The sequence below is a fragment of the Pelodiscus sinensis genome, chromosome 2 (assembly GCF_052426305.1).
Source record: "Pelodiscus sinensis isolate ZL-2025 chromosome 2, ASM5242630v1, whole genome shotgun sequence".
Lineage (NCBI taxonomy): Eukaryota > Metazoa > Chordata > Testudines > Trionychidae > Pelodiscus > Pelodiscus sinensis.
Window position 1 is genome coordinate 66,421,045 of NC_143053.1, and position 1,119,141 is coordinate 67,540,185.

A 1,119,141-nucleotide genomic window follows, 5' to 3' on the forward strand; every position below is an offset into this window, starting at 1 on the left:
AAATCATGACAGATATCAAGAAAGTGAATAAGGAAAAGTTATTTACTTGTTCCCATAACATAAGAACTAGAGGTCGCCTAATGAAATTAATAGGTAGCAGGTTTATAACAAACAAAAGGAAGTTTTTCTTCATACAATGTTCAGTCAGCCTGTGGAACTCCTTGGTCAAGGATGTTGTGAAGACCAGGACTTTAACAGGGTTAATGACTTCTTTGTTTTGGTCTTCAGCAAGAAGTTTGATGATGAAGGAATGCCTATCATAGTGAATGCTAGTGGGATGGGGGTAGTTTTAGAAGATAAAATAAAACAAGAACTAGTTAAAAAATACTTAGAAAAGTTAGTTGTCTGCAAGTCACCAGGGCCTGATGAAATGCATCCTAGAATACTCAAGGAGCTGATAGAGGAGGTATCTGAGCCTTTAGCTATCATTTTTGAAAAACTATGGAAGACAGTATTGATTCCAGAAGACTGGAAAAGGGCAAACATAGTGCCCATCTATAAAAAGGCAAATAAGAACAACCCAGGAAATTACAGACCAGTCAGTTTAACTTCTGTGCCAGGAAAGATAATGGAGCAAGTAAATAGGGAATTCATCTGCAAACACCTGGAAGTTAATAAGGTGATAGGTAACAGCCAGTATGGATTTGTAAAGAACAAATCATGACAAACCAATCTGATAACTTTCTTTGATCAGATAACGAGTCTTATGGATAAGGGAGAAGTGGTGGACATGGTATTCCTAGACCAGTGGTCCCCAATGCGGTGCCCACGGGCGCCATGGCGCCCACCGGGCCATTTCTGTGCGCCCGCCAAGTGATCGGGGCCAGCATGGGCAGTGCTAGCCCCTGGGCGCACAGCTTATGGGTGGCCCCACTCCCGGGTGCATGACACAGGGGCTGTGCCAACCCCAGGCGCGCGACATATGTGTGGTGCTGGCCCCTGGGCGCGCAGCACAAGCGTGGCGCCGGCCCTGGGTGCGCGGCACAGGGGCGGCCCTGCCCCTGGGCGTGCGGTGCATGGGCTGTGCTGGCTCTGGGTGCACAGCGTATGGGTGTCCCCACCCCCTGAGCACACAGCACAGGAAAGGCACTGGCCCCAGGTGCGCGGCACAGGAGCGGCGCCCGCCCCTGGCGTGCGGCTCCTGGGCACTGCCGGCTCCCAGGCATGCGGCACAGGAGTGGCGCTGGCCCTGGGCATGCAGCACATGGGCTGTTCCGGCCCCGGGCGCGTGGCGTATGGCCAGCCCCACTCCTGGGTGTGCGGCACAGAAGCAGCGCCGGCCCCAGAAGTGTGGTGCATGGGTGGTGCCGGCACCGGGCATGCGGCATATGGGTGGTTCTGCCCCCGGGCGCATGCGCAGCCCCGCCCCTGGGTGCCCGGTGTGTGAGTGGCCCCTCAAAGGTTGGGGACCACTGTCCTAGACTTTAGTAAGGCATTTGATCTCGCATGATATTCTTATCAATAAACTAGGCAAATACTACTTAGATGGGGCTGGATAAGCCTGGATAACCGTTCTCAGAGAGTAGTTATTAATGGTTCACAATCCTGCTGGAAAGGCATAACAAGTGGGGTTCTGCAGGGGTCTGTTTTGGGACCAGTTCTGTTCAATATCTTCATCGATGATTTAGATATTGGCACAGAGAATACGCTTATTAAGTTTGCAGATTATATGAAGCTGGGAGGGTTTGCAACTGCTTTGGAGGATAGTGTCAAAATGATCTGGACAAACTGAAGGAATGGTCTGAGGTATATAGAATGAAGTTTAATAAGGACAAATGCAAAGTACTCCACTTAGGAAGGAACAATCAGTCTCACACATACAGAATGGGAAGTGACTGTCTAGAAGGAGTACTGCAGAAAGGGATCTAGGGGTCAGAGTGGGCCACAAGCTAAATAGGAGTCAACAGCGTGGGTACGGCTAGACTACATGGCTCGTTTTACAAGGCATACCAGAGCAGTCGTGAAAGGCTTCCCTTGTCGACCACACTGCATCTAGACTGCCGCACTGTGCTGGATCAGCTGATCGTCGGCACATCGCAGCGGCCATTTTTATTTTAATGAAGTGGGAATTATTTAAATCCCCGCTTCTATGACTATGCCGAGTAAACTATTTTACATGGCTCCATCAACGGAGCCATGTAGTCTAGATGTAGCTTGTGACGCTGTTGCAAAAAAAGCAAACATGATTCTGGGATGCATTAACAGGTGTGTTGTGAGCAAGACATGAGAAGTCATTCTTCCGCTCTACTCTGCGCTGATTAGGACTCATTTGGATTTTTGTGTCCAGTTCTGGGCACTACATTTCAAGGAAGATGTGGAGAAATTGGAGAAGGTCCAGAGAAGAACAACAAGAATGATTAAAGGTCTAGAGAAGATGACCTATGAAGGAAGACTGAAAGAATTGGGCTTGTTTAGTTTGGAAAGGAGAAGACTGAGAGGGGACATGATAGTGGTTTTCAGGTATCTAAAAGGGAGTCACAAGGAGGAGGGAGAAAAAATGTTCTCCTTAGCCTCTGAAAATAGGACAAGAAGCAATGGGCTTAAACTGCAGCAAGGGAGGTTTAGGTTGGACATTAGGAAAAACTTCCTAACTGTCAGGGTGGTTAAACACTGGAATAAGTTGCCCAGGGAGGTTGTAGAATCTCAATCACTGGAGATATTTAAGAGCAGGTTAGATGGACATTTATCAGGGATGGTCTAGACAGTACTGGGTTCTGCCATGAGGACAGGGGACTAGACTCAATGACCTCTCGAGGTCCCTTCCAGTTCTAGTGATCTATGATTCTAACCCCAGAACCTGCCACTATTCTGCAGGTGGGAGCAACTAATACCAGCCCGGCTCCAGACCTTCCTTTGAAACCGACAGAAAGGGGATCAGAGGATGAGGCTAGAGCATTCCTAATAACACTTGAGAGTGTCACTATGGCACCCTGTTGGCTGCTGGTGAGCTGGCTGGTCCTGATTTCCCATACTTGACAGGGACGGCTCAGGTTTCATACCAAAGCCTTGAGGTGACAGAGGCACAGGACTATTTCTTTGTGAAACATTGCATATGGAGGGGTTCAGCCATGAGTTCCTGAAGCTTGCTCATTTGCCTAGCCATGGCCCCAGAAAGGCCCTCAATAATGGTGAGAGCGCGGAAAGAGCTCAAAGGGAATTCAAAGATCCAGCATGTTTCTGAATACCAGAAGCGAAAAGGAAAGGAGAGGAACTGGGTAATCATGATTTATGGATATCTAGAATCCACGTGTTAGCTGGATACTAGACAGACCTTGGTGGAAGTAGTCAAAGCAAGCCCAGTGGAAATGCCTATGCACTGTGGTAGCGATGCTGAGTGTTTCCTCCCAGTGCACATCACTCTTACTCAGACTGTGCACTAGTCTGAGGCTCCGGACCTGGCCTTACCAGAAAACCCCCCCACACCAATTGCAACAACAGACCACTTTTTCTTATTAGTTTCACATTTGAAATAGACAGTAGTAACGTTCAATATCCAGTGAATAGATACTTAAGAAATAGTATCTTAGTGTCTGAAGAAACAAGCTAATGGTACAAGCGCTTTCAGTTATTTGTATTGTTTAAAATGGTCTGCTTCGGTAGTTCCACTTCCGCTGGAAGAGAAAGCTTTTGATCTGAGTAGGCTGCATTTACTAGGTTCAAATCTAATTTTAGTACACTGGTTTTTCTTCTCTGCAACTTTCTCTTGCTAATATTTGTATTTGTGGCAACCTCTTAGCTCCCCTCCTTTTCTGACACCAAGGATATGCTTCTATTGCTAGTATAAACTAAGCTTAACTAGGGTTCTCTCTTCATCTTGGCTTGCTTTTTGCTTTCCAAATTTCTCCCAGCACCAGGTTTCCACAGCACAGACTTGTGTTACCTGCAGATGATCTTCTGCTGTACAGTACTATAAACAGCTAATCTTGCTATACACCGTGAAATTAGCTTGGATCTCTTCCTTACAGTGCAAAATAACAGAAAAAAGAGTAAGGGGGGGGGATTGAGGATTATCTACCATGTTGCACTACATGAGAAGAAGAAAGGAACCAGTACGGATTTAGTTTTTTAGAATTTGTTCTTGAAATATCCTAGGGTTCAACACAAACCGTTGAAGGGTGTTGTCACTGTCTGCTGATGGAACCCTGGGTGGCTCTGTGCTGCCCAGTTTTGGTTCAGAGTCCTGATACCAGTAGTGTGCACAGCACAATGGCCTCAGCCTGACTTCCACCAGCCTGGTTACTCTTTTGCAGGATACCACCAACACTAACTGAGTCCTGAATTCTCCCCAAAACATCCTTCTCTGCCACACTCAGCTCCTTTTACTGTAGCACCCACAAAACGGTGTCAAGTTCACTGCTCTTGAAGGGTTTGTCTACGCAGCAGGGCTAAAGCTGAAATAAGTGACGCAACTCGAGCTACATCATTTGCGTAGCTTAAGTCAAAATAGCTTATTTTGGCTTTTGGCGCTGTCTATACAGCAGGAAGTACAAGAAAGAGCACTCTTCCTTCAACTTCCCTTACTCCTTGTAAAATGAGGGCTATAGGAGTCGGAGTAAGAAGTTCTCCAGCTTGATATCTTGAAAATAACTGCTTGTAGTGTAGACGTAGACTGTGTTATCTTGGAATAACATCAGTTATTCTGAATAAACGTACTCTTAGAGACGGTACACAGCAGCATGTTAACAAGGGTTGACAAATGTTTACTTCCATCCATGCACTGAGCAGGCTTAAGGTAAACATAAAACAAGTTTATTAACAAAAACAGAGGTAATACCAAGAAAATGGCTACTAACAAACCAAAGTAAAAATACATTTCTTTAAGGGCTCCTACACAATGCTCAAAGTGTTTGGGTTTCTGACTTCTTAGTTGACTGAGGCTATGTCTAGACTGCAGGCTTCTTTCAGAAGAAGCTTTTTTTGGAAGAGATCTTCTGAAAAAGCTTTTTCCCAAAAGACAGCATCCACACTGCAAAAGTGCATCAAAAAAGTGATCTGCTTTTTCAAAAGAGCGTCCAGACTGAATGGACACTCTTTTGCATGTAATCTGTGATTGCTATGAATGGAACGGACATTAGGGCACCTGTGCTTTTTCTTTTTTCCTCTTCTTCCGAAAGAACACCCTCTTCCCCGTCCTCACACGCCTTTTTGCGAAACAGCTCTTTCGCAAAAAGGCTTCTTCCTCGTAGAATGAGGATTACCAATGCTGGAAAAACCCCTCTGTTCTTTCGAATGCAATTGCAGTGTGGACGTTTCTCAAAAACTGCCATTTTTCCGACAAAACTCTGTAGTGTAGACATAACCTGATAATGGGATTCTCTCTTCTTATATTCTGGTAAACCACTGAAAGGTATTCTTTGACAAGTAATCCCAGAAAAAGTTTCTCTTTCCTGCTGGGGTGCAGGCACTATGCTACTTCCCCACCTGATAGCTTTGTTTGCCTTATATTATCCCCTAATTGTCTCTGCCTGATGACCACCAGGCTGGTCAGACAAGCAAAAAAATTTTCTTTTGTTCAGAATACACAGGATTTAGCCACTGCTTGCCACTTTTTAAGAACATAATTCTAGCATATATTTATATTATTGTAATGCCCTGTAGATACATCACACACAAATTTTTTGGGACCAATGTGTTGCTAATTTGGAAAGGATACTTCATGTGGCACCTTTGTAGATTATGACAACAGTGTGGCATATGTAGCGAGTATGTCGGGTCTGACAAGAGTTTCAGACACGGAGTACTGAATCACTAATGGGTTTGTGTGTCCCTATCATCCTGCTTCTGAGGGAGGCATTTGGCTCAGACATTCCTCAAAAAACTAAATACAGTAGACTTCCGATAATCCGGAACCTTTGGGACCTAGGTGGTGCTGGATTATCAAATATGCCGGACTATCAGGAGGTACTATAAACTGTTTATATATATCTCTAATATATAAAGGAGAATGTTTATAAGTTTGTGCGCTAACAACCTTGGACACTATAAGAGCTACCGCAACCAAACTTTGCATGGGATAACCTTTCATGTAGGAGATGAAGGTACTTTTGGACCCAATCGGGCCCGAGCTCAAGATGTAAAAATCAAAAAGTAACCCACTGTGCTGTGCTGCAGGGGCCGCCCCACCCACCCTAGGTCCTGTGCCCACCGCCTGCAGCTCCAAGCGTCTCTAGGATTCACCCCCTCCTGCCCAGGAGGTTACATAAGCAACACCCCCCTCCCCCGCTGGCACACAGTGCCCCAACCCCTACACGCACAACGGCTTGGGGACCTGCCCTGTCCCCCGCAGCACCTGCAGCTCCGGGTGCGAGCTGGGGTGCCCCTCCCACGTGTAACCTTCCCTCCACTTGGGGTTGCATATCGCCCAACCCCCCGGATGCGGACCTTTATTTTAATCCCCATAGAAATCAGTGTAACTTTTCTACTATTCAAAAAAAGATAATGGACTACTGTTTTTCTACATTTTGTTCCTCTGGTTTCCCAAGCAACGCCGGGTAACTCCAGTTAGTGTGTGTGTGTATGCACACACACACACACACACACACACACACACACACACACACACACACACTCTATAAAGTATTTTTAACCCTTTTTATTGTAGCACAAGCACTATCCAGCGTCACACAATACCAGTAGCAGACTGACTCGTCCGGTTTTGCTCGGTTCAGCTGCTGCCGCTGCTGCCTTGTGATTCGTTTTTTGCCGAAGCTCACTCACTAGGCTCTTGCCATTCTGATGCTGGACTATTGGGAGTGCCATACAATTAGATGCTGGACTATTAGGGTATGTCTAGACTACATGACTCCGTCGATGAGGCATAAGGGATTGGCCGGCAAAGGCTTCCCTAGCCGACAGATCCGCGTCTAGACTGCCGCGCTCTGCCGGATCAGCTGTTCGTCGGCACAGTGCGGCGGCCATGTTTATTTTAATGAAGCGGGGATTATTTAAATCCCTGCTTCTTTGCCTATGCCGGGTAAACTAGTTTACATGGCTCCGTTGACGGAGCCATGTAGTCTAGACATACCCTTGGAGTTTTACTGTAGATGGAAAATCCCCTGCCCTGAAAGAAGCTGTATTTGTTATCTTCTCTCCCAACAAGTTCCCTTTGGGGTTTCTCAGGAAAGATTCTTGTGTTCAAGAATCACCAAAGGTTCCCAGAGATTCTAATCCATTCTACTGTATGGTGGCCACATTGGTCTGCATTTCCATTAGAGGCGTCAGTCAGCCATATCATTGGGAATCCTGGAGGTCTGATACAGAAGTCGTAGTAAGGGGAGGAAGCCTGGCCCAAAACTCCATTACCACACTCCCTGGCATTGGCAGTGTCACATGGTGTATCCAGTGCCCTCCATCCACAGCCAGAGGGAAGGGGGAGCAGATGCCTGAGCTCCACAGAATGTGGCTGCTGTTTTGGGCTATAGGGACTCTGATGCAATCTTCCATCTTGTACCCTGTCTTTCTAAATTCTGTGCCCTCAAAGGTTGCTTGCCCTGGAATCAACTCATTTCCGGTCCTGCTTAGGGGACAAAGCAACCCTACCTGGCCTAGAAATGCACTTTGCCCACACAGAGCCAATTGAGCTCCCCAGTGAGACACATTCAATGAGGAGGAGTAGGATACAAACCTTTCCTTGTGCTTATGGCTTTTCTCTCTGAAGCTTGCAGGGGCCCCAGCTGCAGCAAGCACTTCAGAAGGAAAAGCAGAATTAGGGAAGTTTTCCAAGAAGGCAAATGCCACCCTGAGACATAACTGGGAATTAGACACCTAAGTGACTCACATTGTTAATTAAAAATTTGAACTAAAGTCTGGAATTTCCTCCAGAAAGATTCTGTAGCACCGAGGACTGGGTGAACAGACAGTTACTGGGAAGGCAAATTTCTACACACAAGCCACAAGCAGGCTGAGGTAACAGGTCTGTGGACCCTAGCATGATTAACAATGGCCACCTAAATAGTTTCCAGCTGAACTGAGAGCTGCTTAACTCTGACTTTGGTAAGTCTTCGGCAGATTTTTTTATGTAGCAGATTATTATGTTTAATTATTTAAGCATGGACTATGGAGCTTTATAAATTCTTTATTTTTTTCCAGAGAAAACATTTTAATTATTTGTTTCTGGCATTAATTTGTACTAAGTGCTAGATTTCTTTCAATTAGTCTTCTATATTATGAAGTGTGAAAAATTGATGAATAAAAAAAAATCTCTCATAAAATATGGTTTAGGTTCTGCAAGAATATTTGAACAGAGCCTTGAACTCCTTTTAGATGGGTATTGTGATATGTATCATTCTGAAGACAGCTTTTCCCTAGATTTATAAGATCTCTTTGATAAAAAAAACTACTACTGTTTCACTTTTTATAAAAAGTATTTTATTGACATATTTGCAACAAATAGGATGAAAACATACTTCTCTAAACAAAAAATGAAAAGAGAAAAATATTAAACAGAATAAATTTAACAAAAGTCAACAATTAGAGACAAAGAGAAATCAAGTCTATATTATTACGAAGTCTCAAAACACGATCCATTCACTTCTTACTTGGGTGTATTTGCACTGAATTCAGGATACATCTCGTTTGATTAGGTCACCAAAATAAACAGTTATTGTCTTCAATTTGTTATTGAGAAAATTTTGTTCTATTTCAACTTGCCCTCCTGGTCCAGCTAAGGAAGCAACCTAAAAAGCATAAAAACAGTCTCCCAGAAAAACAAGCAATTTCAAAACATGTCTTACATTCATCTTTCACCACTAACCATAATCAAAAGTGTTTTCTTTGCTACTATTAATAATGGTACACACACTTCTGTAACTCTGGAAAACCTTGCCCTAAATATTTAAACAAACAACAAAACAGTGGCTGGTTACGGTCTATCTGAAAATATCTTTTCCCTTCATAGCTATTACAAAAGTAGAACTGCATATGTGGAATACATGTCTGGTATTGTTTCCACACTTCAGTGTTATTTATAGCTGATTACCAGAAATGTTAATGCTAGGGTACAGGACCTTCAGGGTTGGAGAGCACTGCAGTTTGGAGAGCATTGCCATTTGCTCATCTCACTTATAGCAAACAGCAATAGAAAGGAACCAAAATGCCAGACAGTCTCATAGTTTTTGTAGATTATGGGAACTAAATCTTAAGAATCAAAGAAACAATGAAAGATTGCATGGGAGTTGACTGCTCAAGAAAAAATATGGGAAGAGAAAAATATCACAAAACCCTCCCACAAACCTTTGACTGGATTTTTTTTTTAAACACTTTAAAATCTCACACAATGTTTATAATAAAACAGCTAGCAAAGTGTCTGGTTGCTGCTGAATGTTCTCAATAGAAATCTTGGCCCCACAGACGTCAATGGCAAAATATCTACTGAAGCCGAGTTACTATGCTTTTCACATCCCTAATGCTCCACTAATTTTAAAACGATATGCACAGGATGCTAGCACCAGGAACTTGCTGCAGCAGGTGCTCTCATTCTGCAGTGATAGCATTCAGTAACTGTGCACTTTCTACTTGATCTCTGTGGCTATGAGTAGACTACATGGCTCCATCAACGGAGCCATGTAAAATAGTTTATTCGGCATAGGTAAAGAAGCGGGGATTTAAACAACCCCGCTTCATTAAAATAAAAATGGCTGCCACGCTGTGCTGATGATCAGCTGATCCGGCACATCGGGGCAGTTTAGACAAGGGAAGCCTTTGTCAACTGCTCCAGTATGCCTCATAAAACGGCACTGCCCTGCTGTGCCGGATCAGGGATTATTTAAATCCCTGCTTCTTTGCCTATGCCAAATAAACTATTTTACATGACTCCGTCAATGGAGCAACATAGTCTAGACATAGCCTGCAGTATGCAGTGCCATGTGCCAGGAGTGAGCAATAAGAAATACTTGTTTATTACAGTGACACCTGTGATGAACTCTCACAAGGAAGAAAGAAAAAAAATATAGGGAAGGTTACTGAAAATGTATTTTTAAAGTAATAAAAAAGAAAAGATACCCCTGAAGACCCTGATCTGGCAATGTGTAGTGCAGGGACAGGCAGTTGTGCCAATGCCTCTTCGATGTCACAGTGGTTCCATGCATGTGCTGCAGTCTGCCTGAATGCCAGCTATTCAACAACGGGGTTGTACCCAATCTGATATATTGTATTGTCTTTGCCTCGGTGTTGCATTTAAATTGCTCCCAAAAAAGCAAAGATACAAAGGGATTCTATGTTGACTAAATTTTAATGTTATGGAACACAAGCCTGCAACAGATTAACTACCTTTAGACAAGTATGTCTGTGGCAGTAACTGCTAAAATGCAAAGTTTAGTATGCACGGTTACCTCTTCTAAACTCCTTTGAGACTTATACCATGAAACACGAGTTTATATTTAAATATGCTGAACTTCCTCTTATTTTTTGTATGAGTAAAAAACAGCTACTGTAATAGAGAGGAAATAACATTAAATTTAAATTATACTTTGAACTTTTACGCAAATCAATAATTAACATTAAATCTAAAACAGGTTTTTTCTTACTTACAGCAGCAGACAAAAGCAAAAGCGTTAAAAGCTTTTTCATCCCACACTTAATATTAATAGGAAAAAAAACCACTGTTCTTGTCAAAATGCAACCTAACACCTTAAAAACCCCCACCAAAATCAAACCTAAAACAAATAGCAGACTGAGGTATTTATAAATAGCACAAAAATCTGAATTTGGCAGGTGTTCAGGAATGTTAAATTTTCCAATTTATTTTTTCTTACTTTAAATATTAATGGAAAAGTTGTTAATATCTAAGGGCCAAACAAATTTAAGAACATTACTTAAGTACTCTTCTTTAAGAATTCTGTATAAGACAAAAAGAAATCGCCTCTTCAAAAATGTTGGAATACTTATGTTTTGTTGAAATGATTTGAAACTTATTTGTTGAAATTATTACATCACTATTTGGAAGAGACTACGCATTATGACAGCGGGTACCTAAAAATGTCAGTGAAAAAGCATTTCAATATAATTTCAACACACTAGTAATAGAATTTGAAGCATGAAATGTTTCTGTGCATGAGTTCATACTAAACAGAAGCATTTAATAAAAATGTTTGATAAAGACCAATTTTCTTATTTTTTCCAGCAAATGGAAACTACAAAACAGTGCATCAATACAACGAAAAAGATGTTGGGACTCAGAGCTGAAATGCAGGACATATGCATTGAAGAAAGATAACATGTACTGAAGCACATTTGAACAATTACACTTGAGGTACGTCTAGACTACAGGCTTCTGTCGACAGAAGTTTTGTCGACAGATACTGTCAACAAAACTTCTGTCGACAAAGAGCGTCTAGACTACATTGAGTTCTGTCAACAAAGCAAGCTGCTTTGTCGACATGGTAGTGTGGACGCAAAGGACAGTTTACATGCAATAACACCTTCTGTCGACAGAAACTCTGTTGACAGAAGGCGTTATGCCTCGTAAAATGAGGTTTACCAGCGTCGACAAAACTGCAGAGTTCTGTCGACGTTATGTTGACAGAACTCAGCGGTAGTGTGGACGCAGGTATAGTTTTGTCGACAAAAGTCCACTTTTGTCGACAAATCCTGTAGTCTAGACACACCCTTGGTGTGGTTGTTAATAATTTCATACTACACGTTATACCTCCCTAAACTGGGATTTTCTCATCTGACAACATCCCGGACCATGGATGTCTCTGGACCAGTGGCAGCGGGCTGGCAACTGGCAGCCCTGGTCAGCAGACCCAGCCAGAGCCCCGCAGACCATGACAGCAGGGCCAGGAGCCAGAGGCAGACCCAGCTGGGGCTGGTGGGCTGGAGGCTGGCTGGGACCAGCTGCCTAATTGGGCCAGAGATAGAGTGGCTGTCTGGGCCCAAAGCCGAGCTGGCAGCGGGGAGGGTCGGTGGACTCTGGATTGGGGAGGTCCCCTCACCCTGGCCCCTGAAAGCTCCCTCATTTCGGACCAGTCAGGTCCCAAAGGTGCTGTACCAAAGGGGTCCAACCTGCATTATATCCATGATGAATATAGTTACAATTTCAGTCAATCATTAAAAATATTTTAAGCAAAGTGTGACAGATTCCTTGAAGCTAATTAAATATAAGAGTATAAACAATTTAGGGGCAATAAAGAAAATTTAAAAATATAAAAGCAAATAAAGAAAATGTAGAAGTATAAAAGTCTCAAGATTCCAGAATGTCATGAACAATACAAAATACAGGACTATGTAGCACTTTAAAGACTAATAAGATGGTTTATTAGATGATGAGCTTTCGTGGGCCTCAGATCAGGAAGTGGGTCTGGCCCACGAAAGATCATCATCTAATAAACCATCTTGTTAGTCTTTAAAGTGCTACATAGTCCTGTATTTTGCTTCAGCTACACCAGACTAACACGGCTACATTTCTATTACTATATGAACAATACAGATTGTCTGCTCAAATCCCACTCTCACTCTATACCAATTCCTCAACCTCCTTTTTGTCAGAGAAAAACAGAATTCAGTTAAAAGGTGCTGCCCACTCAAACAGAACAACCTGCATGCAGGAAAAAAATCTAAGAACATATTTCCAATTATGTTTACATACAAATTACTGGAGATTGTAGCTCTAATTATGAACAAGACATTTGCCTGCAATTCTAATCAGCAGGGTTCAATGAACCATGACAGTTACAGGGGAAAAACAGCATTACACAAGACTAACTACACAAACTGACAAATGTGTTTTAAAACTACAATCACTGCCTTCCTCAATCCCTATTCCCCATTTCTTTATTTCAAAACATTCTGTTCTTTAGTTTTCCATTATTCTTACAGTATCAACATGCACTGCCCATTATTTTTAGTCATTTTTTAAAAAGCCAAATTCTTTTAAATTTCTCCTTTCTACTCTAGTTATATTTTAAATTAAATAGAAGGGAAAGGGGAAAATAAAATATAAGCAGAAAAAGAGACTGAATTGCTACTTTATCTTAAGACAATGCTTAAAATTATGGTTCCTTTTAGGTTAGCAATTAAGGTAATGTGCACATTTACTAAATATGCTGAGGGTACATGATCCATCATGGAATGTTTCTCTGTCCTCTTATTTTTTCCTCATACTTTCTTTAGATCTAAATTCCTTAAAGCAGATAATCTAGACATCAATTTCCTCTACTAGATGCATTTACCATGCATAGACTCCCCTAAAATGCCCAATTTCTTTGATTACTCACACTGCTATTTTGTTTTCTCTAAAGAATCAACCTTACAATAGTGGTATTGCACCTATATCACGTTATACACTATGTAGGCAGATAATTGCAATTAATATTCTAACATCATAGAAGATAACAAAAATCCTAACTAGATAGGTAAAAAGAATATTCTTTAAATGATTTGTGCTTTACACAAAATACAATGAAGTTCCAACTAGTCACTCTCCTTGTAGGCAGCATTTTTCATGTAAATACTTTAAAAATCCAAAGAAAATGACAACAATCTATGGAAACCACTCAAAACTCTGGTTTAAAAACTGAGATAAGCCCAATCCAAGCACCTTAAAATTAAGCAAGTTTGAAATCCAGAATTTATTCTGTGGTTCTATTTCGGCTTTGAGTCTTCATTAAACACCAGAGAACTTGAGTTTTTTTATACAGATGAGATACATTTTTAAAAGTAAAGGATAGTAAATACAGTTACCTGGTAATACTGTGTCAATAACTGCACATTTAAATTTATGTAAGATCTCACTCTTAACTACTCTGAAGGGAAGGCAAAGGGTCAGGCTTTGCTATGTTTTAGTCTTGGCCCTTGTCTAAAAAGTATTGCTAACCAAAGGAACCAGCAGCTGTTTTAAGGACCAACTCCTCACAAAGCTTCAGTGATAGAAATGAGTGTTATGCTACACACATTGTTTTCTCTGCTTCATTGATCATGAGACAGACTATAATCAAATCTCATGCTGCCAGCTTGGGCAGGTTGTCTGCTGGGGCCAGGAAGGAATTTCTTCCCAACACAACTGGCTAGGTGCATTCTGGGTAAATTTGTCCTCCCCTTCCTCTGAAGCATCAGAGATTAGCCACAGTTGAAAACTGGACACCGTCTGGGATGGACCAGTGCTCTGAGGGTGTTCAGAAATTACTCTTTTTAGATGCCTGCAGAGTGCATTTTGCTCACATAATGATCACCAAAGTTAGTGTTGGGAAGGATTTTTTTCCCAGGACAGTTTAGCAAGGAACTTGGGAGTTTCTCCTTCCCCTGCACTACGGGGTGTGGCATGCCCATTCAGATTATGCAGGTCTATGTCACATAATCAATTTCCAGTCCTTACAGGGGCCTCAAGCATTGGAGATACTTCAGTCTTTCCTGTTCTCTGCCAATTTAGTCTCCTGAGGAGTGAATTGCCTTAATTTAAGGAAAGCCTTTGGGCTTAATATAGGGGTATATGGGTGACATTAAGCGACCTGTACAACATGATTTGATAGTCCTTTCTAGACTTACATTCTATGCAAAAATATTCTATGAAAAAATGCAGTGGGTATATGCCTAGTTTGGTATTTCATGCTTTAGAAGTTGATGTTGCCATGGAAAATATGGATTAAAATACTGTGGAGGGCCATAGTGTTGGCTTTTATTATGCACAAAATTGGATTTTATTATGCACAAAATTTTAGCGGACATCCCATGGCAGTTTGCCTAAAATCTCTCTCAAATTCACAGGGAACTCCTGTGCAGTCACTGAGTAATAACTTATCTGTAGCCATCTTATAAATCATCATTCTGACAATTTTTGTCATGCTGTTTTGGTTATTATTCCAAACATAAGTATTTTGTTGGCTGTCAGCTTTACATAATTATGATTCGTTTGGGCAGTAAGTCAGCAATTAATAGCTCCCCTGCCAGTAAAGGCCCTTGTGTTCATTTTTCCTTACCTTATCCAATACTTTTTGTAAAACAGAGTTAAAGAGAAACAAGATTTGCTTAAGTGCTAAAAGCTAATATAGAAAAAAATAATTAAATGCTACCAAAAAACCTGCTCATTTTCTTCTCTAATATAAAACTAACATAAACTGACCTTTTTATTTTGGTGTGTAAGAGAAGAAATTTTGATGAATGTTTTTGTGGCAACTAACAGGGAAAAAGATCTTTCATCTCAATATAAAAAAAAATTCAGTTCATGAAAGCCAAAGTTCTGTTAAAATTGCATTGAGAAGCCACAAATGTAGAAATTAAAATAGGCTCTTTTCATACTTAAAAAGCAAAAATCTGATCTGCTCTTGATGAATATTTCACACCAATATTTTTTACTTCAGTAACTACTGCTCTTTCCTAACACTTTCCATCACTAATAAACTGCTGGTGCAAATATCTTACAATGTAAATAGCAAACAGCAAGTTAAAAAGCGTCAGAAGTTCTTTAGTGGACAATATGAACCATCATCAATAGACAACATACCTGAAAAGAGTATGATTCCTGGAAGAGTCAGATTCTAGCCTCTCAAATTAACATACAGGCAATCCCCGGGTTACGTACAAGATAGGGACTGTAGGTTTGTTCTTAAGTTGAATCTGTATGTAAGTCGGAACTGGCGTCCAGATTCAGCTGCTGCTGAAACTGATCAGCAGCGGCTGACTTGGGGACGCCTGGGGCAGGCTGCCGGGTTGGTCCAGTAGCGCCAAAGAGCGGTGCTGCGGGACCAACCGTCAGCGCCCCACTTGCTCTACCACAGGCCTGGGGCTTTGCTCCACATCTCCCTGCTCTACTGGGGGGAGGGAGGAGACCAGCTGCGCCCCCCCCCCCGCAGACCAGGGACACGGGGAGCAAAGCTGCAGCAGCGGGGTGCCGCACCTCTGAGGCTTTGCTCTGGCAAAGCCTCAGAGGCGCGGGACCCCTCAGCCTCCCCGGCTTTGCTCTGGGTGTCCCTGGTCTGCTGGGGACCGTCTCCAGCAGACCAGGGACACCGGGAGCAAAGCGGCAGCGGCGGCGGAGTCCTGCGCCTCTGAGGCTTTGCTCTGGCAAAGCCTCAGAGGCGCGGGACCCCTCCGCCTCCCCGGCTCCGGGTGTCCCTGGTCAGCTGGAGACGGTCCCCAGCAGACCAGGGGCACCCGGAGCAGCTTTTCTCGCCCCGGAGGTTGAGGTGGCGGGACCGCTGCGCTCTGGGCGGTCCCGTTGCCTGCGAGCTCTGGGGCGAGAAAGCCCCGTTCGTAAGTGCGGATCCGACGTAAGTCGGATCCGCGCAACTCGGGGACTGCCTGTATATGCATTTTCCATGTGAAACCATGTTTCCTTGATTTACATAGAGATTTGTCTAGAACCCACTTAGGTCATCATATTAGTTGGGCCACGCCACAAAACCAATTTTATTTTTACCATTCAATGATAGAATATATGTAGTTTTTTTGTGTAGTTCAAAATAACACTGGACAGAAACCTAGGATCTAGTTATAAGTTCTCCTTCTAAGTTTCAGATCAAATATGAGTATATTAGAAAGACCATCTCCTTTAGCCTAGGTCACGTACTCTTAGCAAAGGTATTAACAGTTTGAGAGAAGGGAAAATGGATCAATATGCACAGCAGCCATTTCACATCTATGCTCTCTCTCATTAAGAATAAAAGGTGCAACATTTCAAGAGAGTGGCAAACTCCCTAAAGAAAAAACAAGCGATAGCAAGAACCATCACTACTACCTTAGAGACAAATTCTGATCCAAATGGTTTTACTGCTTTGTTTGAAAAATCACTGTAAGTGAACACGTCACCAGGTGAAGTCAGTGGGTTCTTCAACTATCTGTATGTAACTGTTTACACTGTGCTTGATTTTTGGAAACTGAAAACAAACAAAACAAAGGGAACAAGGAAGTCTCTTCAAAGGTGTGACTAAGTAAAACTTTTTTCCACTGAGGGAGGTTTTCCAGGTGAAATTTTGTGTTATGGTATGTAAATGTAAAACCAGTAGTCACATTAACTTAGTCAATTAAAGTTCTCTCTCAATCCAAGCCTTATTAAATTATTTGATTGCTAATTTTGATACTTTGAAAATGCTAGTTTTTGTCTTATCAGAGAAAATATACTCTGTGACTAAACCCTGATACAAGGACATTTAAAACCATGCAGTATGTATGTCACACATACAAAGAGTACTTAAAAAGCAAGGAAATAATTACATTATATTTAGCATAAATAGAAAGAATCTTTAAAAAAAACCAACACAGGTCTTTCATATTTTACTAGAGTTGTTAATCTCCAATTTGACCTAAAATGCAATTTATGCAAAAATAATTATTGTAACAAAGAATCATAATCGTAGGCAGGTCAATGTGATAGTATTAAAAAAAACCAAAAGCTTTTTGTGAACGTTCTTAATTTCATTTTTCCAGGTTTTATTGATACTGCTGCTCCCTCTAGAGTTCAAAGAAAGAACTGAAGAGCAACACTAATAAAATGGCACTTTATCCAGGGGTACATCTAGATTACATCTCTCTTTCGACAGAGGGATGTAAATTAGGCACTACGAAATTGCAAATGAAGCTGGGATTTGAATTTCCCACGCTTCATTTGCATAATCATATAATGGCGCTCTTTCAAAAAAGTGCTATTTCGAAAGTAAATCCGCAGTCTAGACGCAGTTCTTTCAAAAAGGGAAGGCTTTTTCTAACGTTCCTGTAAATATTCTGAACAAAACATTCTAAAAAACCCTACTGATTACAAACTGGTAGGGCATAATTTTTCAGGAAAAATCCTTCTGCATTAGTACTTACTGTGTCACTGTATGGAATACAGGTGACCATTTATAATATCGATACCAATATTAAAAAATTATAATGAATATTACATGTAAGGTATCAATGGCAAAGTTATGCTTCACTAAGTACAATAATCTTGTTTATATGTATGTATCACTTAGTAGTATGGAGTTATAAATCGTGTAATATAGCTGCATCTCAAACCTGTGTTTCTGGATTCCCCGCCCCCCTGCAGACTGGCATCAGCACTATAGCCTGTTTGATGGCCCATCAAGGGCAATCGGCTGTACAACGAATCCATTGACAAAAGCCACATTCTATGCCCACTGACATGTTTATACTTTCCATTTAAAGCACAAAAAGGCCCATCTACACTTGCCAATGACTTTTTGCCATGAAACCACCTCCATGAGAGGGGCACAGCTCTTAGCAGGGATGCTTTTGTAGTGATGTGCAAGTGAAGCTGTTTACATAGCTTTTAGCCACCACAGGATATCCCACAGTGCCTAGATGACTACTCTATCCAGCAGCTTTGCTGCTCTAATGCCAGATAAACTGATGTCTGCCACTCCCCCTTAAAGGGCTGGGAACTATGAAACCCTTTCCTGTTTTCTTGGCAAATGTTCACTTATAATTTGGCCAGATGACAATGCCTGCTCCACAGAGCAACCAATCTCCTGCTTTCAGCAATGCTAAGCTACTGGAGCTGATTGGTGTTTGAACAAAGGGGTTGTGCAGGGACCCAGGATGCCCTGTGATCATGCTCCCCTTCCTAAGAGAGCTGCACTGTGGGATAGCTGTCCTCAGGTTGTAAACACTCTCTGACACCTGTGACTTTGAATACACAAACCAGTGCTTTTCTTTTACCGGTACTCTATCACCAGTGAAAATGATAGTACAAAAACTGTGCAAATGTAGACATAGTCTATAAGTCAATAGGTCATGTAGGGACAGGCCTATCAACAGGGGACTCCAAATACTTTTTCATGCCTATTTGCTGAGAGCTTGTGTTTGGGACAAAGGATGTGCAAAGGATTTAAAAAGGCAGCTGCCTGTATATGAAAAAGTAATTGTATAGGTAACTTATGTTAACTTCTAGCAGCATACTGATATTCTAGAGCCCAAAACATGTTTATTTTGCACACTACCTAAATTGCTACATAAGTTGATATTCCAGGATGCAGAACGGTTTTCTTCAGCTTTCTTTATGTACTGAAAATCTGAATACTGAGCATTTTGTTATTCAACAACTCTTCTCAAGTCCAGTACTAGTTAAAAATACATGATAAAACTGGTTTGATTTAGATAAAGAAATATCAGTTACACACCCTGCCAGAAGTCTATAGGAATCTGGAAAAGAGCGGCACACAAAACAGAGAGTAATGTACTATTGTTCTAGAATGCAGTAAGGAAAAACATACTGTCAATTTTCAATTTACATTAACAAAGCTGCTTTTGAACGATAACTTACCTGGTCAATGTCAGCATTGCGTGGCAAGAAATACACAATGTTGTTTGTGATCTTCTGGGACAGCTTGAAAATTTCAAATGTAGAGACCAGTAAAGGGAAATAAAAAGCTTGACATGAGTTTATTTGCTATGTTAGAACAGCCCCAATCTAGTGATCAGAGATATTACACTCTTCTAATTAAATGTGTTGGTGCTATGCATTAGTTATTATTTTGAAACATCAGACCTGCCACTACCAAAATAGATAAAGTCCTCACATTCCATAAATTTGTCTTGATGTTATGAAGTGTTTCATGTGTCAGAGATTCACTAATATCATTTCTTAAAAGGAAATTAGTATCTGTTACACATTTTTCATTTGTTGGCTGTTTAGTATCCCATATTCTGGCTTGATCTTTCTTATAAATCACACATATATAAAAGATTAATTGAAAGTTATCAAACACATTCATAGGCCACCAGGAGGCTAAAAACATCAATGTAGAAATGATCCATTTTTCATTTGCTGGCTGTTTAGTATCCCATATTCTGGCTTGATCTTTCTTATAAATCACACATATATAAAAGATTAATTGAAAGTTAACAAACACATTCATAGGCCACCAGGAGGCTAAAAACATCAATGTAGAAATGATCCACTAAAACAGACAGGATTAAACTTCCATAACAATGAAATTATTTTGTGCTATTGATAGTGTATCTTAGGAAACCAGTCTCTTATGTTTTAGACATTTTGGGAAAAAAAAGTAAGTAAACAGGATATACTTTTCATAAATTTATAAGAGGTAACTGACCCTCACACATAGCCCATGTGTTTTTGTAGGTATTTGTTTTGAGTTAGGGAAAGTTTTTCTGGTTACGTCATTTATATTTTGACATATATTTTAATGCACTGGAAACACATTCAAGAGCACTAGATGAATGTTTTATAAATAATTTATATATGGGAAAAATGCTACTAGAAATTCTAGCTTTTAACACAGCATTTGTCTGGTTTACACTTTTAAAACAGGTAATTTTGTCCCTTTTGAACAAAATAAATAAGTTACTTATATTTAATTAATTATTGCCTGTTTTTAAAAGAAATTTGATACAACTCATATTTCCTAATAAGCGTGCAGGTACATAATTAGGACACTCTTATTTGTTTGGGTTTCTTAAAGCAATAATTTAGAAAGCTGATTAGTAGAAACCTAGGTCTTATCACATGCTTTTTATATTACTGTCTACATGAAAAAAAAAAGTTTTCATTTATCAAAAAAGCTACATAAAATTTATCAGCTCCAACTTCAAGTCTCAGCCTGATATCAAAATAAAGCAAAATACTAATATCTTTATTATCAACATGACAAATACCATTAACTGTGATAGGTCTTTAAATCAGTGTATCACAGCCTCATTAATTTTCTGAAATAGAAGACTGCTTTGCAGACAGCTTTGCATAGTCTCCCTCCTTCAGTTTTTTAAATTTTTAATTATTAAGTACATTTGCATGGAAAAGGCAACAGTTGTGTAGGAGTCTTCATATGATCCTGCTGCTTACTTTTCTCTTGAATTCATAGGCCAAATCCTCTGTTAATAAAGGAGAAAAAAACCTGTCCTATAATCCTCTGGCTAAAACATCGCAACTGATTAATGTGAAGATGATCATGTCACACAAGATCATGGCCTCAAGAAAGAAAATAGACAGGACATATGAAAATTCCAACCCGCAAGATTGCGTTTTCAAACCAATATATAGTCTTCTGATCTTTTTTTCTTAAAAAAAAAAAAAAAAAAAAAAAAAAAAAAAACAAGAGATGTGATAGCAACAATTGTTTTTTGATCATTTTTAGAGATACACTATCTAAATCTACTGCACAAATGGTCTTGATAGTAGGTGCTCCTGAATATTAACCGCTGCTCTATCACCAAGGGCCAACTTTTGTAAGTGTCCACTAATTCTTAGCATCTCAGATTTTAGGTATCCAACTTCACACACATAAGTCCTAATATTCAAAAGTGATGTTCATCTGCAATTCCAAATCAAGTTAAAAAAAACCTAAGATATCAATAGAACAGGACAGAGCTAAAGAATCATGCATTATTTTATCCTGCCAAAATAAGTTAAGCTCTTGTTAATGTATGTTCATAGCAGTAGCTCTCATATGACTTTGAAAGGATATCCATCAGGTGATATCATTGTTCTAACATCGAAGATTTCTGCTGTGGCATAATCAGGCCCTCCCCAAGGAGGGCTGAGGAACACAACATCTGCTTTTATATGAGAAGCCAGCAGCATGAAGTCTCCACATATGAAGTCTATCTGATCAGCTACTCCATACACTTCTGCATTATTGCGGGCAAGACTGATCTTAACAGGGTCAATATCGATCGCAATCACTGAAAATAAGGAAAAAGAATTAACACTATGAAACATATAAGCTGACAAATCCAATGGGCAGATGTCCCTATTGCTTGCCAAAACAAGATGTTCCTTTGGTTAAGGTGCTTCATTGTAGTTCTCAAGTACAGAATGCATTTATAAAGCCACTAACTGTATGTTTGCAATAGGGACTTCTATAAATATGTATACCTTTTTTGTAATATACCAATATGCATACCTACAAATATGTATCCTTTTTGTCATATACCAATAGCCAATTATCTCAATCTTGTTGCTTACGCACAGCAAATTATATTTCCTCTTACTGCTGGACACTGCAAAGCAGAGGTTCCCAGATGCCACAGAATCAGCACAATTTCACAGTACATGAAGGTAGGAAAGCGGGTGAGATTTGGGATGTGATTGTACATACTCTTCATGCTACGAAGCACAGTTCTGCAATTGCTCTCTGTGCATTGCTCAGCTGGGGTATCTGAGACCATGCATCTACTACTGTGTTGATCCACCAACACACACTGGGGTGAATGTCTGGTTATGTAGCACACATTTTGGGAGGGAAAGACTTCTTTCTTAGGCACGAGCAGAACCCTCTAAGCTATGCAGCTCAAATTACTTAGCTGGCAGTTGATCTTACCCCAAGAATAAATGAAAGATGGGCTACAAGAAAGAACACTAATCAATAACTCTTCTGAAAACTAAACTGAAACTAAGTACACCTAACATGGCATGAGAGCTCTTATGACACAACAAAAGTATTTACACAAAAAAATCAAATCTCAAAATATAAAGAACAAAACTAAATTTATATTAAAAGAAGTGTTATGGAAATAACTGAACCTGAACTGCCAAATTTAGCATAGACCACATCATCACCTGCCTTCCCCACAAAATATTCAGCAATAGAATATGAATCTGCTTTTCACCCATGAATGTTTAGCGAGAGATTCCCTGAAGAGGAATACTGAATATTTTATGTTTTCACTGAAGTTGTTTTCACTCAATGCAGTAGCAATAAATGATCAATGCAATAAATGATCAATGCAGCAACAAGCTAATTTTATATTAACATTACTTTTCAGCAATGGGCACAGCTGTACCAGCATGTGATCCTATTATTGGCCGTATTTTACACTTCATACGTAATATGCTTATGCATGGCATACAACTGCATGGTTGTCAAGGAAACAAGAAGCTGTAAGCTGCTCTTTGGACACTAATACAGCTGTTAGCTTAACTTTCTGTGTCTCATCAGAATCAGTCCAAGACTGACAAAATAATAAAAAAGATTCTCGGGAACCGTGCAATTATTAATCCTGCTAAACTATTTCTTGAGAACATCTCTTGTTCACTGGGGTTTTTTAATTCTTGTTGGAGTGAAGAAGATTTTCTACACAATTTCTTTTCTAGGGATGTTAAAATTAGATGAACCAACTAATCGAATAGTCGATGGAATTTCCATCAGCTATTAGATTAGTTGATGAGGGCACTTCTGCTTTGAAATGTAGCAAGAGCCCCAGTAGGGGGCTCTTGTGCATTTCTAAGATTGAAATGCCGGGTGATGCCTGGGGCCAGCGGGGACTGCTCTACATTTCAAAGATGGAATGCTGCCGTTGTGGCACTGCCTCCTCCAACTGAGCGGGAAAGAACTGGCATTTAAGTCTGCTCCGTGCAGCACCCTCTCCTCTTCCCCACCTCTTGTTGCCTCTGATAGAGGCAGCAGGGAGAGCAACTAGTATGTCGACTAGCCAATAAGCTGTTGCTTACTGGATAGTGACTAGCTGATTAGTCGCTTGCATCCCTATTCTTTTCATCTCTTTTAGTGCTAGGGGAGACTAGATGACACTTTTCTCAGAACCGGTCAACGATGCAGGTTAGTTTATTACAGGCATGGCCACAGGAAGTCTGTTACAAACTAAACCTACCTTTTGCAGCAAGTTCTCTATATTCTGCGCCACTCTGATGTAGGAGACTGGAAATTTTGTGGCAGCTTCATTGATGTTAAAAATAGTGGGTCTTAATTTGTATTATTCATTTTAATTAGAACTATAGCCCTGATATTTATTTTTATATTAAATTATCCCAGCCCAATTCCTACAAGGCTATGGGAGTCTATTGGAGATTGGGACATGCCCATTATACAGTTTTGCTATTTTACTACAACATATGATAAATAAAATAACTTTTGAATAATAAAATAAGTGATCATCTTCATCTTAAATAAACTCATTGAAATATGCATGACAGAAGAGCAGCCTTATTTTTTCAAACATATAAATAAAAAGGTTGAGATTGTGACTATGCTATGGTAAAAAGATCATGAATATTATATACTGCGGTAGATGATAATAAGGTAGATCACATCAGTATAGAAAGCCTGTATCAAGACTACTGGCAGAGAGGATGGGATGTGAGGTGGGGAAATCAATATGTATAAACAGATAATTACCTCTTTTTGATGCCAAGGCAAACTGAATAGCATTTCCGCCAACTCCACAGAACGCATCCACTATTATATCACAGCTGAAGGACTGCCTGACACGGCTTGCAATATGTTCCGCAATCTTCTCAGGTGTAACAGAAAACCAGCCCTCTGAAGGAGGGAATGTGGGAAGGGACAGAAAGAAAATCTGTCAATTGTTCCCAAAAATCTGTCATTCAAAAAAGAACTAAACAGAGGCTGAACATTAAATTAAGCCTAGGAACTATGGCACTACGCATTTTATAGGGAATCATGAGCTTGATCCTGGTAAGGTTTGGAATACTAATTCCATACAGAAGTTTACTTTTAAGTCCAGGAGAAGTCCCACTGAAGTCAGCCTACTCATGTAATTAGAGCTAAACATGTACTTCAGTTCTAGATCAAGCCAATGTGCTCAGCAGCTCATAGGAACAAGCCCTACAATGCCGCGATGAAAAGATGATGGTTTATACTTCAGTCACAACAATGCCATTCTGTTAAATTCTGGATCTGCTATAGGTTTGTATGTTAACAGTAAAACAGAGCTGAAATAAAACAGCAGAGAATATAGACCTTTATAACTTAAGTTCTGTATGCCTAATATTTCTCCTTATACAGTAAAAATTGGTTTACCCAGCACTTCGCCAATCAGAAAGCCATATAAACCAGCGTTTCTGATCTTCTTGGAAAGTTCAGTTTACAGTCTACTTGGTATGTGGCCAGCAGAGTGCTTTACAGACTCCGCATAGCTCCCCAGAAGTGGCGACATGTCCCTGCCGCTCCTAGTAAGAAGAACGGCCACAGGGACTTTATACATTATCCCTACACTGAGCTCTGGCTTTGCAGCTCCCATTAGCTGGGAACTATGGGGCATGGACGCAGCATCCAGAGTCACCTAGCCACACCTCCACCTAGAACCAGCAGGGAAATATCCCTGCTTGCAGGGAATCACCTGAGGTAAATGCCGCCCATATCTGGCACCCCAAAAGCCCTCCTGTGCATCATCCCCTAGCTTTGAGCCCACTCCCATGCCCCACCCAGCAGTGCACACCTCCAGCCAGAGCCCTCATCACCTCCATGCTTATTCTAGTTATCTCTTACTTAACCAGAATATTTGTAGAACCCTGCAAAAATCTGTGGATATCCGCTTTATACCCGTGGGTACACACACCCATGGAAATCTGCAACTCATTTTTGTGGCTATGGATGCAAATACACGTTTTGTATTGGTGCAGAGCTTTAAATATTTGACTGACACCTCCCATTCCTCCAACATGCCAGATAACAAAGCTTTCATTGTCTATACAAGGGAGCTGCTTGAAATAAAATGATAAAAAAAACCGACAAGAAGTTGTTACACAATCACTAGTCTTTCTATGAATGTATGACTTTTTCCTCTTGGAAAACTCATAACACTACTTTACAGAGATCTGCATAACAAGTGACTAAATTTAGAACATTTAATATGCAAACTCAACATGTAATCAACATGTTTCAACACCGTAAAGTTTATTTGGCCATATACAGATTACACCTTTTGCCATCTGATTGTCTATGTCTACTGCTGACATAAATTAACCAAATAAAATATGACATAATTACAGGCAGCATAATTTTCAAAGATCATGTCTGACATATGCAGCAGAGCCTCAGCAGAGATCAACACAGCTCCACTGAAACCAATGAGCTATGACGATCTGCACCAGCTCACTGGAAATTTATTCCTACATGTCAAAATGATGTAATTAGTGTTCACTTCTGCTTTGTTTCTTATCAGATGACACAAGTGTAGGTTTAAATACCTTTCCATTGCAACGTTTACACGCTGCAGTTAATAACATACCTCTATCTAATTTAATCCCCTCATCAAACCGAGAGAACAGTCTGTAACGCTGTGCCCAGTATTTGGCCAGTTCAGGATCAGTAGCAATCTCAATAGGTAAAGATGGTGGGGCCGTTCTGTTCTTTTTCTTCTTCTTCTTCTTCTTGTTTTTCTTCTTTTGGGTATTTGGTTCAGCTACAACTGAAAACACCAAGTTATCTTCATTACAGAAATACCTGATTTCAAGAGGATGACTGTAGCATATTGGTAGATATATGGCAACAGTTATAACAACACCCTCACTAAGCAACACTGCTGGATTCCATATAGGTTCATTTGCAGGATTCTGCAGGTTGGTGACTTAAAAAAAACAAAAAACAAAAAAATACCCACCAGGAGCTTCCCAAAGCTATTATGCAGGCTGTACTGCTTCCATAACAAACTCCCAGTACAGATATACCTAGGCCACAAGCCATTACTATATTAAGAAAGAAAGGGGAATACCGATGAAGTGTCTCGAGGTGGGTTTGGACTGGCAGGGCAGAGAATGAAAGTTCAGAGTGTCATTAGGTATTTGAGGTGAATTTCCAGTTGACATGCCACCCACTGACAAGCATCCCTGATCTGCACAGTCACCACAGTGTCACATCCTCCTGCTCCCCAAAGTCAAGTCTCTGCTCCTATTACTTTGGCTGCTTGATTCCTGTACTTAACATCCCTAACTCATCTGTAAGGCTGATGCTTTACGGGCAAAGGAGTGAATCTCAGCAGATATACCATTCTTTTCAGCAGATGGCAATATAATTGAGATTGCATAATTAATAATTGTTAACCAAATCAGGGAGAAATGTAATAAACATGTATAAGCAACTGAATTATGCTTCCTATTTAAACAAGAAATCAAAACTGATTACACAGAAGAACTTCATATCAATCTTATTTTAACATAAGTAAAACTACAATCACAGGAATAACAGAATGTACATGAAAACCTCAACAATTCTATGCCTTTCGACTATAGTAAATGTCAAATGAAAAAGTCTCAAAATACTGGATTTTTTTTTCTAGAAAAAATTACTAAAAGTAATTTTAGTATTACCACATATCCAAGAAACCAAACTCTGACAGATCAGACATTTCTGTTTTAACTGAATCGTTCACTATTAAAGACTCTCGCTCACCACTGAAACTAAGCAGCTGCAATGACAGTGTCAAACAGCTACTCATTAAAAGCTCCAAAGATCATATTTAAAAACAGAGGCAAAGTCAGAATTTATTCAGAAAAAAGTGCCAAAGTCACTTCACTTCCACTAGCACTGCATGAACTAGATCTCAGTTCGCATTATCCTGAAAAGAAAAAATTAAGAATAATAGTAGGTTTCATTAAGTAAATATAAAATGTCAAACAGCTTGGTAAAGAACTCTTACAGGATAAGTTTGTAACCAATTTGCCTCTAGTTATTTAAAACTGTACATACCTTCACTCATACTTTCTGTTTCTATCTGAAGATAATCTGGAATATCCAGAGCAACTAGCTGTCGTCCAGAATGATATTCCTGTCTTCCTGAGCTCTGAGAGGTGGAGCCACCTATTGTTGCATCTTCCTTCTCCTCTTCATCAAAGCTGTTTATTCCAAGTCCACGACTAAAAATGCTAGAAGATAGCGGTTCATGCTTTTTAACACTAAGATTATTGCTTTGTGAACTTTCCTGTTGCTCAGAGTCACTGCTTGTAGAGGATCCCTGTACCTTATCCTGTGCAAAGGATTCCGGGATCATAGTCTCCAGCATAGGTTCACTGACCTGTTTTAGGAACTTCTCTACCTGGAATTGTCAAGTATCACAAATAATTAGATTACAGTAGTTTAAAACAGTGGTTCTCAATCTTTCCAGAGTCCTGTAGCCCGTTTGGAAGCCTTATTTGTCTTGTGTACCACCAAGTTTCACCTCATTTAAGTGCTACTTGATTTAAAAACATCTGACATAAAATACAAGCATCACACCACGCTATTACTGACAAATTGCTTACTTTCTTATTTTTACCATATAATTATAAAATAAATCAATGAAATATAAACATTGTACTTGCATTTCAGTTAGTTTATGCTGCACTGTGTACAAATCAGTTTGTACTGACTTCACTAGTGCTTTTTATGGGTCCTGTTCTAAAACTAGGAAAATATCTAGATGAGTTGAGGTTCCCCTGGATATCTCTGCATACTCCCAAAGGTACACATACGCCTAGCTGAGAACAACTGATTTACAAGTCCCATCCACTGATATATTAATATGAAGTATATTACTGTATTATACACCTTAAAAAAACAAATAACCTTGAAAGTATAAAGGTCACCCAGTCAAAAGTGAATGTGCAAACTACTTCTTTGGGCCAATGAATCAATCAGATTAATTTTTCAAATACTACATAATCATTCAAATTTTCCTTTTCAACTTAAGATATGCATTCTTTGTACATGCAAGAGGCAGAATCGACACAATTCATTCATATTAGTAGTACAATAATTTAGTTTCATAATTGAATTACAAATTAATAATTCATTAAAGATGAAAAAGAATAATATGAAAAACTTGACAGCATATGTTAGCCAAATTTATAGCTTTTTAGTTGATTGCCTCATCATGTGAGCTGCATTTAAAGAAGGCTGCAATGTGCATGTAAATTAGCTCCAGGTTAGCTGCCTCATTCATTGAAAGGCTGTATGTAAAATCCAACAAAGTTCTCTCTCTACTGGTGGCGGGAGAGAAATGCCTTGGCAAAAAGCTACCAGAATGCCTTAGCTAATTAATGTAACAACAGGCTAGGTCTACACTACATAGTTTTTGCACAGAAATGGCTGTTTTTGTGCAAAAACTCACGGAGCGTCCACACCTCAAGCACATTTTTGCACAAGTAAAACGAAAGAACAGAAGGGTTTTTCCGGTGTAGGTATTCCTCCTTCTACGAGGAATAACTCCTTTTTGCACAAGAGCTCTTGCACAAAAAGGTGTATGTGGACGGGGAACAGGGGTTTTTTTGTGCAAAAAGAGGCAATCGAAAAAAGCACAGGTGCCCTGGTGGCCATTCTGTAAATAGCAATCAGAGTTTTCTTTCGAGAGAGCATCTATGCAGTCTGGATGCTCTCTTGTGCAAAAGCACATAACTTTTTCGATGCACTTTTGCAGTGTGGACATGCTCTTGCGCAAGAAGCCTATAGTGTAGGCATAGCCTTAGAGCCCTGCTCCTTCAAAGACTTCCATATATGGTTAAACTTAACATTACCATTACTGTTTTTGCAGGATTGGCCTTACATCAGCAGGACATAGCCCCTCTCATGTAAACTTTAGGGAAGTATGCAGTCATTTTCAGATAGCCATACATTTCTTTCTTAATCTCCACAAAGTAGAATTTTCTCCAGAATTATACTGGCCTCAGATGTGGGATAGGAGTACTAAGACTTCGATCAGTGAGTTTAAGAGACAAATGTAAGGTATGACACACCACTAACCATCAAGGCTAGAAAATAATTTTTTGCAATAGGAAACTTGGAAATCCCTTGAGTCCTAGGAGAATGTAAGATAACAGACCTTAAAAATATGTATATATAAAAAATACTTTAAAAAAAGACACTCTCTCTAAAGCGCACCAAAAGACTAAAAATAATAATAAAAAAGTACACCAAAAAGTCAAAAATAAAGTTTTAAGCTAACAATGTAGGAGAAAGACTGGATGGCTAACAGCAACTAGCTTGAATCATACTTAGCCACCCATTCTGTCTCATTCTCTTTCTTATTATATTGGTGATGGTGCTAATGTTGCTGTTGACCAAGCCTTTCGCCGGTCAGCATTGTATCGAAGCATAACTTTAGCGCCCAGATTTATTCCAATTCTCTGGAATACCTGCTGTTTGTTTGATCTTTGTTGGGATAATTTGATAAAGGTTAAGCACTCATCTTCTCTGCTCAATGAGGATTTCTAGTGCTGTGATTGTGAACATTTGGAGGTTCGCATTGTCGAAACGGGACAAAACTTGATCATTGTGGTTATCTACCATTTTACAAGCTGGCATGATCATCAGAGCCCTTGTTGTTGGCTTTCCTCACATTTACACGGTAAAATATTTAGTTGTTCTCATGTGAGTTTTTCCTCTAGAAGATTATTTAAAATGTTTATAAATGTTGTATCTCCTCATTGTCGCATGTTTTCAGTCAATTCACAAATGCTAAAAAAGTGCCAGAGATGTACAGCAGGTCTCATTGAAACAAGTTGCTTATAAATGGGACTACCGGATACTGGTGGAAGCTGAAGATCACAGAGAAGCAAGACATTCAAGCCTCCAGCTGCTCCCAGGGCAGCTGGACTTGAACCCATCACTCTGTGCTCCCCAGGCAAATGCCCTATCCCGTAAGCCGTTCCAGAAGCCACCCCACCTCCCTGCCTTCCTAATGTGGGAGCCAGCTCCATCCTCTAGGATGGGTGGGTGGGGGGGGCACGACTTGATCTGCTGAGGGGAGGGACAGGATTCAAGCCCACCACTCTACGCTCCCCAGGCAAATGCCCTATCCCCTAAGCCACTGCAGAACTTTGCTGAAGCCAATCCAACCTTTGACATACAAATACAATGCACACCCATATGTTTGCATACATATATGCATGTGTGTGTGAAAGTTGAAAATCCCATGACAGACGGACAAGAACGGTGTCTGTTTAATAGAAAGACTGTCTAAAAAGGAGGCTACTCACTAGAAAAATCATTTGTAAACAAGTTTCTCTATATACATGACTAATTTCTAGGCAAAAAAAAATCTACTGAAACAGAGTTAAAATTGAGATTACATTAAAATTAATAAGGGTAAATAACTTTAGTATTCTTGTTGGGTTTATCAAAATAATATAACAAGGAAGAAAAAGTAATGACTAAAGAGCAATGGCTACAGTTCTATAAGAGTAAACAATTAGCTAACTTCTGTTGAGTCAAGCTGAAACCTAATCCACTGATTGGGTGATCACAGCAACAACATAGCAAAAATCTGGGCGATGGACAGGAGAATGGATAAAGTTTGCTGGGATATTTTTATATACAAATCAAAAAAAAGTGTGCAGATGTATATATTTCACTATAGCATATTCACACAAATATTCTTTCCTCACTATTAATACGTGTTTCAAAATGGAAACACATGTATTAAAAAATGCATACAAGTCAATGTTCTATATAGACACAATACTGAACAAATGAGAATCTAAAAGCAAGGAAAGTTGTTTATATAAGCTGGCTGTTAAACTGACATTCTTAAAAAAGTGACATTCTTCAAAACAATTCATGAATAGTCTTGTGCTGTTTTGATGTCTTTCCTGAATAAAGTGCTCTTTACTAGGAAAAATGTGAAAGCAATAAAGGGAGCCAGGCTGATGTTTAATAATGTCCATTAATTCGATCTTTACTGGCCCAAACACTCTTTTTCACAGTTATCAGAACAAACAAGGATACATCTATGGAACTGTGGTTAGGGTGCTTCACTATCATAATACTAATAATTAAACTTATAAAATACTTATACCTTGCTCAAAGTTTTACTTTTCTGGCAAGACAACATTTCTGACTCTTCTGTGAAGATGATGTGTTTGTTTTTTCTCTTGGCTGGTTTGCGCATGTCCAAGAACTGGGATTTGAGCTTTGCATTTTTCTCCAAATACTGGACCCTCCTGCAGCTGAAGTTTGAAATACCCCCAAATCTACAATCAAAATGAATGGAGTAAGTGGGCCATAGTTTAACTTTAATATGGCTAATTATAAATATGGAAAGATGAGACAAGGAATATACACTTCTGGAAGAAGGCAGTTTACAATAAACAAGCTGGCACAGGCAAACTTTCACTGTTAATCTCATATGAACAGAGTTTGCTTCACTTAAAGCTTCCATTTAAATACTGTATACCTGACTTGCAGCCCTTGCCAAATAGCCTTGCCACATCTACTAGAGAAATAGTTTTAAGAAAAGGTGTACCAAAAATGACTTCAGACTTTTCCTTTTTATAGTTCTCAAGAAGATAAATGTCTGATAAATGTCTGTCTCCAAACAAAAATGAAAGAAAAAGAGAGATATTTGTAAAGTTAAAGTAATTCCCTACAGACTCACAGAAACTGAAAAACAATGCTATTTATCACCTAAGGAAATTCAACAGATATTTAACTATGTGGGATTCACCTTTGTACCTGTTATAAAGTGTTAGAGAGAGACTGTCAAGGCTGACAGGCCAAACATTATCTTAAAATTACACCTGTCAACCTACATTCAAATTTAAGTACCCAAATAGCCCTCAAAATTAAAATGTTTGTGCTTTATACACTGTGTGTTAGTTACACCTTGCAGCAACTCCAAAACCAAGTTAAAACTCCACAACTAAAACAACCCATCCCTCCCAATTCTGTAGATCACCATGGAAAAACTGAGTACATGGCAACTGACAACTGTTTTATTTTTCAACATCTGCATTAACAGAAGAGAGGCTCTGTCCCAATATAAAATAGCTGCAATAAGTATCTGAGTCCTAGCTACACTCCAAACTTTTTAAAGACAATTAGCAATGAGAGCTCCCAAAAGCAGAGAATTTAAAAGACTAATCCATAATTTCATAAAACCAAGATATTTATAAAACCACAAGCACTTTAACAAAAGATGAGTTATACTTTAGGATGCCATCTAATTTAAAACTTGGTAACTAGTTACCATCACTTCAAAGCACTTTTATTATTCTCTAAGGGTGCATCTACACAGCAGGGCTTAACTTAAAATAAGCTACGCAAATTGAGCTATGTCAATTGCGTAACTTATTTTGAAATGGGAGCATCTACATGGCACTTATTTTGAAATAGAGCCCTGTTCCTCTGTCTTCCCTTACTCCTCGTACAATGAGGGTTACAGGACTGGGAGTAAGAAGTCCTCCAGCTTGGCAGTATTTTGACATTATTTTGAAATAACTGCCTTCTGTGTAGACGCAGACTAAGTTATTTCAAAATAATGATGCTGTGTAGATGTACTCTAATTCATCTTTGGCACTTTGCAGGAGGAGTTGAAAAGAAGAGATGCAATCCCTCAAGATAAATCTACAATATGACTAAGCACAAACACTAATTTTCAAAATAATCTTCAAATAACTTAATAGTCAAAAGGAGCAGATATTGCTGGCACACTTGAAAATAATAGTAATGGGGCACCAAAAGCATAAAAGAAGTTAACTTTCAGGAGTTGGGGGGAAACTGAATTTGTTTATAAAATCATTACTTTTGTCCTGTGCCGTGCTTGAATCCCAGAAGAGAACAAGTTTCCTCAGCATCTGCAACAGGATTTTCATCAGCATCCAGTTCATGGCTATAAAAAAAACCCAGACATCTCAAGTCACCATTTTTATTACAGTTCTTACTAAAATAGGAAAAATTCCCATTGACATTGGCAGACACCACAGTTTGTACTCTTCTCTTGTGTGCTTTTAAAGGCTACATCATGAAGAAACCCAAACGTTAATGAAGTTTAATATACAGATCAGTAAGTGTCACTGTGACCTTTGCATTTATATCCTCCAAGTTGCAATCTAGACATGGGAAATCTGTTCATATGAATGGAGACAATCGGCTTTCTCTACCTTAAGACATGAGCATTTTTCTTTTCTAATGCTACAAGAATGACATTTACCCATCGGCATCTAAATCAGGGTTTCTCAAAGTGGTCTGCGTATCCACTCTAATGAACAGGAACACAAAAGAAGAAATTTTAGAAATAGAAAAAAAAACCCAAATTTATCACTTGCCTCCTTTTGAGTTTGGCATGTTTATATTCAGGTGGCTCTTCTTCCTCATCATTGTTGTGTGATCTTCTTTGGTCATTTGAATTAGGTCCAGATAGCGCCTGTGAATCTAAAGAAGCATAAAAAAATGCAGTTTTTGATTGTCAAATCATCTTTTCTCTAGTTTACAAAAAATTACTTCTTTTAGAGAGCTTTTTAAAGATGTATGCTATTGTGTATTTGAAACTGACAAGTAAGTGATTACTAAACCACATGTACCTTTACTTTTCTCCTAAATCTCAACAACGGACAGTAACTGCTCCAGCTGGTTTCCCCCCCTTCCCCCCTCCACGGCAGGTTCCGCAGGGATGGAGCTGCTCCAGCCCACACTGGTTAACTGGAATTGGTCAACCATACATTTCCCTAGCCAGGATAGTGCAGTGACACGAACTCACAGCAGCACTCAAACAACCCTTTGACAGTCCCAGGGCTAGAGGCACCAATTTATGGAGAACAGAGTTCACTCAGAATGAAAGGGGGAAGGGGATCTGCTGAGAGCTGGCTCCAAGTTTCTACCGCTGGTATTTCTGTGAAGCTGCCAAGAGAAGGGGGAAGAAGCCAAGAAAAGGGGGAAGAAGGAGCAGAAATCTGTGCACTGTTTACATTCCTCAGCAATGGCTACTTCAGGTTTCTGCATAAAGCTTCTGACACTTCAGCTGCTGCTGGCTTTGCATATTCGACCCTTCCTCTTTAGCAGAAGAAGCCACAGAGCGGTACAAAAGGGTGATACAGCTGTCTCTGGGGAGTGCAGGAAGGCTGAAGTGGCAGACAAAGAAGGAAAAGGGCTATTTTCCCTACCTTCCAAAACACATGAAAGTTAGAAAGTGGGAACCAACTCTCAGGATTCTGGTCTAGCCGCCAGACAATCTTGTATGTTCCTAATGACCATCACATCCCTTTCTAAGCAAACCCTGCCAGCATCTACAGTAACAAGTAGCTTCATTTTCCCCAGGTGATAACTCATTCCCATTTTGGTTGTGGTCCAGGACAATATTACAAAATAAACTGTCAGTTATACTGGTCAGTGTTGTTTCCCCTGTGGGTTAGATAGTGCAGCAAACTTGATTTGTCCATAGCTAATAGTTTATAGTGCAGTAAGCAGAAGGCTGCTGTGGTTACGTATGTTGAATCAAGCAAAAACGGACAGGTATAGTATTTTGAAGCAGACACTGGAAGATGAAGTGTAGATAGTACTATGTTTATAAGAAAAACTTAAACAACTAATAGTCTTGCAGCACCTTAAAGACTAACAAAACATATAGATGGTGGGAATAACCTACTTCTACAGATGAAGGGAGTTATTAAAGGTCCAGTTTCTAATAGGGGAAGGGCGGGCGGAGGGGGAGAGGGAGTTATTGAAATCCCTGTGAAATTCTTCAAGGGTCTTTCCCATGTGCTGCTGACTTGAAGATATAAATTGTCTTCAAATAGGAGATAGTTGTGGGTGAGGACAAAGTCGCAGAGCTCTGTAATCAGATGTGCAGTGGCATTATCAGGGATAGTGTTCCTTACAGCCTGTAATCCATCTTTGCGTGGAATGTTGGTGTAAAAGAGCTTCCACGTCCATGGTGGCCAGGATGGTGTTTTCAGGAAGATTACTGACCTGTAGTATTCTCAAGAAGTCAGAGGCACAGCCATGGGCAGCCACATGGCCCCTCGATATGCCAACATCTTTATGGCTGACCCTGAACAATGTTTCCTCAGCTCTCACCCCTGGCTCCCTTACTCTGCTTACACTACATTGATGACATCTTCATCATATGGACCCACAGGAAAGAGACCTTTAAAGAATTTCACAGAGATTTCAACAACTTCCACCCCACCATCAACCTCAGCCTAGACCAGTCCACACAAGAGATGCATTTCCTTGACACTACAGTACAATTACATGACGAACACGTTTCCACCACCTTATACTGGAAAGCTACCGACCATTACACTTACCTTATTGGAGGACAGGCCCATACTCACCTAGACACAACTCCCTAATCTCAACAAATTCTTTCCAGTATTTGTCAACGCAACAAACTTTCATCATAATTATCCAGGAACCCATCCCTGCAATCACTCCTGTTGCCTACTCTATCCACACGTATACACGAGCAATATCATCACCTGATCTAATCACATAAACCACTACATCAGAGGCTCATTTAACTGCACATCCACTAATGTTATCTATGCCATCATATGCCAGCAATGTCCCTCTACCATGTATATTGGCCAAACTGGACAGTCGCTACAGGAAAGAATTAATGGACACATTAATGGATGCCTGAAAAGGCATCGCAAAGAAACCTGTTGGGGAACATTTTAACTCACCCAGGCACTCATTAGTGGATCTCAAAGTCATCATATTGTTTTGGGCTATAAGCTGAATGGCTTAGTCCTGGGCCCCTGACCTGTGCTCAGGCTTGTACGCAGAGGTCCAGCAGCTTCCTTCAAACCCTGGTCCCGGAGTACAGGGCGGCCAGCAACACAAACCTAGTCCCACAGTCAGCAAGGGCCCAGCCTTGATTCAGGGCAGGGCAGCAAAGCAAACACAGTCCCAAAGTTAGTCCAGTCCAGTCTCTACTTCAGGGTGAGGCAGTCAAACAAACACAATTTCCCCGGCACAAGCGGGGAGGTGGAAGAGCTGGCCACCGTATGTGGGATGCAGGGGGGAAGAGACACGGGCCCTCCCTACTCCACTATGTCCTGGCCCAGGGCCCTAGCAGTGGTAGCCCTGGCTGTCACTGGGGTCAGTTGGGATGGGGTACGCAACATGCTGACACACTCTAAAGTGTTATAAGGTCTGCCTGACAGTTGTTGGCTTCCCCTGAGCCACTTCTTAACTCCCCCTGTTATCTACCTGGCCCCCCATGGGCTGCTGGGGTCATTGCCATCTGATTCCTTAGGTAGGGTAAAGAAGGTCTCCTTTGGAGCAGAGGCCCAGTGGTCCGGGCCAGTCCTCAGCCTCTCCAAGGTTCTCAGGGCCCTGCTGGAGGGACAGCTCAGGGCAGGCTTCTGCTTCCTCCTGTGGCTGAGCCCTTACTGAGCTGCTGGGCTTTAATGCTCCCTGCCCCGCTCCTTGGCCTCTGTGGAGTTAAAGGGTCAGGACCCGGCTCAGCCCATCAGGCTCAGAGAGGGGTTCTTCCCCCTTGGGGTCAGTGAGCAGCCACCCCTGTTCACTACACAGGCTAATTCCACAAGCCAATTCCACAAGAAAGCCTTAGAACTTAATTTACAGGTTTGATACCTATCACAAAGGTATAAATAAAGACATTGGCTGGATGGCCTACTATATTCCACATTCTAATAACATAAAAAAACAAACAATGGGTTTTTAAGAACAATTTGCAACTTCTCTGTCAGCTTCATGTAGCATGGGCACTCTAATTGACCATATCTTTCCTCCCTTTTTTCCCTCCTTCTTTTTCCTTCTCTTCCCCCTCATCCCCTATTTATTTAGAACCTGGACCTTTAATAACTCCATTCATCTGAAAAAGTGGGTTGTGCTCACGAAAGAGCATGACACCATCTACATGTTTTGTTAGTCTCTTAAGGTGCTGCTAGACTATTCATTGTTTTTTAAGTTTTTCCAGTTACAGACAAACTTGTCCACCCCTCTGAAACTCATATTTATAAGGACATTCCTTCAGATTTGATCTTCTACAGACCCAATTTATTAATTTCTGTTCTATTTATTTAAACCTACTGAGTTGGGTACATAGTAGGAAGCCAACTGGGCTGTGTTTTTATACAATAGTATATCACCTGACTAGTAGAAAGACTTAAAATGAAAAAGCACTGAGGGTACATCTACACTGCAAGCTTATTTCAGAATAAGCTACTCCAGAAGATATCTTCCAGAATAGCTTATTTCAAAATAGTGCATCCACATTAGGGGAGGCTGTCTGGGACTAATTTTGAGGCTTTCCTATAGTGTGGATGCTCTATCTCGATTTAGAGCCCCAGGAGGCACTGGGGAGGAATAGCTCCTCACCAGGGCCATTCCAAGTTATTTCAACATAGCAGCAATGGAGCATCCACACCCCCCCTCTTCTGAAATAGCTTTTTCAGAAAAGGCATTATTACTCACTGAATGAGGTTTACCAACGTCAGTAAAAGCCATCCATTATTTCAATTTTCTTTTGAAATAATGCATTTGCTAGTATTGTTTTTCCAGAATGATGGCCATTATTTTGGAATAATGGTGCAGTGTAGATGCACCCTAATACTGTTATCCCACCACTTCTCTAGTATATCCATTAGATTTATAAAAAGAGATATTCCATGAAAACACCTTTATCCAAAGACGATGTTCAATAATAAGGTCTAAAAGGAGAGAGATGAGGCTTGGAGTTAATTAGACAGAATAAAACAGAATTAAGTTGTTAATCATTCTACAAAACATTTGATCCCTAGACTTAAACTGAGTAACAAAGACAGGGCTAAGGTCAGTTCTTGTGCGATACAGAACCATCTGGGGGAATATTACCAGAATCAATCTTAGCTAATCCTATACTGACCTGATTGGATAACACTTATAGTTTCAGGAGATGCACTTTTTCTGGTTCCTCCATTACATGATTCTTTCTGGCTGGAAACACCAGGACACTGCCTTTTATTACAAGTCGAATTCAGATTTTGATGGCTATCATAAAGTATTGTTAGGGCTAATTTGCTCTTCTCCACTTCCTCCAAATCCAGATTTAAGTTACTAATCCCAGCGAGGATTTCATTATGGTGCTCATCATGTGAAACTGGGTTTTCTTTACTTCTGGTGTTGGAGAGAGGAACAGAAGAAAGTTGCGAGTCCAGCACTTGCCCAAAGACAGCATCTGTACTACAGTCTACTTTTCCTGGTAGATCCATTTCTAATTTAAATGCATTGATTTCTGTGCCATCATTATGGGAGCTGTCAACAGTCCACCCTTGACTTGCCCAGTACTGAAATAGTTCCCAGTAATACCAGTATAGCTCATTATAATGCTGCTCCCACATTTCCTTGGTGTCAGGAGAGTTCCAGGGCTCAGATGTAGGTGCACTCTCAGACAATTCTACTTCTGTGTTCTTTTCCAGCCAACTTTGCCACAGAAGACCTTCTCCAAACTCACTCCAGTATTTTTCCCATTTCTCTTGCAGTTCATTAGGCAAAGCATCATTAATATTGCAATCTTTATTTTCACAGTTGTCATCTTTCAAAAGCTGCAATGTTTTTTTCTCCTTCGTTTGTTCTGTAACTAAAGCTGAATCATCTGAAAAAGACTGGGCGTGGTCTTCAAAATCTTCTTTCCAGGTTTCCCGCATGATCTCATTCAAGTGCTTTTGATGCAACTTTTTTTTCTTTTTCTTCTTCATTATGCTATTCCTTTTTCTGGAATTTTCTGATGCCTAAAAAGTAAAGAGAAATAAAATGTGTTTTTAAAAAATTCCCAGAACCAAGTAATTTGCAAGGAAGAATTTATTCTTTCCTCCTTTCTCTGTCTTCAGGGACATTCCTGCTTCCACTCTCCACTTGTTATTCAGAAGCATAAAGCAAGTATTATTTCATCGGATGTCCAGATATGAGTACGTCATGGAAGACACAGACTTTCCACAACCTCCATGACATTGGGGCCCTAGAACAGGCCAGACCCAGAAGGGGATTCCATAGTTCCCAGTCGCTGCAGGCAGTGGGGGTCCCTTGAGCTCCAAGTCTTGCAGGGCGGGGGGGGGGGGGGTGATTCCCCTCTATCTCCTAGCCTTTCAATGCGACTGCACCCTCTTCCCTCCCCATTTGTCATGGATATTTTTAGCAAAAGTCAGGAATAGGTTATAGCTTCTATGAATTTTTGTTTATTGCCTGTGACTTGCCTATGACTTTTAGTAAAAGCATCCATGACAAAAATCATCTCTTACTCATCAGTAGAGCCCTGTGTAGATAGAAAATTTGTATTTGCATCCATATCCGCAAATTTGCAGGGTTCTAGATTCAAAATTTATTTCTGCATCCCTATCTGCAAAATGAGCTGTAGATATTCATGTCCACATCCACGGATTTGCAGGGCTCTACTCATGAGATCACTGGTAGAATATATTCCAAAAGCCCCCTTGGTGAGGAGCCGCAGAAGAAATGAATTCCTGCCACAGCAAACAGCTCTTCTAGTTGCTGTCCAAGATACAAGGTAAACCTGACAAAGCTATCTAATGGTGAAGGAGAAGAGACAGGGAAGCAACTATGAAGAGGACAAAGGTAACGAGATGGTCACATGGTATTAAACTCTTCACTGGTATAAACAAATGCAACTCCATTCACCATGATGTAGTAATTATATTTACTCAAGCAATAAATTTGGCCTGCAGCCATTTTTAAAAGACATTGACAGAGATCAAGAAGTAGTTTTACCAATGTCTGATAGTGGATCTTTGGCTAAATCCACAAAATTATTAATGTATCAGTAAGAGAGAAAGAGAATAAGTTTATGTTACCCAAAGCACAGCTTAACAAGACCAAGGGCTTAAAAAAAACACCCCTTAACAGCACCATTGTTCTGTACACAGTACGTCCCCAAATTTACTTCTAAAACACAGTCAGCATCACTTGGCTTTGTAGTACTAAGGAAAGGAGCTTCAAAATTCATTTGCGTCAATGGTGGAGATTTTCAAAAGAACAAGCAGTGTTCAAGTTGTTAGACTGAAAATCCATTTTCAGTTGCTATCAAAGTTCACTTAGAACACACTTTACAATGCTGTGATCCAAGTTTTGCAAAAGAGATCTTACTCGTTTTTTCTTAATGCCTGCTGGATAACAGACGTCCGGAGTTACCTAACGGGGTTGTTATACATAAAAGTATCTTTGAAAGTACCTATATTTTAGAACAAAACTTTTCTATTATGAATCTGAAAGTCAAACATGAGAGTTACTTAATCTCAAATCTGCTCTTAGATTGTATGTGGCCTCATCAAGAGGAAGAAGCTGGAGATTCAAGAATTTAGTTACAGAAAGCAAACTCTAATCTGTCACTGATGCCACTTCCTTCACAGCTCTTATACCATATTTTATTCTAACATAGGCTTCATAAAGCACCTCTTTTATGAGTGTTCTATATATAAAAAGTAGTGTGTATTGATTTCCCATTCAATTTCTTTGTACTATTATTAATATAAAACTTGTGAGCTATTTAGGTTTGAAATAAATTACCTTTGTCGTCATTAGTGTCCCATATATTGTGTACCACTGTTTTTAATATTGTGTTTTGATTAGTTTATTCATAATCTGGTTCATTCAAGAAATTAATCAGTTTCTAATCCAATAACTTGCTCTGCCTGAACCAACTGCTTCACATGTGTGCAGAAAACCACAACACACAGTGTTCAACTTACTTGCATAGCTCAGACACAGAAAAAGCACAATAAACTGGAATTTACCACAAATTCCTTGTGAGCTGACAGTCCTCCAAACTGAAGTGGTAACCCCATACTCCTCATGAGTTCAGCCTCTGAGTCCAGTTCATACTCTTCCAGGCCCAAAGAATGATTGTTGTTTGAATTTTGTGTCACGTTGCAGTGATGATTCTCTTCCTTCTCTTCCTCTGTTTGCTCCTCTCCTATTAACAGGTTATAGTTAGTTACAATTTCATAATTTGGTTTCAATTCTACCCTGCTCTGCTCTGAATCTTTCTGAGGCAGAATCAGTGGATCTGCACCTCAAGCTACTTTCCCCAGTTACATTCTATGGTAATGCTTGATAGCTGCTTAGTAGACACGGCCTTCTCCATCTCTCACTAGCCGATTACTGCAGCAAAACCAATTATCACCATTTTACCTGAAAAGACTACATTTCTGCAAGGTGCATAGGTTTTTGTTGATTTTTTAAAAAATACATCAGCTGAGAAAGGCAGACAAGAATTCTTGAATTTCTGAATAATGTAAATATTTCAATTAATTATAACAGGGCCTCAATATTTATCTAAATTCCCAGGAAAAAGCATGAATGGAGCAGGGACGCTGACCTGTGGTGCAAGTCACTACAGCCTAGGGATGGGAGAGATGAGTCAATTATCTGATATACATGAGCCCTAGGGAAGAAGGTTATTTCAAAGGCTCTGGTGCTGCAGGGAGCGCTGGCCAGAAGGGTTCCCCGCTGGTCCCATGGGCTTCCTTTTGAAATGTACAAGATCCCCACTGGGATCCTTGCGGGGCTTCCACTTTTCAATTGTGGCCGGTAAGGCTCTTGCTACAGTTCAAAGGCAATGGTGCCCTTATAGACTAATGAAATAGTCGATGGAAATCCCATCCACTATTCGATTAGTTAATTAATCTAAATTTAACATCCGTACTACAGCCACAATTTTTTGCTTGCAAAATAGAGAGAGAGTTTGAAAATCAAGTCCCAGCTGTTCAAATACTTATAAAACACATAACGCATGATAGTATCTGACCAAAAATTTAAAAAGCAATGGAAAGAGGACTGGAAGTAAATGCTTCACAGACCTTCTTTTGGCATAGACCTATGCATCATTAAACCATGGGAAATGGTCAGTAACTTTACAAGTTGATTAATAATAGATCACACAATTTTACAAAACATGGCATCCAAGAATGTCACTAAATCAGCTCAAAAGGATTCAGCTAGCTATCAATTCACCATTAAAAAGACTGACAATTACAAATACGTTTAAAGGTACAAAAATGATTGCCAACATAGGCACTGCATACTAGTGAAGCTTGCTAAATGCAGACCATATGTAATTCCATAGAGAACACTGATTTAGGCATTTAAAAGATATAAAATCACAATGCTAAGAATGTTAATCAGAGCAGAACAGTTGTCAGAATATAATGTACACTTCAAGAATAATTGTTATCTTTACACAGATGAGATCCTTTAAACAAAAGCATTGAGAAATGGATGAGAAACTAATGTATGATTATAGGTTAGCAACTATACAGCACTACCACATCCTGAATAACTAATGTAATCTCAGGTGTACAAAATTCACATATTGTCACACACTATATATTTATGACATAATTAGTAATTAATTTAGGCACCTGAACTAAAATCAACCCTGACAACTTAAATCACCAGGCATACTTTACCTGTACTGTCATAATCTTCTTTGCCATAAAACCCTTTTAGTCCTAATTTATATAATTTTCGATCCCTATAAAACAAATGAAAAAAAACCCAACATTAAAACACATCATCGTCATCATGAGAGGCTTAAAAAGAAACAAAAAAACCCAACATAACTACCACGAAAAGGCAACACCATTGACCAGTCACAGAACAAATTTGAAAGAACAAGACTGATTGGAAATGCAGCTGCTGAGAAATAAGGGCTTCCCCCACTAGCTATGCAGAGGGAAAATCTAATGCTCCAATCCTACAACGAACTGTTCACAGGATGCCCTTTGCCAGATCAAGGATCATTCATGACAGCGTCAGGTCCCACACGTTCAGATTTCTCTAGAGAAAGTGCTGAGTGGGTAGGCCTTGTCACCCCGATGCTGCTCCTAGCACAATGCCAAGCTCATAATAGCGTCATCCTGTCTTGCTCACACTGTACAGTAGATTAGGAAAGACGGTTAACTGAGCAGTCACTTGAAAAACAAATACACATAAAAGCACAATCAAATATTGTCAGATATTCCAGCACAAATGCCCCAATGTAGACAGCAGACTACCCTTTTGATTGCATCATGGTGACTGTTAGCAAGTCTATGTAAATAACTAGATAATTCACTTTAGAGGCAGCAGTGTGTGGGAGGTGAAAGTGGGGGGGAGGAGCCAGAGGAGGCTGCTCTGCAACAGTCCCATGCACATGGGCTGCTGGATCCTGCACAAGCTGGGACCGAGCAAGCCTGGCTCAGGTTCCAGGGGCTACCCCTACAATGGCTCTGCAGTTTAAATGTAGTAGGAGCTGGGCTGCCTGCATGCCTGGCTCTTACTACATTTAAACTGCAGAGCCACAGTGGGGGTAGCTCCTTCCCTTATCAACTAATCATGTAGTCAATACAAACTACACAATTACCCAGTTAACTGCCTCTTAACATCCTTAGACCACATATCACAAATTAAGACTGGAGAACAAAATGAAGATGAAGTGCTGACCCAATATTCATCAGATAAAGGGAAAGAAAGAGATACCAATGAATGTAATCATAAGGACAAATTGTACATGAAGCTGTTGAAGGTGACACTCAAGATTTAAAAAAAGCAAGATATTGCAGAGCTGACCAGCTGCCTATGTGATATACTGACATTAAATAAATAGTGGTTAAAGCCCACACCTTGAATGTCCTGCTGCAGGTCAGAACCCCCACCCACTTCTTAATGCCCTTCCCAGACTCCGCACCTGCACACCAACCCCCTGCCCTAGCCTTGATCCTATTTCCACATTTCAAACTCTTTAGCCCTGGCCTGAAGCCCCCTTCTACACCTCAAATCCCTCATCCCTATCCCCATCATAGAGCTCAGACCTCAACTGCAGTCCTCATTCCCTTCTGCACCCCAATCCCTTGTCCCCTCAACTTCTCATATTTGGCCCCACCCTGAGCCGAACCCCTCACCCATGGCTATAACCCTCAATTTATATTTTTCTGTTGATCAGTGGCCGGATAGAAAGTTTTTCCACCCTTGAACTACATTTACAGTTAAATCGATGCAACCACTGTTAGTGAAGACATGCACTGCCAACACAAGGGGCATAGTGTGGACATGCAAAAACAATGTGCAGGTTGGATCTCCCTGGTCCAGCACTCTCGTGATCTGAGTGGTCCTGAAAGAGAGATTTTGCTGGACCAGGGAAGATCATTTCTGCCTACCCTGCCACCGGCCCTCCTGCCTGGCTTTGTTCCTGGCCTGTCCTCCTGTTGGGCTCCCCACATGAGACCATCCCTGCTGCTCTGGCAAAGCAGCCCTCAATCCTCTACTGGGGCTATCAGCTTCACCATGGCAAACCACTGCCCAACCTACACCCCCTGTGCTCTTGGCCCCACCAGCCCTTCCACAGCAGTCTGGCTCCTGAGACTCCTGCCAGCAGCCGGGGTTTCCAACCCTACCAGGGCAGCACCAGCCCCACTGACAGGGCTCCTAGCCACCCCACTGCCCTGCCGGAGCCTGCTAGCATCCAGCCACCCTGTCACCGGCTCAGCCAGATTCCCATGGCAGGGCTCCCAGCCGCTTGCCTGCAGCCAGGCTGACTGGGTTCCCGGCTCCTGCCACTGACCCTCCACCAGGTCTCTCTGGCTCAACCTGTCATTCCTACGCGGCTGTCCATGGCCGGGGCGGTGACGGGATGCCCGAGTGTTAAGGGACCGTCCCGACAGCCGGGGCTTTTCTCACGGGGCGCCACTGCCCCCCACTCCCTGCCCTGACTTTTCACACTTGCTCTTTGCAGCTCAGCTGAGCCCCGCACACGTGCCCGTGGCCAGCGCGCCCAGCGGGCAGCACCTGAAAAGAGCGGATCGGGATTTGACCGCTACGGGCCGCTCGTTCCCGGAGGGGTCCAGGGCCCCGCCCGGCTTCGGAGCACGCGGCGGCGCCCCCTGGCGGCCGGGCCCACCCCTACTCACTCCACGAAGGCCCGCGAGCAGAGGCACAGGATGCCGCGGGATCCCTCGCCCGCCTGCAGCAGCAGCTCGGCCACCAGGCGGCTGCGCGGCTCGCACGGCATCCCGCACGCGCCGCGAAGCAAGTCGGGCAGCCGCGGGGGGGTCCCTCAGCGGGAGCGCAAGGCACGAGGGGCAGCTCTGCGCGCGCGACGGCCGCGCGTTCCTTCCGCCGGAAGTGGCCCCGGCGGGCTCGGGGTGTCTCACCCAAAGGGGTCCGGGCGGAGACGCAGGAGTTTGCAGCTCGCGCTGGAGGGCGCGTCCGGCTGTGGCCTGCGCTCGGGCGCCCTGGGAAATCCCTGGCTGAGCGTTCGCTTCCCGCGCGAAGTGACGCGCGGAGCGTCCTGCTGGCCCCCGGGGCAGCGTCCCTGTCCCGCTCCCGCCTCTCCGAGATGGTCTCGGCAGACTTGTTGTATTTGTTGCTATTCCCTGCACGCGGTACACGTGGCTTCCCGCCTCCCTTCCGCAGTGACGCCTCTGCGAGGCAACGCGCTGCTCTGGGCCTGGAGTCGCCTCCAGTGCTCTTGGAGTGGGCAGGGCAGAGGTGACTTACCTCTGTGGCCCTTTTGTACACGGTGCATTTCAAACCCATTGCTTCTGTGCCTGTTGCTGTGCGATACCCGTTTCTCCCTGATTTCTGCCTCTATTGTAGCTCCTTTGTCTTGTCTCTTTATGTTGACGGTGTTCTGCCCCTTCCCCCATCCCGTCTTTTTCTCTGCTATTTATTTGGAAATGGGTCCCCTTAACTCCATTCATCTGAAGCAATGAGTTGTGCCCACTAAAGCTCATGATACCATCTACATGTTTTGTTAGTTTCTAAGCTGCTACAAGACTATCAGTTGCTTTTTAAGTTTTTTTACAGTTATAGATTAACCCAGCTACCCCATCTGAAACCCTTCCTAAACAGTTTGGCTGTGTCTAGACTTGCAAGTTTTTCCGCAAAAGCATTTGCGTTTGCGAAAAAACTTGCCAGCTGTCTACACTGGCAGCTTGAATTTCCGCAAGAACACTGACTTCCTACTGTCTGAAATCAGTGCTTTTTGCGGAAAAACTATGCTGCTCCTGTTTGGGCAAAAGTCCTTTTGCACAAAGCTTTTGTGCAAAAGGGCCAATGTAGACAGCTCAGATTTGCACAAAAAAGCCCCGATTGCGAAAATGGCAATCAGGGCTTTTTTGCGCAAAAGCGCGTCTAGATTGGCCACAGATGCTTTTGCACAAAAGTGATCTTGCGGAAAAGCGTCTGTGCCAATCTAGATGCTCTTTTTTGCAAATGCTTTTAACAGAAAAACGTTTCCGTTAAAAGCATTTGTGGAAAATCATGCCAGTCTAGACGTAGCCTTTGAGTTAAATGGTGCACAACTCTTTCCCAGATTCAGTGGGTTGGATGAGGACATGCTCCCACTTCACTCTGCTGAACTTGTCTCATCTTTTGCGTCCCTGGCACTGACTTACACTGACTTGCAACACTACAGTCATCTGAAGAAGTAGCTGTGCTCACAATGGCTGTGTCTAGACTGGCCAGTTTTTCTAGAAAATCAGCCACTTTTCTGGAAAAACTTGTCAGCTGTCTACACTGGCCGCTTGAATTTCCGCAAAAGCACTGACTTCCTACTGTAAGAAATCAGTGCTTTTTGTGGAAATACTATGCTGCTCCCGTTCGGGCAAAAGTCCCCTTTGCGCAAAACTTTTGCGCAAAAGGGCAAGTGTAGACAGCTGAGATTTGTTTTCTGCAAAAAAGCCCCGATCGCGAAAATGGCGATCGGTACTTTTTTGCGGAAAAGCACATCTAGATTGGCCACGGACGCTTTTCCGCAAACAGTGCTTTTGCGGAAAAGCATCCGTGCCAATCTAGACGCTCTTTTCCGAAAATTCTTTTAACGGAAAACTTTTCCGTTAAAAGCATTTCCGGAAAATCATGCCAGTCTAGACGTAGCCAATATGTTTTGTTAGCCTTTAAAGTGCTACTAGACTATTTGTTGTTTTAAGTTTTTACTTACTGCAATGACAATCCCAAGGTGACAGCAGCACTAGTCTGCTCATACTAGGCCAGCACTCAGAGGAAAGCATACTATACTCTTTGGCTATGGCTATGCTCAAAGCTTCTTGTATGAGAAATATGCAAATGAGGCTAAATGTGGACTAGCTCAGAGCCTCATTTGTATACCTAATGAACTGCCATTTTTGCTGAAGCGGCGCTTGTGCCAGAAGTTGTCTGCGCTGCCCCTTCTTGCACAAGAAAAACCCTCTTGCACTATGCTGCTATGCTGATTATTTTCAGGAATAACCTCATTGCGCAAGAGGGTTTTTCTTGCGCAAGAAGGGGCAGTGTAGACAGCTCCTGGCGCAAGAGCCTCTTCTGCAAAAATGGCAGCTTATTAGGTATGGAAATGAGGCTCGAGGATATTCCACGCTTAGCCTCATTTGCATATTTCTCGCGCAAGAAGCCGCAAGTGTAGACATAGCCTTTCAGTAGACAGGCAGCAGCATATGCATCTGGGAGCCCCAGGTAAACAGATGCATCTTAATGTCATCTCTTACTAATTTAGGTGGTGTGTAGTTGTCAGTTTCCTAGCAGTCATGGCAGACACTAAGTCCCCCAAGCCCCACCTACTGCCCCACCCCCACTGAGCAGAGGAGGAGGAGCAGCACACCAATGTGTCTACTCTAGCGCGCTTTTGCGCAAAAACTTGCTGCCTGTCTGCACTGGCCGCGTGTTCTTGTGAAAGTATACTGACGTTCTAATGTATGATATCAGGGCTTCTTGCGCCAGAACTCTGATGCTCCCACTCAGGAATAAGTCCTTTTGCACAACTGTTCTTGTGCAAGAGGCCAGTGTAGACAGGCAACATGAATTTCTTGTGCAAGAAAGCCCTATGGTTAAAATGGCCATCAGAGCTTTCTTGAGTAAGAGAGCGTCTACACTGGAAAGGATGCTCTTGCGCAAAAGCACATGCCAGTGTAGATGCTCTATTGCGCAACTACTTTAACGCAAGAACTCTTGTGCTACAGAGTTTTTGCACAAGATCACGCCAGTGTAGACGTAGCCCAAGTGTGTCCCATCCCTCCCTCCACCACCAGGAAGGGAAGAGTGTGCTTGTTCCAGCATTCTCGGAGCAGCGGGAAGGGAAGAGGCAGTGTAGCCCAATGCTCCCCAGCCCTGGGAGTAGCGGGGAGGGAGGAGGCCACCTTGCTCTAGTCTCACTGGTCCCGGAACAGTGGGAAGGGAGGCGGCCTGAGCTGGGCTAAGCCTCCTGCTCCTGGGAGCAGCAGGAAAAGAGACAACTGTGGCCCGAGCTGACCCAAGTCTCCCCCTCCCCAGGAGCAGCGGGAAGGGAGGCAACAGCTGGGCCTGAGCTGCCCAGAGCACAGAGAGGGCAAGCACTAGGGCAACACTCTGCCCCAAGAATGCCTACAGCAGGCGTTCTGGGGGCAGAGTGTGGGGCCATGCCGGCGGTTTGGGAAGCCAGAGCCTTCTCCCATCTAAGCCACCAGTTGTCCATGCATGAAGCCTAACTCAAGATTCAACACTAATAAGGTAGAAACTCAGGCTAAATAGATCATAAAATACATCACTTTCAACTGTCTTGAGATAGTATGGTCAGCCATCCGCAGGCTATTTTTTTCATAATTGTTCTGCCCCTGTAAAGTATCTGCTATCTCCTTGCTTCTCCCTCATTGCTCACAATTGGGTAGAAACAGACTTATTGTAGCTGATGAAATGAAACCACTAAGGAATAGAATGTGTTACTGAGCTGAGTAGGAGGAAAGAAAAATTAGGGAAGTTAACTCCCATTCTCACATGAGCTAGCCCTGCTTTGACATCTCTAAAGCCTTGTCTTTACTGGGTAGTGGGGGAGGGGCACATACTATATACAGTAAACTTCCGATAATCTGGCACCTTTGGGACCCAGGAGGTGCCAGATTATTGGATATGCCAGAGTACCGGAAGGGGGGCTATGAGGGACCTGGGGGGAGGGAGCGGTGGGGAACTGCGCAGCGTGGGCAGCACTCCAGCTGCTCTGACCCCAGCTTCCCCAAGTCTGCTGCTGCTGAAATTGACCAGTAGCAGACTTGAAGAAGCTGGGGCCAGAGCAGCTCCAATTGTCTGGCTGGCCAGAGCACTTCTGGGTTCCAGTTGGTGCCGGACTATCGGGAGTGCCGGACCACTGGATGCCGAACAACTGGAGTTTTACTGTATATGAGAAAGTTTGTGTGTGTGTGTCTGTTCAAGACCTCTTCCTAAAGGGCAAGAGCTAGGACAACCAAATTTGGTATACGGCTTCTTGTTATAACTTAAAGCAAAGTAAGGGTTTCGTTGAGCCAAGAAAATGTGATGTGCCTAGAATGGGATTGCTTTTGATAAAACCATACAGAAAAGAGAGAGAATCACCAGGCAGGTGAAATTGGCTACTGGGGGCACCCTCCCATCTCCTGTCCAGGACTGCCTCAACACCAAGCCTCCTACCCCCCAGGCACCCTTTAAGTAAGGTGGCGGGGGGAGACGGATCATTGCTGGCTATTTCTCTTTGTCAAGGAGTGAGGGGAAAGTACAACATTTGCTGCATTCCTCACTGTTGCTGGGAAATGCAATGGACAGACAAACCTGGATTTGTCCCAGCCAGGGCACATGTAACCCTCACACTATATATCTGATATTCTGAAAAAGTTCTCCAGCAAAATCATAATTGCTATTTTATTAGCTTTCTAAGGTAAAAAAAACAACAACTCTTCAAGACATCCAAACTGGTTTTGGTAAAATTAACTCTTTCAAATTGTATATAAGGCAAAGAAGCAAAAAGGAACAAATACACAATTATTTCAAAATGTTTTCAGATAATCTTTCTTTTTTTAGGAACAGTTTGATGTTCTGTAGTATATTTAAATTTTGTAATGAACAAGAATTAGATTCTCTGTGCACAAAAGCAGGATATAAATGATTTGCACATTTAAGTTTGATAACAAACTGGAAAGAAACACTGTAAACTATTTTCTTTGTCTTAAATGCATGACAAATGGAACATCGAGCCAGTAATCTTCCTTCTTTCCCACCCCAAACTCCTTCACTCATGGGTAGATACACAGGAATGCAGATCTGAGCTATAAGAAGACAGTCTTCTTTGTGGTGGATAACTTTTAAAAATTAATATTAAAATTAAAAGTCTGGTTTTAATAACTATTTTGACAGGTCAGTGTAAGGGTAGTTGTCATTCCTTCATGTTTAGGTGAAATCTCCATAGACCAAGGAGATAATTGTATATTTTTTGTCTAATGTATTTTCTGTCATTATATAGGTACCCGGCTTCCTTTGATTGGAAACACACACAGAGTATGTAGTTAAGATTCTTGCCATTTCTGCATAAACATATTGTTTTTCATTGCTTAAATTCTAACCATTCACATTTAGTCAAAGACAAATACATTACAAACTAGAAATTCACAGTAAGGAAAATTTTCTTCAACATAAATTACAACATCACAATAAAAGGCATTACAACGGTAATAATGGAATAATATGACAAAAGAGTTCCAGCCAACCAAGTACTGTTTCAAACTATCTTGCTAAAGTTTAGCCTGCTTAGCACATTTATTTAGCATGTGGCATACAAATTATTCTGGAACAAAGGATGGCCTTTATTCCAAAATAGAGCATACACAAGTGGAGCTAATCGAAAAAGGCTCCGAGTAGACAAGCCTTTAGGAAAGGGGGGAAACAAACTATAGTGGGAAGTGATCTACTTTCCATGGGGAAATCAGCATCAAAAGAGCCTTTTTTTAGCCTGTTTCTGCTGACAGGAAATTTACTGTTTGTGACCAGAGCACATGAGGTGAGTCATAGCAATAATTACTGAAGAATTAAGGATAATGTTTCTTAAAAGAAATCACAAATTACAGTAACACATGCAATTTTAAAGATCTTTTACACCCAATGTTGTAAATGTTTCAATATATTTAAACATTCTAAGCAATATATTTAAACATTCTAATAATCTTTCTGATGTTTATCAAATCGTTCCAATAGAGCTCTTAGTATATTTCCTGGTCTTTTTTGGTGCCTGTCTCTTAGAGATTGGATTGCAGTCTTTGCCTGTTAAGGAAAAGAAAGGAAGAAACAGAGAATTTTACCTGGATAGGAACACTGCAGCTCATAGAATCGCTATAATGCTAATGATAACACCCCCCCCCCCCAGATCCTTTTAAACGCATGATAAGAAAGTATGGTGACCATATTTCCCTATGCTCAATAAGGGACACCAATCTGGGGAGGCTGCCGGTGTATAGGCAAAAAGTGAAACCTCTCCGTTTTTGTGACCGTCACAATTTCAGGGATACTGAGTTTGCTCAGTTCGGGTGCGCATGCTCAGTGCACCCAAAGTCACAAATTCTGAGAAGTTAGTGTTTCGGTCGCTGCACCGGCACTCAAGGCTTCAGCCCCACAGTAGAAAGAAAGGGGAGGAGGGTGCTGCCCGGGAATCAGTCTGAGCCCCGCAATGGCTAGGGCTCGCCTAGGAACCATATTTCCCTATGGGAAAGGGGTTTCAGCCCTGGGGGGTGGCATGCCAGTGGTTGGGGCTTCAGCCCTGTGTTCCTGAAAGGCTGGCAGACTTCCCTTCTTCTTTAGGGTGTACAGAGAGGGAAGCTACTACCTTGTTTCCTCCTCGGCTCCCTGCCTGACTCCACACACCACATGCTGGTGCCTGCTTTACCACCAGCCACAAATAGGAGGCTGCTGCTGCCGCCGCTGCCGCTGCCCTGACTGGGGGAATTAAAGCACCAGCAGGGGGCATGCAACCACAGGACATTTTGCCCCCTTAAAAAAAAAGTCGGGACGCCTGGGAGGCAGTTTAAATACAGGGCAGTCCCAGTAAAAACGGGGCGGATAGTCACCTTATGAGAAAGTATTTCATATTTAGCTGCTAAAAGCTGCCTTTATATTTGACTATGACTTTAATCCTGCCATGGGGAGTGTTCTCAGGAAGCTCACTACAGTGTTTGTCCCTGTATGCTGTTGTGGCCCAGTGTTAGCTAGGCATAAACTGTTCATCAGGCAATACAAGCAATAAACTGTTCATCAGGCAATAATCTAGGGAAAGAATGGAGGAAGAAATTAAGTAAAGGGAGTCTGTGCAAGTCTAGAGAGGGAGGAAGACTATGCCTGTACTGAATTTATTGACTACCTGAAGGGAAGATACAATAATATATATTGTATATATATATCAGATTATTTGTGGTAGGGAAGTAAAAACTGTTAGAGCCATCTGTAATAGTGGGAGTAGTAAATATCTGTACTATGGTAGTGCGGAAAGACCCCAAACACTATTGTATAAACAGAAAAAATATAACCCTTGCCCTGACATTATTTAAAGAGACAAACACATGAAGAACAGGGGATGGAGATGCATAAAGCCAAATGAGTAACATGAAGAATTTGCTCATCTTTGCTCACAGTTACATGCACTGTTAGAGATGATAGCATGTATTAAATTATCATGATTAACTGATAAGCCTGGTCTTCTTGGTTAATTCTAACAACTATATTCACCCCCCTTGCTGCTTCTATATCAGAGGCAGCATCACTGTATGGGGGAAGGCAGGTAGAAGCCAGTGCTTGGGGAAAGCCAGCTTAAAAACCAGCTCCCCCAAGAGCACTAGCTCCCATGGAGGCACCTGACCTCTCACCTCCCGTGCTTCTGCCTCTGATAGAGAGGCAGCAGCATTGGGGTAGGGGAGGGCAGGCAGGAAGCAGCTTTCAAGCTGTCTCTCCGTGAGCACCAGCTCCCGCCTACCCCCATGTGTAAACATGTAACCGCTAACATTTCTAGCAGTTAAACATTTATACAAATACATGATAGTTAACATCCCTATGCACCATAGGCTTTTTTTTTTTTTTTAAATCTGGCTTTTTAGGAAGGGTGTGGGAAAAGGATAGGAGAGGAGTAATAATCTCAGTTTATTCTCTAACTAGCTATGATTAGCAAACTGGCTTTTGTAAGCATTATGGCAATGATGAGATTTAAGGTGAGATTAGAAGATGGATGAAGTAGTGAGTAATAAGATTTTATCAGGGAGTTTTTCTCCATGCAGAAGAGGTAGCTTGGGAGGAAAAACAGATATTTAAGGGAGAAACTAAAGAGTAGATGGCAAAGGTTGGAAATGCTGGGATTCAGTAAGTCCATAAATTAATGATTGAAAATGTTTATTGTTCTCAGAGATGCAACTGTATATTTTTGAAGGCAAAAAGAAACTATGGGTTGTGGTTCATAGCTACACATTTTGAAGATCTCTGTTGTGTATTCATGAAGTTTAGACAAAAGAGATAAATAGCAGATGTGCCATATAGGCTGAGTTATGAAACTCGTTCCTATTTCTTCCCTCTGTAGTTCTACTCCCAGACTGATGCTTCTATCCTTTTATAAAGCTCAGGTGATTAGCAGAACATCAACTGGCATCAGGGCCATCTTTAGAATTTATGGGGTCCTACGCAACCCCCTCTTCCACGTGTCCCCCCACATAACTTGTTCCCACACCAGTGCAGGGCTTCTGCGCTCTTCCCATACCCTCTCCAGGGCACATTACCTGGAAGAGTCTAGCAGGGAGGGGGTTAAACGCCTGGCTGCTGCAGAGGCTGCCACCCCACTCTGCAGCTCACTGGGAGTCAGAGCCACTCCAAACTCCAGAGAGCCCAGCTCAGGCGACGTGCAGCAGGAGGAACCGACAGTGGTGGCATCAAGGTAACTGCTCCAGCCCCAATGTTTGCATGTCACATCGCCATAATTTGGGGTACTACTGGAACACCAGGTAGGAGCAGGTTGGCCGCTCTTACTTGCTATCTGGGAGAGCCCCAAATTTTTGGGTGCATTAGGCAGATTCATATTCTGTTATGCATAGGGATGGCCTTGGGTGGTATCCCAATCTCTACCCTTTATTATTTATTATTTCACAGATGGGGATTACTCTATCTCCTCTTACAGAAGCCTGTTACCAGTTGACAGTATTCAAGTTGCCTGAAATTGACTGTCTTTGCATTACAGTTCTCACTCCAGTGTATGATATAAAATAGATTTTCTAAGCCCTTTAACTCTGAGCATGGGCAGTCAGTGACAGCAGGGCCCCACCCCGACCTGACCCTTCTACTGAGGCCCTGCCCTCCATGGGAGCCAAGCTGCCTCCTCGCCCCCTCCACCAAGGGAAGGTGGGTTAGTGCACCACCGCCAGATCCCCCCAGCATGGAGAGGGCGGGTGTGCAGCCCCAGGCTTCCTGGCTCCGGAGCATGGGGAGGGAGGAGGGCATGTGTGTCCCTAGCCTTTCCGGCCCTGGAGCACGAGGAGGGCAGGTACTGGGGGGCATAAACACTCCGCTCCCAGAACACCTACAGTAGGTGTTCTGGGGGCAGAGTGTGGGCGGGGCCAAACTGGTGGTTTAGGAAGGCAGTGCCTTTCCCTGCCTACCATACCAGTTGCCCATGACTCTTAAATCACAATTATGTGAATCACCTCCCTTCTCTTTTGCAACCAGATAACATTCCTGTGACAAGCTATTTGCTTCCATGGAAAAGAAATTGGGAAAGCTTTTAATGAAATCTTTAATTCTTTCAATATAATTTAGCAGGTAACAAGTCCAACCAGTACCTGTGACTAGCAAGCTCTCTATAAATATCTAGCAAGTACTCCATGTATCCTTGGTTGGAAACAGCTGGTGTAAATTACTAAGGGAGTGTGGAAGGGTGGAGGGTTATGAGATTAAAAGCAGATCTTATTGAAACTCAGAATTTCTACAGGAAATTGTGACATTTAAAAATTGACTTTTGTCCCAATTGAAAAGAAGAAAATAGATGTTTCAAAATTTCCTGCAAAACAAAAATTTCCAGATTTTTTTCAGAAATATCAGTACAACTATTGGCATATAAAAATGTTTTATACATACCAAAACATATAGAAATGAATTGATTTGATAATTTTGTGTGTATTTTTTAATGAAATCAATATATTCCTGCAAAAGTTTTTGACTTAAGTGAATCAGCAGCACCTATCACAAAACTGTTCCATCATTTGTTTTTGCCATCTCTAATTAAAACAATGTACACATCTATGAAGAATTAAGATAATTTAAAATAATGAGGTCAGGAGCCAATGGCAACCATAGATTATCAATTATAGCCACTGATGTCTGTTAGCGGGCAACAGTTCATTGTGTGACAGAGAATGATGGATGTCTATAGAGCAGATTATGGGATGGACAATTATAAAACATTATACAAAAATATAAAAAACCCTGACATTTTATTTTTGCCTTTTATTCTTGAAAAGCAACAATTTTTAGAATACTGGAGAGATTTGATTATTGAGAAAATCAAATTACCTTTTCAGCTAGTTCTGCAGCAGTTATATTTGGATCATATGGTATGGGATCTCCAATATATGTGCGAAATTTGACTGGGAACCCTCCATATAGAGGAACTACTGGCAATCGAGAATATTCATAAAGCCATCTAAATGACCCTGTGAGTTTTAAAAAAATTGTTAATAGTGAGCAAAAGTTTGGAAGCTAACTGAGACCCTGAATCCAAAATGGTGCTTGGATTGCTTGTTTTGCAAAGCGTCAAGAACATTTTACCAAGGCCATGACAAAATAGGCAAGATAGTTTACAGGGCATACATAGAATCTTGGGTGGTGGTGAGGAAACAAATCCTCTACTTATCCTTGCTTTTCCTCATGCATGTTTGGTATGCACCCTAATTAATAAAATAAAAACACAATTATCAGAGTTAAAACAGAAGTCTGACAAGTATATTTACAAGTATATGTCTGACATAAAGTAAATACTGCACATATTTAAAAATTTTAAACTTGAGGGGATATATATGGATTATATCTTACATATTTTTCCGAGTGTCCTATATCCTTCCCGAAGATTCTGTGTGAACATAGGGACGATGGGCTAAGAAAAGAAAAAAAAGAGGGGGTGAAGATTTGGACAACATTTTTGTCTAATATTTTTTAAACCCTTAATCATCTCTGAACTAGAGAGGCTTTCCATTTATGTCACATGATGATCATAGTAAATGTTACCATCTCACTAAATTGAAATTAAACTGGTATTTTTTATTAGTAAATGAAAGAAGTTGTGTGTTTGCTTAGAAAAACTACAGCTAGTTATTTCCCATGGGTCTGATCTTAACTTAAGTGGGGAAGATTCTCAATAGGAATCTTTCCATTGATTTCAAGGGTGTTGATTGGGATCCCAAAGTACACAAACACTAAAACAGCATTGGTTATCAGCATAACATTCCATAGCAGAAAAAACAGATTCCATAAGTAGTGTGAAACCATTCCAAAGAGATGGCTTTAGAGACATACTCCTGGTGGGTTTTGGTTTTTGAGACTTTGCCTAAAATGCCAAGACTAGCGAATTAAAAAAAATATCCAGATATGTTACTGGCTGCAAAATCTTGCACGTAGGCAAACCGAATGAAGCAAAAGTCCTAACAGAAACCTGCTCAAACTGCAATTTTAGAGAGCTGATACATGTGGCATGCTAGGGGGGGAAAACAAAAAAAGCTTTCCATCATATCCACTACTGCATTCACTCATAGTGCATACTTTGTACGCAAATTATCATTCTTTTAAAAGAATTAAACTTATGGATATAGACTATATGACTGAAGACTTGTCTTCATTTACCCCAAGATCAACACTCCAGAGATCGATCTCCTGACCCTTGATTTCGTGGGTTTAGTAAAGACCATCCATGAAGCTGACCATTCCTAGCACCCCTGTTAACCCTGACACTCCATGGGGTTGTGAAGAGTAAGGGGAGTTGATGAGAGAGTTCCTCCTATCGACCTCCCACAGTGGTGATGCCACAGAGATTTGAGTTAAGGTACGTCGACTCCAGTTATGCTATTCTCATAGCTGGCATTGCATATCTTAGATCGCTTTCTCTAGTAGCGTAGACCAGGTGTGAGTGCTGGCTGTAGTTTCCTGGTCGCTGAAGTTGCTTCAGCACAGAGAAGGCTGCAGGTTTGACTATGCCAATCAACATGTTCCTAGTACAGATTAATGACCCTTGGGGGTAACTGCTGGGCTAATGAGACATTTGACTTAGTATCTGGGTGGATATATATTTGAAAGGAACAAGCAATCATGAAAAACATAGAGGATAAATGAGGTTTTATGACATGCTTCTCCTGCTGACTACCTGTCTTATGTCCAATAGTGTTTAGAAAGCAAGATTAAAGACTCATGTGGTGGAAAAGAAACATTCTCTGTGTTTTTGAGTGAGACCACAAAAACAGACTAGTCAGTACTGATCACAATAGCTGAACAAGCACTCTCTGACAATGATGGCAAGTGAAATACATTATCTTACAAAGCATTCTTATAAATAAGTATTTTATTAGTCTTTGGATCCCCTGTTCAAGATAGAAAATATGTCTATATATACAAGCAGGAGGTGGTACTTACTACTTTTGCATCTATAGCCACCTGAGCAAAGCCTTTGCGATTACCCCACAAGAGGTTGTAGTTTTCATCACTAAAGAATGCTTCTCGAACACCACCGGGTGAGACACCTAGTAAGTGGCCATTTTTCAGAATTTGAACACATTCTTCTCTTCCACCATGCATCACGCCAAAAAGATCTAAAAGCAGCTTAATGCCTGTAAAAAATGTGTTGTGTTTACATTATGCTGGAACACTAGATCACCTTACATTAAGAGTTGCTTACCTAAAAAAAAAAAAAGAAACAGTGGCCAAACATCATGTGAAGCAGATAGGCCTGCAGGTGAAAACTGAACACCAAGTCATGATTTGTAAGAGTAACAGACATATTTTTCTAATTGTCTAACCTTTCATCCAGATTTGTGTGTTAGAGAATTGTGTTATAGCTGAATAGCTGATAGTCACTGAGATCCAAAAAGTAAAGAGAGAAATTAAATACTTGTATGTATTTCCTAACTTTTGACTGCTTGATTTTGCAAGCTTAATATTCTTTTAACATAGCTTTTTAATTATATCAATAGTCCTTGAGATTGACAGTACCCTGTTACTTTGGAGGTGATAGCTAAAAAAGGTCTGCCACCTTCCCAAATTACTCACTAAAGCAAATAAGGAATTATTGTATTTGGAAGTAATTAATCTGATCATTATATGAATCATGTTAGTATCAACTGATCAATTTTTATGTGATTTGTTTATATTTTATTTTATGATTAGTTACTTAGTTAATAAAATATATACAATTAGAAAGTAGAGTAAACTGGATGTTTCTTATCCAGTCCAGACATCAGTGCCTGAGATGACCAGAAATGCAGGGTAGTAACAGAGGCAAATCAAATAAACTACCTATTGGTAATCCATATAATCTGTCCCATTAATCCTCATATTCAACAAATTTTGTTTAATTGGCCACACTTTAAATATTGATCAAACAAGTCACTTTGTTGTAGTCAAAAGCAACAAGTCTAGTATAATAAAATCCTACAATAGTGTTGGCACTGACACGTTCAGCCACCATTGTATGGAAAGGTATTTGCACTTTCAAACTACAGCAAATTCTGCCTGCAACCTGGGAACAAAGCCATTAGTTCTTATGGAAATTCAACTACAGGTTGGATTTCCCTAATCTGGCACCCTCAGGAGTCAGGACCTGAGCGGTCCTGAACAAGGGAGTTTGCCGGACCAAAGGAGGTCAGGCTTTGGGCTGGCCTCAGGCTCCCCTCTTGGCCATCAGGCTGGTCAGTTGGCCTGGCCTTCTGGTAGGGCTCCAATCTGGGTCACCTGCCCTGTTCTGGCCAGTGGGGTTCCCTACCCCCAGTTGCTGACCCCACACCTGCTGCTGGCCCACTGGCTAGGCTCTCTGTCCCCAGGCCACTTGCTTTGAGGGCTGTCTGCTACCAGACTCGCTGAGCTCTCAGCCACTGGCAATCCAGGTGGGGCTCTTTGGTACAGCAACATCCAGACCAGAGAGACCCGGACCAGAGAGGTTCAACTGGTAGTTCAATGGAATGTTGCAGAACATCTCAACATGTGCTACAGTGATCACATCAAACCTATCTATGCTGGCTTCCCACAGAATATCAAGTCCTGATGAAGGTCTCAGTTCTTATCTTCAGGGTTCTCAATGCTCTTAAGACTGTGGTCAACAATGTCACTCCTCAGCACAATGAAATGTTCTACTTCAAAGGCAAAGCTCGTCTATGCAAACCAGGTTTTCTTGAGGGCTAGTCTGAGATCTTCTACCTTGTTTTCTCTAGTATAAACAACAATAGCAATGTGTACATTTAAAAAAAAAGAAACAACAAAAACTCTTACTGCAAAAGAATACTACATTGTACCCAAAATTCTCCCTGAGAAGAGCATGAGAGAATAAACACGTGACAAACTACAAGAGATGTTAATCACATCACTTAATGCACTACTAGAAGGCACACGGTGAGATCAGTATAAGAACCTATGTGGTATAGAACAGCAGAAATGACCCATGCCTCCTGATAGTGTGTGGAGGGCACAACCCCAAACAGTCACACCCTCTGAGGCTGCGCACCAAGCTAGAAAGCAGCCCTCCCTAGGAAATCAGCAGTCCCTCCCAGCAATATCCATATGTTCCTCCATCTCTGCTTCTCCCTGCCTGGAGCAACTCTCAGTTCACTGATTCAGCTGTCTCCAGCTGACATATGACTGCCCATACACTCCCAGATGCTTCACTTCTGTAGCACAATATACTATGGTATGATGAGCAAGGTTACTGCCAAGACAGGTCTTTGTCCTACAATGAATAAAACAGTGAAGATGGATGGAATACTACCAGAGGAATTTGGTGGTGAGCAGCCCTGACCAGTGCAAGTTGACTCTTTTAGAACATCAGTTGAAAGATACAGTAAAAAAAACTTGAACTATACCTATTCCAGAAAAAGTGCTGATGTACATAAAAATTGCCAGGTAAATCCATACGTACTGTATTATTGGTGGTTTCCAAAAATGTAGATGAGGGGTGAATTAATGCACAGCTACAAAATGGGAAATAACTGGCTAGATGGTGAACTCCTGAATAGAATCTGGGGTTTATAGTGAATCACAAATTGAATATAAGTCAACAATATGATGCAGTTTCAAAAAAGGTTAATATTCTATATTAACAGTAGTTTCATATGTAAGACACAGGAGGTAAATGGCCCACACCTCCTGGAACTGGTGAGCCCTCAGCTGGATAAATGGCTTCAATTTTGGATGCAACATTTTAGGAAGTATATGGTTACATTAGAATGAGTTCAGAGAGCAACAAAAAGGATAAAGGGCTTAGAAAATCTGACCTAATAGGAAAGGTTAAAAAGACTGGGCATACTTAGTCTTGAGAAAAGAATACTGAAAGGGGACCTGACAATAGTCTTCAAATATGTTAACGACTGTTATAAATAGGACAATAATCAACAGTTCTGTATGTCCCCTCAAGCTAAGACAAGAAATAATGAAATATCTGCATCAAAAGAGATTTAAGTTAAATATTAGGAAAAACTTTTTAACTACAGGGTGATTAAGTTTTGGAATAGGTTGCCAAGGGAGGATGTGGAATCCCCAATTACTGGAGGTTTTAAAGAACAGGTTGGATGCATATCTGTTACATGTGTTCTAAGCTAACTTGGTCTTCCTTTAGCACAGGGAGATGGATTGATGATCTCTCAAGATCCCTTACTGCCCTGCAGTTCTACGATTCTATGAAGACCTGGCCTCAGTTATCCACGCCTTTGTCACCTCCTTTTTGGTTAATGGCTATGCAATATACCTGGATGCTTGAAATCTTCAGCATTTAGGAAACTGTATCTATTCCAGAATGCCACAGTGCATCTCTTCAGCAACATAGGCTACCAAGAATATATTAAATACGTCCTCTACTTTCTATATTGACTTCCAATAGAATCAAATTCAACATCTCAGTCCTGATCTTCAAAGCACTCCATGACCTCAGCCAAAGATATGTGAAAAACCATCTGAAGTTCTAGAATGAAGACTGTGGCTGCTGACTGCTCTCCTTTCACATTCTGGAACTCTCAACGATAAGGCTACATCTAGACTGGCAAGATTTAGAGCAAATACTCTAAACGCAAGAGTTTCTGCGTTAGAGTATTTGCCCAAGAGAGCGTCTATACTGGCATGTGCCTTTGTGCAAAAGATTTGCTTTTGCGCAAAAGCATCCGTGCCAGTGTAGACGCTCTCTTGCGCAAGAAAGCTCCAATGGCCATTTAGCCATCAGGCTTTCTTGCGCAAGAAATTGATGTTACCTGTCTACACTGGCCTTTTGCGCAAGAACACTTGCGCAAAAGGACTTATCCCTGAACGGAAGCGTCAGAGTATTTGTGCAAGAAGCACTGATTTCATACATTAGAACGTCAGTGTTCTTGCGCAAATACTCGCGGCCAGTGTAGACAGGTGGCAAGATTTTGCGCACAAGCGGCCGCTTTTGCTCTATATCTTGCCAATGTAGACGTAGCCTAAGAGTAAAACTTGTTCATATAGGAAATAGCTTTCTCTGGGAAGAAGTCTGAGACTTTCTAATGAATTCCCCCAAGAACTAAGGACTATCATAAACCTCATCACTTCAGGTGTGAAGTGCATTTCTTTGACTTTGCCCTTTCTAATATAAACACATAGTAACATGTGCGTGTGTATATATATATAATCCTCTATGGTCACCCAGTTCCAACGGCAGCACAGAAGTAAGAGTGGCAATACCATGACTCCCTGCTACAATAATCAGATTTGACAGAAGAGATCAGATTTCATGGACCTTGATGCATTTTTCATAGTCATGAATTTGATAGAGCTTTATTTACATATTAGTCAATAATACAACTTGTTCAATAATATGTTCTTTTCACTTACAACGGCCTTAATTATACCAAAATATTAAGTGGGATACTGAACAGAAGAAAGGACATTGCCTTTGCTTTAAGTTAATGCAACCTGCAATTTTTGGAAATCTGTAAACCTTTAGATATTATGAACTTCGGGATATCTCAGATTTTCTTAAACACTCACAGTTATACTTTTTGTAGCACACACTGGAAAGCAATCTGAATGCCTGTTCTAATGTATGTATCACTAGAATTAATGTATGTATTTCACCAAAAGCGACGAGGAGTCCTGTGGCACCTTATAGACTAACTGAAGTGTAGGAGCATAAGCTTTCGTGGGCAAAGACCCACTTCGTCAGATGCACGTCTTTGCCCACGAAAGCTTATGCTCCTACACTTCAGTTAGTCTATAAGGTGCCACAGGACTCCTCGTCGCTTTTGCAGATTCAGACTAACACGGCTACCCCTCTGGTATTTCACCAAGTACTCTTGAATTTTAAATATTTCCAACTCCCCTCCCTTTGCCCCACCATCCCAGTACAATGAAAATGCTTTACCTGGTATTTTAAAGGTGAAGTGATCAGCTACTGAATGGCAGAGTCTGCCCTTCTGGTTACATAATCTAGCTATAAAGTACAAGTAGTCTAGAGGAGTGGCTCCATGGTAATAAACAATCAGCGCTGGTCCTTCTGGGATTTTTTCCACACCATGAAGCTCATAACCTTCAAGTAAACAAAATCCAATTAGTTTTATACCAGTCAAGCTGTGATTTAAGATAAGTTCCCTACTCAATACAAGCAGTCACCTTTCTTTGGGCCCAAAGAATGTGTGCCACCTATTATATACTTTGTACATGGCAGACTGGTATTCTACTCCCTATATGAAATATCACCAAAAAATCCATATCTGCACCTAGTAGGCATACAGCTGCAAAGCTAGTTATCACTAGTTCACCCAAGAATTGGTGTTCTTTGTGATATTAAGTTAATGCAATGGTGTATAATCTGTAAAAGTCATCCTTAAAACACAATACTGCAAGGATATTATATTAGCTATAGGACAGTTAAATGTTACTCAATTTTGTAATATTTTGTTTCTCAAAGAAAGAGTTTTCAATTCAAATATAGCAGTAGACATTCATAATACTGAAAGACTAATGACAAGAGAGCCCCGAGGTCCACGTCAACAGCATCAGTTTGGAACACAAATTTCTGAATGAATGAATGAATGAATTGAATTGAATTGAATTGAATTGAATTGAATTGAATTGAATTGAATGAATGGCAGGGAATTGATGCAGGATTTTTTTTACCGTAAAAAAGACTTTGTCACACACAATCATCCAGAGAATTTGCTCTGGAATAGTTAAAGGAGCAAACAGCATGATAAAGTGGGGTATGAAGTAACTAGATAATATTTGGGGAACCAGGCTTTTCTTTAGTGCTTTCACTTTATTTAAGAGGTATTGGGTTAATGTTTAAAGAAAAAATCTTGCTTACCATGCCATAACTTTCCATATAAATCCCAGAGGCATACCACCATTTGCTTTCCATTGTCCCATAATTTACTAGAATAATCCCCATTTAGGTAATTTTTCTTCTTATAAACATTAAGGAGAAGACTAGAAAAGTAGAGAACACCAAACAGAATTATATGAAATGCAAACAGCATTATAAATGGAATTAACAGCAAAAAGAAGTAGATACGTAATCCAGATAATTTTAGGGTACTCCAGACCGGTCAATTCTTCCAATATGTAATTCAGATAGGTCATATAGTTTACAAGTTTCTGCTCTGAAATATTGGATTTACTTCTGCTTAGCATCTCCTGTTAAAAAGAGAACGAAAAAAACCTAAGTCTAAAACCCTTCATAGTCAAAGCAACATTCTTAGCTTTTCCACTAGGAAAAAATTACCTTATCTTTTATTCTCACTACTAGTACAGCAGTTCCACGCATTTTTATTTCATTTAAATGAATGTTCTTAACATTAACTGACTCTCCTAAATAAACTAGGGCTTTGATATATGGTTCATACTATGGTTATATATATAAATATGTGTTATTTTTTTATTGATATTGTGATAGTGTTCAGAGACACCAGATAGTTTCCCAATATACTGGGCACTGTAAGAAAGCACACATTAAGATACTGTCTCCGTCCTGGGCAGCTTCCAGCCCAAGGCTCTGATTCCACAAATGTATTCTTGACTTCAATAGGAATACTCATATGCTTAAAGTTAAACATAAAGGGGGGACATGATAGCGGTTTTCAAATATCTAAAAGGGTGTCACAAGGAGGAAGGAGAAAATTTGTTCCTCTTGGTTTCTAAGGACAGGACAAGGAGTAATGGGCTTAAAGTGCAGCAGGGGAGGTTTAGATTGGACATTAGGAAAAAATTCCTAACTGTCAGGGTGGTCAAATATTGGAATAAATTGCCAAGGGAGGTGGTGGAATCTCCCTCTCTGGAGATATTTAAGAACAGGTTAGATAGACATCTGTCAGGGATGGTGTAGACGGAGCTTGGTCCTGCCTTGAGGGCGGGGGGCTGGACTCGATGACCTCTCGAGGTCCCTTCCAGTCCTATTATTCTATGATTCTATATGCATAAGAGATGTCAGGATTACAGCCTAAGACTACAAGTGATATGCAAAAGATGGAGGAAAAGATACAAAGTCCATTTCTATATACATTATACACGTAGATTTTGTAAAATACCAACCATACTTTTTTCCCCTCAACCTATCCTTAATTAGTTGGTAATTTCTTGGAGCTTTCACAGAAGATATGGGTCTTAAAGATGGTTTTGAAAGACAAGGTAATGAATAGTATTAAAATTCAGTTTGGGGATGGAGTTACAGATATGGGAAGTGTGGGAAATAGTTGTGAAAGAAACAAATAAAAGAATGGACAATGCTAGAATCACTAGGGCTGTGTCTACACTGGCCGCTTGAATTTCCGCAAGAACACTGACGATCTCATGTAAGAAATCAGTGCTTCTTGCGGAAATACTATGCTGCTCCCATTTGGGCAAAAGTTCTTTTGTGCAAAAGCTTTTGCGAGAAAATGGCGATTGGGGCTTTTTTGCGCAAAAGCGCGTCTAGATTGGCACGGACGCTTTTCCGCAAAAAGTGCTTTTGCGCAAAAGCGTTTGTGCTAATCTAGACGCTCTTTTCCACAAATGCTTTTAACGGAAAGCATTATTTTGACATAATTGCTGTGTAAATGTATCCTTGAATGGGGTTGGGGATTGGACCAGGCTGGGTGAATCATGTCTTGAGTATTAGGGTTGTCTGAGTGGCAAGTGTTGCGGCAGTTATGTGGGTGAGGATTGTTGGGGTGGTATTTCGGTAGCTGGGTTCAGATTTGTGTGGTGATGGGTTCTGGGACAGCTTGGCAGGGCATCTCTAGTTTTGGCTGGGATGGGTGGGTGTGTCATAGCATTTGAGTGAGAGTTTTGGCGGTGGGCAGAGGATATTTGGTGGTTTGTTTGGTGGTATATGGGAAGGTTGAGACAGATAAATTGGGAGTGGGTGGTAGTAAGGATGGAGTTGTCTTCTGGAGCAGTTGGGTGGGGATAAGGGGTATCTAGTGGGGAACCTGAATGGTGGGCAGGGGTGTCAAGTGGTGAATAGGAGCATCAAGGCATTAGGTAGGGGGAGAGGTGTTAGACAGAAGTGCCAGGACTTTGGGTGGGACTTTGAGGTAGCTGATGGGATCAGTTGAGTGGAGTCTTAGGGCAGTTAGGTCTCACAAAAGTTGGATAAGGATGTCAGGGCAGTGGGGTGTTGGGGCAATTGGGTGGAGGTGCCGGGACAGATGGGAAGCATCAGGGCAGTTGTGAGGCTGTCAGACCATATGGGAGGTGTCAGGGCAGTTGGCTGGAAGTGCTGGAGCAGTTGGGGTCAGGGCAGTTGGTGGGAGGTACTGGGGCAGTTGGGGGGTATGAGAGCAGTTGTGTGTCAGGACAACTAGGTGGAAGTTCCAGGGCAATTGGTGGGGGGAGGGTCAGGGCAGTTGAATGGAAATGCTGAGGCAGTTGAGGAGGGTCAGGGCAGTTTGGGGGGTTAGGACAGTTGGGTGGAGAGGCCGAGGCAGTTGGAAGAATCAGGGCAGTTAGGCAGAAGTGCTGGGACATTTGCGGGGGGTCAGGGCTTTTGAGGGGGCCAGGGCAGTTGGGTGGAGATGCTGGGGCAGTTGGGGGGGTCAAGGCAGTTGGGTGGAAGTGCCGTTGAAGGGGCATCAGGCCAGATGGGGGGAGTCAAGGCAGTAGGGTAGGGGTGCGGTGGCAGATGGGAGATGCCGGGTCAGTCGAATGGAGGTGTGGGGCAGTTGGGTGGAGGTGCCAGGGCAGTTGGGTGACAGTTGGGTGGGGACCTGAGGCACTGGGCTGGGAGGAAGGTGCGGGGTGCTGGCGAGGCTGGTGCCCTCCTCACCGTTGCTGGCCATGGCTGGGTGGACTCCCCTTCCTGCTGGCTGCGGGGCTGGCTACAATCCAATAGAGAACCCAACATCAGCATGAGGTGAAACCAAGAGAGCACCTGGCTCCCAGCAGCTGCTGCACCATCCCCTGGTGAGTGGGATGACATACTGCAGAGAAAGCCCAGAGGAAGCGCTGTACCACTGCAAGACGAGTGCGACATCCCAGCTGGACTGCAGGGAGCTGTGACAGGGCTGATGAATGTACAAATGTTTTGTGAGATGAGTTGTGATCCCGGCTCATCAGCCCTCCTTGAAACCACTGTACCACTGTACAGTCTGAATGGACAGGTGTTGGTTATACTGAGTGTGGCAGTACTCGACTTTGGTTAGGTTGTGTAATTTTAAAAACAGGTTTATCTTTAACATTTATTTTCCTAGCCATTACTACATGTACTAGAAAGTAGATGAAACAGGACATATCCTTCTGTAAATATATCAGTGTTGAACAGTCCATTTTTTTAATAAAAAAAAGGATTTTTTTTTCTAAACTCAAGTTTGCAGTGATTCAGGTGTCCACAAGGAGATTAGGTTAGTATAACTACATTACTCAGTTGTAGGAAAAATCCCCAACTACTGTGTACATCCCCTCTAGAAATGTATCCTCTCTAGTGCTGTGGCCCCTGACTCCTTTGGGGCAGTAGGCTAGGAACAAAGGGTATGTCTAACAGCATAAAGAAAACCTGCAGCACCGAATCTCAAAGCCTAGGTCAACTGACTTGGAAAGATGACCAGTTTGTTTAAATAGTATAGTTAAAATTTACATATTTTGTTGTGGAATATTTAAATCTATGGTTTACTATACCTTACTTTAAACAATTACAAATTTTCTTCACACAATATATTACAAAATACATGCATGACATGGTCTATCTGGACATGATCTATCTTTCTCCCATTAGCAAGGAGAAACAGATGTAAAACCGGTTTTGTGATGCTGACTTTTTTGCGTCAGAATAAAATTGTCTGCTATCATGTGGTTAAGCATCTCCAATGGATTTCTTTCAGTTTAACAAACCTTTCCATTTACTTTTAGTATTTGGTTTGAAGTTGCCCACTGGAGAGTTTTGCTTCTTTTTGACTTGTTTGGTTTGGAGTGGAGCGGTTTTGGGGAAAGGGCTTCCCTTCCTGTCCTTCCCCCACCCCCATATAATTCTGTTATTTAAAACTTCCAAAGGAAGGTGGAATTCTATATAACTAGAGAGGGCCTACCAGATTTAGTCTTAGTGTCACAAATCTTTTCTTTATGGCTTGTCTTCACCTGCTGTTTGAGCCCACCTCAAGCATAACTATAAAGAAGAAAAACACACCTGATAGAACAACGAGAAGTCCTGTGGCACCTTATAGACTAACAGATTTATTGGAGCATAAGCTTTCATGGGCAAAGACCCACTTCATCAGATGCGTGCATCTGACAAAGTGGGTTTTTTCCCATGAAAGCTTATGCTCCAATAAATCTGTTAGTCTATAAGGTGCCACAGGACTTCTGGTTGTTCTTGGAGATTCAGACTAACACTGTTATCCCTCCGATACTTGACACCTGATAGAGTAAATGAACTGTAGATATATCCTTAAATAGCTGTTGATTTGTGACCAAGGGGTGTCACAGAGTACCCTCCTGTCCCAGTACAGCCCTGAAGGTGCTCTGCTCTCAGTTCCCTCTTTTGGCCCTCAGAAGAACTGATTCTCAGGCCAGAATACTTAAAGACCTATTTGGGATTTGAACCCACCCCCATAGAAGTCATTAGCAACATGACAGATGTGATACTTTGGAAACATGGACTATTCAGACTATTGTTGAGATGTGACATACGCTATGGACGCCTAGAATAGTCAAAGACTTGTATTAGCTTTATAAATGTTATACGAATTGTATCTTCACCTTAATATAGGAATTCAAATAACGAGTGGCTAATTAATGCAAATTACCAATGCAGGTCACAAATCTGTGGGAGTTTCATCCCCAAGGGATCAATAGGACTGGCCAACAAAGAACTGTAAATGGTACAAAGTGACTAAACTGATGTAGGGATATAGGGTCACTCACCCTTGATCCAAGAATGGGCATGAGTCTATGACCAAGAGGGACAGTACCTGTGAAGTACTTTGGGACCGATCAGATTTCCCATATGCTGTACTGGCAACAGGAGTTGAGCACAAATCCCAATGGCTGAGGAGGAAGATCCATTTGTCCCTCAGACTGAAAGGTTCATGGTCACTGTACCCAAGAGGAGGAGACACAGTGCTGCTGGTCAGGGGCTCCCTTTTGAGAAGAACAGATGCATTCATCCGCTAACCTGACTTGATATCCTAGGAGTTGTGCTGCCTGTCTGGAGCCTGCATTGAGACATGAAAATTGACAAGACTCATCCATCACTCTGATTACTACTCCATGTGGTCACTGCCAGGTCTGAGCGTGAAAAGGTCAGCAGTGACTATAGGTTTCTGGGAGCAAGGGAGAAGGCAAATGAGTCAGGAGTGCAGGTTGTGTTCTTGTCCATCCTCTCAGTTGAGAGTAAGGACCTAGGCAAACACATGCACATCCTGCAGATTAATGCATGACTTGTAATTGATATTGACAGGAGGGATACTGTTCCAGGAAGAATATCTGGTAGGAAGAGGTGGGGGTCCACCCAAGGGTGTCCGAACCTTTGCAGGTCACTTTGTGGGTCATTGACGCTGGAACTAGGGAGTCAGGGGATTGTGCCATCCACTTTTAACATCAGCATAGTTGGAGCACAAGGGGTGGCATTGCTACCTCAAACTGCAAGCTTTGGTCAGGTATGGAGTGTCACTAGCAAGTGGGCAGTATTTTGCAGTGGTGTTGTCCCCCCAACTCTAAGCCTTGGGCAGGCATGAAACTGCACTGGAAGGGCAGCAGAGCTGACACTTCTCCATGCCTCCCTGAGGGGAGCAGTTTGAGTGGGACAACATTGCCCCTGCTCTCCAAACTATGCCCATGTTAAAATGTGTGGGGAGGGGAACTTGGCCCCCAGGCTTTGTGGATCCTGACACCATTGGGTCCATCTGGATAACAGGGGAAGAACATCTTCCTGCACCAACTTGCCAACTTAATGAGGAGGGCTTTAAATTAGGCTCAAAGGAGACAGATGATGAAAGCTCTCAGGTAAGTATAAAAAAGAGTGACCATAACTGAGGATTATATATTGTAGGGGACATGAAAGATTACCATAGGGCCACAAGAGCAACAAAAAGAAAATCAATGGGGGAATCTGCTCAATACCTTAGGGCTGTGTCTTGACTGGCAATTAAGAAGTCTATACTAGCCGCTTGAATTTCTACAAGAACACTGACGATCTCATGTAAGAAATCAGTGCTTCTTGCTGAAATACTATGCTGCTCCCGTTCGGGCAAAAGTCCTTTTGCGCAAAAGCTTTTGCGCAAAAGGGCCAGTGTAGACAGCTCTGATTTGTTTTGTGCAAAAAAGCCCTGATCGCGAAAATGGCCATTGGGGCTTTTTTGCGTAAAAGTGCGTCTAGATCGGCAAGGACGCTTTTCCGCAAAAAGTGCTTTTGCGGAAAAGCGTCCGTGCCAATCTAGATGCTCTTTTCCACAAATGCTTTTAACAGAAAACTTTTCCGTTAAAAGCATTTGCGGAAAATCATGCCAGTCTAGACATAGCCTAGAAGTTTATACACAAAAGTAAGGCATATAGGGAATAAACAGAAATAACTGGAAATATTAGTATATAATAGTATAAATTTGGTGACTCTAGCTCTTTCCATTTAGTAGGAGGTCTTGAACAAATGGGCTTGCAGACAGACAAACAGACAGACAGATGCACTCTAAAATAGATAGATAGATAGATAGATAGATAGATAGATAGATAGATAGATAGATGTGTAACATAGGCTGAGTTACCATAAGAATCTTAGCTATTTCCTGACTTGTGTATTTAAATTTAGAGTCTTAGTGTTGTATTATATATATATTTTAAAATTGCTACTTTTAATATTTATGAGTATGGATTTATAGGGCCAGCTAACAATATATACAATCAATGAAAGAGAATTGCCTGTTATTTATTTATTTTTCATTAGCCCAGAGGAACCCCAACAGTAATGTGATTCTTTATTTGAAAAGAGAAATCACCAGTGTCTTGTATTTAAATTGTTACTTTTTAAGGATATGAGGCAAATATAAAATATCCTGTCTATTAGTTTCTTATAAAGTAATGCCTTTGTACAGTACCTCACTCATTGTTACACAGTTCCTCACCAACACACAGCTGTGGTTGTAATATCATTGACTTATGAATTCATTGTCTTAAATTCTCATAATTCTTCATAGATTTGAACATTGTTTAATTAGAACTGATTGAAAATTCTGACAGAACTGTTTTCTGTTGGAAAATGCTAATTCAATTAAACGGGGACCTTTTACAGGTTTAATTTAATTAGACATACTGATTTTTGTCAAAATGTTTGATGAGACATTTGCAAAGTGCTTCATTTCAGTTATCATTTTGACATTTATATTATAATATACATAAAAGTTTTGATAAGTTAGTGTAGATATTGCCAAAACAAAATGTAAACATATTTTTTTTGTGGGAATTTTTGAAATGTTTACTTTTTTCATTCTGATTCAGGACTAAAGGAAATTTTAAATGTTGGAATTTCCTGAGGAATGGAATTCTGAGATTCCAGCAGCGCTAGTTTTCATCTCAAAACACTCTTCTCTGCCACTCTCACTCTTGCAACTGAGGTTTCCAAACAGTGGTGCATAGATTACTTGCTGGGTACATATGGAGGGACTGGTTTGACTTGTTATAAGCTGGTAAATTGCATGGAAAGAACATGACATTAAAAGATTTCCCCATTTCTTTTCCATGATAGCAATCAGTTTAATTGTCACAAGAATGAACAAGGGAAGGGATGTGATTCATATAATCATGACTCAGAGGAAAGCTTGTCCTTGAGGCCTTTATTAAGAACACGTGGAGGGTTAACAAACATATTTTAGGCTTGGTATACACTGAAAAGTTAGGTCAACAAAGCCACAGCCCTGACTGATGTGACTATATCCCAATCTCACCTCCAGCGTAGACACAGTTATGCTAATAGAAGAATGATTCCATTAATATAGTTACCATCATTCAGGAAGGTGATATTCCTGCACTGGCAAACACCTCTCTCAGGATATGTCTGCAGGTTTTTTTTTTTTTAAAGTAGCCTTTTTCGAAAAAACTTCACCTGCATCTAGACTGCAGCCGTATTCTTTCAAAAGTAAATCAAAAGAACGGGCAGTTTTTTCGATCATGGTAAACCTCATTTTATGAGGAATAATGCCTTTTTTCAAAATAGTGATAGAAATGTAGCCGTGTTAGTCTGGTGTAGCTGAAACAAAATACAGGACTATGTAGCACTTTAACAACTAACAAGATGGTTTATTAGATGATGAGCTTTCGTGGGCCAGACCCACTTCCTCAGATCAAATAGTGGAAGAAAATAGTCACAACCATATATACCAAAGGATACAATTTAAAAAAATGAACACATATGAAAAGGACAAATCAAATACATTACAAAGATAGCTTCCCCAATTATCACCTCTAATACCATTAGCTCACAGACATTTACCTTCCTCCTCCCCCCCGCATCCTCCTTCTGTTCTGAAATTTGATTTGTCCTTTTCATATGTGTTCATTTTTTTAAATTGTATCCTTTGGTATATATAGTTGTGACTATTTTCTTCCACTATTTGATCTGAGGAAGTGGGTCTGGCCCACGAAAGCTCATCATCTAATAAACCATCTTGTTAGTCTTTAAAGTGCTACATAGTCCTGTATTTTTTTTCAAAAGTTCTCTTTAGAAAAAAGGCGCTATTGAATGCAAACTGTGCTTTTTTGAAAGAGAGCGTCTAGATTTTTTTTTGAAAAATCTGCTTGTAGCCTAGATGTTCTTTTTCGAAACAGGCTTGTAGTCTAGATGTACTCTCATTGATGTAGGCTGCATCTACACTACAGTGTTATGCTAGCATAGCTACACTGACATAACTATGCAAGTACAGGCAGTCCCCGGGTTACATACAAGATAGGGACTGTAGGTTTGTTCTTAAATTGAATTTGTATGTAAGTCGGAACTTGCGTCCAGATTCAGCCGCTTCTGAAACTGACCAGCGGCTGACTACAGGAAGCCTGAGGCAGAGTTGCTCTGCCCTGGGCTTCCTGGAATCAGCTGCTGATCAGTTTCAACAGCGGCTGAATCTGGACGCCTGAGACAGAGCAGCTGGGGCGCTGTCGGGTTGGTCCCCGCAGCGCCGCACCTCAGCGCTGCGGGGACCAACCTGGCAGCACCCCAGCAGCTCTACCCCAGGTGTCCCCAAGTCAGCTGCTGCTGAAACTGATCAGCGGCTGATTCCAGAAAGCCCGGGGTAGAGCAACTCTGCCTCGGGCTTCCTGTAGTCAGCTGCTGCTCAGTTTCAGAAGCGGCTGAATCAGGACGCCTGGGGCAGAGCAGCTGGGGTGCTGCTGGGTTGGACCAGCTGCTCTACCCCAGGCGTCCGCTAGAAAAGCCTGGTCTGCTGGGGGGGGGAGCGCTAGCTGCGCCCCCCCCAGCAGACCAGGGAGACGCGGGCGGCGGGACTGCCGAGACATGCCGCGATCCCGCCCGCATCCTCTGTGGTTTTGCTCCGCATCTCCCTGGTCTGCTGAGGGGGCCCTCCCCCAGCAGATCAGGGAGACGCGGAGCAAAGCCGCGGAGGACACGGGCAGCGGGACCGCGGTGCGTCTGGGCTGTCCTGCTGCCCACGTCCTCCGCGGCTTTGCTCCGCATCTCCCTGGTCTGCTGGGGGGGCCCCCCCAGCAGACCAGGGACACGCGGGCGGCAGGACCGTCGAGACGTGCCTCGGTCCTGCCTGCATCCTCCGCGGCTTTGCTCTGCGTCTCCCTGGTCTGCTGGGAGGGCCCTCCCCCAGCAGACCGGGGAGGCCCTCCCCCAGCAGACCAGGAAGACGGGGAGCAGCTTTTCTCACCCCGGAGGACGCGGGCGGCGGGACAGCGGCGCGTCTGGGTGGTCCCGCCGCCCGCGTCCTTCGGGGCGAGAAAAGCCCCATTTGTAACTGTGGATCTGACATAAGTCAGATCCGTGTAACTCGGGGACTGCCTGTATAGCCTTTGTAGTGTAGACACAGGCTTAAGAAAAGATTTGTAAAACCTATCTTAGGCCATGTCTATATAGAAACTTTGGTCAATGCAAGTTATGTTGGTCTACAGCTGCTAAAGTTAGTAAATTGCTTATGTGCAGGTAATACAGACATGTTTCTGTTCGAGAGAGGCAAACACCAGAAAGTGATGGGTAGATTGGTGGGATTTAAAAACAGAAAGATACACAAAAATCAAATGCAGTATTTAATCTATCTAATATTAAATGTATTTGGTTAGTCATTCAAATCCAACCTTTTGCACGTATGGTATATACAAAGCCCTATATATAAACACAGTTTCAGTTGGAACCAGAGTTGATTCATTTCCACTGAACTGATTTTATATTAACTATGTGTTGATTTCTTCTCCAGATATTTGCCAATGTTATCCCTAATGATTACTCTTTTTTTTCCAACTAAAAAGCTTAACCCAAAGCCTAGTGAAGTCATTGGAAATCTTTCAATTGATTTCAATAGACTTTGGAATGACCCTAAGTACACTTGTGAATTAACCATGGGGAGTGAACCTCTTCTTTACCTTCTAATGGTAATGAGTAAATACTGTTCTGCTTACACTACAAGGACAGCAGAGATGAGTGTTCATAGCATCACTTTCTTCTCTTCAAATTAATTTGCTAACTCACATAAAAACTGCCTTGTCTTCTCTAGGATTTTACCATGAGTTAACTCTATTTAAGACTATGCCTTTTTTCCTAGTGAAGACAAAGTGTTAGAGATGTCAGAGGAGGGTAAACCATGTGAAAATGGATGTTGGCACTTTCCTAATTTTCCTTTCCTCCCATTCATCTCAATAATACATTCTGTCCCTTAGTTGTTTTGTTTCCTCCTCTACAAGGTATCTGTTTGGGGTTTTTTGTTTGTTTTTTGGTTTTGGTTTTTTGCCTAATTATGAGCAAGGAGGGAGAGGGAAATAGGTGGGAGACACTCTACAGGGACAGAACAATAATGGTCTTAGGACAGTTGAAGCTGATCAATGTGGTGATCAATTTTGCCCATAAGTCTACTGTATTAGAATTTGGCCTTGAGTGGGTAACTTCACATGCCTGTTATCAAACAGAAGGTATGTCTAAACTATGTTCTATTTTTGAAAGAGGATATGAAAATTCCTGTGGAATTTTTCTTTCCATCTCACTTTCAAAAGCAGAGCTTTCAAAAGTGAAAGTAGTCTGGATGCATTTTTTTGGAGAAAAAAACCTTTTTCAAAACAACTGCGTAAACCTCACTTTTTAAGGAAGAGCAGTTTTTTTGAAAAAGTTTTTTTTTCTGAAAGTGAGATCGGAAGAAGATATGCAAATTCCATCGGAATTTCAAAAATAGAGCGTAGTCTAGGCATAGCGCACAAGTTTAAGGATGCCTTATTTATCAGAATATCCAAGCTATTACTTTAAAGGAAGGTTGGAAAGTGGTTGACAGTGGTAAAAGCAAAGTGAATCAGTAAATGATTCAGCTGTAATTCACAGGAAAATGATTATGCACCAGTAACTGTCCATCATCTTCCCTCCTCTTTTTCCTTTCTTCCAAACAAAATTCCATATATTAAAATGTTATAGCTCCCTCTTCCAGGCATGAGTAGTATTTATGAACCCTAATACAAAATGTCATAAATGGAAGAAAGGGGAAATGTATAGTAATGAATATAAATCATAGAAATAAGAGATCTAGAAAACTGATAAAGGAAGCAAAGTGACACAAGCAGAAATCTATGTCCAGCAGAGTTAAGGACAATCGGGAGTTTAAGTATACTGGAAAAAAGAATCCTGACACAAGCTGGGGTCCATTGCAGGATGGAAAAGGTAGAAATAGCAATAATCATTCAGAAAAGGCAGATGTGTTCAATAAATATGTGGTCTACATTTAGGGGAAAACAGATCATATAGTTTTATTTCAGTATGTTCAATAGCAACAACTACAGGTAGGCTGTTTTAATTCAGCAGCCCCAGATAACTTGCATCCAAAACTTTTAAACGAGCTGGCTGAGGAGTTTGGTGGACTGCTAATGCAGATTTTTTTCAAAGCAGAAGTACCGAAATAGGTTTTAAGACGTCCCTCCTGGTCTTGGAATCTAGGAAAAGATGAGCGAAGTCACCCCTCTCTGCGCTTGCTTCAGACGGAGTTGAGCCAAACGAGCAAGGTATCTCAGGTTCGCAGAGGCTTATGACCCTGGGGGCTTTATCACTGGGCGCGGAAGGGAGCGGCTCAGTGGTTATAAGCCGAGGTACAGCTGCCCCCGCGCCCTGTTGCAGTCGCGCCAGTTGCAAGGTGTGTGGTGCGGCGGCTCCCAGCGCGGGAAGCGAATTCTCCAGTCCCCAAAATAAACCCACCCCCAGGCGGGGGCTGCAGGTCAGTGAGGGGGAGCGCGGCGCGGTTCCCGCCAACGGAGCGCTGCCCACCTCAGCGTTTTCCATGTTTTCTTGCCCCCGCTTCATGCTCCCTCCCAAGGCCTCGGGACCGGGGGGCTGAGAGGGGAAAGGCTCCCGCTTGTGCCGTGGGCCGATTTCCACACCCGCCTTTCTGCCCGGGTGCAGCCTCCCCCGGCGCTGCTAACCCAGCCCGGACCCACCCAGCCTGCTTGGCGGAGGAGCCGAGCCGGAGCCAGGCGCGCGCCTTGCGCGCAGCCGGGCAGAGCAGCTGGGGTCTCCGGAGCGAGGCTGGCTCCAAGCGGCGGCTGCTGCGCGGGGGAGCAAGAGGCCCGGCGGGGAGCAGCCGCAGGGTTCGCGTCCCTCCGGACTGTAGCGCGGTTCCTGCCTCGCGCCACCCGCCCGGCTTCTGCCCCTTCCAGAAGCCTGGAACCCAACCACCCTCACCTTCCCGGGGGCTTGGCAATTCTTTCGGCCCCTCTGCTTGGCCTGGGACATTTAATCTCAAAATGTTTAATTCTGGCAAAGTTATAAACAAGTTAAAACAGGGTTTTATAATAAGAAGTGTTTGTTAGGCAACCTTCGTAGGTGATGTTCTCAACCCCGCCCGCCTTGAATAAACTGTAAAGCTGGGGTTCTAATCTTTCTTCATAGTCATAAGAGTATTCTTGCAATGCGACTGCAAGCCACCTTGTTATCTATCCTCTTGTTTGTTACCAGTGTACTGAATGTTGGATGGTGTCACTGCTGGAGAAGGAGAACAAATATCTGGCAAATTAGCCACCTTGTTACACAGGGCATGGCTCAGAATCTAGGGGTTTTGTAGTATCACTTCATCTCAAAGTCCTTTGCACAAAATTATTTATTAGTCCTCACAATACCTAAAACAACTCTAGAACAAGGCTAGGACTATAACAGAGTTTAAAGAGAAGCTAGATAATTTCATGGAGGTTAGGTCCATACAAGGCTACTAGCCAGGGGATAGAAATGGTGTCCCTGGCCTCTGTGGCTATGTCTAGACTGCAAGCCTCTTTCGAAAGAGAGCGTCTAGACTGCACGCGGAGCTTTCGAAAGAGCAAGCCGCTTTTTCGAAAGAAAGCACCCAGTGAGTCTGGATGCTCTCTTTTGAAGAAGCCCTATTTACATTCAAGAACGCCTTCTTTCAAAAGAGCACTTTCGAAAGAAGGCGTTCTTCCTCGTGAAATGAGGTTTACCGCCGTCGAAAGAAAAGCCGCGTTCTTTCGATTTAATTTCGAAAGAACGCGGCTGCAGTCTAGACGCAGGTGAAGTTTTTTCGAAAAAAGGCTCCTTTATTCGAAAAACCCCCTGAGTCTGGACACAGCCTGTTTGTCAGAGGCTGAAGAAGGATGGCAGGAGACATATCACTTGATCATTGTCTTTGGTCCACCCTCTCTGGGGCACCTGGTGCTGGCCACTGTCGGCAGACAGGCTACTGGGCTAGATGGACCTTTGGTCTGACCCAGTACGGCCATTCTTATGTTCTTATGTTCTAACAAATACCACTGAAAGTCGATGTATTAAGCAAAGACTCAAAGATAGCATTAATTATGTTATGGTTTATGTTATGATATATTTGGAGGCAGTGCCTCTTGCTTGTTACACTTACCAACCCCCCTTTCTGTGGGTAGGCAGCTCCAGCTTCCCCTCCTCTCCACTTGGTCACCGAGGAGGGCCAGACTGAGATGTGGCTCTCTCCCCCCAGCTGCCAGGCCCCCCCAAGGCCAGCCCAGCCTCGGCTCTCCGCCCTCTCCAGCTCCTTCCACCCTCACCCCCTGTCCCTAGCTGTTTCCTCCCCCCAGCTGCCAGGGAGGGAGGCTGGAGCAAGGCTGACCTGGGTTTGCCCAAGACCTAGGGGCTCTGTGAGGAGGCTGGGGTGCGGGATGGAGGTGTGGCTCCCACCTCCCTAGATCACTGGAGAGGGGGAGGCAGCTTGTGGCTTCCACCCTGCTGCCCTGGAGCACCAGGGAGCGGGGAAGGAGAAAGGCCACGCAGTTCCTATAGCTGCTCAGCATGTGGCTTCATGGCCCCCCACTGGAGCATCTGGGAGGGGAGAGAAAAGGCTGCATGGCTCGCAGCTTTGGTCCCCTCCAGGGAGGAGAGGTGCTCTGAGGCCTCCCCAGGCCCTGTACTGCAGTCGAGCACTGGAGAAAGGGGAGGGAGGGACACGAGAGACGTGATGACATCACTCTGCCATCCCACAGGAAAAACTTTTTTTAATATATATTATATATCATATCAAAAGCCCAAGTGCTATAGTTAAGATTTCATAATGGCTTCCAGTGGAAGAAAAAGAAGCAAGTGGGGAGAGGACCGTTTAAGAAGGAAAAGGTTCCTTGTTTTGGTACCTTGATCATCTTGCTCTCTGATTGCTAGCTTTCCTTTGGCTGCTGTGCCCAGTCCTTCTTAATTCTTTTAAAATATATTTTTCATGTTCATGTAGCTTCTGACCCACTAGTTGTGCTTTCTCAGTCTCATTTCCTAATTCTCCCCTCCTCATTTGATCTTCAGCCTTAGAACAACTCTTTTGCTCCCCACGAAAACCTTTGATTCACTTTTGTTCTGAATAAAAACTCTTGAATCTCAGGAATATTATTTCAGTACTCTTTCTCTTAATCACCTAATCTCCATGGGTATGTCTACACTACAAAGTTAATTCGAACTAACAGCCATTAGTTTGAATTAACTTTAATAGCAGCTACACATGCAAACTGCTAGTTCGAATTTAATTCAAACTAGCGAAGCGCTTAATTCGAACTAGGTAAACCTCATTCTACGAGGACTAACGCCTAGTTCGAATTAAGTAGTTTAAATTAAGGGCTGTGTAGCCGCTTAATTCGAACTAGTTGGAGGCTAGCCCTTCCCAGGTTGCCCTGGTGGCCACTCTGGGACAAACCAGGGAAATTTTTCTGCCCCCCTCCCGGCCCCGGCGCCCTTAAAGGGGCACGGTCTGGCTACAGTGCCCGTGCCAGTTGCAAGCCTGCCAGCACCCAGCCAGCAGACCCTGCACCTGGCACGGCATGGGCCAGCCACCCGCTGCCACCCAGCCCTCCACCTCTTCCCAGGACCAGGCTGGCGGCTCCCAAGAGCCTGCCCAGAGCCGCAAGAGGCGGGAGCCCGCCTGGTCTAGTGCGGAGATCGTGGACCGCATCGAGGTTTCGGGCGAGGCCTACAACGTCCACGACCTCCGCACTAGGCACAGGAATGCGGCAGGATAGCTGCCAGCCTGGCCACCAAAGGCCACATGTGAACCCAGGAGCAAGTTTACATGAAAATCAAGTTGTTCCAGTGAGACCCCTGACCCTGAGCCCTGATCTTAGAACATAAGAACATAAGAATGGCCGTACTGGGTCAGACCAAAGGTCCATCTAGCCCAGTAGCCTGTCTGCTGACAGCGGCCAGCACCAGGTACCCCGGAGGGGATGGACCGAAGACAATGACCAAGCGATTTGTCTCGTGCCATCCATCTCCAGCCTTCCACAAACAGAGGCCAAGGACACCATTCCTACCCCCTGGCTAATAGCACTCCATGGATCCAACCTCCATGAATTTATCTAACTTCTCTTTAAACTCTGTTATAGTTCCAGCCTTCACAGCCTCCTGTGGCAAGAAGTTCCACAGGTTGACTATCTGCTGTGTGAAGAACTTTCGCTTATTAGTTTTAAACCTGCTGTCCATTCATTTCATTTGGTGTTCTCTAATCCTTCTATTATGGGAACTAATGAAGAACTTTTCTTTATTCACCCTCTCCACATCACTCATGATTTTATAGACCTCTATCATATCCCCCCTCAGTCTCCTCTTTTCTAACCTGAAAATTCCCAGTCTCTTTAGCCTTTCTTCATATGGGACCTGTTTCAAACCCCTAGTCATTGTAGTTGCCCTTTTCTGAACCCTTTCCAAGGCCAAAATATCTTTTTTGAGGTGAGGAGACTACATCTGTATATAGTACTGAAGATATGGCGTACCATAGTTTTATACTTCCCCTCCTCCTCCTTCCCCTGGCTTCCCCCATCCAGCTCCCTCATCCCAGGTTTCCCCTTCCCCTCTCCCACCCTCTCTCTTCCCCTCTCCCACCTCCTTTTCCCAGTCTCCCCAGAGGTTAATCCCCCCCCCCCACAGTTTTGTTAAATAAAGAGAGGTTCTATTTTTGAACACACGTGTCCTTTATTTTTTACATCAGGAAGGGGGCTAGGGAGGGGTAAGTGGAAGGAGGTGAGGGAGGAATGGGGAACGATGCCCTGATGGGGAGGACTGGGGTGGCTCTGTGGGCTCCTCGGACTGGAAGCTCTCCTTCAGGGCCTCCTGGATCCTGAGAGCCCCCCGATTGATCCCCCCCGGATGTCAGCCTGCGGCAAGTGCAGCCGGGCTGATGGCCGAGTGCTGTGATGTGCTGAGTGTGGGCACTCAGGGCACTCCAAGTCAGGACTGCTTTGCTGTCCCTCATCGAGTTAGACAAGCAAGCGGGCAACCCTGAAAACTGTCTATCGGGTGGGGGTTGGGTCCCTTTAAGCACACCCCTCGGCTAGCCTGAGGCAGCAGCCCCACGCTCTAAGTCCTAACCTGATGCCCTGCCAGCACTGGTTCCGGCCAGCCTTAACTTCGATGAAGGGTCCACTCAATGTAGATGCGCTATTTCGAATTAGCAAAACGCTAATTTGAATTAGTTTTTAGGTCTAGATGCAATAATTCGAATTAGGTTAGTTCGAATTAACTAATTCGAATTGTTAGTTCGAATTAGTGCTGTAGTGTAGACATACCCCATCAGTGTTGCTCTTTATCTCCTTGCACAGGGCTTCCATGACCCTTCAATCCGTCATAGGCCAGGATCCTATGCTGCTGTCAGTCCCCTCTTCTGCTGATTTTCCTCTGGCACTACTACAGTGTGTTTGTGTTTGCATCCATAACATATATCACAAGTCCTATTTCAGATGAGAAAAACAGAATATTAAGAACATCATTTAAATACAATGAATGCAAATCTGTAACTTCTCTGTAGTTTAGGAATAAATGAACAAACTGTTCTCTCTTTCTAGGAGCAAGGTTAAGAAGCTGTTTATGAAGACAGTTTGATTCAGTTTGCCAAATTTATTTCAACAGACGATGATAAATGAAAGTGAATCCCATATGTTACAGCAGGAATCCGTGATTAGCTTGACCTGGCTGACATACATATTACAAGACTGGACTAGCGTTGAGTACTACTATTTATACTATATTGTCTTTTTCTTGTGGATGTTACCCATAATATTATTTGTACCTCTTTTAATTTTCATAATCTTCAGTTGCTTTTTAAAACTTCTCCTGTTCATTTACAAGAGAAAGAACAGCTTACGTGAAAATTTTTCCAGTAAGGCCTGGGACAATGCAAGGTTCCTGGTGGCATCCTTATTTAGTGTGACTGGAAAACTCTGGCACGGTAAGACTTCTTTTCCCTCTGAACACTGTTGTATTGTGAGATGCTATCATTTGATTATTAAAAACTGGTATCCTCAACTTTTTGTGGAGTTAAATGTTGTGGAAGATGATGAGCACCAAACAGATCATGGCGGTGGCAAGTGAGGGCAAGTGTGCACTGACAGACGGGGTTGGGCATGGCCACTACAGCCTGTGAATGGCATGTGTATGGACTGCGAGGGGGTGAGGAGGGCAAATACACTGCTGCTTGGCCCGTGCTGTTCCCAGTTTCTTGGCTAACTCCTATGTAAAATTCTGGAATCTAAAAACACATAGTGATTAGTCCCCTTTATTCTTCACTGGTGAGGCCACATTTGGAGTACTGTGTCTAATTCTGGGGCTGCCATTATAGAAAGCATTGGAGAGTCCAGTGGAGGGCAACCAAAATAATTAGGAGGCTGAAGCATGTGACTTGTAAGGAGAGGCTGAGGCTATGTCTATACTACAGAGTTTTTCCAGGATACCTAAACTCCGCTGCATCCAAGCAGGCACGTTCTTTTGGAAGCTCTGTATTCCTCATTTTATAAGAAATAAAGTCTCTTCCAAAAAAGGAGGTTTTTCCTACATTTGGCCCAGTGTAGACGGGCCAAATGTCAGAAAAGCCTCTTCTGAAAAAAGAATCGGAAAAAGAACTGCAGTGTAGACATAGCTTGAGGGATTTGGGCTTATTTAGTCTACAAAAGAGAAGAAGAAAGCGGAATTTGATAGCAGTCTTCAACTTCCTAAATGGGGGATGGAGAGAACCTGTTCTCAGTAGTGGCAGATGTCAGAATGAGGAGCAATGGTCTGAAGCTGCAGTGGGGGAAGTCATGCCTGAGAAGCACATGCTGGGCTGCAGGCCAGGAGTCTCACAGGTAAGGCTCCCAGTCAGAACCTGCCTCTGGCACCCCCACCCTCTACCCCCCCAACTCCTACTCCTCAACCCCACATAACCTAAACCCTCCGTGCCCCTCCTGAGCCCATACTCCCTCCCCGACCATGCACCCTAATCCCCTGCCTCAGATCACAATCCCCTCCTGCTCCAGGTCACAACCAAACCCCTGCATCTCCTCCTGCAACCCAGTCCCCTGTCTTAGGTTACAACCCCCTCCTGCCCTAGATCATAACCCAAACCTCTGTACCTCAATTCTGTGCCCCAGGTCACAACTGCATCCTTCACCCAAACTCTCCCCCAGAGCTCACAGTCCCTCCTGCACCCAAATCCTTTACCCAGGGGTGGGCAAGACAGCCTCTGTGGGCTGGATCCAGCCTGCCAAGCTGATTGATCTGACCTGGCAGCCACCCTGCTGCTCCCCTACCCCCAGGCCAATTGAGACCTGGGAACAGGCGAGCATGCAAAGTCTCCTCTCTCTGCCAGCGGTGCGTGGCACCAGAGGGAACCACCAGGTACTAGGGGGCGAGGGGCAAAGACTTCACATGCTCCCTCCTCCCCAAGGCCAATTAAGGGCCTGTGGGCAGGGAAGCATGGAAAGCCTTCTGGTCCTGCCTCTTCTGCCTGAGGCCCTTTCCCTTCCACGGTGGCCCACGACCACTTCAGAAATTTATGAAGTGGCCCCCCTTCAAAAATTATTGTCCACCCCTGAGCGAAGGCCTGCCCCAGCTCTGCCCTGCCCAAAGAGCCAGAGCCTTAGACTATTATGTACTGCCAGCTGTGAGCTAAAGATTGCTCAGTAGTCTACCCCACCCGAGGGTGGGGACCCGAGCACCAGACAGTTACTGCTTACCTCTGTTAGATGATCATAGAACTATAGACTGCTTGCAGTGGCCCCACCAGTACAACCCAAGCCTAGAGACACATGGTCACAGCATCTGGACTCTTTGAGCAGCCTGGGGCTGTGTCAGGTAGGGAGATTGCCTGAGAGTCCCAGCAGGTCGTGGGCTGGATCCAAAGGCTTGGCAGGCCAGATTCAGTCCATGGACCGTATTTTGCCCACCTCTGAACTAGATGAACTGTCCTTCAAAGAAGATGGTCTTCTCAGAAAAAAGACAAATGAGTTGCTGGAATAACTAAAGAAGGAATGACTGATAGCCCATTTTCTGTGCTTGATTTCTTCTGGCAAGAGAAGATCTACTTCTTTTCATCATCAGAAACAATTTTGTCCCAGTCTTTGACATCTTATTTTTGCCTAATCTAAGATGTCAGTAGTATCACTAGTTGACATCCTTCCAGAGCCAACATAAGAAGAGGTCATTTAAGCCAAGGCCTAAATCTAAATGACTTGTTGCCACCCGGACATCTTTCTCTCAACACTTCAGTGCTCAGATTGTTGGAATTATTTCTTATGCAGCATATTACCACAACACTAACTTAACTGTACATTCCTTTATTAAGTTCAGAGGCCAAATAGTAGTGATATAGTTGCTCTAAACATACTAAAAAAAAAGCTAAATAAGCAATTTACTGTATCCAAACTGCAATAAAATATTTATAAGCATTCAGTAAAGAAATTTAAAATGAGCTAAAGGTTCTTAGACCCATTTTGGTCAACTTCCCTGTGGTCAGGCAGGTCTTGGCAATTAATTTTTTAAGAGTTTACTTTTTTATAACCTTTCACAAACAAGTGGTTTCTGACTTCAGCTAAATTCAGTTTGAGATCGTTCACCCTTGTTTCCAGTTTTAATCCAGATAAAATTTAGTTTTCTTTCTTCCCCTTTTTTTGCTGACCAAGAGTTTTTCTTGTTGCACTTAGGTTCACATAAGACCTCATTTTTGGGATAATACTGTTGTGTGGGATGAGAAGGTCCATGCTGGCTTATTCTAAGACTTAGCTCTTTGTTTTATTTGTCTTTTTATCTGCTGTGATCTCTATTGTGTAGGAGCCTTCTTTTTAGAAACTTCCCTTAATTTTATTAGTTATTCTTTGAACCCTACTTAAATTCCTTCTGGCCTTATAACTCATTATTTTCAAGGCCTTTCTTTTACATGGAAAAGGAATATGTTGTAGAGCCTAAGGGTTAGCATTGGGTGCCTTCTTTTTTTACCACATTCATTCATGTAAAGGACAACTAAGCTCTTCCACTTGCTTTGCCAATTTCTATGCTTAATAATGGAGCCATCTGCTGCCCAGAACTGATTGTCCACCCACCATCTTTATATTAGACTGGCTCCACAAAATACATAATCCAAATCCCCCTCTCTGCAATATTCTACCTCAAATGTGGGGTCTGTTTCATTTAAAAGTGTCAGCAAGGCTGCCAGCTCTGCTTGCTGGGTTGACCAGGCTTCTAGTAAAAAGCCAATAGTATGAACTATCGAGTTCCCCTCATGTCACAACAGCTAAGCTCTCAGTCCTCTTGCCCTCCAATACACACGACTCCCATCCTGTAACCATACAAAGGTCTCTTTCTTTAATTGATTATGGCTGGCTGCCTGGAACACCTAGAGATGGGTTTTACCCAGATAAGCCTAACACTGGTGTGGGATGTCAACCAGATGTTGTCCAGCTACCCAAAACATCTACTTTGATGTTATCAGCATGTAAAGTCAGCAACCATTTTGTAAGATGCTCTTTGCTCACTTGCCCTTGTAAAATAGCATGCATGTTTAGCAACTAGAGTGTGTCATGGTGGGATTGAACTATTACCTCCTCTAAATCTGCGAGGATTTGAATTTTCCAACCTCCCCCCATAGGTAAACAGCAGCATCTTGTCACACCATCCATTCTTAAGCTCTGTGGGACAGTGGGAAACTTGGCCACACCAATGATAAGGAAATAAGGTAACTAGAATCATGCCAGACCATGGATTTTTGCCTTACCAGAGAATGCCAGACAAGAGAGGTTCAACCTATAGTTGCATTTTGTTTTTCTTGTAACAGTATCTGATTTGATGCCTTATTACATAAAATCATGCATTTGACGAAGTGGGTCTTTGCCCACGAAAGCTTATGCTGCAGTAAATCTGTTAGGCTGCATCTAGACTGGCAAGAAAAACTTGCCAGCTGTCTACACTGGCCACTTGAATTTGCGCAAGAACAGTGACGATCTAATGTATGATCGTCAGTGTTGTGCAAATACAATGACTGTCCCGTTCGGGAAAAAGCCCTCTTGCGCAAATGCTTTGGCGCAAGAGGGCTAGTGTAGACAACTGACAACCGTTTTGCACAAAAAAGCCCCGATGGCGAAAATGGCAATCGGGCCTTTCTTGCGCAAAACCGCGTCTAGATTGGCACGGATGCTTTTCCGCAAAAAGTGCTTTTGCGAAAAAGCGTCCGTGCCAATCTAGATGCTCTTTTCCGCGAATGCTTTTAACGGAAAAACTTTTCCTTTAAAGGCATTTGCGGAAAATCATGCCAGTCTAGATGTAGCGTTAGTCTATAAGGTGCCACAGGACTCTTCGTTGCTTTATTACATAAAATCTCTGTAGCTAATAAACTTGATTTATTGTTTTATCGAAACCAGTGTGTTTGAATTGAAGTGTTTGGGAGACTCCCTTTGTGATAACAAGGTTTGTACTTATCATTTCTATGCATAGAAATGGGTTTTGTATTAGCTTGTATTGTCCAGAGAAGGGCTAGGCAATAAAAGACATACAGGCAGTCCCCGACTTACGCGGATCCGACTTATGTCGGATCCGCACTTACGAACGGAGCTTTCTCGTCCCGGAAGTCGGGGCGAGAAAGCCCCGTTCGTAAGCTGCTCCGGTGCCCCTGGTCTGCTGGAGACCGTCTCCAGCAGACCAGGGGCACCGGGCGGGTTCCCGCGCTTCTGAGGCTTTGCCAGAGCAAAGCCTCGGAAGCGCGGGAACCGCTGCTGCTGCCACTTGGGTGCCGGTGCCTGTGGTCTGCTGGGGACCGTCCCCAGCAGACCACAGGCTCTGGCAAAGCCTCAGAAGCGCAGGAACCCGCCCGCTGCTGCCGCTTGGGTCCCGGTGCCTGTGGTCTGCTGGGGACGGTCCCCAGCAGACCACAGGCACCCTGACTGAAGCCGCAGCCGCGGGGGGTCCCGCGCCTCAGAGGCTTTGCCAGAGCAAAGCCTCAGAGGCGCGGCACCCCGCTGCCGCTGCGGCTCTGCTCCCCGTGTCCCTGGTCTGCTGGGGGGAGGGGGCGCAGCTAGTGTGCTCCCCGCCCCCCAGCAGACCAGGCTTTTGTTTTGGACTCTGGGGCAGAGCAGCTGGGGCGCTGCCGATTGGTCCTGCAGTGCCCGTGGGCACTACTGGACCAACCAGGCAGCACCCCAGCTGCTCTGCCCCAGGTCCTGATTCAGCCGCTGCTGGTCAGTTTCAGCAGCGGCTGAATTAGGACGTCTGGGGCAGAGCAGATGGGGTGCTGCTGGGTTGGTCCAGTAGCACCCCAGCTGCTCTGCCCCAGGCGTCCCCAAGTCAGCTTCTGCTGAAACTGACCAGCGCTGACTACAGGAAGCCCCAGGCAGAGTTGCTCTGCCCCGGGCTTCCTGGAATCAGCTGCTGATCAGTTTCAGCAGCAGCTGACTTGGGGACGCCTGGGGTTCTTAAGTTGATTCTGTATGTAAGTCAGAACTGGCCAGTTCCGACTTACATACAGATTCAACTTAAGAACAAACCTACAGTCCCTATCTTGTACGTAACCCGGGGACTGCCTGTACTGTACATTGCTGGGGAAAATCCAGAACTGGGAGTATGATGAGGTCTCCCTGCAGTATAACTTAGGCAGGTAGAAACCTAGGTATGACTGTCAAGATGCAAGCACACAGACATATCTGGAAGTAACTAATATCCAAGGCTGTTTGTGATGGGAAGCTACAGCAGGAAAACAGCATAAAAGCACTAGGCTAGAGGGCAGGAGTGGTACAGTCACTCACCAGTCTTGATTGTATCCTGGGTATGTCACAAATACCATTTTCATGTGTAAATAGATTGCGACTCGCTACCACAGTACCACCTGCCTGTCACTTGTGGAATCAGTTCAGCCCTGTAGCACCTGCTTCTGGCCACTGTCTTGTCTGCTGTTACCCGTTGTTCTCCATTATCTTGTAACAAGACCTGGGTCCCTCCAAGATTGCAGAATCCTTCCCCAGGGTACTACCCTGTGTGGTTTAAAGTAAAAGGTTCGGAAATGTGGCTAGTCCCAGGGAGGCGCAGAAACAGGCAAACTATTACTAAATATCTTTTAAACTTTTATTAAAGGGCTTCTACGTATAAACTATAATTTTATCAATTTCTTACATACGTAGGCACTAAATAATTATTAGAATGTCCAATAAGCAAAATGCAATACAGTGAAGAAAATTCTTTGAGGTTTCTCTAAATCCCAATAGTTGTTAACAAGGGACTAGGGATTATTAACAGTTACATTTACATCAGTCTTATAAGACTAATCATTTATCTAAAACTTTTAACACTACTACTTAACAATACCTCTAAACAATTTCAGATAACAATACTTACATTTAACAGACACACAAACTACAACAACAACATATTTGGTATTCGTTATGTTTGGTATACGTTATGCTCTACAGGAACTCGTTTGGTTCAGTGAGCGGGAGGTGGCCCTCGGGTGATCAGTCCTCGGACCTGGCTCATAGTCCTCGGACCTGGCTCATAATCCGCCATCCAATGTTTATTCGGGATTCCTCAATTTGATACAGGAGGGGAAGCTGTTTTATAGAGAAAGCTTTTGCGCGCTTTTTGTGATAGGCTAGCAGACCCTGTCTGTTAAGTGACAGGAGTAAGGGGGTGAGATGGTTTCCTGTTTTTCCTTTTCTGCCCTCTCGGGCATTGCACAGTCAGCACATCCAGCACGAACTTTACATGAACTTTTTGGGTCTGGTTTTGGTTCCTGTTCGTCGCTGATCTTTAAGTTATATAGTGTAAGGGTTTTCATCAAGGGGAAGTTGACCTTTTGCTTGGATGGCAATACGCGCGAGAGGCCTGGCCAGCAAAGAGCCTGCTTTCACACCCTGTTGCAGTGCTCACACAGTCCTTCCCCTCAGGTAACCTCCTACTTTCTTTGCCCACCTTGCCTCAGTGATCCACTGCTAGTCATCATCTAGCTTCACCTCAGGGACAAAGTCTGAAATGGTCACTATCCATGGCAAGGAGGGGTGGACCTCCTGCCTTTTGCTGCCCTGGCTGACTCCCTGCATCTCACTTTCAGGCCTGGGCATCATTGTAGCAAGTATCTGTCTCCCCTCTCTCCAGGAACCCCTATTTATACAGTCTGGGCCCTAATTAGCTGCTACTCGGCACAGCTGTTGGTTCCACAACCCTAGCCCTCTCCTAGGGTTGGATTTAACCCTTGATTGGATCAATGTGGGGCAGATACCCTGTTACAACAAGTAAGATTGTCCCCGCCTCGATTTCTGACTCTTTTTATAATAGTTATAAACAGGGCTCGACAAATTATGGAAAACCTTACTCGCCAGACAAAAAAGGGACTTGTCACCCTCCCCCCCAAAAAAGTGTTTTTTTTTTAATGGCATAAATTCCGAATAAGAATAAGAACAGTAATTACTAATACGTTCTTAATAAATATCACCCAAGTTATTAATAAATATCTTATACTTTTTCCCTCTGCTGCCATGTCTCCTCCCTTTGCTCCATCAGCTCCCCTGGTGCCTGCTGCCCCCCAACCCCTCACCCTCCTCTGCTGTCCTGACTCATGCCCTTCTCACTGCCCTCAGCCTTCCTGAGACCTGCCCCCCGCCACCAGCCCTTCTCTCCCTCCTGTGCCCACTCCTTTAGTAGCCCCACTCTGATCAAGTGAGCTACCCCTCTTCATCCCCTCTCCTAACACCTCTCTCTACACACCTGCCCTGCCTCTCTCCTCTGAGGCTGGTCCCTCCCCTGCAGTTGTCTGCCCTTCTGCTTCACCCCCAGAATCTCCTGGCACCTGCACCCTCCTGGTTCCTCCCCCTTCCCTCAATGCCCCTGCCCCCTTTGCCCTTTTTTCCCTGATACCCACCCCCTCAGCACCCTCTGCCCCCATTCCCCTCATACCCCCACACATGCCTTGCTCCATCTCCACCTTCCTCATGTCCATCCCTTCTTTCAAGCCTTCTCCCAGCACCTTCCCCTCCTCCCTCTAGCCCCCAGTGCCCTTATCCTCTTCTCTCCCAGCATCACCATGTTCCCCCCTCCCACTGACACCTCCCCTACTGCCCTTTCCTAATTGTCTGCACTTGGCCCCCTGGGATTTGTCTCTCTTGCACCCGTCCCTTGGTGCTTTCCCCCTTTCGTCGTCGTCTTCTCCTCCTGACCTCTTCCCCTCCCCTCAGCACAAGCCCCCATATTTTTCCCCTCCCATCCCCTCCCCACAGCCCAGCCCAGCCCAGCTGCTTCCCCTCCCCCAGGGCCAAGCAAAGCACCCCCCCCCCCTTTTTTGTTGTCTTTTACATGTTTGCATTTTGCAATGGGTTTTTTTTGTTTTCCTTTTTCTCCCAGCATTTTAGCCCTATAAATAGCAAATAGCATTTTCATTCATTTTTTTCCATAAAGGCAAAGCCGCTTCAAGTGAACTCCCCCTTTCACTCCCTGCTGGGTCACAGCAGCCTTTTCCCTGCCCTATCCAGCCCCTCCCTATGGGCAAGCACCCCTCGCTCCCAACCCACAGGGGAAACAGGGTGCAGGGAACAGTGCGGGGGACGGGACAGGGGTGGCGCGGGGAACAGGAAGCACACAGCCAGAGGGACGCAGGGATCGGGGGGAGCAGTGTGTGGGGTGCGGTGGAGGCACAGGGAATGGGACGCAGGAAACGGGAGGGGCAGAGGGATCGGGGTCTAGGAGCAGTGCAGGGAACGGGCAGCACAGAGCTGGGGGTGAGCAGGGTGCAGGGTGCAAGGGCGGCGCGGAGCCAGAGGGAGAGCAGGGGATCCGGGTTGCAGGGGCGGCATGGGGAATGGGCGGCGGGAGCCAGATGGGGCGCGGGGTGGGCGCAGCGAGCCGGGCGGTCGGCAGGAAGGGTCTCTCGCCGACGAGGGGCTAGGGCCGTTGCAGGACTGGAGCCGGTGGGGCGAGGCCTGGCTCCGCCACACGCAGCAGCTAGCTGCCGTGGACACGCAGCCAGAGCCGAGCTGTCACGACCCTTTACAATCGCCTCCTCGCGCCGCAGCTGCACGTGGGCAGCCCGGCGCTGAGTATCGCTACAGTTCCCCCTCTCCGGCAGTGCTCTGCGCCTCCACTGGCTGGCGGATTGGATGGGGCTGCACCGCCCGTAGTGCGGGCTTCAGACAACCCGTTACAACGGCCCACCGGGCCAGTCCGCCTCTGTACTTGCCAGCTGGCAAAATCCACTCACCATGGACGAGCGGGCGAGTGCATTTGTCGAGCCCTGGTTATAAATACAGGCAGTCCCCGGGTTACGTACAAGATAGGGTCCGTAGGTTTGTTCTTAAGTTGAATCTGTATGTAAGTCTGAACTGAATCTGGACGCCAGTTCTGACTTACATACAGAATCAACTTAAGAACCTCAGGCGTCCCCAAGTCAGCTGCTGCTGAAACTGATCAGCAGCTGATTCCAGGAAGCCCGGGGCAGAGCAACTCTGCCTGGGGCTTCCTGTAGTCAGCGCTGGTCAGTTTCAGCAGAAGCTGACTTGGGGACGCCTGGGGCAGAGCAGCTGGGGTGCTGCTGGGTTACTCCAGTAGCGCCGCTCCTCGGTGCTACTGGACCAACCCAGCAGCACCCCATCTGCTCTGCCCCAGGCGTCCTGATTCAGCCGCTGCTGAAACTGACCAGCAGCGGCTGAATCAGGACCTGGGGCAGAGCAGCTGGGGTGCTGCCGGGTTGGTCCAGTAGTGCCCAGAGCGGCGCTGCAGGACCAATCGGCAGCGCCCCAGCTGCTCTGCTCCAGGGTCCAAAACAAAAGCCTGGTCTGCTGGGGGGGGGCACACTAGCTGCGCGCCCCCCCCCGAGCAGACCAGGAACACGGGGAGCAGAGCCGCAGCGGCAGCGGGGTGCCGCGCCTCTGAGGCTTTGCTCTGGCAAAGTCTCAGAGGCGCGGGACCCCGCCGTGGCTGCCGCTTCAGTCCCAGTGCCTGTGGTCTGCTGGGGACGGTCTCCAGCAGACCAGGGGCACCGGAGCAGCTTACGAACGGGGCTTTCTCGCCCCGGAGCTCGCAGGTAGCAATCCGCCACCTCGACCTCCAGGGCGAGAGAGCCCCGTTCGTAAGTGCGGATCCGACGTAAGTCGGATCCGCGTAAGTCGGGGACTGCCTGTAATAACAGTGGCCCAAGGTGGCACCAATACTTGACGCCTCTATGGGCATTTGGTGCAGTGATGCAGGAGATCAAGAATAATGATGCCCTTTTCTCACTGCATTTTGACTTCAAAGTGAAATGTTTGACTGTCAGAACCAAGAGTTAATTCCTTAAAGATTAACAAAACATGTAGATGGTGTCATGAGCTTTTGTGTACTCATGAAAGCTCATGATACCATCTACATGTTTTGTTAGACTTTAAATTGCTGCTAAACTATTCATTGTTTTTAAGTTTTTCCAGTTACAAACTAACTCAGCTTTCTTAAGCAAGAGTTAATTGTAATGCTAAAATTTACTCATGGTGCAATTTTCTCTCATATAATCAAGAGTTTCTACATCTCTCTTGAGGAATTTATGTTAAATGTATTGGTATCAAGCTGGTATTGAAATAATTGTACTTTATACTCTTGACAGGTTATGAACTTCATGGTATGGAAAAAATTCCAGAAGGGCCAGGGCTTATAGTTTATTACCATGGACCCGTTCCTATAGACTACTGCTACTTTATCTATAATCTCTACATACAGAAGAGAAGAGTCTGCTACTCAGTAGTTGATCACTTCATTGCTATGTTACCAGGTAAAGTATTTTTTATTCTGAAAGAGAGTTTATAATATTTTAAATTCAGAAATGTGAATTCACACCATGATAATTATACATTAATTATGACAACCATTAAGACTAAAATAAAAGGTTTTCCAGTTATGCACTACAGAAAATTGTATAATTTCAAACATTTGAGAAACTCTGTGGTCTTTTGAATTTCATTCTAGTTCAAGATTTCAAAACCTTTTTCTCTGGACTATCTCCAATTTTTCCACATATTTCTTGAAATGTGGTGCCCAGAATTGGACACAATAGTCCAGTTGAGGCCTAAACAGTGCAGAGCAGAGCGGAAGAATTACTTCTCATGTCTTGCTCACAACACTCCTGTTAATGCATCCCAGAATCATGTTTGCTTTTTTTGCAACAGTGTCACACTGTTGACTCATATCTAGCTTGTGGTCCACTATGACCCCCTAGATCCCTTTCTGCTGTACTCCTTCCTAGACAGTCACATCCCATTCTGTATGTGTGAAACTGATTGTTCCTTTCCTCAGTGGAGTACTTTGCATTTGTTCTTCGTAAACTTCATCCTACATACCTCAAACCATTTCTCCAGTTTATCTAGATCTTTTTTAATTATGACCCTACCCTCCAAAGCAGTTGCAACCCCTCCTAGCTTGGTATCATCTGCAAACTTACTCTCTATGCCATCATCTAAATCATTGATGAAGATACTGACCAGAACTGGTCCCAAACTGACCCCTGCAGAATCTCACTTGTTCTCCTTTGAGTGGTGTCCCTGTGGGTGGCTCCACTCAGGTGTTGGCATGTACTCTCACCAGTGATTGGAGGTTTTTCACCTAGCAGTGTCTTCCCACAGTGCACATGTGCAGCAGCCATCTCACTCTGTTTTCATCCGTCAGCTGTGCACATGGTGCAAGTGTCCCTCAGTTTCTTTTCTACATTCTGGACCCCCTAATCTGTCCTATGTCCTTTGGGAGCCTGGGTTGGCTGTCCCAGAAGGGTGGGAGGTGGGGCTTGAGCCCTGGACCTCTGGCTCTGGAGATGAGTACCTTACCCGCTGGAGTAGCCCCCCAACCTCCCTACATTCTGGGTCTCCCTTATCCTTCCTTGTTCCAAGGGTACCTGGTCCATCCATCACCAAGCTGGTGATGACAGAGTTTCCGGCAGTGCTCTCCTCAGCTGAGGAAAAAAAGGAAAATTTAATTAGTTGTTTGTAGTTTTACTCAGTTTATTGTTAGTAGTTACAATAAAACTCCAATAGTCCGGCATCCAATAGTCCGGCACTCCTGATAGTCCAGCATCAAAATGGCAAGAGCCTAGTGAGTGAGCTTCGGCAAAAAATGAGTCACAAGGTAACAGCGGCAGCAACTGAATTGAGCAAAAAGGGCAAAAAAGGCTTAAAAAAACTAAAACATTACAGTATACTGTATACAGTATGTACAATAAAAAGGGTTAAGAACACTTTATATACAGTATATAATGTATACAGTGTATATATATAACCATCTTATAGTACCTCCTGATAGTCCGGCATATCTGATAATCCGGCACCACCTAGGTCCCATAGGTTCCGGATTATTGGAAGTCTACTGTAGTTAGTTACTGTTTTTTGTTTAAAGTTACTCCCTGTTTTTTTCCCCTTGTTTGTTTTTCTGCTCCAAGTTCTTGGCCCTGGTACAGCATTATTCCAGGTTCTCCTGGTTTTAAAAAATGTGACTCCTGCAGAGACTCGATGCCCACCTCAGATGGGCACGCTTTGTGTATAAAGTGCTTAGGTGAAGGCCTTATGGTGCATAAGCACCCACATTGTCAAAATATAACTGCCAGGGCCAGGAAGGACCGGGAGATGAGGCTTAAAAACTTGTTCTGGCAGAAATCTCTTCAGCCACCAGGAGGCAAGGCAATGGCTCCTACAGAACCCGTAATACTGAGAAAAAGGGCTAGCTCATTGCCCATAAAGGATTCCCATAAGTCCTGGGCTGTTCTGGCATGTTCCTTGCCAGCTGTGCTGTCTATTTTGCATGCTGTGCGCTTTCTGGTGCCATCAACATCTGGTACGGTACATAAATTAAAGACAGCACTGACAAAAAGAGCTCCAGCACCAATAATGCCAGCACCCAAAAATATGCTCCCACTACAGCACTTCAACCATGTGAGTCTTGGGACCCAGCAGCACCCAAGCATTCCTTGGCACTGCAAACCCCGAAGCCTAAACCAAGTGAACCAGACCCCCAGCACCGAGCATCACCATCTCCGGCTCCCTCCTCACCTGTGTCAGTGGATAGGATACCTCTGCATTTTCCTAGAATTGAGGAGCCTAGCCTGCCCCAGTGGCCCTCTAAGAATATTTCATTCTCTCCTACGCTGTCATCTCTGGGTACTGGACCTGACACCAGACAGGACAGCTGTTTTTCCTTCCAGCACTTGTCACCAATGGCACTCAAACAGGCACAGACCTTCGTACCATCATCTTCAATACCCTTGGGTCAATCACCCATGGCCGTATCTCCCTCAACAATACCAACCTGAGTGGCCACCCTGGGAACCAAAGGGCCAATACCATCTTCGACCATCTCATCAGCACCAATCTTGTTACTCGACTGCAAATACTCTGATGCAGACCCCAGAAAAGTCTCTCCCACAAACTACTTAGTCCTCTCCATCTCATCCTCCACCCTCACCATCAGCTAAAAAACCGGTCCAATACAGCAGGACGATGACTTATTGCAATTGGATTCGGACAGCCAGTCTTCAGTTCAGCTGTCCTCATCCTCCCCTGACAAAGCAGAATTCCTGTCCTCTTCTCCTCCAGCAGATGACCTGAAACAATTTAATGAATTTTTCAAAAGAGTAGTGCAGTTGCAAGACATACCCTTAGAAGAGGTGCAAGAAAATCAGCACAAGCTGTTAAGAATTTTACAACCTTTTACACCCTCTAACATTACACTACCTATAAATGAGGCCATTATGTAGTCATTGGAAGCCATATGGCAAACACCAGTGTCTCATCCACCCACCAACCGCAGAACCGATAGAAAATATTTTGTCCCAGTGAAGGACATGCATTTTCTCTTCTCTCATCCCCAACCAAACTCATTGGTTGTTGATTCTGTCCATCACAGGTCTAGACAACCACAGTATAAATCAACACCCCAGAACAAGGAGCACAAAAGACTTGATATTTTTAGGAGTCTGTTCCCAACTACACTCCAGTTTAGGATTTCGGTTACACAGCTCTCCTGGCTAATTATGATTATTCTAATTAAACCAGGCTACAGGAGCTGCTCAATGACCTCCCAGAACAAAAGAGGCCACAACTGCAGTCAATCATGAAAGAGGGCCAGTCCATTGCCCATACGGCACTCTAAGTGTCAGTGGACATAGCAGATACGGTGACCCGGTCAACTTCAGTGGCGATTGTTATGTGCTGAACTTCTTGGCTGCAGTCATCTGGTATTCCCAGGAAACTGCAAACCAAAGTGGAAGATCTGCTGTTTGATAGACTGTGAGATGAAGGCCAGTCTTAGATTTCGGGAAGCTCAACAAGTTTGTATGCAACAGCAAGTTCAGGATTGTAATGTTGGGAACCATCATCCTGGCACTGGACAAGTGGTTCTCATCCCTCTACCTTCAAGATGCGTACTTTCATATAACAATACACCTGGCCCACAGGAGGTTTCTCTGGTTTATGGTGGGCAAAGAACATTACCAATATTGTGTCCAACCTTTGGACTATCAACAGCACCACATATCTTCTCCAAGACCCTGGCCATAGTCACAGCCTTCCTCAGAAAGCAAGGAGTCGTCATATTCCCATAACACTAAAAGTCATTCTTCTGCTCTGTGCTGATTGGGCCTCAGTTACGTGTATTGTGTCCAGTTCTGAGCACCACATTTCAAGAAATTTATTACCAATGATTGACATCTCCAGTTTTATCTGAAGAAATAATATGAAGATATGAAATAATATGTAGACATAATTAAAAATCCTGAAGTGTGTGTATGTGCATGTGTTGAGTTTTTATTAGATTTTATTTTCAATATGTAGAAGTAATAAAATATGTAATGAGGTTTAATGTACCATATTGATCCCTACTATTTATGTTTATTACAGGTGTAGAAATTTATTTAAACTTGCTACCTGCACTGCATAGTGGAAGAGAAGAATGTGTAGAAATTCTGAAAAAAGGCAACTTATTGGGTGTTGCACCAGGTGGAGCTCGAGAAGCATTCTGTAGCGATGAAAACTACAACTTCTTGTGGGGTAATCGCACAGGCTTTGCTCAAGTGGCCATAGATGCAAAAGTGGTGAGTGTCTTCTTGTGTGTGGATATAAACATAACCCATTGATCAATGTGTGTAACATGTCCATTTCTGTGTCCAAGCCACAAAGAATGTGAGTCTCTGAAAGCTACTAGCTACAAAGACTATATCTTCAACTGAAGTTTTCAATTCTCATGGTTTTTGCTGTGGAAGTCCCCAGTTCAGTCTTCCAGAGGGTAGCCAGCACATTAGCACAAATGTATACTCTACAACACAGGGATTCCAAAGATCAATCAAGTATTTTTGTTTTCAAATATATTTTGTAACATTGATTCTCTTTCTAGGATCATAAAGGTCTAAGAAGTTTCAAAATCAATTTTTATTAACAGGATTATTATAGTCTAATTGTCAAATATAAGAATAGCAATCTTATGAGACTTTGTAATTGAGGGATAATATAGAGCAGTGTTTCTCAAAGTGGGCCATGGGCCCGCTTTGGGAAAGCTGTTAGTGGGTCCTCATTGCTTTGTTTACCTAAAGGCTCTGTCATCATGGAGCCTCGCACCTGCCATTGGCTCTGGTTCATTGATTCCAGCGAAGGGGAGCCACGGGACGCTGTGGCCCACTTTGAGAAACACTGATATAGAGGACTTCGGTTTGAATATTAATGGGCTCCAGTTAAGTAGACACTTATTGATCTGTAAAAAAAGGTGTTGCTTTATTTTATCTTTTTTTTTTTTTTTTTTAGCTTTAAGTCCTTGTTTGTTATATTTAACGTTTTTTACCAAAGGTTTAGACTGCATATATCAGAAACCTTTTACACAAAAATCTACATTACAACACTTACTCAGTTGTAATCCCATTAGTGGAAAGGGTTAGCTGAAGATATTTTCAGAAGATTATTGTATATAAAATAAATATAATGGCTTCACTCCTCCCATCCTGCAACAAAGAATACTAAGGCTTGTCTACACTAGTAATTACTGTGCTATAACTTTCTTATTAAGGGGCATGAAAAAAACACCCCCACCTGCCCAAGCACAGCAAGTTACAGTGCTGTAAAGCACCAGTGTGAACAGGCTCCCAACTCTAAGTGCTGTTCGCTATTCTCCTCATGAAGGTGGTTTATATAGAGCACTGAGAGAGCCAGGAGTGATTGGCCCCTGCTGGGGAGGGGGTACAGCGAGGACCATCCAGAGGGGTAGGGTGGGGCTTGAGGGCATGCCATTTATCAATTAAAATTTTGGTAGGGGCATGGAGCGGTGCACTTCCCAAGTGCTACCATGAGTCACCTATGCTTCCAGCACTGATGCCATAACATAGGTATTACCTCTCAGGAAATGGATTAACTACAGCGTCTCCCATGGGTGTAAAGGGTCTTCATTTAAGCAATGCAATGACACAGCTGCATTAGTGCACCTGCACCAATGCAGCACTTCAACTGTTGACTTCCCCTTAGATCCTTACTCACATTGCAAAGATATTTGTGATTGAGATGTTAATTGGGTTCTTGAACGAAGATCATTTAACTATTTTAAAAAAGAAGTAGGGAAATATGAAAAAGAATACCCAAAAGCTATCACTGAACTGCAATTAATGTTGGCATGGTGCAAGCTACATTCTAGAGAGAGAGATTAAAATTTTACTCAGTTTTTATTCATTCCACAGAATAGAGTTTATGTATATATACTATAAGAATGACTGCCACATCTGTGTATCAAACCATGATGAATAAAGATGGTATTGACAATATTATTGTATCAAAGCATGACTGCAATAAAATAATTTCTGTTTTTCGAGCTCAAAAATTTGAAGGTTTACTACCAACACATTTTTAGTTAGTGTAGGTGGCTAAAATAATTATTTCTTAAAGGCCCCATTTTTAATTAATTTATCATTTTATAAATTGTCAGGCTGGGTTTTCTGAGTCTCCAAGTCACTCTTTAGTTATAATTACATGCTGTAAACGTGGGTGTTCTTCATATAAAGCAAACAGGTTGAATCCTCACTTCAAGTGAAAAACTGAGCAGATGTCCTACCGTCTGTCTCTAATATAAATGTCATATCCCTACAAGACTGTTGTCCCTGAAATTACTGCTACGTCAGTAATGCAGCATGGAAGGAGACATAGTAATTTGGCATTATCTGAACATACAAAATTTTGGGCAGAAAAGTACATTAATGGACTAGGAATGCTAAATTCTCCCTGCAGAAGGCAGTTTTAGGAATAAACAATAGCAATTTACATGCAGTATCTCAAAACCTTTCTTAAAAACTTTGGCCCAAAGCTTGGGCTGTATCTGATCTGTTCTCCATGCTTTTCAAGATGGGAGTTGCAGAAGTAAATGTGTCACCTTTGTTCTCTGTTTATTCCAGGGGTATTGGGCCTCCATGTTGGTGAAGCTTTGAGGGTGCTCTATTTTAAGGAGGCTGTTCTTGGCTTCAAGGGACCATAATGGCAACTCTAGATCTCCATGATATAGACACCCACAGGTCATGCTTCCTCCTCAGCTACCTCCAACCCCAATGCTAGGGGTTGGAGGAGAAGGTGTAAGAGAGCTGTTCTGATGGCTTTAGATCAACCAAGCACTCCTCACAGGCAGAGGAACTCCACATGTGGTTGGTTAAGTCATCTTTAGGAAGAACTGGTGCAAAAGAGGCACCAGTAGGTAAATATGCTATACTGTAGTAAGTATGTTGAAGTTGTGAGTCTCCTCCCACTTCCTTGTGATTGGTTATGCTACATAGGGCATGTAATAGGAATGGAGTATTGGACTTTTAACTTTACAGTTTTGAAAATATTGTAGATTCCCTTCCTAAATTATTTAGTGGAAAATCCTCAAACCTCAAAAGTGGAAAAGGGACAGATTGACTATTTTAACCTGAAATTGTACTAATGTAAATTCAGTAGTAAGTCAGTGGAGTAAAATGAAGACTTTTCAGGCATATGGTTTTTTATGATCTACAGTAGTAGGTTATCACAGGATGCCTCATCAGCTACTCAGTGGACTGTGCTGCCTAACCTGTTTTCATGGTCTCTGTCAGAAACTCACATTTGTTGCTTCTCTTTCACCATGTCTACATTTATTCTTCAGTTCCCAAGCATAACAACATGGCACTGGTATACAATCAGAGGAGACTGACACACCTTTCCTTCTCCCCAAGGTTACCCTCAGCTCCCAGGCTTCCCATTCTTTCCAGTTACTGAGCCAACTGGCTCATTAGCCCAGCAGTTACTACCCAGGACCAGGAGTCAGTAATCCTCCCACCAGAAATGGGTTTATTGCTTCCATTTAAGTCAGCAGCCTTCTCTGTGCTACAGCACCCTCTGTGACCAGGGTGCTAGAGATAGCACTTTGTCACACAGGTGTTACAATATTCAGCATATGGTATTCTGGTTTGTATTTTTTATTTCAGCTTTGTTGGATTAATGAAGAAGAAAGGAGAAGACCGAAATTAATGCACAAGATCAATGTGTCTTGGAAATATGAAATGTGGTTCAGGGAACACCATTATTCTTTCCTACTGTTGTTACAAATCTGTCCCTTTTGGAGTGGGTGATCAGACCACTCCGGGGATCTTATAGAGGAGAGCTGAAGGATTGAGGGCACAATGAAAGTAGTATCCTTATATTAGTTTTATTCTGTGTATATATATCAATAGACAAAGCTGTTAAGATCGCTTATATGTAATTGCAAGATATTCTTTTCCACTTTTCAAGCATACTACACAAGCGTACTTATCAGGTGGCCAACCCTGATAGTAGCTGGAAGAGGCTGGAGATCTGGTGGAGCACACGCTGCCTCAGCTTCTCTGTTGATTCGTCTCTACTGATGCCCCCGCGCAAAGGACACTTATACGCTTCTAATCAGTAGCTCTCTTGATGATTCACTGAGAAACTGTTGTGTAAAACTTTCCTCTGAAACTGTTGCACAGTCATTTCCCTTAGTCTTGCTTTTTTTAGGTTGTTTATCCCATAGTCACTCTGCGCAATCGGGTCTCCTGATGTTTTGCCTCTTGGCCTCACTCCACAATCATACCACATCCACACTTATTCTTATTCATTCTTATCCCATTAATTCATTATAATCAATACATAATCAATAAAATCTATGTGAATCATATCACTATTAGTCAGAATTCTATGAGTGGTATGGATATGAATTGAAAGATACATTTTTAAAAAATGAAAGCAGAAGGAAACAAGGAGAAGCCATCTTAATTGTCTCCACTGTGGGCTACTGCTTCAGAAGAAGAGGAGAGGAAATGACAGCTGCTTTCAGGACCAGAATCTCCAGTAGGAGTGGAACTGAAGGCAGTAGGAGACCTGTAAGCTGATAAATAGGATTCAGGTAGACTGGAACCAGGCAATATTCTCATGAGAGAGGGTGACAAGATGTTACACAGAGTGAGAAAAGAAGAAGGTAACCTAATTTCTGAGAAGTCTGACTCAGGAGGAGAATGAGAATTGGAACAGATGGCATGACAACGAGATTAAATGAAAAGCAAGTTCAGATAGCATGACTTAGAAAAAAGTAACACTGGGAAACTAGTTATTTTTAAACTATTTTAATTTTTTTTCTATGAGCAGTTGCTGAAGGGACGTTGCACAAAAAATACATGCTTTGCTAAGGTGTGGTCTATATTATACAAAAGTTTAAAAATCCCTATTCTGATTCATATCTCTGATAAATGTCCTGGGATAGGAACACAAAGGGAAGCAAAGTTCTATACCATGCCAAGTACATAGTTGGCACTCAGTCTAAAAATAGCAATGATGAAGATACTGTGACATGTTCCATGCTGGTGCTCATTTGCAAATCTGGACATTTATGGTCAGTTGTGCTGCCTGCTCTGTGGTCTGCTTGCCGTGCTGGATACCCAGGAAATGAAATTCAGATTTTCCCAGAGCTTTTCCTAAGAACCTGGAGAGCTGCAGAGTTGAAATTCCTGGCCAGAGCCATCACAGTGGAGCACCATGGGACACCTCCCGGAGTCCCAGAATGTCGACCTTCATAGTACTGAGTCTACATTACCCTAAAGTCGACCATGCAAGGTCAAATTTACCTTTACTCCTCGTGAAAAGCAGGAATACTGAAATCAACTTTAATGGCTCTTAAAATTGACAGAACAGGCTTGGTGTAGACTCATTATTTAGAAAATCAACCTAATGTGAGTAAGTCTGACCTAAATTCCCAGTGTAGACTAAGCTTTAGGCACTGAAAAAAACTGCTGAATATGACTCATCAAGCTGATATTTCTTCTTTTTGTAGAATTATTTTTTTCTGCTTCCAAAAGTTATTCTGTCTCATAGGGGTAGCTCTGTTAGTTTGTAACTTTAAAAAATGAGTACAGGCAGTCCCCGGGTTACGTACAAGATAGGGACTGTAGGTTTGTTCTTAAGTTGAATCTGTATGGGTATGTCTACACTACCCTCCTAGTTCGAACTAGGAGGGTAATGTATGCATACCGCACTTGCTAATGAAGCCCGGGATTTGAATTTCCCGGGCTTCATTAGCATAAGCGGGGAGCCGCCATTTTTAAATCCCCGCTGCTTCGAACCCCGTGTAGCGCGGCTACACGGGGCTCGAACTAGGTAGTTCGGACTAGGGTGCCTATTCCGAACTACCGGTACACCTCGTTTCACGAGGAGTACCGGTAGTTCGGAATAGGACCCTAGTCCGAACTACCTAGTTCGAGCCCCGTGTAGCCGCGCTACACGGGGTTCGAAGCAGCGGGGATTTAAAAATGGCGGCTCCCCGCTTATGCTAATGAAGCCCGGGAAATTCAAATCCCGGGCTTCATTAGCAAGTGCGGTATGCATACATTACCCCGCTAGTTCGAACTAGCGGGGTAGTGTAGACATACCCTATGTAAGTCGGAACTGGCGTCCAGATTCAGCCGCTGCCGAAACTGACCGCTAATTCTGACTTACATACAGATTCAACTTAAGAACCCCAGGCGTCCCCAAGTCAGCTGCTGCTGAAACTGAGCAGCGGATGATTCCAGGAAGCCCGGGGCAGAGCAACTCTGCCTCGGGCTTCCTGTAGTCAGCGCTGGTCAGTTTCAGCAGCGGCTGACTTGGGGACGCCTGGGGCAGAGCAGCTGGGGTGCTGCTGGGTTGCTCCAGTAGCGCCGCTCCTCGGCGCTACTGGACCAACCCAGCAGCACCCCAGCTGCTCTGCCCCAGGCGTCCTGATTCAGCCGCTGCTGAAACTGACCAGCAGCGGCTGACTTGGGGACGCCTGGGGCAGAGCAGCTAGGGTGCTGCTGGGTTGGTCCTGTAGTGCCCAGAGCGGCGCTGCGGGACCAACCGGCAGCGTCCCAGCTGCTCTGCCCCAGGGTCCACAACAAAAGCCTGGTCTGCTGGGGGGGGGGGCACACTAGTTGCGCCCCCCCCCCCCCAGCAGACCAGGGACACGGGGAGCAGAGCTGCAGGCTTTGCTCCCGGTGCCCCTGGTCTGCTGGAGACGGTCCCCAGCAGACCAGGGGCACCGGGAGCAGCTTTTCTCTCCCCAGAGGTCGAGGTGGCGGGACCACTGCCTGTGAGCTCCGGGGCGCGAGAGCCCCGTTCGTAAGTGCGGATCCGACATAAGTCGGATCCGCATAAGTCGGGGACTGCCTGTAGTCCTATGGTGCCTTAGGCCATGTCTAAACTACAACCCTTTTTTGAGAGAGGGATGTAGATTAGGCATGTCGATATTGCAAATGAAGCCGGGATTTAAATATCCCACGCCTCATTTGCATAATGGCGGGTGCCGCTTTTTTTCCGAAACGGGGCTTTTTCAGAAAAAATGGCAGTTTAGACGGATCTTTTGAAAATTAAACCCTTTTTTTGAAAGAGCCTATATTCCTCAGAAAATGAGGTTTACAGGATCTTTCGAAAAAGGGTTTAATTTTCGAAAGATCTCCGTCTAAACTGCCATTTTTTTCTGAAAAAGCCCCGTTTCGAAAAAAGGGGCAGCTGCCATTATGCAAATGAAATGCGGGATATTTAAATCCCGGCTTCATTTGCAATATCGACATGCCTAATCTACATCACTTTCTTGAAAAAGGGATGTAGTTTAGACACAGCCTTAGAGACTAACATATCTATCTATCTATCTATCTATCTATCTATCTATCTATCTATCTATCTATCTATCTATCTATCTATCTATCTATCTATCTATCTATCTATCTATCTATCTAATCTGAATGAATGAATGAATGAATGAATGAATGAGAAAGTGGATTTTGCCCACAAAAGTTATATATAGCATCATGAGCTTTTGTGGGCAAAATCCTCTTCCTCAGATGAGCAGAGGAAAAGTTATCCTCTCAGTATTGTGTTGGAATTCATTGTGATAACAGCAACATGTGATTCAGATTCTAAGAACTGTCAGAAAATGGAGTCTCACCTGTTATATAACTAGCTGTTATTTTTTCCTGACAGACATGTGACTCCTTTTTGAGTTTATAGTCATGATATCTTTCCAGTTTTATTTTCATTCCATGGGATGATAAAATTGATTATATCTACATGATACAGATGCAGAATGTCTCCTTACAGAGATGATGAGATATTTAAAACAAAAACTGAGGCTGAACTATTGTCCAAAATCTTACTGCTTCTTTTTCCGTATTTCTTAGCCCATCATCCCTTTGTTTACACAGAATATTCATGAAGGATTTAAAGCACTTGGAAAAATATGTAAGTTTTACTTCATATGCATGTTTTCAAATACTGACAGTTTTCTTTTATTTGTAATTTCAATATAAAATGTTTCTGGAAAATTCTTATGTCATGAATTTCTTTAGACTCTTTTGTTCTCTTTCAATTCTGGAACTGTTTCTTTGTGATGTAAACTGAAGTATACATGGGTTATCTAAACTGAAAGTGCATTTATTGGGCTAAGCATTAATTGTGCTCTAGGGTAACACATCTTAAGCTGACTTCAAATATACAGGAGGTAATGAAAAAGTAGATTATTATTGTCAAGATTATGTGGCTTGCACATTGTTTGACCTACTTCATTTTTATATTGCCTTTCATTAAACATCTATACCATTTAAAATGTATTAGTTGCACTCCAGAACTATTTGATATAGAGACTCTGCTGGCTGCTAAGGTTCTCTCTCAAAATGTAACCTATCTCTGCTTTGTTTTTTAATTCACAGCGTTTTTTAGATGGTTTTATGAATGTTCTCGATTGGCAGTCGTTCCTATATATGGAGGGTTCCCAGTTAAACTTCATACATATATTGGAGATCCCATTCTGTATGATCCAAATGTAACAGCTACAGAGTTAGTTGAAAAGGTAAGTTGGCTCTTCTCTTTAAAACTTCAGGAAACCTATAGTCTTAGTTTAAATTATGTTAGTTAGGTCTGAAGTATCTGACATAAAATTCTGTGTATATTGATTTCTTATCTCACCTCAAAAAAGATATTTTGGCCTTGGAAAGGGTTCAGAAAAGGGCAACTAAAACGATTAGGGGTTTGGAACGGGTCCCATATGAGGAGAGGTTAAAGCGACTGGGACTTTTCAGTTTAGAAAAGAGGAGACCGAGGGGGGATATGATAGAGGTCTATAAAATCTTGAGTGGTGTGGAGAGGGCCGATAAAGAAAAGTTATTTATTAGTTCCCTAAATAGAAGAACTAGAGGACACTAAATGAAATTAATGGGTAGCAGGTTTAAAACTAATAAAAGAAAGTTCTTCTTCACACAGTGTGTAGTTAACCTGTGGAACTCCTTGCCAGAGGAGGCTGTGAAGGCTAGGACTATAATAGAGTTTAAAGAAAAGCTAGATAATTTCATGGAGGTTAGGTCCATAAAAGGCTATTAGCCAGGGGATAAAATGGTGTCCTTGGCCTCTGTCTGTCAGAGGCTGGAGAGAGATGGCAGGAGACAAATCGCTTGATCATTGTCTTCGGTCCACCCTCTCTGGGGCATCTGGTGCTGGCCACTGTCGGCAGACAGGATACTGGGCTAGAAGGACCTTTGGTCTGACCCAGTACGGCCGTTCTTATGTTCTTATTAAGTAAAAACATTCTTACCCTGCATTGCTCACCTTACTGTTACTCAATAACATCTCTGGCTGAAATATCATTTTCTCCTGACAACATTATCTTACTCTGTAGATTCCACTGCAGACTTATGCATTGTTATCTCTCATCATTTTCCCTGGCTTGCTCCCTCAATTCTGTACCCCGTAGGTTTCTGGACTGAGTTCTGTGGATCACTTGCTGTTGATTTGTGATGAGTTGGCTGATTGGGGATTCAGCTTAAGTGCCTCTGGTGACCACAACTGTGTCACTATGGCATGGGGAGAGAGACAATCCCTCAGGTAGGCAGAGGTGAAAGTAAGGGAATACACCCCCATGTGCAGCTCATCCAAGAGTTGAATGAGCTGCAGCAAAGACAGCAGGGGGGATGTTTAAAGAATCATCAGAGACCTGTTTAAAGAGCTGGCAGGAACTCTGGAGCTGTTTAAAGAGGGAGGAGTTACTTAGGGTGTGTCTAGACTACAGGGTTTTGTCGACAAAAGTGGATTTTTGTCGACAAAACTATACCCGTGTCTACACTGCCACTGAGCTTTATTGACATAACGTAAACCTCATTCTACAAGGAATAACGTCTTTTGTTGACAGAGTTCTGTTGACGGAAGGCGTTATTGCATCTGCACTGTCCTTTGAGTCTACACTGTCATGTCGACAAATCGGTTTGCTTTGTCGACAGAACTGGATGTCGTCTAGACGCTCTTTGTCGAAGGAATCTACTGGGCGGGTCTCACACTGCTGCTGATTTCCCTGCAGCAGTGCCCCTACAGAGAGCCCACAGCTCCCTTGCAGGCAGATAAGGTTACCTGGCCCCAGCCTTCCTCCTTCTATTATCTCCCCCCACCCAGGGGATGCCAGATCAAGGGAGGGTGTGAAGTGAACAAGTGCACCTGATCCAATTTTCCCCCTGTCTGGCCTCCATGTTTCCCTTCCATGACTTATGCCCACAATTTATGCTCCCTTCCCTTACTTCTCATCCTTGTTTATCCCCCTACCTTCACTGTAGCCCCAATCCCGCCCCACATATTTCTCTGCTCCCTAACTTCCCTTCCCCTCTCAGCATGTGTTTACCTGTGTAATTTCCTTTAAAAATGTTTTTGGACTTTCTGAATATTCTGCTGTAATCAGATTATATTTTCCCAAAATACAAAACCTCTTTAGAAGAGGCAGACTTTAAGAACATGCCTTTTTATTTCAGATTTCTGCTCACAGTAGGGTGATGATCAGGTTGAATAGACACAACAACATTGCTGCAGAGCTGTGGTTCTCAATCTGTTTACCATTGTGAGCCTCATATGCAGCTGTGACTGGGCCACAGTCTTTGATCTGCAGGTCAAGAACCACTTCCCCACAGCCACAAACTTGCTAAGAGTAAAGCTGCCTTTCTGCCCTCTTTGGCCCTTTCTCTGATTGTGTTCACTGAAACCCTAACCCTTTAATTATATTCACAATATTTTACAATACAAATCCTCTTCAGGTTTCAGTTTTTACTTCTTGTCAGGCAGAATAGATTCACTTCTAACCTGATGTGATGTAACCAACCATACTGTGTGGACCTCACTCAGGCTACATCTACACTGCAGGCTCTTGTGCAAGAAGCTTTTTGTGGAAGAGATCTTCCACAAAAACTTTAGCACAAGAATGCGTCCACACTACAAAAGCGCATCGCAAAAAGCGATGCGCTATTGCATAAGAGAGCATCCAGACTGCATGGATGCTCTCTTGAAAGAAAGCTCTGATGGCTATTCAGAGAATAGCCATCAGAGCACCTGTGCTTTTTTCGATTGACTCTTTTTGCGCAAAGCCCCCCTGTTGCCGATCCACACACACCTTTTTGTGCAAGAACTCTTGCGCAAAAAGGAGTTATTCCTTGTAGAAAGAGGAATACCTACACCACAAATACCCCTTTGTTCATTTGAATTACTGTAAATTTACTTGCGCAAAAACATGCTTGAGGTGTGGGTGCTCCACGGGTTTTTGCGCAAAAACCCTATAGTGTAGAGGTAGCCTCAGAGACAGTAAAGGTGGATCCTCTTGCTGAAATAAAGCAGTTTTATATTCAGTGTATAAACAGAGATTGTGGCAACCTCCCCACATCCTTATTAGATTAGTCTGTCATATCAGGTTCACAATTTACAGAAGAAGGTAATTTTAAAAATTCCTCTTAAGAATATACAGGCCCCTCTTCCCCAAGGGAGTGGGTGGTTTTCAATAGGAAAGTACCATGACATTTGGGACACCAAAGATGCTGAGGAACAGCACAAAGCAGATTCTAAAATAAAAAGAAGACTTCATGCCAATTCCCCACAGTGCCTCTGTCTCTCCCCCCCCCCCCCCGCCCCAGAGACAGTGCTGTGGGGAACCAGCTTTACCAATTCTCCCCAGCACCGGCTTCTGTTCCCCCCCGCTTGCTGCCTCTCTCTGATAGCGGCAGCAAGGTCTGTATGTGGAGGGAAAGTGACTAGTCGAGTTTGCTTATCAGATAGTGGAGTAGTCGCTTACATCCCTAATCCTGTCTCCTCTTCCCCCTTGGCCCTCACCACCACCTTAGAGAGGAAGGGTATCCTGAGAGTAAAATGGGAAAAACCAGGGATCTGAAGGAAACACACAATTTCAAAGAACAAATCAAACCTTTTTCTGTGATCTAAGGTAGATGCTGAGGCCAAAGAGAAGGTACAAAAAGGAAACTGTACCTTCTATTCAAAGGATCAAGGGGAAAAGATAGAAGACTTAGGCAAAATGGCAAAGCAGCCCCTAGACGTTATGAGATTTCCATGTTCCCATCCTGTATTTGGCAAAGGGATGTTACTGCACTGAAATGAGGCAGCAGGATTTCAGTGGTCTCCTTTTGGACGCCAGTGTAAAGTTTTAGCTAAGGGCAGTGGTCACCACCAGTAGATCAGGATCTTCCGGTAGATCTTGGAGCCTCTGACGTGATCCTGACTGGTTTGGCCTGGAATCTATCAAGTGCTGGCACTTCAGTTGTCCCTCCACCCACTGTCATGCTGCTCCTGCCCTCTGCCTTGGAGCTGCCTCCCTGGGAGCCTCCTGCTTGCTATGCAGGGTGTGGGAGGGAGAAGAGGGATGGCACTGATGTCAGGGTGTCCCTGTTCCCCCCACTTCTGTACCCTATCCTCACACAGAGAGAAGGGATAGAGGGAGCCTAGCCTGTCATGGTTGGAGTAATTATCTCTGTGGTAATTGCTGCTCCTGGAAGTGGCTGGCATGTCCCTGCAGCCCCTGAGAAAGGCAGAGTAGGGGGGTCTCCATGTGCTGTCCTTGCCTGCAGACACCTCTCCTGCAGCTCCCATTGATCAATAACTGGAAACCAGGGCCAGTAGAAGCTGTGGGCTCAGTGCCTGTTGAGGGGTAGCACATGGTGCCACAGAGCCATTTCTGTACATGCCAACTGCTTTCAGGAGTGGTGAATGAGGTTCGGGGAGGAAAGGGGATGGAGTGAGCAGAGAAGGGATGGAGCAAGGGCAGGGTCTCAGAGAAAGGGTGAGAAGGAAGCAGGACAAAAGTATTTGGGTTTGAGGTAGATCTTACATTGCACTTAAATTGAAAAAGTGATCTTGTGGTTAAAAAGGTTGTAGACCACTGACCACTGACCTGCAAAATCTTTCAGTAATGAGTATGCCTCAGAAAGGGACACATCATGACTGTAAATCTGGGAGTTTGCAGGAGTGGATGTTAGTGAAACTTCATGCAGTTTGTAATATGAGGTAAATTAATCTGGGAGAAATGGTACTCCTGGGAATTTAAGTTGATGATTAGTAGCTGACAGTGTTATTTAATAAATATCACTTTGAACACTTAAGTTCTTGAAGGCTCTTAATATTTGTAATTACTTTTGGGCAGAAGCAGAGGAATATCTTAAAAGGTTCACTGTATAGTCAAGGCAGCTATTTGTTTTTCCCCTCTACTGATTTGGAGCGATTACCTCACTGTTTTGTAGAGATGCCAGATGGTTTCAACAAAAATACTGGACACACTTGACATTACATCACAGTCTACAATACATCTTATTTAGAAAACACCAGACATTTATATTTTCTCAATTTGTTTCCCAAACAGAAAGCTCAGATACTGGACTGCCTGGTTCAAAACCAGATACCTGGCAACCTTACCGTTTTGTTTTTTTCAAAGACACTTTTCAGTGGCATGTTGTTTGCTTTGCAATAGAAAAGTGTCTATAGTCTCCACATCCTTTTCTTTGCTATAGGAACTGACTACTGATGTTTTACCAGGCTGCATGCTAAAGTGAAACTCTTCAAATACAGACCCTATTTATCTAAGAAAAAAATCTAGCCATTGGTTGATTTATAATAGGATCAGAAAAATAACAATTTTGGGTAATCTCAGGGACTGTTTGGAGGGAAAAAGAGATATAGTTCAGGATATTACATAAGGCTGCAATATTAGTTTTGTCTTTCAGTGATGTTATCTAAGTTCTGTAAAGAAGAATGAAAATGTCTATTTCTAATGAAAACTATATTGGAAAAAAATCCCTAGTTAAACCTCTGCAAATGATAACTATTATGAGCCAAACACACTAGAAAACTCATGGAAAAGGCTGGAAATCTATTTACTGAGATGCATGAAAGGAAAAGACTCAAAACAAGGCAAAAAGCATTGGAATTAAGTGACCGTGGGGGGAAAAAAATCCAAACTAATCAACGTCCCTTTTTCAGCAATAGAAGAAATGGGTTAGAGTGTCTTGCTCTGACAAACAGCCTTTCTTGATGGGGAAGAGTTAGTTTTGCTGTGCAGATTGAGTTTAGAATCATAGTCATTTTCCTGCTTTTGACAAAATAGACAAAAGAGGAGAAGAGACAGGATAATAAAAGTCAGGGGAAATATGGCTAAATTGGATGGGCTGTCTCATATTGATGCCGTTTGGTGGATTTGGTCCCATTAGGCAGAAAGAAGAAAGAGAGAGCGAGAGGAAAAATAAAAAAAATGGCTGGACCTCGAGTTGGGGTCTTTGCTGGGGCAATGGTGTTGGTTAGGCATTCCCACTGATGTGCCATGGTCCAGGTGTCACAATGAAAATCCCCCAGCAGCATCTGTAGCAGTGCTAATGGCTTTTTTCTTTTCCCTCACAAAGTCTCTCTTTAGAAGGACACCAAAAGGGGGTGATGGGCAGAACAGCCCATCCTTCTTTATTTTGTCCCCCCAGTTACGACTGATTTCTGAAGTACTAATTTTGGTCCATTGAGTTCCAGTTCCACACTCCTTGGCTATGTCTACACTGCAGAGTTTTTGCGCAAAACCAGCTTTTTTGTGTAAAAACTCGCGGAGCTTCCACACTACAAGCATGTTTTTGCACAAGAAAAAGTACAGTAGATTGTCAGAAGATAGGGCTTTTTGTGCAAGAGTTATTCTTTCTATGAGGAATAAGCCTTTTTGAGCAAGAGCTCTTGCACAAAAAGGCATGTGTGGACGGACAACCCCTATCAGAAAAAGCACAGGTGCTCTGATGGTCATTCTGTGAATGGCCATCAGAGCTTTCTTGCGCAAAAGCGTCCATGGCAGTGTTGATGCTCTCTTGCGCAAAAGCAAATGGCAGTGTGGATGTGCTCTTGCGCAAGAACTTTTTGCAGAAGATCTCTTCCGCAAAAAGTTCTTGTGCAAGAAGCCTGCAGTATAGAGGTAGCCCTCTTGTTTGCCAGACCTGATTGGAAGCACAGTGCTTGGATGGTATCTGCAGATTGTCTCTGTTTAATTCAGTCTGTCTCCTTTTTCCTTTTTTTTTTCTTAAATAATGTTCTGTAACAGATGATTGTGACAATTATGAACTTTGACCCACTTTCCACAAATTAAGCTCATAATCAGAGAAGTCCCTCTGGGCCCTAATTATTACATATTTATCAGATTTTAGTCTGAGAAAAATTACAGTGGATGAGATTTAACATGCCCCAAAAACCGGGTTTGTAAACTGCTTAAGGAAGTATCTTTTTAGATTCCAAACCTCCCTTTGCTGCATATTTTAATGAATGGTAAACATTTAAAATTGGTAGTAGCTATTTGTGAAGAAGAAAACTGTCTCCTAAACTGTGTGGCAGAGGTTTTACATCTGAACAGGATTTCCACAGGGATAGCTTGGTTAACAACTCTAACTAAAATCTGAAATTATATCGAGTCAAAGTTTAAGCACTCAAGCCTGCAAATACACTGAATAATTTCACTCACTGATGGAGTCCTATTGAAGTTAATAAAACTAATCTCCTGAGTTATTCATGTGCCAAGAGGTTTTCAAGATGGGGTGCTGGTGGGCTAACATTTCTATGTCACTACTGCATATCTAGTTCTAGCTGTTTCGTATGCTTGGTTATCACAGGGGAAAATATACTGTTACCTTGGAATGAGACTATTGCTCAGCATGGGCTTCATGATATCTTGGGAAGGATTTATTCTTCCTGCCCTCCCCTGTAGCCAGACACGAACCCCATCTTGTTCCTCCCCTCCCCCGAGAGCAAGGGAAAGGCAGTCAGCCTTTGATGCCCTGGGAACGCAGGTGTGCTGCCTGGCAATGACTCTACCATAAATAGAAACCAGACAGTAAATGGGCTAGCTGATGACCCAGGGCCTCCCATCACCCTGATGGCTAGTACCAGTAATTGACACGCCTGCACTGTCCCAGAGAGGAATCTTCGCCCATCACATACCAAAGGTGCCCATTGTCTTCATTTTCCCAGGTGTGAATTATGCTTTGCACCCTTCATGGGAAACTTGGCATTCAAAGCCATTTTTCCTAATTGGCCACTTAAGACCAGGAAGAAGCCTACATGACCCAAGAGGTATAAAGAGGGCTTTAGTAGCCCACCCCATTTGAGCTCCAATCATCTATACCTGCTGGCAGGTAATGATTGTCTCCCGAGGTCCGTGGGACACCCAACCTTGCCCTACTTCCTCCCGAGGGATTGAGAGAAAGACGCTGGCCACGCCAAGTCTGGAACGCAGGGGTGAGAATGTATACCTGCTAGATGTCTATTTTGCATGCATTTAATAAGAGCTCAGAGAACCAAAAGAGTTTCATGGTACCTGTAAGTGACCTTATTAGTGTAATTTCTTTCCTGTCCTTTGTAGTGGCTGTGTTATCTGTAACACAACAGTAGCATTTAACAGCTAAGTTTACCCTGTAACAATAAAATAGTAACTGTTTAAGCTTTAACCTGACTCCTTCAGTTGCTGTAACAGAACCAAGCACAATTTAAAAGAACTTCAGCCAGTCATAAGGGACAGGAATAGGGAGAGCTTGGGCGTTTGGATTTGTGTCACTCCCAGGTGACAGATCCATTGGGGCGTCTCTCAGTCTTTCCCTAAGGCTGCCCGCTGCGAAGGAATCTTGCATTCTAGCAGCTAAAATCTGAGACGTAATAAGCTCTCCCTGTAAACTTATTGGGGCGCCCGTCAACCTCCTCCAGGTTGCCCGCTGCAAGGGACCCCGGTCTCAGCAGTTGAAGTCTTGGGTGTATAACACATACACACACACCACTCACTGCCCTGACTGTCGGCTGACATCCCCTCTCCCAACATTTTCCACAGAGTTTTGGGTATATCTTTAGCATCCTTGTGAAAACAAGAAGAGAACCATTGCTGAAGTGTTCATTTTTGAAATATAAAAGGTTTCTTCCTCTTTCTTTCAACAGACAAAGACTGCCATTGAAACGCTAAGAGACAGACACCAAAAACTACCAGGAAGTATACTAAGAGCTCTCTTGGAACGATTTGATAAACATCAGAAAGATGATTAGTATATTTAAATATATATGTTGTTAAATATTGAAAACTGTCACTTTAACTTGTGGGAAGAAAATCTGTAGTTTTCCTAAAAGTACAAGAGACTGCAAACTATACCTATGAAACATTCAAGCATAGTAGTCTGAAAATATCTCTTTCTCTCCCTCCCTCTTAAGTCTGGCAACTTGAATCCAAATACTAATAGAAAGGGGGATTAAGAGGTTCAATCAACTGAGAACAGTTGATTGAAGATTCTTAAACAACATAATAGCTGTCATTATTCTGACATAAGAGTTTGTAGAATCATAGGGCTGGAAGAGACCTCAGGAGGTCATCAAGTCCAGCCCCCTGCCAAAAGCAGGACCAATCCCAACTAAATCAATCCAGCCAGGGCTTTGTCAAGCCGAGGCTTAAAAATCTCTACGTATGGAGATTCCACCACCTCCCTATGTAACTCATTCCAGTATTTCACCACCCTCCTAGTGAAATAGTTTTTCCTAATATCCAATCCAGACCTTCCCCACTGTAACTTGAGACCATTGCTCCTTGTTCTGCCATCTGTCGCTACTGAGAACAGCCTCTCTCCATCCTCTTTGGAACCTCCCTTCAGGAAGTTGAAGGCCGCTATCAAATCCCCCCTCGCTCTTCTCTTCTGCAGACTAAATAAGCCCAAATCCCTCAGCCTCTCCTCATATGTCATGTGCTCCAGCCCCCTAATCATTTTGGTTGCCCTTCACTGGACCCTCTCCAATGCATCCACATCCTTTCTATAGTGGTGGCCCCAAAACTGGAGGCAATACTCAAGATGTGGCCTCACCAGAGCCAAATAAAGGGGAATAATCACTTCTCTAGATCTCTTGGATGGCAATGCTCCTCCTAATGCAACCTAATATTCCATTTGCCTTCTTGGCTACAAGGGCACACTATTGACTCATATACAGCTTCTCATCCACTGGAATCCCCAGGTCCTTTTCTGCTGAACTTCTACTTAGCCATTCAGTCCCAAGCCTGTAACAATGCTTGGGATTGTTCCATCACAAGTGCAGGACTCTACATTTGTCCTTGTTGAACCTCATCAGATTTCTTTTGGCCCAATCCTCTAATCTGTCTAGGTCAGTCTGGACCCTATCCCTGTCCTCCAACATATCTACCTCTCTCCCTAGTTTAGTGTCATCTGCAAACTTGTTGAGGGTGCAATCCATCCCCTCATCGAGGTTGTAATAAAGATGTTGAACAAAACCAACCCTAGAACCGATCTTTGGAGCACTCCTCTAGAAACCAACCGCCAACCTGACATTGAGCTGTTAATCTCTACTTGTTGGGCCTGACAGTTCATTTAACATTAGGAGCACACTCTGGGGAGCTGATTAGGGAAGGAGTCTTCATTACAAAAGAGGGTATTTAATCAGTTTCCAATTGTTGATAGAAGAAATACAGCCCATATCCAGACTGATCAGGGAGACAGATTTTTGAAACATTTTGGTTATAATCCACTTATACCTATATTTAACATTTAACAAAGATACAAATAAATTTATAAAAAGCTTTAAAAAGTTATGATTTTATCAATATTACCTTTGCATTAATGTTGAGTTTATTCCCTTACCTTTTTTTTCCTTTGAACAAAAAGTCTTTGCAATTTTAAAAAATTGCAATTGAATTATTATATGAGGTAAACTGCATGTATATAAACAATAAGAAGTCCTATGGCACCTTCTAGACTAACAGATTTATTAGAGCATAAGCTTACCTGAGCAAAGACCCAATTCATCAGACGCATGTCATGGAAATTCCAGAGGCAGGTATAAATACATAGGCAAGAAAAAAAGGGAGTGCCAGTCAAGAGGAAATCCAGAGATAACGAGGTCAATACAGCCAGGGAGGATGTGGCCCAGTTCTAGCAGCTGATGTGGAGGTGTGAACACCAAGAGAGGAGAAACCAAGGGTACATCTACACTACAGCACTAATTCGAGTTAACTTAATTTGAAATAGTTAATTTGAATTAAGCTAATTCGAAATAACACATCTACACACAAAAACTATTTCAAAATAACGTTTTGCTGTTTCAAAATAGTGTGTCCACACTGCGTGGACCCTGAACTGAAGTTAAGGCTGGCTAGAACCAGTGCTGGCAGAGCATCAGTTTAAGACTTAGTATGTGGGGCTGCTGCCTGAGGCTAACTGAGCTCCATGCTTAAAGGGGCCCTACCCCCACCCTGGACAGACAGTCCTCAGGGTTCTTGTAGCCATACAGACCCCCCCACCCCCGTCACATCAATCTTGCTTGCCCTCTGAGATGTCTGTATACAGGGCAGAGAAGGAACAATAAGAAAAATCAGCATAGCCATTAAGCTTTGATCTGCTTTGATGCGAGATCAGGATATGCGAGTTTCTCTGACTCTGAGTAAGCTGAAAACATGGATATGAGGAGAGAACGATTAAGGCAATAAGCTGAGCTCGAGGCTGCAAGAAGTGCCCGGCTGGCACCCATGTTGATACAAACACACACAGCCGTCCCTGGGAGAGGAATCCCCCACTGAGAAAAGAATGCCCAGTACTTCCAATTTAATCCTCTCAATTCTCTCTTACAAGTGTAAATTAAGTTCACAACTCCCTTGTAAGAACTGGTGTCACAAAAGACAGACCAGTACCATTTGTCATCAAAGATAAGAAAGAGAAATACGTGACCCCATGGGTATAAAGATGGGTCCAGAAGCACACTCACTTTGAGTGTCAATCTACCATTTACCTGCTGGTCGGGTTAGGTGTTTTGACCTCCCGAGGTCCACGGGGACGCCCACCTCGTATTTTCGTCTTTCCGAGGAATTGAGGGACCGATCCTGGCCTGACATGCTGGGACTGAGCGACGCAGAAGGGGGTAAAAATTGTACTCGTATGTGTCCTTTTGTTTTACTGCATGCATAGAATAGAGCTCTTTAAAGATTAAGCTGTCATTTGGTACCATTATTTTCTATTTTCTATCTTTATTTTCTTTGTAACCATTTTTAAGATCTATATATATATTTGCTAGCAGTTAAGAAATAGAACAATAACCATTGTAACTATATGATTTATAAGCTTCCTCAATAAACCTGTAACTGTTTAAGCTTTAACCTGACTCCTTCAGTTGCTGTAACAGAACCAGGCACAATTTAAAAGAACTTCAGCCGGTCATAAGGGACAGGTATAGGGAGAGCTTGGGCGTTTGGATTTGTGTCACTCCCAGGTGACAGGTCCGTTGGGGCACCTCTCAGCCTCCCCCAGGCTGCCTGCTGCGAAGGAATCACGGATTCTAGCAGCTAAAATCTGAGGTGTAATAAGCTCTCCCTGTTAACTTATTGGGGCGCCCGTCAACCTCCTCCAGGTTGCCCGCTGCAAAGGACCCCAGTCTCAGCAGTTGAAGTCTCGGGTGTATAGCACACACACACACCACTCACTGCCCTGACCATCAGTTGGCAGAATTGGGGCACCCATCAACCTCCTCCAGGTTGCCCGCTGCAAGGGACCCAGGTCTCAGCAGTTGAAGTCTCGGGTGTATAACACACACACACACACACACACACACACACACACACACACACACACACCACTCGCTGCCCTGACCGTCGGCTGACAGAATTGGCGTAGTCGGCAGGATTGTGCTACTGGATCACATACAGCAACATGAAGCCTGTCATGATAGACATGGATTTTAGTGGTATAGAGAAAGAGTTTGCCTAAGAGGGATGGGGTAACCCTAAATGGGACAAAGAGATGTTAGAGAAAGATTGGGGGAAATCCCAGAAGATCTGGGAACAATTTCATAGCTGGCGAGCCGCTTGTAAGATCAAAAAGGAAAAAGGGAAAGGCGCTTGCATCTGGCTGTTACAGGGTGCCTGGCAGGCAGCCTGCCCTAGCTACTGGAACTTAGAAACTGAGCTGATAAGGGTTAGAAAGGAGAAGGAGGAACTGCAGAAACAATGTCAGAACTTAGATACCCGGGTGCGGACACTAAGTAAAGACATGGAGCACCTACAGGGGCGGCTCCTCCCAATGTTAGAAAAGGAAGGGCTTGCACGTAGAGAGAAATTGGAAGCCAAGCCACGAATCATTAATAGAGCCAAAGTAGAAACTGCTCTGTGATTAGATCCAGATGATTGGGACGGAGACATCTGGGATTCCTCTGACGGAGAATCAGCTTCCTATTCGCCTAATGAAAGGAAAGCAGCCCCAGTTCAAATGAGACCAGTTGTCACCTTTAAAATATCAGGTGAGGATGGAGGAAGCTCAGGCAGTGAGGGGGAGGAAACTTTCGCCTCTGGCACCTCTGATGGGTGTAAATCAGACAGTCAGAGGAAGAAAGGGAGCCGAACAGAAAGGACCACATGATCCTACAAGCCCGCAGAATTACGGGAAATACAGGCAGAATTCACTAAGAGACCTGAGGAAGGAATCATAGGTTGGCTAGTCCATATATGAAACAGCGGAGCCGGACACACGCATTTATCCTCCTCAGAGTGCAGTAGGCTTAATCTGGGCTGGAGTGTTTCTCAGCCACCCAGATAACCAAGGCTCAAAAACTCTCTTGGTCTTAGCCTGTAGGTGGGCTTCAGGAATCTTTCGGGCAGACCGTGAGCCTACCACTACACTGTGGGCGAACGTAGATGAAGTTAAGCAGGCCCTGCAAATAGCAGCCACTATCAGTCTGTTGAATCGGATCAAATCCAACCCCAAGAGGGAGGTAGGGAACCCCTGGGAACAAAAGGGCCAACTAGATGAACTCAGACCACTTCTGAAGGGAGCACTCAGTGCCCATAAGGCTATGTCCCTAAGTCTCCGAGACACCGTCCGAGATGAACCGGACACCACCTATCAAGGGTTACTGACAATGATGATACAGTACTTCCGGGAGTTTGGGGAAGGCGGCGCGCTAAAGCCAAGGTGCGGGAGCTAAAAGGAAACCCCAAAGGTAAACTAGAGGGTTTCAAGCCCAGGCGTGAGGTAACTCCGGAAGAAAAGGAGCTCCGAACTAGACTCTGGAAGCAGTGCTTAGCCTTAGGCTACCCCAGAGATGTAATTCACAGACTACCAACTGGAAGATTAAAGCTCCTGGCCACTTTTAAGAAAGCTGATTCAGAGGGGGCAAACATAACTCCTAGTGCCCCTCCTGCTACAGACACCCCTTATACGACACTGCGACAGCAACTGCATGAGCTGCCACCTTCCCCGGTTAGCTACGACCAGGGAAACTAAATAGTGGGGGTCAGCCTCCCCTCCACATAAACGAGCTCAAAGGGGAGGAAAATCCCAGCAATGACCCCCGGATCTAAATAATTGTAAATGATAAACACACAGTATCTTTTCTGGTAGATACTGGAGCTCAAATATCCATGATTAGACAGGAAGATTTTCATGGCCTGCCACCTTCTGGCCGAAAGCAAATACTAGTTACCGGAGTAAATGGCACGGTTACAACTTATCCCCTGGCCAAAGTAAAATTGGACATTCCCTTAAAACCCCACAGACAGCCCCGAAAGCATGAAATAGTCCTTGGAAACGCCAACATACTTGGCATGGATATCTTAAGAGGAAGGGAGGGAGTGATTAATGGAGAAAGATGGGCTTTTGGAGCTGGCTTTAAGTCACACGTGACTGTCCTGGGTGATACAGACACCCCTCGCTACAAGATTAGTTTGCTGACTCAAGCCCCCACTCTCCCACCTTCCACTGTAACCACAATGAAACAGTACAGTATCCCAGCCGAAGCTATAACTCCGGTCTCTGAACTAATCAAAGACTTGGAAAAACGGGGAATCTTAGTTCGCACTTACTCCCCATATAACTCACCAGTATGGCCAGTAAAGAAGCCAAATGGGAAATGGAGACTCACTATAGACTATCGAAAACTAAATAGCAGCACAGGACCTTTAACAGCTGCAGTTCCTAGCATGGTCGACATTGTAAGCAGTATACAGACTTGGAACAAGCAGTGGTTGGCTGTACTAGATGTAAAGGATATGTTTTTCATGGTTCCCCTCCAACCTGCAGATCGGGAAAAATTTGCTTTTACCTGGAAAGGGGTTCAATATACTTTCACTCGTATGCCACAAGGCTATAAACATTCTCCAACAATCTGCCATGGGGCACTGGCAAGGGTCCTAGATGGCCTGACCCTGCCATCTAGTGTCCAAATCTTGCAGTACATAGATGACATCTTAATAGGAGGAGATTCCTCCGATGAGGTCCAAAAGGCCATGAATCAAGTAAGAACAACATTAGAAAGTCTCGGTTTAGATTTACCACCGGACAAATGCCAAGGCCCCTCTCATGAGGTAAAATTCCTAGGCACTGTCTGGATGGGAGGCAGGAGGATGGTCCCGAATGAGACAGTACAGCAGCTTAGCCAAGCACCATCCCCTGAGGATAAAACGCAGTTGAGACAATTGCTAGGAATTTTGGGGTTTTGGAGGAAACATGTACTTGGCTTTGCGGTCATAGCTCAACCATTGTACAATTTGCTTAGAAAACATGCTAAATGGGAGTGGGGCCCTAACCATGAGGAAACCATGAAACAGCTCATAAACGAAACAGTCCATGGGCCCCATACACCCTAATGCCCCGTTCCATTTGTACCTTGCCGTGGGAGATACAGGAATGTCCCATGCCTTATGGCAGGAAGGTGAAACTGTACCCCGTCGTCCTATACAGTTTGGCTCAAAGTCATGGCAGGGGTCACAGTCAAATTATTTGCCTTATGAAAAGGTGCTTCTGGCAACCTACACAGCCCTAAGGGAAACAGAGGAGCTAACCCAAGCTCAAACCATAACACTACACACTCCTCTTCCAATCATTAAGCCCATACTGGAGGGAAAGGAGCTGCCACCAGGCGTAGCCCAGAAAATGACTGTTCAGAGATGGGCACTTTATTTGCACCACAGGGTAGGTGGGGCAGATACTGCACAAAACCACGCCATGATTAAAGAGTCCCTGTGGAGAGTGGGAATGCCTGAGGAATACCATCAGCCCCCACAGCAATCTCCCATTAAGGATGCAGCCCCATTTAACCCATCACAACCTGAGGGAGTATGGTTCACAGATGGCAGTGCCAAACTAGTGAAAGGAAAGTGGACAGGGATGGCCGCTGCTGTATCAGCAGATACATTTGCTACACCCCTGACTGCAAACATAGAGGGATCAGCCCAGCTTGCAGAGCTGGCAGCAATTAAACTAGCTTGTGAGGCAGGTGCCAGTACCATCTATACTGACTCCTATGCTGTATGGGCTGGAGCCACCCAGTGGATAACTAACAGGAAAAATAATAACTGGGAAATCGGAGGAAAGCCTGTTTGGGGAGTGGAATATTGGAAATGGATATACCAGCATGCAACCCAACATGCATTGAGCATAGGCCATGTGGCAGCTCACCAAAAGAATAACACCCTGACTGCACGGCTGAATAACCTGGCAGATGCAGTAGCACAGATCTCTGCTGTTCAGGTGGATTGGAACCGCCTGTACATTTGGCTACATGAAACCTTGGGACACACAGGAAGCAATGAACTAGTACAGCAGGCACATGCCAGGGCGTGGCCTATCACCCACAAACAAGCCAGAGATTTGGTCCAAGCTTGCACCCTGTGTGCTGAGCTCAGGAAACATATAACAGAAGGACAACGGTTTGCCAGACTGAGAGATGGAAAGGTACTATGGGCAGCCTGGCAAGTAGATTATATTGGTCCCTACCCACCAGTAAGCAAGGGTAGAAGTATGTTTTAACTGGAGTAGAAGTTATTTCAGGAATTGGGTTTGCTTACCCGACTCGAGTGGCAACAGGATTATCTACAGTCAAGGGATTAAACTGCTTAATAGCCCTTGTCCCAACACCCCAAGAAATCCAGTCTGACAATGGCTCACGTTTTAAAAACAAGCTGTTAAATGAGTGGGCCCTCCCAGTCTAATGGCATAGTCGAACGCTGGAATGGACTGTTAAAATCCCACTTGAGGCCTACGGATGGCAAACAGACTGGATACTGTGGTGCAGAGATTAAACAACTGGCAGACCCCTATGGGCAGTCCACTCAGCAAAGGATTCTTCCCTACAGGGAGAACCCCTCCTAGCCCCACTGTACCACTCAAAGATCCTAAATATGCACCTGGTAATCAAGCACCCCAGCTTGGGGACACAAACACGTGTACTACACTCCTACAAGGGAAAAGGAGTCTGGACCACTGCCGATGCTGAACTAACACCAATAACCATTACTGAGGCTTGGATCATATCCAAGACCGGCTGACCTTATGTTTTATTCCAGGAAATTGAGACAATGATCCCGGACAGTGCTCCAGCGGAATGGACCCTTCCCAATGCTGACTTGAATCCGGGAAGCTGCTATGAACTTGTTGTATATACATCACTCCTTGCTGTGACGCTTGCAATTGCTGTTGCTAGCCATAGAGTGAACTTTGTGAGAAACCCTAAGCTGAAGTAAGACATGGTACTCCGACTCGCCATGGTTTCCATCCTTATCTCAACTGTTGCTGCCACACCAGAACATCTGCTCAAAGGTGCTATTCAAGCCATCACCTCCGCTGCTGGGGCCACGAACTCTTGGATGTGTACCTTGCTCAATTCATCCACTGAACTAAGAATTGAGTTTGTCCTTCTCAGCCCGAATGACTGGTGGAATAAGAGTGATGTTTTCCGATGGGGGCTGGTATGGTTTGACGACAGCGACCACCACACTCCTAAAAATGAGTCTCGGGGGGAACTCAGGAAGTGGCAAGGAAAGTGACAACAGACGGTGTGGGGTAAGACAATAGAATATGTAACTGGAATCTCCACAGACATGTACCCCATTTGTTTTGAAAATAAGGAAGGCAGTGGACCTCAGCTAGGTAGTTTTAAGGCCCACCAATGCACCCACATAAGAGAGAGTTGAGAGGATTAAATTGGAAGTACTGGGCATTCTTTTCTCAGTGGGGGATTCCTCTCCCAGGGACGGCTGTGTGTGTTTGTATCAACATGGGTGCCAGCCGGGCACTTCTTGCAGCCTCGAGCTCAGCTTATTGCCTTAATCGTTCTCTCCTCATATCCATGTTTTCAGCTTACTCAGAGTCAGAGAAACTCGCATATCCTGATCTCGCATCAAAGCAGATCAATCTTAATGGCTATGCTGATTTTTCTTATTGTTCCTTCTCTGCCCTGTATACAGACATCTCAGAGGGCAAGCAAGATTGATGTGACGGGGGGGGGGGGGTCTGTCTGGCTACAGTTCTCCACTTGCTTGTCTACCTCGATGAGGGACAGCAAAGCAGTCCTGTCTTGGAGTGCCCTGAGTGCCCGCACTCGGGACACCACAGCACTCGGCCACATGGAGCCACAGCTGCCCCTGGGCATGAAGGTGCATCCCGTGGGGTTGTTAGCATCAGCCCGGCTGCACTTGCTGCAGGCTGTCATCTGGGGGTCCATCAGGGGGCTGTCAGGATCCAGGAGGCCCTGAGGGAGAGAGTCCACCACAAGGAGCCCTCAGATCCACCCCAGTCCCCCCCACCGGGGGGCTCATGCCCCATTCCTCCCTCACGTCCTTCCACTTACTCCTCCCTCGCCCCCCTTCCTGATGTCAAACAAAAGACATGTATGTTCAAAAATAGAAACTGGTTTTATTGAACAAAACGGGGGGGGGGTACGAACCTCTGGGGATACTGGGAAAATGAGATGGGAGAGGTGAAGAGAGAGGGTGGGAGAGGGGAGAGGGAAATCTGGGAGGAGGGAGCTGGAAGGGGGAAGCAAAGGGAAGAAGGGGGAAGGGAGGAGGCTCAGGGCCCAGGGTTGGGGTCTCGCCGGACCAACTTGATTTTCATGCAAACCTGCTCCTGGGTTCGCATGTGGCCTTTGGTGGCCAGTCTGGCAGCTATCCTACCATAGACAGCCGTATTCCTCCATCTAGTGTGGAGATCATGGACGTTGGGGGCATCCCCTCCAACCTGAATAAGGTCCATGATCTCCACTCTGGATCAGGAAGGTGCTCGCCTTCTCCAGCCCCTGTCAGGCTCCTGGGAGCTGGCAGGCTGCTTCTGGGGAGCGGTGGAGGGTTGGCTGCCAGTGGCTTTCTGGTTCATGCTTTGAGGCCCCTGGGTCGGGGCCCCGGTGGCCACTGCTGGCTCTGGGCTGGCAGGCTTGGAGCTGGCACAGGCACTGTGGCTAGGGTCTACCCCTTTAATGGCTCCGGGGCTGAGGGAGAGGAGAGTAAGTTTTCCTGGTTGTGCCCAGAGTGGCCACCAGGGCTCCCTGGGAAGGGCTGGAGGCCCCCTATTTCAAATTAAGTGTCTATACAACACTTAATTTGAAATAGCTATTTCGAATTTGGCGATACTCTTCGTAGAATGAGGTTTACCAAATTCGAATTAAGTGCTCTGCTATTTCGAATTAATTTTGAAATAGCAGTTTGCATGTGTAGACGCTATTAAAGTTAATTTGAAATAATGGCTGTTATTTCGAATTAACTTTGCAGTGTAGACATACCCCAGGAGAACACCAAGAGAGGAGAAACTGTTCTTGTAGTTGGCTAGCCATTTAACGAATATGTATGTACATATATTTATATCTGAGGTCTTTTTGGGCTCTTAAAAATGGTGGTGTTATGGATATAACCCAACCATAACATTTAAATAGCGTGATACTACACTTGTTAAAAATAAATGAGTGTAAAATTGACTTGTGTTGCAAACAAACAAAAAAATTTGTTGTGTGATAATATTGTACAACCTTACAATTAAAGAAGAATGGTGCCAAAGTGGTGTTTAAAGTCTTAGGGCATGTCTACGCTTGTGAGAAGATTGAACCTCTGGTGCTGCAGCCAGGGTGGGCCACATGGTGGCTGTCCAGCTTCTCCCAGGACGGGCCACGTGGCAGGTGTCATGTTCCATGTGTTGGACCTGGGGCCGGAGCTGCAGTGCCCCCATCTTTTCCCTGGCCCCAATCCTGGAGTAGGCCCCGCGGTCCATCCCAACTCTAGCCACAGGAAGGGCTGGCAGCAGGCCCCCTCTCTTGCTGCAGCATGGGTAGGAGGGTAGGCCATGATCTGGCTCTGGCGATCTTGTCCTGGCCCCTCATCTAGCCATTGCTGCCCGGGTGCAGGGGGAGGTGTGCATGTCCCCTACCTGGGGCAGGTACAGGTTTGTCTGCTCCCTGTATTACCCAGCCAGAATTGAGGAATGCAGTAAACTGGGGAGGCAATGGGAGTGGGTTGCTGCTACTGCCGTCCCCGGGCTTCTCCCAGGTGGTGTATGCAAAGCTGAGGGGGCCTGTTGAAGCTGCCTCAAGGTTGGGTTCTGCTCTGGCCAGCTCCCAGGCTGGGGATCCCACCGCTGCTCCATTGACCAGAATTCGGCCAATGGAGAAGCGGGAAGCCATGCCTGGGACATGGAGCTTGAGAGAAGCGCAGGCATGAAAAGCAAGTAAGTGTCACCCAAGCACTGTACGCCCCTCCTCCGCACCAAGACCCCACATCCCCAGCCTGTTCCCGTTTCTGGTTAGACACCCACCAGCACCCTGCTCCTGCCTCCGCCCCAGACCAGACACCTACCTACAGCTTGCTTCTGCACCTTACCACCCTCCCAGATCCTGCACCCCAACCCTGTCCCTCATTGGCAGCTCTGTCCCACACATTGGACCCCTTGTTTTTGGCCCAACTCCAGAGCCTAGGAAGGGCCATTGACCCTGGAACCCCAGAAGAGTTAATCTGCCCAAGCTTTGAAAGTGGAAGGGTGCACACCTTGAACCTCAGTCCTCCCTGCCTTCCTCCCTACCCCCAGTCGACAGGGCTTGAGTGCCAGTGGAGTGAGGTGTCTCAGTTGGGTTGCCATATCAGTGAGGATTAGAGATTTTTGGAGGGGTGCGGTTTTTTTGCTTTTCACTTATGTGGTCCCTGACTGATTTTTTTTCTATGGGTCAGTGGTCCCTGACCCAAAAAGGGTTCCCCAATCCTGCCATAAATAAAGACAATGTTGAAACCTTTTGTGTTGGACATAATATTTTACTTTATTTAAAAATGAAGCTTGGCCTACAAGCCCCCAGTTGGGGCCCCCATCTGGTCACAGCATAATAACAGTCCTGTGCTCCCCAAATGCCCCAAACCTGAGCCCATCATACACCTGACCCCCCTGCCCTGAACCCCTCATATACCCAACCCAGACTCCTCCACCCTCACATCTCCAACCCCCGGCCATAAGATTGACAGAAGACACCCTGAAAGTGTGCATGAAGCTGGATTTGACCAAATATGATGTAAACTTCAAATAAATGTGCGAAAAGATGCAGCAGCAGAAATTCCATTAAATAAAGTCTCTGAGAACAATGTTTCATGTATGTTATTATTAATCATTATGTCAATTATCAATAATATTAAGTTATATATTTTCAATCACGCAAATGGGGGCATTCTTATAGAGCTCTTTGCTGACCACGTGTTTTGAATTTTGATGTAGTTTGGCTCTTTGGTTTGAAAAGGTTGCCTACCCCTGCTGTAGACTAATAGATGCATGCATCTGACGAAGTGGGTCTTTGTCCACGAAAGCTTATGTTCCAATAAATCTGTTAGTCTATAAGGGTGTGTCTAGACTACATGCCTCCGTCAATAGAGCCATGTTAAACTAGTTTACCCAACATAGTCAATGAAGCGGGGATTTAAATAATCCCTGCTTCATTAAAATAAAAATGGCTGCTGCGCTGTGCCGACAATCAGCTGATCCAGCACAGTGCGGCAGTCTAGATGCAGATCCGTCGACAAGGGAAGCTTTTGTCGACCACTCCTGAAAACCTCGTTTCACGAGGCATAAGGGAGCAGTTGACAAAGGCTTCCCTTGTCGACTGATCCACATCTAGACTGCCGCGCTGTGCCGGATCAGTTGATTGTCGGTACAGCGTGGCGGCCATTTTTATTTTAATGAAGCGGGGATTGTCAGGTAAACTAGTTTACATGATTCCGTCAATGGAGCCATATAGTCTAGACACACCCTAATGTGCCACAGGACTTCTCGTTGTTTATGCAGATTCAGACTAACAGGGCTACCCTTCTGATACAGTAAATTCAGAAACTGACAGTACATACCTGGGGCTGGAAAATACCTGTTAAATGGTTTCATTATCATTTGCATGGCTCTTTCACAGGTTCAGTATCTGCTAATAAGTCTGGGGGACTTTTTCACTTTTAGGTTAACTAGATCCTCTCTTGAGGGAGCTGAGCCACAGAACAAGGATAGGAAGAGGTGGGTGGACATTAAGACCCAGTGGTGCCCCAAATTTGCAGTTGCTCTATTCTACATATGGATATGGATAGTCCTGAACTCAAGAGAGTAGGTAAGAGGCACAGGTGCTGGCTGGAGGTCTCTGGAGGAGCAGGGGGTGGTTGTGTAGCTGGCTGCTAGAGAGAAGCAGAGCTTTGAAGGGGAAACTGCACCTTTTCTCTAGTAGCTGGCTGCATGGCCATCCTCTGCTCCTCCGGAATCCTCTGGACCTTGCTCACAGCCCTTGTTCACTATGTAGCTGAGTATAGCCCCCTGGCGAGGCATTTGGGGGGATGGGGCTGGCCTCAGGAGCCAGTGCAGAGCCTGTGCAGTGTGGGTGGGTGGGTGAGGGTAGTGGCCAGGGGATATCCAGAAATCCCCTTCAGAATCTCCACCATCTCCTCAGTCTTCCCCTAATTAAATCTCCCTTTTCTCAAGTACCAGCATTCAAGGTTAAATAAAAAAACTATTTTTACTGTTTTTCATTGCAAATGCACAGTATTTCAACTACATTATGGATTGAATAGAGTTTTGTGGGGTAGCCTGGGAACCTGACTGCCATTTATAATATAGTTTCTATGGGAAAATGAGTTCCAAACAACTGACTTAACAAACAAACTTTTGGAACACAACCCATTTGTAAACTGGGGACTTCCTGAATTTGAAGATGTAGAAAACATTAAAAAATATTTTCTATTATTAAAAATGCAATTAATCACAATTAAATTGCTTCAGAGCCCAACTTTTTTTTGTTTCTGATGCTGTCTGATTGTGTAATTCTGGTTACAAATGAGGTGTGAGGTCAACCAGTCAGTTCATAATTCTGGTGTTTGTAACTTTGAGGTTCTACAGTATACCAAATTCAGCTCGTATAGAAAGGTGGTAATCACCACCCAATCTGGATGCTAGTCTGCAGCCCACCCTGACCCTCATGGATTACAAGACTTTTATAGATCACTTTTAAAAATTTCATTTTATTCTTTGTGATTAGTTGCATACCTAATATCATGCAACCACCATCACGTTACCTTTGCAGCATGGATAGCATTGATTCCAAGTTTCTAACTTTATATACAAAAGATATGTATATTTTAGCCTAATTAACAAGACTATGCTAGGTTATGTAATTAGCTGTGTAACACTTTTTAAACTCTAATTTCATTTTATCCTTTACAGAGGGAACATCTTATTCATCATCCATTCTGTAATACAACATTCATCTGTTAACGTTCCATTAATGTGGCTTACGTTACCACTTCATAACTAGTCTCAGAGGGGTAGCCATGTTAGTCTGTAACTTTAAAAACAATGAATAGTCCTGTGGCACCTTAGAAACTAACAAAAAAAATATGTTGTAGATGGTATCATGGGCTTTCCTGGGCACAACCCACATCTTCAGATGAATGGAGTATTAAAAGTCCAGATCCAAGAATAAATGGGGGAAAGGGAGAGGAAGGGGAAAAGTAGTGAATTAGTGTTCAAGTTACAAGAAGCTGATAAGAACAATTTGCACCTTCTCTAAGTACCCATTATTTAGTTGGTTAAGTCATTAGGATGTGGAAGGTAGAGTGCTAGACAGCCAATTTCTTTATTCATACCTCTGTGATAGGAATCAAACACGTAAATGAAGTAATTCCCTGTGGAATTGGCTTGTGGAATTGGCCTGAAACAACATGGTGACTTGAAATCCATTAATGATTGCCTGGGCAGATTAAAGTGTCCTCCAACAGGTTTTTGTGTGTGGCATTTTCGGATATCTGATTAGTCCATTAATTCTTTCCCGGAGAGTCTGTCCAGTTAGGCCAATATACATAGCAGAGGGGCATTACTGGTATTTTATGGCATAGATCACATTAGTAGATGTACAATTAAATGAGCCCCTGATGTAGTGGCTGATGTGGTTGGGTCCAGTGATGAAATCGCTTATGTAGATGTGCGGACAGAGTTGGAACCAGGGCTGATTGTAGGGGTGGGATCCTGGATGAGTATGATGGAGGTGTGCTGCGTGGTTACTGGAAAGAATTTGTTTGAGGTTAGGGGGTTTTCCGTAGACAAGGATTGACCTTTCCCCCGAGGCCTGCGAGAGTGAGGGGTCATTTTCCAGGATAGGGTGTAGATTGTTGATAATACATTTGAGGGTTTAAGTTGTGGGCTATAGGTGATGACAGGTGGAATTCTGTTGTTTTCTCTTCTTGGCCTATCTTCAAATTGTTCATGTCTGGGTACTCTTCTGGCTCTGGAAATGTGTCCGTCATGTAATTGTACGATAGTGTCAAGGAAGTGGATCTCTTGTGTGGACTGATCCAGGCTGAGGTTGATGGTAGGGTGTAAGTTGTTGAAATCCCTGTGAAATTCTTCAAGGGTGTCTTTCCTGTGGGTCTGTATGATGAAGATGTCATCAATGTAGAGTAAGTAGAGTAAGGATGCTAAAGGGCGAGAGCTGAGGAAACCTGTTGGAGAACACTTTAGCCTGCCCGGGCACTCATTAATGGATCTCAAAGTCCTTGTGTTGTTTCAGGCAAATTCCACAGGACAAATACACAGGGAAGGGTTGGAACTTAATTTCATTTACAAGTTTGATTCCTATCACAGAAGTATGAATAAAGACATACTACCTTCCACATCCTAATGACCTAATCAACTAAACAATGGATACTTAGAGAAGGTGCACATTTTTCTTATCAGCTTCTTGTAACTCTAATTCACTATTTTCCCCCCTACTTTCCCCCCCTTCCGCTATTTATTCTTGGATTTGGACTTTTAATACTCCATTCATATGAAGAAGTGGGTTGTGCCCATGAAAGCTCATGATACCATTTACATGTTTTGTTAGACTTTACGGTTCTGTTAAACCAGTGGCCCCCAACATGGTGCCCGTAGGGTCATGGTGCCTGTGGGGGCATTTGTGTGCGCCTGCCAAGTGCTCAGGGCTGGTCCCGCCCCGGGTGCGTGGCTCATGCGTGGTGCTGGCCCCAAGCGTGCTGCACATACACGGCGCCAGCCCCGGGCGCACGGCAAATTGGCTGCCTGCGCCCCGGGTGCACGGTGCATGGGGAGAGCCGGCCCCGGGCATGCGGCTATTGGGGGCACAGGCTCCGGGCACGCAGCGAATTGGCCTCTCTGCCCCATGGTGCGCAGCTATGGAGGGTGCCGGCTCTGGGTGCGCAGCTATGGGGGGGTGCCGGCCCTGGGCACGTGGCTCTGGAGGGCGCCGGCCCCAGGCTTGCGGCGAATGGGCGGCCCTGCCCGTGGCCATGTGGCGCATGGGGTTGCTGGCCCCAGGCACATGGCTCATGGGGATGTGGTGTATGCACGGCCCCGCCCTCGGGCACGCGAGTGTCCCCACCCTCTGGCGCCTGGCGGGCAAATGGCCCCGCCCCTTGGCGTCTGGCAGCTCCAAATGGTTGGGGACCAGTGTGTTAAACTATTAGTTGTTTTTTAAGTTTTCCCACTTACAGACTAACTTGGCTACCCCTCTGAAGCTTTTAAAAATATATAAGGTATCATGAGCTTTTGAGGGCAAAACCTATTTCTTCAGATAAGCTTGAGAGGGAAAAAAAGGGGACTATGAGAATTATAACGGAAAAAGAAAGAAGAGGAAAGAAAAAAATGTATCTGTCAATAGTAGTGCAGGTGCTAATGAGGCTAACTGAGGGGGCTGGGAGTGTTCCATAATTAGATTTAGATGTCAGTTATGTGTTAAATGTAAGGAAGACTGGTTTTATAATGGGCCATCTAGTTAGTGTCATAATCAGTTATTAAGATTCAAATAGATTATGAAAATAGGTCACACATTTCCATTCTATTAGCAATGAATGCTTAATACAAGCAAGATATGTTGGCTTTTACTTTCTTGCTATGCCTATATGTGATGCTGGTAAGTGTAGGCTTATATGAAAATAGTCCCTAAGAATAGCTTTAACTTTTTATAGACCCCTGGCCAAAGTGCCAACAGGCTGAGCCATCTTTCCTGGTTCAGAGGCTGCTGGTGGTGATGTGTGTTGTGGCTGTAAGGGGCTGAGGTCCCTTTCTCAGTTCTTGGAGGGGAGAGAAGGAAAGTTTAGGGGCAGGAGCGGCCTGTCCATATAGGCGAACTAGGCGATCACCTAGAGTGCCAAGTTAAATGGAGAGCCAAATGGTGATGTAATATCATTGAGGGGTTTGGAGGTGGGGGCGCCGATTGCATGGTTCACCTAGGGCGCCAGTTGCTGGCAGCTAGTCTAGGGCTGCCCCTGTAAATTAGGGGGCTTAGCTATTTTTCCCATTTGTATGCCTTCTGCTACTATCACAGACATAGGGTTTCCCAGTATTAGGTTTTGTAGCAAAAAAGAGTCTCTGACCCATAGGATTGCAGAGAAAAACTTAAAAATCTGACCCAGGCATACCTTGAAATCTCAAACACCAAGAGGTAAATAAAAAGCCCCCAAGACCCTTAGCCGCTTTTCTGGAATAACTTGAAAGCTGTCTACACTGGCCGCTTGCTTTTACGGATAAGCAATGATGATCTAATGTAAAATTGTCATTGTTTTTCTGGAAAAATTATGCTGCTCCCATTCGGGCAAAAGTCCTTTTCCGGAAAAACTGTTCCAGAAAAGGGCCAGTGTAGACAGCCCAGTTATTTTTTCCGCAAAAAAGCCCCGATCATGAAAATGACGATCGGGGCTTTTTTGCGGAAAAGTACGTCTACATTGGCACGGACGCTTTCCTGGAAAAAGTGCTTTTCCGGAAAAGCATCCTGCCAATGTAGACGCGCTTTTCCCGGAAATACTTATAACAGAAAACTGTTCCGTTTTAAGCATTTCCGGAAAAGGGTACCAATGTAGACACAGCCTCAGTGTTTAAACTCCCATTATTTTCAAGTCAATTACATGATGCCTAAATCTTCTAAAAAGTGACAAGCACGATAGAGTTATGTAGACTCCTGAGCCGGGGAAAGCCATTTTCAGGGCTGATGTACAGGGTAGGTAGCAGAGGGGATATGAGGAATGGAGCATGGTCTCTTTCCAGGTGCAGGAGAGTGGGAGGGAGGATAATGGGTGTAAGGGAGCTCAAGGCCTCTTTCCCAGTTCAAGGAGGAGGTCAATGGGTGTAACGGGGCACAGGCGGTGTAAGCAACTGAGGCTCTTTCCCAGTTCATGGGAGGGGTAGAGGACTGGGGGCTCCAGGCAGCTCCAGCCCTTTTCTCAATTCACTTCCTTTCTCAGTTCACGCTGTGGGGAGGGGAGACGCATTGCTCACTCCCAAGGCTTCAGGGCTGGGCCAGGATGGGGGCGGGCTCCTGCTTGTGCCTCGGAACAATTTCCACACTAGCCCTTCTGCCTGGGTGCCACCTCCTCCTGCCCTGCTAACCTGGCCCAGACCAACCCAGCCTACTTGGCAGCAGCCCACGGAGGAGCCGAGCCAGAGCCAGGTGAGTACAGGGACGGGACTGGGAGGCAGGACTGGGGGTGCGTGCTGTGCAAGAGTGTGAGCGGGAATCTTAGCCCTTGGGGTGAGGCTGGCACCATGTGGTGACTACTCAACTCTATCCTTTCATAGGGAACAATGGGATTTTTCATGGAAATTAAAAGATTCACGTTTAACACGAACAAAAGAATCTTTATCCTAATGCGTAATTAGTACACGGAAACTCTCTACCATCCTATATACCTGAGGCCAACTGTTTAGCAGTTTTAAAAATGTTATTTAGGCATATGGGTTCAGAAAACATCTGCAGTAAATTTAGGCTATACTTAAGAAAAATGTAAGTGATCAACTCTTATTCTTTAGACCTATTGATTAACTTTCAGTTGTTGGGTATTTTCGGTAACCGGGTTTGGTTCTTTAAAGGATTTGAAACCACAGAGAGAGGAATACTTCTTTTTAGGGTCAAACAAAGATTATTTATTTTTTCTATTTACTTTATAATCAATTTTCCATTTAAATCAATTCACTATTTTTGATTCTTTTAAGACAATATAATATACAAAGAAAAAGTAGAAAAACAGTACAGTTAAAAATAACAAGAAATAATAACTTCTCCTACTGATATACCCTCCTGAGTTACCTTTAAAAAATTTATGGAGTTAACAGTTATATAATACTCACGTTAAGAAAGATAGAAGCATTGCTTAGATTCAGGAGATATTCTTTTCTTTATGTTTTTCCTTTCTTTGGATTTTTCGTTGCAACTTACAACCGGTATTCGTTCCCCTTTCGGAGCTTATTTGTTCCCCTTTCGGAGCTTATGTACGGCAGCGAGATTCAGCGCCGGGGAGGGAGCCCTGGTTGATCAGACCTGGCTTTTCGGATTCGCAACCCGTCCGCTCGTGGTCTGTTTCAGCCCACCTTATATACCCTGTTTCGGTATTTTGGTACTCCTCCACTTGCCTGACAATTGCTGACGTTAGATTTTTGTTGTCTCATTCTGCCCTTACAAAAAACTTTCGTCTGCTCCATTTGGGGTAATCAGCACTTTGTTGCATACTGCTGTCTGAGTTACTTACTTCCCTAAAAGCGGGGTTATTGTTGGTCAACCAATCAAATTTTGTTTTTATTTTTATCTCCTGTATCTGAGAGTGCTGCCTTTCCTTTCCACTTGCAATTAAACTGGTGCTCATTTGACATATTCTGGGTAGGCCTCAATACCTTCCTTTCACAGGTATGAGGTTACCAGAATGTTGGGTGTTTCTTGTAGAGTAAGAACAGAATAGAATAGGAGCAGGTTATTCCATAAATGCCCAAATCAGAGTTTCTTGCACTTCCTTGAAGCATATTGTAGTTGGTTAGAGTTGGAAAAACAAAACTCTGGACCAGATGCAACAGTTCCTATGTTCCTTTCTGAGATTGGACTGGGTGTGTAGAGTTTCATCAGTTACTCAGGTTTCCTTGTTTTATACTGAGCAAGAGGTGAGAGAGAAAAATATAATGGTAAGCTGTGATCGTAAATTGTAAATCCTGATATGTTGCACATGTAAGAGCTGAAATTATTTCAACTAATTTAAAAATTGTTTTAATTTTGATACTGTCCATTTAAGGATATTTGTTAGGTATAAAGGCAGGATTCCAAATTAAGAGTTGTAGCAGTTGCAGTTTTATATCAGTTGGTGGTGGTTTATTTGGCTTATTTGTCTTTTCATCATTAGTCTCAGCATTTGTAGAAGCATCTGAGCATTGACTCTTAGCTTTTCTCTAGTCTTAATTTTGGAAATATTTCATCTGATGAGACTATTAAAAGATAATTGACCCAAAATACCAAATTCTTAATTAATCTTGCATTTACTCTATTTTAATGGTTTTGCCACAATAGCACACAGAGTCTGAAGTCAATGAAACTACTCAGAACAAAATATTAAACATAAACTGAAGACTTGTGTAACACAATCCTTTGAATTCTTGAGTCTCTTCTTTTTCCCTCTCCTCCCTTCTTAAATTTTCTAAGGTTTTGCAGTGCATTCAATTGTAAAACTTTTTTTAAAAAGAGAGAAAAGTGTTTAATGTTAACTTAAAAGAACATTATTGAAGATGCAAAGTCAAGCTGGCAAAAGTTAGGAAATGCTAGAATTAAGGTTCTTTGTAAAAACTTAGTTTGGCCCCCTTGTGTCTATGCATTTTAATACAGTCTTTAAATACGTTTTCTTAGGACCCTCATCTTGTTTAGTGGAGAGGATGAATGATTCCCATTTAATGAGCAGCTGCTCATTATTTTGTTTTATTTTCATTGTTCAGTATATTGCCCCATACTTTATTTACAGCACACTTTTCAAACACGACTCTGAAGATAGAATGATTACTTTCTTCATGGGTTTAACACTACAGTAAATGAGTGCTTCACAAATGTTAATTTTCACAAAATCTCTGTGACAGCACAGTATTATCCCCATTCTAAAGATGGGGAACTGAGCCCAGAGAGATTAAGGTAAAACATTTCACTAATTTTGGGTTGTCAGTTTGGGATACCTGAATTCATCCCAGAACAGCTCTGTACTAGGCACTGAATGAGGCAAGGGACTTGTGGGGGGAAAAAAAGAGTATGTGATCATGTAACTAATTACTGTACCATAAGGAATATGCACAAATAGGCTGAATGAAGGTTGCAAAAGCAATCTTAATTCTGGAATTTCCATACTTTTGAGTGAATGACTTTATAGCTTTAATAATGTTCTTTTAATTTATGTGTATTCAGAGGCGTATGCATGTTTGTTTGTGATTTTCTTGGTTTTAAAAAACAAAAACTGAAAAAATCCCGATATTGCATCATGTGGCCTCATACGGACACCTGCATGAGTCATCAGCAGGTTGAAATCTACAGGTTACGTTGCCCCTTGGAGCTAGAGATCTGATTCCCAGCTTGCGCAGATGCGCTTGCTACACTACACTCCCATATTCTTCATAGAGATGGTATGATAATGATGTAATTGTGATGCATTTTTTATAAGTCATGTGAGATAATTGAAAAGGTTAGGGTTTCCTGAATATGATTATCCTATTTGTGTGCATGAATCATTTTTGTATCTGACATTAGGAATATGGTCTATGCGTCTATCAGAAATGTGTTTATACCTGGGGAACGCCCACTAGATAGAATGCAGTCTGTCTGGATGTCTGAGTGTGAAGGGTCATTAAGGAGAACTAAAGGTCTTAAAAGATGCTAATTTCCTAATGGGGGAGCTTTCCTGAGGTCCTTATGGACAGCTTCTCAGTCATAAATGCTATGGCCCTACAGGGACATGCGCCCAAGTCACCTGGTACTGGACTCTGTTATGGAATAGCAGTGTTTCTCCACTGAAAGGCATCTGAACTGGAAGACAATGGATTCCTGCCATATACGAAAGCAACTGAAGGCAGGGAAATGACATCATCATGATTTGTTCTTCACTGACTCCCCGCCCAAGATGACTGGTATAAACATCTGAAGAACAAGGACTAGACTGCACAGAGAAGAACTGAACCCATGCTTGAGGAATTTATAGCCTGTGAAAGGAACACCTGGGATTTTATGTGGCAAGCAAGTGCATCTTCCCCACTAAAATCTCCGCAAACTGCCTAAAACAACATTTATGGTGAGAATTTGCTACTCATCTCTAATTTCTTTAGTATATTAAGCTTAGATTGTGTTTTTGTTTTATTTGCTAGGTAATCTGCTTTGATCTGTTTGTTATCCCTTAAAATCACTCAACATCTTATCGTTTGTCATAAATAAACTTGTTTTGTTTTAAACTAGTGTGTGTAGAAGTTATAACGTGGGGCAGAAAGCTGTGTATAGTCTTCTTCAAATGGGGGGGGGCAAATTTCATGAGCTTACATTGTACAGTTCACCACAAGACAGTATCATTTGGGGTTTACCCCCCCCCCCCGAAGGGTGTTTGCATTTATGCCCCTTCCCCCCAAAAGATGTGTTCATACTTAGCAGTTCCTTAGCTGAGCCTTGTTTGCAGAGCTGATCTAAGCATCTGAGTGAAGCTGCAGGTGGTGGGTGCTGTTTGTGTTCCATATGTGTGCTGGTAAAGTGCAGTCTGAAACCTGAAGGAGGTGTTGGCAGACTGGTCACAGCAGTACAGTGTAAGGAGAATCCAGGAGGTCAGGTAGGATCAGCGGTACGGTAGTTGCACTGGTGACTATGGGGATGGACACAAAGGGGGCACTGGCCACATGACCGCTCCGCCATGTGGCACATGACTCTTTCCTGTGCCACTCATAGCCCAAGCTGTGGGGCTTGAGATAACCCTCCCTCCCCTGTCCTGCTTCTGTCACTATCCCCCACCCCTGGAGTATGGCAGTCCCTCCCTTTTGTGCCCCAGTCATTCCTTCACCCAAAGTGTAGCTTTTCTTCCCCTGGGATGCCCCAGTCACTTACCTACAGAACAAGGCTTTCCCATTAACGTCCTGCCCTGTTCACCTCTCCCCCCTGCTTTGGCTATACTCCTTCTTTTAGCATGCTCTCTCGATGAGAGCTCTTGTGAATATGCCTGTGTGATTTGGAACTCACTCCACTAGCTACAAATGTAGACTCTTAGATCCACCATGCAGACCTCTGCCATTTTGAGCTAATGAAGTAACTGATAGAAGATGACAACCAGCTTCTGCGATTTGGATCAGCACCAGAGCACAATGGGACACGTGTCAATGGGTTTCACAGATATTTGCCGACAGATTAGGCAGAGGAATGGTGGGACTCAGAAAACTTGGATTCCACTCCAGTGGACATGGATTCTTCTTCCCATTCTCCTAGGCGTGATTCTTTTTGTCCTGTCCTCTCCAATATATCCCTTTCCCAGTGTTCCGTATCTTCTGGCATGGAAAATTTCAAATCACAAAATTAAAGTTTGGCAAAACTATAAATAGCTAACACAGGGTCTTATCAGGGGAAGTATCAGGCAACCTTGGTGCTACCAGTGCCACTTTTAATCTGTCTCCACAATTGTAGATGTATTCTCACAAATGAACTCTATGCCACCTTGTTATCTGTCCTATTCTTGTTTGTTATCAATGTTTTGAATTTTGCTAACAGAAGAAGGAGCGCAAAGTAGTTGGAAAATTATTCTCCTTTTAGTCTTATAATTACTATTATGGAGCATGATTTTTAAATAGAACTTTATATCAAAGTTCTTTGAAAAAATTTGCTAATCAGTCCTCACAATACTTGTGAGGTTAATCATAGAATCATAAAATCATAGAATACTAGAACTGAAAGGGACCTCGAGAGGTCATTGAGTCCAGTCCTCTGCTCTCATGGCAGGACCAAATACTGTTTAGACCATCCCTGGTAGACATTTATCTAACCTACTTTTAGATATCTCCACAGATGGGGATTCCAAAACCTCCCTGGGCAATTTATTCCAGTGTTTGACTACCCTGACAGTTAGGAACTTTTTCCTAATGTCCAACCTAAACCTCTCTTGCTGCAGTTTAAGCCCATTGCTTCTTGTTCTATCCTCAGAGGCCAAGATGAACAAGTTTTCTCCCTCCTCCTTATGATACCCTTTTAGATACCTGAAAACTGCTATCATGGCCCCCCTCAATCTTCTCTTTTCTAAACTAAACAAACCCAATTCTTTCAGTCTTCCTTCCTAGGTCATGTTCTCTAGACCTTTAATCATTCTTGTTTCTCTTCTCTGGACCCTTTCTAATTTCTCCACATCTTTCTTGAAATGTGGTGCCCAGAACTGGAAACAATACTCCAACTGAGGCCTAAGCAGTGCAGAGTAGAGCGGAAGAATGACTTCTCATGTCTTGGTCACAACATACCTGTTAATGCATCCCAGAATCATGTTTGCTTTCTTTGCAACAGCATCACACTGCTGACTCATATTCGACTTGTGGTCCACTATAACCCCTAGATCCCTTTCTGCCATACTCCTTCCCAGACAGTCGCTTCCCATTCTGTATGTCTGAAACTGATTGTTCCTTCCTAAATGAAATACTTTGCATTTGTCTTTATTAAACTTCATCCTGTTTACCTCAGACCATTTCTCCAATGTGTCCAGATCATTTTGAATTATGACCCTTGTCATGATTATGAGGGTTATCCAGCAGCCTGGGGATTAAGGGGTTAACTACACCTAGCCAGGTGGAGTGGCCAATAGGAATGTAGGTGGGACTTTCAAACTGGGACAAAGGAATTTGGGTTTTTTTCCTTTCTCCTTTTGTCTCTGGGTGAGTCCTCTGCAGCTACAGAAAGGGACAAGCATGTCTCTCTCTCTCTCTCTCTCCAAGAAACAATTCTTCACTTTCTTTAAGTTGGGTAAAGTTTAGGTAGTTTCATTAGGCTTTATTGTTTTAAGGGTTGAGTATGGGATCTGATATCTGGCACTGCTTGAGAGGTGTTTGGCTTTTCTTTTTAACTAAGTTCTAGCCCATGGTGTAATTCCTTCATGAGTATATTTTGTTACTTTCCATCTGATCCTTATGCTTGCAACAGGAATATTGTTGTAATAATAAAAGTTTTCTCTTTTCTTTTTATTAACCTGGCATTGGTTACTTGTGTGTCCTGATTTTTATAATAGGTGTGAGATTTCCCAAATGTTCTTTCCCCTAATCTCGTTATTAATATTTGGGTGGTGGCAGTGGAAGTTTTATTCCCAAAATCTAGGTTTTTTAGATTTTGGGGGAAGTTTTATACCAAAGCCTGGTAGATAAGGCTTGGGGTACACTTGCTGGCCCCCACTTTTGGATTTATCATGCCAGAGTGGGGAAGGAGCCATGACATTGTGGCAGCAGTGGGATTATTTTGAGACCTCAGGATTTTTAAAAGGACACAGGTTTTTCTTTGAGTTGCAAGCCTTGCAGGGTTTCCTCTTTTTTTTTCTTTCATTTGTTTCTGTGGAGCCTCGGGGAGAGGCAAACAGAAGCTTAAGCCAGACACAGACCATCCCAAACAGTTTTGTTTTTTTATAGATTTCGGGACAACTGGATAGCTAGGGTAGTTAAGGCAGAATGTCCAGCTCTAGGAAAGATTCATACTCCAAGGAGAGGGCAGGAGTAATGTACAGCAGTGCTGCTCCTCCCTCACCTCTGCCTTCTCTATGGGAAGCTGCCTGTAAGGCAGCTGGCAGACCTCTAACTCAGAAAGAGGTTGAGCTTATCCTACGGATAGAGGAGAGGCGAGCACAAACTGAGCGTGAGGAACAAGAACACCAGGCCAAGCTAGCAGCAATAAAAGCAGAAACAGAGGTGAAGCGCGCACAACATCGGGCTAAGCTAGCAGCAATAGAAGCTGAGAAGGAGCTCAAGGAACAAGAACACCAGGCCAGACAAGCAGAAATAAAGGCAGAGACCAGACGAATGGAAGAACCACAGAGACTGTATCCTCCCAGGAGTTCGGTGTACAACCGTATGGGGATAGGGTGTGATTATAGCATGGCTAATATGTGTAATCAGGCTGATACCTTAATCCAGACTCAGGACATGTATGAGGTTTGTGAATGGGGTGAGGGTAGCTCTGGGAAGTTGTCTGTGACTAATCTGTCCTGAGAGCAAGATAAAAGTTTCTCTGGGTATGTCTACACTACCCTCCTAATTCGAACTAGGAGGGTAATGTAGGCATACCGCACTTGCAAATGAAGCCCGGGATTTGAATTTCCCGGGCTTCATTTGCATAAGCCGGGCGCCGCCATTTTTAAATCCCGGCTAGTTCGAACCCCGTGCCGCGCGGCTACACGCAGCACGGAGTAGCTAGTTCGGATTAGGCTTCTAATCCGAACTAGCTGTACTCCTCGTGGAATGAGGCCTACATTATGGGGAACAAGGAGACCTACATTGTACTGATGTTAATTGGATTTCTGCATTTATCATGCCAGAGTGTGGAAGGAACCATGACAACCCTATCCTGCAGATTAGTCGCAACCCCTCCCAGCTTGATATCATCTGAAAACTTAATAAGCGTACTTTCTATGCCAATATCTAAATCGTTGATGAAGATATTGAACAGAGTCGGTCCCAAAACAGACCCCTGCGAAACCCCACTTGTTATACCTTTCCAGCACGATTGTGAACCATTAATAACTACTCTCTGAGTATGGTTATCCAGCCAGTTATGCACCCACTTTATAGTAGCCCCATCTAAGGTGTATTTGCCTAGTTTATTGATAAGAATATCATGCGAGACCATATCAAATGCCTTACTAAAGTCTAGGTCTTCCAGAATCTCTCTTGTCTCCCATGATTTTCCAAAGAAGATAGCTAGAGGCTCAGATACGTCCTCTACCAACTCTTTGAGTATTCTAGGATACATTTCATCAGGCCCTGGTGACTTGCAGGCAACTAACTTTTCTAGGTGATTTTTAACTTGTTCCTTTTTTATTTTATCTTCTAAACCTACCCCCTTCCCACTAGCATTCACTATGTTAGGCATTCCTTCAGACTTCTTGGTGAAGACCGAAACAAATAAGTCATTAAGCATCTCTGCCATTTCCAAGTTTCCTGTTACTGTTTCTCCCTCGTCACTGACCAGTGGGCCTACCCTGTCCTTGGTCTTCCTCTTGCTTCTAATGTATTTATAAAAAGTTTTCTTGTTTCCCTTTATTTCCGTAACAAGTTTGAGCTCATTTTGTGCCTTTGCCTTTCCAATCTTGACCCTGCATTCCTGTGTTGTTTGCCTATATTCATCCTTTGTAATTTGTCCTACTTTCCATTTTTTATATGACTCCTTTTTTATTTTTAGATCATGCAAGATCTCATGGTTAAGCCAAGGCGGTCTTTTGCCATATTTTCTATCTTTCTGATGCTGCGGAAAGATAGAAATATTATGTATATATTTACAACAAATACACACTCCTGTAAGTTAGTATGTGAAGCAAGACTCAAAGATGACCACTATTTATTATTTATTTCATTACAGCAGGGCCAGGCACTATAATTATGGTTTCATAATGGCTTCTGGTAGAAGGGAACAAAGCAAGTGGGGAGATGATCATCCAGGAAGGAGCAAGTTCCTTCCTTATATTGTTACCTTGACCATTCCATGTTCCTCTATGGTTCCTAGTTTGCCTTTACTCACAATCCTGCTCTTTCACATTCTTTGGTTTTATCTCCCATGTTGACGTCTCTTCTGACTCATTAGTTGCTTCAGCCTCTTTTCCTCATCCTTCCCTCTGCAGTTGATCTTCAGCCCTAGAAAGCTTCTTCACTCACCAAGATGACCACTCATTAACCTTCGTTCTGAATAAATCCTTTCTTCTCTGATCTATCAATTTCAGTTTTCACTCTCTGAATAATCTCCATCAGTGCTGCTCTTTATCTCTTTGCACAGGTCTTTCATGACACTTCAGTCCATCACTGGTCAGGGATTCCTCTGTTGCTGTCAGTCTCCTCTTCTGTTGATGTTCTTTTTGGCACTACTGCAGTGTGTTTAACAACAGTTGTGTTTGCATCCATAACCATATGTCAGCCCTATTTCATATGAGAACAATAGTCTACAGGAGATGCTTGTTTGTAGCAACACCTTGTGAGTGCAACGTTGCCCTGGGAGTACTTTCTCTACTATGAATTGTCACCTCTCCTCATAGCAGCAACAGCTGCTTAGGAGCAACACAGCAAAAGGGCACTGATGCAATATAATTAATTGCATACAGAGAAGGCATGTGTGAAACTTCTTTGTAGCAGTAGTAATAAATGACACAGTGTGTTCTATCTTTCTAGGGGCAAAATTAAGAAGCTGCTTTGACTACGAAGAGAACTTGACTCAGTTTCCTACCTCTTCTTGAAACAGAAGATGACCAATAAAAGTGAATTCTATACGTCAGGGTGGGAATCTGTGACCAACTCAACATCGCTGATTTACATATTAAAAGACTGGATTGGTCAGGATTACCACTATCCAGATTATATGGGCACTTTCTTGGGGGTGACAGTCACCATACTTTTTTCACCTCTTTTACCTTGGTTCATCGTTTGCCTTTTTTGTAATCTTTGCCTTCACATTTACAAGAGAATGAATGGCCTAGAGGATGATTTTTCCAGTAAATTATGGGATAATGGAAAGCTCATGATGTCACACATAATTCGTATGTATGGAAAGCTATGGCACGGTAAGAGATTTATTTTCCTCCATTTAAACACTAAATAGGTATTATCACAACAGATGACTTTATGAACATTTTTTAAGACTGATAGGACCAAAGTTTGATCTACCTTTTTTATCTGTTTAAAAATTGCATTCCATGCACTTTCTTTGTGTTTTCTTTTTTCAATGCAAACATTATAAGGTAGTAAAAAAATATTCCAGTAGCTCAGCAAGGAAAGGAGGAGGAAAATTCAGTTGGGATTAAGTTTCAGTTTTCAGACTGAAGCAAAAGACGGGTTTTGAAAGCTGTTTTTAAAATGCTATTAACAATCACTTTGAATTATTTACAATCAATTGCTATCATTTTATTATTAAAAACTGGTATCATGAACATTTTGTGGCCGAACTATAGTTACTTGCAGATGCAGTTCATGAACAGGATTGAGCATTGGTTGATATTTCCTAAGCAATTTGAACCATAAAAGGTAATAGGAATGATGGAGGTTTTCAGCTCTAGGCCAATGCTCTGCTGCAAGACATCCTGATAGCTTTAATTATTTTGAGGCATACCACCATATTGTCTCCAAATGAACTTGCCCTCAGTTTAAGGTATTTACCACCCTTGCCATTCAGTCTGTAATCTCCAAATCAGTCCTTCCCCCATCTGCATCTCTTCTGTCCTCACCCTCCACAATTCCAGCTCCCATCTCACTCCATTTCTGCCCCATTCCTACCAAGTCCTCACCATTCTGCCTCTCCAACTCCCCCCAGCCTCTGCTAGTTCAGTCCCCCTGACTTTCATCCAGCCCCCACCCTCCAGTTCAGCCCCTTTGCCATGGGCGGCAGGTGAGGCTCTGTTGTAAGGACATCACACATGACATAATCTTGAAGTTGCTGATAGAGGAAGAAGACCTGGAGGAGCCTGACAGTGTGTGTGATATGGGATAGCTGCAACCTGTCATTGCATTTGGCATTCACAAAGCCGCCGTATAGGGTAGAGCAGAACTTTTGGAACAAGGAAACCAGCACTGATTGGTAGGATTGCATCGTCATGCAGGTGTGGGATGAAAGGCAGTGGGTGCAGAAGTTTAGGCTGCAAAAAGCAACCTTGCTGGCACTGTGTGCTGAGCTGGCCCCTGACCCACGATGCGAGGACATCCGAATGAGAGCTGCCCTCTCGGTTGAGAAGTGCGTGGCAACTGCTGCGTGGAAGCTGGCAACACAAGATTGCTACCAGTCTGTCGCAAATCACTTTGGTGTGGAGGAGTCTACTGTTGGGGCTGTATTACTGCAGGCCAACATATTGCATTCTGCTGAGGAGGGCTGTGATTCTGGACAATGTGCTCGATGAAACAGCTGGCTTTGCAGAAATGGGATTTCCCAGCTGGGGGAGGACAATAGATGGCACTAATTTTCTGATTTTTAGCACTGGTCCAACTTGCCACTGAGTATATCAACAGGAAGAAATACTTCTCGGTAGAGCTGTAGGCACATGTGGATCACTGTGGGCATTTCACAGGCATCAGTGCAGGGTGCATTGGAAAGGTACAGGACACACACACGTCTTTAGGAACATTGGTATATACAGAATGCTGCGGGCAGGGACTTTCTTTCCAGACCACAAGATTACAGTGGGGGATATGGAAATGCTCACAGTGACCCTGGGAGACCCAGTTTACCTCTTGCAGCCCTTGTTCATAAAACCATATATGGGACAACTGGACAACAGTAAGGAGCATTTTAACAACAGGTTGAACAGGTGCCACATGGTGGTTGAAAGTACCCCTGGCCAAAGTGGAGGTTTCTCTATGGCAGGCTAGACCTCACTGAGGACAAGATTCCCATGGTTATAGCTGCATGATGCACTTTAAATAATTTGTGTGAATCTAAGGGGAAATTGTTTGCTCGGGGTAAAGCACTCTTGGCTGCAGAGTTTGAGCAGCCAGATAGTAGGGCTGTCAGAAGAGTCCAGAGGGTTGCTATTAGGGTCTTGAGGTTGCATTGAGGACCAATGAAATAACATTCTGTTAGAGTTACTTCCAGGTGCCCTCCTTCTCTGCCACACTTGAAGTGAGTCGCCTACATGATGTGGTATTGGAAAGAGAGACTCTGGGTAGGGCATTGTGAAATTCATTATGTGCAGCCAGTTGGAACAGGACACAGAACAAATTAGATCTATTCTAAGCTACTGTGTAGAAAGGGGAAGCCAAAACAAATTAATAAAACACATGTATCTTCTTCAGGAAGATCAGGGAAGAAACAGTCTTTTAAAAATACAGGCAGTCCCCGGGTTATGTACAAGATAGGGACTGTAGGTTTGTTCTTAAGTTGAATCTGTATGTAAGTCGGAATTGGCATCCAGATTCAGCCGCTGCTGAAACTGACCGCCAGTTCTGACTTACATACAGATTCAACTTAAGAACTCCAAGTCAGTTGCTGCTGAAACTGATCAGCAGCTGATTCCAGGAAGCCCGGGGCAGAGCAACTGTGCCTTGGGCTTCCTGTAGTCAGCGCTGGTCAGTTTCAGCAACGGCTGACTTGGGGACGTCTGGGGCAGAGCAGCTGGGGTGCTGCTGGGTTGCTCCAGTAGCACCGCTCCTCCGCGCTACTGGACCAGAGCAAAGCCTCAGAAGCGCGGGACCTCGCCGCAGCTGCGGGTTTGCTCGCGGTGCCCCTGGTCTGCTGGAGACGGTCCCCAGCAGACCAGGGGCACCGGGAGCAGCTTTTCTCGCCCCGGAGGTCGAGGTGGCTGACCGCTGCCTGTGAGCTCCGGGGTGAGAAAGCCCCGTTCGTATGTGCGGATCCGACATAAGTCGGATCCGCGTAAGTCGGGGACTGCCTGTATATAAAAGGGGGACCACAAGGCCCTAGCTCAGAGCTCTCCAAACTAGAGTCAGTAAACAAAGTCCCTGGGCCCAGTCCGGCTAGTGTCCTGGAGCAGGAGGGAGACCATCATTTTCTTTTTCTGTTTAAATAACCCAGATCAAAGGTCCAGCAACTGAGTTTTACTAAAGTGATACCAAAAGCAATAGGACTTGACACTTACACCTTTTTTGCAGTTTCACAGGCCAATTTTTCTTTCCTACATCTCAGCTGATGCAGCAGGAAATCTATTGGAGTTCCTGAGTCATGGGCTGAAAAACTGAAAGTGTGTTCTCAGATGACATTTTTTGATTCTCCTCTCTTGTTCTAAGAGCTGCATTTTACATATAGCAAACTACCCTCTATCTCCTTCCTTATGCAGCCCCAGAATAAGTCATAACTAGAAATCCCCATTCCAGAAAAATAACTGAAACCAGTCAAAGATAACTCCAAGCATTGTTATACAGCTTAGCCTATGCTATTCTCAGCTTCCTGACTCACTGACTCCTATGCAAACATTCTAGAATCTAAAAACACGTGGTGGACAGTACCACATAAAGATCCTATAACCAGGAGCAATCTCTTTCAAACACCCTTTGATGGCACCTTACTGTTTGGAACATCTCTAGACAAAGCTTTAAATAACTTCTTCGATCTCATCAAAATATTCTCTCCACATGCATCATCCAGAGAGTCAAGAAGGAAGCACAGACCCACATCAAAACAAACAAAATTAGTGTACAAAACTAAATGCTTTTTCTTAGTAGATTTTTAAATTTTGAGATAGAAATATTCCTCAACTAAAAGCCCTATGTGCACTCTTTTTTCCCCCTTTATATGCATCTCTGAATATATAGCTGATTTAGTATTTGATTTCTTCCTTCCTTCTTAGGCAATGTTTGCGCAATCCTTGCTACTGATCTCCTCATGTGCTAAACAATTTAGTTTGAATATATATGTTATTATTTAATATAATGTAGATGAGATCTAACCCTTCTTCAGGCTTCCTTATTCCAATTATATAGGATGTTGAGTACACCAATACATTCTCTGGCCTCCTACCTGAGTCATTGTCACAATCACTTAAACGTTAGCCCATGTAAGACCAGAATGAAGAATTTTGCATAGACAATGCAGAAATTGAATTACATTGCTCATGTATGAGAGGCAGCAACATGGGGCGGCAGACAGGAGCTGGTCTATATGGGGAGCTGATTTTTTTAAACCCGATACAGAAGCAGCAGTGCAGCATGGCAGAGAGCTCCCCAAGAATAGGGCTGGGAGTTGGGAGCACAGTGGCTCCTGCCCCTGCCCCTGCCAGGGAACATTTTAGTAACCACATAACTGCTAAAAATTGTTGCTGCTACACGATTACTAAAATAGCTGATATCTAACATCACTATCACAAATCCATACTGACTGTTACTTGTCACCTTATTATCTTCCAGGTGTTTGCATATGAATTCCTTAATTATTTGCTCCATTATCTTTCCTGGCACAGAAGTTAAGTTGACTGATCTATAGTTTCCTGGGTTGTTCTTATTTCCCTTTTTATAAATGGGCACTATATTTGCCCTTTTCCAGACTTCTGGAATCTCTCCTGTCTTCTATGTCTTTTTAAAGATAATAGCTAAAGGCTCAGATATCTCCTCAATCAGCTCCTTGAGTATTCTAGGATGCATTTCATCATGCCCTGGTGTCTTGAAGACATTTAACTTCTAAGTAATGTTTAACTTGTTCTACTCTTATTTTAACTTCTGAACCTACCTCCTTGTCTCCAACGTTCATGGTTGTGGGCAGCCAATCACCACCAACCTTCTTGATGAAAACCAAATCATGTGCTTCTAGTTACATTTTCATCAACATACAAGAAGGAACGCACTCAAATGAACACACTTAAAGTGAATAAATTATTTTACATAATGCATCATAAAACTGGGGAACTAATGGCAATGGTGTCTTATGGAGGCAAAAAAGATTAGACATTGCCCCTGGATAAGAACACCTACAATTATTATAAGGCTAAAAGTATATGAAGGATGTAAACTCTTGTGCTTCACGACACAAGCCAACTTTTAACTATGTGGTTGGAGGAGGGAGCAAAGGGGACAATTACCCTGGGTCCTCGAAATTCAGAGGGGTCCAGAGCTCGCCGCTACTGCAATAGCAGCTGGATCACCACTGCACATGGCCCTGAGGCTGTGGAGGGATCTGCTGTGATCTGAGAGGAGCTAGGAGTTGACTGCCCTGGGTTCCACCCCTTTCACCCTCAGCTCCGCCCCTTCCAGGGATGCAGCACCACCCTTGCCATACCTTTCCCTGGAACCCACAGTGGCTGTCAGCCCTGCTGCCTCTGAGCTAGCAGAGGCAATGTTTGAGATAGGGTATTATGTCAGTCGATTGTACCCACAAAAGTTCATGATACCAGACTATTTGTTGTTTTTTAAGTATTTCCTGTTACAGACTAACTCAGCTACCCCTCTGAAGCTTTTAAACTTTTAAGTTAGTTCACCAAAACTGGTATTTTTCAATTACCTAGATCTTGCTTTGCATTTCTGACTCTATAGTTCGTTCTAATTATGTGGTGATTTTTCTGTTGTTTTATTACTGCTTCAGTCTTTAATATACACACCTGTGAGCAGTGGCTTTATGGTTTTATATTGGGTTTTGAAGTTCCCTTCACTCATGGATTTCATCTCTAAATTCTAAATAATTTCCTCCCTCCTCACTTCAGATGTTTTTAATTCCATCTGTGTGTCTCTCCCTCACTATTCCCTAGCTTGAAAGTATTTTTTGTTTTTGGACTTTTAAAGTATGGAAAACTAGCAGAAGGCTCTTTCCACTGTCCTGTTGCTCAAACTTCTATAGGTTGATTGATTGGTTGTTAATACCCAAGTGTGACAAACAAAAAAAACCCTCAAGTTAGAGGCTGCTATATGGTACATTTGTTAAATCACATTGCAAGCAAGAATTTCTCCCTCCCCCCGCACACACACGTACCGTCCATTCCAGACTTCTTTTAAATCATGGTCACAATTACAAAAATAATAAATAACACGGACTTCAAACTGAACCAATACTTTAGGCCTCTGTGTGCTGACATGGCAGTGATACAAGACACCAAAAAATAATGCTGCTATTTTCTCTCTGCAGTTTGACTATGAAGTTAAATGTTTGACTGTGAGAACCAAAAGTTAATTGGTATGCTATCACTTTTTGACTCCATTGGATGTGCTAAAATTGACTCCTAGAACACCTTCCCCATATATAGTAAGGAGTTTCCACAACTCTAGAGGCACTTCATGTAAATCACAGCATGACTTGTAAAAGCTAATATTGAAACTATTGTATTCTGTATTCTAAACAGGTTATGAAGTTCATGGTATAGAAAAAATACCGGAAGGACCGGGGCTTATTGTGTTTTATCATGGAGCCAGTGCTGTAGACTACCACTTCTTTGTCTGTAATTTCTATATACAGACAAAAAGAGTCTGCTATTCAGTAGTTCATAACACCTTGCCCTCGATACCAGGTAAAATACTTCTATTGTAAATGAGACGTACACTGGTCCATAGTGATAATACTAGAGATAAGTACCTTATTACATACATTAGGACTCGAAACAAAATGCTTACCAAGTCCATACCAATGGGAGCTGGAGGAAGCGGTGTCTTGTTCCGTGCTGCTTACCGTAGCTCCCATTGATCAGCAATGGTGATCCATGGCCAACGACAGGACACTGCAGACACTCAGGTAAATAAAGAGTCTAACAGCCTGCCAGGGGCTAATTCTGGTGAACTGCAGACCACTTATTGCCCACCCCTGGTTTATAGATAGTGTTAGAAGTCTGCTTGGGCATCATTTTAAAGCCAAACCCAGATCCAAGCCTGATGCTGGCACAGCCAACCTGAATGCAACCTGAAAGTGTCACATTGTTTTCAAACTCAATCTGGATGTGATGCTTCCCCCTGAACCTGTGTCAGTGCCACCACCACCGCCTTATCCTAGGGTCTCAGCCTTATGGTGATCATTGCACTCCCGCACGCCCATCTGTGATCAGTCTCCAGCCTCCTCCTCCTGCTTGTGGAGTTGTGCAGCAGAGGCAGCATGCCTCATTCCCACTGGCCACCACAACCTCGCTGTTCAGTGTGTGCAGCCATTTGGCAGCATGCTCACTCTACAGCACACTAAGACCAGTGAGGTGGTGGCAGCTGGCAGGAGTAGGGCTCACGAAAGAATAAATGGACATAAAGCAAACATCAAGTTTGGTGACACAAAAACCAGTAGGAGAACACTTCAATCTCCCTGGACACTCAGTGAGTGATTTAAAAGTGGCCATCCTTTAACAAAAATACATCAAAAACAGACTTCAGAGAAAAACTGCAGAGCTTCTATTCATTTGAATAGGCACTAGGCATGACTGGAAAAGCAATCTTCCCTCTCTTGGCACTTACATCTCCTCATCAAGGGTGTATCTAGACTACAGGGCTCCGTTGACAGAGCAATGTAAAGTAGTTTACCCGACATAGTTAGTGAAGCGGGTATTTAAATAATCCCCACTTCATTAAAATAAAAATGGCTGCCACGCTGTCCCGACAATTAGCTGATCCTGCACAGCGCGGCAGTTTAGACGCGGATTGGTCAACAAGGGAAGCCTTTGTCAACTACTCCCTTATGCCTCGTGAAATGAGGTTTAAAGGAGAAGTCGACAAAGGCTTACCTTATCGACTGATCCGCGTCTAGACTGCTGCTCTGTGCCGGATCAGCTGATTGTCAGCACAGCGCAGTGGACATTTTTATTTTAATGAAGCGTGGATTATTTAAATCCCCGATTCATTGACTATGTTGGGTAAACTACTTTACATGGCTCCATCGACGGAGCCCTGTAGTCTAGATACATCCTTGATGAGGAGATGTAAGTGCGTCGATGGATCCATGTAGTCTAGACACACCCCAACTGTTGGGCTATGTCTACACTATGAGCTATGTCTACACTTTTTTTGAAAAAACTTCACCTGCATCTAGACTGCCATTGCGTTCTTTCAAAATTAAATCAAAAGAACATGGCAGTTTTTTCGACAGCGGTAAACCTGCTTTTACGAGGAAGAACGCCTTTTTTCAAAAGAGTGCTTTTGAAAACAGGCGTTCTTGAATGTAAACAGGGTTTATTCAAAAGAGAGCATCCAGATTGCCTGGGTGCTCTCTTTCAAAAGAGCGGATCACTTTTTTGAAAGTCTTGTGGCTTCCTAGAGAATCTCTTTCGAAAGAGGCTAGTAGTCTGGACCTACCCTTGGAGTGGGTCACATCCACTCTGACTGAATCAGCCTCATTAGCACTGGTCTTCCACTTGATAAAGTAACACCCTTCTTTTCATGTGCTGGTATATTTATGTGTCTGTAATTTCCACTCCATGCACTGATGAAGTGGGTTTTTCCCACAAAATCTTATGCCTAAATAAATCCTGTAGTCTTTAAGGTGCCACAGGACTCTTCATTGTTTTTGTGGCTACAGACTAACATGGCTACCCCTTTTATACTAAAAAATCTGGGTAGCCATGTTAGTCTGTAACTTTAAAAACAATGAGTAGTCCAGTAGCACCTTAGAGACTAACAAATATATAAACATGAGCTTTCATGGGCAAAAGTTCATGATACTATGTACAGCCTCTCTTCAACTTACAAACTGGTTATGGACCAAGCAATTGGTCGTAGCTCGGTTTGTTTGTAAGTTGGACCCCATAGAGTTACATGCGACTGCGCTGTTTGTAAGCACAGATTGCGTTTGTAACTCGGGGTCCGCCATTTATGACAGTTTTGGTTGTAACTGGAAATGGTCGTAAGTCGACCGTTCGCAATTCGGGGACCGGCTATATATAATTTTGTTAGTCTCTTAGGGTATGTCTACACTACCCCCCTAGTTCGAACTAGGGGGGGTAATGTAGTCATACGGAGTTGCAAATGAAGCCTGGGATTTGAATTTCCCGGGCTTCATTTGCATAAGGCCGGCTGGCGCCATTTTTAAATGCCAGCTAGGTTGGACCCCGTGCTGCGTGGCTACACGCAGCACGGATTAGCTAGTATAGCCGCGCGGCACGGGGTCCGACCTAGCCGGCATTTAAAAATGGTGCCGCCCGGCTTTATGCAAATGAAGCCCGGGAAATTCAAATCCCGGGCTTCATTTGCAACTCCGTATGACTACATTAATCCCCCTAGTTCGAACTAGGGGGGTAGTGTAGACATACCCTAAGGTGCTACAGAGCTACTCATTTCTTTTATGTTAGTAATTAGTACAATTACATAAAAATGTCAATCAAACAAAAACATTAAACAAGCATGTTCTAAGCAGTTAGTTCTGCCCCTGTCTTTCCACACAACAGACCCAAGATATAGCTAGACTTCCTGGGGGGGTTTTTTAAGACACAATTTCAGCAGTTTCAAAAAAAAAATGTAACAAGAAGCCATCCCTTATCCCTTGTGCAAGGAGGTTTACTGGAATGGCAAAATAGCGTGCACTTGTTATTTCAAAAAATATTTCGAAATAACAGGCAGCTTGTGTAGTTATTTCGGGTTATCTCCAGTAACCTGAAATAGCTGTGCAGTGTAGACATACCCTAAGTGACATGACAGGAATAGAGAAATTGCTAGAGAGCAAAGGGACTGTAAATCAGGGCTGGTCTACAGTAGGAGCTTAGGTCAATGAATTCAGCATTAGGTTGAATTTGTAATGAGTGTATTTGCACTGCTGAGTCCCTCCCATCTAATGATAGGCTTTAAAACTGACACCTGTCCTCCACCTGAACCAGTGGGGTAAAGCCCACTGCCTTGAATTAAGGGAAGTGTAAACACTGGGTATGGTAATGAGAAGTTACTGGCCTCCAGGTGATGACCCAAAGGGCTCCAGTGTGACACTCTAGTGAACACTATGAACTCCACAATGTTCTTCTGCCAGGCAAGCAGGAAAAGCCCTTGGGTAACTTTGGAATGGTTATTCCCCATTGGAGCAGTGTGGAGAGTTTTATCAGAAATATAGTTCAGGGCCATGCTTAAAAATGCTGTGTGTGTGTGTGTAAGAGAGTGAGACAGAGAGGGAGAATGCTTTCAATTGGTTATAATTTTCAATATACGAATTGTGTAATGAGTTTAATGTACCATAATGATCTGTACTGGTTATGTTTATTACAGGCATACAAATGTTTCTTAAATTGCTTCCTGCAGTATATGGGGGGAGAGAAGAATGTGTAGAAATTCTGAAGAAAGGCAACTTATTGGGTGTTGCACCAGGTGGAGCTCAAGAATCTTTCTTTAGTAGTGAAAGCTACAACCTCTTGTGGGGTAATCGCAAAGGTTTTGCTCAAGTGGCCATAGATGCAAAAGTGGTGAGTAGTTGTCTGTGTGTTGATGTAAATGTGTTACCCATGAATTGTTGTGTGCTTTATCACTGACTCTCTTTGTGCTTGAAAAAAAAAACTTTAAAAGAGCGGTCCTGGAGCACCTTAGAGACTAACAAAAAATATAGATATTATCATGAGCTTTCATGGGCACAACCTACTTCTTCAGATGACAAATATGGTGCAAGAGGCACAGAGGGTCAGTTATAAAGCAGAAAAAGAGGGAAGAAGGGAAGGAGAAAAAATCCCTGTCAATTAAAGGGTCCATGCTAAATGCGGCTAATACAGTGGGATGTAAGTGTCAGATATTTAGATTTTGATGTCGTTTGTGTGTTGAATATAACGGCCCATCCAAGAGAGGTCTGTGTTCAAATGTGTCAGATTTGCATATGAAGGCCAGTTCCACAGTTTCTCTCTCTAGTTGGTTCCTGAAATTATTCTCTCATGACTGTTCGTACAGATCAAATAAGGTTCATTAGCTATACTTTAATTTCTGGTTCTTTTCCAAATCTGCCAATCCCTTGCTCTGTTCCCCAGCCAACGCTGCAGAGGAAGCACTCCCCATGCAGCACAGCGATGCTGTTGGTGAAGAGCAGCATGGCCAGGAATAATGAGTACAGGGTGAAGGCCATCCCCATGGCCTCCATGTTTAGCCCGGTGCTCTTGGGGTGGGGCCAGGACATGGCAGAGCTGGGCGGGGAGCACGCCACATGTGGAGGCCATGGCCTTCCATGCTTGAGTCAGATGTGAGTCTTTTATATCCATTAGCTATAGGACCTGGTGAGACACCTTCTCCATATGCCCAGAACTATGAGTCACCTTGTTACCTTCTGACTCCAGCTAGAGGAAGAATTGTTTGTGCTTAACTGGATTTCAGATCCTTGACAATGGTTGTCAAAGCATGAAGATATATAACATTTTTTAGCACATCTGGCATGTAAATATCTTGGACTGCACAAGAAATACAATTTTTGTTAAGGCGTAATCTACACTATAACAAAATATCAGAACTTCTGATCTAATTCGTGTGTCAGATAAATCTCAGGATCAGAACTAAGGGGAGGAACAAAATTCTACACCATGCTATGTAGGCGGTTGGCACTCGATCTATAAAAATAATGAAGGAGCTGTCATAGTGTAAAGTTTAGAAAGAATATTTGCTTTGAGATGATACAATCTCAATATGTGCTTCAGAGAGAAAACTTCAGAGGAAAATAATTTTCTGAAAAGGTACAACTTCTTAAAAGTATTTTAAATATTAAGGGCATTAGAAAGCAAGCATTCAATTAAACAAGGTCATCTTTTCTTCTTGCCCTCTTCCCTAATATTTGAAAGAGTTTCATAATAAAAGTGAGACTCTTAAATTGCATAGTCTATGTATATTTTCTATAGGAATTTTGCTGCATTTTAGTGTCTGCTTGCAAGATTTTGTTACCAAAATAATATCTATGTCTTGATGGTTATTTGTCTAACTCCCTAGTACTCTGACTTCTTAGGCACTGAAAAAAAATGCTGAATGGACTCACGAAATTTTTAATTCTGATATCTGTGGTATTATTTTTTCTAATAAGTATTATTCTGTCAGTGTTGTTTTGGTGTTCATCATGATAACAGTAACCTGTGATTTAGGTATTAAGAACTCTCAGAAAATGGAGCCTAACCCTGGTACATATCTAACTACAGGCAGTCCCCGACTTACGCGGATCCGACTTACGTCGGATCCGCACTTACGAACGGAGCTTTCTCGCCCCGGAAGTCGGGGCGAGAAAGCCCCGTTCGTAAGCTGCTCCGGTGCCCCTGGTCTGCTGGAGACCGTCTCCAGCAGACCAGGGGCACCGGGCGGGATCCCGCGCTTCTGAGGCTTTGCCAGAGCAAAGCCTCAGAAGCGCGGGAACCCCCGCTGCTGCCGCATGAGACCCGGTGCCTGTGGTCTGCTGGGGACGGTCCCCAGCAGACCACAGGCACCCGGACTGAAGCCGCAGCCGCGGGGGGGTCCCGCGCCTCAGAGGCTTTGCCAGAGCAAAGCCTCAGAGGCGCGGGACCCCCCCGCTGCTGCGGCTTCAGTCCGGGTGCCTGTGGTCTGCTGGGGACCGTCCCCAGCAGACCACAGGCACCCAGACTGGAGCGGCAGCAGCGGCGGTTCCCCGCGCCTCTGAGGCTTTGCTCTAGCAAAGCCTCAGAGGCGCGGGACCCCCCCGCGGCTGCGGCTTCAGTCCGGGTGCCTGTGGTCTGCTGGGGACGGTCCCCAGCAGACCACAGGCACCCTGACTGAAGCCGCAGCCGCGGGGGGTCCCGCGCCTCAGAGGCTTTGCCAGAGCAAAGCCTCAGAGGCGCGGCACCCCGCTGCCGCTGCGGCTCTGCTCCCCGTGTCCCTGGTCTGCTGGGGGGGGGGGGGCGCAGCTAGTGTGCTCCCCCCCCCCCCAGCAGACCAGGCTTTTGTTTTGGACTCTGGGGCAGAGCAGCTGGGGCGCTGCCGATTGGTCCTGCAGCGCCCGTGGGCACTACTGGACCAACCCGACAGCACCCCAGCTGCTCTGCCCCAGGTCCTGATTCAGCCGCTGCTGGTCAGTTTCAGCAGCGGCTGAATCAGGACGTCTGGGGCAGAGCAGATGGGGTGCTGCTGGGTTGGTCCAGTAGCACCCCAGCTGCTCTGCCCCAGGTGTCCCCAAGTCAGCTTCTGCTGAAACTGACCAGCGCTGACTACAGGAAGCCCCAGGCAGAGTTGCTCTGCCCCGGGCTTCCTGGAATCAGCTGCTGATCAGTTTCAGCAGCAGCTGACTTGGGGACGCCTGGGGTTCTTAAGTTGATTCTGTATGTAAGTCAGAACTGGCGGTCAGTTTCAGCAGTGTCTGAATCTGGACGCCAGTTCCGACTTACATACAGATTCAACTTAAGAACAAACCTACAGTCCCTATCTTGTACGTAACCCGGGGACTGCCTGTATAGATGTTCCTGGCAAACATGTGACTCCTTTTGAGTTTCTAGTAATAACTTATCAGTTTCATTTTTATTTAATGGAATGGTAAAGTTGACTATAATCAACATAATGTAGATGCAAAATGTATCTATTCAAAGATGATGTAAGATTTAAAAGAAAACAAAAAACCTGAGACTGAACTATTGTCCAAAGTCTTATCTCTTCTTTTCTTTATTTCTTAGCCCATCATCCCTTTGTTTACTCAGAATATTCGGGAAGGATATAGAACACTTGGAAACATGTGTAAGATTTACTTGATATGTATTTTTTCAAATTCATAGACTTATATTTATATTTTCAAAATCAACTTTCTGGGAAAAGCTCAGCTTATTCATTTATTTGAGTCTTTTGTTCTCTTTTAACTATGGTAACTGTTTATCATGATACAATTCTTTTGGGTTATCTAATCTTAATATATATTTATTGGATTAGGTATTAATTGCGCTTTTCATAGTGACACATTTTAAACTAGTACTTGGTATGCATGAGGTAATACACAGAAAGATTATTATTTTCAAGATTACATGCTCTGCATATTGTTTGACCTTCATGTTTCCTTTGTTAACCAAATCACCTAAAATTTGTTAGTTGTAATCCAGGTACCATTTTGATTCAGGGACTCTGCTAGCTTCTAACATTATCTACTATTTCTCAAAATGTAATCCCTCCTTTTATAATTCACAGGGTTTATTAAATGGTTAAATAAACGTTTTCAATTATCATTTGTCCCTGGATATGGAGGGTTTCCAGTCAAACTTCGCACGTATATTGGAGACCCTATTCCCTATGATCCAAATATAGCAGCTACGGAACTAGTTGAAAAGGTAAGTTGGTTCTTCTCTTTGAAACTTTGGGAACCTAAAGTCTTAGTTTAAATTATGTTAATTAGGTCTGAAGTATCTGACATCAAATTTTGTATCTATTGATTTCTTATGAAGTAAAAACTTTCTTACACTGCACTGGTTACCTTACGTAGTCTACTGTTATTCAGTAACATATCTCTGGGGCTACATCTACACTGCACGGTTTTTGCGCAAAAACCCATAGGGCACTCACACCTCAAATACGCTTTTGGGCAAGGAAATCAAGAGTAACACAGCAGAACCCGTATGGGGAAAAAGCACAGGTGCTCTGATGGCCATTCACAGAATGGCCATCAGAGCTTTCTTGCGCAAGCGTGTCCATGCAGTGTTTGAGGTGTGGACGTGCTCTTGCACAAGAAGTTTTTGCGCAAAAACTCTTGTGCAAAAGGCTTCTTGTGCAAGAAGCATGTAGTGTAGACGTAGCCTGGCTGAAATATCATTTTCTCCTGACAACATTATCTTACATTGTTAGATTTCTCTATAGATTTATGCGTTGTTCTGTTTCATCATTATCCTCCCTGGCCTTCTCTCTCAATTCTTTATGCCATGTGTTTCTCTCACTGAGTTCTGAGGATCGTGTGCTGTTTGTCTGTGATGAGTTGCCTGATCCTGGCTGTGTACCTTATTTCCAGACAGTAAACTGTCTCAAAATAAGCTAAAAACATCAAATTATTTATACTGAAGTAAATTGATAACTTTTACAAATGTCCACACAAGGCTCTGGTGTCCTAATTAATAGTGACATAATTAATATTATAATAACACCCCAGCAGTGTTAAAACAATCATTCAAAGAAAAACTCTGCCAGCCTTCCACCCACCCACAAAAGAATGTGTTCTTTCCACACATTCATAGTTCCAGATAGCATATTTCAGCCCCCTCCCAAAACTTTCTAGGCACATTGCCAGACATCTGTTACTTGGGCTTTTGGAAGGAGGCTGAAGTACGCAATCTGGAACTATGAATGCGTGGAAAGAAACTCTTTTGTGGATGGGTGGCAGGCTGGCAGAGTTTTTCTCTGAACAATTGTTTTAATGCTGCCAGGGTTTTATTACAATATCAGTTATGTGTTAGGGCACCAGAGCCTTGTGTGGGCATTTGTAAAAAGCTATTAATCCAGTTAACCCAATAGTATAGAGCCACAACAATGGTGTGAGTGACTGATGGAAGAGCAGCAAACAGCAGACAACCCAGCTACAGCAATTTCAACAAAAAAATTGGCAATAGTGGGCCACATTGCAACAACTACAGATTATGAATGCAACAAAATGGCAACACAGCAATAAGAATTACAACAGAACCTTGGCCAAGAGTTGTTGATGACTCTACAGCCTCTTGGGGTAACTAGTGGCTTGGTAGCAGGGGCTGTGAGCCTAGGGCCTCTGCTCACACCTGTATCTATAAAAGTGCCTCAAATGGGGCCTAACTACCACTCCTAAGCCTTCCTGACTACTTTTGAACAGGCAGCAGTGGTCGCAGAACAGTAGGTTCTGGTGTTGGCCCCTTACCAGCCTTGTGCAGCCTGAACAGGCTTCTGAGGGCTTGACTCTGTGTCTGCAACTGATTATAAATTATTTAAAGCAGCCATCCTTACATTAGTGAGGAGACACTCTGCCACCACTTCTGGGTGGAGACATATCCCCAGAGAGCTTGACCACAAGTGATAGCCCAAAGACAAGAAGGAGTATTCATGGTTGCAGCTATGGCAGCAGATAGGAACCCAGCTGGCCAAGTTAATAGTGGGAGAGCAGTTCAGAAAAAACCTTCTTCCTGTTGATGCATGTGCATTCTGAGGAACTGCTCAAGGCAGTTGGGCAGCTGAAGGAGAATTTTATGGCCACTGAAGAGCTCCCAAGGATAGGAGAAGGGGAGACAACTTGTAGCTAAAATGATGACTTTATCTGAAATTCTGTTACTCAAGAATGAGTATCCTAATTACCAGCCACTCAGCTGTCAGGACAACCACGGTAACTCTGAGCAAGACACAGTAACAAGGGATATGTCTACACTACAGCGCTAATTCGAACTAACGCATCCAGACTAAAAAACTAGTTCGAATTAGCGTTTTGCTAATTCTAACTAGCATGTCCACACAGAGTGGACCCTGAACCGAGGTTAAGGCTGGCCGGAAGCAGTGCCGGCAGGGCATCAGATGAGGACTTAGAGTGTGGAGCTGTTGTCTCAGGCTAGCCGAGGGCTGTGCTTAAAGGGACCCGACCCCCACCCCGGACAGACAGTTCTCAGGGGTGCCCCACTTGCAAAGCAGTCCTGGCTTGGAGTGCCCGGAGTACCCACACTAGACACATCACAGCACTCGGCCATCAGACCGGCTGCACTTGCCGCAGGCTGCCATCTTGGGAGAGGGGACAATTGGGGGGCTGCAGGAGAGGTTCCACCCCCAGAAGCCCGCAGAGCCAGTCCAGTCCTCCCCATCGGGGGCTCGTACCCCATTCCTCCCTCACCTCCTTCCACTTACCCCTCCTTAGCCCCCCTTCCTGATGTACAAAATAAAGGACAATTGTGTTCAAAAATGGAATCTCTCTTTATTGAACAAAACTGGGGGAGACTGGGAAAAGGAGGTGGGAGAGGGGAAGAGAGAGAGTGGGAGAGGGGAGGGCAACTACAATGATGAGGGGTTTGGAACAGGTCCCATATGAAGAGAGGCTAAAGAGACTGGGACTTTTCAGCTTAGAAAAGAGGAGATGGAAGGGAGATATGATAGAGATCTATAAAAGCACGAGTGGGGTGGATAGGGTGCATACAGAAAAGTTCTTCATTAGTTCCCATAATAGAAGAACTAGAGGACACCAAAGGAAAGGAATGGGTAGCAGGCTTCAAACTAATAACAGAAAGTTCTTCTTCACAAAGCAAAGAGCCAACCTGTGGAACTCCTTGCTGCAGGAGGCTGTGAAGGCTAGAACTAGAACAGAGTTTAAAGAGAAGTGAGATCAATTCATGGAGGTTGGGTCCATGGAGTGGTATTAGCCAGGGGGTAGGAGTGGTGTCCCTGCCCGAAGTTTGTGGAAGGCTGTAGAGGGATGGCACAAGACAAATGGCTTGGTCATTGTCTTTGGTCCATCCCCTCCAGGGTCCCTAGGGTTGGCCACTGTCGGCAGACAGGCTACTGGGCTAGATGGACTTTTGGTCTGACCCACTACGGCCATTCTAAGCTCAGGGCTCAGGGTTGGGGGTCTCAGTGGACCACCTTGATTTTCATGCACACCTGTTCCTGGGTGGCCAGGCTGGCAGCTCTCCTGACCTAGACGGCCACTTTCCTGTGCCTAGTGTGGAGGTCGTGGACGAAGTCCATGATGTCTGCACTGGACCAGGCGGGTGCCTGCCTCTTGCGATCCTGGGCAAGCTCCCGGGAGCCGCCAGCCTGGTCCCGGGAAGAGGGGGAAGGTTGGGAGGCATCGGGTGGCTGGCTCGAGCCGTGCCAGGTGCAGGGTCTGCTGGCTGGGTGCTGGCAGGCTTGCACCTGGCACGGGCACCGTAGCCAGCCCGTGCCCCTTTAAGGGCTCTGGGGCCGGGAGGGGGGTAATAGAGTTTCCCTGGTGTTGGCCAGAGTGGCCACCAGGGAAACCTGGGGAGGGCTAGCCTCCCACTAGTTCGAATTAAGGGGCTACACACCCCTTAATTCAAACTAGTAAGTTCGAACTAGGCTTAGTCCTCGTACAATGAGGTTTACCTAGTTCGAACTAAGCGCTCCGCTAGTTCGAATTAAGTTCAAAGTAGCGGAGCGCTAGCGTAGTTCGAATTAACTTTGTAGTGTAGACATACCGTAGGCAGGAAAAGCCTCAGCAGGTCTTTTGAAACCTCAGCAGGTCTTTTGAACCTTGGCCTCATTACTGGATGATGTTACCTGGAAGGCAGAGGTAACAATTGCTGTGGGCAATTAATCAAAGCCTAATGCGCCTCCCCCACAGAAGCCAGATTCGACCTGGTATCCGTATCTATCACCGGTAGAACGATTGATTCATAAACAGGCCAGACACAAATTTAGGGCCAAACCATATATTTTAGGAAGAACAAACACGCATCATCAACACAGCCAACAACAATAATTGTCCCACCCTTACCCAGAAGAGAAAGAGAAGATAGGAAAGGTCCCGTAAACAGAAGGTTATACTTTACAATAAAATGGTGATAGACGCCTGTGACCTGCTATCTTTTGGCTATTTGAAAGCCTCAAGGGAGGACAACAGGGAGATCCCTCGATGATACACGGGTCTGGATTCCAGAGCTGTCTGGATCCTCGCCTTCCACGTGCTGGTGCTCAGAGTCAATTAGACACCAGTCCTTGTCTGAATGTCTGTATGACCGAGACTTGCGATAGTATTTCCCAAAATCCAAAATGCTGAATGGGAGGAGGCTTCCCTCACCCCTTGAAATGGCACTTCTGGATACAGCTAATCCCGATCAGGTCACGTGGCAGTGGATGGATAGACTCCTCGGGGTAAGTGACGACGACACACATAGACGGACGAAGGAGAACCAAACAACATGAACTCTCCTTAGGGGGAAGCTTATAAAGAAGTCGAGGCGGGAAAATGGGTTAGTGAGAGCGGTGCATCAGAGTGGGTGGTGTGCACAAGAAAAGAGGGTTGTGTGCAGAGAAAAGATGTGCATGCATGACATAGTGCAGAGTGCAAAGGCCTAGAGCCGTGTGCATAGGTGACAGGGAGGAGTGCAAAGCCTTCTTCCCTGCGGGTTTTTGGCAGGAAAGCTGTTTGAGGGAGAAAAACTCCTAAGACTCCATTTTAGACTCCTCAGACTCCATTTTGGATCTTTGCCTAGGGCAACAACGATGCTAACACAGATGTGGGCACCAGACCTCAGTAACAGCTAGGACCGCCATTATGTGAGAAAAGAGGCTTAGGCCACAGTATGGGGACCTGCTGCTGTTGTGGGTAACTGGAACATATTTGAAGGGAACGCTCCCTTATGGAATACAAATATGCCCAGTGTGGACAACAGAAACCAGGCCAAGGAAAAAGGGGCTTCCAAAATCACCATCACCATATGGATCCTGGGGATGAAAATACAAAGTTCTTGGACTCGAGATTCAGTAAGACTCCAACAAATTCCACTGGTGCAAACTCCTTGGCTATGACAGAAGCTACCCCCCAGGGGAGACTGTCTTCCCCTAGTGCATGAACAAGGATGTAAAGACCTACCATGTCAGACAAATGCTATTGCCATGGGACAACATATAGACTCTTCTACTATCTCTGTCCGCAGAGCTAGCCTCTCCCATTATTATGGATCAGGATTAGCAGCACTTCCAAGAAAATATCAGTGAGCTGGGAAAACCAGAGACCATAGCTACTGATCAGATTCTAGCACTCGGGGCAAATAGCTGGATGAGGAGAACCTGAAAAATCTCTTGAGGGGGATTTGAAGACAATAGGACATCCACTTGGTTTGCAAATGGGAAAAGTATCTGGGAAGCTGCCATTAGCTGATGTAGAAGCTGTGGTTTTGTCCATGAACAAAGAGAGGACCCTATACTGAGTCGGGCCTACAAAGACTTTGCTGTTGTAAATGAAGAGGTGGCAGAATCCTGATGCCACTTATACTCAAGGAAGAGAGCTGTGTCACACTGAATGCAGCCAACCAACCAACCAGTGTGGTAAGGGCACAATTGCAGGTACCTTGATTGTATCACTAACCACCCTGTTGCTAGGACATGACATCCCTTGTGCTGGCCATGTATGCTGAGAAAATACCTTGTCCTGCATATCTGACTGACTTTACTAGTGTGGTAACAGAGGTCAGAGAATACTATGTCTCTTGACAGTATACCAATTAACCACCACAAACGGCCCTTACTTCCTCCAATTGAGACTCCCTTCCAGAGGATTGAGATGGATATTGTGGGATCCCTGCAGAAAAGTGCTGCTTGGCACCCATATATTCTAGTAGTTGCAGACTATGCAACCTGATACCTGGAGGCTAGCTCATTGAGCTCCACAAACGCAACACCAGTTAATGCCCAACTCGTGAAATGTTACTTGCCACGGCAAAAATGCTGCTTTGTCAGTGGGAGCTTCCCAAAGAAACCTGTTTGGTCCCAGCCATGCTCCAGCCAGCCATAGAGTTACCAGGGAGCTTCAGAAAAAATACCGGACACACTTGATCGGGAGGGGAAGGGGGGAAGGAATCAGCCGGGAGGGGAGGGGGCTGGCCAGGAGGAGGGGGGGTGGTCGGGAAGCAGGGCTGGCGGGGGGAGGGGCTGGGGGCAGCAGGGCTGGACGGGAGATATCGGGGGGGGGCTGGGGGCAGCAGGGCTGGACGGGAGATATCGGGGGGGCTGGGGGCAGCAGGGCTGGACGGGAGATATCGGGGGGGGGGCAGCCGGCGGGAAGCAGGGCTGGTTGGGGAGAGCGAGGCTGGCTGGGGGTGGGAGTGGAAGGGGAGAGAATCGGCTGGCGGGGAGCGGGACTGACCCAGACACATGCAGATCCCAGGGCGTTGCCTGTCCCGGGCACAGTCTTGGCCAAGCACGAGCGAGTCCGGCTACGGCTCCACAACGCGCTTGAACAGTGCTCAGGAGCACAGACGGGGCTTCTTCTGCTCCCCAAGGCATCACTCCAATGTCAGACACAACCAGCGGCTTTCAGCACCGATTGCGCCCTGCCTCCCAGCCACTCCCCCCGCCACCGCCAGGCTTCCATCGGGCGTCCAACCGGAAAACCAGAAAATACCGGACATTGCACGTCTCCAGTATTTTCTGTATTTTTTTTACTGGACAGAGGGCCCAAAAATCAGACTGTCCGGTTGAATACCGGACACCTGGCAACCCAGCCAGCCAGCCAGCCAGCCAAGAAGGCTGAAGCTGTGGCATGGCTTCCCCTACAACAGGCAGGAAGGAGGGGAAGGCTGGGGCCATACAATTGGTTAGCTGCTCCAGGGGCTGGGAGCTCTGAGTGTTGGGGCAGGGGGAGCAGGGAGGAGAAGGTGCTAATTTTGGGTAGGGGTCAGCGACCATGATGGTGTGGGCTGGGAATATAGTGACCAGTGTAGAAGCAGTGGAGTCTTAGGCAGAAGGGGCGGAGCTGGAGCTTCTCTCGCCAAGCTTGCCATTCACCCACCACCCACGGGCCTGAAGGAACATGATTTGCTGAGGAGAGTACGCTTGATTGCTGAAGGAATTGCCTTTTTACATCCTAAACCTCCCCTTTTTTTTTTTAACTATGCCATGCATATTTTAACAAATGATAAACATTTAAACTGGAGTTTTGAAAAGTTTGCAACTGGCTTTGAAAGGGAGCTGCTTCTTGAACCTTGTGGCAAATGATTTTACACAGAATAGGCTTTCCACAGTGCTAGCTCAGTTTAGAGATTGGGGCTTTAGTGAGCTAAAAGGTCTGTGTCATCACTGCATAGCCAGATATAATTGCTTAGTGTTATCACAGGGAAATACACTTGCATTTTGAAAACAGACTGTTCCTTAGCAAGGGTCTGATGGATTCTTAGGAGAAATTTCCCTTTTCTGCCCCCACTCCCTTATCTCTTTCCATAAAGTTTTAGATTTTTTGTGTATCTTTTGCAACCTTGTGAAAACTTGAAGAAAATGACTTGTCATTCCTGTAATATGAAATGTTTCTCCCTCTTTCTTTCAACAGACAAAGATTGCTATCGAAAGACTAAGAGACACACACCAAAAACTACCTGGAAATATATTAAGGGCTCTATTGGAACGATTTGATAAACATCAGAAAGCTGCCTAGTTTGTTTACATATATGTTTAAAATGTTACCTTGTTGTAAAAGTATTAAAAACTACATGTTGGACCTGACTGGTCCTGCACCCCGGGGACCTGACTGGTCCTGAATGAGGGATTTCACCAGACCACAGGAGATCCATTTGTGTTCCCCCAGCCCAGCTCCTCCTGGCCTGGCTGCTGGCCTCCCTGTTCACTCCCCACTGCCACTGGCCCCTCTTCCCTGCCTGCTCCCCAGGCTCCTGACGGCTGCAATGCTGGGCTCCCAGCCCCATCAGTCTTGCCATAGCAGCACGCAATCCCATTGCCATGGCTCCCATCCTCACCGCAGCTATCTGTGGTCCCACCAGCCCTGCCATGGCTGATCATAGTCCTGTGACAGTAAGGCTGGCACCACCCCTGCTGCCAGGGTTCCTGACCCGACAGGGCAGACTGCTGCCCTGCTGGAGCCCACTGGCACTCTGGCTGCCCTGCTGCTGGCTCAGCTGGACTCCCGCAGCTGGGTTTCCAGCCCCTGCAGGGCTCCTGCCTCTGACCCTCCACCAGAACTCTGTGGTCATGCTGGACCATGGATGTTGTCGGACCAGAGAGTCCTGATTTAGAAAGACTCAACTTGTACCTATCACTGTACTTAAAAAAAAAAAAAAAAGATTCTCCCCCCACAGCATATGTTTTTTCGTGTGTCTGATCTGCAAGTAGAAACTGGCTACAACTCAAAAATTCTTATAAAAGATTAAATTAGCTTGCAAAGCATTTTGAAAAAAATAGGCTTGTGCTCTTTTTACTAGTTTATGGTATGTGAAAATGGCCTGAAAAGGTGGGAGCAGTTTTTTTGGGGGTGAAATTTTCCATCCCATTCTGCACTTAGGTTTTGATACTGGTACCACTAAAGCCCTTAGGGTATGTTTTGATACTGGTACCACTAAAGCCCTTAGGGTATGTGCCCTTAGTTCAAACTAGGGTGGCTAGTGTAGACATACCCTGAGATCTGATCCAAAGCCCACTTATGTTGGTTTTGCTGAAGAACCTCCCAAGTGGAGATATGCATTGTGAGCTGACTTTAGTTGAATTGCAAGATGTTCCTTAAAAGTTATATTTTAAACAGGTACTAACAAAAATAAATGAAAACCAAGAGCTTAACAGCCTAAAGAATTATTTGACTACTCAATAGCACAGTTCTTATGGTCCTAGTTCACACCAGTCACCACAGATTCTTCCAAGGTAGGCAACTCTTAACATTTTTCTAAAAGAAAAAAGAAAAGAAACAATCCAAACGCTGCCGTGGCAAAAATCTCTTCAGGCCTCCTTGATGCATCATAAAGAATAAAAAAAGGCACAAACCCATCTTTTCCCCCTTTGCAGTTCACCATAGTTAACAGTAGCTTGCTTGACACAGATGCTTTGATATAGAACATTATAGTAATTCTTTCACAGCAGTGTTACTAACTTATTCAAAGGTAAAAAAATGGAAGCTTCTAATGTTTGAATTGTTTACAATGTGAACATAATGAGTGAAAATCCTCACCCCTGCTACTCAATAGTAAAATTCCTTTGACTTTAATTGGGCCAACATTTTATCCAATAACGTTAGATATGAACTCTCAGTTGGCAGTGTCAGAAAACTCAGTTAAAGGTGGATTTTTGCTTTTATTTCACACAATTATTACTCAATAGTATTTGCTCTTTGATAACTTTAAAAGACTTAGTAATCATGTTTCCTTTTATGCTTTAATCCTCTTTTAATAGCCCTTGTTTAATATTTCAAGAGGACAATCAGATTAAATTTGATTTGAAGACACAATTCCAGTTGGTCTTTGTACAGCATTGTGGTCATATTAAAAATGTGTAGTGTACAAATGTTAGAGTTAAAACAATGTGAATAAAAATGAGTGCACGGAAGCATTTAGATTTCTTGTCTTCTTAAAAGCTCAGTTTTGAAAGTATCCAATACAGAACTATAATGAGTACAGAAAGCAATCAAAATTATATGCTCTGTTGGTTCTCTCTACATGTAAATGTGTTTAGTCATTTAAATTATATTTTAATGTGGTGCATGAAATCCTGGAAGTAAATAAAATTGGAAGTTATATTTGACACACTCTTTTAAAACTGGCAAACATCTGTGTGTAGATTCATTAGTTAGCAACAGAAAATGGCTATTTTTATGTAACAATAAAGAAGCTAGTGGCAGCTTAAAGACTAACAGATTATTTGAGCATAAGATGTCATTCGTTTTAAAAAATTTGTCAGATGCTGATGCATCATTCATCTGATGAAGTGGGGTTTTTTTATCCTCGAAAGCTTATGTCCAAATAAGTTTGGTGCCACAGGACTCTTTTGTTGTTTTTGCAGATATAGACTAATATTGCTATCCCTTTGAAACTTTACATGTAATAGGTACACAGTTTGAAATTAATCTAATGCAATACATTTACTGGGACAGGTTTCTGCACAGAACTTGTGATGGGAAGCAGGAAGTGTCTCAGGCTTTGCTAACCTGGTGTGCAATACCATATATCTGTAAAGAGCTGTTGAGAAGGAATCAAATGAAGTGTCTTTCTGCTTCTCAGAAGGTTTGTTGATCAAGAATAAACTAAATTGAAAATGACTCCTGAGAAGACTGCTGTACTGATGACAAAGAAGACTAGGTAGCTGCATAAATGGATCCCTTCAAATGAAACACTGCCACTGTCAAATGAAACAATGTTAGCAATGAATTCCTTCTGAGGAATTCAGAGTCCTTCCAGACCTGTGGCTGGCTGCTGTCTCCAATGCCCTTGCCAATGGCTGTCAAGGAAACCCAGCCTAGAAACCCTATAACAAGCAGCCAAGGTCTCTAAAGAGTCTGATTTTCCTGGGATTCTTGCTACTCATCTGGGTTCCACTGTTTCTGCCCTTGACATCCTCCCAAATCCTTCCACTCAGGGAATAACCACAACCTGCTTTCCCACCGTCTCTTTGCTCCTCACCGCTGCTGGGCTTTATGTTGGCCCCACCTTCTGGTCAGCTGAGTCTGCTTCTAATTAGTACCATGCTCCCTGGCTCCTCCTCCAGGTGCACCAATGGAGTTATTTGGCCTGCCTGGCCACCTTAATCCCTCTTGTCCCAATGGTGGGGAGGGGGAGGAAGAGGTGCTTCACCACAGAAATTTAAATTAAAATAAATCTAGTCCAGTCTTCAATCTACTACAGGCAGTCCCCGGGTTACATGGATCCGACTTACATCAGATCCCTACTTACAAACGGGGTGAGGCAACCCCGCACTAGCTGCTTCCCCCCAGCAGACCAGGGAGACGTGAAACTAGCGCCCTCCCCCCCCCCCCCCAGCAGACTAGGGAGACGCAGAGTGGCTTTTCTCAGCAGACACCTCAGCTTGAGAATAAAGGACTGAGGGAAGTGAGGTGTAGAAGAATAAAATTGAGCTCTGGAGAAATGTTTGTCTAGAGTTTCCCCTACAATATGTACCAATTCCGACTTACATACAAATTCAACTTAAGAACAAACCTACAGTCCCTATCTTGTACGTAACCCGGGGACTGCCTGTATATCATGGAAACCCTCACTCTCTCTTGGGAAGCTTCCAGGGCCGTCTTTAGGGTTTATGGGTCCCTATGTAGTACTATTAAACTGGTGTCCCTACAGCCAATGGCAGCTAAAGTGGGGAATTTTTAGAGATATGATTTTATAATCTTCTACAAATATTAATGAAATATTTTAATGCAGATTTTAAACTGAGGTCTTGTAGACTAACTCGAACTCATTTCATCTGAAGAAGTGGGTTTTGCCCATAAAAGCTCATGATATTTATATAGGCCGTCCTTGCTATAAGTCCAAGATACATTCCAAAAAACTTGGACTTATAGCGAAACAACTTAAAGTGGGGAATTTTTTTCCCATGGCTGACTTCCATTTGCACAGATTGGGGGGGGAGGGGCAGTTTGCACGACTTAAGAGCGGGGAATGGGAGAACTTATAACACATCAGTTCCTACAAGCATCAACAACTTTAGTGTGGAACGGATCTATACCAGGGCAACGTATGGCGGAGACACCCTATATATATACATTTGTCAGTCTCTAAAGTGCCACAGGACTACTCATTGTTTTTACAGTAAATTTAGAAACTAAAAGTATAAACCTCGGCTTGGCAAATGCTTGGTCAATGGCTTCATTACCACTTGAATAGCTCTTTCAGAGGTTCAGTGTTCGGTTAATCAGTCTGGCGGACTTTTTCACTTTTAAGTTAACTAGATCTTCTCCGGAGGAAGCAGAGTCACAGAACAGGGATAGGAATAGGCAGGTAGGTAGAGGAACAGGGATAGGAAAAAGATGGTGAATGGGTATTAAGACCCAGGCATGTCCCAATTTTTCAGGTGCTTCACGCAACTGCGTATTCTGCATAAGGGCAAGGGCAGTACTGAATACATCTGTAGTGACACTCTCCAAACCTGGGACAAAACCTGCCTTTTAAAAATGCTTTTGTGTATAACAAAAAATGAAGACAGGTGTGTATATATATATATACACACTTGTAACATATGCTTAAAAACATTGAATGATGAAAAATGGAAACGTTTGTTTAGAAAGGATGCTTTTTGGATCAGTGACCTGTCATATGTATGCACAGTGCCCATCATGTTTTATACAGAATATACATTATTATAAACAGAATAATATAAAAGGGATATTAATTGGAAAACAAAGTACTCAAAAGTGAGGAAATGACAAAGTTATGATGGTCACTATAACACTAACTGCTCCCTTGTATAAATGCACAACAGAAATTTTATTTGAACAAACACTGTCTTTTCCCCATATAACATTTGCAGTTTGTGGTGTGGGGATTCAACAGTACACAGTGAATGAAACACCTATTAGATACTTATTTTTATCTTCATTGTTTATTGTGTGATCTTTGCCCCATTCTCTACACAGAATTCAATTTCTGCAGTGTCAATATACTCCTGCCTCACTTCTCATCTAATCTATGCACTTCAGTTCTGATTCAGAGCCCTTCAATGAGCGAGCTTTGGATTAGGCTGGGGTGGGCAGCAAGTGGATGTGGTTCACCAGGGTTAACCCATGGCGGGTTGCCAGATGCTTTTTTTTACCTGAGTGTCCACAGGTATGGCTGTTCACAGCTCCCATTGGCTGAGAGAAGCTATGGCCCAGCCTGCACCAATAAGAAGAATTTTTTTTTGGTGAATAAAAATAAATACTCATCTAACATATGTATTGAAAAAACATGTAGTGCAAATGGAATATTGGAAATTATTTTTTTTTTAAACCTCATTGTATGATACAAATATGTACACACTGAAAAAAAGCGGCAGAACAGCTCTTGCACACGAGGAGTAACAGTTAATTCGAACTAAGGAGCTAGTTCGAATTAACGTTTAACAGCTGTGTCTAGCTGCGGGCAGTTAGGGTATGTCTACACTACTCCCCTAGTTCGAACTAGGGGGGTAATGTATGCATACTGAACTTGCTAATGAAGCCCGGGATTTGAATTTCCCGGGCTTCATTAGCATAAAGCCGGCGCCGCCATTTTTAAAAGCCGGCTAGTGCGAACCCCGTGCCGCGCGGCTACATGCGGCACGGACTAGATAGTTTGGATTAGGCTTCTAATCCGAACTATCTGTACGCCTCTGTTCCGTGTAGATGTTAATCTTATCTCCAAAGTGGAGGAATACGGAGCAGAGCCTCCTCAGCTGACCTCAATCCCTGGCAGGTTCATATGGGAGAAGATGGTCCTTCAGATACCCCGGATCCAACCCATTTAGGGCTTTAGAGGTCATAGCCTAGTCCGAACTACCTAGTCCGTGCCGCGTGTAGCCGCGCGGCACGGAGTCCGCACTAGTGGACATTTAAAAATGGCAGTGTCCAGCTTTATGCAAATGAAGCCCGGGAAATTCAAATCCCGGGCTTCATTTGCAACTCCGGTTGCCTACATTACCACCCTAGTTCGAACTAGGGTGGTAGTGTAGACATACCCTGAGTCAGTTGTATCCAGAAGAGGAAACTTTTTTGTATTCTATGGATTATGGAACAATGACACTATTCAAGGAAGCCTCTGCAATTTTCCAGAAACAACTGGTTATATAGCTGACAAGTCGCATCACTTTCCATGATGGAATTGTGTTCCAAATGTTCTGAAAGGTGAAGCAAATTTGCACCTCCTAGTTTACTTCAGTGATCTTGATGAGATACATGCATAGAATCAATGCTGAGATGTTGCAAAGCATATTAGAAAACATGTTCATTGCAAGGTCAATATGGGTGAATGTCATGTGAGAATCCAGCTAACTTCCTAAAAATCAGAGTTCCAATAATTAGCAGTTGGGCTAGTGAACTTTACAAAATTTGTCAGACTGCAGCTTGGATAGAACTCCCTACCAACTCTTTAATAGAACTGGTTGAAAATTTTGATTAAAACTTTGACAAAACAGAAATTGTCCTGAGTAAATTCTCCAATATCAACATTGAAAAATTGTTTTCCAACACAAAAATTTCAATTAAAATTTGAAATTGTACACATAAATCCTATTTTTAAAATTTATAATGGAAAGCAAAACATATTTTTCAACCACCTCTATCCACTAACACAAACAATATAGTCTGCAGAAGCATATTCCCATTTTACACTAATTTTAGGAGATCTGCATCTTTTAAAAGGTTTGTATGTATAACCTTAGATTTTGGTTATTTTTTTTAAATACCTCACATCCATTGAACATGAATTAAAGCTGAATGGACTTCTGTTCGAGATTTTGGGGGAACAGGAACAGAATCAGGCTCATAATGGTAAACAGGAAATATAATAAATAGTTCTGACTTATGTTTTTAAACATTAAATAATCATGCAGCATTCAAATCATATGATCCAAAGTTCAATATGGCATAACTGCTGATATTTAATTTTTCCACAAAGGATTGCTATTAGAGGGCATTACAAATTAAATATTCACTTCTAATTTACTGGCTCTGTGGAGGTTCTCAGATATAATTTTACATGAGTGTATTGTTTTTGTTTTATCGTTCTGGTTTTTTCCTGGCTCTCTTATGTATGTCTCATCACAATCTCAATAGTCTTTGCTTTGACTTATTTTCTTTTTAAAAAATATTTTGGGTTGTAGTTTGATCTTTCACAGAGAAAAATAAATAATTCTATTTAAAAAGTCAGTATTATGAATTTTCTCCAAACAGCATCAATAAACTATACATAAGTTTAAATGGCATGCAATAAGGGCAAGTGGATAAAATAGAAAAGAAATAAAGACAAGAGAAAAAAGTGATCATTAATAAAATGAATGTATGTGCCAGATACAGTTAGTTTGTCTACTCTGATTGTCAATTCTGTCTTAAGCTGTGACCTGTACATAAATTAGGTTAAAAAAAAACCCATGCTTTCCTGAGATCTGTTTGTTCTGAGTGTGCAAAGCTCTGAACTTTAGAGACCAAGGCATATAGAACAGTATTGTTCCTTATGGATAGTGCTGAGAAAGTCCAAAAAGCAGATGAAATTAAGTGGATGCAGTCAGTATCTGACCATTTTTAACATAAAAGATTTTCCAGTGGGATATTTTCCAAATATCCTTCAACCACCACAAATGTTGGAAGAACTTTTTCTCAATCAAAGCAGTATTGTGCATTTTGCTTATGCTATATCAAGAATCAGAATAAGAGTATCTTATTACTTTCAGGTAAGATGAGATGCTATCAGTTAACTGCTTCCTTTCGTTTGTCAATAATGCCACACCCTATTCTAGTTTCATGTGTAGAAATAATGGACTATCTCTTTATAGCTATTATTTGTTATGATGATGGGTTGATCAGTATTTTATCCTACTAAAAACTATACATATGATAGCTTGTTTTGTACTTGTTTCTTAATCTTACCATTTATATTGTATTAACAAATATCCTGTAAAAGTGACACAGGCTATAGATAAAAGTGATTACATTGGTGTCCAAGAAAAATGACAGCCAAAAAGACAGCAAAATTTGTGAGGGCTAAAGGAAACAACAAAAGACTACTTTGACTTCTTCTGTTTTCAAGATTAAACATGTTATGAAAACTTACTCACTTGGCTGAGGAACTTGCTGTGTTGTTTTTATTGAATTTACAATAAAAACAGCTCCCTCAAGACTAGTATTTTAACATTTAATTTCAGAAGTGAATGAAATGATCTATGAAAGATTTTGAGCACTCTTAAAAGGGTTGTTTATAAAGCACTTTGAGTTGCTTGGAGGAAAAGCAGTTTAAGTGACATGTACTGGTAGGTAATATAAAGCATATACTAATATTCTGGTAGCCTGTAAAATAGCATATCAATGCAAATTAAAATAAACTGTACCAAGTGTATAATATAATTGCATTTAGTGGTTGTGGGGCTAAATCATTGCAACTGTAACCTCACGTTTTGTGACATTGCTTGAAATCTTTAAAGGAATTTTTATCATATAGGCAGTCCCCGGGTTACGTACAAGATAGGGACTATAGGTTTGTTCTTAAGTTAAATTTGTATGTAAGTCAGAACTGGCTCCAGATTCAGCCGCTGCTGCTGAAACTGACCAGGGGCTGACTACAGGAAGCTGGAGGCAGAATTGCTCTGCCCCCAGCTTCCTGGAATCAGCCACTGATCAGTTTCAACAGCGGCTGAATCTCGAGCCTGGGACAGAACAGCTGGGCTGCCAGGTAGGTCCCTGCAGGACCAACCCAGCAGCGCCCCAGCTGCTCTACCCCAGGGTCCACAACAAAAGCCTGGTCTGCTGGGGGGAGGAGGGGCGCACTAGCTGCGCCCCCCCCCCCAGCAGACCAGGGACACGGGGAGCAAAGCGGCAGCGGCGGCGGGGTGCCGCGCCTCTGAGGCTTTGCTCTGGCAAAGCCTCAGAGGCGCGGGACCCCGCCGCCGCTGCGGCTTTGCTCCCGGTGTCCCTGGTCTGCTGGAGATGGTCCCCAGCAGACCAGGGGCACCCGGAGCAGCTTTTCTCGCCCCGGAGGTCGAGGTGGCGGGACCGCTGTGCTCTGGGCGGTCCCGCTGCCTGCGAGCTCCGGGGTGAGAAAGCCCCGTTCGTAAGTGCGGATCCGACGTAACTCGGGGACTGCCTGTATTTGTACATGGTTATTTGCTATGGACACTGTGACTGCCTCCCATGCCATGTGAAAATTGGCTTATGAATATGCATAACTTGAAGATTTTTGAATCAGGTATAGCACATAGGAATTCAGATTTGTTTTTCATATGGAGTTTAGGGTTTTTAATATGGACTTCAGTTATTAATCTACTGAATTTTATAACTTTTTAAAATGAGCTACAAGATAGCTCAAGGCACTAAAATTAGGTTCACTTTGCCAGTGACATTTTGAGGAAGAAATTAGTTTGACAACATTATAAAAATGTTGTATAAAAAGTTATTGGAGAAAACTGGATGGTCACCATCACAATGTTTGAAGTGGCTCATGACTGTGAATGCTAACTTCAGGCCAGACTGCCAAGAAGCAGGCCAGAGACCTCAAACTAGTTATGTGTTATATCATTAGGTTTCACCAACTCAGTAAGAAGTGTGAACTCCTAAAACATTATAACAGTTTTACCATGGAGTCACAGACAGTCCCCTTGGGCATTTCTATCTTGCCACCCAAGCAAGCTGGACGCAGTGACAGCTCAGGCTGCTTTCAGTCCCAGGAGACCAGTCATTTATCCCAGGCAGGGGCGGATGAGAGTGCCGCGGGGCCCAGGCAGCAAAATTTTGCGGGGCCCCCCCTTTGACACAGCGCATGCGCCGTTGTGCCAAGACGCATGCGCAGGGCCTCGGGAAGCGCAGGGCCCGGGGAAGTCGCCCCGCTCGCCCTGCCCTAAATCCGCTGCTGATCCCAGGTCAAATTTGTACTTCAGAGCTCATACCAAAGACAATGCTTGTAGCCAATCCTGTAATTATGTAAAAATTTATCAACCAGGAAAAAAGAAATAAGTGAGTTATTGCAAGGTTAAAGCAAGCAAATGAATTATACTTGATGGTTTTCCAAGGTGACAGTTATTGTAATCCATTAGTCCTGAATGCCTTTTAGATCTAATCCAGGCGGACACTGGGGGTCTCACCTGTCAAAGTCAAAACAGAAAAAAAAAATATTGTCAGCTATTTTTATTTCTTTTTTTCACAGTTCAAAATGATGGGATAAATCCTTTCGACCCTTTTGCATGTAGACTCTTCATGGGTGTGAAGGGACAATTAATAAAGTTTTTGTATTGGCATGTCCCACAATGGCCCATTTAGTTAATAGTCTTCTGATGAGCAGGAGATAATCCCTCAGGATAGATTTACAGTTGCACAGCAAACTTTTCTTACAGTTATAAAGCAAGACTTAAATATTAATCTATAATGTGTGATTGCATGTAGCAATTTACAAGCGCTTCATAAAGTCTAAACACTAAACACATTGTTATAAGTTCAATTCTGGTCTTCACCACACTAAGATACCGGCAAAACAGACTTTAAGCCTTCGCAAGGAGTAGCAACTGGTTTGCCCGCATCACAGCCACAGCTTTAGAATAAAGTAATCAGACTACTCAAATGTAAATGATGGCCAGTTTAAAAGACATATATTTTAATATCAACATTTTATTTATGAAAAATAATCCTCTGGCTCTCAATTGGACTAATATTATTTTGTACTTTCATTTCCAGACAGTGTCAAAATAAGTAATATTAAACAACCCTGAGCTAGTAACATTACTAAAGTGGGACTTTTCTTTAATTTCAGACCCATAAATGAATCCTAATATTCTAGATCTTCCTGAGCCAAGAAAAAACCTTTGGGATATAGTTGGCTCAGAAGTTAAATCTCACAGAATGAAATAACTAAATGTCATGCATTTCAGTAGCACAGTATCTGATAGCAAAATAAATACTGATATCACACACACACAAAAAGCAGACAAAGGGGCTACGTCTACACTGGCCCCTTTTTCGGAAGGATTTCCCTATTCCCACTTTCAAAATTAGCATGCCCCTTCCGAAAAAGGGGCCAGTGTAGACGTAGCCAGGCAATTTAGTTCTTTCTGGAGAATAAATGCAGTCTTAAAATTGAGTTGGGAAACTGGTAATGCGATTATTACCATAATTAAATGTATTTAAGCTTCTATGGGCGTGAACCTTAATTTTGTATTTCCTGTATTTTCACAAGTTTTGAGGTTCGTTTAATCTCATTTACAGTAATGGCACATGATACCATGGGGCAATCTTAATTCTGCATTAGCAAAGGTTTTTTTTGCCATTTACTATTTTTACATGTTTGAGACTTTTGCTGACAATCACCCCATATGAATGCTACTCTCCATATAACCAACAGGAGGTAACTGAACAGCAGCAGCAACCACAAAATAATCTAGGACCTTCAGATAGAGACAAAAGAAGAAATGGTACCAAGAAGCAAAAGTACAAAGCAGGACAGGGAAGAACATGATACTAACAGAAAACTCATAAACAAGTACTTGAATAATATAGTTTAGAGCAGGGGTGTCCAAACTTTTTTCAAAGAGGGCCAGATTTGATGAAGTGAACATGCGTGAGGGCCGACCATTTTGCCTGACATTCTTTGAACCATTAAAATTAAATGCAAATTAACTATTTTATGCAAAGTTTATTGCAAACGGCATACTTTTCATTTCGTCACATGGATGACAAATCTAAACAGGTGTTAAATCACTCTGCCTTTCATATCTGAAGGCCAGATGAAAAAAAAAAATACAGGAAGCTGAAAAATATGTCAGGAACATTGTAAAGTACATTACATATTATTGGTAATAAAGGTTGTCTGTCAACTTTTAAGTTCAAAAAATATGAACAGGAACATAACACCAAGTATACATGTTGTGTCCAAATATATTTATAACTGATTTAGACCAACTGACATTAACTGAGATTTTACAATGTGTTCATCTCAATACATATGGATTCGTTGGGGGCCATAAAAGATAGATATTGCCAAATTACCTGGGGGGCCGTATTAAACCAGAACACGGGCCACAATTGGCCCGCGGGCTGGACTTTGGACATGCCTGGTGTAGAGTATGCTTATAAAATTTAGTGATGACCCTAAGCTCTGGGAGGGGCTGCTTGCACAGCTGGAAGACAGGATTAGAATTCAAAAGGACCTTTACATATTAGAGTATTAGTCTGAATTAAATAAAATTAAATTTAACAAAAATGAGTGCAAATTACTTTACTTTGGAAGAAAAAAAAATCAAATATACAACTTCAAAATGGGGAATAACTGACTAGCTGGTAATCCTGAAAAGGAGCTGGGGGTTACAGTGGATCACAAATTGAATGTAAGTCAACAATGTGATGAAGTTGCAAAAGAGGCTAATTTAATTTTGGGGTGTATTAAAGGAAGTGTAAATAAAACATGGAAGATAATTCTCCCACTTTGCTTGGCAGGCGTAAGGACTCAGCTGAAGTACTGAGTCCAGTTCTAAGCCCTACACTTTCTGAAAAATATGGACAAACTAGGAAAATCCAGAAGAGAGCAACAAACATACCACCAGATTTAAGAAATTTGATAAATGAAGAAAGGTGAAACAAAACTGAGCATGTCAAGTCTTGAAAGAAGTAGACTGAAGGGGGTCTTCGTATGTGCTTAGGGTGGTTGGGTCTGAGTTCAGCTATAGTCTCTGCACTGAAAATAGGACACAGACTAATGAAGTAAACTGTAGCAAAGTATGATTAGGTACCCATTTTCTAGCTATAAGGGTAGTTAATCTCTGGCACAGGCTCACAAGGGAAACTGTGGAATTCCTGATAATCTAGGTTTCCAAAAACTGGTTGGCTAAACATAACGGCTAGGGTGTACAGTAATTCCTCATTTAACACGGTAGATACGTTTCAGAAAATGATCGTGCTAAGTGAAAACGTGTTATGTGGGGTCAATTTTCCCATTGAAAATAATGGAATACATGGAGGTTGCATTTCAAGCGCATGTGCGATCACAGCTTCAGCCTGCACTTGTTAGCAGCTGGGACCAGGACATAAGGTTGGGGGAGAAAGAGGACTAGGTTATAGCAGGGAGGGGAGGTGTTTGGCTCTGGAGAAGGGAAGGAAAGAACGGGGGAGGGGGCTTGCAGCTGGCAGCTGAGTTTCCCCAGCTGGCCAGTTACTGGCAGCTGCACGGGACTTCCCCTGCCTCCTTACAAAGCAATTGAGGTTCACTACTCGCTGTGCCGTTCCCCGGCAACCCCTGCTTGCCGGACACGAGGCATCTGGCCAGAGGGGGTCGCCGGGGAACGATGCGGTGAGTGGCGAACCTCTGTTTTGCAGGGAGGCAGGGGAAGCCCTGCACAGGAAACCCAGCCACCAGCTATAAACTGGGGACGGAAGAGAGGGAGTGAAGCATCCCCAGAAGGGATCACCAGGGAATAGCACGGCGAGCGGCGAACCTCTGCCACTTTGCAGGGAGGCAAGGGAAGCCCTCCGCAGCTGCTGGCAAGCAGCTGGCAGGTAGGGGAAATCGTGTTATTGCGGGGACGGGTCTTGTTGTTCAAAAAATATTCCCTAAAAAAAAAAAAATCGTGCTATCACAAAAAAGTGTTAAGCAGGCATGTGTTAAGTGAGAAATTATTGTACATGTTCAGCCTCAGAAGGGGGGGAGGGGGCTTACAGAAACCTGCAGCATCAGCTGGCTCCATGGGAGCCAGTGCTGCCAGAAACTGGCTTTTAAGCTGGCTCCCAGCAAGGAGCAGCTACCACCTACCGCCATTCCCAGGGAGTCAGCTGCTGCCCCTTGTTGCTGCTTCTACATCAGAGGCCGCAGCCCACTGCCCAGGAGCTGGTATATGCCGGGAATCAGCTTTTAGGGTGGCTCTTGCCATGCACCGGCTCCCATTTTGCAGAGGGGGAGGGAGCTGGCTCCACAGGATGGGGCGGGAGCCCGCAGGTAACCATGAGCGTTAAGGGAAAAGCCTTGGCTTACGGGTTAACCATGTTCAGGGTTTTACTTTGGCAGCCCTAGAACCGATCGGCAGGGAAAGGCCGCGGCCGGGAGGGCGCAGCAGCAGGTAGAAAATCCAGCGCTGCGCAGCGTGACGCCGAGCCCGTACGACTGGAGAAGCGGCGGCGCGCACAGAGCTCGCGGACCTTTCCCCCACCCAGGACAGCGACCGGGAAAACGGGGCCACCCTGGAGGGCCCGGGCAGGCCGCTGACTCTGAGGGGCCAGTGTAGCCGGGTGCCTGGAGGCCGCCGCCGCCCCCCCCTAATCACCGTCGGCGGCAGCCGCCTCCCACACGCGGCCCCTCAGGGAGGCTGCGCGGCGGGGAAAGCAGCGGCTAAGCGCGCGCGCCGCTCGAGGGCGCCTAGGAACTCCCCCCCATCGCCTCAACGGCTCCCAACTGCGCCCTGGCCCAGCCGCCGCGTCACCCATCCGGGTTCCTTCCGCCGGAAGCGGACCCCGGCGTCACACCCAATGGGGTCCGGCGCGTTTAGCCCCAGAGAGCAGTGGCTCCGGGATTGCCCGTCTCGCTGACCGGGCGCCGGGGGGGGAGCCGCCCTGGCGGGACCCGGCCTCCGCGGGGGCGGCTGCTGGAGCAGAAAAAGCGGCTTTCAGGCCAGAGGCAGGGCTAGAGTCGGAGCCGCCGCCGGAGCGAGGTGAGGCACCCGCCGTGTGGGGCTGGGGGGCTCAGCGCTGAGTCTCTCCCGGGGACTCGGTACCGCCGGGGCCTCCCCTGCCCGGGCTGGTGCCGCAGCGCGACGTGGGGCCGTGCTCCCCTCCTCGCCGGTCTGTGCGGCCTCTCCCGCTCCCCGCGCAGCGGGACTGGCGGGTCCGTCCTCCCTCGGCAGGGCGCGTTTCCTTTCCGGGACCCCGACCCTGCTCCTCCCGCCCACCAGGGGGTGGTGACCTGGGGTTCCTCCCTTCCTCCCACTTCTTCGGGCGTGTGAAGGAGCCCAGTGTGCCCCGTGCCCTGGCGCTGCGGGCTGGGCCTTGGAGCCTCACCGAAACCAACCGGTGAAATGCACCCAGGAGCGCTGCGCTTTTGGGTTAAAAAAACAAACTTGATGATAAAAACATTATGCTCGCAAACACAGCGACCGCCGGAATCATACACGCCTGTATAGGAAACGACCAGTGTCAGTTATCTTAGCAAACCCACTAGCCTGATGGTTCTCAAACTTGTTGTCTACGGCCTGCCATGCTCAATGTAGACCTTTCCATGGCTTGCCAGCCAGCCACCCATAATGACAAAATGGGAGCAGGAAGGGGTGGGGGAAGGGAGGGAAGAAGGTAGGGTGTAGGAGTAGGCTCGGGGTGCAGGCTTTGGGTGGGAGAGAGGTGCATGAAAGTAATGGAAGTGCAGAATCTGGGCATAAGGGTGATGGGGGTGCTTACCTGGCTTCGAGCCTCCTGCCGCTCCCAGGCATGCCCCCTGTTCCTCCCATAGGCCGTGATTCTGGTCTGTGGGAGCAGTGCGGAAAGTGTTTCCTCCCCACCCCAGCTGAGTGAGTGGGAGGGGAATGGATGTGCAGGGAACTGCTTCCTTCCCTGCAAGCCAGATCCAACCTGTGAGGCTTCCCCCTGTACACTCCCCCAGTGGGAAGCCAGCACTGGTGCTTCAACTTTGTGAGGGGAGGGATGTGGGGCTGGAGTGCCAGCACAGACTCTCCGCAGGTGGGGATGAGCCCTGAGCCCATGGCCCACCTGCAAGATAATCGGACCATGGTTTACGAACCACCTGCACTAACAAATAATGCCAGCACAGTCTGTTCAGATTCAAAATCTGGATGTTACTCAGAGCTGTGTTTCAGCATTGAATTATCAAAAATATTTCTGTTCACAAACCTAACCGAATATAAAACATCACATGAAAACTGGGTTAGGTGTCCTGTATATAGAAATATTGGTCAGAGACCTTCATGAGACACTTTGTAGAATATTTTTATTGGAAGAGTAAAATTATTTAAAGTTTCATTGCCTTACATTCTACAGGGCATAAGATCATTTCTCTGGATCCCTATTTTATTATAGAGTAGAAATCTTTGCAGGAAATTACATTAGACTTATTCTTTCTCCCCATATACTATAATTTTTGGATGTTTCTCCATCAAAAGAAAATTCTGTGATGCATTTGACTCTATACAGCAGTGATCTCCAACCATTTGTAAAGCTAGGATCACTTTTTTAGTTGTGAGGTTAAACCCAGGATCTACCTTGTCCCTTCCCCCAGGACCCGACCCATCCCATCCCATCGGCTCTGCCCACTCCATTAAACTTTTTCTCTCCAGCACTTGCTCTCCCTACCCTCATTCACTTTTACTAGGCTGGGACAGGCTCTGGACCAGGACTAGGGATGTTAAAGACTATGCTTATAGGTTAGTCTTTTGACTAGTCGATTCTCACCCTCCCTCCCCTCTATGAGATAGAGGCAGCAAAAGGGGAGGAAGGGTATTTCAAAGCGGCAGCGCTGTACCCAAGGCTGTGTTTCAAAGGGGCAGCTGCTGTGGTGGGCTCTGTGCAGCACTTCCAGTGAGGGCTCTTGTACATTTCAAAGAAGGAATGCCGAGTGCCTATTGACTTATTGGAAGTTCCGTCAACTAGTCAATTAACCGCATTTTAACATCCTTAACCAGGACTTAGGGATTTGGGTGAGAAGTGCAAGCTTTGGGAGGGAATTTGAGTCAGAGTATTGGAGTGTAGAAGGTAGGACTGTAAATGGTTAACCGGTAAGGACTGAAGTATCTTCCTCACAGGGCTGGCCTGTTGGAGCAGCTTCTGTCCATGTGGACCCAGCCTACTTTCCCCTTTCCCCTCCCTCCTCCCCCGCCACAGCTTACATGCTGGCTCCCAGGATCAGGACTGGCATTCTGGAGAGCCAGCTATGCTGCAGGCTCTCCAGTACTGCAGAGTCTGCAGTGAAGCCTTCCTGGGAGCAGGGCCATCAGCCCCCGCCATCCCACTCCCAAGGAGCTTGTATCGCTGCATACTGCAGAGGCGGCAGTGAAGCCTCTCTGGGAGCCAGTTTCACTTCAGGTTCTGTAGTATAAAGAATACTTCCGAGCTCATAGCACGATGGGGACTGCAAAGAGTGGGAGGAAGCAGGAAATGGGTGGCAAAGGGCAGGGGTAGGGACAGCAGCAGTAGGAAGAATGAAAATTAGAGGGCTTCCAAGAGAGGGGGGAAGGAGAGGAGTAGCAAAAACTGAGGCAAGAGTGGATGAGAGGAAACAGGAGACCTAAGAGCTGATAGCATGAGAATAGGGCAGCGGTAACCTGAAGGTAATGGGGCAGGAGAGAAAGGCACTTACAAATAACAAATTTGTCTATGAGATCGGTTCTCTTCAATATCTTCATCAGTGATTTAAATGATGGCACAGAGAATACGATTATTAAGTTTGCAGATGATACCAAGCTGGGAGGAGTTGTAAGTGCTTTGAAGGCTAAGGTGACCATAACTCAAAATGATCTGGACAAACTGGAGAAATTGTTGGAGGTAAATAGGATGAAGTTTAATAAGGACAAATGCAAAGTACACCACTTAAGAAGGAACAAAGGCTGTGTCTAGACTGGCCAGTTTTTCCGGAAAGCGGACTTACCAGCTGTCTACACTGGTCGCTTGAATTTCCGTAAAAGCACTGACGATCTCATGTAAGATTGTCAGTGCTGTTGCAGAAATACTATGCTGCTCCCGTTCAGGAAAAAGTCTTTTTCCAAAAAACTTTTGTGCAAAAGGGCCAGTGTAGACAGCAAAGATTTGTTTTCCGCAAAAAAGCCCCAATCGCGAAAATGACGATAGGGGCTTCTTTGCGGAAAAGCGCGTCTAGATTGGCCACGGACAGTTTTCCGCAAAAAAAGCTTTTGCGAAAAAGCGCCCTGCCAATCTAGATGAGCTTTTCCGAAAATGCTTTTAATGGAAAACTTTTCCGTTAAAAGCATTTCCGGAAAATCATGCCAGTGTAGACGTAGCCAAACAGTTTCACACATACAGAATGGGAAATGATTGTCTAGGAAAGAGTATAGCACTGCAGAAAGGGATCTAGGGATCATAGTTAATGACAAGCTAAATGAGAGTCAACAGTGTGACACTTGTAGAAAAAGCAAATATGATTCTGGGATGCATTAACAGGAGTGTTGTTAGCAAGACACAAGAAGTGATTCTTCCACTCTACTCTGCATTGATTAGGGCTCATTTGGAGTATTGTGTCCAGTTCTGGGCCCTACGTTTCAAGAAATATGTGGAAAAATTAGAGAAGGTCCAGAGAAAAGCAACAAAAATGATTAAAGGCCTAGAAAACATGAGCTATGAGGGAAAACTGAAAGAATTGGGCTTGTTTAGTTTGGAAAAGAGAAGATTGAGGGGGGACATGATAGCAATTTTCAAGTTTCTAAAAGGTTTTACAAGGAGGAGGGAGAAAATTTGTTCTCCTTGGCTTCTGATAAGACAAGAAACAGTGGGCTTAGGTTGCACGTTAGGAAAAACTTCCTGTCAGGGTGGTTAAACACTGGAATAAATTGCATCGGGATGTTGTAGAATCTCCATCACTGGAGATATTTAAGAGCAGTGTGGATAGACATGTATCAGGGATAATCTAGATGATACTTGGTCCTGCTGGGGGGGCAGGGGACTGGACTCTATTACCTTTCAAGGTCCCTTTCAATTCTAGTATTCTATGATTCTACATTGGGATTGAACTATTACCCCCATATATCTGTGAGGGGAGAGAGGAGATGAGTGCATTATAGGACGGTGATGACATGTACCCATAACCATCTTTTGCACAGTTTTGGTCTGAGCATACACGGACCATAACTGAGAATGTAAAGAGTCACAGGTACAATGGAATAGCTACCCACTGTGTATCGCTCTCAAAGTTGATGATATTCACTCTACTGGGGACGTGCTACTTCCAACTACATCGAATGCTTGCACACAGTGGGGACATGCACATTTGAACTTTACAAAATCAGGTGCTAAAAATCAACCTTAATAAATGTGACCTTCTGTCTGTGTGTACATGGCCTAAAATATGCTGGTAAAAATGCTGGTTGTGATGGTCCCACAAACTGCTCACCACAGTACAAACACATGCACATAGTTGTCCACATAATAACCATCCCAATCCCCCACACTCCTTGCTGAGCACCCTAGGAAGTGACCAGGGAGCTGTGGTGGGTTCCCTGGGGAGCCTGCAAGTATGGGGGGGAGGGGCAAGGGAGGGAGTCGCTATCTCTTTTGGTTGGCTGTGGAAAGGAAGTGCCCTGACCCATTGGGCATTGCTGGAACTTGTTCTACTCTGCAGACACATCTGGTGAACAGTTTTCTGTTGATTCATGTTCAGTATCGGAGGAGAAGGAGCAATTCAAAGTAGTGAGCCCAGCCCACGCCCCTCTCAACATCTCCCTGCCCCTTTAAGTACCTTTCAATGTAAAAACAACCCCCTCCTCTCCAAAGGGGAAGCAGAGACAAGCCCTTAGAACAGGGGTCTGCAACCTATGGCTCTAGAGCCAAATATGGCTCAGTACAGAACTAAATATGGCTCTCTTGTCATTCTCAAAATACACACAACTTTTTAAATTAAATTGAAAAATTAATTCAAAATTTAAAAAAATTGCATACTTATGTCAGATTTTTTTTTTTGTCTATTTCACCTTTAACTGTTCATTTTAACAACCATCCATTGTCTCCACTCTTTGGGGGTCATGCATAGTCTCTTTATTTGATTGGCCAAAAATCCTTTCATCTCACCAGCGTTACTGTTACTCTAACGCTGTAACAGTAAAAATGGTGAAGAGAAAGAGAGATGAGTACTGAAATTTTCAAATGGAATGGACAGATTTGTATGCATTTGTGGATTGGCCTGGATCTCCACTTTGTCTCATTTGTAGTGAGAGACTGTTCACAAACAAACAAAACAATGAATTTCATGACAAAACATGCAGCATTTGCTACAAAATACCCTGAGGGTGATGCACAGAAAAAGCCTGTGAGGAGCTACAGTGAAAAATGAACATTGGACAAGTTAGCCTGCTTGCATGGTCAAAGAAAGGTGGGAGCTTAGACTTCGCAAGTTTTGCATGCTCATACAGCATTATTTGAGAGTGGAAGCATTTCACTGATGGGGATTGCGTGAAGAGATGCATGCAAGAAATTGGTCACAAAGTATTTGGCGAGTTTCACAACAAAGACAAAAATCTTACAGAAAATTCAAGACATGGCATTATCAGCAGAAACAGCTCTTTGTGACTGAGCTGTGAAAATGTCCTATCAAATTGACAAGGAACAAATGCAAAATTTGATTATGGCTACTTATATTTCATTTGCTTTAAACAAGATAACTGACATATGTGACATTAATCAGTTGTGTATTCTAGGATGATACATTTGTGGAAATGCTGTGCACAAAGAAATGATTGAGCTGTTATCAATGCAAAATCAAACAAGGGATGAAAACATCCTTAAAACTGTGGGGAACTTTGTGGGCAGCAGTTGTGTTGGTGTATACAGATGTTGCACCTGGCAAATAGAGGGGATTCCTTATTCTTGTCAGAACAGCTGAACTTCTATTGCATTGTGCATCAGGAGGCACTTTGCGCAATCTTGTGGAATTGAATTCGGAAATGTAACGTGACTGGTCATTGACATTGTCAGTTGGATTCTTGCTGAAGCCCTTAGTTGCTGTCAATTTCAGTCACTGGTTGAGGAAATAGATTCCAAATATCTCAATCTACTAGTGCACAATATTCACTGGTTATCTCATGGCAAAGTTTTGTCTCGTTTTGCCACCTGCATTAATGAGATTGACTGACTGGTTGCTCAAGTTTTAGAAGGGTATCAAACATGCCAAGCTTTCCAGATTGTGACTGGTTGCTTAAAGTTTGACTGACTGGTTGCTCAAGTTTTAGAAGGGTATCAAACATGCCAAGCTTTCCAGATTGTGACTGGTTGCTTAAAGTTTGACTGACTGGTTGCTCAAGTTTTAGAAGGGTATCAAACATGCCAAGCTTTCCAGATTGTGACTGGTTGCTTAAAGTTTGACTGACTGGTTGCTCAAGTTTTAGAAGGGTATCAAACATGCCAAGCTTTCCAGATTGTGACTGGTTGCTTAAAGTTTGACTATCTCATTGACATTTCCAGTCATTTGAATGAATTGAACCTTAAGCTACATGGCAAGGAAATACAGTACTGACTCCGCAGCGGGCAGTATTGGGATTTGAGTCAAATTGACTATCTCCATTAAAGATATCCACATAGGCAGACTGGCACATTTTGAAAGATTATGAATGTTGCTATACGGCATGTTTTCTTGTCCTCTAATCATTCTTGTCTCTTCTCCAATTATCAACATGAGTATTGTGCGGTATTCTAGCAGTGGTGACACTAGTGCCAAATACAGAGGTAAAATAATCACTTTACTCTACTTGAGAGATCCCTGCTTCTGGTTCCCAGGATCATATTAGCTTTTTTGACCACAGAGTCTTATTGGGAGCTCGTGTTCAGCTAATTATCCACCATGACTCCAAATCTTTTTCAGTCACTGCTTCCCAGGATAAAGTCCTCTAAGTATGGCCTGCTTTCTGTCGCAAGAATCACAGGTCCGATGATGCATACCCAAGTGGGGAAGGACAGAACCAGGTGTACAGTTTTATCAAATAAAAAAATATTTATTTATGACAGTGGTGAATTTATAGTATTTATTCTAAGATTTTTAATAGACCGTGTTAATGATGAATTAACAGTATTTATTATTTATTCTATGATTTCTAGTTAAACGTGTCAGAGATATAAGGTTGGGAATGGCATGGGGAATAGTCTCTAATCTTAAAATATCCAGCTACACTAATTAAATAACAGTGATAACTAGAAACTCTATGTACTACCCAAAAACAACTAGAACACTAAGCTTATACAACAAGAAAAAATCAAATCATACATACCAACTTACACAGCACACGGAACATTTCACAGATATCGGGGGAGGTGGTTGGTCGGTTGATTAGACCGGCAGCGCTTTGAAGTATACAAGAAGGCACACGCACGGTGGTACGTGTGTTGCGAAGACCTCCTAGAGTGAACTGTGGGATGGATATTTATCCCCAAATCTGCACATTGCTTTCCCGCGCTTGCATATTACCATATATGGCCCAATGGTCACCAAGTGGGGGGGTCTGTGTCCCAGGGGTTGGGCGCAGTTCTCACGCCAAGGTGACGGGTGGGAAAGTCTGAGGCTATTTTCCCCTTTTCACATATTCCCTTTTTCTAAAGGCAATGGTATGCAGGAAGGGTGCGGCCGGTTTCTCCCAAGGAGTACTGCAGCCCACTATAGCAAGAGTGCCCTGGCCAAACTTTTTTACTGGGGGGGGGGGGCAGTTTCTTTTCTCTAACACTTTCCTTGTTCTTAGATGTTTACATTAACATATAGCCATATTAGAATGCATATTGCTCACTTGTGCCCAGTTTACCATGCAATCTGGGCTATTCCAAATCAGTGACTTACCTTCTTCATTATTTACCACTTCCCCCAGTTTTGTGTCATCTGTAAGCTTTATCAGGATCAGTGATTATTTTATGTTTTCTTCCATGTAATTGATACAAATATTAAATAGCATAGGACTAAAAACTGATCCCTGCAGGATGCCACTGGAAACCCAACTGATTGATGTTGATTCCCCATTTACAGTTGCATTTTGAGAGCAATCAGCCAGTTTTTAATCCACTTAACATGGCATATATTAATTTTGCAGTACGAAGTTAAATGTTTAATATATTGTCAGCATTATTACCTCTAATCAATCAAACTTGTAATATCACAAAATATATCAAATTAGTTTGACAGGCTCTTTCTTCCATAAACCCATGTTGATTTGTGGTGTTACATCTCATTTCTTTAATTCTTTGTTAACTGGTCCCCATTATCTTGCCTGGTTTAGATGTCAGACTGACAGGCCTAAGAATACCCAGGTCATCCCATTTACCCTTTTAAAAAACTGGCACAAAAATAGCTTTCTTCTGGAATGTCCCCAATGCTACAGGGATTATTGAAAATCTTGTAAAATTCCTGCACCTTAATCTATCTGGACCATCTGATTTTAAAAAGTCTAACTTTGGTAGCTTGTGTTTAGCATCCTTCACAAATACTAGAGCAGGGAAAGAGTGTTACTATCCTCATATGATGATACTATATAACCTGTTCTCCCCCCGCATACAAATTGACAATATTAGTTAAGACACTTTTTTGTCTTTTCTACATTATTATTATTATTACAGTATTTCTTCTATTTCCATTTAGTAATGGTGTGATACCATTGCTAGGATTCTTTCTGTTCCTAATATTTTAAAAACTTCTGTCCTTAACTCTGCACTAGGATGGCACTATCTGCACTGATGGATTCTTTTCCCGTGACCACAGTAACTTTGCTTGTAATAGCAGATGCAGCTGACATATAGACAGGTGTAAATATGAACACATTAAGCAGTTCTAGAAAACTTCTCTTGGTCAGATTCTGGAGATTTGTGAGGAGCATCTGCTGCTTCCCTTCTCTAAAGAAGGAAATCTTAATCCTAACCTTAATCTTGTCACCTGTTTTACTCAACACCAATTAAAGTATTTTAGGAAGATTGTAAGAAGACAATGTGCATCACCATTTTTGTGTAAATGACACACAGCTGTGTGTATCTTTCTTAAAAGATGCAGGCAATGAGCTCTTCAAACTTTCCCACTGTATGAAGGAAATTGGAATCTGAATGAAAAACCATCTGTCTGAATTTAAATGTGGGGAATATGCAGATTATGCTAGTTAGAAGTGATAAGCACTTCAAGGACATAACAGCTCTATCAAAGACATTAACCCATAAATGAGGTATATAGCTTCAAGGTCAGTTAGGATTTTTTGTTGCAACCAGTTCAGTAGTAGTTGGCACTGTACAGCCTTTGAGTTTGCTATGCCAAGAGGGTTATGTTTTCTAAGTGGGAGGTAGAGAATTTTCAGCAAATGCTCTGGGCTTTGGAAATTAGAAATTCATGGTCAAAACAGATCTTAGGCTTGTTTGAGCAAAAAAAAATAAATGACTTTAATCAGGCTTTCTCACAAAAATGAAGTTGCAGAAGGGTCTGAAAATATTCTCCTGGATAACAGAAAATGATCTTGCTGGGTTTGGAGTTGGGTCTCTGCAGGGAGAAGTCAATGCCAGAGACCCCCATGTACCAGTGATGAGGGGAGTGAGGCTTAGACACCACAGGGAAAGTCAACAATGAGGCATTTCAGTTTTAATATGAGCAGAACTTGCAGTAATTAATAATTTTGTAAATAGCCCATAGGAAATCGCTGGTTTCTTTAGAAATAATACATGTGTGTGAAAGGAGTAGCTAGATTTTGCAAGAAAACAAGTCTCTCAGCTTGACCCCTAAGGAATTGGGTTTGAAAAAGATATGAACAACACAGAGGTATTGTAATGGAAGTTAGACATTAACTCTTAAATGAACATATATAGGCTTTGAAATAACTTTCAGACTGCAACAAGCCAGAGATGGATATGAAAAATAAGTTGAGGAAGAAGTGTCAATGAAGTCCAGAGATAAAAATCTTGATCATCTTGTGGTAGAAAATTGTCTCTGAGCACTGAAAGGGCTCATAAGCTTCGTGTCTTGACATAAATGCAGTCTGTCAGGTACGTGTTGGATGTTGAAACCCTGCTTTGGCTGTTAGAAAGGAAAAGGGGTTCTCTTTTCCCTTCTCTCCTACCAGGGCCTCTGATCCCTTCAGTAAGGAGACCTACGGCTACAAGTAGGATTCCACCAGTAAGAACATTCTGCCTTCCATGCTTGAAAGCCTAAACCTCAATTTTTCTAGCCCCACCATTTTTGTAGAATGCAGCTTTCTTAGTGGGTGGTGGATAATAACACAGTCTCTGAAATACCCATGGTTTTACCTGTTTGAGGCCTTGCTAAATTGGGATTAGAATTTGGAATTTAATCTAAAAGTAAACGCCGAGTATGCAGACTACTGGGGTGATGTGCTCACAATCCGTTGAATAAAGGGCTGGCTATTGTTCATAATCTCAGGAATGCAGGAGGGCTGTCCTCGTGTAGACGGCTACGCTATTAATGGATAAACCTAGGCTTATCGGTTATTCTTGTCAACTGTATGCATTCCCCCTCCCACTTGCTGCCTCTGGATCTGTATGATATGCAGAAGTATGCTTGATAGCCTTCTCATAAACCTAACAGTGACTTTAACCTAACTTGATAAAATTACAATCACACGTAAGCTTCAAATACACAGATACTTAATACTAGCATATCCCTTACTCCCTGCGAGCACTGGCTCCTGCCTGCTGTCCCTCCCCTCCTCTCCCCTGCTCGCTTCCACAGAGGAAGCAGCATGGTCTGTGGCGTAGAGCAAGCAGGAACCAGTGCTCCTAGAGAACCAGCTTAGAAGGGCTTCTGCCTGCCACTCCGTGTGTAAACACTTTTACAAAAATAAACATTTGTTAACCTCCCTACTCTACCATAGTTTCTATTACCTTGTTTGTCTTTAACCAATTTTTGAAACCCTATATGTGATGTAGGTGATGGATAGCCAGCTGAGAATCTGTCCAATTAAAATTACAGTGATGGTGTAGGCCCCAGGGGGAGCAGGGGAAGCTACTGAAGGATATGAAAATATTTCCACCTTTAATTTAGGGTGTTTGTCAGCCATTTGTTCATCAAATTAGCAAAATGAGGTTACTTTTGAATCTCTAGTTCTGTGTAACTATAGCACTTTAACAAGGATGGACTTTTATTTCCGTCTGTATTTGGCCATGAAGTTGGCACAAGTTCTTTCTGATTCATGAACTTTGTAACCATTATTCCTGCTTTTGTAACAGCCTGGTGGTAGTATGCAATGCAGTCTGCTTGGGGCTATGGCATAAATCAACTGGGAATCTAAAGTACATAACGCAGCACTCAGTTGCTGTGTGGAGTTTCTCTCAAACTGTTCTCTATTACTTGGAATTGGCTATCTGTAGCTTCCCAGGTGGACTTAATGGTTCCTAAATGATCTGGAATCTCCCTCTTTGAGAGCTACCATTTAGTCCTGTGTCCTATTGTTGCAACTGAGGTTAGTGGATTACTTGTGAACTTCAGTGTAAACATTTGGGTAATTTGAAAGAAATTAAGGAAATATATGTGCGGCTTTTTTTTGTTCATTTTGCAGCACTTGCATATTGTCTGTTTGTTCTGCTGAATAGTCAACTAGTTTAGGTTTTTTTGTTGGAGACCCTTTATAAACGTTAACAGGAAAACAAAACTCTTTAAAAAAGAGAATTAAAACAAAATTAACATTCTAAATTATAATTTTGTAAAAAGTATTTAAAATAACAGAAGATAAATGTCCCTTTTAAGTTCTTGCCCCGCTGCCAGTTTCCTTACAACCTCTGTCAACACTGGGTGCAATATTATGCCATGAAATTCCAACTCTTGGCACAAAAGAATTAATAAAGCAAATTAAAACTGTTGCATGAAAACTTATATGGCCGTCATATATTTCCTTTCTGCTTTCCATGAAAGGATATTATGAATACCACTTAAATTAATTTTTTAAAGTTTTTATTTTGTCTGATAAAATAACACTTTATTTTCCCGTTCTAGATTAAGAACTTCCATGACCTGGAGACAGTTTGACTTGTTTTGTTCTCTTTTAAACAGGAGATGATACATAGAAATGAATCCTGTACTTCAGGGCAGGTACCTATGACCTACTTATGTTGCCTGGTTTACATATTGCAAGAATGGACCGGTGTGGAGTACCTTGAGGACTATCTGAATTATGTGGCCTACCTTTTATGGGTGTTTACTCCACTCGTAATTGTTTTTATACTTCCTGGATTTCTCCTCCTCCTCCTCTACGTTTCCATTATTTTACTTTATGTTTATAAGAGGAAGAATGAACTGAAGGAGGCTTATTCCCATGATATCTGGGATGGTGCAAGGCAAATGCTGGCAACCTTATGGGATGGACATGCAAGAATATGGCATGGTAAGCAAGTGCTGATACTTTCGTCACTAAAATTTAATGACTTAGGCCTGTCTGCCTTCTTTTTCTTATTTGCAAATTTATTTGCTCCAATAATAAACATGTGATTGTAATGGACAATGTGCTGTGTTTGATGCCAGGTGGGTCCCAGAATATTAGAGACATTAGGTAGGTGTTGAATCAACTTCTGTTGGTGATAGACAAGCTTTTGAGCTTATACAGAGCTCTTCTTTAGGCCACCTTGTGTCTTTAATGATTCACAGGGTAGAGGATAAAATTAAGAGCCTAAGCAGCACCTCAGTTTGCTCTTTTTGTCTCCAGCTCTCCCAGTCTCAAACCATGTTTGAAGGAGGGATTGACTCCCCTCTCCCCACCTGCAAGGCAATAACAGGCATTGATTAGGCCTGGTTCCATCCTTTGGGTATGACTCCGTATCTTCTTAAGACTGCCACTGAAGCAAAGAGCCTAGCAGCTTCTCTACCTTTCTTTCCTTTCTGCTTCTTCTTGATTTCTCACAGCTGATGTTAGATGAGGGGCCTGTTGACAGAGAGACCTTATATTCTGTACAGACTGGGTAATGGACCTGTGATTTCTTTCCAGGTGAGGAGGGGAAGAGAGAAATTCAGTGAGCGCTAAAAGAAACTATTACTTCAACCACTACAGATAATCTTTCTGCAGCCTCAAGACAACCTTTACCCTAACTGGCCCTTATCAGCCTCCAACAGTTTAAACAGTTTTGTCTGAGAAAACAGAAAAAATTTGTGCCAGTAGAGAGATCATTCTGTCCCTTACTCCATTAAAGCTCAAACTGACATTAGACTAATAAGTGTTTCTAATAGTGTATGTAATACATGCAAACTCTTGGAATTTGAATATACCTCATGGGCCAAAGTGGTGTCTTGCAGGATGCAAATGACCAAACCCTGTAACTTTGATTGGGGTTTTTCTTTTTGTTTTTTGTAAGGATTAGTTTTTAAAGTAGTGTCCCTATGAGTGCTCCACTTTAGGTGCATCCATACCCATACACCTCATATCAGAGATATCCGATAGCAGTGAATATTGGCCCACATGTGCATGCTCTCTGAGGCTACGGCTACACCGTGGTTTTTTTTTCCCCCCCTCTCTGGAAGAAGATATACAAATCGTTCTCGCATTTGCATATCTTCTTCTGATTCTTTTTGCGGAAGAGGTTTTTCTGATATTTGGCCCATCTACACAGGGCCAAATGTCGGGGAAAAGCCCTCTTTCGAAAAACCACTTATTCCTCGTAAAATGAGTTTTGCAAGGTCTTTCGAAAGGGGTTTTTTTTCCTGACATTCTGCCCTGTGTAGACGGGCCAAATATTGGAAAAACCTCTTCCGCAAAAAGAATCAGAAGAAGATATGCAAATGCGAGCGTGATTTGCATGTCATCTTCTGGAAAAAAAATCCCAGTTTAGCTGTAGCCTGAGTAATATGCCCTAGATTGAAGTTCTCTAGTGCTGCATGGGTGAATCACCCAAGGCTCCTTCTCAACAACCCTTGGCATGAGATGAAGCATGAGCAGAGGCTGATAGATAATTAGTTCTGAACCTTGTTTTAATTTACATCGTAGCTAATAGAGTTTCTGTTGTTTTAGATGATTACTGTTCTCTTCCTCCTTTAAAATGTTTAAAAAAATGCTACCAAACTTTTGTTTGTTTGTTCTGGCTTCAAAAACAGTTCTCTCTCCTCCTTCCCCCCATTCTTATTGATGTTTTGTTATTCTCCCCCTGTGGGGAAAGAACCGCAAGAAGGGGCATGCCTATCTCTCCCAGGTTAAAATGTTGCCTTTCCTGCAGAGAGGTGATTCCAGTTAGCAATGGCTATTTGGTGCTTAGGAAAATGCCAAATATCACAGAAGTGTCCTCACTTTAAGTTTTGGCAGAAGGTACAAGAAAAGTCCTGAATTAACACTCAGTCTCCTGATGATAGAGCAGGGGTGGGAAAAATATAGCCCATGGGCTGGATCTGGTCCATTTAACATTTCTGTTTGGCCTGCCGTGACTCCCAGCAATTGAGGAAACTGCTTCAGGTGCTTTAAATTGCTGCTGAAGCCTTGGGTGGCACAGGCTGGCCAAGTGCTAAAACAGCATTAGACGCTATGGACACAGCTACCTGCTCCATTTCAACAGTGGTAATGATGAGAAGAGCATGGTGGCTTCACCTATCTGGTCTCCCAAGGGAAGTCCAGATGACTGTAGAGAGCCTTTCATTCGAAGCATCCAAACACTTTGCAATAGAAGACAGACATTTCACTCCATGCACTGGTCCTACATGCTTGCACAGAAAAGAAAGTATAATAAATCATAGATATTGAAAAGACCACTTGCCCTTTCCCTCTACCCCAGAGACACTATGAACCCCTGTGAAATTCAGTAAAGGTGTATCTTTCAGCCATAACTGCCTTTTATCATAAGATAGAAGACTATTCATCCTACAACAAAAGGATTCCTCAAGGGTGTGCGTAGCCTCTTCCTCTAAATCAGATGTCCTATACTAACATGGGATTATAACCTGGTCCTCAAGTGCCTTACAGTGATCTCTTTACAACCAGTGGCCACATGCTCATCATTTACACATCTGCCTGTGAAAACATCTTTACTAGTAGCTATCACCTCAGTTGTAGAACTGAGGAAATAGGAAGGGGCGGGGGGGAGAGATTTAGAAATATCTGATTTTTAGGGAGGAAAAGAAGTCGTACTGAAACTATACCCTAAGTTCCTCATGAAAGTATTCCATGCCTTCCCTATGGATCAACAATAAAGAAGCAGTATTACACACACTTGATGTTAGGAGAGTTTTGGTTTTCTATTTGGATAGAACAAAGAACTTCAGAAAATCTCCTAAACTATTTTTTTGATCACAAAGGATCCACAATCTTAAAACAATGACTTTCTAGATGGATATTGAACTGAATTACTTATTGCTATTGTACCCACAATCTTCAGCCTGCACTGAGATTTTGAACTCATTTGCACTAGATCTAGTTTCACTTCTGTAGACTTCATGAAAGATGTTTACATTGCAGAAATATGCAGAGCAGCAGCTTGGGCATCTGCTCATACTTTTGTGAAACACTGCAATAACCCATGACTTAGCATCAGATGCAATGTTTGACTCCACTGTATTATCAATATTAGTCTCTTCTTTGAAGCCCCACATCTCCATCGGGGTACTTTTGTAGAATCCTCCTACAGTGGAGCACCCATAGGGACAGTACTGGAAAAACAATAGTTATTTACTGTGGTTGTGGTTCTTTGAGATGTGTGTTGCTTCTGAGTTTTTAATAATGAGTTCCGCAGAAGAGAGGGAAATGAGGGCAATTTGCCTGCGCAGCGCAAAATAGTCTTCAAAATAGTCTTGAGGCAGGACATGAGACTGAGCACGTGTGTGGGCCAAATGGATTCTGCTACCTAAACACTCTTATCTGAGGCGTAGGGACATGAATACACTGACAGTAGAGCACCCCCGGGGGGGGGGGGGAGAGGCAGACAGACACATTCTCAAAGAACCACGGTTACTACACAAGGTAAGTAACCACTTTTTTGGATGTTTGACTTGGTCTAGGTTAGTGGAAGGTAGGTAATCTCTCAAATGATTCTCATCAGTCCCTTTTCCCACTTTGATTTCAGTGGGACGTGGAACATTCAACATACTTGAAAATCTGTTAGTTGATTGAGTTAGTTCTATGATGTATAAAATCCCAGCCCTGATCAAATAGGCATACTGGATCAAAATAAAATGCTACTTACAATTATTTCACTGTGTATTATTATTGAGGCGAGCTGCCATTTCCCTGAAAGTTAACAAATCAGCATTTGTTAGTACAATTTATTCAGACAGAAAATGTCATGTTTCTTCTAAGCTTAATGTCAAGAGATTCTTAAAAGCAGTACTTCAGTTTAATTTGCTTTTCCTGCCCATTATCTTAACTTGACTTTGGAGCCCAAACCTTTAAGCAGTTGTTCCTCAGAGCCCTACTGCATGTTTTTCCATTAAAGTATTTTGACAGCTATCAGTTCTGTTAGAAGGATGTCAAAACCATCTTCTCAATTCATGGCCCTTTGACTTCTCCTCCTCTAAATATAAAGAAGATTTAAGAAATTATCTGGTCTTTACAAATAAGAAAATCATCTATTTCCAAGACTTTTTCATAACCACTCTGTCCAGATCTAGCCAAAAGAAAAAGGATATTTGAAGAACAATTTACATAAGGAATAAAATCCTTCCTTGAAAATCATCTGTGCTTGTTTTCTGCCATTCAGTCAAAGGGAAGTGAGTTTCTAAAGCACCGATAAGTAGATAATACAAAGCATGCATCAAAAAGGCTTACATAGCCAAAAATGTAACTTTAAATGTATTCAAGCATATTGAACCAAATCACTACATCAAAGAGAAGAAAAAGGATGTGCACATGTGTGCATATACATATATGAATGATATAGATAAGAATGAGCAGGGCTTGACAATTAGTGTAATCTACTTGCCCGTGGCGAGTAGATTACAAACCAGCACAGCCACGCAGTGTGGTAAGCGCATGCGCAGCGTGCCGAACCATGCGACTGGCGAGCAGGGCTTGCTGCCGCTTGGCGAGCCCTGAGAATGAGAATATATATAAATAAAGTATCATTCTCTGAGACACTTGCTGTTTCTTCCTCATAACATATCTAAGTTTTGACACTTTTGTCTGAACAGCTGAAAATTCTCCAGGCCCTTTTCTGCTGTCTCAAGTAACTATAAACTCATCCTCCCGGGCCTTTCTGACCCTCCTCTCCACTATGCACACCTTTAGTTTAGGGATGTTATATAGTGTGTAATTGAGTAGTTGTATAACCGCATCAAATGTTAGCAGTTACATGACTATTCAATAGTCCTTGGAGGTGGGGCCGGCAGCCAGTGCGCTCCTGGCCCCATTCCCAGCTCCCGCCTGCCAACCTGTGCTGTCGCCTCTATTACAGAGGAGTTGCTGCAACCCCTCTGTGAGTGTGTGTGTGGGGTGGGGGAAGGGTGGAAGAGGAGGAGGATCCAAGCTTCCCATGGACAGAGTTGTTCCACAGCAGCAGCTCCTGTCTGGGAGGGAGGACAGGGGGGGTCTGAGCTCCCTGTGGGCAGAGGCTGTTCCATGCCAACAGCCCCTATCTGCGGGATCTCGGAAACCCCTGCCTCCCACGGACAGGGGCTGCTCTGTGGGATGCCTGATTAGAGACAGCAGCATGGGGGCACAGGGAGGCAGGTGACACTACAGAGCCAGCACTGGCTCCTGCCTGCCCCACCCCTGCTGCCTCTGTAGGAAGTAGCAAGCCTGGGAACAAGCGGGTACGTGGAACCAGCTCCCTGTGCGTATTGGCTCCTGCCTGCCCCCCTCACCCTCCATGCATTGCTGCCTCTGATAGAGAGGCAGCAGCAAAGGTGTGTGTGGGGGGGGAGAGGGGGAGAAACTGACTTCTCCCCCCCCCCCTTTGCTGCTTCTAATACGGAGACAGCAAGGGGAGCATGAAATGCATGTAGTTGACAGGATTAATTGATAAGCCCAGGGTTATCAGTTAATCATATAGTTATCTACATGTTGACATCCCTACTTCAGTTATTTCAAAATGCAACAGTACAAAGAATTTTATTTCTGCCTCCATAAGATATGCAGTTTTCCTAGTGTTTCTCTGTTCATCTGAGAAGTCTTATAATATCATGAAAGTAATAAAGTTATTTGTATGTGACATCATTTCCCTAGCATTTGTGTGGGCTTTAGGTTTGGGGCTGGCTTTCTCTCCTCTTCCCCTCCCTCCCCTTTTTTACAGTTCAAATTTGTCTATAGAATAAAGGAGTTAGAGAACCATAGTGTTTGCTATCCTCTTTTTTGCCTTGAGAGCTTTTCCTCAAATAGGCTAGATTGGTGTGCCAGGAAGCCAAATCATAGTTTCTTTCCTGTAATGTAAGTCAGAGCTATCCCTTAGGTAGAGTGAATCAAGGTAATCATCAGCGGCCCAGTGCTTTGGGGAGCTCTGCTTCAACATCAGTGTCAAATGGGATGAGGGCTATAGCAGCTATGTGCCTTCAGCAGAACAGGCAGAGGCTGCCAGTGAGCAGGAGACAGCATTGTGTGTCTGGCCCTGCCTCCCCTCAGTGGCTCATATCATTGGGCATAGCTAGGGGTGAGAGTCAGGGAGGGCTCAGCAGACCCAGTTCAGGGGTTTCTGGCTGCTGTGACGATAGATGGGCTCCTCCATGGCACTTGCACGCTGGTTGCATGGCCCCCACCTTCTCCCTGCACTCTTGGGACCACTGCTTCCCTGCCCCATGCCCACCCTGTCCCCACCATTATTTGAATGCAGAGGCTGGGAAGTGTGGAGGTCTAAGTCCAGACTGAGCAGGAGGCAGTGCCAGCACAGAGTGGGCAGGCACCCCTGACAACAGGTGGGTGTGCCTTCATCCAGTAAACCTCGTTGGCACATGCCCAATAGAGCAGCTGGAGCCCGTCACCCCCATCAGTAGCCACAGGGGAAGACCTAACATGCCCCCTTACTTACGGGGGGGGAGGGGGGCACCATATAGGCTGATTAGTCCCAGACTCCACATCCTCCTATGAATGGTCCTGGACCCCAGTTCCTCAGATTTTGAAAGGGAAAGCTAATTAAGAAGCAAGAATATAGATACAATCAAAGAGTGGGAGGCATGGAAAAGCGCGCGCAAAAAAAAAAAAAGGCAATTTTTTTAAAAATCATGTAACTAAACTACAGTTTAACATTTTGCACATTTAATGTGGATAGGCGGAAAGATGCCATTAGCAGTGGCTGCCAAATAAGAAAAAAGCCAGAAGGTGTGTATGTGTGGAGTGTATGTAACAAAGCATTTAAATAAACATGTTTCAAACTTCTGCACTAAAGTCCAAAGATTGTTTTTAGTACTTTCCTCTGCCACCATACATGTTTGCAAATATATTTTCCCCAGAAGATATTTTTGTTTTTAGATTTGCAAGGATTTTTTTTATATAAAACTTAAAGGGGACATTGTCACAACTTTTTCCTGTCCTCACTAACATTAAGATAGTTGTTGATCACTGATTTGTAACTGTTTCAAACTCTGGTTTACCTACCAATCCTTCTCCCCATGTCTGTTTCTTTTTTTAACTTCTTTTAATAACAACATAAATCAGGGTGGGAACCTTTTTTTGGGTCTGGGGTCACTAACCCATAGAAAAATCAGTCAACTGAGAGAAAGACATTCCCTTCACATATCAGAACCTTTGGGGGGCCCAGGCTAGTAGATTTTGTGTGCTCCAGCACTGTGGGGGGGGGGGGGGGGGTAGAGGCTGGAGCACCAGCACAGGCTCCCTAATGGAACCCTGAGCCTCAGGGGACAGATCCAGGCAAGCCCGGGGCGACATCTGTCCCTGGACGTTAGGTTCCCCACCCCTGACATGAATGATAGAAATAATTTGTTTAGTGAAATTCTTTTCTAGGTCTTGCAGAGTAGATAGTGAATTGCTGGGAAATCAGCTTTTGGCATCTTTGATGTCACCAAGTCTTGAACTACCAAGCAGCTCTTGTTTTCCTTTTGCTCTATAACTTGTCAATTACATCCTTGAGAAAAGTTATAAATTGGAATATGAGTGGTATTAAACATTGACATTGTTGTACCTTTTCTTTCTACAGGTTATGAGGTTTATGGTCTGGAAAAAATACCAGAAGGACCTGGACTTGTTGTTTTTTACCATGGCGCAACTCCTGTAGACTATTTCTACTTTGTGGCTAAACTCCTTATGCTGAAGAACAGAATCTGCTACACAGTAGCTGATCACTTTGTTTTTAAATTACCAGGTAATGTCCTTTGCTTGCAAATAGTGAGTTTGGAGTGTTTCATTGTAGGGATACCTTTTTTTAGTGGTATCATACCATAAAATTACCAACACATGTTAATTAGCGTGAGCATTCATACCGTATTTGCCAACAGTCATGGTTTAGACAGGACTTTTTTTGGTCTGTTGCAGCCCAAGGCCAGTATTAGCCTAGTTTATAAATGCAACTGTATGGATTGGACAGGATTGGTTGGTGACCATTCCTACTTCATCTGTCCAATTGAGTCTGAAAGCCAAGCAGAGGAGATCACAGCACAAAGTAGCTGTCTTGATTAACCAACAGCAGCAGTTTCCGTGCCTCTTTCCATTTAAAAACTTAAACAACAAATAGTCTCTAAGGTGCTACAAGACTTAACACAAAATGTAGATGGTATGAGCTTTCGTGGGCACAACCCACTTCTTCAGATAAATAGAGTTTAAGGGGTCCAGTTTTCAAATAAATAGCACAGAGAGGGGTTGTGGGGAGTGGAGAGAAGGAAGAAAAGGGGAAAGAATTTGTCAATTAGAGCTTCGTTTAGCATGGACAGATAAGAACAATTAGTACCCTCTCTGAGTACCCTTTGTTTGCTTTTTATGGAATGTAGCAGACCATCCAGCCAATGTCTTTGTTTAGACTTCTGTTGTGGCTATCAAACTTGCAATTAAAATTAAGTTCTGTAGCTTCCCTGTCAAGCTGGTTTTTGACATTGGTTTGAAATAATATGGTGATTTTGAGATCCATTAATGAGTACCTGGGCAAGTTAAAAAGTTCCCCAGCAGGTTTCTGTGTGTTGCCTTTTCAGATATCTGATTTGTGTCCATTAATTCTTTCTCTTAGAAATGGTCCAGTTTGACCAATATACATGGCAGAGGGGCATTGCTGGCATAGATCACAATAGTGGATGTGCAGTTGTATGAGCCTCTGATGTGGTGGTCTCTGTGGTTAGGTCCTGTGATGTTATCGCCTGTATAGATGTGTGGACACTTCTGGTGTTGTGTGCCTTTCTAGTTAGACTAGTGTCTGACTTAAATGACTGAAATTCAAGGATGATGTAAGCCAGAAAGGGTTGCTTAATTTTAATTTATAAAACACGTCAGATACCTAATTGTATCTAATGTGAGCTCAATTAGGCTCATCATATTTTTTTCATGGTAAAAATTAATCTGTATGTTCAGTTACTGTTACTGTAATTGTAGAGCAGAGGCTTGGAACTCAGAGAATGCTGAGAGGTTTTTTTTTCCTCTACCTCATTCATATCAATATGCTCTTTAACCTTTGAAGGAAAAAGCTTTAAACAATTCCCATCTATTGAACTGGTGGATTTGGTCAGAATCAAGCCACATTTGGAAAATATGGATTGGTAAGGAGGTCATGCTATAGTTAAATATCTCTTCATCATAGTTAATGAATGCCTGAGTGCTTGAAGGCATCGCTGTATGATTTTTGTGGGTTTGATTTGTTTATGATTGAAGTTGTTAGGTATTGAAATATGCAGACCTGTTAAAAACAAGCCTTTAAAGTTCAGATTTTATTGTCCAAGATTTTCAAAACCTATTATGGTGTTTTGGAGGCTCTTTCAGAAAATGGGTGGCTTCTGAAAACCAGGCCCCTTTAGAGATATCTCCAATTGGGTACCTAAAATCACTATTGTTTTGGTAATATTGTAATATCTTGTTTAGAGAATGTATGAAATCAATAGCTGTATAACATCTTAAATATTCTGTGTTAATCATTTCTTTTTTATATATCTTGCAGGTTTTAAACTTTTACTTGACGTGTTTGGTGTTATGCATGGACCAAAGGAAGAATGTGTTAAAGCTCTGAAGAATGGCAACTTGGTGGCTATCTCTCCAGGTGGACTTAGAGAAGCACTCTTTAGTGATGAAACCTATGTTCTTATGTGGGGTAAACGTACTGGCTTTGCTCAGGTGGCTATTGATGCAAAAGTGGTGAGTGTGTGTGGAAGATCACAGAACAGAAGCAAAGAAGGTTAGATTTTTAGGTCTTTCCTTGGGCTAAAGCTATTTTCTCTGTACAGTAAAGCAAATGTTTATAACGTTACAGAGGTATTCTAAGTATTCTCTTCCTAACTTTTGTAACTAAATTATGTGATTCTCTCTCCTCTCTGCTTTCTCAAATACTTAATACATGCTTAGCCATATTATTTTTGCTTATATTAAAATTTAGCTAACTTTTATTTTCTACAAGCTCATGTCACAAACTTAGTAGTACCATAGTGTAATATTGGAGAATCTTTCCTTAAAATGCTAAAAAACTATTGATGATGTATTATCCCTGCATTTGTTTTAATCATGAAACTTTAGAGTCCATTAACCAAAATCTGAGTGCTTCAATAGCTCAAATTTTAGGCCAGGTTCACACTACGGTGGAAGGTTGGCTTAAGGTACACAATTTCAGCTACATGAAAAAACATAGCTAGAGTCAATGTACCTTAAGCCGAGCTTCAGTGCCATCCTCACGTAGGGTTACCAGGTAGACCTCCCCTCCCCTCTTCCGCCCCCCCCCCCAAACCGGACACACTTGATCGTGGGCGGGGGGGGGGGCGGCCAGGAGGGGGGCAGGGCTGGCCGGGAGGAAGGGGGGCAGGAAGCAGAGCTGGTGGGGGGGGAGGTGCAGCAGCGCTGGCCAGGGGAGATCAGGAAGAGGATTGGGCTGGTGGGAAGCAGAGCTGGGGGGCAGTACAGGGGGGCTGGCCGGGGAAGATCAGGAGGGGAAGTGGGAGAGAACTGGCCGGGAAGGGGGAGTGAGCAAATCGGCTGGTGCAGAGTGGGACTGACCCAGGCACTTGCAGATCCCCGGGCACTGCCTGTCCCGCGCAGGCTCCCAGAGATGCACGAGTGAGGAGGAGGCTTCCCCTCCTCCTCACAGTCAACCGAGGGCTCCCAGCGGCAATTGTGGCCCTGCCTCCCAGCTGGTCCTCCCACCCACACCAGGCTTCCGTCCAGTGCGCAGCCGGAAAAATCAGAAAATACCGAACATTGCACATGTCTGGTATTGTTTTTTTACCGGACAGAGCATGCAAATACCAGACTGTCTGGTACAATACCGGACACCTGGCAACCCTATCCTCACAGTGGGAGGTCGATGGGAGAAACACTCCAGTTAACGTCCCCATCTCCTCATAAGGAGTAGGAGTTCCGGCGTTGATAGGATGCTCTCAGCGTTCTTTTTAGTGGCCCTTTACTAGACTCACTATATTGAACTCCGGAACATTGACCTTCACAGTGTCAATCTTCCAGGAAGTGACTTGATATAAATTACTTCCATGGTACTACTAAGCTGTTCTATAAGATGTTACAGATGTTTATCTAATTCTTAGGAAATATGAAATAAAATATTTTTGTCTTACACATGAGAAATACACTGATGTAACTGAAGACTCTTATAATGATGAAAGGAATAGGAATCTTGTGGCTACAAATGCTAGCAAATGATGTGTGCATGTGTGATTTATGATGTGAGAATATAAGTGAGAACAATTTGAAATTAAATAACCCATAACAAATAGGGTCTGCAAAAGCTTTTGGAAATTTGATAGCCTTATGCCAATTTTACAGCATCATTTAAATGTATAGATAGCAAAAAAATTAAATGCTAATGTAACTTTTCACATCCCTAGTTATCCGGTTAACCAGTAAGCATCACCATAAATGGGTAATGCTTTCCGGTTCTGGTAACAGGGGCTGCTCTGGCGGGGCAGGGGCTGGGAGCTGGTAGAGCCAGCCCCAGACCTGGTTAAATGCTAGGTGGACCTAAAGTTTTAACTGATTAACTAGGATTTTACATCCCTAAACATAACTTTCCCTAGTTTGCCCCAGCAATTCATTCCTCATATTCCCTCGTCATGATGCTTTGCCCAGTTTCATTTAGGTCTGAGACAGTAATGTTGATCACACCGATATTAATTAAGCACATTAAGGTCCCAGTCCTGCAAACACTTGCATATGTGTAAATCTAGAAGGCTACTTAGCTGAGTAAAGTTGTATATATTCAAATGCTTGTAGGGTCCTGCTCTAAATTTTGCTGAGGTTCTAAAGCAATATGTGACTTTAAGAAGAAGATTGACAAACTGAAATATACTAACTGTGCTAACTCTATATTAGCAGGTGGAATCTTCCGATTTGGACCTTTCAATATTATGATAAAATAGCATGTAGAAAATTGTGTCGCTCATTGAAAAACCAGCTGTCTACCAAATGTATTTATCAAATAAGTTACAAGTTAGTGTTCAAATAAACACTGTGCAAAACAGCCTTCCGCTTATTTTCACTAAATTCTCACCTTTCTTTTTTTCCTCATAGCCCATCATTCCTATGTTCACACAAAATGTTCGGGAAGGAATTAGGACATTAGGAGGAATAAGTAAGATAAAATATTTATTTTTCTATTTTTAATTTTCTGTACTCACTCTCCTTAGAGTATTTATAAGTATAAATATTCTCTCTCTCAAATCTGTGTTTAGATTTTTTTATACAGTCTTGTTTCTGTGGGGATTAGGATGAGTCGCTAGTCTTTAGTGATATAAAATAAGGTGGAATTGTGTTGTCAGATAGTAATAAGTAATATTAGCATTGACATTGTATCAGTGACCTAAAATTATTGTGCGCATAGTGACTGGTCTTGATAAAGGAACCTACTACAGTAAACTTCCGACAATCCGGCACCTTTAGGACCCAGGGGGTGCCGGATTATCAGATTTGCCGGACTATCGGAAGGGGGGGCTATGAAGGATCTGGGGTGGGGAGGATGCCACCCCAGACCCCTCATAGCCCCCCCTTCCGATAGTCCGGCTCTGCCTCAGGCGTTCCTGATTCAACCGCTGCTGGTCAGTTTCAGCAGCGGCTGAATCGGGGATGCCTGCAGCAGAGCATCTGAAGCGCTGCCGGGTTGGTCCGGTAGCGCCGACCCTTGGCGTGGCGAGACCAACCCGGCAGCACCCCAGCTGCTCTGCCCCAGGTGTCCCCAAGTCAGCGGCTGCTGATACTGATCAGCGGCTGATTCCAGGAAGCCCGAGGCAGAGCTGCTCTGCCCCCGGCTTCCTGGAGTTAGCCTCTGGTCAGTTTCAGCAGCGGCTGAATCGGGAGCCTGGGGCAGAGCAGCTGGGGGGCTGCCGGGTTGGTCCCGTAGCGCTGCCCCTCAGGGCTGCGGGACCAACCCAGCAGCCCCCCAGCTGCTCTACCCCAGGTATCCCCAAGTCAGCGGTGCTGAAACCGATCAGCAGCTGACTCCAGGAAGCCCGAGGCAGAGCTGCTCTGCCCCCGGCTTCCTGGAGTCAGCCGCTTGTCAGTTTCAGCAGCAGCTGAATCCAAATGCCTGGGACAGAGCAGCTGGGGTGCTGCTGGGTTGGTCCAGTAGCGCCGCTCCTCGGCGCTGTGGGACCAACCCGGCAGCCCCCCAGCTGCTCTGTCCCAGGCATCCTGATTCAGCCGCTGCTGAAACTGACCAGCGGCTGATTCCAGGAAGCCGGGGCAGAGCAGCTTTGCCTGGGGCTTCCTGGAGTCAGCTGCTGATCAGTATCAGCAGCCGCTGACTTGGGGACAGCTGGGGGGCTGCTGGGTTGGTCCCGCAGCCCTGAGGGGCAGCGCTAAGGGACCAACCCGGCAGCGCCCCAGCTGCTCTGCCCCTGGCTTCCCCGATTCAGCCACTGGTCAGTTTTTAGCAGCGGCTGAATCGGGGAAGCTGGGGGCAGAGCAGCTCCAATGGTCCAGCTGCCCGGAGCACTTCCGGGTTCCTGATGGTGCCGGACCATCAGATGCCAGACTATCGAAGTTTTACTGTACTGAGTATACATGTGGAAGAACAAGTTTTTAGAATAATATATTTATCCTACATTAACAAGTCTGCTTTGCCTACTGTGGGTTTTCTGTTCTCTGCTGGGAGATCAGCTCTAATGGTTGGTACCAGACTTCCTGTTCCTCTAGAGCATTTGCAAAAAACTGATTTTTAATGCTGCCTATATTTCTGTAATGGTGGGGAAAAATCAGCAGTTCACCTTAATTGCTAGTCAGGTACTGTCACAGCTTTGAGATGTTATTACTCTGGTGACTTTGGGATAAGTGCTTTATTTTTAAAAAAAAAAGTAAAATAAATAAGCATGAGATAGAGGCTACTTCATGCTGACTGGCTGGTTTGATGGTTTCCTTAAAATCAAAATTAAAAAATTTAATTTTTTTTGTGAATGTAACTTCCCCTTCACCCAGGCTATTTCAGGTTGAAGGTTTCCTTTCCATTCCCCCAGAACCCAAATCCTTGACATTCAGATAGCTAGTTATATTGTAGGCTCTTATATTGGCCTGATTACCCTAGTATTGGAGCATCTTTCAGGATCGTGTTAAGCAATGTGACTAACATGTCATGTGTGATTCATTCTCTCCTCGTATTTTTACCTGGGGAAGGGGGGAAAAAATATAATGTTCATAGTATAACATTGTAGTTTGGTTGAGGTTTGTTTTTGATATATATATATATATATATATTTTTTTAAAAAAGAGATATATCATCACCTCGTCCCTGAAAGATATGGGTTAAGGAGAGAGTCCTTGGGGTGCCTGTTTCCTTTTCTCCTGTTAGATATTTTGTTTCTGTTCTGTCTGCCCTTTCTTTTCTAGTCATAGTCTTCCACGAGGTTTTGAGGGGTTTATCTAATAACCTGAACTCTCATTTAGTAATCCTTGCCCTTATAGTGTCAGTCACTGGACAGCCTTCTGTTGTTGGAAGAAGAGAACTTCATAAAGTTCCCTTCCAGGCATCATAAAAGAGGTGTAGATTATTCTTGCTTTGAATGTGATTTTTCTGTTTTTGAAAAGTGAAGATCAAGGGTGGAATAGCAGTTCAAAGATACTTTTGTTCATTTGAGAGCCTGAGATCAGAGGTCTGGGTTTCTTTACAAGTTAATTTATGTACTGCCTCCTAAAATGCAAATTAATATTTTTAAACTAAAAAACAGGGTTATTTAGGTTGATGTATGAACGTCTTCGATTGCCAGTCGTTCCTATATATGGAGGGTTTCCAGTCAAATTTCGTACATATATTGGAGATCCTATTCCATATGATCCAAATGTGAATGCTGCAGAACTGTCTGAAAAGGTAAGGTGTCAGGAAGAGGGAATGCGGGAGGTGTTTTTGCTTCCAGTCTTAAACAGTCAGGATTTAAAATACCGTCATATAGTCCAAAAAAAAAAAAAAAAAAAGAGAATTCACAACTTGGACAGTAAGAGATTGTGAATCCCAGTGATAACTGAACCTGGTGAGCTGTGATTGTTGGGCCAAGAGATTCACCATCTATTCAGTCTCCTTCAGACAGCCTATGAAATTATTGTGTGTAAATAAATTGTAGAGTAAGGGTGGTGATATCACAATGGCTTAGGATTCTTAGCGTGGGGTTGTCAAATAGATAAAATTCATAAATTCAAAATGTCTGAACTTAAAAATTGAACAGTAATAACCACAGATCCCAGTGATGATTGAAAATGGTGATATTCTCAACAAAAACACTCAGCAGAAACTCTGGGTTTCAGAGTGATACAAAGAGAAAGTGACAATCCCGGAAGCCTATCATATATACCTGAACCCCATTTAACTAAAGCTTGGATATTTCCCCCATGGTTTGTCTAAATCCCTAGTCCTGTAGAGCTGTAGAGGTAGCAGGCTTTGGAAAATTAGACTTGCCGTGTATAATTTATAGGAGTCATACATCAGGCTTTGAAGTCTTTTTACCTTTTAAAAAGACTTAGGGCACGTCTAGACTACGTTTTATTTTCGAAAGAGGATATGCAAATTCCTGCGGAATCCTGCATGTCTTTCGAAAGTGAAAGTAGTCTGGACTTGTTTTTTTCAGGGAGCCCCCCCACCCTTTTTTTCCGAAAAACCGCTCTTCCTTAAAAAAAGGAGGTTTATGCAGCTTTTCGAAAAAGGGTTTTTTTGGTGGAAAAAAACGCATCCAGACTACTTTCACTTTTGAAAGACCCGCTTTTGAAAAAGCGATTGGAAGAAGATATGAAGGATTCCGCAGGATTCCTGTGGAATTTGCATATCCTCTTTCAAAAATAAAACGTAGTCTAGATGTGCTCTTAGTGTGTGCCCGCATTTCCTCCAATCCTAAACGCAGACTTCAAAACCTGTTGTACAATCTTCAGTGATAACTTAACCAGTTAATCAAAAGGGTTTAGGTAACCCCGAAGACATTCACGTAACCAATGTATTCTAGTTATACTCCCATCACGATAGCTATGAGACATCATTGGCTTAATTTCTTTATTTTTATGGACATTTTACATGCTTAGATATTTAGGTGGGTTAGCATGTCCTTATCACTGTTGCTTTGCTATTTATACTCAGTATGCTTTCTTATCAGGGATCTTTGTCATGTGTAAAGATAAATTATAAGTGGTTTCTTTGAAAAATGACCTTTTTATACTCCCTTGGTTTTAATTTAAACGAAGGTGTTACACCCTGGATTTTGGAATCTTTAGTAGGATGAAAAACTAGCCTGTAAATTGCTGTATTTCCGTTAGTGTAGTAAAAAAGAATAGTTAATTTCCTTGCAATTTCTTTTTCTTTTAACAGGCAAAGGCTGCAATCCAGTCTTTAATAGACAGACATCAGAAAATACCAGGAAACGTATTTAGGGCTTTAATGGAACGATTTGAGACACAGCAGAAAGAAGACTAGTGTGTGGTACATAACAAACTTCACTAATGTAATCTTTTCGAAACTGTTTGTAACTAATTTTGAGGATCATATTATTTGTTATTAAATGCACTGTCTTAATTATTTCTTTTTTAATGCAGATGTTATCTGTATAGTTTAACATGAACTGTGAGCAATTTCTTTTCCAGGACCAGTATCAAACTTGAGCCCAAACCTGAACTCTTACTCAAGCAAAAATCTTACTAAAGTAATTAACTTTCACATGCAGCCTTACTTTGAAAAATAACTGTATAAAAATGACATTTAAGGTTTCTGCATTCATGGTCTCTTGATCACTTCCATCTCATATCTGCAAGTAAAAAAAATGTTTTTCTAACTGCCAAGCTTACAAACTTACAGGAGATTCTGATATGTATGCTGGAATCTCTCTAAGTATTATCACCCTAATAGGTTTTTTTTGGCCAAATAAAATCCTCAAGACCTTATAAAAGCCCATTTTCTTCAGATTATGACCATGGCAATACCTGTAAAAACTTAAATGATGTTCAGAGATGTTCACGTAGATGGGTATAACTAGTCACCTCACTTTGTATGTAGAACTTGAAGCGTGAGGGTAATACTTCAGCTGGAAGGTACCCAGTTTTATTGGTGAATCCCAGAAAGAGTTTGCAAGGCTGCAACTTTAATATTTGGAAAATTCCCAAGAAACTGAGCAAACTTCTTAGAGAAACCAATATGATGCAACACTTACAGAAATCCAGAATACTATTTTTATTGTCATTTTTCAGAGTAGATCCACTTTTTTGGTTCTCGACTAAAGATTGTAGGCCCATATATCTGAACAGTCCACAAGATTGGTGTTTTTTTTTTTTTTTTTTTTTGGCACAGTGAACTGAATGCCTAACCTTTCAGAAAGAAGGCGTGAGTAATCTATTCAAAACTGCAATGGTCAGAATGTTTAATTTTATGTTACAAAATGATATACAATTTGTAATGTGATTTCAGAGTTTCACAATATTCAACGGTATAAACAGCCTTTGCAATATTTATATATACGTACTTCCCTAAACTATTTTTGTAGAAAAATAGAACTTTTTTCAAATCAGAATTTCTAAATTATGACTTGCCATCAATCATGCAGTCTTAACTTACATAACACTTTCATTGAAATGGGGGAGAGAGATGCCTGAGTAAGAAGTTGTAGGATTGGACTAGTTTTGTTTTTGGCCAAAAAACTAAATTTATCTGAATTGAATCGCTGACTAATGCATGAATTATCTGAATAGAAAATATCTTAAATATTTCCTGTAGATAAGTATTCAGAGTGTTAGTGACTGTAAAGTTAATGTCTAGAAGTGTTCTTTAATTGTAGGAGGATAACAAATTGAGGAAAGGGGAGAGATTGTAGGTTTAACAACAAAACACAAAACTACCCCACATATTGAGACAAAGAATAGTTCTGTTTCACTTTACTCTGTTGTGGTAATTCCTGCAAACACTTATACGTATATGCCTTACTTTAACACAAGTAATATTGAGTAATGGGACTTATGTGCATATGTTTGCAGAATCTGGGTTTTATATAATTCAGTGTAGAGACTTTGTATGGGGAAGCAAACAAAAGAAGTACATTATAAGATTTGCAGAAAATTCAACTCTGTACCGTACTATTTTGTTTAAGCTTAAAGAAAATGTCATGTGAAAACAATGTTCTTTCCAAAGACTTTGTTGATTTGTGATCTGTTTGAAAACTTAAGGGGACATTATCATGATGCAAGAATGAATTTTAAAATACTGTTTTGTTTAATACATTAGACCATTGAAACGGAGAATGTTTATTAAAACGTATTTTTGTGTAAGTTAGATATTTTATTTTGGCACTTTTCTCAAGGAGGACAATGAAAACCGACTAGTTAATTTGTATTACCTTTCAGGATTTCATGCACTAAGACAGTGCTGCGCTTTTGAGGTTGCAGACACTTTAGAGGAACACTTAATTTTTTCCCATGAGAATTTAAATGAACGAAAGAGAAAAGACATCTATTATGTTGATCTTTGTTGTGGTGGTGGTTTTTTTAAAACTTGCTTTTACTTCATTTGGGGCCAAATTTGACTTGATTCCATCTCTTTAATTTAAGAAGTATTGAAACCGAAGTATCAAATCAAATGCAGTATCAGTACTTTTTAGATATACTTTTTGTTTGTAGAGCCTTTCATGTTCTTTCTTTATTATATGTACTGTATAAAAATACCCAACAGACAAATAAAGCTGAAATTACAACTAGAGTAGACTCCTGAATTTACTTTATGCTAACTGTGTATGGACTAAGTGTGAAAGTACATGTAATCTTGTCCTGTGAAACTACCAATGGGTCTGTGCAGCATAGTAGAATCCAATAGTGAGGAAGGAATAAAATAGAATACCAAAAGTAATTACAGTACTAAGGTAAAGGAATAAGAAAAGACTGAAAGAATAGATGGGAAAAACATTGGCAACAATGGACTATGCAGAAGGTATTGCCAAGAATGATTAATGAGTAACTACTGAGTGTTAGGAGCAAGTTATTAATGCTGTAGTTACCCTCTTATTAGATGACTAAAAACTACAAATATTAATTGTAGAATTTGCTAAACTGAAGATACTAATTAAAATTTTTGCCTCTATTTCACCTGTGGTACTGTAATAAAGAAGGAATTTTTATATAGGTTAGAAATGTATCATCATTTTAAAATGGAATTTTCACTCTTTACCCTGCAAATCTAAAACCTTTCACTGGCCATTTCATTGGTTTCTTCCAATTGCAGATTTAGTGATGTTGAGTTTTAATACTGAATGCTTCTTAGTACTGAATCTTTAAATTAAAATAATTTTATATTTTGACAGAATATGGAAGCTAGAGCAATGTATCATGTTCTCAATACAGATTCTGTTTAAGCCATGAATTATGCAATAGGTTTTATGTTGCATTTATACCACCATACTTTGTGGAAGATTTGCCAGGGCTGAAGTGGAGTTTTTCCAGTGTAATGATAAGATTTTAGAGAGTTTATGATTGCTAATCTCTATAAACTTGTCTTAAGCCATTAGGTTGAAAGAAGAAAAGTGCACTAATGATGAAGTATGTGAGGAAAGACAGCTCCTAGCAGAGAAGAACAGAACAAACCATGACTAGAGAGAGTAGAATTTTCTTTTCAATACGTGTGTTATACAGCAGGGCCAGAAAGCAGCCAGAGAGTGGTAGATGACAGATATATAAGCCCTATGATGATTAAGATCTTATTCCCTAGGGACTAGAAAAATTACTATAGGTAATTGGAGCACCTGGAGCCAATCAAGGCCTCACCCAAGGCTTAATAACTCTCTTCTTTCCCCCCTCCTCCCCGCCCCCATCCCTGAGCTTCAGTTACCAGGGAGAGAAGGAGCGCTGACTGTAGATTGGATACATAATGGTGTTAACCAGAGGATTAGAGTACTAAAGGAAGGGACACCGCATAGAGGACAAAAATAAATCCTACCTTGGGGAGAAATGGGTAAAAAGGCCTGTGAAGCAAAAGTGCCTGGCACAGGTGAAGGGAGCAAACCTGGGTCCTCTTCCATTCCTCTTGCAGAACGCAAGAGTAGGTGCAGAGGTGATGCCCTGACTAACCACACCAAGATAAAACACAGTTCTATCATAATAGCTTTTGCCACAACCTGCAACAAATACAATTCTTTGAATGTGTGTCAGTGTGAAATCCATGTTAGGTACACATGCACCTCATGCACGCAAGACTGGAGATTTTTGATTAGTGTATTTTGGGTTGGCGCATATACCCTGTGCTATCTCCTCTCACACGAGCATTATGGGGGACATGGCCATCTCTCAATTCCTTTTTTCCACCCATGCAGCGAGTCAAGCTGGAAAGTGTCCAACCTGATATTTCTTAGCTTGGACTTTAAAATGTTAGCTTTAAAATCTTCTGCAAATCTTCAGAACCACTTCCCATCTCTGCCATGAACTGATCAGCAACATCTGGACTGAACTTTGTTGGTCAGATTCTGCTACACCAACTTCCCCATATAGACTTCTCCCCCTAGAGAGGGCTTATCAAATGGCTAGTTTGAAACCCGTAGACTTTAAGCCCTACCTACCCTTTTTGTCATGGACTAATCTTCCTGAAAGGCAGGCACAGTAAGTATTCTGCCTGGGGGCATTGTGCACTCCATGCCACTCCAAGAGGGTGTGTTTATTCTTCTCCATGAGAACAGAAAGATGTTCTCAGAGTAAGTCCTGAGATATGAACCTAAAATGCCACCTGGAGCAGTCCACAAAGACCAGAACCAGAAGAAATGAGGGTCAGAATCCTACTAGTCAAGCTAGAATCTAGTGTAACACAGAGCCCATAACTCCTAGGGGTTGTTTTATCCTCAATAGGACACTAACTCAACCTTGCCAAATTCTAATCATCTGTTCACCTAATGGGTACAATTTCATGGGAACCTATAGTAGTAGATTTGCTTTTGCTGTTACCCAGATGAAGGTGAATAAGGAGTGTCATGGCTCCTTCCCCACTCTGGCATGATAAATGCAGAAGTGGGGGCCAGCAAGTGTACCCCAAAGCCTTATCTACCAGGCTTTGGTATCAAACTCCCCCCAGAATCTTAAAAACCTAGATCTTGGGAATAAAACTTCCGCTACCACCACCCAAATGTTGATAAAGAAACCAGGGGAAAGATCATTTGGGAAATCTTACCCCTAAAACAAAAATCAGGGCACACCATTAACCACTGCCAAGTTAATAAAAGAAAAGAAAGAACTTTTATTATTACAACAATATTCTGGTTGCAAGTATAATGACTAGAGAGGAAGGTAACAAAATATACTCATGGAGAAACTCCATGGGCCTAGAACTTAGTTACAAAGAAAAGCCAAAACATCTTTTAAGCAGTGCCAGATCTCAGATCCCATACCCAATCCTTAAAACAATTAAACCTAACGAAACTACCTAAACTTTACCCTACTTACAGAAAATGAAGAATGGTGTCTTGGAGAGAGAGAGAGAGACATGCTTGTCCCTCTCTGTAGCTGCAGAGAACTCCCTCAGAGACACAAAAGGGAGGAAAAAAAAAAAGCCCACATTCCTTTGTCCCAGTTTGAAAAGTCCCACCTACATTCCTATTGGTCACTCCACCTGGCTAGGTGTAGTTAACCCCTTAATCCCCAGGCTGCTGGCTAACCCTCATAATCATGACAAGGAGGATTTAGTGCTTCTAGTACTAGATTTTTATGTATATTTTGCCATGCTGCCCAAGGAACACTACAAATACTGGAACAACCACAAGACTGGACCAGACACAAGAGCAGAGTGGTCACTTCAAAGAGAAGGACAAAGATAACTTACTTTGCTTGTGTGTTTGTGTGTAACCTACTTTGTATATGTGGTTCTAGTTCTGAGCATAGTTAATAGTAGAACATCACAATAGATCTCCTTTTAGATGCTACCGTAATACCAGTCATCATCTGTGATTCCCTTCCCTCAGCTTAGGAGCGATAGTAGGGCAGAATTGAAATCTCCATTATTCTGTTTTGTAACAAATTCATGACTTTATTCATCTTTAAACCTTCTTGTTCTAGATCATACTTCAATATGTCTACATAATGCGTGAAAGGTTTTCTTTGGTTGCTAGTTCTTTGCACCCTGGTATTTATTGCCATGCATGGTATTTTTTCCAGATCCATTCTTGACACATGTCCAAATCATTTTAGTCATCTTTCTTCGATCTTCTGTAGCAGCATTATTTCTTGCCCAATCAGCTTTCTTATTATTCAATTTCTTAATTATTTTTTGCAGTCTTGAAACTTTCCGTATTCCCTTCATTCGGTTCATTTCTGCAGTCAGTATTTTTTGTTGGCATTTCTCATAGTCCAGCACTGTGACTGGTACAACAGTAGCAGCACAATTGCCTTAAATATGCTAATTTTCATTTGTATCTAAAACCAGAGTTTTTCAAATGTAATACTGTAGTGACTACTCTGTCCTTTTTATGTCATCTTCATAATTTCCATTTTTCAATACTAGTTCTCCATAGTGGAACACATTTTTTCCACTTGCTCCGGTTCTCTGATTCCAAGTTGGATCGTGATCTCTTCCTCTTGCCTTCTAATCACCATAATTTTTGTCATCTTCATTCTGTTTTTCAGTCTAAATTTTTTGCTTTCCCAATCTATCTTGTTTATTTTCTGTAAATCCTCTTTGGTCAGTGCATTTAAGGTCAGTATCATCTGCAAAGCTAAAGTGTCCTTTCACATAATGTAGGTTTGAATGCTATAGCCATTGCTGCTTCCAGTACCAAATTAATAAATTCAATATCACCAGATTTGTTCAAAGTCTTGTTTTTTGAGGTCATCTGTCCTTATTCTGATGTTTTCACTCCCACCTCTCCTTGCAATCATGAAATCTATCATTTCATGATCACTTTCACCCAAATTGTCTTCCACCTTCGCATTCACAGGCAGGTCCTGTTAGTCAGTATCCAGACTAAAATAGTTGTCCCCAGATACTTTCTCCACCTTTTGAAACAAAATGTTGTGCCAAATGCATTCCAGAAATTTATTGGGCATTTTGTGTTTGACTGTATTATGTTTCAAACACACATTCAGGTAGTTAAAGTTTCCCCCATTACTATCAGGTCTTGTGTTTTAGATATTTTTGTTTTGTTCTGGAAATCCCTCAACCCACCCCCTCCTGTTTCTGATTTGTAGTTCTGTAGTAAATCTGTATTGTAACATGGCCCCTGTTGTTTTTCCCCTTTTAACCTCACCCACAGACTTTTAACCACCACAGAACCATCATAAAGCTTAATGAGAAGAGAGAGTTTTCCAATTCTGGGCAACTATTTTTATTTGCTTTTCCAGGCAAGATACATGGCAAAACTGCATCCACATTCATTTCAGAGGTTAGAAACATTGAGAGAGAATTTTGTAGCCACACTTACTTCACATCAGTGAGAAATCAAAATTACCACGTTTGAAATGTGCCATGTTTGCACATTAAATAATTAAACATAGTCTATTTGTCCTAAAAATAGTACACACAGACGACCATTTTGCAGGGCCCCCCTTTGCCACGGCGCATGTGCGGGGCGGCTGCCCTGTTTGCCCTGCCCTATATCCGCCCCTGCACACAGAGATACAACCACTGAACCATCCACTAGTTTTTAATCTACGAATCTGCTTTTCTTTTTACATAGTTTTCTGGAAAGTGAATGTTCAGATCACTATTGCAGTGTTTAAACTGGCAGTGATGCAGTTACTCATGCTTCATCTTGGGTATTCATCTACACTGAACTGGTCAGAGAAACTAGAATGGTAAAGTTCCACTCTAACCACTATTGAGGAATTAGGAAATGGATATATTTACTATAGCTTTTACCTAGCTTTTAATGAGCAAAAGGGGTGAGCCTGCCCAGAGGGCAGAGCTACATTAACTCTTCTGGAGGTCTGAGAGTATTAGATTTTGGGGCCAAAATGAGAGGGTCAGAGTGTGGGAAGGGGTGAGGTCTCCAATTGAAGGTGTGGACTCTGGGGTAGGGCTAGGAATATGAGGTTTGGGGTGCAAGGAGGGAGCTTTAGGCTGGGCCAAAGCGTTTAGAGTACAGGAGAGGGCTCAGGACAGGAGATTGAAGTGGAGGTTCAGGGTCTGGGTGGGAGTTAAGGTGTGGGAGGAGATTTAGGGAAGGAGGTTGGGAACAGCCTACCTGCATGGGGAGGGATTCTGCACATTGTCCTGTGCTCGCCTACAGGCACTGCCCCCTGCAACTCCCTTTTTACTGTGATTCCCAATCAATGGGAGATGTAGGGAAAAATTCTGCTGGCAAAGAAAGATGCAGACAGAGCTTCCTGGTGCTTGTAGCTCCAGCTCAGCTGGAGTAAGGGAAGCAGTGTTTAGAGCTACATTCCCACCCCTCATCCCCACCAGACAGGACTGGAATGCTAAGGAGGCCCCACAAAAAGATCTGCAGTTTTGGCATCCCAGGGTCCTGGGCTGTTGCTCCTAAAGTCCCTTTCTTAATCAGCCACCCTTTCCCTCCCCCCTGCACCTGGCTGGATGCCAAGAGTTTCAAATTCTGTTCTCCACGCTGTCACTGATCCTCTCTGTCCCCTCCCACCATTTGTGTGGTTTTTCTAGTTAAACTCTGAGCTTTTTGGGGCAGGGAATCATTTTTTACTGGGTATTTGGACAGTGCTTATGGGCCCGCAATCATATATGGAGCTACTACTCACTACTGTAATACAAAGAATAAATGAATGTTGATAAATTCAAATGTACTTCTAGTACCTGTTTTGGATTGAAGTAATAGATATGCCAGAGAAATTTACTGTGCCCCGTAGCTCAGTTTTCTGTAAACCGCAAGATAAGCTCTTCAAAGCAAATATTGCAATGGAGCTGTGCTTTCATATTCCGCCAGGGATTCAGGTGTAGTTATGAAGCTTCATTGGCCTTTCTCTTGTCCGTTGGGAAATATCAGAGCTATGCCTTTAGACTGTCACATCCGTATGTTAGCAAAACAAAAGATATCAAAATGGTTAAAATATTAAAACCAGTGCCTTTTCTGACTCATTAATTCTGTGTCAGGCAGAAAGTAGAAATGATAGACACGGGGATATTTTATATGCAGGAAGATGCATAATGCCACTAACAATATAGCCTACTGCCAAACATTCATTGCCTATTCAAGAGAAGTTAACTAATCCACCGTACGTGGATTATCTGTCCAGGGCTGTGTCTAGACTGGCCAGTTTTTCCGGAAAATCAGCTGCTTTTCTGGAAAAACTTGCCAGCTGTCTACACTGGCTGGTTGAATTTCCGCAAAAGCACTGACTTCCTGCTGTAAGAAATCAGTGCTTCTTGCGGAAATACTATTCTGCTCCCGTTCAGGCAAAAGTCCCAGTGTAGAGAGCTGAGATTTGTTTTCCGCAAAAAAGCCCCGATCGCAAAAATGGCGATCGGGGCTTTTTTGCGGAAAAGCGCGTCTAGATTGGCACGGATGCTTTTCCGCAAAAAGTGCTTTTGCGGAAAAGCGTCCGTGCCAATCTAGATGCTCTGTTCCAAAAATGCTTTTAACAGAAAACTTTTCCGTTAAAAGCATTTCCGGAAAATCATGCCAATCTAGACGCAGCCCAGGTGTGAGAATACCTGTCTTCCAGAAGCATTTGAAAGGGTTTTAGAAGTATAAATCCTTGTTACTAAACTCTTAATCAGAAACATTACCATGGTGATAGTAGGGTAGCTGGAAGGTAAGTAAAGAGAATCAGTATATTATGCAGCCATAATCCTTAGAGATGTTGTGCCACATTATATTAGATCACTGGCTCTTCACTGAGTCTGGTAACCAACCTTAGGCAGTCATCAATATTTGACAACATAGCTGTGAAGTCCCATCTTATAGCCCACCATTGTGCAATGTTGCAGGAGTGAGATAGGGATTTGATTTACCTTAACTGCCCAACTCTGGCAGTCGCTGACATACTCTGAAACAGTAGACTTGATTAACTTTATTAATATGCCCAATAACCGATGGAGTTGGTGTTGGTGTGGTCTTTTTAAAGAAGCTTCTCTGAGTCTGGCAGAGCTGCCATCTCCTTTCCTGCCACCCAGCAACAGGGGCAGAGAGGAGCCCAGAAAGCCACAGTTTTTGTGGCTCTACTCTGGCCCCACGTCCTCCTCCCAGAGTCTCATACCACCCCCCTGATCTAGATAGGGGCATGGGTCTGGTCCAGTACAGAGGGTGAACAATGACACTGTAAATAAAACATATTAAACTTTTTCATATTTATAATTTTTAAAATACTTGAAACAGTGTTTAAGTTTGCCCTAATTTCATACAAAGATTTAATTCAAGCCCTGGAAGTTCATATGAAGAGCTCTGCCTGTACAGTGGGCAAGTGAGTGGGCTGGCTGGCCTGGAGCAACCCAGCCATGAGCAGGTTTTGTCTAGGGGTATATAGGTGCTAGATAGTAGTTTGTATTTTGTGGGGGGGAAGAGCGCTGTAGAGATATATTTATGACAGGTTATAATTTTAGAGAGGCTCCCTCAGAAGGGACAGTATTTTGAATATAGGAAGCAGGGGGTTGAAATCAAAGATAGTTATGTATAGTGGCTCCCCAGTTATGTCATTATTAATAAACATATTATTCTTTTCTCATTCCCTGGTTAGTTGCTTAATGAACCTCAAGATCATTACAACTTTCCACCACTTGCCTAGCCAGTAGTTCATTTCTAGAATCTTCTGCCTTCCGTTTCCCTTTGCTCACAGAACAGGAAGATCTGAGAAAATCACATTGGCATTCTTCTCTTTCAGTGTCATCCCTCTTTTCCTGATATCATCAGTTATTTTTGAGAGATCCTGTGACACAATGGGATTAGTGCACCCTCACCCAGTGGAACATGGCCCATCAATTCAGAAGCATAGCTAATCTTAGCATTAAGTCTTGGCTCTGGGGCAGCACATTGTCCTGTTGCCTTCCTGTTCCTTGATTTCTTTCCATTATTTTTAGCATTGCATCCCAATAAGGTTCTGTTTTCCTTGGATAGCTGAAGATCTTTTTGCAGGCATGTTCAATTTTCTTACAGGTTAGGCCAAGCAGCCATCAACACGAGCATCCTAAACATCCCTCCTTTCCATTTGACCAGATGGCTCTTCTTCAGAGATATCTTCTGCAGTTTGCACAGTGAAAAACTGAGGTTGATTGGAAATTTCTAGCTATGTGGAATTCCACCCGTTTCTCTTTTCCCTGGAGATTCCAACTGCCCAGTCATCTCTGCTTCCAGCAGTTTCAAATGCTGTCAGGTACTTTTGCTTTTGGTGGTTATGTTGTGCCAAGCCTCCTCTCTAAATTCCTTCTGCCATTCCTTGGCAACTAGTTCCTAGCTTGCTTGAATCTAAGGTGGTTATGCATCCAAAATCTAATTGTCCAAGAACTCCTCAGCCTCTCCTCAGCTCCACGCTATTCTGCCTGTTCTTTTATTGTTAATGTTTGGCTAAAATGAAGTATAAAGGCATAGGTGCTCAATTTTTCAGGCTACAGCAATGAAAACGGCTTTGCAGGCAAAGGGAGGTTTCACTGTACCTCTTAACACTCGCTCAGTTATGCGTGCCTCTAATGGTAGGAAGCAGTGAACTGTGATATAATAGGCCAACAATATAAACTACTGTAAATAATAGTTTTAGAATCACACAGACAGCTTGAATATAAATAAAGGTCAATTACTGACAGCTTCCTGATCAGCAGTAAACTGCCTGTCACATGGGAAGTTTATGTCAAACTAAACCTACCCTTGGTAATTTAATCAGTGGAGTTCACAGCAAATTTATACTGAATTGGGCTTAAATGAAATGAAATTGATAGCAGATGACAGTACAACAGGTTCCAGAATAATTACATAGTTGTTCATCCTAATTATAGCAGAAGCTGAACTACAGCATCTGGCACTTGTAGAACCTACCCCTGGAGTAACTGGTATGCACAGCTGTTTGATATGAATCTGCATAGGTACTCAGTTGTTAAAAATGCAAAGCTAGTCCCTGAATTAGTTGCAGTTAATCAAGACCAAAACATAAATCAGATGAAAATATTATTTTTCCCTTCCACATTCACTTATGTCCAAAAAGTCAACAAAGTACATTTTGACAGGGGCTTGGATAGACTAGGACTGCATCAGTTAACCATGCCCTTCACCGATTAGACTAACACAATCTCTATTCATACAAATGTACCAAGGAGAGAATGGAAGTGATACAACAGAAAATAAATTCAACATTAGTTTCAAGGATATCAATAACGTAGGAACTTTGGGAGGGAGTGCACCCCAAATGAATTCCTTCAGGGAACCGACTACATGAATGTATATTATGTTTCTTTGCAGAGTCTGGTTTATTTTTCTCAGAGGAGGGGGATTGAAGATGTGTGAGGCTAGAACCCAAAACCACCACAAAACAAACCTGTATTTGCTGAGCACATTTGACAAGCAGACAATCTCAAGCTGCTTTGGAGAGTTTAAAAAAGTGCTTAGGACTAAAAAATCCCCAGATTTAAAATAACAGGACAAAAACAGGACCTTAATTTAGCATTTCCCATCTACCAATGGACTACTAATCCTGATATCCAAATGCTAAGAATTTGAACATTTTAAGCTATATGTTCAAGATGTTCAAGACCCAAAAATTTTACCCTGTAAAATGATATAGCCAAAGTCCATATATATGAGCAATGTTAGAGCTGGCTGTAAAAAAGGGTAAACATTGGTCATGTGAGCCCACGGCATATAAATTCTCATGGGCTATAATGTAATTTTGCACTTATTGTTGTGGGAAGCCAATCTAAAGTGTTCCACTTTCTACTATCATTAAAGATGGGTCCAAACTAGAAACTTGGAATCTGAAGTATTTGGTTTCCTGGAGGCAGAGGCAGGGAAGCATTAGGGTTAAACATCTAGATGTGCACTCTATGGCTATAATTCTTTGGTGCATCCAGAACCAGAACTGATCAGTACCCACATAGTACAAGGCTATTTCTGTCCCCCACAGCCACTCCTTCTCCCCACTTATTTTTGCTTCCTGACATCATATACTTTTCCATGCCCCATTCAGAACAGGGGAAGCTGCAAAAGAACCACACCTCTCTCCACCTTTCCCCTTTCATGGGACTGTAGACTGAGAGTGATTACAAAAGCCCACACAAAATTGTAGGCAGAAGATAACTCAGTAAACCAGTGGTCCCCAACCAGTAGATCCGGATCTACCAGTAGATCTTGAAGCCTCTGTCAGGTGATCCTGACTGGTTTGGCTGGGAATCTATCAAGTGCTGGCACTACAGTTGTGCTTCCACCCACTGTCATGCTGCCTCCTGCTCTCTGCTTTGGAGCTGCCCCTTGGCAGCCTCCTGCTCGCTGTGCAGGGTGTGGGATGGGAGATGAGGAGAGGTGCTGATGTTAGGGTGCCCTTCCTCCCTCCACTCCTGTATCCTGTCTCCACCCCGAGAGAAGGGAGGGCGGGAGCTTGGCAAGGCAAATCTCTCACACTCACGCAGTGTGTGTGTGTGTCATACCCACAAGCACACACTGTCCTGACCCAACACCTACATGGGGAATCATTACTACTTTTACTGCTTGCAAAGTGGGTTGTTTTTAGTTTTTGACTGTTGTGTACGTTTCATAACTTGCATTTCTCTTATGCTTAAATTTAATTATTTGAGAAGTGAGTTCTAAAATGCCTAACTTGTCATGTCCGGACTAATTGTCCTGATGGTGGTCGTGGTCCCTGTGGCCCCTGGGAGGGTCAGTACAGGGGGTCTCCATGCCTGCAGACACTGCTCCTGCAGCTCCCATTGATCGGTAATGGAGAACTGTGGCCCTGCTATGGATGAGGGGTAGTGCATGGAGCCACTGCTCTACATGCCAGGTACTTTTGGGAGTGGTGGGGGGCTAGGGTGGGAGCTGGCCTGCCTTGACTCTGCTGCTGGCTGTCCCACTGCTCCTAGACTTGAACCCACTGCCCTGCACTTCCCAGGGGAATCCCTCAGGCCACTCCAGAACCCACCCCACACCCCTTCCATCAGAGGATCCCCTATCTTGCCTTCCTAATATGGAAGCCAGGTGCATCCCTGGGGCAGCTGGTGTTGGCTGTCTGGCTGCTCTCGGAGGGGGTGGAGGCACTCAAGCCCTCAACCCTGCGCTCCCCAAGCAAATGCCCTATCTCCTAGGGCACTCCAGAACCCATTCCTTCTCTCTCCCTTCCTTCAGGGAGTCCCCTCTCACACTCTAAACTCCTTGGCCCAAGACCAGAGCCTGTACCCCAACTCCCTACCCCAGCCTGGTCAAAGTGAATGAGATTCGGGGAGGAAGGGAAAGGGCGTGAGCAGGGTGAAGCCTCGGTGAAGGGGTGGAGCAGGGGCGGGGCCTCAAGGAAGGGGCAGGAAGGAAGCAGGGCAAGGGTATTTGGGTTTGAGGTAGATTTTATATTGCACTTAAATTGAAAAAGCGATCTTGTGGTTAAAAAGGTTGGAGACCACTGCAGTAAACAGATTAAATAATGGGTGTGATAAAACATCCTGATCAAATAAATTGGTTCAGGTTTGGTTTGTAGTAACAGTGAAAGCAAAAAACTTAAAAACAATTAATAGGCCTGCAGCACCTTAGGCTATGTCTAGACTGCAGACTTCTTTCGGAAGAAAGAGAGCATTTACCCTGCCAAAGTGCATCAAAAAAGTAATCTGCTTTTTCGACAGATAGCATCCACACTGAATGGACGCTATCTCATATTTAATCTGTGATTACTCTGGATGGAGTGGTCACCAGGGCACCAGTGTTTTTTTCTCTTTCCTCTTCTTTTGAAAAAACTCCCTCTTCGCTGTCCACATGCTTTTTTCTGAAAGAACTCATTCGGAAAAAGGCTTCTTCCTCGTAGAAAGAGGTTTATCAATGTTGGAAAAATCCCTCTGTTCTTTCAATTTTCTTTCAAAAGACATAATTGAAGGGTTTTTTTTTGGAAAAACGGCTGTTTTTCTGAAAAAGCTCTGTAGTGTAGACATAGCCCTAGAGACTAACACAAGATGTAGATGGTATGAACTTTTGTGGGCAGAACCCACTTCTTCAAATTAAGAAGTTTTTAAAAGTTTTTTCAGTTGTTTCCATTGCAGACTAACACTGCTACCCCTACGAAACAAGTGAAAGTAAAAATGACTGTGTGCCTCTGATAAGAAATAAAGGACAACATGGAAAGATATATATCCATTGTCAGTTTTTGTTCTTTTGTGACATTGTCACAGTACATTGGATACAAAGTCAGCACAAATAGGTTATAGGCCTTCTCAGAGAGTGATAGAGGCACGGGCCACATTGAGGTTAGAGGCTCCAGCCCCAGCATGTATCCAACTTCTCATGCACAGGGTCATACTAAAATCAAAAGAATATATGAAAATGAATCCTTGAGACATTTATTTATTAACAATTAAGTCATTATACCAATAGCATGTGTATTAAAAATGTAACTTTAAGTGTGAGTTTCCACTGCAAGCAAAACTCTTCATTTTAGGAGTTTATTGGTTGTGTTGTGTGCAAACTCGTTTATAATGTTAAGCATTGCAAGCCCTTTCAAACACTCTTGTCCCATTGTAGTTCTTTACTTTTTTTAACATGTTGAATGTGCATTCACCTGAAGTCACTGATGCAGGGAGACTTACAAAAATACATAATGCAATTGTGATATTAGGAAATAGAGTTGACAGGCCATGATTGAATGTTTCTTGAAGCAGTTCTTTTGATTTGCAGTCCAATTTAAAGTTGGTGGAATGAATACGTTTCAGACAGACAATCTTGTCACAGAGATCTCATGAAATTTCATTTGTACCTTTGTTGAATCTGTTTAGCTGCTGAATATAACTCTTCATCACTTAGTTCTCCGAACTCTCAAAGGAAGCCACAAAGGGTACAAATTTGTCTCACTGATTCAAATTGATGTGTAAGATCAGATTTGATGGAGTCAATAATAACAAAAAACCAAAACCACCACCAACAAAAATACACCATAGTGCCTTTCTGCATCAGATTGAGATGTTAGGCTGCAATTGGTGGAAAACTCAGATGAAATATCAATACCCTGTGCTACTGACTTGGACTCAGAAAGGATTGCATCCCATTGATCACAAATCTTTTGAATATCTTTAAGAAGTAATTCAATGTCATCCCTACCAGCATCTAATGTAAGTTTGTGTACTTCAATTACAAGATTAGTTCTGTGGATCATTTTTAGCAGCTTCATCCACATGGATAACATTAAAATGCATTCAAATTTGGACATATACTTATGAATATACTTAAGTTCGGTGTGAGTCTGTGCTGTGAGAGTAAGAGATTCAAGCTCATGTAAAGCCTTTCTCACAGTATCCAAATGCTGCGCAACTGGTTTAATGCCATACATTCATACTGACTATCTCATTGTCAACATGCCATGAAGGGAAACAGGCAGGTGCTTCTTCAGAATTTCCCATCTCTGAGAACTGCTACTGAACAGGTTGTACAATTGTTAGATTGTTCCAAAGTATGTGATTGCTTCCTTGCATGATTCAGCACAATTAACACTGATAAGATTTAGTGTGTGGTTGCCACAAGTGGAGAAAATACAATTTGGATTTTGCTCAAGAAGGACTGCTTGTACTCTGTTGCACTTCCCAGCCATATTGGATCCATTGTCATAGGCTTGCCCAAAGCAGACTTGAAAATTTAATTTGAAGCCTTCCAGAATATCTAATACATAAACAGCAATTTCTTTTCCATTTTTTTGTGGAATTATCAAACAAAATTAATCGTTCTTCAGTTGATACCTTTGAACTTCCTGCAATTTTAACATTAATCGTTCTTCAATTGATACCTTTGAACTTCCTGCAATTTTAACATATCAAACAACCACGTTTGTCTGTTCTTTATGAGAACAGTCTGGAGTTGCATCAATAATAATTGAAAAGTACTTCACGTCGTATCTCTTTAAGAATTGTTGTTTACACAAATGTCTCACACAGCTCAATAAACTCATTTTGTATTCTGGTAGACAGGTAATGGATTTGCATGTGTTTTCCGCTCTCTTGTGATTCACGAACACGCTTAACATGACCTGATAAAAGTGGGTCTTACTTGCTAAGAAGCTCAAGTATAGCAGGAAAGTGTCAACCTGTAGGATCACCGATATGCTGACTGGAATCAAACAAAGTCAATCCTCATCCAGAAAGAAAAAGAATGACATTCAATATGTGCTCAAGGAGTTTTTTCCAGTTATCAGTTTCTGTGTTTATTTCACTCATGAGTACATTTTCAATTGAACTGTCAGCTAGTGCTGTTCTACTAGCTGATTTCCATGTAACATAGTTATCTTTATGTGATATTAAAGTTTCATGTGCATGTATTCAGTCTTTCAGCTTCCTCCAACCTCTACTGATGCTCCAACCAGATGGATCAGACAGTATTGATATATTTAAAGTATTATTGTTAAAAATGAAACAGGGTACACAGAACAGAGCCTTCTTTTCCATGTTCCAGCAGAGCTAGTCTCTTGTGTAGGTCTCTCCTTTTGGAAGAGTTTTTGTTATCAGGTGAGTGGGAAAAGCATAATTTTCAGCATCTTTCGGTATATTACTTGGAATCTGAAAACAACTAACTTTGAGAAATGAATGCATTTGAGCTAAATGGTTCTTATCAAGAAGCCCAATATCAGGTTCTGATGCCACTGTTGTTACACTGTGTCCTGTTCTAGTCATAAGTTCCTGCTCTTGCTGCACAGCATCTCTTAGGTTACTTTCTGACTTCACAGTCTCTAAATTGAGCATAGATTCTGCATCTATTGTTACTGTTGGCATTTCTGTGTCTTGATTAATGACCTCATTTTGAGGCATTGAAATGTCATTTGTGACTACAGTACAAAGTTTTCATCATCAGAACTGGAAGTGTCACGGTCAGTATGGTCACCGTCTAATGGCTGAGGCATCTTTTCTATGATAAATGATGAAATTGGCTTTAAACTCTAAACTGCTGCTTCACTCTGTTGTTTTCACCGTCTCTTGCACCACTTTTAAATCTTTGCTTAACTTTTATAAAGGGGTTCTTTTAAAACAAACAATACATTAATTTGCTAAAGGCTATTGGTTATACAACATTTTAATTGTATATGCTTCACAATGAATATTATGTAATAACGGTCTGGGGGTGTGTGTTATTTACTATAGCCCTTATTGCCTTATTTTGAAGCCATGACATTTCATCTGCTAACATGCTCTCGTTATTAAATTACTCTAAGAACTGGCGCGTTATTATGAATATGAGCATGGGGAGATTGCCAGATTAGAGATAACATTTATTAAACAACTAGAATTAAAAGTTTATTATCACAAAAAAGCCTTTAAAGGTGAATCTAAAACTAGATGAAAAGCTAGGTTACAGCGGAGCCTGATAATGTTATTGTATACAAAGAAACTTGAATATGAAAATCTCCTATGCAGAAATAAACATCTCATTTAAAGGTTAAACTCACCCTTAGACCAAGCAAAATCACTTTACAGTAACAAAATTAATTACGACTTTTGAAACCTCTGAACTATGCAAAGCTTGTAAACAGTGTTTCATAACATAGAATCACTAATCACAGAAGCTACTCCAGTCTCCAGTCATGCAGATGAAAACTCAGATGTGACTGAAAAATTGGCAAAGGCCCGAGGTCCCACAACGATTTAAATAAATTTTTAGCAGGTATATATACAGCTTCTTTTGCTGTCTCTGTTATAACTGCAAGGTGTATAATCAATGGAAATGACTTGGTAGAATAGTGTCAAAATTTGAGGCCCCCTTGTCTCCTGAGACCCGGCCAAATGGCCCTCCTGGCCCTTCCTCCCCCCTCTGATAAGGCCTAGTTACAATAATTGAAATGTTGTCACATGAATCACTCTAGATGGCAAAATACAATTCAAAGCAACAACAAATCACAAAAGCAAAACCAGATTAAAATAAGAGAAAAGCATACATTTGAAATCAATAAGATAACGAAAGGAGAAATTGTAGGAAAGAATTACTAACATGATCAAACAAGCAAAAAAGACCAATGGCAATGTCCAAATGTAAAGAATGTTGAAGAATGGAATACTGCTCATTTAACATGAAGGAATCTCTAACTGTATTGGAAACAAAAGTTAGCCAAAAAGTTCATTTGTATTTCAAAAGAAAAAGACTTAAACCTCTGCCCAAGATTCCACAATCAGTGTGTTAGGAAATATGAGGGGAGTAAGCCAACGTCCATGTATAAAAAAATTAATAAAATTCTTCAAAAGGAATTTATCTTCAGACCATGGTTCAAATATCAACTATTTTGTCTGATAATATCCCGTTTTCAGGTTGATTCAGACAGGTAAAGCCTGTACAGGTAATATCTTGTCGCCTAGTGGGTCATATAGATAATTATGAGTTTCCACATGAGAAAACTGGTTGTAAGGCACATAAAGGTCAATGACTATGTTTTCCAAAGTGTTCTGAGACAACACTGAGACAATTAGGGCCAGACTTTTCAAAGGTACTGAGCATCCCCAGTCAGCTTGAGCTGTAGCTGCTCAGTATCCCTGAAAGATCAAGCCCTAAGAATCTCCAGGTGGCCATCTAAAAATAGAGGCAAACCAAAATGAGTGGCCACATGAAAATTTAAGCCTATGGTCCTGATCTTGCAATTTGTTCCATGCAAGCAGACTCCTTCACCTCCACAGAACCCCCTTGAGATCAGTGGGCCTTCTCACACGTATCTGTCCCTATGGAACAGTTTGCAAGACTGGAGCCTTACTAACTTGCTCGAAGGTAGAGGTACACAGTACTAGGAGTGTCAGGGTCCCAGAACAGTATTTAGATCACAATGCTTCTCTTTGCTCTGAGGTGGGATGGCTTTGTGGTTAAAGAGTAATTCCTTAGCTGCCAGCAATACTAGACACATCTTTTTGGTGGAATGTGCACATATTACACAAATACAAATCGGTGCATGGCACTTATCACAGGTGAGAATCTTTTAAGTGTTAATCAGGTAGACACTTAAAAGGTGTGAATCCAAGAACCCTTTTGGTCCATTTTTGGAAAACAGAAACCATAATTTTACTAAATGCAATGAGAGCACATATGCCTGATTTATATTTATGGCTCACTTTGCATTGCTGGGGAGTAAGTAGGAAAGTTTAATCACAGTCATTGGTTATGTCTGCAAAAGATGCTAACTGTCACCTTGAATCTAGCACGGCAAAGAAAGATGTCACTGTTTATTTCAAATAAAAAGTAAAATTTGACACATTTAATAAAAATATCAATCAGCCAGCCACAAGACAGTGCAGCAGTGTGACTATTTGATATTGTTTTGGAGAGAATAGACAACTTTATAATAGCGTTTGCTGTTTTTTATCCTCCTCTTCCTTGTGCTCCAAGAAAAAAAACCCAACTAACTCACAACATGTAGCGACTGCCATGGTGGTGAAGAATCAAAGCTGTTTTCCATGAACTATACTTATTACACAGATATTAAGAAATTATTGAAATATATCTCAAATTTTTTTCTAAAACTATTCAAAAAAGCAATGTGTTATGAGGTATAGACAGTAGCCTCGAGTATGGCAAGCCTATTAGGTAATCTTAAAAGCAACAAAATTACTGCATTTATGAAGTTGCATCTCTGCTTATAGAGGACTGGAGTGTCATTGTTAAGCATTGCAAGAGAGGAAATACCGGAGTGTAGGATACACATATAATCTTCATTGTGTCTCCATGCCCATATGACTTAGGGTGAAGTCTTTAATTACATGATCAGAAAACATTTCTTGATGCAATATATGAACATACAATTTCCCTCCATCATCTGAGATGTGCAATTTGATTAGATTAAAAAAGTGTTTCTCAAAGTGGACCACAGACCCACTCTGAGAAAACTGCTACCCAGCTGCCCCAGTTTGTTTACCTACCAGCTCCGCTGCCATGGAGCTTTGCAACTCCAATTGGCCGCGGTTCACCATTTGCAGCCAAGGGGAGCTGTGAGGATCCATAGCTCCCAAGCTGGTAGGTAAACAAACCGGAGCGGCCTGATAGAAGCTTTCTCAGAGTGGGTCCACAGACCACTTTGGATTAAAGTTTCAGATTAGGAACAGGGGTATTATTTTCAAATGGGTAGGGAGGAATATTTTGTTGGGCATAAGAGACTTCTTAGAGGGAAGGAAGAGGAGGTTATTAACCCTTCATATAAATGTGAGAGGCTGCTTCAGATAAAGTGAGGAGGCTGGTTTGTAGGTGTGAGTTTCGTTTCTGTGTATGCCTACACTGTAGCCCAGAGTCTATTTTCCAGCTCAGGTAAATGTATACAAGCTAACATGCTAAAAACAAGCATAGCCACAGCTACACAGTAGGGCTACGTCTACATTGGCATGATCTTTCACAATAACTCATTTGTGGAAGAGTTCTTGTACAAAAACTCTTCCAGAAGAGAGCGTCTACACTGGCATGTGCTTTTGCGCAAGCGATGTGCTTTTGCACAAGAGCATCCTTGCCAGTGTAGACGCTCTCTTGTGCAAGAAAGCTCTGATGGCCATTTTAACCATAGGGCTTTCTTGCGTAAGAAATTCATATTGCCTGTCTATATTGGCCTCTTGCGCAAGAAGAGTTGCACAAGAGGGCTTCTTCCTGAGCGGGAGCATCATAGTGCTTGTGCAAGAAGCACTGATTTCATACATTAGAACGTCAGTGTTCTTGCGCAAGAACTTGCAGCCAGTGTAGACAGGCAGCAATTTTTTGCGCAAAAGCAGCCACTTTTGCGCAAGATCGCACCAATATAGACACAGCCTAGATGACATGAGCTAGTTCCACCCAACCTCCTGGGTACACACAAGTAGTAAGCCCTTGCCTCTGCACGGGCTGTTGTAACTGTGTTGTTGTGTTCAGTGCACCAGCTGAGAAGAGATAGTGAGTGTATATCTGAACAAATTGAGTCTTATACCTCCCAGCTGCAGTGCAGATGTACCTTTTGTTAGCACTCGTGTTTGTGCCTTCTGCAGATACGTAAGAGAAGTATTTTTAGGATGAGTTTTTGTACTCTCCCTGAGAGGAAATTATTGTGTCGGCAATGGATGTGGCCATTGACGCATATGAAGGCCTGGTAATGACTAGCAAGTGACAAGGTAGGAAAAGTCCATGGCTGTCAAAAAGTTTAATTTCAACAACATGGGTGTCATCAGAGAAGTGTGGGTGTTTGTTTGCAGATGTAAGTTCTTTTGGCTTTGTGTTGTTAAATGCAGGATGGGTGGTTACCGTGTCAGCAGACAATGATTTAATTACAGATGAGGCCCTTGATCTTGCATATATAAATGAAAGATGGCACTCTTGGGTTATTTCAATGCAGTTGATACCATCCCAGCAATGGGACCATATTGCTTCCAGATGGCCTTCATGCTATTGAAGGTTTGGTTGGATTTTATACTACATTTTTATTCTTCACCATTGGTAGGGTGGACCCTCTTCTATAGCTTGACACTTATTGGTCACCTTTCTTTTGCCTGTAATCTGTGGACAGATGCCTAGAACAATGGTGGTGGAAACTTCAGGACTAGTAGCTGTATAAAGACTTTTTGAATTCTTATCTACAGCAATGCTGCAGAAAAGAGGAGGCCTTTTCTCCCCATCACAATGTCTGCAAAATCTAGTATTGTCAATCCCAACCATTCAAAAATCATGCTAAGCATCAGAAAATCATGAGCTTGGCTTAAAAATAATGAGTAGCTCTAATTTCAAATTTGGGCAGGTAAAAATATCTGATGTTTCAAAATTAAATAATTCCAATTCTAAGCCCAGGAATTGGTAAATTTGTTTCTACTCCCCCATCTCCTCTTCCTCCAATATTGTCTTGGGTTCAAGTAGATTCAGCGTTGGTTTATTTCATGTCCTGTTTCATTTCATTGTACCTCCAAATCTTTGTTTCCCTGGATTTTAGGAGGCCTTCCATGATCTTGCTTGAATAAACTAGTCTTTTTGGGTAATAATACATTCCCGGGAGAATAGAAATTATATTGAATTTACATATGCTTTATTGGCTTTTCATGATGCAAGCATACTCTGGGCCAAGTAGTTCTTGGGAAATATTGGCGTTGATTATCTTTACACATTTATTGGGTGTTCCTGTGGGATGACAGTATATAATCACAGCATTGTTTCAGAAATAGGAATTAAAAATAAATTGTTGCAAAGCCTATTATATAACTACATCTCGTTGTCTTTGATCTCACATGCAGAGACATGTAAGCAAAAGAAATGCTTTGGCTTGTAAAAAAATTTATTAGCACTCCTATGCTCAGCTTAAAGATACTGGTTGGATTCTGAGCTCAGCTACTCTGGTTTTACAGTAGTGTAGTCGAATATAGCTTGTTCTTTGTTTTCCATGATGAAGACCCTAATGAAGGCATTTTTGCTAGCATAAACTTGAGCGTTAATGATGAAACTCTGCCCGTGCCTTCCTGCTTCACTGTATTTTCATATTTCAAAAGTTGCTGAAGAACTAGAATTTATACATACATAGCACATAGGTGAACCTAGACAAAAGAACAAAAGATAATTTTCAGGATGTCTTGACTGAGGCTTGTAAAGTAACTATCACCATAGTATCTACGCACTGCTTCCACTTACAGTACCTGGTATCTAAAAATCTCCAAGTGCTATACAAAAAAAGACTTCAGAGGGATATGTAAAATAGGTGAATAATATTCCTTGGGCAAGTTTAAAACAGGTTTTGAGGTGCATTGAAATGTAATTTTTCACCTCTGATTCAGTTGTTGATGGCTTAACCCATTAGCATTCCTTGCTATTCCTCTTTATGCATGACTCAGATGAGCAATGAGTGTTTCTCAAAGTGGTCCATGGACCCACTCTGAGAAAGCTGCTTCTTGCGGCTCCCCTTGGTTGCAAATGGTGAACCAGAGAGTATGGGAGCTGGGAGGCTCCGTGACTGCAGCTCCAGTAAATAAACAAACTGGATAGCCTGTTAACAGCTTTCTCAGAGTGGGTCTGCAGATCATTTTGAGGCCTAATAACTTTAGCACTAAGTAACACCTGCAGCAAGTCACAGTTATCAAATAGCCACTTCAGGTCAGCGGCGGCCTGTCTCTGCCAAATTTAAAAGGTCAGTGCCCAGAAAGCCATGCTGGGAAAAAATCCTATACAAGGATGTAGTGGCTCTCACTGAGCCTCAGGAAAAGTGACCACGCCCTGAGCCCTGGGGGGAGGAGAGGGAGGGCAGCCTGCACTTTTTGCTACCAGAAGTCAGTGGGCAGACACCTGCCCACTAAATAACACCTGCTTTCTCTGCTCTTTTAGCATGTTTTTGGATAAATTGCCTGCTGTTGGCCCAAAGCAGAGGACAACTTCAACTTCCTTTTGTGTGGGAAGTACTAATTAAGACCAGAGGACTAGAGTAATGCTCAAATCTTTCCTCAGGCAGTCTCTGCTTAGAAGTTACTATAGTCTAAGGAATGCCTCCTCCTGCTTCCAGGAAGTTTGTCTTTCCCCATGTCAGAATCCAAGGCCAACTGAATACTCGCCACTAGGTCCAGAAATGGGTGGAAGATGGTGTCACAGAAGCAACGTTGCAGTCACCCAGGCCCAGAGTTTCACAGGTGTTTTGCGCCTTATTTCCACTCATTTGAATGAGAGGTAGGCACCTAACTACCTCTGAGGATCTGGGTTGAAATCCCTTTCACACAAACCTATCTATATAGGGTATGATCTGTGTGTGAAGAATCCTTCCACTTACTGATCTCAGTGGGCTCTAAATAATTTCTCTTTATTCTCGGGCCCCTATGGTAGCACACGGAGAATGTGCCATCCTCAGAGAGATGAGGAGGGAAAAACGGAGGGTAGAACCAGCTGAAAGAGAGTGATGCAGCTTCTCAGTTACCCTGTGCTCACCTCCAGACCTGGGAGATCCAAGAGAATGGAGGGGAGATCAGGGCAGTTGATGAGGAATCCTTGTGCTTTCACAGATGGTTTCCAATGAGGGTGAGGAGTAAGGCAGGGGCTGTGCTCCATATGCATGGTATGACGGAGATGAACATGTTGAGGTTTTATGTGTTGATCATGGAGATCACCTTATTTTGGGTATTCACACACTTAGGGTACGTCTACACAGCAACACTATTTCAAAATAACGAGTGTTATTTCGAAATAACTTAGTCTGCATCTACACAACAGGCAGTTATTTCAAAATAATGTTGAAATACTGTCAAGCTGGAGGACTTCTTACGCTGACTCCTGGAACCCTCATTATACAAGGAGTAAGGGAAGTCAGAGGAAGAATGCTCTATTTCGAAATAAGTGCTGTGTATAGGCTCCCAATTTTGAAATAAGCTATTTTGAAATAAGCTACGCAATCGATGTACCTCAATTTGTGTAGCTTATTTTGAGTTAATCCCTGCTGTGTAGATGCACCCATACAGTGAATTATTATAATAACCTACAGCGTTAAAAAAACATGAGATTAAAAATGTTGGGGTTTTTTTATTGACCTTTTTGAGCCTTTAGTGTGGATGCTGGTTGCATTTTCAAGCTTTTCTTGGTAACCACATAGTTAAAAAATTACTTTAAAAAAGCAGAGACTCCCTTGTCAATCACAAGATTCTTGAAGTTGAGCCTTGAAGAGAAATTCCTAATATCACAAGACCTCTGCGAGAATCCTGAGGGTTGATAATATTAGTTCCATTTTCCTCCATTGTCAGTTAGCCAAGTCAAACAGATTTAGCTTTTAAAAAATCTTTCCAAATAAGTCAACTCCTCCACCCCTTGATCATGTTTTATGCTTTTCTTTTTCAGCTCCACCTAGGTTGGTCTGTCTAGCTCTTTGCTTCCTGTTATGTAGTGCTGCCAGTGACATTCAAAAGCAGGAATAGTGACTGAAGAGAGATCATGTGGTTTATTCCAGTGGGTTAAAGAATATCGAGTCTTGCAGGTTTGAACTCTGTTTCTTTGTTCCACCACAGATTTCCTATGTTACTTTAGGCCAGTCTCTAAAGAAAGGTATGTCTACATGCCATGTTTCTTCTGGTGGCCGGCCTGCCAACGGCAACGGGTGGTGGAGGACAAAGGGGGAAGTTGCCCCAAGGCCTGGTAATTCAAAGGAGCCCAGAGCTCCTGGCTGCTACTGCTTCTACTATGGCAGTGGTGGCTGCCTGAGCCCCGGGCCCTTTAAATTGCTGCTGAAGTGCCACGCTGAGCACTCCATGCAGCTGTGAGGGCTGGGGGGGAGAAAAGGGGGGCGCCTGATGCCACACTCTGTGGAACTGTGAGGGCTAAGGAGGGGGGGAAGGGAGGCGCCTGATGCCACACTCTGTGGAGCTGTGAGGGATGCCTGTCCTGGCTACTGCCCATTCTGACTGAGGCCCTGCCCCTTCCAGAAGCGTGGCGCCGCCCTCCCTCCCCCTACATCTTATGTCAGCTCCTTTGTTTGGTGATGTGTAGTGTACATAAGCACATAGCCCCTCTAGCACAGCAAAAAAATGACAGTGTAGCTGGTGAGGCATGGCTTAGGTGAGTAAAGGCATGCCTGAAAGGTGTGGGTATGTTTGCGGGTACATTTCCTATACAGCTCTGTACATACCCAAACCGTGCCTCCCTGCCAGTTTTAGCAGTGCAGTGTTCTGCTGCCTGCCTGCTGCTGGAGCCTATCCCTTCAGGGGAAGATTCCAGCAGTGAGCAAAAGCTTAAGCATGAAGGGAGTCTTCCCTGCTTGGAAAGGCTCTGATGGCATGTGCTGGTGGGGAGTTCACCACTGCCTCTCCCTTCCAGCCTTTTCTCCACTGGGAAAGACGTCAGCAGCAGGGTGCTGCCAATGCCTTTCCCTACTTCCTGTGTCTTTCTCTGACACATATGATTACATGATGTAGTGTGAACACAATTGGCTTTTTCCTGTGGCATGTACCTACCCACAGCCAGTCTGTAGTGTAGATGTAGCCTAAGTGACAGAATTTTAAATCTATTTAGGCACCTAGTGGGATTGAATTGAAAGCAATGAGAATTAAGTGCTTAGGTGCTTTTGAAAACCCCCAAAAAGGAAAGAAAAAGAAGATGCCAGAGGCCTGGTAAAATGACCACAGTGTACTTTATTTAATGATTTTGGTACCTTGTGTTGCAATAAAATAAAAAAAATCTACAAAATCCAAATATATAAAATTTTCAAGTTTTCCTTTAAAGTTTTACAAGAAAAATCAAGTGCTAACGAAGGAAATTTGTTAGTATGAAGCACTACTTTCAACTTCATTTCATCACAAATTGCAACTTACTTAACAGACCAAAAGAACTATGGTACTGTAGTACATCAAATACTTCACACACTGTGTTCTTTACTATAGCACATGTAACCACTGCCACATGAGACAGCAGTCTCTAGCCAATAAAGACACTCTTCACAATCTGAACTCTAAAGGAATGTTTGTATACATGGAATCTGAATATATATATTTACAGGAAGATTTTTCTTAAATAACTATTTTGATTCTTCATTTCAAATAAAATACCAAATACATTTGTACAATGTTTACAAGTCAAAGCACAAGTACTGTCATGATTATCATTCAACTCCAGTCACTGTGCTTGTACTGGGGGTAATATCTACACTGTTCCATAAACATAAATGTGGTTTTTCATAACTTATTTCTGTAATGGTGGCTAAGGAGTAGAAGCACAGTGACACTTATTTAGCACAATCAGTGTATAATGCAACAGTTTACAACAGACAATTGAGAAACTATTGGTCCATTCTGTTCCTTTTGCTATTCATCTGCTAACTGTTACTTTAGTGTTTGTTGTTTAAATGTGTACAAGATAGAATTAAAGAATTCAGCTTGAACAAGAAAGCACAAATATTTTAAGGCAAATTAAGCAAATATAAGCAGCTTATATAAGTTTTTTTTCTGGATACTTAGATAAGACCCAACAAAACCTAGAAATAAAGTGTATGTCCTGCAGCCAACAGCAATTATGTTTTGCTAAATGTCTTCTATAAATTGATCAACATGGCTTTCAACTGGCTTTTTGCAAAATGGAAAGAAATGAAACCCAGTTAATTACAAAGTGCATGACTTAATATGCTCCAAAATGAAACTGAAGGCAGCTGAGGTAGTTAAATGTAAAATGCATTTACCTAAAATAAGCAGAGAATGAAAACTAGATCACGGACAAAAACAATCCCACTCTTTTGGAACTGGTTTTAATTGGATTTAATGTCAAGGAAGAATCTGCATAATTTCTAAATGAAAAGGTTCCTGATAAGCTAACAGAGTGAGCATGGACTATTCTATTTGAACTTCAAGTATTTGTGTCCACTTGCATATACATCTTTCACAGGCTTTTTATTGTCTCGGGAGTCATCTATGTGGTTGACATGTGAGATCTTGTTGTCTTTTGGGATTTCGGTTCCTGAGTGGCAGAAATACCACAAGCCCACCAGATCTTGTTAATTTTGTTTCATAAGTGGCTCCTTAAACTATTAAAAGTACCAGTGAAAAACATACAGAAACATAAACACTGAGATAGAGATAACCGGAATCAGACTGGAAGCTCTCTGCGGCCGGGACCATTTGTTCTTTTTAAGTGTGTACAATGCCTAGAGATAATGGAGCATCCAATCCCTGACTGGGCCTGAAGGTGCTACTATAATAGAAATGATTAATAATTAAATAATAACCATTTTCAGCTTTATATGGGTTTGAGTGCAACACACACAGGTGTAATTAACAAAAATGGCCTTCTCTTCTGATTTGTTGTGGATCATCATTACCTTACTGACTGAACTCCAGTAACCCAATGGATCATTTGTTGAACTAATATTTGTGCACTGATGCTGGTTCATTACAATGGCAATTACCACAAGCATCCAATCCAAATAAAAAATAATCAGGAGAGGAGTCCCAGTTCAGTAAAGCACTTACTCCTTATGGGAAAGTTGAAGTGCTTTCCTGAGTTGGGATGAGAGTTTTTGACCTGCACAAATGTATTTTTTATATTTCTGAGAATGTTGATACTTCACCATAGCCATACATTCAGTACATTAAGGTTTAAAGGTAATCTACACAGGGAGAAAAAAAAAGACTGAAACCATTTTGACAAAGAAGGAAAACCTGATCCCTGCCCCCCAGCTTCTGCTAGTTTTTACCTTCAAAATATTAGAAATATAGGGCAAGATTTTCAAAAGGTGCCTAAATTGGAGGCACCTTAACAGGCCCTGATTTTTACAATGTGCTGAATTTCCTTCCCCCCTCTGAAAATCAAGGCCCTTTACAATGTTTCAAGTTGGGCTTCCACAAATGGAGCAACCAAAAATCATAGGTCGCTTTTGCAAATGTTGGCCCTAAAGCTAAACTGGAGTGATACATCTTCACTCTCAAATGAAAAGGGGGTCTTGAAACTTTCAACAATTTGTTAGGAATTACTCAGGTTTCATTTCTTGAAATGCTCCGCTAATCTCACTATTTCTTCAGTTCTTCTGCAAACACAGACGTCAAAACATGATATTTCTAATATAAAAAGCCCTTTGTGGCTGCAGTACAAAAACTCTTCTGCTTTCAAATCACAAAGCAGCAAATGAACAAACCTTTAAAACTGATAGACATCACAAACTGATAAAGCAGGCTATCTTTTCCTCCCATGAAACAATCCTGAGGATGAGGCTTTTGTTTCATAGTTTTTCTTTATTCTCCATCCATATACCTATGAATTTGCAAAAGAAAAAAAAGTTCACCCACATCTTTATAGGCTATATTATCACTTACCAAGAATTAGATATTTTTCAGTTGCTGTCATTAAAGTCTAGGCACAAAGACATGTATCCAGCATGACATTTTACTACATTAGAGCCTTCCATTCATTAACCAATGTGTTATAGGCATCCTCTTAACAATGTTCCATAATTTTAGTCCCATTCTTTTGCTTTTCACACAGTCATATTAAAGATTATAGCATGACATTAGGCTACACCTTAAGTCCCACAACTCAAAAACAGCATCTACACGGGGAAAAGGGGGAGTCCTTCATTCATCATGGATTCAAAGTCTGCCAGTGGTAGTCATACTAGAAACATAGGCTCAGGCAAGTTCAAAAGTTTTTACTAGAATGTCATTTAGTTTTGCTCAGGACATATGTAGGTGGTTATAAAATTCTTGGGGACCACTATTGCTACCAGCTGTGGAGCTGTGCCAGTGATGCATCACTGGCCAATTTTTTCCAGTGTAGACAAAAGGAGTTTTGAAAACTCAGGTTTTTTAGCATCGATCATTTTTCTGTAGTATGGGACTAATGTACTGAGCAAAAAATGGACCAACTTTACTGAGGTCAAGAATTCTTTTTAGTAAGAAAGGACACTGTTTTAGAGCTATTTATGTTTGAGAGTCAGAACTGAAAGTACACAATGAAAAGGACATCTGAGCAATTTTTAAAATTACAAATATGCTTCACTGTGCCAGAACCTCAGCTATTAAAAACTTGTCTAGTTCCATGGCATGCCAGTTAATTTTAGCTGAGATCTAGTGGATGATATTCACTTTGTTGCAACACACACACTGCATGTTCATTAATCATATGCATACAAAACTATACACGTTATACAGATCCAAATGTCATATGTAAATGCAAAAGTCTGGCAGTCATCTGAGTTGTAGGCATTAGATTGTCAATATTGATAGCTTAACTCTGTAAACTAATTCACTCAGCATTATCCATAGATTAATCAGGATGAAGTAATTGTGTATTGACTTAAAGAAACAGTATATTCCCTAGGAATTTCTACTCTAATGCATTCCTGCATTGACATATTACCTTAGCAATCTAAATTTAGGAAATAACATAAAAGCATGCTGAATATACTATATTGCTTTTTGGAAGCATTTATTTCATAAAGTAGGTTTAAATATCATACTATCTATACTTTTCTGGTCTATATCTTTTTTCTACAATTGTATAGACATCCTCAATGCAAACTCTAAGCATCTGTTATGCTCATTTGAAACATATCAATAAAAAGTCAGTTAACTTATTCAGGAATAATAGACAGGAAATGCCTGATTCATTAAATACCAGTCCTAGAAGGTGCTCCCATAGACCTCAGAAGAGTTCTTAAGAGGTGCTCAGGAACACAATCCCACCTTTACTGAGAATGTCTTCATTTGAAAAAAACAACAAATCCAAACTCTCACTATCACTTCTGAATGCAAATGAACTAATCAGAATATGTTGGTTCCTTCAGTAAGTGTGATAGGGCAGATCACATTCTGCCTCCATATTATTGTATGGCTCATGGGTATAAGTGGAGAGATAACTAGCCTAATTCTGCCAACTAGCCAGAAGTCAGTGACTTGGAAATGTTTATACTCATAACCCTATACCCTTCCCGTATTATGTTGTTGTGCAATGCTGTGTTAAAAACATTAGTAGGAGCTTTGCTTGTAAATTCCCCATGTCTCCCCAGGAATAATAGATCTCTTTAAATATTAGCATAGATTTAAACATAGGTTCCATTTTCCCCTCTTGTGTTCAGGTGTGAATACAAATTGCAGTTACATGACGTGCTGGTGTGCCAATGAAGATTAATGTAAAAAGGATGATTGCTTTGTTTTTTTTACTTGCTGTTTTCCAAACCAATAAAAAAGGTTTTAATATCAATGTTATTCTTTGCTTAATAAGTTATTGCTCTTGTGTTACCAACAAAGCCCACTTAACATTTCATATGAGGCATATTCTGCCCTCATTGCCTTCATATTACTCCCATTAGTGTTTAATCATGTTTAATTTATGTCATTGCACTCCCTTGGGCCCTCCACACCACTTAAGTCCCATACTGGGTTAGTGGCACAGCCACAAAGTACGCTGCAACAGGATCTCTTGCCCACCTTGTGTAAGCCAGCACAAAGAGTTATCATAGAGCAGGTCAAGGTCAGAGTACTGGCTACACGTTCATGTTCCTCCAGTACTTTTGACATTCTATGGAAATAATGTGGAGGGCTCCAGCTGCTATGCCAGCCCAGACGATGCCATTTGGCTGTGGGGTGCATGGTTCTGAAGGTAGAATTTGACCTCTCTAACTTGCCCATTCTTCTCCTACCTAAAGCTCGGAATTTAGATAGAGAATTGGATTCCTCTTGAAAGAGAAGATTATAGTTTGAAAAGTCATAATTTTCACAGAAAATATAAGCATCACAAAAAAAGTTTGCAATTCTTTAATTTACTACTAACTGCTGAATTCCATCCAATTATCATCTATCCAACTATTAAAAGAACATCCACCCCAAATGTTTCAATTATATTTGCAATTGATCCTTCATTATATAGAGACTGATGCCTTCTCCCCTTGGAGGCAATGTAAAATTTCCATTGTCTTTAGTGCAACCAGGAATAGGACTCACAATGTAACCTTTCACCAGTTGGTAAAATTAAAGTGAATTGGTTTTTTGCGGGGTTTTTTAAAAAAGATTTTACTTAAAAGATCCCATATAAAATAAATGTGACATAGTGAATTTAAAAACCAACCAACTAACCAATCAATCAACCAACCCTTATTTGGAGTCTGATCCAGCACCCATTGATTTTGATAGAAAGCCATCCATTTATTTCAATGAACTTTGGGTCAAGTCCATTAAGAGTTAAATGTGTTGATGCTTGCAGTGCATGCAGAAATCTCCCATGGTACAGTAAGTTAAACAGTGCTTAACTGCCTGTCAAATAGCATTTCTCTAGCAATTCAGCTATTTTTTGCATAGTTGAAAACCATTCTAGAAGGCTGTGTATGCATGTAATATATCCAGGTCTAAAACGCTTACAAAATCAACTGTCCTCAAATGAGGAGCTGCTTTGGAAGGCACGCTTATCTTACTGCTAAGCTAGAAACATACTTTACATGCAAACATTATTCACTACAGCAAAACAGAACCCAATAGTTCAAGCTGAACAGCAACCTATAGGATGCAGGTTTCAAGATATACATGGGAGAAGCATGCACAAACCCGTTAAGCAAATCCTGAAATCTGTGCATGCATTTTACATGTCACATTTGGAGAATGTGCAGAAGTGTGGTTCTGCACTGAAAAAAGACTCTAGAAAATGAGCATTGTGAGATTCCATGTTTATTGCCTCTCATTGACTTCCAGATCCAAGGAACTTAGCTTACAAGTGAAATGGTGGCTCTCAGCTGTCAGTACCATAAACTCAACTTGGGAGCTGAACAGTCAAATTGGATTTGTCATCATATAAACAATAGTGATTCTAAAATTAGCATTTAGTTAACATTACTGTCCACAATGAAAGACCAAATAAGACTCCAGCTTCAACTGTTCTGGAACTTGGCATAGTGTCTAGGGGAAGCAAGCAGTGGTCACAGTGTTAGGGTACACAGTCACAGTCTCTTCTGTCTGAACTTTATTTATAGGACAAAATTTATAGGGCCAGAGTCAGCCATCCCATTGGATTCAGGGGTAACTATATTAAATTGAAACCATGGTGTGGTAAGGATCAATGTCGTCTGATCAAATATGAACTTTGTTTATTAAACTGTTCTTTGAAGTTCTCTGGCTGCAAAAATGAACTCAGACAAAAGATATTTGCGATGGACATTTCTTTCTTTCTTTCTTTCTTTCTTTCTTTCTTTCTTTCTTTCTTTCTTTCTCACAAAATAGATGTGGCACATTAACGTACAGTTGTTCTCGTTAAACACTTGATAGTTTTGTCTTAGATACAATAACTAAGATTATGTTCATATTTATATGATAAATCAAACTTTCCTATATTCATTACCTCAGCTATTGTCAAGCACTGAGATAAAACTATCAAAATAACAAAGGCATTATCTAAGTCAACTGGCAAGTTTGTAGATGTACCCATAGTATATTCAGCAATAAATTATTGCATAAGAAAACAAAGTGCTGTCAATGGCATATCCTGTTTATTCATTTTCTTTTCCACATAGTTTATGTGATATTTCTAACAGGAGGTATGTATGTAGCTTGTGTGCATTGCATGAACAAACAAACAAACAAAAAAACCCCACAAAGAAATCAAAATAACTGATCAATCTTGTAAACTTGTTTTTGTGACTTTGTAAACAAAATAGAATTGCGGTAGAGTTGCAAACTTAGAGGAGGCTGATTGCTGGATCAATATGGGATGAATCAATTGCTGATTTAACGCAAGCAAAAATGAATGGCATAGAATAGCATGCTTTAAAAGTCTTCAGCAGTACTTTGCATGCTGAGGTGGCCAAGCAACAGAATATCGGAGAGTAAGGACAAATATCATTAAAGCCCACTATCCTATAAGACTAGGATCAGGATATTGTTATATTTTATTATTTTTAGCTTGTATATTTAAAAGTGCACACACACTTTTACTTTGACCTGAGCTGTTCACAGAAAACAAGCTGATGTAAGCGTGAAAGTGATGTGTGTATGTGTGTGTGCAGATGCACAAGTATTTCAAAAACATTGAGCCTATAGCTTCTCATGAAAAGAAAAGTCCCACTTTAACAGCCTGGCTTAAAAATTATGAGATGGCAGAAGAAACAATAACAACTTTCTTGTTGACCTGCAACTTAATGTGTGCTCTTAGTTTTCTGTAAATCTTTCATTTTTAAATTTAAAAATAATCAACACGTGCATACAAAATCTTTACTGCTCATGCTTTCGAGGCCAGTATTGTATTTTGCTGTTAATAAAGAGCCACTGTCTATAGAAATGAAATGACATTTTTAAAGGCTATATTTCATATTCTGTCTTTTTTTTGTTCACATTTTAAAAAAAATAAAAACCCCGGAGAGTTCCTCAGATTGAGATTTGCAGGTGGAAGTAGCAGTTGCATCTTAAAATAGATACTTATTGGCATGGAGCCATATTTTATTGGCTTTAAGAGAATCTAGAGGCTTGTCTATGCTGCCCTGCAGTTTGGACTATCGGAGTGTGAACAGCAGTGTGAAACAAAATGCTATTTTGTAACACGCTCAACATGGGTGCTGCAGGAGTGAACTAAAATAATTCAAAGTTCCTATTAATATCATCTTCTTCAACGAGGACAACATTAATACCAAGTGGGCACCTTTTAGTTTACAGCTGTAGCATCCACATTAGGGAACATAGTGTAGAACTTTGGCGCACAGTTATTCACACGCCAACAGTCCAAATTGCACGACAGCATACTCACCACCTAATTCTAATGAATGGGGCCAATTTGAGAGCTTAAGACTGGAATCCTGTCTTTGCTCACCGAAAGCAGTAGTGCCATTTTCCCACATGGCTCCATAAATATGCCTTACTCTTGAATGGAGACAGCATTTGCCTCTCTCTAAATCCTTGCAATCGTACACATCCCCAGATCCTTGCTAAGAGTATCAGTTACGATTTGGGTGCATTTCTATGATAAACTAGCATGAAGTGAGACCAGCTGCCAGTCACTGAACGGTAATGCATATTTTCAGTCAATACTGATTTTTGCTAGTTTAATCATTGCCCTTTGTACAAACTGCACTGTACAAAATGTACTACCCTACCATTTCGGTGCTTGTGGAAGGTACTAGAAAAAGTACTTTGGTGAGTAAAGACTACACCGAAGTAGTTAATGAAGCAGAGATTTAAATATTAACATGATCTTGCCGGCCCTTAGTCCGAACTAACGTTACTCCTCATTTTTGGAGGAGCACTTCCTGGTTCGAACTAGGATTTGAACTAGCACGCCGGTGAGATCATGTTAATGAAGCACGGGATATTTAAATCCCCGCTTCATTAACTACTTCGGTTGTCTCCATTTGCATCCCTATGCCGAACTAGGGATGCAGTGTAGACGTATCTCCATATAGTACAAGCAGTGGTAGAGACTTGCCTCACACGGAAATGCCTACATTCTGTTTTGGCCTTACCACTTCTGGGGGAAAGCCTACCATGGAATCCTTGGCCTTAGTCCTGAGGCAGCCATGTGCTTCAGTTAAGTGGGCATTTCTCCACTAGGAATGGAGCACTTCATGAACCATCATGAACATGCCTTTATGGTCATTGGTGAGCTTGGCCATAGATAACCAGATGATCTACTGAAAAGGTTGCATGACTCATTCCCAATACCTGAGCCACCCAGTCCCCAACAATTCATTTCTAATAACATTTCTGCCTTGAATGAAACAAACCAAATGGATGAATGATTCATAAGTTGAATGATGAGCAATTAGGTAGTATGAATTTATTAGCATATTTTTTGTAGGCCTGTCTCTCTCCAACCCTAGGCACAGTATGGCACAAAGCTATCAATGGTGTTCTTTCCCCCCACACTGATTAATGTTTGCTTGCAGGCGCTTGATTACTTTATTAACATGTCACAAATCTGCAACATTAGCATGGCTCTTGAATGAATTAACTGCTAAATAACCTTGAGTAACACTTAAGTTCCAAGGTGTTCTGTAAAAATAGAAATGTGGGCCTCAGTAGCATCAGCAAACACATGCTGTCTGCTAGCACTATCAGCATTATCACTAGTGACGGATGCCTTCTTTGAGGAGATAAAGAAGAATTTTTTATTGTCCACATAGTGCTGAGTCTTGGCTAAATTCTGCCCTTGTTGGGGAAGTGATCCCTGAGGATTATACCGTTGGCCATATTAACTGTAATTAACTGGCTGGAGGGGGAAACGCTACCTTAGATGGAGTCCTCCATGCTTCTGTGTATTATAGTGTGCAGGCTGGAGGCGATGCCTAAACTACAGAGTGTTTCTGGGATAAACTCTGCTGTGTCCAGGGAATGCGTCCGCTTTTCCGCAGTTTCCGAAAAAGCAGGTGCGTTCTTTCGGAAACCTTGTGTTCCTCATTTTATGAAGAAGAAGGGATCTTCTGAAAGAGGAGGTTTTCCCCACATTTGGCCCAGTGTAAACAGGACAAATGTCAGAAAAGCCTTTTCTGAAAACAAGGTGGAAAAAGGTACGCAAATTGCAGTTCTCAATTTGCATATCTTTTTCTGGAAAAAGAACGCAGTGTGGACATAGTCTGAGTGTGAGCCAGTTTTCCCCCTTATGCTCAGTTGAGTTCTGTTGCAGAGCATATGCCTTACTCTTTGTGTATGCATATTTGTGTGCAGGAGAGTCTCCTCCTTTTATCCTCTTCTTCCCCCTTGCATGTTGCAGCAGTGTCAGGGCACTTTCACACTGCGTATATCATTCAGCTCTCATTGGGAAGTTACCACATCTTTTCAACTCTGCCATTAGTATGACCACCCAGATCTCGAATGCACATGTATTGCACATGTAATGCTCAATGCAGCAACGCACTTTAACATGCTCTTAACTGTAAGCACGAGTAATCCCAGAGCCTACAAGAAGACAACAGGTCAATTAAATAAGTGCTTTATTAAATTGAGATCTTGATATGCAGATGTTTGTGAAAGTGTAAGGGCTGTCTTGATATACATAATGTAACTACATAATGTAACTGTAGTTTCCTCCTTAACCTGTGGGTTCCACCTTAGCTTTCTAATATATATTTTAAATTCCCTCAACCAAGGTTAAGAGATAGGAGTGTACTGAAAATCATGCAGAATAAGAAAGAACAAAGACATGGCTTTTTGATATGTTAACGAGATGTGATTGAATTGTATTAGTTATACATAGCTGCAGTAGTAATACATTATGATATTGCTATTCCTTCTAATGTGCATGTGTTGCATTTAAATTGGAAGATGGATTGTTACCTTAAAACATACAGACATGGTATTTTTCCATAGTGAATGGACTAGTGCCTCTCTCCTTTTAAAGCAGATATATCTGATAAAATATCTGTTGTTTGACAACAAACCCTCTTATAGTATGCTGCAATAAAAATCAAACTAAAACACACTGGGCCTAAATCACTACGTGTTACTCCAATTACACTTTGTAGTTCTACCTATTTCAGTGAAATTTCAGAGACTTTAACTACTGCAAAACAGTGGGGAATTGGGCCTCCTAACTGCTTTGCTCATATTTGTCTTGGCTTCCTTGACTAACCAAATTTAATATTTATATTTAGTGCCTAACCCTGCTATCTCTGTGAGGCAGTTGTGTGCATGGACTGCTTGTAGGAATATTTCTGATGGTTTCACTGTTTTCTATAGGTTAGTGTGCAGGTTTTTTTTTTTAACTTAGTGACTGGATCATCTATTCCCCATCTTGTTTATGAAAATACCAGCATTAGACACTGTACAACAGTTTCTGGAAACATTAAAAGATCACTATGTTTCCTTGTTGCAATTACCACTTTATTATTCTCTATGATGATGGGCCACTAGAGCTAGACTTTACTATTGATCAAAAACAATGAGCTGTCAAAGACTTAGGGCCTGAATCTCAGGCTATGTCTATACTACAGAAGTTTTTTTTCGGAAAAACAGCCAATTTTCTAAAAAAAAATTAACTTACATCCACACTGCAATCACGTTCTTTCGGGAAAAAAATCGAAAGAACAGAGGGGTTTTTCCAACATTGGTAAACCTCTTTCTAGGAGGAAGAAGCATTTTTGTGAAAGGCGTGTGTGGACGGGGAAAAGGGAGTTCTTTCGACAGAAGAGGAAAGAGGAAAGAGCACAGGTGCCTTGGTGGACCTCCATCCATAGTAGTCACAGCTTAAATGCGAGATAGTGTCCATTTAGTGTGGATGCTATCTTTTGAAAAAGCAGATTGCTTTTTTGATGTGCTTTTGCAATGTGGACGCTGTCTTTTGGAAGAAGTTTTTTCAGAAGATCTCTTCTGGAAAAGCTTCTTCTGAACGAAGCCTGCAGTCTAGACATAGTCTCAGTGACATTAAGGCCCCAGTTACAGTGCAAAAAGGAGCCTTAGTGTAAATGAGACTCAGGCCCTGAATTTTTTCACATATTTTACAGTCACTGGTAAAACAGAAATAATCATAATAATTCATAGAAAGTTGATAGTATTGTAAATGCAGAGGGTGAAATTCACCTTTGTGGGAAGGCCTGCACAAGGCATATGTGCTATTTACATTTCAGGGCATAAGTAGAACTTGAGTAGTGCACAGCTTTTCCAGAGCCATCTGCACATAAGTGATTTTCACCAAAGCAGAACACTTTTATTAAAGATTAAACCAAATTCCTGATTAGTATTTTTTAATAGTTTAGCCTTGGAAGGCGTAAAATATTTTTTGACCCGCTCCACAAACAGAAACACCAAATGCCCTAAAGAATAAATATGCACAACCGTAAAGCCACTGTATATCTGGGCTAGAGGTCTCTTTAAGTCTAAAGCTTAGGGTGGCTCTTTGAACTTTATAGTAAACCATTTATTTGTGATGGCTTGTCTACAGTGGGGGTGTGTCTAGACTACATGCCATCGTCAATGGAGGCATGTAGATCAGACAGATAGGCAAAGGGAAATGAAGCTGCGATTTAAATAATCGCGGGTTCAGTTAAATTTACATTGCTGCCGTGCTGAGCCGACAAACAGCTGATCAGCTGTTTGTCAGCTCCGCGCGCTAGTCTGGACGCGCCGCGCCGACCTGAAAGCCTTTTATCGACATCCCCCTTATGCCTCGTAGGATGAGGTTTACACGGGATGTCGATAAAAGGCTTTCATTTAGACAGGGGAGCATCCAGACTAGCGCCCGGAGCCGAGAAACAGCTGATCAGCTGTTTGTCGGCTCAGCGCGGCAGCCATGTAAATTTAAATGAAGCCGCCATTATTTAAATCGCGGCTTCATTTCCCTTTTTCGAATACACAAATCTACATGCCTCTGTTGATGGAGGCATGTAGTTTAGACATACCCTGGGATACTACACTGTATGGGAATGTGATGTCACAAGCGTACTAACATGTTGCACATTACCTGGTCTGTGTAGCCTCTGTTGCTTTGCTTTAATACAGTGTTGTTTAAAACAGCACTTATGGTAAAGAGCACAAGGGAACTTTTAGTGGGTACCAGAAAGGGATATAGCGACCACTCAATGCACACTGTTGGTGCACATTAGAAATCACAGCCCTGAGGAGCAGTTCCCTGCTGTGCAGACAAGCCCTGTTACATTTTCTCTCTGGTGCACATGCTTCGGATTCTAAGCCAGGTGACAGCTACGCATGGCGTACACCAGTAGCCACTGGATCTATGCCAATGTGCTCTAAAGTATTTTGTCTCTTTACACATGTAGAGCATTATTAGTGCCAGACTTCTTTTCCTTGGGAAATTTAATTTTAAAATGCTGCAATGTTAGGGACCCATTCTGTTTTTAATGATGTCAAATTAGATGCCACACAGCAGGATTGAACTGATTGTTCTCACTTGCACTGGTATAACTCCCTGGACTGTACACTGTTGGTGTATGGGCAGACTATTCTCACAACTGTATACCGAATGCTTTCACGTGTATATTAGCATACGCATATTACAGACTCAGGCTCCCCAAGGGAGCTAAGCCACAGTTACCATCATTTTAAATTTAGCTAAGAAATAAGCGAGTGATCCAGCGTGATTCTGAGCTCATCCTGCTGTGCCTCCTTGGCGCTTGCTGACTTCTGTGGGAATTCAGGGAGCTGAGCACTTCTTAGGACTGAACAGTAATTTGTGGCATTGAGTCTGTAAGGCCTGGGCCAAAGGCCACTGAAGCCTCTACTGACCTCAGCAGAAGCCAGATGAGACATTGAGGCCTAGACTGCACTGGAGCATAAGATCGACCTAAAATATGCATCTCCATCTATGTTAATTGCATAGCTGGAGTCAACATATCTTAAATAGCTGTCCACATAGTGAGAGGAGCAATGCTCCCATTGGCTTCTCTTATTTCTCATGAGGAACAGGAGTATCGGTGCAGACAGGCGTGCCCTCTGACTTTGATTTAGCATGTCTTCACTAAACCTGCCAATGGAACCCCAGAAGATCGATTGTGGCAGTGTCCATCTTCCCCATAGTGTAGACGTGCCCTTAGTGATCAGGAAAAGGTCAGAGTATGAGAATTAATTTGTTCTATCAAATGCGGAGATATGGGAGAAAAATAAAATGTTGAATGCCAATTACCAACCAGTTCATACCCTGTAGCCCTTCAGTTTGCGTTTGTGACTTGCTATAGCACGTGCTTCTGCTAGAGTGTGTTTTTACAGAAAATAAAAAGTACAAAATCAAGGAAGAAAATAATGTAACTCTATTACAAATTGTGTACATCTATTTCCATTGACAAACGTTGCCATCTAACTCTTGGGGCATTGCACTTGGAGAATTGGGGAAGTCTCTATGCACACTTGTTACCTCAACATGTATTAACCAAAACAAAAAACAACCCCCCCCCAAAACTCCAAATAGTTACAACTGAGTTTTGATACAGCCCAAGTGTGAGCCCATTGTTTGTGTAAGAAAACCAAACAAACAATCTTCATAAATATTATTGTTTAGGGAAAATATTCAGGCCTTTTTCTTGCATAACCCACTGGGTGAGCCATTTGCCGTATCAGGCCTTAGTCCAACTTTTCAGTTGAGTAGTGACTATTCCATATGCTGCAATGGACTTTACAGGGTATGTTCACCTTTAAACCAGACCATACAGACTTTTTTCCAGCAAAACAGCAAATGTGGGGACATGGGGGCTGGTGAGAAAGTGCATAGGAGCACCAGAGATGATGCAGAACTATTGCATAATAATTACTGACTGGATCTGAAGATGTTTTTCTGTTTTGCTCCCAGATCGCAAGCAACTGCCCAAGGTTTAAGAGACCAGAAGCAAATATTCCTGTACAGTGTCTGTATTAAAAGGATGCAATATACTTGTACAATATGTGATATATCTATTTTTAGGGTATCTATTTACCTACTGCGCCATCCTATTGTAATTGACACATATATTATCTGCTCCATTTCAAATTTATCTTGTTCTCATCATTTCTGGTGAACAAGGTTTTGGCTAAGTGTTTTTTATGAATAGTGAATTGTTTTTATCAATTACATGTGGTCTTTCTATTATTTGGTAATTTATCTTACCAAATCTTGGCACTTCCCATCCCCCAAATGTGATACCCACAACTCTCCTATAATCTAGATAAAAACGCTTTGGTACAAAAATTACCCCTTCCCATAAAATACCAAAGTATTTTGTGTCCCTTCATCAGGCAGATAGTTATTTGTGTATCTGGCATTTTCCCTCCAGGATTCAGATTTTCCCAATACAAATAAGTCCCAATAATGAAATCCAAAACACAACTGCAGGCTCAAATCCCAGTGTTTACATGAAGTTGCTGTTGATAAATGTATTTGTTCTGTTCCAGAGTAAACCATACAACGATAATTTGAAATGACTGAAGTTGGACAGACATTTTTCAAAATCCATTTAACCGGAGTAGATCAACAAATAAAAAATGTCAACTGAATAGATACAGCTAATATTAGTGTCAGCACTGAAGAGAGAAAAATGATTAACATCATTAAGTCTTGAGTACAGTTTTCTGCTGTAGTTGAGCAATATTAAAATCCTTCCATCAGAGTCCGTAACAATGTTCCAGCTGATTTCAGAGAGGTGCTAACAATGCAGGCTGAGGGCCTGATTCTGCAAATCTTTACCCACAAAAGTCATCCTTACTCATTCAAATTGTCACTGAAGTCAATGGCCCAGATTCTGATCTCTTTTATATCAACATAAATCAGGAGAAATTCCACTAAAGACAATGAAGTAAAATACGTAAAATGGTAAAATAAGGAAGTGAGCTCAGAATCAGATCCAGTGGATCACAAAAGTCTTTGCAAAACAATGGCATACAATTTAATACAGTGAGATTATTCTTGTAAATCCTACTTGCATGAACCAGTTTTTGCAGGATCACACCCTCAGTTCTATAGTGAAATCTGTTGTTTGACTGAACAGGAAGTCATCTTGGAAACAGATCACTGCAGCAGTTTCGAAATGAGTATAGCTGATACAGAATTTCTCTTAAAAATTTATTCATTCATACTAATTGCAGCAACCTGTTTAAAAAAACCAACGTGAACACAAAGACATATGGGAAACAGTGCAAATGCAGAATTCCATATTCAGGTCTGCCTGTTCTTAGGTTTAAATTGGTCTGTTCTCAGTTTAAATGTTATCTGTTGTAACAGAAGAAAGAGGAAAGGATTCATATGTATAAATAAACAGACATTTTTCTATAAACAATTGAGATGGATTTCACAACATGTTGTTTATAGTGTATAAATGGCTGTTTGCCACTTATTCCATTTGGCTGGCTGCTAAGAGCAGGCTTCATGTGAGCTAGCCTAATTGCTACAATTAGTAACATTTAAATGGCTCATTGTGTTTTTATATAATTCTTCCCACATTCTGTGCTGTTGTGGTATAGAATTAGTAATTACAGTGCTTAGCCTGTTAATTCCTGGGCACATGTAATTATTTTCATCATGCACCTTCTGTAGCAGCTCAGCGGAAATAAGTTTGTGCTCAGGTGGCTGCCCTCTCACTTAGGATGAATGCAATTTACTCCACTTCCTACCTTGCACAGGGGCAACAGAGGCAGCACTACAACCTCAGCAATTGGCTGAAGTCATTTCCTTGGCATTGTGCAGGCCGGTGCAAGGGGTGGGGGGATCCACAGTGTAAATTGCAGCATCTTAGTCAGACTGAACTGCACTACCGCAAAAAGCAAACAGCAAAACAATAGCAACTTTATTAGCTGAAGCAATGATGGAGCCAAGTACCACTCCATGAAGAGTGCCATTTTTTAAGGCTTTTGATGAGCTTTAAGGAAAGGTGAACAATGAAGAATCACTTTAAAAGCTTTTTTTCCAGAAACAAATAGGCTAATAATGAATATTTATAGTAACCATGAAAAATAAATATTTGTATAACATAGGCATTTTAAAATGATCAATAATCCCTTTTTAAACATCAGTGTTAGTGCGTAACTTGTGTGGGGTTATTTAAATGATCTTTTCTTAAACATATAAACCTACAAACTTTAAAATGGCCAAGTTTAAGGACAATGTTTAAACAGCTCCTTTTCATTTAGATCTACTGGTAAATTTGCTCAGCTCACTAGGTAAAGCTAATATGAAATTAATTTCTAACAGACAAAGAGACACAGTATTTTCCCTCCACAACAGCATAATTTTGAGCATTCATTTATTATGTGTTTTATGTTTATTTTCCTATAATTCCAGAATGGAATGTTAAAGAACTGATTTTTGATTACTTCAAAAGCAAAAGCTTAAATTTTAACATTTTATTTTTTCTGTTGTTATCCTATTTGAACTTTATTGGTTAATCCTAAAACTATAAATTGTGGTAAAAAGAACAGTGCATGTCCATTATTAATTATTCATAAGGCAGTGATGAGGTTTCTGGAATGGTCTGTGTTCAACAAAGAACTTCTAAAAGAATGTTCGTACCACTATTTAGCTTGACTGTTCATAGCAAAACAAATAGTCTATATAGATTATTTCAAAAATAGATTTCAGTGGATGTTCTAATCACTTTCCAGCTATCCATGATATTGACAAATGAAGTTTTTAGGGATCAGAATTTGACTTACTATAAAACGCTTCTTTCTCCATGAGCACAACTGGATTTATTCCTGAAGTGAAGCTAGGTATACTACCCTCTATGATAGCACGCATATAGCAATTTTCTTTGAGTTAGGACCGGCAATAAATCATTTAAAAATATCAGGTATTTAAAAATTTGATTTTTTTTTCTAAATAGAAAAAAATATTGGTGGGAGAATAAACTGAACTCTAAAAAACAAAGAAACAAACAAACCCCAAAGCAAAAATCTTACGATACAAATCTTGGGCTTTGACAAAGTTTCTTTAAACAAATTTATTTGGTAAGCTTCACCAAAATTTAAATTTAGGACTTAAAAAAGCCGGACACTGTTTTCACACGTGCAGGTTTTTAATTATTCCAGTAGAAGTCAATTTCTAATAGTGTTTTTAAAAGACATGGAGCTAGATTCACAAGGAGGACTTAAGAGTAAAATATTGAATTGCAACACCTATCTTGCAGAAACCCTGTTGCCACCTAGTGGAATGCACAACCCCACATTAGGCACTTTTTCACTGCATGGGGAGAGTTAGGCGCCTAAAAAAGAGGTTCGTAGAAACCAGCAAGCAGAGCAGGAAGCTGTCTTAAGACAATAGGAACTGCTAAGGAGAGGGGTGGGCCTTCAAAGAGATTTAGGTGCTTAACTCTAGGCAGGAGGGAGATGCCTATCTCCAATTGAGATTTACGGCTATGCTCCCTCTCCTTAAATTAGGCACTTAAACCAGATTAGTCCTGTCTCAGGAATAACCCAGGAGAAGGGGAAGGTGGTGGAACAGCTCAAATAGAAGAAATTGAGAGCTTTACCCTGGAATGCCTTCTACTCCAGTGGTTAGGCCTTTTAGCTGGAAAAGGAGAAATCTGTGTTCAAATCCCTGATCTACAGCAGGCAGAGGAGTAATCTGAGTTCTGGGTCTCATATACCCCAGATGATTGTACTGACTACTGGTAAAAGTAGGGAGAACCCAACCACCTCCTCCACAGGTAGTAGAAGAAAGCAAGGGGACTTAGATGAAATATAGATACTTAGGATTTTTAGCACCTGCCAGACTAAATGGCAGATGGGATGTGGTTTTGTGAATCCCAGTGGAGCTTAAAAGCTAGACTTAGCTGTTATGAGTCTACTGCCTCATGTTTCAGGTAAGAAAAACGTGGGGCGGCTTGGTTTGTATAGACTGACCACTAGTTTTAAGTGATGATCCGGTGTTTGCTTATGGAATGAAAGTTCTATTGCATTTCACTAGACAAAGGACTTGATTCCCCAAAATGTTGTATTTTCTGACTAAACTAATGCCTACTGAATAATCAACTGAATCCCCGTGGAAGGGGGCAATTACTTTCCACAGGTTTTCATATTCTGACTATCAGATGATCACTTTATTTAATGATCATGCCTGCAACTGGCTACTACTTAATTTGCAAACCTCTATGCAAATTTTCATACCTGGGTGATTTTTCTGGTCACAGTAAAATTTTTATTTTTCTCACTTGCAGATTCCTGCATTTTAAGAGATACTTTGTTTTGAGGATCTTGCCCCTAGCAAAAAACAACAGATTTTCAACATTTCATCAATTAAAAATCATTTAAGTATTGAAAATGGCTAATTGAATGTATACAAAGAAACCATGTGTTATATATCTTCTGTTATTTCATATTACAAATATAACAACAGGAGAGACTGAACTTCTCCAGCAACATATACAGCAGTGACTTACACTTAATATACCTGACAGTGGTTAAAATATCAAAATCACAGGTCTTCTCCACCCTGACAATGATGCTTAAAATAATAAACCTACAGTTGTGCTCCGCTTTTCTAAGATGGATAGACATAGTTATACTGATTTGTTTCTCATGGAAACCCTTTGGCGTCTTTGCAACCCACCTATTCTTGAAACAGGATTCACTTTTTATAGAATATTCTAAAAGTACCCATGTAGGCTTTCATATGGCATTACACTGCAAATTAAATCCATAATGTGTAAAAAACATGTTTACAATTACTTGTGGAGGCCAGTTGATACAATTTGTGGACCAGTTCTTAAATTCTACCTTATTAAAGAGAATGAGATGTATTAAAAGATTTGTGGTTTATAAAAAGTAACACCATTATATACCATATTTTACTTTACAAAAATATTGAAATAATCCATGAGTTATTCACTCTGCACCAGCTTTAAAAAAAATACTATCAAATTTTGACTTGCACCTTTAATGCAACTGAAAGCACCATCAGGGGATACTTTTAACATAAAGAAGGATACCATAGACTTGATCATACCTTAGGGAGGTATGGTATTAAAACCCAGAAGCTTGCAGCAAAAAACACTTTTTACAAGTGAGTCAACTTCATTTTTAATAGGTATGGAACCAAGTCTTGAATAGTTTCAAGAGGGTCTTCCACATAGCTTGTTTTAATTGTACTTGACGGTATATACTTACTAACAGGTGGCTGAAAGCCTCTAAAAGACATCACTTTCACCTTATGTGGAGGGAGGGGGGACAGACCTGTCTGTACATGTGGAGAACTTGATTGTTCTTTTCTGCTTCCTGCTCTTGTAGGGTTCATGCCACTCATTTTCTGTTCCTCAGGCAACAATATCAATCTCGTAGTGATACAGTGTTTGGCACTAGAAGGGTATGGCATGTTGCGTCTCTTATCACACCTGCATACATTCATACACAGAGCCATGCATTCTGAGTCCTGAAACAGATTTAAGTTACAATGTGTTCATATGCTTCCTCTCAGAATCTGAACATAGTCCTCAAAAGTTCAGAGTATGAAACCTACACTTTCCTCGTTCTTTCTTTTCTTTGTTAAAGTGTTTGCAGATTGAACACTGAATCATGATTATCATTTAATTTACATCACTAGGTGCTAGAGCTCCATGTTCCTCCTGAAAGCCAGAAGTGAGCTGCATAGGATTTCTGTCAAAAGAAACTTGCTGAACTGAAATTTTAATTAAAATGAATTTTGAATTCTATAGAAAACTAGTAGTTCTGTTGGTACTAATGCTTATTACCTGATTAATCAGACTCTCGCTTACACTCCTTTGATAGGCTTGCATACAAAACAGTGTACTTTTTTGATTGAGAACTATCTTGCAAATCTATTCTAAACTGAACTGTTTAGCTGCTGGAGACTTGAGGATTATACTCCTATCTTTTTTGCAGAAACCAGAGTTTTCTATAACAGCAACATTGCCTGGTACAATTAAGCTATTTTGACAACGTTTTTTTGTTTGTTTTGTCATTAAATAAGCAAATATCAATTGTTCATTTCTAAAGTAAAATGCACTACTGGTTAAAGTTGAAAGCTCTCATCAGAATCATCCTGTTGATTGTAAGTATTGTGTAGCAGAGTTTCATAGCAGCAGGGAGTCATGAGCTGGGTTTATTTCCCAGTTAAAGAAATAGATTTTTTGAGGCTCTCAGGTGATGCTGCTTTAGAACTGAACTGCAGTCAGACTGCATACAGAGGATCAAATGATAATCATGATGATAGCCATACTATGAAAACTACCACTTGCTGCTCTATTGTACTATGCAGTTTAGTTATTGCCACAGCCCTACTGTCAATCCACAATTTGGACTGTAACTTTGTAGCTTCTTCAAGTCTTTATTATTTTTATAAAGTGGTTTCATATTCCAAGCGCTCCTGAATAAGGGCATCATCTTTATACTGTAGCCGTGGTGGAGCAGGGGAACATTCAAAAGCTAAAATAGCCTTCCGCAGGCTTCTGTCCAACACGTGTCTCTCCCAGGCTGGGTATCTGTTCCTGAACAGATCAATTTTAATGACTGACTCTTCAATCCTTGGTGGCCGGGATGAAGGTGTCGAAGGCGCTGTGGGCCTTACCTGGAAGACAGGCACGCACCCATCTCTCTCTGCCAATTTCTGGTCCCGGTCACTTGTGACACTCCGATTGTTAGAGATCGATCTTAGAGTGTTTGTCGCCACTTCTGGGGGCATAGTGAAGGCAGTGACAGGGTCCTCACAAGCACAGCTTGGCGACTGCCCAAATCTTGGTCCATTGGGATGAAAGAAGGCATAGTACATCAGCATAAAAACAATGCCTGTTAAAAAGCTGCTGAACACCACACACAGTGCTGGTATGGCGAAAGCATCAGAGATCAGTGGGGCCTTGTAAAGATACCAGAGAGCACTCAAGGCAGTGTTTTCTAAAAGGATCACAAAATAGTAAATGAAGAGTCTGCAACGTGTCCTTCCTTCTTTGACATTGAACCAGCTAAAGATATAGATAATCCCAACAACCATATCAAATACTATCTCTTCCCATTTAGTGATGCAGAACTCTGTTTCACAATGAACGATCCAGAAGGTCATGATACACCAGTGAAGGACTATGAAGATCCCAAAGTACAACTGGAAAACTGAGGCAAAGAGAGCAAAAGTAATTACCCTGGCTGCAATTGTGAAGAAATGCCAGCAAAACTGGATTATAACTGCCATATAACTTATGGGTTTCTTGTCATCACGGGAATCACGGAGGGCTTTCTGGTAGGACGCCAAAGCCCAAGCCAGGGACACAAGAGATGCTGCAGCTGTAAGACCTAGAAGAAATAGAGAAGATGAAATAAAGGGTTAATTAGTGCATTAGAATCAATGGAACCAATGGTTGGAGCCAATGAAAACACATGCGCTCCATAAACCACAGTATAATAAACCACACTCTTCATAGTTAACACAAGGAATTCGTACTGTCTCCCCATTGCTCGACAATCAGCTAGGGCCAAATCTCACATTATTGATATTTAATTGTTTTTTCAAAGTGGACTTCATTGTAGTTGTTTGCGTACTATCAAATATTATAATGAGCACAATTAAAGAAGAGTTGCCTGTCTATCATGTCTGGTAATTTAGTCGCTAATTCACAAAAATAAGTGATTAACAGTAGAGCTCTTAGTCAATACTGCGAGTTAACAATGCTCAGTTACTATTATTATTTTAAAAGATATGATTTTTCACTGTTTCTAAGAAAACTATGTAACAGCTCAATATAAAATTAACATGTCTTTCTAATTTAATTATCACAGTATACACTTATGGGGCTACATGATAAATACATAATTCAATTCATTAGGATTTAGGAATATGATTAGATCATCCTAAAATATCTGTGATTTAGATATTAGAATACTGTTCATCACAGCTGGCCTAGAAAAGATTAATGAGTCTGAGAAGAGGCCAAATGACCAGATATAATAGTGCTGAGGAGAAGCAGGTGGCCCAAGAAACCTCGAAATGATGATGGAGCCCAGCTGAGAAGGAATAGGTGGAATCTGGCAGCAGAAAAGGATTTCAGCGAGGGAGCCTGAAGACACGTTTTGGATATTATAGAGGGAGGGAAGGAAGGAATCCTCTGGGGAAAGGGTACGCAAAAAGGATCAGGGAAATGGCAGCAAGGGTTAAGATGGTGCAGATTTTGGCTGCTGATTAGATGGTCCCCAAGTAGGAATCTGGAATAGAGGGCAGATACAGGTTTCCTGACCAGCTGCTTGGAAAGTGGCATGACCGGGACAGTGGATTTGGCGACTGTGTGGGATGGTTTGCACTGTGTGAATTTGACATCCCATGGAAAGAGAAAATACATAATGAGATAGCTGTATGGCCAACCCATTAAAAGGGAACAGCCAAATCCTGGAGAGAAAGACCTTGGGATTTGCAAACAAGTGATGGAAAGGGGTCTCAGATCTGGCAGGAACTAATCACAGAGCAGTTGGGAGGAGGCACCCCAGTAGTGAATAAAGAATCCTACTATAATATCATTGTCATAACATAAGAACATGACATAAGAAGGTCATATTGGGCCAGTCCAAAGGTCCAGCTATCCCAGTATCCTGTTTTATGATAGTTGCCAGGGTCAAGTGCCCTTTGTCACATTATGTGCTATGGTTGGTTTGTACTTTTTTTTGTCTAATAATCTAATTTTTCTACACATTGTCAAGCATTTTCCACTGGAACAATTTTCTATTAGAAAATGCTGATTTGTTGAATTCAAAATATTTCTCAGGAACTCATCAATTTCACAGAAATGTCCAATGAAAAATTATTGAAACATTTTGTGTAGACTTGTATAATATATACAATATGGCAAAATATAAACACTGAAACGATCAAGTAAAAACAAACTAGTCACAATGAAACAAAGGGTTTAAATCTTATTGAAATGGAATGAAATGAAGTCCTTCAGCCTTACCAATGTTTTGACAAGATTATTTTGATATTACCAAACTGAAAATTTTGTTTCATGGGAAATTTTGAAATTTCAATTTTGAATTCCAATTTGGGATGAAAGGAAAATTTAAAATGATTCATTTTCATAAGAGAACAATACATTGGTTCCTGCAAGCTACATTCTCTATTGCTGGCAGGATGCTAATGATGTTATAGTACCTATAAATGCACAGCAGAAGCAGAAGCTACCTCACATGTCTGTTATTAGAAAGACATCCATGGAAATGGGTTCTCAAACTTCATTGCACTGCTATTCTCTTCTGACAAAAAAAAAAAATTAGTACATGACCCCACAGGAGGGGGACTGAAGCCTGAGCTCTACCATCCTGAGAGGGGAGGGGCAAAGCCAAACCTCGAGCCCCACTGACCCAAGACAGGGAGCCAGAACCAAAGCCCACAGACTTCAGGCCCAGGTGGGGGATGGCACTGTAACTTGAGCCCCTAACACACAGAGCTTAAACTCCCAGGCTTTGGTTTTGGCTCCAGGTGGTGAGGCTTAGCTTGGGCTCCAAGTGATGGGCTCAGGCTTCAAGCTCAGACTCCAGCAAATCTAATACCACCCCTAGCAACTTCATTAAAACGGCAGAGGGGCCCACTTTGGATCCTGACTCACAGTTTGAAAACTGCTGTGGTAATCTACCCAATTACTCTGAGGGAGACATTCAAGATGGGACAAAAACATTCCAAAATGAAAGTTAATGGAATAGCTCTATAACACTCAGGTCTTGAAACATTTAAAACCTAGTGGTATAATGTATTGATACTTCTCTGGTGCCCTGATTTAAAACTTTTATTTAAAAAAAGTTTCAAATGATGATACCTGAGGCAATACTGGCTCATTTATTTGATGGCTGCATTGAAACTTCATGTATCTCTTAGTGCTCTCATTGATCTAAAACAGATGCTACCTTAACAGCTTAATGATTATATAAAAATTATTACAATATTAATTCTCTGTGTCCATTTTTTTTGAAGAAGCACAGAGCTGCCTCAGGATAGAAGGCACATTTTTTGAGTAGTGTATCAGCACTTCTTCCCCTGTTTTGATAAAAGTTTTATTGATGGAATCCTCCTTCATGAAGAGAGCAAACAATGAGACTCAGTGAGGAAGGCTACGAGAAGACAGAATAAATTAATGATGTTTCCCTTTCTGATATGTACATTTGGCTTGTCATGCTGAACTATCTCTCAGTAATCATTATTTCTATAGGCAACATTAGCAATTAAAAACATAAGCACTCATGTTCTTATGGGAATGGTTTAAATACAGCTGCCAAAACATAATTAAAGAGTGTCATCTTCATAAGATGAAAAAAAATGGGAAAGAAGGAATAATGAGAGTAATTAATGAATGATGTCATCACTGATAATTTCCTCCAATTTTAATACAGGCAGTCCCCGGGTTACATACAAGATAGGGACTGTAGGTTTGTTCTTAAGTTGAATTTGTATGTAAATTGGAACTGGTACATATTGTAGGGGAAACTCTAGCCAAAGATTTCTCCAGAGCTCAGTTTTATTCTCCCACACCTCACTTCCCTCAGTCCTTTATTCTCAAGCTCAGGTGTCTGCTGAGAAAAGCCACTCCGCGTCTCCCTGGTCTGCTGGGGAGGGGGGCGCTAGCTTCACGTCTCCCTAGTCTGCTGGGGGGAAGCAGCTAGTGCGGAGTTGCCTCATCCCGTTTGTAAGTAGGGATCCGATGTAAGTCGGATCCATGTAACCCGGGGACTGCCTGTAGTGTTGAACAAGAGTTCCAAAATTGTACTATTGACAAAAGATGGCATAACATATAGGAGAGGTTTTTTAATAGTTTCTTGGCAAATCCTTCCATGAGGACCACACAATCCCCAAATATCATGTCTAGTAGGGATGTTAAAATGTGTGTAATTAAGTAAACGTGTAACCACTGAAATTGGCAGTTGGCCCCCCCAGAGCTGGTATGCATGGAGAGCCAGTTTTTAAGCTGGTTCCCTGAATATACCAGTTCCCATTTGCTGCCCCACGCTGCTGCCTCTGTATAAGAGGCAGCAGCAAAGGGTGGCAGGTGTCTGCACTGGGAGCTGGTCCACACAGGGAGCTGGCTTAAAAGCCTTCTCCCCATGTGTTCCTGCTCCCCACATCCTTTCCTTTCTTGACAGTGAAGACAAGAAAGTGCCCAATGCTTACCACCTGTAGTCATGCACAGCTAAAGAAAATCCACTTCCACTGGTATCATTCTAAGTTGAGCTGTGTAAACTGTGAATTTTGTACCTAGTCAATTCAAGTGATAGGGCTTGAATGTCTTCACAACAGCCAGACACTTCAATTCTGTAGCTGAATACTTGGTTTCCCTCTCATTTAATATACAGCCTCTGAAAACCACTGATCTGCATCCACTAAGCTCATCTACTTGTCCAATTTAAAACTTATAGCGACTTTGGGACATCACACATTAACACAAACGGACAAGGCGACTGTGGGAATTTAAGCACAGCATATTTCAGAATTCTCTCCTTCAGTGGCTCACATGCTTTTGTGTGTCTCTATCCATCCCAGACTTGTTCTTAGTTAGTTGTTCTAATGGCTCTGTCTGCTCCGAATTTTTAAAATAAATCTTCTATAGAGTCTCTGAGGTCAACCAACCGCTGTGCCTCCAGGTGTATCAAAATTTCTCTAACTACATGGAGACTGAGAAATTAGTCCAGGACTGTGATCTGCCTCTAGTGGTGGGAGGCAGAGAAAATGATGCCCTGCCTTACAAAAAAAATCAGTGTTGGATTAATTTGGGTGCTTATGGCACAGACAAGTCATCATCTGTCTGGCCAGCTGACAGGAAGAATAGGTGAGCACTGACAATGACAGGTAACTATGTGGTCCAGGTCTGTAGGAACATTCCAGTCCTTTATAATGTTCAATTTCTGTGGTTGGGGTTCATTTCTATTCCACCCTCTGAAATGTCCCTGGAGTATTCATGACTCAAAAAGACATTTTGTGGAACTGAAGCAGTCCTTAGATTTCCCCCTCAATCCTCAGGTGCTCCTTTAATCTGGTGATATGTAGCTACTAAAGCAAAATTCCTAAAATATTTTGCCTTTGTCCCTTTTCTTCATTGAAACAAAAAGATATTTTGGGTCAGAATAAATATTCTGTTTTCGTCTTTTTTTCATTTTGTTTAATTTCATTTTCAGTTTTCTTACCTTTATTGTGCCTCCTAAATATATCCAAACTAAATTTCAGAACAAAATGTGAAATGAAAAGTTGAAATGCTCCATGTAAACATATTGGCTGTGTCTACACTGGCATGAATTTCCGGAAATGCTTAAAACAGAATAGTTTTCTTTATATGTATTTCCGGAAAAAGAGCGTCTACACTGGCAGGCTGCTTTTCCGGAAAAGCGCCTTTTCTGGAAAAGTGTCCGTGACCAATGTAGACACGCTTTTCCGGAAAAGAGCCCCAATCGTCATTTCCGCGATCGGGGCTTTTTTCCGGAAAAGACTACTGGGCTGTCTACACTGGCCCTTTTCCGGAACAGTGTTCCAGAATAAGGACTTATGCCCGAGCGGGAGCAGAATAGTTTTTCCGGAATAGCGGCTGATTTTGTACAGTTCAACGTCGTTGCTTTTCTGGAAATTCAAGGGCCAGTGTAGACAGCTCGCAGCTTATTCCAGAAAAGCAGCTGATTTTCCGGAATAAGTGGCCCAGTGTAGACACAGCCATTGAGATAAAACCCTTTGACTATTTTTAGAGAAACTATTTGTTGAGTTCAACCCCAATAAGTGAACGGTTTCAACTGACCCCAAACTGCACGTTTTGGTAAATGAATTATTTGTTCTCCTCACCAAAAGAAGCCCAACTCTATTAGGGTATGTCTACACTACCCTCCTAGTTCGCACTAGGAGGATAATGTAGGCATACCACACTTGCAAATGAAGCCCGGGATTTGAATTTCCCGGGCTTCATTTGCATAAGCGGGGAGCCGCCATTTTTAAAACCCCGCTTGTTCGAACCCCGTGCAGCGTGGCTACACGGGGCTCAAACTAGGTAGTTCGGACTAGGATTCCTATTCCGAACTACCAGTACACCTCATTTCACACCTCGTTTCACGAGGTGTACCGGTAGTTCGGAATAGGAATCCTAGTCCGAACTACCTAGTTCGAGCCCCATGTAGCCGCACTGCACGGGGTTCGAACAAGCGGGGTTTTAAAAATGGCGGCTCCCCGCTTATGCAAATGAAGCCCAGGAAATTCAAATCGTGGGCTTCATTGTATGCCTACATTACCCTCCTAGTGCGAACTAGGAGGGTAGTGTAAACATACCCTTACTGAGTGTAACCCTTGAAAGTTTATTTTTAAAGCTGTTTTTAACTCTAAGGCTGTGTCCAGACTCAGGGGTTTTTTCAGGAAAAGTAGCCTTTTTCCGAAAAAACTTCCCCTGCGTCCAGACTCAAGCCGCGTTCTTTCGAAATTAAATCGAAAGAACGCGGCTTTTCTTTCGATGGCGGTAAACCTCATTTCACGAGGAAGAACGCCTTCTTTCGAAAGTTCCTCTTTCGAAAGAAGGCGTTCTTCAATGTAAATAGGGCTTCTTCGAAAGAGAGCATCCAGACTCACTGGATGCTTTCTTTCGAAAAAGCAAGCCGCTTTTTCGAAAGTTCAACGTGCAGTCTAGACGCTCTCTTTCGAAAGAGGCTCTTTCGAAAGTATCTTTCTGTCAGTCCCCGTAATACACGAGGTTCGAAGGGATGCCGGAAAGTATGAGACCACAACTGGGGGCTTTAAAAAGCACAAACTGATTTTATTTTGATGGTGCCAGACAATCATCAGAACAAAAATTAAACAGATTGCCAGACAACACAAAACAATTCCCTGAGGCTTTTCTAAATCACAATAATTCCCAATAACTGCCCAGGGGTTAGGAACAGTTGAATTAACACTGGTATTATCCATAGGGCTGATTATTTACACAACTTTATACAAGGAAACAGTAAAAAACCTAAACCACAACTATTTATAAACTAACTTAGTAACTTTTTAGCCACTGTCACTTGGCAAGCAATAAGGACAACTAAAAAATCAATTAGGATAGGGATGATGGCGGGGGGGGGGGGGGTGTTATACCAGTTCTGGAGACAGCAGGAACACAAGTACCGGTCACACGCTCATAAACTGTCTCCACTCGGGTCGACCAACTCGGAGTACGCTCAGTAAGACTCAAGAGCGGGGGGTGCAAGGCGTCTGGGTGATCAGGACAGGCGTTCACTCAATGCGAATCTCCAGTGAGAGAGTGGCTGCCTGCCTGTTTTATTGCCTGTGAACTTATCACCCCATAGGTTGGTTTTTGCTGCAGTGGGTGGAGTAGCAGGCCTGAGCACCAGTCAGCCCACTGGCTGATCTGTTACTGCAATGGGTGGAGCGAGCAGGGGAAGATTATTAATTTACATGCCTTTATATGGAAAACACTCCACCTCACAGACAGAGCCCCCTATACCAGCCTCAGAGGTATTACAGGCTATGGCTCCCTGCGACGGGCAGCCATTTCTGATGTTCTGTCTCGGACACTTTCGAAAGAGCCTCTTTCGAAAGAGGCTTGCAGTCTAAACATAGCCTAAGGGGAGATCAGGAGATAATTTGGGAGTGGGAAGAATGGAGAAGAAAGAGGGCAATTGGTGGTATAAGAACAAACATGGGAAAATAGAGGACAGGAAAGATTAAGAAAGCCATGGTGAAAAACAGAGAAATAGTTTGCTCATTTTCTTCCCATCATCTGCAAGACTGGTTGTATTTTTTTATCCAATGGTGGCAATCCAGTCAGAGCAACCCCTAGCTTCTATCTGCCATACCTGCTCTGGTGATGGTATGAGAAACTAAGCCCATGCACAGGCATGGAACTCCTACTTTTCCATTCTCAAAAATTCCACTATATCTGCTTCCTGAAGGAGCTACAGAGGCCATCAACAATGAGAGATGGAAAGTGGAATCCTGAGTGCACTTCTTGACATTTAAGTAAGGGCCTAATAACAGTGACTTTGGTAGGAGTGGGACTGGTCCATACAGAACTCTTGTTTAATAATGCCCATAATTGTGCTAGGCACAGTACATAAGCCATAGGCAAGGCCCCAACCCTGAGAAGCTTGCAATCTGATATTACACACAGTGTGATGGAGGGAAAAAAGTGGAATGCAGGAGGGAGATACTGTGCTCACTACAATGAGGTGACACACTAACTCAGCAAAGGCATGTACATGGAACAGTTGTATTATTTAAAAAAAAATGTCTTTTAGAAGAAAATGTCGTGTCTGAATCCCTTTGTGTGGGTGGCAGAAATGAGTCTTGCTGAACCAGGTCAGAGAAGGCATTCAATGTGTAGGGGGCTCGTGTAACGTTTGGGTGGGGATGTGAGAAATGACTAAGTCAGATAACATATCCCACCTACTTAGAAAGTTGCATAGGGCTTCCAAGATGAAGACTAGATGTGGAGAAGAAACTGTGCTGAACACAAGCTTGCTGCCAGTATGTGCAAGGACAAAATGCAGAACAGTTTGAATCATCAGACTTGACAACTGCTGGGAATTATACCAAAAATTCTCACTGTTGGGAACCCTAATGTTGATAAAGCTTTTGCTGGCTTTACAACTATCTACTCTATATTTTAGAGAGTTTGTGGGTCTCTCCATGTGTCTGTCTGTCTGTTTGTTCAAGAATTTCCCCTAAATGGTAAGAACTAGAACCACCAAATTTGATATACAGCTCCCTCTTATCATAACTTAAAGCAAGGGAAGGGTTTGGTTCTGCCAGGAAAATGGGATATGCCTGGAATGGGATTGCTTCTATAAAACTAAACAGAAAAGAGACAGAATCACTAGGCAGGTGAAAGGGGCTGGCTGGGGGCTTCCCCCCACTCCCATCCATGACTGCCTCAGCCCCAAGCCTCCCACCCCTCAGATGCCCTTTAGGCAGGGTGGGGTGGTTGAAGCCCCTCCCAATTAATACACTTGCTGGCTGTTCCCCTTTATCAGTGAGTGAGGGGAAAGTGCCCCATTTGTTGCATTCCTCACTCTGGCTGAGGAATGCAGGGGACAGATGAACCTGGGCCTGCCCCTGCTGGAGCGGGGGTGGAGGGAAATGCACCCTCCCTTGGCTGTACCTGCTGGAGCTGCAGTGGCCATGGAGAGTTGCTTCTCACTTGGCCCCAAGCAGCTGTGGTGAGAAAGGGCTGAGGTAGTCCTCCTCCCCGGGGCAGCCTGTATACTGAAGCCTCATCTCTAGCTCCACCCCAGAGCAATGGTTTAAATGAAGCATGCACATTTTCATTTTATTTTCAAACTCCCCAAAATTATGAGTTAAGGACAAAAATTATGAGGTAAGGATCTGAACAATCCTGGGTAAATCTTCTACACATAGAATTTAACAGACAGTGATATTTCTTACTATAATAATACCTAGGGCTTCCACAGCTTTTCAGCAGTAGATCTCAAAACACTTACAAAGTGAGAAACTGAGGCACAGAGAAGTTAAATTACCTGGCCAAAGTCATCCAGCAGGCCAATGGCAGAGTCAGGACTATGTCTCCTGACTTACAATCAAGTACTCTGTCCACAACACTGGCACACATGTTTCCACAGATCCTAGCGTTCATAGATAGGTTTACAACTTCTAAGGCAACATTAATGTTCCCTATTACATTCTTATACAACTTTTCCCTGTCTTTGTCATTTCGTTATTATGTGTACTCACATTTTATTACACCTTCATTTTATCTAATTAGTTTTACTGCTGTTTTAAAGACTAAGGCAGAATATTGACTGCAGAGTCTTCACCAAAGTTATAATTGAATACTACTACTCTCTTTTCATTTATGCATGCTGATAATGCCTCTCTTCTCACACCATCATCAAGGGTTTCTAAGGTGTTTGCATAATACAATTCTCTAATTATTCAATCATGTGGAATGTTAAAAATAGATACTATTTTTGCAAATAAACTGATACCATGTTATGGCATAAATAGAACAAGGAATATACTGGTGTTTACAAAAGCCCTCATCCTTATTTTATTTTTAAATAAATTAGTATTGCATTTCACTTCTGCATCAGTTCCACTGGGTTTTGATCTCTGCAGTACTCATATGTTGCGGAGTGAATCTTTGAAGAAGGTAATATTTTTAAAATATTGATTTTATTCTGGATTTTCACAACAAAGTGAACTCAGAAAGGATGAACTTTTGATCCTCATCTTTTATAAGATAAGCAGGTGCTAACCAGATCTAGGGAAAGTGAGAAATAAGAGGAATGGGGAGAGGACATACCCTTAGTATGAAAAAGAGGAAGAAGTATGTCTACACTGCAATTGGAAGTGATTGCAGCTCATTTATATATACCTGAACTAGTATTATTCTCTATTTTCAGGCCTCAGAATCCCTAGTGAAGGAAAAAAATGTCTCACGAGGGATTTGTGAAGTATGAGGGAGGTCTAGAGGCCTTTGGAATTCAGAGACGGGGTAGGAGATATCAGAATATAATTAAGTAATTAATACAAAACATATGGGAGGAAACTTTCAAAAATCAGTCTTTAAATTTGCTTCTCTGATGCTGCAAATCCAAATGTTGAGGCATTCTTTGGTTGGTGCACACATGCTGTAGTAACATGTGCACAATGGACTCTAAATGCATGCTAAAACCTATATGGGTGTTTAGGATCCAAAGCCTGTTGTTATTCTGTTTATAGTGGTGTTTTTGTCTGGTACATGATGCTATTTGCTTCTAAGTGGCTGCAGCGTCACAGTTCTCAATTCTGTTTCTGCTGCATTCCTTCAAAGAACTTCAAATACATATTTCATGCCATTAGTTTATATTGTATTATATAACAAGGTCACTGACTTATACTTCTACCAGTGAAAGAACAAAACCAAGGAAGTATAGAATATAGACAGTTGGGATTATCTCATAGAGCAGGAGCTGATGAATACACATCCAGCTGTTCTGAACAACACTTAATGCAGGGGTATAGAACCTTTTCCCTGTCGGGGCCACTGACCCATAGAAAAATCAGTTCCGGCCACACAAAAGAGAGAAAAAAAACGTCACTCAACTTACCTGCAAGCAAACAAGCAAAAAACAAATAAACAAAAACCTTACTCAAGTCACCAGATAAACTCTTCTGGGGCCCATTAGAATTTGTGGGGCCCTCTAGGGTCTGGGGTGGGGCCCAAATGAGGAGTTCAGAACGAGGGAGGGTGCTGTGAGTTGAGTCAGAAAGGCGAGTGCAGAAGGGGGTCAGGGCTCCAACTGGGGATGCAGGCTCTGGGGTGGGGCTGGGGATGAAATGTTCAGCATGCAGGAGGCACCTCCAGGCTGGGGCTAAGGGATTTGGACTGTGGGAAGTGGCTCAGGGTAGAAGGCTGGGGTGGGGTGCTGGGCCTGGCAAGAGTTAGGGTGCTGAAGTGGGATAAGGGCGGGAGCTCAGGGTTGGGGTGTGGGGTCTGGGAGGAAGTTAGGGGAGGGATGGAGGCTCAAGGCTGGGGCAGGGGATTGGGTTGTGGGACACTTACCTGAGGCAGGTACCCTTTGGTGGTTGTGGGGGGCAGAAGGTGGCTCAGTGCAGGCTGCCTACAGGCACTGGGGCTATTGCCCCCAAAGTTCCCATTTGCTGGGACTTTTGACCAATGGGAGATGCAGAGGTAGAGCTTGCGGGCAAGGGCAGAGCAGAGACAGAGCTGCCCTAGGCACTCACAGTGTAGGGGGACAGCAGCATGCATAGCTGCCTCCCTCTCCCCCCAGGCCAGGCAAATCCAGGTAGTGCACAGGGGCTTTAGAGCCTGCAGCCCAGGGTCCTGGACTAAGGGGGCTGGCAAAAAGAGCTGGAATTTTTGGGTCCTGGAGATTTTCTTGCAGCTCTCCCCTTAGCCCAGGGCCTGGGCTGCAGCCCCTAAAATCCCTTTCTTCATCTGGCCTGGCCTGTAGTGGGAATGGCCTTGGGGCACTGGAACTCTTGCTTCAGCCCTGCATGGGTGCACCAATACCTGGGGCTTCTTACCAGTGGCACGGAGATTTGCCATGTACTGGATCAAGTTAAGATGGGGGCCGGATCCAGCTCATGGGCTCATGCACCCCTGACTTATGGATGCGTTTGCGATAGATGCTAAGCCTGCTCCCAATTTTCTAATTACTTTAAAAACTCAATGTTGTCTTTTTTTAATTCAATTTTTTTCTGTACTACACCTATATCTTCATTTACTGAACTAGATTTATGACCATTTGACCTCTTCCCTCAACAGACAATTTTATTGGATCCCTTTGTGATGCTGTGTAGATAACCTTTTTTCATATATCTGTCTGTGATATATTCATTGCTCTGTATAGTATAATATTAAACATATATTTATATGAACGTATGCGTAATACATCTAGCTACGTATGGAGTATAACATATGTGAATGTACATATAAGTTAAATAAAATAATGTAAGTATTTGTAAAAGAAAGAGTCCTTCCTCTTCGTGGGACAGGAAATGTAGAATAAAAACTGACACATTCAATTAAAACGTGGATTGATTCTCTTGCAAGATGGACATACCGTTCAGTGTGCTGACTTAATAGATAAACCAAGTTGACCCACAACTGCAGCTGTGCCAGAGGATTTTGGAAGCTATGGAAGGATCAGACCAGGTGGGAAACAAGGGATAAGGAGAGGCCAGCGACTAAATATTAGGAGAAGAACCATACTAGTAGCATAAAATTCACTCTTAACCTATATGCTCTCACACAGACAACAGAATACATCTCCTAGTTAAGGGACGGTGGAAAGATTAACTTTATGCTGCTAATGTAATCTTTCACATCGTTTCAGTTGTTTCATTAATGCCTTACATCTACATTATGTTCCTTTAACTCAGGGCTGGGAACCTCAGGTCCAGGGGCTGGATGCGGCCTCTGCCTTGCCCGGGTCCAGTCCCCAAGGCCTACTGTGAGACTAGAGGACACAATATCGATTAGCCTGGGCCCCACTAGGCTCTGGTGTGTGAGGGGACTGTGGGGAATGTCTTTCTCCTTCTCAGAATATCAAAGTGGTCTGCAATCACTGAATTAGTCTCATAGCACCCTTCTGATGTAGGTCCATATTAGAACTATTTGCTAATGGATAAATTGAAGCAAAAGAGGTAAAGTAATTTGCCGAAAGTCACAGAACAATTCTACAGCCAACTCAGGAATAGAACTCAAAAGTTCTAAATTGGAGTCCACTGTTCTAACCACTATGTGCACTTTTTTCCCATTTAGGCATTAGAGTTCAGTGTGATTTTGCCATTTTGAATATTTGGAATTTCAAAGCAGAATCTTTGGGAAAACTATCTAACAATTAGTGCAAAGCAGATTGCTTTGAACCAGTTTCCTTTCCAGCAGCATATTCAAGCTACGGTCAGTGAATACAAACTTCAATACAATTTGTGTCTGCGCTGTGGAAGTAGATCCTCTCCGTGTGTTTGGATCTTTGTAGGGCTACCTGCTGGGAGAACAGCTTATTGAAAAGGCAAAAGGAGTTACTGCCACCTGAGCAGAGGTCACTTTATAGAAAGTGGTCAACCTTGGGGACAGGCCAGAGCAAGAAGGAGAAAATATTCGTGAATTAGTCATCCAACAGTGCTGTGGTCTGTTTTGCCACAGCACAGAATTACCTCCATATGGTGATTAGAGAAATTTAGAGCATTCATGACTAGTTATTTCAGGGAACTACAGCACATACAACTGTCTCTTCTTTCTATGGGCCTCCACGCTCTACACTAGATCAGAAAGAATGGTGGTAATTCCTTGCACATGTGACAAAAGTTGTGAGTGTGTGCAGAGCTAAGATAGATTTTGATCACTATTTTCAAAATATGTTAAGGCCTGTTAGACAGATGAATGGTGATTGTTAGTGCAGCTAGCATGTCAAAGATGCTATCAGAGTCACACCTCACTAATTTTCCTAACCTAAGTGCTTGTCTCCGCCGGGGATCCATTTTGCAGCAATCAAACCACCGGCTATCGATTTATCGCATCTCAAAGCACTCTCCTGTCAACTCCAAAACTTCACCAGGATGAGAAAAGTAGCCAACATTGTTGGGAGAACAGTAAGTACATTGAATTTAGCCAAAGCCACGTAGATTAGATTGTTGGAAGGAAGGGGTGGGTGTTAGTGTAGACCTGCCCTTAGTTGCAGTTTCAAGGCTATCTTCATAAAGCTGGTTTTGTTCAAGATTATATGCCTTTCCACATGAGTGCCCAATGGTTTCCATTTTTAGTTGGTGTTCATAAATGTTAACTGAGTTTATTCACCTCTCCCCAGGTTGTAGGCAGCTCCATGGTCTAATTGCAAACTAGACCTACCTGAAAAATGCTATATTAGGTTTTGTCACCTAGAAGTCATGAGAATTTTAAAAAAGAAGACAAGAGGCCTCATTACAGCAGTCTTATTCCAGAGCAATTCCATTGACTTCATTAGTATTTCTGACTCACAAGAGAATCATGCCCAAACTTTTAGCAGGAGATTTTTAAGCTTGCCTAAGTTTTTACAAGTACAAGTCCAATGGGAAAAAAAATCGATGGAATTTATGCCCCTCAGTTCCCTTGAGTGCATTTGAAAACCACTGGCTTTATAAATGTTGTAAAATTACATAACTCAACACCATGGACTGATCAATGCAGTTTTGGAAGATGTCACATTACAATGCAATCACTCATGTGTATAGCGGTAATAGCCAAGCTGTTGAAATAGTAGGTTAAAAAGTAGCATTTTCTGAGTAAGGACTGTCGGCTTGGACACATGTTTTCCAAGGCAGGCAGAATTATTGGATCCTATTGTGGGCCAAATATTTGTTACATGTTTACAAACAAATGTTGCATTAGAACAGAAACCACTATGACCACAAAATTGCTACTTTATGAACATTCTTCATTAGTCAAACACTACAGATTTTCCTTAACCTCCGCAAAATAAACATACAGTAGGTTTCATCTTGAACTGAATTTTTATTTCAGCATAATAAGGACCAAATATAACAGTATATAATGCAAGTGCTTAAACTGCCATAACAAATGCAAGACAGGTATACAAATGCCAGGGATCTCATTTTCTCTGCACAGTATATAAACTGCAGCAAGAGGAGAATATTCCAGGCTTGGGAGTTCCGCTGTTGGTGGGCTGTTAGGGCACATCTACAGGGCAAAAGTTGAATTAAGCTACGCAACTTCAGCTAAGTCAATTGTGTAGCTGAAGTTGAAATAGCTTAATTGAGCTTTTGGTGCTATCCACACTACAGGAAATTGAAGGAAGAACACTCTTCCTTTGACTTCCCTTTCTCCTTGTGAAATGAGGGTTATAGGAGTTGGAGTAAGAAGTGCTCCAGCTCGCCATTATTTCAAATTAATGGCTTGTTGTGTAGATGCGCTCTTTGTTATTTAGGAATAACTTCAGTTATTCTGTAATAAAGCTGCTGTGTAGACATAGCCTCTGTAAGCTTCAGTGGCAGTTACACTGTGAGAATTTTTTTTAACCCTTGAGGAATTAAGGCAGTCAGTCAGTTTGAGTGACAGCTGAGGATAATTTACTTACAGACTGACACCCTACCCCATGTTTCTGACTTAGAACCACTATCCAGTGCATGATTTGAAGTAACCAATTTATATAATAAATGGTTTAATGAGCCATGCCTGCAAACAGAGCTGAGAAAAAATAAATGTGATTCTCAAACCAGCTAGGCTGTCGAGCATATGATATTGAAACCTTATATTAAAAAAAAAGCAAACTGCTGTTTCCATCAGCTGTAACAAACACTTATTTATGATTATTACTCATTGAAATCATAGTTGATGTTTCTCTGGGAGAAACCTATTAAAGCACTGTGCACACCTATCTATATAAATGACAAACAATATTTCAGAACCAGCATAGGCCCTTATGCTTGACTGAAGCCAGAAAAGAGAAAGGGGATGTGCATTCTGGTCTCCTGCAATAAATCAGAGCAGTTTGATGGGTATTCTGGGTCATGACACGTATCCTTAGGATCCTAAGTGCCCAATTCATTTTTGAAAATGGAGCTTAGGTGCTTTTGACAATTTTTACCATACATTTCCTGACTATCTGCAAATATAACTACTGATCTGAGACATTGTTCCTGTGCCTAACTTCTATCCGGAGTGGTCTGATGTAACAGATACTGAATTCTATCCATACTTTGCACCATATTAAACAATAGTTTCTCAGCCACTAATTGTTTAAAGCCAAAATCTGCTGTGATCTGCAGTCAGGGGAACAGATTCTGTCTCTGCTGCATCCTCTGTTATAGGAATCATCCCCCAGTCAGGGCAATATTCTTCTAGTTGGGAATGGTTGAAAGGGTTTGGGAATGTATCTTGCTGATGCTCTGAACAGAAGCTGCAAATATCCCTCGCTGTAGACATATCAACTTGTTGGCAGGGAGGGAGGCACATTCTCCATCCCTTAAACTAAATCCTAGGGCCAGGTCCCTCCCAATACTTTTGGATACCAACAAGAGCCTGCTCTGCTGCTTCCATGTGGGTGAAGAAGAATGTCCATATTGTTGCAGGTGCTTACTCATATTCATATGCCCTCTTCTACTTTTGGGCACCACTTCACATTGGGCAGGCTTCAGTGCTTAATGTTAAGCATTTGTTAATATGTCATGCCAATATCTGTTGTAAACTATGTGGAATGGTTTATGCTTGCACAATGTTTAATCCAAGGTTGTTATTAAAATTGAGATTTAAAGTGCTGTTGTACTCTGAAAAGTGGTTGTCAAAATGGCACGGTGGAGCTTCATGGTTCTGTTTTGTTATTTTTCCTCTCTATGAATTCATTAACAAGTGTCTTTTCAGTAGGTATGTTAAGCAACAGATCTTTGACCATAACGACCCTTGAAAGAGCAACTAAATGAAAATAAATATGAATTGAATAATAAACTATTATTATTCCTATCACTTAAGATGCCAGCAAATGATCATGGTTGGTAAAACTGAAATTAGTACTGTTGCTTTTAAATTCTTTTGTTATCTGTGATCTACAACTGCAGAAGTGGTTGCTCTGTTGATCCTTACTCTTATTAACATTTCTTCTTTTGAACTTAGGAGGGCTCTCAAAGCTGGGATGCGTAAAGCATTCTGAATGCTTTATTTAGCACAAGAACTACAGCTAATACATCCTACATAACTGGGAAATTGCCAAAGGTTTGGCATTTGTGTTCAATCAGACTGATTCAATCCACTCTCTTCCAATGTAGCAGGGAGACAGAGTGGTAAGATTATTGAGCACAATTCAGGAGCTAGAAAGGAAGGAGAAGACAGTACTAAGAGGTGGAACCACAGCATAACAGGTAGAGGAGATGGAGGCAGGAATCAAAAATGGTTGAGGGAGAAAAGAATAAGAAAGAGCTGAGGAAATGGAAGGATCTAGACAGAGAGAAAAAGGAAAGAGGTCTACAAAGATCCCAGGCTATAGAAAAGACAACAAGCCTGCTCTCCTCTCACAACACCAGAAGGAGAATTGGGCCTATTGACCACTGTAGACCAGAGGAGGAAGTGGGCCACTAGATTTCTCTCCAAGAAAACAAAATGCATCCTAGAATACTCAAGGAGCTGATAAAGGAGGTATCTGAGCCTCTAGCTATCATCTTTGGAAAATCGTGAGAGACAGGAGAGATTCCAGAAGACTAGAAAAGGGCAAATATAGTGCTCATTTATAAAAAGGGAAATAAGAACAACCCAGGAAACTAGTTAGTTTAACTTCTGTGTCAGGGAAGATAATGGAGCAAATAATTAAGGAAATAATCTGTAAACACTTGGAAAGTGGCAAGGTGATAGGGACTAGCCAGCATGGATTTGTAAAGAACAAATCATGTCAAACCAATCTGATAGCTTTCTTTAATAAGATAATGAGTCTTGTGGATAAGGGAGAAGTGGTGGATGTGGTATACCTAGACTTTAGTAAGGCGTTTGATACGGTCTTGCATGATATTCTTATCAATAAACTAGGTAAATACAATGTAGATGGGGCTACTATAAGGTGGGTGCATAACTGGCTGGATAACCGTACTCAGGGAGTAGTTATTAATGGTTCACAATCCTGTTGGAAAGGCATAACAAGTGGGGTTCTGCAGGGGTCTGTTTTGGGACCGGCTCTGTTCAATATCTTGATCAACTATTTAGATATTGGTATAGAAAGTACGCTTACTAAGTTTGCAGATGATACCAAGCTGAGAGAGGTTGGGACTACTCTGGAGGATAGGGTAATAATTCAAAATGACCTCGACAAATTGGAGAAATGGTCTGAGGTAAATAGGATGAAGTTTAATAAAGACAAATGCAAAGTGCTCCACTTAGGAAGGAACAATCAATTTCATACATACAGAATGGAAAGCGACTGTCTAGGAAGGAGTATGGCAGAAAGGGATCTAGAGGTTATAGTGGACCACAAGTTGAATATGAGTCAGCAGTGTGATTCTGTTGCAAAGAAAGCAAACATGATTCTGGGATGTATTAACAGGTGTGTTGTGAGCAAGACATGAGAAGTCATTCTTCCGCTCTACTCTGCGCTGGTTAGGCCTCAGTTGGAGTATTATGTCCAGTTCTGGGCACCTCATTTCAAGAAAGATGTGGAGAAATTGGAGAGAGTCCAGAGAAGAGCAACGAAAATGATTAAAGGTATAGAGAACATGACCTATGAGGGAAGACTGAAGGAACTGGGTTTGTTTAGTTTAGAAAAGAGAAGATTGAGGGGGGACATGATAGCAGTTTTTAGGTATCTAAAAGGGTGTCATAAGGAGGAGGGAGAAAACTTGTTCATCTTGGCCTCTGAGGGTAGAACAGGAAGCAATGGGCTTAAACTGCAACAAGGGAGGTTTAGGTTGCACATTAGGAAAAAGTTCCTAACTGTCAGGGTAGTCAGACACTGGAATAAATTGCCCAGGGAGGTTGTGGAATCTCCATCTCAGGAGATATTTAAGAGTAGGTGAGATAAATGTCTATCAGGGATGGTCTAGACAGTATTTGGTCCTGCCATGAGGGCAGGGGTCTGGACTCAATGACCTCTCGAGGTCCCTTCCAGTCCTAGTATTCTATGAGTCTATGAAAAGGAAAGGGGAGCTATGGTTATGCTGAGGAAGGCTGAAGGGGCCATCCGAATGTCCACTGATCCTTACAACTGTTGGTGTCCCCAAACTCTGGCTTATTTTGGACAATTGTTCCTGGAAACATTTGTCATATAATGGCAATAATCCCACTCTTGTGGGTGTAAGCCTGTGAACAGCCATGCAGTTGCATTCCCCGCTAGCAATAGAATTATTTTTTGAAAAACGCAGGTCTCTGTTCTCAGTATGGTTCATGCAACTCAAGTACCAGTTGTTATTTTTTTATCATAGTCTTGAGCATATATTTCTGAATGCTGCTCTGGAAATTCACGAGTTAATTTGCCTAGGGAATATAACTAATAATGTTAATCTGGAATAGTCACTGTTTTCTCACAAAGGCCTGCTGTGGGCAACTTTGGATTTTTTAAAGATTAATTTTGCAGAACTTCATTGCAACTTAATAGTACCTTTGTCTTTTCATATGAACAATTTACTCACATACCAGTATGCATGTTGTGTTGAGTAATGTGGCGAATCTATGCATAGCCATAATAAAGTTCAGAATATCATTTACCTCGGAAAGCTTTGTCTGAAATTCCGAAAAAGCGCCAGACTCTCAGAATTTACAATAGTAATAGAAATGTAGTCGTGTTAGTCTGGTGTAGCTGAAGCAAAATACAGGACTATGTAGCACTTTAAAGACTAACAAGATAGTTTATTAGATGATGAGCTTGACTTGATCTGAGGAAGTGGGTCTGGCCCACGAAAGCTCATCATCTAATAAACCATCTTGTTAGTCTTTAAAGGGCTACATAGTCCTGTATTTTGCTTCAGAATTTACAATGGCATTCATTTCCCATTGTATGGCATCTGAATGATTTGCTGTTTGAATAAAACTGCTTAACTAAAGCAGACACTATAATAAACACAGCACACTAGTTTTCTTGTAATTAAGAAACAAAAAGGCTCTAAAATATTAAAGGACCTTTTTTCTGCTCTTGCTACTTTGGCACCAGGGAATGTACTAGGTGACCTACAAGATATTTTCTCTCCCTAAGGCTTCGTTTACACTGTGGCTTTTGCTGCAAGAGTCTTTGTACATGAAGCGCAGATGCTTCATTTGCATAATTTATTCAAGCAATTTTTGCACAAGGGGTTTTTGCACCAAAACAAGCAGTGTGGACTTTTTTTTTTTTTGCACAAAACCTGTTTTGCGCAAGATCCTTTTGCCTCTCCAGGAGAAGCATAAGGATCTTGCGCAAAACAGGGTTTTTGGGCAAAAAAAAAAAAGTCCACACTGCTTGTTTTGGTGCAAAACTGGCTTGAATAAATTATGCAAATGATGTGTGAGGATATGCTAATCCCTGCTTCATTTGCATAGGCTCTTGTGGCAAAAGCCGCAGTGTAGATGTTGCCTAAGGGTATGTCTACACTGCACAGCTATTTTGGGATACTAAGGTATCCCCAAATAGCTACCCTGCGTCTAAACAAGCTGCCCATTATTTTGAAATAAGGGATGTCTCGAAATAGCATGTTATTTCAAAATTTGGTGCATTTGATTCAAATAAGATACACAATTTGCATAATGTAAATTGCATATCTTATTTTGAGTTTAGGGTGCAGTGTAGATGCACCCTAATTCATGAAGTTCTATCCTTTATGACATATATGTTAAGTGAGTCACTGGGGCATTCAGTGTCCTTTTATAAAGCCCTGCAAATCCAGAGATGTCCACTTTATATCACGCCCCATTGTTGTGTATCATGGATCAGATGTGGATACAAATTTTGTATCTGCACATGACCCTCAGCTGTCACCGTGACCTAGCCCAGCTTGGCTCTTTCTCTTAATCCTGAGCAAAGGTCTGCCATATGCGGCAACCACCCACTGGGAATTCTGGGAATTGTAGTCTCCAGCTTGCTTAGACAGAGGAGGTAAACTGCAATCCACAGAAGGGAGTGAGACCCTATGTTCCTGCAGTGAGTCAAGTGCTATGTGTGCTAGAGCCCCTAGGGCTTGTAAGAGTGTCAGATCCCTCCACTGGGAGAGTGGTACTGCAGGTGGCAGCCCAGGATTGCAGTCTCCCTGCCCAGGGTGGGGAAGGAGGTATGGTGTGGGCAAAGCGGGTGGTGGGGTAGGAGATCTCTGGGGAGATCTTAGGGATGTTAGGGGGTCAGAAGTTTGGAACAGCCCTCTCTGCATCACAGGTGTATGATGACTTAGGCAGCTGTTAGAAGAGCTCTGGAAATCCATGGTTATCAGACCATTTTTGCAGATCAGATGCAGATACAAATTTGTATCCACGCAGGGCTCTGTCTTTTATTCGGTTTTATGCCTTGCCACATATTAAAAGATGTAAGATCATTTTTTAAAACCAGTTCTGAAGCATTCACATATATCTGCACCTATACATAGCTTTTAGAAAGTTACTTTTCCAGCATCTTCACATTTGCAAGTAGCTGAACAACAGCTCTGATTCAAAGGGACGTAAAGCCTCTTTCACTAAGAGGGATGTACACTGTTATGATAGGCAAAAATGCAAGCATGGTTCAAGGCTACATTTTCATATTTTATTAATTTATTATTTTAGCTATTTAGATTAATAATGCACACACATTTCCATCCCATGCACAATTTAATTTTACAATCATTATAATCCCACTCATTCAACATATGCAAATGTCTTGGCATAAATAATAATTAAATAATTTCTCTCCGTGGTAGGCATAATAACAATATCCCATCAATCTCCAATCCACATCCTATACAAATGAATGGGAGCAAAGATAGACTTTGCAGTGAGCTCAGAAAGTTACTAAATCCAGACCCTGGTGGAGCAAGTAGAAAGTGAATTTCTAAGTTAAAGACCATTCATGTTCTTGTTCATGACAGCGCCCACTCATCTACTAAGGGAGATCTAGTGTTTCTGCTGCTGTCAGCTGCAGAAGTATGGAATAGGTTGTTTGGGTATCCAGGTGTAACCCAGACATGGAGGGTGCATCTAGACTGCAGGGTTTTCTTCTGGAAAAACTGCCATTTTTTCCGAAAAAACTTCATTTACGTTCACACTGCTATTGCGTTCTTTCGAAAGAAAATTGAAAGAACGCAGGGGTTTTTCCGACATCGGTAAACCTCATTCTACAAGAAAGAACGCCTTTTCTGAAAGAGTTCTTTCAGAAAAAGGTGAGTGTGGACACAGAAGAGAGAGTTTTTTCAAAAGAAGAGGCCTCCAAGAAAAAGCATAGGTGCCCTGGGGGCCACTCTGTCCATAATAATCACAGCTTACATGAGAGAGAGCATCCAATGAGTGTGGATACTCTCTTTTGAAAAAGTTGATCGCTTTTTCAATGCGCTTTTGAAGTGTGGATGCTCTCTTTTGGAAGAAGTGTTTCTGCAAGATCTCTTCCGAAAAAGCTTCGTTCGAAAGAAGCCTGCAGTCTAGACGTACCCCCTAATGTGGTTCACTGTCCCATGCTGTGGCACCTAGACCACAGCAACAGATAAGAATGAGACCTAAGCTGAGAGCCAGCTGGCTTTATAGAGGCTCCTATACTAAGCTCCAGAGGTCCCAGGTTCAAATTTACCTGGTGGCAGTTACACAGGTACCAGACTTGGGGGCTACGTCTACACTGGCATGATTTTCCGAAAATGCTTTTAACGGAAAAGTTTTCCATTAAAAGCATTTTCGGAAAAGCACATCTAGATTGGCAGGATGTTTTTCCGCAAAAGCACTTTTTGCGGAAAAGCGTCCATGGCCAATCTAGACGCACTTTTCCGCAAAAAAGCCCCGATCGCCATTTTCGTGATCGGGGCTTTTTTTGCGGAAAACAGTACTGTGCTGTCTACACTGGCCCTTTTGTGCAAAAGTCTTTCGGAAAAAGACTTTTGCCTGAACGGGAGCAGCATAGTATTTCCGCAAAAGCACTGACAATCTTACATGAGATCGTCAGTGCTTTTGCGGAAATTCAAGCGGCCAGTGTAGACAGATGGCAAGTTTTTCCGCGAAAGCAGATGATTTTGCGGAAAAACTTGCCAGTCTAGACACAGCCATAGAGAATCAGTACAGCCTCCTGGATCATGGTGTAGTTTATTTCTGGCATAAGATACTACTTAACAGGCCAACAGTTTAGTTTCATAGTAGTCTCAAGGTATAGCTACACATTACAGCACTGTGATCTGAAGTGACAATCTCATCAATAACACAAAGAATGTCATGATGATAAGAGATTACCCTCTTTTGGCTAGTTCCCAAAAAAGTGCCTTTGGCTACTGCCACCACCTGAGAATCCAGATGCAGTATACGATCAAGTAAAAGGACTCAGGAAGTGTATCTATGTTACAATTACATCACTTTCCTCCATTAGGGCTTCAGTATAGTCTTTGTCAACTCCTTTGGGCAGCTTCCCTGGACTGACCAACATTATCACAGTGGACAGATTCCAAAAATACCTCCCAAAATACTGAATCATAGAATCAGAGCTGGAAGAGACCTCAGGAGGTCATCAAGTCCAGCCTCCTGCCGAAGGCAGGACTAATCCCAACTAAATCAACTGAGACAGGGCTTTGTCAAGCTGAGACTTAAAAACCTCTAGGGATGGAGATTCCACCACCTACCTAGGTAATCCATTCCAGTGCTTCACCGCCCTTCTAGTGAAATAGTTTTTGCTAATATCCTACCTAGATCTCTCCCTCACTGTAACTTGAGACTATTGTTCCTTGTTCTGCCATCCGTCACTACTGAAAACAGCCTTTCTCCATCCTCTTTGGAACCTCCCATCAGGAAGTTGAAGGCTGCTATGAAATCCCCCCTCACTCTTCTCTTCTGAAGACTAAATAAACCCAAATCCTTCAACCTCTCCTTTTGAACAGAAGGGAGTGATAAAATACTCTGAAGTACCACCCCAGGACAAAAAAGCAATTGTCTACAGTTACTTGTTTGGTCATCTCAGAAAATAAGACAACTGAAAGGCAATGCTGTCTGCACCATTACTGTCTGCAACAATACATTTTAATGGCTGATATTAAAGGCTGCTAAAAGAGGCTTTTGTAAGGGGAAATCCTGGTTCACCAATCCACTGGAATTTTTTGAGAGTGTCAGCTGGAATGTGGTAAGGCGGCCTTCTGAATGTAGTGTACTCGAACTTTCAGAAAACCTTTGGGAAAATCATAGGGAGGCTGTTCTACAGCCCTAATAATTGTTGGTCCCCTTGCCAATACCTTTTCTAATATATATGTATATATATTTACATGGGGTGACCAGAACTGCATGCACTATATAAGGTGTAGAATCATAGAAGGCCAGGGAACTTGATGGGTCATTGAGTCCAGTCCCCGACACTCATGGCAGGACCAAGCACTGTCTAGATCATCCTTGACAGTTTCTGTCTAACTGGTTCTTAAAAATTTCCAATGATGGAGATTACACAACCCCCTTAGGCAATTTATTTCAGTGCTCAACTACCCTGACAGGCTGTCAGTCCTGCACCTGTGCCCTGGCTTGCTGTCCCCACTCCACCCCTAGATCCCGGCTGCTGATTCTGGGACTCTGCTCCTGGCTCGAGGCCCACCCCCAGCTCAGGGTGTGTGTGTGTGTGTGTGTGTGTGTGTGTGTGAAGTGAGAAGGGAGCTGGCTTTCAGCACCCCCATTACTAAAACTATTCGCTCCCCATACAAAGAGATCTGGAAGGTACTACCAATGTTGTCAGAGGCTGATGGTTTCAGGGAGCTGATCCACAACAGGAACAAACAAGGCTCTCTCACACTATGGGGTCTCACAATCCTGGGTATCCCTGCACACATCAGAGTAATCATAGCTTTTAAGCATGCTGCCCAAGCCGCATGCTGGGATAGCACAATAACGTCTTCCTCCAGGCAGGTCACCACACAGTATTTTTGTTTTTGTTTTCAGGGGACATAGCCCCCACTGTCCCTTAACTATGCTTGTGGAGTCAGATTAGCTAATACTTCTGACTCCCAGCACTCTGTGTAACAACACAGCTCAGCGTTGTGTAACTCATCTGTGTAACTCAACTCATTGTGTAGCTCATCTGTGTAACAACATTGCTCAGTGTGCTGCTGTACCACCCGGTGCATTCATTCTCTGTCCATATAGATAAGGACATGATAGGTGTGGAAACAAAAACACTGTTGGTTCTCAGGTTGTGTTGTGAGAAAACCTGGACGTATTGACACAATTCAACTGCATTTGTCATAAAGGCATCAAATAAATTGATCATGACAAAAATTGGTTGGGCATTTTTTGAAGAACTTTTTTGTTGGAAAATGCCAATTTGTCAAAAGTGAAACATTTCTTAGATATATACCAGTTGCACTTTGGCGGGAAAGGGTTCTCAGACTAGAATTCCTAGTCAAATTCAGAATAACAAATAGCCCAATGGTTAGGGCACTCCATTGGGATTTTAGAGATTCTTGTTTAGGTTCCTATTCCAAATCAGGCAGAGCAGGACTTGAACTACCAATGTCACAAGTAAGTGTCACAAGCACCAGGCTATGATGGCTCTACTACTAGTTGCATACATATTTCACTTGTAGTATACAATGGAATGGCTCTGACACAAAAGACTGAATGATGACTCATTGATTCTACAGTCTAGTCATTTTTAACACTCATGTGGGAAGGGGGAGAGCTGAGTTCAAGGCTCTGCTCTGCCTGATTCAAAAGCTTGAGTTGGGGTTCCACCCACTAGGCCTATTGCTTGCTCTGGGCTGAGATTGTCTCTCTATTCCTTCATAAAAAAGTCTCACTTTTGTCCCAAAGCAGAATGAGAAACATTTTTGTGGGATAGGAAAATCACCTCCTACCCAGCTCTAGTCATGAGCAGCTGCAAAATGACAGTCCTGCTTGTACACAGGAAATTATATGACTTCTGATAAAGACTTATGTGAGATGGTTCATTTATGTGAACGAGGTACTAATTTAAGACTGTACTGTTTACATTTCTTTCTTGCTAATAGCCTTCTTCACATCTAAATGTACTCAAAATGTTGTTGATTCCCTCTCAGCTTAGCACACTTTGAGAAACTCCTACTGCTTAATTAACTTTGTCAGTCTAGTGCATTAGAATGGCTATTGTGATGTCAAGAAGGTCTTGTCTTTCCTTTCTTGTCTTGCCTTTTCTGTACAATTGAAGGATTTCAGAGCTAACAAGCAGTTTATAAATATCCACAAATAGTAATGGGTACAACAACACTTGAAAGGAAAACCAGGACACTAGTATGCTGGCATTGAATAGAGGAGGAAAACAAGAGGCAGGGGATCAGTAAGATCTGGATTTTAAATTAAATGAACATGGATTTTTCACTTTTGGTGAAAGCACACCATAAAAATACACAATGATAATAAAAAACTATTAATGATGGATTATTAGCACAGGGGAGAAAGTAAATTAATCTAGTTACTGAATGATGTCCTGTATGCCTTTACTGCGTTTAAAAATCAGCATTATATGCTGTATTCATGTACATAATAAAATTGAATTTTTGACTTAGCATTACTAATAAGAAATGTTAATGAAATTTCCTAAGGTAAATTGGGTGTCAGTCACATTTGTCTTCTGATTACTGTCTTTGCAGCATAGGGACCATGATAGTCAACTACATTGTTATCTGACTGAAACATGTGGATGGCACAGTCAGTGAGTTTAATTACTTTCTCATGAAAGGCACATTGGAGAGTCTGAGGGTACGTCTAGACTACAGGGTTTTGTTGACGGAAGTTTTGTCGACAAATACTGTCGACATAGAGCGTCTAAACACATTCAGTTCTGTCAACAAAGCAAGTTGCTTTGTTGACAAAACCCTGTAGTCTAGACGCAACCCTACAGGCAATAACACCTTCTGTTGACAGAACTCTGTCGACAGAAGGTGTTATGCCTCGTAAAATGAGGTTTACCAGCGTCGACAAAACTGCTGAGTTCTGTCGACGTTATGTCGACAGAACTCAGCGGTAGTGTAGACGCAGGTATAGTTTTGTCGACAAAAGTCCACTTTTGTCAACAAAACTCAGTAGTCTAGACACACCCTAAGACATTTTTTCTTTGCTTCTGAGGACACCTTAAAGGACAAATTATTTTTGCATCTCGTCATCAGAGATGACAGGAAATCATTTTGTTTAGTCTACTCTAGCCAAGTTCTACTAAAATGGTATATCTATGCCTGGAATGGCAATGAATAGACCTGGAGATTTTTCATTTAGCCTTTTGTATAATTTTTGGAACCAATGTACAAAGAACAGTATATCTTAAATCGTTATCTTTGAAACCAATATATTAATTGAACCCTTTATTTTTAATTAGTCTGTAAATCTGTCATTAGGCAAAATATTTCTAACATGTCTTGTGAATTATAGTGATGGATGGCAAGACTCTGTGGTTAAGCACTCATTAATTATGCCCCGTGTGTTAAACGTGTCAGAAGTAATGAAAAGGACAAAGCCTTTTGTTAAGGTTGCTCCGAACATTTGGACCTAACTATATGATGTATCCTGTGCAACGATTTGCATAATAATTTCTATTTGGTTACTATAATATGGGCTGGATGAAAATGAGCTGCAGTGTACTGATGAGTAAAGACATCTTGAAATAACTGAAGGACTATACTGTTTATAGACTGTTTAAAAATGTAAAGCATGATATAAATACAAATATTATACCTACATTTGTCAAATGTACAGCTACAGAAAGATAATCAAACAAAAGCGACAAGGAGTCCTGTGGCACCTTATAAATTAACAGATGTATTGGAGCATAAGCTTTCATGGGCAAAGACCCACTTCATCAGATGCATGCAACTGAAAATTGAAATGATGGCTCATCGGCTACCCACTTGTAAAACTCTTATTAATGTCAATGTCTGCTTATAGGGAGAAAGCGAAATTGACAAGAGTCTTCCAGATAGGAAGGCAGAAAGCTGCAGCCAGACTGTGTGTGATGGCTGGCACACTGAATGACTGCTCTTTGCTTCCCTCCTTCTTCCCCCACCCCCCGTCTCTCTGGCGGAAAGACAGAGAGCCTGGGTGCTCAGCCTGTGGAGCATGCCTAGAAAAATCTTGCCAATTTCCCTTTCCACCTGAGGGCATAAAGTGAAATTCACAACAGCCTCCTAGGGCTATGTCTACACTACAGAGGTTTTTTTTTGAAAAACAGCCATTTTTCCGCAAAAACTTCAATTATGTCCACACTATGATCACATTCTTTTGAAAAAAAAAATCAAAAGAACAGAAGGGTTTTCCAGGTGTTGGTAATCCTCCTTCTACAACGAAGAAACCTTTTTCTGAAAGAGCTCTTTTGGAAAAAGGCATGTGTGGACAAGTAAGAGGGAGATCTTTTGAAAGAAGAGGAAAGAGGAAAAAGCACAGATGCCCATTCTGTCCATAGTAATCACAGCTTAAATGTGAGATAGCGTTGATTCAGTGTGGACGCTATCTTTCGAAAAAGCAGATTGCTTTTTCAATGTGCTTTAGCTGTGTGGATGCGCTCTTTCAGAAGAAATGTTTTTGGAACAGCTCTTCTGGAAAAGCTTCATCTGAAAGAAGCCTGCAGTCTAGACGTAGCCTAGGTAGGAAGCTGGGAAAGGGTGTGGGGGAAAGAAGAAACCAACCAGCACAGAATGATTCTAAAAATCCCTTCCTGTGAAAAGTTCTGCAGCTCTGAGTTTTCATGCCCATTTAGGACAAACATTTTTCAAAAACAAGACTTTTTTTGTGGTTGTGCCAGAAGGGATTTTCATTTTCTAGCCAGATCTTGACAGCCCAGGAATATATAGTCCCTGTATCCACCACACAGAAATGAGAGGTGGAAGCAGCATAAGAAGTCATGTCAAGGGACAAGAGGGCAGTCTACTTTCCAACCTGAGTTCAGTCTTTGGCCTCCTTTCTGGACCTGTCTATAAGTGTGCCAGTTATAGTGGTGGCTGTTAAAATGTGTTGCATGCACTAGATACATTGGGAATCTGATTGTGCCTCCAATACTCATTTCCTCTAGGCTACTGAACAACAATCAAATGTATGAAGCTTTATTTTTAATAGACAAAGCATGGGAGAAGAGACAAAACAAATACACTGATAAAACTATAAGCTGGATCTTTTTCCAGTTATAAAGTTTTCTAGTTATCTTACAATTTTTCTACTTTTGCGGACTCAGACACTACTGATAAGCAGGAAGCATTCAGTCAAATGTAAATCAAAAGATGGGTCCAATCAATAAAGAATACGGAAAGACTCACAGATATTAAGGCTTCCCAGGCTATAATTTGAAGACTTGTCTTTAATCTCCTTGACAACATATAGATGAGAAACACAATTATTTAGCAATAGAAGCCTCAGGGTTTCCATTTGTGTGCTTTTCTCAGAAGCAAGCAACAGTAAAAAAGCACCAGCACAACAAAACATTGAGAAGGAGCACATGATATAAAACACTGTTGCCAAACATGCAGTTATGTGTTACTGTAACCCTGACTAAAAGGCACTCTTGTATATTTGAATTTATGTAGCAACAAGGGAGGAACCCTGGCATTGCTAAAGAAACAAAACCGGTTGGGATTTGGTACAGGATAATCAAGAAGTGAGCTCAAAACTGTTTTAGCAAGTGCTTTTACTGGTTTGCTAACATGAATTGTGAGTGTGCATAAGTAGAATGCTGTACTGCAGCTCTGACACTACATCTAAACTGATCTGGATGGCCTTGTTCAAACAGGGTTTTATTTGGAGATCAAAGCAGGTTGGTACTCTTCAGTAAAGAGCATGGCAGGGGCGGTCAAACTTACTGGCCCTCTGAGCTGCCTACAACAACCTTCAGAAGTTTCAGAGCTGAGACATACCTGTCAGGGTACGTCTAGACGACAGGCTTTTGTCGACAGAAGTTTTGTCGACAGATACTGTCGACAAAGTTTCTGTTGACAAAGGGTGTCTAGACTACAGCCAGTTCTGTCAACAAAGGAAGCCACTTTGTCGACATGAGAGTGTAGATGCAAGGGAAAGTGTAGATGCAATAACGCCTTCTGTCGACAGAACTCTGTCGACAAAAGGCGTTATTCCTCGTAGAATGAGGTTTACAGCCGTCGACAAAACTGCTGAATTCTGTCAACGTTATGTCAACAGAACTCAGCAGCAGCGTAGATGCAGGTATAGTTTTATAGACAAAAGTCCACTTTTGTCGACAAAAGTCTGTAGTCTAGACACACCCTCAGGGGCTGGAGCTCAGGAGGTGCCTGATGTGTTTTGGTGCTTCAGTCCCTCCTGCAGATGCCCAGAGTCCTGGCAGGTGCTGTCTGCTGGGCTGAAGCCCCAAGACCCTTCCCCACTGGGCAGAAGCCCGAGACCTCCTTCCTCACTAAACAGAATTTTCTATCCCACCACCGTGTTGCAAGGCAGGGATCCCAAGCTCCCCTGCCAAGTCTGATAGAGAATGGGAGGTGCTGTAAGCTTCACCTTTTACCATTAAGGAGAGGCCATTCCTGGGCTACATCTAGACTGGCATGATTTTCCGCAAATGCTTTTAATGGAAAAGTTTTCCGTTAAAAGCATTTGCGGAAAAGAGCATCTAGATTGGCACGGACGCTTTTCCACAAAAGCACTGTGCCAATCTAGACGCGCTTTTCTGCAAAAAAGCCCCGATTGCCATTTTCGCGATCGGGGCTTTTTTGCGCAAAACAAATCTGAGCTGTCTACACTGGCCCTTTTGCGCAAAAGCTTTGCGTAAAAGGGACTTTTGCCCGAACGGGAGCAGCATAGTATTTCCGCAAGAAGCACTGATTTCTTACATGAGATCGTCAGTGTTCTTGTGGAAATTCAAGCAGCATCTGCTTTTGCGGAAAAACTTGCCAGTCTAGATGCAGCCCTGGAGTATGGGCTCATGTTCTCAATGTCCCCATGCTCAATATTCATATGAAATTGCAAAGGGAAATTTACCATCACTCAAAATATAGTGCTAAACTATCAAATTAATGTTTCTGCTTGGCTTGCATATGAAATGGAGAGATAGGGTTTGAGAGGCAGGTGGGATGCTGGGATTTTAGGAATGACAAGTAAATTCTAGAAGTGGACTACAATGCTCCTCCTTCCAACACATGCATCTATGGCTTTATTTCTTTGCTGCCCTTTAACCTCCAGAAACAACACTTAACCTGTGCCTTCCTTAATGACAACAATTTACTTGGGAAAGGGGCAAAAGCTTCTTGCATGATGTTCTGGAAAGTGAACTTCACATAGTTTGTAGGAATGTTCATCAGCAAGCTTATTATATCTCCCAGGATGAATAGAAGTGTGAAGTAAAGAAGCAGTGGTGCACTCGAAACAAAGGTTAGGAATAAATATTATGCAAAAATTTAAGACTATTTTGCTGAGATTAAGAATATCCAATAATGGCCAAATCTCTGTTTCTTATAAGAAAATAGAAATACATAGAAACTAGGTGGCTGCACCCCGTGCTTGGTACTCTTGCCAATCTCCTTCTCTCTGTCTGCTTTCACAGCCAGAGAGCCTGTTAATCTTGCACTGATTATATAGAAAAGTGAACAAATGAAGCTGTATAGAAAAAAACAGGTAACTGGTCTATTGCTCATGTACTACATGTTACAGATGGATCTACAGACACATCTCAGTTTTGCAGTTGGTCCTGGTTAAGTGCTAGTAAGCGAGATGCTTTCTTGACACTTGAGCCACCACTTTTAGGCCAATGATATCATTCAACTTTTTTATATATAGAGAGAGATGTTGCAGAACTTTTGCTCTTTGTTAGTAAATTTTAACTGCTAATCTGGTTTATAGTGTTAATGGTCAAATGTAGAAAAAAACTACTTCTGAAGTGAAACCACAGAAGGACACTCCACTTGCAAAGAAGTTTTATGCCTAACATAAGGTTTTGTAGTTAAGGTACTGAGTTGGGATGTGAGAAATCCAAGTTCATTTCATGATTCTGTCACAGCCCTCCTGTTTGACCTTGGCCAAGTGCAAGGACAAAATCTTTGGTGCAAATATCTCTACCTGCAGGGAGTGTACACAAGAACCTAGACATACAAACTGCATTTCTGGGTCCACAGAGGGACCTCATGGCTTAAAATTTACCCCTTAATGTCAACCAGAGCTATCACTTACATCATGTCTGCTGCATTTCCAACTCTTTCTTTTCACTGAGGGAAAACAGCACAATACAGAGCAATACACACAAGACAAGCAACACTCTGCACTCCATTTAACAGCATTTCTCTGTTTGTTCGCTTGGTTTCATATTTTTATTTCTTAAAATGTATTTCTAGGATATAGGAATGATTGCTAGATATCATATGCAGTAACTGTCCTAAATACAGCATTTTTATTTAATCTTTCCCTAAAGGAATAGTTCATTCAATGGAATGGGGGGGGGGGGGGGAGGGGGAGGTTGAGACCACCCTGGGTTCAACAGGAAGGCATGTAGCATATCAAACTTCTGTGAGCATGCTATATTGGGAGATTGTTAGGTCATTTAGGAAAAGCAGTACTGAGAGATTATATTGCATCTTCAGCCTAATGAATAGAGTATGGATTCCCTTCATGGATCACCTGTAAGGCAGGTAAGTATTATCCTCACTGTGCAGATGAAGACACAGTGAGATTACAGCGAGTTGCCTAAGGGCACTTGTTAAAACTATGATGAAACCAGGGCTGCATGTCCTAAATAAGACCATCTGTCATCACCTTGTTATTTAGATCGCCAGCTGTATTGATATTTGGGGACAGGAAACTTGTTTTCTTAAATGCCTGTGAAGCAACATGTCCACCAGTTCCAGTCTGTCATAACACCAATCCTGTCCTCCAGCAGGATCTATGTAGCAATATGTAATGTAAATTCTAAGAATGTGTCACTGTCCACCTTTCCAAATATCCTTTCACTGGAATTAAGTCTCAGAGGGATAGCTGCGTTAGTCTGCATCTGCCAAAACAACGAGCAGTTCTGTGGCACCTTAGAGACTAGAAGATTTATTAGGGCATAAGCTTTTATGGGTAAAACCCACTTCATCAGATGACTTGGAGTGGAAGTTACAGAAGCAGGAGTATATACAAGGAAGAAGTTGCTTGTGTTAATAAAGCTAATAGAGTCAGGGCGGAAGTGGGTCATTCACAGCATTTGGTCTGGAGATATCAATATTCAGAGAGGGGAAATTGCATTTATACTGTGTTAGCTAGTTGAGATCCTTATTCAGTCCGAAGTTGATAATGTCAAATTTGCGAATGAATTCCAGTTCAGCTGTCTCCCTTTGTAACTAACTGGCTTTTGAAATTCTTTTGGAAAAGGATGGCTACTTTCAAATCCATTACTGAATGTCCAAGAAGACAAACTCCTATAGAATCTTTATCAAACATTCTTTAAACTTAAACACCCACCTGGGAAAGTGAAGAAACATGTTAATAGAGTCAGATGAGTACCCAAAAGCCACCTGCTTCAGGACAGGCCCAATGAGGTGAATAACAGAACCCCACGGGTTATCATCTTCAGTCCTCAGCCAAAGCCCCTCCAAAAAATACATCATTGGCAATGTACTACCTATCCTGGAAAACGATCCCTCACTCTTACAGACCTTGAGAAACAGACCAGTCCTTGCCTATAGACAGCCCCCTGCCTGAAGCAAATATTAGCAGCTTCTCACCACACCACACTTACCCAGGAACCAATCCCTGTAACAAACTCCATTGCCAACTCTGTCCACACATCTATACAAGCGACACCATCACAGGACTTAACTACATAAACCACACCCTCAGGGGCTTGTACAACTTCACATCCATGTGATATACGCCATCAAGTGCCAGCAATGCTCCTTTGCTATGCATATTGGCCAAACCGGACAATCTCTATGCCAAAGGATAAATGAACACAGATCAGACATAAAGGAATGGTAACACACACAAACCTGTAGGGGTTTAACCTGCCTGGACATTCAGTAATGGATGAAGTGGGTGTTATCCCTGAAAGCTTATGCCCTAATAAATCTGTTAGTCTCCAAAATGCCACTGACTCCCCATTGTTTTCACTGGAAAGCCAGTGTTGAAGCTCTTCAAGTGAATGTGATCATGCCTCCCTCTAGTGGTTGCAGCCTAGTACAGGGGGAAAGGAAGCAGAAGAAATGAAGGTTGAAAGGGAGAAAGAGGAAAAGAGACAGCAGGGATGAAAAAGAGAGAAAGTAAAGATCAAGGAAGAAAAATGAAAAGTATAGAGAACAAAAATGGAAAAAAGAAAGGAATACGGAAAGAGAAAAAAGAGGAAGAAGAGGACAGGAAGGAGAAGAACGGAGAGATGAAGAGCAGAAAAAGGAGAAAGGGAGGGGGAAAGGACAAGGAAATGAGGAGAAGGAAAAATCAAAGCAGAGCAAATAAAATGAGATGTGTTATCTCTTCATCAATAAAATTCTGGTTTGTGAAATATCAAACGTTATCAATATCTGTCTTAGGGCTTTTATACTGCCAGTCACGGTAAGACCCAAGCACTTCTTACTCAAATTAGCTCTGCATAGTATGGTTTTGAAAAACAAACTGGTATTTCGTGAATGTCTGTAACAAACGATTCAAGACATACTTTACTACTTATTCTATCTCCAGTATGACAGAAATCACAGGTCTAGCATTCTCTGCAAGTGATACCACATTACATGGCAGTATGGAAATAACTGCATAAGTACTTGAAGTGCATTCTGGGGCAGTTTTAACACTTCTATTGGCTAAACTGAAAATACCCAAGCAGCTAAGATGCAAAACAGAGACACTGTAATATTCATAATAGTATTAGTAATGTTAACTTGTTTTCAGTTGTTAATTTCTATTGTCATGACACTCAATTGGAGCTGAGTGTTTAAAATTGATTGGTCACATGTAGGGCTGTCAAGTTCAATTAACTCACAATTAACTCAGAAATTAATCATGATTAATCATAGTTTTAATCGCACTGTTAAGCAATAGAATACCAATTTAAATTTAGTAAATGTTTTTTAATTGAAAAGTACTATTTCTTTTGTTTTTTTTTGTTTTTAAAATGCAAATATTTGGAATAAAATAAAGTGAGCACCATACACTTTGTATTCTGCATTGTAATTTAAATCAATATATTTGAAAATGTAGAATACACCTCCAAAATATTTAAATAAATGATATTCTATTAATGTTTACCAGAACAATTAAATTCACAATTTTAAAACTGTGTAATTAATCATGACTATTTTTCATGGTGTGACACCTAGTTACATGACTGTCTCTCATTTCAGCAGAGCAATCATTAAAGAATCCCCAATCTCTCATACCTGAGCCAATGCATCTATGTAATGTGTTCTCATTTGTGGGACAGTACCACATTCATTTTAATATAACTGTACCCACTGCAAGTAAAAAGGAACTCTTCTGCTTACTAGAAATTTAAAAATAGATGTAGTAAAATGAATTGATAACTGTCCCATGGGGGCATTTTAAAATAGTATTCAAGCAGATAGCAGGCTACAGAGATTAGCTAATATTTAATGTAAAAATGGGATCTAATACGCAAAGAAATCCTACTATATTTTTCTCAGTCTCACTTTCTGCTGGCACTGTGCATTTTTTGAAGATTTCTCATCTTCTCACACCCTGATTTTTATGGGAAGTCATTCTTTTAATCAAAATCTTATTCTTTCTCTTTTTCTCTTTGGGTATGTCTACACTTGCAACCTAACTCGAACTAGGGCTGCAAATGTAGGCATTCAGAATTGCAAATCAAGCCCAGGATTTAAATATCCCATGCTTGATTTACATCTTCCCGGCCGGGTGCCACTTTTGAAATTTACAAGCCTGAAGTAACTGCCTGCGTCTACATGCGGCAGTGAAATGGGTGTTCGAAATAAAGCCCTAGTTCGAACTACCTGTTATTCCTCCTGCAATGAGGTTTAACAGGTAGTTCGAAATAGGGCTTTATTTCGAATACCCGTTTCACTGCTTCGTGTAGACACGGACAGTTACTTCGGGCTTGTAAATTTAAAAAAAAATAAAAAAATAGTGCCCGGCTGGGAAGATGCAAATCAAGCGTGGAATATTTAAATCCCAGGCTTAATTTGCAATTGCGAATGCCTACATTTGCAGCCCTAGTTTGAATTAGGATGCAAGTGTAGACATACCCTTTCTCTGTTATCCATCAGAAATTGCACCTCTTTCTTTATCTTTATCTGTAGGTGGAGACAGTGTGGCTATGTCTACACTACAGAGGTTTTTTTGAAAAACGGCCATTTTTCTGAAAAAACTTCACTTACATCCACATTGCAATCATGTTCTTTCGAAAAAAAAATCAAAAGACCAGAGGGCTTTTCTGACATTGGTAAACTTCTTTCTACGAGGAAGAAGCCTTTTTCGAAAGAGTTATTTTGGAAAATGGTGTGCGTGGATGGGGAAGAGGGAGTTCTTTCGGAAGAAGAGGAAAGAGGAAAAAGCACAGGTGGCTTGGTGGCCACTCCATCCATAGGAATCACAGCTTAAACGAGAGCTAGAATCCATTCAGTGTGGATGAGAGCTATCTGTCGAAAATTGCTTTTTTGATGTGCTTTGGCAGTGTGGACACTCTCTTTCAGAAGAAGTTTTTTTTTTAAGATCTCTTCCGGAAAAGCTTCTTCCGAAAGAAGCCTGCCATCTAGACATAGCCTGTGTCACTGTCTTTGGTTAAGTTGAGCATGCACACATGTTCCATTTCTAACTTTTCCTATTTGGAAGCATTGATTCTTTCCTACTTAAAAGTGAAGTATTGCCTTTTTCTTTGCAAGGGCAAAAGACACTGGCACTTACTCTATTGAACCAGTACATTTAAAGAGGAGCAACACAATGGAAACATTATTTACATGCATGCCCTCTCCCTCCTGCCCTCTTTCTGAATCCCCTGAATCTTCATAATGGCAGATATTAAAGGAGTGGTGTTCGGGACAAATCACAACTTTTCTTTTCTCTTTCTGTCGTGCAGAATGAAGTCTGAGATCTGGAGTAAACAAAGTCAGGTATATGTACAACCCTAAAGCATATCAGCTACTATAAACTTCACTTAATTGACTTTCTGGATAGCTCAGCACAATTCCTATCTGTCTTGATGTGTAGGTCAGCTTCTACCAAAGGGCCAGATGATCACAGAAATTACACAGCTGTGCATAGGGAAAGGAAGACTTTTTCCCCCGACTCCCATTTTCTTTTTTATCTGAGTCAGGGACAGCTGTTCATTTTGCATTTCCTTGCACAAACAATGGGCAAGGAGGAGACAAAGGAGCAAAAGGAGTAAGAGAAAATCTGACTCTACCTCCGTGATTCCTCAGCCTGTGTAACTGATCTGGTTCATAGAGTTTAAGACCAGAAGGGGCCATGAAATCCATCTAGTGTGATCTCCAGTATATCAAGGGTCATAGAACGTCTCCCAGGCTATGTCTAGACAGCAGGCTTCTTTCAGAAGCTTTTCTGGAAGAGATCTTCTGGAAAAGCTTCGTCCAAAAAAGAGCATCCACACTGCAAAAGTGCATCGAAAAAGTGATCTGCTTTTTCAAAAAATAGCATCCACACTGAATGGCCGCAATCTTGCATTTAAGCTGTGATTACTATGGATGGAGTGGCCACCAGGGCACCTGTGCTTTTTCCTCTTTCCTCTTCTTTCAAAAGAACTCCCTCTTCCCTGTCCACACACGCCTTTTTGCGAAAGAGTCCTTTTGGAAAAAGGCTTCTTCCTCAAAGAATGGGGATTAACAAGGTCAGAAAAACCCCTCTGTCTTTCAGAAGAATGCAATTGCAGTGTGGACGTAATTGAAGCTTTTTCAGAAAAATGGCTGTTTTTCCAAAAACACTCTTTAGTGTAGACATGCCCTCAGTTACCCCTATATTGAGTGAGGAAAAGTGGAATAAGCTTTTATTTGTATCACTGCCCCTCAATACCTCTTTTCTTTTGATCCCAGTAAAAAACATTCAACACAGAAATACCCATTTATGTTAATGACTCTGGCAGCAGCTGCATTGCTGGGGAATGCTTTGAGGCGGGGTTGCCAATCCTCCTGGCTTAGCCAGGAATCTCACAGAATTGGCTCCCAGGAGTTATTAAAAGCCCATCTAGGAGATTTTAATAGGCTGCTAAAAGTCTGATAAATGGCTTCCAGGAGCTGCCTGAGATAAGTGCTGCCTGGCCAGAACCTGCATCCCACCTCCTCTTGCACTACAACCTCCTGCCTCGGGCCTTAGCCCCTTTCCATATCCAAACTGCCTCCCAGAGCCCACATCCCCTCCTGCACCTCAACATCCTGTCCTAATCCTGACTCCCTTCCCACCCTCAAACACCAACCCGCAGCCCAGAGCCACCACACCAATCATCTGCCCCAGCCTGGGGAAAGGAAGTGAAGGTGGACAATAGCAAGCAATGGAGAGGGATGGAGTGAATGGGGGTGGGGTCTCAGGAAAGGCCTGGCGGATGGGGCATGGCCTCAAGCATGGGATAGGGAGTGGGGAAAGGTGAACGGCGTTTCATGTGAGTAGACAGTTGGAAACCCTACTCTGAGGGAAGGCCTATTTACACCACTTAAATCTATGCAGAGGGACAGCATGAGGATCCACTGGTCATATGGGAGTACACAGATGCTGCTGCAAAGACAAAAATCATCTCCATGCTCCGTCTCTGGGACAACTGGTGTTGGCAGTCCAGCCATGCTCAGGGTGGGCAGGGCCCAAGCACACAACCCTGCAATCCACAGGCAAATGCCCTAACCCCTAGGCCACTCCAGAGTCCACTCCACCTCCCTCCATCTCTGGGGCCACTCCAGACCCACACCACCTCCCTACCTTCAGAGGGTCCCTTAACCTGCTTTCCTAATGCGGGAGCCAGCTCCATCCCTGGAGTATAGCCAGTGTTGGCTGCCCAGCTGCTCCCAGAGTGGGACTTGAGCCCATCACACTGCACTCCCCAGCGAATGCCATATCCCCTAGCCCACTCCAGAACCCACCCCACCTCCCAAGGGTCCCTTATCCTGTGTTGGCTGTCTGGGCACTCCCAGGGTGGGTGGAACTTGAGCTGCCTTCCTAATGCTGGAGCCAGCTCTATCCCTGGGGCAACTGGTGATAGCTGTTCAATGGCTGCCTGGGAGGGTAGAGAGAGGGACAGGACTCAAACCCACCATGCTGCACTCCCCAGGCAAATTCCTTGCTGATGAGGAATAAGTCACTAGAGGCAGTTCCAGGTCATCCTAGTGGAGTGGCTGTACTCTGTTTATCCAGATCCAATGCCCCCAATATCTTGCACAGCTAGCACTGAAGAGGCTGTGGCTACTATTACAGTCCCTTATGTTGGGTGTGAGGGAGAAGATTCCAAATATGCAAATATCTTGAGCTCTATCCACCTAAATCCTGATTAATGTGTTTTATGTGGGTGGAGTGAATTTCACCCTGAGTGGGTATATTCGATAGAATTCAAAGTCAAAGCTGATCCAAAAATTGAAATATCACGACTCATCATACCTGAGAAATGAAATTATGTCATTTTATAGCTAATACTTATGTTATGTTATCTGTTATAACTATTACTAGATGCTTTGGGCATTTTGTTGATGGGTGCCCTAGAAAGACCTATGACTGGAGCTAGAGAAAAGTGAAAAAAGTTTCATTAACATTTTTTCAATTTATTTACAACCTATATTCAGTTTTGAACATGTTCAGAGCATCCCGTTCCCTTCACAATTGTTTTGTTGCAGGAGCTTTGGGGAGCTCACTTTTTGTTTCCATGTACGTATATATGGAAATGCCCTGGTGATGCCAGAAAAGTTCACACAGCCAATCTCTCTGTATTATCTCAGTGGCCTTGGGCGGGAGAGAGGTAGACAATAGGGGAGAGAAGAGAAAATACACACTTCCTGAGTATTTCATGGGCTGAAATATATTTGGACAAAACATTTGAACAGTTTCAAATACATTAGCAATGATCAAGTTCTGTTTTCAAATGATTGCAAAACAGAAAAAAAAGGCAAAATGGAACAGTGACAGATGTGAATAATAGGTACAATTTTCAAATAGTTTAAGTGACTTATGGGCATGCCCACACAGTCCATGGCAGCCTCCTAGACTGTGTCAATGACTTGTGCTGGTGGGGAACAATTTAGCTGTATATACAGTGCTCTGAATTTGGAGCTAGGGCCTTAATTTGGGGGTCTGAATTTTAGAGAGGAGGATGGGCATAAAGATTGTGACCTATTCTATCTGAGCTAAGACAAAATAGTACGTACTGGTATCAAATTTAACAGATTATTTTTGGGGAATTTTCAGAAAGGTAGCATGTCACATATAAATGAAAATGTTCAGGGGTTAATTACACAGGGCGCATCTACACAGCAGGGCTAAAGCCAAAATAAGCTACACAACTTGAGCTGCATCAATTGCGTAGCTTAAGTCGAAATAGCTTATTTCAGTTTTTTGTGCTGTCTACACAGCAGGAAGTCCGAGAAAGAGCACTCTTTGCCCAACTTCCCTTTCTCCTCATACAATGAGGGTTACAGGAGTTAGAGTAAGAAGGCCTCCAGTTTGCCATTTTTTTGACATTATGTTGAAATAACTGCTTGTAGTGTAGACGTGGACTTTGAAATAATGTTGCTGTGTAGACATAGCCACAGACAGAAATGGACAGGAATAGACATATCTGATATGTAAAAGAGTGCAAATACAAATATCTACATATAGATACAGTATAATTATTATTTTCACACCATGATAAGGAAGGGGAAGAACGGATGACATTATGATTATAATTTTGTATTTCTAAGTTTCAACAGAAAATTGCATGGGCAGTTTTGATGAATCCGAAAACTAGGTAAACAGAAATTAATGTAACTACTGATTAAAGACATCTAATTGCATGCACACACACATATGTATGTATATGCATAATCATTCACACATATCCACATATAAATAACAGATTACAGCTGCAGGTTTGTCAGGGTGGGAAAAAAGTCAAGGATAGCGCAGTTTTCCCATTTGTCCGTGATTTGTTTGTATCTGTGACTCACACCACAATGGAGACTCTTGCAGCTTCTATCCAACGGGGTTGGGCTTGACTCTTTATCACATTGCTTAGGTTTGACCTAGCTGCACCTCTAACAAGATGGGGGGAGTGTGACGGGGCACCGGGCTCCGATCAGGTGGAGCTCCTGGTGCCCCACACTTCGTGGCCACTGGGGGAAGCGCTTAGGGGCGAACGCGCTGCGGGGAGCACCTCAGGGGAGGCACTGGACCCGGAGGCAGCTGAGCGCCCGGATCCCCGCACTGCCCACCGGCGGTTCTGCCCGGCATGCTCTGGGGCCGTCAGGGACCAGGTGGAAGCCGGCAAGGGGAAGACACTGGCTGATGTCATTAGGGAGCACCAGGGGTGGGACCACGAGGAGGGAGGAGATGGTTGAGCAGGGCCGCATTCGGTGGCAATTTAAATGGAGTCCCAGCCCCACAAAGGGGAGGAGGAACGGAGTGAAAGGGGGGGGGGCAAGGGTGTAGGGAAGCTGGCTCAGAATGACTCCTGGGACGGAACTACTGAGGACCTCGCACGGATCCATGCCAAACCGGCAACTGCAGAGGAAAGGAGGAAGTGGCCCAGGACGGGGCGGGAGAAGGATCAACCTCCCCTCCTCCCTGAGGGTTGGTGAGTTACGGGGAAACTCCCCACTAACCAGACAGCAAAACCAGTTCACAGCCTTTAGGGTCCTGGGCCGGGACCCGGAGTGGGGGTGGGCCCGAGTCCCCCTCTCTTTCCGCTGAACACTGGACCAAGCGAGTCCTGCTGAACTGGGGCAGACTCACAGAGATCACTAGTAGGCTGCTCGATGAAGGCATCTGGGAAGGGGGGAGCACTGGATTGCGAGGAAAGGGCGAGCGCCCGTTTGTGGGTAACCCCGATGATGAGAGGGCTGTAAGCCTGAGGGGGAAGCCATGGTGTAACGGGGGGCAAACCACACATGAGGAGTGGGGAGTTCGGCCCAGCCCTGGGGGGCACAGGAACTGGGGCTTCCCCTGGTGAGAACAGTGCAGGTTCCTTCTCAATGTTGCCTCTCCCACGCCCACAGAACCACAGGACTGGAAGGAACCTTGAGAAATGCTCTACTCCAGTGTCCTGAACTCATGGCAAGAACAAGCACTATCTATACTATTCCTGACTGGTTGACTCAGTTCTTAAACATCTCCAATGATGGAGGTTCCACAACCTCCCTAGGCAATTTATTCCAGGGTTTAACCACGATGACAGTTTGGAAGTTTTTTCTAAAGTCCAACCTAAATTGCCTTGGTTGCTTCTTGTCCTGTTAGAGGTTAATAAGAACAATTTTTCTCGCTCCTCTTTGTAGCCACCTTTTATGTACTTGGAAAATATTATCATGCCCCCTCTCTGTTTTCTCTTGTTCAGACTATACAATTTTTTAAAATTTTCTCTCATAAGTCATGTTTTCTAGATCTATTTTGTTGCACTTCTCTGGACTTTCTCCAATTTGTCCACATCTTTCCTAAAATGTGGTAGCCAGAACCTCACACAATATTCCAGCTGAGGCCTCATCAGCATGAAAATACAGCAGAAGATTTATTTCTCGTGTCTTACAAAACTACTGCTAATATATCCCAGAATTATGTTTGTGGTTTGTTTGGTTTTTTTCAACAGTGTTACACTGTTGACTCATATTTTGCTTGAGTTCCGCTATGACTCCCAGACTCCTTTCTGCAGTATTCCTTCCTGGGCAGTCATTTCACATCTACCATACATTTGAGAGTGTTTATCTGTCTGTTTTTCTGTCTGTCTGAGTCTGTGTCAGGTTGTTCAAGAGCTCCTACTAAAGAGTAAGAGCTAGGACCACTTTTATCATAACTTAAAGCAAGGTAAGGGACCATGGGATGGGCCAGGAATGCAACAGTTTCTCATAAGCAAAACTCGTGAAGTCATTCTGCCGCTCTACTCTGCACTAGTTAGGCCTCAGCTGGAGTACTGTGTCCAGTTCTGGGCGCCACATTTCAAGAAAGATGTGGAGAAATTGGAAAGGGTACAGAGAAGAGCGACAAGAATGATTAAAGGTCTAGAGAACATGACCTATGAAGCCAGGCTTCATGAACTGGGCTTGTTTAGTTTGGAAAAAAGAAGATTAAGGGGGGACATGATAGCGGTTTTCAAATATCTAAAAGGGTGTCACAAGGAGGAAGGAGAAAATTTGTTCCTCTTGGTTTCTGAGGACAGGACAAGGAGTAATGGGCTTAAAGTGCAGCAGGGGAGGTTTAGATTGGACATTAGGAAAAAATTCCTAACTGTCAGGGTGGTCAAATATTGGAATAAATTGCCAAGGGAGGTGGTGGAATCTCCCTCTCTGGAGATATTTAAGAACAGGTTAGATAGACATCTGTCAGGGATGGTGTAGACGGAGCTTGGTCCTGCCTTGAGGGCGGGGGGCTGGACTCGATGACCTCTCGAGGTCCCTTCCAGTCCTATTATTCTATGATTCTATGATAAAACAGAAAGGGAGGGCTTCGCTAGCAGGGACAGTTACACTGTATAATGGCCACAGGGGGCAGCAAGTAGTCAGAGATGGGGATCTGGACAGCTATAACCCCATTGAGGCAGCACCAGACAGGGTGGGAGGAACCCCGATGGCCAGCATCCCTGCCACCATGGCTCCCCTGCCGGGAATGGCCCTCCCACTGTCTGAGGCCAGACAATGCTGCCCCAGTTGCCAGAGAAAGCCACCATCACCAGAGCAGCACCATCTTTGCCGATGAGTCCCCATACCTCCCTGCCCCCTGCCTTGAGTCCCCAGGTCTACATCACTACCCCCTGCCCTCAGACCCTCACCTCCCAGCCTCCTGACCTGACTCCTGCATCCCCACCAACCTCCCACACCCAAAGCCCTCCTCTGACATCTGCACCCTCACCCAGGGTACGTCTAGACTACAGGCTTTTGTCGACAGATACTGTTGACAAAGCTTGTGTCGACAAAGAGTGTCTAGACTACAAGCAGCTGCCCCCTGCTCACTCCTCTCCACCCCATCCCTCCTATTGCTTACCCTTATGGATGGTAAAAATGGGGAACCCTTGGTCCCAGCTGTTCAGATTCCACTGCTACTCACTGAATTCCTCCAAGTTTATGAGCAGAGAGATGCTGCAGCCACAGGGATGTCTTCTGTTTTTCTCTTACAAGTGAGGGCATTAGCAGGTCTCACAAAGGAGGAATCACCAGACACCAAAGTGGTGGGATTGACTAGAGATGAAGAAATTAGGAAAGCCTGCCAGGGCTCTTGAGATGCTGGTGATACGACATTAAAAATGTATTTGACCTTTCGTTAAACCAAATCATGTGGGTGGCTGTTGTCACTTGTTACTTTAGCACTTTTCACAGAAGGGTAAGCAGCACAGCTCCCCAGCCTCCATTAAAAGTGGAAAGAGATCGTCAACTATCCTGAATCCCGGCCCTATAGCTCCTTGGTGTGGTGAGGACTCATTCCCTAGCTAAGGGAATCAGAATTGGGAGTAGCAGGAAAAGCAAGTGCCTAGCTGGAGAATGCCTGGGACTGCTTCCTATTTCTGCTTGCCATTTACTAGTGGAGAAGCGGCTCATCCGATGCAGGAGAAAAAGTAGTTCCAGCAGAAGCCCCTGTTTACTTTCTCTCCTAAAGAAAGATCTGTCCCCCTGCCTGCTCCTCTTCCTCTGGAGGATGGATTGACAAGCAATGCATCATAGATTTTACATAAAATCTGACCTTCTCAATGTCTTACTATCTCCTAAATGTAGGCAAGTGCTTTGGGTATTGTAAAATGTTCTAAGAAAGAATCCTTATAGGTTTTTGCATCAGTACAGATTCTCCAGGGTGATTAAGTCTTAATGACACAATTTATAGAAATGGGAGAAAGGAGCACCAGGAATATAAAAGTGTCAGATGCCTAAACACACTTGTATGTGGCTGTTTATAGGCCTGCCTGAGGCATGAACCCCTTCTGGGGAAATTTCTTCTCTTGTCCTCACCCTCTCCGCTTTGCTGATGCATTAGAACATATTACTGGGATCTGTGGCCACAGTCACCAAACTAAGGAGCTCCCCCTCCTAGTCTGACCTATCTTAGTCACACTTTGTACCTAGCGTGCACTTGAATTATACATGAAGCAGTTATTCATATGGGTTTAACTACCACCTCAAGGATGCTTTTTTCTTCTTTCTCCCTCTCTTCCTCTGTTCAGCCTCCCATTTCTGGCTGTTTCTCAGACATTTCATTTTGAATGGTTCAATTTCAAACGAAGCACGATACGCCCCCAAATCAGCTAATTCTGTTTCTCCTAATCCTTCATCTGCCATTCTCCTCTGCTGTCATCACTATCACTACCCTCCCCCTCAGGTAGACAGATCTGACTTTTCCCTCTCCTTTAGTTCCCACTTCTCGGCCAGGCACACACTTTGTCACTTCTTCCTCCACAGCTTATACATTTGTCCTCTTCTGTCTGTCTCAGTTGAATCACATGTTTTGTCTTAGTCACCTCTTGCCTCAACTAGGGATGTGGAAGCTTAACCAGTTCACCAGGTTCTGGTTAACTGGTGGGGGCTGTAGCGTGCCACTGGTAGGGGTTGCTCTGGCCAGGCCTGTGATAGGGGTGGGAAGGTGAGCCCAGCTGGGCTGGACTGGCACCCTGCCCATTCCCCCTTTAATCAGTTAATTGGTTAAACATTGCATTTATCTGGTTAACCAATTAAATGGGATTTTACATCCCTAGCCTCATCTACTACCCCTCCGTCTCCTCACCTATGATTCTGGCTATGGCTCCCCAAAGTTCTACCACATTCAAATGTTCTGGTTTGCATCAGCCCCAGCCTTCATCTCTGACCTCGGTTCCTCCAGTATTTCCCCCATACACCCAACCAATGTTGCAACTCTTAGCATCTCTTGTGTGAGCCACTCCAACTCTCACCTCTGTGTCTTCTATATAAGGGTGTGTCTAGACTACCTAGTTTTGTCGACAAAAGTGGACTTTTGTCGACAAAACAATACCAGCGTCTACACTACCGCGGAGTTCTGTCGACATAACGTCGACAGAACTCCGCGGTTTTGTCGATGCTGGTAAACCTCATTTTACGAGGCATAACACTTTCTGTCGACAGAACTCTGTCGACAGAAGGTGTTATTGCCTGTAACGTTGCGTCCAGACTACGGAGTTCTGTCGACAAAGCGGCTTGCTTTGTCAACAGAACTCCATGTGTCTGGACGCAAATTGTCGACGGAAGTTTTGTCGACAGTATCTGTCGACAAAACTTCCGTCGACAAAACGCGGTAGTCTAGACGTACCCTAAGTCTCCAAAAGATGGAAGATACTTCCAAGCCCTTTTCACTCAGCTACCATCACTTCTCCATTCAAAAGCTTTTCTGTGGAGGGCTTGCCAAGGTACACGGGACATACGCATGGGCTGGGAAAGAGTGCTCCCCTTCAGCCTGTGCAGCAGTTCTGAAGATGCTTCATCGAGGCTGTCTCAGACCATTGTCTCAAGCAGTTCAGGCAAAACAATTACAGCCCTCCTTGTGTGTGGGTGCCTGGAGGGAGACGGGGATGATTTTCTACCTCACACCCATGTATGCTGAACACCAAGGCTTCATTTAGTTAGTGCATCCAGGGGGTGGGGGTGCCTCTCGCTCATCTACAGGCCCTAAGCTCTAGATGTACACATTGCAAGCAGGGGAAAGGTAGAGAGGCAAAGAAGGTTGGCTCCCTGTTGCTATAGAAACATGTTATCACTTGTGTCTGCACCACAAAACTTCCTGCCTCTTTGCTGCCCTGTAAACAGCCTTATTTCAAGCTGTGATTAGCCACATTCAACTTCCTGTTTTCAGGCTTCAGGATGGGAAATATATTCACCTCCCTACTTATAAAGTAGAGTATTTGTATTTCTCACTAGCATGGGACCAAAGAAGCCTAAGGTGGCTGAATCTGAGTAGAAACTGAAAAAAATCTGGAAAGCCTGTCTGTGCTTGTGTTGCCCCAGGAGGTACTACAACAAAAGTGCACTTGATCTTGTGTTACCCCCTCTGACTGTCTCTGTGTTGGCTTTTTAAGTAGCCCTTTACCTTAGTTTCTTAGGGTATGTCTACACTACAGTGCTAATTCGAACTAACGCATCCAGACTAAAAAACTAGTTCGAATTAGCGTTTTGCTAATTCGAACTAGCATGTCCACATTAAGTGGACCCTGAACTGGGGTTAAGGATGGCCGGAAGCAGTGCCGGCAGGGCATCAGATGAGGACTTAGAGCGTGGAGCTGCTGTCTCAGGCTAGCCGAGGGCTGTGCTTAAAGGGACCCAACCCCCACCCCGGACAGACAGTTCTCAGGGGTGCCCCGCTTGCAAAGCAGTCCTGGCTTGGAGTGCCCTGAGTGCCCACACTGGGCACATCACAGCACTCGGCCATCAGACCAGCTGCACTTACCGCAGGCTGCCATCTGGGGAGAGGGGGTAATTGGGGGGCTGCAGGAGAGCTTCCACCCCAAAAGCCCGCAGAGCCAGCCCAGTCCTCCCCATCGGGGGCTCGTACCCCATTCCTCCCTCACCTCCTTCCATTTACCCTTCCCTAGCCCCTCTTCCCTGATGTACAAAATAAAGAAAATGTGTGGTCAAAAATAGAATCTCTCTTTATTGAACAAAACTGGGGGAGACTGGGAAAAGGAGGTGGGAGAGGGGAAGAGAGAGGATGGAAGAGGGGAGGGCAACTAAAATGATCAGAGGTTTGGAACAGGTCCCATATGAAGAGAGGCTAAAGAGACTGGGACTTTTCAGTTTAGAAAAGAGGAGACTGAGGGGGGATAGGATAGAGGTCTATACAAGCATGAGTGGGGTGGAGAGGGTGCATAAAGAAAAGTTCTTCATTAGTTCCCATAATGGAAGGACTAGAGGACACCAAAGGAAAGGAATGGGTAGCAGGCTTCAAACTAGTAACAGAAAGTTCTTCTTCACAAAGCAAAGAGTCAACCTGTGGAACTCCTTGCTGCAGGAGGCTGTGAAGGCTAGAACTAGAACAGAGTTTAAAGAGAAGTGAGATAAAGTGATGGAGGTTGGGTCCATGGAGTGATATAGCCAGGGGGTAGGAGTGGTGTCCCTGCCCAAGGTTTGTGGAAGGCTGGAGAGGGATGGCACGAGACAAATGACTTGGTCACTGTCTTCGGTCCATCCCCTCCAGGGTCCCTAGAGTTGGCCGCTGTCGGCAGACCGGCTACTGGGCTAGATGGACCTTTGGTCTGACCCAGTATGGCCATTGTAAGCTCAGGGCTCAGGGTCGGGGGTCTCAGTGGACCACCTTGATTTTCATGCACACCTGCTCCTGGGTGGCCAGGCTGGCAGCTCTCCTGCCCTAGACAGCCACTTTCCTGTGCCTAGTGTGGAGGTCGTGGACGAGGTCCACGATGTCTGCACTAGACCAGGCGGGTGCCCGCCTCTTGCGGTCCCGGACAAGCTCCCGGGAGCCGCCAGCCTGGTCCCGGGAAGAGGGGGAGGGCTGGGGGGCATTGGGTGGCTGGCTCGAGCCGTGCCAGGTGCAGGGTCTGCTGGCTGGGTGCTGGCAGGCTTGCACCTGGCACGGGTACCGTAGCCAGCCCGTGCCCCTTTTAGGGGTCCGGGGCCGGGAGGGGGGCAATAGAGTTTCCCTGGTGTTGGCCAGAGTGGCCACCAGGGAAAGCTGGGGAGGGCTAGCCTCCCACTAGTTTGAATTAAGGGGCTACACACCCCTTAATTCGAACTACTAAGTTCGAACTAGGCTTAGTCCTCGTACAATGAGGTTTACCTAGTTCGAACTAAGCGCTCCGCTAGTTCGAATTAAGTTTGAACTAGCGGAGCGCTAGTGTAGTGCCTATCAAAGTTAATTCGAACTAACGTCCATTAGTTCGAATTAACTTTGTAGTGTAGACATACCCTTAGACATTAACAAGCCGCAATCAAGGGATTTGCAATGCTGCAGACATCAGGCAGCGTCACAAGAGGGAAGACACACATGGTATGGCCATGGAAATGTTTTCATGAAATCAGAACATCAGTGTATGACCGGAAGGGACCTTGAGAAGTCATCTAGTCCAGCCTGCCTGCACTGAGGCAGGACCAAGTCCACCAAGACCAGTGATATTCAGAGTGTGGTTTGCTCTCCACAGATGGATCTTTAATGTGTCTCGTGCCGTTATTTGCAGCACATGATATTAAAACACTATGGGGCTTATTCTAACAGAGGGTATGTCTACACTACCCCGCTAGTTCGAACTAGCGGGGTAGTGTAGACATACCCCAAGGGACTGAAGGCCTTCCAATGATTTGGAAGTAACTAGAGACTTAAGCCAGCCGTTTATTCCATGATTGGCACAAGCCTGAACCAGGAGCTTTGCCATTATTTTATGTATTTGACTCTTTTAAATAATGTTAACTCTATTTTTCTTTCTTTTTATAAATAGACCACTATAAAAAAAATCTTTAGATTTTAAATACTAACAGATTGGCATCAGCATAAATATTGGGTAAGATCTGAGAAATAGATTGACTTGGGTGTGTGGCTTGTCCTTTGGAACCAGAAGGACCTTTTGTTTGATTAAATTAGTTTTAAATAACCACTCATCATTAAATTCAGTGTTTGGGGGTACAGGAGGGAGGAGGGGATTAATACACAGACTGGAATGCCTAAGGCAACTCCTTTGCTGACTTCTCATTAGCTGGTGTGGTGAAACAGAAATATACTTTGCTTGCTGGTTTGGTATATCTTCTGGAAGAAGAATCACTAGTTTTGGGTGCACCTGCCTTATTTTTTAGTGATTTATCCTGAACTTGTTATTCCAAGTTGTGACCTAAGTTCCTGCCAAGCCACAAGGCTGTGCAGCTTCCCATTAAACCCTGTCTGTCACAGCCCTGAGCCCCTCATCCCAGTCCCCACCCTAGAGCCTGCATCCCCAGCCACAGCCTCACCCCTTGCACCACAACCATCTATCCTAGGTCTGAACCCTCTCCCACACTCAAAACACCTTGGCTCCACTCCCGCCACATGAATTTTGTTATGTGCACTAATGTGAAGGTAATGTGTCTCACGTCATCTCCACATAGCAAAATGCATTCTGCTCAGGGGTGGGAATAATTAGAGGAAATACAGGTTGTGACCCACAGAGGCACGGCTACAGTAAGACAGTAGAAAACAGATCCTGAATGTAGCCATGGATGTCTTATAAAGGAGAGATTGTGATCTTTGTAGTTTATTAAAACAGTCATATATGAAAATGGGGAAACCTCCCCCCCCCACACACATTTCCATATCTATTTTCAATGCTTACTTTGTAGACGTGTTTTTAATTAGTCCCTGGAACGGACCTTGGTCTAGCTCCTTCTTCTCTGTACCAGACCAACAGCACAAAAGGGACAGAAAGAGGGTCCCATAAGTAGGGTTGCCAGGTGTCCAGTATTGGACTGGACAGTCCAGTATTTGCAGCCTCTGTCTGGTAAAAAAAAAAACCCAGAAAATATCGGACATATAAAATGTCCGGTATTTTCTATTTTTCTTGGACAGAAGGCCGTTTGGGATATTCTTCCCCTGCCACATCTGGCGGGGGCGGGGGAAGCAAGGGGATTTAAAGGTTATTTTTTGTGAAAGTATCTGGCAACCCTACCCATAAGCCAATCAGGAATCTGAATAGCAGAAATCCAGCACACTAAGCTCCACATCACCCACTCCTAGCCACAATGCAGAGGGCGAGAGTGAGCATGATTGGGCATTGTGCTCTCATGATCCATGTCAGAGTGACTCTAACTTGTGCTATGGGCTGAACCATCCTTAACCAAGCTGATCCCAGGGTGGGGTGACAAAGGGAAGACAGATGAGAGAAAATCACCAATGCTCCATTCTTTGTCCGCTCACCACTGGCCCGGCGCAATGGAGAGTCTGGCAACAGACTTTAAACATTAACTCTCACAGAAACAGAAAGGGATGAAACCAATAAAAATTAACACTGCAGTATGATCCCATTGAAATCAATAGCATTGCATTTGGCACTAGCAATTGATTGGCACTTAACCGGTATTGAATTTGGCTCATTTTATAGAAACTTGAAATTCGTGTACTTCAAGATGGGCAAATGTGGCTGACACCATCACTGACTAGAAACAGTTACTGAATCAGTGATTACGGATTGCAAAAATGACAATATGGACCAAATGTCAATCCACAAGACCATTAGGAGAATGAATGCATTCTCATTTCAGCAATATCCAGACCATTAGACGATAGCGTAAGATAAAAAAAGGCTGTAATCAGTGCTTTGTGAGGTGTGCTAATTAGCTGCCAGAGACCAAAAACTGCAATGGAAGATCATTCTGAGGTTGTTGAGCTTCCGTTCGTTGTCAGTGCATTTGGCAAGGACTCTGGGGTAAACCTAGAGTGGATGCATTTGGTGATCAGTGGGCTGTGTAATGAAGTAGTGATGCAATGCATTTCCTTGTTTCTGGAACGGAATCCCTGTGGGTTTGGATGTGGCTAAATCTGACATGGTACAGCAATTTAAATTAGCAATAAATCTGTCCATATATTTCCTATAAAACAGGAAGAATTTTGATGCATTAACATTTTATTATGCATGGTAATTCTTTTTCCAAGCATTTCACTTTTTTCCAATAAATTTGCCTAACGAGGCTTTCTGAAGCAGCCCAGGATTGTATTATACTTGCAACATTTTTTAGCAGCAAAAAGAAGATAGCTTTTCAGCAACTGAAGTCATGAGCATTCACCTGACCCAAACAAATCTGACCTGGGGAAACACCTCTTAATCCTACATCGCTGCTTTTTCACTGTAGCTTTTGACCCCATACATCTCACCTCGTTGTTGCTTTCAGCAACTTCTTAAAACCACTCTGTATAGCTTGCCTCCGTGTGTTTTGTTGGCAACATATTCACTATCCTTGAGTGAGAAAGCTTTGCCTGGAATCCGTGTTCGTTCTCTCAGTTTTATAATGTGTAGATAACGTCACCAGATTTTTTTCAACCCCCTTATCATTCTAAAGAGAGCCATTAGCTTGCCTCAAAGTCTTCTCTTGTGAGAATAAGCCTAACCTCTTTTGACTTTCCTCCCAAGCAAATGTTTAAAATAAAACAGCTAACAACTCAGAATCTCCACAGCTGCCCTCCACTGCCTCGTCTTCAGGCAATTATATGCTCTTCTGAAAAGATGACTAATACTAAACTCAATAGGGCCCTATTCCACTCTCATTTGCTCCTGGTTTATAGCTATGTAGCTCCAGATTGACATTTCAGAAAAAATATTTACACGATGCTTGCAGTCATACCCACCTTTAGCTATAATTGCATAAGCAAAGCAGGTCAGGCCTGGTCAGTAATTACGAATTATAATAATGTAATAATATAATGTAATAGTATTACTGCAAAAGCTGTGGAAACTTGATTCTAATATGCTCCTCTCACTAGATGGCACTGCAGTGCAATTTTGCTTCTGTTTAAGAAAAATAGCATTTGTAATGGTTGACTATATTTGTCAAAAGAATATTAGATGTTTAAGTCAATCTAAAATGTTTGCACTTGCTCTCTCTGACTATAAGTTTCTATAACTTATCCATAAGTGAAGTGGGATAATCTTCTGCATAATTTGCAGGTGAAAAAAAAACCATGATTTGAAAATGGGTGTAGCAGCCAGTAACCCCAGCTAAACAATCCTTTATTTGCACTGAGTGTACAAAGCACCTACAGCAACATTTCATATGTTCCTTAATTTGTTCCCATATTGTGCTCCTGTAATAGGTGGGTTTTGTAGTGTAGGTTTCTTTCAGACACAAAACTTTAAGGAGTTATGTCTCTATTGTTAATAAATTTGATAGGGGTAGCCACTTTAATCTGTTTCAACAAAGACAATGAGGATTCCCCTGGCCTCTTAATGACTAACAAATTTATTTGGGCATAAGTTTTCATGGGCTGGAACCCACTTAATCAAACACAACATTGTTAATAAAGTTAACCTTGAATACCATAATGCGTCTATAAAACTGGCAAACGGACCATAGCATGAGACGACAGGACACTTATCCAGGAATGGATGGCCTGGAATTGTGCAGTCACCACAGAGTTAGATCAGTGTATCTTAGGGCCATGTTAGCTGTTAGCAAATTGGAAGCTAGAAGGTGAAATTCCTACTCTCAGAGGGATAGCACAGAACTTGTGCACTACTTAAATTTAACTGAAACCCTCAAAATAGGGCTTAAAAAGTGAATAGACCTCATTCTCAGCAGTGAATTATGAATATGCCTGAAACAAACAAACAAACAAACAAACAAACAAACAAACAAACAAACAAACAAACAAAAGATCCATGATATAGGAGAGAGGTTGGGATATGGGAAATTTTGTGAGAATGAGATAGCTAGAAATGAAATGCTTGCTACTGATCATATGAAAGAACTGCACCTCCCCATGAAGGGCAAGAGGCTGGAAATAGGCAGGACTCCACTGAAAGTGAAAAGAACGCACCTTTGCCTGGATAGGCCAGAATATTATTAAACAAACTGGTATGGTAGAATCAATGCAAGCTGACTCTATCCTACCCTATTGCTAAAAACAGATGAAAGAAAGATGCAGTATTCACAGAGCTTAAAGACTAGAAACTGGAAGGTAGAATTGAGCCCTTAGAGGAATTAGATATTAGTCCTGAGTTCAAGCCTTACAAAAATATGTGGGAATATTTGCAAATACGATCTAGAAGCCTTAGCCTAGAAGGCACCCTGAAATTAAATAAATTGTCTGGGGAAATCTTAGTACAGCAGATACACATTTCTGTGCGTGGTGAGTAAACACTGGATTATTTAGAGTTAGATTATATGTTGATTAAATAAGATCTCGCTACAGACCTCTCGTACAAAAACTATGAAGCAATGTTTTGTAAACAGGGGAGCCGACTGCCATGCTGGGCTCCTGGGCAAGGTGGAGGGGGATCAGCTCTAGGCCAGAGCTGAGGGCAGCCGGCTCTCAATGCTTCCTGGACAGCAGCGTCCCTCCTTCAGCACTGCCTGGGTCATGCCGTGAAGCACCCTGGCCTCTCCAGGCAGCCATAAGATCTGCCCACATGGGGCCAAGTGGTTCTCTATTGGCAATTTAAAGCAGATGTGAGGTGCTGCTACAGTAGCAGCAGTGGTGGCCAGAACCCACGGACCCTTTGAATAACCAGGATCCTCAGCAGTTACTCCCTTTGCCATCCCCCCTTGTTGATGGACCTGTGTGTAAACTGTGCTGCTCAGAAAACTGATTGTTTGGCAATCTTTGAGGATATCCAGTTAGAGCTGCCAATTTTCCAACTGCACAAAATGGAACATCCTGGCCCTGCCCCCCTTCCTGGAGGCCCCATCCCTATCCTGCCCCTTACAGAATCATAGAATCATAGAATCATAGAGCTGGAAGAGACCTCAGAAGGCCATCAAGTCCAGCCCACTGCTCTAGGCAGGACCAATCCCAACTAAATCAACCTGGCCAGGGCTTTGTCAAGCTGAGACTTAAACACCTCTAGGGATGAAGACTCCACTGCTTCCCTAGGTACCCCATTTCAGTGCTTTACCACCCTCCTAGTGAAATAGTTTTTTCTAATATCCAACCTGGACCTCTCCCACTGCAACTTGAAACCATTGTTCCTTGTTCTGCCATCTGTCACTACTGAGAACAGCCTATCTCCATCCTCTTTGGAACGTCCCTTCAACAAGTTTATGGCTGCTATCAAATCCCCCCTCACTCTGCGCTACTGCAGACTAAATAGACCCAATTCCCTCAACCTCTCCTCATAGGTCATATGCTCCAGCTCCCTAATCATTTTGGTTGCCCTCCGCTGGACCCTCTCCAATGCGTCCACATCCTTTTTGTAGTGGGGGGCCCCAGAACTGGACAAAATACTCCAGATGTGGCCTCACCAGAGCTGAATAAAAGGGAATAATGACATCTCTGGATCTGCTGGCAATGCTCCTCTTAATGCAATGTAATATGCCATTAGCCTTCTTGGACACAAGGGCACACTGTTGGCTCATATCCAGCTTCTCATCCACTGTAACCCTCAGATCCTTTTCATCCTGTAACAATGCTTGGGATTCTTCCATCCCAAGTGCAGGACTCTGCACTTGTCCTTGTTGAACATCATCAGATTTCTTGTGGCCTAATCCTCCAATTTATCTAAGTCACTCTGGACCCTATCTTTGCCCTCAAGCGTATCTACCTCTCCCCCTAGCTTAGTGTCATCTGCAAACTTGATGAGGGGTGCAATCCATCCCCTCATCCAGATCATTAATAAAGATATTGAACAAAACCGGTCCTAGAACCGAACCTTGGGGCACTCTGCTAGAAAACGACCACCATCCTGACATCGAGCTGTTGATCACTACCCACTGGGCCCGGCCTTCTAGCCATCTTTCTATCCATCTTACTGTCCATTTATCCAATCCACATTCCCTTAACTTGCTGGCAAGAATATTGTGGGAGACCGTATCAAAGCCTTGCTAAAATCAAGGTATATCACATCCACTAACTTTCCCATGTCCACAGAGCCAGTTACCTCATCATAGAAGCTAATCAGATTGGTCAGGCATGACTTTCCCTTTGTGAATCCATGATGATTATTCCTAATCACTTTCTTCTCTTCCAAGTGCCTCAAAATGGATTCCTTAAGGATCCCTTCCATGATTTTTCCAGGAACTGAGGTAAGACTGACCGGCCTATAGTTCCCTGGATCGTCCTTCTTCCCTTTTTTGAAGATGGGCACTACATTTGCCTTTTTCCAATCATCCGGGATTTCTCCTGACCTCCATGACTTTTCAAAGATAATGGCCAAAGGCTCTTCAATGACATTTGCCAACTCCCTCAGTACCCTCGGATGCATTAAGTCTAGACCCATGGAATTGTGTATGTTTAGCTTTTCAAAATAGTTCCTAACCTGTTCTTTACCCATCAAGGGCTGTCCATCTTCATCCCATCTTGCGTCACTTAGCGCATTAGTCCGGGAGTCCACCTTTTCCGTGAATACAGAGGCAAAGAAAGCATTGAGTACTTCAGCTTTCCCCACATCATCTGTCACTAGGGTACCACCCTCATCCAGTAGGGGCCGCACACCCTCTCTGATCACCTTCTTCTTGTTAACACGCCTGCAGAAACCTTTCTTGTTATCCTTCACATCCTTAGCCAGTTGCAATTCCATTTGCGCTTTCGCCTTCCTGATAACCCCCCGAGAATGTATAATTCTCGAGCTATACATTTAAAGCCCTCCTTGGTCATTTGTCCAAGTTTCCACTTCTCTGAATCTCTACCCCTTCTTAATCACCTCTCACCCCCGTGGCTTGCCATCTCTCACCCTCACTCAGAAGCACATTTTCATTGGGCTGGTGCAGAAGCTGAAGTGCGGGTGTGGGTGCAGGCTCTAGGGAGAGGGAATCTGGGATGTAGGAGGGAGCTCCAGGCTGGGGCCAAGTGGTATAGAGTGTGGGAGGGGACTCTGGGCAGTGGCAGGGGCTTGGGTTGTGGGAGGGGGAAAAGGTACCAGGTTGAGTGTGTTGGACTTGAGTGTGGGGCCAGAAATGAGAGGTGGGATCCAGTCGGGGGGCAGAGGCTTGGGTGGTAGGAGGGGTGTGAGGGCTCCAGCAGGGGGTTCAGACTCTGGAACGGGGCCAGGATGATGGACTTGGATTGCAGGAGGGACTCCAGGCAAGGAGTTTGGAGTGTGGAAGGGGGTTCTGAGCTGGGGCAGGCGATTGGGGCACAGGGAAGGTTTGGGTTATGGGCTCAAGTTTGGGTTCAGGAGAGGGCTGTGGGTTGGGAGCAAGAGGGGGTGTGGGCTTAGAGAGGGAGTTTGAGTATGGGAGGGGGCTGAGGGGCAAGAGGTTGGGTTGTGGGAAGGATTTTGGGGTGCAGGCTCCTGGAGGTGCTCACCTTGGGAGGTTCCCTAGAAGCAGTGACATGTCCCTCGGCTTCTAGACAAAGGTGTGGCCAGGGGGCTCTGCACACTGCCTCCACCCACAGGGCCACCACCACAGCCCCCATTGGCCTTGGTTCCTAGGCAGTGGAAGCTGTGGAGCTGATGCTTGAGGTGGGATGGGGGCAGTGCATGGAGTCCCCATCTCTGTTTCTCTGCCTAGGAGCTGAGGTACATGTGGCTGCTTCCAGGGAGCCACACGGTACCAGGAGAGGAACCTGCCAGCCCCATGCCAATTGGACTTTTAAACTAACTAGTCAGTGGTGCTGACCAGAGCCACCAGGGTCCTTTTTCAACCAGATTTTTTGGTCGAAAATCAGAAATCTGGCAACCCTACCTCCAATACTGGGTCTCCCTTGAAAAGAATAATGATATTAAGTGCTACTTATGATCCTCAAAGAAAATAACTACATCTTAGTGCTGGCAGATTGTTTATATGCTGGATACTAGCTTACTCAGTTGCAAATCAGGACTCACTGTGGCAAAAGGCCTGGTTTGTTATGAATGTGTGGGATGTATGTGTGTGTTTTCCAAAAGTCTGAATAAGGGAAGGAAGATATTTTGTTGGAGGAGTGGAGGTAAATTCCACTGATACTAGTGTAGGTGGGAAGTTTCTGAAAGAGTGGATCACATGACTTGCGGTGGCGAAATGGTAGGGCTGGTTCTTAGGCAGTCCCCACAGGTTTCAGCTTTTCAGAACTCTGTTTATTTATCCTACATGGCACATTTCTCAGATTAGTTTTCAATAGACTCTCATCATGTAGGCAATTCAACAAATGGCCCAAGAACGCACTCCTGGACATTCTTTACAGATGTGCTCCCCTCTGTAGCTTTTGTATAATTATCATCCCAGTCAATAATGGAGTAATTGAAATCCTTCATGATCAAAGATGTGACCTTCAGATTGCCCTATCATCTCATATACTTTCTCCAACTCTCAAGGCAAACACCAACATTGAGAGTTATGTGACTATATTTATTGTCCTTATGCCTATGCAGACTGCCTCTGCTATGTTAGTAAGAACATCTCCTCTCTGCAAACTAAGGACTTAATTTATCATAGTGTCATTCAAAAGAAAGTATTTTTTAGACTCAGTAGTTAATTATTTTGAGAAGAGTAGAAAAGATTTCTATCTCCCCATCTTGATTCCAGATAAAGTCCTGCTTCCATTGAAGTCAATGGTAAACCCCAATTGACTTCAATGAGTGCAGGATTTCTCTCTTGGTAGGATTTTTATGCTATTGAACAGATTTTGACAATGGCAGAGATAAAAATGTTCTTCATGGATATTCACAGTAATTTAATTTTACTGTTATATAACGTCAAGGGTTGAACTTGATGAATTTTAACAGAAAATAACAAATAAACACAAGGTTTCCCATAGACATCCAATTATTTTAGATTTTCCAGAACTGTTCCAGACTCTTATCAGAACAGATCTCTTCCTTACGACTGGTCTGTCTGGTTGGACCCCTACATCCTCTGGTTCCCCAATGAAATCAACAGGGTTCTGCAGTATTGTAGGGGTTTGTCTGCATAAATCCCATTGCAAAATAGGGGTCTAATTTTAGATGTGATGAAAAAACAAAGTGATGATAAAGAAGTGGGTTGGGTCAGTAGAGTAGATGTGGTCGGTCTAGGTAAGGCTTCCAGTAATAAGATTTTTTGTCTTGGTGCATATCTAAATTGTGGGTGTTCTCATTTTTTTGTTACTGATATTCATTTATTGTCTCTATAGTGAAGTGCATTTGTAAGCCATGTCTAAAATAGGAAATTATTTCAACATAAATAAATTTGACTAAACTCCCAATTTTATGAAATCAAAATAGCATATCCCCCCATAGGCTCTGTTAATGTGGATGAGTTACTGTGACTTAGAGCCCCAGGAAGCACTGGGAAGTAATTAATTTGAATGACTCTGGGGGAGTAGTTATTTCAAAATAGTTGCACTGGAGCATCCACACTAACATTATTTTGAAATAACGATTTCAAAATTATTGTTATTCCCTGAAGAAAGCAGGAGTACAGATGTCAAAATAAGTATCCTGTTATTTCAAAGCAACAGGCTTGATAGTATGGATGCTCTGCTTATAAATTTGACCTAAGGGGGGTTATTTCAAAATAATGCCGTAGTGTAGAGCAGTGCTTAGAAGGGACTGGCTATGTAGAAGTTGGTGACTCAGTGAATGAGGACTATGGGGCTGTTCCATGCATCGGGGACAGAGTTCAAAACAAAATAAAGCTAAGAAACAGTAAGAGGAGAAAACCAATGGGGCATCAAATCTGGTATTGTCTGTAGAATGGAGTGGAAGGGTGCAGGAACATGACAGGCTGTCAGCATGTTGAGCACTTTCACTGAGCACAATATAGCTCCAGAGGACATGCAACACTGTAGTGAGTCATATTTAATGGTATGCTATTGTCAGATAAGAAATATGTAACTTTTCTATAAAAATTTTAAAACAGACTTCCACTTCAATTAATCCACTCCATATAATTTTATGTTATCAGTTTTTATGCTTACCTTTATTAACACAAGTTATTTTTTTAAGCCATTCATACACTTTGTATGATAAAAACATTCCACAGATCAGTTAGGGAATTGATTAAGTTTCTAGTCATCATTATTAGAAATCATGTAGATTGATGACTCTGAAATGTTTCACAAATTTGTGTTTGTGTCACAGAATTGTTTGGCTTGAAAAACACCTTTTAACCAAAACATTTTAATATTTTTTAAATGAACTATTTCAATTTTTTGCAAAAAAATACTCTTTTGTTTCAAATATTTCTTTATTATTTTTACAGAAAAACTAAAAACATTTAAAATGCTTGAAATGGAATGGAAAAGTTTCATACTGGATCAAATAAAACATTTTGCTTGATCTGAATTTTTAAAACCTTTTTGATTCACCTGAAGTTTTAAACTATTTTGTTTTGACCCAAAACAAAGGTTTTGCTGATATTTTTAAATTGCAAGTAGAAAAAAAAATCTGTTATTTTCCACAGCTATATTCCGTTAGCAGTTAATGAAAAGTTTTTCATTATTTGTGTTATTTGCATTTTGTCCCAGTAGCCATGAAAGTCAGTGAAAACTCTAGAAAGGCTGTAGTTAAGAACTGATGTAAGACCAACCTAGGTTTAGTTCAAGTTCCCTTGAATTAGGATGCCTTCAGTTTACTGATTCATGCCTATTTTTAGTTAACAAACTTGCAACAGACTAGTTCTCAGCAGTTTCCTTGGCACTAATACCCTCCTTTTATTTGCCTTAAATAAGTCTGAAGGCAAGAACTCATGCTGGTTGCTAGAAATCATTTGATAATAATTCCTGTAAATGGTGTGCATAAGAAAAGGCAAAAAGATTACAAGGTCTAGAGAGATGTACCAAAATACATAAAGTATGCTGCTTCTAAAATTTGCTATAATGTTTCTGACCTGTGCTTTAAACCTCCCCCCCCAAAAATGACTTTGATGGAGTGGACTGCCCACACTCACCTATAAAAGCTGAATTAAGCCAGGTGGGCCCAATCAGCTAATTAGGCATCAAGCAGAGTAGATTTAGGTTGGAGGCAGCTAATTAAGGCCACACTCACCTATGTTGGAGCAGGCAGGGTTTGTATAAAGCCTGATAACTGACTATACACAGGAGCAGCTGCTGTTACAAGGCAGTCTGCTTCCCTAACTGGAGGGAGATAAGGTAATGAGCCAGATATGTAGGAGAATCTCATGGAAACAGTACCAAGATGTAGGACTGCACAAGGATTGCTTGTTATAAGGTTTCAGGGCTGGAACTCAGTGTAGAGGGAAGTTCCTGTATCAGATCCTGAGGAGTAGCCAGTGCCAGGCAGCCAGCAGTCCACAATCTGGAAAGACTGAATTCTATGGAAGGGGATTTCTCTAGGAACCTTACTGGAGGGCCAAGCTACAGAGAGGAATCGGCAGATTCAGGAGTGAGTGAGGTATCAGAACAAGGCAAGATGGGGGAGGTGAATGGCTGGCTTATGACTAATCACATTATAATTATGGGCATAGGCATGCGCAGGACATTTCTTTAGGGTGTGCACCCAAAGAATTTTAAAAAAATGTACTTTGACCCCCATTAGCCACACCCCTGACCCTGTTAACCATGCCCCCTGAGCCCCATTGGCCACACCTCTGGAGGTAATACTCTCCTGGCAAGATGGACACATGACCAGAAGTAAAAGGTATCATGTGACACCCCCCCAAGGAATTTTCCCACCGTCCTCCTACCAATAGGGATTAATTTCCCCCCACACCCAAAACTCCCCTCATGAAACTATCCTGCAGTTGCATTACCCCAATGTGTGTGACATTAACTCGGGGGCGGAGAGGCTGGGGGAAGTGTTCCCTCTAAGAGTTTCCTCCCATGAGCAGAATGAATTTTGTGTTGTGCACCAGTACTGAGTTCATGTGGCTTGTTTGCACGTGCCAGTGTGGCACCTAAGTTATTAATAAATATCTTATAAACCTCTACCTTTTCCCTCTGCTGCCATGTCTCCTCCCCTTGTTTCATCAGCTCCCCTGGTGCCTGCTGCCCCCCAACCCCTCACCCTCCTCTGCTGTCCTGACTCCTGCCCTTCTCACTGCCCTCAGCCCTCCTGTGACCTGCCCCCCTCCACCAGCCCTTCTCTCCCCCCTGTGTCCACTCCTCCAGTAGCCCCACTCTGATCAAGTGAGCTACCCCTCCTCATCCCCTCTCCTAACACCTCCCTCTACACACCTGCCCTGCCTTTCTTCTCTGGTGCTGGTCCCGCCCCTGCAAGTGTCTGCCCTTCTGCTTCACCCCAGAATCCCCTGGCACCTGCACCTTCCCTTAGTCCTGCACTGTCCTGGTGCCCCCCCTTCCCTCACTGCCCTTGCCCACTTTGCCCTCTTTTTCCCTGATGCCCACCCCCACACCACCCTCTGCCCATTCCCCTCATGCCCGTGTCCTCACATGTGCCTTGCTCCATTCCCACCTTTCTCGTGCCTACTCCTCCTTTCAAGCCTCCCAGCACCTCTCCCTCCCCCCTCTAACCACCAATGCCCTTACTCTCTCCTCTCCCAGCATAACCCTGTCCCGCTCCCACTGACACATCCCCTCCTGCCCTTTTCCTCATTGTCTCCACTTGGACACCTGGCATTTGCCTCTCCTCTACCCTGTCCCTTGGTGCTTTCCCCTTTCTTCTCCTGACTTGCCCCCCTTCCCTCAGCAACAGCCCCTTCCTCTCCCACCCCTTCCTCTTATTTTTCCCCCTTCCCCTCCCCTCCCTTACCTTACCTTCAGCTTCTGCCTTCCAATTCCTGGGGCTGGAGTCAGAGCTGGCCCAAGCTACAGGCCAGCCAGGCCCTAGCCGGGTGCCCCCAGGGCGCCACACGGTGCTGCTGGGCCGGGCAGAGGCAGCCCCGGGGCATCGTGTGGTGCTGCCGGGCTGGGTGGGAGGGCCTCCGGAGCGCTTCAGGGGGGCGGCGCGGTGCTGCTGGGCCAGGCAGTGGCGTCCCCGGGGCGGCTGAGGAGTGCCGCACGGTGCTGCCAGGCTGGGCGGGGGCATTCCTGGGGCGCCTCGGGGGGGCCGCGCAGTGCTGCTGGGCCGGGCAGTGGTGTCCCCGGGGCACCTTGGGGGGGCTGCGCAGTGCTGCCAAGCTGGGCGGGGGTGCCCCCGGGTGCACAAAGGGTGGTGCTGCCGGGCCCAGGGTGCAAATATGGCTCGGGCCAGCCAGCATTTGTAGTCAGGCCCCAGCCATGCCTGGGCGTCTCCTCTCTCACATCTTGTGCAGCATTTGAGCACGCCGCGCATGCGCTCTCTCTGCCCCACTGTGCCCTGTTGATGGCTGCAGGGAATTTAAAATGAGGGTCTGCGGCGTCCACAAATCCCTCTCATCCTCCAGCAGCCACTAGCCGGCCCGAGACATTAGGGTTTGCCTGGGCACACCTGGCACGCCCCGTGCGCATGCCTATGATTATGGGAGATGTATGTGCTGTGAGGTGGTTTTTGAGAAGAACCTCCATCTCCTGACCCTAGTTTCCCCCACCCCATTCACCGGGCATGTGAAACTCAAGATGGATTCAAGGGGAGGGAGGAGAACATTTAAATGTGTAACCAGTGATGAAAGCTTTCCCTTCTATCCTCACATATGTTGTATATTATATATAATCCCCCAATAATATGAATGGCATTATATATCCTGGTAGCCAAACAGGTATGTAGGCAGCACTATTGTGTCTTCAGTCAATGAGTACAAATTCTACCATCCTCTTGCCACTGCTGAGGGTGTAATTATACCTTTTTCTGTCAGAACCTCTGAAATGAGAATAAAGCCTGATGAGCCATGGCTGGGTCTCCTAAAATAACAGTGGGGTCAGATATGCCATTGGGAAGAAATAAAGTACCGGCTTGAACAAATTTGAAAATATCGGGTCTCTGAAACACCCACAAGTCCTGCACAGTGCCAATGAATCCCACACTGGTGTTCATGAACTTCCTTTTATAGGGAAATACCCTACACAGCACCCTAAAGTCAAAATAAGATGCACAATTTGCACAATACAAATTGCATATCTTATTTCAATTCTATTTTGAAATTTGGCACATCTATGCAGTGCCAAATTTCAAAATAACACCCTATTTTGCAACATCCCTTAACCCTCATGAAATGAGGGTTACAGGGATGCTGAATTAGTGTGCCTGTTACTTTGAAATATTTTTCAAAATAACAAGCGGCCTGTTAAGAGGTGGAGTAGCTATTTTAGGATACCTCCAGTATTCTGAAATGGCTGCACAGTGTAGACCTACCCTAGTTGACCAAGGCCTGCGTATATTCCTGTGCACTTTGGTGAGGGATATAAGTGTGGGCCAAACAATGGCCACATTATATATCAGTAGTTTGGGAACCTCACTTACTCAACACCCACCATTGTTTTGAGGACATTACAAATTTTCACCACTCAAATGACAGTAAGAGTCCCCTAACAAATCTAATATCATAATTCTGACAACAGTGTTGAGTTGCCAGTGTTCAGATGGCTAATATAGCCATCTTTTATCTGCATGTCGTGGTGCTGCAGAGTCATGGAAAACTCCTCACACAATTCTAGGAATGTGCCCTTCCTCATGCAGAAGTTCTGGGCATGTATACTGTTGGATATCCTGAGTCTTCATGATCATGTGATCCCACCACTAATTGTGTCCAATCACCTTCTTAGGGCCACAAACTCCAGGAGAAATGCCCACTACCATGTCTTGTGTCCTTTATCTGTTTCTGTTGCCAAAATCAGTTGTATCAATGCCAACAGCTGAAAAAAGGTAATCATCCTCAGCTGGATTTATGCCCTGCTACTGATTAGAATGGTGGCCACTGAGAGATATGAAGTGTGACAAACTGGAAGTACTTTATTGAGTTGCTTGACTAGCAACAGTTCTGTACAGGGACCCAGGAAATTCTCCTAAATATGCTGCAAAATAATTCATAGAATAGCAGAGCTCAGTGTGGCACAAAGAAATGGGATAATTATCCCAAAAGTCGCAGCAGCCCTCTTGGGGAAATTCAGTGACAGTATGGATGTCTATCAGCTATGACTTGAGTATGGTTAAATAGTATAAACACTCACACCCTGTATTTGTATTGTAGGAACAGAATGTTGTTGGTACTTGATATTCCAAATAAAAATCTGTCATTTTTGAGCAGCTTTCAATTCTATAGAGCAATGTTTTCCTCACATGAGAATCTAGAGAGACTATATAGAGGGCTGATACCTCACCATATGTTCTGATACTAATTTAGGGCAATATTTTCTTCTCAGAGTGCCAGAGCAATATATAGTATGTGCACAGAACTCTACCAAATTACCACAAGAGTTATGTGTATGGAACAAGTGCAGACTATGCAATATGGTCCTGATCCAAATCCCATTGAAGTAAATAGAAATAGTATCAGAAACAGAAAAAGGATCAGGTCCTAGAGACCTAAGCACAGATCAAAATACAGAATTTTGCCATTATTGACTAAATAAGGTGAAAGCTTCTCTGACACAAGTTGAAGTAAGGCAGAAAACCAAGCAAGTCAACGTAAATTTGATCTTATTTGATACACAAACCAGAAAAAGCATCCAAACCCCCGATCAACACTGCCTGAAAACAGACATAATCCACCAAAGCTAGTTCATGATAAACATCTACAATAGTGTGAGAATGAGGAGATGTGGTGGAATATGACATAACATATCATTTTTCTGGTTACCTATTAAAAAACTAGGGTTTATTCAATTTTTTTAAAAAGCACCTATCCCATATTTGAAGTGCTTGCACAGTAATTAATTATATAATATACATGGTCATCTTAATAATTCTTATCTGACAATATACAAAATTGCACAACAACAACATTTCCTTCACCCTGCAATAGAAACCGATGAAAATCCTTGAGTCTTGCAGCATTCCCTGAAGGGTAAAATGAGGCACCTTTTGACTAAATGCCATACAGAGGTGAGGACCCTTCATGTAGAATGTCCTGCCATCCAGCCCCCCCGTTTGCTCAGACATCCCAAATAATTCCAACTGTAACAAATCAGAACAGAAATTCCTTTAGTTTTCTTTTCCCTGGTCAGTATAACTAAGTACATGTCGCATTTTTCTGACATGAGATCAGATATGATTTTTAATGTATACTTCTGATACTTTATGCTGCATGCAATCTCATAGAAATCAAAGTATTACAGAACGGGAACAACAACGACAGAGTCTGCACCTGAAAGAATTCGAGCTGAAAAGCTACATTAGACTCCAAAATAGTATAAGTGAATTGTCTCTTACTAACTTTGCACCCTCTTGTCTCGCAGTATTGTGTCAAACATATCCATGCAGGCCTCAGCTCTGCAGCGCTTGCTCAGATGAGTACTCCTCATGGGTGACAGGGTACTTGGATGAGAAATAACTACAAGGTTGTATATTCAGCGGGCCATTGGCCTGATGCTGTTCCTGTGGAAGTCCCAGTGTTTTTCCATTGAAATGGCAGCATGATTTGTCCACAAACTTGCTTATCTTACTACTCAAGTAGTAAGCTTGAGTAGTCCCAGGATATCAGTTGGAAGCTTCTAATGAGAAATGTGGTCAATATCTGTGAGAGTCTGCAGGTCTGCCATTCTGCAGAGGGTGAATTTTAAGCTCCTGTTGGCTGATGTGGGTGATTAGATACCAGTCCCTTATTACCACTGAGGTGATTGTTCAAAAACCCACCTTTATTCTTTGGTTCTTGAAATGTTTAGCTATTGCTCTTCTGCTTTGCTAGAATTTGAAGTTACAATAACTACCAAAATCTATCCCCTCAGGGCTTCAAAAGACATCAGTCGGAATGTTTATAGTTCCGCTGCAGGATGAGAATTAAATGTAACAAAAATAACCACATTAAGTTAGTAGGTCTGTCTCATACTTGCACTCTGCTAACCTGTGACATATTAGCTTTGCTTGTCTGGTATAAAACACAGACAATTTATGTTGTGAAATTATGATTCCTTGCCCTCAGATTATATCACTTTATGGCAAACCACAATTAATTTCAGCAAGTTTTAGTTTTTAGTGTTCTCTGTAGTTGTCTATTACTTTTGTTTTCCCTTTGTTTTAGCAGGAAACTCAGTACTGAAGAAAACTAATATTGCTTCAGGAAACCAACATGTACAGAAAATCACTGCAATCAGCTATAATTTGTACTTCCTAATGAGACCCTGAGTCTGAGGATATTGAAAATAGGAATGTTAAAATGTTTAACAGGTTAAACAATAGTGCATAACCGGTTAACTGTTAGGTCCCTGCCGTAGCCATAGGGTCCCATTGCTGGCCCAGCCACAGCTGGGGCTGCTCTAGCCCCGCATGGCTGATCACCACTGGAGTCAACTGGCAAGGGCTGGTTAACTGGTAAGCATAATGGTAAGCCTTATGCTTACCAGTCAACTCAGTGGCAGGCAACCTGCAGCCCGGGGGTCACATGCAATCCACTGGGGCTCCAACTGTAGCCCACTGACTCTCTGTATGCATCCCTCCTTCACACAACTCTTGCACACTGGGGCTATGTCTACACTACAAGGTTTTTGCGCAAAAACAGCTGGTTTTGCGCAAAAACCTGTGGAGCATCCACACCTGAAATGAGCTCTTGTGCAATTAAATGGGCAGTTAAACGGCAGGACAGAGGCCTTTTCCCGCTGTAGGTAAACCTCCTTTTCTGAGGCATAACTGCTTTTAGTGCTACAGCTATTGCGCAAGAAGACAAGTTGGACGATCCAGAGGAGTTTTTTGTGCAAGAAACCCCTATGGGAAAAAACACAGGTGCTCTGATGGCCATTCTGTGAATGGCCATCAGAGCTTTCCTGCGCAAGAGTGTCCATGCAGTGTGGACGCTCCCTTGCGCAAAAGCACATCACTTTTTCAATGTGCTTTGAGGTGTGGACGTGCTCTCGCGCAAGAAGTTTTTGTTCAAAAACTATTGCGCAAAAGGCTTCTTGAGCAAGAAGCATGTCGTGCAAACGTAGCCTGGGGCACCAGAGCCTAGCACTTCCTACTCCTCCCCTCCTCCCAGCACTTTCGGAGCGCTATGAATTGCCTGATTTGCACTCCGTTCCTGGTACTTTCCTCCCTCACAGAGCTTGAACAACTGTGAATCAGCTGTTCATGACTGTTCGAGCTCAGTGAGGAAGAGGAGGAGCAGGGATGGTGTGTGAATTTCACACCTCAGGAATGTTATCTAATCTTTCACCATCTTTTCTTTTTAAACTTATGATGATAGATGTTAAAATGCTGGCTGTAAGTATATACAGTTGTGAGTGTGTGTGTATGGGGGGGGGGGGCAGGGGCAGAGTTGTTTGGTTTTTTGTTTTGTTTTTATTAACCCTAAACTTTCTGAGTAAAATCCTGGACCCACTGAAGTCAATAGTAAAATTCCATCATCACCCCAACATACATGATATACCAAGTCAATGGAAGTCCTCAGTTTTAGAGCTGGCCAGCAGAACGCCTCGTGTGGGTGGGATGGAATCCCATGGACAGAACTGATGAGCTCTAGCTAGGCTGCCTGAGTTCGAATGCTCTCAACAAAGTGGACATGTTTAATGAGTAGGCCTTGCCACCTCCTTCATGAGGTTAATCTCTCACTGATAGATTCAGAAACATCTTTAAGCTGAGACAAAGTTCCGGATCGATCAAACCTGTGTACTACCTGTACTGCTATATCTGTCAAATCTGGGCCCTCTTACAGGTGGACATGGAGTGGCTAGAGGCATTTCATATGTGTTGTCATCACCAAATCCTGAGCATAAAGTGGTTTGACTTTGTGCAAAATATTACAGTCTCTCAAAGATTTGGCCTTCCTTCAATCACTCATTATATTAAAAAATAGCATTGTATTCTGTGTGGCTGTGGCGTCAGAATGGACACAAACATTTCAGCACACTCTGCTCACACTCCCCATTGATGTCTGAAGGAGTTCACACCCAGCCACCTTATTTTGCACTGCCTACGGGAGCCCTACAGATTCATGGATTTGCAAGATTGAGCCTGATCTGGGGACTTCACTACATGATGCCTGTTGCAATGCCATCAGCCATGGTTACTCTGGCTGGCGCAACCAGCTTTGGTATACCATGCGTGTTGGGGGATGATGGAATTTTACTACTGACTTCAGTGGGTCCAGGATTTTACTCAGAAAATTTAGGGTCTGTAAAAACAAAACAAAAAAACAAACAATCCCCCCGGCTCCCACAACTGTATATACTTACAGCCAGTTCAAACAACATTGCAGCATAATGCCTACCACACACGCTCCTCTGTCCCATGGTGTTTTATAGTTTACTATATGCATTAAACAGAAGTATTAAGAGCTATGTAACGTGAACTGGCAGGTGTCTTCTTTGTGACCTTGCATAACTGACACTGGAGGCTCCATACCTTCTCATTTAACGAGAAATCTCCATCCATTACTCCCCTAGACCTCTCCATAAATATATGCATGCATCCTGTCTGGGCACATTATCTAATCTTTCTCCAAGGCTGGTTGCGCCAGCCAGAGTGACCATGGCTGATAACATTGACCCAGGCATCATGTTAGTGAAGTTCCCAGATCGGGCTCAATCCTGCGAATCCACGAATCTGTAGGGTATCCCATGGGCAATGCAAAATAAGGTGTCTGGGTGTGCACCCCTTCAGACATCAATGGGGAGTATGAGCAGAGTGGGCTGAAGTGTTTTTGTCTATCCTGGCACCACAGTCACACAGAATACAATGCTATTTTTTAATATAATGAGTGACTGAAGGAAGGCCAAATCTTCATGATGCTGGATAACAGATAGCACAGGAATTTGGGACAGGTAGAGTGGATATTGGGGGAAATGAGGGAAGTGTACAGTGATTTGTGTTTCTTGCAGACCAGGGACCCTGTAATGGTTTTAGAGGGCTCTTCCTCTTACCCCCAGTTTTGCTTGTAATGGCTCTGTATACACTGATACTCAGCAGCTAAAGAGTGTCTCTTCATCACAGCAGAAATACTGGCTGATGTCACAGTTCACATCTCTGAAATCTCTGTTCACAGGAACATTATTAAACTGTCTTTAAAACAAATATCTTATGCCTATGGGAGGGAAAACATGTTTGTTTTTGAGGGGAACTAAAGGGGGTCAGGAAGGAAAAGGACATGGGATTCATCAGTGTAGATGATAACCCATTAAATGGATGTTTGGGCATTAGTGCTATATTAGAGCTAGCACTGAATAGACACCATGAAAAATTTTAGTCACAAATTAACAAACACTTTTGCACTTACTGGATATGTGCTAGTGAGTGTGTGTGTGTAAGTTTTCCTGTCCATTCAGAAGACGCACTCAAAGACAAATATTAAGTAGATAATTAGTACTATATATTTAAGGAGTCACACATTTTGTTTCTTATGATTGCCCAGCAGCCACTATATCCATAGGGCTAATGATAAAACATCTATAACACAATAGCTCCAATATGCTATTTATTTCAATCACAAAATAAAATAGAAGATCAAGACATATTTATAAGATGTTTGCTTTTACAAGAAAAAATGCTTCAAGTTGGAAAAGTCTTGGATGCTTGAACTGCAGGACCATATGTAAAAGAGTTTAAATATCAGGACTGAAGCCCTAATGATGATTATGGAGTTACCATTTCATTAGTGGATTCAAAGTACAATTATAAAATACAACAGTAGAGTTGAACAAATGCCACATAAAGGTGATTCATAAATGTTTTCATAAATAAAAGCTATGAGTCCAGTTCTCTGCTATTCCTGATGGCATATTATCAGAGTTCACAAATAGATAATTACTAGGTAAACATAAAAATATTAATGAATTGCAAAAGCTCAACACATTGCCTATTCATCTGGAAGGTTAGACTGCTTAGTTAGTTGCCTAAATATGAATTTTAGGTTCCTGAATTTGAAAATGTTGGTCACTATGATGGGTTGAAGGTTACTCATGCCAGTGGCAGAGCATGGTGTAACCCCTCCACAACCTCATTCCCACACCTGCACTCTGACCACTAAGCTAATGCCTCAAGACCCAAAACACTTTTGTATCTTTTAAAAAAATCAAACTGCACCCAAGGCATTTTGCAAACTCCAGTGTGTGTGTAGGTTTGTCCATGTCAATTTTTCTATTTTGTATATTCAACAGATAGTATTGCTTGTTATTTTTAACCTTTTTTCTGATTTTTATATAGTTTAATACATGTTCACAGGTTTCATGGTGGTGCTGCAGGCTGCTCACTGAGCAGCTGCAATGCTGCGACAGCAGGCCTTCTAGGAACTCTCTGTGCACCAGTGCAGTGCACAGGGAGTGGTGAAGCCTGTAGCTCTGTTGGGGCAAAGCAGAGACCCATGAGGTAGAGGACAAGCCCCTAGTTGCAGGGGAGGTAACGTCCCACTGAACAGTTGCTGCCCGGGGATGGCCCCTACACTCTGCAACAGGGAGGGTATGTCTACACTAAGAAATTGTTTTGAAATAACTAAACTCAAAATAATAACTCCCAAAATAGCAAAATCAAAATATCTTGTCCTCACTACGGGGGAATCTTCGAAATTAGTCTGAGGAAGGCTCCGTTAATGTGGATGCGGTACCTCGACTTAGAGCTCCAGGAAGCACGTGGGAGGAATTACTCCGAATTACTCTGGGAGCAGTTATTTCGAAATAGCAGCACCGGAGTGTTGACACTAATGCTATTTCAAAATAACTAGTTAGTGGAAAGCAGGAGTGAAGATTTCGAAATAACCAGCCTGTTATTTCAAAATAACGGGCGTGGTAGTGAGGACGCTCCACTTGTTATTTCAAAATAAGGGGCTGTTTCAAAATAACTCCCTAGTGTAGATCAGGGCTGAATGAGTGGGAAGGTGACAGCAGGGCTACACAGGGCTCTGTGTGCACCCTGGTGCTGGTCACACCAGGTCACTGCATGCACAAGGTGCAGGGAGGCAGCAGCTGCTGACTATTTCCCATGTACTTTACTGTTGTGGCTTTCTCTGTGTCAGTGCCTCTTGGGGCTCTAAATTGAGCTACAGCTACATTAGGGAAGCCAGCCTTGGACTAATTTTGAGGCTTCCCTGCAGTGTAGATGTGCTATTTCAAAATAAGTTATTTCGGAATAACTATTCTGGAATAGTTTATTTTGAAATAAGATTGCAGCATAGACATACCCTGAGACTTTGTAATCTGATCTCCCTACTTCTTTTTTATATCCATTGATTCATCTGTTTCTGCTTGCAGGCTACATATACTGTAGTACGTCAATTAGTCCTTTATTGCTTCCTATATGTCTAAGCCTTTAGGTCCAATTTAAGTTTGGGCATTGGCTTGCATAAATGTAGTTCTTACTTGGTGTGTCAGCTGGGAATATTTAAGAAAATCTGACCTTTGTAATTTGTATTTTTGGAGTAGCTGTTAAAATAATTTTAGATCGGTTATTCTGAAAAAACTGATCTCAGGGAGTTTGTTTCCAAATATTTATGAAGTCCTGAGAGACTCAGTCTCAGGATATTAAGTATGTCATTATTTCTTAAAGTGTCTCTAAAGATTAGTAAAATAAGAACACAGGAATACTCATATTGGATCAGAATCATAATCCATCTATGCTATTATTCTGTCACTGACAGTGAACAGTACAAAATGCTTCAGAGAAAAGTTCAAGGAAATCCACAGTTAACAGTTCTCATAAAACCTGTCTAAAAGGAAAGTTTCTTTCATTGCCAAAGTATTTAGAGCCTTATAGGGTGAAGTTTATATCCTCAGTGATATCTTGTTACAATAAGGTCTACAGTCTAATGAAAAGTTTTATGAAAAAATATTTTTATTAATTTTGAATTTTCTACCTCACCAATTGAATGTCCTTTTGTTCTTTTATTATGAGAAAGTGAATAGAAGTTGCTGGTTTTCTTTACTTTCTTTTTATTTTTAGCATTTCCCTTTTATTAATTTTCCCTAAAGTAAATAATCAATCTTTTCATGAGAGCGCTTCCACACTCCTAATCATTTTCATTGTTCTGCTAGGATTTTTGATTTAGTGACATATAGCATCATATTATCTGTGAATAAAGAGATTTTGTTTACTACCCTTTTATATTTATGCCTCATAGCAGGAGGTATTTCACATCAAACAGAACAGGGTCTCAACTGATATCAATATTTCTTTAAAAAAAGTTGTGAAGTTTTGCCCTTGTATTTCTTCAAGCTTCAGCTAAAAGAGAATTTTTGCAGCTGCTTGAAGTCATTGAAAATTGGAGTTTAGAATTGAAATGCTGACAAAACCTTACCCATTACTGCATTTAGCAGCCCCTGCCATATTGCAATCAGCCCTATATTGTACATTTTTGAGTTGTGAATCTCTCTGAGCTAAACATGTGTTAGCTTAAAATATCAATTCAATTTCAAGCCATTATGCTCGTCTCAGAACGCCCATCTGGCTTCCAATGTCATGTATACGATGTGCTTCTCAGACTCAAGGGCTTGATTCTCCTCCCCTCACTTACTTTGTTGTAAATCTGGAGTAAGGTCATTGAAGCAAATGGAATTACACCATTCTAACACAGGTGTGAGAGGAGAATGAACCCCAGAGTAAGTCTATATAATGGTCTCAACATATTCTTTACATCTTGCTTCCACAGTTTTGCTGCTGTACCAATTTCTGAAGGAAGTGAAATGCAAAGCAATAAAATAAAGAAATAAATATCTCCCCCCACCTTTGGACTCTTTCAAGGGGAGCTGATTCTAGTTCTATTTTACTCATGCTGAATCATCATTCAAGACATTTCCAAGTCGGCTCCTTAAAACAAAACTGACTCCATACAAATGGAAAATAAAACTGTGTTTTCTAAAGGAAATGCCAAGAAGAGGAAATAAAATATTTATCACCTGGAGAAAACACTGTTTACTGCAAGCTACTTGAGGGTTGCGTGTGATTGGAGCTGACAGTAACTGATTAAAGAACTGTGTGAGAGCACTCTAGTCACATGGTTTGCCTATGTGAATTGCTAGAACTACAGTGGGTTTTTTTTTAAATCCTGTAGTAAGCCATTTTCAATTTGCTGTTAACTTGGGCCCACTTTGCTTGCTTTGTGCTGTCTGCTTAGCCAAGCCCGTGAAGATCACTGTTATTTTTAAAGGTAGTTATTTTTAGTGTTGATGAGTAATATGAAAGAAAAGCCTTCTAGACTTAGAAGAGAATAAAGGCCAGCACTGTAGTAAGTCAGTGACTGGTAAAAGATCAAGTAGACCATGATACATTTGGACTTCTATTTTCATAGAGCTTCTGTTTCCCTTCTTTATCAGGCTTCATTACCAACAGTGACTGAAGTGGCAATTTTAAATGGAACTTTCTGAATGACCTTTTGTGTCATAAGATAGCTAGGATACATTCAAGCTAACTAAACAGTGCACGAGCACTAGAAGGTCGGTGTTACAGTAAAAGCTCTTTCTGCAGCCTGATTCTTCTCCCACGTTCCTTGCAGTGTTGTTCCTTTACACCCCTTCCCCAGTCTACATACTTAAATGACCCTCTCAAACATTTTTAGAAAACAGAGAAATGAACACAAAAGTGTGTATTTGTTTACTGCGGGCACCTACTTAAAAATAGGGATGTGAATAGTTAACCAATAAGTCTCACCTACTGGTTCTGTTTAACTGGTAGGGGCTGGAGCAGATCCCCATCTGCTGTGGGCAGAGGGCTACTCCAGCTCCACAGGACCCACCATGGGCAGGGGCTGCTTCTTCTAGCTGGCCAGAGTAAGCCCTATCCGTGGTGGGCCCAGCCTAGTTAACCAATTAAATGACATTTTACATCCCATGTTAAAACCTGGAAACAGTGTAAAATTGTATATGCTGTCTAAGGGGAGTATTTCTGTTAATTTAAGTGTGCTTTGGATCAGTCCCTAGATCATTCTGCTGCTCATTTTGCAGCAGAGATCTTTTCCTGACCTAGACCATCTCCCCACTCACCACCTCAATTGCCTCCCTGCTGGGTTGTCAAACAATTTCATTTTGTGGCGCTCTAGGAAGGGCTCTACAGAGCTGTGGTAACGCTATTTGAGTGTCAAGAATCATTGCTGCAGATTATTCACACTGGGGCTGATAAAATGAAAGAGATTTTATTTCAAGCATTTTACTTGATTAGGCGAGAATGACGGAATTCTTCTGCCCTATGAAGAGTCTGCATGGTGGTAAGAAGCACACACAGACTATGTGCCCATTAAATGTAATAAGAATAAGATCAATAATGCTACTTTCAGTAGGCTCATACCATCTGATTCTTCCTGCCAAGACTATTTAATTCAGTAAAACAGGGTGGCCAACCAGGCACGAAGGCTGTGCTATAGTGCTTAAATTAAGACTAAAATTGGAAATTGTCTCTTCATTTGTAACACAAAAGACATTAATGATGTGTTTTAAAATTGCATTCATTATGAAGAGTGAGCAGATCATAGGTTTACTGCTTTATTAACTGACATGCTGCAAAAGACTGTGGCTATGGGAAAGTAAAATAAAGTATTTAGTTCCATTATAATTCAGTTAAGGGAACAGAAAACCGAGGAAATATGTTTAAGGGATTTTATCTTCTAGTGAACAAATAGGTCAAAGTGTAAGCTTAATGAAAACAAAACTATTTTATTTTACTTTGGGAGACCCTGATCTTGCAAGCCCTAACTGAAGGAAATAGTCATTGCTCAAGCAAATAGTTCCATTTATTCCTAGGGAAAGCCTCATGTAAGGTTTACCCACCTGTGCAAAATTGGACCCATAATTTGCAAGGCATTTTAACCTATAATTTGCACAAAATTTTCATAGACACTAATCAGAATTATGAGCACAAAATGAGGATAGACTGTGGCTTGTGAATGTTCAAGTCAATATCCACTTAATATTTGTCTACTGCAGTGGTCCCCAACCTTTTGGGGCTGCTGAACGCCCAGGGTGGGGCCGCTCATGTATTGCGTGTCCGGGGCTGGAGCTGCTCATGGGCCATGCGTCCGGGGGCGGGATCGCACATGCGCCGTGCACCCAGGGGCAGGGCCGTGCATGCACCACGCGCCTGGGACCGGCACTGGCATGTGCCGCGATCCTGGGGCAGAGTCCACCCGTGCGTCTCGCGCCCGGGGCCGGCACGTGCCACGACCCCAAGGCAGGGGCCGCCGATGCGCCAGGTGCCTAGGGCTGGCACCGGCATGTGCTGCGACCCCGGGGTAGGGGCTAGTGCACCAGGTGCCTGGTGCTGGCACATGCACCGCACAACCTGGGGCCGGCACTGGCATGTGTCCACCCATGTGTCTCGTGCCCGGGGCCGGCACCGACATGGGCCACAACCCCAGGGCAGGGGCTGCCGATGCGCCAGGTTCCCGGGGCCGACATGGACATGTGCCGCGACCCCGGGACGGGGGCTGCCAGTGCGCCAGGTGAAGAGACTGAGGAGACTGAGGAGTCCCCAGGACTCAGGACACCCAGCTGCTTCCTTTCATTTTGAAAAAAAAATCAAATGAAAATTGTTTTTTTCTAACTCATTATTTGAAGTTACGTTAGATCAGAAATTATAACATTTTTAGGGCTCATTCTGAGCTGAAACCTTTTTAAAAAAATGTCAGAAATCCTTACAGAATAAAAAATTCTGAATTTTGTCCTGCTCTGTTTATAACACATCATCATGTAATCTGTGCAAATGGTAATTTTTTAAAGTACGGTGTGCTAGACAGGCAAGAGCAAAGCATTATGATCAACATGAGTGTAATTTACCTGTTTTTGTAGCGTGTCTATTACAACATACAGATCTTTGGCTCTTTTTCTTCCATCTATCTTTTTTTTCTATCTACCTGGGGCAGGGTCCACCAATGCCCCAGGCACCCAGGGCTGGCACAGGCATGTGCCATGACCCTGGGGCAGAGGCCGCCCATGCCCCACGTGTCCGGGGCCGGCACCGCAAATGTGCCAAGCGCTCGGGTGGCAGGGCTGGCCCAGATTGTTCGGCAGGCGCATATAAATGGCCCAGCGGGCGCCATGGCACCCACGGGCACCACACTGGGGACCACTGGTCTACTGTAATATGCTAAAACTTATATTTTGTAGCTACTTATCTCTAAGTTCTTCATTAGTTTTTCTTGGACAATTATACTAAGTCTAAAGTTCATGCAATTTCTACTGTGAACATGTGAAATCCAATTTAGTTCTTCAACAATCCAAAAATAGCCAAATCATTCTCTTCTATCACCCTGTGAACACTGGCACACTCTTCTGGAACATCAGTTATCAGTGGTTCACAGTCAAGAAAGAGATATCAAGTGGGGTCCCACAGGGAACAGTTCTGGATTTGGTTTTGTAAATATCGTCATCAATGATTCAGAAACAGCATAGAGAGCAGGGGAGCAGCCTGTGGACCCTATCCTGCCCACCCCTGTTCTAATGGAATAGGGTGCACTTTGTTCTTGTTCTCAGAGATCCTGAGAGATCAAATCTTACGGTCATTAATAAGTATACAGAAGCTATTTAATGTAATTTTTAGAAAGTTCTTAAAGAAAATTAGTTATTTCTCTCTTCCTTAGAGTCCTGTATAGTTGGAATAAAAGGTCAAAACATTCAAAAAATGTGCCTAAGGTTAAGCGTCTAAATCCACATTTAGTCTCATAATTGAACTGATTATCAAAACTTCTATGGGAGCAGCTGGCTGTTTGGTAATTTTGAAAATCAAGCTATTTATTTAGCTGCTTAAATAAAGAATTAGGAGCCTAATTTTAGGTATTTGTCTTTGAAAATTTGGCCACGGTGCCCAGAGGCAAAGGCAAGAAATATAGTACTAAAAATCTGTGTGAAATTCTCCAAACAAATTTAATGCTTTTTTTTTCTTGCTTTCACTTTTTCTTTCCCAGCTATATAGTTCCAAATTGTTTTTTCTAATAAAGACATCTTATCAATTAAAAAGAAAATCTGTGGTAGATTCTGATTATGAGGAAGCAGATAGAAGAAAAAGAGCCAAAGATTTGTATGTTGTAACAGATACACTACAATAACAGGTAAATTATACTCATGTTGATCATAATGCTTTTCCCTTGCCTGTCTAGCACACCGTACTTTAAAAAATTACCATATGCACAGATTACATGATGATGTGTTATAAACAGAGCAGGACAAAATTCAGAATTTTTATTCTGCAAGGATTTCTGACATTTTTTAAGAAAGGTTTCAGTTCAGAATGAGCCCTAAAAATGTTATAATTTCTGATCTAACATAACTTCAAATAATGTGTTAGAAAAAAACAATTTTCATTTGATTTTTTTCAAAATGAAAGGAAGCAGCTGGGTGTCCTGACTCCTGGGGACTCCTCAGTCTGCTTCTATGGCATCAGGGGCAGCTTGGGGAATCTCTCATTGTGGAGAAGGAAACCCTGAGAACCCTGGCTCCAACTGTAGTCAGCTGACTTAGGCTTGTGGGACTTGAGCTATGGGCCTGTAAACCTGCAATATAGACATTTGTGCTCAGCCTCACTGGGGATTTTCTCCCTATTGTGGGGGTCCCAGAGCTCAGGCGACAGCCTGAACATCAATGTCTACACTGCAGTTTCACAGGCTTGCAGACCAAGTGCTGTGAGCCCAAGTCAGATGACATTGGTGACTGCAGAAGAAAGTCTGGAATCCCAGGGCCCCTGTCTCCAAACCCAGGGCAGATCAAATGACAGGGCTGCTCTGGAGCTGTGCACCCTGGAAGCTTGTGTTCTCTGGCAGCCCAGAAGGTGAACTAGCAGAAAATCAGGCAGGTTTTGTTTGGCAACAGTTCATTGGCACTAATGTTTCTGGAAAACATTTTGTTTTTAACAAATCAGCATCTTATGATGAAAGTCTAACCAGCTCTTGACTTTGTCGAGGGGATAGATCCTGACAGGAATTTGGTCAGCCATCTTGATGGCAACATGTTGTGAGGATTTTTACCTCAAACCAAGTCAAGCTCTAGTTGTGACTGGCTGGTTTATACTGACATTCATTTGGAATGGTCTATACCATTGAGTCCTGGCTTTGCCCCTATTAAGTACTGTGACCATTCAAAACTCATGCTGATAAGTGATAAACCTCTCTACTTTTATCTGACTGTGTGGTCTCCTGAAAGGGGCTTAACACAAACTAGCAGAATCCCTGGAATAGTGACACAGGCACAAGGTCAGTAAAAACTAGAGATAGAAATAGAACCCCTCCTATTTATTACTGAAGGACAGTACAGAGGCAGCTCCACTTGAGTGTCAGTCCTGGGTGACGGGACTTGGTCGCCAATAAATTTGTGATTTATTGTTTATTGCCGGCATCCTCTCTATGACTTTTCATACAAATACGCATGCCAAAATCATAGCCTTATTCATCAGATGTGCTTGCTCGCTCACTTGCTCACATGAGTATGTGGTGACAGTAGTTTTATTATCAGGAATGGGAGATAACGTCTAGACAGACACAAAGGAGGCATGCAGATCATCCCAAACTAAGTGCTAATGACACATTTATTCCACCAATTACCATCTTTGTTCACAGCCCACAAATACTGAAAATCTGCATCAGATGGTTTGAGGGAAATTTACAACTCTGGTTTGCACTCTTTTTGTCTTCCTCTGCCTGTAAAGCTAAACTGTTTCTCTGCAACCTTTACAATGCTGAGGAGGACATGGCAGCCTGCCCAGAGCCCAAGTGCTGTATCTCATAACTGCATGTGAAATTCCATAGGATTTTAATCAGATAGTTTTAAATTTATTGAGTGCTATAAAGGTGCACAATGCTATACACAGGAAATAGCATTATAAAATATTGCTTTGAGGGGTGCAAGGGAAAAACAATCTATAGAAAGAATAGCACTGAGCCTCCCAACTCAAACTTCTGGATGTCCAGCTTTGTATGTGAGGTACAGCACGGGGAGGTGGCCTGTGCCCCTAAAGAAGGAAGCTCTGAACTCTGTACCTATTGCCCCACGGTTCCAAGTGGCCACATTGTGCAGCAGAGTGATTAAATCTAGGGATGATTTAACAGACTACAGATTTGTTACCCTATGTGGAGAGAGTTGTGGATGACAGAGGGTATAGGCAGGGCTCCAAGCCCACTTTGAGAAAGCTGCTAACGGGCCACTCTGCTTTGTTTATCTAAAAGCTCCATAGCCGCAGAGCCTCGTGGCTCCTATTGGTTCTGGTTCCAGTTCCGGTTCACTGTTTCCAGCTCTGGTTTGTGGGAAATGGCGAACCAGAGCCAATGGGAGCCACGAGGCTCCGTGGCTGTGGAGTCTGTAGATAAACAAAGCAGAGAGGCCCGTTAGCAACTTAAACACCGGTCTAGGATGAACTTGAAGTAGGGAGGTATTTGATGACCTAGCTAGGGTGAATGTATACAACTTCCTTCTACTGCATAAAATCAAGACCTTTCAATTATATGCCATCAGCCCTGTATTGTTAATAACGAACCAAAATAGCCCTTCAGCTCAAATATGAATGTCCCATGTGGTTGGAGCAAGAGGACATGAGTTTTACACTTGCTGCCATTAGGGGGAGTGGGGAGGGCAGCTGTGCAACACATTGAGAACTCCAGAGTTCCTAGTTTGAAATGTTTTTAGTGGAAATTTCATTTAAAGGTTTACAAGGGAACACATCCATTCCAACAAGATTTTCCAATGAAAACATTTCAGAACTGAAATCAACCAAGTTTGGCATAGTGGGTCAGTCTTGTCAAATGTTGCCCTCTGGGTTTTTTCACTGGATGAAACACATTGGTTCAGATGAGCCACAGAAAGTGGCAGCTCTCTAGGACTGGCTGGCCTCTGTTCTTTTGGGATCAAGTTTGCATGACAGAACTTGCATCTCATCTGTGGCTAAAGGGAGGACCAAATCCCATCAGCAAGTATGTTTCTGACAACACAGCTAGTGGTTACTGCTGTGATGGAGGACACATTCATTGATTTCACACCATAAAGCTTCCACACCAAAGCCACTCCCTACATTGTGGGACAAAACAAGATTTAGAAATTGGGATGGAAAGAGTTTCTAGACTAAACACATACTTGGCCATTTATGTGTGTGTGGATGTGTAACACAAATATTATACATCTAAATCAGAACATCTGTGCTGTTACATCATTACTCAGATCACTGAATTCCAAAATGTAAGAAAAATACCACTCTCTTATCACATGTTATCACAACTGCCCACTTTTTATTGTAATAGTCGCTGTGGCATACAATTCTTACTTCAAATTCATCTCTCACTCTTTAATTCACCCTAGTGATCCCATATAAGTGCTAGTGTTAAGTGATGTAGAAATTTAATCCTCTTGGCATTTGAAATGGATGGTCATTTTAGTGTGTAAAGATTCAGAGTTAGAGTTTGTGCAGACCTTGTTATTTGCAATCTTGTATGCTAATTTTCTTGCTTTCATTTTTTCTATGCCAGCTATATTGTTCCAAATTGTTTCTTCTAATAAAAACAGTTTATCAATTACAAAAAAAAAAGATGTGTGGTAGACTCTGATTAAGAGGAAGCAGCATCTTAAAGGAGAAAAGGAACCAATAATTTGTGTAACACAATCACTACAAAAAAAGGTAAATTAGACTCATGTTGATCATAATGTTTTGTACTTGACTGTCTAGCTTACTGTACTTTAAAAGTAATCCATATCTCAATTCTGCAATCTGAGTTTAATGCCTTATTTTTGTAGCTTGTAAAAACAAGTGTAAAAAACTATTCAACAGCTTTTCTTGTGGCTATTAATGTCTTGATTGTAAAAATACCCTGTTTATGTGCCAAAGAATTTCCAGTGTCACTCACTTCTTATCACAAATTTGTGGTTCATGGCCAAAGTGTACCCTGACAAGCTCTGAGCGAGTGTTTTGACACTCTATCCATCTTCAGGATAATTAGAAACCTTTAGGGACAAGCGACTAATTGACTACTAACAAATCAAAGCATCAATCTTCTAAAGAAAAACAACTGTATATATTGACCCCTGTTAGAAACCTGTAAAAGAGGCAACAAGATCTCTGATCAACTAGCCAATGAACAAGCCATTTTGGTGATGATCAGGAATAAAATAAAAGCCAGATCTTTTAGAGCACTGCTGAGAAATTATGCTTTACTTACACAGCTCTATAGTAAGTCTGTCAGCCTACGGCACAATTCATTACCTTAACTTATTTCTTTAATAAGTAAAGAGAACAGAGGAAGGAATTTCACAGCTGGCAGTATATGAGCATTGCATCAGCTTTCATCAAGGGACTACAATTTTTAAGGTTGTTTTAAGTCTTGCTTAATTTTCTTAGTTTTTTTTTTATGGGACCTTTTTCCTGGGCAGATGGGAGAAAAAGGTTGAATGGGAGATCAGAATCTGTTGCCAGCCTTCCATGCAGAAGTGCATAGTTATGTATCAGATATTAGAAGATGTATCATCATAAAATTCACACAGCTTGTTGATTGCAGGCCTCAGGAACCTTTTTTGCTAAACTGAAGTATTTCAGATATTTTAATTAAAAAGCATTTACAGAGTACTTTACAGGTTGAATGTCTCCCCACCAATCACATTTCTCACAGACACATCTACGACTACACCAAAATGAAGGTGAGGATCCATCTATATTAACCATTTATGAAGATATGCAATATACAGCAATGGTACAATATTCTGCCCATATTTCTCTAACTAAATTTCTATCAGAGACTTTTTCCCTAGGTCTCATGAACTTCAACTGGAAATGTTTCTGGAAGAAGGAAAAGAACTGTAAGAAGAGAGAGCAAATGCTCCAAATTATTCCTCATGGTGTCCATAAAATGTGAAGAAAAAAGGAAATAGCTTTGGGCTGAAGGACAGATCCTAAATGAAAAAAAATCAGCTAATAAACCAGTGTGTTTATTAATAAAATGACAAGACTTCATATGAGCTTGCATTGTACAGGAGAGAGGTGGGAAATTACAAGATATACATTTCTGTTTTCAGCGATGAGGAAACTCTGGAATGGGGGGTTTGCTGGTGTCGCTCTGCTTTGTAATTCAAGAGTGGCAAGCTGCAGCACTCATACACTCTAACTGGGAGTAATTTACATGCTAGAGGTGGTGTATGGGCAGATTAGGAGTGATTGTTTTCACAATAAAGCAGTGACACAGCCATTCAGATTGTACTCTGGGTACGACACCGGTTAGAGACACAGACATTCAGATTGTACTCTGGGGGTATGTCACAATATCGTTTCTTCCTTCTCCATGTACTCTGTTCATTGGTCCCCCAGCATCCCAAGATGGCCTGTCCTGGCATGACCTTACACAGTAGTGCAACAATAAGGCACAAAAGAACAGGGTAAAAAGAGAAATAAACATTGCAGAAAAGACTATTTTCATTGCTATTGGGCCTTGATTATGGTATTACCAATCTACAGAGAAGGCTTTAATCTAGGATGCACATTTGCATTTATTATTTTAAAGTAATGAAACAAAAATTAAACCTTTGTCAGAACTAAGCATCAAGCTTCAAGGACTTGGTCTATTTGCAAAACCCATCAGTCTAACATACTACTTCAAGAACACCTGTCTGACTACCAATAGCCAAACATGTCATAAGACTTTTGACATCTTTCCAAGATCTTTGCTTTCAGCTATGCCATTAAAGATGGAAAGAGAAGGAAACTAGTGCTGATTTTCTTCCCTCAAGTGGATAATCATGAGTACATCTTATTATTTATGATTGAAAATTTGAAAGGAAAAACTGCTTAAAGACATGGTGCTGGTAAATACCATCTTAACCTGGGTTTAAACTGGGTAAAATAATTGCTTCAAGGTCCAACAAGTTCAGGAAGCACAGATCAATTTCTTTTCAAACTTTGGATATATCCATTCAAAACTTAGGAGTAGGGTCAGACTCGCTACTACATCAGAGTTGGTCCTCTCGACAGAATGATGCATGACCAAAAGGACCTGCACTGGTAATTCATAACCCTGTATGTTTCTAATTTCTTAATGCTTCAAGACTATATGTCTGTATTACTGTTGTTTTCATATAATCAAATACTTTGACTTCTTTATATAATATTGAAAATAGAAATGCATCATGAGATATATAACTTCCTTTAGAGGACACCAAATCAAAATGCATACAGATAAAATGCATACAGACTGATATTCAGTATTAGAATTATGTATATTAATACTGCACCTACTGCAGTTTTACTTTATATTTGTACAACCCTGAATTAATCTGCAAATATACTGCCTTATGTAAACACAATTTAAATATGTAACTAAAATTAAATATAATGTGGTGTATATTAACAAATCAGTTTTAAAACTGAAAATGGCTTAAACTAGGACTAACAATGAAAACCATGATTTTACCTGGTAAAAACACCTCTGGTAAATATTATGTTATCCTTGTTTCAATTAGAAGGGCGTAGATTGGGCAAAACAGAATAGTAACTACCATTAACTAGGAGTGACAAAAAGTGCTGAAGTAAATAGTGTGTGTTTGATATATTGTTGTTTTAACAATTACTGTAAGTCATTTTTTTCAACGTACATAGTGGCTTGAAACAACAGAGCATGTATGTCCATAAATGACATCCTCCTAAAATGATGAAATTACCTGAAATGACCCCTTACCTTGGAGAGCCTGTAGAGTACGAGTCTGAACAACAATACAGAGCTGCAGGACCAGCTGTGGAGCACTTTCCAGAAACGTGGCTAGCAAATGCAGCATACTCACATCCGCATACTCATATACCATTTTCCAATAAAACCGCCATCTGTCGTTCTCTCCACTCTGTCGACTGCGGATACCTAAGTATATCGTGTGGAAATACCTAGAAATAAGAGAGAAATTAATAAGAAGATTTTACAAGCAATGTTTTTAACTCTCAACTAACCTGCAATGTCTCAACATGCTGCAGGAGAATAAATATTCAGAAGGAACATTATATTCTAGTTCATAATATTTTGTTCAATGGGAAAATAAACAAAAATGGTATGGATAACACCATTTTTGAAAGCTTAGAACTTTTGCCTTATTTGTAAAATGCATTCAATTACTTTCAAAGATAAAGCATTTTAGGATGAAATACAGAAAAACTGAGCTCATTTATGACCTTCTGCAAAACCCATTGAAGCAAATGGAAAAACTAAAATAATGGAAAAGTAAATCTAATAAAGTGGGCTCTGGCTCAGGTCCAAAGGCCCTGAACCTGCAACAGGCTCTGCTTGGGCAGCACCTTAGGTTCACATAGACCCATACTGACTTCAGTGGTACTGCACAGCAGCATTATTTCAGAATAACTGATGTTATTTCGAAATAACAAAGTGTGTGTCTACACTGCAAGCCATTATTTTGAAATAATTTCGAGCAGGAGGACTTCTTATTCTGACTTCTGTAATCCTCATTTCACAAGGAGTAAGGAAAGTCGAAGGAAGAGTGTTCTGCCTTTAACTTCCTGTTGTATAGACAGTGCCAAAAGCTGAATGAATTAATCTATTTCAGCAACAGCAACACAACTGATGTAGCTGAAGTTGCGTATCTTAATTCGACATTTGCCATGAAGTGTAGCTGTATCCTGCTGGCAGAGGAGCAAGTATACATGGAGGTAATTGCAGGATCAGAGCCTTAAAGAACTGCAGTGCTCAGTAGCTCTGTTTTCCAGAGTGAGAAGCACAATGAATAAATCACAATCCTTGGCCATCTTAAAAAATATTTTTATTGTAGTCTGGATGGCCGTGTCTACATTGGCACCCTTTTCCGGAAAAGGGATGCTAATGAGACAAGTCGGAATTGCAAATGCTGCGGGGGATTTAAATATCTCCCGCAGCATTTGCATGAACATGGCTGCCGCTTTTTTCCGGCTCGGGGCTTTGCCGGAGAAAAGCGCCAGTCTAGACGGGATCTTCGGAAAATAAAGCCTTTTCCAGAAGATCCCTTATTCTTCTTAAAATCAGGAATAAGGGATCTTCCGGAAAAGGCTTTATTTTCTGAAAGATCCCATCTAGACTGGCGCTTTTCTCCGGCAAAGCCCTGAGCCGGAAAAAAGCGGCAGCCATGTTCATGCAAATGCCGCGGGGGATATTTAAATCCCCCGCGGCATTTGCAATTCGACTTGTCTCATTAGCATCCCTTTTCCGGAAAAGGGTGCCAATGTAGACACAGCCGATATGTTTTGAAGTGGGAACATCTACAACAAATTCCCTTTCTCATGTAGAAACACTATATCTTGTTCCAAAGATTTAAGAATAAGATTAGCAGAGGATGGGACCAGAAAAGCACGTGGTTAGAATCACAGAATCATAGAGCTGGAAAAGACCTTAGAAGACCATCAAATCCAGCCCTCTGCCCAAGGCAGGACCAATCCCAATTAAATCAACCCAGCCAGGGCTTTATCAAGCCAGGACTTAAACACCTCTAAGGATGGAGACTCCATTACTTCCCTAGGTAACCCATTCCAGTGCTTCACCACCCTCCTAGTGAAATAGTTTTTCCTAATATCCAACCTGGACCTCTCCCACTGCAACTTGAGACCATTGTTCCTTGTTCTGCCATCCATCACTATTGTGAACAGCCTCTCTCCAGCCTCTTTGGAACCTCCCTTCAGGAAGTTGAAGGCTGATATCAACTCCCCCCTCACTCTTTGCTTCTGCAGACTAAATAGACCCAACTCCCTCAGCCTCTTCTTGTAGGTCATATGCTCCATCCCCCTAATCATTTTGGTTGCCCTCCGCTGGACCCTCTCCAATGCGTCCACATCCTTTTTGTAGTGGGGGGGCCCAGAACTGGACACTATACTCCAGGGCTACGTCTACACTGGCCCCTTTTCTGGAAGGGGCATGTTAATTTCACAGGTCGTAATAGGGAAATCCGTGGGGGATTTAAATATCCCCCGCGGCATTTAAATAAAAATGTCCGCCGCTTTTTTCCGGCTTTTAGAAAAGCCGGAAAAGAGCGTCTACACTGGCCCCGATCCTCCGGAAAAAAAAGCCCTTTTCCGGAAGATCTTATTCCTACTTCAAATAAGATCCTCCGGAAAAGGGCTTTTTTTTCCGGAGGATCGGGGCCAGTGTAGACGCTCTTTTCCGGCTTTTCTAAAAGCCGGAAAAAAGCGGCGGACATTTTTATTTAAATGCTGCGGGGGATATTTAAATCCCCGGCGGATTTCCCTATTACGACCTGAGAAATTAACATGCCCCTTCCGGAAAAGGGGCCAGTGTAGACGAGCCCCAGATGTGGCCTCACCAGAGCCGAGAAAAAGGGGAATAATCACATCTCTGGATCGACTGACAATGCTCCTCTTAATGCAACCAAGCATGCCATTAGCCTTCTTGGCTACAAGGGCACATTGTTGACTCATGTCCAGCTTCTCATCCACTGTAACCCCCAGGTCCTTTTCTACAGAACTGCTACTTAACCAGTTGGTCCTGAGCCTGCAACAATGCTTGGGATTCTTCCGTCCCAAGTGCAGGACTCTGCACTTGTCCTTGTTGAACCTCATCAGATTTCTTGTGGCCCAATCCTCCAATTTGTCTAAGTCACTCTGGACTCTAACTCTTCCCTCCAGTGTGTCTACCTCTCCCCCCAGCTTAGTATCATCTGAAAACTTGCTGAGGGTGCAATCCATCCCCTCATCCAGGTCATTAATAAAGATGTTGAACGAAACTGGTCCCAGAACCGAACCTTGGGGCACTCCGCTAGAAACAGACTGCCATCCTGACATTGAGCCGTTGATCACTAGCCGCTGGGCCTGACCTTCCATCCAGCTTTCTATCCATCTTACCGTCCATTTATCCAATCCACATTCCCTTAACTTGCTGGGAAGAATGTTGTGGGAGACCGTATCAAAGCCTTGCTAAAATCAAGGTATATCACATCCACTGACCTTCCCATGTTCTCAGACCAGTTACCTCATCATAGAAGCTAATCAGATTGATCAGGCACGACTTTCCCTTTGTGAATCCATGATGACTATTCCTAATCACTTTCCTCTCTTCCAAATGCCTCAAAATGGATTCCTTAAGGATCCCTTCCATGATTTTTCCAGGAACTGAGGTAAGACTGACCGGCCTATAGTTCCCTGGATCATCCTTCTCTTTCTTAGATGGGCAATACCTTTGCCTTTTTCCATTCATCTGGGATCACTCCTGATCTCCATGACTTATCAAAGATAATGGCCAAAGGCTCCTCAATTACATTTGCCAACTCCCTCAGTACCCTCGGATTTATTAAGTCTGGACCCATGGATTTATGTATGGTTAGCTTTTCTAAATAGTTCCTAACCTGTTCTTTCCCCCACAAGGGCTGTCTACCTTCGTCCCATATTGCATCACTGAGTGCATTAGTCTGGGAGCTGACCTTGTCCGTGAAGACAGAGGCAAAGAAAGCATTAAGTACTTCAGCTTTCCCCACATTATCTCTCACTAGGTTACTGCTCTCATCCAGTAGGGGCCCCACACCCTCTATGATCACCTTCTTCTTGCTAACATGCCTGTAGAAACCTTTCTTGTTATCCTTCACATCTCTTGCGAGTTGCAATTCCAATTGCGCTTTCGCCTTCCTGATAACTCCCCTGCATTCTCGAGCTATACACTTATACCCCTCCCTAGTCATCTGTCCAAGTTTCCACGTTTTGTAAGCTCCCTTTTTGTGCTAAGTTCACCAAGGATTTCCCCGGTGAGCCAATATAGTCGCCTACCATATTTGCTTCTCTTGCTACACATTGGAATGGTTTCTTTCCATGCCTTCAAAAAGGCTTCTTTAAAATACTGCCAGCTCTCCTGGGCTCCTCTCTCCTTCATTTTAGCATCCCAGGGGATTCTGCCCATCAGGTCTCTGAAGGAGTCGAAGTCTGCTTTTCTGAAGTTCAAGGTGTGTATTTTACTACCCTCTTTTCTTCCTTTGGTCAGGATCCTGAAATCTACCATCTCGTGATCACTTCTTCCCAGGTTGTCACCCACTTCTACTTCCCCTATTAGCTCTTCCCTGTTTGTGAGCAGCCCCTGTTTTGTTGGAGGCAAAGGGATGGTGGCTGACAGTCAGTGAAGCTGTTCTGTCACTGAGAAAACCCAGATAGCAGCTGCTGTGACACCTGTGCTCTTTCCTGAGTGGCCTCTGATCTGTTGTCAGGAAGGAAATCCGAGCCCCTTTTCTACCACTCACCTCTCCTATCTGTGGGAAGAAGGATAGGAGGTTTCATTCTAACAGAGGGCTGGAGGCAGGTACCAGGATGAGAACAGAAATCAGCTGGCAGGTACTGCAATATGTGCTGGGGGGCAGGCAATGCTCTATAAAATGGAGATCAGTGGCCTTATAGTTTCTCTGTCAGCAGGGTACTACCTAGTTGTCCTTATCTATTCCCTCCCTCTTGGCCAGGTTTCTCTTGCCCCATGATTGTTCCATTTATTAGAAGAGGGAAGCTTTCTCCACCCTTGCTGACTAAGTAATACCCGAGAATGGACACATGTGTTCTTCTCCTTACTCCCACCCCAATTTTACTCAAGCAGTTTTTGCTACAGTGAAGCATCAGCATCTTGTCATCTTTATGCTGGAGCTGCTGACCTAATTTCTGCTGCTGCTCGATCTGCCCCTGATGGATCAAACTATCGAAGAAGAAAGAGAGGTTGGGGGAGGGGAGGAAAGAGAAGGGAGTCTACCTACAAAATGGATGAAAAAGTAAAGTTAATCAGTGGTCCTGGAGCAGTTACTTCATTGTTAAATTGTTTCAAAACTCATCTAAATTAGCCATTTACTCACTATGGCCCTCACTGATCCTAAACTGGAGAGTCAGTTAAACGATGAGTCCAGTAACACTTCAAATATTACTGCCCAAATGAAACAGTTGGATATGGACAACAGGGGTGCATCTGGTTACCCTCAAAATGCATGAGTCCCACTGAAAGAGGAGTTATATGACAAGAGGGGAGGTCTTTGCCACTTTTACTTCTAATTGTTATATATTACAAACTCCAATCAGCCAGTCATGCTCTTGTGCTTAATAACTATTAAAGATTAATTGACATTTTAATTTGGTGATAAACACTGTTACAACATTCCCACTTTCCACTTCCCAATTCTAAAGACCCTACAACAAAGCTGAGTTAGCACAGTGAGACGGGGCCATGATTTACAGGCAACATCCAGCCTCACTTCATTCTCAAGCTCTAACTTCATCTGACAGGATTTCTGAACTCTGTGACATAGAATGTTCCAGACACACTCTCCTCCAGAGCATCAGTTCACATAGAAAAAAATCACTGCTGTCACTCTCCCCAATTGCTGGGATATGCTCTGAGTGGAGCTCAAGCCTGCACTCAGTCAGCGCACACCAAACAAAAACACAGTGTGGTCTGGAGAAATGGTGAGAGCAAGGCTGAGGCTGAGTGTCGTTGTGGAGCAGGGCCATCAATGGGGAGAGAGGGAGGGCCAAAGGGGACAGATGCCCCATGGCCCGGAGTACTGGGCTGCCACTGTTGCTTCCACAATGGCAGTGGTAGCAGCAGCCATGCCCTGTATGGTGTGATCTGGGAAGTGCTGAGGGCTGGCTTGGGGAGGCTAGCCCCTAGCCCCACCCCTTCTGCTTGGGGCCTTGCCCCTTCTGGGCATCTAGTGTGTAGATGAAGTTGTTAGCTGTTCAAAATGGCTTGCAGTTCCCTTTACATGCTGCGTGCCCTGGGCAGCGGAGGGAGGGGAGAAGATTTTGCACTTTCCCTTACTCCCGGGCCAATCATCGCAGTTCCATCTATGTGCCGCATGCCCCTGGCAGGGAATGAGAGACTTTGAGTGCTCCCTTACCCCCAGTTGCAATGATCGGCTCGGGGTGCAGGAGAGCATGCAAAATCTCCACCTCTCACCTCCCTTCCATGCCAGAGGTGCATGGTGTGTAGAGGGAGCTACCAGTTATTCAAAGTAGCTGGGAGTTCCCTCTAGGTGTCACGTGATTGTGGTAGGGGGTGAGAGACGTTGCATGCTCCCCCACCCCCAAGACCCAATTGGCCTGGGGGTGGAGGAGAACGTGCAAAATCTTTTGATGCATGGTCCTGAGCAGCACATGGAGGGAACCTATGTGGCAGGGGCTGCTGCAGGAGGGAGCTTGCCTCAGAGACCCTGTTGGACTGCTGGCTGGGAGCTGCCAAAGGTAAGTGACTCTCGGCTAAAGCCTGCCTCTAGCACCTCATCTCCTGCATCTTGCACCACAGCTCGTCCGACTTTCTAATTCCCTGTCCCAGGTTATCACTCCCCTCTGCCTTAGGTCATCACCCCCAAATCTCGCATTTTTACAAAAGAAAATTGAAAGAACCGAGGGTTTTTTTTGAGCATTGGTAATCCTTTTCTATGAGGAAGAAGCTTTTTTCCAAAAGAGCTCTTTTGGAAAAAGGCGTGTGTGGACAGGGAAGAGGAAGTTCTTTAGGAAGAAGAGGAAAGAGGAAAAAGCACAGCTGCTGTGGTGGCAACTCCATCCATAGTAATCACAGCTTAATTGCGAGATAGCATTCATTCAGTGTGGACACTCTCTTTCGAAAAAGCAGATCACTTTTTCGATGTTCTTCGGTAGTGTGGGCACTCTCTTTTGGAAGACTTTTTTTGGAAGATCTTTTCTGGAAAAGCTTCTTTTGAAAGAAGCCTGCAGTCTAGATGTAGCATTATAGGCGTCCCAGGGGAAATCTTACTCAATTCAAGGGATTCCAGAGAGAATGCATAAAGGCCTGAACCAGGTTGAGAGATCCATTGTGATAGGCACTATACTAATATATATCCAATATTCCTTTTCCCCAAATGGAGGTGGAACAAACAACAGGCTAGAGCAGTGACCAAGGACAAGTAATAGCATGTTTAGTATAACAAAGTTACCAAATACCATAATGTTATCAGAAGTCTTGTTTTTCTTAAACCATGGTTTTCTTAAAGCCCCAGAGGCTAGAATCAAGTGATTGTATGAGAATCTTGCATTTCATTACAAAAAAGGTTCTAGCTCCCACACTTATGAGAAAAGCTTGAAAACATGAAGGCTGTGTCTACATATGTGCTTTTGTGCAAAATCTTGCCACCTGTTTACGCTGGCCGCGAGTACTTGTACAAGAACACTGACGTTCTCATGTATAAAATCCGCGCTTCTTGCGCAAATATTCTGATGCTCCCGCTGAGGGATAAGCCCTCTTGTGCAACTGTTCTTGTGCAAGAGGCCAGTGTAGACAGGCAAAGTTAATTTCTTGCGCAAGAAACCCGATGGCTAAAATGGCCATTGGAGCTTTCTTGCGCAAGAGAGCGTCTACACTGGCACGGATGCTTTTGCACAAAAGCACATCTCTTGCGCAAAGGCAGATGCCAGTGTAGACGCTCTCTTGCGCAAATACTTGAATGCAAAAACTCTTGTGTTAAAAGTATTTGCGCAAAATCATGCCAGTGTAGACGTAGCCGAACTGTGTATGACCTAAAGGTTCAGAAACCATAAAGAACCCACATTTAATATACTTTTTAAATAAATAAAATCTTATGATTTTTAAGTCAAATTCATGATTTTTAAGGCCTGACTTGTGATTTTTAAATGCTTGGGTTTGGTAATACTGATCCAAACAAGTGGCATGCATAATTAAGGCAAGCAAGGAAGCAGAAATCATAGCTTGCCATCTGCATAATTATTAGATGACAATTTATTCTTTGTCTTTTGAGGGAATAGACAAAGTTCTTATCCCAATAAAGCTCTTAATTTATATCAGTTCATGAGTCATGCCGCATAACAAACTGATCGCTGATAAAATGTGACCCTGAAGGACCTATGTTTGGGACAAGATGTTGTCCTACATCATTGTTCTCTCATACTACATGTGGGACAGAGAGGAACTCGAAAACATGCAGGAAAGCGAGACAGTCCTTACATTGTTCCCTCCCCCCAAATGAAAGGAGAAAGAGAACTAGAGCAAGATAATCTGCACACTTGGTGCTCAAGGAAATACAGTACATTTATGCAGTAAGTAAATGGTGGCTTTCTCTCTGATAGGAGTACTGTCCGCCAGCGTACATGCACAAATTAAAGTTGCTGCCCCTCAGCATAAACTCACACATTTACATCTGAAATGTTTTGGGTGACATTTTAATTATGTGACTAAAGTATGCCCAAGTATGCATTTAATTTAGATGTAATAGGGTAATTATGAGATAATACCAATTACTTATAATAGTGCCTTCCAACTATGAAGTGCTTTACAAACATTAATTAATTAGTTTGCAGGGTCCAATAGACAGAGGCTGGCATTTGACCAACCCTGTGTTGTCAGGAGAAGGTATTGAAGAAGATACTTACTCAAGAAAGGCAGCCTGGGGTGAGCCCTCAGTGTCCGGTCTGGGGAGTTCAAATGTCTATTTTTTATGCACAGGCATAACTCCCTCCTTCTTCCTCTGATTTTAGTAATGCTAGATTTCATCCTAAATACACTGGTGAGACTTTAATACTGGTGGAACAGCATAAACAGGACCTAGCAGGACTGGTTCTGGCTGTGGGATAATTCTCCCCCAATCTCTGCTCCAGGTTTAGTGGAAGATTGTTTTCCCTGGATCCTTTTGTAAGATGGAAGTAGGGTAGGACAGCAATTCTATGCAGTGCTACAGTCCACATACACCAAGGCCGGACTGACACAATTTAGAAAGGCTCTCCTGGGGCAATATCCTGGCCCCAGTGATGTTAACAGGAGTTTTGCGATTGTCTTCAAAGAGCTAAGATTTCACCTGTAGTTTGCCTCACAGTATTTTAATGAACTGGATAAGTGGTGTTCTCACCACTCCCCTCTAATGGATGATATCAGAGCTGCTCTACTGTATGCAAGAGTTACTGTTTTGCTAACAATAATACCTCTCTAACAAAAATAGCAAAGGTCTGATAGTTTGAAGGAGAAGTGAAAATCCAAATTCTTGGTGCTCGTGGATGTATTACAATATGAAATGTCATCAATTTTTCTTCTGCTTGTGGGTAGAATTTTGTGCATATTGCTGCAGGTAATTTGCCAGATTATTTTTCAGTGCTCCTAGTCCCAAACAGCCAACTTTCCATCTTATTTGCAGATGGTAGATCAGAAATCAAGCAGTCAGATTTCACAGGAATTAGAGAGAAGAGCTCTATTCAGCTGCTTTTCATTCTGATTTTGAAAAAAGGGAGCCAGACTATAGCTCCGAGTGTTTTCCAGTCAGACTATAGCTCTGAGTGTTTTCTACTAGATTTTCACCATAATGAAACCATCTATTAGAGGAGTAATACATGCAGCTCTGAAAAGAACATTTCAGTTTGGAAGTGACAAATACTATATTACTACTATGCACTTAATCTAAAAAGTCTTTAGGAAGATACACATGACTGAGACAACATTTGCATTCTTTGGGAAAATGGAAATGTACTGATTTCATGCTTCATATCGTCCATATTTGTGACAATTGTCTATGTCAGCAGAGGACATTTGCTTGTGTTACGTAATCAACTGAAACATTTACAGGAAGATCAAAATCATTAATGACCAGTTGTAACGATTTTGAACATTTATTTGATGTCTGATTTGCCTCATGGATAAAACAGTACATTAAACAATTTATCTATATTTTAAACAGCTGCTTTTTCTACTGTTTGAGAAGTATGGAGAGTAAGAATCTCTACAGAAGCATTTAAAAAATAGTAGAAGAAACAGCAATTCAAATAAGTGGCATTTTTGTCTGTTGCCTAGCTACCAGAGGAAACTTTACTATATTTTTACCTCAGCAATAGCTGCTGTTAAATAACAAGACAATTTGCTTTTAATATACTTTTTGTTGGGCGTGTCTGAATATTGAAAAACAAAAACAACCCCCCAAAACAAAACACAACTTTGTTTCCTTACTAGAAACACACTAACATCTTTTTTTTTTGTTCTGACGAACAGCATACATCTCTTTATTTTTTATTCCTTTGTCTTGCAAGGAATATTTTAGCAGGCGATTTTTAATTTTCCTTCCAAATGATGTTTCAATAGGAACATCAATGTTTAATGTGGAAAAGGAAATAGAAATAGATTCTGTAACAGAGAAATACCCTGAATTTGCCTAAAGGTCATGCTGGCAATGTCCCAGCAGTGAGAAGTCTACATTTACTTTTGTCAATGCTGATCACCACTTTGGCACTCCAAGTGCAGAAGGTGGGGGCCAGCAAAGACTTTAAATACCTTGCCTCTTCAGGCTCTGCTTACAAAATGTCCCCCGAGAGTCACAGACACTCTGGCTCTGAGAAATAAACAAAAAAAGCTACCACTACTAAGTGAAACAAACCCCTTTCCTCCTGAACCCAGGAAAAAAACACTTGGTCTGTGTCTAGACTGGCAAGTTTTTCCAGAAAATCATCTGCTTTTCCAGAAAAACTTGCCAGCTGTCTACACTGGCCGCTTGAATTTCCGGAAAAGCACTGACAATCTCATGTAAAATCATCAGTGCTTTTCCGGAAAAACTATGCTGCTCCCGTTTGGGCAAAAGTCTTTTTCCGAAAGACTTGTGCGCAAAAGGGCCAGTATAGACAGCATAGTACTGTTTTCCGCAAAAAAGCCCCGATCGTGAAAAAGGCGATCGGGGCTTTTTTGCAGAAAAGTGCGTCTAGATTGGCCACGGACACTTTTCCGCAAAAGTGCTTTTGCGGAAAAGCATCCTGCCAATCTAGACGCGCTTTTCTGAAAATGCTTTTAACGGAAAACTTTTCCGTTAAAAGCATTTTCTGAAATTCATGCCAGTGTAGACCTAGCCTTGGACTTCCTTCTACCACAAGAGAGCTTGAAAAAATAAAATAAAAAAAAACAAGCTGCAGTCTCTGGTAGTTGACTTCTCAGTCTGAGGCATACAGACGCACGTAGGCAGACAGACCTCCTGGACACAAGAATCAGATAATTACCTTAAAACGTGTTTTTTATTATAAAACAAAAGATATAATTGATAAAGCATACTTGGTTGCTAGATGTTACAGAGCAACTAAGGAAAATAAATTAAAACACAGAAAAAATCTCTGGGAACAATGCTTAGATAATAAATGGCGAGGGGAAGCATAGATTTACACAGAGCAGTTCAAACCAAACCACAAAATAAAGAAAATACTCAGATCATGTCTAGATTCACTTTTCCCCTTTACTTACTCCCAGTCTTTTCTTGATTCAGTCCACTTCCATGCCCCAAATTCCTTGGAGGCAGGGTAATCCTGCCTGGGTTTAAGTCATTCTTTGTCTCTCAACTCCTGATTTAACTCTCCCCCACAAAGAAGCAGGCAAAGTATCTATATCCAATTCAAATTTCAGCAGTCTATTTTGATTGGTTCTTCCACTCCCCCCCCCCCTCGGTCAACACCCATTTTGATATTTTCTAAATGAAATATTTAGATTTTTGGATTCTAAACAACTTTAGATTCATAGTTTGCTTTACCTTTTTTTTTTACATTTAAAATATTAAAAATGCTCAAAATGCAACAAAATGTTTTGCTTTAGGTTAAAAGAAATGACATGGTCAACCTGGAATGATTTTTTTTAAACTTTTTAATTTGCTGTAAAAATTCTATTTTTGTTGTACTCACAGCAATTTTTTTCAGTGTTTCCATCAAATCAAAAAATGTTCTGTGTCTGGATGATTTTTAATCACAGTCAACCTCTTCTCACTATCATCACAGACCCCATAACTCTCCCTTCATTTGTGGTCAATAGGTCTACATATAGATGGAAATCCAAAAATATCCTGAAATAGCTATTCTGCATCTTTTGAGCGCACCCGTTATTTTGAAATAGATTTCGAAATAACAAGCATGCTATTCTGGTGTCCTTGTAGCCCTCGTTCCACAAAGGTTAAGGGACATTTTGGAATAGTGCTTTATTTCAAAATATGGTGCTGTGTAGACAGTGCCAAGTTTCAAATTAAACCTTGAAATTACTTCTAAATAAGCTACACAATTAGATGTTTAATGTGGAAAAGGAAATAGAAATAGATTATAGCTATCTCCCATGTATCACTTGGACTGAAGCCCTGAAAGTGACACACCTTGTGGGAAAGGATTTTTTTGAATGAGAAACCCAACATCTTCCCTACCTGACCTCTTCCAAGAGCGTGAAGGCTGCCTCTCTGGAATGGGCATGAAACTCCTAAACTACAGTCTCGAATTGCAGTATTGCAAGATGTTGGAAGAAAAATATCTGAGGGGTTAAGATCGTAAACTGAGATGGAAAAGGTATAGGTTCAATTTTTGGTTCTGCCAACACATTTCCATTACGATCATGTGCAAGTCATTTCACCTCCTTTTGGCTCACTTGCCCATCTTTATAGTTTTTCTGATGTTCAAGGTCTGGTTCAATCACTGTTATGGCAGCATTTTGGCAATTTTATCATTAGGTTTATGATTAGGGATGGTGAGAGGTGGACATGGAATAGTCTTTACTGTACAATAATTTATCTCCCCTTTCCTGTATCTGCTTACACTAGAGTTATTTCGCAATTTCTTCTCTCCTTACTGAGTTTTCAGTGGTATCTGATCTTATCTACACTTTAGTCATCCTAAAGTATCTATGTGTAACCCTTCTGCCAGGCAGAGTTAATAGCAGCAAGGGCCGGGTTCAGTATCTAGGGGTCTCCTCCCAACAAGGTAATACAACACCGGCTCGAGCCCCCACCCAGTGACCTGGGAAATCTTACATACACTTCTGGGTGCCTCAAAGAGGCAATTCTTCCCTTCTCGCAAGCACAGAGCCTCAGTATAGCAGCAAACCTGTAATAACATGAGGTAACTAACATCAGCATTAACTTGGGAAAACACCAAAACTTGGATTCATAGACCAAACATGAGCAAAGACCCACCCCCCAGCCACGAATCACCCAAAGTCCCAAAAGTCCAACACCCCAAGAGTCTCGTCCAAAGTCCCAAAAGTCCAACACCCAAGAGTCTCTGTCCCGGGTCAGTGCCGCCCCAGGGTTCAAAAGTTCACCTGGCAGGGTTTTACCATCCCAACCTGGAGGGGCGGGGATTGATACACAAGGAGTAACGGTAGTTCGAACTAGGAAGCCTAGTTCGAACTACCTAGTTCATGCCCCGTGTAGCCGCGCTGCATGGGGTTCGAACCAGCGGGGTTTTAAAAATGGCGGCTCCCCGCTTATGCAAATGAAGCCCGGGAAATTCAAATCCCGGGCTTCATTTGCAAGTGCAGTATGCCTACATTACCCCGCTAGTTCGAACTAGCGGGGTAGTGTAGACATACCCAGAGAGACTGGGGATCCCACAGTGGCCAAAGTGACCATTTGGGCTGCTGTGAGCACATACTAGACGGGGTGGGTGTGTCTAAGCAAATTGAGATCAGCCCCTGAAGTCTCTTTGTACCACTCACCACAGTTCACCACCAGATGTCAGGGTAGAGCTTACCCTGACCCCGCTTACATCGGTAATTGGATTCTGATTTTCATCTCATTGTCCCTGGCTGGGGGTGTCAACCAGAATCCAGGAGTAGAAAACTCCCGTGAGGCAACGGGTCCAGCCAAAGGCTTTCCGGGGCCCAAGGCAGGATGTTGGAAGTGGGGCTCAGCCAGTGGAGGCCCAAGGTATTTTCTTTGCTCACCTTGCTCTAGGGCCAGGCTTGTGAGGCAAGCCCTGGAACTCCAAGCATACCCTAGAAAATGCTTACTAGGAGCAATGCACAAGAATCCCGAGCATGCAACTGACAGGGCACTACATTCATGGTTATAGACCATCTTACCTCAATAGAACCAATGTTTTCAGTGGGATTGTTTCCCTGCTCCATCCCCACTACGGTGACAGTCTCGTGCTGTCACTTTGAAATATTCTCCAAACTCTACCGGTGGAGGAGTGGCCATCCCCCAGTACCTAGGAGTGGTGAGGAGAGGTCATCTGACACATAAGACATCTAACCTAAAGTTGGAAATGGGAAATACAAGTGCTGGAGGGTCAGACTGGATGGAGGGAAGTTTGCCCTTAATGGTTTGAGTTAGTTCAAGAGACCAAGCTAATGTACATGGGATAATTCACTGCCAGTTTTGTTAGTGAAACCTTGAGTGTTATGTTCATGAACTGCTGATGAACCACACCCTGTACAGAGCTCTAACAGTCCAAGCTCTAGTCCCTCCAGCATCATGGGATGCTGGTCAGCCATCTTGAGATGTTTGTCAAGATCAGTCTGCCTTTTGAGAGAACCCAGTCTTTGCACACACTGGAATGGGAGCTCTGGCTTACCAGGATCCAACTGAGGCTCATTATCAAAGCATGGAGGAAAAGCCTGGAACCCCATGCACAAAAGTCAGGAATAGCAGTATTGGTACAAATACCAGAAATTGAGATCCAGTGGGCTAGAGTAAGATAGTCCAACCCTTTCTGTGCTGTAGGTTAGGTGGTAGTTGTAAAACACCTCCTTAGGCCACTAGTTTAGAAGACTTTTGTTCCCACAGATCAGTTGTAATGGATTTCCTTTGGTACATACATCTTTCTCTCTCTCACACAGCCTCACCACAATAGTAAATTCCAGTCTAGACCTGGTCTGTATTGCTCTTGAATCCTAGCATCTAATCTCACACATAGGAGAAGCAGGAGCTATCTCCCTCATTATTCTGTACAAATTATTTATTGCCAGATAACAACAACAGAAGATGCTGTAGTGGGAATTGCCTGCCATTTCTAACTCCTCTACTGAAAAGACAGAAAGAAGAATTTAAGGAGAATAGCCTCTTTTACCCACACTGTATATTTTAAAATTTGTGTTTATACAGCTATCTGTGCTTTCGGGTTTTATTTTTTAGGAAAATAAATGTCATCCAAGCATTTGATGTAAAATCTGGGTAAACAGAATGTTAAAAGCAATGCTGAACATAGCAGGGGGCTGATATGCCGCCTAAACAGTCTAAATATTCAGGCAACAATGTGGGTGTAGTTAACCACAGGCAGTGCTCATGCGATTTCACTTGGCTAAAACCTGATTCACAGAAAGCCAGATTGTTAACCTTTTGGTGCTTCTCTTATTCATAGCTTATTGTAGAGTGCACTTTAGTGTTGCCTGTTTAAAGGATTTGGTTCATCATGAAATTCAGAAGTAAATTTGTCAGCTAATAGCATCAGAAATGCTCAATAGCAGTTTCACAAAAGGCACAATCTTGAAAATGAACTTGAACATTGAACCACGGGCTATTTCTGTGTTTTTCATAACTGTCACATTCATAAATCTTTGTACTGAGGTATTTGGCTTTGTGTTTTGTTTAGAGTAAAGGTCTTCCACCTTTCCTCAATTTCTTCAGGACAAATCCTAACCCCCCTAACTCTCAGAAAGATCCCAGTCAGCTAAGAGCAGGCCCACTGCTGAGAGAAGGGGGAAAAGGGTCAGTTTCCCCAGGGCCCAGTGATTCAAAGTGGCCCAGGACTCCTGGGCTATGTCTACAATGCATGCTTCTTGTGTAAGAACTGTTTTGCGCAAGAGTTCTTGCACCAAAGGTCTTCCGTAAGAGTGCATCCACACTGCCATGTGCTTTTGTGCAAGAGATGTGCTTTTGCGCAAGAGCGTCCGTTGCAGTGTGGATGTTCTCTTGCGCAAGAAAGCTCTGATGGCCATTTTAGCCATCAGGTTTTCTTGCGCAAGAACCCCTGTTGCCCGTCCACACTGCCTTCTTGCATAAGAGCTCTTGCACAAGAGGGCTTATTCCTCATTGGGAGAGTAATAACTCTTGCACAAGAAGCCCTTTTTTCCAACGCTTTACTGTAAATTTACTTGTGCAAAAACACGTGTGCTGTGTAGACATTCTGCAAGATTTTGTGCAAGAATGGCTGTTCTTGTGTAAAAAGCCTGCAGTGTAGATGTAGCCCTGGTAATCATCACATGATCCCTCACCTGTCACCCATTTCCAGACAAACAGAGGCTAAATACACCATTCCTACCCATCCTGGCTAATATACATTGATGGACCTAACCTCCATGAATTTATCTAGCTTATTTATCCTAGCTGCTGCTATAACTGTAGAAGCAGCAGTGGCCAGAACTCCATTCCCTTTGAATTGCCCTCTGGAGTGCTGGGCTGCATGTTCCACGCAGCTCTGAGGGTTGGGAGGCGGGGTACCATGCTCCATGTGGCACAGAAGACTAGCTGTCTCCAGCACTGCCCCTTCTGCCTGAGGACCCACCCCTTCCAGGGCATGAAGCCAGCCCTCACATCTTGCCTAGGCTGTTGGCTCCTCCGGCTAAGAGGGAGTTGTGCCCAAGTAATGACCTCTATTTTAGTCCCAACTCAAGAAGAGATGAGTCAGTTCACATGTCTTGGCAGTAATGTGCTAGGAGCATGGGACTTGATGACATAATGTTATCAATTGGCAAGTGGGAGCTGAATTCACCATCTTAAATATAATTTGGTAACTGAAAATCTACAATTTATAAACCAGACTTCAACTTGGAAGTTACGTCGACCTTAGCATATGGATATGAAAGCTGGAAATCTGACAAAGGTACAGACAGATAGCTAAATGTCTTTGAAACCAAATGCCACAGGGAAATACTGGGTATTCAATGGAATTAATGTATAACACATGACAGCAGAGAGTTCAACCATCTCTTATTTGCAAAGTCGCCAGGAACAGAAGATGGAAACACATGGGCTATGCACTAAGAATGAAGCCATAGCACTTGCCATGGCAGGTATGCTTCTGGGCAGCTGGCGGAACAGGCAGAATGGGTGGATAGAATCCCTTTGTAAAACAGTATTGAAGATGGAAATGTATAGAACTTAACATAGTGGCTGTGCAAAGAGTGGCTCAGGATAGATGGCAATGGTGGAAACACGTTTATGTCTTCAGCACACACGTTCAGTGGTTTAACTTGAGTGACTGGGTTTAATCTTAACAGAAATAAGCCATTCGTGCTAAGCAAAGACTGTCCACCCATTTAAATAAGACCTCGTCTATGCATAGTTTTGATACAAGTATAACTATGTTAGCTAGGGGGTTAATATTTTTAACCGAAACCGTTATACCACTCAGCCCCCGGTAATTACGTCGGTATAAAAGTGCCTCATACCAGTGCAGCCTATTCCCCTTCCCACATAGCAATAGTTCTGCGGTGTGAAACACATCCTCTTTTCACGAGTCCTGCGGCAGAGCAGCTGGGTTGCTGTCGGGTTGGTCCCGCAGCGCCGCCCCTCACCAGCACCCGGTTTGCCCCGGTTCACCCCGGTCGCACTGTTCCCCACCCAACCCCCTCACCCAGACCCGTCACAGCCCCCCTGCCGGAGTACTTCCTGATTCTCCAGCAAATCTGATAATCCGGCACCACCTAGGTCCCAAAGGTGCTGGATTATCAGAAGTCTGCTGTATTATTCTGCTAACTTTAATTTTGTGCATTTAAAATGTCACCCCTAACAGTTAGTTTAGATAGTATTTGTACTTGCTACATATCCTTTATTGTTTCCTATGTCAGCTAAGGTCTTCTATGTTTAAAGAATGCTAATTAAGCTTGAGAACCAGTCTTTGAGAAACACTCTTTAAGGAAGTGAAGCACTTTTTAAAGATTATTCTTTCAAATCGAAGGGTTATGAATTCTCTTGTTTGTCTAAGTGCTCTGACATATCCTCTTCTGTGACAATCTCTTTGCCCTCTTGATTAATCTTTTTATGCAAGAAACACTATTAGAATGAGTTGAAAGAGATTTTGTACCACTAGCCTGCATTTTAGTGCTCACAATTATTTGCATCTGTGCAGATGAGTGGAGTCACTGATGGAAACACCCTTCCCCCCATGGCTGGGAATGGTGTGGAAGGCTCCTTCCTCTCTAGCATCTTTGTTGACAGCTCCTGTGCCCCATAATTTCTCTTCTCCTAATTCAGCCATCTGGACAGGCCACAATTTAGTCCCACCTCTTTTGGAATAACAGAATGGCCAATAACTAAAAGTCCAATGTCCTCAAGTGAGGTTTTTGGCTCCAAATCCAGGAGAGTTGGAAGTTACATGTAGGTCTCTCACATTCTAGTTGAATGAGCAAAGTACTGGGCTATTGGCTATTCTTGGATGGATCTCTCTTTTTCTTGCTAGAAATTTTCATGACAAATTTGTTGTCAAAACTCACTCTTACCCACAAAAAGTTTAGGTTTCAACTAACCAGCATTTTCCAACAAAAACCTGTTTTGGTGGAAATGTCATGACCACCTCGAATGATGATTCTTTCTGCCTTTGTATTGTAAATATGCTCAGACAACCTGGAAAAAGGCATGCAGTTCTGGATCAAGTCAGAGGCTGTAACTTGCCCTTTTAATTTGCTTTTGAAATTTAGTTTGAAAAAGCAGGAGAAAAGCTATTCCTGTGCAAAAGGGTTCCTCTTGTACCAACTTTTGCAAGTACTTTAATAGATGCATTTATCTTTTCTTTTGTTCCTGACTGCTTGGTTTGAACATATAGGTCAATGTGACTTTACAACTTCCTATCAGAAAATTAGTTGCAGAGAGATGACACACAAAATAAAAAAAGACACTGACATTAATCAGTGAATTTCTGGGGTTTCTTACCATTTCTTGGCAGGCTGTGCCCTGAACTCCCACCTTTTCTGTAGCAGCACCTGCTGTTTTTTTTTTTTACCATACATTAGATGATCCAGACTGACTTTTAGTATTGAAAAGCTGCACTCCACTCATTAACAAGTATCTGATTTGACTTGGCTCCCGATTACCTTGTTGTGATAATGAGTTTTTAATACATCTCCTCGGAATGTTTAAAATGCCGCACTCCCAAAGATGACATCCTTTCTTTAAAAATAAATGTGTAGACGAAATGAATGTGTGTGTCTGCGCGTGTGCATGTACACGTGCATAAACGCCCACACCCACACTGTGGCAATGGTATTACAGATCGGTCTGGCAGCAGCTTGAATAACTGTAGATTAACTCAATTTAACAGATGTGGACCTATTTTCAAAGGAGCTATTTTGAAGAGATGTAACCTGGCAGGGAATGGAAGTTTACCTATACATTGTGGCAGTGTTGCTAGTCACTCTTTCAACCAAGTTCAGCAAGGTGGTGAGATGAACTGGGACATCCCTAGACCATCCTCATCACATCCTCTGGTCAGTGCAGCCCAGCCTATTTTTAGGGCTATGGATTTTCCCTATGATTCTCAGCTCACATTTTGTTCGATGAAGCATATTGCACCTTTTCCATTGCTGCAACTTACTGACCTCCTCTGGAAACCTCTGACAAGACCAACACCTTGGGACGACGGCATTTGGTGCTTAGTGCTGAATGGCAATGGGATGACTTGACCAGTTTGACTAAAACACCAAGAGATTCAAATGCAAACTGAGGTTTCAAAAACCCCTTTGGTCAATTTGTTCTCCACATTGTTAGTTTTCTTGCACCTTGCACACCATTGCTCCAGCCAGACCCAGTAGCTGAAGATCCAAGTTATTCTAACAAGGGTTGAGACTACCATGAGCCAGCCTGACCAGGAAATGAAGATGCTAGAACTATCACAAAAAGTTCCTCTCTTCACATTTCCAAATTAATGTTAATCACCTAAGAAGTTTAACTAAATAACATCAAAGTTTCCCAAGTTTTGGCATGCCCATACAAAGCAAACCCCAGGAGTGTCATCCATTACCAAGCCTTTTGCTTTGGTCTGAGTTGTAGCCTGGTGGCCAAGGGAAATATCTGTAAGCGTGAGCCTACACATCACAGTTATTTTGAAATAACTGACATTATTTCGAAATAACAATGCGAGCGTCTACACAGCAATTCCGTTATTTCAAAATAAATTCAAAATAAGGGATAGCTTATTCTGACTTCTGTAAGCTTCATTCCGCAAGGAATAACGGCTATTCTGAAATTATTTTGAAATAGCTGTAGTGTGGACGCTCCACTGCTGCTATTTCGAAATAGCTCCTCTCCAGGGCCATTCAAAGTGCCCCGGGCTCTAAATCGAGGTAGCCCATTCACATTAAGAAAGCCTGCCTCAGACTAATTTTGAGGCTTCCCTGTAGTGTAGACATAGTATTTTGAAATAAGCGATTTCAGAGTATTTCTTCCAGAATAGCTTAAGTAGAGTGCAGGGCAGATGTACCCTAACAGAGAGGAAGAAATGCCCTAGTGGACATGGTTAAAGCACTAGGATTCGGGAGATCTGTTTCTATTCTTGGGTCTTCCACAGACATTCTCTGTGAGTTTGTCCAAATCACATAAATTATATGTAGGTTAAAAATTAAGATTCTAATTCTTATGCCTCATAATCTAATCAATATCAGTTTTGTTAGGGAGAGGCTTCCTTCCATAAAAAGACTACAGCGTCATTAGGGGTTTACACTTTCTTTTGAAGCATCTGTATTAATCTTTGTTACAGGCAGGCCTATATGGACCACTTGTTAGAGTCACAGATTCTGAGGCCTGGAGGGACCCTTGTGATCATCTAGTCTGACTTCCTGAATAACACAGGCTCAGAACTTCTGACTTGTCTGCCAAGGTCTATATGCCTTATTTCTTGGCCATCTGTCTCTTCACTTCTAAAATCAGGACTGTAATATCTACAGGGTGTATTTGTAGGGTGTATTTTGAGGCTAATTTAATTAAGGTTTGTGAAACATAGAGCACATTTGATCAAAGAAGTTATGTAGGTGAAAGATAGTAATCTTATATTTTAAATGTCAGGTTAAAAGGCAGATGTTTTTCTGGAAGATTATTTCACATAAGCCCTCAATATGTTTGAATGTAGAAACTTTAATTACCAACTTGTCAACACTGAAAAAAAAATCACAGACTGGAAAGTGTCCAGAAAGACAAAGGAAAAACAGAATAGATTTTTTTTTAGAAAAGGGAATCAAAGAACAAAATGAAGCCATAAAGAGAAGGTCCTTTCTAAAACCAAATGGAACATCTTATTTTTTATATTTTCTTTGTTGATTTCCTAGCAGTCAAGGACAATGAGATTATCCTGAGACAATAGGACAAAACTCCATCATGCCCCTGAATTTTAAAAACTAACAATTAGTTCAGAGGAGACACTGGATGTAGCTCTTGTCTGCAAGGTTCATCTCACCTTTAAACAAATAAAGAGACAGTACCTTATCTACTCCATAAAATCCAAAACAATCCCATGACATTTATAAGAAAGACTGTTTTCCACTGCACTTCTCTGTTCTCTCCATGCCACACCAAGCACATTTTCTGATGCTTCTCTTTTACTTTATTCAAAATCTATGGTTATTAAATGCATCCTGGCCAGCTATTCTTTTAAATTAGCATCCCCATAACATTTCATATCTTTCTGAATTCCCCCAAGAACCATTCCAAACATAATCTACACTTAATATTGAATTTGTACTAGAGACATTCATTAGCTATGAACAATATAAGATTTCCTTTATGCACGCTTTCATTTCATTCAGCCAAAATCTCTATAGCTCTTGGCTGTAGAAAACAACTTTGGCTTATTCCCAATAAAATCAACTGTTAAAAAAGGGCAAAGTATTCAAAAATGGATTATTTACAGCATAGATTGCAGTCAACATAGATTCCTGCTGTAAATCTCTTTCAGCCTTGATGTCTAATCTTACAAAAGCACCATGGTCACAAAATATTTTAAATACATCACAATACATAGTTATAATATACACTACAAAAAATATGTGTCTCTCCTTTCCAAAACAAGTTATGGAAATTTTGCATAGAAGTGACACAGTACTTTTGGAGCAGGGAAGAGAAAGGAGGTATTTACTGAAATCAGGATTTAGTGGCATATTATTCATATGTTTTAGAATTTGACTACTCTTGTTCTTGACAATTGGCATTCTGCAGCAGTAGTGGCAGACCTTTTGTGGGCAATGCTCTGGGTGTATTTTTTTATTTGGATTAGCACTCAGACACAATGAAAAAGTCCATTAAAATAAATTCTTTGAAAAACCTGTAAATTGTAATAAAGGTTGCTTAAAACTAGTTTAATTTGAATTCATAATAAACAATGAAAGGGATAATAAAGGTTAGCTTTGCATAAAAACCAAAACTGAGCAATAACTAATGATGAGGAGGGGTTTTTGAGCATTGTAGAGTTATGAACATTTGTCCTCCTATGCCTTTAATGAATAAATCAAAGAAGCAATGGAAATGTGTTTTTTTGCTTCAATAATTTTGCCCCATAGCATAAGGAATGTAAATACATAGGAATTCTGGAGACTTTCCTTTTTAAAGAAAGTGTAAAGCCCATTCATTGAGTGCAGTTTGACAATGCTTGTGCGCAGACAAACCTGCTAAAAGCAATATCATGGTCGTGTAGATCTCTCTGTAACTCACCACAGCTAATGTGAATTTGCATACGCTGCACAGTGTACAGCTGATGAACCTAAAATGTGTGGTATTGCTCAGTTTGACTCCTGTAACTACAATTAAAAGCCTCATTTAAGATAAATAGATGAAAACACCCTTCATTTTCAAGATTATACTTCTATGGCTCTGTAAATATATTTGGATATTTTACATCAGCAGTTTCCAGCTTCTCTCTGCGGTTACCCTCCTTGCAATGAATGAGCAAATTGGTACATCATTCCACGTCCTCTCATTTTATGTATGCCCCAGCCCAGCTGGGCCAATTTTTGATATTTTTAAAATCTAGTTTCTGTTCTTTTACACGAGTGTTTTATTTTTGTCTCTCTTTTTTGCTCAGTTCACTGTGCCCTTTCTTCTAGTGATTCTTCCTTTCTCCTCTGATTCTCCAAGCACATCCCATTCACCGGAAGGCTATATGCTATGCAGAGTAGGATGTGGGAATTCAGCTGTGTCTTCACAATGTCAGGTTGCAGAAGCAGAGTAGAGAAGCATGGACAGGCAGGCTGCTACCTCAGCTTGACATCCTGTATATGTGAGCAGCTCCTGCTCGCATATACAGGAGCCTCCATTACAGACCACTGAAGAAACAAGGAGGAAAAGAAGGTGGCTTTCAAGGATGCACCTTCCATTTCTCACAGAGCTGTGACCTCAAGACCATTGCTGTTTAACTTTGTCCTGTAGTTTCTTTAGACATCCCATCTTTGGTAAGCACTCTCCAGTAGTGAACAGACCATAGGCCAGATTTTTCCATGTCACTGACATCACTTGAAAGCAGCAGCAGTTCACCATCTCCAAGAATTAAACCACTTGTATTTCAGTGTTTAAATACGGATTTAGGTATTTACATTTAGGTACCTATGTTTAAACATTTTTGCAGTCAGTACAATTCCACCAATCTAAACCCAGGGTGGGAGCATAAGTAAGTCCTAGACCTCTACACCTTTGACTCTATGCTTACTTTCTTGCTCTTCCATTTCAATTGTTATTGTTCCTCATGACTGCATAAAATTGCTGACTTCCAGAAAAGCACTGGCTACTCTCTATACTTTCTAAACCATCAGGATTTTGGATGGCATTCTGAAGCCTAAATCTGAGTTAGAATTGTATTTCTGAAAGGCCTAGTATTGCTCCAGAATCTTGTTATCTCAACAGGGGATCAATCTGTGACCTTTTTACATATGCATTCCTGGTTCATTATCCTTCATTAATGCTCTGAATTCTCATTCAAACAGGATCCCAATAATGTGATTTCACAGTGGTATATTTGATTAGTCTTCCAGTCTACATAAAAGTCTATTATAGTCAATTAGGTAGATGGATATAAAAATATAAAAATGGATAATTCAACAGAACAACTGCATTTCAAAGATCATCATAGGAATACTGTAGTTGTTAAGCAAGAGGATTAAAAGTGTTACTAGACTAGCCTCTCCCCAGACAGGCTCAGAGTAAAATTAGGTAACAAACTAGCAGTACTAAAAATATCAATTGAACTACACATTACTAAACTAGCTGGGCATTATTTCTGAATTTTAAAACCCATTATTTTCTATGGTGAGGTCACTGAAATCCCCATTCAGTGAAATGTCCTAATCAGAAATCCCCATTCAAGCCTGGAATAACAGAACACAAAGGGACACAAAGGGCTACATTTAGAATGAAGGAAGCACAATAAATAGATATAGTTGATAACTGACATGTCTACTTAAAATATCTGGTTCATCTTTTCAAGGCTTGCTATCCTAGGGCAGTATTTGCAGTGATTTTTGCTCCATATGGGGCCAAAGATGCATCTGGGTCAATGTCCCATGTTTGATTTACAGTAAGAATATGAAAAATTCTGCTATTTTGTGCACTGTCATCAGTTCCAGGGCCAGAAGGGACCATTGTGATTATCTAGTTTGACCTCCTGAAGAGCACAGACTATAAAACTGCTTCCAAAATAATTCCTACAGCAGATATTTTAGCAAAACAACCATTTTTTATTTTAAAATGGTCAGGGATGTAAAATCCATCTTGACCCACATTAAGTAGTGCCAATGGTTAATTACCCTCACCTCTAAAATAATGCTCTTTTTCCAGTCTGAGTTTCTAGTTTCAACTTCCAGCCACTGGATCGTGTTATGCCTTTGTCTGCTTGATTGAAGAGCACAGTATCAACTATTTGTTTCCCATGTAGGAATTTATATATTATAATCAACCTTAACCTAAACAGATTGAGCTCATGAATCTATCAGCATCAGGCAGGCTTTCTAATCCTTTAATAAGTCCCCTGGATTTTCTTTGAATCCACTTTAGTTTATTAATATTTTTCTTGCTTTGTGGACAGTAAAATTGGACACAGCATTCCAGTGGTGGCTGCACCAGTGCCACATGCAGAGATTAAATAACCTATCTCTTGCCATTTGAGGTTCCACATTTGTCCACCCATGATCACCTCAGCCATTTTGGACACAGAATCATGCTGGGAGCTCATGTTCTATCAATTATCCACCATGACACCCAGCTATTTTTTCCAGGGTTCCCACAACAGAATCCTGCCAGTCCTGCAAGAATGTTCCTAGAGCTATTTTGACAAGGAGTCCTGTTGCACCTTATAGACTAACAGATGTATCGGAGCATAAGCTTTTGTGGGCAAAGACCCACTTCGTCAGATGCATGAGACGAAGTGGGTCTTTGCCCACAAAAGCTTATGCTCCAATACATCTGTTAGTCTATAAGGGTATGTCTAGACTACATGGCTCCGTCAATGGAGCCATGTAGATGAGGTTTCTAGACATAGGGAAATGAAGCGTCGATTTAAATAATCGCTGCTTCATTTACATCAAAATGGCTGCCGCGCTGTGCCGATCAGCTGTTTGGTGGCACAGCGCGGTAGTCTAGACGCTCCACGGTTGACAAGGGAAGCCTTTGTCGACTGCCCCATTATGCCTCATGGAATGAGGGCTTCCCTTGTCGACTGCGGAGCATCCAGACTACCACGCTGTGCCACCAAACAGCTGATCGGCACAGAGAAGCAGCCATTTTGATGTAAATAAATTTCCTTTTTTTGAGTACACTAATCTACATGGCTCTGTCAACAGACTCCTTGTCACTTTTGCAGATCCAGACTAACACGACTACCCCTCTGACCCTAGAGCTATTTGTTTACCTTTAGTCATATTAAACACATATTGCTTGTTTGTGCTCAATGTTACAAGCAATTCATATCACCCTTCATCAGTGATCTCTCCTCCTCATTATTTACTACTCCCCCAATTTCTGTCTCATCTGCAAACTTTATCAGTGATCATTTTATTTTTCTTCCAGGCCATTTATAAACATTGTAGGCCAAGAGCATATTCCTAAGGGACCCCACTAGAAACACACCCACTCAGTGATAATCCCTGTTTACAGTTACATTTTGAGATTTAGCACTTAGATAGCTTTCAATTCATTCTACCCGTGTCATGTTAATTTAATATCATCCAAGCTTTTTAAACAAAATATTGTGTGGTAACAAGTGAAATGTCATATTGAAGTCTAAGCATATTACATCAATTCTATTACTTCTCTCCTTTAAGTCTTTATTATAGGGATATAAATGACTAGTTGACTAGTCAACTACCCGATAAGCCTGGGCTTATCAGGTAGCCATGTCACTACTCAACTAGTCACTTCCCCCCACCCTTGTTGACTCTTAAAAGCTGGTTTTCCCCTCCCCCATCTCTGTGGGAGGCAGGGGAGACAGAGGTGGAGTAGAGGAAATGGCACGAGATGAGACTCAGATATCCTGGCTTGCACTAGGTCCCAGATGCCTGGCAGCTCTTACTACATTTAAAAAGCAAAATCACAGCGAACCCCATTGTTGAGTAATCGAGTAGTTGAAGGAAAATACCATCCACTATTCGATTAGTTTCCTAACCACTATTTAACATCCCTACTTTATTAATACAATCCCATATCACTTGCTTCATTATTTTGCTCAGGACTGATGTCAGACAGGCCTATATTTACTTGGGTCATCCTGTTACACTTTTTAAATAATTGCACAACTTTAACTTTCTTCCAGTTTTCTGGTACTCCCACAGTGTTCAAAGACTTATTGAAAATCAGCATTAATAGCCAAGGATATGTCTACACTACCACCCTAGTTCGAACTAGGGTGGTTAATGTAGTCAATCGAAGTTGCAAATGAAGCCCGGGATTTAAATATCCCGGGCTTCATTTGCATCTTGCCGGGCGCCGCCATTTTTAAAGCCCCGGTAGTTCGGACTCGAGGACTCCACGAGGAGTAATGGTAGTTCAGATTAAAGAGCCTAATCTGAACTACCTACTACCGGCCCGCGTGTAGTCGCGGGCACAGAGTCCGAACTACCGGGGATTTAAAAATGGCGGCGCCCGGCAAGATGCAAATGAAGCCCGGGATATTTAAATCCCGGGCTTCATTTGCAACTTCGATTGACTACATTAATCACCCTAGTTCAAACTAGGGTTGTAGTGTAGACATACTCCAAGTGAGTTCCTCAGCCAGCTCTTTTTAAACTTTTGGATACAAGTTATCTGGATCTGCTAATTTTTAAATGTCTAACTTTAATAGATGCTGCTTAACATCCTCTTGAGATATTAATGGAAAAAGTGACATCCTCATCATGTAATATGATGACATGTTTTTCTCCAAATACAGAATAGATATATTTAATTCTTAGGGATTTCTGCATTGTTATTGAATTCTGCAATTTCCATTTATAATTCTACTATTTTAAAGATTATTTTTGATCCTAACATACTTTTAAAAATCCTTCTTATTGTCCTTAACTCTGATGGCCTTAGAGTTCTCCTTGTGCACTTCATGCATTTCATACATGCTCTTTTGTTTATTTTATATTGTTGTGGAACAAGTCTTTAGATTATAAGTTGAAATACAGCTTCTGTTAGAAGCTCGCTCTTTGAGTTGCTCATCTCTTTTTGATACAAAGTCTTTTTTAGGCTGAAATTTTGTATGGTTGATGTCAACCAAAAGGAGATTTTCTGAAAAAGTTTGACAAAAAATTAGCTCTTGTTTGGGTTCATCTTGTGTTAAAAATTGTACTCATCTTATATGTTCCCAGTAGAAAACTAGTGTAAAGATAACTACAGCTGAATAAATTATTTTTGTGCCATGGCTTGTTTTGAATTTACGAGCATGGATGTTTTCTTTGCATTCATGTTCAGTTTTGTTTCCTGTGCAGTGAAATGCCATAATGAAGTCAATTGTTCCACAGGCACAGGCTATTTCTGTTGCCCGGGAGCGCTCAAGCCTTGCTGAGACCCAGACTCCACCCCTACTCCATCCCTTCCCCCAAGTCCTCACCCCATCCCACCTCTTTCTGCCCCTTTCCTTCCAGTTTTAATCCCTTATCTGAGCGTACTCCATCCCCACTCCTCCCTCCCAACACCCCCTGAATTCCTTGGAAGCACTGATTGCAACTGGGGAGAGGTGCTGGAGGGGAGTGGGAGAAACGGGATGTCAGTGGGTGCTAAACACTTGCTAATTTTTTTGATGGCTGCTCTAGCCCCAGAGTATGCACAGAGTCAGTGCCTATGAATTACTCAGGATAAAGCTTAGACTGTTCAGGTGCACAAGCGACGAGGAGTCCTATGGCACTTTATAGATTAACAGATTTATTGGAGCATAAGCTTTCGTGGGCAAAGACCCACTTCGTCAGGTGCACAAGTACAGTGCATAGGTGTAAGGGACCAGGGCTGAGGTCGGGGTTGGCAAAAGTGGCCCTTGAGCCAAACACGGTTTGTTAGGGTTAGCCCCCAGCAAGCCACCAGATACTTTATTTACTTGAGTGATCACAGGTACGGCCACTTGCAACTCCAGTTGGCTGTGATTTGCTGTTCCAGCAAATGGGAGCTGCTGGAAGTGGCACAGACTGGGACACTGTTTCCTGCAGCTGCCATTGGCTGTGAATGGTGGACTGTGGACAACAGGAGCTGTGAATGGCCACACCTGCAGACACAAAGGTAAATAAAGAGTCTGGTGGCTGCCAAAGTCTAACCCTGGCAAACCGTGTTCCACCCACAGGCCGCTTTATTGCCCACTCCTTATTGTCTACATCTGGCCTAGCAGTCACAGCTAGACTGAGATCTGCCCACCAGAGACTGTAGTCATGAGCCAGGAATTGGAGAAATCGCAAGAGCACAATTCTGTAAGCAAGAGTCAGGGTCAGAGTCAGGCTAGATTCATAGATCAGAGATAGTATCAGGCTAGACTCAAGAGGCAAGAGTCACAATTAGAGACTGGAGATCAAGCAAAATCTAGCACTGCAGCAGGTCAAAGGTCACAACTTCCTGGGGCAACTTCTGAGGTAAGATAGGGTATTTAGTGAATCAGACGACTTCAGCGTATCTTCATTTTCTCGGGCAGTGCTTCCTGCGGCATCTGTTCAAGCCACTGTATTTGTAAATTATATTCTTATTATGAAAGTAAATTAATAAGTGAACTGACAACCCATATATTTGAATATGCAGTTTAAATTGTTTCTTCTAATGTGAGTCAGTGGGGTTTCACAGTGATGTGTTCTTGGTGCTACGCTATTTAACATTGTGCAATAAAATCTGGAATAATATTATTGATAAAGTTTACAGATGACACAAAAATGAAGGGAGTATTAAATACTGGCAAAGACAGGTCACTGATTCAGAGCTAGGAAAATGTGCAGGAATTTAATTTGGAGCCCTTTTTGGAGGGGCACTGTCTGTGGTCCCTCGGGAACTTGCTATGACAAAAACTCACTCTACCTTGCCTTTCTCCCCCATCAGCTCACACTTTCCCCATCCTGGCAGCAGTTTGGTCTTCCCTGCCTCCACAGCCCCAGTGCCAGAGAAGTTCTGTACTCCCAACAATTACTGGGGGCATGCCCTCTACTTGCCCCCTCTCGTACACAACCTGATTCCGTGCTATCCATGTTGCTTGGTAAACTAGTCACAAGCAAATACGTGTTTTAACATGGCTTAATGTAAGCATATACCTCTGGGAACAAAGAATGTAAGTCGTGCTTACAGGCTGGGGGATTCTATCCTGGGAAGCACTAACTTTGAAAAAGAGTTGGGGAGTCATGGTGGATAATCAGCTGAACATGAGCTTCCAGCGTGACACTCTGATCAAAAGAGCTAATACGATCTTGGGATGCATAAAGAGTAAAGAGGACATATTATCTCTGTGACTACTACTGGAATACCAGTGTCCATCTCTGGTATCCATAATTGAAGAAGGATGTTGACTAGTTAGAGAGGATTCTGAGAAAAGCCATGAAAGGGCATGTCTATACTGGGAAGTTATTTCAAAATAACTCCCCTTATTTCGAAATACACACTACCAAGCCTGTTACTTCAAAATAACGGGCTTGTTATTTCAAAATAATAATGCCTGCTTGGGAAGAGGAATAAGCTTATTTCGAAATAGTTATTTCGGGAGTAGTTGTTTCAAAATAACTTATTTTGAAATACCCTCGTAGTGTAGACATAACCAAAATGATTAAAAGGTTAGAAAACTTGCCTTATAGTCATAGATGCAAGGAGCTCAATCTATTTAGCTTAACAAAGGTTAAAGAGTGACTTGATTTCAATGTAAGTAACCACATGAGGAATATATTTAATAATTAGTCCAGCAAAGAAAGATATAAAGTGACTGTAAATTGAAATGAGACAAATTTAGACTGGAAAGAAGGTATACATTTTTATAGGTGAGAGTAATTAATCATTGGAACAATTTATCAAGTATCCTGTAGATTCTTCATCACTGATCATTTTTAAATGAATATTGCATGGTTTTCTGAAATATATGCTTTAGGAATTATTTTAGGGATATGCTATGTTCTGTACTATACAAGAGTTCAGACTAGATGGCCACAGTGGTTTTTTCTGGACTTAGAACGTATGAACTAAGAATGTAAAAATTTTGCACATGTCCATTCTGAAATTACTCACAATCTTTTCTAGCCTTGACCAGCCTCAATAATAGTAAGTAATCCCAATTTTGACACATTTTTCATATCCCTCTCTACATAATCAATAAATCTATGAAATAATACCAGTCCTAGTAACAGATCCTTGGTGAATTCTATTAGCCTCTTCCCCTTGGATAGCTGATCATCAGTATTGAACCTTGTTTTCATCCTTACACGGTTCTAATCAAAAACAATATTTTACCTGTGATCACGTGATTCTTTCATTTCCTTTAATACCTTATTGTTAAGGACTTATCAAAGGCTTTTTGAAATTCCAGATAAATTATATTAGCCAGATCATCTCTATCTACTATTTTGTTGACATAATCATATTCTACCGGGCTACATACACAACATTTTATTTTACAGATGCTGGGCTGGTTTGGTACCTATTCTATCATTTTGGTCCTTAGCAGTGCTTAATAGCTCTATTTTAATTTTTCCTCAGCTAATGTTCCTAATACTTCATAAGAGTCATTGGTTTGTGATTCTCAGTATCGCCTCAATGAATTTTTAAAGATAAGTACAACATAAATCAAGGAGTTGAGTCTACTGTGATATGGCATATTTTATTAGTATCTTAGCCACTTCATTCCTTCAGAATTCCTGAATTAATGTTGTCCAGTCCCAGTAATTTATTTCAATTTATCAGTTTATTCCAATACTTCCTCTTTTGACATCTCAGTATCTGACAGTGCCTCACTGTTATCTAAAAAGAGTAGCTCTGGAATAGACATCTACAGATCATTGTCCATGATGGAAACTGATGCAAAGAAATCATTAAGTTTCTCTATAATGTTCTTATATTTTCAGTTATTCCCCATATTCTCTGATAGTCTAATAGGCTTTGAAAATAGTGTTCCCTTTTTCTTTAAAGCAAACTCTGATTTGCTGGTTAGTATTTTAAGCCTAGTCTAAACTTTCAAGGGCTCTGAAAGTCCACCAGACCTTATAAGCACTTTTAGAAGCCCAGGATATTGTGAAATAGGGGCAGCATGCATAAATAAAAGCATAAAAGGATGTAAGATCAGTAATTAAATTCCTCCCTAACTTTGAGAGAACACCATTGTAATAATACTTTGCATGAATATAGCAGATTGCAAACATATTTTGTTAGCCTGCACAATATCAGTCTAAACTAGGTTAATATCATGAATCATATTTCACAAATGGGAGAAATGAGGAATTAAGAGGCCTTCTTCTCAATTTAGGGCTCCTATCTTAGGGTATGTCTACACTGCCACCCTAGTTCGAACTAGGGTGACTAATGTAGGCATTCGGACTTGCAAATGAAGCCTGGGATTTAAATATCCTGGGCTTCATTTGCATGTTTCTGAGTGGGCGCCATTTTTAAATGCCCGTAGTCCGAACTACCTGCCTGCGGCTACCTGTGGCACGAACTAGGTAGTTCGAATTAAAGCTCCTAATTCGAACTACCGTTAAACCTCCTTGCAGGAGGAGTAACAGTTAACTCGAACTAACAAATTAGTTCGAGTTAACGTTTGACTGCCACATGTAGCCGCAGGCAGTTAGTTCTGACTAAGGGGATTTAAAAATAGCACCCAGATGGGAAGACGCAAATAAAGCCCGGGATATTTAAATCCCGGGTTTCATTTGCAACTTCGAATGCCTACATTAGCCTCCCTAGTTCAAACTAGGGGGCTAGTGTAGACATACCCGAATAGATTAGTAAAACATGATTTCCCTTTACAGAAACAATGTTGACTTTTGCCCAACAAATTATGTTCTTCTATGTGTCTGACCATTTTATTCTTTACTATTGTTTCAACTAATTTGCCCGGCACAAACGTTAGACTTACCGGTCTGTAAGTGCTGGGATCGCCTCTAGAACCCTTTTAAAATATTGGTGTTACATTAGCTATCTACCAGTCACTGGGTACAGAAGCTGATTTAAAGAATAGGTTACAAACCATAGTTAATAGTTCCGCAAGTTCACATTTGAGTTCTTGCAGAACTCTTGGGTAAATGCTATCTGGTCCCGGTGACTTGTTACGGTTAAGTTTATCAATTAATTCCAAAACCTCCTCTAATGACACTTCAATCTGTGACAAGTCCTCAGATTTGTCACCTACAAAGGATGGGTCAGGTTTGGGAATCTCCCTAACATCCTCAGCTGTGAAGACTGAAGCAAAGAATTCATTTAGTTTCTCTGCAATTACTTTATAGTCTTTAAGTGCTCCTTTTGTATCTCAATCGTCCAGGGACCCCACTGGTTGTTTAGCAGGCTTCCTGCTTCTGATGTACTTAAAAAACATTTTATTACCACCTTTTGAGTTTTTGGCTAGCTGTTCTTCAAACTCCTTTTTGGCTTTTCTTATTACATTTTTACACTTAATTTGGCAGTGTTTATGCTCCTTTCTATTTACCTCAGTAGGATTTGACTTCCACTTTCTAAAAAATGCCTTTTTATCTCTCACTGCTTCTTTTACATTGTTGTTAATCCACGGTGGCTCTTTTTTAGTTCTTTTATTTTGTTTTTTTAATTTGGGGTATACATTTAAGTTGGGCCTCTATTATGGTGTCTTTGAAAAGTGTCCATGCGGGTTGCAGGGATTTTACTTTAATTTCTGTTTAACTAGCCTCCTCATTTTTGCATAGTTCCCCTTTCTGAAATTAAATGCCACAGTCTTGGGCTGCTGAGGTGTTCTTCCCACCACAGGAATGTTAAATGTTATTATATTATGGTCACTATTTCCAAGCGGTCCTGTTGTAGTTACCTCTTGGACCAGATCCTGCGCGCCACTCAGGACTAAATTGAGAATTGCCTTTCCCCTTGTGGGTTCCTGTACCAGCTGCTCCAAGAAGTAGTCGTTTAAGGTATCAAGAAATTTTGCCCCTGCATCTTGTCCTGAGGTGACATGTACCCAGTCAATATGGGGATAGTTGAAGTCCCCCACTTATTACTAAGTTCTTTATTTTGATAGTCTCTCTAATCTCCCTTAGCATTTCATAGTCACTATTACTGTCCTGGTGAGGAGATCGATAATAGATTCCTACTGTTATACTCTTATTAGAGTAGGGAGTTACTATCCATAGAGGTTCTATGGAACATGTTGATTCATTTAAGATTTTTACTTCATTTGATTCTAAATTTTCTTTCACATATTGTGCCACTCCCCCACCCACACGACCTGTTCTGGCCTTCCGATATATTTTGTAGCAAGGAATGATTGTGTTCCATTGATTGTCTTCACTCCACCAGGTTTCTGTGATGCTTATTATATCAGTATCCTCCTTTAATACGAGGCACTCTAGTTCACCCATCTTATTTTTTAGACTTCTAGCATTTGTTTACAAGCACTTTAAAAACTTGTCACTGTTTATTTGTCTGCCCTTTTCTGATATGTCAGATTCTTTTTTATGTGAATGTTTTTTGTCTGATCTGGCTCATACTTTATCCTCTTCCATCCTCTCCTCCTGACTAAAACCTAGAGAATCTCTATCAATAGACTCTCCTCTAAGAGACGCCTCTGTCCAATCCACGTGCTCGTCTGCACCAATCAACTTTCCATCTCTTAGTTTAAAAACTGTTCTGCGATCTTTTTAATGTTAAGTGCCAGCAGCCTGGATCCACTTTGGTTTAAGTGGAGCCCATCCTTCCTGTATAGGCTCCCCAATTCCTTATATAGCTAAACTCCTCCTCCCTATACCATCATCTCATCCATGCATTGAGACTCTGAAGCTCTGCCTGCTTACCTGGCTCTGCATGTGGAACTGGAAGCATTTCTGAGAATGCCACCATAGAGGTCCTGGATTTCAGTCTCTTTCCTAGCAGCCTAAATTTGGCTTCCAGGACGTCTCTGCTACCCTTCTCTATGTCATTGGTACCTACATGTCCCACGACCACCAGCTCCTCTGCAGCACTACACATAAGTCTAGCTAGATGCCTCGAGAGATCCACAACCTTCGCACCAGGCAGGCAAGTCACCATACGGTTCTCCCGGTCATCGCAAACCCAGCTATCTACATTTCTAATGATTGAATCTCCCATTACTAACACCTGCTTTTTCCTAATGACTGGAGTTCCCTCACCTGGAGAGGTAACCTCAGTGCGAGAGGATATCCCAACATCTGGAAGGAGGGTCCCAATTATGGAAATAGTTTCCCTCTGCTCTCGTTGACTGCTCTCCTTCCCTGAGCCTTTCATCCTCCTTAACACTACCGGGGCTGTCTGACTGGAGGTGGGACAATTCTACAGTGTCCCGGAAAACCTCCCTCAGCTCCTCCAGATCAGCCACCCTGTCCTCCAAAGTCCAAAGCCCTGTCCTCCAAAGTCTCTGAGGGCCAGGAGCTCCTTGCACTGAATGCACACATACACCACCTGTCCATATGGCAGGTAATCATACATTCTACACTGAGTGCAATAAACTGGATAGCCCCCGATCTGCTGCTGGGCTTCTGCCTGCATTCTCTTCTACAGCTACCTAGATTATAGATAAGGTTTTTAGTTAAATCGGGAAGTTTTTATTAAAATCTGTAAACTAAACTATAAAGAATGGCAAGTGTACCTCGGCCCCTTCCTAACTCCCTCTCAAAACTCCCTGTTTGCTGCCCCTGTTTGCAAAGCTCCCTGGTTGCTGACTCACTGATTTATAAAGCCCTGACCTTCATTATAGTCCCGCTCTCTGACTAAGGCTCAGCCAATGAACAGAGGTTTCTAGATTTCAAACCTTTAGAAGTTCACAGCTTCCAACTGCCAGCCACAGTACACACTCCTTCAAACAAACACATCACACACACAAACACAAGCTCAGCACACAGCAAATAACCCCCAGACACACAAACGCACACTACAGACAGCCACTTACCTCAAGGGTCCCATATTGCTCCTCCTTTGCCTAGAGAACTCCTTCTCAAAAGTCCCTGTTTGCTGCCCCTGTTCGCAAAGCTCTACCCCTGTGAGTTTGGGCAAGCCATAACTCTGGTGAGCTTTTATATTCTTTTCTGTAAAAGGGCAATAATAACTAAATGTGATCAGAAGAGGTGAACACTTTTCACCAAATTTCACATACTTGTCAACAAACTGCATTAGTTCTCAAAGCCTCTGTCCTGGCCATTGCCAGGCTTTCTTCCGAAAAGTCCACTCTTAGCCATATAAAATGGTGGTAGAGCTCAGAATAAGTGAGGAAGTTCTACTCTTGCCTTTGAAATGACTTTTATTTCTCTAAACTATATCTAATAATGTTATTAGTGACTGATACTACTGATTATAATATTTACATTTTCTAAGTGCCATACAAACATAAGTCCATGTCTGCTACTCCTTTCTTCATTACAATAGGTAAGTATTTATCCATATTTTGAAGACGGAAAAGTAGTGTCACAACTAGCCACATTTGGGCCTTAAAAAAGTTAGGAAGAGCTGTGAGTATGTGATGGTGCTATCTCTCCGAGGGCATGTCTACCCTGGTAGTTATTTCAAAATAACTCCCCTTATTTTGAAATAAAAAGGCAAGTGTCCACACTATCAAGCCTGTTATTTCTAAATAGCGGGCTTGTTATTTCGAAAGAGAAACTCCTGCTTGTGAAGAGGAATAACACTTGTTTCAAAATAATTGTTTCAGAAGTTTTGAAATTATTTCCCACTGTAGACATAGCCCCAGTGGGGAGCTGCAGGCAAGTTTGTGCTTCAAGTGACACCAGCTCTCTCATAAGCCCCAGCTACTTTGTATGTGCTCTCCACTCTGGGGCTGGCCAGCTATGCTGGTTAGTGGGGAAGGACTTTGGCCCTATCTCCTTCCATTTGTAGACATAGCAACTTGAATTTAATTTGGAGGGAGGAACACAGATTGCACGAGGAAAGAGTTTGGGGATGAATTAGTAAGCTGGTGTGTAACATGCACCTGGCTCAAATGCTAGCTACAATCATAGCATTTTTCTAAATAGTTCTCAAAATAAAAAAACAGCTTAGTTTTACAAGGTGGAGTCCTCTTATGTTATTCTCCAGCATGCAGTACCTGATACACTTGAACGACACTGATTCCTGCATCCTCCATTGGCTGGGAATGGCAAACCATGGCAAACAGAAGGTACCAGCAACCATACCTGTGGATGCTCAAGTAAAAAAAGTGCCTGGAAGCCTGCAAGGGGCTAACTATGGTAAACCACATCTGGCCTGCAGGTCATGGATTGCCCAGCCCTGACTTAGACTGATACAAGAAATCCTAGTATAATCTGAACTGTAGAGAAAGCAAAACTATTCTGTTTGTTTCAGTGTTGTTCACATGTGCTGGGCTAATGGAATGAATTATTTTATTCTTTTAGGGACTAAATAGGCTTAGGGCATTTTTAGGAGAAAAATTGGTATTAATTATTAATAATAAAAAGACAGTTTTGCAAACATAATTACAAAGTGTAGGTCAAATGATGATGCTACAAGTAGTGTACACCAGTGAGTATGGTTTCATTATGGAATGTGGGGATTTTGAATGCAAAATAAGTATCTAAATAGTCTCTGTAATATATTGAAAATGTACCCCTTAACTTTACATCAAAAAGCCTTAAATACAGTAAATGGAAGTGTACAAGCTGACCTTGCACTCCAGCTGAAAACCACGGTTACATTGCTGCCCACACACAAGACCCTGCAGGATGCCAACAAAAGAATTGCTGATAAAATATACCTTACAGACCTTGGCATCTGTTTTTTGCAGATGCCACACCAGCTGGGCTGGAGCTGAGAATGAGGCCAAAGGGGACTATATTCCACACGATAATCACCAGGAAAATAGGGTGCCAAGTGAGTATTTGAGTCACATCACATGCCAACTTGCTTTAGAACTATGCTGCTATTTTCAGTGTGGAGGGATGAGCCAAGGAAAAGTGAACTCAGGCATTAATGGATATATAGATCTATTCTATTAGCCTCATCTTCTCCCTCGGGCTCTTGCAATTCTTTCAGATGAGGATCAAATTCAGGCTGGGTGTAAGCAAGTTCAAGTCTACTTTAGATAAGGGCTAAGGAAGAATTCTTAGCCCCAATAAAGAGATTTGAGGAAAAGGTACTTCTCCCTGCTTTGGATCCGAACGTTTAATTTTTGGATATTTTAAGGACAGAGGGTTTTGTTTTGTTTTTACTTCAGAAGTTCATTTGACAAGGAGAGATGGTTAATGGACACAAAACATCACCCCAAATTTGAACTGAACCTGAAGCAAATCGGAATCTTGAAGAAAGTGAAAATTCATACACTTTGATTTAATGTTACGTTCTAGGTTTTAGCTAAGAGTGGACAAACTAAAATTCCAAAAGAGAGGCTATTTTGTATGGGATTTCAACCCTATCCAAAATAAGAAAACACCAGACATTTCAATTACTTGACCAAACTGATTCATGATTCATTAGGATAAACTCTCTGAATTAATTCCTTTAGTAGTGCCTCATTTTGGAAGTTTAATTACTTTGAAAAACTGAATTAAAAAATATATTGTTTTAGAAAAGTTTAGGAACGTTCCTGGATTTATGTACCAATCACCTATTAAATATGATTTAAAACCCTAAATGGTGTTAGGGCCCAGTTCAAGCTCCTACAAAAGTCAACGGAATGATTTGCATTGATTTTCAGTGGGGGCACGTCTAGACTTGCTTTCACTTTCGAAAGAAGATATGCAAATTCGGCATGAACTTGCATATCTTCTTTCAATGCTTTTCTGAAAGAGCAAAATGCAGGACAATGTAGCACTTTAAAGACTAACAAGATGGTTTATTAGATGATGAGCTTTCGTGGGCCAGACCCACTTCCTCAGATCAAATAGTGGAAGAAAATAGTCACAACCATATATACCAAAGGATACAATTAAAAAAATTAAAAAAAAAAGGATACAATTAAACCATCTAATAAACCATCTTGTTAGTCTTTAAAGTGCTACATTGTCCTGCATTTTGCTTCAGCTACCTCAGACTAACAAGGCTACATTTCTATCACTTTTCTGAAAGAGGTTCTTTCAAAAAAGAAAGCAGTCTAGATGCGGTTCTTTTGAGAAAAAAACCCCTTTTTTGAAAGAACTGTGTAAACCTCATTTTTTTTAGGAAGAACGGTTCTTTTGCAAAAGGGTTTTTTTCCTCAAAATAACCGCATCTAGACTACTTTCTTTTTCAAAAGAAGCTATTTCGAAAAAACGATCAGAAGAAGATATACAAATTTGTGCTGAATTTGCATATCTTCTTTCGAAAGTGAAAGCAAGTCTAGATGTGGTTTGGAAGATGGATCATCAAATGAGCTTCTCAACATTTTAAAGTGTTATTACATTTACGGGACAATTTTTATTGCAGTATTCATGTTACCCTGCAAGGTTAACATGAATAGTGGGGTGAAAGTACCTTTTCAAGGTGCAAACATGTGAGCAAATTTGTCAGATTTCCTAGATCCTGAAAAGTTCTGATCAGCCTTAGCTCTCACTTAAGGATTGATCCAAAGACCACTGAAATCAATGGAAACTTTTATTGACTTTAATGGGATTTCAAAATTTACAGGCATAATTCATCTCTGAGATGTAATCATAACTTTTACCATTCCAAGATCCAAATGTGGGAGAAAATGTGTGATAAAGTATCAAAATGTGAGACACAAAAACATGTTGATTCAGGAAATGTAAAACACTGGCACATTCATTTCTTCGGGGTAAATAGCTTTCTATAATCTCACTTTTGCGATTATTATTGGTATAAATTATTTTCAATAATAGAAGCAAGGGGGCACCTAATATGTGAAGAATATTGGTAACCCTGGGACTAAAATGAGCAACGACCCTCAAAATGACAGACATGTGAAAGCATGGATATCATTGTCTAAAGCAGTTCATGAATGGATTTTGAGATTCCGCTTCACAGTTCACCTATAAAACAGAGAAGGATTAACATTGTACAACCTCCAAAAATGCACTGTACAGCTGTGAGATCTTTCCAAAAGCTACAAGTAGAATGAATGTCTTTGTACTAAATGGGAGAAGTACAGTAAACTTCCGATAATCCGGCACCTTTAGGACCCAGGGGGTGCCGGATTATCAAATATGCCAGACTATCAGAAGGGGGGGCTATGAGGGGTCTGGGGTGTGGTGGGGGATGCTACCCCAGACACCCTCATAGCCCCCCCCTTCCGATAGTTCGGCTCTGCCCCAGGAGTCCCCGATTCAGCCGCTGCTGGTCAGTTTCAGCAGCGGCTGAATCGGGGGCGCCTGCAGCAGAGCAGCTGGGGTGCTGCTGGGTTGGTCTGGTAGCGCCGACCCTTGGCGCCGCGAGACCAACCCGTCAGCACTCAAGCTGCTCTTGGGGACGCCTGGGGCAGAGCAGCTGTGGTGCTGATGGGTTGGTCCCGCAGCGCCGCTCCTCGGCGCTACTGGACCAACCCAGCAGCACCCCAGCTGCTCTGCCCCAGGTGTCCCCAAGTCAGCCGCTGCTGATACTGATCAGCGGCTGACTCCAGAAAGCCAGAGGCAGAGCTGCTCTGCCCCGGGCTTTCTGGAGTCAGCCCTGGTCAGTTTGAGCAGCGGCTGAATCGGGAAGCCTGGGACAGAGCAGCTGGGGTGCTGCTGGCTTGGTCTGATAGTGCCAAACCTTGGCACTGCGGGGACCAACCCAGCAGCACCCCAGCCGCTCTGTCCCAGGTGTACCCAAGTCAGCTGCTGCTGAAACTGACCAGCGGCTGATTCCAGGAAGCTGGGGCAGAGCAGCTCTGTCTCGGGCTTCCTGGAGTCAGCCGCTGGTCAATTTCAGCAGCGGCTGAATCCGGGACAGTTGGGGTGCTGCTGGGTTGGTCCTGCAGCCCCGAGGGGCAGCACTACTGGACCTACCCTGCAGCACTCCAGCTGTTCTGCCCCCTGCTTCCCGGATTCAGTGCTGGTCAGTTTTAGCAGCGGCTGAATCGGGGAAGCTGGGGGCAGAGCAGCTCCAATGGTCCGGCTGCCCGGAGCACTTCCGGGTTCCTGATGGTGCCGGACCATCAGGAGTGCCGGACCGTCAGATGCCGGACCATCGGAGTTTTACTGCATAAAGAATTGAGCAATAAATACTTTTTCTGAAAGGAACAGTCACTATAATACATATCACTCAATACTGCAAGACTGTTTTTAATTGGACCATCCCTATTCATATCAGTTTCAAGCTATTCAAGAGTAAATAAAGTAGATGAAAGAGATTTCTTAATAATATAATTAACTACATTGCACTTTATAGATTAAATTAGAGGTAATTCAGTAGTTAGATAACCAAGGACCATTACAGCAATTTTGGAATTGCTTCACTTTGAATGAAGGTTTGATTTTTCCCTCTCCCCACACTATTGCCACCCTAACTTTCGTTACAGTCTCTTGTAGACCATATAATATGAATTGAAAGTATCAAATGCCCTCTGTGAATCACTTCAAAACTGAATCATGTACAGCGATGTATGACTTTAAATCTTAAAGTAATTTAGATGGTTCATTATTTATTGATGCACTCTAAATAAAACTAATCCTGCCACCTTTCTGAATGCTCCTAAAAAGTCAGGTGGAGTCAGAGCTGGTGCCTCTCCCAACATGCTCTATAAACACAGTCCACATACTCTGTAAAGTTTAAATTCACCTCCTCTCTGGAACTAGATATATAAACAGAGTAAAATTGCAGCAAGATGAACAACAGCTCAAGATTTTTGCTCAGGCTTGTATCTTCTAGGGTATATGTGCTAGAATTATGATTCCCAGCTTGTACAGATATACTTGTACTAGCGCTAATTGAGCTAGTGCACTAAAAAGAGTAGGGAAACTACTAAAAAGAGTAGCACAGGCAGTGGCAAGCAGCAGATTGTAGGTATATACACTCAGCTCAACTAGCTCATACTGCCCCTTGTTGCTGCCCATTCTGCTGTGGCTACACTACTAGTTTTAGTCTGCTAGCTTGATGAGAGCTAGCACAGGTATGTCTACATAAGGTGGTAAACACATCCTTAGCTCACGGAGTACATGCAGCCTTACAGTTCCTCCTTCAGAACTATTCAGTCCCCATCCTAGATCTTCTGCTTCCATTCACATGTCTCTTATATTCAAGTCGAATAACGAACCCCCTGCTTTCGTGTGCCTTTAGGTCCCACTTAATCCTTCTTCAGCAGGATCAACATCTACTAATAGCATGGATGCTTCAGCTTAACATTCATAGCTTGTTGCACAAAGTTATGCATACACATTGATGACAAACTATCTGTTTATTAAAACTGTATCTAATGTCCTCTACAGCACTACTTGATTTAGCTTGTGACAATTCCTCACATCAGGCACAGGCTCACTTTCATGTTAGTTTCTGAGGACAATAGTTTTACTACAGCAGACAGCTGTGTTTCTATCAGTTCCTTTCTGTATCTCTCTCCTTCTCTGCTGGGTCCAATAGCTGATATTGCTTAAGGGTATGTCTACACTACCACCCTAGTTCGAACTAGGGTGGTTAATGTAGGCAACCGAAGTTGCAAATGAAGCCCGGGATTTAAATATCCCGGGCTTTATTTGCATCTTGCCGGGCGCCACCATTTTTAAAGCCCCGGTAGTTCGGACTCCGTGCCCGCGGCTACACGCGGCACGGAGTAGGTAGTTCGGATTAGGCTCTCTAATCCGAACTACCATTACTCCTCATGGAGTCCTTGAGTCCGAACTACCGGGGCTTTAAAAATGGCGGCATCCGGCCAGATGCAAATGAAGCCCGGGATATTTAAATCTTGGGTTTTATTTGCAACTTCGGTTGCCTACATTAACCACCCTAGTTCGAACTAGGGTGGTAGTGTAGACATACCCTTAGATTTTAAAAAATACTTCAAATCTCTCAATCCATGAGAAATGGCAATTGCCATTCAGCCTTGTTACAGAATCACACATTTTGTTCCATTATCGTGTAGTTTGACCTTATGCATAAATACAAACTATAAATAATTTCATCTAGAAATGCCCATAATGGTTCTTTCCTAATACATAGGGCCGTGTCCAGACTCAGGGTTTTTTTCGGGAAAAGTAGCCTTTTCCCGAAAAAACTTCCCCTGCGTCCAGACTCAAGCCGCGTTCTTTCGAAATTATTTCGAAAGAACACGGCTTTTCTTTCGATGGCGGTAAACCTCGTTTCACGAGGAAGAACGCCTTCTTTCGAAAGTTCCTCTTTCGAAAGAAGGCGTTCTACAATGTAAAGAGGCCGTCTTCGAAAGAGAGCATCCAGACTCGCTGGATGCTCTCTTTCGAAAGAAGCCTGCAGTCTAGACATAGCCTAAGTGAAATAGTAGAAATATTTAGCTGAATAGAAAGAGCTGGTAGAAACTTTAGATTTTGGTTCATGGGAACTATTGACATTCCAACATTTGTTTTCATTCAAAATAAGAATGAAGACAAATATTTTTCATATTTCCCTCAAATCAGAATGTTCCAAAAATTGTTTCAGAGTTCTAAATATTTGTTTGCATTTTATTGTGTGGGATTTTTTCAGTTATATACTATTTTTATTTTTTCATAAACTTATGTCATGTGAATGGGAGTAGTACATTTTGAAATTCCAAAACCAAATCCTGGAACACTCCAAAATAACATCAACAACAAAACCTGAAAAATTTTTTCATTTCATTTTTTTCTTCCTAAAGCCTAAATTGAAATTGCAATGAAAATAGCATTTTTAATTAAAAAAAAATATGTAAAAATTCCAGTGAGCTCTACGTATATACTAATTTGCATCCAGAGATCATAAGTCATTTTAGAAAAACAGGGTTAGTATCAATATCCACCATTTAGAGATAGGAAACTAAGGCTCTCATAATTTGTTAAGGAATACACAACAAGTCAGTGAAGAAAAGGGAACAGAACCCGGATTTCCTGACTCCCAGACTAATGCCCTTTGCATTATACAACATTTTATTTAATGACTGCCAATGCAGAAAGGTAAATTTAGCATCATATTCTGCAGTCAGGCTTGAGTGAATTCTGATCTCTGGTGGTAAGGAGCTCCAATGTCAAAAGATTTTTGTCTAGAAAAAAGCAGTATGAAATGTTTCATAAAATGACTCCTAGCTATTCTTTGACCATCGAAAAATAATAAGATTTTGTCTTACAAAAGTACAAAGTATTATATAACACTTTATATAAATAAAACAATGCAATTAATACTTTGTTTATTTCTGATTCTCTACATGTAAATTAGAGTTGAAAATACCATCCTTGATTTTGTTACATTGCACAAATGTTCAGGACTGGATACTAGTCTCCTCTATTCAGCTTGGAAATAGGCCTGAACCTGAACACTCCCGATAAGCTGGGATCCCGAGATGAACTTTGGGGTTCTGATTAATTTCTAGTTCAGTTGATCTGCACAGCATTAGGCATGGATTGTGTCCTCAAGCCATTCACTAACATGATAATCAAAGCCAGAGATCACTTGATAGGGGCTTTAGAACAGCATTCTGATTTGATTTAAGTAGGTAATAAGGGAGTTTTAAGAAGTCATCCAAATGTGTTGAGGCAGATAGAAGGAGAGAGCGATGGACTCTTCTGTAGTTTGTCAGAACTGGGACACATAACTCAGACTCATTACTTCAGCTCCATTGGACAATTTTACTTAACTCTGAATGAAACTCTGGGCTACAGTCTCATTAGAGAATGGATACTTTCCCATGCAGTGCAAGTAAACAGTTTACATTTAATTATTGCTTAGAATAACTAAAAGATATATTAATTACATTATTTTAATATCTTTTCATTTAGAGCAGTGGTTCTCAAACTTTTTGACTCATGGACCACCTGGCTCAATGTAAATCTTTCCGCGGACCACCCATTGCTAATGGAAGTTCACTGTTAATTATATAATTATGCCTGGGCCATTTTGCTAATACTGCAGCTAGGGAAAATGACTTAATTTAAATTATTAAACAGATTAAGTGTTTTAACTGTCTTGTTAGTTTATCAAACTTCATTTCAAATAAAGTAAAATATGAATTTATATCTAACATAAAAGGTTTCAATGTGTTCTTTATTTATGGCAGGGGCAGGAGCCATTTTTGTGTTTGGGGCCACTGACCCACAGAAAAATCAACTGGGGACCACACAAGTAAGAAGCAAAAAAAAAAAAAAAAAAATCAAAACAAAAAAATCTCCTCCAAAAACTCCCAACCCTCCTTCCTCTGGTGCTACAGCCCCATGAAGTGAGGAGAACGGGAAGGGAGGCCAGATTTATTTTTCTGGGGTTCTGGAGTTAGTGGATTTTGTGGACCCCCCAGGCTCTAGTGTGGGGACAAAAATGAGGGGCTCGGTTTGTGGGACACGGCTGTGAGTGGGTGGCTGCAGGGACAGGTTGTGAGGTCTGGGTAGGAGGTACGATGCAGAAGCAGGCTGGGAGTAGCGTGTCTGGCCAGGGGGAATGAGCAGGAGCAAGGGAGGGTGCAGTGTGTAGCCAAGAGGGAGGGTGCAGGAGCAATGGTGGATGCAGAAGCAGGGTGGGGGTCGGGTGTCTGGCCAGGGGGTCGGGTGTCTGGCCAGGGGGTCAGGTGTCTGGCCAGAAGGGAGAGGGTCTGGCCAGAAGGGAGGGTGCAGGAGCGGACTGGGGGTAGGGTTTCTGGCCAACAGGGAGGGTGCAGGAGTGGACTTGGGGTAGGGTGTCTGGCGGGGCAGGAAGATGAGGGCAAGAAGTGCTTGGGGATAAATCTGGGGGGCAGAATGGCTGAGGGGGTTCAGGCAGATGGGGGACAGGATGCCCCTGGGAATAGAGCTGGGGTCAGGGTGTCTTGAGGTGGGGAGTTGAGAGATATGGAGGGATAGGGGGCAGGGAGGCTGCGCATGGCACAGTGAAGTGGGGGTGGGTGCTGCCCTCGCTGCTGCCGGGGAAGGCGCTAGCCATTCGTGCGCCACGAGAGCCCACCGTGCCTGGCCAGGTCCCGTGCAGCCCAACTTTCTGCCTGCCCCACCAGAGCAACCAGGGGAAGCACCACCCATACCATGGCGGGGGCACTCCTTCACATATAGCCAGGGCCAGCCCACAACATTTTGGCACCTGAGGCAGGAAGCTCAAATGATGCCCCCATGCCACCTTTTCTCCTGCCTGCCTGTTATGTCTCTTGTGCCCTCCTTCCTCCAGCACAGCACTCCGCCATCTCAATGTATCTAGAGCAGAGAGAATACGTATGCACCAGCAGCAGACCCAATTTTCTACACTCTGGGTCCTAGTGGCTCCCCCCCCAGTCTGGCATCTGAAGCCACCTCAGTTCACCTTATGGTAAGGCCAGCCCTGCGTATAGCTCAATAGCTTGGGGTGGGGGAGGTTTGCTTTCTTCACCTCCCCACCTCTGCGTGGCGGGGGGGGGGGGGTGAGCTCCCACCACGATGCATGCGCAGCTCCACACCCGGGTGCATGGCGCATGCACAGCCCTGCCCCCCTGGCACGCTGCACCCCTTAGAGCCATCAGGCATCACGAGCCCGGGGCCGGGGGCTGCACAGCGCCCCTTAGAGCTGTCATCAGGCGCCACACGGCCCCCTGCCCCCTGATGGCAGCTCTAAGGGGTGTCACACAATGCCCCTTACAGCTGCCATCAGGAGCCCCCCATAGGTTGGCGCCCCGGGCAGCTGCCCGGCTAGTCCCCCCTTTAATCCGGCCCTGCCCGCCACAGCTGCCATCAGGTGTCCCCCATAGGTTGGCGCCCCAGGCAACCTGCCTGCCACAGACTATCTTAAAGGCAGTTACATACCCCTGCGCTTTGAGAACCAATGATTTAGAGAGAAATCTAGAAATCCTGAAGAAAACTAGACCAGTTAAATCAATAACTATCTTATTTGTTTTTGTTCAGAGATTTGCTAGAAGGGAAGATTCAATCGAATTCAAGTCGTCACCCTATTGAAATGACTGTAAAGCACACTCCAGAATTGCTGGTGCCAACAAGATGATATGCTTTCTCCTTTCCCTGCTGATCCAGTTATAGAAAAAAGCTACAAGCTCCCAGGTCTGAGATCTAATCATCACAGCAACTGCTAATGGATTGATTTCCTGGCCCACGCTCACCTTAAACTATTCAGACCCAATACAAATTCATGAACATTGTTTCACTTAATAATAGCAGCTTAAAATTAAACTCCTTGTTGTGCTGTTTTCTTTCCTTTTGCAACAGAATATAAGGTATGATCAGTCACTCCACATCTCCTTGTGCATTGCTCCATGCTGAGGCTCATTCACTGGGCAGGATTGGGCCTGATAATGTCAGTCTTGTTCACACATACTCACCTTGATAAAGCACTTCCATTCCAGTTTTAATTTTACCCTCATGGGTGATGTGCTTTCATTTATACTGAATATACAATATTTCCACTACAGTTGTTAACTCAGAGCCCAATTCTGCCTCCCTTACTCAGGTTGAGCTGAACTTTGTGCCCCAAGTCATCCCTTGAGATGGGTGGCACTACTTGCCATGTAAAACAAGGTGTTATGCTTATAAGAGGAACGCAGGATTTTTATAGGGGGAAAAGGCAATATGCCGTGTTTATTGAGAATACAATGGCAAAACAGTTAGTATATGCTCACGCAGACAGACAGACACATACACACCCTGGTCTGCCAATCGATGTTATATTTACCAGTCCCTGGTCCATGGATTGATGATGGGTGGAGGAGCAGGGTCTATCGGTCTAGGCTGAAGCTTTAGTTATGGCAGGATGTCCTCACTTTTAATTCAAAACAGGTTTTTATTTATGATAGTTTTTAATTAAGATTGGTGGGTTTTTCATTATTATACTGTTTTGTGATGGATGTTTGTTAACTTGATGGGTTTTGTTTTCTGCTTTTTATTTTTTTTGTTTGTTTTGCCATTCTAAGCTGGTTTTAATTACAAATATTTTGTTTTAATTAATAAATGCTTGCTTTTTAAAAAGCCATTAATTTGCCCGCTGCTTACAACTTGCTGGGAATATGTAGTGATTTTTAGCATTTTTATGTTTGTTTTTAGCTTTTTTGGGGAACATTTTGTTCGGTGGCCTTTGAACTAATTTTTTATACTTTTTAAAAAATGTTTTACACATAACAATGTTGATTTCTTTGTTACAAAAAAGCAATATGCACATTTAAACAAAAACATTAAATTACAATTAAAAATCCAGTTGTTATGCCCTTTTACTTATTTTATAATACTAATATTAAAATTTAAAACAAAATTATAAAACTTTATTCCTCCCTTAAAATTAGTTTAAACACAAAATTCTAGCTGGTGCTCCTTTACTGATGGTACGATAAAGATCCTTTCTGTTTTCAAAAAGAAAAAGAAATAGCTAGCAAAATACGCTAAAGCACATTATTTTGCCTAAAGCTAGCTTTTAGCTTCATCGCTACAATGGCTTGCTAACTCTAAAGGGTGTGTCTAGACCAGTATTTCCCAATTTTATTTGGCCACAGAACCCTTTTAAACTCAAAAGAATTTTAAGGAATCCCTTGTCGAGAGAAAAAACAAACAAACTGAGTGCCACGCGGCTGAAAAAGAAGATCACAAATAAGTAAGGATAATAATAATGAACAAATGCTAAATAAGGTCATGATATCAACATTTACTTTAATTGCACATATTTAAAAACAAAAATCACATTTAATGTGTATAAAAAAATAAAACTAATATGAATTATATTGTCAGTTTTCAATGTGAAGAGTGTTTTTTCTTTCTTGGCAAATGCTGTTTATATTTTGTTTAATAGTAAAAAGTTAAATTTGCATATCTAGTGCTGCATTCAGTTGATTTCTGTATTTGGTTTTTGTTGCTGCATAATTCGAGAACCCAGTTTCATACAAGTATGTGCTGGTGAAGGTTAACAACTAATGAATTGCACATCTTGATAAGCTGAATATTCTTGACATAAGCTTCCCCAAAACGTAACCAGAGAAACTTCTTTAAATGTTTATATTAATTGACCATCTGAAGTGCTTTCAATTAGGTTTTCATAATCTTGCACAGAAAAACTGACTGGCTTTCCAGTCATACTTAATGGATTTCAAATCCAGTTACTGTTGTCATTTATGGTTGGAAAATATTTCACGATGTTTGTGTATAAATCACAAAGATGATCTGCAATGTCCTGGCTAGGAAGAAGAGTACAGGAGAAAGCTTGGAGCAGAGTTGACTGGCCAGGTGGGAGGGTACAGGAAGGGACGTGGTGCAGGGTTTTTGGCCAGGAGGGAGTGTACAAGAGGGGACTTGGGGCAGGGTGTCACAGCAAGCTGGGAATGTGGGCTCTTGGCAGGGGGAGGGGAGTGAGGAGGATATGGGGGTGGGATCTGGGCATGAGGGGGGACGCTTACCTGGCTTGGCACCCTGATGCAGCAGAGAAAGCCTCCAGGCAGCATGCTCTTGTTCCTGGGGGGGGGGGGGCGAAGAAGGGAGGGAGCTCCATCCGCACACCACCCGCCCATGTAGGAGGGAACCCAGCACAGCTGCAGCACCAGGTCATACTTCCTGCTGGTGGGGGGAGGAGGGTTTAGAAAATCCGACCTTCCCCACCAGATCAAACTTTGCCACTTCCCCAGCAGGCTGGGGAGGGGTGCAGGGGAGAGAGAGCAGCAGCACATGTGGGGCAGTGAGCCCAAGCATGCCCGGGGGGGGGGGGGGGGGGACTGCAGCGGAGGCCGAGCATGCCCTGGGGAGGGATGCAGCAGAGCCCAAGTGCGCCCAGGTGGGAGCGGGGGGGAGGGGGAGTGGGGCAGCAGAGCCTGAGCCGGGTTCCACACGGGCAGCAGTTTAAAAATGCAGAGGTTTGAGAGCGGCTCCTCGGCTCTGGCCACTCCTCTCCCTCCAGCAGCAGCTACCGCTGCCACTGTAAAAGCTGCTGCCTGCACATGATGAGGAGGCGGCTGCAAGGCACCAGGACAGGGCAGTCCTGCAGGGTGAGGTGGGTCCGCACCGGGCATGGGGGTGGGGCAGCTGTAGTGGGTGGTGGAGCAGCCAAAGCTGCGTGCCCCCCACCTCCACTGGCAAAGCCCCAATAGGGGCTGCCTTTGGGTTCTGCAGGGGGCGGGGGAGCAGCATTTTTTAACGGAACCCCGAGTTCCACTTCATGGTACCCCAGGGTTCCGCGAAGCACCATTTGGGAAACACTGGTCTAGACTACAGGGTTTTTCCGAAAAAAGTGGCCTTTTTTCTAAAAAACTTCCCCTGCATCTAGACTGCTGCCGTGTTCTTTCGAAAGTAAATCGAAAGAAAGCAGCAGTTTTTTCGACCAGGGAAAATCTCGTTTTATGAGGAATAATGCCTTTTTTCAGAAGTGCTTTTTCGAAAAAAGGTGCTATGTAATACAAACTGTGCTTTTTCGAAAGAGATCATCCAGACGACCTGAGTGCTCTCTTTCGAAAAAGCAGCTTGCTTTTTCGAAAGTACTGGTTGTAGTCTAGACTCTCTTTTTCGAAAGAGGCTTGCAGTCTAGACATAGCCTAAGGAAGGAAGGAAGGAAGGCAGAATTAAGCCTTCACTAATTACTTTAAAATAGCTACTGTTTAACAAAGTACTGTGAGGATGCAAAGCATTATAAAAGTGCTAAGTGTTATGTTTGAGACAAATCCCTGTTAAAAGATATGACTCATTGATTAGCATTATTATTAATCAAACAATTAAACTTAATCTTTTTTGGGGGGCCTCAAAGCCTAATAAGAAAAGTCGCTTCAAAAGAAAGCTCCAGACTCTACCCTGAGGTGGTGGATGCACAGTGATCCTTGACTTCAATGTGAGCCAACATCCAGGGGAAAAATTGTACTTAGAGAGTCTTACTTACATATGCAATTTCACTAACATTGCTTTTAAAACCACTTTACAATAGAAACATGCTGCTTTAAGAGTTCTTTTCCTATACAGAACTTTGTAAGGATTTCCTACAAACTACTAACCCTTCAATGACACCTTACACATTTTACCTCTCCCATTTCTGTGACTTCTCAGATTCTTCTTAACAGTCTCATGATTTAAGTTTTAAGTCATGTTTTGACAAGTGGTTAACTAAAAAAACCACAGGTATGCCCAAGTGGGAGAAACACATTTGGATTTCAGTGACTATCAATCAGCATGTGCACTCCCTCATTCTGCCTGATTCACTGAGGCTATGTCTACACGACAGGGTTTTTGTGCAAAAACAGAAGTAAATTTACAGTAAATCAAAAGAACAGAGGGTTTTTTGCAGTGTAGGTATTCCTCTTTCTATGAAGAATAACTCCCTTTTGCGCAAGAGCTGTGGACACTCAACAGGGGTTTTTTTGCCCAAAAAGAGCCAATCGAAAATAGCACAGCTGCTCTAGTGCCTATTCTGTGAATAGCAATAAGAGCTTTCTTTCACGAGAGCATCCATGCTCTCTCGCTTGTGTAGTGTAGATGCACTCTTGAGCAAGAAGTTTTTTCTTTCAAAAGAGATCTTCTGCAAGAACTTCTTGCACAAGAAGCCTCCAGTGTATACGTAGCCTTAGAGACTTCTGCATGTGCAAATGATATGTGCCATCCAAAAGGGATCTAGGCAAATGCAAAATCAAAAAGAAAGCTATTAAAAGCCTGAAACCCACCTTTTAACCAAGGGTACATCTACACTACATGCTTATTTCAAAATAAGGTATTCTGGAATAGTTATTCCTAAATATCTTATTTCAAAATAGCACGTCTACACTGCAAGGAAGTCTCAAAATTAGTCTGAGGCAGGCTTTCCTAATGTAGACGTGCTATCTTGATTTAGAGCTCCAGGAGGCACTGGGGAGAAATAACATAGAATGGCCCTTGTAAGGGGCTATTTTGGAATAGCAGCAGTGGAGCATTTACACACCCCTTATTTCAAAATACCTATTTTAGAATAAACAAAAAACAGGACTGTGTAGCACTTTAAAGACTAATAGGCATTATTTCTCATGAAATGAGGTTTACAGATTTCGAAATAAGCCATCTGTTATTTTGAAATTATTTTGAAATCACAGAATGGATGTGCAGATGCTTACATTGTTTGAAATAACATTATTTATCTCGAAATAATGGTGCAGCGTAGACACGGACACACCCCGTTCCATTATCCCATTCCATTATCTCTAAATAATGGCGCATTGTAGACGCACCCCAAGAGTGGACTGAATGCATCTTTCCATAAGCAACATGCATGGGAACTACTTCAAATATAAAACTGCATGCTAAGTACATGTGCTTACAAGCATTGTTTGTACGCTTACAGGCATTGCTGGAAATGAGGTAGAACAGTGGTTCCCAACCGCTGGTCCATGAACCGCTGGCTGCTGGGTCATGGTGCCTGCTGGAGCTAAGTCAGCTTTTTGTGGCGGCTCAGTCTGGCAGCTGTGGTGGCTGATTTTGCCTAGTGGCGGCATTGGGGCTGAGGCAGCAGCTGGAGGAGGTGGAGCAGGAGGCACCTCCCTTCCTCCTCCCACCTCCCACCCAGGTAAGATGGCAGCCCGATTGGGGTTCTGTGCTCTGTGCTCACTCCCCTGCCTCTACCGATGGAGGCGCAAAGTAGGAAGGAGCGCACATGCCATTAATGACCGCTCCCCATGCCCGCATGGCAGTAACGGCCATGCTGCCTACAGGGGGCACCCTCACTCTGGGGAATATGTGGGAGTGGAGTGGGGGTCAAAGGGAAAAGGGGTATTGGGTGAAGGTGTGGTGGGATCACGGGGCAAGAGGGTGTTGGCATGGGCTCTAGGGGTCAGAGGCTAAAGGGGCACAGGTGTAGGAGTGGGGGGGTCAAAGGGTGTTAGGCATTGGGGAACAAGGAGCTGGGCTGGGGCTAGGCATACAGGCAAAAAATTATTTGCATATTTGCATACTCATTATTTGCATGATGAATATGCAGATAAAATGTTTCCTGTCTACCAAAAGTTTGTGAATGGGTTTGCTGGTCCACGGTATAAAAAAGGTTGGAAACCCCTGGGGTAGAATGGTCAGATGCTGCATTTTCTACTAACACTACATGAAAGTTGTACCATATTAAAAAGTGTCCATCATATCATATTACTATCATCACATTTCTATTAATATGATGAAACTTGTATATCATATATGGGAAAAGAAATGCCCGCAGTGTAGGATACAAATTTGCTGATCCAAGTTAAACATGTTATCATAAAACAATACATCCTCTGGAAACTTGAACTGATACAATTTTCACACACTGGGAGATGCTGAAATAATAATCTATCCTACTCTTGCTCTGCTGAAAATAGATCTTTAGGGCTTCTGATGCTGTTTATTTCTCTATCCTTTCTGAATACGAACAAAAATGAAATAAGGAAAAACTGACATGGTCAGGAAAGAGGAGCAGAAGAGAAAGAATGATTGTCTAAGTGCGAAAACTGTGCTGTCCAGTCAGTTTCTGGACAAACTCAAGAAATGGTCTGAGGCAAACAGGATGAAGTTTACTAAAGATAAATGCAAAGAGCTCCACTTAGGAAGGAACGATCACTTTCATACATACAGAATGGGAAGTGACTGTGTAGGAAGGAGCACAGAAAAAAGGGATCTGGGAGTCATAATGGACCACAAGTTAAATAGGAATCAACAGTGTGACACTGTTGGAAAAAAAACAAAAATGATTCTGGGATGAATGAACAGGAGTGTTGTGAGCAAGACACAATAAGTCATTCTTCTGCTCTACTCTGCACTGATTAGGCCTCAATTGGAGTACTGTGTCCAATTCTGGGCACCACATTTCAAGAAAGATGTGGAGAAACTGGAGAAGCTCTAGAGAAGAGCAACAAAAATTATTAAAGGTCTAGAAAACATGACCTATGAGGGAAGACTGAAAGAACTGGGCTTGTTTAGAAAAGAGAAGACTGAGAGGGGACATAATAGCAGTTTTAAAGTATCTAAAAGGGTGTTATAAGGAGGAGGGAAAACATTTGTTTTCCTTGGCCACTGACGATAGGACAAGAAGCAATGGGCTTAAATTGCAGCAAGGGAGATTTAGGTTGGACATCAGGAAAAATCTTCCTACCTGTCAGGGTGGATAAACAACGGGAATAAATTGCCTAGAGGGGTTGTGGAATCTCCATCTCTGGAGATATTTAAGAGCAGGTTGGATAGACATCTATCAGGGATGACCTAGATGGTGCTTGGTCCTGCCATAAGGGCAGGGGCCTGGACTCGATGGCCTCTCGAGGTCCCTTCCAGTTCTTGTATTCTATGATTCTATGATATATAGGTGCCAAAATTATTCATCCCTTCTTTCTAAGATTGTCTGTAGCAACCTTAATACCTCTTGCAAAGCCATTCAAGCTGCACATTATCCCAGTAAAAATCCTATTAGTCCTAAGAGAACAAACAAAGGTATAATTTTGCCCCATCTGATATTTTCTGCACCTTTACTTATTCCTCTGTAAACATTCGTAACTGTGCAAATGAGGTCATCTATCAATTAGAAACAGCATGAAAAACTGATCTGGTGGTTTTGTCAGGTGGCAGCAGTGTCTGCTAGATGTCTGTAACATATTCCAAACTACTTTATTTTCACAAGCATCTGGAAAGGGAATTATCCAGTCCTAGCATCCTTATGATTATCTTTTAGGCTACGTCTAAACTACCCGCAGCTTCTGAAAGAAAATATGCAAATTAGGCATGAATTTGCATATCTTTTTCTGATCCTTTTTTCAGAAGAGGCTTTTTTTGGGGAAAAGAAAAGCAGTCTAGACAGGGTTTTTTGCCCAACTCTGCCCCCCCGCCCCCCGCTTTTGGAAAGAATCCTGTAAACCTCATTTTTTGCATGAAAAACCCCATCTAGACTCCTTTTTTTTCGGAAAAAAACCTCTTCCAAAAAAGGGATCGGAAGAAGATATACAAATTCGTGCCTAATTTGCATATCTTCTTTTAGATGCAGCAGGTGGTCTAGATGTGTTCTTATAGACAACTCCATGGTAAAATCTACAGCAAAAACTGAGTATTGAACAGATTTTACATAAACCTAAAATTGTAGCGGTAAATATTTAAAGCCATCAACAACAGGGGCCAACACAAATCCATGTAGGTTCAAGAGGCAAAACATACACTTCAGCAAACTGCTTTTAAAAGAAGCCTTCTGGAAGGACCATAACCATTGCTATAATTTCTTCATACTTTTGCCTGACAGCTATTTTCTTGCAAAATTCTTTAGTCAACTTTGTACAGGAATAGAGCACCAGTTTTATTCGAGTAACTTGGGTATAAAATTGGCAAGGATATACAGTACAATAATTTAACTTTGGTTTCCCATTTCTTTCCTTTTTAAGTGCTTTTCATCTTTTCCCCTTTGATCAATTAGGAAGAAAAGAGAGAGGCCAAGGGCTGTCTTAATTGTTAGCACCATTCTCAAGCACTACATATTTACAGGCTATTGTTTGATTCTGCAGACTTGTGCTATATGTAGAACCTCTGGATATCACAACTCAATGCTAGTTGGTCTGTTGGTATTAATCGAAACGTTGTGGCTTTGCACAGTCAACAATGCATATTAGTTTCTTTCTAAAAAGTACAAACACCTGAATACATTGCACCTGTGTCCAATTCCAGGAAGATGTTTGATTGCAAAAACTATCATTTGATCTCAGAGGGCTTTTACCCCTTTTTATTGAAAATTCATACTAACCCATTGTTTTCCATTTCATGTCTGCTGAGTATAACCGGGCAAAAAATTTTGGACAGACTTTTTTTCCATGGAAAAGTGTAGTTTTGGGTTGACAGTTTTGGTGGATGTGTTGTGATCCCTACATTGTGTCATCTGAAACATCCCCCCACTTAAAACAAAATCAAAAAATGTACACATTTAATTTCAGCATTTTTTATACAAATCATTTAAGTTTTTTTATTTGAAACTACTTTTTGTTTTGAATTTTACTTCAATCTATTTAAGGGCAACCCTGACCCCAAAATAAAAAAAATGTTTCTTTAAAGATCAAATAAGATGTTTCGTTTGATCCAAAATGACTATTTTTCAATTTTCTAATTTCACTGAAAAATTAATTTTTTTAAAAGAATTTTGAGTCAGCCTAAAACTTTTTTCCAGTTTAGGTCCCAAACCAAAAACAAATAACCAACCAAACCAAACAAAACCAAACACCCCCCCCCTCCCCTCCAGTTATTGTTCAGTAGCTATCTACACAGCACCATGCTTTGATCTTTAACTGATTAATACGGCTTACAGTAAAAAGGAAGAGTGGGACATTTGTGAGGGTCCTAACCTAATACTTAGGAAACCTAGTGGAAATATATCCCTGACACAGACTTGGTGTATAACCTTGGGCAAGTCAATTAATATTTCTGAATCATAGTTCTTCATCTATAAAAAAAGGGGAGTACAATACTTCCTTACCTGACTAGGGGGTTATGTGGAGAAATACATTAAAGAATGTATTTCACTGATGACACACACTACATTGTTTGCTGTGCAACTCATCCACAATATGGCTTTCCCTTGGTTATACACCTTACCAACTGAGCAAAAAAGCATGAAACATTTATCATATGTTCACAATGACAGGTTTTCAAAGACTCATAACTCACTTTTATTCAGACAGGCACTTCTGTATCAAACTTCAACTTTCTTTCCCATACTGTTTCAGTGCAAAAGCTTGGTTAAGTGGGTTTCTTCATTGTTCTATTTTTCTCATTCTCAGTTCTTAGACATTGTTGAACCATTTTTATGCTACCTTAAAAAATTCCCTTGGGTAGAAAGTAGCTTAGAAAACATCGATTTTAGAGGTAACAGTTTTGGAAATTTTTCAAGTGACTGGATATATGTAAGTAGAAGGGAAACTATTATGTAATTTCTTTAACTATACAGTTTGCCCTCTTTTCCACTGTAATATGCATTAGTTCTAATATAATTATGGTTCCAAACCTTCAGTTAGAGTTCAAGGTATATTTTAATAGGGTTTTTTATTGTTTGCATTACAGTTCTCCCTATTAATGAGGAGTCCTGTGGTATCTTAGAGACTAACTGATTTAATAGGGCACAAGCTTTCATGAGTAAAAAAAGAAGGTGCCACAGGCCTCTTCGTTGATTTTGCAGATACAGACTAACACAGCTACTTCTCTGAGGCTATGTCTAGACTACAAGCTTCTTTCAGAAGAAGATTTTCCAGAAGAGATCAGAAAGAGTAGGTCTGCAAAAGCACAATGAAAAAACAAGGTGCTTTTTCGAAAGATAGCATCCACATTGATTGGATGCTATCTCGCATTTAAGTTGTGATTAGTATGTTATTTCCTGGAGGCCTTTTCTCTCAAAAGATCTCCCTCTTCTGCATCCACACATGCCTTTTTCTGAAAAAGCTTTTTTTGGAAAAAGGCTTCTTCCTCATAGAAAGTTTACCACTGTTGGAAAAAACACTCCGTTCTTTTGACTTTCTTTTGAAAGAACGTAATAGCAGTGTGGACGTAAGTATAATTTTTCCAGAAAAACTGCCATTTTTCTGGAAAAATGCTGCAGTGTAGACATACCTTGACACCAAACAGAGACTAGGCCCCTTTGTGTTAGGCATTATACAAATACATAGTAAGAGACAGCTCCTGTCCCCAAAAGCTTATAATTAAAGTAGACCAGACAGGCAAATGGTGGAAGGGAAAAACAGAGGTGAAATGACTTCTCCAAGATCACAAAGCAAGAACCAGAGCTAGGTCTAAAACTTACATCTGATGTGTACAACGTACAGCCCCTGTCCCATATGTCCCTCTGCTCCACACTGCCTCATTTATCTATTCCACCTTTTGTTCTATACTTTCTGATTGAGTCACACTGATCTGGTTTACAAAATGGAAATGATCTTTTAATCAAAGTTACCTTATAAACACACTTCCATTAATGATTAAAATAGAGAATTCAACAATCTTGTATTAGCTCTTTCTCTAAATATAATCTTGCACTGCTTTGATTTACTAAGTATTATGTTACTGCCAACCATTCATTTAAATCAGAGAAAGGCTACACTGCACTCTGGATGGCAAAATCAATAGCTGTCAACAATTTCTGCTATAGCTCCTTGTAACGGTAAGTCATTCATTAGCGTGCAGCCAACACATAATGAGAATCTGAACAAAGCAGCATTGGCTTTTTAACCTTAGTTTTCCTATCCTCTTTTACTTGTATCTATATGACCTACTCCAGATCAGAAGAATGGTTGCTGAGAGTTCACTAAAAGGAAGTACCATCTCCAACTCTATTCTTTATATTTGACACTTATATGTTGGAACACATAGCTGAGAGTAAGACAATGTTAATCAAAAGAAGTTACCATCACACCCACATAAACCTCCTCTGTCCCTCTTTAGGTCTTATCTTGTTTAATCAAAGGACCTCATTTCTGGCTCCTATCCCCTTTAAAAAAAAATTCTTCACTAAGAGTAGACCGGTACCACTGAGAGAGATTCCTATTATGCCTCGAACTATAGAAGGAGGGCCAAAGTATAGTCCACAGTCCACATGTAGGTCATGCTTCTGTCTTCTTTAATACCCAGGCATGAAACCACAGGGCATAAGGGTTGCAGCATGTCAAGTTCCATTTTGATCTAAGCAGACAGCAAGCCTCTTGATTTGAAAAGACATCCTGAGCCAAGACACAGGTTTCAAAAATATAAATAAGATGCTAAGGAAAACTTGAATCTGAACTCATTTACATTTAAGGTTGGGGAAAAACAACTACATCTGAATCCCTGGAACTAAAACTACCTGTACGAGGTGTTAAGGTTCTTCTGGTGATTCACCCATTAGCAGCTGTTCAAAACTTGCTTGGAGGGTTTGACTGATCCTTGCCCACTCCTTGTGGCAGGTACAGCTCTTTAATTCAGCTTGGACAGAAGGGATATGGTACAGTGTAATCCACACACCTTCTGGGTCTGCTGTATTGTCTCATCTAGTAGCACTAAGAAGAGAAATGAGGTCCTTTGATTAAACAAGATAAGACCTAAAGAGAGACAGAGGAGGTTTATGTGAGTCTGCTTATGACAGGGTGTACCCAGCCCCCCACACTGGGGAAGAAAAGCCTATTCAGGCTCACGTGGCAGAAGTAGCCCTGCCCCAAGTGCTCAGACTGCAGCCCAGATATAAAAGCATAGAGAGAGACTCAGTCTGGTCTGGCCTCCAAAGAGGAAGGAAGCACTGCCAGAGCTCCTGCAGGCAAACTGCCAGAGGGACTGGACCTGGAAACCAGCCAGTGAGACACCTGCACTATAGAAGGGGATCTGGAGGAAGAAGGTGCTGTTGGAATTCCTGCAGGTGAACTGCCAGAGGGAGTGGACCTGGAAACCATCCAACAAGACACCTGGGTTACAGAGGATCTGGAGGAAGTACCCTGGAAAAATTCCAGCAGAGTATGGTAGGAAGTAGCCCAGGATGGGAGATTGTTTCAGCATGTTGTGGTGGGAGTCCCCACTGAGTGAGCAGTTGCCTGTGCCCCTGCTGATAGGGCCCTGGGCTGGGACCTGGTGGAGTAGGGAGGATCTGGGTCTCCTACCCCCTCCTAAATCCCCCAACCAGAAGGGCCTGCACCTGCTTATTACTTACTCTGACTGCTAGGCTGCACTGCCTCAGTGAGAGGAGTGTGAGTGTAGAACTGCATTTGAGTTTCAGGACATGCAAGGTTGGTTGTGGTTCCAAGAACCCCCGGAAACTTGACAGCTCCCCCTGGGGAGTAAGATGAGCATGCAACACTGCTCTACAACCTTAACTAATAGGCACCTGGCTTTTAGCTTCTGTGGCAAAGACTCATGCACTAAGCTCCAGAGGTCCCAGGTTCAATTCTGCCTGCAGATGATAAGAAGAGGGTGGAACTAAGGACCCAGAAGAGAAGTAAAACAATGAAGCCAAGATTTGGAATCAAGTGTAGGCTGAGATTTCTGTATTTGTTTGTCCTCATCTGAGTCATTACTAAAGCCAAGCTCAGGGTGGGAGTTAGGTGTGAATTGAATGCAGAAGGACAGATATAGTTTGTCAAGTATAACATGTACAGAACAAACTAGTTGGAGATTCCCTCTGTCGAATTCCTCCTCTGTCGTGAGTAATCTCCAGCCAATGTAAAACCAGAGTCACTACTTTCTATCCAGCAGCCAGGCATAAATGCTAGGAGTGTGGGTGATGTTGCCTCTCTCTCTGGCTTTGAGTGGTTTCCATTATATAGCGGGTTTACAGTTTGGTTCAATGACTCTCAGCATCTCGACTATACAAATTGTTTTAGCACCTGTGGAGTGAGGGAGGAGTAATAAGCAATCTTAAGGTACAAGTAAGTTGCCTTGACACTGAAGGTAAGGTCATATTACTCTGCTAGATTGCTGTAAAGTACATAGGGAAAATGAGAATCTGTCACTTCTCTTACAAAAAAGCGGCATTGTTCAGAATTCTTCTGGCACCTCTATTTCCATAAGCAGCAGAAAAGAGTCAGTGGTTGTGTTCAGCAGGGCTCAGGATAGTCCCTGGTCCAAGAGTGGATGGGATTCCTAAAGGTTTAGCAGCCTAAACTCTGAAGAAACTAAGGGTACATCTACACAGCAACATTATTTTGAAATAACTTAGTCCGTGTCTAAACAGCCAGCAGTTATTCCAAAATAATATTGAAACACTGTCAAGCTGGAGGACTTCTTACTCTGACTCCTGTAACCCTCAGGCTACATACACACTACGGCTACGTCTAGACTGGCATGATTTTCCGGAAATGCTTTTAACGGAAAAGTTTTCCATTAAAAGCATTTTCGGAAAAGAGCGTCTAGATTGTCACAGACGCTTTTCCGCAAAAACACTTTTTGCGGAAAAGCGTCTGTGCCAATCTAGACGCACTTTTCCGCAAAAAAGCCCCGATCGCCATTTTCGCGATCGGGGCTTTTTTGCGGAAAACAAATCCGAACTGTCTACACTGGTCCTTTTGCACAAAAGTTTTGCGCAAAAGGACTTTTGCCCGAACGGGAGCAGCATAGTATTTCCACAAGAAGGACTGATTTCTTACAGTAGGAAGTCAGTGCTTTTGTGGACATTCAAGCGGCCAGTGTACACAGCTGGCAAGTTTTTCCGGAAAAGCGGCTGATTTTTGGGAAAAACCGACCAGTCTAGACACAGCCTACGAGTTTTCTCAACAAAAATATGCTAATGAAGGACTCATTTGCATGAGTTGTGATCTAATTTGCATATGTCCTGCAGATCCATTTTTGTGCTGGGGTTTTTGCGCAAAAACAAGCAGTGTGGATGTTTTCTTTTTGTGCAAAAAACCCTTTTTCCACAAGATCGGTATACCTCCTTTTTTGGGTCATACGGATCTTGCAGAAAAAGATTTTTGTGAAAAATGTCCACACTGATTGTTTTTATGCAAAAAACCCAGCGTAAAAACGGATCGGCTGAAAATATGCAAATGAGATCATGACTCATGCAGACGAGGCCTTCATTTGCATACTTTTTGCTGAGACAACTTGTAGTGTAGATGTAGCCTCAATGTATGAGGAGTAAAGGAAGTCAGAGGAAGAGTGCTCTACAGGCAGTCCCCGGGTTACGTACAAGATAGGGACTGTAGGTTTGTTCTTAAGTTGAATCTGTATGTAAGTCGGAACTGGCGTCAGCCGCTGCTGAAACTAATCAGTTTCAACCGCAGCTGAATCTGGACGCCAGTTCTGACTTACATACAGATTCAACTTAAGAAACCCAGGCGTCCCCAAGTCAGCTGCTGCTGAAACTGATCAGCAGCTGATTCCAGGAAGCCCGGGGCAGAGCAACTCTGCCTCGGGCTTCCTGTAGTCAGCGCTGGTCAGTTTCAGCAGTGGTTGACTTGGGGACGCCTGGGGCAGAGCAGCTGGGGTGCTGCCGGGTTGGTCCGGAGCGGCGCTACAGGACCAACCCGGCAGCCCCCAGCTACTCTACCCCAGGGGTAGGCAAGAAAAGCCTGGTCTTCTGGGGGGAGCACTAACTGCACCCCCCCCCAGCAGACCAGGGAGTCGGGGGTGGCGGGTCCGCCCAAGTCCTCCACGGCTTTGCTCCATCTCCCTGGTCTGTTGACCTGGGAGACGTGGAGCAAAGCCGCAGAGCACACGGGCAGCGGGACAGTCCAGGCGCGCCGCGGCTGTCCCACTGCTGGCGTGCTCCGAGGCTTTGTTCCCCATCTCCCTGGTCTGCTGGTCAGACCAGGGGGACAGGAGCAAAGCCGCAGAGCACGCCCGCAGCGGGACAGCCCAAGCGCGCCGCAGCTGTCCCACTGTGGGCGTGCTCCGAGGCTTTGCTCCCCATCTCCCTGGTCTGCTGGTCGGGAGACAGGGAGCAGAGCCGCGGAGCACGGTCGCAGGGTGACAGCTCAAGCGCACCCGGGCTGTCCCGCTGCGGGCATGCTCCAAGGCTTTGCTCCCCATCTCCCTGCAGGCCAGAGAGACGGGGAGCAGCTTTTCTCGCCCCGGAGGACGGGGGCGGCGGACCGCGGCGAATCTGGGCGTCCCGCCGCTCCCGTCCTCCGGGGCGAGAAAAGCCCCGTTTGTAACTGCGGATCCGACATAAGTCGGATCCGCGTAACACGGGGACTGCGTGTATTTCAAAGTAAGTGCTGTGTAGATGCTCCCAATTTCGAAATAAGCAATGCAGCTCAATGTGTGTAGCTCAACATGTGTAACTTATTTTGAGTTAAGCTCTGCTGTGTAGATGCACCCTAAGTCTTCTATATGATTTGTCCTTCCTGTTGTGCAGTCTTTCTCCTCCTCAGCCCCAGGCACAGAACTCTGAATAAAACCAAAGTACTCACTCTGACCCTAAATGATAAAGGGAGGTTTTCTCTATTACAACAGTGACTTACCACTGTTTTACATATGCAATCCTTTCTCTAGTACCATTGTTTTACAGTGGTAAGCAATCTTCTCTCTAGTATCCTGATTTCTCAGTCTTTGAAGTGTTTCCAAAGATGGCATTTCTTTTGCTTTTTCTGGGGAGGTAGTGGTAAATATTTTTCTCCTGATTTTTCTCTCAACCAAAACCACTCATATTTGTACTGTGTAGTTCCTTCACTTCTGTGTTTACCTGACATCTTCCAAGTAAGGCATACTTCTCTTCCTCTCCTAAGAGTCCTTACTTTCTCATTTTTAAACTTCTACAGAACCATTTTACTCCTGAAGTGGTACATTGCTACTTCAGAGATCGATTTTCTCCTTTCTGTCTGTTAGTTAATAATCATACTTGCACTTATTTTTCCATTTATGCTTATTGCAGACATGACCCACAGCTCCTTTACAAATCTAAATTAGCTTTTCTGGTTACAACACATGGTTACATTAAGGGCAATGGCAGGTAGACAATGTGGAATCTTAGGGGACATACAGAGATATATTTTCAGAGGCCTCACTCCTGCAGAGAAAACCACTTATACACTGTGTGGTAAAAATGAAAGAGGTTTTTAACACACTTCTCCAGCATGATTTCTTTGAATGTGTCTACCTTGATGAGTAAATACATTTCAGATCTTAAGTCTAAATCACTGAACATGTTAAACACACACATTGGCTAAATATGACTTTCATTTAAAAATATAACATGCAAAACAATATTTCAGATACAAGGTCTCCATTAAAGCTAGTGAAATTTTTTGGAGGGAAAATTTTTCTGATGAAAAACAGTTCTCTACAATTATTTTGCCAGAAAAAGTCAAAACAATTCATTTTACTAGTGTGGATTTGAGTCAGATTATTTTGTATATTTTATATAATATCTAATATTACATATAACAATTGATATTTAATAAAGTAAATTCTACATGACATAGCCTGAAATTATAGATTCAAAACAAAATCCTAAACATGACTGGAACTTTTGTTTCCAGGAAACTTTGAAATACTGACTTTTGTTCTGGATCAGAACAATTTCCCCTGCCCCCTCACCTCAAATCATTGGAATTTCCCATTTTACAAAAAATCTCATTCATAACTAGATTTCTTCTTTATCATTAATTCAATTCAAACCTCTCACCAGATGCTATTCAATCTCACAGAAAGCCTGAGAGGGAAGGTCCTAGTGAACTCAGTTGGGAAATAAAGTTCAAAGCCCACAATCCCTCTCTTATGAGAATGCCTTTCCATCGGTCCCTTTCCCATTTAAAAGATAGTGGTGTTAGCTGAGATCATCCGAGGTGATCAAGTTATCTCAGTATTTTAGAGAGAAAGAGGTGCTTTCTGAAGTAGATGACATCCAGGCTATATCTACACTGCAAGATTCTTTCAGAAGAAGCTTTTCTGGAAGAAATCTTCAGTGTGGATGTAAGTATAGTTTTTTTCTGGAAAAATGCTGCAGTGTAGACATACCCCCAAACTATTTAAGTGATCCTACACTCAGCCAACAGGCAAATTAAACTGTAACAGCCATCATTTTCATTCTTAATTGGGGGTGTCCAGCTGGTTTTTTACACTGGGGATTTCTAAATCTCATCTGGTCAATTTGTAACTGAGATTGTTTTTACAATGTAATTATGTAACATATCTGTCAGGCAATCTGATGCAGAAACACAGCCCGTTAGTAGAAGAATATAGAAAGATTTAGTATCATGCATAAAGAGGAGGCAGACCGCTTTAAAGACAGGTTTTGCAAATGGCAAACGTCAGAAGAGGCTTCTCAGATTTACTTTTCATAACTCCTAAAATATGCTGTGTTCTTTGCTCAGGCAAAACTTCCATTGTCGTCAAGTGGAGAGTTTGCCTGGGTTAGTGATGCAGAACTGTGGCCCTTCTAAGGGCTATTTCACTGGTCCTACTATGGCTTTAGAGCTGCTGCCCATACTCAGTTTTAGTGACTCCTTATTTCAAAAGTGGGCTCATTCAGCAGCGCTCATGGAAATAAGTTCCTATTCAGTATGAGTACGGGGGGCCGGAATCTTATCCTATCTTAGCTACACACCTGCTTTAATTATGACATATTCCCATAATTATCCTATTACATTTATTTATAATAGAGGTTGAACCTCTCTAGTCTAGCATCCTCGGGATCTGACTAGTGCTGAACCAGAGAATTTGTTGAACTATGGGAGGTCAATGTTGTCCAGCAGCATCACCAACACTTCCACTGCTTACTGGCCTCTTAGAAGACAGAGGCAAATTAGAGATAAATAACAGCACAGAACACTGAGAGCCAGGACTGGTGGCTGAAAACACACTTTACAGAACTGTGGGAAACTTAACCACTCCTGCTAAGTGGACATCCAGCTAACTAAAATCATGCTGGACTACAGATGTTGCCGGACCAGAGAGTGCTGGACTAGAAAGGTTCATCCTGCATTTATTATTAATATCACCAATTTGCAGTTTTGTATGGCTTTTTCTCTGAGATTCTCAAGAGCAATCTGTAGACATTAATGAAGTAAGACACTCTGAAGCAGGTAAGAGATGCACTGAAAATGCACCCAGCACAAGAATGGAATGTGGCATCTGTTTAAATACTGTCACCTTGGGACAGACATTATATAGTTAGAGAAGGTGGTTGAGAGAACATCTTTTACTGGACCAAATTCTACTGTCCACTCTCTAATATACTGGGACCAGCCTGGCTACAACATTCCAAACATCATTCCTATTCAGTTCTGAAAACGTAGGCCCAAATATAGGAATACTGAGGGAACAGACATGTAGCATACTTTCACTTCTCCATACTGATCTTAATTTTGTAACCTCTACTCTTTCTTTGGTAATGCAAAATCATTGGCTACTGTAACCCTGAAGTCATGCACTACAGAGCAATTACTGGGTCTTTGGCCCGTTTGTGATTGACAATAGTTTGCAAGAACGTGACAAGAATCAAATATGGAATAAATCTTTTGGACAATCTTCTCTGATCCTGAACACACAGCATAACTATGAATGTACTCTAGGTAATATTAGTGTTCCAATGTGAGGATGATATATTGTGTACTTTCCAGCTAGAATACACCTAGGGAACATTTTAGACATTCAAAACAAGACATTTTGAACCAGCAATATTAGCTCAATCTGACAGTCCTTATTCATGCAAACTGATGCACTTGTGTGATTACATGTACACACACACACACACACACACACACACACACACACACACACACACACACAGTTTAGATGCTTAAACCTTATTCTAGATATGGGACTAGATAATGGTTGAACATTGATTTGTGTGAGCAAAATGGAGGTAGAAATGCTTCCTTCAGCCAAATCCATTCACAGAGATATTTATTGCTGACAAGGCAGCCTTTGGGTTGATTTTCATTGCTTTATTTATGCACAGAGTCTGTACGCAATTGACAGAACCACAACGGCATAATTTTCCTCTATTAGTGTGATGGAGTCATATTAAAAAGATATAGGAAGCAGAGCATTAAGGTCCATGCTTCAGTGTAATGGCTTCCTCTCATGATTTTATATCTTTTATGATCTTGGTAGTCTGCAGAGATGGAGACAATTTTAAGGATGAAAAAAATCTGTCTTTTTTGTATAGTGATTTACAGCTGCGAGTTATACTAATGATACACGCACTTATAGAGTCTCTTTGATGCTACAAACGGGAGGACTACAGTTGCTCATGGGGTTATTTTCCAAAACTTCAGCCAGCAAGTATTGGTTCTGAAGACACAAAGCCAAAATAAACCTGGTTATGGATTTCCCCTCCAACACTGCAATGGAAACTGCCTTCTTTCTTTAAATTTATATGCATGTACGTCATATATAAGGCACAATTTGGAATCTCAAAACACTTCATTAGAAGTCATGTGCATTGCAGTAGGAAATTTTCCTGTTGCTTTATAGGACTGTGTGTGTAAGTTTCCCCATGTGATGCCCATCTGATCGGGTGGTAGGAGGGGGTATTTATTGTTGCAGAGAAGCAAATGTGGCCCCACTAAGCAGCCTGAGTTCTAGATTGTGGGCAGAACTCTTCATAACCTAGCACCTGCTTTTGCGGAAAAACTTGCCAGTCTAGACACAGCCGGTGAGATTTTCTATTCTCAAAGCCTGAAGAATGATCTGTGTTGTATTCCAGATGTTCAATAAACCTTTTAGTTTTATGCTGGCTGAGAGACTAGATATTAGGGTTGCTCCCTTTGGGTGTGGAGGTTCTTCAGGGGTCCAGAGCATGTGGACCCGCTGAGAGGGCTCACGGAGAGACACACCCATATTGAAGGCTCAGAGGTGGGGTTCTAGGAGGTGGAGGAGCTCAGTGCTTAAACCCACACCCAAAAGAGAGTATGACTTTCCAAGGAGGAATGTCATTCTGAAGGGGTTCTTCTCAGGGACCAAATGTAGCCAAGAGAGCACTGGCCTGGGAGTCCATACCACAATGTACTGCCAGCCTGTAGCAGGTTGGATTCACCATCGCAGTGCCTCTTGCTGGTTAGCCCAGGATTTAGCTCACTCCATTGAGTGCACTGCCTTCTGGTCAGTGTCTTGCCTGTTGTCACTCCCTTGTCTTGTCATCATCTTCTGTAGGTAAACCCACATCACTCTCTGGACCTGGTGTACTCTTTAGACCATTGCTCTCTGGCAGTGCCCACTACTCTGTTCTCCTCCCTTTTGGGGGAGGTATTAGAAATTTTCTGGCTCGCCCCTGCCTCAGCAACTGTGACCCAAATTCTAGCCCCCTCACCTCAGAGGCAAGTCACAGGCTATATCCGCCATGCTCCACTGTGGCAAATTGCAGAGGAAGGAGTGGGGGAAATCAGGCCCACTCACTACTTTGGGTCCCTATCAAGGTATCCTCTGGAAGCAGCCATGTCCTGCTTGCCTTGCAGACAAGGGGGATCCAGTAGATATAGTATACTTGGATTTTCAGAAAGCCTTTGACAAGGTCCCTCTCCAAAGGCTCTTGTGTAAATTACATGTCCATGGGATAAGAGGGAAGGTCCTTTCTTGGATTGAGAACTGGTTAAAAGACAGGAAACAAAGGGTAGGAATAAATGGTAAATTTTCAGATTGAAGAGGGGTAACTAGTGGTGTACCCCAAGGGTCAGTCCTGGGACCAATCCTTTTCAACGTATTCATAAATGATCTGGAGAAAGGGGTAAGCAGTGAGGTAGTAAAGTTTGCAGATGATACCAAACTGTTTAGGATAGTCAAGACAGAAGCAGACTGTGAGGGACTCCAAGAAGATCTCACCAAACTGAGTGATTGGGCAACAAAATGGCAAATGAAATTTAATGTGGATAAGTGTAAAGTAATGCACATCGGGAAAAATAACCCCAACTATACGTACAGTATGATGGGGGCTAATTTGGCTACGACAAATCAGGAAAGAGATCTTGGAGTTATCGTGGACAGTTCTCTGAAAACTTCCACACAGAGTGCAGCGGCGGTCAAAAAGGCAAATAGGATGCTAGGAATTATTAGGAAAGGGATAGAAAATAAGACCCAGAATATCTTACTGCCCCTGTATAAAACTATGGTACGCCCACATCTTGAATACTATGTACAGATGTGGTCTCCTCACCTCAAAAAAGATATTTTGGCCTTGGAAAGGGTTCAGAAAAGGGCAACTAAAATGATTAGGGGTTTGGAATGGGTCCCATATGAGGAGAGGTTAAAGCGACTGGGACTTTTCAGTTTAGAAAAGAGGAGACTGAGGGGGGATATGATAGAGGTCTATAAAATCATGAGTGGTGTGGAGAGGGCTGATAAAGAAAAGTTATTTATTAGTTCCCATAATAGAAGAACTAGAGGACACCAAATGAAATTAATGGGTAGCAGGTTTAAAACTAATAAAAGAAAGTTCTTCTTCACACAGCGTGTAGTCAACCTGTGGAACTCCTTGCCAGAGGAGGCTGTGAAGGCTAGGACTATAATAGAGTTTAAAGAGAAGCTAGATAATTTCATGGAGGTTAGGTCCATAAAAGGCTATTAGCCAGGGGATAAAATGGTGTCCTTGGCCTCTGTTTGTCAGAGGCTGGAGAGGGATGGCAGGAGACAAATCGCTTGATCATTGTCTTCGGTCCACCCTCTCTAGGGCACCTGGGGCTGGCCACTGTCGGTAGACAGGATACTGGGCTAGATGGACTTTTGGTCTGACCCAGTACAGCCGTTCTTATGTTCTTATGCCTTCCCTCTTCTTGTCTAACAATGTTCCCTGGGCCACTTCCCCATAGCCTATGCAGCTTCTCAGCCATTTGTAGCAGGGGCCACAGCATGGAAGGTATCAGTCTGGAGCTTTCCTCTCTTTGGACAGAGCAGCACTGGGCAGGCTTGGGGAGCAAAGTGCTTTTCCCTTGCTGGTCACAGCCCAATCGCTCTCTGCTCTGATGAACAGCTTCTTATATCTGGGCTGTGCAAGCAAGCTGCCTCATGATTGGCTCCTAACAAGCCTGTCTCTTATTGAGTCTGCACAGGCTCTTTCAGCCCACATTAAACCTTCATCCTCCAAAATAGAGCCCCCACTACACAGCCTTACTCACTCTTGCACACCTTACTCTGCAAGTAGTCCGTACAATCTCAAAGGGCCCTATCAAGGAGGCAGCTACTCTTCCATGTGTGTAAGGGTGGCAGAATTGGATCCAGTGAAAGGCCTGAGTCATTGACCTAGGCGCTGAGACTTGGTGGCATAAGATTTTCCTTGTAGTCTAGATGTACCCAAAGCTTGTTGCACCTCTGTCTTCTTTCCAGTTTCTCTGAGTGCATTCACCTCAGGTACCAGGCCTCATGTCTTTCTCTTTTCTGGGGTAAAATTCTTCAGTTCTCCCATTTTCAGACCAGACCACTGGTCTCGAGCAGCCTGCGTATCAAACATACTTCCCTAGTAAATCCAAATGAAGTTTTTTTTACAGGTGAGGAAGCTGAAGTCAATGTGATGCTCGGCACTCACGAAAATCCGGCCTTTTGATCCAAGCACTTAACTGAGGTTTTTTATACCAAACCTTGAGTATCCAAGTCTGAAAATGCTGCCCCAAATGACCTTCTCAGGATACCATGAGTCAGCAGCAGAAACCAGAACAACAAATTGGTCTCCTGCAACACAATCCTATGTACTGCTCATTGTCAAAACTTCCCCCAGAGAGAGAATTATATCGCACAGTGGGATGTGTGAACTTTAAACAGTATTGCAAATAAAAGTAGGACTCACAATTCAAGAGATAAGGTTACTGTCAGACTCAAGTTTCACATGTCCATTTTCACAGTTTCATACCTTGCTCAGATATTTTCCTTTTGACTGAAAAATGTACACATGCTTTGGCTCAATGGACCAAAAAATGTTTCAGAAATGTTTGAATTGAATGTATTGCTCTTTAGCCATGAAAGAAACTATATTTTCCACTCTAACATAAATTATTATGCTCTCCTTGTCTTATAGTAACACTAAGATAACCTGGAGATCCACTGACAGCTATTTTGCATAAACAAACATAGTTGTTAAATATAATGGCTAGACTATCTCCAGGACTATGAAATGGCAGAATTCATACATTGTGCAATTCTATAGTTCAATAAATGGAGCTTTTACTGGTATAGCAGCACGAAGTTCATTTGTGGAAACACACAATGAAATAAGAGACATTCATTTTTCCATCTCCTTCTTCCCTTCTCTCCGGTCCTCCACGTCCCCCTGGTCTGCTGGGGGCCCCCCCCAACGGACCAGGGAGACGCGGAGCAAAGCCACGGAGGACCAGGCAGGGGAACCGCCCAGACACGTTGCGGTCCCGCTGCCCGGGTCCTCCGCGGCTTTGCTCCGCGTCTCCCTGGTCTGCTGGGGGAAGTTCCCGGGGGCCCCCCCCCCCAGCAGACTAGGGAGACGCGGAGCAGCTTTTCTCGCCCCGGAGGACGCGAGCGGCAGGACCGCGGCCCGTCTGGGCGGTCCTGCTGCCTGTGTCCTCCAGGGCGAGAAAAGCCCCGTTTGTAAGTGCGGTTCCGACGTAAGTCGGAGCCGCATAACCCGGGGACTGCCTGTACTAAACTTGAGCCAACTTCTGCGATCAGTGAGGTATTTGCTTGCTTGAGGATTGCTAAATTTTACTTAGATTATTAGGGCTCTCAAGTGATTAAAATTAATTGTGATTCATTGCACTGCTAAACAATAAAAATACCATTTAAGTATTTTTGATGTTTCCTACATTTTCAAATAAATTCATTTCAATTATAACTCAGAATAAAAAATAAACAGTGCTTGCTTTTATTATAAATATTTGCACTGTAAAAAACAAAAAAATGTTTTTCAATTCCCACAGTACAAGTACTGAAATGCAATCTATTATCATGAAAATTTAAACTTACAAATACAGAATTATGTATGAAAATACTACATTGAAAAATAAACAATGTATAGCCTACAAGTCCAGTTGGCCCTAATTCTTGTTCAACCAGTCACTCGGGTAAACAGATTTGTTTACATTTGCAGGAGAAAATATTGACCACTCCTCATGGCACTGTTGTTGCTGGCATCACAAGATATTTACATACCAGATGTGCTAAAGATACATATGTTGTTTCATTTTCTAACCACCAGTCCAGACATAAATCCATGCTGATGATGGAATCTGCTTGATGATGATACATTGCAGTGCAGATTGATGCATGTTCATTTTCATCATGTGAGTCAGATGCTACAGCGGAAAGTTGATTTTTCTTTTGTGGTGGTTCAGATTCTGCAGTTTCTACATCACAGTGTTGCTCTTTTAACACTTCTGAAAGTATCTTCCACACCTCATACTTCTCAGATTTTGGAAGGCACCTCAGAATCTCAAACCTTGGGTTGAGTGCTGTAGTTATCTTTAGAAATCTCACATTGGTACAGGGCTACCCAACATATAGCCCGTGGGCCACATGCGGCCCATTGCCCATTTGTTTGTGGCTCACAGTGTGGTGTGGGTTTATGCGGGGCTCAACACACAGCCCGTGAGTGGGATTCTTTGAACATGGCCTCCACTGGGAACATGCTCCATGATGAGACATCTCCCAGGCGAGGTGAGCACTGAAACTCAAGTGGACAGGCTGGCTGGAACAGACAATACAGGCTCTCAGCGTTTTTAGCCCCCAAAGAGGGAGGTGCTGGGAGTGCTGAGGCATTGTGGGAAGTGCTTTGTATTCACGCCCATCCATATGAAAGAAGCTATTTGCATAAATATTTGCATGTATATTCAACCACACTTAAGTTGTGGCCCTTGGCATGTGCTGTATTATTGTGGCCCCCAGGGCTTCCAAAGTTGAGTAGCCCTTCATTGATACCTTCTTAGCATTTGTCATTTCTGCAATGAAAATGTTCTTAAAAATAATTAACATGTGCTGTGTCATCTTCTAACACTGTTATAGCATGAAATACATCACAGAATATGGGTAAAACAGAGCAAGAGACATACAATTATTCCCCAAGGAGTTCAGTCACAAATTTAATACAGTTTTTTAAAACCAGAGTCATCAGCATGGAAGCATGTCTACTGAAATGGTGCTGAAGTATAAAGGGACATACGAATGTTTGGCTCCTTTGTCACAAATTCTTTGCAGTACTGGCTACAAAAATGCCATGTGAATAACTGTTCTCATTTTCAGGTAACACTGTAAATAAGAAGCGTGCAGCATTTTTCCTGTAAGTGTAAACAAACTTGTTTGTCTTAGCGATGTATGGAACAAGGAGGAGGACTGAGCGGAGGTGGAGGCGCTACAATTTTACATTTTTTCTTTTTGAGTGCTGTAACAGAAAACCCTTACTTTTCTAAGTTGCAATTTCACAATTAAAGCAAATGCACAACAGTAGTTGTATGAGGTAAACTGAAGAAAAATACTATTTCTTTTATCATTTTTACAGTGCAACAGTTTGCAATAAAAATAATATAAAAGTGAGCAGTGTACACTTTGTATTCTGTGATGTAACTGAAATGTATTTGAAAATGTAGAAAAACATCTAATTTTTAATAAACGGCATGATTAAAACATACAGATCTCTTCAGGGCCATAACTGCACCCAAGTCATACATCCTATGCATTTAAAACATGCACCACTGATTGGACACTTATGTCACCACACTCTCACGAGCTGCACAAGTAGCAATTGCCCAGTTCTTTGAACAGGCTGGTATCCTTCTCCTTGTGGCTATCTTTTTGCTATCATTATTAAAAAGAAGGCTAGTGAGGGCAGAGATCTTCACCTTACTTACCTCTAGGATGTTTGTCTCCCTCTGGGGCTAGCAGAACTGACCTGAACAGTTTGACTCCCCCCTCCCCATCTCCAACATTTGAAAGTGGAAATTGGCCTGAGTCTCTGGGTTCATGTTTTTTGTTTCTGCTAGTGTCAGACAAGCTGGAGTTGGTGGACAGTTGCTTTCTTTTGTAAAAAAAAAAAAAAAAAAAAACCTGGTTACTATTGTTCAAAGGAGGCATGGCTTACACAAGCACTTACAGCTAAACATGAACTCTGTAAACAGACCAGCTGTTGCTGATATGCAAAATGAAATTTGATACCCTATTTGGTTAATTACAGTAGTTGTTGAAATCAGCTACTTTAAATGTGTTCCTTCTGACCTTTAATGAGTTTTGACTACATGTAGAACATTAGTCAGAATCTAACAAGTTGCACTGGGTAGAAAAATGGTAGTAAGCAACAACTTTGCAGTGAAGCACCTGCCAATGGGCAGTCTTTCCATACACTTCCCTTATCTAGCTGCCCACTATCTGATAGTCAATTCCTCAGGCCTTATAATAGGAGCATGGTATTAAACAAAAACTGATACTGGTCCTGTATTAGCAGCTACGAAAAACCAATCGCAGCTTGAGTTTATATGTGAGAAGCTAAAGAATCATTAAGCCATTTACATGCAATTTTAATTGGGCTTGCAAAAGCTGAATAGCACAGCTGGAGTCATGTTTATTTGTAATTCTAGCATATAATTGCCATTCTACATTGAAAACACAACTGAACTGCTCAAAATATCATAGAAAATTCAGAATAGTGGTTCCCTCTTCTAGTAACATGTATGGTCATTTGGACAGAGTGACATGGCAATACAAGTGTTCAATCAGGAATGTTACAAGTCTACACACATTTATTTTGTGAAGGACAGTAGGTGAATTAGATTGTAATGAAACATTACAAAATCTTATTATAAAAATAAAGTGATAATCAGAGACAACAGGCAAATGAAGCTATGCAGAATCTTCTCCCCCCCCCCCAAAAAAAGATGTATTTATACAGTACCTTTCACAAAAGGAGAGTGGGCCTTTTAACTACAGCATGGGTTCTTTTAAAAAGACTCAAAAGCAACAACAAAACTGAATTTCTTTACTGTAATTTTAAATAAAGACAAATGAGCTTTTTTACAATAAACAAGAACCGGAAGTGAAATCCACAATCAATGGGAAAAGATGCTAAAAGCCTTAAGTGTTGTATAGACAGACTAAATAAGCTGCCAAGTCTTACATTAATGAATGGCCAGGAACAAACAACAACAAAAGATATCAAATACTGTGGACAAGAACCATTAAGTGCCTTAAAATGAAGCAGTAAAATCTGTGAGTCAATATGTAAATTTAAAAAGAAACAATGATGAACACCATAAAAGAGTGATATGCTCTAATAGCTATGATTTTTTATGATTGCTTAATAATGCATGTGATGATGGAATCTAAAAAAATGAGACTCCAAGTAAAAGGTTTTAGTAATCAAATAAAGAAAGCAAAAGGTGTATATTAACAGGAATTCTAAATGTTCCTTGATTTAAAAAACAAAACAAAACTTCAATCTAGTTATTTCTTGTAAGAGATAAAAGAGGTAGAAGAGAGTAAAATGTCCTAACACATAACCCTAAGGGTAATCACAGCAAGAAAAGTCCTGGTCTGTTCTCAGATGACCTATGAAGATGGTCACTAGCTGCTATGAACCACGTCAAGGCAATATCTGACATCCCAACAATAAACTTTAATTTTGCCAACAAAATACTACAATCAATATGCTTCAAAGAGCGGTCTGAAGACTGAGAATGAAAGAGCACCTGACTAAGCTTCATTCAGTAGGTCATGGCACACTTTCAGCAAATCTGTGTGCTAAGGCAAAACTGCAAAACCCAAATGAGATATTTCAAAATTAGGTCAAATTGAACAAGAAGGGTTTGTAATTTAAACTGGATAATTTTCTTAGTCCTTTAAATAGAAAGTCTAATTCTGACACCAAATGAAAATTCAAACAAGTTGGGGCCAGTTTTGCTCACATAATTATGCAAATATATCCATGCAACTACTAGCATAAATTAAGTGGCACAGGATTTGGCCCTTGACTGAGGAACATTTAATCCGCACAGTTCACATTAAAGGTTGTTTTGAGAGAACACTTCCAGAGTCCAAAAATCATGGCTGTTGTTCATGGTGTGCGGAGTTTGGGAGAAATCAGCCCCCACCAGCTTGGGGGCCCTGCTCTTCATCTGCAACCGGGCCAGTAGAATGCATCAGGCCTGGGGCTGAGCCACCTGCTGCTGGCAGCTGCCGTGAAGCTGTTGTTGGCTATAGCACCACTCAGGGTTCCAGCCAGGCCAGGGGACTAGGTGCACCAAAATGTGTGTGTGGCTGAGCCAGGTGCTGTCCTGCTAACTGCAAACAAGATGGCAGGCCCTGTGGAAGTGACAGATTTGTCTTCTGGGACTGCCTGCGTTGGCCAATCACACTGGCCTATGGGGTCACCCAAAGTGGAGGTCTTAGACTAGTCATCCTGATTTGCTCTACCCAAGGGTTGGCTAGCTTAGCTGTATTGTAAAACATCACTCTCAGGCCTTGCCTGAACTGGCACATTTTGAGATTAAAAACTGCCTTTTGGTGACAAAACAGTGAGTGCGTTTACACTACAAGAAGACTTTTTTTGGGGAAAATAGCCAGTTTCATGACAAAAAACTTCCAGCCCTGCAAGAGACTTTTGTCTTTTCCCCTCCCTTTATTGTCAACAAAGAGCCAGTGTGGACTCTGTTAAGAGAACTGGCTTCTGCCAGGATCCCACAATGCTTGCCCTAATGGCTGTGCTCAGTGTTTTGTGATCTCTATTGCCCTGCAGGCATGCACCCCGTCCCTTTTAAAGTTCAGGGAAGTATCTGACATCTGAGTGAGCTGCTCCATTTGGGGAACAAACAAAGAGCAAATAATTGGAATGCTCCTGTTCTGCTCTGCTAGAAACACAGCAGCAGGCAGACTGTTGCTGCAGCAGGAAGGTAGGAGACACTGCTGCGCTGCTTTAACATTCCTCAGCACAGAGAGGTCACATTGCTAATCGGCTACTGCTCTCAGCAACTGAGAGTGCTGTGGGAGAATTCTAAGGAAATCCCAAGAAGTGCAGGGATCAGCTCTGCCTTCCCACAACACTGCACATGGGATGCTTACCCACATTGCTTTGTTCTGAATGGCAATAGAGAAGCTAGCAGTGTAGCCATGAAATGTCGACAATGGCAGACACAAAAATCTCTTTGACCGGTTTTCACTTTTGCCGACTTTTGCATGTTGACGGCACTTTTGCTGCCAAACCTTTCCAGTGTAGACATAGCCTCAGTCCTCATCCGCAAAAGGAACCTGCAAAATGCCTTGAAAAAACAAGCCTAACTTAAATTCATAACTTTGCTAGATATCAAAATCATGTACTCAATAGAGACACTGGATTTATGGCTTATTACAACAATCTGTAACTCACTTAGCCCCAACCCTTGCTTTCCCCCCCTCCTTTCCCTGTCTTTGATTGGAGAGGTATTCATGTGTCACTTCACCTTGAATGGCTCCTTGAAATGTGTTAACTACTTATGCTAAAAAATCTGTTCCTTCTTGTATTTAGCTGGGATAGTGATGGCAGGGCTACACTTAAAACACTACATTGGCATAATCGTGCCACTGTAGCACTTTAAGGAATATGCTCAATACTGATGGGCCACTGACAGAGTTAATCACCTTCCCTATGTTGGTGGGATAAGCACTCCTAGGCTACGTCTAGACTACAGGCTTTTTTCAAAAAATGTGATAAATTCTTTCGAAAAAGCTTCTTTCGAAAGAAGCGTGTAGTTTAGACATACCCTTGCAGACATAGAACTGTCTACATATGGGGTAAACTTGGTCTAAATGCATTGTCCAAGAAGGGGGATTTTTCACTCCTCTGAGCAACATAGTCATACCAAAGTAATTCTGTAATGGAGACCTGCCCAGAGTACATTTCCCAGATCTGAAGAAGAGCTCTGTGTAAGCTTGAAAGTTTGTCTCTCTCTCCAATAGAAGTTGGTCTACTAAAAATATTACCCTACCCACCTTGTCTCTTTAATATCTGGAGACTAATACAGTTAAAACATTACTGCATGCTCCTAACAAATGAACATTTGCCCCCACTGCTGGGCAGGACTGGGATTCAAATCACATCACTGGCTCTGACACCTTGTATTACATCATAATATACTAGATACAGAGGATGTTACTCAGCGAACAACATAAAAAGCAAAGACAATGGAGCATAATCAGGAGGCTGATCTGATCTATGCAATTCATTCTCAAAATGGAAATCTAATGCAGGAAAATCATTTTAATAATTTATTACAGACAACTGAGTGAACTGATGAATTATAGCTGGGCTTTCTGGATATAGCACTTCATATACTGTCTGAAAAAGGGTTGTAAAGTGACTCTTCTATATAGCAATTATGCCAGAGAGATATAAGACACTTCTGCTTTAGCAAGGATATCACGAAATTTTGCTATATGCAATTCTCGAATGTTAAAAGACATATGCCATTTTCATTCAGCCATCTGGCCTTGAGATATTGCCTCTGAACCTTTAAAGCCTTTAAAAAACAGGGAATGACACTAGACAGGCTAAAATACAATCCACAAAGAAGTTGGTTCACCTCATCTGTCAAAAGCTCCTGAAACTTTAACAGAGGGTTTCTAACAGGACTCGCAAGTTCAAAGCACAGATCAGTGAGCTCAGAAAATTGGATTCTAAAGGACACCTAAGGCAGAGAGATGTAGAAAACAATGGATATTTTAAAGGTGGCAATTGAGTTAAAAAACAAAATATGATCAGAATTGGCTGTTGAAAAACAGATAGAGAAAAATCAGCAGAGCTAACCAAAAGCTAGTACTGGCTCTGAGATAGGAAACAACGGAGAAGTAAATGATTCACCTTCAAGGCAAAAAGTTAACAGCAGGGTGCCTCACAGTTCTATGCTAGATTTACAACATTAATGATCTGGAAAGGTAAAGGACGAGTGAGGAAGCAAAATTTGCAAATGACAAAGTTATTTACATGTCAGCACCAGAAAAGGGTTGTCTGGAAGTGCGGAGACCTAACCAATCTTGGTGAATTGGCAACATGATAGCAAAGGACATTCATTGTTTGTACAGGCAGTCCCCGGGTTACGTACAAGATAGGGACTGTAGGTTTGTTCTTAAGTTGAATCTGTATGTAAGTCAGAACTGGCATCAGCCGCTGCTGAAACTGATCAGTTTCAATCGTGGCTGAATCTGGATGCCAGTTCTGACTTACATACAGATTCAACTTAAGAAACCCAGGCATCCCCAAGTCAGCTGCTGCTGAAACTGATCAGCGGCTGATTCCAGGAAGCCCGGGGCAGAGCAACTCTGCCTCGGGCTTCCTGTAGTCAGCCGCTGGTCAGGTTCAGCAGTGGCTGACTTGGGGACGCCTGGGGCAGAGCAGCTGGGGTGCTGCTGGGTTGCTCCAGTAGCACGGCTCCTTGGCGCTACTGGAGCAACCCAGCAGCACCCCAGCTGCTCTGCCCCAGGCGTCCTGAGTCAGCCGCTGCTGAAACTAACCAGCAGCGGCTGAATCAGGACGTCTGGGGCAGAGCAGCTGGGGTGCTGCCGGGTTGGTCCGGAGCGGCGCTGCGGGACCAACCCGGCAGCCCCCAGCTGCTCTACCCCAGGGATAGGCAAGAAAATCCTGGTCTGCTGGGGGCGGGGCACTAGCTGCACCCCCCCCCCCCCAGCAGACCAGGGAGACGGGAGTGGCGGGACCGCCCAAGTCCTCCATGGCTTTGCTCCGTCTCCCTGGTCTGCTGACCTGGGAGATGCGGAGCAAAGCTGCAGAGCACGTGGGCAGTGGGACAGTCCAGGCGCGCCGCAGCGGTCCCACTGCTGGCGTTCTCCGAGGCTTTGCTCCCCATCTCCCTGGTCTGCTGGTCAGACCAGGGAGACAGGGAGCAAAGCCTTGGAGCACGCCTGCAGCGGGACAGCCCAAGCGCGCCTGGACTGTCCTGCTGCGGGCCTGCTCCAAGGCTTTGCTCCCCGTCTCCCTGTAGACCAGAGAGATGGGGAGCAAAGCCTTGGAGCACGCCCACAGCGGGACAGCCCGGGCGCGCTTGAACTGTCTCCCTGCGGGCTTTGCTCCTGTCTCCCTGGTCTGCTGGGGGGGTCCAGCAAAGCCGCTGGACCCCCCCAGCAGACCAGGGAGACCAGGAGAAGCTTTTCTCGCCCTGGAGGACACAGGTGGCGACCCGCCGCCCGTGAGCTCCGGGGCGAGAAAAGCCCCGTTCATAAGTGCGGATCCAACATAAGTCGGATCCGCGTAAGTCGGGGACTGCCTGTAAATGAAAAGTAATGTACGATGAAAGGAAAATTTTAACTATTTGTACATCTTAAGGAGTTGTAAATTAATTGTACCAATGCAGGAAAAGGATCCGAGTATCCCTGTGAACAGTTCAATGAAAATCTCTTGTTAAATATACTGTTGTCAAAATTGCTAATAAAATGTAAGGATGAATAAGGGATGATGTGGAGAACATGCTCTATGTTCTTGTGTCAAATTTGGGCAATATTCAACAGAAAGAGCAAAATATCCTTGAAACAAAGTCATTCATCTCCTTCCCAACCCCCACATTTCACATTCCACATTGCAAAATAATGTATTTTCATAATTTTTTTAAATTGATGTTCAGAAATGGGTGAATTATTTTGGCTGAAATTTAAATTTTCCATGCCAGGTGTCCATCTCTGGCTGATTTTTTTCAATTAAAACAAAAATTATTGAACTTGAGGAGTGTTATCATAAAATGATACACTTGATGATTTCAAGGAAAGGAAAGAATAAGAACAGCAGACAGTGTGGTTAAAAAAGATAAACTTTAATAACTCAGAGAGCTAGTAGTTCAGGTCCCTTGGGAATAAAATCTAAGGAGTTCAGGAGACCTGGCAGGTTTTCAGTGACAATACCAAAGGCACAACTGCAAACCATCTGAGAAAGAAAGAAAGAAAGAAAGAAAGAAAGAAAGAAAGAAAGAAAGAAAGAAAGAAAGAAAGAAAGAAAGAAAGAAAGAAAGAAAGAAAGAAAGAAAGAAAGAAAGAAAGAAAGAACATGGCTCCATCATTCTACATAAAAAGAACTCCTACAAAAAGTGGACAAATTACTAAGGATGTAGGGACAAACTCAGATAAGCAGAGGTAAAAAATAAGTTACGCCTAGTAAGGGGCATAACGGGCAATTAAGAAGAGGTTCTATAAATATATTTGGAGCAAGAGAAAGATGAAGGAAAGTCTAGATCAACCACTTAGCAAAGAAGTAGTATTAATACCCAGTAACACCAATAAAGCTGAATTGTTTAATGCCTATTTTGCTTTAGTTGTCACTGAGATTCTAGGTACCAACCCGAGAGAAACCTTAAAATAATTTGTCTGTAATTTATATAGCTATTTCATTAGTCTTACAATTCATAGTTTAGTTAACAATTTGGACACATGGAAATTCATCTTAAAAATTTTTAAAATCTTAAATGACCCACTGTCTTACAAACTCTTTTGACCTATAGATTTCTGACTATGTAAAGTATATAATTATTGGCACATATTTTGATAAGAGCCCATAGGGGTATCTTGTATTCTAAAAATAATCCCCACTATAGTAATTTTGAAACATAAGATTCAATGCGACACCCACACAATATCAACTTGATATTACATGTACAGTTATATATAAAACCAAATCAGAAAATGAACATGGTATTGTGGCCAGTACGCTCCTTAATGTAAAGCTCCTTTGAAAGAGTACTTTAGTCCTCTGCTGGGCCTAGTGGGCTGTAAAAGGAAATCAGGGCCTTCCCTGACTATCCATTGTGACATTGTTAAAACCCATACTGGACACTGTACTTACAGAATCAGGGAGAGTATGTTAATTTCCCATGCACAAATCCTATCTGTTAATTATTGTTAATGTATGAATTCTAATGAAGGAGCATTTGCTATGCTTTGATTGTATCTGAGGTTTCATTTTCTGTGGATCAGTACCCTTGAGAATTGCCAGTGGTGCTACAGTTCACCATGTAAAGAAACCTGCATTCACACCAGCTGTGTTAATATATCTTTCAAACTGGTACCATAGAGTGGAACAGACCACAGATATGACTCTAATTGTGGCAGCTGTGTTCAGTGAAGTGACCAAATTAGGAATGACCTTTGAAAAACGAGGGTTTTCAATAGGAATATGATTTGGTGAATTTCAAACACAATGGAACATTTTAGGTCAATTTTTCCAAACAAGAAAGGAGATTTCATACATGTGCAAAGGATTGTGAGCAGGACTGCTGACCGGGAGCAAAGAGGAAGGGGCAGCTGCCCTGGAGCCTGGTGATTTAAAGGAGCCTTAACAGCAGCAGAAGCCAGATATCTGGGCCTTTAAATTGCTGCTGGGGTTGAAGTGCTATCCCTTCTGTCCAAGGCCTCACCCTTTCCGGGGGGGCCCGGAGCTGGCTCCCCCCTTAGTCTGGAGAAATCTCTCAGCAGCCGTGAACGTGAATGTCACTTCATCCTGACAGGTGACTGATACATGTAACCACAGCATCTGCGTGCACATAAATGCATTAACACCATGCATAAGTATTTTTAAAAATAAGTGTTTGGGGTTTTTTAAAATACTTTTGGAAAGAGCTAAACTGAGTTTCATGTTTTATTTATTTTTCTGTTCCTCTAAAACTGGTAGAAAGGGGACCTTACTGATGACAAAGAAAAAATAATATGCAGACACTTACTACTGTACAAGCTGAAATAGAAACTCTTAAAGCAGAGAAAGTCAAGACCAGAACATCACCAGGAGATCCACTTACATGTGTTCCAGCCAACTTGCCCAACTAGCTGAAGTTTTTTTCAGATCACTACTAAATTCATTTGTAAATGAAATCTAGATTCTTTGTTATGCTGCATTAATTTCACTAACTCTGACTGAAGGATTTGTTGCAGCAAGCGCTCCACGGGAATCAAAGCAGCTCACCATGTATTTATTAGAAATGTGAATTTGTTACTAGATACATTAACAATAAACAAACAATAAAGCCACACAAATATGGAACTCTGTTTTGGATTCCCTGAAATGTCATTGTTCACTAGAATGCAGCTGTGGGAGGTTATAAAGGTTTCCTTATTTTATATCACCTCAATATATTCTATGCCACAGTGATAGTCTGCTACTTGTCTACATGCCAGGCTGAAATAAGCAAAACTGATTTAAAGTAATTGAAGCATCTCTCTATTCCCAATGTACAAATGGATTTAAAAATTGCAGGAGTGAATTAACATTTTGAAAAGGGGTTGAATATGAATCTCTTTTGGGAGAGCAGTAGATTTGTTACATACAAATGTAAGTAATATAGAATACAGTTATGGCTCCATGTAGTGGTATGCTGGGCAGTTTAATATCTTGTTAAAAGCAGCTTGAACATCAATCCTGAACACCAATTTTTCTCTTAAAATGACCATTACTGTTAATTTGTGTAAAGCATATAAAAATGTAAAGAGCAATAATCTCAGGTGTAAAATTTAACTGTGCATGCTGTAAAAGAACAAGGTGGTTAATGAAAAAACATAGTTTTACAATCCAATGGCTTATATTTTAGCCAGACAGAAACAATCATATATTAGGATTTTACCAAAAAGCTGTATTTTACCATCTGATTAGTCTTTCATAGACACTGCATGGTATATTAGAAATGTAATTAGGAAACGCAATCTTAAAAAAATCGTGGGGGCTTATTCCACTATATAAGGGTATGTCTACACTACCACCCTAGTTCGAACTAGGGTGGTATTGTAAGCAACCGGAGTTGCAAATGAAGCCTGGGATTTGAATTTCCCGGGCTTCATTTACGTAAAGCCGGGCGCCGCCATTTTTAAATGTCTGCTAGTGCGGACTCCGTGCCGCGTGTAGCCGCGCGGCGCGGACATTTTAAAATGGTGGCACCCGGCTTTATGCAAATGAAGCCCGGGAAATTCAAATCCCGGGCTTCATTTGCAACTCTGGTTGCCTACATTACCACCCTAGTTCGAACTAGGGTGGTAGTGTAGACATACCCTAACTGAATTGTTATACTGTTTGGCACCAAACTCTCTAAAACTGTTATAACATTAATACTTAATGCAGTGGATCAATAATCATTTGGCTGCTCAAGTAATACATTTGACTTTGTGTGCCCACCCAACAAGCTAGTTAGGATTTCAAATATAATTTTTCCATTTTCATTTCAATAGGAGTTTGACGACATGATTTTAAATGTCTTCCAGAAGGACAAAAATGATTTTATAATGCTCGGAGCACACGGATGATGGGCTTTTGAAGGGCTGTCATATACAGAGTCATTCATCCATAGGACAATTTGAGGTGGCCTCCCCAGACCCCACACTTTGGTGTGCCCTGCAGTGGCCACCTCAGCCATCCCATGGATGGGACCTGTGGGGTCCAGAGCAGCTCAAGGAATTACCAGAGGGCCTGGTATGGGGTAGCAGCAGAACTTTGCCTCCCCCATACTCACCATGGCAGGCAGAGCCAGAGCTATCCCTCAGCCTGCAGTGCTCCACCACACATCTCCCAATCCACTGTGTTCTGCTTCACCACAGCAGCATATGAATTCCCCATTTGCTTAACACTATAGGTTGGACCTCCCTGGTCCAGTACTCTCGGGATCTCACTGGTCCTGGACAAGAGTGTTTGTTGGACCAGGGGAGGTGGGGGAGGATACCAGCCTCCTCGCTGGGCTCCTCTCCACAGATTCTGCCCCAGCCTTGCCGGCTCTGTCATCTGTATGACCAGCTCCATGGCCCTGACAGCTCTGGGAGCACCAACAGCTCTGCGGGCTCTGCTGCACCACTGGCTCTGGCAGCACTGCCAGCTCCCTCCCTGGCTTCACTGCCCCTGCTGGATGCAGATTCTGCTGCCCCTTGGGCTCTGTTGCCCCACCAGTCAGCTTCACTCCTAGCTACCAGCAACCTCTGTTGCTGGAGCTCGCTGATCCAGCAACATCCTGCCAGACTACAAGAAAAATTACTAATAAAGGGTGAAATTCTGCTCTCGCTTTCACTGGTGTCAACCAAGAGTACCTACTGAAGTCAATGGAACACTTCTAGATTTTAGATCAGGAATAGATCCTCCCCTGTTGTCTCTCACCAATAAGCTAAACTTTTAAAATCACCCCATATTAATTTTTCACTAAAATATCAGTTGGGGAATGTGGGAGAGGCAAAAGCTTCTCCAAGCCTGAAGATATCCAACATTTTGGCCTAAATTTGACTTTTTCTTTGGGAAACACAGACAAATACCATTTTCTCATCGTAGGGGGGAAAGTTTGGCATCTTTAGAAGAGAATTGGAAGATGTAGGGAAAAACACCCAGATATATTTTTAATTTGCCTAAGTGACAGAGTCCTGGGAGGAAAACTTCTTTTGCAATCAGCCAGGAAGATTTAATTATTTCACGTTGCAACGAAGGCATAAGCTGATGGCTCACTGCCCAGCAGCAGTCAGCACATGATAATAGTTAATTGTGAAATTCAACTGAGGAAGAGGGCAGTTGGCATCAAACCAGTCCTAACACTTGATTTGCCTCTTATGTATACCAGGCTAAATTGGGAGTAATTCTATTAAATAAACCAAGTTGTATTGTTATGTATGAGAGAAGTATTATTGAGACTAGGACCAAACATCAGTATTTCTAAGACAAAAATGGAGGAAGGGGAAAAAGAGAGAGAACTGTGTGATGGAGGTGCTGGATGGGCAGAAATCAGCCAGAGATTTAAGCAGCTGTTCTGACGTAGCTGAGGCAACTTGAAAGGAAGAGAGGTCTTCCTAGGTGTCTGTTCTGATCAAGAGAATACTCATACATGACGGCTACGTCTACACTGGCCCCCTTTTCCGGAAATGCTTAAAACGGAACAGTTTTCCGTTATAAGTATTTCCGGAAAAAGCTCGTCTACATTGGCAGGATGCTTTTCCGGAAAAGCACTTTTCCGGAAAAGCGTCTGTGCCAATGTAGACGCGCTTTTCTGCAAAAAAGCCCTGATTCTTTTTTGCGGAAAAGAAATCTGTGCTGTCTACACTGGCCCTTTTCCGGAACAGTTTTCCGGAAAAGGACTTTTGCCCGAATGGGAGCAGCATAGTTTTTCCGGAAAAGCACTGATGATTTTACAGTAGATCGCCAGTGTTTTCCAGAAATTCAAGGGGCCAGTGTAGACAGCTGGCAAGTTATTCTGGAAAAGCGGCTGATTTTCCGGAATAAGTGGCCAGTGTAGACACAGCCGACCTGTAGTGGAACATGAGCCTCTGCTGAGAAGAGTTCTCTCTTTGGGCATGTAAGAAATTTAGGTCATCTCATCACATGCGTGCCTGCCAGCTACCCAGTAGAGACTCTGCATTGCATTTAAGAAAAGCTAAGTACATTTCTGTAACCTTTTAATAAATCTGGATAAACTTTAAATACTGCTACAGTAGACTATCTATGTTAACCTCATTCTCTGAGTGAAATTCTGCTTCTAACCAGGCTAAACTGGCCAGTTTTAAAATTCTGCAGGACAGAGTGGTGTGATATGTCGGGTTTGTTCCATGTTTGACCGTGGCCAGCAACAGATTGACTATATTTCTTATGAAATGACTTGGTGAAATTTGTAATGGTGACACCTGGATGCTTGATATGTCGTGTTTGCTTGGGGTGGAATTCATTTATTTATTACAAGTGCCACACAAATATAATTTATATGTTTAATTATTTTGAAATATTTTGTGTGTTTGTATGGTGAATAAATGTGTTTACACTTACGTCCCTCTGTTGGATGGGAAGGAGGTGTAATTTTGCAGTTATCAAAGATTTATAATTATTATAATTCCATAGATAGATATTCTCCAGTCATATGATCAGTGTAATCAAAAACTTAATCCTGGCTGTGATCTATCTCAAGAGAGAGAGATCGCATCAGTCATATTCTACCCTTGATCTTTGCATATAAGTGTTCATTAATCTAAATGGGGCTCCATGTGAATATTAAAGGAAGAATATAACCTTGTGTGTAAAAACCAGCACCCATCAAGTTCAGGAGACCCCACTGGCAACCTAAACAAGAGGATCTGTGTACTTATAATACAGTGAATACCAGGTAGGCACTCAAAAGGACAAGATACATTAAGAGAAATGGAGAAAGCTCTTCACTGTGCATCTTTATTGGCAGCACACATCTCTTGCTTATTATGCATTTTGATGCCTGGAATGCCTATTTGCGCTGTCCTGTGCAAAGGACTCCCAATCACATCGCTGTCAGCACAACATGTGGAACCAATGCAGACTATGGAAGAAATCAATAGCATAGATCAAGAAGATTTCCCCTTAATTTGGTAAAGGTTGGAATGATGGATTTGTGACATACACTGATCTTATCCCAAGGTAGACAAAGTAGCTGCAACATTCACACTGGGTATCACTGTGCGTCAGTTTTAGTGAAACCCAGCCTTTTCCCAATCACTGAACTGACTTAGGTTTCCTCCTGAATGAAATATAGACAGGCTATTTTTGCCTACAGCTGATATTCTAAGGGTGGCACAGAAAATGAAAAAAAAAAATGAAATGTATAGCCTGTGTTTTGCAGTCTTTCTATTAAAAAAAACTCCTCTCATATCACTAGCTTTAACTCGCTGCCTACATACAGGCTATCCCTGGGTTATGTACAAGATAGGGACTGTAGGTTGGTTCTTAAGTTGAATCTGTATGTAAGTCGGAACTGGCGTCAGTCGCTGCTGAAACTGATCAGTTTCAACCGCGGCTGAATCTGGATGCCAGTTCTGACTTACATACAGATTCAACTTAAGAAACCCAGGCGTCCCCAAGTCAGCTGCTGCTGAAACTGATCAGCGGCTGATTCCAGGAAGCCTGGGGCAGAGCAACTCTGCTTCGGGCTTCCTGTAGTCAGCCGCTGGTCAGTTTCAGCAGCGGCTGACTTGGGGACGCCTGGGGCAGAGCAGCTGGGGTGCTGCTGGGTTGCTCCAGTAGCGCGACTCCTTGGCGCTACTGGAGCAACCCAGCAGCACCCCAGCTGCTCTGCACCAGGTGTCCTGATTCAGCCGCTGCTGAAACTGACCAGCAGCAGCTGAATCAGGATGCCTGGAGCAGAGCAGTTGGGGTGCTGCCGGGTTGGTCCGGAGCGGCGCTGTGGGACCAACCCGGCAGCCCCCAGCTGCTCTACCCCAGGGGTAGGCAAGAAAAGCCTGGTCTGCTGCGGGGGACGGGACACTAGCTGCCCCCCCCCCAGCAGACCAGGGAGACGGGGGTGGCAGGACCGCCCAAGTCCTCCATGGCTTTGCTCCGTCTCCCTGGTCTGCTGACCTGGAAGACGCGAAGCAAAGCCGCAGAGCATGCCCGCAGCGGGACAGCCCAAGCGCGCCCGGGCTGTCCCGCTGCGGGCGTGCTCCAAGGCTTTGCTCCCCGTCTCCCTGCAAACCAGGGAGATGGAGAGCAAAGCCGCGGAGCACGCCCGCAGCGGGACAGCCCAGGCGCGCCCGGGCTGTCCCGCTGCGGGCATGCTCCACGGCTTTGCTCCTGTCTCCCTGGTCTGCTGGGGGGGTCCAGCAAAGCCGCTGGACCCCCCCCCCCCCAGCAGACCAGGGATACCAGAGCAAAGCCGCCGCCTGGGTGGCTTTGCTCCCGGGCAAACGAGCAAAGCCACCCAGGCGGTGGCTTTGCTCGGGTGTCCCTGGTCTGCTGGGGGGGGGGGTCCAGTGGCTTTGCTGGACCCCCCCAGCAGACCAGGGAGACCGGGAGAAGCTTTTCTCGCCCGGGAGGACACGCGTGGCGACCCGCCGCCCGTGAGCTCGAGGGTGAGAAAAGCCCTGTTCGTAAGTGCGGATCCGACATAAGTCGGATCCGCGTAAGTCGGGGACTGCCTGTATATGAAGCTACACAAATGTATATTCAACAGCTGACGAGTTACTTTATCAACTTAATATTTTACTGTAATGAATGCAAATAATTATAATACATTATGGTCAATTTATCCTCCATATTATACTTACAACAGTAACTGTTTCCTAGACTGTGATATAACTGCAGAGTTATTTATACTGAAACGTAATCATTGTTGGTTATTCTCTCTCTAGCATGTAATCATGTATCATTCAAACTGCTGTCTATTCCCCATGTCTTCTAAGAGATATAATGCAGGGCCTTGTCTTAGGTTCATTTGTTCCATCTTGGAAACATATTGCATCTAACAATACACACATCTCCATCTTGCTAGTGGGAAACAATATAGAACTGATATAGACATTGGGATTACTTCATCTCACTACCAGTAGTGCTCCTGATCTGATAGCATTCTAACTGACAAGATGCTCAATGATGTAGGATTAATTTGTCATCTGGATTTGATTTCTCCTTACAAAATTTGTTATAAAACTTGCTTGCTTTCCTTTCTACAGAGTTGTCAGTTGAATGGCACGTACAGAATACAACAGTAAATGTAAATCCATACTCATGCAAATGAGGGCAATTTCTTAGCAGTTTTTCTTTCTTTTTATGGTGGAGCAACATTTAAGAACAAAGGAAAAAGAAATGTCTTTGCTTTCACTGAATTATCCATCAATAAGTGAAATCACATTTAACACAGTTTTGCGCTACTGTAGTACAGTAATTAAGACTTATGGTGAAATCCTAGCCTCATGGAAGTCACTGGGAATTTAGCCATTGCCTTTGGTGGAGCCATGATTTCCTTTTATGTTAACTTTTCTTATAGGACTTATCTCCTTGATTTCCTGCATATAATAATGAAAGTTTTACACCAGTGCAGGGTGAGTGTAAAGTGCATGGGAAACACTACACTGACAAATCAGCAAGTGAGAGAACTATAGATATGTAGCAATTTGGGACACATTATTATTATTATTTGATATGCAATAGAACTAGGATGTGGTGACTGAAGGGGTTACAGGTAATATTTGTTATAAATATTAAATGACCTCAGTTTAGCTGTTGGATATTATCCTGCCTCCCTGCACAGAACTAAGCCAAAGGAGGCTGTTGGGGGAAATAAATAGGACAAGGACAAGGTTGGAGGGGAGGTCTGGCTTCCATGTTTTTAAGGGTATCTCAAAATAAGCTACACAATTCAAGGTATGCAAATTGTGTAGCTTACAGGCAGTCCCCGGGTTACGTACAAGATAGGGACTGTAGGTTTGTTCTTAAGTTGAATCTGTATGTAAGTCAGAACTGGCGTCCAGATTCAGCCGCTGCTGAAACTGACCGCCAATTCTGACTTACATACAGAATCAACTTAAGAACCCCAAGCGTCCCCAAGTCAGCTGCTGCTGAAACTGATCAGTGGCTGATTCCAGGAAGCCTGGGGCGGAGCAACTCTGCCTTGGGCTTCCTGTAGTCAGCGCTGGTCAGTTTCAGCAGCGGCTCACTTGGGGACGCCTGGGGCAGAGCAGCTGGGGTGCTGCCGGGTTGGTCCAGTAGTGCCCAGAGCGGCGCTGCGGGATCAACCGGCAGCGCCCCAGCTGCTCTGCCCCAGGGTCCACAACAAAAGCCTGGTCTGCTGGGGGGGGGCACACTAGCTGTGCCCCCCCACAGCAGACCAGGGACACGGGGAGCAAAGCTGCAGCGGCAGCGGGGTGCCACGCCTCTGAGGCTTTGCTCTGGCAAAGCATCAGAGGCGCGGGACCCCGCCACCGCTGTGGCTTTGCTCCCAGTGTCCCTGGTCTGCTGGGGACCGTCTCCAGCAGACCAGAGACACCGGGAGCAAAGCCGCAGCCGCGGCGCGGTCCCGCGCCTCTGAGGCTTTGCCAGAGCAAAGCTTCAGAAGCACGGGAACCCGCTGCGGCTGCAGTTTTGCTCCCGGTGCCCCTGCTCTGCTGGAGACGGTCCCCAGCAGACCGGGGCACCGGGAGCAGCTTTTCTCGCCCCGGAGGTCGAGGTGGCGGGACCACTGCCTGCAAGCTCCGGGGCGAGAAAGCCCCGTGCATAAGTGCGGATCCGACATAAGTCGGATCCGCGTAAGTCGGGGACAGCCTGTATTTCAAGACAGTCCATCTCCAAATTTGGTGCTCTCTACACAGCATCAAATTTCAAAACAGATTGTTATTCTGACAAGTTCCTTAATCCTCATGGAATGAGATTTACTGGGACATTGGAATAGCAAGCCCGTTATTTTGAACATATTTTGAAATAACGGGCTTGTTGCGAAGATGCGGAAAATGCTATTTCTGGATACCAGATATATCCCGAAAAATTGCCGTTGTCTAGACATACCCTAAGACACTTTAATCAGCTGCTGTTGCAGGCTCCTGGAGAAAATGTCTTCCATGTGCCAAATACAAGCGGGCCTGTGATTGAAAAGGGTTGGCAGACAGAAGGCTACAGCCCAGAATTCCAGTGGAACGATGGCATCCTAAGAGGGACAAAGGTAGCAAAATCTGTCCCTTGAGGGGTACTTACAAGAGCCCCTAAAAGGGGTCTAAAGTGAAGCTCACCTTGTAACTGTGACAAACGGTTTCTCTGCTTACTGTTTCAAGTGTATCTTAGAACATACAACATATACATATAAAGATACAGTGCACTGAAGTGATCATCATTACTGTATACAGTTAAATGTATTCCTCAAACATCCAGTTTTGTGCTTCCTTGTCTGTTTTTGCCACAGCTCCATTCGAGCATGGCAACTATATATATTTCCTGAGGCACACTTGAACAGGGGCTACAATGTTTTGCAATCCATAACAAGAGTAGGTAAGCAATAAAATAAATATGTAATAATAAAAAAGTAATCTTTTCCCTGCATTTTCCACTGCCACTTAACTTGGCAATATGTATTCATAGCTCCCAATGATATCTATTGGTGATATTCAGGTGTATCTCAGGGCAGCCCATGGTCTTGTCTGTTTAAAGCAACAATGCCACATTATATTCCAGCAGCCTCTCACTCAGAATTACGGCCCCCAAGATGCATCTCTTTTTACTCTCACATAGTCTCTTATTCGGTGAGTGGTAGTTTAATTGTTAGCCTGAGAATCCTTTTTCTCTAACAATTCAAAGCCGCCTCTTCTCTTTCTCTCCATAAATAGGGGGTTCTAATTAGGTAATTTTGCATCTGTTCATGAATCTGTGTTACAATATTGCTGGTCGTGATTAACGACTTGAGTAGCTGTACTTGGTTCCTCAATATTCTCTGTGGTAAGAGCACTTCAGCTGTATTAGTCAGCTGTTCTTCAGGGGTTTTTAAATAGGACTTTTATCATATCAATGGCATCAGCAGTTCCTTTATTAACAGAAAATCTTGCGTGTTGTTCATCTTGCCCAGAGTGGAACAGGTGGGGATGAAGAGTTAGAGAACATGTTTCCTTTTGCTGATTTTTAAACTAATCCCAATGTCACAAGTGAGATGAACCTTCCCTGGCAATTGGTTAGAAAAGATGCACTCTCAGGCCCACACTGCATGCTCATGACAGCAGCCTGTAGGGTATGTATAGCCAGTCTTGCTGACAGGGAGCTGCCACAGTTTTCCCTGCTGCCAGCACCTTTTCCCACTACAGGGAATGGTTCCAGCAGTGGGGAAGCAGGTGGACACTACACAGCTAAGAACAACAGTGTAGATGTTGTGGGAGGAGTAGCTTGGCATGTAGAGAACTTTGTAGGATATATACCCTGACATTCTGGCATTTACTGACCTAAAAGGAGCTCACCAACTACACTGTTATGTACACCCATGGTAGGCCAACATGGAGCGGATATACTCTACAGGCCACTGTAAGGGAATGTGCAGTAGACATGTCCTCAGAGGCAAATCTTGCTTTCTCCTTCACATGTGACTAGGTCTCTTGTGATGGAATCAGCATGGTTCCTGTATTGCTATGTCTGGACTATAGACTTTTGTTGGAAAAAACAGCCATTTTTCTGACAAAACTTGAGTTACGTCCACACTGAAAACACATTCTTTCAACAATAAATCAAAACAACAGAGGGCTCTTTGCGTAATTGGTAATCCTCATTCTACGAGGAAGAAGCCTTTTTGCAAAAGAGCTCTTGATTTCAATTGAATTAAACTAGGGAAAACTCTGGTCCATGTAGGTAGGCCCCATTTACAATCTAGCAACTCTAGCATTCTCAGCTGACCTCTAGAAATCATTGAATTTTACAGTAATTTTCTTTATTTATAAGTGATCTATGAAGTTGTGCAGATTAGCTATTACAAGCGGAAGGATATAATCAGAAAATTACAGATGGAGTGATGCCTACATTCAATATTCATCTCTTTTAAAATATCCTCCCATGCAATTTCAAAAAGAAACGAAATTCAAAATCAGATTCCCTTTTCTAACTAGGCACCATAAATACTGCAAAGAAACTCTGCTTGCAGAATAGTCTTAATAAAAATGATCTAATAGTGTATAAGTGTAATAATATTATATTTATATAGTGTCTTTCATCCTAACAAATTTTACAAACTATACATAAGGAGCACTTCATCTAACACTCTAGCATTATGTATTATTGAACAGTACAACAATTTAGGAATAGAACACCTTTCTCTAAATAAAACAACATGGGAGATTAAACATGAGCAGAATAAAACCAACTAAAATTAGAACTTGATCAGGAAACTGGGGATAACAGCCCTGGTCATATGACAATGCCACAAGATCTTTAGCGACCAGAAGGACCTCAGTTTTACATTTCACAAAACTGGAACCACCCTCGTTTACTGTGACCCCCTACCACCATGTCATGCCATTGATTCAAGATAGTCTTTGGAGGACACCCCTCATCGAATCATCAATTAGAGTTAAGCAGACTGAAAACTGTCCAGAGGGATAGAAAGGTGGGAGAGGAGTAGTACAGGTTGGAACTTGGAGCAATAAGAATAATTACTGATATGAATGAGAAAATTAAAGCCCAGTCTAAGGAAGAGTTCCTGACAGTAAGATTCATTACGTCGTGGCTTAGTCCCCCAAGAACAGTACCGCAAGGCCTATCATTTGGGGCATTTAAAACTAGGCCAGATAAAATGCTAATAAATTATGTACAAAAGGAAACAATTACTCACTGGCAGGAAGATGAACTGGATGGTCTAATAGGTCTTTGCCTTTTCTAGCTTTTATGATTCCATGACCTGACCTTTTTTAAACACGCACATGTTCCCAGAAGATTACTTAACTAAGTACAATCTGACTCACTCCAAACCTCTGAAAGCAGAAGAGATCATACAAACACAAAATGGCATGGCAGCATTTGATTATAGGGAATTCAAGAGGAGTGAAGCAAAGATTCCTGCAGATTGGGGCATTATTTTCCAGCAGTTACCTTTTGTTAGCTATGAAATATCTTCCTCTCCTTTGTGTGCTGAAATTTTTGGCTGAAAATGCAAAATATTTATTAATTATTACCATTCCCAAAGGAAATCAAATAGTTTAGAGTAGTTTAGTTTAATTCAATTGAAGATTAAAGGAATTATACCAAGGAGGCTTTTCACTGGCCTTGGTCTACACTAGGACTTGATTTCAAAATGAGCCCCCAAGGTTGAATTTATAAGTAATGTGTCCATACTACCAAGCCTATTACTTCAAAATAAAGGGCCTTGGAATTTGAACTCAGTGCTCTTGCTTTTCACAGGGAGTAACACTAATTCCAAACTAGTAATGTCGAAATAACATTAGTGTGGATGCTCCAGTGCTGCTAATTCAAATTAATTGGCCTCTGGAGGCTTCCTGCAGCTGTCAACTCTGACCACTCTGGCCATACGAGGTGTCTCCACTGCTCTCCTCCTGTGGGGCTCAAAGTCCTGGGAAGAGAAGGGCTTCTCCCTCATGGCCAACTGTGCAAGCCCTGTGTGTAAGACCAAGACCCGAGAGAGACATGAGTGACCCCAATGTTCCCTTGAACCCTCTGATGGCTGCTGGCACTTCTGCTGCTCCATGGGCCAGAGATGCAGGACAGCTCTTGCCTGTACTAGTGCACAGATCCTGGACAGATCATTTTTTGAGGAGTAACGATAGTTCAAACCAAGGGGTTTGGTTTGAACTAACGCGTCCCGGCGCACATTTTCACTTTTGAAACAGCTGTTGAGCAGAGTAACATGCCAGCGAGATCATGCTAATGAAGCGTGGGATATTTAAATCCCTGCTTCATTAGCAATTTTGGTCCCCTACATTTGCATCCCTAGTTTAAACTAGGGAGCAAGTGTAGACGTACCCTAGGTAATCAACAGAAGCTAAGAAATACAGGTGTAATATGTTCTCTGCACAGACCACCAGTTTTGGCCAAATTATGCAATCTTTGCTCATTATGAGGGATCCTTTATTACCCATTTGTTTCAGTGGCATGACTTGTCAAGTACATTGCACCATACTATGGATACAGGAAACAGAATTTGGCCCTGTTAAGCAGACAGCCACATTCTGAAATGCCTCTTAAACATATCTTCTCTCAGTACAGAAAGACATCCAAATAGGGCCTAGTCTGGTGAGTGCTGAGTTTGACTACAACCCCTCAACTCTCATTGTGGTAAATAACTTCACTCCCTTAAGAAGCAATGTGGAGGGAAGGGTTATCTATTGAATTTCACTATAAGTGACAGTCAGAGGAACTGAATAACGTGCAACAGGCTCCTTTGATGTATTGGATGTCTTCTAGAGTTTCAAGAGCTTGTCAGAGTTAGTTTGAGCTGAAACTTGCCAAATAAATGTCCTTGTTCTGAAATAAGAAGTCAGGGGTTTTTCCCACAAAGATTTCTTAAAAGATACACACAGTAAGTTTTAGCCTTTTTAAGATACACGACGCAAATAGTTTTCTACCTAATACAAAACAGGGTTGTTTTGGTTCTTGTGATTTTTTTAAGCCACCAAACATGGCTCAAACACAGATTTATAGTTCAGTCCTACAAAAATCAGCCAAAACAAACAATTTTGTCATTTTAAATAAAAACAAACCCCATAAACTAACACCCCGAACAACTTAATTTAAAAGCAGGTTGCTGCATATGAAAAACATAATGGAATTCTCAGGGAAAAACTTTGTTTTCAGTGCATGTGTTGGCAGCTGATAAATTGTGCTAACTTAAGCTTTAATGTATTCCCCAGAGCAGGTCAGCCAACCACCACATTTGAACAACAGTTTGAGTTAACTTTGCAGGAGACAATTCCTCTGGGTATCACAATCTGGTCCTGTTTGTTTTAAAAACAGCAAGGAACATTCCATGGCTACACTGAAAGACCAAGCTGTTGGACCTAAATTCTCAGTTTTGTTCCACATATTGGTCAAAGATAATAGCAATCTCAGGGTATGTCTACACAGCAGGGCTAAAGTTGGAATAAGCTACACAACTTCAGCTACATCAATTGTGTAGCTGAAGTTGAAATAGCTTAACTTTGCTATTGGTGCTGTCTACACAGCAGGAAGTCAAAGAAGAACACCCTTCCTTCAACTTCCCTTATTCCTCATAAAATGAGGGTTACAGGAGTCAGAGTAAGAAGTCCTGCAGCTTGACATTATTTCAAAATTAAGACTTATACTGTAGACACACATTTTGTTATTTCAGAATAACATCAGTTATTCCAAAATAATGCTGTGTAAATGGACCCTCAGATGGGATTTGCAGCCTTATTTCAGTGTTTCTGGACATGGATAGGGAAATTAACTCAGAACCCCAAAATCTGAAACATCATTCTGTTATTCAAACTGAATGCTGTGACATGAATTTTTTCCCCCATTGTAACAAATGTTTCCTGCAAGTACATTTATATACATTATATATAATCACTTGTATTACAACATATTATACTTTGGAGACATTTGTCAGATCTTCACCTGACAGAATTGGACATTGCTCTGTCAGAGTCAACAGAGCTGCAGAGATTTACTTTAGAAGATCTTGCCCATTGCATTTTATTGCTTATAAATGAAACTCATTAATTGTACCGTTTATAAGCCTTATCAATATTTTTCAGTGTATGATCTATTTGCATTATACACAAAGACACAAATCTGATCTATATTGGTAGCCCCTTCATTCTTGCAGCTCTCTCAGGATGTGTCTAGACTACAGGGTTTTTTCAAAAAATAATAAAAAAAAATCGAAAAAAACCTTTCCCTGCATCTAGACTGCTGCTGCGTTCTTTCGAAAGTAAATCGAAAGAACGTGGAAGTTTTTTAGACTGCGGAAAACCTCGTTTTATGAGGAAGAATGCCTTTTTTTGAAAGTACTCTTTCGAAAAAAGGCGCTATGTAATGCAAACTGTGCTTTTTGGAAAAAGAGCATCCATACTGCCTGGGTGCTCTCTTTCGAAAAAGCGGCTTGCTTTTTCAAAAGAACTGCTTGTAGTCTAGATGCTTTTTTTCAAAGAGGCTTTTTCAAAAGAGGCTTGCAGTCTAGACGTAGCCTCAGAGTAAAGCAGTATTACATTGGCTTACAATTTAATGCATGTTATATTTATACTATAACAGCACACCCTTGGTGCTGGTTTGTAAACTGCTACTCAAGAATAATTAGCACCATTTGCAGACTTTTTGTCACAATTTCTACTGATTTTTGGCTCAATGATGTACATTTCTGGAGCTCAAAAAAACAGAACAGAATGTGTTCTGTAAAGCAACAAGTTCTGCTCTAGTGAGATTCTCAGGTGACTTTTGGCTAACATACTGTTACTAGCTATGAAAAAGAAGTGCTTCGATTTTTAACCGTGTTCTTGTCAGTATTCATATGTGCTGCAAAGGCAAATGAATGCCAGCAGAAGAACTGGAACATATAAACATTCAGTTGGAAGTACAACAAAGTTTACAACCCCAATACTGTTATTATCACCCAAGGAGGATTACTCAACCTCTCCCTCCCCAGGTTTGGTATCAAACTCCTTAGTATTATTGTGTGTAGTGATGACCTTAGGCCCATACGGTCACATAAAATACCTACAATTCCATAGGCCTCATATCACATGCATGCCCATTTTGTCATCCCCAGTTCTCTGTTTTTTGTAAGATTTAGCTCTGGTACTACGGGAATCCTAGTTCCACTATAATAGACACTGAAGGTATGTCTACACTTCAATGTAAACCAGGGTCTAATGGTCAAAGGGGCCATATCCCAGAACTGCTAGTGTGCACCACGAGCTCCAAATTGTGGTTGCTCCAGCCCTGTGACTGCAGTGCACTGATGGAAAACTTTACTGCCTTCCCTGCACGTTAGCAGGAAGCCACTCACTATGGAAAATGTTTGATTGGTTGGCTCTCCATTGCAAATCATGGAGGCTCTCTGATTACTGTGCTTGCAGATTGGTGATCAGGAGAAAATAATTAACACTGACCTGATATGGGGCAGTGCAAAGTGGGAGTGGCTTTAATTCTCAATAGCGTGAATTACAGATTATTGGGAGAGAGAGGACCAAGGAAGTTGCCCCATGAAATTTTGGGATATTTGCACTTGATTCCTAGAACCCAAGCAATGCTGTGGTATAGCTGCAATGAAATAGGTCTCAGACCTTAGGCCCCAACTTACCTCAAGGTCAGAGCCTTTGAACCTGACAGGTACTGGGACCCTCGGTTCTCGTCCTGCATTAGCATAATTGCAGTGTAGACACAAGGTGGGTTAAGACTGAATCCAGGCTGAAGGATAGGCTTAGGTTGCAGTGTAGATATACACTAAATAACTTTCACTTCAATTCCTTCTCTTGTTTCTAGAGGATCACTAAAAACTGTGGGAACATGTACACCACAGAGACGGTACTGGTAGGCACAGCCTACTTTGACAGAATGGGTTTTTCTGTGAGTGTAGGAATGCCTCTTCTCTCAACCAAGAGAGCTATGTTGGTGGAAACTCTCAGCGAGAAGTATTCTGGCTGAGGGTGAGCCTGGAACTGAGTCAGCATGTTTCAGGTAGATCTCCACTGACCCAGTGGTAGCCTCCTCTGCCAGTGAGAGGGCCCTGGGTTGCAATGAGGTGGAGTTGTCCTCCCTTGCCACGCCATCCCTGGGATGTCAGTACTCCCTCCTCTGTAGCCCAGGAGGCCTCTGCTCCTCAGTGCAATTTCTTACCTGAGCCCCAGTGACTGTTGATGATGCTCACCCTTTATGTGAGCCCCTAGACTAGATTGAGGCTATAGCTCTGCCTGACTGAAGGCCCAGAGACTAATTACTGATTGCTCTGCTCTGCTTAAAGGCTGGGTAACTAGACTACTATAGCTCTGTCTGGGTATGTCTACACTACCACTCTAGTTCAAACTAGCGGGGTAATGTAGGCATACCGCACTTGCAAATGAAGCCCGGGATTTGAATTTCCCGGGCTTCATTTGCATAAGCCGGCCGGCACCATTTTTAAATGCCGGCTTGTTCGAACCCCGTGCCGCGCGGCTACACGCGGCACGGGCTAGATAGTTCGAACTAGCAAGCCATTCCACACTATCTGTACACCTCGCCCATGGCTAGAGTAATATACCTGTGATTTTCAAATTTCTGTTCCAAAATACACAACAAACATTTGAGAACACTGGGAGCAGAAATGTGCAAACATCCTCGCACTTTAAGGGGGAACAGCATTTAAAGGATCACAGATTGGGGGACATGGTAGAATAAGAAAAGAGGCAGCCATAGGGAAAGCTTGACACTTGGGAAAGAATGAGGAAGGAGAAATGGTGAGTGCTTGACAGTTAAAGAAGGGAAATTATAAAAATATTACTCTGTAAAACATTTGTATTCCTACTTTTATCTGCAAGTCACATATATAAGAATTTTAGTTTTCCCCTCCCACAGCATGAAACAATCTCTGTCCTAATAGAGTTTATACTATCGGTATCACAGATAAGCCCAATAGAATTTATACTATCGGTAACACCAACTTGGAAATAGGAACAATAATGTAATAAAATTTAACATCTCTGTGGTGGCAAAAAACACCTTAGCAGCCCAACATTTAAGTTCAGAAAGGGCAAAAATAAGGAGGTTAGTTAAAGAGAAACTAAAAGGTACAGTGACAAAAATAAAATCCCTGCAAGCTGCATGGAAACTTTTCAAAGACACCATAATTCAGGCCCAACTTAAATGTATACCTCAAATTAAAAAACATATGAAGAGAACCAAAAAGTTCTACCATGGCTTAACAATGAAGTAAAAGAAGCAATGAGATAAAAAGGCATTTTTTAAAAAGTGGAAGTTAAATCCTAGTGAGGCAAATAGAAAGGAACATAAACTCTGTCAAATTAAGTGTAAAAATATAATAAGAATAGCCAAAAAGGAGGGTGAAGAACAGTTAGCCAAAAAATAAAAAAGTAATAGCAAAATGTTTTTAAATTACATCAGAAGCTGGAAGCCTGCTAAACAATCTGGGGGGTACCCGGACAATCGAGATGCTAAAAGAGCACTCAAAGACTATAAAGTCAATGCAGAGAAACTAAATGAATTCTTTGCTTCAGTCGTCACAGCTCACGATGTTAAGGAGATTCCCAAACTTGAACCATTCTTTTTAGGTGACAAATCTGAAGAATTTTCCCAGATTGAGGTGTCATTAGAGAAGGTTTTGGAACAAACTGATAAACTTAACAGTAACAAGTCACCGGGACCAGTGGAATTCACCTAAAAGTTCTGAAAGAACTCAAATGTGAAATTGCGGAACTATTAACTGGTTTGTAACCTGTCCTTTAAATCAGCTTCTTTACCTAATGATTGGAAGATAGCGAACATGATGCCAATATTTAAAAAGGGTTCTAAAAGTGATCCTGGCAGTTACAGACCAGTAAGTCTAACATCAGTACTGGGCAAATCAGTTGAAACTATAGTAAAGAATAAAATTGTCAGACACATAGATGAACATAATTTGTTGGGGGGAAAGTCAGCATGATTTCTGTAAAGGGAAATCATGTCTTATTTATCTACTAGAGTTCTTTGAGGGGGTCAACAAACATGTGGACAAAGGGGATCCAGAAGATATAGTGTACTTAGATTTCCAGAAAGCCTTTGATAAGATCCCTCACCAAAGACTCTTAAGTAAAATAAGTTGTCATGGGATAAGAGGGAAGTTCTTTTTATGGATTTGTTAAAAGACAGGAAACAAAGGGTAGGAATAAATGGTAAGTTTTCAGAATGGAGGGAAGTAACTATTGGTGTCCCCCAAGGATGCGTACTGGAGTCAACTTATATATAAATGATCTGGAGAAAGGCGTAAACAGTGAGGTGGAAAAATTTGCAGAGGATATGAAACTGTTCAAGATAGTTAAGACCAAAGCAGACTGTGAAGAGCTTCAAAAAGAACTTACAGAACTAAGTGATTGGGCAACAAAATGGCAAAAGAAATTAACAGTTGGTAAATGTAAAGTAATGCACATTGGAAAAAATAATCCCAACTATACATACAAAATGATGGATGCTAATTTAGCTACAACTACTCAAGAGAGAGATCTTGGAGTCCTTGTGGATAATTTTCTGAAAACATCCTCTCAACGTGAAGCAGCAGTCAAAAAACCAAGCAGAATGTTAGGAATCATTACAAAAGGGATAGAGCATAAGACAGAGAATATCTTATTGCCTCTGTATAAAACCATGGTACTCCCACTTATTGACTACTGCGTACAGATGTGGTCACCTCATCTCCAAAAAGATATATTGTCATTGGAAAAGGTTCAGAAAAGGGCAACTAAAATTATTAGGGAGTTTGAAATGGATGCCATATGAAGAAAGATTAAAAAGACTGGGATTTTACAGCTTAGAAAAGAGGAGACTAAGGGGGGATATGATAGAGATCTATAAAATCATGACCGGTGTGGAAAAAGAGTGAGTAAGAAAAAGTTATTCACTTGTTCCCATAACGTAAGAACTAGGATTCACCAAATGAAATTAATAGGTAGCAGGTTTAAAATAAAAGGAAGCTTTTCTTCACACAGCGCATGGTCGGCCTGTGGAACTCCTTGCAAGAGGAGGTTGTGAAGATCAGGACTTTAACAGGGTTCAAGAAGGAACTAGATAAATTCATGGAGGTGAGGTCCATCAATGGCTGTTAGCCAGAATAGGTAGGAATGGTGTCCCGAGCCTCTGTCAGAGGCTGGGAATGGGTGATGGAAAAGGGATTGCTTGAATATTCCCTGTTCTGTTCACTCCCTCTAGGGCATCTGGCATTGGCCACTGTTGGCAAACAGGATACTGGGCTAGATGTTCTTTAGTCTGACCCAATATGGCCGTTCTTATGCTCTTATGTTCTAACTATATTCTCATATGCTATATTGTACTGATATATCTGGGGCAGATTCTCATCTCAAATTACACTGGTGTAAATCAATAACTCCATCAAAGAAAATGGCATTATACTTGTGTAAAACTGATGTAATTTAGGGGGAAAAAATCAGACCCTGTGTCTTGCTCTTTGTTCACCATTCTACCTAGCTGGATTATGAGCGTGAACCAGAATTACACAGAAAATAGTCAAGATGCCCAGGGTGGTCAGGAAATCAGACTGAGCTCAAGAGAAGTAGTTGCTAAAACCTATTCCAGAATGGACCAAAAAAAAAAAAAAAACCCCAAAAGCCATGCTTAAGGGTTTCTGCTCCTCCCCCACTCTGTCTCCCTTCTTCCCATCCAAAATAAAGATAAAAAATAAAGTCCAAGTTTCACATCAACTGTAGAAATAGCTATTGGTTTATCCAAATAATAAGCAGTAGTATTCATTGTGGAATTTTACATAAACATACAAAGAATGGTTTGCAAGTATCTGGAATTTTTTAAATACATGGGAGCGGGAGAAGGGGGAAGAATTTTCCCCCTCTGGGCAATGGAGAAGAGTACAGTTCGTCTGAATGGCTTCCATGTGATGCTTTTGCCATTCATTCTGCAGCTCAAGCTGAATAAAGACTAAAAAGGAAGATCTTTTTATCTAGCCTTTAGGGAATAGGTTTTGTAGCATGCTTTAGACAGGAGGCAATTTCTAATAGGCTACAGTTAAAGGCATTAAACCTACAATACAGGAATCATTTAACTGACAAATGCATCACATTTTACTACTTTATCCTGCTAAGAGGCAGCTTCTGGAGTAGTAGTAATTTCTAGCTTACATTCATTCACTTCCTTGTAAATCTCCAAGATATCACTGTGTAATAAATCAGTTCTCCCTTACCTATCAGGAATATACAGAAACAAAATATGAGTGATTCCAGCCATCCTCCACGACCCACTCAATTTACCAGTGGAGACTGGTGAGATGCAAGCCAAGAAATAGTGTAATAAACACAATACAACAATTTTTAAAACAGCAGAATCTACATAAAATCCATATACTTTATCAAGCCAGGCCATCACATGATCTTATATTCTTGTAATCCTCATCCTCATTTCTTTCTAATCCTACCCTCCTTCTGATACCATCATTCATAGTGCTATATGTGTGGGCCTGACTTGGCAACTCCTTTGCTTCTGATGTAGTGTTTATTGCAGTAAGCAGCATGCCCCAAACCTGAAAGCACTACTGTGTATTTAAACTGTAAATTTGTCAGCACAGGGACATGTCTTATCCAAAGTATCGTGCATATTTATGGTGCTGAGAACCCCACTTCCCTGCTACCACACACATATACAATAAAAATTATATTGCTATTTTTTGTAGTAGGTTCCTTTAAAAACAATTCTGTTCTTTTCCTTTTGTCTCAGTCTTTGATTTAGAGAAAATCAATGAAGAATAGAGCAGATGCTACTGCCTAACCTATTCTGGACCAGCCCCCTGTCTGAAGTTAAATATTTTAATAAGTGGTCACTTAATTTTTGGATGTTACCAAAGTTGGAAGTGATGGAGGCTCAGAGGATATGTACTTCTGTCACTACATACTCTCATCCATACTTCCACTTATATTCCTGGAGCCTTTCAAACCATCACTTTATGACCGAATACTCTAACTGCATTCCACCTCTCCATGAATCAGAACAGCAAACCTATAAACCTTCACTTAAGTTTGCTCTATAGCTAACTCTCAATTCTCCATTTCATGTGGTCAGAAACCACACCACATCCCTTTTAACCAGGGTAGAGTCAATGAGCTATACTTGCCATAATGACTCAGCAGGACTCAATCAGCATCTCTCTGGTGGGTTCCCTCACCCATTAATGGGTGAATCAATGTAAGAACCTTGCCATTCAATTACAGAAACACTAAGGTTCAAACCCACTCTTAAAAATCTTATTGTATCCTGTTATTTTTAAAAAAATATTTTTTTAAAATAACCCACAAAAAACACACAGCAACCAACAATTACAGACTATAAACAATCCCCTTAAGACAGAATATTCTTTAGCAAACCTTCTACCAGTAGTAAATAGCCTAAAGCCTCAAATAGATCCACTTTTTTAGGTGAGCTTGATTAAGCTAATAGCTTTGGGGATAGTTATGCAGGAAAATGTTTGTCTGTAAGACCATAATAGAGTAAGATCAACAGAGCTTTGAGATAGTTGATTTAAAAACAACTAACAAATCATCCAAAGACCATAACTTGGTGGTGATGCGGGACTTCAACTTTCCAGACATCTGTTTGCAAAATAATATAGCAGGGTACAGATTATCCAACAACTTTCTGGAATGCATTCAAGACACCTTTTTTATTTCAGAAGGTGAGGAAAGCAACTAAGGGAAAGACTGTTCTAGATTTGATTTAGACACCGAGGGTATGTCTACACTACAAAGTTAGTTCAAACTAACGGATGTTAGTTCGAACTAACTTTAATAGGCGCTACACTAGCGCTCCGCTAGTTCGAATTTGAATCGAACTAGCGGAGCGCTTAGTTCGAACTAGGTAAACCTCATTTTACGAGGATTAAGCCTAGTTCGAACTAGCTAGTTTGAATTAAGGGGTGTGTAGCCCCTTAATTCGAACTAGTGGGAGGCTAGCCCTCGCCAGGTTTCCCTGGTGGCCACTCTGGCCAACACCAGGGAAACTCTATGCCCCCCTCCCGGCCCCGGACCCCTTAAAGGGGCACGGGATGGCTACGGTGCCCGTGCCAGGTGCAAGCCTGCCAGCACCCAGCCAGCAGACCCTGCACCTGGCACGGCACAGAGCCACCCACCCGATGCCCCCCAGCCCACCCCCTCTTCCCGGGACCAGGTTGGCGGCTCCCGGGAGCTTGCCCTGGACCGCAAGAGGCGGGCACCTTCCTGGGCTAGTGCAGACATTGTGGACCTCGTCCACGATCTCCGCACTAGGCACAGGAAAGTGGCCGTCTAGGGCAGGAGAGCTGCCAGCCTGGCCACCCAGGAGCAGGTGTGCATGAAAATCAAGGGGGTGCACTGAGACCCCTGATCCTGAGCCCTGAGCTTACAATGGCCGTCCTGGGTCAGACCAAAGGTCCATCTAGCCCAGTAGCCTGTCTGCCGACAGCGGCCAACCCTAGGGACCCTGGAGGGGATGGACCGAAGACAGTGACCAAGCCATTTGTCTCGTGCCATCCCTCTCCAGCCTTCCACAAACTTTGGGCAGGGACACCACTCCTACCCCCTGGCTAAGACTACTCCATGGACCCAACCTCCATGACTTAATCTCACTTCCCTTTAAACTCTGTTCTAGTTGTAGCCTTCACAGCCTCCTGCAGTGAGGAGTTCCACAGGTTAACTATTTGCTTTGTGAAGAACAACTTTCTCTTACTAGTTTGAAGCCTGCTACCCATTCCTTTCCTTTGGTGTCCTCTAGTCCTTCTATTATGGGAACTAATGAAGAACTTTTCTGAATGCACCCTGTCCACCCCACTCATGCTTTTAGAGACCTCTATCCTGTCCCCGCTCCATCTCCTCTTTTCTAAGCTGAACAGTCCCAGTCTCTGTAGCCTCTCTTCATCTGGGACCTGTTCCCAACCCCTCATCATGTTAGTTGCCCTCCCCTCTCCCAGCCTTTCTCTTCCCCTCTCCCACCTCCTTTTCCCAGTCTCCCCCAGTTTTGTTCAATAAAGACAGAGTCAATGTTGGAAGAAACGTTATCTTTATTTTGTACATCAATAAGAAGGGGGGCTAGGGAAGGGTAAGTGGAAGGAGGTGAGGGAGGAATGGGGTACGAGCCCCCGATGGGGAGGACTGGACTGGCTCTGCAGGCTTCTGGGGGTGGAAGCTCTCCTGCAGCCCCCCGATTGCCCCCTCTCCCCAGATGGCAGCCTGCGGCAAGTGCAGCCGGGCTGATGGCCGAGTGCTGTGATGTGCCCAGTGTGGGTAGTCCGGGCAATCCAAGCCAGGACTGCTTTGCAAGCGGGGCACCCCTTAGAACTGTCTGTCCGGGGTGGGGGTCGGGACCCTTTAAGCGCAGCCCTCGGCTAGCCTGAGACAGCATCTCCATGCTCTAAGTCCTCCTTTTATGCCCTGCCAGCACTGCTTCCGACCATCCTTAAGCCCTGTTCAGGGTCCACTCAATGTGGACTTGCTAGTTCAAATTAGCAAAACGCTAATTCGAACTAGTTTTTAGTTCTAGACGCGTTAGTTCGAATTAGCTTAGTTCGAATTAAGTTAGTTCGAACTAGCGCTGTAGTGTAGACGTACCCCATAGAGAGGAACTGGTTGTGAATTTGAAAGTGGAAGGCAGCTTGGGTGAAAGGGATCATGAAATGATGGAATTCATGATGCTAAAGAACAGTAGCAGAATAAAGATAATAGATTTTGAAAAGGCTGAGTTTAGCAAACTCAGGGAGTTGGTAGGTAAGATGCCACAGGAAATACCTCCAGAGAGCTGGGAATTTTTCAAACAGCAATTAGTTAAGAGCATAAGAACAAACTAGCCCATTGCACAGGAAAACTAGGGAAGTATGGCAAGAAACCATCCTGGCTTAGCTAGGAGATTGTAAATGATCTGAAACTCAAGAAACAGTTCTATAAGAAGTGAAAACTAGATCAGAAGAAGATTGAATTTGCATATTTTCTTTCTACCGTTCCCTGTAGTCTAGATGAGGCCTGATTGAGATCATGACTTAGGAAGCACTGGGATGAGGTATACCTGGCCAGGCTGTGCCACGTGCCGCTGCCTCTCCCCCACTCTGTGGCCCTCCCCCCTGCTTCTCCAGCACACTTGCGAATGGTAGCCACTGCACTCACCAGACAATCCCTCGCCAGCTTCTGAGGATGCCCGGGACACATCCTGACTTGTTCTGGGCCGGGAAGGTGAGGTCTGGCTGCTGTCTTCTGCCACCTCCTCCTCCTCATCCGAGGACCGGTCTCTCTCCTCCTCCTCCTCCGGTGGCCTGGGTTGGACCACTGGGGTGGCCACCGCCGTGTCCACCTGGGCCAGCAGGGACTGGTCCCTTTGTCCCCCAAGATCTGGTGTAGGCGGTGATTCTGCGGACAGGCAGTGGCTCCGCCACCCCCACGTTTGCTGGCCCGCACATAGGTGAGGCGCAGGTCCTTCACCTTGGCCCGGACCTGTTCCAGGATCCGGGCTGGGTGTCCCTTTGTGGCCAGAGCCTGGGCCATCTGGGCAAAGTTGTGCGTAATCCTCCTCCGGGACCTCAAGTCCTGGGGGGCCTCCTACTTTCCCCAGAGGTCCAGGAGGGCAGTCACTTCAGCGGTGCTCCAGCATGGAGCTCACCGCTTGGTGCCCCTTGGGCCTGCTGAGTGCTCTGGGGTGGCTCCTCCGTGGGGTCTGAGGGACCTGGCTGAGGCTGGGCAGCTGCCATTCCTCCCTCTGGCTGCTACCCAGGCTGCACGAGGCAAATGGCTGTGCTCCTTGCCTGTGCCTTTAAGGGGGGGGACCAATTAGGGGGAACCAACGAGTGGTGATTGCCTGTACGGCATGTCCGAGAGGCCACCTGTGTTTTTCACTGGAAGCCAATTCTTGCGTAATTCTATGCGCTTGCCGAAAGTCCACATTGCCCTCTTGCGCAAGAGCGCCTGTGCAAGAGAGCTTAAGCCTGATCATGTAGTCCTGCTTTGAATGCAGGGCATAGGACTAGATAACCTACTGAGATCCCTTCTAGTCTCATACTTACAGAATAGTGCTCACCAAGAACAGAGTTATTGATGAAGGTATAAATGTCCTGGTACTGGGTAGGGATGTAACCTTTTAACCAAAGCCCGGCTAGGCTGGAGCAGCTCCCCACCCAAGGTGCGATGGGCCTGACTTGGCCGACCCAGCCCCTGCCCGTAGCTGGCTCAGCACGACCTGACTGGAGCAGCTTGCAGTGTGGCGGAGCTGGAGCGCAGAGGCCTGCTCCAGCCTGGCTGGGCCCACTGCCCACAGAATCCAGGTTAAGTGGTTAACCAGTTAAACATCCCTAGTGCTGAGAGCCATTCTTTCAGACACACACACAGCCTCTCTCCCAGCTTTCCCTCCACAAATATAAATCTCTCGTACTTAATATGTATTCACCACTAGTTGAGAAATCTGAACAGATTTTAATTATCTGTGGAATACCACATACAGCTCTTTACCTATTGTCCAGTTATCCTGACATTTCAGTTTTCCCATTTATGTATAAAGAAGACTGACAAAACTAAGATGTTATGAATTTTATATTAAGTCAGTGTTTCATTTTCAATTTCATTATTTCTTCAGTCACAGCTCAGAGGTCTCACATGTGATCTGCATGGCTCATTGAGCTATCCGCCAACTTCGGAGCTGAACTGGCCAGCCAAGTAGGAACTGAAAGTTATCAAAAATAGCACCAAAATAAATACCAGGGCAGCTTTTCTTGTATTAACTAAGGAAGGAGGGGAATTCCTCATCTCAGAAGAATGAAGAAAAATTTTTAAACTCAGTTTTTATTCCCAACAATAAAGTTAGGCAAAAAAAGTTCTCATTTAAAATACATATACAGTAAAATTCCTATAGTCTGGCATCCAACTGTGTGGCATTCCCGATACTCTGTCATCCATATGCCAAGCGCTCCTGACCAGCTGATTAAAAAGCCTGCCACTCAGCACACGTACTGGCTGTAACCAGAGGGAGCATAAGACTGGGGGGGGGGGGGGAGTGGGATCGTGTTACAGTATGGAGAAGAGCGTTTTGCTTCAGCGAAGCGGAAGAGACTTGAAGAGGAAAGGGGAGAGAGGGAGGGAGATTGTGTCCTGGCCCGCTGTTAAGCCGTGCAGTTGTACCGGACCTCCCGATTCTCCAGCAAATCTGATAATCTGGCACCACCTAGGTCCAAAAGGTGCCGGATTATCGGAAGTCTACTGTATATCTCCCCCCCCCCCAGACACTTTAATGTTTCAAGAAGCATGCTTAGGTGTAGGGGCTCACATTTGAAATGGTTTGAACACAATTAATTTAGACTGGTTTGTACTTATTGTACTTCAGAGATTCAAAACAGATCAAGAACGGCCGTTCTTGCACAAAAACTTGAGGAGTGTCTACACTGCACGTGCGTTCTTGCACAAGTAAATTTACAGTAAAGCATCAGAAGAGAGGGCTTCTTGTGCGAGAGTTATTCCTTTCCCCACCAGGAATAAGCCCTCTTGTGCAAGAAACCCCTGTGGCTAAAATGGCCATCAAAGCTTTCTTGCTCAAGAGAGTGTCCACACTGCCATGGATGCTCTTGTGCAAAAGCACATGGCAGTGTAAACATGCTCTTGTGCAAGAACTTTTGCGCAAGAACTCTTGCACAAAGCAGTTCTTGCGCAAGAAGCCTGCAGTGTAGACGTAGCCTCTGGTCCTGGCACTGCAAAATCTGATCTGAATGGAAGATCTTGTGCTTGCACTAACCTTTGTTGGATTCTGTCACCAGTTGGGATCAAATTACAGAGTCAAGGCTTTAGAAAAGTAGTGTGCCATACCAGATACCTCCAGTTTTTTCAATTAAGAAACATATTGCAAATATGATGCAATGATATCTCCCTACAAATATAAAGTGACATTTCTTTAAGTAGCAATTCTCACATGCAAACAATTGAGAGGTTTACCATGAGTATCTGGCATGCAATTATAGCATATTAATCTACTGGAAAAATTTAAGCAATAAATCCTACTTCTGAATATATTAGGACTCTATAATATACCAAGTAAAGCCTATATGAAACTTTTTTCACTAGCCTTGACACTTATCCTCAATTTGGCAATAATTCACCAGTTCCAATATGTAGAGGTGCTATTTATGCCAGCATAGCTGAAGATGTGTAGATGATTTTGCAAAATCCTGTCAAATGCAACATATGCAGACATTTTACTATTTGATGATGAGTCCGGATATATTTGAGTATTTCAGTCATATAAATGTACCGATTGTCAGTTTGTTTGCCCTTTGCTGTAATGTAAAAAGAAAATCCAATACTTCATTCCTCTTAGGAGCCTTATCAGAATTTAAAATGCAAAAGGATAAAACAGAAACAAATGAAATGGTGGTGGGTATCCCAAGAGAAAACAGAATTCAGTTTATATTCCTTTCGATTTTAATTGCTCGGAAATTATATTTTCAAAATCATTCAGCAAATGAAATGGCTTCCACTCTGTTTTGTAAATTATTTTCACATTTTTCAGGGATGTACCCAAATGACTGTAATGACATACCAAGCCCTAAGTCCCATTCTGATTATATATTCATTGAGAACAAAACACCTTGTATGATGTAAAAAAATAGCAACCTCTTGACCTGCTAATTTATTTATTTTTGTTCTCATCTGAACACCTGCTGATCTGTACCCTCTTAATTCAACAGCACTTTCCCAAGTGGGAAAGAATCTTAATTACTCAGCATCAAAAAACAAACAAACAAAACCAAACCCCCACTACATAATTGCAGGTGGGAAGAGAAGATTAAAATAAGGAAGGGGGGGGGGGGAGTGATGAGTAAAAGAACAATCTCCAAAACATTTCTGGAAGCCTACATTTGGAAGTGCTTTCCACTGCTTGGCTATATTAATGTTATTCCAGGCCCCAATCAAACGTTCAGCTGTTCCAAGCCTCAATCCTCCCACTCTGCCTTTCCTCTCATCAGATAAACTCTTCCTCTCACACTGTCAGAGCAGATTATTTTCTTCTTCACATCCAGAGTTCTTTTCTTTCATTCCAGTTGAAGCTATCCTAGCAAGAGGCTGATCCACAGCAATCAACTTGGCAATACACAGCCAGCTTCTGTCTGACTCACTGTTGCAAATACCAGCATTTGATTCAGGATTCATTTTCTGCACCCATTTGTGCCAATAAACCAGATTACTGGAACATTTACTGAAAGTGAACACAAGAAGGGCAAGAGCATGATAAAACACAATTAATTAAAATATGAAGTTTGAGAACATTTTTATACTATTTACCAAGTTCTACTTGACTATATATGGAAACGGTGTATTTGAGGACATATATTGAGTAGGGTGAATATTTCCTAGAAACTGTCACTGTTTTACAATTGATTGGGCTGTTAATTAGTATCTTGTATTTTCAGCTAAGACTTCATTACGCTTCATATTTGGAGAAGCAGTTTAACCTTATGAAGGGTACTTGATCTGACCAGAACAGGAGGAGTGGGGGAGAATTGAGCAGTTCCTTGTTGGGTAAAAAGGTTATATTAAGATTGCTGAACAAAAGGGAGTCTGTGTGAAGAAATGATCCCAGAAACAAGAACACGGATAGCAGAGTGCTCTCTCTCTCTCTCCAAACCTCTCCCCAAAAAACTACATTTTGTGAAAAAAATAATTATTTTATATTTTGTTTCATTCCAAATTGGGACAAACAAAATTTCAGTTTTTCATAAAACCACATTTTGAAAAAAAGGTCTGTTTGATAACATTTTGTTTTGACATTTTCAACAAGTTTCAAAACATTTAGCTGTAGAAGAAGCAATGTCCAAGGGGCCATTCTGATGCACACTTTCTTGGCATCACTCATGACAGAGGAGGGAAGAGAGTGGCTTTGACACTGAATCCCCCCAAAATCTTCATACACGCTACAAAAAAGGAGCAGGGTAAAACAAAATGAGTGGGGGTTGAGGTGAGGAGAAGGGGTGATCCCCTCTGTGCTTTCTAAGGAGCCACTGGCACTCAGTCATCTGAAAGTAATTCAGTGTGAAGGTAGCCCAGCCAGATGCGGCCACTTGACATGGATGTACTCAGCAGAACACAAATTCCCATCAGCCCCTTCCCCGCTGCATGTCTTCCCTCTGGCCAGGTAAGGGGAAGTTCCTGTATCAGGAACTGTTTGGGCTCTATACTGGGACATGTGGCCATATGGCAAGCAAGGAGGAGCTGCAGGGAAGCTGAAGAGGAACCACTTGGCAAACAGGGAATGGTAAAAAAGCTGCCGGAACTGGGAACAGAGCTACATAGGGAACAAGCAGTGATTACTGGACTTTACAGCCAGGTGCATGTTTGTGTGGGAATTATGTGGGAGCAGCAGTAGATGGAGAAGGGAGAAATTATGGAGGTTTCTAAATAAAACAGAAGCTTGTTGAAAGTTAATAATTATTGACCCCACAACCATTTCTTTAGAATATCCTTTGGCACACAAAGAGGGCACTCCCACAAACTCCCCAAAGCAGGAGGAGAAGATACACAACAGTTATATTGCAGCCGATTCTTATTATAATACACACAAGCGCATACTATGTGTGGTGGTGAGCCAGCAGGGGGCAGCAGCAGTAAAGGCGCCAACAATTGAAGTAACCAGTAAAAGCTAATGTAGTCCCCTTACTAAAGGCGCCTCTGCTTATTCTCTGGGAAAATCCTGTATGCTGCAGTGTAGCCCCAGAGACTACAATTCCCATGAGTCCTGGAGGAAACCAGGAAAGAAGTGACTTTTGTTTTGGAGATCTGAGTGTCTCCACGTGCGTGGAGGAAGACTCAGCAGCCTATGGACTCTTCCTTTTGTTTTCTGGAAAAAAAAGAGCCAGGCTGCTGTGGAGGAGTTTTTATCCAGTCCAGGAGCTGTTATGTTGCAGTTACAGACTGGGATAGAGAGCCTTTGGAACTGGGATCTAACAGGCTGCTTCTGATTGCTCTAAAGGGGAGGCCCTTTGGCTGTACTTGTGGCTAGAAGCTACTCTGCATCCCTCACACAGAAGGAGACTGTGAGTAACTGGGCATCTTTGGGAAAATGCTGCCTGGGACAGACCTCAGAGATTCAGACTAACTCTGGGTTCAAAGAGAGGCAGAGAGGCCAACCAAGCTGCTGCATAGCTTGGACTCACATACACACTACCTACAGAGAATCTCCATTACAGCTGCAGTTCTTCAAGCGCGCCCATGCAAGCAAGAGTCTGAGACTCTGAGTCCAGGGGTGTGCACACTCTGGCTGGGATAAATATTGGCAGTGCAAATGGCAGCTAGATAAGTTCCTTTTACTTCTGTGTACTTTGTTAATTGATGTTATTCACTGTTAATTTGTTAAATCCTGTTTCTGCAAGTTAAGTAAAGGTTGTTCATTCTAATGCAATCTATTAGATGTATATTATTTATGATTTGTAATTGTTGTTCTGGAGTTAGATCTAATTTATTGCTGGAATAAGTTTATTCCTGGAGGTTCCCAAGGGACACCAGTAAGTGTGTACAGGGCCAGCCAGGTGGAGGCACCACCATCGTACATTCTTTATGAGCAAGGGACTGCACCAAGGGGGTGAATAGGTTTTCCCCAACCAAACATCACCACCACTGAGGTACTCAGGATCTCCTTTTATGTCAAGACCATCAGGGGCCCAGGCACACCTGTGAGTGTGACCTGCTCCCGAGTAACCCAGGGAGGAAAAAGGGGGTTACACTAACAACCTAAAGCTTAAGGGGGAACTCCTTTATTCCTTTTCCTCAGTGTGTGCAAACAGGGTCAGCTTGTCTCCCAATCATGGTTGTGGCCTCAAGCCACCATCCAAGAAAGTCTCACCTCAGCTCAGGCCTGGAGGTGCTCCCAGGCCCCCATGCCACAACAACCCACTCCTGTTCCTGCAGCAACCTAGTATCATCCTGCATCTGCCACCTCTCTTGAGCCACTTGTGAGGTGGGGCAGACTGTGCCTATGCACACATGCGAGAGGGGCTGGGCTGGGAGATGGAAGGAGGCCAGGGCTGGCAGTTGTGAGATGGAATCCTTTGTTCCCTCCATCCACACCTGTGTATGTTGCTACCGAAGGTGAGGATGGAGAGAAGGAGATCCTGATTCCCGCCCCTAGCACACTGTCACCAGTGGTGTATAACATCAAACCCATTAAGGACCAGTAACATACCAACTCAGAGGCAAGCACTGTCAGGCCTTCATCAACTAGGCCTTGTAGATGCTAGAGTTGGTAGGTCCCCATAAGCGCTCAGACTAAGGGAAAAAGCATTTGACTTAGGCTGGCAGGAAAAGGTTGCAATATCTGGAAGTTTAAACCGTGGCAGTTCAAAGTGTTTTTTGTTTGCATCTTGAGTGGAGTGCTGTGGAGAGTTAAGGTTCTTCAGGCTTAGTGCTTTGGGTACCCTCTTCAGTCCAGTTTCTATTAAACAAATAGGGGCTTGTCAGGCTCAGCTTTTGTCAGTTTCATGGCCACAGAACAACTGCATTCATATTTTCCACTACAATCTGTAAAGTGATGCTGTTTGATTTAGCTGGCCAAGCCATGGAAAGCATTGGTGGTGTTACTATCAACCTACTCTCTGTAGTAGGTAAGTGCCCATTTGATTTTATGCAAGTTGTCAGCTAACTAGGGGCCTGTGATAGTTGTCTATATGTTTTTTTATCCCTGATATTGATACCCTTTTTAAATCATGCTCCAGACTCAGCCTCCATTTGCAGAGCAGGCAAATGGCATGGCTCTCGACACCTGTAACAAACTGGAAATGATCCCAGACACACAAGGAGGCTTCCTTTTTGCATTTTGCAGGAAGGGGTTGGGGTAGCTGGTAAATGTTGCTGTATGGTATCATGTTGCCCTACTCCATATAGGAATTTCCTTGTTTTCCCCATACAAAGGACTTTTTGGCATTACATTTTGTATATTAAGAGGGTACTCTAATTGGCTTTTGACTATGTCCTCCAACTGAATACAAAACATCACCTTTGCAGTGTGGACCAGCCATTGTCCTTATGAACTATTTACGCAAGTCCATGCAATACTCATGTTAAGCACAACGTAGACCAGAGCCCAATTAGCGTGACATAAGCATTACCCTGATCTGGACAAACTAATTAATTTTACATGACCATGCTTATGATATTTCTAACTCCAATGACTTCATCCCTCTCACGACCATCTCCTACACTTGTAGTACTCAGATGAGTCCCAGGGAAATATTCTTTGGCAGAGGACTTGTCTGCCGTAGCCAAAGTGGATTCTGCTAGCTCCCTTACTTCAAGTTATTCATGCCACAGAGCTGCTCCACGTAGACCATTTCTGGAAATTTGCCCATATTTGCACCTTGAAAAGAGTTCCATGGAAGAATTCTGCTTGCAGTCTCCCAGATCCACTAATGCAGCTATCACCGACAGCTGTGGGAGCAAAGAGACAACATAGCCAATTGGCCTGGCATCAGCCTCAGAAAAACAGATTTTTTTTCTTGGTTCCCAATATTTGAGCACTTGGACAGAAACAACTGAGGCTTTACAGTCCCTCTTTTCATCTTACAAAACCAGGGGTTGGAGGGAAGGGGCACATATCAAGGGGATGGTGGGTAGAAGAGACGCAGGCTTTGTAGGGGTGATTTGAAATCAACAAATTAAATAATTACTGCCCCACAGAGCAATAGGGCCTCCACAGGCTAAGAGGACGATTATCAGTAACTTGCTATGCTAGGGGAATCCTCTAAAAAAGCTGCTGCAAAAGAAACAGTGTTTTGTCTTTGCTTGCTAGTGCTGCGGTGAGCAAGTGGTTAAGCAGAACTAATAAGAAACAAATAAGCAAACAATATGCACTCAGCCAATCATAGAACCCAGGGGGCAACATGTGACAGACCCAAGGGAAACGGAAATAACGCTTAAGTGGAAACTCTAAAGCTCACAGCCAGGCTTTTGTTTTTAATTAATTGTCACTGCACAAAAAAATTCCTCACTGGTGTAACTGACAGTGAAGACCCAACACAGTAAGGTCCCAATGCTGCAAATGCTTATGCAAGTGGTTAATTCTACTATTTTGATTAATCCGACTGGTCTCAATGGGACCACTTCTAGTAGAAAAGTAAAGCAAGTGTAGGATGTGGGCCCTAGCGATGAACACAGAAATACATACGCTTTTATATGGTAGGTAGATAAACTCAGCTTGCCTCTCTCCTTGTATAAATGCTCAGAGGAAGGGTAACGAGATGAACAAAAGGGAGGAGGATGGTTGACAGAAGAAAGAGCCCCACATTCAGAGGTTGAGACCTATTCGGGAGGATTTTTTCCCTGTTAACATTTTGCTTATCTTAAACTATTATACTTTCTTGTGACAGCCACTAACCCTCAATCCCCAAGACTTCACTGGCAGCAACTGTTTTTTTAAGCAGAGTTATTCCACCAACTGACATGGACTCAGTCTTCTATTTTGTATTTTCAAATGCTAACGGCAAACAGAACTCCTCCCTCCCCCAAGTCATTATTTTTAAAGTCTGTTTTATATAAATTAAAGGAACCAGAAAAAATACGCACGTTATAAGTTAAATTTCATTGCCCCTTCACCATATAAACATTCATTTGCTATGCTAATGACAGTGTTTCTGCTCATTTAGAACGCACAGAGGAAAGGTCTTTTGATCAGAGCTCTCATTTTTCATCACTTTGAGTGACAACTATGCTAATTATTATAAAACCCATTGATCATCCTTTTCTGCTAACTAGAAAGCATTGACATATTTTCTGTGACATTATTTAACATGCAAGTATATGAAGTAGGGATGCAGCGTCTAATAGGCTAATTTTTTATATCCATTTTACTTAAGATACTTTTAGCAATTACTTGAAGACGACAACTAACAACTTTGCACTGTCTGTGGAAATAACAGGAAAAGTTACCTAAGGACATGAAAACAAATGGGAGTCATTTCTACCCTGCCAGAAATTTCATTTTTGTTTATAATCAGGACATCTCTTCCTGAAATCAATTTCCCCAAAAAAGTCCTAGTGACCCAGTATGGCCATTCTGATGTTCTTATATTGATCAACAAAGTCCCACAAAATGTCCTGCAAGCATGTGATTACAGAAAAATCTTTTCTTTTGGGGGGGGGGGGGGGGCGAAAGGCAGGGGAGAAAGAATATTTGTGGGACAATTTAACAATAAAACCCCTCTATTTTAGCATAATTTTCACAAACAGCATCTGATATATTTCAAAAACTTACTTTTCTTCAAAACAAAAAAACAAAACCAAACAAAAAAAAAAAGGGATTTCCAAACCTGTATTGTAGGTGTTTCCCATGAAATTCCAAATCCTTAATAACCTGTGTTGACTCAGAGCAAAGTCTTTTAATTTATAATTTGCCTCTGGAAGAGTAATTACTACCTTTCAGTGAAGAGATTATAGGTCTAATTCACCCTAGGTGTAATTGGGTATAATATGACACCTTGACTCCAATGAAGTTTCACCTATTTATACAAGTAATGAATCTGGCGCCATGTTTTTGGGTCTACTAACAGTACATGTAGGAATATGATCCAACATTATTAAGCCTTGCCAACAACTTTGTAAGATCATAATAAATAATTTCTAATTGGTTCTTGAATTTTAAATCTAGGGGACCTTCCTTGGGATGTATGAGAGATTTTAAAATGTATAATAAAAACACATTCAGGCATTGATTCTTTCAATATTTTCTTAAACAAAACAATTAAGCCTATGAACTGCATGAGGTATTGTCAAACAGCTACCTGGGTAATCCTGTCCCACACAAACATTCGGTCAAAGTCATAGGGTATGTCTATACAGAAAAAGACAACAACAGCAACAACAAAAAACCCCACACCCTCAACAGAATGGGTACGTCTAAACTACATGGCTCCGTCGACGGAGCCATGTAGATTTGTTGTTCTGGCAAAGGGAAATGAAGCCGCAATTTAAATGATCACGGCTTCATTTAAATTTACATGGCTGCCGCGCTGAGCCGACAAACAGCTGATCAGCTGTTTGTCCGCTCAGCGCGCTAGTCTAGACGCTCCCCTGCCGACATCAAAGCCCTTTGTTGTCAGCCCTGGTAAACCTCATCCCATGAGGAATAACGGGGCTGCTGACAAAGGGCTTTGATGTCAGCAGGGGAGTGTCCAGACTAGCATGCTGAGCGGACAAACAGCTGATCAGCTGTTTGTCGGCTCAGCGCGGCAGCCATGTAAATTTAAATGAAGCCGCGATCATTTAAATCGCGGCTTCATTTCCCTTTGCCTATGTGTCTAATCTACATGCCTCTGACGACAGAGGCATGTAGTCTAGACACAGCCTAAGTCTCACAGACTGGTCAACTGACTTAGGCACACGCTGTGGTTCTCAAAATAGCAAGTTAGAGATTTTTGGATGAAAGCTCAGGGTCTGAGACCCAACGTGAGGAAGGTCTCAGAGGCCTTGCTCCAGACCAAAAGTCTACATTGATTTTTTAGCCCTCTAGCATGAGCTAGAGTCAGTTGACCCAGGTTCTTAGAGTTGCTGCTGTGGGGTTTAGGTTCTTTTGGGGTTTTTATTTTTGCAGAGTAAACATACCTTTACAGTTTAAGGCTCGCCAGGCTCTCTAGTCTGACGTGACCTCCTGTATATCACAAATCACCAGTTTCACCCAGCAGCCACATGCTAAATCCAACAACTGAAATTAGACCAACGTATTATAGCCCACAGGAAACTAGATATGTGCCACAAGAAGGAAACAGGGGGGACCAGCATGCACCAGGGCCAAGACAGCCAGAGTGGAAGGGAAATGATGAGGTGAGATATACCCAGATATTTCTGACAAGTGGCCTGCTCCCATGCACAGCAGAGGAAGGCAAAAAATCAGTCCAAGTCTGCCAGTCTGACCTGAGGGAAAATTCTTTCCTGACCCCAAATATGGTGATCAGTTAGAGCATGTGAGCAAGAACCTGCCAGCTACACCTAAAAGAGAATGCCCAGTGCTCTATCAGAGCCAGGCCCTCCTTGTAAAATGTCCCATCTCCAGCCATGGCTATCCGTGACGCTTCAAAGGAAGGAGGTTTAAAATAAAAATAATTAAAAACCCTGCTTATAAACCCAGAGTAGTTTCTGGAGGTGGGAGAAGGGGAACAATCTCTTCCTGACCCCAGGAAAAACCCTGAAACATGAGCTTTTAGGACTCCTCAAAACCTTGTCCTACCCCATTATACGCTCGGCTGTATAATTGCAGTCATAAATTTGTTTCCAACTCTCTGTGCTGGGCTAGCCCCTTCTCAAAACTCACTTCCACTTCCTATACTACAAACAGTCCCTCCTGATAAGCAGAAAGGCAGTGCTTTGATCAGGCTCTATAAAGTGGTATCTTGTGAAATCACAAAAAACAAATGGCCTGATTCTCCGTTGTTTAGCACTAGTGCAGAACAGATGTAAAAAGCTACCAGATCAGATTGGTAGTATTTAATATTTATTGTGTACACATGCAAATTATTCCCCAGAAGGCGGAGAATCAAGCGTAATTATCTCACTAAGATGGTCACAGGTCAAAATAGAAACACGTTTAAAACAACAGAAATTAAGTATTACAGATCTCTAATAATAAAACCTTCAAATGGTTGATCAATACTTATTGAAACTCAGAAATTATCCTAAACATTGTTACACTCTTGTGCATTATTTAATACACAGGAATTAAATACAGTGCAAAACCCTTGTGACACCCTTTTAGAAACCTGAAAGCTGCTATCATGTCCCCTCTCAGTCTTCTCCTTTCCAAGCTAAAAAAGCCCGATTCTTTCAGTCTTCCTTCATAGGTCATGTTCTCTAGACCTTTAATTATTCTTGTTGCTCTTCTCTGGACCTTCTTCAATTTCTCCACATCTTTCTTGAAATGTGGTGTCCAAAACTGGAAACAATGATTTCCAATTGAGGCCTAATCAGCTCAGAGTAGAGCAGAAGAATGACTTCTCATATCTTGCTCACAACACTCCTGTTAATGCATCCCAGAATCAGGTTTGCTTTTTTTGCAACAGCATCACACTGTTGGCTCATATTTAGCTTGTGGTCCACTATGACCTGTAGATCCTTTTCTGACAGTCGCTTCCTACTCCTTCCTAGACAGTCGCTTCCCATTCTGTATGTGTGAAACTGATTATTCCTTCTGAAGTGGAGTACTTTGCATTTGTCCTTATTAAGCTTCAGACCATTTCTCCAGTTTGTCCAGATCATTTTGAATTATGACCTTATCCTCCAAAGCAGTTGCAGCCCCTCCAAGTTTGGTATCATGTGCAAACTTAATAAGCGTACTCTATGCCAATATCTAAATCGTTGACAAAGATATTGAATAGACCCGATCCCAAAGAGACCCCTGCAGAACCTCTCTTGTTATGCCCTTCCAGAAGGATTGTGAACCATTAATAACTACTCTTTGAGAATGGTTATCTAGCCAGTTATGCACCCACCTTACAGTAACCCCATCTCAGCAGTATTTGCCTAGTTTATTGATCATACCAAATACCTTTTCAAAGTCTAGGTATATCATGTCCACTGCTTTTCCCGTTGTCCTATCAAAGCTATTAGATTGGTTTGACATGATTTGTTCTTTACAAATCCATGCTAGCTGTTACCTACCACCTTATTATCTTCCAGGTGTTTGCAGATAAATTCCTTAATTCCTTGCTCCATTATCTTTCCTAACACAGAAGTTAAACTGAATGGTCTGTAGTTTCTTGGGTTATTCTTATTTCCCTTTTTATAGATGGGCACTATATTTGCCCTTTCCCAGTCCTCTGGAATCTCTCGTGTCTTCCATGATTTTCAAATATGATAGAGAAGGTATCTGAGCCTTTAGCTATCAGCTCCTTGAGAATTCTAGGACACATTTCATCAGGGCCTGGTGACTTGCAGACATCTAACTTTTCTAAGTGATTTTGAACTTGTTTTTTTATTTTATCTTCTAAACCTACCCCATTCCCACTATGATAGGCATTCCTTCATCATCAGACTTCTTGGTGAAAACCAAAACAAAGAAGTCATTAAAGAGTCATCATAGCAGAGAACTCAGGAGGTCATCTAGTACAGCCTCCTGCTTCAAGCAGGACTAACTGCAACTAAATCATTCCAGCCAGACTTTGTCATGCATGCTCTAAAAACCGCTAAGGATGGAGAGTCCATAACCCCCCTAAGCAACTCATTCCAATACTTCACCAGCCCACCAATATAGGGAAATAGTTTTTCCTAATACCCAACCTATGCCTCCTCTACTGCACCTTGAGACCATTGCTCCTTGTTTTGTCATCTACCACCACTGAGAACAACCTAGCTCCATCTTCTTTGGAACTGTGCTTGAGTTAGTTGACGGTTGCTATCAAATCCCTACCTTACTTCTCTTCTGCTGACTAAATAAGCGCAGTTCCCTCAGCATCTCCTCATAAAACATATGCCCAAGTCCCCCTAATCATTTTTGTTGCTCTCCACTGGACTTTCTCCAGTTTGTCCACATCCCTGCTGTAGTGGGGAGCCAAAAACTAGAAGCAATATTCCAGATGTTGTCTCACCAGTGCTGAATAGAGGGAAATAATCACTTCCCTCGATCTGCTGGCAATGCTCCTACTAACGAAGCCCAAAATGCCATTAGGCTTCTTGGCAACAAGGGCACACTGTTGACTCATATCCAGTTTATCATCCATTGTAATCTGTAGGTCTTTTTTTGCTGAACTGCTAACATCCTATTAGTCTATCCGAATGCTAACATCCTATTAGTCTATCCTTTCTTCATCAATGTTGTATTGACTGTGTAATTTTAAAAATTAGCTTCAACAAAAGCTTCTCTGAATGCTTCTCCATTTACTGATACTGTTATAGAAATGAGTGTTGGCACTTACAATAAACAGATTAGGTGAAGAGATAAGGTATCGTGGGAAGAGCCCCCACGGTAGCTGAGAAGGAACTAGCACCATCTGTTCCATGCAATGAACTAGCTACATTAGTCTATGCAAGAGTGTAATCAGGAAGGCCAAAGCGCAAATGGAGTTTTGCCAAATTTGGAATACAGTTTCCTCATATTGTAATTTAAAGCAAGGTAAAGGTTTGGTTGGGCCAGGAAAATCGAATGTGTCTGGAATGGAATTGCTTCTCAAAACAGAAAGGGAAGGCTCTGCTATATATACGGGGATAGAAGGGGCTCTGGGATGGAAAACAGTGACAGTTATACTGTATAAAGACCACAAGGGGGCAGCAAGAGGCAAGTGTGAAGAAAGGGATAGCTATCTACAATGTGTGTCTGTCTGTCCTCATGCTTGAGGACATGCACCCCTCCCAGGGCTGTGCCTGCTAGAGTTGCAACAGCCATAGAGAAGCACTTCTCACCTGGCCCAGCCTGCTGCAGTGAGAGTCGGCTGGGGTAGTTTTCTCTCCTCGGGGCAGTCTGCAAACTGAACCCCTCATCCCCAACTCCACCCTAGAGCAATGGTTTAAAGGGGGGGGGGAGTTAACTGAGTTAAGGAAACAAACAACACTAGGTACATCTACAGGTTGAACCTTTCTAGTCCAGTACTCTTGGGAACTGACTGGTGCTGAACCAGAGAATTTGCTGGACCAGGAGAGGTCAATATTGTCTAGCAGCATTACCAACACTTCCATTGCTTACTGGGCTCTTAGAAGACATTTAAGTGTAAATTAGAGCTAAATAGCAGAACAGAACACTGAGAGCCAGGAATGGTGGCTGTAAACAAACTTTATGGGACCACTGGAAACTTGGCCACATTCATGGTACCGGAGTTCCAAATAATGCTTAAAAAACTGAAAGTTCTTCTTAAAGGGCCACTTCTCATTCCTCTGAAACTAAAATTATTGCTGCTGAAAATTAAACAATTAAACAGCACTACAGACCTCAACCAATACTGGGGCTCTTTTGAGTCTGGTATTGTACAAACATATAAGCATACTACATAGCTCTTTTAATTAGCAATTCTTAAGTGTCTTCTCTGCCCAAAAGAAAATATAAACTGAAAGGCAAGACAGGCCTAGGTTGGAGGGGAAACAGGTACAGCATGAGAATAACAGATCAGGGAATGAAACCCAAATAACTTGACTGCTGGTCCCATACTGCCTCCCTATTACATGATAGACTGTATTTCTGTTGGTCACTGCAGATGGATCCATCTTCATCCCTGAGCAGAATATTCAGTTTACTAAACAAAGTTCCAAAAAAGGGTGGGAGACAATGTATGTTATGGGAAGCCACTTTTGGAAAAGAAAGAGTTAACACCTCAATACTCTCCAAACTGAGCTGGAACTATAAACTGCACTCAAATTAGTTCTGAGAGAACTGTGCCAAGTTGTTTAAATGATGATCTATACACACGCATTAGTTTGAAAAGATTCTGCAAATGAGATTGCCTTGAGCAGTATAGCCAGGAATCCTGTATTTCTATGATCCTTTTAAGTCAAGTAAAGCTATTAAAATAAATTTGCTTTGTGTCACTGTGTAACATGGCAATTTCTCATCAACTTCCAGTATATTACAAATAGTGTTTAAAAATGCACAGAAATGGTATGAGGAAGGAACTGTAATAGCTACTTAATGTTAATTCCTCTACATTCCTATCTAAATATTCTATTTGCCTTCATGTAATCTCCCAGTTCTGTAATATCCTCATGCTACTTGTGTGTGTGTGTGTGTGTGTGTGTGTGTGTGTGTGTTTTGCTGCTCTATGACAATTACTTAAGCCATAATAAAAAATGTTACAGATACTCCTTGAAAAAGCCTGAAAAAATTTCTCTCAAGACATTACATACTAACAGAAAGCCAAATCCTGAGCCCCTGTTATATCTCCTTCTCCTGCTCATTCATCTTGAATGGGACTCCCATTCTGAAATAAAGCTGGTTTCACCACATCTATACCATTCCCATCCTCCATAGCACTGTAAGACACAGTATAAAATTTAAATTCACGAGGGAGCACTACAAGTAACATGAGACTAGCACTGTTAAAAGGTAATTCTGAATGTGTACCAGGTTACAGAAATGTTTCTATTTTAAGAAAAGTCATACAACTTTTTCTTCAATGTGGGGTTGGTTTTTATATCCCTCATGTAAAGCCAGCTGCCAAATCTCTACAGCTGACCTAAAAGAGCTTTTCCAGAGTTAAAACTTATTAGATCTTAAAACCATACAATTCACAACTTTCTATGTGGAATGGAAAGGTCTGAGTCACATTTAGAAACTTAGGCTCTCCAGGCTGATACAGAACCTATTTTGATTGTTGAATCATTGGGCAGATGCAGCACAGGTCATGAAAAGTGAATGATACACATGGCCCTTCTATTTGTCACAGGGTTCATCAGTTTATCACATTAATATCACCTGCACATGGGGGAAGGGGGAGAGTCTATGTTTCTATCAATGCTTATAACATTTAATATTACAATAGGTACTATGTTTGCACACTAATGTATGTTTGGAATTATCATTGTGGAAGTTTATAATTAGAAAACCATGCTATCTGAATAACGTAAGTGATTAAGAGCAAATCTTATACAAATACAACAGTATTCTTTAATAAACATGCAAAACACTATACTGCAGTTGCTGTTTGGTTAGTTGTAGTGTTTTGGTCCATTACTTTTGAACACTGTTTTCTTAGTAATTCTCCCTACTGGAGATCTTTTGTTGATAACCCAAAAAATACCAAATGTCCATTAAACTAAATAATTCTAAAACTATTCCTTTTTGTAATTACTTTGCAAATTTTCTTCTGACTTCAATGTTTTGTGGTTTCATTCACCCCTTATTTTGTTATCTTTGCTTTTTGTGTTGTAAGACTTCAGAAAATAACTAACAGCAGTAACAGAAGGAGCAATCTTGACTAAAATAAAGTTCTCTCAACATTTGTAATTTCTAATCTGTTCACATTGCATCATTATGTGCAACGCTGTTTCAAATGTTTAAATAAGGACAAATGCAAAGTACTCCACTTCGAAAGGAACATCCAGTTTCACACATATGGAATGGGAAGTGACTGTCCAGGAAGGAGTACTGCAGAAAAGGAGCTACAGGTCATAGTGGACCACAAGCTAAATATGAGCCAACAGTGTGATGCTGTTGCAAAAAAAGCAAACCTGATTCTGGGATGCATTAACAGGAGTGTTGTGAGCAAGATATGAGAAGTCATTCTTTCGCTCTACTCTGCACTGATTAGGCCTCAATTGGAAATCATTGTGTCCAGTTCTGGACACCACATTTCAAGAAAGATGTGGAGAAATTGGAGAAGGTCCAGAGAAGAGCAACAAGAATAATTAAAGGTCTAGAGAACATGACCTATGAAGGAAGACTGAAAGAATCGGGCTTTTTTAGCTTGGAAAGGAGAAGACTGAGAGGGGACATGATAGCAGTTTCCAGGTATCTATAAGGGTGTTACAAAGGAGAAGGAAGAAAAAGTGTTCTCCTTCGCCTCTGAGGATAGGAAAAGAAGCAATGGGCTTAAACTGCAGCAAAGGAGGTTTAAGCTGGACATTAGGAAAAACTTCCTAACTGTCAGGGTGGTTAAACACTGGAATAAGTTGCCTAGGGAGGTTAGATAGACATGTATCGGGATGGTCTAGACAGTATTGGGTCCTGTCGTGAGGGCAGGGGACTGGACTCGATGACTTCTCAAGGTTCCTTCCAGTTCTAGTGTTCTATGATTCTATAAAATTTCACTCCAATATGTATGCTAAACTAAATGCACAATTCTTTCACATTTGATCACTGTCAAAAGAAGACATAGAATAATTTAATTCAATTTAAAATAAATATATTTAGGAAATTAGAAGAAGTTGCTACTTAGAACCTAGAAAAAAAGCACAGGAACAGATTTCTCAGGACCTAAAGAGAGAATTTGAATCAGACAATACCTTAGATGAAAATATTTATTTTTTGCAGGCCCTGCAAGTTATCCATCATCTTGCTGAGTCTTTTGTCCAGTTCATGATAACATATTTACGCAGGGTTTTGCTAGGGGTTTTTTCCTAGCAAAAGCTTAGTGTCACCTTTTTAAAAGAAATTTGATTAGAGTAAAATAAGCTACTTGTTAATTCACTGCAATGTGGCATTAATGGGAATAACATGAAGGATAATGGAATTAAGAACTCTGAGACAGCTCAAACAACATCCCATTACATCAGGCTAATTCCACTATTTCAATGGTAATCTGTTCCACACCACTCCAGTGGTCTCATGCAATTAAAGGAAGTTGTTACCAAGGAAACCAATGAACCCAAGATACTTTGTGTATAAAAAAAAAATTAGATTTTTTTTAAATAACCCTGAAATCACCCTCTAAAATGGCCAGACCTTCAGTATTTGTGTGCTTATTGTGTGACTCAGGTCTGCTGGATTTAAAGCATGAGGTGCTATAGCTTGAGCTAATGATCCTAACCTCTATAGATGTGGACTGTAATGGACCCATCTTGTTTGTGGATTAGAGAAAGGGGAAACCTGTACACACTCACCAGTAAGTTACAGTTCCAAATCCGATCATTATTTTTTCTGATCCTTCAGTTAAATCATTTAACAAATGTTTAAGTTGGACCTCCCTGGTTCGGCTCCTTCAGGACCTGTTTGGTCATGAACAAGGAGATTTGCTAGACCAGTGGAGATCCCCTACCACCAGATCCCCAGACTGCCGCTGACTCTGCTTCCAGCCCTAGCTAGTCACCCTGCTGCCAGTCCTGGTGAGGCTGCCTGCCACTGGCCCAAGTGTGGCTGACTGCCGTGGCCTTGGCTCCCCTGCCAGGCTACCATAGCCCCTTCCCCAGCTCCTCTGCTAGGGCTGTTGCAGCCCTGGCCCTGGCTCTTCTGTCAGCCCTACTCCAGCTTGGTTGGTTCAAGTTCCTGGCCTCCGGGACTCTTTGGTCCAGCAACAGCCATGATCCTCCTGGACCACTGATATTGCCAGACCAGAAAGTCCTGGATTTTAGAGGTTCAACTTGTATTATATATTTGAGAGAGATTGTCTGTCTGCAAGTGGTTCTATTTAATAACTCCACCTAAACAGTAAGAGCTAGGACCACCAAATTTCCCCCTTATCATAACTTAAAGCATGGTAAGCATTTGGTCGTGCGAGGACAATGGGATGTGCCTGGAATATGATGGTTTCTCATAAAGTGGAAAGGGAAGCTCTGTTATCAGGAATGCTGGATACATCTTCTAGTGATAGATAAAATAAGAAAAATGTCCTTTCATTTGAAAGGAAATATTGTTTTCTGTTGATCAGTAACACAAAATGGTATGCCCACAATGATCAATTAAAAAGCAAAGAGAATGAAAGTAAGTAATTTATGGGGTGTATTCCCTTTTGTTCTCACACAGTCTGCAATGGCAAATCAGCACTACTTCATAAAGTTGATCAACATTATGGGAAGCACGAGGCACAGTATTAACTAACAGTGCCCAGCCTCAGTGTCAGCAGATTGGTCAACACTGTAAGGGTATGTCTACACTAGCTCGTTAGTTCGAGCTAGGTAGGCAAATGAGGGCAACCGGAGTTGCAAATGAAGCCCGGGATTTAAATATCCTGGGCTTCATTTGCATGTTCCTGGGCGCCACCATTTTTAAATCCCCCTTAGTCCAAACTCCGCGGCAACACGCAGCACGGAGAAGGTAGTTCGAATTAGAGATCTGAATTCTTAGTAGGACAAATAAAGAAACTAGTTTCATAGCCCCTCGTAACTGCTAACTGGCAACAGTGGGCATTGGCAAGAATGGAATGTCTGAGCATCTGCACTGGCTTTGCCCCTGGAATGACAGGTTTACTACAAAAGGCTCTGCAAGAAAATGATTGCAGTGAAAATGGTATAGAATGCTAATGAGATGCAGAACAACCCAGTGGTCCTCAGGACACCTTTCTGAAAGAGCCTGAAAATGTAAAGTTCAAAAGGGAGAAACTGGAATGCATGATAATGATTCATATCATGGATAAATTCATGCACTTAGGATGTAACATACATTTAGTTTATATGAACATGGATTACCCATATATATTCAAAGGAATACATATATTTTAGGAATAAAGAAACTGCTATGTTGAATCACATCTCTGGTCCAGCTAGCCTATTATCTCCGAAAGTAGTCAAGGCCAGATGCTTCACAACAAAGTATAACCCAGCTTCAAGGAAGGGCACAGTGAAATTCCCAATATTGCCAGTTCAGTAAGCTTCCAACATTTCCAACCATACAATACTCAAAATCAATGATCCAGGCCCTTAAAAAATTCTAATGATATCTCTCTTGAGATGGGATTATTAAGTCAGAGTTGTTGTTTTTTCAAAAATAATAGATATTGTATTCAGTTTATTCACTTTCTGATATTTGCACATTTATGATTCTCATTTTCAAGCTTTTCTCCACAAACATAAGGACTAGAAGCTTACTTTTAAAAAAGCACACAGATTCTCACATAACTGCATGACTCCAAGAGCTAGCGCTCTAAGAAAAGAAACACCATATCATCAAGAGATCTGGCAACACAGAGGCTTCATAAATGCAGAATTGTTTCAAAATGATACATGGTAGCTTTTTAGATTTCAGTTTAACAAAGCTACAGAATATTGCTGCAAGTATACATAATTAAAAATGATATAGAGTATTTTTAATTGAGACGAAAAATAAAAACAACATTTATACAGTAGATCCTCTGAGTTATGAACAACTGGGAGATGGAGGTTGCTTGTAACTCTGAAACTTTCTTAACCTTGATATGTAATCTTCACTATGCCCGTCCATTGAGCTAATCTTTGCTACTTCAGCTATGCTATTTGTGTAGCTGAAGCTGACGTAATTACTGAAAAAAAGACACAGGGAATTGTCATAATTATGGGTCAGTTACCCAAAGCCCTGCAAATCTCATTTATTTTGTTTGAATGAAATAATTTTTTTTACATGGGCGACCATTCATTTGGAAGAGAGTATATTTTATCTTTGCAAATCCATTCAAATTTTTCTAGAATGTTTGTTTAATTAATTTCATCTAAACTAGTTCTGTACATTTTGTTGTTATTAACTAGAATGTTATATACAAATACACAGAAAAAAGGCCTCAGATTTCCTGGAAGCTATGTTGGTGTTGAGTGACTCCTGCTGACGTGGGATTCTTCTGTCAGGTAAGAAATATACATCCTAGTTCTGAGCTAGTAGAAACAGATAAATAAGACTGTAAAAGGACAGAGATGCCAGACCCTTCTAATGCCTCCTCTTATGCAGTACTCCTCCTCATACTGCAAACCAGTTTTATTTCATTATGTCCTGCCATCTGCCATGCAGTCAACTCTAAATTAATCTGAAATATTTAGATTCTTTTTTCCCTTTCATACCTCTGGGGGAACTTCTCAAAAATGGCAGCAGGTTCCACCATGCTCTCCACCTCCCCATCCATCCCATGAGAGCACACTAATAATGCCTGGTCTACAATAGGAGTTTAGATTGAATTTAGATGCAGTAGGTCAATTTTCTGAACAATGAGTCCATACCAACCAAGCCTGTTCCGCCGACTTTAAGGATCATTGAAGTAAATTTTGGTAGTCCTGCTTTTCACAAGTAATGGTAAATTCAAACTTGCATAACTAACTTTATGGTAATGCAGACACAGTGCTGAAAGTTGATGTTCTTGGCCTCTGGGAAGTATCCCACAGTGCCCCAAAATGACCGCTCTGGACAGGACTTTCAAATTTTCCCAGAGCTTTTCCTGTGCACCTGGAGAGTATCAGAGTTGAACTTCATTTTCTGTTTCCCAGCATGGTGATCAGCTCTCACCTCATCAGTATACCTGACCACAAATGCCCAGAGTTGCAAACGAGCTCTAGAATAGATAGTGAAGGAGATCCTAGACCAGATTGCTGTATATGGGGAGAGCAATCAGTTCAGGCACAACTATGAAGCAACAAAATGCTGATATCTATGCCAAGATTATACATGGCATAGTGGAAAAAGGATATGAAAGGGACGCCCAGCAGCGCCACATGAAAATATAGGAGCTCAGGCAGGCATACCAGAAGACAACGGAGGCAAATGGATGGTCTTGATCATTGCTGCAAACATGCTGTTTCTATGAGCAGCTGTATGGGATTCTGGGGATGGAGGGGACCTGACCAGTGTCCCAACCAAATGCATGAATTCCTCCCTAGTGACTCTTCAGGCAAGAGCCTCGGGAAACAGCAGGGGGGATATTGTTGATGAGACTGGAGTAGGAGGAGAATGGTGAGCAGAGCATCCAATCTCACCAGGACCTTTTTATAACTCTGGAGACAATCCCCTCCTCCCAGGATGTATCACTGCTGGACACCGATGGCAGGGAGGACACTTCTGGTGAGTCCTTACTTTTAATCATGCCACAAATGGGTTAAAGCAATTGGGTGTGATCTGTGGTGGCCACTCTACCTACACTGAGGAGTCTCAAAGGAAGGAGTTTGTTGATGCATCTGGAGATAGAGCAGCAATCCTTCCTGCACATCTCCATAAAGCTCCCATAGAGCTTCTGGGGAGGCCTGCATTATTCTATCCTCTCTTGTGGGCCACCTTTCCACACCAAGCCAGCAGTAAGTGGTCTGGCACCATTGCAGCACAAAGCATTGCAGCATAAGACATAATGTGTCCAGGTTCTGGATACATTCACTTAGCATCTGCTCCCTGTCACTCTGTGTGATTCACAGAAGATTTATATGGTGCAGGGTAACATGGATAAAGTAGGGAAAGCTGTGTAACTGTTGCCACTGACAGCACACCTCCATTTGAAGTAATATACACGTAGTGAGGTCATTGAGACAAAGCCCAGTCTGGTTGAAATGACAAGAAACTGTTTTTTTCTTTGTGAAACAGTCTGATGTCTAATTTGTGGGCATTAATTCTTTGGCGAAGTGTCTGAGAAGTTTATTCAATATACATAGCAGATGGACACTGTTGGCACATGATGGCATAAATTATATTTCTGGTTGAACAGGAATATGTGTTCTTGATCTTGTAACTGATGTGCTTAGGTCCAATGGTGGTGTCAGCAGAGTAAATATGTGGACACTTCTCAGACACTTCGCCAAAGAATTAATGCCCACAAATCAGACATCAGACAGTTTCACAAAGAAAAAACAGTTTCTTGTCATTTCAACCAGATTGGGCTTTGTCTCAATGACCTCACTACGTGTATATTACTTCAGAGAGACTTTAACACCAGACTACAAAGGGAAACCTCAGATTTAAATTCATGCTTAAATTTGACACTACGAATGGGCCTTAATAAAGATGCTAGCTACCTTACCCATTACAAAGATAACTTCCCCAATTATCATCCCTAATATCATTATCTCATAGACACTAACCTCATAGACACTAACCTCCGCCCCTTCCCCCCCCCCCGTTCTAAAATCTGATTTGTCAATTTTATATGTGTTCACTTTTTTTGATTGTACCCCTTTGGTATATATGGTCATGCCAATTTTCTCCCATAATTTGATCTCGTTAGTCTTTAAAGTGCTGCATAGTCCTGTATTTTGTTTCAGCAAGACCAGACTAATACGGCTACATCTCTATTACGATCTGATAGGAGTGTTGTTCCAAACATAAACCTCAGACTAACAGAAAAGTAGCTTGTCATTTCAAACATTGGGATTTGGGGTTTAGCTGCAGCATGTTCCCATTTGTAAAACATCAAATACAAGAAAATGTACACAAAAGATGCTATGTAGAAGAAGTCAGATTTAATGCATTCTTAAATCTGTTTTCTCAGAAGCCGGTTTTTATAGGATTAGATGAGTATATGTAAGTCTCACTCTTTTAAAGCCTTAGTCTCCTCAAACACTTTGAAAGTGCTAATAGAATTTAACTTCTACCTGTGGCATCCCTTGTCCTTAAATTAGGTATCCCTCTCCCCTCATGCACCCATGATGATATAGAACAAAAAAAAAAACAAACAAAAAATTAGGAGATGAGCTAACTAGCTGATGACAGAGTTGAGTGAAATCTATCATGGACCACTGCCAAGCTAATGCAGATACATTAATTTGCATTTTTAACTCTAATTGGTTAACATCTTCCATGTGAACAATGGAAACTTACTGAATCACTGCACGATGCCAGTTAGGTAGTCATATGCACATTTGAAATAATAGCAACTGACGCATAACTCTGTAGTTCACAGAATAAACATAATTTAATGGGAAGTATACTGAAGTCTAGTTCATCCTTTTAGCTCAGTGTACAAACTTGAGAAATCACGAGCCAAATTTATTTAATAGGAATAAAAATATTTAGAACATCATCTTAAAAAATGTAACACACAAGTGGTGAGACACGAGAAAATAAAAATGGAGAATGAAGGATTTGTATACCTGAAATAGAAATCCATAACTTATCTATTAGTGAAATTTCTAACAGCTAGAGCACCACATGCAGAGAAATGCAAAACATGTCAGAAATAAATAATTTCTGTAGAGAATAGCAAAGTAAGAGAGAGTATGAAATAACTTAAGATAGATAATTTATGTCAAACCTTACATCTACCTATTTATAATTAACTGACGTCTGCTTTTTACCTCCTTTCTCAGACTGTTTTTTTACAAATATTCACCCAGGAATTTGCATTTTGTATTTGTTGCACACTATGAAAGTTTTGCTTCATTGTGAGCTACTTTTTATAACACAGTGCTTCAAAACGTTGTCAGATTCATGAAAAAAAAAGTATATGTTAAGTACATTTTGTCCATGTAGGTTTTCCACTGTCATATCAGGGTGCACAATCTGTGCAATTTTTTTAAAAAAGGAAGCTTCCAGGCTCCTTGGCAATGCCATGACAAATGTGTATGATTTACCTAAGGCTACGTCTAGACTGGCACGATTTTCCACAAATGCTTTTAATGGAAAAGTTTTTCCGTTAAAAGCATTTGTGGAAAAGAGCATCTAGATTGGCATGGACGCTTTTGCGCAAAAGTTCTTTTTGCGGAAAAGCGTCTGTGCCAATCTAGACATGGTTTTGCGCAAGAAAGCCCCGATTGTGGAAAAACTTGCCTGTCTAGACGCAGCCTAATTGAGCACTGTGAGCCTCATTTTCAAATGGCAAAGACCCTGCATGTAAACAATGCTTTGGTGATCATACATGCAATTGAAGTACAGGTATGTTTTTGCACCTGGATCTTGGAGCTGCATTTTTAAAAATCTGGGCATGTTTAAACATATTCAAATATGTCTCAGAGGTGTAGTCATATTAGTTTGTAACTCTAAAAACAAGCAGCAGTCCTGTGGCACCTTGGAGATGAACAAGCATACTATATCAAATTTTCGTGGACAAAACCCACTTCATAAGATGAGCTGAAGTGGATATTATAGAATCAGGGTATATATAACAGCAAAAGCAGTTACCCGTCAATTATTGGACCAGTGTTAATTAAGCTAATTGAGTCAGGCTGGATGTGTCCCATTCATAGTTTTAGATGTGTAGATGCGAATATCAAAGGCAAGGAAAATTGTTTTTGTAGTGCGTTAACCAGTTAATATTTTCATTCAAGCCCCAGATGATATTGTAGAAATTTATTTTGTTTCAGAGACATACTGAACTGTCCTTAGTGAGGACATCTCCAAAATTAAAACATATTCAGTAATACTTCAGCAGCATGTCAATTTTTGCAGAGTCAGCAAAAGTACATAGCTATAGGAATCAAATGACTTAGCACTTGGCAAATAGTGGAGGCCTGATAACTTATCAGTCATATGAAACTGAACACTGGGTTATAAAGGAATTAGGAACATTTATAGCTGCTGGATTTTAGTGGACAAAATGACTCCTTCTGTTGCCTTACTGTCTACAAATAGCTAATTGAAAGTGGAGACGTCAGCAGCAAAACCAGTTTGATCTTGATGTTAAGAAAAACAAAATTATTTATTAGTTGACAATTTTTACATGTAAACTGAGTGCTTGTGAAAGTTATTAGGTGAACAGCACTGGAAAATGAAAACTAATTTATCCACGGAATCTGTCCCACAGACAACAAAAACTGCAAGCTTCTTCTCATTGCCCTATTATTGTACTTTCCTCGCTGACCTCAAAGGATTATACTCATAGGTCAAAGATTAATTTAGTTTTCCATCCTTGGCTTCTCTGCAAGAACATTAATAAAAAGACATTTCCTGCAGTATCAATTTCTATGAGGACACCTTTCCATGTGGAAGTGCACTAAAAATACTAATTCATTTCATAGGCAAGTGTTAAAATTAGCAAATGGTAATGATTATGGTTATTGTCAATCTGGACTAGATTCAAACCAATGACCAAAAAGAGTGAAAATTTTGACCCTTTCCATTATGGAGGCAAGCTATATTGTTCCTTGTCTTTCACCTCTAAAAACATCTGGGAGGATTTCCAAGGTTTAAAAGAAGAGCTATCTTGGAAGAGTAAGAGAAATAGATCAGCAGTCGCAACACAGCCTTTTACACCAAGGCTACGTCTACACTGGCCCCTTTTCCGGAAGGGGCATGTTAATTTCAGCTATCGTAGTAGGGAAATCCGCGGGGGATTTAAATATCCCCCGCAGCATTTAAATAAAAATGTCCGCCGCTTTTTTCCGGCTTCAAAGTAGGAATAAGAGCCTCCGGAAAAGGGCGCTTTTTCCGGAGGATCGGGGCCAGTGTAGACGCTCTTTTCCGGCTTTTCTAAAAGCCGGAAAAAAGCGGCGGACATTTTTATTTAAATGCCGCGAGGGATATTTAAATCCCCCGCGGATTTCCCTACTACGATAGCTGAAATTAACATGCCCCTTCCGGAAAAGGGGCCAGTGTAGATGAGCCCTTGCAATTGCCTTTGATTTTTAACTGCTTAGGTTTAAGCACCCATTCTCCAGATACTTAATGATGCTCTGTCTCCCACCCTCATCCCTTTTTCTTTCTCTCCCCCCTCCCTTTCCCCTCTTCTATTTATTTTGAGTTTTCATATCCCCAACTCATAACTCCGGTCATCTGAAGAAGTGGGCTGTGCCCACGAAAGCTCATGATACCATCTACATGTTTTGTTAGTCTATAAAAAGTGCTACCAGACCATTTGTTGTTTTTTATACATTTTAATGGGAATCATGGGGATGCGTTTTTGCACAGCATGATGAAAATTAACCAAGGAGTATAAATCATTTCTCAGATGGGGAAAAGGTATATTAAGAAAGTTGAATACTAACATAATGGGAGGCATGCAATATGCACAGCCGTGAAAAACATTAGATGTGAAAGTTAGTTTGGAAAAGTGTCCAAAAGAATATGAAAAGACTTAAGAGCCTGCCTGAGTATCTTAGGGGTCAAGTTGAGGACAAGATAGAAAATTAGGATACAGACAGACTGGTTTACAAAATTAAAAACCTAGGTACAAGTAGGATCTTCAGAAATGAATTAAATATGGTGTACGCATGCCATACACAGCAGCTAGCAAAACAGAACAGGTTGTTCAGAATGGAAAACAGAAAGAGGGATTCTGAAAACGTTTAATATCTGGACCATCATTATTTATCTATATAACTCCAAGATGTACTTGACTTTGCTTGGGTCATTTAGGGCAAGGGTCTGTGGGTGTGGGGGGTGCAAGAGTCAAGGCAGCAGGTAGGAGGTGTGTGGGGGGGTGAGGCTCTGGGCGGGTGTGTATGTGCAGAATTCAGAGTAGGGGGTGGAGGACTCAGGCCAGGAGCCTGGAAGGTCTGGGGGGGCTTACCGGGGCTGCCTGAGGCAGCAAGGGCAACACTCCTTTGGTGATGGTGGCTCCCTGGGGTGCCTGAGGCCACACTGCCCAGCTGGTAGGTTCTCTGGGGGAGGGAGGAGGAGTTTGAGGCAGGGAGGCCACTTAACCTGTGGCCAGCAACATGGAAAACCTTGGGCCCAGCGGGCCACTCTCTTCCTGGTGCAGCTGCCCTCTTTGGTGACTCTTTTGTACAACTGTCCCTCGCACTTGCTGCTCCCAATGGTCATTGTGGAGCATAACTGTCCCTGCTCTCAGACTCTTCCCTTTCCGTATCACGGAAAACAATCCCATTCCAGGCGCTTCCTGTTTTCCTGGCATAACCTTGTTAGGATAAGAGGAAGGTGCATACCAAATTTGGTGATCCTAGTTCTTACAGCTTAGGAGTTCTTGAACAAATGGACTCACAGACAGACGGATGAACAATCTCTACAATATATAGATATATTTCCTTATACATATACATGGATCATTATTCTCTGCTGGATAGAGAAATAGACCAGCTTGCAGCTACACTTTTCTCTAATACCTGATTAAAGAAATTAACAATTTTAAACACAATTAATGCAACTGGAGATTGTGCTTTAATTCAAGTAGTAATGGTTTGTGGAGGGTTTTTTGGAATAAAAATATATTGAATTCCATCCCTGATGATCATCATGAAATCTGAGAAACCAGTGCTCCCTTTCTGGAGAGCGCTTTTTGTTGGAATTACATGGGTATAAAACCCATATAAGAAAAAAAACCCACCCGAAATAAACCAAACCACAGGCCCTGAAAACAAGCAAAGAACTCCACTGGTGATGAATGTGCAGGATGTCGTTCCAAGCCTTTTAATGCAGAAAATGTCAACTATAATTCCTATTTTGTAGTTATCTTACAGGAATGTTGTGAGGAAAAACTCATTAATGTTAGTGAATTGCATGGAGATCCTCAGATGGAGAGTGTAAATTTTTACATTAAAAGTTAGTTTTTATGGTAGTGAACTAATATAAAAACCAGCTTAGACTTCAAATGAAAGGAAATGCTGATTTGACGCAAATCTGAAGAGAATTTATTTTCATTGCCTCTTATAAAAATCCCTTTACACAGATGACACTATTGCCCAACCAGAACAGAGCATAGATAAAACCATCACCAAAAACTTAATCATAATTGGCCCTTCTTTGGATCTCATTTTATAGTTGTCACTTGGCTTGTGCTTGGTGGATAAAGGGGCAATATAAGCATTTGATCCCCATGCTGATTTACCAGATGAGTTCCCAGCTGGAGCAGCCTGGCAGGCAGCCTAAGCCTCTGCCCTCTCACCAATGCAGGGTCATTGCCCAAGTCATCACCTCCTTTCAATACTGATTGCCGGTGCCCCCCAAAATCAAGTGAAATTTGGTGAGGCTGATTCTTGTCCTGTGGGGATCTAATCTCACAACTCTGGGCAAAATACTGAAAAAACCCCCATGTAAAGGAAGTGGACCAACTCTGTTAGGGTATGTCTACACTACAACATTAATTCGAACTAACTTAGTTCTAACTAATTAGAACTAACGGATCCAGACTAAAAAACTAGTTCGAATTAGCGTTTTGCTAATTTGAACTAGCATGTCCACATTAAGTGGACCCTGAACCGGGGTTAAGGATGGCCAGAAGCAGTGCCGGCAGGGCATCAGAGGAGGACTTAGAGCGCGGAGATGCTGTCTCAGGCTAGCCGAGGGCTGTGCTTAAAGGGTCCCGACCCCCACCCCAGGAAGACAGTTCTCAGGGGTGCCCCGCTTGCAAAGCAGTCCTGGCTTGGATTGCCCGGAGTACCCACACTGGGCACATCACAGCACTCGGCCATCAGACCGGCTGCACTTGCCACAGGCTGCCATCTGGGGAGAGGGGGCAATTGGGGGGCTGCAGGAGAGCTTCCACCCCAAAAGCCCGCAGACCCAGCCCAGTCCTCCCCATCGGGGGCTCGTACCCCATTCCTCCCTCACCTCCTTCCACTTACCCTTCCCTAGCCCCTCTTCTTGATGTACAAAATAAAGGACAATTGTGTTCAAAAATGGAATCTGTCTTTATTGAACAAAACTGGGGGAGACTGGGAAGAGGAGGTGGGAGAGGGGAAGAGAGAGGCTGGGAGAGGGGAGAGCAACTAAAATGATCAGGGGTTGGGAACAGGTCCCATATGAAGAGAGGCTAAAGAGACTGGGACTTTTCAGCTTAGAAAAGAGGAGACGGAGGGGGGACAGGATAGAGGTCTCTAAAAGCAGGAGTTGGGTGGAGAGGGTGCATACAGAAAAGTTCTTCATTAGTTCCCATAAAGAAGGACTAGAGGACACCAAAGGAAAGGAATGGGTAGCAGGCTTCAAAGTAGTAACAGAAAGTTGTTCTTCACAAAGCAAAGAGTCAACCTGTGGAACTCCTTGCTGCAGGAGGCTGTGAAGGCTAGAACTAGAACAGAGTATAAAGAGAAGTGAGATCAAGTCATGGAGGTTGGGTCCATGGAGTGGTATTAGCCAGGGGGTAGGAGTGGTGTCTCTGCCCAAGGTTTGTGGAAGACTGGAGAGGGATGGCACGAGACAAATGGCTTGGTCACTGTCTTCGGTTCATCCCCTCTAGGGTCCCTAGGGTTGGCCGTTGTCGGCAGACAGGCTACTGGGCTAGATGGACCTTTGGTCTGACCCAGGACGGCCATTGTAAGCTCAGGGCTCAGGGTCGGGGGTCTCAGTGGACCCCCTTGATTTTCATGCACACCTGCTCCTGGGTGGCCAGGCTGGCAGCTCTCCTTCCCTAGCCGGCCACTTTCCTGTGCCTAATGCGGAGATCGTGGACGAGGTCCACGATGTCCGCACTAGACCAGGCGGGTGCCCGCCTCTTGCGGTCCCGGGCAAGCTCCCGGGAGCCGCCAGCCTGATCCTGGGAAGAGGGGGAGGGCTGGGGGGCATCAGGTGGGTGGCTCGATCCGTGCCAGGTGCAGGGTCTGCTGGCTGGGTGCTGGCAGGCTTGCACCTGGCACGGGCACCATAGCCAGCCCGTGCCCCTTTAAGGGGTCTGGGGCCGGGAGGGGGCAGAAGAGTTTCCCTGGTGTTGGCCAGAGTGGCCACCAGGGAAACCTGGGGAGGGCTAGTCTCTCACTAGTTCGAATTAAGGGGCTACACACCCCTTAATTCGAACTAGCTAGTTCGAACTAGGCTTAATCCTCGTGGAATGAGGTTTTCCTAGTTCGAACTAAGCGCTCCGTTAGTTCGAATTAAATTCGAACTAACAGAGTGCTAGTGTAGCGCCTATGAAAGTTAGTTCGAACTAACATCCGTTAGTTCGAACTAACTTTGTAGTGTAGACATACCCTTAGATATTGAGTGCTTCCTGCAAAATACCAAGTTCCCTCATTTTCATGGGAGCTGCAAGAGCTCAGTCCTTGCAGAAAGAAGTCCTGGGAGCTGAGAAACTTTGCACAGCTCTGGTGATGTCATTTTCTCAGTGCATACTAGAACGTTAAGAGTTTTCCCAGATTTACTTTCCCTGAATATAAACAGATGGTTCTAGCATTGACCAAACTGTAAAGGCACAATGATAAGAATCACATTGTGATCCTCAGCTAGCATAAAAGTGGCATTCTCTGAGTGTAAAGAGAGTCAAAATATTTTGAGAGGAGCTATGCAAGCAAAAACATTGCCAAATATTTACCATGACAAATATCGAATGATATTTGTGAAGGTCACAAGATAAAAATGGAATTACTTTACAATTCATGTGCTTTGATTAGCCATTTTCCTCGTCTTCCTTCACATAGATTCATTAATATACCTCTAACACTGTCATTATCTTAATGTTTAGAAGTTCTTTTTAATTAGTATTCTAACTTCAAATAAAACCAGTTCAGCGACTGCTGTTTTCTCATTTGAAAAGGAATTGCTGTAGTAAATGCACTAGCTTTTTCATTAATCTTTTTCATAGGACCTGTCTGAAACCCAGTCAAAGAGAAAATAATGATAAACTAAGAGGATAAAAATAATATGCATCCTATTCCTCCTTTCCAACAAACTGTTATGACAATTATCATGGTTATTGGCATTGTGATAGCAACAAAAGGCCCCAATAATAATTGGGGGGACTTCACTGTGATAGGCACTATATAAACTCACAGAAGGACACAGACTCTATTCCAAGCAGCTTAGAATCTAAAGCACAAACCAGTTGTCAGCCTGTAGCACAGACGTTACAGTCTATATGCGGATTAAAAAACTATTTGCATGCACAAGAAATAAAGTATTAACTTCATAAACTTTACTGGATCAATTTATGAGGGATACCAAAAATTATATCTTTACTGTAATTTACAAAAACAACACAACCTAGGGTTTATAGTCTTTAATTTTTCTTATGGAAATGCCAGTAATGCCATAACTAATACACACACACACACACACACACACACACACACACACACACACACACACACACACACACACACACACACACACTTTCCTTGTTATAATGAAGTGACTCCTCAAACTCTGGCTTTTATAATTGTGCCAGTTTTTGCTGGCATATGATATAATTATTATTGTATATTATAATTGTAAGCAAACAGTAGACTCTGGACAATTATGTGCAAGGCAAGAACTTTGTTATATTTACATTAACAAATGAAAGTAAAATAAATGATATCTTGGAGGTACATGGGTTAGTAGCCATGAGCAGCGGATAATTATTTAAAAAATGTACAGGTGTGTGTGCAAGATTGCATCCTTCTTTGTGTATTATTTGTCTTCTTCAGTTGTAAGCAGGGCTGATAACATTGACTGGGCCTTGGACAATGTATCTGAGGGGGGGCTCAGCTCCGGTCCCCTGGAAGGGGAGGGACTTTGGGTGAAAGAGTAGGGCTAGGAGAAGCCAGCCCTTAAAACTGCCTGGATCAAGCTGCACCGCCCCCAGCCTGCCCTCAGCACAGCCCAGATTGCATGGTGATTTGAAGGGCTTGGGGCTCCAGCTAACACTGCTGCTTCAGAAGCGGCTGTGGTGGGCCGAGGCCATGGGCCCTTTCATTTGCCAGGCATCAGAGCAACTTGCCCCCCATCGGCAGCCCTGACTGTAAGCACTTCAGAACAGATACTATTACAATATGTGTATGTACAGCAGCAATTATAGGAGGGCCTTCATCCTAATTGGGCCTCCCTGTACTTCTGTAATACAAATCTACTATACATTTGAGGGAGTTTATGCATCTGTCTGTCTGTCCATCTATGAGTCTGTGGTATAAGAACTCCTCCTACACAGGAAGGGCTAGAACTACCAAATTTGGTATGAAGCTTCCTTTTATCATAATTTAAAGCAAGATAAGGTTTGTTTAAGCCAGGACAATGGAAAGTACCTGGGATGCGATTGTTTCTCAAACAGAAAGAGAGGGCTGTGATAGCAGCAACAGGTATGGCCAGAATGGCCATAGGGGGAAGAAAACAAGTGCACCCGCGACAGCCCCAGAGAATCATGGAGCAGCTGCCAGCCAGGCAGCATGGCTCCTACTGCCCCCACCTGGCCCAGGGCAGCAGACTCCCAGGAATAGGCAGTGGCCAGATTGCACGGCTCCCGCCACAACAGGCCGGCCCCAGGGAGTGACCATTGGCTGACTCCACCCGCTGCCCTGAGTTCCCCCTGACCTGACTCCTGTATCCCTCCTTCTCTCCTGAACCACTCCCCCCCACCTCCCATCCCCCTGCCCTGCCCAACTCCCAGCCCTGCTGGGCAGCCCAGTTGTGGGAAGTTGGGCTCCTGGCCCCGCTGCCCTGCCAACCCACATGGCTCCCTGCTTAGAGCACTCTACCAGGACTCTGGTCCTGGAACACCCTCCTGGACTGCACATGTTGCCAGATCAGAGTGTCCTGGTTTACAGAGTTTCAACCTATAGTAGGAATATAAAATCATTACAATACTACTTCTACTAATGAATAATTTAAGTGACTCAGAATTTAGCAAATTTTTAGTGAATTTGATAGCCTCTCTGGCCCCTCAGTGGTGTCTCCTGAGTCCTGTCCTATTTTCCCCTGTTCTGGAACCCAGAATTCTCCCACTCATAGACCAGTTCCCTGGCTCCCAATACCCTTTCACCAATTGTGGTTCCTCAGCAGATTCTGTGATAAGTAGCTAAATGCACTGTCTGAGAACACTTTTTCACACCAAAGTATGGTTTATGTATCTACTTGCAGACTTACATGGCAAACAGCAAACAATGATCAAACATAATTTCAATTATTCTTTGCACTTGCAAATAGCAATAATTCAAAATATTAAATTATCATTACATCCTAACAGCATTTTCAGAGATGTTTTTCTTCGTGCTCATCTTGCAGTGAGTACTACATGAAATCCCTCATTCTTTGAAAGTTGCATCAATGATATATTACAAAACTTCTTAATGGGATTTTCAAATTTAAAACTCTAGAGAGATTGTAAAATTACATTTAGCACTAAACCCAGAAATAAAATATGAAGGAACAGAATTTAAGAGTTTGTACTGATTTAGCCTCCAGTGCATTGAAGATGCCGGCTCTCAGCCTTTCTAGACTACTGTACCCCTTTTTCAGGACTTTGATTTCTCTTGTATGCTCCAAGTTTCACCTCACTTAAAACTACTTGCTTACAAAATCATACATACAAATACAAAATTGTCACAACACGTGATTACTAAATGATTGCTTACTTTCTCATTTAACCATATAATTATAACAAAATAATTAGAATATACATATTGTACTTATATTCCACAGTAAAGTACATAGAGCAGTATAAGCAAGTCATTGTATGAAATTGTCATTTGTACTGACTTCCCTAGTGCTTTTATATATATATATATAGCCTGTTGTAAAACTAGATAAATATTTAGATGGGTGGATGTGCCCCTGGGAAAAATCGCTGCATGCACCTGAGGTACACGCATCCTTGGCTGAGAACCACTGATTCATGATACAGATGTACCTTCCATAAACTTTTTGCATTTTTTGTTCTTTTTATGTGTCCTTATCTGTGGAGACATATTTTAAAAATATATATATCTTGGATGTAACTGAAAGATTATATTTTCTTTCCGTTAAATCCAAGATGTATTACTAAAACGAACAAAAACAATCTCTTATTGATTAACAACAACTACCACCTCAGTGGCTAAATTCCCTGAACAATAAGAGAGACAATCTGTCTCTAAAGATACAGATAGACTTGGCAGATTTCAATTTTTTAATAATGATAGAGATCAATGGATATTTAAAGCTTTTTTACAAATTTTATCTATTTAAATTTTCACTGTGCAAAATCATTTTTTAAATTTTCAGTTGCTGGAAATTTTGAGGGAAAACTCAGATAATTATTTAATGAAAGGAGAATTTATGATTCAAGAATTAAAGCTTTATAACTATTACAATACTTATAGCCAATACCACAAGCCAAAATATGGAAAATAAATATCCTTAAGTCAAACTTTACTAACTTTCAGGCAACATTTTTTTAATTTTGTTAGTGACACTGCACCACATATTCTTCATAATGATATCATTATAATATGATTATGGCATAACAACAATGCATTTTGTAAAGTGTCACTGGAAAAGTTATAATTTGCTGAATATGATTACCCTATTTGTATGCATGTATCATTTTTGCATCTGAAGCTATAAAAATTGACTATGGATCTGTATTTCAAATGGGCTTTTTCTGGAAAAAATTCCCACAGCCAGCCTTTCAGGTACATCACTGAAAAAACCAGAAAGACAGAGATAATGGCTCATCAACAGGAATGATGGAGTATGAAATAGCTTAACCTATCTGTGGATATTTTGGCCAAACTGTAATGGCTTCTATGACTCCGCAAGGGCATGTAACCAAGCCACATGACCCTGGACTCCATTTTGGGGTGTCTGCATTTTCCACAAACTCGTCTGGAAGCCAAGTTTGAAACAAATGTTTCCTACCATATACTAAGCTATATAAAACAGGGAGTGACATAATATGTGATTCTTCACTCTCTCGCAACTGAATATTTAAGACAGGGTGGGCAAAAATTTTCACAGGGGGCCATTTAATGAATTTTGATACATGCTCATGGGCTGGCTCCAGAAGGGGCGGGGCCTGTGACAGAAAGTGCAGGGATGGGGACTAGTCTCCCTGCAGAGTTGTCTAGGGCCAGAGGCTTTGAATTAAAAACACATCAAAGGGCTCGCAGCTCCCAGCCCACTGCTACCGCATTGCCTGGCATCCACCCTGCATTATTCTGGCTATTTATAGGGCTCATGGCTCCGACCCACCATCATTGGGAGCTGTGAGACATTTAAATAGGATCCTGCTGTCTGAGCCACTGCATGGAAATTCAGTGGCATGGGCAGCAGGATATAAATAGAAAGCAGCCAGATACAGTCCACAGGACGGACAAAGTGTTAAGTGGGCCGAATCCAGACCCCTTGCCACATCTTGCCCAGCCCTGACCTAGGAGAAGATCAATAGGGTTTATTGCAAGGATAGGTTCTTGGGTGAGAGTATTTCAGGTATGAAGTGTGATTCACTCACCCAGAAACCTACTCCTGCAACAAAACCCCATTGCTAACTTTGTCCACACATCTGTACAAATGAAGCCATCACAGGACCTAACTACGTAAGTCACAACATCAAAGGGTCATCCACTAACATGATATATGCCATAAGTGCAGCAATGTTCTACTGCCATGTTTATTGGACAAACCAGACAGTCTCCACGTCAAAGGATAAATGGACACAAATCAGGAATTAGAAATGGCAACACACAGAAACCTGTAAGGGAGCATTTTAACCTGCCTGGTCACTCAATCATGGATTTAAAAATAGGAAAATTCCTTTGTAGAAGAATGGCTAATTACAGAAAGTCTGCAGAACTGGAATTCATCTACAGCTTTGACACCATTACCCTGAGCTTGAACAAAGACATTAACTGGTTGGCACATTACAAAGCCAATTTCTCCTGCCTTTAACATCTGCATCAAAAGCTATGTATGGGACAAATCCAGCCTGCTTCATTAGCCTCATTAACACAGGTTCTACAATTGACAGGCACTTCTTCTGCTGTTATATATTTCTCTTGGTTTCTGTTATTTCCACTATAATTCATCTGATGAAATGGGCTTTATCCATGAACGCTCATGATTCTATATATTTTTTTAGTTTCTAAGGTGCCACAGGACTACTTGTTGTTTTTAAAGTTACAGACTAACATGGCTACTTGTTTGAGATTTTTGTTTTATGCTTTATTAAAACCCAAACATTTCAAGTGAAGTGCTTGTACAAATCTTTGTACAAGATGGTACAATTTTGGTTGTATGCCCCAGGATGATGCATACCGGGAGAACTGAGAAATTACCTCATATCTGCTGGCTGCACTCAGCTCAATTTGGATGAGTGATACCACCTGCTGTCATGTCAGGTGATAAGAGGGCCTGGACAAGCCTGCTATGTCTCTGAGGCTATGTCTAGACTGTGGGCTTCTTGCGCAAGAAGCTCTTTGCGGAAGAGATCTTCTGCAAAAACTTCTTGCACAAGAGCACGTCCACATTACAAAAGTGAATCGCAAAAGTGATGTGCTTTTGCGCAAGAGAGTGTCCAGACTGCATGGACACACTCTTGCAAGAAAGCTCTGATTGTCATTAACAGAATGGCCACCAGGGCACCTGTGCTTCTTTCGATAGGCTGTTTTTGCACAAAACCCCGTTTCCCGTCCATACACACCGTTTTGCGCAAGAGCTCTTGGGCAAAAAGGAGTTATTCCTCGTAGAAAGAGGAATACCTATACTGCAAAAAATCCTCTGTTCTGTCGATTCACTGTACATTTTCTTTCGCAAAAATGTGCTTGAGGTGTGGACGCTACATGGGTTTTTGTGCAAAAATGGCTGTTTTTGTGCAAAAACCCTGTAGTGTAGACGTAGCCTCACTCAACTGAGTGGTTAGAAGAGCCAAGCATTTTTTTACTTCTCCAAGGCTGCACACCAGAGGTGATAACCCATCATATTACCTATCTATAAATTTCTATCATCAGTTTGTGTGTACACAGTGAAATGGACACTTACCAATGCTTGTTGATAAAAGTCTAATCCTTCTAAGCCTATATACAGAATAATGACACCAGAGTAATAAGCATTAGGCAATAACCTAATTTCCAGTTTCAGAATGCCTGGATACAGAATGCCATCTAGATATAGGACATGTGGACTTGACATTTAGAGGAAGATATTCAGAATAGGCCAGTATCTGGAAGGAGCTTCCTAGCTGAGCATTTGTATGAATTATTATTTGCGTCTGTTTAATAAAAGCAATACACTTTTAACATGCCACTGTTTAGGACTTGTACTTGCTTGTCTTTCAATGGATTCACAAGGGTAGAGGGTACATATTCTTCAGTGTATGTGTATGTGTGTTCCTCCAGAATAATGATATCTCAGAGACAGCAAGCTCAGATTCATCCCACAAAACAAGAACTATGTGTAAAGCAGCGATTGAGCTCTCCAAAAAGACAGCTATCACCCCGACTGTGTTCCCAGGCTGGGTACTGAAGACAGAAGGCACTGTCACAAAGTGGAAGGATCGATGGCATCCCAATTATATTCTGAAAAGCCAAAACCGATTTTTTGAGAAAATTAAGCTGAAAAGACATCATCACAAACAGAATGTGCTTTAGCAACATTATTTAATACTGGAAATAAATGTGTGTGTCATTCTGGAGCTACAAGACACGGAAATTGTGCTCTCATCAGGATTCAGAATGAAAAAGTGGCAACATTTTCCCATAATTAAAAGATGCAAGAAAGTTTCTATTACAACTTGCTTTTTCATGGTCTACACTTTTCCAATCAGGGCTCTGTTGTCAGATCCTATTCCTCTGGTCAATAGGAGGCAGGCATTTAAAACCTAATTTTCTTAGGTACCTGTTTATCTATTTTACTGCAATGCAACATTAGCTACAATTATTTAGGTAGATATATAAAGGCTGGCATTTGATCTATAGGGTGCTTGAATAACAAAAGCTGGTAAATGTAAAGGTAAAAATATGAAGAATATAATTTAAAGAGACCCATAATTAACTCATTTTCCCTGAAACTGCTTTCTATCAAAATATCATATCAGAGCACTGATTACTCAAGTCTCAGAGCAGTCACAAATCACTCCCCACAAAAACTAGAAAGAAGACAATTAAAGAACATTTGCAAGTCTCTAATGCCCGTTCATGATACACTCATCTCCTCTTCAAAAATTGCAGCTGATTTTTATTGCATTTCAGAATCTGTTTGTAAATTGGGGGCAACAGAAAGGATTAAATTATCCTTTGTTTGTCCACTGTGGACAGCACAATGAGTTACAAAAGATTCTAGAGTCAGTAGCTTCTTGTGGTGCATGAAAAAGACTGTCATGGACATGTCACTTAAGAGGCTGCACATCAAGTGTTTTTTTCCTTTGACATAGTATGTAAATTTTAACATAAAAGAGCTCAACCTAAACTTTAAAGATGCTTCTATTGGAATTTAAAAAAAAATATAGATGACAATTCTCTAAGGGTATGGCTGGACTGTGAAGTTTAAAAAATTCCGCTGCATCCAGGGAACGTGCTCTTTCAGAAGTCCCTGTATTCCTTGTTCCCAGAGAAAGGAGGAGGCTTTTTAAAGAGGGTTTTTTTTCCAAAATTTGGCCCAGTCTAGATGGGCCAAATTTCAGAAAAGCCTCTTCCGACAAAAGTATCGGAAAAAGATACATAAAATGCGGAGCACATTTTGAATATCTTTTTCCAATAGATCCTCGAAGTCTAGCCATACCCTAATTCAAAAAATGTTTCCAATAGAGGAGAATTTTACATCCAGACTTTGTCTTGACAAACAGAGGAACTAATCACCGCATTAAAAGATTTCAGGTTTGCTTAGGTGCAAGTGATCACGACTATCACATTTATTATGTTCAAACAAAATAAAGCTCAAACCAATGATACTCGATATTTTAAAGAGGATTGATTTCACAATGAAAAAGCAAGTATGAGCCAAATCAAATAGAAGAAAGAATTAAATGCAGAAAAATGTGAATAATTGGGAATGTTTTATAAACATTTTACTAGATACCAAAAGACAACATTCTCTCAATCAATAGAGAACGCAACACTAGTTTAAGAACATCTCTGGCCAGGTTAGGTGCTCTAAGGCAGGCTATTTCTGTTTTATATATAGCTAAATGGACAAACGGGGAAGGTGATACTAGTGAATATAACTTAATAGTAATGAATTATAGAAAATTAATAAAGGAAGCAGAGTCAATAAGAAGTATATTAATATGTTTAAGGATATTAGTAACAGAAGGAATCCGAACAATGTTATTGGTCCATTATTACATGGAAATAGTAGAATAGCAATGTAGAAAAAGCAGGATTGTTCAAAAGTATTTATATTCTGTATCTGTGGAGTGGGAAGCACAGACAGTGTAGTCATATACGATGAAACATTTTTCATTAAAACAGCAGCTACCAAACTTAGACATTCAGCAGAGCTGGAAAACTTGCATTCAATAGTTTTTAAACAGCTTTCCAAGAAGTTGACTGGACTGTTAATGTTGATTGTTAATAGGGTTGGAATATTAGGGAATTTCAGAGGACTAAAAGAAAGCCAATGTTGAACCAATAGTTAAGAAGGGGAAACAAAATAACACAGGCAATTAATAGAAGTCTGTCAACCCAATGCCAATCCTGAACATAATAGTGGAATAGCTGATGTAGTATCAGAGGGGTAGCTGTGTTAGTCTGAATCTGCATAAACAACGAGAAGTCCTGTGGCACCTCATAGACTAACAGATTTATTGGAGCATAAGCTTTCGTGGGCAAAGACCCACTTCATCAGATGCAAGAAGTGCATCTGATGAAATGGGTCTTTGCCCACAAAAGCTTATGCTCCAATAAATCTGTTAGTCTAGAAAGTGTCACAGGACTTCATGTTTTTTTAGCTGATGTATGACTCAATAAGGAATTAAAGGGTGGGTAATATAATGTCAATTAACTCAGGTTTATGGAAAATAGATCTTGTCAAACTAACTTTTTATGAGAATACAAATTTGGTTGATAAGGTAAGAGGATGATGGAATATACTTAAATTTGGTATCACATGACATTTTGTTTAAGAAACTAGAATAATCCAAAAATCAACATGGCACACATTAAATGGATTAATAGAAGCTATCAGTTCTCAGCATCTAATTTTAAACAAGGAGTCCTCATTTCAGGTGATTTTCTAATGAGGTCCTACTGGGATCAGTTTTGGCCCCATATCATTTAGCAGGTCTACGAATGATCTAGAAGAAAACAAAGTCAATGATAAAATTTTGCAGGTTATATAAAAATTGAGGAACAGGAAATAATGAAGAAGATAGGTGGTTGTGGATACAGAACCACTCCATCTGTTGAGAAAGTGGGAAAATAAACAATATGTGTTTCAATATACCTGAATGTAAACTCAACCCTCTAGAAACAAAGAACAGAAGCGATAGTTACAGGTTGGGAAATTCTACCCTGGGAAGCACTGAATCTGAAAAGGATTTGGGGGTCATAGTTTATCAGCTGAAATAAACTCCTAGTGTGATGCTGTGATCCAAAGGGCCAATGCAATACTTGGAGTATAAACAGATGAATCTCAAAATAGGAATAAGAGAGATTATAGTACACCTATTTTGGCACAGGTGTCACAGCTGCATGAATACTGTCACCTTGAAAAAAAATTCCATCTGAATTTTTTTAAATGGCTGTTATTACAAATAAATCCTAAGATTATAGCTGAAAAGATTACAAGAAATATTTTCTTTCTTCCATTTGTTTACTTTACTCATTTATTTTATGAATAGTAATTTTTTATTATTTTCTTGGCCATACATGACCTCTCCTCCAGGTCCTTCAAGAGCATCAGTCTAACTGATGTAAAGTTGAACACTTGCTGAAGTGCTTTGCTGAATCAGGACATACTTGCATCATCAACATGTCCTGGAGATCCAATCAAGGGTCTCATTGTGCTAGGTTCATCCGAAAACACATATGACGAAGCTATCCCTGCCCTGAAGAGTTTAAAGTCTAACTTTAAGACAAGACACAATAAGTTAATGTAATGAAGAATGAGGTTAAAGAGGTGAGCTATTACTTAACTTGATAGTCTCAAATAATTGTGATTATGTACATTGTATGTAAAACTTGTAAAATATTGAACTTCTACCTAGTCATTTTTGGTGAAGAATCCACTGTAGGCTTCAAAGCAGAAGTGGATCCTGGAGAGATATAGACCACCCAGGGGAGCATAAAGGGTTCTGTTGAAATGGAAGCTAAATCTGAAAACAAGTATCAGGAAGATGCATGAAGAGAGCGAAAAAAGGGCATGCCTGACTGTTTTTGGCATTATCACTCTTCAGACTCTGCAAAAGTGAAGAAAAACCCCTTATAACTCTTTTTTAACCAAACATGTTCCAGACATATTATTTATAGGTATGGTACATGAGAAAAAATCACTTTTAAAATTAGTCTATTAAAAATCATGTTGATAATGCTGTTTAAAATAATAAACTAGAATTGACTATAATGTTTCCTGGAAGAATTATAGTTGTACAGCTTTATAGAGAAACCCACTGTCTTAGAAGCAGTAATGTTAAAGTAAAGCATTTGTTAAAAAGGCTTTAAAGAATAGATCTTATATATAATTCTAAAGGTTATTGAAATAACCATTCTATATTTCTTATTATTAAATGCCACTCTTATGTAAGATAATGCCACCAAAATCCAAATTTTCTTACCAACAGCTTCAGTGAGGATTTGAATGCTTTGTAAATATTTTGTGCTAGCAGCAAAGCCATAACAGTGCCATGAACTGCTTCAACAGACTTGACATTCAGAGCTTCTAGAAGTACAGATTATGGTAAACTGGACTTTTTTCCAGTCTGATATTCATTGACAACTGGGAGATGGATTTAATGATTGTCAAGATGACTTTTTTTTCAGATCTATGCTCATAATTATGCTGTTCCTGATTTTGGCATATGAAGGAAAAAATACTTCTTTTATGAAAGTCTGTCACATCTGCTATTGTAAGTTGGCAGTAGAGATGAATGATTTTATATATAATTCTAAGCTTTAGAATTAGATTCACCTCTAGATACTGTAATAGCCTCAAATCTCACTTATGTTACAAGTCAAAAATCAGTTCATTGTGCTCATCCAAGACGTCATCACCAATCTGTCACACAACTTAATGCTGTGTTACTACATCAAAGGGAACTACGATCGCAATAGCAGGAATCCCTCGCGTCATCACAGAGGCGAACTAGCAGAGCTGTGTCAGTTTGCTCAGAGCCTGCTTATTTAGTAACAATTCCCAACTCCAAACTAGGGATGTAAAATCCAGTTTTAAAAAGTTAACTGGTTAAACAATATGTTTAACTGGGATCCTTCTGCTGGGGGAGTGGGAGTGGGAACTGCTCCAACCTGGCCAGGCCTGATGTGCAATGGGCTGCTCTGGCCAGACTGGGCCGAGCCTGCCCTACTGTGTGGCAGATGGGGGGCAGCTTCTGCTGGGCCAGGCCACCAGTTAACTGGTTACCCCAGTAAGCATGCCAGTAAAGCTAATGCTTACAGGATAACTGGTTAACCAGTTAACCCTTTACAACCATACTCCAGACAGTATCAGGAATATTTATTTATGCATAATACAGATCTCGACCACACCACATCTCCATAGCAATGTGCACTCTAATATCAATCCGGGGTCAAGGGAGAGAGCAATCTGACTCTTCTTCAGTTGGACTCCATGTGAGTGCAGGGGTGTTCTCACAGACAATCATTTGCAGGATCAGGCTCTAAAAGACAAGTCATAATAGATGGATGAAAAATACCCAGGGAAAGAGCACTGGAAGAGGAAGAGGGAAGACTGGATAATAGGAATTCCATATTTCCCTTCACTTTATGCACCCTAACTGCATAGCTTATTTCAAGTCAATTTTGAAATAGCTTATTTCATAATTTAGCACGGTCTACACAGTGCCAAATTTTTAAATAAACTGCTAATCCAAAACATCCCTTAATCCTCATGGAATGAGATTTACAGGGACTTGGAATAGTGAGCCCACTTATTTCAAAAGCTATTTGGAAATAACAGGCGCACTGTCAAGACACAGAATAGCTCTTTTTGGGTACAGGAAGTATCCCAAAATAGCACCGCAGTGTAGACATACTCTATACCACTGTAAAATGGATGTAAATTCTACCATCTTGTTCTGGTAGCAGGTTACACTTTCCACTGGTGTAAATGAATATCCCAAATGCATATCAATAAAGATACAAGTCCAGGAGGTTTCAATATAAACTAGTTGTGTCCTAAACTCATAGCCAATCAGAAGCATTACAGGCAGTCCCCGGGTTACGTACAAAATAGGGACTGTAGGTTTGTTCTTAAGTTGAATCTGTATGTAAGTCGGAACTGGCGTCCAGATTCAGCCGCTGCTGAAACTGACCGCCAGTTCTGACTTACATACAGAATCAACTTAAGAACCCCAAGCGTCCCCAAGTCAGCTGCTGCTGAAACTGATCAGCAGCTGATTCCAGGAAGCCTGGGGCAGAGCAACTCTGCCTCGCGCTTCCTGTAGTTAGTGCTGGTCAGTTTCAGCAGCGGCTAAATCAGGACGCCTGGGGCAGAGCAGCTGGAGTACTGCTGGGTTGCTCCAGTAGCGCCGCTCCTCGGTGCTACTGGACCAACCCAGCAGCACCCCATCTGCTCTGCCCCAGGCGTCCTGATTCAGCTGCTGCTGAAACTGACCAGCAGCGGCTGAATCAGGACCAGAGCAGCTGGGGTGCTGCTGGGTTGGTCCAGTAGCGCCCAGAGCGGCGCTGCGGGACCAACCGGCAGCGCCCCAGCTGCTCTGCCACAGGCGTCCAGAGAAAAGCCTAGTCTGCTGGGGGAGGGGGAGTACTAGCTGCGCCCCCCCCCCCACCCCAGCAGACCAGGAAGACGCGGGCGGTGGACCGAGACGCACCGCGGTCCCGCCGCCTGGGTCCTCCGCGGCTTTGCTCCCAGTTTCCCTGGTCTGCTGGAGACCAGCAGACCAGGGAGACGGGGAGCAAAGCCTCTGAGGACGCCGGCAGCGGGACAGCCGCGGGGTGTCTGGGCTGTCCTGCTGCCGGCTTTCCCCGCGGCTTTGAAAAGCCTCGGGGAAGCCGGCAGCGGAGCAGCCCAGGCGGCCTGGGCTGCCTCGCTGCCCGAGCCCCTCCGTGGCTTTGCAAAGCCTCGGGGAAGCCAGCAGCGGAGCAGCCCAGGTGTGCCTGGGCTGCCTCACTGCCCGAGCCCCCCCGCGGCTTTGCAAAGCCTTGGGGAAGCCGGCAGCGGAGCAGCCCAGGCGCGCCTGGGTTGCCCCGCTGCCTGAGCCCCCCCGCGGCTTTGCAAAGCCTCGGGGAAGCCGGCAGCGGAGCAGCCCAGGCACGCCTGGGCTAGGCGTGCCTGGGCTGCTCCGCTGCCGGCTTCCCCGAGGCTTTGCAAAGCCGCGGGGGGAGAGAGGGGGGGCTCAGGCAGTGGCTTTGCTCCGCGTCTTCCTGGTCTGCAGACCAGGGAGACGCGGAGCAGCTTTTCTCGCCCGGAGTACACGGGCGGCGGGACCGTGAGGTCCAGTCCGTGTACTCCGGGGCAGCCCCGTTCGTAACTGCGGATCCGACATAAGTCGGATCCGCGTAAGTCGGGGACTGCCTGTACTCACAAATTGTCATCTTTGAGTTATTCCTCTTCCATGAACCTTCAATTGCCTCACATAGCTAGCAAAGTGTTAAAAACAATGTAGTATAAAAATTCTTAATGACTGAGAATGCAGCTTAAGTAGAGCTTAATGCTCTATTGCTTAATGGAGCATACTTCTGTATTTTGTTGGGCTCACAGTTTTGACTTTCAAACATGATATCTTGTTCATCATATTACTATATCAGAAACATTAGCAAATTCCCCAAGATATCCTGAAAAGAAAAATCCTGTCAGACACACTGTATTTTACAGTTGAAAGTTATGAAGTCTACCAATTAATGGGCATTACCAGCTTCACTCACTGTTCTCATACACACATTTATCTTTGCATTGCTGGGCAAGACTAATGAACTATCACTAAAGTATAAATAATTGACATGAAAGTTAATTGTCCTCTTTCTGTAAAAACAAACCATCTAATTTGTCACTGGAAGATGTACATTCTGTGCCAAAAAGGACAAAGCAGTTAGACATCTCAGGCACATCTATACTTACCGCAAGATTGACACTCCAGAGGTCAATCTTCGAGCATTCAATTTAGCGGGTGTAGTATAGACCCATAAATTGGATACTGAAGATGGCTCCTGCCAGTGTTTAGTAATCCCCCCTTTTGCGAGGAATAAGGAAAGTTGATGGGAGCGTTTGCTTCTGTTGACCACCCACAGTGCAGGCACTGCCATGGGTTGGCTTAAGGTAAGCAGATTCCAGCTACACATTTTGTTTATGTGGAGTAGCGTACCTTAAGCTGAACATCCAGGTCCAGTGTAGATCTGGCATGACAGTATAAAACAAAGACCTTGATATGAATTACATGATCAATGTCAAAATCTATCCTAGGTGAGGAGGAATAAATACTGGAGATGGGCCAAATCTGAAAAAGTTTAACGGCTACCCAACAACTTGTGAGCTGTACAGGACATTTTTCTACCTGCATACCAGCTAAGGCTATGTCTGCATTACAAAGAAAAGTTGGAAAAAGATACGCAAATTGTGAACCGCAATTTGTGTATCTTTTTCAGTTTTCCTTCCAAAAGAGACCTTTCCAAAATTTCATCTGTCTACATGGGGACAAATGTTGGGAAAAAAAATCTTATTTCGGAACATCCCTTCCTCATAGAATGTGGATTACAGAGATGCCAAAAAAATGCATCTGCTTTTCTGAATTTTTTTTCAGAAAAACAGATGCGTTCCTTGGATATGGCAGAGCTTTTCTGGAATACCTCTTGTGTCCTGGATAAACTCTGCAGGGTAGTCATAGCCTAAGACTAAACAGAGACAATAGGGGCAGGAGAAAAGAAAGAAGGGAGAAAATGGCCAAGAAGAAAAGAAGAAAATGACGACACTGTGGGTACAAAATAGAGGAAGGAAAAGACAGGCAAGTCACAGTGGGTGGATTTTCAAAAGCACTTAGTGGGTTAACACTGCTCCCTTTGAAGCTCATGCTAAAAACTAACTAAGGGTATGTCTACACTACCACCCTAGTTCGAACTAGGGTGGTAATGTAGGCAACCGGAGTTGCAAATGAAGCCCAGGATTTGAATTTCATTTGCAAATGAAGCCCAGGATTTGCATCTTGCCGGGCACCGCCATTTTAAAATGTCTGCTAATGCTTCCTAGTCCGAACTACCGTTACTCCTCGTTTCACATGAATATATTGTTTACCTAGTTACCTGTAGATCCTGGTGATACCTAGGGTTCCTAGAAGGCTACAGGGTACATATTACAAAACTCACTAATCTCTAGAACATACAGATATTTGACAAAACAGGGTTGTACAAATTCTGGCCTTAGTCACATCCATACAATACCATTAATGTCAATGCGGCTACGCTGAAATAAATCAGAGCAGAATTTGGCCCTCTAAGTCTTTTTGGATATATTGGATGTTTATTCTGGTCAAGTACTGCCTTCATTGTGAGGTTTGGGTGTTGGGTGGCCTTGTGTGTGTGTGTGTGCTGGTTTTAAGTTGCCTTGCTGCTTTTACATTTCTATAAACCCATTGTTGTATATCCTGTTAGATAACAATCCTGCTTTCCATTTGGCACTGATATACTGTTAATCAATTTTCTAACTTTTAAAGTACAATAAGGTGCCTATCAAAATGACATTTGGTAAAAAGGTTTTGATAATTAATCCCTTCTCCATCTCCCCCATCAAAAAAAATCTCACTGAAACCAAAATGTTTTGCAGAAACATTTGGGGGAGAAGGATGGAAAAGAATGATGTTCGCTCCACAATAAGCCTGTTGCTTAGCGATGTAGGGCAACCAGGCTCAAAATCCATCTTCTGAATCAGGCTTGATTTGAACTTGTGTCTGCCACACCCATGTGAGTATGCTAACATGGAATTATCGGCTATTCTCAAGTGTATTTTGCTCATGGTTTTTTGTGAAGAATTTCAGAAGGTGTCATGTTCCTTCCAACCTGCAGAATGAATGATTTTTTGTAAAACAGAATTCTCGGTTTCCATTAAGCTCTATTAAAAATACAGAAGTGAAAGTCTTTTTGAAGGTCTTATTTCTTCCAATAGCTTCAGATATTAGTCTTTCCTGCTTTCCCAGGCAATCCATATCCAAGGACAATATAGCTCTATTAACCTTGCTATAATCAGCCTGAATGTCAAAATCTGTGTTATAAATCTTCAACTTAATCACTTGTGATTAAATATTCAGATGAAATTGTGTGCAACATAATATTATATACCCATCTCCTCTTCCTTAATTGATGACAACAGAGAAGGGTGTGGGAAAAGAGAGAAACAGGACCAAAAACCTTTATGTATCAACTTCAGTTTATATATATCTTTTCAGAGAACTTCCATCTTTAAGCATGCTATAATTCCATAAGCACTGCAACAAGAAACATTAATATTGAACAATAAATGACCATATATATTTAGTAAAACAGTAAGCTTTAAACCTTAGATATTTGCTAGAATTAACTGTTAAAGCTGGCAATATTTGACCAACATTGCCGCCAGTCCTGAAGTCAGATGCCCTGGCATGAATACTTGTGCCTTTTCAGAGCCTCACTGATTTCAGGATCAGAGGCTATACCCTTTACCACAAAGCAGTTATTGAGGTATATTCCACATGCATGCAGTTAGTAGTATGAAAGGGTCACTTTTCAGTGTTCAGAGGGTGAAATTCACTTCTGCATGTAAGCACAGTGCAAGGACTATGAACCACTGAATTATCTTAAACCCTAAATGCCTACTGATTTTGAGCAGAGCCTCAGTGTTTAAGCACCCAGTTTAAGAAATTGAGAGCCTGATTTTTTGGAAGTGCTGAGCATATGCAACTCACACTGACTAAAACTGAAGTTGTTGTTACCCAACATTACTGAAAAAAATCAAGATGAAAGGTGTCCAAAACTGGACTGAAAGTCAGGTGGTCACCTTCCATTTATATGTTCATAGTCAGAAATACAAGATGGAAAGGTCCCAATAGATCATCCAGTCTACCTTTCTGCCAATATAATTCTAATCTGTGAAGTAGACTTTCTAGTGATTTGATTTTTAAATGATATATACAATTGGTCTTCTACCATTTTCCTCAGGTGATTAGTTCACAGTCTAGCTAATCTCATTATTATTGTCCTGCTATTCAACCAAAATGTTCTTATCTTAAAGTGAATGATTTTTTTTGGCTGACCTTCACTTTCTTAAAAGCAAATATCAAGATAAATATTTCAACAGTACATAGCTCTGGTTGTTTTGCCAGTTCAAGTTTACCTGCATTGCTGTCCAATGCACCTCAGCACTGTTACTGATGGTCTAGTTGTATGGCTAAGAATGTGCCATACTCAGGTCATTTAGGTTTTTTTGCTCTCTGTGCATGATGATCAATGATGCCAATGGGATTACTGTGTCTTATGCTGTAAAATCTTATCCATCAGATACTGCAGATAGAGCCTCTCTAGTACGGCACCGTTGGGACCTGAGCCATGCCGAACCAGAGAATTTGCCGGACCATGGGAGGTCAATGTTGTCCAACAACACTGCCAACACTTTCACTGTTTACTGGGCTCTTACAAAAAAATTAGGAGTAAATTAGAGCTAAATGACAGCACACAACGCTGAGAGCCAAGACTGGTGGCTATAACAAAACCTTACTGGCCCTCAGGAAACTTGGCCACACCCATGGTAAGTGGATATCTGGCTAATTAATATCATGCCATACCACAGATGTTGCCAGACAAGTGAGTGCTGGACATGAGAGGTTCAGCCTGTACTGCTGAAGCTGCAAAGAAGTTCAAATACTTACTTAATACAAGTTTTCATCTATAAGAAAAATATATTATTGCTCAGAGACTGAATAGTGCATTTTTTGCAATCCTCTACTAAAATTTACAGGTTTGATTCTATCACTCTTACTCATGATGAGTAAGGTACCACTTATTTCATAAGTTGTCCTACTGAAGTAAATGGAATTAATCATTAAGTAAGGTACTATTGCTCACCATACATAAAAAGTGGCAGAATTTGGTAAGTGTGATCTGAACGAGACACATGAGATATAGATTTTTGCCCTGGTTTCATTTCCATACAACCACAGCAGAGTTTTACTTCACATTACTTCAGAATTGGAGTTAATCACATTTACACAATATCATTCTGTATGGTGCAAGAAATATGAGGCATCTCACCACCCTGAGGTCTGAAAAACTCTAGTTTATATTCAGCCACCTCGTATATCACATTCTAAAGGATGTCTTGGGCACTTCACACTAGAGGCTGTACATTAAATAGTTATTTGATTTTGACATACAGTGTACAGTCTGGCTCAATGAAATCTGAGCTTCACTTTCATTTCATTGTCTGGTTCTCATGCTTATTCTGCAATAAGCAGTTACAAATACTTCAGAGGAGAGTATACAATGAGAAAAAAAAGAAAAACAGTTTAATGCTCATTGATTTTAAAGTTTAACTAAAGAAAAAGACAAAATACTGGAGCTTGGGTCTGGACTTCCTAAGTGTCTCTTCCACAAGGTCAGGGCAGGAGGAGTTCTCTGTATTTCTGTTTCTTTTGCTCTGAGCACATGGTAAGTGCCTCAGAGATTTTCTTTCTTTTGACTGACCAAAGTTATCCCAACACACTGGATCTCCATTATACAAAATTAGTCAACTACAGACGCCATACATACACAAGCCTAAAATTAGGTTCCTAAATCCATATTTAAGTGGCCTGATTTTCAATAGTGTTGAGTGCTCAGTAGTGTCCATTAACGTTATTAACGTTATAACTTTAGGCTTGTAGCTTTGAAAATCTTGACCTGCATATATATTATCACAGTGAAGAATAACCACTGTGTGGAGAGCTGCATCACGGAGCTCTAATTTAACTAGTCTCAGAGAAAGCCATGGACCCAGAAGCATGAATGCTATTTGAGGAGATATTTAGTAGAAGCTTAAATCATTGCCCATGAAACTTTTAAGCCTCTTGACTTCATAGCATGTGACAATACATCTCTGTGGAACAAAATCAAAATTTTGAAAGCCTGAATTTGTTTTGACTGAATTTCTACCAGCAAGTTTTCTACTTGATTAGATCATGCCTGGAGAATAAACAAAATTCCAGCAGGCATAAGCGGGGCTCTATAACAGATTTCTGATGTAGATCTTATTTTTGGGAGTCAAAGCAGCTGTAGCTTGCAAATCCTTACAAAATGTTATTATAGACATTCTGACTTAATTGTACTGTGAGCTGATGCCAAGAGTTTCCTCATTACTGCAGGGTTAGAAAATCTAAAGCTTTGTTGTTCCAGATCCTTTATGTATATTCTTTACATGCTAAATTACAAGTTATATTTAGCAGCAAATACATTGTTATATATTTAAGGCTTGATCCTGCAATATTCTAAGCAATTCTGAAAAGTTCTTAGAACACTGGTCCCTCATTTACATAAATACCTAACGTTTATAAGGAATTTTTCATCTGCAGATTTTTCAATGCTGTGTGAAGGAGATAAGTATCACTTATCCATTTTTATTTTATTTTTTTACAGATGGGGAAAGTGCAGTGTAGACAGGAAAAGTGACTTGCCAGTAAGTGATTCCTGCAAATACATACTCACATGAGTAACTTAATGCATGAGTACTCTCCCTGAATTCAAGGGACTGCTTACATCAAGTTACTCACCTCTATACTTGCAGGAAGGGCTCTAATTTACATCAGTGGCTACTAGTTCTGGCCCTATATCCTCCATTGAACATGAACATATTTAATATTTCTTTAGCACTGAAACTTATAATTGATGACCTGTATCTTCTACTTACTTAGCCTCTTCTTTACAATACGTTATATTTACATGCACCCCACATCACTAGCATACTATTTATAAAATGAATATAATTCGTAAGTTGATTTTATAATTATTTTTTTAAATTTATCAACTATCAGTTCAGATTACATACTATATTTTAATCACATTGCTCTATTTATGGAACCTTTTCATATATATTTTTATTGTTTCAGTTCTTACTTTTTGGTGTTCTGAAACTGTCATAGGCTGTGTCCAGACTCAGGGGTTTTTTCGGGAAAAGTAGCCTTTTTCCGAAAAAACTTCACCTGCGTCTAGACTGCAGCCGCGTTTTCGAAATTAAATCGAAAAAACGCGGCTTTTCTTTCGACGGCGGTAAACCTCATTTCACGAGGAAGAACGCCTTCTTTCGAAAGTGCTTCTTTTGAAAGAAGGCGTTCTTGAATGTAAATAGGGCTTCTTCGAAAGAGAGCATCCGGACTCACTGGGTGCTTTCTTTCGAAAAAGCGGCTTGCTCTTTCGGAAGTTCCGCGTGCAGTCTAGACGCTCTCTTTCGAAAGAGGCTCTTTCGAAAGTATCTTTCGAAAGAGCCTCTTTCAAAAGAGGCTTGCAGTCTAGACATAGCCACAGAGGGCCAGGTTTTGCAGCCCATTGAGCCCTGGTCTACATTAGGGAGTGATTTCAAAACCCCTTATTTTGAAATAACAATGCAGCAGCAGTTAATAATTATCAATAAAAATGCACATTCCCTCACAATATCACAACCTTAACACATGGAGTGTTTGTGTGTCAGCATGCATTTGTTCATCTATGAGAATGAATCAGTCCATATATTTTAGGCTTTATGTCTGTATACAACACTCAAAGCATAATCAGTCTGAATGTGTGTGTGTGTGTGTGTGTGTGTGTGTGTGTGTGTGTGTGTGTGTGTGACAAAATATATTATTTTTAGAAGAGGACTTAGCTGATGTTTCTTGAAAATAATATAGTAGAAAATATACAATAGTAATTTGTGGTAAAGTTATGCAGTGTAAACCTCTATGATAGGAAGGTGTTTGTGGACATATATTTGTGGAAGATCAGTGTCATTTATTATTATGTAGATGCATAAAATGTTTATTTTAATAAAAGACTTGTGCTGTGCTTATTTTTGAGATTCCTAGGGAATAATACTCCTCATCCCCTTGAAGGCTAAGATCAAATGTACTTGGGGTCAGAGTTAAAGTTCTTATGGTCTGATGGAATATGCACTGAATACTTCACAAGAATATAATGGTCCTGATGGAGAACTAAGCAAAGGACAGTTTGGTTTGGGCAGAGCCAGCCCGAGCCATTCTTGCCCCCCTCCCCCACCCGGCCCAGCAGCACTGTGCGGCACCCCTTACAATCGGGCGCCCTGGGCTATCGCTTGGTCAGCCCGTAGCTTGTGCCGGCTCTGGGTTTGGGACAGGGCAGAGGAAAGAGATGGCTGTATGCAATGTTGGCAATCCTACAAATGTTGGGGCCTGCCAGTATTCAGATCCCTAAGATAAGAGAGACCATCCAGAGAGCTGCTCTTGCTTAAGTTCTACAACTGACCAAAGGAGGTTTTCTAGTCGCTCACAATATTTGGGGCACCTCCCCTGACTAAGCTCCAGCCCATGTTCAATGAACTCCTGGCATAGAACACTGCCTGTTATTTCCCTATAGGCAGGCCTGCCGACAAAAGGGGGGGCAAAGCGGGCAGTTGCCCTGGGGCCCAGGGCGCCTGGCTGCTGCCGCCACTCTATTGCAGCAACAGTGTCAGCCAGAGGCCCAGGCTCTTTAAATCACCACCAGAGAGTGGCACCACATACTCTGTGTGGCTCTGTGGGCTGGGGGAAAGGGGCCTAATGCTGCAGTCCAGTTGGCACTCCAGGTTGGGTGCCCTGCCCCCATCCCTTCTGCCTGAGCCCTGCCCCTTCCGGGGCATGAAGCCAGCTCTCCACACACCTTGACAGGAAGCCCAGGGGAGCTGTAAGCCTCCCTGCCTACATGTTGAAATACAAAGTTAGTCAAGAGCTGGTCAATTGTATTGACCATATAAAACAAAGGAATAAGGGTATGTCTACACTACCACCCTAGTTCGAACTAGGGAGGCTAATGTAGGCATTCAAAGTTGCAAATGAAGCCCAGGATTTAAATATCCCGGGCTTCCTTTGCATCTTGCCGGGAGCCGCCATTTTTAAATCCCCGGTAGTTCGGACTCCGTGCCCACGGCTACACGCGGCACAGAGTAGGTAGTTCGAATTAGGCTAATTTGAACTCCGTTACTCCTCATGGAATGAGGTGTAACGGTAGTTCGAATTAGAGATCCTAATTCGAACTACCTACTCTGTGCTGCGTGTAGCCGTGGGCACGGAGTCCGAACTACCGGGGATTTAAAAATGGCGGTGCCCGGCAAGATGCAAAGGAAGCCCGGGATATTTAAATCCCGGGCTTCATTTGCAACTTTGAATGCCTACATTAGCCTCCCTAGTTCGAACTAGGGGGCTAGTGTAGACATACCCTAAGAGACAACTAACTTCAGCAAAGTAAGTAACACACACCCTGCTATAGAATCAGTTTGTCAGAAACCTAATTACAAACAGTGAAGGATCAGAACAGCAACATGTACTTCTGAGCATATTCATACAGAGGTCTGTCCACTGAGGGAAACGTCATGGGCAGTATACAGCTCAAGAAGGCTGAGAACAGACAGACTGCCAACCATAATTTAATACAAAGTAAGTTTATATACTAGATCTTTGTTTCAAACATATTGGACAAATTTAAAATGGACAGATATCTTTATGAGGAAAGGCAAAATACTCACATGCACTAAAGCTGATCATAGGCAACAATTTACATCCTGAACATAGCTGGAAAATGCTAGTTTTTAGCATCTGAAAGCTATACAGTTGCAATACAATTAAGAAAACCTCTTTGAATTATGCATCTTTCATTCATTTCCTCCAGCAGACATGAGAGCACTGCAGCCCTTGCCAAGTCGGATCCTAATATGCTATGGGGCAAAATACAGACCCTAAACTGTCATACTCCATTTAAATCATATGTGGAGAAGAGCTAATGCGATTGCTTGGAATGTTAAGTACTACTACCATGTTCAGGACAAAATATCAACAATCTAAAATCTGAATTATTTATTAAGGAGGAAGTGTCTTTTGAAGAGAACATTATCTCTCTCTCCTCAGAACTAATGCCTAAATATGATGAAAAACCAGTTGCAAAGAAAAAAAGAAATTTAAAAGGCACTTCCATGATTCATAGCCTCCAGATGTTACATGCCTTTTTCAAGTGCTTTATCTCTTTTTCCAGGGCCACTTAAACTCTTGGAAGAGGAAACTGTTTGCAGGAGACAGGATATCTGTAAACCACATGGTAGGGGCCAGGTAGATCTCAGGACTATCCCCGTGGAGGGTTTGTACCTCCATTATGATTGCTTATCCCTACCAGCCCATCTTGTGCCCTTGCAACCCAGCGTTTAGAGCCATGATTCAAAGGTTTCCAATCAACAGAGGTGGCCAGCAGAAAGTCAATATAGCTCAGGGCTGTACCATAGGTTTGATCATCTTTAAACTAGGAATAGGGTACAGCCAAGCCATCCTATACTCTATGTCTGTGAAAATCCCTAGACATACAATGTCCCCTTCAGGAGGTCTGTGGAGAAGGCTGCATACTGGTGCAGTGATCGCAAACTCATACATCATCAGGGAAATGGAGTTCAATATGACAAGTCCTATACTATTACTTACTTCATACTATTACTAGAACTTGTAAAGTCATCAGCTGTTCAAATGTGAATTTTGTCATAATTCAGTATAGTCTGAATTCTGAACATCACCTTTACAGTGTTATTTTCAGTGGGATAGAGACTCCAACGTGAATGCTAGCACTTATATGCCACTAGCGCTCATTACCAACCGGCAGGTATTGTTATGAAGTTCCAAATGAGAGGATAAGTCATTCTGAGGTGTATCATATAGATACACACACACACACACACACACACACACACACACACACACAACCTGATTTTTTTTCCTCTCTCTCTCCCCCTCCATATTATATATATATATATATATATATATATATATATATATATATATATATATACACACATATATATAAATACATAAATATTTTCTTGCATCAGCACATCCCTGTGCGTCCTGCAGCCCCTCCTCCTTCCCCGATGTTCCGGGGGTGGAGGCGGCAGCTGCATAGTCTCCCCAGTACTGGGGGGAGGGGGTCAGGAGCCACGAGGCCTGCCCCTTCCCCTTTCCCTGGTGAGGGGGAGGGGTGAGAGCCCCCTGGCCTCCCCCTCCCTGGTGCTGGGGGGGGGGGATAGTCACGTGACCTCAGGGTGGTGGAGCCACATGGCCTTCCCCTTTCCCTCTCCCCGGTGCTCAGGGTGGGGGCCAGAGCCCTGTGGCCTCCCCCCTCCCTAGAGCTCTGGGGCAGGGGGTAGAGCTTCATGACCTTCCCCTCTCCCCAGTCCCTGGGGGGGGAGAAGAGCCTAGTGGCCTCCCCCCTCTCCAGTACTCTGGGGGAGAGGGAAGGTAGGAATTGCGTGGCCTCCCTTTTCCCCGGTGCTCTGGAGAGAAAGAAGAGGTGTTGGTTAGCTTAGCAAGCAGGATGCGCAGCCCCTATTGATATTATAAGATCAAAATGCCAGACAACTGATTGTTTTCTGAAAACAGTAGAGCCATTTAAGCCATTTATGACTTAAAAATTCTGTAGATGAATTAAGCAACTAGGAAATAAAAATATGCTTAGAAGTCTAAAATATTATTCTTATTTATCCTTAGTTTTTTGGGATTGTGTACATTTTTAATATGTTATAGTGTATTTAGAGTAGTAGAAATATTCAATATTTTTTCAAAGAGTTCCTAAACTTGTACTATCAAGTATTTTCTTCACTGAAAGAAGTGGATGTGAACCATCTAATATTTAATATCAAGGAAGGTATGACTGTTTCTTTATGCTTTGCCATAGATGCTACTTATATTTTATAAGACATTGAACATTATTAAATATTAATCTGTACTATATATTTTAGGACAGTTCAAAAGTCTGCAAGTGTTTGCCTGAATCTTCTCCCAATAGATATTGATCCTTTAGGGAAAGGGTTAAGTGGGCTATGCTAACTCACTGAGGCAGATGGCATGTTCCTCCTGCACATAAGGGAGGTGAAAGTGGCTCTTATGAGACTCTTGAGTATAGACTAAATAAATTATGAGGTAAGAAGCTAAGGAGCATCCAATTCTGGGGAGAAAGGATCATCTGGATTAGACTTTGTTTTAAAGCCATTTAGGAAAGGCACCTGATCAGAAACACATATATATTTTAAAATATTTTCAAGATATAGTTAACAAAATATAATTATTAATGATTTACATTAAAGAGGAACCTACAGACTCCACATGAGACCAGATCTTTTTATGTTAGGGACTATTCAAACACACCATAAGAGAAGTCCCAACCTGAGAGAGCTTATAGTCTGAATAGGACAAAGAGTAGTAGAAAAGGAAACACCCTTTTCCAATGGGGAATTGAGGCACAAAAAGATTAAATGATTTCCCTGAGGTCTCACACAGCAAATCTGTAGCAGAACTGAAAACTGAAAGCCAATCTCTGGAGTCCTACTCCAGTTCCTTAGTCACAAAACTACCCTACCCTCCTTTCTCAGACTGACTTTGTATGTGCTGAGGGCTGGGAAAATATAGCAGCAGATACCCTTTCCAGGCAAGAAGATTACGGTCCAAAGCCTACAAATCACCTAATGGCTGACCCTGCTGCATCACTGTAAGTGGGGAATTGTGACCCCAAGAATCCCTCACTGCCAAATTGGGTTCCCAGAATACTCTCAACCCAGTATGTATATTCTGGTTTGTCAACGAGAGTCTTGTATGATTGTAAATGAAACCCAGGATCATACTGCTCTCTAATTGTCATTGTGAAATGTATGTAAAAATATTATGAAAATAAGTCCCAAAGTCTGAATCAAGGCAGGTTGACACATAGGCGAACATGAATACTTTGTCTGCCAGAAACCTATCTGTCTTGCTTTACATGTAAATTAAGCATTGTAAGCCAACAAGATGGGAGACAATCATTTTCACTGAAGTGAACAGGGAGATGGGAAACAAACAAGGAGGTAGGCACCAGAGACTGAACTATATAGGGAGCGGTCTTGTCTCCAAGTACTCACAATGAATTTTGGGGATATATGCAGAAAGTGAGGAGATTCTTCCCAGGTGAAGGATGAAGAGGTAAATGGATAGTAGGGATATAAAATCCCATTTAATTGGTTGACTATTTAAACCTGATTTTAATCAGTTAACTGATTAAAGAGGGGGTCACCCAGGTCCAACACAGACAGGGGCTGCTCTGAACTGGCTGTGGTGCTCTTGTCCATGGTGCACCCTGCAGGGTTGGAGCAGTCCCCACCAGTTAACCAGCCCCAGTCCAGTTAACCTTTCATATCCCTCATGAATAGGGTGTTTACATTAATTAAAATGTGATCCCTACCTGCCCTTGTTAGAAACACTGAAAAAAGGCTTGCGTGTCATAAGTCAACAACAGTCTTATACTGTCACATTTAGCGTCCAGATATCATGTGCTGTTTTGGTTGTACAAGTAACTCCTTTGTTTACCCTTTCCTTACTCCCTACCTCTGAAGTTTATCATCAGAGATCACGATTTATAATGATTTTCATTGTAAACATCTCTCAGTGCTGTGGTGGTGTATCAGGACCTGATCCTCAATCTGGTGTGAATACTTAAGTAAAGGGGCTCCAAGGGCCAGGATGCACCTATTTCTAGCATACAAGGCAAAGGAAGGGCTGGTAAAGCCTAAAGAAGAGAGCTTTGGTGACCAACAGACTGGGGCCGAGCTGACACCCAGTTAAGCAATAGCAAGACTCCCTCTCACTGGTGGCAGGAGAGTAACATAAGAACATAAGAATGGCCATAGTGGGTCAGACCAAAGGTCCATCTAGCCCAGTAGCCTGTCTGCCAACAGTGGCCAGCACCAGATGCCCCATAGAGGGTGGACCGATGACAATGATCTAGCGATCTGTCCTCTGCCATCCTTCTCCAGCCTCTGATAAACAGAGGCCAAGGACACCATGGCTGTGTCTACATTGGCATCCCTTTCCGGAAAAGGGATGCTAATGAGACACTTCGGAATTGCAAATCCGCGGGGGATTTAAATATCCCCCGCGGCATTTGCATTTACATGGCTGCCGCTTTTTTCTGGCTCGGGGTTTTTGCTGGAGAAAAGCGCCAGTGTAGACGCGATTTTCCGGAAAATAAGCCCTTCTCCGGAAGATCCCTTGAAGGTAGGAATAAGGGATCGTCCAGAAAAGGGCTTATTTTCCGGAAAATCGTGTTTACACTGGCGCTTTTCTCTGGCAAAAACCCCGAGCCGGAAGAGTGGCAGCCATGTAAATGCAAATGCCGTGGGGGATATTTAAATCCCCCGCAGATTTGCAATTCCAAAGTGTCTCATTAGCATCCCTTTTCCGGAAAGGGATGCCAATGTAGACACAGCCCATGTCTATCCCCTGGGTAATAGCCTTTTATGGACCTAACCTCCATGAAATTATCTAGCTTCTCTTTAAACTCTGTTATAGTCCTAGCCTTCACAGCCTCCTCTGGCAAGGAGTTCCACAGGTTGACTACGCGCTCTGTAAAGAAGGACTTTCTTTTATTAGTTTTAAATTTGCTACCCATTAACTTAATTTGGTGTCCTCTAGTTCTTCTATTTAGGGAACTAATAAATAACTTTTCTTTATTCACCCTCTCCACACCACTCATGATTTTATATACTTCTATCATAACCCCCCTCAGTCTCCTCTTTTCTAAACTGAAAAGTCCCAGTTGCTTTAACCTCTCTTCATATGGGACCCGTTCCAAACCCCTAATCATTTTAACAAGCAACTCTCAGTGCAGAGTACACCAAGAACTGTCACAATTGTCTCACATGACTACAATTCATTCTAAAATTATTATACTTCATGGGGAAATCTAGTGTCATCTAGTGAGTATGTAAAAAACTAACCTTTACTTTCTTATTTTAGGTATTATATTTGCTTTTGAATTCCATTCCAATTGTTGTGTTTTATTATTTATTTTATTTTCCCTTTTAAAATATGTGTTTGTTATGCAGCCTTTGGGACTGCTCTAATTTAGTCCAAGGATTATATAAACTCCTGGCATGGGCAAAATTGGAGTGACACAATGATAGCTTAGTATACCTTTATTCCCTTTGCTTATGGGTTGTGCCTTTTGTGTTGTAAAAGTGCAGCACAGAATCTAGTCTGCAGAGTTAAAGACTAGTCAGAGCTCACCAGTAATTTACACATGAGTCTGCCCATTGACTCTGAGGAGTTCTCTCAGGATATGTAAAGAAAGACCCTGTGACACCAAGTCTCAGTTGAATTGATTCGGGCTGGGGCTGTGGAGCTAAAAATAGTAGTGGAGTTATTTGGACTTGGGCGTGGGCTGGAGTCCAGCAAGGGAGAAAGATCTCAGAGACCAGGCTCCAGCCCAAGTCTGTTTTCCCCTCTCACTGGGCTCCAGACCAAATCTGGATGTCTACATTGCTAATTTTAGGCACAAAGCCCGGGCCTGAGTCATTGACCTAGGCACTGAGACTTGGTGGCATAAGGTTTTCCTTGTAGTCTAGATGTACCCAAAGCTTGTTGCACCTCTGTCTTCTTTCCAGTTTCTCTGAGTGCATTCCCCTCAGGTGCCAGGCCTCATGTCTTTCTCTTTTCAGGGGTAAAATTCTTCAGTTCTCCCATTTTCAGACCAGACCACTGGTCTCGAGCAGCCTGCGTATCAAACATACTTCCCTAGCAAATCCAAATGAAGTTAACACCTGCGCTTCTTCCCTTTAAGAGTCTGTGGACAGAGTGAATATAGTGACCTGGCAGACTTGTTAAGAAGTACAGGTTGGACCTCCCTTGTCTGGTACCCTTGGGACCTGACCAATCCCGAATGAGGGGATTTGCCGGGCCAGGTGAGGTCTCTCTCCTCATGGGTCATGCTGCCCTGCTGCCACGGGACTAGGGCTCCAGCCTGGCCCCACTGCTGCCCCAACCCTCTGGGGCTTTCTAGCTGCTGCTGGCCCCACTGCTGCTGGGGCTGGAGTGGCATGGCCAGAGCTCCGCAGCTGGGGCTGAAGCTCTGTATCCACTTGGCTCCACGGCCAGGGCCAAAGCTCTGTAGCTGCTTGGCTCCATGGCTGGGACTCCACAGCCTCAGCTGTGGTGGGGGCCAGATCTCCACTGGTGCTGCTGGGGTCACAGCTCTGGCCACGGCTGGAGCGCCCCGATTGCTGGGGCTAGACCAGGGTTCCCTCTAAGCTGTGCACCTGCATGGTGGCATACAAGAATTTTCATGCCTGCCCACCTCACCTGCAGAGCTGCTCAGCAGCACTTACCACCACTAACTTTCCTGCTGGACTATAAGGTGAGAGGTGAGTGACAGTGGTGGCCTGGTAGGTTCTGGTGGGCCCATGTGGTGGCAGGCAGCTGCCCTGCTCTCCTTTGCTCCAGCTGGAGCCAAGGCGCGGTGAGGCTGTCCTTGCTGGCCTTACCAGCCCTGGTTCCAGCTACAGTGGGCAGGATGCCATGCCCCGGCTGGTGGGGCCACATGGTGGCCAGCAGTGGTAGCTCTGGTGACCGGGATTAGAGCCACGACGTGGCGTGACCCCCAAACATATCCCCCCAGCTCTCAGCTGCAGCACTGGCCAGATGTGTGGCCACCTGCCAGCAGCCCGGGCCCCCTTTCCCCAGGTGCTGCCAAGTGTGGCTGGGAGCGCTGGACAGCGCAGCCTCATTTCCCCCCTTGCCCACCAACTGACGGAACTGGGCAGCCCAGCCCCAGCCTTTCTGCCCATAAAGAGCTGTGGGATGGGCAGAGGTCGGGCAGCCCAGCTCTGCTTCCCCGCAGCAAGTCGCTTCCTGGGGGACCAGGCAGCCCAGTCCTGAGCCCACCCCCACAAGGAACCACTGGAGGAATGGGCAGCCCAGCTCCAGCCACCCTCCAGCAAGAAGCTGCCACCTCCCTGATCTCTCAGCTCGTGAGCTCCCCTCTGCCCTGAATGCTGCACCTCCTGGCTGGAAACCCCCCCCTTCCACGTACCTCCCATTGCCTGTCCTGATTCCTGTACAGCAAGGTCATGCACCTTGTTAATTATCCTTTGGTTTTTGTAACTGGTGGGTGCCACAGTGGCACCCATCCGAACAAACGCACATGACGTCAATGCTGGTGCATAAGACAAAACTCACTCCGCACGGATGGGAAGTCTTAGAGGGAACACTGGCTGAGCTCCCAGCGATGCTGCCCTTCCTCCCCCAACACTGGGTTTCCAGCTGAGTCGCCAATTTCCTCTACTGCACTCCTGCCCTGCCGCCAGACCTGCCTGTTCCTTGGCTCTGGTCCAGGAATATCCATGAGGGTTGTGGTTAAGGGAGGTACAACCTGAATGCAGCTGAGCAACAAACCCATTGTTTCAGTCTGGTGGCCAGTTTGTTTTTAAACAAAACTGACACACACATACCCCATCGGTGATGTGAAGAGAATACCCCCCCCCCCAGCTTCTCTTCCCTACCCATCTCACCCCCCCACCCCCACGTCAAACAAACCATTTTTAAACTAAAAGAAACATCTAAAGGGGATGTTTTGAAAACAACTGAAATGTTGAGATCTTTCCAAAGAAAATTCATGTCCTATGGCCAAAATGGTTCATCAAATTCAATCTGAATTTTCAAACTGTTTTGGTAGCCTAAAAATTTGCCTTTTTGGCAAAATTTACTATTCAATTTTTTTCCACCCACTTCTGCCAAATTACCATTAATTGGTATCAACAGTTTTTTTTTTAAAAAAAGGCCACACGTGTCTTTCTTCTCAAAAGGACATCCACAGTGATGGCCAAGAACGCCTAACTTCTCCAGGCCCCCTCAGCACATGCTGGTGCCAATTGACCAGCTCCCCAACTGCCTCCCTTCTGACAAGAGTGTCACTTTTAAAAAATCCAGCTCCACTCCCCTTATTGTGCCTGGGTGAACGGTCCTGCTTGTTCAAACCAGATAAGTAGGTTCCACAGGGGGTCAGGTTAGCTCTAGCTTGCTGAGAAACAATGCTCAGTAAACCTGAAGGGTTTATTTTGTGGTGACTTATCCTGAGCCTTGCTTCCTGCTTGATTTTCTCAACAGCTCTGTATGTATGTATATGTATTTATCTATATTAGGGATGTGAATGACTAGTCGATTATCTGATGAGCAAATCCTTATCGGAAAGTTGACACGCTAGTCGACTAGTCGGTCCCCCCCCCCTTTCTATCAGAAAGCAGCAGCAAGTGGGGAGAAGAAGGGGGTGCTTCAGAGCAGCAGTGCTGCGTGGAGGCTGGGGAGGTGGCCCCTGGCTGCATGCGACATTTCAAAGCGACAGTGCCACATGGAGCCCAGGGTCAGCTGGGGACTCCCTGGGGCTGTTGCTATACTTCAAAGACAGCGGCGCCCTTATCAACTTATTGAATAGTTGATGCAAATTGCCTAATCGAATAGTTGATGCAATTAATTTAAATTTAACATCCCTAATATATCAGAGAGAGAGAGAGACAGACAGACAGAGACAGAGAGAGAGCTAGAAGACTTATCTGGTATTCTGTGGGTCCTTCAGGGCAGGGGACTGGTGATGTGTGTGGGGGGGGCATGTGCAGGAGTCAGGTTTGAATGTGAAGAGGGGCTTAGGGCAGGGGACTGGGTACGTATGGGGGTGTGGGAGTCAGAGAAGATGGTGAGGGGTTCAAGGCAGGATTCAGGACAAGAGTTTGGGAGGAAGGGGAGCTCAGACTGAGTGAAGGGCTCAGGGCATGGGTAGGGGTAGCCACCAACTCCTCCCTGGGGCAGCCTGGGATGTGCACCCCATCCACTGGCTTTTCCCTCTGGGTGGAAGGAACAGCACACCCTGCCCTCCAGCTTGTCTCTAGGGATGGCCTTGGGGCATCCACTGGTTGGTCTCCACAGAGAGGATGGAGCAGCACACCAGGCGCACCAGCTCTCCTCAGGACTGGCCCAGGGCAGCAGGGCCATGTGACAGTCAGCAGCTTCTCCCCAGAGCAGGTTGGGGTGATGGGTCCTGTTGGCCAGCAGCTGCTCATTGGGGTACTTGCTGCCCCCTGTGAGCATTCTTCTTCTTGTGCTTCCTGCCCTTGTGTGGTCATGGGTAAGTGTAATTACCCCTGCTCTCACACTCTTCCCTTTCCATTTGATATGAAACTATCCCATTCCATGCCCGTCCCATTATGCTGGCACAACTAATTCCTTAACTTGCTTTAAGTTATGATGAGGGAGCTGCATACCACATTTGCTGATCCTAGCTCTTACCGTTTAGGAGGAGCTCTTGGACAAACAGACTGACACACATTTCTAAAATAAATAGGGTTTGGGGCACTGCTGTGAGGGTCAAAGAAGGGGGAATTGCTTAGAACCAGGGCTACTTACAGCCCAAGACTGGGGTCCTCCTCTATAAGGCAGAGCTTTCGAAAGTGAAAGTAGTCTAGACGTGTTTTTTTCAGCAATCCTCCCCCCTTTTTCAGAAAGCCGCTTTTCCTCAAAAAATGAGGTTTATGCGGCTTTTCGAAAAAGGGGGGCTTGCCTAAAAAATGCATCTAGACTACTTTCACTTTCAAAAGCTCTGCAGAATTCCTGCAGAATTTGCATATCCTCTTTCGACACTTTAGCGTAGTCTAGATGAGCCCTTAGAGAAACACACAATAGTGGGTGCAACAATGATCTGCATTTTCCTATTAAAATCCAATAACATGACATAGGCAGACATCCCAATAACGAGGTCAACCTATTTTATTCAGAAGTTCTTGATAGACATGGATCTATTGTGGAATGAATGACACACATAGACTAAAGGACAGATTATGGAATCAGTTATCTAAACAAGTCTCTTCTTTAGATATATGAATACAAACAGGAAAAAAATGAATGGCATACTTAAATACCAAGTATGGCGCTTTGTTCAGCAAGTTAATCAGTATGCTTTTATCATGAGTTCCTAATTAACCTATGTGGTAAAAATTCTTAGCAAATGGTTGTTGATTGTAAATATAATCCCTCCTTCTGACACATGCATTAAAGCACTATTGTTAAAGTTCAAAATGGTTATTATTGAGTTGTCTCAACCCCATTAATTATCCTCTGTACTATATTTGGCTTCACTTGGGTAAACCTTTTTAATTGCCTGGTCTTTACTTACAGCACATCTTCGCTTAATATGCTATGAACTCTATTTATGTTTATGCCTTTTCCAATAAGCCTATATTAAATGTAGCTTTCACCATTATTGCTGGAAATGTTAATGAGAGCTCTAGAGCTTACTGCTATCACCTATAAATGTTTCTCTGTTTTACCATTCAGAAATGTCAGGTTCTTAGATGCTCTCAACTGAATTAAATTCTCTCCATTACATCAAATGGAGGCATCTAGCATATATAAGTCCCAGGTGAAACATTTCTTTCTATATTAAACTTTTGCTTTGGTGTCCAAATGTCTCATGTAGGGTATATCTAGGAGTACGTCTACACTACATGGCTCCATCGACGGAGCCATGTAAAATAGTTTACTCGGCATAGTCAAAGAAGCGGAGATTTAAATAATCTCCACTTCATTAAAATAAAAGTGGCCATCGTGCCGACGATCAGCTGATCCAGCACAGCGTGGAAGTCTAGACGCAGCGCGGTCGACAAGCGAAGCCTTTGTTGACTGCTCCGGTATGCCTCGTAAAACGAGGTTCACAGGAGCAGTCAACAAAGGCTTCTCTTGTCAACCACGCCGCATCTAGAGTGCCACGGTGTGCCGGATCAGCTGATCGTCAGCACAGCGCAGTGGCCATGTTTATTTTAATGAAGCGGGGATTATTTAAATCCCAGCTTCTTTAATTATGCCCGGTAAACTATTTTACATGGCTCCGTTGATGGAGCCATGTAGTCTAGACGTGTCTAGAGTGTTCTGAAAATCAGTTTAATTTAACAAAGGATGATACATAATGCATATCTACTATTGTATTTATATTTATATTTTAGAGAGTTTGTCAATTTGCTCAAGAACTCCTCCTAAATGGTAAGAGATAGGACCACCAAATTCAGTATACAGCTTCCTCTTATCATAACTTAAAGCAAGGCAAGGTTTGGTTGCGCCAGGAAAGTGGGATGTGCCTGGAATGGGATTGCTTCACATAAAACCATATAGAAAAAGAGACAGAATCACGAGAAAGGTGAAAGGCTCTGGCTGTGGCTGCCCCCACCACCTGGGACTGTCCCAGCCCCAAACTTCCCAACCCCCAGGTGCCCTTTAGGGAAGGCCGGGGGGAAGAGGGAGGCTGAAGCTGAAATTGTTGGTGGATCCCCTTTGTCAGGGAGCAAGAGGGAAGTGCACAGTTTGCTGCATTCCTCACTCTAGCTGGGGAGCACAGAGGGCAGACACACCTGGACCTGCCCCAGCCAGGGAACATGCACCCCTCCTCTGGCTGTGCCCACTGGAGCTGCAGAAGCCTGGGAGAGGTGCTTCTCACTTTGCCCCAAGCTGCTGTGGTAAGAGAGGCCTGGGCTAGTCCTTTTTCCCTGTGGTAACCTGCATATTGAATGCCTCAGCCCCAGTCTCTCCCCCATCCCCCAGCAATGATTTAAATTAAGCATGTACATTTTCATTTTCCAAGAAACAAAAATTAACTGAGTTAAGGACTCGAGTAACATCAAGTAAATCTTCTATTTAATAACAACAATATTAATAGTCGGCACATTGAGTGCTTTGCATCTGACCATCTCAAAAGTACTTTACAAACATGAATTTCAAAACACCTTTGTAGTGCAGTTAAGTGTTACTTCCATTCTATAGATGGGGAAACAGACAAAGACTACTGGAAAACATTTTCACAATTGTTTACTATTTTGAGTGCCCAATTTGAAGTCTCTTATGTCCCTTTTCTCCTTTAAAAAAAAAAGAGAAAAAAATAAGTTATTGCACGGTAGTGAAGGTAAAAGCAATTGCTCTTCATCCCTGAAAGTCGGGCATTAAGTGTTTCATGACAGACAGCCTAAAATCAAACCAACCCAAGTTAAGGACACATCAAAGCTTTGGCTTATCTAATATGCTTAAGGACACTAAGGAAATTTGCAATAGAGTTGGGAAAGTGAAAGAGACAAGACCAATTCCCAAGCTTTTTTTTTTTTTTTTTTTTAAGCCACAAGCCTATGCTTTCTACTTCGATGGTTATTTAAGGACCAAGGAAAAACTGTAAATCTCGCTATCTGACTAAAAGAAAAGCATATCCAGTGTTTGTGAGTTTTTAACTCCAAAACCACTTAAAATAATGAGAAATATTTTTAAAGCTTCTTTTGAAGCTCTTTCCTATTCCACCAGATATATAAAAAACAATGTCGTTCCTCTTAAGTATTATGCAACAGAGAAAGGTTGAATAAAATATGAACAACTATTCCTCCCCCCCTGCCCAATCTCAAGGATTATGCTGTCATAAATGTGTTTCTCTGAGCTAATCGTGCAATTGAACATACATGTGTATTTTATGCTCCTGTCATTGGTTATATTACAAGACAAATATATGGAAATAGAACTATTAGGTATATAGTGGCAACCAAGGGGCACCTATGCAATTCTTTTAAGATAGAGCTAGATGATTCCAAAGTGAAACAAAAAAAAAAAAACAATTAGAGACAGACAGATTTCCATCTGAAGAGACACTGCAGGGATCAGAACAGTTTCTTTTTCAAAGGAGTAAAAAAAATGTATTATGAGAAAATAAGTACAAGAAAAAAGAAAAGGCAACAAATTTAAACTGAATAACAGGAAATACTTTTTTCCACATTATGCATTATTAAACTGTGGAACTCACTGCCATCAGGTGTCACTGAAGAACCTAGTAGGAGGGATTTTATATTTATATGGTTAATCAAGATGTCCACAGTTTCCTTCAAAAAGATCAGTTATAAGAATACAAACTTTTCTTTGAGGCACAGACCAACCATTAACTGGCAGTTAATAACTTATCCACAGGGAAAGTTTCTTCCTAACCCTGATTTATCCACAATGTGGTTCTCAGACCTTTGAAGCATCTGGTACGTGCCCACGAAAGCTCATGATACCATCTACATGTTTTGTTAGTCTATAAAGTGCTACCAGACTGTTGTTTTTAAGTTTATCCTGTAGGGTATGTCTACACTACCCCCCTAGTTCGAACTAGGGGGGGTAATGTAGTCATACGGAGTTGCAAATGAAGCCCGTGATTTGAATTTCCCGGGCTTCATTTGCATAAAGCCGGCCGGCGCCATTTTTAAATGCTGGCTAGGTCGGACCCCGTGCCGCGCGGCTACACGCGGCACGGACTAGCTAGTTCAGATTAGGCTTCCTAATCCGAACTAGCTGTGTACAGCTAGGTGTACAGCTAGTTCGGATTCCACGAGGTGTACAGCTAGTTCGGATTAGGAAGCCTAATCTGAACTAGCTAGTCCGTGCCGCGTGTAGCCGCGCGGCACGGGGTCCGACCTAGCCGGCATTTAAAAATGGCGCCGGCCGGCTTTATGCAAATAAAGCCCGGGAAAGTCAAATCCTGGGCTTCATTTGCAACTCCGTATGACTACATTACCCCCCCTAGTTTGAACTAGGGGGGTAGTGTAGACATACCCGTACAGACTAACTCAGCTACCCCCTCAAACCTATGTTACCCTAAGCACCCTTGTATACACGCCCTACATGTTACTTTGTGCAAAACAGGCCTTGTGAAATACCATTTTAAAACTGACAGCACACTGATTAATAATATTCTTGTGTGATATATGAACAAAAACTGTATTACGAATTATGAACATAAAGCTGAAATTACAACTAAAAGATGTTACCAGACGAGTCTGGAGAGGGGAGTAAGCCTGTTTCTCAAAAGATAAAGGAAAAACAAACTTCTCTAACAAGGTGTCAAAGTTGATTGATAATCACCTGATTGGCAAAGAAGGGGGACAGGAATGTATCGATCAGCGTTTCAGCTAACACCAACAATGGAAGCTCTTTCACCAGGGGACTCCATGTCTCCTTCCTCACAGCGGAAATCAACTTTAAATAGGGGCAGCCCTAAAAAAAAAAAAATGCATTTCGAAGCGTGGGTTACTGGAAAGTGAGGGGCAAAACCACTCCAAATTCATCTCAAAGAAGACAAAGGAACCAGCCCTTTGCAATTGGGGTGAAGGAGATCATGACAGGAGAATTCGGTGAGCTATGTTGCTGGGAACATGTCGTAAGGATTTTATCTTGAGCCAAGTCTAGCTTGTTAAGTTTAGCTACTAGAAAACTTGTAACCATTTGAGACTTCAATACTTTACTCTTGCACTCACCTTATATAACTCACTTTGTAGTTACATTAACTTTTTACTTTTAATCCAATTTAATCCAGTATTAGTTTAAACTGACCTGTTTAGTAACTCCAGTTAAAGTAGAAAACTGTTGAATATTAACCATTTACAAAAGGACAACAGTCCTTTAATGCATGAGCTGTCCAGAAGAGGGGAGAACATGTTTTGGGGAAAATTTGGGACTGGAAGTACATTAGAGGTCACCCTGCAAGTAGTAATCAAGGCTGGTGGAAACTACAATGTGACTGGAACCTGGCTGACAGGCTGCTGGGGTCATAGCTTCTGGAACAGGCCTACAGCTATGACACTAAAGGTGTGACCTGCATGCTTGTAAGCTGTTTGTGAGCAACCCAGGTCAGAAGGCATACAAGAACAACCCTTTGCTGGTCTGGATTACCCACCGATCCTATTCTGGAGGTGCATGTGTGCACAAGTTTATTGTCTGAAAAAAAAATTCCATCTGAAAAATGGGCATAGTCAAAAACTAAGAGTCAAACAAGCACCAGGTATTTCAAAGGGTTCGTAGTGTGGCCCACAGCTTTCTGCTTTAGGGAACCAAGTTGATGGTGCTAGATAATCTGTTACCAAAGCAGTTTAGTGCCCTTGTGAAATCTGTTGATCTCACGTTAGTTCCTTAGGAACAGGTGACTGTCTCTGTTGAGAGATTACGAATTGAATATGCATTAGAAAGGGAACTACCCTCATCCCTAGGGACAGATTCTCTATGCCAGGGCTGATTTTCATTAGCAGAGCAGTATGAGGAAGCTTATACTGCTACTATTAATGATAGATCTGGTAGGTGGACAGATAGAATCCTTCATTTTCCCCATACAATTAGCCTGACACCTAACATTTCTACCAAATTTGCTTAAAATAAAATGAACAATTTCAATATTTTCTAAAGAACCTGTCTGCTGTTTTCATATTGTTGGCTGCCAAATTTTCTTTAAACACACAAGAATAATTTACTTCCATTATTCCAGATGGTGTTCTCAATCGCTTGAAATTTATGGTAATCACCACATCTACTGATTAATTCTGCCAGTCCAAAGGAATTATGTGACTCTCAAGGGAAACATTTCTACCAATACCATTTGTATACTGATTAGATCATAACATCCCAGCTAACACATAGAAAAAAAATTGCAACAAAAATAGTGACACTACAGAAAAAATAAAGCAGGGATGCACAAATGGGGGTCATGACACCTTAGGGGGTCACAAGGTTTTTATGTGGGGAAATCATGAGCTCTCAGCCTTCCCTTAAGTCCTTCTTTGCCTCCAGCTTTTATAATACTGTTAAATACAAACAAGTGTTTAATTTATAAGGGAGCGGCTGCACTCAGAGGCTTGCTGTGTAAATGGCCACCAATACGAAAGTTTGAGAACCATGGAAATAAGGTGTATTTTATTTAAGTTATAGTTTGTGCCACTATATGAATAAAGGATCACAGCACAAAGGGTGTGTCTAGACTACAGGGTTTTGTCGACAAAAGTGGACTTTTGTTGACAAAACTATACCTGTGTCCACACTGCCTTTGAGTTATGTCGACATAACGTCGACAAAACTCAGCAGTTTTGTCGACGTATGTAAACCTCATTCTACGAGGAATAACGCCTTTTATCGACAGAGTTCTGTCGATAGAAGGCATTATTGCATCTACGCTGTCCTTTGCGTCCACACTGTTATGTCGACAAAACCCTGTAGTCTAGACATACCCTTAGAGATCAGCTATGCCAGTTACCAACCTAATAAAACATACAAAACATGGGATCTATTATATCCTTATTCCAAAATTAACAAAAAAAGACAATTGAGTTATATTGATGACTTTTCTACTTATGAGTTGCCAATCTCTTAAAAACTTGACACAAATAGAAATCAGGGATGGAAGAATGTATCCTAGCTTTTTTCAAGTTTGTATTCATGATTATATGAAATACAACTACTAATTGCAATCTATGGTGCTATAATTATTTAAGGGTGTTAGTGGGCTTCAGTCTGGTCTCCAGGTATGGAATCTTTTACTTCCTCGGTCCCTCAAGCAGGCATCAATCTTGTCACTTTTCCCTGGTCAGCGAGTAAAAGATGATGAGCTGGAGTTAACACTAGGGACTAAACCATACCCCTCCATCCTCTCAAACTAATTTTTTTTCCTTTCATTCCCCTCCTCACTGTTGCTGCCCCAAACTCTATTTGTATCCCTTCCTATTGTGGTCTTCCTTAATTTTTTAAAAATGCTACTTTCAGTTGACGAACATTTCCATGCCCATTTTCTGTTGGATATAACACACTAAATAGATAACACAGATACAATGGAGAAAACTGGTATTGTACTTTATTTTTAAAAAAGCGTCAACAAAAAACGCTTAAATAATACCGTTGTTTGCAGTTGGTTTAATTTTTGTGTGTTGAAATAAAGATTCAATTAAATACCCCACCAACATCTTTATTTAACTGTTATGATTGACATGTTCTAGAAGAAAATTAACTTAAGTTGAAAGAATGTAACAACTCCTATTATTACATAAGTAAAACAAGAATAAAACTGTCATGTTGCTGGAAACTGTATATCTTGCAATAAAGTTTGTCCTTACAGTCAAAGATTAGGGACTGGAGCTAGTTGGTAGAGAACAAATATTCTTCTAGACCAGTCTTGGGCAAAATATGGCCTGTATCCGGCCTGCCGAGATGCTGGATCTGGCTTGTGGAGGCAGCAGGGGGCCCTAGGCAGGCTCCCCTGCTTGACCCGCAGCTACTCACTCTGCTCAGAAATGCGGCTGCCTGGCCCTGATTCCCTTTCAAAACTGTAATCCTGGACGGGGGAGAGGGCAGACTTCAGGAATTGCCCCCCACCGTCAGCACAATCCCATTGTCTGGTTTCTGGTCAGAAACTGGCCAATGGGAGCTGCCTTTTTGAATAACAGTCAGCCACAAAGCACCACATCCTCTCCCCTCCAGCTCAGTTACTCATACAAGCACATAGCCAGGCAGGCAGGCTAGCTGGCAAACACTTTAAGCTCTGCAGGCAGGCTGGTTTGGTTGCTGGCTGGTAAATCTCCAGGCCAGAGCCTGCCACTGGCACACCAGCCTCTCCCTTTCCCAACCCTCTGTTTCCCCCCCCCCACTCTCTTCCCCCTCCTACATCCACACCCCCTCCCAGATTTGGCACCCCAGTCTCCTGTCCCCGATCACAATCCCCTCCTATCCTAGGTCACATCCCTAAACCCTGACCCCAGTCTCCTCCCCTAAGTCACAACCACCTCCTTAACCAGTCTCCCTCCCAAACTCCACTCTCCCTCCTGCATCCTAATCCCTTCCCCCAAGCTTCCTTGTGCACCCAACTTCCATCCCAGACTCCGCACATTCTCCATTAAGATCATGAAAGAGTGCAGCCCTCAACCACTTTCCAAAATCTTGGAGTGGCCTCCTTTCAAAAATTATTGCCCATCCCTGTTCTAGACTACCAGTTAAACGTTGCTGCAAATCATCCAAAGAACTCGAGGTTAAACAAAAATAAAACTAAGTTATACCTCACTTTGGGTAGATGCACACAGCAAGCCATTATTCGGAACGATGTCGAGATGTAGGACCTCTTACTCCAACTTCTGTAACCCTCATTTCATGAAGGGTAACAGAAGTCAAAGAGTATTCTTCCTTTGACTTTCTGCTGGGTACACAGCGGCAAAAGCCAAATTAAGCTATTTCGACTTCAGTATGCAATTGATGTAGCTGAAGTTGAGTTGCTTAATTCGACTTTTGCTCTGTTGTGTAGGAGGTGCCCTTTAAGATGTTACTCTTTCTTCCTTTCCATAGGAGATATTAAAAATGACCTTCCTGCCAGTCTTCCAAGAAGAACATTCATCTGTTTGCAAAAATGTTCTTTGAGAATTAGGAACATAGGATCTAAATATTAGTTATGGCCCTGATACAGTGTCTTTTTAAAATTTGTTTTATTTATGTATAGCCACTTCTGTATTTGCACTAGAGAGCTCTAGTATTTTTGCATTTCAATGTGAAGTCCTCTGAAACACAAACTCTTAAAAGGTTAAAAGGTGAAAACCGAAAAACTAATTCCTCCAGATACAAATTGCTAAAAACATCCTTTTGGCAAACTACAATAAGTTCACCTACTCCAGGTGGGGGCAATAATTTTTGCCCAGGGGCCACTTCAAAAAATTTTGAAGTAGCCCCGGGCTACCCCTGAAGGGGTGAGGCCTAAACAGGAAGGGGCAGGGAAGCCCCTTTGCTCCCCCTTCCCACTAGGTACCCATGCCCTGGAAGAGGCTTGGCATGCTCCCCCACCCCGAGGCCAATCAGGGCCTAGGGGCGGAGAAGCACAGGAATCCTCCTCCCACCCTACAAGGAGCATGTGGTGCTTTGAAGTGCCGCAGGCTCCTCCCAGGGCCATGGCAGGGTGAAGGAAGCTTCATGCAGCTCCCCCACCCCCAGGCCCTGATTGGCCTGCAGGCAGACGAACACACGAAGCCTCCTCCCACCCTGGCAGGAGCACGTGGCACTTTGAAGTGCCGTGCGCTGCTCGCAGGGTGGGGTGGGGAGAGCGCCATGTGCTCCTGGCAGGGTGGGAGAAGGCTTCGTGCGCTCCCCCGCTCCCAGGCCAATTAAGGCCTGTGGGCAGGTGAGCGCGCGAAGCCTTCTCCACTCTGTCCCTGCCCTGCAAGTAGTGCACAGCACTTTGAAGCACCACACACTGCTCACAGGGAGGGGGCAGAGCAGAGAAGGCTTTGGGCGCTCACCTGCCCCAAGGCCCTAATTGGCCTGGGGGCAGAGGAGCAGCAGGGCCTCCGTGGGCCAGATCCAACCGCTTGGTGGGCCGGATCCAGCCCATGGAGGCACTTTTGCCCATCCCTGACCTACTCAGACCAAATGGACTAGCAAAAGTATTAGTGTTTACTCAGTGCGTTGAAAAAGCAAAGTGCTATATAAGTACTAAGCATTTCTATAAGAAAACTTGTTTTAACATTTGCCATTTCTGGTATATCTTTCCTTCTAAAATATCAGCAACATTTATATGCAGTTTGGATTGTAAGGATAACCTGAACGGTGAGACTAATTTGCACACCATCTCGTAGTGAGTGAGTCTAAAGAACAGGAATGAAGCTTCGCATTAATATCTCAAAACATAACACAGCATGTAGTTAACCTGTGGAACTCCTTGCCAGAGGAGGCTGTGAAGGCTAGGACTATAATAGAGTTTAAAGAGAAGCTAGATAATTTCATGGAGGTTAGGTCCATAAAAGGCTATTAGCCAGGGGATAAAATGGTGTCCTTGGCCTCTGTTTGTCAGAGGCTGGAGAGGGATGGCAGGAGACAAATCGCTTGATCATTGTCTTCGGTCCACCCTCTCTGGGGAATCTGGTGCTGGCCACTGTCAGCAGACAGGCTACTGGGCTAGATGGACCTTTGGTCTGACCAAGTATGGCCATTCTTATGTAACACTCATCTACATATCACTGTGTCTCAATGAAAGGAAAGCAATATTTATTTTACTGAATGGATTAATAGAAGCTAAAATGCACTAAGGTAGATAAATTCCAAGTGCAACTGCCCCGTCTGCTGCTGCTCTGTTCATCAATCACCTCCCATGAGCACTTAAGGCTGCGTTTCTCATACTGTGGGTCCCGACCCCTATGGGGGGGTCACAAACAACTTAGAAGGGGGTTGCGGTATCACAGAGTTTGAGAACCCTGACTTAAGGAAAGGAAACAATACCTAGTAAGACTTAAGTCAATAATGCCTGCAGCCTAGTGGAAGAAACATGGTACCTCTAAGTTGTAGCCTTCCTGTACACTGAGAAACAGATGGAAAAGTAACACAATAATCTTTTCTAAAAAATTACTCACTCATGAATTTGGTCTTAAATGGAACAAACTGGAAGATTTCAAAATGCGGAGAGAATTTAGTGACAGTTTGACATGTTATCACATGAGGTCCTATGACAGTTGGAATTATTGACCATCTAATTCATGGCTGGGCAATAAAAGGGCAGCAGCCCACCAAGGCCTATGTTTACCTGCACCTTTGCAGGTATTGGATGATCACAGCTCTCATTGGCCATGAATTGCCATTTGTGGCCAAAGTGAGTGGCAGGAAGTGGCACAGTCTAGGATGCTGCTTCCCACTGCTTGCACTGGCTGTGAATGGCAATTTTGTGGACAAGGAAAGCTGCGAATGACTGATACATGTGGAAGCATAGGTAAACATAGCGATGAGGGCCTGCCAGGGATTAACCCTGTGGGCTGGATCCAGCCCATGGGCCAAAATTTGCTCATCCTGATCTAATTCCTGGAGGGTAACAGGACAAAAATATCAGAAACACCACAAAGAGATGCTAGAAACACATCTTAGAAACACAGTCTTTTGCTTATTGGAATAGGAGGAAAATAGACTTTCAGTTTTTGAAAAGTCTGGGACCTAAATAGATAACAAGTATAATTTACTGGACATATTAGATATCCTATAATGTGCCTTCAATCTGACACCAAAGGCCAATGTTCACATGGTGTAAAATGGCATAGTCATAGTGAGATCAATGAAACTGTGCTTAACACCTAACCCTGGAGACAAGGAAGAGTAGGCAATTATGTCTTTAAGACTTGCAAGACAGATAAAATCCTACAGGCTAAACCTCCCTAATCTGGCACTCTCTGGTCCAGCAACATCCGTGATCCAGCATGGTTTTAGTTAGCCAGATGTTCCCTTATCATGAGTTTGGCCAAATATCCCACCATCCCATAAAGTCTGCTTACAGCCACCAGTCCTGGCTCACAGTGTTCAGTGTTCTTATTTAGCTCTAATTTACCCCTGAATGTATTCTAAGAGCTCAGTAATCAGTGGAGGTGATGGTAATGCTTCTAGACAATATTGACCTCCCGTAGTTTGGCAAATTCTCTGGTTCAGCACCGGACAGATCCTGAGGGTACCAGACTAGAGAGGTTCAACCTGTGGTGGCTAATTGTAAACATTGAAAAACCAGATATTAAAGACTAAAAGGCCTCATTTCCCCCACATCATAAATATAAACAAGAGACCTACCACCAAACACCTCACCTTACACCAGAAGCAGAGAGTTCTTTCCTGTGAAAACAGCATGTGTCACCAGTTAGCTGGTATCCCTAGAACTTGCATAGTGATTGTTCTTCTACCATTGGTAGTTTTCATGTGGGACACTACAAGACTTTGTTCTGTCATCTCTCATTCACTATGCCTATGGGAACTGGATAGCTACTGGTAGTTTGAGCTAAATTGCCATTAATGACCATGACACATTCTGCTCTGTTTCCTTTTCATCAGATATGGATGATGCAGTTTCTCAGCATTCCCGCTGTCTAAATGTGATAAAGAGCTAGAAAAAGAGGTAGCTGATTACACTCAGTGTGGGGATGATGGACACTATACTCCTTGGTCCCTTTCTAGAAGAAGAGAAGGCTAAAGAGTAGCTCTCTTAATAGAGGGGTTGAATTTTGTTCGTAAGGTGCACAAAATAGAATGGATCTTATTAGAAGCAAGGCCTTCTTTAGACTGAGGATCAAATAGTATTTGTAGCCAGGAATGCTTTTTCACTCCTCCCACAATCTCAGGTGAGGCAACTGAGTCTTAGTAACATGATCCTTACCTTTGGCAAACTAGATTTTATTACTGTAATATGCTCTACATAACACTACAGATGAAAATCTCTCAAAATAATTTTACCTGGTACAAAATGCAGCAATCCACTTAGTGCAGTTTCTCTTGTGGAACACATATCTGAGAATCTGTGTGCATTAAAATTTGCTTTCATTCCTGTTTACCTTACAGACTATCTCTCTGCTCATGTACCATCTGGATAGAGGGGAGCATTTAATACTCTTGATCAAATAACTCCAGATTTAAAACATGAAAGGTGAAAAATCTTGAATTCTTCTAGAACACCACGGTAGGGAAAGCAGAATAGCATTTAGACAGACATGTAATTGACATGAATCCAGTGAGTCCTTGCTATTTGTTTCATTTCTTACATCACTGAAAGTAAATATCATTACTCTTGGTGACAAGTTATTATATAGCTCAATAAAGAAAATGTTTTAAAACCTAATTATTTCCATACACATTTCACAGGTTATTCATGCTGATCGGTGCTTTGACTGCTTCCTTCCTTCTCCTGCACAATATCTTTTGAACTTTCAAAAATGCTAGCAAAGCAAAGCAAAATGAGTAAAATGTTCTTTTAACTGTCCCAAAAACACTGTCTGAGAAACACAATACATGGAAAAACTTAACACAACTAATACTCTTGTAGCACCTTAAAGACTAACAAAACATAGATGGTATCATGAGCTTTCATGGGCACAACCCACTTCATTATCTGAAGTGGGTTGTGCCCACAAAAGCTCATGATACCATCTACATGTTTCTTTAGTCTCTAAGGGCTCGTCTAAACTATGAGGAACAGTTAAACTAAAGTGAAAGTAGTTTAAAAGTGGCTTTCAGCAATCCCTCCCCCTTGTCAAAAAGCTGCATAATCCTAATTTTGAGAAGGATCGACTTTGACAAAGGGGGAGGGATCGCCAAAAAAGTCACGTCTAAACTATTTTCACTTTTGAAAGATCTGCTTTTGAAAGTGCAATCGGAAGAAAATATGCAACTTTCAGCTCTTCCTCATAGTCTAGATGAGCCCAAAGGGTGTGTCTACACAGCACAGTTATTTCAAAATAATGGTTATTATTTCTAAATAATGCGAGCATCTACACAGCAATTCCATTATTTCAAAATAATTTCAAAATAAGGGATGATTTATTTCAAAATCTGTAAATCTCATTCCATGAGGAATAACACTTATTCTGAAATAGCTATTTTGGAATAGCAGTAGTGTGGATGCTCCACTGCACATCCACATTAGGGAAGCCTCCCTCTGACTACTTTTGAGGCTTCCCTGAAGTGTAGACATGCTATTTAGAAACAAGCTATTTTGAAAAAAAATTCTGAAATAGTTGAAATAAACTGTGTAGATGTACCCTAAGGTGATGCAAGACTATTAGCTGTTTTTTAATTTTTTTCCGTTAGAGACAATCTCAGCTACCCCGCCGAAACAATACATGGAAGTAACTCATACAAAAATGTAGGATGTTTGCAACATTTTCCAGTATGCTGCATGCCTCTTGCATATAGAAGATGGAAACTCAACATGTTATATGCCTTAATGTCTCCAAATCAAAATCTGTGTTCACTGTATATATCACACTTGGAGTCCCCTGTTTGAGAGCTTTGCATCTGCTTTATAGTAGTTTCCCACCATGGTGAAATACTATCCATGGATATGTTCATTTTGTAGACTCATTACTCAAGTTGAAATGAATTTATTAACAAAATAATGTCTGTTGCTATTTAACTTGTATTACATTGTTTTCTATTCCAACTGAAGGGTCCAATCATGCAGTCCTTTACTCAGATGCACTTAAGAAAGAACTGTACGGACAAGCCTTATGTATAGCAGCAATTCTCTGTCTTAACAGCTGCATTCCTCAGAAACCATACAACTAGCATGAGTCTTCCCCTTTATTGGAAGACTCATGAGAAAGAAGCATCCAAATTTCTTTGGTAGCTGACTCAACTTTAACACTCATTCCCATACAAGATCACAGGTATTACAAATCCCATTGCTTTTAGAACCAGCTGTCACTTCCAAATCAGTTCAGATTAACTGTTCCACAATGAGAACTAAGGAGGAGAAGGAAGAAGAATGAGTTTTAGAAGTTACACATCTGGTCCTGTGGAGGACATGAAGTGCCTTAAGGAAAGCAAAAAGGAGTCAGTGAAGTGATTTAAGCTGTAGGTGGTTCTTGCTCTACCAGTTTTAAAAAGGGAGACATTCTATACTTCTCCCAGTATAACTCTGCCAGACTGGGGGTTTGACAAGGCCATAGACCCAGCCTTACTCTGAAAATACATGACCTCTTTCAGACTATTAGAATTGCTGGCAGTGCTAGCTGAACCCCCACTTTTTCTGTGCTTACCAAAATCTGTAGCCAAATGTCTCTCCTGCAGCAGATGTACATCAGCCCTTGGAGGACAGGGCTTCATACTTTCTTCTTGATGTACATAGGGTGAGACCCTAACTTTCCCTTTATGCTAACTGGCGAAAGGTGCATGTAAGATACTATTGTCATAATATTTAGCTAAACTGTGTCTTGAAAGTGATCATAAAAACTGGTGACATGCTGGTCATGAATATCATTGTGTGATGTATTATGTACAGGTTGTATATAATGAAGTATGTAGGTGTGCTGGAAATATGTTCTTAAAATACGTTTTTAAGGTAGTCAATAGACAAGCCTGTTTCAGACAATAGAATGTGGATTTATCTATCTTGGTGAGTTTTGTAAGCTAGGGATTTTGAAAGTACATTTACACATCAGGTAAACAAAGCAATCAAAGCAGTGGAAGAAACTGTTTGGTGAGCATTCCAGAGGGCCTGAACCTCAGGAGGTCTTTGCGGTTCTTACGGCCAAGACAATGGACTTTGGAAATATAAGGGGAACAAAATGGCAGTCTAAGGAAAGGGTGTCAGACTCCCAGCCTGTGGGCCAGTCCCAGCTGCAGTGATTGTGCATCCAGCCTGGGACTTCTGGTGGGTTGGGGGGAGGGCCTATCCATTACCAGCCCCCAAACCCTGCCCATTCCTACTGTCTCTGCCCCTCTCCCCACACACCCTGTGGTAGCAGGAGCTGTGGGGGAAGTGAAATACACTGTGAAGGCACAGGTGCCAGAGGAAGTGCAGGGGGAGGGAGGTGTGATCGCTGGTGCCAAGTGGCACCAGGCCCCCTCAGTGATCCCAAAAGTTGTGCGCTTGGGGGAATGGGGTGCCATGGGGAGAGAGGGCAGGGCAATGGTAGAAAGTGGTAGGGTTTGGGGGCCAGTTGTGAACAGCCCCCCTGAGCCTGCCAAGATTCCCAGGCCAGATTGCTCAATCACTCAGGCCAGGACTGCCCTGCAGGCAGGGAATTTGAGACCCCGGTCTAAGATCTTGTCTACACTGCACTTTCGTCATTAAAAACTTTTGTCACTTGGGATGTGAAAAAACATTCCTCCAAATAACACTAGTTTTAAGGATGAAAAGTACTGGTGTGGACGACTTAACTGGTAGGTGCCACTCTCCTGTCACTGAAGCTACATTCCTCATTGAGGGTGGTTTTAGTTTGTCACCAGAAAAGCTCTCTCCAAGCAACAAAGAGCCGGAACACTGCTTAGCTTATTACAGTGCGGCTGCAGCAGTATAAACCATGCTGTTGTAAGTTGCTCAGTGTAGACATAGCCTAATTTTTATTACAAAACCATTTGAGTGCTGTAATAAAGTAAACTGGGGAACCCTCAGCTAAGCTAACAGATTGGTGTGCAAATGTCCAGTGTGTAAGTGCCCAGATTGCTGTATAAGTGCCCAATGAGAGGAACTGGATACACAGCAGAGACATCTCCAGGGAATGTGGGTTCACTGATAGTTGCAAGGCATGGTTTAGAATGCAAACTCTTGAGGAGTTTGCTGGTGAGAGAAACAGACTGGTGTGGAAAGGAGCTGTCTTATACTGCAAACTCCAGCAAAGCTCTCTCCTGGTTAGTCAGAGAGGTGACACAGTAGATTATGGTTCTGAGTGCCCTGAGCAGAGCATCACAACAGGTTCAACACTGAAAGTATCAGAGCCATGGATAAGAGAACATATCCACAGCTAAGTCTGCAGGCAGAATTTTAAAAAACAAACAAAGCAATTACCAATTTATAGTATAAATTCAACTTTCTACACAGACCCAAAAATCTGCCTTCAGATGCACTCAATCAACCACATTAACTTCAATGGGACTGTAACCGAGAATCAGTCCTGGCTGACAGTCTGCAGAGAGCCGCCAAATCTTTTCACAGATGGGCTTTTTCCTTCTAAAAGGCAGAATTCAGCCCTGAGTACAATGGTCTGTAGAAATCAGTGACAACACACAAAAGAACAACCTAAATTTTTATTCGTGTCATTTGTGGCTCATCTGCAGCTACATGATTTTTTGTTACATTGTAGTAGAAGTTGATTTTAAATCACTATTTCACAGCATCACCCCAGGCAGCATTACAACTCCCATTAATTTCCCATTAGCACACTTCAATTAAAATTAATATGTAATTGTTTTTAGTAATCACATTTACATTCGTAAATAAGAATGAATCTTGAATATGATATTAAGAAAGGCCAATTTCTAGCCATTCAATAGCTTAATGAAACTAATCATATTTTCTTTAAGCAAAGATCTTGAGAGGCCAAGTCATTTCAAAATATGTCACAAGGTGACATACATGTACTCAAACGCATACACGTATTCAGACCTACTAGGCTCAGAACTGACTTTTATAATGTCCAGGCACAATTCCCTGTGTTTAGGAAGGAAGCTCCATTCCCAGAGATTGTTCCAGTGAACTCAGAAAGCAACTGCTCGGCATCAGAGATCACCAGAAACACATCACACCAATTTGTTACTCTCAGTGGGAGCTCCCTCTTGAATTCAGAGTCCAGTTCCAGGTCACCATTTTAACACCCTGCATGGAACTGTTCCTAGCTATTTGTGCGATTGTCTCTCCACATGACCACCGTTTCTTTGATATCTAAGTTCCATTGGAGCAGTAAATCAGCTGGCAAATAAGGGATTTGCTGATGACTTCTGGAGTCAGAACCTTCACAGGAGATTGTCCTCGCTGCCAGATGTGATGAGAATGAACAACTGCTTCTGTGCTTTCACAGCTAAGCACAAAACCCACTTTTTATACCTTCATGTTTATTCATATATATGTTGTTGGTTGGATATCTAAATAATCACCCAAACCAATCTCATCACCTAAGTCTACTTGCTGGCAAGGAGGAAGCAAGATTATCATTTTTACTTATTGACAATGCACTCTAATTCTATGGTAGTGGGACAATAGAAGAACCTAGACTGATAAAGTAGATTTAACCCAGGCCAAAGGAAAAACACAAAAAAAATTGTAAAGTAAAATAGCGTCCCCAAAGCAAAGAGAAGAAAGCAGCACAAGTTTTCAACAGCAAGAACTTCAATCTTTAGATTAGTGTGCATGTCAGACTAATATGACACACACAATATATAATATACCACAGTGGCCTGCCAAAGAAGGTGCTCATAATGTGTACAAACCAAATTTCACAAAGAGGTCAGCCTGCATTCTGACTGCTTACATGAGAACTTCTCAGGCTAGTCTCCATGCTTTATTAGGTGGGAGAGTTTTCATTTCTATGGATTTCCTGCTGCAATTGTGCTTACTTTTCCAGAAGGATGCACCTACTTTCCTGAATGCACAATTCTTTTGGACCCACAATTGCACTGAGAAGTGTTGACATAAAATACTTACAGGCAGTCCCCAGGTTACGTACAAGATAGGGACTGTAGGTTTGTTCTTAAGTTGAATTTGTATGTAAGTCGGAACTGGTACATATTGTAGGGGAAACTCTAGCCAAACATTTCTCCAGAGCTCAGTTTTATTCTCCCACACCTCACTTCCCTCAGTCCTTTTCTCAAGCTGAGGTGTCTGCTGGGAAAAGCTGCTCCGCATCTCCCTGGTCTGCTGGGTGGGGCGCTAGCTTTGTGTCTCCTTGGTCTGATAGGGGGAAAAGCAGCTAGTGCGGGGTTGCCTCACCCCGTTTGTAAGTAGGGATCCGATGTAAGTCGGATCCATGTAACCCAGGGACTGCCTGTACATGTCTGTAAGATATTTGATTAAAAAACTATACTAATATGAAATTAATTCAGCCACACAAAATAATTAAAAATTAACTAACTATAAAAATGAGAAATCATCATTGAGCAGGTCTACTTCTAGTGGCATTCCTTATGGAGTAGTTCTTGTCCCTATTTAACATCTTTATACATGACATGAAAGAAAAAACAAAAAAAAAAATCACTGATAAGTTTGCAAATGGCTATAAATTGGGTGCATGGTAAATTTTGAAAAGAACAGGTTACTGTTTGAGAATGATCAAGATCACTTGGTAAACTGAGCACATGTGAATATATGTTTTAATATGGCTAGAGTGAAAACATACATATTGGAGAATAAAGGATGTAGGTAATAATCACAGGATAGAGAACCCTATCCTGGGAAGCAGTGACTCTGAATGAAAACTTGGGAGTCTTGATGGATAACCAGCTGTCCATGAGCTCCCAATATGATGCTATGATCAAAAGAACTAATGTCATCCTGAGATGCATAAACAGGGAAATTTTAGTAGAAATAGAGAAGTTATTTTACCTCTATATTTGGCATTGGTGAAATGGCTGCTATGTCCAATTCTGATCCCCACAACAGCAATAGTTGGAGAGGATTCCAAGAATGATGAGATTACAAAACATGTCTTATAATGACAGATTCAAGGAAATCAAGTACATACATAGGGAACAATTATTTAGTAATTGGCTCTTCAGTCTAGCAGAGAAAGATATAACAAGATCCAATGGCTGAAAGCTGAAGCTAAACAAATTCAGACTGGAAATAAGGCATACTTTTTTATATTGCTTGTATTTAACCATGAAAATAATGTACCCATGGTTATGGTAGAGTCTCCATCACTGGCAATTTTTAAACGAAATGTGGATTTTTTCTAACAGACCTGCTCTAGAATTATTCTGAGGACATTTTATCGTCTGTGTTACACCAGAAATCAAACTAGCTGATCATAATGGTTCCTTCAGGCCTAAAACTTCTATGGGAATGTTATAAGCATACCTCATTTCTCATATCATTCATTTTTGATAACCATAAGGACTCTGACTTTCATGAAATATATTGGGGGGAGGAAAGGAACAAATTAGACAAATAGACTATAAACAATAACTACATACAATACTACAAACAATGAGCTATAAAATAATTAGACTTATGGAAAAATAAAGAAAATAGTTAAGTTATCAGTGAACAGCTAAGAATCCAGTCAAATTATTGATCAAAAATTTAAAACAAACGAACAAGGGTGTAAAACATCAATCCCAGCTCACCATGCTGCCTGCATTGCCATGTGATGTTGGACCATACCCAGCTCCATTCACAAACCCCTAACCTTTGCACGTTCCAATCTCACAAACCCTAATCTTTGCACGTTCCAATCCAGAGAGATGTTGTGGAGCACTGTTCTGAGGCACCTGGGCTGATACAGACTCTATCTGTATGCTTCTTTACAGACTACCTCCCACCTGCAACTGAAATGCTTCACTCCCGCCATTTTGTCCATACTGGAGGTGGACTGGGGGAAGGAAGAGAAATGTGTTCTCAATATATACAAATTACATGGTATCAGATCATATTTGCTAAGGTCCCAAATCTGCAAACAGATAAGCACAAGCAACTTTACACCTGTGAATAGTGTCATTGTACTCAATGGCATTACTCACGTGCATAAAGATACTTGTGTGTTTGCAAGATTGGGTCCAAATACTAATTATGATACATCTCACTGGGAGTCCTGAGTTCAGCCCCACGTGGGGAAAGTGCACAAGCAATTTTGAACAAATATTTTGTTGGTTCTTATGTTCTTATGGTTGAAATTCTATTTGCTTCTCAGTCAGTAAATGTTTAAAAAACTTGTGATTCTGGATTAGTCCCAGCACAGATTTGATGAAAAATAATATTCAATACACTTCTATGAAAAACAGAATTTAACATTCTAGACTTTGTTATGAAAAAGGAAACTTGATCTATTTACTATTGTCAAACTCTCTAGATTATTATTTAATATTTTTATATTGAAGTAGTAACAAAGGCCACAGTCAGATTTAAATTGTGTTAAGGGACAACCTCTCATCCAAAAGGGAGATCTCTGGAAGTTAAAAATTCCAAATTTAGAACATTAAAAGGTGATGTACTGAATCCAAATATAAAACAGAAATAAAAAAATTCTTATTAAATGATGTGACTATAACAGGAAATATTTTTATAATAAATGCTAATAAAATAACCTGTTCTAAAAATACACCTAGCAGTCAAAAAAGGAAACTTCAATAACACTTTGACTGTTGCCTCTATAGATTGCTACATTCAGCATACCTGAAACATTATTTTTGTATACCCTAATTTTATTTTGAAATTGTAACTAACAGCATACATTATGCTTCCTCAAAAGTAGGCTTTTTTAAACACTAGTAAAATTTGCTTCCAAATTAATATGCCTCAATTTAAAAATCTGTTTTAAGAATACAAATTCAGTTCCAGAAAACATCTTTCAGGGATGAAGAAAAGAAGGTATCTATTTGAACACTTAAGCTACATGGTACTTAATAGCATTTCAGCATTTGAAACTATACAGTTACTATGGCATAGTTTTTGCCAAAAACTTGAATACCGATGACGATATTCAGTGCACATGTCCTTTCAGTCAAGTACCATATATTCTATAAAGTATTGTAACATGGCCTTTCCATGAACATCACATTCTAGATAACTATTCAAAAGTTTTCAGAAACATTTCTTCACCATACATGATGCATGATAAATGGAAAACATGAATTTTAGGACAAGATGTTATGTAAATATATGTTTTCCAAGCACAACAATATGACTATACATCTCCTAGGCAGAACATCTCTTTTCTAGCTGTAATCTTCACTCTCTGAAGTTCTCTAATCATATCAATGTGCAGATATGAAGACAATTCTAGATAGTATCAATTATGGTATATTTTTCTGAGTCTCCCTCCAGAGCTTCCACCCACCTCTTGCCCTATGATTTCCTGCCTTCCCCCAACACCTACCCCACCCAGTGATGCTCCGCCTGCCCCAACACCTACCCCCTCAGTGGTCCACCATCCCCCTGTACCCCTGTACTTCATCCCAACCCCTGCCTTTCCCAGTGATCTTCCATCCCCTGAGCCCTAACCACCTTCCTACACCCCAGCCCCTGCCCTGCCCTGTCCAGTGATCCTCCATCCTCCAAACTCTTCCCTCTCCAGTGATCCCTCAGATAAATCTGGAGGTGTATTATATTTTGAATTCCAAGTTGATGTAATCCAGGTGAAATGCCACTAACTGCACATGACAAACAGAAGACAACTAAACAACTAGCTTAAATGCCCACTAGCATTAAAACTTCATCAGGCTTACCATACTTACCACTACCTTACTTCTTAGGATTTTTACTAAGTTTCTTCTTAAGATAACAAAATGTTATCACGACCATCCAGATAGTGGGAGCTTTGTCTTATATACCATAATTTTCTCCCCGATCCCCAATGGGACCTTATTACCCACCCAATCTGATTTTTCACACTTGTTCTCTGATCATCCAACCTCCTCTAGAGTCATGCATAATGACACAGCCATCCAAATCACCTGAACACATTACAACAGCCAGTCCTCCAGAGGCAGTTACCAATACTTTTTGCATGGTCACACTGCATATTAAATAACAATCCGAATAAAAAACAGTGTACCAATAGGGATATGCAATATATTCATTGTCTACCTACTCAGCCCCTGGGAAAGGAATAGTATTGTGAGTGGTGGCAATGAAAAAGGTTTAACCCTGTTTCCGCATACACATAGGAGCTAACTAGATTGGGTAATATTCTAATCCAGCTGCTGCATCTAAGCCTCAGAGAGCGGCACACACCCCAACTACATTAATTATAGGGTCACTTGCTTCCGGAAAAGAAAGAGGGAAAGTTTAATAGCAATGCAAGTTTTAACTCATGAAATAAGCCTGAGAATCCCCCGCCGCCGCCATCCTCCCAACTATTTCACAGGACTGGCAGGAGCCGAGCCGCCGAGCTTCTCTCCCTTCCCTCGCGGGCCGGTAGGGGGTGTAAGAGAGTAAAGGGGTCCTACCTCCAGATCTGCCCCAGCTGCAGGATGTGGATGAGGGACTGCAGGAGCCAGATGCAGAAGGCGCAGGAGGCGGACCTGCTCTTGCCGGCCCTACCGCCGCTGGTGCTGCTGCTGTTGCTACTGTTGGTGGCCGTGGTGGCGTTGCTCTTGCTGGCGTTGGACGCCTGCCTCTGCGGCGTGCAGGGGCGAGGGGCGTCCATGTCCCCGGCCGCCGAGCCGCTGCTCACCAGCAGTTTGCTCTCGGCGGCCGGGCAGTGGCTGGCGGTGGCAGCGCTGTCCTCGGTGCTGAAGTCGTGCACGAACCAGCGGAAGCTGAACACCTGCACGGAGAGGGAGCCGAGCAGCACGAAGAAGAGGGTCAGCCCGAACCACCAGCGCTGGCCCCGCACGTAGTAATCGACCGCCAGCCAGATGTCGGTGCCCACGTCGGCGAAGTACACGGCCAAGGCGGCCAGGATCCACAGGCAGTCCCACAGCGAGTAGCGCCGCTGCTCCCGGCCCAGCCGCAGGCACAGCGCCGACGAGCCCCCGCCCGAGCCCCGGGAGCCGCCGCCTCTTCTCCCGCCGCCGCCGCAGCAGCTGGAGCCGCCGCCCGAGCAGTCCCCGCCGCCGCTGCAGCAGCCGCCCCCCGGCGCCTCGTCGTCGCCGCCGCCCGGCCCCGCGCCCGAGGGCAGCCCCGGGGCCAGCGCCTGCACCGAGCCCGAGTGGTCCGAGTTCTGCAGCGGCGTGAACGCCACCTCGCCGCCCTTCTTCATCTTCAGCCGCCCGTCCGACTTCGCGGCCATGATGCCTCCGCCCCGCCGCCGGGGAGAGCGAGCGCGCCCGCCTTTATCCCGCGCCTCCCCCTGCTCCTCCCCCGCCGCCGCTCCGCTCCGCTCCCCTGCCCGGCTGCCGGCCGGGCCGCCGGCTCCTCCCGGGGCCGCCGCGCCTGGAGCGCCGCCTGCCTGCGGGGAGCCACGCTCAGCCCCCGAGCCCCGCCAGCCGCGCGCTCCGCCCGAGCCGGCAGCAGCCGCGGGACCGCTCCCCGGCCCGGCGCATCCCTCCGCCCTCCGCCGCCGCCACCCAGCTGACTGACGCCGGGAAGAGGATGACCTCATCCCTTCCTCCTCGCTGCCGCCGCCGCCCCCCGCACCAGCCGCGGCGCGCGGGCGGGGAGGGGCGGGCACCAGCGCCGCGGGGGCAGGGAGCCGCGGGAGGGGGCAGCTACCTGCCTGTCCGCGGGGGCGGGGAGTCGCCAGGAATTGCACTGGGGGGCGCAAGGGTTGGGGAGTGGTGGGGATCGGGCATGGGGGGGGGTGAGATTTCTGAGGGGCGCAGAGGTTGAGTACGGGGGTGGGGGATCACCTGGGAGCAGGGACTGGAGTGTAGGAGGGTGGTTAGGGCACAGGGGATGGAGGGTTTCGGGGGAAGTTGGGGAGCACTGGGCAGGGCAGTAGTTGGGGTATAGGCGGGGGTGAGCGGAAGGCAGATGCAGATCACTGGGCTGGGCAGGGGTTGGGGGGAGGTGGGGATCGAGTACGGAGATGAGATTACTGGAGGGCGCAGAGGCTGGGTTCAGGAGCAAGGGCACGGGGTGGGGGAATCACTGGAGAGGGAAGGGTTTGGGGGGGATGGTAGATCACCTGGCAAGCCAGAGGGTAGGGTGGAGGAGGGTGGTTAGGCACGGGGGTGGAGGATGACTGGGGAAGGCAGGGGTTGGGATGTGGAGGATGGAGTTATGGTACAGGGGGATGGCGGATCACTGGGCGGGGTAGGTGATGGGGGCAGGCGGGGAATCACAGGGGGAGTGTTGGGTGAAGCTCTGGAGAGAGACTCAGGAACACATGGAAGAGGCACGCAGTTGTCTACTTGCGCAGATGGACGAGGACGGGAGGTGCTGGGGACCCGGGAATATAGGCGGAAGAGGCCAGGGGACGCTGAGCCAAGGGTCCCGGGAGAAGCCGCAGCGCCAGGGAGGGAAAAGAGGGGTAGCTAGGCTGACTGAGAGGAGAGCAGTGCTGGGGAGGGGCGAGGAGAGCAGTGCTGGGGAGGGGCGAGGGCGGGGTCTCGGCCAGCCACAGGGCGCTGCAGTGCGGGGTGAGAGGGGTCGCACTGGAAGCAGCCACAAGGGGCGGGAGCGGCGCCGCGCCAACAGCAGCTGCCGGGAGGGGGCGCACTGCCATGGGGAGCAGGGGGCGGAGCAGGCAGCTCCACTGTCCGCTTGCTGCTGCCGCCGCCACTTGACTGAGCGGGGAGAGCCTAGCAAGGCTTCTCCCTTAGAGGCTGGGTCGTTTGGCCGCGAGCGAGGGTGGCTGAGGGGAGAAGGTGAAGGAGGCTGCGCCGGAACCTGGTGGCCGTGGCTGGCGTAGGCTCCCTGCAGACATTGCCCGGCCAGGTATGGCCGAGTATTTCGGATAGCGGGCAGCGCCACGCCCCAGCTCCGGCCGCTGTCTGCTCCCGGGGAGCGGCTCTGAACGCGCTGGGGCAGCGCACATTTAAGCCATACCCTCGCCTCTCGCGGGGAACGGGTCACACCCGTTAGCCTTGGCAACTGCGTGGCCCCGTCAGTCTGAAACTACAGCGCGAGTTACGGTGCGGGAGCGGCGCCGCGGGGCAGGTGCGGAGACACCGCTCTGTACTGCACCCAGAGACACCGCTGGCCTAGCGTCATTCCCGAGACCAACGCGTGCGGGACCTCCCCTCCCCTCTGCCTCCCTCCTCCCCCAGCATTCCCGAGCCAAGTTTCTGCTGCGAAAAGGAACCTGCTTCCAGAACTGTTGCGCGCGCTCCCTTGGCCGATGGGTGGTTCAGCTAGAGCCGCACAGCTGGGCGGATGGCTGCACTTTTCGTCTTCCAACCAAAGGACAGGTGGGTAGGCTAGGCCCTACGGCATCGCACTGCAAATCTCTCCCTTGCCGACTCTGCCCCCGAGCTTGCACTTTTCAGCAACCTAAAGCCTGATCCCGTCTCTCCACCATACGCTTCCGCTCCAGTAATCTCTCCCCCTTGGACACCCAGCACTTCTCTTGTCAACAAAGCGCTGCTAACCTCCAGTAGAGGCCTTGCTGACTTGGCCATGCGACTGAGCTAGAGGCCAGTCCTGAACGCGTAGTTGTTCGTTATACTGTTATTCTCAGTGCAACAGCATCATATTGCTTTAATTGCTTCACACGCAAAGGTGGCAGTATATGCACAGTTGCTTGGTTAGGTTACATCTGATTAATCGTTTTTCGCTAAAAACCACAATTCAGCCACAGAAGGATGTGATAAACAGTTACACAGGGCTCAGTTAAACAAGCCACTCCTTACAGATACCGGAAGAGCTCTGAATTTGGTGTGGGAAGCGGCAGTTGGGAAAGGAAGGACAACTGCCCTGTTGTAACTCAACTGACATCAATGGGTGTATACAAGTGAAGGTCAACATTGGGCACTACTATTTTGGTTTTCTAGGTATCCTGATCTTATGTTCTGAAGTACAGGTTTATTTAATGGTCTTTTTTATCTGTGATATATTTTCATAACTATATTTTTCCTTTCTAATTAAGGCAGCCAACAAATTAATCATATTGCTAGAAAAATCCAAATAGAAACCTTAATTAAAACATGATAGGAAATTCTAATGGTAAACCTGCTACTTAGTACAGTGCCTAATCCATGAATGAAGTGGAATCATTTATATTGACAAATAAAAATACAAATTAGTTATGCATTCAAAATTTTGATCAGAGGCTGAGTATAATAAGAACTTTTGGTTCTACAGACAACCTTTATGCTTAAAAACTAACATTACACTATGTCTTAAATTATACATATTAAGAGACTGTTAAGGACTATATGGTTGAGCACTTAAAAGTCAGGGAATTGTAAGGTTATGATTGCCACTCTTAAAATCAACCTTGCCCCCTTGAGCATATACATTACAATACAGTCTTTAATGACAGGATCACATCATGTTTCTCAAATAATGTTCACTTATTCTGCAATCTTAGACAGTCAGATATAGCTATACTTTTAATTTCTGCTCACCCTTGTAAGCCTACACTAATTTCATTCTTATAATTGTCTCTCATATAGTTCTTGCCTTAGACTTTTTATGTAAATTTGTTTCTTTCTAAAGATATCTACTTTATTAAGTGAGGCTACGTTTACACTGCAGTGTTACAGGCAGTCCCCGAGTTACGCGTATCCGACTTATGTTGGATCCGCAGTTACGAACGGGGATTTTTTCGCCCAGGACGACGGGAGCGGCGGGACGCCTGGTCCCACCACCCACGTCCTCCAGGGCGAGAAAAGCTGCTCTGCGTCTCTCTGGTCTGCTGGGGGGGGGGGGGAGAGGAGCCAGATCAGTGCCGCGGTCCCACCCGGATCCTCCGCCGCTTTGCTCAGTGTCTCCCTGGTCTGCTGGGGGGGGGGGAGGGGATGCAGCTAGTGCGCCCCCCCCCCCAGCAGACTAGGGAGATGTGGAGCAAAGCCCTGGGCCTGTGGTAGAGCAGGTGGGGCGCTGCCGGTTGGTCCCGCAGCACCGCTCATTGGCGCTACTGGACCAACCCGGCAGCACCCCTGCTGCTCTGCCCCAGGAGTCCTGATTCAGCTGCTGATGATCAGTTTCAGCAGCGGCTGAATCAGGACACCTGGGGCAGAGCAGCTGGGGTGCTGCTGGGTTGGTCCAGTAGTGCCGAGGAACGGCGGCGCTACTGGACCAACCCAGCAGCAGCCCCAGCTGCTCTGTCCCAGGCGTCCCCAAGTCAGCCGCTGCTGAAACTGACCAGCGGCTGACTACAGGAAGCCCCTGCCCGGGGCTTCCTGGAATCAGCCGCTGATCAGTTTCAGCAGCAGCTGACTTGGGGATGCCTGGGGTTCTTAAGTTGAATCTGTATGTAAGTCGGAACTGGCGTCCAGATTCAGCCGCTGTTGAAACTGATCAGTTTCCAGCAGCGGCTGAATCTGGACACCAGTTCCGACTTACGTACAGATTCAACTTAAGAACAAACCTACAAGTCCCTATCTTGTACGTAATCCGGGGACTGCCTGTATTTCGGGATACCTGACATATCCTGAAATAGCTACCCCACATCTTTCAAGCATGCCCATTATTTCAAAATATATCAGGCTCGCTATTCCAATGTCCCTGTAAACCTCATTCCACGAGGAGTAAGGGGCATTTCGGAATAGTGGTTTATTTAGAGATAAGTGCTGTGTAGACAGCACCAAATTTCAAAATAAGCTATTGACTCAAAATAAGCTATGCAATCTGCATAGTTGAAATCACGTAGCTTATTTCAAGCTCTGGGTGCAGTGTAGACACACCCTTAGTCAGCACCTATGTGCTGCTATACTCTAGATTCCCATGTCAATGGATAATGCAATTAACTATATAGCCAGTTACACTACCAAATATGTCAGCAGATTGCCACTGTTATTCTATTATGTTTGCACACTAATAAAATCAGTTTAGTGTGGACTTTTAATATGTGACTTTAATTGACTGTGCTTGGCATATAGAGTAGTACAAGATGTTATAAATATATATCTGAGATTATATTGTGATATAGTATTTGAAACTGTGTGCAATCAACTACCTGTTTTAGGCCCAGATGGTGCTCAGAAGATCTAAGCATGCAGGTCTCTTACCGGCATAAAATGCTTTGCAGCAGCATTTATTCTGTCCATAGACTCTTGAGAGATCTTTCCACATGATTTGTGAGGAAATGGCTGGAGTTGCAGTGGGGATTGGTAAGTTTATTACTAATTGTTTTTTCTATCTACATTGTAAAGGTCCACCTTTGCTCCTGTGGCTTCAAAAGGGGCAGGATTGGACTCCAAGTAGCTGACCCAAAACTCACTGAAGTCAACAGAAAGACTCTAGTTAACCATTGTGCACTTTGGCTCAGCCCCTTCATATTGGAAGTCAGTAGACTTTTTTCCTGTGACAGGGTAAAGTTTCATTTCATTCATTGTTCTAGCCATGGAACTGTGAAATGCAAGCTCTCCTCCTCTGTCTCTTTCTGGTCCCTCCCTCCCCCTTCCTTTCTCCTCCCCCTCTCCCTCCTGGTGGAGCAAGCTAGTACTCCCTTTCTATGCAGATAGTATAATTCTCTACATTCAGCTGTTGGCACTGTAAATAGCAAAGCAGGTGCACAGTAAGTCCCCCTTGAGGTTTAAATGGGTCCTTCTAGTGGGAGTAAGCCTAAATCCACATCTAATATATAAAGCCCCTTTACACTACTGGAACCATTTCTTCCTTTTCTTCTTATCAACTAGATGCTTTTTACTTTGTATCCCAAGCAATATGTAGGTACTGGATTAGTATCTATTGAAGTATTGGGCTAAATTCTTTACTCTGTTACACTGGTGCATCTTAAATGGAGTTGCACCACTACAACAAGGGAATTAGCATATTCACAGTATAGAAACTGGTGTGCATTCAGGAAACCAAGATCACTTTTCAATCTTATTCTATTCATTACAAAATATAATTCAAGGGTAATTACTGTGATTACAGCCATCATTACACCTGCTTCATAAACCATGCAAAGCAGACTTTTTCTTCTTTGCAAAAACTCTTCCAGGGCTCTATTTTCATGGGTGCAATATCTTTTGCTTTTGCTTTGTTATAGGTCTGAACAGCTTCATCTGTTTCTTTCTTTTTCTCTTCCCAAATCATCTTTCTATTTTAAGAAAAGTTGTTTTATTCCTATGCTTTTGTACTGGGTTCTCTGTGTCCCCAAATAAGGTCCTTGACCAACTCATTTCCAGACGTTAAGGAAATACTCTCTTTAAAATATGTCTTCTTCCTTTTCCTCTACAGTATTTTCTAGCTTTTTCAGATTCTCACCAATTAGCTTTCCTACAATCTTATTTAGCTAGATAAAGTAGTTCTATCTATTTAATGCATTTTATTCCTGGTTTTGCTCTCAGTTCCCTCGTTCTGCTTTTAGGTTAGCCTGGTACTGTGTAAGATTAGTCAATTTTGCTTGCATAGATCAATACCATTAGCAAAGCTATTTCCCTTAGTTTGGCAATACTTTTGATATTCATGACCTCTTGCTTCAGGGTGGTATTCCTTTCTAGCTTTTCTTCTAGCCTATAAGGAAGCAGATTTTTCCAGATCAGATAAATCTGCTTGGTGTTTTCAGTTATCCCTCAACTAACGTTCAGCTCTTGATACCTTATATATGGAAGGATGAGACAGTCCTTCCACAGATAATCCATGTTGCCTGAGTCTCCACTGCATTACTCTGGTTTTCCCAGTGTGATGCCAAGTGCATAAGACTAAAGAGAATCAAGTCTTCTGTTCTCTTGCATCATTGACTTTCTGCTTTAACCTTAGAGCTTCAATAGCTTTTCCATAGTTAAGACAATAAGTAGGATTCTATTTTAGCCCAGTTTTGACTAATGCCTGTCTACCAACTGCATTTCTTTTTTTTTTAAGTTTAATTTTAGAAACAGTTCAAATAATCATGCTACACAATGTTCACTAGTTTGGGCCTTTTAAATCTGACATGGCTTAAAAATTAAACTACAAATTAACACATGTATATATAATGAGAAAGTCAGCAAAATAGGAGGTGTGTTAAATTTCATATTTATACAATAAAGGATTAATTTACATTTTCCCCGACATTGTTCATGTGTTTCAATTAATTTGACAACAAATGTATTTTATGACTTTTACATATGACTGTAAAGGGGGAAGGCATTTTTGTTATGATAAAGCCAATATAGAGTATTTCAGTCAATAAATGTAAGTCACTGGGGCATGAGCAGCCTACCTAGCTGGCAGACCAGGATCTTGCCTTGTGTTTGTGGAGACAGTTCCAGTACTGACACACATAGCTCCAGGGGGTTGACATCCATGCAAGGATGAAGACAGAATCACGTTTAAGTGGCCAAGCCAAAGATCAGAACTGGAGCCAAAACCTAAATCAAAGGGTAAGCCAGACTCATGGTCAGAGAGAGAACCAGGAATCGAAACCAGGTTTCAGAAATTATCTTTCTTGGTAATATACGTATATTATGTTTGTATTCAGAAGTCAAAGTCTAAGCCAAGGGTAAGCCAGAGTCATAGACAGGGATGTAGCCAAGAGCTGGAGCCAGAAACCAGAACAGCGCTGGGAGCAGGAAGCAAACATAAGCACAGATGCAGGCACAGTATGCATCCAGCAACCACTATACTGCTGCTGTTAGGCTACGCAGCCGACCACTGTCCAGTCAGGAAGTGTAACCCTTTGGAGGGGTCAGTGAGCCCAGTTGAACTTTCTGTGTTGTCTAGCAACCACACTGAGAGCCTGCTGTGCCCCTGACAACCAACTCACTTCTGCGTACAAATAAGAAATCAGAATTCATGATATCATTAATTCATGACATCATTAATTCTAACCATGTACAGTATTGTTTATCAGAGTTCACTTTAAGAAATAACTAATAACTTTCCAAATTAAATATATTGTTTGGATATTAGCATGTCATATGTTGTTTACTGAGTCTAGACGAATATAATCTTTTTTGTAGGACCAAATGCAGATGTGCATATGGAAACATTTCTGAAATAAAAGTGTACCTTTAAAGTTAATAAAACAGGCATCAGTTAGACATTTCTATAGTGTAATCTTTTTTATAGGTCTTCCTAAAAATGTTCTTATGGTTTCAGAAATTATTTTGCTTGGTAATATACATACATTATGTTTGCTAATGTATCCATTACTTTTGTGTGATTTCATTTTGCATAGCATATGTATGAGTATATTATATATATTGCAAAGATACAGGTTCCAGACCAACAAGATACTTACATACATGCCTAATTTAAGTATGGCAGTAGCCCTCCACTGATGTCAATAGGATTACTCATGTATTTTAACTTAGGCTTAAGTATCTTGCTGCATCAGGCTTAAAATGTTAATAGAGTTCTTCAGAAACTACTTAGCATATTTAAGCATGTCAATATATTAAATTAATGTTTTTGCAGTCTCGGTATAGGTTGTAATGTGAACTATGATTTCTCATTCCTATTTATGTGAGTACATTGACAGGAATGTTACATATGAAAGAGGAAGTGACTTCTAAAGTGTGTGAAAGAACTTCAATTCAGGATTTAGTGTTCGTTCTTTAGACAGGGATGTCAGCAATCTTGACTCCACATTGATTTATCTTTTACATTGAAATACATAATTGGAGATAACAGAAGAGGCAGGAACAGGATGGGGAATTATACGGGCTAGATACATTTGTAGGCAAAATCCATACCATGTTACAAACCTTTTCACTGCCTTCCCCACTCCAAAAGCAGTAAGCAACCATTTTGTTAAATTAGAAGGAAAATATGAAAGTAAAATGATTATTACTTTCAACTTCCTTTTTGGTTCATTCATTTTACCTACTTGGTAAAATGATTTTTTTTTTCATTTTGGTAATGAGAATCCTTCAGTGCAGCATTGGGATTGACTGTACAATTGTGAAAGCATTCATGAGCCCAACAATACAATCAGAATATGACTTTGGACAATTAGTTTTCAAAGTCATATTCCTTCAAATCCTAACACCCCCTAGCAAGGTAGGCCTAGGTATTCCTGTGCCTTTAAAGGCCACTAACGTGGATGTAGGTTATATCAGAGCCAATAGCAAATGAATATTGTATTGTAACTCATATATATACCATGAAAGTTAGTTAAGAAGGAAAGTGGAGATAAGAAGCAGAGTTAAAGTTGATTGTTACCGTAATCTTAACTGAGAATTTCCAGACTTCCTGATGCTGAGGTCTTATGAGGCACAGCATTCTAATTTTCTGGTGACATGTTTATTCATTTTGAATCTTCACTATGTAGTGCCTGATTTTTAAAAAAGAATATAATATTCTAGCACTCTTTAAATTGAATAGCACTCTCCTGATACATACAACCTTCATTTTGTCTTAAGTTCTTTGCTTTGGAATTCCTCAGCACTCAATACCAGTCCTTCTGAAGCATTCAGGCCAGAGTTAGAAGAAGGGATTATCCCACACTGCATTTAGGGTATATCTAGATTACATACCTCTGCTGACAGAGGCATGTAAAATAGGCTACCCGACACAGCCAATTTAAATATCCCTGGCTTCATTAAAATAAAAATGGCCACCGTGCTGTGCCGGCTTAGCTGATCGTCGGCACAGCGCGAGTCAAGACACGGATCAGTCAATAAGGGAAGCCTTTGTTGACAGCTCCTGTAACCCTTGTTTCAGGAGGCATAACGGAGTGATTGACAAAGGCTTCCCTTGTCAACCAATCCACATCTTGACTCGCGCGCTGTGCCGACGATCATCTGAGCCGGCACAGCGCGGTGGCCATTTTTATTTGAATGAAGCCGGGGATATTTAAATCCCCGCTTCATTGACTATGTCGGGTAGCCTATTTTACATGCCTCTGTCAGCAGAAGCATGTAATCTAGACATACCCTTAATGCCAGTCCAAGTACAATGGCAGAAAGAGTCTATGGTCTTTCAGAACCCTGTGTTAATAGAGGCAGTATGCCAAACTTCTTCTCTACATAATTAACAGTAGACATTCAAGCACCAGGGGTAACATTTTGAAAAGCTAATCATTGGGTCCAGATTTTCAAAAGTATTTACTTATTGCTCCACTTAGCATTGCAATGTCTAACTGACCCAGAAATATAAACTGGATTTTCAAAAGAGATTTAGGCACTTAGTCTAAATCCCATTGACTCTCAATGGGCTTAGCCTCCTAAATCAGTGGGGAGGGATAGCTCAGTGGTTTGAGCATTAGCCTGCTAAACCCAGAGTTGTGAGTTCAATCCTTGTTGAGGGATTGGGGGCAAAAATTCATCAGGGATGGTACTTGGTCCTGCTGTGAAGGCAGGGGACTGGACTCAATGACCTTTCAAGGTCCCTTCCAGTTCTAGGAGATAGGCAATCTCCATAAATTTAATGTGTAAATTCCTTTTGCAAATTAGGTGTATGCTCCTAAATCAGTTAGGCATTGCAATGCTGAGTGCAACAACCCCTAAATACCTTTAAAACTTGGACCTTTGGCACTTGTGAGCCTAAGACCTGGTCTATACTTAAAATTTAAGTTGACCTGTTTACATTGCTCTAGCGTGTAAAAATTCACATCTCTGTGAGAGAGAAAGTTAAGCTGACCTGGGCCCTGGAATAGACACTGTTATGTCAACAAAATAATTCCTCCATCAAACTAGCTACCGCCTCCTGAATTTATTACACTCATGAAAAAAACTCACTGTACTAGCGTGTATCTTCAGCTTTTAGTTCAATCATACTGGAAGTCTATTGGAAAGTCAATGGATATTGAAAGAAAAGATCATTTAAAGTCCATGAGATTTAGGCTCCTAAGTGCCTCAATCACTTTTGAAAATGAGACTTGAGTCATAAGTCATTAACTGTACTAAGAACATCTTCTAGGCAGCTTCTACTACCGAGACTCCTGTGATATTTAAAGCAGTCCTGTCAAGGTAGAAGTTTCAAACCTTTGTATTGAATCACTTCTGCCTTGTGTTACTGTCCCTGCAATCACAGGGGACATAGTTTGCATTCATCTGCACCTAAAGGAGTGAATTGAATCATTTAATTGTATACTGTGCAGGTAGCGGAAATCATTTTTCAATAAGAAAGCCAGCTACTGGAAGAAGGTATTTACTATTAGTAATGAAAAACAGATTAGGACGGCATTATTTACACATGATAAATCAGCAATGGCATCAAAGAGAATAGTATTACAAACTATTAATGAAAGACATAATAATGAAACAAATCACATAATAGATCACAACAAAGTGATTCAGTGTAATGAATACTGATTCTAAGTAGCTGAACTGTGCACTCTGGGGATACAGTTTTAAATCCATTCCAGCATGCATGGTAGCAATGCAAGTGCAAAGAGTATTTTTGAAGAGCTAAATTGACCCTGTTTTCTTGTTCAGTCAGATCACATCATATAGTAGATCTTCAGTGTGATGACCTAACAAAATGTATAAAAATAGAACTCAACTTGCAATAACCATAAGGTGGGGTTTTTTGTTTGTTTGTTTGAATCAAAATAGCCATTGTTTCATTTTTCATAAACGTATCAGCCAACATACCTTATTTGAAAGAATAGCATGGAAAAAAAACCCACAGGACTTTTAAAAAATGCAAACATGCAAATACTTCATCAGAATGTATTAAAATAAATTTAATTTCTACGGTATAACAAATTCATCAAGTGATCCCTGATTGCATACAGTCTAATGGTGCTCTGGAGAAGAGAGAGGCCCATTTTAACATTCAGATTTAAAAATAGATTTTAAACTCCTCAAAGGATATGCCCACACTGCAGCTAGGATCATGCTTCCTAGCTCAGGTAGACAGACATTGGAAGGTAATAAAGTGATTTGGAAGGTAATAAAGTGATAGGGAATAGCCAGCATGGGTTTGTGAAGAACAAGTCATGCCAAACTAATCTGATAGCTTTCTTTGATAAGATAACGAGCCTTGTGGATAAGGGAGAAGCGGTGGATGTCATATACCTAGACTTTAGTAGGGCATTTGATACGGTCTCGCATGATATTCTTATTGATAAACTAGGCAAATATAACTTAGATAGGGCCACGATAAGGTGGGTGCATAATTGGCTGGATAACCGTAGTCAGAGAGTTGTTGTTAACGGTTCTAAATCCTGCTGGAAAGGGATAACAAGTGGAGTTCCTCAAGGGTCTGTTTTGGGACCCGTACTGTTCAATATCTTCATCAATGATGTAGATATTGGGATAGAGAGTACGCTTATTAAGTTTGCAGATGACACCAAACTGGGTGGGGTTGCAACTTCTTTGGAGGATAGGGACATAATTCAAAATGACCTTAGCAAGTTAGAGAAATGGTCAGAGGTAAACAGGATGAGGTTTAATAAAGAGAAATGCAAAGTGCTCCACTTAGGAAGGAACAATCAGTTCCATACATACAAGATGGAAAGCGACTGTCTAGGAAGGAGCATGGCGGAAAGGGATCTAGGGGTCATAGTGGACCACAAGTTGAATATGAGTCAACAGTGTGATGCTGTTGCAAAAAAAGCAAATATGATTCTAGGTTGTATCAACAGGTGTGTTGTAAGCAAAACTCGTGAAGTCATTCTGCCGCTCTACTCTGCGCTAGTTAGGCCTCAGCTGGAGTACTGTGTCCAGTTCTGGGCGCCACATTTCAAGAAAGATGTGGAGAAATTGGAAACGGTACAGAGAAGAGCGACAAGAATGATTAAAGGTCTAGAGAACATGACCTATGAAGCCAGGCTTCATGAACTGGGCTTGTTTAGTTTGGAAAAAAGAAGATTAAGGGGGGACATGATAGCGGTTTTCAAATATCTAAAAGGGTGTCACAAGGAGGAAGGAGAAAATTTGTTCCTCTTGGTTTCTGAGGACAGGACAAGGAGTAATGGGCTTAAAGTGCAGCAGGGGAGGTTTAGATTGGACATTAGGAAAAAATTCCTAACTTTCAGGGTGGTCAAATATTGGAATAAATTGCCAAGGGAGGTGGTGGAATCACCCTCTCTGGAGATATTTAAGAACAGGTTAGATAGACATCTGTCAGGGATGGTGTAGGTGGAGCTTGGTCCTGCCTTGAGGGCGGGGGGCTGGACTCGATGACCTCTTGAAGTCCCTTCCAGTCCTATTATTCTATGATTCTATGATTCTATGACATGCACTAGCTCTTCTGGAGCTAGGACGCTAAAAATAGAAGCATAGGTGAGGGTAGCATGGGCAGCAGCCAGGACTAGCTGCCTGAATACAAATCCACTCCCTGATGCTTGGTTGGGTGGCTAGCCTGAGCCACTGCCTGTGGTACCACTGGTTACGCTGCTATTTTTAATGTGCTAGCTCAAGCAGATGTAGAATGTCTGTCTATCCATACTGAGAAGCACACTCCCAGTGGCAGGGCCGACCTACCCAAAGTTTAGGAGTATTTAGATCCAGGATTTGGGGTTGATCTTCAAAAAGAGAGGGACACCCTTGCAAACTTCACATCTAGAACTGGGTTTGTATTCTTATGTTTACTATCAATTTTCAAGGAGCGTTCATTTCATAATTTTGTTTGAGGCCCTTCTCTTCTATGGACACTTCAAGCACCCACACTGGTAAAACCAATATAAACAGAGAGGAGTTCATAAATAACAATGTATTCAGTCATAAATGCATTTATTATTTTGAGTATGTTGTAATTCAGAGTAGTGGGAAAGGGACGGTATAAAGGCTTTTCTCTGACAGAAATTAAGAGCCAGAAATGGCTATGACTAAATGACAGCACATGGAAATTCTCTTGTAAGATTCTGAGTAGGTAGAGCAGTGAGATCTAAAGGTTCCTGGATCAGTATTCTTCAAAAGGTTATGTGTCAAATGTAAATGGGAGAAATAATGGGGCAAATTCTTCAGTGAAGATAGATCCAAAAAGATCATTTTCCCACAGTTAGTTTTGTAGCTGCAGTTATGAGACGTTGCATGCATGGTGGGGTGAAAGAGGCATATGGGTTTGTTTAAAAAGTGATCTTGAGAAAATACAAATCTTAATAAATATCAATCCTGAAGCAGATTTCACACAAGTATTAACTATGATTCACACACACAAATCACCAAGAAAAAATGATTTTTATAAATGCTACGATATATACTCCATCCTGTGAAGGCACATATCAAACTCTGAAAGCCATGGTACAGCTCTAAATTTCTGCTTTGTTTACAGTTAATTTGCGCCAAACTGTTAAGAATTCCTAGAAGGGTGTTCACATTAGGTCGGTTCAATATCTGCTGATGTTGTTAATCTAGTGTTTTGACATTTCTACATAATAATCACAGTACCTTCATAATTATAAAATACAAATAAATCAAATCAGCATGAATCTGAAGCAGCAGCATATTCACTGTGCATCCTAGAAAACAGCTATGTATAAAGCTGCACTACAGTGAGTCCATCATTTTCATCCTCAGCAAGCCACCTTGAGGGAAAAATATAAAAACCCATAATTGGTGCATTAGGGACAGTATATCTGAAATCCAACAAATAGGCAAGAAATTAGGGCCTGCTTCTTCTCCTAGGGTATGTCTACACTTGCAGCCTATTTCAGAATAGTGCTGCAAATGTAGGCATTCAGAATTGCAAATCAAGCCCGGGATGTAAAAATCTCACACTTAATTTGCATCTTCCCAGCCGGGCGCCATTTTTTGAAATTTACAAGCCTGGAATAACTGCCTGCGTCTACACACGGCAGTGAAACAGGGGTTCGAAATAAAGCCCTATTTCGAACTACCTGTTATTCCTCCTGCAATGAGGTTTAACAGATAGTTCGAAATAGGGCTTTATTTTGAGTGCCCTTTTCACTGCTGTGTGTCGACGTGGGTAGTTATTCTGGGCTTGTAAATTTTAAAAAAAAAAAAATATGGCGCCTGGCCGGGAAGATGCAAATCAAGCCCGGGATATTTAAATCCCGGGCTTGATTTGCAATTTCGAATTCCTACATTTGCAGCCCTATTCCAAAATAGGCTGCAAGTGTAGACATACCCCTACTGATTTCAGTGACAAATTTGTCATTGACTTTAGCAGGAGCAGAAATGAACCAAAAGAAAAAAACACTATATACTTAAGTCACAAATAAATGATTTCACTGAGTGGCACAAATCTTTGGAATTTTAGACTAAGCAAAAATATTTTCACAGATTATTGTGTAATGTACAGAATGTTGCCTATAATATCATATTTCTGGGGCTAAGAATGGTACTATTTAAATCTGATGCCTCTTTATTGGCTCATAGAATCCCCTGATTCCTACATTTGCCCAATTAATCTCCCATAAAAGCCAGTGGACACTTTGCTACTGACTTCAGTGGAAACGGGTGCATCCAAAGCTAAAATGTACAGATGAAATAAAAATGATAATACTCACTACTTTATAGATAGTGTTTTTTATCTTCAAAAAGCTTATAAAATAACTAAGATTTTCAACTCTTCAGTGGGGGCAAAAAGGGGTGTTTTTGGCTGTGGTAGTGCCAGTGTCTTCACTTCTTTCACCATCTGCTCCTTCAGCTATGTCAGGGTGTAAAAGGAGGCATGGCTGGAGTGCTGTTAAGCACCTTCTAATCTTGGCAGATGTCATGGCCTCTGAGAGCCACAGACCTGACTTTTCTGTATAATGTCAGAGGCAAAGCCAGCTTGAGAATCAGGACACTACAATCAGCTCAGTAAACAATGAACACTGGCCAGAACCTGGTCCTATATTAATATACATAATCCATCTAGGTTTCATTAGTGTACCATGGGAACTTATTTTGCCTAAAGAAGAAATTGTTACTCACCTTGTGCAGTAACATCTGTTCTTCGAGATGTGTGTCCCCGTGGGTGCTCCACTACAGGTGTCGGGCTCGTCCCGGCACCACAATCTGGAAAGTTTTCACCAGCAGTAGCCCCCTCCGGAGGACTGCGCATGCTCAAAGTGCCCTGCGGTGTTCGCGCCTTTTCTGCGTCGCGCGGTCCGACGCGCTAGTTCCTCCTAGCCGGAACATCTGAAAAAGAGGAAGACAAGAGCTCCGAAGCAGGGAGGAGGGTGGGTCGTGGAGCACCCACGGGGACACACATCTCGAAGAACAGATGTTACTGCACAAGGTGAGTAACAATTTCTTCTTCTTCGAGTGATGTCCCCGTGAGTGCTCCACTACAGGTGAGTATGAAGCAGTCACCCTGACAGTTGATCGTGCTTCAGAATTATTTGTGCACAGATGAAAGGACTGCCTGAGCGACTGCTACGTCCACAACTCTGAGATGGTCAAGGGCATAGTGTTGAGCAAACGTGGATGACGACGACCAGGTCGCTGCATGGCATATGTCACGTAAGGGAACGTTCTTCAGGAATGCTGTGGAGGCAGCCATGCTCCTGGTTGAGTGTGCTATTGGTGGACGGGGTAGGGTCCTGCCCCTAAGGGTGTAACAGCGAGAGATACAGTTAACAATATGGGACGATATGCGTTGTGATGATAGCTGATGACCTTTAGAACGGGTCGCCACTGATAATAGCAATCCCTTGGGACGTGTTCTGTCCAAGTAGAATGCCAGCGCCCTTCTGACGTCTAATGTATGCAGGCGCACTTCCCTCAGGTGTAGCATGTGGTAGGGTAAAAGGTAGGAAAAACCATAGGCTCGTTGATGTGGAATGATGAATTAACTTTTGGCACGAAGGCGGGGTGACATCTCAGGGAGACACTGTGTTGAGTGAATATTGTGTAGGGAGGATCAGCGGAGAGTGCTGCGAGCTCAGAAACTCGACGGGCCGAAGTGATCGCAAGGAGAAAGGCAAATTTGATAGTGAGAGTTTGTAAATCACAAGTTGCGAGGAGTTCAAATGGTGGGCAAGTAAGAGTATCCAGTACGAAGGTAAGGTCCCAAGGTTCTGCGATAGGCCTGTGTGGTGGGTAAAGATTAGAAATACCCTTAAAGAATCTCTTCGTGAGTGGGTGTGAGAAGATGGAAAAACCTTCTATCGGAGTGTGAAAGGCCAAAATCTCTGCCAGATGCACTCTTAGGGAAGCAACCCCCAAGCCCTGCGAATGTAAGTGAAGCATATAGTCTAGGATGCATTGGATATGTGCCTTGGGAGGATCAATGGTCTGCAATTGGCACCAAGCATAGAAGCGACGCCACTTATAGAGGTAAGATTTCTGAGTGCTCTGGCGTCTGCTTTGTACCAGTACATCTCTGACTGCCTGGGAGCAGGTCAGCTCTAGGCCTTGGAGCCAGTTAGGAGCCAAGCTGTCAGGTGCAAATGATCGATGTTTGGATGGAGAAGATTGCCGCGTTGCTGCGAGAGCAGGTTGCTCAGCTGTGGAAGTCGTTGAGATCGGCATATTGACATCTGCATGAGCTGCGTCAGCCAGGTTTGGCGAGGCCAAAAGGGAGCCACCAGGATTACTGTCGCTGCGTTGGATAGTATTTTCCCTATCACTCGGGGTATCAGGGAGATTGGGGGAAAGGCGTATAGGAGATGATATGTCCCCCAATTGAGCAGGAAGGCATCTCCCTTTGATTGCTTGCCTATGCCCCCTTTGAGCAGTAACAGCGACACTTCTTGTTGTCATGAGTGGCAAAGAGGTCGATTTCTGCATATCCACACCGTAGAAAAAGATCGTGGGATACGTAATCGAGGAGTTCCCATTCGTGTTGGGATTGGAAGGATCTGCTGAGTGCGTCCACAATGGTATTGATCCTGCTGCGGACGTAGGAGGCTGTGAGCGTGACGTTGTGGCGAATCGCCCAATTCCAAAGGCGTACCGATTCCGCACACAAAGTTCTGTATCTGGCTCCGCCTTGTCGATTGATATAGTACACGGTGCATATGTTGGCCGTGAGGACCTGAAGTGTGGTTCCCTGGATCTGGTGGACAAAGTGGCGGCAAGCGTTGAAAACCGCTCTGAGCTCCAGGAAATTTATATGGAGTAGGGATTCCTGGTGGGACCACAAGCCTTGAACCCGATGTTGTAGTGTATGTGCTCCCCAGCCTACATGGGACGTGTCCCTGGTAAGCTGGATTGACGGGGATTGAGCACGAAAGGGGATACCGGCAAGAGTATTGGCAGGATGGAGCCACCACGCAAGCGAGTCCTTGACATGGGTCGGAAGAGGCATGAGTGTGTGGACATTGGTAATACCGGGTTTGTATGTTGCGAGAAGCCAACGTTGCAGGCACCGCATACGAAGGCGAGCGTGCGCTATGATGTATGCAGTAGGGGCCATGTGGCCTAACAGCTTCAGGAAGGTAAGGCACGAGACTTCCGGAGCAGTAAGTAAGACGTTCGCTAGGTCTCGGATGGCGTCGGCTCTGTCCAGGGGTAGGTACGCCATAGCGGTTATAGAGTTCAGTGTGGCTCCAATTAATTCGATGGCTTGCATGGGAACCAGAGAAGATTTTGGGAGATTGATGATTAGTCCAAGAGTCTCGAAAATACCTCTTGTAACTGTAACTGCGGCCTCCGTCTCTTGTATGGAAGGGCCTGTGAGGAGGCAGTCGTCGAGATAGGGAAAGATGGTAATGCCGGCCCGACGAAGGTACGCAGCTATGACTGCCAGGGTTTTTGAGAACACTCTTGGGGCTGCAGAGAGGCCAAAGGGGAGCACCGCATATTGATAATGATCGTTGCCTACAGTAAAGCGTAGAAATCTCCTGTGAGCTGGATGGACGGCAATATGGATATATGCGTCCTGGAGGTCGAGGGACGCGAACCAATCCCCTTTGTGTAGCGCTGGGATGATGGAGCCCAAAGTAACCATTTTGAATTTTTGTTTTCGCAGGTGGCGGTTGAGGCCGCAAAGATCCAGGATCGGTCTCCATCCGCTGGACTTCTTCTCGGTGAGGAAGTACCGGGAATAGAAACCTCTGCCTCGGAACTCGGGGGGAACTTCTTCTACCGCTCCAATGGTAAGTAGGTGCATGACCTCCTGACACAATAGAAGATCGTGAGAGGGGTCCCTGAAAAGGGACAGGGATGGGGAGTTGGAGGGAGGTAGAGTAGAGAAGGGAAAGGTGAGTCCAGAGGTTACGATCTCCCTGACCCAACGGTCCGTGGTGATGGCGAACCAGCAGTGGCAATAAGGGTTCAGGCGGCGGTGGAAAAGCTTGGTTACTCGCGATGAAGGCTCCAATAGGGGGATGGTGCGCAGACCCTCGACAAGGGCGTCAAACCTGTTGCCGAGGTTGTTGGTGACTCTGCTGCTTATTAGGTTGCTGGCGGCAACGTTGGGGGCGCTGCCTTTGTTTCTGTTGGTCGTAGGGCCTTAAGCATTGGGTGGAATAAGAGGAAGAAGGCCTTTGTTTGTTATATGGCCATGCCCTCCTGCTCCTGAAAGGCGGAGTGTATATCCCGAGGGTCCTTAGAGTAGTTCGGGAGTCTTTTCCAGAATGGAACACCTGGTCAGTGTTCTGGGCAAACAAGGAAGCTCAATCAAATGGAAGGTCCTCCACCTTGGGTTGTAGATCTTTTGGTACTGAAGCAAGGTGGAGCCAAGAGGCATGTCGCATGACGACCAATGTCGCCGTAGTGCGGGAGGCCAAGTCGGCAATATCCAGCGATATCTGGAGTGCATTACGGGCTGTTGTATAACCCTCCTGCATGATAGATTTCAGTATGTCCTGCTTGGAGCCTGGTAGGTGTTGAATTAGAGGCACCAACTTCGAGTAATTATCAAAGTCGTGATTGGTGAGTTGGGCGGAATAATTGGCCATCCTCAATGTGGCTGTGGCCGAGGAATATACCTTCCTCCCGAGCAAATCCAGGTGCTTGGATTCCTTGTCCGCGGCAGAGTTCCTTGATTGTGCAGACTTCGCCCTTTGCTGAGCTGCGTCGACGACGATGGAATTTGGAGTGGGGTGCGAAAAAGAAATTCTGCGTCTTTGGAGTCAATAAAGTACTTCTTGTCTATGCGTTTGTTGGTAGAAGGTACAGATGCTGGGGTCTACCAGATGTCGTTAGCTATCTCAAGGATCACGGCATCAAAAGGGAGAGCGAGTTTCGGCTTATTAGAGTGTTGTAGATTTCTGAGAAGGGCATGTTGCTTCTGAGGCACCTTGGAGGTACGCAGATTTTGAGAATATGCTACCCGCTTAAAAAGTTCATGGAATTGATTGTAATCATCCACAAGCACGGGTTCATCGTTAAAAACCGCGTCATCTGGGGAAGAGGAAGAAACATCTGTTGGAGAAGCTGCAGGTTGTTGCTCTGTGACGGGTGACTGAGTGATGTCACTGTGCGGGACCGAAGCTGTTAACTCATCCCCAGTAGGTGTTGGAGGACGTTGAGCCAGCGGGATAGAGTCCTGGGTCGTTGGCCGTGGTGAGTATAATTGGCGTCGCTCTTGAGACAAGGTTGGTGAGTGCCTCGTGAAAGAACATGAACGATCACGATGGGGCGAGGTATAGCCACGATAATGAGAGTCGTGGTGTGAATATTGCGGTAAGAAGCGGCGCTCCTCTGACGATAGTAGCGGGAGCGAGGAGGAGATCTCGGAGATCGTGAGCGATGCGAATGTTGACAGGGATCTCGAGTAGTATGCGCGGTGGTAACGTGGCGGTGTAATAGAGCACCTTGAGGATCTGTAATAACGGTGTATGGAAGAATAGCCGTAATGGTGGTCTCATCGTCTCTGGTAGGGTGAGAGTGATGGCTCAGGGGAAAAAGCCACCCTGTAGGGAGTGGGGGAAGGCATACGGGGATGGTGCGTCTTCCTTTGCGCCTTAGTGGGTACCCCCGTGGATGGGGGAGCCACGGGAATCGAAACGACCGAGGCCGAGTCAGAAGCCTCCTCCAGGCAGTGTGGAGATGGTGGCGCCGTTTCATCCCCCGAGTTTTGGTGTCTCGGTGCCACAGGAGCCGGCGCCGAGATAACTGACTGTGCAGGTCGGGCAGCACACAGTGTGTGTTCCACGCGGGCCGTTGCAGACGTGCCCTGTATGTGAGGCAAAGCTGCATCCCCAGGTCTCGAAGGAGGCTGGGTTGCCGTCGAGTCCTTTCCTGGTGCCGGCTCCTTAGACTTCGGTGCCGGCTTAGACTTCGGTGCCAGCTTAGACTTCGGTGCCGGGTCGGCTCTTGGTGCCGGTTCCGGCCTGGAAGCGTGCTGAGGTGCCGCATGGGACAACGGTGCTGGGTGTCTCGGTGCCGAAGACCGCACCGTGTCTGGTTGCGGTGCCGTGCGGAGGCTCGGTGCCACGGATGACGGTGTCGATTCCAGATGGCCTGACGTGGCTGAGCACACTGAAAGTGCGGGACTGGGTGCTGAGGTACTACGGGCTTTGGCTGACTTGTCCACTACCCATTTGGGAGGGAAGCCCAATGAGTCCCGTGCCTCTCCTTCAGCCCGTTCTCCTGACGACAGGGGCTGAAGCGCCTTATTGAAGAGTAACATCTTCAGGCGCATTTCTCTGTCCTGTCTCGCCCAGGCAGTCAACTTCGAACAGTGACCGCATTTCTGGGGAATGTGGCCCTCTCCCAGGCAGCGGATACAGCAGGAGTGGCCGTCTGAGGCCGGCATGGCATTGGCGCACGAAGCGCATTTCTTAAAGCCGGGGGAACCGGGCATGCTTAATGCGGAGGTCCCTGAGGGAAAAGAAGAACTTGAGGGGCTGGTCGAAGTGGCCCTCAGAGGTTGTAACGGCAAGAGAACAATAATTTTTTTTAAAACTATGAACTAACTAACTAACTAAGATAACTAACTAACTATGAGGGAAGGGGCTAACTGGGAAGGAACAAACGAATTAACAACACGATTTCTCCTCAGAGGGGAGCGTGTTCCAAGTCCGTCTGCGGCCGTGGACGGTTAGGAGGAACTGGCGCGTCAGACCGCGCGACGCAGAAAAGGCGCGAACGCCACAGGACACTTTGCGCATGTGCGGTCCTCCGGAGGGGGCTACTGCTGGCGAAAACTTTCCGGATTGCAGCGCCGGGACGAGCCCGACACCTGTAGTGGAGCACCCACGGGGACATCACTCGAAGAAGAATAACTGGGAAATAGAGCATAAGGCCAACCTTTTCACATGGGTCCACTAATTTTGGATACTCAATTTGAGACACCTTGGACTTTTCAAAAGTATTGGGAACTCACAACTCCAGAGGAAGTCAATGGGCGTTACAAGTACTCAACACTTCTGATAATCAGACCCTAGAAGTCTGAAGCTAAATATCCCAAAGTCATCTAAAATCACAAGATATGTTGAATTTTTTGGCCTTAGTGACTTGCCTAAGTTCACAGAAGTTTTTAGAATCAGGAACAGAATTGGACTTTCTTGGCTCCCAAACCTGTTTTCAAACCACAAAACTATAACCTTTACTTTAGAAGCAGGAAACTTGGGCAATTTTTATATTACTTTTTTTCTTAAAATACATTAATGTTATATTTTGTATCTAGAAATGGATGAATCTCTGAACAGGAATCTTCACTAATGTTTGTTTCTACTGTTTAATTTGAAGCTGTATAAACATGCTAAGAATTCATTGTACTGCAGGAAATATCACACTAATGCTATCATTCAGTTATACATTTCAACTTCCAAGAAACAAATATATTTTAATTTAGAATACAGGCAGTCCCCGGGTTACGTACAAGATAGGGACTGTAGGTTTGTTCTTAAGTTGAATCTGTATGTAAGTTGGAACTGGCGTCCAGATTCAGCCGCTGCTGAAACTGACCGCCAGTTCTGACTTACATACAGATTCAACTTAAGAACCCCAAGCTTCCCCAAGTCAGCTGCTGCTGAAACTGATCAGCGGCTGATTCCAGGAAGCCTGGGGCAGAGCAACTCTGCCTCGGGCTTCCTGTAGTCAGCGCTGGTCAGTTTCAGCAGCGGCTGACTTGGGGACGCCTGGGGCAGAGCAGCTGGGGTGCTGCTGGGTTGCTCCAGTAGCACCGCTACTCGGCGCTACTGGACCAACCCAGCAGCACCCCAGCTGCTCTGCCCCAGGCGTCCTGATTCAGCCACTGCTGAAACTGACCAGCAGCGGCTGAATCAGGACCTGGGGCAGAGCAGCTGGGGTGCTGCCGGATTGGTCCAGTAGTGCCCAGAGCTGCGCTGCAGGACCAATCGGCAGCGCCCCAGCTGCTCTGCCCCAGGGTCCAAAACGAAAGCCTGGTCTGCTGGGGGGGGGCACACTAGCTGTGCCCCCCCCCCCCCCAGCAGACCAGGAACACGGGGCGCAGAGCCGCAGTGGCAGCGGGGTGCCGCGCCTCTGAGGCTTTGCTCTGGCAAAGTCTCAGAGGCGCGGGACCCCGCCGCTGCTGCGGGTTCAGTCCCGGTGCCTGTGGTCTGCTGGAGACGGTCCCCAGCAGACCACAGGCACTGGGACTAAAGCGGCAGCAGCAGCGGGTTCCCGCGCTTCTGAGGCTTTGCTCTGGCAAAGCCTCAGAAGCGCGGGAACCCGCCCGGTGCCCCTGGTCTGCTGGAGACGGTCTCCAGCAGACCAGGGGCACCAGAGCAGCTTATGAACGGGGCTTTCTCGCCCCGGAGCTCGCAGGTAGCAATCCGCCACCTCGACCTCCGGGGCGAAAAAGCCCCATTCGTAAGTGCGGATCCGACATAAGTCGGATATGCGTAAGTCGGGGACTGCCTGTACACATATTCATGAATAGCTGTAAATTATCAGTAGGCTCATTAATAGTTAAGCTTTAGGAAGGGTTTCTGCTTGTGCAGTACAAACTTTAACCAATCCCCTTGCCATTTTTTCAGAAAGACCCCTACATTTGGGTTATGATTCTCTTTGTTTACCACCTCCATGAAAAAGCCTTCCTTTTAGCTATAACATTGTATAGCTAAATAAATTCCCTGGTCCCTATTCCAAATGGATAAATAGACACTGAAACTGAATAGTTTTTAAAAAGCAGTTGTGAAAATATGATGTACAGGTTACAGGACAAGCAGTCCCCGGGTTACGTACAAGATAGGGACTGTAGGTTTGTTCTTAAGTTGAATTTGTATGTAAGTCGGAACTGGTACATATTGTAGGGGAAACTCTAGCCAAACATTTCTCCAGAGCTCAGTTTTATTCTCCCACACCTCACTTCCCTCAGTCCTTTATTCTCAAGCTGAGGTGTCTGCTGAGAAAAGCCGCTCCGCGTCTCCCTGGTCTGCTGGGTGGGGTGCTAGCTTCGCGTCTCCCTGGTCTGCTAGGGGGAAAAGCAGCTAGTGTGGGGTTGCCTCACCCCGTTTGTAAGTAGGGATCCGATGTAAGTCGGATCCATGTAACCCGGGGACTGCCTGTACATGTTATTAAAAATATAATTCTAAATAATGAAGACATTTGATTTTTGGCTTACAGACCTTCTGCAGTTGAAACAATATACTTCATTTGTAGATGCATCTATGATTTCTACTTTTTCCAGAAACCAGCCACTTGCTATAGAAGAAAAAAAGAGAGCAAGTAGACATTTAATACAATTCAAATGCAAACAAAATATAGAAAAAAAGTTTCATTTTCCAGTCCATCTGTGATTCAGCACCATTGCATGGATCTAGTAAAAATAACAAGTCTGAAACATGGATAATTGAAGTTATTACCAACTTTTCTTCATTTTGAAGAAGATTCCTTCAAGACATTTTTGACAGAAAAAAAAGATAAGCTTTGATTACTCCTAAAATCTTTTTTTTCTTTTCAGCACTGAAAGGAGCAGTTAGTAAGTTAAATGAAGCAGAGTGCACAGCCATATGGCACAAGTTATTGAAATTAGATTTTACTGCTTATTTCCAGTGTGAAATGTTATCTAAGAACATAGTACATGGCTAATGTATTTTGATCTACATTAGCTGCCAACGTAATTTAAAAAAAATCTGAAAGAATTTGCAAGTGGAAAGAATCCATAAGGAAACATTGTTCTTAAGGGAAAACAGGGTTTTATGGTTGATTTTTTTTATTTTTAATGAATTTATCTGGATTTGTGAAAGCTAATTGGCTAGTATGAATGTTTCTTATATCAGCATGTTTTCAGATCCAATTCACAAAATAACCCTATCCAGGACAATACTTAAAGATGTGGTTAACTTGAAGTACGTACATAAGTCTGATTGAAGTCAATGGACCTACAGTGGAAGAAAGGGAGAGAGTAGGGATTTCATGATCTTCAGGAGTGAAGAACCCTGCCCAGTAGACTTTGAAAAGACATCTTTCACATTTTTATTTTGGAAGTTTTTGTCTATAAACAAACTAGTACCTTTCTGGAAAGTTTTGCCAAATGGAGAAATATCTGTGATCTTGCTCCACAGTTTACTTATGCCACAGCACTCTTTGTTTCATTTAATATTACAGTGTTCACAGTACTTTAACGGTAGTGAGTTCAGTACTGCTTTCTTAGGGTATGTCTACACTACCCTCCTAATTCGAACTAGGAGGGTAATGTAGGCATACTGCACTTGCAAATGAAGCCCGGGATTTGAATTTCCCGGGCTTCATTTGCATGAAGCCGGCCGGCGCCATTTTTAAATGCCGGCAGTTCGAACCCCGTGCCGCGCGGCTACACGCAGCACGGAGTAGCTAGTTCGGATTAGGAAGCCTAATCGTGGAATGAGGAGTACAGCTAGTTCGGATTAGGAAGCCTAATCCGAACTAGCTACTCCATGCTGCGGCACGGGGTTCGAACTGCCGGCATTTAAAAATGGCGCCGGCTGGCTTCATACAAATGAAGCCAGGGAAATTCAAATCCCAGGCTTCATTTGCAAGTGCGGTATGCCTACATTACCCTCCTAGTTCGAATTAGGAGGGTAGTGTAGACATACCCTAAGTGTTTGTTTGCTAGAAGTTGCATTTGACTGTAAAAAATATTTTGTGAATGCAGTTGGAAATCAATTAGAAAAATACTATTATTTGTTGAAAATGTATATTGACACCTCCGTGCGTAATTTGTGTGTGTTGGGGATAAGGCACAATATTTAATCTGTTTTGCAAAACTATGGAAAAAGTATAAAACAGGACAAAAAATTCTTTACAAAACAGAATCTTGCCTATTTGCATAAAAAGGTCAAAGCTTGCTAAAGTTTCTCATTGCTTATGAATGGTTATTAACTGATAACTACATAGGACCTAGGATGTAAGAATGCCAACATTCTGAGTTTCCAGTTCCCAAGTGTAACTTAGAAAAATAGTGATGTACTTTTGGCACTCCACTAATTAAATCTTCTGAATTGTTTCATATATCACAGATACTACTCATAAGATATGACATTTCCTATAAATCTCTGTGACTCAGCGTGTATTATGATTATTAAATCTCTCTCTCTCTCTCTCTCTCTCTCTCTCACACACACACACACACACACACACACACAGAAAGACATTGTTGCTGTCCTTAAGAGTTGACAGTTTGAGGCTTTATCTGTTATCCCTCAAACTCCAATTGACCTTAATGAGAGTCCCATGCTTGGGAGACTTGCGAAGTTGGGGACTATGTTAGACAATGTCAACAAATGTAAGACAGGACACTGCATGGCATGCATTTTAAAGGGGAGTGTGGGGTTACAGGTGACGTGCAGCAGAAAGGAAGTGTTCTCTCTGGAGCAGAGACAGTCTTTTAGTTCTGTGTAGGTACACTGCCTAGCACAGTGGGGTCCTGGACTAGGCCTGGGTTTCCTAGACACCATAGTAACATATGTAATAACAATCATCATCATAAGTATTGCTTGAAAAGAGTTGTAGGGAGTGATTTGAAGGACAAGAGTGAAGGAGTTAGGTGGATGACAATACAACAGCCATTCTGAGCACAGAGGTCAGTACTATGGAATGTGGGGTAAGAAGCAATGAGACAGAGAGCAAGGATAGACTTGTTGTGGTGATACTGGTCTGGGATTCAGAAGACCTGGATGCTGGATTCAATTTCTGGCTGTGTCACAGACTTGTGTGTGACCCTGTGTGAGTTCCCAGGCCCTTAGTTCGCTATCAGTAAATTGAAGAGAATAATCTTTCCTTTCCTTCCTCATGATACAATCAACATTTTTTGTTAGTCTCTAAGGTGCTGCAGAACTATTAGTTGTTTTTAATTTTTTTTCAGTTAGGGTACAGCTACACTGTGGTGGGGGGAGGGTTTCAAACAAAGTATGCAAATTGCACTCATATTTGCATATCTTCTTCCGATTTTTTTTCCAGAAGAGGATTTTCTGATATTTGGTCCATCTACAGAGGGCCAAATGTCAGGAAAAAAACCTTTTTTGGAAGGCCCCTGTACATGTTTTACAAGGAATAAGGGGATTTACAGACTAAGGGTATGTCTATATTACCACCCTAGTTCGAACTAGGGTGGTTAATGTAGTCATACGAACTTGCAAATGAAGCCTGGGATTTGAATTTCCCGGGCTTCATTTGCATGTTGCCGGGCACCGCCATTTTTAAATGTCCGCTAGTGCGGACTCCGTGCCCACAGCTACACGCGGCACGAACTAGGTAGTTCGGACTAGGCTTCCTAGTCCGAACTATCTGTACACCTGCAAATGAAGCCCGGGAAATTCAAATCCCGGGCTTCATTTGCAAGTTCGTATGACTACATTAACCATCCTAGTTCGAACTAGGGTGGTAGTGTAGACATACCCTAACACAGCTACCCCTTCCTTTCCTTTTCCAGACTTTTCTAGTTAGACTAAATTATGTGGGAAAGGATTAATTTCCTAGCCTCTAGTACAATAGTACCCCACGTTCTGTTGGGGTTTCTAAGCACCACTGTAACTGTATTAACAATAATAATAAATAAAAGGAATTTTAAGATGAAAGGTTGAAGGAGAGATTAAACAGTAATAGTAGAGTAGTGGGATTTAATTTATTATAGATATTTCAATAGATAATTTTTTAAACTTCCAAGTTAACCGTCAATCCAATTTGATGCATAATCACTGCAAAGTTTCCAGGTCATACAACTCACAAAAGAAATTGGGTGGGCTGTGACTGAGAGCAAAAAACTGTCCAACTTTGGAGTCAGCAGGAACTGCTGCCATCATCACAGATTGGTCCAGTGCTTCCTAGTTATGATAAACTTGTGACCTCTTCTAATGACCCATGTGTTCAAATAAATGTGAATTTTATTTGGCTTTCTGATTAAAGCATAGGAATCAATATTAATTAATTTCTCTCACACCAGATAAGTGAGTTTCAGCTAAGCAATCTGACCAGAGTATCTCAGTACAGATTTCTTAGATTCAAGTTATAGGGCATCTTCTGATTCCAATTGTATATTTCTGTTGTACTTTTTAAAGTTAACCGCCCCCCCCCCCAAAGCAATATATATTCAATACATTATATCCTGGGAGTATTTACTTCTTTAATGTTAAGTATCAGAGGGGTAGCCGTGTTAGTCTGAATCTGCAAAAGCGACGAGGAGTCCTGTGGCACCTTATAGACTAACTGAAGTGTAGGAGCATAAGCTTAGAAAGAAACCAACAGAACACCACTGGCCATCACCTACAGTCCCCAGCTAAAACCTCTCCAACGCATCATTAGTGATCTACAACCCATCCTGGACAATGATCCCTCGCTTTCACAGGCCTTGGGAGGTAGGCCGGTCCTTGCCCACAGACAACCCGCCAACCTGAAGCATATTCTTACCAGCAACTACACACCGCACCATAATAACTCAAACTCAGGAACCAATCCTTGCAACCAACCTCGGTGCCAACTCTGCCCACATATATACACCAGCAACACCATCTCAGGACCTAACCAGATCAGCCATACTGTCACTGGTACATTCTCCTGCACATCCACCAACGTAATATATGCCATCATGTGCCAACAATGCCCCACTGCTATATACATCGGCCAAACAGGACAGTCCCTACGTAAAAGAATCAATGGACACAAATCTGATATTAGGAATGGCAACATACAAAAACCTGTAGGGAACACTTCAATCTTCATGGACACACAATTGCAGATCTAAAAGTAGCCATCCTGCAGCAAAAAAACTTCAGGGCCAGACTTCAAAGAGAAACTGCTGAGCTACAGTTCATCTTTAAGTTTGACACAATCAACTCTGGATTAAACAAAGACTGTGAATGGCTTGCTAACTAACTACAAAAGCAGCTTCTACTCTCTTGGAATTCACACCTCCAGATCAGCTGCTAGAAGTGGGCCTCATCCTCCTTGATTGGATCCACCTTGTCATCTCCAGCCTGATCCTGGCCTGAATATTTATACCTGCCTCTGGAAATTTCCACTACATGCATCTGACGAAGTGGGTCTTTGCCCACGAAAGCTTATGCTCTTACACTTCAGTTAGTCTATAAGGTGCCACAGGACTCCTCGTCGCTTTCTTTAATGTTGTTAACTTCTAGTCTTATTGAATATTAATGTTGCATAGTTAAGTATGGGTTGATGCTATTTGTTGTCTTCAATTCAAACCTTAAAACAAAACAATTCTTACATTTTCTCACTTTGGCTTTTTAGATAATTCACGAACATATAAAAATGTTTCAGTCTAGTTTTCACATTTAGGGCTCGCTCCTGCAGGATTTAGTAGGAGTTTTGGATGAATAGTGATTGTAGAATCAAACTGTGAAAGATGCAAAGTATGCAAATGTAATAGGTTTCTTTTCTAAACCATGGACTTTATTCTCAGCTGTTGTAAATCAGTGTGACTCCATTGTATTGAATGGAGTCAGTGTTACTACATGGATTTACACCAGGTAAGGATCAGGCTCTATATCAGTTGCAATGTGTTTACAGGTCTTTCCAAATGTCAAGCAGATCCTTAAAAGCTATATTCTGCTTACAAACCTACTGAAAAGATACAGAGAGTACTTACCAAATCCTTTCCCATCATGGCCAATTTCAATTGAATGCAGGTTTCCTAAACTCTTTGTCTTAATCCTGAAGGTGTCAGACTTCAAAATTGAAAAAGAGGCAGCTATTAAAATATAATAAGTCAAAGTCTGGAAAGTAGCATGCTTGTCTAGTTCAGTTCTGAGACATTTCAAATGTAACCGAATGGAAGAAAACTAGATAGCTGACAGTATGAATGCATTACTGCTACTAATGCACAGTCTTTTGGTATAGGCTTTGTGTTGCTAGTCTTCCTTCAGTTTAACATGAAAGATGTTCTACTAAAGTAATATTTGAATAATTCTTACCCTTTTATTGGTTTCCACACACAAGAGAGATGTTTCTGCTTGGTATTTTATGAATTGTCAACCAGATAAAGAAGTAATACCTTTTATTAATTTTGGTTTATGATACACAAACATGCCTCTGAGAATATAAACATAAGTGATTTTTATTCTGTTTACTGTCAGACCTCTCAACTGCTCCACATTTTAGTTCAAAATATTGTTTCATATATCATAGAAGGAGAAACAGCAACTTTTTTCATTAGGGCATTTCTCTGAGAAATAAAAAGGCATCCCTTGCAAGCAACTTCAGGGAATGAAGTTGGATTGCTTCAAGGTTTTCTACCTGTCAGCTCCCAGTGGACATGACAGTTGCTGAATGTTACTAAATCTGCAGGAACAAGCAGATTCTCTCTCTCTCTCTGCTTCTTTTGTCGGCTGCAGCAACAACTTTTCCCACCTCCGCTAACTTGCTGCTCATGGAGAATGCCATATGGATGAAGAGCTACAGAAGACATTGGCAGGCAACATGGCCAATGTTACTCACTCACTATAAATGAAGAAGGTTTGGGGTGTTTGGGAGTTCAGCTACTAAGTATAAGATAATGATTTAAAACTCAAGAATAAACCACCCAGACTAGACACAGTCCTCACCTTTCAAGAATCATTAAGGAGAAAATCTGAGGAGGGAGAAAGTTCTATTTCTTGTTTAACAGGAAGCCCCAAGGCCAGGAATGATCAGCAAGATTCCACAGTTCAAGGTAGCCTGTCTGGTGGACAACTGGATTGATGCTTATGTGATATTTGCCAGTGTAATGTGTTTTAAAAAAAGGTGGTGGGAGGAGGAATGGATGAATGTTTTTTTAAGGAATTTGGTCATGATTCAGAGATTCTTGTGGCTATAATATGACACAGAATTTCAGTTTTCTGTAGATAAGCATCTGGAAATGGCTTGGAGTTGAAGGACATTAGACTCTGACCTGAATTCATGGTGACATTTTCTCTCGTTATGTGGCTGCACACCAATTGTGACTGACAGGACTCTTTACACCACCAGATTCCATGACAAAGTTAAATTCTGGGATTTAACAGAGTAATATACTTCCACCCCGCATGCAAATGCAACTATAAGGGTTCCATGTTTGCACAGCAGCAGCAGCAACACACACACTTTGGGTGTGTCTACGCTGCAGACCTTAACTCGAAATAAGCTACGCAAATATATAGCTTATTTCAAAATAGGAAGTGTCTAAACTGCATTTGTTTCAAAACAGAGCACTCTTCTCCCGACTTCACTTCCTCCTTGTACAATGAAGATTACAGGAGTCAGAATAAGAAGTCCTCCAGCTTGACAGTTTTTTGACACTATTTCAAAATAACTGCCTGCTGTGTAGACACAGACTCTGAGTATGTCTACACTTGCACCCTCTTTCAAGAGATTTAAATATCCCGCACTTAATTTGCATACTCACATTCTGGCGCTATTTCGAAATAACAGACGCTGTTAAGATGCGGTTATTTCAAGAGAAAACCCTTCTCTCGAAATAACCATTATTCCTCATACAATGAGGTTTACCAGTTATTTAGAGAGAAGGGTTTTCTCTCGAAATAACAGCATCTGTTATTTCAGAATAGAGCTATTTCGAAATAGCACCAGTACGCAAATATGTAAATGAAGCACGGAATATTTAAATCCCGGCTTCATTCGCAATTTCGAATGTCTTCATTTACATCCCTCTCTCGAAAGAGGGTGCAAGTGTAGACATACTCTAAGTTATTTCAGAATAGCGCTAGTTATTTCAAATAGGTTTGCAATGTAGATATACCCTTTGTATTTATATGATGCCTGTAGAAAAGTAGGCCCAAGAAACAGAAAGGCACCAGAGGCAATTAGAATCACCAGAAGTAAGAAATTCTCCACTTCTACTACAATAGAAGTCCTGGAATAGCTACTGTTCTCACATGAGAAGGCTACTGTCAAGAAGGTTAAAATGTAAGATTGTGTTTCTTTCGGTGGTTTGATGAATATTTTTGAACATTTTATCAAGGGTTTAAGATACAATTTCTAGCCAAACATTTAAGGATAGCTGGGGTCATATCTCACAGTGTGACATGAAAAACCATAAGAAGCCGCAGTTCTTCAAAAGTCCTACACGTGCATTACCTGTCCAATCTGGAGACAGACATGTCATGTAACAGAGACTCTGCAGTGCTTACCTTTCCTCTTTCAAAAGGATCTTTATGTTCCAGTGAGTTAGTGAGTTGAATTAATTCCGATGAGTCCTTATCCCCAAATAAAATTACATGCACGTTGGCATCTGTTCCTGCTCCCTTCTTGTCACCTGTATACACTTTAATTATGTATTCTGCCAGAATTTCTGAGGGTCTTTTTTCCTTATTTAGAGTGTGATGTATGTAATTTTTGGGTACAATTCCTTCCTTGCTAACAAAAGATATTGGAATCTCTCTTCTTATTTTAGGTGCATGGGGATCCACAGAGAACACTCTGCAAGGCAAAACCATATCCAGTAATGTGAAACAGTAGTATATGTTAAAAACGTGAGTTTCTCTCTACGTGCTGAAGAGATAATTTATCATGGATATTTTTGCTAAATACCAGTAATTAAATGTAACAAAAATGACTTTTGATCCACTGCCCGACTGATGTTTTAAGATTAGCTTTAAAAGACTAAGCTTACTCATTCACTTCAAATATGTAGACAGGTTCCTGTTTTAGTGCTTCCTTCAAATGTAAAGATTTAACATCTAGGTTGCAGTCTACAAATAGAAACAAAATACAATTAAGATACGCAATTGTGCATTCAGGATTTATGTGGAATCTGGCAATGATACAGTTATAGCATTCTTATTATACTAAAATATAAGCTTCTTAGTTAATCAAAATAGAGCTAAACTGCCTGCTTCACAAACATGTGGCATCATCTCCTTCTGAAAAGATCTAACTGGAGGATTTCCATTTTAAATGCCAACTTTTTAGTTTAGGGCAAGATTTCTCTCTGATCCTAGGCAGATTTACAAAGGCATCAGGCCCTCTCCACCCCCTGAATGGGCCATGCAGGTCTGATTTTGAACATGACTGGGGAGGAGGAGGCCAGGAGCTGTGCATCTGATAATCTTCCTGTAGCTAGTGTTTGAGGAGAGTGCCTCATACAGCAGTTAGAGTGGAGTTCTGTATGGATACAAAATTTTGTATCTGTATCCACATCTGTATCCCCAAAAATGAGCAGTGGATATCTGCATCCATATCCCCGGATACCCATGGATACAAAAGCAGATATTCACAGATTTGCAGGACTGTAAGCTAGAGGCATGGGCCAGAGTGGAAGGGTGAAATGAGCTGCATCATCAAAAGAGATGTTGCAACTTACTTCTCACCCAGCAAAAAATGGGAAAAGAGGAAGGATTGAACGCTGAGTCACAGTTCCTTCCCAAGGCTCCTTCTATGGCATGGTTATTGGTTCTAATTAACTTTGTATGATTAGTATATATTTTCCCTTTCCTCTATAGTGAGTAATCTAGGAATCTTAACAACGTTAATTATCTTAATAAGGCCATTAAGAACTTAGTCCAAGGATGAATTTATAAATGTAGTCCAAGGAAGACTTAATGGCCCAAAACTTAAGGGCCCATTTTGACCATCCTTAGTCATAACAGATGTTATTTTACTACATGAGTAATCCCTGTAAAATCCATGAAAATACTATAAATCAGTAAGGGTGGCAAATCTGGTCACACTTAATCTTGACACTGCCTCTCTGAAGTGTGTAATACAACACACATTTAATTAATGAAAAATTTCAAGCTATTTGTTTAAGATCACAGTGAATCAATGGCTGTCAGGAATAAAACGCAAGAGTCTACACAGTCAGTTTACTGCTTTAACTTCTAGACAGCGTGACTCCTTTACAATGAAAAATAAATCATATAGACAATTATGAAAAATAAAGTCCTTGCTTTACCCCAGAATACTTCATTGTTTTTGGACATGTTTGGAAAAACCTCCTCTCTCTTGTTTTGCCTGCTATCTTTTGGCACAGTTTTACTGGCTGTATTTAGTGATTTAGAGCAGTCAATAATGAACAGCTCTGAGCAATTCATCAACTTCTGTTATTGAAATGAGTGTAAAACAGAAATGATGAACCAAAAAGTAGCTAGCTGCATTAGTAATCATTAATAATATTTTGCTTTTACATTGAATTTATTGGTCAAAATCTCAGTATGTTTAAAAAACATTAAGTAAACTTCACAGTTGTCCTTAGTATTGTTATTACTCCCCTTAAAATTGAGGCTCAGAGAAGATAAAGGCTTGATCTTACTTCCATGGAAGTCAAAACTCCCTTTGACTTAACAAATGCAAGATAATTTCTAAAAGATCCACAGTGAGGGTACGCCTACACTGCAACACTATTTCAAAATAACTAGCGCTATTCGGAAATAACTACACAGCAGGTAGTTATTTCGAAAGAGTGTCAAAATACTGTCAAGCTGGAGGACTTCTTACTCTGACTCCTGTAACCCTCATTGTATGAGGAATAAGGGAAGTCAGAGGAAGAGTGCTTTATTTCAAAATAAGTGCTGTGTAGATGCTCCCTATTTTAAAAAAGGTTATTGGCCTAAAGCTATTTAGAAATAAGATACCAATTGACGTAGCTCAATTTGTGTGACTTATTTCGAGTTAAGCCCTGCAGTGTAGACGCACCTTGAGAGTCCAGCATGGCTGGGAATATAAACAAAAGCTAGTAAATGCTAGCACAAACCATTAGCTGCTTCCCTCCCTATATTTTCATGGGCTGTATTTAATATTTTCCTAAATCAGTTACTGGGACATAGAGACTTTGTTTAATGTTCTTTTCTTGGCACAGGAAATAGTTTACTTCTTGGATGCAATCAATTATGTGGTCTTTAATAGTTTGTATTTGAACTAGTCAAGACCTAGATCTTTGCCATGTCAGATGAGAATTTAACAACTGCTGAAAGAAGTCACTCTAAACCTGATCTCACAGTGTGTGCACAGTAACCCATTAACTTCAATAGGAGATATGCTTGTGCAAGCAATGCAGGATCAGGCTCTCTGGATAGTAATTGTTTCTAGCAAAAAAACTTACTTGTTTTGCTGCTGATAAAGAGGACGACTTTATGCAGTTCTCCCAGGTCAACAGCATCCATCTGAGCTGTAAATGACTAAAAAATACATTATTCAGTGATATGATCATAAGATGTATTCAATACACTATTTTATATAGGAAGAAAATAAAAGATTACAAACAGAATATAAATGAATTAATTTAGGAACTTAACAACTTTGAGGTGAAATACCTCATTGTCTTCTCCTTGCAGAGGATTCTGACATGGCCAGCGAAGGGGTCTGTCTCCTGTGTCACCATTGGTTCCATACACACACACAGTCACCAGTTCTACATTCCTCTTGTTCAAAGTATTACTGGCAAACACTGTTATGTGATATGTAATCACTGCAAGAGCAAAAGGAGAGATATCATATCACTACTATAGAACAACTTTCCACAGTATTAAACATTGCAGCAGTGCACAGTCTGATGAAAGAAAATATTTCAAACATTGATAGTGATAATAAAAAAGTGAAGCAGTTATATGTTTTCAACTTTTTTCTTAGTGTTCTTCTGCAACTCCTGTTGACAAACATTAGCAACTGTCATAACCCACAAATGTATGGCATGCAACTTTTGGTTAAAAATAGACCTATGAGTTTAATTTGGCTTTTCAAGTGGTTAAGGACAGCATCCACATTCTAGAATGAACAAATTGATCCTTTTACCTGGGAAATAGATAATGGATAAAAAAGATCAATAGGATTCAGCATTCTATGTCACTTAGGGTATATCTACATAGCAAGGCTACGTCTAGACTGGCCCCTATTACAGAATAGGGATGCAAAGCAGGCAAGTCAGAATAGGGAAATCCGTGGGGGATTTAAATATCCCCCGCGGGATTTAAATAAACATGGCCGCCGCTTTTTTTCCGGCTTGGGGAAAAGCCGGAAAAGAGCATCTAGACTGGAGCGATCCTCCGGAATAAAGGGCTGTCAAGATAGAGGACTTCTTACTGTGACTCCTGTAACCTTCATTGTATGAGGAGTAAGGGAAGTCAGAGGAAGAGCACTCTATTTTAAAATAAGGGCTGTGTCGATGCTCCCTATTTCGAAATAAGCTACACAATTGACGCAGCTCAGTTTGCGTAGCTTATTTCAAGTTAAGCCATGCTATGCAGATGCACTCTTACACACTTTTGAAATTTTTATTTGGGTATAGCCAGTATGGACAGTACCCGAGCGCATTTTTAAATGTTAGTTTAAGGAGCAATTCTCAACTGATGCAAATTAATGAAGGTCCATTGAAGTAAAAATGGCCATGTCAAGTTATACCAGCTGAGAATCTGGCCCCATCCATTTACATTTTCTTTACTGAACTAAATTGTACTCAAGTGTTGGATATGGAGCACTCTTCAACTTTCAGCCACTCTGTTTGCTGGTGCATGACTGGAGAAGCAGATGCATCTTGCTCTTTTGAAAGACATTTGTAGTTTGGGGTAACAGCTGAAACTTATCAACCCCCCTCAGCCTGCTGGTACAGAGTAGCCACCTACATCCTTTGAAAACCTAAGCATACAAGGGTATGTCTACACTACCCTCCTAGTTCGAACTAGGAGGGTAATGTAGGCATACCGCACTTGCAAATGAAGCCCGGGATTTGAATTTCCCGGGCTTCATTTGCATAAGCGGGGAGCCGCCATTTTTAAAACCCCGCTGGTTCGAACCCCGTGCAGCGCAGCTACACGGGGCTCGAACTAGGTAGTTCGGACTAGGCTTCCTATTCCGAACTACCGGTACACCTCTAGGTGTACCTCTAGGTAACCCGGTAGTTCGGAATAGGAAGCCTAGTCCGAACTACCTAGTTCGAGCCCCGTGTAGCCGCGCTGCATGGGATTCGAACCAGCGGGGTTTTAAAAATGGCGGCTCCCCGCTTATGCAAATGAAGTTCAAATCCCGGGCTTCATTTGCAAGTGCGGTATGCCTACATTACCCCGCTAGTTCGAACTAGCGGGGTAGTGTAGACATACCCCAAGAGACTAACAAGGTCCAGGAAGACCAGCAAGCTTGCTCTGACAACCTCTATGTTTAGTGACTTCTAAAACATGCAGCGTTCTCTATATGAACCAAATTTTGCACCAAAATCTAGCCTCACATCTGCTATATATCTTTAGTCATTTAGTGTATAGCAGCCTCCCCTCAGAAGAATCATAAAATAATAGAATCACAGAATACTAGAACTGGGACGGACCTTGAGACGTCAAGTCCAATCTCCTGCCCTCATAGCAGGACCAAACACCATCTACATCATCCCTGATAGATGTCTATCTAACCTGCTCTTAAATATCTTTAGTGATTGAGATTCCACAACCCGCCCTGGGCAATTTATTCCAGTGTTTAACCATCCTGACAGTTAGGAAGTTTTTCCTAATGTCCAACCTAAACCTCCCTTGCTGCTGTTTAAGCCCATTGCTTCTTGTCCTATCATCAGAGGTCAAGGAGAACAATTTTTCTCCCTCTTCCTTGTAATAACCTTTTGGGTACTTGGAAACTGCTATCATGTCCCCCCTCAGTCATCTCTTTTCCAAAGTAAACAAGCCCAGTTCTTAAAGTTTTCCCTCATAGGTCATGTTTTCTAGACCTTTAATCATTTTTGTTGATCTTCTCTGGACCCTCTCCAATTTCTCCACAACTTTCTTGAAATGTGGTGCCCAGAACTAGACACAATACTCCAGCTGAAACCTAATCAGTGCAGAGTAGAGTGTAATAATTACTTGTAATGTCTTGCTCACAACACTCCTGTTAATGTATCCCAGAATCATGTTTGCTTTTTCTCTCCCAACAGTGTCACACTGTTGACTCATATTCAACTTGTAGTCCACTATGACTCCTAGATCCCTTTCTGTGGTACTCCTTCCTAAACAGTCGCTTCCCATTCTGTATGTGTGACACTGATTGTTCCTTCCTAAGTGGAGTACTTTGCATTTGTCCTTATTAAACTTCATCCTGTTCACCTCAGACCATTTCTCCAGTTTGTCCAGATCATTTCAAATTATGACCCTATTCTTCAAAATACTTCACGAGGAGTAACGGTAGTTCGGAATAGGAAACCTAGTCCGAACTACCTAGTTCGTGCCGCGTGTAGCCGCGCGGCACGGAGTCTGAACTAGCGGACATTTAAAAATGGCGGCACCCGGCAAGATGCAAATGAAGCCCGGGAAATTCAAATCCTGGGCTTCATTTGCAACTCCGGTTGACTACATTACCACCCTAGTTCGAAGTAGGGTGGTAGTGTAGACATACCCTATCAGAATACATATCAATAGTGTGGGATTTCATAATCTCATGTTATAACATGTCTCTCTTTTAACAATAAAACATATTAAAACAATGGCTACAGAAACACTGCAAACATTTGATTTTGTGTCATTGGGATTGTATAGATACTTTCTGCCTCAGTTGGAAAAAATATGAAAGGGTAAAAAGACTGTTTCAGATTAAAAAAGCCCTTCTGCTTTGCTAAAAATAATAGTCTCTATAAGACAATTTTTGAGCTAATTTTTAACAAACATAATTATTTGGACTGTAAACATAAGAAAACTAAAATCTAGAAGGTGTACTATAGTAAGTAGTGTTGTTAACACCAGCAGCAGTACAAATGGACTACAGACAAAGGAAGGAACATGCAGTTCTATCTGACTCATAATGTTCATAGGCAATACATGCATTTCTGCTGCATGCTTTATGGTACAGAAATTAAAAGAAGTGAATAATGTTTTCCCTAACAGATATATTTTGGATTCCAATCTAGTTTTTATGGAATGTGAAATGAAAACAATAAAATATCCTGCTTTGATAAAGATTTCAGTTGTATTATTAGAACTTGTTAACCTTCTGGACCATTCAACCTCTTTAATGTAGATTTATACCAACCTGAAAGTGCTGCTTTTAATGGCCACTCTACAGGGAGCTCAATCCATCTGTCTCCATTAAGAGAAGAAGAAAGTGTTTTATTTATAGAGAGACTAAAGGTATCCAGGCTTGCTGTGTTCTGCATTTTAAAGTGATGAAGAGACAACTGGGATGTGTTATTTCCCAAACTCTGAAGACCAAATCTCACTTTATAAAGCATCCCTAAGTCAGATGAGAAATATACCTAGGGAGTAACAAAACAAAAAGTTAACATTCAGAATGATAAAAAAAAAGTGGGATTTTCAGAAGCGTTCAGCCTCGGTCTAACTCTGCTCCCATTGCGGTCAATGGCAAAACCCCTTGATGCAGCAGAGTTTGGCCAACAGTGAGTACCTTCTAAAATATTGGTTTATTCTTTAGTGGTATTCCTTATATGCTAATAAGAGATCAGTCCAGACTCAAATTCAAATTACATACAGTACTATTAAATGTAAATGTTTAATGTTAATATAAACTGCTTGGATACACATAATTCATTACAAGTAATTGTTGACAAGGATATGCTTTATCACCAGGAGCTGTGAGAGTACAAAAGAAATACAGAGTAACTATGCTTAAAGGTACAATTCAGCTCATCTTGCCATATTGTTAAGAAGTTGGGATATGGGATATTTGCTAATCTCTATATAAAAGCTTTTTCATAAGAGATGCTAAAAAGACAGGGAAAGGTATATATTTTTACATCATATGTTACTTGATCCTCAGTTTGATGTTGTACTTTGTTTTCCATGGAAATTGGGTTTGACTTGCCCTTGCTTCCATAAACAACCATGACCAATTTAGAAATATTTTTCACTGACTTTTCAAATTCTTCTGTTGTTTCTTCACTGAGTTTTGTGAAATAAATTCTCCATGTGCCATCTGAACAATTGAAAAAAGGAACATGAAGGAAAGACAGATTAAGACATGTTTTTCCTTTTATATGTTCACCAACACAGCCAAAATAAAATGTATGCCATGCACATTTATTTTCATTATATTTGGGTGTCAAAATTATTTAGTCGTACTTTGACCAACTAATATGTATGAAGGTATATTTTTATTTCTTAATATTACACGGAGGATAATGTCACCTGCACTGGTAAACATAATTACAAATTTGTGATGACAAAGCTCCCATATAATCATTTTTAAATAGTGAATACAATACTGGGGTTGAGGCATCAGATCTACCTGATTTCATTTGCTGGTTTTTTAATGGCAAGGCAGCTGTGCTCCTCCTCTCCTGAATGTCTACTTGAAAGAAGATTGAAAATCAAATTAATGCTTTTGTAAGACAGTGTCTAAATTATAATGAATGTCTGTATTCATCTCTGGTGAAGCAATTGGCTGAGTGCTGTATCATTTAGATTAAAGATTTGACTAAGAAGAGTACAATGAGATTTTCTAGTTCAGCTTCCTTTATATACTGCTCTGTATAATGAACTGGGCCAAAAACAAACACAATATAAAATGGTTGTGATCCAGACAAAATATGTTTTCATTTTAAAATCATTCATACCTCTTTGATCAGAGGAATTGACAGGTGCCACAGGCCCGAGGACAAGGTGTGGGGGACCCGGGTCCACACTCCTCAGAAGGGGTGGTGCCTTAGATGGAAAGGGTGGAACTGAAGGCAGTCAGTCCTTAGCCCTGCTCAAAGCTCCTGGCCACCTCCACAAATATTGTGACCGTAGCAGTAGCGAGGTGCTCTGGGCCCCTTTGAAACTCCAGGCTCCTGTGAAATTTCTCTCTTTGCCTCCACCTGTCAGTGGGCCTGTTGTTGATATAACTACTGCTACCAGTGATTTGGATGTGTCTGCACAGATCAGATATTGTAAAGATGATTTAAAAGACTGATTCTGCTCCCTCTGAAATCAGCTCTCATTAACTTCAGTGGGAATGGATCTGATCATAATATCTTTAGTCATTAAAAGACCTGAAGTCAGTGAAAGCATCCTACTAAAGTCAGTAGATTTTGGATCAGGCCATAATTGCATGAAATATTTTCTTCTATGAAACAAAGGAAAGACATTTGCGTTTCTGCAGAAGTTCAACAATATCCATTTTTGAGTCCATTCATAAGGTCATGCAACCTTGAAGAAACTAAATTATTCCTTATATATTTTGCCAAGAATGTTTCAATTATTTTTTCAGAACAAAGCTCAAGCAGCTCACAGATTGTTGGGTTTTATAAAGGTAGCATTTTGTTTCCTTTTGTTTCTAAAAATCTGAAGGCTGCAGGATTAGGAATGAGGCAACAAAGGAAATATATTGTAATGGTACTCTGGCTACAGCAATGATAGCCTTTGGGCCAAATTCCATTATGGCAAATGCAGCTGTGGTAAGCAGAGAAGCCTTCTTTTGGCTTCTGCTAGAGTACTGCTCTTAGCAAGGACAAGATATTTCATTGTAAAATAAGGTACCATTTATGGAGTATAATTTACTGCTTTTCTGAACAGGAGCATAATATGACCGAACCTCTCTCTGTCTAGAGATTTCCTGTTGACTACTGTTGAATGCTAGGTAGACACATTTCCAACATATCATATTCTATGTTATGAGAATGAGGTATAGATCAGTATGTTAGACAGTCATCTTGAATATTATTGAGACATTCTTTTCTACTACTTGAATGCCATGGGACAAACTATCTAAACCTATCCTTGGCAAAATAGAAAAGGGCAGGATTTAGGTATCCTGGTAATGTTTGCAATGACCTTTAAAACTTTATCCTGTCATCAGGGACAAAATATAACTGGTACCTGGGGAGATAGCAAGTTACATAAAGTATGCCAGGTTTTGTTCTCATTTGCCTCAATATAAATCTGGAGTACAAGAGGAGAAATTAGTCCCCAATGAAATAATGGATTATCAAACAGTACCAAAACTAAACAGTGGTCAGAGATTGTAGTTCTCCCTTAATTACAATGTGATACTAAAATATCAGATACTATAACTTACTTATAGAAACAGAAAATATAACTGCATTTGGCAATTTGGAATTAGTTTCTTAGTAAAAGATGAATGATTTATATGATCTGAATATATTTCTAAAATAACATTTACCTGTAGCTTTTAGAGTTACTGAGGCAGATTTTTTCCCATCTTTTAGCCATGTTTGAGCCATAAACTGTGTCGTTGTCCCAAGAAACGTTGAGTCATACACAATAATCTTCTCCAGTTGCCAGTCAGAGCCTTTTCCTTTCTCTATAACCAGCTCTTGAAGAGAGCCAATATCTACTGCTTCCACACGGAAAACATCCACCTGACACAGGCAATGTCAACAAATAGATGCGTATGAAAACAAACCCACCAATGGCATCGAACCATGAGTTGCTGAGTTACATTTTCAAGGTAATTCAGTAAAATACAAACAGAATAAGAGATGACAGGACTTAGAAAAACCAAACTTCTGTCAGGAGTAGGAGCCCCTCTATTGCTAAAACACCTCAGCTTTTCCAGGCACATCATGCTTATGCCTAATAGCTCTTACAGGTAAGATTTTCTCCTCAAACTCTACCTATGTTTTCAAGAGGTACAATATAAAAAAATCTAGCTGTGTGCAAAACACACTTTAAGGTTCACATTGCGGGGAAGAAACAGCAAGGCAGGGGGACAGGAATAGGGGAAATAAAGACTTTTGGGGTGGAGTTATCAGGATGGAAAGTTTACTCAGCTTGCAGCAACTAGAATTCCTTGAGATGTATTATCATATCTCAGGTGCACTATTAGATTGTGCATGTAGTCCATGCGCTGGGAACTGAAGAACTTTTCTTAAGAGTGGCGAGGAGTCCTGTGGCACCTTATAGACTAACTGAAGTGTAGGAGCATAAGCTTTCGTGGGCAAAGACCCACTTCATCAGATGAATGTTGATACTCTTTTCTTAAGAGTGTGCACTACTAAGTAGTGTGCACGCCCACTCTCCTTGTGCTCAGACCCAGGATGTAAAGGGCGTTTCCAGACCACCCTCATTTCAGTTCCTTTTTCTCCATTAGGCCATCCTAAGGGAACTGAAGCAGTGGGAAAGGGGGATAGGTAGTCCGCTAGACATAGGGATAATACAACTCAAACAACTTTAGTTAACTACAAAATGTGCAACCTTTCATTCTTCCTCAAGTGCTCATCCCCACATTTAGTACACTTCAAATGATTCACAAAGCAGCATCCATCCTGAGGAGGGAGGTGCCTGGAATTGTATATCAGTCCAGATTGCAGAACTGCCCTGCCCAGGGAGGTATAGAAGGCTTTTGCATGTACCATTTGCTTAGCAGCTGGTGAAGATATGCACAAAGCCTCAGGATGCTGCTCTGCAGAGGTTAACGATAGATACATCTTTAAAGGATAGTGATAGAAATGTAGCCATGTTAGTCTGGTGCAGCTGAAACAAAAAACAGGACTGTGTAGCACTTTAAAGACTAACAAGATGGTTTATTAGGTGATGAGCTATTTGATCCACTATTTGATCTGAGGAAGTGGGTCTGGCCCACGAAAGCTCATCATCTAATAAACCATCTTGTTAGTCTTTAAAGTGCTACACATTTTTTGTTTCATCTTTAAAGGAGGCTGCTGAGACTGCATGGCTTTCATTCATTGTGCCCTCCCATTATCCCACCAGGCACATTGTTCAGCTTGTAGCAGAGAATTAAGCCTCTGGGAGGAAATGGCCTCTCTCTTCATCCTCTCTCTGAATGAAGCGAGGGTACGCCACTTCTGAATTACTATGTTCTCTGTAGGAAGAAGACAAAGACTCTATGCACATCCAAGGAGTGCCACATCACCTCTTCCCTATTAGCCTATGGCTTTGGGTAATTAAGGTAAGTGGATGCTTTAGTGGAGGTGCAAGTCCTATACCACATTAAACATGAACTTCGGGTGCTGCCTCATGAATGCTTTATCCTTGTAGAAGATCCTCCATGAGTCTGCCATGAGCAATCATAGCTTCTCTACTTTTCTGGCCAACATGATTGTGACCAGGAATGCCTTCAAAGAACGTTCCAATAGCCTCCCTCTTTTCCTCCCATCAGAGTTGACAAAACAAAGCTCCAGGCAGGTGTGGGTTTTTGCCACTGGAGGGAGGACACTAAATAATCCCTCCAGGAACAAGAATGTGACTAGGCATGAAAACATGAAGTAGGTGCCTGCAAGCAAACCAAATGTATCATGGGAACCCTGAGGGAGCTGAGAAGCAGTCCCAATTAATTCAGGGATAACAGGTAGTCCAGCATATCTGGCATCCAACTACAAAAAGGGCAAATTCTTTGATGATCACAACAGATCTCGAATCTCTTCCACTTTGCAAAGTAGCATCTGTTGGTAGAGTCCATTCTGTTGCTGATCAGTTTTCCCAATGCATCTGTTAAGCTGCCCATCTCTAGCTTTAACATCCATCCCAATATAATTACCTCAGGTGCAATGTGGTTGGACTGAAGGGTGATGAATCTGCCACTCATTCTGAGTCAAGAGATCTCATACCAGGGAAAAACAAAAAGGAAGCGAGGCTGACAGCAATAACAATGTAGAGTCCAAGAATGGGAGGGCCCAATATGTTCTGTGAAAATCACCTTGTTTTGTCTGTCCTTGACATAGGATGTGAGGAAATGTGTAGTTTAGGCTTCTGACTATCATATAAGGGAAGCATCACTAAGGGTACGTCTAAACTACATGCCTCTGTCGACGGAGGCATGTAGATTTGTGTATTCGAAAAAGGGAAATGAAGCCGCGATTAAAATAATTGCGGCTTCATTTAAATTTACATGGCTACCGCGCTGAGCCAACAAACAGCTCATCAGCTGTTTGTCGGCTCCGGGCGCTAGTCTGGACGCTCCCCTGTTGAAATGAAAGCCTTTTATCGACATCCCCTGTAAACCTCATCCTACGAGGCACAAGGGGGATGTCGATAAAAGGCTTTCAGTTTGGCGCGGCGCATCCAGACTAGCACGCGGAGCCGACAAACAGCTGATCAGCTGCTTGTCGGCTCAGCACGGCAGCCATGTAAATTTAAATGAAGCCGCGATTATTTAAATCACGGCTTCATTTCCCTTTGCCTATCTGTCTAATCTACATGCCTCCATCGACGGAGGCATTTAGTCTAGACACACTCTAAGAGAGCCTGGATGCAACGCTCTCCATAGCAGAACTTTCACTTTCTGTTCACATCTGACACAAGCAAATCTGTGATTGGGTGACTCCCACACCCAAAATCTTCATGTAGAGTTTGCCTCTCCCACTCATTCTCTCTGGAAAAGTGTATGAGGGTGCCCATCTCGGTATTCTGAACCTCTGGCAGATGAATGGTGGTCAAGGCAATTTGCAAAGGTATGTACCAGTTCCAGGAGGGAATGGTTTCTGTGAAGAGCTGTAAAGAAATGAGTCTCTCCTTGCTTGCTGATATATTAAAGACCACTGTCTTGCTATCTGATAACACCTGTATTGAATAGCTTTGACTGTGGACCTCCCCAACATATCCCCAGTAGGCCCTTCCCAGTACCAGACAGTCCCGCTCTGAAGAGTGAGGTCCTCTCTTTCTGGATATGAGATAGCAACAACCTCTGCCTCTTATTGGAGGATGTAAAGCAACTTTCCCTCATGTCCATTCCCCATTTGCCCTGACTCTGCTTATCTGAGTTTCTTAGAGCTGATGGTAAAGGAATGTGAGGTGGGTAGGTTGGAAAGCAGCTGGAGGAATACTTGAAGGCACACTTTTACTTTATTTAGTCTGTTGTACTGAGAGGTTTCACAAGTCAGAGTCCAGCTCCACTCTCATGAACTTCTCCATGAGGAATCTTCTGAGCTGAAATGCTCTTAATTACTTGTTTCTCCTCAAGAATGATCTGCTGGTATTGCACCTGGAAGTCATAACCAAGCAATGCAAACAGGCCTCGTGATAATCCATTACCATGAAGAGTTTTGACAGTTCACACAGCTCTTGAAGCCAGGAATTAATGGCATGCTCTTTTTGCTACCAGTGGAAGACACAGGGCAGGAGGGCTGGGGACTGCTCTCCTCCCAAAAGAAGGCAAAATGAGGTACCAAACCCTAACAACCTACCCCAGTAAATTAGACCAAAGTAACTACAGCTAACTAAATTTTTAAACTATTTACAGAGAAAGGGCAAAGAAGTAACTACAGATACTGAGTATTCCAAGCCACAAGAGAGGAGAAGGAACTGAAATGAAGGACTGAGCACCACGTTTCAAGAAAGATGTGGAGAAATGAGAAGGTCCAGAGAAGAGCAACAAGAATGATTACAGGTCTAGAGAACATGACCTATGAAGGAAGACTGAAAGAATTGGGCTAGTTTAGTTTGGAAAAGAGAAGATAGAGAGGGGAAATGATGGCGATTTTCAGATATCTAAAAGGATGTCACAAGGAAGAGGGAGAAAAATTGTTTTCATTGGTCTCTGAGGATAGAACAAGAAGCAATGGGCTCAAACTGCAGCAAGGGAGGTTTAGGCTGAACATGAGGAAAAAAATCCTAACTGTCAGGGTGGTTAAACACTGGAATACGTTACCTAGGGAGGTTGTGGAATCCCCATCTTTGGAGATATTTAAGAGCAGGTTAGATAAATGTCTATCAGGGATGGTCTAGGCAGTACTGGGTCCTGCCATGAGGGTAGGCAACTGGACTCAATGACTTCGCAAGATCCCTTCCAGTTGTAGTATTCTATGAAATGGCAGTGATCCCCTATAAACCCTTGGTGTGGAGCACAGGGAGAACAGTGGCCTATGGGTGGGCCAAATGGACACTGCTAGGAACAATTCTCTGGTCCTGGGCACATGCACCACCTGAAATGCACTACACATAGAAACAAGCACTTGAAGAAGAACTAATGTACCAAAGAGACACACTTAAGAGACTTCTGTATAGTGCAAGAGGAGTGGGAGTTGGTTAGCTCATCATCATGGATGATGGTTTCTTGGCCAACACATATTATGAAAGCTAATTCTGAGGAAGGTATTCATAAACTCAGAGCCAAATGAACTTTGGTGTCCCTTCCTCTGCATTGTCAATTAAAAGAGGAATATAAAAATTAATTTGGTAAATGACTCACTTCCCTCATTACTTTAAAACTTTTGTTTAAGTTGAAAAATACAGCCCTGATCTTGGAATCACTTATGCACATGTTTAACATTGAGCATATGGGTAGTCCCATTGAAATAACATGCAGAAATGTTTGCAGGAGCAGGGTTTGTAATTTAAACAAAAAGTCTTCAATAAGCTTAAAAACTCAGCAACTCATCCATGATTGTCTCAGGGAAATATAAACTAATGATTTATGACATTCATTTCCTAATCAGCATCTTTTTCTGAAAAGATGCCTCAGTCAACATATCTGAATACACTGAAATTCCTTTTTGGTTAGTCATGGTATTTGATAATTTTTCTATCCTCTTATGGTCAGGCTCTGTTCCTTACTTCTTTCCCTGTCCAAGTATAGAAGAGGAGACTCACAAAGCTGGTTTTCCTGGAGTTCCCAGTCTCCTGCAGGCACTGGCTCAAGGACTTCCATGGGAACCTATCCATTGCCCACTCCTAGACTGATTTCATGTAACTTTTTTACAAAATCCAAGTGTCCATTAAGCTTCCACTTGGATCCCTTAGCCCTGCCCTCTCCCATTTGTAAGCAGCTAATTAATTATGGCAGAGGTCTGGGTGTTCCCATCTCTCCTTAAATGGGCCAGTCATTCTACTACCTCTCTGTATTTCTGATATACTTGTCTTAAAATATTCAGAATCTCAAGAATCTCCAGAGTCGGTTAGATCAGCAAGAGATTCAGACACTTAATAAATGGTGAGTTGAGCAATTAATATCTAGCACTGGAATAAACTCACATTGTGACTAGAGCACATTTTACTTTTAGGCTTTCTTTTGAAAATTTGAATGACAAAATGAGCTTAAGTATCATAAAAATGAATTAAAAGTGAGACCAAAAATCAACTATCATTATTAGAGGTGAGACCACCTTGCCAGAGACAAGATGGATGAGTAGATAATATTTTTTACTGGACCAGCTTCTATTGGTGACAGAGACAAAGTTTGGAACTCCTCAGAGCTCTTCTTCAGGTCTTGGCAATTAGCTCAAAAGCTCGTCTTTTTCATCCATAGTAGCTGGTCCAACAAAAGTTGGTTACTTCCCCCACCTTGTCTTTCTCATATCTGAACTACAATAACACTGCAAACAATAATACGTTGGAGACAGTTGAGCTGGTAGATTTAATCCATGTTTTTGTTCACAGACTGACCACGATCAACATGAAATGGGCATTTTAAAGAATTAAGTCACAATCCACAATTGTTCAGCAAATGTTTTATATGGATTCATTTCACCTATAGATTGCTCGTGAATTGTTCACTGAGACTGACTCTCTGGAGTCTCAATATTTGACCTGTGTGACTGAGCTCCTATGGCACTTGGGGTTGTTTCTGGACTCATCAGGAAAAAGGAATGGCTTACCTTCTGGAGATTTGATTCTTTCATGAGGAAGAAAGAGTATGCAGGAGACAGAGAATTTTTAAACAACTTCTTTCAGTTTTTTTCTCAGAAAAAAAGCGCAGCTTACCACTTTAGTTAACCAAATAATTGGAACTTAGATATGAATGGAGAAAAATCATGTTAAGCACTGAAAATGAGACACTGTCTCTTGAGCAGAATGTATATTCACTTTTATCAGCACATTTACACCTTGTAATTGTGTACCTGCATAATCCTGCTTAACAATGATTAATTGAATATTTGAAGAAAGGGAATCTTAACTAACAGTTGAGCAGCCTTGAAGTGAAATATAAGAGCTAAAAGTATGCCTCCTTTAAAATCCCGAACAGTTTGCTCAGCAAAACCAGGAAAGGCCAGAATTTAAAGTCCTGATATTGCTCAGATAAAAAAAAGTTGGCAGTGAAGAGAAGAATTTCTACAAAAACAAGCAACCAACCATTTCAGGACTTCTTGTTTCCATTGTAAACAAGCCATATGGAAAGCAAGCCCAATTTTTGCGAAATGCTTTTCTGATCACCTCTTAGTGCTGCCGTGTTGGTGTAGGATTCAAGTTTTAAATTTTGTAACCCGAGTTAGCTTCACCCAGCATTCTTCAATGCCAGCACTTGAAGCTTTATTACTGTTTGTAGCAGTAGCAATAGTTGTTGCAACAGCAGCAACAGCTTCTGAATAAACAGTCTCTGTGTAATGTTTACCTTTATAAATGCCAATCATTTCATATTCTCAGTAGCTCAGACTAGATAGTTGGTTAGTGACAATATTCCCAGAAGAACTGCAAGTGGCAAGTCAAGGCACACCATATGCTTAATTTCAAAAATGTGCATGCACAGTGATTTCCCATCTTCTTAATGTTACTTATTTAAATAGGCTTTCACTAAAGAAGAAGCTGGGAGCATCTAGAGAAGGAACATTTTCTGTTGAGATTTGCAAATCCATTGATTAGAGGCCTGATTATTCTGATTTCACTTGTTCAATCTGAAAAAGCTTCACTGAAGTCCAGAGTGTTACTAATTTGAGAGACATCGAAATCAGGCCCTTACATTCTGAATCTTAGTGACTATGAAATTCTTGTACAGGCAAGAAACACACAAAAAGGATTTGTCCTGGCTAATCCCTCACTTTTCAAGTTCTTATGGATGTATACTTTTTTTTTTATTTTTGTATCTGATTTTTATTCACCCCCAAAAGACATCATCTTTCTCACAATTCATGTGTGTGTGTAACTCAGGGTTTTTTTGGGTTCAACTTTCTTCCATAATTACTTTAAAATGTTTATCTCTCAGCATACAAGAAATCAAAACCCTTTTAAGTGAAATGAATGTGTAATTAGAGGCTTCTGCATCCTTATCATTATCACAGTTCATCTGTCTGTAACAAGATTAGAGCAAAAAAGAGAACCCTGAACACTTTGCTTAATTTAAATGAAAGTAAATCTACAGAAAAAAAACAACAAAAAACAAAAAAAAACCCACAAGATTTTTCACATGATAAAAAATAACAATGTCTCAGAAGAAATGGCGGGACATTACAAAAAATGACTGTAATTGCAATCCAACTAAGTTAAGAAAAGTGTTTGGCACAGGATTTATATAAAATGAATTTCCTATCATGAACAACTACTACAAAGACAAATATCCTCAGATTTCCAATATCTTTAATGCCATAAAGTATTCCAGCATTTTGCCTTTCATACCTACATATTACATTATACAAAAGAGAAAAAATACTGAAAGAAAGTAGAATACAGGTGTCAAAGGGGGCATGAAAGGCAGATTCAAATGAATACAGTACTCCCCCTACAAAGTCATTTGGTTTGTGCATGCATCTGGAAGCCCAGGAGACTATATATGCCCTCCCCCTTAATCAGTCTATGAAACCCAATCCTATAACCACTCTTTCTGGATCTTAACTTGTTCAAAGGCAACCTCTCACTTCTGTCTTACATGCAGCCATTCTTACAGACTTTCCCCAGGGAAACTATACAAAATGAATGAAAATTAGCAAGGTCATCATCACTGGTTAAGGGCTTCTTCAATAACATGTATACAAGTTTTTTGGAAGGCTGCTGTGTTGAATCTGAGGGAGGTGTTGCTGACCTCAGTGTGAAGCAGACCTAGGAATTCCCTGCTATCTTTCATCAACCAATAAAAGGGGCATAGAACCATTTGGATATGGCAACAGAGACTAATTTTCTTTATTGGAATCTTTCCCTGGAAGATTGGCCCAAACTGGGTCAGTGAATGTAGCACAGTTTTCCCTTGATGATCTGGCTCTGCATCCACACTTCTGCACTGATTGTCTCAGGTTTGATTAGGATTTTCTGTGGCTGAGGAAGAGAACTCTGAACAGCTGTAAGTATAAAGAGTATGAAATCCTATGAAGAAGTTTGGGGTTGACTACTCAACCAACCAACAAGAACAGTTCAGATTTTGCAGAGGCTATGGTTGAAGAGGAAAAGGAACATTTTGTGTCTTTCCTAATTTGTATAGAGTTGTATGAATTCCTTATCAAATTATCGGTGAGCTGGCCTAGAGGTCTACACCAACACAAGATGAGTGAACTACACCATCAAATTGTGTGTTGCTATAAAGCCTTACAGTGGCCTGATATTTTACACAGACATCTATGGCTCTGAACATACATTTGCTGTAGTTAAGGTCTCTCTCTCTTTTCCCCTGCTCTCAATTTTATCAACAACCGCATGCCTCCACCATCCTACCCTCCACAGCACCTTTCCCACAGTGATTCTTGGTCTCTATTATCTCTTTCACTAAATGGCAGGGCAATCCCAGCAATCATGGTTGCTGACTGTTGTATCTTGGGCCACATGTGGCATTTGGATCAATAGCTCTTTGCAACTGTATACTGTACTGGGTACACTTCTCATGCAAGCCAGTAAATGACCAATGGTTAGCAAACAGTAGCATATAAGGGTACATTTACACAGCACCTGAAAGCATGCTTCCTAGGCTGGGTAGCTAGATGCAGGCTAGCACTACTTGAGCAAGCAAAAACAGCAGTGTAGCTGGGGCAGACTGACAGCAGGTCAGGTTAGCTGCCCGAACACATAACCGTGGGATCTCTGAGTACCTTTCTACACTAGTGCCTAGCCCAAGCTGCCACCCATACTACCATAGGCTACTCTACTATTTTTAGCCCCATAAATACAGCATAGCAAGTCTATCTGGTTACACATGCTGGGAAGCATACTTGTTATTGCATAACTATATCCTGAGATATATCATGGCATGACACTATTGACAAATGATGACTTTTTAATGGTGACCATTAAATCAGTGCTTACCCCGATGATCACTTTTTAGTCTCTTTTTGCCACACGTGCATTTTTCCTAAAGCAATATTTAAAAATTGCCAATTGTTAACCCATAAATCAACCCATGAAACTGAACACCAACAATCCGCTCTTGCTAACAATTTTTGTGTGTGCTGCAGTTACCATGGTACCAACCTGAGTGTTTTGGTGTCTAAATATAGGGCAGGAGAAAGGATCTCATCTCTGTCCAACAGCCAATAGAATAATACAAGTTAAAAATGTCCATGGAGATTTTCCTTTTTACATTTTTTTGCAATAGTTTAATAGTTTAACACCCATGTCCTTCGCACATATGATGAAAGTGATGGATCTTTAAATATTAGTCTTAATCTTAACATATGATGTGTGACATTTGGATTATTTTGAGGTGGATTGGTTTGTAAAGAAACCACATGCTGAAAGACAACGTATGAATAATTCTCCCTATCTGACTGAACATATATCCAACCTGCAGAACAGTGCCCACAAAGGACCCAAGAGGCACATAAGCTCAAAATGGAGGACTCTAGAAGGAGACGAACTGCAGATCAACAGCATGGTGATAGCCTAGAGCTGGGCACTGAAATTTATACAATGTCTTCTCATGGTTCATGATAATGCTAGCAGCCTGTAACATCTGGGAGAATTAAAGTCATTCACAAATTATGAATAAATAGGATGAGGTATCCAACAGACTACTGTATAAAGATGACACGATCCAGAGAGGTAGCCATGTTCGTCTGCTTCAGGAAAAACAACAAGGAGTCCAGTGGCACTTTAAAGGCTAACAAAAGGAAGGAGTGTGATATCAGTGCTAATTAAATCAAAGTGGGTGTGACTCATCTCCAACTGTGATGAGAAAGTGAGAGTACCTGAAGGGGAAATTACCTATTGGAATGTGAGAAACACTCCATGTCTCTATTTAAACCTTTTTTCAGGGTGTCAAATTTGCATATAAATTCCAGCTCGGCAGTTTCTTGTCACAGTCTGTTTTTGATTTTTTGTTCCTGAGAATGGCAATTTGCAAGTCTGAAACTGTATGCCCCAGAAAGCTAAAGTTTTTTTATGTTGCCATTCTTAATGTCTGATTTGTGTGCATTTATTCTTTTTGCGCAGAGACAGTCTGATTTGTCCCATGTACATAGCAGAGGAGCATTGCTGGCACATGATGGCATATATCACATTAGCAGATGTGCATGTGAATGAGCCTTTGATGGTATAGCTGATGTGGTTAGATTCTGTCATGATGTCACTAGGCTAGATGCGTGGATAGAGTTGGCATGGAGGTTTGTTGCAGGGATTTGTTCCTGGATTAGTGTTTCTGTTGTGGGGTGTGAAGTTGGTGGACAGAATTTGTCTCAGGTTGGGGGTCTGTCTGTAAGTGAGGACTGGCCTGCCTCCCAAAGTCTGTGAGGATGAGGTATCATCATCCATGATTGGTTGTAGCTTCTTGATGATGTGTAAAAGAGGTTTTAGCTGAGGGCTGTAGGTTATGACTAGTGGCATTCTCTTGCTTTCTTTGTTGAGCCAGTCCTACAATAGGTGGCTTATAGGTATCTCTTTGGCTTTAACAATCTGATTCTTCACTTCTCCAGGTGAATATTGTAGTATTAAGAATGCTTGATAGAGATTCTCTACCTGTTTGTGTCTGTCTGAGGGATTAGAGCAAATGCAGTTGTATCTTAGGGCTTGGCTGCAGACAATGGATTGTGTAATATGTTCTGGATGAAAGCTGGAGGTATGTAAAAAAGTGTAGCAGTCAGTAGGTTTCTGGTATGGAGTGGTATTTATGTGACCATCACTTATTTGTACTGTAATACAATCCAGGAAGTGGATCTCTTGTGTGGAACTGGTCTAGGCTGAGACTGATGGTGGGGTGGAAATTGTTGAAATCCTGGTGGAGTTCTTTCAGGGTCTCCTTCCCATGGGTCCAGATGATGAAGATGTTGCCAATGTAGCACAAGTAGAGGAGGGACACTTGGGGACAGGTACTGAGGAAGTGCTGAGCTAAGTCAGCCATAAAAATGTTGTCATACTGTAAAGCCATGCAGGTATCCATGGCAGTGCCTCTAACCTGAAGATATAAATCATCCCCAGATATGAAGTGGTTGTGGGTGAGAATTAAGGCACAAAATTCAGCAACAAGTTGTGCTGTGACATCATCAGGGTTACAGTTCCTGATGGCTTGTAATCCTTGTGTGGAATGATGTTGTAGAGAGCTTCTACATTCAATGGCCAGGGTCATTTTTTGGGTAGTACTTTCCTCAGGAAATCAATAGTGTCCTGAAGACAGCTGGCTGTGCTAGTAGTAGCCTGAGGAGGGAGTCAATGTATCCAGACAGTTTTCCTGTAAAAGTGCTAATGCATGAGATGATGGATATTCCAGGATTCCCAGGTTTATGGACCTTTGGTAGCAGATAGAATACCCCTGGGCTGGGCTTTAGTGTTGTGTCTGTGAGAATTTGCTCCTTCAGCTAGTTTCTTCAGTAGATGGTGTCATTTATCAGGGAGGGAGACATGTCTCAGGGATAGTCTAGATGGTACTGGGTCCTGCCATTGTGGTCCCTTCTCGAGGTCCCTTCCAGTTCTAGTGTTCTGTGATCCTATGATTCTTTCAGTATTCCTCAGTGGGATCAGAGGAGAGTGGCCCATAGAATGAGATGTTGGACAGCTGTCTAGCAGCCTCCCATTTGTAATCTGACTTATTCATGATGACTACAGTACCCCCTTTGTCAGCCTCTTTGATTATTTTGTCAGAGTTGGGTCTGAGGCTGTGGATGGTATGGTGTTCTGCATGGCTGAAGTCTGCCATAAACTGTATGAATGTACCCAAAAAGTGATTGTTCCTGAACTCTATTTATTCCCAGGACCATTTTTCTTTCTCTCAACACATCTTTAGTCATTGTAGATCAGACATCTCAAAATCCAAAAGAGATCATGCGATGTGATGGGGATGGACTGACCTCTGAACTCTACTACCCGTACAGGGACACATCACACCCATCTCACTCCCCCACATGGATCCTTTTGGAGAGGACATCAGATACCTCAAAACAGTGAAGTCACAAGGATTTGAAGATACTCAGCTCCTCACAACATCAGGTGTTTAATTAGCTGAAAGGATGATGAAAGAACATCAGAAACTTAGCTCTAGAACTGAAAGTGTTTTTCAGGCAACATGTGGTCAGCTGAAGGGAACTACTGGATATGAGGAGTTCATGTAAATGAATTTCTCTACCACCTGATCAGTTCTCTGTTTCATTCATAAGGGTAAAAATTTGGCCTCTGAAAGGACACAAAGGTAATTTTTAAAAATTAATTTTAAAAATTAATCCAGCCTTTAATTATCGTGTAACTCGCAGATGGTGTCTAGCTCAGGTGAAGGAGGGATCTAACTGACTGAGGGGCCAGTGTCTTCCATACAGTGACAATCCATTTATGTTCTATACAGTTTCTGCACCAATAAGCTGTTGTTTATGACAGTCCTGACAAAATGAGAGTGTGTTGGCTTAGAAAGATGCCTAGTGGTGCTGGGACAATTTTTATAGTGCAGGTGCTAACAGCTATTAAACTAAACTATAAATCTTATACATAATAGAAACCACTTCAAGGCGGGTGGTACTGCAGCTCCTCCCTCCCCCCACCATACACCTTTACTTCCAGCATCTATGAGCCACTCTATAGTTGAGAATCTTTTTGCAGCTTATTTATGAGTGGAAGAAAACAACTGGAAATTTCCAAGAACATGTAATGATCAAAAATGTTGCTGCTAAGGCAGGAAACCTACTTACAGAATCCATTTATCCTTTCTTATTTACAAGATTTATTTACCACCTTTATGGACATTTTGTTTTAACTGGACATGAAGCAAAATCAAGAGCTTTTAGTTTTTATAGTTATGAATCATTTATCTAACTGACATAACAATTTGATGCCAGGCTCTAAAATAAACATATGTTAATATTTACCAAGATTCTCTAGAAATGCTGGAACACTGTTACATTTATACATTACTCCTACACTATGCCAAATCAAATAATGAAACAAAAGGAACATGCCTGTTTCACTTCCTATGTGGAAAACAGGAATATCTTTTGCCCCCCTATAGTGTAGGCAAACACTAAAAAAGCTTCCTCCATGCAGTGAAACTTTGCCAATTCAGACTCCATTCTGACATGCAGTATTTCTGCTTTTTCACTTTCGGCCTCTCTTAATTACAGCCTATCGAACATGTCCACTCATGTAGTGGCTGTATGATGTACAGAAATATCCAATGAAGGACACACCAAATTCATTTTCACTTAAGAACTGAACAGGATTTAAACTGTCAGATGTGCTGGCCTAGGAGGTTAGTTAACCATGTTCTAAGTTTCAAAATCTAGAAGACAGGATTTCACCTGTCACAACTCGGGACACTGATCTACAACTGGTGACTCGGAATGCTTACAAAGATTCTCTAGACCTCATGGGCTCTCTTGTGAACAACTGTCATGTGCTGAGTACCCTGAACTCCCACTGAAATCAATGGGATTTGAGGGTGGTAAGGAACTTATTGGAGACCCTTTCCACCCTGCAGGATCATGCCTACAGTTTGGTACTGATATTCTGTTTATGTTGGTCTGATTTTTATCAAAGTGGCCTGCACAGGGAAAATTTTTATCCTCTGGGAGGCTGAAGCCAGCAGAAAGCCACAGAACAAAAAAAAACCCAAACAAACTATATATTCTTTATTGCACAATATTTTAACCTACGAAAAAAGAATTGTGTGCTGTACACTGAAAGGTACATCCATGTATATTATATCATAGTTGGGGTTGATAACTCCTCCTAAGTTTTCCCAACACTTCCCATTATAAGACCATACTTTCAGTTGTTACTCACTTTTGTCAAACTATCTTAAATGCTCCACGCTGAGTGTCTGCCTTAGGGTGAAATACTTGGGAAAAACTTAGCCAAAATGATTCAATGTCTCCAGGAATAAGGGTAGGGAAAATAAGTTTTTTTCTCTATGTTAAAAAATTCTGTTGACTGTTTCTTTGAATGGCAAACCACTCTCAAAGTTAGAGGTAATGAATTAAAATTTGGTCCTTATATTGAGGACATGCTTTTTGCTATTCCTGTGAAAATCTACTCAAATTCTTGTAAGCAGTCTCCACTGGTGCATACATACACCCTTTCCTTCCTCATGCTTCCAGCTGAAGCCATAAAGGGTTGAGTGGAATCAGTGCATGGGCCAGTTCATCACAGGAACAACCCACTAAGACAAAAGCCATGCATTCAGAGTGCATATGATCAACTAATCACAGATAACAGCCTTCCTAGCTGCAATATGACAGTCGCATGAGCCTAGTGAGACAAGCAGAAGAACTTGATGGATAACGGACTTCTGATGGATACTGGACTTCTTGATGGACTTCTGACAGGAGAGGAAGTACAAATAACTTTAAGAAACAATACTAACCCATATAGTGTATAGATACCTCTCAAGATTCCTATTCTGTTAATTCATAAAGTGGCACCTGCGCAAAAAAGAAAGGAGCAGATTGGTACGGTGTGGTATTGATAATGAAGAAAATGCAAATCTTAAATCTTAGAAGATTTAATGAAGAAGAGGTGAGTAAAATATATTCTCTTAACACTGGATTGCTTGCTCCCCAAAGTGAAGGATGCTACAAGCTGCATGCTTTGAACAGATTCTGGCAAATTCTTTTAGCTAAAGAAAGAACTAAACTAACTACATTTATCGCACCCATTGGGAGAATTTGCTTTCAAAGATTACCTTTTGGGATTACTAGTGCATCTGAAATTTTAAAAAGTAAGATGGCAGAATGGTTAATGAACATAAAGGGAGTTGTTGTTTTTACTGACAATATTCTAATACATGGACGTCTGATGGAAGAACAGCGAATTTCTCAATGAAGTCCTAAGTCCAATTAGTTAGTCTGAACTGAAGATAAACAAGTTAAAAAAAAGGTTTTTGCCTTCACCCAAGTAAGTTTTTGGGTCAGTTCTAGCCCTGAGAAAGTACAAACAATTTGAAAATTGGATGAACCAAACAAATGCTCCAGAACTGTGACACTTACTGCAGATAGTAAATTACTTCAATTGATACCTACAAGGTCTTTTTACAGTCACAAAACCATTGGATGAACTATTAAAGTCAAACACATCTTGGCTACTGGAGCCAAGTCAAGAAATTGCTTTCAAAAGGGTAAAGGAAATTATCTCAACAGCTCCAGTTCTCAAGCACTATGATATTCTCACAAACCATTGTTGGTTTGTTAACATAAGCAACTCTGGCCAAATGGTGTATTGTTACAAGAATATGGATCTGAATGGAAGCCTGTCACATTTTGTTCTTGCATACTTACAGATGCAGAAAAATGAAATGCTTAGATTGAGAAGGAGTGCCTGGCAAGTGAAAACTTCTACAGACATCTGTGAAGACTGGATTCATTTACACTGGTAACAGACCATAAATCACTTGTAACCCTCATTGACGGACATGGAAAAACCATGGAAAAACCAATGTCTGATGATTAACACAACATGGTGTGCACAAGGAAGTTCTGTAGTCAATGCATACCTTTACAGAAGAACATGACTGGTAGATGGAAGAAGGAATAGGCTTTTGTCAAAAGCTCAGGAAGAATAAAGACATCCTCCAATGCTGTATAAGTCTCTGACCTCCGTGGAATAAGAGGAAATCCTATTCATTCCTACTGATGGGGGTGAGAAGAGGAAGGCTCTGTGTGGCTGGTGTAAGAGATAGCATTGATACTGTCATGAGTAGAAGCTCTGATCATGCCAGAACTGGTAGATCTCAACATTTTTACTTGGATGTTACTCTGCTGGGATGGGTGTCACTGGCATGCAGTCAAGTACAGGTAAAGCTTTGAATTTATGGTGTTAAAGTCATGGCCCTAGGAGTTAGTCTTTAGGGGTTGAATGAACAGATTTGCTTGATTCAGGCAGAGTTCTGTTGGATGTCTCTGAAGCAGACTGAGAGGGAAAGTCTTATGTTTGTGTGAGCATTCTCTGCCTTCCCGGCATGATCCTGATGAAGTGGAAAGAGGGAATCCTGTGGACATGGATTCCCCTGCAACATAGTTAGACCTTGTGGAAGAAGGTACACTCCATGTCAATTCAGATTTATGTATAGGGGAAGCAGTTCTTTGGTGTGGGTCTGAGTCTTGATGGTCATTTCATGAGTTGTTTTCTAAATGAGAGTTCCCTCACCTCAGGAATATGGCTAGGAAAAGAGTAGTAGATACCACACCGAACCATGGCATGTGCTCCCCACGACAATACAAACAACTCTGGTGGTCAACACTGACGGAGAAAGAACAAGTGCAGGATGCACAGTTTCTGAAGCCTCGAGTTTTGCCAATAGTCCAATGCTTGTTACAGTGTGCCAAGGAGGGGATTCCCAGAAGAAGGGAATCTATCTAACTAGAAAACTCTGCTAAAAGCTATGAAAACAATCAAATGCTGATTAACTATAAAGTGCAATGTACAAAACCACTAAGGCAAACTAAAATATTTACAAATCAAAGAAATCAAAAGAAAGCTCCAGGCACTGGCGTTTTCAACCCAGGCCATGGAGGGGGGAGGAGACAGTGGATTCACTCTGCCCTTTATACATTTGGTTGAAAGCACATGGCAGCAAGGGTGCCTCTGCAAATAAGCACTGTTTGCAAGAATTCTCTGATTCCAGGCAAATGGAGTGTATGCTCATATCCACACTGCAATACACACCAGGACCAGCACTTGCAAAAGAAATTGAAGACTATACATGCTCAGTACTGGCTTAGACATAAGCAGCTACATTCTCAAAGATTCCATCAGAGTAGGCACAAACCCCAGGACTTTCCCTGCAGCTGGAACTCTGGGCTGTTATGGTTAGTGTGGATCCCAATTGTGGTCCAGGCAACTGAAAAGAATCATAGAATCATAGAATCATAGGACTGGAAGGGACCTCGAGAGGTCATCGAGTCCAGCCCCCCGCCCTCAAGGCAGGACCAAGCTCTGTCTACACCATCCCTGACAGATGTCTATCTAACAGAATTGTGACACTGTCTCTCCTGTGCTCTGAATGCCTCCCCTGACCACCACCACCACTGCTGAGCCCAGGAAGCTTAGAGGAGAAAACCGCCTGTTCTGAACGCTGAGGAGAGAAGAACTGGACCAGTGGGGAAATGGGAGAAGGGAACATGTTGGCACAAGAAGCCTGATAATGGAGAATGGGACTGAAGGTTGGTGGCAGGGAGGGAATCTGGGACTGGACATGGGGCAGAGAATGAGGCTGGGACTGACTGAGCAAGAAAACGTAACCTGGGAATCAGGGAAGGAGACAGGTACTGCTAGGAAAGGAGATGAGCACTGAGAACTAAGAGGCTATAGGAAAGAGATGGAGGGAGAACAGACGTATCTGATGAGGACCAGGGTGATGGGGGGACCCAGGACTGGCTGGGAAAAGACACTTGAACATGGAACTAGAGGAGGAGGAGGCTGAGATTGGACGAGAAACTCAAGAAGAGAAACTTGGACTGGGAGGCCAGTGGGGATGGGGAATGTACATGTGGGAGGAGATGACTGGAGATTAAAGTTGGGGAGAAGGGAAATTTGATGAGGAGTCAGAAATGGGGACTGCAATTGGTTGGATAATGGGACTAGGCACAAGGAGTGAAGGTAGGAGACTAGGGCTTGTGCAGTGACTATGCAGAGAAAATCTAGGACTTGCTGGTCAAACAAACCGGGATGAAAAGCCTGAGGAGTGGAGACTGGGACTCACTAGGTGAGGGGAATAGAACTGGGATGAGGATCAAAGAATGGGGAAGACTCAGGATTAGAACAGGGACAGGCAGAAGTTAGAACAGGGACAGGCAGAAGGGGTCACACTTGTGGGGAATGAACAAAAGAATTATTGCCCACTTGGTCTTGACCCCAGGGCCACATTATGACTTTCATGGGCCCTAAGCACTTGTGCCTTCATGGGCCCCTTTCTCTATAAAAAAATATTAAAAATTATTTTTGATATAACTTTAAATACTTCAACATTTTACTCTTTTTTCTATTTTAGGCAAAATTTTCGTGAGCCCTAAAAGTTTCATTTTTTTCTGATGTGAGAAAAAAATAAAACATTTTCTCCGATCCTAAAAGTTCATTTTTTTCTTCTGATTTTAAAAGAAATTAAAACATTTTTGTGGGCCCCTAAAAGTATCGTGGGCCCTAGGCACTGTGCCTACTGTGCCTAATGGATAAGTCGGCCCTGCTTGACCCTGAAAGCATGTTTCTCCCCATAGCCTAGAGTAGAAAATATGATTTCTGAGTCTCACCATTCCTCTGCTGTCACCAAATATCTGTGAGACTGACTGGCATGTAATTAAAGTCTGTATTATAATGCATATGCACAAGCAGTCAATTTAACATTTCACAGATAACCTTAATTCTGGTATTTCCAAAGTTTTGAGTGCTTGACCTTGTAATCTTAAACTTTTTAATGGAATTCTTTTGTGTGTAATCTATCTGTATGTGACTCCATACACAATTTAAAAGTCAGAAGGCATCACCGGCTAGAAACTGGAGGCCCTATCCAACTCTCAGTGAAGTCAATCTGAATTGGATCAGGCCTTAGAAGTGCAATATATCCTTTACAAATGATAACCACACCTTTCCTTTGGTGAAAAGAGCCTCTCCTTTCCTTGTTAATTTTCTTCTTCCTGTGTCTCCCAAGAGCCCTCTTAGAGTGACATACACATCAGCATCTGTTCCTGACTCCAGGGATGCAGCTGTAGTAATGTACAGAACATACTCTTTTACTGTTGGGGGGAAAAGAAATAAGTATTGAAGCTGGACAGGTAAAAAATATATTCAATTTAATATATTAAAATTATACGTTAATTTCTGGACCATTCCTGGCCAAATTGGTTAAAGAGCTTGGCAAAATGGTATCATTTATAAAACTACACTGAAATGTTTTGATTAAAACGAATATCAATGTAATTCATATTAACAATCAAAACAATTTTTGACTGGAAAAAACAGAATCAGTACTGATTACTCTAAAACTACAAACACAGCAACCCCGGGAACAAGTTTGTTTGTTTGTTTTGTTTGTTTGTTTGTTTAGAAGCACAACAAACGTACAAAAATATTCATCCTAAAATCTAGGTGACCTTAATAATTATTCAGAACCACAATTAAATATAAAAGGCTCAATCCTTAGCTTTGCTGGCAGTGGAGAAGATGAAACCTTTGCACTTTCTTTGAATCTTGTCCACTGATCAAAAAGTCCTTGCATAATTCAGATCACCCTAAAGTCTGCTCTAAATTACACCACTCTCAGCAATCCCTTGGGGAATAGGCTGCCAGTTGAGGATCTGGAAGAGCACTATATGTTTCTGTCCCATTCCCTTACTTCTAGCCAATTCCCTCTCATTCCCTTCTACTGGGGAATCCTTGGCAGGGTCACTTTAAGTGCTCTTTTTTTGTGCCACTAGAGCAATGCAAAAGGCATTTGATAAGGGATGAAGATCTGGCTCAACACAAAGGGAACAAAATTATGGAGAAAATAACATGTTCTACTTAACTTTGCCACTCAGGCTATGTCTATATTGCAGAGCTTTTCTGGAGGTATCCCAGAAAAGCTCTGCTACATCCAAGGAACGTCTGCTTTTCCAAAAAAAAAAAAAAAATCGGAAAAGCAGACGTGGTATTTTTGGCATCCCTGTAAACCTCATTCTACGAGGATGTTCTGAAAGAGGGTTTTTTCTAACAAATTGAGATCCTTTTCCGACTTTTTTTTATAGTATAGACATAGCCTCAGGCAAAAGGTCTCACTCTCTCACCAAAAGGTCCTTTAAGAAGATGAGGAGTGAAGCATCCCCTGAAAGCCAACATATTTGTGCTTTTTTGGAGCAAGGGTTCATGGTCAAGGGACCCTCCAACAGAATGTCCTGCCCATAGCTTCCTTAATTTTATATCAAGGGAGCTCTGGCATGAATGTATTCACTGATATCAACTCTGGCTACAGAGCTGAGGGAGAAAGGTGATTTCTCAAGCAGATAGATCACAGACCATTTAGGTTATAATCCCTTAATTCCTTAAAATTCACCCAGGTTATAGTCCCTTAATTCCTTAAATTCACCCAGGAAATACAGGAAGTCAATGCAGCTGAAAGAACACTGAAGTTAAGTCCTTAAGTCCGAGTACCTACTAAGGTATTGGTTTCTGTACTAGTTTCTGTTTATGAATGGATTTAGGCTCAAAGCAATATGCACTCCAAAGTCATGAGGTTAGAGAGGCAAAATTCACCGTAGAAAATTTCTGAGGAAACTTAGTAACTATATCATAAATGATGAATGCCTTAAATTCCTAAGAGCACAAACATATATGCATCTTGTGTGAGGAACTATATAACTTCTTATCTGAAATTGCAGCACCAAGAGTCATTCCCTTGGAATTTCCTTTGTTTTTTGAGAGAGAAACAAAGCAAAATTTTCAAGATGAAAATGAATGATGAGTGTTACTCACAAGATTGTTAATCTTTTCAGTGCTCAATTTCTGCACCTCTTTGCATCAGAAACTGGCATTAATCATACTTGGAAAACACAACTAAATAAATGCACAACTAAATAAATTGTCCAAGTTTCAAAGCAGTGCAGAGGATTTAGCTACATTAATGCATTAAAATGAATAGAAGATGTATTATGCAATCTCTTTCATTGCTTTGAAAATCTCAGCCAGGATCCTTGACCAAATCTTCAGTGCTTTTGGAAGTAACAAACCTATTAGAAAGTGAAAACCACGTGTGAGAACAGGAAGCTCAGCCACTGTGCATCCTTCAGCATTTCCAAAGTTCCGAAGAAATGGAAATTCTAGAATTTCTTTACTTTTTCTGTGTTGAAGTTTCACCTGCACATGCAAAAAGAATATAAACTAATCTCATTATCTGTGTTCTGAGATTCTTGTGTAAACTATGATAGATAGATAGATAATCTCAATTATTATTAGTAGAGAAAGAAAGAATATTATTATTCTAAACTGGCCTTCTGAAACTGGTCTTTAACCAGGCAGGAGAAGGAAAGATAGCTTATTAGAAAGTCATTAAGATTCTGTAACTGAAAAAAATACTTTAAGGGAATTCTGGGAAAAATGAAACTATAGAAATCCAGCACATTAGTAATGTCTGAATCACATGATTTTAAAAATACTTGTTAATGAATGTATTGAATCTCTGTGAATTATTGTATAAAGGAAATAAAGGGGTGATAGTGAACAAAGAAAACTGAATTTTAGAAATAATCTTTTAATAATGAAGTCTATTAGATTGCAGAATAGATGCCAAGAGTAAGTAACTGAAATTCTATTGCCTGAGACATTTAAAGCAAGACTAGACAAAGCACTTGGATATATACAGAATAATCCTGTTTTGACTAGTAGATGAAAAATGGCCTAATCTTTCATTTCTATATCATCTATTTCACTACCTTTGGGAAAAAATGACCAAACTAAGCTCAACGTCTTTTATTAGCAAAAATTGTAGGCATGTGGTACTGTTATATTGGTCTTTAAAGGGCTCCTATCTTTTCCACGATGTGATAAAACATTGAAAAGATTTAAAAAAAATGAAATGTAGGCTTGGATATAGAGTTAAAGAGAATTCTCTAGTTCATACTGATGTCTGCATGTCTGGAAAGTTTCTTGAAGGTCAGACTTCACTTCCTGTGCTTTGCTTCTTGAAGAAGTGGGAAGAATAAAACCTGTTCTTGTATTTTGGCTAATACATTCTCTAGAAATGAGGTGCTATAGTTAGTTCTTGTACTGGATATTGTGTTAGAGTGATGTGAGACAGTATATTCAAAAACAAATAGAATTATTTTTCAGTGCTTTTAATTTCAACAATGATTAGGAGACTTTAATCTCAGTCTACCATAAAACAGCAGAATGAAGTGCATGACATTTCCCTGGATTGTGAGGGCAAGTCCCCTAGATTGTGAAGTCCAGTCTTGTATAATTTAAATAAAATAGTAATAGGAAAACAGGAACTATCAAACTTGATTAGACCAGTGGTCAAACTAGACCTAGTATCCTTCCATATTAACTAGTACTAGGTACCTCACATGAAGATTGAAGCATTCCTACAATGGGATTGTGATGGCAAAACCCACCCCTAAGGGAAATCCTTTCTAATCCCACACAGCTAGCACTTTGCTTATGCCCTTTGTATTTTTAATCCTCCCTAATATAATGTAGATATTCTCATTATCCATATAAATGGTAGTGATCTTCTAACTAAGCTTTGAGTCACTGCCATGACTTAATGAAGTAAAGCAAGTTAATGGGAATCACTGTTTGTAATTACCAAGTTTCTATCCTCAGTGCAAACTTCGATTCTGATCCACCATGTTTTATAATCTTATAATGTTATTGACAGACTTATTCTATGAATATTTCATTTGGAAAAGAAGATGAAATTAACAACTGGCCTAGCAGATAAATGTCAGGTGCTTCATCCAGCAGCTTAATATAACATATTTAGACTGAGAATTAACATTTTCCCACCTGATTTTGTAATGAAAATGAAACACAAATGTTCATGGACTAAGGTATAATGAAAGCTGAAAGTGGTGGATTCTTCCCTACATACTTCCTTTTATTTTATCAGTTGATAAAGGATCTTTTCTGTGCAGTAAAGTGTCACAGCAATGTTGATGTGATGTAAGGTTTTTTAGCTTCAGCATCTTAGACATGAGAGGAAAGATTGTCACTTTCGCTATTCATTTATTTTTCTAGAATGCCAACTTTAATGGCAGATATTTTTGTCAAAAGGCATTTCTAGTGTCTCGCTTCATTAGTAGTCTTGGATCATAGGTCCATAACATGTAATAGCCAATTTGGAATTATGTAAACACTGTCATTTATGCCAGTGGCGCTAGTTATAAAAAGATAGCACTGGGGAAAGCTATAGACTATGGCACCTCTGTAAGCAGCTACCTTCCAGAAATCCAACTTAAGTTTACAAGATTTTTGTTGTTCAAACATATTCTAATCAAAAATATTTTGAGCACATTATAAAATCACAGCACCAATACAGTTACCAGATCCATTTGCTCTGTAAATAAAAAATGTTACATAATATTGAACACAACGGGAAGTTGCTTCTGGAAATAATAACTGTAGATTATGGAAAGTAGAGAACTTAAAATTGAAATAAAATAAAACAGAAAGATCTGGGTTTGCATTAGTAATATTTACCTCACGACAATACCAGTTCTCTCCATTTCTGCCATCTTCTATTTCCAAGCGAACTTTGCAAATAGCAGTAAATTTCTTACCAAGTTCCACTGACATCTGACAAATCTCAGCCTTAAGGGATCCTTTGGGAAATAAGACTGGTATACTTGCGCCATTTTCACCACAAACAGTTAAAGCCATTTTAGGGCTCATGCATGAAGCATCACTAGTTGTAACAATGATATCCCAAGTCCCTAGTGAATCAGTAAAAAATAATTAATTCATTAACTGTACTTAATATCCAATTTACTACAGATGCTTTTAACACAGTGAGTGAGTGAATGACTAACAAGTGACTTTCATTTTCCCATTGAACTAGAATCTTGAAATTTGTTTAACTCATTCATTATCATTTGCTGAGTAAACACAGAAATCCTAGATTAGAGCCTCAACCTTTCTGCCAGAGGTTGCCAATTATCAATCTTTTTCACTGGAATTCAGCTGTTCAAGTACCCATTGAAACTAGCTAGACTCTTGACATTTGTTAGGTACTTTCATTTACCAGAGATCACTGAGAAACACCCCTTGACTCCACATTTGACATTTTTATTTAGGTCACCACAGGACATCAAGTCCTTCTTCCTCACATTGGTCATATTAGTTAGTCTCTCATTTGAAGAAATCATGGTCTTTTGGGTTCAGCAATTCCACTGATCAGATTTTAAAAGATGTGCTGTTCATATTGGCTGTGTCCAGACTCCATGCCTCCGTCGACGGAGGCATGTAGATTAGCCAGATCGGAAGAGGGAAATTAAGCCGCGATTAAAATAATCGCGGCTTCATTTAAATTTAAATGGCTGCCCCGATCTGCCGATCAGCTGTTTGTCGGCAGATCGGGAGAGTCTGGACGCGATGCCCCGACAAAGAAGCCTTTCTTCATCGACACAGGTAAACCTGGTTTCACGAGGCTTACCTGTGTCGATGAAGAAAGGCTTCTTTGTCGGGGCATCGCGTCCAGACTCTCCCGATCTGCCGACAAACAGCTGATCGGCAGATCGGGGCAGCTATTTAAATTTAAATGAAGCCGCGATTATTTTAATCGCGGCTTCATTTCCCTCTTCCGATCTGGCTATCTACATGCCTCCGTCGACGGAGGCATGGAGTCTGGACACAGCCATTGAGAATACCAATTATGACCCCCTAGTCAGGAAATTGTCTGGATTCAGATCAGCGTATAATTATGTGCTTAACATAAAGTTATACTTATGCTTAAGTACAGTCCTAAACAGTGGTGGAGCTGAGCATATGCTTTTCTGAATTGAGCCCATAGAAAACAATTAAAACAATAGCTGAAGCAAGAGATATAAAGGAACTAGAAGATTACTCTGGATATTGAAAAAGAATAGAACTTACTTTGCAAATCAAAGGGATAGTCAAACACATGCAAAACTTCCACTGAAATGAACATCAGTTTTGGGTGCAGAGGAAATGCAAGATGAGACACCAAAGGTTTAAAATTAACACTACATTTTATTCTAATATAAGACACCAACATTAGGTTTAAATTTAACTTGTTTAATTTTATAATGAAGACCCCAAAGTGCATCCCTATGACATTAATGAGACATCACATGCTAGCCGAGTGCATTGAGGGGTTCAGGTTTAAGGCTGTACAAGGGAACCAACAGCAAGGTGGGCAAAGTGTGGGGGTCTCAGGTGCAAAGGGGTGAAGTCAGGGCAGCCAGACCTGAGCACTGCCTGGAGCACATGACGTCAGCCTCTAGGCAACCCTCATGCTGCTTGGTGTGTAGCTCCCCCCTGCCGCCAGCCCTTAGTGCTGGGGTGGGCAACAATTTTTGCCTGGGGGCCACTTCAAATATTTTTGAAGTAGCCCCAGGCTACCCCAGAAGGGGCAGGGCCTAAACAGGAAGGGGTGGGGCTACCAAACCCCCAGACCATGATTGGTCTGGAGGTGGGGGAACCCCTTTGCCCTCCCTTTCCACTAGGCACCCATGCTCTGGAAGAGGCTTGGCATGCTCCCCCACCCCCAGGCCAATCAGGGCCTGGGGATAGGGGAGCATAGGAAGCCTCCTCCCACCCTGCAAGGAGCACGTGGCACTTTGAAGTATTGTGGGCTCCTCGCAGGGCTGGGGCAGGGCAAAGAAAGCTTCTCACAGCTCTCCCACCCCCGGGTCCTGATTGGCCTGGGGGCGGGGGAGCTTGCGAAGCATCCTCTGCTCTCTCCCCCTCTCTGCGAGCAGCGCGCAGTGCTTCCAAGCTCTACGTGCTCCTGGCAGGGTGGGAGGAGGTTTTGCATGCTCCCCCACCCCCAGGCCAATTAAGGTCTGGGGGCGGGAGAGTGCCCAAAGCCTTCTTCACTGGCCTGGGGGCGGGGGATCAGCAGGGCTTCTGTGGGCCAAATCCACCTGCATGGTAGGCCAGATCTGGCTCGTGGAGGCCCTTTTGCCCACCCCTGCCTAATTGCTATTCAGAGTGCACAGTGTGGCGCTCCAATGGCCATTTAAAGGGTCTAGGGCTCTGGCTGTCACCACTGACACACTAGCAGGCGGTGGTGGTTAGGAGTCCTGGGCCCCTCTGAATTATCAGGTTCTGGGATAACTTCCCCTTTTGCTGTTCCCCACCCTCCATCAGTGGACCTGCTGTTTATCATGGCAACAATTTCTATGACAGTAATCATAACTTTTGAAGAGCTTTTTGTCACCTGGACTGGCCCCCTACTGCGTATGATTCAATTATTTTTTTAATTTAGATCTTTATGTGCTAGACCAATTATTCCACCTGAGGATCTGCTCCCATGAGTTCAAATGTATAAGCTTTAGTGAGAGAAAGTTTAAGGCTGACACAGCCAACTTTATGAAAGCTGGGAATAAATTAATCCAAAGATAGCAATGAAAAGTGAATGAGAGTTAAATGAAAATTTCCTATCTCTCTATTGGCAGATGGAATGTTGTTTTGAGACTGTATGGTTACTGAAATACTGAATGTTACTAGTCATGGACCTTGGGAACTAATGAAAATTCTCAGTCTGGATTTGGAGGAAGGGGGGAGTTATATTCCATCAGCAAGAAAGCAGATTCTTCTTATGTTAAAAATGGCAACTCTAGATTGATGGATACACTGAGGTTTGGGAGGTCAGTGTTTGTCACTACTGGACCTACAGTCATATCTCCAACCTCTTCTGAGTTTCTTTTGCTGCAGCAACATTTTTCTGATATTCCAATGTTCCCTTAAATTATAACAGAAACTGCCTACTGTATCAAGGACATGCAGCACAAACTGAAGGATGTATATTTTGCTTCCTGTGTCTATAACAAAAACAGCTAATATACACAAAATACCCAGCATAAAAAGGAACAGCCGTAAGTCACAGCATGTATATAAAGTAATTGAAGTTTTGTTAAAACATTGCAGTTTTGGGAAGCAATTTTGGTGTCCAGCTTGCTTAGGTCTGAGCACAGAGTCTTGTCTGTCATTTGTGATTCTGATACCGTAAATGGATCCAAATCAATACTTTACTTCTTTCTAAAAGAGATTATGGGACAAAGCCAAGTACAGTGGTACAATGACAAAAGGTTAAAGGCTTAAAATGTTTTCAGTGTCCAAATTGTTTCTTGAAGTTTCATCTTCTGTTCATTTCAAATTCTGAATAGAATTCTGGGTTCCATTGACCCCTAAGCTAAGTACCATTGAGAACTGGAACCACATACAGATTTTTTAAATGAAAATACAATGCAAATAACAGCAAAGCCAATGGAAAACATGTAAACATATGGTAAAACTAACATTATGTTCTAAAAGAAATATTTCATGTTTCTCCACATGACAGTATTGCAAGAGCCTTCTGCTCTGCATTTCCCAACATATGGAACAATCTATCCTCTTTCTTTCTCATCAACTCAACATCTATTTTCAAATTTCATTTGAAAACATATTTGCTGCTTAGCATATATTTCTTAAACTCCCTCTTTGTGCTCTTTTTTCTTTTAACATTATAACTATTTACAGGTTCTGTACAGTACTGGGGACACATTTGTATAAAAGAAGCTATTCAGCATAAACGTATATTAGTGTCTATCCATATTGCATATTAAATCTCAATTGACCCATCCTGGGAAAATAAACATAAAATACAATCAAATTAGAAGTTTGAATGTGTTTTGAGGATTTCATATCTCACCTTGAATATTTCCTGCCAATCTCTCATTTCTTACTTTTCCAAGAAGTCTCATCTCTCGTTCCAGCCGTCCATCACCAACTCCACTGTCTAACCATTGCTGGCATGAGAATACATATTGGCAATCACTCTCATCTGATTCATGTAGGGTTATTTGGTCCAAGTACCATCCAGCTCCATAACCAATACTATTGTGTTCAACTAGCACTTTGATTAACATTCCGAGGTCAGCAGCTCTCACACTGAAGCTATTAACCTGATGAGAAACCAAGTCACAGTGAAATGCACATAATTAATAACAATTAATTAATATTTCCCAAGATTGCATTAGGTAAAATGGATTCCTTGCGATATTAAATCATTTGGTTTTTCTGGGGGCCCAATACAAGATTGAATATGCATAACAGGCTGATATTGAAATCTGGAGGTCTCATTATAAAGGAAATACTTGGGTCCTTGAGTATGTATATTTTCTCAGTCCCTACCCAGAGATCCACCACCAGGTTGCAAGGAACAGAGAATCTGTCACTAGAGACCCTCCCTCTGGGGAACTATCTTCTTGGGTGGAGAGAAAGAAGGAAGCTAATTAGGTTGCAAAAGACCCAGTCCTCCCATTCCTGATCAACTTTCCCAATACCATCTAAATGGAACTCATAGAGGCTAAAGGACTGTCAGAGGCCAGTACCAGGACACACTAATTAAAGAGAACTTTATCTTAAATGGGGCATTTGAGTCTTAAAAAGTTTCAAAGTCTTGTAGACGTTAAGTCTCCTTAGTTTCCAGAAGGGAGAAGACGACACATTACTACAACACCGGACAGAAATAATGATGTTTTTGTGACTATGCAAACAAATGATGATACAAACAGCAGAAAGTATAACTAACATGGGCAGTGAAACTAATAGGCAGGAAAAGGCTGTGCCTACCCAAACTGCCCTCTGTGGCCCACCTATGCTCAGTCAAGAGGCCTCCTCGTGTTGCTAGTTGGCAGCAGGCTGCTCCTCTTCTGGAAAGGGAAACCTGTAGGTTCTGGGGCTAGAGTGTCTAGAATTTGGGGTAGCTGGGGCTAGCCAGTGCGGGTTGGAGCCAGGACTGAGACCAAACTGCCCAGCGCTTCAGGACTAGGGAGACCGTGCACTCCCCATCACTCCAGGGCTGAGGGAGGGTCTGCATTCTGTCCACACACCCAGTGCTCTGGTGTGTCACTTACTGCTCAGTGCTCTAGGACTGGGTGCCACACACCATGCACTGGCCCAGTACTCAAGGACTGGCAGGACTGCATACTGCCCGGTGCTCAGAGGATCATGCACTTGCTCAGTGCTCTGGGGTTAGGAGAGTCTGGCAGCTGCAGAGGGGGGACATCTGGGCTCTGTGCAGAAGGGGATGGTATTTAGCTGGAAGGAGTGGGCCGGGCTAGAGGCTAGCCTCTCTGAACTGGTGGTTTTCCCACCACCCATGCTAACTAAGGCTGTTCAAGCAGGCATATGAAAAGTGGTGGGTTTTCTAGGTGTATATGGATATCTGTTAAAATATTGCTACAGCTACCAGTAAACAAAAACTAAATGGTAGCTTCATAAGTGCATGATGGGATGAATTAAATAATGCAAGAAAGAGCATGAATGTGTTCTGTGAGAAAATGTGTGTGGGAGGGTGGATATATGGGCATGTGTGTGGGTGTCATTAAAAAAACAGATGGATAGTAGAAGCAGACGCTATCATTTTACTTGTTGCCAATCACTGTACCACTAGGCAGGGTAACACAAGAAGTCCAGAAAACATTACAGGGAATGATTTTTTTTAACACAATTAGTCCTGCTAATACATATTCCTATGAGTGGGGATTATTCCCTACAATGTGCTCAGAAAGAGGAAACATCAATTGTTATTCCTACCACACTTTTTAGGACTTTTGCTAATTTTGCCTCGACATATCCTTGATCTTCTCCAAACAGTTACCATGGCAAAGTACAGCCCTTAGTGTAATGCATAAGAGGCCTAAAATAGGAGTTGAGGTGAACATATAAATAACTTTATGGGAGCATTAAATCATATTTTAATATTTTTTTTGCCATATCAAGACAAAATTCATTTTCTTGACAATGTATATGACCCTTAACTTATAGAAACTAGCCTGTGCTGGTATTATTCATGTTACTTCACTGCTAACTCTTTTCAGCTGGAGGCCTATCATTATCTTCATTCTTTGTGGCAATAATTCATAGTCATTAGACAACAGTGGTCACAATCACCCATTGTTAATAAATGAATTCTCATCAAAATGCTCTAAATTACCCGCTTCCTCAGCATTACCAAGAATATACTTTTGTCTTATGCCATTATCCTTCTTTTTTTGTTATTTTATTTTTTTCCTGCATAAAGACATTCAGATCTGTATTATACACTTCATTGGAAGTGTAATTGATGAAAACCAAAATCATTTTATTTAAATTAGTTTGCCTTATTTAGATTCAGTTTGAGCTAGGCAAAATGATAATTTCCCACTCATTTAACCCATTAAACTAGTGAGATCAGTTAGCTAGAAAGATAATTACTTACGTAAATATAAACTAGCTTTACTTTCTGCAGTTTAATTCAATTCATTTAACTTATTTTAGCATGCAGTTATAAAAGAAATTTGTTATTGGTAGCTCATTTAATTCCTTTGTATTTTACAAATGACTGTTCTTCAGTCTTCATTTCCAATGGTGCATCCTTGCTGCATCTTTCAAACCATTCTCTTCTCCACTCATCTACTCAGCTTGCCCAGCATTGCCTTTTAGTCAGCCAAGTATGGTGAATTCACTTCTTTCTTTCCTTTTCTCTATTATTGCTCTAGTTTGCCATCAACACTTTTGTAATTTCCCCTTCTACTCCTCTCAATCCCACCTTTTCCAAGGACATAGGTGATATAATCCTGTCCTTTCAGAAAACTTCCTGTTCTCTTTATACCTCTTTTTGCTCTGACCTGTCACTAGAACTGGTCAGAAATGTTCTGACAAAACTCAGCAATTGCCTCCTGTCCATGATTTCACACAATTGTCTCTTTTTTTGAGGAAGCCATCCCAGGAAATCTAGAAACCTTAATAAGATATTAAAAGTCCCTGTTTTTTTCACTTCCCTCTCCTTACAAGGGGTCACCCTTGGTTTGCTGAATCTGTGCCCTGGGAGCGGAAGGGAGCATGTCCCACCTCAGAGTGGGATGGTTGGGGCTAGGCATGTTAGCATATAGTCATTTAAATGATTAACCCATAAGCCTAGGCTCATGGATTGATCCAAATGACTACACACACACACACACACCCATTGCTGCCTATGTATTAGAGGCATCAAGGTTGGAGGCATGAGTTGATGCCCGGAGGGGGGGGGGAGAGAGCCAGCTTTTAAGCCAGCTCTCTATGAGCACTGGATTCCACAGAGCCACCTGCTTCTCTCCACACTGCTGCCTCTAATAGAGAGGCAGCAATACAGAAGGTGGGGTGGGGCAGGCAGGAACCAGTACACATGGGAAGCCAGCTCCCCATGGATATTGGCTCCTGAGGAGCTGCTTACCTACTGTGCTGCTGCCTCTCTATCAGAGACAGGAGTGCGGAGGTTAAGCCGGAGCCATTACGTGAGGGGAGCCACAGAGGCAGCTATGGGGGGGGGGGGCTGTAGGAGCTGGCTTAAATGCTAGCTCTCCATGAGCACTGGCTTTGCAGAGCTGCCTCCCTCCACCCCGCATCAGAGGCAGCAGTGTGTGGTGGGGAGGCAGGATGCTGGAGCAGCCCCTGTCTGCAGGGAGCTTGGGCCACTCACAGACAGGGGCTGCTCCATAGGATGCTGGCGCAGCTTCTGTCTGCAAGGAGCTCAGGCCTCTAAATACAGGGACTGCTGGCATCCTGAGATGCTGCCTCTGCTAGCACCCCTGATGTTGTATCAGAGGCAGCAGCACTGGGTGGCAGGCAGGAGCCTCTCACAGTCCGGCTCCTGCCTGCCATCGTACACCTACTGCATCCAAGACAGCAGTGTGAGGTGGCAGGGGGCTCCCCAGGAGTGGGGCCAGAAGGTCATTGGTTGCTGGCCCTGCCCCCAGGGACAACTGAACAATCATGTAATTGATTAATTTTGGTGTGCTTACATGATTATTAAATTAAATGGCATCAAACATCCCTAGTTGGAGCAGGGCACTGCTTCAGGGAGGTGGGGGATGAGGAAACCCAGATATTCTCATCATGCCTTGGTTGTTGGGAGCGCTGGGGGAAAATGAGTATAGAGGACCCATAAAGCAAGGCCAGGCCTGGGTGTGCTTGGTCCATTGATGGCTCAGTGTTCTGCCCTCAGTGTATTGCCATTTTAAATGGTAGAACTTTCAGGATGTGTAGTGAGCAATCAGCACTGACCCCACCCCCTCTCTTTTAGTCCTGACCTCATGTCCTGGTTTTTTGACCCTCAGAGGTGACAACCCAACAGGAGTTTTCAATGTATGGGCTCCTGGCTCTGTAGAAGGGCCTGGAAACCCTGAGAACCCCAGCTTGCTGCTTTGAGATGGGGCTTTTCTGGTTTCTTGAATCCTTGCATCACAGCTGGATGCTGGCACTGCTACGTCCCAACTGGAGCCAGGACTCTTGGGGCATCTTAGCTCTCCAAATCCCAATAGAGACTCCAGTACCTGGAGACTCCCCAGGTTGCCCCCAACTTCACAGGTGTAGCCCAATAGGAGCCCCTAAAGCTGGAGTTGAGAGTTCTTTCTAAATGTCAGAATTTTCTATAGAGTATAAATTTCAAGTTCCAGCCAGCTTTGCCTGTCACTCCAACTTCATGTCCTACATAGCAGGCATTCTTATTAACAGCTTTTCACCGTATCTTCCCCAGTTCTTTAAAGCCTGCCACTGCTCACTCCCTAATAAAACCTTTCCTTGACCCTGACTATTGCAAATTAAAAATCAGAGCTTGAGGGAACCACTTTGTCTGATCTCTCCAAGTACATGTAAATAAGAACACAAGAATGGCCATACTGGGTCAGATGAAGGTCCATCTAACTCAATATCCTGTCTTCTGACAGTGGCCAGTCCTAGAGGGAATGAACAGAACAAGGCAACTATCAAGTCATCCATTCCATCATCCTGTCCTAACTTCTGACAATCAGAGGTTTAGGGACATCCAGACTATGGGGTTGTGTCCCTGACTATTTTGGCCAATAGCCATTGATAGTCCATGAACATACCTAGTTCTTTTTTTGCAGTTGAGGCTTTCCTCCAGGTTAATTGTTGCAAATTCTTAGAAACTTTCAAGAGGCAGAAATTCACCCAGAAATTGTTCAAATGCAGGATCTTTCAGGTTTGTACCTTTATAGTAATTTCATCTAGGCCACATTTCCCTAGTTTTTTTATGAAAATGTATGTGGGACTGTATCCAAAGTCCTTCTAAAATCAAGATATGTCATATGTACCATTTCCCTTCATTCAATAAGCCTGACAAAGAAGAAAGTTAGGTTGGTTTGGCATGATTTGTTCTATGATCTGTGGTCTGTGCTATTTCTTATAACACTATTACCTTCAGGTGCTTATGAACTGATTGTTTAATAATTTGTGCCAGTGTCTTTCCAGTTATTAATGTCAGGTTCACTGGTTTATAACTCCTAAGGAAACTACAAAACATCGATAACCTCCCCAATAATACCATCCTTGCCACCATGGATGTAGAAGCTCTATATACCAACATCCCACATGAAGACGGATTACAAGCAATTAGAAACACTATCCCAGAGGACACTACTGCCAACCTGATAGCAGACCTATGTAACTTTGTTCTCACCCACAATTATTTCCAGTTTGAGAACAACTTATACCTCCAGATCAGCGGCACAGCCATGGGTACACGCATGGCCCCACAGTATGCTAACATCTTAATGGCTGACCTAGAACAACATTTCCTCAACTCCTGTCCCCTTTCACCCCTCCTCTACCTACGGTACATCGATGACATCTTTATGATCTGGATGCATGGCCAAGAAACACTGGAGATATTCCACAGAGATTTCAACAACCTACACCCCACCATCAACCTCAGCCTGGACCATTCTACACGAGAGATCCACTTCCTGGACACCACAGTACAAATCAACAATGGAAAATTAGACACCACTCTCTACAGAAAACCCACCGACTCATACAGTTACCTACATGCTTCCAGCTCCCATCCAGAACACACCACACGATCCATCGTCTATAGCCAAGCCCTTCGATACAACCGCATCTGCTCTAATCCCACTGACAGAGACCAGAAGCTTCAGGATCTCTACCAAGCATTTATAAACCTCAACTACCCACCCAGAGAAATAAAAAAGCAAATTAAAAGAGCCAGACGAATACCTAGAAACCATCTACTTCAAGACAGACCCAAGAAAACCAACAATAGAACACCACTTGTCATCACCTACAACCCCCAACTTAAACCTGTCCAACACATTATCAATAAACTACAGCCTATACTGGAACAGGATACCATACTCAAAGAGGCTCTGGGAGACAGACCCATAGTCTCCTATAGACAACCACCTAACCTCAAGATGATTCTTACCAATCACCACAGGACATACCACACTAATACCAACCCTGGTACCTTCCCTTGCAACAAACCCCGTTGCCAGCTTTGTCCACATATTCATTCTGCTGATACCATTATTGGACCTAACCAAGTGAGTTATAAGATCAAGAACACATATTCCTGCGCATCCAGAAATATAATCTATGCTATCATGTGCCGAAAGTGCCCGTCTGCTATGTACATTGGACAAACATCTCAGACACTTCGCCAAAGGATTAATGCCCACAAAACAGATATCAGACAAGATCACAAAGAAAAAACAGTTTCTTGCCATTTTAGCCAGAAAGGACACTCTCTCAATGACTTAACCACCTGCATTCTGCTTCAAAGACCTTTTACATCTGCACTTGAAAGGGAATCCTCTGAACTGTCATTCATGTTAAAATTCGACACTTTCCAAAAAGGACTCAACAAACACTTGAACTATCTCACCCATCACGAAGATAGTTTCCCCAATTATCACCTCTAATACCATTAACTCACAAACATCCCACTCTCCCTACCGCTAATATCATCAATTCACAGACACTTACCTTCCTTCTCCCCCCCCCCCCCGCATCCCCCTCCTGTTCTGCAATGTGATTTGTCCTTTTCATATTTGTTCATTTTTTTAATTGTATCCTTTGGTATATATGGTGGTGACTACTTTCTTCCACTATTTGATCTGAGGAAGTGGGTCTGGCCCACGAAAGCTCATCATCTAATAAACCATCTTGTTAGTCTTTAAAGTGCTACATTGTCCTGCATTTTGCTCCAACTCTTCCTTGTTCTTCTTTGTAAATGTATGTACTATTTTTGCCCTTCTATTGTCCTCTGGGACCTCACCCATCTTGCATGAGTTTCATAAAGATCAGGTAATTAACTTTTTCTCTTGGTAACAACAATATTTTATATTGTGTTAGTTAAAACATGTTAATATTTTTTCTGACATGATGCATTTTCTTAGCATAGATAAGACCTTAATGGCCCTAACTAAACTAACACATAATGAACACATCTCAGTTAAGTGGTTTCTAAATATTGGATAGCACCTAGTATAGATATGTTAATTGTTAGGGGAGAATCCCAGCCTCCTACCTATGGTTCATCTTCAGCTGTTGTCATATTTTACTAGAAATTCATGGTTTTAAACTGCTCGCTATTACTGGCATTATTCTTAAACTGGCATGCATGTGGATCTAAAATATCTGCTGTTAGCATGTGACTGGCATTGATTTGTAACTTCTGCTGGGCTCAACATAGTATCTTTACTAAAGTTCTTGCTGTGTCTTTAGATTTCGGAACAGACTGACAAATTCCTACGTACACCACAATACTGATTTACACCTCAAACTTGTACTGAATCTAAAGAACGAAAGAAAGAAAGAAAATCCATACTAACCTGACCTCTTTCAAAACTTGCATGTGACCTTGAATGCCTAAGTTTTCTTTTGCTGGTGTCTCCATTCTCTCCAAATATTGTGATAAAGACATCTGTATCTGTTCCTGATGCAGGTAATATTCCCGTGTGAACACTGACTGAGTAAAGAACTTCTACAGTGAAAAATAAATAAATAAACTGTTAATAAAAATCTATGCCAAGTATGCAAATAAACTGAAAGGTTATAGGATAAAATGAATATTAATTGATCCTATCTTTCCCAGTTCTTTAAAAGCCTGCCATTGCTCATCACTCCCTAATAAAATCTTCCCTTGACCCTGACTACTGTGAATTATTATGATATTAGTGTGTATCACATTTTCCATCCAAATAATTCAGCTTGGTAAATACTTCTCAATTGCATGTTACAGTGTTAAAAATGTTAACCTAGATGTTCTTTACGAATGAATGTCAGAGCTCATGTTCATATTCAGAAGAAAAAATCCCTTAGTTATTGAAAGACTGTTTCAATGCCCACTAAAGTGAGTTGAAAGCTACTCACTATCTTCAATAGGTTTGGAATCAGGCCCAAATTCTCTTTATAATGAATACAGACCTCAATTCCAGTTGGAACTTGCTCACTATAGCAACATTTTATGAAAGAAAAACACAATATTAACAACAAAAATATTCCACTTATTGTTCTAGCTGCATTCAGTATTAACCTATCAGTTAGCTAATGTATGCCACTACCAATTAATTTGGTCTGGGGAAGGAGTTCAACTATTTACATTGATAAGCATTAATATTATTCACTACAGACAATAATTATCATCTGGCATGATTTTTCCATTAGGCAGTATAACAAGAACATTTTTTAACCAAGTATGTATTACTTCTGGGTAGATCTGAATACTGTAGTATACTCCAAACATCTAATTTTACGTCCTGTCCAGCTTTGAACTGAATAGGAGAAGAAACAACCTTTAATGTTTGGATGGAGTAGACTTTTGTTCATAATGTTTAAGGAATGAGACTTTTTCTCCTTTTAAATACTGTATAAAATACACTTAAAACCGAGTTTTAAAATAACACTCATATTAAAAACAAGTGATCATGTGGTACCTCAGGATGTGCCTATACTACACCGTTATTTCAAGATAACTAGAGGTATTTCGAGATAAATAGAGGTATTTGAGCATTTACACAGCCATTCCGTTATTTCAAAATAATTTCGAAATAACGGATGGCTTATATTGAAATCTGTAAACCTCATTCTATGAGGAATAGTACCTATTCCAAAATAGCTCTTTTGCAATAAGTTGTGTGTAGATGCTCCACTGCTACTTCAAAATAGCCCTCACCATGGCCATTCTAAGTTATTCCTCCCAGGGCTCTAAATCAAGATAGTATGTCTACATTAGGGAAGCCTGCCTTGGACTAATTTTGAGGTTTCCCTGTAGTATAGATGTGCTATTTCAAAATAAGCTATTCCGTAATAGCTATTTTGGTTTTTAATAAGCAAAATAAGCATCTACACGGCATGCTTATTTTGAAATAAGCTATTCTGTAATAACTATTATGGAATAGCTTATTTCAAAACAAGCATGCCGTGTAGATGTACCCTCAGAGACTAACCAAAATACATAAAATCATGAGCTTTTGTGGGCAAAACCCACTTCCATCAGATGAGATGCAACACATCTGATGAAGTGGGATTCATCCATGAAAGTTCATGATCCTATATATTTTTGTTAGACTCTAAGGTGCCACAGGACTACTTGTTATTAAATTCTGTGTGTATTTCTATTCCTACAGCACATCGATTGGATGACAATCCAAATATAAACATATTGAGACACATATTGGCCAGAATTTCAGACTTTTGTCCTTAAATGTAAAACTCTCAATCTTTTGTTTGTCCATGCAGTTTTCAATCATCATTTTAGCATGTATTTTAAATTAAAGGAACCAGGTCCCCAAGTGACATAAGTTGACATAGTGCCAATTATTTCACCGGGATTGCACTAGTGTGGCCCTCTATATTCTCAGTGTTCGACTTGGCTTTTGATGTAGTGGAAACATTAAATAAATACATGGTATTTGCTTCAAAGAGGACAACAGTTAACCATTGTTAAGCCTTCTTAGGCTTTGTTAAAAATCCAGCTTTTCACACAAGTACTTTAATCAAGGATGTCAAAAGCAACTGGGAATGACTTTTCTAAAATATTTTATAATCTTTCCCATCATTATGTTTATTCTAATTGATTCACTTTAGAAAACATTTTTTGCTTGTGCCTTGGTTCAGCAGCATACCCCGGAGTGGTGTCTTGTCTGGTCTGACTGCTGCTAGTTCTGTGACAGTCTCTGACCCATCTTCTTTAAAAAGCCACTGGTCTGCACTGTAAAAGCCCAGTTCTTGCTTAGTGTCTAGGTCTTTTAGCCGAAGCTGCAGGCAGAAGAAGAGAATTATCACATTTTTATGAAATATTTTCATATTACCCTCCAATAAAAATTGATATTTCTGCCAGTCATTTAAAATAAATTAATACAAAATATTTTATGTATAAATAATGCCTAGTTTATCATGATGAGAAATAGCTACTGCAAATCATGTAACTGGGTGATCCTAAATAAACACTTTAATGAGGTTTCGTAGAGACATAAAGACCCTCTGAATGAATCCATATGAAAGATCAGGGCCTAAATCCAGATACTAGAAACTGCTGTTTCAGGATTTCTAGAAACTGTTAAGCTACAGCAGGCCTATCTGTATATATATATTTGTCCAATGGCATTAAGGGAGATGTTCCGTTGCGACTATTACTGACCTTTTCAAGTGCTTTTCATCAGTAGGTCTCAAAGTGCTTCCCCCTATTTAATATATTTATCCTCACAACATCCTTGTGAGGTAGGGAAGTATTAATATCCCTGTAGTGAGTCAACATATTTGTACATTAACTGTTTATATTTCTTCTGCCTTTGGTTCATCTGATGCTTGATGCTGATATTGCATACATTATAGCTGGGATTTTCAAAGGCGTTTATAGGGGTTAGGTGTTCAGCCTCCTTTGAAAGTCATCAGGACTTCTATGGGAATTAGGCAAGTAAGGAGTCATAGCTACACTACAAGGATTTATCTACTTTGGGGGCATGTCTACATTACAAACTTTGGTTAACGTAAGTTACATTGTCATAAAGCTGCCGCAGTATATCGCTTGTGTGTGTGCATACTTGACTCCTTGTGTTGGTGCTGAGCACCAAGAGTGCTTGTGTCTGAGTATAATGTGGTGCACCATGTGTAGGTATCCCAGTGTGCAACACGCTATCATCCAGTGCACTGTCTGTTGGAAATGTTTGGCAATGCAAACATTGGGGAAGGAACAAATGATGCATAGGTGACAGCAGTCAACTTCCCAGATTGCAAGTTCCACACACACCCACATCCCTCTTTGCTATCCACCATCTCTGAGAGAAGCCTGAAGTCAGCATAGCTCTGCACTACTGTCATAAGCATTGCATGATCCTCCACAAGAACGATTGGATGGATGACTAGGGAACACGATGACACCTTGGAAGACAGATGAATGTTGTACGCAGCAAGAACAAATTCAAAAGTATTGGTAGCATTTATGGAGTAGCTGCACATGGTAGTGTGCCGATTCCTGGTCTGATAAATGAGCGGTGATGGATGGAATCACATCATAATGCAGATTTGGGATAATGAGTATGGTTTCCAAACTCTGGGATGTGCAAAACCATATTTCTAGAGCTGTGTGCCAAGCTTGCTCCAACCCACCAGAGCATAGACAGCAAAAATGAGAACTGCACTGACAGCAGAGACATGAATAGCAATTGCACTGTAGAAACTTGCAAGGATGTATTATGACTGGTCTGTGGAAAACATTTTGGAGATAAAAAATCCACTGTGGGGTGCATTGTCATGCAAATATGCAGGGAAGTTAACCATCTCCTGCTACATACGTCTGTTATTCTCAGCAATGTGCAGGACATAGTGGATAGATTTGAAGCAGTGGGGTTTCCAAAATGTGGTGGAACAATAGATGGCAAGCATCTCACTATTCTGGTACCAGATCACCTTGTCACAAAGTGCACCAAGAATTGGTAGATCACTAGGGACACTTCATCAACATCAACGTTGGCTGGTTAGGGACGGTGCATGACATTCGCATCTTTAAGATCACAGAACTTTTTCAGAATCTGTAAGCAAGGATTCTTTCCTGACAGCAGATTACAATTGGCAATATATGTTGAAATACCAGTAGTAATCCTGGGGCACTCACCCTACTTCTTTTCCCCTTGATTCATGAAACTCTACATCAGCCATCTCAAGAGCATCAAAGAAAGATTCTGTTGCTGGCTCAGCAGGTGCAGAATACACTTGCTGTGCATTGACCTTAATACATCAACCACAACCCTACACCACTTGAGCAGGTGATGGTACTGCAGTGCTGTAATGGGGCACTTACATCAGTGGGAGGCTAGCTTAAGTGTAGACACATGTACAACTAGGTTGACATAAGACATATTTTATGTTGGCCTAACTTTGTAGTGTAGGCTGAACGTGGGACATTCAGGAAAATTAATCCAAATTAATTAAGGGGGGAATTTAAAGTGGATTATTTAAACTGCTTTAAACCCTGGTCTGAACACTCATTCAGAACTGACATAGCCTTAATTCACTTCAGTTTTATCCACTTCTTAAACGTCAATTCTCTTCAATAAGAATTGGGCATTTAACACTTTTTTTTGAAAAACTCATCCTATTCCTTTGGCATTAATTATTATAGTAAAGATTATGTTGAGCCTTCATTATAATCTGACATTTTCGTTGTTCACGAGTCTATTTTTTCCCTTTAAATTGAAATAATCTATGCTTGGTCTTAGCCTGAAAGTGCGTTTTTGAAGAGACTTTTAGGAAATTTTAAAATTTGAACTATTGCCACTTGTGCACCTATTACCCTCAATAGAGATTGATTTATACATTGGCTTGATGCTTTTCTGAATTGGGGACACACCGATCAGACCTCAGTCATTTTTTTCATGAAGGGCCTCTATAGCTGCTAAAATTATGCACCAATGGAGAATAGTGGATTTTGTAATATTGATGTACTCACTAAGTATAGGACTCAGCAAATAGCAATTGATTTACTATATTCTGTGGGGATGGAGGGTGGATTTTGGCTCCACTGAATTCAATGGCAAAATTTTGACTTTTATGGAGCCAGAATTTCAACTTCTCTTTCTAACACAACCTAATCAACAGTATTCTTGCATTACAAAGAAATGATCTACATTGTATAAGGTAATGCACTTCTGATAGGTATTTTTCTATTGTTATTAAGCAAGAAGCATCCAGAAAAAATGTAATTTATGTGAAATACCTTGTGAAGTTTAATTCCTCTTTCTAAACTTGGGCCAGATAACACAAAGGAAACTTTTGTTACAGAGCCAATATCATCAACAGTCAACTGTGAAATAATAATAATAAAAAGTTAGCTGAAGTATACACACCTTACACAATTATTTTGGTGACATAAAACACATTTTTATGTGTTTTATTTCTCTAATTCATTTTGAAAAATGAGTGACCCAAAAGAGAATGCTGATCAAGAAAACATGCATGTTAGGGTGGACAAAATCCAATGGCAAATCAGAAAATGAATCTGAATTCATACAGTGCAGTGTGCATCTTCCTCAAAAAAAAAACTTCATTAACTTTTTAAGTTAAAGTATAGCCCACCCAAAACTGTAAAAAGCAAGGAAGATCACCACTAAACCAGTAAACTACCGAGCTATGTTCCTTTTATCATTTCCTCATCTCAACCTTACTTACCTTCATTCCCTGCTCCACCAGTCACCCTTGAACTCTGACTATGTTTATTGGTTATATTTGTATGTGTTTCGATAATCAAGATTGTATTGGTGGTGGCTTCCACACATTATATTGTACAGAGCTGGGTAGTGGTTCCTTTGGTGTTGGTAAATAAGATTGTGTCAGATTACAAATGGTGGATGTTGGCATCTATTTTTCCTTCACGTTTATGAAAAAAGCTTAAGTGAAAATGTAATCTATATTCTAGCAATTGTTTGGAAAGTTGCTACATAATTGTATATAGAAATTGGAGAACTGAAATGTACATATGTTTAAGTGCTTATTTTTAAATTGACACTTGTGGTTGAAATTAAGGCAGCCCATTGGTTGTTCAGGCTGAATGTAAAGATATGCAGGCTGTGGGTGGTTAAAAGGGATTAGCTAAGATTGAGAAATAGATGAGGAGTTGAATGTTTTAACTGCTTATTACCTTGCTTTTTCTCATTTGAATTAGTGACATTGCAGCAGTGATATGTGTTAGTCCCTATAAGAATCTCTGGAACATCCCAAAGTACTCAAACTCTTTGAGCAGTTCTGGTCTCCCATGTTCAAGAAAGATGAATTCATACTGGAACTGATTCAGAGAACTGCTAGGATGATCAGAGGACATCACGATCATCTAATCTGACCTCCTGCAGATTGCAAGCCACACAATCTCTCTCACCCTCCTCTGTAATAGACCAATAAACACCCACCATTTACTCTAGTTTAAATTAGCAAGTGAGGGGTGGGGTACTGCATGTTGCTGAGGAAGACAATAAACCTCAGGGTCTCTGCCAATCTTATCTGGGGGGAGAAATTTCTTCCTGACCCCAAATACAGATGAGTTGGACCCTGACCATGTCTGCAAGACCTACCAGCCAGACACCTGAGAAAGAATCCTCTATAGAAATTAATAGCCCACCCCTCTAGTGCCCTATCGCCAGATATTGGGCATTTTTTTTACTAGCATTGTCGATAGGTCACATGCCTGTGTAAACAATCTCATCCTATTATCTCCTCCATAAACTTATCAAGCTCAGTATTGAGGCCAGTTGTATTTTATGCCCCTACTGATCCCCTTGGAAGGCTGTTCCAGAACTTCACTCCTCTGATGATTAGAAACCTTTATCTAATTTCAAGCCTAAACTTGTTGAGGGCCGATTTGTATCCAGCTGTTCTTGTGTTCACATTGGCATGCAACTTTCACAGCTCCTCACCCTCACTAGTATTTATCCCTCTGATGTATTCATAGAGACTGATCATGTTTCCCACTCTGACTTTTTTGGTTTAGGCTAAACAAGCTAAGCTCCTTGAGTCTTCTCTTCTCAGGTAAGTTTTCCATTCCTCTGATTATCCAACAGTTCTCTGCACCAGTTCCAGTTTGAATTCATCTTTCTTGAACATGGGAGAACAGAACTGTGTGAAGTACCCTAGAGGAGGTCACATCAGTGCCTTGTATAATACTTCCCTACCTCTATTGGGAAATACCTCGCCCAATGCATCCTAGAATTTCATTAGCCTTTTTCATTGCTGCATCACACTGGCAGCTCATAGTCAGCTTGTGATCAAACAACGCAGCCAGATCTGTCTTGTCCTCTGTCACTTTCAATTAATAATTCCCAAGTTTATAGCAAAAAAAAATCTCATTTTTAATCCCTAAGAATATAACTTTGCAATTTATACTATTGAATTTCTTCCCATTTTGATTACTCTAATATTCAAGGCCCTTCAGTTCTTTTAGTACAGCGGTTCCCAGCCTTTTCCAGATGGGGACCCATTTTGAAAATTCAGGAAGACTTGGTGACCCAAAGCAATTCAAAACAGGGGGAGAAGGGAGGACAGAGCCACCTGGAGAGACACTTTTGAAATGTAATGGCGACCCATATTTGGGTCCCGACCATAGGTTGGGAAACCCTGTTCTAGTCTGAGTCCTCTTCTATGTTGGCAAAACATCCTGACTTTGTGTTATCTGTGAATTTTATTAATACACTCCTACTTTTTGTCAAGGTCATTAATAAAATGCTAAATTAGATTGGTCCCAAGACCGATCCCTGAGGAACTGTAGAAGTAAACGCCCTCCAGCCAGACAATTCATCTTTCAGTATGACTGACTGTAGTCTAACCATTAATCAATTCCTTATACACCTTTCATTTCTTATGTTGATCCCCAGCTTCTCCAATTTAACTAGTGTGGCAAAGCTCCAGTTAGTCACTGTGGGTCTCGCACTACTGGCCAATAGTGTTGGCCTCAGAGGCACACTGCAGCCTGCCACATAGCCTCTTTCTTTTTACTAGAGGCAGGTTTAGAACCACAGCCTAGTGAGCCGTACACATCACAGACTAGTCCATAAGTTAGGAGTTCTGGAGTCTTGATCTCTCTTTTCAAGGTAGATTTTTCAAGGTAATGTGAGGGAGGTTGGGAGGAACCCAGGTCCACCCACTCCTCTGGGTTCTAGCCCAGGCACCCTAAGGCAGCGGCAACAAGCAGGGTTACTGCCTCTTGCAATCTGGCAGCTTTTTCCTGGTCCACTTCCCCAATTTGATACCTGCTCATCAGTCCTCTGCTCACACCCACACAGCTCCCCCACATAGCACTTCCTTCTTCCTATTAGAGTTGCCTGATAGCTTCACAAAAATACCAAACAGAAAAAAAAAATTGTTGAGCACAAAAAAAAAAAAAAAAAAAAAAGCCAAAAACTTGTTACCAGGTGCTGCTGGGGAGACAGCAAGCTGAGCCCTGAGAAAAACAGAAAATACCGGACATTTTAAATGTCCGGTATTTTCCGGGTTTTTTACTGGACAGAAGCTGCAGAAGCTGTCTGGTCCAATACCGGATACTTGGCAACCCTACTTCCTATCCTTGGCTCTTTTCCTTCCCCCTTTCCTTGCCTGGGGGGAGACCTTTTAAAGTGGCTGCAAGTGTTTAATTAGCCTATGGCTTCTAGCAAGTTCCAATTGATGCCAGATGCCTGCCTAATTATGCTGGACTTAAACTTTGGCCTTCTTTTACTCAGGGAAGAGAAAGCTGTTTACCCAAGCTCCAGGATATATTCCCTCCACCAGAGAATGGCAGATGGATAGTCTGGGTCTGTCACACTAGCAATTTTCCATGGGTCAAATGGCTTATTGAAATCCAAGTAAATTAGATCTATTGCATTTACTTTTTCTTCTCAAAATAAGAATACAGGTTGGTCTGGTAAGATCCACCTTTTGTAAAACTTCATTGTATTTTATTCCAATTATCATTATACCTTTAACTACTTTCTCTTTCAAAATTTGTTCCAAGCCCTTGCATATACCTGAGGTCAAAGTAATGGGCCTGTACTTTCCTGGATCACTTTATTTCCCTTTCTTAAATACACGTATTGTACTAGCAATTAGTCAGAGAGTATGACCAATGAGTTTATGGATTCATTTGTAATCACTGCTACTGGGTTTGCAATTTCATGTGCCAGTTCCTTTCAATTGGCCACATTTGGCAGACAGAATACTGGGCTGGATGGACCTTTGGTCTGACCCAGTATGGCTGTTCTTATGTCTAATATTCTTTGATAAAATTATCCAGGTCCCCAAATTTAGTCCCATTAAAGCCATTTAATTTTGACTTCTACCTTGGATGTCGTAATTTCTACTTCCATACCTTCATTTCTCTTAGTCACTCTGCAACTATCCCTTAGCTTATTACTCTTATTAAAAATGAGGCAAAGTATTCTTTTAAGTATTAGGTCATGGCTATGTTTTCTTTAATCTACACCCCATTTTCAGTGTCTAGCAATCCCACTTATTCCCTTGCTTTCTTTTTGTTTATATACCTATAGAACGTTTTACTATCGGTTTTAATTTCCTTCACACTTCACACTCTGCTTGGATTTTGTCAGTTTTCACTTACTCCTGCACTTTCTGATCTCCAGAAGAAGTTTTCCTTGCTGATTGTTCCCATCTTCCATTCATTGCGGGTTGCCTGCGCCATGGGTATAAGATGCAGAGGTAGGCAATGCCTTCCTGCATTCCCAAATTGCCCAGCTGGCCCTGCTCACACTTTGTTCCCAGGCCTACCACCACACAGGATGGCTCCCCCAATCTCCTGGGACTGCCTGGGCTTCATCCCAACTGAGGCTGGGGCTGGGCACCTCTTCTGCTCCTGGAGCTGGGGAAGGCTTAGGCCAAACACCTCCCACTGGGGCGATGGGATTTGGCCTGCCCCTGAAGTGGGAGCTTGGCTCCCAGGGAGGCCTTTGGCAGTTGGTGTAGAGTCTCAGGCAGAAGGGATGGAGCTGGACACTTGCCTCCCACAATCCTGGGTTCACCCACTGCCCATGATCTACTTTCTCTTAATAACCTGTTTGAGATACCTGGCTATCCAGTTTGGCTTGCAACTCCTCCCTACAATTTATTTATTTTTCTTGGGATGCAGGCTTCACGTAGCTTCTGCAACTTTGACTTAAAATAGATCTCCATGGTCAAATCCTTGAGTTCTTCAGTCCAGTCCACTTTCCTAACTAATTCCCTTAATTTTTTAAGGTTTGCTCTTATGAAATCAAGAAGTGTACTTGCACTCCTATTTTTGTTTAGCCTCCCATGAAGTTTAAACTGAATTGTCTCATGATCATGAAACCAAGGTTGTCCTCTATGACCAGTTTTTATAGGAGGTCCTCACTACTTACCAATACCAAATCCAATATGTCATCACCTTTGTTGGTTCAGCAATCATTTGATGAAGGAATCTATCAGTTATCACATCCAGGAATATTGACCCCTACCATTATTAGTAGTATTTGTCCTCCAATCTCTATTTGTGAAATTAAAGTATCCCAGGATGATATAATTTCCAGTGGTATTTATTTCATTTAAGATATTAAATAGGTCTCTATCCATACCCATATTGTATCTTAAGGGTCTGTAGCAGGACTCCAACTCCAACCACTATCTCAATGGAGCTTTTGTTAGCTTTCTTCTCCAAAGTGATTTTGACCCAAACAGAATCTGTTTTATCAATTTTATCACTGCTGTCTTTACAATTCACCTCATCATTAAAATACAATGTTACTTCACCTTTACCTTTATTTCTGTCTTTCCAGAGCAGCACATAGCCTTCAATACCTGTACTCCAGTCATGACTACTATTATACCATATTTCTGTTATCCAATAATATCTGGTTTTTCTTCCTGTTTTCTTGGTGCATAGGAGATGTCAAAATATCAACTCTGAACAATAAAAAAATACGTGCACGCAATCTGGCACATAGAAAACACAAAGTACCTTTCCAAGTTACACATTGTTAGGATTGGTATAAAACATAATAAAAAGAAACTAACCAAAAAAGGGTTATTTTTCAGATTCTGGACCTTCTGTGAAGCTGATTTCCCTTTTGTTCCAAACACAACAACTTGAATATTAAGAACTTTCTCTGGTACGTGAGTACAGTACACCCACATTTGCCATCGTCCTCTGCTTTTAGTGTCAAAGTATTTAACTGGATCAGATGTCATGGTAATTTCTATATTTAAAAGAAATACATATTCAGAATACATATATATGTAAAAGTCAACAGACAACATTATAATAATTTATAAATTGTAATGCGCTCAAAAGTTCTTAACCATGAAACACTAATTTGTATAACCAAAAAACATATTGCTAGTACTACCTTTAAGTGGAATGACTAGCTCTGTAAAATCTTTCTTTGAGTGTTTGCGGATCCAGTTATTGTGAGCAAAGATGTGAGTGGCAAAAGGGTAACTTTCTTCTTTTATAACAATTTTTTCCAAGAACCAGTCATCTGATTGAAACAAACAATATTATTAATTTATTGTACTTCGGTAACAACGATAAGCTCTACCTACACAGTCTGAAGTTTCTGATTTGAATGAGAATGCAGAGGGCTCAGCAAATCACCGGAGACATGCAACACCATCTAGATTTAGGGCCTTAGAGATTTCTTGCTGATGATTGTAACTCTCAGAGATTGAGAGTTTTCTTCTCCTCCACAGGAGAAATATTACTTATCCGAGAATGCAATAAATAAATGAATGTTGCACTGTGATCACATGACATGACTTGTTTGGCAACATTGGCAGGAAACAAAAGAAAACTAACATAAAGAACATTTTAAAATAACCCTTTCTGGACTTTTTAATGAATATAACAATGAATTATACCAGGAATGGGGTATTATCATCAGCGCTTGAGGATTAGAAATGAGCAAGACAACAAATACATTTGAAAAGATTCAAAAAAATTGAGTAACAAATCTACACACATCCTCACTAAGATTGATGCTACTGGCTCCAGGCACTTAACTTGCACTTCGTCTTAATATGTCTGTTACCGCTAATCCTAAAGAGGAAGATTTTGGTGAAATCCTAGCGCTGCTTAAATTGATGGGTGTTATGCCTTTGGGGCCAGCTTTTCATTATTTGACTTCAAGCAATAAGGCAAATAACTCCCTGGTAGGATTTTTCCCATATAAATTACTTGAAACTCCATGAATTGGGACTCCTGAATTTTCCATATGGTCTTGCTCTCAATAGTGGGAATAAGGATGCTGAGCTGTGTTGGCCACCCTCAGAGATGATCTGCATCCTGTAGATTTCAGGAGAGCTGCAGAGCCCAGGGCTACCTGAATCTCCTCTCTGTATCTCCACATGGCCATTAGACCTAAATGGCACTCGGAGACCTGAAGCAGTCATAATCCCATAGGGTACGTCTACACTAGCTCGTTAGTTCTAATTAGGAGTGGAATAAGGAGTAACGGTAGTTCGAATTAGGATCTTTTCGGACTAAGGGGGACATGCAAATGAAGCCTGGGATATTTAAATCCTGGGCTTCATTTGCAACTCCACTTGCCCTAATTATCCTACCTAGCTCGAACTAACGAGCTAGTGTAGACATACCCATACTGTCTCCAGTTGTCACTCTCTACTCTGATGTGGTCAAAATATTATTTACTCTGAGAACTGGAGGGGAGTTGGGAGAAATGATGCTGCAGACAATGTGGCTTTCTCTGCCTGCCACCACACTTCACGTCCCCAAGACAATGAAGCACCAATGGATGGATTTCTATGGGAAACAAGGACAATATTGTCAAACCAGTGCTCTTCTTCTTCTGTGCCCCTCTGCTTACCTCGATGGATTAATCTTTGTTCCTTTCCCCTGGTGGCAGAGGAGGAAAGCATTTCACCCTGAGCGATTAATGGTTTATTTTATTCTTGATAAAATGTCCATAATTTTAAAAAACTGAAAAGTTTAAAAAGTCTGTGTGTGTTATAGGGGTGGGGAATAATATCCAAATGAAATGCAAATCACAAAGTTTTGCTGGGAAACAAAAATCTTTGCTGACTATAAAGGGAGAACCAAATATATCAAACAAGCCACTAATTGTAAAAGAAAAAAAACATGCCTCATAATTTTTAACTCTGTAATTCGCTGGATACTTTTTACGATTTTCCCTGAGCATTTAAGTGACACGAGATTATATACAGTCTAACAGAAACCAGAAAAGGTCCAGAAATTTCAATTTTTTTAACTAGATTCCAAAGAGAACAAATCTCATTGACATATGATCTTTAATTATCATTTTAACAGATGTTCTTCTGCATTTCTGACACCCATTGCATCTGATGATAATCAGTTTTATTACACTGTATTTGTTATAATACAATGCTATACATTCAAGGCATGAAGTTTATTTTTAAATTATTGTACCTTTTTTAAAACTTTTAAATCCAATAAGAACTTGATTCAACTTGCCAAGGTGAACTGCTTTGATTCTGAAAATGTCCACCTGCAATTTGAGAATAATTAAATTATTGTTTTTGCATTGTTAGGTATGTATTGGCTTTAATGACTCATGAATATACCTCTACATAAGTGGACACTGCTTTGTATACTAGTGCACTTTACTTTACCCCAGTCACGTCATTCCATTTCTTTCAAGTGCACAATAAAACAGTATGTGTAGTAACTGATGTTTCCAATGTCAGCGACTAGCATGACTTTTATGATGACTTTTATGATGAATACTATAGTTGATAAATTGTATTTTCAGACACTCTGATACTCAGCTTGATGTTCCAGTAAGATGCTCACTTCTACTAAGCTTGTAGGATGAAATAACTAAATTACCTCAGTTATGACTATTATAAGAATTGACATTGTCCCTATGTAATAATCTCCATCACATGAAAAAGTTTCTTAAGTAGCTTAGATTTGAGTGGTGAAATTATTAGTGATCTTAGTGGAGTCTTTTGATCTCCTTTTTAGGTATAAGATACACACACACACAATTATTGTTTTGTTTGTTTTTCTCATTCTTTTTTCAAACACTTCCCTTGACTCTGGTTATAGGCAGGAAAGCTGGGCACTCTGGTGCTTCTCTTGGAGATGTTGCTGCGAGCCTGGCTGCACTTTCTGTAGGCTGTCATCCGGGAGGTCCATCAGGGGCTGTCAGTATCCAGGAGGCCCTGTGGGAGAGCTTCCACCCTGAGGAGCACTAAGAGCCTCCCTGGTCTGCCCCACTAAGGGCTTGTGCCTCATTCCTCCCTCACGTCCTTCCACTTACCCCTCCCTAACCCCCCTTCCTGATGTCAAATAAAATACATGAACACAAACTCTCTTTATTTAACAAAACTGGGGGGGGGGAATGAAACTCTGGTGAGACTGGGGAAAGGAGGTGGGAGAGGGGAGGGGGAAACCTGGGAGGAGGGATCTGGAAAGGGGAAGCAAGGAGAAGAAGGGGGAGGGGAAGCTCAGGGCTCAGGGTTGGGGGGTCTCGCTGGACCAACTTGATTGTCATGCAAACCTGCTCCTGGGTTCGCATGTGGCCTTTTGTGGCAAGGTTGGCAGCTATCCTGCCATAGATGGCTGTGTTCCTCTATCTAGTGCAGAGATCATGGACATGGGGGGCATCCCTTCCAATGGCAGGCTCCTGGCAGCTGGCAAACTGCTTCTGGAGAGTGGTGGAGGACTGGCTGTCAGTGGCTTGCTTGCTCATGTTTTGGGGCCACTGGGTCGGGGCAGTGACTGCTGGCTCTGGGCTGGCAGGCTTGGAGCTGGCATAGGCACTATGGCCAGTGTCTACGCCTTTAAGGGGTCCAGGGAGGGGAGGAGTGAGAGGAGTGTTCTTGGTTGAGGCTGGAGTGGCCACTAGGGCTCCTGGGAAGGCTGGAGGCCCCCTATTTCAAAATAAGTGTCTACACAGCACTTATTTCGAAATAACTATTTCAAATTTGGTGTTATTCCTCGTAGAATGAGGTTCATCAAATTTGAAATAAGCACTCTGCTATTTGGAATTAATTTTGAAATAGCAGTTTGGCTGTGTAGATGCTAGGAAAGTTATTTCATAATAACTTTGCTGTATAGACATACCCTAGGTGTGCAACGTACTCAACTGCAGGGGTGTGTCTAGACTACATGGCTCCATCGACGGAGCCATGTAGATAAGGCAGGATGACAAAGGGAAATGAAGAGGTGATTGAAATGATCGCCGCTTCATTTAAATCAAAATGGCCACCTTGCTGTGCCGATCAGCTGTTTGTCGGCACAGTGCGGCAGTCTAGACGGTAATCTGCCAACCCCAGATCCTGTAAGCCTCGTTTCCAGATCGGTTTTGCACTGATGAGTGAATGTCAAGATGTCTCCCATACATCTTTGCAAAGTGGCAATCATGGCAACTCCTGAATTTTGGTAAAGTGATTCTCTTCATCATGCGCTATGAGTACTCTTCTGGGTCACCTACAGTATCAAGTAAACTGAATCTGGATGATCAGGGTTCTGATTACAGAGGTAATGGAGCTATATTCATTGGTTCTTCATTTTCCAGTCTTCACCATTAATTCAGTACCACTCAGTGCTGTGGGGTGGTCAGCTGTTAAAAGCTTAGTAACAGAGAACATCCTTTGTAAAGTGATTTTACATTGATTTTTTTTTATTAAAAAATGTACCTATTTTTTGCAAACCTGCATTTGTATCAGACACTGAGGTGTAATGAGGCATCCGTAAGACTTGGGTCTGAATTTTTTTTACTATTCTCTTGCCAACAGTTGTTGAAGGATTTTTTCTGGAAAAGTTTTTAAAATTCTCAAAAACCAAGAATATTTTTGCAAGGTTTATAATGAATTTCTGAGTGGAGGGACAAAAAAGGAGAATTGGGTCTTGAGTGGGATATTTCCCTAATGATTACTTTTCAGTGATATTGAGAGGCAGGTGTTCATGATGGTTCAACAAACACACAATGCCATATTCATTTAAGCAGGCACATGACCAAGATATCTCATGGAAAAGCTATGCACTTCCACCTATGATGTATTTGGCCCCTAAGTCACTGCATCAAGGAGTTTGCAATCTAATTTTCTGAACAAAAATATGCCAGGAATTTAGCTACCTCTGTAGTGCAAGCTTATAGTGCAGAAGAGTAACCATATTCCATCCCAGAAATGGTTGACACATAGTAGTAGCAGGTGAAGGGATCTCAGTATGGAATATGCAGTCTAGTCAAAAGACTTTAACATCCTTTTGCATGAAAGGCTCTATGTAAATGTGAGGTATTAATAAGGAGACATTTACTATTTCAATTTTTTCCCCTCAGATCTTTTACCTGTCCTCGGGCAAAAGTGATGGGCCTGCTTCTTGAATTCTTAAGCCATCTTTTCCCAGAGTCTCCTCTCTCTCCTTGAATGCAAAGATAAGCCTCTCCACTCATATCTGCTTTCTTTATGTCTCCAGTGTGCACATGAATGGAGTATTCCACAACTAAAAGAAAATTTTAAAAACAGTCAGTATAAAAGGGAAATTCTCTATCATCTTGTCTCATAATTGGATTCCTTATAAAAACGCTTGGGTTCTAGTCTATTGTTTTATATGAGAGTCACTTACTATGTTCTTAAAAAAGGAAAATCACATTATCATAAAATTACATTCTAACAACTTTTAATTAGAGGAAAGGTCTGTATAGAATGCAGTTATACAGCTCCATAAATGTCCACACGTTTCATCTTTTTGTCAAATTATTATTATTTGTATTATGGTTGTAGTCAGAGGTTTCTACCAAGATCAGATTGTGCTCAGCACTGTACAAATATGCAGTAAGGTATGATGCTGCTCCAGGTACTTTACAATCTAAATATAAAAGACAGACACTGGGGGTGGGGGTATTGTCCCCATTTTAATGTAAGGAGAACTGTGCCACAGAAAGATTAAGACTCTGCCTACATTACAGAAATTTGCACATTTGTAATTTACTTAATATAATTATAGCACTATCAATATAGTTACATCCTTTTAGAGACTCCCTGCTCCATTGTAGGGTGGGTTTAAACCAGTGCATTTTAATCATGTAGATTAACAGAGTAAACTGAGCTGATATAAATGCTGTTTTACACCAGTACAAAACTCTACATCAGGGATTTGCTCTGATGAAACTGTGCTGTGACATCAATAGACATTTCTCTAATGCCAGTAGGTCCTAAGTGACTCACCCACCATAATATAGGCTGTAGCTAGGGCAACCAACACACTTTTTTGAGCCATCAGCAAAGTGGTGAGGCAATTTCAAGACCCCAGAAGGAGTGGAGCCTCGGGTGGAAGGGGCGCGGTTGGGGTCTAGCCTCCCCCAGCCAGCCTTTCAGGGCTGCCCAGGTGTGTGTTGCTCTTGGCTCTGGTGGCAATTTAAAAGGCCCGGGGCTCTGTCATCTACCACAGCAGCAACTGGGAGCCCAAGGCCCTTTTAAATCATTGGGCCCTGGGACAGCTGTTCCTTTCCTCCCATCAATGGGTCTATCTGCAGCAGAGCTTGGAAATAACCCTGATCTCCTGAGTCTCAGTCCAGTGCACTAACTACAACACATTCTTATTCTCTGCATAAATCCATGTTGGTGAATCCATAGAATGCAGCTTTCTTTTCCTCTGCATTCTTCCAGAAAATCAGCACTCTTGACTATTGTGTTCAGTAACCTACAGGATAACCTACACACATTCATTCTGGCCTCTTGAGTATCCAATTCCCCTATAAAAACCACTGCCCGTTTACATAGTCACCAGAGAGTCTTAGTTCTAATCCCTACGGCTCTATATTCCTATTTGCCTCTTCTGTATTTTTATGCATGTATCGTTATCATCTTGCACTGAAGCAAAGACTGCACAGTCACAAAATGGCTTAGATGAAAGAGGTGATCTGATTGTCTTAAGAGGCTTTCAACTCATCATTGAATCATAGGGCTGGAAGAGACCTCAGAAGGCTGTTGAGTCCAGCACCCTGCCCAAAGCAGGACCAATCCCAACTAAATCATCCCAGCCAGGACTTTGTCAAACTGGGACTTAAAAACCTCTAGGGATGGAGATTCCACCACCTTCCTAGGAAACCCATTCCAGTACTTCACCACCCTCCTAGTGAAATAGTTTTTCCTATTATTCAAGCTAGACAACCCCACTGCAACTTGAGACCATTGCTCATGTAACTATCCTCCAGTGGATACACATCAGGAGTATCAAGCTTCTTCATGCATGAGACCACAACACAATCTGAATGATCTTAAAGTTAGAGCACACTGATACATAATAGAAATGGCTAATTACAGTTTAAATCCTTTCAACTTCAGCTTTTTCCTTTAACCAAAGTACTCCTTTCTCTTTCTGCCTCATGAGAAGTGAGGATGGGTCTTCCAAACCAGTCCAGGTCTTCTAGTGAATTGTATTTGGCCAGAAAAGGAGTATACTGTTCTCCTAAGCCACACTATGGATTAAGAGAAATAGGGAGTCCCGTGTCTGTCAGGACTGCCAGAGAGCAGATCTTTGAAGATACAGTTGAGACCAATTTCCTTGCTCTACTAACAGTGGAACAGGGGCAGGGCCTGAAAGAACAGCTATGACCACAGCTGCCTTCTATAGCACAGGTCAGGGGAGAAGATCTGGGAGACTGCTACCACTATTCATTCCACCAGTAGTGCTGGTACAGATTTAGGAATGGAAGAATAAATAACTGGTTTGGGTACAGGAGGAGACACCTAGCTCAAGTGTTTCAGGCCAACAAGGGGATTTAGGCACATCAATCCTAATAATTCCAATGAGAATTGTTTGCCTAAACCTCATATTCAGCTCTGAAAATCTGAACCTTGGCTCCTGCTTACTACAGTTACTCTTATTTTGGAATGGGTGACAAGGGGAATCCATAAACAGAAGAAACAGCTGTTTCCTCTGCTCAGTATTTGACTATTAATTATTACTTGTATTAGGCCTAGAAACTGAAATCTTGGATCTGGACACCATTGTGCTAAACTCTGCAAAGACACAGAACAAAAAAAAACCCAAAACAAAAACAAAAACAAAACAAAACAAAACAAAAAAGCTGTTTTTAATTCTGATAGAACAACATCCTAAGGCAAAGTAAAATAACAGATCGGTGGCCAGCTCAGCTCCTTCTGCTTCAAAAGCATCAACTTGAACTGTACAAGAACTTGCTAGCTTTAGCAGTATGACACACAGATTCCTTTCAGAAAGGGAAGTGATATATTTGTTGTTAATTACTATTATAATATAAATAATAAGCCATTTTATATTGCAATAGTCACACTTTAGATTGTGGGTTCATCAACCGATCCACTTTGGTGTGTGGAAGGGCAAGTAATACTTTCCCATATAGAAAATCATGTATATAGCGCGCGCGCGCGCGCACACACACACACACACACACACACACACACACACACACGGATTATAAATAGCATTGGCCTATTCATTTGCACAAAATTATTCACAGGCAGAAAGTTATGCAGGGTTGAGCCTTTGCATTTTCTTTGGGTTGGAGCTCATGAGGCCTATAATCACACTATCTAGGTCATACGGGAGGAGCCAAACAGCCAGCACAGGCTGCCCCAGCACAAGAGCTGGCTCTAGCACTCGGAAGGCAGGATAACAGACACCCAGAGGTAGGTAGGTGAGGTGGGTTCTGGAGTGACCTAGGGGGATAAAGCATTTGCCTGGGGACCTGGGTTGGAGTCCCACATATCCTGAGAGCAGCCAAACAACCAACACAGGCTCCTCAGGGCTGGAGCCTGGGTCTAACACTTGGAAGGCAGGATAAACTGATGAGCTCCCATCTTATCACAATCATAGCTTACGGCCTGATTTTTCAGCAGTGCTGATTACCCACAATTTCAATCCAAGTCCATAGATCTATCAGCCTTGGATGTTTCAGCTCCCACTTATGCCAAAATCCTCATCACTCTTCTAGAAATCAGAGACACAACAGAATTTAAGTCCAGACTGCTATAGAACATAGAAGAATTATATTAAAATTCCCAGGAGTTCATGACGTCATCATTAGAACAAGTTTGTTGGATGAATGCATTTAAAAAGAAATATTCATCATAAAACTGGTCAAAATTTGACCAAACTACACATTTACTAAATAGACGTTCCTATGATATGTTCATGGAAGGTTTAGGAGTGATTGTTTAAAACACACAGTGAAAAATTAAGACACTACAAGCTAAAGCTGTCATTTATGCTCCTGCGTAGGTGATGGCAAAAGAGAGAAAAAAAGTGTTCTGCGAGATATTTATTTTTAAATTTTTCCTACAGCTCTTTTCACAAGCTGGTGCTATTCATATTGAGTGTTATAATAAAAAGGGCTGAATACAAATATTGTGACATTTTATACAGTCATTTTTCTAATCCCTTTAAAATATAAAAAGATTGTACCACTGAAAAAAGGCTTTTACAGGACAATTTTGCACACTGACTCAGTTTAACAAGTAAGAAGGGCTGTATGTATCCACACTGGTAACATTTATATACATGTTGCAACACATTTCTGTTAGGTGGAAACATCTTTGTTCCTCTTCATCATTTGACTAAAGAAGCCTCTTTTGTGAAAACTAACTTTCATTTAGCTATTTTGACTCCACCAACACTTTAAAAAAATTAGTCTAGATCTTAATCTACCATAGCACTTGCTATCAATGGGACTACTCGTACTTGAAGTTAAGAAGGTGCTTAAGTGCTTTTCTAAGTTGAGACCTAGTGTACTCTCTTGAAAGTGCCTAAATATTCTTTGGTGGTGTAAATCAAACTATCACTATTAAAGTCAATAAAGCTGCATTAATTTGCACCAGCTGAGGATCTGGCCCACACCTTTTAAGGCAAATGATTTGATATTTTGGAAGCAAGTTGGAAATAGAAAAACTAGGGTTTACCATGCAGGATTCTCTGGATCAGCAGAAACAAGGTATGTCACTGTTGTGAAGCACTAAGAGCCTACTCCTAATAACCTTGTTCATTAAAATACATCTACTGAAGTCAGTAGACCACTTGTTTGAATGAGGCAAGAAGGATTTTTTATTCATAGATTTCAAATCCAGAAGTTAATTTTGTGATTATCTAGTCTGATCTCACAAGCCATAGAACTTTCTCAAAATAATTCCTAGAGCACATCTTTTAGGAAACGTAACAGGCAATCTTGATTTATTACTTGCCAGTGATGGAGAATCCTTCGCAGCTCTTGGAAAATGGTTCCAATGGTTAGTTAACATTGCTGCTAAAAATTACTATTGATTTCCATAGACTACCTCTAAGATTTCCAAAGAGGTCCATACCTCCATTTGTAATTTTTGAAAAACAAATGAAAATGAAAAAAAAAATCAAAACCACTGAGGAGTTGTCCATTGCTTTCATGTGAAGGAGCACTGTGTAAAGAGATGGAAAGACAGAGCAAGGTAGGACTCTTAGAAGAATCCAATCCAATACTTGCATTGCCTCCCTGGTACAGAATGCACTCTGCACTCTTCAGGCTGCTGGCTCTCCTTCAGATCAAGGCACAACAGGACAAAGCAGGATTCCATATTGGATACTGAAACTCTGCATAGAATAGACTGGGCACAGAACCAACAACATATCCAGCTGTGGCTGGTGAGGTGACAAAGAAAACATGAACACAAAGTATAAATCTCTCTGATCTTTTGCAAGAGTTGGGTTAGATGTGTATATGGTGGGGAAAGTAGGTCTGAGATTGGATATTATGGAAAGACTGCCTCTGAGTAAAGATCACAAAGATGAGGATACTTTTTTCCTGGAAAAAAATCCCATGAAAAACAGTTGATTGTGGATGTGGGAACACTGATAGGGCCTGTATTTGAGTTAGTCAATTTGTCTTGACAATAAATGTTGTCATATATTTTGGGGGTTATCTTTTAACTTTAACTTTTCTATCTAAATTAATCTTTCTATTTATGTTCTGTGGGGGGGAAGGGGAGGAACTTGGGCAATGGGACACAATGATTTGTTTTTAAAAGATTTCACCTATAATCACACTATCTAGGTCATATACAGGTCTCTCTCAGGCCATGAATGACTGTAATCAGATAAAACTCTAGAGCATCCTTGCCACCAGTAATTAAACTAGTGTGCAAAGAAAAATTTATTGTTTGTTAGAAAATTTACATTGATATAGTATTGTGATCCAGAAATATAAAACACTGTCCAAAACCAATATTTTCTCATATAGAAAATCATTTGTTTAGTGCGCGCACACACACTCACACACACATACACACACACACAAAGAATATGAATAGCATTGGCTTTGACCTCAAAGACACACATAAGCCCAATGGTCCTATTCACTTGCATAAAATTATTCACATGCAGAAAGCTATGCAGGGTTGAGCCTTTGCATTTTCTTTGGGTTGGAGCTCATGAGGCCTATAATCACACTATCTAGGTCATATACAGAGTCTGGGCTTTACATGAATTTCCTAGAACAGAGGTGCTATTTGCAGCAGTGCCTGAGTTTCAGGAAATTACTCAAAAATCTGTTTTTCTTGGGAAAAATGTAAAAAAATTCCCACAGCTCTGTTTTCTCTCAGAAAACTAGGAAGTGAGTGGTAGGAAGTGGATGAAAATAGACACTCCATAAATGACATTTCTGCTTTAATCTTTCTTGGCATTAGCACATATGGGGATTTGTGGGTGTGTTTTAGGTACTCACAACAATTTTGATAAGCATTGGAATTTTGATTTTTTTTCACCTTGCTTCCTTTTACTCAGCTATTAGGTTGTGTCTAGACTACATGCCTCTGTCGTCAGAGGCATGTAGATTAGACACATAGGCAAAGGCAAATGAAGCCGCGATTTAAATGATCGCGGCTTCATTTAAATTTACATGGCTGCCGCGCTGAGCCGACAAACAGCTGATCAGCTGTTTGTCGGCTCAGCGCGCTAGTCTGGACGCTCCCCTGCCGACATCAAAGCCCTTTGTCGGCAGCCCCGTTATTCCTCGTGGGATGAGGTTTACCGGGGCTGCCGACAAAGGGCTTTGATGTTGGCAGGGGAGCGTCCAGACTAGCGCGCTGAGCGGACAAACAGCTGATCAGCTGTTTGTCGGCTCAGCGCGGCAGCCATGTAAATTTAAATGAAGCCGCGATCATTTAAATTGCGGCTTCATTTGCCTTTGCCAAAACAACAAATCTACATGGCTCCGTCGACGGAGCCATATAGTTTAGACGTACCCTTAGAGACCTGAATTTTGTTCTTAGAACATGGGATAATTTCCCCATGATTCATGCTGATGATTGCAGTGTTAGGGCACATCTACACTACAGGACAAAGTCTAATTAAGATACACAACTTCAGTTACATTAATTTTGTAGCTGAAGTCAAAATAGCTTAACTATCGCTATTTTGGCACTATCTACCCTGCAGGAAGTTGAAAGGAAAAGCACTCTCCCTTTGACTTCCATTAGTCCTCATGAAAGCAGGGTTATTGGCATTGACTGGAGCGCCCCTCTCACTTCATATTAGTGCATGTTAATTAGACCGCTAGTTCGAACCCTGGTAAATCGACAGCAGCAGCTTTGATTTTTTTTCTCTGTAGTGTAGACATACCCATAGTGCATCATCTTTTTCTTTCACCTTGAACTTGGAAGACCAAAAACTTTGGAAGAACATTTTGTGTGTGTGTGTGCGCGCGCGTGCGTGTGATTGGATAGAGGTTGGGTCTCCTAATCTCTCAATATTCTGAATACCAACATGCAGTTATTAAAAGAGTTTATTTGATTGTGTTTTCTTGAGTTTGCTTAAGTTCTGTTGGGAACAATATAGTTAAAAAACTACTTAGGATTTTAAATTTTCAGGTGGAATATTTTATCATCTCTTTCTGAGTGCAGAGAGACTTCCCATTTTTTTTCTAGCAACTTCTGTTTAGTCAATAAAACATCACCTCTACTGTAGTCTCAGTCAATAAACCTCTTCTCTGTTGCTAATAGTTTCAGTACGTGATCTGTACTATCCCTATCACTTCTCTTCATTCTAATGAATTGGATAGATGGGAAGCTTTTTCTTAAATGGTTCTGGATGAAAACTATCAATATGCAACAGGCTGCTCTTATTCGTATTTTCTGAAGTAATAATCATCTTGTCATGTTTGTGACACCATATATGTAAATAATTTGCTTGAGTTACTATTTGAACAATTTGCAGAATAACTCAACTTGTGCAAATTAATATCTTTCTTTTTTGCTGTAGTAATATTTGCTGCATGGTAAATTCTCGTGAACATCAATACAATAATAACTAAGGCAACTGAAATTCCTGAATAGCTCTATGCTAACTGACTATGGCAGATTTTTAAAAACCTTTTCCCTGACTATATTGGATCTTTACATAGCTGATATTCCTAAAAGAATAAACATTTCTATGTAAGTAATTCCTTATTTATAGAAAGGCTAGGTTAATATCATACGCTATATAATACATCATACATTTATTCAGTGATTCGTTATGACCTATTTTACTTTGCAGGATCAATACTTCTACTTAAAAAAACCCCAATGCTACATACTAGCATCTGCTTGATATAATAGGAAAGAGACTGAAATCTTATATCAACAACGTATGTTTAATTTGGTGTCAGCTATTGTAAAACATGCCCCAAGACTGACTTCACTGAACTGACTTCCTTTGCATGGAAAAGAAACACTGTCTTCTCTTGCTTTTGATGGACATCTATCACATTACAGTCTTAGACAAAATCCTTGTCTTGGAAACCTGCCCGTAGCATGTAGTGCAATCAACATCGGATGCATCCAAGGACAGAAACTGACCCCCAGTGAAGAAAAAGAGTTTAAATTACCAGGCAAAGGATCCTGGTGTGCACAGAGAGCTGGCAGTTCCACACATTTGTCTTCATTAGGGTTGAACGAGCAATCAAATGCTAACCACATCTCCTGGTTTGTGCCTGTGTGCTTCATATGCAGTAAGTCTAAGTGCCACGGCTGACTTAAGTTGGTGTGGGGGCCAGTTACCTGAATCTTGTATATTGAGCCAATCTCCAACAGTTCATCCTAGGTGACAAAAAGAGAAGTCAAAGACAGTGCCAGATCTAATGTTAGATGTAATCATTTAACCAATCTCAGAAATTAGAAGATTTCAGCAGTTTTATAATTGTTACTTTCAGAGGGAAGGGGTAACGCAATGCGAAATTGATTTGCTAACTGCACAAGCTGAATGATTCTCTAGAGTTTTAAATAGCAGAGAATTGGTGACTTTTCTCATAAGAGTCACTGGGGAAAATTGCATACAGAACAAAATTAGATGCTATAATTCACAGTGATGCAGTGGACTGTTTGCAAACATTATTGATTAGAAAGTGAACAAATGGCTCATCCCAACTTGCTAACAATACAATAAAAAGCTCTAGTATTCTTTAAATTTGAGCAACCAGACCATGAATCCCATGGGGGGGGGGGGGAGGGGGGGGGGAGGTTCCTGCAACATACAAGTGGGGAAGGAGCTGTACTTAATTTTGAATTTTAAAGTCAATTAATCTAACGGAGTAGACTATGTAGTTAGGGAAGCACATTAATTCATTTCTTTAAAGGGTTCTTAACATCTTCCATAGCATGGACCACATTTTAGTAAATAGATTGTCCTCTGGAGCCCTTCCCTTCGGATTCATGATTGAACAGATCACCTCAGCTTCCATTAGTGATTACATAACATCCCTGTGGCTATGCTACTGTATGGATAAGTAGCACTAGGAAATGCTTATGTGATTTGTACCTATGATTAAAGGCAATAAATCCTTTGTCCTTTTGAAGGAACAATAGGATAAGCACATTGTCTCTTTTCCTTTTGGTTTCATCACTACTTCCCATCTGTTTCCTCCACTCCCTCTTTGGCTCCCCTTCTTCCCCTTTTTACACAAGGTGCCCTGAGCTAAGGATGTTAAGGACTAGTCAACTATGTGATAAGAAAATGCTTATCAAATAGTCAGTCGACAAGTCAATTCCCCCCCTTGTTGCCTCTATCAGATAGAGGCAGTAAAGGGTAGGGGGGTAGAGAGGGTATTTCAAAGTGGCAGTGCTGCACAAATGCTTATCGAAAGCATGGGTGCTACAGCTTTGAAATGTGGAGGCAGCGTTTCAAATGGGCAATGCTGCACATCTGATCCCGGGCTCAGCTGTGCAGCACTGCCTCTTTCAAATGCCAAGGTGGTGTTTCAAAATGGCAGTACCACGTGGAGCCCAGGGTCAGATGAGGACTTCCCAGCTGATCCCAGGCTCTGTGCAGCATTTCCACGGAACCCAGGATCAGCTGGAAAGTCCCCACCTGATCCCGGGTTCCGCGGAAATGCTGCACAGAGCCTGGGATCAGTTGGGGAGTCCCCAGCTGACCCTGGCTCCACGCGGTATTTCAAATGCCAGCGCAACATGGAGCCTGGGGTCAGTGGGGGACTCTTGTACATTTCAAAGGCGGAAATGCCTATCAACTAGTCGAGCAGTCGATGGAAATTCCATCGACTATTCGACTAGTAAATTAACTGATTTTTAACATCCTTACCCTAAATATGCTGCTCGGTTACCTCATTCTCTTTACCTTGGTTGAGCATCTCTGCTTTCATACCCCTTTTTAGGTAGCAAAGGGTCCCTAGTGGAGACAACTAGACTTGCTCCCCCTTGTTTCTAGCTCCTATCCACAATCTTCAGGTGCCTGTAGAAGCAGTTGGGAGCAAGGAGAAGCAGCAGCAAGTGAAATATGATGTACTTGCTTTCTATTGATCACCAGCAAGTGCTCCATAACCACAGTTTGAGAACTTTTGCTCACTTGCTGTGCTATCCAAATTAGACCAAAATGGCAGTTCTATCAGCCAAAAAGGCAGTTCATTCAATGTGGCACTGTACATTATCTTCATATTATCCATTGAGGAAATCAGAATATAACCCCTTGGCCAAAGCAGTTAACCAATATTTGGGGCCTTCCTGGGTTATTTCCATCAGTAAGAGAAACTGATGATAGATTCAGGTAGAATCTTTGGTAGAAATGCTCTTTATTTCTAAAGAGCGTACACGATGTTCTGCTGCCCTGAGCACCATAGACACAAACATCACAGGACCATTTCCTTGCTCACAGATCCAAGTCAGTCCTGTGCCCAAAAAGAAACTCTCCTTTGGCTTCCTTCTAGGGCTACACTTCCCAGGCCTTTCCTAGCTCTCTGATCTCGACTGCTTGTGGCACCCACAGCTCCACCAATCAATGTCCTAGCCCCACAAGTCTCAGAAAACCCCCTCTTATTGTCCCTGAATTAGCTCTTGCTCAGGTCTTCCCAGAAGTCAAATGCCTTGGCCAATGGTTTATATTGTTTCAGCTATCTCTGAATAAAGGGTTATTCAATTGCTCCCTTTTTTAACCTGAATGAAAGGTGATTAGCATACCTCTGAGCTTCAGTGAGGTCTACGATTACTGACAGATCAAAGACATGCATACTGGCAGCCACCAATACTCTCCAGCATATATAATCTTTATCCATGGTGTCCAATCAGCTCTGAAGCAGTAATCACAATAGTTCTCTCTATAGCCACACTCAACCGGCCAAATAGCCACTAGACACCACAGATTTATGCTTTTGGTAGTTAGCCCACCAATAAGTTACTTCAAAATGTCCTGCGTTTGACACACAGATTGGGATAAGAAGCATTAGGCTGCTATGGTTAGATGTGTTGAGTGCACCATGGAAAATTGTTAGTACCTATATACATTACAGGGCAGTAGACAAGAATGAAATATTTCAATATTTCAGATTTTTTATATTAAATCTGTAAGAAGTCCTTTATCATCCATCTGATAAAGTGGAGATATTTTTAGTTTTACAACTATAGTGAGTGTGCTGCCTATTTAACAAGATGATGAGAAAGGGCTTGTTGTTGCTGAGGACCAGGTGTGACCTTTCTGGGCAGCTGCGATCCCCAGACAACTGCCTGAAGATAAGGGGGACCCTTGTGACAAGTGAGCTGGTGACTAAGAACCTCAGCCCAGCTTCTCAGTCAGCTGTGCCTAGTCAATAGCAGGTCAAAGAGCTTCAGGAGAGAGGATACCCCTGATCTGACCAGCTGGTTCTAGCCAAAGGGGAAGAAAAGAGACTCTAGTGACCTGTTTACATGGAACAAAGACAAAAAAATAGGAGCAGCTGTTGAGGCCGGTGATGTCTACTGCTCTGCTGGAAGGAGGGGGCTTCTGCATTGGGAAGGGAGAGAAGCCAGAGCCTACCTGGATTCAGGAGAGACTTATACGTATTGCTATGAGAGAGGCCAGGCCTGAGGGAGCTTGGAGTTCCAATGGTGAGTTCAGAGGCTCAATAAGACCTCCTATTTTACCTGGCTGAGAATCACTCCAGTCTAGAGAACAGGGTTGCATTATTCCATCTGGGAGTGAGGACCTCAGGGTCTAAAGTGAGCGGATTCTCTGAGGGCACCCCTGGAAAGAGGTAGACATACTCAAATCTCAGAGAGGTGTGGTTCCAGGAAGCAAAGTAGCTTTCCCTCCGAGAGTAAGTGGACCCCAAGAAGGGCTGTCGCTGAGAAGGGGGTTCCCCCAGAGACCTTCCAGGGCCAAGAGTCCATGACAGCCCACAGTAGAGATTCTTTCCCCTCCTTTATGTCCAAATGTGGAGCTACTCCACTTCTGGGTCTGCTTCATCAGTGTTCATTTTAATTACTGTTCCACTTCCCACTGTGTGCATAACACAGACAGAGCAAAGTGGAGTGTCGGTAAGTGCTATAGGAACAGGAATAGGCCCCCCCTCCCCAATCAGAGAAGAAAGTATAATTCCCAAAAAGAAGTGAGGATGTGGATAACAAGAGGGTCCCTGCTGTGCTGATGTTTTAATTAGTTGGGAAGCAGAGGGTAAGGAGACAGAAAGAGAGGGGGAAAGGGTGAAGAGTGGCACAAGGGAGGAAGGAGTAGGACACTAAGGGGAGAACAAGGAAGTGGTAAAGGGAAAAAAAGAGGAGTAAGCAGATGGGAACAGAAAGCAAAAGACGCAAGGGAGTGGGATGGGTGTGAATACAGGATGAAGAGAGAACACAGTTAGGAAGGAGAAACATAGTAGAAGGGCGGAAGAATTGGATCATGACGTAAAGAAGAAGGGAAAAGGACGTTTTACCCTATCATACTTTGACCCCAGAAAAGTCACCTGGTATTTCTGACTTTAAATATCATTTTTGTAGACAAAGTACCACATTTTCAAAAGGGCCTCAAACTGACTTGTGTATCTGTGCCTGCAGTCTGACATGCACAACCCTGTGCACTGGCAAAGCATAGAATGTTCTCATGGAAACACCCAATGTGTGCAAATCAGACAGGATTTGTTAGTGAAAATGCCATTGCATGTGTGCAAATCCTGTCATTTGTAGACAAAAATGACAGTGCACACCAATTCTGACAGGTTTAGAAATCATGTTGGAAACGTGGCCCAATTAAAATATTTTTACAGGAATTAAAAGGCTTATTAAGTACATGATTCCTAGAAGTTTTCTGGCAATACAGAAAGGTTGAATTACTTTGATTTGAGTTGCTTTTCCTGTAATTTGAAGTGCCAACTCTTTGTGATTCAGGTCTCCATAAAAGATGAAAGAAAGGTGTATTGAATCCATTTCAGTGTTGACGTCAGATCCAATGATGTCCATTTTCCACAGACCTGAGGACTGCATGTTGATTTGAGGCAGTTTAGGACTAGAAATCAATCTTTTACCTTTAAAAAATGATCAAACAGAAAGAGGAAAGAAGACAGCATGAGCGGAAGGCATAATATATTAGGACTATAGGCTTTACAGTACACAAACACAGCTGTATTTGCCGGTTATATTGTATCTATGGCAACAGTTCACTAAGAACAACACATCAATACCTTTAATGCATTTTTCCACCAAGAATTTAACCTTAATGTTCTTTTGTGTTTCAAACTTTAGATTTGCAGATTTTTTTCTGTATGTCAAGTTGTTTTTACTATTCTTTTAAGAACTAATTATAAAACATGCAGCCTCCTTCATAACCCTAATTTACTGTTTTGACAGAAATAATCAGTGTCACAATTCACTATCTCATCTATATCACTTATCTCATTAAGAAACAACAGTAGTCTGAAGCATATCAGCACTTGGTATATAGCAAATAACATCAATGAAATTCCCCCTCACAATCATACAGTAAATAAAAGTATGTTGTATAATACTGAGGGGTGAACATTTAAAAAATGTGCTCCAAATCCACATTAGTCAGATCCTCATAAAGCAATGTTAAAAACCCTCTGAATGATTCCAGGTCTGCTACATTTGGATCTTTAATTTTGGAATCTGTTTAAACAATTCTATGTAAACAACATCCTTTGTGTTTTTAAGCAATCCTATGATGTGATATGATAAATAACAGCACACAGAGAAATCTACCGATAATGGATCTAGCAAACTATATGATGGGTTCTAAGTAAACCTAATATGGGCTCTTTGCTTTTCACTTTTTTTTTAAACTCACTGATTTCACTTGGCAATTCATTTCTGTTGGTGTAACTATCTTCTCAGCATTGTTTTTATAAAGTACAACGGCCGATTATAGCAGTCTTCTTTCTTCTTATTTTTAAATGAGACTGATGAATTTGACGTTTTGTTTGGAAGTGAGAGGCTGTGCACAGATGAAACTGTGAGCACCTCCCAATACCTTTTTGCCACATGTACCAAGGGTTTGACATGCAGTTCTGCTGCAATGATGGGCTTGAGCCAAGCCAAGTGACAGCAGTACTCAAACAAGCCCACAAATAAGAATTAAGCTGAGACCACTAAACAAACTTTTCCCTAGACTAGAAAGCATCTCCCAACAGGTAGAAAACTAGTGCATTAAAACTCTCCGGTAAGCCACTTATCCCCATGAGGCTGCTTCTCACATTCTAATCCCCCATTAAATCATTAATTGTAACATGCTAAATTAAATTTAGAGGACCAATGCTTTATGCACTGTGTATTATACAGCATTAAATTATATGATCTCTGACCTTACCAGTGTGTGGCCTTGCTATTCTAGTAAAATCATGCTGAAAATTTGTGATGTTTATGGCCAAATAAAGAAACTCTAGCAACTTTAAAGACCTACAGCCAAATTAACATGTGATGTAAGCAGATGGAACTCTCATTGAATTCAGTCTGGTTGCAGAAGGACCTACCTATTGTTGTAATCTCACAAACAGTCTCACATATTCCCAGATGAGTATCAAGCCAGTTCCAACATGGAAAGATCCATTCTTCATCTGAGTCCTCTGATTCCTTGATTGTTATCATCTTGAGATACATTCCAGCCCCATATCCTTCTCCATCATGTCCTACAACTACCTTTTGCAAATGGCTTAGGGAAACGGCCTCTATTAGAAATGAATCTATCTGCAAAAAGGAGAAATATATTGAAAATCAGCAAAAATGGTTTTCTCTTTCAACACATGCACGTGCATGTGCACATACACAAACACAGTGTAAATGCAAAATATAATAACTAGAGATTAATTTAAACCAAAAGCTTGGATCTCAATATGCCAGAACTTAAGGCTAAACTAGCCTATATATCCACTCTGAGAAACCTGCTAACTGGCTGTTCCAGTTTGTTTATTTACCGGTGTCGCAACCACAGAGCCTCATGGCTCCCATTGACTCCGGTTCGCCATTTTCAGCCAAGGGAAGTGGCGAGGTCCAGGCTGCTGCTTCCCGTGGCTCCGCTTGGCTGCAAACACTGAACCGGAGCTAATGGGAGCCATGAGGTTCTGTGGCTGCACAGCCTGTAAATAAACAAACCGGAGTGGTCAGTTAGCTGGTTTCTCAGAGTGGATCAGTGATAAACTCTGACCTAGCTCAAAATCAGGGTGTGAACTTCCTGGCTGGCTTATATCTATAATGGGTAAAAAGGAAATCCCGTGTTTGAACAGCAAATTTCTGTTCTCGATTAGATTCCAAACACTTACATCTCAGATCCATCGTTAGTAATAACTGCAGGTTCATTTGATCTTTGGCTCGTGTGGGCCATTCATCAGTCATTTTAAATTATTCTACAATGTGCTTCTGGATACCAAAATATTACAAGAAGCTCTTGGTTCTGACATACTCATTGTGAATTTCTGTCTTTCAATCTATTATGCAAATATGCACTAGTATACCAGAGGGAAGTTAACATTTTAGAAAAAAAACCATGTTCATTGGGAGAGAAGGTTTTCTATGATCCTGAGATCTCTCTTAGAAAGCAGAGATGCCTACATGTTTTCTGTGCAACATGAGAAGAAAGGAGGGAAAAGAAGACTGAAAAGTACAGGAGGGAGAGAGTTGGAGAGAGAGACACACACAAGCAAAGATGAAAGAGAAGAATGGGAAAAATCAAGAAAGAAGAGGAACAGAATGGACAGAGCAATGGGGAAGGAAAGACAAAGGGAAAGAGAAGGAAAAGAGGACAATGGGGATAAAGGAGTCAAAAGAGGAAATTTAATGCAGCACAAAAATTCACAGACAACTTGGTGCAATGCATCCTACTCGTTTTATAACAACCCTGTCTGTTTTGTACTCTACCCAAATGAGGGCCCTCTGGGCCCCAGTGTGGTTAACAATGGTCAATAAATTTTCATTAGCTACAATGAACTGGTGGCAGCCTCTCAGTATTGAATCCAGTTGAACACAATAGTTTTAACAATAACAATGGTTCAGATAATAATGATAAAAATAGATTTATGCATTACGGGATGCTAATAAATAAAAACTTCAAGACACTTATATTAGCAAACAGCTGTGTGAAGAACAATTTTGTGGTTGCCAAAGTGCTATAGAATGTCAGAGCTGTTTTTGTATAAAATACACAGTTTATCGTTCACTAATATTAAACATGGTTTCAGCTGATAAAATAGCCATTTACTAGAATTCCAGAATTAACAGGCTCTTAATTAAGGCAATACTGGAAAAAATCTGCACGAGAAGAAAGAGTTACTCACCCTATGCAGTAACTGGAGTTCTTTGAGATGTATGTCCCTGTGAGTGTGCCACTTCAGGCTGTGCATGTGCCGCTCCAGCCCTTGATGGGAGATTTCTAACTAGCAGCAATAATGGATAAGCTCCTGAGCCAACATGACCTATGCCCAGGAGCCCTGGCTAATTGGGGAGAACCAGAAAAATGGGTGCCTCTGTGTCCTGACCCTGTTACCCAGCTGGAACACCAGGCGTGTGGGCTAAATATGGCTTCATGAGCATCAGATATTTCTTTACCTAGGCACTTCCGAGGGAACAACCAGAGCAGGGGATAAGGATGGTGGATAATAGAGCACTCATAGGGACAAACATCTTGAATAACTATTTACTGGATAGGATGAGTAACTCTTCCTTTCTTTCTTTTTTTCAAGTAGTGTCCCCCCTTCACTTTTGTTCTGAGCAGTATTCCTGGGAGAAGGAGGAGGTAGCTTTGGAACAGGGTCCAGAACTGAAGCAAGTACTGCACATACAAGTGCTGCATCAGATCTGATGGGACAAAACAGGACTTAATGCTTTCAAACTGTATGGATTGAAATATAAGCAGTGGCTCTACATATCTCACTTACTGGAATGGTCTTCAAAAATGCAGTAGATGTTGCCTGTGATCTGGCTGAATGTGCTCTCATCCCTATAGGCTGAGCACCTGCAGAGTCCTAACAGGTAGAGATAAAACCCTTTTTCAAAAGTCTCTGAGAAGAGATAAGAATCCACTTAGATCTATTTGCAAAAGAGATGAAAAGTCTAAGCAATCTCCTAAACTGTTAGTCCTAGCCAGGTGGAAGGCCAAAGCTCTTCTAAACGTCCAGGATATGAAAATAGGATTCCTGCTGAGAACTATGAGATTTTAGAAAAAAATACCAGTAGATGGCTAGAATAGTTAAGATGAAGATCATTTGATAGGAACTTAGGATGTGGAACTTTAATGATCTTTTCATAAAGAACATTGTAAAGAGGTGAAGGAGAGAGATCTGCCATCAAGACTGCAGTCTCTCTGACCCTAGGAACTGACATGATTGCAACTAAGAAGGACATCTTCACTGATGAATGAAATAGGACAGTTCACCATTGGCTTGAATAGAGGTTTTATTAAGTGATTGAAAATCAGGTTGAAATCCTAAATTAGAGTCAGAGTCTAATGTGGGGGAAGAGATTACCCAGACCCTTAATAAATCTGGATGATTTCAGGTGAGCAAAAATGAAGAGTCCTTTGAGTGGGGGATGAACGGCTGGCACTGTGGCTGAACTGATAGATAACCCAGATATCGTTAGATATCTAGGATGAGAGAAAAAGGAACCAGTTCAGGGCAGAGGTAGCAATAACCAAACCAATGGATAGATCTCTTGCATTTTGGTAGGTAAATAGTGGGGGTTTATGTTTGTCTCCTGTTTAATAACACCTGTTGCATACCCATAGAGCAGGAAGCCTCTGTTCCCAAGAACCAACAAGGAGCCACACCCAGAGACAAGAGATGAAGGAATTTGATTGATGGTTGCACACTGAGTTGAAACAGGTAACAGTATCAATATTGTCTTGGATAGGCATGTGCTATGAGGAGGATTCTGACTTTATTCTACCAGATCTTATTCAGCCCCCTTAGAATTAGAGGTGTTGGGGGAAGGGACTAGAACATACTTCAACAGTAGAAGGAAGGTATCCCAGGAGCGTAGTGACATAGATTCCTCCTCAAACAGAAGAGAAGGTACTCCCTACTCTCTGAAATGGCATAAAGGATCAATCTCTGGTAGGCCTCATCTCTGGGGCATGCTATGGACAACTTGGGTGTCTAGGTTCCATTCATAGGAGAAGGAGAAATGTCTGCAGAGGGCATTGGCTGTGGTGTTCTGAATGCCTGGGAGTTAGACCCACTCAAATCAGGATATGGTGGATTATACATCTGTTCTACAGCTTTATGGCTTTATTGCCCAAGGAGTGGGCTCTTGTTCCTCCCTGCTTGTTAATGTTGCACATCATTACCCTGATTGCCTTGCTCCTGATGATGGGCACGAAATAGAGACAATTGTTCCTGACTATCTTGTGCCCAACAGTCACAAAGGGTACAGGATGGGGAGAGGATGGGTGTGAAACTATGGTTTCCTTGAGGGGAAGTATTGGTAGTGTGGTAAATTGCTGCTGCTATGTGGCCTACAGGTCCCAATATAGCCATTGCTGGGGTCCATAAGGAAGAGGAGGTAACAAGCAAGGCTGGCTCCATCATCTTTGATGACCTGCATAGTCCTCTTGCAGCTGACCAAAGTAGATTCCCTAAGGAGTATGTAGGAGAAGCCCTCACCAAAATCAAGGAGACTAATTAGGAGTCCTCTGTCTCTTCCACCACATCCTCCTATGAGGACGGGGGTGCCATTGAAGACAGATGGGAGTGATTGGAGACTGACTCTATAGCCAAGGTAATAATAGCAGAAGGCTGCTGGTACTGATGATCAGTGCACCACTAGCAACATAGACATCTGGCACTGTTGCTTATTTGGTACTGAGGATAACCCCAGTGAGCTGCTTGGATCAGTACTGATGGGTAGGTTAAGGTTCAGGACAGCACTAACAACAGAATAGATCCTTTGGTGCCAATAGCAGGGTCAAACACGATGGTACCCTACGCTTATCCCCCTTATTGAGGGATGGTTCTGGGACCCTATGGAGCCAAGTTTTTTGTCCTTGGAGTTCCATGGCTTTAGAGACCCACTGTACTGGAAGAAGGGTCGTTGGCCTCAGAGATACCTTCAAAGAATGATGACCTTGATGGGGACCTGATCTTTTTTGGAGATGGCTTCTTAGACTGAAAGTCCATGTTTCTCCTTCTGGGTATCTTCAGTAGGCTTCAAAGATTTCCCCTATATAGCGGAAGAATGCCCTAAGATTTCCAGGGTCTTGAATCTGTCCAGGGACAGTTGTGTGTTGTGGGGTGGGGAGGGGGCTCTCCTGACCTGTCAGAGTGATGTGAGGGGTATTTTATGGTTAACACTCTGAGCTTTATCTCCCTTATATTTCTTGTCCGGGATATTAGGGCCAAGCAGAAGGAACAGTTCTGCAAGATGTGGAACTTCCCCAGACAATGGAGTGCCCATTGCTCACTGGTACAGCTTCCTGACAAAAAAGACAACATTTGAAGACTGGTGAGCCAGGCATACCTCACTAGGACTAGACAAGTCTCCCAGAGAAGAAAAGAGAATGCAAAACAATCTTCTCACCTACCTAGCTAACTAACTATAAACTACATAACAGCAATAAAAAACCAGAAGGCTGAGTATGCGCTAGGTGGAAACCTTAGGGTTCCATCTCAGAGTGAGGCATCAGAGCAGGAATTGAGGGTGGTTCACCCATACACTCCTGTATAGCCTGGTGTCTGCCACAAGGAGGCTTAAGGTGCATGTGAGAGCCAAACAGACACCGATAACTAGGAATCTCCAATCAAGGGCTCAAATAGCTCATGCGCATCTGAAGTGGAGCTTACCTAGAGACACTGTTTGACAAAGAATCTAAGTTAAGTTTGGCACAGTATCTCTTTGTGGATCCTGCAGTTAGTTAATAGGAAGTGGGCTTGAGAGATATGTAGAAGCAGTTGAGAGGTTCTCTATTCTTTATGTTGTTGATATGAAATGAAATTGAATAATATTACAGAAATCTAAGACCGTCTCTTTTCTTGAAAATACTATACACTTGGTGATAAATAAGTACAAAAAAGGGTCATCTTATTTTAATCTCTCTGTTCATTACCTTCTTTTAATAAAATTTCTCATCTGAAGTTTTACATTAAAATCTCTCTTTTTTAGAACTATATCATTTGTTTTAGTATGAATGGCTACTTATGTGCCACACAAATTTGGTTCCCCCTCACTTTTATTGTTGAAAATTATCAACAGAAATAATAAACAAACTATGATTACCAAAACAGCTATTTACATTAAGGGAACGAATCTTACAGCAATGTAAGTTTTCTGCGTGAATCATTTTTATGACACTAATTTTGGTTCTTTGTCACACACCACATCCCACCTTTAAGACATAAAAAGTTGAGAGGCATGATCACAAGGGTTATGACTCAGATAAGCTCCTTTACACATGCAGATATAGGCTCCTGATTAGCACCTATGGAGAATCTAGGCATAAAGCGGGAACAGAATATAGAAGTTGATCTGATGTGAAAATCTATAAGGAAAATTTTGCTCTTAGAATCAAGAGCTTGTGGTAGACATTAAAAAACAGCGCTATTGTTTGAGTTGGTAAAAAAAACCTTTACATTTGTGTCTTTTTACCTTGTTCCTTTGAAATGGTCCTCCTTTTACCAATGATTCATGTAGTTTCCTCACACCTGTGTCCCCTCTTTTACCATACAGAGTGATATAAACATTTGCAAAGGTTTCTGATCCCCAGTGGTCACCAATGTGGATAGAGACAATATACTTGTGGACTATAAAAAGAAAGAATATTGTTTGAATAAGACAAATTGAATTGAAAGGGTAAGCTTCAAGGAAAACTGCAATATAATTTTAAAAGATTCTAATAATATCAAAGAAATAACAACAATATAAAGAATGTGTTACATGGAGATTAGCACAGAAAAGGAATAGTTCTTCTGTACAAACCCAATCCAACTCTGACTGAAGTCAGTGGGAGTCTTTCCATTGACAACCGTGGGAGCTCAATTGTCTTTATTTGGCTCTGGTACTAGTACACTTGGAAAAAATCATTTTGTTTTATTGTGTGGGACTCAGGAGGAACTTAAGAGAGGTCAGTTCTTGCCTGTCAGAAATATAAATGTTCCCTTGATAAGAATAATAAAAAGTAAACATCAACAATGAAGGTTCTCTCTTGACATGATGCAAATTAGAGCAGAGGGGATGGCCATAACATCATATCAGAATTCATGACAGTCCAAATTGACAAACTAACGCATTTAACATTGTAAAGTGCACGAGCAAGTCAGTATCTTAGATATCTGCACACAAATGTAAGGGGATTAAGCAGAAAGAACTCAAAATGCTGGAAAATAGACAAACTATGACGTGGTTGGCAATACAGATACTTGGTGGGATGCTACTCATGATTGGAATATGGATATAGAAGGGCCCGGCTTGCTCAGAAAGGACAGGTGGAGAAAAATGGAGTTTTTGCCTTAAACATGAAAATGAACTGAAGTTGAGATGGAAATAGAAGACAGACTAGAAATAGAAATAGAAGACTAGGTTAGGATGAAAAGTGTAAAAAAAAACCCCGAGGGATAATATCATGGTTGGGATCTACTATATATAACACCTAACCAAGAAGAGGAAGTTGGTGAGGATTTTTTTAAACAACTAATAAAACGTTCCAAATCACTGGACTTGATGGTGAATGGGGATTTCAAATATTCAGACATCTGTTGGAAAAATAACACAGCAGGGCACAGATAATTCAACAAGTTCTTGGAATATATTGGAGACTTTCTTTTTTATTTCAGAAGGTAGAGAAAGCTACTAGAGGGGAGGCTGTTCTATAATTTATTTTGATAAATAGGGAGTAACTGGTTGAGAATTTGAAAAGGGAAGGCTGTTTGAGTGAAAGTGATCACAAAGTGATAGTGTTCATGAGTCTAACTTCTAAGATATGGCAGGGAGGAGAACAGCAAAATACAGACAATTGATTTCAAGAAGGCAAACTTTAGTAAATTCAGGGAGTTGGTAGGTAAGAGCCCATGGGAAAAATAACTGAAGACAGTTGTCAGTTTTTCTAAGAGACATTATTAAGACCACAAAAGCAAACTATTCCATTGCATAGGAAAGTTGAGAAGTATGATAAGGGAGCACCCTGGCTTAATCAGGAAATATTGTATTATCTAAAAATCAAAAGAGTCCTACAACAAGAGGAAATTAGATCAAATTGAAAAGAATGAATATAAATAAATAACACAAATATGTAGGGGAAAAATTAGAAAAGCCAACACACAAAATGAGCTCAAATTAGCTAAAGGCATAAAGGTAACAAGAAAATATTCTACAAATACATTAGAAGCAAGAGGAAGACCAAGAACAGAGCAGGCTCATTACTCAATGAAAAGAGGAAAACAATAACAGAAACTGTGGAAATGACTTTTTGTATAGGTCTCCACCAAGAAGGTTGGTTGTGACTGCAAACCTAACGTAGTGAATGCAAGTGAAAATGGTGTAGGATCAAAAGCTAAAATAGTGGGAGGAGGCATTTAAAATTATTTAGACAAGTTAGATGTTCTGAAGTTACAAAGGCCTAATGAAATGCATCCTAGAATACTCAAGGAGCTGACTGAGGAGGTTACCCATGGTTCATAGCCATGTTAGAAGGGCAGGAGTGGCCAACCTGCTACAGATGAAGAGCCAAAATAATGGTGGATACAGCGCAAAGAGCCAAGGGAAAAAAAGTTGTTGAGAAAAAAAAAAAGCCCATCACCCTTTTAAGAGCAGAGCAGCCATTGCCCTTTGAACGTGGCCATTTTGAAGTCTGCATGGTACGCTGCAATTCTGACTCTGTCTTTTTCAGACAGAAACCCTCTGCCCCTTTCAGAGCCACTTGGTACGGGTGCAGGAGCCGCAATTTTTTCTTTGAAGAGCTGCATGTGGTTCACAAGCCATGGGCCACCCCTGGCATAGAGAATACACTTATAAAGTTTGCATATGATACCGAGCTTGGAGTGATTGTCAGTGCTTTAGAGGGTAGGATAATAATTCAAAATGATCTAGAACAAACAGGAGAAATGTTTTTGAGGTAAATAGCATGACATTCAGTAAGGACATTCAGTAAGTACTCCACTTAGCAAGGAACAATCAGTTCCACACATACGAATGGAAAATTAGTGTCTAGGAAAGAGTACATCAAAAAGGGATCTAGAGATCACAATGGAACACAAACTAAACATGAGTCAACACTGTAATACCATTGCAAAAAAAAGCAAATATTATTCTGGGATGCATTAGGAGGAATGTTTAAGCAAGACATGAGAAATAATTCTTCCACTCTGATTAGGCCTTAGCTGGAGTACTGTGTCCAGTTCTGGGCACAACATTTCAGGAAAGGTGTGGACAAACTATAGAAAGTCCAGAGAAGTGCAACAAAAATGACTGAAGGTCTAGAACAGTGGTCACCAACCAGTAGATTAGGATCTACTGATAGATGTTGGAACCTCTGACAGCTGATCTTGACTGGTTTGACCAAGAGGTATCAAGTGCCAGCACTTCAGGTGACCCTCCCCGCACTGCTGGTCATCTTCTGCCCTTTGCTTGAAGCTTCCCTTCTCCCTGGGGAGCCTCCTGCTTTCTGGGCAGGAGGGAAAGGAGGGGTGCTGATACCAAGGTGCCCCTCCCACTCTGTATCCTTTCTCCACAAAGCAGAGAGGGGCACATCAGGACTTGAGATGGAGTTTGCTGGCTGCTTTGGGGAGTGGTGCAGGTCCAGGTCAGGGGTGAGCCTGCCTTAGCCCCACTGCACCAACAACTAGGAGCCACCTGAGGTAAGCAGTGCCCAGCTGGAGTTCTCATCCTGAAACCTAACCCCAGTTATGAACCCTCTCCTGGACTCTAAGTCCCTGGCCTAGCCCCGAGCACTCCTGCATTCCAACTACCTGCCCCAAGAGCAGCTCAGAGTCTCTCTCACACTCCAGATCCCTTAATCTAAGACCAGAGCCAGCACCCCAATTCTCTGCCCCAGCCTGATGAAAGTGAGCGAGGATGGGCAAGAGAGGGTATGTCTACACTACCCTCCTAATTCGAACTAGGAGGGTAATGTAGGCATACCGCACTTGCAAATGAAGCCCGGGATTTGAATTTCCCGGGCTTCATTTGCATAAGCCGGGCGCCGCCATTTTTAAATCCCGGCTAGTTCGAACCCCGTGCCACGCGGCTACACGCGGCACGGAGTAGCTAGTTCGGATTAGGCTTCTAATCCGAACTAGCTGTACTCCTCATTCCACGAGGAGTACAGCTAGTTCGGATTAGAAGCCTAATCCGAACTAGCTACTCCGTGCCGCGTGTAGCCGCGCGGCACGGGGTTCGAACTAGCCGGGATTTAAAAATGGCGGCGCCCGGTTTATGCAAATGAAGCCCGGGAAATACAAATCCCGGGCTTCATTTGCAAGTGCGGTATGCCTACATTACCCCCCTAGTTCGAACTAGCGGGGTAGTGTAGACATACCCAGAGGGAGGATGGAGGTAGCAGGGGCGGGGCCTCAGAGAAGGAGCAAGGGTATTTATATTTGAGGTAGATCTTGGATTGCACTTAAATTCAAAAAGTAAACTTTTGCTTAAAAAGGTTGGAGACCACTGGTCTAGAAAACCTGACCTATTAGGAAAGATTGAAAGAATTAGGTTTGTTTAGTCTGGAAAACAGAAGACTAAGGGTCTGTCTACAATGTATTCCTCTTTCGAGAGAGGAATGCAAATGCAGGTGAATTAAATTGCAAATGAAGCGCGGATTTGAATTTCCCACACTTCATTTGCCTAATTGCATCCGGACGCTATTTTGAAATACCCTATTTCGAAAAAAGAAACGCATCCGGACGCTATTTTGAAATACCCTATTTCGAAAAAAGAAACGCTGTGCAGACATGGTTATTTCAAAAGAAAACCCTTCTTTTGAAATTACCCTGTTTAATTTAATTTAAATTACCAGTTTAAGAGTAATTTCGAAAGAAGGGTTTTCTTTCAAAATAACCGCTTCCGCATAGTGTTTCTTTTTTCGAAATAGGGTATTTCGAAATAGCGGCCGGACGCGATTAAGCAAATGAAGTGTGGGAAATTCAAATCCGTGCTTCATTTGCAATTTCATTCACCTGCATTTGCATTCCTCTCTTGAAAGAGGAATGCAGTATAGACATACCCTGAGAGGGGACATGGTAACAGTTTTCAAGTACCAAAAAGGTTGTTACAATGAGGAGGGGGAAAATTATTCTCCTTAATTTCTGAGGATAGAACAAGAAGCAATGGGTTTAAACTGCAGCAAAGGAGGTTTAGATTGGACATTAGAGGAAACTTTCTGTCAGGGTGGTTAAGCACTGGAATAAATTGCCTAAGGAGATTGTAGAATCTGCATCATTGGAGATTTTTAAGAGCAGTGTAAACGAACACCTCTCAAGGGTAGTCTAGATGGTGCTTGTTCATGCTATGAGTTCAGAGGACTGGACTTGATGACCTATCAAGGTTCCTTCCAGTGCTATGATTCTATAATGCCTTTTAAAGTATTTTTTTTTTATAATGCACTCATAATGCAATCATTTCACTGGTCCAATCTACACTGTCAGAGAGGCCTTCTTCTGGGAAGTATCAATAAGACAGCAGCCCTGTTTACCCTTCATGGTCATACTGACATAGTAATATGAACTCCTAAATAATGTTTCTATATTATTTGTATTAACATTGCTATTTGGGTAATCTTTAGCCATTGAAGAGGTCCTAATTAATCGGTATAGTTTTCCTTTAAGATCCATAGCAGTTTTCAGATGTGCAGATAGGACCAAATAGACTTATTAACCATTAACTTTTAGGGTATATCTACACCACAGATCTTACAGTGCAACAGCTATACTGCTGCAGCTGCACTTCTGTAAGGTCTTCTATGTAGGTTCTCTATTCTCTCCTATCTTAGTATAATTTAACCACTCCTGACAAGCAGCAGTATCTATGTCAACAAGAGACATTCTCTAGCCAAAAAATTGCTGTCAACGCCAGCACTTTTTTCAGTGAAACTTATGTCAGTGAAGGGAGTGTTTTTGTCATTGTTTTACTGACAAAACTTCTAGTGTAGACATAGCCTCAATTTAGAGAAACCATGAAAGTTAGGCCCTTAACCACGTCTTGCATGCATAATTTGAAAATCTGAGGCTCCGTATTCTTTAATTTTATGGGTACATATTTGGAATGTCTTGTGAAAAAAATGCGGCCTCCCAACATTACAAAAATGCCCTTGAAATTACATCATAACTTTATTGTGCAGTAATGACTATTTCTGATGTTCACCTCAGTAACTCAAGCTATGGTAAACTGAGGAATTCAATACTAATTCTCCCAAAATTAACTTCCATGGCTTTGCATTATGTCTTATCTTTTACTAGCATAATTAGATTTTCCCAGTGTCGCACACTTAGGTACCTCTATACAGCAGTGTTATTTCGAAATACAATAGTGCGCATCTATCCAGCAAGACATTTTGTCAAAATAATGTTGAGATAGTGGACTTCTTACTCTGACTCATGGTAACGCTCATTTCATAAGGACTAAGGGAAGTCAAAGGAAGAGTGTTCTTCCTTCGACTTCCTGCTATGTAGACAGCACCAAAAGCTAGTTAAAATAGTTTAATTCAAAGCTATGCAATTGACATAGCTGAAGTTCCGTAACTTAATTCAACTTTTGCCCTGCTGTGTAGATGTACCCTTAAGCTATGTCTAGACTGCATCCCTCTGTCGACAGAAGGATGCAAATCAGGCACATTGAAATTGCTAATGAAGCAGGGATTTAAATATCCCATGCCTCATTAGCATAAACATGGCTGCCGCTTTTTTTCTAAACGGAGTTTTTTCAAAAAACCAGCAGTCTAGATGCGGATCTGTCGAAAAAGACTTTATTTTTGACAGATCCGCGTCTAGACTGCCTTTTTTTTTTTTAAACTCCGTTTTGGAAAAAAGCAGCTGACATGTTTATGCTAATGAGGCACGGGATATTTAAATCCCTTCTTCATTAGCAATTTCGATGTGCCTAATCTACATATCTCTGTCGACAGAGAGGTGTAGTCTAGACACACCCTTTGTGTTATGCCCAAGATTAGGCAATTATTAAGCACAATTTCTAATTTAACTGGGAGAGATTTTTAAAATATTATCACAGCACATGGAGTTGCTGTGGAACCACTGTAGATATGCAGTACAGGGAATGATTAAATATAATATTTGCCCAATTGATTATTTTTCAAAGGCTGGTTCACATTGTTCCTGTCTCCTTTGTTATTTTTACCTGGTAAAGGTCTCTGGTTCTCATGCACTGCAGGGAATTCTTTCACTAGTTCCTGATCTTCTTTGTTAATAGAAAGCCAGCAGTTACAGTCAAAGTTCACTTCTTGTTTAGTATGTAGCTCTTGCATGTGAAAGGACTTCAGATGCCAGCCCTCAAAGTCTGGCAAAATATCACAGCTGACCCGAATCTTGTATACATCCCCCACATCTTCAGTTTCAACCTGCAATAAATATAAAGAAGTTTATGTTAACAGAGAGGAAGGATGATTTGGGGGTAAAGTAAAGGAATTGAGGGAATCTATTTCTCATGTGAGCTTGAGCATGTCATGTGACTCTACCTTCTCAGTTCCCTTTTCTGAAAAATAGGATCATACTTTCCACACTAAGATGCTAACATCTGTACACCTTAGATGAAAGGTGTTCTGTAATGGCCTGATCATGTCAGTTGCTCAGTGTCCAAAACTAGTATTAAAATCAATCAGATCAACCCCTACGTATTAGGTATGACGAGGAATAACAAGTAGTAATAATAAAGCCTACCTCAAGTAGTTTTAATGAAATGTCCACTAGTAAAATGTAAAAGAGTCTCACCTCGCTCACCCCAAGAAGGGCTACGGTTGCCCATATTTATTGCAATTCCGGGATAGTCCCGTAGACCTAGGCACAACCCGCGGAGCAAGCACGCCCGGTTCCCCAGTCCCTCGATTATATTAGAGGACGACTGAGGCTGTCTGTTCCGGCCGGTGGAGTAGGGGGGTTCGGGCCCACCCCTCTCCGAACCCCGGCCCAGGGCCCTGAAGGCAGGGACTCAGGGTCCCTCCCTAGCGGATGGGGGCAGTACCCCAAAACACACCCGCTCACGGGCTCCACGACCCCGCCCTGGGCCGCTCCCTACTTCGCCGGCCGGAACAGACAGCCTCAGTCGTCCTCTAATATAATCGAGGGACTGGGGAACCGGGCGTGCTTGCTCCGCGGGTTGTGCCTAGGTCTACGGGACTATCCCGGAATTGCAATAAATATGGGCAACCGTAGCCCTTCTTGGGGTGAGCGAGGTGAGACTCTTTTACAGATAGATTTTTATAATCCAAATGATTTCATAACCACTTCACCAGGGAAAAGGAGCCATTTTGTTCTTTAAAAAAATCATTCACCTTATACATTTAGCTTTGCCTTAGAGTAGGGTCTCCCAACCTATGTGTCAGGACCTAAATATGGGTCACCATTACATTTCAAAAGGGTCACCAGGTGTCTCCTCAGGTAGCTCTTAAGGAGCCATTCACACATGTTTTGAATTGCCCTGGGTCAGCAAGTCTTCCTGAATTGTCAAAATGGGTCCCTATCTGGAAAAGAAGGACAACCCTGCCTTAGAGGGTTGCCTGTCCCTACTCTCGATGATGTAACAGTGTTATCCTGATGAATGGGAATGGGATACTGTTGATACTTGATACTTTTGCTGGTTAACTTCAAGTCCAGGTGGAATCTTTCTGCTGCTACCTACCTCCAAGGGTCCCTCTGAGACCCAGTTTATCCATCTACTCCACAGCTTGAAGGGCTGAGGGCGAATGATATAGATATAAAAAAAGCTGAGATAGACGTAGAAAAATCTTCAGTCTGATCCCTCCTAATTATGTTTTCATTTTCTTAGTGCTTGTGGAGCAGGAAGGAAGAGAGAAGAAAACCACTGAACCCATCATTCTCTCCTCTTCCCACCCCTTATTCCCATAGGTAGTGATCTGCAGCCTCCTCAAGGTATAAAAGTTGTTGGATTGGACAGAGAGAGCAACTTTCATTCACAGCCATCAGGCTGAAACAGCCCCACCTCTGACAATAGAAAAGGGAAGTTTCAGCAGTCTTCTACTGGAAACAACAGTGGTTTCAAGAGAAACAAGAAACAAAGCTAGTTTTATAATGTAACAATTAATTTAAAGAAAGGCTTAAGCATAAAAATTTTGCCCAGGATCTCATATTCTGTCAAAACTACCTTCTCTGGTTTTATACGTTAATGTTTTCACTCCAACCACAACATAAGGCTTTGTGACTGGTGCTTGAGAGTGTTAAACTGTTATTAAAGCACAGCAGAGATGAAGGGACATTTCATAGAAGAGGGTTGTTAATTGCCCTACTTACATTAACAACAACAGAGGTCAGCGAGCTAAAACACCGGAGTGTTTGGAACAGTCAGAGGAAACTGACAGTCAAAAAGATGGCACCCACTAAAATAATACCATTAACAGAAAAGGCCAATGGGTTAATTCTACTTCCAAACTAAATCCCAGGAGTCAAGGAGAAGTTCATAGTGACTGGGGCATGAAATCCTCCTCATAGTGCAAGTAGTGGTAGCAGTGCTGCCTTGTGGCTGATGCTGTGATCACGGTAGATATGTACTGGTGGATCCAGCAGACTTCCCCCTCTCTTTCCTTGGCCTGCACCTACTTGCCCCTGAGCCCTGCTATATGGGGATATCTGAAGCACGCAATGGCAGGCTTGCTGATGTGGGAAGGGCAATTGCCTAGGAGACCATGCAATTTAAAAGGACCCAGGGGCTCCTGGCTGCTGCTAACACTCCCCTCACAGCATGCCATTCCCCAGTGACTGGCACGTTCCTGCCCCCCAGGGGGGAGGGAGTCTCTGCATGCTTCCTGCTCTCCAAGCCCTGACTCTTCAGCTCTCATTGGCTAGAAACTGCAGCCAATTGGAGCTGTGGGGGAAGTGCCTGCAGGCAGCGGCTTATGGAGACCCCCCCCTTACAGCCCACCCCCTACCCCAGCCCAGAGCCTTCACGCATAACTCCTTCTCACACCTCAAGCCTCTGCCCCAGCCTAGAGTCTGCACTTCACACCCAAACTCCCTTCTACAGCCCACACCTCACATGCCCTTCTGCACCCAAACTCCCTCCTAGAGCCTGGACCTCACATCCACTCCTGCACCTGAACCTGGTGAGAGTAAGTGAGGGTGAGGGAGAGCGAGTGGGGAGTAGGGCCTCAGAGAAGGGACAGGACAGGGGCGTGGCATCAGGGAAGGGTCAGGGCAAAAGTCTTTGGATTGGCAACTCTACCAGGCAGGCATGTGGGAGCCCTAGAAGAGCATAGCCACCAATACACTAGGCACCAGCCAGTGCAGGCACTGCTCTGCCCAAATGTCAGGGGGACTTCACCTGCTTGTGCATGCCTGGGGGCCCATTGGCTGTTCTATCCCAGATCAGAATTGCTGTTAAGCCTGCACAGTGGGTTTGCTCCCCTTTGTGGGTTCGCAAAATCCTTCTCAGCCTTGTGTAATGGAGTCACATTGATTTCATTGTGTTTAAGGACATCACTGTGTCCATCCAAGGGGAGAAAGAATTTCCCTATTACAAGGACAGGGTTGGGTTTTTATGCAAGCATTTTTCATTCAAGGTTGTGGCGATTGCATAGGGTATCATGAAGCATTGCTATATTTATACTAATAGGTCTAATTCTTCTCAAAATGTGTGCTTTTTATCTCTTATTCTCTAGCGGAGAATGTACTGTTCTTGTATAGGTCCAAATTGTGCCTTCTTCATAAGCAATAATGTCGTAAGATCTGCCTTTTTTCACAGTAAGACTTCCTGTTTTTAAAATTGACTGTAGTTTTTCCTTCTTACAGATGGCTCCTTTTACTTCACCCATTTCACTCAACTACTCAATTGTATGTAGCATAGACTAGTTGCTGGACAAAACTTTATGATTTAGAATTGCAGAACTAAAACACTTGGCTATTTTTCTTCTTACTTTACGTGGCAGAGTGTACCTTACATATGGTGACCAGATATCCTGTTTTTAAAGGGACAGTCCCACATTTACGCCCTCCTGCAGGTGTCCTGACTTTATTTATTTGAAGAATGAGCAGTTTGTCTTGCATTTTCTGTCTCTGCCCTTCTATCAGTACAGGTGGGACCTACTGCTGGCTGAATCCTTGCTCACCAGTCACCCACCCGCCAGTGGTGAGGAGGGTCCAGTAGCTGATGAGTGTGCAAGGCTGGCGGTTAGGCAAAACTGCAGCATGTGAGGCTAGCTGTTCCCCGGGCTGTTCCATCAGTGCAGTCCCTGCTGTGTGCCTCCTCTTTGCCAGCAGGCTGCCCCCTGCCCTCACCTCCTTTCCATCCAGCACTGGCTGCTTGCTGCAGTGGCTGGTGAGTACAGGCAGGTAGTGGCTGGTTATGTGTGACCTCTGCTGCCCACCCATCAGCCTTTTACATGCTTCCTTTTTCAATGCCCTCTCCCTGCTGCTCTTCAATACTCCACCCGCGGCAGGGTACACCCCACCACTTCCCACACTGTGCAGAGAACCAACCCGTGGTCGGATCATTCCACTCATTAACAGCTGGGCTGGCAGGCTCCTTCCTTCCCCAACTGCCTCTGACTGGGACGGCTCGCAAGGAAAGTTCAAGACCCTCTGGCCCAGGGCACAGTGCTGGCTTGGGGAAGCTTCTCTGCCCCTAATGTAAGCTCTGAAGTGTTGGGGAGGAAGCAGTTTCTAGCCTGTTTGTGCCCAGATCCTGCAGATCCCCAGGCAAAGGCACATAACACCCTCCTCACATCCTGTCCCCTTACCCCCCTCTCCCCACCCAGCAGTGCTGGGATGTTCTGTCTCCTAGGCATCCACCTGTACTGAGGCACCTCTCTGGCCAGGTTCAGCCAAGTTCCCTGGGACCTCATGTTCAGTGAACCCTTAAGGCTTAACCCCTTCCTGCCTGCACTGTAGCAAGGGGACAGGAGATGGCGGGGTAATAATGTCCATGGCCAGCAACAGCCATGCATTAGCTGCCTTTCTACACTGTATGTCCTGGAAGGGACCAGATGCTTCTAATCATAGAAGAGTGGCAATGGGGTTTAGGAGGGAACAGATGACCCCTGGAAAAACATCTCTACCTCTACCTCCATCACCACCACTGTGTAGCTGGAAGCTGCTCCTGTCCTTTCCCTCCTACAGAGTGCCAAAAGGCTGCTGCTGACCTCATTCTGGTGTAAACCCTGACAGAAATCTGGGGCTCCTGTGACTCTGTGTCCCCCCACATATTGCCTTGAGAAAACATGGTGCCAGGTACCAGAAGAGTTGAGTCTGTCCTGGAGATCCATCCAGGCATAGAAAATGGAGAGCACTGGGTAGGCAGGGTTGGATTGGATTGGTCCAAAGGTTTATGAGAGTGTGTGTCACCTCTCCCTGTGCTAGTTTGTACTGCATAGTTCTTATTGTTTGCCATTGAACACGAATAATTTTACCAGGTGTCCCACATTCAGCATAGGTAAATAGGGTCACTCTGACCTTACATCCTTGTCTTCTGTTACTCAAACCTGCAGCCTTCTAAGCTTTTAAATTCTTGAAAAAATTTCTAGTGACCCTGTAAAGGGTATATATTGCATTCCTTGCAGCAAATGTGCAGACAACATACACGGTAGATGTATGATAGAATAAGCCAATTTCAGAGAAAATTTCACGACTGTGTAAAGTGTTACTACTCTAAAACCATTGTTTCCCCTTCATTTCCCATATTCATGATTTCAATTAACACTATGACTATGCCTCCAACCAGAAAACATCTGCAGCCAGACTTTTTCCTGATCTACTGAATTAAACTACACTGGGTAACCTCAATTGAATTCACCAGACATTTCTTTCCTTTTTTTTATCTAATTCAGTCATCATTATCCTTTTTTTTTCTGTTCTAGTTTTTTGGTCTACCCTCAGAATGCACATTTTTATTACATCAATTCTAACATCTCCTGAGCAACTTACCATGATCACCTATCTATTTTAGAACTGGATCCAAAAATTGTCTTTCTGCACCTTCTGATCCCTCTTAGCTTCAAATTAATGAAAAATGACCTAAGTAGAACTGAGCAAATAATTCTTAGCAGTGCAGCACTTTCCTCATCTGGTGGAATATTTGCAAGCAGAATACTCTTTCCTCATATTTATTCATGATTCAACGTTTGCTAATTAATTTTGTCACATTTTTTTTCCTCTCTCAATTAATCGCAGTTTGAACCAAGCATTCTAGAGTTGGTGCTTGAAATTTGAGCTATGGTTAGTTGTGATTGGTCACATACTGAGCAATAGATATTGCTGTTGTCCCATGACTGAAAGAGCTTAACTCTTACAATCAAGAGATGGCTTTGAACAAGCCACTGAGATGGCTTTAAACCTCTAAGACAAAGGTACCAGATAAAAGAAGCTTAGGTAAATTTGCAGTATTTTAAGCCTTTTCCTTTCTGGCCCATACAAGATTTCTTCAGAGGAATCAGTGCTAGAATAGTTAAGCTATTATCTGGATGCACACCTTAACTCTAATTCTTTGTCACCTTCACATAAAGCATGTTGCAGTAGGTTATAGGAAAGTGGCCCAAGGAACATTGAGGGCAGGTAAGGGGAGTGAAGGATGTCAGGACAAGGCTGTTGCCACAGGGTCTCTTGTCTGGGACCCAGAGTAGTGGGCAGGCCGGGGTCCTCCCCTTGCACCACACCTGGCCACATGTGAGCATGGCCTATACAGGCTGCAGCTTGCCTCTGAGGCAAGGGGCTAGACTTTGGTCCTGAAAGACTGAGGATTGCTGATACACCCAAAAGGGGGCAGGGCAGAGTAGTGGGCACTGCCAGAGGGCAGTGTCCTGAAGATGGCACTGTGGTCCAGGGAGCTATGCAGGTCCAGAACCAGAGGATGGAGAGAGTGGAGCGACAATGGGTGAAACACTGGTCAGAAAGCAGTGCACACTATAAATCAAGCTGGAATAACCAGCAAGTGGTGCTGCGGCTGTGAGTCGACCCTACTACAGATGGGTGCATGCATGTGTGATCTTAGCTACAAAGGGTGTTGTCAAATTCATGTCATTGCCTCTGTATCAGAGCTCTGGAAATCCTCTGATGTGCTAAGCAGTGACCCTTTCCACAGAAAACATATAAAGTGCCACTTCCCATATGATTATTATTTGTATTTCAGTTTCATGCACAGCGTGCTAGGTGCTTTACAACTACATAATAAAAATATAATACATGCCCAGAAAAGCTCATAATGTAAGAAAAAGAAAGATGCAGAGGATTGGGAAAGGGATAAATATATGAATTCTATTAAGCTTAGCAGCTCTTCCATGAGCCTACAGCATTTGACAAAACTAAACCAAAACCAAAAAGGGATGCCAGTACAACTGAAACAAATCATATTATCAAAAAACATGGATTTATTTATTACAATAAATCTATTTTTGATTGTTTGTCCAGATCCACTTTCATAGGTTCTATGGTCAGAATGAGCAATTGTTATTATTCAGTCTGATCTCCTGCATAATCCAGACCACAGAACTTCCTTGAATTAATTCCTTTTTGAACCAGAGTATATTTTAAAATTGCCCATGATTGCACTGTAAACATTGGCAAGTTGTACCAATGGTTAATTATTTTCACTGTTAAAAATGTACATCCCATTTCTAGTCTTCTATTGTCTAGATTCAATGTGCCTGGAATTTGATTGTTTCTCATAAAATGGAAAGGGAGGAGTCTGGTAGGAGGGAATTATATTGTAGAATGACCACAGGAAGGTAGCAAGGAGCCAGAGATGGGGACTGGAACAGATATAACCCCAGTGGGCCAGCAGGGGTGGAGAAAGGGACAGCTATCTCTGCTTCTGTTTTTGAAACTGTGGAAAAAGTTAGTGTAGTTGAAAATTAACTATTGTTTATGTCTTAAACATTGAAAAGGGCAAACTTCTTTTGAGATGTATAGTTGCAAATATTTTGTATCTAAATGCACACCTTCATATACTAGTTGTCAAATAATTGTTATAGGAATAACATGTTTACATACAAATATGGCAAAATCATTTGATGTTATAACTGGTTACTAATATAAGAAACCACTTTATTACAGAATATTTATATTAATGGGAATTAATTGATTATGGGCAGCATGCAAGTAATCTGTCACCCAGCTCAGGAAAACAAGAAAATCATCATTCCAAAAAGTGTCATGTAAAATCAACAGCTTAAGCTAAAGATTTTTGTAAAAATCTGTTTAATTTTATATGACTGCTTTTGGAACTGAAAGCTCTTATGTAAAGAACAGAAAAGTGTTTGGATTTTTGAAGACAGAATTTCATTTCCTGTCAAACTCTAACAAAACAGAAAGAATCTCTCAGAGAAAGGACTGAATAAAAAGAATGAATTAAAAGTAGCTTTGAAAGTTATCTGATGTCTTCCTGCCACAAGAAGAGCAAAGGCAATTATGAAATGTTGCATATTCATTAAGCAGACTGCATATTTAGAACCTGAAAGTGTCACCTAAGACAACTCCAAAGTCATGAAGCCAATGAATGGATGATAGCAACTAATGCTGAAACCAAACAAGCTGGAAAGAGGAGAGTTTGCCTATAATTTCATGAAAATGGGAAGCTGAGGGGTATAAAACAGCGAAGAGAATATTCCTCACTCATCCCCTCTACTTTCCTGCTCCAGAATCACATTTCCCCAAGCAAGTTGCAACAGATAAGAAAGCCAGAGAAAGATTCAAATAGAAACCAACCTCCAAAGAACCTCTCCAAGACTTTAACATGGATTGGTGGGAAGTTAACTCAAATACTGCCATGGGATTGGATTTAAAACTCTCACTGTGCTTTTGGAATATTAAAATACTGTTAAGTATCAGAGGGGTAGCTATGTAACTCTGGATCTGCAAAAGCGACAAGGAGTCCTGTGGCACCTTATAGACTAACAGATTTATTGGAGCATAAGCTTTCGTGGGCAAAGACCCACTTCGTCAGATGCATGTGATATGCATCTGACGAAGTGGGTCTTTGCCCACGAAAGCTTATGCTCCAATATCCTGTTAGTCTATAAGGTGCCACAGGACTCCTCATCGCTAAAATGCTGTTGCAATTAAAAGGGCTAACATTTTCTCTTTGTAATCATCAAATGGTTAGACCATATACTCCTGGAGAGGAGACAGGAACTAAACATTGAGAAACAGGGAAACAATGGGACATAACTGGATTTATGATTGTTAATAGTCATAACTGGCTCTTTTCTATGTAACTAATTTAAATATCTTCTTTGATAGCATAGGTTTTAGATAGGACTGCTTGCTTTGCCCAACTATATACTGTTTAGATTATTATTAATAATCTACTTTTGCCCTTAAACAAAAATCTGCACACATAAATAGTTTTAAGAATCTAATAAAATATTAAAACTGAAAACAATATTTTTGGGAAATAGTACACTTTAGTCTTCTCCTCCCAAGAGAAAAACACCTTGAGAAGCAACTCATTCTCAAGGGTATAATCTCTTCTCTACAGAGATACACACTGAAGAGACTGTAATAAAAGTAACCAATTTATTATTTGTGTTCACAGTTTTCTGTTGTTTTGTTTAATGCTTTCTTTTAATATTGCAACAATCATGATTAATTATTGTCAAGAATGGCCATGCTGCATCAGACCAATGGTGCACCTAGCCCAGTGTCCTGTCTTCAGATAATAGCCAATGTCAGTTGCTTCAAAGAGAATGAACAGAACAGGTAGCCATTAAGTGATCATCCCCTGTCACTCATTCCCAGTTTCTGGCAATCAGAGGATAGAGACAATCAAAGTCTAGAGGCGCATCCCTGACCATCTTAGCTAATGGGGGACCTATCCTCCATGAATGTAACTAGTTTTTTTTTAAATGCCACTGTCGTTTTGGCCTTTGCATAGTCTTGCTCATGGTGTCCCTAAGATATGTAAAAATAAACCTTGTGACTAAGTGCTAGGATCCATACCTTGGGCTGTGTCTAGATTACATGCCTCTGTCATCAGAGGCAAGTAGATTAGACACATAGGCAAAGTCAAATGAAGCCGCGATTTAAATGATTGCGGCTTCATTTAAATTTACATGGCTGCTGCGCTGAGCCGACAAACAGCTGATCAGCTGTTTGTCCGCTCAGCGCGCTAGTCTGGATGCTCCCCTGCCGACATCAAAGCCCTTTGTCGGCAGCCCCGTTATTCCTCGTGGGATGAGGTTTACCTGGGCTGCCGTCAAAGGGCTTTGATGTCGGCAGGGGAGCGTCCAGACTAGCGTGCTGAGTGGACAAACAGCTGATCAGCTGTTTGTCGGCTCAGCGCGGCAGCCATGTAAATTTAAATGAAGCCGCGATCATTTAAATCGTGGCTTCATTTGACTTTGCCAAACAAACAAATCTACATGGCTCCATCAATGGAGCCATGTAGTTTAGACGTACCCCTTGAGTTGGCAGAAGGAGAAACACTTAATCAGCTGGCCTACCATTTTTTGTTTCTCTGAACTAATTATTTTTAGTCATGTTAAAATAAAATTACAGTTTTAAACTACCCCTTTAAATCTCACACTTTCGTTTTCCTTAGTATGTGTGTTTGTTGTTGTTTTCCTCTCATGCTCTTTCCCCCAACTCTCCCAGCTGTGTCAGAGGGCATCACCACATAAATCCTGGGGTTTATTCACAGGAGTGGCATATGTAAGAAATAGGAAATATTTATTCCCTTCTACTTGGCTTCAGCTGGAGTAACATGTCCAATTCTGGACAGCCCACTTTAGGAAAGATATGGACCTAATAAGGAAAGTCCAGAGGAGAGGAACAAAAATGATAAAAGGTTTTAAAAACGTAGGAGCAAATGTTAAAAATCTGGACATATTTAAGTCTTGAGAAAGAAAAAAAAACAACTGAGAGGGGACCAGATAACAGTATTGAACTATAAAGCCTGCTATAAAGAGTACTGGGATCAGTTATTGTCAGAGATCATGTTTGGACATGATTATCAGCTTCTAGGTATGCATGCATTTGTGGCAAACTTCTGTGGGTGCACCTGGAAAATCAGGAAGCTACACACGCTCTTGCCAGGATGTGCACATAAGTGTGCATGTAAATGAGCAATATGCAGATTTACATAGATTTCTGAGGTCAACATTAAGCCCATTGTGTCAAAACAATTAATCTTGCATGTGCTACATTACCTATAGTTCTTCCTCACTGCATTGAATTACTGAAGACATTGTGTAAAACCATAATTTTTGTTCTATTAAGAGTTCATCTTCTGCTAAGTGTTCATCAGAATTCAAAGCTCTCTGTTCATTGTGGCATCATAATCATTCTCACAGTAAACAACTGTGCTGCCACAAATGAGAGCAAGATGAACTCACTTATAAAACAAAGATCCTGTGTTTATTCAAATGTTCTTAGAAATAAGTAGGAAAGGAAAAGAACAACAGAAACTATATCAGTTGAATTGTTCTAAAGAGAATGGTTTTCAAAAATTGCCATGAAACACCAACCACTTTTTAAAATTAGGCCTGCTCCTCTGATTTACTTAAAATGCAACAATGCTTGTAAAATACAGTGACTCATATTGCAAAAAGAAAAACCTTCATGAACAGCAAAAACACTTTCAGAAAATATTAAAGTTTTGACACACAGCAACAGAACCAAGGACATGAACAGCCAAAGGGAAAATATACCATGTCTCCCTAAAACTAAGCCAATCAGAAGAATGGAAATGCACTCAGAAAGCTGTCAGTGTGGCACCATACTGAAATGTGCTCACTGTGGAAAAGTGGAGGCCACTTTAATGAAGTCCAGAGAAGAAGCAAAGCCCCATTCATGTCCCTTGGACATACAGTCCAAACCTCTCCGTCCTCAACGATCTGAAGGAAGGGACGGGGACAGATATTGTATCTCACACTACATTCCCAGCCCTGCCTCCCTAAACACACACACTTAAAATACTAGATCCCATAAAATTAGAGAGAGCAAGATATGAATTCCAAATAGCAAGCAGTAACACCTGTGAATGTCTGAGGCTTTTCTGAGTATTTTCATAGCTAGATAATATCCTCCTTGGAGATGGATGCGTTCCAGGGGGAGGGGACAGGACTTTTTCTCCTTTGAGACTCCAATCATTTCCTAGACCTAAGGCCACAGAAGAGTTTCAAGTTTGGTATGAAGCTGCTTCCCCCATCCCAGATGCTTCAAGAAGTCTCTTTTCATCATCCTACCGTCCTCCGGCAGAGGCAAAAGTAACTTACATTTCTTGCAGGTACTGTCATCTTGCAACTCCTTCCTGAGGGGGCACTCAGGGCAGAGGGGTTTCGATACAGCAATACCTGTAAGAAATGTAAATGCAGGATGGAGTGCAGGGGGCTCAGGGCAGGGGGTTGGGAGGTGTGAGAGTTGCAGAAGCCAGGAGAGGGATGGGGGGGGAGGTTCAGTATATGGGACTGAGGGGATGTGGGAAAGGCTGAGAGTGAGGCCACCATGCTGGCTTGCTGCCTGGACAATGTGCCAGGCCTCCTCCTGCAGTGGAGTACCCTTGCCTGAGCAGTGTACTGAGGTGCACAGCCTTCCTTTCCCCTCTGTCTTGGCTACTGGCTGTATCTCAGTGGCACAGTCTAACACTAAGAATGGCACAGCCTAAGACAGACCTCAGTACTGCAGGACACAAGAACATAAAATCATAAGCCTGAAAGGGACCTTGAAAAATCATCAAGTCCAGTCCCCTGCACTCATGGAAGGTCTAAAGGCTTCCAGATTCACCACATGGTGACCTTCTTAGATGTGATAAATCAACCTCCGAGCACTTTCCTGTCGAAGCCGGTACTCAATAAGGATGGGAATACTAGATTCAGTCAACAAAAGAGCAGCCCCTGCCAACCTTCCTGTGTCGAAAACTGGTCTGTAATTCCCTGGGCTGTTCTTATTTCCCTTTTTATAGATGGGCACTATATTTTCCCTTTTCCAGTCTTCTGGTATTTTTCCCTTCTTCTGTGCCCTTGAAAAGATAATTGCTAATGGTTCAAATATCTCCTCTGTCAGCTCCTTGAGTATTCTAGAATGCATTTCATCAGTCACTGTTGGCTTGAAATCATCTAATTTGTCTAGAGTCATTTTTTAATTTGTACTTTTCCTATTTTAGCTTCTGATTCAATCTCATTTTCACTGGTATTCACTGTGTTAGCTGTCAAATCGCCACCAACCTTCTTGGTGAAAAATGAAACAAAGAAGTCAGTAAGTACCACATTTTATATCCCCCCCCCCCCCCCATTGAGAACCTGGCCTACCTATTCTTGGTCTTCCTCTTACTTCTAATGTGTTGGTAGAATATTTTCTTGCTACCCTCTATGTCTCTAGCTAGTTTGAACTCGTTTTGTGCCTTGGCCTTACCAGTTTTGCTCCTACATACTTGTGCTATTTGTTTATATTCATCCTTTTTAATTTGATGAATATAATTTCCACTTTTTGTAGGATTCTTTTTCATTTTTAGATGATTGAAGATCTCCTGGTTGAGCCAGGGTGATCTTTCACCATACTCCCTATCTTTCCTACAGAGTGAGATAATTTGCTCTTGTGCTTTTAATAATGTCTCAGAAAAACTGCCTAAACGTGAACTCTGTAAACAGAAAAACTGCCAACTGTCTTCAATTGTTTTTCCTCTTAGACTTGCTTCCTCTTAGATCTTACCTACCAGCTCTCTAAGTTTGCTAAAGTCTGCCCTCTATAAATCCTTCCTACCATGCCTTAGACCAGAGGTGGGGAACCCTTTTGGGGGGTTGGGACCCACAGAAAAATCAGTTGAGAGCTGCACACAAGTGAGAAGCGGAAAAAAACCCTCATTGTGGCCCCTGGCTGAGAAGGAGCAAGATACTCCCCACATTCCCCTTGCACTCCAGAGCTTGAGGAGCCCAGCCTAATAGATTTTGTGTGCTCCAGCCCCCAGGGGGAAGTGGAGCAGGAGCTGGAGTGCCAACATGGGCTTCCCAATGCTGGGGATGGGTCCTGAGCCTCTGGGGCTGGATCCAGGCAAGCCGACGGCCACATCTGGCTCCCAGGCCTGAGGTTCCCCACCTCAGCCTTAGACTCACGAACTCTGCTATTTCATGATTGCTTTCACCCTAGCTGCCTTCCTCTTTCAAATTCTCAACCAGTTCCTCCCTATTTGTTAAAATCAATTCTAGAACCGGTTCCCCACCCCCCAGTAGCTTTCTCTACCTTCTGAAATAAAAATTTGACTCTAATGAAGTCCAAGAACTTGTTGGATAACCTGTGCCCTGCTGTACCCAACTGTGTGGAGACAATGCCTGCAGGCAGGAGCAGCACACAGAGACCCCTTGCCTCCTAACAACCCTCAGGGGCCACAGGGAGGTGCTGGTCCGGGAGTAGCATGGGGTCTGGGTAGGCAGGAAGCCTACCATAGCCCGGCTGTACTGCTGGACATTTAGTGACCAAACACAGTGATTGACTATGAAAGGAACCATGGTCTACTGGCTTGTGACCATGGTCTACTGGCTTGTGACCAGCATAGCAGAGCATTAGAGCATGATACTTTACACATTACAGACAATTGCAAATTACCCAGGATTTCAGAGTTAACATGATTAAGAGAACTTTTTAAAAAAACAAGGCAATAAGCAGCACATGCTGTAAAGTACAAGAAAGGACTCTCATTCCTTGATGATTTCATAGAATCATAGAATAATAGGACTGGAAGGGACCTCGAGAGGTCATCGAGTCCAGCCCCCCGCCCTCAAGGCAGGATCAAGCTCCGTCTACACCATCCCTGACAGATGTCTATCTAACCTGTTCTTAAATATCTCCAGAGAGGGAGATTCCACCACCTCCCTTGGCAATTTATTCCAATATTTGACCACCCTGACAGTTAGGAATTTTTTCCTAATGTCCAATCTAAACCTCCCCTGCTGCACTTTAAGCCCATTACTCCTTGTCCTGTCCTCAGAAACCAAGAGGAACAAATTTTCGCCTTCCTCCTTGTGACACCCTTTTAGATATTTGAAAACCGCTATCATGTCCCCCCTTAATCTTCTTTTTTCCAAACTAAACAAGCCCAGTTCATGAAGCCTGGCTTCATAGGTCATGTTCTCTAGACCTTTAATCATTCTTGTCGCTCTTCTCTGTACCCTTTCCAATTTCTCCACATCTTTCTTGAAATGTGGCGCCCAGAACTGGACACAGTACTCCAGCTGAGGCCTAACTAGTGCAGAGTAGAGCGGCAGAATGACTTCACGAGTTTTGCTTACAACACACCTGTTGATACAACCTAGAATCATATTTGCTTTTTTTGCAACAGCATCACACTGTTGACTCATATTCAACTTGTGGTCCACTATGACCCCTAGATCCCTTTCCGCCATGCTCCTTCCTAGACAGTCGCTTCCCATCTTGTATGTATGGAACTGATTGTTCCTTCCTAAGTGGAGCACTTTGCATTTCTCTTTATTAAACCTCATCCTGTTTACCTCTGACCATTTCTCTAACTTTGCTAAGGTCATTTTGAATTATGTCCCTATACTCCAAAGAAGTCGCAACCCCACCCAGTTTGGTATCATCTGCAAACTTAATAAGCGTACTCTCTATCCCAATATCTACATCATTGATGAAGATATTGAATAGTACGGGTCCCAAAACAGACCCTTGAGGAACTCCACTTGTTATCCCTTTCCAGCAGGATTTAGAACCGTTAACAACAACTCTCTGACTACGGTTATCCAGCCAATTATGCACCCACCTTATCGTGGCCCTATCTAAGTTATATTTGCCTAGTTTATCAATAAGATTATCATGCGAATTTACATTATTGAAACCCATTGGAATATGATGGCATTACAGTGGGTTGTGAACACAATAACTAAAGATTGTTGAGCAGGGTTGCAAGAAGAAAATGTCTCAAGATCTGAAGTTATATCATTCCTTCTTGGTAAATAACTATATTTATAGCAACCAGAGTAGCATTTCAAATATATCCTTTAGCTAAAGCAGAATGTCATTATCATTTCAGTGCAGTATTGCATTTGATGACTTACAAGGAATTCATCCGTCGCTCTGGGTAGAAAGCACACATATCCTGGGCTTGGTGGAGAAAGGAGAAGGCTGCCACTTTTGCCCTTTGAGCCATAAATCACAAGGGTTCTTCTACACTTCTGTGGTGTTGGTGAATCTCTGGCAGTTTTAACATGCACTCTCCATTGTTGTGCTAAATAAAAGCAAAAGCAATGTCACATTTTTAACAGTGAGCGGGAATGCACCGGGATTTGTCCATTATTATTACTACAAAGCATTTGGACAGTGTCATAAAGGCACATGATGTTTTGCAGTCAACAGACAGATACACATTCTCTGCCTCAGAGAGACTTAAGTCTGAGGATATGTCTAGACTTGCACTTGATCAACAAAAACTGTTCATCATTCATGGGTGCTTAAGCCCCACACCATGAATGACAAAGGTTTGCCATGGCAAATTAAAGTACAAATGCTTTTTCAGCTGGAGCAGTCTGCTGCTGACAAAACATCACCCCCTCCCCCCCAAGGACTGGAAGGATTTTGTCTCCAAAAGGGCTGACAAATGGCATTCACACACACTGACTTTTAGCAACAAAGCAGTGTCAACACAGATCTATTTAATCACTAGGAGCCCAATTTTAAGCCCAAAAAATTCAGTGGGAGTTCTCTCATTTTGCTACATGATTTAGATTGGGCTGTTAGAGAATTCAGACAGATGCGACGCATTAATTAAATTTTTTGCAAATCCTAAAAATTTCATGAATTTTAGCAGATTATATAACAATTATGGAAATTATATCAAAGTTATGAATTATTCTTCTTGTTTAAAAAGTTGCAGAAAACAAATCAGGGAGAAAAAAAAATACCATATGAGTTAAAAAAGATGCTAGTGATCAAAAGAGTAGTTCCAACTTGCTGGATGGAATTTTCCTATTATTTCAATGTGATTGATATTTGTGGGAACTTGCTGATCTTAACAGAAAGAGAAAATTAAGAATCTATGCTTAGATTGCGATGTGTACTTCTATAGTGTTGTCATTTGCTTATGATTTTAATATCAAGGGAAACTATGTAATGATCACATGTCTGCCTACAATGTGTGTTGTCAAGAGAAATTTTAAAGGCATTTAATTCACTTATAAACCTAGGAGTATTTTTTCCTGTTCTTAAGCTGCTTTCTTTTTCCTGCCTATTTTTTCCCTCCATCTGTTTGTTCTAGTTTCCTTGGCTAATGCTTTTTTCCTGTTTTCTTCTTTGTTCTATGGAGCTTATCCTGTCCCACCCCTCACTCTGTAGAGAAGGCTTTCTGTGTCACAGCTGATTATTCTGTGTCTCTTTTGGGTTCAGACACAGAACAGCAGGCAAAGATGATGCTCACCATCACTCTGGTGGATGACAGGCTAGTTTTTTATCTTTTTAAGGTTATTTCCAGGAATGAGTCAGATGCAATATGTGACAGAAACAAACCTTGTCTAACAAGAAACTTAATTTGCTAGATACATAGGGCCAACTTCAGCCCTGCTGATGCACAGAGATTCAAATTACATCTCCCTATGCCCATCCTGGCATATTGTGCCCCTGAGGAATTCATGCTGGCCAGGGCAGAGTCATTGTTTGAACTGTTGCTCTTTTGGGTATTCCACAATTCCTTCAGTTTCAACCAGGTCTTCACAAAGTAACCCCACAGGCAAAAGGGCTGAACAGGTATACAATGAGTTAGAACGTCCCTTAGACACTCAGGGTGTGTCTAGACTACATCCCTCTGTCGGCAGAGAGATATAAATGAAGCACTTCAAAAGTGCAAATGAAGCCAGAATTTAAATATCCCGCACTTCATTTAAATAATCACGTAATGGTGCTCTTTCGAAAAAGTGCTATTTTGAAATTGAAATTGCAGTCTAGACGCAGTTCTTTTGAAAATGGGGTGATTTTTTGAAAGATCCTGTAAACCTCCAAAAATGAGGTTTATAGGATCTTTCGAAAAAGGCTTCTATTTTTGAAAGAACCGCATCTAAATTGTGGTTTCAATTTCAAAATAATGCTCTTTCAAAAAAGCTCTATTACGTGATTACGCAAATGAAGCACGGGATATTTAAATCCCGGCTTCATTTGCATCCCTCTGCCAACCGGGATGTAGTCTAGACATAGCCCCAGGGTATGCCCCATCTCACCATTCTCATTGAGGACTGCACAGGCTGCCCCTACAACCTGATGGAAGAGAGATTGGGACCGCCTAGGCCTTGCTTTACTTGAGCAGTAGGCAGATAAGCTGGGGTGAATCTATCCCAAGCCAAGAGAAGGTGGTGCTGCATAGTCACAGGATTTCTGTGCAGGGTGCCATGCACTGGGCGCATGATGAGAACAGGAAGCCATTCTGAACAATGTGATTTATTTTAATTGTTGCCTATGGTTGTATCTTTTCTTGATTATTATCTCTGAAGAAAGCTTAATGTATCAGTGATCAGAAAGCTGGAAGTTTCCCAGGAAATGAATCAGAAGTTAACAGATTTAAGGCCTCTTAGGCATCTGTGACTGCTTATTCTCAAGCATTTACTTTTCATTCACTCCATGTCCCAGCCAAACCAACCTAATTGCATTTTCTTTCAATTTAGTAAATTCATTTCAATCTGCTCACTCCAGTCAGGAGAATCATTTTGTCTAACACTTTGGCATCCTTGGACATCTGCTTATAACAATTGTCTATGTTCCAAAAGAACCAGTTGCAAAACCCCAATTGGTTGATGTATAATAGGATGGTGTTGGGGGAAGGTAGCTTTATATTTCTATTTGTCTTTTGTCCAAATCTAGAAGGTCTAACACCACTTCTCTCAGTCCATATTCTGACAAATCTGCTACGAAAATCAGTGGAAGCTCTCAATGTTTAGCCCTCCCGAAAATCTAACTGTTCATTTAAATACTTCATTTGAGATACCCAGGATTCAAAATTTTGGCCTTTGTACCTACCTTGAATGGCCACATCTAAAAAGATACATTTACTTAGTATATCATTTACCATTTGCCATGTTAATGTCAGTAGATTTTATATCTGTATGTTATGTTTATTAGCAATGGCTTTTTTTTCCTTTTGAAAAGTCAGTCTGGGGCTTGTTAAAAGAACTAGGAAGAGGAAGTAGAAAGACTGTTTCTCAAGAAAGTATCAAAATTCTCTCCCTCTTCTAAAAATCAGTGTAACCAAAGCTTTCATTAGCACAGCAATGCTGCCAGTGCATGGGCACTTTGTGAACTTTAACAAATGGTGCTGGATCAGCCTTAATACCATCCCTCCCAATGAGCTTCTTTGACTCTGATACACAAAAGGAATGCTAGCTACAAGTGTGGGAAAAATTAAACTTGCACAAAGAATCAAAAACATTTAAAACAGATATTTTAAAAGTGAAAACTCTAAAATCAAAATATGGACAAATGATACTGATGGCTACATCTTCTTATAAAAGCAATGTAGGTCACTGGTGGCATTTGGTAGATACTGTTCTCTGATTTTCCAACCACAATGCTGTATGTTACCAGGACTGATATAAGGCTATTCTATTTTGCAAGGTGTAGAGGCTGCCTAAATTATTTTACTGAGAATGCACACGGAGATCATTGAAATGTAATGGTCTCAGATTGCTTACTTGCTTGTGTTGTGGTAGCTTCCTATAGTTTGCCAGCCTGCTCGGGTTTGCTTCTTCAGTAATTGTCCACCTGGCAACATTCTTTGTCCCTGCCATTGATAAACAGAGCTGGCATAGGGCACTATCCACAGCAACCTGATCACTGACACTGCTGCAGACTCAAGACAGCTGCAGGTCCACCTGGAGCCAGTTAATCTTTCCGCTGGGGCATAATGTGCATCAGGGTGATAATCACTGGGCTAACAGTGTAACTGGGAAGAGATAAGAGGAGAGAACAGGAAGCAAGAGAGAGCTCCAAGAGTGAGTCTGGGCTGAGGAGTGAAGGCTGTGGGGAAATCTCCCCTTGCTGTAAGGCTGCATTACAGTGAAATACTTTGTATAAAGTCTTGGAGACATAACTGTGTTAGTCTGTAACTTTAAAAATGAGTAGTCTTGACTAACATATATACAATATCACGAGCATTTGTGGGTAAACACCACCCAATTAGATAAGGCCTGAGGAAGTGGGGTTTACCCACAAAAGCTCATGATACTAGATATATATTTTGTTAGTCTCTAAGGTGCCACAGAACTAGTCAATACTTTGTAATGAATGAATAAATACATGGTGAAAGAGTAACAACCCTGGTGTGTGATTGTGACCAAGAGACCACACAAACTTTCCAGGAAACTGATTACACCGGGTAGTGATAGAGGCACACTGCAACATGGACTTTAACTTCAACTTCCTGAAGAGAGGTTCCAGAAAAGATGGAACGAGACTGTTCTCAGTGGTGACAGATGGCAGAACAAGGAGCAATGGTCATAAGTTACAGTGTGGGTGGGGGGTGTCTAGGTTGGATATTAGGAAAAACTATTTCACTAAATGTATGTCTACACAGCAAAGTTATTTCAAAATAATTTTCCAACCATCTACACAGCCAAACAGCTATTTCCAAATTAATTCAAAATAGCAGAGTGCTTATTTCGAATTTGGTAAACCCCATTCTACGAGAAATAACTCCAAATTCGAAATAGTTATTTTGAAATAAGTGCTATGTAGATACTTATTTAGAAATAGGGGGCCTCCAGCCACTCCAGCCTCAACCAAGAACACTCCTCTCACTCTCCCCACCCCCGGAGCCCCTAAAAGGGGTAGACTCTGGCCACAGTGCCTGTACCAGCTCCAAGCCTGCCAGCCCAGAGCCAGCAGTAACTGCCCCTGACCCAGCAGCCCCAAAACATGAGCCAGCAAGCCACTGGCAGCCAGCCATCCACCACTCCCCATAAGCAGTCTGCCAGCTCCCAAGAGCCTGCAGGGCCCGGAGAAGATGGACGCCTTCCTGATCCAGAGTGGAGATCATGGACCTTATTCAGGTTTGGGGAGGATGTCCCCCGTGTCCATGATCTCCACACTAGACGGAGGAATGAGACCGTCTATGGCAGGATAGCTGCCAGCCTGGCCACCAAAGGCCACATGCAAACCCAGGAGCAGGTTTGCATGAAAATCAAGTTGGTCCAGCGAGACCCCCACCCCTGAGCCCTGAGCTTCCCCTCCCCCTTCTTCTCCTTGCTTCCCCCTTCCAGCTCCCTCCTCCCAGGTTTCCCTCTCCCCCTTCCACTCTCTTTTCTCCCCTCTCCCACCTCCTTTCCCCAGTCTCACCAGACTTTAATTCCCCCCCTGCCAGTTTTGTTGAATAAAGAGAGCTTGTGTTCATGAAAATACATGTATTTTATTTGACATCAGGAAGGGGGGTTAGGGAGGGGTAAGTGGAAGGACGTGAGGGAGGAATGAGGCACAAGCCCCTAGTGGAGCAGACCAAAGAGGCTCTTAGTGCTCCTCAGGGTAGAAGCTCTCCCGCAGTGCCTCCTTGATACTGACAGCCCCCTGATGGACCTCCCGGATGGCAGCCTACAGAAAGTGCAGCCAGGCTTGCAGCAATCCGTCTACGGGTATGTCTAGACTACATGCTTCTGTCGCCAGAGGCATGTAGATTAGGCTACCTGACATAGGAAAATGAAGCAGTGATTTAAATAATTGCTGCTTCATTTAAATTTAAATGGCTGCCACGCTGTGCCGATCAGCTGTTTGTTGGCACAGCGCGGTAGTCTGGACACCTGGGGGTCAACATCAAAAGCATTTGTCGACCTCCCAGGTATGCCTCCTGGCCCCACACAGTCCTGGCCTGGTGCCCTGCTGGAACTGGTTCTGGCCAGCCTTAAATGCAATTCAGAGTCCACTCAGTGTGGATGCATTATTTCAAAATAGCAAAATGCTATTTCGAAATGCATTTTGTGTGTAGACGCGTTATTTCGAAATAAGCTATTTCTAAATAACTATTTCAAAATAAGATATTTTGAAATAACACTGTAGCATAGACATGCCCTAAGAGAGGAGAAGCACTGGAATGGGTTACCTAGGGAGGTTGTGGAATCTCCATCCCTAGAGGTTTTTAAGTCCTGGCTTGACAAAACCCTGGCTGGGATGATTTAATTGGAGTTGGTCCTGCTTTGGGCAGGGGGCTGGACTCGATATCCTCCTGAGGTCTCTTCCTGCCCTATGATTCTATGGACTCAGATTAACGTGCCAGTAGTCTGGGTACTACCTGTGATCATTTTCATCCCATCAGCAGAAAACTGAAGGAAGAGAGTGGACTATCGAAAACCTAAGGAATTTCTGGGGAGACATTTCTCTGTGCTTTTCATTTGATTTTGTATATATTTCTGCCCAATATCCTCACATGACATAATCTAAAAATATCTGTTAACTTAACTGCTTTCATGCTGCTGAACCACATTCTGTGCAACACCCATAAACTCCTGCAATACCCCAGAGCATCCCATGAACCATGTTACAGCAGTCCAGCTCCTTTTATCTGTTTGTAACATAAATAACATTGTGCTAGACTATATTTTGCCTCTTCCTTGTTACTAGAAGAAAATCCATTATTCTGCACTATTCTAAGTCTAGCTATCATGAGGAATGGGACAGGGGAAAGACAGGGTAGAAGGAAAAAGGAAACAGTAAATCATCCTTGCAATATAAAGCAAATCTTTACAGGGTCATGAAGCATCTGATTCATTCTGATTCTCCTCTGAGTGCTGAGAGCAATTATTCATCTTCTTTGTCAAAGCAAGTGTACTGTAACCCCCCTCTCTTGCATCAAGCACCCAACATGCAGGCCCAGCCTTTGGGCAAGGTGAGCGAGGCTGTTGCCATGGGCCCCATGCAATCAGGGCCCCGGCCATTCACTCGCTGCCCTTACTGGGAGCCGTGCAGCTCAGGGTCCCACGCTGCCCAGCTCCCGGCCCCTCCCACCCAGCCACTCACTCGTGGCCATGCAGATCAGTCACACTGCCTTGGTCCCCACAAACTCTTTGGCTGGGCCTGCCAACATGGGATGAAGAGGGCACGAACCCTGCTTAGTTTGACAGAGTCTATTCATAATTTGCAGATGGTCTGGAGCTTGATGTAGTTCCACCTCCTATAGGCAGACGCAGAACTCTTGCCTCTGGCAGTTCATGGGTAAAATTGTTGTGGCCCATTTTCCTGTATCTATAATGAATGCTTCATTTCCAGAAGGTAGAGAAGCAGCCTGACTGAAAAATACCAAGATTCAGCTACCGCTCCAGAGACCTGCTTAACAATGATGATCAGCACAGTTTCAAATACCCCTATTTGGAGAGAAGGCTGAGCAACATTAGCCACAAGAAGGAGATTTTCTGGATTCCAAGAGTAGCTTATTATCGCTAAACTATTTTGATGGTGTGACCTTTGCTTTCAGACAGATCTCAGCACAGTGATCTATGCCTCTGTGACCTTGAGGCAAGGCTGGAGTACTATAATGCCTGTTTCCGATGGCTTCTCTTGGAAATGACTTTCAGGCTGCAATTATAGAAGGTGACATCTTAACTGCTCAAGGGCCTTCATTGTGAGAACCAATAACACCAGCACTCCTCCATCAGCACTGGTTGATTGTTATTCTTTGAGTGTGTTTAGTAGTTAAACCTTAAATACAGTCTGTGAGAGGATGTACCTTTCATACTATGATCTGCGGTATTCGTTAAGATCAGCAGAGTTGAAATTGCTGGGTGCAGACTTGAGAGGTCAGACCAAAGGTCTTCTCCATTATGGGTCTGTGGCTTTGGGAGTTCTCTTTACTTTGACATGCACTGAGATATTGCACATCAGTGGATTCCTGTGTCTTGAGTTCAAGACCACCTTCCTCCCCCCCCCCTTTTTTCAGCTAGTCTCCCACAAGCGTCTGTCTTCTCTCCCATATTATTCAACAGCTATATGCCATAGCTAATTCAACAACACAGGCTGAAATGTCACCCATATTCATATGAGATGTAGGTCTATATCTCCTTTGTATCAACCAGTACCATCCATGCCCAGCTGAAATCAGCACCTGAATGAAAAACAGATGCCTAGCAATTAATCCAGCAAGAGAGAAGTGTTGCTCATAGTCAGACGGAGGCTTTTCAAAAACACTTGCTTCCTCTTTAACATTGGCACTCTTGAAGTCATCTGTCCTCGACTGACAAATTAGCTTTGGTGTCTTTATGGACTCCTCAATGCTACCAAAGGCTCAGATAGCTAAAGAACACCTAACTACCATATTGGCTGCCCGAAAGATGGTGCCACATCCTGTCAGATACATAGTCATGATTGGCATATTCATGCTTGATTATTGCAGTAGAATACATCTTGGAATGAAGTCACAGCCTGGTAAATCTCAACCCTGTACGAAAACAGTAGCCCATCTGCTTAGTAACATAGGCTACCATGAACACGTCTCCCTGAGGCTCTACTCTGAACTGAATGCTAACTGACTATAAGGTCCATTTCAAGGTCTCTGTTGGGATAATCATAGCTCTCCATGGGAATTACCCTACTGACCTGAGAGATTGCTGCTCCATCCATGAAAGCTATATTTCACTAGAACAATGCAACTGTTGACCACAGAGGAGATTTTGAGATACCAAACTTTCACAGAAGTTGGAGCTACATTTAGCCTATGGACATATCCCTTAGAAAAGGTAAGTGACCATAAGAGTAGCCGTTTTCGAAACTAAATTCAAAGCTCAGTTCTTTGACTTTATTTTTCCTCAATAAGTTTTTCATATACAGACACCAACTCACTCACTTCACTCACCCACAAATGTAAATCAAATACTTATGAACTCGTCAAGCTATTTCTCCTTAAAGCTGGCAAGGAAGGAAAAAAGAGGTTATGTCTAGCTTTAAATCCCTGACTATTACAATGATAGATACTACATCAGTGGATAGGTAAATAGATTTCTAATATTAAGATTTCATTAACTTAGCCAATTTTATTCAATCAAATGAGAATACCGCATTTAACTACACTGACCAATTGTGTAGTTTAAGTTTAAATTATTTTTGGATACTCTTAGAAAACTCTGCTCAACTCTGACCTGAAATTTTTTCCACTGTCACTTCACAATACATTTTTCAACTCACTGATGCTTGCTGGGGAAGCTGTCCCTGTGCATTAAGTGACAGTGGCACTGGGTAAACAAACCAGTTCTTGAAATCTATCCTCAGAGGAATTTATGACTGATTTCAGGATTGAGTAACAGAGATGGAAAGAAAACCAAAAATGGGTTGTGTGAAGTACAGGCAGTCCCCGAGTTATGCGGATCCGACTTATGTCGGATCCACAGTTATGAACGGGGCTTTTCTTGCCCCGGAGGACGGGAGCAGCGGGACGCCCAGATGCGCCGCGGTCTGCCACCCCTGTCCTCCGGGGTGAGAAAAGCTGCTCCCCGTCTCCCTGGTCTGCAGGGAGATGGGGAGCAAAGTCTTGGAGCACGCTCGCAGCGGGACAGCCCAGGTGCGCTTGAGCTGTCCCCCTGCGGGCGTGCTCCAAGGCTTTGCTCCCCGTCTCCCGACCAGCAGACCAGGGAGATGGGGAGCAAAGCCTCGGAGCATGCCAGCAGTGGGACAGCCACGGCGCGCCTGGACTGTCCCACTGTCCACGTGCTCTGCGGTTTTGCTCCGCATCTCCCAGGTGGAGACGGAGCAAAGCTGTGGAGGACTTGGGCGGTCCCGCCACCCCCGTCTCCCTGGTCTGCTGGGGGGGGGGGGGTGCAGCTAGTGCCCCCCCAGCAGACCAGGCTTTTCTTGCCTACCCCTGGAGTAGAGCAGCTGGGGGCTGCCTGGTTGGTCCCGCAGCGCCACTCCGGACCAACCCAGCAGCACCCCAGCTGCTCTGCCCCAGGCATCCTGATTCAGCTGCTGCTGGTCAGTTTCAGCAGCGGCTGAATCAGGACGCCTGGGGCAGAGCAGCTGGGGTGCTGCTGGGTTGCTCCAGTAGCGCCGAGGAGCTGCGCTACTGGAGCAACCCAGCAGCACCCCAGCTGCTCTGCCCCAGGCGTCCCCAAGTCAGCCGCTGCTGAAACTGACCAGCAGCTGACTACAGGAAGCCCGAGGCAGAGTTGCTCTGCACCAGGCTTCCTGAAATCAGCCGCTGATCAGTTTCAGCAGCAGCTGACTTGGGGACGCCTGGGTTTCTTAAGTTGAATCTGTATGTAAGTCAGAACTGGCATCCAGATTCAGCCGCGGTTGAAACTGATCAGTTTCAGCAGCGGCTGACGCCAGTTCCGACTTACATACAGATTCAACTTAAGAACAAACCTACAGTCCCTATCTTGTACGTAACCCGGGGACTGCCTGTATCTCCTTTGCTCAATTCATTTGAAAAAAAACTTGACACACCACCTTTATGGATCATCATCAGCCAATTTCTATGCATTTTCTCAAGTACTTAATACGTTACACAAATTATTACTGTGCGAGGAACTCATTTTCTTCATTTATTTGTTCATAGTATACTGAAACTGAATTTAGCTTTAAAGTCAACATTCTGGGAGGAGAATGTAAAGTGTTTCTCACCTTTGGTGGATGCCTTCTGCAAATTATCCTTTTCTAGAATAAACAAACAAAAAAGTTGTCTTTAGCTTTATCAGAAAACAAAGATGTCTAAAGTTATAATCACATTCACAAGAAACTAACATTATCAGCCATAACTAGTCATTTAATATGTAGAATGTTTTTATAATGCAAATTCTCTATACTGGAATACTTACTTTTAGCAATTAGCTCTCGCTCAGTCTTCCCATCATCCTGATATTCATCTAACCATCTTTCATTGTAAAAAGATAATGAGAATTATGGTAGTTAGCAATTAATCTTATTATAAAGAATCTCCAGATTATTTCCCCTCCTTTCACCAACATTTTTGTGTATCTCTTGTCAAGCTAAGTCTTGTAAACACTTACTGGGACAAGTTCCCTCCTGATATGAAGTGGCACAGCTCCACTCATTCAGTGAAATTGTGCCAATTTTCACCACAGATCATTTGACCCACTATATTACTACCAGACAATGAGATTACTCATGGTAGTTAGCACTACACCTGATAGTAACTAGTAAGTATTGACTGATTTCTTAGATGCTAAGAAGCTCTATGCAGCTTCTAGAGCTTCTGTGGAGGGCATCCAGGAAGATGAATTTCTCCTCTGTTTTGCCCTTCACTGTATATTACCAGATTTGAGGGACTTAACTCTAAACTCGGCATACTAAAAAAATAGACCTACATACTTCTTAAATCGATCCCCCTACCTCATATTAGAACCTTTTAAAGCCTTTAAATGGGTACTTTTATTTTAAAATATTGGTAACTATTATACGCTTCCAAGTTAGTGGCTCCCTTTTGGTGCATCCTTTATTTAAATCTAAACAACTGCAATCCAGTCTACTCTCCATATACAAAGTAACTGTGTAAATAAATCTGTGTACAGAGAGAAGAGTAGACTCCATTATGTTCAAACTATTGTTGCCATAAATACCTTGATTAACCTTTGTGAATTCTCTTCTGATTGCCTCCAAGGAAGCAGAAGATCACTAACCATTTTTAAAAATAGACAGGAAATTTGGTTCATTGGTAGCAGTTACTGCAGGCAAAGAATTACAGAGGCCCCTCTAGTTCTATAGATAATGTCTCTAACCTTTTTCTAGTGCTTAATAAGTTCTTTTTGACAAGGCAGTTTTATAGCAAGTCCACAGTCTCAGTCAAGTATCCCTCCCTTAGGAGAAATCTCATAAAATCTCTCTGACATTACAGAAACAATTGTCTCATCTGTCTACTCTTCAAACAACCAACTTTAATGTAAACCAAACTAATTAAATAGCCGAATAGATAAAAAACTAATAATTACAATAATAGTGTTCAGGGGGAAGTTGTTAGCTAACAATTTGCAAGTTTTGGGGTTTTTTTTGGCAAACTGAGGTTTTTTAAGCTAGAGGGCAATTTTCTCTTAAAAACAGGTAATGATTCCTTTCTTGACTGAATTTCTAATTGATAAGTAAAATTGTAAGACAACCGCCACCCAAAAAAATGATTGAGCTGACATGAACAAGTATTTTGTAGCCAAAAAATATATAGTCCAAGCATTTGGAAAGCCTGAAGTGCAATGCATAATCTGCTTCATTTTAAAATACGCTTCTCTGATTTATATTTATATTGTTAGATATAGATATAATACCCACAAATGCACATCTTTTCATATTTAATTCTACCAGATGCAAGCCTATCTAAAGTTTATATGGTGGTTGGTTCACCATACAAATTGCTAAAGGCTAGGTTGTTGTCTAGGCTAGCAAAATATCTGGAACAGAAGAATGTTCAGTCACTGTGAGCAGGATATTTTCCAAATTTGACCTTTGCTTCTTGAGTAGAGAAACATTTTAATATCCTCTAGAATTGCATCTAGATATAAAGTTCTCTTCAAAGATTTCCATTATAGTAAGTTCACTCTAATGACCTTTAGTGACTGGGAAATGCAAAATGAGCTGACCTTAATCCTTGTAATGTAACATCTTCTAAGGAACAGAAAACTGAAAGGTTATTTAGTTTTATATGGTATATATGTGCAAGGCAAAGGAAAAATTATTGCACCATTTCACCCACAGAACATTTGGCTTTTGATCTTTTTCCATACACTCCCATGCTGATTTAGCAGCCTTTTCTACATGGCTTAGAACAGTGAATTCTGTTCACCCCTTACTTCCTAGGGGTATGTCTACACTACAAAGTTAGTTCGAACTAACGGACATTAGTTCGAACTAACTTTCCTAGGCGCTACACTAGCGCTCCGTTAGTTCGAACTTAATTCGAACTAACGGAGCGCTTAGTTCGAACTAGGTAAACCTCATTTTACGAGGACTAACGCCTAGTTCGAACTAGCTAGTTCGAACTAAGGGCTGTGTAGCCCTTTAGTTCGAACTAGTGGGAGGCTAGCCCTTCCCAGGTTCCCCCTGGTGGCCTCTCTGGGCACAACCAGGAAAACTCTTCTCCTCTCCCGCAGCCCCGGGCCCTTAAAGGGGTAGACTCTGGCCAGACGGCACTAGAGTCAGCCAGCCCTGCCAGGAGTCTCTGCCCCGAACCAGTGGCCCCACCATGAGCCAGGCAGCCAGTGCGAGTGACACGTCCCCTGCCCAGTCCCCCAGCACCCAGGGGCCGGCCAGGGGCCGTAGACGGCGCGTGGCCTCCTGGACTAGTGCGGAGGTCATGGACCTCATTGAGGTTTGGGGGCAGGCCCCCAACGTCCATGATCTCCGCACTAGGAGGAGGAATGCGGCCGTCTATGGGCGCATAGCAGCCGCCATGGCCACCAGGGGACACAGGCGCACCCAGGAGCAGGTGCGCATTAAAATTAAAAAGCTGCGCCAGGCGTACACCAGGGCCACAAGAGGCGGCGCCACTGCAGGGGCTGCCACCTGCCCCTACTTCACTGCCCTCCACCAAGTCTTGGGGGGCAAGGCGGTCCATGCCAGCCCGGGGGACATCGAGCCAGGACCAGAGGGCCCTGACCTGGGCACACCAGAAGGGTCACCGCCAGCAGCGTCGTCCAGGGAGACCGTACCAGGTAAGTAGTTTGAATTAAGTAGTTCGGGGGGGGGAGGTGGGAGGGAGACCAGGGACCGCGCGCGTGGGCCATGCCTTCCACGGATCACGCAGACACCTGTGCACGTGCGAGCACGTGCCATGCCACCCTTGGGCAGGTGGCTCCAGCTGCGTGACACCCAGGGGCCATTGCCCAATAGGCACATGCTTGTGCAAAGAGACGTGACATGCTCCCGACCCCGGGGCAGGACCCAGCAGGATGATTTCCCTTCACATGTCCCCTCTACACGGAGGCAGGGGACATCTCCCCTTCCCCCCCGCCGCCCCGGCCACACTATACATGGCACAGGGACATGGGTGCGGTCTTGGGGCAGCTCCCAGTCCCGGGGAGAGCCAGACATCCTGACCATGGCCTCTGTACAAGCACAGCGGCTGTGACGGTGCAGGACATGGTCACCCTCACGTTGTGGAGTTGGGGAGGGGGCTGGGCATCATCCTCTGCGTCCCCAGGGAGAACTGACCCCTTCTCTTCTTTCTCTACAGCTGCACCAGCTGCTCGTGCAGGGCGCACCACCCCGCCTGGGACATGCTCCCGCACCCGCGGCCTGCTCCGGACTGCCAGCACGGAGCAGGAATACTGGGACCAGCACGTTGGGGCCCTGCAAGCCGTGCACCGCACACTACGGTCGTGGATGCAGGAAGACCTGCAGGTCCGCCACGAGCTGCTGTCTGAGCTCCGAGGGCTGAGCACCAACCTGCAGCTCCTGCTGCAGAGCATGGTGCCCCGTGCTGATCCTGCACCAGCTGTCCCCCCAACTGCTGTCCCTCCTCCCACTCCTGCTCCCCCTCCCACCTCTCCCTCCTCAACCCCCACAACCTCTTCCTCAATGTCCACACCCCCCACCTCAACCTCCGCACCCTCCACCCCATCCCCCCGGGGACGCCGAGGCCCCCTCCCTCGCCGTACTGGGAGGCGGTCGGCCCGGCAAGACCCCCACCCCTGATCCTTCAGTTTCCCCACCCCCTCCTTTCCCTTGCTTCCCCCTTTCAGCTCCCTCCTCCCAGTTTTCCCCCTCCCCTCTCCCAGCCTCTCTCTTCCCCTCTCCCACCTCCTTTTCCCAGTTTCCCCGAGTTTTGTTAAATAAACAGAGTTTCTATTTTTGAACACACGTGTCCTTTATTTTGTACATCAATAAGAAGGGGGGCTAGGGAAGGGTAAGTGGAAGGAGGTGAGGGAGGAATGGGGCACGAGCCCCCGATGGGGAGGACTGGGCTGGCTCTGCGGGCTTCTGGGGGTGGAAGCTCTCCTGCAGCCCCCCGATTGTCCCCTCTCCCCAGATGGCAGCCTGCGGCAAGTGCAGCCGGTCTGATGGCCGAGTGGTGTGATGTGCCCAGTGTGAGTACTTCGGGCACTCCAAGCCAGGACTGGTTTGTAAGCGGGGCACCCCTGAGAACTGTCTGTCCGGGGTGGGGGTCGGGACCCTTTAAGCGCAGCCCTCGGCTAGCCTGAGACTGCATCTCCTCGCTCTAAGTCCTCCTCTGATGCCCTGCCGGCACTGCTTCCGGCCATCCTTAAGCCCTGTTCAGAGTCCACTCAATGTGGACTTGCTAGTTCGAATTAGCAAAACGCTAATTCGAACTAGTTTTTAGTTCTAGATGCGTTAGTTCGAACTAGCTTAGTTCGAATTAACTAATTCGAACTAAGTTAGTTCGAACTAGCGCTGTAGTGTAGACGTACCCTAGAAGACTGCTGGTCAAGATTCATATACAGTACTCAGGCTTTATGCTGGCACCAAAGTATTTTTAAAGTGTTTGGCTCTGTTCCTGCAATGTTTTTCTTAAGCTGTTCATTAGTATAATGAACTACAATTCTGATTTTCCCATGCATGGCATACCTGTTACAGGGAAACATAATTTCTTGATCATCGTCCTCTTTAAATTTGACCACAACCTTTTCAAGGAACCATCCATTGCCTGGGTTGAAATGACAAAAGTTTACTTACAATTTTGTTGTTGTTGTTGAGAAAAAAAAATCTTTAAGAGAAAAGTTGAAATCAAACTAGCTGCTTTCCCCACAGCAGATCCCATTAGGTCAAAACAGCTAAAGAAGTGAAAAGTTAACCTCACAAGAGTCTCATTCTGCTTCTAAGCCACAATGTTCCTATGCATAGTCAGGAGACTATTTTGATTTCAGCTGAGTATTCTTTGTTTGGATATGGGTGTGCACTAGCATCTGTAAACTGCTACCATCACTCCCACTCCGACCTATGCTCTTCTATTCCTTCAGTTCAAGTTCACATATGGGTATTAGGACAATATTCTGTAATATACCAGGGTTCATTATAAGAACCAAATTCCTTGGCCCGTTGGGAATGAAGTACATGATGTTATTAATGTGGAGTGCATTGGATTAATATATAACGTCCTCATTCATGTGTTCTCTTACAATAGCCTTACATGGTCTCTGAAAAACATAAGCTTTCGATCTTGAAAAGAGTTCAATAAAAACCATTTGAAATAAATCAAGGCAAAGTGTGGCGTAAGAAATGAATAAGCATTAAAGTAACTAATTCTGACTTTAAAAAAATTGAACAGAGGAGGTTCTTCTATTGAGGTAAAAACCTCTTCACTAAGCTTTTCAAATTTGTGTTTTCTTCAAGCTTTGGTTTCAAGGGCACGTTTTTGTTCAGCTTTTTCCTTCTATAAAGAGACCAAAGCATACTCTTAACTAAACTTCTTACAAGTTATTGCCCAAGGTAATCACATATCCTGCATTTATGTAACACTTTAAGTGTGAAAAATCCAAGCACTTTACAGATTATTTATATAGTGTTCACTTACTATCACTGAATTGCCTCAAACTACCACTCACCTATCACCATTCTCTGGGGTAGAACACAGGAGCCATTCTCTACCAGCAATACTAAACAAGTGCCTAGCAACTTTCTACATATGGTATACATAGTAACCACCATTGTAGAGAGAAGAATTTAGTAATAAGTTAGTCAACTGAAAACACAGGAGGAATTTAGGTACGCTGAATATAATGACCTAATTTAGAATTTGGCCATGGTTAACACTAGCATTCTTGCAAAAAGGACAAAAGGAATGTTAAAAACCTTATTTTCACAATTTATCTGAAAGATATTTCCCATCGGACAATGGGCAGTGCATCGATCCAGTACTGACTCAGATGGAAGAATGTCACCTACTGATTTATAAGAACATCTCCTAGTGCACTGGGTTTTTTTCTTAGGCAATGCCCATTCCAGCCAAGTACTAGGAGCAGAAGGAAATTATTATTTTAAAATAAAGTGTACATGAGCTGAAGTTGACAAGGTGGGTTACATCATATCTTTTATGGAATCTAACAAAAAGCTCTGTGTAGCTTGAAGCTTGTCTCTTTCACCATGTTGGTCTAATATCAGGTATTATTTAACTCACCTTGTCAAACTTCTTATAATTCTACTCCTCCTCCATGCCTTCCCTCCAACTTGTACACTTACTCATTTCAACTGGTCATTAATTAGATTGTAAGCTTTAGGAGTAAGGACAATATATTTACACAGAGCCTAAGACAATGCACTGTGATCCTCAATAATAAGTATTAACTAGATTTCTCCTGCTTAGGAGATCCAATCTGACTCTACTCTGCAAATAGAGTAGACTTGAAAATGTCATCTTTTCTTTTATACTATGCCAGTGATATTCAAATGTATTACACATTGATCTTGATCTCACTTCACTTATCCACAGATATGATCAAGGCTAGTCTCATTTTGTTTAAGACCATAGAGAGCAAATGTAATGGCATGCACAGGAACAATTCCACACTGCCCAGCAACATGAAGCAAATGGCCTAGTGTTGCCAGATTCTCTCTGCGTCCTCTGTGGAGCAAGGATGTTGTTATGGTTCTCAGAGAGTTGACTTAATGGCAAAGTGGCATCAAATCACGGCTCTAACTCTATTTCTGTTCCTTATTTTCATTCGCTGTCTTCTGAAGAATCATTTTATCCAGCTCTATAAGAGTTACCATGGTGAATTCTTCTGGGGTACTTTGTGAGACCAACAAACAGCACTCTTTTCAAAATCAGCTTGCAAACCAACTGATAGTTAACTGATGTTTTTTGATACTAAACTCCACTTGCCTTTTGCAGTCCATTGCCCAAGCTATCAGACTATATATAATCCCACCACTGCGACTAGTCTGCAGGAATCGGTACTGTGTCTTTTTATTATTATTATTCTCTCTTCAAGACCTTTTGTAACACTTTGTATGAAGGGTGCTCTCTGTGCAAATCAAGTGTATTGTGTTGTAAAACATCTTGCAAAACAGATTAGTCACTACAAAATGAATTCCTACCTGGACCAGTTCCATCATGACTAATCACAAGTTTCTTCAGATCTCTTAGTGATACTGCCTTTATGATGAAGATGTCCACCTACAGAATCATCAAAATTTGATTGATAAAGGCCTTGATCATGTAAGATCTTGCATGATGGAATAGTGTCCCTAGCTTCTGTTTCTCTAGAGGTGGGTGACAGCGGAGAGAACACATGAGGATTAACTGTTGTGTTACCTCCTTATGGGGCATCTGGTATTGGCCACTGTCAGCAGACAGGATACTGGGCTGGGATGGACCATTGGTCTGACCCAGCATGGCTGCTCTTATGATGCCCAGGAGCATGGACAAGATTGTGGACTTCCAGAGGAAACACAAGCAAAAGCTATTTATGTATACGAGTAAGGCTAAGCGCTATACTAAACCCCCGGAGAAGGGAGCATGTTGGGGGTAGTAGAAGAATGTAGCCTGATTCCAAGAATAACATTCAGGGAACAGAAGCACTACCATGACCCTGCAATCTATGTGTCCAATCAAAACTAAACAGAGCATATAAATTGTTCATTTACAATGCACAGGCCAAAAGATTCAAATAAATTAATTCCCTGCATAATTTTTAATAAACAGCTGAGAAAACTGAACTGTTCCAGGATAAATGTGTAAATACAAAATATCTCTACACGTTGGAAAAAAAACAAACCTTTTTTATACAAATAATTTGTTGGCATTCATCAGTTTTGAACATTTTTTTCCTTTACCTGGCCATGCTGAAATTTGATGTTATTATTCTTAGATTGGTGAAGCTTTCGCTTTCCAGAATCTCCTCTCGTTCCAATGAGGGTGGCGTATACATTAGAATTTGCTTTGGCATCAAGTTTAGATCCTGTATATACATGGAGTTCATAAACCACCACTAAAAATAGATCAAACATTTGCATTATTTCCTTTCTTATGAATGGGATATGTTAGCTTTTCCCATTCTATAATTAGCCATAGCATATATTCATCCATTCATCCATGGCATAAAGGCAATCCATATAATCAAAATTTCCAGACTCAGTCTGTAATCCTCTGTACCTAAACATGAGACTACAGATCTTAAAAAGCTGTAGTTTGTTTTGAACAAAGCAGCCCAACTGCTCCACAAAACAGGTTATCAAGTGTGCTTTCCCCAATTTTCTTCACTGGCTCCCTGCTGAGTAGCAGGCCAAATTCAAAGTTTCAATCCTATTTTCAAAACCTTTTCCTGAGTTCCATGAGGACTATTTCACTCGACATGCTCATGAACTCAGGCAAAGAACTATGTTTCATGGGAAACATGGAACCGTCATCAACAAGAATGAAATCAGCACAGGTAAATCACAGAATTGCAGCCCAAGAAGAATCAGAGTGATCATGAATCTCAGCATTTTCACGGCAAATGCGAAATTCACTTTTATTTGATTTAGCCTTCCCACAACAGCAAAACAAACAAAAACCACATATGTAGTCCCTGCTGATGAGACAGGAGAAGAAGAGAAAGAAAAAAATGTGATGATAATTTTGGGATTTGACCAAAAAGCATGATAATGCCACTGTATGAGACCTCAAACAGGTGTGCACACATACAGGCATATGCACATTGTCTGTACTAGGAAACAAGCTTGACCATGACCAGTTAAAGGTGGTAAACTCTGTTTACAGTAGGTCTTTGGAGTTATTTTATTTACGTACTTTGAAGTGCATCAGTATTATGATAATTATCCTAATAGTACTAAAACTTTTGTTTCAAAATCATTATATCCACCAATTACATACTATTATAATCTGCTACCCTTTTCAGTTATGAGAGGTTTTCTATATAATGTTTTTTGTTCCTAATTACATCTCAGTGGAATTTTTCCATGCAGTTTTTCTATTCTAATCACAGCTGGTCATTAGTGCTGCTATCTAGTAGACAACAGGAGAGATTACTGTTCCAGTAATAGGGATTTTTTAATAGCTCTTTGGAAAGAAGAAAGGTACTGGTGGAGCACAGGAATACACTTTTAACCACAGCCTTTAAGAAAGGGACAAAGGAGAAACCAGGAACATATAACAAACTACTTTGACCGTGGTACTAAATACTCAACCTGAAGCAAATACCAGCAGCCACACAACACAGCACAGAAACCTAGGAACCTATCCTGGAACAAACCCCATTGCCAACTCTGTCCACATATCTATACAAGTGATGCTTCTCAGGACCTAACCACATAATCCAAAACATCATGGGCTCATCTGCCTTCATATCCTCTAACGTGATCTATATCATCAAGTTCCAGCAAAATCCTTCTGCTATATATACTGGCCAAATTGGACAGTCTCTGCGACAAAAGATAACTGGACACAAATCAGGCATAAAGGAATTGTAACACATGTAAACCTGCAGGAGAACACTTTAACCTCTCTGGGCATTGACCAATGGATGTAAGAGTAGCCATCCTTTTACAAAAGAATTTCAAAACCTGATTACAAAGGGAGACAGCAAAACTGGAATTTATTTGCAAATTCTGTACTATCAACTTGGGTCTGAATAAGGATCTTAATTGCTTAAGGCATTACAAAGACAATTTCCTCTTTCTTGCTATCCACATTTCCACATCAACTGCTGTGAATGAGCCACTTCCACCTTGACTTGATTATACTCATTTACACAAGTATCCTCTTTCTTTTGTTATCCTTATATATATAAAACCATGCCTCTGTAAATGTCACTTCAATTCATCTGATGAAGTGGGTTTTACCCACAAAAGCTTAAACCTGAATAATCTGTTAGTCTGTAAGGTGTCACAGGACTCATTTTTCCCCTATACGTATTAAAGATATTACTATTATTAAACCTCTACTCTTACTTCTGATAATAATGTGACATTAATATAGAACTTTTCATGAAAAAGGATCCCAAAACACACACAGTCATGTACACCACCACTGGCTCTACTGCTCCCATCATGAAATGCAGTGGTTCTTTAACAATGCAGAAGAATTTAGGACAGGAATGTAAGAATACTAACTTGCGTTTGCAGCTGAAGAGGGAATTTAGGTAGATAAAATGTGTGATTAATTGAATTAGAGTATGGCCACAACACTTAAGATAGCACCTGTAACTCTTGCAAAAAGTACCATTGGAATTTTAATAAACTTGAACTGGAGTCTAAGCCAAACAGTGCCTACAACACTCTACCTCCAAATAGGGTGTAGGATAAATCTGAAATTATAGAATTCAGGTCGGTTTACATTTATGTTAAGGAAGTATTTGTGTGGTAAAGGAAGGCCTTGACTAGTAAGAAGAAGAAATCCCTAGAAAATAAGAAATCATAAGACCAGAAGGAATGAAGTAGAAAGGATGTCTGGCTCAAAGAATAACTAATGAAATAAGGGAAAATTTCTAAATAGGAGATGTTTGGCAGATAGGGGTGGCTGAAGATGTTTTTAAATAAGATGAAGAGACTGTCTAAAATGAGACAGCATGAAACTTCCCATCCCACATACCAATGTTGTAGCCTGTGTATCCATTTGGTAAAGTGTTGGGCAGTAAATTGGAGAGGTGGGGAAATGCCGTGGGAAGGAAGTAAATTGTAAATCTTACCTGGATTAAAAATGGTAATAAGGATAAATTGTCTCCGATTAGTTTTTAACTGAAATCAGTACAGAGCAGTGATATCACTTGTTTCCTGACGTATATATAGAAATTAGTTCTTAATAAGGTCATTGACAATATCTTCCTGACTACATTGGAGCCAACTACTGTAATATGGCTCTGAACACCTCTCGGTAAGCCAATTAAATGCTTTCTGTGTTTTAGCTGCTGTCTCGATGTACAAAATTACTTATTATTTAGGCTTCTTAGGCATGTTTAGTGCAATTGTGTAAGTACCATGCAACCTTTGGATTTAATGAAGGAATTTATAATTAAATTAGTGTTTTTTGTTCACCATAGTAATGTTAATATTCTCAAATATTATTAATAATTCTAACCTAGGACATTGGTTCAGTACTGGCTCAAAGGGAAGAATGCCACCTCCTGAATTACAATCACTACTTCCTGCAACATCATGTCTTTCCTTGCAACTCTCCCACCATATTTACTCAGACTAGGCACACTTAGTGGCTGAATTATAAGACATCATCCAGACAAATACATAATTGAGAAATTTTGTACAACTTGAAAAAAAACCTAGTCATTATGTTTCCAGAAGAAATGTATTTTATTAAAGGAACTTGTTGGAATTGTTTTTTTATAAATAACATGCAGCAGACGACAGAAGTGAAGCTGTAGGCATAATTAAGTTCTATTTCAAAATGATTTTAATATGATAGCTCATCATATATTCATACTGTTTACAGATTAGCAATAATAAAATAGAAAATACTCCTGTTGAAATAACAGGGAACTCTTCAGATGATGAGGGCAGAACTTAATGGTAGACCACTATACAGAAAAAAAAGAAACTACTAAAGAGCTACCGTGATCAGTGCTGTACACAATGTTTTTGGAGTCAAATTTCCAAAAGAGCATCTATGGGTTAGATTCTGCCACTAATGTTTATATTGAGTAAGCAGATCACCCAAGCCATTTGTGGAGGAAGGTTTTACACATAGTTAAAGTGGTAGGATTCAGCCCTAAGACCAGTGATGGGCAAAAGGGGATTTGGCTGGATATGGGCTGGATTCAGCTTGCCAAGCATGTTGATCTGGCCCACGGAATCCCTGCCATTCTCCCACCCCCAGGCCAATCAGGACCCGGGGGTGGGGAGAGCATGCAAAGTTTCCTCTGCCCTGCCCCTGCCCTGCAAGGAGCGGGAGGAGACTTTGCACACTCCCCTGCCCCCAAGCCTTCACAAAATCCGTTTTTGCACAAGATCCTTATGCCTCCCAGGTTTTGGGTGGTTTTTGTGCAAAACCCCTTGAGCAAAAAGAATCAGCAGAAAATACACGAATGATGTCATGACTCATTCTAATGAGTCCCTCACTAGCATATTTTCTGCCACAAAAACTCACAGTGTAGACAAAGCCATGATGTAAAGCCAAAAAAAAAATCTCTTTTCATTTCTTTGTAGTAGATCTTCATCTCACCATCTAAACACTTGAGGCAGAGGCCCTGTCTTACTCTGGGTTTTGTACATACTAACAATGCTCAGTAAATATAATAAAGTTAATAATGGAATACATGTTTTTATTAACTGATATGATGTACTTTATAGAAAGGACTTCATAGAAAGTGTCAAGGAGAAAGGATCTCATTCAAAGATTCCAACAAGAGATGACTAGAGCAATTCCATACAGATGTGAATAGCAAACATCCTTTTGTCCAGATGGAGATTCTCACCAACACCAGCTCCAGTGGACACGGAGTATAATCAGATCTACTCATGGAGCTCCTATGTGATATGGAGCAGCTGGATCAAAGGGAAAAGTTAATGCTCAAGCCAATGGAGCTAGTGCATGCTCAGTATTGAAAACAATGAGGGTCACGTGACTGAGACAGGGTATCAGGTATGGATCCAGGGAGAGACACAATACTGTGGTAGTTGATTGAACACCGGAAACCCAGAGCCAGAAAAGGAAACTGTTTTTAACTACAGGCTAGATATTAGGGCACCTTAGAGGCAATTTCCATAAGTAAAATTGCCTGTGTGTTGTTTTGCTGTTGATTTGGCCATGTCTGTTCAAGGTAAACAGGGTTTATTTCCATACTATAAATCAGTGGTCCTCAAACTAACTCAGGCTCCCTAATGGAGAGCAGAAAAACATTTGGAGGGTGGGGATGGGGCTTGGCCCACTTCCATGGAAAGTAGGAAGGGAGCACCATGCTTCCAGCCCCATTCTGCCCCCAGACCGGCACTGCTACCAGCCTCAATCCTTCCCCAATGCGTTCAGTCCCCAGTTCTGCTCTGCCTCCAGGTCAGACCTGCTTCCAGACCCACTCCACACCCAGCCCTGCTCTATGCCCAGCCCCAGTTCTGCTCCTCTACCCAGTTCTGCTCCCCTGGCACCATCCCAAGCCCAACTCTGCCCGCATTCCCTCTCTGCCCCAGACAAGCTCCCGCTTTTAGCCCCAGGTCCTCTCCTACCCCCAGTTCCACCCCAGCTCTGCTGTTAGCCCTGCTATCTTTGCTATTTAGCACTCCAGTGCTGAGGAGCCCTTGGCTGTGCAATACTGTAATGGAGGGAGAGCATTAACAGGGAGAGCACCATCTTGTTAATGGTAAAGGGTGAGGTGCAATTGGACAAGTTTGCACACCACCACTATCAAATAAATAACTTACACTAGGAGGTATCCTAAATTTTTGCACCATTAGCTTCTCTTCTTGGCATGCTCCTGGCAGTCAGCAAAGGGGCAATAACATAACATTGAAAATTGCGACATTTTTCACACTGCCATAATATGTCAGTCATAAAACAATCATAATTAGAGCCTGATAGGCCTGAGTCCTCAGTCTAGTGCAGCAGTTACATTCCAATAGAACTCCACTGATTTCAGTGTTATGTCAGCATAAAACAGTTATAACAGAGTAGAGATTCAGGATGTCACTAAAAAAAAGAGGAAATACTGGAAATACACCTTAAGTAAAACCATTGAATGCAAGTCGCTAGGCATTATTTTAACATTACAAAAGGGAATTGATGAATTGAGTTTAGACTACTGTATCTAATATGAAGGCATCAAATGGATAGATAAAGGTCTAGAAAAGGGCAACATGATTTAGGAGTATTAATTAATAGAGAATTGTTGGAAAAACTAGGTTAGCCCTTGCTACTAAACTGACCTTTTGGAAAATACATGCTTGAAACCTTCAAGCAGCTTTATAAATGATATTTTTAATATGTTCTAAAGTCAAATAAAAAACCCCAGGTCTTGAGGTCATGGACTGAAAAGTTGAAACAAGGGAGATAAAATGCTTTCATACAGAGGAAAGTGAACTTATGAAAGCCCCCATCAAAGACCAATATAAAAGCAGCTTAACCATTAAAGACTAAGCAGTGAAGTGATGAAAGCCAGGGCTTAGATACCTAGTTTATAACTTTTCAGGCCATAACAATTCAGTGTTTTGCTAACTCTTGAGATTTCATCATGCACCTTGTGTCAGCTGGTGTTTTTCTTAAAGTCCCAGCTCCTGGAATCTAGTGATCATATGAGAAACTAAGTTATTGTTTACAAATAAGTATCTAGCTCCTATGATTTGTGTCAGAAAAGCTTGAAAGGTGATTCAAGTGCATCATAATGATTCAATATACCTGTTAGGAATGGTCTTGATAATACTTTGGTGGATAGCCAAAGTGTCAACATTTGCCTAAACAGATTTTCTACACTCAGCTGAGGACCGGGATGAGGTCTCATGGCAGGCAGAGGAAGCATTTACAGAGACGTCCTTAAGAACACCTTGGTAAAATGCAACATTAACGCTGACACCTGGAAGAGGTAGCTGTAGGATCGGGTAATCTGGAGGACCACTATCAAGAACAGTTCCCATTACTTTGGTTTCATCTACACTGCCGGTTTTGCTGGCAGTGACTATGCAAATGAGGCACCAATTAGCAGATCACCACACCTCATTTGCATAATTTATGCACTTTTTGTACAAAGGGTTTTTGTGGAAAAAAAGTAGTGGCCTAATTTCTCATCTACACACTCATCAGTTAGAGGCATCCAAGGGGAAATCGTATTCGATTTCTGGGATCCCAGAGAGAGAGAAAGAGAATACCTTGTTCTGCCATGAGTGCAAAGAACTGGACTAGATGAACTATTGAAGTTCCTTACAATCCTACAATTCTGTAGGAAAACCCAGAGAAGCCAAACTGTATCATTCTTTAAAATCTAATTATTTGGGGTGACTGCCTCATGATTTTTATATGTGGGATTAGCAATTCTCTTTGGTCTCAAGTCATCAGTGAAAGTCATTATGGTCCCTTTCTTGCAAGTACTTTGCATGTGGAACTCCAATTTACCTCAGAAGAGAATTAACTGCATGGATGACTTGCTAACTCAAATTCTAGAGGTCAACATTATTTGTCAGTTTTGCACACTATATACATTTAAAAGTGTTGCAGAGAGTTTTGTTGGAAAGACTAAATTGATTTTGACACCTTAACTTGTTTGGAAAGATGGAGAAGCTATAGCCGATGTGATTAAAATGGAAGAAACTAGAAGCCACAGCTCTGTAAGGGCAGGTCTATACTAGGAAACTATTCTGAAAACTAAAATTGATTTAATAACTCCTGAAATTACAAAATCGAAATAGTGTTTCCACACTATGAGGAAGCCTCAAAATTAGTCTGAGGCAGGCTCTGTTATTGTGGATGTGCTACCTCAACTTAGATTCCCAGGAAGCACTGGGGAGTAATTACTTATAATTACTCTGGGGAGTAGTTATTTCGAAATAGCAGCACTGGAGAGTCTGAAGCTATTGCGAAATAATAATTTTGAAATAAATGTTATTCCCCAAGGAAAGCAGGAGTACAGATTTCAAAATAACAGCCTGGTATTTTGAAGTAATGGGCTTGGTAGTGTGAATGCTCCACTTATTATTTCAAAATTGAATCACTGAATCATAGAACACTAGAACGGAAAGGGACCTTGAGAGGTCATCGAGTCCAGTCCCCTGCCCTCATGGCAGGATCCAGTAACTTCTAGACCACGGGTTCCCAAACTGAGGAGCGTGCCAGTGAAGAAATTCCAGGTGGGGCGTGAGGCGACCCAGCCTCCCCCCATCAAGCTCAGCCTCCCCCCAGCCTCCCCGCTCAGTTCCATTTTTTTTTTTTTTTTTGCTCAACAAGTTTTGCTGCCTTTTTTGGGTGGGGAGCATGAGGGTTTTTCAAAAATCAAAAAGGGGGGCGTGATGCCAAAAAGTTTGGGAACCACTGTCTCTAGACCATCCCCTGATAGATGTCTATCTAACCTGCTCTTAAATATCTCCAGAGATGGAGATTCCACAACTTCCCTAGGCAATTTATTCCAATGTTTAACCACCCTGACAGTTAGGAAGTTTTTCCTAATATCCAACCTAATCCTCCCTTGCTGCAATTTAATCTCATTGCTTCTTGTCCTAGCCCTAGAAATAAGGGAGGTTATTTCAAATTAACTCTCTAGCATAGACCTGGGCTAATTGTTTGTCTTTTCTCTCCACATACTATACGTCATCATTCCAAATGCAACAGTATTCAGAATAACTTTATCATCAACATTTCAAAATGGTCATTTCCACTAGTTTAGGATTCTAGCTAATAGCAGATGAATTTAAGATGAAGAATAACTTATATTTTTTCACTCAGTCTGCATATGAGATAAGCTTTTTCAACATTTTTTATTGTAATGACTCAAATTGCCCAAATTATTGTCAGATCAGGCTGATGATATTATTTCACATAGCAAAAATTTTACTGTCTGGCAAGTGATAAATGCAAACATTATGGCATGGAGACATTTCAGTCATGATTCCTCTTCCACTTTTTTCCAATTTCCTCTGTCATTTTATTTCCTTGATTGAACTAATATTGTAAGATATACCTGAAACATGCCAGGCAAATATTGTATGTAAAAAATATGCTGGGAATTTAAGTATTCCAGGTGTAGTCCCTAATGCAGCATGGCTACTCAGATGCATAAAGTGATTAATGTATACATGTTTGCCAGATCAGGATCATAGACTGATAGCCACTAACTGTAGCTGTGGCCACAGTACTCATTGTAACCTTAATGTTAACAATTTCCTTCGGGATAGCAGCATCACTGCTGGCAGGATTTCTGGAAATGATGATAAAGCAGTAAAAGAAAATGTCTTACTGAACTCAACTCTTGACCTCCTTGTACTGTGACACTCATTGATTGACACCTGTGGTAATTTTATTTTAGCTCATGGAAGGGATAATGCTATTCTTCATACCATAAAGGAAACCTTTCAATAAGAAAAAGTGCAGGTATTAATTTACTAAATATAGGTCAGTGGATACTTGCCTCCAATTGAATTTTTCCATGCATACTTGGAACAACTGTACTACTAAGATGGCAATATACATTTGACAGTGATAAAGTAATAACATCTGAACTTTTATTATTTTTGGTCACCTTTTGCGCCATCTTATGATGGACGTGGACCACTGACAACATTAGAATCGCAAAAAGTAAGCCATTTTTGAACTGGTATGGTAACAGACTTGACATGTTATTAGGAGACTATTCTAATGCTGCTCTCTGTAGTGGCTCGTACATTTCTCAAAACATTGTTTTCCTGCATTTCCTTTAGTCCCAAAGTGATTTTTTATAAAGTTTGAGACAAATTAGTTCAATCATTTTTGGGGTATTCAAGTATGGACAAAATAGACTTTCCCTTTTATGTTACAAAGTTTGCATTTAGATAACTTGGAAAAAAATGGCATTTCTTGTGCTGTATAGTTCTTTCAGATCAAAAGCTTAAGCTAAAAAATCAGTTCTGAAGTTAAAAAGCCATGAGTATTTGAAGTAAAATTGTGAATGCCTTCCTTCCTTTTTGCCTGCCTTCCTTCCTGCCTGCATTCTTGCCAGATTTGTCAGTCTTCAACATGCTTCACTTAAATAACTATTGAAAAATTGTTTTGAGTTTGTTTAGTGTCACCAGACACCCAGATATTAGGGGCTTTGACTTATATAGCAACTATTACTCCTCTCCCTCATTTTTATTTTTCCCACTTGCTATCTGGTCAGCCTCGTCACAATGTAATCAAACCAAGTCAAATCTGAAGAACACTGATTCGATAAGTGTAAAACAATGAACACTGGAAGTCAGCAAGACTGTCTCAAACTACAAGAAAGGAGTTCCAAGTGTAATGGGAGTGACATGAAAGAAGACATGACGAGGAGATGGAGAAGAAGATAAGAAGAGACACTCAGACATGAGGGCTGGTAGGTCAGGAAGTAGGAAAAAAATAAATCTTGAAATGAAGAAGCAAAGACAGAGTTATGCAGAACATCGAAGGGTGAGAAGTCTGAATTTGACACCAAAAATGAAGAGAAGCCAGTGAAGGCTAAGCCGGGATGAAAGCATCACTGTGAGCAGGAAGATTATTTTAGTGCCAGCATTTTCAATTGTCTGGCCTCATGTAAAGAGACAAGCAGGAAGAAAAGTTTCAAAGTCAGAAACGGAGATAAAGAAAGGAGATTTTAGAGATGTTGTAAGGAAGAACTGACAGGGACTAATAGTCTGGATTTGAAGGAAGGGATTGGGCAGGTAGAAGGTGGCAAAAGAAAGTGGAATCAAAATCAACTCCAAGGTTTCAAGTCTGTGTTGGGAGTATAATGGAGTATGGAACAGAGAAAGCCAGGAGAAGACACCATTTAACAGAGAAAAATGAGTAATAAACATCAGTGACAAAGAACATCAATAAAAATGCAATACCTCCTGAGTTTATGGTCATAAAATATTTCTCCATTTTGTGTAATGTTTTGGGCAAATTATTATTATTTTTTAATTCAGTGAATGTAGTACTGTGAAAGGTACCAAATTGACTTGAAAGTACTGGAAACAAATAATAAACTTGCATCAAGTTGTTGTTAGGTAATATGCAGCACATTATTAGTTTTCTTGGGTAAACAACTCGCAATGTGGTTTATCCAGTTCTTGTAAGCACTTATCCTTGTAAATGGGAAATGCATAGAGACAGAGTTTCATTTTCTGATTATGGCAAAATAGAAAATCTTTGGCCAGCCCTGATGAGCTTATATTGATGTTCAATTTAAATGAACCTAAAATCAATAGTTAATTTGGAACCATAAACTTAAAAATTTATGAAATTTCTAAGCCCCATACAATGAATATTTTTACTTGCTTCAAGTATTTTAACAAAGATGGTGTCCCTGCAAAGACAACAATAGCAATAGCATTGCACCACTTTTTAACAGAGAGGAACTAATGCCCTGTTTTGAGCATAGTCTCAACTATACACAGTAAACATAATTTTCTACTACTTTGTACCTTTGTGCAGCCATTTACAACTAATTAAGGTGAGTGTACGTACCACAGTGGTAGTATTTTGCGCTTCTTGGGCACAGTTGTAAATGACTGCCCAGTAAAGAATCGTACCCTAAGAGTCAAATTCATGCCCGATGCAACTCAACTAAAGTCAGGCATTACTTTTCCTATTGCATAAGTGTGAGACATTTATATCAGTATAGGTTCCCAAGAGTGATACTGTGTCTCATGCTAATACTGTTTCCAGATTACATGGGCCTCAGTTCCACCTGCTCAGTCCTAATTTATGAGCAAATCAATGAGAGTGTTGCTTAAATCACGTGTTATTCTGGGGAATGTGGAAAGAGGGGCTGAGGCTAAGGGGGACGAGTTTGCATTTCTGTACTTCCCAACCCTTTGATGGCCTAGGTGGTCATAACAGATGATTTAATAGCCCTTTATGGCTTTAAAATCTATGAAAAAAATTCTCAGTCCCTGTCTAGGTTACTTTTGGGGAAAATGACATACCCCCTACAGAGAGTTTTATCATTTGTTTGCATCTTTTGGAATTTGTCAATTGCCACTGACACTAAGTGCGCGATGACCCTTCTATACATTGAGTCACTGATTCCTTGCATTCCCACTACCCCATTTCAAATGCCATTTGCCTGAACTATACATAGATTAGCTCTAGTGTGAGCCTATGATGCCAGATCATAGCTGCCCCATCACCCTGTTAATGTCAAGGAAATTCTATAAGTGATAAATTAAATGATTTTTCTAGCTCTCTTTGCTGCTATAAAAGCCCAGAAGTTTTGTTTCTTTGTTCTTTTGCATTGTTGTACGTATTTCTGTGCTCCACTTATAAAAAGGCATGGTATCATAAAAAATGTGAATAATTTCTGATGTTCTTCCAAGGTCCATCTTAAAGTTACACAATGCAATTTTAAAGAGACTAGCTCAAATCTGGTTTGAACAACAACTGATCATTGGCCCAGATACCAAGCTGAAATTATAGAGCATTTTGTCCAATTTAGGAGTGGGCGACATCAATCTTATTTTAAGCTGTCTTGGTGTTCCCCTCATCCTCAGTCCTGTGTGCCTTTTGGTTGCTTTAAGTAGCAGCAGTCACCTGTGTTTTAGAGGGCAATTGCAGTAGCCAAGCACCACAGTGACAAGCAGACCGCATCCCTGGGTCTCAGAAAGACAAGGGCGTTTTGTGAAAACTGCCACATTGGCTCCATGTTGTCAGGGATTGTCTTGTGGCTGATTACACTGGTTTTTAGGCAGCTTTGCACTTGGGGGTGGAGGACATATGCAGCCCTAAAGATTCAATAAATGTTCCTTATAAGATAAGCAGTACATACTTGGCAAAATCTCCTTTTCAGACATTCCAATTGCTATTTCTGTCCATGTGTCTCCATCATCCTGATCTTCAGCTAGCCAGCAGTCCACAGCCAGAGAAATCTCCCGGTCAGAGGTAGAGGCTATTCTTTCAAGTCTCACCTCCTCTAGGTACCAGCTAGGATCATTTCCACTGTTGTCATGACCAATGCGGATTTTATACAGTTGCCCAAGACCTTTGAGACTGATCTGTAACAGCAAAAAATAAGGGGAATCTATTATAACATTGCCTTGTGTCAGTTCTTCATGTGCTTATAAATTACAACCGTGCTTATAAATTAAACACACAATTAATGTGTGGCACTGGATTTGTATCTTTTGGAAAATGATGCCTTAACACATATTGAATGTGACTGTTACACGTGTCAAGGAGTATCTGTGGCAATCAGGGTCCAAGAGAAGTATGGAGGGGGGGCCGAACCCCAAAGCGTAAGGAAGACCCTGATTGTTATGATGTCTAATGGCACAAGTTTATTCACTGCAGTGATGTAGGTTATTTTCGGAATGAACAAGGGCAGCAGACAATCTGGCCCATTTGAGGATTCAAACTCTTTCAAAATAAAACAATATAAATATTTAAATAAAATGGCATTTTCCTATCACTGCTGCATCAGAAGGTACATTTTGCCAAGCACTTTGTAGGCAGGGCACTTTTAACTATTTCTACAACACATCAGTTTTCAATGGACTGACCATTTTATCTTAATATTTTATTTTTATGTGCATCGGTGCGAAGGGTTAGCTGTTTCTCAAAGTGCTGACACCCACACTGTAGTGAATTTAAATGGTAAAAAGACAACCATTATGCCTCACAGAATATTGCAATATTGAAATTAGAGCCACTTTGTCTGGGGCTGCAGGATAAGTTTGCTGAGCTACGCAGAAGGCTGCAACCAAAACATAAAAAGCAGGATTAAGCACTCTCATATCTTCCATGATGGCTTTGACAGCTGTTGATACGAACAAAACTCACAGGCCTGTTCCTACACTAGATGAAGAAAGTCAGTTTAAGTTACGCAACTGCAGCTACATAAAATGTGTAGCTGGAGTCGGTTTAACGTAAGCTGAACCGTGGCAGCATTTACACTGCTCCCATCAGCTTCTCTTGCTCGTCACAAAAGGAGGAGTACTGAACACCGCTGGGAGCTATCCTCAGTGTTCGATTTATGGGTCTATACTAGAACCACTAAATTGAACCAGAACATCGACCTCCAGAGCATCGATCTTCCGGTAAGTATAGTCTGACAGAAGAATACTTGATTTTCTTTCCCCATCATACCAAACTGATAGGCTGTGTCTAGACTGGCCAGTTTTACTGGAAAATCAGCCGCTTTTCCGGAAAAACTTACCAGCTGTCTACACTGGCCGCTTGAATTTCCGCAAAAGCACTGACTTCCTACTGTAAGAAATCCGTGCTTCTTGCAGAAATACTATTCTGCTCCCGTTCAGGCAAAAGTCCCTTTTGCACAAAGCTTTTGTGCAAAAGGGCCAGTGTAGACAGCTGAGATTTGTTTTCTGCAAAAAAGCCCCGATTGCGAAAATGGTGATTGGGGCTTTTATGTGGAAAAGCGCGTTTAGATTGGCATGGACGATTTTCCGCAAAAAGTGCTTTTGCGGAAAAGCATTCATGCCAATCTAGACGCTCTGTTCCGAAAATGCTTTCAACAGAAAACTTTTCCATTAAAAGCATTTCCGGAAAATCATGCCAATCTAGACACAGCCAGTTAAGATAAACAGTCAGCATCACTTAATGAAGAGGACCAGTGTTCCCTATAACTTAAGTGCTTTGGTGGCTACCCAGGAGAGATTCAAATGCTGCTCACATGATTAGCACAGAACCAACGGTGCCCACAGCCAGCAACTGGTGTAGCTATTGGTGATGCATATCTACACATGCATTGGTGCACATCACAAAGATTATTCCAAACATTGATGAAGACTATGTTTTTTCTTAAATGTGCAGCAGAAGGCTGTGTAATGGTTCACCACCCCAGCATTCCTGGAAACATAATTAGTGCACAGGAGCACAATGGCATTTTTGCCACTTCATCATCTCTTCACAGGATGAAAGCTGTACCTCCTCCCTATATAGGGCCAACTTTGTAGATCTGGGCAGAGTAGGGTCAGCTCCCTTTCACTCTCCTTGAGACTTTGCAGTGTCAGTGACTTAGGCTGACATATCTTGGTGCTTCCTGGGCACAAGGACTACAATTATGCCTGGTCATAGAGCTCAGGGGCTCAAGGACTGTGGAAATATTCCTGAATCTTCTTTTTCCTCTCTTGTATTACAGAACTGATTCAGGCACCATTAAAGACTTCTATGACACTCCAAGACTTCTATCACACTCCAACATGTATGAGAATGGCGTTATGCAGGACACTAAATCTATACATACGGCTGAAGTTAGCAGTGTGCTGTAGCATTTTATGTTAAAGCAAAGGTGTTAGCTGCAGCAGAGAGCTACAGCTTTTGAAAGTGGGTAGCCAAACCTGGCACAGATATGTGATATGGTGCGGATACTCAGAGCCATTCGATGTCAGCAGGCAAAGATCAATCTGACACAAAGGAAGTGCGGGCAATGCCAAGACATAAGGTGAGCTGGGTCTAACAAGATTGCAAACTTGTCATCCAGTCTCTAACACTGAGCCCCCTAAGACAAGTATGTCACAGGTGAGGGAGTATTATATTCATATTTAACAAAGTGTCTGAGCTCTGACATTTTGTGGTGAAGTATTTGCATTGCATTATTTGTCAGGGGGCGATCTGGCACTTTTAAGACCATTTTAAGCCCAGGGCAATGCCTGTTTTCTGAGGTGCAGTATTGTTACAGGGAATACAACAGGCTCAACCCTACAGCTCCTGTACCACGCTTGAACTTTTGGCTTCCCTCCTGCATCAAGCTCTGAGGCAGGTGCTAGCTCCATCTCTAAACAGGACACTCCCATGACTCCTATTCTCCTCACTGAAGGTGCCTCTGATACCAAATCACTAAAAAACCCATCAGCAAAATGTTTTTTGAAACCACTGAGACTGTAAACTGACTGAACCAATTGGAACTGTTATGGATAAAGTGTGCAATAGCAATTCTTGCTGTCTTTCTGAAGGGCCAGAGAACAATGAAGCTAGGCCTTTGTTACTGATTTTCAGCTTTATGTATAGCAAGCAATATTCATATCCCAGAATCAATGAACAAAAGACTTGATTTAACAAAGGCAAGCTTTACCTGGGAGACAGAGTTCCAAACTGGACCACTGTGGGGAGCTGTACACGGAGATTCCATTTGAGCAGACCAATAGCACAATGGAGAGGGTGGACTGCAGAGAATCGGTTGGGATAAGGCAGGAAAGCTGACCAAGGAAAGAAAAAGCCCACGAGAAACAGAGACTGGTAAGGGAGCAAGGATATGATGGGGCCTGCATCTTGGTGGGAGGGACTGGTGACTCTTTCCCATTATTGAATAAGTGTCTGAACAGTCAGACAAGCATGAAGAAAAAGTGATTCAAGGGAAATCAAGGCTGGGAAGAACTTTGTGCAGGAAGGGGTCCAGGACTGTCAAAACCATGAAGAGACGGTCACTGAAGTGACTGTTTCAGTCTGATCCCACTATAGTTCTGTTTAGCTTCTCAAATGAACATTTCTGTGGATGTGTTTTGGAATTAGGGGTGCTGTTGTAGACTGATTTCTGTCATAAATAGGGTTTACAATTTCTTTCAATGGCTTTCAGCACCTCCAAATTGTTCCTGCCCCGTGGTTTCTGTGCTCTCAGGTCTCCCTGACATTCAGAGTGCAACCTAAATGGGCACAACTTCACTGAAGTCAAATTACATCCATGCATGCCAATCATGAATTTGACCTACAGAGTTAAAAAGCTGACAAATGCATTTGACATGACAAAACAGCACAGGTAATTTCAATTCAGCCTGTTCAGAAAGGACTGGAGGTGTTGGATTGTTTGCATGCCACACAGCTTGTTTCTAAAATCAAGTTTCTTAAATTCACAGGTTTGTTAAAGAGTAAAATTCATGTAAAATTACAGAGCATTATCACTTTAAAATATGCTTAATATTCTGTCCACATTCAGTGAGTAGATTATTAAAGCACATTGTTGTGCGAAGAAATTCATGTTCATTTTTTGCTGAAAATAAAGGCAGAAATGCTAATGACAAACAGCAAATCAGGTGTGTGTGATGTTTTGAAAGGACATACAAAAACTACACAAGTTTAGTCCATCTGTTGTAGTTTGGGGTGAGATTGATTTATCTTGCTGTCAGATCAGATCTTACATTGGTCTCACAGCAGTACTTGCTAAAATGTTACTGTTTACCAACTGGAATGCTGTCAAACATATGTCAGATTTTAGCTCTTACGGAGCAATGCAGATGAAATGTTCTCACAATCACACAGTACAGCTAACCACTTTTTCCTCCATCTTAAGCACTGCATCTTGAAGTTGCTCCTTCATTTCCAGGGTTGGCCAAATCATCTTGAACTATGGTATAAATCAAATGCAAGCTGGCATTTGCAAATCACTTCCATGCCCAGAACATTTTGCAAGTTGTTGTAGAGCAAAGTTGACTTGTTTCCCTAGTAACTGAAATGTTCATACAAACTCTTTCTAGTCTCTTTTTGTTATGGTACGATGGCTGTAAAAGTAACAGTCAGTTTTATGTGAAGCTTGTCTTTTTGTTTTGGCTACAAGAAAGTGTCTCAAGGAGCAGATGGATCTAACGGTTGAAGCTGAAAACTGGGAGATAGACACTCAGGATTATATTTCTAGCTCTAATCCAGACTTTCTAAGCATCTTTCTACAAACCTTTGTTCCAACTGAACAACCAAGATAATTTACCATCTCACAAAGATACTGTGACACTTCTGTCATTCACTTTGAGATTCTCAGGTGAAATGCACAATGCAAGCGCAAGGTATTCTTATCTGTTACTATTAAATATGTAACTTGTTTGATTTTCACTGGGACCAAGTCTGATTTTCACATACTGTGAATGACAGAATAGGAATAATGGTCGCTCTGCCATTTGACTTCTGCAAAGTGAGTGTTATTGCTCAAGGATAATGTGCCTTCATTTAAAGATTTCTAGGTTTCCTGAGACATGTAGACAAAACTCCTATTGACATCAGTGGGAGTGTTGTGAGCACAGTAAATTAAAACAGGCCTTTATTAACCTGTAATGAACAGTACAGATAGTGTTATGTAAATCCAGTAAAGGAGAGAGTCTGTTTAGTAAACATATTCCCCACACAGCACATTATTCATCTGTAGAAGTCAACCAAACTTTCTAAGAAATGAAGATGACAAGTAGGATGAAGAGGTGACTTTGGAGTATTTGAATATTCAGAAAAGTTTAGGCATAACAGGACTGGTACACGCCTGACATGTGGTGATTTAGGCAGTAAGGTTGGCAAGTGATTGAGCTATTAGAACTTTTCACCCAAAAGGCAAGCCAAAGTATTAGAACGGTTCAAATGCCACTTGAATAAACAACTCTAAGGCTGTGTCTACACTGGCATGAATTTCCGGAACTGCTTAAAACGGAATACTATTCCGTTTTCAGTTTTTCCGGAAAAGGAGCGTCTGCATTGGCAGGCCAATGTAGACACGCTTTTCCGGAAAAGAGCCCCGATCGCCATTTTCGCGATCGGGGCTTTTTTTCGGAAAAGACTACTGGGCTGTCTACACTGGCCCTTTTCCGGAACAGTGTTCTGGAATAAGGACTTATGCCCGAGCGGGAGCAGAATAGTTTTTCCGGAATAGCGGCTGATTTTGTACAGTAGAGCGTCGTTGCTTTTCCGGAAATTCAAGGGCCAGTGTAGACAGCTCGCAGCTTATTCCGGAAAAGCGGCTGATTTTCCGGAATAAGTGGCCCAGTGTAGACACAGCCTAAGTCTTTTTGCAAGCCCTTTTTTCCTGTGAGATCTCCAGTTAGGATTCCAGTAGAGTTTGGAAAGGTGTCAGGAAGTTTAAACTTATGCAGCTAATGCTTTTGCAAGACATACCATCAGCCCATTCCCACATTAACAATATCACTGTCAGTGCAATGATAATAGAAATCCATTCTCTTTACATTATTTTCTTTGGCATTCCATGTAATAAGTGTATTTACTCATCTCAGTTTCAACACTCATTAAATTAGTACAGCTATGCATGGAAATGACAAAACAATACTTCTGCTCACTTCAAAAATGGCCAAATTTTCAAATATAGGTTCCATGTGCATTTGGCTAATGCATATGTGCAAATGCATAATCTCTGCATACATATTTCTTCTTTGTTCCACACAAACACATTCCATACATTTCTTGTGCAAGCAACTTTTAGTTCCCTTGGTCCAAATTCTGTTCCCAGTGGAGCCAATGGAAGCATTGCCATTGATTCTGCATGAGCAGCTTTGGCCCTATATTTTTGACGGTGACACTCAATGCGATTGCCTATACCTAAAAACTGGACTCTAACCCTTACCCGAGACCATACTTTATGAATAAAGGTTATCTTAACAGGATACCAGGGTGTTATTTATCAAATGTTATACCTCTTACATTTTAAAATTATCTATATAGTTACTGGGACACAAGCAGTTTTCTCACTGAAGTCACTTGGACCTGTTCTCATGTAGCTGAGAGCAAAACTGATTGCCTAACATTTAGGCAAGTGAAAGCAAAATTAACCAATTCACATTTCAAAAATAATTTGTTCAGTAGCACAGTACTACAATGTATGGATGGACAGACAGTGTATGTGAAGAATCCTTTGGGACAGAAGAACCATATTCAACGTTTTAGAGCTACTCTCTGGTGGGGAGGATAAAACTAAAGCCATGTCTCTACTTAGTGGAGGATCGACGCTGGCGATCTATCTTCCGGGGTTTGATTTAGTGGATCTAACAATGACCCACTAAATTGAATGCAGAAGGCACCCCCATTGGTGCCAGTTGATGGGAGCATTTCCTCCCATTGACTTCACACTGTGGAGACAGTGCCAAGCTCAACTGAAGGTATATTGACTCAAGCTATGTTATTTATGTAGTTGTAGTCTTAAGCCAACTTTCTCTCCTCCCCCTTTGCAGTGTAGACTTGGCATAAGTCACTATGTCCTTGCCTTACAAAAAGTTCTCTTAATTAAATATGGGCACTTTGCAAAGGGCTAGCACAGAACAACATTCAGATGAGTCAACACTCCAGGATAAACTCATCCCTGATGCAATTCCACTGAAGTCCCAATGCCTAACACAAATGATAGAGACTATGCTTGACAGGTAGCTTACAAATTTCCCATAATGCCACATCATTAAAAGAATGCCAGAGTTGTCAAATATAATGGCTGGATTCCCAAAAGTAAAGGAAATCATTCACTGTGCTAATTTACCTTCTGTGGCACCTGCAGATAATGAAGAAATCTATGAGACTAGAAAATGTTTCCACATTGTGAGCATGCAGCTGGTATGCAATGCCAGAAATATTGCAACTAGTGTACCAGCAGAGTACCCTGGATCCAGGCCTAGTACTTATATTTTCCATATAGAATCACATGACTGGAAGGGACCTCAAGAGAGCATCCAGTTCAGTCCTCTGCCATCACAGCAGGTCCAAGCACCATCTAGACCATCCCTGACCAGTGTATGTCTCACCTGCTCTTAAATGTCTCCAATGATGGAAATTCCCCACTCTCCATAGGCAGTTTATTCCATTGGTTAACCACCATGACAGTTACAAAGTTTTTTTCTACGGTCCAATCTAACCCCCCTTGCATGAACAAAATTCAGCTAGAGTCTTCAATTGTGACTAATAAACTTGGCTTCGATACACATCAGTCTTAGAATTAGGACATGTTGCAGGAACTCCCACAGAGAGTCAGAGGTCTCTGAACAGAAGACAATGTGGACATATAAAGAATGGACTAAATCATCACAAAATTTTCCCATGTTCATACAAATCTCATTTCTAAAATTAGGCCAGGTAGGAGATATTTAGAATAACTGTGACCATACAGCAGTAGCATATTTAACCATTGTCTAGCTTCTTCTTGCGGCATTCCCACTCTCCAGCCAGCCTGCCATTAATCCAAAAGAACTTCAATTCACTTGCTCTCTGTATAGGCTATTGGCATCCAGATCTCCATCCAACAGAAACGGACAGACACTATCTGTTATCCAACAAACTAGAAAGGGTGTATCTCTAGTGCCTGCTGCACATTGGCTATAGCCAGGACAGGCATGTTGATTCCTAAGTACAGCCAACAGCAGAAAGCTGCCTCAGGAATGACACTATTGGAAATACTGTTTTGATTTTAAACTATGATGAGTCATGCTGATATTGAAGAGGACACCCAGGGAATTAATTTGTTATCCAATACAATGATATTGGTTATTGAGCACACACTCCGTACCAGCATACTAGTTATGGTGGTGTTCCCCTTATGGCTTAGTTTTGGGAATGCTGAGAAGTAGAGGTCCCAGGTGGGCCTGGAAGTCTTCAGATGAAACAGGTGTACTGAAAGGAGTATGTGACCAGGAAGGGGACTAAAGGATCATGAGGTGATTATGGAAGAAGTAACTGAAAGTCAATATGTTGGCTTTAGCCCAATGAAAGTCAACAGTAGGTTTGGGGCTCTCCACAGTGGCTATACAGGCAACCTATGAACATTGCCTTGGGGAACTTAGCAGGAAGAGCAGAAAGGATAGATTGCAAAGATGCCTAGAAGGGGTCAGGCCTTTTAGGATACCACATCAGCATATATGAATATTCCACAACCATGTGAATGGACAAGATCATCTTGTGGCTCAAGAACAGCTGGCTGAAGCTCACTGTGAGTTAAATATGCTTTTGTCACCTCCCATTTTGACTACAGAAATGCAATATACCTGAACATGAAGCCATCAGCCTTAGGAAACACCAGCTATCATAGAACACTGCAGTGCCTCTCCTCCGTAGCAAATACTATCACAAATACATCAAGCCTGTTTTCTACTCTGTGGTGGAATGCTAAACTGTATCAGAATGTGTGTAACATACCTTACCTGGGTTGGTTAACAGCCATACCTGCTAGCGTATTAAAGTGTCACATATCTCATATCTGTCTCCATGATGGAAGCTGGGTAGCCAATCCAAATCTGGCATAGAAGCTTGATCTGCTACTAGAAGCCCTGCAATCTACCCAGTGTAAGGACTCTGATGTGATGTCAGAAGTAAAAGGCAGCCTAACTAGTGTCAGAGAACAGAAATGGAACAGAGCAGCAACAAAGGTTGCAAACTGAAGAAGAAGAAAAAAGTAACAAAGGTTGCAGAACTGATCTCATCAACATGCCCCTCTTCAATGTTCCTGAGACCTTCACTTTGACAGACCTTCAGAATGGACAGACTAGCAATAGGATTTTAAAAGAAGTTTGCATTTCCACTGAATTCTATTGGGAAACTGCAGAAACACAACTGTTGAATTTAATTTTCATGCTGGGGAAAGCAGGTAGAGCATATTGTTAAATCCTTTGCCTTTACCACCAGCTACTGCAAAGACGACTTTTGAGGCGTTCTGGCTATGTTTAATATATACTTCATTCCTCAGAGAAATGTGGTTTATGAAAGGGCACATTTTCATAGAGAATTCAAGAATGAGGGGAATCTATTGAAGTTTTCATAAGAAATGTGATTTGGGGACTAACATACGGAAACACAAGAGCAAGACTGGTTATTGAGCTTACAGACAAAAATCTTTCAAAGCAGCTAAAACAGATTTAGCCCAACACACAGTTACCCAGATAACAAGACAGACTGAGCTAATGAAGCAGGAAACGAAAAGGCCATAGCAACTTGAAAACCCTGAAAAAAATAGAAAATAGCTTAGACACAGTAACAGACACAGCATATAATAATCCCCATGAGGCACTGAGGTACAAGTCTCAGGATAACTGCAAAATCTTTCAGACTAAATTCACAAGAAGTGAAAAAATTCATAGGCCAAGAGATGAGTATCGAGCAAAGGTTCAAGTAGTAGTAAATGCACAAAATATGGACATTTTGCAGCTGCTTGTCACACTAAAACAGTCAGGTTACTGACTACTGCAGACAGTCAACAACCATTGTTTCTGGGATCTATCACATGGAGTGACAAAACCTGCCTGCAGAGTTAAATTAAATATTCATGGAAAGTCTATTGACTTTAAAATTTACTCTGGAGCTGACAGTCAGATCAGAACTGACATATATCACCTTCAATCCCTCCCAGATCTGAAGTCACCCAACAGAGTCCTGAGTATCCCTGGAAGTATTCTAATTGCATGAGTCAATTCACTACAGAAAATACTTACAAAGACAAAAGCTTTGCATTCAGAGTGTATGTGATCAAAACCCAACAATAATTCCAGACACATAGTAGCCATGTCTGGCCTAGAGAGGCTAGTGGAAGAAATCAAACAAAATATTTGGTAACATTGGACTTTTTAAAAGGTGATACAGTACAAATAACCTTAACAAGCAATGCTGAACCAAATAGAATATATATACCTCATAAGATTCTGATCCCTTTGCTTCATAAAGTAGATACTGAGTTCAAGAATAAGGAACAGATTGGCATAATTGAGAAACTCTTTCAACCAACAACTTGGTACTGGTTATAAAGAGCAATGGAAAAATAGAAATCAGTATGGATCTTAAAAGACATAGTGAAGCAGTTATGAGAGAAAAATATATCTTCCCAACACTGAATGATGTCCTCCCCAGCATAAAAGGAGCTACAGTATACTCCATGCTGCATGCCTACGATGGCATGTAGCTCCTAGCAGCAGATATTGCCAATGCCTGGTGATGAGACACTAAATGAGGAGGGCTCCGTGTTACTACAGAGAAATCTTTCCCAGGCCTCTAGCAGTTATGACTTCTCCTCATACTCAGGGTCTAAGAGATCATCATATTTGGAGTCAGGAAGGAAATTTCTTCCAAGTCAGACTGGCAGAGTCCTTGAAGTTGGGGTGGGTGTTTTGGGGGGTTTTGGTCTTCCTCTGCAGCATGGGCCATGAGTCACTTAGGGTGTGTCTAGACTACAGGGTTTTGTTGTCAAAAGTGGACTTTTGTCAACAAAACTAAACCTGTGTCTACACTACCGCTGAGTTCTGTCGACAGAACATCGACAGAACTCAGCAGTTTTGTCAACGCTGGTAAACCTCATTTTACGAGGAATAACACCTTTTGTCGACAGAGTTCTGTCAACACAAGGCGTTATTGCATCTAAACTGTCCTTTGCGTCTACACTGCCATGTCGACAAAGCAGCTTGCTTTGTCAACAGAACTGAATGTAGTCTAGACGCTCTTTGTCGACAGAAGCTTTGTCGACAGTATCTGTCGACAAAACTTCTGTCGACAAAACCCTGTAGTCTAGACGTACCCTTACAGATTTAAACTAGTGTAAAGTCTCTTTACCTTGAAGTCTTTAAATCATGATTTGAGGACTTCAGTAACTCAGCCAGGGGTTATGGGTCTTTTACAAGAATGGGAGGATGAAGTTGTGGCCTGAAATGTACAAGAAGTCAGACGAGATGGTCATGATAGTCCCTTCTGCCCTTAAAGTCTCTGAGATTTCTTGGAGACTAGTCCAAGACATATGGAATGAACACTCATAGGAACTAAGGACCCTGACAAAACCTCACCACTTTCCACTCCAAGGACAAGGTGCACTCCTTCAAACTTGCTTTCTCTAATGTAAAACAGAGCAGCATGTATGTTTAAAAGAAACAATCCTACCAAACCAAAACACTGCACATACTATTCTTCCCTAGGGAGAGAAGGAGAGAGAGAACAAAACCACACATGACAGATGTTAGTAATGTCAATTAACACACTACTGGAAGGCACTCAGATACTACAGTGATGGAGCAATATGAATAGACTATAAGAGAAAGTTATCTAGGGAGCACAAAAAGCCATTGCAGCCTTCGGGTCTCAGCTAGCACCCAGAGGACAAGGAAGGCCTTTGTTACCCTTCAGTGCCACCTGAAGCCCTGGATAGACAGAAAGAGGATTTGGCCTTGAAAAGGGTACCACAGAGTTAGAGAGCATGAAGAGGATTGGAAAAGAACTGTCCAGGAAGTTTGTCCAGGGGCCTGAAACCATCACTGAGCCTGGGGAAGGAGATGTGATCCAGCAAGGGGCAGGAAGAAGACTATTTAGTTGTTACTGAGGTCTGGCTGGGGAGAGAAACTTGAAATCCAGCATTTGCAAGTTGCCACACTAGCAAAGGAAAGCTGAAACTCAATCCGGAAACTAGTCTACAGGAGAAACTGAAGCACAGCAGTTTCATGCTAGAGCATGGCTGACTGTCACCACCTGTATTCAATCATTTCCTGTACTGAGGATAAATTAAGTTTTCTTTTTCTCCAGAGACGTCATAGAGGTTGATGTGAAGCCTTCTTAATACTTTTTTCTCTGATTCTTGGAGCTGATTAAACTATGCTTGGTCTAGGACTCAACTAACAAAATGAACTTGAGATGTTGAGAACAAAATTAATCAAGCAACCAGTGGACGTGAAGAGAAGACATTCTTTAATTGCCACACACCAGTGGTAGGAGTCTAGGTAACAAAAGAGAAGAAATGAAATTGCTTGTTTAAGAGCACAAATTCGATCTAGTTTGGTGTTATGGAAACCTGAGAGGGGTCATTTGCATAACTGTGATGTTAAAATCAGTGGTTACAACTATTTAGGAAGGACTGAATAGTCAGAGGGGGAGGTAGAGTGGCACTCAATGTTGAAAATAGCTTTACTTGTTTCCAAGTCACTGATAATTTGGAAGAAGAGTATCCTGAATACTTTTGGATCATTATCCTAAAATTAAAGCACAAGTTTGGGTGCAAGCAAGTGGCCCCCTGCTAAGTGCCCCATCATCTCAGGGCAGCCTTGCAAGTGTCCTTTTGCCTCAGTTTTTCTCTGGAGTCTCCAGTAACCTTATGCAAGCATCTCCTCAAATGTATCAAGATGATTTATTCACCAAACACAGTGCAGATAGTCCATAACAAAAATCCCTCTGACTCATGCAACAGTCTGTAAACATCTAGCTTTGTTCTCACTATACCTCAGTGTCATCTGCCACACTTCCTTTGCTCTGCCAGGACAGCTGCCACTTCCTTCCGGGGCACAAACCTGCTCTTCCCAGGGGGAACTGCCACAGCCTCTCTACTGGCAGCACCCTTGCCAAAGGAGCATCACTCATTCCTCCAGGTCCTCTCATTGTTTCTCCAAGTCCAGCCCTCCAGTAAAGAGGCATCAGTGGTTTAATCCCTTGGCTGCTTCCCCTTCCTTTATCCCTCTTTGGCCCTTAGCTCTAGTTTTCCAGCTTAGAGCCAGCAGGTATCACCGCTCTGTGCTGCTTCTCCTGACTGCAGATCTCTCCCAGGAAAAACCTTCCATCTCTGGCAGTTCTCCTCTCTGATTCAGTCTGTTGTGACTCCTTATGTCTCCTTCTCATCAGGCCTTGATGGTGCTCTGCCCCTCTTGATTAGTCTTAATTGAATAGGAGAGTTGAGTCCAATTTCATCGATTGAGCCAACTGCCTGGCTACATGGGGTATTAGTTTGTGTCTCCTACTGTAGAGAGCACCAAATGACACTACAAAACAAAATGACCAGCTCTTAATGCACCTATCCATAGTGTATAGAATAATAATGTGTGTCATCATGAGCCACTTCAATTGAGTAATGTACCGTGAAGGTCTCATGCTGCCAATATTAAAACATTCTCGGAATTTCTGAATTTCTAAATTCTGTAGATAATAATTTCATAATAAAAAATTGTGCATTCTACAAGTGGGTATGCCTTATTAGGTCGACGAGTCTGATATCGATCCTGGGCAAGATAATGTGACAGCTGATATGGGATTCGGTTAATAAAGAATTAAAAGAGGGTAATATAATTAATGCCAATCAACATAGGTTTATGGGAAATAGCTTAAATCAAACTAATTTGATATATTGTTATGATGAGATTGTACAATCCAATGGCTGGAAATTGAAGCTAGACACATTCAGGTAAACAAGGCAAAAAATTTAAGATCTTTGCAGTCCACTCCACTTCCTACAGTTCCTATTGGCTGTAAATGGTGAACCACGGCCACTAGGAGCTGCAGGGGATCATGCCAGTGGATGGTTAACGTCAGCAAAATGTCTGGCAGCCTGCCAGTGGGTAACCCTGACAGGCCAAGAACCAAAGGTTGCTGACCCCTGGACTAGATGGTCACAATCACTCCTTCCAGCCTTGCAATCTCTGAAACCTTAATTAGAGGAGGTGGCTTTATGCCACCTTTACATCCCCAATTTTGGCTGGAGTAGATTTCAGCTGTCTACCCTTGGTGGAGCCTCAGGGATGCCCTAAATTGTATCAAATTGTCTTGGGACTGTGACAAAGTCCCTTGTTAGCTCCCTGGGGGTTCTGTGCTTCTTGGTGGTTACTTGTGCACCTCAGAGACTCATGGAGCCCCCTTCATTGCCCTGGGACTTCCCTAGAGGCAATGGTCCCTGCTTACCGAGTCATTTTCATCACAGGCCAGTCCGCGGGGCGGGGCTCGGCTCAGCTCTGCACTGTACACCTTCCAAAACTCTCCCTCCTGCTGTCTGGGAGGAATCCTTTTATAGGGACCTGGAGGCCTTAATTGGCAACAGGTGCTTAATTAACCCCCTGTTGTAGGCTGACTCCTAATTAGGCCTCTATTTTCTACCCTGGTTGCTGGGCTGTGTTCAGGTAAGGCTAACTGGGAAACAAAAAGGCATTAACCCGCCTCCCAATATGGTTGCCTTCTATAAGAGCTTTACAGTTTGCAGGCTATGGTCTGTCACAGGACCTAATGTGTCATTTTGGCAACCAAGCATAGCTGGGTAGGATCACTTGATATTTTGATACAGTAACTTCACACTAAGAATATAGTCATTAAATATTATGCTCAAGTGTTGCTGCAAGTATTGGGAAAGACCCCACAGCAGATATGTGCTTACTGATAAAAATCAGACACTTTGCCACACTAGACTGTGACAGTATTTCAAATAGGTCCTTCAGAGAAAATCAAAGGACTCTGCAAATAGAGAGACATGCAGTGCTGTCAGTGGCGGGGGAGGGAGGGGACATACCACAAAATTCACATCAGGATTTGATCCAGATGTCCCAGTTCTCTTCCCAAATTCTGAGAGGTTTTTGATACAGGCATTCAAAACAGAGTCCCTAGTTGTAAGTACAAAGCCACAGGTTTTAAGTCACCAAAATTCATGCATTCTCATTTATATTAATCCTTATTGTTTTTATGTTAATAATGTGCCCAGCACCATAAAGGCTGATGCTGCCCCTAAGAGCTTGCCATCTAATATGCTGACATAAGAGGCCTGAGGATATCCTTCGTAGGCACGAGCTAGGTTCTGCCATGGTTAGCAACATTTAGCAGTACTTTATTATGTGAGCAGACCTATTGGGCTAGCTGCTTTAACGCCACTGAAGTTATTATTGCCAACTGTGGCAGACACTGGCTTTAACCCTGTGAGCTTGTTCCATGGTGAAGTTACAAAACCTAACATAAGAAAGATAATACCTCATGTTCCTCTGGCCATTTCTCTTTGGAAGGGGAAAGAGAACAGGATTATTGCCATAACCAAATGCCAGAAGAAATTACACAGGAGATTTTTCCCCCCAGCAGAACATGAGGAAACATCATCATATATCACTGGGCTAGCTCTTAAATATAATTTACAATTCTACAAAAATATAATTGCTCAAGACATTGCCAGGATCAGTATTTTGGAAACCAGTTTGGATACTGTGGAGGCAACAGAAGTGAACAGGGGAAACCAGATTAAAATTTTGAAACAAGCTGTAGCCCCTTGGCAGAGCAACATTCTTTATTAGAGGAAAATGTGATTCTCCACAGAATAATCATTCCCTGAAAATCATGCATGAATAATACCAATGGCAGACAAAATATCCCCAAGTAGTAGTATAGCCTCTTTCAGCCCATAGGGAAATTATCAGAACCACTCAAGGAAAACCTATTCTTGTAGAATGAGCATACCAGGTAGGGCAGATATTGCAACAGTAAATCTTTCCATTGGCCTATGCTTGGAAAGAAAAGCACTAGGCAGCTACCTTCAATGCAATGCAGTCAGCAAACAGATACCTTGTGAATCCAGATCCTCAGACTTCTGCCAGAAACAACGATGGTCCCCATCACAGACAATAAACAACCTCTACTACAGCTACAATTAAAAAGTTAACACCATAGTGCAAGATCGTTGCCATACTTTATATCTGTAAAATGTAATGCACATCCCCAACCGCAATCACTGTTAGAGCTGGGCAGGAAATATTTTTCCATCCCATGAATATTTTCTAACGTTCAAAATTTCCTCTCATCTTCAATCAGGATGAAAACTAAAAAAATCTCAAAAATATTCATGAACTGTTCTACTCACACTAGGGTAAATCAGAGACAGGTGGAGCTGCCCCACCATGCAAAGCCTGTGTAAGTGGCAACACAATTAGGCCTCATAGAAATCAATAAAACCTTGATAACAGATTTCTTGGAAAAGATTTTGATATTAGTTACCCTTGAACTTCAATTCCCTTCTTTTTTCATGTTTGCTTTCTTTGATATTCTTGAATACTTTCTGTGATAGCTTTGGAGACAATGTTCAGATACTTCACAAATTACCTTTGTGTATTTGAAGTTAATGTTGCTATCTGAGAGCTTATTATAATTTTGATTTTTGTGAAGATTGTTCTTTTCTATTTCAGAGTCTAGCTCAGCTTTTGTATTTTATTTCATATTTTTCTGTCTCTGAGACTTGCAGCCAGTTTCCCTGACACACCTTTAAGTAGCAACTGTGACCAAGGGATGTTAGAAAATAGATATTATTTTATTGTCCTTTGGCATGACATGTGTGTATTTTGTTTTTCCATTAAGTGTAATGATTAATTCTTACAGTTTTCGGTAAAAATCAGCAACACAGTCTATCAAAAAACCCAAAACAAAACAAAAAAAAAACCACACAACAACCCTAAAACAGACATCCATGCTATATAAGTTCAGCTGGAAGTCAAATGGCTTTTACACACTACATATAGCACTACCTACACATGAAACTCTGTCCCCACGGAAGTTCACAGAAGTTCTGTCATTGACTTCAGTAGGGCCAGGATGCCCTCCATGATATTTAGTGGATGAAACAGCCAATATGTAAGAAACAGCAGTTTGTAATATCTTAGTTTCCAACAACTCCACAGCATTTTGTGCTATTAACATCTAACACTAAAATATTACCAAATGTTCTTAGGATACAGCACTGTAGATGGATGCCTTGCAATACTGAAGAATATTCACACAGTGGAAAACATTTTTGGAGAGCATGGTTTTCTGTCTTGTAGATTATTAAAAATCAATTAGTTTATTAAACCACTCATTTAACATTATGAAAGAAATCATTTTAAGGAAAAGGATGCTGCTTACATGTATCTGCTCTCATTATCTTCGCCATGATCTGTCAGTAGCAGTTGAACATGATAATTAGATAAATGCTAATGAAAAGGTGAACTGTATCTGGCCAGCCTGGAGGTTTCTCTCTTTTGGGTGAATTCCAGGTTGAAAATAGGGTCAAAGCTTCCCCAAGTGTCACTAAATTGTAAAAGGCCTGGTTCCTACCCACACATCCCTCTACACACTTCGATTTTAAAATGGGCATAATTTTTATATCCTTTGTTTAATTGGGGATCTGGCCCTTATCACCAACAGGTCTAGTGGTTCAGGTACCAGGTCTTGCTGAGTTGCATGGAGGAACAAGGTGAGACCTGAACATGAGAGGGAGTAATACTCCATTCCTTAAGAAGAGAGAGAAGTACAGGTTAATGAGCTGGTCACGACCCTCTGATATACTGAGTGGACAGCTGTTGGCTAATGGCATTAACCAAAGTGTTACAAAACTTCTGCAAGCGTTCATTTAAGGGATGAGAATCATAGAATTATAGAGCTGGAAGAGACCTTAGAAGGCCATCAAGTCCAGCCCCCTGCCCAAGGAAGGACCAATCCCAATTAAATCAACCCAGCCAGGGCTTTGTCAAGCCAGGACTTAAATGCCTCTAGGGATGGAGACTCCACTACTTCCCTAGGTAACCCATTCCAGTGCTTCACCACCCTCCTAGTGAAATAGTTTTTCCTAATATCCAACCTGGACCTCTCCCACAGCAACCTGAGACCATTGTTCCTTGTTCTGCCATCCATCACCACTGAGAACAGCCTTTCTCCAGCCTCTTTGGAACCTCCCTTCAGGAAGTTGAAGGCTGCTGTCAAATCCCCTCTCACTCTTCTCTTCAGCAGACTAAATAGACCCAACTCCCTCCACCTCTCCACATAGGTCATATGCTCCAGCCCCCTAATCATTTTGGTCACCCTCCGTTGGACCCTCTCCAATGCATCCACATCCTTCCTGTAATTGGAGGCCCAGTTAATATACAAGATGATATTTTAATTTAACTGAACTTGATCATTTGTTCTGACTCAGGGGTACAGGCTGCACCATCTTTACCCATATGCAGAATTTGCAACTGAATAGGGCGCCTGAATATTTGGGGCACCACTGGGTCTTAATGTCCACCCACCCATCTCTTCCTAGCCCTGTTCTGCAGCTCTGCTTCCTCCAGAGGGTATCTAGTTAACTTAAATGTGAAAAAGCCCGCCAGACCTATTAGCAGAACACTGAACCTGTGAAAGAGCCATTCAAGTGGTAATGAAGCCATTTAACAGGCATTTGCTAGCCCCAGATATATGCTGTCAGATTCTGAATTTACAGTGTTAGTCTACCTGACCTTAGTTTAAAAATTGCTTTCCAATATTTCATTAGTGTCTTGCTAAAATTATAAAATCACATCTCTAAAAAATCATCATTCTCTCAACCCCAAGGCTGCGATCAGGAATAAGGGCACCAATTTAATAGAAATGCATCAGGCCCCATAAATCCTAAGGACAGCCCTGGGTACAGGCAGGGTTACATTCTGCCTAAATTCAGACAGGCATATCATCCACAAAGCTCACTAAAGGCCTGATTCTGCCCTTATTACATCAATTTTACATCACTATAATTTCATGGGTGGCAGGGATGTTATTACTGATTTACATTAGTGTGAGTGAGAGGAGGATTAGACCCTATCTGCAACCCATCACTGGGAAAACCTGCATTATGTTAATTTTGCACTTCAAACTGGAAAAGCCAAGATACAAGTCACAAAGAAACTGTCGTCTGTTGCTATGTGACTGGTAGTGATTCTCTATCACTTACTCCCTGTCAGTGCTTTTTTTTTTTGTTAAAAAAAAAAAAGAAAAAAAAGGGTGCAGGTACTAGAGTTTCCAGATGGCTTTTTGTTGAGCAAAAAAAAAAAAAAGCTTGAGGGAAAATTTGTCCTTTAATTTCCGCGTGTCCCAAGCGGGCTTCCGTCTGGTGCGATGCAAGTGCTCCCAGGGCCGACTGAGGGCTGTGCTGGAGGAAAGCAGTGAGTGCTCCCAAAAAAAGGTGACAGTACACACTGCTCCCTGTGATTTTTCCGACATGGACCTAAGTAATGTAGAATAGTGATAGAGATGTAGCCGTGTTAGTCTGGTGCAGCTGAAGCAAAATGCAGGACAATGTAGCACTTTAAAGACTAACAAGATGGTTTATTAGATGATGAGCTTTCGTGGGCCAGACCCACTTCCTCAGATCAAATAGTGGAAGAAAGTAGTCACAACCATATATACCAAAGAATACAATTAAAAAAAAAAGTGAACAAATATGAAAAGGACAAATCACATTGCAGAACAGGAGGGGGATGCAGGGAGGGGGGGAGGAAGGAAGGTAAGTGTCTGTGAATTGATGATATTAGAGGTAGGGAGAGTGGGATGTTTGTGAGTTAATGGTATTAGAGGTGATAATTGGGGAAACTATCTTGGTAATGGGTGAGATAGTTCAAATGTTTGTTGAGTCCTTTTTGGAAGGTGTCGAATTTTAACATGAATGACAGTTCAGAGGATTAAGATCACAAAGAGAAAACAGTTTCTTGCCATTTTAACCAGAAAGGACACTCTCTCAATGACTTAACCACCTGCATTCTGCTACAAAGACCTTTTACATCTGCACTTGAAAGAGAATCCTCTTAACTGTCATTCATGTTAAAATTCGACACTTTCCAAAAAGGACTCAACAAACATTTGAACTATCTCACCCATTACCAAGATAGTTTCCCCAATTATCACCTCTAATACCATTAACTCACAAACATCCCACTCTCCCTACCTCTAATATCATCAATTCACAGACACTTACCTTCCTTCCTTCCCCCCCCTCCCCTGCATCCCCCTCCTGTTCTGCAATGTGATTTGTCCTTTTCATATTTGTTCATTTTTTTTAATTGTATCCTTTGGTATATATGGTTGTGACTACTTTCTTCCACTATTTGATCTGAGGAAGTGGGTCTGGCCCACGAAAGCTCATCATCTAATAAACCATCTTGTTAGTCTTTAAAGTGCTACATTGTCCTAAGTAATGTAGTGTGGGCTAGGTAATTTTAGGCATCACCATGACATGGGTTTCTGTGTAACTGTGCCACTCCATAGAGAGGCCCTTGGAAGCATTGTGTCCCATGGAATCACAATTCCTTCCTCATTGTTCCTTGGATGCAGTCAATATGTGGTGGCTTCTATCAGCAGCAAATTAGCAACCACACAACTCTTGCTCACATATGGACTTGGAACCAAGCTCTTGCCCATTCCCCATGCCTCTTTGCACACCAACTCCAAGGAGAGACTAAGCCGTCCAGGTGCTTGCCTCTGTGTCCCTGAACCCAAGGTCCCAGTAGCTCATGTAGGAATTACCAGACACAGGGTTGGGAAAGCGACTCTTATTCCCCTTAATGCCTGTGCAGGACAAGCCACAATCTAGCCCAACCTTACTAATATGGCTTCAAGAATGGATCCAAGGAAAAGGAAATGATTTTCAGCCTTGCACATGAACTCTGCCAATTTAAAATTTGAATTTTAGCCCACAGGAAGCAAGTTCCAAGAATTTTTTGCTTGATGCTCTTTTCCCTGCATTTTCTGACTTGATTATCCCCATAAAGATACAATTCCTTCAGGCAGGGAACTTGCATGCTGCATCCATGAACAATTCAGCTAAACAAAATCAAAATCAATGTATATGCATATTGCTTTCCTCTTCGTCCATATTATCTGCTTTTTGAGTAAACCTGCTTTGAATACGTCTTATAAGCAAATTCTCCAACAATTCTATAAAACAGTAACTGTACCTTGAATGTATCTGCACTGTTGGGATTAAACAGCTGGTGCTTCCCAGATCCCAGGATAATGGGACCAGAAGACTTGTTTTCTCCATAGGCGTAAAGGGACACTGTTGCTGTGGTGCCAGCTGTTTGGAAGCCCCCAGTGACTACAGTAATCTTCCAGTCTCCTTCTGCAGAGTAAAAAAATCAAATGGAAACACTTTTATCACAGTAACTACAATGAGGCTGGGGAGCTGCCTACGGCAAATCATGCATGGCCAAGTCCAAGGAACTGTAACTATTGTGCACCTGAGAGCAATACTGTAGGGAGGCATAATGGCCGAGTTTCAGAATAATGTTGAAAATTCAGGTGCAGCTTGGATAAGGATCCAACAGTTCAGATGCTTATCTTGGCCTCCTCCTGGAGTGTGCAAAGTTAAGATGGAAATCTCGTGAGAACCAGCTGCTCTCATGAGATTTCTAGTAATTTCCCACCTGGAGCATCTGAGACTGTGTAGGGAGGGGATGAGAGGGAAATCCTTTCCTGCAGCATTTGGATCACAATCCTGGCTGCTGTCCAGAAATTCCATAGGAACGGAAGTATTAGAACATTTCAAAACCTTGACAATTAAATATTAAATGAATTATTAAATATTAAATTAAAAATTGAATTAAGCAAAATTATCCTCAACTCCTCTCTTTCTCCCTGCCAGAATATTAGTGATTCATGCAACCAAGCACTCTAGCTGCCAGATGGCAAATATGGGATTGAGATCATCTGTGAGTGGATCTCTATATTAAAGGAAAGGTTCACAAAGTTTGTGAGCCACTGACATAAGGCATCTCTGATCTTTGTGTACATTAATGCTGTTTCTTCTGCAACACACTGCAGACTTGTTATATAAATATCTGCAACTGGCATTATACAAATCTCATTAAGCTCAGTTCACTAACTGAAATTGTGCTCCTACATCTGAGAAGCAGAAATCATGAGCTCTCAACCGTTCCTTTCACTGGGGCTTTTGCCCAGTATGTGCAACAGGTTCCACCTAGCGCCTTAATTGGTTTTGGAGAAAGCAGACAATAGTTTGGAGAAAACAAAATAAAATCCTAGCCCACAGAATTGGAGAGAGAAATAGTACACACTGCAATTTTATTCCGTGGGGTTGTTGGCTGCCACGAGTCAAGACTCAGAAATCAGAAATGCTTTATCTTGGGCCATGGATCTGCTGCTTTCCAGGGAAGTGTTGGACTAGGAAGTTCAACCACCTGTTTCCATGCTGTGGAGGCAGGAAAAGGGAATAAGGGAATTTGTGTGCAGCCATCTTGGACTTGTTAACAAGAGAGCAAGAGTCAGGCTAAGTCTGTGGCCTGACAACGCGAGATCTGTAATTAGACGCTGCCTTCGCCTCTCGCCTCCATACGGAGATAAGGATAGAATGCTGACTCTGGCAGGGACCTTGAGATAAGGAGCATCTGGGTGGAACTAAATAACTGTTAGCCATTGGTGTTTGTAATGGGAAGGAGACTAATTGTTATTGTTATTATATCTAATAGACAGTATATAAACTGCTTCATAATTGCTTGTATTTGAAGATCTGCCTCGGAGGGGGGGGCTTCCCCCGTCCAAACCAGTTTTTCTCTTGCTGCAGCTCATAGTAAAACTGCCTCTGGCTACTTGTTGCTTACAAACTCAGAGTGAGGACAATGTTTTCTTCCACGATGCCAATAAGGGTTGGGTTCCCTCTGAAAATGGGATGTCAAGCTTCTGAGGAGAACAAGGACCTCTGGGAGGTTTTCAGACATAGGAGGGGAACAAGAGACCCATTTCCCATTGAAACACAAAGTCAGTTGAGCAACTAACTCCCCTTTGTGTCTTTGAAAATTTTCCCCCTTCAGATTAATTTCCAGATACTCACTTTGTTAGCAAAGGGACCACATTTAGTACCTGCAAGAGATACAGTCACCTTCATTGGAGGGGAGGGAGCATTACCTCATAAATATTGTAGGTAGAAGAATTAAAGGGGCAAAAAGGGGAATGCCGAAGGACTCCCTGTTCCAACATTTGGTGCGTAAGACTCTTTTTAAAAATGAAAATGAGTCTTTTCTATTTCCCAAAAATGTAATTTTAATTTTCAGAAAGCCCAGATTACTTTGGGGTCACTTGACTGGCAAAGAATGAAATTTCATCTCTTAAGAGAGAACATGATAAAGAACTTTACTGACAAGCAATAAAATGCAGCAAGTTGTACCTCTGTTATAATTCTGAGTCCCAAAAATGCAGGGAGACACTGCACTGCTTAATTTTAATTGGTCTAAAAGACATTTTTTTGGCCTGGATTTCTATGTGGCTTCAATTATAATGTCCTAAATATCTTTTCACCTACATTCCAATGCCTGCTCTATCAAAACTAATACAAGATGTTGGTACTGAATATTATCCTGAAATGTACTTGGATAGTGTGGGGTTGTTGCACTTGAGCTTTGTTATTTTGGGAGGGGGGAGGGGAACCTCAATGATGGTCAATTTTTGTCCTTAAGGCAGTAGTATTATTAGTGTTCCCAAGACCTAACTTTCTGGCTTGCTTTGGGAAATGCAGGGGAGATATTCCTAAAGGCACCTTTTTCAAGTGGAAGTGGGTGCAAGCTCTAAAGTTCAGTTGTGCCTCCTGACCTGAAAGTCCCAAAAGATGGGAGTATTTGGATTCAGACTTAAACTTGGTTTGTTACGCAAGACGGGGCCATCAATGAAGTCCAAATCCTAATCTCAGCCAGGTTTGACTTTTCCCAAAGGCAGGCTGAAAATCTTGGTTTGGCCCCATCTCGCTCACACCAAACCCTTAAAACTTTTGAAATGTGATTTGTGTTTTGATATAAGAAGAGATGCAAAAGTAAAAGGAGAGTATGAGTAGGTGGCAGAGAAGAAGACAGCAATATAGACAGACTGATACAGAAAAGGACATATATGGGATAAGAATCTCAAGAGTTTCTAATTCCCATCTGGAATCAAGTGCCCTAACCACTCGGATGGGCTACAGAGTCAGTCTCTATATTTCCTGTAGGAGCTGTTCCACCGTGGATAAATAATTGAACATTCATTAGGCCAAAGAAAGACTGACTCTGTTGCCCAATCTAAGTTGGGATGTTGGAGTCCAGGTTCAAGTCCCTGCTCTGAATTAGGATAATCAGGCACTTGAAACTGGGCCTTCCAAACCCCAGGTAAGTACTTGAACCATAGGGCTAGTGGCTATTATAGGATTCTCTCATTTCTCATATAGCATAGAACTGAGGACATTTCCATTAAAGTCAGTAGCTATCCACAAAACATTACCATTTCAACAGAAAAAGGTAATCCAATTTCTATCAATCAACTCTACCAGCTAGCTTCCTTCTGGGTCTGGATCAGGGTGAAAATGCTCAACTCTGAGTGCCGAACCCTGTGACCTTCACTGAAAATAAGTGAGCCGAATGCATCATGCAACTCTGTGCCCTCCACACACACACCATTTTTCTAGATCTAAGTGGCCATTTCTATGTGCCACAGTCAGACACACTTGGCTGAATTAATACAGTCCAATTTGTGGGTGCAGGAAGGACTAGACAGAGTTCCATCTAAAACTGACAAAAGATTAAGAACCAGTTTGGTGGAACAATGGAAATACTAATGAGTGGGGAGTGGTGAAGCAAACCTCTGTACTTAATAAAAGCCTGGTAAATAAGGAGAAAATGTTCTTTCGGGGAAAGGCAATAAAAGGATTAAGGCAAAACTAATTGTTATTCAAAATAAAATTTATACAAGTAAAATGTGGATTTGAACATAATTTGTATAATAGTTAGATACAAATTTTATAATTAACTCTTTGCCTTAGGGATGCCACTTGAAAAGAGGTACTTGGGTCTCGGTGGATATCTTGATTGCTATAATGAATTATGAACACATTTTAAAATTTTTACCTGACATCTTCTAAATTATTGTTCAACCTACAGCAAAAAGTATTACTTACAGCTGGCGGGGGGAGGGTGTGAAGTTGTGTGTTTGTTCAGATATAGGTAATGTATTGTAGCAGGACAGAAAAGTCAATCTGGACAAACAAGAAATTGCAGACAGATTTGGAAAATGAAGAACTAATGGAAAGAGCTAATTATACATGGCCTTGGGTGACAAAAGCCACAGAGCCATGATGGAAAGTATTAACTACAGAAAGTAAAATTAAGATGAATGGTCACTAATTATTAGGAAAATTATAAAATTCCCAGCTAACCAGTGAAAGACCCCAAAATTACTGGCATGAAAAATGACAGAATAAAAAATAATTTGCAAATAACACAGTTCAAGTGATTTATCATTTAAATCAAAATGAAGAGTTCAGGGCTTACTGCGATAATCAAACTGTTTATAGTAATTAACATTTTAAAAGCAAATAAAAAGGCCAAAAATGTGTGAGGCAGGTAGTTGTGAAACAGAGACACTCTTGCTTAGAATACAGAAAGCAGCAGCAGGATTTACCATTTGCTTCATCTTGCATTTTCAGATGATGATTTATTTGCAGTTCTGCCAAAAATAAAATATGAAGTGCAGTTAATAATAGACCTAGCTGGTTATATTAAGAAAAGGTGGAGGGAAAGCTAGTGTGATGTTAACCCTTGGGCTCCTGCATAAGCAAATCTTCCCTCTCAGCTAATACAATACAATATAAACACAAATACAAAGATATAAAATCTTCCCTCCGAAATGGAATTGGTGGAGGTACCAGTTAATGCTGACATTTTAAGTATAAATTCAGCACAAAGATTCTGAGCAAACAATACAATTTATATATTTCATTTCCATAGCATAACAATAATTCTTACCTTCAGAGTAAAGCTCAATTTCTGAGTGAATTATTTCCTGGGACATAAATGGAAGCCATCTGAGAATAAACAAGCAAACAAGAAAGAAGACTAGAATCGATTTGTTCTTCATTGCATGTAACTGAATGATCCAAGGTTTATTTTGTATGTTGAACATGTGTAGTAGCAGGGGAATTGTCTCTTGAACAGGTGCAGTACAGTTTGATACATAAAATAATGAGGTACAAATTCAGGCCTCAATTCTACAAAGGGATTGTGCAAGTATAAGAATCCTTGTGGGCACAAACTGTGTACAACTGGGGACTAAAGACAACATTCTAGATAGAAAAACTGGTGTGGGAAAAAAAAAGATCCAACCTCAACCATGAGAGCTAAATCAAAATCAAAGGTGTCTTATTTGGTTAAGGACTGCCTACCTAGTTGCCTTCCTACTCTATTCTTGTTACCCCTCCAAGGCTGTGTCTAGACTGCAGAGTTTTTTCAAAAAAAAAGTAGCCTTTTTTCGAAAAAACTTCACCTGCATCTAGACTACAGCTGCGTTTTTTCAAAATTAAATCAAAAGAACGTGGCGTTTCTTTTGACGGCGGTATTCCTCATTTCATGAGGAAGAACACCTTTTTTCGAAAGTGCTCTTGCGAAAAAAGGCGTTCTTGAATGCAAACAGGGCTTTTTCGAAAGAGAGCATCCAGACTGCCTGAGTGCTCTCTTTCAAAAAAGCAGCTCACTTTTTCGAAAGAAGAGGTTGCAGTCTAAACGCTCTCTTTCGAAAGAGGCTGTTTCGAAAGATTCTTTCAAAAAAGCCTCTTTTGAAAGAGGCTTGTAGTCTAGACGTACCCCAAGAGAGAGTTATTTTTACATAACAGTAAACTCAGTCCACGGGCCAGAATTGCACACAGTATTTGCTCCATATGAATTAGAAGCCAGTCTATATAAAGCCTGATATCCATGCTAAGACAGGACACCCCAGGATGGGAGTGTCCTCAGAGATAATTGTTGCATATTAAAAATTAGAGAAAACAAGCTGGAATTAGCTCAATTTACTTATCCCTGCAGGGTGACAAAGGGCATGGGTCTACTCTTACTTACAACCATTTTACATTGGTGCAAGGCCTTGGGTCTGTTTCTCATGTATATTAATAGCTACAAAAATCAGGGTCCAGGCTTCCCAAGGGAAGAGCAGAAGGGTTAAATCCCAAAATGAGCAGTTGAACCAACTGGTTGCATCCTGTGTTACTGTACTAGAAGCATGCCAAGTAAGGCCTTTCATGAAAGCTTGAAATGTTCTAAACTTTATGGCCCTTCTGAGATATGTATACAGACTGTTGTGATGAATCTGTGTGTTAATGCATATAGAAAACTGTGCTCAGAAACCTGTACTACAATTTCAACTACACATCACAGTTTGGGGGGCACCTTCCTAGACAAGGATTTATATGACACCGGCTCCAAGCAACAACCCATTCTCTAGCCAGAAAAAGACAATGGAATTAATGGAAAGTTATGGACACATCCTGGCTCTCAGGTAAGAGGGGATTTCTTCACTCTGAATAAACATGTATCATCATGGACTGACAGGGCAAAATAGTAGGCATAAGCCTGCTCGTAAATGGCTTTCTCCAAGGTTTTCTGCCATTTGGCAAGTGCTGTCCATGCAACACTAGATTCTATTACAGCTAGGGCTATGCTCAGAAACGGTAGGAATGGTGTCCCTGGCTTCTATTTGTCAGAGGCTGGAGAAGGATGGCACAAGACAAATCACTTGTTCATTGTCTTTGGTCCACCCCCTCTGGGGCACCTGGTATTGGCCACTGTCGGCAGACAGGCTACTGGGCTAGATGGACCTTTGGTCTGACCCAATACGGTCATTCTTATGTTCTATGTTCTTATGTTCAAAGACAATAGACTATTGGTATTAGAAAAGGGTTGCGCCTGCACATTTCTTTTTTGTGTCATTTATGTAAGTTTATTCTCTCTTATGCTTTCATCTTTGAATCCATGGCTTTTTTATTACATAAGCCCCAAACAGGTCTCTCAGGTACACACTGTGTGGAATGTGTGTGTGCTGAAGTAAACTGCTGTCTGGCAGGCTGAATTCATGCCTTCAGTGGGTGACAAAACAGCAGGAATTTTTCCGACTGTCTGGTAATAAAAGACAGAAATATGTAGCACTTTAAAGACTAACAAGATGGTTTATTAGGTGATGAGCTTTCGTGGGCCAGACCCACTTCCTCTAATCAATATGTGGAAGAAAATCAGCACAACCATATATACCAAAGTGATTCAATCAAAAAAATGAACGCATGTGAAATTGACAAATAAAATTTTAGAACAGAGTGGGCGTGAAGGGGGAAGGTTAGTGTCTATGGATACATCTAGACTACCGCGTTTTGTCGACGGAAGTTTTGTCGACAGATACTGTCGACAAAACTTCCGTCGACAATTTGTGTCCAGACACATGGAGTTCTGTCGACAAAGCAAGCCGCTTTGTCGACAGAACTCCGTAGTCTGGACGCAACGTTACAGGCAATAACACCTTCTGTCGACAGAACTCTGTCGACAGAAGGTGTTTTGCCTTGTAAAATGAGGTATACCAGCGTCGACAAAACCGCGGAGTTCTGTCGACGTTATGTCGACAGAACTCCGCGGTAGTGTAGACGCTGGTATTGTTTTGTCGACAAAAGTCCACTTTTGTCGACAAAACTAGGTAGTCTAGACACACCCTATGAGGTAATGACTTAGGGGTGATAATAGCGGAAGTTTCTGTGAGGTAATGACATTGGGGTGATAGTTGGGGAAGCTATCTTTGTAATGGGTGAGATAATTAGAGTCTTTGTTTAAATCCATACATAAAGTGTCAAATTTAAGCATGAATGACAATTCTGAAGCTTCTTGTTGAAGTCTGGAGTTAAGGGTGAGATCTTGTGCTTGTGGGCAAGCTACTGGTGACAGGGGTCTGAACCGCAGCTACACAGCACCAAGGCATTCACATACAAGTCAGGCATGGCAGGGCCCTTCACTGCTCTGAGAGTTCCCAACTTGTCACATTGTCCCTTTACACATCTCTGAGAAGCAGACACTGAGAATCCCATGGAACTACGCCTGATGTGAGTGGTGTCACAGGTAAGACTCAAGCCCAGAGCATTGCTCAATACTTTGGGAAGGGATGCTATGAAAAGTTAGGGAAATCCCACAGTAGATGAATAAGAAGCCCAAAATTGAGCTTCAAAGATGAAGACGGGGTTGCACAGTAACTGAAGGCAGAATTTAGCTCAATCTTTTCCATAGGAATGAATGGACTGAACCAAGAGGACTTTTCAAAGCCTAAACTTTGGGATCTACATTGCTAACTTTTGTTTACTTCCTGCTCTGCAAAAATGAACCATTTTTTTCTACCTAGAGCCACTATACAGGAGGCTTCTGGTTTGTTTAAATAGTTTCATTTTAATGGCTCAATGAGCCTCTAATGTGACGCTAACTTCCATGGAATTCTACCAGAGATTAATTTAGCCTAATGGAGTCAAATCTGGATGGCTGAGCTCAGCCCAATTACTGTGGAGTTGTGCGGGTGATTTCAGAGATGTCAAGTGGAATGGAATCTTCCTTTACTCATTCAGCTATCCCAGCCTCAGAACTGCAGCAGCCCCTGCTACTGTATAACCGAGCGATAGGCAATAAACAACCTGTAGGCCAGATGTAGTTTGCCCAGGTTAGTCCCTGGTGAGCTGCCACAGCTTTATTTACATGCTCTTCCACAGGTTTAGGCACTGGCAACTCCCGTTGGCTGTAGATCGTCATTCCCAGCCAATGGTAGCTGCAGAAAGTGGTGTCCTGGAGTGCACTGCTTCCCACAGCTCGTATTGGCTGGGAACCGCAATCCACAACCAATGGGAGCTGCAATCATCTGTACCTGCAGAAGCGCAGGTAAATATGGCAGTGGCCTACTAGGGCTAACCCTGATGAACCACCACCTCCTTATTGCCTACCCCTGTGTAACCAATGCTTACTTGGTGTAGCACTCTGTCTCCCTCTAATGCTAGTGATTGATGAGCCTGCTACAGGCTTAGCAAAAAGGCAGGTATCTTCTAGCTCATGCTAGAAGACTCCAGAGGTCCTAGGTTTGAATCTCAGCCACTGATGACCAGGGTCTGTCAGAGTGACAGCTAAACCCCCAAAGGCAGGTGGAGGTGAGATTTAGTAGTGGGATCCACAAAGATGCAAGTACATCCCCTCTCCCAACTCACACCAAATCTCCCTTATGTGTCAGGGAAGAGGAAGCTTCTGTGATACTGAGCTGTGGGGTATGCAGTAAGTCTGCACTCCTGCAAAAGTTCCTCTCCTCACACGTTCTGACAGCAGATCTTTGGTAATTCTGCTTCACCTGTTTGGGGTGTGCAAAACAATCTTTGCCTCATAGGAAACAAAAATGATTCAGCTGAAGGCACAAGGGAAAATGTTCCATTTCTCAAATCTTCTCCACCTGCCAGAAAATCAGAGCTGCAGCTGGGTGCCTTATTCTGTCTAACATGAATTTGTTAGCATGAAACTGACAAAGAAAAGGAGAGACATCTGCAACAACAGCAAGAGATGCTGTGAATAACCAGAAATCATTTACAGTAGCACCTGAAGAAAAAAGGTCAGTTAATCCCCTGATAAAAATTCTACTTTTTATTTTCAGAAAACAGGAGCTTTGATTTAAAGGGGGACAGTATAACCATTTTCTAAAGATGTGTTTTTTGCCTTGCTGACTAGAACCAGAGAGAATTAAATACTGATCCATTTACACGTTACTCTTCTGGTTTTCACATTCTTCTTTTTCTTTCTTTTCTGGATTATCTTTAGTGGAACCTTTTCCCTCCCCATAGTAAGGTTATTGCAATCTCAACATGATTTCATTAATCAGTAGTTTTGGACTGCTGTACAGTGAGGCATCTGGGACTAGATCCTGTATAGTTCTAAGCTTCATGACATGGATCTGCAAAGCACTTAGCATATGCTCTGCATTATGCACATATATAGTCCTAAAGATCAGGCCTAGAGGGTAGGTACCTTGGTACCTTCACACTAGTTTACTAAGGATGAGTTTACACTACACCATAGCTTGAAATAAGATATGCAATTTGAGCTACGCAAATTGCATTTCTTATTTCGATCTTATTTCAAAATAGCTTATTCGTAATTTGGTGCTGTCTATACAGTACCAAATTTTGAAGTAATCTACTATTCCGAAACAACCCTTACTCTTCGTGGAATGAAGTTTACAGGGGCATCAGAATAGTAAGCCTGAAATAACGGGTTTCTTGTGAAGACGCGGGATAGCTATTTCGGGATACTCTGATATCCCGAAATAGCATTCCAGTGTAGACATAGCCTAACAGGCCCAATCCCAGGATGTGATGAGCACTCTCGGCTATTCCCTGAAAGAAGCTCTGAGAATTTCATAGCATCAGCTCCTAAGAATCTTTATATGTGAGCTATATTTATGCTGTTCTCTTGTTCAAGCCAGGGCATACAGACATATTCTGTAATCCTAGAAGGGGAAAAATGTCGATTTATCATTTTAAAATCCCCAAAAGAAATAATGTGTTAATTTTAATCCATGAGAATGGATGGGTTTTGCCTAGGAAAAATCTAAAGCCAGGATTTTATTAAGTCAGAAAAAAAATTAATGCTTCTCAGGGTATCTGAGAGAATGAAGGAATATGGTATCTTACACTAAGAACAGAAAAATAAAATAAAATCTTCCAGTATAAAATGAAAATAAAGTCATGAGGCTGTGAGGGTGAAGTATATCAGAAGAATGGCTGAGCAATAAAGCATTTTCCTTCTTTGAGAAGTGCATTGTTATTCAGATGTACATTTTGGCCAATAAAAAAGCCATCCCTTGGTGGTCCTGATGCCCTATTTTAAACTCTGTTCAGTAGCAGTGTTCTTTTTATAGCAGTCGCAAAAGGCAGAAGTGATGTGACTTCTCTTTCCTTTTCAATTTTACAGTCTCGGCTGCTGAATATTTTCTGTTGACCAGCCTCCTAGGTGCTAATTATTCCAAAATGCATACACCAAAGTCCCCTCTCATGCATTGTGTCCCAGCCATGTGACCCACTGGAGGATGGGTTTGATAACTGAACTGATCTTTCTTCCTTGAGTGAGGCAGCTGGCCTCATTTCTCTATAGAACCTTCTGTCTGACTAATGTCAGAGAGTTGTTTATATTTTTTCACAACCAGAGATGATACTGATGAAACACCCACTAGTATGTGCCCAAACCTGTGTCCCTTATTCACATGAGAAATCCCTACTCTTGTGAGTGATAATATTAGTAATTACAAAAATTTGCAGGTTGCCTTAATGTCAAAACACTTTACACAGGTGAGTGAACATTTTTATTGTTATTTTAAAATAGCCCATAGAGAACCTGAGACAGAGATTTTCAGCAAATTGCCCAAGCTCATACCAAATCAACAATAGATCTGGAAATACAAATTAAGTATCCTGAACTCATGTCCAGAGTCCTGTCCATTGAGGCACATTGCCTCCCATCAATCTACTAATTGTAGCTAGTCTACTCACATAAAGTTATTCACATATGTGAGAGTTTGCAGCTTAAAGACTCCTGTATGTGCCTGAGCATGTTTTTGGTACCCACAGCTCTTCCTTTTGTTAAATGGAAAAAGGCTGGATGAGGTGATATTTCTGAAGTGATGTAAAGCTATACTCATATAACCCTCACTTGCTGCTGGAGAGAGGGGATTACACAGGTTTTCAATTAGGTCAACAACAGAAGATTTCCCCCTTTTCTAGCAATACTCTTCTTGCTAAGAAGAGAACAAAGGTTACTTCTGGATTTCCCAGGGAGAATTACATTTTAATTTAAAAATCTGTATTATTTCTCTTTGCTTTTTGTATGAAAAATTCTCACCCACCATCTTAGAGCATTCCTCCATATGTGGCATTGATATACTTTCACAATCTAATAACATAACTGTCAGTATCCCCATTGTTTATGAAAATTGGGTTTTGAATGTGATAACTCAAAGAACTTAATGCAAAACAGGTCACGTAACATGTCATTTTAAAAGTTCTAATCTACTGAATCTGTATGTTCACGTGCATCTGACGAAGTGGGTCTTTGTCTATGAAAGCTTATGTTCCAATAACTCTGTTAGTCTATATGGTGCCACAGGACTTCTCGTTGTTTATGTATACTCTGTGTGTATGCATGCTTCTTTCTTGTATGTGAAGTTAGAAATATTAAGTGGGAACTAGTTTTATTAGTTCAGGTATTCTAGTAAAAGCCACTAGTGGTACGTTAGAATCTTAATGACTCGGTGGTCAAGTCACCAAGCTGTGAATAGTTTAGTTTTTTCTGGAAGTCCAAACTATGGTTGGTCCTATAAAGATATGTGGCCATGCCACCTGGTATTGGAATCCATGTTGCATCTGATATTTTTCCCCGGGGAAAGTCTTTTTAAGAAAAGGAAAGCACGCAGGCTTTTGCCTTCAGCGGGCCATTAAATCTGCCTTCCCACCAGAAGAGGATACAGAAATGGCTGTTAGAACCAAGCTTGACAAAGATCAGCTCTGGCTTGAAAAGAACTGCATCATAAGGACTTGATGAAAATAATGATCTGCAACAATCTTTCTAAGTGTATTAGGATTAGCTGGCATTTTTTATTTGGTTTAGTAACTCACTTTGATCTGTATCTTTTCACTTGGAATCACTTAGGCTGTGTCCAGACTCAGGGGTTTTTTCGGGAAAAGTAGCCTTTTTCCGAAAAAACTTCACCTGCGTCTAGACTGCAGCCACGTTCTTTCGAAATTAAATCGAAAGAACGCGGCTTTTCTTTCGACGGCGGTAAAAATCATTTCACGAGGAAGAACTCCTTCTTTCGAAAGTACTTCTTTCAAAAGAAGGCGTTCTTGAATGTAAATAGGGCTTCTTCGAAAGAGAGCATCCAGACTCACTGGGTGCTTTCTTTCGAAAAAGCGGCTTGCTCTTTCGAAAGTTCCGCGTGCAGTGTAGACGCTCTCTTTCGAAAGAGCCTCTTTCGAAAGAGGCTTGCAGTCTAGACATAGCCCTAAATGCTACTTGTTATACTTAATACTTGTGTTTATTATCAAGCACTGGATAAATAACTGATAGCACTGTGAATATCTTTTTTCATTCATAAAGAGGGTGACCTTATGATTAGGGTTGCCAGATGGTTTAACCAAAAATACCAAACACCCCCCCCCCAAAAAAAAAACTGGGGAAAAAATTCTGTTGAGGGAAAAAAAATGGGGGAGACCAAACTTGCTGACCAAAAAAAAAAAGAAAAGTCTGAGAGTTATTATGCAAAAATAAAATTAAAAAATAAAACAGCATTAAAGCAGCATGGCATGCAGAGTCAGAATAGGAATAGGAACAGGGGAGAGATTGAGCACTAAGATCCAGGGAAGGCATTGCTTCCCCTTGGTCTTTAGGCTTTTTGCTGGCAGCCATCTTGTTTTCTTGATCAAGCCAGAATGCAACTTCCCTGCAGAACCAGGTAAGCAGGAGGTCCAGGGGTGGAGGTATTGGGGACGGGGGGAGGGGGGCTGGGCCCAGTTGCTGAGTGTGTCACAGGGTTGCCAGCTGTTTGGTATTTTTGCCTCCTGGCAGGGGGGAAAAAACAGAAAATACTGGACATTTTAGGTGTCCAGTATTTTCTGAATTTTTTTACCGGAGTAAGGCAGCTTTATTTGGGGGTTCTTGTCCTTTTTGGGGAAAGTGTTCCTGAGAGTTCAAAGTGGCCTTATAATAGGGGTGGGTGATAATTTTTAAAGGAGGGGACACTTCACAAATTTCTGAAGTGGCCATGACTGCCCCAGAGGCCTCAGGTAGAAGGGTGGGGCCAAGAGACTTCTCGTGCTCCCCACACACACAGAGAGACCCTGATTGGTCAGGGGGCGAGGGGAGGCCATGAATTCTTTGCCCCTGCCTGCACCCTGCCAGAGGCACACGGTTACTAGAGAGAACTGCCAGCTGCTTGTGCTCTCCCACCCCCAGGTATCGATTGGCCTGGGGGAGCAACAGGGTGGTTATGGGGCAGATCAACCAACATGGTGGGCCAAATCTGTCCCGCAGAGGCTGTCTTGCCCACCCCCACCTTATAACCAGAGCTGAGCTGGTTCAGTGTCTGTGTAGCTCTGCTGGAGGACTGTTGCCCCAACTCTGCCTTGGCTGAGGGAGACCAGAACTTCTGGCCTAGCAGGTCAGAGTGGGAGGCATCCCAGAGGACAGGTCAGCAGGCTCAGTGGCACGACCAGCGAACTGTGTGACAATTGCAAAGGGACCCCAGTGATCCAACTGGCACAATAACTGCTGAGTTAGCATTTGACATATGCTACTTAGCGATCACTAAATTAAGCCATCAGTGCAGGAGTGTTAAGTAAGATGAATTTATTTACATTGTCCCGGGGAAAAAAAAATGAACTGAGCACATCTATAGAATAAATGTTTCACACAGGTATCATCTAAAGTTATACAGCCTTAAAGGGTTCATATGGTATTTGAGAAGACAAAGCTAGCTGAAAAACAAAAAGACTGTAAAAACTACCTCTCACAGTTGAAAATGTATTCAGAGTCCTTCCCAGCTTTTCTGATGATTACTTTCTCACAGTACCAGTATTGCGCCTTGTTACTGGCCTTACAGTGCAATAGCACCTTCTGCAGTTTTCCCAGAGATACAGCTTCAATTTCAAACCTATCCACCTAGAAGACAACAGTTAGGACAATATTTCATATCAGCTGTAAGAAGATGAAAGCAGATCAATATTTTAAGAGCATGAATCCAGCTCTCTTTATAGTCAAGGAAAAGATCCCTGTTGGGTACAATGAAAGTTAGATTGTTCCCCGAGGGATGGATTCAAAGCCCATTAAAGTTGAAGAGTGTCTTTTCATTGACTCAGTGGATCGTGGATCAGATATTAAGTGAACAAGGGTTACCCAAAGCTAAAAATTTGATTATGGTAATAATGACCAAAAACCTCATACAAGTTACCTTTAGAATCCTTCTCCAAAAGTAGAACAAAAGTCCTCACTACTGGTCTAATACACCTTATAGTAATGCTCAAGCAGTGTTTGGGATGATTAATTTAAAATACTTAGGAAGGGACATATTTGCTCCATGTGGGTTCTCTCCCTCCATTTAAATGCCTTTTCACTGGAAAAGCTGAAAACTTCCTTGCTACTTTGTAATTCTAATCCATTTAGGCTTGTGCATAAGTTTGACAAAGATTGCTTTAATGGATGCATGCAGCTGATGAGGTGAAAAATTCAGGTTGTCTGAAATTTTGACTTCATGAAAAAATGCAGTTATTTCATGATCTCTCTCTCTCTCTTTCAATTTAACAGTCCGAATCATGAATCAGAAGGGTAGCCGTGTTAGTCTGGATCTGCAAAAGCGACAAGGAGCCCTGTAGCATCTTATAGACTAACAGATGTATTGGAGCATAAGCTTTCATGGGCAAAGACCCACTTCGTCTTTGCCCATGAAAGCTTATGCTACAATACATCTGTGAGTCCGGATCATGTTTTACAGAAAAACTAAAAACGAAGAGGTGAAAAGTATAAATGTATTATGCATGCACACAGAGATATCAAAAAACCTACACTAGAAGCATACTAAGGTTGTAAAGTCAAGCACTCAAAAGGTGGAAAAAGACACTTGCCTGTTCTGTAATTGGTGCTATAGGACTACTCGTTGTTTTCTTTGAGATGCGTTGCTCATGACCATTTCCTATTAAGTGTGTGCATTCATCACATACTCTGGTGCTGGAAGTTATTTTCTCAGTAGTATCGGGGGGGGGGGGGGGGCTCTGACACTCCCTGGAACAGCTCATACATGGTGCAGTATTAGGGGCACTGCCAGCTCTCCACCACCACCACCCTAAGTTCCCTCTTTTTGGAAATTCTGACCTGGGGAACAGAGGGCAGGTCATGGAATGTACATGACCAACACATCTCAAAGAACACCAGTAATGGACAAGTAGTTGGTAGTCTTTTTTCTTTGAGTGCTAGCTCTTGTCCATTCCATAGCAGGTGAGTCCCAAACAATACTGATGGAGGTGGGTGGGAGTTCACAGACATGCAGATTGCAACACAGTCCTGTTCAACGCAGGGCTATCCCTGGCTTGCTGCGTGTTGGCATAATGTGCCATCAAGGCTTTAATCTCAGAGACTCTCCTCGCCAATATCACCACCACCTGGAAAGCATAATTCCATGGACAGGTGGGAAAAGGAGCAGGAGCCCAGTTGCTCAAAGGGCAGGCCATTAAGAACCAAGATAAGATCCCACTGTAGGAAGAGTCTCTCAAGGCCTGTCATGTTATGAGAAAACATCATCTGACTGGGCTTGGAGGTTGGAAAGCAACAATGGCCATGAGGTGCATTCTAACGTAGGAGGGTGCCAGGCCCTGGTTCCTCAGGCGTAGAGGTAGTCTAAAATAGAAGAGGGAGGGGTGCAATGCTGGGATGCCCAGCAGAAAAACCTTGCCCATTTGACCAGGTAAGTCAGGGTATGTCTACACTACCACCCTAGTTCGAACTAGGGTGGTTAATGTAGTCATACGAACTTGCAAATGAAGCCCGGGATTTGAATTTCCCGGGCTTCATTTGCATGTTGCCGGGCGCCGCCATTTTTAAATGTCCGCTAGTGCGGACTCCGTGCCCGCGGCTACACGCGGCACAAACTAGGTAGTTCGGACTAGGCTTCCTATTCTGAACTATCTGTACACCTCGTGGAACTTCCCGGGCTTCATTTGCAAGTTCGTATGACTACATTAACCACCGTAGTTCGAACTAGGGTGGTAGTATAGACATACCCTGTGTCTGGTTGAAGGTCTCCTATTCTCCAAGAGGATCTGTTTGACTACTTTCCAACATTCCAATGTTCCTCTGGGGTTCAGCCATCCAGAATCTAGGATGAGAGGGATGAAGGGATGCAAGGATGGAAGCCTTGGGGAGCAACCCTTTGAATATGGCCATAAATTGCCACATATTGAAGTCATACTGGATAAAGAGAGCTTGGTGTTTAGCCCCTCTCAACTGAAGTCTGGAAAATGAATAAACCTTCCATCCAAAAAGATCCAGTCTCCTCGAGTCTTTATTTTTGTGTGTGGCACTGGGTTGACTTTGCTCCTTCTTGTGGTTAACTGACTCAACCACAAGAGAATTAGGGGCTGGGTGTAATTACAAGTACTCATGCCATTTTGTGTACACAACGTACTTGCATTTGGCTCTTTTTGATATAGGAGCCAGGGAAGAGGGGGCCTGACACAGGACATTAGTAATTTTGGAAAACCTCTTCATGAAGGGGTTGAACCACCCTGTCAGGAATTGAGGAGCAGAGGACATCAAATGGCGAGTCCAAAGACTTTCCCAGTTCTTCTGCCTGACATCCCAGGTTAGAAGCAGCCCTCTTTAAAAGCTCCTGGTATGCTTTGGCATCATGCTGGGGGATTGGGTGAAGAGGCCACATGATAGCTTCATCTTGTGATGACAAGGAGTATGCCAGTGCTCCATTCATGGTTCAGCAGCTTTCTCTCTTGGGTCCTCCAAGACCAAAGGAGTCTTACCCCCAAAGCCTTGGGTACCAAAAGGGGATGGCATACCATGGCCACTGCCTCTCCGAGGCTCCAAACGTTGATTACGTAGGCTAAGAAGGCTGGGTGAATCCCCAAGAGTTCTACGGGTAACATGGTGTAGGCCACTGCACTTGGGACGATGGGTTAGGGTTCAGTGATGAAGATGTGGATGGCACCGTAGGTACTGGGGCTCTCTCTCCCATCAGGGAACTTCACTCTATGTTGGAAGTGTAAGTGGAGCAGTTGACACTTGGTGAGCAGGATCTGCTGGAGCAGAGACTCTTTCCCAAGGGTTGCTAATTACTGTGTCCTGAAGCTTACTTGTCCAACTGGGACAGAGCATCTGGGTCAGTGTCTCAGGGACTGATGTTCAGTGGATCTGCATTGGACACTCAGTATCTACGCCTTCCACTACTTGACTGGGACCGGGAGATACTATGGGTTGGTTGTTGAGGTCACTCTTCCTAAGTAGAGTGATCCCCTTCCTGGAGACAGACAATAAGGGCTTGGCAATTGGCAGTCTCTTATCTCTGATTGCTCCCGTAATCAGCAGTGGTTGGGGTCAGTTCCAGAGTTCTTGCCAGGTAGCATGTGTCTCTGAGGGATCACTGCACTAACCTACTGGCAAAATACACCTCATATCCCCTGATCAGCAACCCCAGAATGGGGATCAAAGAGGGATCTGCTGGGCCTGCTGCTCCAGTTCTGAGGCATGACATCTTCAGGCAGGCAAGCAATGGTGGGACATTCCTCTCAATGTTGAATGGTGCCACTGAGGTGAGAACCCATGCATGGATTCCAAAGTGGGTTTTCCCTGAGATCAGGGTACCACTAGAGCTAGTGTGGCCATTACTGGGAGCAGCAGAATCTCCTGAGCTGCTTGAAGAGCTTTGAGCATTGATGGTACCTGATGCTGGCTGAGGCCTGCACTATCTGGGGTTGTAAGCAAAGCATGGGATGGACTGCACTGCTCGACTTGAGTTGGGGCCTGACTTCCCGAAAGGGGTATTAAGCAGCCCAGCATAAACTTTGGCTCAACCTCAGCCCTCTCCTTTCCTTTGCAGGGCAGATCTTTTTCAGCTTCTTGGCCAGAGCCATGGATGGAGACCAGTTCTGACTCATGGTCAGTGCTGGTGAAACACTACACAGGGAGGCTGCGGTGCTCGGTGTGGTGTGGGACTGCTGCTCTGGTGGCGGAGCAAGTGCTAACTGCCTTAGGAGTGGTCTCAGATGAATATCACACTCTTTCTTTGTCCTGGGCTTAAAGGGCTTGCAGATATGACACTTGTCACTAATGTACCCCTCACATAAGCGCCATAGGCAACTATTATGCAGATCACTTAATAGCCATTGGCCATTTGCAGCAATGGCAGGGCTTAAAGACTGGAGACCAAGGGATGCCCCACCCCCTGCTGAGTCCCGTTCTGGGATAAGAACTTCAAAAACTTCTACTAAGAATATCAAACTATAGCAACGATCTAGAACTATACCACAAGTTCTATCGGGTTTGTACAAGCAGAGAACAAGACAACACTAACCAAAATGGTAGAATGTTCTTGCTCCGTCACTGGTGGCAAGAAGGAACTGAGGGTGGGAAGAGCTGGTGGCACCCCCTATATAGTGACATGTGCATGCAACTCCAGAGCGTGCCAGAGCCATTCCTTTATGGATACTGCTGAGGGAAATTTAGCACCAGTGCATGTGATGAGCACAAATACCTAACATGGAATGGACAAGAGCAAGCACTTGAAAAATGCCAGAATTAGAGGTGTTCAAGCAACCTTAGTTCAGGCCCATTGTGAGATTATGAGACAGTCTTTAATTATATGATCGCATAGTATTTTTTCCACAGGACCCGCCTGCTTCATTCAGTGCACAAAATGGATAGTGCTCACTGAATGGGTAACTATCTAATATTTCTTTTTATCCTCATTCTGTGTGTTCCACCACCACTTTATTTACTGCATACCAATCCCCGCTTGCACTGAATACAGAATTGTTCATTTCTTTATGGGCTTTTGTGTGTGTGTGTGTGATGCTGTCATTGTAGCACCCAGGGCCAGCCCACAACATTTTGGCACCTGAAGCGGAAAACTCAAATGATGCCCCCATGTCCCCTTGCTTGGGCCAAAACTTTGAAAGTTCTCTTGTGCCCTCCTTCCTCCAGCACAGCACTCCACCATCTCTGTGCATCTAGAGTAGAGAGAATACATATGCACCAGCAGCAGACACAATTTTCTACACCCTGGGTCCTAGTAGCACCCCCCCTTCCTCCAGTCTGGTACCTGAGGCGGCTACCTCAATTCGCCCCATGGTAGGGCCAGCCCTGGTAGCACCTCGGCTCTTTACAAAGATTAAGGAACCACTGTTTATAATAACCGGGTGAGGTGAGATAAGGCAGCAGTATTATTCCTATCTCACGATGGAGCTGAAGCACAGAGATTGAAGCCAAAACTGTCAAAAATGTCATCTAATTTTGGGTACTCAATTGGAGAAGTACAGGGCCAGATACTTCAGAGCACTCAGCATTGTCTCTAGCACTTCACATGTTCAGCACAGAGCTCCCATTAACCTCAGTTTCGGCAATGAGTGCTCAGCAAGTTAGCGAATCAGAGCCCAAGCATTTTGAGTACCCAGAAAATGAGGACTATTATAGGCACCTGTGAAAATTTGGTTTACTTGACTTGCCCAGAATCATGTTAGGAACACTGTGGCAAAAGCAAGATAGAATCTAGTTCTCCAGGGCAACTGCCTTAATCAGCAGATGATACATTCTGTTCCTGCAAGTCCCTGCTTCATTCACTACACACCTTTCAGGTTCTGCAACAAATGAGGTGAAGAACAGAATCCTCTCATTCTGAGCCTTTTTGTATAAAGTACATTACACAGGACACTCTCATATTAACAGTTCTCTCAGACAGCTTAATGTCCTGAATTTCAAATTCTTTGTACTTTATATTTGCTGAATTAAATTTGCTGAATAAAGAAGCAAAATTATATTCTATGCTTTTAAATTAGCCCAGATCCATCTGCAGTTTCTCAGTGGATCTGGGATGTTCCATGGTGTTGGAAAGATTTGCATATTATAGGTATTCTTCAAATATGTCAATACAACCTGTGAGGTTAGTACACATTTATTTTCTCCCATTTTACAGATGGAAAAACTGAGACATAGCAGAGGCCAAGTTTGTTGCCAAGAGTACTCAGAAACTCAGCATATATTAGCTGTCATAAAATTAACAAGTAGTCATTTGGGCAAGGATTGGTGCCCAGACTCTGGGACAAGCATGAACATTACCATATTAAAGACTTGTGACCTCAGCCTCACAAGTCCAGTCAGCTGACACAGGCCAGACGCTGGTGTTTTTTTGCACTATGATGTACCCTCAGTTACAAGACCAGAATTAGAACTCGGTAATTTCTGAAATTCAGTCTCTTACTCAGTCCAGCAAACCACACTGCAGAATGCAGCATGTGTATTTTACTTATGGAAAGGCTCTTAAGGTACATGAAAGACAAATTAGATAGTTTCATTTACACCTGGATTGCATTCATCAGTATCAGAATGCTTTGCAAAACTGCCATGTATTAGAAGAAAGAGACAGCAAATGTTCCTACTGAGATCTGAAGCCATGAAACAATTTTTGTGCACTCATTTGTGTCCAATTTTGATCTCTTCTGCTTTGACTGTATGTCTGTATTTTCCCGTGTGGCTTTTCTCATCATCTTTGGGGTTTTTTCCTTTCTTTTTCTATTCTTTTGTTCTCCCTAATTTTCCCCCCACTTCCCATTTTACTTTTATTCTGTTTTTAATTTCTGGTTTACTAAATCTTTTTTTTTTTTTGCCTCACTTATAATATCTCCCAGAACTGGTAAGGACCACGTGCACTGTATTATATCTATGAAAATCTTGAATAAAAGAGTAACTAAATAAATGAAGTGTATCTGTATCCAAGATTTTGATTAGTTCCCCTCAAAACCAATTTTAAAGCATGTATAAAGGCCACTTTTAACATGGCTGTAAATATGCAAACTTCCTTGCTCAGACTTACCATTCCTCTCTGAAATTTCACTGGCATGTCAGATTTATGCAGAAGCCTTAAACCAGAATCTCCTCTCTTTCCATAGATACATAGGTAGATCGGTGAGTCTGTTCCAGCTTGCTCCAAATGGCCAGTGTAAACATAAATGTGGTATCTTACAACTTGCAAAAACAGAGAAAGGAAACACCAATTAATTGTTCATGCAGAGAGATCACAATTCACATGTTCACCCTTTACTCATAATGAAGACACTATCATAAATTTGGCATGCATACCTTTGCAAAGATTATATTTTCAAGAACTAAATGTTACTGTTTTGAGATTACCAAGAACACCTCTCTGAATATACTGTTCATGGGATATAACTCAGCTAACCACAATCCAGTGCATCTAAATGTGTACTTCTGAAGTATACACATACTTGGATAAATGGGTTTTCCTGCTTCTTCTACAGGGAGTTCACATATAATATCTCCATCTCCACGGCTTCTCGACAACCACTTGTTTGCTGGAAAATGTAGAGTCCGCCTGCTCTTTATATGTTGCAGTGTCACCTAGGGAAGAACCATCAGCAACATGATGCAGTCCAGTTTCTCCAGTTCTGCAGTGCCTAATACTGAAGAGGTACATTTTCCTTCATGTGTTTTTTATCATCTTTTTCTGCCATGAAATAATATCACAGGACCTGCACTCACAACACAAAAACTTACTGCTTGAACCCATTTCTAATTGTACTACTACTTTACTAATGTGCCTCTACCACCTGAAACTAGAAAGACCATCTTTGGAGAGAATCTTTATGCTCATTCATTCCTTGGTATCTCTGCTACAACTGCCAACATCTAGTCTTTTTACCTGCTAAGTGTTCAGAAACTATCTTATTTTTAGTGTGAGCAAACACATGAATTAAATTTGCCTTCTTACGCTATTAAGTGTCAATGGTTCTAATTTTTGTCTATAGATAAATTCAGTGGAAAACTGCCTACACAATTAAACCATTCTGAAAAAAATGAGCAGTGAGACTAGGTTTTTGGAATGGGAGATGGATCTGTTAGAGGAACTATCTATTAGAAATGGAAACGAGCTAAAACCAAATTCCTAAATCAGAACCCCTCAGCATTTGTGGGGGAAGCAAGTGTTTTCATAGATTTTAAGAAATCTGTGGTTTGAAATTGGTGATCCAGATCCAAATTCGGTAGCTGGCTCCTGCTTCTACAATGGAACAAATCAAAACATTTTCCCCCCAATTTAAAATCATTCCAGATCCAAATTCTAAGCTATTTGCTACAGAGTGCTATGGTAATAACTGTTATATTTGTTGCTTCATGTTATTAGAGGAGCTTTTTCCATTTCCTTCTTAAGAATGCTGTTTGAAAGATGGCAATCTGAGAAAAAACTTTATGATTAAAATTACGAAATTAGATTTTTGCACTTAAATTCTAAAAATGCATTTTAGATGGGGAGAAAAGATTCCTTTTCGTTGTTGCTTCCTCATTAAAGTGAACATTTATTTTACTTAAAATAATATTTATTTAAAAGAGAGCGTTTTGTGTTCCAACATGAAATACTTTTTGCAACAGTGATTTTTAATCACTAATTGAATTTACAGAATAACCTGAAATGGTTATTGGCACAGCTCCTCCTGATGAATCAGAGCAACAACATTAGCTGCATTGACAAAAAACACATCTTTCAAGTTAATTGGTTTTCTTAAGTGAAGGGAATTCTTTGAAATCCCAGAGTTACCTATGAAGTTTGGACCAACATATTAAAAAAATGTTCTGTAATCAACAGATTAGAAAATAGGTTTCCTGAAATCCTTTGAGCAAAACTGAAATATTTAAACTTGTATTCAGGTTTGATACTCCTAAACTTCAGGCCTCTGAGCTAATCTCAAAGTCTGTTATTGCCATGCAGTTTTGGTTTTAGGTTTCAGACCTATGAAGACAAAACTGTAGAATAAAAAGCATACCTGCAGGTTAAGCATAGGTATTTGATCTAGAATTCTTAAAAGAATATTTGATGTGAATTTATATGAATTTATTTTACCAAACATGCTCACACATTATTCAGTACAATAAGTAGAATTATGCCATTGAGAAGCTCTGAAATGTGTTTTCCAAGCATATTATTGTATGCAAGGATATGACTGGCCTATTATAGCCATACTTTCGTCTTTTTTTCCCGTGCAGTGGTCCATGGTGCAGTTGAAATTCTGTGACCTTTCACAGCCACTCTCAAGAGATAATGTAAAAGCAATTTATAGCAAACTGAAAAACACAGTGCCATTTTTTAGGATACAAAATTTGACAGAATATCAATACTTCAAAATTGGCACCTATATACCATAGTGATTGGCACATAAGAAAAAAATGCTAATAATGCTAAGTTTGTAGGAATTTGAATTCAAAGTTTCTGTCCCATCCCTTTTATGAGCTGGATAATGTCACTTAACAGTGATAATACGTTTATATAAATGCTTTGGTTGCATGTATTTTTGGATTTCACAATTTGTCCGTAATTTCACCCTCTCTGAATGCCCCAGTTAACAAAAAAATTAGCTACCCTTCCCCCGGAATCCCTAAGTCCAAGAGTCACTCATTGGCGCAGGGAAGTAAGTATTTACATGCTCAAGGATATACAGTATATACCATGATCAAAGGACTCTGTGCTTGTACACAAGAAGTAGAAATGGGCCCCAAAAGAGAGAAAAATCACAAGTTTTCATTGTTTTTGCAAATAAAACATTCCACCATGTTGCCTTGACATTCAGTAAGGGCTTTCATTGCAGGTATGTCTGTCAGCTAGTCTTCAGATGTCTTATGCTACAGCTAATTTAGCCCAGTGGCTTCCAAACTGCAGTCTTTGGACCCCTGCAGGGGTCAGCATATTACCTCTATGTGCATTTTTTAGAGGTCCACAAATGAAAAAAGATTGAAAAACGTTGATTTAACCCAAAACCAACCAAGCTGTGAATTAGTGATAAGCTGAGTGAATTACCCCAAACTGTCATCACACTCCAAAAATGTCCTGTGTCGAGTTCCTTATAGCTAATAAATTATTAATAGATTTTAGAATGCATTTGGATATTTTAATGAGTAACATAGATCCATTTGGTGAGCACAGGGCACTCTAGGGATTAAGTTTATCCTGCAGAAGTAGCTTAGTAGATAAAACTCAGGGTGTGCTCTTTTCCTGACTCTGACATGAACTTGCCTAGAGACATTGGGAAAGTTTCTTATACTACTCTCTGCCTCAGTTATCTCGTCTGTAAAATGCATAAAATGTTACCCTTTTCTATAAAGTGATTTGAGATGAAATGTGCCAAATAAGCATTTATTAATTATTATTATTATTACAGTAGACTTCCGATAATCCAGAACCTATGGGGCCTAGGTGGTGCCGGATTATCAGATATTCCCGACTATCAGGAGGTACTATAAGCTGGTAATATATATATACATTATATATTGTATATAAAGTGTTCTTAACCTGTTTTATTATACATACTGTATACAGTGTACTGTAATATTTTAGTTTTTTTAAGACATTTTTACCCTTTTTGCTCAGTTCAGCTGCTGCTGCTGTTACCTTGTGACTCATTTTTTTGCTGAAGCTCACTCACTAGGATCTTGCCATTTTGATGCTGGACTATCTGGAGTGCTGGACTATTGGATGCCAGACTATTGGAGTTTTACTGTATTATTTAATAACACCCACCTGCCATTCAGTTTTTCCAAAATTTATTATAAAGTCACAAAGCAATGGATTAAAGCACTAATTATGCTGAAGACTCATCAGCAGTTAATCACAAAGTTTTACCTTTTCTAACTTCCATTCTGGGTATTCACTTGTTCCATCATGTCCTATTCTTATCTTATAGAATTCTCCGATGTTCTTTATTTCAACCTGAATTTAAACACAAAACAGCATAACATGTAAATTAAGGATCAAGCATTGTAGTTCAGTACTTCAGCCTTGCTTAGCTTGTGATGTGAAGGTCAGAGGCTTGTTTAACCAAAGCTGCCATTGGAGAACTGACTGTGCAACTGATTCATGATTAGAAGGCTGCCTTACCCAATTCTACTTACTCACATGTGTGGGGTGAAAAGCTTTTCAACAAAAAGTGCGGGCATCTGGATTTTGACTGCTATCTTCTCATGATGGCTTTGCAAAAAACCCTCTAAATATTTCCTTTGCTGTGTTTTAGCTTATTGGAAGTGAAAGAAAAAATTAATAAACTTTCCATAGTTTATGCTGTGTTTGCATTTTTTGCTATTCATTCAGGTGAGCCAACAAGGGCCACATCTTCTAAAAAATTAGGCATAAAATCCACACGCACAACTGTAATTCTTTCCCAATTTCCCTGAGAAGGTAAAATACCTACAAAGATAGGCATGCAACAATTCATACTCTTTTCAGGCCAACCTGGGACTGCCTATTTTTTAAATCTGGGCCTGAAAATAGGCTATTCTGTTTCACTTCTGCCTAGACTCCAGGATAATAGAAGGGGTTCCACCTTAGCCCCAGTGGAACCATGATGCCAGCAAAGAAAATTAATAACAATTTTTAGATGGTTTCAACTGGCAATTTGGAAGGAAAAGGGTTGGTCAAAGCTGGCCAGTGAGGCTGTGTCTAGACTACATGCCTCTGTCGTCAGAGGCATGTAGATTAGACACATAGGCAAAGGCAAATGAAACCGCGATTTAAATGATCGCGGCTTCATTTAAATTTACATGGCTGACGCGCTGAGCCGACAAACAGCTGATCAGCTGTTTGTCCACTCAGCACGCTAGTCTGGACGCTCCCCTGCTGACATCAAAGCCCTTTGTCGGCAGCCCCGTTATTCCTCGTGGGATGAGGTTTACCAGGGCTGCCGACAAAGGGCTTTGATGTCGGCAGGGGAGCGTCCAGACTAGCGTGCTGAGTGGACAAACAGCTGATCAGCTGTTTGTCGGCTCAACGTGGCAGCCATGTAAATGTAAATGAAGCCGTGATCATAAATAAATCGCAGCTTCATTTGCCTTTGCCAAAACAACAAATCTACATGGCTCTGTCGAGGGAGCCATGTAGTTTAGACGTACCCCCAGTGACACAAAAATAAATCTGTCCAGTAAAAGACAGGTCAGAAATCACAGCTGAGCTGAAGGAGGGATGCTTCATATAAGAGGAATATTCTGGAAAAGTAAAAGAGCTGCAGAAAAGGAAGTTGAATAACAATAGGCATGCCATCAAAAGTGAAGAGAGAAACAGAGTACATCAATGTGAGATGCTTACAATAAAAAATAGATGCACTACAATGCCCAGCAGTGGAAGATGACACTGATGTAATAGGCATTATTGACATGTAAGGGCATTTCAAAAACTCAGTGGGATATAGTAATACGTATCTAGGTGGAAAAGGTTAGCTACTAGAAGTGGAAGATTAGCACTGTATCTAAAAGAGTCCATGGCATCTAAGAGCCTGATTCTCTTCTCACTTACACTGGTCTAAGTTAGAACTGACTCCTTCACTGATAGTGGAGCGACACTGGTATAAAACTAATATGACATGAGAATCAGGCAAATAATTTCTGAGCAGACAGGATCATATAATAGAATCTGTCTGAATTCAAGTCCCAAATCATATGAATACAAATGTACCCTTGACTTCCTGTTAAGGAAAAAGGGATTGAGTAACCAACTTTGAAGGAGATCAGAGAGAAAACTCAGGCCCTACTACTGCATTAAAATCTCCAGAGTGAAACCTTGCATGTGCGCCAAGTTCCACTGACAAATGCACTGGCACAGGCATCTGCTCAAGCAGATCCCAATACAGGATTGGGGTCTATAGCTTGAAAAGAAAAACCAGCAAACAAGTTCAGTCGCCTACATATAAACTGGCTATTCGTCACAATGAAAGACATTAAAACAATGAGGAGTCCTGTGGCACCATAAAAACTCTACGATGCCCCAGGACTCCTCGTTGTTTTGACAGACACAGACGAACATGGCTACCTCTCTGAGGCAATGAAAGAAGTGTTAGAGAAGCAATTTTATGTCACCTTAAACCAGGGATGGGCAACTACCAGCCTGAAGTCCAGATCCAGTCCATCAGGGTTAGCTCCTGGTGGGCCCCCACTGCTATATTTACCTGCATGTCTGCAGGTACCAGTGATTTACCTGCATGGCCACAGGTACTGGCAATGGAAACAGCAGGAAGGGGTTTCCGAGTCCATGCCACTTCCTGCCACTCCCAATGGATGGGAACAGCGATCTGTGGCCAACAGGATCACTGGTACCTATGTCTGTGCAGGTAAATATAGTGACAGCCTGCCAGGGACGAAGCCCAGTGAATCACCACCATGCTATTGCCCATCCCACTCTAAACACATGCTTCCTTGAAGAGGTACTTCAATAGCATGTTAGAAGAATGGCTGCTCTTGACTCAGCCATTTTGCAGGAAGGCGGGGGAAGCCCCGCACCGCCGACTAGAGTTTCTGGAAGGAGAGGGGAGCGGGCTCCCCACCCCCGGACTGCAGTAGTTATGCCTGAGCAGGGGGGTGAGGCACGGCACTGCAGGACCAACCAGGCAGCGCTCCAGCTGCTCTACTCTGCAGCTTCCCCAAGTCAGCCGCTCGTCCATTTCAGCAGCAGCAGACTTGGGGAAGCGGCACTTAGCAGAGCAGCTGGGCTGCCCGGTTGGTCCCGCGGTGCCACTCCTCAACCCCCTGCAGCACCCCAGCTGCTCTGCTCCGCAGCTTCCCCAAGTCCGCCGCTGGTCAGTTTCAGCAGCTGCGGACTTGGGGAAGCGGTGTGGAGCAGCTCCAATTGTCCGGCTGGTTGGAGCACTTCCGGGTTCCAGTTGGTGCCAGACTATCGGGAGTGCTGGACCACTGGATGCCGGACAATTGGGGTTTTACTGTGTATCCTAATATTGATTATATAATTGTATTGAGGATACAAAAGGCCTAAATAAACCATTTCCAAACATGTTACACAGAGCTCACTAAACCTTCAAAAGTCACAGATGAGTTCCTAACTTTTTGATGGCTCCATTGCATTTTACTTGCACCTTTACTTTGTAATTTTGTAATGCCTTAAATATGAAGGATACTGTTACAACTCAATTCTATCCAATTTTTTCATGTCTGTTTTGATGCTGAACTGTTACCATTTCTAAATTTAATATAAATTATTTCCCATCCTATATACTGTACTAGAAATAGACGTTCTCAGATACTTCGAAAGCAGATCAACTGTCTCAGTATTTCTCAGTGAGTGTTCTTTTGACTAAAAGGTTTTGATGGCAGCATCCTCTGTCATATTTTCCTTTTTCCTAGCCCAGCTCACTGCTGATTCAAATCCCAAAGAGCTATTTGAATTGTTTTAAATAGCTTTCTTTTTACCCTTTCAGTTAAAAATCCTAACACATGTATTATCCACCTACTTTCTATTTTCATTCATAAAAATAAAGTTGCCTTGTCTCTCCTTGTACTTCAATATTTCCCCAACTCTTAATCCAACTGTCTTAAAACAATTTATAAGAAGATTGCACGGTTGCATGGCCAGGACAAATGATGTTTGAGGACAATACTATGATGATACGATTTGTTAGAGTAAGGGTATCCTTTTGTTCAAAGACTTTAAAAATGTGTGACTGTCATGTTTTATGGCTATTTTGGTTATCCTCTTTCATCCCATTTGGCTAATGGTTCAGCTGACTGGCCAGCTGGCCCTCTTTTGTGTCAACACCAACAGGAAATGTATTGGCCTTTGTGGTAACGTAAGGAGTGAGGCTTAGCACTCATTTGACGACCAAAAGAAGAATTCCCTTTGGTACAATTATTAGACAAGGGCATAGCCCTATACAAGGTATACCATGCACAAGCAATCTTTTCTTATGTGAGTAGCTTCAAAAAGGATACAGCGGGTAATGTTTATTTCCTGAGTAAGGGATGTGATTCCTTTTATTCCTAAAAGCAAAGGTATTTCCACTTTCTGATACCTGTCTGCATGAGTTTGGCAATAGGGAAGCTTTTAAGAAAGAGATTCAAATTGCCCTGTATTACCGTAATGCTGTCTGAGGCAGTTTTCTTTCTAGAATTCCTAGCTAGCCCTTTGATGAATTAAATCACTTTAAAAAGGAAAAAAAAAGTGAAGTCTCCCACTTTAGCAAAGTGCAAGAGGAAACACATCAGGCTCAAGCACGCAAGCAGTAAAGAGAATTAGTAAAAAGACCAATCTTGCATTCCTGACTCTGCTTCAATCAACAGCTATATTCACACTGATCCACAGGTACAAAACAGTGTCACTTTTTAAAAGAGTTCTTATTCATCAGCTAGCTTTTGATGGATTTGTCTACTGCAGGCTAATGAAGGGAAATGTTGTAGTGATATTTGTTATGTCAGGCCTGAAAGCCAGAGCATCGGTGTGTGGAGTATAACAGCCCATGGTGCTGATGGAGACATTCTTCTTTTCTTCAAGATCAATATCCATGAGGCATAGCTATAACAGATATCTATCTTGTAGTAGGACAATTGGTCCATATCTTGGGGAATCTGTGGCCAGGGAGAGACGTTAATATTGCAGACATGCTATCACTCAAAACTGGGTATGAATTATTCACTAGTAGGAGAAAGGAGCTCCCAGTGGGTCATAGTTATGTGAAATATACCGTGTGCATATTTCCAAAACTAGCATCCCAGCTAATCCCCTTAAAAACAATTAAGAGTCCTGTGGCACCATAGGGTACATCTACACTGCATGGCTGTTTCGGAATAAGCTATTCCATAATAGTTATTCTGAAATAGTTCATTTTAAAATAGCACATCTACACTGCAGGGAAGCCTCTAAATTAGTCCGAGGTGGGCTTCCCGAATGTAGACGTGCTCTATCAATTTAGATCCCCAGGAGGCACAGGAGAGGAATAACTTAGAATAGCCCTGGTGAGGGGCTATTTTGAAATAGCAGACATGGAACATCTACACACAATTTATTTCAAAATAGCTATTTCAGAATAGGCGTTAGTCCTTGTAAAATGAGGTTTACAGATTTCAGAATAAGCCATCCATTATTTTGAAATAACGGAATGGCCGTGTAGACGCACACATTGTTATTTCGAAATAACGCCAGTTATCTCGAAATAACAGTGCAGCGTGGACACACCCCTAGAGACTAACAGATTTATTTGAGCATAAGCTTTCATGGACAAAACCCCACTTTTGCAAAAGAACTTATTTATTCATTATTATGGATAAATAAGGATATTGGTTTGAGTCATAACTCTAGCAATATAGAAGATGCACACACAGCAAGTTCTAGCGCATGAAGGGAAGTATCATTTCTGGTTAATTCATTAACATATGGCTACTAGTAGAAAGAACAAAAGAAGATATGTTCTTTCTATAAAAGCTAAATATGAGTACCAACAGAAGTTTTAGCCCTTTATTAATAGTAATTTCTTTCTTCCATTCTACTACCTCAGTGGTCCCCAATGCATTGCCCGCAGGTGCCACGGCACCCGCCGGGGCATTTATGTGCGCCCACCAAATGATCTGGGCCGGCCCCGCCCTCGGCACACAGCACTTGCGTGGTGCTGGACCCAGGCGCACAGCGCTTGGGAGGCCCCTGCCCCCAGCGCATGGCACATGCGTGGTGCTGGCCCCGGGCGCGCGGCATAGGGGCAGCCCCTGCCCTGGGCACGCGGCACATGCATGGTGCTGGCCCCAGGCACGTGGCGCATGGGCAGCCCTGCCCCCGTGAGCGTGGCGCATGCATGTCCCCGCCCCCCTTACGTGCAGCCCCGCCCCTAGGAGCCCAGCAGCCCCGAAAGGTTGGGGACCACTGTGCTACCTTTACAAAATGGATCCTCATTGTATTAATAAAGTCAATGCAAAATTCCTTTTGTTTTCATTGTAGGATATAAACAGGATCATATCCTGACAGTGCAACAGGCATGTTATTGTGATCTATTAATACCATGTGTAAACTTTTAAAATCTCAGTCTTTTATTAGGGCATTAGTCAGGGGGGAAACATCAGGTTTATGATGCTTAGCACAGCCAACCATGCAGTAGTCATTTTTGAGCCATGCTTACAACAGTGTATTCAAGAATGCATTTCATTTATAAAGATCCGATAAATGATACACGTCATTCAGTGGATATGATTTGTGCAGTGGTAGATGATTTCTAAGACTAGTTTCAAACCTACTGCCTAAACTAACTGTCTTAAAGAAAGCAATTTATTTTTGTAGTTTCCCCTGCTTCTCTAAGATATAAGAGAAAAGAATATTTTTTCTGCCATTTACTAAATGAATTGAGCTGATTTAATACAGAATTCAAATACATTAGCTATAAATTTAATTTATGCAGTAAACGTAAGGGGAAAACATTTTCTCTATCACATGACAGAATTATCTTTGGAAAGGTATTCAGTAAAATGATGTTCCCAGCCTTCATTAGCTACCTGAAATTCATCCTCTTTCCTGGGAAGAAAGAGCTGTTCTCGGTTGTCCTTGCCAAGAGTTATCGGTCCAGCTACTCCTTTGTCTCCATATATCCAGAGTGTGACATTTGCATGAGTTCCTGCATTTCCCGTCAGCACTGACACTTTCCATTCATCATCTGAAGGAAGAGGATACTTGGTACCGTGGGTATTTTTCATTTCCTCTGCGAAATATAGAACATTAGTGGTGAATCAAAATTGACATAAAACTGACAGTCCCTGTTGTAACATCAGCACATAAGGGGAAACATAACAGAGAGAGGATTGTACTTTTTTCACTCCAAGGGAGGGAGCCTAAAAAGACTGATTTATGTATCTTATCTAGTCCACAACATTCTGGTTAGCTTAAGTTGAACTACTAAAATCAAAATGGAAAAGACCAAGCATCTTAAATGTATCCTAGCCTGCTATCCCCACAATGTTCTGTGATTCAGTGGCAACACCAGCAACTAAGATCTTTTAACCTATCTTCATTGTGGAATAATGCATTGTCACAGTCAGAAGAGGAAGTCAGACATTTAAAAATGGAGAGAGCGATATGATAAAACTGAAATAGCAGCCCGTTGTTTTAAAATATGTGCAAGCTAAGTAAGGATGAAAGGAATCATATATATATATATATATATATATATATATATATATATATATATATATATATATCAAACAGTTATATAGACAGTGTTCAGGAAATTTCTTATTCAGGGTCTGTTGCTGCCAAGGGTAGCAAAATGAAATTGACAAGTGAGTCTGTATAATGCTCTTTACTGCACTGCTTGCAAAAAGAGCAGGGAGATAGAGGACAGAAACTCTTCCTGTGTTGGGCCATCTCATGTGCTCTACTGGTCCTATTATTTTAGAATAAGCTGGTTCCTACTTCTACACAGGACCCATGACAGGAATTTTTTTTGTGTCTGGTGTGAAGGCCCTCATTATCCATTTAAAACAATTTTATACCGAGCAGGATAATTTTATCATCCAGCATTTAGGATAATTTAGTATTGGTATCAAAAGGATTACTCGTGTGCTTAAAGTTAAGTTTATGCTCAAGTGCTTTCTTGGATTGATGCCATAATATGCAATTTGACAGAATCACTAATGCCTGAAAGGACAATCAAATTACATTTCAAATAAAAAAGGGACTAAGGAAATTAAATGGAAGAACAGCTTTGAACTCATATTTCTTCAAATGTATCCAAGCACCCATTTTCAATTTTACCCTTCAAAAAAAACCTGAACTTTTTACTGTGTTAAAATATCAGATTCTAACTCGAAAGTCACAAAATGAGCATAACTTCAGAACACAGACCTCTGCCATTTAACTTAAAGGAAACAATGCTGTCGGCTTTCAGGCATAGAAGGTTGTTAGTCTCTCTGGATTAGCCACTGGAGAGGAACACAACTTATTACAAGTAAATTTTACAAGCTGATGGCCTGACCAAATTTAATTTTGGAAGAGAGATAAATTCACTTCAGTGACTGCCTCCACTGATCTTTCACTCAACGTTTAGGAAAAGATAAACTTCCAAATCTCAGATGATACACTTGGAAATGAAGCATGAATGAATGGAGTCTTAGAGGGAGGAACATAATTTTGAATATTTCTAATTCAAATGAATTAGTAACAGTCATATGTCTGAAATATTATTCTGTCATGATAGTTCTGGCAAAAACATGCTGTCCGCATACATAGGCAGGTACCATCCCTGCTTTGAAGAGTTTGCCATCTATGCCTAACTGCTCTACCTCAAGGAGAAGATACTGCAGTAAAAGAAAAGGAAGATAAATATTCCATCGGCATAAATACATCACCAATAATACAGTACAATCCTTTACTGGAACAATAAGGTAGAAAACATAAATAGCTGAAGAATATGTTCTCTAAGGGCATGCTTATATTTGTGAGATCGACCCTCCAGAGGTCGATCTTCTAGCATTCGATTTAGCAGGTCTAATATAGACCCATAAATCAAATGCTGACGACAGCTCCCTGCCGGCATCTGATACACCTCATTCTGCAAGGAGTAAGGAAAGCGAACAGGAGCCTATGCTCCCGTCAGCCTCCCACAGTGTGGGCACCACCAAGGCTAAGCTTATGGTAAGCCGATTCCAGCTATGCAAAAATGCGTATCCGGAGTTGCATATCTTAAACCAGACTAAGAGAGTTCCCACCAACATATCTCTCTTTAGATTCCTCATTGATTAAATAGTACAGTACCTCTTGATACCTGTGTATTTTGTTTTTGTACCAAAGAAAATTTCCTTTTTGTTTGTTAAGTAGTATGGATTTGGGATCCTTACTCGGACAACACTCCAATGGAAAATATCAGTGTATCATCCTAGAGAGGATTGAGGAATTTGCCCAAGAGATTATAAGATGCCTGACTCTTGTTTGTGTTATTTTTCTTATGTTGTGTATTAATATGTTGTCTGTAAGGTGCCAACCAAGCTCATCATGCTACAGAAATAATAATGTCACAAGAAATGCTGTATGAATGGGATTTTCAGCCATGATATTAAAAAGCCCAAATTCCACACTAAAAAAAACTTTGAACAGTTTTAGATACTTGATCTGAACTGAACTTCATTAGGATTGCTATTTGTACCTGTAATCATGAAACTATAGTATAATATTTATTTTAGTATAATAATAAAAACTGTTCATACAATTGATTATATAACTTTGATTAACACTGCTTTCTATAAATGTAGCTATCCAACACAATGACACCAATTAGGGTATGTCTACACTACAGCGCTAATTCGAACTAACTTAGTTTGAATTAGTCAATTCGAACTAAGCTAATTCGAATTAACGCATCTAGAACTAAAAACTAGTTCGAATTAGCATTTTGCTAATTCGAACTAGCATGTCCACATTAAGTGGACCCTGAACCGGGGTTACGGATGGCCGGAAGCAGTGCTGGCAGGGCATCAGATGAGGACTTAGAGCATGGAGCTGCTGCCTCAGGCTAGCTGAGAGCTGTGCTTAAAGGGACCCGACCCCCACCCCGGACAGACAGTTCTCAGGGGAGCCCCGCTTGCAAAGCAGTCCTGGCTTCGAGTGCCCTGAGTGCCCACACTGGGCACATCACAGCACTCGGCCATCAGCCTGGCTGCACTTGCCGCAGGCTGCCATCTGGGGAGAGGCGGCAATTGGGGGGCTGCAGGAGAGCTTCCACCCTCAGAAGCCCACAGAGCCAGCCCAGACCTCCCCATCGGGGGCTCGTACCCCATTCCTCCCTCACCTCCTTCCACTTACCCTTCCCTAGCCCCCCTTCCTGATGTACAAAATAAAGAAAATGTGTGGTCAAAAATAGAATCTCTCTTTATTGAACAAAACTGGGGGAGACTGGGAAAAGGAGGTGGGAGAGGGGAGGGCAACTACAATGATCAGAGGTTTGGAAGAGGTCCCATATGAAGAGAGGCTAAAGAGACTGGGACTTTTCAGTTTAGAAAAGAGGAGACTGAGGGGGGACAGGATAGAGGTCTATAAAAGCATGAGTGGGGTGGAGAGGGTGCACCAAGGAAAGTTCTTCATTAGTTCGCATAATAGAAGGACTAGAGGACACCAAAGGAAAGGAATGGGTAGCAGGATTCAAACTAGTAACAGAAAGTTCTTCTTCACAAAGCAAAGAGTCAACCTGTGGAACTCCTTGCCGCAGGAGGTTGTGAAGGCTACAACTAGAACAGAGTTTAAAGAGAAGTGAGATCAAGTCATGGAGGTTGGGTCCATGGAGTGGTATTAGCCAGGGGGTAGGAGTGGTGTCCCTGCCCAAAGTTTGTGGAAGGCTGGAGAGGGATGGCACGAGACAAATGACTTGGTCACTGTCTTCGGTCCATCCCCTCCAGGGTCCCTAGGGTTGGCCGCTGTTGGCAGACAGGCTACTGGGCTAGATGGACCTTTGGTCTGACCCAGGACGGCCATTGTAAGCTCAGGGCTCAGGGTCAGGGGTCTCAGTGGACCACCTTGATTTTCATGCACACCTGCTCCTGGGTGGCCAGGCTGGCAGCTCTCCTGCCCTAGACAGCTACTTTCCTGTGCCTAGTTCGGAGGTCGTGGACGAGGTCCACGATGTCCGCACTAGACCAGGCGGGTGCCCGCCTCTTGCGGTCCCGGGAAAGCTCCCGGGAGTCGCCAGCCTGGTCCCGGGAAGAGGGGGAGGGCTGAGGGGCATCGGGTGACTGGCTCGAGCCGTGCCAGGTGCAGGGTCTGCTGGCTGGGTGCTGGCAGGCTTGCACCTGGCACGGGCACCGTAGCCAGCCCATGCCCCTTTGAGGGGTCCGGGGCCGGGAGGGGGGCAATAGAGTTTCCCTGGTGTTGGCCAGAGTGGCCACCAGGGAAAGCTGGGGAGGGCTAGCCTCCCACTAATTCGAATTAAGGGGCTACACACCCCTTAATTCGAACTAGTAAGTTCGAACTAGGCTTAGTCCTCGTACAATGAGGTTTACCTAGTTCGAACTAAGCGCTCCGCTAGTTCGAATTAAGTTCCAACTAGCGGAGCGCTAGTGTAGCGCCTATCAAAGTTAATTCAAACTAACGTCTGTTAGTTCGAATTAACTTTGTAGTGTAGACATACCCTTAGATAGAATTCTTTCCAGACACGTTATTTTTATCGTTGTCCACATGAAAATGCATCTTACATCATTGTAAACTGATGAATCTATTTGTGAAATAAACTTCTACATAACAAGAACGAGGAGTCCTGTGGCACTTCAAGACTAACAAATTTATTTATGAGCATTTTCATCCATCTGATGAAGTAGGCTCCAGAACACAAAAGTTTATGCCCAAATAAATGTGTTAGTCTTTAAGAGGCCACAGAACTCCATGTTGGTTTTGCTTAAACAGGCTAACACAGCTACTCCTCTGAAACTGTACAACAGCAGTAACAGGCTTATAATCTGTCCCGTATAATTTATTGAAATTTTCATTGTTCAAGACTGAAAGAGCACCCTGGCAATAACAGAGAATCAAATTTAATTTAAATCCCTTTACAGAATCCTTTCCAGATACTCTCCTACACTCTCTTGGTCATTCCTAGCCTTCACCAATGTCCTGATTGGCCTTGCACTTGAAGATTAACAGCCTCCAGCTGTTACTGACAAAGAGGAGGAAAAATCATGGCAGATTCTAATAAGTACACTACTGCTTCCCAAAAACAGAGGAAGACACTGCCCCTGCCTTGAAACTAATTATGTTTATATCCTAATGTTCTGATCATTCATACCTGAACAACGCTAATCTCATATTATAATCAGTTCTTTTGTAGGAATGTACGTTGATGGCATTAGCTTACCACAGTTTTAAGAAAAAAATGGGTATAAATTGGCCATCAATAAGTACAAGCTCAAAATTAGGCAAAGGTTTCTAACCATCAGTGGAGTGGAGCTTTGGAACTGCCTTCCTAGGGGGAGCAGTAGGGGGCTAAGAAACCTGGCTGATGGGACTGCCTACAATGGCATGTGGCCCATCCGCAACATAGGTAGCAAAAATCCTCAATGTCCAGAGATGGGATACTAGCTGGGGAAGGCTCCGAGTTACTAGGCAGAATTCTCTCCCAGGTATCTGCCTGGTGGGTCTCACCCACATGTTCAAGGTCTAACTGATCACCATATTTGGGACTGGGGAGGAATTGTCCTACAGATCAGATCAGCAGAGTCTCTAGGGCTGCATCTACACTGCAGGCTTTTAGCGCAAGAAACTTTTTGTGGAAGAGATCTTCCGCAAAAACTTCTTGCATAAAAGTGCGTCCACGCTACAAAAGTTCACACTGCATGGATGCTTTTGCGCAAGGAAACTCTGACTGCCATTAACAGAATGGCTATTCGAGCACCTATGCTTTTTCTGATAAACTCTTTTTGAGCAAGAAACCCCTGTTGAGTGTCCACACACATCTTTTTGTGCAAGAACTCTTGCACAAAAAGGAGTTATTTCTCGTAGAAAGAGGTATACCTACACCGCAAAAAGCCCTCTGTTCTGCCATTCGACTGTAAATTTTCTTGGACAAAAACCCTGTAGTGCAAGCGTAGCCTAGGGTTTTTGCCTTCAGCCAGAGGTCAGGGGTCTCTTACAGGAGTAGGTGGGTGAGGGTCTTTGGCCTGCAAAGTTCAGAAGGTCAGACTAGAATATCACAATGGTCCCTTCTGACCTTAAAGTCTGTGAGTCTTATGAGATATTTCAGTCTAGCAAGAGGATTTGATGGTTAACCTGAATTAATCATGGGAGTTTATACACTCCAGAGCACCAGGATACAAATCCATTACGACAAACATTCAGTCTGACAGCTCTAAGAGGAACATTGTGATGGAGTGACAAATAGTCAAGCTGCTTCAGCGAGTCGTTCTACCTTTGTCTTTGCTCACATTGACTCTAGAATAAAATGAATGAGGACTAATTCTAATAAATTCTCTGGCAGGTTATGTCAAGGTTAATTATAAGGGGGAAAAATCATCTCCAGGGTGAATCCTATGCAATAAGTAGATCAATCCTGTGATTGTCTCTCTGCATCATCATTTCCACTAAACAGAAGTCAATTTTTTTTACTTTGTAAATAAGGCATACTAAAAATATACAATTGCCAAGGTGTATAGAATGTGTCTGAAAGGAGCACAAAGGATACAGTAAATCTCTCCTAAAAGACTCTGCTTAATACAGGTACCCTCAGTATTGGGGTAGCAGCTAGTTATGTAGTTCTCTGATCAGGGGTGTAGCCACTGGTGGCTCTGGGTGGGCTGTGGCCCTTCCACATAGCAGCCACACCCACCCATATCTGAGCAGGCATGTAGTGCTGCCACAGCAGCCCAGAGCACCACTCAGGCACCTGCCATTCAGGATGGAACTATGCCTTGTAGAAAGCTACACTCAGGCAGCTCTGCCTTGCTTTTTTTCTGTGCAACCCCCATGCACGTAAGAGCTCAGCAGATGAAAACTTGTGACTGGTGGCAGCAGGGCTGAGAAGAGGTTGTGGCTTTGGCAGAGAAGCTGAGCTAGCATCATACGTCTCTTCTACCCCGAAGTCAGGGCCCGTCCAAATTTCCAGTCTTTGGTACACTATGGTCTCTGATAGTGGCCATTTAGCCCCTCACTTTCACTATTGCACTGTTGTCCCTGAAACGGAACTCTCAGGTCTGGCAACATCCATGATCCTGCCAGAATATGGATGTTAATTCACACGTTTATCACTACTTTTTCTAAAACCTTATTTAGTAATGTGAACTCCCATAAAATGGATATTAATAACCAAATAATTAATACAATTATACCCACCCCAATTACTATTTACAGAATTTCTAATTGAATCAACACTTTTTTACACTACCAACTTTTTAAATCAGCAAGTTACAGAGATTACAAGAAATTTAACCCTGAAATGTTTTATACAGGGCCAATGAGGATAAGCAGACACAACAAAATAGAGCAGCTGCATGCTTATCTATTTTTAAGGCTGCAGAAATGAAGGGAAAGAGCACATTCAGGGGTAATGCCTCCTGCAGCTGAACTCCTTACCACTTTCTCAGACCCTATTCATTTTACATATCCCAACAGTTAGTATCAAACAGCAATCTTTGTGGTTGAAGAGCAGACATTTCCATTTGGTTAGAAATATGGGCGGGGGGGAATGTGTTTGTCTGGGGGTTTTTTGTTTATTAAATACTGAAACTTTTACAAAAAGAAAAAAAAAAAAGACACCAAAACCCAGAGTTTTCCAACTCAAACACTTACCACTGTAAGTGGTATCGCTGGTGAATCGCTGTTATTGTTTGTACGGTAGTATTGTCCACAATCTGCTAGGCATTGTACACTAGAGAACCAACCCAGCTCTAAACAACATGGTCTTAATGCCTTTATGCAACCCTCAATGTAGCAGGTTACTGAGGGGAAGAGAATTGCTGAAGGCTTCGGCAGTGCTGAGCCGGTTATGGCTTCTTGAGGGCCACATGAGGATATGGAGCAAACCAGCATTAATAACGTCTCACCCAGCCAGTCCTGGGAACAGGGTTTCCTCATCTTCACCCAGTGGATTTTGGGTGCAGCAAAGTACTGGGCCAAGAATTCTGACACCCTCCCCACCAATAAACTACATGCAACAGTATGATGTAACCATATCCAAACTTTTTTTAAAGGTACTTAGATCTCATCCAAAGTGAACTAGATGAAATGGAAAGACTTCCATTTATTTCAGTGGGCAGTTGTATAGGCCCTGTACTGTATTAGCACAGTTATATAGAATGTAGAGTGGCTAATTGTAGTAGGGAAGAGAGATGGGCTATATTATAAGAATGTATTCAACACCAGCCTAGTGAAATTAGTAAAATCATTTATAGGCTGACTATGGGCTAACCAATAATGATAAACTTCTCTGCTTTTTCAGACAACAGCAAGGCTGTTAATGAGCAGTTCAGCTCCACAGTGTATATTGCAACAGTCTAGAAAAGCTATCCGTTGTTGTCCGTAGAATAGGCCATCACAGAGATATGTCAAAGGCAGACAAATCACATTACTGCAATATAGATTTTTGAAAACTATTCCTTACTTGTGGGAGGGGAAATTGATGGACTCTGAGCCACTGGCTTCTGGGCTTTTTCCAAATGGTGTTCAAACTCTCTGGTGTCTCCCTTTTGTTGGTTGGGTGTTGCAGATGTTCCCATGGGCTTTTCCCTGCCAACTAAAACAACAAAAAGTAAAATGTGCCATTATTTGCTTCTCCTACCAACGTATTCAATGCCAAACACTAGTAATGGACCTTGCAATTGTCAGACAGACATACGAGATATATCAACATCTTTTCTCTGTGTGTTGCATAGAGGCAAGTAATGGGTTTTTATCGCTAGCAGCAGGCATAAAAAGAAAAAAAAAAGATGACGTGCCAATAAAATCACTACTTTGCAATTCCAAGCAACAATTTAACATTGATGTGTAAATCAAATGACTTATTCAAATACAGTTTTCTTGATGTTAATCTCTGCACTCCACTGATGTTTTCTTTCTTAAAGGGGACCACAATTTGAAATCTCTTTTAATCACAACTGCCGTTGGCCATTTCTGAACTGTGAAATAGCAAAGACACAAATCTTGGCTGATCTGATAAAAAGCATTAGGTCCTTTTCTTTTATTAAGCAGCAAGGATTTTTAGGAACTAACTTTGATAGGTGATTCTATAATGGGATAGCAATTAGTTATATCATAGCAATACCGGTTAGCATGGCTTTAGTTAAGGCTTTCCACTGAAAACTCAAGATCCACAAACCTAGAAATCCCAGATGTCCCACCATCTCAGGCATCGGCACACTTACAGCAGGATTACCTACTTATGTTGACTCTTTCCTCAGACCCTATGCTACCAGCACTCCTAGCTACCTTCTAGACACCACTGAATGCCTGAAGAAACTACAGAAGATCAGCAATATTTCTGAAAACATTGTCCTGGACGCCATGGATGTAGAAGCTCTTTACACCAACATTCCACATGAAGATGGATTACAGGCGGTCTATAAGGAACACTATCCCTGATGACACCACTGCACACCTGGTTACAGAGTTCTGCGACTTTGTCCTCACCCACAACTATTTCCTATTTGGGCACAATTTATACGTTCAAGTCAGTGGCACAGCCATGGGCACTCGCCTGGCCAAACAATATGCCAACATCTTTATGGCTGACCTCAAACAATGTTTCTTCAGCGCTCTCCCCCTAACACTCTTATTCTACTTATGCTACATGGACATCATCATATGGACCTACAAGAAGGAGACTCTCAAAGAATTCCACAGAGATTTCAACAACTTCGTCTCCACCATCAACCTTAGCTTGGGCCAGTCCACACAATAGAGACACATCCTTGACACTACAGTACAATAAATGATGGCCACATTTCCACCACCTTATACCGGAAACCTACAAACCATTATACTTACTTGCATTCCTCTAGCTTTCATCCAGGACACGTTATCAGATCCATTGTTTACAGCGAGGCCCTAAGATACAACCGGATTTGCTCAGACAGAGACAAACACCTACAGGGTCTCTGTAAGGCATTCCAAAAACCTAACTACCCACCCAGGGAAGTGAAAAAACAGATTGACAGAGTAGACAAGTACCCAGACATTAGTCTCTTCCAAGATAGGTCCCAAAAACAAAATAACAGAACACTGCCAATCATCACCAAAGCCCCCAGCTTAAACCCCTCCAGCACATCGTTAACAATCTACAACCTATCCTGGAAAACAATCCCTCACTCTCACAGGCCTTGGGGGAAAGAGGCCAGTCCTTGCCTACAGACAACCCCCTAACCTGAAACAAATTCTTTCCAGCAACCATGCAACATGCTTCCATCATATTCACTTTGCTCTGGCAAAGCCTCAGAGGCGCGGGACCCCGCCATGGCTGCGGCTTTGCTCCCGGTGTCCCTGGTCTGCTGGAGACGGTCCCCAAGAAAGCTCATGATATGATCTATATTTTGTGGTTACTCTCTAAAATGCTATAGAACTATTTGTTGTTTTTTGTGGGGTTTTTTTAGTTACAGACTAACATGGCTACCCCTCTGAGGCTATGTCTAGACTGCAAGCCTCTTTCGAAAGAGGCTCTTTCGAAAGATACTTTCGAAAGAGCCTCTTTCAAAAGAGAGCGTCTAGACTGCACGTTGAACTTTTGAAAAAGCGGCTTGCTTTTTCGAAAGAAAGCATCCAGTGAGTCTGGATGCTCTCTTTTGAAGAAGCCCTATTTACATTGAAGAACACCTTCTTTCGAAAGAGGAACTTTCGAAAGAAGGCGTTCTTCCTCGTGAAATGAGGTTTACCGCCATCGAAAGAAAAGCCGCGTTCTTTCGATTTAATTTCGAAAGAACGCGGCTTGAGTCTGGACGCAGGGGAAGTTTTTTCGGAAAAAGGCTACTTTTCCCGAAAAAACCCCTGAGTCTGGACACAGCCTGAGACTCTGAAATTCTTCCTGAATTTAGGAGGACAAAACTCTTCTCTTTTCTGTATATAGTGACTCCTGGTTTCTGCCCTTGATACTCCCAACCACATACACAGTACATGCATGACTTTCCAGTGATGCCACTGTTAAGATTACTTGTACTACAACACTACTCTGTCCTTTTGCAATTGTTTAAATAATAATATAAAATATGTGTTATGATACAGTCATCAAGAGGTTTTCTTGATGAATTTATGCTGCTCGTCTCTGGCTAAAATAGGGTTCCCAACTTATTGTTGAAAACTGATGGTCAGGTTTCCGTTTTCATGTGATCTTTCATTTTTCATCTGAAATATCTTTGAGCCAACAGCCACAAGATATAAAAAGCTATAACTGCACTGGTTTCTGCTGTGCTCTCACTGGCCAGGGACTATCAGCTGCACAACACATAAAATATTTAAAAAGGTCTCTGAATGGTATAAATCTTTATCAAATGGCTCATGTGTTTCATTATGGGGTACATTGAAGCATGGAATGGAACTTTGTGTGTATGACAACAGGGTCCACGTAGACAATTAGCAAGTAGCAGGATAGTGCAAGCTAGATTTACATCCCAGGCAGCTACAAACTCAGTGTCTGCATAGACAAGCCCTGAGTGTGATGGGAATTGGATAATATTTCACCCCCTTAAAACGCCATATCACAACCCAGGACTTTTTTGGAAAATATGAAGGCTGGGCTTTGCAAAGGACCTTAGAAGAGTTAATTGCCTAATTCAACAAGAACTGGGAACTTAAATGACTTGGTTCCAGATCCTCGGCACTGTTTAGGCTCCTAACTTCCTCTGAAATCAAGGCGAGTTAGATGCCTATTTCAGGTTCTAGGCCCCAGCTCTCTTCAAAATCCTATTTATAAACATGAAATCATTAAAGCATAAGCAATGTGAATTTAGAAGGTCATTTTAATCATATGAAATGATTCTCATTTTGTATATGGCATTATAAATTTCATATGAAGACAAGGCAGTCCTTGAATTAAAACTGCATAGCCTTCAAAGATACAAGAGTTCTTCATGAGATGGGGTTGTGAGAGTGAAGCATGGCACGTTTTAATCAATCTATTTAATTGCTTTCTACGGGGGGAAGAGGGAGAGGCTTAGTAGCTCTTGTTATCCACCCTATGATTCACCATCAGAAAAGAATCAGTAGAAGAAATTCTAAAAATTCACACTCAATGTATGTCTGTCTCCATGTGGGAGCACTAGAGGGGGTGGGGATGTTGCAAGGGGCTATTTAGTCTCTAGCACTCCACCTCAGGAGACTTTGGAAAGCTAATGTATAGCTCTCCACTACCAAGCTGATTAGAATAGATTGGCCCAGTCAGAGAATGTTTAGATGGATGTGGCTTTATCATCTGGCCATGGCACAGTACTAGGTAGGCTGCCCTGGGGAAGTATAGACTAGCTCTTTTTATACCATTCTTAAAGACATAGGAAGGACTACCTCTTACCCATATCACTGGACACTTATAATAATAAATAACAACAACAACAACAACGCTGGCAGCACTAGGACATAGACAAACTTAATTTCAAGTACTGCCACTTAGTCCAACACCTGCCTCCCAACCCCTATGTGTCTGTGCGTAATGCAGCCCATAAAGTACAGCAACTGTACATTATTTTTAAAAGGCAATCCCAAATTAATGTCTTTTAGTTCCTGAAGACTGGTTTCATGTTCCCATGTATCCTAGTGCCCCCATAAAAATCATGCCTATATTAAATTTCTCTCTTTTTGCCTCATAAAAAAGGGAGCATTAGTTAAGTGAAAAAAGATAAAAACTGATCAACTATTTCTAGTCATTTATTGCAGACTGCTGGCATCACAGAAATATTATCAATATTTAGCAAGATCACCATTGTCCATAGACATTGCAATTGAAACTCAGAGAAGTACAGTTTCAAATCTCTTCCATAGTTTACTCATGATGAGAAGCGCTTTGTACTGTTCACACCTTCTAATTGTTGAACAAAAGTGATTATTTTGAACTGATCTGCAGACAACTAAAGTGAGTGTTAAAGCTACAGATTGATGCAGTGGGTAGATATTTGTGAGGAAGTACAGCGTCTTGGTTAGGTCAGAGAACCCAAAGATTTGGGTTCTAACTCTTCACAGACTTTCTGTGTGGAAGCTCCCCGTCTGTAGAAACATGGATAATATTATTTCCCCTACCTTATAAGGATGTTGTGATACTTAATTCATTAGTCTTCATAGAGGTGCTTTGTGGCCATGATTAGCAACAGAGAAATGTATAAAACCAAAACTCTCAGGTTTTAATAGATTGCAACCACAGACAGTGAGACAGAGTCTCTATTGCATTCACAGTTTAGGGATTTCCAGAGTGAGAGAGTCTACTGTGAATATAGAAACAGTCTAGGTAACTCCTAAGATATATTTCTTGCCATTTCCAGCAGTGGGGCACACTGAGGTTAGGGAGGAAGTATAGCTGAGAAACACACAATCTGTATTCAGGTGAAGAACACGTTTTTTGGAACTCCTGCCAACACTCAAGTTTCATTTATTCTGAAAAAAAAATTCTAATTCCTGAGGATAAAAATTACTGGTATAAAAATCACCAATGTATGTGAAAGGAATGAGTTGCAAGTAGTATATGTTTCTCATTTAAAGTACTAAAACATTCAAAAGCAAATTTTCAAATCTTGTCTCTATATTTCTGCCTTAAACTTTATGGTTGTAAATATTTACATGGGCAGCTAAAAATATGTTAAATACTTAGTGGCTTTCTTTAGTATTCAAAGTTGCATACATTTAATGACTCGTGGGTAGAAAACAATGTTTCTGTCTCCAGTGTGAACAACTGGCTTGGTCTGACCATCAGGTTGGAGACCAACATACATCCCTCTGTTTTGCACAGATTCTAGACTCACAGATCCACTTTCTAAATTCTTCTCAGTTTTAAAGTGACAGTACACATCACCAGTCCCCTAAAAAAAAAGAAGTAATAAGAAAATGTGAGTTCAGCAATTGAATGTGATACACAGTTGGACAACTTTGAAATAAAAACTTGAATGTGTGTGTCAATTCAGTTTGTTTTTTAAGGTTTTAGCATAGTACTATGTTGTCTAATTATTCAATTTATAAAGATAGCCTTGTGTTTGGATCTATTATTTTGTGATCAGAAAAAGAGATACAATGAAAGAGGGAGTTCTGATTTATATAAGGGTTTAAGAGAAGGTTAACGTGTCTTCAAAGCAGAGTTTCCCAATTCTGCAAGTTTTATGACTGGGTGGGAATTGTAAAAAGTTTTAGACAACAGAGGATAGTGCAATTTGACTGACTTTAAAGATTTACTGACTCTAAAGATTTTCTTCCTTCTCTCTGGCTTTGGCAAGTTATTTAAGCACTTCAAAAGGTAAATGTGAACAAGAACTGCTTACTGTTCCATTGCACTCGCCATTCTTAATCTTCAGATACATTCTTGGGTTTTTCAGACTCTCAATCATGCAAACTCCAGAGCTGATTTTATGCACTTTCCAGTAGGATTCTTCAGACTGCTTTCCTGCTCCACTGCAGCTCCCATCAGGCATGAGGCAGAGAGCCTGGCAGAGACTTGTGGTGAGTAGAATTATGGCACCACTGTGGAACACACCCTACAACAAATCAATAGATAAAAATATCCATTTGTAAATTGTACGGCTTTCCCTACCCCTCCCTTGGGCTTTAACAACTTGAAACACTCCATCTGACTGAGGGCTCATCTAGACTATGCTAAACTGTCAAAAGAGGATATCCAAATTCTTCTGATCTCACTTTCGAAAGTAGACAAGATGCGGGTTTTTCGGCAACCCCCCCTTTTAAAAAAGCCACTTTTCCTCAAAAAATTGGTATACTCTATCATCAGTAGTTGTAGCGTTACATTAGCAATTAAGCAAAAGATGTGAAGGTTTTTTTCAAACCATCACAAGTGCATTTCCATGTATAAGTTACTATATATTTTTGTCACAAGGCATAAGAGTATTCCTTCAATTCTCCTATGCAAATAATTCCCCCATCCAGTTCTATTTTGTATGCAGCTCTGGCTTGGGAAGGTTGACTGTGACTTCCACATGGTTCACATCATGATGTCTCCCTGTTAAGCAATAGTCACAGTCTTTAGCTCCACCTAGTGGGAGGAGATCACTCTTTCAACGTTCAGTTTGCAGGATGTGCTCAACTACAGTGGATAAACAAGAATAAACAATTTGCACAGTTTACTTTCCTTCATCTCTCTCCCCCAACCTTACCTTCACATGCACAACAAATTCTTTTGAAAGTTCTGCATAGCCTATTGTATCCTTGGCTACTTTGCCTTGAAGCGTGAAGGTAATCGTGTGTCCTGGATTTCGGGCTGATTCCAGAATTATGCAGCGATTTGGCTGAACATGAACTTGTAGCTCACAGAGAGTATCTTCACTGTCCTAACACAGAAAAAACTAGAATAATCAGTTATATGAACCTTTAGATATAAGTAATATGAATGAGCAGTCATACCATGGGTCTCTATTTCTGCACTTCTATTAATTCCTCCTGGTGCCAAGGTTGTGTCATTATTAGCAATGAAGATCATTCTAATATGGAAAAGTCTTTGGGTCATTCTCAAATTTGGTTCTGAGCTTGACATTCTAAAATTAAGAGGCCTGGAACTGGGCATAGAATCTTGAAATAAGACAAGCCTGTTATCTATTCATAATTATGTTCATCATATCTAGTTTGTGTCCTGGGTTCTGCTAGAGGACATCAACCCAGGAACCCCCAGAGACAGAACTTCTGCACTGTATAACAGGTAAAATACAAGGACTCCTTATTGTGGGGTCTGGGTTCAGCTGGCACAATCCAGAAGAGAGGGTGCAGGACCAAGGCTCACAGGAAATGCACTCAGTATAGATCTTGGGTGCCTTTCATCAGCAGTCCCACTGTGCCTGCCCCCCCCCCCCCCCCCGATTGTGTATAATGACTCTGTATAAATGTCTAGTGAAGGAAGCAACCTACAGGACTGAAACCAGATGGCTGAATCAGGCTTTCTATTTGTATTTGCATGATTAGCCTGTAAAGGGGGGTATGTCTACACTACAAAGTTAGTTCGAACTAACTTTCCTAGGCGCTACACTAGCGCTCCGTTAGTTCGAACTTAATTCGAACTAACGGAGCGCTTAGTTCGAACTAGGTAAACCTCATTTTACGAGGACTAACGCCTAGTTCGAACTAGCTAGTTCGAACCAAGGACTGTGTAGCCCTTTAGTTCGAACTAGTGGGAGGCTAGCCCTCCCCAGGTTTCCCTGGTGGCCACTCTGGCCAACACCAGGGAAACTCTATTGCCCCCCTCCCGGCCCCGGTCCCCTTAAAGGGGCACGGGCTGGCTACGGTGCCCGTGCCAGGTGCAAGCCTGCCAGCACCCAGCTAGCAGACCCTGCACCTGGCACGGCACAGAGCCACCCACCCGATGCCCCCCAGCCCACCCCCTCTTGCCGGGACCAGGCTGGCGGCTCCCGGGAGCTTGCCCTGGACCGCAAGAGGCGGGCACCTTCCTGGGCTAGTGCGGACATCGTGGACCTCATCCACGATCTCCGCACTAGGCACAGGAAAGTGGCCGTCTAGGGCAGGAGAGCTGCCAGCCTGGCCACCCAGGAGCAGGTGTGCATGAAAATCAAGGGGGTCCACTGAGACCCCCGACCCTGAGTCCTGAGCTTACAATGGCCGTACTGGGTCAGACCAAAGGTCCATCTAGCCCAGTAGCCTGTCTGCCAACAGCGGCCAACCCTAGGGACCCTGGAGGGGATGGACCGAAGACAGTGACCAAGCCATTTGTCTCGTGCCATCCCTCTCCAGCCTTCCACAAACTTTGGGCAGGGACACCACTCCTACCCCCTGACTAATACCACTCCATGGACCCAACCTCCATGACTTGATCTCACTTCCCTTTAAACTCTGTTCTAGTTGTAGCCTTCACAGCCTCCTGCAGCAAGGAGTTCCGCAGGTTAACTATTTGCTTTGTCAAGAACAACTTTCTCTTACTAGTTTCAAGCCTGCTACCCATTCCTTTCCTTTGGTGTCCTCTAGTCCTTCTTTATGGGAACTCAGGAAGAACTTTTCTGAATGCACCCTCTCCACCCAACCCCTGCTTTTAGAGACCTCTATCCTGTCCCCCCTCCGTCTCCTCTTTTCTAAGCTGAACAGTCCCAGTCTCTGTAGCCTTTCTTCATCTGGGACCTGTTCCCAACCCCTGATCATGTTAGTTGCCCTCCCCTCTCCCAGCCTTTCTCTTCCCCTCTCCCACCTCCTTTTCCCAGTCTCCCCCAGTTTTTTTCAATAAAGACAGAGTCAATGTTGGAAGAAACGTTATCTTTATTTTGTACATCAATAAGAAGGGGGGCTAGGGAAGGGTAAGTGGAAGGAGGTGAGGGAGGAATGGGGTACGAGCCCCCGATGGGGACGACTAGGCTGGCTCTGCGGGCTTCTGGGGGTGGAAGCTCTCCTGCAGCCCCCCAATTGCCGCCTCTCCCCAGATGGCAGCCTGCGGCAAGTGCAGCCGGGCTGATGTCCGAGTGGTGTGATGTGCCCAGTGTGGGTACTCCGGGCACTCCAAGCCAGAACTTCTTTGCAAGCGGGGCACCCCTTAGAACTGTCTGTCCGGGGTGGGGGTCGGGACCCTTTAAGTGCAGCCCTCGGCTAGCCTGAGACAGCATCTCCATGCTCTAAGTCCTCCTTTTATCCCCTGCCGGCACTGCTTCCGGCCATCCTTAAGCCCTGTTCAGAGTCCACTCAATGTGGACTTGCTAGTTAGAATTAGCAAAACGCTAATTCGAACTAGTTTTTAGTTCTAGACGCGTTAGTTCGAATTAACTAATTCGAACTAAGTTAGTTCGAACTAGCGCTGTAGTGTAGACGTACCCGGGCTGAGTTATTTCCTGGTTCTTTTGTATGAAAGACACTATGCACAAAAACATACACGGTATTGGATTCCTAAAAGAGCTGGGCAAAAAATGAAACGTTGCAAGATTTCATGGTTTCACAGTGGACTCTTGATTTTTCAAAAAAATTATTAAGGTTTTTGTTCTAACACATTAAACTCTCTCATTTACAGAAAACTCACATTTAGAAAATTGACAAAATGTCAGTAGTCATTTTTATAACAGTTCTGATAACTTTTAAAACCAAAAATTAGATTAAAAAAACAGGTGATAAACCTTTTGGGGAAACATTTTAAAGAGACAAGAGTTCATGAAATATTTTGTTCCCAAGAAAGGCCATTTTTTCATTAAAAAAAAACCCTTTTAATTCAAAACATTTCAGCCAGCTCTAATTGAAGCTGTTGAGAATAAAAGAAATCACCACATGGCATTTAGATGAGGCTGTGAAATGAGAGTCGTAAGACCTTTGATTATATCTAAAAGCTACAAAAATGTTGACTGTATTACACTACTGTTTTACTGTTGAACAGCACCTGTCTTCCAAGGATCCAAAGTGCTTTAATCGATTAATTAATCCTCACGACTCCCTTATGAAGGGCTGGTGGTGCCGCCTGCTTCTCCTCTCATCCTGCTGCGGTATGTGTAGGAGAGGAGGCCAAAATCCAGCTGCAGCCATCCTGTTCTGGCCCCTCATCCAGCCACTGCTGTCTGGGTGCAGCAGCCCAGCCCTGGCCAGGTAAGGTAATCTGTCCCCAAGGCCCCACATTTTCTACTTCCCACCCACAGCACCCTGCCCTGCTTCCTGCACCTCCCACACACCTTAACCCTCTGCTGAGCCCCTCATCCACCCCAACCCAGACTCCTGCACCCTCACATCCTTGCCATAATACTCCTGTACTCCCCCCAACAACCGAACCCTGTGCCCTGAGCCCACCACACACCTGAACCCCCTGCCTGACCCTAAATTGCTCTAAATGCAACTTTGAGCTGGTAAACTGAAGTAGGGACTTTAAGTGGTTTGCTCAAGTTCAAAAAGTGACAGACATGGAAATAGAAGACTGGACTCATTTCACCCAGTCTCCTATTTGTAATGATGGTGAGAACAAGAATAATTTTTATTGCTGTGTGGAACAAGGAGAGGGAAATTTGTATTGTTTGTTCTGTGGCTCAAAGCAATTCCCAAATAGGTGTCCAGTTCTGCAAGGTGCTGAGTAAACTCTTCTCCCACTAATACCAATGCATAGTATAGCCTGCTTATAACCTGCTCTGACCACTAGTTCAGGCACTACTCAAATAAGGAAAACCAAAACACAGTTGGTTCCATTCTCTACCTAAAAGAACCACCTTTCACACAACTCCGCTTGCCTAATAACATAGGCTACGTTTAGGCAGTGGCGCTATTTCAGGATACCACAAATAGATATTCTGCATCTTTAAACATGCCTGTTATTTCAAAATAGATTTAGAAATAACGGGCACGCTATTCTGGTGTCCCTGGAAGCCTTGTTCCACAAAGATTGAGGGGCTTGTCAGAATAGAGCTTTATTTTGAAATTTGGTGCTGTGATTGAAATTAGATAGAAATAACATACGCAATTTGCATAGCTCAAATTGCATATCTCATTTTGACCCACAGGTGCAGTGTGGATGCACTTGTATTGTGCACATTGTGGCAGAGCAATGCTGGGCTTTGCTTCAGGGAGGAAGACTCTTTCCTGTTGAGCTCAGTATCTCTACAGTAGGTGAGAAAAGGGAGAAGAGAGAAAAGGGAGAGGACTTCTCTTGTGCAGTGCAGAAAGTCCACTCGTTCTGAAGTGAGCTAAGAGAGGGTGCTCAAGAGGAAAATAAGAAGGTGTCTATTTCTTGAAGATCTCTCAGGAGGACACAAAGAGACTCTCTTCTAAAGGGTTCCTGGGCTTCACAAGAGATGGGATGGAAAAGCTTCTCCTGCAGCGCTCAGGCGCTCCATTCTTTACAAATCTCTCTAATGTAGAGCTCAGGAACTTTGCAAGTTGAGAAGGGGTTGGGGCAAGGTCTCTTTCTTTCCCACCTCCAAAACTTGCAAGTTCTGATATCACCTAGGCTGTATCTTCTGGCCATAGATCAGCCAGTTGAATTGACCAGGGCTGTGGAATAGTAAGCTGTGCGCTTATGCAACCTCCTAGAGGAGATTCAAATGCTGCCCAGCTGATTAGCAAAGCCAGCTAAGTTTTTTTGTTTCTACTGGTGGTGCATATTTGCACATGCCTCAGTGCACATAAAAACACAAAAAATCTGCACATGGATGGAAAAAGTTAGAGGGAATATTTCTGTGGAAGAACCCTCCACATAAGTTCACTAAATGAGATCCAGTTTCTTTGGCTCCCACCCAATAGGTCTTACAAGGTTTTATTTGCTTGACTTTCCAAGAAGCTTGAGATCAGGAAAAGGTGCAAGTTAAAAAAGTACTATCTATGGCTATTGACCAAAATCTACCATTGAGAAGATGAGAAATGAGGGGATTTAGCTAGGCTTGGAATATAAACTTGCAATAAGCCCTAGAAAGGCAGATTAGTTATTAAAAGTGATAGGGAAATAACTAGATATTTACAATTATCCCTTGGCACTGATAATTATCCATGGAGAGATGTCAGAGCATGGCAGATATATTGTCAATATTTGACTAAATGGTATGAACAATGAAACACAGCTCATAATATTCCTTGCTGCTTAAATCAGATCCTTTTCAGTGAACCATTATTAATATTAAGTGAGATACTGAGATACAGGAGGAAAGAGTAAAAAGAAAAGTAGATGGGCCCCAAAGCAGAAACCAAACTTTCCTGATCTTTGGAAGTTCAAACTTCAGATTGTGGGTTTGTAGGTTGGCCTCACGTGTGATTGGATGTACCTACTATTCAGAACAGAGAACTAAATATTTAATACAAAGAATAAAAAATATGAAACTATTAAAAACAATAAGGCAATTTCATACCTTTCCAATGACAAAGCCATTGTCAAGAGCAAGGGCAAGGTGTGGCATCAGATGACTCTTAAATACACGTGCATTTCTTTTGAAAGTCACGTCGAAAAGACCTAAAGAGTTTGGGAGAGAAAGAAGGTGGAGCCACAGATATATTTAAACCGATTTTTACATCTAATACCTACAAGTGACTTCTGATCCTGCAATGACATTATGTGGCAGGGAAAAGGCTGAATTTAAAATAAATAGTCAGAGTGGAGGCATAATTTGATCTGATCCACAGACCTCCTCCCTATTAATTTGGGCAACCTCATAAATTCAAGGCTCACTGCCTCACAGTTATCAGCAAACAGCAAACATCTCTTGAGAAAAGTAGATTTATTATCTGTAACATATCAAAACAAAATAATTACCATATTCCAATACTCCAGAAAGGAAGCCCAGGGACACCATTAAATTTACTGGAGGCCTCTCTATGACTAATTGATTTTATGTGGAAGACACACAGATAATACAGTGAAGTGCAGCAGTATAAAATCTGAAGATCGATAGAGAGATAGATTTTTATTTATTATTCGTAAAAACAAATTTTGTAGCATGGCTCTGAATTTCCAAATTCTTCAGATTAACCTCTTCCATGATGCCTCCAAAACCCTTGACAACGGTTATTGCATTGGCAGTGACAGTTGTTTATTTATTATGCTTACAACAATAACATTGCCAATAGAAGAACACAAAATAGGTCCCTGTTGTATCTCATTATATATTTAGGGAGAAATTCTCAACCCAATTCTGGCATCTGTGAACCTGGTAATAGGGCTGGAGCATCTCTAGACCCGTATCGTAAGGGAAGGATTTCTGTAGCATAGGCAATATGGAAGGCAATTCCCAGCAGGTGCTGGGGCGAAAGGTGTGTCTGAGGCCGGGCGCAGCACACAGCACTACTGAGATTCCAGGCATCACTGTTAGGGTTGCCAGGTATCCGGTATTGAACCAGACAGTCCAGTATCTGGACTTTGTGACTGGTAAACAAATTGAGAAAATACCGGACATATAAATGTCTGGTAGTTTCTAAGGGTATGTCTACACTACCCCGCTAGTTCGAACTAGGAGGGTAATGTATGCATACCGCACTTGCTAATGAAGCCCGGGATTTGAATTTCCCGGGCTTCATTAGCATAAGCGGGGAGCCGCCATTTTTAAATCCCCGCTGCTTCGAACCCCGTGCAGCGCGGCTACACGGGGCTCGAACTAGGTAGTTCGGACTAGGTTCCTATTCCGAACTACCATTACTCCTCGTGAAACGAGGTGTACCGGTAGTTCGGAATAGGCACCCTAGTCCGAACTACCTAGTTCGAGCCCCGTGTAGCCGCGCTGCACGGGGTTCGAAGCAGCGGGGATTTAAAAATGGCGGCTCCCCGCTTATGCTAATGAAGCCTGGGAAATTCAAATCCCGGGCTTCATTAGCAAGTGCGGTATGCATACATTACCCTCCTAGTTCGAACTAGGAGGGTAGTGTAGACATACCCTAAGTAAGTAAGTTTCTCTGCTTTTCCCGGGCCCGGTTTGGCACCCAATGGAAGCCCGCTCGGGACACGTGGCAATTAAAGGGGCCACAACCTCTCATTTCGGCCCAACCTCCCTAATCTCCCCCCCTCCAGGTCTCCATGGTTACTCCCCGGTGCTTTTTTTTTTTAGCTCGATAAATTTTTATCGAATTTTTGCCCGGTATTTTTTTTAAACCATCTGGCAACCATAGTCACTGTGGCTCCTAGAGAGGCTGTTATAACTCAAACAGGGCCCAGGGCCCCATTATTTCAAGACCTCTCTCATCTCTGGAGCAGCCCACGACTGGGCGGGTGCTAGGCGATTGCTACTGTATCCCCTCCTTCCTGAGCTGAGAGTTCGGTGCTGTGCTCCTTAGAGCACAGTGTTTAGTGCTTTTGCTCTGTGAAGACTTAATCCCTAACTGGGGCCTCTGCCACTGTACAAATAAACACATAAATAACATTGTACTCTCCCTAAATGCATACAACTCCCACTCAGAGTAATAAATACACTGAGTCAAACTGGTGTAATTCCACTGTGCCACTTCTCTCCCAGAGGCCTTTTCTATCACTTGATGGGCCCACTGGCAGTGCAAGTTGCTACTCAGAGTGGTAGAATCTGGCCTGGAGATTTTTATCTATTGACTAATTTTGTTTAATTCATAATAAAACAGACCCGATGCAACCTGCTGTTTAGTAGTTAAAAAGTACGTATATTCATTCCGTGAAACAAGGGTGTATTCACTGTTCGCCTGGTTAAACTATTGTTTTAATTACATCAACTAAATTCACGGTGATCATCTCATACGCGAGGACATCTTGCATGCTGGCAGTGTTCTTACATGCCAGAATCAAAACTACAGCTCAAAATATAACAACAACAATGGCACTGCTCTACCTGCTTCCGGTAAAATATCCTGGAACATTAACAATCCATCAGCCAAATCCTCAATTGATGTAAATTTCCATTACTCCATCAAAAGCACTGGTGCTACCCTGATTTACATGATTTGAGGAGATGGTCCCAACTTACTAATACATTTTTCTGTTTTGTCCCACCAACATTTGAAAGGAATGTGTGAGGGTAGAGATGGGTTCTTCATACCAAGAAGCATATGCAGATACATACCTTCATTTCATATCACAATTGTGCTACCTGAGTACTCCATTTACAGGGCCATTTGCAGTAACTGTGTGAGCAGTTGTGGTACCTGCATGATTACACACTGACTGAGAATACTACTCACTGAAAAGTAGAAGAATTAAATGGAAGGAAGATGCTATAAATGTAATGTGTCTATATGTTTAAAAACTTCCATACGGAAGTCCACATATAAGCAGAATGGAAAGTGTACACAGATACAGTAGTTGCAGTGAAAGAAACAGCAGTATACATTTGGATTCTGCATGCACAGCAATTACGTACGCTGTGGTATCATGTGGAATTGAATCAAACATAATCCATCAGTCAAAGCCATAGTGTTAAAAATTGAATAGATTTGCTTATTGCCTCTGTGCAGACTAAGGGTATGTCTACACTAAACACCCTAGTTCAAACTAGGGTGGCTAATGTAGTCATTCGAACTTGCAAATGAAGCCCGGGATTAAAATATCCCGGGCTTTATTTGCATGTTCCCGGGCACCGCCATTTTTAAATGCCCGGTAGTTCAAACTCCGTGCCCACGGCTACACGTGGCACGGGCTAGGTAGTTTGAACTAAAGCCCCTAATTCGGACTACCGTTCCTCCTCATTGCAATTAGGGGCTTTAGTGAGATGTTCTTTTACAACAAAACCATGTGGCTTTTGCCATTAGTAGTTTTCAACAATTCCTGGAGTAAGCGCATTCATGACTGTCATCCTCTTCTCCTGTGAGAATTAACTTTGTATCATATACATGAAATCCACAATGATCTGGCGATGCCTTCCTTCCTCATGCTGTTCACCCACACATCCCCACCTGACAAATATTTTACCATATTTGTCCTTCTTGTCACCAAGTGCATCAACGGTGCCATCTGGACTGAGGCGTATGAAACCACGGGTGAGCCTGCTGTAGAACTGAAGAGTGTTGCCTTTCTGAAACTTCCATCCTTCAGCAGCCCACTAGTTATATTTTTAAAAGAAGGAAGAAATGAGCCTTTGTGAAAAGATACAGGAAAAAAACTTTACATACAGAAAAAATAGTGATCTGATTTTCCCTAAAAAAAGACATTGTGTATTAGGGATGGCAAACCTCAGGCCTTGGGGGCTGGATGTGGTCCCTAGCTTGCCTGGATCTGGCCCAAGAGGCTCAGGGCTCCCCCTACCAGCACTGGGGAGCCCATGTTGGTGCTCCAGCTCCCCCCTCCCCCAACCCCCACTGCCCCACCTCAGGACTGGAGCACACAAAATCTAATAGGCTGGGCCCTCTAGGCTCTGGTGTGCAAGGGGAATGTGAGGCGTGTCTTCCTTTTTACTTCTCAATCCAGAGCCCCCAATCCACTTGCTTCTTACTTGTGTGTGGCCCTCAATTGATTTTTCTGTGGGTCAGCAGCCCACAACCCAAAAAAAGGTTCCTCACCCCTGTTGTATACTGTCAAATCAATTTTTTAAAAAAGAAAAAGTCTTTACATTTTCTGCTTTCTTGAGTTCCAGCTCTTGCCCTGCAGAGATAGAGAGAAGGTGATCAGTTTATGTGGCCTGGTCTTTCTTTGGCACAGCCGCAGAGACAATGCACTCTCGTCTGCATTGTTTTAGGCTTACCTGCGGAGAAGGTGGTGGTGTCAGCAAGGTTTAGTTCTCTTACAATTTTACCATCTTCTTCCCCTTGATCTAGCCACCTTTGACGAAACACGGAGCTCATTACGATTCTGTAGTTTTGATCTCAAAGCCAGCAATATTTGACACAATTTTTACATATTTATTGCATTTTAATATTTTGTGAACTGAGGCCCTGACCCAGCAAAGCACTTAAGCATATGCTTAACTTTAAGCAGGAGAGAATTCCCACTGACTTCAGTGGGACTGCTCAGTTTTTTAAGGTTATATGTGTGCTTATGTGCTTTTCTCGGTCAGGGTCTAAAAGCACAAGCCAGCCTGATTATGTGGAGATCTCAACTAGCAATCCGAAGTTAGGGATCAGTAATAGCAGATCCACTGCCCACCCTTTCTGCTTTGAAAAGGCCACTGCAGTGAGCCAAGCTGTACAGATCTCTAAAATTACCTCTCATGAAGCAAATTTATTGCAGGCTAAATAAATAACCGTCCTGCCCATGCCATCCAATCCAGGTATGAACAATGCCATAGAAAATAATAATAAAAAAGTTCTTTTCTCTTTTCACTTATGCTGCATAAAGTAGAGCTCACACAATTAAAATCAAAGGCGCTGAACCACTGTAAAAGTGATGTCAGTGAGAGGTGTATCTGGTCCTACCACCCCACATGGGATTTTTTTGGTGCCAAACAGATTTGAACCATCCCTGAATTATTTATTAAACTAGCATTGTATTTCAAGCTCCCTCTGTAGCAGTTCATCTCACTTACAGTACTGAATCAGAATTAGGTCACGCAAAGACGTGGTGCTATATCAGATGGGCAGAAAGCCCACACGCACACATAAATCAATTTCAGGATGCACATCAATCACTCAAAGCTGTCTTGAGCCCTTATTTATTCACTGGTAGAAATGAAAGAAGGACACCGCCGCCAGTGCCATTGGCAAGCTGTAGCTGGATTCCTACGTGACTGGACTTTGCCAATTCTTAATATTTATACTGATTTTTATTATCGCTGTCCATAAGCCGTTTGTGATTTAATGAGGCCTGAGCAAAGGAGTCGCAGATTCAGAGTGGAAGAGGCCACAGGAGAAGCAGCAGGGAAATAGGGATTGCTTCCAGCTCTGCTGCTGCTCAGTGATAGGTAGACAGGGAAAGGACCAGCCACTCAGAGACACATCAGTGATGGCAATATCTTGAGAACCAAGAGGCTGATCCTCAGACTATTGAAGGAAATGGCAAAGCTACCATTGATGTCATCAATAGTGCAGAATTACCCTTAAAGAGAGAACAACCCAGCCAACCAAAAAGTGTTGCCGTGGAGAGCAGAGCAGAGCAGCTGATGTCAGATCCAAAGTGTTGGATGAGAGGAATGTTCCAGTCAGCAGCTCCTGAAGGTTTTAGCAGATGTGGGCTGGAGACTCCTAATACAGAACTTTTCAATGCTCAGTCAATGGTGAAGTGTATCCCAGGTCTGAAGTGATCAGATAGGCTACGTCTACACTGGCATGATTTTCCGGAAATGCTTTTAACGGAAAAGTTTTCCATTAAAAACATTTTCGGAAAAGCGCGTCTAGATTGGCAGGATGCTTTTCCACAAAAGCACTTTTTGCAGAAAAGCGTCCATGGCCAATCTAGATGCGCTTTTCCGCAAAAAAGCCCCGATCGCCATTTTTGCGATCGGGGCTTTTTTGCGGAAAACAAATCTCTGCTGTCTAGACTTTTGCCCGAACAAGAGCAGCATAGTATTTCCACAAAAGCACTGACAATCTTACATGAGATCGTCAGTGCTTTTGCGGAAAATCAAGCGGCCGGTGTTGACAGCTGGCAAGTTTTTCCGCAAAAGCAGATGATTTTGCGGAAAAACTTGCCAGTCTAGACACAGCCATAGTGTTACCCTTGTATGGTTGTTTGGTAGAGCATGTAAAAGGAGTTGGGCATCTCAGTCAAATCTCAGGGGACAAGCACCTCCCAGAATTACCTCTGAGTGAAGAAATCACAAATAACTAGTTATTATTACCTCATAACGCATTTAAAAACACCACCAACCTGTGACACAGAAAAGAATAATCCATATCTATGACAGGATCCTTGACTGCAATCTTCTCCAGAAACCATCCATTTCCTAAGGATCAATTAAAAACAAAGCACATCCTAAAATGAAAACTTACTCTGTGCCTGTATGTACATATATACATGGTCTCTCTCTCTCTCTCTCAAACACACACACACACACACACACACACACACACTCATATATTTTGCCAGATTCCCATTTAAACTATTCCATCTTATGTCCAGGGTAACTGCACTGAATTCACAGAGCTCCATCAATGTCAACCCAGTTGAAGTAAAATCAAAATCAGACCCAGTAACTTCAAACACAAATAAAGATGACATCAGCAATGTGCCAGGAGGTACTCCCTGATACAGCCATACTCATCATCATCCTGTAACTGCAGTAAGGTCCTTGACATGGGCTGATCACCTTCAGAGCAACCCCTTGTGAGCCTCCAACTCTTGCCATCAATTACCCAGTTCGGATTAGGTCAAATCTTATTGTCCCTTCCTACAGAGTCTGGTTTATTAATTCTTTCTACCCAGTGTATCTCACCATTTTAGTCACTCAAGTTCTTATGCTCTCTGTATCCATATAACTGTCCTGGCAGGTTTTTCTTGCCCCTGTTCGGGAGCCTTCCCATCCCAGTCCCGTTCTTGGAGCTCAGTTGTAATTCAAACTGCCAGTCCTTCAAGACAGAGTCCCCCACACAGCTCTCTGGTATGGAGCTGGGATTGTAACAGGTCCTGCAAGTCGGTAGCCAGCTTCTCCTTCAGCTAGACCCTTTTCCCCAATTAGTGCTTGGGGTCAGCAGGCAGCCGTCTCCTGTTTATTAAGGGGGGAGGAAGCATACATGCTGTTCCCCTTTTTCCAAACAACTGGGATGAGCTTTAGAGGAAGAGGAACTTTGTTCCCCACTGCTCTAGACTCCTGGTTCTGGGTACTTAAGAAAACAGTAACAGGATTTCCTCCCCAAACACTATCTAGACCAAAGACAACTTGCTCTTGACCAATATCTCCTAGGTCTTTGAATACCAAACCTCCCAAAAACTAAGTGGGCCATGCCAGGCACCACTACCCTTAGGTGGGCAGAGCTCCTCATCGCAGTATTATCTATTGTGAAGAAAGAAAGAGTCACTTTAAAACCTCTCTGTTTATAGTCCCATATTCTAGAAGCACCAGAGGTGTTAAAAGTAGATTGTTACAAGCTAGCATGGCTCCTTCCCCTCTCATTCAAAGCAATTAATTTCTGTAGTTGAGAAAACATTTTCTGAGACTTAGCTGAGTGTATGCATGGTTTGGATACAACTTTTAAAACATTAATTAGCATTGCCAGCAAAGACATTATCCATTCCCTTCAAGTCCATGGCATTAAACGGAGCAAAATATTCACTTGAGGAGTACACACTGTGAAAGACAGTGGAGTTCCACAGAATATTTTAGAAGCCCAGGAAGCTGATCGTTTAATCATTAACCAACCTGTGAGGCTCATGCTGGCAGCAAAACTAAGGAACTGTATTAACTGGCACAAAGCAGAGTGAAAAAAATTGATTGTTTGATGCTCCTGATCTTGGCACACTGCTGTTTCATCACTGCCAAACTCCACTACACAGACCTTATGCTCATGCAAAGGAAGAACTGATGAAAAAGGAGTTCATGCAAAAATGGGGACATTAAGATACAGTCAACCCTGCTATGAGCAATCATCCAAATATTAATTAAAACATTTAATTGCTTAGAAGAAGTGCTTCCAATAAAAGCAGATACGGACTGCAAGACGGCAGACATTTCCTGTGTCTCCCGCTCATTTGTCCAGCCTGTCTACTTAGACTGCAAACTTTCTAGAGCTGATAACGTCACAATATGATTTTGTACTGGGCTTAGCACAAAAAGACCCCGAGTTAGTCTAGGGTTTCTAAGCATCACTGTAATACAAATAGATAAACAAATTCATAATCATAATAATCATAATAATGGTGTAGTCTCTAAAGATGGGGTTGCATATTAAATACTGTCTCTGAAAAACCTATAAGAGGTTGTCTGGAGGACCGGGAAAGTCAAGAATTTTCCCCCACAGAGGGTTTCTCTTGAGCCATTTTCCCTTCTAACCCTGTGATTCTTAGAGATTTATACTTTGGAAAAGGAATTGTTGGGGGGTGAGGCTACTCACTGCTGGTCTCCCTTCCAGTTGACAGCCTAGTTCAATAATAGCTATTTAATCATTAATTGGGTTCTTTCACAGCAATTTAGCAGAAGCCATCAAAGGGATGCAGAGCAAACATCACAGCTCCCAATCATGACTTTCCTTGGTTTCCATGTGAAAAAAATCTGAGCGCAAAGTGGGAATAGTACAATGGAAAAAGACATCTCATCTAACCTGCTCTACCACTCCTCTCTTAAAAGGTCACCATGCTCTTTACTTGCAGAGTTCCAGGCAAGAGGCATCTGTGCAAGGCCAATGAATGAGGGTATGTCTACACTACAAAGTTAGTTCGAACTAACGGACGTTAGTTCGAACTAACTTTAATAGGTGCTACACTAGCGCTCCGCTAGTTCGAATTTGAATCGAACTAGCGGAGCGCTTAGTTCGAACTAGGTAAACCTCATTTTACGAGGACTAACGCCTAGTTCGAACTAGCTAGTTCGAACTAAGGGCTGTGTAGCCCTTTAGTTCGAACTAGTGGGAGGCTAGCCCTCCCCAGGTTTCCCTGGTGGCCACTCTGGCCAACACCAGGGAAACTCTATGCCCCCCTCCCGGCCCCGGACCCCTTAAAGGGGCACGGGCTGGCTACGGTGCCTGTGCCAGGTGCAAGCCTGCCAGCACCCAGCTAGCAGACCCTGCACCTGGCACGGCACAGAGCCACCCACCCGATGCCCCCCAGCCCACCCCCTCTTGCCGGGACCAGGCTGGCGGCTCCCGGGAGCTTGCCCTGGACCGCAAGAGGCGGGCACCTTCCTGGGCTAGTGCGGACATCGTGGACCTCGTCCACGATCTCCGCACTAGGCACAGGAAAGTGGCCGTCTAGGGCAGGAGAGCTGCCAGCCTGGTCACCCAGGACCAGGTGTGCATGAAAATCAAGGGGGTCCACTGAGACCCCCGACACTGAGCCCTGAGCTTACAATGGCCGTCCTGGGTCAGACCAAAGGTCCATCTAGCCCAGTAGCCTGTCTGCCAACAGCGGCCAACCCTAGGGACCCTGGAGGGGATGGACCGAAGACAATGACCAAGCCATTTGTCTCGTGCCATCCCTCTCCAGCCTTCCACAAACTTTGGGCAGGGACACCACTCCTACCCTCTGGCTAATAGGACTCCATGGCCCCAACCTCCATGACTTTATCTCACTTCCCTTTAAACTCTGTTCTAGTTGTAGCCTTCACAGCCTCCTGCAGCAAGGAGTTCCGCAGGTTAACTATTTGCTTTGTCAAGAAGAACAACTTTCCCTTACTAGTTTCAAGCCTGATACCCATTCCTTTCCTTTGGTGTCCTCTAGTCCTTCTTTATGGGAACTCAGGAAGAACTTTTCTGAATGCACCCTCTCCACCCAACCCCTGCTTTTAGAGACCTCTATCCTGTCCCCTCTCCGTCTCCTCTTTTCTAAGCTGAACAGTCCCAGTCTCTGTAGCCTTTCTTCATCTGGGACCTGTTCCCAACCCCTGATCATGTTAGTTGCCCTCCCCTCTCCCAGCCTTTCTCTTCCCCTCTCCCACCTCCTTTTCCCAGTCCCCCCCAGTTTTGTTCAATAAAGACAGAGTCAATGTTGGAAGAAACGTTATCTTTATTTTGTACATCAATAAGAAGGGGGGCTAGGGAAGGGTAAGTGGAAGGAGGTGAGGGAGGAATGGGGTACGAGCCCCCGATGGGGAGGACTGGGCTGGCTCTGCGGGCTTCTGGGGGTGGAAGCTCTCCTGTAGCCCCCCAATTACTCCCTCTCCCCAGATGGCAGCCTGCGGCAAGTGCAGCCGGGCTGATGGCCGAGTGGTGTGATGTGCCCAGTGTGGGCACTCAGGGCACTCCAAGCCAGAACTTCTTTGCAAGCGGGGCACCCCTTAGAACTGTGTGTCCGGGGTGGGGGTCGGGACCCTTTAAGCGCAGCCCTCGGCTAGCCTGAGACAGCATCTCCATGCTCTAAGTCCTCCTTTTATGCCCTGCCGGCACTGCTTCCGGCCATCCTTAAGCCCTGTCCAGAGTCCACTCAATGTGGACTTACTAGTTCGAACTAGCAAAACGCTAGTTCGAACTAGTTTTTAGTTCTAGATGCGTTAGTTCGAACTAGCTTAGTTCGAATTAACTAATTCGAACTAAGTTAGTTCGAACTAGCGCTGTAGTGTAGACGTACCCTGAGAGACACATTGTGTGTGTACAGAAGTGCCTCTTCTCCCCTTCCACATGGAGAGGGGTTGGGATGTTCTCTGCAAGTACATTATGTGGGATGATCTAGCAATGAGTGATGAGGGGAATCAAGAGAGAAGGGAAGTTTAACTGTATTTCTGCCTGTGTCTAAAATATCAAGACAGAATAAATGGACACCTCTACACAACACTGTGGCCCAGACTGTCTGGCATTAATCAAACTACAGAGTTTGATATTCAAGGGTCAAATATATCCAAGTCTTGTGATCACAGGCAATTTTGTTCATAACCCATATTTCCATTAATGGTGTGTACAATGCCAAGCACAATGCACCCCAAATCCCTGCTTGGAACTTTTCAGGTACAGCTGCAATTCATATAATAATGATGCTAATACATTTTATTTACAGCAATAGCCCACCTCTGGTAGACTTACAGTGTATAGACTGTACAATGAAATATTCAAAGTGAAGAAGAGACAAACAAATGCAGTGTTTCAAAGGGGAATGACAGAACTAGAATGTTCGGTACTCTTTTTTTAAATAACTTTTTAATACAATTATCTGGATTATAATAGAAGGTTAAGGAAGATTATTTGGAATTTGTGATGGTCCCAAACTGTGACCTTTTCATTTTAATGGTTGGTATTCTTTTACCTCACCCCATAAAATAACTTGGTCAGAGTATTTCATATGAACATTTTACAAATATCTACTCTAATTTCACAGAAATCTGTGCTCAGTATTTAATTACTATATGTAGCAATTTCTGACCTGATCCAAGTCCATTGTGTCCTATAACAATCTTGTACAAAGTTCCAAGGTTCACAGCTTCAAGTTGAAAGATGTCAGTCTGCAAATCACCCAAGAAAAGTACAATTAGATCTCAAAACCAAGAACTCCCTATGCCACGGGCCCCATAAAACCTACTATATAAAACCTATACAACTCTTCTATGAAGTACAAGCATCCCAATATGCTCTATGAAATAATGTATACTGATGTCAAAGCAGACAAGCAAAACCGGTTTCCAGGAACAATTATTATAATTAAAGAACTAATCCTGATCACTATGTTGGTGTGTGTAGTCTAACTCAAAACACCACAATTACTAGAGTGAGGTTAAAGACCAAAGTTTAGTAAACAAAACAATTGCATATTGTAATGTAACTTAGTAACAGACTATAATCAAATCTGTATTTTATTCAAGTTATTTCTTCTCTCCATATATATTCTTTAAATAATTAAGAACTTTAAAGAACGGTATACACTTTACCTTTAAAATAATTATGTATTATAATTTCCCCCAAAATGTCAATGGAAATGTTTAAAAATAAGTTTGGTTTAATTGTGTAGATTTTCTATGAACTTTGCAGTGTACTCGGGATCTTTGCTAGGGAAACTCCCACCTTGGCCTGTAACAGGTAAAGAGCTAGAAAGGACAGACAAATGGATCGGCACCTTTGCTTCTTCTCACTCACTTGTCCTTTTAGAAATTTCCTAGGATTCTTTGACTTAAGTAGCTGTCTGGAGCCTGTATCACCTTCTTCCCCGTGGATGCAAATATAAACATCAGCTTCCGTTCCAGCATTCCACAGCTCTCCTGTTGTCACATGCACCTCATACACAGTCACTGACATTAAAAGAAGGCAAGTTTTTAACATTACAAACACTACTCTAGTTATAGCTATATCCTGCTTTGTAAAGCAGAGTGACTATGCAGTATAAATACATCTGTATCATGGATCCACTACCATATACTTTTCAGTTAATTAAAAATTCAATTTAATATTAAGTAAAATGATATCCAAATTTGTTCTGATTTTGTATGTATGCTGTTTATTCCAAGCTGATCTTCTCAGTGGCAAATGCAAATTGAAGATCAGCTCTAAATGCACAATATATCTTTGTCCAACAGCACCACTTCTAGTCATTATAAAACAGAAAAGTAAACAAAGCAAATCCAAGATCAGCATCAACATAAGCAGTCAGACCACAATTATGCCAGACAGCAGCCATCAACCCTTTAAAAGCATTGGTTAAAAAATAAATTCTGGCACCAGTGTCTCCACTTTACAGCATCAAATAATGCTTCATTGCCTTAATAGTTCAGTGCTTCATGCAATAACAGTAGTCAATTATTTCTTTTTTTCATTTGATGGGGAATCTTCTTTAATCACTTTGTAAATTTTGGGAAGGGAAGAAAAGGGAAGGGCTATAAATGGAAAATGTAACACATTTAGGTGTTTAATACAAAATATGTAATATGACAAAAATAAAACTCCAAGTCAAAACACTGTTAAACTGTAGTTAATATTGGGAACAGTAACTTATGGGTTACATTTATACAGTTGTAAAGCTGAAGAAAAAAAGCGAGAGACATTAAAAACACATAATTTAAAATTAAGATTAAATAGAAAACTACAGAATTACATTCTTCAGGTATGCAAAATAGACTTAACTCTATCCTCTAGACACTGCCACCTTCCCTTCTTTGTTTTTTGTTTGGATCAAGGACATTTTCTATGGGCTTTGGGCAGTTGCTAGCTTATGATTGAGAGTATTTTAATTTAAAACAATAATTGCTCCAATTCCTGCTAGGGCCAAAGAAGTGCCAGAGCTCTAGAGGAAGATACTAGCGTGGGTGTTTGTATAAGCATGTGCTGCATACATATGTGAATGTGACCATTCTGCCACAGCTCCTCTAATCCCCTGTTTCAAAAGATGCATACTGCTTTTGCCATTTGCAGACTATAAGCTCTTCTGAACTGGGACCTTTTGTTTGTACATCTCCTAACACAACAGGGTCTAAGCATTTGTCCACACTGCAATAAAGAGGCTCCAAGTCTCCAAGTCCCATTTTACTTGGGGCTTCGGCTAAAAACAGCAATGTAACTGCTCGGGCTCAAGCTGCACCCTCTGTGTTTTGGAGCCTATACCCCAGCCTGCTGAGCCTGAACGTCTATGTTGCTCTTTTTAGCCCCACAGCACGAGCCCTGGAGCTCAATTGACGCAGGCTCTGCAGCCCGGTAGGTTTTCTTTACAGTGTAGACACATCCTAAGGTGTTACTACAATATAAGCAACAAATAATGATTCCCCTCTGCCCCTCCCCGCCCCCCGCGCAGCGAGTGCTGGTTCTAACAGCTATGTTGATGCTGTTTGCCTCCTCGGTGCAGGGTGCAGAAAATTGACCTGCAGGGTTTGTGAGAGACATGGACGATTTTGTTACTGTTGAAGTACAATAGCATCCATGCCCTTCTGCTTCTGAACAGAAACCACTGAAACATGTTTATGGGAGACGTGTGGAGGAGGAAGAATCTGCTTTCTCTTCATTCCAAACATAAAAATGGGGTAGGAAAGCCTCCTTTCCCAAGCTGTTCTGGCACCCTTCAAGCCCAATGGGACTTCGTTACCTGAGGTCGGTCGGAGTAACAGTTGCGTTAGTTCGGGAACCAGGAGAAGAGGAGAGAATCAAATACGGTTTTCCTCTCTTGCCACTGCTCTCTCAGCCATGGAGGCCAAAATCAGATGTATGAGGGGAATGAAGATTCTGTTGGTCTCAGTCCCATTTAGGAACACTTTGTGACCCAGCAGTGCTAGAGAGTAAGGCTGTATAAAGGCACTCTTAGGCAGCAGAGTGGGCAGGAATGTAGATAAGGCAGCTCTACAGTCACTACATTGTCCCCACCTCTCACAAGTAATGGTGAAGAAGGAAGAAATATCTCAGGTAGCATATACTACTGCAGGTGTTAAACTGACCTCCTTCCCCTGTGCGGCAGGGAATCTGCAAAGGAGATTGTGAATCATGGGCTGTCTCTACACTGGGCCACTTATTCCGGAAAATCAGCCGCTTTTCCGGAATAAGCTGCGAGCTGTCTACACTGGCCCTTGAATTTCCGGAAAACCAATGACGCTCTACTGTACAAAATCAGCCGCTATTCCGGAAAAACTATTCTGCTCCCGCTTGGGCATAAGTCCTTATTCCGGAACACTGTTCCGGAAAAGGGCCAGTGTAGACAACCCAGTAGTCTTTTCCAGATTGCGAAAATGGCGATCGGGGCCATTTTCCGGAAAAGTGTCTGTGGCCAATGTAGATGCGCTTTTCCGGAAAAGAGCACCGATCGCCATTTTTGCGATCGGGGCTTTTTTCCGGAAAAGACTACTGGGTTGTCTACACTGGCCCTTTTCCGGAACAGTGTTCCGGAATAAGGACTTATGCCCGAGCGGGAGCAGAATAGTTTTTCCGGAATAACGGCTGATTTTGTACAGTAGAGCGTCGTTGCTTTTCCAGAAATTCAAGGGCCAGTGTAGACAGCTCGCAGCTTATTCCGGAAAAGTGGCTGATTTTCCGGAATAAGTGGCCCAGTGTAGACACAGCCTCAGAGTATCAGGTTGAAGAGTGGCTCTTGACCCTCTCACTTTCATACAAAGTCCAATTCTCTTTATTTCTTTGGTTTACCAAATCAGCTTCTCAGAAGAGAAAAGCTATGATATCTCTTCACTGAACACTGGTAAGAAGAGAGGGGACCAGCCTTTCAGTTTTTTAGTTAAAGCAGAAAACCAAAAAGCCTTCAGCATGACCTCTGTTTTGCTCTGGTTGGCAGAAGTGTTTAGAAGCTCTTTACACTCTCTGATTTGAGAAGGAGAAATTGCCAACCATAAGATTCAGCATGAGATGGTATTTTAGGTATGCTACTAGTCTTCAAGGCATAACAAGATGAAGACTATTGGATAAACAAAATATTAATCATTTAATTGATTCCTGGATGAACTGCTTATCTATATGGAGGGAAGGGGTGGAAAACTGGGAGGGAAGGGTTAGGATCATGGAATCAAAGCTTGGATTTGCTGGGGCTAGGAAGGAAGATAAGAGGGCTGAGTCATGGGCAAAAGGAATTTAGTCTGTTTGATTTAACAATGAAATTAACATAACACTATTGCCATTGTGATTACTTTGCTTGTATGTTCCATTACTTCTAACAACATTGGTATGGAGGTAGGAGTGTACATCTAAGTAGGGGTCCCAAAGACATCTCTGCGCAGTAGATTATAAGGCCAGAAGGGATCAATCTGACCATCAAGTCTGACCTCTTGTATAACATAGGCCATGGGACCTTCCTAAATTAATTCCTTTTTGAACTACAGCATGTCTGTTAGACAAACGAGCAAGCACAGTGTCTCTGTTGCACTGGGGAGAGGGATTTAATGAGCAGCAATGGTCATACCTATTTTATGGATTTAGCCAGCAGGCCTTTTGGCATTTCTAAGCAGCAAGCATCTAATGTATGGGGATAGGACCATAGTCATGCCTGCTCTGAATCCTCATGCTCTGAAGCACTGTGGTTCATAATGGCTAGCCTTTCTACATAGTACTCCCTGACAAATTATGGCTACCAGCTATGTAGCTGTATTTGGGTGGGGGGGGGGGGCAAAAGGACAAATAATCTGTCTTTCCCCTGAAGGGCAGATCTAATTAAGATTAATTAATATGTGAGGATCCCACACAACATGCCTTTGTCATGTCCCTCTGCCTCCTTCCTTACCTTAGCTCAGCCATACCTCTGTATTATCCAGTCATCTATGCCCAGCCTATGTATGTCCCAGTGCACTACCTCCCTCGACATGCCACCTTTGGGATGTTCTCTGTTTCACCCATCTTTCACTCCCCCAATTTAAATCTGGAGTCAGCACAGATCCACTTAAATTTGTGAACATTTCAAAGCATTATTTAGCTTTAAACTGCTCTGCATGAGTGTGGTCTTTGCAGAACTCCCAGATAACAGAAAAGGAAATTATATTATTCAAATACACATGACCTTTACAAAACTGCAGTTCCCATGATATCCCCAGGAGCATTTGGAGTTTGTACATGACGGCATCATGATAGTTATATATATATTTTTGTTTCCTGATCTTCTTGATAAGTAAAAAGACAAACAAAAAAATCTGTTTTATTCACTGCAGTTTGTGTTTCCAGGTGCAGAATAAACAGGGCTGCTTAAATCTGTAAAACCGCAGTGAGATGATCCTAAGTTTAAAGGACTTATGAAATTCAGGACATTTGATCAAAGACATTTCAGGTCACCACCCTGTTACACTTCAAGCTTGGGGGCTGCATGTGCCCATCCTCCCACAAGGGAAAAGACAAGAGAGAAAAAAGGATTGCAGCTGCCAAACAATAATGAGTAACCAATGAAAAACAATCAATTGAATTCTACAGAGAGCGGTTTGTGACTTGAGTTGCCTGATGTGCCACTTCACCTACCTGGAAGTACAGGCTGGCCCCGTCGCAAAACAGGAAGCTCCCTGCAGATTTCACCATCATCTTTGTCCTGAGCCAGCCATCGGTGGGTAGGGAGAGCAAACTGTTCTCCTGAGAAAAGGTTCTGCAATTGCACCTACAAGAGCAATGACAATTATCATTTGTTTAAGTCACCTACACACCAATGCAAAGTCAGCTCTGCTAGGACAGGCTTCTCAGCTTGGGCCAACTCCTGCTCATGTCTCTTGAGCTCCACACAACTGCAGGGTTCTGTGCTAGCAGATTGTACTGCAACATCAGGGCTTAGGCTAATTACACTTTCTCATTTAAACCATCACAGGAATTGCCTTGTCCAATTTGCACCTCATTTGAAGACCCCCCAAGGCAATAGCCCCAGTGCAGAAGTGATGCAGGAATGACATAGGTAGCCCTATGCTACTTGCCTATGCAGCTTCTAATACAGAGTCCAATGAGGGAAAGAGCCATGGCTGAAACAATCAGAAGGTGCGTCTAGATTGGCAAGATTTTGCGCAAAAGTGGCTGCTTTTGTGCAAAAACTTGCCAGCTGTCTACACTGGCCGTTTGAATTTGCGCAAGAGCACTGACTTTGTAATGTACAAAATCAGTGCTTCTTGTGCAAATACTTTCAAGCTCCCACTCAGGGATAAGCCCTCTTGCTCAAGAATACTTGTGCAAGAGGGCCAGTGTAGACAGGCACCTTAATTTTTTGTGCAAGAAAGCCCGATGGCTAAAATGGCCATCAGAGCTTTCTTGCGCAAAAGCGCATCTAGATTGGCACGGATGCTTTTGCGCAAAAGCACTTTTTGTGCAAAAGCATCCTTGCCAATCTAGACGCTCTTTTGCAGAAATACTTTTAACGGAAAAACGTTTCCGTTAAAAGTATTTGTGCAAAATCATGCCAGTCTAGATGTAGCCAGAGTGTTTTGTACTCTGAGTATTCTGGGCTACAAAGCTGCACAGCAGATAGAATGATTGAGCCCTCACTGATGGACTGCTTCCTAAAAGCTGTGGTGAGCTGAGGTTTTGCTCCAGCTGTTTTCATTTAAGATGAAACCAGGTAAATAGACAAAACAGACTGCAAGGCAAGAATCAACAGAGTACACGGACATGCCATTGATTTTAATTAAGATCTACCAGCTTGCATATGCAGAGGCAAGATGAGGAGGAAAGAAAGAGCCCAAATACCATTTTTTGTTTTTGGCCTGGTTTCTTTAGTCTCTCATTTGAAATAGATGTACCACACAGAAAGCAGACTGTGTAGTCTGTTCACAGAGGCCGATGGAGGGCCAACACCTGTAGGTTCACTCAGGGTTCAGATTATATGAGACTCAAATCGATAAGTATATCAATAACCCTAACATGGATGGCAGCTGCCCTCCTCTTCTAACACCAGCCCTTCAAAAAATTAGCTTAAAGAGGGCTGGTGGCCTGCCCCTCCAGCCTTTTCTAGTGTTTTAATGGTTCATAGAATCATAGAATCATAGAATAATAGGACTGGAAGGGACCTCAAGAGGTCATCGAGTCCAGCCCCCCGCCCTCAAGGCAGGACCAAGCTCCACCTACACCATCCCTGACAGATGTCTATCTAACCTGTTCTTAAATATCTCCAGAGAGGAAGATTCCACCACCTCCCTTGGCAATTTATTCCAATATTTGACCACCCTGACAGTTAGGAATTTTTTCCTAATGTCCAATCTAAACCTCCCTTGCTGCACTTTAAGCCCATTACTCCTTGTCCTGTCCTCAGAAACCAAGAGGAACAAATTTTCTCCTTCCTCCTTGTGACACCCTTTTAGATATTTGAAAACCGCTATCATGTCCCCCCTTAATCTTCTTTTTTCCAAACTAAACAAGCCCAGTTCATGAAGCCTGGCTTCATAGGTCATGTTCTCTAGACCTTTAATCATTCTTGTCGCTCTTCTCTGTACCCTTTCCAATTTCTCCACATCTTTCTTGAAATGTGGCGCCCAGAACTGGACACAGTACTCCAGCTGAGGCCTAACTAGTGCAGAGTAGAGCGGCAGAATGACTTCACGAGTTTTGCTTACAACACACCTGTTGATACAACCTAGAATCATATTTGCTTTTTTGGCAACAGCATCACACTGTTGACTCATATTCAACTTGTGGTCCACTATGACCCCTAGATCCCTTTCTGCCATGCTCCTTCCTAGACAGTCGCTTCCCATCTTGTATGTATGGAACTGATTGTTCCTTCCTAAGTGGAGCACTTTGCATTTCTCTTTATTAAACCTCATCCTGTTTACCTCTGACCATTTCTCTAACTTGCTAAGGTCATTTTGAATTATGTCCCTATCCTCCAAAGAAGTCGCAACCCCACCCAGTTTGGTATCATCCGCAAACTTAATAAGCGTACTGTCTATCCCAATATCTACATCATTGATGAAGATATTGAACAGTACGGGTCCCAAAACAGACCCTTGCGGAACTCCACTTGTTATCCCTTTCCAGCAGGATTTAGAACCGTTAACAACAACTCTCTGACTACGGTTATCCAGCCAATTATGCACCCACCTTATCGTGGCCCTATCTAAGTTATATTTGCCTAGTTTATCAATAAGAATATCATGCGAGACCGTATCAAATGCCTTACTAAAGTCTAGGTATATGACATCCACCGCTTCTCCCTTATCCACAAGGCTCGTTATCTTATCAAAGGTTGCTCTCCTCCATTATGAGCTCCTGCCTTAAGCAATCCTTAAAGAGTCTCCTGGCATATAGGAAACGTCACGCTGTCCAGAGGCCAACAGGAGCTGGGAAACACGTATACTCTGTCAGCTATTGAGGTATCCCTTAATTCCTAGGCAGAGTCACCAACTAGGGGAGGAGACAAAGGAGACAGTTGCCCTGGGGTCCAGTCAGTTGCCCCAGGCCTTTAAATTGCTGTCTACGCAATGGCACGCAAGCTGGGTGGGGCATGTGTGGTATGCTGCAGGTGGTGCTTAGGGCTAGTTACCCCTAGCGCCGCCCCTTCTGCCCAACGCCCTGCCCCTTTCAATAGATTCAGAGCTGAGGTCCTCTTCCCCCTTTCCTCCCCCCCCCCCCCCCCCGGCATTCCCAGGGCAAAGTATGTCCTGTTCCTAGGGAAGAAGCTAAGGAAGCACCTGGACATAGCATGCAGTTACTGGGTAAATGTGGTCAAAGAATCCTGACCATACATGGTCATCATGTACAAGACAGTAACTAGATTTACTCCAATAGAACTACAACCATTGATACCATGTCTGAATCTGCCCTCAAACATTAATTGTAATGATTCGCTTTTTTCATCTGTAGCTCTCAAGGTGCTAAAGGAAGTTAAACATTGCTACCCTCAGTTCGCAGATGAGGACACAGACACAAAAAGGTGAAGTGACTTGCTCAAGGTAACACAGTAGGTGGCTGGCAAATCTGGGAATAGAAATCAGGTCTCCATACTGTCAGATAGCTGGCCTATCTCCCGGAGCCCACTTGCCACATCTTGCCTCAGCAAGGGTTGGAAACAGAATGAAAGGATTTCTGATATTGCCTATAAAAACGTTTCCTATAAACCACATAAATACTCAATATATAATTTGTCATTTAGAATTATCATAAATATTCAGTGGACATACTTAGATACACTGAAACTGAAACCTTATCAATGCAGCTCTTGGGCTGCTATAAACTCCCCTCAAGAACAACTCACAATAAATGGTTTTCTCAATGATGCAATAAAAGCATCAGCATCTGACTGAAACATTCCCCCAGGATTTTTTATTATTCTTTCGCTCATTTGGGTACAACACTTGTTTTGAAGAATATAAACCACCTGCTCAGGGTTCTCACCTCTTCACAGTGCCAAGAGGGGGATTCTCCAGAGTTATTGTGTCCTATGCGTATTTTATAGAGCTCTCCTATGTCTCCAGTGTCAATCTATAAAGGAAATAAATGGATAAATTGCATTTAGCTCCTTAAAAGAAAATTGCCAAAGAATAAATAGTTCACTGGCCATCACTTGCATATTATATTCCTGTTAAAAAACTGTTTCCTGCAGAAAAGTAACAATCAGGCATTGTGTGGTGTTTAAAATACAGCATCTCTTGGGATAAAATGGTCTATTTTGATTGTCTCATAAGTCTGTGTTTAGCAGATTACTTCCTGGGAGTGATGGGTGTATATGTCCAACGCTAAACATGGCTGCAGAGATCTTAGTACTCCAACTTTGAATATAAGGGTATGTCTACACTAAAGTGCTATTTCGAATTAGTTAATTCGAAATAAGCTAATTTGAAATAACGCATCTAGACACAAAAACTAATTTGAAATAGCATTTTTCTAATTCAAAATAACATGTCCACATTGAGTGGACCCTGAATCAAAGCTAAGGTTGGCCGGAACCAGTGCCAGAAGGGCATCAGGGTTGGACTTAGTGTGTGGGTCTGTTGCCTCAGGCTATCCGAGATCTATCGACTGGGGACATTTGCCCCATTCCTTCCTCACGTCCTTCCACTTATCCTTCCCTAGCCCCCCCTTCCTGATGTCAAATAAAATGCACTTCTGTCTCAAAAATACAAACTCTGTTTATTTAACAAAACTGTGGGGGGATGAAACTCTGGGAAGACTGCGAAGGGTGGCGGGAGAGGGGAGGAGAAAGGGTGGGAGAGGGGAGGCGGAAAACTTGGAGGAGGGAGCTGGAAGGGGGAAGCAAGGGGAAGAAGGGGAAGGGGAAGCTCAGCGCTCAGGGGTGGGGGTCTCGCCAGGCCAGCTGCCTTCCAGCACCAAGGGAGAGGGGGCCTTGGTGTCCCTGGGGGGATGGGGAGGAGGGTGCGGAGGTTGAGGTGGTGAGTGTGGAGATTGAGGAGGAGAGTGTGGAGGTTGAGGAGGAAGAGGTGGGAGGGGGGACAGGAGTGGAAGAATGAACAGTAGCCGGGGGGGGACAGCAGGCGCAGGACCGGCACTGGGCAGCACGTTCTGCACCAGGGCCTGCAGATGGTGACAGATGGCACGACCCTGGGCAAGCAGCTCCCGCTGGAACTCCCGGTCATCTGAGCCCACTGCTCCATGATCCTGGTCTGGGCTTACAGGGCCTGCAGGTGCTGCTCTCTGTACCCCTGCCACGTGGTGGTGGTCCTGCTGAGGCCGCGGGTGCTGGGGCATATCCCGGGCAGGGTGGTGCGCCCTGCACGTGCAGCTGGTGCGGCCGTGGAGAAACAAGAGAAGTGGTCAGTTATCCCTGGGGACTCAGTGGATGATGCCCAGCCCCCTGTGATAGGTGAGGGCGACCATGCCCTGCATCGTCAGAACCGATGTGTTTGTACAGAGGCCATGTTCGGCATATCCAGCTCTGCCCGGGAGTGGAAGCTGCCCCGAGACTGCACCAGTGCCCCTGTGCTGTGTATAGTGCAGCTGGGGTGGGAGGGGAGATGTCCCCTGGCCCCCTGTAGAGGGGGTATGTGAAGGGAGGGCATTCTGCTGTGTCCCACCCCGAGGTCGGGAGCGTGTCTGGTCTCTTCACACACACGTGTGGCTATCGGGCCATGGCCCCTGTGTGGCACGCAGCTGGAGCCACCTGCCCAAGGGTGGCACGGTGCATGCCCACATGTGCACAGGTGACTGCATGATCCATAAGAGGCATGGCCCGCACGCGCGGTCCCTGGTCTCCCTCCCCACCTCCCCCCCAGGTAGGGGAAAGTGCTGGCACTTACCTGGTATGGCCTCCCCAGACCACCCTGCCGACTCCGGTGCCGGGACAGTTGGTGGTGTCCCCTCTGCTGCTCCTGGGTCAGGGCCCTCAGCTCCCGGCTCGCTGACCCTTGGCCTGGCGTGGACCGTCCCATCCCCCAGGATTCAGTCAAGGTTGGGGAAGTAGGGACAAGTGGTAGCCCCTGCTGCAGTACCGCCCCTGGTGGCCCTGGCGTACGCCTGCCGCAGCTCCTTAACTTTCAGGCACACCTGCTCCTGGGTGCGCCTGTGTCCCTTGTGGGCCATGGTGATGGCATACCTCCAACTGGTGCAGAGATCATGGACATTGGGGGCTTCCACCCACACCTCAATGAAGTCCATGATCTCTGCACCAGTCCAGGCAGGTGCGCACCGTCTACAGCCCTTGGCTGGCCCCTGGGTGCTGGGGGATTGGGCGGGGGATGGCTGGCTGCCACTGTCTGCCCTTGTGCGGCCACTAGGTGAGGGTCTGCGGCTGCTGGCAGGCCTGGCACATGCCCAGTGGCCAGACTCTACCTCTTTAAGAGCCCCGGGGCTGCGGGAGAGGAGAAGAGTTTTCCTGGTTGTGCCCAGAGTGGCCACCAGGGCTCCCTGGGAAGGGCTGGAGGCCCCCTATTTCGAATTAAGTGTCTACACAGCACTTAATTCAAAATAGCCATTTCGAATTTGGCATTATTCCTTGTGGAATGAGGTTTACCAAATTTGAAATAAGCACTCTGCTATTAAAATCAAAATAGCGGTTTGCATAACGGCTGTTATTTCGAATTCACTTTGTAATGTAGACATACCCTTAATCTGCCAAACAGCAAGGTGTGAACAAGGGTGCTCTTATCAACTTAAAGATCATCCTTTGGGAACTTACTAGTGAACATCTTTCAACCTCGGGTATGAGTTTTCCTGTGATTTAGCTCACTCATTGAAATTGCTTTACTCCCAGTGCAACATCCTGAAATGTGCATCTTCTGAATTCACTTATACTGCAGAAGTGCATGTGAAGCAAACCCTTGGGTACTAATTCCTGTGTGCTTTGGGAAAAGAACTTCCTGCACAGAGCTACATAAAGGCAAATGCTTGGCTTCCCTTCTGCTGATATGCCTGTCAAACAGAGAGAGCCTATGGCAAGACTAGTCCAGAGGGGCATTAAAAAGGTTGTTCAAATGGCTCAGATACAGGAGAGAAATGAGGGGGGGGAACAAAGGTAGGAAGAGGAATTGTGTTTGCTTTTGTATAAGCAACCCTAATCTACCTGCTCCCTGGACCATTGTTGGGTGCATCCTTCAGTGCTTCAAAAGATCTTTAACCTCAATAAGGGTGTGTCTAGACTACCTAGTTTTGTCGACAAAAGTGGACTTTTGTCGACAAAACTATACCAGCGTCTACACTACCGCTGAGTTCTGTCGACATAACGTCGACAGAACTCAGCAGTTTTGTTGACGCTGGTAAACCTCATTTTACGAGGCATAACGCCTTCTGTCGACAGAACTCTGTCGACAGAAGGTGTTATTACCTGTAACACTGCGTCCAGACTATGGAGTTCTGTCGACAAAGCAGCTTGCTTTGTCGACAGAACTCAATGTGTCTGGACGCTCTTTGTCGACGGAAGTTTTGTCGACAGTATCTGTCGACAAAACTTCCGTCGACAAAACGCGGTAGTCTAGACGTACCCTAAGACTGTTTCTGAAGCCACTGCTTTAAATGAAATTTGCTTTTCTGTTGATAATTTGGCTTCTATTGTACTATTGCCATTTTCTTTTTCCTCCGGGTTTCCAAGACACTCTTGGAGTTCATGTGTATTATGTTTTTGTGCTGATGTTTTTGTATTAAAATAGCCATCATAGGTATTTCTATGATCCCTATACTGTTTGTGCATCTCACAGTCTTTAATCACCTTTGGATGATAGAGAAGGATCATTATTCCTATTTTACAGATGGGGAACTGAGGCAGAGACTAAGGCCCTGCTTCTCAAAGGTGTTTAGACACCTAATTCCCACCTGAGCTCTACTGTTTCATTTCAGATTTAAGTCTCAAAAAGGAACCCAAACGTTTGGCTTCTCTAGTCTTTGCAGTTAATTATTTGGTTTTATACACAGTAATTATATGATTCATAATGAATTATATTGAACTTAATTGGCATTTAAGAAAAATAATTCAGTTTAGCTCTGTGTTTAAATGTAGCATTACTTGTTTCCTGGTCTACTGTGCAAAAACTGACTGTCCTTTTCATTTCATTTTATGTAATCTGCTAGGCCACCAAGGACAATACACAATATATGGAATATTTAATTACTTACAGTGAAGATGTCTTCATTGCCCTTCTGAAACAATTCCCTTTCTTCTCCATACAGAAAGATAGGTCCTGAATTATTGTAATCCCCATACAATATAATATAAACCTGTGAGCTGGTTCCTGCAGATGGGATATCACTGGTGAGGAGAGACACCTTCCATTTGCCAGCTATGAAGACATAAAAGGGTACATAAAAGGGAATCCATGATACCCTGATAAAATTGGTTTAAATAATCAGAAATTGAAATGACACAGTGCAAACAAATATAAATATACACATCTGTATATACATGCCATAAAAAGCAACCGGTAAGTGATTATTGAGCTTGTATAGTTAAAGCACTCAGTTAACCAGAAAATGTGACTTGGGCCCCGAATGCAAATCTTCTTTTGATAGTGTAAAGGACTGCAAACTTCATGTGATTTTTAGGTATGCAGATCCTTTACTTGTCCTTTTGTGCATATACAATACAACACAACCTAATTTATCAATGCACAGTGTCAAATATTATATGATTTGACATCATGGAGGTTTTTTGCATCCTTACATCCACGGTGTGTGAAATAACAAGATACCCTCAATCTAATTCCATAGCTATAAAGGTCCACTGCATCTTTTTTAATTTAGTCGCCCTAAAAAAGTTCTCTTCAATCAAAAGCATGTATTTTATTAAGTATGTCAGCAGTAGGTATATTTCTGTTTCAGTAAGCAGCACAGCTTTTTCATAGTATGTCTACACTACAATTGGAAGTACAATAGCAACTTGGGTAAATATACCTGTGCTAGCTTTAATCTTGCTAGTGTGCACAATAATTGCAGTGAAGAACACAGTTATGCAGGCTTCAGTGGGAGCTAGCAGCACAACCTTCAGCAGACTTATATGGACCATGTGGAATATTTTCCACCTTTTCTTCACTAATATTTTTAGTTATCTTACTTAGGTTAATGTCAGGCCCACTGATGGGGGGAGGAGTTGAGAAGGGGGTCTGGTGATTCAAAGGGGACCAGAACCACTAGCTTCTGCCGCTGCTACTACAGTAACTGTAGTACCCGGAGTGGGCCCTTTAAATCACCACCAGAGCAATGTGCCATGCACTCCAGGTGGCCCTAAACGCTGTGGGGAGTACCTTGTTCTGGGTGGCTCAGGACTGGCTGCCCCCGGCCCTGCCCTTTCCACCTGAGATCCTGCCCCTTCTTGGAGCATGGAGCCAGGGCCCCTCTTCACCTTGTCCAAAGGCCCAATGTCACTGTTGGCTCCCCTGGTTAGTGTTAGTGTGGGCATGCAGGTCAACAATGCTGCAATCACCCTCCATGGTCAATGTAGAAGTACCCTCAGTGGCAGCCCAAATAATGAAATGGTTAATTAAATAATTAACTGTGAGGAAATTTAGGTGAAAAGATAGGTAGTCAATGGATGAGAACAGTCATTCCCTAGGAACATAAGAACAGTCATACTAAGTTCATCTAGCCCTGTATCCGGTCCTCTGACAGCAGCCAATGCAAGGAGCTTCAGAGGAAATGAACAGAACAGGTAACCTTCAAGTGACCCAACCTCTGTCTTCCATTCCCAGCTTCTGGCAGACGTTAGGGACACTATGACTCTGTTATATGCAAGACAGATTAGTCACTACAGTGTGGCCCACCCTCATGCACTTACTGCAAGTAATGTGACTTGAGCCCCGAATGCAAATCATCTTTTGATAGTGTAAAAGACTGCAAACTTCATGTGATTTTTAGGTGCAGTGAGGGACCCCTCCATGCTGTCCCACAGTGTCATAGAAGCCACACTAAGCAGCAAGGCCAGGTATGTTAGTTCTAGCTCTTCCACTGATTAGAAAGCAATGACTGTTGATATTTCTGTGTCCGTCACAGCCCTTAGTTTGAGCCAAGATTTCATACCTTGGAGGAAGTTCTGATTCACCATATTCACAGATAAGGGAACTGAGAGTTTTCACAAAGCAACACTGGAACTGGAACCCATGGGTCTAACATAACTGAGCCCTATCTCAATGTCTGTGCTGTATAGTCTTTCAAAATAAACATGTCAGATTAGGGGCTTGTGCAATTGACACTAATACAGGGTGGTTCCTTGCCTCTCTCAAGCAAATGTATAACTCTTCTAATAGTTCCAGCCTACGAGAACTGGTTCTTTAGCTCAAGAAATAGAGGGTCTTTTTTTTTAACTTTGAGAGGCCTTGGCTTCCTGCCCTACAAATGATCCAACAAGGGTGATTGTTACATTTACCTATGCAGTTTGTAAAGCATACACCCCAATCAGCTCCAGGAATCATGAATAAAAACCATGGCTCCTGATGCCTAGCCTGTCACTGCTGTCTCACAACTACTAGTGTAACTCATTGGCAATGGGGATGGGTTGTGGATCCATACCTGGGCTGCTCCACATGGGATGCTTATCCCACACTAGTTGCTCCTATACTGGATGTAGAAAAAGTATGTGCTGTGGAAAATTAACAGGTCAATGTCTGTTGATGAGCCAGGTATGGATAGATCAATATATAAATTAATGCAAAGATGTGGAGTACTTGTTGGCATGCTTTCATATCATAAAATGCTGTACTTAAGAGTAAACTGGGATTGTATGCTAAGAGTTGTTGTGCTGGTTTTTCAGTTATTTGTATTTGGTTATTGGGAGCTCTCCCTATAAGAGCTGGGTGTGGCAAAGATAGTGCGTGTGCTGGAGATCAGGAACAAAGTGTTGGGGCTGAGCCTGTGCATTTGAAGAGTGGGATACCCAGCCTATGTCAATGCCAAGAAGTCAGATCTTGATTTCATAAACTTATCTTTCCAGAAGGCAAGTTTCATTTTCAAAGGTGCAATATTAGCACGTATGGGGAACTGGGTGGCTCAGGACATTGGTAATGAACTAAAAGAGCATTTCACCTGTAGGTCACCCACTTGAATTCTGCCCAGATCAGCAAGAGTTAAAAATGCCCTCATCTAATAGGTGCCTGATAGACTTTATTATCTGATTTTGAGGAGTCCCCGTTATGGCTCCCACTTCCCATATTTCACCATGCTTTATCCTAGCTTGCAAGCTCTTCAGGGCAGAGGCTGTCCCTTACTATGGTTATGACTATGCTTTGAGACAGGGTTGTAATTTCCAGTTTAAAAAGATATATCCACTCTAGCTCTGACTGAGCCAACACACTAAAAATAGAGAGTAGCCATGACAGCATGTTTGATTAGGCACCTGAAAACAGATCTGTCCAAGGAGTAGGCATGTACAGTAGACTTCCAATAATCCAGCACCTTTTGGACCTAGGTGGTGCGGGATTATCAGATTTTCCGGAGAATCGGGAGGTCCGGTACAGCTGCATGGCTTAACAGCTGGCCAGGACACAATCTCCCTCCCTCTCCCCTCCCCTTCCCTTTCCGCTTCACGTTTCCTCTGTGCTGTAACCTGATCCTCCTGCCTCTCCCCTCCCCTTTCCCCTTCGCTGAAGCAAAACACTCTTCTCCATACTGTAACACAATCCCAATTCCACTCCCTCGCCCCCCAACCTTATGTTCCATCTGGTTAGAGCCAGCACGTGTGCTGAGCGGCAGGCTTTTTAATCAGCTGGTCAGGAGTGCTTGGCATTTTGATGCCGGAGTATCGGGAGTGCCAAACAGTTGGATGCTGGACTATCGGAGTTATACTGTACTTGGAGTGGCTAGCTTGTCCCCTCCTCCCTCCCTCCCCCATGCCCACACACAGTAGATAATCAATGTAGAGATAATCAATGTTCATAACTGTTTACTTCAGATGAAAGTGTGTAGGAAGATCTTTGATTTCAATCCACAAACAGGAGTGAATTTCTCATACAAAATGGTGTGAAATATATATTTTCTGCAACCATGTGGTAAAATGGTTAGAATAAAAGACTATATGGGAATAAGGGCTTCTAGATTCTATTTCCATTTCTAGTTACTGATTTAGGTGATGTAACTCCTCCATTCTGTGTCTCTATTTAGTCGTCTGTAAAAAAAAAAAGTGGTACAGTAATTGTCATGGCTGCCCAGTGATGAGCAGGTTTTAGATTCCAGCACTGGCTCTTTTTTTGTTTGGACACAAATAGACAGGCAGAGGCACAAAATGATAGCCTAACCTACATTTAAATTACAGCTCAGTATGTAGTTCCTGGCTTTTGCACTGGGTATGGATAGAAATAAAAGAGTAACAAAATTTATTTCTCATAGAACTCCAGAGACTAGTTGAGTGCAAACTCCTCTAGCCATTTTTATTCACTGCTTCTCTCACTGACAGTGTTCTGACTGTAGAATGAGTCTGGGTATTTATCACACCCACAATCCATTAAATTCTTTAAGAATATGTGCTATGGCTGTCACTCAGAATTACATCATGTAATCGTGGTGTCATGCAAAATGACAACAGGCAAGCTGAGATACTAGCAGCTATGTTTCTGGGCACAGAGTTGTATTTTTAAAATTTGAAGTAATCAATAAATAATACACATTTTATTCTATCACATCCTCACCACAGTTAAATTTTAGCCTTTGTGGATGGGACTTTATTACCATTCAGTGAAAAAGCTAGGTCAGATTTTTTTTAAAGGGATTCAGATGCGTAAACAGGGAGACAGGCTCCTAAATCCCCTATGAGGTACCATTGATTTTTTTAAAGCTGCAGCTCAGGTACTACCTGAGCCTCTGGGTGCTCAAGTCCTGAAGCAGCCGTGTTTCCGCACCTTAAGTATCGTACACTGTGTCTAGACTACGTCCCTCTTTCAACAGAGGGATGTAAATTAGACACTATGAAATTACAAATGAAGTGGGGATTTAAATATCCCACGCATCATTTGCATAATTGTGTAATGGTGCTTTTTCGAAAAAGCACCATTTTGAAAGTAAAACTGAGGTTTAGACTCCTCATTTTTTGAGGAGTACAGGATCTTTCAAAAAAGCCTGCCATTTTCGAAAGAACTGCATCTAGACCGCAGTTTTGCTTTCAAAATGGTGCTTTCTCAAAAGAGTGCTATTACGCAATTATGCAAATGAAGTGCGGGATATTTAAATCCCCGCTTCATTTGCAATTTCAAAGTGTCTAATTTACATTCCTCTGTTGAAAGAGGGATGTAGTCTAGACACAGCCTTGGAGGTGGAAGCAGCAATGCTTAGGCCAAAGCCCTTGAGACTCCAGAGCAGGATTTTTAAACTAGATAGGGAGGGCTAACTGCAGGCCATTATAGGCAGGATGGTACAGGGAAACTCAAGAAAAGTTTGAGAGAGGAATCTCATGTGACCAGGAGACAGATAAAGAGAGACTTTTACAACCAGTAGGGCTTCAACAAACTAAGGGTGACCTGGCTCAGATGAGGTGTGTCTAGACTACAGGGTTTTGACGACAAAAGTAGACTTTTGTCAACAAAACTATACCTGCGTCTACACTGCCGCTGAGTTCTGTCGACATAACGTCGACAGAACTCAGCAGTTTTGTCGACGGCTGTAAACCTCATTCTACGAGGAATAACGCCTTTTGTCGACAGAGTTCTGTCGAAAAAGAAGGTGCTATTGTATCTATGCTGTCCTTTGCATCTACATTGTCATGTCGACAAAGCGGCTTGCTTTGTCGACAGAACTGGCTGTAGTCTAGACGCTCTTTGTCGACAGACGCTTTGTCGACAGTATCTGTCGACAAAACTTCTGTTGACAAAAGCCTGCAGTCTAGATGTACCCATGGGCTACGTCTAGATTGCATCCCTTTTTCGTAAAAGGGATGCAAATTAGACGTATCGCAATTGCTAATGAAGCGGGATTTAAATCTCCCCCGCTTCCTTAGCGTAAAAAGGGCTGCCGCTTTTTTTCGGCACGGAGCTTTGCTGGAAAAAAGCGCCAGTCTAGATGCGGACCTTTTGGAAAATAAAGCCTTTTCCGAAAGATCCCTTATCCCTTATTTTAAGAGGGATAAGGGATCTTTTGGAAAAGGCTTTATTTTCCAAAAGATTCGCGTCTAGACTGGCGTTTTTTTCCAGCAAAGCTCCATGCCGGAAAAAAGTGGAAGCCACTTTTTATGCTAATGAAGTGGAGGAGATTTAAATCCCCGCTTCATTAGCAATTGCGATATGTCTAATTTGCATCCCTTTTACGAAAAAGGGATGCAATCTAGATGTAGCCATGGTGACCACCTGGAGAAGGTTTACATCTGAGAATCTCAAACAAAGGGATGCAACTACCGCTGGTCTATCAGCCAGATGCATCAGGTGAGCAATTTAAATACCTAAACCCTTAGCCTCTCCTCAACCCTCTCTCAGTATTTCACTGCTGGCTTGCTAACATAGCTCCACGTGTGACTTGTTGTCAGGCTACTGAAAAGCCCTTGCTTAGGTACTTAACTAGCTGTGTGGGAGCAACACCTAAGTTCTCTTACAACATCCTCATTCTGTTTTGTAGAGTTTCAAAGCAAGCACTACCTTGAGACAGAGGGGCTGCGTCTAGATTGGCATGATTTTGCGCAAATACTTTTAACGGAAAAGTTTTTCTGTTAAAAGTATTTGCACAAGAGGGTGTGTCTATACTGGCATGTGCCTTTGCGCAAAAGATTTGCTTTTGCACAAAAACATCCGTGCCCAGTGTAGACGCTCTCTTGCGCAAGAAAGCTCCGATGGCCATTTTAGCCATCGGGCTTTCTTCTGCAATAAATTAACTTGTCTGTCTACACTGGCCCTCTTGTGCAAGAATACTTGCGCAAGAGGGCTTATCCCTGAACGGGAGCATCGGAATATTTGCGCAAGAACCACTGATTTTGTACAGTACAAAGTCAGTGTTCTTGCACAAATACTCACGGCCAATGTAGACAGGCAGTAAGATTTTGCGCAAAAGCAGCCACTTTTGTGCAAAATCATGCCAGTCTAGATGCAGCCCAAGAGTTCTTGCTGTCAGACATCAACAAGGTAATAAAATATGGAAGGGGATATCTCTCTCTCCCTAGTGGCTATGCTGCTGTTATAAACCTCCTTTCATTAAAGAACTAGAAGATTTACCCAGCGTTGCTTGGCTCCTTAATTCAATTTTTGTTTTTTGGAAAATAAAATGAAAATGTGCGTGCTTCATTTAAATCGTTGTTCTGGAGTGGGGTTGGAAATGAGTGGTTCAGCATGCAGGCTGCCCTGTGGAGAAAAGACTTCCCCAGCTCTCTCTCTCCACAGCAGCTTGGGGCTGGGAGAGAAGTGTCTCTCCATGGTCACACAGCTCCAGTGGGCACTGGTGGGGAGGGGTGCATGTCCCCTGACTGGGGCAGGTCCAGGTTTGTCTGCCTCCTGCGCTCCCAGAGTGCACAGTGAGGAATATAGCAAACTATGCAGTCTCCCTTCACTCCCTGATGAAGAGGAACAGCCAGTAATGTCCCCATATGAATTGGTGGGGAGCTTTAGCTCCTCACCATCCTCTCTGAAGAGCACTTGGGGAGATAGGAGACTCAGGTCTGGGGCAGTCCCAAATGAGGAGACAAGCCCCCAGCCAGCCTCTTTCACCTGCCTGGTAGTTCTCTTTTCTGTTTGGTTTTATGAGAAGCAATCACATTCCAGGCACATCCCATTTTCTTGGCATAACCAAACCCTTCCCTTGCTTTTAAGTTATGATAAAAAGAAGCTTTACACCAAAATGGTGATCCTACTGTTTATGAGGAGTTCTTAGACAGACAGACAGATGATCAGAGACACAAACTCTCTCAAATATATAGTAGATATGTCACAAATTGCCTCAATTCCTAATTTGAGGCACTAAACAATTGGTATTTATTCCACAAAGCCTGAGTAAAAGGGACATGCACTGGGTGTTTTGAAAAACCATTACAGTAATGCTTCTGATGTCCACTGATCAGCTGCAAAGCCATTGCATAGGCCTGCTGTAAGCATAGTAGCTCATGGATGCTCTGTCTCAATATGTAAAGGGGATTGGCTAAAGGCACCTCCTAGTTATAAATGCACTGCTCACAACACATTTGGCACCCATCTAATCAATTCTCCCCATTCTTCAGTGGATGGACCTTCCCCCAACTCTTAAAGCATAGCTCAATGTCATACACTGGCATCGCATCTCCACATACCACTTCACTCTGCTCAACAGAACCACATTTGTTCAAATGTATTTGGGACCTTCTGCTGCCTTTACCTTTGTCTGAGGATTTGACCTTCACCATTAACCCTACTTAGATGCCAGTAGTGGCTTTTAACCTCTCCAATGAAGGCTTTTCACAGTTTTGCCACAATATTCACCTCATAGCAGTGTTCTGAGATTAAGTTACTGGTTTCTAAAATGCTCTGAGGGCCATGGCATAAAAATGGCATAAGTACAAGGTATTAAAATAATGTGTAATGGGGCAGAATAAGGGAGAATTTAGATTGCTTAAAAATATGGATCTGAAAATTCTCACACTTGCATGAGATGTGCACTTATTACAAGAAATAGACACTACAATCCAGCATTCATTAATTTTTTAAAGAGATGCAGTTTGCTCCTGGATATCAGCAGAGTTTTCTGAGTATGTTATATATGCGTGTGCCAGCAGCCCAGCTACATAATTATATTGTCATTATTAAATTATAAAACAAACTGCTGAATAGACACTCAATGCCAGGTTAATCTCCCTTCCTTCGAAGAACTGTCATGGTTTGAAGACATTTAACTGAGACAGTGGGGAACAAATCATATCTTGTGAATCCAGGATACATTACTCATTACCCATAGTGCATATAGAACTTTATTTGAAAGCTCTCATTCAACTAAAAAGGTCAAAAAAGGTCAAGAATAACCAACAGCAGAGTAACAAGAACAGAAGCTGCAAGAGAGAAAAGGAAGGAACAAGCAAACAGCAGAATCACATTCTGCTATAATAGAGGAAAACACGACCCATATTAGAAGTTGGTGTAATATGCTCTTACCATGTCTGAATTTGTCACAGTCTACTAAGTTTGCAGTGATCAGAAGTGTTGTCCTTTCCTGTGGTTGCGTGAGTATGGACTGATTACAGCCAACCATATTGCACACCTCCTTAATCCTGTATGTTGGCCTCATTTATAAGCATTAAGTCAACATATCTGTACTACGTGCAAGTCAGGTTAGACACGTGTACCTGACATCTCAACTTAATTCAGATGATTAAGGTTGGTAAAGCTTTGGCTTCATTAAATAATCCCTTTAATTCTTACAGTGCATTAATATGGTAATTGGGCTAATGCTATTTGACAACATCAGTGCTATCAAAGTTAAAGGGAATGTGTTTAAGAATGATAAGTGAAGCAATGAAATTGTATTGGCTCCTTTTGATTTATTCATAAAAGTAATGGGAAACATGCCTTTGTAAACTGGATATTGAAAATTGATAAAATACAGGAAACCATTCGTTCATGCAAAAAATATGTTCTGTATTTTCAAACTGAATATACCAGATCTGAGAAATTAGTAAATGTTCATTAATGTTAATTGTATTACTTACGTTTTTATACACAGAACCATCTTATCCATCAGCAGACAGTACCTCAAGTTTATCATAATAGGGAGTAGCAATTACCTTTATAGTCCACTATGTTTGGTTGTTTCCTTATTAGTACCTGATTTTCAGTCACTCAAAACTTTTAATGCTGCCTGCCTCTAAAGGTCTTTGGAAAGTATAAGCAAAAATTCTTCAGCCATTTTTCAGAACAAAGGAAATGAAAACAGCCAACAACCTTTCTAACAACAGTAGTTTCAAGTCTAAGGCAGTAATATAAAAAAAATTACCTTCTGGAATAGATAAACAGTGGAAATGTCACCTTATAGAGTTGACAACCAATAAAAATAACCAAAAATAAAGTATAATATTGGAAACCATTTTGCAATCAACTTTAACCAAAGTCATTGCTGCTGTCCCCAAAATATTATCAATTTATTGCTAAATAATTACTGAACCACATTGAATTAAAACCTTGTCCATTCCCTGAATCTGGTTTTGCCCACACCTTTGTTGAACCTTATAACCTGTTGAAGTTCTACATTCCTAGAAATGGAGTAAGATAAGAACTGCCACATAAGGAGACCATGTCATCTAGAATTCAGTCTCAGACTGTGGCCAGTACCAGGAAAAGTTCAAAAATTCTTAAATGAACAATTATGGCATAAAACTGCCCGATCAGTTAGTGGTTGTATTTTGCCCAGAAGAACAAGTGTTTATATTCTTTATTTTTATATTAACTATATAAATGTCTAATCCTTTTTTGAATCCTGAGAAGCTGTTGGTATTGATATTGTATATTTTGTTGTGATGAGTTTAAGGAGTTACAAATACTCCCTGTATGAAAGAAAATTTCTATAACATTAAATGTGTTTCCTTTCAGCTTTACCAGTTGAGTGTTTGATTGTTCTTGTAAGATGAGAGAGAGTGAATAAGAGCATCCTATTGTCAATATTTCTATTTGTATGTCTCCATCATGTCCCTTCTTATCTCCACCCTCTTTAAACCCTTTCCTTTTCAAACCTCTGCTAGGCCTGAAGCCTTTCCAGCTCTCCAAACATTATCACTACGTATCTCGGGGCCTTTCCTATTCCTGAAATTTCTTTTCTAAGACCTTGTCTAGACTACAAAGTTAAGTAGATGTACAACCACCACAGTAATTGGAGCAGAATAAAGCACTTCCTCATCCAGAGTACTTCCACTGACTGAAGTGAGGCATTCTGGGCCACTGACAGCTACAGCCCTGCAGCTGACAACTGGATTACCCCCTGCCCAAGCACCAACAATCCAAGCAACTGGTTGATAGCTCAGGTGATCAGTGCTGGAGGGGGTGGGAGGTAGATGAAGGGAGTTGTCTTTGAGCCTGGCAACTAGGGCTGTCAGCAACAGAGGGAGAAAAGGGTGAGAAGCCCAGCTATGAGCCCCACATGTAGGGTTGACAGCCAACAGGTAATGTGAGCAACATAGTGTCTATCCAGACATTGTGTCACCCTAACTACATTGGTCTAAGTGCTATGACTCTCTGGGAGGTAGAGTTATTAGGTCGGTATAGTGGGTGACTTACCATTGCAGTGTAAGTACTTACATAGTTAGGTTGACATCAGCTGCCTGACATCAACCTTATTCTATAGTGTATAATAGGCCTACTGGAGGGTCACCAGACCTGAATATGGTGTCCCGGATGAGGGTGCAGTATCAATTTATATATAGACATTACAATATCTTTTGCACTGTTTTCTATCCCATCCTTCACATATTTTATTTACTATTTGCCACTTCACCTTGAGTTCACTGAGCCATTCTCAATGACTCTCCAGTTCTTTGTCAGTTCTTTTAAGAGACAAGCAATATATATGAATAGTTATAACTCCAAATATTCCTTACGGTCTACTGACACAGAATCATAGAAACAAAGGTTTGCACAGGTTTTCTAGTCCAATAGTTCTCAAACTTTTTGGCCTGTGGCCTACCCTGCTCAAGGCAAACCTTTCCATGGACCACCAGCCAACCACCCATAATGACAAAATGCCTTCACTTATCTCTAAATACCTTAAGTAATAAATTATTCATATTAGGTTGCAGGAGTATAAAAACATAACATACGGGGGTATAAGAAAGGAAATATGGCTAATCAAAATCATTCAACAGATTAAGTGCTTTAACTTTATCATGTTAGTTTACCAAACTTCATTTTAAATAAAAAAAATCAAATATTAATTTATGCCTTATCTTCTTCCATTACCATTAATTAATTAATTGAGATTGCCTATCTCCTAGACCTGGAACGGACCTTGAAAGGTCATCGAGTCCAGTCCCCTGCCTACACAGCAGGACCAAATACCACCCCTGATGAATTTTTGTCCCAAATCTCTAAATGGCCTCCGCCAAGGATTGAACTCACAACCCTGGGTTTAGCAGACCACTGAGCTATTCACCATTGAGCAGTAGACCCACACTATCCCTGATCTTTCTTTTTCTTGTGATATATTTGTAAAAGCCATTTTTGTCTCTAACATTTCTTGCCAGTTGTAACTCTTGCTTTGGCTTTCCTGATTTTGTTGCACTTTTTCCATATATACTTCCTTGGGGAGAAGCCCCTCCTTCCATTTCCTGTATGCATTCCTTTTGGTTTGTAGATAACTAAAAAGCTCCTTGTGCAGCCATATTAGTCTCATGTGGGACTTTATCTTTCATCCCTGGAAAATTTAGTAGTCCTGTGGCATTTAAAAGAGTCTAACAAATATATATATAATATCATGCGTTTTCGTGGATAAAACCACTTCGTGAGATGATGGGCTGGAGAGGAAATAACAGAACCAAGATATTTGTTATGAGTGGGAGGAAAAAGAGTACCTGTTAATTGTAGGACCAGTGTTAATGAGGCTAATTAAGTAGGCTGGAAGTGTTCCATTCATAGCTTTTGATGTGAAAATGCAGTTGTTAGAGGCAGGAGAGACTGGCTTGATAATGAAATATCCAGTTAATGTCTGGGAATGCATCTATCTCTGCACCTGTCGTCTTTCCCCCAGCCCTTAGTTTAAGGGTGGGGATATGATAGAGGTGTATAAAACCATGACCAATGTGGGAAAAGCAAATAAGGAAAAGTTATTTACTTAGTCCCATAATATAAGAACTAGGGTTACCAAATGAAATTAATAGGCAACATGTTTAAAATAAACAAAAAGAAGTTTTTCTTCACTCAGCGCACAATCAATCTGTGGAACTCCTTTCCAGAGGATGTGGGGAAGGCTATGACTTTAACTGGGTTCAAAAAAGAGCTAGATAGATTCATGGAGGTTAGGTCCATCAATGACTGTTAGCCAGGATGGGAAGAAATGGTGTCCTTAGCCTCTGTTTCTCTGGAGGTTGTTAACAGGGGAGGGATCATGTAGGATGACCTGTTGTGATCCCTCCCTCTGGAGCATCTGGTATTGGCCACTGTTGGCAGACAGGATACTGGGCTGGATGGACTATTGGTCTTACCCTGTATGGCTGTTCATATCTTTTTATGTCTACACTGCACCGTAGGTCAAAATAAAATACACAATTTGAGCTACTCAGATTACTTATTTTGTAATTTGGCACTGTGTAGACAGCACCATATTTTGAAATAACCCACTATTCTGAAACGTCCCTTACTCCTCGTGGAACGAGGTGTGCCGGTAGTTCGAATTAGAAAGCTTAATTCGAACTACCTACTCCTTGCTGCGTGTAGCTGCGGGCATGGAGTCCACACTAACGGGGATTTAAAAATGGCAGCTCCCGGCAAGATGCAAATGAAGCCCAGGATATTTAAATCCCGAGCTTCATTTGCAACTTCGAATGCCTACATTAACCACCCTAGTTCGAACTAGGGTAGTAGTGTGGACATACCCATATCTGTATTTGGTGACATTCCTTTGTAGAAAAATGTCTCTGAGACTTCCTGACAATTTAGTGTGCTTAGTATTCTCTTTTCAGCAACTTTTCCAAAAAGCTTTTGGAAGTCCAAATGAATTAATGTGTGGGTGGACGGGGTGGTGTTAATCAAGAATCTGGGATAGTATGTGATGAAGGACTAAATTACCATGAAAAGGTTGCTGGATTGTTTAACTCTTCATTTCCAGCCATTATCGTAGTCAGATTTTTTTAAAGTTTTCTACATAAAGTTTTCTACATAAAATAAATGATTGCTTTTGAGTGCTGGCTGGATTCCTCTGAAACACGTTCAAATTCAACATCTTTTTAAAATGTTTTGTTTGTGAATTAAAACGAAAACAGCTGAAAAACATCTATCCTCTTCATTGTTCAAACCCAAAAGAATTTTGAGAAACCCAATGGAACATAGGGATTGGCCGCAGAATTGGGCAAAACAGGTCAAAAATATTGATTTATAATAAGAGATAGTTTGTTATTCAGTGTCTTGGATTCTTCTTAACTATATTAGCCAATATTAGTCAATAGCACAATGTTTGTTCCAGTTTTTTAACATTGATTTATTTTACCAAATACAAAGAAACTCGGAGATAAATATAGCTTCAATACAATAGAAAAATATTAAATATTTACAGAGAGATATAGCTGCCACTGAACTTTCAGAAAATACGCAGTCCAAATTCTCTTACTGTGATTCCTATTCAGTAAGATCTTACTCTACAAGTGATACCACTAACTTCATTGGGACTGGAGAAAGGTACTGTTCAACATGAGTAAAGGTATTAGAATCTGGCCTCAGGGACTCCAGTAGTCACTATAGTTATTTATGTACATTAAATATTTTTCCAGTTTTACACTTTGAAATTACATGAAAAAGCAAAAACATTCTAGAAACAGGCATCTATATTTCTAAGAATACTATGCAACATCCTGAAATGCATTAATTTATACTCCTTCTAGCTTATCATATTTACAAAACAAATGTGAGTCTGGATCACATTAATAGGATAACTCATTAGTGAAAAAATACAATGAGTGTCCATTTAAAAAGACCAATACATAATGTTTCTTGCTAGGTTTAGCTGCATTAATATATTTTAGCAAACTTTAGTACTAGGCCAGTTATATCTTTGGTAAAGGTTAGTGGAGGACCAGAGATTCAGAATGAGTACAAGTAGAACCCTGCAAATCCATGGATATCCAAAGCTCAATTTTGTGGATATGGATACAGAGGCAGATACAAATTGACTATCTAGAACCCTGCAAATTTGCTGGGTCTCTAGTCCAGACCTCTCTGGTCTGGAAACATTTGTCTTCTGGAATGATTTTAGTTAGCTGAATGTCCACTTTTCATGGATATGGACAAGTTTCCAGCGGTCCCATAAAGTGTGTTTACAGCCACCAGTCCTAACTCTGTGTTCTGTGCTGTTATTTAGCTCTAATTTACCCCTACATTTCCTCTAACAGCCCACTAAGCAGTGCAAGTGTTGGTAATGCTAAAGTTAGACAATACTAACCTTCTGTGATCCAGAAAATTCTCTCGTTCAGAACCAGTCAGGTACTGAGAGTGCTAGACTAGAAAGTTTCAACCTATACATTCTTTATATCTGGAGAAATCCACATCCACGGATGTGGATGTAGGTATCTGCAGATCATTTTTGCAGATACAAATGCAGATACAAATTTTATATCTGTGCAGGGCTCTAAGTACAAGAATCCATTTGTAGTAGCAAAAAGACCCAGATCCACTAGGGGACTTAGGCCTTGCAATGCTGGGCATCTTGGCATCTTTTATAGAAACTCACTGCAATCCAATTAAAGTAACCAAGCAAAACAGGGAACTGCTTAACCTAGCTAATGGGAGATGCTGACAAACCTCTCTCGTCCCTCAAAAACAGGCAGTTGGGGCTGCAAGAAGGTGCCTATTTCTGCTTAGCAATACATGAATCAGAATCAGTCTGCTGTAGGAAGGCAGCTAACTTATTTAGCTCAATGGTTAGCACACTTACCAGGGAGTTGGGAGATCCAAATTCAACTCCCTTCTCTGTTTGATGGGGAGAAAGGTGGGAGACCCCTGTTCAAATCATGTTATAAGAGTGATCTTAACTACTGGGCTGTGGGATATTGTGATGTGAGGCTCCTTCAGTCTTTCCTGTTGAAGCTGTTCAACTTTGGATAAATAATGAAGGAATGATTGGAGCAAGGGGTAGGACCCTAGGTCTCTCACCTCCAAGGATGGGCACCTTCACCACTGGACAATAGAGTCAATCTCTTTGACTCAAAGTCTGTTCTACTGTGGACAAATACTTAAACAGTCAACCTACTGGGTGAGGCCTTGCATGCATGGTAGGCATTTGTGGATTGTTCTGGAGCAGGCATGCATCTTCACTTACTTGGGGCAGGGGGCTGTATGGAGCTAGTATAGCTGCTGAGAAGGAGGTGTGGCCAAGGGAGCAAGGAAGTCACTAACAACTTCTTCCCTCAAAAGCTCCTGCTAGTAAAACCCTGTGGAACTCTATCTGGTTTCAGAGATATTCTCCTTTGTAAACTCCTAGGCTGTGTCTAGACTGCATCCCTTTTCCGTAAAAGGGATGCAAAATAGACACATCGCAATTGCAAATGAAGCAGGGATTTAAATTTCACCCGCTTCATTAGCATAAAAATGGCTTCCGCTTTTTTCTGGCTCGGAGCTTTGCCGAAAAAAGCGCCAGTCTAGATGCGGATCTTTCAGAAAATAAAGCATTTTCCGAAAGATCCCTTATTCCTTATTTTAAGAGGAATAAGGGATCTTTCGGAAAAGGAAACAAATTGAGAAAATATAAATGAGAAAATATAAATGTCCAGTATTTTCTAAATAAGATGTAATGTAGATTGTGATGTAATGTTAAGTTAGTCCGTTATTTTTGTTGAAACCATCTGGCAACCCTATTTAAGACATGGTGGCTTTAGATGAAGCAGGGAATTTTATTTTACTCATCCTGGTGCCAGTTCTTCTGAGTTTGGCCTTTAACAGACTCGAATGGCTGGCCTTTCAGTTTTAACCTTGGTTTAAAAACCCACATACAATACCCATGACAATTGTTCGCTACTTTTCATTGTAAATATAGCAACATCTGAACAGTACTTTTCTACTTTTCATTACAAATTAGCCACTGTATTTTATTTTGCAATTTAGAAAAATCAGTGTGCAAGATAATTCCCAGCTTCTCTCTAAAATCGTTATGAAGTATAAGTACATCTTGGAGCTTGGATGGATGTGGTGCTATAGAACTCTGCATTCTAACAGGTACTAGTTGATTTTCCTGAGATAATACAGTTGAAATGTTGCAGACTATGTATGAGCATAAGATGCAACAGCATCAATGAGGAAAACTGATTTTTTTTAAAAAGACATTACTCACATAGGTTGGTTGCTGAGTCTGCACTATTTCCCAACCCCAGAAAATCCAGCCAATTACCTATATTTCTGCAATAATGTAAAAGTGTAAACATTCCAGGCACATACTCAATGGGCATGTGCTTAGAGCACGGCCAACAATGGTTAATTATATGTAATTATTTTTCTTACAGATATTTTTACCAATGTAAAAATATAGCTGTCCCAATATTTTTATTATGTGCCTTTCTCTTCATTGCTGCTTTTATTGTCCATTACACAAAAGAGAGGTTCTTCTTCTGTACCAAAGGAGTTTTCTGCTTCCAGATTTTCGGAAGTATGACATTTAGTGCTATTTAAGATAATGTCACAGTTGTGACATGTTTCAGAATGGCAGCCTTCTGCTGGATCTGTCAAGGGAGCAGATTTTTCTTCAAGAATTTGAATTAAGCTAACGCTTGAGCTTGGACATATTTTTTGCTTTGCAGCAGGTAGCTTAGTATTGATATTTACCATTATATCATTGATTACTTGTTTGGACACATTATTTGCATGATTTACATTCATATCCTGTGCATTTTCTTTCATATCCTCCATCTCATACAACATCTTTAACTTGTTTTTTTCTCCTACACCTGAGGCTACAAGAATCTCAAAGCTATTTCTGTTAATGAAATCTAAGGTATTAGTCTCATAAAATCTATTAAAAATATTATTGGCAATCTTATTAATACAGTTGTTCTTCAAAATCACAGGAACATTTTCATATTGTATTATGTCTTTGCCTGACCACAGCAAATTTTGACATTGTTTGGTCATTAAATGTAGGGTCAATTGGTTTTCAATGTCAGATGCTTTTCGGTAGGCATATCCTCTGTCTTCCTCATTAACTGGTTTTATGATGGCCATCAGTATTGGACAATGTTGTCCGCAAATAGCATGAAGCTTATCCAGGGAATCTTGTTCCTCAAGAGCTCTCCTGTTGGCATTATTGTCATTAGTTGGTTGCGTTTGTATAGGTTCATCCTTTAAAGGCTCTTGCAGAGGATGCACCTTATTATCAGGTAATCTAAATTCCACAGATGCAAAGGCTGGATAATTGGTATTAGCCTCTGTACAAAGATTCGTGGAAGGTGTACATACCGTGAATGACAAATTGTTGTTTTCTCTTTTTATTGCATGAAGAATAGGGGTATCCTCAATGAGGCTAGGTTTGCTTTTCTGATACAAATCAGGAAAAGGCTCTGAATCACTATTATGAGGCATAATGAAGTAGTTGCATCCCATTGCAGAAGGTTTAGCCATGTCTTCAGGTTCCGAAGATGATATTTCATTGTGTGGTGGGTACTGATGCAGATTCCCAAAGTAGGAGTATGGAACATCATCACTATTATTATCTAATGTTGTATCTACTGAAGTTGTCTCCAAATTGCCATACATTCCAGTCTTTTCAGGTGGTGATCTTCTCACCAAATGATTATCTTTAAGAAGCCACTTGCCTTTATCGATCAATATTCCTTCATCTTCATCAGCAGGTGCACCAGACTGACAATATTGCTTTGTACATTGCACTGAGTAGTTATCATTGCAATAGGCTTTCTCTCCACCAAGACTGAGCTGTGGTGCTGGTAAAGAAAAATTCTCTCTTCTCCAGGTACTGGTGTCTTGATTAATTTCTTCTGGACTTTCATGTGATAGAAGTGAAGACCTTGACATTTTCTCAGTAAAGCAAGAATTATGTTCCTGATGAAGGGAAGAGTTTTCATTCATAATTGTACATTGGGATTCTTCAGCATCCTTTTGAAGAACTTTAGACATATATGGAAGTACAGTGTGAAAGTTAGGCTTAAAGGAGGCTTCTGCTTTACCATAAAGCTGTTCAATAGTTCTTTTAACGTAACCAGTATTATACTGTTTTTCATACATTGTTTCCTCCCCACTTTCATTGGTGAAGTCACTGGATGCCCTAAAATTGTTATCGCTTTCATCTGTATCTGGTCGATAATCTGACCAGTCAGAAGTAGCAGGACTTTTACAACATTTTTTTAATTCAAATGAAGGATTTGAACATTTTCCATGCTCCAGTTCTTTCACTATCAGTTTTACTTGCAATTTCTGTTCCACTTCAGGTAAGTCCAACTCTGTAATTTGCTTAGATTCATAACTAAAAGATAATGGTGATGGTGTAGATAATCTCTCAGGGGTTTCTTCACAAGTCCCATTTTCTTTCTTTTCTTCCTGTAGAGTGTCTTCCTTATAGTCACTTTCCATAGAGGTTTCAGCAGCTAATTTATAGTGCTCATTTGTTTTTTCTGTGCCATCTTGCTCTCCTGCATTTCTATTGTTGGCAAGATGCATGTCTTTATTGTCTTCTACCTCAGAAATTTCTAGATCTAAAATATTATCTTTATCATTAGAAGTTACACTGTGAACAGTCGAGTTAGGCTCTTCTGAAGTTCCTGATTCTTCATTATTGAATGATGTATCTGTGGTTTTATCCTGCAATTCTTGTAATGAACTATCAGCCTCATCTTCATGTCCTTCAGATAGTTCTACATTTGAAGTAAGACTACAGTTATTTGAATTAGCATTAGTGTATTTTCTGTCTGACAGTACTTTGTGAACATTCAAGTCATTTAGATCTGAAGTCTCTGCTGATGCACTGTGGTCTTTCTGTAAATCAGAGTGTTCAAGTTCTTCAGTCAGCCCTTGTACATCAGCATTTTCCTCAGAATGTATATTGTCCTTGGGAATGGAGATCTTATTTGGGTTTTCATTTTCATGAAAGTTTGGACCATTCTGACTTTCAACTACAAAAGGATTTTCATGACCATGTGCAGAGTCCTGTTTTTCAATCCTGCTCCCAGAGCGTAATAAATGATTTGATGTTGATTCTTGCAAATTTGAGACTGCATCCTTCAAGTCCTCAGCTTCTTCCATGACTGCAATTTGTTTGAGAAATTGTAACACTATGAATATTTCAGAACAGCTACAGGTAGTTCTTAGCACATCACCTTTGCACATGCCATTCAAGCTCTCTTTTAGATTCAGTGCAAGTAGCCAAGCTAAGAGGAGATTGGGGGAAGATGAAAGTAATGAAGAAGAAGAAAAATCTGTAAAAGCACACGATTTTTCTACACAACCAGTATGAGCTTTTTGAATACCGAGCATAGTTGATTGTAGTTGGTGTAGCAACACACTGGACACACAACCCTTTTGAGCATCAGTTTCAGTGTTGTTGAAAATTTTGGAATCAACTTGAACAGCAATGTCAGCACTTTTACTTTGATTTGGACTTACACCTTGAGTATCTATTTCTGATTGCAATGGCTTTTTATCTTTTGCATGTATTTCACCAAAGACCTGTAACTGAGTCTCATGTTGGAAATCTGACTGTAGCAAATATTGGGCCTCTTTCATTATCCTTGTATCAGCATTGGTCAAAGAGCCAATTTGTCTTCCACATAACCATTTTTCTGACTCCTGAATAGTTCTCATTTCACTGAGAGGGCCCATGGGCTTTCTGAGCAGATGATGCTCACTCAGATTGGGCTTCCCAGTTATGTGCACTTTATTTGCTATAACCTTACTCACTTCATCTGAGAGGCTGTTGATATTTTCCATAGGAGAATGACAAATTTTACTATTGGCTACATTTCTTTCCTTTTTATTTATGGGAGCTAATTTGTTTGGAGGAAAAACAGCATTTTGAAATGTGCTCTGCAGCCAGTTTTGGACATAGTTTTCAAGTGAATACTCAGCTCTCTCTGGAAAATCCCCTTGTTTCAGAGCATCCAAGGTATTGCCTCCATCTGACATATTTATTGTACCTTCAGTTGTACTTGGATTCTTCTTCTTTTTTTGTTTTTTCTCTTTCTTTGAAGATTTGTATGAACCATCTGCATTCACACTCTCCTTTTCTCTTTCTATATTATTACCATTTGACTCTTCTGACAACGGCTTTGATTTCACTAAGAAATTTTGTGTTTGTTTTATAGAATGAATGCTGTGACATATGCTTTCTTTATCAGTACCTGGTGTATTCTGACTGTGTTTTGTTTCATTTTTTGAATCAGCTTTTCCCACTACCAAGCCATCTTCACATTTTGCAGATAGTGGCAAATTAGATTGTTTGGATGATCTGGATTTTACATTGGCCAGTTGTCTACTAGCTTTTGTTTTCTTACTAAATAACTCGTGGTTTTGGAGCTCCACAGAAACCTGGGGACATAATTCATTTTCAAGACATATGTTTTTGTTTGAACTGATAGATCCATCACAGTTTCTCACAGGAATGGCCACTGCTCTTTTCTGACATGTTTCAGAGTAAGTATCTCTAAATTGAGTTGTACATTCCTGCATGCTTTCTCTTGTGACAGACGTCTCATGAGACATTTCCTCACTCTTAAAAGTTCCATCCTCTGCAGTCTCCTTATATTGCTGATTTTGGGGCAAATGTTCACCTTGTTCCACATAATGGATTGGTGATTTTCTCTTTTTCTTCTTCTTCCTTTTGCTGTTAGAAGATGCAGGTTGGCTTTTGTCAGTGAAGTGGGATGTGGTATCACATTCAGTGCTGCTGCTGAATTGTTTCACACTCTCAGCAGTGGTAGGAGAAGATCCTGCTGTCAGGTTTACAGTCTTGGCAGTAGCATGAGTACAGGCTGACATTGTCATCTGAGTCTGACTGTTTCCAGTACAGGTTGAGTGAATGGATCCTTGAGAAGAAATTAATAAATCAGATAGGTCACATAGTTTGTCTTCACTTTTTGATTGAGACCTAGCTGAGTACCTGATGAAAGAACTCAGTGATCTTTTTATTTCTTTAATTCCACAGTGATCATTAAGAGGATGGATGGTGTCTGCTGAAAGTGGCCTAGCTGCCTGGTAAATTGTCGAAGAAGATATAAGGCTACCAATGTTAGCTTTGCTGCTTGATAGTAAACTATTACTCATGCCTTCCTGCACAACTGATTTCTCCAAAACGTTCTGTAACAATCCATCTTCGTCAGGTATATCCAATGTCATTGTATTTCTACCTTCTTTTAAACCAGGACTTTTATGGTTTAACTTAATCAGAGTTTCTTTTTTCTTTTCTAAAGAAAGTTTTAATAAATCATTGTTGCTTATTTCATTAAACTTTGAATTATTAGTACTTGATGTTTTACTGCTGGAATGAGTGACCATGCAATACTCAGATTTACTTTCACCATCTTCTATTTCCTCACTGTAGGAAAATTGTCTTATTTTTTCCCGAACTTTGTCAGATATCACAGTAACACTTTCAACTAATGCTTTCTTTTGTCTCACTCGTCTTGGTCCAGGTGTAGGAGGCCTATGAAAATAAGGTTTGATTTTATCCTCCAATACATTGCTTACATCCATGTTTGCAGAAGGGTGCTGCCAGATTCTATAATCAGATGTGCTTAAATCAGATTCCGACTCTTTACTTGTCGCTTCTGTGATAATCTGCTGCAATGAGTCATGCTCATCATTATTGTAGTTCTCCAAGACTGAAGCCTCTGTGGGTTTTATAGATGCAGAAATACTTAAATCAGAGGAATGATCTGCACCTACTGCAGAATTGCAAATCTCAATGTTTTTATCAGTTAAAACACTAGCACGACTGACAGTGGTTGTCCATTTTATGGTTTCCTCCTCTTTTATCCTGAATCGAACTTTCATCTCCACTGTCATACTGCCATCTTGATTAACATGAACAGATTTCTCAATATCATCTTCAGAGCGCACCATAGATAGATCTTCACCAGCTTGTGAATTATTTTCTGCTAAGCCCATGTAATTGTCAGGAATGCAAGAAGAATCTGAGTTCTCATTGCTGAAACCTTTATCAGAAGAAACTGAGTAAATTTGAGATCTCAAGGCCATTTGTGCACTCACTTTCAACATTTATATTGAAAGAACCCAAATTCACAAAATTAGATGGAAAGTGTAGAAGACAATCATCAGACATGTGCATCCAGATGGAGAGACAGCAGGCAGGCAGCAAAGAAAGGAGATAGAAGAAAGAGAGGAAAAAACAGAATATGATTAGTATAAAAGCATTCATTGAAAGGTTTTGAGGGATTTTTGGGGAGGGGGATTGAATAAATTACTGTAACAACGAAAAACTATTGCATCTAGCTGTTTATTTTCTCTAACCACTCCCAAGAACTTGTTAAAAAGAAAAAAACAGAATTGAATTTTTGTAAAGAGTAAACAATGAATTTTACTGCTAGTACAATTTCCTTTATTTTCTTTTGTAGTTTGACTCTTCTAACACTGCTGTTACAACCAGTCTTTAAGGCCTGAAGCCTATGAAGTTCCAAATGCTCCCAGTTCCATTGACTTCATAAGTTGAACATGCTTTGCACCCCTCAGGAGGTACACAGCCGGGCCTCACAAGATTGGGCCCTAAGATATTAAGTGTGAGTCCTTATTTTTCCTATACTCCTAGACAATTTAATTATTAACAGTTCTAAATGCACATGAAGGACACAATAATTGGAATGTTAATGAGTGCTGCAACATGTCAATCAAGGTGAGAATAAATCTCTCTGAACTTGATTCTACACTTCACTTTTGTGATTAATCCTGAGTAGTCCCACAGACTACCGTACTCACTGATGTAGAACTGGGCCCTTAGAATATACTTCTATATATTCATATTTAAATACAGAAGCAGACATTTATAATAAGATCATTATTTAACACCAACAGGCAAAACTGAACATGGGACCTCTAGGGTGCATCTAGCCTGGCAGGATTTTGCACAAAAGCAGCCGCTTTTGCACAAAATCTTGCCACCTGTCTACACTGGCCGTGAGTATTTGCGCAAGAACACTGACTTTGTACTGTACAAAATCAGTGGTTCTTGCGCAAATACTCCGACGCTCCCACTCAGGGATAAGCCCTTTTGTGCAAGTATTCTTGTGCAAGAGGGACAGTGTAGACAGCCAAGTTAATTTCTTGTGCAAGAAAGCCCGATGGCTAAAATGGCCATTGGCGCTTTCTTGCACAAGAGAGCGTCTACACTGGCATGGATGCTTTTGCGCAAAAGCAAATATTTTGCACAAAGGCACATGCCAGTATAGACGCTCTCTTGTGCAAATACTTTTAACGGAAAAACTTTTCAGTTAAAAGTATTTGCGCAAAATCATGCCAGTCTAGACGCAGCCCTACTAGTGCAGGAGCCTCTACTAGTGCAGGAGCCTCTACTAGTTGAGCTATAAACCAGCTGCCTCTTAACTAAGGCTGTAGAACAATCTCACTCTCAGGGTACATCTACACTGCAGTGCTATTTCGGGATACTTCTGGTATCCCAAAATAGCTATTCTGTGTCTTGACAGTGTGCCCATTATTTCTATATATTTAGAAATAATGGATGCACTATTCTAACGTCCCTGTATACCTCATTCCACAAGGATTAAGGGATGTTTTGGAAGAGCGTTTTATTTCAAAATTTGGCACTGTGTAGACAGCGCCAAATTATGCAATAAGCGATTTCGAAATTAACTCAAAATAAGCTATGCAATTTGCCTAGTTCAAATTGCGTAGCTTACTTCAAGCATACTCACTCACACACTCCATTGGACAGTGAACCACATTCAGTAGGTGTGACAGTTACATTTACATCATGCATTTTAATTCACATCATGAAGTTACAAAGTGAACTATATGCTATAGTTCTCTAGTACCTGGGCCATGGAAGTCAAATCAGTCTTTGATGTGCTTGTCTGAACAGAATTAAGTCTTTCTAAAGTACATTTTTATTACTTGGTAATAACTTGATAGTGACACAAGGGTGCTGGAACAATTTGTATAGTGAGGGTGCTGAGAATCGCTTATCCAAACTGAAGCAAAATACAGGACTATGTAGCACTTTAAAGACTAACAAGATGGTTTATTAGATGATGAGCTTTCGTGGGCCAGACCCACTTCCTCAGATCAAGTAGTGGAAGAAAATAGTCACAACCATGTATACCAAAGGATACAATTAAAAAAAAATGAACACATATGAAAAGGACAAATCGCATTTCAGAACAGGAGAGGGATGCGGGGGGGGGGGGAGGGGGGGAAGGAAGGAAGGTAAGTGTCTGTGAATTAATTATATTAGAGGTGGGGAGAATTAGTTGTCTGTGAGCTAATGGTATTAGAGGTGATAATTGGGGAAGCTATCTTGGTAATGGGTAAGATAGTTAGAGTCTTTGTTCATTCCTTCTCGGAGAGTGTCAAATTTTAACATGAATGACAGTTCAGAGGATTCCCTTTCAAGTGCAGATGTAAAAGGTCTTTGTAGCAGAATGCAGGTGTCCTTTCTGGTTGAAATGGCAAGAAACTGTTTTTTCTTTGTGATCTTGTCTGATATCTGTTTTGTGGGCATTAATCCTTTGGCGAAGTGTCTGAGATGTTTGTCCAATGTACATAGCAGACAGACACTTTCGGCACATGATAGCATAAATTATATTTCTGGATGCGCAGGAATATGTGTTCTTGATCTTATGACTCACTTGGTTAGGTCCAATAATGGTATCAGCAGAATGAATATGTGGACAAAGCTGGCAACAGGGTTTGTTGCAAGGGAAGGTACCAGGGTTGGTATTAGTGTGGTATGTCCTGTGGTTGTTGGTAAGAATCATCTTGAGGTTAGGTGGTTGTCTATAGGAGACTATGTAAATTGAAATGAAGCCGTGATCATTTAAATCGCGGCTTCATTTGCCTTTGCCAAAACAACTAATCTACATGGCTCCGTCGACGGAGCCATGTAGTTTAGACGTACCCTAAATGAAAACCTCATATTTGCTAGCCTCTGGAAATGGAATGGGGAAAAAAAGACCCTCAAAACTCTGAACTTCATACTCATATAACCCGAGCGTCTCTCCAACATAGGAGAGTTTTGAAATTGTAAAGTAAAATACATAGTTATTCCTCTTTATTTAACTGCAATTTCCCAATATTAGCTGATCAAACTATACAGATCTGTCAGCTACTCTCATATTTTAATACTGCCATCCTGGCCATGATTGTAGGCAAAATTTAGATGGAAGAGAAAAATTCATTGACAACCTTTATTTTTGTAGACATTTTATTTTCCTCAGAATTTTCCTACTTGTTCTCTTAATTCATCAGCAATTGCTGTACACAAAGCCTGGTGACTGGGAAGACAAGACATGTGGTACAAAAAACATCAGGGTGAACTATTAGGGTGGAAGCTGGGAAAAACTAAAGAGAGACAACTTAGGGACATGGAATATTGAGAAGGGGCACTGGTGAGGGAGTGGGACCTAGAGATGAATGGGAGCATAGTGTCTCCGTGCAGAGTGGTTGGCACTTGATCTTGTCTAGGCTCCTAAGCACAGCAAAGCAGCAGCACTTTAAAAATTAACAGAGAAAAATTAGCTCTTCCATCACTGCTTCCTGTGGTATCTAACACTATGGTGCTGGTGTCTTAATGAACCAAGAAGCAGAGACAACCATGTCAGGAAACCGTAGACAAGATAATGTTTTGGCACAGAAGTACTGTGTTCCCACATACATCTTAGGCACTCCAGACAGACCTCAACTCCCCTCACAAAATACTCTTCCTCCAAATCCCATGAGGCGCCAATGGGAAATCACCCATTCACAGAGGTAACTTTACCCAAAGACTCCTGAGAAATAAGTCTCAACCATAAGAATGTGAGGAATACAATGTCCTGTTGTGAGCTCTAGCTGAGGGTCAGGAGATTTTAATTTCAAATCCCTGTTTACTCTAGAGTTCCTGTGTGATCTTGGGAAATTGTCATAGCCTACATTTTTAAGAGTGCCTTGTGCCCAGAGAGTTCTGAAATATAGAGGATGGGTGCTCTGTACTTTTCTGAAAATCAGCTCTCTCTTAGGTGTCTCAGCTTGGGCACCCAAAATTCACTGGTCACTTTTAAAAATGTAAATTTTAGTCTTTCGGAGAAACAGCTTCATGTCTGTTCAATGTGGAGAATAGTGGTTCTCTATCATTCTTGGGTGTTGTGTGGATAAATATTAAAGATTGCAACTTGCTCAGATACTAAGGCAGCAGGACAATCTGACAGTGTACCTCACACAAGAGATAGAAACAAACAATAAACAAATAGAAACAAACCAACAGAATGCAGCTGAATACTGAATGAATTAAATGCTTATTTCCTTGCTTTTCCAAGTTTGCTTTAGTTAGGTAAGGGCATACAGGCAGTCCCTGACTTACGCGGATCCGACTTACGTCGGATCCGCACTTAAGAACGGGGCTTTCTCGCCCCGGAAGTCGGGGCGAGAAAGCCCCGTTCGTAAGCTGCTCCGGTGCCCCTGGTCTGCTGGAGACCGTCTCCAGCAGACCAGGGGCACCGGGCGGGTTCCCGCGCTTCTGAGGCTTTGCCAGAGCAAAGCCTCAGAGGCGCGGGGGAACCGCCGCTGCTGCCGCTTCAATCTGGGTGCCTGAGGTCTGCTGGGGACCGTCCCCAGCAGACCACAGGCTCCCGCACTGAAGCCACAGCCGCGGGGGGGTCCCGTGCCTCTGAGGCTTTGCTCTGGCAAAGCCTCAGAGGCGCGGGACCCCCCCGCGGCTGCGGCTTCAGTCCGGGAGCCTGTGGTCTGCTGGGGACGGTCCCCAGCAGACCACAGGCACCCAGATTGAAGCCGCAGCCGCGGCGGGGTTCCTCCCTCTGAGGCTTTGCCAGAGCAAAGCCTCAGAGGCTCTGCTCCCCGTGTCCCTGGTCTGCTGGGGAGGGGGGGGGGCGCAGCTAGTGTGCTCCCCCCCCCCCCCCCAGCAGACCAGGCTTTTGTTTTGGACTCTGGGGCAGAGCAGCTGGGGCGCTGCCGATTGGTCCTGCAGCGCCCGCTCTGGGCACTACTGGACCAACCCGGCAGCACCCCAGCTGCTCTGCCCCAGGTCCTGATTCAGCCGCTGCTGGTCAGTTTCAGCAGCGGCTGAATCAGGACCCTGGGGCAGAGCAGATGGGGTGCTGCTAGGTTGGTCCAGTAGCACCCAGGAGCGGCGCTACTGGAGCAACCCAGCAGCACCCCAGCTGCTCTGCCCCAGGCTCCCCAAGTCAGCTTCTGCTGAAACTGACCAGCGCTGACTACAGGAAGCCCCAGGCAGAGTTGCTCTGCCCCGGGCTTCCTGGAATCAGCTGCTGATCAGTTTCAGCAGCAGCTGACTTGGGGACGCCTGGGGTTCTTAAGTTGATTCTGTATGTAAGTCAGAACTGGCGGTCAGTTTCAGCAGTGTCTGAATCTGGACGCCAGTTCTGACTTACATACAGATTCAACTTAAGAACAAACCTACAGTCCCTATCTTGTACGTAACCCGGGGACTGCCTGTATATGGAATTAAGGATATGACAAGATATCTACATTCATTTAGTGAGCTAAGATCTGAACATTGCTTGATAATACATTTGCTTAGCTATAATACCATCCAAAAGTTCAGCTAAAAAGGAACCTTGCATTTGTTCTCTGTATCAAACAGTGTGTTTGTTCTCTTTTACCCAGGCTGTAGTACGCACAAAGGAAAACGTGGATAGATTAACTACAATAAGTGCATTTTAAAATAAGCCTTTATAGCTTTACATAAAATTCAAATAACTCTATTCGAAAGGCAATACATAAGCCAGCTGTATTTTTAACAGAAACTTGAATTCTAAATAGAAAATTAATGTTTTGATCTCTCTCATGCCTCCTGAGGAAATCTGAGGACAAAATAAATACTTTTGTTTCAGCTTGTATTCTTGAACACCCTTGATCCTGATTAGATTGCTAATTTTTTTTTTACATTAAAAAGTGTGAAAGAGATAAATTACTTGAGAAATTACAAAATAATTAAAGGAACTTACTATTTCCGCTCTCTGATTTGTCATTTGCTTTGGGGTACACGCGATTGGAGAGTCCTGGCAATTTAGCAGGTAGTGAATATCTGTGAGGATCATAGTTTCCTGGTTTAAATGGCTCTCTCCCAGCTGCCACAATAGCTCCAGAACACAAGATCAAAGACTGAAGGCTAGGAACCTGGAGAAGAACAGCAGCAAATCAAGTTCTCTGCATCAGTAACAACTAGTAATAATATAACAGGTTTATTTTTTCCGCATAGGTTTTTATACGTTTTATTTTCTATCCTATAGTTATATAGCATTGCAGCAGACTTTTACAAAGGCTGAAATCTATTCCAGATAGAATTTATTTCAACATTGGGTAATGCAATTCCTGTGTCTTTGTGAGTGAGTATGTAACTATATTAAAAGATGACACTGAGATGCAAAGTTTGGATCTAGATAAATATTTCCCTGAAGTTCAAAAGTTTAGAACTGAGGTTTGTATTCATCTCAATATAGAGACAACCAACAGCAATGAAATGAGTCAGGGAGAGTGAGAATGTGTGAGTCAGTGAAGGGAAGAATCTTCATATATTAAGGGGCTCTAGTATAGGTAGGTCTGTGCTGCATACTGTCAAGTATACAGAATTAGTAATGGACCTGATTTGCTGCTTCTCCCATTACAATTTGAGCCTCATAGATTGTGCTGTGCTAGCATGTAAATAACATGCCCCTTTTCTCGCTTTCATGTCTATTTGTGGAAATGAAATACAGAAGGAGGAAGAAGAAAAATTGTTCTCCTTGGCCTCTCAGGATAGAACAAGAAGCCATGGGCTTAAATTGCAGCAAGGGAGGTTTACATTGGACATTAGGAAAAACTTCCTGTCAGGGTGGATAACACAGGAATAAATTGCCTAGGGAGGTTGTGGAATCTCCATCTCTGGAGATGTTTAAGAGCAGGTTGGATAGACATCTATCAGGGATGATCTAGACGGTGCTTGGTCCAGACATGAGGGCAGGGGACTAGACTTGGTGATCTCTCAAGGTCCCTTCCAGTTCTAGCATTCTACGAAATCACATCTTCACCATATGGAAGGTGAAAGATGCAAATTCACCCTGCATGGGTTTTCAGCTGAGCTGAGTGTGATTCCCCTTTCAGTTATACTGGTGTAATTCAGAAGAAAATCCATTTTATTTAATGAAGTTACTGCTCATAGGAGAATCAGGCCTGTTGTTTCTGCCATGTTCAGCCTTTGTGGGCTAGGATTGGATGGGTGATTTATAAGATGCAAAATAACCGTATTTGAGGTTTTACATCCATAATTCACGCATGATGAACAACATACTGTTAAATGTTGTGTATAGCAATTGCATACTTTGAACATTAAAAATATAGAGAGCTAGAGCTAAAAATCAAGGTTACTTAGTTTATGGCATTATGAGCTTTTCTCAGTAATGTGGTTGTCATCCAGGAAATCTGATTTAGAATTTTGAGTATAAATGTTTTGCTTCTACATTAGCAATTACATTGTCAGGGAATCACAAAATGTAAGTTTGGAAGGGACTTCAACAGACAGAATCAAGTAAACCTTCATCATCCCTGACAGGTGTTTGTCTAACCCCTTCTTTAAAATCTCTAATAATAGGGATTCCAATATCTCCCTTGGAAGTCTATGCCAGTACTTGAGTATCTTTACTGCTACACAGGTCTTTCACAATACATGACCTAAATCTTCCTTGCTGTACATTTAGCCCATTACTCTTTCTCTTACCTGCAAGAGTCATGGAGAATAACACTCCTTATAACAACCCTTAACATATCTGAAGACTGCTCAGGTCCCCTGGTCAGTCATCTGTTCTAAATATTAAATATACCCAGTTTCTTTTAACCTTTCCTCGTAATCAAATTTCTAGACCTTTTATCATTTTCCTTGCTCTCTTCTGTACTCTCTCCAATTCATTCCCATCTTTCTCAAAGTGTAGCAACCAAAACTGGGAAAACTGCTTCAAATGAGGTCTCACAAGTGTCAAGCATAGGAAGACAATTACCTTCCACGTCTTACATATGACACTTCTGTTGATACACCCCAGAATTATATTAGCCTTTTTTGCAATTTTATCACCCAATTTTGTTGCCCATTTGTATCTGCGATCCACTATAATCCCCAGATCATTACCAGCACTTCTATTGCCTTGTCGGTTCTCCCCTATTCTATTCTTGTGAATTACAAGCAGTCCCCGACTTACGCGGATCCGACTTATGTCAGATCCGCACTTATGAACGGGGCTTTCTTGCCCCGAAGCTCACAGGCAGCGATCCGCCACCTCGACCTCCGGGGCGAGAAAAGCTGCTCCCGGTGCCCCTGGTCTGCTAGAGACAGTCTCCAGCAGACCAGGGGCACCGTGAGCGAAGCCGCAGCAGCGGCGGGTTCCCGCGCTTCTGAGGCTTTGCTCTGCCCCAGGGTCCGGCAACAAAAGCCTGGTCTGCTGGGGTGGGGGGGCACACTAGCTGCGCCCCCCCCCCAGCAGACCAGGGACACGGGGAGCAAAGCCGCAGTGGCAGCGGGGTGCCGCTCCTCTGAGGCTTTGCTCTGGCAAAGCCTCAGAAACGCGGGAACCTGCCGCTGCTGTGGCTTCGCTCACGGTGCCCCTGGTCTGCTGGAGACGGTCTCCAGCAGACCAGGGGCACCGGGAGCGAAGCCCCAGCCGCGGCGCCATCCCGCGCCTCTGAGGCTTTGCCAGAGCAAAACCTCAGAGGCGCGGCACCCCGCTGCCACTGCGGCTTTGCTCCCCGTGTCCCTGGTCTGCTGGGGGGGGGGCGCAGCTAGTGTGCCTCCCCCCCCCCAGCAGACCAGGCTTTTGTTGTGGACCCTGGGGCAGAGCAGCTGGGGCGCTGCCGGTTGGTCCCGCAGCGCCCGCTCTGGGCACTACTGGACCAACCCGGCAGCACCCGAGCTGCTCTGCCCCAGGCGTCCTGATTCAGCTGCTGCTGGTCAGTTTCAGCAGCGGCTGAATCAGGATGCCTGGGGCAGAGCAGCTGGGGTGCTGCTGGGTTGGTCCAGTAGTGCCGAGGAGCGGTGCTACTGGAGCAACCCAGCAGCACCCCAGCTGCTCTGCCCCAGGCGTCCCCAAGTCAGCTGCTGCTGAAACTGACCAGCGCTGACTTCAGGAAGCCCGAGGCAGAGTTGCTCTGCCCCAGGCTTCCTGGAATCAGCCCTGATCAGTTTCAGCAGCAGCTGACTTGGGGATGCTTGGGGTTCTTAAGTTGAATCTGTATGTAAGTCAGAACTGGCGGTCAGTTTCAGCAGCGGCTGAATCTGGACGCCAGTTCCGACTTACATACAGATTCAACTTAAGAACAAACCTACAGTCCCTATCTTGTACGTAACCTGGGGACTGCCTGTAGTCTATTTAATTTCAGATCAATTTATCAAGGTCATGTTGAATTCTAATCCTATCTTCCAAAGATGTTGGAACTCCTCACAAACCGGATGGATCTGCAAATTTTATAAGCATACTCTCCACTTCATTATTCAAGTCATTAATATTTCGGACCCAGAACAAATGCATGTAGTACCCCTTACTACAGTCATCTTCCCAGTTTGACAGCAAACCATTAATAACTACTCTCAAAGTCTGATTTTCAACAAGTTGTGCACACGCCTTACAGTAATTTAATCTAGACAACATTCTCTTATGTGGGACTGTGTCAAAAGCCTTACTAAAATCAACCTATGTCACACCTACAGCTTCTTCCCTCTACTCCCATCCACTAGGGTAGGAAGCCTGTCAAAGAAGGAAATTAGGTGGAACTGGCATGATTTCATCTTGACAAAATCATGTGGTTACCAATTATATCATTATTATCTTCTAGATGGTTATAAACTGATTATTTAATAATTTATTCTAGAATCTTCCTAGCTATTGAAGTTAAGGTGATTGGTGTGTAATTTCTTTAGTCCTTTTTTGTTTCCCTTTTAAAGATAGGTAACATGTTTGCCTTTCTCCATTACTCTGGGACCTCATAGTTCTCTGGGAGTTCTTAAAGATAATTGATAATGGTTCTCTGATTCTTCAGCTAGTTTCTTAAGTACCCTATGCTGAACTTAGGCTCTGCCAACTTGAATACATCATAGTGAAGATGTTCAACTTCTATGGGATGGGTAAGTTCAGGAATTTGTTCTGCTGCATTAATGAACCAACATCACTTAAGAGATTAGAAGCAGAGTACCAAAGAAGCTCTGCTTAATGTATGTGCTAATTGTGGTGCAGGGTTATGGAAGGGTAACATGAGATTGGATGAGTGGACATATTTGAAGGCAAAAATGAGAAAGGACTAGAAAAGCATCTTGTTCAGGAAATGCAGTCATTAGAGGACACAGAGAAGGAAGTGGTTTAAGAGAAGACTGGTGGACTTCCATGGAAATCTAGAATTAAAATTCCCTCATTTCAGTTACTATAGACCTAAGATGAGTGTACATGCTTCAGCAAAACTAACAAACTTTTTTGAAGGTCAATAGCTGTACAGAGACAGGTCCAAAAGGAAGGCAGCAGATGGTCAGGGCATAGGGGACCTTAAATTGATCAGAGTGGTAGCCAGCCATAAAAACCCAACCTAATCATTTGATTTCACTGGTAATATTAAAGTAAACATTCTGAAAAGCATATCTGATGCCACTGTTTATTCTCACCTTCCTGCCATCAGTAGTGTATAACTTCACAACTGGATACTGCATTAACTCACTTATGTAATCCAGAAAGGTTTCAAAATTTTGCATGTGCTTCTTATCCAGAACTATTGTGCACCTGTTTCTTATGTCACCATTTTTGAAAACAAGCAGCTTTTTAGGGCTTCTAATTTTGACTGCTCTGTCTTCCTGAACAATGCCATCTTCTTTCTCCCTGGCTAACCGCACAGCTCGGCGATGAGCACTAACAGGTCTGCTGATCTGCCAGGGCAATGGTTTCTTACTGGCCCGTTCCAAATTGATGGGCTTGATTTTCTTCTGATGGGAACAAATATAAGACTTTCCATCTTCAAGGTCCTCCAGGTTGGTGATGCTGTGTATCCCGCGCGGTGTACTAATATTCCTCACCCCAAATGGTATTGGGACTCTTTTGGACAAGTTATCCAGCAAGGCATCAAATGTTTTGAAAGATCGATTATTAATGACCATTTTGATCCCATTAAACTGAGGGTCTCCACTCTTATAGAAACAGATTCGTTTGGCCACAACAGGTTCAGTGACATTAAAGTGGCGAGTAGATAAGGTCTGTTCACTCTCTGAGGAGTTTGGCTGAAGCATTGAGTAATTGGTGGATGGCGTCTCACTCATTTTGACTGCAGTCTGGAAGCAGGAGGAGACGGATGTAAAAATTTTCTCACAAGTGCAGTAACAATGTAGTCCTCATTCTGAAAGATGCAAAAGGCAAATGTGTAAGAAAAATCTTGCCAAAAATCACTGACTTAAATGGGTCCAAACTGTTATCTCTAAATTCCACAAAAACACCAGTGCTGTAGGATTAAGTTAGCGTAGCTTTACTTTCAAATACTCTCAGAACTCTCCAATATAATTTCATCTCTTATCGTTTTGGTACAACAGCACTTTCTTTAGAACAAGGCACTTTGTCAGACTCGAATAGTAATTAGAGGCTTTCTTTTTTTAAGGATGAATGTAATAACATTTCACACATGAAGTATTAGAAAAATCTACATGGGGAGGGGAGAGTTTATACAGAGAAATGAGCCATAATTCAGTCAAAGGTAAACAGAAACTGAAAGGCAATAAATTTTATTTTGATCTCAAATGTATATGTTTTACACCAGTGCAACTCCATTGCAGAGATGCTACTATCCCTGATTTACTGCACTTTCATTGACATCAGTTTAATGTTTTAAGTCATGTTTTGGTGGTTATAGTTAACAGTCTACTTTATAAATTGTGACAGGCCATTTGATTTTCTATTGTAAGCTTTGCCTTTCATGATACATAACTCAACCATTTCAATATTTGCATTTGTGCCGATTGAAATCTTGTTGGTCAAATGTGAAATTATTTTTTCCTAGGAGAAAAAGGCTTAAATTAGTGTAATCCTTGATAAAGACAAAGCCATTTCCAGTGCCTTTAATTAAAAATGGCAGTTTTCAGTCACTAAAACTTTAAAATGAGCTTTACAATTCTGGTAATCTAAGCAATATTCTATTTCTGAGAGCAATGTAAACAAGGGACTGTTCCCCTTGTGCATCATCCACATGTCCTTGCTCTACACTCAGTTAATTGAGTTACAATCCCTTAATAACAGTATTTTATTCTAATAGTTGGCTCGCCCTGGCCACAACATACACTGGAAAAAACACTGGAAAAAACCTGGTTTATAAACTAATCAGCCTGAAGAAAAGATCTCTCTACCAAAACCAATGTCCTTTTCAAACACACTTTTCACAAAAAGGTATATATCACATTTGTGGACTCATTTGTTTTCTAAAAATAAAATAAAATAAAAGCCTAAATGAAATTCTGACTGTGCCATTTGGAGGCAGATGGCAGATTGAATGGAAGAACATGCTACCTCCTTCAGCTATTAAACATTTTTCTTAATGAAACGGGGAAAAGTGCCCTGTTTTAAAGAAAATATTTCACCAGTTACATACTGTAAATCAGGCCCATTCATCAGCTGCCTCAAACTAGATTGCAGTATCCAACAGCAGGCACCCAAGTTTGAAAATATTGGTATTCAAATTCAAAGCTGTTGCAGGCTTCATAAAAATCTGATCAGGAGAGTCTGATGCAATTTTTAAATTAAAATGTTCTTACTGATTCTGCAGGCCCTGTGTTTCCCTGTTTAGGGCAGCACGGAGGGAGGCGGGGAAGCAAGCGAGGGTCTTAAATAGAGGATGTGATGCAGCTAACATTAGATGCTTTCCTGATGCTTGCCAATATCATTTCATGGGTGGCAGAGTAATTAAGGCTGGCAATGTAACTGGGGAGTAGCCATTTTATAAACCGTGCATTCCTATGAACACAGGAACTTTTTCAGGGGAAATGCTCTTGGGAGTTAACATTGCTCATAGTAGCATAAGCTTTGCCCCTCTGGCTTGCAGGAAAAAATGCACATACAACAAGACACTCAGGGGCAGCATGGCTCATAGGCATCCCCCAATAACCCCACTACCTCACCCCACTCAACCAGCGCACACAAGCTCAGGTTACTATTCCACCACATGTGGAATAGAAGACTTGATAAATGGATGAAAGTGTCATGGCAGCATGTTGGTCTCAGGTTATACTGAGTGGGTTTTACCTCCTCACTCTCTCTGCATACCACTTCCATAAAGTAAAATTATTTGGGTTGAGGGGATTTTGCCCCAATCTCTTAACTATTAAAACAACTACAAAATTAATTCAGGTGGCAGTATTTCTTTTGAAGTTTCCAAAGGCTACTCACAACAGCTTTTAAAATATGCTGTTTTGACATCATTACAAGTTGATACAGAAATTCTTAGGAAAATTACTGTTTTGGAAACTGATCAGGGTCTTCAATAGAAATAACGTTTATACCTAGACACTAGAAATGTATAATCCAAAAACAACCACAAATTAAAGCATAAAGACAAATACCAATAATCAACTATTATGAAGTAATTACACACACAGAAGAGTAATTGACTAGCAGATCAGATCTTCTCTCATGAAATGTAAAAATACTACAATAATTATCATATATTCCAAAGTACTTTAGAACTGAATCATTATTGCATTCAGTATATTGCATGTTTTTAGTTTGTACATGTGTTAGCAATCAAAGCTAATAAAAAATGTTTAGACAATAACAGAAGGGTTTTTATGCATCTTACACAATTTCAAAAAGTGGATAATCAACATATTGTATAAGACCTTATTTCACATCAGAGGTCATAGTTTTACCACTATAATATTTTCATTGTAGCTTAGTTTAGAGTTTTTATAGTTTGAAAATGTTCCATGTGACTTGTTAAGTAACAGTTGCCTTTGTATAACCACAAATTTCTGTTTATATCATATACATCTCCATTTTATAAATAATGCTACTCTGCTAAAAGACAAAACAGAACTCTGGCCCTTTGTTTTCACAGTCAACACCTCTTTCAATTTAAGAAACTACACCACTGTTTCTATGCTTTAAAGGGAGAGATTAAATTTAAGCAGTATATTCAAAGCTAGAGAAAGTAACCATTTTTCACAGTAGTTAATTTTTGTATTATAACATTTAATACTACTCACCCACAGTTGCATCCTATGTAAATAAAAGGATAATCATCTTGTTTTCAAAGATGTATATTATTGTAGGTACAATTGACCATGCTATATGAAATGAACATCTTCAGTCTTATCCTAAGGAAGCCTTGCTATAAAAACATCACAATCAATTTGCTTAATCTGGGCTAATGCTAATCCATGACTGGGTTTATCTGAGGTAGTCATTGGTCAAAGCAGACAATCTAGCATTTCACTCAGCAAGTCCACTCACTATTTTTTTATTCCCTTTGTTGTTATAATATTTATTTCTAATGTGAATTTTCTTACCCACATCCATATCCCTAGCAATGCTGTTACAGACTCAGAAGTCAAAGATGGAAAAATCTCCTAGGTAATTCACTCCATCTCCCTGGCAGTATTCCCTCCCAAGTATATTTTTCTAGTTTTTAGCTGTAAATGTCCTCAGAGATTCAGATTCCACCACTTACCTTGGGAGACCCTACCACACTCTTACAGATCTCAGTGTATGGAAGTTTTCCCCAACATTCATTGTCTCTCTTAGTTGTGTACAGTTGTCAAATGATCAAATCTCCTTTTCTTTGTGCTTCAAGGCAACTGGGCTGAATGTTTATAATCTAGTTACTTATCATTCAGCTTTTGTACTGTAAATAATTCCATGGTTTTCTTCCCCACAGCATTCTTCCCTCATAAACACTTTCCAGACCAGTACAGACTGCATCCATAAAGAGTTCTGCTGTTCCAGAATCGACATTATAAAACTGACTGAACTTCTATTTTGTTTCTGCAGATGCTGAAGGATTACATTGTGTTGTGGCTTCACTATTCCATGATTTGATTTTGTTTTAAAAAGAAACTATTGTGCCCCCAGATGGTAACTGTTCCATCTAATTACTACCAAAGGTATAATCTGATTTGAAGCTTCTTTACTTAATCGGGCTACAGTAAGCTTTCCATACTAGCTCAGTGGGGTAGCTACAAGAAAGGCTGCTCCTAGATAGCATTATTAAATATCACAGTTATTTTTTCAGAGTGGCATTTTCTTCCTATGCTATACATTCAATGTTTAAACAAGTATTAAATACTGTTTCAGACTTGCTTATCCCACCTTATACAATACATACCCACAGACATGGTTTGCTTGTATTGCAGACTCATTTCAGCAATAAATACTCATTTCTTAACTTAAACAACTTTACTAAAATAATCATTTAAGTCTCAAATAGATGTTAATGAGTGTAATTGTACTGATCACCTTTCCAGGCAACATTCTGTTATTTATACTTGGCTCTTTCCCACAATAGTTTATAGTAGCTTTTGGTTTATTAAAATCTATTTCTCAATATATAGTCAATATGTGAGCACTCATAAGTAGTAAATAATTTTCTGATGGGTCTAAATTGAAGGGTAGCCTTGAAATTGTGATAGAGTTGACTTCCTTTTAAATCTAATCACCTAAAATCTAGTGTAGTCTTACTTTGGATGATGATCACTTCAGCCAACAAGCTGCATCTGTGTATCACTGGAATTTGAGACTCATGAGATTAAACTCCTGTGCCTCTGGTGAAGATAAACAAGTGTCTTTGATTGACACTGTAGAGGAGCCTTCAATTGGTAAGACTCACAAAGCTTTCCTCATGACAGCCACAAGCTAAAGGATTCATTACTTCCCTTTCTGTACCACAACCACTACATGAAAGAAAGCAAAAGAGACCCTGGTTCCAGCCCCACAATTCCCTCACCTCAAGAGAAGCTCCCATCAGTGACCAGAATTTGGCCCTTCATATTTGAAAAATTGGTATACTATTTTTGCACAATATTTGTAAAAAAAAATGTAGTAATACAAAATTAGTCCCAGAAAAGTTAGACAACGTAGCAGTGATTAAAGAGTGTATTTAGAGGTAACATTACAATTTTCTGAATAGCTATAATGCTCTCTTCTACATTACATTGTCTTCATGCCTGACTGGGAAATTTCTTCAACCTGAGTATTGCACCCATATTGATCTCCAACTTTCTTCAAAGGAGCCATGATCTGGCTGAAAAAGATTTGTATTAGGCTACAGTTTTGCCTTTAGTGTTTAAAAAATCCTGTGCTTTGTATTTAAAAATCTTATTTGGTTCTTGGTATATACAAACATTACTGTTATTTAGCACTCATAAAGGACCACAGACACTGTATTTTACAAAATAAATACAAAGTCCATGCCCCTAAATGCCTACAATCTAAATTTAGATTAGGACATCAGGAAAGATAAATAACAAACACAGAAAGCCCTAAACATGTGGAAGAGGGAACTGGGACAAGGATGAATAAAGTGTCCAGCCACTGCAATGATGAGGGCAGATAGATTAGATAAACAGACAGACACCTGGTGATTTGAAAGAATAGGGTAGGCATATAGAGTTACATAATAGTTTGGCTAGTACATAAAGTTATATTTTATGGCTCCTCATAGAAAGCATAATTTATTAAGGTTGTCCAATAGTTCTTTTATAAGACTGAATACCTGTCACATTTTAATCATGTGAGCTAAAATTTTCCAGGCCTCGGCCAAAATGTTCAGCCATTTCTAAGAACAAGGCTAGGTAAAAATACATTGTTTTTACCTATATTAGAGAATTCTGCTAACATTTTATCTGCAAAGCTCTAATGCACCTATTCTTTAGAGCAGTGACTTAAGGGGGATGCCTTAGGGTGAGGGATGCTGTTTGCAACTTGTATGAGAACATGCCCCAATTTGGCCATATTACAGGCCTTTGAAAAACTGCAGGATCAGTAAAGATGCACTAGTGGGTTTTTTAGTAGCTACACACCCTGAAGATTTTGTACACAGTGAGCATGCTCCAGCCTGGGGCTGACCAAGAAGTTCCCTGTCATTGCAATTCTGGGCAGCTGCAGGCTGTGCTGGGTCTGGCTCCAGGATCCTGAAATGAGAAACAGGGAACCTGTCCCTCCTGTGAGCTCAGTGAATGCCCAGGAAGCTCAGGCAATGTGGAGGAAGAAGCTGTCTAGTTTGAATGCAGAGGAACAAAACACAGACCTGTGAAGGGGAAGGAGGACAAGAAGCCTAGGGAAGTGCAAACTGGGACTGAAGTGTGACAGGGAAGAGAAGGAAACTCAGCCTTGGGAGCAGAGGCTCAGACTGTGACCTGCTGTACAAGGAGACTGGGACTGGTTGCCAGGGGAGGAATTGCAACCGACTGGGCAAAGAGTCTGGGATCAAGAGCTGAGGAGGGAAATGGAACTGAAAGCCGCTCAGTTGGAATGGGGAGGAGACTGAGATCCGTTGAGGAGCTGGCGTGGGGAGTGCAGTTGGCTGGGCAAAGAGACTGGAATTGGGAATCAGTAGGAGCAGGGAAAGAGGGAGCAAGGAAGGGAGACTAGGGGGCTACATCTACACTGGCCCCTTTTCCGGAAGGGGCATGTTAATTTCACCTATCGTAGTAGGGAAATCCGCGGGGGATTTAAATATCCCCCGCGGCATTTAAATAAAAATGTCCGCCGCTTTTTTCCGGCTTTTAAAAAAGCCGGAAAAGAGCGTCTACACTGGCCCCGATCCTCCGGAAAAAGCGCCCTTTTCCGGAGGCTCTTATTCCTACTTCAAAGCCGGAAAAAAGCGGCGGACATTTTTATTTAAATGCCGCGGGGGATATTTAAATCCCCCGCGGATTTCCCTACTACGATAGGTGAAATTAACATGCCCCTTCCGGAAAAGGGGCCAGTGTAGACGTAGCCATGGAGTCTAAATGGTATTATTATAAAGGTGGGTGCAAAAATTGTTGAACATCATATTCAACTAGTAGCTATCACTGCTTTGCTGTGAAGTGGGGAGGGTGCCTCACACAGGTGCTGCATGGGCCAAGCTCTGTTCAGTGGTTTCATCAATAACTTGGATAGTGGATTGGAAAGTAGGCTTATTGTATTTTCAAAATTACACCCTGCTGGGAGGGATTGCAAGCATTTTGGAGGACGAGATTAGAATTCAAAATGACCATAACATATTGGAGAATGGCTCTGAACCAAACAAGATGAAAGACCTATGCAAAGTACTATGTGCAGAAGGAAAATGCAAATGCACAGCTGCAAAAAGGGCAATGACTGGCTGGGGAGTTATATTGCCAAAAAGAATCTGGGGATCATAAATTGAATGGATCAATAATGTGACATAGCGAATATCATTCTGAGATTTATTAACCGGGAGGTCATACGTAAGACATGGGATATAAGTGTCCTGCTCTGCTTGGTATTGGTGAGGCCTCAGCTGGAGTACTGCCTCCACTTGTGGGTACCCCACTGTAGGAAAGATGTGGACAAACTGTAGAGAGTCCAGAGAATAACAAAAACGATAAAGTCTTTGAAAACCTGTCTTATGAGGAAAGGTTAACAAACTGGGCATATTTAGTGTTGACAAAAGAAGACTGATAGGACAGGAGGCATGCAGATAACAGTCTTCAAGTATATAAAGGACTGTTAAAAAGAGGTTGGTGAACAACTGTTCTCAATATCCACTGAAGGTAGGAAATGTGGGAATGGGCTTAGTCTGAAGCAAGTGAGGTTTAAGTTAGATATTAGGAAAAATCCTTTCTAAATGTAAAGGTACTGAAGTTCCATAATAAGCTTCTGTGGGAGATTGTGAAATAGGCTTCAGATGAGGTCTGTCTGCATAAGTGGCTGGACCTGATGACTTCTTGAAGTTCCTCCCAGCCCTATATTTCTATGATTCCACAGTGTCAGGAAGGAACTGGGACTAGCTAGGTAAAGAGACTGGAGACAGAGAGGTGGAGAGACTCTGGCTATTTCTAAACTGCAGGCTTCTTTTGGAAGAAGCTTTTCCAGAAGAGATCTTCCAAAAAAAACTTCTTCTGAAAAGAGAGCATCCACACTGCGAAAGCACATAGAAAAAGCGAACTGCTTTTTCGACAGATAGCATCCACACTGAATGGACACTATCTTGTATGTAAGCTGCGGTTACTATGGGCGGAATGGCCACCAATGCACCTCTTTCCTCTTCTGGTGAAAGAACTCCCTCTTCCCCATCCACACATGCCTTTTCCCAAAAGAGCTCTAAGTTGCAGGTTACATTATTTGCCGGTATCATTAAGTGTCTAGAATATTAGTTGATTACTTCCATCACAAGAACATTACATTATGTGGCATGCTTAATGATATCTGACCACTGAGACCTGAAGTAATGGGAAAGTAGCTCAGATACAGTTCTGTATATGAACCTTGCATGCTGCCTTTCTTCAGCATCTTTGGCTCAAGCCCAGTAGTCCATGGAGCACAAGAAGCATGCACACACAGCCCTGGTCTACACTAGGGAGTAATTTCAAAATAACTCCCCTTATTTTGAAATAACAAGCTGAGCAAACACACTTCCAAGCCTGTTATTTCGAAATAAGGGGCTGGTTAGTTCAAAATCTGTACTCCTGCTTTCCTTGGGGAATAAGCTTATTATTTTGAAATAAACCATTTTGAAATAATTTCCTAATGTAGATATACCCTCAGAGAACAAGAAGTGGTGTGCCCAGCCTATAAAATTTCAATCGCACATGCAGCAGTTATAAAGTGGAGCTTGTTTGAACTGCTGCACAGAAGTCTGTTAATAAGTCTCTTTTTTGATCAGGTGTTTCTGTGAAGTAAATGTAATCATTATCAAATGAACTGACCACATCACAACTGAAAGGATAGCAAATACACAGGAGGTTAGAAACAAACTACAAAGTGCCATAGAAAATAAGAGCAATGGTTCCACAGGTACTTTGGGAACATTTGGAAATAAAAAATGTTAAGTCATGTTACCAGAGAGAAGAAACAAAGAGAAAGATGTAAAATATTGCTGCTCCATATTTCTAATGAGACCATTCTGTGTTTACTGGTATTTGATGTTTCATATCAGAGTACTACCATTATGTTGCTGTAGGGCAGTTCCTGACTTCAGCTCTGGTCCTTCATTTGCAAGAGAAGGTAAAGGTCAGGTGACACTTGGAACTCCCGCATAGGTACTCAACAGAAAGCACAGCAGACTGAGCTAATGCCCACAGAAGTCAATGGGAGACTTTCTACTGACTCCAGTTATGTCAGGGCCCAACTTCCCACAGCAAGTGGCAGCCATTCTTCTAAGAACTGCCAGTGGAAGAGAAGAAAGCAAATGTTTTAGAACCAGGGTCCAACTTTCAGCTTTGTTTTCATTCTGTGGAAGTCGGAGCAGTGAGTCAACACTTAATTCCCTCTGAAGGCCTCAGGGATGCTGAGGATTCAGGCTGACCCACCTCCCCGTCTATCAAGAGCAGCATTGTTAAGAACAAGAAGCAGAGTCTAAAAAAGAAATAAATCCGCCATATTGACACTGGCACTATTCTGCTGTGTCATGGAGATCCTCAGGTGCTCCTGGGGCCAGAACTAGAGCTCACTGAAGTCAATGAAAAAATCTCCAGTCAGCATCAGTAGTCCTTGGATTGGACCCAGAGGCCCAAAAAGTGTGGTGTGTCAAGGCAATTTCTGAAGTTGTACAATGTTGATGCATTATTCCTTCTTCTTTACAGCATTTGTCATTTCAGCCAGGAAAAAAGACCTTGTAAATCTTGATTACACATTAAAATATTAATGTATGGCCTGACACCCCTAATCTACTTTATAGGTCCTAGGTTATTCTCAGCATCATAGAATTGAAATTGATGTCTAAGTTTAACAAAATGGGATCAATCATTCTGCCCTTTTCAATGACATTTCCTATCTTTTTAAACAGATAACTAGCATCCCAGGTTGAGAAACATATGCAGCCCTTTTTATCACAAGTCAGAATGGGGTCAGAGGTGTGTGTGACGTGGCTCTCCCTGACTGGCCATCCTATGCCCCTGGAATGATGCTCTTTGTTTCGTTTGAGCCATCTGGGGCAACAGTTAACAGCTGATTATTTTTATCACTTAGATATGAGTTACTTCTTTAAAATGGGCAGTTGCTACAGCAGTTATTGCCATTGGCCCTCTGACCCAGGCAAATGCTGATAGCATGCCTTACATTTCCAAGTCCCTTCAACCTCTAACACCTCTGGTTTTTTTAATTGGAGTGTTCAGTAAGGTATGGAATTAGGAAATGGTTATCAAGTTGAAAAGGAAATTATCGCATTAGCAGCAGGGGCTTGGGTTAAGTTTCTCTGAAATGTGCCCAGCCTGTTTACATCCTTTCCAGTAAAGCCTTCCAAAAATGTGCCATTATTAATATGTTACTTCTGATAAGATTGAGACATTGAGTTCGCATTGCATTTTGATGTCTGATCTCCATTCACTTTTTATCAAGTTCATCCTCACACACATTTGTCAAGAAAAATTTGACTGCCAACAACTGAAGACCCAGACATGAGAAAAAAGGGGAAAATGTCACTGGAGAGGGGGAAAAATGGGTAGTTAGACTGGGCTCAGTATAATCAGCTTTGAAAGCTGCTCCTTTGGCTGTGTTCAGCTGTTTGCCCACAAAATCTGGCCAACGTGGACCCAAATCTGAATTTCTCTCTAAATTCCCATCACGGGCTCTTGGTGCAAAATCCTGGCCTCAGTAAAGTCAGTGGGAGCGCTCTTGGGCCATGTCTACACTAAAGCCACTGCAGTGACACAGCTATATCACTGCAGTTCTGCCTCCTTCCCAAGAGGCAGTGCTAGATCGACACAAGAATCTTTCCATTGACAGCTGCAGGGAAAGCGCTGGCCTTCTCCACTCTATTTTCAGGTCATGTGCAACTGAAACAACTGGCTTTCCTCAGCCAGCTTCAGGGAAGCATCTGCCTTTGCATTGCAATTACATTATCCAATGCAGTGATACAACATCAATGTCTACAAAATGTCTCTTGATCAAAACTGTTAACGTAAATTCAACAGACACATACTTGGCTGGGTGGAATGGTCCTATCTTTCCATACAAGCCATCCACCAAACTCTAGTGTTGTGATCCTAAGATGTCTGTGGGTCTCACATTCTCTCTCACAATCTGTCAAATACATAAAGTAGGTTACTTTTATCCTCTGCTGAGCTTCTCTCTTTATGATTTAAATCAGTTTCTTCACCTAAATAATATTGTATGTGTCTTAGCTCAAGCATTACACTGAGTCATAAGAATTGTGTTATTAGACCAGCTACTCACTTTAATTTTGGGTCAGAGTTCATAAGGAACCACTTTCTTCCTATTAAGGATTTGCTATGAGGTTTGTATTCTCCACTGAATATTAATCACATTTAAGTCATACTTTAAGGCAGGGCTACTCACCATGCGGCCCCTGAACCACATGCAGCCCACAACCTGTTTGTTTGCAGCCTGAAGTGCAGTTTGGATTTAAGAAGGCTCGACACATGGCTCGCAGGTGGGAGCCAAAACAAAAAAGAAGTTAATATAATGGTCTTCTATTGATATGTGTTTTAGTAGTTAAATTCCTGTCATTACTCATTAAAAGTGCTGTTATGTGTGTGGAAATTGGGTAAATATTGCATTTTATTAATATCAGCAGAACTGACATATGGGACCTGCGTGTTGTGTAGTCTTGCCTTAATCTTTGTATTCATGCCCATCAGTGTGAAAGAAGCTAGCTGCATAAATATTTGAACGTATATGCAACCACACTTAAGTTGCAGTCCTCGGCATGTGCTGTGAGTATCATTGTGGCCCCTGGGGCTTCCAAAGTTGAGTAGCTGTGCTTTAAGGTTTCATTGCACCTCATGATGCAATATTTGATCTTTACCTAAATTTCTTGGTGTCTCATAAATCTTTAAATCATTTTGCATACAAGCCATTGACTCTTTCAGAGAGGCTGGTTAGATTTTAGAAGAAAGGACTACAAACACAGGACATAAGCTCCTGTAACCAATTTACTTTGTGGCCTTGGGCAAGTCACTTATCCTCTGTTTGACTCCATCTATTTATCTGTAAATGGGGGTATGGATATTTGCCTCTCTCCTTCAAAGGAATATTGTTCAGCTTAATTAACATCTGGAAAATGTTTCAGACTGTGAATGACAAGTAGCTATAATGGAAAATATGGGTCTTTTGGCACCCCTGCAGGACAACCCCAAATTCTGCTACGCCCTGCCTCAGTTGTATCCCAAACCAGACAGTAATAACCAGGTGTTCGGTGTTATTTCCCTGCTGAGGTAGGCAGCTCACAAAGGCACTATGACCAGAAAGCTAAACAGAGGCAGCTGAGCCACCCAGTGTGGAAAGGGACGAGGAGTGGTGCTAACCAGAAGTCAGAGCAAGAAACTCTGGGGTAATATAAGGGCTAAGCTCATTGTCAGTTCAAAAAAAATGCAAACCTGCTTATAAAACTGCATGCAAATAATGGAGCTGGAGACTTTTACTAAATGGGTGTCTCCTAAATTAAATCATAGCTTCCGCAATAAAACCCCAGCTTCAAGTCAGTGACCTATGTTTAAACAAGAGCCTCTAATGAATTTCCTTTCTACCTGTGACTCAATGACTGAAGTATCCACACATGCACACATTTATATATATATATATATATATATATATATATATACATATACATACACACATATGCACATGCACATGCATGCAAAGACACAGTTTCCCCCATTATTTTATGCCCTTTCCAATATACTGTTTACTCACCACACCTATGTACTATCTATTGTGAAAGCTATTTTTTTAAAATCCTTTCCATTTTGTTTGGTGGAGGGAGGAATTGTACTCCAGAGTGACCCATACCTGGCTGGCAGTAATGCACGTTTTAATGGCGTATTGGTCATAAATATTTGTATGAGGTTTTAAAATGAACAGGTTAGGAAGAAAGAAATTCAAATACTATATTTTTTTCTATTAATTTATTCAGAGTGTATTTCTGTGCTGGTATTTCTGGCATCCTGCCAGTTTCTCAGTTCAGGATAGCAGTAAAACATGGCACATGACAGATAAAGGATCAAAGACATCTGCTTGAGGACAGAAAAAGTAATGCCAGTGTCTTCCAATCCAACAATACTAGGCTTCAAAGACACATCATATTTCTGATGATCACCATAGCTAAAACAAAGCCCTCACATATCCTCTTCTCACTGCAGAGTTTCATACAGATGATCACATTAAATAGAAAATTATACACAAAAAAAACTTCACAATTTTAATTAAAGATACAAAATAAAATGATTACTGCTATTTACTTCTGTTTAGTAAGAATTACTACTGAAATTATTTGCATTCATTTTTCAAAATCAATTAGTAGAGCTTAATTACTTAAAGTAATAAAATATTCATAAGCAAAGAAAACTTCCATAAAAAGTAGATGGAATAAAAATATTGGTTCTATCCTTAAATAACAGTACCGTCAGAATGAGGTTTAAGAAAAATACTATGCAGGGCCATTGAGCCATTTAGAGCTAGCCTGGATAAATACCAGACAATACAGGCAGTCCCCGGGTTACATGGATCCGACTTACATCAGATCCCTACTTACAAACGGGGTGAGGCAACCCCGCACTAGCTGCTTCCCCCCAGCAGACCAAAGAGACGCAAAGCTAGCGCCCCTCCCCAGCAGACCAGGGAGACGCAGAGCGGCTTTTCTCAGCAGACACCTCATCTTGAGAATAAAGGACTGAGGGAAGTGAGGTGTGGGAGAATAAAACTGAGCTCTGGAGAAATGTTTGGCTAGAGTTTCCCCTACAATATGTACCAGTTCCGACTTACATACAAATTCAACTTAAGAACAAACCTACAGTCCCTATCTTGTACGTAACCCGGGGACTGCCTGTATACTGCAAGAAGAATCCTATGTAAACAAGATGCTGAATTAAGTGACCTACTAGAAATTTTCAATCTCTACTTTCTATGGACCTAATCCTGTGCTCCTTGCTAGACCTAAACTGTTTTCTTTACAGGTAAAATCTATTATCTATTTGTCAGTGTATGTGCAGTGTGCCCAGATACATGATGGCAGCGCTGATGTCAATGGATGGAGTGGCAGAGTGTGGAGTGGCAAAGTGAACGATGGCACAACAATAAACAGCAGCTGGAGCATGTGTTTGTTGAGCTGCATTTTAAGGACTTCACCCCAGAATGCTAGATTTGTGACTAGGAAACTTAAATACATATGTGTTTTCTAGTAGGCCAAGATTTTTATAATGCATTATTTGCCAAGGTCGTTATATCACATCATCACTACCCTGAGAGGTCATGACCTTGTGCAGTTTCTGCTCTAAACTTTTTTAGTATTAGAATTAATTTTTATATCAGAATGGCCACATTAGGTCAGACCAATGGTCCATCTACCCCAGTATCCTGTCTTCTGATAGTGACTGTTGCAGAGGCTTCCAAGAGAATGAACAGAACAGGTAACATTTAATGATCCATCCCCTGTCACCCACTCCCAGCTTCCAGTGCACAGAGAACAGGGACACTATCCCTGCCCTTCCTGGCTAATAGCCATTCCTGGCCCTCTCTTCCATTAGCATATCTAATTCCTTTTTGAGCCCTGTTATAGTCTTGGTCTTCACAATATCCCTTGCAAAAAGTTCCAAGGGTGACTGAATTGTGTGAAGAAATACATCTTTTTGTTTGTTTTAAACTCGTTGCTTATTAATTTCAGTGGGTGACCCCCTTGGTTACATGAAGGGGTAAATAGCACTTCCTTATTCATTTTCTCTACATTGATCCAGATTTTATGGGACTCTGTGAGTATGTCTACACCTCAGCATTATGTCGAAATAACAGATGTTATGCCAAAATAATGTATTGTGTATCTACACAGCAATTCCGTTATTTTGAAATAAATTCAAAATAATGGGCTTCTGACTTCTTCAAACCTCGGTGTATGAGGAGAAAGGGAAGTTAGAGGAAGAGTGCTCTATTTCAAAATAAGTGTTGTGTAGGCGTGCCCAAATTCAAAATAAGCTATTTCGACTTAAGCTATGCAATTAGTGTAGCTCAAGTTGTGTAGCTTATTTTGAGATTAGCCATGCTGTGTAGACGTACCCTATCACAGTCTCTCTTAGTCATCTCTTTTTCAAGATTGGCAAAACCCACTTCAGATAATGAGCTAGAGAGAAATAACAGAAATCCAGTATTTTATAACAGAAAAAGGAGAAAAAAGATACCTGTCAATTGCCTCGTTAGCACCAGCTGTATAATTGATGGGTACCTTTTTTTCCTGTCATAAAATAATAGATTTCTGTTATTCCTCTCCAGCTCATTATCTGAAGAAGTGGGTTTTGCCCACAAAAGCTATTGATACTATATGAGATATATAGTATCATGAGCTTTCGTGGGCAAAACCCACTTCTTCAGATAATGAGCTGGAGAGGAATAACAGAAATATATATATTTGTTTGTCTCAGAGGGGTAGCCCTGTTAGTTTACAACTTTAAAAATGAGTACTTCTGTGGCATCCTAGAAACTTTCTCACTCTTGTACGTCTACTACTAAAACCACGTGGGTCACTAAATAACGTCATGCAGACAGCTGTTACAACAGTACTAGATCTTTGTCCAGCAATAGAAGCTAATCGTAGATCAATTGGAGGTATCCATTGAAAACATACTGGAAGAAGCAAAGACTTCAGTCCAAAAGTCGACTAATGAAGGTACTTATATAGAAACTATAAGTGAAGAGAACAAAAAGTGTTTGTTAAGCCAAATGAAATGTACACAGACTTGATTTTTACAAATCTACAATAGTGATTTCTGGATTCTACCCAATCTCCATGTAGCTTTCACAGATGCCTACCATATAAAACATCTGGAGTTAAGTGGAGTGAGGTATTACCAGCAATGGGGCTGCCATGTGATCAGGACAGAACAAAGAATTCACAGCACAGAATATCATATGACGAACAAATGAAGATTTAACCTCAACTTCTCTCTCATCACTAGTAGTTTGACCCAATCTTCTTTCCTGTGATGAAAGAACTCAGAATCCATCTCTTGCTACTCCCAGTCACAACAGCTACAGCTGAGCATTCTTTTTCCTCGTCAGATAGAATTTTGTGTTCTCAAAGAAGTTTCCTTCTACCTAATCGTGAGCTTATCATGAAGGACTGAAGTAATGGCCATATAAGAAGACCCAAAGAGATGTGCAAAATTACAACAAGAAAGCAAGAAAGATGTATATGTAATACTTCACAGAAGGCTTCAGTAGCCAACTTTAATTTCTGTGACAATTTTAAAACATGAGTTAAATGTAATAAAATGGTTGCAAAATATTTTCCAGTTCTCACTATTGTGCCACACAGCCCACCTTTGCCCTCGAGGTCTCAATCCTCGCTGGCCCCCACTTCTCTATATATTCAAACACACAAACCCTAATTTCAAACCCTGGGGAAAATACTGTTGGAAACATTATTTAGATGCAATAGCACTCTTTACAACACATCAGCGGTGTCTCACAAACATCTAGCTCCCAATTGGTGAAAAAGGCCTGGGGAATGGAGTTGCAGCTGGTGAAGAGGTATAACCAGACACTCGATCTTCCACTAAGAGGCAGCTGGAAAATAGAGCCCTATTTTTTTTTTAAAAAAGGTCCTGGTCTCATTCACTTATTTTCAGCGCACAGGAAAACTGAATAATAATTATTGCCTTCTGATTTTGCTAAATTAATCACAAATTCATACTAATCAATTTTTCATTTAATTGTGCCTCTATATTGCAATATTTAAACCCATATCAAGCAAGAAGACTCAGATTTTCAGTCTATAATGCAATACAACAAAAGGAAGGATTGTTCTATTTTGGATTCAACAGCATTTTAATATGTGCTTTAAATCTGAGAGCAATGTATTGAAACCGGTAAGATGTATAGTTTAATACCTTAGAACACTGAACTATCAACACAGAAACATATTCTAATAGAAACTTACTTAAGCAAAGGCCTGTTTTTAAATTTAATTTAACCAGGGCAAACCAAGGGCATGCTTAAATAGATTTAAATCTGGTTTAAACTGATTTAGCTTAATTTGACCTAAATTAAGCTACATCAATATAATTCATGTTTAAATACATTTGTACATGTCCACTCAGGGCTATGTACCATTTAACTATCCATATTTAAAAAGTGATTTAAAATGTAAGTGCAACTTCTGATCCACTAAAAACAGAACAATATTGAGCATTGAATACATGAAGTACTTCAATGTTCTTTATTGATATTAATAAAGGATGGGATTCTCAAAGTACTCAGTGTTGGAATAACTCTGCTCCCTTTGTAGTCAGAGATTACTGTAATGGAAGAAAGTTGGGCCAATGCTCAACACTTGTAAAAATTTCAACATAACCCTCTCAATGGGTGTTATTTCTATATTAAACCACAGTTCTGAGACTGAACATATACTGAGATACTGTCAACTTTAAATCTGTCAGTTTAATAAAGAGCCACCTATCTTCAGCTGCTAACCCTGCCAATTTGGGGGGCTATATAATCCTAGGATCCAGTCCTACTAATGCTTTCAAACATGCTTAACTTTACTTCTCTGAGTAGCATGGTAAATTTAAGGCCTTAGGAAAGTGTTTGCAGATTTGGGGTCCTAATGAAAGGCATCCACCAACAATTGGTGATATTGAGTCAGGCTAAATAATCAGCTATGTAGAGGGAAACAACAAGGCCATTGACTATAAATGAAGTGTGATCACATAAAGTAACCACAGAATGTATCTTTTCTAAGCTTTTTCAAGTATTGTTCTTTTATGAGTTTCTGTAACAATACTAAGTAAAAATGTGAATAAGGTTTGGGGTTTTTTTTTTAAGTTAATAATGTCCCTTTAAGAAACTGATTCTGAATGTAACTCCTATGTAAATCCACATTCGTTAGGGCACTCTGAAGAAATGGTTTCAGGGAAGGCAAGGAAAGTGCTCATCTGACATCACTGGCAACTGCCTGGGGTTAATCCCCCATCATTCAGCCGAAGAACACTGTACAGGTTGCACCTCTCAAATCCAGGATTCTCTTGTTTGGTTGGCAACATCCATGGTCTAGCATGACCACAGATGTTCCTGGATGAGAGAGACCCATGGTAGGAGGGCCAGCAGCTGGGAGCCGGGTGCAACCCTGTGTGTCTGCTAGCAGCGAGGTCATGCGATTGAGACTGTCTGCCACCCGGCAGTGGGGCTGGGACCACAGCAGCCCAAGACAGGAAGCCTGACAGTGACAACATGATTGGGGATGCCTGCCGCTTAGCAACAGGGCCGGGGATGTGGCTGCAGCATCCCAAGAAGAGAAGCCAGCCGCAGCAGCTCGGCACAATCAGAGCAGCAGGGACCACATGTTGCCTGGCACCAGGGCTGGGACTGCAGCAGCCCGACTGGGCAACATGCCGTTCAGCAATGGGCCTGGAGCTGCTTGTCTGACTGGCAGCAAAGCCGGTGCTGGGGCCGGCCCACAGACAGCCCAGCTGGGCAGAAGGAGCTGGCAGCAGGGAGGGGCTGCAGGCTGACGGGCTGGTCTCAGGGGACCTCCTGTTGTCTGGCAAATTCCCTCTTCTGGGACCCATCAGGTCCCAACGGTGTCGGACAAGAGAGGTCCAACCTCCAGGGGCAGATGACTGTTTTGCAGGGTCCTGGGCAGCATAATTCAGCGGGGCCCCCCCTTTGCCACGGCGCATGCGCTGTGACGCCATGGCGCATGCGCGGGGCTTTCTGAAGCACGGGGCCCAGGGCGGCCGCCCCGTTCACCCTGCCCTATATCTGCCCCTGCCAACCTCTATGTGCATCTGTTCCGAATGAATGCATTGGAGGGCAAGGTAACAATAAAGAGGTCCATTCTCCCTTGAGAATAATCTCTGGAGAGGAATATGTTTCAATTCATAGAATTTCCTTCAAGTTGTTCCATAGCTACTCACACCACACACAATGTAGAAGTAGCTAAAGAATCAAATTTGTTCCCCAATGTCCAGATGTCTTGGTGGCCATGCAAAATTTAAGGGACATTTGGGCAGAGGCCTCTGCTGTCCAACAAACTGCTGGCCTCTGTAGGCAGTACATTTGCGGAAGCAGTACTTAACAACAGGTCCTATACTATTCTATTTAGGTATTTACATGGCCCGTCTCTATACAGCTCACAAATCTGAATAGAGTCGATCCTCATAGCAGCAGTGTGATAGGGCAATATCACCATTTCAGAGACAACAAGTTAAGTTACTTAGCAAAGGTCACATGGGAAGTCTGTGGCTCAGTGAGAACTAGACCCCACATTTCCAATATCCCAGTCAACTGTCCTATCCACTAGATCACCCCTTCTTTTCGCCACTTCTGCTATTAGAGAGGAAATTATTGCCAGTTAATACATACAGACTCAGGCTTTCATTAGGGGAGATAGAAACCAAAACATTGTAGACCATTCTCTCTGACTCCTCTAAGGCCGTGTTTCTCAAACTGTGGGTCCCGACCCCCCGGGGGGGTCACGAGCAACTTATAGGGGGGGTTGTGTAACCCATGCACCTCAAGGTTACAGTTGCAGCAACTTAGAGTGGGGTCGCGAGCAACTTAGAGGAGGGATCACATTATCACAAAGTTTGAGAACCCCTGCACTAAGGAGTCAGAGAAAGGAAGAGATGCACCTAACTTCCCCCTTCTGTGGGAGCAGCCGCCTTTGACTGTGGAGACCTTGATGTGGACACAGGACCCCTAGAAAAGGTCAAAATAGTGAGGACTTACAATATACCCTCTGGACCGCCTTGCCTCAGAATCTGATTTAAATGTAGGTATGGGGGGAGATATGTTACAAAAAGTTTTTTGCCATAAATGAAATAAAACTAGTTTTTGTAAAATCATCTCAGATAAGTTTACCAGCCAAGGTCAACCTACAAAAATCATTCAAGAATCATGACAGAACAATAGGGCTACTGCACAGAGTAAACAGGTAGGCACGAGGGTTGTACTTTTCTATCTCAGTAGATAAGCAGTTCTCCAAGACTTCAAATAAATCACTGGGAGCAGCTAGCGGAAAGAATGAGGCAGGGTAGATCTCCCTTCTTGTTTTTCTTAGCAGACTGCCACAGGGAAATACTTAGATGGTGAAGAATGCCTGTTTGCATAGAACAGACTGATATAAAAAAGAACCGACACACTGCTATAATCAGAGCACGTAAATTGTCTCTAAGCAATTAGATTATCTTATTGGGTTAGTGCTATTTTAGGCTTAATTTTGCTTTTTAGACTTAGACCTGCTCTTTAGAAAAACACAGTATGCACTGTGCCATGTCAGACATCTCTTTCTCATGCTATAGTGTATTCCCAGTGCAATTTTTTAACTAAAGATATAATCTTGAGCTCATTTGAATGCTCTTTTGCCATATTGCACTTCAGAGCACAATCAGCATTAGGATTACCTCTCCAGGGCTCCTTGATGCTAATTCTTAACAGTTTTCTCCCTTCAGGAACATTTTCTAAGGAAGGGTAAAAAAAAAAAAGGAAGCCTTGTATGGCCCAATGCAGTACTGGAAAATAATTCTTGCTTTAGAATTATTGCTTTAATATTTGTCAGTGTTGACTATTTTAAATTACAGGATTTCACCGGCTTTTGTCACAGTAGCAGACTTTAAATTCAAAGATTATTTCTACAGTGCTCGTATTTATTTAGACAGTAAATACTCTTGACAAATTGGTTTGATCTTTGTATAAAACCTTTTTATCCAGATGTGAATTAAGGCTACTATAACTGCAACTTATAGTAGCAGCAGAGGCAAGAAAACTAGATGACAAAGTGTTGTTTAATAGCATTAGGTTTGTAATATAAGAAACTGACACCTAAAACAGACTGTTATTCAATGCTATATAAATTGTTATTCTTGAGGACCATCTGTATGCCAATTTTCTAGAACAATCTGTTAAATATGAAATTTGGGTATGGGGAAAGAATGGAAAAATGTTTAAAGGCTACATGAAAATGTGAGGGTTACCAGAATCACAGACGTTAAAAACGCACAAAACTCATTCATCTTGTGCATCTCCCAATCACTGCATGACTGTTCATTAACAGTATGTTCCAGAGAGCTTTGTTTAGTCTTTTTCAAATGACGTTCATGATGGGAATTCCACTGTATCCCTTGGGAAGCTTTCCTATTGTGAAAACAACTCAGGAAATCCATCAATTCAGCTGATATTTCTTTTAGTTGAATTTCATCATATTACTTATCCCCTTGCCTTGGATTAATACACTGTTCTTCTAGCTCCTTGGTTCATACAACCCTGAAGTATCATATATCAATCAAGGCTCATTTATTATCTTGGATTTACCATAAGAAGCCTCTGTGTGAGCAATAGGCACCTGGACTACAATTATATTTACACCCACATCAAAATAACAGTATGAGTCATAACATCACATACCAACCTGGAAGGCCCCAATTAAAAAGGTACAGTGCCAAAAGTGAAATTCCTGCAAGCTGTGTGGAAACTTTTTAAAGATGCCATAATATACACTCAACTTTAAATGTATACCCCCAAATTAAAAAACGTGAAAAGAAAACCAAAAAAGTGCCAGCATGGGAAACAACACAGAAAAAGAAGCAATAAGAAGCAAAAAAGGCATGGTTTAAAAAGTGGAAGTTAAATGCTAGTGAGAAAAATAGAAAGGAGCATGAACTCTGACAAACAAAGGATAAAAATAAAATCAGGAAGGCCAAAAAAGAATTTGAAGAACTGCTAGTCAAAAATTCGAAAAGTAATAGCAAAAAATAATGTTCAGTACATCAGAAGCAGGAAGCCTGCTAAGCAACCAGTGGATGATCAAGATGGTGAGGGAATACTCAGGGTCCAGGGCTGACCTTACCATGAGGCAAACTGAGGCAGACGCCTCAGGTGCCAGACTGGGGGGAGGAGGGCGCCACTAGGACCCAGAATGTAGAAAATTGTGACTGCTGCTGGTGCATATGTATTCTCTCTGCTCTAGATGCACAGAGATGGTGGAGTGCTGTGCTGGAGGAAGGAGGGCACAAGAGACATAATAGGCAGGCAGGAGAAAAGGTGGCATGGGGGTGTCATTTGAGCTCCCTGCCTCAGGTGCCAAAATGTTGTGGACCTGCCCTGTCAGGGTCCATAATTTAATTGTGGAGAAACCAAATGAATTCTTTGCATCAGTCTTCACGGTGGGGATCTTAGGGAGATTCCAAAACCTGAGCAATTCTTTATAGGTGACAAATCGGAGGAAGTGACCAAGACTGAGGTGTCATTAAAGGTGGTTTTGGAAAAAAATTGATAAATTCAACAGATACAAGTCACCAGGGCCAGATAGCATTCATCCAAGAGTTCTGAAGGAACTCAAATGTGAAATTGCAGAACTACTAATGGTAGTCTGTCACCTATCATTTAAATCAGCTTCCCTACCTAATGACTGGAAGATAGCTAATGTGACACCAATTATTAAAAAGGGCTTCAGAGGTGATTCTAGCAATTACAGGCCAGTAAGCCTGACTTCAGTACTGGACAAACTGATTGAAACAATACTAAGAACAATATTGTCAGATGTATAGATTAATATAATTTGTTGGGGGAAGAGTCAACATGATCTTTATAATGGGAAATCATGCCTCCCCAATCTCCTAGAATTCTTTGGGGGAGAGGGGTTCAACAAGTACAGTAAAACCTGTGTTATCCAGCATGCCTGGGGATTAGGGAGTGCCAATAACCTAAAAATTCTGGTTATCTGAGGGGGGGGCAGGAGCCGGGCAGGGCCTCAGGAGGGACAATGGGAGCTGTGCGGGGGCTGGGATGTGACCTGCTGGAGGGCACCATGAGCTGCGGGGAGGGGCGGGGGGTTGGAAGCTGTGGAGTGGGAAGGCGAGATGGCGGGGACAGCCTGCTGGAGGAGGGCACTGGAGCTGCGGGGGGGCTAACCTGCTGGGGGAGCCAGGAGCCTTGGTGAGGGGGGAAGCATGAGATGTGGCCTAGTGAGGGAGGGTTGAAGCTGGGGGGGTGGGACACAGAGATGGTGGGGGCGGTCTGCTGAGGGTGCTAGGAGCCATGGGGGGAGCCGAGATGTTTGCTTCCAGCTGCCGTTCACCACTCTCCCAGATATGTGCTACATGCTAATCTGAAGATCACTTAAAGTGTCAGTTTCTTTCTTTCTTTCCTTCTTTCTTTCTTTCCTTCCTTCTTTCCTTCTTTCCTTCCTTCTTTCTTTCCTTCCTTCTTTCTTTCCTTCCTTCTCTTTTTTTTTTTTTGCTTTTCCCGGCGTCAAAAATTTTCCAGTTTCTACAGTTTTCTGGATGCTTAAGTTCCAGATAGTGCAAATTTTACTGTATGTAGACAATGGAAATCTAGTGGATATAGTGTATTTAGATTTTCAGAGAGCCTTTGACAAGGTATCTTACCATAGGCACTTAAGCAAAGTAAGCTGCCATAGAATAACAGGAGAGGTCCTCTCATGGATTGATAACATGCTAAAAGACAGGAAAAAAGTGTAGATTTAAATGGACAGTTTTCAGAATGGAGAGAGGTAACTAGTGGTGCCCACCAGGCGCATATTCAATATATTTTCACAAATCATCTGGAAGAAGGGATGAGATGGCAAAATTTGCAAATGATACCAAACTGCTCAAGATAGTCAAGTTCCAAGTAGACTGCAAAAAGCTTTAAACGGATTTCTCAAAACTGAGTGACTGGGCAACAAAATGGCAGATGAAATTCACTGTTGATAAATGCAAAGTAATTCACAATGGAAAATATAATCCCACTTATATGGGCAAATGAAAGCAAATAGAATGTTGGGAATCCTTAAGAAAAAGGACAAATAATAGTGGTCAACGAATATCATGTTGCCTCTATATAAATCCATGGTAGACCTACATCTTGAATACTGCATTGGTCACCCCTTCTCAAAAAAGTTATATTGGAACTGGAAAAGGTTTAGAAAAGGGTAACAAAATTTATTAGGGATATAGAACAGATCCGTATGAGGACAGATGAATAAGACTGGGACCTTTCAGATTGGAAAAGAGATGACTATGAGGGGGAGATTAAACTGAAGTCTATAAAATCATGACTGGTGTGGAGAATGTAGATAAGGAAGTCTTATTTACTCCTTCTCAAAACAGAATAAGTCATAGTCACCAAATCAAATTAATAGGCTCTAGGCTTAAAACAAATAAAAGGAACTATTTCTTCACACTATGCACAGCCAACCCATGGAACTCCTTGCCATAGGATGTTGTGGAACCCAATACTATCACAGGATTTAAAAAAAGAACTTGAAAACTTCAAGTTCATGGAGGATAGGTCCATCAGTGGCTATTAGCCAGGATGGGCAAGGATAGCATCCCTAGCTTCTGTTTGCCAGGAGTTGGAAATGGGCGACAGGGAAGATAGGTCACTTGATGATTACCTGTTCTGTTCATTCCCTCAGAGACACCTGGCACTGGCCACTGTCAGAAGATAGGATATCAGGCTAGACAGATCTGTGGTCTGACCCAGTATGACCATTCTTATATTCTTATCAATTCAACAAAGCCTGTAAGTATGTTTTTAAATCCATCCTTTTTCCGCAAATAACTTATATACTTGCTTAAAGTTAAGCAGGAGCATTAAGTTACAAGAAATTACATCATGGATGAATCAGGACCACAATTAACACTGAACTATTTTTTAAAAAAACAAATTTTTAAGATGTATACTTGCTCACTATAATACAACTCTTGGAACATTTTAGAGATTTGTTTTATTACAAAACATTCTGGATCTTGCAATGCCAAACCCATTCTCAACCACCTCTACCCACATTACACACCTTGAAATATTTAAATATCATAGTTCTTTTTCAGTCTTTTCTGATTATGTATTTGCTCATATTTGTAATTTTTAGACTGCTAGAACAGCTGTAAATGGGTACTTCTGAAATGTCACATCAAATTATTCATATCACTTAACTTCATCAAGTAAGATATTTATAACTGATGATCATATTTGCTCCGGTGCTAGTGCTGACTAATATTGTCTCCACCCATACGACTCTTAACAGCTCCTCATTCCAGTTTGCTTATGGTGCCAGACTCTTATCTATGAAATAAAACTCATGAATATCTGAACAAAAACTGGAAAAAGATTAGTTCCCTCCCTACTGAGATAAATCACTTCCCAATGTTTTCACTTGCAGACTTAAACATTTTTCATATGGCTTTTACTGTGAATAGATCTGTAAAGGAATGTTAGTCACATCAATTATTAATTGCTATGTGATATGAACTTGAAACTGTGGCTCAGATTTTAGAAGTTCTTGATAGTATTATTTTTTACATACAAGCAGCTACTTAGAAACAAAGATATTTTGAACAATGGCTTATAAATGAAAAGGGGGACCCAGTGTGAGTTAGCCTACAGGTAACTGATCTGAAGGGAAACACAAAAGAAACATACACTTTTGCAACTGTTAATACCCAAGTTGATAGCATTGTGCAGGACAACTGCTAATATCAGATGTAAATATAGATTTACAGTTCTGCATTGGTAGAAACATTGTGGTACAAGCCTGCTGACCACACAAGCTACTTTAATTGTTTATTATTTATAGGACAGTAGAGACCCCCAAATAAGATCAAGGTCTCTATTGTGTTGGACATGCTACAAACACATGTGAAGATGGGAGGTCCCACCTTTGAACAGTTTACAAGAAGACAAGTAACAGATTAAGAATATTGTCAGATTAAGAATGTTGTTACATTTTCAAAAATGTAATTATAAATAAAATAAGTGCCAGCCGTCTCCATTTGCTCCCCAGCCTAAACTGTCTGTCTCAGTCACTAATTGGTTGTTATATGTGGACCTTCAGACATCTGAAGAAGAAGAAGGGTAGTGGCTTTTTGGATCAGTGCAGGAGAGATCATTCAATGCAACCATGGCAGCATGGAAGAAAGGTGCCAAGACACTCATGTGAGAAGTTGACACACAGATAAATGAGGCCTGGGTCATTCATATAGTTCAATAAGGGACACAAGTGGATCGAGAGTGGCCACGTGTATGGGCACAAGTGAGCCAGTGGATGACTTCAGAGAGGACTGAGGAAGATCGGATCAGAATCCTAGGCAAGGAAGATGATTTTAGCCGCTATTCTGTGTGGGGACTGGAGGAGGGTAAAAGTTGGTACAACAAGGCTGCAGAGGAGAAGGCAACAGCAGGCAAGAAGGGAGAGAGTAAGCTGTTTGGATAGAAAGAAAAAGACAGACCTTAGCACTGTGTTGGTGGACATGTTGGTGGACTGTGTTGGTGGACATGGTAGAAGGATAACCTTCTACCATACTATTCATGGGGTATGGCTCTTTGCAGTCTTTCCCCCAGTTGTGTCTGGTCCTTCAGAAAGCAAAGTATCTGAAGAGCTGTGATATTCACGTGTCTGCTGAAAATTGCATTTTGTATCTGACAAATTATGCATTTACTGACCAGAAGGAAACTCAGCTGCATGGAAGCAACTTGTATATCAGTGCCCAGGGGAAAAGCTACAATGGAATGGTAGCACTCTTGGAGAAGCTTTGCAGTTGCTCCCTGGCCTCAGGACTGTGAGCTGGATGGATTTTTCTCCTCCAGTCCCACAATGGAGCTATCCATTAGCAATCTGACTCCTAAGGCTGGGCACTAGTTTGAGGTTTTACACACAAATATTTGGAGTGTCCTGAGAGGGAGAGTACACAAGCAGGGCTAACAAGCCTATTTGAAGATGAATGAATTCTGTATCCCACAGTTCCAGTAGGTGCATCAGTAATACACAATCAAATGGCAACTTTGGGGAAAGGGTTATTGTTTATATTTTTAAGAACATGAAATAAGTTGAGGACATTATTTATTTGGCTTAAATCAGAAGGCGTTTAGTCTGAACAAGAAAGACAAATGCAGACATTTGGTAAGGGATGCATGTAGATTCTTTGATAAAAAATGAGATCTAAAAGTGTTTCAAACAGTTACTCAGTCCAAGGTCATCAGACTTGCTTCTGATCACAAAAGGCAAGTCTGGAACCAAGTTTACTAGCCAACTATTTTCCCCCTACACTGGTTGTTATTTTTGGTCCCAATATTAAACAGTATGCAGACACCTCTCCTGGCAATCTGACCTCAGTTTTTCATTGAAATAATCAGTCTCACTCTCTAGAACTTGCTGCCTAACGAGCTGACACAACAAGGCTAATGCACTTTCAAATCCTGCTTCTGTTAGCTTTGGAAAGATTGAGCGGAAAGCAAAAACTATGCATCACCCACGCTGCTATATGTAACACTGCTTTCAAAAAAAAGGTGATGAGTGACTTATCTGAACGTGGTTAAGACATCTGGCTTAGTGAGCACCCTCCCTTGTAATCAGAGGTCAGAGATTTTTGGCAGAATGAAAAGACATAGAGGACTATATTGTAGTGTTACAATATATAATGCAAATATATGGTTTTGGGCTTGCTAAAGATCTCCTATTAATAAAAAAGACTAATTTTAGCAAGATTGTCTGCCAACAACTATCAGGAAAGTTGCCCAGGGGAATTGTGTTACTCATACACTGAAGAGACAAAATGTAACATGTGCAATGTAAAATAGCTTTAACACGTAAGGAGAGCAATATCAGAAACAAGAGTTACCAGACCTTCTTTTTAGAGGAAGTCTAATATGGTCCCCCACATTATCACTTTTGGCTCTCTCTTCTCTTAGCCCATCCTTACCAAAACATCTGCAGCAAATGGGCACAAGGTAGGAAACTCAACAAGGGTCACACCATGGTTTTCTGAAAACTTTCCAGCAAGAGAAGGGATGTGGGTCTAAGAAAAGAGGCCTCCTAACCCTGTAGAGGCTAGTGACACGTAGGCTAGGAACTCCAGTGATTGGAGTCATCCTGGATAGATAGTGCCCATCAAAGTTGTTCCTCTGCCCATCCTCCCCCCAGCCAACATAACTCTACTGGTTGAATTACTATTGAGTAGCATGCAGGGAGGGGACCCAGTGAAAAGAATGCCATGCAAAGCACCATTCACCCTGTGACATTGTGCCCCATATTTTATGGAAATATGTTTTTAATATGCATAACTCAAATATGCCTTATGCAAAATATGGCATGTAACCTATCATTCAAGAGTTTGTAATCTGCTGAACGTGTACATTCCAGTTGAGTGCATGTATCATTCCTGTGCTGCATGGGGGGTGTAAAAATAATTCCTTTGGAAATAATTCCATTTTATGACAATCAGAATGAGAAAGTGTTTTCTAACAAATGTCTTACAACAATTTTATTTGTATTTAAAAAGCACTTAGTTCTTTGCTCAGTCTTTTCTTCATGAGGGAAATACTGAGGTCTTCAAAGAAAAACAGGTGACCAATTTGAGATTTGAATTACATTGGTTGAATCAAGCCCTCATCATACTCTTGAGGGAGTGCATGGGTTTGAGGTCATAGTAAATTGCAGAGTAAAGTGAAAAGTTATTGGTGCTCATAGTAAATTGCCTCTTCTAACAGCATAAAATAAAATATAAGTTCTCTACTGAATTTTACAAAATGTTCTGTATGAAACTTGGGAACCTAGATCACTGGGTAACAATAGTGCATTCACTGACAGGAGAGACTGTAACAAAAGATGCACAGTAGATACTCATTTAGATTTGGGACCAAGCCATGCTCACGTTGAGAACACCACTGTAGAAGAGAGCTGTCAAAGGAACAAAAAGACAAATCAAAGTTGATCTATTTTAAAGATGTGTGGGCCTGCATATTCAAACAGCTAGAAGAAAAGTACAACATTTTGTACAAATGTCAAACTCCACTGTAGAAATCTGTATTGCAAATCTGCCAGGTTCAGTACCAGAGGAGGAGGCGGGACAAAACCCAATTTCCAGTATTGTTGCATTATCTTTAGTTGCACCAGTCAATGTTTTCTATTACATTTCATAGTATTGCTATTACATTATTTATGAAGCACAGGAGGCATTCGTGACACTAACTTACTAGCTATACTAGCTAATCAAAAAATATGTCCCTGCTCTGAAGAGATAACAATCTAAGTAAAGCAAATAATCAGTAATGACAACATGCAACCCCTGCAGAGGGGTGAGTGCGGGAGCAGGGAAAGTAAGTATATAAGTATATACAGAGGTCAAGAGACTGGGAGATACATGCTTCTCTCATGGGAGTATTAATTTTAAAAACTGAAGTTGATGTAATGGGTATAATATCCTCTATAGAGCTGATCCGGAGAATGTTTTACAATAGCTATATTGGGTACCCCTGAACCAGCTCTGCAGTTGCTGCAGCCAATCAGGATAAGGCCATTAGCAGCCCTGGTCCATTCAAGATGCTGAACTATTTCTACCATATAGAAGACTTCAAAAGAATAGCTAGAAACCTCTTGAAAACAAAGCCCAGTTCTACAGTTGTAGTTCAGTCTATACTAGGACAAAATAGATAAGAACGGTAGAACTGGGTCCCTCACTCTACTATTTTAATATTCAAACTAAGTTGCAGTGCTAGCGATTTATGTAACTGAACACTACACAATTATCATCAAACAAATCATGCTTGAGTGATCTTTGTAGTACTTTGGATTGCTAAAGGTAATTAGAAGCAATGCAGTGCTGAGTATGTTTCCATGTTCAGTTTACAGTTTCTAAGGATACTGTTTATTTTTCATGGTTTGCTAATAAAAGCAATACCAAGGCAGTATACACATACAAACACTTGACACATATTGCCATGGTGCAAATGATCAATGAGTTTAACAAGCATTTCAATTCTAGCAAGATATGCATTGTGAAAGAGATAAAAATGTAACTGGACGAGCAATTTAGTTTGCTTTTTGAAACACCTTTGCAAAGAATACATAAATTTTACGGAACAAAGTAAAGCAATTAAAGCTATGACTAATGTGTTCTGCTACCATTAGTTTAATTAGCACTTTTTCAGAACAGTACATGGGAATTTAGTTACAACACTACTGTTGATATTAATAATCAACAGTAGGCATAAATTAACCTCAGTACTATTTAGTATATAATAGTCTTCTTTTTCACTATGTAATTTAGGGTGCATCTATACTGCACCCTTACCTTGAAATAGGTTATTTCGAAATAAAGCACTATTCCAAAACATCCCTTAACCCTTGTGGAACAAGGGTTACGGGGACACTGAAACAGTGCGCCCGTTACTTTGAAATCTATTTCAAAGTAATGGGCTGCTTTAAAGACACGGGATAGCTATTTTGGGATACTTCCAGTATCCTGAAGTAGCTCCACAGTGTAGACATAGCCTTAGAGACTCCGCCCCTAATCTAGCTAAGCACTGAAACATGTAAATTTAAGGATGAGAGTGTAGTAAATGGGATCATTAACACAGAAAGTTGTGTGTGTTTTGTTGGACTGAGGCTTTATTGCACTAATTAATACTTGGTATAGTGTAATCAGGAGTGTAACAGTTATCCAAAGCCTACCTATGAGCCATAATCCTAAACTACAACTGACTCTGCCATTCCAGTCCTGAGCAAAGATCTTCATTCCAAATGTTATGCTGTGCACAAGTGTCTGTTAGGGAGTAGGCAGTCACCACCAAACTCATTGTAATGCATGATATAGATCAGGTGTCCCAAAATGAAAAGTTAGTCATCCTGACCCTTGCATCTCCTTCATTACAACATTCAGTGAGGGGTAGATCCCTAGAAGAACTGTGCTCCTAATATATTACATTGATCAGATTTCCCTTTCAGTTCATTTAAATATAAATCCATCCTTAAAAGTGTTCTAAATTGATTTACTTTGCCAAGCATAATTTCAGCATGGCTCAAAAGCTACAGTTCATAAGTTACTTATCTATTTGTTTTTCTGCAGTGCATTTGCTCAATGACACAGTGTTACCCAAATATATTTGGGCCATAGGCTCACCTATACCCCTGCGAAGGAGACCAAAATGGTGGCATATCCATGCAACATAGGTCAGATGACAGCTTGGAGTGGGAAAAGGAGGCACAGTTTGCTCTAACTCACCATGTAGCAAACTAATCTCTGGGCTTGCCTACAGGAGGAAATGGTATTTAGTTAATTAGCTTGGTTTAGAAACGACTTCAGTTAGATAAGTGGTACTGCCGAGGTGGATACTAGTATTTCAGTTTAAGAGCCCCAAATATTGATTTACCATAAAAAAAATCAATTCTCTACTGACTCAAGGTAAATTAAAACATGGCTTTTTAAATAAAATAAAAATGTTTACACAAAAATGATTGCACCTATTTAACTATAGCAGTGAAAGGCAGTGTGGTCCAGTGATTATACCCTGCCGGGGATCTGGAGATTCCACGACTCTCATCTCAGCTGAGTGTCCTAGACCATGTCCCTTTACCTCTATTTCCTTTCTCACACTTTGTTTTCCTTCTCTATTTAGATTTTAAACACTTGTGGGTAAGGACTGTATTTTTATATGCCTGTTCAATGCCTAATGCAATGGGACCCTAATCTCATTTTGGATTCATAGGCCCCTCTGTCACACAAATTAATACAGCAGTTTATTGAACCAGGTACACTTTCTCATTTCAACACAGCTGGTGTGCTGCAGTGCATGTGGGGCCAGGAGTTGTGACCAGCCAGCAATAGGAAGATGCAGGGAAATATGTCGCTCTGTCCATGACCCCTCCAGAAATCAGCATGTGTAATGCTAGTGAAAGTGGCATAAATTGCTGCTGCATGCAATATGAACCCCTTGGAAGGGTCTGAGCAGTACAAGCCACGGTGGGATAGCTGCTATCAATAGAGTGACCAAACCACCACAGTGTTGAGCTATTTGCTGAGCCAGGGCTCTGTTGCGTGGATGGCCTGAAATCTGCCTGATTTTTCCTCTGCTGATCTCATCGAAGCTCAGGCTCTGTGCATTCTGCTGGAGCAGCTCAGGCCTCCCACAGGGGACAATGCCATGGAACTAAGTGCTCTTTGGAGATGAATGTTTTGAGATAAACCCTTTCCATCCACACCTGCCTATTCAGGAAGGAGAGGAGACACTTGGAGTTTGGTTAACTCTATAGGTTATGGATATAACACTGTCCATTGCAACTCTCTTCCTATTAACTTACTTTCATCGACAGGAAACATCCATGAAAGTAAACATATGGCAATTTTTCGGCCTTTGTTAGGGACTCCAGCAGTGCCAAAAGAGGTCACGTCTCCTGTTCAGCAGTATGTATATTGACCTGCAATGAAGCAGTCCTATCTCAGCCACAAGCCCAGAAGGACAACAGTAGCTGATATGACTACAGAGGACAGGGCAGTCAGGGCCATTTTCAGCACCACTAGTATGACATATGATTTCATCAACTGAATCAAACCAGGGAGAATATCCACAACTCAGACCGTGTGTATGTCACTGTCTGATTTTATAGACCGGTTATAATCCCACCGGGTTCAAGCTGTGGATTTGACAACTCTGAAGGTACACTCGATTGCTAGCAAAACTCTATTGACTGCAGTTGAGTTCTGTCATCATAGCACTGGTCACAAGCAGGGAAGAGTTTTAATGTTCATAAATTCAAAATACTTCACCTGGTTTCCAAAGGAAAATGAAGGACCAGATGAGCAGGTTTGAGAACTACACAAAGAAGTCCAGAAAACGTGTGAAACTTTTCCTTCCTTATCAAAAATATTTCCCTGTTTCTCCGTAGCTGTCAAATTAACTTAAGTCAAAACTTCCACATGTAGTTGCCTAAAGTTAATTACCTAAATAAGAATTCCAGTACCTTATTTGCAGAGATACTGAGCGCTCGTGACTCTCACTGAAGTCAAAGAAAGCTATAGATGCTCAATACATGTGACAGTGATGCTAGCTACTGGGAAAGTACATAAATAGGAGTAACTTTAGCCACATATGTTTGAAAATGTTGGCCTAAATGCTTCCTAAAACTGATGGGAAAAGTGACAAGTAGTACAAAGACTAAAAAGACAAGCAAACATATACATCTGTTACAAATTCTGCTACAGACAAAATCAGCAATACAACATGCCTCTATTTAATCCCAGGACAATTTGCTCCTGGAGTATAAAAATTCGATGTAGAATCGTTCAGTAAGAAAATTGTTAAAAGGGTTTACCTCATTCCTCAAGATGCAGTTGAATTTTAATCTTTTACCACCACCAAGGCCTTTGCAATGCTACAGAAAATGGCTGCAAAGAAAAATCAAAATGTTATAGATGCTAGTTTATTAATCTGCTGCTCTAAGTTCACATGTACTTCAACTATGATGGGCCCCACACACACACTCTTGTTGAAAGGGAACATTAATGTTTGTTTTGTATCATTGGCCGAATTACCTATAGCAACAGCAAACACTTTATACAACTCTTAAGCAACAAACTGAACACAGTGGAGCTATTATTTCCTGATAATAATTGCAGTCATTAATCTCACAGTGAAATATGAATGAATTAAGCATATAAAGGACTGCCACTGCATAGTATTTATCCCATCTCTTCCCAGAACAAACATTTTTTCCTTCATGATTCAGTCAAATACACTATGTAACTCTTTATATTGAGCCAGGAAGTGCTGTATGAAGGCCTCATCCTGAGAGTTGCTGTGTATTCTCAGTCCCCAATGAAGTCAACAGAAGTTGCAGGAACTCCGTATGTCCTTCTCCCCCTCCCCATTGTTACTTATTAACTATACTCATTGCTAATAAAGTAATGTACATACCCAAACCCCTGCATGAACATTACTTTATGAATCTTCACACTACCTCCTGGAGTTGTTATTGTTAGCCTTGTTCTGAAAATGTGGAAATTGGCAGATATTAAAGTTCCTAGACCAGCAAATCATGATTTTAAGTGTGGGAGTAGTCCCACTGAATACAATTGCACCACTTGTGGTGAAGTAAGACATATGGTCAAGTACTTTGCTGTTTTGAAGCCTACATGACTTGCCCAATGCAGTGGTTATAGAGTCCATGGGATAACAAGGATTAGAATTAGGTCTTAGTTCCAAATCCTCTGTTGAGACCACAGTAACTAATCTTATTATCAAATTATGAAATAATAAAAACTCATTCATTACTCATTCTTACTGAGACACTACATTCAGAAGTACAGTGGTTTAGTAGATTTTTCATTACATTGATTGCGTTACACAGCAATGAATTCATCCCATATACTTTAATATGAAGCATTAGTGACAAAACTAAACCATCAATCCAAGAAATGTGAGGCCAGATTTACTACTGCATTACTCCAGTATAATATTAATGTAACTCCCCTGAAAATAGTACAATTCCACTAGTAGGAAACTGAAGTGAATCAAGCTCATAATATAATTTGGAAGCTTACACATTTAACTTTCATTATTATGTAGGTGGACAAACTCATCATCTTGTAATTTACCTTCAAGAGCAGCAATGTGAAAAACAAAATGAGTAGATGCAGTTACTGATCTCAGTCACTTGTACATGGATCAGTCATGGATGTTTTAAAACACACACACTCAGGTTCCCTGCAACTTTTCTTCTTAGCAACAGGAAAGAAATGAAAAACCCCTATGTGGGACAAAACTGGGTTTAAAAATGAAAAAAAAAATATTGTAAAATTAATCTCTACAATTACCTTAACCTAGGGCTAAAGTAAATGAATACAAGATGGCTGCCAACAGGCTCTACATTGAAGATTTTCCTATTTAGGGAGGGGAATTTTTTCTTCTTCACAACCTAACCATTTCTAACCCTAGCCATGGAGTGACATTCAGGCTGATATTTCAGCTACAAGGCTAACCAACTGGAGGATCCATGTAATAGCAGATCCACTGATCCTGCCCCAAGCTCTTTCCCTGTTGAGTCACATACAGAACTCCACTCAGAGAGAATTAGGGCATGCAGAGATAAGCACCCCACCTGAGCTCCCCAAATCCCACCTCTCTGTGAGCAAGCACACTGTCTGTAGGACTGATTCAAGCAACGTTGCCAACTCCAGCAATTTTATCATGGATTTCACAACAGCTGATCTTTTTTCTTAAAGACTCAGCTCCTGGAATCAAGTCATTAGGTGAGATTCTCAGCTTTCATTTAAAAAAATCAGTTTCTAGTCCTCAAAGTTCCACAGAGAGGCTTGAAAACATGCACCCAAGAGCACCCTAAAAGGCTCAAAAGATTTTTTTTAAATGCAGTTCTTTTTATTTTTTGCACGGGTCTTTTTAGTGACTTGTGATTTTTGAAAATTTGGTATCGGCAGTGCTGGACCCTCCATGTTAGTGAAGATGGGGGGATAATGTTTGTTCCTATGGGTACTTGAGTTACTGTAATTCTATTCCGGGGTGGGTTACCAGGATGGATTTCCCATTCTGGCTTCCCCATCACAGTTTATCACTAGAATGCTAATAGATTATAAACAATCAAGTACATGCTATTCAGGACTGTATATAAAAGTAATGCTTTCTTTGTGGAAATCTCTAGAGAGTAGCAGATAGCAAAAGAATCATAATTCTAAAGCGCAGCCACAACAGAAATCTGAGACTTTGGGTTTGTGGGAATATAAATAAATAGAAATGTTCCTTCTACAAAGTAGATGTTGAACAATGTGGCAAAAAGCATTCTGTTCTCGGGCTTTCAGCAGCAAAGCCACGGAGCTTTATTTTTGTGGCTTATGGTATCACTAAAAACCCTTCACAAGATCTATGCCTCTCTTACTTACCAATTTATCTGTTATTCATATTAATGGATTTTGAGTGAGGTGAAGGAAGCTTCTGCCAAAGGAAGAACAGTTTTTATGCAGTGAAGGCCAAAAAGAGTTTTTTCATATGTTATAAAAAAAAAATAGGTAAGCTTTGAACAAAGTTTCTGTTGCATAGGCCTCTAGTGGTTCTGATGACATCATAAACCACAAGAATCCCTCGAGGATCTTAGAGCCCTACACTGCACAATTCCCTGTCATGTATTTGGTCCATGGAATTCATCTGTTAGATTTTTAGAGGTATACTCTCATTGAACGTCTCCAAAATGCAAGGCCTGAATTAATGCGCTTAGCCCAGAGGAATTCCAAAGTAGTTAGGAGTACTGAATTCCAGGGATTGCTAGCCCTCAGAGCCAAGGAACCTTTCCCCTCTGGTAGGTGGTGGTTTGGCAGCAGCTCTTCTAGTGCAAACGCAGTAGCCATGCTTTTTGTTCAGCAAATGCCCCTCAATGTGCAAAGATCTGTGAAGTGAGGGAGCACACACCTGCAGGGGGATGCCTTAACATGTCTTGGTTTGTCCTTTCTTGGGCCTACTACCTTCCAGACCCTAGCTGCCCACAGGTGAGAGGAGCAGTACTCAGACATTGCACATAACTCTTGCTTCTGTGTAACAGATGCACAGAAACCCTCATGCATGGAGCTGAAAGCACAACCCTTAACGTTTAGTGTTCTTTGCATTAAACAGAATAACCAGAAAGTTTTCATATTACTACTGTTTTAATTATTTTTCCATCAGCAAGTAACTAAAATCAAATGAAAATTCAAATCATGTTGCAGAGATTGCAGACATTGGTAACTTTATTTTCACATTACAAATTAACAAGGGTTCTGAGTATAATCTAACGAACATTCTTCTTTTTAAAAAAGGAAGAAAATCTCATACATCATTATGGCACCAGAATAACATAGAAAAGGCTGTTCTATAATACAATAAAAAGGTTAGTTCACTTATATTTCACCCTTATGCTACCTACAGTACCAGGCAGCAGGTCATGGTTCCTTTGATTCCCACGTGTCGGAACACCATGCACTGCATCGCTGGTGTGAAGGGCCCAGGAGCAGCTCGAGGTGGGCTGCCGGCAGCTGGCGCCCTAAGCGGAATGCGCAATCGGCGCCCCTGCCTCCATAGCCGTCAATGGCATGACGTCATCATTGGGCGCCCCGTTGAACACGGTGCCCTAGACAACTGCCAAGGTTGCCTGCATACGGGCTGCCCCTGGAAGGGCCTCTTTACTTTTAGTTACTTCGAGCAGGACCTGTGGGTCCTACCCATTCCCTCCCATCGATTCTTCTTACTAAGCCCATTTTATAGCAAAGCGAGACTTGGTCGTTCTAATAAGATTTACTAATTGATTATGTATTGTGTAAGATACCTAAAATGTCCAATGCCCTATTTAGGGTACATCCTGCTACTCGGGATGTTGCCTAAATTACGTGTGTAGATGTCAGTTTTATGGCTATATTTGTAACTTTTGCTTATCAAAAACAGAAGTACTAGTGCAAGGTTAGTTGTCATGTGTTTTTGACGTGGTCTCACTGTACCACTTAATCTGCATTGTTATTCAAAACATTCTTGCCTCTCATAGCTTCTCCCTCCCAAACCATACCTGCGTGCATATGGGCACCAGACTTGAGACAGGGCTGAGTCTTACTTTTTAGGGCTCAAAGCAGACATCACCATTTATCCTCAAAACAGGGTAGTCCAAACTCCCCTACAATAATCTATGTAAAGCTTTTTTGAATTCTACTAATGACTTGTCCTCCATCATATCTTTTGGCCATGGATTTTGTAGGTTAATTATGTATTGAATAAAAAATATATTTGAATACAGTAAAGGGAAGAATGAGAAAAATCCGGCAGAAAAAGGGTTTGGGGTTTTTTAGAATGTTAGAGGAGGGCAGTCACACTCAGGCTTATAATAGAAAACCTTTCACTAAATCACGATGAGGCCCCACAATCCCTCCTTCTCTGGAGTAGGTGGAATCAAGTCATGACAGCTCTCTGACTAACGTCTGAACTAAGATAGAATAGTAGGTCTATTGAATAGGAACTTTTTAGATGTGTCTTTAAATCCAGAGTAAGAGAGATTTCTTTGGATATCCTGTTTTGGTAATGTGAGGCCCGCTAGGTGTGCTGCCATAAACTTCCTTCGGACCCTTATAAGAAGGCACTTTAAATTAAAATGCCCCATGCATGGGAAGTGAGAGCAAATCAAACTCAAGTCCCACCTGTGCTTGTCTTGATTCAGGAAAACCACAACTCTTCATCTGAGGTCTGTGTGATATTTTGGATAGCTTTACTCTCAAGCAAGAGCCTCACAGACTTCCTCCTAGGGTCTCTGCGGCTAATCAACATAGGTTTTTCTTCCTTCAGTCAGGAATCACACTACTGTCCCTCTTGAGTTTATACTGGTAATTAGGTCAGCTATAATCCTCACTCAGCTTCTCCAAGCTGTCCTCCTTCCCCTGAACTGGGAGATGTCAAAAGGCAGCCTTTCTTGCTCCCCCCTGTCTTTTTTAGGCTTCTTTTATATCCAGGTCTGGACTGATTTAGCCATACAGTCCCCCTGGCATGTGCCTGCATTAATTTTCATCCCCTCTCCCCAAGTGTAAATGAGTCACGGGTGGGAGTGGACCGATTAGCCCTTAAGGAGTCTGAGCCAAAATAGCATTAAAAAGAAAAACAGTGAAGAGCCCAGTTCATCATTTTGCTAGAGTATAATTGGTACTCAGAGCCAGCACTGTGCAACTTCACACAACAATGAGCTTTTCCTTTTTCCATGCCATACTCTGTATCATTTTAAAGTTTTCTTGTTGGTAATTTACTGTATTTTGTGCTAAAGTGCTGAGTAACTGTGTAACAGCTAAACATGAGGGTTATGGGATGTTGCATATTTTTAAGAAGTGTTTGCCTTCTGTTGTAGAATATTTTATATCTTACATAATTAAAACTAAAACACTCACAAATTTAATTTATTTTGTACCACTTCTGCTGTTTGCTTACTCTCCTGTGTTTTATTCACTGGGAAACAAAATAATGATAATGAATAATACCTAGCTCAACTAGACTTTCCATCCACAGATCTTTAAATGCTCTGTATAAAATATAGGTATCATGATCCTCATTTGACAGATAGAAAAACAGGCACAGAAAAAGGAAATTTTTTCCCCAGGAGGCTGGTGGCATTGCTGGGAACAGAATCCAAGACTCGTGAATCCCATGCAAATTCTCTGTATCCCTAGGATACAACTGCTCATTAGTTCAGAGTGGAAGCTGACTAATGGGTTTTTATTTAGTTTCTCTCTCTGACTCGGATTCATTATCTCAGTGGTATAGTGTTGAGGTTATAAGCACTATAGAGAATGCAACTTCAAAAATAAAACTAAATTTTAACTAACATTTGTAATCTCATAACTAACATTCACTGCCATTTTTTTTAATTCATGAAAATATCTGTAGGAATTTGTAAATTCTATATTAGGTCTCAACCCTAAAAATACTTACTGCTATGTACACCACTTACATGACATGCATACAGTGAGCAGGATCAGTAATCCCATTGATTATTACTCAGTCCAGTAAGCACTGCACCCAGCAATAACTGTTTGCAGGACAAATCCTGTTCTTCTTGAAGTCACTGGTACTAGTTTAAACAACTAGTTTAAACTAGTTTTAATGAACTCTTTAGCAGATGTATGTTATTTCACTAACAGGCAAATTTTAAAGGAACAGTTTAAGGAACTAAGCATGGACAATAGAGCTCTTCAAACTTTGACTTTCCCAAACTCAAGCATTACATGTATAATTCTGAAGGTACATTATTTCTAATTGTATCTCTTCCCACCTCTTTTTTAAGTGGTTTGTCCTCAAAGTTATGACTTATAAAATTATAAAATATGAAGATTATAGTTTCGCTAAGCTATTTTCAAACTTACAACAAGAAAAAGGCCACTTTTCAAACTTGGGTGGCCAAAGTTAGATACCTAAATCCTAACTGAGACAGATAAATCAATGAATGGCCTGATTTTCTGAAGTACTGTGCATAGGCAGTTCTCACCGAAGTCAGCAGACTGGTGGATTCAACTATAAATGTCAGGTGATATGACTGGAATTGTCTCTGAATAAATTTCGCAAGCTGATAAAAGCAAGGCAGAAGTATCATGAAGAAAAGTACTTTGTCATTGTAAAGATTACTTGATTTTTTTAAAATCCAAACTTGTAAACTGTACAGTTGTTTTTTTGTTTATTTTACAAAGTGTTCTGACTCATTCTGCTGAGTGGGTAGCTACATTTTAAAAAAAGACAGACTGTTTCTCCAATCCTGTAAAAGTACAGCACCAAAAATAAATGTGTTAATTATGTTCAGCTCCATCTCAATAAAACTAAAAAGGGAAAACCAAGACAGGTCGATAAACTCAGATTTTTATAAATCCTGAAAGAAATCTGCCTTCAAAACGTGATCACACCAATGTCACAAACTTTTAAATTCAGGGCTTCATCTTGCACGCATACAAAGATGGCCCTCACACAACATTTTTATATGAACTTTTAATAACTCCTCTCTGCCATCAAAAAGTTTTAAGTGAGTCTGGGCCTATTTCAGCAAATAAGTAGTCTGCCAAAAGTTACATAGACTTCATCATCGATATTAGTATCATCGTTATTTGAAACTGCTTTTCTTCAAGAGCCAAAATGTGGTCTTGAATTCATGGCTTGAGTATGCAGCAACATCAACAGCATCTGAATATGAAGACAACAATTTTATGCATATGACAAATGGCAGCACTAATATAAGCATCATATGTTGACACAGTTCATCCCATGTTTACTTTTCCATTAAGGCAAAATATTCTTCACTACAAACTAAAAACCCCCCACCACTCAGCCTTTTAAAATAAATACAATGTGAAGAGTACACTGTAATGATTCCTAGGATGACACAGAGTTGTGAGTCACTTTGCTACCATCTTCCCTTAGCAAGAGCTGACCCTTCCCTTGCTTTAACTAACATAGGTCAAACAAGCACCCGCTTCTAGGCCTCAAAGGCCCTGCTGTTAGTCTACAAGTTAAAGATTAGCACTCTGCAACCCTCGTGCCTAGCTGGGCCTCTCCCTGGAGTGTCTAACCCCTGAACCAGCCATTTGCAGTATTCATAGATTTGCTGCTTTCAAAGAATCAGAACAGCTCAGCTTATAGTTCCACCTGAAATCACTGTTCTGCTTCACACACAACACTTAGATATGTTTATGGTCAAAATAAGTGTTAATTAAAAATTATAGCGATTCAAGCTGAAGTACTAGCAACAAATTATTATTCTGCTATATGTTTGAGAGAGTTTGTCTGTCTGTGAGTCTGTTTGTTCAAGACCTCCTTCTAAACAGTAAGAGCCAAGACCACCCAAGTTCAGTGTACAGCTTCCTTTTATCATAACTTAAAGCAAGGTCAGGGTTTGGTTGTGCCAGGAAAATGGGATGTGCCTGGAATGGGATTGTTTCTCAGAAACCATACAGGAAAAAAAAAAGAGACAGAACCACAAAATCAAGTACAGTCCTCAAAACTGACATAATTGAGCAAAGTTGAAGGAGGGCTCAGAGGGGGCAGGAGCTCAGGGTGGGTGTACAGAATTCCATGTCTGCCTGTCAGCTACAGCAACTCTGTTCTGGGTCGGCGGAGGGCTATGTCTCCCTTCAGCTGTGACAGCTCTGTGCTGGGGCCATGGGAGGAGATGTCTCACTGTCCCCCACCCCCCAGCCACAGCAGCTCCATGCAGGAGCTGAGGAAGACAGAAGCTTCCCCCGCCCCCAAGTGCTATGGCATCCACTGAGAGATGCCCCAGAGCTGCTGCAGGTGGTCCTTCTGTGGCTCCCATCCAATCTAACCTGGACCTGTCCCAGCCAGGGGACATGCAATCCTCCCCTGGCTGTGCCCACTGGAGCTGCAGCGGCCAAGGAGAGGAGATTCTCACCTGGCCCCAAGCTGCTGCAGTGAGAGAGGACTGGGGTAGCTCTCTCCCCCTCGGGGCAGCCTGCATACTGAATGCTTCAGCCCTAGCTCACCCCGAGCAATAATTTAAGTGAAGCATGTACATTTTCATTTTATTTAAAAAAAAATAATAATTAACTGACTTATGGACCTGAGCAACGCCGGGTAAATCTTCTAGTACACAATAAAATCATAATATGTATTCTAGAGCCTAGACTTAATTAGAAAGCTTCTCTGATGTATCGTAGAATACTGGCCACTCAAAAATCCCTGCAGCACTTTCCAGCCATATTTGCTGTGTGACCCTCCTTTCACAAGACGAGCACGTTGTCAGCTTGTCTCTTAGGTGACTGATTCAGTATATCCTTATGCCTATCTGTGGCAAAAGTCGGCAAGACCATGAGATGCTTATCAGCCATAAAAGATGTTTTGATTGGTAAGTGGATGCCTCTCTTAGTTAACTAGCTGCTGGAGCATATCTTGGGCATCAGCTGTTACTGCGCCACCTAATTTCTGTTAGAGGTGTGCCTCCCTATTGTCAGAGTAAAAGGTTCCTCTCCTACAATCACTTTTTACTTCTGAATAAATGGGACAGCTGCAGGGAAATCTCAGTCTGAAGGACCCTTTTCGTGTCTCCAGCCTCACTCCAAATCACATACCAACTTCACATCTTTGAGTGACCATGTCCTGCCTGCCTGACATATAGGAAAGTTCCCAGTCAGGATCCAACTATGTGATTCCCATGAGTCTGGCATGGGACTAGACAAGAGATGGGTAAAATATGGCCCACAAGCCGCATTCAGCTCATCAAGCAACAGGATCCGTCCCATAGCCCAGGGAGAGCCTCAGTTAGGCTCTCTCCCTGGCCCTGCATACCACTCAGAGCAGCTGGCTGCAGGAGGCCATGTGTGCTGCTCTGAATGCTGCAAGCCCAGGAGGAGGGGAGAGGCTTCTCACACTGCCTCCCCCAACACAATCTCACAGCTCTCGTTGACCGGTTTCTGGCCAATGGGAGCTGCCTGTTTGCAGAACAGGGAGCACACAAGTACCCCTCTCCCCAGGTTTGCAGCATTCAGAGAAACACACATGGCCCCTGCAGCCAGCTGCTCTGGCCAAGTGCTCTGAGCAGGGCAGGAAGGAACCTGCTGGGAGACTTGCTGGGAGCCACCCAAATAAGCACCTCCCAGTTAGAGCCTGCCTCTGGCACCCCGGTCCCTCCCACCCCCCATTCTTGGAATGGCCCCCGATCAAAAATTATTGCTCACTCCTAGACTAGACTGTTACAGATGGGAAGTGGCAGTCTTTCTAGGAGATGTTTCAGTAGCCATCAGTAAATAAGGAGCAGCCTCTGCTGCTATGACTAAGGCCAGGTCTACACTAGGGGGGGAAATTGAACTAAGATGTGCCACTCCAGCTATGTGAATAGCATAGCTGGAGTCCATGTACCTTAGCTCGATTTACAGCAGGATCCCCACTGCAGGAGGTCAGCTGGAGAAACTCTCCTGGCAAACCCATGGAGTACCAGGGTTGGTACTTACTAGACCCACTAAATCAAACCCTGGAAGATCTAGTTCCAGACTGTAAATCCCAAGTAAGAATAGACAAGGGCTCACTTCATGAACCTCCACGAGCCACCAGGTAAGAGGGGTCGCTTTCTCTCCTGGACTGCTGATAGAATAATTCAGACTAGACAGCATGAAATGAAATTGCTATTTGCTTTTAAACTAAGGTGTTGGTAATAAAAGAAAATAAGTGATACAGATCAGTGGTTATAAAAAATACATTCCTATTGTGCTCTTCTTGTACATAAACTTTGCTCTAAGTCACGTGATAGATATTTTAGCTTCTTAAATTAAATAAGCAGGAGGAAAGCAGAATCTCCCACCTCACTCATTCCTTCTGGTGCCCACATCCCCTTCTTCTCTATCTTAGCCACCACAGCAAAAATGGCAGCTTCAGGTTCCTTTCCCCATCTAGTTCTCCCAGGCTCAACTTCTTCCATGTGACCCCTTCCACACTCAACTTCACAGCTACTGGCTCTGGTCAGGGCAGACTTATCCAACACCATGCACAACAGCTGACAGAACCATGCCATGTGGTCAGATTCAAAAAGTACCTTAGCAGAGAGAAGCCTTTTTTTCAAGTTAGACAGAAACCATATTATAGAAAGTGTGCCAACAGGTTAAATTTGATTGGCATAACTTTACGCTGGGCATCACACATTCAACATCTACGTTAAACATTGTCATATAATGTCTATGTTGGCACAAAGGCCCAGGCACCTCTTGAGCAATTTGCTCTTACCAAGATGCAATTGCAGTTCATCCTGCTTTCTTTTAACACATAAAACAGAGCCATAAATATTACATGATAGCAAATGCCTGTGCACCCACCACATGCTGGGAGAAAGCAAATTGTTCAAAACTCATCCAGCCTGCTGCCAGGAAATGTAGGAAATGTATTAATTTTATTCCCAAATTCCCTCAGGAGTGATGTCTGCAGACCTTTGATAAAGCCGGTATTCTAGCCTGGCAATCAAACTTTGGAGGCAAGCAACTTGTCTTTTGCCATTGCCAAATTTTACACCCTGTTCTTTCGTGGAGCTGGTTCTGCGATATCATCCAAGTTAACGTCTATCCATTTTAATCAGCCCTTCTCCCTCACTCTCCCAAATAGGGCTTTTCACAACAACCAATGCAGAGTTATTACCAGTTGCTATTTAATCCATTTGAAATTAGCCCCTCCACCTCTTTTCTGTCCACTTTGCTCCATAACTTCCAATAATCTTACCCTGTTCCCAATCTAATTCTTTTTGTGGGGAAAGTGTTACTTTATGTCCTTAGTATTTCTAGGCCTAAGATGCAAATTTGCAAGAAAGAAATTTTAAATTAAACAGAAATTGTAACTTTTATAACATGGCATGCTATTGCTCAGGATGGAGGGAACACTGTTATGCTTATTAACTCAATCATTTCTTGTTTCCCACTAGCGGGACCATGACAGCAACAAAAACCAACCTGAGAAGGCTAAGAAGCAAACATCTCAAACAATGGAATGTTTGACCAAGCTGAGAGCAAGGTAAAAAAAAGACAGAGGGATTTGATTTTGCACATGCAGGAACATGAAAAGAGACTGGTCAGACATTTAGGTTTGAAGAGGAAAAAAATCAAGAGTGGGACAGATTTAGGTAACAGGGCTAAGAATTTTTGAACAGGCATCCTACAAAGAATTAACAATGTGAAATCCAAACCAGATTGCACAGCTATCCCAGTAGCATGTCCCTTGGATGTATTTATGTAACTCCACAGTACAATACCAGGACACAGGACACCACCATGAGGCTGGGGGTCCCCAGTTTCCCCCTGTGCTTTCCCATGGCATTTCATCCCTGCATACGTACAGGAAAATAGAACATGTGTTTCATGTTCCTTTAGTACAGAAATTCTATTTGCCTTTGTTTTAACTGTTACCTTGGTTACATAATGCAGCTGGTCTGCTTGTCTGTGTGACTAATAAAGTTTATATTGACAAATTAACTGCATAAAGAGTTTGCAGAGGATACAGTATTTTTTCAATACATTCACAAATCATTCCTCATTTTAGCTTATACAAACTACATAAAAATGAAGATTAAAAAAGACATACCTGCCACATAAGCAAATGCTATATTTGGCAACAGTGTTATAATTTAATGTTGCCTTCATGCATCCTGCTTCACCCTTCTAGATACTTTCTCAGATTAAGTTATATAAAAGATTCAAAGAAACTTATATCTACTCATGAGGATAAGCCACCTCTAGAGCAAGCAATGATTTTTAATAGCAACAACTACAAACATTTGCTTCTGTCTGCATCTGTATCCTCCATCCCCAATTCCCTTCCTGTGTCTGAGACCATTTCTGATTAGGGAAGCAGGCCTCTGCAGCTGTATATTATAAGTCACAGCCTCAGGTATCACATCTTGTCTGTTCCACTGTATATGATGTGCAACAAGTCCCAATGCCTTCTCATCTGCACCATGTGTCAGTGTATTGAAGACCTCCTCCCTGCTTTCACAGATATTTTGACCATGGCACAACCAATATAATTCTTTCCACACGTTGATGCATACACTGGTGCCATCCATCACTTACTAACAATTCAATTTTCTAGAGCAGCCATTACTTTGCATGCATGCTTCCTAGACTAGCAAACTCTCCTTTAACAATGTACCAAGGAAAGGCTTCCTATTAAATAATGTTCGTTTGCCATGGAGATCAAAAAAGCCTAAAATTCTCTCTAGAGCAGTGTTATTTCTGAGCTTCCCAAGCTGCTGCAAGTGTGCCACCTGCTGGACAAAAGGCAGCACTAAGCTTCCTTAACAGGAAACAGATGCAGCGAATATCTGCCATCTACACAATGACCAAAAAATAACAGCAAGGTTTCCCTGTCCTTAGCTGAGTGAGCTAAGTAAATAAATAAAGGTGGAAATACAGCCATTTGATTCCAAGGATACAAGGAGGTCAAGCATTTGTTGTGGAGGTTAGGGAGACCTGTTCTCCCTTTCTAAGAGCTCTTTTAATAAATGATAGCCTGGAAAGGTTATTATTAGGTTTTTCTCTTACAAAGGACATGGGATTTGCAAAGAAATCTAAATACATGGAGCCAGATCCCTTGAATGCTGTTCAGGAAAGACAATTGCCCTAAGAAGGCAGCCAGGGATTCCCTGAACAAAAAGGGACTTCCCAGGTGACATAAAGCTCTTTTCTTAGACATAGGAGATAGGTGGGAGGCTAAGCCAGAATAGTGTTCCTGTGATCCTGTGATCCTTAGACATCAGAGAAGTCCTCAGCCCAGCCAAACAGTTACCCCATGGCTGCAGAGGGCCTCTTGCTCTTACACTTGCCATTCCAGTCCCACACGGGAGAAGGGCTGCTACCACCTCCAAGGAAATTTGGGGCCCTGCAGATGCTCATAGGGGAAGAAGTGGACCCCATACTTCTGCTTTTACGGCTGTGGGGAGGCCCTCTAGCCACCACTATTCCAAAGACAGAACCATGAGGGGCCTCATCTCATGATATCCTTTCAGCCCCAGATTCTCTCCATACAGCTCTGATAAGAGTTTTAACCTTCCTATCAGTTGCAGTTATTGCTACTGTAAAGCATGTGTCACATGGTGGATAAACAAGTTATTTTACCATCTTATGTATGAAGTGTTGAGCTAACCTAAAATACACTTTATAAAGTCACAAATAAAATTGTAGCCTAGCTCTCAAAAACAAACATGTATTTCATCAATTATGTCTTCCTCTGTTGTTAGGAAAGTGATACTACAATGCTTTTAATTGCCTTCAGACTAATTACTACAAATCAGATTGCATTCTATCTAATATTTAAAGTTGACTTCTTTTGTTAAGATGTGCAGATAAAGCCAGACTCTTTTGCAAAAATAATTCTGCATTCCAGAAAGGGAGAATTCTCATATGAGACAATTATCAAGGCAAACTTATTTGTTGCCATAAAAATCATTGGCAATGTTAAGGTTTGTCTGTTTTTGTTTCACACAAAAACCAAAAACTCTTCCTTGTGCGGAGACCAAATCTAGAAAATTATAACATCAAAGGTTAAAGTTTGACAAACATAGAAGCTACTGAAAATGGCCTTTTACAATAGAAAGATTTAGGCAAACTTAACTATAACTTTTGCTATGTGCTCCAGATGCAGTGTAAATTGGACAAAGAAACTGATCTCCCAGTCTTTATATAAGCAAAATTCCATTTCAATAAGGACTGCAAAATTGGGACCAAAACAAAACAAAATAACAGCACAAATTAAGTTTTATAATACAACTTTCTACTGTTGTGCCATACTGTGTGTTATTGTTTATAATTAATTCTACATTAAAATTAAAACAAGAAAGTTAAAATTAGAATATCGTTCCTTCTCTCAAAGATCAATTGTTTTGCTTTTTTAAAAACTTCCTGTTTTGCCATATGGTAACTCTTCTTTAACATACTTGATTCACAGAACACACTATTGTTGTTTTACTTTGCTTCACCCCGCAATCAGCAAAAAAATTACTGCACCTGAACAAGACACTAAACCTTCTTTACAGGCAAGTTTTCTCACAGAATAAACTGACATAAGTAGATTGTTTTCTTTTAACCCTGACATTTCCCCCCTACTGATCTATTTTTGAAACAAATTTTATTTTAGGATGTCCTGACTGATACCAAATTGGAAACCATGGTGTGAATTTTATAGAACGCTATTTCCTTTTATAAAGGATGTTCACAGCTAATCTGTCATCTACATGGCAGACAGAGGCCAGAAGGCTAGGAAACCAGGACAGGTGGTCTAACAGAAGCTTGAAATCTGACTTTTCATGGATTTTTGTTTCTTAATTAAATTGTGTATTTCTCAAGAATTAATAAGACTTACCTTATCTCTGTCACACTTAAAATTACTTCATTCTTTAGCATCTGGATCTGTCCTTATTCAGTTTCAGCTAAGTAGAGTGCAGGATACAGTCCTTAAATGTGTACAGTAATTCCTCATTTAAGACTATAGATATGTTTCAGAAAACGATTGTGTTAAGTGAAAACGTGTTATGTGGGGTCAATTTACCCATTAAAAATAATGGAAAAGGTGGGGGTTGCGTTTCAAGCGGTGGTGTCTGTTGGGACTGGGACATAAGATTGGGGGAAAAAGGGGACTGAGTTACATCAGAAAGGGGAGGTGTTTGGCTCTGGGAAAGGGCAGGGATGCGGAGGGGAGGGGGATTGGGTTGGGAGTATGCCCCTGTGATGGGTCTGCCGAGACCCACACTGCATCTGGCGAGGGAGGGTTGCTGGGGAATGGCACGGCGAGAGGCAACCCTTCTGCTGCTTAGAAGGAAGGCGGGGGAAGCCCCACACAGCTGCCGGCAATGGGCCGGCTGGGGAAACCCAGCCACCAGCCTGCAAGTGGGGGACAAGGCATCCAGCGAGGGAGAGTCAGCGGAGCACGGCTCAGTGAGCGGCGAACTCTCCGCCACTTTGCAGGGAGGCAGGGGAAGCCCCACACAGCCGCTGGCAACGGGCAGGCTGGGGAAATTGTGTTATTCCGGGGACGGTCTTGTAATTCAAAAAACGTTCCCTACCAAAAAAAATCGTGCTATCGTGAAAACGTGTTAAGCGGGCACGTGTTAAATAAGAAATTACTGTATTTTTAAGAGTTCATAACTTACAAACCTCTTCAGACTAATGAGATACATAGTAACAAAATATCTAAAACATTCTCAACATACATACTTAAACCACACAGTCAAAACTGCTGGCATATAACTACTGAAATAATAGACACTGCATTTCTGAACAAGAAATACAAATCCATCTAGAGGAGAAAGAGTCAATGTCCCATCATAAATCCTGAGCCATTCAATATAGTTATATTTCAACAAAGGGCCCTGCGCCAAACTAGCAGATTTTGGGGCCTTGCAGGTCAGTTTCCTGTTGGAAAAGACCTTGGTGATGAAGAGTATGGGTATTTGCTCAAGCTAATTTATTTTATGTCCACTGAACAGAGACAGTCAAACAGCATACAGTCAGTCCCCTCTTTCAGGGTTCACAATTCACACACCAATAACTAGTTCCCTGGAACAATCTTTGCTCCAAGAATAGACTTGCGGACTTAACAAAGTAACCAACACTAGTGAAAGCACTGCAACAAACATAATATTTTTCTCACTGGAGAAAATAAGGTTGGAGAAATTGCTGTGATGGAATCGAATAAAGCAGCAAAGAGAGAGAGCTTGTATGGAGATCTTGTGTGGAGGTCAAATACCTAGAGCACCTTGTAATATCCCTTAAGTAATGGGCAGTACCTAGTTGCACTGTCCCAAAAACAGAACAGAGATCTAACTTTGACTACACAGAGATCCTTGACTCCACTTCCCACAATGTATCACCATTCTAGGGGGTGTTTACCGCACAGGGCTTGCACAATGTATGTATCTTCCTCACACACGCTTTACTGACACACAGGGAAACTGGAACCCAGTCTATCACTGAGTGTCAATCTGCTTCCCAGTCTGCTCCTGCAGCAGTAAAATGCCATGCCACTCTTCAGAAGGCTTGTGACAGAGCCACAGTTTAGGCCATTGTTAGCAGCCATTCCACTTTCTTTAAAGCATTTCAGTGGAATCCTTCTCTACCCACCACTACCAGTTGAGAATCAGCAGCTACTATGGCTTGACAGCCACATTAGCCCATCTTCCCCAGATTGGGCGGGACAGTCCCAAAATGGTGTTCCAGTCCTGGGCTGAATGATAGTAGTTGTCCCAGATTCCCTGCCACATCACTCCATGCCTGCCCAAGCCTCAGGGGAGAGGCCAGCCTTTTCCAGGTGTGCAAGTCTGAGGTGGGACTTAGCCCACCTCTCACCACAAAGCCCTAACTCCCTGTTCCTCTACCCCTCCCAGCCCAGAAGCCAGAACTGGAGCCCGGCCATGGTAAGAGTTGCCCAGGAAGCCTTGGCTGCTGTGGAGAGCCCTGGACCCTCCACCTGTCCTGGATGGCAAGAACAGAGGCTTTCCACCTGCCCAGGGTAGGTGATGGGTCTCGGCTCCTCACATCAGCCTGGCTCCTACTTATGGTATAGCTGTGGGTAGAGGTTCAGAAGATGAAGCAGAGTGGGGCCACAGAGGGGACGGGACTCCTACATGTGTCCCTCTTTTGCCATTTGAAAAGAAGGTGACCCTACCTCAGAGTGTTCCTTTAAGAGCTGATCAGAGGGCAGCAGACTTTTTACACAGGCTTCCAACATCATGCCCACCTCTTTGCTTCCCCATCAGCCATTACCCTGTACTTAGGCCTTTTCCTGGGCTACTAGAATGAAGCCTTTAGGACAGGTCTACTCAACATGCAGCCCGTGGGCCATATGCAGCCTGAGGTCCATTTGTTTGCGGCCCACGGTGCAGTTTGGGTTGGTATTTTAGTAGTTTAATTCCTGGACTGTCATTGCTCATTAAAAGTGCTGTCATATGGGTGGAAATTTAGTAAATATTGCATTTTATTAATATCAGCAGAACTGACTTAAATGGGGCCTGCGTGTTGTGTAGTTTTGCCTTAATCTTTGTATTCATGCCCATCAGTGTGAAAAAAGCTATTTGCATGTATATTTCCATGTACATGAAACCACACTTAGGTTGTGGCCCTCAGCATGTGCTGTGGGTATCATTGTGGCCCCTGGGCTTCCAAAACTGAGTTGCCCAGCTTTAGGCAGTCATCCTGTGATCCTTACCTTAAACATGTTTAAGTGCTTGGATGAACTAGGGACTAAATTAAGAAATCTCAAAGAAAGCATGCTTTGGCACTATTCAAAACTGGACTTTCACTACCCACAATAAAAAGGATTTCAGAGTTTCCTGTTTTGCATTTAGTATTCACCACAAACACCTCTGTAAACACATATTAAATGACTGTTTTCCACTGTGGTATTACTCTCAGTGGATGAAACAGAATGCATATATTAAATGTGTTAAGCATATACAGACAATATACAATATAAACTCCTTCTTTGTGACAATGGTGTTGATTCAATACCTACGCAATGGAAACAAAAATGTTTTAATATGCTTGCTATATATGTTGAAGACGATGTAGAGAAAAAAGAAATGTGCATTTTGGAAAAATTTCTGAGCTCCCAATTCTTGGGGATGTCTCTGTCATCTCAGACATACCTGGTTAGGCTGTATTCAGTTTCTCTGGTTTAAGATGCCCATCCCAAAATTTGCCATAGTGAAAGACTATAAAGGAGGAACTAGAAAATGCTTTTTTTCCTCACATAATAGAATAAGATATTGTAGATCAAGTGAATAATTTTTCATGGCAATTACATTTCTTTCTTTTAAGGATTATAACATTTAACCTATTTTTGGGGGAGTGGAAGGGGAGACCTCGCCAAATAACTCCAAATGACACATTTTGTATTGAAGAAGCTTTGTGGGGCTTTTAAAATGACTTTTATTAACCATTAGCTCTTCAACCGAGACATTTTTCTGCTTTCAACTTGGATTTTGTTGAAAACAAGAAAATGATAACTGGTGCAGATGGAAGATAAAACGTTTAAGAAGCCAAGAGCCACACTATTTGACACAAAGAATTAATAAAGTATTTAGTTGGGAGTCAATGTGGTTTCTATTTCTGAGGTCATAAAGACCTTCAAAGACTTCTTCACCATCTTAAAATAAAAAAGGTGAAGTACAAGGGTTTTGGAGGTTTTGCAAATATGGAAGTTCTATATGCTATTTCTGTATAGGTTTTGTCTCTATTTTATGTTTGTTCTATACTTTATCCGTCCACAACTTTTTAAGCTAGTTGGTTATAATTTGTCATTAGTGATGCCCTGAGGTTGGATAAACTTATCCTCAATTAGTGAAGTCACCTAACAATAATCTTGCTGAGTATTTAGCTCTGGAGCCTGCTAGCCCCTGAGCTATCATCAGCTCGACCATTTCCTCAATTTACACCTGCTGGCATGGGATCAGCAGACTTTGGTTTAATTAAATAAAAATTCCATTTGGATTACAGACTAATGTCGCCTACATGGAGGTACATGAGTCAGGATAAACAGTCACAGTGGGTGGCCTCTATCAGCAGTGAAAAACAGTCCATTAACAAAGGATGCTACCTGTATAGATGCAAGAAAAGAAATCAAATTATACTACAGGGCATATATGTCTTTTACTAAATTCAGTTATTCTGCCAGAAGAAATCATAGAATGGAGCATTTTAAAAATAATGTAATTACATGAATGCACAGTATTTCTATTTGTAATTCTAATTTATGGCCAAGATTTTCATAACTGAATTTTTGCTTGTCTAATTTGAGATAACTAAAGGAAGCCTGATTTGAAAATTTTGACAGACACCCTTGAGCCTATTTTAAGATCAGAAATTGTGTTTTCATTTTTCTAAGAAGCTTCAACTCAAAAGATGGTGCTTAGGTTTTGTGACTCTCTGCCAAAATGTTCAAGTACTGATTTTTCTAAAAAGCATGAGAAAGTGAGGAAAAAACCCTGCAATTCATAAAAGATGCCTTCACAATTTAAAAAATAAAAAAGCTATCAAAAATAACTTTTTTCTTTAAATAGAAAAGGGGAAGGAAGTATTAGGTGCATATTTTTAGCTATATGAGCTGAACTTTACTGAGAACACTATGGAATTTTCACTTTTTCTGCAGAAATACATCTGATGAAAATTAAAGTTATTCTATTTTTACTTGACTTGATCCTTCTGAAGTATTTAATCCTGAAGTGGACACCATTCTCATGTTTAATAATCTTACATATTTCACAGTAACTAAAATATATTACTATATTATGATGTGGATTTTCTAATATGAAACAATTAACTTGTTTTGTATAGGGATTTGCTCACTACTGTAATGTAGTTACAAAAATTGGCAGCTAGAGACACAGTATGATAGCCTGATGATGTGAAAGGCTTAAATCAACACTAATAGAGCTTTTAATTGTGAAAACACAAGCAGTAAGTCTTGAGACAGGCAAATAATGTTTTCTTCTATTTTCTCACCAATTATGTAATATCCTCTTTCCTAGCCTGAGGTGCAAGCAGGTTATCAGGTGTGTGTGTACTTTTAGGATTAACCATGTTCACCACAATGCAATTTACCTTGATGAACTGGGAGAGAATGCACAGCACAAGTCCAGCGTTTTAGCTTAATTTTCCCAATATCACAAAGATACTGCAGCCAAATTTTTTCAGTTTGCAAATGATTCTATAGTTTCAGATATGTTCTTATGAAGATAGGAATGCTTAGTCTCAGAAGAGCATGAGTCCTGTGTATCCTATAAGGACCACGCATTAGGGACTCATATATGATGCTGACACAGAGTATTGTAAATCCCTGAGTGGGTGGATAGCCAATCAGGAAAACTTCTACCCATTATGCCATTTGATTGCCTGCTTATATTTTTGCCTGCAGAAACAGTTACCATTTGTATCCATTGTAGCGTCTAATCCAATCCAATATGCTCAGTACTTTTGTTCCTAAAATATGCCATATTGTGGATTTTAACTGCACAGTGACCTTATTAATTTCTTCACTGAAGATAACAGGCAAGTTTATTAACAGGGACCATCACTAAATGAATATTATCTAGTGGTTTCCAGCTATGTCATAGAGGGAAAAATAACTGATGGCAAAGTTCGTCTTTACACACACACTGCGGTAATGCATGCAGAATACTATAATATAATGAGAGCTAGGTAGGTGCAAAATTGCAATTACCGCTCCTGATTGGCTAGAAGTTATGCAGGTACCATCATTTTTGTTATCCCATTGCCTTTAACCCCAGCCCTATCCCCATTTTTTGTCTCAGACACCTGTTATCTTTAGTCTTTTCAGCTCTTTGGAGCAGGCACGCTCATATGCTATATGTACAGTGAAAGTAAATGGACATCTTTAAATCCACACTAGTAGTTGTGCAGACATCTCCAACTTCCCAGCCACTGTTAGCGTTGCCACCACTTGAAGTACAAACAACCAAGACATCCAGGATGATCATGACCCCATAAAACTGCATAGCTGGCGGGGTGTACTGAGCAATCTTAGGGCTGGTTCCTCATAAAAGGGATGATCCTGAGAAAACCTGGGCAGGTTTTCTTGCACCATGCAACTTTGGACCACATAGCTGGATTATTAATAGGATTTATCCCTGAATAATGGGTCTCCATTGATCACACTAATGGCAGAGGTGTGTGAGAGAGTATATATATTATACAATGCTCCTGGTAAAAAAGGAATCAAAACTGTGGAGCATCAGATATTCCTATCAGCCACACACAAAAAATAAGTGACTGTTGCATTAATACACTACCAGAAGGCACTCCAATACTATGGTAACCGTCTCTTTGTTAAGTTAAATAGATTGAGCTCATTGGGTCGGTCTCTCTCTAAGGCGTGGTTTCTTATCCTTTAAACATATTTATGGTTCTTCTCTGCACTCGCTCCAGTTTATCAAAATCCTCCTTGAAATGTGGGCATCAGAGCTTGCCACAGTAATCAGCAGTGGTTATTGTAATACATCCCCAGATCATGTTAGATCTTTCAGTCAAAGCACCACACTGTGTTCTGCTAATTACCCATCATGATCCCTACCACTAAAGCAAGGTTGGGATGGAGCAGACGTGTTGCCAGGAGCAGCTGCTGACGCAGGGCACTAGCTCACAGGTGCAATGTTACCACACTCCTCTCCTTTGGCTGCAGTGACTCTTTGAATCAGAGCCCTGTGGATCTCAATGTCTATCCACAAGTATCTGCATCCTAGATGTTTCTAGCCACACAAGGGTCTGTGAAAAGAGATTAGACCTAGCAGTTCAGAAGTTACAGCTAAGGCTGCAAGTCTATCATGGATTACATGACTTTTATCTGACTTCTGCAGGGGCCACTGCAACTGACTCCAGGGATGTCCGAACAGTTTGGGTGGCCCCCGGGCCAGCCCCACAAGCTGCTACTGGGGCAGTCTCAGGTCACCATGCCCAGCTTCCTCCTCCTCCTTATCCCCCCTCCAGCACCAGCAGATGTCCCAGGCCACACGCTGCCACCCACTTCCTCGTCCTGGGCTATCTCCTTGCCAGAGCACCAACAAAGGTCTCAGGCCATGCACCACCCCACCCTTCCAGCACTCTCTGCCCTGGAACATCAATAGAAGTCTCAGTCTATGTGCTGCTGCCTCTTCTCCCAAGCCACAGTGATGGTCCTGAGCCAGGCCAACCCTCACCCAGGAACACCAAGTTGCCCCCTGCCCTAGAGCACCAGCAGTGATCCTGGGATGGGTGCCACCATCCCTCTCCCACCCCACCCCCAAGCATCAGCAGCAGCTCTGGAGTATTCAGGATTTAGTCAGGGTCTATAGTACAATTTTTGATTACTGCCTTGACCTGTCTATGACTTTTTTTAAAAAAAATACCCATGACTAAATTTTAACCTTACATATAGTACACCCTGTTTCAATAGTCTTAATCCACACAGCATACCTTCTACTGCTTAAAGGTCTGATCCTACAATTGATAGCATATAGGTGGACTGTTGCACTCACATAGAGCACTCTTAACTTCATTGTCCCCGATATCCACTCATTAGCAGTCTCAGGGCCTAATTTCTCACTGTAGCTTTAACTGGATAAAATATTCTAGAACTATTGTCCTAAATTATGTAGCCTCACTGTTACACCATGACTGCATTTCCTTCCAGCAGTGAAATGTGAGCTTTGCTTGAGTAAGGATTGCTAGACCATGTCTGAGGTTACTTTCCTAAACTCCTACTATTGTCTCACCACTGGGAAAATATCCAAGTGGATCTCTCATGTCTCAGACATGAAAGCCTGGGGGGAAAAAAGATGTTTAGTTCAAAAATGGAAGGTCAACAGTTTAACAGAAGAAGCCCCTTTGAACTTCCTTAGTATGGTATACATGCTATGTGCCTAATACCATATCACAAGGAACTAGTAAATTTAGGCCCTGATCCAGAAAATATTTCCACATTAGCAACCTTATATATGTGAATTGCTCAGGGGACTAGTTGTGTGTGTAGTCAGAGACACGCTGAAGTGTTTATAGGCTTGAGACCCAAACTTGTATACACTTCAAGGCAGTGGCCCTGTCTTCCTCTCTAGCCTTGATCCTACAACATGAAGGCAGACTCAATGGAGTTTTGCACAGGTACGTGGGTCTGCCTGTGTGTTCTAACTTTCAGGTTTGAAAAAGCTATTATTCCGAAATAGCGCGTCTACTCTGCAGGGAAGCCACAAAATTAGCCTGAGGCAGGCTTCCCTAATGTAGACGTGCTATCTTGATTTAGAGCCCCAGAAGGCACTCAGGAGGAATAAATTAGAATGGCCCTGGTGAGGGGCTATTTCAAAACAGCAGGGCTGTGTCTACATTGGCACCCCTTTCCAGAAAAGGGATGCTAATGAGACCAGTCGGAATTGCAAATGCTGTGGGGGATTTAAATTTCCCCCGCGGCATTTGCATGAACATGGCTGCCACTTTTTTCCAGCTCGGGGTTTTGCCTTCTTTCAAAATAGCTATTTCGGAATAGGCATTATTCCTCGTAGAATGAGGTTTACAGATTTCGGAATAAGCCATCTGTTATTTCAAAATTATTTCAAAATAACGGAATGGTTATGTAGATGCTCACATTTTTATTTTGAAATAATGCTTGTTATCTTGAAATAACGGTGCAGTGTAGATGCACGCCTGCAGAGAGATAACTGCTAGGAGGAGCAGCCAGCGCAGGGCACGAGAACTCATGGAGAATGGCTGAGATTTCAAAGGATGGGAGAAGTACAAACACAGTGTCTATCTTTATGAAGGGGGACAAAGACAACCCAGGGAACTATAGAACAGTCAGCTTAACTTTGCTACCTGAAAACACTGAAAAAAATAATTAACCCATTTTTTAAGCACCTAGAGGACAATAGGGCATTAAGTAATAGCCAGGATGGATTTACCAACAGCAAATCATGTCTGATTTCCTTCTTTGACAGGCCTAAAAGATGGAGAAAAACAGTAGACATGATATATCTTGATTTAAGACTTTTGACACAGTCCCACATGACATTCTCATAAGCAAACTAGAGAAATGTGATCAAGATGAAATTACTATGAAGTGTGTATACAATGGGTGGATAAAATAACATATTCAAAGTGTTTTAGTGGTTTACTATCATAGTGCGGGGAGCATATCTAGTAGGATCCCAAGAAATCTGTCTTGAGTCCAGTACTATTCACTATTTTCATTAATTACTTGGATTAATTTAGCTGTCATGGATAAAGAGGGAAGATCCTCTCATGGATTGAGAGCTGGTTAAAAGACAGGAAACAAAGGGTAGAAATAAATGGTCAGTTTTCAGAATGGAGAGCGGTAACAGGGTCTGTACTGGGACCAATCCTGTTCAACATATTCACAAATGATCTAGAGAAAGGGGTAAACAGTAAGGTGGCAAAATTTGCAGATGACACCAAACTACTCAAGATAGTTAAGTCCAAAACAGACTGTGAAGAGCTTCAAAAAGATCTCACAAAACTAGGTGACTAAGCAACAAAACGGAAGATGAATTTTAATGTTGATAAATGCAAAGTAATGCACACTGGAAAGCATAATCCCAACTATACAAATAAAATGATGCTACCACTCAGAGAGATCTTGAAGTCATTGTGGATAGTTCTCTGAAAACAGCCACTCAATGTGCAGCAGCAGTTTAAAAAGCAAACAAAATGTTTGAAAAAATTAAAAAAGGGATAACGAATAAGGCCGAATATCTTATTTCCATTATATAAATCCAGGGTATGCTCACATCTTGAATACTGTGTGCAGATGTGGTTGCCTCATCTCAAAAAAAGATCTTGGCATTGGAAAAAGTTCAGAGAAGGGCAACAAAAAGTATTAGAACCATTTGGAATGACACTCTTCCTACCCACCCTGGCTAATAGCCATTAATGGATCTATCCTCCAGGGCTTTAACAGGGTTCAAAAAAGAACTAAATAAATTCATGACGATAGATCTATCAATGGCTATTAGCCAGTGTGGGTAGGAAGAGTGTCTCTACCCTCTGTTTGTCAGAAGCTGGGAATGGGTGATAGGGGAGGGATCACTTGATGATTATCTGTTCTGTTTATTCCCTCTGGAGAACCTGGCATTGGCCACTGTCAGAAGATGGACAATGGAAGATGGCTAGATGGACCTTTGGTTTGATCCAGTATGGGGGTTCTTATGTTGGATTATAGAACAGAGTGTATGCTTATAAAATTTGCAGCTGACACCAACCTGAAGAGTTGCAAGCACTCTGGAGGACAGAATTAGAATTCAAAGAGTATGTCTACACAGAAACATTATTTCAGAATAACTTTGTCTGCGTCTACACAGCAGGCAGTTATTTTGAAATAATGTTGAAATACTGTCAAGCTGGAGGACTTCTTACTCCAACTCCTGTAACCCTCATTGTACGAGGAGTAAGGGAAGTTGTAGGAAGAGTGTTCTATTTCAAAATAAGTTCTGTGTAGACATTACCAATTTCGAAATAAGCTATTTTCAAATAAGCAATTACAATAGGTCAATTTGTGTAGCTTATTTCGAGTTAAGACCTGCTGTGTAGACACGCCCAAAATGACCTTTAAAAACTGGAGAATTGGTCTGGAATCAACAAAATAAAATTCAACGAAGACAAATGCAAAGTCCTACATTTAGGAAGGAAACATCAAAATGAATAACAGCAGGCTAGTAGTCTTGCCGAAAAGGATTTGATTATAATGGTTCCTAAATGGAATGCAGTTGTGAAAAAAAAAGCTAATACCACTTTAGAATATATTAATTGTTGTGAAAAAAAGCTAATACCACTTTAGAATATATTAATTGGAGTGTCATATGTAAGGCATGGGAGTTTCTTCCTGAAAGGGCTTCTCTATATGGCATTCTTGAGGCCTCAACTGGAGTACTGAGTCCAGTTCTGGTCATCACACCCAGGAAAGGTATGGACAAACTGGAGAGAATCCAAAGGAGAACATCAAACATGATCAAAGAGTTAGAAAACCTGGCCTCTTAGGAAAGATTAAAAAAAAAACTGGATATATTTCATCTTGAGGAGGATGACCCTGAAAAACAGTCTTCAAATAGGGTAGAGACGGTTATAAACAGCCTGGTGATCAGTTGTTCTCCATATCCACCGCTGGTAAAACAAGCCGTTTTCATCTTAATCTGCAGCAGGGGGAGATTTAGATTTTTTTTCCTAATATCTAATCTAGCTGTAAGGATAGTTAAGATCTGGAACAGGCTTCTAAAAAAGGTTGTGGAATCCTAGTTATTGGAATTTAAGAAAAGGTTAGACAAACATCTTTTAGGATAGTCTAAATCAGGGGTCAGCAACCTTTGGCTCGCAAAAGGTACCCTGTGCTGGCACTACCGCCTTATGGCTTCCCGCAAGATTGGAACACCAGCACTGGCTTACTGTGCGGGGACAACATGGGAGGAGAAAGCCCTGAGCTTCCCCACTGGATCCAGCATACGGGGAATAAGTGGAGCGAAAAATGGCTCTGTGCACTGCCCTTTTTCTTCCCTCAGTGTGCAGAGAACAAGCAGAACAGAAAAATGGCTCTGTGTACACTGCCCTTTTCTTTCCCCCAGAACACACTTCCTGGAAACTTCCCCTATGAATTCTTTCTGGAAGCTTCCTTCCAGCAAATGGGAGAAGCAGGAGGCTGTGGTGCACTGTTCCTGCGACATGGCAGAAAAACAAGTAAGTGCCCCTCTACCCCATCATACCAAAACCCTGCACTCCCACCCCTTCACTTAACTCCACTGACCCTAGCCTGCTCCTGCCCCCTACCCAGGCATCCTGCCCCCAAGCCCGCTCCTGCCTAGACTGTCTGCCCCCAGCCCACTCCTGCCCTCTAAGCCAGACACTCTGCCCCCAGCCTATTCCTACATCCTACCTCCCACCAACACCTCACACCCTCACCCTTCCTACATTCCATCTTCCACCCAGATCCTGCACCCCCATCCTTATCCCATTCATTGGCAATCCTGCCCTGCCCAAGGGAGTAAAATATTTCAATTGGGGGCCACATGAGTGAGGGCTGGGGGAGTTTAGAGGGATTTTTTTTTTCTTTTCACTTGTGTGGTCCCCAACTGATGTCTCTGTGGATCAGGTTCCCCATTCCTGCCATAAATAAAGACAATGTTGAAATCTTTTGTGTTGGACATATTTTACTTTATTTAAAAATGAATCCAGGACAACAAGCTCATTTGGCTGCATCATTTGAACACTCCTGCATTCCTCACAGACATACCAACCCTGAGCCCATCACACAACTGAACCTCTCATATCCCTACATCCCCAAACTCCTACAGCCCACATCTTCAGCTCCCTGCCATAAGACTGACAGAAGACAGCCTGAATGCATGCATGCAGCTGGATTTGACCAGTTACGATGTAAACTTCAAAGAAGTGTGTGAAAAGATGCATTAAATAAAGACTGAGAATACAATGTTTCATTTGTGCTATTGTTAATCATTAGTTCAATTACAATACTATTAAGTTGTATATTTTCAGTCATGCAAATGGGCATTCTTATACAGCTCTTTGTTGACCACTTGTTCTGAACTGCATTGTAGTTTGGCTCTTTGGTTTGAAAAGGTTGCAGACCCCTGCTCTAGGTACACTTTGCAAGGCTTCCACATAGGGACTGGATCAGATGACCTCTCAAGGTTTCTTCCCTGTTTATACATCACTACACTTCTATAATTGAAAGTGCAGCAGTGATTTGAGTTTTGCTCAGTAATAAATACTCTTGTCAAGATTCTGAAAGAGCACTTAAGCAACAAGTTAATTGTCCTGACTTTACAAACTACTGAATCTCAGCACCCTTGGAAATCAAGGTACCTATGAGTATATAAATATAGATGTAAGGTCCTAACATTAAGCTACTATTATTGAAAATGTTGATGTCTTTACTGAGTTCACATACTGTTTTAGTGAGATATTGCTAACCATCGGTTAAAATAAAGAGGTACAAAACAAAAACTTATTGATGTCACAGCTGCTGTATGACTGTCAAAATGGACACAAAAACATATTCCAAGCACACACACCCTCTTCAGGCTTGAGGTCACCACAGACAGCCTGCCTAAGTTTCTTCCTCAAAGAGCTTCTAAAAATGTTCCACCCTGTTTGTCCATTCTCTAAACCCCTTCCTGACTTCTGGGTTTATTCAGATAAAAATAAACTCAAAAATAAAACTCAGGGTCCCAAAATAAAGTCTATTCATTTGCTCTCTTGTGTCACACCCAGTCCTTTCTTGCTAATGGTCTGCCAGGTCTCTTATCTCCTCAAACACTTTCCCCCTCACTGTAGCCTCCTACTGCTCTTTATAGGAAAATCATCTGGGCCATACCCAGATGTGGATCCTTAGTGATTAAGGTTGTTTTGTCCCAGGTTTCCAGCCTTTCGTCAGCCAGTCCCTCATATGGGGGGACAGTTTTTGCAGGTGAAATACTTTTGCTTCCTGAAAGCACTCACAGTGCATAAGGTGCATGCATCTGATGCATTCTTTCCGTTCCCCAAATATTTATTTAAGCACAGAGACTCCTAGCCCTAGAAGCTACTAATGAAGACATTGCATCTGTATTTGCATTATACCATGCTCTAACCCAAGGGTTCCCAAACTTTTTGACACGGGGACCAGTAAATCCATTCACGAACTTTTGGAGGACCAGTAATATTCATTTGCATATTTGCATATTCATTAATCAAATGATGAATATTCAAATAAGTTGTTTCTGGTCCTCCCAAAACCCCCAGTGCCAGCTTTAGCAAAGCTTTTGATATGGTCACCCACAATATTCTTGCCAGCAAATTAAGGAATATGGATTGGATAAATGGACTGTAAGACAGACAGAAAGCTGGTTAGATCAGGGTTTCCCAAACTTTTTACTTTAGTTGGAACCCTTTTTTTTCCAGTACTGTTTTTTGCAGCCCAAAAATATAAACACATAAAAAACAAACTGAGAAAATACCAGACATATAACATGTCTGGTATTTTCTCATTAGGTAAGTTTTATTATTACTAGATGTATCCGTTTGTAGTTTTGAACTGCCTGGCTGGTAAATGTGCTCAGGCTGCATGAGTGTGTCTACCAGCCAGCCAGTTCGCAACTACTCGAGGTGTGTGTGGTTGGGGGGGGGCAATAGAATCCCCGGGCCGGACTAACTTATGCTTTGTGGGGGGGAAGGGAGAAGAGGGACAGCACCCCAAGATCTACATATGGCCGGGTCAGTCCCACTCCCCGCAGGCCGAATCATTCCTCCCCCTTTGCTCCCCCCGCTGAGCCTCTGGCCAGCCCCACTTCCCCCAACCCCCTCCTGGGCAGCCAGTTTTCCCCCGCATCTTCTCCCAATCTCCCTTGGCCAGCCCCACTGCCCATGTCCAGCCCTCCTTTCGGTGGCCGCTTCTCCCCCCCCCCGCCCCCCCCCCCCCCACACACACAGGGAAACGCTGGCCTAGTGAGATTGTGGAATCTCTATCACTGGATATATTTAAGACCAGGTTAGACAGACACCTGTCAGGGATGAGCTAGGGCAACTCAACTTTGGAAGCCCCAGGGGCCACACTGATACTTACAGAACATGCTGAGGGCCTCAACTTAAGTGTGGTTGCATATGCAAGCAAATATATACAAATAGCTTCTCTCACACTGACAGGCATGAATACAAAGATTAAGGCAAGAAAGACTACACTACCCACTGGCCCCATTTAAGTCAGTTCTGCTGATATTAATAAAATTCAATATTTACCCAATTTCTACCCATGTGACAGCACTTTTCATGAGCAATGACAGTCCAAGAATTTAACTACTAAAACACATATGAACAGAAGATCATTACACTGACTACTTTTTTGTTTTAGCTCCCACTTGCCGGCCACGTGTTGATCCCCACATAAACCCAAACTGCACCGCAGGGGCACAAACAAACTGGCCGTGGGCAGCATACCAAGTTATTAATAAATATTTTATAAACCTTTACCTTTTCTCTCTGCTGCAATGTCTCCTCTCCTTGCTCCATCACCTCCCCTGGTGCCTGCTGCCCCCCAACTCCTCACCCTCTTCTGCTGTCCTGACTCCTGCCCTTCTCACTGCCCTCAGCCCTCCTGCGACCGGCCGCCCTCCACCAGCCCTTCTCTCCTCCCTGTGCCCACTCCTCCAGTAGCCCCACTCTGATCATGTGAGCTACGCCTGCCTCTCTCCTCTGGTGCTGGTCCCTCCCCTGCAGGTGTCTGCCCTTCTGCTTCACCCCAGAATCCCCTGGCACCTGCACCTTCCCTTATCCCTGCACCCTCCTGGTGCCTCCCCCTTCCCTTGCTGCCCCTGCCCCCTTTGCCCTCTTTTTCCCTGATACCCACCCCCTCACCACTCTCTGCCCCATTCCTCTACTGCCCCTCATACATGACTTGCTCCATCCTGGCCTTCCTCATGCCCACCCCTTTTTTCAAGCCTTCTCCCAGCACCTCCTCCTCCAGCCCCCAATGCCCTTCCCCTCTCCTCTCCTCTCCCAGCATCACCCTGTCCCCCCTCCCACTGACATCTCCCCTCCTGCCATTTCCCTCATTGTCTGCAATTGGCTCCTTGGCGTTTGTCTCTCTCCTGCACCCTGTCCCATGGTGCCTTCCCCTCCTCCCGCCCAAGCCCCTTCTTCCACCCCTCTCCCTCCACCGCCCAATCTCCCCCGCTGCCGCCTCCTCTCCTCCTCCCACCTATGCCCAAGCCCAAGTCCCCCGCTGCTGTCGCTGCCTCTCCTCCCCTCCACCGCACAAGCCCATTTCCTACCCGGCGCCAGCGTGGCCCCACAACATGCCTCTGAAGAGTTTTAAAATCCCAGGCTGTGATGTCACATCACGCCCGGGCGTCCTCCCCGCCCATGTGCAATGCCACACATGAGCAGCAGCAGGCGGCGAAGAGGAGCCGTGCACAGCAGGGACGGGACGGAGCCGAGGGGGATGCTCTGGGAGCGGGGTGGGTGGATGCGTAGGGGGGCCAGCAGGAGGCATCCAGGGCCTGCTCCGGGCAAAGCCGGGGGAGAGATCCAGCTCCACATACTGTATTAGTGGAGCAGGGCCCCCGGCTCTGTAACTTGCTGACACTTCCGGGTTCAGGGGTGCGGGGCCCAATTCGACTGAATAGGCCTAAGGTTGGCCCTGCCAGCAGCCACCAGACATGCTGAGGCCTGGTATGTTTTTTCCTGCGGCCCGGTACCGGGCCACAGCCCATAGTTTGGGAAACGCTGCTCTAATCATGAGCAAAGAACTGACATTTTCTATAATCACTTTTAGAAATCTCTCATTTTTAATATGAAAAAGGTCCACACATTTATCAACTCATGACTTGATTTCGTCAATGGAATTTACACTGTTTTCCCACAATCCTTCTCTTAAACCACCTCAATTAATCCTATATAGTTTATGTTTGGCTTCCCTTATCACCAGTCTCTCTTTGCTGTCTTTTACTCCACTGGCTTCCATCTGCAATACTGCTTTAAAAGTCACTCTTACATATAATGCCCTCTCCTGCTCCTACCCTGCCTGCTTCAAATCAGATTCTGTGCCTTCTGCCTGTTTGCTCTTTGTTCACCTTTTCTACTGACTCCCTTTGTTGTACTTTTCCCAGTGATTCATATTTATCTACAAGCCTTTTTTTCCTCTCTTTTAAATCCAAATGTCTGACACTCTTCTCCTTTTTTCCTTCTTCTATTTATCATTTTAACACCCATATTAAAACCTCTTTCTGCCTCTTTGGAACACTGCTTCTGCTAATGATTTGATACCGCTCTTATTGTGCTTTTTTTAAAAAAGTGAGTGTTTCCTTCTCAAATAGAGGTTTCTGTCTTTATTTTGTGTGTTAATTCTTTGTCCTTCTGCTAACCTTCTTCAGTGCTTTGCATATAAAGGGCTATTAATACCACATTTAAATGCAGGGCCTTTTTGCTGTGGTATATTGGAAGGGAGATTGTGTTGTACAAATGGGATTTGCCAAGCTCTGACAGCTACTGTTAAAACTGACACTGTTTGCCTTCCTGCTGTCAAGGGGAATGCAGAGAAATTTCTGAACTGTTTCCTTTCCTCTACTTTAAAGTAAATCATGAGAACTCAAAGATTACTGATTCTGCAAAAGAAAATGAGAATTCCTGGATATAACCGTAGTTCTAATTTAGGAAATATGAAGAGTCACACCAATGTGATGTGTTTATATGGGATATCACAATATTGTTATTCATCACTTGGCATAAAGCAAAGCTTGGATTGTTTCCAGAGGATACATGCACTCAACTATTTTCCCATAAGGGGCCAAAGTCTCAGCTTCATGACAGCTCTGCTTGAAACAGCTGAGGGAGGAGAAGTAGCATCCACAAAGAGCTTCAGGTCCAGATGGAACTCAGAACAGCCCCAGGACTGCTCTAAATTCAGCTCCCTTCGGAACGACAATTATGCTGGTTAAGGAATGCCTGAATACAGCATGACCTGGCCACAACCTTTCCTGATTCCAGAACACCCCCAACATGACTCTTAGTCAAATGGAGGAGCCCGTTTGGCTGGCTGATCACACAGTTCTCCATTTTCCCAGTGGAGATAGCTTTCCTCTCTTTGCACCATTTACATGGTGGGTATAGCTTTGCATGAAAGCAAGACTCATGTTGGAGCCTATGTATGACCAGCTAAAGGTTTTAAGGAGTACTTCAAACCATGTTAACTAAAAATTAACTTAACTCCATTTCAAAAGTATTTTTAATCCTATTCCTAGTCTAGCCTGCTCTGCAAATGTACACAGGGTTAACTGAGAACAGAACGTTCCTACAATGCCACTAAAGAAAGAGAAAGGGTCTGTCTGGATTTACAATGAGTTCATGATTGCCATTAACTCAACATTTCATAGTATTAGTATCCTTTACTTAAAGTAGTAAATACATTCGCCTCATTAGCTAGGGATAAACATTTCTCAAGGATAAACTTAGTCCAAGTCCACCAGTAAATGGAGATTTAAGACAGTGAGAAAAAGTAGTTCATGATTAACATTTATTTCAATAAAACTGAATAGTTGTTGGAATAGCATCTGCAGTCACTATTCAGCAGAGAGTGAGGAACCAAAGAGTATTTCTGGCTGTAACAGGGTTCATACCCTTGGCCCCCTTCTTCACTGAGTCAGGGACACTTCAGTCTGGTGTGACACCTGGGCTCTTTATTCTCCATAGGTTTCCCACCACCAGTTCCCAACTACATGCAGGCCTAACTAGTAACAGAGTAGGGGGTGCTATCTCCAAGGGTATGTCTACACTACATGGCTCCGTCGATGGAGCCATGTAGATGAACTTTGTAGACATAGTAAAATGAAGCGGCGATTTAAATAATCGCCATTTCATTTACATCAAAATGTCTGCCACGCTGTGCCAATCAGCTGTTTGTCGGCACAGAGCGGTAGTCTGGACGCTTGGCGGTCGACATCAAAAGCCTTTGTCGACCACCCCATTATGCCTTGTGGGATGAGGTTTACTGAGGCGGATGACAAAGGCTTTTGATGTCGACCTCCGAGCGTCCAGACTACCGTGCTGTGCTGACAAACAGCTGATCAGCACAGCACGGCAGCCATTTTGATGTAAATGAAGTGGCGATTATTTAAATCACCGCTTCATTTTGCTATGTCTACAAAGCTCATCTACATGGCTCCGTTGACGGAGTCATGTAGTATAGACATACCCCAAATGTGCCTGGCCTCTTTCCCCTCCTCCTTTTTTCCAGCTTCTTCCCAGGCTTTATAGCTCTCTGGCTAATGAGGCTGCCAGTTATCAGCCAAGCATAACGCTGTTCACCCAGCCACAAACCATTCAGCCTTGACTGGGGCTGCAGGGGCAGAAATTGATTACTGGCTATCCACTCAGCACCCTGCCACACGAGCTCTTGATATTACTTGAAACATATACTGGTCCCAGAAGCCAACATTAAGAGCATTTTGGGAACCTCCAAAAGGTACTTGCAAAGCCAGCAAGGAAATTTTATTTTTTCCCAAATATTTGATGGAGTGTAGCTATACCACTGATAAAGATGTTTTGTGTAAATCTAAGTTTTACCCTTTGAGCGACCTACACAGACTTTCAACCCTAGAAAGGGCAAAGCACGGGTAAATTGAACCCTACTGTTGCCTTATGAGGGCCATGCTGCCTCTTTTAAATATAATATTATCCCCACATTTCTGGTAACAAATAGACCATCCACATGACTTATTAACAATAATCCATGAGTTTCACAAGAACATAATTGTCATTTTCATTGAGACTTTGGAGCTCTCCTCTTTCACAAGCTCAGTGATGGAAACTTCTGCATCTCCCTTCAGTTACTTCACATTAAGCAGAAAGTTTCTGTGCCAGTTGTAGTTGCAGTATCGACTATCCAACTGAAAAGCCAGTTCTGAACAGTTTAAATTCCCAAACATAAGAAAATCTTGTGAAGTAACAGTTCCTAGATAATTAATGGTTTAATCATGTAACTCTAAGTCACTGAGAATATGGCAAGCAATCTACTAAATTAACATAATTACAAACTATCCAAAACTATACAACCCTTCATTTAAAATAGTATCCAGTATAACTTCTTTTACTCATATTACAACAAACACTTAAAAAAAACTAGTGGCCCTGTAACATCTGACAGACTAACAAAAAAATATAGATAAAATCATGAGCTGTCGTGGGCACAACCCAAAGCCAATGATACTATCTGTATTTTTTGTTAGTCTCTAAGGGTATGTCTACACTAGCCCCCTAGTTCGATCTAGGGAGGCTAATGAGGGTGACCGAAATTGCAAATGAAGCGCAGGATTTAAATATCCCGCGCTTCATTATCATGTTCCCGGCCGGTCGCCATTTTAGAAATTGACTAGCCCAAAGTAACTGCCTGCGTCTACACGTGGCAGTGAAACGGGACTCCAAATTAAAGCCTTAAATCGAATTAGCTGTTATTCCTCCTGCAATGAGGTTTACCAGATAATTTGATTTAGGGCTTTAATTCGGAATCCCGTTTCACTGCCACATGTAGACGCGGGCAGTTACTTCGGGCTAGTCAATTTCTAAAATGGCGACCATCCGGGAACATGCTAATGAAGCACGGGATATTTAAATCCCGTGCTTCATTTGCAATTTCAGTTGCCCTCATTAGCCTCCTTACATCGAACTAGGGGGCTAGTGTAGACATACCCTAAAAGCACATCTACACTGCAGGCCAAAAGTTGAATTAAGATATGCAACTTCAGCTACGTCAGTAGTGTAGCTGAAGTCGAAATAGCTTAATTTGGCTCTTGGCGCTATCTACACAGCAGGAATTCAAAGGAAGAACACTCTTCCTTCGACTTCTCTTACTCTTTGTGAAATGAGGGTTACAGGAATCATAGTAAGAAATCCTCCAGTGTGACATTATTTCAAAATAACAGCTTGCTGTGTAGACCTGCTCTTTGTTATTTTGAAATAATGTCAGTTAATCTGAAATAACACTGCTGTGTAGACGTGCCCTAAGGTGCTACAGGACCACTCATTTTTTAAGGTTTTTTTAAGTTACAGACTAACACGGCTACCCCTCTGAGACTCATATTACAACAGTCTTGGACAGAATGCAGGATGAAGTTCAGAAATAGGTACTGGGCATTGGAATGTGACAAATGTGAAGACAACCCCATGGTGCATTCACCAGCCCCATAGTTGGATTTAGACACTGATAAGCAGGTGCCCATAATGTTTATATGTCAATGTCTATGCAGTTCTTCACTCTTTAGTCAGAGAATCTTGCATGTCCAAGGACTGCTTTGGTGATCAATCCTCTTGTGCACTACTGGTTTCAGACTTCTTGATCACTTTTTGGCATTATGGCTTTCAATGGTTTGTGTGAATCTCACATCAGTTTGATAAGCAGTTTCCAAGTTTGTAAATCAACAGCATCCTTATTTCCTAGATGGGATTACAATGTTTCTGCCTCTGGATTCAGAATCTCTGTTCCATGGTCAGTATGTGATACCATTACACAATGTAGTTAATTTTCAGTCTCATTGTCAGAATCACAGAAAACTGAGTTCCTGTCCTCATTCTGATCTTGTACTATGCTAGTTTTCCTTATTTGCTGTGGTGGCCTAGAGGGTGTTATATCCAAGGATGAAAAGTCACAAAAAAGTAAAAGACTGTGGTGAAGAACTGTAACACATCCTTCTTTCATCTTCTGCTTTTATCTTAGAAGCTGAACTACCCCCTTTTCTTTTAAGTATTAAATGACTTTTATCTTCCCAATAGGATCTTAATTTGCTTTGCTCTGCCACTCTGAAAGATTCTGGACCAGTACCATGTCATCTGGTATGAGAGTAGCACCATGCACTTTCTGATCATAGTGATTCTTTCCATGAACAGCAGACTTCTGAGAGCATTGTGATGTTAGTTCATAAACTTGTTTCATCTGCAGGTTCTATTTCCCTGTGTTCCCTGGTGCAGATTCACAGTTCACAGGTCACCAAATGCAATGTCAATGAGCAAATTAGATGATTTTCTATATAATGACTATAAGGGTGAGAGTCCTGTAGCCTCATTTCATATACAGTTATAGGTCTACATGACCTTATTAACTACTAGTTTTTCTTCATCTGGAAAGGTTCTAAACATAGCCAGCAGAGTTTAGTTCAGCCTTTCTACTTATCCATTGTCCTATGATAAGGACACAGGATTGTAAGATGTTTCAATTTTACCACGGACCTTTTGAATACATTATTTTCAAACTTTGTCCCTTGGTCATAATAAATCTTTCTGGGGAAACCAATTTTTAAAGCAAAGCCACTGAATAGCTTGTCTGCTACAATTCTGCCTGACCTCTTCGTGGTAGGGCAAGCTTGGACAAACATAGTCAAGAGATCCACTAGGACTAAGATGTATTCAGACCCTCTCTGGTATCGTTCCAGATGCAAGAAGTCTATTGATATAAGCTCAGATGGCTCTAACTATATTATGCAGCAGGTCTCTGATAGGTTGGTCATGTTTATTTTGCTTGAAGCATGTACGGACTCTAGTGACATAATGTATGATGTTTCTCTTCATCTGCAGCCAAAGCTGAATTCTCATTAGACTATTTACTCACCCTGGGTATGTCTACACTACCCTCCTAGTTCGAACTAGGAGGGTAATGTAGGCATACCGCACTTGCAAATGAAGCCCGGGATTTGAATTTCCCGGGCTTCATTTGCATAAGCGGGGAGCCGCCATTTTTAAATCCCCGCTGCTTCGAACCCCGTGTAGCGCGGCTACACGGGGCTCGAACTAGGTAGTTCGGACTAGGATTCCTATTCCGAACTACCGGTACACCTCGTTCCACTACCTAGTTCGAGCCCCGTGTAGCCGCGCTACACGGGGTTCGAAGCAGCGGGGATTTAAAAATGGCGGTTCCCCGCTTATGCAAATGAAGCCCGGGAAATTCAAATCCCGGGCTTCATTTGCAAGTGCGGTTCGAACTAGCGGGGTAGTGTAGACATACCCCCTGATCCTAAAGAAACCCAGTTCTTTCAGTCTTCCATCATAAGTCATGTCTTCTTGACCTTCTTCTCTGGACCCGCTCCAATTTCTCCACATCTTTCCTGAAATGTGGTGCCTGGAACTAGACACAATACTCCAACTGAGGACTAATCAGCACAGAGTAGAGTGGAAGAGTGACTTCTTGTATCTTGCTCACAACACTTCTGTTAAGGCATCCCAAAATCTTGTTTGCTTTTTTTGCAACAGCATCAAACTGTTGACTCATATTTAGCTGGTTGTCCACTATGGCTTTGTCTAAACTACATGGCTCCGTCGACAGAGCCATGTAGATTAGGGTTATAGGCAAAGGGAAATGAAGCGGTGATTTAAATAATCGCCGCTTCATTTAAATTTACATGGCTGTCGCGCTGAGCCGACAAACAGCTGATCAGTTGTTTGTCTGCTCAGCGCACTAATCTGGACGCTCCCCTGCCGACATCAGAGCCCTTTGTCGGCAGCGCCGTTATGCCTCGTGGAATGAGGTTTACCGGGGCTGCCGACAAAGGGCTTTGATGTCGGCAGGGGAGCGTCCAGACTAGCGCGCTGAGCAGACAAAAAGCTGATCAGCTGTTTGTCGGCTCAGCACAGCAGCCATGTAAATTTAAATGAAGCAGCGATTATTTAAATCGCCGCTTCATTTCCCTTTGCCAAAACAACAAATCTACATGGCTCTGTCGACGGAGCCATGTAGTTTAGACGTATACTATATGACCCCTAGATCTCTTTTTGCTGTACTCCTTCCTAGACTGTCACTTCCCATTCTGTATATATGAAATGGATTGTTCCTTCTTAAGTGGAGTACTTTTGCATTTGTCCTTATTAAACTTCATCCTATTGACCTCAGACCATTTCTCCAGTTTGTCCAGATCATTTTTAATTATAACCCTATTTTCTACCCACTTACTTAAAAGCATACACCCGTGTGCATATGTCCCACAGGGCTTGAGTTTTACTGAGGAAACACTAGATCATACATCTCGTTGCAACTAAATTAGCTACTCTTGTTTGCTGCTTGGTTATAAGATGGCAATTATAGGCTGCTTCTGGTAAAAGAGATATAGTGTTAGCTTGCCTCTGCTTTCTTATGCTTTTCCTGGTTGACATCCTGGCATGTCTGAAACAGTGGTTATAAATACTGCTTCTGCCAAATTGCCTGCAGTTAGCACATTCTTTTCTCTGGGGCTGCCTGTCTGTTCAGACCATTAAGAGTGCTTTTGTTACATCTTGCTTTAATATGCTAATTTTGGATTTCACACATTTGATTTCATTAATATTGTCCTTTAGTTCCCTGATTTCATTCATCAGTGAGTCATCTTTTGGTTCTCTTCACTTCATCACAGGCAGCAGTAGGCAGATCCTCCAAAAAGGTCTCCCCTGCAACCTGATTATCTCTTAAATAAGGGTGTGTCACAGCTGAAATATTGTCATTCTATGAGACACACAAAATCTCTTCTCTCAAATCAAGCACTCAGGCTAGGAAATCCTCAGGCGCCTCTTTTGACTCTTGTGCTGCTCTTGAGAGATGCAGATAAAGTTCCTATTACTTCTCAGTCCACTCCTTTTACTGCACACACAACTCTGCTGCAACACCCAGAGCTGTCCTCTTTAATTCGGGTCACAATATTTCCTTATGCTGAATATGGGACACCTGGTAAAGTTACTCATATTGAATGGCAATCAGAACTATGCAACACAAATGCTCAAATTAACATCAAGTTGACTGAGCCCTTTTAAAAAGAAATACTGCCTCGCTGGAGTCTTTTTATTTGCCTTCTTATCTTTAAGGTTTGCATGGGGAGCGGTGACACACATGCACATTCCCAAATACATGTCTCACATATGGATGGGCGAGACTGGCCAGCCTCACCCAACCCTCCCTACCCAGTGCTATCTGGGATGGACCCACCTCTCCTAGTTCCTGGTGGTCACAGGCCTCTGCTCTCCAGATTTCTGTCAGAGTTCACACTGGAATGTGGCAAGCAGTGGCTTTTTGGCACTATGCGGAGGGAAGGGATGGGAGCTGCTTCCAGTTGAACAGGTGTGGGAGTGAGGTACGGATGACCTGGCCCGTGTTTTTCCAGAGGTCATCTCTTTCCTCCTACCGCCTTCCTTCACTCCCTGTGCCTAGAAGCAGCTTGTCCCTTCTTGCTTCCACAGTGGAGAAAGGCAGCTAACATCTCCAAGTTTCTGCAGGCCACCGACATAACTCACACACCTCCTGCCCCCCAGCTACCACATGAGCAGGAAGGGGTTAAGCCCTAAAGATGCATTCAGTGCCTGGGCCCAGAGAACGTGGCTACAGGGACTTCAGCGAGCCCAGCCAGAGGGGTGGCTCAGCAGGGTAGGGTGCCTAAGAAAGAGCAGCACCACACACCATGGGGGCAGGACCTAGCGTGGGGAGCAGCATGTGAAGAGCCTGGGACCTGCAGGGCCTGGGTACAAACAGACTGGAAACAGCTTCCTCCCCACCACTCCAGAGTTTGGATGAGGGGCAGAAAAGCTTCCCCATACCAGCGCTGTGTGGGGCTTTGACACATGCAGGGCTTGGCTCCTCCTGGACACCACCCTGAGCCAGAGAGTCTTGAACTTTCCTTAGGTGCCAGCCCAGCCAGAGGCAGGGGGAAAGGAAGGCGCCTGCCAGCCAGGCTGTTAGTGAGCTGAATGATTCGACCAGGACTGGTTGTCTGCACAGCTCTGGGAGCAGGACACACCCTGCCAAGAGGGATATGGAAGAGCAGCGGGGCTGGAAGGTGAATGGGCAGAGCAGGGAGAGGACAGTGAGAGGGGACGCATGTAAAGGGCTGATGGGAGGGCAGTAGAGGTCACAGGTAACCAGCCATCGCCAGCCACTGCAGCAAGCAGCCAGTGCGAGCTGCATACCAGGGTTAGGGCAGTGGATCAGGATCTACTGGTAGATCTTAGAACATTTGACAGGTGATCCTGACAGGTTTGGCCAGGAGGCTATCCAGTGCCAGCACTTCAGCTGCCCCTCTCAGCACTGCCATGCTGCTCCTGCCCTCTACCTTGGAGGTGCCTCTCACCCCCGGGAGCCTCCTGCTTGCTGTGTAGGGCACGGGAAGAAAAGGAGGGAGTGCTGATGACAGGGAGCCCCTCTTCCACCCTGATGGGGGCAAGGATGGAGAGAGTTTGCTGGCTGCTTTTGGGAGTGGTGCAGGGCTAGGCTAGGTGTGAGCCTGTCTTAGCTCCCTGCACCACCACCCAGAAGCCACCTGTGGTAAGTGGTGCCCAGCTGGAGCCCACATTCCAAACCCTGGCCCCAGTCCTGAACCTTTCCTGTACCCCATATCCCTGCCCTAGTCTTGAGTCCCCCTGCACCCAAACTCCCTCTCAGAGCCTGCTCCCTGAACCCCCTCCAGCACCTCAGGCTCAGCTCAGAACCCCTCCCACACTTCAAATCCTACTAAAACATCCTTTCCACCTCTTTTCTTTACTACCATGTCAACTATGCTTGCTGTTTACCAAGTTCTACTAAAAGGGTGCATCTACACAGTAGGGCTTAACTTGAAATAAGCTATGCAAATTGAGCTATGTCAATTGCATATCTTATTTTGAAATAGCTTATTTTGAAATAGAGCATTCTTCCTCCAACTTCCCTTATTCCTTGTACAATGAGGGTTGCAGGAGTTGGAGTAAGAAGTCCTCCAGCTTGACAGTATTTTGTCTCGACTTTCTGCTAGCTTACCCCCCACCCTCCACAAACACACACACACACACACACACACACACACCAGTTTTGTACATGTAAGGGACACTATCTGTTGGTGAATTAGTAGGAAGACATTTCTTAACTGAAATCAGAAATGATGCCACCATGATATTTCAGGAACACTTACGTTTACAGTCATTAAAGATTCCATATGTTTCTGTCATGCCACGGTGCCTCCTGCTGGTAGCACTGGGAATTAGCTCATCCACAGGTGCCTCCCTCTGACTGGTGTCTCCCTGTGTCCTCACTCCATGCTTCAGTTCCGGACCCATGTCACACCCAGACCACAACATCCTCTTCAGGACACTGCCCTCCAGCAGTGCCCACCCCAGGGTCATCCGCAGTTCTGTATCTCTGCTGACACGGTGGCTGACTATAGCCTCCAAGTCTAGCCCTCACTTCAGCGGCCAGCTGCAGTCAATGTAGGCCACAAAATGCTGGTGGCCACCTGTTGTGCAAGGAGAAAGGGGGAACCCAGTCCTCTACTACTGGGTCCTGACCCAGGGACCTTCTGACTGCAGCTATATCATGCCCTCCTCTGCTCCCCTTCACTTCTTTCTGTTCCCTGGCCACTTCCTCAGTGACCCACACCCTCCTAGCCCTAATGGTGAGGCCAGCAGCCTGTCAGGTCTCAGGCAGGAGCCTCCCTCACTAGCACCTCCACCCCACGCCTGCCCAGCTCTACTCTAACAAAGATGCCTCTGGGAACTGGCCCTGCCTCTTCCCTGGTCAGGGCCTAACTGACTCCTCTCTCCTGGGCAGCTCTTTATATGCAGGGCTGCCCCAGCAAGCCACACGCCAATTGACTAGTAAAAAGCCTTTCCATCATTGGTCAGGGCTCTGCACAGGCTCCCTTCAGCCTGAATTAACCCTTCCATCAAGTGTGGAGCAGTGGCCCCATCACAGATTCACATAAAGGTGAAACTCACTCACTGCCCTTTTATGCAGAAACTAGGGGTTGAGGAAATGATGTAACAGCTAGGGTTGCCAGATGATTTCAACAAAAATACCGGAAACACTTAACATTACATCACAATCTACATTACATTGTATTTAGAAAATACCAGACATTTATATTTTCTCATTTATATTTTCTCAATTTGTTTCCTGAACAGAAAGCTCAAATACTGGACTATCTGGTTCAAAACCAAACACCTGGCAACTCTAGCAACAGGGTGGACAGTATTTAAGCTTAGAATCACGGTGCTACTCCTTTGCATAGGGTTAGCAGGTGTCTGGTATTGAGCCAGACAGTCCAATATTTTCACCTCCTGTCCAGTAAAAAAATTTCAGAAAATACCGGACACCTAAAATGTCTGATCTTTTCTGATTTTTTTTCCCTGCCAGGAGGCGAAAATACTGGACACCTGGCAACCCTACACACACTCAGCAACTGGGCCCAGCCCCTGACCCCCGCTTACCTGGTTCTGCAGGGAAGCTGCCTTCTGGCTCTGATCAAGAAAAAAATATGGCTGCTGGCAAAAAGCTTAAAGACTTTTCTTAAAGGGGCCATGCTGCTTTAATGCTGTTTTATTTATTTATTTTGCTTAATAACTCTCTCGGGATCCTTTTTTTTTTTTTTTTTTGCTGAACAACTTTGGTCTTCCCCTTTTTTGGGGTGGGGGGTGTTTGGTATTTTTGGTTAAACCATCTGGCAACCCTACCTTTGCATCCTTTCTCAGGGAGGATTCCAGTTTCTGGATTTGAGTAGGCATAGATACATTAGCTTCCTCCCCTCAACATTCCCTGGTTTTTTATTTGTTATGTTTGTTTTGTTTAGCTTTTTGGGGGTGGGTTGGAGTTGATACAGAAACACCCCCTCCTCCCTCCTATATAGTTCTGCATGTGCCTCTCCCATCCCCTGCTTCCAAGAGTATTTACAGTGAAAACAATGTGGGCAATTTCAATCAGGAGTAGAGGGGACAACTCTTGAGTGTCCAACAAATCCTTCATTAGGTGATCACATTTTACCTCTCTAAATATCCCTCTGTAACTTTAATTGGATGACATTCTTAATTTTCCACACATCAAAAAAGTTTGTTGGTATAGAACTGCTCCCATATTCCAAATTAGTCACAAGTAAAGTGGTCCCATTTATAAACTCTTTAAAAAGTGCTTTCAGATCATTCTGAAAAGAAAATTCTATATAAATACAAGATATTGTTATTAACAGGTACTTTAATAGCATTTCACTTATGTAACCAATAAGTACAGTATTATATAGCCTGTTCATAAATATTAGAGATGAATAAACATTTGCCTTATTCAAAGTTCTTGATTATTTCTGTTGGTTTCACAGAAGCAAAGTAAGCAGGATTTCACCCCCTGACAGAAGAACTTTCTCTGAGTACACACACAACACACATAGTTATGGAAATTTTATCTAATTCGCACTTGTTTGCAAAGTCCCCAATATTCTTGGGGAAAATATTCAAACGGTAAAACAAAACAATGATGGCACAATACAACTAAACCTAAGGCCCAGTTTGCAAGTGAGAAATAACTGATGCAATTAAAATCAGAAATTGCAGCATGCCAAATGATCAGTTAATTAATCCACAAATATTGGTTTACCTTTTAAGTTAATCAAGATGCAACTCTTAGCTGCAAAAACATATTCTAATATTCTTTATCTTTGTTTAACAGAAGAGAAAATTTTGTTTCAAACAGGATGTGTGCAGGATAAATTTTGTTTTTAAGCTGCCATAACAAGAAGCTTTAAAGTAAATCAGACACTGTAAAATAATTCCACAATGCCTTGGAAAGAGACCAAGATTGCTGGTTCCTAAATATATTCTCAATGGGTAAATAAAGCTGCCACCCTTTACATGAACAATAACTATATTCCCTTGATAACTGCCAGGAGGACTCTATGAAACAAGTTTTGACCCTGATAAGCAAAGGCATGGAAATTTATTTGACTTTCTTTGAATTGTTGCTTGTTAAAGTGTTACAGAAGATGCTACACTCCTACGTCTTAAAACTATCAGTTGGCTTGTTTGTGTTTTTAAAGCTGTAAGGACCTAATTTCTGATACAATTATGTTTTAAATTACTTTGACATTTCCTTTGTCATTCAAAATAATATTACAAATGCTATGTATTATAATACAGCTGTGATAACAAATGTATGATTTTATATTGAAAGGAGTGTTTGAAATCTAAGGCCTGGTCTACACTGCCAGTTAAGTCAATGTAAGTTACATCACTTAGTATTCTGAAAAAAATCACTCCTGTGAGTGATGTAGTTTAGATTGACCTAAAGAGGAGTCTACACCACACAACATAGGTGGGAGGTGCTCTCCTGACAATTTACCTTCCTCCTCTTAGGAGGTGAAGTACTAAAATCAACTGGAGAGTACTATCCCATCAACTCATCACATCTTCACCAGATCTACCAGATCGATGCCACTGCATCGACCACAGCAGCACCAGTTTAGCTTGCAGTATAGGTAAGTCCTAAGACAGTGATACTCAGACGTCAGTGGTTCAGAAGCCAGATTAGTAATCAACATTCTCCAAATGAGCCACAGTAGCGTGAATTCTCAAGGCAAAATGACTGATCAAGTACAATTATTTTATCTACTACAGTTGGCCAAAGGAGCCACATTAAAGAGCCTCTTGCTGCTCCAAAGCCTCAGTCTGAGTATCACTGCCCTAAAACAATGCTGACACTTTCCCTTCAAGTACCTTTGCCCTGAAGATTAGCAGTATAGTATCTGGGGAAAAAATCACACTTTTCACGTGTTCCAATAATAAGTATGCTAAAATCATTCAAATCTACAGGTCGGTCCTCCCCTGTCCAGCACCCATGGGACTTGACCCATCCCAAAGGAGGGAATTTGCTCGTTATGGGGAGGTCCCTTGCCACTGGCCTCCCAGGACCCTCCCCCTCCTTGCAGTTGGCTCTGCTCCAGCCCCACTGCCACTGGGCTCCAGCCGGCAGGGCTTAGTCTTGGGCTCAGTCCTGCTGGGGCTTCCCAGGACTGAGCTGCCCAGCCTCCATGACCCTGCTTCTCCCCCTTCCAACCAGGGATCCCCACCAGGGATGGGATTCACTGGTTCCACTGCTGCCCCACCCAGCCGGGGCTCCCTAGGGACAGAGTTCCCCAGCCGCGTGGGCCTGCTTCTCCCCTGCCTGACCTGGGCTCCGCAGGGATGGGATTCGCACTCCCAGGCACAGGGTCTGTCTGATCCAGCAACATCCGTGGTCCTAATTTAGCTTAATTTGATAAATGGCCTACACACAGAAGACACACTGCCTCAACTAAAGGATTACCAATCAGTTAAATTACACGGGTCCAACGTCTTTATCGGAACCTTCCTATTAATTTGCAAAAGTTTAAAATTTTGAATAAACTAAATTAATTTTACGCAAACCTGTTCATAAGTGTCCACACACAATGACTACACTCATTTCAGCCAATTGATTTAGAAAACAATTTAATTAAATCAATGTACTTTTTTTAGCAGATTAATCCCAAGAAATTGACTTTAGGGGAATTAATATAAGATATTTTTTAAATGGTTTAAAATCACCTACATAGAGACTTGCTCAGTTTTAATTCAGTTAGATTTAAATAGATTTTAGTTAAACTAATATTCATTTGTGTGGAGACAAGGCCAAAGTCATTATATTGAACTAGTACTATAGACAGTGTGGATAGCAACACCAATATTTACAGTTTGTCTGCCACTCTCCATTATGTAAGATCCTATTTTCAGTCACTACTACTTACTCTGAAGACTTACTTAAACAATTTGGGCTGAAATTTTCCAGGCCAGGTGTCTGCCTCAGGCTGAAGTTTCAGAGGGGTAGCCGAGTTAGTCTGTACAGGATAAACTTAAAAAAACAACAAATAGTCTGGTGGCACTTTATAGAATAACAAAACATGTAGATGGTATCATGGGCTTTCATGGGTATAGCTTTTGGATAGCTTCAGCTAAAATGGTCGAGCCTTTTCAAAGAATTAAATCAGGGAGAAAAACAGTGTTTTTGCCATGTTAAAATCAATTCTTACAATCATTTTATTCTACTACAGTCTTTGGAGCAGGGACTTTAAATTTAGCAGGGGGGTTGGTCGGTGTCAGAGATGTGCCTTTTGCTATATCCATAAAACTTCATCAACATTTGGCTGTTATAAGCCTGGGGCAAGGGAAGGGAAGGGGACAAAACAAAAAATCAATGTGCATGTACTCATATGTGTTCATTTTTTTAATTGTATCCTTTGGTATATATGGTTGTGACAATTTTCTTCCACTATTTGATCTGAGGAAGTGGGTTTGGCCCACGAAAACTCATCATCTAATAAACCATCTTGTTAGTCTTTAAAGTGCTACATAGTCCTGTTTTTTGTACTCAGTAGAGATTTGTTAAACTTCTTTGCTGCTTCTGTTCAAAATCACCATGTGCCTATGCCAGTGATGCAAGGGCTGAGCTGTATTTTCCCTGCAACGGCTCCTCCTACCCTGGGAGCCACTGTGGCACTGAGAACTGGAATGAAGTCAGAGTGACTCTCTCCTCTGCTCTCAGTGGTCTCCCCATTGGCACACTGGCAGTGAGGAGGTGTCAGTCGGATTTGATTGCAGGGAAAATATATACGGGAAGGGAAGAGATGCATCAGGAAGAACCAGTAAGGATAAGAGCTTGCAGGGAGGGAGGAAAAGCCCATGGGGAAAAGACAGATGAGGGGTAAGGGAAGGAAGAGACAGAGGTGGAAGAATAGAAGCAGAACATGAACAAGGCAGGGGATAGAAGCAGCAGCTGAGCAGGGACATGAGAGAAGAAGGAGGCAGGAGCTAAGGACTGTGCATGAGGGCAAACAGCTATGGATGGGGGGAGCAAGGCAAAGAGCAGGATGCCAACAGAGAGAGCTGAGGGGGGAGGGGAGCGGAAAAGAACAAAGAGGATGGGGGAATGGCAAAGACGGTTCTGTAGTCACTAGAATACACTTCACTGCAGGACTTGGAACTGAATCAATTATTTCAGCAACTCAGTCTTGCTTTGCTATTTAACAAATAGGTATTTAACAAATACCTATGAAATCTTGTGGAAAGTGTCTTAATCCACACATACGGTGTCTGATCTACATAGAAGTTACTGTTACTGGGAGCAGTTACTCATTACCTCAATGAAGCATTCAGCAATTATTCCCTTATTCCGTAAGAGGCTAAACCATGCTCTGGGAATGAATCAGGGTTGTATAATGATGAAACTTTTATCTGTAGGATTCCTATCTCATGTGTGGTAGAAGCTGGAAGTATGGTATATGAGGAAGTGAACTGCAGCAAGAGAAAGGAAAGCCTTATGCTAGCCTCCTATGTGATGATAGGCAAGTCATATAAACAAAAATTTACAAGGGTAGCCTCTGTGTATTCCTCATTTTTGAGTACTCTGGCTTTCAGAACTGCTAGGTACTCAGATGCAATTGAAGACAATGGGAGTTCTGCTCTCAACATATAAAATGCTAAGTACTCTGAAAAAATCAGGCCCCAGGCATCTCAAGAGGGTTACCCAACCTGACACCTCTTGAGTGTTGCAAAGATAATTCACTGTATGCAAAGAACTAAAATACTATAATAGAAGAAAAATAGAAAAGCCCAGGAGGACATTAATAATTTTGTATTCACTCCAAAGTTTGGCTGGCATGCATAAAAAAATGCCTGGGACCAAACACTAAATGATGAGGATAAAAAACAACGTTGAATAGCTGCTCATCTAGGGTGCATCTAAACAGCACCCTAAACTTGAAATAAGATACACAATTTGCGCTACGTAAATTGCGTATCTTATTTTGAATCGATTTCAAAATAGCTTATTTTGAAATTTGGTGCGTCTACACAGTGCCAAATTGCATAATAGCATGCTATTTCGAGCCATCCCTTATCTCTCGTGCAACGAGGTTTACTGGGCAAAATAGCATGCCTGTTATTTAGAAAAATATTTTGAAATAGTGGGCAGCTTGTGTAGATGCAGGATAGCTATTTCAGGATACCTCCAGTATCCTGAAATAACCGTGCAGTGTAGATGTACCCTTAATGAGCACCATGCAATGTATGCACTGAGTGAAGCAGGGATCCTATGGGAAAGAAGAGCATGTGATCATGTGGGTAAAACACAAAGGATCTGAAAGAAGTAAGATTGCTTTTGCAACCATAAATCTAGCACTTCATACTTTTTGAGTTCTTAAGTTCACAGCCTTAATGTTTAGTATTTTTATGTAATATATATCTTTTATATACTGCACCTCCGATACTGTTTACTAAAGCATCAGTAAAATGTTACATTTTTTGATATCTGCAACACTTCTGGAGAAAAAAATCTAACATAAGAAAACATTTGTATTATTGCAAGATAGCTGATGGTCCTGGATTTTCTATTTTACATTTTTTCACCATCAACACCGTATAAAAGAAACTAGCATAGTATACTATGTTTGCCTTAAAAGGATTCATGAAAGTATTTATCTAGGTCACTTAGTCTCTGCAATTTACTATTCTTGCTACCATTCTTGCCTTGCTGTATTTTAGCTTGCCATTATGTATTGCAGAATAGGTGCTGTGTTCATCTTCACTGTTGTTCCATTAAATGGACTAATTTAATCCTGATTATGATTTTAACTGACCACGTAGATCTTGAATAAATCCATGGAAGTCTATGAACTAGACAGCTCCATTAAAGTCAGTAAGTTAAGTCAGGCTTTATGCTATCCTAGATAAAATCAGAATTTGCCCTTGATCTCAAAAGATACTACATAAAATTATATTCTCTTGCTTAATTGTTAAATAAAAATTTACCAGCCATATCTATTACTAGTAGAATATTTATTTGAAATTAATCTGATAGTGTACATGAGTTTATTCCCAAGGGTCTGAAGTTGAGCTACTAACATGGCTCAAATTGTAGTTATCTTTGTTGGCAATAAGTAGCAGCGGCTGCCTGGATGGAATTTACTCTGCTGAATTGCAAGGAACATAAGAACGGCAATACTGGGTCAGACCAAAAGTCCATTTAGCCCAGTATCCTGTCTTCTGACAGTGACCAATACCAGGTGCTCCAGCAGAAATGAACAGAACAAGTAATCATTAAGGCTATGTTTACACTACGAGTTTTCTTGGCAAAAAATATGCTAATGAGGGACTCATTTGCATATTTTCTGCCAATCCGTTTTTGCCTAAGGGTTTTTATGCAAAAACAAGCAGTGTGGACATTTTCTTTTTGCACAAAAATCCCTTTTCCCACTGGATTGGTAAACCTCCTTTTTTGGGGCATAAGGATCTAGCAGGAAAAGGGGTTTTTGTGCAAAAAGAAGATGTCCACACTACTTTTTTTCCCCTGCAAAAACACTTTGCATAAATTATGAAAACGAGGTGTGGCAATATGCTAATCCATGCCTCATTTGCACACTCACTGCCGACAAAACCGGCACTGTAGATGAAGCCTAAGTGATTCATCCCATCAACCATTTGCAACTTCTGGCAAACAGAGGCTAGGGATACTCTCCATCCTGGCTAATAGCCATTGATGGACCTATCCTCCATGAATTTATCTAATTATTTTTTTAACCCTGTTATAGACATGGCCTTCACAACATCCTCTGGCAAAGAGTTCCACAGGTTGATGATGTGTTGTGTTAAAAAAGAATTTTTTGGTTTTTTAAACCTTCTGCATACTAACTAACTTTAGTGACCCCTAGTTCTTATTTTATGAGAACAAATAAATATTACCTTATTTACTTTCTCCACAGCAGTTATAATTTTATAGACCTCTAGCCTGTTCCCCTCCTGCCCCGGAGTCATCTCTTTTCCAGAATGAAAAGTCCTAATCATATTAATCTCTCATCAATCATGTCAGCCATTCGATAAGGCTAATCATTTTGTTGCTCTTTACTAGCATACCTTTTTTGAGATGAGGCGACCACATTGGCAAGTAGTATGCAAGATATGGGCACACTACGGATTTATGTAGAGGTGATATTATATTTTCCTTCTTTTTATCTAACCCTCTTTAATGATTCCCAACATTCTGTTTACTCTTGTGACTACCACTGCACACTGAGTGAATGTTTTCAGAGAACTATCTACAATGACTTCAAGCTCTCTTTCTTCAGTAGTAACAGCTCATTTAGACTCCATCATTTTATAGTTGGGATTATGTGCATTATTTTGCATATAACAATATTGAATTTCATTTGCCATTATGTTGCCAGCCACGCAGTTTTGTGAGATCTTTTGAAGCTCTTCCTTCTGCCTAGGACTATCCAGAATAGTTTTGTAATATCTGCTCATTTCACCACCTCACTATTTACCCCTTTTTCCCGATCATTTATAAATATATTGAATAGGACTGGTCCCAATACAGACCCCCTCAGGGGCAATACTATTTACTTCTTTCCATTCTGAAAATTGTCCGTTTATTTATTTCCTTTCTTTTAGGCAGGTGCCAATCCATGAGAGGACCTTCCCTCTTATCCCATGACAGTTTACTTTACTTAAGAGCCTTTGGTGAGGGACCTTGTCAAAGACTTTCTGAAAATCTAAGTACACTACATCCACTGGATCCTCCTTGTCCCATGCTTGCTGACCCCCTCAAAGAACTAGGGTGGCGAGGCATGATTTCCCTTTGCAAACACCGTGTTGATTCTTTCCCAGCAAATTATGTTCATCTATGTAACTGACAATTCTGTTCTTTACTATAGTTTCAAGCAGTTTACCAGGTACTAAAGTTAAGCGTACTGACCTGTAATTGCCAGGAACACCTTGAGCCCTTTAAAAACTGGTATCATATTAGCTATCCTCCAGTCATTTGGTAAAAAGCTGATTTACATGCTAGGCTTCAAATTACAATTAGGCTACTTCTACACTACAAGGTTTTTGCTCTGTTTTTGTGCAAAAACCTGTGGAGCATCCACACCTAAAGTGTGTTTTTGCACAGGAAAATCTACAGTCAATCAACAGAACAGAGGGCTTTTTGTGGTGTAGGTAAACCTCCGCCTATGAGGCATAACTCCTTTTTGCGCTACAGCTCTTGCACAAAAAGACATGTGTGAATGCTCTGCAGGGGCTTCTTGTGCAAAAAGAGCCTATCCAAAAAAGCACAGTTCTTTCTTGTGCAAGAAAATCCATGCAGTGTGGATGCTCTTTTGCACAAAAGAGATGCGCTTTGAGGTATGGACGCGCTCTTGCACAAGTTTTTGCACAAGAACTCTTCCGCAAAAGGTTTCTTGCGCAAAAGCCCTGCAGTGTAGATGTAGCCTTAATTATCAGTTATCCAGAATGAGATTCTTGCTCAACAGCAGGTAACATTATTTGTTCCTTAAAGACTCAGTCAGTATATGTAGGAACTTATTTAAATTGATTTTTGTTTGTTTGATGAAATATTTCATCAGACACTCCAATAAAATTCCAAAGTTCTTTCTAGAAATGTAATTTGGCTTTATGTTTGATATAGTTGGTTTTGATGCACCTATTTTTTTTCCTTCTGGCAGAGATGCACTTAAACAGAAACATTAGATCTGAAGCCAAGGAGAAACTCGCATTTAAAGTTATTTGCTAAACTGGGATTCACTTCTACAAGTGAACAAGAACTTTACCTAGAAATCTTGTTCGTTATTTTTCCTTCAGCAGCAGTGGCTTCTGAGGTCCTGGGCAACTGTCTGAAGTCTATAAAAATAGACTAGCCTAAACCAGGCTGGGGCTACATTTACACTACATGCTTCTTGCGCAAGAAGCCTTTTGCACAAGAGTTTTTGTGCAAAAACTTCTTGCGCAAGAGCACGTCCACACCTCAAAGCACATCCATTGCATGTACACTCTTGCATAAGAAAGCTCTGATGGCCAATCTATGAATGGCCATCAGAGCATCTGTGCTTTTTCCCATAGGGGTTTCTTGCACAAGAAATCTCTCTGGGGGGTCCACACTTGCCTTTTTGTGCAATAGCTGTAGCGCAAAAGGGAGTTATGCCTCATAAAAGAAGGTTTACCTACACCAGCAAAAGCCCTCTCTTCTGCTGGTTAACTGTTGATTTGCACAAAAGCACATTTGAGGTGTGGACGCTCCACAGGTTTATGAGCAAATTTGTGCAAAAACCTTGCAGTGTAGACATAGTTCAGTCTGAACCTTAAGGCTAAGTCAGAGGGTACCCAAGTACAACAAAAAGAAAATATTTGGCCATAGGATATTTATTTGCTCTTCTAAAATGGTAAAATGTGCTGTTTACAGAAGCCAAAATAGTTCTGTATCCCAAGAATTGGTAAACAAGGTAGAGTAATTGGTCTGGCCCTTTCAGCACTAAGAGGGAACTTGCCAAGTAGCAGCCTTATTTCATTTCAGGGATTTCTTTGCCTACCAGAATGATGGTAGGAATAGCTTACATGCAAAGTGATTACATTTTTTCCTACATGATTTCTCTGCTTAGAGCAGGATTGAAGTTGGCATGATCTAAGAAATAACTCTACCAGTACAGACAACAAATGCATATGCAATCTCAGTGATTTATTTCTAAAGGTACAAAATAAGTCAGCCTTTTAAGGAGGCATTATTTTAAAAAGTTTAGCTAGTAAAAACATTGTGGGCCGGAGAGACCATTTTATCATTACTCTGGCAAAACTGACAGTAAGACATTGATATACAACATATGAACAAGTCGGAGGTCAGCCAGCCATACAAGACCCTCTTATAACAACTATGTTTTAACAAAAACAGACAAGAACATTTCGACCCAAAGTTGGTTGTTGGAAGCTCCAGGGAAGATTCCAATAAATAGCATAAATAGGAGCAAAGCGCACAGCGTCTGTACAAGGCTCCCCGTGTCCAAGGAGCCCGCCCCGGTGCCAGCTCCATCCCAGAGCCAGCGCGCTGGGGCCTGCCGGGCGCTCTCAGGCGTCTGGGTAAGTGCAGTAATACACAGCAGTACTTGCATCTGACACCACGGAGGAGATGGGCCCGTGGGCGTCCGGCGCAGGCAGGCCGGCTTCGTGGCCCTGGAAGTGGAGCCCCAGCTCGGGCTTGCAGGCGAAGTGCAGGTACTGCTCGAACTCGGTGCGATCCACGTCGCCCAGCAGCTCGTCCTGCGACAGGTGCTCCAGGGGCTCCCGGCACTGCTGCGCCTCGGGCGGCGGGGAGGGCTGGCAGGGCTGCGGCTGGAGCTGGGCGGCGCGGGCCGGGCCGGCGGGCGGGCACAGCTGCCCGTAGTAGGCGTGCAGGGGGCCCTGGCAGCCCAGCAGGCTCTGCAGCGAGCTGAGCTGCCCCAGAGGCTCGGCACGGGGCAGGTGCCGGCGGAGCGCAGCGCTGGCCGGGCTCTCGGCCGGGTGCGCCGGGTAGTCGGGCGCGGGCGCGGCGGGGTAGGCGAAGGGCGCCAGCTGCTGACACTCGTCCTGCAGGGGCGGCGTGAAAAAGGCCGCCTCGGTCTCCGCCGCCTCCAGCGGGGAGGGGTCCGGCGTGGGCAGGGCGTAGCCGTCGAAGGCGGCCGCCAGGGGCTGGCAGTCCCGGTAGTGGCCCAGCGCCGGGGGCAGCGCGCTCTGCACGCCGGGGTAGCCCTGCTCCGGGTAGGGCAGGGCCAGGCTCTCCACGCACATCCTGCTGCCGCTGCCCTCGCTGGCCAGCCCGGCGCCCGGCGCCTCCGCCAGCCCGTGCGCCAGGAAGCCGCTTTCCACGCGCTTCAGGCGCTTCACCTGCTTCCGCCGCCGCGGCCGGTACTTGTAGTTGGGATGGTCCTGCATGTGCTGCACCCGCAGCCGCTCCGCCTCCTCCACGAACGGCCGCTTCTCCGCCAGAGACAGCGCCTTCCAGGCCTTCCCTGCGGGGCGAGACACGCGTAACCCGGGGGCCTCCCTGCGCGCGGCAGCCCCCGTCCTCCGCCCATTGCCTCGTGCGCCCCCCGCCCGGTCCCCGCAAAGCCCCAGCGCTCCCCTGTCCAGCGCCCCGCCGCCCCCCGTCCACCCTGGAATTGCCCCCACCCGCCCAGCGCTCTGTCCCCGCATTGCCCCAGGGCACCCATGTCCTGCGCCTGACCGCCCCCATCCCTCCAATTGCCACGCGCCCCCCAGCGCCGCCCCCATCCCAATAACGGGGAAGATTCTCCAGGTCCCATCGCTAATCCAGTCCCTGGGCAGGGGGCTTTGGTAACTAGTCCCGCGCCCTCTGAGCCTCCTGCTCCAGCCGGAGCCGCGCAGCCGCCGCGCCCTCGGCACAGGTACCAGCAGCAGCGCTCGGTGACTTGCCTTTGCGCTGCCGGGGCTCTACTGGAAGGGGGGGGCGCTCCCGCACCCGCTCTGCCCCCTCCCCCCTGTGCTTCCCGCTGCTGGGCCGAGGCACGTGGCAGGAGAAGCCCCTGGCCCGGCTCAGAGCCCGGCCACGGGTCATTAGCGGCCACTCACCCAGCATCTTGCTGAGCTCCGCGTTGTGCAGGTCCGGGTTCTGCTGCGCCAGCCGCTTGCGCTCGTCCTTGGCCCACACCATGAAGGCGTTCATGGGCCGGCGGATGCGGGACTCGCTTTTGGCCCGGCTACTCGCGGCCCCCGCCGGGGCCGCCTCACCCTTCACCTTGGCGTCTGCGAGGGGGCTCAGGGACTCTGCCCACTGGCAGGGGCCCAGGGCCGGCATCATGATGGGGAGCGAGCACCTGGCCTGCGTGTGGTCGTCGCTGCTGGCGTAGCCCGCATCGGGGCTGCTCATCTCCGGGCAGTCGGAGGCACCGGGAGGAGCGGGGCTGAGCCTGACCCGCCTCCGACCCCTCCCCGGCCACCAGCTGGAAGGCAAAAAGGGGCCGTCTGCGCCGGGCAGCCCCCGGCCTCTCGCCTGGCTCCGCGGGGGCAGCAGCAGGGAAAGCTCCCGGGTCCCGTGGTCTGGGCGCGGGGCTGACGCTGAAGCAGGATCTCTGGTGGGGGGCACCCGGCTCACTGTGGCAGCTGTCAGAGCGCGGCCCTATTTACCCGGAGCCGCGGCCAATGGGGGGCGGGGGCGGGCCCTGGGCTGGGACGGGGACAGGGGCTGGCCGCTGCGAGCGGGGAATGGAAGAGCCTCAGCTCCGCCCCTTCCAGCTGCTCTTTACCTGCCCAGGTGACAAGAGAGACAGCGCCGGGCGGGGACGGATTTTTCTGGGATTCAGAGCGAGGGGGATTTCCCCCCAAATATCGTCCATATGAGCAAATTATAAACAGATACTTACCTGCAGTCTTAACTATGGAGGCACTGAAGGTGGCTGTAATAGGATGAATAACGGGAAATATTTTATTTTATTTTATTTTATTTTAATTTTATTTTATTTTGGTCCTGAAGATCATCTCATACATGGACTTTCTTCTGTGTTGTAACTTGACAAATCAACAGCTTCGACTTGGTTGTACTCGTATTAAAAAATAAGCAATACCCTAACTCAATTTATTTTACTTGAAACGTGTCCCCTGGTCATGTTTTATATCGAAATGTGAGTAATTAACATTAGAATTATGCCACTTTCTTTCTTAAATAAGTTATATCGGGTGATCTAACAATTACCTTTCACTTGGCTATACATTACATATTTTCATTATGGGTTTATTCCTGTTGTACTCAGCATCTCCATAACTATTTTTCGGAGAATCTACGCAGAATCATATTGCTTCCTCTTTCTGCGCTTTTCTAGACCATAGTATATGCAGCATATGTAAAACAGACGTTTTAGAAACAATTTACATATAGTGTGGGAAAGGATATCTTAAATATAAAAATCCGATCGGCGTAAACGAACATACATATACTGTTTGATATATTTTTAAATGCGCACTTTAATTATAATAGGACGAACAATCCAAACTGCAGTCTTCCCCACAGTTTAGTATTTGTTGTTTAAATGTGTTATAATTAAATGTATGAATACTATCCAAAAACATCAAGTGACATTAATCATTAGCTTGTCAGAGAGAGTCTTATTTAGATAAGGAAGTCTGGACAGCTATCGGCAAATAAATTGATATTGAATGAGTGAGTGAATTAATGACTCATGCTTTAGGTTAATTAAATCCATCTGGGTATTAAGTGCAACACTTTCCACCTTCACCCCCATTACCCCGCGATCAAATGTGCAACTTTTTGTCGTCTTCTCTCCATCAAATAGCTGGCGAGGTTGCCAGAGGAAATCACTGGATAATGGAAAACATATTCAGTGTTATTATTGGCTGGAGTGTCCAGAACTTTGGCGTTCAGGTGGCACAACTAGATCTGAACAGCGTTTTATTCTCCCCACATCTATAGTCTTTACATTAACATTACTCTAAATGACACAAATCAGGAATTTGCCCCCTTCTTACATGTTGGGGCATCGTACACTTTTATGTACAGAAAACTTCAAAGGCTTGAAGTGCACAAGAAAAATATTGCTATTTTACAGCCCAAGCCATCGTCCCTACATTTTCTATCTCGTGGTTTTGCATTAATTTAACAGGACCGGTATAGTACATGAATATAGAAATGAATAGTACAAGCACTCTGATTATGCCATGATATTGATGCTGATAGTTAATCCCTTTTTATTTTATCCTGCCGCTACATTTTCAAAAGTCAGCATGGGGTAGATTTTTTCAGGGAAAACACAATTGCATTTGAAACGATCTTGGGGAAGCTGGAGGTTTTGACAGTGAGATGCTCAGCATGCAGCATGCTGCGTGGAGCTGGTTATGGGTTTGCCATCTAAAAGCAGATGTAGATTTTCCTACGGAGGAGGGTATGATCCGCTTGACTCTCCGTTTTTCTCCTTTCCTAACAATGGAGTTGACTTTCAGCTGGTATAGAATGAATTATTGCATCCCTAGCAATATAGGTCTGCCTTTATTACAAACTTTCTTCACAAGGACTAGAAACATTGTTGCGTTTTAAATTGTAAATAGAATCTGCTTCCCAGTTGTGCATCGGAGTGCTCTCCTTGATACATTTGCACTGCAGAAACACAGAATACCTAAGAGGCTGACAGTGCAGTCCCCTGGAATTTACATACACTTAGGAAACAGAAACTATGGAGTAAAGTCATAGTTTACAGGCCAGTGCATTAATTAAACACGTTTTGGTGAATACAGGCCAAAACTTGTCATTCCTTCAATGTGCCCTGGGCGCTGCTGTTAACTACTTCCTAGGATTTGATGCTCTCACGGACTCCACATGATGAAATCAGTGCAGATGCAGCTTCTACTCTGGATCACCACAACCACTCTCCCTTTGCATTAGTAATATTGGAGCACAAAATGCCGAGAATAAAGAGGCACAAAGGAACTTACTGGGGGAAGGGTAGATATGCCATATGCTACATCTAAAAATACAAATGCAAATAAAAATGGTTGTTCTATACCAAATTCAGAAGTAGTAAATTATTTTTTAAATTGAATTTTTAAAGAACTATGGGATCTTCAGATGGAAGAGCTCTCTACATGAGCAAGGAATGTATTATTAATTTATTGTAGATACATGACTCTCTGACTCTCTGAACTTCCTTCTTATGAAGAACAAGTATTAGGGAAATCAGGACAATAATTCAATTGTACATACAGCTGAGGATTTTCTGTGCACAGCTGAATATTTTGCTTTGTACACATTTCTTGAACTTTATTCTGACTGCCAGCCTTTGTCTTCTTGAGAACCTATGATGAAAGAGTAGCTTGGACAATATCTATACTAACAGAAAGTCACTAATTTTAAATGGAAATACTGAAAATGGCATGAATAGTTAAGGCACTAGAACAAGATTAAGTGCTCTTGGTTCAGTTCCTGGTTCTGCCACATACACCCTGTATGACCTTGGTAAGTCACTTAGTCCCAAACACTTAGGTGATTTAGCATTAAGCACCCAAGTAGTCTCACTGAGGGGAAGCCCCAACTGCACAGTTCACCATGCTACATACTGGACAAATAGTAGGTTACAGTTCTTGTCCTTTACAGCTTTCAGTCCAAAATGACAAGAGTGAAAATGGGTAGGAAAAAGGAAGTAACATTATTTTCATTTTACAAATGGGAAATGGGGAGGGCGGCTCATTCTTTTCCTCAATCTTGCAGGTATTTTATGGGTACATCTATGCAACAGCATTATTTTTTAATAACTAACATTATTTTGAAATAACAAAAAGTGCCTCTACACTACACACCTTTATTTTGAAATAGTGGCGAGCTGGAGGACTTCTTATTCCAACTCCTGTAACCCTCATTTTATGAGAAGTAAGGGAAGACAAAGGAATAATGTTCTTCCTTCGACATCCTGCTGTGTAGACGTACCCTATTATTCCTGTGGGTAGAGCTAAGCTTGTACTTATTTACAGAATTGGGGCCCCACCCTGCTACTAGCTCCTGTAAAATGTGCAAGAATGTAACTACATTAGTTGATAGTTTTTCCTCCTACCATTTGTCACTGGTATTGATTTAAACTATAAACTCTTCAGAGCAGGGATTATTTCTTGATGTGTATCTGTATGGTGCCTCCTTCTCTGGGGGTCCTGATTCATCACATTTATTATGCTAGAATCTCACAACCAACCAAGAAAGGGGCCCTAATGTGCTAGGCACTGTACAAACACACGGTAGTAGATAATCCCTGCCCCCAAAGAAGAGGTTAGGAGTTGGGAGTAAGACATACAACACACCGTCCCTTCCTACAATTTGTTCCAGCTTCTACCGGCCCTAACCTCCCATGCTACCCATCCCCATCCATTCCTTGCTCCAGTTCTTTCTGCTCTCTGCCCCAGCGCCTTTGATCCCCATCTATTCTCTAACTCTGCCCTTCCCCTCTATCCTACTCCAATCCCGGCTCTTCCTGCACCTGTCATGCCCCACCTCTGTTCTCCATTCCTATCGCTCATCTCTCTGCCTTTCCTCCCTCTGTCCTTCAGTCCTACCCGTTAACTCTTCCCCTGCTTCTCTAAGGCCTGATGTTAATCTCAGCTGCTGCCTCTAGACCAGGGATAGTCAACCATAAATAGCGAGTGGGCTTCATGAGTGGGCTTCCTTCACCTCACTGGCCCACAGCAGCTTGCAGCCCACTGAGGCTCCAGCTGCAATCCCACGGCCCCGCTGTCTGCCTCCGCTCCCCCACATGCCTCTCACGCACCCGGACACCCGAGGCCCTCACTTCCTACTCCTCCCCGTCCCTACTAGCACTTTCAGAGCACACGAATCGCCTGATTCGTGCTCTATTCCCCCCTGGTCTCCCCCTCCCTCCCAGAGCTGGAATGCCAGGAACAGCTGGTTCCCGTTCCAACTCCGGGAGGGGGTGGAGCGGAAAGAAGCGCAAATCAAGCGATTCTCAGCTTCTCCAAAAGAGCTGTGAGGGAGGGAGAGGCACAGGACACGCAAGGTTTTGGTACCCCAATACGCCATAGGTTCTTGGGGAGAAGGTCAACCAGGGGATCCATGGGCTACAGGTGAAGCTCCAGTGGGACATGTGTGGCCCGCTGGCTACAGGTTGCCCAACACTGCTCTAGGCACCAGTGAAATAATTATTTATGTTACAATAGCCCCAAATGCTTTCAAGTGCTGAGCAGATACATAGGAGAGCCTTGTGCCTGCCAGAAAGCGTTTAAAAATATAGACGTTGTTTGTTAAAAAAAATAAGTTGTTTGGGCGAAATGGGAGTAAATTTTAAATCTACCTGGATAAACAAGTGAAAACCCGTGCTCTAGACCCACACAGACCCATTTAAACGTGTTTACATCAAATTAGCTTAATTCGGCAAAATATGTAGGATTGTTGGTTTAAAGGATCAGGGCCTTTAATCTATAGCCTCTATAAAATGGGTGCGGCTCGCTGATTTATAGAGTCCTAAAGTGAAGACAAATCTGATCCAATTATTCTCCATAACATGGCGTTTATATTGAGCCTACATATATAAAATATCAAGTCTGCGTTCAAGGTCTCTTCAACACTAGGAAATGTTAATAAACATGTCCCATCAGTGCTACAACTACACCAATATTAGCAACACTGGGGCACCTAGTGCAGATGAATTTCTATCGCCAACAGACATTTTCAGCACCAGGATGATTTCTGTTGGTGCTATAAATGTTCCATCAGAGCTGTCTGCATCCAGTGTTATTTACAGGGATGCAGCCTACACCTTTGTATCTGTATAACTGAACACTCTTTTTCTGCTATGACTGTTTGAAGTTAATAAAACCCTTTTCCAGGCAATATAAATCAAACTGTAAGAATGTCAGTGAGGCTTGTGAATTTAAAACAGAATAGCTATTTCTAATTAAATCGATGTTTGGATGCTCTTCTGGAACAAGTTGGTCTGTGCATGGAGTTATTCAGGAATAACTTTCACTTTAAATTCACATCCTACTTGAATCCAAATTAACGTATTCATATATACAAGACCGACATTTAAAAATCTATCCGATTCAGGTAGGTTGTGGATTTAAAGTGGAATAGCTATTCCGAATAACTCCGTATGTGGACACACTTATTCTAGTTTACTTTAAAAAGTAATTAAGCTAACTGCGAATCAGACACTCTTACTCTGGAATAAGAGAGACCACACAGGCAGCTATTGCTAAAGCTTATTCTGAAATAACTCCCTATTTAAAACAACAGTTTCTGCTAGAATAAAAGTGTTGACGTAAGCGGCTATCCCATACGACTCTTAGTTTAAATTCACACTTTGTGACCTTAGATTATACACCCAAACACTTTCCTTTAATGAATATAACCTAAATCGATTTTACCGATTTATTGAAATCTTGTGCAGCAACTGGGATTTCATCAGCCTTACGAGAGAAATGAGCTATAAAAATGGTCAAGACATGCTGGCCACTACACATCATTATATGTGCTTTACTGTGTCTGGAAACTATCTTGCAGTGACTGGAAACCTCAGCAAAGTAGTTTTGTACTATAGATGCGTCCTTACTTGGGGTGTGATTTTTAAATAGGAAGCCCAATCTTAAAGAATCTTGGGATTTAAATGGTCTTCATTAGGCTTAGAAGTTGAAAGACAGAGTTCACACTTCATTTAGCTAAATGGATTATTAAAACCTGACCTGTTAACGTTGTTGTTTAGCGGGCGACTGTTATTTGCAAGACTAGGTTAAGCCGATTTCAGTATCCGGCAAGTGAAAATATAAAAACTTCAAATCTCAAGATCCTTCCCCGCAGCCCAGGACTTACTTCTAATCCTCATGGTAAGGCAGTAGAGAAGCTTTCGGTTTTGGTTAGGAGGCAAAGGGAGACGTTAAGGACGACCAGGTGGTTATATAATTCTACCTTTAATATATTCTTTATATAACTTGTTCCTCGGTCAGCAACAGATCTGGTGTCTCATAAGATGGACCCAGAGAACGTGAAATAAGGCATGACTTTTCTGAGTCACTGTTACAAATCTGGCACAAACAGCCTCCGCCTTAGCAAGATAAATGCTTCAGTGGTTAAATGTCGGGATCTCTCAACAAATTGTCCACGAACATTCTTATCAATCACAACTACATTCACTTGGGGGTTTTTCCTAGTCTTTCCATAAATATCCTAGAGAACATTGTGTAACATTGTCAAAAGTGGTTGTGATTTAGCAGCCTAATTTAACGTTGTCTGGAAATCAAAATACCCGCCAAGAGTGCAGGGGAAGTTCATTAACATGCTAGTTTCAGAGTTAATTTTGAACTCCTAAAAATTAGTTCGGGAGCCAGAAACCTGAATCTTACTCATGTAGGGAAGAGGAACTGTATCAACTTAACCACGTATCAAGTCAAACTAAAAAAGCACATCCCAAATGTCAAATGTTAAATACTTTAATCGAACAAGTATCTACATACCAAAAATATTCCTAGACCCGCTGTCAAATATTTTGATTAGTGAATAGAGGTGTTCATAAATACAGTTACTACCCCAGTTATCACTCCTTCTCCCAAGCCACCCGTCTCCAAAATGAATAAATGTATCAAATAACACCTGTAATTATTCCCTGCTCTAGAATTGTTATACAAACTTCTCTCACATTTGTTCATGGACCTAATTCATTTACATGACAAATTTTAAAGTTCACTCATTTTTGAGCTATGTGAAAAGAGGATGGCAATTGTTTGGGAGAAGAGGCAAGGAAAATTCAGCCTATACCAAGAAAAAAAAACTAGAGATGTTGCTCCAATTTCCCAAGAACACAAAGTCGCCTATTTCCAACAGACTTCATTCAGACCCAAGGGAAGAACCAGGATAAATTTCTGCCAGAAAACGCGGGTGAAAGTAATTAATTGGAACTATTTCCCATCCCTAGCTGTGACCTGCATTATTAAAGACATGATAAATTAAAAATACCAGCACGGTACTTTTCCAGTAGGTATCACCAGTTAGGAACATTTTTCTTAAAAGCGATTAAAAAAAATCAGTCATGAATATCTGATTCTCTCATTGAGATTGCCCCATGAGCTAAAATGTGTAGGGTAAAAGGCTCTATTACAGATTCATCTTTATGCTGAAGCTTGGGGGAATCAAGGCATCATAACTTGCACCGAATTCTGCTCCTTGGTTCTCCCAGATCTGCTTGGATTGGGCAGGTTGCAACTGCCATCGAAGTCTGCTAAGCCCAACTGGTGTTTTAACCTTCCCTAGCTACTTGCGAATAACATGTTCAGGTCTTGTATTGGTAGTCTGTCCAAAATGGACTTCCTGCTAATTTTTTTTACCTAACAATTGATATTTGGCTAAAATTGCATGGTCAACACAGTTCATACAATATAGCCACATCATAAATAGGAGTAAATAGCACGGGCCTCTCACACACCTTAATATCAGCAAAGATCTCTAGCATTCTTTTGCGTCCTTTCTAAGGATAAAACATCTATGATTTTGCACATAAGATGGAATGGGAAAAGGTCTGAACCCGCCTTTTCCAAAAGGCAGCATAGGAATTATTTGACATGCTTTTTTTTTTTTTTTTTTAAATGCCTTTTTGGTCAAGTCAGGATCCTATTCACACCGCCATCATCGGGAGATAAAGATCTAATTTTTAGAATAAAACAGCTTGCCACTGGATTGTTAGGAAAAACAAAGGTGAATTAATGCATCTTTTAAGAGTGGTATTTTCCGTGTCCCTCCAATATGCTGATAGGGTCTTAAGAAATTTTGCAGAAACATAGGCAATTAGAACATTTAAATCCAGCTGCACAGGCAAAAAAATACTTAGAAGAGTAAATGATCTAAATTGTGATTAATTTTCAGGTGTAAAAATTGAGACAAGTAATGGCACACAGTAACATTTGAAAATCTGTTCTGAAATAATTTGTTTGAAAGGGTGTCTCCCCCTCCCCCAATATTATGCAAACTCTATGCCCGGTATGATATATTAAAACAGATCAGCAGAATTCTAAACACAAGGGATCTCCTGTCAGCTAACCTGAGTGAGGAGACCCAGAATGGTCTTCAGTACGCCGCACCCATCATAGTCGCACCCATCATAGTCACACGTAACTGTACAGTAAAAAGAGCCACAGGTGAGCCAGCCCCAGTATTTAGGACCTTGGGAGGGAACATTGTACAAGGAAAGTGACGATTGTATTCCACTTAAAAAATTGCTAAGTAAGTTGAATTTCAGACCTACCACCACATAAGTGAATTAGGATCCGATGAAAATGTATGGATCAGTTCTTGAGTATCTTGCTCTCTTTACTCAATGAGAGCCGAAGTATTATTAAATTGAATTTTGGAAAGAACGCTATGTAATTTCACAGCCTAGATAAATCGGGTTAAACCTAGGATAGCTAGACCTTCCCTCTCACCATTTCCAAGGGCTCAAAGTCTGCCACCAATGTTTCGACAGGATAATACTACAGTTCATTTGATTTCAAGGGGAATGAATAGTAATTAAAGCAGAGGCCTGCCCTAAAACCATGTATGAGTTTCTAAATCCAATGTCACCATTTGACCCGCCCCCTATTTCCCCTTAGTTGAAAACTAAACTTTGTAATTCCACATTTATACATATGTATTTTAACAGTAACATTGGAATCACTGCATTAAAAATATTTCTAGCTGAAGTGGCATTGAGGTATATGCAAGGTCAGGAGGAGAAAAGTTTATCGATAAGAACAGTAATGTCTAAACGCCTGTTTTAACTTCTTAATCATGGAATGTTGGGTTGCAAACTAACAACTTCCTGCATATTTGGGAATCAGCTATGGAAAATTTAATTCTAGATGCCCCCGAGTTCCACATACATGTTACAAATTGTAACTAAACTAGTTTGGGATTTCTCCTAAAGGATACATTAACTCCCCTCAATCTTTCCCCACAAACGAATCCTCTTCCACACACACTGAACACAGTTATTCGGTTGCAGACTACATTATGTCTAAACCTTCTGGTGTAGTTTGCATTTGTTGGTCGGCACTTTAATGAACGATCATATCAAAAGTGAATTCAAACGCTTAGGATTCGCCAGATGCTTGGCCATGCATTTCACTATTTTCATGTCAAAATAGTTTGAATTTCAATACAAACATACAAATGGACAGACACTAGTAACTTTCAGTCCAGTCAGCCCTGCGGCTCTAAACCAAATTACTGTAAATTCAGATACTGCATTTTTAAAGAGAAAACATTTTGTGGGGAGATATATTCAACATTCCCTTATGCCATTTACTTGAGTTAAGACACAGAGTCGTTTGACATTACGTCCAATATGCAAGTATGATGGAGATAATCGAATCAAAAGAAAATATTTATCTAATAAGTAGTTAGTTCCTAAAAGGAACAATTCAGTAACCATAATTTACATTAAAATAGTAATGGTAGGTGTAAGGGGATATAAAAATGAAAAGTTTTAGTATTTTCCCTTTATTTGTAAAAGTGCAAAATTAGTCTGTACAAAACCCAAATTCCATGTGTATAAAATTGAACAGTTATAACATTAAAAGACGTGGTGAACTCTTCCAGGAGCTGATTAAGTTAAAGTCCAACTGTGCAGCTATCTGAAATGTCAACAATTTTTAATATTCAGCACAGGGTGACACTAGAGAATTGCATCACTGTGATTGGGGGATCGGAGGAGGGGCAGTCTTTCAAACCTTGAGCGGGTCTCTGTTCCCTGCCAGTTCTCAAGATTCCAATAAATAGCATAAATAGGAGCAAAGCGCACAGCGTCTGTACAAGGCTCCCCGTGTCCAAGGAGCCCGCCCCGGTGCCAGCTCCATCCCAGAGCCAGCGCGCTGGGGCCTGCCGGGCGCGCTCTCAGGCGTCTGGGTAAGTGCAGTAATACACAGCAGTACTTGCATCTGACACCACGGAGGAGATGGGCCCGTGGGCGTCCGGCGCAGGCAGGCCGGCTTCGTGGCCCTGGAAGTGGAGCCCCAGCTCGGGCTTGCAGGCGAAGTGCAGGTACTGCTCGAACTCGGTGCGATCCACGTCGCCCAGCAGCTCGTCCTGCGACAGGTGCTCCAGGGGCTCCCGGCACTGCTGCGCCTCGGGCGGCGGGGAGGGCTGGCAGGGCTGCGGCTGGAGCTGGGCGGCGCGGGCCGGGCCGGCGGGCGGGCACAGCTGCCCGTAGTAGGCGTGCAGGGGGCCCTGGCAGCCCAGCAGGCTCTGCAGCGAGCTGAGCTGCCCCAGAGGCTCGGCGCGGGGCAGGTGCCGGCGGAGCGCAGCGCTGGCCGGGCTCTCGGCCGGGTGCGCCGGGTAGTCGGGCGCGGGCGCGGCGGGGTAGGCGAAGGGCGCCAGCTGCTGACACTCGTCCTGCAGGGGCGGCGTGAAAAAGGCCGCCTCGGTCTCCGCCGCCTCCAGCGGGGAGGGGTCCGGCGTGGGCAGGGCGTAGCCGTCGAAGGCGGCCGCCAGGGGCTGGCAGTCCCGGTAGTGGCCCAGCGCCGGGGGCAGCGCGCTCTGCACGCCGGGGTAGCCCTGCTCCGGGTAGGGCAGGGCCAGGCTCTCCACGCACATCCTGCTGCCGCTGCCCTCGCTGGCCAGCCCGGCGCCCGGCGCCTCCGCCAGCCCGTGCGCCAGGAAGCCGCTTTCCACGCGCTTCAGGCGCTTCACCTGCTTCCGCCGCCGCGGCCGGTACTTGTAGTTGGGATGGTCCTGCATGTGCTGCACCCGCAGCCGCTCCGCCTCCTCCACGAACGGCCGCTTCTCCGCCAGAGACAGCGCCTTCCAGGCCTTCCCTGCGGGGCGAGACACGCGTAACCCGGGGGCCTCCCTGCGCGCGGCAGCCCCCGTCCTCCGCCCATTATCTCGGTACCCTCCATCCAGCGCCTGACCGCCCCCATCCCTCTAATTGCCACGTGCCCCCCAGAGCCGCCCCCATCCCAATATCAGGGAAGATTCTCCAGGTCCCCTCGCTAACCCAGTCCCTGGGCAGGGGGCTTTGCCCGGTCCCCGCAAAGCCCCAGCGCCCCCCGTCCACCCTGGAATTGCCCCCACCCGCCCAGCACCCTGTCCCCGCATTGCCCCAGGGCACCCATGCCCAGCGACCGGCAGCTCTCGTCCTCCCTTTTCCTATGAGGCCACCCAACCACCAGTCTCCGTACGCCCCCCGCCCAGCCCCATCCTCCCTGGCCCATCCTCCCGCCCTCATTGTTCCATACACCCCCCGCCCAGCGCCCGGTTCCCGCATTGCCCCAGGGCGCCCATGCCCAGCGCCCCGCCGCTCCCGTCCTTCCCCCCCCCCCCCCCCCGCCCATTATCTCGGTACCCTCCATCCAGTGCCTGACCGCCCGCATCCCTCCAATTGCCACGCGCCCCCCAGCGCCGCCCCCATCCCAATAACGGGGAAGATTCTCCAGGTCCCATCGCTAACCCAGTCCCTGGGCAGGTGGCTTTGGTAACTAGTCCCGCGCCCTCTGAGCCTCCTGCTCCAGCCGGAGCCGCGCAGCCGCCGCGCCCTCGGCACAGGTACCAGCAGCAGCGCTCGGTGACTTGCCTTTGCGCTGCCGGGGCTCTACTGGAAGGGGGGGCGCTCCCACACCCGCTCTGCCCCCTCCCCCCTGTGCTTCCCGCTGCTGGGCCGAGGCACGTGGCAGGAGAAGCCCCCGGCCCGGCTCAGAGCCCGGCCACGGGTCATTAGCGGCCACTCACCCAGCATCTTGCTGAGCTCCGCGTTGTGCAGGTCCGGGTTCTGCTGCGCCAGCCGCTTGCGCTCGTCCTTGGCCCACACCATGAAGGCGTTCATGGGCCGGCGGATGCGGGACTCGCTTTTGGCCCGGCTACTCGCGGCCCCCGCCGGGGCCGCCTCACCCTTCACCTTGGCGTCTGCGAGGGGGCTCAGGGACTCTGCCCACTGGCAGGGGCCCAGGGCCGGCATCATGATGGGGAGCGAGCACCTGGCCTGCGTGTGGTCGTCGCTGCTGGCGTAGCCCGCATCGGGGCTGCTCATCTCCGGGCAGCCGGAGGCACCGGGAGGAGCCGGGCTGAGCCTGACCCGCCTCCGACCCCTCCCCGGCCACCAGCTGGAAGGCAAAAAGGGGCCGTCTGCGCCGAGCAGCCCCCGGCCTCTCGCCTGGCTCCGCGGGGGCAGCAGCAGGGAAAGCTCCCGGGTCCCGTGGTCTGGGCGCGGGGCTGACGCTGAAGCAGGATCTCTGGTGGGGGGCACCCGGCTCACTGTGGCAGCTGTCAGAGCGCGGCCCTATTTACCCGGAGCCGCGGCCAATGGGGGGCGGGGGCGGGCTCTGGGCTGGGACGGGGACAGGGGCTGGCCACTGCGAGCGGGGAATGGAAGAGCCCCAGCTCCGCCCCTTCCAGCTGCTCTTTACCTGCCCAGGTGACAAGAGAGACAGCGCCGGGCGGGGACGGATTTTTCTAGGCTTTAGATCAGAATGCGAGGGAAATAGCTCTTAGGGGACGTGCTGTATTGTATGACAACCCCCCCCCCCCCTTTGAACAGATGTAAACCACTTCCACTGAGGTCTTGAACTAGCGCAAAACACGAGAGGTACCTATTGGTTAGGGACTATACAACATTGAATTCTTAGCAGTTCCTGCCCCGAATCTTGCAATATAGTCAAGATAGAGAAATACTGGGAAAGTGGTATAATAAAAGAGCAGACACGATCTATAAAATGGTACAAACCTCACATTAGCTCCACTATTTAAAAAAAAAATAGGTCGGGTTTGGCTGGTAGGTGATTAGCCAAACTTCTTACCTCCTCTCCCTAAATTTCATAACTAGCATAGACATACCCAGCTTCGTAGCCAAAAGAGGAAACATCTTTCACATGAACACCTCAGTAGTTGGAGTCCAATAAATGGCTCTTTAAATTAAAGGTTGTATCCTCACATCATTTTTCCTTTTTGTAATGTGTAGATTTTCAGTTTATGTGTTTCTAATAATATACAGCCTGAACGTGATAAAATATAGCTCTGCACTTGTGTTGACCTTTTATAACAATGTTTTCACCTTACAGATGTTTGGATATTCGGAAGTATGGTGAACATACCATACGCATAACTTAAATATATACAATAAACAAATATTATGTAAATATAGTTAAATATAATATAAACCTGGGAATTTTGAAAAACAAACATAAAATCCGATCACAGAGATAAATGATTTATATTTTCTATATACATATATGTGTGTGTGTGTTAGATTGTGTGCTCATGTAGCATACAAGGTAATAAAAATTAGAACTTTTTCATAAAGTCTCAGATTAATGTTTGCATTGTTTTATGGCTCTATTAAATGCATGAATGCTTATCTTAGAATAGCGCCGAGCTTTAAACACAAGATCAAAGGGGCTTATTTGGTTAAGGACATCTTTGTTTGGACAACAACTACGGGCAAATAAGCTGACACTACATGAATCCTCTCCTCTTTTCATGAATGAAGTGAGCCGCCCCTTTAAAGAAATCCAGCATTTTATTCATGTTTCCCGCAAAATAAAATGTGAATCTTTTCCATTAAAATTGAAACGTGTAGTAGAGCGTCAAGAAAGCAATACTTTGCATTACTGTGATCGAAGTAGGCTTTCGTGAGCCTTTTGGGCCCATTCTTGGTTTTGTGTCCCCGTTTCTAAAGCCACTGAAATGCTTAGTCCCTCACGAGTCTGTTCTAAATGATTGTGTGTAAAATACTAATGTTAGGACGTTGCGAATTCCATACAGAAAAAGGCATTTGTCACTGTCGCGGAGAAGATTCCTGTTCCTTCGCAAAGCGCTAGTTTCAGTAACACTCCTAAAAAGAAAAGCACATTTGGGAATTTTCCCATCTGAATGTTTGTATCAACCAAGAAAGCTTGGGAGTGGAACACACAAAAAAGAATGATCAAGGACAAGAATTTAAATGTATCTTTGTCTCTTTGGCTTGTGTGGAAGATGCTACAAAAACTGTTACGAAAATAACCAGCTTTTTATAACTAACCGCAAACTGCCCCAATACCAACATGATCTTTGCACATTATACGTTTACAATTAGCATTAAAATAAATTCAATAATCTAAATACTTTAAACTTGCCCGCGAAAATGCAGTTGTCATATAATTAGTTATAATAATCAGAAACTCCTATTAGGATTAATGTTTAATTCAGGTGTTCAAATATAAACTGTACTGCGCTGACTCCCCTACTCTCCCTTCCTAGTCTTTTAAAAAAAATGGTTCTTATTTTGTCTGTGTGCGTGTGTGGCTGAGGCTTTAATACTGTGCCCAGTCTCGATGTGCTAGTGAAACTGGGCCTTTCAGAGTGCTATGGCAGAGTTTTAGTAGTTTCTCGGGGTGGCAATGAGAATATATTCGTGGATTACTGAAAAACATGGGAGAACGATATCTTTTATTAAATTAACAATATCTTTTATCTGAATTAAATTAACCCGACTGGATAATTTACATCCCTTTTATTGGACACTTGTGCATATTCAAAGTAGAAGTGACAAAAAGATAACTTAAAACTGAAAAAAAAAGAAATTAAAATTAAAAGATAAATACTAGGTCTCAACAACTGTTCCGCTGCCTAATGTATTTTGAGGGCTCCTTTAAAAACCATGGACGTGAACTGATTTCCATTGACTGCAAATCAATCCTTCGCTGGCTGCATTGAGGCCCATTCATTACGATTTAGCTCAGACAAAATTCCTACCTTCTGCAGGATCTAACTCCTTGGAAGAGAGCACATTATCTTTGAACGAGCTGATGATCCTGGTGAATTGTCAAGCAATCCTTTTCATTCAAGGACAGCACAAATACTTTTGGGAACATCCAACTTCAAAAGGAAAAATTCTGCCAGGCAAACATTTAAAAGCGCTGTACATGTAGTGAACGACTATATAAAAAATTCACACCAGCGTTTAGGCTGCTCTTTCTAATATAGGGGAAAACGTCTTTTCATATAATGAACATGAGGTCATGAAATAAGCAAACCGCCGCTGACTTTGTTTAGGAGATTTGTGCAAACTTTCTACAGCTCGTTGAGCTGGGATCAAAGTGACTTTAAGGTGTGTTTTGAACCCAAGCCGAGAAAGTAAAAGCTTGCTGATTTGTATGGAAAATTTGGCGGCGTGTGTGACTTTTCCAGAGCGTTTGGTGTCATGGATACATAGATTATCCAACTCTCTACTCCCCCCCGCCCCATGTTCTGTGTGCATGCTTTATTCCTGAATTCCAGCCCTAACCTATTTATACCAAACCATACTGATAATACTAAGGCTGAATGAGGCTAGAAAGCATCTAGTTTTGCCCACTACTAATCTTCATCTCGTTTGCCTTAGGAGTTACTAAAACAACCCCTGCTCGTGACTGTGTATCCAAAAACCTTCACCCGCACACGAACCGGGAGAGGTGGGAGGAGGGGGGTGTCATTCGTTAGCTTTCCCAACCTAACAATGCCACTGGGAGTTCAGCTTTCTGATTTATTGACCTTTTAAACTTGCGAATATAAAAGTGTGTGAGGCAGCGAACGAGGGGAGGAGGCATTCTTCGGCAAAGTTGTGTTTCTATTTCAGTTCCATTACAAAACGTGGTGTTGGAAGTGGTGCTCCCAGCGTTATCAGAGTCGACCACAAATGCCACATGAAAAGCAGCAAACATCCGGAGGGTTTCCTGCAAATCGCACTGTTTCTCAAGACAAGAACTTTGTGTGCGTGTGTTTTAAAGGAACAATCTTGCACCTCAGTCCAGCAGTTGCAGCCCATGCTCACAGCAATCAAAGCAACGCTGCCTGGAAATACTGAAAGGAAGAGAAATGACATCTTGGGGTTGTCAAAGACGCACACATAAGAGGGGAAGACATACGAATGTTAGTCAAAACGGCAACCATTGAATGGTTCTGTGCTACAAGCTGCATAAACCGGAATCACTAATTTTAAAGTATTTCCCCAATTGTGTGTGTTTCAGTTGGTGTGTATCAGCTTAAACTACCAACGGCGCAACACTACACACACTCTATTTGATCTGAGGAAGTGGGTCTGGCCCACGAAAGCTCATCACCTAATAAACCATCTTGTTAGTCTTTAAAGTGCTACATTGTCCTGCATTTTGCTTCTCTACTGTACGAACAGACAATAGATCAGAGAACAAGCTAAAACAATGAGGTCCTTGCACACATACTAATTCCTGGACTTGGGGTTCCCCCCTTTTCTTTCACAACGAAAGAATCCGTCTCCCTTTCAGGGTAGGAATGAAGGGGCGATTGCACAGTGTAGCCCGGGTACAGGTCAGCGGGGGGGCCTTCTACCTCTCCCCCCGCCCTCCGGTAATGGCACTTTCCCACCCCAGGAAGGACCGGGATTGCCCCCAACTTGCATTTGTACAATGCTGCACGTTCTGCCCCTTGCAAACGGCTCTGAGAGAGGCTCTGTTGGAACTGTGGGTCCGACAAGCCCGGAGCCTCGTGGAGCGCGACTCGCGTGGTTTCTATAGGGCGCCCGCAGCAGGTACATGCAAGGGGCCGTGGGAGGGGGAGGGGGCCCCGCCCCGCAGACCTGAGCTGAAGGACGTGCTCGGGCTAGGGGGCGGCTGAGGCTGTCTGGTTCCTCTGTGGCTGCCACCCAGCTTCCCCTTCCCCCTCCCCTCCGCCCCCGGGCGTCGCTGCCGCCTGGCGCTCTGGTTCCGGCCGGGCCGGGCGCTGCAGCCGCTCCTGCGGGGCCGGCGGGCATGCCTGGGAAGGAGGAAATGCGTTGTTCCCGTTCCTCCGGCCGCCTGTCGCTCCGCGCCCGGCCCTCGCTGCGGGGCTGCAGCATCTTCCCACGCAAGTCCCGCTGAGCGTTTCCCAGGAAAGCCGGGCGCCCGCCCCCGCCCCCTGGCCGCCACGCGAGCTGCTCCCGGTGTAAGTAAAAACCGGGTTTCCCCAGGGAGAGACCCTGCCCCTCCGCTAGCCCCTAGACCCGGCTGCCCCTTCCCAAGGCCGCAGCCAGCCCCGAGGGGAGCTGCGGCTCCCAGCTCTCCTGCCTGCCGGCTGGAAAAGAAACCAGCAGTGGGGCTGCTGTTACCAACCAGCTACCAAACCCTGGATCCGATCGCCAGGGCAGTTCCAAATACAGAGAAATAGCACTGCCTGCAGGTGGGCTCCTCTTGGATTTACCTCGGTGCCCCCGGCTGCGATCTGTGCCCAATCCAGCCACCCACCAGCCGCGTGTGGCTGCCCACTGGATTTGGTACTGCTGCGCCACAGAGCTATATGTAACAAACTCCTTCCTCTTGTTGGTAGCATTGCACTCCCGTGACACAGGCAAGCAGCAGATTTTGGCGGGAAGTGATTTTCTGGAAAGCTGTTTTGATCAACTGAAGTTAAATCTTGGGCGCTGTCAGGTGCCCAAAGAGCTTCTTCCGTCTCCTCCTTTTCCTCTGGGGATTTGATAACTTTATAGCCAGTCGATTTTTTCATTTTAAAACGAGGGGCACTAGGTGCTTTTGAGGGAAGGAGGCTGATGGAAATGGCTAGATGCTAGCAAATGAAGCCATTCTAAAGCATACATAGGACAGCAGGTTTTTTTCTTAGCAGCCTAGCTTCCATTTTCAAAAGTCAAGAGAAGTGCCTAAATTAATGAAAGTCTTAAGTGCCTTTGCTTCAGAGGAGTAGCCGAGTTAGTCTGTAACAGGAAAAACTTAAAAAACAACAAATGGTCTCGTTAACACCTTAAAGACTAACAAAACCTGTAGATGGTATCATGAGCTTTTGTGAGCACAACTCACTTCTATGCTTGATCAATTATATTTAAAGTCAGGTTTATATTACATTTGGAGGCAAGGTAGCTCTATTTAAATCATTCTCAAAACTGCAATTGACTTAACTGGGGGCAGGATCAGGTCCAGAAATAGCAACTCCCCCAAGTTGGTGACAGATACATCTGGTCCCAGGGCTTGTCCTTCATTTTATTCTTAAATGTACCAGTTAGTGCAATCAGGCTACAATTTGTAAATTTGACCATTATTATCTGTGGCCCTCAGTTTGGGACTTGGTCTTTGAAAGACTGAAAGTTAATGGAAGATTTGGGGCCCATGCAGAATGTTACTGTCAATCAAGTTTTATTTTTAAATACATTTTTGCTTTTGGAAATCAGATTTCATAATCAAAACTATACACTAAAATGATTGCCATAATAAATATATATCTTAATTTATTAGACAACCCTAGTATTACCTAACTGTAAAAATTAAGGAGGGATTAAAATTATTCTTAATATATCATACAAGTCATGGGCTATTGTGCATAATAAAATGAAGAAATAAAATTTTAAAAGCACAGCTCCAAAAACAGACATACATTTTGAATACAAATTAAAAATCACAAGATTAATCTTCCCCTAGAATCAGTTGCATCTTGCAAATTACCACTCTGTAAAAATTAGTTCAAAGCCCCCACACATTTGACCATATTCTGCTTGAACTTAGACTGGTATAATTCTAATGCTAGTGGAGCTACTACAGATTTATGCAACTATACCTATAATCAGAATCCAGTCCATTTACTAGAATTTTTTTCAGTTAAGAAATTGCTTAGTTTTGGCTTAGAAAATTGCAATTCAAATAAGTTTGTAAAAGTGTAAAGTTGACTTAGATTCTGTTGATAAAGTGTATAGTGTAAGGTTTATGTTAGTTTTTGAGGGAAACTAATTTCACTCAAAAGTCACAAGAATGAATTTTCTATAAAGTTCCCTGCATGGTCTGCTGTGCTATTGATAATTCAATACTGCTTTATGTTTATGTTTATAATTGCTTTCTTTGGCAGACAGTGACATTTTTACAATATATGTTAAGTCCATCCTGTTGTGTCAAAATGAAATTTTCATCTAATACACAGGGGAAAAGGAAATGTGTTTTGAGTGAAGTAGTTGCCAGTCTATTATGCAGTTATTTAAATTACAGAACAGGTGATTTGCTGCTAGTATTTTAACAAAATATGTAAGTGATATTAACAAAAATGCTAAATTTGGGATCATAGGTTCAAATTTTCAAATGGTTTACCATCTTTTTTTGTTGTGACAGTCATTAGGACTTAGCAAATGGAATCAGAAGAAATAAGAATTGCTTAGAACTTCCAAAGCTAAAATAAGAACAAATCTTTCTGCAGTTGCATAATATTTAGATTGAAAAATGTTTTTTTCATTTTCCAATAAAGCACTTCTTTTCTGGTTCTAAAAGGGTGCTGAAATACAATAATAAAAAAGATTTTCTGAGGAGTTTCTTGGTCAGAAATTAGAAATACTGGAAATCTCATGAAAAAAGATTGTTTGCCAGCATTTCCAGATACACTATGTATATCCAAGAGACTTGGACAAGAATCCATGCAGTAGGTTACAAATGAAACTGAGAACAGATGACCCATGATTAAGAATTTTTTGTTTTTATGTTGAGATTCCATTAAATCATTTAAACCATTTTGAGCTCCGTCATTTATTATATCTAAAGAATTAAGTATAGGAGTATGAAAAATCAGAAAAGTGTCCTTTTCTTATTTGTTGTTATTGCTGAAATTATGAAAAATTCGGTAGTTTTTAGTAGTTTTTAAGTATCAGTAATGTGTTATTTAATTTTTATTAACTTGAATATAACTCCCAACCAATAGTTTCCAAATTTTAATGGTTACATTTAAACAATTCATATGGTTAAAATTGCACACAAACTCTACTTAAACAGTAAAATTGATCAATTTCCGATTGTAGCCAGTTGCTACATTAATACTGATTTCAGTGGCCAAACATCAACTGACTTCACTAGATGCAGAATCAAGCCCAGTGGTTTTTTTTTTCCAAAGAACCCAACTTTCTTTGCAAAGTTCTAAGTATTCCCAACTTTCATTGGTCAGTGGGAACTGAGGTACTCTACACTTCATAGGATCATGTCCAAAGCAGCCGAGAATTCGCTCACAAAAGAGCAACAATTCCAAAAACTTCCAAAATAATTTGTATAATTGAGGTATTTTCTGCTAGTCGCTTGTTAATTGGATTTTAGATTTGTCTAGAAATCATCTGTCAGACATTTGCATCTATTTCCATTGCATGATTTATTTGTGTTTGAAGAAAATCAGGGGGTTGAGAAAACCCTGCATACACTCTGTACAACATCTTCTTTCATTGCTGCACAGTATTCTTTGAAGGGTGTTTGCAGAAGGGATGAGACAGCAATTATCACATGGAGCCACAAGCTAGAAAAGAGGAACATAAACAAAACCCACTCATTAGCTACCGGGAGAAAAAAAAAGTCCTGCTCCAAGCACAAATAAGATTGTCTTTATCCAACTATCTTCATTCAGTTTACTAATTCCAACAAGATAGGCTGCCTGGCTCAAGATGAAACTATTGTATTATTCTCAGTTCTGAAGCTAAGGCATGTGATTAATTCACTGGACTTTCAAATTATGGTATTTTAGGCTCATATCCAGTGGTGTCACAAATAAAAATAAATTTGCTGTCAAGTTGTGTTCCATACAGAATATATGTCTAGATCACAAAACCATGCAATTAGAAAAGTTAGTAGTGGAGGTTCCATTGTCACTGATCCAGATGAAGCTGCTTTAGGATAGATTTTACCCAGTGCCAATGTGCAGTATGGGTATGGGTAAAATTCAGCCATCCATCACAAGATCTGGGACACTATGGATTCTCAAAGCAATGGAGATAACTATAGTTTTTTAAAAACTTCAGAGGAGTAGCTGGGTTAGTCTGTAACTGGAAAAACTTTAAAAACAACCAATAGTCTAGCAGTACCTTAAAGACTAACAAATAGTATTTTAGTCTTTTGCAGTATGATTGCAGAAATATTCATGCCATGAAGAGCAGAGGAGATCTGTACCAATTACTTCAAAGCCATATGCTGTACACACAGGAAGAAAACATCACCTCTCAGCATGAGATCAACTATAGACAATGATTTATTTGGCCAGATAGTGCAAAGCATAGTGGTGAGTTAGTGTTGTGGGAGCTGCTGCTGAAATGTATCAAACTCCTGTTATATAGAACCTGAATATCTATAAGATGCTCCCTCCAAATCTCCATGAAGGAGGAAACTGCTCTTTTAGCCCTCTACTCTGTCTGGAGATCCTGCCAGCAGCAGTCCACCTCAGCAATCAAAAAGAGGCATTCCCTCATATGGTAGTTATTAGTAATGTCACTTTAGAGATGCTCCAAAACCCTGTATAAAAATCTTGACAGACAGTAGACGACCCTTCAGTTTTCACCAGAGGGAGCCCATTGTCCCAACAAACTAATCACCCCACAGCCAGAGATGATCAACAAGCTACCAGCAGAGGCCACAGAGAACCTGTCTACAACCACTATTGCTGCTGCACAACAGCTGCTGGATACAGGAACCATGTAATGAAGTACTGTGGATGGGGAAGCACTGTGGGTTGAGTAATAAGAATAGACCCATGGATATTGCCACCTATTGAAGCACAGGAGATAAGTGCGTGTGGGCCCACACGGAAATGCTCCTCCCCCAAGCCTAAAGAGGAGCCACTAGGGTCAGGCATCAACTAGTCACATGGGGCAACAAATGAAAAGGTGCTGCCTATACTGGCAAAACAATGTTGTTTTTATAGCAGTATACACAAGGGCTTTTGCCAATATAGACATATTAAGAAACTGAACTGATTATATCAACAATTTCTGGTGTAGACCTGGCCCAGATACTTGTTTGTTGTTGTGTGTTGGGTTTTTGTTTGTTTAAAGAATGATTGGTCGTACATGCTCATTTCTCAACTAATTATTAAATAATACTTTTCTTTAAGGTCTTGTCTATAATTTTAGGGATTCAGCCACCACTGGCCAGCAGCCAGTGTAGCTGCATCAGCACAGATAAGAAAAATCACAAACTCAGTTGGCTAAGTTTACCCAACTTTTTGCTAAAAGTTTCACCAGTGCAGATCATAGCTTTCCTTCTTTACACGTCAAGTCTGCACCAGTTCAATACATCTGTTGTTGGCTACCACTGATTGGATGATTTAATTCCAAGTACTGACAAGGCCTAAGAAGCAAAAGAGACTTGCTTCTCAAATCCTTAGATAAATGTTGCACAACTATACCTAAATGTTAAGGTTTGCTGTCCAGATGAAGCCATGGTAGCAACTCTGAAATACATTAACCAAAACTCACTTTATTTAAATTCAAGTAAGTGTTTTATAATTAATTTAGATCTGCAGCCATTTTGTGAAGGTGCAGTAGCTATTAAAATATTTATAGCTTTCACTCAGATATGCCTTAGCTACCCTACCAACTTTCTAAGTCTTTGAGTTTGAGCAGTAGGCTACTATCTAGCCAATGCAATCAGTCCCTCACTTTCAGGAGCACCAAATTCATCTGAAATTAAAACAAAAAGATAAGATAAAGTTACTGAGTTACTAAATCGCATATAGATATGGGTAGGGAATGTGGAAAAACTGTTGAACATGACTGCTTCTTTAAAGTCTATGGGCATCTCTAAGAGAGTTCTTTTTATTGAGTACCATTGTAAAATATTCAATGGACAGATTTTACAGTGAATAATTAAAATACAAAACACGTAGTAGTTTTCCTTACACTGTGGCATATACAGCAATGATCTAAAACATAAGTTGTTTTATTTTGGACAATTAATATAGATTATTATGGTATATTTCTGAGGGGAGTAGTGAAACGGAATATATCCCTAAAACCATTTGCTTTAAGTTCTGGGGAAGAAATGTAAAGTATCATTCTACTTTAAAAAAGTGACTTTGTAAAAGTGTCATAATATCCATATTTCCAGTTTCTCAATTATTTTGGCACAAAACTGCTCAATTTAAAAGTAGATTTTTTTTCTAGCTGCCACACAAGCTCAGTCTGATAGTCAAACTGGGTTCTTTATTATGCATGTACCATCAAGAAATAAGCTAATACTCTGTTGATGATGCACGAGGAAGACTAAACTACTATATCTCATACCTTCGTAAGAATGAGCTAGCTATTAAGACCCCTGTATGTATTGATCCTTTTCAATAACAAAAGAAAGCACAACATATAATAAAATATAACTTGTGTTTATATATATAAGATTATAGGAATACTTAAAAACCTAAAACCAAACAGCGGCAGAATTAACACAGGCAACAGTATTTCTGAGAACACTTCATTTTTAAGATTAAATGCCTCTGCCTCTTTTGACAATTCATATTGTACTAGGACTTGATAAATGCTTCAAAATATATTCCAATATTTGCTCACATAAAAACTAGACTTCACTTAGGCTGCGTTAGACATCTTTTGTTCACTTTTTTCAAATATTCTAGTGAGAAAATTTATTGGCAAAAATGGTTGCAGAAACAGCGAATTCAGCAAATTTTAGAGAATATTCATGAAAAGAAGGTTCTGAATTCAAATGCAAGTATTCATATTGACATCTGATTCAAAAAGTTGAGTTCATCCATTTAAGGAACAGAAGGAAGAAGGAGACTCCAGTGCTGTGTCCCTCAATTAAGCCAACTGACCTACCTTGAATTTAGAGTATGTAATGTTTGCAAACTATGTGCAAATAATCTATTGACTTTAACTTTAAAATTTTTGTAGACATCATTTGGCAAATAATTCCAGCTAATGAATAGAATAAAAACCACAAGCTGTTCATAAACAACTTTCAAATAGTAAAGTGAATAAATTTATGAAATAATTTTTTCCTCATTGATCATTTGGTCAGCTCTCTGGGACATTAACAATGGAACATTGTAGAGAAATGCTTAGGGAGGCTATCGGGCAACTTAAAGGGAAAATTCTGGTGTTCTTATTCTATTAGGGTGAAATCCTTACTGAAGTCAGTGATTGATTTCAGTGATTTCAATATTATGTGAACAAAGGCAGAAAGATTTGGCCCCGTATCCTACAGAGGGCTATTTTGTAGCTAAAGTAGAAATTTACAATCTGATACTTAAACTGTAGGTCCCACTTAACTTCAAATATGTCAAACATATTAGCTGAAACTTGACTTCAGACCTGGTATTTTTATTTTAACAAATCAAAATTTCCTTAAACTTAAAAAAAATATCTGTACTGCTCCTGGCTACTTAGAAATGGTTAATTTTTTATGTCATTACTTATTTTCTCCTTCGTCACAATGGAAGTGAAATTATTTACTTCACTACCAGAGATTTAAAATAAAAAGACTACCAAAAACTTGCAGTTGAGATGTACTGAATTGTAGCACTCTTTGGAATCAGGTACCTTGATAAACACAAGTGGATGATTCACTGAGCAAGCCAGGTAAGAGTATCTGCCAGGCCTCCTATGTGTGTGCTTGACACAGGTCGTGTTTGTTGGAATAGACTCAGACACACACAACAAAGAGATATGCAATGATAAGAACAGATCCTTGAGAGAAAGCTCAAATTTCCTCATACAGCACTAAAATAAAGACATAATGTTGCTGCAGTAAATAGTTAGATTGCTGTCACAACAACTAATTAAAAAAATTCTCTATACTATACATTATTAAAATGTGTAGTAGCTTACACTAGAAATATTGATTGCTGATGGCAGTGGTTGCACTAAAACATGGATCCTTGACTGTCTATTACAGGTTAAGTGTGTCAAAGCCTCTACACTTACCATGGTTTTGCACATAGTGTAGGTAGAGTTTTAGAAAACTATTGTCAGATCCATGGAGATCAAGAGTTGCCCCCATGATATTTGAAATTATAGAAGACAGGTAGAAAATTCTTTTTATGAAAGTGTTTGATGCCAAAATAACATGAAAAAGTGACTTTATTCCGTTCTCTGTATGCCAGTGAAACACATTTTTAGTAGAGAAAACCTATCATTCTGTTAAATATATTTTTCTAAACAAAATTGGCTGTTGAATACAATGATATGGTGAATCAGATACTCTACATTGGCACCAGAAGTAACTGGAAATCCAACTGTGAACATCACAAAGTGTTCAAGGTTATGTTTTAATTAGTTTCAGCCAGAATCAATAAATCTATCCTAGTTACTTTACTGTACGTGTTGTACTGGTTACTCACATAAACAGCATAACATGACAGTCTTAGAGAAAGTTGTCTTCCAGGAACCAATTTTTAAACAACAGACTGTTCTAATTAAAAAAAAAAAAAACCTGCTTACGTCCTAAGCAGACGTCCTAGCAGACTCAGATACATAAATACTTTTTCTGACCATGTTCTAGTAAACAGTTCCAACTGAAGATTTATCTCATGGACTTCACAGCTAAACGTGCTTAGAAATATGGGTTTTCAGGTGGGGTTAGTAAGCTACACTGTCCTCCCATATTGTTAAATGGGAGAGGGGTCCTGACTAAATCCCAGCTAGATAGAACAAGTGTCTGAAGAGACCAGGGTCCTATTATGGAAGAGGTTGAGAATTACTGTTTGAGAAGATGCTAAGGCAGTGGTCACCAACCAGTGGATCGGGATCTACTAGTACAGCTTGGAGCCTCTGACAGGTGATCCTAATTAGTTTGGTCAGGAAGCTATCATGCACGGGCACTTCAGGGGCACTTCAGTTGACCCTCCCCCACCGTCATGCTTCTCCTGCCCTCTGCCTTGGAACTGCCCCCCTGAGAACCTACTGCTTGCTGTGCAGCATATGGGAGGGAGACGAGGGGGGGGGGGTTGATGTCAGGGTGTCCCCTCCACTCCTGTACCCTATCTCCATTAAGAAGGGGATGGAAGGAGCTTGGCAATGCAAATCTCTGTCACTCTCACACACTGTGTGTGTCTCTGTCATTCTCACAAACACACACTGTCCTTTGCTGTCATCTCCCAACCCAACACATACGTGGGGCGTTGTTGTTACTTCTTTAACTGCTTGCAAAGTGGGTTATTTTGGTCTTGTGACTGGTCCGTGTATTTAATCATTTTCATTTCTCTCTTACGCTTAAATTTAATTCTTTGAGTAGCAAGTTCTAAAATGCCAAACCTGTCATGGCTGGAGTAATTATCTCTGTGGTAATTGCTGCTCCTGGATGTAGCTGGCTTGTCCCTGCAGCCCCTGAGAAAGGCAGAGCAGGTGGTCTCCACATACTGTCCTTGCCTGCACTCACCATTCCTGTAGCTCCCATTGGTCAATAATGGGGAACTGTGGCTAGTAGAAGCTGAGGGTTCAATGCCTGTGGATGAGGGGTAGCACATGGTGCCCTGGAGCCATTGCTGTACATGCCAGCTGCTTTCAGGCAGGGCCACACCGAGCCATTCCGGCGCCCCGGGCAGACAGTTTAATTGCGCCCCAGGTTGGGGGAGAACACATGCGCAGCCCTGCCCCTGCCCGGCACGTGGGAGAGGGCGCACAGAGCTGTCGGCAGCAGGATGCACATGCCCGGCCTGGCCCAGCCTGGCTACCGCCGCTGGTGCGCAGCCCGGGGCCACCCGGGGCAGGCCAAGCCTGGCCGTGCAGGGCTCTGCGGCCACGGGAGGAAGGGTGCTGCTGGACGGCGCTGTGGGGGTTAACACGGCCCCCGCCCCAGGTGGCCACTGCAGGGTGGCCGCTGGGAGCTGCTGCAGCCCGCGATCTGGGAGCCGGGCACACCGTGCCTGATGGCAGCTATAAGGGGTGCTGTGTGCCCCTTACAGCTGCCATTAGGCGCTCCCCATAGGTTGGTGCCCCGGACAGCTTCCCGGCTAGCCCATGCCTTAATCCGGCCCTGCTTTCAGTAGTGGTGCAGGGCTAGGGCAGGAGTAAGGCTGCCTTAACCCCACTGCTACACCCGTAAGCCATCTCAGTTAAATGGTGCCCAGCCAGAGCCTGCTTCCTGATCCCATGTCTTGGCCCTGAACCTCCTCCTACACCCAGCCTCCTGCCCCAGAGGTAAGTCCCCCTGCACCCAAATCCCAGAGCTTGTACCTTGAAACCCTTTCTGGACCCTCATCTGCCACCCTGGGCTAAGCCTGGAGCCCTTTCCACACTCCAAACTCCTTGGCCCAAGACCAGAACCTGCACTCCAACCACCTACCGCAGCCTGGTGAAAGTGAGTGAGGTTGGGGGATGGAGTGAGAAGGGTAGGGCCTCGGAGAAGGGATGGAGCAGAGGCAGGGTCTCAGAGATGGAGCAGGAAGGATGTTGGGCAAGGGTTTTTAGGTTTGAAGTAGATCTTACATTGCACTTACATTGAAAAAGTGATCTTGTGGTTAAAAAGGTTGGAGACCACTGTGCTAAGGGGTACGAGGCAGTTACATAAGTATTATGTAATGACCATCCAATCTCATACTCTCCCTAAAAGCTAGATTAGGAACTGTGCACAGTTCAGCCTCCTGCATCAGGTACTGGGGCATCAAGATATCAAAGGAGGCAGTATCAAGTTTGCACATTCCCTACCTAATGTCCCAGCAGAGTTGCAAGTTCTTCTCTAGGGTGTGTCTAGACTACATGGCTCCGTCGACGGAGCCACGTAAAGTAGTTTACTCAACATAGTCAATGAAGCGGGGATTTAAATAATCCCCGCTTCATTAAAATAAAAATGGCCACCGCGCTGTGCCGACAATCAGCTGATCTGTCACAGCGCAGCAGTCTAGACGCGGCGCGGTCAACAAGGGAAGCGTTTGTCAACCACTCCTGTAAACCTCATTTCACGAGGCTTACAGGAGCAGTCGACAAAGGCTTCCCTTGTCGACCGCGCCGCATCTAGACTGCTGAGCTGTGCCGGATCAGCTGATTGTCGGTACAGTGCGGTGTCCATTTTTATTTTAATGAAGCGGGGATTATTTAAATCCCCGCTTCATTGACTATGTTGAGTAAACTGCTTTACATAGCTCCGTCGATGGAGCCATGTAGTCTAGACACACCCCTAGTGATTGGATGGGCCATATAGTGTGAAGACTTCTCAGAGGCAATTTCTCTCGACTGAAACTATAATTCAGTATGTGACAGACATCAAATTAACTTAAATTTACCGCTGTCCTTCTAGGTAAATGAACGAGGTTCATGAAGAAAAAGTCCATCATGATTCCTTCCAAACACAGCCTCCACATGCATCATCATAATATAGTGCATTTATACTGCATTTTTTACTGGACACTCTCAAACAGCTTCACATAAGTTAAAGATATTTTGAAGGTGCCGGAACCAGCGACAAAATAATACTAACTGGCATGCCCAAGGTCACAGCAATTCATTAACAGGTACAGCTCATCTGACTGAACACTGTGGCTTAATTTCCATTCATAGATAATGGGTGTTGGTCCCAGACCTTCTTTCTCCCACTGCTCTGTTGAAACACTGTGTGAGTCACTGCATCATTAGGTCCATTTGACTGCTTTTCTTTGACAAAACAGATTTTTTTCCCTAGGGTAGGCTGGGTCTTAGACTACATCTGGACTACAGGCTTTTTTCAGAAGAAGCTTTTTTGGAAGAAATCTTCCAAAAAAAACTTATTCCAAAAGAGAGCGTCCACATTGCAAAAGTGCATCAACAAAGTGATCTCTTTTTTCAAAAGAGAGCGTCCAGACTGAATGGCCATTTTTCCAACAAAACTCTGAAGTGTAGACATACCCCCAGACTTCACAAGGAGAAGGCCAGTAATGACATTGGTAAGAAAGATTTCAATGGAATGGAGAGTGCAGAAGTAAATAATCCAAGAGAAAATGAGGAGTCGAACCAAACTCCAATCCTTTACTTTTAACTTTCATTTTGGGAACTAATTTTTGGTATTACAGCAAAATCTGCTTTTCTTCTGAAGATGAGTTAGTCATTTCTATTTTGACTAGCAGGAACAGTGAAGTGTCAATTCACACCAAACAAAGACTATATGCAAATTACTAGTTGCTCAAATTGCATTAAAATAATAGGATATTAATGGAAAGTGCAACAATCTGAGCAATTGTTGGTTCTTCATCTTATTATTTGACAGCACCAAACACATTTTTAAAGTAATATTTCTTTATAACCTTGCTTATAACTTTTTGTTTTGTTCTGCTGATCCCTAGCTCAAGACCTAGCTTCTTAAAGTCTTATCCAAAAAATTAACATTGAACAAACAAATTAATCCAACTCTTTCTAAGAGCTTTTTCACATTATAACAGGTTGAGGGCAGCATCCAACACAGCAAAGGTTCTTTGTATGCTACTTTTATTTTCCTGTTGTATAGCAGCACATTTACCTACAGTTACAGTTTTCTCTGCATGCAGTGAAGTGATTTGTTAAAAGTATTTTTGCAGTATCTGAAGAAATAACCTTTTCTATACTGACAGCATGTGTATTAAAACATGTTACGAACATAAACAATAATTGTACTTGATTTTCAGTTCAATAACTTGTTGAATTTGATTGTATAAAAAGTATCATTGTAGGTATTATACACAAAGGCCGTGATTTGGAGGGAGGCGTCTAAAGCTAGGTTTCTAAATCTATATTTAGGCCTCTTAATAATCAGCCAGAATGTCTTTACATTTGTACAAAGTAGAGACAAACTAGTGTATAATGTAGGGATGTAAGCGACTAACTGAGTTGCTACTTGGCTAATCATTTCCCCTCCCCGCCCCCTGGCTGCCTCTGAATCAGAGGCACCAAGGGGAAAGAAGCAGTGCTGGGGGGAGCCAGCTTAAAAGCTGGTTATCCTCAGCACCGTCTCCACCGGGGAGGCAAGCAGGGGAGGCAAAGGCACAGCAGGGGAAACGATTCCCACTGTGCCTCTTTCTTTGAAATGTACAAGAGCTGTGGGCAGCAGTTGGGACCACATGTGAGCAGGGACAGCTTCGGTCCTCGCTCCCGCAGGTTCCCTGCTGTGCCTCTGCCTTTGAGATGTACAAGCGCTGTGGGTAGTGCTTGTACATTTCAAAGGCAGAGGTGCAAGGGGATAGTGAGCGCTCACCTTATCGATTAATTGAGTAGTCAATGGAAATTCCATCAACTACTCAATTAGCTGATTAATTAAAATGTAACATCCCTAGTTAAATGCATCATTAATTATGACTTTTTATACACATTCAAGTAATGAATGGATAAAGCAGGTCAAATTATTTTTCTTAGATGCAGTGTAAATACACATATTACAGAATATAAAACAAGAGTAAAAAACAGAAATTAAGAAATATTACAAAAATGCTTTTAGTGTCCTGAATTTGGATATCACTGTAAGATCATCTGATAAATTCTTTTCACTAATTTTCAAGAATAAGGGTGTGGCACTGATGACCTGGACAAATTCCAGTTTGGGTAATTCCTACTGCCTTGCTGTAATTTCATTTACAAAGAGTTACAGTATTTTTGTGACACTATGTTCTCAACTGTGGGACAGTGTTGCTGCCTGGGATCAGACTGCAACTTTATTCCACCTGTATTTTTGTGTTCAGTAAACTAGTTCCTTTATATATGATTTGCAAAGGGATTGTAGATCCTTCAAGAGAAAAATTATTCTATTACTGCACATATTATTAGAGATGTGCAAGACACTGGCAATACAATTAAAAATCATCCCCTATCCTTCAGTAAGATCTACAGGAAGGAAATCTACGAGAGTCCTTGCTGGAGACTTCCTCAACACTGTCTCATTTTAGATGAGAAAGAACAGGAAGGTTTGCTTCTGCTGCAAAAGAGACTTCAGGAACCACTTCTGACAAACCTGGCAAATTCCCACAGACTCCTCTGGCATGGACTGGACCCAGAGAGCATCAGTCATGGCCTTCAGGACTAGTGAGTTGGCCAAGACTTTTCTTCAACACAAAGGTGAAAGCCCCATACAGAGATGTTCCCCTCCAGGTACAGATTTATTGGAGCTGGCCTAAACCAGAACATTCAAAGGTTCCATGTTAATGAAACTTTTGGTGCCAATTCAGTGAGAATAAGACCATTTTAAGCAAAATTAGGCCTATACTTGTTCAAAGTTGTTTTAACTTCTAAATTCTTGATTTTTCTAATTTCACATGCTTTCATAGCTGGATTTCCATGCTAATAACACTTGCGAAAATTTCAGGGGCTTAAAGGTTGGTGATACAAAGCTGCACAGATGGATGCCACAAAATGTGAACAACTTTTCTGAAATTCTGCTTCATCCTTAAACTAAATATTATTTAAACAGAACAACCAGATATATTTTCTCTATATTTTTTTAGAATTTCACTGAATTCACCGAGCTGATCTTCAGGTCAGTATTTTATACACAGATATGGTAACAAAATCCCAATATATTTCAAATAAAAATTGTCTTGGGAGGCAAGAAGAAGGTATGCATCATTAGCAAAAAAACAGAAAGAAGCATTCCTTTTTTGGGGAAGCGGAGAAGAAGGAATTAATGAGAAGGTTTTAGCCCAGCAATTTTGGTTTTATCTGGAGTACTCAATTTAATCTAATCCTTTACTATTTGATTTTCAGGCTGGGACACTAACTGCACAAGTCAATGATCTCCTTTCAGGCAAAAGGTCAGATGTCCCCATTTATTTAAAATTTGTAAGCAGTCAGGGCATGTCTACATAGCAGCGTTATTTCGGAATAACTAATGTTATTCCAAAATTACAAAGAACGTGTCTACACAGCAAGCCATTATATTGGAAGAATGGCTTGCTGGAGAACTTCTTACTCCAACTCCTGTAACCTTCATTTCACAAGAAGTAAGGGAAGTTGAAGGACGAGTGTTCTCCCTTTGACTTCCTGCTGTGTATGCAGTGTCAAAAGCCCGATTAAGCTATTTCAACCTCAGCTATGCAATTGACGTTGCTGATATTGCGTAGCTTAACTCGACTTTTGCTGTTCTGTGTAGATGTACCCTTAGGGACTATGAAGTTTTTGATTTGCCGTATAGTGCAGATCTCATCCCAATATAATTGCTCACTGAGCATAAGTGGAATGCCATATGTCAATTAGTATTTGAAATTGTGAAGGATGAAAAAGTCTATATTCTGATTCTAATAATTTAAACTTAAATCCAATCTTAAGAAAAAAAACACTTGAAGCTGACTTTCTAAGCAAGTTTACATATACTGACAAATTTCTTATGCACCTATAATCACCAAATCCTGTTTAATTTTACTAACTTGGTGCTAATTACCAAAAAGTTATATGACTAAATTAGCCTATTGCAATCCAGGATTTTTGATTCACTAGCAGGCTAGAAATTATGTGGGTCATATTCAGTGGTTATACTAGGTGGAAGAGAGATTGTCAGATTTGTCCCTGATTGTTACTCCTGTTCATACAAGGAGAGGTTTTGCTCATGAATTCAGCACAATTTCTTATGAAACACTGAGCCTTCTTCATTTGAATATGTTCAGCTCTAGTATCTGTTTTTAAACTATCAGATCACAGTTCAGTAAGCTTAGTTTTATCTTAATGCCTCTTTTAGCAAACATATGGACACTATTCTGCTCCCATTGATGTATCTTATGGATCAAATTCAGTTCAATTTATTCACACAAGCATTCCCATTGGATTCAACTTGCCAATGAGTGTTAGTAAAATGACAAAGATTTTGCCAAATACACATCAACTCATATAAGTTATCGCTGCTGGATGGGATGTGGAACTGGGGGTACAGCAGCACTTTCTAGTTTGAAGTATAACAACAGCTTTTAGCATTCCCATAATAAAAATTTTTCCACCCCCTCTGCTTTCAGCATGAAAGTGATACGAAAAGTGATAAAAAGAAAAATGAATGAACCCATGCTGCATACTGACCCTGCAATTTATGCTTGTGTGTATGACAGATCACAGGTGATTTACTTCTCTCTTTCAGCTTAAAGCAAGCATGGTTCTGCTGTAGGATATTGTGCTGTATCCTAGAATACTACTGTAACCACACCGGCCATCCCTCAAAAAAACTTCACCAAAACCTCACAAAGGTAAATAGTTGGGACAATAGCCAATGAGGGTTGAATGAATGTCAGAACATCAAAGCTCCTCTCAGGGAGCTGAACTACAACAGAGGCTTTGAACCTGGGTTAAAATGTCACTGAGGGGCTACCTGAGAACCGCATTTATCAGCTTAATTCCTTCAAAATCAACAAATAAATATTGTGAGAAAGAAGATCAAGAAAAGTTGCAGGGTGCAAAAGGGTCAGTGTTTCCAAATACGTCTGTGTTCCTCAAAGTATATTTAAAGTTGGTCGTAGCATCCATGTCAAAACCCCATTTATAAATAATGAAAACTTGCTTAGCAGTGTAGCAGATGTGTGCAATCATGTTTGCTCACAAAATTATACAAAGCAAAAAAAAAGAGCATTTTATGGAAATACAGAATGTCAGTATAAATGATGAAAGTTGGGGAAGTAAATAACATCTTCCTACTCACACCATAACTTTCCCTTATTTAAGAATAAATGACAGACATTCCAACGTACCAAGCACTATTCAAATTTCATATAAGAAAAATCATTAGCTGAAAATTAGCTACAAGCTATCGCTACTGCAGAAATTACCTTGATTTCTAAGTCAATATTTTCAGGAATCAGAACCTAAAGTTGGACTTCTAAATCCAAATTTAGGCAGCTAAGGTCTGGCTTACATAGAAAGCTGTACCATTTTAAATAAACCAATTTAAGTTACATCAGTGCCACTGTTGTGTGTTTACAAGTCCTATGTAACTGGCATGATTTTCAGAAGTGCTGGGGCTCCTGCTGTTCCCAAAGGTCATAATGAAAGCTGCTGGATATTCAGCACTTTTGAAAATCAGATTACTTACTTTAAGTGTCTACAAAGGGGTTTAGAAGCCAAGCTTTAGGTTTGATATATTTTAAAACCTTGGTGCTAGATTATTCCATGAAATAATGCAATCTTCCAAATTCCATCCCTCTCACACAGTGGAAGGATGGGCAGAAACATTCCAGCAATTGTTCCTCCCTCCCCCACACACTCACTTTACATGACATTGTCTGAACCCCGGCAGATAAGAATCCTGGATTTTACTGTACAATAAGGAGGGCGAGGAAAGGGAAGGTTAGCTTGCTCATGCTTCCCATAATTAGAAAGACCAAGAGCAAGAAAAGTGCAGCTCTTCACATTGTTTGTGAATGTAAACTGGTGAAAGTTATGATTATTTTAAAGGAAAAAGAAGGGAAAACTAGTTGCATAAAGAGAACATTTTAAAATTAGCAAATATGTGAATGGTATTGAACCTCTTGTCATAAGACTTAAGGACCAACATTTTCCAAAGTGACTAGTGATTGAGGGGACCCAGTGTAAGACCCAATGTAAGCCTTATTTTCAGAGAGTGGATACTCAGTACCTTCTGAAAACAGGGCCCTTTTAAGAAGAACCAAGCAAGTACCCAAAACCTGAGGTACTCAATCACTAGTTACTTATGAAAATCCTGGCAACATTCGCAACTCTCAGGACTCAGCTCTGCACTTTGATATATACATTCGAAGTGCCAAAAAGTAGAAAAAACTATGCTTGGCCAGCCTAACAGCTATCTGTGTGCAAAACTGTTGCTTTACTAAGATACTGAATTTTTTCAAAAGAGCATCACACTAAATATGCATATCTCAGGCATCTGAGTCTCCAAACTAAATGGTGGGATAAAGCAGGGAAGTTTAAGCCTTTTACAAGAGTTAGTATTCAACAAAGTATCTGAAGTGGGCGTGCCCTCAGACAAGTATTTATTTCACACCATTGCTGAGATAATACATATATTGCTCCTGAAGCCTACTCTGTAAGGAAATGTCTCATTTCATGGCATTTTACAAATTCCAGTAATTAAGAGATCAAGTGCAAAATCCAACATCCATCATCTGTATTTGTCCTTAGAGAACTTTTAGCGAAAGGGTACTTCAAAGCGGCAGCACTTCACAGCTGAGCTGGGGATCAGCTGTGCAGTGGCTGCCCCTTTGAAACGCGGCTCCGCATTTCAAAGGGGCTGCACTGTGGAGTCCAGGGTCAGCTGGGGATGCAATGCAACAAGGAGCCTGGAGCCAGCAGGGGACTCTGATTCCCCCACTCATCCCAGGCTCCATAGTTTTGAAATGCACAAGAGCACGCTGCATGCAGCCTGGAGTGAAGCCTGAAGAGGCTTTTCCGCATCTACACAGGGCCAAATGTCGGAAAACTCCCCTCTTTCAAAAGCCTCCTTCTTCCTCGTAAAACAAGGTTTACAGGGGAGTTTGAAAGACTTTTTTTTCCTGACATTTGGCCCCGTGTAGATGGGGCCAAATGGCAGAAAAGCCTCCTTCCGGGGAAAAAAACCGAAGAAGGTATGCAAAGGTGAGTACTGTTTGCATACCTCTTCCGAAAAAAAAAGACAGTAGCCATACCTGGAGAGAGAGAAGCCCACAGCTAAGATTCTATTTAAAGAAATAACATTCACTTGATAATTTTCCCTAATAATAGGGGAAATTATTATGCTAGACTAATAAATTATAAGAACTTTGGGGCAATAATCATGCTAATCAAATTAAAATCAAGAATCTTAATTCAAGTCTTTAAGCTTTATTGCAATAAAAATATTACTACTACTACTACTGATATATTCCAACACACAAATTGTTGGGAGACCAGACCCCCAAGGTAACCCCCCAATAAATAGCTGGGTTGTTGCATTTTTAAATATCGAGTAGTTTGTTGGGAGACCAGACCCTCAAGCAAAGCTCCATAAATATCAGGGTTGTTGCATTTCTAAATATCAAATAGTTTGAATACATAGTATGATTTACAGTATTAAAAATTCCTGGAATTAACACTTTCCCAAATCCTTTATACATTGGGCTCTTTCAGAGAGCCCACTGAGCTTTAACCTGAGGAGTTTAAGAACAACATATATGCATTCTTGTTTGTATAAAACCTGGCAACCAGACTGGATAGCAGCTCCAACTAGACAGTCTTGTGTAAAAGATAAGCAGATGTCATCACACCTGCCTTTATTCGGCAGTGGAATGCACCAAAAAAGAATCCTGAAAGACTTCCGACATCAGAAATGTATCTGTTGATTTTGGAGCATTCATACCAGTAACAGCAAAACACATTGCAGAGGTGATGCCTGCTCCATCTGCCATACTCAGTTATAAAAGAATGTTTTGATTTTAAACAGATAATGAATAATATAAAAGGAAATGAAAATATAATGTCATATTTAGTTCCAAATATAAATTAAATTCCTTTTGTCCACTCATCACCAGTTCCACAGAAGAATACATTTTATTTCAGTAACAATTCAAGGATGTTGTTCTGAATTTACTTTTTAAATTCTTGAAAAGATGGAAACCGTCTCTGAATATAAAAAAAACCCCAAACTCTGTCAATACTAGTCCACAGATATTCCTGAATCTGAACCTTATCTCAGAATTTTTTAATTTCAGTGTTATACAGGGAAAACTGAATGTGTGTTGTGTATTAACCACTTTAAAGGTAAGTAACATTTTAAATGGGAGTAGGTAAAAACATGCAAGATACCCTGGCAGGCTGAATGTTGGGGAAGGCATCTATGGCTGAATAACACCTGCCTGGACCTTCCAAGCCACCAAGGCCAGATGTCAACTGTGAAAATGACACCTCTGGTAGGGTAAATAAATAAATAAATAAATGGAGATTGCCTTTTTCCTAGAACTGGAAGGGATCTTGAAAGGTCATTGAGTCCAGTCCCCTACCTTCACAGCAGGACCAAGTACCATCCCTAACAAACTTTTGCCCCAAATCCCTAGGGGTATGTCTACACTACCCCGCTAGTTCGAACTAGGAGGGTAATGTAGGCATACCGCACTTGCAAATGAAGCCCGGGATTTGAATTTCCCGGGCTTCATTTGCATAAGCCGGGCGCCGCCATTTTTAAATCCCGGCTAGTTCGAACCCCGTGCCGCGCGGCTGCACGCGGCACGGTATAGCTAGTTCGGATTAGGCTTCTAATCTGAACTAGCTGTACTCCTCGTGGAATGAGGAGTACAGCTAGTTCGGATTAAGAAGCCTAATCCAGACTAGCTACTCCGTGCCGCGTGTAGCCGCGCGGCACGGGGTTCAAACTAGCCGGGATTTAAAAATGGTGGCGCCCGGCTTATGCAAATGAAGCCCGGGAAATTCAAATCCCGGGCTTCATTTGCAAGTGTGGTATGCCTACATTACCCTCCTAGTTCGAACTAGCGGGGTAGTGTAGACATACCCTAAGTGGCCGCCACACGGATTGGACTCACAATGCTGGGTTTAGCAGGCTAATGCTCAAACCACAGAGCTATCCCTCTGCCCTGAAAATGGGTGTGAAGGGCAGATGGAGCCAGAGGAAGCCCAAGCCATTCCCTTCCCCTTGTTCCTCCCCACATGAAAAACCTGGTGATTTCATTCCAAATCTTGCAATATTTGTTTTTTTCCTTAAAGCTCCAGCTTTTTAACACAAGTGATTACTAGCAGGCCCTCTCAGAGAATGACAGAGGCTTAGGCCACTTTGAATTTAGAGGCCCCAGTCAGGCCCCAACCCCAATCCCAGGCCCCCGACGTATCTAATTTCTCATCTAAAGGGTCATACTAAAACCAAAAGAATAAATACAAATGAACACTTGAGACGTTTATTTATTAACAATTAAGTCACTATACCCATAGCATGTATATTAAAAATGTAACTTTAATTGTGAGTTTCTACTGCAAGCAAAATTCTTCATGTTAGGAATACTTTTCTGGTTTTGTAGTGTGCAAACTCGTTTATAATTGAAGAAAAATCTAATTTACTTGCAACATCACTGTTAATATTAAGCATTGCTAGCCCATTCAAACACTCTTGTCCCATTGTAGAACAATGGTAGTTTTATACTTGTTTTAACACATTGAATGTGCATTCACCTTAAGCCACTGATGAAGGGATACTGACAAAATACATAATGCAATTGTGATGCTAGGAAATACAGCTGACAGGCCGAGATCGAATATTTCTTGAAGCAGTTTTTTTGGCTTGCAGTCCAATTTAAAGTTGGTAGAACATACACTTTTCAGGAAGACAATCTCGTCACAAAGAGCTCTTGAAATTTTGTTGTGCCTTTGTTGAAACTATTCAGCCGCTGAATATAGATCTTCATCACTTAGTTCTATGAATTCCCAAAGGAAGCCAAAAAGGATACAAATTTGTCGCAGTGACACAAATTGATGTGTAAAACCAGATTTGATAGAGTCAATAATTTAAAAAAAAATTGACTCAGTAGTGCCTTTCTGCATCAGATTGAGATGTTAGGCTGCAATTGGTGGAAAACTCAGATGAAATGTCAATACCCTGTGCCACTGCTTTGGACTCAGAAAGGATTGCATCCCATTGATCACAAATCTTTTGAATATCCTTAGGAAGTCGTTCAATGTTATCCCTCTCAACATCTAATGTAGCACTGCATGCTTCAATTACAAAAATAGTTTCATGGATCATTTTAGCAACTTTATCCACATGGACAACATGGACAACATTCAAATGCATTTTGCAAAATTTGGATGTATACTTCTGAATTGACTTAAACTCACTGCGGGCCTGTGCTGTGAGAGTAAGGGTATGTCTACACTAGCCCCCTAGTTTGAACTAGGGAGGCTAATGTAGGCATTCGAAGTTGCAAATGAAGCCCAGGATTTAACTATCCCGGGCTTTATTTGCATGTTCCCATCCGGTCGCCATTTTTAAATTTCTCTAGTCCAAAGTAACTGCCCGCGGCTACACGCGGCAGTGAAATGGTAATTTGAACTAAGTCCTTAGTTCGAATTAACTGTTACACCTCATTCCAGTTACTTCAGACTAGTGGAATTTTAAAATGGTGACGGACAGGAACATGCAAATAAAGCCCAGGATATTTAAATCCCGGGCTTCATTTGCAACTTTGAATGCCTACATTAGCCTCCCTAGTTCGAACTAGGGGGCTAGTGTAGACATACCCTAAGAGATTCAAGCTCACTGAAAGCCTTTCTCACAGAGTCCAAATGCTGTGCAACTGGTTTAACACCATCAGTTTGTGCTGACCATCTAATTGTCGACATGCCATAAAGGAAAACAGGCAGATGCTGCTTCAGAATTTCCCACTTTGAAGGACTGCTACTGAAGAGGTTGTACAATTGTTGGATTGTTCCAAAGTTTGTGATTGCTTCCTTGCATGATTCAGCACAATCAATGCCGACAGCATTTACTATGTGGTTGCCACAAATGGAGAAAATACAGTCTGGATTTTGCTCAAGAAGGACTGCTTGTACTCTGTTGTACTTCCTAGTCATATTGGATCCATTGTCATATGCTTGCACAATGCAGTCTTGAAAATTTAATTTGAAGCCTTCCAGAATTTCTAATATATGAGCAGCGATTTCTTTTCCATTTTTTGTGAAATTATTGAACAAAATGAACCGTTCTTCAATTGAAGCCTTTGAAATTTCAGCAATTTTAACATATCAAACAACCAAGTTTGTTCTTTATGAGAATAGTCTGGAGTTGTATCAATAATTAAAAGTACTTCTCATGTTGTTTCTCTTCAAGAATTGTTGTTTGTATAAATGCCCCACACAAGTCAATAAACTCATTTTGTATTCTGGACTTGGTAATGGACTTGGTAATGGACTGGCAAGGTAATGGACTTGCATGCATTTTCCACTCTCTTGTGATTCACAAACACTCTTACCATGGCCTGATAAAAGTGGGTCATACTTGCTAAGAAGCTCAAACATATCAAGAAAGTTTCTGTTTGTAGGGTTATTGATACATTAACTGGAACCAAACAAAGCCAATCCCGAGTCAGAAAGAAAAAGAATTACATTCTATATGCGCTCAAAGAGTTTTTTTCAAGTTATCAGTTTCTGTGTTTATTTCACTGAGGAGTAAGTTTTCAATTGAACTGTCAGCTAGTGTTGCTCTGCTAGCTGATCAACATTGTTCTTATCAAGTCCAATATCAGGTTCTGATGCCACTATTGTTACACTGTGTCCTGTGCTAGACATAAGTTCTTGCTCTTGTGGCACAGCATCTCCAAGGTCCTAATTTTCTGCCTGCACAGTCTCTAAATCGAGAGTAGATTCTGCATCTATTGCTACTTTTGGCATTTCTGTGTCTTGATTAATGACCTCCTCATTTTGAGGAAGTGGCATTGAAATGTCATTTGTGTGTACAAAGTTTTCATCATTAGAACTGGAAGTGTGTCTGTCAGTATGGTCACCATCTAATGCAAGGGTGGGCAAAAGGGCCTCCGTGGACTGGATCTGGCCTGTCAAATGGGTTGATCTGGCCCGCAGAGGCTCTACCAGAGCATGCGAAATCTCCTTCCACTGCCAGGGGCACGGGTACCTAGAGGGAACCGCCAGGGTCTGAGAGTGGGGAAACACGGAAGTGTCTTGGCCACACCCCTTCTGCCTGAGGCCCCCCCCCCCTTCCGGGGTGGCCCGAGGCCACTTCAAAAATTTCCGAAGTGGCCCCGTTCAAAAATTATTGCCCACCCTTGGTCTAATGGATGAAGCATCTTTTCTACGAGAAATGATGCTGTTGGCTTAAAACTCTTAATTGCTGCTTCACTCTATTGCTTTTGCTGTCTCTTACTTGCACCACTTTCTCACTTCATTTTTATAAAGGGTTTCTTTTAAAACATAGTAACACACAATAAATTAATTCACTAAAGGCTATTGGTTATACTCAATTTTATTTGCATATACTTTGCAATGTATATTATATAATTATGGTTTGGAGGTGTTATTTACTACAGCCCTTATAGCCTGATTTCAAAGTCTTGAAATTTTGTCTGCTAACATGTTCCCATTATTAAATTCCTCTAATAATTGGTTTGTTATTATAAATATGAACACGGGGTGATTGCCAGATTAGATATAAAGTTTATTAATAAACAACTAGAATTAAAAGTTAATTATCACAAAAAAGCCTTTAAAGGTGAATCTAAAACCGGACAAAGAGGTAGCTTACAGCTGAGCCTGACATGGTTATTGTATACAAGACACATAAGAAAAAACAGGAATAGGAAAATCTCCTGTGCAGAGATAAACATCTAAATTAAAGGTTAAATTCACCCTCAGACCAAGCAAAATCACTTTATAGTAACAGAATTAATTATGACACTCAAAACCTCTAAACTATGCAAAGAATATAAATAGTGTTTAATAACATAGAATCACTAATCACAGAAGCTACTCAAGTCTCCAGTCAGGCAAATGAAAACTTGGATGTGACTGAAAATTGGCAAAGACCGGAGGTTCCACAATGATTTCAAGAATTTTTTGGAGATATATACAGCTTCTTTTGTTGTCTCTATTATAGCTGTAATGTGTATAATAAATGAAAATGACTTGATAGAAAAATATCAACATTTAAGGTCCCTTTGTCTCCTGAGGCCTGAGTCAAATGGCCCTCCTGGTTCCCCCATCCCCTCCCTCTGGTAGAGGCTGGTTACTAAAGAATCTGACCTTTCATTTATAAAACAAGCCAGTTTCATGCCCTCATTGTTTCAGGGAACAGCTCAAAAACATCCACCAATCAGTCTTCTGAAATCTACACTGATGAATAATTCTGTCAGTACCACAGGGAAAATGGAAAAACAGACCCTGTTAGAGAGCTTAGTCCTGCACCCAGTGGTTTTAATGCCAAAGTCCCCATTAGAATTCAAGGGTACAGGTTCAGGATAAACTCCAGAGAGAAGCAGCCTGCCTTACAGCAGGGGGAACAGAGCAGCCCCTTGTGGCAGAAGGATGCAAATGCAACTGCCACCTTCACAAACAAAAACCGCTAGAGAAGCAAGGCCACAATGCTCTCTCCAGCCTTATTCCTTCATTTTAGCTCAATAGGGAAAAGAACACACTGTGTATCAAAGATAAAAGTTGTGGTAGAGGTCTCCCATCCTCTAAAATCAGGCCTGTGTCTCCCCTTCCCCACACACTGTCTTTCTGGCTGAGGGTCTGGATGGGCTAAGTCCACAGAGAAACTTAGGCACCACAACACTTGCCATGTAAATTATTTACTACCCACTAGAATCCTCAATCCAGAGTTAGGCATCTAAGAAAGGGATTCATATGGACTCTGTCTTCCCTGCACCAGAGGCTGCCCTAACCACTTGGCTATGGAGTCAGTCTCTCTTGCTCTTGCTTTCTCTCTGGCCCAACTAATCTTCAGTCACTTCATATAAAATGGAAGTGTTTCAACAGGAGAGACTGAGAAAAGCATGGTGCAGAATACTCAATAGTCAAGTAATAGTCAAGTAACTAGGGCCCTCTTCTAGGCTATAGGAAACCAAGTCTGTGCTTCACATCAGGCAGATGTAGGAGCTGAAAACAGGTTTTCCACATCCCAGTTTACCAGGGAATGCCTGCCTGGAAAATTGCTGCCTACCATTTGTGTGAGATAGGCATGCTCTGGCCATGCCCGTGGGGGAATATGTAGTTTGTGAAACCCACCAGTGTGAGCTAGAGTTCAATGGCTTTAGGACTCAGGAAGTTTTGCATATACACAGAGGCAGAAACAGATGCCTAAGGAACTTTACCTATGGAAATTTAAATGCATCCAGAGTGAGGCATCTGCTGAGTGGGGGCATCTCAGTGGTTCTTGAATATGTGACTTGGAAAGCTAAAGTGACAGTTAAGTGTCCAAGTCCCTTTATGGATTGAACCCATTGTTACTCCTTTTGTTATTTCTTAGGGTACAGCTAGACTCCAGGGAGCTTTTTAGGATACCGGAGGTTTCCCGACCACCCTCCCCACTGTGACCAGGGAACGTGGTTGCTCTTCCACTTTTTTTTTTGAAAAAGAGCAAACGTGCTCTTTCAGAAGCCCCTGTATTCCTCATTCCACAAGGAAGTAGGGGGCTTTCAAAAGACGGGTTTTTTTTTTCTGAAATTGGCCCAGTCTAGATGGGCCAAATTTCAGAAAAACCTCTTCCGACAAAAGTATCGGAAAAAGATACACAAAATGCAGAGCGCATTTTGCATATCTCTTTGCGATAGATCCTCGCAGTCTAGACATACATTTAATGGATGTCAGTGTGTGTTGGCGGGGGGGCGCAGAGGGGGAGGAGGAGTGCTGGTGAGACCCACACCAAAGCACTGAAATGACTTCTCTCAGAAATACTTCAGAAGGCAAAAAAGTCACCAGGAAATGTAACAGGAGTCCCCCTAGGACAGCAAAGATTTCCAAAGGACTTGGTAAAAGATAAAAAATTAAGGATATTATCTCTGTGACTGGAACTAGTAAAAATATCCCCATGCATTAAAAGGCGCTGTTTGCATGGAAAACCTTTTATTGACTAGTCAGCTCAGCATGTTGGAATAATAAGGAAGTTCAGAGTTTCCTCTCTTCTGATGGAGTATCTGTGGAGAAATGTCAGCTGGTAACTAAATCAGACAGTGCTATGTATAGCTTGGTGGATTTACGTGGACCTCTCAAAAGCACACACCCAGGGTTTTGTTTCAAATGAATAATGTTAACAGAGAAACTGTCTAATAAACCTGAAATATTATTTTGAGGGGTGAAATGGCAAATTATATTCCTTTGTTTACGTTTCAAGCTTTCAGAAGTGTGGTGTATTTTGTTTTTGTTTTGTTTTAGTTTTGAGAAGGTAATTTTATATTACTTTCCTATAACCGCTCCTGGATTTAGAAACCAAAGTCATGGCCTATTGTATGGAGAAGGTGCTGTACACTAATTCAAACTCATCAACTTATATGTGCTGTATGCCAAAGAGAGAGTAATTCTCAAGCTGAAAAGTAATGCGTTATCTCAGTGGTTCTCAATCCCATGGTTACATGCACCCTTGGGAGTATGCAGAAGTCTACATCAACTCATGCAGATATTTGCCTAGTTGTGCAAAAGAATACATGAAAAGTAGAAACTAAAATGTAATATAGACAGTGACTTTTTTTATATGGTTCTATATGCTACATCAGTGTTTCTCAACCTGGTCTTGAAATATATTTTATAATTATTTGGTAAAAATGAGAAAGTAAGCACTTTTTCAGTAATAGTGTTCTGTGTCACTTTTCTATTTTTATGTCTGATTTTGTAAGCAAGTAATTTTTAAGTGAGGAGAAACTTGGGGTTACACAAGACAAATCAGCCTCCTAAAAGGGGTATGGTAGTCTGGAAAAATTGACAACCACTGCATTATCTCATTCTCAGCAACATACTTGATATGATGGATGCTTCTTCTTTGCCTTTTAAAAATTATTTCTCACTAACTTTTTAATAACAATGTTTCCCTTTTGAGTTGTTCTTTTGGTTTCCAAGATCGTGTTGTAATGTGGTAAGCAAAAGTAAAATAGTTTCAAAATGTATCTCAACAAGCATTGAAAATGCTGCACAGTTTAATCAGACACTTTTAGGGCTCGTCTACATTGGCCCCTTTTCCGGAAGGGGCATGGTAATTTTTGAAATCGTCATAGGGAAATCCGCGGGGGATTTAAATATCCCCCGCGGCATTTAAATAAAAATGTCCGCCGCTTTTTTCCGGCTTTTAGAAAAGCTGGAAAAGAGCGTCTACACTGGCCAGATCCTCCGGAAAAAAGCCCTTTTCCGGAGGATCTCTTATTCCTACTTTGAATAGGAATAAGAGATCCTCCGGAAAAGGGCTTTTTTCCGGAGGATCTGGCCAGTGTAGACGCTCTTTTCCGGCTTTTCTAAAAGCCGGAAAAAAGCGGCGGACATTTTTATTTAAATGCCGCGGGGGATATTTAAATCCCCCGCGGATTTCCCTATGACGATCTCAAAAATTACCATGCCCCTTCCGGAAAAGGGGCCAGTGTAGACGTAGCCTTAAAGTGTCCCTCATGGATTTTGCATCCAAAATTATACTAATCTCTCAAATTTGATGTGTATTGCACTAACACCTACCTGGTCTTACTTGAGATAGCACAGATACAGAGAGTATCTGTCGCAAAGATCATACTGTCTAAGTAGGAAAAAAGATAAAGAATGGGAGATATTAAGTGCTATTATCTCTTTTTATGGATTGGGATCTGTGGCATAGAAAGATCAGATGATTTGCTTACAATCATAATCACAAAGTAGGTGGCAGTGCCTGGAATTGAACCTCACTTTGATATAGCCCAGTTAGTGACATCACTCTTCATTACATTCCTGATCCAACAGTTGTGGTTATTCACTCCAGTCAAGGGACAAAATGTGTGTTCACTCAAAGCCCCCTTCCAAATTTGCCTTTTTTGGGGCTTGGGAGAATTAGCAACACATATTCTACGAGAGAGAGACTCTGTGGTAGTGAGTTATAAATTAGGACTGATATTGTACCAGATAACTAATGAGTTTGCTTTATAATATAAGAACACTCGGCTCTGAAGTATCCTGAAAGTGTTTTGCTTGGAAGAGTGACTTGGGCCTGGCCCAGTGAGGTGCCTACTGCCCAGCAGCTCTGAATAGATGCTCAACACCCTTAATCCTGCTCAGGATCTTGTATGGGCCAGCTCTTTGCAGGCTTTTTGAAAAATCAGTACTCCAGCAAGCTTCAAGGGAAGAGATCATGAATCTACAGATAACAGAATGATTTCTGAAAAGCATGTGCAAGATTCCTTCACTATTCTTTAATCATCCTGTGTGTATGGTGCAGGGTTTACTTTCCCAGAAGTGCTTATGGGACTTAGAATTGCACAAAAGGGCTGTGAAATGTGTTTCCCTCAGTTCTGGCTCTTTGGTTCCTGGAGCCTCAGGTCACATACAGCACATAGTTCCTATCAAGTTTTTCCCAAAGGACCTTTGTGCTCCTGCAGTAGCCAACACTACCCTGGAACAGGAAACTCCATTTACACTGTGGTCTTTAAGCCGACTGCTCATCCATAAAGGGAAAAATAGTACTTTTAGGAATTGTATTGTATTCTTCTTAACCTTTACATGATACATTTATGGTTAAATTTCACCCCAAAATGGATGTTTTCTAAAAATATCATATTTTACAAAATCTAAGGTCTACAGAAATAATTCTACGAATTAAAAAAATCAATGGAAACAATTTATTTTAAAACAAACAAACGTTCCCTTGAAGTGCTTGCTACCCACACCTTAAGCATTTCACTGGCCCATAAGATCCTAACAATGAAACCGAGTAAAAAATATGTGAAATTGACTAGGTTATTTTTATTGTCCAATTTGAAAGAAATTCAAATAATAAACAAATACATAAAATCTACAGTACTTTTCTCTATTAAAAATCCTTTAATTTTAACAATCTAGGGTGGTATTTGTAAAATAGATAAATAATTTTGTTTTTAAATGGGAGAGTGGGGTTTGCACTCTCATGACCAGCATCTCACATATTCAAAAACAAGCAGAAAGGGGGCCTAGAAAGAGAGAAACACTGTCATGGAATTGAGAGTTCCCTAAGTAATTTCATCAAAGTGCTTAGTTTCTCTCCCCCCCCACACACACACACACATACACATTAGCAATTTACTTGCTAAAACACATGGTTCCCCTGAGATCTTTGTCTTCTCTTATTGGGGTGGAAAATGTTGCTGCAATCATGTTCTTTCATGAATGAGAGGTGTGTGAAGTGGCCTTTTTACAGTTGCTTATGTAATACAATAATATTTTGCACTTTTGTAACAGTGTTTTGGGAATCACAGAGCTCTTTCCAAATACTAGTGAACAAAGCCAACACTATTCTACCAAAGAAGAAACTGAGGCAGAGATTATGTGTTTTGCCCAATGTTACACAGTAAATTGTGACAGAACAAGGAAAAACAACCATCAACAACAAATCAAAATACTGTATAATGGAATAAAATGTTACAACGGACTATTGAAGTCCAGATTTTAAGCTTTGAGGTGAATGCTGACAACCTGAAAGATATAAGCACATTGCCTGATAGGGCATTGGCAAGAATATAACACTTATTAGAAGCTGCCTTTGTGAACCTGTCCAAGACATGCTTGAATGGCAAACATCTTTTATATCACTAATTTCCATGAATCATTCAGTGGGTAAATTGTTTATTCCTATATTCTGACAAACCCCTGCTGCCAAAACGGGAAGCTGAGTACCTTGAAACAATCTGAAGGACACTGAAGAAAGTGTGATGAACAGGGGTTTTCAATAACTTTCTTTTGCTGTTAATGAGTGTTTGGAAACTCAATTAATATCTGAATATTTCCTATCTAGCATTTAGGAAATGAGTAAGGCCTCTAAAAATAGTTGGGTGTAGTCTGAGGTGAATAATGTATGTCTCTGAAGAAACAGTGTTATATCTCTTTATCTTGGCGTTTGTCCATCTCTCTGTCTCCTTTATGTGGTACATACTCATATATGTCTCTCCCTCATCATCTGATTCTGTAGGCTTTCCAAAAAGTCTATTCAGATTTCTCATTACCTTATAGCAATGATTTCTCATTACAAGGTGAAAATTTAAAGCGATGGTGATGTTTGCTAATAAGAACAAGCATTGTTCAGATATGGAAAATAGCTAATATTTGTGTTCATTGTTTTTAATCAAGGTTTTAGTGGTCACTAATCTTGTGCCTTAAATAGCAGACTTTACCTCCCACTATGTGAATGTTATGTTTCAGTCAGCATCAGAATAGAAATTAATTTATTTGACTCAACAACAAAAATTGGTCCCTATTGGATTTCTGTTTATTTTCTTGACTTTCACAAATACAATCTCTATGATGATCATTAGTATTGGACCGATTTGTACTTCTGAATTTGCATTGCAGTCTCAGGCACTGAGCCTGAAAACATGCATTCATGTGTTTAACTTTAATCATGCAACAAATGTGGGGTACAAAGTGACACACTAGAAAGAATATTGGCAATGTGAGGGGCTTAATTAGTCTGGTTGAGAAATGGTAGCTAAAACTGCTTGAGTGGTCCCAGTTGAAATGCGAGTGGAATTTGACGCAAACTACCCTGCAGAAAAAAAAGACAGGTTTTCTTTACATGAAAAAAAAGGTGTAAAGAACATTAAACACAAACAGGACTATATTTTACAGCTCTTAGAAATGAAGTATTTTCTTGGTAGAAATAGGGTGTTCTGTTCAGTGCCTTATGTTTTCTTCTTTTGAATGAAAACAAACATACTAATAAAATTGTCTTTTTAGAAATGGATACACAGGAGTAGAGCAACTCACAAAAGTAATGGCATTAATTTCAAATCACTAGAAACTTCAAAAGTGTACTCAGACACAGATAATTATTTAACTTAATCACCTTGCTCATCCATTTACATTTGCCGCTTTCTGTGTTGGTGCTTCTACAGGTTGGACCTCTCTGATCTGGCACCCTTGGGACTTGACCAGTCCGAAGTGGGGAGTTTGCCAGACCAAGAGAGGTTTGCCCTCTGCTGACAGACTCCAGGCCCTCCAGGATTTGTCAGCAAATCGCCAGGCTCCTCTGTCCCTGGCCCCCAGAGTCTCACCTCCTTGGCCAGCCCCAGGGTTGCTGGGACTCCACTTCCCCAAAGCTGCCAGACTCAGCTGCTCCGGGGCCACTGGCGCTCCTCAGTCCTGGGGCCACCGGGGCTCTGCAGCTCTACTGCTCTGGGGTTCTGGGGCTCCACTGTCCTGGGGCTGCCAAAGCTCAGCTGCTCTGGGCCTGGTGGAGCTCCATGGCCAGCCATGGGCACTGGCACTCCGCAGCCCTGAGGCTTCCCCAGAACACCAGGACTCTTTTGACTTGAGCGGAAGTTCTCTGGGGGCTGTCTGATCCAGCTGCAACCATTGTCCTGACAGACCATGGATGTTGCCAGACATGAGAGTCCCTGACCAGAGAGTTTCAACTTGTAGTCATACCTTCAGGTAGTAGTAATATTGAACTAGCCCTATACACTTACTTTCTGTAAGAAAACTCAGAGTTGGTGATCAAGTACTGAATATGATAGCAAAAATTTAAAGATTCTCTAACCATTAGACAGTTTTCTTCATCCAAATTGTTTTTAGTTGGTTTGTTTGGTTTTTAGCTTTAGCTTCACTGGAAGCAAAAATAAGACAATTGAATATTCACTTGGAGATGAAAATTACCCAAAAAAGTATGAAAAATAAATAAATAAATATAGATATAGATATAGATATAGATATAGATATAGATATAGATATAGATATCATTAAAGCGTTTTCAAAATTATACCATATTTACCTAAATGTTGATTTGCATTGATGTGGCTTCTCATCCTCTTTTATAGTTCAGATGACTGAACACCCACCTACACTGCATAAATCATCATATTCTTGTGAAACAAAATATTGCCTCTCTGTGTCGTAATACAATTTGATTTATCTTGTGCAGGCAGAACCAAATCACAGAACTCCTGCATACAATGGAACTATTCAAGCATAAAGTTATTAATTTAAAGTTTACAGGATTGGAACTTACATTTTTAAATGCTCATCACAAAATAACCAGGGCATTTTATTACCACAGGAACTTTATTTTTTGCATTTCCTACATTTAAAAAAATTACAATTACATAGTTGTTGTATTAATGTAGATTTGGAAGCATAAGTTAAATAATGATGCTGCCAAGGTAACACAATGTTTCACAAAATAGTTTCCCGCCACCAAGAAACAATAGTATAGGCTAACTTAGAACTCTCCTGTCCCATTTACCTTGCTGAGGGAGGAGAACCGAAACTCAGTTGAGATCATTTAAATATTTCACATTATTAAGCGTGGGAAACATTTTTTAACTCTGTTGGGCCTAATCACATGCTTACAATTAAGTATGTGTTTAAGTATCTGGTTAATTTTGTTCTAGTTTTCAAGAGAATGAAGTCTATCACATACATGTCTGGCTCAAGTGAAGTAAATGGAGCTACAGGTTGGACCTCCCTAGTCTGGCACTCATGGGACCTAACCAGTCCCAAAGGAGGGAGTTTTCTGGAACAAGGGAGGTTGGCTCCTTTGTTGACAGACTCCAGGCTGTGAGTGGGGACTCTCTGATATAGGGGCTCTCTGGTCCAGTAACATCTGTGGTCCTGCTGGACCACGGATATTACCAAACTAGAGAGTCCTAGACCAGAGAGGTTCAACCTGTATTACATTTTACATCAGCTAAGAATGTGGTCCATCAGATTCTGAAAGCCACTTTTCAGGGTCATAAAATTGGATTTTCTAGATTATCTGCCTTTTTAAAATAAAAATCTCCTGATTATTTATATCGTTGACTAAATCAGAGTGCTTAAAAAGAACATTTCCATGTTTTTTAATATGCTCACAGTTATTTCAGTAAGTGGAATTCTATTTCTCTCTTGTTCAGGCTAATCACTAGGAAACAAAATAGATTTCAAGAACAATACAGAGAACGCAGACACACACACATACCACAAACAAGATACTGGCTTCGTTATTATTAATAATTATTATTTATTTATTTTCACATCAAAGTTTCTAGTGATTTGGTCTTCTTGGTACTTAATGATAGGGAGTTTTCCTTTCATTTTGTATTTGATCCCTTCATTTTCTTTTTAAAGGAATGTTCGTGGTTTTTATAGAAGGTCTACCTTATGGATAGTGAACTCTGGACACTGGTTTGCTGCAACTAGAACTTCACATTTTTTAAAAGACAGCTACATGAGTCCATCCAGTTCTCAGAATACCTATCCATAAATTTAAAATCACAATAAAGAAAAGGGCTGACCCTTAAAAATATCTCATCTGTATAACAAGCATTGATACAGTGCTTTCCTGTGCAAAACATATCAAGTGACACTAAAGAGTTTTTACAGTAAAAGCTGATTTTGCTGGCCTTACAGAAACTGAATAAGGAGCTACTCCCTTTCCCCATGTGACTCATGAGCACATTGACCATGACAGAAGGGGATAAAAATACAATAGATTACTGCATGCAGTGTCTGGAAAATCCCAGGAAAGAAGTAGCTTTAGACATTTACACAGCTAGTCTGGCGACCAAGTGCTGGTGAGTGTGTCAGAAAGTGGTTGGAAAGCGGACAGTTTGTGCTGCTACCATAAGGACAGGAAGCATTGAGAGTTTCTGCAGCGGTGGTTGGCCTGAGATAATACCATTGTATAACCAGGCTGAGCGACCTCTCCCAGTGCTGAGAGCCTGGAGCCTGGCGTCTGACTGCTTGGCCTATTGCCAGTCTTAGGTTCTCCGGTCTGGGGGGAGCATGTGTGTCCCTCCCAAGCAGTCCCACACACACAGTGCAGGCCACACCTCACCTTGCAAAGGAAATCTGGCGAGAGCTCCAGACTTTATGACTTCTTCTTTGCGAGTTCCCCCCTTTTTTTCCCATGTTGATGTGGTAGGGTATTCACATTGGACTCCAAGGGAACTATTTAAAGCCACAAGCAATAAATGATTTGATGACAGGATTATTAGTGATGAGCCTGCTCTGTTGCCCTTGATACAAATCACCTTCCACTCACTTTGTGACAATGACATGCTGTTGTCATCACCACTCTTAGCCTCGGATCAAATATTCACTGTAGCCAACTGGTGCTTCAAAAGGTTTTCATTTTCTATCACCCCGATTTTTTAATTTTTTAATTTTTTTAAGATTTATTTAGGAGCTATGTTCTCTGTTTAAATGTGACATTGTTCTTAACGCACAAAAGAGTTCAAGGATGTGGCATCAGTGTGTTTCCCCATGCTCCGAGGGTGTCAGTCTCTCTGGCAAAACATGATAGAAATGCTACTTAGTGGCCATTTCACAATCCAGCATGCTAAATAGGTTTTTAAACAGTATACTTGACTAACTGTAAGGTTGTAACACTGATCCAGTGAGGAGAAGGCATTAAAGGTTTGAACTGAAGCTTTTTCTTTAGAACGTAAACCCTGGAAAAAATCAAAACAAATGCAATACAATGTGGCAGGCTTATTGCTACTCTTATTCCAGTTAAGCTATATTCTAAACCAGTGGTTCCCAACTTTTTCGAGCGCAAGGACCCCTTTTCAATCTATTAAAATTTCACAGACCCTCCTCCCTGGGGGAAAAGAAAAGAAAAGAAAAGAAAAGAAAAGAAAAGAAAAGAAAAGATTGGGCCCACTGTAGTGGGCCCAATCCTTATTTTTTAACTTTCCACAGACCCCTGCAGTACCATTGCAGACCACCAGGGGTCTGCGGACCACAGGTTAGGAAACACTGTCCTAAACCACAAGACCTCTCAGTAAGGCATAGAAGCACATGTTTAAGTTCATCCCTATTCAGTGAAACACATTAAGCAAGTACTTAAGTTCAGGCTCACCAACGGGGAAGCCGATGGGGCAGTTGCCCCAGGGCCTGGGGATTCAAAGTGATCCTGTGCTGCGGCCAGAGCCCTGGGCCCTTTAAATCACTGCCAGGGTGACATGCTGAGGGCTCACTGCCCTGGAACCTTCCCCTTGCACCCTTGGTCCTGTCCCTTCTGGGAGCACAGAACTCCCACACACACCTTGCACAACGGTCCGTGGAAGCTGTCGGCTCCCCTGCTTAAGTCCCAGAAGGAGTGCAGAAGGACTGTTGAACGGTCCACAGTAAGGTACTACTCGGGGCATAGGTAGCAGATTGTGGCACTTAAAAGATGAGAGTATTAGAGTAATGGATATAGTTCTCAGTGTCAGTATTTCCACTATTCTGTTAGATTAACATAATACAGCTTTTCAAAGAACATTGAAAACTGCTATTTTGTTCACATCTGTGTACCAGCACACTAAAGGCAATGCCTGAAACATTTCTTATTTAACTTCATTGTTCATTTTTTACAAAGGGCAGGGAAGAGAGAACACACCTTTTATAGAAGGTGATTAAATTAATATTTTTTCATGGATAGGAATAGTCTCTCCAAGTTAGGCAATATCATCCACATATTCAAAATCCTCTAAAGACAAAGCAGTAGAAGAGACATGGGTGGGCCTGAGTGGGCTGTGGCCCACCCACTTTGCATCCAGCCCACTCATGCAGGCAGATCCCGCTCTGTCTGGCACTCAGGACAGGGAGTGGGGCTAGAATGCTGGCACTGACCAGCTCTGCCTGGTGTTCTGGCTGGGAAATGGGGTGAGTGCACAGGGCTGACCCCACTCCACCTGGTGCTCTGGCTGGAGACCAGGGCCAGGGTCCAAGGGTTTAATCCCCACCCCCATCATTGCCCACCAACACGAAGTCAGGGTCTACCAATTAGGCCCTTCTGGCTACGCCACTGAAACAAAACTTAAATTTCATACCTCCTAGTTTGACTTCAATCAGCTTTGTCATCAGAAAGTCTATTCAAACATTAAATGAAATAGGTAAGAGAACATATCCCTGGTGTGTTCCTCATGTGAATACAACCGTTGACCCTCAAATAGCTAATTGCACACCCATAGGTACAGTAAATCACCAGGTATCCCATCCTGGTGTAACCAGAGCCACAATTCTGATCAATGCACTGAGTCAAACGCAGACACAAAGTCTATAAACATGGTGTTGACTAGTGCGACAAAAGGCAGCTGAATTTTTAATAACATCTCCTTATGTGGAGATTACTGACCAGCTCCAGCTAATGCTGGAAGAAACTGTAGAATCTACGGCATTATAAAATGGGGCGGGGGAGAAGGGAATGGCCGGCTGATGCTGCATGTAGATGGCAATGACACTGAATGGGTGAATAGCTTTATCACCTTGGGTAGTCAGCTGACGGTAGAACTGTTATATCTGAAACACACATTGGACTGGTCTTGTGGAAATGGCATTTCAACATCTTCAAAGGCAACTGTTTAGGCTGCAGGACGTCTGTGCAACAAGACATAAGTGTTCAATGTGGCAGTGACAGAGCTGAAACAGGACCATTAAAAAGTAACAAGATGAGAGGAAACTAAACTAATTTCCATGTCAAAAGCTATGTCATTTTCTTAACATCTGTTGGACTGATTTGGTCAAAAATGAGGAGGTGACCCCAGCAAGTTGCAGACTTGCATCAGTTGAGAACAAGACAACTGCAATATTTGGGGTCATGTCCAACGTGCAGAAGATGATACACAGTTATAGAAGGTTTATAGAGCTGAGACTGAAGGAAGCAGAGCACGAGACCACCCTGAATAAGACTTGATTGGAAGGTGCAATTCTGAGGGATTTAAGAAGCCTAAATCCTCCCGTACTGACTCATGCTGAAGGAAGAAGACTTACAAGCGACCATTCAAGACGAAAGTTCATTCTGTGCTCCACCACAGCTATGTCACAGACATCAGAATTTGATGTGAGATAGGAATAACTCTTAGGGACAATTCTAGTGTTTAGAGAAATAACTTATCTGGACCTATTATTTATTAATTTTATTTTAAGTATATTAATTATCACCCCATAATTTAATTATATCTAAGGCAGACATTGCCATAATATCAACCTCCACTTGTACAAAAGGTCCAGAATGATGGTCTTGTACTTAAGGCACAAGACATAACTAGACTGTATGTAGGGTTGCCAGGTATCCGGTATTCACCCGGACAGTCCAGTATTTTCGGCTGCTGTCCGGTAAAAAAAATTCAGAGAATATCGGACACCTAAAATGTCCGTTATTTTCTGAATTGTTCCCCAGCCAGGAGGCGAAAATGCCAGGCACCTGGCAATGCTACAAACTCTCAGCACCCGGCCTCTCCTCCCCCAAGCCCTCCCTTGGCTCCCAACACCCCCAGCCTCCCGACCCCAGCCCCCATGCTTACCTGGTTCCCCAAGGCTGCCGGCACAGAATGTCTGCCAACCAAAAGACCTAGGGGAAGCAATGCTTTCCTCTGGGTCTTAGTGCTCAGCGACTCCCCTGTTCCTATCCCTGCACTCACTCTTAAAGGAGACTGTTTTAATGCTGTTTAATTTTTAAAAAATTTTTTTGGCTTAAGTCCTTGGAGTCCTTCCTGGGTTTTTTTGGGGCGGGGGGGGAATCAGTATTTTTGTTTCAATCATCTGGCAACTCTAACTGTAAGTCATGGAGGGGCTTTCTCTGGTGAAATCTAATCCATCAGAGGCATTCTCCATACATTTTACAGTATGGACAAGCCCAAGCATTCAAAGAATCTTGATTAGGCCCCCCAAAATAATGAGAGCAGCTTAACATCATGAGATTTAAAAACAGGGTTTGGGGGTTTTTCTTAAAATTGTCTTCTGAGCCTTTATCACGTTTTCAAACTTTCTTCTACAACCATGCAAACACAGTTGCACTCAAAACTATGGATTGCTTATGAACATTTTGACCATTGACATTTATTAGGTTTTCTTTCATTCCTGTAGGAATTTTTGTTACAGGAAAGTAAAGAATTCCATAAGGGGTTAAGAGAATTCCTCCCTAGTCACAGCTATTGTTTGTATGCACTAACAACAGGAGAAACCTAGTAGCAGTCAGTGCTATGACCCTTGAGTGACCTTGCTGTACTTCAGTGATTGTCTCCTTAGCACTGATCCACCTGGTTGTCTCCCCAGCCAGTAAATATTTGCCTGCACAGAGTAAGGAAATGGCACTTTCTGCATGGAGCTGGTAACAAGACACAACAGCTCAGTTTTCTGTGTCAACAATGAAAAACAAACAGTGGCTGCTAACAGAGAAGGTCTGCATTCACAGGATAGACAGCATGCAGCTGCTCATGACCATGACCTACACATTTTATCTCCATTCAGTCTACATTGTGAAGGCTGGGACTCTGTCAGGGAGCTGGCCACATAATAATTAATATAGGCTCTTTGCTTTCCACAGCTGCTTCCCACACAGAACCTAAAAGAAACCATATTGCCAAAGTTCCATCTGATTTTATCTATTTGAGACTCTTCTCTCTGGCTACGTCTACATTGCAGGCTTCTTGCACAAGAAGCCTTTTGCACAAGAGTTTTTGCACAAAAACTTCTTGCGCAAGAGCACATCCACACCTCAAAGTGCATCATAAAAGTGATGTGCTTTTGCTCAAGAGAGCATCACAGACTGGCCATCAGAGCACCTGTGCTTTTTCCTATAGGGTTTTCTTGTGCAAGAAACCCCTCTGGAGCATCCACATTGCCTTTTGCACAATAGCTGTAGTGCAAAAGGGAGTTATGCCTCATAGAAGGAGGTTTACCTACACTGGCAAAAGCCCTCTCTTCTGCCATTTTACTGCTGATTTACTTGTGCAAAAGCACATTTGAGGTGTGGACGCTCCGCAGGTTTTTGCACAAAAACCTTGCAGTGTAGACATAGCCTCTATGATAACTTTTATCATGTTAAACATTCTATCTCTTTGAGAACTTGAGGTTGAAAGTTGTTTAGGAATCTTTTTTTTTTTTCATTCTCCATCATGAAATTTCTTTTTAAAAAGATGTGTGCCAGACTCAAATTATATCCTGGCAACATGTCTTTCAGATCCATATCTGTAGCAGCTATGAAAGAAAGTAAAAGAAAGAGAAAGAAAAAAGGAAGAAAAAGGCTGCAATCATAACCCTCAAAAACCTTCATGATTTCGGGTGCATCTACACAGCAGGGCTTAATTAGAAATAAGCTATTCAAATTAAGCTACGTTAATTGCGTAGCTTATTTTGAAATAGCTTATTTTGAAATTGGGAGTATCTACACAGCACTTATTTCAAAATAGAGCGCTCTTCCTCTGACTTCCCTTACTCCTCATACAATGAGGGTTACAGGAGTCAGAGAAGTCCTCCCGCTTGACGGTATTTCAACATTATTCAGAAATGACTGCCTGCTGTGTAGATTTGGACTAAGTTATTTTGAAATAACACTCGTTATTTTGAAATAATGTTGCTGTACAGACATACCGTTCTATTTTCCCCACTACTTTCTCTATAAAGTACTTTGGGTTGGCTGTCTTTCAGCAAAAGGACATGTTATTAATAATAGCCAGGTTTTGTGATTAATTTTAATTCCATGTAATTCATTAAGACTAATTTCAAATTAAATGATAGAAAAAGAAGCAGAAGATACTAAACTACAAACCAAAAAACCAAACACAAAGCAGGTGACACCCTTGAATATTTCTGTGCTGGGATACTGTAGACATAGTCAAAGAGAAGCATATCAAAATTCTGCAATGGTGACTGCTGTGCTGAAAGATTCCCATCTCTTCTCTCAAGTTTCAGAGGGGTAGTCATGTGTTAGTCTGTTTCTGCAAAAACATCAAGGAGTCTAATAGCACTTTAAAGACTAACAAATTGATTAGCGCATAAGATGAAGTAAGCTGCAGCCCACAAACTTTATGCTCTAATAAATTTGTTAATCTTTAAGGTGCCACATGACTCATCTTTTCTCAGCTGGGCAGAGGGAGGTTTGAAGCCCTTTCTCTACACTCTTTCCTTTGCCTACTATCTTTCAGCCATGCAAAATCAAATTCTGCATCATTTCTCAGCCCAGCTTTGTCAAACTCAGTGAACCCTTAAGCCTTTGGTCCAACCAAGTTTCAAATTTCAGTTTAAACTCTCCGAAAAATGCTCATGTTCCTTCAAATGTTAAGCACAACTCTACTGATGATGCAGACTAAATGTGCGCTGCTTTCACTAATAATATGGGAAGCTACATTAGCTTCTATCATCTGCGCTATGGAATTTCCTTTAGAGGAAGTCACAGAAAATGTAAAAGGAGAAAGAGGGACAGGTGTAAACAGAAGTGTTCTGCTCCCTCCTGGGCCTATTACAAACAATAAGTATTGGAACTCTTTCATCTATGACCTTTCGCCCCTGCAAGTCTCAGAATGGTTTTAAAGGGCTAAAGAGCGCTAGCTTGAATGTTAATTTTAGAGCAAGCTGGCGACAGCGAGTTTTGTGATCAATATGTTGCAGTACTCGGTGGCTTCAGAATTTTCGGGAAGTGTCACTCTGAAGTGCAGAAATCAATATTCAGGTCTGCGGAGGATGGAGATCACATGGCCTTCAGCAATGAGATGAAGCACTGCTGTAGAGTTAAGAGAGCATGCCACAGAGTGGGAGCAAAACCATACTAAATGCAGAGTATTAAGAACAGGATTGCAAACTACACTGTAGTTTGAACTTGTCTTTTGGTGATGAAGGATGGTCTTCAGAAGTAATGCACCTGAGACTCGGGCAATCTGTATTCAATTCCCAGACTTCTTGTGTGACCTGGAGCAAGTTGCCTCTGGCCCTTCACATAGAAAAATAGTATGTGATCATATGACTATATCCTAATGCATATGCACAAGGAGGCTAAATTAAAATCAGGAGGCTGATTAAAGTTAATTCTGCCATTTCCTAACTGAATTGAATTCCATAACTGAATACTTCATTTTGTAACCTTAACATTCTTTTAACAGTTCAATTTAATTTTTTACATTTTTTACAAACTATAAAAACATAAATTCTACCATGCAGAAACATGTTGACCTCCAAGTTGACCTCTTGCAGCAGAGATGAAGAAGAACTCATTATATGAATGGAGATATAAAAGAAATGGTGGCAATTGGTTCCATGAGGTTTGGTAAAGGGGAACTAGCAAGAATGGAAAGAAGAAAAAAAAGCATCACCACCGATCAGGTTTATTGCCAGCTAAAACTGTCATAGGGTATGTCTACACTACCCCCCTAGTTCGAACTAGGGGGGTAATGTATGCATACCGAACTTGCTAATGAAGCCCGGGATTTGAATTTCCCGGGCTTCATTAGCATAAAGCCGGCGCCGCCATTTTTAAAAGCCGGCTAGTGCGAACCCCGTGCCGCGCGGCTACACGCGGCACGGACTAGATAGTTCGGATTAGGCTTCCTAATCCGAACTATCTGTACACCTCGTTCCATGAGGCGTACAGATAGTTCGGATTAGAAGCCTAATCCGAACTATCTAGTCCGTGCCGCGTGTAGCCGCGCGGCACGGGGTTCGCACTAGCTGGCTTTTAAAAATAGCGGCGCCGGCTTTATGCTAATGAAGCCCGGGAAATTCAAATCCCGGGCTTCATTAGCAAGTTCGGTATGCATACATTACCCCCCTAGTTCGAACTAGGGGGGTAGTGTAGACATACCCATATTTAGTTAAATATACAGAACAGGCAAAGGTATAATTGAAGAGAGAATGAGGCATAGAGGAAGATACACTATTCCTCTTGTAAGCAAACAGAAAAGTAGACATACATACATCTGAATGCTCATTAAGGTAAGCAAAACTATGGAAAGGCAATGGATCTATTACATGATTTGCATCTTCACAGGCCAAAACAGTAAGCAATCATGTATGGGAATGGGAATTTCTGCTCTTCCGCCTACCTTAGTGCCACACATTCTTCATTACATAGGGCAGGCCCTCAACGGATATAAACTGGATTGAACCAAGTCAGTTTACACTAGCTGAATATCTAGTCCTGTGTTCATTTTTATATCTGTACATATAAATATATATGTACATTCATGTATTGTATATATATATATATATATATATATATATATATATATATATACACACTGATATATATGTCAGTAGCTGATCTGCAGATATTGTATCTATCTAGTGAAACTGGGACAGCGGGGGGCTCACTCATACTCCACTTGCTGAAAGACACTGCAGCAGCACAATGTAAGGAAATAAAGTAATGCACAAGCAGTGAGGTCTTTTTACAACAACCAATCCAATTTTCCTGGCCTTAATAGCATTTATATTATAATGATGATCTGTGGTTATTTTAGGTTTGTTGTACAAGGATTCTAGTGATACCTTTTCCCTATTCTATCACAAAATTGTCATTTATAATTGAGGTTTTTTAATCTGGTTTAAGCTATTTACCCAGATTAATTAATTGGGCAAATATAAGCAGTACATTATTTTTTAAGGCTATTTTCAAACATGTAAATCAAACAATTAAAAAATAATGAGTTTCTGAATAGAATGTATGAATTGTCTATTATTTAATACAGTATATTAACCATTTCCTGGCTTACTGCAGTCTATAAGTTTTAGATATAGCATTTCCAGTTATACAGACAACAGACTCCATGTCATGTATTGTTTGTTTGCATTCATATAATCTATAAACATCAGCTCTGCACCTAAACAATTATTCTTAGTTAGAGGGGGAGATTTAGGTAAAAGAGTCTTTACTATGACAAGGACAACATCCAAAAAAATGCACTGCCCCTCCCCAGCCCTCAGAGACACCTGGAACATGCCACAAGAGGGCTCCAGTGGTGATTTAAAGGGGCCAGAGCATGAACCCTTTAGAATCGCTGGACCCCAAAGTAGTTGCTCCCTTTGCCCCACCCTGTTGGCAGGGCTGCTTTAAGAACTAACTGCTATGTGTCCAAATAAATAAAACAAGCAAGGCCATCTGCAATAGCCCATCTGGAAATTTCCACAGATGTGACTTGCACACAGAAAATAATTTTTCCTTATTCACATTATCCAACATACTATGAAACACATTAAAGACTGAAACATTATGCCTTTAGATTAAAGATGGCTTCTTACCCAGTCCTGGCTGAATACTAGGCCTTTTTCTATACTAGAAATTTGCCTGAATGTTGCCTGAACATTTTGCCCAAATGTTATATCATTTCATACATTCATCAGCATTTCCCAAAGACAGGGGGGCCTTTTCATGCAATTACATAATTATTTTTGTACCTCAGAGGGTTAATTTAGGAATTAGCATAGTTAGTCCCATCGCCACACAGATAATTTAGTAGTAGTTCTCTTTACTTTTAAGCTACTATAGTTCGTCAAAGAAAATAATTTTAAACTTTCAAATAACATCATTTGAATATATTGTTAAGAAATTACTCGGTCAGTTACAGTTTATTTCAGTCCTGCATATAATATGCCTGGTTTTCTCAGCAAATGATCACTAACATGGCTCAACAGCTGAGGTCTTGTGGGAAATAATGCCTTTTCCAAAATAGCTATTTTGAAATAGAGGCTGTGTAGACAGGGTAGCTGCAGTTATTTCGAAATAAGGAGACTCCAGCCCTTCCCAAGGTGCCCTTCTGGCTGCTCTGTCTACACTCAGCCAAACTCTGTAGTCCCCTCATCCCCAGGAGCCCTTAAAGCTGCAATCTCAGGGGAAAGGGCTTAGGGCATGCGGGAGGCCCTGACAGCCCTGAGCCACACAATAGCTGCCACTACCTCAAATTTTGGCAAAATAAGCCAATGTGATGCTCCCAGCCAGCCCTCCACTGCTCCCAAGAACCTGCCTGGGCCCAAAAGTGGCATGTGCCTTCCTGGTAGGGTGCAGAGATCCTGAACCTCAATGAGGTCTGGGGCGAAGAGGCAAACCTCCAGGATCTCCACACCAGATGCAGAAACATGGATGACTATGGTCGGATGGCCAACAGCCTGGACACCAAAGGACACATCCACACCCAAGAGCAGGTGTGGATGAAAGCGAAGGAGTTCTGCCAAGCCTATACCAAGGCCCGAGATTGCAGCTCCTACTCCAAGGAAGAACCCCACACCTGCCACCTGCCCCTACTTTGATGACTTGGACTGCATTCTGGGGGGCAGGGAGTCCCTTCCCCTGAACACAGTAGTGGAGTTGGGGCTCAAGACACTCGTCGTCGCCCTCCTGTGGGAGAGATACAAGGAGGAGCCAGATGAGGCCAGCACTGTTACCCTCCTGACCCTGGAGCCAGTACCCCACACGCTGGACGTGTCCCAGGTACTGTCCAAGGCCAGATAATCCACATCAGGTGAGTGCCATCACGTTCCACAAGCACACAGGATGGAGGGAGCGGGAGGCAAGGGGCTGGGACATGCTCCTCGCTCAGCCTTTGCAGCCTAGGGATGGCGCAGCAGCTTGTGCATGTGGGTGCACATGGAGCAATGGTCAAGGGCACACAGCCCCAGCAGACTGTACCAGAGGACTCCTGTGCTATTGGCCACAGAGTATCTGGAGAGGCCTGCCTTACTCCTGACACCGGAGTGGGACATCGTCCCTCCACAAGCCATCACTAGAATGAGGCTGAGGACATGGACACACACATCCCTCAGCAGTGCTGCACATGGCACATGGGCATGCCCACACTCTCAGGGCAGCATCCACTCCTGGGGACAGAGTGGCAAGGTTCAGGAGCAACTACCACTCACACACACCTCCCCCTCAACACTCTATTTTCCTCTCCCCCAGCAGGCAGGGATACAAGCTTTCTACTTGTGGGACACTGCTACTGCCAGACCCTGTGGGCGCATGGCACGGAGGGAAGCCAGTCTCCCCGTGGCCCCCACCACTCCCAGTCACCCTTTCCCTAGAGAACCCCATTCCAGAAGTCCACCCCCCTCCTGGGACAGTAGCCCAAGAGCATCACACCTGCATGAGCAGGGCCTTGATGGTCGATCTCCCCACCCCGATCTGGTCTCCGATGGAGTGATAGCTGTCCAGTGTGGCGAGCTTCCAGAGGGCAATGGTGACCTTAAGGTGGGTGGCGGGGTCTCATCTGAGTGTTTTGTCACCTGAGGGCAGGGGCGAGCCACTCACAGAGCTCCTGAAAGGTCTCCTTCCTGGTTTGAAAATTCATGGAGCCACTGCTGGTCGCCCCACTGCTCCATGAGGATCCGGTCCTAGCACTCTGCACTAGTGTCCAGTCGTCATAAGCGGCAGTACACGGTGTGCAGGGGAGGGCGGATGGGATCCAGCAGCATAAGCCCTTCCTGCAGAGAGGCGAGGAGGGTCTCCAAACAGAGTAGGGGGTTGGGCTCCTCCAGGGCCTGGGCTGCAGCCTGCAGAAACTGCTGCATGAGTTGAAGCACAAGCTGCAATAGCCATCCACTGCCCAGAGACAGCTCTGGCTCCATGGCTGGCAAGCTGAGGTGTCTGCAAGAAAAGGCTTTGCTGTCCCTCAAGGAAGTAGGCAAAGGAAGATAGCCTTAGACACTGCTATACAGGTGGGTCCTTTTAAGCATGAGCCTCAGATAGCTTCAGGCAGCAGCTCCAGGAAGTGACTGCTGTCCTGATACCCTGCCTGAAGTGGTTCCAGGTAGCCTTAAATGTGATTCAGCATCCAATGAGTGTGGACACTGTATTTCAAAATAGCTAAGCGCTATTTCAATGAGCTTTTGGTGTATAGAAGCGCTATTCCGGAATATGTCTTCCGAAATTGCTTATTCTGAAATAAACGTTCAGTGCAGACATAGCCTAACTGTGTGGTGAGAGGGCTTAAATATATATGCCAATGAGACAGACATAGGGCGGGTTGGGAAACCAAAGCACAGAGGTCACTCAGAAGTCCCATGGCAGAATTAAGAATAGAACCTGGTCTTTTAGCCTCAGTCAAGTGCCCTCTTTACTAAAATACACCCTGCCTGTCATGTATGCCTCCCTGTCTTTACAAAACTAGGTCTTCATTTTAATGTGAAATGCTGCTAATTTGGAAGAAATATTAGACATGTGCCCTCTTTGCTAATTTCTTATTCTCGAATACTTCTTACAAGTAGTGGTGTTGATCTGTTTCCAGCCCTGCTAGGATATTCATAGTAGCATTACATCAGCATTACATCAGCTTGTTTGTACAAACTCTCCTGTACTAGTAAACTTGACACCTATCCTTACAAAGCTACATGTACAAACTTTGGCACATGATCAAGGTGAAGGCCTGGTTTTGTAATCTTAGCACAGGCAAACCTTCCAGTAATTGAGTAAATGGGCAGTTTGCCTGACTACGAAGAGTAAGATTTGGCCTATATGGTGAATTTAATCATTTCAAAACATACTCAAAGGAAGGCTGAAAACCCTCAATCAGATTTCAGAACTACCCAATGAGATGGGGCTAGAGGGAGATGATATAACTGATGGAATTTTGATTATATAAATAGGAAGATGATCAATTCTAATAAGGCAAGTGTTAGACGATATACCTGAAATCATAAGGAGACCAGAAGCCATTATTTTATTTCAAAAAATGGAATTGGTATGGGGAAATTCTAAAATAATGCTCCCTAGACTTTAAGAACTGTCTTGGAACATAATTACACAAGGAAAAAAAATTCTGGAACTGCTCATACCAAAGTGAGCATGTTGACATTTTCATGTGGTTCACTAACTTTTCTTTATGGCCTCCATAAATTCAGCCTGTTATAATTACTGTCAATAAAAGTAATGAAATTACAGGCTGCTCAACAAAAGGAATATCAATCTGTAGCTTTTCATTAGGTCAGTAAGACCTTAATTTATCATAGGTATACTTTGTGTAAGGCAGGGGTTTGGCTCTCAATTTGTAACTGTTGTAATTTCTTAAAGTTACATTCCAGGATCTCAGAAATGTTCCATATTGATTCTGCTTGTTTGATCACAAATAGGCTTCTCCAGTTAAGCAGAATGTCAAGAAACTGGTTTAAAAAACTCTGACCACCTTTAATTCCAGAGCCTAATATGAAATACAGTAGCAGTTCAAAAAGAACACAAAACACATTTTAATGACTGTCCACTGAGAAACATGCCCATCCTTCTGAAAGCTGTTTGTAAGGAACCCCTTCACTTCCCAGAATTAATGTTTACTGTTCTCATGAGACTAATGTGGTATGGATCCATTAATACAAACTATTCAGGATGAAAAACAGGCAATGTAGAGAATCCTGTATTATGATTATTTCCTTTCATTTCACATTGAACATTTTTATCACCAACCTGAGGTACCACAAAACCTTCTATGCAGTATCTTTAGTAAAAACTTTGAGCACCACAAATTCACAAAGCAAAGTAATGTAACCATTTATAATCTTCTCTGTTAGTACATACAACATTCTCCCCCCAGCCCTCGAATTCTCCTCATTTTAGTCTGTGAACGACAGCAGAAGAGTACCACTCTGTAGATAAAGTGATGAATACTGTCGTATCATTAGCTTTCATGGATACAACCCACTTCTTCAGATCTGTCTGTATCATCTCATTTTGTTAGTCTTTAAGGTGCTGCTAGACTATTTGCTGTTTTTTAAGTTTTTCCAGTTACAGACTAACTCGGCTACACCTCTGAAGTTTTTGACTAGCAAATGACAACCCAGCGTAGGTGCAGTATAACACATACTGAAATTTCATGCTTAAAATTTTGAGTAACCTTTTTAAAAGTTACTTAGGAACATGGGCTCCCAAGACTCACTGAAAGTAAGTGGGACTTAAGTGCCTATGCACTACTGACAATTTTACCCAACATCTTTGGAAAGGTAATTTTTTTTTGCAACATCTGACTAAGAAGCTCCACCTGTAAGATTCCCAGTTTGCTCAAAAGAATTTCACTTATTTACTCTTCTAGAGCCTCTTCACCATGTTTAAGTAAAGAGAGAAATTTTTGGTAATTGATAACCAGTCAGCACAAGCTTCTAAATCAGCAGTTCCGTCTCTCCACAAAATTGCTTGTATTACCATAGCACCTAGGACAACATGGCATGAACTAGGATCCCACTATTCTAAGTGCTGCAATAACAAATTATTATCTGCTGAATTGGTAAAGGCTTAATCATATGCTCAGGTCTAGTCTGCACTGGTGATTTCCATGTAACAGCATTGGTGCAAACTTAGTGTAAGCTGGCAAAGCCACAATCTTCAGCAATGTAGTCAACCTTTGTTTCAAGCTACGTAAGTGGCATCAGCATAAATCACTGCTTTATGCACTAGGAATACACACACGGGTGTGGCTGTATGGATGCCTGACCACAGATGGCTTTGGAAAAGGTTCAGAAAAGAGCAACAAAAATGATTAGGGGTTTGGAATGGGTTCCATATGAATAGAGATTAAAAAGACTTGGACTTTTCATCTTAGAAAATAGGAGACTAAGGGGGGGATAGGATAGAGATCTATAAAATCATGAATGGTATGGAAAAAGTGAATAAGGAACAGTTAAAGATTTAGGGGTTACCATAGGAAATTAATAGGCAGCAGGTTTAAAACAAACAAAAGGAAGCTTTTTTTCACTCAGCACATAGTCGACCTGTGGAACTCCTTGCCAGAGGATGCAGTGAAGGCTAGAACTTTAACAGGCTTTAAAAAAGAGCTAGATAGATTCATGGAGGCTAGGTCCATCAATGGGTATTAGCCAAGATGGGTAGGAATGGTGTCCCAAGCCTCTGCTTCTCTGGAGGTGGGTGACAGAGGAGGGATCTCATGAGAATTACCTGCTGTGATCTCTACCTCTGGGGCATCTGGTATTGGCCACTGTCAGCAGGCAGGATACTGGACTAGATGGACCTTTGGTCTCACCCAGTATGGCCATTCTTATGTTCTTATGGCTGTATCCAGGGTAGTATCTGGTGTATAAAAGACTTTGCGATGGACAAAAAAAATCTATCTCCCACTTCTTCACACCTAGACAACTCAGACTAGGTTTTATATATATATATATATATATAATGGGTTTGCTTAGCTATCAGTTACTCTACTGGAGAGAAGATTCTTCTGAGCTGTGCGAGAGGGGTTTGGAACGGGTACCATATGAGGAGAGGTTAAAGCTACTGGGACTTTTCAGTTTAGAAAAGAGGAGACTAAGGGGGGATATGATAGAGGTATATAAAATCATGAGTGGTGTAGAGAGGGCTGATAAAGAAAAGTTATTTATTAGTTCCCTAAATAGAAGAACTAGAGGACACCAAATAAAATTAATGGGGAGCAGATTTAAAACTAATAAAAGAAAGTTCTTCTTCACACAGCGTGTAGTCAACCTGTGGAACTCCTTGCCAGAGGAGGCTGTGAAGGGTAGGACTATAATAGAGTTTAAAGAGAAGCTAGATAATTTCATGGAGGTTAGGTCCATAAAAGGCTATTAGCCAGGGGATAAAATGGTGTCCTTGGCCTCTGTTTGTCAGAGGCTGGAGAGGGATGGCAGGAGACAAATCGCTTGATCATTGTCTTCGGTCCACCCTCTCTGGGGCACCTGGTGTTGGCCACTGTCGGCAGACAGGATACTGGACTAGATGGACCTTTGGTCTGACCCAGTACGGCCGTTCTTATGTTCTTATGAGAGAAAACATTGGTAACATGCTCTTGATGTTTTAAGTTTCATGAAAATAAAATTTTGAGCCTGATTCTCTGTTGCACTACATCTTAAATAGACATTTATACCAGTACAAAAAGGATTTCAAATGCTATTAAATCAGAATTAGTTGTTTTAAACACCTCCTATGTGTAAGGGAAATGATTATATACATAAGATGCAGGGCAATAAAAAAATCAGGCTATTTGAATTGGGAAAAAAGAATCAGACTGATGTAACCATAGTTTTTTCTCCCTCCAGTGCTGTTCCTGGACAAGAAAAATGTGGCCAGACCTCCATGATGAATTTTGAATCTGCACCCTGGCATGCAATTTATTTTGCTTTGGAGGATTCTGTGTAACTCTGCCCTTCCTCAAAATATGTGGACATATCTCCTTTCCATCTTAGCAGCAATGGCCACTGAAGTCAAGGAGAGTTGCAGGTGTTGTGCACCTCTCAGGATCAGTCCTGAACTAATTAATTGTTAAGGAAGCAAACCAGATAAAACACTGGGAACCAGCCCAAGGTTAGTAGAGGGATTTTCTGAAGTTTCAAAAAGGATCTCTTTTATTAATCAACTGGAACAAGTTGTTTGACTTCTACAGTGCACACACATTTCCCGGGGAGCAGTTAGGAGACATTTCCATCCCCAGACAATCGGAAGTCATTTAAGTCATAGCAGTGTAGAAGAGTGTAGTCACTCAGGCTATGTCTACGTGTTTTGTCAGAGAGGCATAAGGACCTTGCACAAAAATGGGTTTTTGCACAAAACAGATATGCCCACGCTGCATGTTTTTGCGCAAAATCCTGTTGTGCAAAAACGGATTGGAATCGATTATGCAAATGAAGTGCAACAAAATGCTAATCAGCACTTCATTTGCATTGCCTCTTCCGACAAAACACGTAGTGTAGATATAGCCTAATAGTCAAATGTTCCACTGTGACTCTAGAGCCCACCCATATGCAAATATATCAGATGGGGAGGTATTACACTGCCCTTACCCAATGGGAGAGAGGAAATATTACAGTATGGCTGGGGCTTATGCAGTGTAATTATCTCCTTGGGGTAGGGGGTTCTCTTTCTCTTTTTGTGTATTTTCTTAACACTCCAAGGTCATGAATCTAAGAAACAGAGACCTGTACTTAAATCCAAGCCACAAGTCCTCTCAAATATTGGGGAGGATCAGAACTGGATTTAAGCACTGTGGGTTATCTATTAAAAACACCCTAATAAAATGCCGCTTTATCTTGCTCTTTGGGAAGGCAATAAGGGAGGGCAGAGCTCCTGGAGGAGGGAAGCCTTCATGCTGCTCTACAGAAATCCTTCTGCTTGATTAAGGAGTGGGGTTGACAGCTCCGAAAGAAGTAACACCTGTTCCTTTTGTCCTGAGAATGGTACTCATGACATGAGGCACTGCTGTCAACCAGAAATGGGAGTAAAGAACAGCTGCATGAAAAATGTGGGACAAAGCATATTCCTAACGGGAGCCCACCTCACAAGTGTTAATGGTACAAAACCATGCAGCTATATCTTTTTCATGATTATTGCTTGAAAACATTTTTTATCTGATCATTCTCTACTGCTCCTTATGGTACATAAGGACCCAAATAAGGTGACGGCCATTAAAAACCAGGTAAATGGCTATTCTCCCAGAGCATGTGTGCGCTAGCTAAAAGGAGGATGCCTTTAAGGTTTTGAAAAGGAAGGGAAGAGTCCTTAGGGGAAGAATTACAGCTAGATTTCAAAAGTTTTTAACATATTCACTTACACTCCAGATGTTGTGTCCAGATGTGGCTCCTATTATAGAATCTCTTAGAAGACTTTTGCTGTTCTTAGGCATAGGCTTTCGGGCTTGGGAGAGTTTATCGGGAATGATCACATTAAAAACACTGGCCTATGTCCTCAGATAATTATTTAATTTAAAACAATGAGGGCTGTGTTTGAAAATTAGACCTGTCACTGTAAAATATGCTTACTCCTGATTTAACACTGAGTCACCACACAAGAACCAGTTTCAAAATTACATCAGAATGAGAGCAGTGTATTTTAAAGTGACAGGTCAAGTGAACCTCCGGGCTTCAAATGAAATTATAGTTATTTTGTTGACTTATCAAAACCTGATATTTCTTTTAATAATAATTTTAAAAAACCAACAAAACCAATAGCTCCCTCTCTCAATAGGTATCCTAAAGCCTCAAAGTTTTTCTCTTAGGAAAAGAAAGGGAACTCACAAGGTAGCTTGACAGTGGAACCTGATCATCATGATTTATATTTATATTAATTCCCAGGATCCCCAGTCGTGGACCTTGAATCTGAGGCTTGGGAAAGTTAAATGCTGTACAAACACTGAACAAAGACAGTCCCTGCCACATATAGCTTCCCTGGAAGATCAAAAACACATTCTGACAGAGTCTGTTCTCCAGCTGTAATCTCATGGTAACAATGCACTATAGCTCTATTCCTTACAATATAGGGCGTGTGACATGCTGGAAATTTGTTACTTGCCCTTGTAAAATGTAATTTCTCTAAATGATTACTGTTAAGGAACACCCGTGCCATCGAAAATATATCTGAAAACAGGAACCTAAGTACACTAGTGGAAACGTTAAGCCTTTCTATGGACACAGAGAATGCAAACATCTGAGGTCGGTCTTGTTGGAAAGTGTGTGTGGTAGGTAACCATTCTACAGGGATGTTTCGTTACAGGACTTGTACAAAGATGGTCATTATGTAGCCACTGGTGATTAAATCCAGACTTCCAAAGATAAAGAATGAGACTCCCTGGCTTGAATTAAAGGATTGAGTCCCTTAAACTTCCACCTGCCACATGCTCATATCCTCTGTGGAGCAGACCGAGAGGACAATACATACCACACACTGAATAGTAGGGATACAGCATATTCCAACAAACTGCTGCCTTTCCAATTATTCTATTATTTTAACATTATGCTATTGCCTCTCTTCATGCTATAAGCACTAAATGTCACCAGTGTAGCTGAACAGTATGCAAACAGCCCCTTAGGACATTCATCATACTCTGATAGGGCTAAAATGGCAATGTCTCATAGGGGCAGATGCATTGATTTCAATGGGAGGGAATTGTGCTCAGCACTTCACAGGGAGTGGAAGGTGCTTAGCCATTTGAGAGAAGCATTCAGTACCTCATAAGATAACCATCATTGATTGGTTCTTTCTTCTACAGACAGTACAGGCATGTCATGATTATGAGGGTTAGCCAGCAGCCTGGGGATTAAGGGGTTAACTACACCTAGCCAGGTGGAGTGACCAATAAGAATGTAGGTGGGACTTTTCAAACTGGGACAAAGGAATTTGGGCTTTAGACCCCACGCTATTCTAAATTTGATTTTGAGACTGAGAGTTTGATTGGTTAATGAGGCCTTTCTGAACTCAACTACTTAATATTCTCTGTATAGCTGTGATGGTACTCTATGGATATGGAAGCATTTGCTTACTTTTCATGTCTTCAAGTGTTTAGTGAAGTGTGCATAAGGTATTTACTATGTTTTATCTTAGACCTACAGGAAGAAATCACAGCCAGTGTGGCCAGAGGCTGTCCAGCACCGTCTGTGATTTGGTGGGCATGTCATGATTATGAGGGTTAGCCAGCAGCCTGGGGATTAAGGGGTTAACTACACCTAGCCAGGTGGAGTGACCAATAAGAATGTAGGTGGGACTTTTCAAACTGGGACAAAGGAATTTGGGCTTTTTTTCTTTTCTCCCTTTTGTCTCTCTGAATGGGTTCTCTGCAGCTACAGAGAGGGACAAGCATGTCTCTCTCTCTCCAAGACACCATTCTTCATTCTTCATTTTCTGTAAGTAGGGTAAGGTTTAGGTAGTTTCGTTAGGCTTTATTGTTTTAAGGGTTGGGTATGGGATCTGATGTCTGGCACTGCTTAAAAGATGTTTTGGGTTTTCTTTGTAACTAAGTTCTAGGCCCAGGGAATTTCTCCATGAGTATATTTTGTTACCTTCCTATCTAGTCATTATACTTGCAACCGGAATATTGTAGTTCTTTCTTTTCTTTTTATTAACCTGGCAGTTGTTAATTGTGTGCCCTAATTTCTGTTTTAGGGGTAAGATTTCCCAAATGATCTTTCCCCTGATTTCTTTATCAACATTTGGGTGGTGGCAGCGGAAGTTTTATTCCCAAGATCTAGGTTTTTAAGATCTTGGGGGAAGTTTTATACCAAAGCCTGGTAGATAAGGCTTTGGGGTACACTTGCTGGCCCCCACTTCTGCATTTATCATGCCAGAGTGGAGAAGGAGCCAGGTAGATAAGGCTTTGGGGTACACTTGCTGGCCCCCACTTCTGCATTTATCATGCCAGAGTGGGGAAGGAGCCATGACAAGGCAGTCCCCAGGTTACGTACAAGATAGGGACTATAGGTTTGTTCTTAAATTGAATTTGTATGTAAGTCGGAATTGGCTCCAGATTCAGCCGCTGATGCTGAAACTGACCAGGGGCTGACTACAGGAAGCTGGAGGCAGAACTGCTCTGCCCCCAGCTTCCTGGAATCAGCCACTGATCAGTTTCAACAGCGGCTGAATCTCGAGCCTGGGACAGAACAGCTGGGCTGCCAGGTAGGTCCCTGCAGGACCAACCCTGCAGCACCCCAGCTGCTCTACCCCAGTGTCCACAACAAAAGCCTGGTCTGCTGGGGAGGTGGCGCACTAGCTGCGCCCCCCCCCCCTCCCAGCAGACCAGGGACACGGGGAGCAAAGCTGCAGTGGCGGCGGGGTGCCACGCCTCTGAGGCTTTGCTCTGGCAAAGCCTCAGAGGCGCAGGACCCCTCCCCTACCCGGCTTTGCTCCAGGTGTCCCTGGTCTGCTGGAGACGGTCCCCAACAGACCAGGGGCACCCGGAGCAGCTTTTCTCGCCCCAGACGTTGAGGTGGTGGGACCGCTGCGCTCTGGGCGGTCCCGCTGCCTGCGAGGTCCGGGGCGAGAAAGCCCCGTTTGTAAGTGCGGATCCGACATAAGTCGGATCCGCGTAATTCGGGGATTGCCTGTAATTACCTCTGGATGGTCATTTTAACTCTGTTCATCTTGAAGACATAGACCCAGACTAAGATCTCAAGACTAGTCTTTATGAATATTTAGTTTGTGGGAAGCCAGCGTATAAATCTAGCCTGCACTAGCCTGCTGTGGTCTAACTGTACACATTCCCCCTGCTGACAGTCTGCTAATGCGCTTTCATGTAGTCCTCTAGATAGATCAAAATGCCCTAATGAACTGTTAAAGCGTAGGGTACACTTGAACAGTTAGACAACAGCAGGCTAACCCAGAGTAGATTCATTCCCCAGTTCATGTAGGCAAGCTCTCAGTTACACTGGTATAAATCCAGAATTGAAATCAATAGAGTTACTCCAGATTTTCACCACTGAGACTGTGCACAGAATTTGTCCCTAACAATGTAAGAAATTGTTTTACATTCCTTTGCCAATGGGAATTTGGCCAGTAAGACCTGCTTTGTTATATAACAGATGGTCCAAAGTGTTCAAATAGTGAAACGACAGACAAGATATGTTGTGCTGACATGACACATTCACTGCACATCCTCTGGCATATTGACCCCTCCTCCCTCAATTTTCTAGACGACACATAAACAAGTGTCCTTTTACAGAAAGGACAGAATGGCTCCAGTCCCTGACTATGGCTCTCAGTAACAAAGCAGGGAAATGAAAACTCCAGTTTATTTACAAAGCGTACGTGCTACAAGTGACAGAGATAAAGACCTTTCCCACAGGGAATTCAGGGAGCACATTAACATGCACCCCTGCTGTATTCCCTTTTCTTTGTGGATTAGTAATAAAGACAAAGGTTTGTGCGCGCATAAACCCATAAAGATATCTATGTGCACACATGCCAAGAGTAACTTCTGACCTCAATTAAAAAAGAATTCATAACTACACAGAGAAGGAAGAAGAAATTCCTCCATCCAGTGAATGGGTTTGGACAAAATAAAGAAAAACTTTTTTGGTCCAACAGGTTTATGGGTCAAATCATGGCTGGATTTAGGGGCAGGAAGCCATCTGGATGCTGAACTTTGCGGTGCACAGGACTCAGGGTGCTTTTTTTTTACTTTTAGCGACAAAAGGAGAAATAGAGTCTTTGAAATAAAATGTTTCAGGTATTCTGTATGTGGAATCATTTTTCACTAACCCGCTACAATGTTCTAGTATCAGAGGGGTAGCCATGTTAGTCTGAATCTGCAAAAGCGGCAAGGAATCCTGTGGCACCTTACAGGCTAACCGAAGTGTTGGAGCATAAGCTTTCGTAGGCAAAGACTTGCATCTGATGAAGTGGGTCTTTGCCCACGAGAACTTATGCTCCAACACTTCAGTTAGTCTATAAGGAGTCACAGGACTCCTCGCCACTTTTACAATGTTCTAGACCTGTGGAACTTTCCAGACTTTCATTTTCTTTGAACCTCCTAGAATGCTGTCAGCCATCGCCTCATGACTGTGGGCGAGGCATTGCTAACACGTCAGTCAGATACAAGAACGACATCAGAGCCCAGCTGTGATATTGTGAAACTTGTTTTACAGGCAGTCCCCGGGTTACGTACAAGATAGGGACTGTAGGTTTGTTCTTAAGTTGAATTTGTATGTAAGTCGGAACTGGTACATATTGTAGGGGAAACTCTAGCCAAACATTTCTCCAGAGTTTTATTCTCCCACACCTCACTTCCCTCAGTCCTTTATTCTCAAGCTGAGGTGTCTGCTGAGAAAAGCTGCTCCGCGTCTCCCTGGTCTGCTGTGGGGGAAGCAGCTAGTGTGGGGTTGCCTCACCCCGTTTGTAAGTAGGGATCCGATGTAAGTCGGATCCATGTAATCCGGGGACTGCCTGTATTATATAATTGCCAAAATGCACTTGAGTTTTAAGACTTAAAAAGTGTAAGTAGCAACTAATAAAGGACATACATAATGAGGTGCCAGAGATATCTACCAAACTCTATCTACTCAACAGTATAAAAGAAATATTGTTACTTCTTTTTGCCATGCTTAACATATAGTGATTCTAGACTGGCAAGATTTTGCACAAAAGTGGCACTGACTTTGAAATGTACAAAATCAGTGCTTCTTGTGCAAATACTTTCACGCTCCCACTTAGGAAAAAGGTCTCTTGTGCAAGAATACTTGCACAAGAGGGCCAGTGTAGACAGGGAAGAACTGTTTTGCGCAAAAAAGCCCCGATGGCTAAAATGGTGATCGGGGCTTTCTTGCGCAAAATCGCATCTAGACTGGTCATGGATGCTTTTGCGCAAAAGCACTTTTTGCGCAAAAGCATCCATGCCAATCTAGATGCTCTTTTGCGGAAATACTTTTAACGGAAAATCTTTTCTGTTAAAAGTATTTCTGCAAAATCATGCCAGTCTAGACGCAGCCATAATGTTTGATGACTTTCTAAGACTGAAGAATATAGAATTTTCCTGAGTAATAGAAAATAAAAGATGACCCTGACCAAGTCTTCAGGAGTTCAGTATAGGAAGTTAAAAAGTTCAGTTGCCATCCAGCCTACAGCAAGGTGCACATATAAGAAGAAAATATCTGCAAAAGAACAACATAGGCCAAGCTTTAGGAAGTAGCAGTCATTCCAGTGCAGCAGAAATTGAGGCGCTAAACATAAATTATGGAAGTCCTAGTACTAAGAAATTAGAAGAGTTACCTGAAGATAAATAATGGAAATGCAAAGAAAATGATAGAGAATGATCCAGTTTTCCTGGCACCAAAAAAGAAAGTGACGATAAAGAAGAACATGGCTAACAGGAAAAGGACAGTAATGATAAAGAAAAATCTGGTTTATATGAAAGGGAGAGTAACGCTAAAGAAGACCCAGCATCATATGAAGACAGAAAAAGCAATGGGAAAACTGTGCCCTCAAAATTGACACATCAGAGTCTGCTGAGATTGATCTCAAACTCTGCTGATATTGATCAGACAATTTTGAATGGGCCAGACAAAATCAAGGATATGATATATCCAGTAAATATGAAGAAGCAACACTTCTCACAGTCACACTGCAAAGGACTGCTTGAGAATAATGGGAAACTGAATCAGCATTAGCTACTTTATTCAAAATCAACTCACAAAGTGTTCTAATTTTGTTGCAAAATACTTGACAAGAATTCCAAATTGTTTCTTGCACTTTCCAGATACAATTACTGGCATAACTCAGATACATTATTAATGAAGAAGTCAGCTTTGGAGGAAAGTGTTTGAGCCTCTGATCTGAATTACCACCTTCCTTGCAAAGAATAATTTGGCTGTCCAGGGCTCATCAGATAAACTGTTTATGGAACATTAAGGTAATTTCCATGGTTTGGTAGAGCTGCTAGGGAAATATGACAATGTCGTGTGCGCATCTACATCAAGTAATTCATAAAGAAGTTCTGGACCATTGCTACAGCAAAACAATTCAGCAGGAATTGATTGACCTTAAGCAAGGAAGGTGCTTGATAACATACTGATGTGGCTTGGCAAAGCAAAGTACTATGCCACAATAATGAACTGCACTCCCCACATCAGTCACAGTGAATAGATATCAGTTACAAGAAGGCTTATATCCAAGTAAAGGAACATTTTATTTGTTTCCTGTCTGTGGACAGCTCTACTGGAAAAGGCCTAGCAGCACCATTAATTAACATTTCAAATGAGAACACAATAAAGCTTCAGACTACCTCAGCCAAGGTTATGACAAAGGCACAAACAAACATGAAGAAAACACTCAGTGTGACGAGTCCCCACTCATGGTCCATCTCCAGTCTCTCCTACCTGCAGTTCACTGCAAGAGGCTGGGGAAGGCAGGCTTGGAATCATGCCATCCATATAACCCGTCCCCCGGGCACTGGGGCTGATATGGTCACACTGCGTGCCCAGTGCTGGGGATGGTGAGGGGCCATGATGGCCGGGAGTCTAGCCTGGGGAGGCTGGACAATGTTGTCCAGCTCTCCAGAGCTGTGGAGGTTGGGGCCACACTGCTGGGTCAACCAGAGACTGACGTTACTGGCTAGTTTATTTCTTGAAAATGGCATTGGCCACTCTTTGGCTCTCTCTGATGCTGTGCTTCAGTTCGTGAGAGCAAAGGTGAGAAAAGTGACTTTTTGAACTAAGGGTATGTCTACACTGCAAAGTTAATTCAAAATAACTTTACTAGTGTCTACACGGCCAAAGTACACGGAGCTTATTTCGAATTTGGTAAACCTCATTCCACAAGGGATAATGCCAAATTCAAAATAGCTATTTCGAAATAAGTGCTGTGTAGACACACATATCAAAATAGGGGTCCTCCAGCCTTCCCAGGGTGGCCTGGTGGCCACTTCAGCCTCAACCAAGAACACTCCTCTCCCTCCTCCTCAGAGCCCTTATAGGGGTTGACTCTGGCCACAGTGCCAGTGCCAGCTCCAAGCCTGCCAGCCCAGAGCCAGCAGTTACTGCCCCAACCCAGTGACCCCAAAACATGAGCCAGCAAGCCATTGGCAGCCAGCCCTCCACCACTCCCCAGGAGCAGTCTGCCAGCTCCCAGGAGCCTGCCAGGGCCTGGGCGCCTTTCTGGTCCAGGGTGGAGATCATGGACCTTATTCAGGTTTGGGGGGATGCCCCCAATGTCCATGATCTCCACACTAGACAGAGGAATGCATATGTCTATGGCAGGATAGCTGCCAGCCTGGCCACCAAGGGCCACATGCGAACTCAGGAGCAGGTTTGCATGAAAACCAAGTTGGTCCAGCGAGACCCCCACCCCTGAGCCCTGAGCTTCCCCTCCCCCTTCTTCCCCTTGCTTCCCCCTTCCAACTCCCTCCTCCCAGGTTTCCCCCTCCCCTCTCCCACCCTCTCCTCTCCCCTTTCCTGCCTCCTTTCCCCAGTCTAACCAGAGTTTCATTCCCTCCCCCGCAGTTTTGTTAAATAGAGAGAGTTTGTGTTCATGAAAATACGTGTCTTTTATTTGACATGAGGAAGGGGGGGTTAGGGAGGGGAAAGTGGAAGGATGTGAGGGAGAAATGAGGCACAAGCACCCAGTGGGGCAGACCAGGGAGGCTCTTAGTGCTCCTCAGCGTGGAAGCTCTCTCACAGGGCCTCCTGGATACTGACAGCCCCCCCAATGAACCTCCCGGATGGCAGCCTGCAGAAAGTGCAGGCAGGCTCACAGCAACACATCCACGAGGAGCACCAGAGTGCCCAGGGGAAGCTCTGGCTACATGTTGCAGAGTGCTGTGGTGTCCCGAGTGAGGGCAACCAGAGCAATCAGAGACAAAATGCTTTGCTGTCCCTCATCGAGGTAGGCCAGCAAGCAGGGAAACCTGAGAACTGGCTGTCCAGGGTGGGGGGCAGGTCCCTTTAAGCACAGGCCTCAGATAGCCTCAGGCAGCAGCTACACAAAGTAACTCCTGACCTGATGCCCTGTCGGACATGGTTCTGGGCGGCCTTAAATGCGATTCAGCGTCCACTCAGTGTCGACGTACTATTTCGAAATGCATTTTGTGTGTAGACATGTTATTTTGAAATAACTTATTTCAAATTAACTATTTCGAAATAAGATAGTTCGAAATAATGCTGTACTGTAGACATACCCTAAAGGACTTGGGTTAACTTTCTAAGATTGTCACCGGCTATTTAATATCACTGTTTAATACTGGTCTACCCAATGTTGATGCACAGTTCAACTTCTTGATGTTAGTACATTTCAGTTATTTTTAAAATTAAAAAGTTTCTATATGCTTTAGAGGAAACAATTTTAATACACTGATATGTGTCATACAGATTTACAGATTATGTATATAATTTATTGTATTATATGACAGGGATAAATCATGCATGAAAATCGTGCATCAGAGTTGTGAAATGGGCTAAAAATGCAATAAAAATAAGGTATTCAAAAGTTTTTTAAAAATGGGGGGAGTGTCTAAGATGCTCCTTGCCAAGGACAATGTTCAGTCTAGAGCTGATCCTGGATAAAATGCTGAATTAATATAATTGACAATATAAGTTTTACACAAAGATTGACTGAATAATAGGTTTATCGCAGGAAAAAGCAACACACAGGAGGCTATGAGTCAAAGCATGTCTTATCTCTTGCATCTTCTTATGCCCTCCTGGCCATTGCTTTTTCCTTACTGTAAACCTACCCTCTATCCATTCTTTCATGCCCTTGGGATGTGAATGGTACAAACTTATACCCACTTACATTAACATTTGTTATCTCTTAGTATACCCCAAGTAGTAGAATTTCTTCATGATAAAACAGTGATTTTCTAATGACAAATACTTTTTTTGCCTTTCCTACTTTGAAGTGTAGCATTTTCCTGTCAGGCCCATGTTCTTTTTTTGGGCCAGGAGACCCATAGTTCATTTAGAAACCATTTTTACAGAAGGTCCTGGAGAAGCCTAAATTGGGACATGGCTAAAGACCAGATGTCTGGCCTCAAATATCGTAGTCTGGTTTTGATCTCACATCAGGTTTTACACTGATATAACAACTCCACTGATTTCATTGGAGCCACTCCTGATTTATACTGGTGTCAGTGGGATCCAATTCAGTCCATGGGGGAAGGCAAACTGAGGGAAATCAATGAATATATGCACGATGAAAAAAAATGTTAGCATATTAACATAGGACTTGCCTTCCTAGAGTAGACCAGTTGCCTGTCCAGTCCAGTAACCTATCGCTAGCAGTGACACTTTTAAAGCAGGGTGTAGCAAGCAGTTATGGGATAAGCTGCAACCAGCAAATGTATCTCCTCATCCCATTAGTTAGAGGTTGGCTTATGCCTGTAAGCAGAAAGGCTGTGTCCCATCCAAAATGTATTTACTTGTAATACCTTACTGCCACAATTCTGAATATTATTGTCATCCACATAAAGGTATAATCTCTTTTTAAATCTTGACAATAATAGGTGAGGGGGGAGGGTACTTGTTTGTTTGCAGCTCAGGTAGTAACCAGGAGAAGGATTAGCAAATTCTACATGACTTTGATGACATATGGATATGGAGCATTTGTAATTATTGAAGATATTGTGGGAATACTTGCAGTTTCAGCCTTAGAGGTATTTTAACAGAACTGACTGTAACTAAGGAGGACCAGACCAGACTAATTTGAACCAACCAAGAGATAGTCAAAAGAAAAGATGCAAATTGTTTTTGTTGTAAGGAGGAAGAAAGACAGCAAATATGAAGAAATAGGTCAGCCAAAACACAAGCTTCTAATGGCTTCAGATCTGCTTTTCTAATCCCCCAGTAAATGGTCTATCTTCTAAATAGAATGACAAATTAATTTATTTTTGTTAGCAGCAAGGCTTTACGCTGCATTTTTTTAAAATGTGATTACTCTTTCTACAGAATTGTGGTATAGTAAAATATGGATGGCATTTGTAATGGAAAAGTTTTCACGCTAAGTATGTATACATGAGATGTACCAAAGAGAAGACAGATATTTAGAAACTTGGACTTCCTTTTTAAAGTATTCAGAGAAACAGACCTCTCCAGCCAGCAAGCCAGAATCAGTAGTCAGGTTCTCTCACAACTAATCCAATCCTGAGTAAGAAATGTCTAATGTCATATATTAACATTTTATTATAACTTTGCCATAATAAAGAAGTACGGCTATGCCTAGACTGCAGAGCTTTTCCAGGATACTTTTGGCATCCCTGTATGCCTCTTGGTGAGTGGAATAAGAGCTGTTCCAAAAGAGGATTTTTATCTGAAATTTGGCCCCGTGTAAACATAGCCTTTTAAAGAAAAAAGTGTAGACATAGTGTAGACCTAGCCTTTTAAAGAAAAGAAATGGGCCAACCACAGAGGTCAGACAGCCACCAAGGGACATATTCTGCGTGCTTTCAGACATACCAGAAGAAGCAGTTCAGAAGACCAGAACCTTTCCTCCAGCCTGAAGATGATCCAAAGGTAAAATTAGATGATGACATCATTGAACAATCTCAGGGTTAGCCATGAAGTTTCACTATTCTGTTAGGGAAGCTCTACTGTAGATGATGTAGGCCGGGGATTGTAAGCCACATTAAGAAAAGTGAGGTAGAGTGAGAAAGACATTATGGATTTTTAACACAAGATGGGATGTTTTTCTAAAAGATATGAAACAGTTCAAACAGGAATTAATTCGGTTAAATGCCATGGTCTGAGTTATGATGAAGGCCATGAGACCAAATGATTGCTAAGATCCCTTTCTGGTCTTATAATCTATTACAACGATGATGGCAAAGATTCTTTAACTCAATTTTGTGGTTGCTTTGTTATTAAAGTGTTTTGCTGAGTGGGTTTGAGAACAGAAGAATGGTAGAAAAGAAAATCTATACAGAAGTGGCCAGATTTCTGACCTTCTTTAAAACAAGTTATTCTGTATCACAGGGGCCCTGATTGGATCCATTTCAACCATCAGGGTTTTTTGTTGTTGGGGTTTTTTGGACCCCACTTTAAATTATGTATCGTTGGGTATGTCTACACTAGCCCCCTATATCAATCTAGGGAGGCTAATGAGGGTGACTGAAATTGCAAATGAAGCGCGGGATTTAAATATCCTGCACTTGATTTGTATTTTCCCGGACAGTCGCCATTTTAGAAATTGACTAGCCCGAAGTAACTGCCCGCATCTATACACAGCAGTGAAACGGGGTTCTGAAATAAAGCCCTAACTTGAATTAGCTGGTATTCCTCCTGTAATGAGGTTTACCAGCTAATTCAAGTTAGGGCTTTATTTCGGAATCCCGTTTCACTGCCGCGTGTAGACACAGGCAGTTACTTCGGGCTAGTCAATTTCTAAAATGGTGACTGGCCGGGAACATGCAAATCAAGCGTGGGATATTTAAATCCCACGCTTCATTTGCAATTTCAATCGCCCTCATTAGCCTCTCTAGATCGATCTAGGAGGGTAGTGTAGACATACCCTCAGTTTTTTAAATCTAACATGCCAGTAAGCATTCAGTATTTCGATAAATCTGAGTAAGAATGTCGGTTGAAGTGTCATAACAATACTAACAATACAAAGAATCTGTTAGAATGTCGTGGTCTAGATTTTTTAGTTAAAAACTCAAAATAAAAGTTACAGATTTTAATTTCTTTCACACTTGGTTCTCAAACTATAAAGTCACTTCCTAGCAGAAATTCTCTTTTATACAAGCTGTTAGTGTTTGTTATCTATCACCTTATTAACAATTGCATGTTGGCTACAGCTGTTTAATAGGAAACTATGCTTTAAAAAGGTAATTTATATTTAAACTATTCCAAGGGAAATGGGCAAAAGAATACATAAATGACAAGGATATTCATCAGACACTGGCAAAAGCAAAAATGGATGTTGTGATTGGGATTTCAACATGTTTCAGAAGCCGGCTGCCTCAGATAGTTTTGCGATGACGTACCCACTCTTTTATTTCCCTTCGGTGTTTATGTTGGAAAGTTGGCATGTTATTTTGAAAGAAACGAAGAAAAAAGTAGATTGCAAAGGAAACTGGGCACTGTGTGGACAAAGTTAACAGTAGAATTTATTAATAGGATGCACAGTTTGCAGATTACCATAATTAACAGTGCATAATAAATCAGTGTTTAATCCTAATTTATTTACTATGGGTTAAATTGTGTATTATGGGTCTGAATTCTGATAAAATCAATAGGAGCCTTTTCATTGATTTCAGTGGGCATTGGGTCCACAGCCCTGCAGCCCCCTGGGTGTGCTTGGGAGGAAGGGGGAATTTACTGCACCTCTTTGAGGGGGATGGCTTACTCCTTTCGTACTTCTAGCTACACGGTGCTCTGCAGGTGGTAAAATTCAGGCTCCTTCTGATCTCCTAAAGAAGTTTGTTCCATAATTGCGGGACTTCTGCTAAGAATGTCTGATCCTCACAGACAGCAAATGATACAAGGATTATGTCTGCTGATATGGATGATATGATACAAGATATTAACTTGCACTTCCATATTTCCTTTCATCTGACAGCCTCAAAGTTTATACACACACACACATAGACTGAATTAATTCTTCCAATACCAAAGTAAGATAGATGTTATTATCATCATCCCAATTTTGCAGTTTGAGAAGCCCACAGTGCAGAGAGGTTAAGTAACTTGCCAATGATCTACCTTTTCTAAGAATAATTCCAGAGCTGCATGGAAAACTCCTAGTTAACACTGAACGAAGTTACGACAGAAGCTCGTTCTTCTGAGCTGAGCTTCCGTGTTCTGACTAAAGAAAGCATAGAGGATACAGTATTGGACCCATTCTTCACTTCTATTATTTGGAGCCACTTAATTTTATCCCAGAAGCTCAGCCTCTGGAAATGTTTTATAATCTAGGAGTGTCAGCTTTCTGTAGCTGTCTCAGTAGCTAGTCTGCCAAACTGATAGCGCTCAGGCGGCATGTTCTCCATGCTGTGGGCTGAAGGTCCAGAGCTCAGAGTTTTGCATCATGAAATCCTAGGTTTGGCAACAGTGCAAGTCTGGAATGGGAAAATGCTGTAGGATTCTGATTTTTGGTACCCCACTGTTACACTTCCTAGTGTACATATCTGCTTTGCATTAAATTTTACCATATACATACTAGTTGCTTTGCATATTTACAAAATCTGCAACATTTACTATATCTCTCCTTTTAAACAACCACCCGCCCAAGACAGTTTTTCTCCCCCTCTCATATAAACAGTGTTCCTGGAAGTCCCCAAACAAGTCAAAAGTGAACACAAAAAATGGATAATGAAATGATGTCTTTGGGTCCTGACACAGGTAACTTCCAGGTTCTGGTTAATATGGAGTGTGTCCATTTCTGAAATGTCAGTGCATGCTTGTAAAATGTCACTTGCACAGTCACATATTCCTGTTGCCTGGTACTTCCCCTGTCTGGCTGTACCCATCCTTTGGAGGCAAGGTCCATTTTTTTGGTTCTGTGTTTGTCAAGTGCCTAACACAAAGGGGTTCTGGTCCATAGCTGGGGCTTCCAGGGCTATCACAATACAAATAATACTAGTAATAAATATATCTCCAGAACTATTTTCTCTTTAAGTTGCTAGAGTAAGTGAATCCTCCCCTGTGTATTACCTCCCCTCCAAGCTGTGTGTTTATATTAGCACTTCCCCACACTCTGGCATAGTTGATAAGAATCTAGCTATACTCACAGGTAGGAATTCAGTCAGTCCTGTGATGGTTGCCTGAACACCTTCTGATCCACATTCTGTCTGTGCCTGTGTGAGCGTACACAATATGAGGACAAGTATATGGACATGCACATGTGCTGTGGTGCAGGAGGGCTCAGGAGCCCATCACACAATCTATCTAAGGCCCAGGCACGATGTTCCTAAGGAGATAAGATGGAGGTAGTACTTTGGCTCCCATTCATTAGCTGAGAGCAGACTGGTAGCAAGCTGCAACCCATGAGAGGTTCAAATAGCAGGTGTACACCTCATCATGTACATTTGTGAATTCCTGAGACATTTCATCTCCCTATGCTTGCCGAGGGCAGTGTGTGTGGCTCTGAGGGCACATGTGACTCACTCTGCCTGGGGTTTTAGGCTAACCCCAGGCTCTCCCCCACACACACACCATCTGCACAGAAAACCCTCTGAGACCTGTTTGTAGTTGCTCCAAGCCTAGGCTATCTTATTTAGCTAGGGTTGTGAGTTAAAACCTAGTTTTCATTTTCAATAAGGCTGGTACCCACACAATTTGCAGTGAGGATGCAGGCAAAAAAAATCTTGAGTTGCTGATAGTCCTCCCATGCCTTCCCAGAGTCCACCCATTCCTCCCCAGTACTGACAAGTTCTCCCTCAGCTCTCAAGGGGGAATTCTAAAAGCCCTGCAGCACAAAGAAATACAAGACACACCCCAAAATACACCCAGGTAGGTGTGGTAGGGAAGACTTTGCTTTCACCTGGACTAAGCTAACTTGGCTGCTCAGACCTGTTGGCCAGTCACTTTAGCTAACTGAGCAGTGAAGCCATACCCTATGCTGCCTCAATTCAAGGCTGTCTACAAGGCACAACTTAGTCATTTTTCATCCATTCATCATCATTAATTTATTCAGGCCCAAAAGTCGGGTTAGTCACTGGTGCCCTGCAGCACGCTCCTGCCATCTCACTGCTGTAGAAACCTGGTGTATGTAAGACCAGAAAAATGTGAAGGGCTGTTTATCATGGATTCTCTAAACAAATAAGAATCCTATACAAATTAAAGCTGCCACATGGGGTGTGGGAAGCATGATCTAGCCGATGATGCAACTGGTACCCAAGGACCAGCTCTGGAACGTGGGATGAGTCTGTCCTGCCAGCAAATGATTTTCAGATGTGCTGTGTCCTGCTACAGTGCTGGGGCATGGTGCAGCCTGGAGAGTGTGTGAGAGCTGGTAGAATGCAGCCCCGTGAGCCTTCTGTTTTCCCACTCCTTATGGAAAAGGATGTGGTTCCCACACACACAGCTATCCCACCCAGGCAGAGGGCTTAGAGAAGTGACAGGGCATCTAGTCCTAAAGAAGCAGGTGCAACCAGAATATTATCATAATGGGGCTGCCTGCACTGCTGTGACAGGCATGAACAGGAGGGGAACTAGTGACTGCTAGGATCCCTTGCAGCCTTGGAGATGGCCAACGGTGGTAGTGGAGACTGGCTTCCCTTATCCCCAATTCCCCTTATGGTCTTTGCAATTGGCACCGCCTTACCCAAGGCAAGGGGATAGCAGAGGCAAAGAGAGACTTTTCACCACCAGCCAGGCCAAAAGTGCACTGACCACACTGAGACCGCGGCTGCCAGAATCTTCTGAGTCTAGAGGGGCATGCACAGCATTTGAAAAGTTTCAGGTAGGGGCCGATCTTGAGGTTTGAGTAAGAGTTGAGCTATTTTCAAATTTCATGTATTACTTCTTAACCCCATTGGTGCCTTAATGACTACATTCTAAAAGAGGATATAGAATCGGGAACTGTATTTCTACATGTGGGCTGCAGCGAAGCGTCAAAACTAGCATCCAACCCAAAGTATGGAGAAGTTAGACCAATACAGGCTAATACATACAATTTAAAGCAAGGAAAGCTGAGATGCAGGGGAAAGGACTGCCCCTTTACCACACGGCCTTGAAGAGATCACAAACCATGCTTAGATCATGTTCTTTTAGTGATTCGCTTGGAAAATTTAGCTGTTTAACTGAATGGCTGTTTAAAAGTCAGTGACAGTGGCACAGCTGTCTGAACAATAACAGCAAAAGACACCGGGGAAAGGTTTTAGTTAATGGAAGGTTTTCTAAATATTATCACTCTAAGTCAATGTACACATTTTGCAAGGGAAATGCTTCAGGGCTGCTTGCAAACCCTAGGCTGAACATTTAAACTCGAAGTGAAATTTCACTTAGATTAGTATGCCCCCCTGACTCCAAGAGAGTTTTCAGTAGTGTAAAATTGGTGTGAGCAGAGATCAGAATCAGGACTGAAAGTGACTGTCCTTGCTCAAATGCTGAAAATAATTCCGACTGTAAAACAACATTTAATTATGTCTCTGCAGGAAGGAACACATCCAGGACGATCATGAAGTTGGTTGTAATCAATGACCTTTTCCGAAATACCTTGAACTCTTTCTTTTGTTGGTAGGACCTTCTCAGGGTATACTGGGAGCCATCTGATTCTGGCTTGTACCCATTTTAAACAGAGCTTATCGCCACAGCTAAAAATTGTTATCAGATGACCCTGTGCTCATACACAAACATTACCATTATCAGACACAGACAGGCCATAATCTGGCAATAACTTTAAAAACCTGAAACAAACACAATGTGTAGGGAATATTAATAAACTCAAGGAATTCTGGCACAGAGTAAGATTACTACTAAGCAATCAGAAAAGAGTACAGTAGGACATGCTGAAAGTGCACAGAAACTTCAAACCTAGCCCTAATTGCTTTAAAAAAAATCTGTATATCTCCTTAATAAGTACCAGGATATTAAGGCTTTTTTTAAAAAAAATACTCTAAAGTCTTATTGGTTTGTCTAGGTCTTGCACACATGATAGTTACCTCAGACCATGAGGCAAGATGTGGGGTGGAGGGCCAGCTCCCTGCCCCTGGAAGGGGTGGGAGTGAGGGCAGTCAGCCTTTAGCACTGCCCAGACTGTGGCATGTGGCCCCACCCCCACAGGCCCTCAAAACCGCCTGGAGCAATAGGGTGGAGCACTGATGCTCTGGCAGCAATTCAATGGGGCCCGTAGCTCTGGCCACCATGGGCGTTACAGTAACTGCAGATGCTGGGAGCTCTGGGCCCCTTGGAATCTCCAGGTCTTGAAGCAACTAGCTCCTTTGCCCCTCTCCCTCCATCGCTGGGCTTGGATACCTCCATATTGTTACAGAATTTTAACATGCCTAATCAGTTATTACATTCAGTGTTGTTGTAGCAATGCAGGTCCCAGGACAGCAGAGAGAAAAAGTGAGGAAGAGCTCTGTGTAAGTTTGGAAGTTTTTCTCTTGCACCATCAGAGGTTGTTCTAATCAAATATATGACCTCATCCACCTTCTCTCTAATTACACAGTCCTTTGTGGAAATCACTGTTATTTTCTATATGTTCTTCTTTCCCTGTTTTGGAAGAAAATAAGATTTATGAGAAAGACTGTTACATCAGATATCAGTCAGAGCAACAAGCCTCGCTATACATTTTAAATATCCTCAGCACCCACAATAGGAGCCAGATTTTTAGAGCAATCAGCTCTCAATTAGCCTCCTAAGTGATGTAACCATGTTTTCAGGAGTAGTCAGCACACAGCAACTCCTGCTGTTATTAACAAGACTGGGAATTTCAATCAGGCCTAAAGGATGTGGGACAGGAAGATTGTTGTTATAGGGCCTCTCTCCTGTACAAAAGATGCTTATGTAGATCCTTGTCTTGCACATGAAGTCACTGGGGCTATTTCTAGACTACACACCTTTTTCAAAAGAGGCTTTTTCGAAAGACACTTTCAATAAAGCCTCTTTCGAAAAAGAGCATCTAGACTACAATCAGTACTTTCGAAAAAGCAAGCCACTTTTTTGAAAGAGAGCACCCAGGCAGTCTGGATGCTCTCTTTCGAAAAAGTACAGTTTGCTTTACATAGCGCCTTTTTTCGAAAGAGCGCTTTTGAAAAAAGGCATTCTTCCTCGTAAAATGAGGTTTTCTGCAGTCGACAAAACCGCCGCATTCTTTCGATTTACTGTCGACAGAACATGGCAACAGTCTAGATGCAGGTAAATATTTGCCTTTTTTCGAAAAATCCCTGTAGTCTTGACACACCCTGGGAGATTTACCAATCACAGCAAATTGGGGATTATGCTTCCCTATCTCAGAGGAGTGTTGTGAGAATAAAATCCATTAATGATTGTGAGGCAGTCAGATATCATACAAAGTGACAGGGGTCATACCTGGATAAATAAATCAGAATAGAGTTCCTAATTTTCTAGCAGGGAAGTATAATGAACTTTTGGTTAAATGGATCAATTGCCTGTATCAGAAAAGTATATTTTTGCTATATGTGCAATATAAAGACAATACAACTACATTCATTTAGGACTCTAGTGGGCTGGACTTTGAACACAATAATTTGTTACTTGCCCTTATGGCAGCTCTGCTCCACTGGCCAGTGTGGTGCTAGAAACAAACCATGGCTCTGCCCACTCCGCATTCCTCTCTACCCATGTCCATGGAGTGCCAAGTATGCCTCTATATTCTCATTCTGTAGCCAGATCCCCAAACCAGGGAGCCCTGATGTAGCCATGTCACTGGAATAATAAAATGCTGTCATTCTAGGGCCAGGTGCCAGACATGTTCCATACCTTATCGAGCAGCTGACAGAAGCATCAGTTACCGTAGGATGAAAAAAAACTGTTCCATCATGGTTTTAGATTAAACTAGGTATCAGATTAATTTAAAATCATCATAATCAAAATCTAGAAGCCTTCCTTGGCCAGTATGTGTGGTGCATTAATAAGGATCATTTAGGAATTAAGGTTAGCAAGTATGGAAGTAAGTAGGATTCTGCTTAAATCATGCACGTCTTTCTAACTTTATCCCTGGACTTGATGCAAGAGCTCCTGGAAAACCTCAGGCTTTGACATTTTAGAGATAAGCATTGAATATTTGAAGCTGCACACCGTACCATTTTATTTGACATTTCAGTCACATTCCCATCTTGTCAGAAGAGCTCGATAGTTCATCTGTCCAAAGCAGTCAAGTATATTACTGATTCAGAAATATAAAGATCAGTTTAACCTTGGAGAACCAATTCTATGGAAGTATTCCTCATCTGGATGCTTTAATTCAGATGCTCTTCCTTTAAAACCTCATCAGTACCATGACATCACTGATTATGGTATTCCAGCTAACTAATCAGGAAGCAGGCCATGCAGAAGTTGGCTGATATTATGACTCCAAAATGTTACCGTATTTTCCGGCGTATAAGGCTACTGGGCGTATAAGACAACCCCCTAATTTTTTAGTTAAAAGATAGGGTTTCGTCTTATACCCCAGTGACCCTCCGCCTCCTGGATTTGCTCCCGGTGTCCCTGGTCTCCTGGAGACGGTCCCCAGCAGACCAGAGGCACCGGGAGCAAAGCCGCAGCAGCGGCGGGGTCCCGCGCCTCTGAGGCTTTGCTAGAGCAAAGCCTCAGAAGCGCAGCACCCCACCGCCGCTTCGGCTTTGCTCTCTGTGCCTCTGGTCTGCTGGGGACCATCTCCAGCAGACCAGGGACACCGGGAGCAAAGCCTCTGAGGATGCCCCGGCAGTGGGACAGCCCCGGCGCGCCTGGGCTGCCCCGCCGCCGGCTTCCCCCGAGGCTTTGCAAAGCCGCGGAGGGGCTCCAGCGGCGGGGCAGCCTAGGCGTGCCTGGGATGCCCCGCCGCCGGCTTCCCCCAAGGCTTTGCAAAGCCGCAAAGCTGTATACCCGGCGTATAAGATGACCCCCGATTTTTGGGGGATGTTTTTTAACATCAAAAGTTGTGTTATACGCCGGAAAATACAGTACTTTTTTTTTCCAGGAAGAAATTGGCTTGGGAACTCTCACTTGGGAGTTCTTTCTCTAGCACATTGAAGTGAAGTAGGGATACTTACCTCTTATTATTACTATTTAATATTTCGATTATACTGGCATTCAGAAAGATGGTGGAGAAGAAGAATACAGCCACATATTGATATCCTTTAAAAAGAAACAGGAAACAGGCTTGCCAGACTCGAGTGTGTTCAAAAATCATGAGTCAGGAACCAACGATAATTTGATTGACTTTGGCATCATGAGATATTAGATAACCAATGTGTGAATCTTTTTCTTTACCATTGACTTTTCCATTAGCACAAAGGAATATGGGCAGTTGGTGAAGGAAGGGCTGGGGGAAGCAAGCCCCCACCGCCACCTCCAGCTCTGCCCCTTCTGCTGAGGCTTTGCCCCTTCCCCTCAAGGAGAGGTGGGGCGGCGTGCTGTGCATGTGTTCCCCCCTTCTAACCACGGGAAGGACAATGGGTGGGCAAGCGCTTGCCCCAGCCTCCTGTTGTATCATGCAAGCAAGGTACTAACAAACTTCAACAGGCCTTTATTTACCAAAAGTTAAACCACTTTACAAAGCTGCTGATGCACCCCTCTGTAGCTCTCACTCAGCCCCGGCTCATCTCCTCCCCCCTCCTTCCTGTTTCCTGTGCTTCCAGACTACCAACAGCCAGTGCTCCCAGTTCTAATCATTATAAGCAGCGTCTAAAACACCATACCTCCCCATCCCCAGAGGAGGGGCAACATGTGGCCCAGCCTGGCCCAGCCTTTCCAGCCCCGGAGCACAGAAAGGAGGGAGGCCATGCCATATGGCATAGCCCAGCCTCTCCAGCACTGGGATGACATGCGCTGGGGGCATCAACACTCCGCCCCCAATATGCCTACCGCGGGCATTCTGGGGATGGAGTGTGGGTGGGGCCAGGCTGGCAGTTTGGGAAGGCAGAGTCTTCCCCCACCTTATATGCCCAAGGAAAGGCAACATTTGCAAAAGTTGCGACTAACTTTGGTTGCCCAATTTAAGATATCTAAGTATCAAAATTAGTGACACAAAATAATTGAAACCCAAATCTAGTGGCCACTTTTGAAAATGTGAATGTTAATCCTTTTTTGTGCTTCATTTTTCCCGTCTCTAAACTAGGACCAACCATGCTTACCCACTTTTGACAAGCTTTTTGTGATAACTGCATTTTATAGCCAGTCTCGTGCAAAGAATTATCTGACAAGCATAAAAGATTAAATGAACCCTGTGAAGAATTCATCTTGTGATTTCAGAAAGCCTTGTGCTTGCATTTTTTGACTACTGACCTATCCCTCCAGCTAACACAGGTAATCACACCTTAATTCACCCTTGCAAAATATAAGCATCTTCTGATGAGGAATTCCAGATCAATTGTCAGTATGATTTTTTCAATGACATTTTCTGAGAACTAAAAAATAACAGGGTAATTCTGCTGTGTTTTACAGTAAAACTTCAATAGTCCGGCATCCAATTGTACAGCACTCCCGATAGTCCGGCATCAAAATGGCAAGAGCCTAGTGAGTAACGTTCGGCAAAAAACAAATCACAAGTAAGCAGCGGCAGCAGCTGTACCAAGTGAAACCTGACAGGACCGAGTCAGTCTGCCACTGGCATTGTGTGATGCTGGACAGTGCTTATGCTACAATAAAAAGGGTTAAAAACACTTTATATACAGTATATACTGTATATATATATATATATCCATCTTATAGTACCTCCTGATAGTCCGGCTTATCCAATAATCCAGCACCACCTAGGTCCCAAAGGTTCCGGATTATTGGAAGTCTACTGTATATTGGACTATAGTTGGATCAAATCCATGAAGACAAAGGATTTACTATGCGTTTATGCTAGCAAAACTAAGGATATAAAATGGTCCATAATAGCTACATATCCATTATAATCTTACTTAGATATGAGGAAATCACTATAGCAAGTTTAAACTATAGGGCCATCTTAAAGAGTATGAGCTCAGATACTATTCTGATTTAAAAAGACAAGTAAAATATAGGATAGGTCTTTGAATACTATAGCCTAAAACTGATTCAATCAAGTTAATGGTAATGCTGATATGCAATGCAATCAGTAAAAACTTTAAAGGATGGCAGCATACTTAATGTCATCCAAAATGGCCTTATGGCAAATAGATCTCATCAAACAAACTTGATATAATTGACTGACAAGATTACAAGTTTGGCTGATAAAGGTTGACATAACATACTTAGACTTTTGTAAGGCATTTGACTGAGTCACAGATGATATTCTGATAAAAATTAGCACTATCAAAAATCAATGTAGTCAATATTAAGTGGATTAAAATTTGGTTAATTGAAAGATCTGAAAAAAGTACTTGTAAGGAGGAATCATCATCTTATAGGAGTGTCACTACTGGAGTGTCACAGGGGACTCTTCTTGGCCTAGTGCTATCTAATGTTTTATCAGTGATAAAAGGAAAGATGTAAAATTATTACAGGTAAAATTTGAAAATTATACAAAGGGCATGTCTATACTAGGAAATTATTTCAAAATAACTAAATTCAAAATAATAACTCTGAAATAACAAAATCGAAATAGCGTGTTCCACTATGGGGGAGCTTCAAAATTAGTCCGAGGCAGGCTCTATTATTGTGGAGGAGCTACCTTGACTTAGAGCCCCAGGAAGCACTGGGGAGTAATTACTTCAAATTACTCTGGAGAGTAGTTATTTTGAAACAGCAGCAGCGAAGCATCCACATTAATGTTATTTCAAAATAACTATTTTGAAATAAGAGTTATTCCCCGAGGAAAGCAGGAGTACAGATTTCAAAATAACCAGCCCGTTGTTTCAAAATAACTCCCTAGAGTACAGTGCAAAAAATTGAATGATAACTAGTGATGGGAACAGGTCAGTTATACAGGCCAAATGCAGTGTCTTACACCTAAAAAACAAAGACTATAGGTGACATTTACAAGATGGGAAGCTATATCTTGAAATGCAGTGACATGGAAAAGGACTTAGGAATAATGGTAAATAGCCAGATGAACATGTGCTCCTACATGCTGTAGCTAAAAGGGCTAATGGGATCAATTGATATACAAGCAGGGAATAATGAAATGACTATCTGTGGCATTAGTTAGACTTTTACTGGAATACTGAATCCAGTTCTGGTACCTACATTTTAAAAAGGATGCTAATACATTTTGAAAGGGCTCAGGAAAGAACTTAAAGAATTATATGCATTTTGGAAAACATGTCTTATAACGAGATCAACGAAACTCACTGTAATTTACTTTGTCCAAGAGATCTCAAGAGGTGATCATATCATGGTCTATAAGTAGCTACATGGGAAAGAGATTTCTGATAGCAAACAGCTCTTTTATTAAAGAGACAAAGGCATAACAAAATGCAATGATTGGAAGTTGAAGCTAGACATCAGGGCTGCCAATGGGGGAAGGAAAGGTCAAAAGAGGCAGCTGCCCTGGGGCCTGGCGATTTAAAAAAGCCTGGGGTTCCCAGCAGCTGCTGCTGTTGCTACTGCAGGCACAGCAGTGGCTGGAGCTCAGGCCCTTTAAAATCACTGCTGAAAACATTGGCCTCATGGTCTGGGCAATCCAGAAATGTTGACAGGGGAAGGCTAGTCCCCAACCCAATTATTTAAAAAAATGAAGGTAATTAGCTATTGGAAAAGCTTCTAGTAGAATAATAGAATCATAGAATACTACAGCTGGACAGGACCTCAAGAGGTCATCAAGTCCAGTCCTCTGCCCTCATGACAGGAACAAGCACCTTCTAGATCATTCCTGACAAATGTCTGTCTAACCTGCTCTCAAATATCTCTAATAGTGGAGATTCCAAAACCTCCCTGGGCAATTTATTCTAGTGTTTAACCACACTGACAGTTAGGAAGTTTTTTCCTAATGTCCAGCATAAACCTTCCTTGCTTGAAGGCTTGATGGAGAAAGTACTAAGTGGGTTTATGGTCTTTGTGATGCAGGAAGTGAGACTGGAGGATCAGAATGGTCCCTTCTGTCTTAAAAATCTGTGACAAAAACAACTATAGGAAGTTCCTTACAAGTTCCTTCCCCACGGAATTTTATTGGACAATGCATCATTTTAATTGCCATTCAGCTGCTTATGACACTATTCCACATGACTCTGTGGCTAATTTATCAGAATGTGAAACTAAATTGGCTTCTCTCTGCAACAAATTTAGCCATGTATGTTCTAATAACGAATTATTCAGATCTCCACATTAAGGGCCGGATCTACTGCTGTCAGTGGAAGTCTTGCTTTGATGTTTGTGACGTTAGATTAGACCTTAAAATACCACGTGTCATATTTTTCAGTAGGTTTGAGTGAAACAAACTGTGCTGAAATTGCAGAGTTCTGTGTCTAGACTAAACTCACTGGGACTTCACTATCATTGGATTCAGATGCTCTAACTGTATGTCTCATACTTATTCCTCCTGCCTCTCTCTTAGAGTGTGTCTACACAGCACCGTAGCTCAAAATAAGATATGCAACTTGAACTATGCAAATTGTGTATCTTATTTTGATGCTACTGTATTTTGAAACAGCTTATTTCGTCATTTGGCACTGCCTACACAACACCAAATTTTGAAATAAAGTGCTATTCCAAAATGTCCCTTACCCCTCATAGAATGAGGCTTAAAGGGACATCGGAATAGCGAGCCTGAAATAATGGGCCTGCTCTGTAGACACGGGATAACTATTTTGGGATACGTTGGTATCCCAAAATAGCACTGCAGTGTAGACGTACTCTTATTTAAATATTTGGCTCAACTGGCCAGATCCTTATCTCATATTAATTGGTGTAACTCTTTTAAAGTTAATGCAGCTATGTTGGATTGATTGTAACACATTGGGCTAGATTCTCAGGTGGCTTAACACTGAGTTTAAAAGAGGGGAGACTTTCCCTTTTCCTTTTTTTAGTAATTTAAACCCTGCACCTACAAAATGAATGAGAGTGTCAGTAGGAAATAACTGAGAGAGCTCTACAGATGATAGCTGTTTGCCAATGTAACAGCAAGGAGATTTCCATTTATGGAATTTAAGCACATTCCAAGTGGCATGGCCAGTACAGTGTCAAGTTTTTTGCCGCGATAAGGCTAGAAGCAGGAAGTCATGAGAGGTCAGGAAGGAAGTACTATCAGGCCTGAGAGGGGACAGAATAGTAAAGGGAGCAGCACAGTCTCTTGTATCCAAGCTATATAACAACTACACTGTTTGCCAAAGATAAACAAAGTTACAAGTAAAAAAAATCTGCACAAGCACCCCTTTAAGATTGCTGAAAAAAAATCTTTGATTGCTGTGTTTACCAGCTTTGTAACAAGCAAAAGTGGGGGAAAGTGTGCTATTCCATATAAACTTTAGCTCTACCACGCAGATCAGCTTGCTTATGGCAATTCAGTTTGACCCTCGGCATTCTGAAGGAAATGGCTTTAATACTGAATTTGATCCATTATACCACAGCTGAAGATGAGTGGTTTAGACTGTGCTGGCGTGTTTCCAAATGCCACCTGTTTCCCAGTGCACTGCCTGATGGGAAAATGGTTATAGTGCCAGATAGGAAGAAAGGGAATGCTCTTACAAATGTTAGCTTACTAGAGAGCCAATTAAAGACATAAACTAATTTGTACCAGATTACAACATCAGGACTCATATTTTCCACAGCATTTAGGGGATCACATCTACCACTACCACTTCCTCTGCATTGTCCAATCTTGGTGTTTTATTAAAAGGCTATACGTTATCGTAGTTTACCAAGCTATATTGAGCCATCAGTAAATTTAAAAAAAGAAGAAAAAAGTAATGCTTAGCAAACAGAGATAGATTTAGCTTGATTATAATATTGCAGCATGCCTAGGTATGAACTGTAAAATCCATTTTACTGTGTACTGTAAAAACATAAATGATGAAATCCCAGCTTCACAAAAGTCAATGGCAAGACTCCCATTGACTGAAGTGAGGGCTAGATTTCACACATATTAAGCAACAGCCCCTGTTCCAAAGACTTCACTAAAAATGGGATTACTCACATGAGTCACATGCTTCAGTGTTTGCAACATTGGGGGCCAGATTAGGAGCAGGAATCCTAGTGCCCTAGTGCAGATCACCCAACTCACTGTCTTGCATGGTTACATGCAGAAACTGTGGCTGCAATTTTGTCATTACAATTAGGAAAAGTCAATGAGTGGATATGGTTTAGCTAGATAAAGCCATAGATCTATCACTAGCAACTGCAAAAGCTAACAACTGCTTTGTAAGCAAAGCATCTTCAGTTTTATTCTTTTACAGAAGACAAGAACAATGTATGTTTTGTAAAGATAAAGAAAAGCATTGAACATAAGATATTCCAGGTCCCAGATGCAACTTTTGAAAATTGATCCTGTGTCTCCAAATTTATTTTTGAAATGGTTACTATTTACTTACGAATTAAAACTCTTATTATAAGTTCAGGGTGTAGTTCTTTGTGGCTGCCTTAGGGCAGTCACCGATTTCCCACTCTCTATAACATCCCTTGCAGTCCAATGTTAAACTTTTTCCCGTTCATTAAAGTTTGTTAAGCAATTCACAGTCAAATCCTCCTCTAGACACCCACATGGACAGACTCTAAGACTATGTCTACACTGCAGAGATTTTCTGGGATAGCTCTGCCATGTCCAAGGAATGCGTCCACTTTTTCAGAACAGTTTCTGAAAAAGCAGATGCGTTCTTTCGGCATCCCTGTATTCCTCATGGTATGAGGAATAAGGGATGTTCTGAAAGATAAGGTTTTTCCAAAATTTGGCCCCATGTAGACGGGCCAAATTTCAGAAAAGCCTCTTCAGAAAAAAAACGGAAAAAGATATGCAAATTGAGGTTCACAACACTGCAGTCTAGACATAGCCTCAGACTCACAATTTAAAAAACCATGAACATAAACCAGCTTTGAATTCTATTAAATTATGGGGAAAATCCATCTTGTACAAGGCAAAAAAGACAAGGTCCCTTCTCTGAGGCACTTACAAGCAAGCATGATAGCACACAAATCAGAGTCAACATACAGTGGGAAACCCAGAGGAAGCATCTCAGGGTTTTATTGTGTAGTTGTGTTAGAGCTGTGGTTTATGATATTTTTACTGACACGAGATGGTGTCTGAGTTTCATGGAAGAGGGAGTAATTGGGGAAAATACAGGGCAGTAGGTCTCTAGCTCTGTCTGATCTTTTTTCTCTCTTGGGGTATGGCTAGACTTCAGGGGGTGAGGTTTCGGGTTATCTCCGGTATCCCAAAAAAACTCTTCCGTATCCAAGGAACACATTTGCTCTTCCGCTTTTTTTTGCAGAAGAGCAAATGCTTTCTTTCGGAAGCCTCTGTATTCCTCATTCTATGAAGAAGAAGGGGGCTTTCAAAAGAGGTTTTTTTTCTGACATTTGGCCCAGTCTAGATGGGCCAAAAGTCGGAAAAGCCTCTTCTGACAAAAGTATCGGAAGAAGCTACGCAAAATGCTTAGCTTTTGCATAGCTTTTTCCGACAAACAGATGCAGTCTAGATGTACCCTCAGACTTCATTGCAACCTTACACAAAATTTCATTTAGTCAAAAATGTTCTAATGAACTCTGTTCAGAAGCAGGGGGTAGAGACTTGAGGGCAGATTCAGAACTTGACAGCACTGAAAATAGAACTTGAACTGGAAGTAGTGCGAAATAGCAATGCTGCGTCTTTAAAAGCACCCACTATTTCAGGAAATATGAGTGTGCTATTCTGGCAACCCTGTAACCCTCGTTCTACGTAGTGTAGCGCAAATTGCATAGCTTATTCCATCAGATGGGTGCTATCCAGGCGCACCCCTAGTCTCTTTCTGCCCAGTGAAATGGAGAAAGGTTAAGAGTAGTTCATCTTTGAAATAAAAAAGAAAAGGTAGCTAGATAACTTACAGAATGGGCTAAATTCTGTATTACTCACAAGAATGTGAGCCCATTGACTTCACTATGGTTGAATGGGTACAACTGAAGGAAAAACATGGTCTGAGTCATGTAGGTTGTTTATTGAAAGACAACTTTTTGTTACTACCCTTACTAGCAGATCTGTGTGACACTTTCATACCTGGCTAATTTGTTGAGTTTGGCAAATTGGGACAAAATTTTGATCAAGACTGCACCAGATTCAGTGCAGACTTGGGACAATTAACAATTAGGGTGGAAATTTATTGGCTTTGATGCAAAAAATCAATCAATATGGGTGTCTCTAAACTACATGGCTCCATCGATGGAGCCATGTAGATTAGGCTGATCAGCAGAGGGAAATGAAGCTGCGATTTAAATAATCGCAGCTTCATTTAAATTTAAATGGCTGCTGTGCTTAGCCAACCAGCTGATGATCAGCTACTTGTCGGCAGATCGGGGCAGTCTGGACGTGCCACTGTCGACAAGGAAGCCTTTATCGACCAGCGCAGGTAAACCTCGTTTCACGAGGCATACCTGCGCCGGTCGACAAAGGCTTCCTTGTCGACAGCGGCGCGTCCAGACTGCCCCGATCTGCCGACAAACAGCTGATCATCAGTTGGTCGGCAAAGCACGGCAGCCATTTAAATTTAAATGAAGCCGCGATTATTTAAATCGCGGCTTCATTTCCCTCTGCCGATCAGCCTAATCTACATGGCTCCATCGACGGAGCCATGTTGTTTAGACACACCCTATTTGCCCACATCATCAGTTTGTATTTTTACATTTATTTGAACCCAAATCTCAAAGTGAAACTTATACGGGGGTCAGATGCAGCGATGCCATTTCCATTATCCCCCGCAAATCAAACCATTGTAAGGGTTTTTCCAACTCTACTAACAACCCTTTGGATACATCTTTTTCTCATCATTTATCTGTATACAGTGTGTTCATGCACAATGGGTGGTATTTTCAAAAGCCCTTGGTGTTGGCCTAACTTTGACTTCAATGCAAGCAATGTGAGTGCTTTAGAAAAGTGCCTTTTTACTCACATCCTATAAAAATAAAAAATTATTTCTGGCAAAATGAAGCTCTTCCTAAAGACGATGTGAAATGCAAAGAAAATCTACATTGGGTTTCTCCCATGTCCCATTGACATTTCCCAAGATCCCAGAGAGCGGCATTATCGTGTATAAATCTTACTTTCTAGAACCTTTAGCCATAAAATATGAGATGGCGGGGGGGAGGTTGTGAATTTTATGGGCTGTAATCAAATGGATTTTTGCCAGGTAGAGAAATGGAGAGTGCCCTTTGATCCATTAGTGACTACCTGTCTGAATATATCAACAAAAGATGCAGATCTCTACAAAACACCAAGCACACATGATTACAGTGTAGTCAGTTTTAAGTGACTGGCCAAGGGATTGACATGGATCTAAGACAAAGGGAGCAAAACTATATGAATCAGTTATAGGATACTTTGGGCAAATCTCTTAAAACAGGAAGTTATGCAGAATTTTCTCTAACATGGGTTTCTCTGTCCTGAAGAGAAGCCCTTTACCGTTTAGCCCAATGACAATAAAGGTCATGTCCTATACCTCTTGCTCTTGTGCATAGTTCTTTAGGAGGAAAAAAAATCTCAAGCAAAAATCAAAGGATATTACCACAATGAGTATCATTACAAAGGAAAATTTCAGGGTAACTTATGCATTGAAGTAAACTTTGCTTTAAAACATGCACACACAAACTGCAATAATTAAGCCAATTATTTGTTGCTATACAGCTGATTTTTAAGTCATAGCTCATGAGTTGTCATCTTCAATGATGGGATTATTAAAAAAGCCTGAGCTGGAAAACAATGTTTTAAAATGCATCTTTGCTTGATTACATCTTGATTTTCCATTACTTTGCCATATTATGAAGCACAAAGCAATTTTACTCACATTCCAAGTATCTTCATTTCTCCAGTTTACCATAGAAAATAAAATCTTCTTTCCTTCTGCACAGAGGGTGAGGTTTGTTGAGGGAGAAGTGTAAATACTGAGAGAGGCAAATTTAGAGGGATGTTGTTTACCATTAGAATTTGATTTGGACTTTAGGGAGCTTTCGGGAGACATAATAGATAATGATCCAAAGCCACAAAATTCCTCTAAGCATTTCTTCATTCCACTGGCATTCTGTTAGGGAGTTACAACAACTCCTGTGCAAGCTGGTCAGTTCCACGAAAACAGCTTTAATCCTTAATGCCCTATTCTTTAAGGCTGTGCACTGGAGTTGGCTTTATGTTTTTAAATGGAGTGCATTTTAGCACTCAGAAGAAGCACAAAGTTGATGTTGACCCTGGAAACTGAAGACTTTCTTTCTAAAGCCACAGAATAAATAGCAGCAAGTGCAGGCAATTATCCCATAAGTGTACCTAATTGTGATCTAGAGGGCTCCATAGCCCCTTCCTTACTGACATGAGACATGTGCTAGGTATATCCATCCTCAGACACAGCTGCTGACAGTAGAGTTATGACACTGTTTCCCTGGCTAGTCTAGACTAGCATTTTTTTACTAGCAACTGTCCTGATTACATTTCAGTAAAGGCTCAGCATGTAGGCAGTCTGGCCTAGCAGTCACAAATATACACACAAAACATGAAGAAGGAAGAGCAACAGCTCACAGATAACCCACAAGCTAGAAAATGCCTAACAAATTCTTAGGAATAACAAATTCATCTGGAAAAAAGTCAGAAATGATCTGTAAATCAGTTTGAAATAAAAAAGGGCTAAATATTCAAACAAATTGTTCAAGAAATAAGAGGCAGCTGATTTTTGTAGCTTTGTTTCCACAGAATCATGCATGAAGCCAGGGCTGGCTTTACCATGAGGTGAACTAAGGTGCCCGTCTCAGGTGCCAGACCATGGGGGGGCGCCACTAGGACCCAGAGTGTAGAAAATTGTGTCGGCTGCTGGTGCGTATGTATTCTCTCTACAGTACCATGAGCGGAGTAGAACAGGAAGAAGACAGAATTGAGACCTTTCAAAGTTTTGGCCCAAGCGAGGGGGTATGGAGGTGTCATTTGAGCTCCCCGCCTCAGGTGCCAAAATGTTATGGGTCGGCCCTGCATGAAGCTTAACTACTTCCAACTTATACTAACTTTCACATGGGAAACCAAGACGTTATCACTTGTTTGTTGTTTGGTATTGAACTATTTGCTGTGATATATCTCTGAGAACTTTAACAGGAAAAAGCAGTTGACATTTGGCAGAAATATAGACATTAATGTAGATTATAAGGAAAATGATCTATCACTGTTAGCAAGTATATACCAGAACAAAAGACATTTACTAGTAGCCTTTAATTGCAAAATGTAGATGACAGGAAGAGATCAAAGAAATCCTGCTCCTTGCTACGTGAGTAGAATTGGTGAAATTACTATACAAGGAAGAGTCTTATATAAAATTAGAATTGATATGTTTATCCTTGTTTTGAATACAGCTTTGTTTGAATTGAGAACGAATCACAAAGCAGCCAACAGTGCTGGAGAGTGGGTGTTACTTATTGCTGCATTATGTTTGCAGGAAAGATTACTTTCCACCCCCTCAGTTACTCAATCTCCTACCATTAAACATAGAAAATTATTCTGACAGATTTGTATCCATTTAATAGTATAAATGGATAAAAATATATCCATTAAGATATATGAAAAATATATCTTCATCCCTTTGATCATTGCTTCAGGTTTATTTCCCCTTGTTAAAAATGAATATAAATCTGTGAGAAAAGACTGCTAGCAAACGACATCATTTTATTTAAAAACAAAACAAACAAAGACTAGCTACATTGGAGTTTTCTTACTCCAATTTTTCTCCTTTTACAACCCACAATATTCCCAGGTAGCATTTCTTCAACCACTGTTTTTCTGAATATAATTCATATAAGCCAGATTGTGAGAATACTACAGTGGCCCAATGCAGAAAATGGAAATGGGATGCCAAAAACAATGCCTTTCATTAGACAAACTTTGTTCCTAGAGAAACTTGACTTGGGTGTAAATTATAACTTTGAATTCGAAGAGTTATGACTGTTGAGTGTGTGTGTGAGAGAGAGAGATAATGGTGCCCGATCCAGATGCCCTCAGTTAGCCAAAACAGCTATCCTTAGCTTTTACTTTAATTTTACTTGATTTAATTGATTAAAATGGACTGATGGGACTTTAGTTAAGAAATACCCTTTATCTGGCAAAACTGTTAACCACAGTGGGACGTTTGCCTGAATGAAGATGGCAGGAACAGGCATGCTGAAAACATATTGTGAGGTTTTTGAGTGACTTCTTGAAGGTCTGGCAGGGATTTGTGCACTGAGAATTTTAAGATATATCTCCTTTTAGGAGAACTAAAACCTTTGTATGTTTAATTTATTATATCAAGGATGTTTATTCATAAAAAATATGAAGACGTAAGAAGAATAACCTCATTTGGGGATAACAAATTTCAAATTGTGTACCATACAAGGTGGATTGTAATATGCCCTGATTTCATTACAGCATAGCAGGTTTGATATGAATGATTGATTTTTGCTAATCAGGCTATGTCTAGACTGCAGGCTTCTTTTGGAATAAGCTTTTCCAAAAGAGATCTTCCAGAAAAACTTCTTTTGAAAACGAGCATCCACACAGCAAAAGCTCATTGAAAAAGCGATCTGCTTTTTGGAAAGATAGCATCCAGACTGATTGGATGCTATCTCGCATTTAAGTTGTTATTACTATGGATGGAGTGGCCATCAGGGCACCTGTGCTTTTTCCTGGAGGCCTCTTCTTTCGAAAAAAAAACCCCCCCCTCTTCCCTATCCACACGTGCCTTTTTCTGAAAGAGCTCTTTTGGAAAAAAGGCTTCTTCCTCATAGAAAGAGGTTTACCAATGTCAGAAAAACCCTTTGTTCTTTCGACTTTCTGTCAAAAGAACACAATTGCAGGGTGGACATGAGTGTAGTTTTTCCGGAAAAATGGCTGTTTTTCTGGAAAAACTCTGCATATTGCCCACAGTCTGTTTGCAGCCCCTGCTGTGGTTTGGGTTTATGCAGGGCTCAATACGCAGCCCACAGGTGGGATCCTTTGAACATGGCCGCCACTGGGAACACGCTCCATAATGGCAAGTCAGTATAATGGTCTTCTGTTGATATGCGTTTTAGTAGTTCAATTCTTGGACTGTCATTGCTCATTAAAAGTGCTGTCATATGAGTGGGAATCGGGTAAATATTGCATTTTATTAATATCAGCAGAACTGACTTAAATGGGGCCTGCGTGTTGTGTAGTGTTGCCTTAATTTTTGTATTCATGCCTATCAGGGTTAAAGAAGCTATTTGCATATATTTGCATATATATTTGCATATATATGCAACCACACTTAAGTTGCGGCCCTCGGCACGTGCTGTAAGTATCATTGTCTGGGGGTGGGAAAGCAGGGAAGTATCCTGGCCCCGCCTCTTCCACTTGAGGCTCCACCCCTGCTGGTGTGGCCCGGGGCCACTTCAAAAATTTCTGAAGTGGCCCCCGGCAAAAAGTTATTGCCCACTCCTGCCTTATATTCTATACTGAAGAGTATTTCTTAGCATATTTTGCAAAAACTAAAGTCTTAGCCACATGCTACAGTGAGTTCTGATTGTTAACAAGTCTTTGCAAGAGATTTTCCCCACCCTTCTCACCTCTCTTCTCCCACAGTACCACTGTGTCAGTTGGCTAGAATTTCCTCCTTCTCTCTGCAGACCTCTAGTACACTGGGTCCCAGCCACACAATAACTGGGTTATATACACTGGAAATGTAGTTGTTCCAGGAAGACAATGTTTAAGAGAGGCAGATCAAGGCTCCAGATACAAGGGCCTATAGTAGCCAGGCCAGTAGTGAAACAGCTGAGAACCAGCCCTCTACCCCCAACCCAGAAGAGACAAAGAGACTAACCGGAGTCATTGCAGAGCAGGAGCCAATAGGAGGACTGTGCCAAGAAGGAAGCACTAGAAAATGACAAACCGGAACCAGACCCAGTTTCACCATTGCCCATGTGTATGGGGCCATGAGCACTGGGGCTTGTGTCTTCACATTGGGAATAAGTAGGGAGGCTGTAGCTAAGTGGGGAGGTTGTCACTCTGCAGGGGTTTGCAGAGAGCAGCAGAAGGCAGCACTGGAGGAGACTCTGAAAGTTTTTAAGTGCTGAAGATGGGCGGATTTACAATGCAACATACCGTGCTCTGGCACAGCACAACACGAGGCCCCCAGGGCAGGGCAGTCCAGCCCTGGGTCCAGCATCGCCCACCCCCCCCATACACAGGGGGTGGCTGCTCCGCAGCGGGGACAGTCCCTCTGCAGAGAGAGCTGGAGGGGAGGAGACAGGAGATCAGGGAGACTCCTCTGCAGGCTGCAGCCACAGGAGAGCTGGCAGGAGATGTGAACACGGGCTGGAGGCCTTCAGAGGAGCACGGGGCAGCCACACAGCCAGTCGGAGAAAAGCAGTGCTCTGAAGTGGGAAAGCACCGCTTCTCTTTAGTTACCAGCTGTGTGGCTACCCCATCACCATGCTCCTCTGAAGCCTTCCAGCTCATGTTCCTGCTACTGGCTGCCACCTGGTAAGAGGGGCTGCCTGCAGAATGAGGAGGGGGGGCCAGCTGCAGTTGTCCACGACAGGTGGAGGGATGTGGCCGGGGTATGGAGAGCTTGCAAACTGCACAGTTGGTAGGAAAAAGCTGCCCTGTGAAGTGGGAAAGCACCGCTTCTCTCCGGCAGCTGGCTGTGTGGCTACTCTGCCTCCTCTTCCTGAGTCCTCCAACTCCTGTAATGTTGTGCTGCTGTTGGCTGCCACCTGGTGAGTGGCTGCTGCCCGGGGGTGAGGGGAAGAACGACCAGGGGATGGAGAGCCTGGGGGAGGAGGGACACTCAGGTGGCTGATGGAACTGTGCCCCACACACACACACTTTCAGGTGGAGCACATGTGGGCCTCTGCCCACTTCTCTGGGCCAGCCAGCACAGGGCCACTTGTGTGCCTAAAGCTGTTTTCTGTGGCATGGAGATCCTCTGTCAGTCTTCTTCAAACCCACTCCTGCACTGGGCCCCCAGCTCTGCCCCTTCCACCTCAGGCTCCACCCTTCTGGGGGCCCAGACCTCCCCTCCCCACACATACACCTTGCCCCGGAGCCTGGCTATTCTGTCAGCAGCCCTGCTTGGACCCCTAATTCCTGTGCCTGTGGCCCGCTCCCAAGTCTGGACCTGTGCCTAGGAGAGACAGGGGCTGGCTTTCAGCACCCCATTATTAAAAATGTTCCGGTGCCACTGGTGTTAATCCTAATAAGGGAATGGGTGGCCCAGACCATGGCCCACCCAAGCTTATCCATAGCTACAGCCCTGCTCTTCCAGAAATTTGTAATCTGCCTAAAAATCAAGATCAGTTTTTTAGCAATAATGAAGTGATACTATGAGTCTGGCAGACAAAAACACAAAAAAATAAAGGTGAGGCAAAAAGAAGCTAAGCAAAAAAGACAGTTTGTTATCTAATTTTAAAAATCTTGAATACTGAATAGAGGACATTCATCAAAAAGTATGGGCAAGGAAACATCTCAATTATCTGATCCCTTGCCAAGTTGCAGGGATATCCCAGCGACTGCAAAAGTTGAAAAAGTGGACCCTGAAGTGGCAATGGAACTACAAAATATTGGTAACTTTGTCAAAAAAAAGGAAGGAAACTTAACCTGAAGACATTGCATTATGGCCAAAATCTATTTCATTGGATATTATAGAATATTTCTTAGTAAGCAAACTGAAAAACATGGAGAACCTTCATTGCTGCCCTACACGCCAGCGGGCATAATAGGCATTAACTAATTAACTAAACTGAAAAACATAGGTAATATGGAAAATTTGAGAAAAGAGTATGAAGTTGAAGGACAAATATAAATGAGAGGTTTTCATTAATCCCATTTTCTGATGGTGAAGAAAAATTAGATAACAGAAATCAGAAATTGTTTTTTTTTTCTTTTTTGGAAACCACCAAGGCAATCTTCTGTTATGTTTGCAAATTATTCCCTGACCACAGTAAAGAAAAAAAATATTTGTCAACAGGCACTCCAATTGGAGAAATGTTGCAAGAGATATTGCCGATCATGAAACTTCCAAAGCTTATATTAATGCTATGTGTAAATTATCTGGAAGAATTGATTCTGTGTTATCGGCTCAGTTTGAGAAGGAGTGTTCTTACTGGAGAAAATATTGAGATATGTTGTTGCCATGGTGAAACTACTGTCTTCTTTGGGAATATCGCTAAGAGGATGTGATGAGTCATCAGTGTTAAACTAAAAAGGTAATTTTTTAACCTGCCTTGAATATCTTAGTGAATTTGACAATTTTCTCAGTGAACAGTTGAAAAATTGTAGGAAAGACCAACTTTTCAGTGCACCAAACCTACAATGAATTCATTACTATAATGGCAGAGCAGCTCAGAAACTAATTAACTGATGAAGTAAAGGATGCCAAGTACTATTCTGTAACAGTCAATTCAGCACCAGATATGAGTCATGTAGACCAATTAACATTAATTTTAAGATATGTGACCGGCAATGGTGAAGTTGTAGAGCTGTTTCTTTGTTTTGTACCACTAAAATGCCACAATTCTGAATGTCTAGAGACAACAGTTTTGGAAATCATTGCAAATTTAGGTTTGGACATAAAAAATTGTTGTGGGCAGAGCTTTGATAATACTGCAAATATGGCAGGAAAATATTCAGGTCTACAGGCGAGACTAAACAATGCAAATTCCTCTGCTTTATTTATACCATTTTCCAGCCACCCCTTAAATTTAATCTGCAATGCTGCAGCCACATCTTGTGAGGGAGCTACACATTTTTTGACTATGTTCAAAACACGTTTTTTTTTTCCCACACACACATATATGGAGTATGCTACAATCATACTTTGGAGCAGGCAAATGGAAAACATTTGATAGCCAAAAGAATCTGAGACACCAGTTTGTGAAGACGCTGTTTTGGCATTGAAAATGAGCTATAACATTATAAAGAGAACCTTATTAGACAAAACCACATCAAATTCTGGAAAAAAAAAACTTGCAAAAACTGAAGCATAATCCTTAACAGAAAAGTTTGAAAAGTATGCTATTGCTGTTTTTACTATTTTGTGGAACCATTTACTTAAAAGAATTAATGCCATCAGCAAATCACAACAAAAAGTTGATACAAAATTATGGAATGCTGCACAGTTGTTAGCCTCAGTTACAAGTTTCGTCATGGAAGTTCAAAATAACTATAGGTCCACTGAAGCAGAGGCACTAACAATAACAAATATAGGTTCCTCCGATATATCTGATGAGAAGCATAAAACCCCTGATGAAACTAGAAACGATTAAATCAATTTAAAAGGGAAAGAGAAGATCATCATTGAGACCCTCAGTGTTATTTGTGACACAATAATAGGCAATTGCAGAGAAGAGGTGACTCTCTAAAGAAAACTATTGATTTATTTTGCATGTTTTTTGACAGAAGTATGAATGAAGATGATAAAAGTCACTACAGTGAGAAATTAAGTGAATTCTATTGGCAATACATACACACAAATATTTTTGAAGATGAAGTGAAACATTTCATTCATTTTATTGAAAATGATGAGGTCTGTGCTTCAAGATCATCAGTTGATTTGTATAGACTTGTACATGACGGTTTGCAGGCAACCTTTCCAAATGTAGAAACCATTCTGAAAATATTTTTAACAATACCAGTCATAAATACTTCTGGTGAATGTTCTTTTTCTGTATTGAAATGAGTTAAAAATTATTTGCAAAATATGATGACTCAGGAACATTTGACAAGTTCAGCAATATTGACAATTGAAAGTGCCTCTTTACAAACTATTTCTTATGATGACTTAAATGACAATTTTGTAAAGAAAAGTCATAGAAAGAAAGCTATCTGAATAAATATTGTTTATCACATTGAATGTTTCTTCAGAGGAAGTTAATTTTTATTTTTCCATTCATGCATCATCTATACGTTTTATTTTTACACATTTTCCACGTTAGCTTAATGCAAATACAAGCTTTCATCTAGACCAGAAGTTCTCAAACTGTGCTCCGAGAATTACATTCAGATGGACTGAGGAAAGGTTATTAGGGGTTTTTTTTTCATACAGAGCTCTTTCCAAAGCACTTTACAATCATTAGCTCATGGTACAAACAATATTTGGAAAGATCATTCACTGGTCCACTGAGACCCTCAGCAATTTTCAAGTCATCTGTGAAAAAAAAGTCAGACTACAAAAACCAATCAAGGTACCTCACTTTAATTTACTTCTTATTACTTATAAAATAGGAGGAGGAGGAGGAGGAGGAGGAAGAAAAAGGAATGAAAAATGGGAGGGATGGGAAGAGTGAATGTTCTTTTTCTTGTATGGGTTTCCAGGTGGACCCCAAAAATGAAGCTGAGCACAAGGCCCCACTAACTCTAAATCCGCCACTGGTTGCAGATGACCAGGAGCACCAAGACTGACCACTGGACTAAAACTCTGCCCAGGATTCTTGAACAGTGGGTTTAGACCAGGAGTGAACAATAGGGCCAGATGCAGTTCACCAGCGTTAACCTCTGGTGGGATGCCAACATTTTATTTACCTGAGGGTCTGAAGGTATGGCACTCACAGCATCTGTTAATGTGGTTCACTATTCCTGGCTATTAGAAGCTGCAGGAAGTGGTGGAGTGGTTTACCCCACTTCCCATAGTTCCCATTGACCAGGATTGGTGAACCACAGCCAACAGGAGCTGCAAGTGGCTGTACTTGTGCATGCTCTGGTAAATAAAGCATCTGGCAGCTAACCCTGGGGAATGATGTCCAGCCTGTGGGCTGCTTATTGCACATTAGTGGTTTAGATTCAGTGCTTGGCATTTATCTTTTTATATATACTGTGATACCACTGAGTCCATAAGTCCCTGTGGCGGATGTAATCTCATTTTACTCCTCCCCCTGTCACCTCTCCCTATTTTTTTCCTACATTCATTCCTCTGTAAATAAATATTTCCCTTTTGCATATGTGTTGTACTATTCTGGCGGGGTGGGCGTGAGTATGGGGGATGATGGTTTTAACACTGGGAGATTTGGAACAGGTACCCTGGAGTGGAAGGGAGAGTCTTGTGTCTTTTCTTGGCCACAGATCAGCCTCCATCTTGGTCAGAAGGGCATCATCATTGCACTCAAAGTCTATGACTCTGTTAGTGGAAGCAATTCTTTAGGCTCACTATAATGCCTCTAATATTCTCAAAGAGCTCCCTCCATTAATTTAAGAATAAAACCAATACAATTATTTTCATGAATAATCTACTGACCCAATTTTAGGCCTTTTCTGTTTGTGAATTATTGCAATTCAGTGACTGGTACTAAAACTCCTCTTTTAATAAGATGGATGTTGCATAGGGTTACCATATTTGAACTTTCAAAAAAGAGGACACTTCTGAGAGGGAGTGTATCTGTATCAATATCAATCAACTCACATTTTATTAATGTGTTATATAGTTATATAGTATAACACATTAATACAATGAAACAGGTAGATACTGATACAGATACACTCCTCAGGAGTGTCCTCTTTTTTGAAAGTTCAAATATGGTAACCCTAATGTTGCAAGCAGATATTTCAGAAGTTCTGAATATAACTTAAAGCTTTCAGGTGTACAGTACTGTCTTCTTGTTACAGCCCGTGACAAAACACTCTAATCTGAAGTAGGATTGGACCATCTGCATTAAAATATAATTACACTTTTTAGGCACTATTAATCATAACAGTCAATTTATGACATTTCAAATTAATTGGCTGAGTTCAAAGACCAGAGCTCTGATTTAAGCATCATTAAAATCCACTCATTAGTTAACTGAAACCAACTCCTCCAAGGAGTGTCATAAGCCCTCAGAATGGCTCTGACTGTTTGATTTTACATTTGAATCCATGATTCCTCAAAAACATATGCAAAACCTAATTTGGCCAAATAGCTGTTTATCAGTTACATATACACATCTGAGGTAGTCCAGCAGTGGTAACCTATGCCTCCCAAACTTGACTGTAATATACACTCTCGTAATTAGCTCAAGACCTACCTGTTTCACATAGCAGCACACACAATTAACCAAAATTATTTTGGGAAATCTACCAACACAATTGCAGGAGAAGTTGCATGCCTAAGAACACAGACCTTTTGGATGATGGACAGAACAGTGACTGAGAACATGTGTTTGTGAGTGCAAATAAACCAATCCAATTTCTGTTGATTAGATCTGGTACAAGAGCTGGGTGATGTTGTCTTGATAAATATCTTTATTTTGACAACCTGCAAGATATAACATATACTCAGGGTATGTCTACACTCTGGAATCTGTGCTGAACATGGCATACACCAACAGATAGGGTTTAGCTGTCAGTGTAGGAACACCACCTCTTGAATAACATTAGCTATTTCAATTGAAGCCCTAGGTTGGAATACCTATATTGGATGGAGGGGTAGCTATACCCGTTCAACTTTTCAGTGTAGACCAGAAAGTAGATTGTAATCTCTTTGGGACAGAGTATCACAAGTGACTGGGCTTCCACTCATTCCTATTAATGGCCTTTTATAGAAGAACGATCTATATATATAAACAATTATTATTTTTATTTGGATTGTAGTAGTGCTTTGTAGCCCCAAACATAGATTTTGCTAGCACTGTACAAACACAGAAAACAAAAGATGGTCCATCTCTAACACCCTTACAATACACCTTTCTGATTGTTTGAACACTTCTGTTTTATCAAGCCAGAATCACCCAGCTGTTGTGCCAGTAGAAATTGGATTGGTTCATTTTCAGAAGAAAACATATTTCTACTCACTTCTGCAGTGTGGGACCATTTTATGGAATAGCTTCTGCAAGGGGGTGATTCCTTCCTTGACTGGGCAACAGGGAAAGCATTTGGCTCACTATGTAGAAATCCATCAGCTTAATACAATTAACTGTGAGCATAGTATTTAATAAACAGAAAAAATATATTTGACAACTTTCTAAACACAAAACATACATATGCCTGCAAGTTCTTCTAAACTTTTCCCAAATTATTTTGTGAATAATGGCTATAAACAAGATGAATCTAACAATGAGATTTTTACCTCCAAAAGCTTAGGTCCAAACAAATCTGTTAGTCTTTAAGGTGCCACAGGATACCTGGTTGCATAAACAAAATGGTTATCAGTACAAGGTCCCGACTTCTTGTGGCCAGTAAAGATCCCACAATACCTTTCATGAGCACAGAATTTTTAACCTTGGTGTGTCCTGTCTGAAATTCATCAATTTCATTCTGCCTATTTAATATTGCTCCTCCATTTACAACAGGATGACACATTCTTCATATTTTGTCTTGCACCCTCATGAGTGTCTCCATATACTGTTAAACAGTTACCCCAGGTTGTCTGAAGATTGCTAGGCAAAGGAGTGGAGAGAATAATCAGAGTATAAGCTGTACTTCAACACATTAAAGTTGTAACACATTTTGAGATGAAGTGCACAGTATAAATAGAGTATGATGATTTTTTGTAAACGGAAAACAGAGAGGAAGATTTCTGCCACCCCTACAAAAAAAACTATTGGGAATAGTTACACTTCTCAACTGAAAAATAACCTTAGAGCTCAATGAATTATGTGTGTAGGTGATCTTGCTAATTCTTTCTTTGAAATAAGTTTTTCTACTCTGTACTTCACAACATAGCCACTGGATAACAAATAAATAGTTTTAACTATTTCTCTTTTCTGAAAGATGTTTATAAATTAGTTTGATCACAACCCATAATAATATTTTCAAGTGAAGGACAAATAATACAAACATCTATTGGCAAACAAGCACTTCAAAGCTTCGAGAATGTTTCCTCACCCTAATTTGGTTCCCTAAGCAGGTTCCCCTTTTAAACAGTTCAGGAGATGAAAGACAAGCTAATCCACTATATGCTCTGCCTCCCAATTCTACTTGCAGCATCAATACAATGCCATCTTGATTAGAAGTAAATCAGGTACCGATGCAAGAGCTTTCCATAAAAGAGATGTTGATTAGTATTGTTTTAGGTAGGACTCCCATCAAACCTAATCTAAGCAGTGCTATCAGGTGCTAAAATACTCCTTTCCCTTCAAATAGCATAGCAGCAAACAAACACCACCTTATTGTACTGCTTCAAATTGTTTTAGGTTTCCTTGTGACCACACACTGCTACAGGAGGAATACGAAACAATAACATCACATCCCTGGGACAAACCCTCACAAGATCAACCTGTCATGAGGCTATTGCATTCAAAGGCAGAGATGATAGCCTATTTCCTTTTGTTTGATTTTTTTAAAATCAACAACATTTGGTTCTTCCACTGTTAAAAGAGACTGATGGAGAAGCTCCCACACATCAAAACACACATTATTCTGTGTATAATGCTGCTACCAAAATTTCAGTCCTCAGAATGCTTGGCTAGCAGCAGCATAAGCAAACGAAGTATGTCATCGATTTGTTTAGTTATTTTAGCCCTTGTTACAAGTCTGAGCTATTCCATGATTGTTCATTACACAAATAACTTCTCGTCACAGCCATTTTCAGTGCCAGAGTGTCAGCTAGAGTCAGTGGGCACAACGGGGAGCAGAGCTGTGTTGATTGACATCAGCTAAAAATCTGGCCCTAAATCCTTGTCATCTTATTGTTCCAAACCACAGTTAGACTGACTACATTTTCACAGCAAATATACAATAATGAACAGATTTCAGATGACACAGTACAGAAAAGTGTGGCTCAATTACATTACACTGGACTTGTGAATCCTAATGAAAGAAAAGGATCTTAAAACTTCTCTTTAACAACTGCTAATCATTCATGTATGGTCGGTGAAGACAGGGCTTGGGGAGGCAAGCCCCCAGCCTCACCCCCAGTCCCGCCCCTTCTGCTGAGGCCCCACCCTGCACGGGAGCCAAGCTGCCTCCCCCACCACCAAGGAGAGGTGAGGCAGCATGCCCCATGTGTGCTCCCCACAACTATGGGGACAGTGGTTGGGTGCACATATGTGCACAAGACTCCCCATCCCTGAAGCACAGGGAGTAAGGGTATGTCTACACTACAGAGTTAATTCGAACTAACAGACATTAGTTCGAATTAACTTTGATAGGCGCTACACTAGCACTCCGCTAGTTCGAACTTAATTCGAACTAGCGGAGCGCTTAATTCGAACTAGGTAAACCTCATTGTACGAGGACTAAGCCTAGTTCGAACTTACTAGTTCGAATTAAGGGGTGTGTAGCCCCTTAATTCGAACTAGTGGGAGGCTAGCCCACCCCAGCTTTCCCTGGTGGCCACTCTGGCCAACACCAGGGAAACTCTATTGCCCCCCTCCCGGCCCCGGAACCCTTAAAGGGGCACGGGCTGGCTACGGTACCTGTGCCAGGTGCAAGCCTGCCAGCACCCAGCCAGCAGACCCTGCACCTGGCACGGCTTGAGCCAGCCACCCGATGCCCCCCAGCCCTCCCCCTCTTCCCGGGACCAGGCTGGCGGCACCCGGTAGCTTGCCCGGGACTGCAAAAGGCGGGCACCTGCCTGGTCTAGTGCGGACATCGTGGACCTCGTCCACGACCTCCGCACTAGGCACAGGAAAGTGGCCATCTAGGGCAGGAGAGCTGCCAGCCTGGCCACCCAGGAACAGGTGTGCATGAAAATCAAGGTGGTCCACTGAGACCCCCGACCCTGAGCCCTGAGCTTACAATGGCCGTACTGGGTCAGACCAAACATAAGAACATAAGAACATAAGAACGGCCGTACTGGGTCAGATCAAAGGTCCATCTAGCCCAGTATCCTGTCTACCGACAGTGGCCAGCACCAGATGCCCCAGAGAGGGTGGACCGAAGACAATGATCAAGCGATTTGTCTCCTGCCATTCCTCTCCAGCCTCTGACAAACAGAGGCCAAGGACACCATTTTATCCCCTGGCTAATAGCCTGTTATGGACCTAACCTCCATGAAATTATCTAGCTTCTCTTTAAACTCTATTATAGTCCTAGCCTTCACAGCCTCCTCTGGCAAGGAGTTCCACAGTATGACTACGCGCTGTGTGAAGAAGAACTTTCTTTTATTAGTTTTAAACCTGCTACCCATTAAATTTCATTTGGTGTCCTCTAGTTCTTCTATTTAGGGAACTAATAAATAATTTTTCTTTATCAGCCCTCTCCACACCACTCATGATTTTATAGACCTCTATCATATCCCCCCTCAGTCTCCTCTTTTCTAAACTGAAAAGTCCCAGTCGCTTTAACCTCTTCTCATATGGGACCCATTCCAAACCCTTAATCATTTTAGTTGCCCTTTTCTGAACCCTTTCCAAGGCCAAAATATCTTTTTTGAGGTGAGGAGACCACATCTGTACACAGTATTCAAGATGTGGGCGTACCATAGTTTTATACAGGGGCAGTAAGATATTCTGGGTCTTATTTTCTATCCCTTTCTTAATAATTCCCAGCATCCTATTTGCCTTTTTGACCGCCACTGCACACTGTGTGGAAGTTTTCAGAGAACTGTCCATGATAACTCCAAGATCCCTTTCCTGCTTTGTCATAGCCAAATTAGCCCCCATCATACTGTACGTATAGTTGGGGTTATTTTTCCCGATGTGCGTTACTTTACACTTATCCACATTAAATTTAATTTGCTGAGCTAGGACCATAGATTGCTTGGTGCTCAACCAAGTTGTGAGAGCTAGACTATTTGCTTGGTGCCACACCCTGGCTGAGGACTCTGCTCCTGAACTATTCACAGTTCCACGAGGAGTACAGATAGCCCGGAGTGGCTCCGTAGTTCGAACTATCTAGCCCATGCCGCGTGTAGCCGCGCGGCACGGGGTTCGCACTAGCCGGCTTTTAAAAATGGCGGCGCCGGCTTTATGCTAATGAAGCCCGGGAAATTCAAATCCCAGGCTTCATTAGCAAGTTCAGTATGCATACATTACCCCGCTAGTTCGAACTAGCGGGGTACTGTAGACATACCCTAATAGATTAGTAAGACAGGATTTCCCTTTGCAGAAACCATGTTGACTTTTGTCCAGTAAATTATGCTCTTCTACATGCTTCACAATTTTATTCTTTACTATTGTTTCGACTAATTTGCCCGGTACTGAAGTTAGACTTACCGGTCTGTAATTGCCAGGATCGCCTCTAGAGCCCTTTTTAAATATTGGTGTCACGTTAGCTACCTTCCAGTCATTAGGTACGGAAGCCGATTTAAAGGATAGGTTACAAACTACCAAAGGTCCATCTAGCCCAGTAGCCCGTCTGCCGACAGCGGCCAACCCTAGGGACCCTGGAGGGGATGGACCGAAGACAGTGACCAAGCCATTTGTCTCGTGCCATCCCTCTCCAGCCTTCCACAAACCTTGGGCAGGGACACCACTCCTACCCCCTGGCTAATAGCACTCCATGGACCCAACCTCCATCACTTTATCTCACTTCTCTTTAAACTCTGTTCTAGTTCTAGCCTTCACAGCCTTCTGCAGCAAGGAGTTCCACAGATTGACTCTTTGCTTTGTGAAGAACAACTTTCTGTTACTAGTTTGAAGCCTGCTACCCATTCCTTTCCTTTGGTGTCCTGTAGTCCTTCTATTATGGGATCTAATGAAGAACTTTTCTTGATGCACCCCCTCCACCCCACTCATGCTTTTATAGACCTCTATCCTATCCCCCCTCAGTCTCCTCTTTTCTAAACTGAAAAGTCCCAATCTCTTTAGCCTCTCTTCATATGGGACCTGTTCCAAACCTCTGATCATTTAAGTTGCCCTCCCCTCTCCCACCCTCTCTCTTCCCCTCTCCCACCTCCTTTTCCCAGTCTCCCCCAGTTTTGTTCAATAAAGAGAGATTCTATTTTTGACCATATGTTTTCTTTATTTTGTACATCCGGAAGGGGGGCTAGGGAAGGGTAAGTGGAAGGAGGTGATGGAGGAATGGGGTACGAGCCCCCAATGGGGAGGACTGGGGTGGCTCTGCGGGCTTCTGGGGGTGGAAGCTCTCCTGCAGCCCCCCAATTGCCCGCTCTCCCCAGATGGCAGCCTGTGGCAAGTGCAGCCGGTCTGATGACCGAGTGCTGTGATGTGCCCAGTGTGGGCACTCAGGGCACTCCAAGCCAGGACTGCTTTGCAAGCGGGGTACCCCTGAGAACTGTCTGTCCGGGGTGGGGGTCGGGACCCTTTAAGCACAGCCCTCGGCTAGCCTGAGGCAGCAGCTCCACGCTCTAAGTCCTCATCTGATGCCCTGCCGGCACTGCTTCCAGCCATCCTTAACCCCAGTTCAGGGTCCACTTAATGTGGACATGCTAGTTCGAATTAGCAAAATGCTAATTCAAACTAGTTTTTTAGTCTGGATCCGTTAGTTCAAATTAGCTTAGTTCAAATTAGCGCTGTAGTGTAGACATACCCTGAGGAAGACACATGGCCCAAGCCTCCATGACCCTGGAGCATGGGGAGGGAGGTGGATGCATGGCTTCCCAGCCAGGAGCGCTGGAAGGGTGAGTAAAAACATCTGTTCAATGTGCAGTGGCAGTCTAAAAACTAAAAAGCTAACAGAATATTGGGAATCATTAGGAAAGGAATAGATAATAAAACAAATACCATATTGCCGCTACATAAAGTCATTGTATGCTCACATCTTGAATACTCTGTGCAGATCTGATCACCCCATTTAAAAAAGGACATATGGTATTTGAAAAAGGCACAGAAAGGGCAACAGAAATTATAAGGAGCAAGGAACAGATTCCATATGAGGAGAGATTAACAAGATTGGGACTTTTCAGGTTGGAAAAGAAATGACTAAAGGGTGGGGGGATACATTAGATGTCTAGAAAATCATGAACGGTATGGAAAAATAGAATAAGGAAATGTTATTTATTCCTTCACTAATATAACACAAGAAGCCGACCCAATTAAATTTATAGGCAGCAGATTTAAAATTAACAAAATACATTGTTATTTCACAGTCAACTTGTGAAACTCCGTCAGGAGAGGGTAGAAAATCCCAAATTACAACAAGGTTCCAATAAGAACAAAATAAATTCAAGGGAGATAAGTCCATCAATGGCTACTGGACAGAATGTGTAGGGATAATGTCCCTAGCATCTGTTTGCCAGAAGCTGGGAATGGGCCTCTTCTGTTTATTCTTTCTGAAGCACCTGGAATTGCCACTATTGGAAGACAGGATACTGGTCTAGAAGGAGTATGGCCAGTGCCAGAGGGAGCCATAGTTGTGCCCCAGGCAGTGGGCGTGTGGCGTACTTACCACTTCGAGGCTAGCCCCCCCCCCCTTAATCCGGCCCCGTACAGAGCTGAAATGTATCTGTCCCCTAGCTGCAGCCCACTAGAGGCCACTCCCCTTCCGGAGCTAAGAGAGAGCACAGAAGTCCTGACAGGGTCTCTCTCTCTCCCCAGAGTTAGTAACAAAGTAAGAATATACATTAGAACTTTAAGGCTAACCACTGTTGCTTAAGTGACTTGCCACAAGATGTCAGCATATGTTAGTGTTTGGGTGTGTCTAGACTACAGGGTTTTGTCGACAAAAGCGGACTTTTATCAACAAAACTATACCTGCGTCTACACTACCGCCAAGTTCTGTCGACATAACGTCAACAGAACTCCGCAGTTTTGTCGATGGCGGTAAACCTCATTCTACGAGGAATAACGCCTTTTGTAAACATAGTTCTGTTGGCAGAAGGCATTATTGCATCTACACTGTCCTTTGCATCTACACTTTCATGTCGACAAAGCGGCTTGCTTTGTCAACAGAACTGGATGTAGTCTAGATGCTCTTTGTTGACAGAAGCTTTGTTGACAAAAGCCTGTAGTCTAGACGTACCCTTAGAGCTGAGTGGGTCTAATATTTATTTCATTTTCTTTTATATAGTAATTAGATACAGTGCTCCTGTCAGCTAACTGCTTAGTTGTCTGCCAAAAAATGTAGAGTTTTCCAGTATTTTGGTAGCCCCTGGATAGAGATGATGGGGGGGGGGCTGGGGTTGGTTCTCCCCCTCCTATTTGGTGCATGGCTTGTACTGGGCATGTTCAGTAACGCTACTGAAGCCTGTGTCCTCAGTCCACGCCCTCCCACGCTTTCACTCTCTCTCCCTCCCCATCATGGCATGCCCCCTCACCAAAATCTGAAATGGCACCCCTGTCACCAGAACCTGCACTGGAGCCAGGTATGTGCCGAGGGGGAGAATGAAAGGAGCCCAAGGATAGCCAACAGTAGTCTGGTTGAGCCTGAACCAGGATCAATGTGTTGCAGTCCCTGCTGACCTAGCAGCAGATTGATCTGCTGCTGATAGGGCCCTGGACTGGGATGCAGTGGAGTGGGTGGGTCTGCGTCCCCCCTGCCACCCAGCCCTTGGGTGGAAGTCCCCTGACCCAGCTGTTCCAGGCCAGTTGCCTGCATTTGTCAGATCTCTTCCCAAGCAAGGAGATCCACGTGTTTTCCCTAATCTGGACTATTGACCATTTGCTGCCTCACCCTGAACCCAGGCCTGGGTTTAGGAACTGCTTGTTTGCAACCCCACCCTGAACCAGGGCCAGGGCCTGTTCCTCTGAACTGTTGGTTTGGCTCTATCCTCAGCTTGAGCCCCTGGCCATAGTGACTGTGTATAGGGTTGCCAGGTGTCCGGTATTCTACCTGACAGTCTAGTTTTTGTGTCCTCTGTCCAGTAAAAAAATTCAGAAAATACCAGACATGTGTAATGTCCGGTATTTTCTGTTTTTCCGGCTGGGCACTGGACGGAAGCCTGGCGGGGGAGGAGGGAGTGGCTGGGAGGCGCAGCCGCGATCGGCGCTGGGAGCCTGTGGTTAGAGTTTCCGGGTAGAGTTGCCTGTCAAAAACCTGACACACTTGATCGTGGGTTGGGGGCTGGGGGATCTAGCCAGGAGGAGGGTGGGGTGGGAAGCAGAGCTGGCAGAAGGGGGTGTCCGGGGGCCGCGGGGTTAGATGGGAGGAAGGGGGGACAGGAGAAGGGGGGCCAGGAAGCAGAGATGGGGAAGAGTCGGGGGCTGCAGGGCTGGACGGGAGGAGAGGAGGGCCCGGAGGAAGGGGGGCAGGAAGCAGACCTGGCGGGGGGTGTCCGGAGGCTGTGGGGCTGGCCGGGAGGAAGGGGGGGTAGTGAAGCCACTGGCCACAGCCGGAGTCCTTTAGGTCATGCCCCCCGACAGGCACTTCCTTTAGTTGCAAGCAGAAGCCGGGTGGGGGGGGGGCTGGGAGTCACTCCCCCTGCCCGGCTTCTGCACGCAACCAGAGGCTCCCAGCTGGGAGGCGGGGCCACAACTGGCGCTGGGAGCCTCTAGTCGTGTGCAAAAGCTGGGTGGGGGGCATGGCTGGGAGTCCCGCCCCCTGTCCGCCCCCCCCCCCTGCTTTTGCATGTGACCAGAGGGCTCCTAGCACCAATCGTGGCCCCGCCTCCTAGTCACTCCCCCGCTCTTCCCCACCAGGCTTCAATCCGGCGCCCAGCTGGGAATTCAGAAAATACCAGACATTGTACATGTCCGGTGTTTTCTGAATTTTTCTACCAGACAGACGGTGCAAATACAGGACTATCCGGTAGAAATCCGGACACCTGGCAACCCTACCTGTGGTAACATGCAAAAGCCTGGCGGGGGCGGGGGAATGGCTGGAACTCCCAGCCACTCTCTCTGCCCCCGCCAGGCTTCTGCACGCAACCAGAGGGAGTCCCAGGTTGGGTTGTGGGGCCACAATCGGCGCTGGGAGCCTCTGGTTGCATGCAGAAGCTGGGCGGGGGTGGGGGGAGTGGCTGGGAGATGGGGCCCAATCGGCGTTGGGAGCCCTCAGCTGATTGCGTCTGAGGAGGAGTGACGCCTTGGGGATGAGGAGAAGCCCTGACCCTGCTCCTGAGCGCTGTTCAAGAGCATTGTGGTGCTGTAGTCCAGGAGAGAAGCCCACAGGTGCTTTGTAGTTACATTTAGGCGCCTTCAGCCAAAACTGACTGGGGTGGAATTTCTGCTTCTTCTCACTGGGACACCCAAAGACCTGGCTATGGGGGAGTCACCTTCCTACCCTTGGTCGCCCCAAATTTTTAGCCTGTGTGTTCGGTATTTTTTGGAAGACCATCTGGGAACCCTAACTGTGTACTGTACTGAGCTGAGGCTGAAGCCCAGCACAGCTGATTCCCCAAAAGAACAGAGCTGGAGTGCAGAGAAGTGGAGAGACCACCCAACCACCCCAAGGGAGAGGAACCCCTCCCAGAGCCCTGGTGAGCTAAATAAGGTCACTATTTTCAAGTGGTACAGTTATAGTCACGTCTTGAACCAGATCCTGCGCACCACTTAGGATTAAATCAAGCATTGTCTCTCCTCTTGTGAGTTCCAAAACCAGATGCTCCAAGAAGCAGTCATTTAAGGTGTCAAGAAACTTTATCTCTACATCCCATCCTGAGGTGACGTGTATCCAGTGACTATAGGGATAACTGAAATCCCCATTATTATTACTGAGTTTTTTATTTTTATAGCCTCTCTAATCTCCCTTAGCAGTTCATAGCCACTATCATCATCATCCTGGTCAGGTGGTCAGTAATATATCCCTACCACAATAGTCATATTATTAGAGTATGGAATTATGATCCATAATCTATTGAACAATTTGGTTCATTTAAGATTTTTGAATCTATTTGAATCTACATTTTCTGTCACATATAGTGCCACTCCCCCACCAGCATGACCTCCTCTGCCCCTCCGATTTATTTTGTACCCTGCTATTACTGTGTCCCATTAATTATCCTCATTCCACCAAGTTTCTGTGATGCCTACTATATCAGTATCCTCATCCTTATGAGAAACTCTAATTCACCCATCTTTTTAGACTTCTAGTGTTTGTACATAGGCACTTTAAAAATGTGTCACTATTTAGCTGTCTGCCATTACAGGCATTGCTTGCCTGTACCTTCTGCCATTACAGCAGTGTAGGTAGCTCTGGGTAATTAATTTGGATTCTCTAGGCCTCTGTTTTACCCATCTGGAAAAATAACAGAAGTTTAACATGTGTCAGAAGTTTTGTGAGGCTTGCTACAAAAGTTCCAGCTAATTTCAATGGGTTGTTTAATTCAGGCCCAATTCATTAACATGTGTGTAAAGTTGGAATGTTAAACAGTTAGCAGGTAAGCTTACCAGTATGGTCCTTGCCAACTGAGCTGGAGCATCCCCAGTCATGGAGAGGCCAGCGGGCCAGACCCCACAGCCAAGGCAGGGCTAGGTAGCAGGACCTGACTCAAAATGGTTTACCAAGCACTCTCATTTGATTGGTTAACCATTTAAACATCCCTAGAAAGTGCTTTGAGATGCTTGGACTAAAAGTGCTACATATAAGCCAAAAGTCACATTACTATCTTCCACAGCACACATGACACTTGGAGTTGGTCACCAAACTCAGAGTAATATGATGCTTATTTCTTGCCTTATTTCTTTTTAATTGGCTTTCTTAGGTCTAAACGTTATTGGTACAATTGAGGCTACTTATGTCAGAGGTGTCTTGAAGATACATGTACACAGGAATTGTCATATATCATCAGACCAGTGGTCCATCCATTCCAGTTTTGTTTCTCTGACAGTGATTAGTACTGGAAGCTTAAAAGTTTTTAGAGGACAACAGGGGTACGTCTTAACTACATGGCTCCGTCGACAGAGCCATGTAGATTTGTTGTTTTGGCAAAGGCAAATGAAGCCGCGATTTAAATGATCGCGGCTTCATTTACATTTACACGGCTGCCGCGCTGAGCCGACAAACAGCTGATCAGCTGTTTGTCCGCTCAGCGCGCTAGTCTGGACGCTCCCCTGTCGACATCAAAGCCCTTTGTCGGCAGCCACGGTAAACCTCATCCCACGAGGAATAACGGGGCTGCTGACAAAGGGCTTTGATGAAGGCAGGAGAGCGTCCAGACTAGCACGCTGAGTGGACAAACAGCTGATCAGCTGTTTGTCGGCTCAGCGCGGCAGCCATGTAAATTTAAATGAAGCCACGATCATTTAAATCATGGCTTCATTTGCCTTTGCCTATGTGTCTAATCTACATGCCTCTGACGACAGAGGCATGTAGTCTAGACACAGCCCAGCAGAAAACCTATCCATAGGAGAAGTTTCTACCTACTCCTATCAGAGGCTGGCATAACTGATGAAAGTTTACATCACTTCTAATGTGACTGTGGATGTTCTCATTTTCTATATAAATGCCCAATGCCTTGACATATGGGAACACAAAGATGAATAGAAAGTAAAGACTGTCATTGTCCACAGAAGATCTGTTCATTGATAAAATAAATAGAAAGGTGGAAAGAGAGAGAAGACATGCATGCCTGCTGTTGAAGAAAAGCCTATTTGCACATAATACACTGGAGAAATTATAGAACATTTCATCCATACAAAATATGACCCCTGTAATTCTGCCAGGGTCAATGAGACCTGTGCTAATTTACTGAGTCAGTTCTAGTTATGCAAGTTAAACGGTTTAGTGGTTGCTTTAATTTCAAACCATTTTCCCCCCGATTTTTCAAAAAAAAATCACAGCAAGGAGAATGTGTAACATGATCACATAAACCAGCTCCTAACTTTTTCTAACTCTCTTGGCCTTTTCTTGGACATTTCCTTCCCTCCTCTTTCCACTCCCATACAAGCCTGGCAAGTGTCCAGAGATTCATTCCAGTTATTAAAAATGGCAAAGAATACAAATGACACATAATTTAAAGGAGAAATCTGTATATAAAACCTATTTTGTGAAAATCCCATGACATACAGATGCAAGAAAAGGGGAATGAATTCTCCGAGGAGTAAAGAAAACAAGGCGAAGTAAAAAAAGAGATTTAAAAAAAAAAGCGATTCACATATTTTACTACATCTTTTAACAACCTAATTGCAAAAGTTTTCATAATGATCCCGACTGTCCTTCACATCACACCCCTTTCATCTTCTTATCTCACAAACATACCTACACCTTCGTCAATGCTGACCTGGATGAGATTGGAATGACCTTGCAAAAACCTATTTGCCAAGCCTCCACCCTTGCCTTATTCAAATCCCTGTTAAGGACCCACTTTGTAGGACCACTCACCAAAAATAAATGTGTTTACACTGAAAAAGAAGCTAACCAAGCACTCAGAACCACTAAGATTAACATAGGCCAAAACTGGGTAGTGATATCATCTTATGTCTATAGTCAAGGTCCTTCTCACTCCTCAACACACTTCCAGTTATTTACAATGACCCTTCTCTCTCTGACTTGTATCACTATCATTTGGGAGTAACTTAATTAAATTCAGTGGGCCAGATAATCTACTGATATAAACTGGTACAGTGTTAACTTTTCTCCTGGCCTTCTCAACATGGCCTATTGTGCTGTATGGTGCACATGAAGAACTGAATACCTGAAAAAGGCTCTGCTCAGATGAAAGCAAAAACAAAAACAAAACAGCACATCCTGCTATCTCGTCCCTGATTACTATGGAACTACTTAATCAAAGCACTCATAACTGTTAACTACACTGTCTAAATCCCTAGATGTACTAAGGACACTTTAAAAAATCTCAGAGGGATTGTGGTGTTAGTCTATAAATTTAAAAAACAAGTAGTCTTGTGGCCCCTTAGGGTATGTCTACACTACCCCGCTAGTTCGAACTAGCGGGGTAATGTAGGCATACTGCAATTGCAAATGAAGCCCGGGATTTGAATTTCCCGGGCTTCATTTGCATAAACCGGGTGCCGCCATTTTTAAATCCCGGCTGGTTCGAACCCTGTGCCGCGCGGCTACACGCGGCACGAACTAGGTAGTTCGAATTAGGCTTCCTAGTTCGAACTACCGTTACTCCTCATTCCACGAGGAGTAACGGTAGTTCGAACTAGGAAGCCTAATTCGAACTACCTAGTTCGTGCCGCGTGTAGCCGCGCTGCACAGGGTTCGAACCAGCTGGGATTTAAAAATGGCGGCGCCCGGCTTATGCAAATGAAGCCCAGAAAATTCAAATCCCGGGCTTCATTTGCAATTGCGGTATGCCTACATTACCCTCCTATTTCGAAATAGGAGGGTAGTGTAGACATACCCTTAGAGACTAACATATATATATATATATATATATAGTATTGTGAGGTTTCATGGGCACAACCCACTTCATTAAGTGATCTGGAGTGGAAATAACAGAACCAAGATATTTATAACAGAGATTTTACTCCCTCTGCACCTAAACAGAGTTTGGAAATCATGGATAATCTTCTTCCACCCCACTCCTCTAGAATGCTCTAGGTTCAACGTAATACCTGGGATGGGTTTCTTGAGATATATTCTAAACAACTGCTTCAAGGTCCAGTCAGGGAACCCAGAGGAGGAATTCCCCAGACTATTGCAAATTAAACAACTTCTTTCTCTGAAGTTGGGAAACAGCCTGGAGAATGTGATTGTCACTACAACGTCATGCTAGAGTAAGCATTTGCATTAACATAACCTACAGTACTGCAAACTGTTGTAATCTTATCACAAATTTGGTGATACTTGGGGTTTCCTTCAGAGCCCAGCTCCTGGAGCCATGTGATCATAAGAACCTCAGCTCCATTAAACAAAATGTTTAGCCCTTATGGGTGTGGAAACAAAGCTAAAATCATGAATATTAAAAGGCTCAAAACCCAGAAGGCAAATAAAAAATTGATTTTTTCAATAAATGTTATGACTTTTAAACTAATGTCATTATTTTTGGAAGCCTGACTTACATGCAAATGACTTTCAAAGATATCCACTTTTAATTTCATCTGAGAACCTCCACATCCCTTACAAACTTGAATGAATTAGGTAACCCCTACATTGTGAATAAGGAGAACTTCACTTATCCCACTTGGGGTAGAAGGAGGTAGCTGTTTAGCAGCATACGATCATACTTACCAGTATACAACAAAAAATGGTGATAACCACATTCAGTTAGATTTGACAAGAGTTTATTGGAAATAATCTTTGAATAATTTATGCAGATTCGACGATGACACAAATAAGGTTAAGAGAAGGAGCAAAAAAGAGATGATAACTGATGGTTCCATCTCATGAAATGTTCCACATGATCATGCTGGATGTCTGGTATTACGTTCCTGAGAAGCAGAACCTCTTGCTGAGCTTTAGAGCCAGACTTGTCTCAGCTAGAACAAGGCTCTGTGCCAGCACTCCGTAGCAGAATGTTCTTTTCTCGGTCATGCAAAAGCATTGTTAAAGGGACACTACCGAGTGTTCTTAGGGTATGTCTTACACTGCAATAAAAGACCCACTGCATGGTCACGGCTGGCATGACTCAAGTTGTCTCAGACTGGGCTGCTAGGCTATAAAATTGCAGTATAGACATTCCGCCTCAGGCTGGATCCAGAGCAGGAAGGGTCTAAAACCCTGTTTCCAGCCTGTGAATCTACATTGCTATTTTTAGCCTCGCAGCCTGAGTCCTGCAAGCCCAAATCAGTTGACCTTGGCTCTGAGACTCAGGGCCATGGGTTTTTTAATGCCAGCAGCCATATCCATACGCCTCTTTGTAAATTCCATGTAGTTATTTTAGATGTGTTTTCCCTGACAGCAAAAACTGCTATATTCTTTTACTTAAAAACAAAAAGAAAAAGTCCAGGAGTTAGTAATCCAATAATCTTGGGCAAATCTGTGTACAGGCAGTCCCCGAGTTACGCGGATCCGACTTATGTTACGAACAGGGTTTGCTCCACGTCTGCCTGGTCTGCTGGAGACCAGCAAACCAGGGATACGGGGAGCAAAGCCTCTGAGGATGCCAGCAGCGGGACAGCCGCGGCGCGTCTGGGCTGTCCGTTGCCCGCGTGCTCTGCGGCTTTGCTCCACGTCTCCTTGGAGAAACCAGGGAGACATGGAGCAAAGCTGCGGAGCACGCGGGCAACAGACAGCCCAGACACGCCACGGCTGTCCCACTGCCGGCATCCTCAGAGGCTTTGCTCCCCTCTCCCTGGTCTGCTGGTCTCCAGCAGACCAAGGAGACGGGGAGCAAAGCCGCGGAGCACGCCGGCAGCGGACAGCCCAGACGTGCGGCGGCTGTCCCGCTGCCGGCGTCCTCAAAGGCTTTGCTCCCCGTCTCCCTGGTCTGCTGAGCCCCCCCCCCAGGCCAGGCTTTTCTCCGGACGCCTGTGGTAGAGCAGCTGGGGCGCTGCCGGTTGGTCCCGCAGCGCCGCTCTGGGCGCTGCTGGACCAACCTGGAAGCACCCCAGCTGCTCTGCCCCAGGCGTCCTGATTCAGCCGCTGCTGGTCAGTTTCAGCAGCGGCTGAATCAGGACATCTGGGGCAGAGCAGCTGGGGTGCTGCTGGCTTGGTCCAGTAGCGCCGAGGAGCGGCGCTACTGGAGCAACCCAGCAGCACCCCTGCTGCTCTGCCCCAGGCGTCCCCAAGTTGCTCTGCCCCGGGCTTCCTGGAATCAGCCGCTGACCAGTTTCAGCAGCAGCTGACTTGGGGACGCCTGGGGTTCTTAAGTTGAATCTGTATGTAAGTCGGAACTGGCGTTCAGATTCAGCCTGTTGAAACTGATCAGAGGCTGATTCCAGGAAGCCCGGGGCAGAGCAACTCTGCCTCGGGCTTCCTGTAGTCAGCCGCTGGTCAGTTTCAGCAGCGGCTGAATCTGGACGCCAGTTCCGACTTACATACAGATTCAACTTAAGAACAAACCTACAGTCCCTATCTTGTACGTAACCCGGGGACTGCCTATATTTGATGAAGAAAAATATCAACAAATAGACAGACTTCAGAAGGAGCCTGCTGACTGTGTCCTTTTCAGGTACAAAAAGATTCAAGTAGACAAGACATCATCTGTTAGTGGAAGAGTTATCTCAAGCAGCATAAGGAAACCAGGGCCCTTGCAAGGTATTTTGGTAGCCACTTCTTTAATACAGCTTGCTTCTGCAGCAATAAAGCTAATTTCTGATTTCAATGGAGAGAGATCAGGCCAGTAGTGGAGAATATGACAGCTTTGAAAGAAACATGCCTTACAGCCTGAATGAAGAAGAGATGCTCAGTTAGGGCCAAGCAGTGCCTCCCCTTCACTCTCCCACAGCTGAAGGGCAGGGAAGGGAGGAACAAATAAGGACCTTTCCTCAAACTCGAATGGTATGAATAAAGGGGACCCAGAATTGGAGAATTGTACCTAAAATAGCTTGGGAGCTGCTACAAAGTTGCTTCTCTACAGGACCAACTAGCTTGATGGGAGACAGGGTGGGGAGTAGGAGGAACCACTGTAAAGATATATCTACAAATTGCACTCCCCCACATCACAGTCAGAGTTGCCGTTCCTGTGCAGCAGAACTGTGTGGATCCTACTGTCCATCAAGATTCATCTACCTATGCGAAGTGCCAGGTTTTCTCTCAAGAGGAGAAATTCTCAACATCTGACTCTTTCACCCTATACAAGATAACTACACAAGGCAAAACTTCAAACTGAAAGGGTGCTTCTGTCGGCGCCAATAGTCCTGCTCCTATGTGGAGTAAAGGAAGTCAAAGGGACAGTGTGCTCCTGTCAACCTCCCGCTCTGTGGACGTCGTCAAAATGCGATTTAAGATACTTGAACTTCAGCTACGTAGCTAGAGTTGCGTACCTTAATTCGAACTTCTCCCCTAGTGTAGACCTAGCCTAAAATTATAAAGGGCGATTTGATAGGAAGAATGTAGCTATTCATATTGGAATTCAGACAGAGTTAAAGTAGCGATGTGTTCCGCAAGCACCCTGTTTTTGGCTTGTTCCAGAGTCCCCATAGCTTTTGTTCTAAATTTTGCAACCCAGGTAGACTGACTACCTGACAGAGAGACACCAACCAGATAACTAAGCTAGTGACAATGATATTGTTGACAGCAAGCTAGTTGAATCTCAAAGTTTTCTTCTCCTCAGGCCTGCAGGAAAATTTTCCAGTGAATCCTCCAGACCCTCCTCACAAATCTTTGAACCAAACCTCCCTCATTGCATGGACACCTCCCTGATGCCCATCAAAAATTTCCCTTTTATGCCCTCATGTCAGAGGTTGTGGTTTTATATTTTTCCATAATAAGGTCACCTTACATCAGGCCTAAATTCCAAAGGTCTTACATAAAAGTAGAATAGAATATTTATGTGTCCCCTGAAAAACAAATTCATTATGATAAAGATTTTCATTCACGCTCTGCCACCTGAGTGCTGATCTGTCTCATCCCTTTCCTAGGTTTCTTAGGTCATATCCCAGGTGGCTTACTGTACTTTAGTCCCAGCACAGTTTAGCCCTTGTAGATGGCACCATTTTCAGTTTTTGATCAGATTTAACTTCACAGATTTGAGGGGAGTAATTGCAAATGAGTCACAGCAAAGGTTGACAATCATCTGCAGACTCATCATCAATCTTCACGCATATTTTGCAAGTTAAGCTACTCTGTGTTTCTTTCCTGCACACTGGCAAATCTCTAGGCCTCACTGACTCTGTGAGAGCATCCCCTCTTTAGGGTGGGTTGCTTCTGAACATAACTACAGTCAGCAAGCAGAAGAAATAAGATGGAAAGCAGCAGAGACCATGGAACAGCAGGCCCCTTGAAGAATGGAGAAAACTAATTGTGTGAAGCCGTAGCCATAGTTCCCCAGGGAGCCGAAGGCTGAAGGGGGAGGAGATGGGAGAGAAGGGTTGGTGAAGCCTGAGTCAGATTAAGATCTCTCTCTCTCTCCCGGTTGGCTGCAGCTGGGTCTCACCCACTCCCTGCCTCTAAACTGTCAGCAAGCCAGTGCCAGGCACTCCGGCCAAGTAATTACCGATGACATGTGAGCTGTATTTTTTCCAGATTCGCTTTCCTGCCTTTCTACAAGAAAAACAAACAAAAGTCGTACCCCAACAAACATGACAGGAAAAATAACACCACTTGTACAGGACTGATACTGGAAACGTGCTGCTCCTCTGGCTGCTGACTGGAGAAATCCCCCCATTCAGTCTCTCACCCAACCTCGCTGCCAGCAGCTGCGAAGGGTGAGATTAAAGATGGGCTGGCGGATGGGCTTGTTTCAAAGGTCACCATCCCCTCTCTCCAAGACAAACACCAATCACCACACCAAGAATAACAAAAACAACAATAAAGCCAAGAGGTCCCCAAAGCAAAGAAGGTTACAGTAACTGAAGGGCGGAAGCAGCACAACTAATTTTGCTACTGAGCTACATTTAGACTCACTGGGATAGGAGGTAAGGGGAATGTTCAGGCATCTTCTCCTGTCTACCCATAGCTTTTGGGTCCCCCGACTTTGTCCATTGCCCAGAAAGAAGTGGAAGTGAATGTGTTTTCCCCAAACTTCATAATTACGTATACCCCAAGGTTACCATTAAAGCAGCTTCTCCATGATTAATCGCTGACACAACAACAATATCCCTCCATATAGGGCCAAATTCTGAGCTGTCAAAGAAGCGGCTCATGGAAAGTGGAAAATCTGTGTTTGTAGGGGGGACTTTTCAAAAGTGTTGAATGTGGGCCTCTCTCATTGACTTTGATGGGGGCAGAGTTAGGCCAATACCAAGCATTTTTGAAAATCCTTTTTGCAGAATTGGCATGAAGTGTATGTACCTCTCCTGAGTCTCACTGTCCCGCCCTGCACCCTCATGCAGGCTATTCTCAGTAGGCACACTGATCTTCCACAAATGAGTGGCGTTAGGGTTCCTACAGCCAGGCTAGGTGGATGTACACATACACAAGATTATATCTCTGGCCTGAAAAGCCTTATAATGCTCCTTCTCCATACATTTTGGCAAGAGTCACAGATGGATGAAAAACATTCTGACTCCCACTCCCTGCATGCCTGAGGGATTTCTGGCATGTGCTTCTGTGCGCAAAGCATCCAACATTTGGTCCTTGGATTGGATCAATGTTTTAGTCTCAGTCCAAAGTCTCAGGATTATTTCTCTCCCCCCCCCCCCCACACACTTCAAAAATGTCAAAAACCTTATTATCTTTCATAGAATGATAGAACCCTAAGATTAGAAGGGCCTGCAAGGATAAGCTAGTGTAACTCTGTGCCAAGGGGCAGGTTTGTTGTGTCTAAACCATCCAGTCTCCTTCTGAAAATCTGTAGTGAAGACACTTTCACAACGTCCCTAGGTGGTTTATTCCATTTCGTCCTTCATCGCCCTCCAGCCATAGAAGCAGTAAGCCAATGATAGAAAAGACCTCTGGCCATCTATTCAACTTTTTTGCCATGGCAGTAATGTCATATTCTGGATCCAGATGGCTTGGATGCCTAACGCATGTCTTGTGGGCAAGAGTTAGGCGCTTGCCTCACACCAATCAAATGACCAAAGACAGTGGTGATGTCACTTTATAATTTCGAGCCTAGCGGTCAGAACACTCAGCTGGGACATGGAAGACCCACAATCAATGACTCCGTCTGTTAGAGGAAAGGGACATAGGTCTTCCACCTCTCAAGTGCATGTGCTAGCCACCAAGCAATGGGATATATTCTGATATGGGGCTCCTCCTATCTCTCCCATTGAAGTTATTCCATTGTGGATAAATAACAAAGAAGCAATTGGAGGATCACTACCACTACTACCTCCTCCTCCTGGATTTTGAATGGGACCTGGTCCAGTAGGAGGTCTTTGAGCACATCTAGTGGATTGGGTTCTGCATAAGAGTTAGGTGGCTGAATGTGTATCTTCTGTCAAGGCAACTTTTACCCTGAAAACTTAGGCACTCAGTGAGTTTAGGTATCTATCAGGTCAGCAGGAGCTGTGTTAATCTCTATGGAGCCAAAACAGGGACTTAGGTGCCTGGGTACCTTTGTGGATCAGGGGCCAACCCATTAGAAAGTGTTAGCAGGATTGGGCCATTAGTAATTAGCCGGATCTGTCCCTAAGACCTAACCTCCCATCCCCTTCAAGTCAAAAGGGATGACTGAAGTGAGTCAAGAATGCCTAACAGTAAATCCATGGAAGTACCTTGCTGAATCGGGCTTTAAATGAGGAATACATGCTTTGCTACATTTGTGGAGAGGGAAAGGGATACTGTACAAGGTCCCCAGACACATGCATTAAAATGTAGTAAAAAAACAATCCATTAAAACATTATAAAAACATAAAAGACTAAAAGACCAAACAAGATCAACAAATAACCGTGCAGGTGTATAACGAGTGTGTCCACTTTTGTGGCAGAACCACTTTAATTTTTTGGCCATGTAGTTTATTTGGAAGCAATATATGTCTCATACAGGGCTGCTTTTGAGTTTGTTTTAAATTTAAACAGCTAATTTATGTATCGACTTATACTCCAAGGCTACGTCTACATTGGCATCCCTTTCCGGAAAAGGGATGCTAATGTGACGAGTCTGAATTGCAAATCCGCGGGGGATTTAAATATCCCCCATGGCATTTGCATTTACATGGCTGCCACTTTTTTCCAGCTTGGGGATAAGCCGGAGAAAAGCACCAGTCTAGATGCGATTCTCCGGAAAATAAGCCCTTTTCCGGAGGATTTCTTATTCCTACTTGAAAAGGGCTTATTTTCCGGAGAATCGCGTCTAGACTGGCGCTTTTCTCCAGCTTATCCCCAAGCTGGAAAAAAGTGGCAGCCATGTAAATGCAAATGCCGTGGGGGATATTTAAATCCCCCGCGGATTTGCAATTCCGACTGGTCTAATCTGCATTCCTTTTCCGGAAAAGGGTTGCAGTGTAGACACAGCCCAAGGGTATGTCTACACTACCACCCTAGTTCGAACTAGGGTGGTTAATGTAGTCATACGAACTTGCAAATGAAGCCCGGGATTTGAATTTCCCGGGCTTCATTTGCATGTTGCTGGGCGCCGCCATTTTTAAATGTCCACTAGTGCGGACTCCGTGCCCGCGACTACACGCGGCACGATCTAGATAGTTCGGATTAGGCTTCCCAATCCTCGTGGAACGAGGTGTACAGATAGTTCGGAATAGGAAGCCTAATCCGAACTATCTAGTTCGTGCTGCGTGTAGCCGCGGGCACGGAGTCTGCACTAGCGGACATTTAAAAATGGCGGCGCCCAGCAACATGCAAATGAAGCCCGGGAAATTCAAATCCCAGGCTTCATTTGCAAGTTCGTATGACTACATTAACCACCCTAGTTCGAACTAGGGTGGTAGTGTAGACATACCCTAACAGAAATCCCTCCTCCCTATACAATGGAAAGCTTTACTGAGGGAGAGCTCTTTAATGAATACACAGGCTTTGTCTGCACCTAAAACTTAGTTTGATCCAGCTACATACTCCGAAGTTTGAAGCTGACCTAAGCCCTAAGGGAAACTCCCTTCCATTACTGTAGTAAGTGTCTACACAAGAACAAGTTAGCTTAAGTCCTATAGCTGTGCTGCTGAGTGTAGACATACCCAGTGTCTTCTTTTGGGGAGCCATGCATCAGCTGCAGAAGTCCTTTGATTATTTAATATTAATAAATAAATAAATGCTACACAGCTGTGTGATAGTTCCATCTTCTGGTCACTAAGGGTATGTCTAGACTACATGCCTCTGTCGCCACGAGGCATAAGGGAGTGGTCGACAAAAGCATTCCCTGTCGACCGATCGGCGTCTTGACTGCCACGCTGTGCTGACGATCAGCTGAGCCAGCATAGCACAGTGGCCATGTTTATTTTAATGAAGCCGGGGATATTTAAATCCCGGCTTCATTGACTATGTCGGGTAGTCTAATTTACATGCCTCTGGCGACAGAGGCATGTAGTCTAGACATACCCTTGCAAGGGTATGTCTACACTACAAAGTTAGTTCGAACTAACAGACGTTAGCTCGAACTAACTTTCATAGGCGCTACGCTAGCGCTCCGTTAGTTCGAATTTAATTCGAACTAACGGAGCGCTTAGTTCGAACTAGGAAAACCTCATTTTACGAGGATTAAGCCTAGTTCGAACTAGCTAGTTCGAATTAAGGGGTGTGTAGCCCCTTAATTCGAACTAGTGGGAGGCTAGCCCTCCCCAGCTTTCCCTGGTGGCCACTCTGGCCAACACCAGGGAAACTCTTCTGCCCCTCTCCCGGCCCCGGAACCCTTAAAGGGGCACGGGCTGGCTACGGTGCCTGTGCCAGGTGCAAGCCTGCCAGCACCCAGCCAGCAGACCCTGCACCTGGCATGGATTGAGCCACCCACCCGCTGCCACCCAGCCCTCCCCCTCTTCCCGGGACCAGGCTGGCGGCTCCCGGGAGCTTGCCCGGGACTGCAAGAGGCGGGCACCAGCCTGGACTAGTGCAGACATCGTGGACCTCGTCCACGATCTCCGCACTAGGCACAGGAAAGTGGCCGTCTAGGGCAGGAGAGCTGCCAGCCTGGCCACCCAGGAGCAGGTGTGCATGAAAATCAAGGTGGTCCACTGAGACCCCCGACCCTGAGCCCTGAGCTTACAATGGCCGTCCTGGGTCAGACCAAAGGTCCATCTAGCCCAGTAGCCTGTCTGCCGACAGCGGCCAACCCTAGGGACCCTGGAGGGGATGGACCAAAGACAGTGACCAAGCCATTTGTCTCGTGCCATCCCTCTCCAGCCTTCCACAAACCTTGGTCAGGGACACCACTCCTACCCCCTGGCTAATAGCACTCCATGGACCCAACCTCCATGACTTGATCTCACTTCCCTTTAAATCTGTTCTAGTTCTAGCCTTCACAGCCTCCTGCAGCAAGGAGTTCCACAGGTTGACTCTTTGCTTTGTGAAGAACAACTTTCTGTTACTAGTTTGAAGCCTGCTACCCATTCCATTCCTTTGTTGTCCTCTAGTCCTTCTTTATGGGAACTAATGAAGAACTTTTCTGTATGCACCCTCTCCACCCAACTCCTGCTTTTAGAGACCTCTATCCTGTCCCCCTTCGTCTCCTCTTTTCTAAGCTGAAAAGTCCCAGTCTCTTTAGCCTCTCTTCATACGGGACCTGTTTCCAACCCCGATCATTTTAGTTGCCCTCCCCTCTCCCAGCCTCTCTCTTCCCCTCTCCCACCTCCTTTTCCCAGTCTCCCCCAGTTTTGTTCAATAAAGACAGATTCCATTTTTGAACACAATTGTCCTTTATTTTGTACATCAAGAAGAGGGGCTAGGGAAGGGTAAGTGGAAGTGAGGGAGGAATGGGGTACGCGCCCCCGATGGGGAGGACTGGGCTGGCTCTGCGGGCTTCTGGGGGTGGAAGCTCTCCTGCAGCCCCCCAATTGCCCCTTCTCCCCAGATGGCAGCCTGTGGCAAGTGCAGCCGGTCTGATGGCCAAGTGTTGTGATGTGCCCAGTGTGGGTACTCCGGGCAATCCAAGCCAGGACTGCTTAGCTAGCGGGACACCCCTGAGAACTGTCTGTCCGGGGTGGGGGTCGGGTCCCTTTAAGCACAGCCCTCGGCTAGCCTGAGACAGCATCTCCACGCTCTAAGTCCTCCTCTGATGCCCTGCCGGCACTGCTTCCGGCCATCCTTAACCCCGGTTCAGGGTCCACTTAATGTGGACATGCTAGTTCGAATTAGCAAAACGCTAATTCGAACTAGTTTTTAGTTCTAGATGCGTTAGTTCGAATTAGCTTAGTTTGAATTAACTAATTTGAACTAAGTTAGTTCGAATTAACGTTGTAGTGTAGACGTACCCTTAGTGACCAGAAGATGGAACTATCACACAGCTGTGTAGCATTTATTTATTTATTAATACTAAATAATAATATTAAATAAATAATATTAATATTAAATAATAATGTGTACCCTGAAGCCGAGCTTTCAGTCCAGAGACAGACTCATGCTAGCTCAGCTCAAGCTGAGGTGCTAAAAATAGCAATGTGGATGTTATGGCTCTGGCAGCAGGTTGGGCTCTCATGGCCCCCCAACTTCCCTGGAGCTAAGGCCAATTGGCTAGCTAATCTCCACTGAATCCACAATGTCTGTACTGCTTGTTTTAGAGAGGTAGTGAGAATCTGTCTAAGTGCCCACCACAGCATTATGGTATGTTTTAACATATTGTTTTAGTCACAAATCTTTACCTGAGGTGTCTGTTTCCAGAAACCTACACTGCTCTGTGACTGAAACAAGGTGTTAAAATATTCCCCAACCTACAGGCTTCTCTCTCTTTCTGTAATCCTCGCTTTCCAGCTGCTCGAACTCTATATACACCAGAACTCAGGGTGTTAATAAAACAATGAGTCAAAGTTTGGAATCTATCCAATTCTTCACACTACCCACATGAATACCTGGAAGCACACTGTTACCATAGTTATCCTGTCAGACTGAAATCAAGTTGTCAAAATTTATTCCATTTGAGGCCAAGGTGGCCTCTACGGCAGGTAACTACAGGGCCAATACATAGTAATACATGGTTTAAGATTGCCTAGCTACCTGGTCAATACTCTCATTTCTTACTGAATGAACCAATTTGTGCTGAGACCACACATACTAAAGGGCAAGGCCTGCTGATGTCCAAAACTTGTCTTTCCTTTTTTTATCGAATCAGCCTCTGAGCTAGCTAAACTAGCATGTTGATAGTGTGTGAAAGGATTGTGTATGAGGAATCCAAAGTGAACCAGTAGCTAGAAATGCTCAAGCGCCCAATTAAATTAGGATGTCAGTGTGAGAATGAGACAGTTACATTACCCAATGCCTTTACCTTGCCAAAGTAAATTGACTCCAAAAGGTTTGTTCAAAAGCTTCAGAGGGGTGGCCAAATTAGTCTGTAACTGGAAAAACTTAAAAAGCAACAAGTAGTCTAGCAGCACCTTAAAGGTGAACAACACATGTAGATGGTATCATGAGCTTTCATGGGCACAACCCACTTCTTCTGAGGAAACAAAAGGCTTGGTTAGCTTGGGTCTGGACCCTGACCCTGAGTGCATGTACAAGAAGCTTAACATTTGTGTGCGAGGGGACATGAACAGTGGGAGGGCTCAGCGGCAGTCTCAGTGCATAGAGGTATGCAAAAAATACTCCCTTCCAGTGCCCTTGAGCTGTAAGCGGCAATGGAGGAAGGGGCTGTTACCTCACTGTCACACCTTCCTCTGCACCAGGCACATTTGCTCATTTGTGACAGAACTCAGAAGGGACTGAACTTTTTTAGACACAAACCCTCCCAGGACTTCCCCTGTGGCAGTGGCTCTAAAATGTACCCAGTGTAAGCTTGGATGTATCTGGCATAAAGTTTGATTTTATTGACCTAGCTCTGGTCTAGCCCTAAAACTTACTTCAACCTAACACTGTGTCACTCAGAGCTGTAAAAAAATGTCATACCCTGAGCATCATAGTTTCAGTTGAACTCAAACTGTAGATAATAGTTTGAAAACTGATTTCTCTTCTCTCCCCACCACCGTTTTTTCAGCTCAGTCACCGAATCAATCCTCCCAATTATTCACTCAGCTGTACTCTTGGTACACATATGTGGGAGGTCAGAATAAGGCCCTTTAATATCTGAAAGTGTCAGCATTGTGCTGTCTCAATCCCCAGATGGGTTGTTCCAGTTTGAATGTCTCATATCACCACCATCTCCCTTTTTCAATTCCTTTCACTACTATGACCATCACAAAAGAGTCCCATAGGAAAACGGCATACTCTTGTAAAGCAAAATAGATGAGGTCTGAGAAGCATAAACAGCAAAATGCTAACCCAGTTCACCACATGACCCCAGGCTCTAAACAAAAGGGCAGGGGTGGGGCCCATAGACCAGTCCAAGTGTCGGGTGGGTCCCTGTTTTACAAAAGATAAGAACTTTTTTAAGTATTTTGTACTGCTGCTGTTTGCTGTACTGAAAATAATGCACACGCTGACTTCAGGAACATGGGTTGGTAAATACACAACACTCAAACTCTAAGTTTGGCATGTATATATTATTTATAAGTATTTACTGCCAAAAATGCCAATAAAAACTTCCCAAGAGCTCCATACAAAAATGCCAAAGCCAGGTAGTTGGCTTATTCTACATATTTGCATCAACTTTTTTTTTTAAACTTAGGCTATTTTTAGTCTCACTTACTCTAAATGACTGGTCAGAGCTATTGTCTCTACCTATCCAATTATCACTGATGTATACTTGGATTGGACATTTATAGGGATGAGAACAGCCATAGTTAGATTATACAGGATAAAAAAAAATCTCAGGGTATAACACAACCAGTCGCTCATGGCTGGTAGGAAGAAACTTATCCTGCATTGGACAGTTATGGAATTTTATTCAGACTTCTGGCACTAGCAATGGAGCGCACAGCCTCCGCAGGCCCCCAAGCAAGGTGTTGGGGAGCTGGCTCCCTACTCCCGGAAGGGGCAGGGCTGAAGGCAGAGAGGTTGGGGTGCTGTCTGGTGAGTGGCAGCAGAAGCAGCTGGAGCCTAGGCCCCTTTGAATCACTGGGTTCCAGGGTAACTGGCATCTAGCCAACTTTCTATCTGCCTTATAATCTGTTCATCCTTTGTCCTCCACCCCCTTCATTGACAGGCTTGGATCCGGCTACTGCCAGAGTCAGAATACCAGACTGGGTGAATCACTGGTCTGATGTAATATGGACAATGCTTATATTCTTATCTATATACTTGCACTGTGTTCATCACAGTATCATCTAAATTACAAAAAGTGTGGATCCACATCTAGGTGGGTAGGAATTTCCCAAAGTTCGGTGAGGTTAAGTCTGGGAGTGTGTGTCAGCAGAAAAGGAGCCCATCATGAAATCTAGGTTTGATTGTTTAGATTCAAGATTTGATTCAGGCCCACCTGTGCGATTGCCAGGTAAAAAAAAGTGTCACTGTGACAGAGAGAGATTAATGCTGCCTTCATGAAGTCAATGTAAGTAAGCAGCTGAAATTTATACCAAGACGTTTTTGATTTGTTGTAAGAGCAGGGGACTGGAAGCTCCTCAGCAATTCAACCAACTTCACTAGAACTGGTTTTATTTCTATTGATCTTCCATACCTTTTAAAAAAGAGATAATTCTCCCTAAAAGACAAGACTTTCTTTATGATAGGCATTTAAGAGGTAAATCAGAAAACATGGGGCCCCTTTAATCCTGAGAAAGATCAGACACAATAAAAAGCAATATTTTAACTAACTAATGCCAAATAATTATCAAGCCATTTTTTCTATGGTTGTTTTGTACTCGTTTGCCATTTTAGAATCATAGAACATTACGGTTGGAAAAGACCTCAGAAAGTCATCTTTCTAGTCCAACCCCCTGCTAAAAACACAACCAACCCCAACTAATCATCCTAGTCAAGGCTTTGTCAAGCCTGCCCTTAAATACCTCTGAGGATGGAGATTTCACCCACCTTCCCAGGCAACGCATTTCAGTGCTTCACCACTCTCCTAGGCTACATCTATACTGCAATGCTATGGTATCCTGAAATAGCTAATCTGTGTCTTTGGAGTGTGCCCATTATTTCAAAATATAAAAGGCTCACTATTCCAACATCTCTGTAAACCTCATTCCACAAGGAGTCAGGGATGTTTCGGAATTGTAATTTATTTCCAAATAAGTGCTGTGTAGACAGCACCAAATTTCAAAATACGCTATTTTGAAATTGACTCAAAATAACCTATACAATTTGCGTAGCTCAAATTGCATAGCTTATTTCGAGCTACGGTTGCAATGTAGACGCACCTCTAGTGGAATAGTTTTTCCTAATATCCAACCTATTTCCCCCATTGCAACTTGAGACTCTTGCTCCTTGCTCTCTCACTTGCCACCACAGAGAACAAACTAGTTCCATTCTCTTTGGAACTCCTCTACAGGTAGTTGAAATCCTCCCTCACTTTTCTCTTCTGCAGACTAAATAAACCCAGCTTCCTCAGAAGTCATGAATCCCAGCAACCTAATCATTTTCGCTGCTCTTTGCTGGACTCTCTCCAATTTGTCCACATCCCTTCCGCAGTGAGGGAGCCCAAAACTGCATGCAGTCCTTCAGATGTAGACTCATCTGTGCCAAATAGAGGGGAACAATCACTTTCTTAGATCTGGTGGTAATCCTCCTACTTATGCAGTCCAATATGCTGTTAGCTTCCTTGGCAACAAGGGCACATTGTTGACTAATATTCAGATTCTCATCCACTGTAATCCCCAGGGGTATGTCTACACTACAAAGTTAATTCGAACTAACAGACGTTAGTTCGAATTAACTTTGATAGGCGCTACACATACAAACCGCTAGTTCGAACCTAATTTGAACTAGCGGAGCGCTTAATTCAAACTAGGTAAACCTCATTCTACGAGGACTAACGCCTAGTTCGAATTAAGTAGTTTGAATTAAGGGCTGTGTAGCCACTTAATTCGAACTAGTGGGAAACTCTTCTGCCCCCCTCCCGGCCCCGGACCCCTTAAAGGGGCACAGTCTGGCTATGGTGCCCGTGCCAGGTGCAAGCCTGCCAGCACCCAGCCAGCAGACCCTGCACCTGGCACGGCACGAACCAGCCACCCGCTGCCACCCAGTCATCCACCTCTTCCCGGGACCAGGCTGGCGGCTCCCGGGAGCCTGCCCGGGGCCGCAAGAGGCGGGCACCCGCCTGGTCTAGTGCGAACATCGTGGACCTCATCCATGACCTCCGCACTAGGCACAGGAAAGTGGCCGTCTAGGGCAGGAGAGCTGCCAGCCTGGCCACCCAGGAGCAGGTGTGCATGAAAATCAAGGTGGTCCAGTGAGACCCCCGACCCTGAGCCCTGAGCTTAGAATGGCCGTACAGGGTCAGACCAAAGGTCCATCTAGCCCAGTAGCCTGTCTGCCGACAGCGGCCACCCTAGGGACCCTGGAGGTGATGGACCAAAGACTGTGACCAAGCCATTTGTCTCGTGCCATCCCTCTCCAGCCTTCCACAAACCTTTGGCAGGGACACCACTCCTACCCCCTGGCTAATAGCACTCCATGGACCCAACCTCTATGACTTGATCTCACTTCCCTTTAAACTCTGTTCCAGTTCTAGCCTTCACAGCCTCCTGCAGCAAGGAGTTCCACAGATTGACTATTTGCTTTGTGAAGAAGAACTTTCTCTTATTAGTTTGAAGCCTGCTACCCACTCATTTCATTTGGTGTCCTCTAGGCCTTCTATTATGGGAACTAATGAAGAACTTTTCTTTATGCACCCTCTCCACACCACTCATGCTTTTATAGACCTCTATCCTATCCCCCCTCAGTCTCCTCTTTTCTAAGCTGAGAAGTCCCAGTCTCTTTAGCCTCTCTTCATATGCGACCTGGTCCAAATGCCTGATCATTTTATTGCCCTCCCCTCTGCCACTCTCTCTCTTCCCCTCTCCCACCTCCTTTTCCCAGTCTCCCTGAGTTTTGTTCAATAAAGAGAGTTTCTATTTTTGAACACACGTGTCCTTTATTTTGTACATCAGGAAGGGGGGCTAGGGAGGGGTAAGTGGAAGGAGGTGAGGGAGGAATGGGATACGAGCTCCCGATGGGGAGGACTGGGGTGGCTCTGCGGGCTCCTCGGGGTGGAAGCTCTCCTGCAGCCCCCCGATTGACCCCCCCCCCCCGATAGCAGCCTGCAGCAAGTGCAGCCGGTCTGATGGCCGAGTGCTGTGATGTGCCGAGTGTGGGCATTCAGGGCACTCCAAACCAGGACTGCTTTGCTGTCCCTCATCGAGTTAGACAAGCGAGCGGGGAACCCCTGAGAACTGTCTGTCCGGGGTGGGGGTCGGGTCCCTTTAAGCACAGCCCTTGGCTAGCCTGAGACAGCAGCTCCACGCTCTAAGTCCTAATCTGATGCCCTGCCGGCACTGCTTCCGGCCAGCCTTAAGCCCGGGTTCTGGGTCCACTCAATGTGGACATGCTAATTCGAATTAGCAAAACGCTAATTCAAACAAGTTTTTAGGTGTAGAAGCACTAGTTCGAATTAGCTTAGTTCGAATTAAGTAATTCGAATTAAGTTAGTTCGAATTAGTGCTGTAGTTTAGACATACCCCAGGTCCTTTTCTGCAGAACTGCCACTTAGCCAGTCAGTCCCCAGCCTGTAACAGAGTATGGGATTCTTTTATCCTAGGTGCAGGACTTTGCACTTGTCCTGGTTGAATCTCATCAGAATCTCATCAGATTTTTCTTCCCAAGTCCTCCAATTTGTCTAGGCCACTCTGGATCCTATCCCTACCCTCCAGTGCATCTACCTCATCTCTCATCTTAGTATCATCTGCCAACTTGCTGAGGATGCAATCTTTCCATCATCCAGATCATTAATGAAGATGATGAACAAAACCAGTCCCGGGAAGGACCTTTGAGGGCACTCTGCTTGATACCAGCTGCCAACTAGATATTGAGACATCGATCAATAACTATTGAGTTCCAACCATTTAGCCAGCTTTCTATTTGCTTTACAGTCCATTCATCCAAGCCATACTTCTTCAACTTGCTGGCAAGAATGCTGAGGGAAACGATACCAAAGTATATCACGTCTATCACTTTCCCTATATCCACAGAGCCAGTTATCTCATCAGAGAAGGCAATCAGGTTGGTCAGGCCCTTGGTGAATCCACATTGACTGTTCTTCATCACCTCCCTCTCCTCCAGGGGTTTCAAATGGATTTCTTGAGGACCTGCTCCATGACTTTTTCAGGGACTGAGGTAAGGGTGACCAGTCTATAGCTCCCCAGATTCCCCTTCTTCCCGTTTTAAAAGATGGGTATTACATTTGCCTTTTTCCTTCATCCATGGCCTCTCCCAAACACCATGAGTTGTCAAAGATAATGGCCAATGGCTCTACAATCACAACAGCCAACTCTCTCAGCACCCTCAGATGTATCACATATGGCCCCAGGGACTTGTCCAACTTTTCTTAATACTCCATAACTTGTTCTTTCATCACTGAGGGTTGCTCACCTCTTCCCTATACTGTGCTGCCTAATGCTGAGCTTATCTGTGATGACTGAGACAAAAAACAAAAAAGCATTGAACACTTCAGCTTTTTGCACATCATCTATCACTAGGTTGCCTTCCTCATTCACAGTAACATTCTCACACTTTCCCTGACATTCTTGTTGCTAAGATATCTATAGATATGTAGACTAACAAAACATGTAGATGGTATCATGAGCTTTCGTGGGCACAGCCCACTTCTTCAGATGACCAGAGTCTGGTCCTCTGAAAAAGTGGGCTGTGCCCACGAAAGCTCGTGATACCATCTACATGTTTTCTTAGTCTATAAAGTGCTACCAGACTATTTGTTGTTTTTTAAAGTTTTTCCTGTATAAACTAACTCGGCTACCCCCTGAAGCTAGAGATATGTGTTATCCTTCACATCCCTTGCTGATTGCAACTCCACTTGTGCTTTGGCCTTCTTGATTATACCCTTGTATGCTCAAGCAATGTTTTTATACTCCTCACTAGTCATCTGTCCAAGTTTCCAGTTTGCATAAGCTTCCTTTTTGTGTTTAAGCTCACTAAAGATTTCTCTGCTAAACCAAGCTGGTTGCCTGCTTCATTAAAATACAGCCAGTTCTCCTGGACTCCTTTCCCCCTCATTTTAGCTTTCCAGGAGATCCTGCCCATCAGTTTCCTGAGGGAGTCAACAGAGGAGACTGATCAGGGAGAATCAGTGGAGCCATAGGCCACATGATCTCCCTCTTCCCCCCAGAACAGGCCCTGCCACTCCCTACCCCTGCTCCACCTCCTCCTTGCTGGCCGGTCCCTCCCACCCATGGCATGGGGGAGCACATGACCCCGGTGACCCCCTACATATTTCCCGTAGTAGTTAAAGTCTGCTTTTTTGAAGTCCAGGGTTCATATTCTACGGCTCTTCTTTCTTCTCTCTGTCAGGATCCTTCATATGTTCTCCAGTCCTGCAAAGATATAAAATCAGGCACATGTTGATTTATATTATTCCTCACATACATTTAATAATTTTATGGGGGTAAAAAAAAGTACAAATTAGAAGGCTCTGTCCACTCAGCTAGAGGAGAATGGCATTCACAGGGTTACAATCTTCATTAGCTTAAGTTTCTCCTATTGTCCCCAAGGAGAGGAAAGGAGCAGAATACTTCCAGAGACTAATGAAACATGGAAACAATTTGTGTACAAGCAAAAAAACAAGCCTTGTCGTTTCTCTCTGCCAATAATAATACTTTATTTCCTATTTGCTCTGTATAATGTTCAGGATGAAAAACAAGTGACACTATTCAGTAATTCCCAAAGATGTCATTTTATAAGTAATGTAACCATATCGCTGAGTTCATGTTATGTTTGAATTATTTAGAATCCACATTTATGGGGATTGAATAAGTATCTGTTTTGCTTCCCTTTGGGCACCTTTGAAACTTGATTAACTGAAAAATGCAAGCACCTCAACTTCTCTGAGGAATCAGACTTGCAAATCTAGTCATCATAAACCCAATTAGAGCTTTTTATTTGCACAGCAAATCCAATTAAGCCTCCTTTAAGTCATAGCATTAGGAGCTGTGCTATTGTCCGAAGAGCAAAGAATGTGTATGTGAGGTGTGGGGTGAGAGTGTGCGTGCATGCCATATCAGCAGAGACTGCCCTGATGCTTTGCTAATAAAGGGATAGAGAGCCTTACCCAGCTGTGGAGTAAGTGGGGTAGGACCCCTCTGAAGTCAATGAGAGTTGCTCTCCACTTTTGGTAGGACTGAATCTGGCCCAGGAAAGGGCTGAGACAATTGAGTTTCAATGGGACTGCCTGCCAGAACAATGTGTCAAGTAGGCCCATTCAGACCTCCTGTGAATTACTGCAGGTGCCAAAATCCCTAAGAATAGCTGAGAAATCGCATCTCCCCACCCAAATACGGTGTTAGATGCACACAGAGATAAAACAACAATCTGATGAGCTCTCAGTGGGTCCAGCGAGGTGCCTCATGCAGAGCGGAGCTTTCAGGCAAGGCTGGGTCTCTCTATGTGGTCTTGTTTATGGCTGCTCCAAGCCAGCTTCTCTGCTGGCGTTTTGTGTTCGTCAGCTGGATACGTCAGTGTGCCACGCTCTGTGGCGCATGAATTCAATGCAAGAGCAAAAACTGCTTTGTGATGTATTTTCAGAGGAGTGTGTGGAACACTTTTTAAACTCCTATTTCACACACACAAGGGCTGTGCTCCCTCAGCATATGACTCACCCATCTACATTTTAAGGAAGCTGCTATTCCCATGCAGGTTTCAAAGGGATTTACTTAGGCATAAAAAGATGAAAACCCTGTTTTACCATGGAGACCCTGTAAATGGCTGTTCTGGTGCAGCAGATGCCAAAATTCCTAAAAATACTGGAGAAAATAGTTGGACAGATCAACACCAAGATAAAATGTCCATCTGATAAGTCCTTTGTGGTGTTAGCCAGGTGCCTCATGCAGAGCTGTCTGAGTCCTGGGACCTAGATCCAGTATTGCTCGTGTTCTTCAGATGGTTATCCATTTGGCAGGGAATGTTTCCAGACATACTTGCCAGAACCTACCAGGGTTGAAAAACTAGCCTCAGTGTTACAGGCATTGATTTAATGTTCCATTCAGTTAATAATTCCAGCTGTCAAATGCATGGAAGCAGCAAGTTGTTTCATTGCCTGCCAGAGTGGAAAACCCAGTTATGGCTTTGCACAATCTTAGGCCCTGTTTATACTAAATGGGAAGGCCTAGTTACAAATTTGCTGTCTCCTGACTCAGGTACAGCAGGTTAAGAATTATAATGCAGATGGCACATAACTGTGTTCAATAACTTATCATGCATCAGACAAGCCAGGATGTTAAGCAGGTTATGGGGACACAATTAGTTCCCATCTGCTTTACAATAGAACAGGTAGTTCTATCCATCCATCTCTGCTATGCATTTTTTTATCATGCCCTGAGGGGTACCAAAGGTAGTCTCTGGAGAAACTATCGTTGTAGCTAATTACAGAGCCAAGGACCCCCTCTGCCAATCCCCCTTACAGCCAGTCCCCCCCCCCTTTTTTAAACCAGGATTGGGGGAGCTGTTTAATCCAACACACTGGAGATCACAGTTAATGCAGTTTCACATAGGAAGACAGCAATTTCTCAGGTAATTGGGACTCAAGTCATTTATGGCTTTAGCATTCAAAACTAATTCTTTTAACTTTACCCGGAAGTCACTAGTAGCCAGTGCGGCAGTAGAACTTGCTTATCACAAGACATTCTTATTCTGGAACTGAAAAAAAGCAGAGGGTCTTGCTGTGATTTAAGTCTGACCCTGTTTGGTAGCATCTCCAAAAACTATAAAGTATTAAAGAGGGCTCTAAGGCCAAAGTCAAGCTTTACATGCCCACACAGGGCTATATTTGATGGAAATGAATTGCTAACACTGCTGACCAGCTCCATTGTTTAAAGCAGTGCCCTCTCAGACTTCAGTAATAATTCAACAGGGAAATAAACAGCCCTGATCAGATAGCTATGGACATTAGATAAAGGGCACAATAGCTGTGAAGATAGGAATATTTCATGACAAGTCATATCAGTTTCTTCCTAATTTAAGTTCCTTCTGATTACTCTTTGTTAATATCTCGCATTAATATGAAGAGCTGCAAAGAAAAGAAAAGCTATTTTTCAAGCTGAAATTCTTTTCCACAACTTGACAGATGGACATTAGCCCTGAGAAACAACACTTTAGCTGTTCTCATTCACTGTACTATAAGGACTCATTACTTTTATAAGTGACTTCCGCCCTTCCCTAGCTACTTGAAGATAACGATTGCATTTCTGGGCTTTACAGGAAGGATTTCTTCCACATTAACATTGAAGCTGCAGTCTGCGCCTGTACTACTAAGGTATTATTTCTCTACTTTGGGGGGCTGGGATTTGCACTAGTAATCCCCAGTGGTCTAACTTTTTTGTTTCTGTTGAAGTCAATGGCAACTCCCCTGGGAGCAGAGTTAAGCCAACATGGAACACTTCTGAAAATCCCACCCTACATTTACACATAAGTTGTATGACATAATGGTGCCAAGCTCAGCAATTTACACCTTATGCAATCACAGGGTGACTAGTGGTAGCACTTGCGGGGGAGGGAGAATATACTGCCTCCCCTATGCCCATATAAACACTTTAGTCACTAAAAAGGGTGACCCCACATACCCTTTCCTTTTCCCTCTGGAAGACTCTTCCTGAACCCCTTCCCTCCCACAGGCACAAACCACCCCTCTATGCAACAGACAGTTTGTAAATGAAACCATAACTTATTACAAAAAAAGTCCAGCCTTTTCAACACTGTAAGAAAAAATATCACAGGTAAGTATATAGTTAACATGAATAGCTCTTTCTTTTTTTAAATGGAAAGATTATGAAGAAGGCCAGCTGTAGTTGCTTTCAATCAAAGTAAAGCAGCAGATAACATGAGTAAGCATACATCAATCGGAGAGAAGTCTGATGTCACCAGAAGGAATCTGAGACCTTGTTAAAATGAGCTACAGTGGAATCTGGGATGTACCATGCACGTAGCTGGTTATAAAACTCTTTAGACCATCAAACCCTACCTATCCCACAAAGTAAATACTTCTATTTGTGTTTCTTGTTGATTTTATCAAAAGGTAAATAGGTTTGGCATTTTGAAGATGTTCAAAGACCTGACCCAAAGCCCATGGAAGTCACAAGGCATCAGTCCTGCAAACATATCTGTGCAAGCCTTAAGGGTATGCCCAAGTGAACCCGTTTGCTGGCTTGGGGTCCTACAGAGTCATTTTTTAAAGCTGATGCATTATGAAATGTGTCTGTAATAGGGTTAAATGGTGAACTGCTACTAGTTTGAAACACACAAATCCAGATTTTAAAAATAATTTACACTTTAGTAACAAGTAGTCCTGTTGCATCTGAAAGACTAACAAATATATATATATATATATATATATATATATATATAGTATCAGATGAGGGTTTTGCCCACGAAATCTCATGAAATATACATATATCCTGAAATAGCTACCCTGCAGCTTTTGAATACGTCCATTATTGCGAAATATAGCAGTGCATTATTTCATCATAAGAACATAAGAATGGTTGTACTGGGTCAGACCAAAGGTCCATCCAGCCCAGTAGCCTGTCTGCCAACAGTGCCCAGCACCAAGTGCCTTGGAGGGGGTGGACCGAAGACAATGATCAAGCGATTTGTCTCCTGCCATCCATTTCCAGCTTCTGACAAACAGAGGCCAGGGACACCATTCCTACCCCCTGGCTAACAGCCTTTTATGGACCTAACCTCCATGAATTTATTTAGCTGTTTATCATGCCTGTAAACCTCATTGAACAAGGGATAAGCGATGTCTTGAAATACTGTTTTATTTCAAAATTTTGCACTGTATAGATGCGCCAAATTTTGAAATAGCCTATTTCAAAAAAGAATGGAAATAAAATACTCAATTTGCATACCGCAAATTGTGTCTCTTATTTTGAGCTAAGGGTGCAGTGTAGACACACCACACCTATCCCTCTGAGACTTTTGCACTTTAGTATCAGGTTAATCATCATAACTCTGTATTAAATCCTTTTGTCTAAATAAATAGAATTAACTAGAGAGAAAAGAGCAGGAGGAATATTTGGTCTAGCATACTGAACTACTATACCTGATTTTTCAGAGCAGCACACAAAAAACACAGTATCTTTCTGCCTTTAACATAGTCATTCCATTCAGTTGTCTCCCATACCCGGTCCAGTATTTTCTATGGCCTCGATTCAGTCTGATGCTGTGGCTCTTTGAGAGCGGGGCTTTAAATACCAATACTTGATGCCTGTCTTATCCTTCAAATAATTCAACTTTAAAAATAAAAAAATATCCTGCCTCTTCAATTAAAATCCATGAGAGAACTTTAAAATTCTCCTGAACAACTCCAGTTGCTCTCCCAGTGCTGTTCTTTTACAGTGACATATTCAGGCCTTGCTTCTGCAAACTGAGCCACTTGCCTTCACCTTTCCATGCAGAAAAGTAACAGAGAAACAGCTGTGTTAGTCTGATCTTGGTAAAACAAAACAAAAAAGTCATGTAGCACTTTAAAGACTAACAAGAGGATGAGCTATTGTGGGACAGACCCACTTCTTCAGATCATTTATCACCTAATAAACCATCTTGTTAGTCTTTAAAGTGATACATGACTGGTTGTGGGATTTTTGTTTGTTTGTTTGTTTGTTTGTTTGTTTGCTTTCCATGCAGAGTAATTTCAGTTGGAGTTTAATACTTTAACGATGAATGTCCATGTTTGGGTTTCCTTTCAGTATACCTTAACTGGGAACTTCCTAGCCTTTTAAAGGCATTTTATTTTATATATATATGTAACTTCCAATGTTATTGTAAGGATTTTTACCCTTAAATCACCTATATGTGCTCTCAGTCTTAACTCCTCTTTAATGAAGATTTTTGTTTGGGAAATACTTTAGTTTTTCAAAACAGTCTAAAGGGCAGTCAACAGGAAGGGAATGCTCCCTTGGTCTCCCTTGGTCCAAGGCTTAAGAATCAGAAGGGTAACCGTGTTAGTCTGAATCTGCAAAAACATGCATCTGATGAAGTGGGTCTTTGCCCATGAAAGCTTATGCTCCAACACTTCTGTTAGTCTATAAGGTGCCACAGGATTCCTCGCCACCAAGGCTTAAGAGTTATTGATGATTCTCCTGTCCTTCAAAACCTTAAGAGAATCATAGGAAGGGTGAAATATCCCTGACTTCCTTTTCAACACAAGACTTCTGCACTCCTCTGCCTCTCCTCTTCGTTCTTCCCCCACTGCTAACCCACACAGACCACAGGCCACGAGATCTGTAGGAACTGGCTCCCTTACTTCTCCAGATCTTTGTGCAGCAACCAGGAGAGGAGTACTGGGGATATAAGAGGCCAACAGTAGGTAGTGCAGCAGAAAAGAGATCAAATATCAGACTTGAATGGAAACTCAATTCCAATCTTCATTATGGAACAGATACCATTGCTCAATCACAACAGGCCCAAATTCTACTAATCTACTCTGATCTAAATCTAACATAGAGCCACAGTGACTGGGCAACAAAATGGCAAATGAAATTTAATGTTGATAAATGTAAAGTAATGCACATTGGAAAAAATAATCACAACTATATGTACAGTATGATGGAGGCTAATTTAGCTACAACTACTTAAGAGAGAGATCTTGGAGTCATTATGGAGAGTTCTCTGAAAACATTCACTCAGTGTGCAGCAGCAGTCAAAAATGCAAACAATGTTAGGAATCATTTAAAAAGGGATAGAAAATAATACAAAGACTATCTTATTGCTGCTATATAAAATCATGGTATGCCCACATCTTGAATACCTCATATAGATGTGGTCACCTCATCTCAAAAAATATATCTTGGCATTGGAAAGGGTTCAGAAAAGAACAACAAAAATGATTAGGGGTTTGGAATGGGTCCCGTATGAAGAGAGATTAAAATGATTTGGACTTTCAACTTAGAAAAGAGGAGTCTAAGGGGGGATAGGATAGAGATCTATAAAATCATGAATGGTATGGAAAAAGTAAAACAGTTATTTACTTATTTCCACAATATAAGAACTAGGGGTCACCAAATGAAATTAATAGGCAGCAGTTTTAAAACAAACAAAAGGAAGTTTTTCTTCACTCAGTGCACAATCAACCTGCGGAACTCCTTGCCAGAGGATGTAGTGAAGACTAGGACTTTAACAGAGTTCAAAAAAGAGCTAGATAGATTCATGTAGGTTAGGTCCATCAATGACACTGTTTGTCTGGAAATGGGTGACAGGAGAGGGATCACATGAGGATTATCTGTTGTGTTTTCTCCCTCTAGGCGAGCATCTGGTATTGGCCACTGTCGGCAGACAGGATACTGAGCTAGATGGACCTTTGGTCTAACCCAGTATGGGCGTTCCTATGTTCACAGATTGGAAGGGAGTTATTTCAGATTTACCTCAAAGTAACTTGGAGCAAAACTAGTATTTCTTGATTATTTGAACCAACAATAAATCACTTTTATTATCTGATGCCTATAAAAATTAGTTACCGTCTGCTCAAAGTTATAAAATGTGAAGTCAAACCAGATTTAAAAAACAAACACCAAACCACAATACTGTTGTAGTACAAAGAGAAATTATTGCTCTCTCAGTTTGTGGGGGTTCAAAGTCAATGGTGTTCCAAATTTACACTAGTGTAGCAAAGATCAGAATCTGACCTACCACGTATATGCTTATCAATAGGAAGGCAGCTATATTGACCACCACAATCAAGTCTTCTGTGACTTATCACCTCTACCAAATAATATAGCAATTTTCTGAAAAATAAACAAAAGTTTAAACAAAACATACTTGAAGAGTAATGTTTTTAGAAATTATGTTTCACAATAATTGCAAAAAACACCACGGATTTGCTCAGAAGTATTTTCTGTATATTATATTTAGGGGAGAGTTAGATATTAGAAAGAATAATTTTACTTTGCACACATTGTACTACAGGTTGAACATCTCTAGCCCGGGACCCTTGGGAACTGACTGATGTTGAACCAGAGAATTTGCGGGACCTTGAGAGGTCAATATTGTCTAGCAGCACTACCAACACTTCCGCTGCTTAGTGGGCTTTTAGAAGACATTTAGGGGTCAATTAGAGCTAAATAACAGCACAGAACACAGAGCCAGGACTAGTGGCTGTAAACAAGCTTTATGGGACTGCAGGAAAGTTGGCCACACCCATGATACGTGGACATCCAGCTAACTAAAATCATGCCAGATCACCAATATTGCTGAACCAGAGTGTACTGAACTAGAGAGGTTCAACCTGTATGACCAAATCCCACAACTGTTATTCCTTAATGAAGTCCCAATGCAGCAAATAGAGCTACTTATGTAAATGCCACAGAACTAGGCTCCTATTAAGGCAGGATCTGCCTCACAAGATTCCTCACAATACTGATTATTTGTTTAAGAAATTGGCAATTTGTAGTTTTAAAGTGAAGTACATCTTGGGTTGCATCATTAGCTTCAGTTTCAGGAGTTACTAAAATTCCCTTAACTACATTTTGTCATGATGTTCATTCTTGGGAAATCCTTTAAAATAACTGTTAAAGTAATTAGGTTAGTGTCCTCGATTTAATCTTTAAGGCTGACCAGTGAGCACTGAGTCACTGTAGTCTTCTAGGTCAGACAGGAAAAGAATTGTCGTCATTGCAAAACGCTACTGCGTAAGTATCTCTGAAAAAATGGCAGGCAAGTGTACACAGTTGGATAATCAGATGCTGTGAATAACATTTTGCTGAACAGGTGAGCTTGGGGAATATAGCACTTCAGACGTGGGCCAATGATGTCCTTGTGTACACTATAAAAGATCCATGAAACACTTTCTCTGACATAACACATTTAACAAACTTTTCAAGATGTTTCCTCTATCCAGAAAATCATGCAGCCTATTAGGGATGATAATTTGGCACACAGTATGCTCAAGGGACAGATAGGATAAGGGATGTTTCAGACAAAGGGGCTTCCACCACTAGCCAGCTATGTCAACTTGCAGCTAAAAACAGAGATGCACAAAAATAAACCTTAACTCTTCACCCTGTACAATTAAGCTGTTTTCTAGCAAAATATCTACACAGTCTAAACAGACAGGCTTCAGTATTTCAACACTTACTGTTAGAAAGAAAAACAAAGCAGCAGAGCAAGCAACATCTACACATTTTTCTAGCCAAAATTTGGAATTTTAAGATCATATAAAAAAGTTTAAGTTGGACCAGAGCTTCATAGATCAGAACCAGATCCAGATCCCAGCTGTCTCAAAGAGGTTTGGGGTCAAGAGTTCCAGGTCAAGTCCATTTTTAGAAGAACCATCAGTATACAGTGAATGATCCACTAGCCACAAAGGCAGCTAGGGGAAGGATGGTTCAATGGTTAGGGCAGTAACTTGTAGGACTGGGGCTTAGATCACGTTTACACTTGCACTTGATCGGCAAAAATTTTTTCATTCATGAGTGCTTAACCCATGCCCCATGAATGACAAAGTTTTGACATGGCAAGTGAAAGTGTGAATGCTGGTTTCTTGGCAGGAGCACTTTGCTGCCAACAAAGCAAAATCTGCTCCTCGGGGGTGGAAGTATTTTGTTGGCAAACATGCCAACGAACAGCATTTGCAGAAGCTGACATTTAGTGACAGAGCTGTGTCGACACAGCCTTGTCACTAAAAGCCCTGAAGTGTAGACACACCCTTTGACTCTCACTCAGCTCCACATTTGCAAGCAGAGGTGGTGGAAGTGGTGTGTGGGGAAGGACTGTGTGCAAGATGGCTATATTAAAATAAATCAGAGTTCAGGGGCGGGCAAAATACATCCAACAGACCTGATCCAACCTGCCAAACCAGCAGATCTGGCACACCACCGTCCCGCAGCTGAGAGGGATCCTTGGGCAGACTCCCTGCTTGCCACACACAGGCCTGCCAACAAGGGGTGGGGGCAAAGGGAGCAATTACCCTAGGGCCCAGCAATTACAAGGGGCCTAGAGCGCTTGGCCACCACTGCTACTGTGGCAGCAGTGATGGCAGAAGCCCCGGGCCCCTTTGAATTGCTGGTGAAGCACTGGAGCACTGCTCTATGCAGCTCTGTGGGCTGAGGGGAGGGAGTGTGCTGTAGTTTGGGTGGTGCTAAGAGCTGACTGCTCTCAGCACTGTCCCTTCTGCCCCTTGCCCTGCCCCTTCTGGGGCATGGAGCTGCTCTCCCTCACCTTGTCCTGGGGCTCAGGGTGGCTGTCGTCCCCTCTGGCCACACCCCTGCACACCGCTCAAAGTGGCCAGTTGCGGGGGTCATGTGTGTGTCTTTGTACACTGAGCACCCCTGTGTGGGGTGTCCCTGACTCCAGCATAATCTTGCAGTGCTTGCACGATAGGCACTGCATGAGAGCTCCCCACTATGAGGGGTGCACAGAGACACACATGTCCCCCCGCCCCCCAGCCAGCTGCTTTGAGCAGAAAGCAGAAGTGTGGCAGTCAAGGAGGATGCCCCAAAGTCCCACTGGCTGCCAATTAGGAGCCGCCCAAGGTAAGCACTTTCTAGCCGCGCATGAGTTCCCAAACTGGGGGGCATGCCCCTCTGGGGGGGGCGTGAAGAAATTCCAGGGGGGGCACAAGATGTCCCAGCCCCACACACCCCCATCAATCCCACCTCAAGTTTTGCTGCTATTTTGGGGGGAGGGGAGACATGAGGGTTTCTCAAAAATCAAAAAGGGGCGTGATGCCAAAAAGTTTGGGAACCACTAAAATCTAGCCAGAGCCTGCATCTGGCACGTCACTCCCTTCTTCTCTCATCTTCTCTTCTGCCCTCCCCACCCTGTGTCCCTGTTCCTGCACTTATACCCCTCCAATCCAAACACCTGCACCCCTTCCTACACCTCCAAGGCCACAATCCCCTTCCTTGACCCAAAATCTCTCACAGACCCCATATCCCCTCTTACACCCCAGTCCCCTACCCTGAATTCCCTTCTGTACCCAACCTCAATCCCAGATCCCTTCTGCCCCCAACCTCCATTCCAGATCCTCCATTAATATAATGGAAGAGTGCAGCCCTTGACCACTTACTAGGTTCTTGAAGAGACCCCCCACTATCAAAAATTATTGCCCACCCATGTCCAAGCCTGTCCTACTTCCCAAGGACTTTGTGGGGATAATACATTATAGACTGACACTTTAGAAGAGAGGGACATATCAATGCCTAAGACGGATTGATGCTCATTCACTTCAACATGAGAACAAACTTAAAAAAATGTCATTTACCTCCCCTGCTTGATTTTACCAGCACTAAGGAATATAGACCAACAGGCTGCTCATAGACTTCCCCTTATGCTACCTCCAGAACTTTAGGGAACAAAAACAAAACCTGTCCAAAACACCACCAAGAGAGAACATTATGCTTGTCTCCTCCCCACAGTGGCAGCCAACCAGTTCAGAGGTGATCTATCACATCTGACACAAGAATGTCTGCCACTAAACAACTCTAAAAATAGAAGAGGAGCCTAATTACTACTGGATTATTTCTTTGTAGATTCTAGCCCATAGACACTGTCCTGCCATCACGTAGCTGAGTGTGTCAATACACAGCACATGTGTCTATCACCTCTCTAAGCACCTTATTTACATCCCAGTGGCATTACCTCCCTCAAATCTCAAATGATCAGGCCCTTTGGCAACATTACCTTCAGCAATGTGTAAAAGGCAGACTTATATTTTTCACTATCAAACATGTAAATACCAAAAGTCATTTTAAAGCACTGTAGGAGGTAAGGGGATAAGTGGAAAGTATCAAAGGATTCGGAAATAGGTGTAAGAAGCAGACTAGCCTTTGCCCTTACAAATACACAATATCTAGGACAGCACCAAATGTGAGCATTAAAAGGGGGTTTCAAGAGCTGTAAATGAAGTTTCTCCTTATCCAATTTTGAGCTAAGATGTTCATTCCCTTCTTTTATGACAGAGTTGTGATATATTTGCTTTCAGGAGTCTCCAAGGCATCTACTTTTTAATTCACGCTTCTGTGTCCACTAATTTTTTTGGAAAAGTGCATGTGGGAATAAACTTCTTACTTATCAAGAAGACATCAGGTCAAAATCAATGTTCATGCAATAGGGCCAATACACACCGTTCACCCCTCAGTTCCCTCTAATAGGCAACTCATTATATTCGAGTTACCCAGGGCTTCCTCGCTAAACACAGTTAACCTTGGCATTATAAGGACAAGTATTGTGTAGTCTCTCATCTGACAGCCAGCCAAAACAGACTAGTCCAAAGGACAAGAATGGACTTGTTCCGTTAGCAGAATCCTTCAATATGCTGAGTGCATATTGCAGCTGAGATGTGACTCATGAACCTTTGGACCACAGGCAATACACTTCTATAAGGTGGTTAGAAAGGTACTACCTCTAGTTAAAGCAATAGAGACTGCGGTATACTGTTGGGATATCCCATGGATTACAGAAAGTAGTTTTCCAAAACTGAACATTCTACCTGGCCAAGAAATATTTCCCCATATTCTGTAGTGGTACTTTCAGTACTCATATTTCAAATAAATGCAGTAGATAACTGTAACTTCAAATATGCACAAATTTTATACTAAAAGTTTGAAAACAACATTTGGATATTTCATTTTGAAGATGGTTCAATTTTACCTTAAAAAGAGGAAAATTACAATGCTTCACCTCCAAAATAATCCCATTTTCCAGAGAAAGATTAATTTTCAAATTATTACATTGGCTTTGGACAACTAAAAAAAATCAAGTTATACAAGAACCATCTAACATGTGAGCTGGTTTTGTTGGAGAAAAGGCCGTTTCAAAGGAACTTTGAGAGAAATGAATTTTCAAGATCATGAAACAGCAGGACACAGTGTTTTACTGTAAACTTTTGCAACTGTCAACTGCAGCTGTAACAAAGAAATCTTCATATTGTGTGCATGTATTCTGTAATGAAGAATTTGTATGAATGGCAGAGTACATAAAGCACAGTGAGAATACTGTGTCCCGGATACTTTTTCCTGCCCTAGAAGCCTAGCGATCAGCCTGCAGTAATAGGAGGCGTTTAACCGATTGCTAACAAACAGTACATTTGAGTTAATGATGAAATCAGTAACAAAGTACAGTATGTGCTGTATATTGTACTTGTTTTTCAAAAGGAAAAACTGTTCTGAGAGTGTGTAGAAGGTATGTGCCAAAGCCAACTACTTAACAAGTTATATTCTCTTGCACCATTTTTAAGCTTTAACCCATTACATTCTGGTGTCACTGAGCTCTCTCACTGATAGTAGCAAGTTCAACAGCTGGTGACTCACAATTTTATTGATTTAAAGGACCCATATGAAACAGTCACAGTTTTACAGCAGTCAGAGTAGGTAAGCCTGTCAGTAATTTGAATAAAATAGATGAATGAATGTAGCAGTCTGTCACATGTGCATTGTGTGCAACAAAGGTAAATTTAGGTTGAGCTGAGGATGTTCTAAGAGCAAGTGTGCAAAGCTGAGCTTCTGAATAGGTATTATGCCCTATCAAGGACTCATTGTTTAGCAGATCCTATACCTAACAATGCCTCATTGTGAAGGTTCCAAAGATCAGTGCATTAAGTACCAGTTTTTCAGACCCCCTTCACATTTTCAGTGGCTTCTAGTGCTGCACACACTAGGATATTCCTATTACAGTCATACCTGGGTGTTCATCTATTGGCTGCAGAAGTAGTGGGGGTTTTATTAAATGGATGGGACAAGCATTTCAGATCACTGGTTTCTTTTCTTCAAGAGTTGTATTCTACCCCATGCCAGAGAAATCTCTTTTTAGGATTTGAGACCTGCTGCTGTTACAAATCTGGAAAACTAACCTTGGACTTATCAAACTATTTCACTTGGATGGATATTTCACTCAAAGACCTGGAGGGAGATCACTGCTCAGGTCACAATGCACAATTAACACCCATTTAAGATGAAAAACTGTAGGATATGGCCTTCAACAGAAGAGAAGATCCTGGATCATTGTACAATGTGAAGTGGACATGTGCAATGGTATTCACTTGGAAAGACTGCTCTAAGACAGGCGCACAAAGAAATAAAGTGGGGCTTCTTTGTTGGCAACCATTAATATCCAAAAATGCTACAGAAACCAATGAACTATTAAGAACGAGTTAACCACAGAGTGACATCATGGTTCAGAACTGCTGGTGGAGTGAGCTGCGAATTTTTACTGATGAGAAGGTGAGACCTTGCTAGGGACTTTAAAATCCAAGTAATAAATCTTCAGTGAATACCTGATTCTCAACAATCCCAGCTTTCCGGGCACAGGGTGGGCCTGAGTAGCTCCAGGTTGGGGAAGCATGCATTGTCCCTCCCCCTGCCGATAGCAGTACAGTCAAACAAAAGTTGATGTAACCATGTCTCCTTTTTTGTGTGGTGTAAGCCCTAGCATGAGAGCAGCAAGGAGCTGGGACTTTGCGGGTGAGCAGGAATCCCTGCTGTCATTCCAAAGGCTAAAGGACTCCATTAGGAGGGCTCTATAGCCTCTAGAGACATCTGTGAGGTCTGCACAGATATCAGGGAATCTACAGGGGTTATAGAGGGAGGGTGAAACTGCTGCTTTGATGGGCAGGGAGAAGGGGAGAGAGAGAATCTTTCTCCCCTCTCCTTATAGAATAATTTGACAGATGCTAGGTATATGGGAAACTTCATAGAGGCTTCCCTCTCCCAGGCTGCTGACTAATTAAGCTGCCCTGATGGTCTAAAGCTATGAGGACTAGTGAATATGAGCATTCACTGAACCTGTGGAAAAGGGTGCAGGGTGTAAAAACAGTAATTAATAAACCCAATAGTATGGTGAGCTTAACAGAAAGATTTCCCTGATCACTCTGTGTGAAGGCTAGGATTTTCAGAACTTCAAATGCTATCGCTGAGACTGCCAGTACCAGCTTTTTGGTCAAGAACAAATTGATGTAGGAGCATGCATGCATTTACAAGCCATTACAAATTGATTCATAAAGGCCACTAGGTGCATACAAGGTGGATAGGACTGTGGCTCCAATGAGTGGACCCATATGAGTTTCAGAGTAGGATATGCTGTGTTAACTAATATGAACATTACACTGTTTACAGTTATTACAGTCTGTAGGTTTGATACATACATATCGTTCCTCCAGACAAACTGAAACATAGAAGATACTCTTAAGGAAGCTCCATGCTTGTATGCACAGACTTACTCTGCGGTGTTAGGGTTTGTAATTTTCAAACATCTTCTTACTGTAATTTGGCCCCATCCACTGGAAGCCCTTTGTTTGAAAGGCACAATTGCAATATAATTTGAGCCTACACAACACGGTCACTTCTGGCCAATGAAATGGGACATATTAGCAGTGAGCACACAGCTAGGGAACTTGATAAAGGTGATGGTTAAAAGATGATCTTTAATCTGATTCTAAAACATTTTGGCACCATCCTTAACCATGTTAAACAACCATGTTTTATACACAATTTCCTCATCTCCACTAGGAAGGCTGCCCATTTTTGACAATCAGTGCATACAGGGTGATTAGCTATAAGCAGAAACAACACTGAACATGGTTTACCTGCATCTGCATTGGCAGCTGAACCATATTCAATACTTGCTCATCTACACCCATTGCTAAAACCGATAACCAGCAAAGACTAATTTTCCTAGAGCTGGTGGATCTGTGTTCAGAAATCATACTATAGATGTAACTACATGAATCAACACAGAACAGAACAGGAATGTTCAGAACAAAATATTACGTTGTTAAATAAAGAGCATCCCTGTAAAGACCTGTCACTAAGTTTGAATTCCTTTGTCCTCACATTGGGGCTGGATTTCCTCCAGAACTTTCCAGAGCTGGCACACAATTCAACAGCATGGTTAAAACTATCAAAACAGCATTTGAGCCTGACTGCACAGGCAAGACCAAACCACTTTTACACTATCCTGAGATATTACTATGTTTTGGAAAATAGGGCTTTGTGGCCATTCACACTGGCAACAGACACCATGTTTAAAACATGCTAGCAGGTCAGAATAGATCTGCTCTTGCTTGGGTGTAATTTAGGGGAAAATTTACATTCTTCTTCCACCATCATTTACTTCAATGTTCACCACTGAAGAAAACGTAACAAATCTACAGTCACTCCAAACCAGAAGTGGGGAACTTTTTGGGTTGTGGGCCGCTGACCCACAGAAAAAAATCAGTCAGGGGCCGCACACAAGTGAGAAGCAAAAAAATAAAATCTCAAACCCTCACTGACATGGCCCCTGACTGAGAAGGAGAGGCTCTCCTCACATTCAGCTTGCACACCAGAGCCTAGAGGAGCCCAGACTAGTAAATTTGTGTGCTCCAGCCTTGTGGTGGGTGGCAGGGAGACTGGAGCACTAGTTCGGACTCCCCAACACTGGAGGGTGCCCTGAGCCTCGATCCTAGGCCTAAGGTCCCCCACCCCTATTCTAAACTATTTATGAACTAGTGGGGAAGAAAAACACTGAATTGAGGGGAATGAAAGCTTAATATGGGTGGAGCCTTTTCAAAACTTCCTGCTTCAGTCTGAGAAAAGAAAATGTCTTGGCAAATATTGGGGCCTTTTCAGCCACTCTTACTCACATTAAGTGGTACAAATAGTATAACAGGTCCAATGAGGGGCATTTTCTAAATTTTACTCCAAATCTTTTTTGGCCAAATTTTACACAAATTTCGTCCTTGGTGATCCTCCCTTATCTCTTTTCCCCCCTCCTTACTAAGGCAGAGAAGCCCTGACTTAAAGACATATCACAAACGATCACTTAGGGTAGTCTACACAGCGGAGCTAAAGCTTAAATAAGCTATGCAACTTGAGCTACAATTGCATAGCTTAAGTTGAAATAGCTCATTTCGGCTTTTGGCACTGTCTACACAGCAGGAAGTCGAAGGAAGAGCACTCTTCTTTCAACTTCCCTTACTCCTTGTAAAATGAGGGTTATAGGAGTTGGAGTAAGAAGTCCTCCAACTTGCCATTATTTTGACAATTATGTCAAAATTAACTGCTTATAGTGTAGATGCAAAATAACACTGCTGTGTAGACATACCCTTAGAAAAGGGGGAATGAGGCATACACAAATTTACAGTCAAGGAGTTGCTATGTACTAGTCTTAATGGTTTCATTTAAGATAAATAATTGTTAAAAGTGAGTAAAGTGGAAGGCTGAGACTGGGATATGGGGAAGGTGATCAGTGGGGGTGTAGGCAGGTCTGAGATTTTAAAAGGAAGGAAATGAAGAAGGGTCTTTTTATCAGATTCTCTCATGATTTTATCCCAAGCACAAATCTGAAATATTCTGGTGTTGAAACCAAAACCATGCAGCAAGTTCAGATACAGAGAACTGGACCCAATTACCAATTTATTCATCACACATTAGCTGAGTTCTAAATTTAGGATTCCAGTTTTATCAAGGTTCAACTTTAAAATGCTTTCTCAACAGGATAGGATAGGAAACCCAACTCAAAGATCTTCTTGTTTGGAGTTGGGATCTAACCACAAACATCAGCCAACCCCAACCTGTTTTGAACTCAAACTCTGGCAGGGCTCTCTTTGCATCAGGGTACTGATGTTGTCCTATAATCCCAGGGAATGGATACCCCAAGTAACAGATGTAATTTATTTTGGATTCTTTTCCCCTCAAGAGTGAGAAAGGGGGAGGCAGGAATTTAATGCCACAATTTTGGTCTCAAACATTTAAAAGTCTAAATATTTAAATATTTCAGGTCAGTTTTTGCTTCCAGAGGTACACAAGCATATAAGAGTATGGCCCTTCACCTTTTAAGACAGCTATGTGGCATCCAGTTTAGCTTTGAATTTCAAGTTCAGAAGGAAAATCATTCGGAGCTGCTGAGCTCTGTGTGGTTTGGGTGCAAAACTATAAATCAGCCTAGGTTAGCTCCAGTCTGGGCTGGTTTAGCACAGCTCGGATTGTGAGTTAAGTTTAATTAGCACAGAAATAGCTGTATTTTGTCTTCCCTGACATTAAATGGCCCAGAAATTATTTATCATGTTCCTCTCCCCACCAACTGTAGAATTTTTATCTGATAAATTATTTTGATACCTAAACACCTAGGGATTTTCCATAGTGTACAACTCTAATCCTGCGCAAAGCTCCCTTTCCTTTCAGCATCCCCAGGATCAAGTCATCAATCCTTGAAAAACGTAAGAGTCCAATTTCAAATTGCATCGATCAGTGGCACCCATAGATTTAAATTTTATTACATTTTAAAAACTTGCATGTGACTCTAGGCTTGTGTGATAAACATTTTTTTCAAAGCTTGATGATTTGAGGGAGGGTCCTTTTCTTAGAGTTCATGCCACTATCTTTTCGCCCAGTACACAAAACACACAATGGGAGAGATACTGCCTTGCTTGCAAATAAAGCCTTTGAAAAACTTCAAACAATTTTGTGGTAAACAATTTATCAGTGTAATTACATTTTCTAATCTGAAATTGTGCTGTGACTATTGTTTCAGGTAATGTGTGAATCATGTTAAGGAGTTTCCCCTCCACTAGTCCCCCACTGGATTATCTAAGCAGCCACTAGTCTCAAGACAGGCCTAAGCCTGATGAAGCATTGTACTGGCACGGCAGGAAGTGGCTCCAATGACTGCCCCTCAGATACACACCTCCAATTTGCTGCTACTGTTGGGCTGCCAGCTAATCAGGTAATTAAAAAAAAACTTAAGTAGAATTGACACAGTGTCTAATGCCTCATGATCCTGAGTTGTCTCTGTGGGGGCAACCCAGCTGCCTCTACCCCCTCTCTCCATATTTGACTGATGCTGAGGTAAAGCAAGAGCTGCATCTTCCTCTTAGCAGGAAAACACAAACAAGGCTTTGAGATCTTTGCACTTGCTAATGAACACAGATGATTAAACAGGCAAGGAGATTGTCTCCCACCACCTTTCAGCAGAGTCCCAGTGTAATGAAGTGGCTGTCAAAATCCTCACCACAAACGGGGATTGTGTTAACAAAAAAGAGCATTAGAGCCAGCATGACTGAATGGCTATTGAGCAGGCAGTGTTGGTTTACTGTTGTGGAAGAATTATATGTACTAACCCCATGCTACAATTTTATTCTTTACTCTTTTAATGCCTGCAGTCTGTTCCTAGCTTAATTTGTATTATCATTTCCTTGGCTATCTATCAGCAGTGAGTGACACAACAGTTAATACTGATTTAATTACAAAGGTCTTTACCCCAGATAAACCATAAAGCAGAGTTCCATAACAGTGAGAATTGCAATGCTGCAGACGTCTGGCAAATGCCTCTCAAATTCTTTAAAACATCTTTTCCCTTCCATCTTGCATTTCAGCCTTTAAAAAAGACTGTCTAGATGGTTTGATCAAATTCCAGGAATTATTAGTCTATCACCTCCCGGTCTGATGTTTGCAGCCACACTGATATTGTTTTAGTTCTGTGGATGCCTTTGGCTCACATCTACCAATGCTTCCAGTTCATCTGAAGAAGCAGGTTTTGCCCTCAAAAATTCGTAATATTAGAGATATATATTTTGTTAGTGTCAAAGGATACGTCTACAGTGCATTCCTCTTTCGAGAGAGGAATGCAAATGTGGCTGAGCAAGATTTCAAATGAAGTGCGGATTTGAATTTCCCGTGCTTCATTTGCATAATCACATCTGGGCACTATTTTGAAATACCCTATTGCGAAAAAAGAAACGCTGCCTAGACACGGTTATTTCGAAAGAAAACCCTTCTTTTGAAATTACCCTTACTCTTTATAAAACTCTGTAAGGTTTTTTCTTGTTTTACATGAAGGTTAATGTAATACATTTCACACTGTTTTTGTTTGGTTGTTTTAACTTTTAAGGGCCCACAGTTTTTTCCTGATTAGATTGTCAAATCCACATCTAGGTCCAAGTTACAATGATTGCTTAATTTCTTTTTGGCTTGTGAAGGACCACCAGGAAAGCATAAATCAATTCTTATCGTGTCTTATATTTGAGTTCCATCTTCCATAGACAGACACCCCTGGTCAAGTGCCCTTCAGTTACAAGGATCAAATGTATTTTTTCCAGTCTCATTAAAGCATTCATTTTTTAATACATTTGATTTTTATCTAGATGACTGTTTCAGTTTCTCAAGCATCTTATCACAGAGTATATTCTATTCTCTCATCCTTACTAATGTGCCTACTGTGTTACATATTTTAGGGGCTCAACATTTTCAAAGCTGATTAGTGATTTTGTGCAACTTGGTTTGTGGGTGGCCAACCTGAGACACTTTGAAGCAGCAGTACAAGGAGGGGACTCAGCTCCCCCTGTGGCAGAAGGCAAAAAAGTCCACAGAGACAACTACTAGAAGAAGCAGCATTTCAGTACATCCAAGCCCAGCATAGGTCAGGCCTGGCCTCTGGGGTATGCAGCAGGTGACATCCTGGAGTACCTTCAAGTTGGACTTCAAGCCCCTTCAGGGTCTGCCAACCCCCACCCCATGCAGTCAGCCATGGCCTGAGGTACCCAGCTCCAGGAATCACAGCCCTTGGGCTACCACTCACCAGGAGCTTAGTCACGTGGGGCAGAAGGAGTTGGTCTAACCTTTCCCAGGGGAGAGGAAGCCCTAGGAACTTGATACTTCAGGCCTTGGCAGCCTGGGAAGGGTAGAGATTGGCAGTCATGCCCTGCTCTACATCATGGCTGGCAGGGCTCCATATGCTATACACGGCTCCAACATGCTGAGAGGCCCCAGTTCCCAGAGGCTGTGGAACTGTGAAGATGTACAATGGAAATACTGTTTAGGGTCAATCAATATTTCCACCCCTCTGAATCATTCCCTGTAAAACTGTGTGCATGAACTGGGGACTGTAATTAGAAAGGGAGCTGGAGGAGCTGCTCTGGCACCCAGGAATCCCCAGGAACACTTGACATGAGGCCCTTCTGAAGTAAAATTCTGGTTGCCCCTCTTTCTTGAAGCGGCCTGATTTTCAGAAGATTGGGTGTTCAGCATTATCTACAAATCAGGCACTGAACCAGTCTGAGGTTGGGAGCCAAAATTTACAGCACATAAAAGTCACTAGGAATATCTGATCTTGGCTCAAATACATATCTGTCTTGTCCCTAATACACTGCCGTGTTTTGCCAACATCCTAGCCCCACTGTAATCAGTGGCAAAATTCCCACTGCCTGGAGCAGGACTAGGATTTGGTCCAAAGTTAGTAAATTTAAAAACCAACAATAATAATGCAATGGCTTTGTGTAGTGTTCACAGTCAAACCAAATGGATTCTACATACAACAAGTGAAAACTGGGCCTGGACTTTACTCCAATCTCTCACATTGCTAATAACCTTTATGCCAGTGTAGTGAGCAGTTTCTCCAAATACAATAGAAAACTCTGCCACTTTGAAGATAAGCCCTCGCAGTTAGCTTAAAACAATAATTTTGTACTTTCTTTCCTGTTTCTGGATTTATTTTAAGTATTCATATAAAATGTCAGAGAGCCTGATAGCAGCCAGATCTGTTTGTATAAAAATCGACTGCCTGTTTGTAGTATATTACAGGCTATATTTGACACAGGAAAGCATTTAATCATGAAAGCTATCAGCACACCACACCCATCTTTGTAAATGCCTTATAAGCTAGATTTATCACCATGAACTTGAACTGGATAGAGACAAGTAAAAATGAATAGTGCAGACCCCATCTGAGGAGCTAGGGTTAAAAGTGTACTATCTACGGTACAGTTGCTACACTTAAAGGTTATTCAGCCATGTTATGTAACGATCAGCAATATAGAAACAATTGACTCAAATTCTCCTTCATTATGTATGAATGTAATTTCAGATTAACTCAACTGAGTAACATGGGAGCAAAAGAGAGGATAAGCAAAAAGAGTCTCCAGAGTTCTGTGTATTTTAAATCCATTGTATCATTCCCATACATGCACAGCAGTACTGTGAGCCCTACAATTTAAAAAATAATCACACAAAACCCAGACACACACATCCTGAGCTTAGTTGGAAACTCATGAAATTTGTTTTGAATTTAAACATTTCTTTTGGGTCTTCTTTCTGAGGGGTGAGTATGCAGGGCCACCCTCCCTTTTTTGAACATGGGAATTTCAGGAGAGAGCCTGAAATACAGAAAATAAATAAAATAGTAATACGCATATAAGGAGAAGGGGAAAGTTCCTTTCTTTACTACTGACTCATCAGTGGGATGTTTCCCTAGCACCTCTGCCAACTTCCTGCACCCAATTCTAGACACTGCCACTGCTCTCTGCCCAGCTACCACCCCTGTTTCAGTGTTTGCCTCCAGCCAACTGCTTCCCCTGTCCTTGTAGTGGATCACAGCAAGAGTGGAGGATGGGGAGATGCAACAGGTTGGAGATGACAAGGCAGGGCACATGATATTAGAATCTTTTCTGCCCCCGCTACTCGCCTTTGCTGCATCCTAGTGCAGGGGATAAAGGGGGTGAGTAGGACCTGACTTAGCAGCTGGACCACAGCAGCCTTGCCTGCCCCATAAGCTTCTTTTTTCCCTCTCCATACAACCAGCACAAGCAATGATGAAGCAGAGCCCAGACTAGCAGCCTCTGTTGGTCATAGTTCAAATGGCAGTTCAATAGAAACATCTTCTAGTAGTCAATATAATGGTCCTCTGTTGATATGCATTTTAGTAGTTCAATTTCTGGACTATCATTGCTCATTAAAAGTGTTGTCCTATGGGTGGAAATTGGGTAAATATTGCATTTTATTAATATCAGCAGAACATTTTATTTATCAGAGCATTTTATTAATATCAGAGTAAAATGGGGCCTGCATGTTGTGTAGTCTTGCCTTAATCTTTGTATTCATGCCCATCAGAGTGAAAGAACCTATTTGCATATATATTTGCATGTATATGTAACCACACTTAAGTTGCGGCCCCTGGCATGTGCTGTGAGTATCACTGTGGCCCCGGGGGCTTCATAAGTTGAGCAGCCCTGTTCTCATGTGTGAAGACAGACTGCAAAATCAGTGTTTCCCCCGGTCTGAAAATTCTGAGCCCTGAACAGGTTGGTTCAGCAGAGGATTTTGGGTTGAGGGTGGAGCTGAAGGTGGAACTGGGATGGGGGACTTGCTGGTGCTAGAAGCAGAGCTGGCCTGGAGTTAGAGAGAAAATGAGGGCAGAGTGGAGCTGTGACTGGGGCCAGAGCTGGTCTGCATGACAACATGCAGGAGGAGTGTGAAAAATTCACAACCTTACCCTGGTGTAGACTCAACTTGATCAAATTCTTCCATTGACTTAGCTATCACCTCTTGGGGAATTAGATTACTTAGGCTAAGGGAATTTTAATAAACGATTCCCTTGGTGTAGGAAAGCATCTAAAATTTGCACAACATCAGCGTGCTATAGCACCAGTAGTGCAGACATGCCCTTGGTCACAGAACCCTAGATACTTAATAACTCACAGCAATCTACTCAGCAGTTGTGAACTGGTAAAGAAAAATACCAGCACCAAGGGAACTATAGAAAATATTTATGTTGGTAAATATAGTTATCCATATTGGTGTTCAGTCAGGATGCTAAGTTTTATTTCTCAGTTCTTCTGAAAGAGCATCCTGGGGTCTTTCCTGCGTTATCAAATCTCTCTCTTTCTCATCTAAAAGATGGCTCCTCCATCAGCACAGAGTCCCACATCTTCAGGGCAGAACATGGTTTCAGTATTGACTCAGAGGCTGGAGTTCCACCTACTGTGTCAAATCCCTACTTTAATTTTCTAGGTGGCCCAAACCTACTTGGCTGCGAGGAGATAATATGGCTGCAGACTGGAGATCACTAGCTCAGATTCAAAGGAATAATGAGATACTTGTTAAACTTTAACAAATAAATAGCATTCTTGTTTAGGAACTTAAGAGTTTTTTCCTGAAACATCAGATAATCGTTGACCCTGGAGTCCTGCTTCAGTCGGTGCTCAGTAAAGGATGCTTTTGAGGAAAGTGAACCCTCTTTCTCCTCCTCCTCCACATATTTGTGCTATCGAATTCTGGAATTGTGCACTGCAATTCAATACTTGGGAAAAATGTTGGACAATTAAAGGATCACTAATAATATCTGTAGCTACAAAGGAGAAGACATTGGTATGGATGCTGAAATAACACTAATCCAACCCCTTGTTACTCTCTGGACATAAACTGCTCACGTGAGGTACTTCTCTCAAGTACACCTAAGGTACTCATACCACTGGTTGAGAAACACTGATCTAGACCATCTAACCTGCCCTTAAATATTTCCAGAGATGGAGATTCCACAACCTCCATATGGAGCAGCATAAAGGGGCTCTGAAGGCCTGGATCTCCCCAGCACAATAAATGAGTCCAACAGTAATAAGGCTACCTTCCAAAGACCTCCTGGCAAGCTAAGGTACAGCAGATATGCTGTAGGAGGGCAGGAAGTGCACAGCAGGGGCAGGGTCATAACACATAGTGCTAAGGAGGGTTCCACAGGATGCTGTCATAAAAATCCCCACAAATGTCTGAAATATCCCTGGGGCCACAGAGCAGTTCAAGGTCACTAGGGCACAAAATTGCTTAACACCTATTTAGCCTCCCCTTTTCCCCCTAGGCTAGGCATTTAATGCTGTGCCTTGTCACACGGAGAATGTATATGTCTGCTTTTACCCTTTAATGGAGGAAACAGAGGTCTCTCATTTAAGGTTAAATAAATGGTAACACACATATAATCAACACACCCAAAAACATTTCAAATAGTGACCAAAAATCCTTTCTCCTCAGATGCTCAACATTCACTCTTTCGTGACGTTGTATCACTGATTTCTGTAAGACTCTGATTAGAAGATCAGGTTTTGTCTTCAGTATAAAAAAGGAGAGGGGAAAAATGTACAGTACATGAAAAAAGTAACAGATCTTTCTACACCTTAAAAACAGAATCTGCCCAATTTTTTTTTCTGCTTTGTAAGTCACCTTTAACTGAACCAGACTCAGATAGCTGTGAGCCACCCTGGACTACTGGATTGCAGAGATGTGCCAACAGTTTTCTTCCTCTCCCTTGGGTTGGATATAAAGAATTCCTATCTTCATAACTGGCATTTTTGATAGATGAGATCATTTTGTAACTGATACAGCAACATACAATAAACTTTGTTCAAACACCAGTAGATAGTAGCCAAAAAAAAAAACACCACCCTGTGTAAACATTACAGCATTCTGCCAAAAAAAGGATGAAGCTTATAGACTGCAGCCTGAAAAAATGTTAAAAATAGACTGACCTACATTGATAATATAAGGTTACAAGAGGTATTTTGCTATTCTTAGCCTCTGCATTCCATAAGTTAATTATCAATGTACAAAACTGAAAAGAATTCAGTACTATGGTATAGCTTTATAGGAGATGAATTCAAGATTGGTGTAATAGTGAAATGTCATTTATTGATTCTTGCTGGTAACAATCAATCAGTTATAGAAGCAATAAAGAAGATGATTGTATTGCTTACTGTTCCAAGGTAGAAGCCCAAGTGATCTCCTATTCAGAGGGTCTTAGAACAGGAGGACCTGCTACTCGCCGTATGTGCGGTAATGCTAAATTAGAAAGAGAAGTGGATTTGTTCATTTATGTCAAGCATTGGGAACCTAAGGCCCAGGGCTGAATGCAGCCCCTGACTTGTCTAGATCCAGCCCCTGAGGCTCTGGGCTCCCCCCAGCATTGGGGAACCCACACTGGTGCTTCACCACTCCTACCCCCCACCCCCTACCCACACACACACACACACCATTCCCCTCCCCTGCAGAGCTGAGCACACAATCTACTAGCCTGGGCCCTCCAAGGCTCTGGTGTGTGAGGGGAATGTGGATAATGTCTTTCTCCTTCTCAGCTGGGGACCACATCAGAGGGTTTTGGTTTTAGTTTGTTTTGTTTTTTGCTGTTCATATGTGTGTGGTCCCTGACTGATATTTCTGTGAGTCAGCAGCCCCCCAGCCCAAAAAGGGTTCTACACCCCTGGTTTATGTTGATTAATTAGAAATACAAGCACTGCTCAACCTAGAAGTGCGCCCAACTCTATAAATTTGGATTTTGGTTTTGTATACCCACACATATTGGTGTCTTCCAATTGGGGTTTTGATCCAGCCTAATTTAATGACAGTTTCTAATCTTAACATTTCAATCCAATTCAGGCCTAGGTTCTGAACACCTACAAATACTGAGACATTTGAATAGAGGCTTCTGGGCCAAGCTAGTGTCATGAGAATGTCCATTTAGCAACTGGGACCTGGATTACGCACCCCCAGAAATGTCTTAAGTTTGTTGACATTTTGTCTCTAATCAGAGTGAGTATTTAAAATGTTTGGATGAAGAGAGATAAAGGCAGAAAACTCCATACCTGTTCCTCAGTATTAATCAATCAGTCTTGGGTTACACTGGCTTCCATTCAGACATTCTCAGCATACCTATCATTTTAGCTCCACTCCAGCCTCCTTCCTTCCGGTAGAGACCCAGGTTAGGAGGCTACACAGGAGATGGCTCTTGCCTCTCTCCACAAGTTATGAAATATTTTTTCACCTTCGTGCTACCTAGGGGTAAGACATTTCATTCCATTATTACATCTAGCCTGTTCCTATTTTTTTTCTAAAGCACCTGATAAGGCATATTTAAAATTACAACATAGTGACTTTATGACACAGCAGCTAATCTATACCGGATAGCATTTGTCCTACCAGCTCAAAGGGAAACAAATGGGGATTGTTATTTCCCCAGCAATGTATATAATCCTTTCATGGGGTTTATTGGTATCCTGGTCTATTAATGCAGTTTTTAAATATTCATTTGACTGTTCTCCATGTTTATGAGCTGAATAAGGTAGAGATCAGAGAGCACAGCTTTGTGAGCACAAATGTTAGCATTTTAGCAGCCTTGGGTACTTATCTGGCCCCTCATCACCATAATATAAGTGCTTCAGACTTTTTTTTTTAAATGTTGTCCTCCTCACTCTCCTATGAAGTATTATTAGCCCCATTTAATAGATTAGGAGCTGATACACAAAGAAAATGTTGTGTACAAAGCAACACGAGTCTAGGACTGAGCAGAGACATGAAAAATGTTTGGAAATCCAGATCCAAGCCACTGGTCCATCCTTCCTTAGCAGAGATTAGCTGGACACTTTGAAACTGTGGCCACTTGTACACGAGGTAGGACACTTTCCTTTGGGCCACCAATCATCTGCCCAAAAATATTTCACAAAGATTTGATAGCATCCTTGGCTACCTTGCTGATCAATATTGTTTCACTATTTCCTTATGCTCAGCCAGCTGTCTATATCTACCTGTTGTTTTATACTTAGTCGTGGTCTCTTTTAAGTTCCCATTTGAGGTGGAGCCGCTGGTACTGCACACACTGTGGCCCTGGCAGTGCTGAAGGGCTGGCTGGGGGAGGTTAGCCTCTGGCTCTCCACCTTCCACTGGAGGCTCCGCTCCATCAGGGGGACCGAAACCAGCTTCCACCAGGCTTGGCAGAGTCATCAGTCCCTTATAGGGGCATACTTTCAACTACACACAACTTTGGCCCCATTTTAGGATGTAACTGTTACATTCCATGCTATGTGCTAACAGAAACCAGGCCTCCATCTGTTTGGAATTGGTAGACCATAAGCACATGGTCAGCTCTTAGCAAATACCATCAGTTTTAAAGTATAGATAAAGTATTGTATGGCCATCAGCTAGGGTTGGCAGTTGGCCAGTATTGACTTGGACAGTCCGGTATTTTCTCCTCCTGTCCGGTAAAAAAATTCAGAAAAGTCTGGCATTTTCTGAATTTTTCCTGGTCAGGAGGCAAAAATCTCAGGTGCTTACTGGGTTCTGCAGGGGACCTGTCCAGCCCGGAGCAGGGAGACAAGATGGCGGACGGCTGCTGGCAGCTTGTTAGGGCCAAACAGCCTCAAAAGCATTTCTTAAAGGGTCCACACTGTTTTATTTATTATTATTATTGCTTAAGAACTCTCGGGGGCCTTTTTTTTCTCAACTTTGGTCTCCCCCTTTTCTTTTCTCAACAGTGGTTTGTTTGTTTGGTTTTTTGGGGGGGGAGTTCAGTATTTTTGGTTAAACCATCTGGCAACCCTATCATCAACCTACTGGCTTAACTGCCCACTCAGTTCAACATCCAGACAACAAAGGGCTCCACAAATCCTCCTGCCACAGGAAAGGGAAGACCCACCTGAGGTCAGAGGGACCTGGCTGTGAGAGTGAGAGCAGAAGGCTAGGAAAGATTACTGGGGAGCTGGCACCAGGAAAGCTGCATCTGGAACACCCAGGAGGTGGGCAAAAAAAATCCACCCTGTTGTTGGGAGGCGACCCCTAATGGCTGCAAGAGGAAGAAAGGGACTACAAGGAAACCAGTTTATTTTCATATTGGCTTGTACTTAGGAAGATGTTTCATTCTTGTAGTTGAAAAAAAACCAGTTGAAGACATTGTGCCTAGGACAGCTTTACTGTTTGTTTCTGGCTGCTCTAGTAAAATAGCAGCCTTTTCTGAAGTGTGCATTTATTTTTTGGAACCCACTGGGGTTAGCCCAAAAAGAACCTAGTGCTTGGAGCTACGACAGCACTTGTAGTACTTCATGCTTGGAGGCACCTACCTCCTGGCCAGACACAATGACGGATGTACCACTATGCTCAAAGGGACAGCCTGCAACAGGATTGGTTACAATGCATGAATGGAAAAAGTCAACCCATGTATGTTTGTTAAATGTTTTAACTAATCTCTTTAAAAATCCAAACATTGTGCAATCATTTTTTCGTAGAAGAAATTTACTCACTGGAGCATTAGTTTAGCCAGGCTGTCAACATTTTCACTGCCTGTCTAAACCAGTTAGAAAAAATGCAGTGGGAAAAAACTGGCACTCAGGCTCCAACTACTGCTGACACTGGTGAAGATAACTCAGTGATGGAGCAGTAATGGGAGAGATTCAGAAATGCTCGCGGGTACCTTACATCACAGAATGGTGTATTTTCAGAGCAGTGAATCAGGACAGTAGAGTCAGGAAACACACCATTTTAAAGAACTAAATTGTCTCTGTTAATTCCCCAAGCAACTTTTCAGCACAGAGAATTAGCAAAGACAATTTATTTCCCTGTGCTGAAAGGCCTCTTGTTCTCATTCAGACACAAGCTTCCTCCTTGCAATCTTAGTACTATTGTATCGGAGAACACATGAGTGTGCAGAGGACACTGTAATGCTGAGCTGTCCTGGGACTTCTCCTAGGCATTTAACCTGAATCCCAATTCACAGAAAAATTAATACAGCCGTACCTAGACTACATTGCTGCTTTTGATACACCCTGTCTCTTAAACAGGTTGAGAGAGCACTCTAGTGGGCTATGATAATACATTTAATGTGCATTTAGTTACCGTCTAGACTTTTATCTGCAATTTTACTGCAATTTAAAGCCCAAGACAGAAGTAAAGCCCAAGACAGAAGTAAAAAGCTCAATAGAGTTACAACCTGTTTTCATTCTATGAGCCACTAGAGGAGAGCAATCCTTGTCCCGATCACTTTCACCTTCACCCTGTAGTGCCTACTGCTTGGTTATCACACTGTTAACAGACCACAGGCCACGATCTGAGCCATAAAGGCACATTTGATATGTTGGTGGAAATTACAGGCAGTATTGCAAGGTGACAGGAGACACTCTAGATCCGGAGTTCTCAAACTTCATTGCACTGTGACCCTCTTCTGATTAGGGATGTTAGTGACTAGTTGACTATCCACTGACTGAGGTTGGCCGCCACAAACAGGGACTGATTGACTCAGCATGAGCCGGGACCAAGCAGTCACAGCTCATGCTGATCGCTGCGCCTCTGCATTTTAAATGTAGTAAGAGCCCAGCAGCTCTTACTACATTTAAAATGCAGAGCCGCAGCACGGGTGGCTCTATAGCCAGCATGAGCCAGGACTGCTCATTCCCAGATGGAGTTGGTTCCTGGAGCTACCCCCACTGCGGCTTTGCACAGCGGCGCTTATCGACTAATTGTATAATCCAGTATTTCTCAACCTTTTTTTTATAAAGTACCCCTTTTTCAAAATACAAAAAATTATGTGCCCCCTTTTTAAAAAAAATTATAAGTACCCCCAGTATCTACAGTTTTTAGACACACAACATTTTGTTCTACCATTGCAACACATTTGTTTAAACAACTTAATTGTAGCCAGGAGGGCAAAATTTTTGGGTGTAAAAAGTACAAAAACAATAAAGCACTATTTCAGTTGTGTTGACATACTCCCCAGACTTCTCTCAAGTACCCCTGAGGACATCGGTACCACTGGTTGAGAAACACTGTAGTTGATACAAATTGTATCAACTATATGATTAGCCGGATAATCACATTTTAATAGCCTTACTTCTGACAACAAAAATCATTACATGTCTCCAAGAGGAGGGATAGAAACCTGAGCCTGCCTGAGTTTGACAGGCCCAGATTTCACCTGTCCTCTGCTCACCTTTGAGCAAGTCAGCAACCTAAGACTAAAGAGCCAGTTTAGAGTCTTTGCTCATTATTTTGGTTCATTGTGCTGATGAAATGCAGTGCTGGCTCTTTCAGTAAACTTCCAGTGGAAATCTTTAAAGGTTTGAACTTTAGTAATTAATCATTAGTTTAGTAAAATTGTACAGCTCAACTATCCTGCCAAAAAGTTGGAAAAGAACCCAATTAATTTCCTGGAAATATTGCTTTTAAGAAGACTACTTTGCATGGCTAGTTATATCACAACAAATTTATTTTAAATACCGCATTGCTGTGTGTAAGCCACCTGAAATTAATACACACCAGGGAACTGTATTAGATATTTTTATGCCTCACTATTTTCCCATGCACAATGGCCACATCTTGTTACTCACATTTTATTTCACACATACAGGGAGACACACTTTCAGTTAAGTCTTTTTGTCAGAAGATAAAGACTACATGACAATTGTATTTTTCTCATTGAAACAACTAGTAATGGGAGAGTAGATTCATTATGAGGACCCTACCTTGTGGCTGTGTATGATGTAGGAATTCTCCCTCTCCAGTGGCCACTGCCTGCTGGCCTTGTGGACCTGCAATGCCATGCTGCTTTTCAGGACCTAGCCCTTCAGCTAGATCACATTTTGGTCCCACTCCTTGCAATGAAAAATTACAATGAAAAAAACACAACCAACCAATAAATAAATAATCCCTAGATCTTTTCTCAGGTCTCTGACCCTGAGACTGGGCCTCAGTAGTCCTTCCTTACCCACTTTTCTTAGGAGTTTAAATCAGTCTTACTCCCTTAGGCCAAAGAGGCTTCACAACATCACCTTTATGGCTGGTAGGGGAACCCAAACCCACCTGGTATGCAGAGTTCCAATCTGAACCTTAGGCTGAGCAGCCAAAGTCTGTTCCATCAGACACCTTGCTGCTGCCTCTTGAACAGTTTTGGACTTTCGTTTGAGCCTTTCCCCCCTACCCCTCTCCCTAGCTCACATTCTTATGCCAGGGACAGTCACAGGAGCTTGCTCCAATCCTGTATCTTTCCTGGGTTTTTTATTCTCTCTGTAGAAGCCTTCCTGTTCCCCACAGATCTCTCCTGCTTCAGGGTCACAAAAGTGACTGCAGAATTTTTAGCCCTTCTTCCCACAACCTCCTTTTGTTTCAGCAGTCTTCTCTCATTTCCGTCCTTACTTATGCCTGTCCCCTCTCCTCCATGTGCATCTAGGTAGGTTAAGTGATCTCTCAGTTCTATACTAACCCTTTCTTCAACTGTGTGGAGTAGACATTTCATCACTGATGGGAAAAAGATGCACAGTTCTGATTTGGACGGAAACTTCTTTTCAGTTTGGTGGGAGAGTGGGGTGGAATGGGGCAGAGAAGGCAGGCTATCAGATCTGGATGCTTAGTTTAGTGTATTATAGAAATGCAAACAGCCATCAGGTTTGGCTCCCGATCTAAACTCTGCCTAAGCTCAGATCTGTATTGCAATCCTGGCCCCACAGAATGTCAGCAGAGCCAGGATTTTACTTGTGGCATTTTAGTTCAGGATATTCTTTATCATCAACAGAGCTTCACTAAACTGGAGCTCACTGCAAGCAGCTTCTGCTGTGTAAGAATGATGGCAAAATTACTGATAGGCAATTTCCTTCCAACTGTTACTCTGTAATGAATTGAAACTACACACGCATACAACACAGCTTTAGTGCAGTTTCCCTTTGGAAAACAATGTGGGGGTGCCAACATATAAATGATGGTCACATCACAAATGCCTACACCCATACTACAGAAGGAGTTGACACTATTGTAGCTGCACTTTTCATCCATAGAAGCAGAAAGTTACAAGACAGTTGTATTTAATAGTTAATATTGCTGACCCATATAAACAACATGAACTACCTTTCTTTGTTACAGGAGGGGGACAAGAAAAGGAACAATTCTGCTGGCTTGAACTAAAGGAGCTGATCTTTAAACACTTGTCTTGGAAGCTGGGAAACTGATTTTCCTGTTTCACTAGTGACCTCTCCCAATAAATACATTTATTAATTTCCATGTATTGTTGTTGATTGTAAGAGCTGTGCAATAGCCACCAGTTTATCTGTGCATAGAAAATACCATGCTGCCAACAGAGAAGCCTGAAGACTGATTTTGATACCATATACTGGCTTTTGTAGTGATATAATATTATTCATGTAATGTGAGCCACATGCTATGGTTTGGGCTTTCATTTTTTGCAAAGATATTGACAAATATTTGTTCTACCCATGTTAAATTCCATAGAGCAGTTCTGGACAGTTAGAAATAGACCTTTCCTTAACCCAGATATTTGAACTGCTGTTGATTAGCACAAACTGATAGGGAGTGGTACAAATGTACATTTCCATATGCTGGCCTTTGGTGAATTCTGTGACCAATAGAACCCAGAGATCATTACATATATCTTCTGTCCAGTCTCATTTGGAGTCACCTTATGACGTTTTATTTTCTTAATGGCATTACAATTAGTTCTGCTAGGCCAAAGACTTAGTGTGAAGCCAGGGGTTTCGATAAAGTGAAACTATGAATGAATTTGGTGACAGCTGTGAACTCTTAATGCTCCTTTATATTGGGTTCAGAATGAGGCAACTGAGACTTCTTTAAGCAACCAGATTTGACACAGTATCCTGCTGTAGAAATTGGACTTTTTAGAAGTTAGTCCATTGCATATACACCAAAGTAGAAAGAGGACTGCAACTTTTCACACATTTCCCCTTTTAACTTTTTTTATGCGCTAGTTTTGAAACTCAAATGCGACACCCTGCTAAGATATCTTACAGCCCTTTCTCTGTTTTGCCATGACATGAAGAAAGAGTCTCAAAAGTTGATTTTAAAAAAATCACTGTTATTAATCTACTGAAAGAGCTCCCCTACAACTTTGCTGGGTTGTTTTTTGCCTTTGTTCATGTTTACAGTCATATAAGCTACGGTTGCCAGATACTTTCACAAAAATTCCTGACCATGGCGGTGGAAAAAATTGGTCGAGCAAAAAAAAAGATCACAGTGCCTTTAAATTCCCATGCTCCCTGCTCCCCCCACCAGATGTGGCAGGAGAGAAATGTTCCTGCCGGCCTTCCATCCAAGAAAAACAGAAAATATATATATATATATATATATTTTACTGGACAGAAGATGCAATTACCGGACTGCCCAGGTGAAAACCAGACACCTGGCAACCCTAAAAAGCCCTTCCCTAAGATGACACTATTCTATTTAACTTCTAGTCAAGTGGTTAACATAGACATACTGCTCCCAACATAGTGTTTACTTCTGTACTACCTGAATGCTGTTACCAGTTAATTATATAAGGGACAGAATGGAGACCAGGATCTACTCCAGGTAGGTCACCTGAAGAGCACCACTCTGGAAATAGGATGGAATACATCTGCAAAGAGAAAGAAAACTTTATTAGGCTTTTATATATTCATTTAATGCTGACAATCTTTGATCCCGAGTTGTGTTCCAGCCTCGCTGCACCCTACCTTTGGACACTGTTTTGTCCCCTCTCCTAAGCAGGGGATCCTTAAGTGGCCTAGAGTTGCTGTAATAGCACCCATACACTCCACACTCCTCTCCCAGCTGCTAACATAGACGGGGGTTGGCTGAGAGACAGGGTGGCCAAGACTCTGCTCTTCCATAGTGATTTCACAGAAGCTGTAACGGCCTTTTCGAGCTGGTGAAATCCTGGAGGCTGCTCTAATCTGCACTGAGGAGTCAGCCCATAGCAGATTAGATAGGGAATTGGGGATAGCACAAAAGATCACCTTTGTTTCCAACTCTTCAAGAGCACCACATGCTTCTTGGCTGATGCAGAGTCTCCAGCCCAAGAGTTTGATACAAAATAGATAGCACCGGTCTTGAAGTGCTTAAAGTCCTTGCTCATCCCCATTCCCCAAAGAAGAGTTCTCCTGGGAGACTTCCTTACATAACATTTCTCAGAGTTTTTCTTTTGGTTTGTTTTATAACTTTGCTATGGTAGAGTGGGTTTGTTTTTTCTGTGTGTGTTTGTGCGCGTGCGCGTGTGCTTTTATTGGGTTGCATTGTGTGAGGTGCCTTGGGATACCTGCATCCTGTACATTGTATAGCATTGTGTTGAATAGGAGGCAGAAAATGTAAAGTAGGTCTCCTCCTACCCTAATATGCCTTTTCTTTTGCAAGTTTTCCTGGAAGTTGTATGTGAGGAGGGAAGGGGAGTGGTAGATTGTGGCTCGGTTGAGACTGCAGGACAGTGAATGTGCTGCTGTCTTACATGTGCCTCTTTTCAAATAAGGGATACACTTTTCAAAAGTGCTTATGTCACAGTTTTAAAAATTGTGATAGACAGCAGTCATTTTTTTAAATGGAACTTTCCTGTTGAGAGCTTCAGATTAACATTAACATGCTGCAGGGTAACACTGTGCTTGTGACCACCCATGCCATCCACAGAACCATTTCTCCACTCCCAGACCTTCCCTTCCTGGAGAGGTTGCAGAATAGCACAGCCAAAAAATCAAACTCAACTTCTCCCAAAACCAAGCTGTGATAAAGTGTCTCTCTAGGCAGCACAGTCCCTCACAGCAGGGCTTGGTGTAGCTGGGTCTGTGCTCCTCATGCTGACAGCAGTCCTGATAGTCTACTTTTGTGACTCAACCTTCTGGCTGGGTCACATATGGTCCCGCTCCTTCTGGGGCTGGCAGAGTGCTAGAGATCCTATAGTTCAGCAGCTTCCTCACCAGATCTTCCATCTGACTCCAGTCTTAACAGCCCTTTCCAGATCTTACCCCTGAGGCTTTTGTGCCATCTTTGTCAATGGGCTGGTAAGAAACCCAGGCCTTCTCACTGCTCTGGGTTCCAGCCCAGCCTAGGGTTGCCAGCTTTCCCAATTGGGCAGACTGGACACCTTTGCTGCAACCCCAGGAACCCTGTAATAAACAGCTATGGTCTGCTCAGACCCACCATTTCTTCCATGGGCTGCCTCCTACTATGGCTTCCCTCTAGGCCTTTCCACCCAGGGGCATTTGGCAGATGCCAAAAGAAAAAGCTCCATGTAAAAGCACTTGTAAAAATCCCACACCAGGCCCAGGGAGGCTTTGGTGTTAGCAGTCATGGGTTAGCCCCAGGTCCCAGCCAGTCTTTCTTTCAGGAAGCTCCAGGACAGGCCCTAATGCTACCCAGGCCTTCTTTTAAGGAGCCAGCCCAATGGTTCTTTCCTCCTCATGAACCCTGTGCTGAGCTGGTCTTTTCCTCTTTTGTCCTTCCCTCTGGACTTGACCTCTCCAGGTGACGTGGGGCAACCCTGAGCCCAGATACTCGTAATAATGCCTTCCTGCTGAGTGCAGTGCTTCGACACCCGCCTCCCCCAAATCACATGGGCATTTTGCACAAATCATTGTATTCTGAGATTTTAGTCCAATCCCAAATACCATGAAAATAATCGGAACATTTTAGTGAAAACCTAGAGGGACAAAAAAAAGTTCACAGCCAGACACAGAAAGTTTGCTTTGTATTTATGTTCTAAGGGTGGGCTAAGTTTGAGGCAGTTCTTATTTTATCCAGACATCACACCTAATAAGATATCACTTCTTTCAAGTTAAAAACCAAACTATAGGCCTGTCTTGGCTGCTGAATTTCAGTACTCTAGAGAGTCTAGAAACCTGCTGTCCATTACTAGACATTGTCTTTTACTCTCTGAAGCAGCAGGTGTTGAGAGTGCTACAGAGGAACCATACTCTGTCCCTAAAGGTAAAGAAAAGCCTCATGTCATTCAGCAGCCAGCAGCTAACTTTGAATCATAAAGGGCATGATCCTGTGAAGTACCACATGCCCTGTGCAAAGTCCTCTACACTCTCCCCACCCATTCACTTTGGAAATCAAGGATGCTCCCAAGCTCTCTGCAGAGGCTCGCTACTCTGCAGATTTATAAGGTTCATCCAACTGTCCTCCATGTGTGCGCAGAAGAAAACAGAGTGGAGGCAAAAGGAGTTCACTGGCAAAACTACCATGGAGATGACAAAGCATTTTGAAGTGGAATAATATATTGCTAATCTGATGTTTAATTTCTTTGCAGAAATATTCAAGTATTGAAAATGAAGCTAGTGGTCTAATCCAACTAAGCCCCAAGGCCTTTAAAGCTGCTGTCATGCTCTGAAGAGATTTCTAACTCTTCCTACATTGTTTGGTTAGATGGAGTGCCTTATAACTTCCTCATTAACATCAAGAGATGTGATTATACAGTGGTGTTACCATGGGCTTCAAAGCTCTGAAGCCTAAATATAATCTCACAGTGCCTTGTTGGAACACAAAGCACATCCTCTAATGCATTTTTTTTGTTTGCATAAAATGCAGTACAATAATGGCTCACTTGACCTTTGCTCCCTATTTAGCTCATTTTAACATTGTCTGCAGAGCACAGGGTTTGCATTTTGCAGGGCACAGGTGCTAGGTTCCACACTGGACACTGAGCCTCAGTCCTTACAATTTAGTGCAGCACTTTTTTCCCCCTGTACCAGCTGCACTCAGGGGACTGCTTTTGTGGACCACCAGGAATTTCCTGTGATAGAATATCAGAAACCTACTGGTGACTAGTAGGAGGTGACTTCACAGGGCAAAAGTTCCCCATCTACAATAAACATTCTCAGTGTTGCTGTGTAGATTTCCTACACCAATAAGCAACTTGTCATCTTGACACAGAAGGGCTCAGGAAAGGAACTATAGCCATTTATAAGAATGTAATCACCCTTAAAAGTGAAGTTGTCTCAGCTGCACTTATATTAATAATCTCCACAAGAAACAGAAGAATTCACATGCCAACTATGACATTGATACAATCAAAGGGAGAACATTTTACACTGCAGAATGAAACAGACCCTGTGCTTACTGGGAGCTATGTGCACTACAGAAAACATTCAGCGTTATTAGGTTGTCACCCATTTTGCCTAGGTCATGTACTGGGGTCCTAGCTACTCTGGAGAATAGCTCTGCCTCATCGGACCCCTATTCCCAACTCTCATTTGAACACCCTGCCACCTCTCTGCTGCTCAGGTTACTCTCTCCTTTTGAGACTCAGTAACTCCCTCTTCACAGTGTGGCTCTCAGGCTAGGTCCCTGTGGGCATGGCTACACTAGGAAATTATTTCAAAATTACTTATTTGAAAAGCCTCAAAATTGGCCTGAGGAAGGCTCCCTTAATGTGGATGTGCTACCTCAACTTAAGCCCCAGGAAGCACTGGGGAGAAATTACTTTGAATGACTCTGGAGAGTAGTTATTTCAAAATAGCAGCAGTGGAGTGTCTACACCAAGACTATTTCAGAATAACTATTTTGAAGTAAGGGTTGTTCTTCATGGAAAGCAGTAGTTATTATTTCAAAATAACTAGCCCCTTATTTTGAAATAACAGGCTTGGCAGTATGGACACTCCAATTGTTATTATTTAGAAATAACTCCCTAGTGTAGACCAGGGTGAAGTGTTTTCCCTCTCCAGGGGTATCAAAGATCTGACATCCCATGCATCTTCAAATCCACTGCCTTGACTGCACCATGTTCCTAGTGTCTAAGAGAGAAACCCAGGCCTGCCCTCTATTTCAGTTCCAGATCATGAACCCTCTATCAGAAGACAAGGTCTGCAACATCCCACCTTGCTGTAGTTTCCCTGAGCTTTCTTCTACTCCACCTCTTGCAGGATTCTGCTCCACCACCCTTCTGAATCAACTCTTCCTTCAGGGTCTGGATCCCAAGGGTTTCCTCCTTTCACTCAAGTGATTTCAGGCTTCCTCACTGCAAACTTCCTCTACTGCCAGCTGCCTTGCCTGGCCTATCAAGCTCATTAATCCTTTCAGTGATAGAAATGTAGCCTTGTTAGTCTGGTCTAGCTGAAACAAAAAACAGGACTATGTAGCACTTTAAAGACTAACAAGATGGTTTATAAGGTGATGAGCTTTCATGGGCCAGACCCACTTCCTCAGATCAAATAGTGGAAGAAAATTGGAATATATGGTCATGCCAATTTTCTTCCACTATTTGATCTGAGGAAGAGGGTCTGGCCCACGAAAGCTCATAAACCATCTTGTTAGTCTTTAAAGTGCTACATAGTCCTGTTTTTTGTTTCAGCTAATCCTTTCAGGTGAGGGGTGGTGTGAACAGCCATCACAAGGGCATCTAAAGTAACAGAGGACACCCAATGTGTTGAGGTAATATGCAACTGGGCAGAGTGTTGTAGAGTTTGCAGACTGAAGTAGCTTTGGGCAAAAGGCACGTTAATTTTCCATGGAAAAGATGTCTATTCTGATGGAAACTAGTCATGGCTGAGCCTAAAGAGATAAATCAGAAGAATGTGCTATGATTTTCCCCAGCTAACAAAAGGCAAAACTGTCATGCCCCATTTTCAGAATCAGAAAGTTATTGGACAGCAAAATAAACTTCTGGACCCAGAATCTTCACTATGTGTATGCTTTGATTGGTATAATCCAGGATGGGGACAAAGATTGTTTTACGGTATCTTTGAGCACCTCAGAAATCCAGAACTAACCATTGCTCCCCAAGCGAAATGTAGAGCTGAACATTACTTTTGCACGAGCTGAAGAATCCCCATTCAGAGGGACTCTCATTTAGGCCATCTTTCCCAGCCCCCTTTGTGCTGCTGGACAGGGCTCAGAATCCATCCTATTATTTTTCCATCCTGAAAATGCATTGTCATTCTCTAACTGAGACATCATTCCAGCTTGTCACCCAAACCCAGTGCACACAGAGCTCCACACACATGCATTCTGACACCATGGCAACTAGCCATAGGCTACGTCTACATTGGCAAAATTTTGCGCAAATACCCTTTAACGCAAGAGTTTTTGCACTAGAGTATTTGCACAAGATAGCGTCTACACTGGCATGTGCTTTTGCGCAAGAGATGTGCTTTTGCGCAAAAGCATCTATGCCAGTGTAGATGCTCTCTTGCACAAGAAAGCTCCGATGGCCATTGTAACCATCGGGCTTTCTTGCGCAAGAAATTCATGCTGCCTGTCTACACTGGCCTCTTGCGCAAGAACACTTGTGCAAGAGGGCTTATTCCTGAGCAGGAGCATCATAGTTCTTGCACAAGAAGCACTGATTTCTTACATTAGAACGTCAGTGTTCTTGTGCAAGAACTCACAGCCAGTGTAGACAGGCAGCGAGTTTTTGCACAAAAGTGGCCGCTTTTGCGCAAAATCTTGCCAATGTAGACGTAGCCCTAGGACTTGGGGGGGCAGGGCAAGGGAAGAGAAGAGGAAACTTGTAGGAACACACAGCAGCATTAGGAATAAGCAACGCTACACTCATTTGCCATAAGCAAAGTGTTACCATATTTCATTCTCAGTTATGTTTTCATCTTCTTGTCAATGACCAACCTACTCAGACCTCTCTATTTTTGTGCTTAGGTCTGTGATCCTGTAGAGACAGCACAGTTTAGGACTCAAGTCTCATAGCTATGCTCAGAGTGCCTTGGAATACATAGAGCTTTTGGACAGCATGATTTCTCCAGCAGACACGTATTACATTTTCTGGAGTGCTCCATACAAAGAAACACAGCAAGATAGATGCTATAACCAATTAACCTTGCACTGAAGTCATGGTTTACTTTTCCCTCCGGGTATTAGCTGAACTCAAAGTAAGGGGAGTAATATGCACACACACAGGAGAGAATAAACCTGTATCTCAAGAATACTCTTTGTAACTAAACTGAGATTTTAAAATGTTTCCCTCAGACTTAGCTGTGCATTGGTTACTATGTACTTAGGAGGAAGGAACCAGTTTGGTTGGCTTTTTTTCTGTTTCACAGCAAGCAGAACACTGTATTCCCTTTCTATGGACCGTGACATCTCATGACATTTTAAAAACCTTGTACAAACTGCAGGACAGCCATATTTTACTCTCAGCAGGAGACTCGAGGAAAAACTGTGAGACCAGGGTTATTCTGACTCTGGACAGGTTGTCAAATTGGGTGCTCGGAACAAAGATTAGGACATTCTCTGCCAATTCATATGACCCTGAAACAAATAAGAAGCCAGAAGGTTGCTTCAGCCAAGATTTTCCCTACGTTACAAGAGACATTTTTCAATGAGTCATTGAATTTACACTGGTGTTTTTGTTATGAATCTCCATCTGTTTCCATATAGCATGGCTTTATTATTAAACGATATGATGAAGTCAATGAAATCGTTTTATCAACTCTCTGAGCAGATTTTGATCTTCCTTGACAATACTGGAACTGAGCTGTGAGAACTCAACTGAGGCCAGGCTCACTAATATTTGGGAACTTTTCTTCAAACCTGGACCATTTTTCAAATGAAGCTCCGCTGATGTAGCCCTGACTAGAAACCAGGCAACAGTCAATGATACTTGCTGAGCGTGTAGATGTGGGGTATTTTCTTTAGTCTTATTCAACATTTAGCTATAGTCTGATAGACCTGCACAGTCCTTTTCAGGAAGCTAATGATTTCACTGACCATAGTATAAATCCACAGTATATAGGAGATAACCTGAATACAATGAGCTGCAATGGGAAACAATGTATGCCACCTTCTCATGAGGTGTAGTGCATACTGTCTTTCACCTCATATCCCCTTTTATGTCAGTAGGAACTCTTATCTGTAACTGTCCAAACATAAAAGAGATTGCAGAGATAACAAGTGAGCAGATCCTTGTGCCCTTCCACTTTTGCCCTCCATCCCCAAAGCTAGACTTCGACTGTGGACTATCTGGCCTTTTGGCAGGACCACCAATAGGGTCACAAAGGGGCTGTGGGCAAGGGCTCCTCTTTCCCTGGCCAGTGTTGGGTGGGTAGCCTTCCCCCTTTGCCAGGGAGGGTTTGCTGTAGGAAGCCCAGCCACTCCTTCTGGGACTCCCTTCCCTGCTGTTTCTAACTACTAGTATTATTTTATCTCAAACTCTGTTTTTTTGGGTTTTTTTTTTCTTCTTCATCTTCTCCCTCCCTCCCTCCCGGACCGTCTAACTGGGGAGGATTTTAAAGGCCTCCAGCAGGCCTGAAGTGGAGTCAGCTGGCTCTAATTTGCCTTGGTCTAGTCTCTGTCAGTTGCTAATTGTCCTGCAGCCTTTCACCCCTACTTAGCAGGCCTTTTATGCTTTTTGGGGCTGCCTTTTCCCCACTCTGTAACAGTCTTCTGGCCTGACCTGGGGTGGTGGGGCAGGGGGCAATTAGCCCGGAGGCCAGTGATTCAAAAGGTACTGGGGCTGCTGATGCTGCTACTGTGGCTGAAGCAGCCCTCAGAGCCTCAGACCCTTTAAATTGCCTCCAGATTGCTGGGTAGAACTGATGGCTGGCTGCTCTGGTTCTGCCCCCTTTGCCTGATGCCCCATTCCTTCCTATGTACAGAGCCAGTCCCCCCCCCACACTTTGCCCAGGGGTCCAGCAAGGCTGTTGGCCTCCCTGCCCTTTGGGTGTATTAAATGGCAAGTCCGTTTCTTACTGACATTGCTGTTCACAGTGGCTTGGGTCATACACTATCTGTAAGAAATAATTAAGTTCTACCTTTGCTGTTTGTTTCAGTCCAGTATTTTAGATTTTTAAGGCTGGAAGGGACCTCTTAGGTATTTAGTCCTGGCCATGCATTGCTAGAAGATGGCTTTTCTCTCCCATTCATAAGGCAGAAGCAGGCACTGAGCTCCCAGTGGCTTTTCCCTTATGCAGTATGAAAGAAAAATTTCTGTCTAGTGATATAAGAATATAGCCTTACATTTCCAAACACCCTAAAAGAATTTCTACTGAAAAGTCTAAATCAAGCAGAAGGGGAAAATGAAGATCCCATGTGGGCACTATACAGTGTCTAGCATAAGTTAGTTAGAGCATACCTCCCTTGTCCAGCTCCAAACCAGATATTGTCTGAAAGTGCACAGCATCACATGTGTGGTTTTGAAAGAGACCATCTTAGGTTTTGCACTTTAACTAGCAAGTGCTTTTACTCATCAGCCAGAAATAAAACAAGTCTATATTTGTCCATGCAATGTACAGTTAGCACCTATCATGGTATCTCTAAACATACAAACAAAAGTGAGAACAAAATCAAATACAGATCTTGCTCTGGAGCTCTCTCTTCCAAGTTAGTAAACCAGCTGGCTCTGTTATCAGTGGAAGGTTTCTTTAATCACAGGTCTTTAAGTTAATCACAGAAGACACTTAATTGTACCAAAACCCAAGATGCCAACGCTGATCATCTCTTGCACAGATAGTTGTTTTCCATTAGACTTGACTGCAATTCAGGACATAGAAAATGGCCTATTGCTGCTGATGGTAAAGAAGTTTTAGGAAGGGAATTTTAAGGGCTTTGCTACACTTTCTTAAAGAAAATGGAAAACATGTATAGAACACATCTCTTTTCACATGCATGTCTCAGTGGTTTTCAGAGAGGCAGTAAAGTTGGCTAAGGCCGGCCACCATCCAGAATGAAAGAATCCAAAACCACTAGCACCCTAATCCTCCCAAAAGAACTAGAACCGAACTGAACATATTTTTATAATGCACTCAAAGCAGAACCCAAAATTCAAAGCTCATCAACTTTGGGGAAAGTTGAGATCTAGAAACAGTCTACACACAACCAGTCCCATCTCTGCTGTGCTGTATTATAAAGAATGAGCACATACCTCACTGTCTATTTAGTAATGGACACATGGATATCACTCTTCTCAGACAACTGCCCAAACTACACGGAAAATACGTATGTGCTGGAACAGTTGTGCCACTGGAGATCACAGAAACAGTTGTGCAGCGTAATGGATCATGCAGCATAATGTCCCATGGCTAGGTTTACCATATTTGAACTTTCAAAAAAGAGGACACTATTGAAAGGGAGTGCATCAGTATCAATATCTACCAACTCACATTATATTAATGTGCTCAGGGCTAGGGCAGACCTGGATGGGGGTGGGGGACACACCTCCAGCCAGCCCCTTTCGCCAGTCTGGTGTTTCTGTATGGTTATATGAGAAGCAAGCCCATTCCAGGCATATCCCATTTTCCTGGCACAACCAAACCCTTATCCTGATTTAAGGTATGATAAGAGGAAGCTGCATACCAAATTTGGTGGTCCCAATTCTTACCATTTAGGAGGATCTCTTGATCAAACAGACACACAGACAGACTCACACACAGACAGATAAATTCTCTCAAATACATAGTAGATAAAAAAGCAGAGGAAGGAAATGCATCTTTGCTAAGGGCCCTGGTGTATTATCTTAATAGTGTTTTTTTCAGTGGTTCACTCAGAATTTAATTAGTTCATTGTAGTCATCTTATCATTTTTGACTGTTCAGATAGCCTTAGTGATTGCAGTTCTTAATGCAAGGAAACATAGCAGCAGTTACATTCCCATTTATTTAGCATTCTCTGTTAGAAGCTCTCCCAGAATATGTTTGCCTCATTCACATGTATCTGACTGAAAATGTTAAGCTGTCATGGTCAATAACAAAACAAAACAACCAAAAAAACCAAAAAACCAAAACCAATAAATTCTGGGCAGGGGTATTTCCAAATTTCTCTCTCTCTCTCTCTCTCTCTCTCTATATATATATATTTATAAAACGTTTCTTGAAGGACAACAGAGTGACCTCAGCATGTAACTTTGCATCCTGCAACCCATCCCCACTCCACTACCCAGTATCCTCCCTCCCTCCTTCCCTGGTGCTTGGAGATGGCAGCCATGCGGCCTCCCCAGTGCAGAGGGGTAGAGTTGGGTGGGCAGGAGCCACACAGCCTCCCCCTCTCCAGTACTCCTGGGAGAGCAGAGCTGTGTAGCCTTCCCCGGTGCTCATGGTGGGGGGGCTGGATCAGCACAGCCTCCCCTCAACCCAGCGCTGGCGGGGAGATAGGAGTGGCATTGCTTCCCCACAGCTCAGGAGGGTGAGAGCCCCGTGGCCTTCTCCATTCCCACCTTCCCGGTACTCCAGGGTGGGAGGAGTAAGAGGGAGCCAAATGGCCTCCCCACCATCTGATGCTCCCAGTGCTTTCTCCTTCCCCTCTAATCGGGGAGCAAGAGCCCCATGGCCTCCTTCCTTCCCTGTGCTCCCTGGAAGGACAGGAGCTGTGCAGCCTCCCTCAGCCCCCTCCCTGGTGCTCCAGGGGGCGGGGTGGGGGGTGAGCATAGTGAGCTGGGGCGAGGGGGTGGTTCAGCCCCCTAGTATATTGTTAAATAAGGTTTTCTGGTTTTCTGTAAAAATAGTTTTCAGGTTGTTTTTGTTTGTTTTAACTAGACTTGCTATATATGGTATTGTTTTCCCCATTCATAGCAATACTTCATCAAAAACTAAATCAAACTGCATACCAGCACAGCCAAAAGGCAAGAAGAACAATTCCAGGATGAAATAGAAAGCCTGGCGTAACATCTCCCCCTAGTGTTCTTAATGAAATTTACCAATTTGAAAACATTTTCTCTTTAGAGACCATGATGTAGAGAGGTCTTTTCTGTGTAAGTATATAATTTGTATAAATGCCTCCTCCAATGTAATTTGACAGAAGTTTCTGTCAAAGAAAGTACTGCAATCTCTCTGCCAAAATATCAAACTTTTTATGTCAAATTATACTGCAAGAGTTCAGAGAGAGGTTTCTCAGGATCTGAAGAAGTGAGTTTTGCCCATGAAAGCTCATGATACTATATATATTTGTTAGTCTCTAAGGGTACGTCTACACTACAAAGTTAATTCGAACTAACAGACGTTAGTTCGAATTAACTTTGATAGGCGCTACACATGCAAACCACTAGTTCGAACTTAATTCGAACTAGCGGAGCACTTAGTTCGAACTAGGTAAACCTCATTCCACGAGGACTAATGCCTAGTTCGAATTAACTAGTTCGAATTAAGGGCTGTGTAGCCACTTAATTCAAACTAGTGGGAGGCTAGCCCTCCCCAGCTTGCCCTGGTGGCCACTCTGGGCACCACCAGGGAAACTCTTCTGCCCCCCCTCCCGGCCACGGAGCCCTTAAAGGGGCACAGGCTGGCTACGGTGCCCATGCCAGGTGCAAGCCTGCCAGCACCCAGCCAGCAGACCCTGCACCTGGCACGGATCGAGCCAGCCACCTGCTGCCACCCAGCCCTCTGCCTCTTCCCGGGACCAGGCTGACGGCTCCCGGGAGCCTGCCTGGGGCCGCAAGAGGTGGGCGCCCACCTGATCTAGTGCGGACATCGTGGACCTCATCCACGACCTCCGCACTAGGCACAGGAAAGTGGCCGTTTAGGGCAGGAGAGCTGCCAGCCTGGCCACCCAGGAGCTGGTTTGCATGAAAATCAAGGTGGTCCAGTGAGACCCCCGACCCTGAGCCCTGAGCTTAGAATGGCTGTCCTGGGTCAGACCAAAGGTCCATCTAGCCCAGTAGCCTGTCTGCCGACAGCGGCCAACCCTAGGGACCCTGGAGGGGATGGACCAAAGACAGTGACCAAGCCATTTGTCTCGTGCCATCCATCTCCAGCCTTCCACAAACTTTGGGCAGGGACACCACTCCTACCCCCTGGCTAATACCACTCCATGGACCCAACCTCCATCACTTAATCTCACTTCTCTTTAAACTCTGTTCTAGTTGTAGCCTTCACAGCCTCCTGCAGCAAGGAGTTCCACAGGTTGACTATTTGCTTTGTGAAGAAGAACTTTTCTCTTCTTAGTTTGAAGCCTGCTACCCATTCATTTCATTTGGTGTCCTCTAGTCCTTATATTATGGGAACTAATGAAGAACTTTTCTTTATGCACCCTCTCCACGCCACTAATGCTTTCATAGACCTCTGTCATATCTCCCCTCAGTCTCTTTTCTAAGCTGAAAAGTCCCAGTCTCTTTATCCTCTTTTCATATGGAACCTCTTCCAAACCTCTGATCATTTTAGTTGCCCTCCCCTCTTCTACCCTTTCTCTTCCCCTCTCCCACCTCCTTTTCCCAGTCTCCCCGAGTTTTGTTCAATAAAGAGAGTTTCTATTTTTGAACACACATGTCCTTTATTTTGTACATCAGGAAGGGGGGGCTAGGGAGGAGTAAGTGGAACGAGGTGACGGAGGAATGGGGTACGAGCCCCCGATGAGGACTGGGGTGGCTCTGTGGGCTCCTCGGGGTGGAAGCTCTCCTGCAGCCCCCTGATTGCCCCTCCCCCCGGATGGCAGCCTGCGGTAAGTGCAGCCGGTCTGATGGCCGAGTGCTGTGATGTGCCCAGTGTGGGCACTCAGGGCACTCCAAGCCAGGACTGCTTTGCAAGTGGGGAACCCCTGAGAACTGTCTGTCCGGGGTGGGGGTCGGGTCCCTTTAAGCACAGCCCTCGGCTAGCCTGAGACAGCAGCTCCACGCTCTAAGTCCTAATCTGATGCCCTGCCGGCACTGCTTCCGGCCATCCTTAACCTCGGTTCAGGGTCCAGTCAGTGTGGACATGCTAGTTCGAATTAGCAAAACGCTAAGTCGAACTAGTTTTTAAGTCTAGATGCGCTAATTTGAATTAGCTTAGTTCAAATTAACTTAATCGAACTAAGTTAGTTCGAATTAGTGCTGTAGTGTAGACATACCCTAAGGGTGTGTCTTAGAGTACGTCTAGACTACAGGGTTTCGTTGACAGAAGTTTTTGACAAAGAGCGTCTAGACTACATTCAGTTCTGTCGACAAAGCAAGCTGCTTTGTCGACAAAACCCCGTAGTCTAGACACAACCCTACATGCATTTAACACCTTCTGTCGACAGAACTCTGTCGACAGAAGGCGTTATGCCTTGTAAAATGAGGTTTACCAGCGTCGACAAAACTGTTGAGTTCTGTCGACATTATGTTGACAGAACTCAGCGGTAGTGTAGACGCAGGTATAGTTTTGTCGACAAAAGTCCACTTTTGTCGACAAAACTCTGTACTCTAGACACACCCTAAACTACACCCCTCTGCCGACAAAGGGATGTAGATTAGGCATATTGCTATTGCAAATGAAGTGGGGATTTAAATATCCCGGCTTCATTTGAATAGAAATGGCCACTGCTTTTTGCTGACGTGGCACTTTGCTGGCAAAAAGTGGCAGTCTAGATGGGGATCAGTTGACATGGAAAGCCTTTCCTGACCGATCCTGTAAACCTTGTGTGGCCCCCATATTAGTGTGAGAGTACGTAGTCAGAGAGATCTACTGAAAGGTTTAACTAAAGATTACTTTTGTCTAATGGGACTCTTAAATGAAGGGAGAAGATAGCTAAGCTCCTGGTAAGGGTGCTCCATTAATTACTCCGGAGGATTGAATTAGAAAGAGGGGTATTTTTCTAATTCCACACTAATGAAATAATCTCAGAAGTATTCTGCCAAAGACACAATGGTGGTTTTCCCCTGCTTTATATAGGACTTTCGCATTTTCTCCTCTTTGGTAAGAGCTTTCCAATTTGTGGTAATATTTTTAAATTAAATCTGAATATCTGAAGAAGTGGGTTGTGCCCACGAAAGCTCATGATACCATCTACATGTTTTGTTAGTCTTTAAGGTTCTACTAGACTATTTGTTGTTTTTTAAGTTTTTCCTGTGACAGACTAACTCAGCTACCTCTCTGAAGCTTTTAAATTAAATGTTCCTCAAAAACTAAGTATGAAGCTACAGTCATCTTTATCCCCTTCCTCAATGAAAACAATACATACATTATCACTCCATTGAGTAAATTAGTGGACGTGTACTCCACTCTAGATTTTAAGTTTTGTTGTGGTTTTGAAGTTGGTAAAGTCACTTCCCCATTCTAGCTGTTCTGTGGGTTTAATTTAACAGCCTGTGCAAGGATGAAATCAGGCAGTTTCACAGTCATGCAATGAAAGTAAAGAATTACATAATTGAGTTATTTTCTTCTAACTCTGACTGAGGAGCTTTAATTAAATAAAGAGTAACAATGTTATTCTCTGTGTCAGAATAGTCTTTCAGCCTAGAACTTTTCTGAGCTCTCTTTCTGCCTGGACTCCAACTAGAGCAGTGGTTCCCAAACTTTTGGGCATCATGCCCCCTTTTTAGATTTTTGAAAAACCCTCATGCCCCTCCACCCCCCAAAATAGCAGCAAAACTTGTTGAGAAAAAAAAAGGAACTGAGCAGGACAGCAAAACTTGATGGGGCGGGGGGAGGCTGGGTCACCTCATGCTCCCCCCTGGAATTTCTTCACCCCCCCAAAGGGGGGCACGCCCCTCAATGTGGGAACCCATGAACTAGAGCTTAAAAAAAGCCACTACAAATCTTTACAACGATAGTCTCTTCATTTGGTACATTTAGAACTAAGCTAAATAAAGCCCACGTAAACATATAACAAGGAACAATCACATTAAAAGGGACTAAAAGTTCAAACAGCCCTTTTCAGATCTAATTCCAATGACTCCTTAATTTTAGGTTAGGAAAAAAGGCTCTGCACTTTTTATTTTTTCATATGATGCATTTAGAAATACAGTATAGACCTGTTAATCGAATTCTGAGGGCAAACCTCACCAACCTCTGGTACTCTTAGATGGGAGTCCGCAGGACCAACCCGGCAGCACCCCAGCTGCTCTACCCCAGGCATCCCGCAACAAAAGCCTGGTCTGCTGGGGGGGCGCACTAGCTGCGCCCCCTCCCCCCCAGCAGACCAGGGAGACCCGAGCAAAGCCGCGGAGGCGCAGAGGTCCCGCCGCCTCTGCGGCTTTGCTCCTGTCTCCCTGCTGTGCTGGGGGAGTCCCCCCCCAGCACAGCAGGGAGACCCAAGCAAAGCCGCACAGGCGGTGGGACCCCGCTGCCCGTGCGGCTTTGCTCCTTTGCCCCGGAGCAAAGCCGCACAGGTGGTGGGATCCCCCGCCTCTGCGGCTTTGCTCCTGTCTCCCTGCTGTCTCCCCTGTGCGGCTTTGCTCGGGTCTCCCTGCTGTGCTGGGGCGGGACTCCCCCCCAGCACAGCAGGGAGACAGGAGCAAAGCCGCAGAGGCAGGGGACCCCACCACCTGTGCGGCTTTGCTCCGGGGCAAAGGAGCAAAGCTGCACGGGCAGCGGGGTCCCGCCGCCTGTGCGGCTTTGCTCGGGTCTCCCTGCTGTGCTGGGGAGTCCCCCCCAGCACACTAGGGAGACCCGGAGCAGCTTTTCTCGTCCCGGAGGATGCGGTGGCAGGACCACTGCACTCTGGGCGGTCCCGCCGCCCGCGAGCTCCGGGGCGAGAAAAGCCCCGTTCGTAAGTGCGGATCCGACATAAGTCGGATCCGCGTAAGTTGGGGACTGCCTGTATTATATAACAATTATGCTCTGATGCAAGAGTGGGCAAAAGGGCCTTCATGGGCTGGATTCAACCCACGCAGCAGATTGATTCAGCCCACGGAGGCTCTGCTGCTCCTCAGCCCCCTAGCCATTTAGGGTCTGGGGGCGGGAGGAAGTGCACAAAGTTTCCTCTGCCCTGCCAGAAGCGTGCAGTGCTTAGAAGTACCACAAGCTCCTGGGTACTTGTGCACTCCCCTGCCCCTAAGCCCTGATTGGCCTGGGGGTGTGGGGAGCACATGAAGTTTCCTCTGCCCTGCCCTGCAAGGAGCATGCGGTGCTTAGAAGCGCCATGCACTGCTGGCAGGGTCAGAGAAGGCTTCGCGCGCATCCCCAGGCTAATCAGGGCCTGGCAGTGGGGGAGGGGGGAAACACCCAAAGTTTTCTCCATCCTGTACTTAGAAGCACCATGCTTAGAAGTGCCTGTGCTTAGAAGCCTCCAAATCCTGATTGGCCTCAGGACAAAAGCCAGGACCATAGACGCCTAGGGGGAACCTTTGTGGGGGGGGGGGCAAAGATTTCATGCACTCCCCCAACCTGAGACCAATCATGGTCTGTGGCTGAGGAAGCAGGGAATTTCTGGCCCCGCCCCTTCTGGTGTGGCCAGGGGCCACTTAAAACTTTTCTGAAATGGCCCCCCAGCATAAAGTTATTGCCCACCCCTGCTCTGATGGAACTGCCTCCTCCTGCCCCCTCCCCACCTCAAAAATTAAGCTGATACAGTCAGCTAGGGTAAATAATTAAGATAATACAGCCAGTTCAACAAATTTCCAAAAGCAGTTTAACTTGACCTTTAAAAGAGTATTCTAGAACCACAGTGTCCAACCAGTTCTGAAGCAGTAGCCACTATAGTGATACTGCTATAGTGAACTAGCCACACACAACCGGCCAAATAGCCACATGTGGCTCATGGCTAATGTGTTAGACCCCACGGTTCTAGACCCTTCTAAAACAGTCACATTGACAACTATGATTCAGAGAATTAAATGAAGGACTCAGCGTGAGGCCTTAACACGTAGGACTATTATTAAAAAAAAAAAAGAATATTCCCATTGAAACATAAGAAGGCCATTAGGAATAAAGAGACAAGGTGGGTGAGAATATATTTTATTGCACTAACTTCTGTTGGTGAGAGAGGGAAGCTTTTGAGCCTCCACAGAGCTAGCATTCCATAGCACTGGAACAATTTTTGCTGAAGCCATTCAACAAAACTGTAAAACCTATATATGATGGAAGCCACTTCAGTCCAGGGGGTGCTGCCGAACACCAAGAACTCCTTGGCCCGCTCTACACTAAAGGGGCAAGTTGACTTAAGATCTGCAAATCCATCTACATTAATTACATAGTTGGAGTCAATGTATCTTAAATCTCCATCCACACAGTGGGAAGTTGATGGAAGCTCCCGTCAGTTTCCTTACTCTGCCTGAATCAGGAGTACTGGCACTGATAGGAGTTCAATTTCAGTTTGAATTAGCATGTCTTTACTAAGAACATAAGAACGGCCGTACTGGGTCAGACCAAAGGTCCATCTTGCCCAGTATCCTGTCTGCCAACAGTGGCCAGTACCAGGTGCCCCAGAGAGGGTGGACCGAAGACAATGGTCAAGCAATTTGTCTCCTGTCATCCCTCTCCAGCCTCTGACAAACAGAGGCCAAGGACACCATTTTATCCTCTGGCTAATAGCCTTTTATGGACCTAACTTCCATGAAATTATCTAGCTAGACTCACTAAATCGAACCCTGGAAGATTGACTGTAGCAGCATCGATTCCAGCAACCTCTTCACAGAGCTCTTCTTCTTAGGAATAAATGCATTTAGTCACTAGGTGTCAGCCTTGCCCACACCTGAGGGAAACAGGCTGGACAAGCCAAAATTTAATTCACCAGAGTTCATGACTTGTACCTTTGGTTTGGTTTGTTTGGTCTTTCTTTCTTTAGGTAGTTACATAATTATGGAGCTCTCTGCACTGTGTAATATAAAATCTGCAAAACAAAGCTTGGAATCTTTATTAGAGAAACAAAATTTTAGGGATTGTATTTTCCTGTCATGCTGGGGATGCTGGTTATTAGAAGTGAAAAGTTGAGACTGATCAGAAGTTACAGTCTGAAACAATGAAATAGGAAATAGCCCCCCAGCCTCCCCCAAAAAAACAGAGGGTGTTGTAAATGTGAGATTATTGCCAACTCTCTGACTTATTATGACTTGCAATATTTAGGAAAAACGCTAAAGCCTTCTCGAGACATGCTATTATGCAAGGCTTTTAGTTGGTTTTTTTTAAATTTAATTTAAAAGCAATTTTCTTGCCCTCTGAGTTGCAAAAAGAAAAAATGCAATCCCTCAAATGCTGACAACTAGAAGCTGGTAAAAGGAACCCATTATTTATTTTTTAAAGTCTGCTCGTTTTGTGGTCTGACTAATTTTTGAACATTTGTGGTCAGTAATAGTGTAGTAAACAAAAGCCAATGAATAATTTTAAAATAAAGCAGACCTAGAGACTTATTTACAGCTGTTCATATATTTACAGTTTTTGAAATCTTTATTTAAAGAGATCCAAGTGTTTACATTCTTAACATTATTTGAATCTATAATCTCACTAAAAACAAAATTTAATTCTCCAATTACTTTGTGCACTGTGTTGGTAAATGAGACTGTAGAAGACAGACTCGCCAATTGGCATGCCCACCCTGTACAGTGAAGGAGCCTTCTCAATAACCTCTTCTAAATGCCAGCCAGGCAAACTGACAATCCACTTCTTTTGATTTGGATCTCCAGCCAGGGCACATTCTGCCCCACCTTTCTCGAATAGGAGTTATTTCAAAATAAGGGACTGGTTATTTCAGAATAACTACTCCTGCTTGCCACAAGGAATAACGCTAATTTCGGAAGAGTTATTTCAAAATAGCAATAGTTATTATTCAAAATAACTACTCCCCAGTGTCAAAGTAATTACTCTCCAGTGCTTCCTGGGGCTCTAAGTTGAAGTAGCGCGTCCACATTAAGGAAGCCTTCCTCGGACTAATTTCGAGGCTTCCCTGTAGTGTGGACATGCTATTTCAAAACAGTTATTTTGAGTTATTCCAAAATAATTTCCTAATGTAGACATGCCTTCCAGGACTTCCTCTTTCCAGTACATGCTTC

The 1,119,141-nt window shown here is 42.4% G+C and overlaps 9 protein-coding genes and 3 long non-coding RNA genes across 22 annotated transcripts; 5 read left to right on the forward strand and 7 right to left on the reverse strand.

Moving 5' to 3' along the window:
* Positions 1-8,344: 8,344 nt before the first annotated feature.
* Positions 8,345-45,509, reverse strand: TGS1 (trimethylguanosine synthase 1). Of its 5 annotated transcripts, none has more exons than XM_089776255.1 (13): positions 45,491-45,509; positions 42,770-42,834; positions 41,096-41,274; positions 38,215-39,079; positions 33,668-33,773; positions 33,145-33,231; positions 31,420-31,594; positions 27,339-27,684; positions 25,882-26,061; positions 24,027-24,170; positions 21,358-21,576; positions 19,196-19,272; positions 8,345-8,675 (listed from the first exon to the last, which is right to left on the reverse strand). In XM_089776255.1, the coding sequence occupies exons 3-13, from the start codon at positions 41,153-41,155 to the stop codon at positions 8,559-8,561; spliced, it is 2,376 nt and encodes a 791-aa protein (XP_089632381.1). In that variant the 5' UTR covers positions 41,156-41,274; positions 42,770-42,834; positions 45,491-45,509; the 3' UTR covers positions 8,345-8,558. The 5 variants fall into 5 exon arrangements, with proteins under 5 accessions (XP_089632381.1, XP_075776796.2, XP_006126197.3 ...); XM_075920681.2 differs by lacking the exon at positions 45,491-45,509 and adding an exon at positions 45,248-45,476; XM_075920682.2 differs by lacking the exons at positions 8,345-8,675; positions 45,491-45,509 and adding exons at positions 16,187-16,808; positions 45,248-45,476.
* A 5,737-nt stretch (positions 45,510-51,246) lies between these two features.
* LOC102446056 (DGAT1/2-independent enzyme synthesizing storage lipids-like) lies at positions 51,247-66,989 on the reverse strand. The gene is made up of 7 exons (XM_075920684.2): positions 66,568-66,989; positions 63,631-63,959; positions 62,689-62,853; positions 57,747-57,940; positions 56,160-56,220; positions 55,641-55,780; positions 51,247-51,368 (listed from the first exon to the last, which is right to left on the reverse strand). Exons 2-7 carry the CDS (start codon positions 63,800-63,802, stop codon positions 51,264-51,266), a joined length of 837 nt encoding a protein of 278 aa, XP_075776799.2. The 5' UTR covers positions 63,803-63,959; positions 66,568-66,989; the 3' UTR covers positions 51,247-51,263.
* Positions 66,990-76,032: 9,043 nt separating this feature from the next.
* On the forward strand, positions 76,033-114,929 carry LOC102445823 (DGAT1/2-independent enzyme synthesizing storage lipids). Of its 2 annotated transcripts, XM_075920691.2 has the most exons (8): positions 76,033-76,138; positions 81,210-81,592; positions 92,219-92,383; positions 96,489-96,682; positions 104,270-104,330; positions 104,798-104,937; positions 112,544-112,646; positions 113,334-114,929. In XM_075920691.2, exons 2-8 carry the CDS (start codon positions 81,277-81,279, stop codon positions 113,348-113,350), a joined length of 996 nt encoding a protein of 331 aa, XP_075776806.2. In that variant the 5' UTR covers positions 76,033-76,138; positions 81,210-81,276; the 3' UTR covers positions 113,351-114,929. The 2 variants fall into 2 exon arrangements, with proteins under 2 accessions (XP_075776806.2, XP_075776803.2); XM_075920688.2 differs by lacking the exon at positions 112,544-112,646.
* Positions 114,930-131,939: 17,010 nt separating this feature from the next.
* LOC102446696 (DGAT1/2-independent enzyme synthesizing storage lipids-like) lies at positions 131,940-167,210 on the forward strand. Of its 3 annotated transcripts, XM_006126321.5 has the most exons (8): positions 131,941-132,098; positions 135,393-135,729; positions 141,806-142,194; positions 148,399-148,563; positions 152,213-152,406; positions 155,578-155,638; positions 156,080-156,219; positions 163,887-167,205. In XM_006126321.5, exons 3-8 carry the CDS (start codon positions 141,879-141,881, stop codon positions 163,989-163,991), a joined length of 981 nt encoding a protein of 326 aa, XP_006126383.2. In that variant the 5' UTR covers positions 131,941-132,098; positions 135,393-135,729; positions 141,806-141,878; the 3' UTR covers positions 163,992-167,205. The 3 variants fall into 3 exon arrangements, with proteins under 3 accessions (XP_025042046.2, XP_006126383.2, XP_075776809.2); XM_025186261.3 differs by lacking the exon at positions 148,399-148,563 and having other exon boundaries at positions 131,940-132,098; positions 163,887-167,210; XM_075920694.2 differs by lacking the exon at positions 135,393-135,729 and having other exon boundaries at positions 163,887-167,207.
* A 6,787-nt stretch (positions 167,211-173,997) lies between these two features.
* On the reverse strand, positions 173,998-179,488 carry LOC142827063 (uncharacterized). Its single transcript, XR_012901449.2, has 2 exons — positions 179,367-179,488; positions 173,998-174,085 (listed from the first exon to the last, which is right to left on the reverse strand). It is a non-coding gene; the product is annotated as an uncharacterized LOC142827063 (long non-coding RNA).
* Positions 177,258-209,790, forward strand: LOC102446935 (DGAT1/2-independent enzyme synthesizing storage lipids-like). 3 transcript variants are annotated; one of them, XM_006126323.5, is made up of 7 exons: positions 177,258-177,482; positions 190,657-190,987; positions 198,654-198,818; positions 200,592-200,785; positions 203,159-203,219; positions 205,804-205,943; positions 207,423-209,790. In XM_006126323.5, the coding sequence occupies exons 2-7, from the start codon at positions 190,660-190,662 to the stop codon at positions 207,525-207,527; spliced, it is 993 nt and encodes a 330-aa protein (XP_006126385.1). In that variant the 5' UTR covers positions 177,258-177,482; positions 190,657-190,659; the 3' UTR covers positions 207,528-209,790. The 3 variants fall into 3 exon arrangements, with proteins under 3 accessions (XP_006126385.1, XP_006126384.1, XP_075776800.1); XM_006126322.5 differs by lacking the exon at positions 177,258-177,482 and adding an exon at positions 178,488-178,627; XM_075920685.2 differs by lacking the exon at positions 177,258-177,482 and adding an exon at positions 189,751-190,069.
* A 37,040-nt stretch (positions 209,791-246,830) lies between these two features.
* On the reverse strand, positions 246,831-534,588 carry XKR4 (XK related 4). The gene is made up of 3 exons (XM_075920695.2): positions 533,733-534,588; positions 340,018-340,217; positions 246,831-256,151 (listed from the first exon to the last, which is right to left on the reverse strand). Exons 1-3 carry the CDS (start codon positions 534,515-534,517, stop codon positions 255,205-255,207), a joined length of 1,932 nt encoding a protein of 643 aa, XP_075776810.1. The 5' UTR covers positions 534,518-534,588; the 3' UTR covers positions 246,831-255,204.
* Positions 534,589-545,347: 10,759 nt separating this feature from the next.
* On the reverse strand, positions 545,348-871,038 carry RP1 (RP1 axonemal microtubule associated). 2 transcript variants are annotated; one of them, XM_075920696.2, is made up of 60 exons: positions 870,878-871,038; positions 869,596-869,668; positions 836,036-836,757; positions 831,369-831,540; positions 802,790-802,953; positions 798,623-798,709; positions 794,777-794,909; positions 789,992-790,143; positions 789,285-789,363; positions 784,152-784,227; positions 782,092-782,168; positions 781,960-781,991; positions 781,323-781,452; positions 777,814-777,914; positions 772,177-772,350; positions 771,331-771,543; positions 770,700-770,877; positions 765,492-765,623; positions 756,919-757,121; positions 750,293-750,379; positions 746,892-747,024; positions 746,480-746,631; positions 739,400-739,554; positions 729,826-729,884; positions 729,482-729,526; positions 725,002-725,165; positions 703,668-703,893; positions 691,114-691,268; positions 690,376-690,454; positions 687,907-687,985; positions 683,193-683,248; positions 682,999-683,031; positions 672,486-672,655; positions 656,663-656,882; positions 649,970-650,124; positions 643,870-644,083; positions 642,218-642,408; positions 637,513-637,723; positions 628,987-629,141; positions 626,097-626,175; positions 624,040-624,171; positions 623,708-623,889; positions 617,919-618,005; positions 614,830-614,962; positions 612,535-612,686; positions 604,572-604,824; positions 600,395-600,627; positions 597,925-598,051; positions 595,808-595,956; positions 576,393-576,591; positions 574,518-574,580; positions 574,027-574,205; positions 573,306-573,528; positions 569,624-569,778; positions 569,413-569,488; positions 566,986-567,064; positions 566,504-566,792; positions 563,986-564,064; positions 558,530-558,605; positions 545,348-548,680 (listed from the first exon to the last, which is right to left on the reverse strand). In XM_075920696.2, exons 3-60 carry the CDS (start codon positions 836,678-836,680, stop codon positions 548,626-548,628), a joined length of 8,487 nt encoding a protein of 2,828 aa, XP_075776811.2. In that variant the 5' UTR covers positions 836,681-836,757; positions 869,596-869,668; positions 870,878-871,038; the 3' UTR covers positions 545,348-548,625. The 2 variants fall into 2 exon arrangements, with proteins under 2 accessions (XP_075776811.2, XP_025039183.3); XM_025183398.3 differs by lacking the exon at positions 870,878-871,038 and having other exon boundaries at positions 869,596-869,745.
* A 1,387-nt stretch (positions 871,039-872,425) lies between these two features.
* LOC142827066 (uncharacterized) lies at positions 872,426-884,334 on the forward strand. The gene is made up of 4 exons (XR_012901452.2): positions 872,426-872,589; positions 873,083-873,153; positions 881,188-881,276; positions 884,205-884,334. It is a non-coding gene; the product is annotated as an uncharacterized LOC142827066 (long non-coding RNA).
* A 38,189-nt stretch (positions 884,335-922,523) lies between these two features.
* SOX17 (SRY-box transcription factor 17) lies at positions 922,524-924,957 on the reverse strand. Its single transcript, XM_075920701.2, has 2 exons — positions 924,422-924,957; positions 922,524-923,841 (listed from the first exon to the last, which is right to left on the reverse strand). Exons 1-2 carry the CDS (start codon positions 924,717-924,719, stop codon positions 922,922-922,924), a joined length of 1,218 nt encoding a protein of 405 aa, XP_075776816.1. The 5' UTR covers positions 924,720-924,957; the 3' UTR covers positions 922,524-922,921.
* An 8,497-nt stretch (positions 924,958-933,454) lies between these two features.
* Positions 933,455-937,601, reverse strand: LOC102463769 (SRY-box transcription factor 17). Its single transcript, XM_075920702.2, has 2 exons — positions 937,050-937,601; positions 933,455-936,136 (listed from the first exon to the last, which is right to left on the reverse strand). The coding sequence occupies exons 1-2, from the start codon at positions 937,345-937,347 to the stop codon at positions 935,217-935,219; spliced, it is 1,218 nt and encodes a 405-aa protein (XP_075776817.1). The 5' UTR covers positions 937,348-937,601; the 3' UTR covers positions 933,455-935,216.
* A 142,605-nt stretch (positions 937,602-1,080,206) lies between these two features.
* On the forward strand, positions 1,080,207-1,098,893 carry LOC102462145 (uncharacterized). The gene is made up of 3 exons (XR_001368791.4): positions 1,080,207-1,080,501; positions 1,084,790-1,084,981; positions 1,098,685-1,098,893. It is a non-coding gene; the product is annotated as an uncharacterized LOC102462145 (long non-coding RNA).
* Positions 1,098,894-1,119,141: the final 20,248 nt, after the last annotated feature.

Excerpts from the sequence above, each read along its gene's own strand:
- TGS1 (XM_075920681.2), bottom strand. The coding sequence starts at position 45,348 with ATGCCGTGCGAGCCGCGCAGCCGCCTGGTGGCCGAGCTGCTGCTGCAG. Across the intron at positions 42,835-45,247 it reads TGCTCGCGGGCCTTCGTGGA|GGATCGAAAATTATATAAAT; the intron begins GTGAGTAGGGGT and ends TTTGTTTTATAG. Across the intron at positions 21,577-24,026 it reads TGCCTTGGCATCAAAAAGAG|TGATTGCGATCGATATTGAC; the intron begins GTAATTATCTGT and ends CCTTATTTTCAG.
- LOC102446056 (XM_075920684.2), bottom strand. The coding sequence starts at position 63,802 with ATGCTGTTTGCATTTCATATAATTCTGTTTGGTGTTCTCTACTTTTCT. Across the intron at positions 62,854-63,630 it reads ATATGGAAAGTTATGGCATG|GTTATGAGCTTCATGGTGTG; the intron begins GTAAGCAAGATT and ends GTTTACTTGAAG. Across the intron at positions 56,221-57,746 it reads TGGCTATAGATGCAAAAGTA|CCCATCGTCCCTATGTTCAC; the intron begins GTAAGTACCACC and ends TTCTTTTCTTAG.
- LOC102445823 (XM_075920691.2), top strand. The coding sequence starts at position 81,277 with ATGATAAATGAAAGTGAATCCCATATGTTACAGCAGGAATCCGTGATT. Across the intron at positions 81,593-92,218 it reads GACTGGAAAACTCTGGCACG|GTTATGAACTTCATGGTATG; the intron begins GTAAGACTTCTT and ends TACTCTTGACAG. Across the intron at positions 96,683-104,269 it reads TGGCCATAGATGCAAAAGTG|CCCATCATCCCTTTGTTTAC; the intron begins GTGAGTGTCTTC and ends CGTATTTCTTAG.
- LOC102446696 (XM_075920694.2), top strand. The coding sequence starts at position 141,879 with ATGACCAATAAAAGTGAATTCTATACGTCAGGGTGGGAATCTGTGACC. Across the intron at positions 148,564-152,212 it reads CACCTTGCCCTCGATACCAG|GCATACAAATGTTTCTTAAA; the intron begins GTAAAATACTTC and ends TGTTTATTACAG. Across the intron at positions 152,407-155,577 it reads TGGCCATAGATGCAAAAGTG|CCCATCATCCCTTTGTTTAC; the intron begins GTGAGTAGTTGT and ends TTTATTTCTTAG.
- LOC102446935 (XM_006126323.5), top strand. The coding sequence starts at position 190,660 with ATGATACATAGAAATGAATCCTGTACTTCAGGGCAGGTACCTATGACC. Across the intron at positions 190,988-198,653 it reads ACATGCAAGAATATGGCATG|GTTATGAGGTTTATGGTCTG; the intron begins GTAAGCAAGTGC and ends TTCTTTCTACAG. Across the intron at positions 205,944-207,422 it reads CTGCAGAACTGTCTGAAAAG|GCAAAGGCTGCAATCCAGTC; the intron begins GTAAGGTGTCAG and ends TTCTTTTAACAG.
- XKR4 (XM_075920695.2), bottom strand. The coding sequence starts at position 534,517 with ATGGCCGCGAAGTCGGACGGGCGGCTGAAGATGAAGAAGGGCGGCGAG. Across the intron at positions 340,218-533,732 it reads CAGCTGGGGCAGATCTGGAG|GTATTTCCACACGATATACT; the intron begins GTAGGACCCCTT and ends TCTTATTTCTAG. Across the intron at positions 256,152-340,017 it reads TACTCTACAGGCTCTCCAAG|GTCTTACAGCTGCAGCATCT; the intron begins GTAAGGGGTCAT and ends TATTTCTTCTAG.
- RP1 (XM_075920696.2), bottom strand. The coding sequence starts at position 836,680 with ATGAGTGAGACGCCATCCACCAATTACTCAATGCTTCAGCCAAACTCC. Across the intron at positions 672,656-682,998 it reads GCAGAAGGCATCCACCAAAG|CACAACAATGGAGAGTGCAT; the intron begins GTGAGAAACACT and ends GCTTTTATTTAG. Across the intron at positions 600,628-604,571 it reads ATTGGCAGGAAATATTCAAG|GGACTTGGGATATCATTGTT; the intron begins GTGAGATATGAA and ends CTGATTCACTAG.
- SOX17 (XM_075920701.2), bottom strand. The coding sequence starts at position 924,719 with ATGAGCAGCCCCGATGCGGGCTACGCCAGCAGCGACGACCACACGCAG. Across the intron at positions 923,842-924,421 it reads GGAGCTCAGCAAGATGCTGG|GGAAGGCCTGGAAGGCGCTG; the intron begins GTGAGTGGCCGC and ends CTCGCCCCGCAG.
- LOC102463769 (XM_075920702.2), bottom strand. The coding sequence starts at position 937,347 with ATGAGCAGCCCCGATGCGGGCTACGCCAGCAGCGACGACCACACGCAG. Across the intron at positions 936,137-937,049 it reads GGAGCTCAGCAAGATGCTGG|GGAAGGCCTGGAAGGCGCTG; the intron begins GTGAGTGGCCGC and ends CTCGCCCCGCAG.